A 1129794-nucleotide genomic window follows, 5' to 3' on the forward strand; every position below is an offset into this window, starting at 1 on the left:
TGAAGCAACTGGTGAGGAAAGGTGAGAGGGTGGAAAGGAGATGGTGGTGGAAACAATTAAGTGATCAGATCTGGATGCTGTGACAGTAGTATTAGTGGTTGAGAGAGAGGTGGAGATGAATTCGAGATCCAAAGAGTTATCCTCTGTGATGGTAGGTAGGTTATGGATAGAGTGGAGAGCATAGTCACTAACAAAAGACTGAAGTTCAGATTTCTGGAAAGTGGTTGGAGAGGGAAGATTAAAGTCACCTAAGAGAAAGAGGTGGGGTTTAGTGGACAGAGAATCAAGAAGTTGCCCAGGATCATCAAAGAATGACCCTGTAGGACCAGGAGGGCGATAGATGGGGATGATGTGGATCGAGTGAGGCAGAACAATAGTAGAGATGGTCAATTCAAAAGAGGTAGAAGAGGATGTGGCATTGGAGATTTGTGAGGCATTGAGTTTGGAAGAGAATAGGTGTCAGACACCTCCAACTCTGTTAGTCAGTTGAGGAGCGTGAATAAAGGATAGTTTGGAGTCGTGTAAGGCCCAGCATGTCAGATGGGCAAATCCAGGTTTCAGTGAAAGCAAGAATGTCTAGGGTAGGAGAGCCAGAGTGAAAGTGGTCAGTGATAAAGGAAGTTTTTTTGCATTCAGACTGAGCATTCCAGGGTGCAATGTTCAGCTGATGAGGCAAGGAGGAGTTGAGAAGATGAGTCTTGGAGGAAGAGAGGCTATGTGGATAGGTGTTAGAAGAGGAATGGTTAGCTCGTTGGCTTTGTTTGTGTGAAAGAGGTGGAAGAGAGATGGAGTTGTGGGAGTTTCAAGTTGTGAGTTTTATAATAGGGATAGGAAATCAGGAAGTTGGAGCATGATTGGAGAAAGCGTAGGGAGAGGTGAGTAGCAGCAGCAGAGGGAGCAGAAGTGAATGCATTATTGGTGAGTAGCACAGTGTGGAGAGACAGTACAGTAATTAGGAAGCTTGGGGTTTTCACAGGTGTATCAGGAAGAAAGGCAAAAGCAAAGGCTCACAGGCTAAGAGGCAAAGATACTAGTCAATGGCTGGTCTTCCTCCTTCCTTGTTCTGCCCTTAACTGGGTCGCCCCATGGCTGGACGCCCCTAGGGAGTTCAGAAGGGATGACACATGCTCTTTTCATCTGATCACTTAGTCCATCAGTGGTTGGTCTCTGATATTGTCCCTGGTGTTGCTGGAATGAGGCAATTGCTTCCTGATTGGTGTTCCCATGGGAGTTACTTATGGCCTTCGGCTGGAGATGGAGTGTATCCAAGATGGCCGCAGAAAGTGATGTCACTGAACCAAGATGGCCACTGAAAGTGATTTTATTGCCTTGAAACCCCATTTGTTATATAGGCGACTAACAAACATCCAATAAATAAACAATAAATAAAATTTCAACAATCCAAGATGGCAGCTGGAAGTGATGTCACCAATCCAAGATGGCTACAGGCAGTGAAATTCCAGATGGAACGTGAAGCCAAAAACCAGAAAGGATGACAAAAACTCTTGTCACCTGATCAATGAGTTAATCAGTGGTTGGTCTCTCTGATATTGTCCTTGGTGTTGCTGGGATGAGGCAATTTCTTCCTGATTAGTGTTCCCAGAGAAGCCTCTTGTGGCCTTCGGCAGGAGGTTGAGTTGATCCAAAATGGCTGCAGGAAGTGTGAAATATGCATTAGTTTATATCTGTGCCTTTAATGTATAGTCTTATGGAATACTTTATGAAACATGAAAGTACAGCTTTACATGCTGAGAAGTAAAAGATGTATTCCTTTTAAAATAATGTGTTCTTGTATTTCATAATAATGTGTATATTATATTGTGTAGACTACTCAGAAGTGCTAAAGTGCAGTAATCATTGTCCACATATTGCAGTAATGTTTCTAATGTCAACAATATGATCTTTGTAGGTGAAGTTGAGCAGAAATTTTACAAAGGTAGAAAAGGGTATCACAAAATGAAAATGTGCAACATTATTTTAGACTTTGGACACAGTTCCCCTTGAAACATGATCTCAATGTGACAATATCGTCTGAAACCCTAACAATGTTTCCTTCATTCTGAACTCTGGAAATCACCAACCTATTTATCCAGAATTCTTTGTTTCGGCTTAAACTATGGATTTAGACCTATAGACACGAACAAATCCATAAATTGAACCTTTACATTTTTGGAAATGTGTTTATGGATAATTTAAACATAATTTTCCAATTCCATCTACAAAGACAAACTTATATGGATTAACTGAATAGGCTTCACTGCATTTGTAGAACAATGCATGTGAATGGAAGACATTTCAATGAAAAGCGCTGGAAAAAAGCGTACTTTTATGTAAGTATACTATCTTTTTTCCGGACTTCAAATTTGTTTTAAAATAACATAACAATATTCACTGATCTGAATGTCCTTGAGCCTGTGAATGATTGCATTTTCGCTCGGCCACCTGTATGCTCTGGGAGTGCTATGAAACAAATTGTGTGTGGTGTTGCGCCTTTCTCCATCCAAGAAAAAATCAAACGTTCAGTTTCTCAACAGTTTGCTCTTGATTGTGAAGGTAATGCTACATCTTATGCAAACTTGCTCTGCCATTGCCTTCCCAAAAATGAAACATATTCTTTGCATCTGATGCAGCAGAAAGCAAAGTGTATATACTTCCCCTCTCTTATGTCACAGGGCTTAGGAAAGTAACTAATGGCACCTATTGTCCTTTCTTCTTGCAGTGGAGGGAAGGGGATTATTTCACAGTTACTGTTACTTTTTGTTTTGACACGAGTGCAGTATACTTAGTGAATGTATGCGTGTGCGTGTCTATTTCACTGTCAGTGGGGGTTTTGTGGGTGTATTCCAAGTAGTCTGTCTGAACATGTTAGGTATACATATCATGGTGCATGTTCCTCATGTGTCCTACATAAGCCAGAACCCAGGTTATACTTAATGGTTGCATAGACAGATTGTGCAAATGACTGAATTTGCACTACAGACAGTTTATGGTGTGGGACCTCAACATTTTCCCACGACTGTTCATTCCCACTACGTGTACCCGGAATAACAGCTGTAGGTGTAAGGATCATCAGTGCTTTTGAGTTAGTCAGTGATGGATGTGGTGGTTCTGTTGATTTGTCAGTTGGTGTAATTAGTTTCTTTATTGTGGAATGTTATTTAGTTTGTGGAATTATGAACTATCAATCAGAAGTGTCTCTCTTCATTTGTTTTTCAGTAAAGGTTGCATATGTTTGAGTGTTACTGAGGAGATAGGTGAGGGGGGTGTGGATGATGTGAATGGGCAGATTTGTGTGGTGGAAATGATTGTGGATGTTGGTGTGGAAGTAGTCATGCTTATTGCTATGAGAGTCTAAATAATCATTATCTAGTCATGAAGTCATATGGGAAAAGGTCACCAGTGGGCACCATTTCCCCAAATTTGCACTACCACGAAGATCAAGCACTTTCCCCAAATATTCTACCATTGGAGTTAGAATAGCGGATTTTACCCATGCAAAAAAATGTTGGGGGAGGATTTTAGAGGTGAAGGGGAAAAAAGTTACCTACCTGGCGACTTTTGGCCAGGGGACATTTTCACATAGAACAAAATAATCATATTATTTGTTGGAGTAGATTTATGTGGAGAGCGTCTCCTTGTGGAAGTGAAAGTAATAGAGGTGTATGTGATTTTGTGAGTAGATAAAGTATCTACATGGGTGAGAATTATTGAGTTACTCTGGTCATTAAACGCATCAAGACCAAACGTCATCCCAACCCTTCCTTCCACAGAAACATCTCCTCAACTAACAAGACAGAGATTACCACTTTGGTAGTGGAGGGTACTCTTATTTCCTATACTAAGGCATGTATGATGTGTTCTTTTGCCAAAGCAAAATGCACTCTACCTCAAATCTACCTGAGTGCTTCGGGATAGGGTGGGGGAGAATATGATGTTGGTTTCCTTTTATACTACCTGGACAAATCATGTTATATTATGTTGAAGTTTCATTCTAATGTTTTGCTTTACATGTGTACTTTTCAAGTGCCTTTGAAGCTGCCATAAAACAGCAGGTAGCAACCTCCTAAACACGCAACCAAAAAAGAAAAATCAGAAGGGTATAGTAGGAAATCTTATCTGTTAGCTAGACTATACACCACTGTTGTGACCTAACTTTCGCATGAGGCCCTATTTTAACAGGACAAGGTAACTGCAGCACAGGGCGAGGAGGCCAGGCAAAGGTGGGATTATGTAAATTAACTCCCTTGAGCGCCCAGCCTCAGCCTCAGATGATTCCTGCCTCACACACCAATATAATCATTACCTTAAAGGCCATAACATTACACAGGAACCTGCACGAAATCCGGACTGGGGCTTCTGCTCCCAGGGAAGCCATGGTTGAATTCCCACCCTCAGTTAAATGTGCCCATACAGTACAGTTGTGTCTCAGAATAAAATTGGTCCAACTGTGCATATAGCTTTTCAACCTTTTCCTTCGGATGCCTTCCTCGGCACCTTATCTATCCCTTGCCCACATCCCAACTATCCACCCAACATTGCTCCTCCCTACCACTACTCAATGTTCAATCATATTCCTCCCTTACCTCTCTGACAGGCAAAAGTGCTTTGACGCCATGAACTATGGCAGAGGGTGCTACACAAATTCAAGATAACATAGTATAAAAATATTAAGTATGATAGGCTTACCAATTTCAGAATGAAACATCGGTTCCGGGCAGGGTGACTACAGTAGCGGAAGTAGCCATTGGGATTGTTCGGGGGTAAGTACATATTTAAAAATAGCTCCTGGATGGATATCCGGGTCATATTCCATTGACTAGCTAAAGAAAGAACACATTAAAGTTACTTCAAATATGTATTCATATATGTTTTTCTGTTTATCTATCAAAATAAAAGTACAATTGTTCTCCTTACAAAATGCTGCATCTGAAGTACCTTTATAGTTGTACTCCCTTGCTGGGACATGGTGAATGAGGTGTGACTACACAGGGCATGGGCATGGTAACACAGAGGCATCATGAGGTTAGTGTTGCATTGTAACACATGGTAACACACCGGTTACCTCACGCACTACTTGCGGATCAGGTCCACATTCCCTTCCGAACACCAGAACTCTACATACGTCATTAAAGCCTTACATTTACTGCAATGGAAAATAAATGTAAGTGAAGTGGGGTAATGTTTTGAAAATGTTTGTATATGGTGTATTGAACCCGAGGCGTACAGAAGCTGCAATGTTTTCAAAGATACGTATCTGTGGTATAGTTCTACTTTGTTCATAGTCTAGGGGAATGTGTATGTGCAACCTTGCTGTGTTGCACGTGCACCGCCCTGGGCTTCCTTAGATGTCTCTTTATTTCATATTGGTTCCGTTTCTATCTAGTAGAAATGGTGCATGTTATACATGGGATTTTTCATATATTTTTATACAAGGTAATACGAGTGTGTGCCAGAGAGTACAGGTTCAGTCTGAGCATGTAAGACTATATAGAAGTTACTTTCACTTGTGAAGGCGCTCTATGATTATATTTGCCTATTTTTCATAAATTGATGCAAGGTATTTAGTGTGCATTTGTGACGCGCCATAGGCATCATCTATTCCAATGTACTTTTTTTTATATTGGTAGCATTCATGTTATATGTTTATAATGGGGACTTATTTGTATATTTCTACGAGGTAATCAGTGTGCATACCACATCAGTGCAGGTTCAATGTGGGCATGTAAGAGTGTATCAATTGGTAAGATGGTACCTGCTTATACTTGCTTATTTCCCATCTTTGTATATGCAGTATACATTGTGTATGTGGGAACAGTACGAGGTGATAAGGAACCAGGTAAAATGGTATGAACTGTATCTTCTTTATACAGGTGGCACACATGCTACATGCATATATGGTAGAAACGCTTGTTTATTTTTATGAGATATTCAGTGTGTCCCCAAGACTGCCCAAATCCATGTAGCATTTCGACAAAATTGGAGATTGTTTTTCTGTTAGTCATTTTAATTCTGTGCTTATACTGGGAGCTGGGAGGATAGCTCAAGGGCAACATGCTAGTCTTGGGACCAAGATGATTTTGTGCAACATCGGCTCAATCCACAATGAAATGCTTAAAAGCTGGAGGTGAAGTGCTATACAGAACACCAATAATAACAGAATAAGGTAAACATTTCTTACTACATTAAGTATATAGGGTAAGTATCATTCTTTTAAACAATATTTTGTAGGTGAGTGGTGAAAAGGCCAGTTGTAGGTTAATTGTTGATTCCTGGATACACTGGGTGCATGAGTACCTCTTAAATTATGTTCTGAACACAAACGTCAGTGTTCTCAATATTGGTATTCTATGACATGGACATCTAGGAGCAAGAAGGGAGAGCATAATGACCTTTGTGAATGAGAACATGTCTTCCCAAAGACTAGGTCCAGATATTCTAGGACTCCACATGGCAGACAGAAGTCAGTGGTACATTAACAGGACATAGTTATTGAGGCTAATGAGCAATGAGGAATATCTCGGGCCTTAGCATTGATCTACTGCCATGAATATTTATTATTTAATGTTTTCAAAAAACTGATGATTATGTTTATACGTTGAGGATCTGAACAAATTGCTATGAACACTAAATAGCATAACAATAAATAGTTATATTGCAATCTAACAAACAGACTCTTTGATATGTATCTCAATTCTAAAGGACCAAGTCACCCATCTTATGTGAATCTTGCTACTGAGCGCAGGCCAACTGCTCCACTTTACCTACAGTTAATTTCTGTTATTGGGCAGACACAATACAAGGGGTTGGAACTTTGCGACGGCAGCTACTAAATTTAAGAACACTATTTTGCCATGAGGTTGACATATGCCTTCTGTTTTATTAATACTCCATATACAACAGGGACAGCAATGAACCTAACAAATCTCCAAGCTCTCATCGTCTCTGAGCTCGACAACAGCTTAAAAACACAAAATATGTCACAACTGATGCCACATTAAATTATTAGTTAAAAAAAACCTACAGGAAGGTGGGACTGGTTATTGCAATCATTTATGTATATAATGTATATGGGTTATTTTCCTCATTGGTTATGCTCTATCTGATGGCTCCACCTGAGAACATCTCTAAATTGATACTGGTGAATACATGAAATCTCTACACTACTTGATTGGTTAATGTAACATTTGCAAAACAGCATAATTTGAAAAAGGTGATTGGTTGGCATTGGATTCGTCAACCTTGACTACTTGGCTGGTCATCAGCATATGAGCAACAATAATGGTAGGCAGAGCAGCATCAAGGTGCTGCTTCACACACCATCTCTGATTTCCTAGGCTATGAGCCAGGATGTTTAGCTTTGAACTTGGCTTTGTCTTTTATCGTTGTTCTGAGAATTTGAGGGGAGTGAAGGCCTCAGTACATCTGTGTCTGGAGTTAATGAATAGCCACTATTCTCCAACTATAAGTCACATGTGAGGAGACCCCATTTGAATTATTCTGCTTGCCTCTTACTAGGATTTTAGCTTATTTCAATGCAGGTGTCTTTACACTCCCTGTCCACTGAAGACTTGTTTGAGCTACTTTTCTTCCACTATTACGCCTTTATTAATGTCCTGGTCTTCAAGGGCTGTTTGTTTCTTTACTTAGTCTGAGAGAAATGTGTCTTATGCTTGGGAATTGTAATCTTCTGTTATCTTCGGTGCTAATCCAAACATCCCTTTTCTACCGTAATCTGTGCAGGAGTTGTGCAGCTACTGTCTGGCCTGCTCGGATCTGTGCGTTCAGCTGATTCAGCGATTCTATTCTTCCTGCAGCTTCGAGGCTTCTTCGATGCTTCCCATATACTGAAACGTGGCTGCGCCGTCCATTCTACCAAAAATGGCCACTTGTTACTGTTGCATTTCTGTCTTAAGCAAGCTTTTAAAGTGTCACTTGTTTTCATCAGCGTTGGTTACAGTATGTCCATGTCTGCTAGAGCTTTCAGATTCATCTCTTCTTCAATCGCTCCAGGGTAAGGTTGATAGGGTTGTCTTAGTGAGTACTGATGCTATGAATGATGCATTCATCTGCCTCTCAATAGACTTAGACGACCTTTGCCTCCCACATTGCTCCTGTGCTCCTGCAGAGCCTCTATGTACCCCGGTTGCCTGGATATTCTTCAATAATAAGCAGGAGAATAGAGGAGTGGCATCCTTTTTTTCCCACTGCTGATCCCCAACATGGCCACGGTTGGATTCCTATTGTCGTCTGGGAATTTCAGATATTTCCCACTTCTGGCTGTGAAATGTAGTTCAAAGTGTTTCTTCTCCTTTGCGCAACTGAGTGTGTCCCAGATGGAGCTCACACAGAATGTGTGGGTGCATTGGCACTAGTAACAGTGTTTCCCCTTTTCGGACAAACACTGTGTCTCCTCACACAGAAGACCACCCCCTGGGTCAGGATCAGAAAGCGTCTGCCTTTCGCTCACCACCTCGGAGGAGACTATATTCAGGGATTTTGTGAGGGATCCATGGCATTCATCAGAGTGTATATCGAATAAAATGTGCAAATCCTGATTCGCAAAGGGGACTTAAGCATTTTGAGTGGGACAGCTGACCCGCACAAAGTTGTGCAGCCAACTTCCTAATGAATATGGAAGAACCTGATACCCATCCAGTGTGTATCCTTCGGCGTACACCACACAATGCGATGCAGGGAAGGAGGATAGTTCTAAATGACAGATGTCCATTTAATATGGAAACACGCATTGACAACTCTCTGGACATAAGAAGATAACAGCTGGTGAAGGATGTGAGTACCCGGGTATATAATGGCAATGCCTTGCAAATTAACATCTCATTTCTATGTATCAATTAAATCTGCTTGTTCTAACAGGAATTCACAGCAAAGAACTGATGTGAGGACACACATATTGCTTATAATTTAAGTAGCAATAGGCACACTTAGTTAAGACATAATTACTACACCAGAAGCTGATTTACAGTTTCAATTAAGCCATTATATTATATTGTATAGTTCTTGTGTGCTCCTCATTGTGGGTTCTGGCCTCTCTGTCTTGCAAAGTCAGCTTTTAGCAAGCTAAAGGGGTTCTAAATGGGAAGATGGTTGGAGATAAGAGGCTGGCAAATGGAGATGGGAGGACTGCTCCCAAGGGCCTTTTTCCCACGAAATCGCTGTAACCTATTACAAATAAAGCTAAACGAATCCTATCCGTTGTCCTCTTGTGTGAGCATTCTCCAAAATAACAATGACAGTCCCAGAAACAGCACCTAGTTTGATGTTACTGTGTGTGGTGCTAGCTCAAAGAGATCCCAGGAGCGTGTGTTTTGGATTGGAGGGGGAGTTCAGTGGTTAGGAATGGCCATAGGGGTTAGCATAGCAATGCACAGCCGATGGGAGGATAAACACCAAACAACACAGGCCCTCCTCACATCCATCTCTCTCCTATCTGTAGTCCTATACCAATATATCAAGCTTGCAGGTGGTGCTAAAGTGCCAACTGATAGCCAAAAGTATAAAAGCCAAACTCATTCAAATGGGAGGCAGGAGATACACTTGTAGGGTTTCCTATACATAGAAATGTTCATTTAGACACCTTTCCCCGTGAGACGAGGAAAGATTGTGGTGCATTGCTGTTGCAGGTACATGTGTGGCTCCACATAGGGATTGTGCCCAGTCACTCTTCATGCTCAGTCTGAATATGATCACCCACAAGTGTGTTTTTGTGGAAACAGTTTTTGCATTGTGTGTAGAAAGTTATGATTATTCCAGAACAAACTCCATTAGCAAATTTGCAAATTGCATTTTAGAACTCCCATTATGAAAAACAATATTTTTTGCCTTGTTTTGAGTTTTTTTTAAACTTTAATTTTGAAAAAATAAAAGTTTAAACATAGAAATGCAAAGATCCCATAGAATGTTCATCTATGAATGTGAAAAACCTACCACTACCAGACTCATTGTTATAGTGGTGGTGAGGAAGGGTGAAAAAACCTGATCACCTGTGCGACTGTGCAACTGTACCGTCCTGCCGCTTCACCCCATTCTCATCATTCACGGCATGCAGACGTGGAATGCGGGGGAACCCGGGCGGTGATTAGCAGTGGTGGGAACCATGACCAAAATGGTAGCTCAAGTCGCCCCACTGATTTCTACGGTCTGCGCCTTGCTTTTTCTGGTGTAAGAAAAGCAGCTGGAGTTGACTGGGATCTGGAGACTGAGCTCTGAGGTCTCCCATACAAGAGGAGGGCAGATGCAGAAAGTTCAGGATGTCTTTTTCTGCCCTGTTCTTCTGCACTCTGTGCTGCTAGAAGGAGGACCAGGAGGGGGAAAGGAAGTGGATGCCTACTAGGTATTATATACAGTATTCACTTGTACAAGGGGCATACATTTAAACAATTTAAGAGCGTGGACTTCAGGAGAAGTCCAATGCGGCGGAACAGCCAGATCGAAGCATTCCTCAATGATCCATGACGCTGGCAGACAGACGGAATGATGCCAAGCGTAGGCGGGAAAAACCAAATCACCCATTGCCAGGTTGTCGAAAAGATGCTGATTGCAGACATCTTTGAGTGTGTGAAGTTAATTTAAAAGGAATCCATAGTTGTCGGCTCTGCAAAGTTTTAAAGCTGTGCCTTGCACTGCCAGGTCAGCAGATCCGAAGGCCAGCGCATTCATATCATACATCAATATCCGCATGCAGAGTGAATGAGGAGGCTTCATTCCAATACGGCAATATGGCTTCCCTGGCTCGGAGCAGCAGTTCATGAATATACATCGAACTTTCCTCTGAGGTATTAAACTTGTAAATGTGATGACGGAACAGTGGGCTGCCAAGGGCTTGTAGGAAGGAGGCTGCATAAACAATGCGCTGCTATACATTAACCTGTGTGTGCTCGTGTAGCTCTTTTACCCTATTTCGACTGTTCGATCTGTCCTTGTAAAACATTTGTGAATAACATGTTTAATTGTAAAAAGCAAGCGTGTGCTTATTCCACAGTTGCAGTGCCAAGGGCTAATAATAACTGAATTATTTGATCAGGTCGATAATCCTTTTGATGACATCATTTGGTGGAGCAACAATGTCAACTGTCCATATAATATCTATAACTACTTTAAAAGTAATTGAGTGTCAAAGGGGCATTCCTTGACTGGGAAACCAACTTAGAGCTATATACGACCAGATTTAAAGCACCTTAGCCACAGTAAAAAAGCAGTAAAAAAGCAGACACCGCAGTGTTTGCAGCTGTATGCCTATATTGTGCAAAACCTTTAAGAATTGCACTTTCTGACTTGCAAAGTGACTCCGCAACTCGTATAAGTGTTTTGCTATAAGGACCACTTAACTTTCAAAGTTAGTGTCTCCTCCACCTTAATGGAGTCAAGTGAGTCCACATCAACAAACACAGGAGGAGACCTCAGGCCTTCAAGAAAAAATCCTAATAATGCTGTCTACTGTGCAGACCCAGAAGAAGGAGTTGGACAACTTTAAGTTTCGGACATGTTTAATAAATGCAAAAAGAAAACATCTATCTAGCCCTACCGCTATGAGGGAGGTTCACTTCCTACCAAACTAAAACTAATGGTGCTCGTCAAAGGTCTCCAAAGAAAACAGTCTGTCGTTCTTATCCCAACCAACTAACTGGCCCTACCACTTTAAGAAAACCAAGCAAAGAGAAGGTGGCCGGGACAATGGCCTCAGTCTTGGACTTCTGCCTGGCTCAACACTTGGATGCGTTTTTTTCAGGATACAGGTTTTCAAAAGTTCACGCAAAGTTTGTCAAAGTTCTAGCAATGGTCAACAATTCCTTATAATACAGGCCTCCCTGTAGGCTATGGATGCCAACTTTTCATAGACTCAATAACATTTCCTTTTTCTCAGGAAAAACAAGGTTTTTTTAATAGAACTACACCTTTTCCTCCTTGGTGTTTCACAGTTTCCTTGTCTTTTATTTTATAGGTTCAAACCGTGCAGGACCGCTCTCCTCTCAATTTTGCATGTTATATGTTGGGTTTCTTAGAGGCCCCAAAGTCCTTTGGCCCTCTGTCAGGCTTGCTTTAGCAGGGCCTCGGTACGGCATCTGTCTGCTTGGGTTTTTCCGGGCTTCGGTAACTCTTGTGGCTTTTCCAGCCTGGAGTGTCAGTGTCTTTCGGTTTCCAGGGCTCCCCAACACCCTCTGGCCCACTGGTAGGCTTGCTTTGTCTCTATTCAAGTTTATCTGGCTCCTGTAGCCCTTATGGCTTTTCCTGCCTCGAAACACAGCATTACCTTTTTGGGAACATTTGCTTCCCTTCTGCTGCTCAGCTTGACAGTCAATACACTTCTTGTGCAGAGCTCGGGGTTCCGGCTCTCTTCTACAGTCTGGTTTCAGCGTCAGTTAACAGGCCCCAGGCCCTCCACGGCTTCTGTGTGGTCACGCTACCAGGTGAGACGGGAGAGAGACGGTCTCTGTCTCTCTCCCAGGCTTGGCTTCTCCGTCGGTCAGGACACCAGCCTTCCCCTCTCTTAAGTGGAAGGCTGTCTTAAGAGGGCTGCATTCACTCTCTATGCTACCACTGGCTTTGCGGTCTAGCGTGTCTATGCCCCTCCAGGGCGTCTTCCTGTCAGAGGATTGCCTTTGCGTAGGATTCTCTCCTCCCAATCCACACTCTTTGTGGTTTTATATACATCATAACAAACAAGGGGGTCGGGGGGCGGTCATTCTTCTTGGACTATTTGGTAAATCCAAAGCAGGATCAACAGTCTGTCAGGTTCCCATATAGGCGGATAGCGTGTTCCGGTCAGGGAGTTCCTTTTCGCACCATGCACATCATTCGCTCCTAGGTCATGATGCAATACTCGCCAACGGAGCCTGAGCGAGATTAACCCCCGGAGTGCCAGGACACGACAGGAACCAATTGTCATACTTTACTCTCACAGAGGTATAAGCAGAGCACACTGATGAAGGATCAGGGTGACACAATTCACTATCTCCATTAGTACACATTTTATTCAATAATTCACAAGCAAACATATATCTGTATGTATCCATTAAAACAAGGTTTTCATTTTTACAGAAAAAAAAATCACAATTCTTTCACATCTCAGACACCAGTACTCTCAATCTCTCATTCATACATACATACATACATACATAAAACCATTACGCCTACTATACAGTGTAGACATACTCAAATACTACACCGATGTTTACAATAGTCTTTTGGCATCTATTTTTTCAGACCCTGTCCTTGTTTTAAGATGTCATATAACGTTTGGCTATAATTTCCAAACACTTTGGGGTCGATTCATGGAGCAAACGTGCGCCGAAAATCCCAGCGCAAGCAGGCGTAATGTACCACAAGCGCGAGAAACGCAGCGCACGCGCACGTGTGCGATTCAAGGAAGATGCTGCGCATGTTTCCCGCTGTCCGTGCGCCCAATCCAGCCATGGCGCACGCAGGCATACAAGGCGTGCGCTACGCGCACAGCAAAAGCGCACATAGCGCGGCGCACACAACCAAAGTGGGCGGAACAGTGGGCGTAACACGCGGAATGGGGAATAACGCGTGAAAAAGAAGGCGTAACTGGGGAAGTACTGCAGGGAACTACACGGAACGCCCACACACACGCGAACAACCCGTATTCATGGATTCGAATACGGGAAACCCGCGCACGGTAAAAGACGCACACAGGCGTCGACGCGTCCGCCACACGAAGGCAGGAGGAAGCGTCCCCGCGCACAGTATAAAAGTGCGCGCAAACAACAAACACGTATATACAGCTACGATGAATGCCCCATTTGTCGCAGCACTGATCGTGGGACACCGCAGGAGGAGGAGAATAGCCAGGGCACGCATTTTCGCACCACGGACAAGCCTTTTTGGGATGCCTGACGACCAGGTCTATGGCAGGTATAGGTTTCCACCCCACATCATCCTAGACCTGGTCAGGGAGTGGGAAGATGACCTTACATCCCCCACCCTTTGCTCCCAAGCATTGAGCCCCTTGGAGAAGCTGCTCAATGTGCTGCATTTTTTGGCCACTGGGTCATTTCAGTGGACTACTGCCAAAGTGGGGGGGGTCCCACAGGCCACGCAGTCGCGCTGCCTACACCAGGTACTGGCAATCATGACAGCGCGCCCCTCAGTCCGCAGGCACATATACATGCCCAGAACACCCGCAGAAAGGCAGGCCGTTGTCCTGGATTTTTTCAGGGTGGCACACTTCCCCAAAGTGCTCGGTGCCATAGATTGCACACATGTGGCCCTACGTCCACCTAGGGCCACTGAGAACATCTACCGAAACCGCTAGCACTGGCATTCCATCAATGTACAGGTGGTATGCGATGCAAATGGAATCATCATCTCTGTCTATGCAAACTACCCTGGCTCCACCCATGAAAGTTTCATATACAGAATGTCCGCCCTGAGCCGGGCCCTGGAACCTGGCAGCATGGCGACACATGGCTCCTAGGTGAGTACAAATGCCCTTGCACATGCATGCATGTCACACACACACACACACAAATAAACAAACCCCAATAATCACAACCATTTACACCTCCCCAGGGGACAGTGCCTACCCTCTGAGCAACCACATGATGACGCCAATCCGGAACCCCACCACACCACCCCAGGTAAGATACAACGCCGCCCATATTGCAACCAGGGCCATAGTGGAGCGCACATTCGGAGTGCTCAAGTCACGTTGCCGCTCCCTTGACCGCTCTGGCGGGCAGCTACTCTATGCACCACCAGTAGTGTGCAGGATCATTGTGGCAGCATGTGTCCTGCACAATGTTGCAACACGGCAGGGCGTCCCGGTGGACATGGTGGTGCCCCCACATCCCCAACCACAGGCACAGGCGCTGCCCATGGGAGGGGACAGGGCACGTGGCGAGGAAGCCCGGACCCAGCTTGTGGCCACATTTTTCACCTAAACTCCCACTCCTGCGGAGTGCACACAGGCCTGGCACATACCAGGTGACAATCGATGATGACAAAGAGACAGTCAACTGTCACAACCCTACCACCCTGAGATAGTTGCCATGGAAGTGCCACATTGTCTGCATCCCTAGCTACTTAAACACAAGCTATCCTGTGTGACCAAAAGGCACACATATGACATGACATGATATGGCCTATACACAAGTATTTCAAGGTGCGATGAGGCAGGGAGGGGGGAACAAGGGAAGACAGACAACGGTACTACTAGGCCAGGTGTCATTTAGATTGTGCAAGTGCAGGGGTAGGGGGAAGGGAAAAGTGCAAGGGGAAGGGGAGGGGGGGAATGCAGTACAGGGTAAGTAGACCATAAAACAAATACATAGGCCAGCTGGTGGCAACTGCAAAGGTAAGTGCAGACAAGTGCTGGGAAGGGGGGGCTGTAGGGATAGAGAGACAGTACCGCAGTGCAGGGGTTGCCAGGGAGGCAGTGCAAGTGGAGAGTGGCTGGGCCAGGGACCGAGGTCAGTGAGAGTGGCCCAGTTGCAGATCCAGTGAAGAATTTTGCAAGGGAGAGGCAGAGAGAAAGCAGAAGCAAAGAGGAAGGTCTTGAGGTGCTTCCCGAACCGGAGATGGTTCTCCTCAAGTTCCAGTGAGGCAGGAAGGCTGTTCCAGAGGGAGGGCCCTGCCGCGGAGAGAGATCTACCCCCAGCTAGTTGCTTTGAGAAGCGGATGACCCTGACATGCAAGGTGTGAATCACACACACCTGCAAAACAGGCCATGGCCATCACTGTTATGTCACTCAAACCCTCCCAAACCACAACATGACATGGCAAGCAATACCCATACATCAACACAGTAACAATAAGGTACACATTGCCATGTCTAAAATGTACAGTGGCATCAGACAATGATGCCTGACCTGGAATCAAATGAAATGACTGACCAACAACCTCCCACCCAAAATAAGTCATTTCAAAATGCATTACAAGAGTTGTAGACGTAACATAACAATGAATGCCTGTCTACATGCACATTGTGCATTGCAAAATCAACACTGCAGCTTCTGTGTGCTGTGCCCTACTCCTGCAACACACTGCTCAGCGCACAGTACAGTGAACAGCCATTGTGTGTGATGCACACCCTGAGCATCACATCTAAGCGACAGACCACATCAAAAAGCAAATTAGGCATGTACATGATCCATAACTGGTCACAGAACATGTGCTGCAGGGACACAGTGGGCACCAGAAGGCAAACAGTGTACATGTGGATATGTAAGGGTGGTAGTACATGTAGTGCATCAAAGTGCAAGTGTGTGGGTCAGCAAGGACATGGCACTCAACATATGCAGGTGCAATCAAGTGACCATCAGTGTTCCCTACACATCACATGTGAACATTCACCATGTGTACACCCCAGCATGTCAAACCACAACTATCCCCTCACACCTGAAAGGTAAACACAACACATGAACAGGCATTGATCAGCAGAACACAACATGTACATAGGATACCACCATTACAATGTCAGGGTTCCCATCACACTGCAGGGCAAGGCAACTTTCAACAACAACTCCCCCCTCCCTCACAAATGACCATGACCCACTGAACAACTGCACCTGGGTCATGGAGCCTCAACCCTCAATTCCACCTGGCCACAGGATCACCTTTACCCTTCGTCACCATCTCCCACCTTGTGTGTAAAAAGGTGCCTGCACCCTCAGAATCCACACTCATTTCCAAAATCACAAAATCCAAGGCATAAAAACGAACCAGAACACCCTCCAGTAGATGACTTGACGTAGCAGTACCTCACAAAGGCCAAGTACTACCACAATGATGCAACAACCAAGGTAGCACAGTAAAACAATGTCACAACAGGATGTGAACCATGTGTGGTACATAACATAGAATGATGCACCATGAACGGATGTGTACTGTCACAGGTCCCGTGTACTGGCGTGGGAGTGTCACGAAACAACCACCCCCACCGTGTCCCGGGTGCCTGCAAGGTCAAACTCACACAGGCCCCTGAGACCCTGATGGGGAAGGAGGTTCAGGGATATGCAGTCGGGACAGGTGTTGGCACACTGGATAACCGGAATGAGTGGCAGGGGAGGGGAGGAGGAATGACTCATGAAAGTAGGGAATGCACGAAAATGTATTACCTGCATGAACACATACACAATACAAACAAACTTGGACATCATTGTCATGGCCTTCTGTAGTCCAGGCTTAGGAGTGGCACGAACCAACCACCCCCTCTAGGGTTTTGGCGCCTGCAAGTTTGGGGCTTACACAGGCATCCGCAACCCCAGCGGGGAAAGAGGGTTAGGGAACGTTGCTTGGATAGGTACGGGAAGTAGGAACACCGGGTAGAGGGTACAGGGTTCAAAATTACATAGGATTCCGGATGAATAGGGGGGAAAAAACATACCAAATTGAATTACACATTCATCCATGCATTAGTGCACCCCCCAGCAAGCCTATGCAGAGCAGTTTGAAAGAAAAACAACAAGACACTTAGCTCTGGTTTTGAGTGCTAGCCTCCTGCCTGCGCACTCTCAGGTCCGGTTACAGGAGCACTGCAATGCTGCAAAGAGAGCCACAGTCAACAACCTGTATGTGCCAATTACACAAAAACACACCACCAAACATGCCCCATAGCAACAAACTACTCTACAAACAGACACTCTGGTGTAGATGCTTCGTACCCATATATAACATTACCCCTGTGATGGGTCATACACAGTCAATGCAGTAAGTCAGCCGCCGGTGGGTGCGTGGCAAATGGAACACCAATGTGTCACAATTCACACAACATGCAATGTTCCCTGGGTAAGCAGACATACCCATATAGCAAGCCATGACTTCAGAGCAAGTTGTGTACCACCATGACCGAAACAAAGTTGGCAGTGCATTTATCATAATGTACATGGAAATGAAATGCACTGCACCCGAGTATGTCCCTTGCTGTATGTCCCTGTGAGCTGCCCCTTTCCATGTCTCGGAAGGCTACATGGTTGATACAAGTGCCTCGATGGACCGTGGTGTACCGGAGGGTATGTGCCACTGCCCCTGCAGGTGTCCCAGACAACCTTACAATCAACAGCCATCAGTCCACCAAAACATCTGAGCTGCATTGTGTGCTTCAACACCAATATTCGTCCAAGCTCACCCTCAGTGCTGTGACTAAGCCTGCATGTGCAACTCGCCTGGTGCAAGCTTTGCTGTGTTGTGGCCCCCCTGTGCTGCTCACCTTGCCTGGAAATCCTTGGAACACGTCAGCAGTTCTAGGATGTAGGTCTGCAATCCCTGTGCCTCTGCTTGTGCACACATGTGTATGTGGGCACCAACAAACGTGTCCAGAATTCCGTCGTCCAATGGGCCATGTCTGCTGGCAAAGGTGCTCTGGAGGCTCATCCCCCTGCAGAAAGGGCATGAAACACATGATTAATGCTTCAAAGTCATCTGTGTGTGTCTCTTCAGGCATCTCATTACTTGACCATGTCAGAGAGTCACATCATAAATCACACCATCAGTCCGTCTTTCACATCCAAAGTGTGGAACACTATCTACAGCATGAATTGCAACAAGCACGTGTACAGTAAAGATAAGAAACATACTACACAATGCATAGCAATGAATGTACACATTAATCATGAAACACCCCATCTAGCAAAAACTGAACAGTGGACAATAACACCAAAATCATCCCCACTAGGGGTATAAACACAAGTCACACAGCACCAGACATGCCACAGATATGACAGTCCAAAGCCCTTGTGTAAAAGGTTGTGACACCGGACCATCCTTTTCGAGCCCATGGATAAGGGAGGCGGGAGTGGCATATGTGAGTCAAGGACCCCAAGCAGCAAACACATACACAAGACAAGCCTGAAGGGCCCAGCCGGAACAGACAGTGGATGCCTTCAAAAGCCACAAAGCACCGCACTGTCACATGAAAGCACAATAGACAAGCAATTTTAAACTATATTAACTAATTACACTAACTATGGAAAACCTACATTACCTAATTAAACTAACTATCAAACAGAAACTTAACTAACTAAACTAAAAGAAAAATCAAAAATGGCCACATACGACCCGGGGGGGAGGGGAGGCACCCAGGAGGGGGGAGGTACAGGGTGCTGCTCAACATCCACATGCGATGGTGCTGAGCCAAAAAAAAAACTCCATGGGCTCAATGCCTGCACAGCCCGACCTATGTGGGAGATAGATGGTCGTCCGAGTCTGGCTCATCCTGTAAAGGAGCACGTGGCACAGTAGCCTGGCCACACCTAGCCGCAGCTTGCCCCTCATCGGCAGCAAGTCTGCCGGACGGGTGAGCCTGGTTCTGTGTGGCGATGTGACGTAGGTCTGCATGCAGAACCTCACGTGATACACGTGCTTCCTCTTGCAAGGTAGCACGTGTAACACGGAGTTCCTCCTGCAAGGCCTGGCTGGACAACCGCTGCACCTCCCGGCAAGCCTGTAGCTCAGCCGAGATGGTACGCTCAAGCTATGCAAACCTCTCCTCTGCCCGCTGCCTCTGGGACATCATACTGACACCCAGAGTGGATTTGAGGGAAGCATACTCCTCCCTCAGGGCATCCATGTGCGCCTCTGCGTGAGCAGCAATTGCTTGACGCAGAGACAACATTTCAGCCTGGCGTGCCCTGTCTGAGGCCGCCATGCCCAGCCTGAGCGAGCGGGCCGTGGACCGTGCCGCCTGCTGCTGGAGAAGCACCTGCCTAGCAGGGGGGGAGCACAGATCGGGCCACACGCTCCATGCTCTCAGCGATGTTCTCCATTGCTGCCCCCTGCCGTTCTGAATTGGCAGTCATGTCTTGCTCCCACTCAGTACACTGCGGTTGCGCGCGGCGACTACGGGCTTGACCCCTGCAGGACCCAAGGACCGGGGGTCCTCGCTGTGTTGGCACCGCCCGCGGCTGCACGACTACATGCCCCCGTCGATGTGATGTCCCAGGCACATCAGTGACTGGTGTGGAGGGTGACCCTGCGTCCCGATCCACCACGGGCGGAGGAACCAAGACTGTCTGATCCCGCAGTGCAGGTGTCGCAGACAGAGGAGTGTCCACATCAGAATCACTCACCCTTGACACATGGACTTGATGCTCATCCAACTCAACATGGACGTCAGAGTCGTCATCAAGGCTGGACCCATAGGCAGCCAGAGACAAGATGGACTGTAGCACTTGGGGGTTTTCGTGGCCTACCACCCCACGACCCCCACTAGTGCCGGGTTGATGTAGTAGTAACAACCCTGTGTCTGGCATGACAACACCACCCCCGCCTCCATTGCGTCATCACCTGAAAAATAGAGAGAAAAAAGGTCACTACACATGTCAGAAGCACACAACACACACACACACACCGACAGCAAACGCATCAGGCAGACATGTGACACACAACATATAACCTGGCATGCATGCTGGGTCAACTTTGAATTGCTTCTGTGATCAACCTGTTGAAAGGTGGCAGTTTCCATGGAAGTGGGTCTATGCAGTGCAGGAAATGTGTACGCCACTCATTACCTACATGTACAAGGACTCCATGGTGTGTGCCAGGAAATGTGAAGGCAGTGCAATGTCAAATTCAGACATCACGTGCATTGTGCATTCAATGTGTACCATATCTAGAAGCCAAGCACCCCTCCACCCCAGTACCAAAGCAGGGATGCCTAGCATGGTATCAAAAGGCTGACCATACACCTGTGTATTGATAGGCAGTGTTGACTGGCATCAACAGCTTAATGTGATTCAAGTGACAACACTGCAAATGATGCTGGGACAGTAAGCAGGACACATGATGAAAACTCTGGATGCCGTCCATGTGTGAAGAAGACACAACAACAGTTGGACAGAGTCATTGGCCATTGAACAGGCTGAGGCCTGTGAGCCACACAGATTGTCAGACCCTAAACATGTGTGCAATGCAGGACTGAGCCACAGTTGACATGGGAAGGCTGATGAGATGGCAGGCAATGTATGTAACCAAGGACTTGTATTACAGTGATCATCCAGTCAAGGACACATAGGGGCATGCGTGCAATGCACATGGAGCATGAATGGGCACTCATGTCCCTGCGGGACATCTGATCTATGCACAGTACAAGTGAGATACCCTGCATCAAGTACTAAGGCTGTACCACACGGCATATGTCTGGCAGATTCTACGCTGGAAGTTAGCATCTACACAGGACGCATGAACAAGAAAGTACACATTGGCAAGATTGAAGAACACCAGTGCAAAGTGGTACTGGGGTGCAGAGTGGTGGAGGAGGGGCAAGGGAGCATGCCTACATGGAGTCCCCGCATGCAGGCAGAGGAGACATGCATGACGGAAGCATTGCATTACCTACACATCAGAACCATGTACACGTCACATGTAGTGGCAATCATGAACAACACATCCCACAAGTGAAACACACATGTCCTCAACAAACACGCATCAATACTCACTGGACTGGGCATCAAAGTCCAGCATCTCTCCCACTCCTTTGACCAATTCAGGTGGTATGAACTCCACAACGAGTGCCTCATGCGGAGTGAGCTCTTCCTCCTCTGGTGCAGGCCCACCGCCAGTCACCAGAGTCAAGTTGTAATTAGAGGCACGCTTAGCCCTAGTGCTGCGTTTGATGTCATTCCAACGCTTTTTGCACTCTTGCGCCGTGCGCACCTCATGGCCGAATGAACTGACATGTTCCGCAACATGCTTCCGGTGGGTGTCACGTTGGGCAGCCGTAGTCTGACTATTGGCACCCACTAGCATGTCATAGCTGTGGCCCCGCACGTAGTCCACGAGGAGGTCCAGTTCCTGCTTGCAGAGAGGCTTCTTCCTCGACATGCAGGAGGTCGTGGCTGTGTGTGGGGTCCCAGCCTGTGCTGCAGGTGCAACCTTCCTCCTCTTGGACTGTGGCGCAGACCCTGGCTGGCTAATGCCGCCCTGACCAGTATGGCCAGTGGGTTCGGTGGATTGAGCCAAGGGAGTGGCAGGTGGAGGGACGGCCAAAGGCCTGACTTGTGTCAGTGGCAGCTGGGTGCCCACTAATGGACCCTGCGCAGCAACATCAGCTGTGGCAGGGTCATTGACCGCAACAGTCCTGGTTGGCAGACTCACAACCGGGGTGTTGTTGGGTGCATCTGCCCCTGCACTTGCCAACACCCGGCTGTTCGGGGCAGCAGATGACATGACTGCCCCAGGGACACATGTGTTGGTCTGAGCAGCCCGGCCTGCCCCTATGGTTTCCCTCCTGGCCTGTTGGAGATCTACCAAGGGCTCCTCAAGTGCCAACGCAGCCTGCGCTGGCAGACCCTGAGTCTGGGTGGCGGTGTCCACAGCTGCACCTGCAGCTACCACTACCCTTGGGCCCGTGGCAGTCGATGGAACGGACTGCCGGGTCACACGGGCGCCAGTGCCAGATGCAGAAGCTGCATCCCCCGGAACCACAGGGGGTGGTGGCATGACTGCTCTGACACATGGCACAACATTGTGCTCAAGTGGCGCACCCCTGCCTCTTCCCCCTCTGTGGCCGCCCTGGACACCCTGGAGTCCCCCTACTCCCTGGTCACCACGGCCACGTCCCCGACCACGCCCGCCACGAGGAGGACGCCCAGCTGAGGCGCCCCTCACCTTTGGTGGCCTCCCAACCATGGCACAGATGTAGTAGTGCCGGCACAGATGGAGTGGTGCCAATGGGAGGTGTACACCACAATTGACCTGGGCAATCTGGGTGAAGGGGGTGGGAAGCAAGATGTTAACAGCCCCCCTGCACCTGCAAGGCTGTATGTGACCCCGGTGATGTAGTGACGGGTCACGCAACGCTCAGGCACCCCAAAACTGCAGTAAAACCGTGCATGCAACCCTGCAGCCTACGTGCGTGGATTCAACCTCCCGCAGTACGCGGTGGCACCCAGTAACACGAATAACGTGTACGCGTGGGACACGCAGGCTACTATGACATCGAAAATGGGTGCTATACACAGGGGCACCCGCAGTGGGAAAAAGAGCGTGTGCGACTCACCGTCTGACTAGCGCGATGCAGAAAAACACAAGTAGCCAATACCCCCGCCAAAAGAAGAGATGCGTCCTTGATAGCTGTGAAGTTGTGATGGCGCGCGAAACAACAGGAAGCAGCAACACACGTCGGTCTCCACGAAAGGCACGTACAGCGAACTGCTGGGCCCGCTCACCTTTAACCCGTGCTGAGGGAAACGCCCGCGTGTGTCACGTCACTTACGTGCATGGGCCCTTTCCTCGGATTTCGCGTGCCTGTGCGCGTCACGTCACAGGGGCGCTTGCACTTGAGGGGCCTTCTGTCCAATGAAATTGCGTATGCGTGCAGACGCGCTTACACGCTAAGGGCCTTTCCTCGAATTACACGCTGACGTGCAGAATTTTCACGTGCCAAATCACTCCGTATCAAGCTGGCCACGCATAAGCACACGGAAGACCACGCTCCTGCCCAGAAGGCCGAATTACTGCCCCCCAGAGCCCCAAGCACGCTCCCACCTGCCATCTGCTGCTGCCTGACTGCCTGCTGCCCACGTGCCCTGCCATTTGCTGCCTGCACATCAGCCAGGGGTGCTGTTGCTGTGACCACCCCTGCTGGAACTGAAGACTCCCGACTGGGATTCCATCGCTCCACAGCCCAGCCCCATGACCCAGTTGCCCACCCACTCCTGCCTCTGGGGTTGTCATGTCGGGCACTGCAACATCTGGCACCACTGACAACCCCCAGCCAGAGAGGCAGAGGGGCACCAGCTTCAGTGCCAGGGAAGTTGGTGTCCTGGTGAAGCAAGTCCTGGGGCAGTATGATGCCCTCTTCCGAAGTTCCCGCGCCGACAAGGAAGGACGGACTCGGATCTGGACTGACATCGTGACTGCCATCAACGCGGAGGGGGTGGCAGTCCGCGACTTCCAACATGTCAAGAAGCGCTGGGAGGACTTCAGGTCCAGGACCCTGAACAAGGCCCGGCGCCTCTTGAAGGCAGCGGATGCTAAGGGGCGCCAGGGCCACTTGTCGGAAGATCAGATGAGGGTCCTGGAACGCATATCCCCAGTGCTCCACGTCCAGGTCCTTGAGAGGCAGACCCATCTGGAGTCGAGCGGTAAGTGTACATGCATCCTGATTGTGAGCTGTGCGTGTGGTGATGTTTCAGTAGTGTGCAGGTTGCACATCTGTTTGTATGGGGTCGAGTATGGGTGGGGGTGTACAGGGCCGTGAGGCTAACACATGCGAGGGCTGTAATGTGTGAGACATGGATGGTGCTTGTGTGTGTAGGCTTGCATGCCAAATGCAGTTGTGTGGGCACACATGTTTGGATGAATGTGTATGTAAGTAGCCATGTTTGTGATGTCACGCATGTATGTTGTTTTCAGCTGCATGTATCAGCACTGTGTACATGTGCATTTGTGTGTATTTGACAAGGGTGAAACAGTGATGCAACATGGATGCATGTGACAGCGGGATGTGGAAGCCTGATTGGCAGATGTGACATGGATGCCCATCTGAACACTGCGACACTTGGCAGAGGTGTACACATGCATGCAAGTGTGGTGGGGTGTGTACATGTGTAGTGCACTTCCTGTGTTGCATGTGATGTCTGGCTCAGCTTTGCCTGCTCATGCTGTTGTATGTGTATGGATGGTGCTGGCAGTTGCGATATGGCTGTGGTATGGCTCATGTGTGCGAGTTGAAATGACATGTGTGTTGGGGATCGTGATGGCATGTCTGAGGTTTGCCAATGCCACTCATGTACAACTGTCATGTGTGTATGTGTCCATTGTACAGTGCCCTGATGCCTGTGTTTTATTTCTCCCTGTCTGCAGCGTCAACTGATGAAGAGGGCGGAGAAGGTGCTGTGGAGCACAGCGGCAGGGATCCCACCGCCAGCCGGAGACGCAAGGCCCGGCTCCCCTCCCAGGTTGTGATCTCGTCGGGGAGTGAGGAGTCTGGTGCCGCATCCCAGGCCGCAGCTGCCGGGGGGAGGTCCAAGAGGCAGAGGTCGGAGTTGGACTCCTTGGCAGCAGAAGGGGCAGCTGGGACCCCACAGGGCCCAACGGGGGAAGATGGCACGGAGTCATCCAGGTTGGTGGGGGGTTTGGTGGAGGAGGAGGCTGTGCAAGCAACAGAGACGGGGTCTGGAGGTGGGGATTCCACTGGTGCAAGTGGTGCAGTGCAGGACCAGGGACAGGAGACAGCACAGGCCACTGCGGAGGTGCCTGTGTGAAATCCTGTCCCTGATCCTGTCCCTGCATCATCTTGCACCAGCAGGGATGCCTACGTCCAGACCCGTTTTCAGGCAGGGGATGAGCTCACGACAACTGGCCTTCCTCTGCCTGCGGACGTGGCTATCTGGGTCTGGGTTGAGCCTGTCCTGACTGGTGTGGCGTTGCGTCAACGGGCCATGCGAGGTGACCTGCAGTCTTTTCATGAGGAGACTGCACGTCATCTCGAATGGCTCGTTGACCGCGTCGGCCTACTGGGACAGGTCACCCAGGCCGGATTCCTCCGTTTGATGGGGCTTGCTGCGACCCCCTCCTCAACTGAACCCCCTATGCGCCAGTCGTCCTCCGTGCCATCTTCCCACCCATCAGTCACCTGGGTGCCCTGTGGAGCTGCCTCTGACGGTGCGGCCAGGCTGGTGGAGGAGGCATCCCTGCCACAGTCGGGAGTCGGACGTCCAGCAGGGGTGGCCACATCAACGACTGCACCCCAGCCAGCGGAGGATGTGCAGGCAGCAGGAGGCAGTGCACGGGCAGAGGCACAGCAGCAACGTGGTGGGAGCCATGAAGGCTCGGGGCCTTCCACATCGGAGGGGCAGGCATCGGCCGGAGGGCAGGAGGACCCATGACAGAGAGTGTCTTCCGTGTGGCAGCGGTTGGGCCACGCCATAGATGCGGAGCGGCAGCGGGCCGAAGAGGCACGGCTCACGATGGTCAGGGCAGAGAACTCCTGCGGAGGGCCCTGAGGCGGGGCGAGTGCCTCGAGGCAATCCGCAGGGGGTTGGAGGTGGACACGTCGACGGCCCTGCGGACCCTCGGGGCCATGGAGGAGGACCGCCTCCGGGACATTGAGCAGGAGTTCGATGATGCCCTAGCCCGAACAACACTCATCCAAAAGTGAGCCGTCGGACTAGCCCGCTGCTCTTGTACATAGTTCTGTAGTTAGTGTTAGGTTTCCTTTGTTTTTGCATTTTTTTTGGACCTTTTGGACAATGGGCCACATTTTTGTATATAGTTTTTTTTATTAGGTAGTGTTGTTAGATAGGTTTCATTTCTTTTGTTGGGATCATGGACCATGGCTTGTTCATCTGTACATAGTTCACTGTTGGATTTTCTTTTTATTTTACAATTTACCCATGGGGCAATGGCTTACAATTATAATTTTCCATTGGATTTTCTTTTTTGGACTGTGACTTTGGACACCATTCCTTTGGATTATGATTTTTGGTTTTGCATTTTTTCACGGACATGCTTCTTTTCATTTTTTTACATTCCAATTTCTGTTTGTTTATTTTTGATTCAATTTATGTTTCCTTTAATACATATTTTTTGATCAAACTTCAATGTGTAGTATCATCTCATTGGTTTCATGCATATCATGATTTGGGTTTTGAGATTCACTGACACCCATTGGGTGTATGTGAGGGAGATGTGTTTGTTTCCAAACTTGCAATTGGTGTTCTATCATGTTATTGCCATTTCTAAGTGGGTGGATGCAATACTCAGGTGGGTGTTTGCATTTGGAGGCTGACCATAGGGACCAGGGATCTAGATTGTGATGACATGTTGGCTGGGGAACATGAGTTGGGGCCTGGTGGAGGGTGCACCACAGTGCTGGGGGGTGGGGGTGCAGGGGAACATGAGTTGGACATGAGTGGGGGCCTGCTGGCAGGTGCCCCACAGTGCTGGGGGGTGGGGGTGCAGGGGAACATGAGTTGGGGCCTGGTGGAGGGTGCACCACAGTGCTAGGGGTGGGGGTGCAGGGGAACATGAGTTGGGGCCTGCTGGCAGGTGCCCCACAGTGCTGGGGGGTGGGAGTGCAGGGGAACATGAGTTGGACATGAGTGAGGGCCTGCTGGCAGGTGCCCCACAGTGCTGGGGGGTGGGGGTGCAGGGGAACATGAGTTGGGGCCTGGTGGAGGGTGCACCACAGTGCTAGGGGTGGGGGTGCAGGGGAACATGAGTTGGGGCCTGCTGGCAGGTGCCCCACAGTGCTGGGGGGTGGGAGTGCAGGGGAACATGAGTTGGACATGAGTGAGGGCCTGCTGGCAGGTGCCCCACAGTGCTGGGGGGTGGGGGTGCAGGGGAACATGAGTTGGGGCCTGGTGAGGGGTGCACCACAGTGCTGAGGGGTGGGGGTGCAGGGGAACATGAGTTGGGGCCTGGTGGAGGGTGCACCACAGTGCTGGGGGGGTGGGGGTGCAGGGGTACATGAGTTGGACATGAGTGGGGGCCTGCTGGCAGGTGCTCCACATTGCTGGGGGGTGGGGGTGCAGGGGAACATGAGTTGGACATGAGTGGGGGCCTACTGGCAGGTGCCCCACAGTGCTGGGGGGTGGGGGTGCAGGGGAACATGAGTTGGGGCCTGGTGGAGGGTGCACCACAGTGCTGGGGGGTGGGGGTGCAGGGGAACATGTGTTGGGGCCTGGTGGAGGGTGCACCACAGTGCTGGGGGGTGGGGGTGCAGGGGAACATGAGTTGGGGCCTGGTGGAGGGTGCACCACAGTGCTGGGGCGTGGGGGTGCATGGGAACATGAGTTGGACATGAGTGGGGGCCTGCTGGCAGGTGCCCCACAGTGCTGGGGGGTGGGGGTGCAGGGGAACATGAGTTGGACATGAGTGGGGGCCTGCTGGCAGGTGCCCCACAGTGCTGGGGGGTGGGGGTGCAGGGGAACATGAGTTGGACATGAGTGGGGGCCTGCTGGCAGGTGCCCCACAGTGCTGGGGGGTGGGGGTGCAGGGGAACATGAGTTGGGGCCTGGTGGAGGGTGCACCACAGTGCTGGGGGGTGGGGGTGCAGGGGAACAAGAGTGGGGGCCTGGTGGAGGCTGCCCCTGGTGGCTGGGGGGTGGGGGTGATAGGGGACATGAGTGGGGGCCTGGTGGAGGCTGCCCCTGGTGGCTGAGGGGTGGGGGTGATGGTAGACATGAGTGGGGGCCTGGTGGAGGCTGCCCCTGGTGGCTGGGGGGTGGGGGTGATGGGAGACATGAGTGGGGGCCTGGTGGAGGCTGCCCCTGGTGGCTGGGGGGGTGGGGGTGATGGGAGACATGAGTGGGGGCCTGGTGGAGGCTGCCCCTGGTGGCTGGGGGGTGGGGGTGATGGGAGACATGAGTGGGGGCCTGGTGGAGGCTGCCCCTGGTGGCTGGGGGGTGGGGGTGATGGGAGACATGGGTGGGGGCCTGGTGGAGGCTGCCCCTGGTGGCTGGGGGGTGGGGCTGATGGGAGACATGAGTGGGGGCCTGGTGAAGGCTGCCCCTGGTGGTTGGGGGGTGGGGGTGATAGGGGACATGAGTGGGGGCCTGGTGGAGGCCGCCCCTGGTGGCTGGGGGGTGGGGGTGATGGGAGACATGAGTGGGGGCCTGGTGGAGGCTGCCCCTGGTGGCTGGGGGGTGGGGGTGATGGGAGACATGAGTGGGGGCCTGGTGGAGGCTGCCCCTGGTGGCTGGGGGGTGGGGGTGATAGGGGACATGAGTGGGGGCCTGGTGGAGGCTGCCCCTGCACTGCTGGGGGGTGGGGGTGGTGGTAGACATATGTGGGGGCCTGGTGGAGGCTGCCCCTGCACTGCCGGGGGGTGGGGGTTATAGGGGACATGAGTGGGGGCCTGGTGGAGGCTGACCCTGGTGGCTGGGGGGTGGGGGCGATGGGAGACATGAGTGGGGGCCTGGTGGAGGCTGCCCCTGGTGGCTGGGGGGTGGGGGTGATGGGAGACATGGGTGGGGGCCTGGTGGAGGCAGCCCCTGGTGGCTGGGGGGTGGGGGTGATGGGAGACATGAGTGGGGGCCTGGTGAAGGCTGCCCCTGCTGGCTGGGGGGTGGGGGTGATAGGGGACATGAATTGGGGCCTGGTGGAGGCTGCCCCTGGTGGCTGGGGGGTGGGGGTGATGGGAGACATGAGTGGGGGCCTGGTGGAAGCTGCCCCTGGTGGCTGGGGGGTGGGGGTGATGGGAGACATGAGTGGGGGCCTGGTGGAGGCTGCCCCTGGTGGCTGGGGGTGATAGGGGACATGAGTGGGGGCCTGGTGGAGGCTGCCCCTGCACTGCTGGGGGGTGGGGGTGGTGGTAGACATGGGTGGGGGCCAGGTGGAGGCTGCCACGGCACTGCTGGGAGGTGGGGGTGATGGGAGACATGAGTGGGGGCCTGGTGGAGGCTGCCCCTGGTGGCTGGGGGGTGGGGTGATGGGAGACATGAGTGGGGGCCTGGTGGAGGCTGCCCCTGGTGGCTGGAGGGTGGGGGTGATGGGAGACATGAGTGGGGGCCTGGTGGAGGCTGCCCCTGGTGGCTGGGGGGTGGGGGTGATGGGAGACATGGGTGGGGGCCTGGTGGAGGCTGCCCCTGGTGGCTGGGGGGTGGGGCTGATGGGAAACATGAGTGGGGGCCTGGTGAAGGCTGCCCCTGGTGGCTGGGGGGTGGGGTGATGGGAGACATGAGTGGGGGCCTGGTGGAGGCTGCCCCTGGTGGCTGGAGGGTGGGGGTGATGGGAGACATGAGTGGGGGCCTGGTGGAGGCTGCCCCTGGTGGCTGGGGGGTGGGGGTGATGGGAGACATGGGTGGGGGCCTGGTGGAGGCTGCCCCTGGTGGCTGGGGGGTGGGGCTGATGGGAAACATGAGTGGGGGCCTGGTGAAGGCTGCCCCTGGTGGCTGGGGGGTGGGGGTGATGGGAGACATGGGTGGGGGCCTGGTGGAGGCTGCCCCTGGTGGCTGGGGGGTGGGGGTGATGGGAGACATGAGTGGGGGCCTGGTGAAGGCTGCCCCTGGTGGCTGGGGGGTGGGGGTGATAGGGGACATGAGTGGGGGCCTAGTGGAGGCTGCCCCTGGTGGCTGGGGGGTGGGGGTGATGGGAGACATGAGTGGGGGTGATGGGAGACATGAGTGGGGGCCTGGTGCAAGCTGCCCCTGGTGGCTGGGGGGTGGGGGTGATGGGAGACATGAGTGGGGGCCTGGTGGAGGCTGTCCCTGGTGGCTGGGGGGTGGGGGTGATAGGGGACATGAGTGGGGGCCTGGTGGAGGCTGCCCCTTCACTGCTGGGGGGTGGGGGTGGTGGTAGACATGGGTGGGGGCCTGGTGGAGGCTGCCCCTGCACTGCTGGGGGGTGGGGGTGATAGGGGACATGAGTGGGGGCCTGGTGGAGGCTGCCCCTGGTGGCTGGGGGGTGGGGGTGATGGGAGACATGAGTTGGGGCCTGGTGGAGGCTGCCCCTGGTGGCTGTGGGGTGGGGGTGATGGGAGACATGGGTGGGGGCCTGGTGGAGGCTGCCCCTGGTGGCTGGGTTTGCAGGGGGACATGCGTTGGTGGGCAGTAGTGCAAGGTGACATGTGGGTTGGCTGGGGGCATGCCCATGGGGGGTGGGGGTGATAGGGGACATGAGTGGGGGCCTGGTCGAGGCTGCCCCTGCACTGCTGGGGGGTGAGGGTGATGGGAGACATGGGTGGGGGCCTGGTGGAGGCTGCCCCTGGTGGCTGGGGGTGATGGGAGACATGAGTGGGGGTCTGGTGGAGGCTGCCCCTGGTGGCTGGGGGGTGGGGGTGATGGGAGACATGAGTGGGGGCCTGGTGGAGGCTGCCCCTGGTGGCTGGGGGGTGGGGGTGATGGGAGACATGGGTGGGGGCCTGGTGGAGGCTGCCCCTGGTGGCTGGGGGGTGGGGGTGATGGGAGACATGAGTGGGGTCCTGGTGGAGGCTGTCCCTGGTGGCTGGGGGTGGGGGTGATAGGGGACATGAGTGGGGTCCTGGTGGAGGCTGCCCCTGGTGGCTGGGGGGTGGGGGTGATGGGAGACATGAGTGGGGGCCTGGTGGATTCTGCCCCTGGTGGCTGGGAGTGGGGGTGATGGGAGACATGAGTGGGGGCCTGGTGGAGGCTGCCCCTGGTGGCTGGGGAGTGGGGGTGATAGGGGACATGAGTGGGGGCCTGGTGGAGGCTGCCCCTGCACTGCTGGGGGTGGGGGTGGTGGTAGACATGGGTGGGGGCCTGGTGGAGGCTGCCCCTGCACTTCTGGGGGGTGGGGGTGATAGGGGACATGAGTGGGGGCCTGGCGGAGGCTGCCCCTGGTGGCTGGGGGGTGGGGGTGATGGGAGACATGAGTGGGGGCCTGGTGGAGGCTGCCCCTGGTGGCTTGGGGGTGGGGGTGATGGGAGACATGGGTGGGGGCCTGGTGGAGGCTGCCCCTGGTGGCTGGGGGTGCAGGGGGACATGCGTTGGTGGGCAGTAGTGCAAGGTGACATGTGGGTTGGCTGGGGGGCATGGCCATGGTGGATGGGGTGCCTGCAGGACATGTGCAGGGTAGGCCCCTGTGGTGTGGGCCACCTGCAGGGGCCGTGGAGGGTGTAGAGGGAACACCTGGGAGGACCCACACGTGCAATTCACGTGTGGTGCTCCTCACGCACCCCTAGAATACACGTACCCTGATGGAATCGCATGTGATACTTCCCACGCACCCCTCGAATACACGTACCCAGCTGATATTGTGTGTGAAACTTCCCGCGCACCCCGAAATACACGTAGCCAGGACATTCGCGTGTGGAACTTCCCGCGCACCCCTGATATACACATACCCTGCTGATATCGCGTGTGAAACTTCCTGCGCACCCCAAGATACACGTAGCCAGGACATTCGCGTCTGGAACTTCCAGCGCACCCCTGGAATACACGTACCCTGCTGATATCGCGTGTGAAACATCCCGCGCACCCTGAAATACACGTAGCCAGGACATTCGCGTGTGGAACTTCCCGTGCACCCCTGACATACACGTACCCTGCTGATATCGCGTGTGCAACTTCCAGCGCACCCCTGGAATACACGTACCCTGCTGATATCGCGTGTGAAACTTCCCGTGCACCCCGAAATACACGTACCCAGGACATTCGCGTGTGGAACTTCCCACGCACCCCTGATATACACGTACCCTGCTGAATTCACGTGTGGAACTTCCAGCGCACCCCTGAAATACACGTACCCAGCTGAAATGACGTGAGGTACTTCCGGCGCACCCCAGTGATACACGTATCCCGCTTGCCGTGCTGGTACAGGGATAGCGCAGCCCTTTGCGCTGGATTGGGGATTTTGATGGCTTTTCCCTGCGCGAGAGGCGTTCTTGGGGGCGTAACTGGCGCTGCTGCAGGGTCGCTGCGCCACTGTGCGCCACGGCTGGTTTTGGTAGCTGGAATCCATGAATACGCTGTGCGCGGAAATGGATTTTAGCGCACACGGCTGGCGCAGGGATTCGCACGCGCACACTGTGCTCCAGCCGCGTGCGCCACTTGTGCGCTAAATTCTATGAATTACCCCCTTTGTGTGGTCGTCGAACGTGTTTTGGTCAATTTGAACAGAAAATGCTGTCCTTATTCTTCTTAAGACCTTCCTCAGGCAAAATCAAGATGTCCTGCCCCTCACTGGGTAGGTAGTTCTTATGATGAATAACTTCCTTGTATCACAATGTTGTCAATGCCAATAGCTCCTTCTTATGATCAATTAAGTGTTCTGGAGTCTGCGAACTTCCGGCATTCGAATCAACAAATGAGTTCTTACTGCATCTCCATACACGCTCAGGAACTACCTACCCGGTTGTGATTCACAAGGGGGGATTCAGAGACAGATGGTGCATGTCTGCTATTGGCGGTGACAAAACCATACCACTTCAGAGGTCACTGGGATGTGTGTCTGGAACTGACCTATTCAAATCAGATAATAAGTGCCAGTGAAGGATTTAGTCCAACACATCTATCTACATTTCCGGAGTGGTTACACAGGGATTTAAAAATGGCTTACTCCAGTCCATGAGGAGCAGGACATCTTGATTTTGCCTCACGTCCTGAGGAAGGTCTTAATAAGAATAAGGACAGCAATTTCTGTTCAAATTGACCAAAACATGTGTCGACGACCACACAAACTGTTTGGAAATTATAGCCAAAAGTTATATGACATCTTAAAACAAGGACAGGGTCTGAAAAAATAGATGCCAAAAGACTATTGTATACATTGGTGTAGTATTTGAGTATGACTACACTATGTATAGTAGGCCGTAATGGTTTTATGTATGCATGTATGAATGAGGGATTGAGAGTACTGGTGTCTGAGATGTGACAGAATTGTGATTTTTTTCTGTAAAAATGAAAACATTGGTTTAATGGATACATACATATATATGTTTACTTATGAATTATTGAATACAATTCGTACTAATTGAGATAGTGAATTGTGTCACCCTGATTCACTGTTCCACCTTTTGTGTTGTATCTTGCATCTTACCTGAAGGACCAGGGATTGTGTTGCAGGTAAACCCCTTTATATAGATATTGAGTGGTATCATTCCACAGCAAGGGGACACGCATATATGTAACAGTACTTTGGAAGATGGGTGTAGGCTTGTTAACTGATGCCAGAACCCACGAGGAGCTTCAGTGGTGCAATAGTCACCCTTACTGAGTCCAGAGCAACCAGAGATGGCGCAGGCTCCTGGGTGCTAGGCTGGTTACTGGTTAAATATATATATGTTCCACAAGAAGCATGAAATAGTTGTTTCTTATTTTAATTCACATACCACTCTTACTTTGTCTACTGAAGAGTAAAAATGGCCTCAAGACACGGAGAGGTTAAGGCAACACAGTATACCCTGACATCTTCAGACCTCCAAAGAAAGACACAAACAAAGCAGAGATGGTAGTGCACTGTAAATGACATGTCAACAGCAACAGCAGCGCCAGAGATGAACACTGTAATCAGGCAGTGGCAGGACCAGAGGTGGCCACAGACATGATCTAAGTGCATGCACAGGCAGTACATGAAAATACACTTTAGCAGGCTAGCAGGATTGGTCATTAGGCAGGTTTTCTTTGAGGGACGGTCGCACAGGTGTCCCACAGCACAGCCAGTGGCAGTTTAGGCTGTAGTAACCACCAATGTTAAGGTAAGCCATCATGTAAGGAGCCAGGAGCCTCAGGTACAAAAGAGAAGTCTTTATTCTTGCCAGGTTGCAGAGGTAGTATAGGCCCCAGCAGGTAAGCAGAAGCATAGGACAAAAGTGGCATCCATCAGCACACCCTCACTCCAAGCCAGTCCCTCTCAACTGTCCTCCTCAGAACACACAGTAGCTCGAGCACACATCATTCCACATATAGAACTCTTGTTACATCATGCATGAAGGCAGGGAAGTCAGAGCAGACAGAAAGCACATCACAACTGTGTTCTCTACAAATTATGGAAAACTGCTAGCTTGTTCCTAAGAGCAGCCATTGAACTTCTGTTGTTGGCATTCATAATCCTTATTCTGTTAAACTGAAGGGCCAGTTCTCAGAAACTCTTCAAGACTGTCAACAAAGTTGATTTTTGGAGGCTGCGGGGCATTATACTTGTGCATCATGATAAACTAGATGTGAGGAATTACCATATGGTAATGTTTTGATTTTCAATAATGAATCTCATGATGTGGGTAATTCCATTTTAGAAAGAGTGGTCTGCTAACATACCCCCTTTTTCATCAAGGTCCATGCCAAAAGGATAGCAGCACATGTGTCCTGCTGTATAAGTCCCCTGATTCACAGCACTTGCTCTGATAGTGGCACAAAGCAGGTTCAGATGTCACAGGTGCCCTTTTGATAGCTGCTGTGACAGCCAAGTTACTGCATTGCAGAGGCTGCATTTAAAATCTGTACCTCTGTTCCAAACCTACATAATTATGAGGCTTAACCATCCTGGTGGCAGTATAATTAAGGCCACATCTGATTTGAACAATTCACGTGTCAACAATGTGAGCTCAGGTGGGCTATGGAAGGGTTCTCTGTATTTGAATTAAACAACTTTTCTCTGCCAGCCAGCAGGACTAGAGATTGAAAGACTATGCTTTTATTTTGGTCCTATGTGAGGTTGGGTAACACATTTTTCCAGCAGGATATCCCCTTTGCAGGAGCAGTTCTTGGAAACATGAATCAAAAGGCACACCCTAAACAGAAGGACTAGTCTCACACCAGGTTGTTGCATGCCAAAGGGCCGTTGATGCTATATGTCATATGTCTGAAAAGGGGAAAGATTAGTGTAGTCAGAGCAAGCTCAGCACAGTTGGGTCGGATGCCATCATCTTGTTTCTCTCTACCCTATCCTTTTTTCCCCGTCTTCTCCACTTTATGTGGCACAAAACACTTTCGGTATCTAAGAAAGGAAATATTACCTGTCACAGCGACAGGGATTGGACCCCTTAAAGCAGACTTGCTTTTCTCTAATACCCTGTGGACTCTTTCCTATAAAAGAAACCCCAAATCTTTAATTCATTCCTGAATGATAAGAAGAATTCATTTGGACCTCCTTGGGAGAGTTCACCTGGCCAGACCCTTCCGCCAGTGGGGTGAAGATTGAGTGTTCCAAGGCACAGGAATGCTCTTCTCCCTACGCACTCCCCGGGCTCAATGGGGGTGACCAGCAGCGCAAAAAAGACCTGACCAGGACCTCAGTGAGTCAAAGACCTTTGTAAGTGTTTGTCAGCCTCCCCCATGTTACGAAAACAAGAACAGAGTGACAATCTTGTCCCTGAGCCCCTGGATTGGGATTCAAAGCATCCCAAAGAGCCAGAACAGCCAGGACCGCTGTTTTACATCATTGGAACATTTTGAACCATCGTCAAATGGAATTCCGCACCCCTTTGAGCCCACAGTACCTGCTGGTGCTGCTTTTGACACTCTTGTGATTTTCACACCCCTGTTCCTGCAAACTCAAACCAGTTCACCACCACACTGTGCCAACTGAGCACATTGTTGCATTGGCTCAAATCAAAAGCTTGCCAATTTGGAAGAACATCGGACTGCAGCATCTCAACCAAGTGCTTGGATCCACCAGTCTCTTCATCTTTGCCCCATGTTGGAATATCAGACCGACCCTGGTGACCCAATTGACCCCCTTGATTGGAATGCTGCATCGAGGCACATCAAGCCTCACTTAGAACTCAACACGAAACATGCTCCCCGTCTGGATCCCCATAATTCGCCACATCCAAACTGGAAGAGCAGGTGAAAGTAATGTTTAGAAGGCCTCAGTCAGACTGGCCCATTTTGTCTGGGCCCTAGAGAAAAGCTCAGCCCCTGTTGCACCTTTTATTCATCAAGAAGCATATCCTTTTTGAACATGGTGGTACTTTATTGCCTTTTTCCTCCCTGCTAAGTATCCAGAGTGCTTGTATCTTAATAGTCTAAATGTTCAGACAGTATTGTAAAAATCTTATTTTTCATTAAACAATAATAAAAAAAGAAAAGAAAAGAAATAGTCTGAATTTCTCTCTCTTCCTTTACAGGGTCAGTTTTTTTATAGTGCTTTAATAGTTAGTTGTACATCGCTGTGTTTATTTTGATACAATATTGATTGGGCATTCATTTAGTTTGGACTGTTGTACTTTTGATGTTTGGGTTGCTACTGTTTTATATATTCAACGCTCTTATGCATATAGTTAAAAAGGAGCGTGGGAGCCCTTCTACTGAGAATGAACATGGGTCAAATACCCTGTTCTATGGAATTTCTTCCACTCAAAGACTGATATGCAAATGGATATTTCTTCTCTGTGAAGGGTGCAGTGAGCTAAAACGTTGTTGAAGACCCTCCAGCGTGGAAGAAATTCCATAGAACAGGGTATTTGACCCATGTTCATTCTCGGTAGAGGGGCTCCAACACTCCTTTTTAACTCTTATGGGTATAGCCTGCCCTAGGTCCATGTTACCACAAAAGGTAAAGGAGGTAGATCTTTTTGCTGTGCCTGTTTCACCATTATGATTGGGATCACTCTTGTTTTGTAGAAGTGTAAGGGCTAAGTAGGCGGTTTAGCCACTACTCATCCTTGTACTCCTGTGGGGCTGAAGTAATTTTGTCACACTAGGTAGCACTGAACATTGGAGGCATCCTGACACTGATGTAAATCTGATCTGAGATTGTAGTACAAGATAAATGTGCTGGAGTAAATGTATATGGTTCCGGCGGCGGATCGGCGGCATGGTACACTACATTTGTCTTCACATTTTGGGTTGGTGTGTTCCCTGGCAGATTGGTCTGATGTGCGGTTGCATTTTGGTTGGGGCTCAGCAACTGTAAAAGTCAATTTCATAGTGTTTGTTGTTATTTATTACATTTATCATGTGCTTGTATGCACAGTCAGAGGAATTTGAGCCAATATTTCAGTTGAGTACTCCCCTCTCTCTCTCTCTCTCTCTCTCTCTCTCTCGCTCTCTTTCTCTCTCTCTCTATTTCTCTGTCTCTTTCTCTTTCTCTTTCTCTCTCTCTCCATTCTACACTCTCTGTGTGCCATTCAGCATTTTTCCTAGCTTGATCTTCTGCTTTGAGGTCTCCACATTTTATCTTGGTCCAGTGTCTGTTCTTTTTTATTTCCATACCTGCAGTTTGTACTCCCAAAAATGAGCCTGCCTAGACCTTGTGCTACTCTGAATTTGCCTGGTTCTACTGCAGATGCAGCATGGTCACCCATATCGATGAATAAAGCAAGAGTATGAGGCTTTGGAAGGCATTGACTCTGGCTGGTTGCAAAACCAGAACACGTTATGAAGGTTTATTCATGAGGACAGACTACAGGCATGTGTTATTTTCTTCTTTTTTTATTATGCGTTTACTTTATTCAAACTTGTGCACACATTACAAAACATAGTAAAATTAGTATTATTACATTACATCTTATAAAAACCTTAAATTCATATAACAAAATCATAGATAAAAAGTTATTCCTCACTTACAGTAGTAAAAATAGGAAATTCATTAACTATTCAATATTGCCTAAAACAATCATTCATCAGTCCCTATGCGAGATGCTAGCACCAGAATTCATTAATTATTCATCATTAGCATCCTGGCGGGGGGAGCCATCCAATCAGATGGCTAGGAACACAGGCTTGAACTGCCGGTAAAAGCCTGCATTCCATGCAACCTAGCGGCCGGCTCCCCCGCCGCCATCTTCCTCCCACCCTCCGTCCCCTTATTTATTTTTTTGTTTTCACTCTCCCACCCCCCTACTTACCTTATTTCGGCAGTGGTGGGTGCCACCGCTGCCTCCGCTCCTTCCCTTTGCTTTCAGTAGACCGCCATGGAAAAGGAGGAGGGGCTCCATACGGAGCCCCACTTCCCTTTCCATGGCGGCAATCTTTGTAAAGGATTTTCCTTCGTACAATGGGACGCTGCACTTCTCCCGTTGAATGAAGGGAAATACTTTTCCTTTAACAATCCTGGTTACCGCTTTGGAAGCCCGGAGTGCTAATTGCTTTAAGCCCCCATTAAAAGTGCTGGAAGGGGGTAATAGCCTGAAGCCCTCGTTAATGGCCCTCGCTTCGCTCTGGCTGTTACCTTGTGCTGCCAGAAATGGCCAGCCATTGGAACGGAGGCTTAATGCCAAATTGCTTCCTTAATCATGAATTATCCACGTTTTGATCTACGCTTTTCCATGTTCTATTCTGTGTCAATCTGATGTATTGCTTGTTGCCAAACATTGTGGGACACTCGTGTTAATGCTAAAGATGACGTGCTGAAAATAGCTTGCAAGGTTGGCAAATCATTCTAAATAGACCCTAATCGACCCCTAATTCCATATATTTTCCAGATAAAGTTCTTCTAAATTAACACATTTTGTGATGAGATGTTCAGTAGTCTCTATTTCAAAAGTCGTTGCTCCATTGGTTTGTATATTCTCACACCCAGTCTAGACAATGTGGGTAAAAGGTTCAATCTCAATTTCATTGCAAAATATCTCAATTTGGGATGGTCTCATTCTAATAGATAGCAAAGGGGTTTCAACCACATACCTTTCTGTTCTTCATATTTCGGATAAGTGTTTTCCTCTGTAAATTATCAATGGAGGCCATGCTGTCCCAGTCATATGCTTTCTGAATGAGGCTACTCTTTATAAGTGTTTGCTAACCAGAGTAGTCCATACTGTAGCCAATCTTTGTGTAGATGTCCTCAAGGTCATTATTCCATATTTTGACATGAAGATAACCCTTCATTCTTTCAGAATGATTGTACCACCCAAACTGAGTTTTGCCCTCATCATGTTTTATCTTAAACATGAGCATGCTCTTTCTTATATTAAGCAGAGTTGTTAGAGATACCAAACACAGTTCCATTCTAATTGCTCCAACTGGGGTGCATTGTGGTAAGCCTAGTGCTCAATGCCAGATGGTGCCTTCACTTATTTTGAGCCATTTGAGCTCCTTATCATTGTGCATCTCCAGACCATAGATTATACTAGGTATCATACTCATTTGATATACCTAAATCAAGCCCTCAACCGAGCAACAGGTGAAGTTAATTTGTTTACCATACCAAACACATTTTCCAAGAGCCCTTGAGGAAGCATGTTCTCAATTTTCTTCAGTGAAGCATTCGGGAGTAATTAGGGCACCCAAATAGGTGTATGCTCTAACATTTTCTATGACCTCTCCCTTAATTTTCCATTGGAAGTTCTTTGTGGTTCCCTTCCTTCCTATCTCCATCATTTTTGTTTTTGATTGGTTAATTTCTAATCCTTGGGCCTTAGAATACGAGTATAGTGCTGTTAATGCCCCTTGTAGGCCAATGGGAGTATTGTCTAGTATGATTGCATCATCTGCGTACATTAATCATCCAACAAGTTATTTCCAATGTTTGGGGCAAAGGTATTTATTTTACTCAATAGCATGACGAGGTCTGCCATATATAAGTTGAATTATATTTGATCAAGGACACAACCTTGCTTGAGTCCATTCCTTGTTTCAATATAGCCAGACACATGCCCCTCCTGCGAAGTTCTTACTGCAGAAGAGGTCACGGTATACAATTGTTTTATTAAATAGAGTAGATCATGTTCCATACCCAATTTTTTTAATTCTTCCCGTAACCTGCCACGATCTACACTATCAAACGCTTTGGAGTAGTCCACAAAAGCAATGTATCATTTATTTCCTTTAGTTGATAGTGTGCTGCGGGTAAGGAATTGTAATGCCCAGATATTATGATGCGTTCCCATATTTTTACAGAACCCCGTTTGTTGTAGGGATAGACGTTTTCTGCTTTCTTCCCAAGCCTTCATTTTTTCTAAGAGTAATGTGCAGAATAATGTTCCCGTGGCATCTTTCATAACAGGAGTCTGTAATTGGTAGCATTGCCCCGATGCACCTTTTTGTGCACTGGTATTAACAATGATTATTTTCCATGAGGCTGGAATAATACCTTCCTTGTTGATGTTATCAAACCATTTACACATTATTCCAGTCCATAACTCTGGATTCTGTTTTAAGACATTGTTTGGAAGACCATCAGGGCCCGGGGCTCTAGTTGTTTTCCATTTTTTAATTGCTGCTTCAATGTCTTCTGGAATCAAATCCATAGTGTTTTGGTACTCCCTTTCTCTCAGATGTTACATTGGGACTATGTGTTTTGCCCCATATAAGCTCTGCACATACTTCTCCTACTCACCCTCCTGTGTAGAGTTATGGCTACCATATCCCAAGGTTCCATAAATTTCCTTCACTCAATACCAGAATTTACGCATGTCGTTTTTTCTTAATAGGACAAACAGTGAATGCCACCTGACGGTCCTGCATGATGCCTTATGTCCCCTTACCTAATGTTTATATTTGGTCTGTAAAGTAGTGAACAGCTTACTTTCCTCTCCTTCCAAGAGGTTCCACCTTGCACTGAAAGGATTTAATAGCATGAATCTTCCTCACTTTGTTCTTCTTAGCATCCGCAATGACTAGGTCGAATGGCCTTTCACTGTTTGTTCCTTTTTCTGTATGACACTTTTTTAATGGTTCCATATTTCATTACGTAATCTGCAGTTTGTTTTTCTGTGTGCTAAATTGTGGGTTCAGTGATCTCTCTTTCAAACTGAGTCAGCTGTGGCAAATACATTCTTAATCATAATATTTTCCTTGTCCATGACCATCCTTGTCTTTACGGTGCCAGTGTATATTTTTGGCATCTTTTCCCTTTGCAAATTCTGAATCCGTGAGTGTCCAAGAGTCCGTTCTTTCCTTTGTGTGGCCTCCTTGATCAATAGATTCATTTATTCTCATTGTCCTCTTCTTCCCTTGGAACACCAGGGTAATCTTCATATTGTTGCGACTGGTTTGTCATTGGCATTGCTGTTGACATTGATGCATTCCTTAATGATGCATCACAAAATATTGATCTGCCCTGTTTTATCCAGTGGTCTAGAGTACCTGTTTCACATGACTTAAGTTGTTTGTTTAACTTTTTCTTCATTTTTTTCGAAAGTTTCTCTCTTATTTCTATAATCGCCTCTGCGCTAACACATTCAAAGCAATCTGAAGCAACCTCAGCCAGTGAATTAGCATTTCTCTCTGTTTTATTTTTTCGTCTAGGCCTTCACTTCGGTTGTTAGAATTCAATGCCCTCTTGTGCTTCGGATTCTTCTAATTCTTCAATAAGTGGATCCGGTGTGATGTTTGCCTACTCCGAAACATCAGTAAGCTGATTTCTGTTCTTTGTTTCCCTGTAAATATGTTCCTTCTCTGGGATCATTTGGGTACTCAATGGGACCTGGGATCCTTCAATACTTATATCTTACCATGTGCAATTTCGATGATCGACATTTCACTTCCTACTTCTATCTCCATTGGGCATAAGGTCTGTACTGACTCTTCTCATTCCCTGCAAATGTGGAGGATAACAATTCTATGCATCACAACATAAACGGTTCTTTGGGAGAAGTAAGATTGTAGGAACAACCACTTGATTGTAAAAACATTAAAGTCCAACAGGTGTGGAAACAATGTGCTACCTATCCCTAAGGAAGAACACCATAACACTGTCAGGAGTGCCTGTCTTTAGATGGCAGATGATGCAACACCTATCTAATAGGGATAGATAATGAGGAAACTGTCCCTCAGTACAACCAATTGTATTGGTACCTCACAATTCAATCAAATCTTCTTTCAAACAAAAGAGCAGTGACATACAGTACACAACCACTAAGATGTGGTTAAACGGCAAGACTTATTATTAGATCTTGTAATTGTAGCTATGTAGCTTGCATGGGGGTAGTTCTCAAGTGAGCCAAGAGGTGCCCTGTTTTCCTGGGCTTGGCGCCCACTTGTCAGCCCCACTCCAGTCTCTGCATCTCCCACGGGAACTGTGGGCAGCTGCCGACACTGCTGGCTCTCCGCTATGCTTGAGGAACGCTCAGGTTTTTAATCCTCAGCATGTTGTGATCCATACTGTTGATTAACGGTTAGGGAAGGCAGTCATTTTTCTACAATTTTGTGTTAAAAATGTACCCTGTTGTTATTTTTTGGATAACAATTCTAACCAGGCTCTAGACTTCTCCAGCAACATTGTTTTGTCAGGACAGTATTCCAGTTTGTTTGTGTATCTCGGCACATTACTCCAATATTGCTTTAAGGAGGAAGCGGATCTCGCCATTTGTTAAGCCCGCTGTTTTTCGTAGCTTTGTGGTGGTTTCCTTCGGGCCCATAGGCTAAAGATCTGAGTTGTCAGCTTCTTCTTCTCATGTACTCATGAGCTCTCCCCTATTAATTGCAATATTCATTGCAGTGGAAGTGCCCAATGAAGGCTCTGACTCATTCATACTACCTGGTTCTCTTTGGAGACTGTAACAAAGTCTCAGAAGGGAATTGTTATTGTCTGTATTAGGTGAATTGCTCAACTGATGTTCTTTTTCGATTTGATGTACAATAATATCAATAAGTACTCTCTTTACAGTTTTCTTTTCAAGTGAACTCCTAAGCGTTTCTGCTTGTTCTGCTTGTTCATTGATTCTGTTGTAAAGAGCAGTGATCTTTCCGTGACTAGAACCACCCCATGCCTGAACTAGGCTCCAGCTTATTTATTTGTCTCTGGGCCTGGGGGGGGGGGTCACAATCTTGCGCACATTTCTTGGGGTCTTGTTTTCACCATTGACTAGACCCATTTCTAAAGTCGCTTGTATAAGGGTTATTAATGTTTGGTCAGAAATAGGCACTGTTTCCTTTTTTGGCCTGTGCAGCACTTCTCGTCACGTACCTTTGAGTCCCTTGGGTCATCTTTTTCACCATGGCTTGTACGTGCGATGCATATTTTCCTGATTTTTAGAGGGCAAGATAAGCGTTGTCCAAGTTTTCAGCACTTTGGAGTTTATTGCACCACTGGCGGCTTTTGTTATGCAAAGTGTGTCACTGTTTTCCAGCAGCCTTTGCTTGTTCCCAGGACCTTTAAGCAGTTGCGCTCTCACGGGGGCAGCCACATACTCCAAATCATCGAGGCACAATGCACGACACCAGTGATGTCAGACTACACTGACTCACTTTGCAGTGAGCCGCTGCCAACAGTCCTGGTGCAGTAAGTAGTCCAAGGCACAGCACACAACACCAGTAGTGTCAAGCTACACTGACACACTCTGCAGTCAGATGCTTTCGTCAATCCCGGTGCGGAAAGCTTCTGTGTACTTCACTTCATAGGAGAAGTTCACTAGAGGTCCAAAACACAGCACACAAGACAGTTGTCAGTCCATCCGCTGCTTCTGCTTCAGCCACACTCGGATGCAGTAAGCTCTAATGAACTTTGCCGGAGAGACCAGGGGGTGGGGAGGGTCAATGAACTCCCTCTCAGATAGAGTTAGCCTTAAGTCCTCTGCCAAGTAGATTTTACCAGCTCACAAGTTCACAAGCGAGCCAAGAGGTGCCTTGTTTTCCTGGGCTCGGCGCACACTTGTCAGCCCCACTCCAGTCTCTGTATCTCCCACGGGACATGCGGGCAGCTGCCGACACTGCTGGCTCTCCGCTCCGCTATGCTTGAAGAACGCTCAGGTTTTTTATCCTCAGCGTTGCATGGCGCTATCAACAGGCTCCTCCTCACAAGCCTCACAAGTCTCAGGACTGCTCACAACATGTAACTGCGGGCAACTGCCCATACCGCTGTGGCTCAACTACACTGCTTAGGAATCCTGTATAGTGTGCAGCGCTGGATGTCCTTTCCTGTGTGGTCTGGTTTCAGCAGTCAGCTGCTGGAACTCAATGTTTGGAAAGGGCACAGTACTTCATTTTGGGAGGCTCAAGGGAGAAATAAGTGATATGCTTACTGGGTGTAACACAAAAGATGCCACGTGTGGTCCTTAATCCATGTGTTTAAGAAGTATAAGGTGACCGGTGCAGAAGGGTCACCTCTGCGCAGATGCCTACGTGGCGCACACTTGTAAAGTGTCGTGAAACTTAAAGGAAAATGTATTTTGACACACCGTGGGTTCATGGTTACTGGAGATTGTGTAAAACCTGAAATATACAGATAAGTCTAATTTCCAAATTGTATTTGTGTACTTTTTAAAACTCATATAGAATTACTGTAATGGAATTTGAAGGGTTGTCAAATGCCCTGTTACTTCCTTCGTGTTGGGGATTTCCTTATGGACTGACACTAATACATCCTCATTGGACCTTAAGATACGTAGCTATATAATCTTTATTTACAGTAAACATAAAACAGTTGATCACAATTCATCAAGGTCACATCTGACTTCATCCAAAATATGGAATTGTTATAAATTGGGCATCAATCCACAATCATCATTACAAAAGCCGTAGTATGACTGAACACCAAAATACCACACCAATAAGGGGAGTTTATTTATTGGGGATCTCTTCTCTAAGAAGCCTATCATTGAATTTAAATAAAATATTGCTCTTTCTACTAACAGATTAAAGGCACCGAAGTGGGAGTTACATTCACACCTGTGTATTCAGTCATTTTCATGGAGTGGTTTGAAGCAACCTAGATTTTAAATGTAAGTGTCACTCATAAAAGTACTAATATTGACCTGCTACGTAGATTAATATTTTGTTTGGCTAGCCACTGCAACTGTTGTAGTCTCATTCATTCCTTGATATTTTCCAAATTCAAAATGTTTATGATATTTTAGCTTGTATTATTTTGTACATATGTTTTAAACATCATCAGTGATTACAGATTAGCTAGGCATAAAACCTGTATCTTGGTATAAACCAGAGGTATTCATTCCCGGGGGGTGCGGGATCCCAGCCTGAAATGTAAAAAAGAAAAGAAAAAACGTTTTTTTAAAAGGGAGCAAAGGAAAAGCAGGGCAGGGGAGCCCTGAGCAGGTGCTGCTCATCCATAATGGGTGAGGGGGCGTTGACCCAGTGGCCCCCTCACCCATTATGGAGGAGCCGAGGAGCAAGCCCAGTGACACATTGTGCGCTCCCTCAGCTGATTTTTCCAGCTGAGAGAGCGCTGCTTGGCTGGCTGAACTGTCAAAGGGAAACTCCCTTTGACAGTTCAGTTCCCCAGCCGCACATACTCAATGAGCCATGCAAGTCTGTGGGTGCTTTGCTTTGCCAGCCTTGCATAGCTCATTGGAAATGCTGGCTGGAGGACTGCATGTCTGTATATGCGAGGGGGATCTCCTGCACCTCCCTGCACATACAGACAGAGCAGGCTGGAGCAGGGTGTTTCAGCACCCGCACTCAGGCCCCTGCATGCATGTGTAGGAACCAGGAAGCTCTTGTTCCCGATTCCTGTTCTTGATGCAGGAGCTGGAGCGCCAGGGAGAAAACTTCAGGAACGGATCAGAAGGTACATTTATGATCATTTATTTATTTATGTGTATGGATGCGTGTATGCTTGTTTTATGAGTGAGTGTATGATGATGGGTGATCCTGTAAATAATAGAGTGCTTGCTGTGTGAATGCTGTGTAAATGTGTGCGTGTGTTTATGTTGGTCCATGGAGCTGATTTTGGCGAGTGAGGGGTCAGGGGATTGTACAACACAGGCATTTTTAAAAAGCCTTTGTTGCACAATCCCCCTACCCACCTGCCAATATCAGCTCTCCTTCTGAGGTGCTGTTGAGCCCAAGGGACAGGGAATGGTACTTTTTTACTATACATACAGCATAGATGTCCAGTAAAAAATACCATGCTTTACCCCCTGTGCCCACCAGCACTTTGCATTCATACATAATCACTTTGATTGTGAGTGTGTATTAGGCGCTGTGAGGCCCAGGGCACTAGGATGGCCTAATTGTACTAGAAATCTGTCATAGAGGTCCAGTAAAAAAATGCCATGCCTGCCCTCCGAGCCCCCCAGCGCTAATTGCAAACTGTTTGGCTTGTGACCCTAAGTTTTTTAAAGTATGCTCTAAAATGCAACATTTTAACCCATTATTTAAAAAAATGTCACAGTGGAGGTCCCTTATTGATTGTTTGGGGCTCCCTCTCTACACTACGCTCGGCCGCTATGGTATATCGCAGAGAAATATTTATGTCCCTCCACTTAAACAATTCACCAGCTGACACGGGCCCTGGGACTGTAGTGGGAGCAGGATGGTGGGAGCCTTTGGATAGTGGTGGGAGCAGGGTGTGTGGATCCCAGGGACATTGGTGGGAGCAGGGTGTGGGGAGCCCAGGGTCTCTGGTGGGGTGGAGAGAGCCCAGGGACCTGGCTAGGAGTGGGATGAGGGATCCCAGAAACTGTGAGGGGGCCAGGTGGGGGAGTCCAGGGACTATACTGGGAGTAGGGTGAGGTGACAGCGCACAATAGTTCATTGCCATTTGAACTTACAGTCCATTTGTCATTTTTGGAGGCGTAGGGCCGGACTACCCACATTTTGCTCTGGAGAGACCCAGTCCTAAAATGTTTGAAGACCATGGTCTAAACACCTCCTCATTGTTTAAGGAGCAACATATATAACAAGGGATCTGTGAGATCCTGATCAGTATGTCAAAATGATGATGATCCAATTCAAACAAAGAGGTCACCCCATGACACTAATTATTCCTGAGTCCTTGTACAAAGTGCAAAGCATTCGCATAAAAAAGCCATAACCAAAGAGATTGTTTCTCCTCAAAGATTCACTGTATTTACTTCCCAACAAATATGTATCACTACACACGGGAGAAGACTCCATTTGGATCAAGAAGTCAAATCATTAGCAGAAGGTTATCCTGTATTTTCCTCTGAATGTATGAAACATATCCCAAACCAGCTCATTAGGATGATATGTGTGCACCTAAAGACAACCAAAGTGCATCCTCTGACTATATTTGTACACTGTAGAATTCTAGTTCTTACTATGCTTTTATAGCCTGCTTGCAAGTAAGGCACCTACCTGCCCCACTGTGAACTAAAATGAAGTCTAGCACGACGTGAAATGGGGCAAACTCTTAATAATAAAAACGTTGACATCAAGGTGCTACTCCTTTTTAATTATACTCTACCGGTTTGACTACTCCATCTCCTTCGCTTCTGTTACCAACAGCATTGAACCTGACGCACAGACTATTTTTGTCTATGCCACTTCTGGCTCAGGCTTGGCAGTTACAGAATTAGAATTCTGCAGTTTTACCTGGTATAAAAAGCATAGAGACTCCCCAGGTAAATAAGCTACTTGACTTCCTGGATTGCCCAAGCACACTCTTGAGCCCCTCAGCCATCAAATATTACATTGTGTATTAACTCACAATTCTCCAATATTGCCTTGAACACAAAACAATCATTACAACACTTTAGGACATACCCACCTCCTTCATTTGACAGAAACATGGCCCACCAAACAAGACTCTCACCATGCAAACAAATGTTGTCTATGAGCAACTCTAGTGTATATTATCAGTTGGATTTGCTTTTGGGAATGTATTGCTATATACATATATATTTATATAAAAAAAAATCTTGTTTGAAACAATTTCTGAAGACAACATTTTTTTACTATCTTTCTAATTATGAATTGGTAACTGAAAACATAAAAGGAACTAAATATTGATTGTATTACAATACAAATAGGTGTGCAGGGAACGGGAGTGTTCCACAAGAGTGGACACCTGCTCTCTTTCTAATTGATTCCACTAAACTGGACTGACAAGCACACATGCTATCACACAGCATTCTTCCTCCACTGTGTCTCTCCCTCACAGTGCTTGCACCATCTACCACCTGCTTTCCCATCCTTTTATCATCCCCTCGCTCATTTTCTTTCCTCAAGCAGACCCATGTCTGCATGCCGGTGGTGGTAACACATACACCACTGGAATGACAAGCCTAGAGACTCTGACACTACTACGCTGGTGATTTGTCACGGTATGAAAGCAAAATAACCTAACCTAACAATTGTCAACAGCTACAAAAATGGCACATCCATGTCTTAACTGCTCTTGTTCCAGTTGTATTACAAAGGGTGACCATCTGTTGCAGCCTCAGACTGATAAAAACATTCCATTAAAGGATTTCACTTCATGATTAAGTGAATTCGTTCTGTACATCTTTAAATGCCCTTCTGTCAAACCAAGCAAAACATAAAGCAATTTTGTGTTCTAGTTCACTATATCTGATGTATGCCCAGTCGGCGCATATATCAGATATAGGGAGCCAGAACACAAAATTGTGCTGCCTGGCATTTACTCCAAAAAAAAACATGAAACGCGCCAGCTGAGATGTCAGGTATTGGAATTCATTAAACACCACCTAAGACGGTGAGATCGCAAAACACAACTATGACAAAGGGAAGCATTCTCGATATTGTGTACACATCTTTATTTCCTGGAAGAGATGGACAGGCATAATGACTGGAACATGCTCACTTAACGCTCTTTAACTTTAGTCACCCCTTTCGCCAAAAAAACAAATGCACCTGCTTCTTCTCGGAAAGAGATATATTACGATATAAAATGTTTCCAATGTCCCTTGGCCAGGCAGTTAAACATGAAGATAATGCCTGTTTCCTATTCCACCTGAACCAGACAACAGCAAAGACCGACCTATTTTAGGTCGGAAGCAACTGTTGCAGTGTTTTTGTTTATTCCCACATCGCGGATGTGAAATCCGCAGTTTAAATTCTTAAGTCAGCCTTTTCCCACTTATTATCGTTTAAAGATGAAGCTAAGTGCCATGGACGAGTATGCTCGTCCTTTTTGCATAGACTTACATAATAGCCTGGCACTTAAGGGGTTAGAAACAGTTATGTTTCTATTTTTGCACTTCGCCACACTTGAACCAGGTACGTTGCTGCAAGAATAAGTAGCAAGGACGCAATTGTGAAATGGTGTACAATAAACAAACTTAGAAAGTAGCAAGATGATCTCCTTGTTAGCTTATGCAAGCAGACTGCACACACAGGCTTTAGAACATATGGCCACATGACTCTTGATCTCAAGATTGTGCAATGCACATCATAAACTCAAGTGCAGCTTCCATTTAATTTTTCTTTGAGAGTCTTTGACGAGTCTCGTTCCGATCCCTTCAAGAAAGGCCTATATATATTTATCATTGGGCCCTGGTCATTGATCTCTAAATAGCCCAGAACCTGCAGCACCAACCCTCCCCAAATTGGCATGCAAGCCTACCACCAACAGGCCAGGTGCCTAAGTGGTGGTACAGGGGCCCAAGGAGCACCAATCTCCAGTAGCTGGGCAAATAGCCAAAATACTTAGTGGGACCAAGGGCAGAAGGTAATCAACTCTGGGCAGCTGCTACCCCTGGCTTGCCCTCTGCTACCCCTAGACCTGTCCTTGCGACCCCATGGCCACTGGAGAAAGACGTAGTGCCAAGAGCAGATACCTGTGTTGTACCTGAAAAAGGCAGTTGTAAATGCAGCTTAATGTGCCACAGCTTTTTTCGCCTGGAATCCTGATCTCGTTAGCTGGAGAAATAACAGGGATGCAGGAAAAACCATGAAGCCGCCATCACTAATAGGTTGGCAGTCCATTAGTGAAGAATGCCCGAATGGTTGGGCTGTCTGTGCAGCTCATTTCCAGTACTGTAGCAACAGGAAGGGTATCAGGCTGGGTCTAGCTAGTTGGGAATAGATAAGAGCAGCCTGCAGTACTCAGTGACAGCACAGCATGAACACAAATCTCCTCAGTGTGTCTCGTTATCGGGGGCTGTCCAGCCCCCCGTCTGGCCACCCTCTCGCCTCCTCCCTTGGAGGAAGCACTGTAAGTGATTTCAATCCAGCACACACCCAAGTCAAAGCCCAGTGCATAGTGCACAACTGAAAACCTTATTTATTTTTTTATATAGGTTCAATATTCTGAACGATATACCAATCATATCACACCCTTCTCCTGGAACCGCCCCCCAAATCACCCGGTCCCACTGAACCAGGAATCAGGCGTGTTTGCAAAGGTAAATATTTATTTATGTATTTAGAATGTAATCACAATGGCCCTCATTACGACCCTGGCGGAGATCATGGTGCAATATGCACCATGGAGCATGGCGGAAAGCTGCCAATACCGCCATGGGGGTTGGCGGATTTACCGCCCCATTCCGACCTTGGCGGGGCGGTAAATCCCCAATCCCCATTTTGCCCTTCCCCATTCCCATTTTTGCCCCATAGGGTATAATGGGAGTGGGGAAGGCGTTAATTACGCCACCGTAAATTACGGTGGCGTAATTAACAAGAGGTCCCGTAGCGCCATGGATTTCTCCGCCCGGAAAAACCAGGCGGAAAAGGCTCCATGGCGCTACGGGAACTCGTAGTAAGGCGGAAGGGTCCGCCATGATTTCCGCTGGCGTAAACCCACTCCGCCAGGGTCGTAATGAGGGCCAATATGTTTTAATAGATAAAAAACAATCATCAATGGGGTGACAGAACACAGAATAATATATTTGAATACACTAGGAATAAGTAATGACCAAAACAGAAAATAATAATTTTGTGTTGGTTTGGACAGAAGGCACTATGGTTAAAGGTTCCCCCTGCAACACCCAGCAACACCCCAGTAGGCAATTAAATAAATGTGAGGAGAGAGCAGGTATTCAAGAATAGCACACATCAAACAGAATATCAGTCCCACCTTCCCCCTTCAAACACAAGAGAAAACGGAATTGACTTTTCAGCTGTCAGCATGGCTTTTAAATTATCTTGGAATTAACTAGGCAAAAACACCAAATATGGTCAAAAATACTTAAATGGTTGTAAATTCCTATGGGAGCCGCTTTGAACAGTTGCACACAATCACAAGCAATGATTTAGTCCAAAGAAAACATTTGAAATCTTAAAGTCCAAGTCGGAAACAAATGAAAGCTATTTCACATGTGTAAAAACGTTTCGGAATTGGAATTCGCGGTAAACTTTTCCTTGGCGATATTTGCGATAACGGGAGAGATGCACTGTTTTGCCATGCAGTTTTGGGTTTCTATCTCAAAAACTGAGGGAGTTATAGAGGTTTTGGTAAGAGTCGCTTTTGTAAAATAGGCGCTAGAATAGAAAACAGAAATGCACTTTTGAAAATGACAAATGGGTTTGCTTACACTAGAGAATGAATATGAAAAGGCAAATACCACAGAAGGATCCTACAGTCACGTGATCATTGTGACCTCCCTACCGAGGAAACTCGAGTTCTTCAGATGAGAAAAGAGTCAGCGCAAAGATAGTTATAACAATACTGGTTCTGAATGAAAGATAGGATGGGTTTGAGATAGGGATAAGACAATGCAAATATACTATGGGCCACAGTTCTTCATATTACTACTCGCAGGATAGGTTTTTAAATGGGACCGTCAGCTCTGGTCATTGGATTGGGACTGGTCTAGGAAGGACAGCACATCAGGCACGGTACTGGATCAGCTAGGCCAGTCGCCGGGTTTGCACAGGATCTGCCCTCCAAGTCTGTGGGTATTTGAATCAGCTGGATAGCAAGTTTCCTCAGGCAAGCCTGGTTCAAAAGGCCTTCTCACACCACGCAGCGCTTCACTGGGTGGAGAGAATAAATTTGAGGATTTGGGCCTTGCTGAAATCAATAGTTCTCTATTGCTTGCAAGACTTTTGGCATCTGGATCTGGAAGACTATGAAAGCTGGATGTAGGATGCTGGATCAGAGTGCTTAGCCGGAATCAGGAAAGTGACTGGATCAGTCAGTCCCTATGTGTTGTCAGCTGTCTCTATTTATGTTTTAAAATGACATCATCAAGTGGGTGTATGGGCCAGCTTAGCTAAGCTTGCCCCTGTGAGCTGGGATAGGATCACAAATTCATCTCCGCCTTGCAATTTGAGTGATTGGATCAAGGCCAGATGATGTCACATTTTATGGTTTGCTTTACAGTCCTCAGAGACCTCCCTTTAGCCACTGGTCTCAAAATCGGATTTGATACTAAATGTACATTTCTACATTGGTCACCTTTATACAAATCACACACAAAGATGCCACATTTTATGTAGCATCTATTCCTCAAAACCCCGCAACAGTGGCATCTTGTCATAACTTTCTACAGAATTTTGTCCTTTTCGCTATTAACACAATTTCCAAATTGTATGCAACTTTCCACAAATGTGTGTGTTTAACATAGGGATGTGCGGGTACATTTTCACAATTCTAACATTAATACATTTTGCATGAAACCACATATATTGCCATTCCTGTCCAGAACATTAAACACAATTCTACCACCTCTTCACACGTGCAGCCAAAAATGAAATTAACAACTCTGTCCTTTTTATATTTTTCACCACTTTGAATAACAAGTTATGAGTCTTTTAAAAATTGTTCATTCTTAACAGCAGATGGTTGCTTGGCTCCGCCCCTTTTCTCTGCTGAGAGTCCAGTGCATCCCCCTCCTTGTGGGAAGCTCCTTACAGGAGAGTTTACGACCACCTTCACACCTCCGCTTCCTGGGTTGAAAGGCTTGTCATTGTTCCTTCTCTTTCTGTAGACAAGAGTCTGTTCTAGCACGCAATTAGAATTTCCCAGTGAGTTTCTGCTGTGAGGAAGGCCCTCCTGCTAGGAATAAAAAACCTGCTTTTCCTGTTCTTGCAGCTCAACCAGGCTAATTAACTTCTTAAATCCCGCCAAAACCACATTTGTTGCATCAAACATAAATACATTACTTTCTTAACCTTAAGATCTGTGGGCTCAAAAACACAACTAAAATCTGTATTCCCTTTTGGCAACAATCCTTTCTATGTTCTGCTAATCCAGCAGACTTTTAGTTTTAGCTCACTTTAAAGTTTCATCGGTAACTCGTCTGACAGCTGTCATTCAGGTAGCCCAGGGTACTGCACCCAGATTTTGGCATAGGCTGTCAGTTTCCAGACAATCCAGTTTGTCTGAAGAATGTTTTGCTCTTCACATTAGGACTTTGTATGTTTCACAATACTTCATTAGATACATGAATTTTAGCCCCAGTCAAGATTTTGAATGTTGAGAAGTGTTGTGTTATAGGCATTTTGGAGTTTTTAGCAACAAAGCAGATGTCATTTGTAGGCCCATGTTGGGGTTTCACTTGCAAAGTGCTGCTTCTCTCTATAGACTCTGTTTGCTGGTCATGGAGCCCACTGGCACATTTCTGCAATGTGTGTGCTATTCCATCGCACATGCACCATGGGTGGCAGGTTGTGCATCCCTCTTTTTGTGTGCTGAAGCACAAGGTTTTTGTAGGTTTTTGTTGGTTTTTGGCACGCACAAGGGTTTTGCCACCATTATTGCCATTTCTTTGACCATAACTGGCAGGGTGATGCCGCATAGCACAGCGGAGTGGGTCAATACATCCCAAAGCACACCCCTGGGACCAGTAACATCCCACTTGACTCTGGGGAGTAGTTATAAGGCAAGGAGGCTGCTTGGCTCATTCTCTTTATGCAGCCCCCGCCTGAAGTTCCACCTTCCCTCTCACTTTAGGCAGGATAGCATGAGCATGGAGTGGCAATTCACTGAGTAGGTCACGTGTATTGGTTCACTTATATGTAATTAAGGATGTGTTGATTACTTTTTTCTTTCAGCGGTCTTCGTAGGGTGTACGTTTGCGAGCATGTTTTGTTCATGAGTTGTCAATTGTTGCTAACTTTTTCTTTTCTGCCACAGGCAGAGTTACGGGGCGGTCCTAGCCAGGGAGGAGTTTGACACTGCGGTTTCGGCCATGGTCGTTTTCCCTATGGCCGCACTCGAGCCAAATTCGGATGACGGGCCCTGACTCCTTAATGGACAGTTGAGACTCCTTGTCTATGAGATTCAGTGGTCCCAAGGAATTACTGCTTGACCTTTACAATCAGAAGCGGACGTCCGCTACTCTGCAAACCGGAAGTGACAAGTGTCCCTGAGAACTACAAGATAATGACAAGCCCGACAAACCAATGGGCTACCTTTGAAGTCTAAGGAGATGTGACTTCACGTAGGGCTGGGACCACCCCCAAATTGTTGTATGACTCTAATAAAAGTGATCTTGTGCTTCCAAATGTACATCATTTGTCCTTGTGATTCTTTGGTATGTGTAACCATTGCATGATGTCTTAAACCCCGAAAGGGGGCGTGGGCAATGGGGGATGGCCCTGCTATGCTTTGTACATCCAGTGAGCCACTGGGCATTTGATGAGAGGGGTGCGCCCCAGCGGCTTCTGCCACCAATCCTGTCTGGGCACTGCGTGACCTGATCCAGATCTGCAATACCTGCATCACAGGCACACTTTAGATAGAGGCAAGGTGAGATAATTTGCCCTCCGCCTTTTAAGTAAACCATCTGTTGCTTCCTCAAGCAAAATATATATATATATTAGGAATAGTAGCTCAGGGGCAACATACTTGCTTTCAGAAACAAGAGAAGGTAGTACAACATGGGTTCAGTTCAGGGTTGTGATGTGCTCAAAAGTCTCATTCATGAAATGGGGCCAATTGTCTGATTGTTGGACCTCACAACCCCCCCCCCCCGCTATCGTGGGAACACCTCTCCAACAAGGAAGTGCGCAGTCCTGAGGGGATCAGGGTGGGAACAGGGACCAGATTCGATCCTTTGGGAGAACGGGCACACATCCACTATCATGTAGCGGTAGCCCTGGCACACCTCAATCATATTGACATAGTCAGTGGGGAGATGTTGGAAAGGCCCAATCGGTCGGGGTATGGCCCCCCTCACTACACGTAAAGTATGTCCTGTAGTGAATTTTCAAGTGCATGCACAATCTCACTTTAACAGTCTTAGCAAAGGAAACACATGGTTTAATAATTGGATTTTGTCAGCATGCAGAAACAATTCGCAAATACAGTGCATGAATGGAACGTCCTGAAAAGTCTGCCATGGTTGCCAAAGTAAGCAGCAAATTTAAATAAATTTATAGCGTGCTCTTTGTTAATTTTTTAACAACATTTGCTTCCACCTAGACCTGTGACATTTTTAAACAATGCAATTCCTTTTGTGTGCAAAGTACATAATAAATGATGTGCTGTACCTAAAATCAGCATGTGAAGTGCATTCACATATCGTTGGGTAATAATGTACATATAATACAATGCAATTTCGGTGAAATTATTTATGAGTAATCACACATTTGTTTGAGCAGATAGCGATGATGGTGGAAAGACATACTTTGTGAGGTAATCATTGATCTTGTGAAAGACTATTTTGCCTCATGAGTCTATTAAAAGGGTGGCGTATAAAGATATATAGTTGATGTGTGCCAATTGCATGTTCAAACTGCTTGGAAGCCTTTCTGGTTGAATAGGTGGCACATGAACTGTAACCGATTAATTGAGAGAAAGCCACTGTGAAAGAAGTGAGTTCTGCACAACTTCTCTAAAATAGGGAAGACATGTCAAGATTATTTTAACAACAATGCATCGTATTCATGCTGTGGGATGGTGTTTTTTGATACATTCATTTTGAACTGATGCACATTGCCATCATGTGTTTCTAGGCTTGCATTAGTAATGTCAAAATGATAAACATTCCATGAACAGATTTTGCAGAATTCATAGCAATAAACTATTTATGATTCACTAAGGTATGTTTTTGTTTTTTTCTAATTGACAAGGGGGGTCCTGGGAGTCTCTCTGCCAGATATTAGTCCTGGTTACGAGAGACTTACTCAGAGTCTTTAGCTCACTATCTTTCACAGAGAAGAAATATCCCAAACATATCAGCCTTTGTCCTGCCCTGGGGCAGTCCAGTACCGAAATGCTAGGCAATTCTCCTCTGAACAAGAGTACCAACAGCATCCCCAGACACGTGTTTCGGTCTGGTTGGACCTCATCAGTAGGGAGGAGCTGTGCCTCTCTAAGAGTAGTGAGCAAGGGGTCCATGTCTGGATTCCCCTAGTAACTTAGGGTGAGACCCAAAGTTACTTGAATATGAAAATTGACAAGGGGGGTCTTGGGAGTCTCTCTGCCAGACATTAGTCCTGGTTACGAGAGACGTACCCAGAGTCTTTAGCTCACTATCTTTCACAGAGAAGAAATATCCCAAACATATCAGCCTTTGTCCTGCCCTGGGGCAGTCCAGCACCGAAATGCTAGGCAATTATCCTATGAACAAGAGTACCAACAGCATCCTCAGACACGTGTTTCGGTCCGGTTGGACCTCATCAGTAGGGAGGAGCTGTGCCTCTCTAAGAAGAGTGAACAAGGGGTCCACGTCTGGATTCCCCTAGTAACTTAGGGTGAGACCCAAAGTTACTTGAATATGCAAATTGACAAGGGGGGGTCCTGGGCGTCTCTCTGCCAGACATTAGTCCTGATTACGAGAGACTTACCCAGAGTCTTTAGCTCACTAGCTTTCACAGAGAAGAAATATCCCAAACATATCAGCCTTTGTCCTGCCCTGGGGCAGTCCAGCACCGAAATGCTAGGCAATTCTCCTCTGAACAAGAGTACCAACAGCATCCCCAGACACGTGTTTCGGTCTGGTTGGACCTCATCAGTAGGAAGGAGCTGTGCCTCTCTAAGAATAGTGAGCAAGGGGTCCACATCTGGATTCCCCTAGTAACTTAGGGTGAGGCCCAAAGTTACTTGAATATGCAAATTGACAAGGGGGGTCCTGGGAGTCTCTCTGCCAGACATTAGTCCTGGTTACAAGAGACTTACCCAGAGTCTTTAGCTCACTATATTTCACAGAGAAAAAATATCCCAAACATATCAGCCTTTGTCCTGCCCTGGGGCAGTCCAGCACCGAAATGCTAGGCAATTCTCCTCTGAACAAGAGTACCAACAGCATCCCCAGACACGTGTTTCGGTCTGGTTGGACCTCATCAGTAGGGAGGAGCTGTGCCTCTCTAAGAATAGTGAGCAAGGGGTCCACGTCTGGATTCCCCTAGTAACTTAGGGTGAGACCCAAAGTTACTTGAATATGCAAATTGACAAGGGGGGTCCTGGGAGTCTCTCTGCCAGACATTAGTCCTGGTTACGAGAGACTAATGTCCAGATGTCTCGATTGTCTCGATTCCTTTGCCTATACCCTGCGGGCTCTCCAAGATGGCCACACTATTCCACTAGCAGTGAGACCCCTTGCTGCCTGTGCCGGCTCCCTCCCCAAATACATCAACCGAGAGGCGGGACCAAGCCTGTTTGAAACTAAGGCCTGCGACGAGGGCCCCTGTCTGCTCCCTGTCTGCTACCAGAACGCTACTTGGGGTCCTCTCAGTGCCCCAACACCCAAACTTCATGTTGCTACCACCTCGCTCTTCAATGAAATCTGGACAGCCTTGACATTTCCAACTCTTGTACTATGGGTTAGTTCCCTCCTTTCTGACCACCCTCACACTTTCTGTCCTCACTTTCCTTCTCTGCTTGCTCTGCCATGTTAATGCTCTCAAAGGCATTGTGATTCAGCACCCACCACTAGCATCCACATTCAATTGTACCTTTCAAACTTAAATGTGATGTGCATTCTATTTGAAAGTTAAAGTTAGCTGTGCACATGCATTCTATTCGAAAGTCAAACTTAGCTGTGCTTGTCCATTCTATTTGAAAGTGAAATTTAGCTGTGCTTGTGCATTCTATTTGAAAGTCAAACTTAGCTGTGCTTGTGCATTCTATTTGAAAGTCAAACTTATCTGTGATTGTGCAGCATTTTTTCTTTGGGTTGAACTAGCAGTGTTCTTGTGTAGACTTGTGCCCTTTTTGCTTGAATTACATGCTTCTGTGTAACTGCTGGCCCAGTGACTGTTCCATACCGCTGGGCCTGTTCTACTCTTTCCTGCCCTCTCTTCGCACCCATGGCGCTTTCTATTTCTCCTATCGTCTCCAACTGCTTCTCCATCAACTATCCTTCCCTTTTCACTAAGTCTGGTAGGAAGAACTTTAAAAAGGATATCTTGGCCGCCAACCCTGGTCTCCCCATCACTGATAACTATTCCAGTACTTCCTCCAGACAGACCCTCACCGGCATCCTCTTTGCCGTTCCTTCACCAGATCTATAGACTCTTCATATGATCTCTGTGCTCTCTCCTCTCTCCTCCTCTCCCATTAATGGTGACACCCGCTTGGAAGCCCTTATGGCTCCCTTCTACTTCTCCAAGGACACCATTAATGTATAGCGAAATGGCACTGTCATGGTCCAAGGCCCTCAGGCCAATCTCCTCCTCAATGATAGGTGTTTCCCTCACCTCTTCAATTTCCTTTCATCTCCTGCTGCCCCCCACCCTTGGCTAACTTGCCCTCCCCTCCCTCATCTCTTGCCCCACCCCAGGCTCTTTTCTCACCTCCACAGGGCGTACCTCTGATCTGTGCCCACTTGCCCCCGGAAGGCCTTTAAGGCTGGCAACCTTCTTCATCTTGTCACTCCCAACTCTCGCTCTGCTGTCAAACCTTCCTCTCAAATCTGCCAATCTTGGAAGAACTTGGCCTCGATGTCCTTGGTCTTAGTGAGATATGGTTCACGGTCAGCACTGTCACAAGCTTTGACACTCTAGTCCCTAATGGTTACAAGATCCTCTCTGCACCCAGATCCACCCGGTCCAGAGGGGGTGTAGCACTGATCTTTCCTGAGTGGATTCCTGCCTCTATCATTCCCACGCAGGCTTACTCCTATTTCGAATGTCTTGTCTGTAGGCTTTCTCTCTCTACTAACCACTCTCTTACCATACCATGGCTACTCTCCAATGGTCCCCTGGTCAGATCACCTGATTTCTCTCTGAGTGGACGGATCTCTCCTCCTCCCTTCTGGCCTCTACCACTCAACTCCTCCTTCTTGGTGACCTCAATATCCATCTAGACTCTCCTTGTTCCTCCTCTATACTCTTCTGTGACCACTGTGATTCCCTCTCCCTTTCTATCCTCCCCTCTGGCCTCACACACTCTGCAGGGCATACTCTTGATGTCTTGTTCTCCTCTAACCACCCTCTCTCCATCCCTCTGACCACTCCTCTGTCCTGGAGCGATCATCCCCTCTTTTACTCCCATCTCTCCCTTTCGACCCCCCCAGGCCAAGCCAACTCCAGCACTAGGAACCTACCTTCTCGGATATCTGGCCCATGAAGTGTGTGTCAGTTGAGGCTTTTGCCTCCACCTTCTCTCCCCCCTTCCGCCACTGGCTGACTCACATCCTGACACAGCCATGTCTATGCTTCCATTTCTGATACTCTTGATGCTCTTGCCCCTGGCATGAGGATACGCTTAAAGCCCAAAGCCAAGTGCAATTCTTAACTTAAACATAAGTGTAGCTAGGTCACTTATGACTAGAGGGCTTCATATTCATCCTCTGACAAACTGGCCTGTCCCCTGCTCCAAAGACATTACTGAATCTCTGTCCACACTAAGAAGAGAGCCCACATCCAAGCCTGTGCCTTTGCAGCATCTAACAACTCGGCTGAACTCTTTCAAATCTGCAAGGAGCTGGCCAATCCTGCTGCAGTCTCTACCTCTCCTGTCGCCTCCAAGGCCCTTTGCACAGCCCTTGCCTCTCACTTCATCTCAGAAACCCAGGACATCCTGTCCACTCTCTCGTCCCCTCCCCCTCTTCTCCCCTCTCCTTATGTGAACGCTGGCCCTCCTACAGCCACCCCCACCCTGTTCCTCGTCCTTTCCTCTCTTCTCCCCCGACAAGGTCTCTAGATAAATCCGATCTATGAAAGGCTCATCAAAACAGGTTCTTCCCTGTTCCTCCAAAACCATCAAGGACCACATTGACACCCTTGCTCCTGCCCTGGCTGATTTCTGCAACCACTCCTTTGCCTCAGGAGCCTTCCCTTTCCCTCTGAAGCACTCTCTTGTGCACCCACTTCTCAAAAAACCCACAGCTGACCCTTCTTGCCCGGCTAACTATCGCCCCATCTCCATCACTCCTTTTCTGGGCAAACGTCTGGAAAAGCTGGCCATCTCGCAGCTTTACCTTCACTCTGACTCTGTTGGTTGCCTCCATGACCTTTGGTTGCCTGTCCTTAAAGCGGCCAGAAGCACGGAAACTGCTCTCCTGAACATCTGTGAAGATCTGCTCTCCAACCTTGACTCTAACATTCCCTCTGTCCTAATCCTACTCAATCTATCCTCTGCCTTCGACACGATCAACCATACCATCCTGCTCAACTGTCTCCATGACAACCTAGGTATCACCTATCAGACTCCGGCCTTGCTGACCCTTTTTCTCTCTGATAGATCCTCCCAGGTCCAGCTTGGGTCCTTCCTGTCATCTATCTCCCTCTCTACCTGTGGTGTTCCCCAGGGGTCTAACCTCTCACCCTGGCTTTTCAACCAATACCTGGCAACTCTTGCCCACTGCATAGCCATTTTCTGCTCCAGTTTTCAGTGCTATGCGGATGACACTCAACTCATTTTCAGGCTTCCTTCAGCCACCTCTTCTCCTTCTCTCATCTGCAACTGCCTATCTGCCATTCAGGATTGGTGTGCCACCAATGATCTCTGCCTGAATGCCAGCAAGACGGAGGTCCTCCTCATCGGCACACCTTCATCCTCCTTTCCTGTCACTCTTTAGCCGACCTCCCTTAGCCCTCCTCCTAACATCACCTGTGAGGCTAAGAACCTTGGGGTCATCTTTGACTCCACGCTTTCCTTCTCTGCCCACATCTCTGATGTCTCAAAAAAATCAACTTCCTACTGCACCTCCTCAGAGGTATTCTACCTTTCCTCTCCTTCCCCCAGAGGCTCACTGTCTCTCAAGCCCTGGTTCTCTCTAGACTGGACTATTGCAAAAAGCTCCTTTCTAAAAAATACCTACTTCTACTCTCTGCCCTTTGAAACCTATCCAGAACTGACTGCAAGACTTGTCTTTGGCCTCAAGCCCTGGGATCGTATCTCTCCAGCCCTGAAATCTCTACATTGGCTCCAAGTGGCTGCAGGAATTAACTTCAAGACCCTTTGCATTGTCCACAAGGGATTCTGGTGCCTGGGCCCAAAATACCTTCAGCTCTCCCTCAGTAAATACCTTCCCTCCCAGGCTCTTCGTTCCTCCACCTCTAACTCCCTCAGGGTCAGTAGTTTTTCTGAGGGTAGATCTCTGTCTTAGGCTGGGGCCTCCCTTTGGAACAGCCTCCCTGCCACTCTTAAAATTGAGGAGAACCATCTCTGGTTCTGGAAGCACCTTAAGACCTTCCACTTTGCTTCTGCCTTCTCTCCTCCTCTCCCCTGCTAATTTGTTCTGTCCCTGCATCGTGCACCTAGTCACCCTCTGACTTTCGAGCCCAGGTATCTGATCAGGCTGCCACCCACCCGCACTGCCTCCTGGCAATCCTTTGCAGTGGGGTCTGTATCTGTAACCCTGCAGTCCTCCCGACCCCGTTTTTCTGCACTTATCTGGCACACCCTGTCGGCTGCATTATACCTAGCATGTGCCACCTGCTGGCTGCACTACCACTGTTTGTTGCTCTTATTATTATTTATTTATTCATGTTTTCTTTATTTTCTCTTTGCTCAGCGCTTTCCTCCTCCCCCGTCCCATTCTTCCTCTGCCATGCACTTGCGTGTTCTCAATGTCACTGGGCCTAGTAAGGTCATTGTATTTGTTCTCCCTTGTTCCCCTCCCTTGCCTTGTCGTGCTCTGAAACACTTGTGTATGAGCGCGATACAAATAAAATATACATTTCAATATCAATACATTTAGACCAGTGAAGTCAAACAATATCACATGTTTTATGTCATGCTTTATGACAAGGAATAGAAAACAGTGTGCTCAAGTGTTGAAATTGTACAATGTCCTCAAATCCCAGCTTCATCTATACAAATGTTTGTGATCCTGTGCGGCTCAATTCACCAGTCTAACTGGCACCACCATGACTATATCAATATTGTCAGCTCATCCGATTTACTGTTCAAAAAACAGCACTCTTACCATAACTGTGTATATTGTTGCTTCACAAACAATAAAAGTCACAATTCTCCTTTGGCCTTACAAAGATGGACGCTGTCGCTGGCATTAAGTGAGTACTGGCCTTTAGGGTCAACCTTGTGAAACTCTACTCTTCTATTCAACATGCTCTTTAGGGGGTTTTGCTCACTTTCCCCGAATGGCAACTTTGCTGAATTCAGTTGTGCTGCATTGCTTTCACCACAAACAGGTATATAGCAAGTTGAGAAAGGTATATAATGGAGGGTTGGTGTGGAAGGGGGAGTGTGGGGCCCCCTCTACCCTCACTGTGCATTTTGTGGTAACAGAAATCAGCAAAATCAGTGAAACAAAATTGGCGAATTTGCCATTTGGGTAAAATAATGCAGCCATCATTCATGGACCACATTCATAGAAGTACTTCAAGCAGCAGCTCATCCAAATCATGTAATGGTGCTGGGATGTGTAATACTTACTGGCAATATTTCTGCCACCTGTCCTCTCCTATATGGCATTCCTCAAGGCTCTGTAGTAAGTCCTCTTCTTTTGTCCCTTTATACTATCCCCCCTCTACTCTCATATCCTCTTACAGTCTTTCCTACCACCTCTATGCTGATGACACGCAAATCGTTTTCTCTTTGTCCTCCTTTCCTGTCTCATTTCACTCTACTATCTCTGTCTCTCTGCCATCCAACTCTGGATGTCCTCCCACTTCCCCCACATTAGCCTCACAAAATTGGAGGTAATCTTTTTGCCTTCTAATACCATTCTCTCAACCTTCCCTTTTCCTTCCCATAACGTCCACCCTTCTCTCTTCCATTTATTTCTTCCACCTGTAACTTACGCATCACCTTTGACCGTTCTCTTATGTTTTTACTTATATTTCCAACACTGTGCACTCCTGTTTGTTGTATTCAGCATCTGCCACACACCCCAGCTCTCTTTCCATGCTACTAAGCTTCTTATCACTTCTCATGTCTTCTCCCAAATTGAATACTGCTCAACCCTCCTCCTTGGTCTTCCTGCCTTTCATCATGCCCCTCCCTGCTCAGTCTATAACTCATTTATCGGTCTTCTCTTTCCTCTCCTTCAATGTTCATCCATTTCTCCCTCTTTGCTATCTATATCTCTTCTCCCTTTTGATTCCTGCGTACTCTTCCATTTTCTTTTGGTTGACTACAAAAGCATGCATGCATGGTCTCGCCCCTCTCTATCTCTCCTCCTTAATATCCCTCAACCCTCCACTCCCTGTGCTCTCAGAACCAGCTCTAAATATCTGCCCCTTAACCTTCCCACCCCTCCTCCATTTCCATTCTTTTGCTTTGCTTGCACCTAAGCAATGGAACTTCCCTCCCTTCTCTGTTCACTCTTCCTCCTTCTTGTGCATTTTCTGATTTAATCAGAAAACTCACCTTTTTTCTTAACTCTTCAACAGCTGACTGTGTCATCTACCTCTAATTTTTTGCTGACTAAATTAAACTCTATTGTACAACACTTATATGTACCCTTTTTGTTAACTTCTTCAGCGATTTGGTGAAAGTGATACAGAAATCCAAATAAATACAAGTACCTTCTGGGACACTCACTCAACGCCAAAGTCCACTTTCTATGATTAGCTGTCTTGTCGCTGTTTGAGAGATGATAGTCAATCACAGGAAGTGGAGCTTCCAGGGGAAGGCTACAGCAGCCTGTCATCTATTTGCTTAATGGCTGCTGCAAATGCCCCCCTCACTGGTGTGCCAAACATATTTTGCTCACGGAGGGTGATCAGTGAGCAAAATATATTCAGCACTCCAGCCAGGAAAAATACTTTCGCCACAGCAGTGAAGGTGGCGTGTACATAACATAGATCGATCACTTAGGGTCTCCAAGTATTTCTGTGAGCAAAATAAATTCAGCAATCTGCACACCAGTGAAGGTGGGGTGTACATAATGTGCCAGCTTGACTGGTATGCAAAATGCATTTCCATAACTTGCCTCCAGCAGTATATCACATTTTGATATACTGCTGAAGGCAACGTCTCTGTAGCAGTAAATAATCTATTGCTGGAGGCACGTTATCAAAATGGCATAGCATTTTCCTATGCATTATTATAAAACCAATCTAAAAATGGCCATGTATTTAGGGAAAAATTCTGCTCGATTTCCATAACGTGATGCGAGCAGTATATTCAACTTTCATATAGAGCTGGAGGCAACATATACTGCTTGAGGCACGTTATGGATATCAAACACCATTTTCCTCTCGATGCATGCACATTTTCAGATCAGTTTAATAATTAAACCAATCAGAAAATGTGCATATATTCATTTGAAAATGCTGTGCCATTTCCATAATGTGCCTAAACAGTATATTAAACATTCTTTTGTTGAAACGCAGCAGAAACTAAATGTTGTCCCAATAGTGAACTATGCAACTCTATGTTCGGCTTCAGCCGCAAACTTGGATCAACTATTCGGAATTTGGGTGAATAGTAATTTCACTATTTGGTACACCCCTACTTGCATCTGAGGTCCCACTTCACATGATCACTTGATTCAAAGGTAACATAAATGGCGTTCTTTGTGCAGAAGACTGTACCGTTCAGAAATCAGTGCTTTGGAGGCAGGAAGGCGAATTTCTCCACCTCGAGCTGTTCAGAACACTTGCAGCTCGTTGCTTCGTTCCCTGGAGGGGGCGGAGCCCATTGGAGCTCACGTGAAGGGTCACGTGACCGGCACAGCAGTCAAAACGCACCCGCGTTCAGGCGAGCAGTGCGTTCCTTGTGCAGAAAACTGTACCGTTCAAAAATCAGTGCTTTGGAGGCAGAAAGACGAATTTCTCCACCTCGAGCTGCCCAGAACACTTGCAGCTCGCTGCTTTGTTCCCTGGAGGGGGTGGAGCCCGTTGGAGCTCACGTGAAGGGTCACGTGACCGGCACACCAGTCAAAACGCATCCGCGTTCAGGCGAGCGGTGCGTTCTTTGTGCAGAAGACTGTACCGTTCAGAAATCAGTGCTTTGGAGGCAGAAAGGCGAATTTCTCCACCTCGAGCTGTTCAGAACACTTGCAGCTCGTTGCTTCGTTCCCTGGAGGGGGCGGAGCCCATTGGAGCTCACATGAAGGGTCACGTGACCGGCACAGCAGTCAAAACGCACCCGCGTTCAGGCGAGCAGTGCGTTCCTTGTGCAGAAGACTGTACCGTTCAGAAATCAGTGCTTTGGAGGCAGAAAGACGAATTTCTCCACCTCGAGCTGCCAGGAACACTCGCAGCTCGCTGCTTCGTTCCCTGGAGGGGCGGAGTCCATTGGAGCTCACGTGAAGGGTCATGTGACCGGCACATCAGTCAAAACGCACCCGCGTTCACCCTCGCGGCGTTGAGCCCGGCAGGGGTAGAGGGCGCCGGCTGTTGTGCAGCTGTTTGGCGCTGGTGGCACCTGATCCGTATAGGGGAGACTGTGGAGAAACCATCTCTTTGTTCCCTGAGGTCCACCACGAAAGAAAGCCCAACCTTCCTGTACAACATCCAGAACAGAGCGAAAGGCACAGCGAGTCAGTGAGAGGAGCTAAGACTGCCCCTGTCTGCTCCATGCCGGACGCCGCGAACGCACCGAGTAAGAAGTCAGGGCCTCAGACTCGCTACAAAACCCTCCAGCAACGCCGCATGCTAAACCCCTGGACTGTCTGCACCAAGGAGACGCCTTATGACGGGAAGGTAAGCAAACAAACTGTTACCTTACAGTCACCTATTGCCATGGGGGAAAAAGGACTCTCGTCAGAATTGACAAAATCACGTAGTAAGTCCGCTGTAAATGTGACTCCTGAAACCTTAAACATTAGCTCATCTGTTGGTTTAAATGGGGTCATAACTACACCTGCTACGTCTCTTTTGACTACTCAAAAAAGCCCAATAGCCGGCGCTGAACAAACTGACGCCGTACACAATAGTAATAATATCCTGCCCCGTCCAGCTAGTGGCAATGAACTTATCTCGTCGGAGATGGAGGCGGGCCTGCAAGAGATGCAAGAGATGCAACCTATGACTGTACCGGCGATTACTCCTATGATAACACCCCCAAAAATTGTTCTACTAACATTAAATAACTTAAAATCCCTTTCATAGTCGATATGTGAGTCACAGGAGAAAAATTGCACCCCTATGTCGCCAGAGGCATTTTACTCACCATTTGAACTCACAGATGCCGACTTGATGACAGCCGCACATGTTGACTCTACTTCAATTAGCTGCGTAAAAGCTAATACGGAACACACGTCACTGCATGACTGTCAGGAAGGCATAATTTGTGATCAGCATGCTATGTTCGAACCTTTAGAGCTTGAGTATACGACGCCAGCCCAAACTTTAGCTGGCGAACAAAATGAGAGTCAAATTGTTGATTTAGATAATGACATCCAGCAAAGTATCCAGCCTGTCAATATTAATAATAACAATCCAGAGGTGGGAGAGTCGAAAAGCAGTGAAATTGGAAGTGCACAAGACCTCCCTCGAGCCTCGGCAAACGCCACCGTGAGTAATTTGCATCAGATACAATTTCATGCAACCCATGGGGGGTGGGCACCATCTGGAGGCAAAGTGATATGTTTTCATCCTATGCCAACTGGAAAGCGGCCTGAAAAAGCCTCAAATCAAACTTTTACTTCTCCGCCTTTGCTCGCAAAAGAAAAAAGCAGCTCAAAAATGCAGGCTAAGCAGGGCAACACATTACATGAAAAAAACCTACAAGGCTCTATGTTGCCCGCTGCATGCATTCTGTCACAGTCGCTTGCAAATTGCGCTCGGAGCGTGGATGGCAACTTGCAAGTCTGTGATATACGAAACCATTTGCCTACCTCCCCTATGCAAGACTCCTATTGAAATCTAAAGTCGCAAAACCCAGTGGCTATAGCACAGAGGGCTCCCATGTCTTCAAGTCGAGGCAAAGATACTGTCATGAACACACAAACTACAACAAGGAACACCTCGAAAGGAGCAATGTCGGACTTAATCTTTGAAACAATGAAACCATTCACAAGTACTCCTGTGGCGCCTACAAGGAAAGACAAAAACAACAAGGACTTTGATTCAATGCGAAAAGCTGATCTGACTCCTGAAACGAGTGCGCAAGCTAAGGACGCATCGTGCCTCTCAGCAAGCGGTGCAGAGACCACCGGACAAACTCCAGCAAAAGCCAGTATTTCGTCAGCCGCAGCAATGCAAATACATAATAATGTTTTGGCGGCATCCTCTTTGGCTATGATTCCTTTTGTTAAACTTTATGAAGCCTTAAGCAAACGGCTGCAGGACCAAGGCGCCATGCTGTCGAACTTAATCCAGAAAATGGAAGAAATGGAAAAGTCTAACATATACTTAAAAGAAAAAATCCAGGCAGAGGCCGAACGAACAGCATCATGGCATCGAAGACAATATGACTTGGCTGTTCATAATCGCAAAAAACTGTCCAGTCACATTGGAGGTGGAGTGTGCGACACAATCAGACGTAATTGGATGTCGACAAAAAGTCACTAATATAACAACGTCAAAAGAAATAAAGTCTCAGAACATCTGTCGGGACGCAGCGACTATTACTGGAAAAACAACTCAACTTAGTACTCATGGAAGCGAATCAATGGACAATAGTACAAAAGATGTTACCATTGTACCGCACCAAAACGATGCACAAGTGAAAGTAGCCCTACCAGGATGTCATTTCTCTTCATTTGGTATCTTTTCTGGCTCTGCAAAAACAACTTCAACCGTCTTAACTGCAGATGCAATTAAATCACTTGGCAAAAAAGCAAGTGGAACAACAACCAACGTTGCACAAAATCCCAAAAGAGCTGGCTCTTCTAAGACAAAAGTATTTATAAGAAACCTATCAACACTGCCACGTTTGAGTCTGTTTAGCTGCAAAAACAGTCTGAACAAGAAGAAATCTGATTCTGTTTCAAACTTAGCTATTCATGTGTCCTCGACTCAAGGAATCCATAAACCATCCCTGAAACGAAGATTTATTTCTGACTCTGAGTCTAGCTCCACCACAATCGCATCCACTTCAATTGATTTATGTGATCTGTCCACATATTCGATTGGTGAGGAACAGACTGATGAATGCAGATTACTGTGCAAGGAAGTGTCTTCCATACAGACCTTTGCACAGGCCGTAAAAAAAACGGCTAGGTAAGCAAGAGAAATCTGTGGCGCAAGCTAAGCAACCCAGTATTGTGGGTTCTGCCAATTCCACCCAGGCTCATACGGGGATCAACAGCTGAATCCGAAATTTACATCCAATCAACAAACTCAACTAGTTCACTTTAAAAGTAAAGTACACGAGAAATCACATACTGAAATCCCACGCGGATATCATAAACTACGTCTGCAAAATATTCAGAGCCATGATGCCGAGGTCAACCTCAACAGGACAAATATTATGAAACTCTTCAAATGTGTGCCGTCGCTACACACAATCGTTTCTGATGACATACGCATTGTTGAGTATGCGACTGAAAAAACCTCAGATCAGGTTTTATTACACATTAACTCAGCAAGCGTGCGTAGCACCCTTTTAAAGGCTGTTGATGAACTGTTATTCTTCGGTTTCGAAATCTCACCGGAACCGGATCAAGACGAGTCTATTCAAGTTGAAAGATCAAATGTGGGGAAAAATCCACAATCAAAACCAATTGACTCGGATGCACTAAGACAGTCAATGAGCATCACTATGTCCTCAAGTCCAGTTCAGTCCTCACAAAGAAATGCTACATCGAAAAAATACAACCAAAGCCAATCAAGGAAACAACATTAGCCATGACTAGCTCAAAGTGGAAAACCGGAATCTATCCTGGAATACACGTGGATATAAGCATCTATTCAATGATTTTGAGACACCACTTGAAAATATCTTCATCATTTGTTTGCAAGAAACATGGCTATGTACACCGACCATCTGTGATGGATTCACTGTTCTATTAAGTAAAGCAGTCAAAAATGCCAAAGGTCGCCCAAGCGCGGGCTTAATTACATTGGTAAGAATAACTCAATCTTGGTCATCTCCAATACCAATAAATCCAAATTTGTACTTGCAAGGAACCATCATACACACAATGGAAAAGAAATACCACAGAGAAACTTCACTTATTGATTATAAACATCTATTGGAATCCATTAAAGATCAGCACAGATGGCCTTATTTCTGCAATATCACAACTAATTGATGACGCGATGATAGCCTATAACAACCTAACAGTCATCTGTTGTGGCGATATGAATTGCACGTGGTTCCAACATAATCATTCTTCGCAAAAGTACCAGCAACTCGAAAATGAGGCGCTCGATGAAAGAGCAAAAAGATGGCAAACTGCCATGGGTGTGCGCAACCTTGTAATGCTAAATGGAAACGTTAAAGGAGACGTGCCTGCCAAACCAACTTTGTATCAAGATGCTTCACATAGCATTCTCGACTATATATGGATTTCGAGGAACCAGGTGCACAAGCTAGTGGATCTGCAAATAAAGAAAATGAACTACAGTGATCACAGCCTTCTTCAATTACGTATTATGATGGATACGAACTTGCCAACAAATCCACTCAAAGTTTTACTAGAAACAAACAGTCGCGGAAATCGTCTGCGACTAAGTAGCAATCAAATTCAACGACTTGGGGCGAAACTAATGACCAAGCCAGCGAATCAAAGGCCTGATTATATTTCACTGTTGACAGATTTCACCATCCCTGGAAAAACCTCATTAAACCTTGGTCGGACTCATCACCACATATACTGCAAGGTCCTACATGAAGCCAAAAAGGCCTTGCGGAAAGATCTGAGACTTATAAGGAAGTGAAATTCCAAGTTGGACGTTCAAAAAGCAATAATCTACCGAAATTGGGCAAAGTCACATGCAGTCATAATTGAGCAAGATTGCGCAGAGCACATGCTACACTTGATTATGACTAAAAACACACGTGACATCTGGAAGATCCTGAATATGGATCTTTCAAATTGAAACCCAATCTCAACAAACACCATAACAGGTGACATTTGGAGCAGGCACTTCTCTCTGGTCTTTAAAAAACCGGAATTTGGGGCTCCAGCACTAGTGAGCTCTGTTGACACTCAATGGGATGTGCAGATGGAACATGATGAAATTGTTCATGCTATCAACGCTCTCAAGATCTCACGTGCTGCTGGACCCGACTTGATCTCAAATATTGATCTAAAAAAACATCCAAGTGAATGGGCTGACTTTATTGGCAATCTATTCATAAAAATCAGTCGGTCCAAAGAATTGCCGGAATCTTGGTCATCCGCGATTGTGGTGCCAATTCACAAGCGGGGCAGTTGGAACGATCCGAACAACTATCGCCCAATTGCCCTGCTCGACACTATTGGAAAGATCTTTGGGTCGAACTTGCGCCTCAAACTCGCCAAATGGGCTGAGATGTCACAGATCAACGACATACGGCAAACTGGATTTACGAAAGGGACCGGAGTTGACATAAATCTGCTCATTCTGACGATTCTAAAGCTGGAAACCTTAAACAAGAACGGCAAGATTTACCTAGCTTTCATCGACATGAAACAAGCGTTCGATGGTGTGAATCGAAGCTTATTATGGGAAAAATTGTCAAAATGGCAATGTCCGGCATCCATTTTAGAGCCTATCATTGCTCTTCATGAACACACTTCAATTAAAGTCTGGCTAAACAACAGCGGAATGTTATCCAAAGCTATAGCGACCCGTAAGGGTGTTAAGCAAGGATGTCCCCTAGCTGCAGAATTATTCAAACTATTTCTAGCAGATCTTCCAATCCACCTGAACAAAGTTCTATGCTTCTCACCAAAAATAAATCAAATGTCAATTAATTGTATAGTCTATGCGGATGACCTGGTTCTGATGGACAGAACCCAAATTGGATTACAGCGTCTCCTATCAGGCTTGCAATCCTACATGGACATAAACCAACTGGAAATAAACTCTCAAAAAAACTAAGATTATGTCCATTGGAAACATCAGAAGCAAACAAGATAAAGGTTTCAGGTGGTAAATTGATGAAATCAACTTAACATCTGTTGACTCAATAAAATACCTGGGGATACAATTCAACAACTCCATTTGCGAACAACAATGGGCTTTCCTTACAGCTGCAAAAATAAGCAATCAAGAGCTGCTAAATTGCCCACAGTGCGCAAAAAAGAAGTTTGAAAACTGGGCATGGATTGTCAACAATGAATCAAGGTCAAAACTAAAATCAACAGAAGAAATGGGAGGCGTTCACAGGAAATTAAACGAACCAGCGCGATATCTATTGCACTGTCCATCTCGTCATCATCGAGATCAATTTTTAAGGTTTCGAGTCAATGCTCTAAAAACCAAAGAAATTCTTTGGCAAAGAAAGGACAAATCTATTGACGACAATCTTTGCCGATTCTGCAAACAGTCAATTGAAACAGCCAAACATCTGCTAATCGAATGTACTCAAACTGTCAGACAACGCTCATTACAACTGGGCAACTTCGCACCTCTAGATGAAGATATGGAGAGGTGGTGGGGTGGATCATTTCAGGTAGCAATACAAGACTTGTATGTGCAACCGTGAATTATTTTGACTTGATCTTGAAAGTAGACTCTCTCAAATAGAGTTACCAGTGGGAGACTACCTTAGAAGACTGGCGGAGTCTATTTTTGTTGGTCACTTTGTTTTTTCTGTCTCTTCTTTGTTTGGCTGCTTTCTTGTTTTATGAATTGATTTTCTCGTTTGAAACAAAAATTCGTCTCTTGAATTCAAACTGAAGTTTTTCAATAAAAAAAAAAAAAAATGACAGAAAACCTGTGGATGCAATGATACTTATTGTGGTCTGACTCTTGCTTGTGATGGTGAGTATAAAATGGCCATATGGCTTTCTACCTTTATGATTTTTCGTGGGCCTTGTGGGATTCCATTTGATCAGAGTCTCTCTCTTTTTGCTTCTGTTCCATAATCAGGTTTGTGAGAAGCCCCCTTTTCCTTATGCAACTCAGTGGGGTTAACCCACAGGTCAGCAGCTATGGATATCTTCTGAGGGTCTAGCAATTTCTAATCAGCTAGGTGCTGCTGAAGCTCACGGAAACAAGAGGCAAAGGGTGTTCAAGCATTACTAAATTCATCATGCCCTCAAACGAGGTAACATTATGCACTTCAACCCACCCACACAATTTGTATACAGTGGGCCTCATTACAACGAGGGCGGCCACGGAATGTACGGTGCTGGTAAGGGATCAGCACCGTACATTCCAAGCCACCCTATTACAAGGTCTGCAGCGGGTCCCGCTCTGGAACGCCTGGTTAGACCAGCCATCCTTAGCGGGATCCGCTAGCAGACCAGGATGCTAACAACGGGCACGTCATTAACGGGCCCATTGTTAGCATCCTCCCCATTCCCATTGCTAAAAGCGGCATGGCTACCTCCATTCTCGTAATGAGGCCCAGTGTCATTTAGTTAGGTTAACCACATGATATTTATGTATTTTCTGTGGCCTATCAATCTCTTTTAAGTATTGGGCTGGATCTTCCCAAATGTTACTAGAGCCAGTTTCCATTTTTAAAGGATTTTATCTCAGTGATTGTCTTCTCCAGCATGGCACCCTATCCATTCTGGGGAAGCCTACTGTGAGGAATGAGAGGCGGACACAAAGTGGTAGTGTTTTCAACATCAGACATCTTTATTAAAAGCAAAAGGTTGGAAAAAGGCCTCTCTGTCCCTATCCTAATTAGAGTTTCCCTACCTAGAAACTAAAATTAAAGATCAGTCTGTGTCTTGTCATCAAACTAAGGTAAACTGTCCTTGTGTCAAAAATATATCTGACCCTCACACTAAAAAATGAAACAACTAAGAAGTGTGAGGAAAATTGTCTCTGATCTAGGTTTAGCCAAAAAGTGTTTAATTGTAAAGCAAATAGATAAACCCACCAAAAAAATGCTTTCTTCCAAGGATACGTCAATGGATCCAGAGCATGGTTCCCTTTCACTGGATTAATTCAGACAGGATGGTGAAAGTGTCTTTTCCATGCAACAACTTCTCAAAGCTGGCAAAAATGTCTCTTTTATACAACACAAGCTCCAAGGATGGCAAACGTGTCTCTTTGATATGATATGATATGGCATTTATAACACGCCTATACATAAGTGATTCAAGTCCCAATGAGGCAAGGGAGGGGAAACAGAGGTAGGGCAGAGACAGTGATCCTACTAGGCCAGGTGACATTGAGATTGAGCAAGTGCAGGGGAGGGGAAAGGGGGAAAGTGCGGGGGAAAGTGGAGGGGGCAGTGCATACATAGGAAAACAGAAAAATAAATAACACAATAAATAATAAATAAAAGTGCGACGAGTTTGTGGCAAGTGCAAAGGTAAGTGCAGACATCAGGTGTCAAGTGCTAGTAGGCGCTGTAGGGATACAGAAACAGTCCCAGAGTGCAGGGGTTGCCAGAGGGGCAGTGCAGGTGTGCAACTGGTGGGGAGGGGACTTGGGCCCGAGGTCAGATGGTAGCCAGGTAACCAGTGCAGTTTCAGATTCAGCCAGGAGATCAGCAGGGGAGAGGAGGAGAGAAATCAGAAGCAAAGAGGAAGGTCTTGAGGTGCTTCCGGAACTGGAGGTTGTTCTCCTCAAGTTTCAGAGAGGCAGGGAAGCTGTTGCAAAGGGAGGCCCAGCAGTAGAAAGCGATCTACCACCAACTTGCTGCTTGGAAAAGCGACTAACGCTGAGGGAGTTGGAGGCGGATGAGCGTTCACACTATATCTTTCTCAGGATGGTACAAGTGTCTCTTTTATCTAACAACTTCTCCTGGATAACTATCTGGTATACGCCCCTGCCAGGAATCCTTCAGTAGGTTCTTAAAATCCTCTGGTATACTGTCCTGCCAGGTAGCTTTTAACCAAAAGACTCATTGCCTGTTATAATTCATTTACCAGGACTTCCTCCAATGTTCTCTTAGTCTTTCAATATAGCACAGTTGTACTTTTGTACTGTCTATACTTCAGTGACTTTAGATATTACTTGTTCCAACTTTCCCCATATTGACATTTCATATATGGAGATTTGTTCAAGTTATATCTTTTAACTTCTTCCTCAATGTTCATTTGCTTGTGTCAGTACTTGTTCCATCTTTCCCCATATTGGCTTCTCAGATATGGAAGACTTGTACAAATTCTGTATTTCAACTTCTTCATTAACATTTATCTCCTTGTAATAACATTTGCTCCAACTTTCGCATTCTTGACATTTCATGCATGAGGATTTGTGCAAATTCTGTCTCTCTGCTTTACTTGGTCGATATTCAAAATGAACTTTCAATTGTTCATGTGCCTGTCGGTACGCCCCAGGATTCCCACTATCACTGGGCCGACTCACCAGTGTTCAGGCGAATATGTGGATTTCCCCAGACTACCTGGAAGGAGGGATAGTACCCATTGGCAACAGTCTGGAGAAGAGACTGTGATCTATCCTGTACCAAATAGTGGTGACTGGGAAAGTGACCTTCAAAGCTCATGGTGGCACAGGCAAAAGGAGGAGTCCATATCCCATGATTCAGGAAGATATTCCCAATCTCGCTGAAATAGGGACAGGGACTGAAGTTCCAGAGGCAGCACTGATTCCGAGGGTGAATGGACTCAGGTTCAGGGGAGGAAAAGAAATACCAAACAAAGAAAGGATTTTGTTAAAGACCCAATCAGGCAGATTAAGGCCATAAAGAGCTTCATGACGACATAACACAAGAATGCCAAATATTCATTATGGGAACCTTTGGAACTTTATGAACAGATGATATCCTCATCTGAAATTAAAAATGATGTCAATTGCATGAAGTTTGTGAAATTGATGTTTTTCCGTAAGTACATCATTTTCTTTGCAGGACTGGAAGACCAGGATCATTACAAATGGTCCACCTACAAGGTGACCATTTTAAAACATTTCCCCACTCACAGGAACCCACATGAGGCACACAAGGCTGAGTACAACTTGCAAGGGTGGGAAGATCAGGCACCTACGGACCTTGCAAAGGGATTAAAACATGCATTTGCGCAGACTTCCAGATGGGTGAATATGCATAGCAGGGAATTTTCAACCACATACCTTCACGCTCTTCCCAAATATATAATTACCCAACTAGTTCACAATTTCCATGAGCACTGGACACTGGACTGGGTAATAGAGCAAGCCACCAGGATCTATGAGGTCCAGAAACCCACGGACAATAAAAACAACCCAAAAACAACAAAGCCATCTACCACACTTGCCACTGCGAAGGTAGAGGAGGAGAAAACTACCTCTACTTTGGACCTGGAAATGTGGGGCCTAAAAATACTCCACCAGCTGATAAGCAGAATGAGAGGCAGAGGAGGCCTTCCGCCCAAGCCTACTTGACTGGTAGCCAGGCAGGGTATCAGCGAAAGGACCCCTCTGACTCTGCCACCTACATGCGCCCTCGGTATGAGGGTACAAAACCAATCTTGGCATATGTGTACACTCCCACAGCACAAAGGGGGGTAGAGAAGGTAAGTACTTTCCCCCAAAGTTTTCCACAGGTGAGAAGTACCCTGCCACCTCCAACCCTGAATTTGACAACAGGTACCCACATATTCCTAACTCCCAAAGCAATTCTCCCCCTACTGCCCGGTTCCAGGATAAAAGATCCTTGTACCCAGGAGAAGGGAGAACCAGAATTGAAAATTATGGTGGAAATGTCCAATACCCGAGCTATGTCACTAGAAGGGACAGTTACCCTTTTAGGGAGGAGCAGAGGTATGAGCAGAGGCCTCCCTACAACCAAAGACCAAAGAAAAAGTTACAAAACTGGAGCGACAGGTCCAACAATTGACCGACGACCTGGGGCACATGGTGAGGGCTCAGTTGAACTCTCAACCTAACTATGCTTCCAAGAACACCCCACCACTCAGGTATAATGCCCCGGGGAGGGAATGACAGAAGGAAAATCCTGACAAGCAACAGGTGCCTCAGGATGTGTCCCTGGTGGAAGGGAGATGCCAATCCTTTGGAAAAGCGTCCTTTCTTACCAAAATAGAACCCCAGGAAACCTCTCAGCCTGATAGTTACACCTCTACCCACAGGAAGTTAGTGCCCAAAGAGCAGAGGGTAAGTCAAAGAGGTCAAAGAAAAACCCACTTTGTGAAGATGGAAAATAAAATCATCCCTTTTGAAAGAGAAGGATTCACAGAGGATTCAGGTAAGGGAATATTCTCTTTCAGGAATGGGGGATCCCTCCCAAAGAGAAATGGGTCCTAAGAGCCCCTGGGCCTGACAGGGTAGGTTTAGAGACTGACCCAAATTGAGAGATTCCTAGACCCCAACCATGTGAGCCAGATCCTCCAGAAACTGTTGAGGTATCCTCCCCAAAAACAAGTTCTGAGAACAGTCTTCAGACCAAGGGGGACAGCAAAGAATCTGGTGAGAAAGAGGATCCCCCACCTACACACATTGCTAGATGTAAATTCCTTCCTACAGGTTCCCGATCTACGACATGGAAAATCAGCCAAGATCACACAGGGACACAGTTTAATATTAAGAAAATGACCGCTGAGCTGACAAATAATTCACACTTTCTTCATACACTTGAGGAAAAGGAGGGCAGACTGTATGCCCCGGTCAAGGTACAGGGTCAGTGTGAATTATCGGCTCTGGTGGATACTGGATCCCAAACTATTCTTCTGTCCAAAAAGGCTTTTAACCAACTGAATTTAGGAAGGGGGAAGAGTCACCAGATTCCCCTCACCTCTCCATGGACAACTCCAACATTTTGAAAGAAATGATATTTCCATTAAAGGGACTGCAGATCTATAAATCAAAATTGGGCAACATAGTTTAAACACCTGGTGTTAGTGTTGACTCCAGAGGGCACTCCTTGTTTACTGGAAAACATTTCTTAAGAGTTTATCACTTCTGTTTGACTGCGGGAACCAGGTCCTCTAGACTCAGACTAACAGGCCCATTAAACGAAAGAGAAGTGCAAATTATGTGAGCCTAAATGGCACATGCCATCTTATTGAGAGGCATACCGATCAGTTTGAATTTCACTTTCAGAACAATCAAGTGCCAGAAATCACCATCATCTCTGTAGGAGAACCAACTGGTGATGGGAACTCTTCTCAAATCTTCAAAATCAAAATTCCTCCCAGTTGACAGTGGCATTCAACACTAAAAGGGAACGCTTGAGCGAATATTTGCCACAGTATGCCTGAATAATGGAAAAAGCATTATCCGTGAAGGATTATTCAGGAAAGTCCAAAAAGACCAGACCATTCCCATATTTAAATTGATTCATAAATGGGAAGTGGCCCTCGAAACACCAAAATCTAAACATGTCCTGCTTAGCAGGCGTGTGCTAAAAATTTCCATTGTCAACACAATTATAGAACACAATTGTTGAGTTGTTAGAGATGTCCCTTCTGACTTTTATTTGGGTAGTGACATTCTAAATCGATTTGTAATTAGTCTAGCTTTGATCAACAACAAAGTATGGTCACGACTGGGGATGAACCCATGGGCTTTGACAATGCCAACAGAGCATTCTGGTCAGCTCAATTGCTGCCTTTGGGTGGTTGAAGTTCAAGTGGGAGAAGAGGTAACCATCCCAGGACAGGTGTGACATTTCACCATTCCCTTCAAAATTAATCGAGGACAGAACCTCAAATAGAAGGCTGCCTATTTAAACTTGAACTCTTACCACCAACAACAAGATTTATATTTAAATCCAACTCCTTTAGTGGATCTAGAACACAAAATCATTTGCATATTGGTGAATAACAGAGACCCTCAAAGTATCACTTTCAGCGCAGACACCTCTATTGGAATGGCAGTTGAGGCCCAACACTATTCTGTTGATTTATAGGTAATTAAATATTTGGACAAATCCTCAGTGACGGTATACCATCAGAAAAGGTTTTTACCCATCATGGGGAGAATTTCTTGGTGTACTCTTCATGCCCTTATGGTGTGGAGGAGGTAACCTGTGACATCAGGAAGGACAAGGTGGTATTTAGAGTTAACAACAACTTACCTCGAATCCATGGAACCTCATGTCCAGCTGAACACCATAAAAAGAGATCTCTCCACCCAGCTAGAGGATACTGCTGAAATGGCCAAGCCTGAGGTCTTTCCAGGTTTCAGGCAGATCGTCGAGGAATGGATCAATCTTGCTGATGCCTGTGATACTGAGGAGCAAAGACAGAAGCTGAAACAGGTGTTCCTGGACTTCCAGGATATCTTTTTAGCAGATTCATATGACTGTGCACGTACATCTATGCATTCAACCAACATTCCCATGGACCCATAGATGGCTCCAGTATTCGTTAAACAATACCAGTGCCTTCTCACATCCCCGGAGTCACTCACAGAGATTATTAAGAATCTGGAATCTCGTGGGATAATTTGTCGGATCCACAGTACCTTTAACAACCCAGTGATGGGATACTAAAACCAAATGGGCAATGGAGACTATGTGCAGTCCTGAGGAAGTTCAACAAAATGGTCCACATTTGAGGATGGCCACTTCCCTACATGGACGAAGGGCTGGCACAGATCCAAGTGTCAAATGTGTGCACAGCTGTTGATTTGACCTACAGTTACTGGATGGTACCCGTGAGAAGGGAAGACCAATACAAGCTGTCCTTTACCTTTGGGGAACAGCAATATAAATGGTCCTGAACACCCTTTGGATACATAAACTCCAGAAATTAGTTCACTCATTCCTGCATAAGGCCATGCCGACATGGACAAAAGGGGAGAACTTTCCGATGCAGATGATGTAATGATAAAGAGCTCAACTGTGAAAGAACATAGTACAGAAATGTGCTAAATTCTGGTCCATTTGAATAAATATAATTAAGGGGGGTTCTGGGAGTTTCCCTCTACCAGCCTATATCCCGGGTTCAAGTCGCAACCAGAGTCTTTAGCTCACCATCCTTTCACAGAAGAGAAATGTCCATAACATATCAGTGTTTGTCCTGCCCAAGGGTAGTCCAGCACAGAAATGCCAGGCAATTCTCTTCTGAACAAGAGTACCAACAGCAACCCCAGACATGGAACCCTTGCTCACTGTTCTTAGAGAGGCACAGCTCCACCTCACTGATGAAGCCCAGCCAGGCCGAAACACGTGTCTGGGGTTGCTGTTGATACTCTTGTTCAGAAGAGAATTGCCAGGCATTTCAGTGCTGGAGTGCCCTTGGGCAGGACAAAGACTGATATGTAGTGGACATTTCTCTTCTGTGAAAAGATGGTGAGCTAAAGACTCTGGTTGAGACTCTAACCCGGGATATAGGCCGGTAGTAGAGGAACTCCCAGAACCCCCTGTGTTTTTGCATATTAAGTAGCTTTGGGTTTTCACCCTAAATTACTAGGGTAATCCAGATGTGGAACCCTTGCTCACTGTTCTTAGAGAGGAACAGCTCCACATCACTGACGAGGCCCAACCAGGTCGAAACATGTGTCTGGGGTTGCTGTTGGTACTCTTGTTCAGAAGAGAATTGCCAGGCATTTCAGTGCTTGACTGCTATTGGGCAGGACAAAGACTGGTATGTAGTGGACATTTCTCTTCTGTGAAAGGATGGTGAGTTAAAGACTCTGGTTGAGACTCTAACCCAGGATATAGGCCGGTAGTAGAGAAACTCCCAGAACCCCCCTTGTTTTTCCATTTGAATAAAGCCGGAGGAAAAATGTGCTTTCAGAAGGCACTGTGGTGTAAGACCCGAGTGAACTGCTTTGGGCACAAAACATCCCTCAGGGTCTCAACCGCCAGGCGAAGAAAGCGTTAAGCTTATTGAAATGAAAAGACAGTACTACTCTGCAAGAACATCTTCTTGGAGTTACTAATTAAAGTTGAAAATTTGTTGAAGACAACGCAGAGGTCAGGCGACCCATGGTCCATTTTTTAAAGGCAATAGTCAAGTGGGGGTGGGGTCGGGAGCAATGCAAGGCAGTTAAACAACTGAAAAGAAGCCTTTCTCAAACTCTTGGTTTGGATTACCCCATTAAGAATAAGGAGTTCTTCCTGGAGACAGGGTTTTCAGATACCTGCCTAACAGCGGTATTGTACCAAAAGCACGACAATGTTAACAAAGTTATCTCTTATCCGAGAAAAACTTTGTACTCTGTGGAGGAAAAATTCAACAACTGTGAAAAGACACTCCTGGCAATGGTACGGGTATTGAAAAATTACCACCCGTTTATCCAGGGAGAGCGCATTATCATAGAGACTTCTTAACAGCCCTTTCAGTACTTACAAAGTGACAGGATCCAGGCGGACAATGTAAGTAATTCCAGAATTACTTCCTGGATTCTGTCCATGCAAGGCTTTCCTGTGGAGGTCAGATATGGCCAAAACAAGAAGAGACCTCTAGCGCAAGGATTGGCGGACTTGCATGATTGTGCAACTGTCTCCAGGGCGAAGGTCTAATAACCAAAGACAATATGGAAGTGTACCTAACTTCCCCACACAAGGTCTATGAAGATGACACTTGTCAGGGCATACCCACAGTTCAGGTGGATGGTGCTCTTACCATGTTGCCAATAACAGGGAAAAAGGGTGTGCAGTCATAATGTCAACTGCAAAAGGTCGAATTACTAAAATGTCGAAAACAAATAGTTGCATTTTTTTTTCAAATATGTCATTTTTTATTTTACATGTTTTTTTTGGCTTTCGTGCGTTTAAAAAAGAGTTTAAAAAAAATAAATAATGGGGAGTTCGAGGGGGGAACCCCCCATTTCGAACAGAAAATGAAAAAAAAGGAAATTCGAAATTCTTTTTTTCAACTATTTGTTTTCAAGATTTTGGGCCTCATTACGACCCTGGCGGAAATCGGAAAACGATGGCGGAAATGCAATACCGCCATCGAATAGCGCTCGGTGCGACTATGACCCGTCACCGCAAAGTATGAAGCCATTAGCGACACCGTAGTGAACGCCAACGCTAACTGCACCAAGTACGCGCGTGCGCGCCATGCCAAACCGTAAATACCACCATGGCGCAAGGGTACGCGAATTCCGACCCTAGCGGACATGTACCTAACGCCATCAAGCATGGCGGAAAGTACCATTCCGCCATGGTGAGAAGTACGGCATCGCGAATCAACCGTAAACGGCCCCACTGAGTGCCTGTACACCGCTCCCTGCCCACAAAGTACAACTCCCCGTAGGTGCAATGAAGTCACAATGCAACCAGTGAAATGTACAAGTCACCCATGCATGCCAACGAACAAAAGAATCACAAGAGGGGCCAATGGGAGCTGCAGGGCACAGATGGCACGAATACAGAAGCCATTCCAATGGACATGACCACAGTCCCCCCCCCCCGAAACGCACGCAAACACAGGCACCTGTGACCAGCAATATTCCGAAAAGCACAACATTCCACCAGTCCACCTGGCTGACCGGCATCTGTTACACAAAACCCAATCCCCCGCCCCTGAGCATGACAACATTCAAACAGTCATATTGGCAGCCCCCATCCCTGACCTCACTGGGCTCCGTAGGCAAACGCGCCCAGCACAGTACCACGCAACTAAACTCCGAAGCTGGAACCCAATGCAGATCTCCTCACAATACATCGCTCCCCAAATAGGAATATGCCACATCACTCGCAAAGAAGAACGCTACACGGCCCATATCAGAATAGAAATTTAATGCACAACAAAATCACCAAGCCCATACAGCCATTAGTCCATGAACTCCAAAACACATATCACCATTGTGGGCTGCATCGGCAAGGAATGACCAGCTACTACTTGTGAGACGCCCTGTTCCATCATGGTACACAGAGCCACATTCACGTACGAAAAGGCAACATGGAAGCGCACAGAACCGCAGGGCCGTCCCAATGGGGAGGCACTAGTCCAGCTGAAAGGCCGAAATGTTGCTCCGAGCCACTAGTACTGCGTAAGGGCATGTGGCCCATTGGCGATCGTCCCATAAGATCGTAATGCTGCTCCACTGATTAACACGAAGCAGCAGGTGTCGGGAGTAAAAGCCATCTGCAGGAGTGGCATACAGATGGCAGTGGCAAAAGGGGAGGAGATACCTGTCAACCAAAAGAAAAGAAAAAGAACAGAATGGCCATCAGAACTACATTCGAACAACTCACTTCAATGATCACACTAAATCCACAGCCATATGCATGCTAGCCCACTCCAAAGGATCATCACCACCCCAAAACCACTTGCGACTCATAACCATCTATATCGAGGTGTAAACACCATCACAAACGAGTGTACCTGTGCATGCGTCAGTCAAAACAGATTCCATCAGATGGGAATGTTAACGTGCATGGACACAAGTGTCTGAAGGCGCGTCGAGACAGGGAGGGCTCAACAAGGCCAGATAGACGATGGTCCCACTATGGCAGCCCTGCATCACATAGCGCAGGGGAGGCGGATAGATTCCAACAAGCCCTGACATGGCAAACCCTGTATCAAATCACCTGCCCATGCATCCATTCATCATTCCCTCATCCCGGTATAAAAACGCCTGAATATTTACTCACATAACATTAGAAATTTCCATTGAGTCTGTGCGTCATGCAGCCTGCAAAATCCACAGTGCCCCAGCCCGTAATTCAAGTGTTGTGAAGTAACATGTATTTGGGAACGTCCGGCCTCATCGCCCACGTCGCTATTGCGCATCCCAAACTATTCATATCAATCATTGCTTCCTCGCCATGGCCCCTGTCTCAAGGACATTGAACAATAGAACGTTATATTTGCAGTCAGACCTGTGGGCATCTCCTCGCCGCTAGCTGAAAACCGAAAGCGCCGCCCTTCGAATTCCTCATTTGCAACATCACGTCGTAAAGGCATCTGTGGCCGTTTGAAATCACAAATTAATCCATCTAGTGCGGCTGTGTGTGAAAATGGCAACTGCCTTCACCCACTAATGGGACGCCCCGCCCGTCGTTGCAACTCGGTACAGTGATGCATGAGGGCCCACCGTTACTCGAGTACTACGTTCCACTGACCCATCACAAGTCTGTTCGCGACTGCAAAGATTGTATGTGAAACAATGGGACCATAGCCGATTGTACATATCAACAAATGTTACACGGCCATCAGGTCCAAATACATGATTGCATTTGCACGATGCCATTCCTCGATTTGCAGCGTTGTGTGCGGGACGTGCTCGCCCAAAGGGGAGAGCTGCTTGCACAGGTGGAATGAATCACCACAGGTGGAGGCCATACAGCCTGAAAACACATGAATTGCACACCCGGTCTCCTCCCACAACCACACCAAAATGCTACCGGCAGGACTCGCGATGTTGGCCCTGGGGGACCTGATAGCACTGCAAGTACTCCAACTCCAAGAAGAAGACAAACACCAACTACAACCGGCCGCACGGAGGAGACGCAGGAGGAGGAGGAGGCCAAGGCAGGGCCAGCAAGGGCCACCAGCACAGCCACTACCACCACGCAGGCAGCCCGCAATCCCACGCCTCCGAGCACAACCGTTCAACCTCACTGATGAGCAGATCCACACCCTCTACCGTTTGGACCGGGACACCATAGCCGCCATTGTGGACATGACACAGGCTGACCTTGTCAGCATGATAGATAGCCCAACCGCCATCCCACCCCTACTGAAGGTGGTGTCTGTACTACACTTCCTGGCCACAGGCACCTACCAGCACACAGTCGGACAGTTGCATGGCATTTCTCAGCCACTGTTCTCACGGACACTATTGCAAGTGCTCGATGCCCTCCTGCAGCACGCAGACGACTACATCTCTCTACCACGCTCGGAGCAGGAAATTACCAACACAAAAGTGGGATTCCATGCACTTGCCGGCATACCGGGTTGCATTGGTGCCATCGACTGCACCCATGTGGAATTGGTCGTCCCACATGCCATGGAGGCCCAGTACCGCAACCGAAAACAATTCCATTCCCTGAATGTACAAATGGTGTGTGACTCCAACAGGATCATTACACATTGTTGTGCCAGATTCCCTGGATCAACCCATGATTCTATGGTCTTGAGGAACTCCACTATACCACGCTACATGGAGCGACACGCAGGGAACAGATCCTGGCTACTCGGTGAGTCTCATTTCATGCATGATGATGTGGGGTATGTGATGCGGCAATGACCTGGCAGGAAGGGGGGGGTGTGCGTACGTAGCAATGGCATTCCACATCATACGTTTATCGTCCACATACAGGTGATGCTGGGTATCCACTGAAGAGATGGCTCCTCACACCAGTCCGGAACCCACGGGACCAGCATGAGGAGGACTACAACCATGCCCACTCACGTACCCGTGTAGTCATTGAACAGGCATTCGGACTACTGAAGACTCGTTTCCGCTGCCTCAGCAGGTCTGGCGGGGCACTCCTGTACTGCCATGAGAAGGTTGCAAAGATGGTCATGGCATGTGTCATGCTCCACAACATGTGTGTACGTAGAAATGTGCCCATGCCCCCTGACGCAGAACTGCTAGCACCTGATGATGGTCATGATGAGGGTGGGGATGTGGCAGCACCTCATGGAGTCTGCGAGGCACCGGAGGGCCGTGACATTCGTCAGCATCTCATTGATGCATGCTTCTAGCACTCACGCCTGGTGGCTGATACATGGACACGGGACTCGTGGCACTGTGTGTGTCTGGTACATGAACAATATGGACTGTACGCCTATGATGGCCTAGTACACAAAGATCATTGTCCACACATCTCATTGGTTGATCGTGCACTGTTTATGGCATATGTGATATCATGTTGAACACCCTATCGACCCGCCACCCAAGTGAGCCCAACACACCCCCTCCACCCTCCTACCTCCCCCCCGAACACCAGTGTCCAAAGATGCTCATTGTCAGTGGGCTGTCGCTATTGCAAGCCCCCTCTGCGGGTATCAGGGGCACCCCTGCCTGTGGAGCGCAGGTTCCTCCCTGATCTACGTTGGGGGCTGCCCTGGACGGAACTTGCAACGGATGATGTCTCTGCCTGCTCACGTCCATGCATGTCCCTAAGGGTTTGTGAGAGCTCAGTGAGCACACGGCGCACTGCGGCAAGTTCGGCACATACGTCTTTGGACGTCGCATGCAGTTCCCCCCTCAGGCTCTCGGTGCTTCTCTCCATTTGGACTCTCAGGCTCTCGGTGCTACTCTCCATTTGTGCCCTTAGTGTCTCTGTACTTCTCTCCATTTCTGCCCTAAGTGTCTCAGTTGATGTTTCTATGTCTGCCTTAGTGCCCCCACATTCATCGGCATGGTCCTTGAGGAGCGTGGCCAGTTGCTGCTGTTGCACGATTAACTGGTCGAGGGACTGTTGCCTCTGCTGGGCCATGGCCATTTGCGGGGGTGTCACAGAGGGGCTGTTGTCCTCATGTTGCCTTGCCACAGGGCTTGTGGGGGATGGCCAGTCGTCGTCTTGTGGGTGCCCCTGCGTGGTATCCTCATGTTGTACGGGATGGGACAGACAGGGGGATTGGGACAGGTCATGGATGGATCTGACTTCGACATCCCCGTCTTCTGTGTCGGAGCATGCTGCCATCAATGGGGTGTCACCTATGGTGCTGCTGCCACCAGAGGCAGTGCGTTCTGTGGCATCCGTTGGGGGGACCTGTGGTGGTGGTGTTGTGGGCATGCTGGCTGCTGGGGTGCCTGTTGATGTACCCTCCTCTGTGCTGCCACCTGATTTGTGCTGCTGCTGTGTCTTGATGCGTGCAGCTGAGGTGGAGGGTCTTTGGCCGTTGGTCTTGGCCCTCTTTGCAGGTGTGCTGGTAGGGGTGTCCTGATGCTCGTCGTTTGGATCGGACCCTGTGGTGGAGTAAAGGAGGGCGAGGGTTATTAATGGGTCTGAGGGTATTGGAATGGCATTGTATCACATGCATTGGGGTGGTACCTGAGTGTGATTTGGGTCGGGGCCTTGGAGGTGCTTTCATTTGTGTGTGGAGTGAGGGTGCAGTTGTTTGGCAGCCTGCAGTTAGGGTGTGCCTGCTGCACGTGTAGTGGTTGTTTTAGGTGTTTTTAATTATTTATGTATTTATTGTGAGTTTTAAAGTGCGCTATCAGGGCGATGTGTGTGGACGTTCTCCTGGACATGTGTTTCTGTTGCACTATGTGGACACATGGTACTTCACATGATTGGACATTGTGGATTTAGCATTGTTTTATCTGGCCCACCTACCTGAATCTTCGGATGTCTGCACTCCTTTCTCCATCCCTCCGACTCCCTCTATGCTCTCCATTCCGATGGTGGAGGCACAGATTTCTTCCCAGGGGGTCAACTTGATGGGTGATTCAGGACCTCCCCCGGTGGCTGTGGCAATGTTGCGGTTGGCAGAGAGTATGCTGCGGACGCGTATCCGCAGGTCGTCCCATCGCTTTCTGCATTGCTGTGGGTTGCGGGGTGCGGTCCCCACCGCACTTACCCGCTGTGCCACCAGAGCCCATATGGCCTTCTTGTTCGCAAGTGCCGTCCTGGTCATTTGCATGGAGAAGACGACGGCAGCATTCTCCTGGAGGGTCTCTGTTAGCACGGTGAGTTCCTCACGGGAGAAGTGGACCTGCCGCTTGCGGTCGCACGCTTTCTTCGCTACTTTTCCCATTTTTCTTGGTTTCGCTAGGGTGGATGACGGGTTGGGGTGTGTCTCGGGGTAGTGTTTTTAGTGGTTGTGTGGTTTTTGTGGTTTTATAGGTGTACGGCGGGATGTTTCCCGTTCCGGGTCCATGTTTTTGCTTCCGTTTCCGTATATTTACGGTCACCGTACTTTCCGGTAGGCGCACACTGCGGTGTCCGCTGTGATGGGTGGCGGTATTGCACCTAGGGCGCCGTACGGCGGCGGTGTGGGCCGTTTTGGGGTCATTTCCGCCATCGCGGACTTTGCACTTCCGCCATGCCGTGGTGCTCGTGCCCGATGGGTCGGAATGGGCCGCACTTTGCTCCTTCGTGCAATGGCGGAAACGCTATTTACGCTGTGGCGGTCCGGTCAGTCACTTTCCGCCAGGGTCGTAATGAGGCCCTTTGACTTTTAACTTTTTTACATTCGAGATTATGACTATGAACCAGGAAAAAGATCTAATCGCTGGCACTGGGAATGCCTGGGTTAATGATATCCCTAAACCCTCTGCTGGTTACAAAATATGACCCTGAATAGTCAGGTGGTAGAGTTATTGGTTGTACATCAGGCCATCCTCATTGCAGTACACCACCAACTCAAAGAATTGATGATAATCACTGACTCAGACTATGCCAGAAATAGGTTCATAGAACACCTGATGAACTGGAACAATAAAGGCATGTTGTGTGGTAACAAACAAACCATTAGGACATGGGAAACTGATTGTAAAGACTGGAGGCGGTATCTGTACTTCTGCCCTCTATATGGCCATTTGCAAAACATACCATTGCTTGTAATCTAGTAATACCATTATAATCAACTAAACCTCAAATCAACAAAGTATGGATATTTTGTAGCTGGTAAGGTTACACACTGAGGCCCTCTTTACGACCCAGGCGGTAAGCGGAAAACGATGCCGGTAAATGAATACCGGCATCGTTTTCCGCTAGGTCCGATTATGACCCGCGAAAGTGCAATTAGCGACATCGTAGTTTACGGTGCCGCTAACAGCACCAAGGTCGCGCACGTGCGACCCACCATGCCGTAAATACCGGCATGGTGCAAAGCTACGCAGATCACAAACCAAGCGGACATGCCCCTAACGCCATTGCCAAGGCCGTTAAGTACCTTACCGCCATGGCGCTAATTCCGCCATCGCGAACCAACTGTAAATGGCCATGTGCAGTGTTCCCAGCTGCCACAGGTGCACAGAATCAGCACAGGTGGAGGCAATACAGACTCTCCCAGTGCAAAAAGAGCACACCCCACCCCTACCAGCCCCAGTCACACTCCACAATGATACCAATAGGACTAGCAATGTTGGGGCTGGAGGACCTGATAGCAATGCGAGTGCTACAACTGCAACAACAACAACAACAACAACAACAACAACAACAACAGGCTGCACAGAGGAGACGCAGGAGGAGAAGGAGGGCAAGGCAGGGCCAGCAAGCCCCACCAGCACAGCCAGTGGCACCACGCAGGCAGCCCCCAATCCCACGCATCAGAGCCAGTCCATTCAACCTCACCGCAGAGCAGATCCACACCCTGTACCGACTGGACCGGGACACCATCACCAATATTGTGCACATGATACACAACGACATTGTCAGCATGATAGAAACACCCACCGCCATCCCGCCCCTACTGAAGGTCGTGTCCGTGCTCCACTTCCTGGCCACAGGCACCTACCAGCACACAGTGGGCCACTTGCATGGCATATCCCAACCATTATTCTCACGTACACTGATCCAAGTGCTCGATGCCCTCCTCAAGCACACAGACGACCACATCTCATTGCCACGGTCTGCCCAGGAGATTGCCAACACCAAAGTGGGTTTCCATGCACTAGCTGGCATACCTGGTTGCATTGGTGCCATCGACTGCACCCATGTTGAATTGGTGGTCCCACATGCCATGGAGGTACCATACTGCAACCGTAAACTATTTCACTCAATCAACGTGCAAATGGTCTGCGACTCCAACAGGATCTTCACACATTGTTGTGCCCGATTCCCCGGATCAACCCATGATGCAATGGTCCTTCGAAACTCCACAATACCACGCTACATGGAGCGACATGCAGGCCCAAGATCCTGCCTACTCGGTGAGTCTAATGTCATGAGCACGGAAACGCAAAGTGTGTAGGTGATCGACGTACCAATGCATGTTTCACCTGGCAGAAAGGGGGGGGGAATGATGCATACGTCACATGGCTGCGACTAGCAGTAGCCAGATCATACCCTGAGGCAGCACTCACGTCATATGACAACTGTATACATGATGCCTGTTCTAATCAGCCCTAACATGTGAATGAAAGTGTACCCCAACCATGACACAACTATCTGCAAGTGCATTGTACGAAATGTGACCACATTGACTCCAAAGGAACGCACCTACATGCACGTCACCAAACACCATCAACTGAAAGGCCTGTCCCCCATAACTGCGCACAAAGGAGGCACATGTCGGACAGGAACATCAATGCACCACTACACAGACAGCAAGACCCCCAAACTCTCCCCATTGACACCAGTATTGTTCCCTGGGGTCATAATGAGCCAGACAGCAATGTTGCAATCATGTGAGCTTTGACCTCACAGGACACGTGCCAGGTCACATAAAGTAACGGCCTGAACGGACACAGTGGATGGGCACTCACAAGGCAATTGTCACCCCTGCATTGTGTCTAGGCATGCAAAACAGTACATGAGAGCCATGAACATATACCGGTTGCATAGTGTGAATCCATTAGCACAACTAAATTTGGTGCAAAGTAACAGTTGAATGCAAGGCATGGTGGCGCGTCATGTTCAGAAAGCAATCTCATTCCTGACACATACATCGTTGCCCATTTACAGGTGATGCAGGCTATCCCCTGAAGAGGTGGCTCCTTACACCAGTCCGGAACCCACAGAACCAGCATGAGGAGGACTTCAACCGTGCCCATGCACATACCCGTGTGGTGATAGAGCAGGCCTTTGGCCTACTGAAGGCACGTTTCCGCTGCCTCAGCAGGTCTGGCGGGGCACTTCTGTACCGCCATGAGAAGGTTGCGAAGATCGTCATGGCATGTGTCATGCTACATAATATGTGCGTCAGACGTAACGTGCCTCTGCCCTCTGACGCAGAACTGCAACCACCTGATGATGAGGATGATGAGGGTGGGGATGGGGCAGTACCTCAAGGAGGCAGCGATGCACAGGAGGGGCGTGAAATGCATCAGAATCTCATTGACCAATACTTCTAGCACACACAGCGTGTGCGTGTAACATGTGGACGGCACTTGGGGCACTGTGTGTGTCTGGTATATGCACACTGTAGACTGCACAACAATAAAGCACACATACACAATGAGCAATGTCCACACATTTGGTTTGTGATAAATGAAAAAGTGTATTGTGCTTCTGATAAGTCATGACACACCCAATCCCCCCTCCCCCCTGAACACCCCAACACACCCAATCCCCTCTCCCCCCTGAACACCCCAACACACCCAATACCCCCTCCCCCCTGAACACCCCAACACACCCAATCCCCCCTCCCCCCTGCACACCCCAACACACCCAATCCCCCCTCCCCCTGAACACCCCAACACACCCAATACCCCCTCCCCCCTGAACACCCCAACACACCCAATACCCCCTCCCCCCTGAACACCCCAACACACCCAATACCCCCTCCCCCCTGAACACCCCAACACACCCAATACCCCCTCCCCCCAGAAATCCCTGCAAAGGAGTGCCAGTGCCCGTGGTGAAGTGGGTAATCTTTCAGTGGTCCACTGGGCGGGCACTATTGCCAGCCCCCTGTCCCGGAACCTGGGGCCCCCCTGCCTGTACTCCTCCGGGTCCTGGATGACCTGCGGACGGGGCTGGATGGGGCCGAACTTGCAGCTGAGGAGGTACCGGCCTGCTCGGTACGCCGTGTGTCCATGATTGTCCGTATCAGTTCACTAATCATATTCCGCACTGCGGCTAGTTCTGTGCATATGTTCGTGCTTGCTGATTGGATGGCTGCCTTGATGCTGTCAGCACACCTCTCCATGCCTGAACTGGCACCTCCACAATCAGCAACATGCTGCGTTAGGATTGACGCCAGTTGTTCTTGCCTCGCTGATATTTGGTCCAGCACCTGGCTGAAATCAGGCACAATGGAGGTTGCAATTGCAGGCCCAATAGGACTACTCCCCTCTTCCCCTACTCCCACTGGGCTTGGAGTGGCTGGCCATGAACCTCCAGGGGATTGCCCCTGTGTGTCCTGTCCATGCAGGCTACATGGGGACAGGTGTGGGGAGGTAAGTTGGGTGTTGGGGGGACCTTCCATGTCATCATCCCCATTCGCCACATCGCTGTCAGAACAGGCTGCGATGGCTGCAGTCTCCCCGACTGTACTGCTCCCCGCAGACACGATCCCCTCAGTGGGCAGCAGTGGTTGTGGGTCTGCCGTGGGTGCCATCATGTCCCTTTCCTCGGGGGGAATTGCTGCCCTGGGCTGTTCGGCAACAGGAATTTTGGCCTGCTGTGGGTTGGCCATGGGTCCAGCAGAGGTGGATGGTTGGTGGCCTCTTCCCTCTGTCCTGGTCTTCTTGGCTGGGGTGGTGCCACTCTCGTCCCTGCCGGTGTCCGAGTGTGAGCCTGTGGTAGAGCAGAGGAGGGAAAGTGTTATTGATGGTTCAGCGGACATTGAGCAGGCATTGTAATGAGTGCCATGGTTTAGATGGATAGATGGTGGACTTTGTAGGCCGTGACATACAGGTTGTCTCCCTTTTGGGTGGGTTGAGCATGCAGGAATGTGTGTACCTGCTGTAGAGTGTACATGCTGCATGTGTGCAGGGTGTGGGTCTTCTGCTGATGTGTTGCGTTTGCCATATGGGGCGACATTGTGATTCCCATGTAAGTGTGATTCAGGGTGTTTTGCAAGGCTGAATTGGGGGCACCTACCTGTGTCCCCTGATGTTGGGGCTCCTCTCTCCATTCCGCCGACGCCCTCAATGCACTCGATGCCGATCAATGATGCACAAGTCTCCTCCCATGGCTGCATCTTCAGTGGGGAGTCTGCTCCACCACCAGTTGCCAGTCCCAGGTTGCGGTTTGCTGACAGTATGCCCCTTACTCGGAGCCGGAGGTCATCCCACCTTTTGCGGCACTGTCTGGCGGTGCGTGGGGTGGTACCTACGGCACTGACGCATTGTGCCACGAGTTCCCATACTGCTTTTTTCCGGGCTATGGCTGGTCTCGTCATCTCTGATGAGAAGACGATGTCTGCCTTCTCCTGCAGCGTGTCTGCCAGCATAGTTAGTTCTTCGCGACTGAAGCGGTCCTGCCGCTGCCTGTCACAGGCTTTTTTAACAACTTTTGGCATGGTTAGGTGAGGAAATGGGTGGGTAATGGGATTCACAGAGTTTCAGGGTCGAATGTAGTGTGGTTGGGTAGGATGGCAATGGATTGTGTTTTTAAAGATGGCCGCTGTGCTCTTTCCCGTTCCGCCGCAATGACGCTACTTCCGGTTCCGCTTATTTGCGGTGCCCACTAATTACGGTGCCCGCTAATTACGGGGCCCGCTGATTACGGGGCCCGCTGATTACGGTCGGCGCAATGATGGGTGGCGGTAGGTCACCCAGCGCGCCGTTCGATGCCGGTAAGGGCTATTTACGCCATGGCGTAGTTTACATTACCGCCATGGCGTAATGCTCGTGCGCGATGGGTCGGAATATGGCGTTCTTTACGCCATCGGTCCATGGCGTAAACGATGATTACGCCATGGCGGTAATGTAGCTTACTTACCGCCAGGGTCGTAATGAGGGCCTGAGTCTTAAAACCATTAGTATCCCACCACTGCCACCAGTGTAAAGACTATGGGGGTATTTGTACTTCTGCCCTCTATTTGGCAGAGTAGAGGCACAGAGCACCCCAGTCAAGGTTCTCAATATGGTAGCTATGAACAAGCAACCAAGGCATAAGCTCTCAGAATGTGATGCAGGCTGGTTCCTAAGTACAGTTAGTCCCCAAGCAACCACAAAGGAATGCCCACACACTATGTTATGTGCTAACACAGTTCTTTATATAAATATAAGGTTCAGAGATATATACACAATTCAATAACACACTTTGTACTCTGGTAATTCTATAATGCCAAATCTATACAATGCTATGTGGTACAACACTTAAACTGTAGATTTCTTTAAAATGCATCAACTGCAGGCAGTTATAATATAGCATACTAATCTTTCAGTAAGGTGTATCAACATGGACGATAAGTAAGGAAGGCAGGTTAAAGTTAAACAATGGCAGAATGCTGTCTTTTGATATAGATACACAATTCTGACTGAGGATCCCCTCACCTGTGCAACCTGTAATAAGGGAATTAACAAGCCCAATCCATGAATGCTTAATAAGCCTTGCTTCTTGGTTAAAAAGTTCAACCACCCCAATGTACCTGAAGCAGAAGAGTTTCTTCGATGGTTCATTGACGGTATCCTTCGAGGACGGACCCCCTTTGAAGGAGCCACTGGGTCTTGATATCCTCGAGGAAAAGTGGAACACTTACATTGATGCTGCAGCTTCGACCTTCACAGTGCTCTTTGCCTATTGATCGTGGAAGTCCTGGGAAGATGAGGCGGGCAGTAAACCTCATTGCAAAGTGTTTGGTGCCACAAATAAGACTTGGTGATGGATGCAGACCCGGCAGCAGGCGTTGGGTGTCAGCAGTCATGTTTGGTGTTACTCTGGCCTGTTGGTGCTGCAGGCGCAGCACGTACCTCGGGAAAGCTTTGGTGTTCGAGACTCGACCACGGGCTGGACCTCAGATCTTCACTCCATCAGTGTCCTCTGGACATCTTTGTCAACTTGTGGTGGCGGGAAACCCACCGGTGGACTTTCCTCATAGCCGGCGATCTCGACTTACTCCGGCAGGACAAAGTGGTTGACGTTGATGGCAAGGGAGTCCTATTTCAAATGTTCTTAGGCAATGCAGAGCGTTTCGGCTCCTGGCGTCGAACTGCATGGCATTAAGTTGTCCCCGCTTCTGGGCAACATGATTCGACTGGCTTCCAGTGGTCACAAAAATCTTCTGAACCCCCAGTCGACATCAATGTAATTTGATGATCCTCAATGTCCAGGCACTCTCTTCAGGATTCGCGGCAGACCCCTTCTCCGGATTTCACACTCACAGAACTGGCTTCCAGGGTGCCTCAATGAAGAACAGCAGTTTTTGCACAATGGTAAACCAGGTCCTCTTTCGGATCAGTCCTCGACAGACTTGACAGCTTTTAGATTAATTCGAAGGAAATGCAGCAGCAATCTTCTTTTTCCAGCTGGACTTCAAGGATGAGCTTCACGTTTTGACTTCATCTTCTGAACACATTGGTAAGAGAGAGCCCCCAGATAAACAACATCTGTCCCTCATTCACTCTGGCTGAGCCAGGCTCAGTCAGCCAATCACAGAGAAGGGCATTCATGCAGGCAAGCAGCAGTTCAGGCTCACAGGCATTCAGGCCATTTACTTTCACCCAGATACCCATAACAAGGAATGTGGATTAGGTCAAACACCCAGCCTTTTAGCACAGCACACGGAATTCATGTCAATTTCAGGCTGGGTTGTCTCATTCATTGTGTCACACACACAGAAACCAGACACCCATAACATAGAATGCATATTGGTCACACACACTCTATTCACACAGGTCCCACGCCAAGGGTGTACCCATTACATACAGTCACTGGGAAGTCTCCAGCCAGTCTGGCCTGGACTTCCTCACAATACCATATATGGTTCTTCCACCCAACAGCCAGTCAGGGGAAGGGACAGAGCTGGAGCTTCCCAGGACTTTTGAAAATCAAGGTAACCGTCAATGGACACCAAGAGGCCCCAGGTGCCATCTTGCCTTCTATCAGGAATCCACTGATTCCTATGGCAGGGCAGAGCACCTGTCACATCAGCATGAAGCTGCCATCAGCCCATATCCTGCTCTGTGGGCAACACACAGGTGCCCAAAACCATATACCAAGCGTACAGGGTTGTACCCACACCCTTGGGTGCCATAAGGGTATCCCAAGGGTCTTTGTTCAACACAACCAAAAAGAGGAAGAGCTGCACAGCCAGGGGTCCCAACTGGACTCCTGTGCAAAAAACAACACAGAACACACATGATAAGGGAGTACAGGACAAGGACAGGGAGGCCCTGTCCCTCTAATGCACTTGCAGCAACACACTGATCCAGTCTATTGATGATCTGGTGACCTCTAAAGGAATGACTTAGAAAAAGATAAGAGGACATTCCAAAAAGAGGGTGTGGATAAGACTGGATAAGACTGGGAATTATCTGGCCTACCAGTTGGCTAAAACTGGATCTCTGTAAGGGGATTTCATAGATACAAAATCCCTGCTGGATGAACTCAAAGTCACAGCGGTGACCAGGTCTCAAACGCGTGCCAATAGTGAAATCTCAACTGCTCAGTGTATTAAAGATGTCCCAGATGCAGATTTGATCACTGCACAAAAAGAGGACCCTACTATTGGAAATGTATATGGACACATTGAAGACCCAATGGGTTTTCGCTACGGAATTCAATTATACCAGTAAAGAGGATCTCTGGGTGTTGATGACATTTTCCAAAATGTTTATAATTTAAGATGTTCTATTGGTATGGATATCCCTAGCAGGATGTAATCAGTGGGTGGTACCTACCTCATTCCAGAGCATGATGTTGAATCATGCCCACGACATGGCCACTGCCGGTCATAGGAGTTTTCACACAACATTGAAAATCTTTTGAGATGTTACATACTGGTCACATATGGGCCGGGACCTCAACACCTATCTAAAGGGCTGTCTTGAATGTACACAATTTCAGCCTAATTCCCCCACACAAAGAGCTCCCCTGTAAAAAAGGGGAATGACACCGCCTTGGTCAGATTTTCAAGTCGATTTCATCAGGCCAGTGATTCTCTCCTCTAGAGGAAACAAGTATATGTCAACTGTAACATTTGTGTGTACAATGTAGGTAGAATGTCTTCCCACTCCAATTGTAAGGCAGAGACCCGATCACCCGCTCCCAGAGGAAGAAAAGAGAGTGGGATGTGGTCCATCGATATATTTTACTTGTGATAAAAACAACACTCCTCCCCTGACCTTTCACACTAGTAATGTTGTGAGAGTAAAGGATGTGGTGGGAATCTGTCTGGTTTAAATATAGCCCCAATGCAAAAGAAAACTGTGTTTCGCTGACTGGGGCCTAAAAATGCAGAAATACTGTCCTGGAATGAGAAAGCACACTTTTGACTGGCAAACTGAATGGCCAGCAAGGAAAGTTCAACACTGCCACATAAATCAACACTGTTGTCAGAAACAGGAAGGTTAAAATAAATTAAGTGTGCCATATGCATGAATGATAAAGATCCAAAATCAGAGGACCCTTGACTACATTATGAAAAAATGAAAGACACTGTTCACAAAATTAAAGGTGCTATGAAAAAATAGACATAAACACATTTTGCAGCTGGTATTGAAAGGAACTGTTCACCAGTGAAACTCCAGTTGCTGTGCCAGTTTAATGTAAAGTATAATGTAAAGATTAACATTGATGGCATGATGCAGGATTAAAACAAAGATTGTGTGCTATAAGATATTTATGAAGGTTTCATGTATAAAGAAAGAAATTGTGACATCTAACCCCTTAAATGCTGAGCTCTATGCAGGTCTGTTCAAATCGGATGATCATACTCGTCCATAGCACTTAAAGGATTAAAGCACAGATTTCTGTTCACAAGAGCTCACTATTAACACTGAGATTCAAAGCCCTGGCACTGCCCACCATCAGAGCAAGGCCAGGCTTGGATTATCTTTCTATCTGAAGTACGATCTCCTTGAAGCTCACAGAGCCAAGACAGGGTGTGGGGTTTGTGCCAGACTAACGGGTCGATGAGGTTAACAGATGACTTCTGTGAAGACAGAAGATCCAGTTAATGGAAGTAAAACCTTAAACATACATGTATTAAAATTTGATTCCTGGTGAAGCTCAGGATCAGACTGACAGGTGACACGTTACAGAGACCACCACATGATGACAGGAGGTGGAGCATACCTCTCTGCTCTCAAAGATAAGTGAACAGGTGGTCATTAGCCCTGCAAGAAAGAATGTAAATGGATTAATTGCGGTCATAATAAAAAAAAGTAGCTGGCTCAGACTACATTTTAGGTTTGAAGAAAAGAAATATAATATGTAATTGAAGTAAACAAATGCATATATGCCTAGAAATGACATAGGAGTGTAGGCAGGATCATATTCTGCCCATTATCTTTGGAACTATGACACTTAGATAAATGGGACAAATATCACTTTGAAGCTTATGAAAGGGCCTATCCGTTGATTCAACTCTGATAAAAACCTTGGGAAGAAAAGTCACAACCTGAAATGTGATTATGACTTCCCAGAAAATGTCACAAAGCAGAGAATATGGGAGATAGTAGCTTCATGAATTATTTAACTGTATGTAACAAAAACTATCTTTCAAACCTGCAATATGTATATTGGTAGGTTAATTTCGAAATTAGAAACATTTGCCAAGTTGTAGTTTTTAAGTGCAAAATTGAAATGTGTGCAAATGTAAATTCAGGTGGATGGACTGATCCATCCCATAATTTGAGCTTGTTAACTAAAGGGAACAATGAAAGAAAAGGGGTTAGGCCTGGGTTAAGAGGATAGAAAATAGATTTCCAGTCCAAATCACTAACCAATGAGCTGGAACCTGATCATTTAGATAATTGGGGGAGTGGTTAAAGATTTATAAGGTGACACACAATGGCAAAAGGGGAGAGCTGTCTGATTTGATCTGAGCGTGACAATTGAAAAATTGCTGGAGAGCCAAGATTCCCTGTGAGACAGGAATTGGAGAAAACCAGGGATAGACAGCAGCTGGGACCCATGCAAGGAGAGGAAAATCAAAGGGGATTGGTGCTGGAGGTATCCATGACTGAACCTGGAGAGACCATTTGAGCAGATACCTGTCCTTTCCCCACGAGAGGATCCTGAACTGGTGTTGTTTTCTGGGCACAAAGGCCATAGATATTCTATGAAAGAAAACCTATCCAACCAAACAAAGTCTTGTGGGGATCTGTTTGATTTGATACTTTCCTATTATTGATTGGGTGGGCAGGCCAAGTAAATCCTTAGCATTTTTACTAAACAATAATGTAATTAACTCCCCTGTAGCCAACTGACATGGGGTGATTTTGTTGAAATTCGAAATCAGCAACATTGCTTCCAGTGTGGATAGAAACATAGTCTGTTAAAGTGATTGGGTACTCCTATTTCTCATTGGCAACCCCAAAATTCTCTAAAGGGTAGGCGTATACTTGTCAAAGCGATATTCCTAATTGTTCACCATTCCTCAGACCCTGCCTTAAAGTAGAGGGGTGCTAAATGTAAACTAAATATCTGTTGTCTTTTTTTTTGCTGGGGCAGAAAAATGTCTTGCTACATTAAATAAAGTGAAGTCCCTGATTGAAAAGCATACTCTCCAATGAGAGTGTGAAAGTGACTCCTGGTAGAAGAGAAATTCTTGATTGCATTCAGGTGAAGGAAGATGGGATATATATTTGTTTGTTTGTTTATATATTTATTTATAGTGCGCACCGGACCCGTAGGTATCTGGGTGCAGAAATTCACATGAAAGCAAGTCAATGTTAGGCTTATGTTAAAGACAACAACAGACAGTAATATACAAAATCACATAGTGATGATACAGGCATAATACAATACACAACATTAGGTATAAGACAATGGCAAAGTGTTTAGGTAAGGTAAGGGGGCAGGTCCCTGAGGTAGAGATGGAGATAAGGATTCAAGGTTAATCATAGGTGGTGCATTTTGGTCGCAGAGTACTATAGAGGTCATAGAGGGTGAGCAAGGAGGGCAGGTTAGGAGTCTTTGGCGACAAGCCAATTGATGGTGTTACGTCTAAACTGTGGGATGGGTTGATCTGTTCTCAGTGACAAAGGGAGGTCATTCCAGGTCTGAGTAGCCAGGGCAGGGAAGCTGCTTCTGCCTGCCTTTTTTTAATTGAATCTTGGTACGATCGGTTTGGCTGAGTTGGCATTTCTGGTCGGTCGAGAGGACATTTTCTTGCTGATTTTGTCGGATAGGTATCATGGGGCCGCTCCATTTAGACATTTGTGGGTGAGGGAAAGTGTTTTAAGGGTGATTTTGACATTGGTGGAAAGCCATTTGTTCTGTCTTCTAAAGTGTGAGATGTGCTCTCTCCGGGCGATCCCGGAGCGCAGCGCATTGTTTTGTAGAATTTGGATTTTCTTAATAATGCCTTTATTAGCTCCTAAGTAAAGTACACTACAATAATCCAGATTCGACAGAACAAGGGCTCTTGCTAGGATCAGACAGTTGTTTTTTTGTGAGAAAAGGTTTGCAAGTTCTAATCAACTTACAGGTGTATACTGTAAAGGATTATAGGGCACTTACTTGTTTATGTAGAGAGAACGTGGAGTCGAGGTGGAAACGTAGTGTCTTGACCTCCTACGCCAACTTTGATCAATGTTAAATGAGGTGTAACTTGGGTCAAGTTTGCTAATGTTAGCTGTTGATCCAAGTATGAGGAGTTCTGTTTTATCATCATTCAGGCACAGGCAATGGGCAGCCATCCATGCCTGAATGATTAGATAAGTTTTGTTCACCAGGGCCAGGTCCACACTGTAGTCACCCGTAAGTGGAATGAGGATCTGGGTTTCATCTGCGCAATTTCTGTATCGAATAGGGGTTTCGTGAAGACATTACACAGTGTGGGCGAGACGCATGTGCCATGTGGTACCCGGCAGGTGATGGGGATAGGGTCAGCCGAGTCAGTGGTGGAGAAAACTCTCATCGTCCTATTATTCAGGAAGGATGTGATCCATATGATATCATCCTTAGAGAATAGGGCTGCGCTTCCCAGATGTTGACACAGTACTTTATGGTCAACCAGGTCAAAGGCGGCCGATAGGTCAAGGAGAAGTAGATGGGTCATTTTGCCAGAGCCTTTGAGGGTGTCAATTTGGGTCTTAAGGTCTAGTAAGGCTGTTTCGGTGCCATGTAGTGGCCTGAAGCCTGATTGACGGACACCTAGTAGGTGATTAGATTCAAGGTGCTTCTGAATCTGGATATATGCTATTTTATCCAGTATTTTAAGGGGAAATGGTACGGTGGTGATGGGGCGGTAATTAGTAGGTATAGCCGGGTCCAGTGTTTGCTTCTTTAGGAGGGGGAGTACCGGTTCCTCATCGACAGTCCCTGACAAAAAAGAGGCATTGATAAGTTTGGCTATGAAGGGGGAAAGGTCTCTAGCAGCATCTTTGATAAGTTGGGCAGGGCAACTGTCTCCCTTGCAGTTGGACGGTTTGAGTGAGAGGATGGTTTTTTTGACCTCTAGAATGGACACTTTGGTGAATCTGAGCCTGTGATCAGATTCATTGGCACACTCTAGGGGGACTATAGAGTTGGCAACGGCAGAGAGGGATGTTTTTTTAATTTTGATCTTTTTCTGTAAAAGGGAAATTTTATGGGATAGTGCATTTTGGATGTTAGTGGATGTTAGATCTGTTGTGGGGTGGAGTCTCCAGGTAGATTCTAACTTTCTTTTTTCTACTCTTATAGATCTAAGATGGGGCGTAAACCAAGAGTTCAAATGTGCTCTGGATTTACTTTTGTGCAGTTTGAAGGGCGCTACTCTATCTAATGCATTGGTCATAGCAGACCTGTACGCATAAACCAGGGCATCAGCGTCAGTAGATTCTGTCAAGGCGTTAAGGGTAGGGATAATAAGCGACAGAATCTTATCTGCTGTTAAGTTATTTTTATTGCAGGTAAGAATGGCCGGGGGCATAGTCTTAGTTTTAGTGTTGGGAGGACTTGAGAGAGAGAAGGTAAGGAGAGAGTGATCGGTCCACGTTAAGGGGATAATGGACATGATCGTAGCATTGCAGTTGAGGTCCGCTACCCAGTTGAGGATTCGGCCTTTGTCATGGGTGCTTGTCTCACTCTTTGGGTGAGGCCGAGTTCAGAGAGTGTGTTGGCTATGGAAGATGCCTGAGAATCATTAGGGTCGTTGTACCCAAGACTGAAGTCCCCTATTAGAAGAATTTGGGAGGAACCCTTTGTGATTTCAGATAGTATGGTAGAGATATCTTCTTCAAATGATCCAATTGGTCCTGGGGTTATATAGATAAGGTGTATCGATAGATTAGTGGATTTGGAATTAGGTAGTTTAATCGTGAGGTGTTTGCAGGAGCTGAGGGCTGGGGATGGGATTATTCTCATATCAAGGTTTGCTTTAGCTATAATGGCAATACCTCGCCCTCTAGCATCCTCTCTGTCTGCTCTGAGTATAATATATTAGTCCGGAAAGGCAAGAGAGATGGTGGGACCAGCAGCTAAGTGAAGCCATGACTCTGTTATAGCTAAGAAGTCGAGCTTGTTAGCTGTAATCTGATCTGCAACCTCAGTGGCGTGCGCTATGAGTGATCTGGCATTGATCAATGCCGCTTTGAGGTTAGGGGTCTTGATAGGTCTAAGGTCGGCAGAGGGAGTGTCTTGAGAATATTTAAGTTTAGTGGAAGAGTGAGTAGTAGTGGGTGTGTTTTTCTTAGTGTTGCCTAGCGTATTGGCCATAGGGTAAGTAGAGTAGAACTAATTTCTGACCTTATGAGTGGCTGGGCAGGTAGTGGTGCTGCTGTCATTACTACGGTTAGTTATGTAGTTTTTAGCGTTGTGCTCCAAGGACTTGCTCTTAATTTTAGGTTTGTTGGAAGTGGTGAGTTCATACAGTCGAGGTAGTCTAGCTCTGAGTCTTGAATTCCTGGCCAGGGTGGCACAAGGAATATAGTTAGTAGTGTGATCACTCATCACAGGTTGGGCAGAGCATGGGGTGGGGGTATGATTTACTATGCCAGAGTGTATTGAGGTACTGGCTCTAGGAGTACATGTCCAGTTGTCATGAACCATGGACGGGTGAGTATGGGTCTTGTCAAAAGGGGATAATAGAAGTAGGCTTAGGGTATTTATGGCCAAAGCCCAGAGCAATATATTAAGTGGTAGGGCAGGAATGTACATAGTGATGGAGAGAGACTGAGGTAGTCAACGCGTCAACACTTAAGGCAATGACGATCAGGGCACATGCACAACAAGGCAGTTCTATGTGATACTTGCAGTTATTAGTTAACTATAGCAGGTAATGAATAATGTACACAAGCGCTTGGCATCCGACTGCAGTGGGAAGTGGCAGTAATACGATACAGACTAGCAAAGGTGTTTTGCAACAGGCAATGAGATACGGTAGGCACGCAAATAGAGCAGGCAATTTGCAACAGGCAGTGAAATGCGTTAAGCACACTAAAATGAGTGGGTAACAATCTGTGAGGAACATATGACAATAAGGCAGGATGGGCAGGCCCTAGTGCATTAATAAGATAAGCATAATAGTTAGAGCTAGGTAGTTATTGTAGTCCTGGTCGGAACAGTGTGGACACTGGCTGGCTAGAGAGGTTCAGTACTGCAGTTAGTCAGGTAACGGTGAAGTATTAATCATGTAAAACAGGATCAGATTGACCCGGAAATGTACAGCAGTGCGTAGGTAATAAAACTGCCGCCAGCGCATGCGGTTTAAAGACACAGCAAGTTATGAGTCAAGGGCGATCTAGCGGTTGAATAGTCCTGACGGAGGGAGCAGATAGGGTGGTAGCCGATGGATAAAGAGTTTAAGTATGTGCTTAGTCTTAGACTTACCGCACATGTCACAAGTCTGCTTAGATGGCGAGATGTTCTGGCTCAGTTCTTCAAGATGCGAGACAGTAAAGTTAGGGAGCACCAGCAGGTGTGTATATTATGGGTACAATATTATTGATCTTAGAGCGAAGTGCAGCAGCAAGGAGTCTGAGGCGCACAAAGGTGAGCAGGGGCAAACAGGGCCTTCTACAGAGGGCCTTCCTCAGCAGGGGTGGCGTTTCCGCCTGCCGGCGGCCTCTATTGGATAAGAGGACGCTGGTTGCTAGGCAACGCGGCCTCCGGTACGGCTGGGAGGAGCGCCAGCCATTTTAAAGGGAGGCAAATAATGTGAGGCGGCAAGTCTCGTGGATTCAAGTCGGAGGCAAGCAGAATTGGTGCCTTTGGTGCCCCAAAGATGGGCATCTGACCAAAAAGGAGTCTTACCACTACTTCAGTGGCTGTAATAAAGTTGCACGTGTCACGCAGTGGTCTCGGGGGACAGGATACATGATTCTCCGTCGCGGGTCGTGAAGCAGCAGGCAACTCCTGCAGGGGAGGAGGGATCCCACCCTCTCCAGCCAGATGAGGGGAGCAACTGGTCAGCTCACAGGGCAAACAGGGCCTTCTACAGAGGGCCTTGCTCAGCAGGGCCGGCGTTTCCGCCTGCCGGCAGCCTCTATTGAATAAGAGGACGCTGGTTGCTAGGCAACACTGCCTTCCGTATGGCTGGGAGGAGCGCTGACCACTTTAAAGGCAGGCGAATAATGTGAGGCGGCAAGTCTCGTGGATTCAAGTCGGAGGCAAGCAGGATTGGTACCTTTGGTGCCCCAAAGATGGGCATCTGACCAAAAAGGAGTCTTACCACTACTTCATTGGTATACACCAAATTGTTTGTTTACAATTGTTCGAATGAACAATTGACCGATTTTAAAGGGTCACAATTGACCTTTTCACAATTGAGTGCTTATATATTTTACACAGCCACGGTAGTGACTGTGTAGTTATGGTTAAGTTGCTGCTTCCATAGGAAGAAACCTTTTGGGTGGCTTATATCTTCGCTCTCCCTAGACAAATCCTCACCAAACTTTGCAAAAAAAGTATATGGGTCACTCTTAATTTGCTTGCAAAGTTTGGTGAGGTTTGGTCCAGGGGGGACAAAGTTATAGGGGGGTCCCAAAACTTCTTTTTTTCCCATAGACTGAATGGGGAAAAAACTTTGCTCACGCCTACAGCCCAAACCGCTGGACGGATTTTCACCAAATTTGGACTAGGAGCAGTGGCTTGGTCCCGAAAGCGTTCTTTTGCAACTTTGGTGAAAATCTGTCCAGTAGTTTTTTTTAAAATGACCAAAAAATAGGTCACAAAAAATTAGTGATATCTATGTTCGGTCCGCGGACACACTTCCCTGTTCGCTCCGCGGATAGTGTCCTGATTGGCCAACCGGCTTGCGTCATGTCCATGGACATGCAACGTGTTCGCTGATTGGACGGTGAAGAGCGTGAAGCGCGTCAGATTTTTGGGAACGCCCACCATCTTGGATTTGCGGACGTCCATGGACAGCGCGGTGAAACCTGGTGGAAAAATACTATTTAGTAGAGTGTGTTTGTGTGTAAAACTGTTTGGGGAGGCTGGGGGAGTAAGAGATGGGTTAAATGTTGTATTTATTTAGGTGGTAGACCCCACTGTTGTGTTTGCTTTGTTCGCGGACAACGCGGATGTCCTGAAATGTTCTAAATAAACAAAATGGGGGTGTCCTGAGGACACAACGCCTGTGCGTATGGATCGTAGGCAAGTTGAAACTGTTCTAAGAACACACGCGGTGTCCTGCAATGTTCAGAAATAAACAAAATGGGTGTGTCCTGAGGACGGTAAGCCTGTCCGTTTTGTTCGCAGGCAAGTTGAATCTGTTCTAAGAACACATCATGTGTCCTGGGATGTTCGTCAATAAACAAAATGGGGGTGTCCTGAGGACGGTGGATGTTCGTCAATAAACAAAATGAGGGTGTCCTGAGGGTGGTATGCCTGTCCGTACTGTTCGCAAGCAAGTTGAAATTGTTCTAAGAACACATGAAGTGTCCTGGGATGTTTGTAAATATACGAAATGGGGGTGTTCTGAGGACACTACGCCTGTACGTATTGTTCCCAAGCCAGCTGAAACTGTTCTAAGAACCCTCGCGGTGTCCTGAAATGTTCAAAAATAAACAAAATGGGTGTGTCCTGAGGACGGTAAGCCTGTGCGTTTTGTTCGCAGGCAAGTTGAATCTGTTCTAAGAACACATCATGTGTCCTGGGATGTTCGTCAATAAACAAAATGGGGGTGTCCTGAGGACGGTGGATGTTTGTCAATAAACAAAATGGGGGTGTCCTGAGGACGGTATGCCTGTCCGTACTGTTTGCAAGCAAGTTGAAATTGTTCTAAGAACATATGAAGTGTCCTGGGATGTTTGTAAATAAACAAAATGGGAGTGTTCTGAGGACACTACGCCTGTACGTATTGTTCTCAAGCAAGCTGAAACTGTTCTAAGAACACTTGCGGTGTCCTGAAATGTTTGAAAATAAACAAAATGGGTGTGTCCTGAGGACGGTAAGCCTGTCCGTTTTGTTCGCAGGCAAGTTGAATCTGTTCTAAGAACACATCATGTGTCCTGGGATGTTCGTTAATAAACAAAATGGGGGTGTCCTGAGGACGGTAGATGTTCATCAATAAACACAATGGGGGTGTCCTGAGGACGGTGGATGTTTGTCAATAAACAAAATGGGGGTGTCCTGAGGACGGTATGCCTGTCCGTACTGTTTGCAAACAAGTTGAAATTGTTCTAAGAACACATGAAGTGTCCTGCGATGTTTGTAAATATACAAAATGGGGGTGTTCTGAGGACACTACGCCTGTATGTATGCAAGCAATCTGAAACTGTTCTAAGAACACTTGCGGTGTCGTGAAATGTTTGAAAATAAACTAAATGGGTGTATCCTGAGGACGGTAAGCCTGTCCGTTTTGTTCGCAGGCAAGTTCAATCTGTTCTAAGAACACATAATGTGTCCTTGGATGTTCGTAAATAAACACAATGGGGGTGTCCTGAGGGCACTATGCCTGTCCGTACTGTTCGTAGGCAAGTTGAAACTGTTCTAAGAACACTCATCATGTCCGCGGACATTAAAAGTGCCAATATGGCATAGTTAAAATGTTTGACTCTATGTGTGTGATATGCTGCGGTGGTTGTGGCCAGCAGGGCATAGAGACTTGGGAGCATGGCCATATAGCTATATGGCCATGCACCCAAGACTCTATGCCCTGTCCACAACCACTGCAGCATATCACACCCACCGTGGCTTATAACTTTGGGATCCAAGAACACATTTATAAGCAACAAAGTTATAAGCCACTATGGGTGTGATATGCTGTGGTGGTTGTGGGCAGGGCCTATAGTCTTGGGTGCATGGACAAGACCAAATTTATAAGCACCAAAGTTATAAGTCACTATGGGTGTGATTTGTTGTGATGGTTGTACTTATTATAATATACTTACTGTTTGGTTTAGTAACTGGAGTACATGTATTTCTTGTTAATTTCTGTGATAAAAGAAAAGATCATGTTAGTATTGGTATTTTGTAATGATTTATAACATTGAATAAGCAACATTTCTTTTTTTTTACCCTCATATTTAGTAGAATACAAATCAGTGTACTGTGCAATTTGCTCAGTTTCTGTGTTTGTTGCTAAAATCATTGGGTCTGTCTGAGAAAAACCCTTGTTTTGTTATGCTACAGTCTATTTGTTTGTTTCTGGTATCTAGAAGTAGTCTATTCGTTTGTTGTTTTCAGTGTTCACTTGTTGTTTCTGGCTAATGCTCTATATATTGGCTTGTTGCAGATTTTTGGAGCACTTAGATACCTGTTGACATATTCTAACTCTCTATTTTTTGTTATAATGTAGTGGTATTGATTTATCTCTTTGGATATTGTAAAATTTTGGGGCAGTTAGATACCAGTTGGCGTATTCTAACTGTTTATTGTTTGATATAATTTAGTGGTATTCATTTATCTGTTTAGTTGTTGTAGTATCTTGGGGCAGTTAGATACCTGTTGGCATATTATAACAGTCTATTTTTTGTTATAATGAAGTGGTATTGATTTATCTGTTTCGATATTGTAGAATTTTGGGGCAGTTAGATACCAGTTGGCGTATTCTAACTATCTATTTTTAGATGTAATTTAGTGGTATTCATTTATCTGTTCAGTTGTAGAATCTTGTGGCAGTTATATAGCTGTTGGCATATTGTAACAGTTTATAGTTTTTTAAAAGAAGTTTAGTTAATGTTTAAGTACAGTTAAGTTAATACATTTTGGTTTTAAGAAGATTAAATAAGCGTTTGTAAGATTTGCAGGTAATCTCTGCTTTAGAGTAATTACATTCGAACCATCCACATTTTTTTTTTATATATGCAGTATAGTCACCTGCATTGGTTGTGGCTCCTGTGTGGTAGATTATACCTATTGTTGTGAAGGTTTTCTTACCAAGTGATACTTGACCGTGTGTGAATCCAGTCAGCTTGCAGTTGTTTTTGGTACCATCTGCACTGTAACGTAGAAGCATTCGTATTACGTATTTACTATGTGTTTGTATTAGTAAGATGGTGCGATTATCCAAATTGCAGGTAGTACATAATCTACCGTGGTTTGCATTTTGTACAAGTTGCTGAAATGGAACGGATTCACAATTAGGTATTGATACATACACAAAGGGCTCATTGGGGATTTGTTATTGTGTCACATTGTTGCAGAGTGCATGTATGTTTCCACATGTATGAAATCTGGAAGATTTAATTTATAGGTATGTTTTTGTGTTCCAGTTCTTGTAGTAAGTACATTAGAAATTCTTGTGGATCTTCCTGTGAGTTTATAGTGAATTTAACCATTCCAGCACAGTAGTCCAATTGTTGTCTTATTCCATAAACACTATACGTGTTGTCAGGATTGTTTGTTGCGTTTCTATGAAGTACTAACATTTGCAAACACAATTGGTCTGTACTGTGTAAGTAAATGTTGTCAACAATTGGTGGTAATTGAAATAGAATATTCATTGTTACATTTGCATAGTAACTTACACCAATTACATTTGAAAGTTTAAATGGACAAGGTAGTTCTGTATCTGTGTGCTTTTTTTTAGCTTGTCTTCCTTTTTTGAAGAAGTACCTGGTTTACTTTCCCTAATAGTTTATTTTTTGTTTGTGGTACTTGATGAAGTATTCGTTTTTTTTATTCTCTTTGGAGGATTTGCAGTTACATCCTGTTGCATTTTTGTTTGATTTAGTTTTCTTTTAGAACATTTTACTTTTTGTGGAACAGGATATGTTTTTAGATGGGGGTGGTGTATAGTGAACGGAGTCTACTATATTCTAAAATGCAAGGAATATCAGCGTTTACTTTACTTACATCAAAGTTGATTAGAAATAGACCGTCAAGTGTACGTAATCGTGATAGTGCTACGTAGCTCATGCCTTCTTTAAAGACTGTGTTACCAATGTCTATCAATGCTTTGTCTAGGGTAAGACCTTGTGATTTATGAATGGTGACCGCGTATGCAAGAGTTAGAGAAAATTGTTCTCTGCGTACATACATGTCTTTGAAGAGAAGGAATCGGGCTGTTGAGCGTCCTATCCTTTTCACTTCTGAAAGTTTGTCAAAGAGAATATTGACAAACTGAATGTTGTTGACACGTGGGTATGTTTGAAAGCCAACAACTGTACCCAGTGCGCCATTAACTAGTCCATGATCCACGTCAAGGTTACGTTTAAGCATTACTCTACAATTTAATGATAATTTTAATATTTTTTACAATCCAGCAGTGTTGGAGATTGAATTTTCTAAACTATTTAGTCTCGTTGTGGCTTGTTCACACATGGGTAGTGTCATACCATGTATGTCTAGTTTGTCTGAGGCGCTAATTTCAATTATTGGTTGCATTTCTTTTTTTAACATTGTTTCATTGAATTTGAAACAGCTTGCAAGAGTTGGCATTAAGGCCATACAATTGACATTTTTGTGGGCTAATTGTTCCATAACATCTGTAGCACTTGCATTATCGCCATAAAGTGCATGAATGTGCTGGGTTTTCAATATTGCTTGTGCCTCTTGAGATAATACACCAACTCTAATACTCTTTAAGATGTTGGCATAAGTGAGATCTGCAGATTGCCACATGTTTTCTGTTAATTCTCTGTATTGGAAATGTTGCCAAAGGTTGACATTTCCAATGCTGCCAACCGTTTTACGGCAGAGTTTGTGTCCTAAATTTTAAAAATAGGCTCACCTTTCACTGGTGTCAATTGAAGAAGATCTCCGAAAACAATAATGTGTTTTCCTACAAAGAGCTCTTCATAGTTTGTTTTGAGTACTTCTTGTAATCTGAGGTGAATCAAAGCCAACATTAGGTTGGAGACCATGCTCACTTCATCTATTAGTAGCATTTTCATTTGTTTTAATACTCTGCGTAGTTCCATTGCAGCTTCTGTAGAAAGTTTGTTATAGTCTAATTTGTTTTGATGTTCTACTGGCAGGAGTAGTAATCGGTGTAAAGTGACACCGCCTATGTTGTAGGCAGCTAAACCTGTGGGGGCAGTGACAACAGCTGACAGTTTGTTGTTTGTCAATTGTTGAAGTAATTTACTGATGATTTTGATTAAGAATGCTTTGCCAGAACCAGCTTCACCACTGACATACAGTAGTATAGGTTTGTAATTTTGGCAGGTGCATTCTTTGTTTTCATGTTGTACACCATGTGCAATTTCTTTTGTTACTTCTTCAAAAATGCTACATTGCTCATTGTTTAGTTTTGATTGTAGTATAGTTAAGTCTTATTTATCTTCATACTGACACATGGTGTTTTCTACTTCCGTCATAGCTAATTCTGCCTCATTCATTATTAGTGGCTCTCCCAGTGGTTCTTGGCTTCCTGTTACAGAAGGTTGACTACTGCCAGGAGTGTCCTTATCTAGTTGGGCCTGGAGTTCTTCTTCGTGTTGCTGTTCATTGTGCAACATTGTTTTGTACTGTGTATAGTTTACATCGGTTATAGTGCTTTCATTTGCTTTGAAAGCGTCTTCATAGGAGTCATAATTATCTAGTATTTCTTCTTCTTTTCTCCATGGTTTAAAGAGTTGTAGCAGGGACATGTGATATAGTTCTTTATGTTGAGCAGTCTTTAATGACAATTTGATATAATTAATTAAATTTGGTTTGGTGAGTTTTACTAAGCTGCCTTCACAATTTGACACTCTGTATTTACCTTTTTTTCATTGGGTTTTATATTATTTTTGGTTTTGGGCTATGTGGTATAGACACATGGTTTCCAAAGTGGTACTTCTGTTCGGGAAGTATGTGTCCAGTAAATTGTTTTTTAAAACGTCTTGGCTGTTGGGATCATGTTTGGCTATTGTTTCTATATCATCGTATTATTTTAGAACTCTTTTTTTAGATTTAGCAGGACCAAGACTTAGCCATACTATATTTTCAAATTTTCCATACAAAGCAGTACCAGTTAAACGATCTGCTGCTTCATAGGAGCCACATTCTCTATGGGAGAGCATTTTTATGCCCAAGCTGTATAATTTCTGAGACAGTGTTTTTTCTGATGACAGGTCATTCCAGAGGTCTTGGAGCTCTGTTTGTTCTGCTTTGGTTAAGTATGCTGTAACATATCGTGCAACTGCAGTGGAATTGTCTGAAATGTACTGCACATCTATGTTTGCATTCCATAAGTGGGCAATGATTTCATTGTAATCATTGATATATTTGTCTTCTTCTGTTCTTTTTATGTAACATGTATTTTTAGGTGATTTACCTTTAACACTATGTCTAACTGAAGACATGAAGTTGTTCACTTGACCTGCTTTTGTAACCGGTCTAGGGAAACCAAAGCGGCATTTGGTGTAGTATTTCTCTTTGTTTTTGTATTTGCGACGACAATATTTGCCACATTTGTGTCTTTGAAATTGTAAAATTTGTGCATGAAGATCACTATTTGTTGCTTCTGATGGAATTTCACAAGTGACATATTTTTCAATAAACTGTAACACAGTGGCGTGATTGTCTTGGCCAAATTTAGGAGCATCTTTAATCCATAAAAGCATGTGGATATCTGGTGCTCCTCTGGCTTGGTATTCTTTTCTCCAAAACAAGTGTTGCACTTCTCCGAGGGGAAGAACAGTTTTATTACAAATAAAGTGTAGCATAGCAATGAAGCGATGGTGAAAATATCTTGAAACATTAACAGAATCTAGAGAACAAGTTCTCCAAGTTTTAGTATATCTACGTTTGTTTTGTTTTTGTTTGATATGCGTAGGAAATCATGTAAATCTTCCCATGCATATTCTGCACAACTTAATGTAACAAACCAAGTGGGTGGGCCAAGGTTTCTTATCACATACATCTCCATGACGTTGAAACCAGTACTCTTTAGTACCAAGCATGTTTGCTAATAGATTTGTAATATTTGATTGTAAAACCTCATCTTTTTGTTGCACTTTTTGTAATAATTGTGTAGCTGACATATTTTGAAAGTGGGATCCTGATTTTAATGTGTGTGCAACTCCGTAACATAAAGTTGCTAGTTCACTTTCAAAGAGTAGGTGGCATATGTATTCCACATTTTGTCTAAATCTGGGATCTTCAGAATACATCCGTAACGATCGGTATTTTGATGCTGTTATTTGAATAGGTCTACCATCGTACCTTTCGCCTTTACCAGTAGGAAAGAGTAGAGGAAAAGCACATGCTTCTATACTTTTGTCCCATATGCTGATTGGTGATCCTTTCGTTTGTCGCATTTGGTATGTTTCTAGTGCATCTTCTTTGGTGTCATTAGAGTGCAATGGATGAATTGTATAATGGTCTAAAGTATTGGATACTGTAGCCGGATCTAGTAGCTCAAATTGACCAGCTTCTTGTGACTCTTGAATTATTTCAGTGGTATCCTTCAAGTTTTCTTCAATATTAATTTCTTTCTAGTATTCATTATTGTCTTTTAGATATTGCAAGGCTTGTCTAACTTTATGTAAATCTACCAGTTGTTGCCAATTTGTTTGGTCTTTTGTAGGTACACCATTTACTAAGATAGTTAAAGATTGCTCCATTGGACGTTGCACTCCTAGAGTGTGCACATTTTGTTTTAGATCTAATGGTAAATACACTACTTTTCCACGAATGCCTTTCTCTAATTCAGTGGGAGGTAATTTTGCTGTCTTTGGTTGAAGGCGTATTATTGCTTGAAAGGGGTGCACTGTTTGAATTATGATGCTCTCATATAAATTGAGTTGTTGTAGGGGTTTTGGTAGTGGAAATAATTCCAAATTATTTGTGATAGCACGTGAAGGTGTTTGGTTGTTGTCAAGTTTTGTAGTGCAGTAACTGCAAAGTATTAAGGGGTCAGTTATTTCGTATTTGTTTTCTGCTATAAGGTAGAGAGCTAATTCAAACCATTTAGAATCTTCATTGTCTTCTATTTTGTATGTTAGGTCGACAGTTTTTGTGTTACTTTTATAAAACGTTCTGCGCCAACATACACACACATGGTTTGGTACTTCAGCAGATGTACTTTTAAATTTCAGTATTTCTGTTTTGTATGTGTGTAGTAGAAGGTTGCCATGCATAGAATTGTTGCTAATTTGTTTTAAAGCTATTTCATTCTGAAAGTGGCTTTCACTTCCAAAATATATTTTCTGGATATAGTCGATTTCAAGTAGGTCTTTTGCTGTACCATGTAGAAGAATGTTATTTAAATTGGCTAGTGCTAAAGCAGGACTTTTAGCATAGTACAGTGTATAGACTAGATTTCTTATAGTTGAATGATGTGTTGATATCATTTTGATATAATGGAAGGTGGTTTTGCAAGTAGGTCCTGAAATGCAGGCCAATGAATGTCCTTGTAGTCCTTTGTACTTGCGCACTGGACAGGTATCCATATTTTGCAGTAGTTTAATTTTGATTTTGTCTTTGCATTTCACATATTGATTGAGGAATTGGCATAAAGACTTGAAAGATTTTTTGACAATGTTACACATTGACGTGCATGGCCATTTGTATACTAGACGTTGTGATTCAGTTGAATGGAGAGGTAATTCTAAGTTTTCTGGGGATATTTTTGTAAGCAGTATTTCTTGTTCCATTATGGTATTATTAACTTTTTCATAACCTTGTCCACTGCTATGTATGGCAATTGTATTTGTTTGCTTTTGTTTGTATGCTTCTTCATTAAAATATGGTTCTGTGCTTTTAGTGTGACTCCACCCACCTCCACAGATATTTAAGAAGTTATTTCTGTTGACATTTCGTTTATTGAAAAGTCTTTTTTGTAATTTAGTCATTAGTTTTGTTAGTGGTTTCATTTTGTTTAACACTAAATAAATAACTTTCTTTTGAGAGGGATTGCACTGTCTATCAAAGCTTCTAAGATTAATTTCCTACAATAGGTTTTAAGGGTTGTGCCTGATTTCTCTCCTGTTTTTATAAGATTTTGAAGGTCTCTGTGACAGAACATTTTTGCTAAAATACTTTGGTTGGTATGCTTACTTGGCACTATATCAAGATTTATAGGAGCAGTTTTATCTGTAGTGGTAGCTGAATTTTTGTTAATTGTTTTCTGGTTTGTTTTACATTTTGATAGAGGAGGCAAAGTTTTTGTACTTGAAGCTTGTTTTGTTTCGCTGGATGACTGTATGGCTGTTTTGTTTGAACTTTTTTTTACAAATTCTGCTAGAGATGGATGCTTATTTTGGACACTTCTATTTTCATTTGCTCTGCTTCTGCGTTGCTTTCTACGGACTTGATTTCTGGTAGGCATTCTTTAGGGTCTGTTGAAAAAAATAAAGAAGGAATGGGTTGGGGTGTTCTGCAATGTATGTGTGCTGTGTGCATGAGTGTCTGAGTATGATGATAAAGATGTATGTGATGGTGTGTGATTGTGCATTGGGCAACTACAACTAGTTGGGATGGGTATTCTTATGTGTTTCAGATGACAGTAGAAAGTAAGCTAGTGGTGTGGAGAAGTACAAATAGTAAATCTAATGGTATACAATTAAAACAGTTGTTTGTTCTATAATATCAAAATTCTAGGGGCTGAGTTTGGTTATTTGTGCGCCGAAAAATAGGAATTTGTGTGCCATTCTGCCTGTAAATCTCTGTTTAAGAAATGGAGATTTGTGGACAGAATGGTGCACAATCTCTATTTTTAGGCGCAGAAATAGCATAAATTAACCTTACAGTGTGTTTGAGTAATAGTACAAATATTATGGTGGTATTTAACTTACTTTTTTTCTGGAATTAGCAGGTTTCTTCTTAGTTGTTCTTTGTACTTCAAATTTGGCTGCTTCTTTTCAGGAGAGTGGTCTTCACTGCAATTGTAAAGGAAACAAATTAGTACTTTTGTTTGTACATAGCACTGATTTTAATTTAGACATTGATTTTTATGTTTTTGTACAAGTATTATTGTTTGATATTTGAACATACTATGTGCATGCAATTTTGTTTGAGTATGTTAACTCTTTATATTGTACTTTAAATATGTTAGTTCAACATGCTTTGCAAATGTGTGTGTAAAAAGAAATTAAATAGCAGATAGGTTTGGAAGTGACAGTTGATTATAGGAGATGGAAAAAATTACAGTAAGTTCATTTTATAGGTTATACAAGCTAAAAGTCAGTTAATCTGTCTATATGAATCTATAAGAATTGTACATGTACTATACAGAAAATATGCATACCTGTAATGTGTGTTCATGCATATAGATATGCATGCAGCTGTAGGTAGAAATCTTGGAGACTTGTACAGTATTTCTTGTAGAAGGTGCTTTCCAATGATATGACACTTGTACTCAGAGAGATTAACAGTACATTTGAAGTGCTGATCTATGATGATGCAGTTAGATGTAGAGGTTTTGGATGTGATTGATGGATGGTCGTGTGATTGCTTAGCTATATCCAATGAGGGAATGGCACAGAAAGTGAAATGGAAATGGTAGAAGGACTGTCCATGTCACGATATGTCCGCGGACATGGCGGTAGTCCGCGGACATCGCGTGTTACATCCGGGGATTTTGGGGTGGGGAGGCATACAAACATGCAAATGAGAATTAGCAGAACAAGGGATTGGTCAGTAAAGTTTAGTGGGTGTGTTGTGCCAGAGAGAGTTTCTCAGATACTCTTTTTGCTGAGAGAAAAACAGATAGCTATGGCTGTGTCTTTTACAAAAAAGATTGTTTGGATTTTGGGAGACTCGTGGATACATTGGTTAAAGGTGCATGCAGAAAGCTGTGGAGTAGCTGTCGATCTTGGATTCCCACATGTGGAAGTGCACTGACATGGAGTACGTGGAATTAAGTGGTTGGACTTACTACCTCTCTGTGCTGCTTTGGAGACAGAGCAACATCCAGACATAATTGTAATTCATTGTGGAGGGAACCGTTTAGGACATGTGTCTGGAATTTCTTTGCAATTTGCAAAGAAAGAAGGACTTTGGAAGGTCATGGACATGTTTCCAAATTCTCAAGTAATTTTTTCACGGATTGCGCAGAGACAAATGTGGCTTCGTTCTTCTTCATTTGGTCCACAAATGGAGAAAGCAAGGCGCAATGTCAATAAGGCTGTTTGTGCCTTTCTAAGAGATTTTGGCATGTCCTCTTTTCACAATGAAAATATTATGTTTCGTAGCACATACATTTTTCGCAGAGATGGAGTCCATCTTACTTATGCTGGCAATCAGATTTTTCTGAGAAATGTACAAAATGCATTGCGACCTTTTTTGGAATTACAGCATTCATTTTGTAGTAGGTGTTGAGCATTTCAAATTTTTCAAACACAAACAAACACCACCAAAAGGCTTTTTTCAGAGCCACCACTTCCTCCCAGACAAAACTGCAATGGTTATGATAGAGCAGCACCCCAAAATTTTAGATGTTCGCGGACTGTCCGCGGACTTCTAAAAAATGCTTCATTTATTTTCACTTCTATTTTTAAACTATGAAAGGTGGGCGGCTCTGAAAAGAGCAATTTTTTTGTTGATTTTTGTTGTTTTATATTTTTTGTTTTTTTTTATACACGACACATTAGGAGAGGAGGGAAAAGGAGGGTACGGGGGACATCAACCACGGGGATAAGAAAGGGCGGGTAGAGAGAGGAAGATGTAGAGTGGGTCTTACTTGGGTAGTGAGCAGATCTTCTCGTACTCTGAGACCAGAGTCTCAAAAGCACTTCGAATTATCTCCCCCCTGCAGAGTACTGCGTCGCAGTGCATACACACAACTGTGACCATCGAAAGGTAAGGGTCATCAGTATTGTGTATGGCCTGTGAGGCAGTCTCAAAAGCACTTCGAATTATCTCCCCCCTGCAGAGTACTGCATCGCAGTGCATACACACAACTGTGACCATCGAAAGGTAAGGGTCATCAGTATTGTGTATGGCCTGTGAGGCAGTTTGAGGACTACGCTGTCCCACAGGAGTGTTCCTTGTGGTGACAGGATCGGAAACGGAGGATGTAGTAGAGGAAGTCAACCTACTACGCTCCTCGCAAGGTACAACCTTGCGATTGGCCCAGTGTGGAATGACTTTAGGTGTAGCTTCATGGTAGTTGGCCCAAAGCTGTGTGAACCAGACCTCCCGCGACTGAGTACCATTTTGCACTTGTTGCAGGTGACTCGGTTTGCACGCTCCTTAGGTACATTACCATGAATGGTAAATAACCGCCACACCCAAGACTCACGCCGAGTGCTGGTAGTAGGGACTTCCACTACCTCATTCTCGTCATCCTCTTCATTCTCCTCTGCATCCTCACTCCTGTTCCCCTCTTCAGGCCCTTGGGTAGGTGGTGGTTGGTGGAGGGGGTGGGGGTGAAGCTGAGACAGATGTAGCACCAGGTGGCAGTACTGCAGCCATGGATGCCATCAGGTTTCAGATGAAAATCTGGGAAGTTGGCAGCAAAATGCACTGTGTTCTGTAAGATAGCCAGAAACACAATGAGAATGAGCTCTTGGGTGTGGATTTTTATAGGGGTGCTTGTGCACGGTTTGCGGACATGCGCGCTGTCCGCGGACAGATCGAACACCAAAAAAAGGTTCAAAAAGTCCCAAAAATTATGTAGAAACGCAGGATTACTATGTGGGACTTGTGCTATGGTGGGTTTTTATTGAAAAATATTGTGGATTGCTTGAAAAGGTAGTTTTAAATTGTTCGGGGACACGAACAGTGTTCGCAGTCAGAACACACGCTCAGCGTGGGTGCGGTCATATGATAGCTTTGCGAACATGTACGCGAAGGGAGCAGGTGTTCGCAGGACATCAAATGCACTGAAACTGTCTTGCGCATGCGCGTTGGTGTTCTACAGACACTGTTTGGGTCCTGAAACTAATTAAAAGTGTGTCACAAGTGAAACGAACAGTTACGAACAGGCGTTTGTTCTTAGAACAGTTTCAACTCGCTTGCGAACAATACGGACAGGCATAGAATCCTGAGGACGCCCCCATTTTGTTTATTTGCGAACATCCCGGGACAGTTGATGTGTTCTTAGAACAGTTTGAACATGCTTACGAACAGCACAAACAGTTCTAGCGTCCTTAGGACACCCCCATTTTGTTTGTTTACGAATATTTCAGGGCACCGTGTGTGTTCTTAGTATAGTTTCAGCTTGCCTCCGAACAATACGAACAGGTATAGTGTCCTCAGGACACCCCCATTTTGTTTATTTACGAACATTTCAGGATACTGCATGTGTTCTTAGAACAGTTTCAACTCGCCTGCGAAGAATACGGACAGGTCTAGTGTCCTCAGGACACCCCCATTTTGTTTATTTATGAACATTTCAGGACACAGCGTTTGTACTAAGGACAGTTTCAGTTTGCCTCTGAACAATACGGATAGGCATAGCGTCCTCAGGATACACCCATTTCGGTTATTTACGAACATTTCAGGACACCACTTGTGTTCCTAGAACAGTTTCAACTCGCCTGCGAACAATACGGACAGGTATAGCGTCATCAGGACACCCCCATTTTGTTTATTTACGAATATTTCAGGACACCGTGTGTGTTCTTAGGACAGTTTCAGCTTGCCTCCGAACAATACGGACAAGTATACCATCCTTAGGACACCCCCATTTTGTTTATTTACGAACATTTCAGGATACTGCTTGTGTTCTGAGAACAGTTTCAACTTGTCTGCGATCAATACAGACAGGTCTAGCATCCTCAGGACACCCCCATTTTGTTTATTTACGAACATTTCAGGACACAGCATGTGGTAGTTTGATTGCGGACATCCCGAACACCAGGTGTGTTCTTAAAACAGTTTCAACTTGCATCCGAATCAGTATGGACAGATATAGTGCCCTTAGGACGCCCCCATTTTTGTTTCTTTACGGACATTCCGGACACCCGCGCTGTCTGCGGACACCTGAACTGCTTTTTAAAAAAAGACAAGAAATGAATTAGGACACAATATAATAATTTTACTTTATTTTATATGGATGTTAAATTTATGACAGAGAAGGTGAGGCAGAAACTGAAACAAAAACAGGAGAATTGGGGGTTTCAGTAGGATTTATATGAGGTAAAGTAGGGGTGGAAGTCTCATCAAAACGTTTTGGTTCATGGAGAAGGTTTGGGGATAATTGACTGGGACATGGTGAGAGGGGGCAGGTACATGTGGGACAATGGTATCTAGTTTTTTGTTTCAAGTGATCCTCCACAAAGTTTTTTAAATTGTTGAAATTTGCCAAGAGTAGGTCCATTTTTTCTTCCATGTGCTGGAGAGTCTTATCAAATACTTCTTTTTCTTTACTATTTTCAATTTTCGTATGCCCTATACAAAAAAAATGTATATGTTAAATGTATATAAAATAATATTTATTAATTGGTTTATATAGTAAAGTGTCTACCATTGGGTTCACTATCTTCAGACATTTCCTCGCATGGGAAATGCTCCTCTAGCCACTCCAGAGTACTAGACATTTCTGTGAGAAAAAAAACATAATATCACTTTTTTTGTATCTAATACAGAAAGTTTACAAATATATGAGTAAAATGCAGTACACTTACTAGCTTCTGGTAAGGTGTGTTCTTACTGGTCTGTAGATCTGCTGTTGCTCTTAGTTGTGGAGTTTCTGTGAGGTAATCATGTTGGAAGACTGTCTTTCTTCATTTGGTATATTCCATTTTAGAACATATTGTATTTAAATGAATGGTTAATGTGTTATATATATGGGTTCCACTTCTTATTTATTACTACATATAATGTGTATGTGTGCTGGTTTGTGAATTTGTACAATGTTCATATGTTATGATATAACAATTAAACATACCCCCCAGACTTTTTGGGTAGTGGTGCTGTTGTCCGCATATGTCTGCGGACATTAGAAGTGTTCACGGACATCAAATTCAGTAGAGGGGGTTCAGTATGTTCCATGTTACATGTACATAAAGTCAGAGATATTATTGTTAAGTTGACCTACTAAAAACCTATGAAATTCAGTAAAACAACTTTGTTAAAGGGACGTTATGGTTCCAAGTAAAACCGAAAAAACCCTGAAATTCGCCAGTTACGGTAAGTTAAACATCCATAACTCACGCCACCACTGTGCACTGCTAAGACTAACACCCAGGACATCAAAGATGACATCACAAATGTCATTGATGACATCACTGATGACATCACATGTGCATTCAATTTTCATAAAAACTGTGTGCAATGCATTCCTATTATAATGTTCACAAAAAAGTGTCAAGGATCATTTGCATAAATATCATGAGCTACTTAGTGCATTAATCAATACGTTGAGATAAATACATTCTATTATAAATTCTATCAAGTCATGTAGAAACATACGCATTGTGTGCAACATACATGATGGAAGTGTAATATACATAATTTTGCAATATTCAATACTGAAATGATAACTACTTTCTTATTACAGTTTTGCATACTGTTACACATGTAATAAGTGGCCATAAGAAGCAAAGAAACAGGTGGTTTTGATCCCTGAAAGTCCACGAACACTCCAGATGTCCTGGGACAGTCCTGTGGTGTTCGCATTTCTGCATTACAGGGTTGGTGAAAATCAGTTTTTGGGTAGCTTATAACTTTGGTGCCACTCAATGAAACTGCATGTCATTTTGGGATTTGATTCTAGACCTAATTTCAAATGGTTTTGCAAAGATTTGTGGGATTCTGTCAAGATGGGGCAAAATTAGAGGGGGGTTCCACAATATAGTAAAGGCTTACAAATGTGGTGCCATTTGACAAATCTGCACAACAGTTGTCAAAACGATTTTTGGATCTAGATATAAATGGTTCTGAAAAGTTTGGTGGGATTCTGTCAAGAGGGGGGAAATTAGAGGGGGGTCCCAAAATAGTGTGAGTAAAATGTGTACAAATATGAATATATATAGGGAAAGTATAGTAATAAAAAAAAGAAATATCAAAAGTGCTGATAACCCTAATGATTATCTTAATGCACAGAAACAATTGCTGTCTTTCAAGCATATGTCTTCCCTTACGTATATGTTTCATAGGATATGACTAGACCCTAAGAGAATTACTGTGAAAAAAAACTTGAGGGATAACTCTACTAATATAGTACCTTTTCAATTGTTATTTCCTGCCTCCTACTGAAGACAACCATGTGCCCGAGATATGTCAGTAAAAGAATAAAGGGGGAGCCAGACATGTGATATCATCAGTGATGTCATAAATGACATTTGTGATGTCATCTTTGATGTCCTGGATGTTAGTCTTAGCAGTGCACAGTGGTGGCGCGAGTTATGGTTGTTTAACTTACCATAACTGAAGAAATTTCATGAGGTTTTTCGGTTTTACTTGGAACCATAACGTCCCTTTAACAAAGTTTTTTTACTGAATTTCATAGGTTTTTAGTAGCGCAATTTAATCATAACGTCCCTTTAACAAAGTTTTTTTGCTGAATATATATATATATATATATATATGTGTATATATATATATATATATGGGTTTTGGGGGGGGGTTTGCGTTGGGTGATGAATCGCAGGGGGTTTCCCCCCGCATATATGTTACAATTGACCTTCACAATTCGGTCAATTGTGAAAAGGTCAATTGTAATTCGAACAATTGTGAAACGAACAATTCGTATACAACCACTTCAGTGGCTGTAATAAAGTTGCAGATGGCACGCAGCGGTCTCAGGGGGACAGGAGGCATGATTCTCCGTCGCGGCTCATGTAGCAGCAGGCAACTCCTGCAGGGGAGGAGGAGTCCCTCCTTCTCAAGCCAGGTGAGGGGAGCAACTGGTGAGTTTACAGGGCAAACAGGGCCTTCTACAGAGGGCCTTCCTCAGGAGGGCCGGCGTTTCTGCCTGCCGGCAGCCTCTATTGGATAAGAGGATGCTGGTTGCTAGGCAACGCGGCCTCCAGTACAGCCGGGAGGAGCGCCGGCCATTTTAAAGGCAGGCGAATAATGTGAGGCGGCAAGTCTCGTGGATTCAAGTCGGAAGCAAGCAGGATCAGTGCCTTTGGTGCCCCAAAGATGGGCATCTGACCAAAAAGGAGTCTTACCACTACTTCAGTGGCTGTAATAAAGTTACACGTGGAAGGCAGCGGTCTCGGGGGGAAAGGAGGCAGGATTCTCCATTGCGGGTCATGTAGCAGCAGGCAACTCCTGTAGGGGAGGAGGGATCCCACCCTCTCCAGCCAGTTGAGGGGAGCAACTAAATATATACATGTATATTCATATTTTCACAACACCAATAAAGTTATGGTGTGTTTAAAAAGGTTTGAAAAAAAAGCTTTCACCTGAAATGTGAAAATAGGAAAGCCATTTGAGCCAAGTCACACATTCCACAACGCCACCTAGTAGCCATCGTTGGAAGTTCCCCTCCAGTTCTGAGCCACAACAGCAAGGTATTGTGGGTATGCAAAGTAGCTCAAATGCAAACCTTTTCCTCCAGGAAATTGTCTTTATCTAACAGGGCATTGCTAAGTTATACATAGTTTAATCAACTCAAGACAGACATTTGCAAGGCTGCCAGGACAACTGCATGCCTGGTTTCACCCTTATTAGGGATAATCAGTGCAGCATCGTCCTGACAGCCTAGTGGTTTGGCCATGTTTTCACAACACCAAGAAAGTAATGGTGGGTTTAAAAAGGTTTTTAAAAAAACCTTTCACCTGAAATGTGAAAATAGGAAAGTCCATTTGAGCCAAGCCAGACATTCCACATTGAAATAATAATACAAAGGCAGCGCATGCTTCAGCATGCTTCACCTGTTACCTACGCAGCGTAGGAGAAATTGAATATGTTGATGGGATGGCTTTCATTGACAGCGGTCTCTGATGCTACGCTTGGCGACATAGACAATAACTCCCTGTTACAGTTATGCTATTCACTATATAATGGGGGTCGAGTATTGGATCCCTTAGGAGCCCGACCCATGAGAAATTGAAATCCACTTAGGGCTAAGTCTGTAATTATGAGTGCCCCTTTTGAGGAACAGCACACCTCTCCAAGGCTTTCAGCATCTCCAAATGTGTTCCATTCTCATAATTCTGCCTCTGAGAAGGCTGTGCAGGTAACTGGTCTGAGTCTGGCTCATGAAAAGGTGCCGGTTCCCCCAACGGAAAATTCAAACCATTCCTTTGTGGACCATACAGCGTAGTTGAACGTGGGTTCATCATTGAATATCCTAAACTTTGCAGTAAAAATACTTTTAAAACCGCACTTACGAAGAAGTTCTGAAACAAAATGGCCTTATACTGAAATTACAAGGCTGTCCGGCTCCTTGTCAGGGCCTCGCTCAAAGTGATGGTTGTGTAACTGAATGAGAGGCCTCTAGAAATCAACAAGAACGTGTTCCTGATGTTCTGCCTGTAATAATTCCCTATCAAAGTACAGATGAGTACCACAACAAACCGGACACCTCTTTCCAGTCCCCTTTCTGTTATTTAACCAATAAGCGAAATCGCTGGAGGGAAAAACAAAAGAGGGCTGTTGCTCGAAATGCGGCGATAGAGGTGACTCCCAGTAATGATCCTATTGAACCATTGAACTCCACAATTGTGACTGTCGCAAGCCAGTGAAAGGTGAGCAAACAAGCTAGAAAAAGAGTAGTGCGAAAGAAGAAAGGGAAACACCCAGTTCAGGCACACTGATAAGCTGGCTTCTCAAGGATTCGGATGATGTTATAGCTTCATCCCCGGCAATCCCCTTGAGAACGGCCGGGCCCAAGGGATGCTTGCCAACAGGCTGGGGGTGTCTTGGGGACTGCCTTCAACAGAGGCCAGGAATTTACCAGTATGGTGGCACCTATTGTGCACCTACAGTCTGCCCTGATGAATGATCACCCCATGAGACTAGAATATTTACAATCAGGAAGAAAGTGGCCACAGGACATGACAACCATATTAACAGAAGTGAACTGTTAAGAACTAGCAGGAAAATTCCATCGCTACGCATTTTAAGTTCCTGTGACTTTGATAATATTGAGCCGGTGAAGTCATGGGCGGGGGGTTGTTCACGGGTGCACTGTTGTTTACCAGTGACAACCTCTTTAATAAGAGTTCAGTCCGATTCCTCAGAATTTCTTGGGTATGAATTGGACACTGATGCTTGTGGCAATCACTGTGATAATTCATTGAAACATAAAGTGTCTGCGATAAAAGGGACGAATGATTCGGCACCTGTGGCACTTAATAATCCCCAAGGCTGGCTATGGTGAGAGAGCATCTTGGCTGGGGTTAAAGGTATTGCAAAATGGAAATTAGCACTTGGAACACCAGAGGCCACTCCCATCTCCCCCAGAAGGGCCCTTCCATCGGGTTTGTGTTGAATCATTCAGTGTTCATGCTTCGAGAAACTTGGTTAACTGTGCATTTTGTGGTTGATGAGTACAGTATACAACAAGCTATGGCCAAGAAAGGCATAGTAAGGCTCCCGTATGAAGGTCTATTAATTGGTGTAAAACATGAGTTTGAATCTAACATGGTTCTCCCTATTGACCCTGATGGTAATGTACTTGCAGTGGAAGTGTGACTGGGTGCGGGGGGCTGACAAATTAAAACGTGTATGTTGATGAACATTTACAACCCTCTTGGAGGAACGGGAACTGATGATATATTCACTTATGCCGACATGTTGAGGGCAACTCTGAATTTTGGGTGTTGTAATAATATACTGGCAGAAAGGGTTAGCTTATTAAAATTTGCAGCAGAGCGGTCAGCGAACATGCAGTACTTTGGGCTTCATTACGAGGAAGGAGGTAACCATGCCGCCTTTAGCGGCATGGCTACCTCTTTACCGGGTACCGGGTCCGGGTTCCTTGAATGAGGAATTACCGGGCCATTCCGAGCTTGGAGGGCCCGGTAATTCCTCATTCAAGGAACCCGGACCCGGTACATCCCCATTCCCATTGAGCCCTCATAGGGCTCAATGGGAATGGGGAGGATGCTAACAACTGGCCCGTTAATAAAACCAGGCATCCTTAGCAGGTTCCCGCGAGCAGACCTCGTAATGGGGCGGTAAGGGGTTAACGACTCGGGCACCTTTACCAGCGCCGTTAACCCCTTACCGCCCTCCTCGTAATGAGGCTTGCGTGGCATTTAGAGTTGTATGAGCAGGTATCTAGGGGCCCGGTTGATCTTGTCCCCTGTCAGGCAGGAAATAGGTTGGTTTGGACGGGGTGTCATTTCTCCAGAGCATCTAACATGCTGAGGTTTGAAATGCAAGACTCTAATTCCAATTTAAAATTGTGAGCTGGTAATGAAATCGAACATTGGTTTATGGTGCTGGTTTCTCGATCTGGTAGGAGGAGGGGAAAGACTATTTTAGGCTCTACTAAACAGTCCACACATACCTTCGATCCTGGATCAATATGGCCAAGAGAAAATTACGGAAACAAGCTCGGCTTATATCTTGCTGAGACGTTCCTGTAGGTTGAAGAACCAGTATAGAAATTGCCTTGCCAGGAGACGTAGAGGTATTCAAGAGTTGGAATGTCAGGAATATGTGGGGGTGTTGTCTTTAGATGGGGGGGAGGGCCTGATCCATTAATCTTAAATCCCATCATGGAGGGTGCTTGGGTAGACTACATTGAGGACAGAATGTTCCATGGAAAGGACAGGATGGAAGTAGTAGGACTTCCCACTTAGGAATGGCCTATTGAGTTTAACATCGCTCATTTGTGTTCACATTTTACGAAGTTAAAAAAACTCAAGAGCTCCAGGACCAAATGCGTTGCAGCTGCAGTGTTGAAGGGGGACTTAGACCTATGGGCAGGCATATTGTGCCCATTATTTAAAAAGGTTTCTGCTGCAAGGGAGATACCGGACTCCTGGAAAAAAGCAATATTGGTCCCGGTCTTTAAAGCAGGGAACTGACTATCCCCTGAAAATTACTGTTTGTTGTCACTGCTAGACATTACTGGAAAGGTTTTTGCCTCCTATGTGTTAGAACATGTGCAGACCTGGGTTAACATTCTTCATCCCTTTCAGATGGGTTTTCACCAATGGTCTTGCAGGACACACAACATTCAAGCATTGGACACGAAAACCATCCAGGCGAAATTGAGTAACATCCCTTCAGTGTATATTGCATTTGCACACTTCACGTCCACTTTTGAACAAGTTGACCGCAACATCCTATGGAAGAAAATGCAAAAGTGGGGCTATCTAAGTTGGTTACTAGAAGCCCAGATTCTACTGGGAGATAATGTACTCCTGTCCAAACAGATGAGAATTAGCAGGGGATTAAGGCAGGGATGTATGCTTGCTCCCTTGCTGTTCAATATCTATATCTCCGACCTATTGGGTCGGCTGATCGGTAATGCAGGCTGCCACCCAAAAATTGGTACTTGCCCGGTCTCTGCCATGTTGTGTGCGGATGCTTTGGCTATATTTGATCACATGCTGAGAGGGATGAAGTCCATGCTGAATGTACTGCGGCAGTATTCAATAGAGAATCGGCTATTGGTGAACTTAAATAAAAATAAGGTAATGCTGGTGTCTGCTAAAAGAATGAATAGATGTAAGATAACTGTAAAAATAGGTCCCATTGAATAGGTATTAGTAAGTTTGTTCGTTTTTATTTGGCAGAATGGTACATTTGACCGAATTTGGCATGTACTATTTGACCGAATAAAAAAGTACAAATTGGCTAATACATACGGAATATGTGGAGCAGGGGTTGCAGGGTTGTCCCCCGCTGCAATGATCGGTATGTATTAGCCTTGGGGGGCTGCAGGGGTGTCCCCCGCTTCCTCGATATAGGAGGCGGAGAACAGAAAACATTAAAAAAAAGGAAAAAAAAAAGGGACCCTTCGGCGTCGGATCCCACCCGCGTTTGAGGGATGGATTTGACAACGCAGGGCTGCAGTCATCCAGGCAGCGAGCGAACAGGTAAGTAGGGAAGGGGGTTGGGGGTGGGGAATTGGTGTGAGTGTCTTTGATCCTCTCAGAACTGATCGTATGCGGCTGTTTTTTTCGAACAGTTTGCTGTGATCAGTTCTCAGATGGTCAAACACACCCAAACCATTGAATACACTGAATCTTACAAATATTTAGGGCTTGATATGTCGGCTAATTCTGGGTATGATGATATAATTGAAGCCAAATCCAGAAGGGTAAAGCAAATCACCTCCTTAGTCAGAAAATGTACCGCCAAACACACAGGCTTCCCATTAAGTGAGGTACTGACACTCTATAAACGGTTTATAGTGATTATTTGGAATGGCATTTTATCGAATGGCATTATGTCGAAAACATTTCCCCCAAACCCGTTTTTTTAACCCTTTTTTTGGTTCCCCCAACCCCCTGTTTTTTTAACCCTTTTTTTTACTTACGAAACAAACAAAAAAACTCAAAACTAAAAAAAAGACATTTGAAAAAAAAATCTGCGAACTGTTTTCGACAAAATTGTATTTCTAAAAAATGTTTTCCAAAAAATGACCGGATACCCTATAAACAGTGATTCTGCACTGCAATTCTGTATGGTTTAGAGGCATTGGCAATAAAGGACCTGAAGTGGCTAGATGTTATGGAGGCCCACTTCGGGAGGAATGTATTGGGGTTACCTAGCTCTGCCACGATTGAATATGTAAGTCTTGAACTAGGGCTGCTTTCATTGAAATGCAGCTCTGGATGGATATGCAGGGGTGTTCATTTTTTAAGACAATAGCATCCCCTAGTTGCCCTTTATTGGCCGCATTGGGTGAAGGTTATGGCTCTGACCTAGTTTTGACCTCCACGTAGACATTTGTGAAATGCTTTAAGGAATCGTATTTTGTATTTGACTGGTTCCTAGATCTCAACCGGTGCTCAGATTTTTCCACTTTAAAGGGTGTTTATAGCCGTCATCTGGTAAAATGGGACTGGCAATGCAACTATGACCACCTTGCAAAATTAAGCAGATATAAGTGTGTGGCCTGACGGTCCATCAGTATTTGAAACCTGAATTATATTTGTTACTTTGCCCCAACCCAGCAGTGCACAGTTTCTGCTTAAAATGCATATGAACCAGTTGCCAGTCCGGGCTGTTTAAGGGGCCAAATGGAAGCTTGCGAAAGATGACTGATTTTGCAGAATGTGTAAAATGAAAACAAATTGAGAAACCGCCAAACACGTCCTGACTGAGTGCCCGTCTATGGGATCTTTATACATGGTTACTCTGGGATCCCTTGTCCAAGACCTTAATTCGATCAAATCCTCAGCGTTCTGGGCCATTTGTGTAAATACTGATTCTAGTAAGACACACTTGGCACTTTATAGGGTTTGTAGAGGAGCACTACTTTATCTCCTTGATTGACATAATGGGGAAAAGAAGACATATCTGAAGGGTATTTTATTGATTGAGAATTGCCTGGCATGCTGAAATTGTTTTAAGATGAAGATGTTTTATACATGGTATTGCTACGTGAATATGTATAAGTTAAAGAATGATTAATGTATTCTCATTGTATTAAGAGCTTTGAAAGATTGTGCATGTATATTTAAATATGCCGATATTATTGGATTTTAAGTTTGTATGTGTGTGTGAGTAGTGTCGATATTGTAAAAGTTCTTGTTAGAACTATACACAATTAAATAAAATAAATAAAAATAAATAAAGTAAAAAGGAAATCTGAATGATCATCTCCAAATAACAAGGGATGTGCGGCATATAACTATATACACAAGACATAGAACTTGCCTATATTCATGATTTCTCCTGCACCTCTATTGGTTTGGGTTGAATGGCAGTAGGGGATCTATAAGTTGTTGAAGGAGGAGGTACGTAGTGTAGAATCAGGGATAGGGGGAGTAAATATGTTTTTTTCAACTGGGGAAAGTGAGAATGAGGGGCTGGAGAGGAGTGGTGACTACTTGCCACCGCCGTTTTCAAAGTCTAAAAGCAGCGCAATATATTAAGGGAATAATGGGACTGTGTGGCAAACACCTCCCTTGAGCTGCAAAGAAAGTCATGTTTTTGTTGGCTCACGTGCAATGGAAGAGGTACAATTAGTATTAACCTATTGGGAATGCAGCTCAAATGACCTTCTTAAAATCATGCAGTGATTAGGGGAACGTTTCCATGAAGGAGGCCACATGGATCAAAGGCATACCTGTTAAGACTACATAGTCCAGAATACAGTGTTTACCAAAATATACTGTTTTACATTTTTTATTTTTAAAGTCTTCAACCCTGGTCTGCCAGAGTTCAAGGACCAGCATTCAATGACTATGCCACAAGTGTTTGGATTCTCATACATTTCATACTTAGCCTACAATTTATTATTGCCCTATTGTAAAAGGCTAAGTATGAAAATTGTGAGAATCCAAACAATAACATAATTGTAGCATAATGGTTAAGGGCTGTGTCTCAAACTTCTGCAGGCCAGGGATCTCGAAGGCAGCGTTCAGCACCAATGTAATTTTATTTCTTTTTTTCAGTTTTATGTTGCCCAGAGACGGTGTAATAAATGTTCAATTTTTTTAAATAATGTTTTCAGTGGATAAATGGACTTCATGTTTAATATGTGTTCAATTCTGCAACAATGGTGTAATACATGTCCCATACTGTTGCAGTAAATAAATGTTTTTCATGTTTAATCCATATCACAAAATGTAAAGGGCCTGCAGGTTCATGCCAATTGCGACCACTCGCGCCAAAACATCCATGCTACGAGAGGTACAAAAAGGAAAATGCCTGCATGTTCATGCCACGCCAATTGCGACCTCTGAAGCCAAAACATCCCTACTCCGAGAGGTCTCTGCACCCAACTGGGTGAGTCTGACTGGGCACACCCAAACGGGACCTGCGGCGAAACGGTAACGCCATAACGGTGTGCGCCTAACTGGCCGTGCCGAAATGTCCTGTCCCATGCTCCAAGCCCCTTGTTTCATGACCAGTATCTTGGTGACTGTTGTGACGCATCACATGACCCCAACTAACCACATTTAAGCAGCACGGAAATGGGAAAAGAATTACCAGCTGCAAGAATAACATATGCCCAGGTACTTTCTGCACCCACAGTGAAAATAAAAAGCTGGCATCCATGTATATACATGCACAGTGGGTGCTAAGCTTCAAAGTGAGGAAGGGGCCAGCACCCTCAGGCCATGTTGCTCCAAGTGGTCTCCTAAGTTTATCTCACTTATTAGGCACCCTGGCCTGAGGGGGCTGCCCTTTTTTCTCACTTTGAAGCTAGGCAGGATCGGTCCTGATTACTGCAGGGATGGGAGATCTGAGTTACCAGTGATTGTTCACCCACAATGTCACTGTAGCAGTAAAAATATCTATTTGTTTTATTATGTATACAAGTTTGCAGGCTTTGAGAACTCCCAATGTTCCCAGTTAAAGCAATTATTTGCTGAGGATCACTCAATTTGGTTAAGTAGCGTGCTACAAGCCGCTTGTTCTATGGCAGGTCTCTTGGTGTCTGTTGTCATACATCGCACAACCCCAACTAACTGCATTTAAGCAGCACGTAAAAGGGAAATAAATGACCAGCTGCAAAAATAACATATGCCCAGGTACTTTTGTTCCCATAGCGAAAATCAAAAGCTGGCACACATGAGTATATGCACAGTAAGTGAACATATATCTTAAAGTGAAATATACAAATGCATTCGATAGACCTACTCCTTAGAGAAAAGTACGCAAGACAAAATAGCATTGGTCTTTTAAAAAAGGAATGAACACCAGAAAAATAACCTGAGAGAGGAAATGTTTCAATAAATATGCTGGCAAAGTAAAAAAGGTGCTCACATTTTAAAACCCAGCAATCTGTAGTGAAGCATTCCATGGAAAATAAAATCCCAATATGAAACAAGTGCTTGTGGTCCTGTAAGTAAGTGTCTGCACTGGGAACATGACAACCAAAGTAAAATCTGGGTAGCCAAATACTTGAGCAAGCTTGACAACCTCATAAAAACCCAAGCTGTTGCGCCTGCCCTCTGAAAAAAGGTTACTCTGTCCTGAAAAGCAGCCACAATCAGGGGAAATAACTGCACCAGTGTCCAGGATTACAAACACTCTTGCCACATTGTGGGTAAATACTCATGATTTACCTGCCCTCTCATCATTTCCCCTCCTCACCCCCATGTCCGGCTTTCAACAATACTCTGCTTTATAAAGCTAACTTGAAAAGTACACATAGCATAGTGTCACTCCAATATATAAATCATTTTAGAACTATGTTAGGCAAAAGTGTATAATTGTGGGATTATTCCCCCCATATTGCCTATGATACTACAACTACCAGAATGTAATCGGCATCAATGGACGCTGTACAAGCATTCTCTCAGTGATTCACATAAAAAAACACAGCTTTATAGCAAAAGCTCATCATTATTGACGTCACACTACGTTTCAAACCTACTTGGGGCTTTGATAGGCTTAAGGGGATGTCATCCTCTGTGTCATACTAATACACAACGTTTCATTGGCTTTCAAACTTTAGGGCTCTTCGCTACATGGCCCTCTACAATTGGTTGGCACGCTTGTACACTTTTGGAATATTCCACTCACTAGCAGCACGCACGCTGGTACCCAGGGTGCTGGAGGATTGGACTTGATCATAACTCCCCACCCAATTAGCCTAACATACATCATCACTCCTACTGTCTGCCATTGAATTAGTCCTTTGAACTCGGTCTTGCAAAGGATCACTGTGCCTGGGAATAAAAGGGAGTGTGAGCATGGTCTTATCTTCCGGTCTCTGTGTAGCTTGCCCAAAGTATATTTTCATCTGACCATGTGACAGGAGACCACGTTTTGGGCTGCTTTGTTGTATTTAATACTATTAAATCAATAAAACCTGGCACTTATAGTGTTTTTCCATTACCCCTCAACAGGAGCTCATCTTGCTCCTCACGTTCATTGTATCGCCTCGAATAGATAACCAGTTTCTTGGCTGTCCCAACGCTTGACACTGGGCTAGACAAGCCTTCTCGAATCTTCCTTCGCCGCTAGCTGTTTTATTCAACTGCGCCACACTTTCAACCCTTCTATTCACGGGGTCCAAGTTTGCATTGTGGAACATCCAGATTCTATACACACACACATATATATATATACGTCTCAGCAAGTTAATTGCTACACTTGGGAGGACCCATGTATTTTGGTCTTTTTGAATTTTTAAAGGATTTACATGTTTTGTGTACTTTACGATTTTCCCTGGTTTGAAAAAAGATCTATATATATATATATATATATACCAACGCTACTTTGACTTTTATTTCTTTGTTTGTTTTTTATTTATTTTTGGAAACTGACATGGGCTGATTTTGGTATGTACATTATACACACTATATACTGTAATATTCGATATGTCACTGTAATATATGGTTCTGTTATATTGAAGCACTGAGGGTGGAGCGTACTCCGAAATGCATCAGCTTTTGGGCCATATCCTGTCCTAGGAACTGGTTTGCCTGATATAAACCAATTTGTACATTGGTTGACGTTGGATTAAAATATGTTTTGAATCGTATCCGAAATAGTGTGAATTATTACACATATCTTTCATAAAGGGATCACAGAATGAATACATTCAATGACATGAAAGAAATTGGAATACCTGAATGAATATAAATATTTAGCTTGGCATCGAGCTATATGTGAGCATCTGGCATAGCTGGGTGTTAACACCTAACATTTGTCTTTGTCAATCCTTTACTTCGCCATCAGATTCGATATGGTCTATGTACTCTCTTCATTGGCATCTCTTCTGGGTGTGTTATTTCTGCTTCAGGGGACGTCACCAGTCTTCTCTTTCATTCATCTTCCAACTTCTTCTTGAATTTCCTTCAGAAGACTGTTATTTCTTCGCGTTTAAATCATATAGGGTTTTCCCAATGGATACCTTGTTTCAAGAACTTTTTGTGGTATAGGTACCATTATTGACTTTGCGCATGTCGCAATTTCTGATTGCCAACATATAGACAAAATGGAGGCGGGACTTCCGGTAGAGGCACTTGGTTCCTCCTCTACACACCAAAAGCCAAAAAAAAATTCTCTGAGTGCAAAACGTTCAAAGTATGACAGTAGCAGGGTTTAAAAAAAATAATGCAGATGTCGTGTGTTATGAGATATTTAAAATTAAGGAAACACACAGCATTTGGGACTGTGGATTGTCTCTCATCTATGCAGTAACCAGGCCTGAGTCTGCTTAGTTTCAAAGCGAGGAAGGATCCAGCCCCCTGAAGCCATGTTTCTCTAAGAGGTATTGTGAGGTGGTCTCATTTACTAGACAACATGACCTTACCTTAGAGGGCTGACCCCTTCCTCCCTTTGAAGAAAAGCAGGGTTTGTTTCAGTTACTGTCGGGATGGGAAACCCACTTTGGCTGTAAAAATATAGTTTTTTTATTTATTATTAACTGGGAGACTACACATACCAGAATGCAATTCAGCAAAAGGAAATAAATGGTTTCTGAGAGGAAAACTTTCAGGGACTGACAGTAGCACGGTTTAAAAAATCTAATAATGTGGATGCCCATTCGGTCACCCATCCATGCAGTAACCGGGACTAACCATGCTTCGCTTCAAAGTGAGACTGACCCCAAAGTGAGGAAGGGTTACCCCCCTAAAGCCATGTTGCTTAATACATGAGCCTACCTTACAAGACTACTTAGAGAAACATGGCATAAGGGGGCTGGATCATTCCTCACTTCGAAACTAAGCAGGGACGGTACCGTTTACTGCATGGATGGCAGACAGTCCACAGTCCTGAATGCTGTGTGTTTTCTTAGTTTTAAATATCTCTTAACACACATCATCTGCATAATTATTTTTTAAACCGTGCTACTGTCAGTCCTTGAAAGTTTTGCATTCAGAGACCATTTATTTGCCTTTTGCTGAATTGCATTTTGGTATGTGTAGTATCACAGTGAAGATGGGGGAATAATGCCACAACTGTACACCTTTGCCTTACATAGTTCTATAAGGATTTATATATTTGAGTGACAGTATGGTATGTGTACTTTTTAAGTGAGCTTAATAAAGCAGAGTATTGTTGAAAGCCAGACATGGGGGTGAGAAGGGGAAATGATGAGAGGGCAAGTAAGTCATGTGTATTTGCTCACAATGTGGCAATAGAGTTTACAATCCTGGACACTGGGGCAGTTATTTTCCCCTGATTGTTTCTGCTTTTCAGGGCACCAGGAAAGGACACATGTGGGTGGACAGCGTAATTCTTTTTCAGAGGGCGGAAGCAAACCATTGGAATTGAGGTTGGTGAGCTTGCTCAAGTATTTGGATGCCTGGATTTTACTCAAGTTATCATGTTCCCAGTGCAGACGCTTACCCACAAGACCACAAGCACTTGCTTCATATTGGGATTTTGTTTTACATGGAATATTTCACTACAGATTGCTGAGTTTAAAAGATGAGCACCTTTTATACTTTGCCAGCATATTTATTGGGAGATTTCTTCTCTCAGTTTATTTGTCTGGTGTATGTTACTTTTTTTAAAAGGCCAATGCTATTAAGTCTTGCACACTTTCTTCTAAGGAGAAGGTCAATTGACCTACGTTTGTATATTTCACTTTACAATATATGGTCACTGACTGTGCGTTTATTCATGGGGGCCAGCTTTTGATTTTCGCTATAGGGGCAAATGTACGTGGGCAGATGTTAATCTTGCAGCTGATCCTTTTTTACCCTTTTGTGTGCTACTTAAATGCGGTTAGTTGGGGTTGTGCGATATATCACAACAGTCACCAAGAGACCGGCCATAGAACAAGGGGCTTGTAGCATGCATCTTATCCAAAGTGTGTGATCCTCGGCAAATAATGTTATCACACAGGTACATTAACAAAAAACATAGGGAGTTCTCAAAGCCTGCAATCTCTTGTACACCATAAAAAATAGATATTTGTACAACTACAGTGACATCGAGGATGAAAAATCACTGGTGACCTGGTCTCCCATCCGTGCAGTAACAAGAAGCGACCCTGATTAGCTTCAAAGGGCCTCATTACGACCCTGGCGGAGATCCATGGTGCAATATGCACCATGGAGCATGGCGGAAAGCTGCCGATACCGCCATGGGGGTTGGCGGATTTACCGCCCCATTCCGACCTTGGCGGGGCGGTAAATCCCCAATCCCCATTTTACCCTTCCCCATTCCCATTTTTGCCCCATAGGGTATAATGGGAGTGGGGAAGGCGTTAATTACGCCACCGTAAATTACGGTGGCGTAATTAACATCAAGGTCCCGTAGCGCCATGGATTTCTCCGCCCGGAAAAACCAGGCGGAAAAAGGCTCCATGGCGCTACGGGAACTCGTAGTAAGGCGGACGGGTCCGCCACGATTACCGCTGGCGTAATCCCACTCCGCCAGGGTCGTAATGAGGGCCAAAGTGAGGAAAAGGCCTGTCCCCTAAGGCCATGGTGCCTGATAAATGAAGCAAACTTACAAGACCACTTAGAGCAACATGGCCTGGATGGGCATCTTCTGAAATTACATGGAGACACACACACACACACACTGACACTGAAAAATGACACTTGAAGTGTCACAATGCTCACATACATACACAGGTACACATGCGTGTGCATACCCTAAAACCCGCCTTCACAGAGAAAATGCACACTGCACGCAAAATCCCTCACAAACAACTCCACACCATGTACACACACACACACACGCTCACATCAAACCCACACACATGGCATGCACACCCTCTCAGATGGCATGCACGTCCTCACACCACACATTCTCTCTTACAACGCACATATATTCAAAAAGAGGACTAGACTGTTTCTAGGCAACATTATAAAACAGAAAGCATATAAAATCACATTTATGCTGAAATAGGAGAACCATGCACTGAAGAATTTTGAGACAAAGCACTTCTTCCATACAGTAACAAGGAGCGACCCTGCTTAGCTTCAAAGTGAGGAAAAAGCCAGTCCCTTAAGGCCATGGTGCCTAATAAGTGAGGCAAAGTTACAAGACCAGTTAGAGCAACATGGCCTGGATTGGCATCTTCCGAATTACATGGAGACATGCACACACACACAAACGCACACACAAACTGAGACTGAAAATGTACACTTGAGGTGTCACAATGCTCACATACATACACGTGTGCACACACCAACACTCGCCTTCACGGAGCAAATGCACACTGCACACATAATCCCTCACAAACAACTTCACACCATGTACTTACACACACACTAACATGCGCGCACATCAAACACACACATATTGGATGCACACCCTATCAGCTGACATGTATACACTCACACCACACGTTCCCCCTTACATTGCACCTATTTTAAAAAAGAGAACTACACCATTTCTGGGCAACATTATAAAACAGAAAGAAACAAAAATCACATTTGCTGGGATGTTAAGGTGAGCAATACATTGTAACAAAACCCTTGAAATCCAAGGAAAAAACTTTATTTGCAGAGACGTCAAGGTGAGAACTTAACGCAAAAATAACCTGAAATTCAGCTAAAGCCACCATAACTTCACACCTCCGTTGCACAGCCTATGACCACAATGATGACATAATAGATCACATCACTGATGACATCACCAATTACATTACATCAGTAACTGGCATTAAGCATGGCCTTCAGCCTTGGCCATTGTGCATGGCCAAATATGTTTTAAATTAACAAGGGGGTGGTAAGTCTCTCGCAACCAGGACTAATGTCTGGCAGAGAGACTCCCAGGACCCCCCTTGTCAAGTTGCATATTTAAGTAACTTTGGGTCTTACCCTAAGTTACTAGGGGAATCCAGACGTGGACCCCTTGCTCACTATTCTTAGAGAGGCACAGCTTCTCCCTACTGATGAGGTTCAACCAGACCGAAACACGTATCTGGGGATGCTGTTGGTACTCTTGTTCAGAGGAGAATTGCCTAGCATTTCGGTGCTGGACTGCCCCAGGGCAGGACAAAGACTGATATGTTTGGGATATTTCTTCTTTGTGAAAGATACTGAGCTAAAGACTCTGAGTAAGTCTCTCGCAACAAGGACTAATGTCTGGCAGAGAGACTCCCAGGACCCCCCTTGTCAATTTGCATATTTACGTAACTTTGGGTCTCACCCTAAATTACTGAGGGAATCCAGACGTGGATCCCTTGCTCACTATTCTTAGAGAGGCACAGCTCCTCCCTACTGATGAGGTCCAACCAGACCGAAACACGTGTCTGGGGATGCTGTTGGTACTCTTGTTCAGAGGAGAATTGCCTAGCATTTTGGTGCTGGACTGCCCCAGGGCAGGACAAAGACTGATATGTTTGGGATATTTCTTCTTTGTGAAAGATAGTGAGCTAAAGACTCTGAGTAAGTCTCTCGCAACAAGGACTAATGTCTGGCAGAGAGACTCCCAGGACCCCCCTTGTCAATTTGCATATTTACGTAACTTTGGGTCTCACCCTAAATTACTAGGGGAATCCAGACGTGGACCCCTTGCTCACTATTCTTAGAGAGGCACAGCTCCTCCCTACTGATGAGGTCCAACCAGACCGAAACACGTTTCTGGGGATGCTGTTGGTACTCTTGTTCAGAGTAGAATTGCCTAGCATTTCGGTGCTGGACTGCCCCAAAGCAGGACAAAGACTGATATGTTTGGGATATTTCTTCTCTGTGAAAGATAGTGAGCTAAAGACTCTGGATAGGTCTCTCGCAACCAGGACTAATGTCTGGCAGAGAGACTCCCAGAACCCCCCTTGTCAATTCAAATATATTTTAACACATGAATGGGTACTAGTCATGTCCTTCAGCTATGGACAGTGGTCCCAACCTTCAACCATGTACATTGAATATTTTAAAACACTAACAGGCTACCAACCATAGATATTGGCCTTTACCGGTGGATACAGCTTTCAACCATGTCCGTTGTATATAATAAACACTGGTTAGGCACTAGCCATGGACTTTAGCACAATACTGGCCGCTGGCCACAATCGTTGGATGTGCCCACTATATATTCTAACATAGAAATCGGCCACTAACTATGCTCTTTGACCGTGAGCAGTTTGTACATATTTTGCCCATGTCCACTGTACAATGTATATTTTAAAATAACAAAAATGCAATAAGCGATGGCCTTCAGCCGTGTCCACTGTATATTAAACAGCACTAACCAGCCTCTAGCTATGGCCTTCGACCGTGCCCACTGTATATTATATACACTAAACAGCCACTAGTCATGTTCTTCAACACAATACTAGCCAGTGGCCACGGCCTTTGGCTGAGCCGACTGTATATTCTAACATATTAATGGGCACTAGCTATGGCCTTTAGCCATGGTCACTGACTACAGCTTTCAATTGTGCCCACTGTATATTTTAAAACAAACAGTGATGGGCTACTAGGCATGGCTTTTATCCATGTTTGCTGTTTGCACTGAACTGTGGTAAACTAGGGTGTTTTTCTCCCCTCGCAGGATTCTCAAACTTAGGTGGCCCGGTACCTAATACGCTTTACTGTTTGTTTGCTCTAATTGTGGTAACTTCTGCTTGCCGCTCACTTCCTGTCTGCGTGCTCTCGTCTCGTCTGTCTCCCCCCCCCACCTCCCTCCTACTCCATGGTGCTCTCTGTCTCGCCTATCTTCACTAACTGCTTCTCCATTGACTATCCTGCTCTCCTCACTAAATCTGGTAGGAAAAGGTTTAAAAAGGACATCCTGGTCTCCAACCCAGGCCTCCCTATCGCTGACACCTACACTAGTGCCTGCTCTTAGGAAACTCTCACTGACATCCTCTTTTTCGTGCCTTCGCCTGACCTATGGACCCTTCATATGGTCTCTGTGCTCTCTCCTTTCTCCTCCTCTCCCATTAATGGTGGCACCCGTTGGGATGTCCTCTTGGCCCCCTTCCGCTCCTCTAAGGCCATCATTAATGTCTACGCTAATGGGACCATCTTGGTCCAAGGCCCTCAGGCCAACCTTCTCCTCTTTGATAGACGCTTCCCACACCTCATCAACTTCCTCTCCTCTCCTGCTGTCCCCCCTCCTCTATCCTTGGCTACCTTGCCTCTACCCTCCCTCCCTGCCCCCTCTCGTGCTCCTTCTTCACCTCCTTCTTCAACACCTCCGCAGGGCGTACCTCTGATCTGTACCCCTCCCCGGAAGTTCTTCAAGGAGGGCAACCTTCTCCACATTGCCACTCTAAATTCTCGCTCTGCCATCAAGCACTCCTCTGATATCTGTCACCTTCTTGAGGAACTGGACCTCGACGTCCTCTGTCTCACTGAGACATGGTTCACAGCCAGCTCTGCCACCAGCTTTGACACACTCCTACCCGACGGTTACAAGATCCTCTCCATGCCCAGGCCTAACCGTGCAGGGGGTGGTGTTGCCCTTATCTTCCCTGAGTGGATTCCTGCCACTGTCACTCCTACACAGACCTACTCCTCTTTTGAATGTCTTGTCTGCCGACTCTCTCTCTCTCCTAGCCATTCCCTTACCGTGGCTACTATCTATCGGCCACCTGGTCAAATTTCCTCCTTCCTCTCTGAGTGGGCTGACCTCTCCTCCTCACTCCTGTCCTCAACCACTCAACTCCTCTTTCTGGGCGACTTCAACATCCACCTTGATGCCTCCAGTCCCCCCACTGCTCTCTTTCGTGACCTCTGCGACTCTCTCTCACTCTCTATTCTCCCGTCTGGGCCTACTCACTCTGCTGGGCACACTCTTGATGCTCTGATCTCTTCTGACCTTCCCCTCTCCGTCCCTCTCTCCACTCCTCTCTCCTGGAGTGATCACTTTCTCCTATCCTCCCACCTCACCCTCCCTACCCCACAGGCAAAGCCACCCTCTTCACTGCCACCCACCTTCTCGGTCATCCGACCCATGAAGCGTGTGTCAGTTGAGGCTTTCGCTGCTACCTTCTCGCCCCCCCTGCCCCTTCGGCTGACTCCCACCCTGACACAGCCCTCTCCATGCTCCACTCTGCTATATCTGTTACTCTTGATATCCTTGCCCCCGTCATGAGAATCCGCCTAAAGCCCAAAGCCAAATGTAACTCCTGGTATGACTCGGATCTTGCCACCCTAAAACGCAAGTGCAGGGTTGCAGAGAGGAAATGGCGTGCTTCATGTTCATCCTCTGACAAACTGGCCTGCCGCCTGCTCCAAAGGCAGTACCGGCTCTCCGTTCTCACCAAGAAGAGAGCCCTTATCCAAGCCCGCATCCCTGCGGCAACTAACAACTCCGCCGAACTCTTTAAAATCTGCAAGGAGCTGGCCAACCCTGTTGCAGTCTCTACCTCTCCTGTCCCCTCCCAGGCCCTCTGCACTGCATTGGCCTCTCACTTCATCTCTAAAACTCAGGACATCCTGTCCTCGCTCTCCTCCTTTCACCTCCCTCCCTCCCTTCCCAGCTCTTCCTCTGGCCCTTCTGCAGTCACCCCTCCTCCCTCTTTCTCTGCCTTTCCACTTTTCTCTGCTGACGAGGTTTCCAGACAAGTCCGATCTATGAAAGTCTCGTCTAAACAGGTTCACCCCTGTTCCTCCAAAACTATCAAGGACCACATCGACTCCCTGGCTCCTGCCCTGGCTGACTTTTGCAACCACTCCTTCGCCTCTGGAGTCTTCCCTTCCCCCCTCAAGCACTCCCTTGTGCACCCTCTTCTCAAGAAACCCTCTTCCGACCCCTCCTGCCCGGCTAACTATCGCCCTATCTCCATCACTCCCTTCCTGGGCAAGCTCCTGGAGAAACTGGCCATCTCCCAGCTTAACCTCCATGCTGAATCTGTTGGTAGTCTTCATGACCATCAATCTGGTTTCAGAGCTGCCAGAAGCACGGAAACTGCTCTCCTGAACATCCGTGAAGACCTACTCTTGAACCTCGATTCCAACACTCCGTGTGTTCTCATTCTGCTCGATCTCTCCTCTGCCTTTGACACTGTCAACCATGCCATCCTGCTCAACCGTCTCCGTGAAAACCTTGGTATCACTGGTCAGGCTCTGGCGTGGCTGACCTCTTTCCTTTCAAATCGACCCTCCCAGGTCCAACTGGGGTCCTTCCTCTCCGACATCTTTTTCTCCACCTGTGGTGTCCCCCAGGGATCTAATCTCTCTCCCTGGCTGTTCAACCAGTATCTGGCACTCCTTGCCCACCGCATCGCCGCTCTCTGCCCTAATTTCCAGTGCTATGCGGACGATACCCAGCTCATTTTCAGGCTACCCTCAGCCTCCCCCTCTCCTTCCCTCATCTCTGACTGTCTGTCTGCTATCCAGGAATGGTGTGCCGCCAATGACCTCTGCCTTAATGCCAGTAAGACTGAGATTCTACTCATCGGTACACCCACTCCCTCCTTCCCTGCAGCTCTCTGGCCTGCCTCCCTTGGCCCCCTCCCTGCTCCTACCTGCAATGCAAAAAACCTTGGGGTCATCTTCGACTCCACACTCTCCTTCTCTCCTCATATTTCTGACGTCGCTAAGAAGTCACACTACCAGCTGCACCTCCTCAGAGGTATTCTTCCCTTCCTCTCCTTCCCCCAGAAGCTCACTGTCTCCCGAGCCCTGGTTCTCTCGAAGCTGGATTACTGTAACAGCCTCTATCTTAATCTGCCTGCCTCCACTCTCCGCCCTCTGCAACTCATCCAGAACAGAACTGCGAGACTTGTCCTTGGCCTCAAGCCCAGGGACCGTATCTCTCCAGGACTGAAATCTCTACACTGGCTCCCAGTGGCTGCGAGGATAAAGTTCAAAACCCTCTGCATTGTCCACAAGGCCTTCTGGGACCTGGGTCCTAAATACCTTCAACTCTCTCTTCCCAAATATCTTCCTTCCCGAGCCCTTCGCTCATCCGCCTCCAACTCCCTCAGGGTCAGCCGCTTCTCGAAGCAACGAGCTGGGGGTAGATCTCTCTCCGCGGCAGGGGCCTCCCTCTGGAACAGCCTTCCTGCCTCCCTGAAACTTGAGGAGAACCATCTCCGGTTCCGGAAGCACCTCAAAACCTTCCTCTTTGCTTCTGCTTTCTCTCTCCCTCTCCCCTGCTGAACAGCTAATATTCTTCACTGAAACTGCACTGATTCTTCAACTGGACCACTCTTAACGGCCTCGGTCCTGGGCCCAGCCACTCTCCACTTGCACTGATGCCCTGGAACCCCTCTGCACTGCGGGACTGTCTCTGTATCCCTACAGCCCCCCCCCTTTTCCAGCACTTGTTCTGCACTTACCTTGCACTTGCCACCAGCTGGCCCTATTTATTTATTACTTTACGCCACTTACCTTGTACTGCACTTCCCCCCCTCCCCTTCCCCTTGCACTCCCCCCCCCCACCCCTGCACTTGCGCGATCTGAATGACACCTGGCCTAGTAGGATCGTTGTCTGTCTCCCCTTGTTCCTCCCCTCCCTGCCTCGTCGCGCCTTGAAACACCTGTGTATAGGCGCGTTACAAATGCCATATCATATCATATCATATCATGTACATTGGTATTTTTGAATACTAACCGACCACTAGCTATGGCCTTTGGTACTGGCCAGTGATCCTAGCCTTTGCCATGGCCAAGTCCATGTCCTAAATTGTTATTAAGGTAAACAAACTTTTCATGAGCTAACTTATAAATGGTGTTATGTCTAATTCCATTATTGATGTAATCAGTTATATTCAATGTAATTAGTGTTGTCACAAGTGATGCCATCAGTGATGTGATTTGTAATCTCATTAGTGTTCTCATACAACATGTAATTAGTGATGTTCTCAGTAATGTGATCTGTGATGTCATCATTGTGGTCATAGGCTGTGCAACAGGGTTGGAAAGTTAAGGTGGCTTTAGCTGAATTTCAGGGGTTTTGTTGCGTTATGTTCTCACTTTAACGTCCCTGCAACTAAAGTTTTTCTTTGAATTTCAAAGGTTTTGTTACAATATATTGCTCACCGTAATGTCCCTGCAACTTAAGTGTTTTCCTTGAATATATATATATATATATATATATATATATATATATATATATATATATGGATATATGTATGTATATATATATATATATATATATATATATATATATATATATTTCTTTTTTTTTTTTTCAATGAAAAAACTTTGTTAAAGGGACGTTATGGTTAAGTTGCGCTACTAAAAACCTATCAAATTCAGTGAAAAACGTTGTTAAAGGGACGTTATGGTTCCAAGTAAAACCGAAAAACCCTTGAAATTCACAAGTTATGGTAAGCTAAGCAACCATAAATCGCGCCACCATCGTGCACTGCTAAGCCTAACACCCAGGACATCAAAGATGACATCACAAATGTCATTGATGACATCACTGATGACATCACATGTCTGGCTCCCCCTTTTTTCTTTACTGACATATCTAGGCCACATGTTTTTCTTCTGTAACAGTTAGGAACTAAGAATTGTAAACGTACTATATTTGTAGACTTATCCTTCAAGTATGTTCTTACAATAATTCCCTTATGGTCCAGTTATATCATATGAAACATATACATAGGGGAAGGCACAACCTTGAAAGACAGTAATCCTTTTTGTACATTAAAATAATCAGTAGATTTATCAGCACTTTCTGATAGTTCTGATGTTTTTTTCTTACTGTACTTTCCCTGTATATGTTCTTATTTTTATATGTGGTACTCACACTATTTACCTTAGGGTCCAAGCACGTCATATGATATATATATATACATAGGGTAAGTAACAGCTTAGAAACAGAGCAATAATTTCTCTGCATAAAGGTAATCAGTTAGGTTATGAACAATTTCTGCTACTACTGCTGTTTTTTTTTTACTTCTATTTCCTTGTATATATTCATATTTGTATGTAGTGTTGTCTCTTTGTGTTTTGTCTATAATAATGCAATTATGTAGTAAGTCAGTGTTATTACCTAATTATTACATGTTTCACAGTACGCAAAACTCTAATAAGAAAACAGTTATCATTTCACTATTCAACATGGCAAGCTTATGAATATTGCACCTCCATCATGTATGCTGCACACAATGTCCTTTTCAATGGATGAAGACAACTAGCATCCTAGGTTCTCAAAGTGGGAAACCGGGATGGTAAAAAAAAAGATGTTTCTTCCCAAACCGGAACGCCTGCGGCATCCCGGTGTAGGAAGGAAAATCGTTTACCAAGATGGAGACCATTGAAAGGGAAGGCGGTGTGTATAAAGAGAACACAACAGGGCATCGGCGGGGGGACCAGGAGAGAGACACAGGGCATGAGCGGGGGGTGGAGGGGTAACAGGGGAGACACGGGGCATGAGCGGGGGGTGGGGGAACAGGGGAGAAACACAGGGCATGACCGGGGGGTGGGGGGAACAGGGGAGAGACACGGGGCATGACGAGTGAGTGGAGGGAACAGGAGGGAGACACGGGGCATGAGCGTGGGGTGAGGGGGAACACGGGAGACACGGGGCATGAGCGGGGGATGGGGGAACAGGGGAGAGACACGGGGCATGAGTGGGGGGTGGGGGCAACAGGAGAGAGACATAAGGCATGAGCGGGGGGTGGGGGGCAACACGAGGTAGACACGGGGCATGAGCGGGGGGTGGGGGTGTAGGAGGGAGACACGGGGCATGAGCGAGGGGTGGGGGGTAACACAAGGGAGACACGGGGAATGAGCGAGGGGTGGGGGAACATGAGGGAGACACGGGGCATGAGTGGGGGGTGGGGGGAACAGGGGAGAGACACAGGGCATGAGCCAGGGGTGGGGGCAACAGGAGAGAGATACGGGGCATGAGCGGGGGGTGGGGGCAACACGAGGTAGACACGGGGCATGAGCGGGGGGTGGGGGTACAGGAGGGAGACACGGGGCATGAGCGGGGACTGGGGGAACAAGAGAGAGACACGGAGCATGAGCGGGGGTGGATGGAACAGGAGGGAGACACGGGGCATGAGCGGGGGTGGGGGGCAACACGAGGGAGACACGGGGCATGAGCGGGGGTGGGGGGTACAGGAGGGAGCCACGGGGCATGAGCGGGGGCTGGGGGGCAACACGAGGGAGACACAGGGCATGAGCGGGGGGTACAGGAGGACAGGAGGGAGACAGGGCATGAGCGGGGGGTGGGGGGTAACACGAGGGAGACACGGGGCATGAGCAGGGGTTGGGGGGCAACACGAGGGAGACACGGGGCATGAGCGGGGGTGGGGGGTACAGGAGGGAGACACGGGGGCATGAGCGGGTTGGGGGGTAACACGAGGGAGACACCGGACATGAGCAGGGGGTGGGGGAACACAAGTGAGACACAGGGCATGAGCGAGGTGGGGGGTACAGGAGGGAAACACGGGGCATGAGCGGGGGGTGGGGGGAACAAGAGAGAGACACGAAACATGAGCGGGGTGGGGGGCAACACGAGGGAGACACGGGGCATGAGCGGGAGGTACAGGAGGGAGACACAGGGCATGAGCGGAGGGTGGGGGCTAACAAGAGGGTGACATGGGGCATGGGGCATGAGCAGGGGTGGGGGAAGAGGAGGGAGACATGGGGCATGAGCAGGGAGTGGGGGGAACAGGGCAGACACAGGGCATGAGCGGGGGGTGGGGGTACAGGAGGGAGACACGGGGCATGAGTGGGGGGTGGGAGAACAAGAGAGAGACACAGGGCATGAGCAGGGGTGGGGGGAACAGGAGGGAGACATGGGGCATGAGCGGGGGGTGGGGGGCAACACGAGGGAGACACGGGGCATGAGCAGGGAGTGGGGGGAACAGGGCAGACACAGGGCATGAGCGGGGGTGGGGGTACAGGAGGGAGACACGGGGCATGAGTGGGGGGTGGGGGAACAAGAGAGAGACACGGGGCATGAGCAGGGAGTGGGGGGAACAGGGCAGACACAGGGCATGAGCGGGGGGTGGGGGTACAGGAGGGAGACACGGGGCATGAGTGGGGGGTGGGGGGTAACACGAGGGAGACACGGGGCATGAGCAGGGAGTGGGGGGAACAGGGCAGACACAGGGCATGAGCGGGGGGTGGGGGTACAGGAGGGAGACACGGGGCATGAGTGGGGGGTGGGGGAACAAGAGAGAGACACAGGGCATGAGCAGGGGGTGGGGGGAACAGGAGGGAGACACGGGGCATGAGCGGGGGGTGGGGGGCAACACGAGGGAGACACGGGGCATGAGCGGGAGGTAAGGGGTACAGGAGGGAGACACGGGGCATGAGTGGGGGTGGGGGTAACACAAGGGAGACATGGGGCATGAGCGGGGGTGGGGGGAACACGAGAGAGACACGGGCATGAGCGGGGGCAACAGGAGAGAGACACAGGGCATGAGCGGGGGTGGGGGGAACACGAGGGAGACACGGGGCCTGAGCGGGGAATGGGGGAACACGAGGGAGACACGGGGCATGAGTGGGGGGTGTGGGGTAACGCGAGGGAGACACGGGGCATGAGCAGGGGGTGAGGGGTAACACAATGGAGACACGGGGCATGAGCAGGGGGTGGGGGCAACACGAGGTAGACACGGGCATGAGCGGGGGTGGGGGAACAGGAGGGAGACACGGGGCATGAGCGGGGGGTGGATGGAACAGGAGGGAGACACGGGGCATGAACGGGGGTGGGGGGCAACACGAGGGAGACACGGGGCATGAGCGGGGGTGGGGGGTACAGGAGAGAGCCACGGGGCATGAGCGGCGGCTGGGGGGCAACACGAGGGAGACACAGGGCATGAGCGGGGGGTGGGGGGTAACACGAGGGAGACACGGGGCATGAGCAGGGGTGGGGGGGTACAGGAGGGAGACACGGGGCATAAGCGGGGTGGGGGGTAACACGAGGGAGACCCGGACATGAGCGGGGGTTGGGGAACACAAGTGAGACACAGGGCCTGAGTGGGGTGGGGGGTACAGGAGGGAAACACGGGGCATGAGCGGGGGTGGGGGGAACAAGAGAGAGACACGAAACATGAGCGGGGGTGGGGGGAACAGGAGGGAGACACAGGGCATGAGCGGGGAGTGGGGGCAACACGAGGGAGACACGGGGCATGAGCGGGAGGTACAGGAGGGAGACAAGGGCATGAGCGGGGGGTACAGGAGAGAGCCACGGGGCATGAGCGGCGGCTGGGGGGCAACACGAGGGAGACACAGGGCATGAGCGGGGGGTGGGGGTAACACGAGGGAGACACGGGGCATGAGCAGGGGTTGGGGGGCAACACGATGGAGACACGGGGCATGAGCGGGGGTCGGGGGGTACAGGAGGGGGACACGGGGCATGAGCGGGGTGGGGGGTAACACGAGGGAGACCCGGACATGAGCGGGGGTGGGGGAACACAAGTGAGACACAGGGTCTGAGCGGGGTGGGGGGTACAGGAGGGAAACACGGGGCATGAGCGGGGGTGGGGGGAACAAGAGAGAGACACGAAACATGAGCGGGGGTGGGGGGAACAGGAGGGAGACACAGGGCATGAGCAGGGAGTGGGGGCAACACGAGGGAGACACGGGGCATGAGCGGGAGGTGCAGGAGGGAGACACAGGGCATGAGCGGGGGGTGGGGGCTAACAAGAGGGTGACATGGGGCATGAGCCGGGGTGGGGGAAGAGGAGGGAGACATGGGGCATGAGCAGGGGTGGGGGGTAACACGAGGGAGACACGGGGCATGAGCAGGGAGTGGGGGGAACAGAGCAGACACAGGGCATGAGCGGGGGGTGGGGGTACAGGAGGGAGACAGGGGGCATGAGTGGGGGGTGGGGGAACAAGAGAGAGGCACAGGGCATGAGCAGGGGGTGGGGGGAACAGGAGGGAGACACAGGGCATGAGCGGGGGTGGGGGGCAATACGAGGGAGACACGGGGCATGAGCGGGGGGTAGGGGGTACAGGAGGGAGACACGGGGCATGAATGGGGGTGGGGGGTAACACAAGGGAGACACGGGGCATGAGCGGGGGTGGGGGGAACATGAGAGAGACACATGCATGAGCGGGGGGTGGGGGGCAACAGGAGAGAGACACAGGGCATGAGCGGGGGGTGGGGGGTACACAAGGTAGAAAAGGGGCATGAGCAGGGGGTGGGGGTTACACGGGGGAGACACGGGGCCTGAGCGGGGAATGGGGGAGCACGAGGGAGACACGGGACATGAGTGGGGGGTGGGGGTAACGCGAGGGAGACACGGGGCATGAGCAGGGGGTGAGGGGTAACACAAGGGAGACACGGGGCATGAGCAGGGGGTGGGCGGTAACACAAGGGAGACACGGGGCATGAGCAGGGGGTGGGGGGAACAGGGCAGACATGGGGCATGAGCTGGGGTAGAGGGTACAGGAGTACAGGAGGGAGACACGGGGCATGAGCGGGGGATGGGGGAACAAGAGAGAGACACGGGCCATGAGCGGAGGGTGGGGGGAACAGGAGGGAGACACGGGGCATGAGCGGGGGGTGGAGGGTAACACGAGGGAGACACGGGGCATGAGCGGGGGTGGGGGGAACACGAGGGAGACATGGGGCATGAGCGTGGGGTGGTGGGAACAGGAGGGAGACACGGGGCATGAGCGGGGGGCGAAGGGTAACACGAGGGAGACACGGGGCATGAGCGGGGGAGGAGGGTAACACGAGGGAGACACGGGGCATGAGCGGGGGTGGGGGGAACACGGGGCATGAGCGGGGGGTGGGGGATCACGAGGGAGACACGGGGCATGAGTGGGGGGTGGGGGTAACGCGAGGGAGACACGGAGCATGAGCAGGGGGTGAGGGGTAACACAAGGGAGACACAGGGCATGAGCAGGGGGTGGGCGGTAACACAAGGGAGACACGGGGCATGAGCAGGGGGTGGGGGGAACAGGGCAGACATGGGGCATGAGCTGGGGTGGAGGGTACAGGAGTACAGGAGGGAGACACGGGGCATGAGCGGGGAATGGGGGAACATGAGCGAGACACGGGGCATGAGTGGAGGGTGGGGGGTAATGTGATGGAGACACGGGGCATGAGCGGGGGGTGGGGGGTAACACAAGAGAGACACGGGGCATGAGCAGGGGGTGGGCGGTAACACGAGGGAGACACGGGGCATGAGCGGGGGATGGGGGAACAAGAGAGAGACACGGGGCATGAGCGGGGGGTGGGGGAACAATAGGGAGACACGGGGCATGAGCGGGGGTGGAGGGTAACACGGGGCATGAGCGGGGGTGGGGGGAACACGAGGGAGACACGGGGCATGAGCGGGGGGGTGGGGAGCAACAGGAGAGAGACACGGGGCATGAGCAGGGGGTGGGGGGTACACGAGGTAGACACGGGGCATGAGCGGGGGTGGGGGTAGCAAGGGGGAGACACAGGGCATGAGTGGGGAGTGGGGGGAACACGAGGGAGACACGGGGCATGAGTGGGGGGTGGGGGGAACAGGAGGGAGACACGGGACATGAGCAGGGGGTGGGGGATAACACAAGGGAGACACGGGGCATGAGCGGGGGGTGGGGGGTAACACGAGGGAGACATGGGGCATGAGCAGGGGTGGGAGGGAGCAGGGCAGACATGGGGCATGAGCGAGGGGTGGGGGGAACAGGAGGGAGACATGGGGCATGAGTGGGGGCTGGGAGGAACAAGAGAGAGACACGGGGCATGAGCGGGGGGTGGGGGGAACAGGAGGGAGACACGGGGTATGAGCGGGGCATGGGGGTAACATGAAGGAGACACAGGGCATGAGCGGGGGGTGGGGGGAACATGAGGGAGACACGGGGCATAAGCAGGAGGTGGGGGCAACAAGAGAGAGACAAGGGGCATGAGCGGGGGGTGGAGGGGTACACGAGGGAGACATGGGGCATGAGCGGGGGTGGGGGGAACACGAGGGAGACACAGGGCATGAGCGGGGGTGGGGGTAACACGAGGGAGACATGGGGCATGAGCGGGGGGTGGGGGGAACAGGAGGGAGACACAGGGCATGAGCGGGGGGTGGGGGGAACAGGAGGGAGACACAGGGCATGAGCGGGGGGTGGGGGTAACACAAGGGAGACACGGGGCATGAGCGGGGAGTGGGGGGTAACACGAGGGAGACACGGGGCATGAGCAGGGGTGGGAGGGAGCAGGGCAGACATGGGCATGAGCGAGGGGTGGGGGGAACAGGAGGGAGACATGGGGCATGAGTGGGGGCTGGGGGAACAAGAGAGAGACACGGGGCATGAGCGGGGGGTGGGGGGAACAGGAGGGAGACACGGGGTATGAGCGGGGCATAGGGGTAACATGAAGGAGACACAGGGCATGAGCGGGGGGTGGGGGGAACATGAGGGAGACACGGGGCATAAGCAGGAGGTGGGGGCAACAAGAGAGAGACAAGGGGCATGAGCGGGGGTGGAGGGGTACACGAGGGAGACATGGGGCATGAGCGGGGGTGGGGGGAACACGAGGGAGACACGGGGCATGAGCAGGGGTGGGGTTAACACGAGGGAGACACGGGGCATGAGCGGGGGTGGGGGGAACACGAGGGAGACATGGGGCATGAGCGTGGGGTGGTGGGACAGGAGGGAGACACGGGGCATGAGCGGGGGGTGAAGGGTAACACGAGGGAGACATGGGGCATGAGCGGGGGGTGGGGAGAACACGAGAGAGACACGGGGCATGAGCGGCGGGTGGGGGGCAACAGGAGAGAGACACGGGGCATGAGCGGGGGGGTGGGAGGGTACACAAGGTAGACACAGGGCATGAGCGGGTGTGGGGGGACCACGAGGGAGACACGGGGCCTGAGCGGGGAATGGGGGAACACGAGCGAGACACGGGGCATGAGTGGGGGGTGGGGGGTAATGTGATGGAGACACGGGGCATGAGCGGGGGGTGGGGGGTAACACAAGAGAGACACGGGGCATGAGCGGGGGGTGGGCGGTAACACGAGGGAGACACGGGGCATGAGCGGGGGTGGGGGGAACAGGGCAGACACGGGGCATGAGCGGGGGTGGAGGGTACAGGAGTACAGGAGGGAGACACGGGGCATGAGCGGGGATGGGGGAACAAGAGAGAGACACGGGGCATGAGCGGGGGTGGGGGAACAGGAGGGAGACACGGGGCATGAGCGGGGGTGGAGGGTAACACGAGGGAGACACGGGGCATGAGCGGGGGTGGGGGGTAACACGAGGGAGACACGGGGCATGAGCAGGGGTGGGAGGGAACAGGGCAGACACGGGGCATGAGCGAGGGGTGGGGGGAACAGGAGGGAGACACGGGGCATGAGCGGGGCTGGGGGGAACAAGAGAGAGACACGGGGCATGAGCGGGGGGTGGGGGGAACAGGAGGGAGACACGGGGTATGAGCGGGGCATGGGGGGTAACATGAGGGAGACACAGGGCATGAGCGGGGGGTGGGGGGAACATGAGGGAGACACGGGGCATGAGCAGGAGGTGGGGGCAACAAGAGAGAGACAAGGGGCATGAGCGGGTGGTGGAGGGGTACACGAGGTAGACACGGGGCATGAGCGGGGGTGGGGGGAACACGAGGGAGACACGGGGCATGAGCGGGGGTGGGGGGAACACGAGGGAGACACGGGGCATGAGCGGGGGTGGGCGGTAACACGAGGGAGACACGGGGCATGAGCGGGGGGTGGCGGGAACAGGAGGGAGACACAGGGCATGAGCGGGGGTGGGGGTAACACGAGGGAGACATGGGGCATGAGCGGGGGGTGGGGGGAATGGGAGAGAGACACGGGGCATGAGGGCATGAGCGGGGGGTGGGGGGAACGGGAGAGAGACACAGGCTATGAGCAGGGGGTGGGGGGCAACGGGAGAGAGACACAGGGTATGAGCGGGGGTGGGGGAACGGGAGGAAGACACAGAGCTTACTATGCAGCGCTCTGATGCAAACGATAAACAAAGATGGCGGGTGTCTCTCACAATATGACGCACTGCACGCTTCACCGCAGCCAATAGGAAAGCACGTCAGATGTCTGCGGACACCACGCAAGCCGCTTGCCCAATCCCCGTCCTGTCTGCGGAAGCGAACAGGGAAGTGTGTCCGCAAAGCGGACACATATATCACTAATTTTTTTCACTTATATTTTTATCATTTTTTTAAAAACTACTAGACGGATTTACACCAAATTAAAAAAAGCACGCTTTTGGGACCAAGCTGCCGCTCCCGCCGCAAATTTGGTGTAAATCCGTCCAGCGGTTTGGGCTGTAGGTGTGAGCAAAGTTTTTTCCCATTATGTCTATGGGAAAAAAAGAAGTTTTGGGACCACCCCCCTATAACTTTGCCCCCCCCAGACCAAACCTCACCAATCTTTGCAAAACAATTCAGAGTGGGCCATATACTTTTTTTGCAAAGTTTGGTGAGGATTCGTCCAGGGGGAGAGAAGTTATAAGCCGCCCAAAAAGTGCTCTTCCTATGGAAACAGCAACTTAACCATAACTACATGGCCACTACCGTGGCCGTGTAATATATATACAAAGTGTTTTGTTTTTAAAAGTCTGTTGTTCTCCAAAACTGCTATAGTTTTTGAAGTGGGCAGGGCGATAAAAGAAAATATATATAGCGCTGCATGTTTGAGACTGTTTTGCCAATAAAAAGTATTGCATGTGATTTAAATTAAGCCCTTTGGAAAATATATTGCCAAGCATATGATCTTGTCATGTTGTAAGGTGCTGCATCATTTTGGCATTAAGGGAATTCTGTTTGTGACAAAAAGTATTTGAAGTTTTATTTGACCTCAAATGAACACTGTAGATGTGAAGATGCTGTAGGTTCCATGATTTTTAGTAAACACATAAAAAACGACTGGTGTTCTACTTATTTGTATTGAAGTTTTGTTTTGGTGCCACGTAGTGAGGTGTCATGTCTTGTGATTTGCACATATATAAATGTTCTTATTCATTAATAAGTGTATATTCTTTCTACACAGTGGCCTGATTCTAGGCTTATCTGTGACACAGGGGTGAGGAAGCTACAGGGTTCTATTTGAGTCCTAGGACCAATGTGATGTCGCCTGAAGTCAATCAGACAAATAACAGTGAACTCATATAGGAGAAACAATCTCTCAATGAATAGTTCAAGACACATTGGGCAATGTTTACAACAGCGCATTTCTTAAATACTCTCAATTTACTTTTTTATAAGCAAAGACATTCATGTTCACATCCAAATCTAACATTCATTTAGATGACCACTTTTAACCACGATTTATGTACAAATGACCAGTTTCAGCAGTAATTCAAAATGTATTGGTCATACAGAGTTCAAAGAAAATTGGACATTTCATCATGTCTATCAATAGAACATTTGCACAGGGAGTTAATTCTACTAATATGAGTCCAATCTACTGTTCTCGTCTGTAGTCAACCCTAATGTAAATCTGATGAACGGTTTTGTTGAGGGGAGAACTGGCACTACGCGTTTTGAGTTATACACTCTTCTTTAGGTGCAGTGGACTCTGTAATATTCAGAACATTTGAAAAACAAAAGGTCTTATGTTTATTGGTTTTAATTAATGTTGTTAAAAACCACATGATCATGTGATAATAGACGTAGCACTAATTGTTCAACTGGAGTGAAAACACCAACCTTAACTTCCTTGATATGTTGATTCTAATATTTGGGCAAACTTCTATGTTTGATCAAGCTTCAGTGGTCAAGACTCACCGGTCATTTCTCTGAGGACATAAAAGATAATATATGGATATAAGAATCCTCATAATTGCTCTCAGCATGGACGTTCAAAATAGGTCATAGTAGTTTTTGACGTTTATTTGCACTTACAAGAATTTCACTGTGCTGCTGTGCGTTGATCAGGGACACTCATGTGAAAAAAAGGATCCCAGTTCGTAAACTACAAATTAAAAAAATTGTGGATCACTGTGTCTGTCTCAAACATAGTTGTGATTCGTGTTAAGAACTAGCCTGGTTGTGTGTGTTTACCTGGCGCTTCCTCTGCAGTGGAATAGCTTGTCAGTCACAGTCAGATTGAAGCAGCAACTCACTGTGCTGCCTTGCGCTGGTTTGGGGAACTCATGCCAAAAAAAGCCGAGTTGGTGACCTGCAAGTTGGAAATATTGCGGGTCACTCAGTCTGTCTCAAACGTATTTAAAACAAAGGGGGTACTGGCAGTCTCCCCTTGCTCACTGTTCTCAGAGAGGCACAACTCCACCTCACTGATGATGCCCAACAAGGCTGAAACATGTGTATGTGGTTGCTGTTGGTACTCTTGTTCAGAAGAGAATTGCCTAGCATTTCGGTCCTGGACTGCCCCTGGGCAGGACAAAGACTGATAAGCAGGGATATTTCTTCTGTGTGAAAGGGACAGTGAGCTAACGACTTGGTTGAGACTCTCCCGGTGGCCATCCACCCAAGAACAGGTCAATGGGCTGTGTTTGTGCCAGTAGAGAGACTCCCAGAACCCCCTTTGTGAAACGTATTTAGTTGTTTTTCTCCTTTAGAGCTAGCCTAGTTATGTGCATTTACCTGAGTGCTTTGTCTGCGGTGGAATAAATCATCAGTTACAGGAAGATTAAAGTGGCAAATCGAGTGCAGATGAGGCAGCAACAAGCAGCCTCCTGTCCCGCGATTGTCTGATGTCATTGGGCCTCATTTGGAGTGTTGTGCTAAGGCAACAACGGCGCAGTAGTGATACCCGAGCCGTTGTTACCTCGCCGCAACATTCCAAGTATGCTTGCGGGTGCCGCTCTGGAACACCAGGTCAGACCAGGCATGCAGAGCGGCACCCGCGAGCATTACCGGATGGCAGCAAGGGCTGCGTTGTCAACGGGGCCGTTGTTGCCATCCTCCCCATTCCCATTGAGCCCTATGGGGGCTCAAATGGGAATGGGGATGTACTGGGTCTGTGTCCCGTGAAAGGGATTTACCGGGCCCTCCAAGGTCAGAATGGCCTGGTAAGTCCCCTTTTGCGGGACCCGGACCGGGGATTGGGGGTAACCATGCCCTTACTAAGGGCATGGCTACCTCCAAACTCGTAATGAGGCCCATTCTGTTCACGTGACCCCTCCATGCGTGAGCACGAACCGTGGGGTATCACGTGACATTATCGCGTGTACTTTCGACGCTCTTCTGTAGTTCAAAAATGTCTCTGCCATTGTAGGATTATCGCGATCAGCAAAGCTGTGTTTGATGCGCATTCAATCTCAAAATGTTTCTAAATAATCCAATGAGCAAATAGTTATGATACATATACTTGGACTCAGTGCACCTTTTTTAAGGGGTATGTTGCAGATGTTAACGGCAAATCTTATAATCACTGTTCAGTACTCATTTAGAGTGAATCATAATCAGTTGTTAATTCCTGTAATTATTTGTGAGAATGCAGACCTTAACACACAGTCTGTTTTGTAAAATATGTACAACTTGCGTCAAGTCTCAAGAATTTATATTTCTTGGAATTAGTTGTGAGACTAAGGCATTGTAGGACTTGTACAGTTACAGTCACTGTATATAGTTTCCCAATCATTATTTTGTAGATTAAATTGAACTGTCACCTGGCTCAAAAGTGGTTTGCCCATTCGCACTGAGTTAACCTTGTCCCTATCATTCTGAGGACACTGTTGTCTTCCACCAGTTATATAATTGACATCTAATTGTTCAGCCAATAATTTTAATAAGCAATTTCTTTCTGGAGTAATCTTTTGACTATTTCCCCTCCCCTGCGTGATTGTTTCAGTTGTTATAATGCAATGAACTGCATTTGTGATATGGTGTGTCAAAATTCTTTAAAATATTGTGCCACTGGGGATCTGGCTGAGTCCATACAAATGTCCGACTTGTGTTCAGTCCATCTCGTTTTGGCCTTTGTGGTTGTTATTCCCACATAGTATATGCTGCATTGACATCCGATCAAATATACTACATTGATGGCATCGCATGTTGAAGTGTTTTTTAATAATATTGGTTTCCCTGTGTATGGATGACTAATGAACTGACCTTTCATCACGTTGTTACAATCCTGGCAGTTCACGGAGGGGAGAGTTCCCCTGTAACTTGTCGATTTTATCTTAGATGTGCTAATGTCTGCTCTTACTACAAGATCCCTCAATGATTGGCTTTTCTTGTGCACCAATACTGATGCTGTTGGGAATAATTCTACTAAAGTTGGATCTAGATGTAAAATATTCCAATTAGATTTGATGATGCGCTTAACTTGTGGGCTCTTTTGTGAGTAAGTTGTCACGTATACAAGTTTGGAAGCAAAATCTTTGACTGATTGTAATAAAGTTTCTGGCCTTGAGAGGGCATTAACTTTCTGGGCTGCTGTTTCGACTATCTAAGTTGATTAACCTCTCTTTTCGAACACTTCTGACAGTCACAGATTTTTGTGATAAATTGCTGATTGTCTGAAATTATTCTACAGGAACTTAAAAACTGACTAAATGGAATACTCTCCACCGTTGTTCTTGGGTGGAAACTTGACTCTAGTCAAATGCTATTCTTATCCGTTAGTTTGGAATAGACAGTTGTCTTCCAGATGTTATCGTCAACATATACTTCCACATCTAGGAATTCTATTTTCGTTAGACTTTGATTTTTAGTGAAATGAATCCGAGATGTTAATTGGTTAGCATATTCAAAAAATTCTTCTAATTCTTATTTTGTTCCTGGCCAAATTCCAAAAATATTATCAATGTACCTAAAGTAGTATTTTAGATGTCTAGTCCAGTTTTCCTTTGACAAAATATGTTCTTTTTCTAAGTGTGTCCTGTAGGTATTTTTTTTATTTATTTATTTAATATGCATATAACAATTACAGTTTTACATATAAATCACATAAGTTCACATGGTTTTCCCAGAACCTACTATACGTCACACATTTTTATCTACCACTAATTAAAATATCGCTATAAAAACATCAATACACCATTTGATAGTTCTGTTAAAATCTCTAAAATCTTCGCATAAAACGTAATCAGATAAAAAATGTAATCCTTATCATTTCCAGCCATAAGACTCAGCCACATTTTAGACATATTGCACTTATACATATTGTTATTATATTTCATAAAATATTTCCTACGTATTTCATCAAGACTTTCACATTCACATATAATGTGATGAGCAGTTTCCAATGTATTTATCCCACATAGTCTACAATATCTAGCGTCCTTATGAATACCATTTTTTGCACCTAATATTACTAATATGTTACAAATATTAAATTTAAACTTTAAATACCATCGGAGCATGTTACACTCTGGAAATGCATACTGATAGGTGGGTTTGCCTTCCCTGCACATCAAATGATTAAGGAATGGACCACTATTTGCTTTTTCACCCAGGTTTACTATCATCTGTTCATAATCTAGTTCACAGATTAATCTTTTTAATTTCTGCTTAATCTGCGCTATAGAGAACAGCAACCAGTCATCTTTGTCATTTTTTGTCCACTTATCATAAACCTTATTCCACCTGTTTATGGTGAAAAAATTCAGTTTAGTGGTTGAACTACCATATTGTTCCATAACCTTTATCACAAATGTGCCATTGGTAAGTCGATTCAGTTTCAAATATAGCACAGCCACCATTAGATCAATACGACTATTCACACTAATCAGACCACATTCCAGCAATAAATATTCATTTGTAAGGGTTTTAGGCATCCTCAACAATATCTTTAGCATTTTAGCTTCAAATGCTTTCAACTCTTTCTTAAAACAGCTTCCCCATAGTTCAGCACTATATAGTAAGCAGGATACAATTTTGGCAGAGTATAGTGTGGCAACAGTGTTCACAGAGATGTTTCCTTGGTAACCGATAAATTTGCTTAGAGCCATGGTGGCTATCATGCTTTTTCTCTTTGTTTCACACCAGTGTTTTTCCAATTAAGCTTATTATCTATAACCATACCTGGGTATTTATATTCGTTCACAACCTCAAGCTGTCTCATTTCAATCATCCATTTTGTTTTTTGATTTCTAATCAGGTGTTTAGAGTCAAACTTCATTACTTTAGTTTTGTCAATATTAATAACCAAATCACTCTCCTTTGCAAACTTTACTAATTCGTCCAGTTTTACTTGAAGGCCCTTAGGTGTATAGTCAATCAAGACAGGTTCATCAGCATAGCCTAGCCAACCAAGCTTAGCTGTGCCAATCTTGATATCAAACGTCTGACTATTACTGGCCTCATTTAGAAAGTCTGCCAGGTATAGGTTAAAAAGTATGGCCGCGAATGTGCAGCCTTGTTTGACTCCACGTATGGTGGGTATAGCTTTTGATAATCTCCCTTCTAGGTCCAGGCGAACTCGAACCGTGGTATCGGTATAAAGCAGTTGTATCATATACAATAACCCAGGCGGTATTCTACAGTTTTTAAGCTTGGCCCATAGCTTACTCTGAGTGATGGTATCGAATGCGGCTGAAAAGTCTATAAAACCAACATATACAGACAGCCCACGTACCTTGCGTGAGTATTCTATGGTAGTTACTAGATTTACTATATTATGTGTTGTAGATGATCCTGCTCTAAAGCCAGATTGATTATCAGGCAGAACTCCGCATTTGGTGATCCATTGGTTTAAATCAATTAGCAGAATCTTGGCAAATATTTTAGCCAGGATGTCTAACATAGCCAACATCTTGTAGTTAGCAGGACCTTTACGTGGGCCTTTCTTGTATATAGGCAATATTATACTTTTTTTCCATGACTCTGGCAGCTTACCTTGTCTCCCAATCCATTTAAATATGATGAGTAGGACCCTAGCCAATAGTTCATGGGCCTTTTGTAACAGTGCATTACAGGTGCTATCTGGTCCTGCTGCTCTTGACCTGGGCAATTCTTTTATTATGTTTACCAGTGAGATTACAGTCATTGTACATTTCCATATCATAGCCACGTTCAGTTTCATTTTCTTCACTTGTTAGCGTTCCCAAGGTACTTTTAACATAAATAACCCATCTACTTTCAGGCACACAGTTAATTGGGAGAGAGACTTCTTTTTTACAAAAGTTGCCCATTGCATCACCTTAGATTGTGTATGCCTAGGTGAGTTCCCATATTTGTCTATGCACAGTGCTCGAGAATGCCTTTAAAGAGCACAGTTGGCATACCAGTCTTAAACCACAATAACAGGCACCTTTGTCAAATATTTATTTGGTTTAGGGGTTTTGGGGGGTGGAGAGGTTACTGGATGCATCTATAACAATGGACAATAGCCAAAGCAGAGCATGCATGATTGTGACTTTCTTTTCTGGATGTCTTCAAATGCAAATATCTCATGTTTGAGTTGAAGATAACCTTGGTCTTAGGCAGGGACAAACAATTTGAAAGCTAGAAAACAGGGACATTGAACTGTAAATCAGGGAGTTCCAGAATCCACGTCCGCTATGACTTTGGATGCTGAACACGTGAAATTCTTGGACACCATCCTTGGGCTGGCAAGGGAATGTTTATTGATACATAAAACCTGGATGAAACCAGGCTATGAGAAAAGGAGCCCTTTGTTGTACACAATGATATACTAAGGTAAACAAATGTCATTTCCGTTCTTTACTGAGAATTACAACAGACAGCAGGGACTCTAGCTGAAGAAATGGATAATAATATGGAACCTGCAAATGTTGTCTAAGTATCAAATGTATCATCCACTCGAATATATAACTTTGATTAGTAGCCAGTATAAAATAAGAATTGTCACTACTTTTTGTTTGATTAAAGTTTGTAAGCAGCAGCTTGACACTGGAAAAATGCAAACCCACGACCCAATCATGAAGTTCAATATTGTGTTCAGGAACGTGTACTCTTGTTGGGTAACAGCAGCATGCAATTTAAACAAAAAAAAGTCTGTAAATTGAAATACCATGATTTACGGAGCTAGTAAGTATTAAAAAATGGGAGGGGTCTGCTTTGCTTAGGGGGCGGAGCAAAGACATCTAACACAGGAGCATATGCAGGCTCGGACTGGCTGATAGGGCAATAGGCCCATGTCCAAACCAAAAGCACAAAATGCTGAGGTTGGGTCAGAATGGGCCACTTTTTTTTGCCAATGTGGCCACCTTGATGAGTTACTTTACTATACGGTTAGTAGTTTTGACCGTTGTTGCTGAACATTCTTTATATTGCACAATTTGCATCATGTGTTATCAAATAACTCCCCCTTGGGTACTTTTCAAAGAGTGTCACAAAAGGAATGGATAGCCATTTGCAACTGTGGGCCACTTTTTCATTGGTGCCCGAGACAATTGTATGGCCTAGTCCGACCCTGAGCATAGGCTGAATGCTAATTTGATATTTCTACACTCACAGTTGACACGTGTCGATGTTATGGTCCAAATATTCCAACCACTGTGCGATCTCTCTTCCTAATGGACAAATGGTCCCAATAATCTGGCTGGAAGCTGGGACACCGGTGTGCCTCAACGTTTACTCCCATATTAAGAGCAGTGCGCCAACACAAGAGCCGCGAAATGCAAATGGAGGTCTGGGCCTGGAGATGAGAAGAAAACTTCCCACCATCACATCACAGTTTCAGATGGAAAGACTGACAAGTGATTCTCTTCCCTCTCTTTTGTGGATGGCAGACTTTTGATGTTGCTCATAATGACACAGAGTGTTCCACCGTTAGAAACATGGCAGACCTTTCACATATGCGACAGATTCGAAAACGTTGACGTTAACACGTCTAATATATTTTTTCATTGAACTTCTCTTTTCGAATTGGTGTGATTTCGGAATGAAAGCATGGAAAAGCAATGACGTGATGTATGGTTATTGTGCTGCCCGGATGGCTCTTTGATATCCGTGTTGCATTTCTACCACAAATGTTGACGCTATTCCTTAAATTATATTAATATGTCGAGTGATTTAATTATCATAGACATTATATGATTGAAAATGATATTTGTGTGGATGAAGGGAGAAAGTCAAAGTTGAGATGCATTGCTAGAGGGGGTGTATTTGGCATTTACATGGTGAAACGTGACTGTGTAAATGTGTCCAGAGTAGGATTTGCTCCGGCGGCTGCAAACGTCGCGATCAGGGGTGTGTGCTCTGTGTTAATGCCTCCAGGGCATTCCACCTTAACGAAGATCGATTCTGAGATAAAGTTATCACAATATGGCCGTGAGCAACACTGACGAGTCACAGCGATAAGTGCTTCAAAATGGGAGTGAAGCGCTGTGATTTTTTTTTTAATACATTGCTGTATGGAGCAAGTGTAATGACGATTGGTGGGGGAACAATTTGCGTGTACCATTCCTTTAAGCACGAAACTTGCAAACAATGACTCAGCGTTGCAGATGCTTCTGTTGTCGCTCGGGTCAATGGTGCGGAATGAATGCTGCACAAATGTTTTGCAGGCAGAAATGGGCATAACATGAATGTTGATGGCCTCTTTTCATGGGCATGGCTGATAAACGGGTGCTGGGTACTGGTACAGCACAAGAGGCCCATCTTGGTGCAAACAATAGATATCAAGGGCCCGATTCATGGAATTATCGGCACAGAAAATAGAGTACTTGCGTGCGCAACTGCGGGCAAATCCGCCTTCGTCTATTCATGGAATCGAATGTGCGGTACTTTTCCTGGACTTGCGTGGAGTTCGCGCTGGCTTGACACCTTTGGGCGAGCCGTCTAGGGCCTTGTGCGAGACTCCAGAGCGTGGCTTCCCCAGAGGGCTGGGAAGGGGGCGGAACACCAAAAATGGAGAAGAACGTGCAAAAAAGTGTGTGTTGCGAGGTACGGACTGTAGGCAGCCCCTCGCATCCCCACAATTGCACGGCACGAGATGTATTCATGGATTCAATCGCACAATGTCTCGGCTGGGAAATGGCGATGCAAGTCCTTCGTACGATCTGCCACCTGAAGGCAGGCGTAAGTACAATTGCGCATAGGATTTGCAGAGCGCAGGTGGGGGTTGCATGTCGGATTTCAGGGTGTGTGTACTCAATTGGGTTCCGATGTCTCTTAGGGCTGCGCGTAGGCACTGTAGCGGGGTGCGGGACCATTTTACGGGGGTTCACACACAGATTTCCTGAGTTATTGCTGAGTTACAATTTTTCATATGCATGCTGTCGGGGTGCAGGATACAGTTACGGTGGACCCTGCGCAGGATCCCTGAGTCGTAGGCCTGCTTTTGGGGGACCCCACGCACTGTTTGAAGGGTGTGTGTATTCACGTCCTGGGGAGCACGCAAAGGTAGCTTTTCTAGCTGTTTATGCTCTGTGTGTGGGCATCTCGGGGGCGGGGGCCTTCCGGGGGCGACTTGCGAATATGGTTGCTTTGCACTGTAGATTCCATGAACGCGCATGTGCACATTTTTCTTTCCATGCTCAGGCTCACGCCCCTTGCAAGATTTCTGCACGCATTTCCATAAATCGGGCCCCAAATGCAGAAATGGAACTTGAAGGTGTGTTTTAACATGATTGATATGCCATTCTGGGTGGCCAGAGATCAAAGTATTAATGGACTCTGTAGCTGGCTACTGAAGCTGCAGTGTTCATGCGTCTGCATGTGTTATTTATTCAGCCAGCAGAGGCTAACACCTCACGTAAAATTAGTTATGTGATTACCAGCCCTTCAGTTTACACGTCCCTTGAGAAGGGCTTGTTGTCTACGGGGTCAACACAAACCTGTGTCTATGAATGAAAAATGCAATGAACAACTACAAAAGGCAAAACGATTTGATTTGCTAATGTCTGTTTAAAAGAGCTCGGATTCATTCGCTCTGAGCAACAAGCAGCAAAACCAACGAATGCGATCTAAAAATAAACGGGAAGCAACAAAAGGGATGTGCTCGGTGGCATTGTTGTAGGGAAGGGGGCTTCTGTTCCAAACATCGCCTGACCAAAGGGAATGAATCATTAGAATATTTAATAACAAAAACACGTTCCCCTGCCAAAGAAAAGAAGTTCCTGCGAAGGGTTTTTTAAAACAATGACTCTCCCCTGTGCTCAACTCCCAGAGGGAGTGCGTGCATTTCCTCCGGTTCTTTATCATGCTCCCAAAATAAGCAGCGTGGGGACCAGGGCAGCGCACACCTTTTCCATTCGTCAATGCAGCCCTGCCTCAATTCGGGGGGGAAAACACAGGCGGGCACCGCAGGGCTCTTCCAAGAAGCACCGCCGGCGTGAAGCCATGAAGTCCCTCGCAGCTGCTGCCGCCCTCCTCCTGGTCGTGGTGAACGTCCACTCTGGTAACCGCTTTTCGTTGTTTCCCTCGTCCATCTTCTTACTTTCTTCCTGGGGCAGCGGCCCGCGTGGCGGGCGAGGCTTTGACTAGAAAACGCACACTGAGCTCTCTCAGTGTATTCAAAAGCGTGCTGGCTCCTGGGAAGTTTCTGTGGAGCTTGCTGAGGTAATCACACTAATGCTGCCAGGCTCTGTGGGGGTGCCATTTAGATTCGCCCAAGGCCGTGTCCAACCTATTCCAGGCAGAGAAAAGTCCAACTGGCGCTGTGCATGTATTTTGACACAAACATACGCACGTTCTTTGTCTGATACATAGCGTTTCGGGTGCCTGTGTAAAATCGCGGGAAAAGGAGCAAAACTCCCTTGAGACAGAAAATGCATCTTTGTGAAAAAAAACATGCCACCTCAAAAACCGGGGTCATTGGGATGTAAGCGCGATTACCTGAGTGGGTCGGTTGTAGCCTCCGCCCCATAAACGCAAGGGGAAAACGTATGCAAAATCCGCACGTTCACAGCGTTTTTTTAAACATCAAGTGATTTCTTACTAATTTCAAAAATCCAAACTGCCAATCGTAGGCAGCCTATGGGAAGAATTTTTCCTCATGTTTTGATTCAAATAATACATGTATGTTATATAATGCAAGGTATGTTACGTTGTGCAATGATGTTGTGCGCGTTTTTACATTGCATTGGAACCAACATTGGGACAATCAGGCACATTGTGAGTGTTGGTTTAAAACTAAGAGGGACATGTTTTTTTTAAACATTTATATTTTATGATGCAGTGATCTGTCAGTGAGTGCTCCTTATCTCCAAACAGAACCTTGTGTTTCATATACGTGTGTCTGGTATAGGTTTCATTTTGTTCATTGTGCAGTGTTTTAAATTAATTTCTTGAGTTTACGTGAGTCAAACCTACTGAAACGGTTCACTGAACAAATAAAAGCGCGAGGACTGGTGAAAGTAAAGACTGCCAGGCCAAAGAAACCCGCCTTTTACTGGTGTTGTTCAAATAATATTCCCAGTGTTAGTGGCTGTCACTTAGCAAGGCACCGACCTCTTGTGAATGTAACCCAAACACGTTCAGTTCTATAATATGCAGGTATTTTGTGCTGTGTTGTAAAAGTGACTGCATTAAATGGAATAGAATGTACTAGTGGCGACAAGCCCTGCACCCCTCGTTTGCATTAAATGCACTGTTGCTTTTATACAGCCCACAGTAACGTGTGCAACTATATGCAAGGCAGTGCAAAAAGGTAAACACATGGATTTGTTTAAGGTATTCATGATGAAAGTATCAAAAGTGAGTTCACTGTACTTGGTGGTATGTCCTTGTAAATATACAATGAGAGTTCCCAACTGGCCTATGTCATCAAAATTCACGGCTATTCGGCCCTGGCCTGTTTGAACTAAATACAGATTGCATCGTGGGACATGTAGTTTCACTTTTTCTGTTATGAGTTTACAAGGTACAGCACACAAAGCATTGCTAGCTAAAAAGCCGGCCTTCGTTGCTGGGGCCACTGATGAACTACAGAGGCCTGATTTCACGTATTTCAATGGGATTTTCCTATTAAAACACGCCTTTATAAGTTAGGCCCAATGGCTCTACAATTCTTGATTAATAGAATAGAACAAAAGGCATTTGCAGTAAGTATTCTCCTTGGCTAATGCAATGTGATTGTATTAGTCTGTCTTTTGGGATGAAAACAGCCACTTAGTGTTTCATTGATGTTGTGAATCTGTCCTGAAGTTCTACTGTAGCCCACGAGGGACAAATGAGATAAAGCAGTTTTCAGCAAAAGCAATGTTTGCGTCTAGGTTAGGTCCTAGACATGCTTTCTCTCTGCATGTTTTGTGGTGGGTCTGGCACAATGTATTGCAACAGTGAGACTGTACATGCTTAGTTACAAAGGGAGCTTGAGTCTTTACAGTAGGTTAAAACAACCGTTGAAATGTGCATTTTTATACATTGTGTATTTGAATATTGTATTTAAAATTCCCAGTAAAGCGTGAACAGGACACAACCCACTGCCACAGAGCACTGCATGTCATAGCAGATACAACATTCCTTGAAACACAAACAGATTAATTCCAAAGCAAACAAAGCTGAAAAGCAGCAAACCAGCACCAGGGATAGCAGTTGGAGTACCGCTACAAGCATTAACACTATTCTCAAATTATGTTTCTGGGGTCATGCATATCGTTGTGTCAAACAGTTTTTTGAATGTGCATCTGTGGCAAGAACCACATGACCCTCTGCTCGAAGGAAGTGCTTTGTCGTCACATCTTCCATATGGCTTCTATACTGACCTGTGACAATTTCCCAGAGTCGCAAATGAAACGCATCTTTTCTCCCCCGATTGGTATCATGCCTACAACCAATAAAGCACACTTCAGCGGCACATTCTTCCAACCCTACACTTCACAGACCCCAACATCTCCTGCCAAATGACAATAGGGCCACCTGTGTGCTATGCAAGCAGCCCATTCACATACCATGATATGATATGATATGATATGATATGGCATTTATAACACGCCTGTTCACAAGTGTTTCTAGACGCAATACCATTCTACAGCTACTCCTGCATGGGAAGACAACGCCAAGCTTGCGACGTACAAGCCAGCCAAATGTTTTCTTGACCATGTGCAAGCTGGGTGAAGCTATCAAGCATGGGGGGAGGAGTAATCTAAGCAGTGGCATATCTGGTCAATCAAGCGGTTCATGGAGTTCAGACCCGTCCGCCATCTTTCCAGCATGGTCATGATTCTCGCTGGCTTCAATGCTAACAGCTAGTGATCAATTTCCTCAGGTGATATCATAGATTCAAAACAATATAGAACCTCGAATATCCGTTGTTGAAATCCTGAACTATGGCAGACATGTCCCAACAGAGCATGCCGGCAATCTCTCAGTGCATATTCCAAATTCGACTAAAAAGCAACATTCTGTGCACACTCTGCAGGACCCAGCATTTCTGCAAAGGCTTCCTTCAGGTAATTATCTATGCACAGCTGGTGCTGATGCCCGCGGACCCAAGCATGCTTCCACAGCATAGAGTCAATATGGCATGATCTAGGAATGGCCCTTCATTTCCAAATCTTCCATGATGCCTTTCTACAGTTTGGCAAAGGGATGTTTCTCGTGCAGACCAGAGGTCCAAAGTCCACACAATTGACACATGCCCCACCTCAAGGATCACATAATCTGCAAAGTTAAGCTCCCAAACAGCTCATCTTCTGGGTCCAAAGATGAATTCATGCTGCATCCCCAGTTCCAACAACACCTCCTTAAAAGTTCCCACGCTGTCTAAAAGTGGCTTGTATTTGCCTTTCATGCAACGCAGTCATTTCAATACAGTAAACGCCACTTTGGCAAATGACCTGACTCTCTTGCCTACCACCAACAGCAACCACTTGTCGTTGCCTTGAAAGCTACCACCAAACTCTAACACCTTTACCCAACCTTCCTACAGACCACCAACAGGATGCAGGGCCATCTTTGTAGAGTCCACAGCACACACGGTTTGAAGCCGTCGCGAAAGCCCTCCAGGTGGCCTGGCAACAGAAACAATCCTGACTTTGCATTACATTTTGCCATTAAGGCACCAACCTCTGCTGCCCTACCAGGTTTAATTCTTCATCAGTGGATGAGTGTAATACAGACAAAGATTCCTGGCTGAGCTGGTCCCCTTGGGGTGCGACAAATGGTACATCTTGGGCACAACAGCTCAAGGGGAGTGTCACACGTGGGACTAGGTGAATGTTTCCTTAATCCAAGCATGCTTTCGTTACTGGTGCTGTGATCATGACTGCATGAAAGGTGGCTCACTCCTCCTCTTCCTTCCATTCAATATGATCTCTAATTGCAGCACTTTCAGGCATCCTCTTTAATGTGCCAAAGCAAGATTTCACCTGCTTGTGTATCCATCCCTACTTAATGATTAGAGTTGGGTAGATAGCCAATGGAGCAGCAAGCACACATTGGTTGGGTGCCTGACTGTGCCAGCAGCCACAGATATCTAGCCACCAAATATGATACAACACTGACATTGTCTTTCCTGTTCAATGAATGTGTCCAGCTGTGAGGAATTTGACCATCCACACAGGGAGAGTGTGTTCGCCTGGGCTTTTTGATTTTTGTTTATTTAAAAGAATGAATGGTATGAGATCAACCTCTGGAAATTATGTGGGGCCATTGCCGCCACATAGTTTCCACATTCTCTGCGCAGCAGAAAAATAGTCATGTACTCTGGGAGGACAGAGTTTACCAGCGCTGTTCTTCCCTGTCATGTGTAGCTGACACCTGACAGGTGTGGGTACATCAAAGGCCTCTGTCCGTGGGCAGCCTGATCAGCATTTCAAGGCCCCATGGATTTGCATCTCTATTGTTACACCATGCTGGTGGCGGCGAATACTGAAGAATGTTAATTAGCAGGCCTCAGGGAGGCTTGGGTGCAGGAAGTGACAATGGGGATCAGAGACCAACAACTCTTGTAATGCAAAGTGTTAACTTGGTACTAACACCCCTCCTTGGTATGAAAGGGCAGTGAATGTCCTGCCTGGAACCACTCCTTTCAGAGCAGGGAAGTATGTGAATTGTAGGAGACTAAAGTCTGCCTGCAACCCCCTATTGTAAAGGAGGCCCATGTTGTGACCCAGCGCCGCATAGGGCTAAGTTAATTAGGGAGACACTTTAATGTATAGCAGACAGGAAGATCGGTGGGACTTCGAAGTATATGTTGTCATCCTTCCCCTGTCTGTTGCCAAGCGCCCTGATTCTGACCTGAAGCATCGCTGAAGATTGTTGGTGGGGACCTCGGATTGGTTCATTAAGGTGGGTTTAGCCTACATCAATCGCTGGGGCCTGTTTGGCTTTAAAAGAGGGCTGGATCCCTCACTGATCAGATTATCGGAAGACTTCGAAAGGAGTAAGAAGAAGGACTCGTTTGGATCCGAGCTGAAGGTGTAGTCCACCTTACATCTTCCGCCAGTGAAGGAAGGCCAGGAGTTCCAAGAGGGAAGCAATATCCCTCCCCTAAACATCTCACAGGGAACAGAGGGAGATACCAGACTCAGGGGACCCGTCCAGCAGCTCCCGAATCAGTACCCAGCCAGCACACAGTGTGCCCTGCTACGTTCTGACAGCAAGCTTCCTAGGTGGGAAGTGCCAGGGAGTCTCTGGACAAAGGACAAGACCATTGCCTGCTGGCACCCTCCTGAGGTTTGGGCTGTCTGCCTTGAAAGGACACAAACCCTGCGAAGAAGCTTGGAGGAGTGTCACACAAGCATCATCCAGCGTCCATCTTTGTAAGGACAATTTCGAGACAGTCGAGTCCTCGAACCGTATCCGACTGTACCGCAGACTGTTGGCACGCAGCAGTGACCAGAGCTATCCGAGATGCCTCAACCAGCATTCCAGAACCGCCAACCAGCACAGAGACAACGATTCTTGGCCCAGAGTCGCCGCACTGGACAGCCTGCAATGTCCATCCAGCTTCACTTGCCGAACTGCCTGCCGCCTGCTACCCAGAGCTGTCTCCCACCACTAACTCTGTCTCACGGGCTACATAGCGCCCTGGAACTGTCTCGACACTGTCGAGCACCAAGAACCTCTTCAGCACCAGGTACATTGTGGTTCTGCCCCCCTGGTCCTTCTCCAAAGGCCTCTAGAAACAATTACGACCCTTTGCCCCTTTGGTGTTGAAACCAAATAACCTTGAATTGTAAGACTGATTTCTTTACAAACTACCCCCTGTCAGTATCCAGAGTGCATCCCTTTCCTTCATGAAACTATCTGTCCTCTGTGTTCCTTTACAGTGTGGGTTGTAATTGTAGTGTGCTAGAACTGTCTGCTGTAGTAATAATAAAGTAGATATTTTTATACAAACTTAGCTGGACAGTCCCTTTTATCATTAAGTAATAATTGTATTTTCGCTGTGTTGCAACTAACCAACGATCCACGACCATGCAGAAATAAGCCTGCTGTTCTGTCCACATTACCAAAATTGGACATGGAGGTCTTATAATTAACTTGTATTCCAATCTCTTCAGATCCCTTCTGGTGTACTAGAGGTGTCGGGTTGATTGGTGGTTTAGAAACCGATATTCATCCCTGGACCACTGGTGCCCCGGAAGTTGATTTGTCACACCAGCGCCGTGATTTGCAAAGTTCCAGTAGTGTCAGTCGCCCATTCTTTTTGGTCCTGGGCCTTCATATGTTGTGTTAAGATCTACCTTGTCTCGTTTACAAATATCTATCTTCATGCACATCAAGGCCTATTTGACATGTTCTGTATTTTTGTTTTGCAAGGAGGCTATGATGTATGATTAGATACATATCTCCAGGGTAAGGAGACTTGATTGGCATGAATGTCTCATTTCATGCAGTTGTCAGGGGCGGTGAACCATTCTAACTGTTCCACTGGCCCCTCCTGTGTCTCATAGCTGGCCTGTGGTACATGTGAGGCCCATAACTTCTCTTCCGGTGTGTTCTCATTCCCTGCACTGAAAAGTGATGCAGGAAAGGATTTGAACCAATAATAACCACTGTCATTGCTCCGGGCAACCATCTAAACCATCATTTTTCCAGCTGGCTGTGCCATTACAAAAGAGAATAACCATATCAAAAATCAGAATTGGTCATAGACTAAAAGGGGCAGTCCAGCCAAAAGAGGTAGCTCACATCACTTCTTCAGGAAACCCGAAGCAGCTCAGGAATATTTAGCCTCATTGGGCCTCATTAGTGAGGTGAAGCTTGGGTGTCTAGGAACAGAAGGGTTGGGTATCCACACCTGGGCATAGCTGTCCCACTTGTGATGAACACCGAAGAATGAAGAGTGAAAGGTTTTGAGTCACTCATACCATTGGTATTGTTCTGGGTAATCCTGCAAGCCCTTGTTTTTCAGCCTTCTGTGCCACTAGAGATAATTGAAAAACCTGGTTCACACTTAGCCTCAATGCATACACTCACCTTCTATGTGTCACTCTAGGCTATGTGTAGAATTTGGTGCATGGCGCATCAGAAGCTGCCAGGCAGTTTGTTCACTCTCCAGGGAGAGCAACAAAGCCAGACTGGTGCCTCAATGAAAATTCTACAGCACATGGTAAGCCCACTTACTGATGCACATAATTGCATGGCCCCACACTGCAAATGTTATCCTGTGGAACAGTTTCTCTTCCTAGGCCATTTCCTGGCTCAGGAAAAGGTGGGGTTTCTCGGGGCCAGCGCACATTCTCTGTTTCCTTGTAGAGATGGTAAGCACAGGAAAGAAAAAACTGGGAACTACTGATGTACTTTACGCTGGGAGCACCCATTTATGGACACATTTATTTATTTATTTATTTATTTATTTATTTATTTATTGTGCATTTGCAAGGTGCTTATACATCAAGTAAATTATGTTTCAAAGCACCCAACAGGGAGGTAACATGGGAATGAAAGGCAAATATAACAGTGAAAGAGAGAGGCAGTCCTACTAGGCACTGTGAGCATTCAAGCATGCACCTGTGGAGAGAGTGGAAGAGGGAGGAGGGGGTGGGGGTAAGTGCTGGGAGTAACACAGAGGAAAGTGCTAGGGAGTAAGTTGCAAGCAACCTTTAAGTGGCTGGCAGAGATCATTTGATAAGAGTGATCAATTGCCAATAAATAAGTGCAAGGCTTGTGATAGCACAGGTCAGTGGGCGCCAAGTCAAGTGCTGGGAGTGGGCGGAGGCTGAAGGCAATTGGGGGTGGAAGGCCAGGGCCCAGGTGGACACATACAGGCCCTGGGCACCAATCTCAGCAACTGTGAGGTTTAGAAAAGGAGGGAGGGGGGAAGGAAGGAGAAGGTGAAAAGGAAAGTCTTGGGGAGCTTCTTCAATTTGAGGAGATCAGGCTCAAGATAAAGAGGTAGGGGGAGGCTATTAGGTAGGAGGGAGCCAGTTAAGGAAAGAGATCAGACATCAGCTCGTTGTTTATCGAAACACTTGAAACACAGAGAGTTGATGCCAGAGGAATGTAAAGATCTGGAGGCAGTGTATTTAGTGAGAGCCAGTTGTAGATAGTGTGGTCCCCAGCCCCAGACAGCCTTATGGATGATACAGAGGGATCCGAATTTGATCCTTGCAGCAACCGGGAGCCAGGGCAGAGTTTCTAGGGCTGGAGAGATGCAGTCCCTGGGCTTGAAGCCAAGGATAAGTCTTGCAGCCTTATTCTGGATTAGCTGGAGGGGAGGTAGAGACGAAGAGGGTAGATTAAGGAAGAGGGTATTGCAGTAATCAAACCTAGAGAGGACCAGAGTTCTAGAGACATTGAGCTTCTTGGGAAAAGTGAGGAAAGGAAGGATTCATTTGAGGAGGTGAAGTTGAAAGTGGGCCTTCTTGACAAGGTCCTGGATGTGAGGGAGGACGGAAAGAGAGGAGTCCACAGTTTTTGGCTTCAGATGAAGGAGAAGTGGGAGAATCCATAGAGGGTGGCCAGAGTGAGGGGTAGAAAGAGGGAGCTGGAGTCCCAGTGGGAAGGATCACCGTCTTGCTGGAATTGAGGCAGAGATCAGTAATTGGAAGCATGCCATGACTGGATGGCAGATAGGCAGTCAGGAATGATGTAGGAAGTAAGGAGAGGATCAGATGGAAGTTTGAAGAAGAGTTGTGTATCATTTGCATTACACTGGAAGTAAGGGGAGTAGGTGGAAATTAGGTCTGCCAGTGGAGCAAGATAGATGTTAAAGAGCCAGGGAGAAAGGTTGGAGCCCTGGAGGACACCACAGGCAGAGATAGAGGTGAGAGAGGAGAAAGTGCCCAGGATAACCTGGGAGTGAAAGTCATTGAGGAAGGAGGTCAGCCAGTCCAGTGCCCGCTCCGAGATACCTAGGGTACTGTGGAGCCGTTTTATGAGGATGGAGTGGTTAACCGTGTCAAATGCAGAGGAGGTATCAATTAGAATGAGAACAGCAGGAGAGTTTGAATCAAGAGATGCAAGCAGTTCTTCACCGGTGTTCAGAAGAGCAGTTTCCGTGTCTCTGAATGTTCGGAATTCTGACTGATGGTCGTGTAGGCAACCAACAAGCTCAGTGTGCTGGGTCAGTTGGGGAAAGACAAGCTTTTCCAAGAGTTTCCCAAGGAAGGGGGTGATAGAGATGGGGCAGTAATTTGCCGGACAAGCCTGGTCTGCAAAGGCTTTTTTCAGAAGGGGGCACACAAGAGAGTGCTTGAGGGAGGAGGGGAAAGACCCAGTAGCAAAAGAGTGATTGTAGAAATCAGCCAGTGCAGGGGCAGGAGAGCCAATATTGTCCTTAATAGTTCTGGAAGAACAGGGGGAGACCTGTTTGGAGGAGACCATCATAGAGTGGACGACTCTAGTGACCTTGTCGGATGAGATAGGAGAGAAGGAGGAGAGAGCGGCAGAGGGGGATGGAATGCCATAGGTGGCAGGAGGGAGAGGATAGGGTAGGGCGAAAGGGAAGTGGGGGTGCTCTCGATGTCCTGAGTTTTTTCAGTGAAGTGTGTGGCCAGTGCATTTCTGAGGGCCTGGTAGGGAAGAGGTTAGGTGGAGACTGCGGAAGGGTTGGCTAGTTCCTTGCAGATTTTAAAGAGTTTGGCCGTGTTGTTGGATGCACCAGAGATGCAAGCCTGGATGTGGGCCCTTTTCTTGGAGCAAACGGAGAGTCAGTATTGCCTTTTGAGCCGGCGACAGGCCAGTTTTTCAGATGGTGAGCCTGAGGTCTGCCACTTCTGTTCTGCAGCTCTGCACTTGCGTTTCAGGGCTACAAGTCCAGAGTCGTACCAAGTGTTATGCTTGGAGGCATGTTTCAGGTGGTTACCAGACATTTGGTCGAAAAAAAAGGTCGACAGGACAAATGGTCGCCACCATTTAGTCGAAAACCAAATGGTCGAATTTCTTTTTTTTTTTAGTATTTTCACCTTTTTTTTGGGGGGGGTCCCCCCTAACCCCCTTTTTTTCTAAAAAACCCTTTTTTTCCCTAAACGAAAATCTAAAAAATATATATATAAATAAATAAAAAATTTGACCATTTGGTTTTCGACCAAATGGTGTCGACCATTTGTTCTGTCGACCTTATTTTTTCGACTAAATGTCCGGATACCGTTTCAGGTGGATCCTCATGACTGGGGCAAGAATGTCAAGAGTGTAAGTGATGACAAGATGGAGATTGCTGAGAGCAGAGTCAGAGGTTGTGTCTGCGGTGGGGGGAGGATGAAGGTAGATGCAAAGGCAGCAGCTGACACTCAATTAATCGGACGGATGTTCATGAACAAGGTTGGCAGGGTTGGGGGAGGTGCAGTCAGATAGCAAGGTGAGAGGAGAGAATGGTCTGACCAGGAGAGTGGGGTGGTGAGTGGGGATGAGAGCGAAAGATAAGTGTGGATGATTGCATCAAGAGTGTGTTCAGCCAAGTGGGTAGGACCAGAGGAGAGACTGGAGAGGGAGAGAAAGGTGCAGAGGTCATGGAAGAGAGTAGATGCCATGATTGAGGAGTCAAAGTGGATGTTGAAGTCTCCCAGAAGGAGTTTAGAGGTGAATGAGAGGAGAGAGGAGGAGAAATCAGCCCATTCAAAGAGGAACAGGATGGTCTGTAGATAGTGGAAATGGTCAGAGAGGAAGTGGGAGAGATGACCAATTGGCAAATAAGGCTCTCAGCGGAAGAGTAAGGCTGGGTGGGTATGAGGGAAGAAGGGACCCACTCATGGAAGACCAGGGCAACCCCACCAACAGCACGGTTAGGGCACGGCATGGAGATGATCTTATAATCATCAGGGAGAAGGGAGTCAAAAGCAGTGACTGAGCTGGCATTGAACCACGTCTCGGTAAGAGCGAGGATATCAAGGTCAAGGTCTTCAAGGAGGCGGCAGATGTCGGCAGAGTGTTTGATAGCAGAGCAAGCATTAAGCGTGGCTAGATGCAGGAGGTTATTGCCTTTGAAGGTACAGGGGCGTGGTAAACCAGTCAGAGGATGGGGGCATAGAGAGTAAGAGGGAGTAGCAGGTGTGGGAAAGTAGTTGATGAGGGACGACAAGCACCGGTGAAAGAGGAGGAGGTTGGGTTGAGGATCCTGAGCCCTGATATTGCCGTTGTGATAGACATTAATGATACGCCTGGATGATGAGAAGCCCGCCAAGAGTACTTCCCATCTAGTGCCTTCATCAAAAGGGTAAAGATGTGAGAGAGTCTATAGATCTGGAGAGGAGACATAAAAGAGGATATCAGTGAAAATCTGTGTGGAAGTTGCGCTGACAAAGGTGTCTGTGATGGGTAGGCCAGCTAAGTGGTCAAGATGTCTTTTTTAAGCGTTTTTCTTCTATTCTTCTTGAGAGAGGGATGATTGGTGATAGTATAGCAGAAACGATAGGGGAGATGGTGAGTGTCATAGGGTGTCAGAGGATGGGATGGAAGATAGAGGAGGGACTGCACAGCACAGTATGAGCTCAAACGCACAAGGCATTTCTGGTAAGGTGAGAGAAGATTCCTGGCAATTTAGCAAGAGGTCTGCTGGAAGAGGGAAGACCCTACCCAGATTTTCAGGGCCTAGACAGACCAGTACCACGCCTCCCTGGGGCATGGTGTACAGGGTCTCCATTTCCCTTAAGCCACTCATCTACCGTGATAGGAATACAGGAGTGAGCTGATCACTGCTAGGTTAAGGCCATCAATGGGTCGAAAATGGCCTCAACATAGAAACCCCATTAGGGAGCTCTGGAACAAGTAGAGGTCCACAACGTGTTGTGTGAGAATTCTCAAGCAGAGGAAAAATATCCACCAAAAGGTAGGGAGATGCAACACACCTCTATCCCCTCATTAGCTGAATCACAACCCAATGATGGATGGAGACTGATGGAGAGCGATGCGTAGTTATGGCCATGTTGGAACAAAAGTAACAGTAACCCAAACACTGCCATCCAAAAACACGAGCAAGACATGGAAGATGTCTTGGAAAAAGAGAAAGCCTTGCTCCACTCTGGCAATGTGCACCAGGGAACAAGGATACATTCCCCGCACAAGATGGCCTAAGGCCCCAGAGTGCTGTTCTGTAATGCTATCAGCTTGTTTGCTTGTGTAGTCCTTGTTTCTTGCCCTGCTTATGTATGCTATCCATTTATTTTGGCTTTATAAGGCTGAAATTAGGAAAGCCTTTTCTTAAATGGCCGGGAACAGTGTCGTAGATACTGATGCAAAACTAATAACAGAAAAACTGAAAGAACTCATTCTTCATTCCCATTATCACCAAGGCACCTTAACACATTCAGCAGGAATAATATAGAAGTGCATTTTTGTTCGAAAAACTATTTTTAAAACATAAGAACTTGAAAATGTGCTTTCATGGGTAGTACTAGGCCTCAGCGCGAAAGACATGTCCGTCATAGGTCCTTCCCATTCAAAACAATATTTTATTTCACAAAGATAACTGTTCAATTTCAATAGAAGGAACTGTGAATACATTTGACAATGCATATCTGTCAAAACTACTACTAAATAGTTATGTGCACTTTCTTCCACTTTCTAATGACCATTCATTAGGCAGCACTTTACCAAGGTGCAGTATTGGGTGTAGAGTTACCAACACATACGTTTTCACAATACAATAGGAAGTGCAGGCACCCAAAACATTTGCAAATAGTTACAAATGCAATTCATTTTTTATGCTTCAGCCTTTTAAAATGTGTTGATATGTAAATGTATTGGTATGTCAGATTGAATGATGTTTATGTATCTAGCAAAAATGAGTACTTCACAATGATTGAGTAGTCATATGGGTTGACGGAGCTGAGCCATCTGGTCTGTAATTCAAGGTGAGATGGACATTTTGGAGACATTCCTTCGGTAGCAATGTCGCTAATTCTTTTTCTGAAGTGCAGGAGTGGTGGTGCTGTGCCGATCTGAGTTGGGATTGTGTTCCACCGTACCAAACTGTAACTGCAGAAGGTCCTTCGCTTGGCATTTCCTTTCTGACATGTTTGTTTTTCTAGCCTTGTGATGTTGCGGCCTCTGCAATGACCCTGGCCTTTGGGGATAAGTGTGATAGAAGCTGTTGTAAAGAATGTTTGGGCTGCCATGGTTAGCCACAATGTAGTGATGAAAACTCATGTTAGGCACAAAAACTAAACCGAGAAAGCGCTGAGCTGCCACGTTCTAGATGCTAGTCAGTTCATCACATGCTAAAAAGATTAAAGTTAATATTATCCTGAATGAGAATGTATGTTTTGTTTGCATTTCTGTTCTCCCACAGTGTAAAGGGCTTGGCAAGGAGGCTCAAACAATGCTGTAATGTGCTGCCTTTGTTAGAGGGTGTGGATGAACAGCTGGGAGGATTGTCAGGGGACAGTTACACTCACTTATGTGTGGCAGACTTGATAAAGAAAACAAACAAACACGTAACATTAAATAAAGTGTCATTTTATTCCCCTTTTCAACACTAGTAACGTGCCTCTTGAGTATAAGGGCAGGGCTGGCGCCTGTCGGCTAGTAACGTGCCTCTTGAGTGCTGCAGGGCCGGCTGGGCTTCTCACCTTCGCTTGCCGGGTGGAGGTGCGCCGACGCGCCAAGCCGCTCAACCGCGGCCCTTGTGTGCGCACTTCGTGTCACTGGGGTTAGAGGTGCGCCGACGCACCAAAGCCACTCGACTGCGGTCCTCGTGTCGGCACAGGTGGGTGTCGAGCCCCCTCGTCGCCAGATGTGAGGTTTTACACGGCCCCTCAAACCGTCAGGAAGTACATAGTACGCGGGAGCCAGGGCACATTACAACTTGATTTATTCTGTTACACGGCAGGACTGCCGGAAACCCCTCGCCCCCTCCCTAGCCCAACGTCACTTCCTTCACTCAGGAAGAGGACCGCAACGGCGGTCCACCCACATAACGATGTGGGCAGGAACTGCTTGAGGGAGCGCAACCTGACAGTGGGTAGGAGGCAGACTCTGGGTTTGGGAGTCACATCTCCAACCTTATTGGGAACTGCAGTTAAGGTGTCTCTGGGCAATGAGTTTCTTTCTCAGTGTGTAGCATTGCTTGACAAAACAATGTTTCTGGACTTGAAACTCTTTCCCAGAATGCATTTTTGTTAGGCAACGATCAATTCTTGGACTTTGGGTCTTTCTTTCACAGCATTCACTAGTTTATAAAATCCAAACAAAGAACAGTGTCTTTCAGTCAGTCCATTCTGGGCCTTAATAATGTTTGATCCCAGAAGGCAACTGTCTGGCTTAATATCAGTTCCTTATTATATGTGCTCTAGGCCTCTCTTTGCCAACATTTAGACAAATAACAGTTCACTGTTTGATACTTCCTAATAAAGAGTTCTGTCAGGCAGAGATTTGCCGCTCGTATGTTGGCAACATAGAACGTGCGTTCTGTCGGTCCCAGGAGCTTTGGCTTCCTCAATTCAGTGGTTCTGTGTTATTTTCTTTTATTGTTTATAACTCGCTTTCCCTGCAGTCAAACAGCAACCCCCAGAGCTTGACAATGCAGATGCTGGTGTTTATAGTTCTGGCAGGCAACGTTGCACCGAAACAATGTGACAGCACACACTATTCACGCTTCTTTCTCCCCTTTCTCAGCTGTACATCATTGACTATTGGGAGACTCTCTGTCACCCTCCCTTTGCTTCGGGATGTCTAGGTTGCTCTAAGTGCAACAACACATCACAAAAAACAACCATCCAACCTGGCTATCATCCTGGACACTGCACTGAGCCCACTACACTTTACTTCGTCCATGACCCCCACAGGATCACAGTCAAAGGACACGCAGCACTACCTGTACTCCTCCACCTCTCTACAGCCTTTGGCACCATCCAAACACCATTATACTGGACATCCTGAACCACAGGATGAATCTCTCTAGCACCATACTCGACTGGTGCAGCTCATTTCTCACTTAAAGGGCCCACATTGTATCCATGGCCCGTTATTGATCAGACCCCACCACTGTCAAGTGTGGGGTTCCACAAGGCCCCTACCTATCTCCACTTTTCTTCAACCTATATGTTGAATCCCTTGGACAGACCCTTAGCAAACACAACATACATTTCCACCAATTCGCAGATGACACACACATTTACATCCAAATGTCATCCCCTTAACAACTCCACACCCTAAAAACCTATCTCACCTCTATCACCCACTGGATGGCCACCCACTTCCTCAAACTCAATACTTTCAAAACAGAATACCTCCTCATCTTCCCACGAAGGCATAACCCAAACCTCGCCCCCTGGATCCAAGAACTCACGACGGACAACCCGCAGATGTCCCTCTCCAAACCTATTAAATCCCTTGGCTTCACCGTCAACCCCCACCTTTCTTTCACACACCAGATAGCCACTGCCACCAAAACATGCAATCTACAACTACACCACCTAACAAAAATCGGAAATATCCTTCCTCCTGACAACTTCCACACCGCAATTCAAGCACCTGTTCTCTGAAAGCTGGACCATGGATCTGCTCTCCTCACTGGACTCCCCAACAACACCCTTGCCCCTTTACAAGCCATATAAAATGTAGCAGCCAGACTCATTCTCCACCTACCCAAACATTCACACATCACCCCCGCTCTTGCCCAGCTCCACTGGCTCCCCATACCCCAGATAATTGCCTTCAAAGCCATTCACCTCAAAACTCCACCTTACCTTCATGACAAACTCAAACCCATCACCCACACAAACACCAGACAAGCCAGCCAACACCTTCTACACATGTCACTCTCCAAACTCACATGCACACAAAGACAAGTATTTACCTACTGGGCACCCAGAACATGGAATACCCTACCTCTTCAAATACATACTGCATCCTCCATCGCCAGTTTCAGAAAGAGCCTCAAATCATACCTTTTTCCCCTCACGTAACCCTACCCTCCTCCACCGATATCACTTGTCTATCCTAATATTTCTATCCTTTCCTAAAACATTTTGTAACTTCTTTTTTCAACTCCCACCATGTCAATATTTGAACTATGTAAGGCACTCTGAGACCCTCTGGGTTGGGCCAGCGCTAAACACAAATTCAAATAAATAAGTGTCCATTCATGGACTTTCCAGCAATTATTTCAGCTGTTTCTCCCATTGGCTCCTGGGATTTTAGGGTGCCCATGTCTCTTATTTGACACTAGCATCCTTGTCCCTCTAGCAAAGAGATTCTATGCTTCCTGCATGCCCTGCTGTGTTGTGTGGCATACATGTTTGGCTTGTGCCCTGTGGTTAATTTTCTGTCCACAAGAACTCTTCGCTAGTTTTCACTGGAAAAGACTGCCTCTGAATGCTTCATCGAGGAGATCACACTTGCTGCCTTTGCTCGGGGGATCCTTTTGGACTTAAATTTTGCTGATTCATTTTCCTACATACTCTCTTTATTCGCTCATAGTGTTACTGTCCCTGCTCTCTCTACCCCAGGGGAGACCCCTCACCATGGGCAGACAACTGGCGAGTAGGTTCAGCGACTCCCTTCCACTCCACAGCTGGATTATTTGGGGTGGTTCGTTAAAATGGACAATGGGAAGCCAACCTGCTATTGTCATCCATTTTGGACGAGCGATCAGACAAAGCCAGCGCAATGAAAAGACTGAACACTCCTGGACTGGCTTTAATATACTGTGAAAGGCAAACGTGGTTTCCTTTTGACTTTTTGTTGCTCAACATGCAAGCCGAATGAATCATGGAATGCTGGATGCATTTTACTTTCTACACATTGCAACTCCTGTTGGGGGTGCAGGCTGGGGAACTGCAGGCCTAAATGTGCCTAGGGGGACCATTGAATCCACTGTGCATGCCTTCAAGAACCAGTAAGCCCCTCTGCTTCATGGTTCCTGTTTGCGCTGTGCGGAATCCAAAGGCCATCATGGGAGAAGTGTCCAGGCCAGGGCTGCAGGTAAGGAAATACTATGTTTCTATGTATGTTTGTATGTATGTATGCATGTATGTGTGCATGCAAGGGTTTGTATCCGTATGTGTATGCATGAATTAGAGAACAGATGTGCGTGTATGCATGTGAATGAGAGAGTGTATGTTGTTGTATGTGTGCCCGAGTGAATGCGAAATTAATGGATACATGAGTGCTTGTGAATGGGGGAGAAGGCCTCTGTTTGTGGTGGTGGCAGGTGGATGGTAAGAGGGAGTGGTTTATTGGTGCAGCGTCAGCCCAGGTTTGTTATTGTTTTCTTTACTGCTGCATAGCATTTACCTGGGAATCAAAAGGTAAAAAAAACCTGATAAGTGTTATTACATCCCTAGCCTGGTCAATTGGTGATACCCATCTGGCTATGTATTCTTACTGTGGCATTGCATTTGTTTTTGGGAATCAAGCGTAAAGCAAACACGATAAGGGGAATTACTTGGCAAGACTGCCTACTTTGGTAGTTCCAGTCTTGATTTATTTTCTCAGTGTAGCATGGCATTTATTAATGGGCATCAAAAGTAACACACATATGATAAGTGCTATTACATGGCTACACAGTCAGTCTGGCCATATATTCTAACTGTGACATAGTATTTTGTACTGGGAATAAACAGTAAAGCAAACCTGAGAAGTGTTATTAATTGACTAGACTGGCATACTTTGGTCCAGTCAATCTGGCCATCTATTCCTATTGTGGCATGGCATTTTGTACTGGGAATGAATGATTAAGCAAACTTGATAAATGTTATTAAGTGGCTAGACTGCCCTGTGTGGGTGGTTCAAGTCTGAATATAGTTTCTTACTGTGGCAGGGCAGTTGTTACTGGATCCAAAGAGAAAAAACATGATCAGTGTAATTATATTGCTAGGTTGCCCTCATTTGGTGCAGGCAACCTAACCATATATTGATACTATAGCATGGCATTCTTTTCTGGACATAAAGATTAAAGCAAATGTAAGCGTTATTGCATGTCTAGACTGACCTATATTGCTGCAGCTAGCCTCAAAATATTTTCTTACTGTCTAATGGCATTCTTGACTGGGCCTCAAGAGTAAAGCAAACATAAGTGATATTATGTGCCTAGACTGGCCTACATTGGCACAGACAATCTGGAAATGTTTTCTTATTGTAGTTTGGCATTTTGAACAGCAAAGCCAACAGTTTTAGGTGCTTACATGGGAATACTGGCAAATATTGTGAGAACTAGCTTGCACATTCTTTCTTATAGTGGCATTAGTGCCATTATGTGCAAAGCAAATATGAGTATTCATTTATATGGGACTACCACAATGACACCTTTGTGAATGTCCTGTTACACCATCCCCCTGAAGATGGTTTCCTTGGTATTTATCCTCTGTCATCTGTCGAGCACAACATCGCAAGATATTGTCGTGCCTGATGAGAGGGAATCAGACTACTGAAACACCACCCCATCCGAACTTATGTGTGGGAAATTCCAGTTAGAAGCATGTGGAGTGGACCAATATTTTCTGACAAACTGATATAGGGACCTCTGGACAATACTAAAGAGGTTTCATAGGTCCATGCCAGTGATATGCAGTAATGTTGAATGTTTAGATCTTCAAGATATCCCTGAATTCCTCTCCCTTGAAATGGGGAACCATGTCACTTTTGAGCTCATCTGGCAAACTCTGAGTTGCAAACATCTACTCAGAATGACATTGCTTGCTGCCATGGGCCTGATGAGTTCTACTTCAGGGAAACAGGACCATTAGTTGATTACCACAAAGAAAAGTTGATCACATTGCAAAGTGCTAAAAGCCATGCTCAGATGTTTCTATGGCTTGTCACTTCTGACAGGAAATTGTATACAGGACAGCCTTGCAGGAGTTGCAGAGGCTTGGCGCCACCCACATATTTGCACAAAACCATCTAATTGGTCCTCCAGCACTTGGGCACTTTGGCCATTAGTGCAGAGGAGACTACTATCTGCACATCCCTTGGTAGCAGCTCTTCAGGTGACACTGTTCATGTGTTGGACATCTGCCGTTAACCATGCATCATAGGCTTCACAGCTGCTGTGCACCTTTCCAGATGCCCCAGCATTTCTTTCTTAGGCCCTCTTGTCATCACTTTGAATGCCAGTTGGAAACACTCATTCATCACTGATGTGCCAGCTAGTTCTTCGAGAGTCATGGAGAAAGGACTGGAAGATTCTGTGACTAATCACACATGTACCTCAGCCTTAACCTCCTCAATACCTCTCTCTTCTCCCAGGGTGCTGAGATGGATGGCAAGACAAGTAGTCTGCAGGGTTGTCACACCCATTTTTGCAAATTAGTACTACGTCATATTCTTTCAATTGCAAGAGCCATCCCTCAATTCCCTCTGGTGGGTGGAGGGCAGCCCTAGCATAATTGGAATGAATGTCTTATGGTCCATTATTACAGATCCAAGCTTGCCTAATAGGTAAATGTGATACTGAAAGCACCGGCATAGAAGTTGAGAGCCTCTCGTTCGATTTGTGCATACCTTTGATCTTCCACTCGTAGGGCCAGACAGGCATTTGCTATGGGAAAGACATGCCCACTAGAGTCTTTCTGTGTGAGTACAGCCTCCACTCCACATGATTTGGTTGGTGTTTCTATTCAATTGGTGCTGGTGCATTTAATATATGTTTACCTAGTTCACTCTTTTGAGCATAATGAGTATGGTCCACACAATTCAATTCTTCTTGTATTGCATTAGTGATTTCTTGATAGTATCGGCACATGTTCCTATCCTAAACAGGTCTTCATCAAGGCTAGATTGGTAACTGAATTGTAACAAGTGAGCAAGGCTGGTAGCCTTATATTTGGTCCATTCCTGAGGAGAAGTTCAGATATGCCTATTGCATGAGTTGCAGTGGTTGTCTCTGGTTAGGCGTATCTTGTGTTTGTAAGAGCTCAATGGCTAGTGTCCATCATCCTGCGTTTCGTACTCCACATGAGCTTGTTTCTACCAGCATTCCCAACCAGCCAGCTGGATCAAAAAATGCCATGGTGGTGGTGGATGTCTGGGCAGCCTTAATGTGTTGAAATGCATTCTCCTCAAGCACAGGCCACTCGCAACCCTTTCTTGGTGAGCTTCCTTAATGCTTCTGAGAGTGTTGTCACATTAGGTGACCATCCTGAGGAAACTTCTCACCTCAGGCGGGAAGGGTTTTGGGGCGCAGGTGCTGCATGAATGTCCTTTACCGTCTGCAAAATTAGCAGACAGGCCGACGGTCTGGAAGATATATGCAAAGTTCTCCAGTTTTGTCCACAAACCTTTACACTTACCTCTATGGGGAGATAACCCTTGGTCTTGAAGCCTTGCTTATTCATTTTCAAGGTAATCCAGATATTCAGCTTCCCTGGAGGCATATACAAGAATATTGTCACTTATATTAAGCACCTCTGCGATTCAAACCAACACACGTGGGATGGTGTGTTGAAACACATCAGTGGCTGACAATATTCCAAAGCATACTCTATTGGACCTGTATATTCCCTGATGTTTGGTGAAAGGGGTTATGAAGCAGGATTAAGGTGCAGAACCACCTGATGGTACCTTGCATTCAGGTCCAATTTCAAAAGAATGCAACACCATGAAGGTCTGCCACCACATCATCAACTGTAGCAGTAAAATCCTTTGCTTATTTTATTGCCTTATTTGGTAGGTGCATATCTACAGCTAGGCCAGCAGACCCTAGTTTCTTCTGTTTGGTTGCTATTACTATAATGGACACCCAGGAAATTAGGCCAGTTACTTTTTCTATGATGTTGTCTTTCACCAATTTCTTTTCACCTTTTCCCAGGGGTAAAATCGGACCTACTGGTGTTTTAGCACCACAGGGTGCTCCTTTTAGACATCTCATGTCTCGAAACAGTACTTTGTATCGGTTAAGTAGACTAGCTATGTCCTTGACACATCCCCTATATACAAAATTGGCAACTTGGAGGGCCTCTGCTGCCTTGTATCCCAGTACTTACTCTTCACTTATTCTAGTAATGTAGAGTCTTGTATTCATCGTCTACTGGTCATGATTAGTTTTGGCTACAAATATGCCCTTCGGGGTAATCAGTTTGGAGCCTCCGAAAGTGTACATTCTTAAATTGGTTGCTGCTAGTGTCTTAGCTTCACACATCTGCCGCAAATAGGAAAGGACCAACACATTTGCTGATGCTCTGGCATCTATTAGTACCTGTAACTCCTTGTCTAGAATGTATATGGCACAGCAGGATTATCTCCTTTGTTTCAGCCCTGCTCCGAGGACACTGGATATAAATACAATATTTTCTTCTTCAGGGCCTTTGCCTTCAGGATTTTCTCAAGATGACTCCATGTGTACACTGATTGTCTTGCACACCACCCACAGGTTTCACCTTTGGTAGGACAGCCACTCTCGTGGGACAATGTGCCTCATCAATAGTTGAAGGCACCTGATCATTGTGTAGAATTTTCTGATTGTGGGGGGCGGGGTGGGGCGGCTCTTGATTAGTTTCCCCACGTGTTTTGCCAACAACACATACATTTTCTATCTTGGTGTGTTTCCTGAGTTTTGCACTTTTTTCTGCTAGCTCACGAGCTGTTCTGAGCTCTAGAATCTTTGCCAGCCCTGGTTCGCGCAGGATTTGCTTGTGTAGCTAAATTGAATAACAACCATGAATAATTTGTGTTCTCACTTTGTCCTCTTTGTTGATAAGATTTCATATAGCGCAGACTGCCACAGACGCACATGGAATGCATCCAAAGTTTCCCCTTCTTTTTTTTGATTGGTGTCTCTCAGGAGGAAACACTCCTACTCTGTATTAGCCATGGGGCAGACGTAGATTTCCAAAGATACCTTTGCTGCCTGATTTGACTCATTAGTGGGAGCCAATGTCTTGATAATGTTGTTGTCTATTGGGCCAGCCGTGTACAGTAAAATCAATCACTTTGCATCATCAACATCCTCCCTGATGGCCGTGAAGTACATTTAAAGGCTCTTTTATTATCTGCATGTGGTGGTGGTCCTTGTCATCGCCACAAAGGACCACTAATTTACATGACACATTTTATGACATGGCACCATAACACCCCTCTCACTCCAGTAAAATGAGTCCTCGCTTTGCTCATATTCGGCTCCTCCCTGACGTTCCTCATCTCGTTGACAGAGGTGGCCAACCGGTGGTCAACTGTACCTGTTCCACTTGTCTGTAACGGTTTATTGAGAAGCCACCCTCAACACGGGGAGTTCCGTCCCTCCCTAATCACGGGGTTATGCGACAAACTGTTTAACAAATTCTTTTTTTAGCCCTCTCTCAGACACATATCATGCCCTTTGGGTCCCTCTCCCCTGACCTAACAATGAGCCAAGGACCAAGCCGGTGTACAGGAAATATATTGGTATTTATTTAAATTAACAGTAACAAAAATTAGCACAAACATGTCAATACACCACTTTATCCGTGGCACAACACAATCCACTTCTCACAGCATAAATAAATCACAAAAGTGAGTTAAAAAGAACACCATCACAATTCTTACTTTCTGAAAATTCCCCATCACAAAATAATTACACTGATCAATAACAAAGGCACTTATGTAATGCTGTGTGATTTTGATTTTCCTGCAGGCTTAAAAGAGTAACAATATGATTTCAAGATTGGTAAAAATACATATGGAAATTATTATTTCGCCCATATTTTTGGTTTAAAATAAACACTGGGTGAGTTTTTGGTTTGTGTTTCAGAACTCCCCTCACTTTGGTCGATTTTGGGAAGTCAGACAGAAAAATTGGAATGCTTTGGGGAATTTTGGATTTCAGAGCCCCCTTCCTGAAAGGTCTGCGTCAGGGTCAGCTGGACAACAAGGATTACCCAATGAATGTATCAGCTATAGTTTTCAGCACACACTGAGAGGTGAGCTTTGTTAATTTCGAATTATAACAAAATTCACCCCGTAGTGTTCTGCCAAATGGGAAATTAATGAAATTAATATTTTTGGTTACATAGGCTAAGTATCTACACAGTGTTGCCCCCCATTCACCCACTATAAAAGGAAAGGATTCAAGGCAAGCAGACTCCCCCGCCTTTTGGTTTCCCAGGGCTCAGTTCTACTTACATAGAAACCCTCTTTTTAATGTTCAGGAAAGCCAGCTGCATCCCAGGACACTCTGGAAAGATAGGGCAGGGGTCTGGTCACTCTACTCTCAAAGATGGCCTCACGCTCTCCACCATAGGACCCACTCAGCTTTGAGGCATTCCTAGAGATAGACAGAGATAGACAGCTCCACCTAAATACACGCTCAGCCATCTTCAGCAGCCTTGCTGATGGTCTGTCTCTTCTCTCTGTCCTCCTGTCTTTCTCCTTTTTCTGTGTGTCCTGTCCTAGTGCAGTCCCCCTTACAAAGCAGCAATGACACCACCAATTTTACAATCTTGGGGAAGTACCCTGCAATAATCTCTGCCACTAGGATTGGACAGTTACCCTTCTCTCCTGCCAAACCCAGCCTCCAAGTCAGGATTAGTTTAGGGGTCTGGAGCAACATATGGCAATTCCCATATGTAATCCACCCTTTGTTCTCCTTTCAACCTTTTGGCAAAAACGAGTTGTGTATCACAATTTCATAATTCTACTTACAACTGCCATACTAAACATATTTTCTGATTCCGCTTATCTTGGAGCATTAGATAAACCGGCCACCAAATCCATATGATGTAGCACGGCCATGTGGCACATTTCTGCCATTTCCATAAAAAAGTACAGCAGTCATGAATATGTAAGTTATTAAGCATATCCCCAATTTCATTTTCCACCCGCTCACCAACTCTCCCATTTGGACCATGTTCAGATCAACCAGAAACACATCTTAGATAGCCATTACAGTTCCATGATCGCACGTGGATGATTGTATATCCCCAAAATCATCAGGAAATGACATAAAAAATTGTACATAGATAAAATCCTTCTGCCTTATGATGGCTGAGAAAAAGGCTTAAATGATAATAGTCCTTTTCAATGAATTGTGAATCTTCATGTGGGACAAATGGAGCTGACTCCTGCCTTCCGGCCATTTGTTTTCACTGGGTCAGCCTGTGCCCAGAGATTTTTTATTAGCCTCCTTTGTGCCAGAAGCTTGATCTTTGAAGTGGGTGCCCCCATTTTCACACATATTAGTCGTGCCCCAGCCAAGGGTGACTTTTCTTGAAGTCCATGCTTTCAGAGACAGCTTGTCTGGAGAACACTGAATTTCAATGCATTTAGCAGGACATTTTTTTGCGGGTGGGCATTGGATGGGAGATGTTACATCCAGGCTGAGAGTGGGAGTTTTCCTTGTGAAGTTTTGCCCACAGCCAACAAAGGGGACTGCCGTGGGCTGACATTTTTTTCATGAAGACAAAATGGCTCTTCAAATGTCACTGGATTTTTGTGGGTGAAAAATAATATACATTGTTCTTTGTCAACCCACACATCATCAGGCCGATTCATGGAATTAATGTGCGCGGAAAAAACGGCGCACGCGTGCGAAAACGTGCGATTCGCAGTGAAATAGCGAAAATCGCAGGGCACGTGCGATTATCGCACAGAAAACATCGCACATCAATTCATGGAAGTCCGTGCACGCGCAAAATGTGGGATGTGTGCTGAAAAAGTGCACGGCGCACGCTGGCACACGCTGGCGCACAGGTCATTGAACGCCGTGCGATAAGGCCACAGCGAATTCGCACATAGCGCGGCGCACATAACAAAAGTAGGCGTAACACGGGGCTTCACACGCAGAATGGGGAACAACTCGTGAAAATGTGGGCGTCACGGGGGAAGTACAGGAGGCAAGTGCGCAGAACGCCCACACGCTCGCCTACAACACGTATTCATGGAATCGAATAGGGAAAAACAGCGCACGGCCAAAGACGCGCACAGGCCCATACATGTCCGCCACACGAAAGCAGGCGGTAGCGTCCCTGCACAGGAAAAACATGTGCGCCAAATTCCTACATGCGCGAGAAGTTTCACACGCGATCGGGCCTGGGGGAGCGTGTGCGTGTATTACAGAGGTGCGCGAGAAGTTTCACACGCGATCGGGCCTGGGGGAGCGTGTGCGTGTATTCCAGAGGTGCGCGAGAAGTTTCACACGCAATTGGGCTGCGTGCGGGTATTTCCGGGGTGCGCAGGAAGTTTCACACGCGATTGGGCTGCGTGCGGGTATTCCAGGGGTGCGTGCAAAGTTTTACACGCGACCTGGCCTGGGGGAGCGCGTGCGTGTATTTCAGGGGTGCGTGTGAAGTTCCACACACGATTGGCCTGGGCGCGTGTATTCCAGAGGTGCTCGAGAAGTTTCACACGATATTGGCCTGGGTGCGTGTATTTCAGGGGCTCGCGGGTGTTTTCACACGTGATCGGGCCTGGGGGAGCAGGGTACCACTCACCATCTGCCTTGCGTGTAGAAGAATGCGTAGCCAATACCCACCCGCTGTGAAGTAATAGCGTGTGAACCCCAACGCCTGCAAGACACACGCACCGCACCCCGTGAAAAGCAACGCCCGTGCGCGATACGTCACAGACACGCATACGCGCTAAGGGCCTTTGGTCCAATGGAATCGCGTATGCGTGCTGACGCGCTTACGCGCTAAGGGCCTTTCCTCGATTCACACGCTGACGTGCAGAATTTTCATGTGCCAAATCACTCCGTATCAAGCTGGCCACGCGTAAGCACTCGGAAGACCACGCTCCTGCCCAAAAGGCCGAATTACTGCCCCCCAGAGCCCCAAGCAGCCTCCCACGAGCCATCTGCTGCTGCCTGCCTGCCTGCTGCCACCGTGCCCTGCCATTTGGTGCCTGCACATCAGCCATCTGCAGGGGTCCAGTTGCTGTGTCCACCCCTGCTGGAACAGAACACTCCCGACTGGGATACCATCGCTCCACAGCCCAGCCCCAGGACCCAGTTGCCCACCCACGCCTGCCTCGGGGGTCGCCATGTCGGGGCAAACACCATCCGAGACCACTGGCGACCCCCAGCCAGAGGGGCAGAGGGCCACCAGCTTCAGTCAGAAGGAAGTTGGTGTCCTGGTGGAGCTTGTCCTGGGGCATTATGATGCCCTCTTCGGATCACCACGCACCGACAAGGAAGGACGGGACAGGATCTGGAACGACTTTGTGGTTGCCATCAACGCGGAGGGGGTGGCAACCCGCAACATCAAGCAAGTCAAGAAGCGCTGGGAGGACTTCAGGTCCAGGACCCTCATAAAGGCCCGGCGCCTCATGGAGGGGGGCCGGGGCAGCATGAGTACCATCCAGCTGAGGGTCCTGGAACGCGTACGCCCAGGGCTCCATGCCCAGATCAGAGAGGCAGACCCGTCTGGAGTTGAGCGGTAAGTGGCCAAGCATTGCTGTGTGAGACAGGGTATGTTGCAGCGTGCTGGTTGTCTGATACTTGCCTGTATGTGTGACATAGGCCATGTACGCGTGTGTGTGTGTGCAGGGACATCATGGTCATGCATGTGAGACCAGTAATGTGTGAAGCACACGGTTGGTGTATGTGTTGAAATGTAACATGGGGAGCCCTATGCGGAATGGACACATGAGAGCATGCCAGTCTCTGTTCCGGGTGTGGGTGAGGGATGGGTGCTGATGCCATGTACATGTATGGTGTGTTTCTGACCTGCGTGTCTTTGACTTGTGCATGCCATGGATGCATGACACATGTCTGTGACAATGTTCAGATTCACTGATGCAGCCTAGTTATCCTTGCATCCACTGTGTCTGGGGTGTACGAGTCTAGATGGATGAAAGTACGTTGAAGTGTGTGCATGTGATAGGCATGACCCATGATGCATGTGAGTCCAAAAACAACATTGTATGCTTCAAGAGTCCCTTGGACATGTTTGCTTATGTCCATAGAATGCGCCATGCCTGTTAGTGCATGTGTTTTGCCTGCACTGACCCATGTGTTGTGGAGGGACATGATGGAAGTGATCTTTGACAGTGCCACTCATCTGCTATTGATTCCTGTCTAGGGGACCATTGTACAGTACCCTGATGCTTGTGTTCTATGTCTCCCTCTACACAGCGCAAAGTGAGGAAGAGGGCGGAGACGGCGCTGTGGAGCTAAGCAGCGGGGATGCCCCCACGGCTGCAGCAGAAGGGGTGGGTGAGCCCCCACAGGGGCTTGCAACGGCGGAAGACGGTGTGGAGCCATCCAGGTTGGTGGTTTCCACAGAGGAGGAGGAGGCCGCTACTGAGCCGCACATGGGGCCTGGTGGGGGCATCCCTGTTGGTGCAAGTGGTGCAGTCCAGGGGCAGGAGGCAGCACAGGTCGCCGTGGAGGTGCCTGTGCATGTCACTGTCCCTCACACTGTGACTGCACCACCATGCACCAGCAGGGATGCCCCATCCCAGGCCCGTCCACATGTCCATGTCATCTGACTCCCCTCCACCTGCGGACGAGGGGACCCCTGGCCATATGGAGAAGGTCTTGATTGGTGTCGCGTTGCGCACGGCTGTCATTCGTGATGAGGTGCGTGCTTCCCGGGGGGAGCACGCACGTCATCACGAAGAGCACTGTGCCAACGTGGCCCAGTTGGGAACGGTCATGGTCGGGGGTCTCGTACATGTGTCAGGTACTCTGGCGACCCTCTCCTCCTCTGTGGAGGCTATGCGCCAGTCGTACTCCATGCCGTCTTCCGGCCCAGATGCCACCAGGGCCCCCTGTGGACCTGCCCCGACCAATGCAGCCACCTCGGTGGGGATCCCATACCTGCCACAGTCGGGAGTCGGAGGTCCAGCAGGGGTGGACACACCAGCAACTGGACCCCAGCAGATGGAGGATGTGACGGCATCATCGGGCAGGGCATGTGCACAACGGCGTTGGTGGTTTCCATCAGCCTGGATGCCGTCGTGCTGGCACAGGCAGTTGCGTCGGAGGCAGCGGCAGGCTCGACGTGGGAGGCATCATGGCTCGGGGCCATCAACATCAGGGGTGCAGGCATCGGCCGGAGGGCAGGAGAACCTTGGAATGGGAGTGGCTTCCGTGTGGGAGCGGTTGGGCCAGCAGATAGGTGCGGAGCGGCAGCGGGCAGAGGAGGAACGGCTCACAATGGTCAGGGCGGAGAACTCCATGCGGAGGGCCCTGAGGCGGGCCGAGTGCCTCGAGGCAATCCGCAGGGAGTTGGAGGTGGACACGTCGACGGCCCTGCGGACCCTCGGGGCCATGGAGGAGGACCGTCTCCGGGACATTGAGCAGGAGTTCGATGATGCCCTGGCCCGGGACATCCAGAAGTGAGCCGTCAGACTAGCCCGCTGCCCTTGTACATAGTTATGTAGGTAGTGTTAGGTTTCCTTTTTTTTTATTTTTTATTTTGGACCTTTTGGACATTGGCCACATTTTTGTATATAGTTTATTTTATTAGTTAGTGTTGTTAGATAGGTTTCATTTCTTTTGTTGGGATAATGGACCCTGGCTTGTTCGTCTGTACATAGTTCACTGTTGGATTTAATTTTTCTTTCACAATTTACCCATGGAGCAATGGCTTTCAATTATTATTTCCCATTGGATTTACTTTTGTGGACAGTGACTTTGGACACCATTACTTTGGATTGTGATTTTTGGTTTTGCTTTTTCTCACGGGCATGCTTCTTTTCATTTTTGTACATTCCCAATTCAGTTTATTTATTTTTTAATCTATTTATGTTTCCTTTAATACATATTTGTTTATCGAACTTCAATGTGTAGTATCATCTCATTGGTTTCATGCATATCATGATATGGGTTTTGAGATTCACTGACACCCATTGGGTGTATGTGAGGGACATGTGTTTGTTTCGAAACTTGCAATTGGTGTTCTGTCATGTAATTGCCATTTCTGAGTGGGTGGATGCAATACTCGGGTGGGTGTTTTGCATTTGGAGGCTGACCATAGGGACCAGGGATCTAGATTGTGATGACATGTTGGCTGGGGAACATGAGTTGGGCATGGGCGGGGGCCTGCTGGCAGGTGCCCCACAGTGCTGGGGGTGGGGGTGGTGGGAGACATGGGTGGGGGCCTGGTGGAGGGTGCCCCACAGTGCTGGGGGTGGGGGTGGTGGGGACATGAGTGGGACATGAGTGGGGGCCTGCTGGCAGGTGCCCCGCAATGCTGGGGGTGGAGGTGCAAGGGGACATGAGTGGGACATGAGTGGGGGCCTGCTGGCAGGTGCCCCGCAATTCTGGGGGTGGGGGTGCAAGGGGACATGAGTTGGTGATCATTAGTGCAAGGAGACATGTGCCTTTGCTGGGGGGCATGCCCATGTTGGGTGGGCTGCCTGCGGGACATGACCAGGGATGCAGGGTAGTCCCCTGTGGTGTGGGCTGCATGCAGGGGCAGTGGAGGGTGTACAGGGAACACCTGGGAGGACCCACACTGCCAAATCACATGTAGGACTCCCCGGCACCCCTGAAATACACGTACCCTGCTGAAATCGCGTGTAAAACTTTCTGCGTACCCCTGGAATACAGGCACACGCTCCCCCAGGCCAGATCGTGTGTGGAACTTCACGCGCACCCCTGAAATACACGCACACGCTCCCCCAGGCCAGATCGCATGTAAAACTTCGCGCGCACCCCTGAAATACACTCGCCCAGGCCAATCGCGTGTGGAACTTCTCGCGCACCTCTGAAATACACGCGCCCAGGCCAATCGCGTGTGGAACTTCTCGCGCACCCCTGAAATACACGCGCCCAGGCCAATCGCGTGTGGAACTTCTCGCGCACCTCTGAAATACACGCGCCCAGGCCAATCGCGTGTGGAACTTCTCGTGCACCTCTGAAATACACGCGCCCAGGCCAATCGCGTGTGGAACTTCTCGCGCACCCCTGAAATACACGCGCCCAGGCCAATCGCGTGTGGAACCTCTCGCGCAACTCTGAAATACACGCGCCCAGGCGACTCGCGTGTGGAACTTCTTGCACACCCCTGAAATACACGCGCCCAGGCATATCGCGTGTGGAACTTCTTGCGCACCCCTGAAAGACACGCACCCAGGCCAATCGCGTGTGGAACTTCTCGCGTACCCCTGAAATACACGCACACGCTCCCCCAGGCCAGATCGCGTGTGGAACTTCTCGCGCACGCGTGTTACCGAAACCCGTAATACGCGTTCCCCGCTTTGCGTTTGCTGTTTGCCAGTCCGGTAAACTGGTACAGGGTTGGCACAGCCCTTTGCGATGGTTTTGCGATCTTGATGGCTTTTCCTTGCGCGAGGGCGTTCTTGGGGCCGTAACTGGCGCTGCTGCAGGGTCGCTGCGCCACTCTGCGCCACGTCTGCTTTTGGAGGCGAGAATCCATGAATACGCTGTGCGCGGAAATTGATTTTATCGCACGCGGCTGGCGCAGACATTCGCACAGGCACGCTGTGCGCCAGCCGCGTGCGGCACTTTTGTGAGGAATTCCATGAATCGGCCTGCATGTTTTTCTGTGACCAGTGATATTTTTTTTAACTTTTACTTTTTCAAACGCTTTTATTTCCAAACACATGTGCAGGCCGTTTTTGTTTTCACTGTTTAAAAATCCTGTTTTCCATGTGACAGGGATCTTTGATTCCTCTTCCTTTTATAAATTAAAATGCCTCTTACCCATTGGTAATGACAGGTAGGCCCCTTTCCACTTGGCTCTTTAATTTTACCTTGAAAAACAAAAACAAAGTCCAGGTCGTTTTTGTTTCAGTGTTTAGAATGCCTGCCATTCATGTGAAAGGGATTTCTGTTTGGGGCCTTTAAATGCGCCCCACATGTCACAGTATACTCTCTTGTTCTCATCATAGACGCTGCCTCGTTATTTGTCTTCAAATGGTCCCCTTTAAGCAGCCTCCAGTTTGGGCACACTCACAGCTAGCTGAGTATGTTTTATTGCAGACTTCCATCATTTACCATTGTTTATGGAACTGTTTTCCATCCTTGTCACACCATGTCCTGGTGCAAGACATGGTGTGACAAGGATGGAATCCTTGTCTTGCATAAGTCCATCCTTAAGGTGGACTTATGCAAGACCTTTCCACACCTCTACTGGGATTTACCAAGTGTATGCATTCGGGTTACCATCACTAAGATAAAGAGACTCAGCTGACTTTTTCCTGTGAGATGTGGAAAATGGTGCTTTATCAGAAATCTGCTTCTTAGAGACTGAGCTGTTGGTTCACAGGTTCACATGCCCACTTTGTAACCCTCCCCCAACAGTTGGGTACACAAGGGATGGCCCAATGCCACTAATCAGCCCTATAGCAAAATGCTTAATAACTGTACAATATTGCATGGAGCAGCTTACAGAGTCCCTTTTCTATTCCCAGCACTCACTAGCCACCTGCTTTGCAGAATCCGGCATCGATCCATGCCACTGCCGATTCTGCAAATTTTCTGAAGGTATTTGAACAATTGAGGTGATTTAAATGTTTACGATAACGTATACCATTGGGATCCGCCAAAGCCATTCAAGTTTTAGGTTGCTTCACTGTTGGCCATACCCTATTACAGTTAGAGAGTTATGGGGGTAGAGCTTGAAGTGCATTTTTAGTGATTCTATAATAGTGGTAGCACATTTTTATATGGCATGCCATGCCATGCCATGCCAGATTTGTTCTGGTTTATTAGCGCAGAATAATATGTATTATTATTTCCCAATTTAATAGTACTCAATTCATCAATCTAGTAAGGATGAGGGTCTTGTTCGAGCCTTTCTGGATTTTAGCCCGGTACTGCAGATATCACACAGGTGCCTGCGGTGAGCACTTAACTTGCTGAACCATCTTACTGGCCCACGACGTAGAAGTGATAAGAGGTCTTAGCTTTTCTTCAAAGCATTTTGAATACATTTTCTTAATAATGGTAAATCATTTTTTTTAATGTATGTACAATTTTAATGTGTACATCAGTTAATTCCCTATAGGGACGAACGACCGTCTGACCCGTCACTGAAAAGTAAACCGGCTCCTTGCATGTTTCCAGAGTCTAAAAATGCCTCCTTTGCAGAGAGAATCACATCACAGATCTGCCACTGAAACACTATGTCAGAAATCTCAGGAGTGCTGCAGCAACATTCAGCCCTCCACCGAAATCCCAAAACGTGATTCTGCTGGATGTCCACTGGCCATTTACTATTGTGTTCATTCGTAAAATCCCCCAGAAGATAACAGGGGGCAGGGGAGTTGCTAGGTCTGGAAAAGACCCGGGGCTAAGCTGATGTTGGAACTGTTGGGACTGGGGGCTAGCTAGTCTTTTGGCTGTAGCTCCTGAGATTCTATCAGGGGCTACAACCAAAAGATCAGGGGCTATAGCCCCTTTAGCCCCCGCCTAGCAACGCCCCTGACAGGGGGTGTTAGACAGGCCTGTCCCACTTACAGATTAGAACAGTGGGGGCGTCCTGCCAACGAATTTGAATGATTGTAACTATGTCATGCACGCTTATTCAACCTTGTATAGTATCAGCAAGGCAAGAAGCCTCTTTGCCTCACTACTAACCAAAGCAAACCATTCACAAACACACTAAAACTAAGTAGTGTTGTCACAGCTTTTATTATTAAGCTGCATATCTTATTTATGAGTTTTTGTTTTTAGTAACTTTCCTGAATATGGACAGCAGTAGTAAATTTGCTATTGCCCAGTGCAAAGGTTTTAGTGCAAATTGAATTGAACAAAGGAGGGCTTTTTAATGTCCAGAAGTAAATCAACAAGTACAACAAATACGATGTGCATACAAAACAATCTTCATCAATTGACACACTGTGACAGAATGTTTGGGCAACAAGTGAAAAGTAACTTTGCTGGGTACAAGAATTAAATATGTATGTGGCAAGTATTTTCTTTTTTTAACATACAATTAATGGTACAGAGCAAACACCACATTGCAAACATCAGGACAGAAACAGAGCTTAAGGACATGTTAGAGCCCTATAGGTGCAGCACAGTTGGAAATAAATACACAGTCCCAAGAGGTGTGTGTAATGTAACACTCCTAGGTGGAAACCTTCGAAATGTCTACCAATGCCAGGCAGAAGGGTGACCTATAGGTCCCCCTTTGTTAAATTCAATTTGCACTAACACATTTGCACTGGGCAATAGCGAATTTACTACTGCTGTCCATATTCAGGAAAGTTACTAAAATCGAAAACCCAAAAATAAAATATGCAGCTTAATAATAAAAGCTGTGACAACACTACCTAGTTTAGTGTGTTTATGAATGATTTTCCTTTGGTTAGTAGTGAGGCAAAGAGGCGTCTTGCCTTGGTGATACTATACAAAGATGAATAAGCTTGCATGAAATAGTTGCAATCATTCAAATTCGTTGGCAGGACGCCCCCAGTGTTCTAATCTATTTCTAGCCCATAGTCCTGTGAACCCTTGGGCCGTCCCTCCAGTTACCACTGTCCCACTTACAGCCTAGAAGGCTCGCAAAAGAGAACATATTCAGTCCCTCATAGCTGACCTTGAAAACTACTCTCTTAATGGTCTTAATGGAGACACTATTTCATGTCACAATGGAACCTAAAGTAAAAGAATGAAGGTGCAGGAAACAGGGTTGATAAAGGTACTGACCTCTCTTGGACTAGAGCCATGGCCATCAGAGGCTGCGGTTTGACAGGAGCAGTTCTAAACAACTTCCAGCAGTGTTCTATTTCTCTCAAAACTGAGAGACAAAATGAGGAGTACAGGTGGTTTTGCCTCGTTTTACTCTTCAATTTTCCACTCTTATTGAGAGTGATGACAATTGCATGCAGAGGGCCCATTGTACAGAAATCCTTGGATATGGACCTTGGAAAACCCTTTGGGGCTGGAGAAGGGCTAGCCATACATAGGTTCGCATAAAGTTTCGCCCAGCTGAGTTAGCCTCCATGAGGACCACCACTAATAGTGAGAGCACATGGGTGCAGGTTAAGGCCCTCAGAAAGGCCAGTAGGGCTGAGACAGAGTCAGTCATATTGCAAGAATTCATGATGTAGGCTTGGACATTCCTTAATGGAATACAATTTGGTCATGTCGGATATCAATGAAATGAGCTCTGCACTTGGCAAAAAACATAACACCTATCTCAATTATGGGTGCACCGGGAGCACCATGCATGCTCCCAACATTGATGCATGCAAGGGGTCTGGCAAGTGCATCATTTGCACTGCAGCACAGTCACTGGAAATGCACAGGCCACCTTTGTGAATTGTATGTATTGTGTGCATTTGTGGGAGCGCACAAAACTCACAGGCATCTTGGTGCTGGTTACAGAGGAGGAAAGAGAGAAAAAGTGTTAATGGGGGGGTTGGAAACTTAGTTGAATAGGAAGGTTTTTAGGTGTTTCCTCAAGGCGTAGTACGAAGTTTCATCACGCAGATGTAGTGGGAGATCATTCCAGAGATCTGGGGCGTGGCCTAAGTAGCTCGCCCTTCCTACTCTTTTCCGGTTGAAGTGCGGTGTGTTCAAACTGTGTTTGTAGGCAGATCTGATCGATCTGGATGAGGAATGTTTTTTGATAGTATCAGTGAGGTATTGGGGGCCTCGTTGGTGATGCATTTGTAGCTGATTGATAGCGTCTTGAAATTGATTCTGTCCATAACTTGTAACCAGTGGGGAGACTTTCTGGGCTCTGAAATGTGGGCATGTCTTTCAATTTCAAGACCAGCTTGGAGAGCATTGTTTTGAATTGATTGGAGTTTGTGCACATTTTTCTCTGATGTTTTGCAGACTAGGGCATTGCAGTAGTCCAGTTAGGGGTCTAGTGTTGATGAGTTTGGTCGCATATCCTGCAGAGAAGGCAATGTGGTTGACCTGGTGGGTCATGGTGACATGTGCATTTCTCATTGTAAGTTTTTGTCAATTGTGCACTGTTTTTGTTAAAGATTATAATTTTTGTAAGCTGCAAACAAAGAGCTAACTTTGGCTTCTATATTATAGAAAATGCCAGGTGAAAACCATAGGTCATTGTGACACTCTACTTTCTATGAGAACATGCCTGGCAGGAAAGATTCTAAAATTCTGCCCAATTCCATTAACCTTATACATTCTTTGCTTGTGTTCGCATGGAAAGGTCTTGCCTCTTCAACCCAATCTTTACAGCAACATTTCATCAGTATACACTATCATAAGCCTTTCACAGGTCTGTTTCACCATTCCTTTAAAAGGCTAGGCCGGACCCGAATCACCTGAGTACAGTGAACATTTCACTGATTCAGTGATTCAGCATTTGCCCAGGCTTGCACTGTGGCAAGTCTCTGCAAAGCTGGTCAGCTCTTCCTTTCATCCTCCTTCAGTGATACAATGAGTACCCCTAGGCAGTGTGATGCCAGTTCTATTTCAGGCTTTGCACAGTGCAAGAACACTGCAGAAATAGTCTTATCAACTTTACAAGTACAGCTATTACCATTGCCCGGACAGCTAGATAGGAGGTGGTCAGAGAAGAAATGGTCTTTCCCTTTATTTGAAATGCCTGTACATTGGCAGGGAAACTGAGGTAACGTTTGTAGTGCATGCCCCGCCAAGACTGTTCTCCAGATGTTTGTGTGAACTGGGTGCTAGTGAAAGGAGACACAATGAGAGCTTGTATGCTCATGTCCATGAGTAGTGCTCTGGAGCACCAGAGTTAAGTGCAACCTCCTGGGAGTATTGTTGGTTGTCATAAGCACCATTTGGCTGCTTGGGCATTAAGTAACCAGTGTGCATAGTATTTCAAAACGCTTGCCCAGAGTTGTCTTGCGTTGAAGGGGGATCTCCATAGGGCACTACAAGGGCTGACACACACACACACACACACACACACACACACACACACACACACACACACACACACACACACACACACACACACACACACACACACACACACACACACACACACACACACACACACACACACACACACACACACACACACACACACACACACACACACACACACACACACACACACACACACACACACACACACACACACACACACACACACACACACACACACACACACACACACACACACACACACACACACACACACACGTGCACCCACTCACTCACTCCCAAAAATAGACCTACTCACAAGCACAGCTGTACTCAAACAGATGGGCACACACTCAAACTGTAGTGATGCCAGTGTCCTTCCTTGTTCGCCCTAGTCATGTCAGGACCCCTCTCCGGGGCACCAGTGATCTAACATGACCAGCTACAGAGGCTGCACGACATTGGGGCCCAGAGGAGGAGGGGAGTTACAAAGATTAGAACGGCTCCAGGGCAGGGGCTGAGCTGTGGGGGTCCTGGCTGGTCATGCACCTGGCAGGGTCGGACTGGGATAAGAGATGGGCCCGGACACCTAAAAAAAGTGGCCCTCAAACCCTAATCCGTGAATCATGTCAATTCACAACTTTACAGAAAATGCTACATATGGAGGGTTAATGGTGTTTTTGTATGTAATGTTTTGTGTAAACACTTGAGAAAATGAGTGATAACATTCCTTTTCCATGGCCCCAGCATTTGATAAGGATTTGTTATTTGAATAGCGCGTTTGCCAAAGTACTGTACATAGCACTTATTTACATAAATCATTCCCATCCGAAGTAGTTGGTACTCATTTATCAATCTCTGATTAATGAAAGTCTGAGTTGGCCGTGCCAGGATATGAACCTGCTACCTGCAGATCGTGCATAGATTGCAGCAGTGCCAGCCAGTGTTCAACCTGCTGGTCTATATTACTGGAGTAAGCTAGGAGGAGCAAGCAGTTTCTTCCTTCTTCCCTCATATCATCCATCACTCCCTTATCCCTCCCTCCCTTCCTCTGGATTTTCTTTTTTCTTTTGTTCCTTCCTTTTCTCTTGCTTCCCCTTCCATTCTCTCCCCTTTCTTTCATGGGCGTCTTTCCTCTTCTCCTCTCCTTCCTCTCTCACATCGTTTCCTTCCTGTCTCCCTACCATCTTTCCTCTTAACTTTCCCCCATCCTTCTACCCTCCTTGTTTTTGTCTCTTCTACCATTCCTCCTTATTTCTTTCCTTCCTCACTCTCTGTAATTCCTACCCCATTGTTAAATTGGAAAAAGCAGTTAAAGATAAATAATTTTACATGGGTCAACAGGATAGGGTGCACTTCAGTCGAGTGCAATGATGGGAACTGAAGCATACTTGAATCAGAGCTGATACCAAAGGCTATTTGCATCACAGAAACCCTTAGTCGAGATAGTATGAGAGTGTGATAAGTCCATGTTCAGCCAGAAGCATTTAATCTAAGCATGCATGAACCCCACATCTGGGTCTGTCTAGGTATAGATCTGTCAGAGGATTAGGGGCCAGGATTTACAATGCTTGTATGTGTTGTCTAGTCCTGCGGGTAAAGTGCCAAGAAAGGGTGATGTCCGCAAGCATGCAATTTCAGCTATGACTTAACAAGGCGATAATTCACCACAACCATGGTGCCACCATACACCACATGCCACTCAGACAATCCCCAATCTAAAGCAATGCCACACTGCGGTTACCACCTCCCCAATTCTACCCAATTCTACAGTGTGAGAACCATCCCTCGTTAAATTAGGGTAATGCACCTAAACTACCGAGGTGCGATTGCTGGCTCGAAAATTAGGAAAACCTCTCCTCAGCGCACCACATGATGCTCATACCAGTATGACACAGCGTGCTGCTGAATTGGCACTAGCGAAAACCTGGCTTTAGATTGCTTGTATTTAGACTTAAGTGAAGTGAGAAGCTCTCACTTTCCACAACTTCCTGTTTTCTGTTCAACACCTTGAGGAAATATGCCCTATACCAGAAAACACATAATCAAAGGAAACATGGTGCAATAAACATTATGTCCCTTGGTTTCCCTCCCAGGCACACCAATGGCCCAAGAAAACAGAACTTGATGCAACTTTAGAAAGGGTCCTCAGTGCAGCCACTGAATCTGAACCATACACAGCCTCTAAGAGGTCCCTTACTGAGGTGTCTGTAACAAAACTCCCAATGCACAGGGAAGCACACAGAAAACATTGTTTCATATAATGTTGTGCATTGGGGTTCAGCTGTGCAAGGGCACAGGCACAATAAAAGGTAGGATCTGTACATTCAACCATTCACCCAATATATATTAAAGCAGGTTTTTTGGAATAAGGGCCAGCGTTTAGATGCCAGAGACCGTGACTAACGTTGAATAAACAAAACTGAGCTTTTAACAGAGAATAATGATCGTACGCCTCAGGTATCAGCAAATGCAACCGTCTGCCAGAACAAATGTTCTTTTTATTTCACCCACCCTTGACCTGCAAAGGTAAGGAGGAAGCAGTGTGCACGGCATTCTGGGAAATAGATTTTTCTAAATTAAATTAGTTTTGCTGATTGCGTTAATCACCATATTCTGGATATATAGTACATTCTGAAATGCAATCCTAGGGCTTACAGTACACAGCAGCCATATAATGCAAAGTTTGGAAGCAAGGTCAAACACTAGGCTCCAAAGCCAACCGTTTGGACTGAGAGCGAAAGGACCATATTATGACGATTATAGTGCACACTTGTGTTTGCCACACTTTATACCTAATGCAGAAGTACAATTGACGGTCTGCATCCTATAATTGTACACTGGAACTGGGGAAATCAGCTCTTACAAGAGGCAGTGTGCATTGGACACTCCTAGTCAACGTGCATGCACAAAATACAGATACATAGAGCAATATTTACTACAGTTTAAGAGAAATTTCCATTTCTGTAAACTAAAATTATGAAGCTTTGTCCTGGCCTGTAGCGGTTTGTTCATGTCGAACTTCAGACACATTTAGAAGATGATAAGAGCTTTCTCTCATGGTTTAAAAAGAGACACGTGGTGTGGATGCATTTCGTTTTCAGTCTTAGAGAGCTTTCAGAGTGGCTCGATCATGACCTGATAAGTGTGACATGCATACATACAGTCTCACTGCATGAAGGAGCCAGCAGGTATGATAACATAGACCCAGGCAGCCCAGGCCGAAACATAGAGCTTCCTGCACATATTTATTGGGACACTGGAGCCCCCTAAATACTGTATCGTCACTACTCCTTCTCAGGGCCACCCCATTTAAACCTTTATAATTAACTGCATTCACTGTGTTTTTTTATTACTGACACACTGAGTAGCATCAAAAATGCCATTACCACTGGGCAGCACTGAGTGTTTTCACCACCGAACCCCATCACATTCACATGCCTTTAACACAAAGCAGCACTGACAGGAGCGTAGCACCTTTGACAGCAGCGTAAACATCTCTTTCGCTGATTGACATTAGAGAGCAGCATTATTGTTTTATTCATTAGGCTGCACATTTGGTAACTGTCCTGACTTTGCTGCAGCAGATAACCACTTCTGAACCAGTCCCGCCTGATTCGCCTAAACTGTAGTCGGACCTCCTCCATTTGTGGAGCCCTCCGACCGAGTAGCACCCCAAAGAAGTGAGGGTTCTGGCCCGGCCCAGTCTATCTTAAAATGGATAGACAAGCACAGACTGTCTCAGACTTGTGACCAGTAACCCAGTGCCCACTAGCGAGCATCAGTGGGGCTGCCTCCAACAAACCAACTGAGCTGCACCATAAACACCTTATGCACAGACGAGCAACATGGACAGTCAGGTCCCTAACACCACGTGGGCCCAGATTATGAGAAATTTGATTCAAATGAATACTTGGGGCCAGGCTTGATGGAATATGGAGGGTGTAGACAGGAAGATAAAGGTAAAAGGGGAATGGGAATTTGGAGCAGGTCGACGCTTCAATTAGTAGAATGAAAGACTGCACAATGATACTATTTCCGAAAACTTCACATCAACCAGGATACCTAGATCCTGCATGCACCACCAGGACAGGACCTTTCACCTTTCCCTGCACCCGGTCTGTCCAGGGAAGCTCTTCTTTTAGCCACTACTTTTAGCATGTTGTGTTGGCATTCAATCAAATTGGCAATCCTGCATGCGCACATTTAGGTACACACAAACGGGTCATTTTAGGATTCAGTGTTCCCCTCTCCCATGGTGCACTTTTGTAAGGACTAGGACTATTACAAAGGCCGGCCGTCCACCGCTTTCTAGCCCACACTGAGGCAGGTGTTGCAAGCAATGACCCACGCAGACCACAACATGGCTCACTTCTGCACTAGCTCCGGATACAGCGCCAGGAAAAGCTTTGAGTTTAAGTCATCTCATGCTCCCACCACCATATGCTATGGATGGGAGGGTTGCTGCTGGCTGCAACAGGTGTTTGAGAAAACCTGATCTTCATTCAAAAGACACTAATTTAGTCTGATTGCAAATGTGTGTTTATTTTCATATTTGTTTTTGTCTGTGCATAAACATCCCCTTGTGGTTTGAGTTGCATGTGCTGTTAGTCATGCTGACGCGATGATTTCACGGCTGTGAGACACACTGATTAAGTGGCAGTGCTCTGGCCCTTTCTCGACTAACAATTAATTCAAACACTTCACTTGAATGTTCTCTTTCAGAGTGACTGCCTCTTCTCTGACTCCCAACCCCTGCTGGCCCATTCAATGTTATGTTTTTATTACTTACTGTGTATAACCCACGTGCACAAATTCTGTCTTGAGAGACTCTCCATTGCAGTTTACAGCTGGGCCAGGCAGCTCGAATAGGCCCCTTGTCATTGTTGGGTGTGCTTTGCTTGAGGCCTGCTCCCTCCTCTGTCATCGACACTTCCTTTCGAATATCCGAGCATTGTGCTGGGTGTGGCACCAGGCAACACACCAATGCGCATGACAGCCCACACGTCTTGAGCATGATTGGATGCCAATGGTAGCCTGCTACATATCAACAGGCCCCCTGACCCTGAGTCAGCCCTGCCCTGCCCCCACTCATGACAGGCAAAGCAAACTTGATGTAGAGCCCACCCCCCACGACAGGAATTGATGGTGTTCTCAAAGAAAACTTGAAGCTGCCTACCTGGCGCCAAGCCAGTTGATGGCTGGGGTACTAGTGGCCCCACGACTCATGCTATTGGTGGATCATCACTTACTAAGTGTTACATTTTCTTTGATGATGTTCTCCGACTAACACTTTGTGCACGCTAATCATAAATACATCTGTTTGCCGCTGTGCGGCGAGCTGGCGGCAGGCTGTGTGGGGAAACGTAACAAGTACAAAATGTAAAAATGTTGCAAAATCCAGCCCAGCTCCTGGATATTAATGTGGCTCATAAAACTGGCCCCAGAGTGGCTTATAAAATCTGGCCCAGGGCCATCCAAAGTCCATTTTGATTCGGCCGGTGGCAGAATGGCAGATAGGCCAGTCCGCCGCTAGTACCTGGCATAGGGTAATCTGAGATGTCTGGGAGACTAAGGCTTAAGAAACTAACAGAGAGCACACACTGGCACCACTGGTACAAGCCATGGCCTTCAGAGGCTTTAAAACTACAGTCACAGGGATGTCATTTAGGGGTCGCCAGAGGTCGCAACTGCGACCTCTGCGGTCTCCCTTGCAACCTCTGTGGTCTCCCTTGCGACCTCTACAAGAATAAAATCTTTTTTTTTTGTAATGCAAGCTCCTGGGCTGTGGCCAGCACCGTGTGGCTCTTTACTTCTGGAGTGGCTGGCTTTCTTGTTCAGGGCCCTTAAAAAAAAGAAGAAAAATAAAAACAGGAGTGGCACAAGTCTAACACTTTCAGCACTGACCTTAAATAAGAAAGAATAGCAATACCAAATAATGTGTCTTTCTGGAATTCTATTCATTAATTGCTTGACTCATTAAAGGTTTATTTCAGGCGCACTTCAGGGGGTGAGTCACTGATTTAGCCTGTTCTTAAACACCTCAACTCAGCCTTTAATCCTTCCGAGGTCGATAAATGAGTACCAACACAGGTTGGGTGATATTGGGTGTATATTTTTTCTATATAAAGCGCTTAATCGTAAGTGCTATACAATAACACATCATTATCATTTGGTCATGGACGTTTGCTTGCATTCACAGTAATTTGGTAATATGGGCCTGTAAACACTGATCTTAACGATACATATGGTGATCCATTCTTGTATGAAATGTATATCACATAATAGTGATATCGTAGCCATATTTTTCATAGTGTACAATGCCGGTCAAGTGGCACAGCGAGTAGAGTGCTTGCTTTGACATCCATGCTAACGCAGGTTCAAATCCTGGTGGGGTCAAACTCAGCCTTTCATCCTTCTGAACACCACACTCAGCCTTTCATCCTTCTGAACACCACACACTGTGGGTATATAATAATAAGCAGCGCTCATAGCGCTATATAAGTGGCAAATTATTATTAATTATTATTATGTAAGGCCACTTCCTTTTTTGTCAACAGGTGAAAGGTCGTGCTCCATCGCTTCCCGCGATATCACTTCGGGGTGGGGTGAAATGACATCACTTCCTGTGATGTCATCAGGGGGTCAAGGGTCGTGTGATGTCACTTCCGCTCCCCCTGGCATTTTGGTGAAATGACGTCCCTGTACAGTCAGTGCGAGAACTTTCAAATGTGATGCTTCATTGGTATGGGAGACAATAGAAGCTGTGGAAAAGGTATTCAAAGTCTGTGTAGCATCCTTCAGGACAACATGACTTTTGTTCCAGCATTACTAGTGCCTGAGAAAAAAGCCACACCATGACCCCAGGCAAGTGTAGGTAAAATCGTGGGCAATAGCGCGAAGCGGAACTCAAAGAAAGGTGGGGCACATTCTCCACAAAAAGGATTATGTAATGCTGGCGACCTGAGCACTGCTCACCAGCTCAGAAGCAAAACTCACCTGAATAGGAAACGGTGGCTCTACTCAGCAGCATCAACACCTAATAGGATTGCAGTGAGTACAGTCCTATACACGGTGTTCCCGCTGCGCTTAATCGCTGCAAACAAGGTCAGCTAAGGCCGGTGCAGTCTAGTGAACAGCCCCCGGTGAAAGGATTCCGCAGGGGGCAGCAGGCAGAGCGAGGTCTCCCTCAGCGAGCAATGTTTGGATTCTACGGCAGTCTTTTGGAAAATCCCCTCTCAGACACAGCGTGGTGCTAAATTATTAAGGCAAAGACAACAATCTCCCGTCAGTTGTCATCAGACAACTCCCTGGAGCTGTGGGGGTGTTCCACTGACAGTAGGAAGGCCGAAAACGCGGGATGCATAGCAAGTGGCCGCAGCCGAGTGACGCATTCTTCCCTTTCTAGTGCTGCCGGACATTTTCATCAGCTGCAATATGAAATAATATCATCTTTTTAAAGTCAATGAAACATTCAATAAGTTTGTATTTACGTTTTGTCTAAAAAGAAAATCTCGAGTGGGTGCTACATTCCCAGCCTGTGGAGAACTGTATTCAGCATCACAGCTCCACGATGTCTGACGTCACATTCTCCCTAAGGTCACATATAGAGATAAAGAAACGGAATGGGAGCATAGTGGCATTGTTTTTAGTAAAGCAAGCGCAATGTGACGGTGCAAACGCATTAATGCCCCAGCCAGTGGTAAACAAAGCATGCGTTTAAAGTACATTTCTCTCAAACCTTTTCCCTCCTTAAGTTGAGCATTTCCACTGGCTCTTATAAAGATGTCTGCTGTTGGCACTGAGCTTTCAGCAGGATGTGCACATCGTGCTTGGCGACGCAGCCGGCCTCCTTCTAAATATGTACCTGCAGTTGGTTGGCAGATGTTAAGCTCTCTCTTGCCAGATCAAAACAGACTTATCCTGTGCAGCTGTACAGCCAGAACGAGTGGGACTGATTATTCTTGGAATTGTCCATGTTAGACATGCAACAGACTTTGTTTCAGAGCGTGCTTCACTTTGCACCTCTTTAGTGCACTTGCTTGGAATGTATCTTGTCTCCCAGAATGCACCACTTAGTATACCTTCAATCACCATTAGACTTTGCTTCACTGTTATTTTCCAACCTACAGCACCTACTGGAGAATGTTCATCGGACCTAGTTTTTGAACCGGCATCTCTTCATATTTAGTAAGTGGACACTATGGACCTCATTACGACTTTGGAGGTAGCCATGGCACTATTTGCGCCATGGCTGCCTCCAAAACCGTGTCCGGGTTCCCTGAATGGGGAATTACCCGGCCATTCCAAGTTTGGAGGGCCCGGTAATTCCCCTTCAGGGAACCCCGTAATATTGCGGAGTGGGTTTAACGGCGCCGGCACCATTACCGGCGCTGTTAAACCCATTCCCAATAGTTATAATGGGGCCCTATGCTTCGAATAGACAGCTTCATATCATTCACTACTTAGTATTCCTTCAACGTTTGTTAAACCTACAGTAGACTGGGTCTGCATCAATTGGAATTTATGTGTGCATATTCTGTGGGTATTTTGTGCTTTCTGTTGATATGATATAATAGGTTATTTATAACGTGCTTAATACCCAGAAGTTTCTAAGCACGGACCCAGGGATCGAACCTGTGTTGCTCCATGTTGTCTTGCTTGCAAGGCAAGCACGTTTCCCCTGAGCTATCCTCCCAGGACTGCTCATATGCATATGCAACCCTTGCATGTTTTATGACACGTGTGTGCTTCAAGCAGGTGTGTGTGTGTTTGTGCTTGAATATTCTGAGCGCATGATCCATGTGTGTGTATTATGTTAGTGCAGTGTTATGTGAATAGTCTTCTGCGTGTATTGTCTGCGCTCATTTTACCTGGTGATATTCTGCATGGAGTGTGGCTGTATAGATGTCTTCTGGCGTGTGCCTATTCAGCAGGCGAGGAAGGAGGGGACCCTAGTGGACTTAACTTCTTCACATCTAGTCCTTGCGATAAACAAGGTTAAAGTGACGTTGGAGGCACAGAAAAATAATAAGGCACCAGGCCCAGACAAAGTACCTGCAGATATGTATAAGTCAGATGTCCTTATCTGGGTGCCTTATCTAATTAGGCTATTTAATACTGGAAGCTCCAGTAGAACTGCACCTGTCTTGGACAAAAGCAGAAATAGTCCTTATTTACAAGAAAGTGGGGGGATAAGACCCCTCTAATTATTACCCAGTCTCCTTGCTTGATGCAGGAGGGAAGATATTCGCGAGAGTGTTACTTGTCCATCTAAACGACTGGGCACGCAAAAGCAGGCAAATAAATCACTTGCAAGCAGGATTTCAACATGGAATCTGTACGGTGGATCAATGTTTTGCTTGCAGCTGCTAGTTCATAAATACGTACATTTGAGGAAAATGTAATTATATGCCACGTTTGTGGACCTGCCGACAGCCTTCGACAGTATTCCACGTGTAGTGCAAGACCCTCAAATGCCTGGGAATGCCCTCTGAATTACTAGCCGAAAAGAGATGGAACACAGACGTGGAAGTCTCAAGGCCAATCAAGATCCAAAAGGATGTTTCACAAGCCTGTGTTCTATTTATTTATTTATTTTTGCATTTATTAAGCACACACAACCCTCGGGCATTGAGGCGCTGTTACAAACAGGTACACTTAAACTTGGCGAGGGTCGGGAAGGAAGAAAAACAGCAGAAGAGCAAACCATAGCAACCAATGTCTAGGGCTCTAGGTTAATGGCCATGTTTTCAAAGCTTTTCTGAAGGCCCAATAAGAATGTTATTGATCTTAAGTGAGGTGGGAGTAAGTTTCATTGGTGGGCAGCCACAAAAGGGAAACCGGCACCTCCACTTTTAGCTCGCTTGGACGTGGGCAGGATAAGTCTGTTCATGTAGGCCCACCTTATAGGTCTGGAGGACGGAGCGTTCATGAAGAAAGGAGTCAGGTATGATGGAGCAGAGTTGGACAAGCAGCAGTGCATTATCAATAGTGTTTTAAAGATAATCCTTTCCTTGACTGGCAACAAGTGGGCGTGTCTTCTTGCGTGAGATATATGCTCTCTCTTGGGGTTGTTGAGAGCTGCGTGGTTTGCATTGTTCTGGATTACTTGTAGTTTATTAATTTTGTGTGCAGATGTGCCGGCAAAGAGGGCGTTACAATAGTCCGAGCTGGCTCCAATGATGGCTCTGGCAAGGGTGAGGCAGTTGATTGGGGCTAGAAACGGTTTGGTGGCATTTATTAGCTTTGTCTTGTAGGCGGCGGATGTGGCACTGGCGTTGACCTGGCGTGTCAGGGAGAGAGAGGAGTCCAGATAGACCCCAAGGGTCTTCACTGACGTGGAGACAGGAATCTGCAGACCGTCTATGCTGAAATTGGCATATTGTGGGCAGAGGTTTTTGATAACTGATGGGGGCCCGACCATCAAGATCTCTGTCTTTTCATCATTTAAGCATAGGCCATTAGCTGTCACCCAGGCGTGTATGGTTAAGTAGATTGTGTTTAGGGATCGAGAGTCTTCCATGTAGTTGCCAGAGAGGGGTAGCTCTGCCCCATATATTGTTTCGTATTTTTTTTACGGCGTAATAAAGAAAATCACGTGAATACCAACAGACGCACCAATTCTGGGGGGAGAATAATAACCAATACTTTTGTTCGCCGATGATGCAGTACTAATTTCCGTGATACCCAGTGGCCTCAGTAAACAATTCTCACTTTCTGACTAATGTTGCTGAGAAACCGGTCAAAAGTAAATAGCAGAAAAAAATGGTGTTTAAGGGGAACAGGAAAAAGCGCCTAAAGTTGAATTTGAATCAGACTAGTGAGACATCGAACAAGTAACGTTTTATGACTACCTAGAGATGATAATGACCAAAAGAAGTCAGGTTAGCCAGCTAGAGAAAGCGGGGGTTGTATTAACGAGATATAGCAGTACAATTGCCGCTTTTGCTAGGAAAAATGGAGGTCTAGCAGTCATTGTATCAGCATCACCCTATACATTACAGGCACAGCAGGCTGCTCTCCGTGGGTCAGAATTGTGGGGTAACACAAATTGCGTGACCCTTCTTCCAATTGAAAATAGATTTTTTTTAAATACACGTGGGTCTTCCAGCGACCACACCTACAGTACCTCTCCACATGGAAGTAGGCCTAAAGGACATAGGGTCCATGGTAAAACTGAACCCCCTGCTTTATTGGGTGAGATTATGGAGCTCACCATCCCTTTTGACATACAAGGCTGCACTTAAGGACCTCCCATCACAGGAGGGAGGGCAAGCACTGAAGTGGTGCCATTACACACAATAAATATTTACCTGGATAGGATGTGAGGAATTTTGGTCCAGCCCTGAAATAATGAACAATGCCCCGAAGGGCATAGTCAAAAGATTGTATAATCAGATTGAAGAAGCCATAAGAAGCGATAGGCTTACGACTCCCCAAAGCTTTAATTTATACCAGAGCAGGAAACTCACACATGGTTTCAAATGGTACCTAGATGTCCTGGAACCCAAATTTGTACGAGCATCCTGCCTCTCGCAGCAAGTAGAAGGCAATGAGACCATCCAGTTACAAATAAATGCCCCTGCAGCTACAGCGGTTGGGAATATTAATTGCATTTTCTTTTATTTTGTCCATTCTATAAGAAACTAAGGAAACTATCTTAAGCTGATATTCTTAAAATATGAAATTAGAAACACTGTTGATGCTCAGGCATGTTGCTACAGGACAGATGATGAATTTATAGTTTACGGATTTACAGAATATCTGTTTAGGGTGTGGCTAAGGAGGCCTGACGGCATTGAATATGCCCATATGAGGGTTCTGAGATTTGAAAAGTGAATTATAGCGGTCCATGAACCTGCTATACCCTCAAGGTGTAAGAGTTACCTTGAAAAAACTATTTGCACAAGGGACTCATGCCGGTAATGTGCCAGAGGAGCATGCTAACCCTCTATTCCATAACCCGTAATTTACCTGAACTCTGTTATCTGCAAGATATTATTAACTGGGCATTTTTTAGCTGGCATTTTTTCTTAAAGTATAAGTGGTAAAGAGATGCACCAAAATCTGTCTCTGGTGCATTATAACTTTAGCTATCTTAAACTCTAATATTTTAACAAGCCTTTTAACGTTTAGTGCATATGCATAATGTTTCTATGTATCCTTTTTTGATTTGCTTCTTTGATGGCGTTCAGCCGAAATAGAGAATCTTTGACTGACTCATTTGTTCTGTGCATGTGGTTTGTGCATCATTGCTACATTATATGTCATATGGATTGAGGGTGCTTTCCCAGGTTGAGGGATCAACTGAAGACTCAGAACTGTTTAGTATGTTATACTTCAGGCTTACTTGATATAACACTGAGGTGTACGTTCTGGCTATATGTAGGCATTCTGCAAAATAGGTTTGTTTCTCAAAATAATAGTGCACAGGTCCAGTAGAAACGTGAGAACAAGAGAGGGATATGCAAACCCTTGTCTAAAAGAGGGCCATGGTCCTATGTCCATATTCCCAACTCTACAAAAGATCATGTTCGGGTAGTAATAACCTGTGCAGGTTGTTACTACCCTGATGCAACAACTTCTGTCACAGTTCATGGAGTTGCTCAGAGTCCAGGATCCTGCTGTGATGATTGCTGTGAAAAGTAGCTCTGCTAGGCTTTGTAGCTCAAAGTCGAGATGGCAATTGATTTCTTTGCAATCTATCCCTGATGTGATTTCAAGGCTGAAGTCACTTTTCTCAAATCCCCCCAATCAAGCGTAGTTAGATTCTAGGAATTCTCCACAAATCTCTGATTGACACTTTGCACAGTGGGGATTTTCTCAGTGGTGCACCTCCCCCTACCTCTGGCTTTGGGTTAGACAGTATCTGGGCCAGGAAACACAGCTACTCACTCAGATGCCTGGCTGTCTTCCTTATCCTCTGTCTGATATTTCCTCTCCCATTCTTTGGTCGGGTTACCTTTCCTCCTCCTTCCTTCTCCCCTTTAATCCCTCAGTTGCAAGCTCAGTATCCCTCATTTGATCTCTTCCTTCTCTTGGGTCTTCTCCTCCTCCAGCTCCAACATTTCCTTCCTCCTCCTTCCAGATCTTTCCCTCCTTTAACTCTGTCCTCTCCCTCATGCCCTCCGTCTCTCCTTCTTGGCTCACTTCATGCACATCTTCAAGATTAATCTCCTTCCAAACTCCCTCCTCGTGTGTGCACACCTCCCCCCTACAATATCCACGCTCATGGTGGGATTGGGCAATAAGGGTCTTACCGCGGACACCTAGGCTCTGTTGGCAGTGCAAGCATTGGACGCAATAATTGCGATGTGGGCCATCTTTCCCAGCCTCTCACCAATGACTACTTCACAATGCATGCATGGATTGTGGGCTGGTACATGTACTTTGTGCGTACTCCACGTGTTTTGTTGTTGGCCTACCGTGTTCTCTCATATTGTGTGTGAATTGCGGGTTCATATGTGGATTGTGGTTTCATACCTGGCTGCAGACCATTCCCAGTGCGTTCTTCAAATTAGGTTAATATGGAATGATTGAAGGCCATTTCCCAGTAACAGAGAGTGCTGGTTATATGTGCAGGTCATGTTCACTGGTTGTGTCACAGTGCCAGGTGTGGCCATGCGCACTAGTCACTTCAGGCACTGGCAGAATGGTTAAAGTACATCATATCAAATTAATCTAAAAACCTTTCTTATGGGAAGTTGTGGTTCTATAACATGGTAATATGGAAAGACGATGTTAGAAAAACCTTTCCAAATCCAAGAAATAAACTTTAGTTGTGGCACGTTAGGGGTAAAGAGCAACACCTATAAGTCACTGACATTCACCAGTTCCATAAAGTATTAGCACCCGGTGAGGGACAATCAGATTATTACAAACGATCTGATTGGCCCTTGCCGGGTGCCCAGCAGCGTGACAAAGACCTACCTGCTACGAGCGCTCCGAGTGCCGCGTCCCTCCAAGTTGCTTTCCATTCTTTGTCTGGCTGCAATGGAAAGGGAGAAGGGACTATGTGTAGTCCCTACGCCCAATCCATGGCAGCTATTTTCTTTGTTTACCTTTTTATTAATACCTTTTTAATGGCCACCATGGAAAGGGATAAGTGACTCTAGTCCCTTCTCCCCGATCCATGACGGCAATTATTTTTTCTTTTTTTGTTCGAGTTGATAAACGGCTTTCATGTCATTTCGCAATACGAAAAAATACTATTAGTACCCCAGTACAAGGTGCCGGGGTACTAATAGCTCTAGAACCCGAGGAGAGGGCATTGCCAGCCTGGTAATGCCCATGGGGCTACGTTAAAGCCCTTGCTTGTCTCCGGTTTGTAACTATCGCCCAGGGGCATTACCAGACTGGTAAGACCCCCCTTCCTCGAGTTCTATTACTTTAATCGTTTTTTAAATAGTGCCATATGAGAAAAGCATATGTTCTCTCACAAAGTTTCTTTCACTGACTGGAAAAGTAACCTTGAGAAAACTGAGTCCGGTCTGCACAATGAACAATTGACAGCTACAGATAAATAATAGAAACATCGTTTTCCTCCTCTTCCACATCCATGCATACAGAGCAATATAAAACGTTGCCTTGTCTATGTGATCAATAATAGTTTAATTGCTGGTTCAAGCTTTTGATTGTAGACATGGTCTCCTCCAACTGATCCAAGGAATTTCCAACAAACACAAATTGCCCCTTATGCTTAAACATTCCTAAATCATCTCTCATCTGCTGTTTTTGGTCCAAAAAATCATGAAATAAGTAAACCTACTTTAAATCCCATCTAGGCGCTTGCAACTTTTAACAGTGCCACCTTGCTTTCTTGCACGTATTATTTGGTGACGCTGTGAAAGATACTTTGACAGTGAAGCCTTTTTTTGCAAAAGCCCTTTCTCAGAGCAAGAGATCTTTGAAAATGTTTTAATCTTGTTTCCCAGCTGACTGTAGATTAATTAACTGCTGTTATTATTATTATTATTATTATTATTATTATTATTATTATTATTTTTAAATAAAATTCCAGAATAAATCGCTACTGAATGACTCATATTTTAACAATATTTGCTAAAAGGGATTTGTCAACGCTGTTAAAAAACACCTATACATTAAAAACATATTTTATTTCAAATCGTGAATTTTGCATGAGTTCATGGGTTGAATATTAATAATAAAAACAGCATAGAAAGCTGAAAATGGGAACACATTGAACGTATTGATAGCCTCAGGGCATATAACTGAACCAAATCTGTGTAGCAAAATAATGTTATGTTGTAATGGTATCATAAAGAAGAACATTATTGTAAGACACATACATTCCTGGGTATACACAGAGGGTAAATAAACATTGAGTGGGAATATAGTGTACCTATCTATAAATACATGAGCAAAACCAATAAAAATAAAAATATTGCACTTACTATAATAGATAATAATAATAGTATTTATTGTGTTATAGTTTAAATTATAAACTTTACACAAACCTTAAAAAAGATAACATATACAATGAATACATAATCCAAATACATATCTAAATACACAATACACATACAAAAAATTCATAGCCTAGAAAATGAAAAAGAAGACTAAAATGTAAAATCTATCCACATAAATTACATACATTCAGCTGAGAATTGTCTATACATAACTTTGGATGATCACCTAAAGAGTTATCCCCAATCTAGCTTCGACTCTCAGCCAGATGGTATATAATGCTGTCAACAAGCGCATACTGTTGGAATTCATACAATGATGCCAAAACAGATCGTCCTTAATGTACATGGTTTCATGAACATAGCTGCCAAGGAGGGGAGTAAATGTACTGGCCATCACTGGGCATTCAGTCAAAAGGTGCTTTGCCGTCTCCAGCTGATCTTGAGTTTTACATAGGCGGCATGTTCGCAACTTGGCTCCAATCTGAGCAATAAGATAAACCGTCTGAGTCTGGCTGATGGGCAGATGTTCCAATATCTCTGGGGTTTCTTAAACTCATACAATCTGTATTGCACAAATTGATAGCTTCTCAGACTCCCAAGATGTTCAAAATTCTCTAACCAGTCCCAGAGATCTATGCGTTTACTCAGAGCTCTATTTACTTCCTCTGAGTAGCAACCATCCCTAGGTTGCCAACCTATTTCACGGAACAGATTAGTCATCTGATCAATGGTTGAGCATACCGAGTGCTCCTTAACCATTTCTTGATAGACCGCTATTAATAATCCATTGCTTGTGTCACGGGTCATTTTTAGATATAACGAGGCCCGCTTCTTCAATACTAATTCCTTTAACGAAGTCAGGCTAAGTTCTAATCTAACAATGGCCATAGGGGCACAGGGAGGTAAGCCAAGAATGCAACGCCAAAATTTGCCTTCTATCACCTGTAGCCACTTTAAATCAGACTCAAGGAGAGCTTATAATCCATAGATTATGGCCGGGGCAAAAGCTTGTACATAAAGTTGGCGTGTACCCCACAGAGTAAAGCCACCCTGTTTGACAGTAAACCTATAGAACAGGGCAGTCAATTGTGCCGCTCTGATGCTATGTGATTGTTTACAGGCCATATAGTCTCCAAGGACTTCAAAGTCTATGCCCAGGTAACGGTACTGGGGAACGTAGGAGATGTTAACCAGGCCTACATTAAGTTGTACACTAGATATCTTCTTTTTAGTATATCTCATGACCTTCGTTTTTCCTAGGTTAATACTAAGGCCATTCTCCTCTGCGTATTCCCATAGTGCAACCGCTGATCTACGCATCCCACTGATGGTATAATCAAGTATCACCAGATCGTCTGCGTACGCTAATACTGGACAAATGGCTTTACCTATTTTAGGGGGGCAGTTGCTGGCAACAATTATTGCTTTGGGAATGTCATAGACATATAGATTGTATATTAAAGGTGCTGTAACGCAGCCTTGTTTTACTCCCCTATTTTGAACGACATTATCAGTTGTATGACCTTCCTGATCTAGCTTCAATTTGACTGAGTTGTTTTGATGTAAAAGTCTTAGGTAATATATTAAACCTTCCGGACATCCCATTTGTTGCAATTTTCTCCACAGTCGGCTTCTAGGTATGGAATCAAAGACCGCTGTGAAGTCTATATAAAGGGCATAAAGCTGGGCCGCCCCTCCTTTTAGTGCTCTGGTTCGTAAAATATTCATTACCATAATATTATGGGATGTAGAATATCCCTGTCTAAACCCACTTTGGAATTTAGACAGTACCCCGGAACCCTCAGCCCATGATTGTAGCTCATGCAATAGAAGTGAGGCAAATATTTTCCTCGTGGCGTCTCGCATTTAAAGCAGTTTATAATTGCTTGGATCGAGTCTGTTTCCCTTTTTAAACATGGGGATTAATATTGCTGTTTGCCAAGAGTAGGGTATTTTACCTGATTTTAAAACTTTCTTAAATAATACGCCCAACAGACTCACCCACAATTCAGGGTATGATTTCATAACAACATTGGCCAGTCCGTTAGGACCCGGTGCACGAGAAGATTTTGTCTCTTTAATTTTATTGAAGATGAGTTCATGTGATATAAGAAACGGGGCCTCTAAGGGGGGACTGCCCAATGTTGTTAATTCCTCATCCTCAGTATTTATTTTTTCCAGGAATTTTACCCACACTCTAGCTTCAATGGGGTTGACTAAAGCCCCCTTCTGAGCACCTCGTGCTTCACCTAAGAGGGACCAGATAATCCCCGTCTTTCCTTCACATATGGTCTTGACCAGTCTTTGCCAGGAGAGTACCTTGTGCCCCCTTTTTTTTGCCTTAATAGCCGACCTGTACCTATTTTTAATCTCCCTGATTTTTAGAAAATATCCTTCTCCCAGGGCCATTGTTTTTTTTTGGCCTTTCGTAACTCTGCTCTGAGATTACGTTTCATGTCTCTGATTATTTTATCAAATGGCAGTTTTTTCCCCTCAGGTCCCAACATCAACCCCATAGGTACTGCTGCATGTTTACCTACAAAAGTATAAATCCAATCCTCTATGGAGTCGATGGAAATCGTATTAAAGTTAAGCAACATGTTGGATTCTACTTCCCCCAGAGCTTCAACGGCAAGTGATATATTTGTATCCGACTAGGAAATCCTAGTACCCGTATTGTTGGTTTTTACCATACCTAGATTACTGGATAGGGACTGTTCTCTGGGAATACACATCGCACATTTTAGAGCCGCATGGTCGCTCCATTCATTGGGAATAACTGTCATATCTTCCACCTGTTCCTGGAACCTAGGGCATACAAATACATAATCCAATGTGCTATAAGAGCTACCAATTGACCATGTATGTTGCCCAGGATGGTCACTGATAGTTCTGCCATTGAGCATTACCATATCCCAGGACTCAAACAAGTATTCCCATGCACCACCCTCAAGGACTTTTTTATTATGAACCATAGTTCCCATTTCTTTCAATTTAGGATTCAGCATTTTACACTCCCGCCCTGTCATATGGCAGTTAAAGTCTCCAACAACAATTATCCCTGTGTCAGTAGTTTTAGACAGCCAATTCGCCAATAGATCCTGAAGCGAGTCTTGCAATTGTTCACTTAGTATCAACCCAGGTGGATTGTATAGGCTTACCAACAGGAATGAGGCCATAGGGTCCTTACTATCGAGGATCACTTCGACTGCAAGCATATTGCTTTCAAGATTACATTCAATCTGTCTCGAGATCAGTCTGTGATCAGTCATCTAAAATTAGGGGGTCTATGGCCCATGTCTCTTGTAAACAGAAGCAGCTGCATTTGTCCAACAGTTTCATGGAGCCCTCCGATGAGAGAAGGTGCGCAAAACCCTGGCAGTTCCAGGATAGGATGGATAGGTCTCATTGTTTCGATATAATCTCAGGAAGAGCATCTACCAACCATTTTAACACTTGTTGGACATCTGCTGCTTCTACCTTCTTGTCCTTTGGTATACTCGAGAAAAGTACTGTTGCCAGAGGGATAGCTGCCTCTTCCTCTGGACAGCTCAGATCGATTTCATTTAGATCGGCATCCACTTCAATGGCCACTGTTTTTAATTCCTCTTTATAACTTCTTAGCAGTTATTCAGTGGCTAAGAACTTACAGTGTAACGCAGAAACATTAGGATTTGGGCCTTTCAAGGGTTCCACAAATTGAAAGTCATCTGATTTGAGCACCCGCAGTTGTGGAACAGAGTAAAGTCTTGTGAAGAGTTTGGAGCGTGATAGCCATTTGTTGTTCTTACTCTGATATATATTCTTGATCAGGCATATACGGCTTTCTTTCGTCTCCCTTTTGTTATCCATAATGGCGGCTGCGTTAGTTACTGGATCTTCCAGCACTATAGGTTGTCTTAATGCCGTATCCGTATCGGAGGCTTCACTAATGCACGCCTCTTCTGCCTCCACGATCTCTATCTCCTCTTCCATTATGTGTTCGGCAGCTTGCTCAGGCAGTAACCAGATGGTGAGGTAACCATTGCTGGCTGCCTTCCTTTTCTTAGCTCTTGCTAGTCTTTTCCTGCTCTTCTTAGTGGGCATTCCTGTCGCACTCAGTTCTCACGTCATTGTAGCGTAGCACTGACTCTTTTACCCCTGCCAGCTTTTCTTGCTAATCTGTTCTGTTTTTTGGAAAAAAATGGATCAAGACTGCCCACCTCCTGGTCGGTCTCCAAATTTTGGTGCTCTTCGGTTTCATTTACAATATGGATGGTTCCGAAAGATTTGCTTCTGCATCTTCTGCAGATATCAATCTCCCCTTTTTTTCCATAATTAATGTGTCTGTATTGGCAAGAATTCGCCCCGACATTTTGAGCTAAATATTGAGCGCAAATTGTAGCGAAGCTACTGATGACTGAATCTCAGCAATCTCAGCTGCCCCTGAGTATGATTTATCTAGGCATTTGTTTCGACATCAGGGTCGTCCTCCATTGAAACCACAGCTAGGTTTGGTGAGATGTATAATCTGTCCAAAGCGCATCCGGCAGTAGATGTCTCTGGAGGTATGGTCAGCGATCTGTCTGCCTGTATTCCACTGTTGTTACTCAGCCTTGCTTCAGGTTGTGGTGTCATACTTCTTTGGATGTTTAGACATAGATCTAATAATGAATTATTATCAATAATAGATAATAGATAAACATCTCCCATATTTGGATTCAAATGCCATTTAATCAGGTAATCAGATTTATTGTGGTACGTGGAAAAATGAGGTGCTGGGGAAAGGATATTTACATTTTAACGTTTTTTTTTTTTGTGTGACGTGCAACAATACCTTAAACTAGCTTCAAGGGTCTTATAACATATAACATTAAAACAGAGAGCCTGTAGTCCTGTGACCTCTGTTTTTTTTTTCGTGTTCTTGTCGCGCCCTGATGCTTGCGAGCTTTGGCGCGTTATAAATACATAAATAAATAGAGAGCCTGGTGACCAATATATAAAAACTGAACACACAAAAAAAATATACAAAATATAGATTTTCATGGATTTAATAAATCAGGCAAGCCCTATTTACAAATACATAAGTGATTAGATGCATTGAATTAAAAAATAAGCTTTCAACCTTTATTTACACAAATAAAACAGTTGATGTTTCTCTAGTGTTATGGGAGAGACTTCCAAAGAGTCATGCCAGCAACACAGAGCGGCTCACTTGTGAAAACCCCATAATTTACGCCCCAAGGGAAACTTTTACGTTTGGACTTATGAGCCCACCACTGCAACATGCCCCCTCCACATCATTTCCAGCATGTGCACGACAGAATGTAAACGGGAGGTGTAAAGTCAGGCCAAATCGCGTCCATGCCTCCCTTTTGCAGCCTGCAGTGCAAATTGTGCAAATGATGCCTGCCATTTACGCATGGCAGGCAGCATTTACAAATACAGTAAAATAAGGCTTGGAGAAAAATGCATGCGTAAAATGTTTACACATTTATTTTACACATTCATTTTACATTAGTCGTTAATGAACATGATCCCCAGAGAGTTCTGCCACCCAGGTGTTCTCTACAGCTTGGGATCCAAACCTGATGGGAGAGTACTTCTGGATATTGGAACTTTAACCAAATGTGTCAGGTAAGCAGAGGATAATCGATGTATCATGTTCCAACCCAAATTGGCAGCTCTATCTTGCATCTCAAAACTCACGGGCAAACAGCAAAGGGTTTTCTAATGAACAGACCCCTGGTTATATTTGTTTACATCAAAGATCATACAGATCTACCTAGTTTGCGCTGCTTTAAGCTTACCATTACGTTTCATAAACCATTTAAAAGATAGCAGTGAGGCACTGAACCTGAGATCGAATAACTGCCTCTACCCGAAGAATTTGATGTTGTACAAGTACACCTGGTGTTAAAATCATAAATTATAAAAAGGTACTCCCCCAAATCAGTCAGCCAGAGAAAGGTTGTGGCACTTGAGCCAGAACAGCCCCATGACAGTGTATCCGAAATACCCTCATTTGGAGAACGCTCCAGAACCATTCCTGGGCAGCCATCGATCAAATTAACATCGCCGGCTTTGCTGTGCAGGTCCACAAGGCTGCCAGTGTCATCACGTACATTTCACAGTGCTGAACACAGGCCTGGCTTAACTGAGCCAAATACATCATGTACACATTAAAAAAAAGGGGGGACAGCACTGAGTCCTAAGGTCTTCCGGGTAGCCCTTTCTTATGGATCTCTGTCCATAAGAAAACAATTCAGGACAGCAGTGTCTCTTTCATCCCATCTGTGTTCTATGATGCCAAATGCAGCCAACAGATCCAATGATATTAAGGATGCTAGATGATTTCTGATTCGAAGACACAATCCTCTAAAAGGACGAAAACCTGATTGAACATTGGAGAATAGACCATTCGTTGCAGGCTATATTGTAGCTGAGCACCTCTGATCAGATTATTCTAGCTCTGATGGTTAGAGTGGATATGGGCCTATAGCTTAAAGTTCCCGAGGATCTAAATTGGTGTTATTTAATAGTGGGTGTGCAGATGATTGTTTCATTGGAAATGCAGAAACACCCCTTTATTGAGGCGCATTAACAAGTATTGATGAGTCCTGGTGCATGCATCGTACACATTCTGTAAACTGCTTTATTTGTAAAAAATCAGCCTGTGACTCAGAAGGCATCAAGGCCATGGCACATTTCAGAATATCTGATTCTGTTAGCAGTGGAAAGTATAGGTGGTAGAGCCGGCTCAAGCATGACTAGAGACAAATTCCAGGATCTGGCTCGGCACTAATGCCTTTGTGAAAGAAATACCGAACTGGCACTAAGCCAAGCATCACCTCATCCTCCATTAAATTCAGAATACATTAAAGTGCAATTTGTGCATCCAGAAATCCTGGCTTCCACACTTGATCAATCTATGTAATCCTGGGCGAGTCTCTCTACTTGAATGGTTCATATTTATTTTTGCTGCCACAATTGCCACAATTGGGATCACTTGAAGTGATTATGTTAAATGTGCACTACACAAAAAGCCCCACTTATATGTAGTGTATTAAACTACAGTGTTGGCTCCAAAGATAATACCAATCTTGATTTATATTGTGCAGGCTGAAGTATTTCTTAATTTCCTTATTACTGTCACAAATTCCAGGTCCACGACACAGCAGTGGTCCATCTGGCAGCATTGCAAATGGACACTGAGACGCTGTCCAGTGCCCATCAAGCTATCTGGGAAGCGGGAGGTGTCGGTCTAGCTTATTCCAAGATGGCCACCTTTTCCATCCCTTCGATGCCGGCTCTGTTTATCAGACCACATCGCAGTCTGTGCGCTGCATTGCAATGGGGGCTTTGCTGCATTGCTGCTCCATAGCTCCAGTAAGTGCCTGTTTTCTGCCTCCTGCTTCTGAGCCTTCTTTCTCCTTAGTCCCCTCCTCTGCTTTTTGCCTATTCCCTGTCCTGCTAGCCTTCTTTTGTGTTTCTGCTCTGCGCCCCTCCTGCAGGGACTCTTGCCTGGAGTCTACAGTTTGGATACATCAACTACTAAAACCAGTCACCTAGTTCTTTATTCTAGCTTGTGGCTTTTCCAACGTCTTTGAGGATGCCCCTCTGGGGCTCCCCTTGCCCTTCCTGTTGCACTAAGTAGGGTACGGTGTCATCAAGAAGGGATCGCTCTTACCTATTTTCATCTCGCCTAAACACCAGACGGTCTCCGACACCCACAGGTGAGAATTCCTCTGTCACTTATGAAGACTATTTCTCTCCTAATCGAAAAATTGAATGGATGGTGTGCCACACTGTTTAGTGGGCAAAAGGGTATACCTGGGGCATTTTCCTTCATTGTACAAGGAGCCTGTTGGGAGAATTTGCTTTCTCCCCTCCCCCCCCCGCCTCCGGGCTATGTGTAGTATCCTTGGGTTCTCTGTGTACTACCCAGTTTGTGTATAAGGCGGTGAAAGGTCACAATTGTCTGGGGCAAGAGGGATGCTTGCCTATGCATGATGCTTTCCACCTGCTACACATCCCTTTTGTTTTTATCCTCAATCTTCCACCATCAAAGACACTTTTGTGCTTCCTGTTGTTCTCACTTCTGCCTGCTGAAAGGCTAAGGATAGCTACCCGGGGGCTCATGTTCCATGGGGTCGTAATGTCAATGGAAAGTGTAAAAGCCTTGAGTTGGGCTTCTACTGCTTCCTTTAGTGTTAACTCGCATTTTCAATCAATTGTATGGTGGAGAAAAGGGACAGAACGTAACTTGCGTTTCATCTGCTCCCTTCCACTCCGCCACACAAATGCTCCGGCATGCACGGCGCAAATGCTGAAGATCTCTATGAAGCCCCCCTGCTTTGTGCACCAGCAGAGCTGATACCGATCCATTGTACACTCCCCCTGCCATGTGAGCATGTCAGGGAGTGTGTACAATTACAAATACCTCCGCCTGACATACACACATGGTAGATCAACGTTCCCAGATGAAATTAAACCCTTGGTGACGTGCAAGCATTTCGGGGAAGGTTTCATTTAATTTGTGAGCACCGCTTGCCATGCGAGCAGCTGCTTTCTACTAAGTGCATTTAGGTAACAGTTGGATGATCACTGAATTAAATTTGGAGAAATAAGTGGCTCTTTTGTAAACTTGGAGTACATAGTCATATATGAATAAAGGTGGTTGGGACAACTCTGTGTAGCGGTTTAAGTAGTTGCACATTAGGGATTTGGGCTTACTAACACTGCATGCTAGGCCTGAAATAATGCTAGAGAGAATTAGGGACAGCACCTCTTCTTCTTTTTTCCTTAGCTAGGAGGCACACCGCTGCGGTAAGTTCGCACACACGAGGGACAGTAGAGCTCCTTTGTTCCAGGTGAGATAGTGATTAGATTCTCTAGCATATGAAGAATTCCAAGTGCTCTCTCTCTCATTTGTGTTAGTGTCAGGTGACATGCCATTCACAATGTCATTGAGGATGTCAGATGTGGTGTCATCAGTCGTGACACTGTTGATGTCACTGCGCTTGTATATTGAGGGCACTGTGCGTGAATCCTGGCCTTTTCCTCATGTTCCAGACACAGTAAACATTCCTGTCGTGGCCTCAAGATAAGGCATGTCCGCTCTGTGCTTTTAATGTATTATATGCTCATGTCTGTTTCTATTGGCCTCGTTACATAGTCTATTATCAATCTAAATTGTATTTATTGTCAGTATCTACTAATACGTGCAAAGGGTTAAACAATAATTGTATCTAAAAGTAAACTGTTAGAGTCTACTCGAGAAACCAAATACAAAACACATTTCTGGTTGCTTATACAAAAATGATAAAACATATGGTAGTTGGTGGAACGAAGTGCTAAAGAGACTCTGGCATAGTTCGTGTAAAGTCCAGGTGAGGTATTGGTTGTGAGAGAGAATGGTGCCATCTGTATGTAGTGTAGTGTGAGGAGGATTGTGTAAACGGCAAGTGAAAAAGAGAGAAGGATAGATAGAGAGGGGTAGAAGTGTAGTTAGAATGAAAGAGATTGTGAGAGTGATGGAGAGTCTGTACGGTATGAGGGTGCGGAGAGAGTGCAGTGGAGTAATGGTGAGGTTGACATGAATCAGGAAGAGAAGAGAAAGGCAGAGAGATTGTGGTAAGATTAGGGCAAAGAGACATAGGAGCTCATTACGAGTATGCCGGTCCAGAGAAAGATGCTGGTAACAACAGTTACCTGCACCTTGTCCAGACCGGAATACTCTGAGTCTTCCGGTAAGGGGCAGTGAGCTACCGGCAGGCCTGACCTGCTGGTAGCTCAGGCCCCTACCAGCATAATATTCAATGAAGCACTGGCACCATTAAGAACAGTGCCTGTGTTTCAGTGGTTCCCAAACCATGGAATCATTTGGGACTTCATGGGAATGACAACTTACCATTGCTCCGCCGCCCGTAATATCCAGTAATACCGGGATATCGGGTAGCAGAAACAGAAGCCGAGGTTGCCGGTAAGCCACTGGTACGCAACCTCTTAATGAAGCAACTAGATTGGGGATTGTGTGCAGGAGAGAGGTGAGTTGAGGGTTGTGGAGAGTGGAGAGAAGAGAGGGAATGGTGAGCGGTCCAGAGAGGTGTAAGGATAGAGGGGAAAAGCAGGTTTAGTAGAGAGGATGGAAGGTGAGAGCAGAAGCGTGAGTACGGGCATCAGAGAGACAGAAAGGGATAGAGAAGAGAGGAAGAAGGATGCAAGGTATGAGATAAAGCAGTGAAGGGGGAATGGCAAGTGAGAGTAGAGTGGAGGGTGTGGCGAAAGGTGAAGTGAGATTAGGGAAAGACGATAGAGGGACTGCTTGGGTGATATATGTATGATATTGTTATATATAATATTTGATATATAGATATATTGGGCCTCATTACACGGATGGCGCTAAGGGATTACCGGCACTGGTAAGGGTACCGGTGCCGGTAATCCCGTAGCACCATACTACGAGGTCCCTCAGCGGGTCCCGTCTTTAACGTGTGGCCAGACCACACGTTAAGGAAGGGATCCGCTGAGGGACTTCAGGGCAAATAACGGTACCGCTAATAGCGGTACCGTTATTTGCTCCTTCCCCATTCCCATTGAGCCCTATGGGGGCTCAAATGGGAATGGGGAAGGGCCTTGGTGAACGGGGAATTACCGCCCCGCCAACCTTGGAATGGGGTGGTAATTCCCCCATTCACCAAGGCGGAATCGGTAAAATACCGGCGGCAACCATGGCGCTAATAGCGCCATGGTTACCGCCGTCCGTGTAATGAGGCCCATTGTCTGAGGATGTTTCGATGTTGATTGCAAGAGTATATGTGTTGAAAAGTTGTTCCATGAGAATTTTCTACTGCTTTTCCATGGTTAATATTTATCAGAATTTGTTACATATTCCATAAATTAAAGGTTTTTGTTACAACAGAAGGACTACCACTGCCTCTGTAATTGCTAACTTTTCAAACCTGATACAAAGTTTGCTAACTTTAGAAACTTATTTCACCTTTTAGACATATCAGACATATCAGACATTTCTACATTAGTAACCAAGGTCTACACTTTCTAATGTCTATACAAACATTAGGAACTTGCATTATCCTTACCCTGGACAGGCAAACCCATACAGAATTTTCAAACCTGTATCGAATTTTCAAAATGTGTGAATTTACCAAAAAGCATTATATATATATATACAGTCTCTTCCTTTGCATAATAGTACCATAATGTGTCATATATTGATATATTATTGGTTATGTGCATTTTATTTTAGATTCAGTGCACTTTTCACTCTGTTTTTTTTAGAGAGAGGTTATTCCGTCTTCTGTTGCAAGCTTGCATGGTCTTCTTGCTCCTTGGTAAAAATTGAGATAGATGCAAGGATGAGCAGGAGAAGAGTTAGGGGACTTTGCACCTGATTCACAGAAGCATTTTATAATGGTGCAAACCCATTGAAAACCCTCCGTGAATCAGGCCCTTTACCTCCTCTGAGGTGAAGAATGTTCAAGGCCTGCTGAAGGCCCCATCCAAATAGAATGTATTTTGATGTCATGATAGGAGGAAACTATAATTGTAATTTCCTATGAATGTAATTAGAAAATCAGGCTAGGGGGTTGCAGGAATATAGGGAAGCTCAGACATTGCCTTCATCTGCCTAACTGTTGAGGGACAGAAGGTTACCCTGTGAGCTAGAGAGGATGCAAGTCAGCCACAGGCAAGCCACAACAATTAGGACTTTCAGTGGGTGATTAAGGTTCCCCACAGGCAGGCCACACATGCGTGCGTTCTGATGTTGTAAACCCTGGTAACTCCACAGAGGCCGGGAGGAGTACAGGATGGATACATGGGAGAGCCTGGCGCACCAATCTGCTTGGTTGCCCTGTACCAGCTTCAAGGCACAGAGCAGAAGTCTGTTGGGAGGCAGGGGAGGGGGTGAAAACAGTGAAATAATGTACTTCTATAATGCATTTTAAAACCTGGCCTGTAAAGATGGGCAGAAAAACTAAATATAAACGAAAGCTGCACCTACACACCCAGCGGTCTGTGTGTGTGAATGTAATTAACCACTTGGGATGCTGTAATAGGCAAGGGGCCTATTGCCCTGCTCTCAATAGGTGGGAGGTACATGTCCTTATAGCGCCTCACTGCAACTATCTTTGAGAGTTACTGTATAGCCCAGAAGAGGGGAAATGTGTTCAGGTCCTTTGACTCAGAACTCCAAGGCATGGAGCCCTTACTGTTCCGGTCCCCAGGTCTTTCTGGGTTGCAAAGGGGTTGCACCATGCTGATGGCAGTCAGAGGCAGGGGTCCCGCCAAGCCAATCAAAGGCGGGCATTTTGCATTTTGGAGGTGTTCAGAATTAAGCACTACACATATAGGACATAACTTGAAGGCATTTACTCTGGGCATGACTTTCACGGGTCAGCACCTGTTGATTTGATACAATTCATACATGGCATAGAATGGTAGCCTGCCTTGTGTACATTGTGGTTAAACGTGTCTTCACACTGCTCTGCACTCACCATGCTTGATTGTGTCCTTTAGCCACACCACTGCGCAGTTCCCTTAACTGCAGTGGCCACATGTGACTTCACCAATGACACCATCAGTGAAGTTGGCAAAACTTAAAAGTGCAGATATTTTAGTAGCAATGGAATTTTGCCGTATATGTGACAAAGGTAGAAACGTATGTTTTTTACAATAAAACATTGATTCTTGCAAAGGATATTCGTTGCCTCTGTGTCTGTACTTTTTATTTTTTATTTTGATGTAGCAGAACCAACCGAATGAGTCTTGTTTTCAAAGATTTTAGCTGGGGCTGTAGAGGTTTTTGTCTTCTCTCTGCAGAATGTCACAAGGTGGGGCCTGTTTGCTTGATCATCTTTGTCGAAAAGGTGGAATATTGGCCATGTCTTAATAGTGATTACTGAATGAGAAGCACACGATGAAATAGTTTTTATCTGTACGTTTGACTGCCATTAAATCCTAAGGAAATGATGTGTTGATTCCTAACACTCTTGTAGTTCACGTATTCTTGTATTGTGTTTTCATATTTTATTTATTTTTTAAATGTTTTTAGTCTGGCCACAGTATTTTCTCCTTCTATCGAGACATCCTCGGTTGGTCTCAGAATGTCTCAGGGTTCAATTAATCTTCAGCTCCTGTAAATGGACAAAACACCACATTTCAACCCTCCTGGAACCTTAGACTATTTGCATATATCACTCACGTGTGTGCGCACGCCTTGGTGCATTCATGTATTTAGAGTAGGTCTCTTCACCAACCTTTCTTATCTTGGGTATTCTCTGCACATTGCTACTACACTGCTGTGTAGTGCCATAATACATTGGTCATCTGGGATGCGCCCAAGGGTGTCATTGATGATGTAACTTGTGATGTCATCGGGGATGTCATGATGATGCCATTTGTGACATCATACCTGAGTCATCGTCTGTCCATGTCAAAGTGACGCTTCCCGGGGAATTTGAGTGAATTTTAAGATTTCCATTATCACCATATTATCCCTTCAACAAGCGTTTTACTGTGGAGCATAAGCATTTATAAGCACCATGCCCTCCTTGAGCAAAGCTATTCTAGTGAACTTGTAGAGACTGCAGTGCGGGCGTTGTATGTTCGAGCCTCCTCGTTGTCAGCAGCATATGAGAATCTCAGAAGGCAATCAGGGTGCCAGTGTAGGCTCTATTACCCCAATGCATACTAACCGTGCTAATGGTGCCTGTATATTGTAAGGAAAACTCTGGACCGGAGAGATACCTTCAAGCTTTTCGCGCAAATTGTTTTGCTCTATATTTACATGTATTTGGGGTTGTTTAAATGAAAAAGAAAAACATTTTTTATTTTATTCCAAACATAGTTTGAATGTTAATGATTCTTTTTTTCTAAAATGGATGAACAATGTCTTTCGTTACTGATTTCTTGTTCTTATTTAACTAAAAATCTCAATCTCCTTAAACCTGTTCTTCACCCACCTAAATTCTTCGTTTCTTCGATAGAAACATTTCCAATCACATTACCTGCTCACAGAGTGCAAGAGATACTAGCAGTACTACAGGAAATTATCAATTCAAACTTTGGAGACCGGGACAACACTTCCTGCTCACAACAGGAACTATTGGATTGAGTCCCAGTCAAATTACGGTCAACCCAAACAAATGACACTGGTTTTATGGGTAATGCTAAGCCAGTCAAAATCATTCTAAATCCTGCCAAGCCTGTGCCATGTGTACCTCAGTATCCTATTTCTCGAGAGGATGAAGAAGGGATTTGTCCTGTAATAGAATCCCTTTTCCAAGAAGGTATTATTGTACCATCCCACAGTCCCTGCAATACTCCAATTTTGGTCACTAAGAAGCCAGGTAAAGAGGTCTATCATTTTATTCAGGTTTTGCACACAGTTAATGGAGGCATGTTGCTGTATTTTCCCATTGCACCTAATTCAGCTACCATTTTGTCCTATATTCCATACTCGGCCAAGTACTTCACTGTTGTAGATTTTTGTTCAGCATTTTTCTCCATACCCATACATCCTGATAGCCAAACTCTGGTCACATTTACCCATAAATCCACTCAATATATGTTCACTAGCTTCCAATATGATACATGGAAAGCCATTCCCTGTTTTCCCAGATCTCAAAGAATGATATTGATTTAGTTCAGTTTCCAGGATGTTCGACACTGGTGCAATACGTAGACGATATACTCCCAGACTCCCCCTCCTTGGAAGCTTGTGAGGAGAATTGTCTTATTCTGATGAAAGGGCTTGCTGAAAATGGGCAGAAGCGTGAATAGATCAAAATGCACTCCTAAAGGTGTGTCCTGCGAATTATTTATTTTAAGGTGTGGAGGAGATAAATAACAGCCCTGGTATATGGGTTGCAAAAATGTACACACAAGATCAAGTTCCCAAATGTGGGAACTCCCGTTGTCTCTGTACTCTATGGGTGGCTCTGTGAGGAGTCCTTATATGTTTAATTAATTATTAGGTGATGATTAAACAAATACATTAATTTGGACAATAATGTAGGTAATTTACTTAGTAACACATATCAATACATATATAAATACACATTGACACAGTTAGGTATTTTTAGAACAAATCCATTGATTTATTAGAAGCCCAACACGTTTCGTGAAACAATTCACTTCTTCAGGGGCAATTTGCATAATTTTTCTTAAAGTAATCTGGAAAACATAATATTCAAGTAGATGTGTATTAGTCCCAATAGTACAAATAAATTATATCATTTCAAAAGCAACAAAATACTTAATGGAACCTCCATATTAATCCTTTAAAACAAAAAACTCTATAACCTCATTGGTACACCTAAGTCAAACAGAATAACCATTTCGGGATCTATATGCATTCATCAATGTTTAACATGGTGACATTTTTGTTTTGTAAATAAAGTACCTATGGAAATATTTCCATTGCTCATAAGTGGCTGGCTGTTCATCGCAAAGAGAAAGAGCTGCAAGTCTCCTGAACATGTAGTTTAGCCCTGGTCCCTAGTCTGTTAACAGAAAATAACAGAGAGAAAGGGTAAAGAATAGTCAAGATCAGAGACCCTGATTCTAAGCTAAAAAGATTAGAGCAGATTGAAGGTGATGATTTACCACCTTATGTCTTAAATATGACTGAAGATGGTCAATTGAGTGAAAATCACTTCAACTTTCAGAACATTGCTTGAGGGAAATAAATACTAGAAGCGTCCAGCAAGAGGCGGGCGAATCGCAGGAATGCCTAAGAGTAAACAAAAAAGTGGATATGCTAAGTAAATATCCAAGAGGGGAGTGTTGTACTGCATTCAGGTAGAAGAACCAAGAATACTTACAGGTGAGTAGTCGGGTAGGTGTGTAGCAGTAGAGGGAAGATGTAATCCTCCTTCAAGACTTGCTACCTAATGCTGGCATTTGCTGTCCTTAAATACCTACAGAGGGCCGCCTGACGTCAGGCGTTGTGCATCAGAAAACATGTGACGTCACGATGTAAACAATGTGACATCATCGCGCGCATGCGCAAGGCGTTGTTAGTGCCCGATCATAAAGAATGAACGGAATAAGGATAATGGGGTATAACTCGAGTGGTAAGATTGACGTAGATAACGTCATAGTATAAACGACATGTCTGTACCAAGCGCGACAGTTATAGCGCTTGAGTGACCAAAAAGAATGGTGGGAAATATTAGCAAAAGATAACTGTATGCCTTCTAGAAAAATGAAGGACATACAAGTAAGACAGAATACATATGTGCAATGATTAAAAAAAGGCTAAAACTAGAATTAGGTGAGATAAAAATGAAGGAATTATAAGATGGCAAGATATTGACAAATCAAACCTAAGTACCTAACCGGTTTCCATGTTAAATAAGAGACTGATCTCCGAGAATGGCATCATAAAGGCCACTAGATGGAAGAGCATGTTAAAAAATGTTGTTTGTAGATGTATAAGCATGGTCATAAATTGTTAATCACACGAGCAATGAGTAAAACCAGGAGATGTAGAAGGACGGTAACAGGTTAATTACAGGGTACTGTCAATAATGCCTCTTAAACTCTATAGCTGTCTCGTTGGGAGCTCACATTCTCATAGACCACAGCTAAGCAAAACTAGATAAATTCTGTAGCATTTTCAGATTTGGAAGACATTCTAATAGACCACAGTTTAGCAAAACCAGATACATTCTGTAGCATTTTCAGATTTGCAAGGTTGAATCTAAATGCTTAATCTTCAGAACAATGTTGTTAACAAATCTGTATTGTTACCAATTAGAAATTTAAAAGACTTGTTTATAAAAAGGGACCCATATAAAAATCTTCATTGAGCCCAAGTGGGGCCAATGAGTCAAGTTTATGAATCCAATATAGCTCTCTCTGAGCAAGTCGTTTTGCAAGGTCACCTCCTCTTGGTAATTGTTTCATGATTTCCAAAACGACCCATCTGATTTGGGAAATGTTATGTCTATTTTCATTAAAATGCCTGAAGACTGGAGATTTTTGGTTGCAAGTTCTTATGTTGGATTTGTGCTCTGTGAGTCTTTCTTTAATTTTTCTTGAAGTCTTCCACGCTTAATATTTGCTGCAAGGGTATTTGAGGGCGTAAACCAGATTTTTACTCTCACAAGTAGCAAAGTCTTTGAGTGAAATTTTTTGCCACTGTTTGGGTGTCTGGTATGGATTCCTTTAGTTGATGGGTCTTGTATCTGTGTCCCAGAAACTGGGGAACTGGTCTATCGTTATTCTGTATATTCCACCCATGCTGTTTTTGAAGCATATCGTTTACCAATGGCAAAATCATCACAGGCCAACGCACTTGTGGCGGTCACCCTTGCTTATGCTCTGGACCGAAATAGGTTGGCTATGATCTATACCACCTCCAGGTATGCTCACACAGTGTTTCCACAACTTCAGAGTTCTCTGGAAGCAGTGTGGATATTTAACTTCCACAGGGACCTAAATATTAAATGGAAAATATGTATCAGCTTCATTGACTGCATTTTTAATTTCCGCAACTGTAGCTATTACTAAATGCATGGGACATGATTCCTCACAGTCATTCACAGCCTAAGGAAATACATTAGAAGATGATGCAGCTCGCTCAGCAGCCTTAAATGGGCTTCTGTTACCTAAGGAATTTCTTGTTTGTGTCGCAGTTCCACTGTCACCAATCACCTCCCTTTCCAGTCTAGCAATCATTCAAGATCAAGTCGTAGAATCGTAAAAGGTTACCTGGTATCAAATGTATTGTAAACTAGGAGTAGATTCCCTCTGGTGCTCTCTAGATGGCCGCTTTGTGGCACCTAACGTACTCCTCCCGTACCTGGTCCATGAAGCTCATGGCTTAGCCCATTCAGGTAAAAAATGCTATGATCACTTTGTTGCGTGGCCGTCGATTAGCCAATATGCTCATGTGCTGAACCACATCCACACACCGAGGTCCCTGCGGGAGCTATTGCTAAGGCTCCTTCATCAGGTAGTTGACGTTCTGGAAAAACGACCCAGATTCAGACCTTCAATACCATCTTCAGTGTCTAGACCCTCTGCACCTCACACCGCAACCTCCAAAAGGTATGCATTGCGATCCTGTGGAAGAGCTCCTGCGAGTCAATAGCTCTGAACAACGCGGAAACCAGCCAAGTCACTCACACCTGGATCTGTAGCTTCTACGACGATGAATCCCCCTTAGGTGGCGGTGCACTGGCACATAATAGAGGCCACTACTGTTGATTCATTGATACCTGCAAGTCATGGCCCCTGCTTGTATCATCTGTTTATCATTCTTTTTGTAACAATGACCCTCATGTGCATGTGGCTCTGGCACCTGGGATACTTGTATTTTGGACTTTTAGCTGGAACTTTCCATCATAAACTGTGGACTAGGGAATTATTTGCTCAGTACCTGATTCCTGTTGAAACTTTTGAAAGTTGATATGTACTTTACTGCAACTTCACGGAGCCTATACTCTTTGAACTGGACTTTTTTGTCTGGCAAACTTATTTTACTTGTGTCTCGCACCTTACCTACCTGGATGAACTAAATCAAAATTTGTCTTCAAGCCACAAACAAACATTTGTGCCGGTGTCACTACCTGATTCCTAAACTTGCACGTTCCGGGGTAGGACCGAGTGTACACTAAGTATGGTTATATTTCTGTTATCATAGTTATTGTCAGAATATTGATATATTAGTGTTTCACCACAACTGATGCTTTTCGCACCACCTGTCATGAAAATGACAATGCATGTTAAGGATTTCAAACAGGCGATACACCCTGGTCTCAGTCTAGTATGCAGCGCACAACTGAAATGCTTATTTTGTTATATATATATATATAGGTTCAATATTTGAGAGATACACCACTCATATCACACACCCTTTTTAAATACCCCGGGTCACAATGGACCAGGATCCAGGCTGGTAGGTAAAGGTAATATTTATTGATTTATTTAGAAATTCAAGAAATCACACACTTTTTAATATATGGGGCAGCAATCACCAATGTGGTGACAATAACAAATAAGAAGGTATGTAATGCACTTAAATTCACTCTTTAGCAACACAAAATATAAAACACCAGAGAAATAGGAACACTTTGAATTTTTGGAAAGATAGCACTCAAGTTAGAATTTCCACCTGCAATATTCCTCAACCCACAAATAATCAATTCTAAAGATATATAAGGAAGCAGCAGGTAATCAGGAATGAGGAGCAATAAACAAAATTCGAATCCAACCTTCCCTCCTCAAATAAGAGAAAAAAACAGATGTGAAACCTTACAATGATAAACTGACATTCGAAAATGACTGAATAAAACACTGAAAGTGTGCAAAAATCCCTAAATCAGTACACATTTCTATGCAAGCAACATTGAAAAGATACTAGCAGTCATAAGCAATAGTTTGAGCACAAATAAGCAATTTGATTTTGAATGGATGGTTGAAAATAATTTATAATACAAATAACACGTGTAAAGCTTTGCGAAAATGTTGATTCCCGCCTAAAATTAACCAAACAGTTTTCAACAATAACGGGTGAAATTCACTGATTTTGAGTGCAGTTTGGTTGGAGTGTAGCTATATGTCCTAGGTATAATCAAGAATTGAAATGAGGTCTCTAGCTATTAAACTGAGGGAGATATGCAATGTAGAATGAGAGGCATTTTTAGAAAATTGGGTAGTGAAAACAGAAAAGAAATTCAGTTGGGTCAAGAACAGTTTTACTCTAAGTTTTACTCTATACTAGAGCATTCCGGCGAGAATACCAAAGAGGGACACAGTAAGCTCTAGAGTTGATTCATGACTTCAACCCCAGATCCCCAGTTCCCGCCCTGGCGGAACAAGTCCGATCACTCGAAATATGATGGATAGTTTAGGATTTACACAAGATAAAATGACTAAGGAAATGGGGCTTAGCAAGATAAATCAAGGACAGGATTGCAATAAGGATTCTGATAATGTTACAAGTTATTAAGGTAAGGATGGGATGGTTTAGAGATTGGGATAGGACAAGGCAAGGCAAGGTATGCTATGGTTTTCTATGATTCCTATTAATACTTATAGTCCACTTTAATTTCGGATTTTGGACCGTCAAGGGTTGTGGTCACCACACTGATCTGGTCTAACACAGGACAGCTGGGCACATCTGGCTTGACAGGATCAGCTGGGCCGTTCTGGTCACTGGACTTCACTGGGCTGACACTTCTGGTTCCTGGTTACTAAGTTTGCAGCAGGCATGCATCTAGTAGCAGCAAGCCAGCTAGATCAGGATGCTTGCCTTGGGTTTTGGGGATTTTTTTTAAATTTGAGGCCTAGCTGAAAATGGTTAGGCAATGATTAGGCCTTGGTTTTGTAATGAAAATCTGGAAACAAGATCAAACAGGATGAAGAAATCAGGAAGCGGACGCCACGCAGGAATTCAGGACAAAAGTCAGGCATCAGTGTCTACCCTGTGTGCTGTCAAGGGCCCGTATTTATCATGCCAGATGACATCACTACAGTATATGGCAGGGGCAGGCTTACTACCCCCGCCCCTAATACTAGGATTGGGCAAGAGCATAGTTTCCGCCTTGACCACAGCTGATTGGATCATAGAAAAAGGATGTCATGTTTATAGGGTGACTTTTACAGTGTTTAGAAACCTCCCCTAGCTACTGGAACCACAATATTTATGCAGTTGCAATCTCTGAGAAAATTAGATACACAGGTTACATATTTTGTGTGTCATATTTCAATCCAAACCCCAAGTCTGTGGGACCTAGTTTCACCTTTCTGGCACATTTTGGTAATTATAAACATGAAGGATTTGGCCTAAAATTCCCCACTTTTGTACACAGATGCACTTTTACCCCTGGGATGTATGTACAAAATGTTAGGTTTGCAAAATCAATACTTTCCCCGTAATCTGTTATTTTTTTTTATAACTTCTGTTCCTTATGCAGTAATGAGTTCTACCAAGTTTTCAAAGAAAAAAGAGCATACAATTAGATTTAGAACTACAAACTTTTCATATTTTTCCTAATTCTTGCTGCAAAGTTAAACGTCTTTAAAGTTCAGTTACAATATAGACTTTTAAACCAAAAGGAAGTCCAGGGTCAATTGATTTTTCTTTTTCCCCAACTGCTGTCAATTGTCACTTCCTTTGAAGCAGGATGAGGGGCCTCTCCTTTGATTGAAGGTTTTATTGCCCCTCATACTTGACAGGTGAGAGTCTCAGCCTGCTATTGTCCCAGCCTGGAGCTAAAACGAATGTCTGATGAGCTTGTGAAGTTTCTTTGTTCTAGTACATTCAAAGTATTTCAAGCTGGCAATTAGTGCTTTCCTGCACCAGATGTTTATGAGGTGTCACCCTTTCTCAAGGCTAGCAAGTGTCAGAGCACGATTTTTACAGTTTGCCCACTTAGCCTATGAGTTTTACATCTTGAATTGTGGAATCAAAACAGTTTATAAGTGTACTTTTACCACCAACAAATCCTTTTACATTGCTAAATAAACAGGCCTTCACACAACAATTAAATTTTAAATAGGCAATTTTCTCACTTCAGTCAGAAAAAACACATTTTACTATTTCTTTAAATTTGGTTTTCATCTCGAGCAAATACACAATGTATGCAGCTATAGTTCTTTTCTTGAGTGCTGGAGTTGTTTTGCAGCATGGATACATTTAGACAGGCATCTATTTATAGTCTTTCTCTGAACAGCTGATTTAGATACATTTGCAATGAAAATGTACGCATTTCCCATGCAAAATGAAAACAAAGCCCCTGGTTGATTTAAAAAAAATATTTTTGGACAGGAGCAGTCATTCAAATGAGGCTCAGTCCCTATGAGACACAATGGATGATCCTGGACATTGCAGGGCCTTTTTAATCACAGTGGTTCGTAAGGACTGGTTGAGTTTAGCGCAAGCAGCACTTTTAAAGGTTGAAAGAGGTGTCATTTTAAAGAGGCATTTTGGGTTTTCAGCAAAGTAATGCTGTCTCTTTCACTTCACTCCATGTTAAATGTTGCAGAGTAGTCTGGCACATTCCTTCAGTGAGTACTCTGTTCCACCCCACATGAAATGTGTGTGGCAGGGTGGTATAGCCATTTTCTCGTTGTTGCAAAAACATGCAGCAAAGTGATGTAGTACAGCAATAGCTGAGTGGGTTAATGTATCCCACATGCATCTGCACATTCCTGGGTTCACAGTGAAAACACTTTCTTGCAACTCTCCTTGAAGTATGACTTAATCTTCAATCTCACTGACTGCTGGGTCTGTGCCCATTTGCCACATTACTTATCCTCAAGTTTCCCTTTCAGTGCAGGGGTTGTCTGTTTAGATCTCAAGTTGGTTACTGTGGGAATCAGGAGAAGGACTTGGGCCACCGACTGACATGTTTTTAAGAATATTTATTTAAAAGTAAAAGAGAAGTCCTAATTTGCCCTAGTTCTATGCAGGAAGTCCCCGATGTAAAACTAAACCTAAGGGTGGTTGTCAAAGAAAACAGTCCTTCGTCCAAAATCCTATCAAACTAATCTGGCACTACCACTTAGGAAAACTGAACTAAAAATCAAGGCCAGAGCAATATCCTCTTTTTCGGCTTCTGCCTGGCCCAACCACTTGTGTACTTTGTTGATAGTTCTAAGTTTGTTAATATCAAACAAATAAAACACGTTCTCAGCTTTCGTACAGCCTTCGTTAGTCCAAACTAAAAGTTCCTCCTTAGGTATCCCTCTTCTTCATGACGATCTTTATGCCTCTGGCACTAGACCTTTCCAACAGACTTATTTTCTATGAATTCATGCAATTCACACAGGGCGCTTGCCCACTCAGGATTTCTAAGGTGACCGCAACCTCATTGGTTTTCCCAACCTTGACACACAATGTTCATACATCTTTCACTCTGGTTCACTTTGGGTGCTTGACCACTCAGGTTTCTAAGGCTACCGTAACCTTGTTGCTTCTCTCAGCCTGGAGTGGAAGTGTTTGTACATCTATCATTTGGATTCACATTGGTTGCTTGCCTGCTCGAGTTTCGAAAGCTCCCGTAACTTTGTTGGCTCTATGCGCCTAGATTTGAAATATTTGTACTTATTTCATTCAGATTTACCTTGGGTGCTTTCCCGTGTGGCTTTCTAAGTCTCCTGTCACCTCGTTGGCTCTCCCAGCCTGGATGTAAAATATTAATTCTTCTTATCAGTAGTCTGTGTGTGGCACTGTTCATATCCCGGTTGCTGCTTCTCTCCGCAGTGAATGTCCTTCGTGCAGAGAGCTCGGGGATCCGGGCTCTCCCCAGCAAGCTGGTCTTAGCATCGGTTACTGGGCTCTGCCACTAGAGGAGGTGGGTACGTCTCTGTCTCCACCTCTTCTCCCGACCTGGGCTGCATAGAGAAAACGTCAACCTTTTAGCATCCCTTCAGAACATCTCCACCAGAGGAATCGCCTCTGTGTAGGAATTACACACCCAGTTTAAATACATCATCACAAACAATGAAGGTGTGTCGTTCTTCCGTGTCTTTGGCGCTTAGATGAAATCACGCAGTGCCTGAAGCCAAAAGGATGGATGGGCTGACACAGATTGGTATAGACAAAATAGGAATACAATTAGATTGTACAAGTCCCATGTATGCAGACAATGTTTTACGGTTGGGGAGGTCCTTATCAGACTGGGAGTTCTTGTCCCAGAGAGGGAAGTCACTCCCAGTGAGGTCCCATTTGCCCAGACCCCTAGGGAGGGTCTTGCAGAGTGAGCTCACATTCCTAGCATAACAGGGGTGCTTCCCCTCTGGGGACAAGGGACGAATTGACTATATTTGTCACATTACCCAGTCCCAAGGCCAGGACCCTTTCAGCACTCTCATTCTCACTTGGGCTTTACCGGATTTCCTTTTTGCTTCATTCATCATAATGAGCCGAGTCTAGACAAGAAGAAAACATATCATTTCCTCTCCCGGATTATTGTAGGGAGGGTATGTTCATGTGATGACCACTGTAGCATTTAATGAGCTGAGCCCATCTATCATATGCTCACGCACATTTCTTGAAGCTAATTAAAGGGTCTTATACAAAGAGTTTTCATAGTCCTTAGATGACATCTGGATCCCATTTATCATATGTTCTAGATGCATTTTCAGGCACTTGTCATGACCTACAGAACACGCCCCTTTTGAACTTCCTGGTCCTTGTCTCAACGGGGCTTACACTCCCTTGAACTCCCAACATGGCCATCCACTGTGAAACACCTTCCTCACTCTACACGTTGGACGTAGCATGTTCTATTAATAGACCACGCCTCCCACGGCTCCGCGCGTCTCAATGCTATTGCGAAGTAGTGACCAGACGTGTGCTCCGTAGCTCGCGGTATTGTTTTCCTTGGTTCTTCCAGCCAACCCCATCCGTAGTCCCTTTCCTTCCTTTCTTGATTCCTGGACTCGTGTGCTAGTAGCGCACTCTGTAAATTTCCCGGATTCCTGGATCTTTGCATCCCGGAACTTTGAAAGCACGCTGGAGTCGGAAGAGACTCATGCAGCCTTATTCAAGACCCGATCTGTCTGCAAGAAGGCATCGACCAAGAAATCCAGCAAAGATCGAACTCAGGTGAGAAGGGGGGAACTCCTTGACAGCACTAGTTTGAATCAAAATATGTGTAACAGTGATAGAGAATTATTAGTGCAACTCTTTTTCTAACAGTTCCTGAAGAAGCGGGTGCATCGCTCCTCATGCAAATTGAAAAGAATACTTACTTAGTTTGAAATACAAAATGAAATGTAAATGAACTCCTTCCTGCATCACCTGGTGAATATTTATATGGCAAAGATCTACATTATCGAGCTGCATAACAATTTTGGAAGAACGATACTCTTCATGTAATTGATTCGTCACACTATCGATATGGGGGTTTTATTATTTTTGATTAAAATGTTTTTGGTTTTCCCTGCTGCTGGATGGTTTGATCCCCGGTGAAGTACTGGTGGAATGTGAGTGCCCAACCTGTCACAACATGGCACCTACCCTCTCCTGTGCACCCGTCCTGGCTCACCTATCGGGAAGCAGCCGGCAGAAGCTCCAGAAGGAAAAGAAGCAATGGCAGACAACAGTGGAGTTTGAGGCCCCTTCTACAGATGAAGAAGCAAGCTTTTCAATTGCTCTTCTGTTTTTGCAAGGAGCAGATGCCAAAACCTGAGTGCACAGAAGGAGTAAGATGGCACCCTGGTTGACAGAGGGTTCTTCTTTAGCTGGCTTGATGTGGCCCTACTGGCCAACTGGACCCTTGAAGGCGGCGGTTTCTGGGCTCGTAGCTGAGGTCTTGGTGTTTGAGAGAAGCTGGGAGGATGGCCTGGCTCCCTTGCAGGAGATGAAGTGCTTGCACACTAGACATGAAACCACTTTTCAGGGTTTTCTAAAAACCAGTTTGCAAAGTAATAATCTGACATGTTCATTTTTGGTGTCTGTTCTCTTGGGCTCCACTGCGGCCTCACTGAAACATGGTGAAAAACTGCATTGAAGATCACAATGGTGAGGACAGCTGATTACATTTACGATTTCTCCTGCTAGGGGACTCAATTTCCAAAACTCTTCTGTTTGATTTCATCCAAGGACTGCATTTATGGTCTCTTATAGTTAACACCAGGCTGCCTACCTCAAGGTCTGCCAGATAGTACTACTCCATTGCCCATGGCAGGGTGTAGACCTCTTACAGAGTCATTGTTTTTCAGCATAGGGCCTGTCCAGTTTGTACCCCTGACACAGAGTGCTGGTAAACGCTGTTCCTCTGGGGCCTAGTTGATGGTTTCAGCCAGGTGCATGTCATCTAGATATTAAGACTTTACTGGGAGCGGCTATTTTGCAGGGCTCCATGGCACTTGGATCACCACCTGTACAGGGGACACTTCGGTCACAAATGGGTCTGCCTCCTACAGCTCAAGTGATGATCAGCGCTGATATAAGGGTTTCAAGGGTATTGCTGCAATAAATCTGATTACCTTAACTCGCTCTTAACTAAAGTTGTTTCACTGAATTTCAAGGGTTGTGTTACACTATTGTTTTTTCAGGACCCACTAGACATGGCCTTTCAGACAGTTTCTTTGGGGTCCACTAGCCATGGCTTTCAGCTGTGTCCACTTTACATGTTACACCAATATTTATTCCCCAAAAACGCCTTGCCCTCTGCCTTGTCTGTAGATATAAAATATTTTTTCCGCTCCATATTCCTGCAATAATTTCCCAGAAATAATTTCATATTCCCGCAGTAGTCTAGTGGTGTGCTGATTCCTGCGATAACTGAAAAAACGGTCAAAGGTTAAAAAGTCTTACCTACCCTCACAGGCACTCAACATGGGTCCCTCTCCTCTTGTCTTGGCCCCCACCCACTCTCCTTGATTGCTTTTTCTGTCAAACTCCCTTTCCTCCTCACCTGAGTCTCCAAAAGCGGTGTGCTGGGAAGAGTCTGCCTGTATTGGCTTTTTGTTATTCTTCTACTTAGATGTCTTGTATTCTTTGTAGAGGTATGGAACGCCATTAAGAGTAGCCACTGTGCCTGCATGACAATAGTCTGGGCAAGAGGCTGACTCCCTGGAACACCCAAGCCAGGGGAAAAAGCCAATAGTGCAAAAAATCCCTGAGAATCTCCTCTGATGTTGTAGTAGGAAGCTTGGGAGCGCTGGTGGCTAGGAGTGTTGGTTGATACAAGGATGGCATGACAACTAGCATTGTAATGATATAGTCCGGAAAAAGGAGGCTACTTTCTATGAGAAGCGAATGACTGCAAGAGGAAAATAGGTAGAAAGGCGCAGCAGGTCGAAGCAGCAATGGTAGGCAGTAAGCAGACACAGAACAAAAGGATGCGATGTAGCAGGCAGTCCAGCACGAAGCATATCGGTGACGTGCAGCAGGTGAAAGCAGCAAGGGTAGGCAGGAAGCAGACAAGGAACAAGAGGATTGGAAGGATCCAGCAGTTCAGCACAAAGCAGAGCGGTAAGGTAAGAAATTGAGGCAAGGGAATAAAAGGGCAGCAGATGAACAAGGACAAGAAGGCAAAGCAAGCAAGCTAGGTGGCAAGCTCAGTATAGGAACAACAGGGGAGCATCTTACCCTCAGGGGGAAGAAAGCGGGTTGCAACGCACCGCCATTGCAATCTGAAAGCTGACTTGTACCTAGGCGCGCACATCTCGCAGAAAGACTAGAGCGGTACACAAGTTTGCGAAATGAATGTGGCCGCGCGTCATTGGCATCCAGTTCTGCACCTCCTCACACGCCGGAATGGTGACGCAGTGACATGTTCCCACCCTGACCCTCTCCCTTTGCCCTATCACTCTTCAGTTTGTGTAATGCAGTTTTGTTTCCGATTGCGTTTAGCAGCGTTGCCACAGTTATCCAGTGAGATTTCCCCGGTATTCCCCACATAAGCCGAAATAATGCTTGAAAAAGAAATTACAATTAAAATTAAAAGGTCTTCCCCATCCTCACAGGCACTCACCATGTATCACACTGATCTTTTCTTGGTACCCTCCTTCCCCTCAATTGCATTTTCCCTCCCTAACCCTCTCCCATTGCCGCCTATCAGTCTTCAGTTTGTGTGATGCAGTTTCTTTTCCACCTGTGTCTTGCAACATTGCTGCAGTAATCTTGTGAAATTCCCCTGGTATTTCCCAATAAGCCACAAATGTTCTACCCGTAACTGGCTATAAAGTCCACACTCCTATTCCACAACTTCACATGGTATCCTCTTTGCCCCTCACCACCTGTAGCCTAACGTGATTGCATACTTTATCCTCCTCCAAGTAGCATTTCATGCGGGAATTGCTTGTATCTTGCAAAAAAATGGCCTATTTCCATTTCTGAAAAGCCTCTCAGCTGCAAAGCACCATGGAAGATAAATAAAAGTTGTTTGGAGTAGTAGGCACTGCCTTTTCCGTCTAATATTTTGGGAAATTACTGGATGGATTAGCCCCAAACCAGCAAAGGAAATAATTGCAACGCTTTGTGACCAAGTCATTTCTTATTTGGTACAAATCTATCAAGCGGTTTTTGCACTGTGGGTGTTCATTCGATGCACTTTATTTCTATAGGAAAATGAATGGGAGTATGCTGAAAACAGCATTTTTTATTCTCAATAACATGTTCCTCTTTTTAAAAAAAGAATCCCAAAACCTTATTGAGGGAACATTTAATCAAAATCTGTATAGCGAGTCAAAATTTATCAGAATAGAATTTTGGGAAATGTATATGTACACACCTCACATTCACCTTAACTATAGCCGCCCTATATATATATATATATCTTTTTTTTACTAAGTGAGTTTGGAAGCATTGCAATCTCTCTTTTCTCGGAACAGTTGCTGAGCTCTGAGTGTCTGCATCTTCTTTGCTTGGGTGCTGTGGCAGCGTCCTGCCTCCTGTCTGTGGTAGATGGGAAGGGCCGTTCCTTCTCTTTCCCCTGGCATGACATTCTTTGGCACTCACTCTTTGTTTATCGATTATAATGATGCCTTACTTCCCCGGATCCATTGCCTCCTGCACGTTATCTTATATTTTGCACAGCTAAGCCTATCTCTAACGCTTTATTTTGTGCTTTTGATAAACCCGTTCAGTAAGAGACTCTGGACCTGCCTGCAATTATCCCACCACTAATTGCTGCGCGCGCTCCCATCTTACTTCCTGCAGATGCATCCTGCGGATGGGGAGCGCCACATAGTTCCCAAGCACTGTTTTCACGTGTACACATTTCTAAGCATTAGGGAAAAGGGCTGCACATCAACAATGCACACAAGGCCCAGATGTCACAAAATGCACGCCGAGGTGCGGATAAACATTGCTGTACTAAAAACATTTCGTTGTTAAGTTTCTCTGGTGGTCCAATCGCAGACATGGCAATATTGCAAATGGCGTTAAAAAAATGTGCAGGTCAGATGCTCCAATTGTCATTTTAAGGGGCTAAAAAGAGTAGTATTAGCTCTCTGCCAGAGCTTTTGTACCAGTTTTCATGTTTTCATTTGCTTTCATTTTAGAAATGTGCAGGTCCACAAAGTTAAGTTGCGCATTTCAGGTGGGAATACCAATAGGAATAGGTGCTATACAAATGACATATTACATTTCTAGCCAACCATCCTACATACATTAGTGTCAAGAGCACGCTACCACACTTAAGTATGACAGGTTCCCCACGTGGGCGTGTTATTGTGAAATATTATACAAAATGCTATCCCTATTTGAGGGACAGAAATGCGAGTTTGATAACAGTGGCTAATGCTACTGTTGTTCCATTTAAAGAAAATGCAAGCCAGGGTCGGCAAAGACGCTGTAATACATTGCACACCCACATGCACCTCTTTGAAATAGTAGCTGGGCAATGTGAATATTTTCTGAGCATTTCAAAGAGCAGTATATTTGTGGATTTGGGATGTGTGAGGGATTTGACCATGCGCATGGGAAGAGTGTGCTCGCCTGGGCTTGTTTTGTTTGCATAAAAGAATGAATGCTGGGCGATCAACCTCTGAAAATATGTGGGGCCATTGCCGCACATATTTTCCATGCTCACTGCACACCAGAAAAATAGTCATGTACTCTGGGAGGACACAGTTTACATGCGCCGCCCTCCCCTGTCATGTGTAGGTGACACCTGACAGCCGTGGGTACATACAAAAGCCTTTGGCCATGGGAAGCCTGATTAGAATTTCAAGGCCCCATGGATTTGCATCTCCATTTATAAACCTTGCTGGTGGCAGCAAATACTGAAGAATGTTAATTAGCAGTCCTCAGGGAAGGCCTGGGTGCAGGAGAAGACAATGGAGATGAGAAACCAACACCTCGTTGTAATGCAATGTGTCAACGTGGTACTAACACCCCTCCTTGGTATGAAAGGGCAGTGAATGTCCTGTCTGTAATGACTCCTTTCAGAGCAGGGGAGTATGTGAATTGTTGGAGATGAAGGTCTGACTGCAAACCCCTACTTCAAGGAAGCCCATGCTGTGATCAAGCGCTGCATAGAGCTCAGTTAATTAGGGAGACACTTTGATGTAGAGCAGACAGGAAGAGGGGTGGGACTTAGAAGTATATGTTGTCATTCTTCCCCTGTCTGTTGCTAAGTGCTCGGATTCTTACCTGAAGCATCCTGAAGATTGCTGGTGGAGACCCAGGATTGCCTCACTTAAGTTAACTTGCCCTACACCAATCCCTGGGACCTGTTTGGCTTTAAAAGAGGGCTGATCCCCTCACTGATCAGATCATCTGAAGACTTTGCAAGGAGTAAGAAGAAGGACTCATTTGGACCCGAGCTGAAGGTACAGCTTCCGCCAGTGAAGGAAGTCAGGAGTTCCAAGAGGGAAGCAAGATCCCTCCCCTAAACATCTATTGTTTCAACCATCTTGCATTCCTTCCTATCTCTATTGCTGGTTTCTGCGTTATTGATCTGTGTGACATTTTAACCGTACAGTTGATGCACTTTAATGAGATTTGATAACATTGGTGGTACCAATTTAGAATTGTATATATTTATCATTGTTGATTTCCGAGTACAAAGTGCATTATTGTGATCGTGTACATACCTTTGAATATTAATTATATAAAGACTGTGTTTTCAGTAATACAGTGTGTGGACATTCCTTTGTGGGGGTTCGGGGATTACACTACTTAAGAACCAGCCTGCATCGCCTCCTGAGAAGCTAGGCCTTGATTGCTCGACTATGTTACCAATAATAGAGAATCTTGGCTGGGGTCCTCTGTGCCTCTCCTCTACCATATAGAGAGCGGAAGTACAGACACCCCCCTCCAGTCTTTACACTTGCAAACAATGCTAGGCAGTGAAAGAAAGGGAGTTGCTCATGATCAAGGTAGCACTCAAAGAATGGAGACACCAAATGAAATGAGGGTCCCACTCGGTGGTGATACGCACAGATAATAATGTAGCTTTTATATAGCACTACAAACCTTCAGGCATCTGAGCGCTGCTTATTATTACCCACAGTGTGTTGCTCATTTATCGACCTCAGAAGGATGAAAGGCTGAGTTTTGCCCTGCCAGGATTCAAACCTGCATTGGCGCGCTCTGCACAAATGTCAAAGCGAGCGTTCTACTCACTGTACTATCGGAGCGGCTCTCATTTTGATGATCTAAATCTTCAGAATCTAAGGACCATGACTTGTAGAAACAGTGAAGAGTTGGATGAGCTTTTTTGTCAATGTCAAATTTACCATAAGCTATATTCTGGGAACACAGAATTTCTGAATGAATGCGCTACCCCATTCGATTGCTGAAGAAAAGGCTGACGTTTTCCATCCCGCTTATTGTAACCAGCTAAACATTTTTTGTTTGCTCTTCCTACCTTATTGGTTGAAATCACAGAAGGGACCTTAAATGATAATCAGGTCCTGGATTTAGTATCAAGATCAGACATTACAGACTTGGATGGAATACTGTTTCACAAACACTAGAGGTATATACCACATGGTGAGCAGTGCTCTAGGCACTCTCCAGCTTCCGCGACTCCTAAATATCAGTCCATGGAGGTAACTAAAGAACTCTAGAACTAGTGTTCAGGCAATTTCAGCGGCCTGTAATGTCTACAAAAATCCTAGAGTGTGTATCAACCTTGTTTAATTTGTGCCTAAACAAAAGTGAAAAACAGAGACCCATCAGACTACTCTATCACACAGAGTTAACACTTTATCCAGGGTACACCATAGCAGCTGATTTAATTGAACAGTCAAATTTGTATCATGGGTGTGGTGAATTGTCTTTCAAAAACTGCATGTTTTCTGCCTTTTCCTTAATATACGTCAGCACCTGAAATGGCTAAGGTATTTTCCCATTATAACTCCCATCTGCATGGTGTACCAAAAAATTAAAATAGCTGGTCATGGTCCCCTGTTTATATCCTATATTTTGACCATGGTTTGTTCCAAAATGGGCAGTAAGAGGGCACTAAGTTCAGGGTATCACCCTCAGACCAATGGGCAAACAGAGAGGGCAAACCAAATGCTGAAGAAGGACTTTTGCTGCTATTCTAACACTATGCAATCAGACTGGAGTGAGCATCTAGCCAGAGCAGAAGTAGCTCACAACAATGCCAAACATTTGTCCACAGGATTTAGTTGCTAGCACTACATCTGTCCCTGATAAAACCCAATAGTGTGCCATCTACAGAGGCGTTTGTCTTGCTCTTGCAAAACATCCAGGTGGTAGCAGAGAAGATTCTGGAGGATAACAAAACAGTTTTAAAAAGCACAAGCGGATACGAAACAAATGAAAAAACACGATTTCAGATCAGGGAAGGAAGTTTGGTTGTTGACCAAGAATCTGTCAATATGGTAATTTTTTTTTCATTTAGTTTATTACAAACTTTTGAAAAACTAAAATTCAAGTAAACATAAAAGGTATATGGTAATTAGCTGTAAAACCAACCGTTTTTTATTTTGGTCCTTTTAATAGATTTCAATGCCTCTCTGCAGTGGCATTCTGACTTCAGTAGCCACTAGCCAGGAAGTTAAATCCCATGTTCTATGTCGCTTTGCACAAGACATGGTTGCCTGATCATCATTGTCAGTCTCCTCTGAAGCCAGTCCTACAATGTGTCTTTGGAACCTGAAGTATGACGTGATTGAGATCTTTGATGCCAAGTTGGGACTGGGTTGCCTGTATTTTCTAGTGGAATGGACAGTCTATGCGGCCTGCGATTGTGTCTGGGAAGTGGCTTCTTAAGTGCGTACTCCTTGTTTGGTGAAATGTTTCTTCCACCTGTACCTGTGTAAACTGGGACCCCAGCCATGAATGGGAGTGGCAATCCCTATCTGGCAGAGGTTCCTCCACCAATGGTGTTGTGCAGTGGGTCCCCACGCTCACCAAGGCATGCTGTTACATGCCTTTGGGTTGTTGCTGAACCAGTGGTTATGTCAGCCTGCTGTCAATCAACAAGACAGTGTACCTGACGTAACAGTAATGGGCACCACCATATTGGTCCTTCGACGCTTGCATGGAGGACCTCAGTCTAGCCTCTGCATGGGCGTTGCGTCCTCCGTGCTACTCTGACAATCCCAGACTTGATTCACCAGCTGTTTCTGATTCGCTGAACAGTATATATTCAGTCCAGGATGATGGTCACTGTGTCTCAATGTGCTCCATCCCTACTAGCCTCCTACACATGTTCCTGGTAGCATCTAATTGTTTCCTCTCAGTCCTATTTGGCTCCGATGTTCTCGAATTTACTTTGATACTCCAGGACTCCTCTGTCTTCTGTCTCCTTCCCCATACCCTGATGTACTGTTTATTTTTGGCCACTCACTTACCATTCCCTTCTGTTTGCTTACTGTTCTCTTGGCCAGTTCCATCCACCACAGCCATCCATATGCAGTGCTCTAGTCTTTTTGTACTCCACATAAAGCATGGGCAGCTGGGGATCATGGACTGGGGAACATTGCGACTGATTAACTTCTCTGTTTAGAGCAACAAAGAATCTGGCAGGGGCTGGTATCTCAATTCCTCCACTATTTTCTGAGACCTTAAGCTGTACAAAGACACCCATTTCGGGTGAGGAAAGGCAGGTATTCAGCACAATCATGATGCCTTACTTGAGATGTATTATTTAATACATTAAAGGCCAATATAGGTTATATCCATGCCTGCAATAATAAAGGTCATGCAATGTACCATTTAACATGAAAGTTAACAAAATTAACATGCAATGTAATGTACTGTTTAACATGTAATATTGATCAAATATGCATCTACAGCAAATTCTGTACAGCATGCAATTGCAGAGCCATTGAATGCAATTGGTTGCTCTATATAAGTATTTGTGTTTATACACAATGCTCGTTGTCTAGTGCAGCGTCACCTTATTAGTTGAGTTGAGTGCCATGGCAGGAATTACATATTCACTGATAAAGCAAGTTACACAGCACACGGCATCCAGTGCATAAAGCAGCTGAAATAAACATTGTACTTCACTGCAATGCTTTATTTCGGATGTAGTGCCTGAAAGTAGCAGAAATATGCATAATATACCACAATCATAATTAAAATTGCAGATTATAACAATTTAAAAGTGCAAATGTGTTACAAGTACACTATTATAAACTAGTGCCATGAATACCAACTTTTGCAAACTATTGGCTGAGGAGTCAACGGAAAAAGGGTGTATAAAATAATGCATTCAAGTTATGTCTCATTTAAAACTATTCAAATGCAAACAATATATATATATTTAAACATTACATATCATGCAAAGAAGCATCAGTCATGAGGGCTAACTGTCAGTCATGTGTCTGTGTATCCATGTGGAGCAAGTGAAATGACAAGCTTTCTTCTTTTTGCCCAAGGTATGAAAATGTAACTAGATACAACAGAAATGACCAGCTCGCTGTCTGATAACTTAGATAAGAGTTAAAGCTTCTGAAAGATGTCTGATAGAGAATGTGTTGAAAACTGATTTTAAATATTGCCCCCATAATCCACTGAAAAACGGGCATATGAACAAGAAGTGCGTGATAACCTCTTTGCTCTTGGGGCAAGAAGGACGTGGATCAGAAGAGTTCATGTACCAAACAAGTTGGAGTGTGTGTGTAGAGCTAAAGTGCCTAAGCAGAATTTTATATGAAGTGCACGAGCATAGTGTGGAGAGATTTTTCCAGAGAGCTTTCAAAGCCATGATTTAATTTGCAATTCCAGTATGCCACAGCTAGATTAGATTGGTGACATGTATTAGTTAGGTTGCTGAGCAATCGGGAGTTGTAAATCTGGTTTAAGTATTCCTTTGTATGGCTATTTATTGTGTGTGCATTATGCCACAAGTCCTGTCTCGCCTTGACTATGCCAACTCCCTATACCTGTGCGCCCGGGCATCTCAACTCAGAAAACTTCAACGAGTCCAAAACACTGCAGACAGGCTCATCCTGGCCCTAGGCCCTAGAGAGCATATCACACCTGCCCTCTGTGTCTTGCACTGGCTCCCTATCGGGCGATGGTCCACCTTCAAGGCTATGTGCATTACCCACCGTGCCCTGCACAACACAGGTGCAAAATATCTACAGTACAAGATTACCCCCTACAGACCCAACAGAAACGTGAGATTAGGCTAAGCTCCCTTCTTCGTCATCCCTTCTGCAAAATCGACCAGAATAGGGGGATCCTCCTTCTCTGTCCAAGATCCTACAATATGAAACTCTATCCCTTGTAGCATCCGCCACTTACAGGGCTCACTTTGCCTTCCAGAAGACACTCAATACCTTGCTCTTCCTACCTGCATCTTGACTGACCTAATACACCTCTCAGGTGACCTTCACCCCCGATAGGTAGGCGTGGGTAACCATGAGTCACACAAGGAGACTCCAAGAAAGTAAAGAGCATGACAGGACCTTTACTCCACCAACGAGACAAATAATTAGCCATGACTCACGGGCACATATCACACTCCATCCCTATGGAAGATAGCTGTATCCCTCCCAAGGCACAGCCACTCACCCACACACATCTGCAATCAACTGCTACCTGATCTCACATCGCACACCACCTCTGCCACTAGGATGCAACGAAATCCTACGATAAAAATGTGGTTTAGTTGGACACATAATCAGTCTCCTTGAATCGCATACTTTCCAGACAGCCTTCACAGCACCTGACCACAAGCCAGTTCTACATGGGTTGCTAGCAGGGAATAGCCACCCGTACCTACCTTCAACTGGCTAAAATGCACACACGCATTATACATTTCTCTGACCAATCTCTCTTACCTGGGACTTAGGTCCTCCAAGGGCGTTCACCTACACTGCTTTGAGGCCACACCAATGGCACTAGGAACTATACAAATACCATATTACATTACATTACACAAGTACTCATGGCCTAATGAGGTCTGCAGAAACCTAATGTGTCTACATCAACTTGTGTTTTCCCCACCATTTAGAGACAAGAAATCTGACTTTGCTTCCCACAATGGAAGCCAGTATCGAACTGGACTAACGGTAGTTGTACTTGAGATCTAGGTTTGGTTAAGTTGTAACCACAGCACTGAGTTTGGAGCGCTTTGTGATAAGCACATGGCCGTTTTGCCGAATTTGCTCTCAACTATGTTAAGTCTGGAGCTATTGGTGAGTCCCCAAAATTCAGCTTCAAACATTGCAACTGCCCTTGCTTTAAAATTGAAGAGCTTGTGAAGAGTTTGTGAAAATGCACCATTGCCATGACTTAAAGTACATTTCAATATGGCATTGATGGCTTTCCAAGATTAGCAGAGATGTATCCACCAGGCTTTATCAACTGCCACTGCTCCTAAATCTGGTGCCAAAACTCTCTCCACCTGCTCTGTGCTCTGATGATGTATCTCTATGGAGGGAGCACTTTGCTCTCTTCCACCGAGCATGCAATACCATTGTTTTAATTTTGGTGTGGTTAATTGTAAGTCCATATTCAATAGAGCTTTCGTGGAAGGCTCTCACTTCTATACGCAGTCTGCTCGGGGTAAGAGAAATTATTACTGCGTTGTCCACAAACAACAGTGGGGGTATTCTGTTCTCTCCCAGCTTTAGGGCATGAGTTTGCAGATGAGTGTGGGCATAAGGATGCAGCCTTGTCGCACGCCCCCCACTTTAATGTCTATCAGGGAAGTTACATCTTCGGCTTAGTTCCAGCGGATACTGGCTGTGTTACTGTTGTAGAGGCCCTGTGTTATTTGTAAAAATACCCTCAGAAAGTCCAGATCTTGCATTACCTTACATAGTTTCACCCTAGGAACCCCATCAAATGCACATTTCAAATCGATAAATGTGACATACGTTAGGAGTAGCAAGTATAGTGTAAAGGGCTGGTCCACTGTACTAATATCCGGCTGGAAACCAGCCTGTAAATGGTTGATGATGTTCTTATCCTGCACACATCCGTCAAAAATGGATCAGGAGCATTTTCCTGCAGACCTTCCCCAAGGCATCAAGCAATGGGATTGGTCTATATTAGCTAGATCCTCACCACCCAATTTCTTGTATATTGGCACAAGTATTGCCTTTGGGCATCAGCCTGGCATTATGCCTGTTTCTAACACAGCATTGAACAGGTGACAAAAGGCTGGAGCCAATTGTTCCTGGGCATACTTAAAGACGTCGACAGGGTTTACCTAGTTTCTGTGTCTCCAGGGCAGTGCTTTAAGTGGGCCGGGGCCTGCCGGGGCCGGGCCCCGGCAGTCTCCAAAAAGTGAGGCTAAGCCGGGGCCCTGCCGGGGCCCCTCAGCCCCACTACGCCATGGCAGGACGCATTATCCCGCCGCGGCCGCAGCCGCAACGAAAGATGCGCCCGCCAGTTAAACGTCAGGCAAGCTGACAGAAGTGCCAGCCAGCCACAGCGTCGCTGTTACTGGCTGGCACTTCCGTCAGTCTCTGTAACTTTCTCTGATGACCCCTCATCTGAGGGGCCATCAGAGGAAGCTACAGTCCCTTAGTTCCCCTCGCCAGGTCACTGACCCTCAGCGAACCCGCGGGCTCCATGATCTAATATGTAGATTAGATCACGGAGCCCGCGGGTTCGCAGAGAGTGAAAGACGCCTCGGGGTCAGTGCTCTGAGCAGAGATCACTGAGCCCGAGGCGCCTTTCTCCTTTGGCAAGGCTTTATAAAAGATGCCTTCAACTGTGTACGTTTAAGCCATCTTTTATACACGTAGAAATATTTCTATGTTTATAACAGATGGCTTGAATCGTACACAATTCAAAGCAACTTTTATAAAGCTTTGTCGACGGACAAAGCCACCTTGGGTTTTGTCCGTCCTCAACGCTTTATAAAGATGCCTACGTTTCAAGCCGTCTTTTATAAACATAGACATATGTTACAAATGTCTATGTTTATAAAAGGCAGCTTGAATAGTACACAAACCATAGTAGTACGGAAACAAATATATAAATGCTCAAATACATTTATATATTTGTTTGCGCACCTTACTATGATTTGTGCACTTTTAGGCCACGCCCACAATGGAGGCCACGCCTCCAAACGAGGGCCCCCCCTCAATTTCTTACCCCACTTAAAGCACTGCTCCAGGGCCTCATTGGTTGGCATCCTAGCGAATCTCAGCATAGGTGAATTGGGGTGGGGATTTTATCCGGAGCAATCACTATCACCCAGGGTATGCTCGATGGGTGCTGAACAGAGACTGGCAAAATGGTCAAACCAGCTTTTTTCCACAAGGTATTGCCCTGGATGACGTTATATTTGGTTTTCGCAAGTGTCACCCTGCTCCAAAAGCTGCACTATCCTTGTTAGCTGTGGCCTTTAATAATCCTTTCCATGACCTTGAGCGAAGGCTCTTTTTCGTCATATACTCATAGAACCTCCTTGCTAATTGCAACGCCTGCCTATCAGATTAGGTCCTTTCTTAATTTCCAATACAATGGCTCTTTTTTCCATACAGCAATCATTGTCATACCCGCTTGAATTTCGGATTGCAAGTGATTTAACCTGTTTTCTGGGTTTAGTAACTAACGCTTCAATCTTCTAAATTATGGTTTCATATGTGGTTAAGACTGTTGTATTTGAGGAACTACTGGAGAGGTGGATTTATAGTTCAGGCAAGATGTTGTTATAAATATGCGATTCTGTGTCATTCTCTGAGATATCAAGTGTTAGGGAGAATTCTCATTCTATGGCTAATTTCCCTTACCCATAGAGTCCCCCAGAAGCTTTGCTGGATTTGAAGCGTTTGTTTCTTTTCACCTGCTAAGAGTGCAACTCTTTTTCCCACTCTTAGGCATTTTTGCTATGGGTGTTCGAGGCTATTTTTGTGTTTAATGTCTATGGGGTTTTTCTCACCTCCATAGGAACCATCTTTATTCACATGTGTTACACAGCACCCTCCGTGCAGTGACACAAGGGTGTCGTAGCGACCCCCAAACATAGACTCAATACCCTGGGACTGACTACTGTCTCCCAGGGCATGTAAAGTCCCCATTGACTTTACTAGTCAATTTTTATGAACCAAACCAGTACAAACCATCTTACTATGGAGGTTCTGGAAACGGTTAATAGTTTTACCCTTATGTTCATTTTCGAGAGGGTACTGTACAGTCCCTCTCTCTAAAGTTTCTGGCTGGTGGCAGTGGTTACTACTGTAAATATTCGACCGCAAATATTTCCCTATGGGATCTTCCCATTGTTCGAGGCTACCACTTTTTCTGACAGCCTCTAACATACCGCCGGTTTAATTTTATATTAACTTTACTCTGGTAGGTTCTATTTGCCAGAACTTTGATATAAATTCTTTCTCGTGTCTTTCTCTAAACTTCTAACCCAGGTCAGGGATCCTTTGTTCGTCCTTTTGGCGGGCTTCTGCCAAGAAGCCCTCTTTTTGGCGCCACTGACTCTGGGGTGGGTCCGTTGTGTGGGAGGGGGAGTAGGACCCCTGGACAGGGTTGCCTCAGCAACCCTTGTCGCACTCTATACTGATAGGGTGGAGGGCCTCCCACCAAGGATGACCACTCCACCATGTGGGTGACAGCTAGGCTGTATGAATGGGGCTCTTTTTGCATAAAAGCAGGGTCCTGAGGACTGGAAGAGCAAGACGTTGCCACTGGAACTAAGAAGCCGAAGAGGAGAGAAGCCAAAGACATCTGCAACGACTGAACCACCGGTGAAGCCCTGCTGCAGCATCTCACCACTTTTCTCCACACGACGAGAGAAGATCTTCATCTGCAAGAGCCTTCTTCCCTTGAGCTGGTGGGGCCAACCAGTTTGCCAATCACCTTCCTGGACCTGCCTTGGTCGAATTGCCAGTACCCTGTACTCGGAGGCCGGATAGCCAGGCACCAGTCCACCCGGACCGCGATTTAAAGGAGCGTACCTTTTATTCGTTGAGTACCGCGGCTGGTTTCATCCCTGGGTAGTGCAGTAACTCGAACCTTCCTCCACGACGAGAGCCTCTCTTCCTCTGCTGGATCCCCCGAACTGCAGGAACTACCAGGAACAACCGCCACCGCAGGAGCCACTTCTTCATTTCAAAGGTACATTGTTCCGCCAGGCCGCCCTTTCTTCGCGGTAGAACTAAAGGTGTTTTAAATCCTTTACCTACCTGTTGGTTTTGGCCGCCCCTCTCTCTTAACATTGTCTTTCAATTTCTGCATCCACCATTTCAAAATCATTAACCAGAATCTTGACTGCAGCTATGAGAACATTTTGCTCCTGGGCCCTTGCCCTGTACCACTGACTCTGGCACAGGCCTTTGGACTCTGGCTACATTTTCTAGAACTGCCTTCTTTAGTTAGCTTCTCAACTAGAATTGTGTTGGTGCACCTACTTCTTATAACCCCCTTTTTCTTCTCCTTTCTAAACCTTGTGAAATGCCATTTTGCTCAGTTTTCATTTAAGTATATTCTATACTGATGCACTGTCTTGCTTAAACTGGTTCACAAACTTATGGGACGTGTTGCTAGGGTGTGTAAGAAAATATTTCTGAATAACATGTGGTTTGCCTCCCTTGTGAGAAATTGCTAGAGTATCCCTTGTGTGTGATTTTCACTGTGCCGTTTTGCTCAGTTTTCACTCTGGTTCACTTGGTCTACAGTTTAACTAGAGAGTGTGTATATTTTCCGTTGACTTATTTTAACTTGCTTGATGACTGTGATAAATGTGTTTTACTAGAAATGTATACAATATATATATATATATACTTTTTAATACATAGCTTTGGTCAGTGTTTCCTTGGGCCATAGTACTGTAGGCCTATTGTGTAAACCCTGAATACTGCTCATCTCCCTCTTGAGATAAGTCTGACTGCTCAGCCACAGCTACCAACTAAATCTTTGTGGTACAGACTGATACCAAAGGGGATTTATTGCTCTCACCTGTAGTCCTAATATTCTGTAGTGCTCCCTAAGGGAACTGCACAGGATTCTGCCTAACACTGGTGTACAGCGGTGAGGATAAAAGTATTGGATTTACATTTTAGAGTTCTGCTAGTACCTTGGTTCAAATAACCACAAGGCAAACTATCACAAAATGTTTATTTTAAAACAAAGTCAAAAATATGGAAAGTTACAGCCAGGAGACCCCCCTTACTAATACTGCTGATTATTTAAGGGATCTATGTAGACAGAACGGTCTTCCTGTCAAAGGCAAGAAATTAGAAATGATTGATAGACTGTTAGAGAAACAAAGTCTGGATAATGGTGCTGTAGTGCCCACTACCCCAGCAAATGTAGCAAACAGTGAAGAGGATAATGCTGAAAATGTTATTGTTGAAACAGATGAGGAAGAGGAGGATAACAATGTTACCCACTCTGGTCCTCTACCTGCTCAAAGGCCTCAACCTGTGGCTACTGGACCTTTACCAGGTCCCACATTAAGTCCTGAATTTATCTCACTAGAAAAAATGAGACTTGATCTAGAATTCAAACGAATAAGTGCCCAAACTGAACAGAGACATCAAGAACTAAGGCTCAAAGAAATGGAGCTCAATCATGAGCTTGAGATGAAGAAATTGTCTTTGGAAAATGCTTCTCTCCCCGAATCCTCTAGATCTTCCAGTCCAAAAAGACCCCGGATGCCTAAAGAGATTGTGGGTATGTATGGACCTAAGTTGGATATATTAGATTGGCTAGCTATGTTTGAATACAATCATGGGCTCCAGGATATCACAGGGAATCAGTTGATCCCCTAGTTATTCTCTAGGCTCCCCCCTGTTGCATCTGATGTGGTAATGGAGTTGGGGGAGGTGGATAGGATGGATTATGAATGTGTAAAGCTAGCTTTGATAGCTAGATTTGGGAAGACTCCTTCTCAGTACCTTAAGAGGTTTAGGACCCTCAAAAAGCATGATAGTACCCCTTGGGCTACTTGGGTAAATGAGTATTTGAAGAACTTAGAGGGATGGATTAAGGGTTACAGAGTTAACACTTATGAAGGAATGAGAAATCTTGTAATGATGGAGTCTATCTATGATGCCTGCTCTCCTGAGCTCAGACAGCACTTGGCTGATTCAAAAGAACTAGATTCTAAGAAGCTAGCTACGGCTGCTGACGTGTGGGTTGCCAACAGGGCTACTCTCAAGGATTCAGGGGTAACTCATAAAAAGGATGAGGGAAAGCAGCCTAAGAAAGACAACAAAAAGAATTCAAATAATTCCAATTCCAAAGAGGGCCCCAAACAAAATTCTAAGGGTAAGCCACAAGGGAAACCTAATCAGGCTAGTACACCTTCTGGTCCCAGACCAGAAGGAGGTCAGAACAAGCCACCATTCATAAAGACATTTGGAAAATGTTATGTTTGTGGCTCTACTGATCATGTGAAAGGGGATCCCAGATGTAAAGGTAAACCTTCAGGGATCCACACTGTCTCCTTAGCCTTCGCTCCAGAGGAGGAAGTACATATGGCCAGTGGAAAATGTCAACTACTAGCTGAAGACCCCATTGGAGTCTCAGCTAGTGTATCTTTAGTATCCCTAGGGTTGTGGGAACAACAGAATTTAGATGTGTATAATTCTATCCCTCCTAATACTAAAGAGTATTATAAAGACAGTGTCCTAGTCAATGGTCAGGAGACTCCTGCAATTAGAGACACTGGGGCCAGCATAACTGTGGTGGACGAATCTTTTTTCAAGGTGGAGGATGTTGCTAAGGCACCCAGACGCCTCACCAAGTTAGCTGGAGGGCCTGTGCAGATGCTTCCCCAATTACCAGCTCTCATCCAGTGCAATGAAATGACTGTCAGGATACCTGTGAGTGTACAATCTGAAGTACCAGGAGGAGTGCTGTTGGGCAAATATCTGAAAGACCTGGGAGTAATGTCAAGTACTCCCAGACATCCTAGTAAGAGATTACAGGAGCTTACCAGACCTGCAAGGGAGAGGACCTTGAGGGGCTCTCCTGAGGAGATGATAGAAAAAGAAATCACTCCTATTCCACTGGAGTTACTAACTCCTATTTCCAAGCAACCAGAAGCAAAGGGGAAACCCGGAACTTCAAAGAAGAAACCAGCAGAAAGCACTCCAGTGATGCCAACCAGGAAATCTCCTCGGTTGTCAAAAATCACACCTGTCATTCCTCCTCCAGCTGAGGCTGAAAGTGAGGTACAACCCTGTGTGGTTGAACTAGAGCCTGAAGATTCAGATCTAGTAGGAGGCCAGGAACTCATTGGTGATCTTGACCCTGTGGACCATCCTGAGCTGCAGTCTTTACTGGCAGAAGGTGGCCCCAACAGGGCAGACTTCAGTAGGGGACAAAGCGAATGTCCAGCTCTGGAAGGTCTTCGCCACCAGGTAGCTTCTCAGCTTGAAGGGTAAGAGCCTGGGAAGTATAGGTTACACTGGGAAGATGGCCTCTTCTATAGTGAACCAACAGAGTCAATCCCTGGAGACTACAAGAGACTTGTAGTGCCCCAAGAGAACAGACTCCAATTCTTGCAACTAGCCCATGAGATACCTTTGGCTGGTCACTTGAGTTTCAAGAAGACCAAGGAAAGGCTTTCTCTCTACTTTTATTGGCCTAAAATGGGGGTTGAGGTAGATAAGTAATGCAAGAGTTGCCACACTTGCCAAACTTCTGGTAAAAGTGGTTCCAAGAACGTTGCACCTTTAGTGCCTCTCCCTGTGGTGGGAGTACCATTTGAGAGGGTATTTTGTTGTGTGGCTGATTAGGCTCGGCATCATGAACATCTTTTCTTAGGGCACCAATATCTGAGGTCAATGCATTGACCATCTTCTTTAGTGCCCCTATTTCATCAAGGAGCACATGGAATTTACATACCTTGGCCTCCAGGCAAGGTAGAACTGTAGTTGCACCCTCTAGAGGACAAGCGTTGATTTTTGGAGTGGCTGCAGATGGAGAAGAAAGCTTGTCACCATGGGAGTTAGACAAGACAGGCAATTGGGTTACGCTATCAACACAAGGTTGCTGTTGCCCTGCTAATGTTTTATCTGTAGGTGCTTTGTCAGAGGTGAGCCTAGGGGCGTGAATCTATTGATTGTAGGTATGTTGCACACCACCAAACCCCCATCATTGTTGTCAATGTGGGCAGAAGATGGAAGAGATATTGTTCTTCTTTGATGGACATCAAGTTGTTGAGTACTCAATGATGTGCTCTCCTTATATGACTGGATAGGAAATCCAATACAGCCATCACCAATATGAGGCTAGCAGACTTAGTTTTGGTTTTGGCGCATTAGGCTGTATGGATCATTACTGGTATTTTATAGTTCTTGCCACCCTCTTGATCTTTATGCCTGGGTGTCTCAAACCTTGCAAGGGGGACTTCTTGTTTCTTGCTGGTTACATTCATTGATATGATATGATAGGTTATCTATAACACGCTTAATACCCAGAGGTTTCTAAGTGCGGACCCGGGGATCGAACCTGTGTTGCTGTCATGCATGCTGGACATATTACCTCTGGGCCTGGAAAACCATCTTCACGCAGAACGGGTTATGCTCATAGAACTGCTAAACCGTTCTATTCTAAATGGAGGTTTTTTGATGTACTGCCGGGAAAACGACGTTTGCATTATTCACGTCGTGGAATTCACGTGATTCATGGTAGTCATGGAGACCTTGCTCGCTGCTTCTGATTGAACCAATATGGCGTTTGGTAGCTGAACCCTTGATCTGCGTCCTCTCATCTTGTCAGTTACTTCCTTGGCTTTCTTCAGCGTGTTTCTTCCACACGCAAACTCCTGGAGCTGGCTTTCCTTCACACGCGAGTTTTGGCAGCACTGTCTGCGTGCACTTCAGTCACGTGTATCCTCACACGCGGGTTCCTGATATCTTCGCATGCTGCTTTCCTGACTGCGTGTAAATTGTCATGTGTTAATTCCCATGCGGATGCTGGAACTCTCAAAGCGCGGCTGTCCTGGCTGCGTGTACTTTGTTCGCAGGTAAAACATCACGCGGACGCTGGAACTCTCCAAGCGCGGCTGTCCTGGCTGCGTGTACTTTGTTCGTGGGTAAAAACCCACACGGACTCTGGAACTCTCCAAGCACAGCTGTCCTGGCTGCGTGTACTTTTTAGCGGATAAAATCCCATGCGGACTCTGGAACTCTTCAGGTACGGCTGTCTGGCTGCATGCACTTCTGTTTGTGTGTAAAATCACACGCGGTCTACTCTACTCTTTACACGATGTGGTCCTGGTTGTGTGTACTTTTGTTGTGTGTAAATCAGCATGCTTTTCTACTATACTTGCAAGCGCGGCTGTTCAGGCTGCGTGAACTTTTGTCGCATTTAAATCTGCACGCAGTTTTTTGAACTCTTTGAAACGTGTAACTTCACACGCATCCCTGGCACCTGTTAGGAGATAACAGGTGGACTCATTTAATTTCTGTTCTACGTGGAAAAGCAAGTATTATCAACAAATGTTTATTTGAAGGTGATTGTGCACAGAACTTTGGACGCTATCCTGTGGTGCACCAACCCGGTATCTAGCATGAGCCTCGTGCCGCTCGGGATAAGTCTCCCTTACTAACCTCCCATCCTTTGTCATTGTTTCAATTCCTGGATTTCTTCTGAGACTTGTTGGTGGAGATTCCAGTTCTAAGCTTACAGGTTAGTGTTGTAATTAGTGCTATTGCTGTGCTATCAGTGAGAGTTTAGTTTGGACAACTTCTCATGATGCTTTATTTATCCTAGGCTGACTTCCTATAATGCTCCCACACCCTTTCCAGTGATCCCTCTCTCTGCCTGTTTTACTAGTCAGAGAGTTGTATCATTTGGAAGGTCTAATTTGACTTCACTACTATCAAGCCGTGTGAATTCAAGGATCCGGAAGAGCCCTACCAATTGTATCCTTTTTGGTTACCGTATCCTTTTCATGAGATACCTTGGCGATTTATGACAATTGCTCTGTGTCGTCTTGCTTCCAAGGTGAGCACGTTTCCCCTGAGCTATCCTCCCAAGACAAAGTAGGGCCAACAGTAATGAGCATGTTGCTAGGATCCCTGGTGCGGTGAGATCATCATGGTCAATCGTATTTCGCTTATTGATGGAGCCTATGTCTTCGATAATGATGTATTCTTCATTGATTGTTCAGTTATTGTTGTACAGTCTTAACTGTTTCGCTGACCCAGCAGTGCACGTGATTTGTGTTATGGCTACGTCATCAAGTATGTGTAGAAGTTGTTCAATCTCATTAATCAGCTTATTAGCTTTGCTTACTGGCTTGAGCATGCAGTGTGACTTCTTTTTTGCCGCACAGTGTGGTGAAAGGCTGGTGATTGCCTTTATTTTACCTATTGTGAAAGAGGAAGGAACGTGCATCAATAAAATGGCGGGAATGAGGACGGGTGGGGAACTCCAGACAGCTTAAGGAGCTGCCAAAATCCGACTCTACCTCCCATATCTGCCTGAACGGTGCCTCTGTAGCACCAACACCAAGTAAACTAGTTATGGAATAAGCTCAAATGATTGCTGTGATGGTTAAAGAGCCAACTCCTCAGTTTGTGATCAATTAGGGTAGTGGGCACACTTACTTGAGCCTCCTTTATAGAGATTTCAGTGTGGGTGACCACAGTTATCCACAGAATAAGTGCTGCAAGACTGCGGCTAACAGCGGCCAACAGCAAGCATGCCCTTTGGCCTTTCGCTGCAGGCTTGTGTTTGTGGTGATTAAGCACGCACAGCATCGCAGTCTGCCTGGTTTATTGAAGCTCCCAGGTCAGAGTGACTGTTAGCAGCAGCATATGGAGCAGACAACAGCAGGTGCGCCCTTTGCCACAGGTTTGTGTGTGCATCTCTTAAGCACGAGTGTGGCCGACGTGTTCAAGTTCCTATGTTCTAGTGCCTGTTAGTAGCGGCATATGGAGCGGCCAACAGCAGGCGCACCCTGCTGAAATAAATATTACAGTACTAGTCATTTCAGCCAAAATTGTCATTTATCTGCAATACAAAGTATGTAATATCACGTAATGTCCTCCTGCGATGCGATATACCATTTATCTTGTATGTTCAGGATTTGGTGGCCCAAACACACAGACAACCTATAGCACGTCAAGTCCATGAGAATGGCAGTTTGGTGCAATACAAATGTAAAACAACATAACACAACTTGGAGAGTATTGAGTTCAAAAGGATCTCTGTCGAGGCAATGTTCTCCACCTGCGATAAATGCCTTGTAAAGCCTATTTTATATTCTGCTTCAGGCTCCTTGTCATTTCCTTCTCTTACTACCACTCTAATGCTATTCCTTTGTGGGTGAGATTCTACGCAGTGCGATACATTCATATAATCCGGACTAGGACTCTGAATGTCTCTAATTGGCTTTTATTCCACTTCATGGCCCGAGACGAAGCGAGCTAGTGATTAATGAGACCCGCAGATAGAAATTAAGTTTGGAAGAGATTTGTATTTTTAATTATAAAGGGAAAATGATTTCGCTCAAATATTTAAAAAAAGGAATTCTTCTCTTTGCAGAAGTAAGCAAGCAAACAATGTCCAGATGGCGTCTCCTATGGTAGAAATGACTGGGTAAAAGTAATTCTCATTAGAGTTCACTAGTCTCAGCTTCCGGGTCCCATGGAAGAGGAAAACACAGGGGATGGTTCTTTGTACAATCAAAGTTCGTTTTCTAATGCCTTCCTGGCAGTCCTTCTAATGTGGCCTTTTCCCTTTTGGCCAAGATGAGAAGGGGCTAAAGCACATACCTTAATTGCCTCCGGATTGGGGTGATGGCAGTCAGCAGGGCAGTCTGGATCACTACTATTCTGCCTCTGGTAGGCTAGCTGGGGTGTCAGAAGGAGGAACCTTTGCCTCCCCTCCTGGGGTTTGCTTGTCACATACTAGAGTTCTGCTGACTTTTTAACTGGCAACTCGTCAATGCTTCGTGGTTTACTTGTGCACTCCTTCTGTCCCCTCTGGTCCTCCAGGGTTACGGTATGATGTTGGCACTGTCCCTTTCTACCACCAATCCTCTGAAGTACTTATTTGTTCTGTCTTTTCTTTAACCTCTGTGGTTTTCTCCTTTTTGAACTACAAGCTATCTCTCTCTCCAATCCTGAGAACATCTCTTTCCTCAATCCGAGGAACATCTCACTCCCTAAATTTAGGAGTGTCTTCTTCTCCAAGCCTATGTTTATCTCCCTCCCCAATCCTAGTGGTGTTACTCTCTGCAGCCTGTGGGGCGTAGCTCTCTCACACCCTAGTTATTTTACTATGCCCAACCGTTCCCCAGTCCTAGATGTAGCTCACTCATCAGTCACTGGGCTCTTACCCCCTCAACTCATCGGGGTATGTCTCTCACCCACCTTTACTTGATGTTCTTTCTCTCCTCCTTCATGCTCCCAAGCTTTTTCATCTGATCTTCTCCGAATACCCCTCAGTTCTCTCAGTAATATCCTTGACTCTTCCTACTCTTTTCTTCCTTCTCTCAATCACGCTCTGTCCAGTCTTCCAGCTCTCCTCCTTTATTCTCCAGATCACCTCCTCCCCTTTAGATTGCTTCGCCTCCTGGTCACCTCCTCTCATAGAGCCATCCCCAAAGCTCTCTCATCACCCTTCTGAATGCCACTCCTTCTGTCCACTATCTCCAAACTCCCACAATATGCATTTCCCTTAGATGCACTTAGTTCCCGAACCACTCCACAGGGTTGGTTGTAGGTCTGCGCTCTGCAGGCGTGTGGAGTATGCCCCCTCACGTGTTCATTGGTTCATGCTTCTCCCTGTGCAGTGTTTGTTGCTAGTTTATATTTCTGGCTTTGCCTCCCATGGGTCCACAGACTGAGGCTTTTTTTGGGGTCCACCATTTTGGGTTCTTAGAATCAGAGGGGGTCAGGAAGGAGTGCACATTGCACACTTCTCTGCATCCTCCTGAAGCTGCACAGTAGTATGCAGACAGAGAAATCTGTAAGGTTCATGGGAGTCCACGGTCACAAACAAGTTGATTTGGGTACAGAGTCCATGAGGTGATTGTGCCCTTCGGAGTCTTCGGTTTGTTCAGTGGGGGTTCTATATGGGTACTCTTTGCACTGGTCTCTGCTCCTTAAATAGGCCATGTTGCCTATGCTGCCCCTGTGGCATGTCCCCACCAAGCTGGAGGAGCGTTTGACCAAAGGATCCTTCGGTACAGCTCCGGGCCCTGCATCATGCAGCAAGTGGGGGCACTCGTCTGTCCACATACCTCCAACACCAATAGCAAGCCAAGGAACTTTGTCACGGTGCTAGCATGACAGCAACGTTAACAGTTACAGTATCTGGTAAATTATTCACGCTTTTCTACCTTGTATCTCACTTTTAATTTTGTGTCTCAGGTACAGCTAAAGTGTTGGCATTAATCTTGGATGGTTTTACCAATCGTGCACTTCCAAGTAACTGCATTGATCAGTAGTCTTCAAAGAGCAGCTTTCCAGATGTTTTGGACCAAGACTCCCAAGATGTCCCACCACTAACTATGCTGGCATCGCCTGATAATAGCTATAGCCCAAAACAATCCGGAGATGCAAAGGTTGTAGACCCCTGGACTAGATAGTTATGTGGAAAAACCAGGAACTGATCATGCAGAAGGGATCAATGGAACTAGTTGTGTTGCTTAACAGAGGGAGTTCTTTCTGCAGCAAATCCTTCAAGTGTCTTTACACCTGCGTGCTCCCTACGGTGATACAGGCAACATAAAAAGGACTACCTTTGTAGCCAAGAGGTCTCCCAAGACAAAGGTGAGTCACCGGAATCACATGCTTGCTTGACTCTGACCGCTCTATGCTGAAAGGACCAAAGAAGCTGCAGGGAGACTGCCCAAGCACGTTTACACAGCAGGAGCCCTGGTCCAATAAAATCTTTTTGGTTTGGGCTACCATAAGCCTAAACAATTGCAATCGAGTGCAACTAGGGAGGAATGGCATATGAGAAGAGGCACACCGTCTATAGGTGTTTTGTGGTTATGAGCCCACCCATTGACTGCCTATAGCCATGCTAATCCCTATGGCCCTTCCCGCCCATTCTTGCCTCTCCCCGCCAAAACCTCCTTACGTGAACTCTTTGAGTTTGATTTAATCAAGCTTTATCATCCAACTTTGCACTCAAGGGCCTGCCAGTGTTTTTTGCAAAGCAGTTTTCTGAGAGTTAATGACTTAATTAGAGTTGCAAACACGCAGCTCGTGTAATAAAAACATCTTACCAAGCTTGCCTTCAACCCCTCGATTTATAAGCACTCTGCATGCCCTTCACTGAAGTCCTGTTAAAAGCCCAATGGAATGTCTAATGTTGGCATTTAAGAAGGTTACATTCAAAAATATATATCTATAGTTTTAATGAAAATATATAATGTCCAACAATGTGGAAATTAGAGTCACATAAAAGCAAAAACACATAGAAAATACAACAACATACTCATGACAAAAACCAATACATGATACACAAATCACATGGATAAAGTGCATATAATAGCAGCAAGACATGTCTAAACCAAGTGCTGTGTGTTAAACATCCAAAATAATATACACAAAATATGTCCTGAAATGCTATGACTCCATTTTTTTTATTAAGTGAGCCGAAAAGTCTACTAGAAGAGACAATTATCTCAATTTCATATTTGTACTGTCTTCCATAAAGAGCTCATAAAGAGACGCTAACTGGTCACCTCTTCACTAGTTTCAACAAATCCATTGTCCAAATGGGGACGATGTTTTCATCAGTACGGGCCCCCTTGAAAAAATTCAAGGAGCGGCTCCTTGGGTCTACAAACAAAGAAACAAATTCACTATGAAATATGTGTCTGTGGCTGTGGCTCAAATGTATTAGTAATATGAAGAACATTAATGAACTCACTGGAAAAATGCTCCAGTAAATATCAGACATTTTATATAGAAGAGAAACCTGTAAAACATAATGTGAAACTCGGCCATGAATAAATGAAAATCCAAAAATGCCATGCTGTTCAACCCCCTGTATGGCATTACGTCAAATACAGAAAACGTACAGAGATTCATTGCGTATATGCTCACCCTCGGGCCCTACCCATCACAGGAATCCCACTTCTCATCGCTCCTCTCAAACCCAGAACCAAACTTCTGCTCCTAGGCGACTTTAACCTAGGCTACAAGGACCCCGCTGACCTCAAGGCGGCAGCCCTCACCACAGCTCTCGAAGAAATTAACTTCTCCCAAATGGTATCCTCCCCAACCCATAATAAAGGCCGAAGCCTCGACTGGATCCTATCCAGCAACTAAGCCATACAAGCGACCTCCACAGAGCCTGAACCCTGGTCAGACCACACACTCATCCGATTTGCCATGACGCTCATCCCCATCCCTGCGACAGGTACCCTCCCACCTTTCAGTGCTAGACACAGCCACAAAGTGACCAAAGAACTACTGGAACCCACCATCCATACAGCCCTTGAAGCATGACCAGACACCACCGACCACAATAGCATCCTTGCTACCTACAACGTTGCACTCCTTAGTGCACTCAACCAACATGCCCCACTCAAAACCACAACTTGCAAAAAAACGAACCACCACAACTGGTTCACAGAAGAAGTAATCTCCCTCCTCAAAGTCAAATGCGCCCAAGAACATATCTGGTGAAAAAAAAACACTCCCATCAACATTCAACACTACCGCCTGCACATACAAAACAGCCATCCTTACCACAAAAGCCAGTATCTACAATGTCAAGGTTCATGAAGCAAGCTCCAACACAAGCTAGCTCTTTAAAATTCTTATGGAGCTTGAAACCTCAGCACCCCCTAATGACAGTTTCCCTGAAGACAAAGCATGGTGCACCCTTATACAATCAGCCGTAGCCAACAAAATTCAGAATCTCAAAGACATAACCATTCTTAAAATATCCCACCTTCCTCGCTGAAACCAACCCCCTAGCACTCACCAACCCCTCCCCACCCAAAAGCCCCTCTTCCACTTCACCCCTAACAGATGTGTTCAACACCATACAGCACCTCAAAGCCACCAACTGCACTGGCGACACCTGCCCACACCTCATCAAGTTATGCATTGACACGCTCACACCCACTATCTCCAATTTTATCAACGCCTCCTTCATCTTACACTCAGTTCCCAACCTTATCAAAGAAGCTGGGATCACACCTCTCCTAAAGAAAACCTCACTAGACCCTACCCTCCCCGCCAACTACCGCCCAATCACCAAAGTGCCCTTCCTTTATTTTTTATTTATTTACTTATTCTTCGCTTGTTAGGCGCTAATACAGCAAGTAAATTATGTTTCAAAGCGCCTTTCTAAAAATCCTTGACTGTACTGCCTACTCACAACTGCAAACACACCTCGAAACACACAACCTCCTAGGCTCTTGCCAATCGGGATTAACACCCAGACACAGCACTGAATCAGCCCTCCTCGACCTCAAAATCCCGCTCAACATCATCTGTGATACCGGGGATCTCGCCATCCTCCTCCTTCTAGACCTCTCTGCGGCTTTTGGCCTTATCGACCACACAATCCTTTGCCACCACCTCACCGCCACTTTTAATCTCTCCACGGATGCAACCAATTGGATCAAATCCTTCCTATCGAGACGATCCTCCAGGGTTTTTACCAGGGCTCAAGCAGCTGACCCCATCCCTGTCTCCTATGGTGTCTCACAAGGGTCCTGCCTATCACCCACACTGTACAATATGTACAAAACAACCCTCTTCCACCACCTAGATATCCTCAACATTCCTTAAACAAATTTCACCGACGACACACAAGTTCTCATCATTCTCACTGGTAACGACCATTTAGGCTCAGCCAACACCAATCATATCTACAGCATCATCCAGGCATGGATGGCTTCCCATCATCTATGCCTGAATGATGACAAAACAGAGCTCCTCATAGTCGGCTCACCACACCGCCTCAAAAACCTCAACCCCGCTTTCTCCTCCTTCTGCATTGATGGTAACGTCACCCCAGTATCATGCCACATCAAAACACTGGGCATCTAACTTGATGCAGAGCTTAATATGCAGAAACACCTCAAAGTGCTCGCCTCATCTGCCGGCTATCCCACCAAACTAATCAATCTCTCTAGAAAGTTCCTGGCCACCAGCAATTGTCTCACCCTTACAATGTCTTACAGTATGTAAACCTTAACGGTAACTCTGCCAACTGTAATGTAACCTTCTAGCGCTGTAATAACTCTGGGTCTGGGTGCTATCAACAAATAAAATAAATAAATAAAGCATTCAAACTATGGTGCAGAAGGCTAATATAGCCGATTTCCTGCCAAACAACAAAACATCACATTCCAAAGTTACGGCACGGCAAATGCTGAAATGACAAGTGGAGTTATACCTTTCTTTAGTCGCAAGCTGAATATGCAAAAATGGACCTTGGTAATTGAGGCTAGAGAGATGTAATAAGCATTCGCTAGACAGTTTTGATCTAAAAAAATATTTTTTATTTTCCATTAGAATATTAAGTGCTGTTTGCTCACAGAGCACATAAATTCATATGCATTTGATATATTTTCATTCATTTCACCATCCAATGATCAAATTGTACAAAAAGTGCTCTGGCCTGTTGATGGCTCCTGTGACATAGCCGTGATCCGTGCCACCAGTGTCCTTTTGCTTTGAGTCGCCAGACCGCAACCCCTGCAAACATTGATGCACTTTCTGCAAGCATAACATTGAATCTATAGCACATCCATCCACCCTGGCAGTCTCAAGCTCACATCCGCAATGCGCCTGATGGCCAGCTTTGGTAAAGATATTCAGGCTTAGAATAATTCTTGGCTGTGTCATTTGGTCTGTTTTGAAAAAATGTAGCTCTTTTTAGTTTCAGCTTTTAGGTGGTAAAGCTTTAACTATTGCATTGCAATACAGTACAGTTATGGAGAAATGGCATGCGAGGAGGGACACACAGCTTGAGGGTGTTGTTTGGCTGTTTGTCCACCGATTGACCACCCATGGCCATGCTAATCCCTGTGGCCATTCCCACCCAGTTCCTTCCCTTCACTGCCCAAAACATCTCAAGCATTATCATCACACTTTGCACCTGCCAGTGTTTTTTCAAAGCTGTCTTCAGAGAGTTAATGACTTAATTGCAGCTGTAAACCACCAGGTCTGCCTTAAATCAGTCGATTTATGAGCACTATGCACGTCTTTCACTGAAGTCCTGTTAATAACAAGCATTGGAAAATCAAAATATTTTGGCTTGTTTATAAGTATTAGGCATTTGCCAAGCACAGCTATTAGATGCCCAGGTACTTGCACCATTTTGCACCTGCTACCATCAATGACCAGTTAATGCAGCTATGGCTGTGCCTGGCAAGTCACATCCCCATGCCTACACAAAAGCACAAACGGTTGCCATTGCCAATGCTTGTTAAACGGGTTTTCAGAGAACTCATGACTCTTGCAAATGGAGGGAATCATGTACACTCACTCCAGCCATGTGAAAAAACTGAAATAATGAAAAAAAAAAGGTATGAGGATGGTAATGCTTCAGGTCTGGTCGTTCTTACCAATTAGTGAGATCACTGGAAATAATACACAATGTTACACAATGATGCAGCAGTGGCATTGGCCAATGTGCTATGCTTTCTTCATATCACCCACATTATTCGTGGATTACACAAACGCCTGGCCAAGTTTAAAAATAACAGTAAAATTGATACGAGGCACGGAAGGGGGTATACACACAATTGTTTGCGATTAGGATACTTTTTTAACTCAATATAATGCAGTCTGCCATATTGTTCAATAGCAAATAATTATGGTTCTATGATGCAAAGTTATGCAACCATATAAAATACAAGAGCAAAGACCATATGATGTTTGCCTAAGATCACAAGGGGGCACTGCAATGTAATTCTTCCACCTCCAGGTGCTGATGGCTTTCCTCACAATGACAAGGGCTGGCAGTATCGAGGATCATCTCTGTCGGGCCCCACCAGCAACAAAGAAGGGATTGGCAGTCCTCTTTCCCAGAGTATTCTGACAGCTCATATCTTAGTCCCTCTTTATGTCAGCCTTCAGTTTCATATGTGAAAATATTGCTTGGGCACAAGCCCTGTGGTCCATTGAAATTGGTGTCAACCATTCACTGCAGGACATGGGGCAGTTGAATTAAAAAACAGAACATTTGACTACCCTGGTATCCCTAGCCTCATTTCAAGCCAAGGATCTACATAAAAGTAAAAGCAATCCTCACGTAAGACCTCTTTGGATATATTTTCGAGAGTTTTCCTTTGATATGAATCTCTAATAGAGATGTTCGTTCTCTTTACTTTTGTCTTGCAGTGCACTCTCTGTTTTCAAAGCCTAATGTGAAAGTGTTTTGCTTGTGTTATTCAGGCTGGTGACAAGAACATTGATTTATGGAACGCTCTTCCTGTTGAGTTGCCATTATTGTAAAGATTTGCCTTTTTTATTTTCTTCATATCCTTAATAGAAAGTGTGGTTAACTAATCTGCACATGTTATGCAGTTTTGTGAACAACCATTAGATGGCTTGTGATATGCAGTAACATGACACAAAAGTAAACACATCGCTAAGCCCATGTTGACGGCTGTTTCCACTAATTTGTTCATGATCCAATCTTTCACTGTTCGCTCCCTCGTTTAATTCCATAAACAGAGCTATCAAGACCTGGGTCCACCCTTCCTGCCTCTGTTCTCTCTTCCTACTTAAAATCTGCTACGCATGCTCCAGGCTCGCGCGATTTCCCCTCACTGTTGAAGTCTGCCATTTTACCTCACGTTCAGAATAGCGAGCCCTGCGTGCAAAGTGTGTCTCTTCTCTGTTAGACAATTGTTCTGCGTTACCGATGAGTGAACATCAAAAGTAGAAACATTTGCTGTAAAGCTTCAGTTAACTGTTTTAGAGAAGATGTGGTATTTCTGTCTGAGGCAAAGCAGGAGCCTGGCTGCTCCGTTCTGAACCCTCTGGAAGTGAGAGAGTTGGTTGGATGGGAGCCCTAGGTAGAGAATGTCACCATCTTTCAGGCCAGTGGAGTTCAAGGTATTGACAGCAACGTCTCTGTCAGGAAAGGATAGACACATGATTAGGTGGAAATTGAGATGGGCTTTTAGAAGCAGGACTTGACAACAGAGCTCACTTGGGTGGTGAGGGAGAGGTTTTGGTCAATTAGAAAGCCAAGGTCTCGAGATGGCTGAAGAGGGGCAGCTCCTAAGACGAGATGGCCAGAGGAGTATGTTTCAGAGGTGGGGGCTGCCGCCTTTGAGCAAAAGTCGTGCCTCCTCTCGCATCTGTTAAGGCAAGTGCAGAGGAATGGCTTTCTTTTTTGCGCATTTTAAAGCAGAAATTCAGAAGCTCTTTGCGAGTGGGTCACACCATTTTTTGGCACAAGTGAAGGAGATGCTGTAGCACGTATCATTGCTTGTGACAAAGAGGTTTGAGAATTGGCCGCTATATACTAAAAACAATAGTACACAATGCATTTAAATGTACAAGGGAGATGTTGAGGTAACTTTAGATTCGGTTTCCTTTTAAAGATTTGCAGAAAGTTTTGCAAACGACATATTCTTGAGTTTAATATTAATTTACAAGAATTATTTAGATACAGCATTTGGAAAAAAAGCCATTTTGACAAGAAATTGGCAACAGGTACAAACCCAGACTTCTCACCTGCATTTGTGCAAAAAACAGCATGCACATAAAAACCTAAGCGGGCAAATATGACATAAAATTAGGTTTGCATCAGAACAATTGATGTTGAAGGGAAATGGAAAATAAAACGGGAAAAAATTAGTTTTCCAATGTGGAATAAATGCTTTTGCTAATGTTACCTGTTCAGTTACTGTCGAAATGAAACACAAAATCATATGTTTGCCATCAGTCAACCATTTATGATAAATCGTGCATTGATGAATCTGGTAGTGAAATGCTTGTTTATTTTCTTTAAAATATTATTAGAAGGGACTTCAGTGGTCAGAGGGGCAGTACCACAAAAAAATAGCAATATTCTTATATAAAAACAGAATCAAATATTGAAAGAGGTAAAAGCAAGAGGTTATACAACTACAAAAATTATATAGAACAGTGAAAAATCATAAAGACAAAACCCACCAAATAATGATACAAAATTGGCAATCAAAACTTTAATTAAAAAAAAAACAGTTTAATTCACGGTTATCTTAAAATCTGTAGAGTAACCCCTCAATGCTCACACCAGAGAAAATACAATCCACTGGGGACAAAGGCCCAGCACACCTCTTGCAAGGAGAACAAAGTTTATTCTCACAAAAATACAAGTACGTGCCAGCAAAGAACTCTGCTTGCTGCCACTGAGCGCTCTGACAAAAACAGCATAAGCAATGGGTTATAAAGGTACACAGCATCACAAGTGACATACATCTCATAGGTTACAAATCCAGGTAGCTGGTTGGTGTGACCCTATACACACATAGTCTTCTCCATACGGAATGCCAGGTGATTGGTCCCAGCATCTTTTGTCTATCTTCTTCCAAGTGGGGATCTTTGTCTTCCGTCATCGGATACAAAGGCCCTAATTGGCAATTTAGTTACACAATTCATTATTTCATAGCTTCTACAGTGCACCTGGCAACAAGGACATGAGCGAGGCGGATACTTTGGAGGTTGTGCTAACTTCTCAGAACTACATGAACCCCCGCTGCGATCCCAGACACGTCGGTGCCTCCACAAATTTCCTAACAGCAGCATACATTTATTACCATCTGCCCTGGTACCTTGCAGCACAATTCACATGAACTGATGGTTGGGACAGCCCACCCCTGCTATCTGATCTTCCTGATCAATTGGTCATTTTACAGTTTTATGGCCAGGGGTTTTGGGCTGGTCAGTGTACTCAGATGTTTGTGTCCGGTACTTGGGGGCCTCGGGCCACTATGACTTATAGATCTGGACGTGAAGGCCTAAAGCCCTCACCCCTCGTCCTCATGGAATAACTTCTTCAAAGACTCATTCCGGCCCTCTCTTGGCCTTGCAGTGGACATTCCTTCAAGGTTGTATTCACTACTGATAAGAGACAATAAAGAACTGTTTGTGTGTATTCAAGAAATTAACCTTGTGCAAAGCTACCAGGGCTGCCAGCAAAGAACGCACTTATGTCCTTCTAACCCTCGGGACTGGGTGTACATGTACTGACATAGCTATGGCACTAGGCCTCAATTTCAAGATGGTGTCTAATTTCTAAAATGGATTTTCCTTACACACAGGATACTACTGCTGAAATCCACTACATTTCCCCTATAATCCAGCTTTTATGGGTGATCCCCCCTCCCCCTCTATTCTCCTAGCTCCCCCACGACTTCCCCTTCTACAATCGTCTCGTCCTAAATCACAGAGGGACCTGGGCCTTCCGTCCTTCCTTCCCAACAGATCACACTGAGAAAAGCCACTGTAGGAGTATAGCTCAGGGGCAACGTGCTCACCTTGGAAACAATACGTCATGGAGCACGACACGTTTGATCCCTGGGTCCACACTTAGAAACCTTTGGGTATTAAGCACGTTAAAATAATCTATCATATCATATCACTGTGAGTCAGGATTTTGGTAAAGCTATCCTGAAAAGGATAAGAGTGGCATGAGGTGAATATTCACAGGCAGGGCATTCGATGAGCGAAATTAGAATGGTTACATTGCAATTGACAGCCTTCACATTTCCTTTCTCTTTTTACTGCTGAACCTTACACCTCACTTGACCCTCCTTCCCAAAGGAGAGGTGCAGCTTCCAAAAAATGTAAGAAGGGTTACAGACTACAAGCAGGGGTTCCAGCTTTTACATTTTACAGGGCAGTGGGTTGAAGCTATGGATGGACATTTGAAACAGGTGATGTCTTGGGAAGTGACATCATGGAGAATGACATCACAGGAAGTGACATCATGCCTCTGGTGACATGCTGGCTAGACCTTGTTTCTAAAAGACTCTCTGCTTTCGACCATAACAAAAAAAGTGATGGCTGGAAGCAAGAGCTAGTCTGTTAAAAATGTGTGGATGAGGTTTATTTTGTAACTCATACTTCATAGAATCACTTTTAGATGATCTCAATATAGTCAGCCAAAGAAAATGAGCGCCGTTTAGGTAGAGTGCTTTGGGCAGGATCACAGGGATTGACCAAATGGAGAAGCATGGGTATGAGAACAAAAGAAGCAGCACAGTGCACACCACTTAGGTTATGTTTTTATAAAGACAGAAGTAATATAAGAAAATATTTATTAACAGTAGATTGTTCTAGAGGTGCAGGGGAGAAAACACAGTCCTGGCACTTGGGCTGCAAAGTTATAATCAAGAGAGAAAAAAGTTCCCAAAGGCGTTGCAACTCCTTCCCCCCGCACACTATCTTAAGCTAAAGGAAGCCAAAAAATTATCTGAAAGGTATGGATATAAGGTCTCATAGAAATACATGTGAAGTACAAGGTTAGTCATACATTAATCATTCACACTGGGAAAGGCAGATTGACCAATCACAATCAGCCTCTCCCAGGCACGATTGTGCAATTACCAGCCGCGATTGAAAAAAAAAGTAAATACAAATGTCCCCTGCCACTAAAATAGAGAAGACACTAGGTCCCTTTTTGGATGACAGTGGCCATTTTGGAACCTGTTTTCCATGGCCGCTGTCATCTAAAAAGGGACCAAGTCCCTTTTCTTTTCTAATGGCGGTGGCCATTTCTTAACATTTCTTTCTCTGACAGGAGTGTATCTCTCGTCGTAAGGGAAAACACACTATCCGAACCCTGAGAAATTCCGGGATACAAATAGCTTTCACGCCCAGGCAAGGCAGCGGCCATGGCGTTTAACGGTCCGCAGCTCGAGCTGGGTTAGCAGGCCGTTAAACACCATGTCCGCCATCAAACCTGCAGCTTGAAAGCTACATGAAACACATTTTCTTGGAATACATTTTCACTGTCATTAATAGTCAAGATTTATTATAACACGTTTCAAGAATGTACTCTCTTCATCAGGGGTTAATAAATATTTATAAATGCTGAAAGGAATAGGAAAGCAACTAATATAAGTGGTATCTGAATGGTCACTTATGTTAATTTCTTAATGATTCATTTATGACTAACCATGTACTTCACATGTATTTCTATGAGAAGGTATGTCCATATCCTTCAGAGAATTTGTTGGCTTCCTCTGGCTCAAGATAGTGTGCAGGGGACAGGAATTCCCACACCTTAAGCCTGGCTATGAGCTCATGTGTTGCTAGTTGCACAGTTTGTAAATGTGTAAGCTTCACACTATATGATTGCAGGTTGCATCCTTGGTTGTCCCGGTTAGGGGTTGAAATTCAGGCTTCTTAGCTCGCATCATTCTGAATTCTTGTACAGTATTGGCATTTTGCCAGTTTAAAACACTGGGCTATAAATACAGAATGCAATGCCATGCGTTCCAAAAGTCCAGGTACTGCTGGGCATCTCACTTTGACCATCTTGAAATGTGTTTACCATTCATGTTTGAAAACACCACCTATTTTTTAATTATTGTTTAACACAATCATGTATGTTTTTGTTATGCATGATGTGAATACAAACAAAACTGCACATTGATGGTTTTCAGTTTAAGAACATTATTTTACGTTGTAAATACATATGTATTTTTTAGACAGTTTGGAATACTAGGTTAGGATGACATACTGAATATTGTTGTGTAATAAAAAAAAACAACACAGGATAGTCAGAGATAAAGCCTTTTATATACTTTGAAGCATGCAAACAGCGTAGGGCAGCATGTGGCAATTTCATTTGAAGGCATAACTGTCCCCAATTAACTGCTGGCACCCGACTTTTTCTGCTCCAGGATTACATTAGTTGCTATTATTGAAATTGAAGGGTATTGATGCCGCACATACCCTGTCATGCAATTCATGTCTGTGAATTTGCCGTTGCCTGGGAGAGGGGGCTGCTCCCTCCTGTATTTTTCTACAGAGGCCGCACCCCCATATCTCCCCACTGTCAGTGCTACTGAGGGCAAGTGTCTTGTGATCAAGCAACACAACTTGAGTAGACAAACATTGAGGCAGGGTTAGAAGGAGCTAGTGGAATCTGCTAGAGGCACAACTAATAGAGATGATGAAGCTTATGTTCAATGGGGGCGTGGCGTTAGTGGAAAGGGTTAAAGCCTTGCATAGGATTAATGTCATGCCCCATTGTCATTAATTTGTATGGCAAAGAGGAGGAGCGGAACAAAACTTGTGCTTCTGCCACGTCCTTCCTCTATGCCATGCAAATGCTCCAGCATTTGCACTGGCATGGATTTTCATGCCGGCGCAAATGCTAGAGGTTCCTATGCGGTCCGCCTGGTTTATGCAGCAGCATAAGGCAGGTGGACCCCTACAGGATGCGTTGTACATGCTCCCCATGGCAGGGAGCGCGTACATTTACAATTATAACCCTGCCCAACATGCTTGCATGCCGCACAGGGCTACATTTTATTTTTGATCTGCACTTTTGCACTCCGCTGTATGAATGATGAAAATTTGGCGTCCGAGAGCCATTTACGTTGCAGTGAAAACGTAACATCTCCCGGCTGTCAAATTACTTGGTTTTATGAAATGAGCTCCGATGTGTTCACATTTGTGAGCACCCACCAGCATGCGTGCTGCAGCGTAAATAACTACTTTTATCGAAACCAGTGAAGAAGCTGATAGACCCAATCTCAGAACAATGAATGCATAAGCCATGGGATGTCACCCAGATAGAGCTAAGCCTTTCTGTGCAACAGGAAGGTGGACTTGCGCAATGCAGAATCGAAATCAGTTACAATTATAATATGTAGATCCCTTTAGAAACCAACTACTTGACGGTTGATACTAAGGTTTGCTGCAGTTCATAATTTTTCACTGAAATGCAATTCTTCCTGCTGATCCTATGCACAGATGCGCAAGCTTGGACTTCCAGACCGGACATTTTGGGCCAACTGCAGATCTACTTCTATACCTAGCATCATGCATCAGAAGAGACAGTTAATTTAGTTCTAACACTGACTGTGTAGCTGTTCTCATCACCTCCATGCACATCACACCAGTGTACATATTGGGACCCCTCGTGTTGTGCAGTAGCACCTGGAGCGTTCTTTATGCGCAGAATGGAATTACCATAACAAGTAATCTTGGACCCAAATAACCCGAAAGACTCAAACAATATGGAAAAATCCTACTTTATTATCAGTTTAATAAAGCAAAGCAGGGCAATCTGGAGAAAAACGAATTGCAGTCCGCACGCTCACACTGTAGATTGGTTACACAAAGGCTTTATACCCTAATATGCGTCAACTATGACAACATCCCACGTGGCAAATAATAAACCCTCTCGGGTTTAGGGATTGATTAGGGGAACATATCTACTTATAGAGTCTACAAGTGTTAGTTACTTTACGGGCTGTTCCTCCTCTGGTAGACAAGCCTCGAACTTTCCTCTATGAATAATACAGATTATAACAGTATAACAGTAGCGGATTGGCTCCTGCAAAATTATATGCTCGTTGTTGCATAGGCTGTCATGATAGGTTGGCATCCTCTCCCAACCTTGGACACTCGGCTCAAAATGAAACGCATGTGCAGAGAACAATGTCAGACTTGCCCAATTAGTCCATCATCTCTCATCGGTCAGGCCTTCAGCCAAGGCATCTTCTTTATAGTTGACCTTACGGTCTGTTTTCATCTCTGGGGCTCTTAAGGGAGTGTAGGTATACCGCTATCTTCATTTCGAGCTTAATCAATAGGCCTTGGTTTTGAGTTATGAATCATGTGTGAGGGGACCACGATTTTGTCCATTTCAACATCTTATTTAGTGCTATTTGATTCAATTATCTTGGGTGTCATTACTCCTCTTGGCTTCTGGAGACTTGGTTGCTCTGTCTTACATAGGCGTTTCTGCATCTTTTATTGTCAATGCTTGACACTCGTAAATGTTCACTCATTTACTTAATCTATAAGAAATATGTCCTGTGTATGTTGCTTATCCTCGTTAACTTACGTTGTACCCTTCAGTAGCTTATTGCTGTGGCATCCTTGATCTCTGGCCTTCAAATTCTTTGCTTACTATCATTGAGAGTCAGCATCCATCTTTTCAACATGGCTGCTTCACCCATGTTATGTTTTCTACTGCAGCAAGCTTCTATATGGCTCAGCTAACTTCTTGCTACTTGTACATATGTTTACTCTTGTTTCATCAGTTACGTCTTCATTCTTAAGTATTCTTATATCGTTTCAGTATGTCTGTCTTCTCCTTATGACATCACCTTGCATCTGTCAGATCTTCTTTACAACTGCTCTATATTCAGTGATGCCTGAAAATCTCCTGCCACCACCTCCGTATAAGGGTGCATTCGATACGGTTGTCTGAGTGCATAACATCTCTCATACACTCGATGTGGTATTAGGATGATGCCTGGTGTCATGCACGGTGTCTTCCTGTTATTCATCCAGTATGATAGAGGTTAGGGGCAGAGTCAATCAGTGACGTACACATCTGCTCCTCTACAATGTTGATGGCAGTGGCTCAAAAGTGACCAGAATCAAGCCCGCTGCCGAAGCCACTTCCTGATGGTCAATAAGACAGAAAGTATGGCAGAAACAAATAAGACAGGGTAGAGAATGCTATAACTGCCTTGCACCCATAACGTTTGTTTGTTTCTTTATTTATAGTGCGCGCCACACCCTGAGGTATCTGGGTGCATTACAAGGATATGCATTTATTTGGTTACACAGTTTCATAATTACAAACAGTGAATATACAAGAGGCAAAACAAGCAGAATTATAGTCAGTTACAATCGATAGACAGAAAAATAATTTGCAAAGGGTTACATATAGTTGGGGAAGGGTAAAGTCTGGAGGTAGACTAGATATATACAGTCCAGGTAGATAGGTCAGATGAAAATGTACAAGGATCCCGTTAGGTGCGGCTCGAGTGACTTAGTAGGGTACATCATTTGGCAAGAGGGACTTAGGCGGGTGCATCATTCACGATAATCCAGCTCTTCATGTCTTTACTAAATTTGTGGAAGGATTGGTCAGATCTAAGTGTCATGGGTAGTGAGTTCCAGAGTTGGGCTGGCGAAACTACAAAGCTGCTGCCTCCCGCATTTTTTGAGTTTGTATCTAGGTACTTGGAGACAACCTGAGGTGGATGATCTAGTTGGACAGGCGCAGTGGCTTTTGGAGAATGTATCCCTGAGAAATTGGGGGCTGCGTTATTGAGGCATTTGTGGGTTAGAGATGCTGTTTTAAGTTGGATTCTTTCCTTAATGGACAAACATCGGTTGTCGCGTCTTATTGAGGAAATGTGTTGTCTGCGAGGAATGCTCAGAGCTGTTCTAAGTGCATTGTTCTGCAGAATCTGTAGTTTCTTAATGATATGTTTGTTGGCGCGTAAGTATAGTGCGTTACAATAGTCTATTTTGGATAGTTCTAAGGCTCTGGCCAGAGTAATACAACTTTTTTGTGGACAGGAAAGGTTTACAGGCACGGATAAGCTTACAGGTGTAAGCTGTAGATGAGGCTGTAGCACTGGCCTGTTTGCACAAGTTCACAGAGGAATCGAGGTAGAAGTCTAACGTTTTTACTTCATTAGCAACCTTAATGTTGTTTCCATCAACGTTAAAGGATCGGTATTGATCACCCAATTTGGAAAAATTGATGGGGGTAGCTAGAAGGAGCAGCTCCGTTTTCCCATCATTCAGGCATAGACCATGTGTGGCCATCCATGCCTGGATGATGGGATGAACTCTGTTCACAAGCGCCAGGTCTTTATCATAATCGCCTGTCAGACGTAAGAGGATCTGAGTGTCATCTGCATAATTAGTGTAGGTGACACCCAGATGGTCCAGATCGTCAAACAGTGGTTTGGTAAATGCATTATACATGGTAGGCGACACACATAATCCCTGAGGGACTCCGCAGAATATGGGGATCGGGTCGGCTGTAGCTTACGTGGAAAAGACTCTCATGGACCTATTGTTTAAGAAGGAGTTAATTCAGGCTGTTGCTTCTGTTGAGAAGTGTGCTGTTGTGTATAGATGCTTGCACAAAACCTTATGGTCGACTAAATCAAAGGCAGCTGACAAATCCAACAGGAGCAAAGGGCAGAACTTCCTTGATCCTTAAAATCATCTATTTGGATTTTTAGGTCAATCAGGGCAGTTTCTGTACCATGTTGTGGTATGAAGCCTGATTGACGTAGGCCTAGTAGTAGCTTATTGTTATCTGGATAGTTTTGTATCTGATTATAGGCAGCTTTGTCTATAATCTTTAACAAGAATGGTACCGTTGTAGTTGGCTTAAAATTGCTGGGTATGGTAGGGTCGAGAAGTGGTTTTATTAGGAGAGGAAGCACCCATGAATTCTTCAAATTAGTGGGAACAGTGCATGTATGGAAGGAGGCATTGATGTGATGAAAGGAGCAAGTATGCTCGCTGCTTCCTTTATGGCAGCCGCTGGTCATGCGTCTCCCTGGCATTTTGATGGTTTGAGGGAGGCTATGATTTTTCTTTTTACTTCGTGGATGGATACTGAGGTGAATTTGAAACGTTGCGTTGGTTTGGGGAGGTTGGGGCTTTGTTTCTGGGAGTTGTCTTGCAGAGGCAAGTTTAGTTTTTTATCAGCGATTATGTTTTCAAGCATCGTAATGTTGTTGGCCAATGCATCTTGGATTTTGGTACACCAAGTTTGATCTTTGATGCAGTTTTCTGGGAGATGGGGTGGTGGTGGTTGACTCCAGTTCTCTGAGAATAGTGAAAAGTTCTCTAGTGCTAGATGTGGCTTTGTCAATCCGTGTATTATAGGTCTCGCGTTTGGCTGATAGAATTTCATCTTTGTGTGTGGCTGTGGCTTTTAATAGAGCGTCTTTATTAAATATAAATGGGTTATTTTTCTAGGTGGATTCGCATTTCCTTTTTTCTTTTCTTAGGTCTTTAAGTTTGGGGGGTGAACCAAGTGTTCAGGTGAGCAGTGGGTTTACTTTAACATATTTCTATGGGTGCAATGACATCAAGGGCCTCAGTGATTGTCTTGTTGTACAGCTCCACTAGCTCTGCTGGATTATCGAGAGGTAGAGGATTGAGGCTTAAGGTTATCTACTGTAATATTTTTCTAGTTGGCATGGAGGGAGCAATGACATTTGTCTTGATAGGGGTATACAATTTTGCAGGTTGAATGTAAGCAAGAAGTGGTCCGTCCATGATAGTGGTTCGATCGAAGTTATGATAGTTGTACAATTAAGGTCTGCTACCCAGTCAAGGATTCTTCCTCTAACATGAGTGGGTAGGAGGGCTCTCTGAGTAAGGCCTAGTTCAGACAATGAGTTGGTCAAATCAGTGCGCAAGGGTCATTGAATCCTAGGTTAAAGTCCCCAAGTAAGAGCATTAGTATAAACCATGATATTGATATCTTCTTCAAATGAGCCTAGTTGTCCTGGCGGTCTGTAGGCATCCTCTCCGACGTACCCATGCCTAACCACAGCAAGAAACACCGGGTTAGTATCTAGACTGGGGAAATCCTACAATCTATCTCCTAGAACCCCACCCTGCTCCAGTCCACTTCAGAGGTCCAAGAAATCACCTCGGAAAAACGTGAAAACCCACACCAGCAAGAGACAGACACCAACCACACCTAAACCACTCTCCCACAATACCAGCCTGATAGCTATCTCTGGAGCACTAATACATGCTAGATCACTAATAGCCCGTGCAACCGACATTGCTGACCTGATTCTTGATAAAAAAAACTGGACTTTTTGGCAATTACCGAGACCTGGCTACATGCAGCTGCGGGCCCATCTCTCCTCATAGCGACACCTGACAGAGCAGACAGAGAATCATCTAGAGGCGCAACATGGCCTTTATCGCTAAAGCCTCACTAGGACTCAGAATAGTCACACATGACCCCATCACCTCTTGTGAACGATTGACTGTGAAACTATCCCTCTCCACCTCGCATACCTTAACTATGCATCTAAAATGGATATTCTCTGCACCCCAATAAAGCCAACCCCACAGTTTGAAGATCACAGCGGTCGGGAGAGAAAGGGGTGCCATGCTGGGAGAGAGCTCCACCAGAAGTAGCAGAACAGCTGTGTTGGAGACCGACTTTCTATATCGTAAAGATAGTTTGACTAATCAAAGGAGTCTGTGTTATTACTGAGTGGAGTCTTTGGTTCTCACCTGACAGGAGGTAGAATGAACAATGATTCTCTGACTCCTCTTGATGGTCTTTCAATGTACTCTTACTCCAATAAACAATGTCTGACCCTACAGACTTGTCATTTGCTGCCATGCTGAGTGATTTGGGACATAAACTGCACTTTGTGGTCCCTCAATATTCCATCTATCTGCATAGAGGAGGCGACAGGGGCTCTCTGAAACATACAGCACTGCCAGCCTGTCTGTACACAGTTGGTATTAAAAGAAGCTAAAATGATGCAGTAGGCCTCTACTGACTTTATTTTTGCATGAATGTAGGATTCTTCTGGGTGCTTAGCTGCAGCTTGCATGCTCTTCACCAAATCCCTTGCAGCACTGCTGCCCACTCATGCCTGAGCAGTCACTCAGTTTTGTTTTTGATGGAGGAACTGCAAGGATGCAGGGAGGAAATGTAGGCATTGTCTTGGAGCGGGAAAGAGCGAGAAGGAGGAGGTACGCTAGTGCTCGGACAAGATGCAACACCATTTCACTGTCCACAAATCGAGGTTGTTCATAATCTTGATATCTGCAGTAGTTTTTCCTTCCTGGGTATGTGTCTGCATTCACTGGTGTTGGGTGCAAAATGCCCAGATATGGGTGAAGCATTTGATTGTATTCTTCAAATACTTCCCTGGCTGGCAGCAGTGTCTCATTCCTGCCACTGTAGAGCTCCTCATTATTGTACGAGCCTTTATAGGTTCACAGTGTTTCGAAGAAGAGTCCTTGTTCTGGTGCTAAAGTTTATTTAATCCCAATCTCCAACATTGATGCCCTAACACTGCGTGGTGTTTTCGGAAGGGAAACCTCTTACATTAGGACTTTGTACATCTCTCACATCAATAGTTCTGTTTGGTACTTCATAACATCTCTGGGGGAGGTTTTTATTTTTCAGGGCACACATGTGGGGAAATGGTGGAGGTTTTTCCTATCTCAGCGAAGATATTGAGCGCTGCTGCTTCCAACCCGGTGTGAGTGAGAGTGAGTTAGAGAGATCATTTATAAAGTGCTCACTAGCAACGTAATTCCTCTTGGCACCAGTCATCACTGTAGAGAGAGCAGCCAAACAGAAAACAGATGGATCTCTGACATATCCTGCATAGATCAACGTCTTAAGGCGAGCCCTAAACATAGATACTTGAGCTCCAACCTGGTGTTCAGAGGGAGGATGTTCCATTGCTTGGAAACACTGACAGCAAAGAATCAGCCACCCTGAGTGGAGCAGCTCACTCTTGGCAAGGCCAGCAGGCCAAGATCGGATGATCTGAGGGACTGTTAATGGCAATAACAATGTATGCAGCTAATGTAATTGGGAGCCAGCCCCTAAATAAATGAGTGCTCAATTCAGAGTACCTTACAGGGATCTGTATTTTTTTTATAACTAAGCCAGTGAGGGGTTCTGAGGTTGTAAGAGGCATAGCCAAGTTTACAAAGATCAAGTCCAAGCCTGACTGCAGAATTCTGGATGCCTTGCTAGTTTGCGATGGAGATCAGAGTAAGACCAGCATGCAGGGAGTTTCAATAAACCAGGCAGGAGTTCACCATAGCTACCACTACGACAGTCTTCACTGGGGGGGAAATCTAGAATGTGAGCTTGGATTGGAAAAAGTAGGTATTTTAATGTTTTTCATCTGGCCAGTTGATTCATACTCAGTCCAGGCTGGTGAATACTTTCAGTGAAAGTGTCTAATTGTATCCCTAACTTGTTGTGAGTGCCTGGGTTTAGGGAAGGGGTCTCAAATAGATTTGGGGGTTCAGTTGAGTTCTGCCCCTCAGAAAGTGTTTTAAATATTGTGTTGAAATTGTGTGTTTTTCAGCACAATATTTGAGAAGAATGGGGTAAAAGCAACACAATTTACAATTGTTTTTCTGGGGTAACATTTGAAGAGAGTCCAGTAAATGCCATGATATCAACAGTACACATTGGCAAATATAAGTCACTTGGATGAATCTGCATCACACTCTATGTCAGAAAATCACTTGATGGAGGCTGTGGTCACAACCTGTCTAGGCTAATAATAGTCACTGTGAATGACTCACACGAGGATGCAGCCACAATCTATCTATGCCAGTACTTGTCATTGTAAAATTCTGTGAAGCTGTGGACACAATCTGTCCATGCCGGTCCATTACTGGAATGCATTATTTTTGGCCTCAGCTTCTTGCAAGTGATTTACAAGGTGTAAATCACTTGCATGAAGCTGTGGCCACAATCTCTCTATGCCCCTAACAGTCGCTGTAAAACACTGACATGAGGTTGCAGCCACAATTTATCTATGCCAGTAATGGCCCATATAAATCACTTTCATGAGGCTGGGCCCACCATAGTATTTTATCAGTAATGGTCGCTTTAAATCAATAAATTAACAGTTGGAAAATGCAATAGCGGGGAAGAGATCAGCAATGAAATTGGACTGTTTTATGTTATTTGGTTTGACCTTGATCACCTGAACGCAGTCCAGCAAGAAACTGAAGGGAAAAGAAGACATGGCGCATGTGGTAGAGGGTATTAGAAGCTCTTCCTCTAGGGTGACATTTCCAGGTTGCAATGCCCTTTTCATTTTTTTGTAGTAAAGAAGAACTCAAGAATATCATTACAGAGCTTAGATGAAGCACCAAGCGATCTGATAGAGCAGGGGCCAGGTGTGGTCTTGGACTACCTTAAAAAGCATTTGGCTCTTGTTGGTACGCTCGTGGATTCTGTTGAATTCTGGTTTGAAAGAAGTATATTTTTGCCTGAAAGATAGGTGGCTGTCAAAGAATCAAAATGGGTCTATTCATCCATTTGTCCTCTTGTGGTAGTTCTTATATCATTTAGTCTTGATGGCTGTATTGCAGCCCTTCAAATTGGTAGGACCATCTGAGAACCAGGGGAGTCCTGTGGCAAATTCACATGGGCTGGTTTGATTGTAGGGCAGACTCAGCTGCACTTGGATCCTTGTAGGGGGGTTGGTGCAGAGTGACCTTGAGAAAAGTGAAACATTCTGATTAGTGTGGGGGAACTAAAGCTGGCAGAGATCCAGTCAGGACAGTTGAGCACAGTCTATTTGGGGTCTCTAGGAAAGGGAATTAGAACAGATTGGACTAGGCTGTATGAACACTAGTCATGACTTCCTTCTTATTCTCCATTTACTATGCTTGCAAGGGGAGCGTATTACTGTGCTGGTGCCTGGCAAGGACATTGTCAGTTTCACTCTGTCATATGTCCTGGAATGTTCACCATATTCCACTGGGCACCTGAGGAAGAGCCACTGGCAACCTTTCTCTCGGTGGCCTTAAAAGGTGTCAGGACCATTCCTGTGCTGGCAGAGAAGTTGCTATAGAACTTCATAAGAGAAGGGTTCTCTGTCACAGGCCTTGTAGTGAGCCCTTACCTTCCGTTATAGGAAATGTCTTATGAAGAGAGATACAAGGCGAAAGATGAAAGCTCCAAAAGAACTTGCCTCACCCTGAGATCACAATAGTATTTTACTTTTCAAATGAGGGCATTCATCTGAGATACCGCCCACCTTCCAGAAAAGACAAGGCCACTCTTCTACCTCTTCTTCAAGGCTGATGGTGGGGAAGTGACATCATGTCCTTATTTGGAACAAACCCTTGTGGAACACTGGTTTATGATCATCACCCTCCTTTATAAAACAGGGCACACAAACAGACCAAATGTTTACCTGCTCTGAGATGTTCCAGCTTACATTACAGTATAGCCTCAGCTGATGTGTTGTGAACATTTTGATGGGGTTGTTTCTGGCATACTTGAATGTTGGAGCTGTCTGTGCATCGGAGACATTTACTCATGAGGATAGCTCAGGGGCAACATGCTTGCTTGGAAGCAAAACGATACGGAGAAACACAGTTTCGATCCCGGATCCATGCTTAGAAATCTCTGGGTATTAAGCATGTTATAAATAACCTATCATATCAATGCATGCAAAAAAAAGGGGCAAACTCTTCCCTTACTGTTAGTTGGGTTCTTAGAGAAGGGTATACATGTGTTTTCCCATTCTGCATTGACCAGTACGTGAGGAGAAAGGGAGGGTGAGTTTGGAGACAGTTCCTTGAATGTGGACGCACTTAATGCAGGTATATTTCATCTGTGGGATTTTTGTGTTTATAGGTGGGTTGTATTTTATTTTATGTGCAAAATAATGTTTGTATTCTGCAAGGATAGTGAGTTTTTATTTTGTGGGTGCATATGTAGACTGGAGGTTTCTGGGATTGATAGGCATATTCGCATGTAGCTTTAATGTTAACATAATTTAGCATTTAATTTCCCTCTAAAATAAATTGTCTTATTTATTTTGTGTATGTATATATAGTATGCTATTGTATTGTTTTTCATTATTTGTCTCTAGCTATGCAGTACCTCAGACAGTTATGCCTGTAATGGTAGCAACATTTGCACTATACGTTCAAGACTGATGTATGACTCCCATACTTGATTTTTTCATGAAAACTAGTGTTGGATCTCATGTCTCATGGCTCTGCCTCGGGCCATGGAACGTGCCTTGCCATGGTCTGAGGCAGAGCCACGACCAAGAACGGTTGGTAGCCGATGTGGGAGGCAGACAGTGTCGAGCGAAGCTCCTCAATAAAGCTCAAGAAAACTTACCTGACTTGTTTCCCACTTGAGGACATAAAATTGGCTGTGCGCTGAGCAAGATCCTGATCCACTGCCTCTCTTCATCTGTTGTGCACCGCACCAAGGCAACGGTCCGACAACGGCGATTGGCGCAGGCCCAGTGTGGCCAACCAGAAGATGGACTCGGATCAATGACTGACATGTTTCAAGGTTCTTTATTAAAATTAAAAGAAAATGCTCAACTTGCCCTATGTCTATGAAGGAAGTTCCCATCCTAGAAACTAAAACTAATGGTGCTCGTCAAAAGAAACAGTACTTAGTCCAAAATCCTAGCCTACTAATCTGGCCCTACCACTTTCGAAAACGTAACTAAAAAGAGAGGCCGGAGCAGTGGCCTCTAACTTAGGCTTCTGCCTGTCTCAATCACTTGAATGGCTCATCGCTATATTCAAGTTTGTTAATGTGATAAAACGGTTCACAACTTTCTTGTTGACCTTGCAGGTCCAAAGAGAATATTCTCGATACAGTTGCTCCTTAACACAGTTCTCTTTATAACAATTGCGGAACCCTTGGACTCCTTAAAGTCCAATGACCCTCTGGCAGACTTTCTATTTCCTAAATCAATGTAATTCACATGGGGTGCTTACCCACTTGGGTTTCTCAGGCTCACGAAACCTCATCGACTTCCAAAACCTGGTTCCAAAGTGTTTGTATCTATTTCAATCTGATTCACATAGGTTGCTTGCCCGTTCAGGTTTCTTAGGGTCCCGTAGCCTGGTCGGATTTCCCAGCCTGGATGCAAGTATTCGTACCTCTCTTGTTCTGATTCACAGGGGCCGCTTCCCTGCTCCGGTGTCTCATGTTCCCCAGTCTTGATGCAAAGCATTCATACCTCTCCCACTCTAATTCACAGGGGCGTCTGCCTGCTCGGGTTTCTCAGGTCCCCGTAACCTTGTCGGCTTCCCCAGCCTTGTTTCGGAGTGCTCGTACCTCTCAGCAGTAGTCTCTCGATGGAAGTGTTTGCTTCCCAGCAGCTGCTTGTCTCTACAGCCAATGTGCTTCTGGCATTGAACTCGGGAATCCAGGCTCTCCCTGGCGATCTGCTCTTGACATCGCTTACCAGGCCTCAGGCCCAGCACGTCTTCACAGTCATCATGCCAACAGAGAAAAAGGGTGCTTCTCCGTTTCTGCCTCAACTGATTACTTTGGCTTGCCAGTCGGACAGGATGCCAGACTCCCGTCATACAGCTAGCATTTGGCTTGCTTTCTCTGCTCCTGCAGGATCTGCTGTTGAGCAAGGCTCTTCCAGGACGTCTCCTCTCAAGAGGCTCTCCTCTGCACAGGAATCACCCTCCTCCATGCGTAGGAGTTTCTCTCCCATTCACTATTCTTCCTGGGTTTATGTACGTCATCACGGACAAGAAGGGTGTGTCCTTCTTTTTTAACTATGCCGCTTGGGCGAAATCCAGCATTGCCTGCAGCCAAACTGGTGGAAGGAATGTTACTGGTTATTGGGCTTAAAACATGATACAAATAGTTTTTCCAGGTCCCTTTTATGAATATATTCCAGATGGGGAGTTCCAGGTCGGACTGGAAGTTCTTGTCCCCGAGAGGGGAATCACTGTCAGTGAGGTCCCACTTGCCCATACCCCTACGGGGGGTCCTGCAGAGCAGGTTCACCTCCCTAGACTCAGAAGAGGGCTCCCCTCTGGGGAGAAGGGACGAACTGACCGGGTTTGTCTCACTGGGCCACCTGCATAGAAGGCCCACTCCACTGTCAAGCTGGTGAGCCTGCGCTGCTGTAGTAACAGTTAATTAGGCTAAAAGAGAAGAATAACAAACACGGAAACTGGCACTTGTGCTTAGGGCCAACACATACACCACACTGTTCGTCGCTCACAACCCAGGGTCTGTGCAAAATGAAAGGACCTTGCAGCTTGCTCCTGGAGTTCACGCCTTGACATAGTGTCATCCATAGCAACATCAACAACTGTCCCTGGCAACCACAACAGACTGCTTGCTCCTGGACTGGCCACTCCAATGCTGCGGTGGCCCAGACAACCACAACGGTCACTGACAAGCACAACGGTCTGGAAGCCCGGCTGCGTCCACGGTTGTGGGGAAAGGATCCAAATACAAAAACATTTTTTTTAAAAGGGGGCATGAAGGAAGTAGACGTTTAGCTGCCCTGTATCTTCACCACAGTAAGCATATATTAGTGTTAGAAGCCTTTAAGGTCACACACAGTGCAGTAATCTGTTTTTAGCTCAATTGTTACTTACCAGTTGTAGGATTTAGAGCTAGATGTTAGGTTAGTTTTCTACTTCCCATTCCATTGTGTTAGGTGAAGTAAGAATGGGCAGCATTTAACTCTATGACCATGTGCCTGCTGCAAGACCACAGGTTGGAAAAGTCATAGATCTAAATGTGGTGTGTGTTTTCCTGAAGTTCATTGTTTCCAGCAACACTGTGAATGCCATGTTTCCTATGTATCGCTAGCATTTAAGTATATGTATTGTTTGTTGCTGAAATATAAGAAAGGACTTGTGTTGAATCTCATGTCTCGTGGCTCTGCCTTGGGCAATCGACCGTTCCTTGCCGTGTTGTGAGGCAGTGCCACGAGCGAGCGGAAACGTTTGTGAGCAAGTGTGGGAGGTAGACGGTATCAAGCGTCACCCCTAAATAGAGCTCAAGGCAACTTGCCTGTTCTGTTTTCCGCTTCGTTCTTGACGACATAACACCCAGGCTAAATTTGTTCTGGATTTAACATCCTTTCTGAAGAACTAAAAGCATTTAATGGACATTTGTCAGATAGTTTTTTTTTTTAAATGTTCGCTTGCAGGATACATGAAATGTGAACTTTGCATTCAGTGTCTAACGCTAATTATCGAGCAACAGAAGTATACCTTACATTCCCAGTGACCACAGGGGGCGTGTAACACAGTTTACATGAGTGTTGCGCCCTACAGGGATGTAGTTGATGTCCAAAGTATATTTGTGTAATCTGGCTGTAATTCTGGCAAACATAGTACACAGCAACATCACACACTCGATGACTCGTTTTTTCTGAGTTAGTCAGTGAGATGCAAATGTTACTACACTGATATCAACAGTAATGACAGTCTATCTGTTAAAAGGGTCAAAGAAAGTGATCGTGCACAATTTCAACTTCATTAAAAAGATCTTGACACATCAATTAGAGGCCGATGGGCCCAGATGCTGAGCGGCCAAGATAAAAAAAATGTACGCTTACGCAATTCATTGTTAATACCCTTCAACTGGAAAAATAGTCATACTAAGGATTTTAATTGACTGAGATGCTTTGTTTATATCTGGGATCATGATGTTAAAATCCTTTTTTGTATTCTTTTTTTTTTCTTGTTGGTTGATGTGTTTTATTGAGAAATGAGATTAATGTATATTATTTCGTTAACCTTATAAATGAAAAGTTTATATATAAACTATATGATTTAAATAAAAATATTTATATATATACATATATATTATATATATATATATATATATATTTCTTTAAAGTGTGCAATGCCATGCCTAGTTGCAGTAGAGGACATTTGCTAATGTTCCTCTGCAGAAATGTAGCTCCCTGTATTCTCAAAGCCCACATTTTTGCGGTTTTCACTGAAAAGTCCTTCACAAACTTTGCAAAAGATTCAGCAAGACCCCGCATGCACGATGGCGACCATTGTCAGGTGAGTGGGGACAGAGCTTGCTGGACTGCTTATGCTGGAGTGGGTTTGGGTTTAACCCCTGCTATAGAGATGGTGTAATATTGATATGTATGCAGGGTCGGATTGGGACATGAAATCCATCCAGGCACCAATGAAAAGGTGGCCCACAACCACACATTACAATTCATTACTTTCCGGTACAGACCGCCTGAGTACTATCCAAGAGATGTTTTTGGTCAAATATGTTGCAAATAATGCATTTGAAAACATATTACCTTAGTAACATTGGTAAAAACTAGTGTAGTAACTTATGAAACTTGGCCACTGTCACCAAAAAAGTGGTCCATTCTGTCAAAAAGAAACAGGCCCATTCTAGAATCATGGGCTGGCACTTCGGGCATTGCCCTATTTCTGTAGAGGCCAGTCCGAGCCTGCATGTACGCTGGCGTGGTAAGAACTTGTATTTCTCTATGCAATGCATCAGCCCATTCAAAAAGATGTTTTTTTCAACTTGCACTCTAGGCGGATTGGGAGCTTCTTCTGTTGCCCTGCAAGTAAGGATAACATCTTGGAAGTAAATGACATTGAATACATGGGAGGATAGCTCAGGGGCAACGTGCCCGCTTTGGAAGCAAGACAACACGCAGCAACACAGTTTCAATCCCGCACTTAGAAACATCTTGGTATTAAGGCGTTATAAATAACCTATCATATCATATCATGCCTCTGAGGGGATTCATGATTAAAGCTCCCAGTTTTCCGGTGTTGCTGATTTTACACATAAATACAGTCAAATCACTCTGTTTCCTTTCAGTATTTATTTGTAGAAAAAGCGAGAAAAAAAAGGTCTCTTGCTTAGGGCTCCATGGTGACAATCCTGCCTGTCAGTTCAATGTCTGTAGAAAGTAACACAACGGAGAGGCGTTAAAAATGTATTTCTTTACATTTCAAAATGTCAAAATGTCTGTAAAGATATTTCTCAGGGTCAGCAGCAATAGTAGGCCATTTGCTTTTAAGGTGCAAATGGATTATGCCTGGATGTGCAGAAACCCAGCTCTGCGAGCATCCCACTTCAAGCCTTACATTTTTAATTGTAATATATGTGAATAAATACTGGTTGCAATTTTTTTTTACACAGCAAAAAGTAAATGTGGAGAAATACAGATAAAATGAACAAAAAATAAATATGGGTGAATATAGAGGGAAATGAAAAAATAAATACCATAAAACTCGCAGCCTTATGCATGATAAGCATTGAAACAAAGAGGCCGCAGATGAAAATAACTGACAGTCCAGTGTACTGAAATACGTAAACTGCTGCAGACATGGCACAGACTCACTCATGTTGCTTCCTGACCCACAGACATAAGCAAAAACTGACAGATCCAATGTCAGTTGACCAATTTGGAATGTCCACAGCCGTACCACAGCTGGTCTCACCCCATCACACCTCCTCCCACGCCCTTTTCTCTTTCACCCAAATCTCCAGCCCTGATCTTCTCTCCCAGTTCTCCAAAATGAGACCCCCAGGCCTCCAATTTGACCCCTGTTCCACTTGCATGGTCTAAGAACTCTCCCGTATTTTACCCGACTACCTCCTCCACCTCACCAACTCCTCCCTCACATTCAAAATCATTCCTCCCAATTGAAAAACATTTTGATATCTTTCCTCAAGAAACCCACCTTAGACTGTTCTGGCACTAACAATTGCCTCACTATTTCAAACAGTGGGAGTTCGCCCTTAATTTTCAGGAGTGTCCAGGTCCCAAAAAATAAATTTAAAAAATGCATTTGCATTAGGGAGTCGCTTGATAATAATGCAAATGTAGAACTTTCCTTTGCAAATAATCTAAACATTAAATTATTTGCAACTGCAAAGACCTGTGGTGTCCCTTATGCCCTGCACAGCACTTTATATGGGCGAAAACCAGAAAATACAATGCCCAGGCCTTCACTCAATTGCAGCTATGTCAAAAGGCAATAGGTAGACCATGGGTGACATCACGCCCATCAGGATGCTTCATGGGTGCTGGAAAATCCAGCCCATGAAGCATACTGAAGGAGTCTTCACCCATCTCTCTGCCTGTCTATCTCAAGACTGGTGCAGGGTCAGAATCTGATGCTGCCTTTTGCCTGATGCAAGAATAGGCAGGAAGAGGGGTGAAGGGTGCCTTGGCCCTCTTCCCCCAACATGATGACATCTGGAGGAAGAGAGAAGCCTAAGAGAAGTTCACCGCTGCAGTCTAGGTATGGTATTATAATGGAACAAGGAAATGTTTTGTATGCATGTGTTTGCGTGAGTGTATGTGTGTGTGTGAGAGATTTTATTTTTAAATGGTGCGTGCTTGTGAAAGTGAGAGTCCCCCAAAATACACTGGTAACCCCCCAATGAGAGTCAATAATGCACACACCCCAGAAGGGAATGAGACCAGGACCAAGTGCGGGTGAAGATAAAAAGTTCAGTTTATCTAAAACCAAATAGGGTAAGCAGAAACTCTGTAAACTCTGAGAGCGCTCTGCCCAAACATCAGAAAATGCACATTATATTACAAATTCATGCCGTCTACGAAGGGGACAGGACTGTATGCATGCTGTAGGGGTGGTGCTCCTGGATTAGCTGGCATGGTACTTGGTACTTCGTCGAGCATGTGGGTCAGCTGCGCTCATCTGGGTGAGGTGCAGGGTCAGGCGATGTCCAAATCATGAAGATATAAACTCTCTGACATTTGCCCTTGTGGCCACACATACCTTGAACATTATTTATACGTTTTGACATGCAAGAATTACATTACTAGATGTTTGACCTAGACGATAAACACAAGACTACATGGGTCCAGGTGCCTAAACTATTCACAATATTTCATTGACACATTCATCAAACATTCTCTTTGATCCCAAGAGAGGATGGTTTATTATGTGAGAATATATTGCCACACATGGGATTAGTAGTTTGGGGTGAGCTGGGTTGGCACACACATGAGAGGCATGCAACTGTTACATCTAAAGGCTTTGGGGTAAAGGGGCTTGTAGTCTATATTTCTTTAAACAGAGTCTGTGGGTGTAAGGCAGGTTCATGGAGATATCATGTGTCAGGGGGTAAGAGGGTAGATACTCGGTGTGGGGTCAGTGGAAGGGTGAGAGGTTACATTTGTTGAATTCGGACATCAGTAAGACAAGGGCCTTAAGCCATCAGCCCATCATGAGGGGGAAAATGGTGGGGGGGGGGCTGAATGTGCGGCGCTGCAAGAGATGGGAGAGAAGGCCTTTAGGCCTGTTAAGCTTAGTCCCATTTGATTTGTTGGAGTATATGTGAATCATTGGAATGGGGTAAAACCAAGGTATTGCCACTGCAAGTACAACAAATGATAGACGAGTTCTGATTACATTATAAGCTATGCCTTCACATTTACCGTGATCATTGTGTGGCAAAAAATGACTCTATTTACATTAGCTTTGTGGCTTTGTCGTTTATATTGTACACATGAAAATCTTGTACCATCTGAACACATTTTGTGAATATATATAGTATTAAAAACCAGTGAGCATGTGGATTATATATTTTTCAGCATATCGAGCAAGCTACTTGGCATATCATACATTAATGTAGGTCTTTGGTGAGGAATGATGTGTAACCAACAATATGGGACCCAGACATACAGATCATAACTTTGTGCTCAGTGCAATTGATTTAGACATGGTAATAAAGGATTGTTTCGTTACATCTCATAGATTCAGCCCTTCAGCACATAACCGCATAAGGGGATTTGCAGCCTTTACAGAGGGGAATGGCATTGTGGGTGAAACAGGGTGGCACACAGGCATGGCGTATGCGTCTGTTACTTCAAAAGAGGAGTGAGGTTGGGGGGTTATCCATAGCATATATCTTAAATGTAGGGTCTGCAAGTGATGGGACATGTTTGTGCAGATGGATTGTTTCTCTCAGACCCAAACTATTGCCCAGTCATTCACTGGTCAGAGATGGACGGAGGAAGGCGAAAGCTACAGTGTTTTTCTTGTAGCTTGTTTGCGCCTAGTCTCCCGTGAGAACAGAATTGCTGCAGGGTCACAGTGGGGAGGAAGGTGAGGGAAATAACTGGCTCACTGTGTGCGATCTCGAAGGGAGAGCTGCAGCCCTGCATGCTGGTTTTGCCTGCTTTAACATGTACAAACTGGAGTCGGGTTTGGTACAAAATGGAGTCAATAATCAGCCTTCTAGCGGGGCTTTGCATCCTTATGGGTCGTCCCGCGACTATCCGGCACCTCTGGCCACAGGCATGCATCATCTGCACCACTCCTTTTGCATTGCCCATTGTCACCATCATCATCGCACTGTTAGGTACTGCATCTGTGCAGCACCTAAAGCTTAATTGGCACACACAAAAAATCAAAAGCAGGAAAACGATGGTGGGTATTAATAATTTGACAGCCATCCTGAGTCAGGAAGGTACCCACGAAATCATGTCGTCGAACCAAGTGCTGGGTTGCACCCCTCTTTCTTCCTTTATATGCTCGCCAAGGTTGTGCACAGCTGCTATTACATGAGATAAGGTCCCATTGTCCGCATCTGCAGAAGGTACAAATGTGCAACATGGGCTCCGATTTTTCGGCAAACACCTCCATTCATAGCTGTCAACAGGTCTAGGACGTACCTGTTCTGCATCATCATCAACCACAGGACCCTTAGCTCCACCTTGATCACATTAAATCTGTCTTCTGTGTTGTTGGCCAGTGGGATTAGCTCCCAGCGGGTGATCTGGAGCCATTTTGCGTTGGCCCGTGCCTGGATGCTTGGAACGAGGGAGGCAAAGAATGTTTCAGCAGAGTTAAACAGTCGGAACCTATCTGCAATTTGCGCCAAAAAGTTTGGAGGATGCCTTGGAGATATAGTTTGACTATCTCCTTTTTCTCGAGACTGTGCTTTGCAGTTTTTCCTCAGATAGGGCATATACAGGGTCATCTTCAGTTGGTTGCAGGGGCCCTGGATCCTTGATGGCCGACGGCCCTCTCCCCCCTTGAATATGGCTTTCAGGTATCACCATCAGGGTGGAATGCAGCATTGCCAGAGAGCACATGCCCCTCCATGACTGTGTAAGGTGCAGGTACGTCTGTTTGCCGCAAACCCAGTAAGTGTCCATCAGTGCAGCAGTCCTTTTTTTCATGTCTGGATTGATGAGTGTTTTGCCACAGTTCTTGTTTGTGCCCATATTTCCTTTTCCTTGTCCATGAAAGCACAGTTCATAAGATATATCTTTCTGCAGTTTGAATGGCTTTTCACGGGCCGTGACCCACGTGAGCTTCGCAATGTGTTGGGTCTATATCGGGGCACACGTTCTCTGGATCCATTGCAATTTTTCCTCTGCCAGTCCTTGTAGTGCCTCTGCTTTGCATGTTATCTGTTTTTCTTGCCACTTGTTGTCTGAATATAATGTTCCCTTTATAACTAGAAAAGGTTCTTTCAGGCACATTACTCCTTGGGGTTTCGAATAGCATGTCTTTTCATTTTGCAGCATTTCAAAAGAAACAGTTTGTGCTTGAAAAGTATTTTGTATTCTGCATAGTGCAAGATGAAGGAGACATTGTGCCTCTGCAACAGGTGACTCTTGTGGTAACAGAACTTTAGGAGTGCCCGAGGCATGGGGTAATAGAGAGCACACATAGCAGTTCTCATTATTTGTTTGATTTGCAGTAGAGCTCATGTCTGTGTACCACTTATTAGACTCGTGGGGGTGTTGTAGGTCTTCTATTGTGTCTAGTCCTAGCCCGTGGTATTCATCATATTTCTTCCGTCCCGCTCCCCTTTTCCTTATTTTATTACTTCCCGGGTGCCCCAGAGCTTTTCTTTCATCATGCTGTGTTAGAGGTGTGCTGCCTACACCCCCTTTTCCCATTCGTTATATAGAGCAATAAACCTCTCGACAGTTTTTTCATCATCGTGCTCTGCATTCTTAGGGAGTATTGCATATTGTTCAGTTGCGTCAGGTACAAGTGATACAGTTGGATCGAGATCATCATACAGCCAGGGTAATTCGGAGGGGTCTGGGTCATTCATGTCATAGACATTGAAGTCGGATTCATTATATTGTGCAGTGGGGCGTACTAATACAGTTGTGTTAGTTATATTTTTCTCATGCTGTGTGCTGTTTCTCTGTGTCCCATGCTCCCAAATGACTTTGAACCCATCCCATATGAGGTGGGTGCCTTGTTTAACCAAGTTGCCCCCCCCCTCATTTAGATCGATAAATATAAATGCTATGGCCCAGTACACCACCAGGCCAAACAACATTGAAAAGAATAATACTGCACAGAAGAACAATCCGCATTCATACAAGTACTTTCTTAAATTAAATCCTCTATTTCCATTTCTATCTAATCTAACGTGGTTTACATCGGCAGCCCATTCCATTGCCATGGTTACTCATACAGAATGAGATATAAAGGTGGGTTAAGCATACATACATTTTTCTATATACATTTTGTTTCATTTTAGGTATTATTCTTATTAATTGTTGTGTTCTTTACGAATATTTGAGAGTGGAGAGAGAGAGAGAGAGAGAGAGAGAAAGAGATAGAGAAACAAAGAAAGAAAAGATGTAGCAAATATTATTTTTCATCATCACTGTTATCGCAATCTTATTACTTTTCGACACTAACACCTGTTTTCTTCACATTTTATCAATATAGAAGGCACATCTCATTCCCTTATTATCAGTTTATGTCTCTTACTCTTTTGTTTCACGTATTTCATCAGTTGTGTCTGCTGTTATTCTTATGTTTGTGTCTCTCCTTCTGACCTTTTTGTGTCCTCATTTGGTGCTACACTGTCATATGCTTTTCGTACGTCAGACAAATGTATCCAATACCTCAGGCCCTTTACCTTCACGGCTGTGGGTGTGCAATACACAACTTCATATGGGCCATGAAACCTGGGTGCATTCCACCGACGTATGAAACTCCTCATGTACACCATCTCCCCTGGCATGAGCTGGCCTCTTGGGCTATCTGTGTCTGGCGTTACTGTATCATTTGCTGTTTCTTGTGTGAATGGGGGTGCTAGCTGTCTTGCAATCATACATGCTGCTTGTGTGAGTTTTTTCAGATATTTGTGGAACTCTTCCCCCAGCACAGTTGCACTCCTGTGTGCATCTGATTGTCTCCGTAGGGGGGAGTGTGATGTAAGCATGCGTCTGCCTGTCACTATCTCGTGGGGGGACAAATGGTGGTCCTTTCTGGGTTGGTTTCTCATTTCAAACAGGGCCATGGGTAAACAATATACCCAATTTTTCTTTAGTGTGAAACATAGTTTTGAGAGTCTACTTTTAAGTAGTCTGTTTATTTTCTCAGCAACACCATTTGATTGCGGGTGGTAAATCGGGCATAATTTGTGAGTAATGCCTAACGTTGTTGTTACGGCTTTGAACAGATCATTGACGAAATGCGTCCCATTGTCAGAACATATTACATCACATATCCCCCAGCGGGAGACCAACTCCTGCACTAGGAACATGGCCGCACACTTTGCATCTGGGTGGGCGCAGGGGCCTGCTTCTACACACCTTGAAAAGGGACACACTACCACTATCATGTATCGAGATCCATTACATCTTTCTCCCATATCTGCATATTCTATATGTAATTCTCGGAATGGTCCAATTGGTTTGGGCAATGTTTCTCGCAGTGTTCTCAATGTCATTCCTGAATTGTATTTTTGGTATGTAGTACATTCTATCACCATTTTGGATATTTTTTCTTGTATGCCTGGCACAGACCAGTTTTCCTGTATTTCAGCTGCAATATGTTGTTTGTCATTGTGGGCTGGGAAGTGAAGCTGTTGGAAAGCTATTTCTAGTAGTTTCTGTGTCATTACTACTTTACCTGTGTCATTCTGCCACCAGAGAAGGTCAGTGGATGATTGGCTACACTCTCTTTTTTCCCATAACTCTTTTTCCGCTGCTGGCGCATCCTGATGTAATTCTAATATCTGAGAGACTGGCATAGAGTTGTATCCTTCCATTTGCTTTTCTTCCACATGTTTTTGTAGGACGTACTCACCTGTTGCTCCCTTAGTTAAATAGGACACTTCTTTGGCGGCAGCATCCGCTGCCGCATTGCCTAATGAGATGATGTCATCCTTGTTTGAATAGGCCTGACATTTCTACAGTGCTACAACCGTTGGTTCCTTCAGGGCTTCTATTAGTTCTGCTAGCAATTCAGCATGCTGCACCGGGGACTCATCTGCTCTTCAAAACCCTCTCCTTCCTCATTTGGCCAGTCCCCATCCACTGTTGTGGTCATGTAAGAGGAGTCAGTGTATATTGTTACCGCACTTCCCTTTGCTGTATGCAGTGCTTATAGTTGTTCCACTAGTTCAGCTGCTTGTGCTTAAAAATGGGCTGGCAATCTTTTTTGAACAATTACTTCATATTCTCCTTCTTCGATTCGTAGAACTGCCATCCCCACATGTTTTTCTCCTGTCTCACAATTTATTGATGCTGACCCATCTATAAAATATACCTCTCCTTCTGTCAGTGCATCTTCATTGGCCGTGGGTGTACCATCATCTTCCCCTCTGCAGGTGGCACAATCATGTGTTTGCATGTCTTCCACTGTGCATGCTTCTGTGAGAAATGTGGCTGGGTTCACTGTTTTACACCTCACTATGTGTATATTTGCACTTGATAGTAGTATTTCATATGCTGTGGCTCTCTGTGTTGTTATTGTACTTTTGGACCTCTCCAGTATGGCAAACTGTGAATGCTCCACGTAGTCACGTAGTCACAGAGTCACGGAGCATCCCATCACAATTGTTGCACTCTTTTCGCTGCGGCTGCGAGAGCTTGTTCGCAAGCAAAGTTCCCCTGCATTACCGCGTCTAGTGTACCACTATAGTACGTCAGAGGCTTGTGACCCAATGTTTTTTTGTGTCAGTACTGCTGTCATTAGTGTTCCATCACAATGCGAAAATAAATAAAATGTGCGTTCATAATCTGGTGTGGCTAGGACTGTTGCCGTTGATATCAACTCCTTCAGTGTGCTGAAGGCAGTGTGCATCTCTTGTGTCCATTGTATTGGTACGTTCTCCCTTTGTGCTTCTTTAAGGCCCTGTAGGAGAGCTTTGTGTATCCTGCATATTATGATATCCATGCACAGCAATATTTGCACATGGCAAGACATTTCTGCATCTCTTTCACTGTTCTAGGCTCATTCACAGCTCGCACTGCAGCTGCTCTATCAGGGATTGATATTTTGCCATCTTTTGATATCAGCCGTCCCAAATACAACACTTCTGTTAAACAGTAATTTTTCTTTATCCACTTTGTAGCCTTTGTGTGCCAACAATGTCAACAGTGTTACTGAGTCCTGTCTGCAATCATCCTCATTCTTTCCACAAATCAAGAGGTTGTTTACATATTGAATGATTGTGCTCTTTGTGTCAATATTTCCAAGATCTTCATGCAAAATTCTATTGAATATGATTGGGCTCTCACAGAACCCCTGGGGCAATCTACAATGTTCATATCTTTTGCCCCCCAGGGCGAAGGCTGTCAAATATTGTGACTCGGCGTCTAGTGGCACTGAAAAGAAGGCATTCTTCAGATCTACCACTGTGAAACATGATGCATCTTTGAGTATACTACACAAGATTGATGCAGGATTTGAGGCAAGTGGGAATTCGTTTTGTATGACGTCATTTAGGGGGCATAGGTCCTGTATCATCCTCCAAGCCCCTCCCTTTGCATTTTTAATGGGGTATATACAAGTATTACAAGGTGAATTTGAAGGCACTATGATCCCTTGCTGTAGTAGGGCATGTATTGTTTCTTTTATACCTTCTTCTGCTTCCCGTGACAGGGGCTACTGTTTTACCCAGGGCAATAAGGGCCCTGGTTTGAGTTTTATTTTTACTGGTGTCACTTCACGCAACAATCCCACATCATGTGAGCCTGTTGTCGATAACTCTTTTGGCACCAGTTTCATGTCATCATTAAAGAATGCTGGTGGTGCGCTCACTACGGCCCTAAGTGGTAGTGGCACTTGTTGATTCTGAATCATTATGTCACAGGGAATTGCTATCTCCATTACTATTTCTCAGTCACTGTCTGAGTCAGTGAAGAGCTCCTCGTCAGACAAATCTCGCAGGACTATGTTAGCATTTATGCTCAATTCTGTTTGCAATTCACATCCATGTATGTCTAGTCTGATCACTGCTATCCTTTGTGATGATACCTGCACCCCATGTAAGTCAAGGGACACCACTGATCCTGGCATTATCTCGCGGCGTGCTACAGGGCGGATCACAAATTCAGTGTAACGCTCACCTGAATCCCTCGGAGGCACAGGTCTGGGCTGGGGGTTCTCGGAGTCTTCTAGGGTCACGCGCAGGCCTCGAATGCCACCCTGGAAAGGCCCTCTCCTCACTGAGATCTTGATCTGAAGGGTGAGGTGTTTGCAATTAGGAGAGCAAGGGGTTAATAGGATATATAAGCCTGACTGGGCAAGCTGACTCCCCTTCCTGGTACTCCCCCAAGTAGTTCGTAGGCTAAACGTGCTCACCTTATATAGGTGAAAGCTGAGCTCTCCATCCTGCGTCTGTGCAGGGGCGCCGAAGCCAGTTACTTCACTGGTTAATTGTCCAGCCTCTTGGTTGCAGAGGATGAAGATTTGAAGCTAGGCCGTCGTTAGCAGCACGAACGGCGGTTGCTTGAATATGGAGGTCCGGAGAGCGATGGAATGGCGAAGGTATTGCAGGCAAGTAAGTAGAAAATGTCAATTCGAAGTTTAAAGCACTTCTTAATGTCTCTTTTCCTTTTTCAGGTTGCAGAAGCAGCTGGATGGAAAAAATAGATGTCGAGGAATGCGCCGAGGATTGAGATAGATAAGAGCTGCCCAAAACACGTGCGTATGGATGGAGTTTGTATTTCTTAATGATGTCCTTTTGTTTTGCAGATGCGAGTAGCAGCGTCGGCGGAGGCGAGAAGAATGCAGCGCAGGTAGGGAAAGTTTCAAGATGGTTACTAACCAATGTCCTTGCTTCCACAGGGTGCCGAAAAAAATGGAAAGCTGCAGCCCGTGGCTTGAGATGCACCGATGTATTGGGTAAGAGCTGCGCTGGTTTTTATCTCGTGCAAACCTGGTGTTCTTTTCCCTTCTCAGATGCTGCAGAAGACGAAGATGGTATTTCAGAAGGTAAGATTACGGATTTCTCTTCCCTAGATGCAGAAGTTGAAGATTCTCTGGAGCTGACACGGTGAGCGTCTTGCTGCTATTGCAGAATAACGCGAAGCACGTTGTTCTGATCGGGCGTGGTTTAAATAGTCCTACTGGAGTGCTTAGGTGTCTCCTTCCACAGCAGCCTCGCCCAGGTAAGAAGTCCCAGATTCCAGAATAGTTCCAGTATCCAGTCCCAGGGAGTGGTGCTGGCCACACCCAGAAGGTAAAGTAGTTCCAGCCATGGATGGATGAAGATTTCATCCTGCAGGTGAGTGAGCAGCATGGTCTGCAGCGGTAGGTCCACCCAAGCACCATTCCTTACATCATGAGCCCGGCACGTCCTGTGCCGGGACTGGGTCCCCTTATGAGCCTGGCGCCACTGGCGCCAGGACAAGGTCCATAAGGCCCCTATGGGAGCCGATGGGTGCCTGAAAATGAAGTTGTGACCCAGCTTCCGAGGCAGTTGGGCTAAATCTGACTCCTTGGAGGCTGCGGTCATGACATTCAGTTGGCACTCTCCATTCTTGGCACTTCAGTTCAGGTACAACCCCCGCTAGTGTCTTCTACCCCTGAATGAACATATCTGGATCTACGGGTATTCCACGTACCTGCTGTGTCGTGGCTTGTGTGCGTATTACTAGCATTGCTCGCATTGCACAGATCCCAGGAGTAGAACACACTATCCTTCTCTCCGTAAATGAAATGGTCATATTGAGCTTACTAAGGAGGTCCCTTCCCAGCAAATTTATAGGTGACTCTTCGTAGTACAATAGAGGTGCTCGCGCTGTTTTTCCCCCTACTGTTACGTCCCATTCTTCTGTGTATGGAACCTCACCTACCGCCCCAGTGAACCCCTGTGTCTCCATTTTATGATTAGATAATGGAAACCTGCCTTCTCATGGGCATGATTTTTCTGCTCCCGAGTCTACCATAAAAATTAACTGTTTGTTTTCTATCTCCGCCCCCACCAGTGGCCCCTCAGCTGCATCGAGGGTCGTTGATAGTACTGGACACGCAAGTACTCTCTTTGAGCTGTCCTATGCTGAATATCTCGGATTCTCCCCATTATTGAACACATTGCCTGACACCACTGCTGTTCCTCTGAAAGGCGCGGGCGACATTTGCCGTTGTAACCAAGGGATTGCCACAAACACGGGCCATGTGTTCTCGGCCCTGTGGGTGTTGTTGTGTGTTCCGTGGGGGTGGTCTGTGTTCATCTATGTACCTTGAATCGGGTTGCTCTTCTCTTCTGCCGTCACCAATGGCCAGCCCGTGCGGGCTTCCTGGGTGGGGATGACCATGCTGCTATTCATTCTGATAGTTTTTCATGGGGCGGCTTCGAGACTCTCTTAGAAAATGCCCCCATCTCCCACAGTTCGAACACGCCTCTGCTCCCCCTCTGGGACTCTGTCCTCCATACCCTCCCATATCCAACACATCTGGACTCTCTGTACCCACCTCTTCCTCCACAGGTGCTCCTTGCTTGCCATTGTGGCCCTCCGTATTGTTCCTCACCATTCCACTGCTCCTGTCCATTTCCTGCCCAGTTTGTTGCCATCCTGGCTTGTATTGCTATCGGCCCTTCCTTCTCCTCTCATTCTCTGTCTGCAGGGAGGGCGGCTACTGCTGCTGTGACTTTCACTAATTTTGTTTGAATTCATTTAGCCTCGTATGCCAGTCTCTTTTGGGCTATCTCCCTTTCTCTTTCTTTAATTCTTTTGCAATGATGTACTATAATACTCTGGCCAGCCTTTGGCTTCTATCTCAGCTATTTTATCAAGAGCCTTCTGAACTTCCTTCGGGAGTCCTCTTTTGATTATAAAGTACAACAGGAATGTGTATTGATCCCATGCCGTGCCCGTCTCCGCCCTTTACATCGCCTGCACCCGTAAAATGAAGGCCATTGCATCCCCCTCCTCTCCCATTGTGCACTGCATTACAGACTGTAAATCTGGTGTATCTGGAAAAGTGTCTCTTAGTGCATCCCATACTCTTGCTCTTACTGTGTTAAAGGATAACCCATCATGGCGATCACAGTCTGTTATTCCAGGGAAGCCTGCCTTTGCCCAAACCCTATTGGTCACCTACTACGGACACTAATAAACTTTTAACATCACCTACTGCCAAACGAACCCCTGCTGTGTTTTTCTCAAATACGTATATCCACTTACTTGCCCCTGCTAAAAGCGGGGGTAACAATTTTATTGAATTTGCCTTATCCATTTGGGCCCAGGGTATATAATTGGGCCTTCCACCCCCTCTCTGTATCAAGGGTAACTGTAACTTGTTTCTTGCTGTCTTCCCTGTACTAACCTTCGCTCCCTTTTTTCCTAACACTGCCATTCACCCCATCCTATTCCTCAGCCTTCCATTCCATTCTTCCTCCATCACCCTACCCAAGGGACTCTTTTCTATACCTGCTGGCACCCCACCTGTTCCGCTCCCCAGTCTCCTCTCTTCTTCTTCTTGCTCTTCTATGTCGCACCAATATTCTTCCCCTCTATCTGATGCCATGTCCCCTCCTTCTGTGCCCCCGCCACTTGCTCCCTGACCTATTTCTATTATCCTCGTTGGTGTTTAATTGTTTCAGAACAGTATTTCTCCCTTCTTCCACCCCTCTGCTGTAGACCTCTCAGGTGGTTGCGACATCTGCGTCTGTTCTGCTCTGGAGGTGCCAGATCCTCCTTGTTCGCATATATCTCTCAATTGTGATAGTTCAGTTCGGGCCATTGTTAATCGTGAATCTAGATCTTGGGTGAATTTTTCGATATCTATTGCTGTGGTACTCACCTGTCCACCTGTTCTTGAACACTCATATGGGGGAGGTGCTGTGGGTTGGGGTGCGGACGGGGATGTAGGTTTTGACACATAAACTGGATCACTATACCCTTCAGCTGGTACTGGCTTGGCAAGAGGGGATATAGTCGTGCGATCTCTATTTTCCCTTCCTTCTCTTCCCCCTCCCTTACCCCTCCTTCCCACTATTGATTGCTGCCAGGGGAGATGTGATCTGTTCCTTGTTCTGTTCTTTTCTCTTGCTTGAGGTACTTCCTCGAAGAGCCTCCATTAGTCTAATATTTCTTGTCTGTTGTGTAACTGTTTGCCTTTATATTTCACAAACAAGAAGGTGGCTACCATGTCTAAGACTTTCTTATCGAACAATACTCCTTTGGGCCATACCTGGGGTAAGCCTTCCCCTTTTAACTATGTGATCCATTGATCATGGTATTTTGTGATCCTTTCTGCGTACCCTGGCAAGCTTTGGCAGATGTGTGCCAACGGTGTTTCCACACCCATTCTGTCTTTAACAATTCCTTTCCCACCTTATGAGTTTTTACAACAAAAAATGCAATTCACAATACTTTAGTACTTCACGTCCTTATATACCACTTCTGTGTCACAATATTTAACATGCTCCAACTTGCCACACTTACAATGACAGAGTATGTAAAACAATAATGCAACACTGCTTTTGTCACGGCTTGTCCGTGTACACTATGCACAACAAACACAACAAGACAATTGCATAACATCAACCAATAAATGTATCACATGTAACATTTAACGTAGATCCTCTCTACCTGTCCCCTTTACCCTTGTTATTTGTTCCTTGAAACTCTAGTCCCGTTTTTGTCTTAGTCCATTATGCATTGCCCCTACGCCCAAAGAAGAAAAAGAATAAAGCATTTCAAAATTGTACTCCGAGTCTTCCCTTTACGTAAGACTCCTACTGATTCCACTTATTTTCCTCTTTATATCCAGTACTAGTCGAGATAGCCCTATACGGCGCAACCGTCCACCCCCTTGCAGAGCTAGGTTCCCATACTCCTTTTCACCTTGTAATCTTCTTAGCTTGTCCTAATGGGCATATGCAGAAAGAAAAAGAAAATATATTGAGCCCACAAACCCTCCCTTAACCATAGTAACCTTTACTCTTCTCTAATTCCCCTTTACTTCATCTGACACTATGTACTACACCTGCATCCCTCCCCTAGCTATTGTCAGCGTTGCTCGCACTTGATACTCATGTGTCCGTCTTGATCCGAGACCCTGCGAACCCGGTCTGTCCAGGCGCTGCCCCGCACTCAATGGCCGCACCCGGATTCGGTGAGCGGTACAGTGGGTTTTTGCAAAGCCGGGACCCGTACCCTCTCGCCCTACTGTGTGTGCATGTCTAGGTGTACCGGTTGCCGTAGGCGGGCAGCTTTTTTGGGGGGGCGCGCCCTGGGTCTCTGCTGTGGCCGGGGACGTCCCATGCCAGAAGGAACGAAAAGAACGCAATCGCGTCGGGGTCACCACTTCAAAGTGAGCGCCCCCCAAAATACAGTGATAACTCCCCAATGAGAGTCAATAGTGGACACATCCCAGAAGGGAATCAGACCAGGACCAAGTGCGGGTGAAGATAAAAAGTAAAGTTTCTGAGACAGCATGCTCCTGAATCAGTGTTCACAGGGGCCTAGAGCAGTGGTCTTAAAACCTTTCATATCAAGCCCCAACTAAGAAAAAGAAAATGTCTTGACCCACCTGTCCCGCTCCTCCCTGTATCAGCGTTAACATTTTATTTTCATAGTTTGGCTGCTGAGTGCATGGTGCCATAATATTGAAGGGAAGGGGCTGGGGACATCAGCAAGGACCACCTGCCTCCAAATATGCATTTGTATACAAATATAGGGGGTGGGCCGTCAATGGGGACCACCTGCCCCCAAAAGGCCATTTTTAAAATAACAATGGGACAGGGGCCTCCAGTGGGGGCCACCTGCCCCCAAAAGTGCATATTTTTTTAACATTGGGGGCAAGGGCCTTCAGCAGGGGGCACCTGCCCCCAATCATGGGCTGTCAAGGGGGATGTATAGAGACCTCATTTAACCAGACCCCTAACACTCGTGAAAGAGAGGGAGAGAGACAAAAAGCGAGAGAGAGAGCACAAGTGTTAGGGTTCTAGTGCCTCTTCACTGTCCATCCAGTTTCCCCAATCCCACAGTTTGGGGCAATAGACCACCATCCCAGACCCCTAACATCCACGTGTGGGATGTTAGGGGTCTGGAACAGGGGCGGACTTCCCCCAATAGTAGGACGAGTGTTGGGGGTGAAGGACGGCAAAGGCCTCCACCTTTTTTAAAAAGCCATACCCCTAACACTTGTGCGCTCAAAGGGGTCTGGTGCGTGGACTGAATGCCCCGAACAGTCATGAACAAAAACAAACAAAAGAAGAAGCACTTACCTTGCCCCCCAGTGGTGCAGCGGTCTTGGGTTGCAGCGGTCCGGGTGTGTAGTGGTCCTGGAGCTGGCACCAGGAGGTAAAAGCAGCCCGGGAAGGCTGTTCGTGTTGCAAAGGAATCATGAACAGCCTTCTCAGGCTGCATGTATTTCCTGATCCCGGCTCATAAATGATCGCCACGCCCACCACCCCTCCTAAGCAAGCCCATCACCCGTAGTGGGACAAAATACCTTTATTTGGGTATTGAGGGGTAGCTAAGTCATGACCATATGAGTTGGCTAGCAGCTGCATCTGTTTGCTGGCAAGCGAGCCAGTGCAATACAGTCTGCGTTTTCCTTTTTTGCTGAATTTCTCTGAAATGTTAAGTACTATTTGAGGAAGTGGGTCATCGATTGTGGATCACTCTTCATCACTAAACACAGATTCTAAAATGTTGATGTGCTATGCTCTAGACATTCAACACCCTACACAGGTGGGCAGGGCTCGGCACTTGTAACATTCACGGCTGCTGTCTCTGTTGCAGTTGTTCCCAGTCTTGATAGCGCGATGTTTTACATAGCGGTCATCTCTTGTCACAGTTGTGTTTTAAAACTGCACACAGTTTATCCTCGAGTTCAGGTTTCTGTCCCTCGTGCATGCAGCTGATCGATGGTTGCAAACATTTGGGAGTGTTCATGTGTTTAGTTCTTAATGGAGAGATCTCTGTTGGGCTATGAGGATTTTATTAATTTTCGAAGTCGTGACACGGAAGAATGAGCTGGCCCCGAATAACTTAATGACACATGGTGCTGAACGCACACGTTAAAAGCCAATTCTCTTCTACTTGTCACACAGTCTTCTATCCATTCATTGGTAGAGTGCAAAAGCCTGCCAAGCGTGTGCCTCTCCAAGACAGTGTTGACTTTGGTGCCAAAACACTGTTCATTTCTGGCCTTTGTCTCTCGAAAGGCATCGTCATTGCTCGAACCATCTGTTTTCTTGGCAAATGGCGCTACAACAGTTTCTGCCCAGCATTCTAACTCATTCTTTGCTCCAACTTATTCAGGTGAAGAGAGTTTCCAATGAGCCTACAGTGCGGCGGTACCAATTATAACACCTAATGGGGGTGGTGCTGTATTGTGCACGATGGCAGCATGGCCCATGCTCAAGAGCATACCCAATGCAGACAGGACAGGAAACGTGGAGTGATGGTTACCTAAAGACGAGATGTGCACGCCAAATGGGGGGCAGACATGTTTCAGACTCACTGGTCGTCATCGGCCGTGTAGGTTGGGTCTCTAGACATCAATTGGACCACCGCAAAATACTGATCCAACTGAATCCCAAGGCATTTTTCAGTGGGACCTAAACATGCTATCAGTAGGTCCTACAGAAAGCCTCTGATCCCTGCTCCCTAGTGACCGCCACCATTTGTTTTTACCTGTTTCACCTCCTCAGGCTTCTCAATCGGACAAACTCTTGCAGCATCTGATCCTCATTGATAATCTCAGCAGATGTTTGACCCGTGCAGACTTGTATCTCCCTCCATCCCAATGGATCTAGGCCCTCCACTGTTTCACGCTGCCGCAATGACACTGTGCATATGTTTCCCCAACTGTCTTTTCACCCTCCTCCCACAGACTTGCGCCCCTCACAGACTCCTGTTTTTTACACAGACTCTTGACCGTGCACGCTACCAACAAGATCACAGCAGCGCTGAGAGGATCTGCTACAGAAAACGGACTACAAAGAGATCATGCAGGAGATGGAGGTCCTGCCCAGCACTCACTCTTACACCCCACCACTCACTCCTTTCTCCATGACCGATATATTCCGCCACACGCCATTGCACAAAAATGATGTTTACCCCTTCCCGGCTGACTCCTATCGAAAAATGTCATTGTACAAAGCCAAAACTGTTAGCATTGTCTATATGTGTTATAGAAGGTCAGGACGTATTAGCTCCAACATAAAATGAACAAAACAACTCTGCAAACCCAACAATTGGTGGTGACTGATTAAAGTAAGAGCATTTGACCAAAGTTATGCCCTTCGTAATAGGTTGAGTTGAAAGACAATGTCATTTTCAGAAGCAGAATTAGAATCTTGATGAGCAAATATTTAAAACAGTAGAAGCATCAAGATGAAGGCCTGGTCCACAAGCCAGTGTGAACAATGTGTTTTGTAATCAAACATGGTACAGTATTTAGGTGTTGTTGTCGCCAAGTTGGCATACTACAAAAGTCACGCTGGGTGCTTGATATGCAACAAGACTCTTGAAGGTGCAATTCATGGCAGCCAAGTACTTGGGCAGTGCTAACAATTTAAAAAGCATGAATCTTACAGAGAAAGAAGGTACTGTTCATGAGTGGCACTATCATGTCGCGACCTGGCACACAGCACACATGTGATGCTATACCGAAATGACACAAGTTCACTTAAGTCAGAGTACCACATAAAATGCAAAAGGGGGACCAAAATTGCCACTTAAAAAGAAAAATACAACTACCGGTGGCAGTTGCCCTGATGTTCATATACAGTCACTGCCCACCCATCTAGGGCGGCACTTCCCATGATAATCCTGCCGTGGCAAACGAGGCAGAGGACCATGCATTCGTTCAGATTGATTGTCGGGCGAGCAACAGCAGGCTGGGTTGCTGATGTTACGCCGCCGGTGCCCCGCTGATTGAAGGTGTGCAGCATCTCCAGATGTTCTTGTAGGGGGTGTGGTGGGAGCTGATGATGTATAGGGTGAGGAGGTGGGTGCAGCACTGGTGTTATGGCGTGCCGCTTGAAGTCCATTGGCCTACACCTTCTGCTGGTAGTGTGCCTTCCATTAGGGCTTGTCGACCTCATCCCACTGCACAAGGACTAGATGTTGTATGAACCTTGATTGCGCCCAGACTCTGGGATTGGGCAGGTGACGGCCCCCGTTGAAGGACTTTGTGTCAGAAGGTGCGCTGGACTTCCTCCACCTCCTTAAAGTTGTGCTATTTGCACACTAGAAAGTATATCCAGCTATCAGCAGTTTTGTGCATGCTCGAGGGTGACGGCATGGCAACACAGGCCCCATCCTCAGCTTCTCCTGGCACAGTGACTCCATGGAGGTCGTCGCTGCTGCTGACGCTACTGTGTCCAGGCATGGTTGCAAATGTTGAACAGGGGAGGAAAATATATATTTTTGCACAGGGAGCACAGTTTATTTCCTTTTTGGGAAAAGAAAATTAATTAGCCATTTAAGAGCACAGAGAAATGTTACAAACTTTGTTCAAATCTTTAAAGGAATGTAGTAGTGTAAATGGAAAAGTAGAGGAGTTGTTGCAGTAAAAATAAATGTTTTGGTTATAATTTTGACACAAAAAACAACAGCTTTTTAAAAAGCCACCTATAGATGGTATGTAACAACATAAAAAATGTAGTGCGTGTTGTGTTTATTTTTTTGTTTTTTTTTACTATTCGCAGTTATTTTGTCCGAGTAAAAGAAAATGTGCTTTGTAAATATATTATAGGGTCGGCGATAGCCACCCTATAGTTAAGGTGAATCGGACTCCCACAGGAACCTCTTAAAAGTCTATTGTTAATAACTTTTAATTCGAGTAACAGATTTGGCCGAGATTCCGACTGTGCGTCACTCACTGACTGTGGGTAAATTCATGTGTGACAGCTTTTGATTTTTCTATGGGGGAAAGAGTACCTTGACATATGTTATTCTTGCACCTGGTAATTTGTTTCACTTTTCCCTGCTGCTTAAATGCTGTTAGTTGGAGTTCTGCAATGTATCAAAACAGTCACCAAGAGACCAGCCATAAAACAAGGGGCTTATAGCACACTGCTTAGCCAAACTGTGTGATCCTCTGCACATCACTGAATCTCACTGCTCATTGCCTAAAAACACTGTGAGTTCTCAAAGCCTTCAATATTTTATGCATAACAATGCCACCGTCAAAACAGGTCAACATCAGTTTGGGATTGATGAACGTCTTTAAGTGATGGTTGGCAACTGTTTTAAAATATAGAGTGGCCGTGCCCACCAGCCATGTCCAAAGGCCATGGCTAGTGGTCTGGCAGTGTTTCTGGCCATGGATGAAGGCTGTGGCTAGTGGTCTGGTGGTGTTCTAAAATATACAGTGGGCACAGGCGTAGGCCATGGCCACTGCCCATGTGCGGCAATAATCTATGAAATAACAAAAACTTTGAAATTCAAGGAAAATACTTTAGTTGCATGGTCGTTAAGGTGAGAATTTAACGCAACAAAACCCCTGGAACTCAGCTAAAACCACCTTAATGTTGCGCCCACTGTTGCGCAGCCTATGACCACAATGATAAATTCACAGATCACATCACTGATGGCATCCCTAATTACATGCTGTAGGAGATCACTGATAACATCACAAATTGAATCACTGATGACATCACTGGTGGCAACACTAATTACATTGTATATATAATAGATTACATCAATAATGGCATTTTACATAACATGATTAAGGTCATAACATGATTAGGGTAGCTCATAAAAAGTTTGATTTTCTTAATAACAATTTAGGCCATGGCTTGGCCATGATGAAGGCAGTGGTCACTGGCTATTACCAAACACCATAGCTAGTGGCCAATAAGTGTTGCAGAATACCAATGTACATGGTTAAAAGCCATACCTAGTGGCCTGTCACAGTTTTAAAATACATAGTGGCCAACGTTGAAAGCTGTAGTCGGTGGCCATAGCTAAAGGCCATAGCTAGTGCCCATTAATATGTTAGAATATACAGTCAGCTTATTCTATTCCGTTATTTTCATTGTTGCTCCTGCATAGAGCAAGGCCACAAGATACATGCTGAAACACAACGCAGGCAATCCAGACAGCAAAGCCCGGTCTCCTCCCTCACAAGTCCTTGGAAGTAAGCAACAAGGCATTTAATCATTACGCAGTTGCCAGCTAGTCTCGCTGATGCAGTAGAAATGGTAGGAACGAATAATTAATGGCTTGAATTATGCTCTCTTTTATGTCCCCACTTCACTGAGCCCTGTAGAGCCCTGGAGAGCGAGTTGACCCCTAGCACACAAATAGAAACTAGAAGATAACAAGGCCTGGAATGTGTCTCTCCCCTGCACGCAGCTTGCTTGCAAGAACAGGAGCAGTGTGTTCCCTAAAACAAAGAATCATGTCTGCAAGTCCGCAGATTGCAAACTGTTGCTAAATGAATGTCTAAAGTTGTCATATTTGTCACAATTGTCAGTCATCGAATCCATTTCAAAGGAAATACATTATGGGCGGTATTGAACATGTCATTACTGATAGTGAGATGTTCATGTTGTATATATGTAACTGTTGTGAAATGCTCGCTCTCTTGCGTCCCTCGGGGTCTGGAGACACACGTTGCGGGACATGAGACCCAGTTGGCCAACTTAGACTATTTGCTTTGCAATAAACCCCAGCTTTTGGGAATTGAACCTCGTGTCTGGCGTATCAGTTCGTGTGTGGTGATTGTGCCTTGTTTCCATACGCGAGGGTCCCCTAGGGGCCCCGTCAATAGTGCTTTAAAATATGCAGTGCACATGTGTGAAGCCTGTGGCCCATGTCCATGACTGAAAGCCATGATTAGTAACCATGAATGTGTTATATTTGGCCATGCACACTGACCATGGCTGAAGGCCATTGTTAATGCCAGTTACTGTTGCAATGTAATTAGTGATGTCATCAGTGACGTGATCTGTGACGCCATCATTTTGGTAATAGGCATCACAACAGGGGGCACGAAGTTAAGGTGGCTTTAGCTGATTTAAAGGGGGTTTGATGCATTAAGTTCTCACCTTAACGTCCATGCAACTAAAGTTTTTTCCTTGAATTTCAAGGTTTGGTTTACAATGTATTGCTCACAGTAACGTCCCTTCCATGAGTTTTTCAAAATCCTGTTTCATTATCAAAGCCAGACACATGACGCATAGATTCCTCAAATCATTGCCACTACAAGGAATGAGTATGATATATGGCTGACCTGTACTTCTCAGACTCAACAATTTATGGAAAATCTGGGACCAACGCATTCCTCGCAATCCAAGCCATTTAACCCTATAATCAGTCAATCGCAGGTCCATGTCAATATGGAGATTCTGCCAAAAAAACAAAACACCCAGCTGTTTCTTAGGAATCATGCTGTCTTAGCTCCAGCCATGATGTCTGCACTCTGTAACTGACCTCTTGAAAATGCATGCTTGCTTGTAGTTGAAGTATTAGTAGCACTGGGGCATCCATGATCTCACTATTTCTGTGTTTGCCATTGGAAGGGCTGTTTGTTTCCATTGTTTTCTTGGATGTGATAGGTTGAACTGAAAATGTGTTGGCCATGTTGGTACTTTGGGAAGTTTAAAAATGTGTTGCCCATTTTGGGGTAGTTTGGGAAGTGTAGTCCTGTTTCATTGACATTGCTTTTTGGAAAGTTTGATAGGCATCATTTGTTTACACTTATCATTGTGTTTGCAGAAACTCTGCTGTGCTGATGCTTTATGCTTGGATTAAGGTGCAGGTTACTTCAAATGTCCGTAAAAGGAATGCATTACAGTAGTTTAATGAAGGTGTTCAGGGTTGTGGAAATATTTTCTGAGAGATGTTTTGGTGTCCAATTTGTAACAGCTTCTCCCAGTTTAGTGAATGGTGAGATTTTATAGGTGTTGTGGTTTATAGCACCCAGAACATGTTGTAGTGAGTTTCAGTTGTGGGTGATATTGGTAATACAGATCAGCCCATATGCTAGATCATTTCTGAGCAACAGAAAAGGGGAGTACTGTAAATAGAAGTAGTTAATTTAATTTAATTTAATTTAATTCTGAACACTGCTTGACATGCGTATCCGGTGACCAGCACTCCAAATACATATATAAGCTAGTGGGTTGAAAAGAAACGTATTGGGGAAATATGTGCAGTGTACACGGCCGAATGCCATGGCTAGTGGCAGGTTAGTGTTTTAAAATATACAGTGGGAATAGCTGTAGTTCGTGTTCACTGGCCTGGGCTGAAGGCCCTGGCTAGTGGGCTCGCAAGACATGTATATTGACCACGGCTGAAGGATGTGGCCACCCAGTGGGTCTAAAGGAACACATTGAGAAACGCATTGGGGGAACATGTACAGTAGTGTCTTAAAATATACAGTGGACATGGCGGAAGACCATGCTCACTGTCCACCTGGCTACTGAGCCTGAAAGACATGTATAATGGCCACGGTTGAAAGCTGTGGCCACCTAGTGAGTCCAAAAGAAACATATTGGGGGAACATGTACAATGCACATGGCCAAAGTCCCATGATCACCGCCCATGGCTGAAGGCCATGGCGAGTGGCACAGTAGAGTTTTATAATATATAGTGGACATGGCCAAAGGCTGTGACCACTAGCCCTGGCTGAAGGTCATGGGTAGTGGCACGGTAGTGTTTTAAAATATACACTGGACACAGCCGAAGGCCAAGCTCACTGGCAAAGGCCAAAGGCCCTGGCTATTGGGCCTGAAAGACCTGTATAGTGGCCACTGCTGAAAGCTATGGCTACCTAGTGAGTCCAAAAGAAACATATTGGGGGGACATGTACAGAGTACACGGCTGAAGGGCCATGGCCGTGGCCACTAGCCATCGCTGAAGGTTATGGGTAGTGGCATGGTGGTGTTTTAAAATATACAGTGGACATGGCTGAAGGCCCTGGATTGTGGGCCTGAAAGACATGTATAGTGTCAATGGCTGAAAGTTTTGGCTAACTAGTGAAACATATTGGGGGAACATATACAGTGGACATGGTGGAAGGCCTTAGCCACTGGCCATGGCTAAAGGCATAGCTAGTGGCATGTTAGTGTTTTAAAATAAACAGTGAGCAAGGCCATAAACTGTGATCACTGACCAGGGCTGAAGGCTGTGGCTACTGAGCCTGAAAGACATGTATTGTGGCCACGGCTTAAAGCTGTGGCCACCAAGTGAGTCTAAAAGAAACATATTGGGGGAACATGTACAGTGTGCACGGTCAAAAACCCAGGACCACTGGCCATGGCTGAAGGCCATGGTTTAGTTTAGTTTAGTTTATTCATTTGTATAGCACACCAGACCCGAGGGTATGAGGGTGCAGGAGCAACAAGGTTATTCACAGCTTGGTTGCAGGTTACTATGCATTACAGTCATTACAATGGGACAATGGAAGGCAAAAAGTTTACAAGTTTACAAATAAGGCAAAAAGTTTACAAATTTACAAATAAACATAATTTACATGGTATACAACGGTGTGGTGGGCTGGATAGTATTAGTGGTCATTGTTCTTTATCCAATGGATATAGTTGCGTCTAAAGTGTGTGTAAGTTTGGGGTGTCCTTAGGGAGGGTGTTAGGGAGTTCCATTGTTGGGGTGCTTTCACCTGGAAGCTGTTGCCACCCATTTTGGTGCGTTTGAACCTGGGAACTGTGAGCAGGTTTGCGTTGGAAGTTCTGGTAGGTCTATTAGAGGTGTATTTGCTTATTCTATCGACTAGGTAGCGAGGGGCAGCGTTGTTGAGGCATTTATGTGTTAGTGAGGCTACTTTGAGCAGGATTTTATCTGTAGTGTTGAGCCAATTATGGGTTCTCCTAATGTTAGAGATGTGTTCTCTCTTGGGGATGCTGAGCGCTGCTCTGAGAGCGTTGTTTTGTAGCATCTGTATTTTTTTAGTGACCTGATTGCTGGCTCCTACGTAGAGGGCATTACAGTAGTCCAGTTTTGATAATACAAGGGCTCTGGCTAAAGTAATGCAGCTCTGAGTGGATAAGAAGGGTTTGGCTGCTCTTAAAAGCTTACATGTGTAGGCCGTGGAGGATGCCATAGAGCTAACTTCTTTATGGAAGGAAAGGGAGGAGTCGATGTATATTCCTAAAGTTTTCACTTCTTTGGCTACCTTGATCGGGTTCCCGTCTATAATGAAGTTGGTGTAGTTGTGGTCCAATTTGGTTAGGTTTGAGGTGGAACCAACGATGATGAGTTCTGTCTTGTCATCATTCAGGCATAGACTGTGAGAAGCCATCCATGCCTGGATAATGAGGTACAACTTGTTCACCAAGGCCAAATCATGGTTGTAATCTCCCGTCAATGGGATGAGGATCTGTGTATCATTGGCGTAATTAGTGTAGGTGATACGCAGGCCATCAAACAGGGGCTTCGTGAACACGTTGTACAGTGTAGAGGAGACGCATGAGCCTTGGGGGACTCCACATGTGATGGGGATGGGGTCGGCGGCAGCAGAAGTGGAGAAGACATGCATGGATCTGTTGCTGAGGAATGACTCGATCCAGCCGATGGCTTCTTGGGAGAAGTGCCACAAAAAACAAAGCTTCCTAGTCGGGAACTCACGTCCCCTGCACACTTTCACTGACTGGAAAACCAGACCAACAAGTAGTTGTGTTTAGATTATAAATTTAGTAGTTACAAATGCTTTAGAAATGCAATAACTTAAAGAAAAGTTCATTAACACAAACTTAGGTCACAAGAAACCATCTTCTTTTTATTCATTTTCATGATGTGGTAGTCAAAAGGGGCCCAACGCGTTTCGAGTATTACACACTCTTCATCAGGGGCAATAAGCGATTTCTAAGAAAAAATATATATTTGCATCCATATTAGTGGCGGGTCAACCATAGTGTAAATAAAATACATTACTGACTGTCATTTCATGATTACATCCTTTTTTCTAAAAGTAGACATTGTCTTTAAATAGAAGCATTTTAGCATAAGCTCAATTGTGAAGACCTGATCCACATTTCTATACATATGGGTTTTAATACATTTGAACCAATCTTTTTATAAATCAATGAGCAACAGAAAACTTTCTGGCTACGAATCCTGGTGTGCAGTAGATAGTAGTAAAGAGAAAGAGAGAAACAAAGGATGCTAACCTTGTGATTGTTTTTGTCCATACGTAAATATTATGGAGCTTGAAAGAAGTTGTCAAAGTGGAAAAGTCCAGTTTACAAACTCATCTGAATCATACTCCTGGTAAAGGCTTGGCTTCTGCTTCTAAAATCTCAAGGAACCCGCTACCTGTAAGTAAGGCCAAGGTTATTACTCTAAACAAGAGAGGGGTCCACTAAATTGAGTAAGCCAAAGAATTTGTACTTACTTAGAAGCACTGAGGATATTTCTCTATGGGTGAGTCCAGCAGGTGCCTTATCTCTGAGATACGAGGTCCCAAAGCGCAGCCACCTCGGTGTCAACACGAATTCTAAGGTATACAAAGTCACAAAAAGGGGGGATAAAACTAAAGATAGTCTAATAAAGTTCCTAAATAGGAAGGGTTGTATAGTCTAATAAAGTTCCTAAATAGGAAGGGTTGTATAACTATGCTAACTTTTCTCTATAGGGAGTATGGTCTCAGCTGTAGCAAGTACTCCAGTCCAAAGGAAAACAGGTACCATCACGCTTGACAGTACCCGTGCTAATCTTTGTGGCAACTTTTAAGGGGTGCATACTGATGACGTCATCACGCGCATGCACGTGTGACGCATCATTTTGAAAAATGAGCGCTCGGTCTCTCTTTAATAAGGAGCACAATGTCATAGTCCATGTTGGAGTAAACTAAGTGTGAGTAAGGAAACTCACGAAAAAGTGTGTTCAGTCTATATCTGATATTTAGGTGGACGCGCTCGTTGTTTACATTGTGACGTAATCACGCGGCTCACGTGCATGACGTCACATGTAAACAACGGCCGGCCGAACGCGCACTAAAATGATATAAGCGGGCTGTCTATTACATTATGCCAAAAGGTAAAAAGAGCTCTAAGTTCCTTGTTGATTTCTTCAGTGTAAATGTGGTGGTGAAAATGGAGGCAACATGGAGATAGAAGTGGAAGGATGCACTTGCATTATTAGATCCTTACTCAACGTGCTCGTAGAGGATTAAAAGTCTCACAATGACATAAAGCACTTCACATCACTGTCCTGATCCAGGTTCACATTCTCATGGATATATGATCCCCACAGTGGGATATGTTTTTAATCATCTACACATTCTTATGGATATATAAGACCCCCAATGGGGTGTGTTCTGATCTTGTCCCCCATAATAGAGTCCAATACAAGACTCCACTTGACATGAGTTTTAAGCCATACATTTTATAGACAACCTGATACAACTCATATACTCTATTTTTACTGGTTATTGCACTGGATAGCAATAGACCTGTCCTCAATTAAGTTCACATTCTTTCACAATGCTGTTGATCCATCATTGTCAATCAAACTCTAACACAGCATTCCTAATTTAACTCAGAGGGTTCTGAATATGTTTTTAAATGAATGGACCTAAATAGTACTCTTCATTTAGGCCAAGTGGGTACATGGCATCAAGTTTGTGTATCCAGAAAAGCTCTCTCTGTGATAACAGTTTCGGTAGGTCTCCTCCCCTAGCTAGGGGATGTAAAACTTCCAGAATGGCAAATCTCATTTGTGAGATGTTATGGTTATTATCTCTAAAGTGACGAAATACTGGTGATATTAGATTTTTTGTCCTGATTTGGGACTTGTGTTCCGTCCATCTGTCTTTTGCCCGTCGGCTACTTTTACCTACATAGTATTTCCCACTTGGGAGAAGTGGGCAGCTGAATCCAAGTGATTGCATAAGATTTTGTGATCAACTAGATCGAATGCCACGAAAAGGTCCAGGAGAAGTAATAAAGCAGTTTTCCCATTGTCTCTAAGGGTGTTAATTTGAGCCTTCAGATCGATGAGGGCCGTTTCTGTCCCATGTTGGGGTCTGAAGCCTGATTGTCAAATACCTAGGCGATGGTTTATTTCAAGGTATTTTTGGATTTGTTGGTAGGCTGTCTTGTCTAATATCTTGAGCAGGAATGGGACGGTGGTAATAGGTCTGTAGTTAGTGGGAATGGAGGGGTCAAGAGAGGGATTTTTGAGAAGGGGGATGGACCCAGGACTCCTTAAGGTTGCTGGGGACGATACCTGAGGAGAAGGAGGCGTTAATGAGTCTGGTGATGAATGGCGAGAGGTCTCTTGCCGCATCTTTAATGATTTGTGGGAGGCAAAGGTCGCCCTGACAGTTAGATGGTTTTAGGCTGAGAATGATTTTTTCCACTTCAAGGGTGGAGACTTTGGAAAAGCTGAAGCGAGTGGGGTTGGGTTGGGGGTGTAGGGGTGTGGGGCGCGGAGCGGTATTAGTGGGGTTGGTTGGTTTGGCTATGGATTCTTTCTTATTTTTAATTTTAGTTTGTAGGCCTGTGACTTTATTGTTTAGGGCATTTTGGACACTAGTGCACCATTGTTTGTCCTTCACACAGGTGTCTGGAGTTAGCACTGGTGTTTCCAGTTCTTTAATGATCGTAAACAGCTCTTTGGTGAGTGGCACAGTAGTGTTTTAAAATATAGAGTGGGCACTGCTGTAGGCTACCGGGCTACCAAACTCTGGAATGACCCCCCACTCCCCTCTGAGGGCTGAGAAATCCGACTGGGTCTTTTGCAAAGCCCTCAAGACTCAGCTCTTCAACTAATCTGCCCTCTCGCATGCAAAGGCACCTTCCCACCCACATCACAGCTTGTACAGTGTGACTAATATGTACATGAATGCTGTGTCTCACTATTTCTGTAACTCCACCTCTGCTCATTCCTGTTCTTGTAACAATTACTTGAATCTGTGACTAAGCCTTCTTCCTTGGCCTGTGCCTGCAACAGCGCCTCCATGCCTCTTGGATGCATGTGTGCTTTAAAAATGAAATACATAAATAAATAAATTAGGTTCCAGAACGCAAAGTTAAAACCAAAACTGGACTAGTGCCTCCCAAATATAATGGAGAGTGTTGGAATAAATGGTTTGTAGGCAAAATAAATAGGAATAGTAAGAAATATCACTCAAACATGATGTTTTCCGTAGGTCCTAAACATTTTGTACCAATTTCTGAGGTTTTGATTGTAGGTTTGACTGCACATCTTCAAGTCTGCTGCTTCCCCCTCAGGCCACCCACTCTTGTTAGAGCCCAACTCAATTTTTCATCCCATGTAAAGCATTGCAAACAACACAACCCGCTGTGAGTGTGGGAAAGTAGAGGGGGCTCACTAGCTTCAAAGGTTTGATAATTGGATTTGGACCTTCACTAACGCTATCAGCGATGCTAACAAAAACAAAACCAGATCTGCTGTGGAAGGTCAATGGCTTCCATTAATACTGGAACAAAAAAGAGAAGCACAAACTTCCTCCTACTCCTGCATTTTCCACTGACTATAAATTATCAGAACCAAGTGCACACCTTGAAGTCATAACATATATCAACTTCTAATACAACAAACCATACTTATTTAATGACAGAAGATCATATTTAATTATTGACTCAACTTGAGTCTCTGGTTTTTCTTTTTTGATTAAAACACATAAAGCACATAAAAGACACTTAAGGGAAATGTGTCACCAAAAATCTTTTCCTTTAGAAGTCTTTTCATATAGACACAATTTTAGTCTGAGTTTAGACAAAAAAAACAGTACAATCACATAAAATACATCAAAACAATTGAGAAAATATGTGAAAAATAGATCAGTCTCTTCTTGATTATAAGGTGCTTGCTACCTATCACCTCAAAAGGTGTTTTGTTTGCAATGGATGAGTTTGCAGAAAATGGTGTTGACGCAGTGTGTTTTGGCCCAAATGGTAGAAGTAGACCACATCCAAACCTAGGTCTCCTCTTTAATTGAACCGGGCCTTCATCAGGACATGGTGTCAATGATATGGTGAGGAATTAAAACCTCCAAACCCAGTGGTGCTTCTTTTTCTGATAGTGATGGACAGAGCAGGGACAGGATGATTATTATTAACGTCAATCCCAGACTTTCATGACTGGCAGCCCTGGTTTATAGTGAAATGGGTCTATTAAATGGCAGGTAGCCGGAAAATTGACAGGCAGCTGGAAGATTGAGGATGAATCAAACGGCTTGTTTTGTCACCGGGAAGAGCCCAAAAGGGTCGGCAAATCCCAAATCTTTCCACTCTTCCGGGGCGTCTCACGTTCGTTGCGGTCTGGATCCCGTCTTCTGACCAGCATTAGTCCTGTGCAGTGCCTGGTGCGGCATGTGCATACTGTGCCGGGAAAGGTCCATGGCTTCCATTAAAACTGCGCGTGGCATGTGCACACTGCGCCGGGAAAGGTCCATGGCTTCCATTAATACTACGCAGAGTCCTGTGCAGTGCCTGGTGCGACATGTGCACAATGCGCCGGGAAAACTCCATGGCTTCCAATAATACTGCGCAGAGTCCTGTGCAGTGCCTGGTGCAACATGTGCACACTGTGCTGGGGGAAGGTCCATGGCTTCCATTGATACTGCGCAGAGTCCTGTGCAGTGCCTGGTGCAGCATGTGCACACTGCACCGGGGGAAGGTCCATGGCTTTCATTAATACTGTGCAGAGCCCTGTGCAGCATGTGCACACTGCACCAGGGGAAGGTGCCTGGCTTTCATTAATACTGCGCAGAGCGCTGTGCAGTTCTGGGTGCAGCATGTGCACACTGCACCTGGGGAAAGTCAATGGCTCTCATTAATACTGCACAGTGTCCTGTGCAGTGCCTTGTGCAGCATGTGCACACTGCACCAGGGGAAGGTCGATGGCTTCCATTAATACTGCACAGAGTGCTGTGCAGTGCCTGGTGCGGCATGTGCACACTGCACCGGGGGAAGGTCCATGGCTCTCATTAATACTGCACAGAGCCCTGTGTAGTGTCGGGTGCAGAATGTGCAAACTGCATTGGGGGAAGGTCCATGGCTCTCATTAATACTGCGCAGTGTCCTTTGCAGTGCCTTGTGCGACATGTGTGCACTGAACCGGGGGAAGGTCAATGGCTTCCATTAATACTGTGCAGAGTCCTGTGCAGTGCCTGGTGCGGCATGTGCACACTGCACCGAGGTAAGGTCCATGGCTTTCATTAATACCGTGCAGAGCCCTGTGCAGTGCCCAATGCAGCATGTGTACACTGCACCAGGGGAAGGTGCCTGGCTTTCATTAATGCTGCGCACAGCCCTGTGCAGTGCCTTGTGCAGCATGTGGACACTGCACCAGGTGAAGGTGCCTGGCTTTCATTAATACTGCTCAGAGCCCTGTGCAGTGCCCGGTGCAGCATGTGAACACTGTGCTGGGGGAAGGTCCATGGCTTCTATTAATACTGCGCAGAGTCCTGTGCAGTGCCTGGTGCAGCATGTGCACACTGTGCCGTGGGAAGGTCCATGGCTTCCATTGATACTGCGCAGAGTCCTGTGCAGTGCCTGGTGCAGCATGTGCACACTGTGCCGTGGGAAGGTCCATGGCTTCCATTGATACTGCGCAGAGTCCTGTGCAGTGCCGGGTGCAGCATGTGCACACTGCACCAGGGGAAGGTCCATGGCTTTCATTAATACTGTGCAGAGCCCTGTGCAGTGCCCGGTGCAGCATGTGCACACTGCACCAGGGGAAGGTGCCTGGCTTTCATTAATACTGCGCAGAGCGCTGTGCAGTTCTGGGTGCAGCATGTGCACACTGCACCTGGGGAAAGTCCATGGCTCTCATTAATACTGCACAGTGTCCTGTGCAGTGCCTTGTGCAGCATGTGCACACTGCACCAGGGGAAGGTCAATGGCTTCCATTAATACTGCACAGAGTCTTGTGCAGTGCCTGGTGCGGCATGTGCACACTGCACCGGGGGAAGGTCCATGGCTCTCATTAATACTGCACAGAGCCCTGTGTAGTGTCGGGTGCAGAATGTGCACACTGCACTGGGGGAAGGTCCATGGCTCTCATTAATACTGCGCAGTGTCCTTTGCAGTGCCTTGTGCGGCATGTGTGCACTGAACCGGGGGAAGGTCAATGGCTTCCATTAATACTGTGCAGAGTCCTGTGCAGTGCCTGGTGCGGCATGTGCACACTGCACCGAGGTAAGGTCCATGGCTTTCATTAATACTGTGCAGAGCCCTGTGCAGTGCCCAGTGCAGCATGTGGACACTGCACCAGGGGAAGGTGCCTGGCTTTCATTAATACTGCGCAGAGCCCTGTGCAGTGCCCGGTGCAGCATGTGAACACTGCATCAGGGGAAGGTCCATGGCCTTCATTAATACTGTGCAGAGCCCTGTTCAGTGCCCGGTGCAGCATATGCACAATGAGCTATGTGGAGCCCGGAGCTCCCCATCATCAATAGAATTAATCTGAGCAACTGACATCCATCATTGCTTTGATGTTCAGTTAGGCTTTACACCATATTTTTAAAGGTTTATGTGGGAACGTAGGTTCGGCTGTCTCTGGCGTTGTTTGCTTTTGCCTTGAGAAGTCACTGTCTAAGATTGGCGGGAGCTCTATGATTACTCTGCTGTTGCGCAACCGCAGCGAGGGATCCCAGAATCGTTATTTCTCTCAACACACTGCTCTTCTTTGCGTTCGAGTCCCAATGTTAATGAAACCCGCTCTTTAATTTCCTCTGTAGCTTTTATTTGTTTTTGGCACCATTGGGAAATCTGAAATACAATCCAATACTAAAAGTCCTGCACTCCAAAAGTCAAATGTACCACAGGGAGAGTTGATGTTAAGCAGCGGGCTATATGACGCACCTGCGTCATGGAAAGAATGAAGGCTTCACGGCATGGGGCCTGGACTATGGACTCCTCGCCCGGCTCCGCGCTCACCCTGAGCGGCTGGTGTGCCTCTCTCGTGACAGGACGAAGAAGCGCAGGAGTGTTGGGAGCAGGGTACTGAATCCTTGCCAGCCACTGTGCTGGGAGGATGACAACACACATCTTTACATGGCGGTCATTTTGTACTATACTAATTGGGGACCACTTACTTAAGTGTTGCTAGTCCCCTGCATGCAATTTTAAACACTCTCAAAGCAGAGAGTAATTGTGAAGAGTAACTCATGGAGAAATCACCTTTAGTCTTATCATAAAATAATTGTTTTTTCATATAACGCGCTTAATATATTGTGAAGAGGTGATTCCAACTATTGTTGCTCTGCGTCATTTTGCTTCCCAGACAAGTGTGTTGCCACTGAGCTATAGTACCTGGACCGCGTTTACCCTCAGAAATAAATAAAACAATGCCTACAAATTATGCTTCGCAGACAGCATTTTATAATGAATTCCAATGGAATCAGTCTGTTGTTTACCAGGTGTAAATGCAAGGCAGGTTTAATTGAAATTCATTGTTTACGCATGCATGAGCATTTCATGCAGGCATGATCCTTGGAGATAATGTTCGAGTCCCCCTCCACGCCTCACCCCCCAGACAGTAAATAGAGGCGTTAAGGCAGGCATAATCCTTTATGCCTGTTTTAACATGTCCATTCACATTCTGGAGACGTTTCACTGTTTTTGAAGGCAGAGAGCAGGCCGGGCGGGACAGGATTTTCATGCTGATGTAATACCAATGATGTCCTATGGAATATGCCTTCTTTGAACAAAATGGCGCATTAAATAGGGAATCATTGTAAATGATGCCTGCTATGTGCAACGTTTACTCTATTTGCACTGCAGAGTGCAAATGAGAGGCATAAAGATGCCTCCGGCATCACTTTACACTAATCTGTTGTACTGTAGAGCACGGGAGTAGACTTTTGATTTTCCCGAGGGGGGCCGGTGTCCAACATTTTCGGTCAGCCCATTCAAAGTATAGGGACTTTCAGCGCAGAGGGCCCCCGCAGAACCAGCGCACTCAGCGCCCCTGCAGCAGGGAGCAAATGACATAAATTGCCCAGAGGATACCTGTTTGCATGTTAGTGCAAATGTAAGCAGTCCCCTCCGAGCAATTTATTCCCAGGAGCAAAATGAGCCCCTACGTCTGTCTTTTACACCTTCATTCATGTTTCGAGGCCAATGAAAATGAGCCCTGTATATCCTTCCAAGATGGAGGAGGAAAGCAAATCGTAGATGCAGACCTTGCTTACTATCCTCCTCTGTCTTGAAAAGACACTAAAACGAGATGCAGAGCAAAATGAAAGTGTAAAGGTGCTTTTACGTCTTCGTTTTGCTCTCCATTCAGGCGAGAATGACCCTGTAGGGAACTCGTATTGGAGTTCTGCATACAATTACATGTACAGGGCTTGTTACATTTACACTTTTGAGTGCACAAGTCCCCTCTGTGTAATCTTCCACTACTGCAAGGCAGAATGCAAAAGTGGACTATAAAAATGTGATGTACTCGTGTACTCGCTTGTGCACCACCGTTTGTGCTCTGCCATACAAAATGAGCAAACGCAGCCTGCCATTTACACACCGGCAGGACGCGTCTGCAATGGATTCGTATGGAAACCACATGTTGTTTCTGGTGTATAATTAAGCCAGATTCCAGAGGAATACACAACATTTGCGCCAGCATGAAACTACATGCTGCTGCAAATGATGTAGGATTGGTATGGTGGTCAGGAAGAATGGAGCAGAATCATAACTTACGATCTGCGCTCCTCCTCTACGTAGCACAACTGATTGAAAATATGTTCTGTACTATACATGAACATGTAAAATGTTCACACATACACGTTACGCATTGATTTTGCTCGATGCAATGGGGAAAATGAGCTTCTCTGGCTTTCACAGTTTTGCCTCAGTCTAATTTTCGCCTTTTTTTTTTTCGTGAAAACTCTGCAAAGTAGGGAGACGTCTACTCGAAGGTGAAACAAGGCCACTTCTGCCAGATTCACTTCACTTATCAGCGCGATTGAACGCGAGGAGTTCCTGCATGGCTGAGCTTTCCGTGCCGGGGAGAAGAGGCAGCCGAGTGGCACAATCTCAGCACTGATCTGCTGCTCATTTGGCTGCGGGCTAATTATTTCTCTCCTTTGCCTCTTCTCATCCACCTCACTCCATACTCTCTCCGATTAGTAGCAAAGTATGCACTGATCTGAATGTAAACATGGGCTACTTTTGAAACATATTGGGCCTCATTAGGACCCAGGCGGTAAGGGGTTTACGGCGGCGTAATCAGCGCCGACCCTTACCGCCTGATTCCGAGGTCCCTTAGCGCCATGGAGGATTTAACACCTGCTTTTAGCAGGTGTTAAAATCCATGGCCCTAAGGGACCTTGTTGTTAATTACGCCACCGTAATTTACGGTGGCGTAATTAACGCCTTCCCCACTCCCATTATGCCCTATGGGGCAAAAATGGGAATGGGGAAGGGTTAATGGGGATTGGGGACTTACCGCCCCGCCAACCTCGGAATGGGGCGGTAAGTCCGCCAACCACCATGGCGTAAACTTAGTTTACGCCATGGTGGTAAAGGTACGACCCAGGCGGTAACTTACCGCCTGGGTCGTAATGAGGCCCATTGGCTCTTATTGACCTCTAATGCTATATTATTGAGTCTCTGCTGGTAGCTGGAGAGTATTACAACACAATGTTCTGTGGGTTTGCATTTGCTCCCCATTTTGGCGTCTTGATTCAAGAGACCAGATTCTCAAACGCGAGGACGCGGACTGGTACTGCATAATTTGCTGCAAGGCCTCTTCTGTAATACTGAATGTGCTCCGATTACATTTGTGGCCATGAATTCTTAAGAGCATGCTTCCTCATTGGCATGCAGGTATGTTCCAGGTAAATGAGGGAATGCCAACTATCAGTGCACATGCTTTGCGTTACCAACAACTGTGTTATTCAATTCCCATCAACTATTAAGATATTGCTCTGCTCGCCGCGCCAGGGGTTGAGGGTCTGCGTGCTGTCAGGCATTGTGGTCGTGACCGGTTTGATTCTACTAATTGTGGAATAATGCCGGTTGTCATAGAGATACATACGATACGAATAATATGAATTGTCATGATAGTGTGCTCACCGCAGGCAAGTGTATTGCTCTTTATGAATGAGGGAAGTGTAATTTGCATGTTTTAACGTGAAAACTAACTTCAACCACAGGAAGTCAAGACATCTATGATTTGGGCATGAGATTTTGAATCTAAATGTAGAAACCATCGTGCAGAAGAGCTCTTAGAACTCTCAAAATCAACACAAGAACATGATATGATATTTATAACGCACTTAATACCCAGAGGTTTCCAAGCGCGGACCCAGGCATTAAACCTGTGTTGGTCCGTGTCGTCTTGTTTCCAAGGTGAGCATGTTGCCCCTGAGCTATCCTCCCGAAACTGACATAACTTCCAATCATTGAGAAACACTCTGGAGCCAGTTACGGAGAACATCAGATGTTGCTTTAGTCCTCATTCTTCAGTGATAACATTGACCAGCATCCACCGATCCATCCTTGCATCAGCATTCTGTTATTTAGAACTGACATTCATGGAGTACTCCCATGTATCATTTGTCCAGGGTTGAATACATCAGGCCATCCATTTGCATGCAGGACGGGTTCTGCAACCAATCAGGTTTCTTGGAACGCATGACATGTCTCAAACAAGTTGACAGCTGCTCCGATTAGCTCGTCCACGCTGCCACCAAGCCTCTCCTCGCCTGCCCCCTTTCAATCCATGCAAGATATCAAAACACCATGGCACCTACCTGTCGTCTGTTTCTATTTTTGTGGGGGCCATCTTGTTTGTTGTTTTTATTTGTGTAAAAATGCTGCATGCCGCCTGCACCCATTAGTACCCAAAAAGTTATGCTGGGGGGACTAATGGTGATAATTCTGGTTTCTGAGGGCCCTACTATCTATAATGGCCCTTAGTGTTGCAGAAGATCCTCAGTTTTGGGGAAATCAACTTGGGCTGGTGGACCATTACCTGCCACCACCCCCCTCAGAACTTGCTAATATCAGCCATTACCAGGGCTGTAACAGGTTTTGGTGAAGCCAGGGTCAAACAATGTGGTGAGGCCCCTTGCTATTTTTTGCACTGCGTCAACAGCACCAATAATGGGAGACACGAATACTCTCCCATTGAGTTTGTGTGGAGGGCACAGATATGTAGACGAGGTTACGGATGCTGCTGCGCTAAACTAAAATCCTGCTGCTGGTTGATTGCATTTACAATCAAAACTATTTGCAGAGTAAATCTGGAGACTAAACACACTGAACATCTTGCAAAGATCATGTCATGGTCGCCCATCATATGTCGCCTTCCAGGGAGTATCCAGGGTCCTGAACCATGAGTCCACCATGTGCACTCTAGTCAAATGAACTTTGTGCAAATCACTGCTAATGTGAGCTGCCGTATGACATTTTCATCACAATACCCCCTGCCAAAAGCCTTCTTTATTCAGCTTTTGTTGTGCCATTCTCTCATGTCCTATAAATGAAAAGGTGCAACTGCAAAGTAATGTTTGTCTATATAGGCCAGGCAGACTGGATGCCACAGAACCGGAGCTTCATATTTAGAGATTGATGTATGTTTGAAGCCTGTCATGGTGTGCAAAAATACTTCAGGTTTTGATGTCACTGTGTCCTAAATGCTCCAGTATCCAGGTAGAATAGTTGTTATGTCATATTTGTATGAATAGCGTGTCATGTTTGATTCCTGAGGCTACGAAGCACTGTAAAAATAGGTGTTATTACTACCAAATGTAATCGTATCTACTTTATCAACCTCAGAAGAATGAGTATATACTTGGAAAGCTCAGAATGGCACATGCCAGAGTTGAGATTTTAGCTTGCTCAGCTTTGACATTCTCACAGATAATCAACTGTGCAGTTAAATAGAAACATATATTGGAATACTTACCCAGTAGCATCTGCTGTCCCTTCCAGTGCTTTTACTATATATATATATATATATATATATATATATATGTATATATATATATATATATATATATATATGTATATACATATATATATATTCAGTAAAAAAAACTTTGTTAAAGGGACGTTATGGTTAAGTTGCGCTACTAAAAACCTATGAAATTCAGTGAAAAAACTTTGTTAAAGGGACGTTATGGTTCAAAGTAAAACCGAAAAACCCCTGAAATTCGGCAGTTATCGTAAGATAAGCAACCATAACTCGCGCCACCGTGCACTGCTAACACTAACACCCAGGACATCAAAGATGACATCACAAATGTCATTGATGACATCACATGTCTGGCTCTCCCTTTTTTCCCTTTACTGACATATCTAGGCCACATAGTTTTCTTCAGTAACAGTCAGGAAGTAAACATTTAAAAAGTACTATATTTGTAGACTTAGGGTGAAGTCACATCATATGAAACATATACATAGTGGAAGACACAGGCTTGAAAGAGAGAAATCCTTTCTGTGCATGAAGATAATCATTAGGGTTATCAGCACTTTCTCATAGTTTTATTTTTATTACTCTACCTTCCCTGTATATGCTCATATTTGTATACATTATACTCACTCTCCTTTACTTTGGGTACAGTCACATCATGTGATACACATACATATGGTAAGTAGCAGCTTTGAAACAGAGCAATAGTTTCTCTGCATAAAGACAATCAGTTAGGTTAAGAACTCTTTCTGCTACTACTTCTGCTTTTTTGTTTACTTCGCTGTCCCTGTATATAGTCATATTTGTATGTGTTGTTGTCTATTTGTGTTTTGTCTGTAATAATTATGTATTAAGTGGGTTTTATTATCTTCTTATTACATGTTTCACAGTACGCAAAACTCTAATAAGAAAGCAGTTATCATTTCACTATTCAACATGGCAAGATTATGAATATGGCACCTTCATCATGTATGCTGCACACACTGCCTATGTTTCTGCATGAGTAGCTTAGTATACTGGATAGAACTTCATAATAGAATGCTATTTATATCAATGCATTGCTTAATGCACTAATTAGCTCATGATATTTATCCCAATGATCCTTGACAGTTTTTGGTCAGCATTATAAGAATCCCTCTTACAGAGTTTTTATGAAAAGTAAATGAACATGTGATGTCATCAGTGATGTCATCAATGACATTTGTGATGTCATCTTTGATGTCCTGGGTGTTAGTGTTAGCAGTGCACGGTGGCGCGAGTTATGGTTGCTTATCTTACCATAACTGCCGAATTTCAGGGGTTTTTCAGTTTTACTTTGAACCATAACGTCCCTTTAACACCGTTTTTTCACTGAATTTCATAGGTTTTTAGTAGCGCAACTTAACCATAACGTCCCTTTAACAACGTTTTTTACAAAATTTCATAGGTTTTTAGTAGCGAAACTTAACCATAACGTCCCTTTAACAAAGTTTTTTCACTGAATTTCATAGGTTTTTAGTAGTGCAACTTAACCATAACGTCCCTTTAACAAAGTTTTTTCACTGAATTTCATAGGTTTTTAGTAGCGCAACTTAACCATAACGTCCCTTTAACAAAGTCTTTTTACTGAATTTCATAGGTTTTTAGTAGCACAACTTAACCATAATATCCCTGACTTTAAATACATGTAACATAGAACATAGTGAACCCCTAGCTAGTGATTTCGATGTCCGCAGACTATCGCCATGTCCGCGGACATATCGAAAATCTGAGCATGGTGAATGTAAATTTAAATAGTGTGCCCCATTTCCCCTTTGAGGTTGGCTCTGAAAAGAGCCGTTTTTTTTTGCTTTGTTTGCAGATGCTTGACAGACACCTGTTATTTTGTATTTTCTTTCTTCTTTTTTTCTTACTTTACTCCTAAAATCTTCACATAACCTTCTCCAAAGCAACCCTTACATTCCAAAACAGCATGGCATTTCCCATAAAAGATAAGGAAATGCCATCTTCTTTAAAATAAACAGCATTACTGGAATCAATATTCTCATTATTACAGAAGAACATACCAGCTCTAAGCATGAAGGCACAAATGCCTCAGTTGATTACACACCTAGCATTGTTTTGCTGAGGACAAAAAACTGAACTATTGTCCCATATTGCTCTAGGTAGTAATCCAGAAAAAAATACTTTGGCATTTGGAAGGATGTTCATTACTGCTTGAACCAAGTGTTCTAAATCTGCCAACAAAGTAGGGGCACTGACATTGCCCAAACGGAAAGCACCATAGTGCAAAACTACCACATGGGGACTGTTGATCCTGCCCATATCTTCACAAACTTGTACAATTCCCTGTACATTGCAATCAGGCACAGTGCTCCACACGACCTCCACTCCTTTAACATCAAAATTCTTTGCAACATGCCTGCATTGAGCATACTGTTGTAAACCATGCACAAACATATCTCCGAGCACCAACACCCTGACTTTCTCCACTTCTGCCATCTTCACTACACACAGTCTCTTTCAACACAAATCCACAACCTCAACATCTGATTGGCTGATCCCTACAGTCTTCTTTCCATGCTGGATTTGCTGGAAAACCCCGGATGTAGCACGCCCTGTCCACGGACAGCCGCGGTGTCCGCGGACCGCGTAACTCTTGGACAGCCCTTCTACCATTTCCACTTCACTCTCTGTGCCATTCCCTCATTGCATACAGTTAAGCAGTCACACAATACAGAGAACATCCTCAGAACACCCCCATTTTGTTTATTTTCGAACATTTCAGGACACCGCGAGTGTTCTAATAACACATGCAACTTGCCAGCGAACAATACGGACAACGTCCTCAGAACACCCAAATTTTCTTTATGTACGAACATTTCAGGACACCGCGAGTGTTGTTCTGGTTCACTCTTTTTTCTTTTGCTGACATATCTAGGCCAAATGGTTTTCTTCAGTAACAGTCAGAAACTAAAAATTGTATTTTATTTGTAGACGTATCCTACAAGTAGGTTCTTATAATAATTCCCTTAGAGTCCATTCACATCATATGAAACATATACATAGGGGAAGACACAAGCTTTAAAGACAGCATTATTTTCAAGCAAATAAATGATGATTTGTCTGTTTCAAAGCTGCTATTTACCCTATGTATATGTATATTGGTATGTGTTCTTGTCTCTTTCTGTTTTCTCTATAGTAATGCAATTATGTAATATATGGGTTTTATTAGCTACTTATTACATATTTCATAGTACACAAAAATCTATTAAGAAAACAATTATCATTTCATTATTCAACATATTAACATTACAAATATTATACCTTCATCTTGTACGCTGCACACAATGCTATGTTTCTGCATTAGTAGCTTAGTATACTAGATAGAACCCCATAATAGAATGCTATTTATATCAATGCATCGTTCAAAGCACTAATTAGGGTATGATATTTATTGCAATGATCCTTGACACTTTTCTCGCAACATTATAATAAGAATCCCGTGTACACATATTTCATGAAAAGTACATACACATGTGATGTCATCAGTGATGTCATCAATGACATTTGTGATGTCATCTTTGATGTCCTGGGTGTTAGTCTTAGCAGTGCACGGTGGTGGCGCGAGTTATGGTTGCTTAGCTTACCAAAACTGGCGAATTTTAGGGGCTTTTCGGTTTTACTTGGAACCATAACGTCCCTTTAACAAAGTTTTTTTATTAGCACGCAAACAATATACAAAGATGGAGTGTAAAAAGCAATTTCTCAGAGATGGCTCTACACAGAATGTTGCAAACTAAGAATTTATGGTCGTTTACAGTGAAGGTCAGCTGCTTCCATTTTTTGCTCACGTGCCGGAGAGGCCCACGACTCGCACTATAAGGTTCTATTGTTTTTTTACCTTGACAGACAGGGATCGTGCTAAAAGACTTCTTTTGAAGGAGTGTTGCAAAAACGTAAGACACGATAAGGATGAAATTTCTGAAACGAAACCACTTTTATACATTATATCACCATGAGAAAGATCGTTGGCACAGACGGAGTCGTATTTTGGGACTGCACTACGCTTAGACAATGGAAAATGCCAATATAATGTAAGTAACCCTTTAGATTATTTTATACCGGAATATAATAACAATAGCGTGGCGTTAAAGCCCGGTTAAGTTGTACTTGTTCCTTCAATGTGGCATAGTGTTTTCTACCGTGCACTATCACCACCGAATTGGTCCCCTGTCGCTTACAGGGCTCTGAAAAAGGCAGAGGACAGACGGTGGGTTAATGGGAATAAGTTAACATACTCTGTTTCACTATCCTCGCTAGCAAATAGTTTCACGCCCTAATAAATAAAATGAATATTTTTAATGAAGATCGGCTGGTGAGACTAATTTATGTTTTTTAAAACAGGTATGTCCTCCCGTACTGTGTATGCCACGATTACAGGTATGTCCTCCCGTGCTGTGAATGCCACGATTTTCATACCCCGGCCGACGGATTTTTTAACTGCCAGGTGCAGCTACTTCTAAACAACTTCATGACCTTCACCATTTTATGGGACAATCGCCAAGGACCAATATGCCCTTACGCGGAACTAGCGGCTAGAAGCAACATACCAACCATTATGGTGGTCTAATGCCTCGTTGTTGGAACAGCCTTCCGATTATCAGTGCCACCATAGTGCTTCTTTTATCATAAACCAACACCCTGTGTACCGCAAAGGAACAGCGCGTGACTCAAGATGAACTTTTGCGGATCGACAGCAAAGACAAATGCAAATCGCTGAATATTCTCTAAACATTTCATGTCAAATAAAAGTACTTTACGAAATGTACAATCTTGCTGTTTGCTTTTAAATCACAGTTTCATATTCCGAATTGTGGCGCGCTGTGTTGTGAGATGATCTGTGTTGTTTTCCGGGTTCAGTGTAAAGTCGCGTATGCACCGCAAAGGAACAGCGCGTGACTCAAGATGAACTTTTGCAGATCGACAGCAAAGACAAATGCAAATCGCTGAATATTCTCCAAACATTTGATGTCAAATAAAAGTACTTTACGAAATGTACAATCTTGCTGTTTGCTTTTAAATCACAGTTTCATATTCTGAATTGTTGCGCGCTGTGTTGTGAGATGATCTGTGTTGTTTTGCGGGTTCTGTGTAAAGTCGCGTAGGACTGGAAACGACTGGATGCGTTTGGCTATGCACCCTATACCGTCACGGAGAGAGACGGGGAATATGAATGCTTTGATAATGTCAGGCTTAGGGGCGGGAGATATGATTTAGTGTCGCAAAAGCAGGTCAGCCAGGTCGATGGGGCAAGTGATACGATTATCACATAATGTCGACGCACAGCAGCCTGATTTATCGTTTGTTTAGTGGACAAAAAGTCGGGTAAGGGCCATAGGAAATTGTAATGTCAACGGACATAAGGAGGGTTCTTAGAACACTTTCAACCTGACAACGAATAATACTAACAGCGTTCTCAGAACACCCCCATTTTGTTTAATTGCAAACATTACCTCCACGTCCACTCTTCCTCGTCCCAGTACTTACTTCATGAGGCCACTGCCTCTGACACAGGACCTTCTTCTATTTCTTTAAATTCCTATAACTCCTCCCCCACATCCACATCACTCAGTTTCATATTACCAAGCCGGAGCATGGGACCTTCCCCGCAGGGAGGGTGAGGAGGGTCGTCAGGAGGGTCGTCAGTACTGTGACGAGGAAGAGTAGCACCAGGAGTAATGAAGATTACCGGTAAGTAATCAGAGCATTTCAGGACACCGCGAGTGTTCTTAGAACACATTCAACTTGCCAGAGTACAATACGGACAGCGTCCTCAGAACACCCCCATTTTGTTTATGTACGAACATTTAAGGACACCGCGAGTGTTCTTAGCTCAATTTTAGCTTACTTGCGAACAAAACGGACACATACTCCGTCCTCAGAACACCCGACCATTTAGTTTATATAGAACATTTCAGAACAGCCGTGTTGTCCGCAGACAAATTGAACACAACAAAAGTGTCTAGCATATAAAAAAAACAGAACATTGAAACTATCTCATACTCCCCCACCCTCCCCAAACACTCTTACACACCAACACACTCCACTAAATACAATTTTTAATCCAAGTTTCACCGCTGTCTGCGGTCGTCCGCGAATGCAAGATGGCGGGCGCCACAGAAAATCTGACGTGCTTCATGCACCACGCCGTCCAATCAGTGAACACGTCGGGTGTCTGAGGACATCGCGCAAGCCGCTCGGCCAATCAGGGCACTGTCCGCGGAGCGAACAGATAAGTCCGTCCGCGAAGCGAACAGAGATATCACTAATTTTTTTGCCTTACATTTTTGTAATTTAAAAAAAAAACTACTGGACGGATTTACACCAAATTTGCAAAAGCACGCTTTCGGGACCAAGCCCCCGCTCCTGCCACAAATTTGGTGTAAATCCGTCCAGCGGTTTGGGCTGTAGGCGTGCGCAAAGTTTTTTCCCATTATGTCATTATGGGAAAAAACAAAAGTTTTGGGACCCCCCCTATAACTTTGCCCTCCCGGGAACAAACCTCTCCAAACTTTGCAAAAAAATTCAGAGTGGGCCATATACTTTTTTTGCAAAGTTTGGTGAGGATTCGTCAAGAGGGAGCAAAGTTGTAAGCCACCCAAAAAATGCTCTTCCCATGGAAGCACCAACTTAACCATAACTACATGGACGCTACCACGTCCATGTAATATATATATATATATATATATATATATATATATATATATATATATATTATATATATATATATATATATAAATATCACTACTATTTATCACATTTACTAGTGGTCCATGCCACATTCCCCTTGCTTCTAAGCACTGTCAGAAGTGTTATATTACTAAGAAATTGGTCCAGAGCCAATGCATTACCAAAAGCTGTGGTGTGCCCATTGAAGGAGAATTATCTGTTAAGATAGTTCTGCGGGTTCAGTGCTGACTGCTGGAATCTAGGTATGATCTGCAAGTCACAGGTTTGACTCCAAGCAAGGTCTGCTCAGCTTTTCATTCTTCTGAGGTCAACAAAAAAGTATTACATTTGGTTGCCTAGTAATCCTTTTGTATGAGTGCTTTATGCAAAATGCTTTGGCGAAAGTGCTAAATAAGTAATGGTTTATTATAAATGCCTGGATGTTAACATCAATTAATCCAAGCAAAGGTTGAGAATATTGTCACAGTCTTAAATGAATGTTACTCTAAGTGTGAACTATGGGACTTTTATTCAACTCCATACATGCCTGTATAAAAATCATAAGCAAGCGTTTTGCTTCCATGAGATAGGTGTGCATCTTATTTCATAGGTCATGGCCGAAGCTGTACAGAAGTGGGGTGTGAATGCATTGGCAGAGAGGCGCTGGCCCCATCGCACAGCTTGGCAATACATATAAAGGCCCTTTCTTCTCTGAGTCCCTGAAGTAGCTCAGATGTACCGTCCATATCCTGAGTCAGAGGTCCCTGCACAACGTCATTTCCTGCCCTTTTTGACTTTAATTGGCTGAGCAGAGTCTTGCGGGTCCTAGAGCTAGACATGTCCCCTTGGCTTTGCATCTCGCCCTGCTTTTGCTAGTGACAGGCATGGGTATACTTACAATGAGGGTGTGCATTGTGTGTTTGCTTTATGGCTACCCCTGTGCAAGCTGTATTACTCATTGAAATGGGTTAGAGGGACACAAACATCTCTTCCAAGTTTTTCATAGTCAGTAGTTTTCCTCCTGCTGCCCACATCCGCTATATTGGTGTTGTGCACGTTCATGAAGAAAGAAACATTTGCATGGGGAAACGGGGTGAGAAAAGGCTGGGTGGACACCAGTGGCACAGATGAAAAATAAACGCAGGTCTGTGCGTGAAATGAGACGCATTTATGCTACACTTTTAACAGCTTTCCAACGGCAGCAGCTGACCTTCTGAATCGCACCATTTTCCTGTTAACACTGCTATGGTTGCAGCTCAGTGCAAGGAGCCTGTGAAGAGTGAGGCCTGCACCTTTTTGCCCCACCACCGCCCCCTCCCTGTGACAGTCCTGCCCATTACATCCGTCACCCATCCCTCTCGTGGACAACATTCATGCAGGGGATACAACACATCTACCCCCTTTACACATGGCAGTTTAATCCCGGAGGAAAGTGTGGTGCACATGGGAGCGAGGAGGCATATTTTACAATGCCATTGTGCACCCTGTAATATTCATGTTCACTTAACAGCTGATATGAGATTATACCTGGTTATGACGATCTCCCATGGGAGTCTATATTGCCCTCCTCAAGGGCTTGAGTCTCACATTAAATATACCTGGCCCAGCACTCTAAAGTGATGTCTTTTTCAGATATAAATTTCAAAGCATGGTTGCTTACATTTAAGCAATGTCTTAAAATGATTATTTCATAACATTGAAACACTCTATGTAACCTTAAATGATATGGTATAAAAGTACACTCTAGGATGTCAGGAATTACACTCTATAACACTTTTATAACCTGTGCTACTCTAAAATGTCTTGTATGAATCTGTAGAGTGCATAATTACTCTATGATGCCTGTAATAATAATGTATAAAACATGTATATCTAGGCTACTCTAACATGCCATCTGATATCAGTAAGGCACCCAATCATGCCTTAATATTATATTCATAAGTGGAGGCGCTCAAAGATGGCTACTGTGCACACCAAGGATGCCATCTGAACATTTAAAACACTGGGACACCCTCAGATGTCACTGCAAATGTGAACTACTACATGTGAAAACTGCCTTTGACAGATACATGATTACAGGGTATGTTCATTTTATAAACCGATGGAGGCTATGCAACAATATCTTACATTAGTACCTGGCCAGGGTCATTCAAAATGTAACAAACAATCTGATTGGCCCTCACCAGGGCAATATACGATGCAGAATCCCTCGCCTTCATATCCCTGGCGGGGAGGAGTGGCAGCCCGTCAGCCAATGAGAAGGCTCGGAACGGGATAATCCCAGCTCTGAGCCACCACACGGCTGGATGCTGCATCCTCCCCTGCCGGGGATTCAGTTAAGAGTTTTCTCCCCCTTTCCAAACAATCCCCTCCCCACCCTCCCAACCGCACTTACCTTCTTTTTGCTCTGTTTGAGAGCGAACACGCTGGGAATACTTCTGTCCCCAGCGCGTCAGCTCCCGATGGCCGCCATGGAAAGGGAGCTTCTCTGGCAGCAATTATTTGGACTTTTTTTTTCTGTTCCGAAAAGGCCGCCGTGATTTGGAACAGAAAAAGAATGCTATTAGTACGCCGGTCTTGCTGGCCGGGGTACTAATAGCAATAAGCCCCTTGTCGCGGGCCCTTTACATGACTCATTAATGCCCCCGCGGCTAGGGGCTTATTGCTTAATAAACAGATGGCCAGCAGGACTTTCAAGAGCTCTATCCGAAATGAATTAGTAAAAGGCCATCCGTTTACTTGCCCACATTGTAGAGAGGACATGCTAAAGATCTATATCCACAGTAATTTATACATTTTTATTATATAGCTTTAGGCCCAGGCCAGGAGGTATGTTTTTGAGAGGTCTCTGGAACTCTCTAAACTACCTCCCATACGCTTAAAATATTTCGAGTAGGATAAAGCAGGCAACTTCAACAATAGGTTCTGATTGTATACTCCAAAGTCCACCAGCGACTCTTTGTGGGCAGTCCATTTGAGTCAGATCAGTAGCCATCTTTCTTGTCTTCTGTGACAGGACGGTCACACTGCAAGAGATCATTTAATGCTGCAGAATATTACAGCTTCCACTGCATTCCCGTGAATTCTGGTGGGTGTGTTAAGTTCACATAAATATCTCCAACTCTATCCCAGGTGTCACCACCCACAGCTGTGTCAGACCCTGGAGTCCTTGTCTTCTGCCCCAGTCTAAACGAAATACTTTAGATATCATTCTGGAGCCCGTTGATGGTGATAACACTGCTTTAGCTATCATTCTCACATCATCAGACATATGGTCAACAATTGCAACAACTGCAGAAAATCACTCACTGTATTCCCGGAGTCTGACGCAGTCCTACATTTGTTTCAGTGGATATATTTGGTATTGGCTCAGAGAGTTCTACTGTGTGGTGGCTGCGTAATGACCTGCACTAGTCCTACCTTTATCCCAATGAACAGATTGCTCACGTGAACTGAGTATACTGGCAATCCCTCTACTGCTGCACCTGCGACTCAGGCTGTAACATCCATTGAGACCTAACACTGGCAATCATGTGCTACATGCCAGGATATTCCTGAATACCATGAAGCACTTGTCAGTTGTTAAAGGAATTCCATACAACACAGCCACTCTTTAAGCTCTGGCATTGAGGCACGTTCATAGACATGCAAGTGGCAGACAAAGGCTGCTTCTTGGTGTTGGTATTTTATCACTGTTTCACCTAGTGACTCCCAACAGGCTGTACAGGTACTTGAAGAAAGGCCTTGGCTCCAAATCGCTGTCTCCCAGCACGTGCATCTTAATATGCTCAATCGTTGAACCTATCACTGTACATTTTGAGGTGGCCACTTATCAACATCTGATGCTTTTTTATTTAGCACCACATAGCGTAAATTTACAAAAGCAATTTGCATGCTCTTTGAATCCATACGATTCAAAGATAGAAAGTAGAGCAGGAATGTTGGCCACTAGTGTGATATTGGAGGGTAGATGTGTGTGGCAGACTGAGTGGATGAACAAGCTGGTTTGTGCAGCAGGGGTAGAGTTAAGTAAGCGGACATGCCAGAATAGCTATCACTAATGGACCCAAAATGTCCTTCTTGCAACCCTACCACATTTGACATGAAGACAAAACATGTTTAAGGGTGCTTTGGGTTCTCAAGCGGGAGTGGGATGTGGGGGAGACAAATCGGGATTGCCATTACTTAAAAGAATGGTATTATTGTGAGGGCTAATATAGAGAAAGAGACAGATATCAAATATATAGATAGAAGAAATGGAATTGAGAAGTGCTTGACAATAAACACTCAGAATGGCACACTGATTAAGAATTATTCTAGGAATGTAAAAGACAGTGTGTGATCCAGATAGTCCTGGAGACAAAGAAAAATATTATTTTAGTAGAAACATATCTCGAGGCTTGACTGTAAGTTGCTAGAACACCCTCATATTGACAAAACAAGTGCAAACCAACATGATACTAAGATACAGAGGTGGCAATATGCAAATAGAGTTATGAAACGTACGGTAAATAGGACAAATATGTATTCTTGGAGTAGGTGGTTATTTACTGATATTAACCTCTGAAGTGCAGACTGAAGAAAACATCAATAATTCCCTATGTAAATTAGAATGAAAATAAACACCCTTAGCATGCAGTGGGTTCATAGTGATTGCTCTAATTTGATAATAAATGGGTTTGATAGACCACACCTAGCGATATTAGATTATATAATATGTTCAAACAAAGAATTATTATGCCACCACAAATACTGCATAATTGGTGAAGAGTTCAACAAAATCTTTCCTCCTGAGTCAGATAAATCAAGAAAAATCTAAATATCTTTCAAAGATTAACGATACATATAAAACTACAATCAGATCTGAACTTGCCTGATATTTGGAGAAAGAAAATCCTTTACGAGAAGATACTTTGTTATTTTGCTTTAGATATAGGTCGGCCTCGAAAAGGGATTACATTTTTAGTATTAAGGAATTACTGAATATTTCCAAATTCACAATATGCCCTATTCTAATACCTGACCATGCAATACAATTGGTACTTACTCTTGTGAATTGGAACAAGAAGATGCTTAGATGAGCATTTGATAAACAATGAATGTCAGAAAAGAATCTGTTTAACCAACACAAAGTAAAAAGGCATTTTGTAGAAATAAGCAAATGTACAGCCGATTCCGGAATGTTGACCAAGGTGACAGCAGCTTGAACCTGCAGCTCCTGGTCTCCTCCCTGAAGCTTTTTACATTGATTATGCATTCAAAGAAAAAGATTCAAGAGCCAGAAAAACCAACTTCAAAAAAACAGAATCAACTAATGGAGATGGATGAAGAAAACCCCAGTAGCCAAGACATATATAAACTCCTGAGACAAGTGGCGCTGGACATGGTTGAAGTGAAAACTACCTTGACTGAACTGAATTCTAAGGTTTGCCACCTGGATGGTAGAGTGGAGGAATTAGAAAAGAAATCAATATCTATGAGCTCTGAGATGGCAGGAAGTTAGAGGGCTTACAACAATCTCAGAAAAGACCTCCAAAGTGAGAAGGACCGGAGAATAGAGATGGATTTGAAGCAGTGGGAAAGAAATGTCAGATTGATTGGAGTTGAAAAAGTCCTGATCCCAGGAATGAAAACCTGATAATACTAGTATTAGGTATATTTAAAGAATGATTTGGTATGGCTTCCTTCAAAGAGGATGATTTTGACCATGTGTATCAAATTGGCAAACTACCAAGCACTAAACCAAGTCATGTCATGGTGTCCTTTGTCCTGGTGTAGGTGCCTTTCCTCGTCTTACTACGTATGAGAGAAAAAGAAATAAAATAACAGGCAAAACCCCTTGTCGGGGAAAGAGGCACTGAGACCCGGCTGCAAGAGTTCAAAGGATGGTTTATTTCTCCAGCTAGGAAATAACCCAAAAAAGCTCCATCTTAAACATCAATGCCAACATTTATATTAGTTAAAGTAACTCTAACAAAAAATACTAAATGGACCCAATTGGCCAGACGGTGTGGTGCTGTGGGTGTGGGTAGCATCTCTTCCTCCTGGTTGGCTGAGTAGCTGACGGACGTCAAACATCTTGTGCTCCATGTAGGTCAGGGTCCGGTCACTGTGGTCACTATCTAAGCTAGTATTGTTTCATACTAAATGACAAATTATTTAAAACATTTTATGCTACTTGTCACATTTCTACATGAGTTACACACAATGATTATTGTCAGTTCAATTGGGTCATTCGTGGCTTTAATTGAAGGCCTTGACCTTTATTTGTGCATGTAAAAGAATCAGGCTATGTTCACATCTCCTTATAGGTTTCAAATTCATTAGTGCAAGTAAAAGCATATATAATAATAAAAATGCCTAAGGTTAGTAGTGGGTGTGTTAGGTGGGTTTCGCAGCACAGGCTAGGGTCTGGCACTTGAAAGAAATACCTTACTGGGAGTGCAGGGTCAGGATGGCAATAAATTATTCTAATGGGGGTGGGTGGCTTGCACGTTTATGAGGACGAATCGAGCAGAAAGTGCTTAGCTCATCTTGGTTCACATGCAGGTTTTCAGGCAAACAGTGATCTCAGAGGAAGAAAACTGTAGCATATTAATTGTTGCAACTTTCTCCAGCCTCAGCGTGAGGATGGAAGTGCAGAGCTTTTCCTTCACAGGGGGAGTGCAAGGGTGGGGGCCAGCCAGCTGCCTGTGTGCCTTGTGTGTGTGTGTCTCTGTCCTTGGCTGCTGCGGTGGAAAGGGGAGCCGCGCATTGCTGTACTATCGCAGTGAGGCCTGTTTACCCAAGATGGAGTCGAAAGGGGCACAAAAGATGGATGGCCCGTGTCCTGCTCAATAGTCCCATCTATGCAGCAGTCAACCGTGGTTAACTTTACATAAGGGCAAGGGGCAATACCACTACCGGAGGCACGCGGTCCAAGCCTTGTACTGAGGAGCGTACGACGCGAGGGGGCCTGAGGACCCCTCGCTCCCATACATTGGCAAGAAAGAAAGAAAGCATATTGTGTGCATCAAGAAATAAGGGATCTGTCTACTACAAAGGGAAATCTTTATTTGTTTATCCAGATTATCCCAAGTAAATTTTGGCTGTCAGGAGAAACTTCAGGGCTGTGAAGGACCTTGCCAAAGCCCTGCAGGTAAAAGCCTTTTTGAACAAATACAACTCTTTAACTGTGGTGCTGCCAGATTGAGAAAGAGTCACTTCAGACCCAAAGGAAGCCTCTCTATGGCTGGAGACTCTCAGGGAAGCCCGTGCAACAATTGCGGATTGATATCTCCATGAAAATATACTTAGAATCCGTTTTAATTTAAAGAAAAAAAGTTTTTTTTAAAATGATTTGCTTAAAATGGCGACGATGCGGTGAGTTAGTTAAACATTTTTGTTTTTGTTTACTTTTGGAATGAGAGAGCTGACTTCTGGCTACGTGAACGTCGTGCTTCGTGAGTGTCTCCGTGGATGATTTTCATCACGGTGCGTGACAGTCCCAGGGTTCCACAGGAGCCGCATGGAGAGGACAGACTTGGATTAGGCAATCGAGATGCCGCGGCTGCAATGCGGATGGAGATGGAGTAGCACGGGCACTCGGCTGACTCTACCCCCGCAAGGATGGGGATCGGAGTGGCTCGAGTCAGCCCTCACTTGCCTGAATTATTGAGGTTTGGGCTGTGGTATGCTTAAGGAGCAGTGTGGGCATTTGGCTGGCTCCACCCTTGCAAAGGGGAGGTCAGAGTGGGCCGAGGTGGCTCCACCCCCACAAAGGTGGGGGTTGGAGTGGCCCAAGTTTATCAAGTTGTCGGTAACTGCTGAGAGCCATTGGATAGCTCCTGTGTTCTCCTTCACCTGCAGCCTTCATTTGATGGAAGAAATGAATGTATCTTAAGACATATATGGAGAATACACACATCTTATGTACTGCTATGGAATGGATTCTATTGGAGGAAGGTGACATTTTTGGCAACTTGATATACTACTGAAAGGTTATGTCACCTGACTGTTCATCACATAAGTTGGAGGGAGGTGTAATGTTTATAAGGGCATTGCACAACATCAAATACTCAATCCTTATGATTCCTGAATGGCCTTAATATATTGTGCATGTTTCTTAATTTGTATTTTTGTTGGTTACGGTTATTGTCAAATACTCATTCCTTATGATTCCTGAATGGCCTTATTATATTGTGCATGTTTCTTAATTTGTATTTTTGTTGGTTACGGCTATTTGTCTCATACAAACAGATTCTTAACATATTCACATGCTGCATTTATGTATTTGTTTTCTTCGACACATATTTTTTACTAAGGATTTTAATGTACTTTAGCGGTTAGCATTTTATATGTCACTGCTGTGACAAATCGGGGTGTGTGGATTTTTGGAAGACTTGGCCCTAATTGCTTGCGTGGGTTGCTCTTGTGTGTCTCTTACCATGACAGTTGTTTATAAGACTTTTTGCCTGTTCAGAGTTTGTGGGACTTGTCCCTATTGTCTTATACATGCCAATAAAGGGATGGCATTTGGATTCCGCGGCTTTCGGATGGGGCTCACCCGGTCCGGGCGATAGACTATTCATGTGATTCCTGGATTAGGTCGGTGGTCTGTTGCCAGGACTGGTTGGGTTGTAACGTGACTGAACAGTGACAGTTTCGTATTTATTGGATTCACACATCTGCATTGCATTGGGGGTAAGCTCCTGTACAGTGCTGTTTATGACCTGTACATTTGTATGGGAAATCATTATAATGAGGATATGGGGCTTGTTGAGAGTCATATTTAGTATTTGAACTAGTGGTTGGGAATGCTTTATTTGTTTTCTGATATGTAATTGGGAGGGGTACTGGGTGTTTTTTTTTTGTTAGTTCTTGTTGACGTTGCATTCATACTTCTGTTATAGGGGGAGTGGGAGGGTTTTTTTATTTTAGTACATGCAGAATTGTTGAACTGGTGTTCTTTTATTGTCTTACACAAGCCTTTGCTATGCCTTCTGGAAAAGGGTACCTTTTGTGTGTCTCCTCATGGAATGTGAATGGCCTTAACAACCCGGTCAAAAGGCAGACTATTTTCAATTGTTTGAATGATATGCATAATGATGTTTATTTCCTTCAAGAGACCATTTACTAAAGATGAAGTTAATATATTGTGCAAACGGTGGGTGGGAGAATTTTATACCTCATGCTATACCTCTAAGAGCAGAGGGGTGGCAGTCTTGGTGAGGAAGAATGCCCCAATTAATGTGATACACTCGTGAACAGATGATGAGGGTAGGATCATTATACTTTTGGTAGTTCATTCTTTGGAAGAGTGGCTCAACTGTTGCAAGATTTTGATTCCCCGAATATTATTTTGGGGGAAGATTTTAATCTGGCTATTGATCATACCATGGATCATAGCGGATCCCTTACGTTTTGATCCTTTCGGTCGCTTCTATCTGAATTTGATTTGAAAGATTGTTGGAGACTTCGTCATTCAGATTTTAGAGAATACACCTTTTATTCTGGTTCTCATGATACACATTCTCGTATTGATATGTTTCTCACGGCTGGGTCAATGACTTCGAATCTAGCAGGTTGTAAGATTGGTAGTATTGCAGTCACGGATCATGCACCAGTGTTCTTGAGTGTGAATCTGGAGTTTGATACTCGCAGGTCGTTTTGTTGGAAAATGAACACCTCGATCTTACAAGATGACACAATTGTGGAAAAAATTAGATCTGAGGCTGAACACTTTTTTGCGGAAAATAGAACTGATGGGTTTAGTGTTAAGACAATCTGGGAAGCCTTTAAATGTACAATGCGGGGTCTTATATTGGGATTGTCTAGTAGCAAGAGGAAAAAACTGGAGAGGGCAAATCTAGATTTAGATAAACATATTAAGATGGTTTCGAATGATTTGATAAGTGACCCCACTAACTCAGCAAAAAGGACAGAGCTTAAAAAGTTACAGAGAGAATTGAATGACGTTCTAAAGGCGAGGTCTGAAAAGGATTTGTACAGGCTAAAATGCTCTTATTTTGAATATGGGGAAAAACACGACCCATGGCTTGCCTATAGGTTACGACAACAGCAGTCAGAAGGGGCCATAACCTCTGTCAAGGGAACGAATGGTTTGGTAACGTTTGACCCTAAGTAAATTAATATGGCTTTCAAGGAATGTTATATGAGACTATATCAAAATGAAATGGGTATCAGTGGCCTTGGTGAGACTTTTCTGGATCATTTGGAGATTCCAAAAATTGATGATTTGGAAAAATCCGTTTTGAATGTGGGTGTGACTGTTGATGAGTTGAAGTTGGCAATTGGCAGGCTAAACTCAGGCAAATCTCTGGGGCCAGATGGTTTGCCTGCTGAATTTTATAAATTTTTACTGGATTCTGCGGTGGAGCTTTTGCGAGACATGTATACAGAATCCAGGGGGGTGGGTCTTCTTCCAGCTTCTACCAACCACGCCACTATATCTGTTTTCCTTAAGAAAGGTAAAGATGGCAGCTTGACATCTAGTTATCGTCCGATCAGCTTGATAAATACAGACAACAAAATATTGGCGAGAGTTGTTGGCCTTACGTCTGGAACGTTTGCTACTGAAGCTGGTACACACTGATCAGTCAGGTTTTGTTCAAGGTCGTAGAACATCTAGTAATATTAGGAATTTGTTGATGATGATGACTCATGCCCAAAGCTTGGAAGATGATGTTGCCGTGTTCTCTTTGGATGCTGAAAAAGCTTTCGATCGGGTTGATTGGAAGTATCTTTTTTCAGTCTTACGTGCTATGAACTTGAGAGAGGACTTTATTTCCTGGATTGCCCTGTTATATGCTTGTCCAACGGCCAATGTTAAAACTAAGCCAGCTGTCAGAGAATTTTGAACTACAGAGAGGTACTAGGCAGGGATGTCCTCCTTTTCCTCTATTATTTGTTTTGGCCATTGAACCTTTAGCGATTGCCTTGAGGTGTGATGTGGAAGTTCAGGGCCTAAACTTTCATGGAGCTGAACAAATGTTATGGTTTTATGCGGACGATCTGCTACTGTTGTTGAGGAATTTGGCTGTGTCATTACCTGCCTTATTAAGTGTGTTGGACAGGTTTTATAGTGGAGCGGGATACCAGGTAATTGGTCCAAATCTGAAGTGTTACCAATAAACAGATTCTGTGGTAAGAGTTTGGTGACTGGACAGGGTTTTCAATGGTGTGACAGGAAACTGAAATATCTGGGTGTTTGGCTGACCCCATTGGTTACTGAAATGGCAGAAGTGAATATGAACGAGGTATGTAGTGATTTAAAATTGAACTTTCAGAGGTGGTCTTTACTTCACTTATCTCTCTGGGGCCAGGTGAACGATCTAAAAATGAATGCTGCTCCAAAAATGTATTACATTCTCGGTATGCTTCCGGTGAATATAAGCCAATTTTACTGGAAGGAAATTGATGGTTTGCTACAGTCCTTTATTTGGGATGATAAACCGCTGCGGCTAAAGTTGTGGAAACTTCAGTTACCAGTAGAGAGAGGGGGACTTGGAGTCCCGAATTTCAAAGCTTATCATATGGCTTTTTCAAGTCAATTTGTTATACCCTTTTTGAAGGAAACGCCAGATAAATGGGCTATTGCAGAGGCAAGTTTGTTGGGCCCGCTACCTCCTAGGGACGATTCTTACGGCTACAAACAAGACATGCAGGAAAATGCCTATGACTGTTTTTCTGAGAGAGAATTGGAACAATATACATGAATTATTGGGTTTGGGTGCTTTGAAAACCACTCATGCTTCCATTTGGCTGAATCCGGCAATTACTATTGGGGGTAAAACTTTGTTCTGGCCAGAATGGCTTCTGAGTGGTATATACTGGATTGGTGATGTCATTAAAGATGGTGAGTGGATTGGAGAAAGAGAGTTATGTGCAAAATTTTACATCGAATATTTCCTAATTGATGATTTCAGAAAATTGAAAAGATGTATAAGTGATGTGGCAGAGCAAGGGGATGCAATGATGAATCTCTTTCTAAAGGAAAGGGAGCCAGGTTGTGGTTTCATTGCTAGAAGGATATACAATCGAATTGTGTCTGCATATAAAGAGAATTCTGAATTGAGAGCTGATTGGGGCAGGAGATTGGGATGTGAGATTACACCCGAGATGTGGTTTGAGATGTGTGCTAATGTTAAGCTTTGTTCTTTGAATTTTGAGGAACGCTCGAGACACATAAAGATCCTCAACAGAGTGTTTTGTAGTCCAGAATGATTGTTCAAGAGAGGTATGGTGGATACAGATGAATGCTGGTGTTGTGGGAATGGATTGGGTAGTTTAGAACATTTACTATGGGACTGTGTACGAGTACGGGGATTTTGGCAGGACGTATGTTGCGTTTGTTTACGTATTCTGAATTTAAATATTACATTAGATTTCAAAACTATGATCTTGGAAAGTGGTGAGTTGCTAGAGGACCTTTCTATCTCTCAGAAAAAAATCTTGCTCCGAGGGGCAGGTGTGGGCAAGAAGATGGTATTGAGGGGCTGGAAATCTCGCATTGAGCCTACTGTTGCGGATTGGATTGAAGGGATGTCTAGTCTTCCAAGTATAGAAAGAATGATTTATAAGAGACAAGGGAAATTGTCAATACATGCAAAGATTTGGAATGAATTTCTGATGTTGTACTAGTTCTCTATTTGTAAATATGTATATTACATTCTGCATGTTGTTGCTTTGCTTTGCCTATTTGGTCATTTGCTTTTATGGAACTGCTTATTGTTATTGTGTAAATTGTGCATATAAATAAATAAAATATAAAAAATAAAAAAAGCAAATGTACAGCCAATTTAAGATCAGTATGGGATTCTCTGAAACATTTTTTAATGTAGAATGTATTAGCTTTGATTGGACACAAAACAGAAGTAACATAATGTTTATTGTGTTTATGTTTATTGTGTTCATGTTTATTGTGTTTATATAGCACTTTATCCCAAAGCGCTGTACATTATAACAACAAGAATACAATAACAGTAGAAGCAATTACAAAATATGAGTCAAACCAGTAATACAGCAACTAGAACAATTTGCCAATGGAGATAAATGAGGGAAGAAGGGGTGCAGAGGGGAAGGGAGTTGGGAACAGGAAGTGAGATAAGCTGAAGTCGAGAGAGGAGGAGAGGGGACATAAGAGGAGACAAGGCAGGGGGAGAGAGGTAAGATGAGGAGGATAAAAGAGGGGGGGAGGGGACGGCAGAGGAGGATCAGAGTATCAGGGAGGGGAGTGGAGAAGAATAGATTTTAAGGAGACACGAAAGGAGGAATAAGTGGGGATGGAACGGATAGAGAGTGGAAGGGAGTTCCAGTGGAGGGGGGCAAGGAGCTGAAAGGAGCAAAAAACGAGAGGAGGCACATGGGGACGGGGGAACAAGGAGACAGAAGTGATCTGCAGATCTGAGGGAACGGGAGGGAGTGTAGAATGAGATGAGAGAGGAGAGATATGGGGGAGCAAGATCAAGAAGAGATTTAAAGACAAGACTGAGGAAGATAATCTAGAAGATATGTAAAATGATGTTTTAAAAATGAGAGGAAACCCATATTAGACCCTTTGGTATGCTAGAAGCATAAGATATATTTAAACTATTAATGACTAAGCCTGAGGAATTGTAACACATGTATATTAAACCAAAATTAAAGACAGTCTGAAACAGTATTACAACTCTTATGAATACAAGAATTAGACAGGTATACTATCATGACAGGTACACTTGCAATCTTGCCAATCAGAGCTCAGAGAAAAGAAAAGTATAGGAACATTATGCGGATATTCAAAATATGTTCTGTGTTTATTATCAAATGTCAGTCAGTCCGTCACCAAACCTTATTTGCATAAAAATTAACCAGCAAACTACAAAAATATCCTTAACAATACAATACAATTTCTGATAAAAATGATATCTAATTTGTTAAAAATTGACATGAATATAAAAAGAAAACAAGTGAGTTTCAATAAATAACCTAAAAATAATCCAGCAACAGGTTGAATGAAATAAAATGTATAGACTTTACACAATTCAGGCAACCTCATCATGTGTAAAATTTATAACAAAATGTGTCTCATTCTCAATGAAGACCTCAAATATGTCAACATTGTCCATGTCACAAGCAGAGTGTCAACCTTCAAAAGTTTATAAAGCGCAGTTTGACATTGATAAAAACCTAAATTACAAAGTAATAGAATTTTTGTTTTGTTTCGAATCGAGGCATAAACTGGACAGAAAAAAATAAAATGCATTAGGTCCTATGATGATGCTTTGCATAATAAACAGGTAACGTTGCTCATTCCATTACCGGTCCATTCACCAGTGATCACCCTTGAGGAATAAAATGAAATATAGTTCTATTTGTAAGCTACCTCTCATGATTATGTTTGTACCATAACAAGGATAAGATATCAAATGTTATACCATGATGACCAGGTAGAACCACAGAATCTAAGAATAAAAGCCTACTTAAATAATATTCAATTGCACTCACAATGAAAAGAAGTATTACATTAAATAAAGGAATATATTCAAAAATCTGAAATGGAGGCTATAATTATTGATTGGTAAAATGGCAAAGCTAGATGACTGGCTGATTTAGGAATGTAACAGTATCAGAACCTTTCATCAACAATGATGCGAGTTCTTGTAACTTAATAATGTTTCTGCGAAAAGGATATCCCAAAACATATGAAATGAATCAGCTATCAATATGCTCCAAAATCCTGGGAACAATATATCCAAATGTGAATCCTTTCACCCAAATACGTTAGTTTACTCAGACCTGAAATGTTATCCTTTTATTAGATTAAAAGAAAACAATATATATTACCCATACAGGTATGCCTATAGCCACGTGATTTATTATAATATTTAGAGGAGCACATGGCCATATATAAGGCCTGATTAATGCATTCCACACTGTGAATAATAAAGGTGTGTCACTGGCTAAATAGCAACTGATGCACAAAAACATGTATCACAGTCAAACAGAGCTTGTTGTGGCCAGTAATGTTGAAAATAAGGTTCACTATAAAATTCTTGAGTACTATTTAAGTACTTTTTCAGACATTGACTGCAACATTAGTGGTGAATGATTAATTCCTTCAACCACTGGCTATATGTTGCAGAACATTACAGGTGTGTACAATGAACCCTAGTCTATTTGTCAAATGTCCTGTGTTTTGGTTATGGTCCACACTGTATTATAGGAAGCATGTCTACTGATTTATGAACAACTGAACTAGCCCTGAAGTTTCTAAAGCAAAGAACATGTGAATTCTATGAAAAGAATAAAACACATACATTCAACATTTGACCTTTACACTATAAAAAACACATACATTCATTGTATAAATTCATCCTACAATAAAACATGTTTTAAGAATACAATTTAAATACATCAAAAGAAAAAATTCCATTCAATCAACAATACAGCAAAATCAGAGCTACTAAACTTTAACATCAGGCTATTTCTGCACAGGAAGCTGCTAACTATTTATACACATGGGTTTCAGTAGTACTTCGTGCCTCATGCCTGATCCTACGTGATTTAAAGATATCCACAAGGTTTTACTTTCGCCCTTAAGCAGATCCAGCCTTTTTTCCACCTGAAGTCAATTGTGATACGATACTACCAGAGATTTTGCCTCATAAAGTGAGCTCCAGAACTGGTCTGAAGTGAGGCCAGTAAATGTAACCAGGTTTTGCATATCTGTAAACTAAACGCTATGCGAGCAACACTGCCCATGGCTCGCAGTTAGGCTCAAAAGTCGTCCATTTGCTGGGTCACTAAAACAAATATTTGCCCATAGTTTGCACACTCCCGTCATCCATAATATTTTTAAAGACAGAAGTCCAAGTTCCAGTCGAATTGCTTCTACCGGAACAGTGGCCGGTAGACCCAATAGAGATCTCAAGAGTTTGCCCTCGATTTTCTTAAGCCAGCCTACCAAACCCACAGGCAGCGTCACCAGTGCATACAGAATCACTGGAACTGCCGACATTCTGTATGCTTTCAGCTTAGCCTCAATGGAACTGCCACCTTGTCTATCGAAAACATTTTTTAGTGATAGCCATTTTGTACAGGTCATGGAGACAGTCGCTTTTACATGGTGAAGACAGATTAATACAACAAAACTGAAATTCTTTCAGTGACTTGCAAAAGCAATCAAAATGTAGTATAAAGAGAAATTCATTTAAAAATCTGTGAAACGTAACACCAATGAGAAATGTCTAAACTTAACTATGATACCAAATTAAGCACAGTAAATAAACTAAATTGGGTTAATAATGTATAATTGTTATTGATTAGGAGAATGAAAGGCATTAAAATGGTGATACTTCCAAATATGTTTTTATTTCAATCCTCAAATTCGGAGGTCTTAATGAACTTTGATATCCTATTAAGAGCTGACTATAGATAATTCTGCTTAAGAAATACCGAAATAACATTGAACTGAAAGTATTACTGACATTTATTTTATTTATATTATCGCTTATGGCACAAACCTAGCTCAAGAGTAGTGGAGTCGTTTACAACGTGTGGATGCCAGTCTTGGGCATGACAATAGTGCATTACTGTTTTCAAAAGGATGGCCAAATGAGGATTTAGTCATGTGGGAGTTACTGATGGAAGAGACACATTTGAGGTGCTTTTCTGGAACAGGAGGATGGTGGTGAGGTTCTGAGCCTGAAGCAGCATAGAGCTCCAGAGGATTGGATGTCTGTCAACAGAAGGGCGGTTTACAGGTCTTCTCTTTGCACACAAGCCTTGACTCCAACCATTTGATGGATTTGCTATGTGAGATGCAAGGGCCTCCAGAGGTGTGGAGTGTAGTCACCAGGTATTTTGTTGTGCCCTTCAAGACTGCTTTTTAGATGATGCAATCCGTTTTTAATAGGATCCTGGCTGGTAGGGGAGAGCCAGTGAAGCTTGAGCAGGGAGGGATGTGGTTGAATTTGGAGGTGCCTGCAATGGGGCGTGTGGATGTATGGGGGTCAGATTTGTGGCCGGGAGCCCGGTTAAGAGAACATTTCGCCATAAATATGGGAGAACATGAGAACCTGGACCCCCATGTTGAAGTCATATGGGAGGGTGTAGGGGGGGCTTCATTTTGCAGACTGTGGCGCAGGCCATTTGGGCTTTAATGACTTTGTGTCTTTGGAAGGAGAGGCTGATGTTGACAATGAAGCCTGGGAATTTGACTCAGTATGACAGCTGTGGAGAGAATACTTCTAGTTGCATACTGTCAAGCCACTTTTGGATGTACTTTTGTTTGGCAGGGGGACCAATAAGGACAGACTTGGTCTTGGTACGGTTATCATTAAGGTAGGCATTAGACATCCAAGTTCGCATGGTGTCCAGACTCTCTTGGTGGCAGTTGATGTCCTGGGGGCCTTTGATCTTGAGTTACAGCTGGGTGTTTCCGGCGTATTTGAGAACGGCTATATTGGGGTATTTAAGGAAAATTCTCAGAGGTCCATATAGAGGTTAAAGATCATTAGAGAGAGAATGGAACTTTGGGGGAACCCATATTTGACTGCGAGTCATTTGATTCTGGACAGGCACATCTGAATGGCTTGATGTCTGCTGGTTAGGCAGAACGTGAATCACCTTAGGACAGCACTGGAGAAGCCCATCCTGTCATCGAGGAGGGCAATGAATGCCTGATGGTCAATGGTGTTGATTGCAGCCAAGAGGTCTACGAGGCATGGGTCACCCTTAACGATGAACTACATTGAATCATGCACCACTAGGATGGTGGTAGTCTCTGTACCGCATCTGAGGTCGAAGCCAGATTTGCAGTCACAGAGTAGGCCGAATTGTTTGATTTTAGCCAATATTTGGGTTGTGACAATATTTTTAAAGAGTTTCTCAATGAACGGGAGACTTGTTTTGGGGCTGTACATAGGAAGGTCCTCCCGGTCGAGTATGGTCTTCTTTAATATGGGTTGTATGAGACCCGTTTTGAGTGTGTCTGGGAATAAAACTCTTGCTGAGGAGATCATTGATTGGAGGGCCGATTCACTTTTTGATAAGGTTTGCCGGAGGACATTGTCTATGCAAGTGTAGGTTTTAGGGAGGCAAGTGTACCTAATGGGATCCTTGGGGTAGAAGAGTGTGAAATTGGTGCAACAGGGGTGCGTCAGGGAGGGGATGGAAAGCTGACCTTTTTCCAACTTGGAGGTGTCAATGAGAGTCGTGATTTTGATAATTTTGTTTATAAAGAAGGTATTGATTCTGCCACATTGTACGTGCACATCCAGAACCTCAGGGCTCATGGCCTTAGTGCAGTATTTGACTACTTTCTAAAAGACATTGCTCCTGTTAGAGACTGCCTCAATGCTGGAGGTGTAGTAAGCAGTCATCCTTGGATGTCATGTGCCTGCGATGGGTGCTCAGGGATTTGACGGAAGTGAGCTGCTCTGAGCTCTGTTTTTTGTGCATCCGCTTTTCAAGGGATACATGATGGAGTGATTGAAGGATTCCAGAAGGGCTTCAGTATCCCTTGTGATGAAAAAATGACAAGACGGTTGCCTCTGCGTTGTCCAGTGGGAAATTCTTGAAAGGGCGGCATTCAATCATTGGGTGTTGAGGCTGATTTTTAAGTGACAATGATGTGTGTGAAACAATAGTGGGATCGATCCGCGGTCAGTCCATAAAATTTGCGAAAGGATGCAAAAATAAGGTTGAGTATGTAGTCTTTGACATTTATACAAATTTGGAAGGAAGTTTGGATTCGGCAGGGGAATATAAGGATAAGGAAGCTATTATACTCCGATCTGGAAAAATTTGAGATCTAACATTAAGTTTGATAACGGCAGAAGGTGGGCTTCATTTTAGAATACTTTTTTAAAGATCTGTTACATTGATCTTAAGTTAAAGGTATCCTGAACAGATTTAGCAAACATCTAATGTTATGTAACAGTGTCTTGCATAGCATGACCTTTGCCATTTTGGTGGTCTTGTGGTGCTTAATTCTGCAACAGAGGGCAGGGGTCTGGTTAATGGGACTGGAGGTTGAGGCAATGTGCGAATCGTGATGTGTTGAAGAGTGCAGATTTAGTTGTGCCAGTGAGATTTGAAATGTGTTGGTTTATGTTGCCATATGGGCCCCGGTTAGACTGTATTGGGCACTAACAGGATTCACCTTGCAACTGTTGGTAAGTGTGGGGATGCTGCATGGTGGAGTGATAGGCCAAATAAGAGTTGTGAGTCAGTATTCAGTGCTATATCACAGGGCATGCCTAATTTATTTATTTATGTATTTATTTATTGTGCATTTGTAAAACGCTTATACAACAAGTAAATTGTGTTTCAAAGCACCCATGGGGCAACGGGGAGGGAAAACGAGAATGAAAATCAAATTAAAACAATGAAGGAAAGGAGGCAGACCTACTAGGCCCTGGTTGATCCAAGGAGTTTAGGGTGGAAGGGGGAGCATGATGGTGATGTGTCTGTGCATGGAAGAAAACAGCAGAATATTCAATACTGAAGAGAAAAATGTAATGTTCAATTTTAAGATTTTAGCCTAAGAACTAATTGCGAAACCTTGCGTGGCGAAAGTCTTGGAAGTAGAGCTTGGTGGCGGCAAGTGTAACAGATGCCGGAAACAGGAAAGATGATAAGAGATTAAAAGTGTGAATGCAGAACAGACACCTAACAAGTATGCCATGTTTGTTTCATTTGTTCTGCAACATCCACTGACGCCAATGGCAGCATCAGAATCCTGATGCCACGCATAGGCCCTGGAATGGCGCACTCCTTTGTGAACTTTAAAAACTGCAATGGCGAGCACTGTTCCAGCATCAGAATCCCCTCCTCTGTATGAAGAATAGGCTTGACACCGGTAGGCTATAGATGCCTGCGGTTCATTGCTGCTATCAAATGCTATGTCTCGCTGTGCCAGATATCATTGAGAGAAGCTGTAGCGAAATACTGTCAGGGCTGTGTTTTGATCAATCGCTGTTTTCCCAGCATCCCAGCATCCATCCCAGCATCCAATGCACTAATTGTCTACTGAGCAAATCAGCCATGCTCCATGGAGATCCACGTGGCCCACCCAATTAGGTGAGTGCCAGCTGTGCCACTCATTTTGCACAGCTGTGAAGACTAGGAAGCACACTGATATGTGTTTACATTTTGTTGGCCTCCTTGCAGCCTGGGCCTTTAAAAGGACATTGGGTCACAGGAGAAGATGTACCATGTTATGAGGCAGCCATTGGGGTTTGCTGCCTTCTCCCTGAGCCTCAGCATCTCTCTACACAAAGTGCAAGTGGTCCCCGATTGACCAATTCCTCTTGTCGTGAGCGAGAAGCAACTGAACCTCCAACACAGGTGCCAGTTGGTTTAAGAAATGGTGTATTCTTACGTGAACTATGGTTGGAGATGGATTTGAAAACAAAGTGTTCCTGATAAACAAAGGATGGCCTATGGACAAATCCACCCGGAGTTCCAAGGGTGAGACATAAAATGGTGTAGGATATCACGCTCCCAATGTCCTCTTGTAGACGGGTCATGTTTCACTTGGTGAGGTTCCGAAACTGAAACATCCTTCAGTTCATCTCTTTCTTGGCTTTGGCAAGTGTTGTTGATGTCATGCCCTTCCTGCAATCCATAGTAATCACAGTGCATGCCTATTGGGGCAGGATCTCCTGCTTTGGCCGCCTTGCCTTGATACCTTGAACTGGTCTGGGCAGGAAGTTTTCTCCACATACCAGGGTCCTTTTCAAACTGCATTAATAACAACCCTCCAGCCAAGGTTCAACCACCTGGACATGAGCCCACCCCATGCTATTTTCTTAATCTCAAGGTATTCAGCACCTGCCATGTTCCAGCCATGTCTATGTTGTTACATCAGCAGTTATTAATTTGATGAGTTTTCTGCCGAAATTGTTGTTCTGAAAAACGAATTGAAGTTTATTTTTTCTTATATTTGGGGGAGTCCCCCCAACCTCCCCTTTCTCCTATTATTGACTCCCTATTCACCCTCCCTACCTCTTATATCCCCTTACCCACCCGCCCTATATTTGCCGATGAGTTTTTTCACTGGAAAATGTTCGGCAAAAAACTCAGCGAAAAATATATCGGCGATGTAACAACGTCGTACCATTGGAGCCTTACTAAAATAGCAAGGCTTCTTGTTCTCCTTTTGCCACTCTGGTGTCCTCAGATATACCACAAGGATCATGGCTATGAACCCTAGCAGGCTAATCAAAATGCTGCTGACGATAGGGCGTAGGGGGCTTTGCTCAACTCTTTTCTTGGCCATGGTTTCCACATGTCCATGCTCATGAATGTACCCTGGCATAAAAGCCTGACCTCTACTTCCCAAAGGCAATGCCTAATGTCTTCTTAAAAAAAAAAAATTATCACAAAATGGCAAGCCTTTTAGACCAGTGGTGATTTGGTGCAGTATAAGATGAAATAAAGGGGGGGAAATGTAAATGTTACTAATTTCTTTAGCGCATGGCATGTTCTAATTTTTGACAAACAACCCCCCCCCCACCTCCGCCCTCACACATGTTTGTTGATGAAAGGGCTTTCTGGTGTATAAGCTGCTCAGATCACCATTTCTTTCGTCTGAGTTCATTTTGGAGAACATTCACTTTTGTTTCACGCCCACTCCCACCACTGGTTGGCTTTAGGGCCCTCAGTGCTCATCTTTGGACACTTGCGTTCACGTTGTTGGCTTGTAAACTTGAAAGATTATCTTCCTGCACCTCAGACCCGTGAGGTGGCTTTGTGGTGGCACAAAGTACTCTAGGGCAGCAAAGTGTGTCATGGCCTTATGAGGTGGCATTCAAATAATAGGAACATAACAGAAGGGTGCAAGAGTTTCACTGCACACAGAACAGGTATTTCTCCTTTCTCTCCCTCAATCTTGTTTGTTGCACAATCGCCTCTGCCTTTCAGACAGTCTAATGAACACAACCTCCCTAGAACTGCGGGGAGCTCAGGTTATGTTTTCCCACTATAGATGGCTATGTATTATTATAGTCTGAGAGCCTATTCCCAAATATGACACCATGTGTCCCACGGTGAACTGAAATAAAAACGAGCATGACATGACATTGAGGAAATGCTTAATAATAAGCTTTTTGATATCAAAGTGCTAGGCTTTTCCATTTTAATCTACTAGTCTGACTACTCCCTTCCCTTAGCTTTCAGTTACCAAAAACATTCACATTTATACAAAGGGCCTCATTATAAAATGGGGTTTTGGTAAAATGCAGCAGTAATATCGGATACCATCGCATTACTGCACCGCCCAACTATGAGTTTGGGGTAAGGTGGAGGAAAAACCTACAGCAAGGAGCTGGAGATATTTCCTACACCTTATTGATATTGATATTTTATTTATATTGCGCTCGTACACAAGTTTTTCAGAGCACAACAAAACAAGGGAGGGGAACAAGGGAGAACAAAACAACGATTTTACTAGGCCCGGTGATATTGAGAACGTGCAAGTGCATGGGAGAGGGCAGGGGAAATGTGCATGGGGGGTGGAAAATGCTGGGCAAAGGAAAAACAGATAAATAATATAAATAAATAAATAATAAAAGGCAATAAACAGTGGTATTGCAGCCAGCTAGTGACAAGTGCTGAGTTTAAGGCAGTGGACAGGGTATGCCTGATAAGTGCAGGAAAAAAGAACGGAGGGGACTGTATGGTTACAGATACAGACCCCAGTGAAAGTGGTGGCCTTGAGGCAGTGCGGGCGGGTGGCAGGGTAAGTAGGTACCTGGGCCCAGAAGACAGAGGGTAGGCCGGGTGCACGGTGCCAGGAGAGAAAAGATTAGCAGGGATAAGGAGGGGAGAAGGCAGAAGCAGAGAGGAAGGTCTTGAGGTACTTCCGAAACCGTATATGGTTCTCCTCAAGTTTCAGAGGGGCGGGGAAGCTGTTCCAGAGGGAGACCCCAGCTGAAGACAGAGATCTACCCCCAGATCATTTCTTTGAAAAACACCTGACCCTGAGGGAGTTAGAGGTAGAGGAGCAAACAGCTCGAGAGGCGAGGTTTTTACAGAGGGATAGCTGAAGGTATTTTGGACCCAGGCCCCAGAAAGCCTTGTAGACAATGCAGAGGGTTTTGAATGTAATCCTTGCACCCACTGGGAGCCATGGAGAGATTACAGGGCTGCAGAGATACGATCCCAGGGCTTGAAATCAAGGACAAGTCTTGCAGTCCTGTTCTGGATGAGTTGCAAAGGGCGGAGAGAAGAGGCAGGTAGATTTAGAAAGAGGCTGTTACAATAGTCCAACCAAGAGAGAACCAGGGTTTGGGAGACAGTGAGCTTCTTGGGGAAGGAGAGGAAAGTCAGAGTACCTCTGAGGAGGTGCAGTAGGAAGTTTGACTTTTTAGAGACATCAGAGATGTGGGCATAGAAGGAAAGTGTGGAATCAAAGATGACCCAGAGATTCTTGGCCTCGCTAGTGGGGGTAGGATGGGGGCCAAGGGAAGCTGGTCAGAAAGTGAGGGGAATGGAGGGTGAAGGGGTGCTAATGAGGAGGATCTCCATTTGCTGGCATTCAGGTAAAGATCGTTGGCGGCACACCATCCTGAATGGCAGTTAGGCAGTCAGAGATGAGAAAAGGAGAAGGGATGGCAGAGGGAAGCCTGAAAATGAGTTGAGTGTCGTCAGCATAACACTGGAAATTGGAGCAGAAAATGGCAATGCAGTGGGCGAGAGTTGCCAGGTATTGGTTGAAAAGCCAGGGCAAGAGGTTAGACCCCTGGGGAACACCACAAGTAGAAAGGGCCAATTCAGCAGTATTCAGGGATGTAATTTAGGGGTCGCCAGAGGTCACAACTATGACCTGTGAGGTCTCCCTTGCGACCTCTAAAAAAAATAAAAAAAATAAAACGTGTTTTTTTCTTTTTTGTTTTTTTAATGGAAGCTCATGGGTCGTGGCCAGCACCATGTGGATTTTAACTTCTGGACTGTGTGGCTTTCTTGTTCAGGCCCCTTAAAAAAAGAAGAAAAATAAGAACAGGAGTGCCACAAGTATAAGACTTTCAGCACTGACACTAAATAAGAAATAATATGAATACCAAATAATGTGTCTTTCTGGAATTCTATACAATAATTGCTAGACTCATTAAAGGTTTATTTCAGGCACACTTCAGGGGGTGAGTCACTGATTTAGTCTGTTCTTAGACACCTCAACTCAGCCTTTCATCCTTCTGAGGTCGATAAATGAGCACCAACACAGGTTGGGTGATATTGGGTGTATATTTCTTGTATATAAAGCGCTTAAGCGTAAGTGCTATATAATACATCATTATCATTTGGTCATGGACGTCTGCTTGCATTCACAGTAATTTGGTAATATGGGCCTATACACACTGATCTTAACGATACATATGGCGATCCATTCTTGTATGAAATGTACATCACATTATAGTGATATCGTAACCATATTTTTCGTAGTGTACAATGCTATGTGATGCCACTTCCTCTTTTGTCAACGGGTAAAAGGTCATGTTCCATTGCTTCCGTGATATCACTTCGTGGTGGGGTCAAATGACATCACTTCCTGTGATGTCATCAGGGGTCAAGGGTTGTTTGATGTCCCTTCCGCTACCCCTGGCATTTTGGTGAAATGACGTCCTTGGCAGTATTACCACTGCAGAAAATGACCACCAGCAGTAGTACCACCTAAATCCCCCATGGAGTCCCATGGACTCCAATTAATGGGGACTAGCACTACCTACCACCACCTGTAATCTGGCAGTAATACCACTGGACCACGTGGCGGTAATGGTAATACAGTTTGGTGGTATCACTGTGGATTTACCAACGAGATACCACCAAACTCCTGATGAGGCCCAAAGTCTATTCTTATCTGTGGCACTCTTGGCTAATGCTTGGCTGTTACTGATTTTACATTCTGAAATCAGACCTGAGATACCACATATGCCAGGCAAACAAGCCACCAAGCTTCCATCATTGTCCCAGCACCCTTGGGACTATCATGCATCCAACATTAAATTGTGATTAACTTACATTTCTCCAAATCTGCCTTGGAAACACAACCTAATCATTACAACACGTTATGACATTCCCACCTCCACCCTTTTGCAGAACCATTGTCCACCTAACAAGACTGGCAGGCACCCATGCTATCATAAATCTTTCTGACCACTGCTGCATCCTTCCTGCCCTGTGTTCGCATCATCTACTTGCCACTTTCCTATTTTCTGAACTTCTCCTCACTCATTTTCTTCCTTCCTGAAGACTATGGTCTGGTTTACGCCTGGTGGGACAGGGAGGGGGGGTGGGGACCATGGACAAGCCTTGCTGATCTGAATCTACTACAGTGATGATTTGGCTAAGTATAAAAGTTTATTTACATAACACAACATCTCTGCTTTCTGTTTGCAATCCCCTTTGTGACATTTGGGAACATATAAATCAGTAATGAAGTTATTATTTTTAACTCGCTTAGAAATCCCTTGTTTGAAATTAAACTGGCAAGTTAAACTTTAAATGTATTATAACCTAATTTCATGCAAATAACTGGAAACACAGTGTTCTTGTCAAGTTTTAATGGCTTCATTGGAATCTAAACACAGCAGTTAATTTACTGCGTATGCTATTGGAACAAAAAACAGGAACTACTTCTTAATGTGTTTTAAGTAATATGCAGAGGTTTTTTTCTATTCTGCCTTCTCACAAAACTTTGATTGTTGCCCTCTTTTTGTCTCCCCTATCGCTTTCTTCCACATCCACTCTGCAGGCAACAGGGCTCATTTTCAAGTTCACTGGTATTTGACAGCAGGGACCTGTTACGCATGCACCGTCACGTTCACGGGTTCTCACCGCTAAATGTTCTTCATTTGCATGTCGGAGTGCACTAGGGGAGGGCAAAAGTTGCTGCGGCTTGTAAGCCTTTTTGCAATGCTTTTATGCTTTTTATTGTCCTATAACTTGTGAGGAGTGGCCTCTCGGCCTTCTTATCAAATTGTGTTATACTAAGTATGGGGTCTACAACCTTTGGCTCTCCAGATGTTTTGGACGACAAACCCCATGATTCCTCACCATTGACTATGCTGTCTTGGGATGATGGGAGCTGTCATCCAAAACATCTGGCAAGTCAAAGGTTGCAGACCATTGTGCTATGTGATTTTGTAAAGCACCACATTCTTTACAATGGTTCCTCACCTCGTTAGCTATCTTTGTGTTGTGGCAGTCCCTGGGCTCGTGCCTAGTGCAACGCAGGGTTACAAGCCGTGCCAAATGGCTGTTGAAAATTCATAATGGATGATTTGACTCTTATTGGAGAAGAATGAGTTGGTAACCACATTCCATGGACATAAAGATTGTTTGCCATTCTCTTGTGTGTTCATGCATGTACAGTCTGTCTACACATGGGCGGAAGAGAGACAAGCAAGCATGCATGGGGCTCTCTAAGAATGCTCTACACCTTAACTTGGAGCTCACCTAAAGAGCATTTCTCTTCTCTGCATACAGCAGTTTATGCTTTGGAGCAGCTTAGTTATACAAGCAAAGAAGACAGACTATCATTGTCAGAAGATCGCGCCTTTCCATTGATGAGGAGAACCGGAGAGTAGACAGTGAAGCCACCTCACGTAAAGACCCATACAACGTTTGTCTTCTGCCCCAACTGTTAAATGGTGAAGTCCATTCTAAAGAGCTGAAGCCTCAGGACCAGTCATGCCGACACTGCAACCTTTCGTACTCGCCCCTAAAATGTGTTCTTCTTGATTAATAGAATAGGGTTCTGGGGGTGCCATACAGCGGCGTAGCCAGAATTGCCATACAAGTGCTGTAAACGAGGACCGAGTGACCTCTAACGGGCACATAGAATCAGAGCTCGACCTCGAATACTTTAAGACAAGATAGCTGCACCTTGAGGAGGTTAGGGTGCAGGATTCACATACTCCAACACAATTCAATAAGGACAACTCAAGGATTTGGCAAAGAGACTGTTAAGTTCATAGAGGTTTATTTCATGCAACTGCTGACACAGAGCAGCCTTAGTGGTGTGGTCGAGCTCCAAGCCTCAACCCCCCCCAGCATCACACAGAGCTCACTTTTTATAGCAAAATGTGAGGGAGCAATCTGCCCCCACCATTCCCGTACAGTCATAAGCAACTTCATCGTTAAGCATTAGCTCATTGGGCAATTATTTTTAATTGAACTAACCCTTCAGAATGAAATACGCTCTGGCATGCATGTCTGTCTTTTCCTCCAGTGTTCCGTTCAATTTATAGTTGATGCAGCTGGACTCTTCAGATAAGGTTTCAGACAAGGCCTAATTAAAATTCTAGGTTCTGCCCATTCGTCAAGTTTCTGAAAACATGGTGTCCTCGAATGTCTCAACTTTAAAATTACCTCATTTTACACACTTTGAGCACTACTCAGTTTCTTCTCATTCTAGCCACATTTTTGTTTACATGAATTTTCATTAAAGGCATTTAGCCAGAACGATTTGTACAGAAAATCTTATGTCCATTCTGTGCCTTGCCACCTTACTACATCATGGTAATGACATTTTTGACCTTATAAATACGATGCTTTTTCAAATACTAGTATATACTAACATTATGAATACTATTTACACATAATTACAACATCAATTAGTCCATAAAAATGTCTCTGCTTAGGTTTATGTGGGGCGGGGGCTGCCCTCCACTTCGTTCAGTTGTTGATTCCCTATCTTTAATTCCGGTCCTCCACTACAAAGCTAATGTAGTTGGGCCCACCGTAGTGGCATTTACTTATTGTGGGTGGGCCTTGGCTGCTCAGGACCTACCCTGTCTGCCAGCGCCTCTGGTTCCATAAACCTTATGACAACGGACACAAGTTTCAGTTCATATTCATTACACAGCTTAATTGTATTGATCTTCACTTCTGATCAGGGATAATTATCGCGGTCTCCCCTCATTGAAGGAACATGTCATGGGAGGAACTGTTATGGATAACAGAGAGCAGCAACTAGAGACTGCTTTGCTCGTATGGGCTGTTCAATTTAGCGCTCTGAAGCGGCTTACTTCAAAACACCTAAAATAAGTAATTCAATATATACACGTACATCATAATTTTTCCTTTTCTCATACAAGTTATTTTATGATGGAAACCTTCATAAAAATGCATGGTACATTTTGTGTGTGTTAGTTCTAGTGGGTTGCCTCTTTATAATATATTTTTATTGTTGTGATATTTATTAAGGTAAATGCACATCTTATCATGGTAGAAGAGATACCAGCTACATTGCAAACACATCCAGGCCCTTCATGCTCACATATTTCCCTGTGTAAGCATGTTATAGTGTACTTTCATACGCATTGCACAAGTATGCATAGCCTTACAAGCTGTTGTGATTATTTTTGAAGAACTTCCAGATACGTACATTCAAATGTTTTTTCCCAATGGTATTTTCCCTCAACTATTGCCTATTCTTCTGGAAATTGTGCTGACAAGTTACAATGGTTTCTACTGGATCCATTTGTGGCATAGGGCTTTTTGGACATCGCACTATATTATGTAACAGTGTATAATATTGCAGTCTAGGGAGCCACCTTGTGTGGTTTCCCTGCCTTTAGACCTAGTGCTGTTGGCCATGACGAAGCTTGCATAGGGACATATTCCAGCAAGATTAAATAGGAATAAGGGAGGTGTTCTGGGCCCTTCTGAAGTTTAGATGGTCATCTCTGGCCAGGGGGATGCTGAAAGAAAATTGAATTGGTCAAATAGATTTTCCGCCAGCATATTCGTCTATTTTTTCCTGCATTTGATTCATCGAAAGAAAGCCCATCTTCTTTCCAGCAATATTGTCCATACTGAAAATGCTAGTTCTTTTATGTTCAAGGATGTAATTCATAAAAAATGTAAAAATACCATGGAGAGTCAGGGAATATGCATCTCGCAAACGTATTGCTAATTGTTTCAGAGGAAGCACCTCTTACCGCCTCCCGGCGAGGCTCCAGCGCAGGAACAATGAACGGGTGCAGGTTTACTAGTCAGTCCAGTGTTGTGCACTGGCGATATGAGATGCGCAGAGAGCAGCCTGTCTTGCACTGGAGGTATAAGATGTGCAGAGAGCAGCCTATCTTGCACTGGTGGTATGAGATGCGAAGAGAGCAGCCTCTCTTGCACTGGCAGTATGAGATGTGCAGAGAGTACCTTATCTTGCACTGGCAGTATAAGGTGTGCAGAGAGCAGCCTCTCTTTCCCTGGCAGAATGAGATGCAAAGAGAGCAGAATATCTGGCACTGGTGGTATTAGATGTGCTGAGAGCAGCCTAGCTTGCACTGGCGGTATGAGATGCACAGGGAGCAGCCTGTCTTGCACTGGCAGTATGAAATGCACAGAGAGCAGCCTCTCTTGAACTGGCGGTATAAGATGCACAGAAAGAAGCCCATCTTGCACTGGCAGTATGAGATGCGAAGAGAGCAGCCTCTCTTGCACTGGCGGTATGAAACGTGCAGAGAGCAGCCTATCTTGCACTGGCGGTATTAGATGCACAGGGAGCAGCCTATCTTGCACTGGCAGTATGAGATGCGCTGAGAGCAGCCTATCTTGCACTGGCGATATGAGATGCGCAGAGTGTAGCCTCTCTTGCACTGGCGGTATAAGATGCACAAAGAGAAGCCTATCTTGCACTGGCAGCATGAGATGCGAAGAGAGCAGCCTATCTTGCACTGGCGGTATAAGATGCACAAAGAGAAGCCTATCTTGCACTGGCAGCATGAGATGCGAAGAGAGCAGCCTATCTTGCACTGGCGGTATGAAACGCGCAGAGAGCAGCCTATCTTGCACTGGCGGTATGAAATGCACAGAGAGCTGCCTATCTTGCACTGGCAGTATGAGATGCGCAGAGAGCAGCCTATCTTGCACTGGCGATATGAGATGCGCAGGGAGCAGCCTCCCTTGCACGAGATGAGTTTCAGACATGCTCATTTGTTGGTGATCTGTTTCTCGTACATGTCGACCAAATAGTAGCTTACACCATTGATGGATGATGCAGTGACATATTTTTAGTGGTGCTTGAAAGATGGTGTGTTATTAATTTCTCATGAACATGGGCGTAGGAAACAGTGAGGGGGGCAAATCCACCCCACAATTTTAAGCAGGGGGATATAATGCCATATACCCCCCCACAATCTGAAGAAGCATGGTCAGCCAGAGTTACCTAAATTCAGGGTTGAACAGCCTGGACTCACTCACTGGACTGTATTATGAGCGAGTGACATGATCCAGGCCAGCGCCTGGGTGATTCGTTCATCACACTTCCATTTCCAGGCTGCGGTTGTTGCTGTCTGCAGTCTGCCTGCCAGACTAGTGATATTCTTTTCTGCCTGGGCTCAGCTTGTATGTGTGCATTTGGGGCGCACCGCCCGGCGAAGTGACTGCACATGCCCTCTACTGATTAACTGCTGTGCTCCCTCCTTCATGCTTACATCATTTGATGTGCAGTGCACTGCAACGCAGCCTGGTGGGGAGACGGCAACCAGTGCCGAGTTTCCTGCTGAGCTGACGCATTGACAAGGAGTTGAGGAGCACAAGCAGGCAGTAACGCATGCTCTTCTCAGGCCAGCGCTCGAGTCGGGGCAGCGCTGCCATTGATTTTGATTCACTTTGATTTCAGGTGAGAACAGCCTATTTCCATAAACCAAAACATACCTCTCCAACATATCTTTCACAATGCCCCTTTGACTTTTTTGCCAAATTTCCCCATTTCTATATCGACTGACTATGTAAAAATAAGAGCACTGTAATGCATTTTGAACACCAGTGCCTTTCATGCGTGTTTTTACCATGAAAGGATGTGCGGTTGGCTAGCATTCTAATTTTGGTATTGCAAGGGGGGAAGACGAAAAATGACCACTCCGTCCTCGCTCTCTTCTGACTACTTATAATTTAATTTGGCAGCATGGGCTGTTTTGACTAGTACTGAAAGGTAAAAAATACCGTAGGCATTAGATGTATTTTCCTTTTTTCTTGGAAAATCAGTCACCTTTTCAAATGTTGTTCTCTTTCCTTCCTGAAAAGAATGCGGAGAAAGAAGCCCAGTGGCCAAAGCTGCATTCCCCTCCTCACACTCTCTGCTCGCACTGGCACTGGTGGCAGCCGGTGATGCACGAGCTGAGAGGTAGGGTAAATGCAGAGCGATCAAGTGTCCCCATGCCATGCGTGGCAGTCATAAAGTCCTATGTTTTTTTGTTAAATCCTTGAATTTGCAGTTCTCCATTTTAAGAGAAGAAAAAACTACACATCCCAAGACTTCCAAGAACAAACCCAGGGATCAGATGGGTGACTTTCACGCATGGCAAAGTAAAAGCTCTAAAAATATGATTCCAACGTACAGTATAGCATGTCCTACAATGAAAGTCAAAAGCCTCAGCTTACTAAAACCAAGTCCTGTAACACGAACAATCCCAGACACCCCACAACCATTCATTCTTACCTTAATTGAAAGGCGATGGTTAAATGATATGCTCCATGAACACATTACACACTACACAGGGACTTTCTTAATATGATGTTTTGTAATATTATATAATATATCAGTACCTAAAGTATTTCATAAATTTGAATAAAGGAATTAATTTGAAAGTCTTTCTTTGTACAACTGTGCCACCAGCACTTTTTAGCAGAGTAACACAAAACGTCTTGTTTTTTTCAGTAATTAACTACTGGATTACACATACTGCACACCTGGTTCATCCGATAATCTTTTTTGCGCTTTGGATTCTTGCCAACGTATTCAACATGTGATGGGTTGGAGTGGAGACGTGTGCTTAATATTACATTTATTATTATTATTATGTTTATTTATTGAGAGTGGACCTAGATTCGAGAAGCAATGGCGCACTTTACAGAGGTATACAACAGAACAGATACATAACGGAGCACTTTTCAGAGGTCACAACAGACCACATATACAGAGGGGGGTAGGATGCAAAGTGGGTTACAGCTATTCGAGGGAGTGGCGAGGAGAGGGGCAGACGGCGTCTAGCGAGTCAGGTGGCACGTGGGCAATGTGATGGCTTAGGTGTGAGGAGGAGAGACTTGTTGAAGAGATCCCCTGTGCCCCCCAGATTTTGTGTGACTCCTACACCCCTGCATATATCATATGATGACACAACGCATTGTAGTCTTTCAGATGTTGGGCTACTACTATGGATAACATATCAATCAATTTGTAGACCAAAACCATAGAAAGCAGAGTGAAACTTAGGAACTGAATACTCACTACCTGCCCCATCCATATCACCATATTTGCATCTGCTTCTTCAACAGTCCCACTAATGAACCCTGCCCAACATTTTACTTAAAGAGCCATGTGCAGTGTGACAACCTATAGTGGCAGTAGGGCGGTGTACACAATCATTTACCTTACACTTCAAAGGTGATATGAACCTAATTGGAACATAGATATCGAGTGGTATCTTCACAAATGTATTTGGATGTAATATGGAGATAAGATGTGTGTGGTGGAATTTATTTGCATGCCTGGTGTATCATGTTCCTTATGTACAGAATCTATGTATTTTGGATCACAGCATGTTCTCTTGACATTGAAGAAATTACAATGTTGTCATGGCATTTATGTGCATGCCTCATTGAAACAGCATCTTTGAGCAATGATGTAATATTGGAACAACAGCATCTACCTTTGATTGATTTTTTTATGTGGTGTGCTTTAGGTGTATTCAACTCATTTTTTTTATCTTGTTGAGTAATAGATATTTGGATTTAAAAAGGTGTATAGCCCCAAGCATGAGACAAAGCTTTGATTGCCGGCAACTGTTCTCACTGCACTTTCCTCTTGTGTGACCAATACCATTCTGTAGTTGCATTCTGCACCCATTACCAAACCTCATTTTCCAGAGCAATAGATATGACCTGATGAAGGCCTTGGTCAAAATGCATTGGGCCTCATTCCGAGTATGGCGGTAAGTAACACTAATTACCGCCATGGCGTAAATACCATGTACGATGTGGTTGGAAGGCGCTATTTCCACCATATTCCGACTTCGTGTGTACGAGTATTCCGCCATGGCGGTAAACTCCCTTGCGGCATAGCGCAAAAGGTCCCGTCAAACCCCTTACCGCCATAAACCTAGACGTATTTAACACCATCGCCTTCGATGGAATCCGTAATTAGCGGAGACCGTAATTTACGCTAACCGTAAATTACGGCCACCGTTAAATACCGTAAACGGAAATAACGTCATCGCACAGGAACGGGAAGCATCACGGTGGCCATATTTAAAATCACAATCCATTGCAATCCTCTCCATACAGGACATACAGGACTCCATACAGGACTCAGATCGACCAAATATACTACAGAGAACAGCATCATGCCTAAAGTTCTGAAAAAGGGCGCTGCGCGCATCCGAAAAGAAAAATTCACCCAGGATGAGTTACAGGTCCTGGTCGACACTCTGCATGAACATGCAGATATCGTATTCTGCAGCGACATGCGTAGGCCAACCATCCTCAGAAAGAAGGAGATATGGGAGTTGGTCGCACAGAGGGTGAGCGCCGTTGGGAACACCCCCCGCAGCACAACGCATTGCCGCAAACGCTGGGATGACCTCCGTCTCAGGGTGCGGGCCATCCTGTCAGCAAACCGTCAGCAGGCCCTGGAGACAGGAGGAGGCCCAGGCTCACCCATTAAAATGATGCCCTGGGAGGAAACATGTGCGGAGATGATGGGCACAGAAGCCATCAAAGGTGTTGGCGAAATGGATTGCGGTGATCCCTCATCCGCTGATGCAGGTGAGTGTCATGAGTCCAAACAGTACATGCATCCCTAATGTAATTCACCGCAAAGGGCCGGCCAAAGAGTCACATCATGTTTGCTTCGTAGATCCCCCCCCCCCTGCAACCATGTCATAACAAGTGGGACCCAGGATGATGTCAGGTGCAAGGCTGACACCCATATTGGCCATGCCACACAGAAAGCTGGTCAATGTCACTCACCACAGTACTCCGCCAACATGATTGACCCCGCCAACAGTATGCTTTTACCATCCAAGCCAAGTTCACTCACCGACCAAAAGATCACCAAGACGCTGCTCTCCCAATGTGTTACCATAGGCTTGAAGTCATGATGACCCCCAGATCATTGCTCATGCTGTCTCTCTCTTGCCCCCCACAGGTAGCGGTCATGAAAGTGAGGAGCAGGAAGGCGCCCGGCCAAGTACCTCCCGGGACAGGGGCAGGGTACAGCGCATACCTGCTGGCAGACATAAGGCCCATACTACACCACCTGCTCCAGCAATCCCCATGGAGGGTACACAACCCCCACCCGCGCACCTGGACATGCCTGCAGTTCCGCCGGAAACATGCCCCACGCTGCACCCTGAGGAATCCAGCATGTCAGGGGAGAATGCTGCCATGTGCCTCCTTAGTGTGCCAGACAGCCCCACATCCTATTCCGTGGTCAAGGTGGAGGAGACCAATGACTACAGCCCTGAGTCACCATCGTACAGCCAGGTTGCACACAGCGACTCCGGGTCGAGTGATGGCCCAGGTCTCACAGGCGAAGGGGTAACACCTGTCTCACATCAGCCCACTTCCCCTGCCGAAACACCTGAGAGGCCTGCAGGCCCAATACCAAGCCTGCCAACCACATCCCCCACATCGGCCGCAGAAGCTGTGCACTCCCAGAACCTCACGGCCATGATAGAGGAGTTTCTCCGGGACAACCGGGAATCGGGGTTGGTGCATCACAATGACCTGCAGGCTCTGGGCGAGGTCATCACTACATGCACAAACCGGCACTGTGAGGTGCTCGGCAGGATTGCTGATGCCCTGGAGGCAGCAACCCCCAGACCTCAGCCCCAGCAGGAGGAACCACCCTCCCAGTGCTCCTCCACGCAGACCAGCCCGGTCCGCAGGTCACAACGCACAATGCGAAAATGATACCCCAGGCTCGGGGAGTGCCCATTGACTATGAAGCCACACACATGTGGCCTATGTAGTATTGATGGGACCATTGTGGGGCTGTTGTGGGGGGAGGGTGAGGGGGTGAGGGTGTGCGTGGGAGTTGGGGGGGAGGGGGGTGAGGGTGTGCGTGGGAGTTGGGGGGGAGGGGGGAGGGTGTGCGTGGGAGTTGGGGGGGAGGGGGGTGAGGGTGGAGGATTATTTGTACACGTTTTCACATGATTATACAATACACAGTTTGGTCTATCCTGGAAAACAGAGTGGACATTGATCATTGTGCATGTGTCTTTTAATGTCTCACAGTGCATGTAGTACATGTATCCCCACACCCAGTGCCCAATGTCCTGTCATCCTCACCCCCTCAGCTGACTTGTGACTCAGAAATATTGGTCAATCAATGCTTGTCGCACGTGACGTCCCTCCTGTGCATCAGCCCCGTGATGCTGTCCTGCCATTCCTTCCTCCTCCTCCTCCTCCTCATCTGGTGGTAGCAGACCCACGTCAGGGGGCAGTGGCACGTTCCGATGGATGCACATGTTGTGCAGCATTGCACATGCCATGGTGATCTTGGCCACCTTCTCGTGGCTGTAGATGAGGGCCCCACCTGACCGGCTGAGGCAACGAAATCGTGCCTTCAAAAGGCCGAAGGTCTGCTCTATCACCACCCGTGTACGGGTATGAGATCTATTGTAGTCCTCCTCGTGCCTGTTTTGTGGGTTGCGGACCGGGATCATGAGCCACGGCTTCAATGGGTAGCCAGCATCACCTGCATGAGAGTGGAATGAAGGTAAGTGTTCGTGCAATCATGGTGGAGAACTGTGCTAATCTGACATTGCAGCAGGTGTTCACTGGCCATGCACACATGTCCCAGGATACAGTCACCCCATTACATCGTACAATGGCGTTGACTGTCCCACCCGTATGCATCTCTCTACCCCCCCCTTTACCACCCTGGTGGAGTATGCTGACAGCCTACTCACAGCCCCAATGGACTGCCATGGCCCATTCCGGTTACTCACCAAGCAGCCAGGTACGTCGTTCAGCATGTCACTCCATGTAGCGTGGTAGTGTAGAGTTCCGCAGGACCAAGGAGTCATGAGTTGATCCGGGGTATCGGGCATTGCATTGTGTGATGGCTTTACTGGCATTACACACCATCTGGACGTTGATGGAGTGATATTGCTTGCGGTTGCGATACGGCACCTCCATGGCATGGGGAACCACCAATTCTACGTGGGTGCAGTCGATGGCACCTATGCAATTTGGCATGCCTGCAAGTGCATGGAAGGCAGCTTTGGTATCATATGTCTCCTGGGGAGTCCGGGGGAGGCATATGTAGTCCCTTCTGTGCTTGAGGAGGGCATCGAGCACTTGGTTGAGTATCCGGGAAAATATGGGCTGTGAAATGCCATGCATGTGCCCCACTGTATGCTGGTAGGTCCCTGTGGCAAGGAAGTGGAGCACAGACACTACCTTTAGTAGAGGGGGGATGGCAGTGCTGATTTCTATTAGGCTCACTATGTCGTTATGTATCAGGGCCACTATGGTGGTTATGGTGTCCCGGTCAAGCCGGTACAGGGTGTGTATCTGCTCTGGTATGAGGTTGAAGGGGGTGGGTCTGATGCGTGGAATTGGGGGCTGACGGCGTGCTAATGGTGGCTGCACCGGTAGGGCATGCTGGGCCTGTCTCTGCCTCCTTCTTCTCCTGTGTATCCTCTGTGGTGGGGGCTGTGGTTGCTGTGGTTGCTGTTGTTGATGTTGTCGTAGTTGCTGCCTTGCAAGCAGGGCCTCCAGCTCCATGAATGCTGCGAGAATTGGTATCATCTTGGTGTGGGAGGGGGTGTGGTGTGTGGGTGTGCTCCTTTTGTGCTGTGCCTGACTCTATGGACTCCACCTGTGCTGATTGGGTGCACCTGTTCCTCTTTCTGGCACTGTTCAGGGTTGTTAACACCTTCTCTGCGATGCAGGTAATTACGCAATGGCGTTAAGGTACTTTGCGCCCTTGTGGAGCCCGTTTTTACCGTGTCCGCTTTACTTGGGATCAGCACTGGTTAACGCCTTAGCGTTATTTCCGACGTGGTGTCTCGGGCGCGCGACACTGGTCCGCTATTTACGCCGTCGTACTTTACGGCGGCGGTAATTACGGTGTGATGGGTCGGAATAGTCCACGGCGGAAAAGGATGGCGGTATTACTTTACCGCCATCGTTTTTCCATTACCGCCGGACTCGGAATGAGGCCCATTGGCTTTTGTGATCTGCTGCAATTGATCTGCTTCTGGATATATCTTGATAACTAAAATTAAATGTGGACAGTTGCCAAATGGGGCCTGATTCATGGAAATGTGCACAGAAATCCTGCATGCAGTTGCATGCAGAGAAGGACACTGTGTGAGCCTGCGCACAGAAGAAAAAATGTGTACCCTGCATATTCATGGAATTAACAGAGGAAAGTACCTGTATTCACAAGGCGTGCCCGGAATTTCCCCGACACGCCCCCACGCAAAGCAAAAACAGCCAGAACAGCTACCTTTGCGTGCTCCCCGGGTGCAAATACATGCATCCTTCAAACAGTGCGTGGGTTGCCATCACCCTGACAAAATGCGTATGATAAATCGTAACTTTGTAATTACTTGGGAAATCTGCATCCGACCCCCCTAAACCGTTCCTGCACCCTACTGAACTGCATACGTGCTCCCCTAAGTTAGATCAGAACCACGGTTGTGTACATGCACCCCTATATCTGACATGCAACCCCACCTCGATGCTGTGATTCCTACGTGGAATTGTACTAATGCCTGCCTTCATGAGGCGGATAGTATGAAGTACTGGCATGGCCATTTCCCAGCTAAGAGGTTGCACAATTGAATCCTTGAATGTGCCTTGTACCACCCAATTGTGGGCGTGTGAGCGACTGCCTGCATGCCGTCTCTCAGAATGCTCAATTGTTTGCAAGTTCTTCCCCATTTTTGGTGTTCTGCCCCTTCCCATCCCCTCTGCGCAAGCCACGTCCATGCTCTGCATGGAGTCTCGCGCAAGGCGCTTGACGGCACGCAAGTTCAGGAGAAGGCCTGTGCATTGAATTTCGTGAATCGCCAAACAAGGACTTGTGCGCAGTTTGGCGCGCAGGTCCCTGATTTTCCCTGCAAATTTTTCCCTGCAAATAATTCCATGAATCAGGTCCTTTATCTCTAAAGATTTTTCCCAGCAAAATATACCCAACTCACAGGAGTATAAGTAATAGGATTTAAAATAAAATCTTTATGATCATTATTTGTAATGTGAAGTCCATGAATACAATGTACAGCTTTAAATATATAATTATTTAATAATGGTGTACGAAGCATCATGATAAGTTATTATCACATTAGTATTGTTTCTTTGATTTATATCATTTAAAAAGGCATGAGTGCACAGCAGAATAACAGTGCACATATCACTTGTCTATAATGCAGTGAAGTATATGTGATATGTTGGGACCAAAAATAAAGCAATAGCATTATTTGAATTGAAGGGAAAATAATCATACAATAAATGCATTTTTTAAAAGATGTGCACTGTGAACAAACAATAAAATTGGGAATACATTTCAGATTTGTTTGTAAAATAAATAAAAATAAACTATTTGTTATATGTAGCTTGTTTGGCCTGTATGTTGAGGAACCTTCTATATTCACCAGTCGGATTTGTAAAATACTCCTACATGGATCATATAACACATGCTGGTGTAACTCTACGGACTCTGACTCACCGTCTTCCATGAATCCACCAACTACAGTCTTTGTATGCCCAAGGCTGCACCATTTGTTAAAAAATAGATTTGTTCAATTGACATAAGAGAACTATAAAGTATATATTTTTTGTATAATTTTTTTTATTTTATATGCTGCTAGAACTCGGCAAGGCAAAGGTACTGAACATCAGGGTTTGGCAACAAATAGTTATAAAACAAGCAACATCAAATTTAAATACAATGCAATTTAAATCAGCCACGGGCAGCATAAAATGGAATATATTTTTCAGAACATTTTTTTTAGGGATATTGGTTGTCTCCAGAAACTTTGCAACCATATTGGTTTACTGTGATAAAGAAACAAGAAATATTAGATATACAAAATATAAAAGACTTGAGATTATTGGATATCTGGAATGTAAAATAATGTGAAATAAATTACAAGTCAGTTAATCTGTAAATTAACAGATATCATGCTCGCATATTACTGGGAATATGTGGATGAACAGTGCCAAGAAGTTCATGCATAAGGACTATCAGCATACCAAGAATCGAATGTGTAAGGCACTCTGCCCTGAAGTGTCCTGGCTGCGTTATGCATAGTGGCGGAGAATCATCATCACATAGTGGTGCATGTGGTGTTTTCTCTACAGTATGTACTTTCTTCCAAAATTGGCATGAGTTGACAACAATGGCAGTGAAATCAAGTGGAAACGTCTTCCATACTACCGTGTTCTACGTCCGGGGTCTGAGCCTCCACATCAGTCGTCTCCCCCATTTCCTCAAGGCTTTGTCTTGATTGCATTTCTTCATCCATGTATTCTGGTTCACAAATGAACCCCTGAATACCAGGCATGCTTGTTCATATGGAAATGAGAAAAAGAAAACTGTTGAAAAAGAAAAGAAATGAGTTTTCAATTTAAAGTCAACATTAAATTCACAATTTTCTTAAAAGTAAATGAAGCAACGCTATTTGTGCATTTAACAAATGCATGAGTTCGAAAAAGACAGGGCAGGTAAATTGATACAAATAATAATTTCGACAACAATAAATTCGAAATTGTTAATAGGTTAATGGTGCCAAAAAGACATCAGTGGATAGATACTGAGATAAAAAGCAAATTCCTAAGGTACATTCTTTAATATGATTAGGGAGGTAAGGAATTTTCAGTGTCAAACACATAAATAAATGTACTTGTTCCAGTGTACATGATGTTAGAGTTAGTAGGAGTTTACTACAAATAATGATTCTGGTCAGTGAGAAATAAATACAATGAACACTGAGCGATGCGCGATTATTATACAGGCATCAGAGAAAGGCTTTGTGGGTATTTATTGAACACTAAAGTGTCCTGCACATTTCCATGATGACACATGAATGCATTGCGTAGACAGTACGTTCAGCGGCGTCCTCTGCTCACTTCTTGACCACAGGTGTGATTTTTCAGCTGCGGCTTCTGACGTCAAAGCAGGGGCCTGTGCTATGATGTATGGCCATCACGGCACACCAACATATGGTGTTCTCACTGTAGAACACGTTATCACAAGATGGCAGATGGGAACAGGTGCGGTTCATAGATATTAATTGTAAACAATGTTATGTTCTTGCGAATAATGCAATGCATCGATTTATGGTGGGATGCAAATGTTATTATGATTGGTTGAGAAAAGAAACACCTTTCCTTTTAGCTTCCCCTCTCTCATTCTCTTTATTCCAGTAGGCTGAGGTCTGCATACCCATGGTTGTGGCACAGTATGCCACTAAACAGACAAGCTTAGCCACTCTGATACAACTACAGTGGAGATTTGGTGCCGTATAAAATCATATTAACATAACAACTGGAACTGTACTGTCTTTGTATGGTCATTTTACTTCCAGTGCGCTTTTATGCGTAGATTGCTAGAAATGTTTCATGTCCTAAAACTAGGCTACTTCCACAACAATTCCATTGAAATAAAACAAACGCAGGCGTGCCCATAGCACAGCGTTTCATTAAGAGCTCTGTGCATTTTTCTCTTTGAAGACATTTTTGAGGCATGGACATTGGGATTCAACTGAAGGAAACAGAGACCATTATGATTCGAGGCCAGCGGTTGCAATAGTCAGGGGCGGCTGTTTATAAAGTGCTTTGCTTAAAGGACTGATAGATGCAACACAATTACAAGTGAAATGACAATGGCTGGCAATTGCATATGCACTTCACACATTACATTAGAAAACAGTGTAATTGATTGCACGAAAACCAAAACAGAATAATATTAACTTAATGTCAGTTGGCTTTCTTGTATAAATGAATGTCTGTGAGTAATGCTTTTCAGCTCATTAAAATGGAATTAAATAAATGCCTGGTAAATTGAAGTGAGTTTTATCAGGATCAAGTTAAGGATGGAATAATATATATATGTTTAAATGTTAGTAAAATGTAGTAGAATCGTATCTGCTTCCCAGAGCCCTCAAAAGTTAAATCTACAAGGCATTTTAAAAGTATGTTTCAACAAAATCATGAGTAACATTTTGACAATTTTATTTTTATTCTCAATATTTCCAGGGACATTTTAATTGCATGAATTAATTGCCTGCTGGATGCTAGATCTTGGGGCAATTTTTCATTCTAAAATGAATGTCTAATAAGTAAATTATTTTCACAGAAGTAAAAGTATCACTTCATTCAATTGGAGCTTACTTAAAGTAAGAAGGGCAGTGTTCTTTTTTTATGTAAGACTTTTTAAAAGTGCAAACCTCATCAATGAAGAGACGCTTGGGCAAGCACTGTTCTGTGTACCCTCTAAAAATGCCAATTTCATGTCATGCGTCATAACAGACATGATTAAGATGCAAAGGAAGCAACAACCAAAATATACAAAAAGGCATCAAATGCCAAAATAACATGGATATGCATCAGACAACATAAAACTTTGCTAAATGGGGAAACACTTTACCCCAAGTGTGCCAATTAATATATACATCAGCAGTTAGACAATTTTTGGTTCATTCCCAAAAAAAATAGGAGAGACAAACTCTCAGTGAATAGCAGCTCTTGTGCAATTCTATTTTTTTGTTTTGTTTTAGAAAACCAGAAGATGGCACAGGATAGACTATTTTCATGTTTTCAAGTATGACTTAAGAGAGGTGCAGCTTTCAGCATCTGTAAAAGAAACACACACAGTGCAGTGGCAAAAGTCTGACACCTTGACGTGATGCCAAAGATTTTGAAGTGGAATGCATGTTCATTAGTGGTCAGGTACAGTGCATGGTGCCATTGGTCGACCAGTTTATCTCCTTCTATGAAGGATTGTGTGTCAAGGTATAAAGGCAAGGGGATTCGGCCACATTTGATTTCTAGAATGACTGTGCCTCCTGCCCCATGAGCGAGTTTGATTCTCTGCAGACCTCTGAACCGTGCACAAAGACCATAGACAAGCCTCAAACAATGTGAGAAGAATTGAATTAGGAGCAGTGATGGTAAGGATGTAGGATTGATAGTTCTGGAGGATGAGGTCCGTAGGCTACCAGGGAAAAGCGCGACGCACAAGAAAGCATTGTACATAGACTGATGCACAAGAGCAAATCGTGCTTCTACTTGGTGTGGATAGATGAGGCGCTGCAAAGCGGGCAAAAGTGCTGGTAAGTTGGTGGAGATAGGGAATGAGATGGAAGGGAGGAGAGCACAGGGAGTGAGGTGGAGAAGCAGTGCAGTGCGAACTGTGAATTTGTGGTTTAACGCCCAAAGGTGCAAAGAGCGACCTTATGGGGCCAGCCTTCATTGGGCAGCAGTGTTTTAAGTGGGATGTGGATTCGAAGGGGGCTGTTAAGGGGGTGTGGCCTAAAGGGGGCATGGACTAATGGGTGGCCTTCAGTTGAGTAAAAGGCCACTTCGGCCTCTCCTTTTCTTCCTTAATTGTAGCACTGCCCCCTCCAGGGATCCCTTTTCAGAGCGCATCACCCTCTCACCCGGGGTGCAAGGGTGATGATCACTGCATCTCTTTAGTTAAACGGATGCCTGGCAGGGGTCAGTGCCGCAATTAAGGGAGACTAAAAGTGGCAGATACAAAGTGTCTAAAGCCTGAAGCTCACAGGCATACAACGCAAGCACTAAAGACAGTAGAAAAAATGCCTCGGCTTCTAGTGTTGTTGTTCGGCTGGGGATGCCAGGGGACTTTAGGAAGCCCTAGCAGCTACCCGGCTGGGAAACAATTTGGGAAACTGTCGGGGCACCCTGCTCTCACCCCCTGGCTAGCCCCTACCCACTTAAACCCCTTGTGGGCATCCTTCCACTACATTGCTCTTTTGTGAGCAATCCAGAGAACTAGATCCACTTCTGGTGGCACTTTAAAGACCTCCTATCTGAGGCAAGTGCATTAAGTATGCACATAGTCTCATGGAGTTAGCTATTGAGTGAACGAGGAGAAATTCTGAGCATGGTGGCTTGTAGGGCACCTACAGTGAGTGAGGCAATGGGTTCTACATTGTTTTATCAAAGTGAATTACTTTGTGGTAATTCACTTTGACAAAATAACTTTGTGGGTTTATTTTGTTTTACTTTCATTTTTTTTCATTTTAAGGGCGTCCTCTATTCCCCCTTTTCTAACCCTCCCACCACTGCCCCCCATTGCCACCGATGCAATACCCCTTGCCCTTCAATACATATATACATATTTACTTCCCTACAAAGTTATTTTGTTGAAGTGAATTACCATGAAGTAATGCAATTTGATAAAACAACGGTATACAGAGGCAATGGGCCTCATTACGAGTATGGAAGTAGCCATGCCGCTTTTGGCGGCATGGCTACCCCCATACCGGGTACCGGGTCTGGGTTCCAGGAATGAGGAATTACTGGGCCATTCCGACCTTGGAGGGCCCGGTAATTCCCTTTCCTGGAACCCGCACCCGGTACATCCCCATTCCCATTTGAGCCCCCATAGGGCTCAATGGGAATAGGGAGGATGCTAACAACGGGCCCGTTAATGACGGGCCCGTTGTTAGCATCCTGATCTGCTAGGGGTCCCGCTAAGGACGTCTGGTTTTACCAGACGTCCTTTGCGGGACCCACGATCAGACCTTGTAATGAGGCGGTAGAGGGATAACGGGGCCGGCAGCTCTACCGGCGCCTTTATCCCTCTACCGCCTTCCTCGTAATGAGGCCCAATGTGTATTCTTGAGGGTGGTGCAGTGAGTCTGTACTGATTGAAGCAGTGTTCAGTGTGGGATCGGAGTCCTGTGTGAGAGACTGTAATTAGTACCACTGAGTGCATTTTGGGGCACATGAGTCTATGGCAACTGCATATGTGATGAATAAAACAGACTTTACACTTGGATGTAAAGACACCCCTGTAAAGTCTTTTTGCTGTTTGAGGCAGTGCATTCTGGGGCATGCAGCTCGGTAAGGGCGCCTATGCCTAGTTGGTTAGACTATATTCTAGGTCCTGTTGTCCTATGAGGCTCTCTCTATATTGAGTGAGACAAAAGTCTTTTGAGACATGTATGCCAGAGGACTGAAGGTAAAGATAAAGGCATAGATAACCCACTTCACCTTATAAGTGAAGCTAGAGTGAATATTGGGACATATTGAGGGTAATCATGTACTTGTAATTTCTTGTGAGCTTGGCTACGCAGTGTGTCTCAGTGATGGATTGTCAGCACAGCATCATAGTAAGTGGTGAAACAGCATTTTATTGGAGAAGACACACAGGGGCTCATGTTCATAGAGCCGTAACGTTAATGGAAGGAGTAAAAGCCTTGAGTAAGGCTTTTACTTACTTGCATTAATTTCACAGCTCATTTTCCAGCATTTGTTTGCCGGAGAGGAGCGTCAGACTGCAACTTGCGTGTCCCCCTCCTCCTTCCTCTCCACTATACAAATGATCCAGCATTTGCACTTGTATGGATTTTCATGCCGGTGCAAATGCTGGAGATCCCTATGGGGTCCGCCAGCTTTATGCACCAGCATAACACAGGCATACCCAATAGGCATACATTGTATACAGGCATGTACAATTAGAAACAAACCCTCCCTAACATGTAAGCATTTCGTGGAGGGTTTAATTGTATTTGTGAACACTGGGTGAAACATGGGTGACATTATAATTGTGAGCAGCGCTTGCCATGCGAGCATGGCAAACAGCACTCGCAATATAAAATAATGCTGCCTGGCATGTGAGCATGCCGACAGCTTTCACTCACTTTGCATTGTACGCCACCTTTTGCCCTTTATATTTGCACCCCACAGGGCAAATGACAAAAATTCGGCAGCAGAGAGCCGCCTACTTTAAAGTGTCAACATAAGGCCTCCCTGCTGCCAAATTACATTCAGGAGCAAAATGAGCTCCACAGTGTCGTGCTGGTGGATTGAGCTCAAGGTGCTACATTAGCAGAGAGTGCATGGTGGAACACAGAATGCACAATATGGCATTGTAGATATCGAAAACACAAGAGACATTGGAAGGCATTATAGTTTGTTTACATGCCGAGTGGGCATGTGCAGTCCCGTATTCATCATGTTCAGTACGTGCCTACCCTTCTAATGTGCCTGATACTCTCTAGCAATACACTACCTGTGGAGTTATTCCCTGTTTAATGTGCACCACTCTGTAGACCTTGGCCTGCCTTCCTAGGTTGCACAAGAATCCTTTCACAGCCCTTGGAATAAGCTGATTGAAGGATGGCTGGAAGTCTGTTGTATATGTTGGCCTTGGTTATTCAAGTAATACCCCACATATTTTATGCACATTATTGAGGGCACTGTTGCCAATGTTCCAACATAACCTCTTTGAACTTCAAAGCTGTTCATTGTGTCTCCTGCTGCTCCGTAGGGTTTGGGCCTTCAATAATATTGAAAAAAGAGTGTGGTGAGCAACCACGAGAATAGATATTCCATCTATCAAAGTAATGGGATTTTACCACAACTCATAATAGAATCCAGGACTTTTTCCATAATCATCTGGGGTCCATATGTTGTCATTACAGCCTAATTAGTATTTGTGTTGTTGTCATGCATATCTGCATTATTGTAGCTTGCAGAAGAGGATACAATGTGCCTGCAGCCATAAACTGGTAGCTTCAGTGGTTTCAGTTACTTTTCAATTCATAGCCCATAAAAGCCTTGTACGACCTGAGGGCGGGTCTATAAAGCTCTTAAAATCCACTTGGCTCTTTCATTTCAAAGTAAAACAAATGCAAAAGTGCAGAAATAATGGATGCAAGTAATGACTGTATAGGCCTATTTAATTGGCGGGTTAGTGTTTTCTAGTTCCTGGAGGCTATGCTCGCTCCATTTTTGGTATTTACTTTAACAAAGAGTAGGTAGTGGCTAGTTAAAAGTATTTAAATTTGCATGAGCAGTCGTTGGGGGTTGGTTGCATGGTACATAAGCACAGTCATGTTCCTAGTACAGAAATCTGCCTAGGTAGTCTCAGAGAATTGGCTCGGGTGTGCGTCACACTGCTGGTAGGTTTGGAAGATAGCACTCTGAACAATCTTCAGATTGTTCCAGTATGTAGAATCCACAGATGATAGCCTAACACCACCGCTATAGGGGTTGGAGGGGGCATACAGGGACGGCCTCAGACTGCCAGCCTGAGCCTAGGTAGTCTCTCTTGGCTCGGGCCGCAGTGAGGGCTCCGGTCTATAGGCTCAATGACACTGGGGTGATAGCTGCTCACGCTGTGTGGGGTTCAAATAGTTTTAAGGGTTTTTTCTGGACATGAAATGGACTCTGCATGTATAAAGAAAACAAGATGGCCACCAACATAGTGAATACAATGCCTCAGGCCAACAGGTGAGTGGAGTAGTGGGTGGGACGTTGTAGATGACATGTACCCAGGGTTGACAGAAGGGTTGTGGGGGGCAAGGCACCGCAGAAAACACAGCAGCACCTTGGGAAGGGGCTTGGGTGGCTGGTGGAATGCGTGCAGGGCACTGGCATTTCTCTCCTGCATTTATAGCCACCTGATTGATTAAGCATCCTTCCCCAGGGTGCGAATATTGAGTATTCCAAGGGTTAGAATTATTATCTTCAGCTACAGTCACTGCAAGCATTGTTCTCAGTGATCAATAGCCTACACAACACGTGATCTTTGCTGTTGTGCATAACTATTACAATTTGTAAGTCATGCCTTGTCTATGGTTTGTATGTAGACAAAATATCATCTTTCAAGGGCTTCAAAAACTTGAAGACAGCAAGAGAAAGGGAGAATGCAGTGGAAGTAAAGTTGGTGTGAGCAGCAGACAGGGGAAGAGGAGGGAGTCAAGTATAAAGGAAAAGGTAGAATGGATAGGATAATGGGTGGAGTATAAAATGCAGAGACTGGAAACGGGGGCCAGGGAAAGGTGAAGGACATACTTTGAGATCGAGAACGGGAGATTGTGTGAGAGAGTGGAATTAATGATTGGGAGATCAGCAGAAGTGGGCAGGTTACAAGTTTCAGTAAAGATGAATAAAGTGACAATAGGGAGCAGAGGAGTGGCAGCAAAGGGAGATTTAGAAAAATGGGATGGATGGGAAGCAAACATGGGGAGAAGAGCAGGAAAGCAGGAAAGGGAGTGGAATTAAATACGCAGTGAGTGAAGGGGCACAGAGTGAAGGCACTAAAAGTTGATTTATGTTCAGTGTTTTGCCTAGTGACACCATGTGACCCATGGAACTTTTTATCTAGGAACTATTTGCAGGAAATTGTGACAATAATTTGGTCCTTTACCAACCCCTTCTCGGATGAAGAAGTTGGACATTGTTTGATTGAATGCTTGGGCATATGAAGAATTTCAGGAAGTAGGGATCTCTGAGTTAATGTCATTAATACCCAATAGTATGAACACAGATCTTTGCGATGATCCAGCACTAGTGTGACCAGCCCCCACTGGCCCCATGTCCATTTTCAAAAGGATAATCAATCTCCTTTTGGGGAAGGTGCGATTCCTGAGAACTCCGAAAAAAGTATTTTGACTCTCATATGTGACACTATGGGCCTCATTACACGGTAGGCGGTAATGGTTAACGGCCACCGTTAATGGTAACGGTGACCGTTAACCATTACCGCCTTACTACGAGGTCCCTTAGCGGGTTGGTGCTTTAACGCCTGCTTTTTGCAGGCGTTAAAAACCAACCCGCTAAGGGACCTCGGAGCTAATTACGGCACCGCAAAATTGCGGTGCCGTAATTAGCGCCTTCCCCATTCCCATAGAGCCCTATGGGGCAGAAATGGGAATGGGGAAGGGCAATGGCGGAAGGGGGATTTACCGCCCCTCCAACCTTGGAATGGGGCGGTAAATCCCCTTTCTGCCAAGGCGGTGCCGGTATTTTACCGGCATGAGCCATGGCGCTAATAGCGCCATGGCTCACAGCCTTCCGTGTAATGAGGCCCTATGTCTTTAGTCATAGTAAACTTCTGCATATATGATTTGTGGTCAAAGGATAACACATTTCTTATTGTTCCAATGGTAGTTCTGTCTCAAGGGTCCTTGAAACTGGAATGTTACCTCCTGCCTCTGCATTACCAAGCACAACTTATCTACCCACTCTATCACAACCCCTCAGATACCTATGCCTGCCAACTCCCTTTTTCAACATGACCAAGAGCCCCCCCAACACCAATCCCCAACATCGACCTCACCCAACGCAACCCCTGGCCACCAACTTCAAATAGAACCAAGCCCGACCCCACACACCACCCCTCTCCACTTGCCACATCCCTACTGACCTCTGAGCCAATCACTACTACCCTAACTACCCAACCCCAATCCACACTGGTCCTCTCTGCACGGCCAGTGGACGCCTGCTCCCTCTTCCCGCACTTAACACACCACCCACACATGCCCTCCTACCCTCAGAATCCCCCATCCCCCTCACTGAACAACACCATCCCACCTATCACAACGGCCACCCCAAACCCGCCAACCTCTGACACCCGGAGAAGAACAATCCCTGCTACTCTGCACACATTTGCCTGCCTCCTTACCAACGCCCGCTCTGTGGCCAGGAACAGATACATTGTGCCTTATTACGGGTCCGGCAGTGACCCTGCTGGTGCTACCGGTGGGTTGCAGCTGGTTCAATAATATTTTAGCGGCGCCTGACTTCCTGGTGCAACCGGCTCATTACAAGACCAAAGGCCCAGGAAGTCGGGCGCCGGTATATGGTAAGTCTCCATTCCCATAGAGTCCTCCGGGACTCTATGGGGGTGGGGACACGGAAGCACCAGCACCGTTAGCAACTGTGCGGATGCTTCCGTGAACAGTCTGCCTACCACAGCGGCCACGGCAGGCAGACTCAGAGTTTACCGATCCAGAAACAAGGGTGCCGGTGAGCTAACCAGCACCATTGTTTCTGGACCGGCACACTCGCAATGAAGCCCATTATCTTTGATCTCCTCACCTCTGAAAATCCTAATCTCATATTTAACATGTTTCTCGGATTACTTCAAACCAATTGCACACAAAGCGTTTCCACCCGAACACACACTCATCACCCACAACAGACCCCCTAGAGGAGGCAGAGTAGCCTTCGTACACAAACCATTCATAACCATCACTCTCTCTGAAACACAGCCTTCCACAGCTAACAGCAAATCCCTACTAGTCAAAATGTCTTTCCTACCCACACTCTCTCACAGCTTCCTACTCATTTACAGGCCCATCGGATATGACAGCCATTTTGGCAACACCCTATGTGGCTCACTATCTGCCATATTTGTTACCCACTCAGCACTCACCCTACTGGGGGACTTCAACATCTGGTTTGATGCGCCCAACACAGCATGACTCAAATCCTGGTCGATAGATTGGAGGTACTCAATCTTAGCCAGCAGATTACAGGACCCACCCACACTGCCGGCATCACCCTGGATGACATTTTCAGCTCAACCAACCTCATTACCATTTCCACCCCCAGACCTCTCATCTGGACAGACCACTCAACCATCCCTTTCTCTCTCTGCACACCCCCTTCACTTCACAAGGCTTGCCCTATTCCTCCCTCACAGTTCAAGTGCTGGAACAAGGTCAAACTTATCCCCCCAGACCTGACAGAGGCCCTGCTCCTCACCCTCCCCTCCTTACCTGCCGCAGAAAGGCCCCAACCCATCAACCTCTTTGACTCCTTGCTCAACAAATCACTCCCTCCTCTCACCCCCTCCAGCTCCACTAGCCTCTAGTGGATCTTACCATTTCGCACAATAAGACTTGATCCTGCACCTATTGCCCGCGTGAACCCTGTTCCTGTCCTCAGGCTGCAAAATGCACCTTCATATAATGACATGGTGCCTGTTGCTGGATGTACCTGCTCCTCAGCCAGTATCTAACGTCATGTTTGCACTGCCTTATGGGCTCCCATGTGCATGTCAAATGATCAGCTCTCTTACCGGAGATCATTGGATTGCCTCCCAATTATGGCTGTGGTGTTGCTCTGTTCAGGGCTTATTTACATAAGTGGCGCATTAAAATGCTGTTGGTTTCAAGAAACTATAGGTGATCACACAGGTGTTACTTAAAGATCTACTGTGTTCTTTTGCAATAGTTTCTCAGAAAATAAATTTGATACTGTACCTACATGTTACAATATATGAAACTATGCTAGTGTCTACACACACACACACACACACACACGGACACTGAGCAAAACAGCCATACGGTTGCTCATTGGCAGAGTCAGCCACTAGCTTGGAAGGTTTAAGCTCTCCATAACTGACTAATGTGAAGGCAGAAGGCATCACTCTGCTGTGATGCTCTGCTATGGTGTCAGTGGAAAGGGGTGCATTGAGGCGGAAACCATGCAGGTGGTCCATGTTGCCATCAACACCCTTGACGATGGCCACCCCTGCCGCTTGGTTCTACTCAACCTCTCAGACGCTTTTGACACAGTAGTCCACCACGCGTTACGGACATCCAACATTGGCGCATGGGGATCAGCAACCTTGTCCTACACTGGTACAAGTCATACCTCGCCAACCACCAGCAGTTTGTTCAGATGGACTTCTCTAGATCGCCATTGCTACCTGTCACCTGTGGCGTCCCGCAGAGTTCCATCCTCTCCGCAGTGTTCTTCCATCTATACATGGAGCCACTGGGAGCCCTCCTAGCGATACACAACCTCCACAGCCACCAATACATCAATGACACACAGCTATACCTCAAGATCGACTCCATCAAGGACATCCACAGGCTAAAAACCTGCCTCTCACTGAACCATCCAGTCTTGGATGTCCAGTGCATACTTGAAGCTCAACCCGCTCCAAGACCAAATTCTTACTCCTCACCAACAACACAGAATACCCAGACATACCATGAACCCTGAGGGCTTCACACTCAAACTCTTTTCCTGCGTTAAGTCCCTCAGGCTCCACATCAAGAAACACCTCCCCTTCAAGACAAACATAGCTAAGAAAGCTTGGTATCAGCTTTCCCTCCTGAGGAAAGTCAAGCCTTTCCTCCTTCCAGACAGCTTTAGATCCACTGTTCAAGCACTGGTCCTATCCGACCTGGATGGGCCAGTGCCCTTCTCGAAGGCCTCCTGTGTCCTACCTTGTGCCCCTTGAGAAGTATCATAGAAGCGGACGCATGCATGATCAAGGGTCTATGCATATACAACAACATCACCCCAGCCCTCATCGACCTTCTCTGGCTCCCACTGCATGCACAAATCACCTTCAAGTCTTGCTGCATCACCTATAAGGCACTTGCCCTCAAGTCACCCAGCTACCTTACGGACAGCGCACCACAAGAAGCCAGGACATGTGCAGACTTGAAATCCGCTGTTGCAAAAAGGAAAGGCCCAGAAAATAAGTCACCTCTATCTATGCCCCAAGACTGTGGAACGTCCTCCCCATCACCCTTAGGCTCACCCCCACACTCCCACACTTAAGAAAAGACCTCAGGACCAACCTCTTCAGGGAGTCTCTCCTCCTCAGCAGCTAGGCCATGACGTTGCCCCCCCCGCGCCACCTGGCTGGCTAGACATTGTCTGCCCCTCTACTTCCCGCCACATGTGTATTGCTGTACCCCTCCTTTGTGCCCTCTTTATCCTACCCCCGCCGTACATCTGTTCTGTTGTTACCTTTGAAAAGCACTACGTTTTGCATCTGTAAAGTGCTCTGTTGTGTATATGTATCATTGTAGATCTCCGTAAAGCGCTCCCTTGCTTCTCGAAGCTAGGTCCACACTCAATATATACCATAATAATATTATAAATAATAATAATAGCAAGAGCTAGTCAAATTTTCACCTCTGAGAGCAGAGTGTTTACATTTCAACAATCATTAACAGGCAGCAGAAACACGTTTAGTGGCAGAGGACATATGCCTGCCCTGTCTATATGAATATGCCCCTATGATGAAGCTGAAGCCGAAGACTTCACTGTTCAGCTCCGCTTTTAAATGGTAGGAGTATAGGGAGACAAAGCTATGAAGCAGGTACTAGAGGTGTGTGGTATAAACACTCTAAGTAAAACATTAGGAGGGACCAAGGAAGGTTAAAAAAGCCAATATCAAATTTTAATAATCAACAGTCCGTCAAGATTAAAACATCAATTAAATAAATAGGTCAGAAATACAGACATTGTCAAGTCCCATGTAGAAAGCAGCAATAGGAAATACGTAACAGGCTCTGAAGGCCAGTTGAAAGTAGTGTTATAGCAACAATACGACCACTAAGGGTACTTTTCAACCTAAATAGCAAGGTACCCATCCAAGTATGGATAAATGTGTCATAAATTATACTCTCTGTTTAAAGTTCAGAGATATGTCTCGACATGTTTCTGTTCCTAGAGAGCAAGGTGTGGAACATTCATCAGGAGGGAGTAAATTACAGTATAGCCTATTTGACAATTGGGATGGAAAACAATAATACCACTACAGTATCATAGCACCTGCAAGAAATAAAAAACAGCAAACATCAAAGGTTAACTATTAAATAGTTATATACTTTGGAAGGTTCAGAGCATGAACTGGGCTACTTATCAAGGGAAATAGTTACCTTATAGTGTGCCTGTGGGGGCTCTCTACTAGCATTAGTAGGTATAGGGTGGTCAAAATCACGCCCCTAAAAAAGAAAGGGGATAATAGCCAGTGTATCAGCTATTACAAAGCTTAGTAGTACAGAAAAAACAACAGCGAACAGTGTGGAAGAAGACACCCAATATGCGGATAAGCGTGAAAGCGTGTCAACGTTGGAAGGGGGAACCATCACTGGTGACTCCCACATGCAAAAAGGGGCCATATACAAAACGGCAGTGGATAAGCGGGACGTGCTACACAACAATGTAGGTAGTGTCAAAGTCCAGACGGTGTAAGGACACCCGGACACGGCATATTAGAGATAACATACCACTATGTCACAGTGCATCGAGAGGAGAAGCATGGAACCGGTGTTTTGCTAACAAGTTGAGCGAACAACAACACGGGGCAGGGAAACCCTGCAGTGAGAGACGTGATCGTGATAATGGTCGGGTGTGCCCATAATTTACTCCCTCCTGATGAATGTTCCACACCTTGCTCTCTAGGAACAGAAATATTTCGAGACATATCTCTGAACTTTAAACAGAGAGCATAATTTATGACACATTTATCCATACTTGGATGGGTACCTTGCTATTTAGGTTGAAAAGTACCCTTAGTGGTCGTATTGTTGCTATAACACTACTTTCAACTGGCCTTCAGAGCCTGTTACGTATTCCCTATTGATGCTTTCTACATGGGGCTTGACAATGTCTGTATTTCTGACCTATTTATTTAATTGATGTTTTAATCTTGACGGACTGTTGATTATTAAAATTTGATATTGGCTTTTTTAACCTTCCTTGGTCCCTCCTAATGTTTTACTTAGAGTATTTATATCACACACCTCTAGTACCTGCTTCATAACTTTGTCTCCCTATACTCCTATCACTATCCTCCCGGATATAGACAAAGTATACACTGCTAATTGTGATTAGACAGTAGTATACCGGGTTTCCTCTCCTTGTAAGTAGCTGCTTTTAAATGGCCCACACCTCCCGATTATTAGCATCTCTGCAAAACTAAACATCTGAATTGGGGTAAAAGATGGATCTGATGAGCTAAAGGAAGGTGTAATAAATATTTAGCCTCCTCGTCTAAGAAGGAGGGCAATGAGCTACAGCAGTGCAATGGGCTAAGGGACCTTCTACAGCTTTCTATGCATAGCACGTCCAGTTCCGGGTGAGAAACAAATACACGTTTCCTTGCTGTGCTGGGACCTGTCATCACCTCGAGAAGGCACGCAGACACTATGTTGACATTTTCCCCTCCAATCTGTCACGAAAATTGAGAGCAGAGATATGGCTTATGCAGGGGGGATAGCAAGGCCAGAGTGCACAAAGCAAAGACACAACCGATAGTGGGTAGGCAGATACTTGGAGGAGCTTTGGTTGTTTAGAGATCACTCATGACCTCACTTACAACCCACTTTTTCAAACTACCCTCCAGCTCCCCACCATAAAATTGTGTCTATCTCCACACCTTCTGTGCTGGACATGGCTACAACGTTCTGTTAAAGGATGCAACATCACATTAATATACACTTATGCTACAAATGTGTATGCCCTAAAAGGATTATGTATACAGTACAATGAGATGATGTTGTGTATTGCCACACAATTCGAAAATCAGCATTCCGTTTTTTTTTTAAATTTAATTTAGTGTTGTTTTTCTGTTACTTTATACACATTTGTGTTACTATCTGAACAATTGTGTTTCTGTATCAAGTTAACTATATACACGTGTGCTATTGTACACAGATGTTTGCTACTGTACGACTACTTGTGTTACTGTGCACTAAATGGTGCCACACTGACGTGTGACCTGTGTACACACAATCATATGAATATAGATATGTGTGCCACCTTGGACCAGAGGTCTTCACACTGGGGGAGTGGCCCCACTGGGCAGGCCTGAAGGATGTCCGTGGGGGCCAGACTCTTTAAAAAGGGATTAAGATGACTGTTTTTAATATAAGAAAGGATTTAGGTGACTGTGTTTAATAGAATAAATATGCAGTGGAAAATCTGTGTATAATTTAAAGATCCTGGGGCCGCCCTTGACATCCTTTGGGTCCCCTTGGATGGTTAACCCCGAGGTGGGGGGCCCATAAACAGTATTTGTACTCAAGGGGCGTGGGGGTGGAGTCTAGGCAGGAACAAGTTTGAATATCACTGCCTTAGACAATTACTATTCACACGTCTGCTAACTGCGCAAAGGGGTCTGTGGATGCCTTTGTTTCAGATTATAGTAGTTAGCAGAAATGTTAATTGATCAGAAGTACCTCCCACTACAGAAATGATTTAGGACCACTGGGCTACATATCAAAGTTAACACATCTGTTATTTCACTAGCCAGCATATTAAGATCTGACACGAGACACAGGACTTACGTTGACCCATGTCAGTTGCTCGTCCAGTCCTCTTTCTATCCCAGTACTTTCAGTTCTTCATGATTCATTGTAAATTGGGAAGTACAAGCTGAAAAAGCAACAGGCCTATGTGGACTGCTCACTCCTGACATGGGACAATGTGAGGGCGCTGGTCAAAACAGACAGCTGCATTATAAAGAGAGTGTGGTAGATGTGTACCCTTAAACTGGTAGACTTCAGTGATAACACCTGAGGCTGAGGGCCAGACCAGTTGCTAATGATTGTAACAAAGTGCCATGCCTGGCTCTTAGGGTGACTGCTGGGTTGACCAAGGGGGTGGGTGCCAACACCCATTGAGTTAGACTTGAACTTGGGGCGATTTGTGGAGGATCCCCTGGTTGACACCACCAGCTCCCTGGCACCTGGCAAGAACTCACCACATGCCACCTACAGCTGATCATGCCCCTTTAAATGAGGCATGTATGAAACCCGTGGAAACCCTGTTACCCTTACCCGGGGATGAGATTTTTCTGGAACTATCAAGATCGACAAAACGTAAGATGAGCACAATAATACAGATGATTGTGAAAAAGGAAAGTGGCAAGCGATACTTAACTGCTTAAGCTGTCACCATTTAGCCAGTATCGCAGTGGGTGGAGGCAGGGGTCAAGATGCTGCAGACATGCAAAGAGCCAGCACAAGCGATTAAACCATGCAGAACTGGGGAAGCTTGGACGTCTGTGCATTTAAATTGTCTCTTACTCTCAACTAATCAAATTCCGTAGACGTCAAGCAGACTGGGAGGTTGCGGAGGGGGAGGCTAGCCAAGGGAGCAACAGAATAGCCAGGCATAGGCGATATTAGCCAATCCTGCCACAGCCCCAATAGTCACACAGAAACAGTTCTCCTTCAGGAAAGGTGAAACCCAGTGAGAAGACTCAGTCTACTATAAAAGAGGAAGATCATTTGAGAAAGAGGCTGTGGGAGTTAAGAGTAGGGGTGTTCAAAATTCTGTCAATCTCTTTTGCAGACATTTCACTGAAATGTGTGTGAAATTCATCTTTTTAGCCAAATGTCATGCCACCTGAAAATGTGCAATTTCTATGCAAACTGATGCAACATTTTTCAATTTTTCAATTCTTTGGCAATAGTGCAGCAAAGTCGCAGCAATGTCAATGAAACTTCAAAACAATTGCAACATCGTAGCAATTTCGGCCAAAAAAAACATTCCATTTCTGGTTTTGCGTGCAAATAAGTTGCTTGACAAAATCCATTTTTTTCTGCAAAACAGAAAGAGCACAAAATAGCCTGAAATTTACCAATTTGACTATGCCAGCAGATATTTCTCCCACCCCCAGTTACCAGCTGATTCGGGGTTGCCTTCGGAAATGAGCAGAACAAGCTGGAGCATGAGATCAAATGCTGAAGGAGAAATCTAGGAGGCCAGACAAAAAAGGAAGAGGAGTTGGAGACAAGGAGTTGGAAACAATCGAATATGTAAGGGCTCCTGGTTAGGACCCTATTCTGCCCAGGAGGGCTCTGAAATCAAAAGAACAAGTGAACAGGGTCAGTGTTGCCTATTCGATTGTCCCACGAGTATTGTTAATATATGTAAAGCCCAGCATCAAAATTTAGCAGGCCGTGATTCGAATCAATGATGGCTTACCTGTGCAAGCCACAGTATTCGGAAGAATTATTGTGGATAGAATAGCTTGACGGTATGTCCGTGCTTCTCGTTGCCACCGACAATGGAAGACCCATATGTAATTGACGGGCAGGAACCCTGATGGGATGCTTGTAAGATTCGAAAAACATACATTTCATGTTTCTGAGTATCATCATAGAGTTTGAATCTATTATATCCCTGTGCATGGAGAAATGTATAAAAAAAATATACCTGAGTATCACCTTGTCTCTTAATCGGGTGGTGTGTGCATGACTGGTATCTTAGTCGTGGTGCTGCGATTCACAGCGGGCTTGTACCCAGCTGGGGATGTTCATGTCTGTGGAACGAAAAAATAACACTCTTTGTGTTCATCCATCCCATACGTGTGGCAAAATTTTGCCATGTACAGTCGATCTGGGTATGGTGTATCGGGATAGGATGGCATGATTACCTTGATTCCACTTGGTCTCTGTTCTCATGGAATGGACGCACCGCTGGGTCGGAGCAGGAAGAACCTCGATCGCATTAGAACCCCACCATATGGGTGTCTGTAAAAAACGATCAGGAGTGCGGTGTTATAGTCAATTGGACGCATAATGGCCCACGACTGCACCCGCCGGAGAGTCGTTCACCTCTAATGGTGGAAACAGAAACCTGCGCCGCGCAGCAGTCTTGCAGCAGAGAAAGGTTCGTAGTCATGGCGACCGTCTGTATATATAGCGGTCCGCCATTTTGGAACACGGACGTGGCATAGTCCATTTATAAATGGGTATTATCCTTCCCTGTATCTCTAAAATATTGGACAAGATAGGCTTATACAGTAGCCTGTGAGGGCCGAAACACACCTCTGTAGACTCTTCCTATTTCACTTCTCGTGTTAAATGCTAACACTGTTTACCACTTTTCAATATTGTGCCCAATAATTGTATTATTTGTTGTGATAGCTGTTGTTTTTTCTTCTTGCAACAGTAGGTAACTCATTGTCTTAAGTTGATGTGTACTATAAGTTAAGCCGCAAATGTCTCAAATATGTATGTTTTACAGCACCATGCATTTGATTCATGTTTGGCACTAACGATATGTTCTATGTATTTTGTGTGCTACTAGACCATTAGGTCTCCACCTTTGAATATAAACATTGATTGTAAAAAAGGTTTGTCTACTATGCTATATTAACAATACTCATGAACAATCGAATAGGCAATACTGACCCTGTTCACTTGTTCTTTTGGTTGGAAACAATCGGCCAAAGAAAGTGAAAGGAACCAGAAAGAGGGTGGGAAGTGTAGAGGAGACTTGAGGTGATTCACAGAGAGGAGCAGAGGAAAGCAGTGGGGAGTGGCTTGCTAAAAATGAGAGTATTGGTATGGAAAATTGGGGCATGAATTTTGACCAAGAGAGGGCGGGAGGGACAAGAGGAGGGCAATGCTGTCAGTAAAGTTGGAATCAAAAGAAGAGATCCATCAGGATAGGAGGTTGAAGGAGGTCAGAAGAAGGGCGTGAGAAGGGATCACATGAGTAAGAAGATGAGTGGACTTAAGAAGAGGGGAAGAACAGTGGCGTTTGAAAGTAGGGTGATGTTCAAAGGGTGAAGAAGAGGGAAGAAGCAAAGGACAAGTAGCACAAGTCAGGGAGATACCAATTGACAGGAGGGTTAAAATAAAGAGAAAGAGGTGGCGAGCTGGTGGAGGAGCTAATGGGAGCGAGGAAGGAGTGGAGAAACCAACTGTAATCAAGAGAGGGAGAAAGTGTTGCAAGGAAATTCGGCTAAATAAGTGTGGCTGAACGAGAGGAGGACTGGAATATACAAGAGAGATACCAAACCAGGAGAAACCTGGCAATTGTGTGGAGAAAGAAAGTGTCAATTAAAGAGACTGGTGAGGGATGAGGAATATTTTCAGGTGGAGGTGGTGAAGGTATTGAGGAGAGTAAGGAGGAGGACTACTTTGAGAAAGAGTTTGTCAAATACATTCAAGAGACTGATGAGGGTAATCATGTTAATCATTAACACCTCATTTGAAAACCCTAATGGAAGCATACAACAACAGCAAATTAATACAGCACAATACACTGATTCTGAGAGCATACGTAAAATCAGGGTATTTACAAGCCACAATACTACAATAGTTAAACATTTTAAACAGTAAAATAATCCAGTCAATAAGCAACCATAATGTAGAATATTGTACTTCGTAACAAAAACTTGTAAGTAACTATATGTTTTAAGCATCACACCTGGGCCGCTTTTTGTAACCCATAAGCAAGCCTCCTTGAGTATACTTATAGCGCCTCGTTGCCTGGAGGACTGTAGTGCACTCTACAAATGCAAAAATAAATAAAACATAAATAATAAAAAAGGACACGAGATAATTAGATGTTTTCAAATATTTAATTCTGCAGAACCAAGCTTCATAGAACACATTTACCAAAGTAAAGGCTACCACTGAAAGTTGAATAGATTTACACAATGCGTAAACCCTCTCCAGTGTGCTTATGCCATCGCTCTTTAAGCATGGAATGGAATTCCTAATGTGCACATGTCTATGGAGTGCACATATAAATAGTCAGTGTTGTATTTGTTCAATCTCCCAGTGACATGTTAGACAACTAGCAGTGGCCAAAGAATACCAGGCGTTCTTAACTGATGCTAATGAGAGTATTCCAAGATGCATCTTTACAAATAGACTTTTCATATGTTCTGAATGCATCTCTTGAAGAGAGGTTTCAAAGCATGTTTTATCTTTTTTCAGCAGAGCCGATTTCACCATTGGTTTCTAAACCGCTGCTCAGTGGCAAGCAATTTTGGCTATGTGACCTGTTTTTACATTAATCCAAAAATGGTCTTTCTGAGGAGATGGCAAATCATTCACATGTGACATAACTCTCACATATCTGCACGGGGGCATAGATTTACCTCCTGGGAGATTCAAAACTGCAATAAAAGCATCCTTGAATCTTTTCAGAGACAGGGTTGCCCAGAGACGGATCCAGTACTGTGCAAAGGTATGATAATCATCTTCTAGTCAATACTCATAAAATCGACTCAGAAATGAATTGACATCCTTGGTGCATTTTTTTGGTACACCTTAAATCTTCTTCAAAATGTTTTCATTTTTGACAATTCGGTACCATAACAGCAGCCCTAATTGCGAGCATTTTGAACACCACAGTTGTTCACTTAATAAATAGGCAGATTTCGTGAGTCCATTTATTTATTTTGAATTCTTATAAAGTGCTGCACGCCCGTGGGCCTCATTTAAGATACTGAGTCCCCATCTCTCAGCTCTGCTAAAGCAAATGGCAAGATAGCCAAAGTCCCTCACCTCTTCTATGTCTACTCTGTTTAAAGCCTGTTGACTTTGTGGTTTTGCTGTTTAAAGTAAGACCTTTAGTAGACCTTTATTACAACGTCTTTCATACAGTTTAGTAAATTGTTTCTTCAGGCCTATGGGGGTTTTGGAGATGAGGATGACATCATCAGCATATGAAAAGCTTCTGATCCAAACATCATTGAATATAGGGGCGTCTGCTTGTAATGCTGAGATCTGATCTGCTGTATCATTAATATGCAGGAAGGACAGCAAGGGAGGAAGGATGCACCCCTGTCTCACTTCATTTTCTACAGCTCAGGGGAATGTATACTCTCACTCCGGTCCCCATATAACTGATGCTGAGTTTCCATAGTAATGGTCTAATAGTGGCCAGAGCAAAGGTCTGGGTAGCTGATGATGGGAAAGACAATTACAAGCTCTCTATGTTGGCATTCTTTCAAAAGTGGTTTTAAGATCAATAAATAACACATATAAACTAAAGGCTTGGTCAACTATCCTGAGATCCTGTCAGATCCTTTCAGAACTCTACCCCCCATCTCTGAGCTTAATTGTTCCTTCTCGACAATCTCTGCAGAATGTTCCCATGCATGTTCCTAGCGCAATCGATGAGAGGATTAAGGTGATCATTCCCTGCAGAGTTCTTCCTCCTTTCATACACAATGGAATTATCTCTGCACTGTGCCAGGATCATTGTATTGTGTGCAACTCACTGAACGCGTAAAACTAAAGTGTCCAGTAGGGAGCCTAGCTATTAATTCCCTCCTTGAAAGATGTTTAAGGAATCTGGTCCAGTCCTGGGACTTTACCAATTTTAATTTTTACATCCAATTGCCACCTAATCTTTATCCAAATACAACAATAGAACTGTTGCCTCTTCATAATCTGTGACTCGAGCCAAATGAATCCACATATTGTTGAGTCCATAGAATGTGTCTGCCTGTGCTCCGCATAGGGTGCACTGAAATCTGCATCCCATTCAGAGGCAGGCATGCAGGGACTCTAAACCTCATGTAGAAAATGAAAATGTTCATGAAAAATCACTCTGGTTTTTTAGTTCCTACTGCCCTCTTCAAATGATCCCCTCTGTTGTCCACACGGCAGGTTTTTTGTTATCAGTTAGATGTTTAGATTCTGTTTACACACTTCCCTGGTTTTGAGCAGGGATAACGCTCCTTTTACTAATTCACATTCAGAGTCAAAAGAAGGGTTCTTCTTAAAAGCCTTATTGTCAGGTATCTAAGCTGTCTGAAGAGATTTGGCAGCCAGACCCCTACATTCTTCCCCGGCCGTGCCCAGTTTTAACCAGATCTTCAGCAGATGTGTCATGGTTTTGATGGGAAAGAGGAGAGAACAATACATAGCATATATAGGATGTTGTTTCCCCGGCAAAACTATGTGGGTGAAATAAAACAGCTGTTAGTCTACCAATTAATGCCATATAATCTTACCAAAACACGGCTCTGGCAAAACATCACATTCTCAATGAGGATTAAGGTCCTTACCCAGGATGGATGACATTTGGGGGTCGCAGTTGCAACCTCTCAGGCCTCCCTTTGTACCCCTGTGGTCTCCCTTGCTACCCTTAAAAATATGTCTTTTTTTAATGGAAGCTCCTGGGCTTTGGACAGCGCCATGTGGCTCTTTGTTTCTGGAGTGGTTGGCTTTCTTGTTCAGGCATCTTTAAAAAAAAAACAGGGGGTTCCACAAGCATCACACTTTGAGCAGTGACCATAAATAAAGAATTGGAATTATAAATAGTTTTTCTTTCTGAAATTCTATACAATAATTGGTAGACTCATTAAAGTTTTATTTCAGGTACACTTGAGGGGGTGAGTCACTGATTTAGTCTGTTCCTGAACACCTCAAATTCACAATGCAGATAAAAACTTCAAAAAAATGCATTTAGAGTAGAATAAGCATCCAATTCAGACTTTTTGCTCTTTGCAAGTTGCAGTTATAGCATGTTTTTTTCTGCTGTTGTCTCTGTTACGATCATCACAATGCATTCCATCTCAGTGTCCTCGGTCACTTGACAAAATCCTTGTGCCTAAAAGCTTGTGTACAGTGTTGAAATGTTTGACCATAGCACATAAATTGGCCCTTGATTTCATTTACCACAATTAATGCTTTATTGTAATGTGTCTATCTTTCCTATCTCCCTGGCATGCTGTTCAAGATGTTTGCTTGGCATGTATGAGAGAATGAGTGCCCAGAGTAGGGGATGCGGTGTGAGTGCGCTGCTTCCCCTGCTCCACTCTAAATTCTTTAATACACAGTTATGAGCCCTCCCAATTGTATGCATTTTGATAGTCTCTGAAGTCTGAAAAGTAGATCCACTCAGGCTTCACATATGGCAAACTTTGCACCAGACCTGCAGATGAACTGGCCTGCTGTTGAATCTCAGTTACCAGTTAATGGTATCCACTACCCAGTGTAATTTGCTTTCTGACTTTGAGAACATTCAGACATCTAACTGTTCATTTTACGATAGCCGGAAAGATAGCTATAGCCAGTAAGATAGCTCAGTGGGTTGAGAGCTCACTGCTGCGATATGTGTGTGTGATCTGCAGGGTGCAGGTTCGAGTCCCAGCAAGAACAACTTAGCCTTTCATCCTTCTGAGGTCAATTAATGAGTACCAACCCAGGTTGGGTGATATTGTATGAATATTCGTTCTAAATAAAGCGCTATATAATAACACATCATTATCATTTAGCCCTGGACCTCTGCTTGCATTCACGGTAATATGGCCCTATACACACTGATATTAACAATACATATGGTGATCCATTCTTGTATGAAATGTATATCAAATTACAGTGATATCGTAACCATATTTTTCGTATTGTATTTAAGAACAATGCTATATGATGTCAATTCTTGTTTTGTCAAGAGTTGAAATTTCATGTTCTGTCACTTCCTGTGATGTCACTTCAGGGTGGGGTCAAATGACATTGGTGAAGGGACAGAAAATGGGGGAGTAATCAAGGCAGAAGTAGCGGGAGAACCTAAAAGTGGGGATGTTATTTCAAAGAATGGTAGTGTTGAATTCAGAACCGCGTCACTGGGTCACTCGGCGTAAGGTGGAAATGGAGGGGAACAGACATACACAAAAGGGAGAGATTCAACAAGGAACAAAAATCCCAGAATGTAATTGCAAAATCAGGGATTTTAAGGGACTATAAGATGAATAAGAGAGCTGCATGACCAACGGTGCCCAATTCTGCACAAAGGCGTAGAAGAATGGGAATGGGGAACAGGTGGTGGTGGGAGCAGTTGTGATGAAACAATGTAGGTAAACCTTATTCAGGGGATTGAAGATGTTATTCATGGTGAGGTAAATCTTTTTAGATGAATAGTCAGAAATGTTGAGGTGGCATAGGATACTGGCAGCCATGAACTATGTTCTCTTACATTTGTCACCTTTGTAGCTTGTGATTCCTTGGTGTCAAGCTTGCTAGTGATGCAATACAGGTAACCTCTATCCATGTCTAAGTGATTAGCGAAGAGATGATCTATGGGCGCTGTGGTTTCGGTAACAAAAATGCAAATTAACAAGGGGGGTCCTGGGAGTTCCTCTGCCAGACATTAGTCCCAGTTACAAGAGCCTCGCCCAGAGTCTTTAGCTCACTATCTTTCACAGAGGAGAAATATCCAAAACACATCAGTCTTTGTCCTGCCCTGGGGCAGTCCAGCACCGAAATGCTAAGACATTTTCCTCTGAACAAGAGTACCAACTGCAACCCCAGACATGTGTTTTGGCCTGGTTGAACCTCAGGCTGTACATTTCCTAGCCTGGAGCCATATACCTACCAACTTCAGGTGTGCACACAACCTCCTGCACTTCAGCATAGAACTGTCTAAAGACCTTGTACTTCAAGGATTCAAGGAAAACTGCATTGACGGATGATGATAGGCTCCTGACTTCATCCTCCCCTTTACGTCCCCACTCCTCTTCTTCTATGCTACCTCTTCTTGTGAAGTGCCGGTTGCTTGCTTGCTAGGTTTACACTTTGCAAATAAACCATCCGTAGACCTCCTGGCATGGCCTGAAACTTCACTGTTGTGTGCAATGATGGGGTTGTGTGGTAGTGCACCTGTGTCTCCTTGGTTAGTTGTTGCGTGTTATTGAGTTTTGCCTTTGCATTATTTTGGCATCATTGCTTCTGATGTAGCTCTTTGTCCAAAGAGTTCTTGTGCGTATTTGTCTGTGATATGGGCGGCTATTTCGTCAGACCAAGACTCTGATCTGAGTTCTGTTGGTTTGGGTTGTGGGATAAAACGTGGAATAATAACTGTGCACGAGCAAATACAGAGCTTGAGGACTATGTGGGTTCTATTAGGCATTGAAATTGCCAACATGGGTGCGCCTGGAGTTAGTATGTGCGACCAGTCTCCACGTAGCCATGTAACAGCAAGCTGTGGGAAGGACATGCTGACATGTGAGCGTTGCATGAGATGGACATAGTGTTTTTGTTCACCCAGACTTTGGTATGGGAGGCATTTAGTTTCTTTGAATCAATCCACCGTCTCCCCAACTGAAGCTGCCATCAGTGTCCTAACTCACTCAAGCTGCCATCAGCGTCCTAACTCACGCAAGCTGCTATAAGTGTCCTAACTCACCCAAGCTGCCATCAGTGACCTAACTCACTCAAGCTGCTATCAGTGTCCTAACTCACTCAAGCTGCCATCAGTGTCCTAACTCACTCAAGCTGCCATCAGTGTCCTAACTCTTGCAGGGCGTCTCTTGTAGATCCTTTCTGGGCTGACCACTCTCACCAACATAACCAATGTTCCTGGTACGGCAGAAGTAGTGAGATGTCCCTCTGGGCTGGTTGCAGCTAGCTTGCGTTCTTTCTGACAAACCTTCCATCCGCAATAAAGTGTTTATCTGTGATTTCTCTGTTTCGCTGTGAAGCAAATAAAATTGTGCAATTGGTTCAAAACAGGTCACGTGATCAAGGCATGCATGGATATGGCTTTAAGGTTTTCAGCAATGTTCAGGGAGTCTTTCATGAACTATGAAGACAGAAACTGGGAATGAGTGTAAAACAGCATATTTGTACCTTAACATTAAATCACAGTGCATTGTCCATTGCAGAAATATTAGAATTAGAGAATGGGTCCTGCTTCAAGGTTTTCAGCAAAGCTTGGGGAGTCGAATGTAAAACGACCTATTTTCCCTTGAATTAAACCGCAATTAATTGTGCTTTACCTAAATTGCAACATTTTGTCATGGGTCTATAGAGTGTGTGTATATGAACTATGACGACAGCTAGATGACATCAGCAAGGAGAAGTCACTCCAGCACCAAAGCTTCTAAATTATCTGACATTGAAGAGGAACTGATCAGGGTTACCCTTGGTCACAATAGCTTGTGAGACCAGCTGATTATTTCTGAGATCAATTACTGTTCAGAACATCAATTAACAATTACACTGTTTCTTTTTATAACATGTCTGCAGGTGCATGTGAGGAAACCACGGTTCCTACGACTACCTCCTCCAGCGTCGCTGCTACTCCCACTCAAGCTATCGAAGGTACAGTGGCAACTTACATTTTGAGATTGGCAAATGTCAAGAAATGGTTGAAGATTCTGAAAAACAGTGCTATGACTCCCTCTATGGTGCCAAGTGGCAGGAAACACTGTTGCAACAGTTCACTATGGTCAGGTCTACGCTTCTAGCGGTGGCATTCAAAGACAGCATGGTACAACTAGGGCGTTTTAGGCCAATGCCATCTAAAATATCGCAGGAAGCGGGGAAACACAGTAGGTTGCTACATGTTCTTGAGCCTGCTCAAGATTGTTACTTTAGTAGTGAACGTGCAATCTTTTAGGGCTGAGCTGTGCGAACACACACTATGCTTAGCACACTGAAGCACGTGAGGATTACCTACATTTGTATCTTTACGAAAGGACTCATTGTCTAATCCCCTGGTATGCAAATGGTGTCAAACCAGGCACAGATGATGTCCCCATGGTTTTAAACCTCTTATTGTGCCCTAGAGATTTTGCAGTTTTTGCCAGAGGGAGCTGGGCGACGGTCTGCCTGCCCAAGAGGTATTACCCAAATTGTTTTTTTTCTGAATTGACTGAATGGTACAATTGGCCGAATTCAGCCTGTACCATTTGGTCGTTTCGAAACGACCAATTTGGGTAATCACTACCAAACATGGGGAGCGGGGGTAGCAGGAGTGTCCCCCGCTCCCCATGTTTGGTAGTGATTGCCTTATGGGGCAGCGGGGGTGTCCCATGCTTCCAGAGGTATGGAGGCGGGGGACAAAAAAAAAAGAAAGAAAAGCCGACCCTGCGGTGTCAGATCTGGCCCACGTAGGAGGAACGGATTTGACCCTGCAGGGTCAGTAAAGGCCCGGGCGGTGAGAAGGTAAGTAGTTTTTCTTTTAAACAGGGCGATTTTGGCAGCAGCAAAATTGGCTTTGCAGCCAAATTGACCACAATCAATTCGGCCGCAACCAATTGTGCCACTGCCAAAACGTATACATCCGCCCAAGACACTCCGCCTGCCAAGAAAAGAATGCATCAACTTCTGCATCTGTTTCTGATGCATACAATTTCTATGGAAAACACCTGTTTTTAGAACCATATGAGTCCATGCCACATGCATGGCGGGAGGTGTTTATAGCTCTTAGAACTAGAAAGTGCATGTAAACCTGGGTCCGCCTGGATTTGCATGCATTTTTGTACTTATTAGCGCAAACTACGATAATTGCACAGAGGGGACTGGGGTGGACATAAGTGTGCACGGTGCTAGCCCCCTATACATACAATTAACACTTTTAGGAAAATAAACCCCCAAAGAGCATCGGGGTGATGGGATAGCTCAGGGGCAACACGTTTGTCTTGGAAGCAAGACAACGCAGCGCAACACAGGTTTGAATCCCGATCCCGTGCTTAGAAACCACTTGTTGGTGTTAAGCGTGTTATAAATTAACGATTATTATTGTGATGCTTCTTTGCTTCTGTCATGCAGTAAAATGTGCAAGAGGGATTACGCAGCACTTCATTTTAAAGCCTTGACAAACAATCCTATGCTTATTGTGCACTGGCTGAATTTAACAGGAGACCAAGATTCTATCTACATGTTAAAGCACAAAACCTATTTAGATGTACTTTAATACACTGCTTAAACAGATGTTGCATATTTTTTTTTCATCCAAACAGATTCTATACTGATTATATGTATCAACAACTGGAATATCTCTTACATTACTTTAACCAAGAGGCCAGGTATCAAAGGAAATGACACTGTGTGGCCTTGGATTGTAAGAAATAAAATCATACATGCCAACATTCAGATGCACCTGGGAGGGAGATTTCCACAGGGAAATCGGGAGACGCATATTTCCCCATAGGAATGCATTGGGGCTACAGTTATTTTAGGCAGGAGACTGTGAAAAAGCGCAATATTTTTCACCCAAAAATCGGGAGTCTCCCGCCTAAATCGGGAGGGTTGGCATGTATGTAAAATACCCCCTACTATGCATGAAAAAGATATTGCAAGTCACATCAGAGTTCTGTGACCTTATGAAGGAACTCAGCCTTCGGCTTCTTTGCTCCATTTAGTAGCGGCACTCATCTGTGAATTCTAATATCCTTACGATACCTGGCAGCCGTAAGACCCAAACAAATGCCTAAAATAAATATCTTATTAGAGGAGCATTATGATATCGCTACCCACCTGTAATAAGAAAATGTTATCACGATCACTCTGTAACCAGTTATTACAATTGGGTTGTGATGTCACATTGCCCGCTGCTGCAGTCAGCACAGAGTAGAATTCCAGCTGTCAATGTAATACTTGATTAAAGCAGTGAAACACGTTTAAGATTCATTTCTTGTCAAATAGCTTTCTGTGACATTTTACAGCTGTTAACTGATAAGGAAATGTTTATGGTAGTATGTTTATGCTGTGCACAGCTGGAGCCTAACACATGAGAATTTGCATATTATTGCTTATATTGCAGCACTAAAAGAAAATTGTTTGGATGCATTTTATTAAACTGGTAAAACTCGTTTTTTGCAACATATTAGGTGCTAGATATTAGATTTATTTTTAATCCAGTTTCTACATTGATTATGTCTCAGCAACCAAAACATTTCTTACATTAAACAACTGGCCAGTTGTTAAAAGGGATGACAGTGTATGGGCGTGTATATAATAAGGAATGAAATATCCCCTACCGTATGTTATAAGGATATTACAAGTCACCTCTGAGTTCTGGGACCTTAAAGGAACTCCTTAGTGACTTACAATGGGCCTAATTACGAGGCTGGCGGTAGCCGTGCCTGTGGCACAGGCATGGCTGCTGCCGGTATACATTTTTTTCTGGCACCTGCATATGGGCAATTACCGGGTCATGCCGAATTTGGCGGACCCGGTAATTGCCCATTCGCGGGTGCCGGTAATAAGGGACTCCCCATCCCCATTCGGCCCCATAGGGCTGAATGGGAATGGAGAGGGTGGTAGCACCGGTACCGTTGATAACGGTACTGGTGCTACAGTTCTGTTCTGCTCGCGGGTGCCGGTACGGCCACCAAGTCAGACCTGGTGGCTGCAAAGGCACCCGTGAGCAGAACTCATAGTATGGCAGTACCGTTGTTGACTTACCGCCATACTTGTAATGAGGCCCAATGTCCTTGTATTGTATGGTAGGGGGTAGGTTATCCCTTATATGGCGTACAATAGGCGGCAAACATTTAAGCGAGAAATGTTGTTTGTGGATGTCACAATGAACCTCTGCGATGTCTATGGGTACCTCCGTCCCCAAGCACCAGTGAAGGAGAGAATAATATACTCCCTCACCAGTTATTGAGGCCACAGGTGTAAAGAGTCGGGAATACGGGTACCAGGTGCTGCAAAGGAAAAGCAGGTGAGTGTGAGTACAAGGCAGTAACTTGGGAATGACCAATAATAAAGACAATGGAGTGGGACCTACCTAACATGGAGAAGAACCAGGACGGGAAGACAGCCAGGGGGAGTTGGGGTTCAGAACCCCCTCACTTAGGGGCTTGACGTGGTGTTGAGCCGAAGTCCAAACAAAACAACCTTGAGCCAAAGGGGAGTTCCAGAAACAGATCCAAGAAATGTCCAAAGCCAAAGGGTCCAAGATCCGAGGAAGGTAAAACTTGAACGTTCCAAAAGCCAAGTCCGAAATCCGTAAGAAGCAGGTCCAATGATGCAAGCCAGAGAGTCCCAAAATCCACTAGGCAAAGTTCAGGCAACCAAATCCAAGGAGCAGGCAAAACAGTCCAGAAACACCAGAAGCCAGGGTTCAAAAAGCCGGAGGGTCAAGATCCAGGAAAAACACAACGCCACTCGAAATGCTGAAAACAGCTGAGAAGCACGGAAGCTCGGCTTCAGTGTTTTTTTAAACTGGTGCTTGGGTCACGTGATCGCTTCTTCACTGGGTCACGTGAGTGGTGTCGCGTATCACGTGACCCTTGCAACCGGGAAGTGGCAACATGATTGGTTGGGCGGGCCGCTCCTACAGCAACACGTGGGCGTTGCCCACGTGACCAGGAAGCCGGGGTGGTGAGGATCGATCCACCCCAGCGCCATCGCGGCCACAGTTTCCATGACGCCGTGCACCGCCTCCCTCTTACGGGAAGCCCGGCGCCACGGCCTCTGAAGGGGCGTGCCTGGGAAAGGCCACCGCCGCAGGTAAGGTGTCGCTGGGAGGTGGGCGGTGTTGCGCGGCTCGTAACAGAACCCCCACCCAAAGGCCCACGTCCACGTGGGCAGGACGGATGCCCCCGATGGAATCGTGACACTAAAAGGGGGGCATGAACATTAGATGCAGGCTCCCATGACCTCTCTTCCGGGCCGAAGCCGGCCCAATCAATCAGGTAGTACAAGACCCCATTACGAAGACGCGATCCCAATATGTCGCTTACCTCATATTCATCTGAGGACCCTCGCACAAGAGGAGCCGGCGGCAGCAGTGGCCTTGTGAGGGGCCGGCAAGGTTTTAACAGAGAAGTGTGAAACACTGGGTGTATGCGCCAAGAGGAGGGTATGGTCAGACGAAAGGCCACTTGGTTAATGACCCTCGAAATTCGGTACGGGCCAACAAAACGGGGGAGGAGTTTATGGCAACCTGGTATTCGTAAGTGGCGGGTGGACAACCAGACCTTATCCCCAACCGAGTAGCAAGGGGCCGGGGCACGATGTCTATTGGCCGCACAGCACATGGCGGTCTGGGCATCCTTCAAATGCACCAGGGTCTGAGCATGTATGCTTTTCAGAGGGAACCCCTATCGGAAATGATCACTGAAGGCAATCCGAAGAGACAGAATATCGACTGAAAAAAACAATCTGGCTAATGTCGGTGCTGAAGGAATGCTGGTGCATGGGACGAAGCGTGCCATCTTGGTGAATGCATCCACCACGACCCATATGGTATCATGACCCTGGACCTTCGGCAGATCGGTTATAAAGTCCATGGTTACCGTGTGCCAGGGACGGGGAGGAATGGGCAATGGTTATAGCAGACCCAACGGGCGTCCTTTAGTATTTTTACATTGAGCACAGATTGGGCAGTTTGAAATATAGTTAGTTACATCTCGGCGCATGGACGGCCACCAACACCATCTCTTTAACAATGCGAGGGTTTTTTGTTGTCCCGGATGCCCGTTGACTGGAGCGTCATGAGACCATTCAAGAGCCTGAATACGTGTGTCCGTGGTGGGGAGAAACAATAGGCCTTGCATAAAGGGTAACCCCTCGTGATACACTAAATCCCATTCACTCATTTCATCGGAATGTGTAGAAACCCAACTGCGAACAGCACTGACCAGGTCGGTTGAAGGAGTGCATAAACAGATAACATGATTTTTACCCAGGAGGTGTTCGGGGAACACAGGAAGAGACTCTCCACCCTCTAAGCGTGAAAGAGCATCTGCTTTACCATGACCGGTGCCAGGACGATGTCGTATGACAAAGTCATAGGTGGAGAAGAACAGGTGCCAACGGACTTGTCGACTGTTTACGCATTTCAGGTTCGCCAGGTCTTGCAGGTTGCGGTGGTCAGAATAAACAACGATTTGATGTTTTGCTCCCAACAAATGGTGTCTCCAAACCTGAAATGCGTCCTTAACAGCGAGCAACTCTTTTTCAGTTACAGTGTAATGTAGTTCTGCAGCGGTGAACTTGCGGGAGTGATAGGCGACAGGGTGTAGCAACCCTGAGGCAGGACAATGTTGTGACAACACCGCCCCTAATGCAAATGATGAGGCATCTGCTTCCACTATAAAAGGTAACTCAGGGTTTGGGTGTTGCAGAATGGGAGCGGAAGTGAAGGCTGCCTTTAATGTCTCGAAAGCCAGATCCTGTGCTTTCGTCCAAACATATGGTTCTCGGGGACTGGTCAGGCGAGTAAGTGGTGCAGCTATGGAGGAAAACCCCGCAATAAATCTCCTATAAAAATTTGCGAACCCGAGAAATGATTGCAATGCCTTAATTGTCATGGGTCCTGGCCAGTTCAGAACAACATCAACCTTGGTCGCATTCATGGACAGACCTTTAGGAGTGATGTGAAACCCCAAGAAATCCACCTCTGTGACATGAAAGAGGCATTTTTCAGGCTTGGCAAATAGGGCGTTGGTCCTAAGCCTGTGGAGTACCTCTCTAACATGAGTTACGTGTGATGAGAAGGAGGGGGAGTATATCAGAATGTCGTCTATATAGACTATGATGAATATATCTAGGATATCATGGAAGATGTCATTCATGAATCTCTGAAATGTCGCAGGGGCATTGCAGAGTCCGAAAGGCATGATGGTATATTCAAAGAGTCCATGTCGGGTACAGAAGGCGGTTTTCCACTCATCCCCTTGTCTTATTCGAATAAGATTGTAGGCCCCCCTGAGATCAAGTTTGGTAAACAGTACAGCATGAGTAAGATTGTCTAGAAGGGGGTTTATTAAGGGAATTGGGTATCGGTTCTTTATGGTGATTTGGTTGAGACGGCGGTAGTCTACACAAGGACGTAAGTCTCCTTCCCTTTTAGGGACGAAAAAGATGGGACTGGCAGCAGGGGACTGTGATGGGGGAATGTGGCCTATTCTTAATGAGGTCTGTAAGTAGTCCTTGAGGGCCTGATCTTCCGTGGGAGACAAGGAATAGATTCGACCACAAGGAATTACGGCATCAGGGACGAGGTCAATGGGGCAGTCATAAGGTCTGTGTGGCTGAAGATCTTCAGCCTTTTTTTTGTCAAAAACATCCAGGTAATCCCTGTATTCTGTAGGTATGCCAGAAGCGGTGACTCCTACGACATGGTTAGGAGGATCAGACTCCATATCCTGCTCATCCGTGAGCTGCAACTGGGCCAAAGCGCCCAACACTTGGGAAGGGGAGGTCACCAACTCAGGGTATACCAAGCAATGATTTTGACAATAGGGGGATTCGAATAACACTTTACTCTGGGTCCAATCAACGATTGGATTGTGGGTTCGCAACCACGAAAGACCCAATATGAGACCGAATTGTGGTGTTGTAATAAGATCAAATGACAGGGTTTCTTTGTGTTTTTCGTGGATGACCAGGGTTAATGGAGCTGTCTGTTGCTTGATTGGGCCTGAGACGAGCGATGAACCGTCAACAGCTTGCACAGGTTCCGGTCGTCGTTTGTTCAAAATGGGTAAGTTAAGCGAGGCGGCGAGGGCTATGTCGACGTAGTTCCCCGTGGCCCCTGAATCGATCGCCAAGTGAACCTGATGTGGAGTGTTGCCGGGGGAAAATAGAAGGGCCTGAATATGCACGGGTCCCGCTAATGTTGCAGGTGAGGAGGAAGAAAAGGGAGGACCCGTCAGAACCCCCTCACTTAGGGACGGGCTTTCCGAAAAACCTCCGCTTTAGGTTTAGGACGTCGAGGACATTCCTGGACATAATGGCCGTTCAACCCGCAGTAAAAACATGCATTGGAGGTTCTACGGCGTTCCCTTTCGGTAGCCGTGATGGGACTACGGACCCCACTGATTTGCATAGGCTCAGTAGGGGAATCGCTGGTACTGGGATTCGAAAAGGTAACAGTTCTTTTAGCCTCAACTCTTCTCTCAGCCCTTCGGGCATCGACCTGAAGTGCCAGATCCACGAGTTCGGGATATTGAGCTGTCAGCGAAGGTACTACTGCCAGTGCATCTTTCATAGCCTCATTTAGACCACGATAAAACACCAAAGCCTTTTTATTCTCCGGCCATGCTGTCTCCACTGACAATTGGTTGAAGCGAGTAATGTAATCCACTAGTGGACTCTTACCCTGAACCAATTCTAACAATTCTAGATCCTGTGTCTGTGCTTTGTGTCTGGTATCAAACACTCTTGTCAATTCCGTGATTAACAAATCGAAATCATATAGTACGGGACTGTTTCTTTCTAGCAATGGGTTGGCCCAGGCGGCTGCTATGCCTCCCAGGTGTGAGAGTGTGAATGCCGCCTTCGTTGTGGAATCGGGAAAGGCTAGGGGGCGGCATAAAAAATGAAGTTTGCACTGATTAATGAACGGACGGAATTTGCTGGGGTCTCCGTGAAACTTTTCAGGAGGGGCCAAGGGAAACGGTGTGGGAACGTAGACCGGGGCAGGAGTCGGAACAGGGGCTGGTGGGATCATCTGGGAAGTGCTATCCCCAAATTCCGGATCAGGAGGGAGTGCATAACGTTCGCTTTGTATAGTGTCAAGTCGCTGATGAATTGCGGCTGTGGCAGCAGCCATATCAGCTCTGAGAACCGTAATGGCCTGTACTAGAGCAGCCACCTGGTCCCTGGCGGCGGCATCCATAGCCAAGGCAGAGATAGCTTCTCAGTCTGTCACAACAAACCTCTGCGATGTCTATGGGTACCCCCGTCCCCAAGCACCACTGAAGGAGAGAATAATATACTCCCTCACCAGTTATTGAGGCCACAGGTGTAAAGAGTCGGGAACACGGGTACCAGGTGCTGCAAAGGAAAAGCAGGTGAGTGTGAGTACAAGGCAGTAACTTGGGAATGACCAATAATCAAGACAATGGAGTAGGACCTACCTAACATGGAGAAGAACCAGGACGGGAAGACAGCCGGGGGAGTTGGGGTTCAGAACACCCTCACTTAGGGGCTTGACGTGGTGTTGAGCCGAAGTCCAAACAAAACAACCTTGAGCCAAAGGGGAGTTCCAGAAACAGTTCCAAGAAATGTCCAAAGCCAAAGGGTCCAAGATCCGAGGAAGGTAAAACTTGAAAGTTCCAAAAGCCAAGTCCGAAATCCGTAAGAAGCAGGTCCAATGATGCAAGCCAGAGAGTCCCAAAATCCACTAGGCAAAGTTCAGGCAACCAAATCCAAGGAGCAGGCAAAACAGTCCAGAAACACCAGAAGCCAGGGTTCAAAAAGCCGGAGGGTCAAGATCCAGGAAAAACACAACGCCACTCGAAATGCTGAAAACAGCTGAGAAGCGTGGAAGCTCGGCTTCAGGGTTCTTTTAAACCGGTGCTTGGGTCACGTGATCGCTTCTTCACTGGGTCACGTGAGTGGTGTCACGTATCACGTGACCCTTGCAACCGGGAAGTGGCAACATAATTGGTTGGGCGGGCCGCTCCTACAGCAACACGTGGGCGTTGCCCACGTGACCAGGAAGCCGGGGTGGTGAGGATCGATCCACCCCAGCGCCATCGCGGCCACAGTTTCCATGATGCCGTGCGTCGCCTCCCTCTTACGGGGAGCCCGGCGCCACGGCCTCTGAAGGGGCGTGCCCGGGAAAGGCCACCGCCGCAGTTAAGGTGTTGCTGGGAGGTGGGTGGCGTTGCGCGGCTCGTAACAGTGGACCACTATGACTACTCATGCGATTTGGTGATTTTATTAATGGACATTTTAGGGGCCAGACATATAATGTACAGTAGCGTGATATGCAGTCCAGAAAAGAGGAAACGTAAATACATAATGCAAAGACATATCAAGCTCAAGAGAGGTAGGTTAATTCTTAATATGAAGACAAAGCCTGTTCCAGTTCATTCCACATTGATTGACACTGGCATTGCAAGTTGCTAAGTATTGACAAATTGCAGCTGTTTGATTGGCTATAAAAGCCCAACCAGCACAGAAAAGATTGGAAGGTGTGTGGCAAGAGGCCAGACAGAGGACCGGCAGTGGAGTGGAGTACTGAGAAGACTGTAGCAGTGTCCTGAGTGAGTGCAGGTAAGGTATGGTGTGTGAAAGAGAGTGGCACCTGTTGAGTGCAGTATGGTGAGGGGGTGAAAGGTGGCAGAGAGAAATAGAGAGAGGGAGCGAAGTGTAGGGAGGAGTAAGAATGGGGGAAAGTGACAGATCCAATATCAACCACATATATGGAATGACCAAAGCTTGGATGGCTACCAATTCCCTCACACTCAATAACTACAAAACAGGGTTGATGATTGTGGACTCGGCTCAACGTCTGAGAAAACTGCATCCTAATTACGCTCAGTTTAAAATCACTGACTGACTAATTTCAATTGCCACATCTGTGAAAACCTTAGGAGTCCATCTTGACTCGTGTTACACAATGAAAAAATATGTTGGCACATGTGAAAGCCTCTTGTGCTTATACCACTAAACTGCTTAGACAGATAAAGCCTTATTTGTCAAGAACCAATGTGTCTTCTGTGGCATGTGCTCTGATCAATTTAATAATTGATTACTGCAACAGTTTATTGGTGGGCACTTAGAAAGCCAACCTGAAAATCCTGCAGGTTGCCCAAAATGGAGCGGTGAGAGCTGTGTGTGGGTTGGGCAGGACTGATCATGTCACTGAGGACAGAAGATCTCTTCAATGGCTGCTTGTCCATCATCGGATACCACACAACATTCTTTCACCCACATGTAAATCTTGTAGGTAATGCACCAGGCTACCTGTCAAAGCGGTTGCACAAGGCTCCTGTTACGAGAACTCTTCGTTCCAATGGAAACAATGAACTCCTTCTCTCTCGATTTAAACCGAAACACTTTGGAGGCACAAGCTTTGATGCTTGTGCACCAGGGTTTGTGGAATTCGCTTCCACCCAATATATGCGCTATTTTGTGCCCCTTTCCAATTCTAATGACTAATATGTTTCCTCTGCTGTGTTATTTCCTGACTCCTTACCTTGGCTTCTCTTATTTCTGGCTTGTCGGTCTTCTGTGTGCGCACTAAGGCCTATGGGTGTGTTGCATGTTAAAAGCAATGAATAATAACAGTAATAATAATAGTGTGTGGTAGAGCAGTAAGCGTATACCTGTAAGAAAATGTATAACGTATGATATGTAACTGCTAATTTGTACTAATATTCCCCCTGTAACTAAGCTCTTCACAAGTAACAGTGCCGTGATGCCCAAAGGCTGCCTGTGCGCTATTCAAATGTAAAAATAAATAAATAAAGAGTGTTGAGAGAGTGCAAGGCGCTGGTGGAAGTAGTGGTTAGGGTAGACTAAAGTAGGGGGAATGCAGTTTGAAGAGATAGGCAGAGAGAGTGTTATGAGATCAGGGCACAGATGTGTATATTAAGGAAGAAGAGAAGAGAAAAGAAGAGAAGAGAAGAGAAGAGAAGAGAAGAGAAGAGAAGAGAAGAGAAGAGAAGGGGAGTGGGGGACAGAGAGAAAGTGTAGAAGAGTTTAAGGAAATGGGCGAAGGCAGGCAGAGGAAATGGGCGCCGTGAAGCTAGAGACAGAAAACAGGCAGGGCAGAGTAGGAAGAACCCAGAGGGGGGACAGTGGTGATAGATATAGATGGCGAAATTGAGGCAGAGAGAGACAGTGACAGAGTGTAGGGCAGATACTGAAAGTGAAACCCTGGTAACATTGTGCAGTGGAAACAGAGCAGAATGATCCCTCAGAAAATCCCTGAGGGAGATAGATAGAAAAGGCCATGGCCTTTAGGGTTCATTTCCAGATTAGCGAAGATTTAGACAGTTGAGATTAGCTTGCATTTGAATATGTTAGGGACATTTTGGTGATAAGGGATATCAGTGCTAGGTCAGAGGGAGCACACAGGGAGGTTGAGAGAGTCATGGGGACTCCCTAGTTTCAGCCCTCCAAGCTTTCTAGAATCTATTATCCATGTCTATGGGTTACTGAGTCCATCTGAGACACTGGCCATATCATTGACTATGCGTGACTTGCCCTTCCTCTCAATTCCCAACTCAATGCTCACTTTCAGCATCAACTGTCGGGCACATTTCTGGCCCTGAACAGCCAACTATTTGCATGCTGGAAAAAGGACTTTTAAGGATTAAAAACTATGCCCTTCTTTGGATGGCATGCTGGCAAATTTATATTATATAGACTATCATTTCTACTGTAATAAAAAGGATAAACTATGGTGGAGAAGTGCCACAGGCACTTGTTTCCTCTCTCCCTGCCACTCTTTCTTTTTGCTCCAAAGTTGTGCTTTATATGCAATACTTCATTTAAAAGTCAACTGTCAGGCACTTAATTATCTTTAACAAATTCATTTCACTTGTCTGTCAGACCTGAAGTGGATTTTTCTCAACCAAACATCTAATAACAAATGCTTAGTTAGCTGTTCGTGCTCACTTCTATCTGGCTGGTGATCAGCCTGGAAGATAAACATAGAAATGACTTACTACTTTAGGTATCACTACATATTATCCCCACCGAAAGTATTGCCGTATATATGGTCGCTTGGAACGGCCATAGGCGAGATTTCTGTGGGGGATAATTTTGGGGGGTTTTGGGAGCAGGCGCTGCGGGGGTGTCTCCCACTCCTTTAAAAATAATGCAGGGGTTGCAGGGGTGTCCCCCACAGGTTCCATGCCTTAATATCGCCGCAGAAATATGGCAATATTTTTGTATGGCAATATTTTTGCGGGGATATTAACACATGGAACCCTATTTTATATGTTGTCTCTATGAATACATTCAGTGTGGTTTGGATGTGACCATGCAGTTCGGGCTGGACTGCCCCTTTTGAGGTGGGACCAAGCCTGATTTTCATGTGGTAATTCCCATTTCTGTAATGGCCAGCAAAGAACAATGGTCTGAAGGGTTTCCCAGAGCGGTGCCACAGGTTAAGATTCATTCTAAACCTTCCAGCCATCAACTCTTTTGTTTTGCTTTAGGGACCCTGAGTGGGACACGTGTGCCCAGACTTGGGTCCTGTGCCAGCTGCGCCTTGAGACCAAAGTTACACTTCACTGATGACGTCCTAACATCTTTGGGATTGCTTTTGGGTTAATGCAGAAAGAATGTGGCCAATTAATTAAGGCTGGACTGCCTCTTGTTGGGGGGGGGGGGGACAAGCCTGATTTACATATGCTCTTTTCCCTTTCTGTAATGGTTTGGTAGGTGAAGAACGATGGTCTGGAGAGTTGCCCAGAGTGATGCCAGACACTATGTTTAATTCTAAACCATCCAGCCATCACCTCTTTTATTTTGCTTTAGTCACCCCAAGAGGGACAGGTAGCCCACATGTGGGTCCTGTGCCTGCTGGGCCTAGATACCAGGCTAAACCTCACTGATGATGTCCAGTAAGGTTGACACATGCCTGGGGTTGCTTGTGGTCTTGTGCAGAAGGGATGTGACCAAGCAATTTGGGCTGGTGTGCACCTTTTGGGTTGGGACCAAGCCTGATTTGCATATACTCCTTCCCCTTTCTGTAATGGCATGGCAGGTGATGAACAATGATCTGGGGGGTGGCCCAGAGTGATGCCAGAGGTTATGATTAATTCTAAACCTTCTAGCCATCAGCCCTTTTGTTTTGCAATAAAAAGATCATGCCACTGTAAGAAATGGCTAGGCTGGCATCACCAAAACTCCAATCCAACTGACTCACCATCTCCAGTATGATATGGGATGGGAAATGGTACCTCTGGGTGACATCTTCATCTGTCAACTGAAATAAGGTGATCCACCTATAAATCATGTCCCTCCTAATCAGTCAGCATTATGACTATAGCATTGGCCATTTTGTGAATGTGTACCTATATCTTTGTTCTCTGCTTTTACACTGTCTTGTTAGTTATGATTGGGGTGTCCTGAGTGCTTCGTTGATCAAACAAATCAGTTGCACTCTTTTTTGGGTCACTTGCTCGACATTGGGAAAGGATCAAATGGTGAAGGGCATTTTTTGGAGCAAATCCCCTGGTGAGGTTTTGTGAATCAGGATTTTGATGCATCTGTGCTCACTTTCTGTGGTCACTCCCCCTTTGCATGCTTAATTTAGTGTATGTGATGCTTTCCACTAACTTTGCACATCTTTTGCGCACATTTTGTGATACTTTTATAAACTGGAGCATCTCTGAGACGTGCACTTCTGCGAAAGTGGAAATATTTTGTTGGCCCATTTGTGGTGCATCTCAGATTTCATTGATTTCATTTCCGACATGCATAGCACTGTGAACTTTATGCTCAATTATACAACTTTAGAGTAATACTTATCTAATGAGGATGCCATGTTGTTGTTTTCTTTCCCATAACCATTTCTTCTGACTTTTTGGGAATTATCATTAATGGGTATGTACACTTCTATTTATTTATTTAATAATTTTTTCACATATTGATTCATTATCTCCAAAATGGCGGACTGTGGTATTAACATATATGGACTTATGTAACGGTCTGAATCTTTTTTGTGCCATATTTGATTTGTAATTTCCCTCATATGGGACCAATGCATCTTTTGTTGAATCCTTTGACTTGTTTACCCATCATAGTGATTGTTTGTAACTGAAGAATAAATTGAATTTAGTAGTGTGGTTAACGCCCTGAAGAAGGAGATTCGCTCCGAAATGCATTGGCATTAAAACAACCATACGAAAAACTAAACAAGTCTGCTTCTTGCTTGAGGATATCTAGCGGTTTATAAGTTGCAAATTAAGAATTGTTTCTGAAATCTTTTTGAATTTTATCTGGACATCAACCCTTTGAATCTATATATAGATTTTAAGTTTGATAAAAACTCTGATTAAGTTTGCACAAATTTGAACCAGAATTAACGAATAAGCTCCACGAGAGCTCTCACGGAGAGCGCCAGACTTAGTTGGATGAATTCATCCAACTTTTTTTGCATGGTCCCAGATTTACGCACATTTTCATTTTTGAAAATCTGGCTCTTTATGTTCAGGGTTGTGTTGCGCAAGGGGGGTACCCAAAGTTACAGTTGCAGGTTTTCGCAGTATGCCATATCTCGCTGCCTTGACCTTGTAGCCAGTGTTGATGCACCTGACCTTAGTAGCTTGATGTCCAGAGATTGTTGATTTCTTACCCGTCTGTTCGGGTGAATTTTCAGGCTACTGTCATATTTATTCCAAACCTCAGCCAAGAGTAGTAGGTGAAATTCAAATGCATTTCTACTCTCTCCTCTATCGTGCCTCAAACACAACTACTCCCCTTTCCCTCTACTCTCGGTTGTGGCTGTTTAAGTTATCTGTGGTCTGGGGCGTCACCCTGAGTAGATTTCTGCACAGGGTCCTCCACTACAGACACAGAGACAGGATGTGCTTCCCTAATCACCGCCTGGTTTTCTATCTTCCTTTCCTCACAGTTGTTCCTTCTGGTCCCCACCCAAACCCCCTATTTTCTTTATATTACACTACCCTCATCCTTCTGCGTGCACTTTACCTCATTCAGCACCGCCCTTTTCCGTAAACTCTATCTGTGATCCTCAACCTAGTACTTGATCTCACCCTCGACCTTCACACCCTTTCACTTTCTCTCATTCTTTCCCCCTTCATCCTCTCTTTGTAACACTATGCTCTGTGAACCTCCTTTAACAAAGACCTAATTTCTGTCTCCTTCCACCCATCCGAGGAGCACAGGATTTCATTGTGGACACCTGGGGTCAAGCAGCAATGGGGACATGTGATTAGCTGCCTGTTGCTCACCCCTCAGGGATTTGGGCTTGGTAATGGGTGTTACTGTGGCCAGATGGCTCGCCTGTGTTTTCCTGGAGGTTTCTGGGTTACAGTGCGGCCTCTTTTCTAGGTAGAAAGTGCAAACTTGTGAGTTATTTAATATGTCCACATTCCTGTTCATGGACCGCAATTTTCAGACTTTGCTCAATAAGTTGGTTCTACCAAACCCTGTATGCCAGACACATGGACAGGGGTCTGGCCTTTTAAAACTTACCGGCGACTGTGCCAAATAGGTATGATGGGGATGGGTGAGAGGCTTTAGGGGATCCCCATATACCACCTCCTGGTGTCTGCATCACCGAGTGGGTGCCTTCCATCGCCACTAGACTCCCTTTCACCCCATCCCTCAGCCGTCTGGATGTTACTTGTTCACACCATGTAATACTCATAAACACAAACCCTCCTTCCACTACCAAGTTCTCCCTCGGACACTACCAATTTGATGCACCTGGTGATGAGTACACCACGCGCGCACACACACACACCTTCCTGTACACCAGTAACTGAGACAAATTGATTTATCAAGATATTTTTATTTTAGTTGTGTGTAGTTTTGTTTAGTTTATAGAGAAGCCTTAACTACATACATATTATGTCTCATAAAAATTGCCATTACTATGAGAAAATCACTCAATTGTATCCATAATTGACCAAAATGAACACTATTAAATTATAACACATCCATTTTTGATGCCACTGTATAAAGTAAGAAGTAGCATTATGATAAATATAATACTTATAGTTTATCTGACATGTTAAAAAGTAATCCTTTGCATATTATGCTATATTCAATTCACAAACCTAGTGACCAACACTTTTCACCGGATACTTCAGACAAGGACTTTTCAAAATAACCCACCCTAGCCATCCCGATCACATCCCCTCCCCCGCTGCACCCGCACACTTTATTCCAATTCTGTTAATCCTTCTGCTTGATTTACTTTGAAATGATGTTGGCTTTCATTTTTCTTGTATGCATTTCTTTTCCATTCCTTATACATACAGGTTGCTGTTAGTTTATTTTCTGTCTGCAAATTATCCACATCTGTAAACCTCTGCAAATAGCCTTGCCCATCTTCCTTACAATGTGGGCATAAGGCCGGCAGATGTTTAATAGTTTGTTTTTGAACAGATGGCACAGGCTTGCATATAATGTATATCTTGTGCTGTCCTCATTTACCCCCTTCTAGCCCTTTCGCCATTTAATGTGATGTAGTAACTACTATACTGTGATTAAGCAAAGCACCCGGCAATGAGACCGCTCCAGCCATCAATAAGCACTCTGTGCATTGCTACTTGGCAAAGCAATTTTAATTTTCAATACATAAACAAATAACATTAAAGAAATGAATATACATGTCCGCCTGTCTCTTGGCATACCACCCCATGCTATTAATACGTCTAAATTCAATATCTGATGAAATTTGAATTTCAAAAACAAGCTACAGCGAAAACGGTACGGAATTTCACTGAAGGACTTCTGTGCTACGATGCGCTGACATACTAACTTAATAGACTTTTGGACTTCAGGCGTAATATGTGATTTTTCTACATCCCACTTACATAGAGCTTGTCACTCTTTCTTGAACTTCACACAAGTTACGTTATGTTCTTTTATCGTTTAAGAGAAACCCGTGCATGTTTTGGAAAAACAACAGTGGGCCTGGATGGCTGAAAGGGACATTCTGTCTCGTGTAATCCTCAATAGGTTATCTTCCCCAGAAAACCAAATGTGTAAACCGGAAGAGAAATGAACAAATGTAGAAATCAGTCTATGCCGGTCAGATAGAATAGCGAGTAGAGTGGTTGCTTTGACATCCTCCAGATCCGGCCAATGCAGGTTCGAATCGCGGCAGCGCCAAACTCAGCCCTTCTTCCTTCCGAGGTCGATAAATGAGCACCACACACCGTGGGTAATAACAAGCAGCACTCAGATGCCTGAGGGTTCATAGCGCTATGTAAATCCAAATTATTCCCAACTCTGTTCTTATGATGCCCAAGACCTAGGGATTTCTACCAAAATGTTATCTTGCGTTTGTCCATGAATATATCGCCAGAGAGAAACCAGATGCTGCTTGGCATATTGTGTTACAAATTCTAGTCAATGGTTGAGCTGCACGCCTATTTTTTTTTTATTGAATTCAACATGATGTTATTAGGTGTTTTTATAAGAATGTAAGGGTGCTGGGGAGAAACCCACGGGCCTGACACAAGTGAACCGGGCGTTACAATGACTAATACATGAAACAGTGTCCTGCATTGACGGGCACTCCCGTACCCTACACACCTATAGTACCGTCACACCTATAGGACTGCCACACCTATAGTACCGTCACACCTATAGTACTGCCACACCTATAGTACCGTCACACCTATAGGACTGCCACACCTATAGTACCGTCACACCTATAGTATTGCCACACCTATAGTACCGTCACACCTATAGGACTGCCACACCTATAGTACCGTCACACCTATAGTACTGCCACACCTATAGTACCGTCACACCTATAGTACTGCCGCACATATAGTACCGTCACACCTATAGGACTGCCACACCTATAGTACCGTCACACCTATAGGACTGCCGCACCTATAGTACCGTCACACCTATAGTACTGCCACACCTATAGTACCGTCACACCTATAGGACTGCCACACCTATAGTACCGTCACACCTATAGGCGTGCAGGGGACGGGAGAGTCCGTCAGTGAAGGACACTGTTTCTTGAATAATATGGTAGGCAGAGCCTTTACCTGTAAAAGCTGAAGAGAGCAGGGTTGAGAAGCCCACGATATTAGGTGCTAAAACCTATCAGTAGTGTAATATGTTATAATGCTCTATTCTCAAATAATCTCCCCAAACATTTCCAAGCAAGTTTATAAATGAAGACCGCCCCAGAAAACTGAAGCTCTTTAACCAATGCATGCTGAGTACCCGATATGTTTCCCTTATTTTGCTCTACCGTGCTTTACTATGACAATTAGGCAGCTTTTGTATTTTAAAATAATAGTTTAGCAAAATCAGACTATGCTCTAATGGATAGTCAGCAGTTTCTCGCCCACACTCATGAGGTGGACTCCCATTAAAAAGGAAAAAAAGAAAAGAAAAAGAAAAAGAATGCATATGACCAACAGGAGTGCAACTAAAAAGCCGGCGAGGTTAATGTGGTTGATGACACCACATGGAACTGCTGTAAATCGTGTCCAACAAAATCGAGTCACCTGCATATGTAAGTGGCTGAACGTGTGTCAGACCCGATATAGAATAAAACACTCTAAACACCTCCAGTATGGAAGGAAATTCAGAGATACTGAGGTCAATAGAATGGGAGCGAGGACACAGCCCTGTTTTGGTCGCACCTGCATCTCCATTTTACCATAAAGGGTTTACTGGTTATCCAACCTCAAACTCACTGAGGGGTCTTGGCACAAACCTGCTACCTTTTTGAGGAGTGCCAAGGCTGCATAAAAAACCTAAGTGCTCGCAAGAGTAACTCAAGACACTTTTAGGCTCAACAAAAAGGGTTTATTAAGGATGTGACAAAGTCTCGTTCCCGGCTCTTGCAGGCATCACAAGAGTAGTTGTGGTGGCTGGGCGCCTCCCAGAGAGGGTGGACAATGGCCCCAGGGCAGAATTCAGATGGCCCCTTTCATTTGGGCGCATGCCACTTGGAAGGGAGAAGTCACATTGTGTGCAGCAAAGTGCCTCAAACCCCCAGCCTACTTACCCCTTCTCTAACAGTGGAGTCTGCAGAGTTTTACCAGGTGCCATGCAGACGCAGTCATAAAGCCTTCTGGGGAACGGCTTCCCATGATCCTGGTCACAGTAACGTGCGCCCAGACACGTCAATAATCACATGCCAACAAGAAGGAGACACATTTAGTAAAAGCACAGTTTGTTGCAGTAAACAGAATCTCACGGATGAATAATACCAAATGATGAGCGGCTGGGTTTTAGAAAATCAACACATGCGCAGAAACCTTGTTGTTCCCCGTTGCGTGAGATCTGCACTCGGGACTCAAACCTTCTATATCACAGCAGAATCCCCAAGGACAGACACACCACACTCCCTGAATCAGGAAACTCCTGGCGAAGACAGCACATTGCTAACCCAATGAAAGACCCATCTGTTAAGGGTTTCCCTTGAGGCCCTCGCTTCAGCTGGTGTACTGTCCCAAAGCCACAGCCCAGGTCTGGCAGTAAAGGGGAACACTGGAAGAAGTGAATTAATTCCAATATGATAGGTGGCCCTCATCTGATTTTAGTCCAACTCCCCCCCCCAATACTCACTCTGGCCCAGTTATAACCAAATGCAATGACCAATGATGGCCTGTACTCAATTCTCTCACACTCTCACATTCGTGCAGATTCTCGTGAGAAAGCCTACTCACGAGGATGAGTGAGAATAATATAAAAGTCAGCAGCCACAGTTGGTGGGTATGGGTTCCTGGAGCAGGCGATTGGATTACCATAAAAGGACGGTGGAGGAGTGGGGGATTTGGAGGACAAGGGGAGCAGGAGCCAGAGGAGGTGATTAATATCTGGAGGAGGTGATAGCTGGAGAAGGTGGTGAAGATCTGGAGGCGGTGGTAGCATGCAGATGTGGCAAGTGGAGGGAGAGGAGAAGAATTGAAAGAGGAGGTACAACTGGAGGACGTTTTGTTGAAGTTATTAAAAGGAGGAAGGAACAGAGAGACCAAATCACTCCAAGGCAGATCAACAATGCAGAAGAGGTACACGATCCTGGCACGAAAAACAGACTAGGGGTAGAGAGGAACCTAGAAGAGAGGAGGTTCAAGTTGAAAGTTGAAAGGGTTCCTGGTTTGCAGCAATTTATATTAAGGACTCCTGGCTCCAACTCCAGCCCCTGGAGATGCTCAAACTATATGCCTGACTGGTGGAAGAGACAAAGAGGTACTTCTACCTAGACTGATAGGATGACCAACACTAACTAGAAAACGGTGGGGACATTTGGTGCTAGGTAGGCCTAGGTAAGGGACCTACAAAAGCCTGCACTTACCTAGTCAAGTAACGGCTCCAACCACCCTGTGGATTAGAGGGCTGGGCACCCATGTGAGAGACTTTACAGGGGATATTCCCAAGACTTTTACATTGAATCTTTTGACTTTTGTGGTAATCCTTTGTGTTCTGTGGAAAAAGTCTCCAAACGTCAACCTTGATTTCAGTCATTTGTGCATCTCACCCAGCTGCCATGACAGGGATTGAACACAAGGTTTGGCCAACAGAAACTTAAACTGGGTGTCAGAATGGGAGTTCCTTGGATCAAGTCTGTCTTTTCCAAAGAGCAGTGGGAATGTTTTTTAACAGATTCCCTTACAGTCCTTGTTTTCTTATCCAGGTTTTCTTCTTGTTGGCCAGGTTCTCCTGTGGTGTTCACTGGTTGGCACACTCACGATCTCAGCTCTGACACAGATTTAAGATGATCTAAATGACCCACAACTTCTCCGGCAGGAGGGAGCCTCAGAGATGTTTCAGGCTATTCTTTGGACTTTTGGCAACCTCGCTGCCAAAGGGAACTGGCTTTATAGACCACCGACCCACTCACACTCTACCACTCATTGACTTCAGCTCATGACTGTGGCACTTATTCCTTCTGTTACTATCTCTGTTTAGACTCCTCAAATGTCTCCTCAATGCTATGATATGTAGTTATACTTCCTCTCACCTCTGATACATGCCCTGAAGACTTGGAGTGCATCTCTCTCTCTCTCTCTCCCTCTATGTCTCTCTCTCGCTCTCCTCCTACCAACCTCCGATACACACCCTGAAGTCTTGGAGTACATCTCTCTCTCTCTCTCTTTCTCTCTCTCTCTCTCTCTCTCTCTCTCTCTCTCTCTGTCTCTCTCTCTCTGTCTGTCTCTCTCTGTCTCGCTCTCCTCCTACCAACCTCCTTGCAACCACTCTGCTCTTCATGTTGCCCACTCTTCCTACTTATGTCTTACTCTCGCCTCAAAATCCTTAGCTTCGTTCCCCTTCCACAACCTCTTTGCCCCTCTCTTCACCTTCTCAGATCTTATTGCCACCTCTTACTCCTCTTCTCCTTCTTTCACTACCCCTTCTCATGCACTTTCTCATTTCCTCATTCTCCTGATCCTCTGCCTCTCCTTCAGCCTCCTCTGCTCCACCAACTGCTCCTTTCTCCAACAGTTACAAAACTCTCACCTTCACCTACTGCAAATTCCTATGCCTATGCTACTTGTAGGCTTCTTTTGTGAGCCCTGAGACCTTCAGGTGTGTGGCGCGTTAGAAAGATTAAATAAATAAAAGATGTCCATATGCCCCTCCATTGGGCCAGGCTACCAGTGACGGTCTGCATATGTGAGTGATTCTTTCAGTCAGTGTGGGATTGGCTAGGTCTAACAAGGATTTGACTTGTTTGTATTGTACTGCATTTTACTTGTATGTCTGAAAAATGTGGGTATCTTGTGTGCACAGGACCAGGGCTATAAAAACCCATTCTGCCATGTTGGATAATTTCCGATGCTCACACCTGCATGGACGTTGCAGAGCACTTCACCAAGCAGAAGGAGACAGTGCAGAAAACTGTTTCTCCACTGCTGGCTTCAAGTTGAAAGGCACACATAGCTTGTACTACCAGCATTGCTTCCTTTTGTGCTTTGGACATTTCTTTAAATTGCCTGATCAAGTTGTTGAGGAGGTGCCAAAGGGATCCTTCTCACACCACCCTGGGGCCCTTCATCACAACACGGGTGGCAACACGTGGCTCACATGGCCATCTTTCTCTGCAAACTGCGATCGGGCAGTGGACATCAGCGCTGGCAAAAGAGTCAGGATATATACACAAAGATAGCTCCTTTCTCCTGATATGCTAGTCTGAGATTGACAAATACATTGTTTGTCAAGGAAATCAGGTGAAAGGTCAAAATCATTCTGCTGGGCTCTCTCACACGCTGTAGGGGTAGAAAACAAGAACATGGTTAACAACATGTTATCTATAGGGAAATCAATGACAAATCACATGCGCTTCCCCACCTTATGTACCGTATGAGGAGGGCCGAATATCATGAACATATGCAAGAAGCCCCCTCCACCCCAAATGCCTGAGACCATAGATGTACAGCGGGCATAAAAAGTTACTCTAGTGCGTAGGGACCTGCCCAACGGCACAAGGACAAAAATGAAGTGCCCAAACTGTAACCCAATAACAAAGCCACAGACAGTCAATGGCAGAACGGAAGGTCCAAAAGTGATGAAATCGTAGGCCAACAGGAATGGAGTTCACACATAGAGGAGTAAAGGCGGTGTGGGGGGTATAGGACCAGCAGTTGAATGGGAATGTAAAAACAAGATTATTGGGAAAGGGGTATCAGTAGACAGCAATAACTACAAGTGCATGGCCAAATAAGTCTAGACACAAGCTAAGATAGGTAAGAAAAAAATCAAAAGTGTTCCAATGTTGAAATATGTAGTGCAGGACACAAATAAAGCCTCGAAAACCAGAGTGTAGGTATTTAAGTCAGCAGACCAGAGAGAGTTTAGTAAGCAGTTCAGAGAGGGTTACACTGTAATACTCTGCACGAATCAATCCTTGTTGAGGCACACTGCTTACCTGCACAGTGGTCCCTTCCCCTCAGTGTGCCAATGAGGCACATGGAGCAGGCCTAATCATCGAAGGCATTTGTGCTTCGGTGTGAGCAGACCTGGGTGATGTCGCCTTAGCCTCAGTCCGCAGGCTGCAAAATGCCAAGGAAGTTGCCAGCACCTTCAAAAAAGATGTTGGATTGATTGTGGATGTGATGGCAGGTCATGATTATGCCCCGCTCCGCAAGGCCATGGGCCCATGAGGGTGACCGGTTTCACCCTGTGGAACTAGGTTACCAAGTGTGGAGCATGAATGTCATTTGAGGATTACCAGGTACGGTCTTCTGGACGCAACCCTATCAGTCAACTATCTAATACAAAGTACACCACTTTGTGTGCAGGAGTCCAGGATGTGACTTACCTGATATTTCTAGGAGCACTGTATGGTGATCGCCCTCATATTCCTTTGAACACCATACCTTGAATAGAGCGTAGTGCAAAGTTAATCAAGTGTGGGGGACACATAGCTTCAGCAGTGAATCTGGGAATACTAGACACACTTTCCACTCTCCCTTATCCAGACCCACACATTGAGGGACTAATTTGTAAGGCGGGTAGGTGAAGTGTTAAGATTAACAGCCAACCCTAGTCTCCAAATTTACAGTCCGATTAAACACACCTCTGAGCACTGGAAAGATCACTAGTATGCCTTTAGGTGACCTGTAATTGCTAAACTTCAGAAACCTTTATCTCTTGTATATGCTGCACTCTTGTATATGCTGCAGCAGGTTTTTATTTTTTTAATTACATTTTTATTGTCATTTTTCCAAAACATCAGAATTGTCACCAAAATACACAACATGTATCACCTGAAATCAATCATACCTCCCTCCCTCTACTCTCCCCCAAACTCCCAACATGCCGTACAATCAATTCGCTTAACCTTCCAGTTACTACTGATCAATTCCTGCATCATTTCGCTGTTTTCCCAAGGCAGGATATCGTCCATACTTGCTAAAGAAAGTCAGCCTGATCCCTTCAATATCCGTCCGTGCCTCATCTGCCAGATGTGTCAATAATCCATGTCATATATCGACCTTACCTTCTGTACCCACTCCATTTCAGTGGGCGCATTCCCCCTTTTCCTAAGCTGAACCACACAACTCCTCGCTGCTATGAACAGATTGTGGACCATATGGCCCTCCTCGCCTACCTCTTCCTCCTTCTCCTACACCAAACAGTGGCAGACTTGACTCCTGTAGACACTGTGTAGAGCAGTGGGGTGGAACTGCTGACTCTCAAAATAGTACATCGCAACCTAAAATACTCCCCCCCTCCCTAAACTGGAGCCTCCACTCATCTGCAAGTATCATTTCCACCATGGAAGCTTCCCCCCACTTAATAACTGTCTCCGGCTGTGAAATGAGCCTCTTGCCCAACAGTTTCCACCAATCAGGCATCAAAGTCCAGTGCCACACTGCCAAACACATGAGTATGGGTGTAAAGGTACATGTATGGGTGTATGTATTAATGTGAGAGAAGACTCCAAAGGCAGCTGAACGCTTTATAGAGCTACGCATTGACAAAGAATTTAACAATAAATGCTGCAAAATCTAATATTATGATTTTGAAATCCAGCAGATTTATGAAGAAAGTTAATTTTACTTGGTTATTGAATGAGCAACCCCTGTTAAGGGTGGAAACTTATCGCTATCTTGGATTTCTGCTCAACAGTAAGGCAAATGACGCTGCAGTATAGCTGGGTTAAGAGCAAAATCAGGCGCTTTAGCAGCTCAAGGAGTGGTCTTGCGACCTGATTTTGTCAATTCTCAATACTTCAGGTGATGCAATTTTATAAGCTTACTGTGGTCCCAATATTGACATATGGGGCGGAAGTTGTATTGTGAACCTTAAATCCACCTGGAAGTTCCTTGAGGGGCTTTACTGGAAAAAAGTATTGAGTATTGCGAAAAGATCACTCCAATGCAGATAGTATGATGCGAACTGGGACTGATGTTGCTTAAAGTAATGGTACAATGGAAAGCGTTATCATTATACAGGAAGTGCTTGACAGCAGATCAGAATGTACTATTCTTTGCCCTGAAAGATACCTTGGCCCTCATTACGAGTTTGGAGGTAAGGTACGGCCCTTACCGGCATGGAGCAAATACCGTGTCCATGTTGCCACAAGGCCACTATTAGAGGGTGATTAGGAGTACGCGGGCATGAGCTTTGCGCCATGCCGGTAACGACCTTTCCGCCATGCCGTAAAAGGATGAAAAATCGCCCTTACTGGCATTGTGCTATGCGCAGATAGCTCCACTGCCATCCAAGCCATCGACATTAGCAGTCACCGCTAATAGCGGTGACCGCTAATAAGCGGAACCGGAAGTACCGTCATCGCACAGGAACAGGAAAGAGCACGGCGGCCATCTTTAAAAACACCATCCATTGCCATCCTCTGTAACCAGGAGCCATCTGACCACCACCACTACCTGCAGCATATTACCATGCCCAAAGCACTCAAAAAGAGTGCAGAGCGCTTGCGCAAGGAGCGCTTCTCAACAGTGGAGCTGAATATGCTGGCCGAGACGCTGCAAGAACATGCAGAGGTCGTATTCTCCACCAACATGTCTCGACCTGCAATACAGCGGAAGAAGGAGATATGGGCGGAGGTGGCGCAGAAGGCGAGTGCCGTTGGCACCACTCCCCGCACCCCTAAAGGTGTCCGGAAGCGCTGGGACAACCTGCGTTTACGCGTGCGGAACATCCTCTCAGCCAACCGCAAGCAGGCAATGGCAACAGGTGGAGGTGAGGACTCCCCCATTAAGATGCAACCCTGGGAGGAGATCTGCACAACAACCATTGGGATGGAGGCTATTGAGGGAGTGGGGGACATGGAGCGAGGAGCCTCATCATCGGCCAATGCAGGTAGGTGTCCCAAATGAAACACTGCAATGACCAACACGATTATGTCCCCCTGAACTGACAAGGCAATGATGGAAAGCAGGGTCCACCAGACACATATTTGCAAGACTGCCTACAGGCAGTGCATAGCACCATCTTGTCCACATGCATGATGCACCCCATAAATGTCCCTGCATCACCCAAAAGCCAAACAACCCGTATGTCAGTACCCCAATGCCAATCAACTGCCATTCCATATCAATGCAGCTACCTCAATGCATGCCTGATGCATGTAGACCCATCACTAATCCTCCCCCTCTCTTGGTCCCCCACAGGCACGCCATCAGACAGCGATGACCAGGCCCCCAGGGAGGATGGCGCAACACCCCACAAGAAAGCCAGGGGCATGGAGGGAGAAAGCTGCCCCTCTCCATCAAGGGGAAGAGGGCAACCTGGACCACAGCGGAAGGGCAAGACAACCCCAGAAGCCACAGTACCAACGTGCACAACAGCCCCACCACAGCCCCCACAACAGCCACCCACACACTGGAGCCAGTATCCTAAGGCACTATATCGGCTGCCAGTAGTACTGTGGGGGAGACAGCTGCCACAGCAGCTGTGTCCGATGACGAGGCAGGAGAGGGTGTGTGGGGCAGCTCAGGAGGGACGGGGAGGGGGGATAGGGTGTGTGGGGTGGAGGGCTTGTGCACCTGTTAGTTACATATTCTGAATACACCTGTTATGAAATCTGAATTCACATGTGAGGACATTGCTTATTGTGTACGTGTGTTTTATTGGTGAACAGTCTACAGTGTCCATGTCCCTGAGTTCCACCTCCATGTCACACTCCCCATCCATGTGTGCTAGAAACATTGGTTTTACAAAGGTAGCAGGCGCCCCTCTCTCACAAGAACAGACATGATAACCTGTTCAGTGGTTATTAACCACTTGAGAGTTCGCAGCCACTGCTTTTACTCACTGTGCCTTTCACAGATGGGAAATATCCATTTGCATATCAGTCTTTGTCCTGCCCAGGGGCAGTCCAGCACCGAAATACAATGGCAATTCCAATCTGAACGAGAGTACCACCAGCAACCCCATACACGTGTTTCACCCTTGTTGGGGATCATCAGTGAGGTGAAGCTGATGCCTCTCTAAGCACAGTGAGAGGGAGACCACGTCTGGTTGCCCCCAGGAAACCTAGGGTTACCAATCCCAGGTTCCTTAAAAATAGTTTTACAAAGGTAGCAGGCGCCCCTCTCTCACAAGAACAGACATGATAACCTGTTCAGTGGTTATTAACCACTTGAGAGTTCGCAGCCACTGCTTTTACTCACTGTGCCTTTCACAGATGGGAAATATCCATTTGCATATCAGTCTTTGTCCTGCCCAGGGGCAGTCCAGCACCGAAATACAATGGCAATTCCAATCTGAACGAGAGTACCACCAGCAACCCCATACACGTGTTTCACCCTTGTTGGGGATCATCAGTGAGGTGAAGCTGATGCCTCTCTAAGCACAGTGAGAGGGAGACCACGTCTGGTTGCCCCCAGGAAACCTAGGGTTACCAATCCCAGGTTCCTTAAAAATAGTTTTACAAAGGTAGCAGGCGCCCCTCTCTCACAAGAACAGACATGATAACCTGTTCAGTGGTTATTAACCACTTGAGAGTTCGCAGCCACTGCTTTTACTCACTGTGCCTTTCACAGATGGGAAATATCCATTTGCATATCAGTCTTTGTCCTGCCCAGGGGCAGTCCAGCACCGAAATACAATGGCAATTCCAATCTGAACGAGAGTACCACCAGCAACCCCATACACGTGTTTCACCCTTGTTGGGGATCATCAGTGAGGTGAAGCTGATGCCTCTCTAAGCACAGTGAGAGGGAGACCACGTCTGGTTGCCCCCAGGAAACCTAGGGTTACCAATCCCAGGTTCCTTAAAAATAGTTTTACAAAGGTAGCAGGCGCCCCTCTCTCACAAGAACAGACATGATAACCTGTTCAGTGGTTATTAACCACTTGAGAGTTCGCAGCCACTGCTTTTACTCACTGTGCCTTTCACAGATGGGAAATATCCATTTGCATATCAGTCTTTGTCCTGCCCAGGGGCAGTCCAGCACCGAAATACAATGGCAATTCCAATCTGAACGAGAGTACCACCAGCAACCCCATACACGTGTTTCACCCTTGTTGGGGATCATCAGTGAGGTGAAGCTGATGCCTCTCTAAGCACAGTGAGAGGGAGACCACGTCTGGTTGCCCCCAGGAAACCTAGGGTTACCAATCCCAGGTTCCTTAAAAATAGTTTTACAAAGGTAGCAGGCGCCCCTCTCTCACAAGAACAGACATGATAACCTGTTCAGTGGTTATTAACCACTTGAGAGTTCGCAGCCACTGCTTTTACTCACTGTGCCTTTCACAGATGGGAAATATCCATTTGCATATCAGTCTTTGTCCTGCCCAGGGGCAGTCCAGCACCGAAATACAATGGCAATTCCAATCTGAACGAGAGTACCACCAGCAACCCCATACACGTGTTTCACCCTTGTTGGGGATCATCAGTGAGGTGAAGCTGATGCCTCTCTAAGCACAGTGAGAGGGAGACCACGTCTGGTTGCCCCCAGGAAACCTAGGGTTACCAATCCCAGGTTCCTTAAAAATAGTTTTACAAAGGTAGCAGGCGCCCCTCTCTCACAAGAACAGACATGATAACCTGTTCAGTGGTTATTAACCACTTGAGAGTTCGCAGCCACTGCTTTTACTCACTGTGCCTTTCACAGATGGGAAATATCCATTTGCATATCAGTCTTTGTCCTGCCCAGGGGCAGTCCAGCACCGAAATACAATGGCAATTCCAATCTGAACGAGAGTACCACCAGCAACCCCATACACGTGTTTCACCCTTGTTGGGGATCATCAGTGAGGTGAAGCTGATGCCTCTCTAAGCACAGTGAGAGGGAGACCACGTCTGGTTGCCCCCAGGAAACCTAGGGTTACCAATCCCAGGTTCCTTAAAAATAGTTTTACAAAGGTAGCAGGCGCCCCTCTCTCACAAGAACAGACATGATAACCTGTTCAGTGGTTATTAACCACTTGAGAGTTCGCAGCCACTGCTTTTACTCACTGTGCCTTTCACAGATGGGAAATATCCATTTGCATATCAGTCTTTGTCCTGCCCAGGGGCAGTCCAGCACCGAAATACAATGGCAATTCCAATCTGAACGAGAGTACCACCAGCAACCCCATACACGTGTTTCACCCTTGTTGGGGATCATCAGTGAGGTGAAGCTGATGCCTCTCTAAGCACAGTGAGAGGGAGACCACGTCTGGTTGCCCCCAGGAAACCTAGGGTTACCAATCCCAGGTTCCTTAAAAATAGTTTTACAAAGGTAGCAGGCGCCCCTCTCTCACAAGAACAGACATGATAACCTGTTCAGTGGTTATTAACCACTTGAGAGTTCGCAGCCACTGCTTTTACTCACTGTGCCTTTCACAGATGGGAAATATCCATTTGCATATCAGTCTTTGTCCTGCCCAGGGGCAGTCCAGCACCGAAATACAATGGCAATTCCAATCTGAACGAGAGTACCACCAGCAACCCCATACACGTGTTTCACCCTTGTTGGGGATCATCAGTGAGGTGAAGCTGATGCCTCTCTAAGCACAGTGAGAGGGAGACCACGTCTGGTTGCCCCCAGGAAACCTAGGGTTACCAATCCCAGGTTCCTTAAAAATAGTTTTACAAAGGTAGCAGGCGCCCCTCTCTCACAAGAACAGACATGATAACCTGTTCAGTGGTTATTAACCACTTGAGAGTTCGCAGCCACTGCTTTTACTCACTGTGCCTTTCACAGATGGGAAATATCCATTTGCATATCAGTCTTTGTCCTGCCCAGGGGCAGTCCAGCACCGAAATACAATGGCAATTCCAATCTGAACGAGAGTACCACCAGCAACCCCATACACGTGTTTCACCCTTGTTGGGGATCATCAGTGAGGTGAAGCTGATGCCTCTCTAAGCACAGTGAGAGGGAGACCACGTCTGGTTGCCCCCAGGAAACCTAGGGTTACCAATCCCAGGTTCCTTAAAAATAGTTTTACAAAGGTAGCAGGCGCCCCTCTCTCACAAGAACAGACATGATAACCTGTTCAGTGGTTATTAACCACTTGAGAGTTCGCAGCCACTGCTTTTACTCACTGTGCCTTTCACAGATGGGAAATATCCATTTGCATATCAGTCTTTGTCCTGCCCAGGGGCAGTCCAGCACCGAAATACAATGGCAATTCCAATCTGAACGAGAGTACCACCAGCAACCCCATACACGTGTTTCACCCTTGTTGGGGATCATCAGTGAGGTGAAGCTGATGCCTCTCTAAGCACAGTGAGAGGGAGACCACGTCTGGTTGCCCCCAGGAAACCTAGGGTTACCAATCCCAGGTTCCTTAAAAATAGTTTTACAAAGGTAGCAGGCGCCCCTCTCTCACAAGAACAGACATGATAACCTGTTCAGTGGTTATTAACCACTTGAGAGTTCGCAGCCACTGCTTTTACTCACTGTGCCTTTCACAGATGGGAAATATCCATTTGCATATCAGTCTTTGTCCTGCCCAGGGGCAGTCCAGCACCGAAATACAATGGCAATTCCAATCTGAACGAGAGTACCACCAGCAACCCCATACACGTGTTTCACCCTTGTTGGGGATCATCAGTGAGGTGAAGCTGATGCCTCTCTAAGCACAGTGAGAGGGAGACCACGTCTGGTTGCCCCCAGGAAACCTAGGGTTACCAATCCCAGGTTCCTTAAAAATAGTTTTACAAAGGTAGCAGGCGCCCCTCTCTCACAAGAACAGACATGATAACCTGTTCAGTGGTTATTAACCACTTGAGAGTTCGCAGCCACTGCTTTTACTCACTGTGCCTTTCACAGATGGGAAATATCCATTTGCATATCAGTCTTTGTCCTGCCCAGGGGCAGTCCATCAGAGGCATCAGCTTCACCTCACTGATGATCCCCAACAAGGGTGAAACACGTGTATGGGGTTGCTGGTGGTACTCTCGTTCAGATTGGAATTGCCATTGTATTTCGGTGCTGGACTGCCCCTGGGCAGGACAAAGACTGATATGCAAATGGATATTTCCCGTCTGTGAAAGGCACAGTGGGTAAAAGCAGTGGCTGCGAACTCTCAAGTGGTTAATAACCACTGAACAGGTTATCATGTCTGTTCTTGCGAGAGAGGGGCGCCCGCTACCTTTGTTAAACTATTTTTTAAGGAACCTGGGATTGGTAACCCTAGGTCTCCTGGGGGCAACCAGACGTGGTCTCCCTCTCACTGTGCTTAGAGAGGCATCAGCTTCACCTCACTGATGATCCCCAACAAGGGTGAAACACGTGTATGGGGTTGCTGGTGGTACTCTCGTTCAGATTGGAATTGCCATTGTATTTCGGTGCTGGACTGCCCCTGGGCAGGACAAAGACTGATATGCAAATGGATATTTCCCGTCTGTGAAAGGCACAGTGGGTAAAAGCAGTGGCTGCGAACTCTCAAGTGGTTAATAACCACTGAACAGGTTATCATGTCTGTTCTTGCGAGAGAGGGGCGCCCGCTACCTTTGTTAAACTAGAAACATTGGTCAATCAGAGTCTGACGCATGGCACGTCCCTCCTGTGCATCGCTGCCTCCCTGAAGTGCAGCCCCATCTCCACCTTCCTCATCCTCATCGTCAGGTGGTTGCAGTTCAGCGTCAGGGGGCAGGGGCACATTCCGTCTGATGCACATATTGTGTAGCATGACACATGCCATGACGATCTTGCCCACCTTTTCATGGCCGTAGAGGAGTGCCCCACCAGACCTGCTGAGGCAGCGAAACCGTGCCTTCAAGAGGCCAAAGGTCTGCTCAATCACCACACGGGTACATGTATGCGCACGATTGTAGTCCTCCTCGTGCCTGTTCTGCGGGTTCCGGACTGGGGTAAGGAGCCACCTCTTCAAGGGATAGCCTGCATCACCTGCATGTGGACAACAATGATCATGTATAAGTCCTCACATCACGTGGGACCTGTATCAATGACACCATAGCATGCATTCATTTCCTGTATGCACCCACAGATCCATGCATGAATAGAGACACATGATGTGACTGCTATGTGTGTATTCCTCTTATAGGCAGGTGTGCGTGCCATCGTCTATTGGGCGCAGGGGGGGCCAATTCCTTGTGGTTGCTCATACACTGTGGTAGTCCACGATGGTTGTTCCCATGATCAGGGTGATGTGCAGTGATATGTATACTACCATCCTGTCAACGTTGATGGCAGCGTCATGATGATCTCACTTTGCACGACAAATGGTGACATGCTGTTTTGGTGGACCTCTGTGTTGGTGTAGGGGTGTGTTCGTGTATCTTGCCCTCTTGTGGCTCCTTTGTATGCAGTAATGGAGACCTGTACTTTTAGTTGATGGTATTTGGCGCTGTGCATTGGACATCCTCATTGCTTGTTGATGCATTGTGCTGTGGGGTCTACGGTCTGATTATTTGCAGTGTACATGTTGATGGCTATGTAATGGTTGTTGTACTGCATCATTTTCGTGGTAGTGCAGCTTACGTCTTGTATTCTGTGGTCGGGAGTGGGGTCAAGTCTGGCCTGCTTTGGTGTATGAGCATGGTACATCCTCTCAGGTACTCTCAGCCAGGTGAAGTATGCATCTCTCCCCCCCCTTCTCAGCCAGGTGAAGTATGCATCTCTCCCCCCAATCACCTACCCACATCGCATTTCCATGAGCCTGACATGCAACTCGCCAAGAAGCCAGGCTCTCTGCCCTGCATGTCGCTCCATGTAGCGTGGTATCGTGGAGTTCCGCAAGACCATTGAATCATGGGTTGATCCGGGGAATCGGGCACAACAATGTGTGATGATCTTGTTTGAGTCACATACCATTTGCACGTTGATGGAGTGGTATAACTTACGGTTGCGGTACACTACCTCCATGGCATGTGGGACCACCAATTCGACATGGGTGCAGTCGATGGCGCCAATGCAACCAGGGATGCCGGCCAGTGAATGGAAACCAACTTTGGTGTTGGAGATCTCCTGGGCTGTCCGTGGTAGGAAAATGTGGTCGCCTGTGTGCTTCAGGAGGGCATCAAGCACTTGGTTCAGCGTACGTGAGAATAATGGTTGGGATATGCCATGCATGTGCCCCACTGTGTGCTGGTAGGTGCCTGTGGCCAGGAAGTGGAGCACTGACACTACCTTCAGTAGAGGTGGGATTGCGGTGCGTATTTCAATCAGGCTGACGACGTCGTTATGTATCATGTCCACAATGGTGGTGATGGTGTCCCGGTCCAGACGGTACAGGGTGTGGATCTGCTCAGGGGTTAGGTTGAATGGACTGGCTCGGATGCGTGGGGGATGCCTGCGTGGTACCACTGGCTGTACTGGTGGGGCATGCTGGCCTTGCCTCACCCTCCTTCTCCTCCTGCGTCTCCTCTGTGCTGCCTGTTGTTGTTGTTGCAGCAGTTCCACTGCAATCATGTCCTCCAGCCCCAGCATTGCTAGTAGTATTGGAATCATTTTGGTGTGTGCCTGGGTGTGGGAAGGGGTGGGTTGTGCTCCTTTTGTGCTGGCCCAGTCTATATTGCCTCCACCTGTGCTGGTTGTGTGCACCTGTGGCAGTTGGGAACACTGCAAATGGCCATTTACAGGTGGTCCGTGATGCCGTTATTTACTCCATGCCGGTAAGGTACTTTTCCGCCTTCAGTATGCTCTTATTAGCATGTCCGCCTGACTTGTGATGGCCTCCTGTTTACGCGATGGCGGTATTTCCGGCATGATGGGTCGCGTGCCCTGGCCCATGCCGCTATTTGAGACAGCATTAGTGACGGTGCCGGTAATGGCGGGATGGTGGGTCGTAATGGCCCGGTGGAGTTAACGATGCCGGTAATCCTTTACCGGCATCGTTTATCCCTTACCGCCCAACTCGTAATGACCCCCGTTGTCTGGTAAAAGTCATACAATTCTTGCATTCTGGGAAAAAGAATATTTAACTGTTATGGAAAACGCAGGATTTGCGGTTGACTTGTTGCTCCATAATCCAGTGGCAGCCAAAGGTAAATTATGGGTCAAAGATTGGATCGATACTCAGGAACAATGCAGGGGGTACTTAGCATTTCAGGAACTTTGGTAGCAAGGTAAAAGCTTTAAATCAGTTACCTAAATTACTAGAAAAATGTCCTAGTGCTGAATCTAGAAGTCTCTTTCTAAAAATGAGATTTAACTTGCTGCCCACCAAAGAGGTGTTGGGTGCTACAGCCAAAGTTGAGAAGGGCTCTCGTTGCTGCATGTTTTGCAAAGACCTTTAAATAGAAATAAGCCCTGGAGATCCCCTAGGTATTGTGGCTGGGCAAGAGAGAGTGCCACGTGGTTGGAGGGCCGCACAGGTCAAGCTGACCAGTCAAGAAGTAAAACCCAAAATAGGGTAAATGCATGTTAGTTAAATAATTCCTCCGGGAGTGTGGATGCGGAGCCAGGGCGTGCGCCAAGGGATGGTATTGAAAAAATAGTTTGAGCAAAAGGAGACAAGGAACACAAGCAAGGAAAAGAGGAGGTTAGCTCATAGGAAAACATGAAAATCATGATCAGTGTTGAGGCCAACTGTTACGCCTCTGTATTTGCATATTAGTTTTGCTTCTCTCTGGTGCAGGTGGAGTTCCCTGTCTCCTCCTCTTGCAACTGCTGGTATTGTTTCGAGTTCCACAAAGGCAATTTCATCTTTGCGTGCACACTGGTGTTTTTCTTGCCAATGCAGAGCCAGTGGGCATTTGGCGTCTTGGGAATGTAGGGTGCTCAGATGTTCTCGAATTCTGATCCTGAGTTCCCTCTTGGTACTTCCGATGTGTTTTCGATCACACACACATATTATGGCATATATGACATATTTTGATTTACAGTTAATACATTTATTGATGTCGTGTGTGTCAGTCTCACTAAAGTCAATTTTCTTGGTGTTTCTGGCATGTTTGCACATGGAGCAAGTGCCACATTTGAAAAAGCCAATAGGTTTTGCTCTTATGAGCCAATGGTTATCCAATTTTGGAGTTGGTGCCATGAAGGATGGGATGAGGATTGTCTTCAAAGTTTTGGCTTTAGTGTAGGTCAGGCATGGTTTGACTGGTATCCATTCTCTGATGTCTTCATCAATCGTCAAAATATGCCAGTGTCGTTTTAGGATTTTCTGGACTTCTTGGTTGTCACTGCAATATTGTGTGATGTACCGGATTTCAGTGTGGGTATTGGTCTCTCCTATACATGGATCTTTGGGTGTGAGCAGCGTGGTCCTTTCTATTTTGCTAGCCGTATCTTTGGCTGTGTCGATTGCATGTTGGGGATATCCTCTCTCCGTGAATCGTTTCATGAGCATTGAGCATTCTTGGCGATAGTGCGTTTGTGTACTGCAATTCCTTTTGGCTCTCAAGAATTCACCTTTGGGAATGTTGTTGATGACTGATTTTTTGTGACAACTTGAGGTGTGGAGGACCGAGTTGACTTCCGTTGGTTTCCTAAAAGTGGCAGTTGTCAGTTCAGCTCCTACTGGCATGATGGTGATGTCCAGAAAATCAATTTTTGTGCAGCTTGAAATTCCAGATAGTTTGAGTCCAAACTGATTGTTGTTAAGGTATTCTTGAAATACCTCTAGTTGTTTAGCTGTACCAGACCAAATCATCAGAATGTCATCTATGTAGCAAAACCATTTATGGACAAACTTGTTGAAATCCATGTTGGCGAATGCATGTACCTGCTCGAAGTGATGCATTAACAAATTGGCCATGGATGGTGCTAGGTAGCCCCCCTTGCTATACCTTTGGTTTGTTTATATTATCGCTGGTTGAACAGGAAGATGGTGTGAGTTAGAGAGAATTCAAGAAATTCTTCCGTGAGTTCCAGGTGAGAGCAAAATGAAGTAGAGGCTTTGGCGAATGCAAAATCAATTGCTTTTCGAGCCAGTCTATGGTCTATGGACGTATACAAAGCTTTCATGTCCAGAGTCACAAGTGTATACTCGTTATGCCAAGTGACATCTTGTAGTACCAGGAGTGCATGCATGGTATCACGAAGGTAAGTTGGTATTTTAGGAACTTCTGGTGCCAGTACATTGTTGATATATTTGTTCAGGGTTTCTGTTATCCATCCAATCCCACTCAGGATGGGGCATCCTTCAGGTACCTGGTTGAATTTCTTGTGCACTTTAGGAAGAAAATAGATGGTGGAGATCCTAGGGTGTCTAGGCTGCAGGTATTTTATTTCATCGTCATACATTCTGGGCGAGATTCACTCTCCAGACCTACATGGAACACAAAAAAATACCGAGAGGACTACGGATTATAATTTTTCCGGATTTCACCAACCCTGATGACGCCGACCAGGCAGCTAAATGGGAAGGAAACGTGATTATGGGTTCCAAAATCATGATGCAATTGCTAATTGAACATGCCGACCGGGCACATAAAAGACTCATCATAGAAATTGACCAACTCAAATTGGAGATTGAATCTCGAACTTCAAACTGCACATAAATTGATTTTCTGGACATCACCATCATGCCAGTAGGAGCTCAACTGACAACTCCCACTTTTAGGAAACCAACGGAAGTCAACTCGGTCCTCCACGCCTCAGGTTGTCACAAAAAATCAGTCATCAACAACATTCCCAAAGGTGAATTCTTGAGAGCCAAAAGGACTTGCAGTACACAGACACACTATGGCCAAGAATTCTCAACGCTCATGAAACGATTCACGGAGAGAGGATATCCCCAACATGCAATCGACACAGCCAAAGATACGACTAGCAAAAGAGAAAGGACCACGCTGCTCACACCCAAAGATCCATGTATAGGAGAGACCAATACCCACACTGGAATCTGGTACATCACACAATATTGCAGTGACAACCAAGAAGTCCAGAAAATCCTAAAACGACACTGGCATATTTTGACGATTGATGAAGACATCAGAGAATGGATACCAGACAAACCATGCCTGACCTACACTAAGGCCAAAACTTTGAAGACAATCCTCAGCCCATCCTTCATGGCACCAACTCCAAAATTGGATAACCATTGGCTCACAAGAGCAAAACCTATTGGCTTTTTCAAATGTGGAACTTGCTCCATGTGCAAACATGCCAGAAACACCAAGACAATTGACTTTAGTGAGACTGACACGGTGGGTGGTCATAATTTCAACAAAAAAAATGTCGACAGACAAAAATGTCGACAAAAAAATGTCGAAAAAAAAAATGTCGACTTTTGTTTTTTTTAATTATATATTTATTTTAGGGGTTCGGGAGTTAAAAAAAAGGGAAAAATTAAAAAAAAGGGGGAACCCCCCATTTAAAAAAAAAAATGCATTGAAAAAAAAAGTCGACTTTTTTTTCGACATTTTTCTTTCGATATTTTGACTTTCGACATTTTTGTTGTCGAAATTATCACTATAAACCTACTGACACACACGACATCAATCAATTTATTAACTGTAAATCGAAATATGTCATATATGCCATAATATGTGTGTGTGATCGAAAATACATCGGAAGTACCAAGAGGGAACTCAGGATCAGAATTCGAGAACATCTGAGCACCCTACATTCCCAAGACGCCAAATACCTACTGACTCTGCACTGGCAAGAAAAACACCAGTGGGCGCGCAAAGATGAAATTGCCTTTGTGGACTCAAAACAATACCGGCAGATGCAAGAGGAGGAGGCAGGGAACTCCACCTGAGCCAGAGAGAAGCAAAACTAATATGCAAATACAGAGACGTAACAGTTGGCCTCAACACTGATCATGATTTCCATGTTTTCCAATGAGCTAACCTCCTCTTTTCCTTGCTTGTGTTCCCTGTCATCTTTTGCTCAACCTATTTTTTCAATCCCATCCCTTGGAGCACGCCCTGGCTCCGCATCCACACTCCTGGAGGAATTATTTAACTAACATGCATTTACCCTACTTTGGGTTTTACTTCTTGACTGGTTAGCTTGACCTGTGCCGCCCTCCAACCAAGTGGCATTCTCTCTTGCCCAGCCACAATACCTAGAGGATCTCCAGGGCTTATTTCTATTCAAATCCCTCCACCCTTACAGGGCCTCCTTGCTGGTGCGCCTCTCTGCCCTGTGACCAGCATTCCTCATCATTTAACACAGGGTTCCCGCCCTGATTCACAGTTGCTTTTTTCACAACACAGAGCAGCAGGACTAGCCATGTCTGACAGCTCTCTCATCCAATCAGCCGGGCCCACATCATGACCAAGCCTACGGCCAACCATCCAATCAGATCCCTCAGCCTCGCTTCCAACCCAGAGGTCTCTGGTCTTATTCCAGTCAGCTACACTTGGCCCATGACTGGGACCACTCAGACGTACACGGACCTCCTGCTCAGGTGAGACCTCTCTACCCCACCCCTGACCAAACGCCCGTTCATGCCTTCACCCGTGAACATCTCCGCACTCGATCGCAGGTTTCACAATAGACCCGACCCATGGGATTCACACCATCATGGCCCCTTACTTACTCTCCCTCCTTAGCACCACAAATCCGTGGCCCACCGAACCCTCCCCGAGTGCACCATTCATGCACCACGCGGCACCCGCCCCTCAGCAGCCGATTCGTGCCCTCTCACCATGGGTGTTTCTACCGCCGCCGTCACGGCAACTGCTGGCTAACCACTAACTCGCCGGTCCATCCAACCGGGGCTTCCACTCGGGACCCTGTTACTCCCGCCGCACGGGGCTCGTTACCGGCCTTCTGCCAGGTTGCCACCCGAAAAACCCTGGTGGTCCAGAAACTCGCCTGACAACTCTCTCCTTGATCCGCGGCACTCCACCAGGGGCTGCCCCCTAGCCATGGGATTCTCTCCTCTGCCATGCACGCCCCATGACAACGGGCCTCCCCCAGGGCCTCCCTGCACCTCAGGGTCTCCCACACAGGGCCAACGCAACGTGCACGCACCACTGCCCTTCCCCCTTTTTAGCCGGTTACCCGCACCTTTTACTCATGCTATGAACCTGTCACGGTACCGCCCAATTCTCACCAGCACCAGCTTGGCCGCACCTGGCCCATTCTCGCGCACTTCCGACAAGCCACTCTGATTGATCCTTGACCATGCAACCTGCCGCAACTCCTCGTTGACATTTTGTCTCTTCTTCCAGACCAGCTATCCAGCAACCACCCAGTACCCTATACAGGGTGTGTTCTCCACATGCTCTAACGTGAGCCCATACCCCAACTTAAATGGTAAGCACAGCCCCCTACGCCCTGCACTGTGACTTACCTAATTGACTTCCAGCTTAACCAGCTGCCCTCTAACTCTATCTCTTTACATTTTATATTCCACTGTTTCCCTTGTCTCTTTCTCCTTGGTACTTGATGTCTAAATGGACCTCCCCTACGTTTCAATACCTGCCTATTGTATCATTCATGATGTTACTTATTACATTTTTAACATACCACTTTGCACCAACCACCTCACCCATCACTCACCAATTATCTATATGCGCGTATCATGCTGTTCTACTCCTGCCTCTCATTGCCTTACTGTGGCCAAAAATGTCTGAATGTCATATGTTTTCTTCCACCATGACTTCCATAAAACGCAATATGTCACGGCTTTGCATGAACGTACCATGTTTGGATTACTATATGATTCTCTCCACCATGACTCCATTAAATGCAATGTGTCACTGGACCACTCAATCTCCAACCCCTACCTCACACAGCCTTGAGAAAGACTTCGGTTGAAACGCGCGTTGGCTGCTTTTTGTTTTTTTGGTTCACCAACCTGGTACATTGTGCCCCATGTGTTATGTTGCACTTGAAACAATAAATATCCATGTACAACCAAAACTCAGGGCTGAATTGTGAAATAACTACCGAAAGTTCTGGAGTACCAATCCTCTTGCCAGCGCCACCAACAAACAAGGTTTTGTCCCAAGTTTATAAAGCACTTTAAAGTGTTAGAGACCGACGATTGATGGACATGCTTTTTAGCGGGGCCCATGTGAATTTAACTTTGGCTGTAGTCAAATTCTCCATCTATATAATGTATTAACAGTTTTGATGTAATTGTTTTAAGAGAACTGCGTCCTAAAAGGTTTTTACTGTAATCTGCGTTTCATTTACATGTATGGTTGGAATTTAACTTAATCCTTTTAAAAAATTTGATTTTAAATTGCAGCTATTTATAGAAGAAATGTAGTGGTTTTTACTCATGTTAAGCAAAGGAGTTTAAATGAGTTTGTTTGTAGAGCCATGCCATTTCAGGACCTATATTTACCTTTAAATTGCTGCTGGAATTTTAGGTTGCAGAGGGAAACATTTTATTTTTGATGAATTTATTATGTTATAATGCATCTGTGTTTTTCTATTGTGATGTATGTTTTAATGGTGAAATGAGAAACGTTTGATTTATAAATCAAACACGAATAAAACATTTTTTTAAAGAATGTGAGAAAGCAGGCATGTGTAATTATGTGTGTGAGTCTATGTGGTGGAGTACAATTATGTGTAGGAGTGTCTGCTTAGTAAGTGGGTATTGACAAATTTCATATACACTTCAGCACCAGAAACTTCGAGAAAGCTCTGATCTGATAGAACATATCCTCAAAGGTCACTCAACTTCCTTTGGTGTACTACTGTTTTGTGGACCTGAATAGGCAAGAATGAAAGAAAGAAAAAAAACTAACTTTTGAAAAGCATGGGCTAAGGAATACTTGAAGCTTAAATGAAGAGATACCCCAAGGGGACTACCGGCACCATGGGACCGAAGATAGTAGGCCTCGGATTCGATGAAGGAATGGAAAAAGTATCACAAAAATTAGTAAAGCATGCCATATTTTGCTGCCAACATAGTTGAGACATATTGCACCCCCAATTTGAGAGCTAAGTGTATATTAAGCTTCCTGGAAGCAGCACAACAAAACTCTATTATAAAGCCTTTGTTGCCATATCGTACCATTATGAGCTTGTTCTTACTTTATTAGCCATTGATGCATGATTTCAGCATAGCACATTTTATTTGTTAGAGGTTTAGAGAGGACTCTTTGAACCTGATCACCTCACCGTTCTGCAGCAATAGTCGAGCTCCTATGCAACTATTGAAACCAATCTGCATCACTGAAATTTTTTCTGCATATAGGGTGGGCTTAATGCAGTTATTGCATGCTTTGTATATCAAAGAAGCCCAGTAAAGGTATAAGGGCCTGGTACGTCATGTATCTAGGTACACATTGACATTCTGGTCCATGAGGTCCCTGAAGATGTCATTCATAAAGTTTTGGAAAATAGCTATTGCATAGACAAATGGCATTACCCATAACAAAAAAACTCTATTTTATACAGAAAACAGTTTCCATACATCTCTCTATCTAATTCTGACAGATGTATAAATTCCCAGAAGTGCAAATGCCAGCATACTAGAGTAGGTCACAAAGGGCCAAGATAAGAGGAAATCATTAACACATTTGCACCCTGTAATCTATATATGGTCTCAGATCTCCATCTTTCTTAGAGCCAAAAAAGAGGGGTGAAACTGTCGGAGAGCGTGAGTGTCGGGTGGAATCATCACCAATGGCCACAGTACATTTATAAAGAGGACATGGCTGTCACTAGTATTCATAACTTTGTTTAATTTGTATAATACTTAATCCTAGATTTATGATATTTTCTGGCAAAAGATTTGAATTACCACCATCATGGAAGTAAACATGTGCCACATACTTCAGAACAGTTTATAAGCATGACATCACCATAGTTTCACCTAGACTCTGCCACAATGAATCTTCTCTGAACATTCACGCAGATTCTTCAGTATCAGCTAAGGGTAGTTCCAAGGTCTGGCAAATGAAGATTTAAGTGAAAACCTTTTGCAAAATGTATCCAATAACTGTTATAAAAACAAAAATAACTACTTATTTTTTCAGACGACAATACTAAATAAAACACACTAACAGCAAATGCTCTCATTCCACCTAAATGAAAACTCAGAACTCAACCAATTTTTCAACAAAGCCAATAGTGCTGTACATGTATTACAGCAAATAGGGACATCTTTACATGTTTGATTATACAGAAACGTTATACTTCAATGTACAGGAGCTATGACGTCATCCTACATGGCAACCAACAAAACCTATCATGGGGAACATATGTACTTATAGTATGTGAAAATGGTAATAACATCATTTGCTGCCCCTAATAGGCATGCCTCGAACTACTGCTAAAATATGCATAATACTGATTACAGAAAAATACTAACAGCGGATTGACTCGCTAGCAGCACATGAGCAAAACAAAACCCATTTGCAAAGAACAATGTCAGATCACTGCCCACTTTGGTCAATCACCATCTCTCATCAGTCAGACCACCAGCCAAGGCTTCTCCTTTATAGTTGACCTTGCTAGCTGTTTTGTTCTCTGGGACTTTTAAGGGAGTTAGGGTACAGCACAATCTTCGTCTGAGGCTTAATGAATAGACCTTTTCTTCTGTTCTTGCACCACTTGTCAGTAGACCACTAATCTGCCAATTTTGTTTTTTTATTTACTGCTATTTCATGTAATTGTGCTAGGTGGTATTACTCCTCTTGGCCTCTGGAGACTTGGTTGTTCCACCTTACATATGATTTTTGCATCCTTAATTGTCCAATACTTGCCACTTGCAGATGGTTTCGCTTCTGCTTAATCTAAGAGCAATGTGCCCTACGTTCATAGCTTATCCTGGTTAACTCCCCTTGTACTCTTCAATTATGCCTTGCTGTGTCATCCTTAGTCTTAGTCCTTGCACAAAGCTGTTTCTGCAGCGTTTCCCAGCGCTGCAGGCTTGGTTTGTCTCTGAGGTAGTTGCAACAGGATCCAGCGTTCAGCTTTTCATCATGGCCACGTTATTTTCATTATAGCTTTTATTGCAGCAAGCTTCTATATGTCTCATCTACCTTGCGTTTCTGTATATGTACATTCATTGAGCCTTATCTCACTCATCTTCTCAACATTGACAATTTCTTCATCTCTTTACTTCGATTGCACCTTCATTCTTTAAGTATCTGCAAATTGTTTCTGTGAGTCTTCGTGTCTTCCCTTTATGACGTCACTTTACTCATGTCAGTTTGCACTTACAGCTCTTCCATGTCCAATGGTGTATGTCGACATCCTTCCACCATTTCAGTATGAAATTACATTCGATACGGCTGTCTGAGTGTATAACATCTCTCATATCTTCGGTGCTGTATTGGGATGATACTTGGTGTCACACACAGCGCTCTCTTGCCGGGGTTGAGGGGGTGGGCACTAGAGATGACATCATCTGCGCCTCTACAAAGGTTTTGAAAAAAATCCAAAGGCCTGAAAAAGAAACTAAAGTGCAGCGGCCCAGGTAAATCATAAAATTAAGGACATCAGCAAATGGTCAAAATTTCGAGCATAATCTTAAGAGACAAAACTTGAAGCCAGAACTGGCAGGTGGGCAGCTTCCATGGGAATGATGAAAGTGCCATCGACCCACCATGGCACAGTGGATGTTCGCAGACAAAACAACATGAAACACCCTTGCAGCCCCTCTCCAGTATGACCCACACCTGCACAGCATGAGGGGGCAAAGAGGACATAAAATGCAATCCACCACAAGACCACCACCAAAAGAATGGGTGAGGCCAAGGCCTCAGGCTAGGTGGCTAGAAGGATTACCGAAGTTAAGCAACAAGTGGCAGTTCAGCTCAGGTCGACATTCCAGACACCAGGATGCCTCGCCTTGCCTCACTGCACCCGGCCCCCAATAGGCTGTGCACACTGTGGCAACCTGAATACTGCAACAGGCCAAGGCAGAAATTGACAGCCATTCCTGGCATCTCCCAGCTCGGCATCATCATAGTACACGATGCAGCTTCTACAGTAAGGCTCCCCACTGGCAGGTCTGCCACATGAGGGTGGTTTGACATTGTCAGGTCACACAGAAGTGCGGTTGGAGCAACTTGTTTTTTTCCAGGGTTTCTGTTTTTGCCTGATTAGATATGAGTTTAGCAAGGTTGTATAATGTGTCTATGACTGCTTTGAAGAGGCTTGTGAGCTGTGCTTCAAGGTTATTGGTTAATAAGGGGGTTTGTGATTGAATGAAAATCTGCAAACAAAGCTTTCTGGGACCACTTTCTAGTGGGTGCTTGTGTACGTTTCCTTGGGTTGCCTACAGGTAGTGTCAAGAGCTTTGAATAGACTACAAAGTGGTCTTACAAGAATGTTCCATATTTACCAGTAGGTCACGGACTGAGGTATGAACTATAGCATCAATCCAGGCTGGAGATCACCCCATCATCAGTAAATTGCCTGTTGTATTTGCTAGTGTTGACATAAGGTCTCTCCATTTTGCGATAAAGGTGGAGTTGCTGCCTGACGGCAAGAGGCGATAATAATCGGTACATCATTGTTGGTGTTAGGATGTGCTTTTAAGGAGAGGGCTCAAATGTTAGTCATTTATACTTTCTGCTTTCAGTAATGTGACCACCATTAGGGCACATCCAAACTTTTCCCCACCCTTCATCTGTTGGCAATTTGTTTACCAGGATTTGTAAATGAATAGAAATCCCTTTGTACATGGTTGAGATTACATTTTCTGTGGACATGTTTTCATTACAGCCAAGCATATGAACGTTTCTTCTTTCTAAATATTTTGTTTAATTATCATAGCCACGCGTGCACTGATGCATCAAAATGGGAGGTTGTTCAGGTCTAGGGATGATGCTTGGTCAGCCATCTAGTCTTCCATTTGTGATCACAATGATCTGTCCCCCCAGAGTTCAAGCGATGACATATGTTAGTCGATTAGGGGTTGGTCTGTAACCCTGGAACTTTGGTTGCTAGGAAGGTGTTGGGAGCTCCTGGCTGATAGGCTAAGCTGTCCCTTGGCTCTATTGGGTTAAGATTGGTCCTTATGATCTGACCATTCTGGTATATCTTCCTATGAATGATACTGACTGAGTCCTCTCTACTACATTCAAATATGTGATCTACTTATTGGACAAAGGTGCCTTGCTGCATGCCCCTTACCTCAATGGGCTGTTTAAGCAAAAAGTAATAGGAAGAATGGTTGTATTTGTATAGCACAAGCTACATTCATTTCACATGGACAACCCGCCATGCATCCCCACTGAGCTGAAATCATTCTTAAGGGGCATGGGAAGGAGGTTACACATATGCATTAAAAATGGCCTTGCACTGCATGGTCAAACCTGCACGAGCAAGGAGCAGCGTTTGGCTCTGATTTTCTTTTGAGTACCTCTCATGGTTTATAGTCACTTGATCGACAGTCATAGTGTCGAAATACAAAGGTTTCGACACAAAAGGATTGACATTTTTTTTGCGCATGCATGTTTTTTTTTGGGGGGGTTTCCCCACAAACCCCCGTTTTTTTGGGAAAAACCACTAATTTTACTATACGAACCCAAAAGAAAAACATTTACATTAAAAAAAAATGCATCCGAATTTTTTTTTCCATTCCTTTTGTTTCAAAACTTTTGTATTTCAAAACTATGTTTTCTAAACCTTGACGGGACACCCCTCTCATTTCTATGGTCTTGCGAGGATCTTAACTCATACTCTGCAAAATGAACAGTGTCAGTTTCAAGGCTGATCACAAAAAGGCATACGGTTTGACCGCTAGTTTAAGCAAGGACATCCATTATAACTCGTCATAAAAGGTTTTGTATCGAGTCTGCATCACGCTTTCAATAACTGTATACGCTGAACTGACGTTTGTCCTTGCTTATACCAACCTTCAGATCGAAAACTCTGTTGTAATTAGCCTTGAAATGGTTCCTCCTACCTGAGCTTCTCTGAAAAGTTCACTTCTGGTTTAAACAATTTCAACTGTACAACTTCTCAAATTTTTTTGTTTAGCTCAAAACACTTGATAAGTTCAAAAGGTCCGACCTGGACAAACTCACTGAAAATCAGGAGATTAGAGTTGAACTCAAATCAGTTCCCTCATGACTACTGTGGTGGCCTGACCTGCAAACAGGCTGAGCCGCTGCAGCTCATTGTTAAGAGGGCTGATCTCAATGGGGAGCAATGGTCATTATTTTGCATCAAGTGACTTTTTGCTTAACAAATAATCAGAGCAACTCGTGTACACCTCTACCTGCATATCCTGTCTGAGTGCCCAGGTGGATTACAATGTAAGGTATAGGCTTCATGAGCATTTTGGTAACTTTGGCATTCTTTCCAAAAAGTCCATCCGAAACATCTCTGGACACAAAAACAGTACAAATCTCTAGATACAAGAGTAGAACTCAGAAAACATGAATGAGTCTCTGAATGCAAAGATAAATGCAATTCTATCACTCCTCGGAATTTCTACCAGGAAAGAGTCTTCTTCAAGAAAAATAGCTCTAAGAAGCTTTCATACAAGCTCCTCACTGTATGAGCATACCAACATCAAACCTGATGTTTTTTTATTTTTTTATTAATAATTGTATTGGTTTTTATAAACCTTTAAAATGATTACAACATGTAAACAAACTGAACAAACAAACACTGAAACTAACAATTCCAGAGCTCCATCCTCATGAGTCGTCATTTGTTGATTCTCAAAGACCTGCTTTTTACAGACATGTTCACTCTACTGGTGCCAACCTCAGATGATTTTCGATTATCGCTAGCAGCCGGGTTATTGGCAGCACCAGTTTTAAGTCTGTTCCCTGAAACATCAACTTCCACCATTTGTCTGCACGGAAGGATGATTTAAGCTCCAGGCACCCAAGTGAATTCTTCTTTCTGATCTTAATTTGGGACTAAACAGCACCAAGTGTTTAAGCGATTCATCAGCTTACATGCAGAACCTACATTTAAGTTCTAAGTGTTTGTTCCCTTTCCATGAGCGAATATGGTCGATGGTTTTAAGCATATTTGGCCTAAACAATGTAAAGAGTCTTCGTGCTCGCGGTTCAGGGAATAGTATAACATAACGTTGTTGGATGTTAAAGGCACGTGTTTCGAGTGGCACATCACTCATTGCTTTGGCAGCAACTCTCTCCGCACATGTTTCCTCCCAATCCGCACGCCAGATTTTAAGTTTGGCTTTATCAGGATTTTCATGGAGCATATCAGGTTTGATGTCGTATTTCTTTAATATCGCTTCGCATCTATTCGTCCACATAGCCACAATGTTGGAGTTAGCAGGTGAAGCTGTATAAAAGATGTCGAATTGTGGAATTTGTGCATGTGTACAAGTTTTGCGGTATAAACTTAATAGACTCCAGAAGATCCTGGCATGAATCGATATGATCGATAGCTCATACCTTATACATGTCGTCTTCAGGCCTTTAGGTAGAGCTAATACTTTGACCAAAAGCTATTTTCTAAGGACGCCCAAGTCTCGTAAGAGCAGCCAAGGGCGTTTTCTGCCCCATAAATCACAACTGGAATTACCTTTTGTTGGTAAAACGACAAGATGGGTCTTAACGAGAATTTCCCAAATCGTTTATGGATGATCAACACTTGGCTTGCGAGTTGTTTACATTTCCTTTTTACTTCGGCAAGCCAAGGACCATCATTTATGGCTGAACTTATTCTCATACGAAGGTATTTTACCGTCTGCGATATCTGGAGCGTTTCGTGGCCTAGGGTCCATTTTATGTTTTTTTTGTTGGACATGCCACCACCGTTCATATTTCGTAAGACCATTATTTTGCATTAATTAGCATTGATCGATAAGTGGTTGGATGTAACATACTGTTGAACAGCATTTAATTTTCTTTGCCAGCTAATGGGCGTTACATCCAATACGATCAAGTCATCTGCGTAAAGAAGCCAACTTAGATGTACTTTGGCAACATTCGACGGAAATGACTTTACTGCGTCTATTGAATCACCTATCTCTGAGATAAAGAGGCTGAATATTGCTGCAGCTAAAGGGCAACCCTGTTTGACTCCTTTAAAGTTGTCAATTGGTGCAGATAGAAGCCCTGATTGGTCCAGGCAGATTCAAATTGAGGTCTTAGTGTGGAGTTCTCTAATCGCAGCTGTTAAGTCTGGCGGGCACCCCCAACTTTTTTTTTCCACAGAATCGATCTATCGATGGTGTCGAACGCATACAAAAAGTCTATGAATGCTAAATAGACCTTCGTATTTGATTTTATTGCCCCCATTTTGATGATGTTTAACAATAATAAGTTCAGCGACCAACCCACTTGTTTTACAAACCCAGATTGACGTTTGTCCACATGATTTGATATTGTAAACCAGGCTACCAGTTTTTGCTGTAGCATAGTGGCGGAGATTTTGCCTAATACGTCCAACAGTGCAACTGGCCGATAGTTTTTGGGGTTTGATCTATCACCCTTTTTAAATATAGGGACAATGATCGCGGACTTCCAGGATTTAGGGGTTTGACAAGTAGGGTTTATCCTTTTGAATAACGTTGCACAAACCTCTGCCCATAACTCTGGGTGCAGTTTACTGGTGAAATTTGTGAGGCCGTCTGGGCCAGGGCTCGCAAGTATTTTGCTCTCTTGATTATGGCCACTATATCGTCTTTCGGAAAAGACAAGGTGCAAGATTTAGTAGTATCGTTGACTGGGCCATCCAGGGCTTCGTTTGTTTTATATAGTGCTTCAAAATGAGTTATCCAATCAGATTCTGACATCATCCACGCTTGTAGTGCAGTCTGGGGGGCATTCAAGTTGTTAATAAGGCTCCAGAAGTCCTTTGTGTTTTTGTTTTGTAATACCCTTAACATTTGTTCCGCATCGTTTTGCATCATGACATGTTTATGTGTTTTCACCCAGTTTTTATATCTTTGCTTTGCTTGCGTGCATGTTCATCTAGAGACTTAGATTGTGTAATTTCACTGCGCAACATGCACTTCTTTTGCAAGAGGACCAAGTCGGAGCAGTGTGGGCGTACAAAGGCCATATGTTTAAGCCCCACTTTTTTAGTTTTGAATTGCAACAGGAGTTGGTCGTATTCGAGGTTCCCACTGACATTGCAGTACTGGTTTGTCTGTTGAGCCACTTCGTGTGTATCCATTCTCAATTGCACTCTATTGGATTCGACCTGAATCTTGTGAGGCCACTTTGTGATAGATGCCTTCAGTATGGTTGAAAATTCTGTTACTAACATGTCATGGTCGCTAAGGGATTTTTTTTACAACTTTCAACGATCTTATGCGTGGATGTAGGGCTTCTGTTGCGAACATGTAATCTATGGTTGAGGCAAGACCAGCCCGATGCCAAGTTTGGGCTGTCGGTATGTCGTCACAGGTGTTTCCATTTAACATTTGTAGGTTGCGTGTAGTCATCTCTTCTGACCACGAGTATGCCAGCGTTTTTTTTTTTCAGCTTCTGAAGGTTTGAACAAATCGATGTTTAATTCACCGTAGAGGATTATATTTACCCATCCATAGACTTCCATCAGTTGGTAGTCAATGAATTCCTGTTTCCCGGCTCTTTTATGGCTCCAATACATGTTTACTAGGGTGATCTGATTGGTACATGCCCCTGAGTGACCTCGCAGTTCCATGGATGTTACTTGAATAAATGGTGAATGATTAGTTGAATTCAGTATCCTCCAACCTGAAGTTCTTCTGATCATGGTGATTAGTCCTGCCATCGGACATCCTTTTAGAGGTTTAATTGCCGGATTTATAACCACCTCAAATTCAGTCGTGACCGGGGCTTCGGTTAACCATGTTTCCTGTAAACATGCAATATGTAAACCATCGAGCCAGTTCGTCTTGAACAAGTGTGAGAAGCCTTGTGTGTTCCAGGAAGCTAATCTACACACGTTTGACATTGTGTCATCTTGGCATTAATGTCGCTTTTTAAGGGTTAATGCCTCAGATAACCAATTCCACTCATGTTTTTCCATACTTGCTCTCATGGTTTTGTCGCTTGGCACGTCGGGACAATCCAAGCTTGTATTACCATGAATTGTTATTCTTATCTTATCTTTTTGCTGGTCAGATTCAGTGGCTTGCACAGCAAACTCCTGTACACAAAGCTTTGAAGAATGAAGTTTTTATCTCAGCCATTTGATCTCTGTGTATAGATGTTTGGGAGCTCTGTTTTAAGTAGAGCTCTGTCTGCTCCCTAGGTGTTGTTATATTTATGGATGACCACCCTGATAAAGGCTTAGGACAAGGTGACGCGTCGGCTCCAAGTGCCAAAGGATTGTATGTTTCGGTGAACTTAAAGATATCAAAGCCTAGAGAAAACAAGGCTACATTAGCGTCCAGTATAGTTGACGCAATTAAAGATGATGAGACATGGAGGACCACCTTATCATTATGCTTTTCATCAAGAAACTCCACAATCTTCAAGTCATTAGAGCTTATGGCCCGTAAGGATGGCACCAGGTGAAGTAGCCTAATTGTGTTGCCACGATTCAAGATTAACTTGTCAGAGGATTCCAGCCTCTCAAGTATAACCTTGTATACAGGGGTCGTTGTGTTGATACTTCTAGCCGTTGTTACCTTTGAAGTTAGGGAACGAGACTGAGGATCAGTAGGATTTTGCGTTTGCCCTGTGCGTCTCCGTGTCTCACAACTGACAGGGGTTACTGTTGGCCTACTTTGTTTCTTAGTGGTCACAGAATTGATTGGAACACATGCGCTAGACCTTAAGTCCTCAAAGCAGCCAAGTTGTGAGGCTACCGTGATACGCATCCTTTTTTCATGTAAGGTCATAAATACCGGGCTATTTGAAGGAATTGGCTGTACTTGATGCCGGTCGTTTTCAAGAATAATGTGGCAAGTTCTCCGAAATATGCTAGATTCCTGCGGAGTAGGTTGCGGAAATTCTTTTAGACTGCTAGTAGGTTTGGGGTTCTTTGTGTCCGTTTTAAGTTCTTGAGCCCCATTAGTAGAGCCTTTTGCCTTGACGTCCTTGATAAGTTCAATGCCCTTCGCTTCCTGCACCAAACTCATGCCGGAGTCATCTTCCAGGTCTACGTAGTCTCCATCATCGTATGTTGATAGATTTAGGAGCTCAGTGTGTATATCATGAGCTGAACCTACCACGTCCACTTCACTATGAGCTCCTGATGTGACGTTTGAGTGTGGAACTTGTTGAGTTTTGTTGTTTGTTTGTGGCGAGGCCATTATGCACTTATTAATGCTACTCACCACAGTCTGGACCATATTTATATTTGCAGGAACTTCCATGCCCCCTGCAATGATTTGTTTTTCTTGCCCTTTTGATTTTTAGGCTTTTTCGTTTGTTTTGGAGGTTGTATAGTAGGTGGTTTAGGTGCTCCTAAATTTGTTGGAATTTGAGGTGCCCCGTTAAGGATTGGATAGACGTTTGAAGGCTCTACTACTGGGCATGTGGAGGGAGAGGTACTACCCACATCTGCCCGCAACCCTTCCTGCGAGGAGGCTGCTGTCTGAGTGTCAAGCTGCGCTTGATTAGCCATGCTCCGAGCCTGCTCAAAAGCAGTGTTGAACGAGATGTCAGCAATGTTATCGATAGGAGATGTCACTGAAGTTGGCAAGACTTCGAATCCCGCAGGAGGCATGAGCCCAGTTGCGGGTTTCAAGACAGACATACTCTCTCCACTTGCAGGGGATAGTATCGCACGCTTACTTGAGAGGAGACCGCTCTGGCTAGTCGTGCTTTTCGGATCCAGTGCCTGCAGAGCAACCCCTCTTTGAGGCTGCTGAAAGTGTAAATTAGGCACAATTATGCCATGTTCCTCATGAGGGTTGTTACATCGGTTAGGTAGGGAACTTTCTCTTGTAAGGGATTCAGATTGACACAAGGTGTTTGGAGACGTTCCGTTGTCTTTAAATAGCGCTAGGGCCTCTCGCGCGACCTCAGCCAGCAGCTTTTTGACGATGGAGTCGTTTTTCCTTTGGTCATTTAAGAGATTGAAAGACGCATCCAGCCTTTTAATTCCTTCATGTTGCTCATTATATGAACAATCACACACTTGTTCAAGTCGAATCAGTTTAGAGTGCATTAAGGCCACAACCGTTGTCAGGTATTTTGTTGCGTCGTGTATGCTTTCATACAGCTTCGTGAAGGGTGCCAGGGAAATCGCCGTTGATGAGATTAGTAAGGCTTGAAGCTCTGAAGATAATGAAGGTATGCACCTTTCAGGGGTATTCTCGCAAGCTTGATAGCACCAAGCATTTCTTGTGAGGTCGTTCCTGAGATGTCGAATTTTCAGGAACGGACGTTCCATCAATGGTGAGTCTTGAGAGTCTTCAAGGAGGGATCCATTGATGCCAGGCAACTGGGATTTCTCGATAGACAGTTCGTTAACATCAGTGAGTTTCCGTTGTCCCATAGTCAGCCTTTTTTGGAAGTTAGTAGATGATTAGATGTATCATGTAATTTGAGGTCATTAGGAGTGAGGTTGTTTGTTTTTGGGGGTTTATAGCATTCTTTGTGCCATATATCCTCATTTGCTCCAGTTAGCTGAAAGTTATGCCCTTTGGCTGGATTTTTATCCGTATTTGCCAATGGTAGAGGACACCCTCTATGAGCTCTCTCGTTACACGCTTTGTTCAATGATACAAAGTTTTCTAACACCTTGTTAGCCACTCCCAGTGAGTCTCTCCTAGCCTTGTTCGCTAATTCACCAATGTCACCTAATTCACCAATGTCAGGGTACGAGACACCCTCAACTTTGGATGTCTCAATTTCCAATTGACACATAGCAGCCTCTTGCTCTATACAGAGAGCTGGTGAAGTTGTAGGAACAAACACGTCTTCCAAGTAAGCCTCACACTGTCGAGTGTTGATGATATGCACGGGTGAGCTGGAGTTTAATGGTGACGCCTGAACAAAGTCGCCAAGTTCGTCGAGTTGGCCATCACCCGAGGACCGTAGCGGAGGAGCAACCGCCTCTCCAGCCTCTCGAGGGGCCGCTCCTCCCCCGACTTGCAAAGCGACAACCTCGAGGAGTGCGCACGCAGCCTCTACCAGCCTCTCCCCAGCGGCCAGATTGACAGCGCCGTGCAGGACAGCGCCAGCAACACAGACAGCACGCCCCACCAACGGGCCCACTCCTCCGCCCCCACCAGCGCCGCCCATGACCGGCTGCACCACAGAGGCAGAAGCAGAGCCAGAAGCAGAGGCATCACAAGGTAAGCCGGTGAGCGAGGCACATGCTGATTGATTTATTTTTTCGGATATGTTTTCACCCAAGACAGTATTTGAGGTTGATAACACACTGCCTTGCAATGCAGCCCAAAAACCAGGTCCATTACCCAATCGTTCAATGGTAGTATTTTTGTTCATCAGTGAGTTTACAACATCAGCTTCAACTTCAGTTTCAGGCATAGCTGCAGCGTTAAGTAGCACGCGGTTTGTAGTAGGGCTAGAATCGATACAATCATGGGGAGGAATAACTTGTTCGTCTATAGAAGACGTGCATGAAAAATAACGGCTTACTTTGTTTGTATGAAGTCGCTGGGTGGATAAGCCGGTGACGGCTCCACTTGTTCCTTCGTGCCGTTTTTGGGCGCGAGTCCGTGGGGCAGGTGAAGTGGAATCCAGCATCATAGGGGACGAAGGGCGCTGTGGGGGCTCCAGCTCGCCCACTCGCCACAGACGAACAGCAGAAATGCACAGCCGTTCTCTCCACAGGGCTTAACGCCGCAAGGGCAGTGGAGGCGGCCTTAAGTACCCAGCTGACCAGGCAGGCAGTAGGTAGCTTAAAGGCACACGCACCTCCAAGTAGAGACAACGTGGTTCACTTGAACTCAATACAGGAACAGAATGGAAAGCGAGTCTACTTCAGTCCACACACTCGCCACAGCCCAACAGTAGAAATGCACAGCCCTACTCTCCTAAGGGCTGATATGTTTAAAAAATAAACGCCATAACCATTTTAAATCTTTCATTCAAATCCAGAAACTTGAAATAAGTGGTATGATCATGAAAAGTGAATCGAGCCACGGGAGCAGAGGCTGAACAGATGAACACATTCCGCCATTAAAACACATTAAGGCTTGACAACCAATTATATCATTAAGGTGCCAGGAGCTTACTTTGACATTAGCTCTTACAGCAAATGCAAGCTCAAAGTTTAGTGCATACACTACACAACAAAACATGGAGAAATAAAGGCCAAGATCTACAAAGTGGCCGAGAATTTGCAAAGGTGATTCGGATTGTGCAAAGAGTATTTTCAGTGGACAAATCTACCCTAGGAGTTTGCAAAGTTTGCATTGCACAAAACTAGCAAAAGATGTGTCATGCAAAGTTAAAGAATCCTATGCAGCTATTGACAAATATATGTTCAAAATTCTCAATCTTAGAAGCAATGCACAAATGATTGGAAACACTTTCAAACTAACACCGCTTTATGTGTGGTGTGTCATGTATACAAGAGAACACATCAAATCTTTCAACACCTTCAGAGTGTTTTTGTGATCTCAGAGGACACCTGAGCATTTTTTCCAAACAGTATATGTTTCCTATTCAACAAGGGCATTGCACTTACTTTTACACCTTTACCTTCTGGTCTGCAGTTATTGGCTGTGTGTGTGGAGTCCTTGCATCTCTGGTCTTGAGGACATCTTTATTTGTGACTGCCAGGAAGGAGAGGAAAGTCTGCAGATGCAGGTGTCAGTCAATGCACTTCTCGCTCATTATTGCAAAGAGTGATTCCTTAACTTTGGAATGCTGCCATCGATTGTGGGCTCCACATCATCAAAGTGTTTTGTGCACATATTGTGAAAATAGCATCATAAAAGTGATTTTCTATGGGAACGTTGGCATCTAGTGTGGGCAGAGATACATGAAAGTGATTTGCTGGGGTAATATTGGCATATTTTGCACACTCAGCATCATGAAAGTGATTTACACTGGCATTGCTGGCATTCATCACCATCATTTACAGAGTTAATGCTGGCATGTACTTTGTAGAGGGGCACTTTTAAACGCACCCTATCTCTGCTACGATATGGCACGGGGCTACAGGAACACTCACAGGTGGGCTGCAGGAAGAGGACAGAGAAACACGTTGGGCAGGACACACTCTGCGGCAGAAGCGATAATCAAAGTGTGGTTGCCTAGCAATGGTAACCCACTAGTTGCCGCGAGTATCGCCAGCATGATGTGGTGGCACCTCTGAGCAGCTCCATCTGCAATTGTTTTTTGTGTGAACATTTAAGCTCCTGACCAATGGGTGGCAATGAGATAAATGAATGGGTTTCCTTGAGCAAGCAGGAGACGTTGGAGATAGGGAGCTCTCAAATATCAGAGGGCACTTTTTTCCAGGTTTGGGGCTTGGAAGGTGAGCAGGGAGACTCCGGAGGTTGAGGGAACCGAGGCATTGCTATGATTGGAGAGTACGGAGCATACATGCAATCAGAGTATGCCTGACTGTTTTGTCAGTGTCAGGCACAAACCTGATGGAGTGAATGCTCTACGGGAAGAAACAACAAGCCAAACTTCTTTGTATCCTTGCACTTATCCAAAAACTCATAATCATACTAGTCCTTTGACAAATTTGGCTTCACCAACGTTCAGTCAAAACTAAAAATGTAAACATTGTGAGCATCTGGACTGGCTACTTCCAGCCACATAAGCGAGCAGACCGGCTTCCGTTAGCTATGCTGTCAGCCGAAAAGCATCATCAGACCCTCTAAGCGTGATGTTGCAATGGCATGATGAGGCTGGAGCTAGAGACTATAGCATGTGAAGGAGCCTTACACTAACATGCTCATTGGAAGGGGCTGGATCCTAACTGACTCCACAGTTCCCGCTGCTCCCGGCGGATTTTGGTAATTCACTGCATGATACAATTAAAGGTATGGGAACCCAGACATTCCCCAGCTTCCTGTGTCTCACACTGCCTCATGGATTTCTGCCAAGGACTGGATCCGAACATAAACCCACTGACCAAGAAACTTGCTACGATGACTGCAAATCCTTTTGACCACTACTCGCAGCACATCACAGTTCTGACCCTGGGAAACCAACTCTACTGTGTCAAGATAGCACATATCAAGAATCAACCCAAACCGCGACTTCACTTTCAACCAGAGAAATTGGAGTAATGAGGCGGAGCCTCGGTATCCAACAACACCACTGACAGATCAAAACTGTAAGTCATGACAACCGATCAGGCAGTGAATGCACAGTCAGTGCTTTAAGTGGGATGATAAATCGAGGGGGATTACTTAGGTCACACCCCTAATGAGAGCCCTCCCTTGCCTAAGGGGGCGTGGGCTGGTGAAAGCAGGGCAGCTGGGGCGCACTGACATTATTACCTTTGGTGCACCAAGCCCTTCCTTTTAAACAAAAGGAGGGGCTGGGTGCACCAAAGGTGTGAGACCAGTTCACCCCAGCTCTCAGGCGTGGCATATGCAGCCCTTTCATTCAAGGAGCCACGTGGTTAAAAAACCAACGGCTCCTTGTGTGAAAGGTCTGTCGGCAGCGTGATGACTCTGTACTCTGAAACAGGAGGGGGCTGTTTCTGTTCCTGTTTCTGAGTACAGAGTCAGCAGGCAGCATGTGAAGCCGTAGCCATGGTTACACAGGCTGGCTGCAGGTGTCAGTACTTCAGCTTACAAAAAGAACATTTGATGTCTTTTCTTTTTTTATAATCCAAAGTGTTGACAGCTACAGGCAGCCCGTGTAACCGTGCATCGCTTCGGCTACAGAGGCTGCCTGAGGCGTCAGTATGGCTGGGGCTAGTCGAGGGTGGGCCCCAGCTCTGGAGCCCTTTCTGAAGACTGCCAGGGCTTGGGCCGGGCTACCCCGGGCTGACTTAAAGCCCTGTGCACAGCAATCACTGCCTTGCAAATGGTAAGATCAGCCTACATTACTCTGGACACCTAAGGATTTTACCTGCACGTTTGTCAAACAAATGAGTGGGCAGAAAAAGTAAATATTGCACCCTCTCCTCCATCCTCAAAATGAATGCTGGAAGTGTCCATATGCGGGCAGTTTCCAGCACAGCCTAGGGAAACACATGGAGCAGATTTACCCCTGCGCGTCCCACCCGGAACAGGAAATCACAATGCCACGGAGGCGATAACGGAGACAGAGAGCTCGGATACACGACTTTTAATGTCACCATGCCTTTTACGGGCTCATCAAAATGAGGCAAGGTAAATAGACTGCACGCTTCCCTGGAGATTTGCTCCAAGCGAGGTTACTTCTGCTTCAGCAAAGTACTAAAATCACGATCATTCGCCCTTCAAGCTGGCCTCACTCTACCAGATATTCATAGCTGGCTGAGACATTGCACATAATAAAAACATCCACGCAACAGCCAATTAACTGTATAGTTTCCGATGAACTCCTTGTTTTACACTATTGACAAACCTCAGGCTTGTTTGACTTGAGAGACTTAGAGAACAAGGTGTGGGCCCATCGCAACCTTTGTTTACAATCTTTCTTAAAGTACGGAAAGGGGTGGGAGATAAAAACCTACCTCCCTACATCCCAAATTTCTTTCCCGAAGACATCGACTACGTTGTAGACCAGAGCCGCAGGTAGAATGGGTTAGCAGCTTTGTTTTTCAGAGATGCAGGTTGCAAGTAAGTAATTAATAAGCCCAAGTAATCTTAGAAGCACAACCCACTGTCACGGCCATGCTCTCTTTCTCCACTTCAAATGTTTCCCATCATATGGTGTTTGTTTGTTGCGTAGTGAAATATTGCTAAATCTGTTGTAGAAAAAGTCTCCTTTCAAAGTGAAAATGCCTGGCCTTACAACTCTTATACTGCAATTGTGTATGTTAATAAACACGAAGCATCATGTAGGTCATTTTCGAATGACCCGTAACGTAAATGTATGGCGTAAAAGGATTTTACGGCATACACTTACCTTACTACTCCTGTTCTTCCAGTTGTATGGCGGAGAGGTGAGACAGAACGCATTGCTGCTGCCTCACTTCCTCTCCGCCATACAAATTGCCCAGCATTTACCGCGGCATGCATTTTCATGCAGATGCAAATGCTGGGTATCCCTATGGAGCTTGCTGCCTACATGCGCCAGCTTAAAGCAGACAGACTCCATAGGCATTCATTGTACACGCTGCCTGCCATGCTTGCGTGGAAGGTAGTGTTTACAATTACAATTAAACACTGCTTGCCACGAGTGCATGGCAGACAGCGTTAAATTGTAATTGTAAACGCTGCATGCTGGCCAAACTTTATTCATTTTTACAACAGAGTGCAAATGTGGAGGGCGTGTACCCTACCTTTTTCCCTGCACATTTGCACCAAGCCATGCAATTGACCTTATTTGGACGGAAGAAACATTGTAGAAGTGCTTTCCTATTTCTACGACAAAATAGGGAAATAATGTTCACATTTGTATTTCCTTTTTATTCAGCCTCAGCAACTAAAGCACAACAACCTTCAGTGACTACGTCATCAAACTTGAACAAAGCTCCTGATGAAGGTATTTTTTTTTTATTCTTAACTATCACAAAATAAAGCAAATATAGTGCTTATAAGAATGACCATTGGGCGCCAACTCTAAATAGGCAGCTCGTTACCAGTTTCCGAATACTTCTCACTGAACCCTTCGGCCGATGATAGCCCCATTCCTCGATCACTGTAGTACAGGCGGTAGCAGCAGCCAGATTGCACAATGTTGCCTGACTGGTGTGGATCATAAACCATGCAAATCACAAAGCACATTAGGGGCACATGTTTTGCAGAGATATATGGGTACCAACACTCTTTGGATGATCGTCTTGATAGAGATATGGCATCAAGTCCTTAAGGCATAAGGGCACTTCCCTTAGCCCTTGCACAAGACACTTTAGCTTCATTTTGCACAGACATTGTATTATATCTAGACAATTCTGTGTTGATCCTATTTGAATGCACTTTAGCCCAAATAGGCTTTTATTTTCATTTAGCAAACAAACAGTTTGTTCTTATTGCAGGTTTTATTGATCCGAAGTTTCTAGTTTTTATTGTGTGCTGCCTTTTTGCATGTACGTTTTGGGCATTGAGAACGACAATACCCTAGTGTATTGTAGTCCTCGCGTTCATTTGTTTGGTCCGCCGGCACGCTAGTGCCAGTTTCTGACGGATCGAGACGAGACACCGCCGTTTGTAAAGTAGGTATTACACCGTCATCTGTTTATTCTCCAGACCACATACTTGTTATACTTTATTTAGCCCTTTCCATTGCAAAGTTGAACTTATTAACACACCATGGCACTTTCTGCAGCTCTTGCACTGCTCTTAGCAGCTCAAGAAGCATCTTGTGAAGCCATTGTTCAAAAATATTTAGACGAATTTAGGACAACAAGTATAACAGATCTAGAAACTACTCGTCTTGCTCCTAAAGCAGACACGGCAAAATCGATTTTGGGAAGCACTTCAGGTACTGCCTATCAAGAAAATAATATACCTAATCCACAAAAGAACAAAATCATATCAGATATATGTAAATCTATTTTGTTATAGAATAGCTCCCTGTGTCTTGTTTCAGTGGAAAGAAACCAAGATAAACATAGGGTAGCACTGGGTAACCAACAGGTTGCTCATGCCAAAGATACCTGTGATCAAATGAAATCATCACATGAAATAGAGAGCTCTTATCAATATTGAATAAGTCTGCATTACTCAATACCAGATCTATAAATGTGTATTCATTGGACATACATGAATATATATATAAAATAATGATCTGGATATGTTCTGTTTAACAGAGACTTGGCTCCAAGGACCTTGTGGCCATATAATGGAACTAGCTGTGCCAGAAAAATATAAATTTTTCATGTATAATCGTTCAAATATGAACGGTGGGAGGGTGGCGATCATCGTGAAAGTGCAGTTACAATTTTATACAGTCCAAATAACGTTCAGGTTGTGAGATTTTGCACCTTAAGTTAAAATTAGATGCAGCAAATTGCATCAATGTAATTGTATTATAGTGACCACCCAGGGACATGCCAGAATTGAATGATGAATTAATACAGATCTTGCACCCATTAAATAAGTCTGGAAGTGCAACCCTGTTGTTGGAAATCGTTGATTTCAGTACAAAGCAGTCAAGGATGCAATCTTGTTAGAATGCAATCATAGAAATACAGATTTCTCTATTATTAACAACAAGCCCACACACTCTAAAGGCAAGATCCTCGATCGGTGAGACAAACACTTGCATTTGGTCAGACCATTGTACTATCCAGTTCCAAGTGCTTCATAAACAAAAACAGTAATCCAACCGGCACCTGTTGAGAAAAAAACCAAACCCAAAATGTTAAGAAAATCACTCCATCAGACTTGAGTAAATGGAGTGCAGTGATGGAAAATACCTTGGATGAAAACGATCCTGAAACCTTAGTAAAAATCTATAAATTTTACATGAACCAAAAGCTGGATCAGGTGGCTCCACTCAAAACGTCTGTTGCTAGAGAAAAGACCCAACACATTGGGCCTCATTACGAGTATGGAGGTATTATTAAGGGCATGGCTACATCCATACCGGGTTCCAGTACCAGGTTCCTCCAATGAGGACTTACCAGGCTATTCCAACCATGGAGGACCCGGTAAATCCTCATTGGAAAAATCCATCCCCAATCCCATTTGAGCCCCCATAGGGCTCAATGGGAATGGGGAGGGAGCTAATAACGGGCCCATTAATAACAGGCCCGTTATTAGCTCCCTGGTCCCCTTGCGGGACCCACTAAGGACGCCTGGTTTTACCAGGCGTCCTTACCGGGTCCCACAAGGGAACCTCGTAATAGGGCATCCCGTAATGAAGGGTGCCGGTCCCGTACCGGCACCCTTCATTACGGGAGCGCCATGGCCGTAATGAGGCCCATTGACTGGTTCAATAATGAACTAAAAGAATTAAGGAAAGTCAAAAGGCAAGATGAAGGCCTTTGGCATAAAATTAATAAAGATGAATATAAACTAGATTGGAAACAACATAAGAAAATCTACAAATGTGCAATACTAGACACAAAGAAAAGGTTATTTGAGCATCAAATAACAAATGCTAAAAATCAAACCAAGCAACTTTTCAGTATTCTAAAGAAAATTGAAAACCCATGCCAACAAAAAGCTTGTTTGGCCCGTCAATGGAGGACTGCATTAGAGTTCAAAAGGCGTTCTCGGACAAAGCTTTAAATGCTTGTGAGAAAATCAGATTGTCCGTGATGACTCCATTGGATCCATCTAGATCAGCAAACAAAGATGTTTTTGAGTCACCTTGAAGCCTGCAATGTCTATGCGGAGGAGTAAGGACATACTTTTGAACTTGCAAAGCCTGAGACTGAGCAATCAGAGACCAGGAAGGTCTCAGAATCTGAGAAAACTACAGAGAATACTGCCTCAAAGACAGCAGACCTCTTGACATTTAGTTTATTTGGGAAAAATCCTGCTAATATTTTAGTTTCCCCCTGCTTTAAAAAAAACTCCAAATAAAAAGCTGTTGATTCTTTTTTTTTAATCTTTATTTACGGTTAACAATGAATTTACAGGGCAATACAATAGCACATACATGTGAAATTGAGCATTTTCATGTTACAGTTGTTGAGGCAAGCAGAATTATCTTATAGGAGTACAACTGAGCGGATTCATTTACCAAATAATTATGACTAAACAAGTGGGGGCGGAGGGCTGACTACATGTGAGTAAGCAAGAGGGGACCATGGTAGCTACACTAGACTCATTCTATCTAACCTCTAGTCATCCATAGATGTCAGGAAGGCATGTAAGGGGGCCCAGAGGGCTTTAGGTCTGCATTGCGACGGGACTGAGGTTATTTACTTTTCCTCCCTCTCGGCTGTATACACAATGTCTCTCAACCATTCTACGTGTGTTGGGCCACTCTTTAATTCCCAATACCTGAGTGCACATTTCCTGGCTACAACACATGCTACATTAAACAGTCGCCTGACCCCCACCGATACCTTACCTTTATCACCAAGAGATACTTGACTGGTGCCAACATAGGGGGGATGTCCAGCATCTTCCCCAGAAACAGTGTATTACAGAGCAGCCCAGAACATGTGCACCATCTCCCCCGGCTGTGGTTACATTTCATGCATATATCTGGGGTTTAGGACACAAACATTGCCAGTTGGGTTGGTGTATAGTGAAGCTGATTTAATATGTTAAACTGAATCAACTTATACATTGCACACATTCACATCTCCTTAGTAAGTGCACAACGTTTTTGCCATTGGACATCAGAAAACAGTATCCCCAGGTCATGCTCCCACTTTGCACGCACAGTGATCTTAGTTGGTTGCTCGTTCAGTACTATCTTATACAACCTAGAGACTAAAGGCCTAGAGTCCCCTTTCGTAACAATGGCGTCCATACAGGTGCGAGTTTCCGGCTCATGCAGGATCTTTGGCAATAGTCGTTGAGCTGCAGCTCTTAATCTGTAATAATGCAAGGTGATCAATGGACCACTACTGAGTTTCGCCCTGTAGCCTGTGAGAGATTCTTCAATGGAATTTTTGGATGATAAGGTACCGTAATACCCAATCTCTGGAATAGTCTAGTACAAGTGTTTACACGGGTGCACACTGGGTCAAATGCGCAGGAATCGATGTGCCTAACAGTGAATATTACGGCCTTCAGGTTAGCTGGGGAAGAGCTATATTTCTCAAGCATCAGATGTGCAACCTCCGGTCCCGTGGCATACCAGCATCCTGCATATTGAGACTGGGACACAAGGTAGTACAGTTCCACATCAGGGGCTGCCAGCCTATCTCTACTGTATGGCTCTTTAAGTTTTTTCCAACTCATGCGGGACACCCCCGTCCCCCATAGAAACCCCACCATCATGGAGCAGATTGAAGAAAGAAAAGCCCCCGCCATGCCAGAAAGGGATAAGAAGAATAGAAGCGTGGGGTAAACCACCATCTTCAGCAAGGATAACCTACCATATAGCGAAATTTGCAGCTTAGCCCAGAGCTTCAGTTTGGTCTGAAGACGTTGCATATTTTTGGTATAATTATCAGCAAACAGAGTGCGCTTCTGCCTAGAGACCCTGATACCCAGGTATTTAAGCCGAGATCCTGCCCAACGGATCACCTGCGGGTCAGCCATCCGGATCGTGGTGTCGAGAAGGGGAACAGTCCTGACTTAGGTGCATTGAAAGTGTAGCCTCAGTATTTGGTGAAGGTATGTACTTCATCCATTAGAGGGCAAAGATTTACCTCTGGGTCTCGGATATACAATAAGGTATCGTCTGCATACAGGGATATAATCTGAGGCGAACCAGTCATGCGTATTCCCCTCTGCCTATTTTTAGATCTAATTAGTGCTGCAAGAGGTTCAATAGTCAGCACAAACAACAGGGAGGATAGGGGACATCCCTGTCCCGTTCCTCTATATAACCTCATATTAGTTGATAACATATAGTTAGTCCACATTCTAGCGGTGGAGTGGGAATATAGTAACTGCACCCAATTGAGATAGTAGGCGCCAACTCCATAACGCTGCAAGACCCTCATCAGGTACCTCCATGACACTTGAGTCAAAAGCTTTCTCAGCCTCGAGGGATGCTGCAATCACCCAGGCCCTTGGATCAATTTGGGCGATGATGCCAAAAAGTCTACTCAGATTTAATGTAGTGGACCTTGTCAGGATGAATCCCGATGGATCTGGGTGTACCAATTCAGTCATATATGGGACAAGTCTGGTAGCGAGGAATTTAGCGAAGATCTTCTCATCAACGTTTATTAATGATTGTGGCCGATACAAGGTCACATCATTTGATGGCTTACCGGGATTTGGGAGTACTGTGACTATTGCCTCACGCATAGACAGCGGGAGGGAACCAGCAACCAATGACTCTTCCCACACCCGCAGCAGTTGTGGGGCCAGCATTTCCCCCTATTCCTAATATAATTCCTCCGCTAGTACATCTGACTCCAGGCCCTTACTGGATGGAGGTGCCGCGATTGCGGATGTAATCTCGTCAGTTTATAGTCATTTGGTCGAAAACAAAAAAGTCGAAAGTCATAAAAAAAAAGTCAAAAAAATAAGTCGCATTTTTTTTCAATACTTTTTTTTCGAAATGGGGGGTTCCCTCCTAACCTCCCATTTTTTTATACTTACCAAACCCAAAAAAGACATATAAATAAAAAATAATAGATTCGACTTTTTTTTCGACTTTTTTTTCCGACATTTTTGGCATTCGACTTTTTATTTTCGACATTATGACTGCACACCAATCTCGTCAGCGGTTATAGGGGCCACGAGCACCAAGTGTGCATCTTCCGGTAACTCATGAAGATTTATGGACTACAAGTACTTTGTGAGTCCTGAGTCAGTGGAGGCATCTTTGTTCGAGTAAACTAACTTGTAATATTTCTGAACTCTGCGTTTATATCCAGCTCTGCCGTATGGGTTGCCCCCGTTTCTGTGGTGATGCCAGTGGTCACCCAAGAAGGCATGTCTATTTTGATTGCCCTAGCCAGGGCCCAGCCTGGTATATCTGATTCCCCATATCTTTGTGCCAATGCCAGTCTAGTAGTGTAGAGAACCTATTTATCGGCAAGCTCCTGGAATTTTAGCAGATTGCTCTTGATTAGGCCCAACAACGCCTTGTCACTAGTCAAGGCTTATTCATTTTCGAGCTGCTGAATCTGCTGCTCTAGGGCACCAAGTTCTGATCTAAGTGACTTAAGTGTCCCGGAGGAGCTAGATAACAATTCCTTCCTCGAAAAACACCTGAAAGGTTTTCCAGACCGTGGGATGTTGAGCTACAGAGCCCACAATCTTGTTAAAGAACTCAGTTTTGACACACAGTGTTTCGGCAAGCCTGGGATCCTGCAACATTCCGGGGGACATGCGCCAGAGGAGGCAGGGCCTACGTGCGTGTATGAAGGTCAATGTGAGCACTATGGGTGAGTGATCAGAGAGTGTGCACAGAAGGGGAGAGCACCCACGCACCCTTCCCATCCACTCAGCGGATAACAGCCAATAATCAATCTGAGACAAAGAGTCATGGACAGTTGAGTAATATGTATATTCCCTAGCCACTGGGTACAGTTCCGTCCAGACATCGGATAAATGTAGTTGTGACATAATTTACAATAGTGACTTCGCCGCCAATGTCAAGTGTTGAGGTACATTTGTTAGAGCGATCCATGACAGTGTCCAAAATCATGTTCATGTCCCCTACCTATATCACAGCTATATCAATGTGACCAGTAGTCATATATGCAAGGGACCAGTAAAACTCAGGGTCATCAATGTAGGAGTTGACCAGTAGTACATCTTCGCCATCCATTGTGCCCTTTAACACCACATATTGACCCAGCGGATCGATATAGCTTTTGTCTAGAATAAATGTAACCGTGGGGTGTATCAACGTCATTACCTATGTAGAAAAGAATCTTTGGCCACCCCATTTAGGGGCAAAAGCCTCATGGACCACTCAGTTCATGGGTTTCCTGCATCAGCACACTCGGGGCATGTCGCTCCAGATATGTTATCACCCTGCAGGCTTTGGCCAGGTGGTTCACCTCCCATACATTCCAGGAGATGAATGTCAACTCCCCCCCGTCTTTGGATTATTTGTTCCCGCCATTGATGTTTACCAGGGAGTTGATTAGCAAGTGCATCTCAGTCACCTCATCGATGTAGTGCAACAAACCGTTTGCCCAAACGGGTTTAACTTTTTTAACCTTTTTAACCTTTGAAACCCTGACTCTGGGAGTCCCATTGCTCCCTCTTATCCCCTGCCCTCTACCCGGTACCCACCCCACCAACACTCCCAACTCGATGATGCATCCCCAACACAACAACCCTGGAATTCTCCTGGGACGCGATGCCAACAACAACTGTGTCTCACAGAACTGCTAATGGCAATTATTAATCAATGTGCCACTGAATCGTCTCTGGGTGGTGAGTGTGTCTGACAACCTCTGTGTTCATTCCCCAGTGTTCACAGTACCAGGATTCTTACTGCCATCATGGGTCTGATTATCCAAACCGCCCCCCGGAGGAAGCAGGAGTGATGTCACAATAAAAGTGATCGTATCTGATGGGTTTTGAAAAAAGTGTGCTCTACCACCATGCAGGATGCGTAGTTTGGCAGGAAATACAAGGGATACTGGATCAGCCGGGCTCGGAGGAGTCATTTAACCAGATCATAAGACCGACGCAGGAATAGCAGGGCCTGTTGGTCCGTGATGACTCGGAAAGGCTTTCCGTACAGGAATAAATGAAAATGTTTGCAGGCCCACACGACGGCAAGGCCCTCTTTCTCTGCTTGAGAGTATGCCTGCTCAGTGGTGGACAGACTCCTGCCGGCATAGGCCACAATGTGCTTGGGAGATGGGTTCTTCGGATCAACTTGTGCGAGAATGGCTCCCAGACCAACAGGGCTGGCATCTACTGTTAGTTCGGTCGTCCTATTGGGGTCATAGTATGCCATGTTTTCTGCTTTCTCTGATGACTTTGAACGCCTTCTGGCAATCATCGGTCCACTTGAAAATCACATCTTGGTGTGTTAGGCGTCTCAGCGGCTCGCTGACGGACACGAAGTCCTGGATGTATCGATTGCAATAGCTGGCCAAACCCAAAAAGGACCGAAGTTCCGATACGTTGCCAGGGGCTGAGGTATCATTTAGCGCTGCTACCTTCTCGGGATCTGGAGTCATTCCTGATTCCGAGAACACATGTCCAAAGAACTTTAGTGTGCTTTTTTGCGAAATTCACACTTGTTCCTGTTCAACGTGAGGTTGGCGTCATTCAGGGCTTTGCAGACTTTCATTAAGGTTTCGTCATGCTTGTTTACATCAGTGCCGAATACAAGTATATCGTCAATGTAGTTGAGACAATTTGGGATGTGTTTGATGACGTTATGTACCTCGGCCTGGAAGATTTCTGCGGCCGAGGACACCCCAAAACTCAGTCTTTTATACCTAAAGAGGCCAATGTGGGTGACAAACGTGGTGATATTTCTACTTTCCAGGCTCAATACTAGCTGATGGTATCCTTTCTGTAGGTCAAGTTTGGAAAAGACCTTCGCCCCATTTAGTATGTGAATCATGTCTGTGATGTGGGGCGCTGGGTGTCTCTCTCGCTTGATGGCCTGGTTCGGGCGCCACATGTCCACACACAGTCTTATGGCCTCTGACCCTTTCATTGGCACCGGGACTATTGGGGACACCCACGTGGTGGGGCCTGTGGTATGTTCGATAATGTCCTGTTCCAGAAGTTTGTGGAGTTCATCCTCGACTTTCTTCTGGATGTTGACTGGTATTCCATGGTATGGTTGGGCCAATGGACGTATCGAGTCGTCCACGTGGAGCTTGACTTGTCTATTTCTTAGTTTGCTGATTCCTTTGAATATCTGAGGATATAGGTTGTTGACCATTTCGACCAGGTCGATGTATTTATGGACCATTATATTGTAGAGGATGTGGATCAACACCATGTCGGCGGCCACCTTGAAACTTAGAATGCAGCCGCTGTCTGTCTCTGTGGCCAGTACATGCATTTCGTGTCCTTTGTAGTGGCAGGTACCACTAAATTGTCACTTTAGGGGTGCCTTGGCCCCGTATGCGTATATGTCGACGGTTGCCGGATGTAGCTTGGGCTTCTGAGGTAAATCGGTGTATATTATTTCACTCACCACATTTACCATGGCCCCTGTGTCTATGAGAAACTCTGTCAGTCTCTCATTCAGTTTGATGATTAACGTTGGGCTGTGGGCCGTTGCCATGGGGTTTCCTATGGCGTATACGTAGGCCCTCTTCTTTTGGTCACTCCCTGACGAGCTGGGGTCGGAGTCAGTGGGGGATTGCTCCACCAGGTATCGCACATGGCGTCTTGATCTGCACTCTGGTCTTGTGCGCATGACAAATCTTCTTTCTTTCCTTTCTCGCTTCTGCCGGTCCTCCCCTGAGTCTCTGTCTCGCGGGTCTGGATTTGACTGGGTAGGGCTGTTCTGGGTGCTTGGGGCTGGGATGTTGTTCGATGGTCCCATGCTCCTGGCTTTGGATCGGGAAGGATTGTCTCTGGGCCGCTCTCTCCCGCGGTTTCTGAACAGTCTGCACACAGTCTGCACACTGCTTTGAAGTGCCCTTCTTCACCGCATGAGGCACAGCGTTGGCCAACTGCCGGGCATGTCCCGTAATGGGGGTATTCAAACCTGCATTTGTAGCAGAAGAGCTCTTCGGTTTTTCTTTCGAGTTGAAGTCTATGCAGATTTTCCCCTGGATTGGTGTTTCCAAAACTCTCTACTTGGGAGTCAATGGCCTTCTCGACTCTTGCTAGCGCTAGTATCTCTTCCAACGTGCATGAATTTTGAAGTAGCTTCCTCCGGAATGCCTGTGATTCGCATCCCGATATGATTTGTGATCTCAGCGCCTCAGTGTTCGAGTAGATGGCGAAGTCACAGTATTTTAGCTTGGTGTGCAGTCGCATTACAAAGGCGTCCATTGTTTCCCCTTTTGCTTGTTTGGTGATGTGGAACAAATGTCTTTCATAATCCACTTTGGTGTGTGGAGCGAAGTACGCAGCCAGTGCGTCTTTGAGATCTTGGATCGAGTCTATGGAGTCTTGGGGCATTTCATCGATGATATCACGTGTGGCAGACCCCACTGCCAGCTTTAATAGGCAGATTTGCCTGGCGTCGGCGATTGGCCCTGTGGCTCCCATGTACAGATCAAAGTCTCTGATCCACTTGGTCCATCTAGGACCCATGTTGCTGGTGTCGGTCACATCGAATGCACCTGGCATCTGGGCTGCCTGATAAGGCACAAGGTCAGGTGCTTGTATGGCAGGGTTTGGGGGTCCATTTCCCTGGGCTTGTGCCCCTTGTCCGTTCTGGTCCGATATTGGTACACTTTGAGGGAATTACCTTCTACTTTCCAGCTTCTCCTGGCTGTTTGCCGCTCCCTTACTCTCCCTGATGGCCTCGGATATAGCCACTGCACCATTCAGTGGGGTTGGTCTTGGGCCGGTCAAGTGGCACAGTGAGTAGAGCGCTCGCTTTGACACCCATGAAGAGCCTGCTGATGCAGGTTGGAATCCCTGCAGGGCCAAATTCAACCTTTCATCCTTCCGAGGTCGAAAAATGAGCACCACACACTGTGGGTAATAATAAGCAGCGCTCAGATACCTGAGGGTTTGTAGCGCTATATAAATGCTAAATTATTATTATTATTTATTATTGGGTGGAGGTTCACTGCTCCCCTCTCCTCCCTTACAGGCCCATGCTCTGCCTGCTATTGGGTTTAGATGGCCGCCAGGAGTGGCACGAGCACCATCAGCACAATCAATCTGCCTTTGGGGATTGTTCACAGCTGTGCTTTGGGCCCTTCGTTCCGTGGGCGTGACTGTCTGTCTCCTGGTAGCCTTCTCCCTCTGTGCAGCGCACGTGCTTCGAACAGCTAAGTCACCGCCACAGGCCGGGTGTTGTAGTGGCCTTGGACTACGTCCGCCACGTGTGGGTCGGGAGCCTCTCAGCTCCGTTCCTTCCTTGTTGTATGTGGTGGCCCCTCCCTTTTCAGCACTCGCCGCAGCTGCCCGGGGTGCATGTAATGAGGGCCAACAGCTGATCAGGGCCGCGTCCTCGGGCGCACCGCTCCTGCGTGCGAGTCTTCCGCGGCTGGAGATGTGAGCCATGAGGCTCTCCTTCATAAGAGCAGCCGTGCTCCACGATTCGCCCTCCTCCTCGCCATTGTTATGGCCGCTGCTGTTTCTGGAGCGCGCGTGGCACAGCAATAAACACAGACACAGAGGTTGCCTTTCTAACGTCTGCTTTATTCAACGTACAAACAAGAACTCCCCGCCCCCCCTCATCACTTCCCCTGCGTCAGTTCCCCTTTCAACTCCCACCCCCCCTTCCCAAGGCGACGTCAACGTGACATCGTGTTTCTATAGATGATCATAACTACCTTCCCTTCTAATATCTAAAACTTTACATATTTGCTTTCCTTACATCGCAATTGCATTGAGAAGATTGATCTAATAAATAAGCCTCTTGGCTTCTTCTCGAACTGACACCATACAGCTCTTAGAATGATCTAGACGGCTGCTGGTGATGGCACTCGACGAAAAAAAACAGTTTCCGACTTTAAGGGAAGGTTTCTGCATCGCCGTAACTAAAAGACACGTCTGTTACTCACTGGTGTCGGGATCCTAAAATAGTGCGTTTTGAAGAGACGAACCTCCGGGCATGAGAGCTATATGATATTATATCTTGGGCTTCACTAGGCCGACGAATGCTACATTTACAACTCCCGCTCTTAAACTAATTTCAGGGGTCTGGAAGTTACCGATTTTGTCAACCTGCAATTTAAATCGGAGTCGCTCTCCCCCCCCACCCCACTCTAATCTATTTTACAAAACGAACACCACTTTCTAGTGATTTATAAAGGAGACTTTGGTTGGCAAACAAATTCATATTGTGAGTGTTTAAATCCGGATACGTCTCTTGAACGAAAAGGTCAAGGAAGAAGCGAGTCAGCAGAGTTCGAGCCCCCACCCAGGGATTGTGGGAGGTGGATGTGGAGTGGTTGTCTTAGGCTGGTACACACGGGCACTGCAGGGCCACTAGGGCAAGGGAGGCTCTTTTCTGCGCTCAGTTTCAGTATGTGTGTGAGACACACTTCAAAAAATTAAGGCCCAGGGACGTCATTTGACCAAAATGCCAGGGGTAGCGGGAGTGACATCATATGACCGTTGACCTCTGATGACATCATAGGAAGTGATGTCATGTGACCCCCACCCCGAAGTGTACTTACGGGAAGTGATGGAACACAACCTTTCACAAAACAGCAAGTGGTATCACATCACATTGTTCCTAAGTACACTATGAAAAATATGGTTATGATATCACTATAACGTGATATACATTTCATACAAGAATAGATCATCATTAATATCAGTCTGTATACGCCCATATTACCAAATTACTGTGAATGCAAGCAGACGTCCAAGGCCAAATGATAATGTGTTTTTATATAGCACTACGCGTAAGCGCTTTATATAGAACAAATATACATACAATTTCACCCAACCAGTGTTGGTACTCATTTATCAACCTCAGCAGGATGAAAGGCTGATTTGGACTTGCCGGGATTCGAACCTGCAACCTGCATATCCCACACACCTTGCAGCAGGAAACACTCAACTCACTGAGCTATCTTACCAGCTGTACTAAAATTAGCAATTACATGTCTGAATGTTCTCAAAGTCAGAAAAGAAATTGCACTCTGTAGTGGATACCATTAAACTGTTAACTGAGATTGAACAGCAGGGCAGTTCATCTGCAGGTCTGGTGCAAAGTTGGCCACATGTGAAGTCTGAGTGGATCTACTTTTCAGGCTTCAGAGGTTGGCAAAATACATAGCATTGGGAGGGTTCATAACTGTGAATTAAAGAATTTAGAGTAGAGCAGGGAAAGCAGCACACTCACACGGCATCCCCTACTCTGGGCACTCGTTCCTCATACATGTAAACAAACATCCTGAACAGCATGCCAGGGATATAGGAAAGATTGATACATTACAACAAAACATTAATTGTGGCACGTTGAAATCAAGGGCCACTTCATGTGCTATGGACAAACATGTCTACACAAGCTTTTAGGCACAAGGATTTTGACAAGTGACCGAGGACACTGAGATGGAATGTCTTGTGATGATCATAACAGAGACGCCGGCAGAAAAAAACATGCTATAACTGCAACCTGCGAAAAGCAAAATACATAGTCCAAAATTGATGCTTATTCTACTCTAAAAGCTTTTTTGGAAGTTTGTGTCTGCATTGTGAATTTGGATGTTCAAGAATAGACTAAAGCAGTGGCTCAACCCCTGACGTGAGCCTGAAATAAACCTTTAATGATTCTAGAAATTATTGTATATAATTCCACAAAGACAAATTATTTGTTGTTCCTATTCTTTATTATTTAGGGTCACTGCTCAAAGGGTTACACTTGTGGAGCCCCATGTTTTTTTAAGAGGCCTGAACAAGAAAGCCAGCCACTCCAGAAGCAAAGGAGTTCAATAAAAAAAAAAACTTTTTTTTTTTCGGGGTAGCAAACAGACCACAGGGGTGGTTAGCAAGGGAGAACTCAGGGTCGCGACCCCTGGCAAGCCCCAAATGACGTCCCTGAGAGGGGCCCTTGATGGTTAACATGACATGAAGTGTTTCTTGGGTACATCCTCAAAGTGACAGTAATTGATTTATCTTCATTATCCGCTGCACTACCATTTACACGCACCGCCCCTCACCCCCCCCCCCCACGGTGAAATTGGCTGGTGGTGAGGAGCATGAGTTAGGTTAACGGGGGAAAGAGGAGGCTAGGTTTCCAAATAAGGTGGCTGTTGTGTTGATTTATTTAGTTATTTATTGTGCATTTATTAGGCGCTTATAGAGTAAGTCAATTCTGTTTCAAAGTGCCCACAGAGCAACAGGGAGGGAACATGGGATTGAAAACGATAAATACAGTGGAAGATAAAGACAAACCTACTATGCGTTCAGAACATGCAAGTGCAGCAAGAAGAGGGAAAGTGGGAGTGGGGTAGGTGCTGGAACATCCATGCTCGTGGGTGAGCCGCAGATTAAGTGCTATGACAAGTGCAATGCAGCCTAGAGCCGCATTCGGTGGATAGTGCAAACCTACAGGATGAAGACCAGTGGGTAATGAGGCAAGTGCTGCAATGAAGGCAGAGGCTGAGGGGATTGGGTGTGGGAGGCAAGAACCCTGAAGGATACATAAGGGCTCTGGTCACAAATTACACTCACTGTGAGATTAGCATAGGAGGGCTAGAAGGCAAGGAGGAGGGGAAGAGGAAAGTCTCGAGGAGCTTCTGGAACTTGAGGAAGGCCTGCTCAAGACAAATAGGAAGGGGGAGGTTGTTCCATAAGAGGGAGCCAGATGAAGAAAGTGATCGGCCTTCGGCCCTCTGTTTAGCAAAACGCTTTACAGACAGAGAGTTGGTGCCAGAGGACATCAGAGGTCTAGAGGGAGAGTATTTAGTAAGAGAAAGTTGCAGATAGCAAGGTCCCAGGGCCCAGACAACCCTGTCGATGATGCAGCGGGATATGAATTTATTCTGTGCAGCAACCGGGAGCCAGTGAAGAATTTTTAGGGCAGGAGAGATGCGGTCTATGGGCTTAAGGCCAAGGATAAATCTTGCTGCTCTATTCTGGATTAGCTGGAGGGGTCGTAGAGTAGATTAAGGTAGATTCAGGAGGAGGCTATTGGAATAGTCAAGCCTAGAGAGAACCAGGCCTCGGGTAACATTGAGCCTTGGGAAAGTGAGAAAAGGGAGAATTCCTTTGAGAATGAAAAGTTGAAATTGGGACTTCTTGGCCATGTCCTGAATGTGAGGGAGGAAGGAGAGAGAAGAGTCGAAGATGCCTCCAAGTTTTCTGGCTTCAGATGAAGGAGGAGCAAGGGGAGAGCCCACAGAGGATGGCCAGAGTGAAGGGAAAAAAGAGGGAGCTCTGGTCCTAATGGAAATGATCTCAGTCTTGCTAGCATTGAGGCAGAGCTCGTTGGAGGTGCACCAGGACTGGATGGCAGAAAGGCAGTGAGGGATGATGGAAGATGCAAGAGGGTCATCACAAAGTTTGAAAAGAGTTGTGTGTCATCTGCAAAGCACTGGAAGTTGGAGGAGAAGTAGGAGAAGGAGGAACTGAGGAGTGCCATCTGAGCAAGGTAAGTGTTGAAGAGCCAGGGAGAGAGGTTTGTGACTTGGGGGACCCCACAGGTGGAGGAGGAAGTGGGTGGGGAGAAGGTGCCTAAAATGACTTGGGATGAACAGTCAGGAAGCAAGTTAGCCAGCCCAGTGCCCACCCTGAGATACCCAGGGTATCATGGATCCATTTTACTAGGATAGAATGGTTGACCGTGTGAAAGACAGAGGAGAGATCGAGTAGGATGAGGACAACTGGAGAGTTAGAATCCAGAGATGCGAGCAATTTTTCAGGGGTGTTCATAAGAGCAGTTTCTCTGCCTCTGGATGCTCGGGATACAGGTAGATGGCAGTGGAGACCACCAACAAGTCCAATGTGTGAGGTAAATTGTGGAAAGGCCAGATTCTCCAGCAGTTTCCAAAGGAAGGCAGTGATAGAAATAGGGTGGTAGTTGGTGGTATAGGTAGGGTCTGCTGAAGGTTTTTTCAGGAGGGGGCACACAATGGAGTGCTTGTGGGAGGAGGGGAAAGATCTGGTGGCAAAAGAGTGGGTGCAGAGGTCAGCGAGTGCAAGGGCAAGAAAACCAATGTTTTCCTTGATGGTTCTGGAGGAGCAAGGGGAACCTGTTTGGAAGAGACCTTCATAGACGGACAACTCTGGTGACTTCTTCAGGTGTGACAGGGGAGAGAGAGGGGAGAGAGGAAGAAGGGGGTGAGAAGCAATAGGAGGCAAGGGAGTGAGGGATGGTTTGGGTGGGAGGGTAGCAAGAGTGCTCAGGTTGTCCCGGGTTTTAGTGGTGAAGTGTGTGGCCAATGCATTTCAGAGGGCATGTGGACTGGAAGTATAAGCCGTACATTGGTTTTGTGAGTCCCTGCTGTGGCCTGAGGCTGCTGTGCCTCCTTACGGCTTCTGTGGTGTTATAGGTCAGTTTTCCCTCTCTAGGTTACCACCCCATTGTTGGTTAACTGTTGTGCTCTCTATGTCTGTTTTTCCACTGTTGGGTTCCTATTCCACTGTTGGTATCCGTTGGTAACTGTGTTTGCTGTGTTTACTAGGCTCTCTCCCACTCTCTAGGTTCCCACTCCACTGTGGTTTCAGTTGGCGCTGTGCTGTTCACCTGCCTTGCTTCTTGTTGTGTTCCCTACTGTTCCGTCTGCCCCCCTTTTTCTGCACATCTTGCACTGAGCTGTGCTCCTCTCCCTCCCTTTCTCTCTCTCTTCCTCTAACTTCCTCCTCGCACCCTCCATCAGCGCTTCCTCCAGACAGACTCTCATTAACATCCTCTTTGTAGTTCCCTTGTCTGACCTATGGACCCCTCATATGGTCTTGGTTCTCTCTCTTTTCTCCTCCTCTCCCATTAATGGTGACCAAAGCCTTCATCAATGTCTATCTGGAACTGTCATGGTCCAGGGCTCTCAGCCAATCTCCCCCTTCTGGATAGGCGTCTCCCACATCTTATCAACTTACTCCCTTCTCCTGCCACTTCTAACACCTCGCTGGTGCCTCGGCCACCTCCTTCCTCCTCAGCTGCCTCTCTGGCACCCCCCACCTCTTCCTCTCTGGTCCCTATGCCACCTCTGTCTGCTTCCCCACCTCTCTTGCCCCTATGCCACCTCCGTCTGCTGTCTCTGTTAACTCTCGGGCCCATCTACCACTTCCGCTAGATGTACCTCACTCCTGTACCCCACCCCAGAAGAGTTTCAAATGTGGCAACCTGCTCCACATTGCAACTCTCACTCCGCTGTCAAACAACCCTCTGGCATCTGCCACCTCCTCGAAGACCTTGACCTGGAGGTCCTCGCTCTCACCGAGACTTGATACACGGCCAGCTCTGTCACAAGTTTTACACTCTCCTCCCTGAGGGCTACAAGATCCTCTCTGAGTCCAGAACCAACTGGCCTGGAGGTGGAGTGGCCCTGATCTTTCCGGGGTGGGTCTCTGCATCTGTCAATCCTACGCATGCCTATTCCTCCTTTGAATGCCTGGTCTGCAGGCTCTCTATCTCTCCTGGATTCTCTCTGACTGTGGCCACCATCTACAGGCCACCTGGCCAGGCCACCCTCTTCCTCTCAGAATAGGCTGACCGCTTCTCTTCTCTCCTTCACCTTACCGCTCAACTTCTCCTCAGAGACCTCAACATCCACCTGGATGCTTCTAATCCCACCTCTGGGCTCTTCCGCAACCTTTGCAACACTCTCTCCCTTTCCATTCTACCCTCTGGTCTGACACACTCTGCTGGACACACTGTGGATGTTCTCATCTCCTCAGACATCCCCCTCTCTAAGTGTTTTATAATGGTGCAATGCCATAGGAAAATGTTCTCTGAATCAGGCCCTGAGAGTCTACCTTGATGCGGAACTCAACATGACACACCACATTAATGCTCTTGCCTATTCCACTGCCTTCATGTCATCACTCTGAGCCACTGGCATATTTAGGCTTTCTGCTGCCCTATGCCCAAATAAGTTCATGCACCCCCCCCAACTTTACTCCCCATCTGCCAGACTCTGCGCCTTCACCAGATTCCCCCCTTCAACAAACTGTCTGTGTTGTCCAAACTAAGCCCTTTCACCCCCCATTTTGGCTACAAAACATATTAAGGACGTTTTTAAGGTTTCAGGGATTAGAAAGTTATTGCTGCTTAATTCAAGCATGTCATCTTCTATGTTATGTTAGTTGAAAGAAAGAGTGTTTTCAGATCTCTGCTGCCCAGGATTTGGAGAAGGCAGTGCGTTCTACAGTTCAGTGCACTAGAAGTAATTGTTACAGCTAATTGTTTACTTTCGGTTGAGTCCGGAAACAATCTTTTAGAGAAAGTGATAAGAACATAAGCTGTCTGCCAACTGGACATAAGTGAGAGAAGGTTGGAATGAGGAATTTTGGTTTCAATGGTAATATCTGGTTTCTCTCACAAACTACCTGCTGTCACTTTATGAGAAGCACCTAGACTGGTCTGTAATATTAATGCGACTTAGCTAAATGTCTACATCCAGTCTTTTCAAATGGTAAAGTTTGCATGTGAAATATAAGAAAGTGCTATAGGCACTTCTTATAAACATTTTCTATGAAAAGACCTCAAACCCCTTCTCATGGTTACAGCTCTAGGGTTAGCAGAGGGCAAAGTGGAAATAAGGCAAGTTACCTGCTGCAGCCGATGTAGCTCCAATCCCTTGAGATGGAAAGTCACTAAAGTATGGGCAAATCACAAATGAAGTTTGTAAACTCTGCCTGGACGTAAACACCTTAGAAGAGTAAAGACAGTTGGAGAAGGTTCTTTGAATCTTTGGCTGTTCATTGTCACGGTGGAGTAATGGATAAGGGCGACTCTGAAAATGTGTGTGTGGGAAGCAACAGAATTCCTTGTAGCTGCACAATGCATGCACCTTTTATAACGAATGAAGTGGTACATACTGTTTACATCATTGCTATTTGTGTAATTGTTCAAAATTCCCAACACTCCAAGAGTAAATTTGAGCAATGGATCAGGCGTTCTAGCACAATTACCTTGTGGGTATGGTTTAGGCTATGGGTCCTGCCAGCTTGCGTTTAGGCTAATGTTAAATGTGTGTTAACTCTGTAGAGTTGGTTGGACTGTACAATACATAGGAGCATTTTGAGATGTGTGGGTATAGATATAGATGTCCTGCTGTCGTTTGAAGCATTGTTTCACAGTAAATGCCCCACCTTGTATTTAAAATAAAATGAATGTAAAGATTACTTATAAGCATCACAGTTAGGCATTGTGTGGCTTACTTTGCAGTTGGTTCTCGTGGTAGTACTGAGCGTGCAGCAGAATGTCACCAGACACATGATAAACCCAGCACAGATGCCATTTGCCTGGTTAGCACTGAGCAGCTTCTCTGAGGATGGCTGAATGGATCTCTTTACGGGACACCTTTACAGCTGTGAAACTGTGTGCACTTTTGGCACACAGTTTTAATTCTCACCCTTCTATGGCTTTCTGGATGTTTTCACAGGTGTGTTGAAGCATTTACTATTTTATGCTTGCACCTTTTGGATGGCCACAGACCTCTGAAATGTGGGGCTGAGGATTGAAATTAGTGTTTGCTTCTGAACATCATTTTAGTTACCCCTGTGGGAACTCTGTGCATGACTTAAGCATAGTCATGTGTCTAATATTGTGAAATGATGCAACATATATAACCTTTACTTTTCTGAAGGGAAAACCCTAATTTTTGCAACAGTTTAAAAACTGCATGTTGTGTATTTTAATATAAAAGTGATAGCTTAACACAGCGTATGTGTGTATTGATTAGAAATAAATCCAAAGATAATGTAAAGTGACACCAATAAAACCAATGGGGTGTTGGCTGTTTTGCATGTTAAAGAGCATTTTGGGAAGATAGGAATGACCAAAGACCTTTATATCTGTCATATATGTCTGAGAGTTGTATGGCTGAATCACTAAATAACCAAAGCACGCTGTGCTTGGTACATGTTTCCTTTTCTTAATGTATATATACTTATATACATATATATATATATATATATATATATATATATATATATATATATATATATATATATATTCACTGTAAAAACTTTGTTAAAGGGACGTTATGGTTAAGTTGCACTAATAAAAACCTAAGTAACCATAACTCGGGCCACCAACATGCACTGCTAAGACTAACACCCAGGACATCAAAGATGACATCACAAATATCATTGGTGACATCACTGATGACATCACATATGAAATTAATGTTTATGAAATGTTCCGACAAGGGGTTGTGTTTATAATGCTGGCAACAAGATGTCAGGGGTGATCGGGAGACCTATCATGAACTGACAATGGAGAGGAGCAAGAAGATGAGGTAGAGGAAGTGCCTACCTCTAGCACCCAGAGAGAATCATGGGGGTGGCAGTTCTTTACCACTGTTGGGAATGTATCAAAGGCTAAAGCTATCAAAGCGAATTGCAATGAGTGCAACGTTGTACTCAGTCACGGACTACCTGGACAACATTCCTATGGCACCTCCTCCATGTGCCGCCACACCCAATCCAACAACTGCAATGCTCTCAGAAAGGCTGTTCCTTCCTTAGCAAGTAGGAGGCTGTCTTCCTCCACCTCATCTTCCGCAACCAATACATTAACCACACAGCCTACTTCTGTGGGACACAAAATCCCACCAGTTACCTTGCAAGCAATAAAAGAGGCAGTTGATTCATATCTTTTGAAGACAGCAGTCCTCTGTATATATTGCAACCAACCACTTTGCAGGGAGAGCAATTTCGAAAAGCTTTTGAAGCTGTAATCAAGGAGATATAGAAACACTGCCACTACCTTAGATGTAACACACGCGCAACGTCTTCCCTCATTTCCCTCCCCACCTTACATTCTAACCTCTCCTGCAAAAAACAACAAAAAATAAAAAAACAACCAAAAAAAGGTTCCTTTAGGAACCACCTTTCACTGTTAAAAAATAGAACTAAAAAAAAATCTTATAGACTCCATCTACATTACATTTTTCAGTAAAGTGCATAGACTAAATAAGATTTTCCAACATTTCCATTAGCACTTTGTGTGTTATGCTAATGTGGCATTCATCTCCCGTTCTAGGGACTGGAACAGAGGATAACGGCCCGCCAGCCCAAGTTATCGGCCCAAGCGAAATGAGGGCGGATAACGAGGCCTTCGGTCTGTTATCCCCCGTTCCAGTCCCTAGAACAGGAAATGAAGGGCATTACCACCCTGGGTTGTGGTAACCCATGGTGCTAAAAAAATGATTTTTCTTCCTACACCATGAAGCACGCAGTGTCCCACTGTAGGAAGGAAAATTCTTTTCCAAGATGGTCACCATTGAAAGGTTAGGCAGGGCTCTGTACAGAGCCCCTCTTCCCTTTCCATAGTGGCATGCAGAAGGTGAAGAGAGAAACCTGTGACCATATTACCATGAGCACATTTTTGTTCCCTTTCAAATCTATCCCAATTTCAAAAAACTTTACTACATAGCTCGTTGTGATGAATCAACTTCCCGGGCACGAGTGATCCAGGGATGAATATCGGTTTCTAAACCATCAATCAACCCCACACCTCTAGTACGCCAGAAGGGATCAGAACAGATTGGAATACACATGAATTATAAGACCTCTTTGTCCAATTTTGATAACGTGGACGGAACGGCAGGCTTATCTTCGCAAGGTCAAGGATCGTTGTTTAGTTGCAACACAACAAAAATACAATTATTACTGAATGATAAAAGGTACTGTCCAGTCAAGGTTGTATACACATATATACTTTATTATTGCTACAACAGACAATTCTAGCATGCTACAAATACAACCCACCTGGTAAAGGAACACAGAGGAAAGACAGTTTCACGAAGGAAAGCGATGCACTCTGGATACTGACAGGAGGGTAGTTAGTAAAGTAATCCGTCTTACTGTTTAAGGTTATTCGGTTCCAGCACCAATGGTGCAAAGGGTCCTAACTGTTTCTAGGCACCTTTGGAGAAGGACCAGAGGGCAGAAGCACAATGTACCTGGTGCTGAAGAAGTTGTTGGTGCTCGACAGCGTCGAGGCGGTTCTAGGGTGCTTTGCAGCCCTTGAGACAGAGTTAGTGGCGGGAGACAGCTGTGGGCACCAGGCGGCTGGCAGTTCAACAAGCGAGGCTGGATGGACGTATGCAGGCTGTCCGGTGTGGCAGCTCAGGCCAAGAATCCTTGACTCTGTGCTGGTTGGCAGATCTGGAATGCTGGTCGAGGCGTCTCGGAAGGCTCTGGTGACTGCGCCGTGACAATAGTCAGAGGTGTAGCCAGATGTGGTTCGAGGACTCGACTGTCTCGAGAATGTCCATAAAAGATGGATGCTGGATGATGCTTGTGTGGCACTCCTCTTAGCTTCTTCGCAGGGCTCATATCATCCGTTCAAGGCAGACGGGCCAAAGCTCAGGAGAGTGATTGCAGGCAACGGCCTTGTCCAGAGACTCTCTGGCACTTCCCACCTAGGAAGCTTGCTGGCAGAACCTAGCAGGGCACGCTGTGTGCTGGCTGGGTACCGGTTCTGGAGCTGCTGGACTGGTCCTCTGAGTCCGGTATCTCCCTCTGTTCTCTAGGAAATGCTTAGGGGTGGTATCTTGCTTCCCTCTTGGAACTCCTGGCCTTACTTCACTGGCGGAAGATGTAAGGTAGAGTGTACCTTCAGCTCGGGTCCAAATGAGTCCTTCTTCTTACTCATTTCGAAGTCTTCAGATGATCTGCTAAGTGAGGGGTTCAGCCCTCTTTTAAAGCCAAATGGGCCCCAGCGTATGGTGCAGGCTAAGCCTACCTTAATGGACCAATCGTGGGTCCCCACCAAAAATCATCTGTTATGCATGAGGTCAAGACCAGAGTGCTCTGCAACAGGACAGACATGGGGTGACAACATATACCTAAATCCCACCCATCTTCCTGTCTGTTGTAAATCAAAGTGTCTTTCCGGTTAACTGAGCCTTCTGTGACTCTTGATTAAGGTGCAAGTTTCCCTTGAAGTTAGTGCTGGCAGCAGACTTGTTGTCTCTCCCAAATCACATACTTCTCCCCTCTGAAAGGGGTATGCTCTGCAGGGATACCTGCAGTGACTGCTGGACACAGAGAGGCCACTCACTGCCTTTCATACAGAGCGGTGGGAACTAGCTTCATCTTGGCACATTGCACACCAAAGGGGCGTTAGCCCCCCCTTCCTGTTGTCTATCCGGCAACTAAGCTCCTTTAGACTTGCTTCAATGATCTCATTAGTATGCACTGCCACCAGCCAGAGTAGACATGGAGCCTTTGATAATTAGATTAGTCTGCTCATGCCTGGAGGAAGGTGTGCCTTCCCCCTTCTAGAGATGCTTTGATGTACCCAGGGACGTCACATTCCAGCTGAATATGACAGGGGAAGACGGCACCTGTAGGCTATGTCTTCCCGGAGTAGGCATTTTGTACGGAAGCAGATGAAATGGGTGCAGAATGGCCTCACACATTTCTCAGAGGTTTGTCTCCCATCATTCGTTTTCATTATTAAAAAATAAAAAAAAACCCAGATGAGCACACTTTCCCGTGTGAATGGTCTAATTCCTCAAACCGGTCCCTGGTGGACATGGGAACTTTATCCCAATTGGTCGTCCATCGTGGTCATGGCCAGTAGCCAGATTGTCTGGGTCATGACCTTGGGGTTTTAATAATAATTTGCAAGTCCATATTTTCTAATGTTCTAATAAAAGAAGTATTCAAAGAGTCAGAGATAGGAAAAATTACTATTTAAGCATTGGATGTAATTGAAATTGTATTTATAATTGTGATGAATGTGATTATTATGAAGGGAATGGGTTTTATTGGTATTTTTATGAATGTGCTCTTTTTTCTTCATGTATATGATTGGATTGTAATTAATATAGTATGAGCTGTTAATTGTATATATTTGCAAAGTTGGAAGCAATTCAAGCAAATACAATAAAATAAAAAAATGAATTAAAAAACATGGCTTGTGGCCCCTTAATGTGTTAAAATATACAGTGGGTATAGACAAAGGCCGTGCTGGTTAGTGTTGTAATGTAATCAGTGATGCCATCAGTGATGTCATCAGTGAAGTCATAGATGATGCAATTAGTGAGTCACCAGTGATATAATCAGTGATGTCATCCGTGATGTCATCATTGTGGTCATAGGCTGCGCAACACGGGGCACAAAGTTAAGGTAGCTTTAGTTCAATTTCAGGGGGGGTTGCATTAAATGTTCACCTTAACGTCCCTGCTACTAAACTTTTTTCCCTGAATATATATATATGTATGTATACATAAACCTTTTTAACTTAAGGATACGCTGCTCAGCACACTGCACTTTAGAGTCTTTTGTTGGACTCACATTTGTTGGACTCACATGAAGGATTGCACTAGACCATGTCATATTTGCACATTATTGCACTTTTGCACAATGAACAATACTTTTAATACATAATGCTGGTATTTGACATGGCATGTTATTTTACACAGTACTATTTGCATGGCACATTGCACATTAATGCGTGTGACAACAGATCTAAATGCAGGCAACTAGAGGGCCAATCATTTATATATGCTTCCTTATTTATTACTTTTAAAAACATATCTTCATGTTCTCCAAGAACTAGTGCATAATGTATCTGCCCTAAATAGGTCACGCCAACTAGCATGAAAAGATCAAGGTGTCTGCATCCTCCCTTACAAGCCAAAGCAAGGAATGATTGGCCCCAGTGATAATCCTGCTTAATAAACCCCCATTATGGCCATGGTACCTTAGGAAATAATTTCTGGCTACAGTCTAGAAAAATTGTATACTAAAAGATATGGGTGTATCTAAAAATGATCACCACAATTTTCTCTCCAGGTCGTCCAACCAATTCAGCATAAGACTTACCTGCAAATGTACTGATTGTAAAAACAAGTAAGGGGGTCTTTGTAAAAGCCCCTGTATTTTAAGTCATTTAAATATTAATATTCACCGCCAGATCTACGGCTTTATTTCTGACTGAGAGGTAGATATTGGAATGCCCAGAAAAAGAAATTCCTCCACTACCTGCAGTGTAGTCTGATCCAAACGCCTGCCAAAACCCACCATTTTCTTGGCAGTAGAGGATCTCGTTATTTTTTATTTGTTTCAGTTCAACTCCAAATAATTTAATTCGGCATATGACCACAAACCATTAAGGGAGTATTGGAGATCTATAGGTTTCTGATCGGATGTCGCCAGTTATCTGCGTGGGTCAGACATACGCATAACCACGTGCAAAGGTGCGCACCCACACAAACGTTCCCATATACCAACAAACACAATCACATATTCCAAAAAGGCACACACATTGCATTATCACACTGTTTTATTCTCTCTCCACACACTTAACAATGAATCTGTGAGCGTAGCTCTCTCGGCGAACTCAGCAATACCTTAAATGTCACCAGGCCGGGTCTCAATATCATTGTTATCTTTTGCTGCAGAACAAGTCCAACCCTAATATTATTTCATGTATTTATTTTAATTGGTGTGTTATAGTTCAATAGAACTTTTACAACATTACACAATATCAAAATACAATACAATATGTCATCTTATTATTATTACCATACATATTTCACCAAGTCCCAACATATTAATCCGATAATCACATTAATAAAAATCATTTAATTTCACTTTTTGAAAAATAAATGTGTTTTTATACTTTTTCCACCTTTAATGCCTCCGACTTCTCTTAAGGCTCTTGTCTCACGTTCCAGGAAATTCCTAAAAAGCTATTATGTGTTTCTTTTGGAACAATGGGGTAAACAACCGCAGCACTGTGCTTGGTGTGTGTGACCAAGCCCGGTAGATGAATTTGGCATTAACTACCTGAATACATATCAATAATATTTTTTTTAAATGCCTCAAATGAGATTATTTACTGCAGAAGTATTAAATATATCATTGGAGAATTCTATGGCAGCTCATTTTTAGCAGTGAGGCAGGGTTAACATGGGTTGACATTTTGTAACACTGGAATATGCTCGAGAGATTCTCAGCTGGATTCAATTTCCAGGACTTTCGCAACCGTGAATCCCAGGGGGGGTGGGGGGAAGGCTGATGTCAAAGCCGGGGACTGCGACGACTGGGTGTGAAAGATTAAACTATGGTTCAGTGCAATGAATGTGTCCAGAGTGTAGGCTATTAAAGCAGGAAGAGGGATCTGATGCGGAAACAAATTCCCTATCATTGTTTCCGAAGAATCCGAAAGAGGGATTCGGTGAAAACAATTCTTTTAAATGAGATGAATGAAGACCCAATAAGTAATTAGAAATTCCAGAGTACACTGGATACTGCACCTAGGATGTTATCCTGTTGATGTGCGAGAGGCTACTATCTGTGTAGGGTGGGATGGGGTAGTGTGCAGAGTGCATGGGTGTAGGTCAATAACAGTGGGCCTCATTAGGAGTGTGGCGGCCACGGAATGAACAGTGCCGGTAAGGGACCAGCACCGTTCATTCCGGGCCATCACATTACGAGTTCTGCAGCGGGTCCCGCTCTGAACGCCTGGCCAGACCAGACGTGCAGAGCGGGACCTGCTAGCAGAACAGGATGCTAACAACGGGCCTGTCATTAACTAGCCCGTTGTTAGCATCCTCCCCATTCCCATTGAGCCCTATAAGGGCTCAATGGGAATGGGGACGTACCGGGTCCAGGTCCCGCAAAAGGGAATTACCTGGCCTTCCAAGGTCGGAATGGCCCTGTAAGTCCCCTTTTGCGGGACCCGGACCCGAGTTTGAGGGTAGCTATGTCGCTAACAACGGCATGGCTGCCTCCACACTTGTAATGAGGCCCAGTGTGTTTTACCCTACAGGCATGGGAACAAACCCGCCCCTGTTGATAATGTGAGTAGGGTTACTATGTCTTAGACACAGTTGCATTGCATGCACTTTCCACAGTTCCTCTGGTGCATGGCCACATTAATGTCATAGATAAAATAATTGGTGATGTGATATAGACGTTCATCAGTGATATGAATGATGATGAGCTTTGATATCTGTGACACGTTGCATGATGTCATGAGCAGGGCCTTGCAGAGGGGAGGGTGAGGTATGATTGCATTGGAAACCATGACTGGCATATGTCAGTGTTTATTAAGTTATTTATTCTAACCATAACAAGCAATAAGTTTATAATTAAGCAATAAGTCCCAAGCTGGGGGGGGGGGGGGCATTACCACATCAGGTAATACCCTGGGGCCCATAGTTACAAGTGGGAGCAAAAACAAAGACCCCAAGGAATTACCTGAAGTGGTAATGCACCCCAGCGAGGGGCTTATTGCTATTAGTACCCCGGTCCGTTAGACCGGGGTACTAATAGTGGGGCTGATTCATGGAATTTGTGCGCTGAAAAACAGGGATGTGTGCCCCATTCTGCCTGCAAATCCCTGTTTAACAAATGGGGATTTGCGGGCAGAATGGCGCACAAATCCCTGTTTTTCGGCGCACAAATTCCATGAATCAGCCCCAGTGTGTTTATTCGGTTGCAAGACGCGTAGTCCCGTCTCACTTTCCATGGCAGCCATTAAAACAATTGAAAAAAAAAATTCCGCCATGGACGGGAGAAGGGCCCTTCTCCCTTCCATGGCAGCCATTAAAAAGATTGGAAAAAAAGAAAACAAAAAAATGGCCACCATGGAACAGGAGTAGGGACTACACATAGTCCCTTCTCCCTTTCCATCCGGGCCACTCACAGAAGGATGCAGCGGGAAGCTGAGCCATGCCTGGCTTGTAAGGAGCCAGCCAGGGCCAATCAGATCGTTTGTAACATTCTGATTTTTCCTCGCCGGTTACTAATGTAGGATATTTTATAACCATGTCATGGAACCTTTAAACCTCTTAACCAATTGTTTGGATTACTTAGCAAGATACTTGTATCATAAACATCGCACCAAAGTGGCAAGTGTTGTATAAACTGCCTGTTCCAGACTCTTCAGCAGCACCTAGGTGCCCTTGGAAGCCATCTCTGATGTTCTCCCGATCCACGGACTATGATGTGCATGGCAACCGAGGAGCCATCTTCCCTGCGCAAAGCACCCCAGCCTCTTCCAGCCATCTACCGGGAAGATCTGTAGCCATAAATCCAGGCCTCGATGGGACACCTACACAGGCATCGCTCTCCAGCTGCCACACGCCAGCATTTCCATGCTCCTCGTAGCCCTTCTTCCGCACCTCACTGGTTTGGGCCTTACCACACAGTAGGCCCCGGCACTCCTCCAGACCGAAACACCATCCCTCTGGGTTCACGGTCGCCTGCATGCAGAAATCCAGTGCCGTGGGGGATTGTCAGCAATTACAGCACAATACCAATATCCGACGAGGGGCTCAGAAGCCACAAATCAGGCGTCCCTTGCTCTCTGCGCCCCCTGGCAGTCTCAGTAAGAATATTTTTTAAATCTAAAACAGTTATCTCTTTTATAGTTCCAACTTCTTGACACCTAGAAATTCATTCACGTTAAAAGATGCATTTTTTACTTGAACATTCCTCTTCAGTTCAGGGAGTAATAATATCATGGCTACTGCTGGGACAATATACTGCTGGTATCACTGATCCGAATATATCCGTGGAGTCCTATGTATCAGCTGTTTTCCTATTTTGTGTTGTGATTATGTTTAGTCCCTATTCCTTTTTGTCTGGAGCATCTGCCTTTTTTATGGAATCAAAATGACTGGATTGCTGCTTATATGTAAGTCTGGCTAAAATATATACCGGAAATGATCATTAAAAATGAACATTTAAAATTTCAAACATTTTGGATTTTAAAGTATTTAAACAACTAAGTACATTGCTTTTTAATATCTTCCTTTTCTCAGAATAGTCAAATTTTTGTCTCACATAATGTCCTTCCTTCTTAGAAAGATTCATGTTCACATTATACCCGATGATGTGTTTCTTTTGTGAGCAACAAAGCAAGGTTTAATTTTGAGTGCTGCCCACTGATTGGTAGGTAGTGCTCCTAAAACCTGCACCTTTTTTACAGTATTCAAAAACAGAAATAATTAATGCAAAACAGAAAATAAGAAATGTAGTTGTAGACAATAATGCCTGTCCCCAGTGGCATAGCACAATATCTGTGGTGGCCATGCGGAGGGGGCCTCCCACAAGCTCCATAACAAAGCACAGGGCAGGCCACACCCCGGGCCGGCACAGACCACCACGTGTGTGCAATGTCTATGATGATGATGCTGCTGCAGGGGCATGCACTACTCCAAGTGAAAGAAGTTAATATGTTTTTAAATCAAAACTTACATTTTTCACCTAGCGTACAAAGAAGGGAGTAGTGCCTGGTCCACAAATAGTTGTTTTATTGGAGGGTGTAAATATTCGCCACAAGTATGCGATTGCGACCGAGCGTAGCGAGGAAGCCCGAACTAACGAAAACAGGTTTGGGGGAGTCAAGGGGATTGTTCCCCCTCCCTTGAGAAAATGTTTTAAATAATGGGTTAAAATGGTGCATCACACAGCACTTTCTGTGAAAATTTGGGTAAAAGGCCACACAGTTTGTAATCGGTTTTGTAGGGTAACTCATGAAAAAAGTACAATAGATGCAAGTCACCAAATGTGCACATGTGCTTTTCCCAATGCATTGTCATGCCAGTCCCTGTAATATATGCCAGTATAAAAAACATTTTCATGTGACTGTGCTCATACATTTCCATGCTGGCCCCACCAACATATCCTATGATTTGCATATAAGAACATATTCATGTTCGCTTTGAGATGTTTTTTATAGCATCATTAATGGCACTAGGCACAAAGCTGGCTCTGCCAATATATGACAGTACACCTATGATATGATATGATATGATAAGGCATTTGTAACGCGCCTATACACAAGTGTTTCAAGGCGCGACGAGGCAGGGGGGGAACAAGGGGAGACAGACAACGATCTTACTAGGCCAGGTGTCATTCAGATCGCGCAAGTGCAAGGGTACAGGGGAAGGGAAAAGTGCATGGGGGGAAAGGGAGAGGGGAAAGTGCAGTACAGGGTTATTAGCATACAGCATACAGGATAAATAACAAGGGCCAGTTGGTGGCAAGTGCGAGGTAAGTGCAGACAAGTGCTGGGAAGGGGGGCTGTATGGATACAGACACAGTTCCATAGTGCAGGGGTTGCCGTGGAGGCAGTGCAGGGGAGAGTGGCTGGGCCGAGAACGGTGAATGGCCCAGTTGCAGATTCAGTGCAGTTTCAGTAGTATTAGCAGGGGAGAGGGGGAGAGAAAGCGGAGGCAAAGAGGAAGGTTTTGAGGTGCTTCCGGAACCGGAGGTGGTTCTCCTCAAGTTTCAGGGAGGTAGGAAGGCTGTTCCAGAGGGAGGCCCCTGCAGTGGAAAGAGATCTGCCCCCAACTCGTTGTTTGGAGAAGCGGCTGACCCTGAGGGAGTTGGAGGCGGATGAGCGAAGAGCTCGAGAAGAAAGATATTTAGGAAGAGAGAGTTGAAGGTATTTTGGCCCAAGGCCCCAGACGGCCTTGTGGACAATGCAGAGGGTTTTGAACTTGATCCTCGCAGTCACTGGGAGCCAGTGTAGTGATTTCAGTCCTGGAGAGATACGGTCCCTGGGCTTGAGGCCAAGGACAAGTCTTGCAGTCCTGTTCTGGATGAGTTGCAAAGGGCGGAGAGTAGAGGCGGGCAGATTAAGATAGAGGCTGTTACAGTAGTCCAGCTTAGAGAGAACCAGGGCTCTAGAGACAGTGAGCTTCTGGGGGAAGGAGAGGAAAGGAAGGATACCTCTGAGGAGGTGTAGCTGGTAGTGTGACTTCTTAGATACGTCAGATATGTGAGGAGAGAAGGAGAGTGTGGAGTCGAAGATGACCCCAAGGTTTTTTGCCTTGCAGGTAGGAGCAGGAAGAGGGCCCAGAGACGCCGGCCAGAGAGCAGCAGAGAAGGAGGGAGTGGGAGTGCCGATGAGTAGAATCTCAGTCTTACTGGCATTAAGGCAGAGGTTGTTGGCGGCACACCATTCCTGGATAGCAGAAAGACAGTCAGAGATGAGGGAAGGAGAAGAGGAGGCCGAGGGTAGCCTGAAAATGAGTTGGGTATCATCCGCATAGCACTGAAAGTAGGGGCAGAGAGCGGCGATGTGGTGGGCGAGAAGTGCCAGATACTGGTTGAACAGCCAGGGAGAGAGGTTAGATCCTTGGGGGACACCACAGGTAAAGAAGAAGATGTCAGAGAGGAAAGACCCCAGTTGGACCTGGGAGGGTCGATTTGAGAGGAAAGAGGTCAGCCACGTCAGAGCCTGACCAGTGATACCGAGGTTATCACGGAGACGGTTGAGCAGGATGGTATGGTTGACAGTATCAAAGGCAGAAGAGAGATCAAGCAAAATGAGAACACATGGAATGTTAGAGTCAAGGTTCGAGAGCAGGTCCTCACGGATGTTCAGGAGAGCAGTTTCCGTGCTTCTGGCAGCTTGAAGCCAGACTGATGGTCATGAAGACTACCAACACATTCAGCATGGAGATTAAGCTGGGAGATGGCCAGTTTCTCCAGGAGCTTGCCCAGGAAGGGAGTGATAGAGATTGGGCGATAGTTAGCTGGGCAGGAAGGGTCGGAAGAGGGTTTCTTAAGAAGGGGGTGCACAAGGGAGTGCTTGAGAGGGGATGGGAAGACTCCAGAGGCGAAGGAGTGATTGCAGAAGTCAGCAAGGGCAGGAGCCAAGGAGTCAATGTGGTCCTTGATAGTTTTGGAGGAACAGGGGTGGACCTGTTTTGACGAGACTTTCATAGATCGGACTTGTCTTGAAACCTCGTCAGCAGAAAAAAGGGGAAAGGGAGAGAAGGAGAGAGGAGGGGTGGCTGCAGAAGAGCCAGAGGAAGGGCAGGGAATAGAGGGGGGAGGTTATAGGAGGAGAGTGAGGACAGGATGTCCTGAGTTTTTGAAATGAAGTGAGAGGCCAGTGCCGTGCAGAGGGCCTGGGAGGGGACAGGAGAGGTAGAGACTACAGCAGGGTTGGCCAGCTCCTTGCAGATTTTAAAGAGTTTGGCCGAATTGTTAGATGCCGCAGAGATGCGGGCTTGGATAAGGGCTCTCTTCTTGGTGAGAACGGAGAGCCGGTATTGCCTTTGGAGCAGGCGACAGGCCAGTTTGTCAGAGGATGAACATGAAGCATGCCATTTCCTCTCTGCCACCCTGCACTTGAGTTTAAGGGTGACGAGATCCGAGTCATACCAGGAGTTACATTTGGCTTTGGGCTTCAGGCGGATTCTCATGACAGGGGCAAGGATATCAAGAGTATCAGATATAGCAGAGTGGAGAGTGGAGAGGGCTGTGTCAGGGTGGGAGTCAGCCGAAGGGGGAGGAGGGGGCAAGAATGTGGCAGCGAAAGCCTCAACTGACACGCGCTTCATGGGTCGGATGACTGAGAAGGAAGGTGGCTGTGATGGGGGTGGCTTTGCCTGTGGGGTAGGGAGGGTGAGGTGGGAGGAGAGGAGAAAGTGATCACTCCAGGAGAGAGGAGTGGAGAGAGGGACAGAGAGGGGAAGGTCAGAGGAGATCAGGGCATCAAGAGTGTGCCCTGCAGAATGAGTCGGCCCAGACGGGAGAATAGAGAGTGAGAGAGAGTCGCAGAGGTTGCGAAAGAGTCCAGAGGGGGGGCAGGAGGCATCCAGGTGGATGTTGAGGTCTCCAAGAAAGAGGAGTTGAGTGGTTGAGGACAGGAGTGAGGAGGAGAGGTCCGCCCACTCGGAGAGGAAGGAGGAAATTTGACCAGGTGGCCGATAGATAGTAGCCATGGTAAGGGAATGGCTAGGAGAGAGAGAGAGTCGGCAGACAAGACATTCAAAAGAGGAGTAGGTCTGCATGGGAGTAACAGTGGCAGGAATCCACTCAGGGAAGATAAGGGCCACACCTCCCCCCGCACGGTTGGGCCTGGGCACAGAGAGGATCTTGTAACTGTCAGGTAGGAGTGTGTCAAAGCTGGTGACAGAGCTGGCCGTGAACCATGTCTCAGTGAGACCGAGTACGTCAAGGTCAAGTTCCTCAAGAAGGCGGCAGATATCAGAGGAATGTTTGACGGCAGAGCGAGAGTTAAGAGTGGCAATGTGGAGAAGTTTGCCATCTTTGAAGGACTTCCGGGGAGGGGTACAGATCAGAGGTACGCCCTGCGGAGGTGAAGAAGGAGCACGAGAGGGGCTGGGGAGGGAGGGAAGAGGCAAGTTAGTCGAGGACAGAGGTGGGGGCACAGCAGGAGAGGAAAGGAAGTTGATGAGGCGTGGGAAGCGTCTATCGAAGAGGTGAAGGTTGGCCTGTGGGCCTTGGACCAAGACGGTCCCATTAGCATAGACATTAATGATGGCCTTAGAGGAGTGGAAGGAAGCCAAGAGGACATCCCAACGGGTGCCACCATTAATGGGAGAAGAGGTGAAAGGAGAGAGCACAGAGACCATATGAAGGGTCCATAGGTCAGGAGAAGGCACGAAAAAGAGGATGTCAGTGAGAGTTTCCTTGGAGGAGGCACTAGTGTAGGTGTCAGCGATAGGGAGGCCTGGGTTGGAGCCCAGGATGTCCTTTTTAAACTTTTTCCTACCAGATTTAGTGAGGAGAGCAGGATAGTCAATGGAGAAGCAGTTAGAAAAGATAAGAACATACTCCCATTGGTTTGTCCATTAAAAGTGACAGGCCACAATAAGAAAACATGTCCAAACTGGTTCCAGTCTAAGCCAGTCTAGACCCATGAGAACATAATACCATGTATCATGCTTGCTCAGTTAATAAAAAGTCATGCTACAGTAAGAAATATACAAGCCGCTACACCAAAATGTCAGTCTAGCAAGGTAAAACTACTTATCATTCTTGCTTTTTCAAGGATGCTGAGTAATAAATGTCATGCCACAGTAAGCAATGGCTAGGCTGGCTGCACCAAAATACCAGTCTGACCAGGCAATGACACACACGAACTTGGCTTTGCCCGAAAATACCAGTAAAACAAGCAAAGTCAATAAAGGATGTGTTAAAAATGCACTAGTTATCCCCAGTTTCCCAGGACCTTACACACACATGCATCCCCTTTCACCCACTGGTCACTCACACATACATCTCCTCTCACTTCATTCACACTGCATTCACCAAACAAGCATGCACCCAGCCACCCAGAACATTCACACATGCAATCACATTCATACCCATTCAGCCACAAGTCACTCACCGATATACCTTCTCTCACATACACTCACACTGGCACCACCACCCAGAATATTCACATTCACACTCACACACATTCCTACTCACTCACCCACCATTCAATCACCCATACACCTCTTACGTCCACTTGCACTGCATTCTCCACACAGCACATTCAAACACACACTACTGCATTTCTACTTATTCAGTCCCCACCATTCACTGACCCATACACCTTCTCTCGTGTCCACTCACACTGCATTATCCACAAAGGCTTGCACCCACTCAGAACATTCAAACACACACTATCACATTCCTACTCACTCACCCAACAGTCGCACTCATAAACCTTTTCTCACGTCCACTCACACTGCATCCTCCACCCAGGCATATACCCACACACTCAGAACATTCAAACACACACTATCACATTCATACTCATTCACCCACCAGGTACTCACACATAAACCTTATCTCACATCCACAATCCACACTCACTGCATTCTCCACACAGGCACACACCCGCCCAAGGAACATTCAAACACACACTATCACATATCTTCTCTTTCACCCACCAGTCACACTCAATCATACAACTTCTATCGAGTCAACCCAGAACAAAAACACCCTATCATATCCCTACTCATTCACCCACCAGTCACTCACTCATCCACCTTCTCTCACACTCACTCACACTGCATTCTCCACACAGGCACACAAGCACACAGCCGCCCAGAACATTCAAACACACACTAGCACATTCATACTCTTTCATCCACCAGTCACTCACTGATACACCTTCTCTAACATCCACTCTCACTGCATTCTCTACACAGGCAAACACCCACACAGAGCATTCAAAAACACACTATCACATTACTACTCATTCACCCATCAGTCACTCACTCATACACCTCCTCTTACATCCACTCTCACTGCGTTCTCTAAACAGGCACACCACCCACCCACCCAGAACATTCAAACACACACCATCACATTTCTTCTTTCACCCACCACTCACTGACCCATAATACATACATACATCTGACACGCAGTTCAAACATGCAAAATACACATCACATTTCTTTTTTAAAAAGCCTTCTAATCTGTTTTTCCAGCTTCAGTCAGTCACTCCAGACCACCCTCGCCAGAGCTTCCTGGTTCTTTATATGTGCCGCGAGGAAGCCTGAGGAGAAGGAGTTGGAGCTAAATGTGGCATGTGACATGCGTCACATGTCACGGTCATCTCCAACCCCAACTGAGTGCCTCATTCTCGCGCTGGAAGCCTCTGCCCAGTCTTCACCGTGATGGGAAAGGGATGGGACGGGCCCCCCCAGGCCTGGTGTGGCGGGGGCACCCCACATCACAGGGGTTAGGGGGTCCCAGCTATGCCAGTGCTGGTCCGCTATTCTATTCAAGGCCTGTCAGAACCTCAGCAACCGCTATACAGCTTATCCTTGTCCCCCCCCCCTAAAACCTCCATATGGACAATGTGCCCTCTGTGTGGTGGCAACATTTCTGTAGAACACACCCAGTGTCAATGTGTGTCTCCAAATACCAGGACAGTCTGCATTTTAGGAATGCATCTGCCACTCCTGCTCTCATTCTACTTTTAAAAATAAAAAACACAGCACCCCATTCTTCCATCCCACAAGATAGCTGGGTATTTTCTCTCTGGCCGCGCTGGTGTCAGCAATGTCTGAAGTGGCTCCCTCCCTTGGCTCTAGCAAAGACATATCCGCCAATGAGTCTCGTATCCATAGAGGTACAGCGAGAGAGTGAAAAATAGAGACAGGGCGAGGCAGAGAGAGAAAAAGAAAGGGATAGCAAGAAACAGGCAGCTCGGGAGGGTAGCTCAGGAGCAACGTGCTCGCCTTGGAAGCGAGACGACACGGAGCAAGTCCGCGCTTCGGAACCTCTGGGTATTAAGCGCATTATAAATAACCAATCATATCATAACATAGCTAGAGAAAGAAAGCAGGGAGAGAGATAGCACTCGCCTTGATACACTGGGCACGGCAACAGCTAGCTCATGTTACTTAACCTAACATTAAATGCAGTTGCAGCCTACACACACACACATATGCACTCAGAGTCCGCCACAGTACCACATACACACCACCCACAGCATTGCAGATACACACACCGTCACTAGGACTGCACAGACATACAGTCCCATGCACTGCATATGCACTAACTCAGCACTGCAAACACATGAAGCCGCAATGGAATGGGACTGGAAGAGCTAACTGAGCATTCTCGAATCTGCTTTTACTTTGCTATTGCTTACTTCACATCATTATAATTGGCTTTTCTGCGATAACTGTGAATATGTGAACGCTGCCTTACTGTGCTAACTGGGCATAATGAAATCCGACACTGCTGTTCTAACTGGCTATAATAGTATCTGGTCTTACAAACCTAAGGGGCAAAATCAAACATGGCATTGATGTCCTTCTTGGGCATGATGCAATCTGGCTGTTCGATGCCAACTGTGAATAGCTGATCCGCATGTCTTAGCTAACTGGATATACGTGAATGTGGCACTGCTATGCTAACTGGGCACAGTGGAACCTGGCACTGCACTACTGCCCACAATTATCCTTGACAATGGTTTCAGTACCTGGGAATATGATGGAAATGGTGCAAATATTTTCACGTGTATGCAAAAATTGGCAAGGGCACGAGTCTTTATGTCAAAACTTTGAAATGGTGTGAACATCTGGGGCTTAGATGGTATTACCTGGTATACCATAGGAATACCTTTCATATGAGCACAGAAGCATTCGATGCCACTACCTGACAAATAATGGTAGTTACCGGACATCTGATATCAATAGCTGGTGTAACCTGAGAAAAGATTCAAATGCCTATATATCATCCACAACTATTGGCTTTGTCAATGCATGTTTCCTCTTCTCACAAAGGTCAATGGCCGAATGGAAATGAAATATTTAAAACCTTGACTATGTCCTGCCAGTACTGCCTGGAGGAGTACTGTGCTTAGGGCATGGTTGCAGGGCTTCCCCTGCAGCCTTGCAAGTATGACTGCATTGATAACATTGGTGGTGTCATCAATAAAATCACATGAGGTATTGCCAGGGATATCATCAAAAGTGGGATTCGTGATGTCATCAGTGAGGACACAAGCGAGTGCTTACTGAGAGCGGGGTGGTGTGTGCAAGTTAGGATTGTGTTGCTGGGATCGTGTCCTTTCATCCCCAACAGTTTTTTCGAAGTCATTTTTTTCGACAAGATTACTTTGAAAAAACTCATCTAAATAATTGTGAAAGTGGGGTACGGGGTCATAAGGGTGAGACGCAGGTTGGGGTAGGGTTTATAATATATAGAATGGGAACTGGGGGGACCACCCCAAATATAAAAAAAAAAGAATTCGATGAGTTTTTTCAAAAATAATTCGGCAAACAAAATGATTTTGAAAAAACTCATGTCAATGTAGGGACATAGAACAGTGTTGCTAGCCATAACTGACACATGTCATTGGTTTTTTATGCATCATAGTCATAAAATCCCTTAAACTATGTTTCTTGGCCTTCATTTTACAATTGCACTAGTGCAACACATATGAGCAAAGATGCACAGCTGTTTGGAATATATGCCTCTTTACATCGTTCCCAGCCTCTAATCCCTAAATGCTTTGCATGTACAGTTTAAAGAGTGCTCAATTCAAATGTCCCTAAATAAGAACATGACGCAAATATGTGTTTGTTAAGAAATCTCGGTTTTGGAAGGTTCTTCGGTCGTAAATCTATTCATAGGCTGCATTCAGGACACATGCCTTAGACGTATATGATAGGTTATTTATAACACGCTTAATACCTGTGTTGCTCCGTGTCGTCTTGCTTCCAAGGTGAGCACGTTGCCGCTGAGCTATCCTCATGAGATTTAACACTTGTGTAGTCTTTCTCACCAGCAATGTGCAGTCCAGTGCCCCAAAGGATTCATGGTTGGGAAAGTCGTGGAAACTGAAGCCAAGTCAAAATTTCTCGAGCCGATTCCAGCGTTACAGTGTTACAGTATGCGAACCCTACTGCACCATCAAAAATACGTGGCTGTAAGACTGCTCAATTCTACATGAAATTCTTTATTACAATCAATGTCTTAATAAGAATTTAGGATGCACTCATGAATGCCTACTCTAAGGAAGGCCTCTTCCGAGGGCTAACTGATCCCATGGCATAGACTTCGGTTGCTGGGTTCCATTACCTGCTATGTGATAGGGGCCTCTAGGGGTGATATTGGGTGATCCGCTGGTCTCTCCTCGGCACAAAGACAGGCTGGCAGACGATTGTCACATTAGCCCAGTTGCCCTTTAAGTCCCAATGACGAGTATGCTCGTCCTTTTTTTCATAGACTTGGATAATAGCCTGGCAGTTAAGGACTTTAAGCAGTATGCTCACCAATCTAAAGGCGCGTTTCCATACAGAACCGCAGTATCATTATCATCCTTCTGACATCATCCCAACGTGGGAATAATGGACCCAACTATGCTCACCTCATATATCCCAGATAAAACCTGGGCACACTTTCACAGGCTCCCGCGGATTTCCTAGTGTTATTCAGGAAGTTTTGCCAGTTGGAGCAGATTTTTCTTTCAGCCTGAATATGCCCAAGTCTCCTTTAAGAGCCATGCATCTTCATGGAAGTTGGTGAAATGTTGGCGCGGGTTCGGGCGGATTCTTGGGATAAAATAAAACATGCACAAAATCATTTAAAACGATTCAGGAAGGGAAAGAAAGGTTAGGGGAAATGGAGGGGCCGGTGAGGCTAGGTGGGGGGTTAGCAAGAGGAAATAGAGCCCTGTGCATATGTGAATGTTATCCTTGTAGGACATATATCTCAGTAGATGAATGCACCTACTGCAGACATCTGTGTGTGGCCTGCAGGTCCCAGGTTTGAATCTAGGTAAGACTTTTATCCTTCTGAAATTGATCAAATTAGTAAAGTTGGAGTGTGGAATAAAGATTTTCCATAATAACTTACTAGAAAGTCTTAATTCTATTAAAGACTCGGAGGCGAGCATTAAGCTTCTCTTTCTTTTATTCGACAATAAAGAAAAGAGCTCAGCAGCAACATATTTGTGCACCAAAAGTGAGTGTGCCATGAGTAATGTGCAGAAAACAAGTGCACCAAATATATATAATAAAGAAAGCAATATAACAGTAATATAACAGTAATATCTTAACATAAAAGGTAAGAGTCTCTGAAGAAAACTACATTTTCCAGGGAGCTTGGCTCCAGTTCATTTTGAGGCCATCAACATGTGACCTAGTCCACCAATAGTAGTTCAGATCCCCTGCATAAACAGTCCTAAACATGATGACACTTCCTCTTTCTGGGCTGCGAACTTGGCTGTCCATAGTAGGAGATAATTGTAGCTAACTTGAAGAAGAAGAACTTGTGTCGGGCCGTGATCAGGCAGACTTGTCTGCAGGCGCTGTCAAGAAAAAGGAAAATTTTAGTCTCTTGTATATGACAACCCTAGATCCCTTATCAGGGTGAGAAAATTTTGGAGTTATTGCGATAGGGTACATGTACATTTTAGAACATTAAACTTTTCATTACATCTTAATTAACATCAGGTAACATGTTGTTATTTTCTCGCCGGGTGGGATAATGCTCGCCTCCGAGTCTTTAATAGAATTAAGACTTTCTAGTAAGTTATTATGGAAAATCTTTATTCTATGTGAAGACCGGAGGCTCCCATTATGCTTATTTAAAGCTTACTTACCACAATAGATGCCGGCTGATCTACTGGCTTTAGGTAGAATTGTTTGAAAACTGATTCACTAGCCCAGTCTGCCATCCTCATGATATCTTCTAGGCAAACTCCTGCCTGAAATGCTTTAGAGGCCCTGGCTCCTCTAACTGAGTGGGCTCCGAAATGCTTGGTGTCTATCCCTGCTTGAGCTAGCGTCCACCGGACCCAACGTGCTAAGGTCGGTGCTGATACTGCTTTGTGCGGTTCACGCAGAGCGATCAGTAGCAGCCCGTTAGGGGAAATTCTGAGTGGAGCCGTCTTTTCTTCGTAGACTTTTAAGCATTTAACCAAGCAGAGCTTCGGTTGATCTCTAAAGGCGGGATAGGAAATCACCCTAGAATTGCACTTTGTTTTTCAATGAATATGAAATACAATGCCATCAGGAGAAAAGGTTCTGCCTGCTAGATCTAGAGCTCGGATGTCTGAGACTCTCTGCAGGAGACCAAGCAGAGTAGAGTAGTGAGTTTGCCAGATAGGGCTGTACGCGATAGTTCTTTGTTATTAGGCCATGCCAGAAAAAGGTTCAGTACTTTATTAACGTCCCAAAGCTTGTCATAGCGAGCTGGAGGTGGGAGGGTAAGCCGTACACCCTTGAGCAACCTGCAGACGAGGCGGTGTTCTCCTGCTGGTACTCCTTGGATAAGGTCATGACCTGCAGAAATTGCTGAACGGTAGGCATTCACAGACCTGTAGGCGAGCCCTTTTTCCGCTAGGGATGCTAGAAAATTCAAAATCTCTTCTATAGGTGCTCAAATTGGATGTAATCCTTTTTCACGACACCAGGAGCTCCAGATGCTCCAAGAGTTGGAGTATCTCTTCCGGGTACTAGGAGCCCAGCTCTCTTCGATAAGGTTGATCGCTTTGTGAGACATGCCTGGGACTCTCCATCTTGACCTGAAATCCTCCAGGCTGCTAAGGTCAGAGATCTGTTGAGGAGGAGAGGATGACGTTGACCTGATGGATCTAATAGGAGATCCGGAAACTGGGGTAGTAGGATTGGAGAATCCGTAGAAAGTTCCAGAAGAACTGGATACCAAGTCTGAGATGTCCAGACCGGCACTATAAGGATCAGATTTGCATGCTCCTGACGGGCCTTCGCCAGGGTCCTCGCTATCATAGTGAAAGGAGGAAAGGCATACAGTATTCCCTTGGACCATGACTGTAGGAATGCGTCTGTTGCAGCTGCTGCTGGGTCCGGCCTCCAGCTGAAGAAAGCTGGTAGTTGGGAGTTGATTCTGGAAGCAAAGAGGTCTATGGACATCGGACCCCAGATCTCCTGAAGGCGGAGGAAAATCTCTCTGTTGATTCTCCAATCGCTGTAATCTGTCGAGTGGCGTGAGTACCAGTCCGCTACTGCATTTGAGAGGCCAGGAAGGTACTCCGCTGTAACTGAAATCTGGTGATCCAGACAGAAATGACAGAAGTCTTTGGCTAATTCTGATAGGATTCTCGACTTGTTGCCGCCCAGATGGTTGATGTATCTTACTGCTGAGATGTTGTCCATCTTTAGCAAAATACAGCAACTCGCTTTGTCTTTGGCAAAAGAGCGCACTGCAAAGGAACCTGCAAGAAGCTCTAGGGAATTGATATGAAGGTCCAGCTCCTGTGGGGACCAAGTCCCTCCCGTGGCTATGGGACCGCATCTCGCTCCCCAACTGGAGCGACTGGCATCCGACTCGATTATAATATCTGGAGCGGAGCCTAAGATGGCTCTGCCGTTCCAGGCTTCCATGTGAGAGAGCCACCAGTTGAGCTCTGTCCTCGCTTGAGGAGACAGTGTCAGGAGTTGAGAATAAGAAAGGTTTCTCCTTAAGTGTTGGCCTTTTAATCTTTGCAGCTCTCGATAGTGAAGAGGGCCGGGAAATATTGCTTGGATGGAAGATGAAAGTAGCCCTATCACTCTTGCTAGTTCTCGAAGGGAGAACATGTTCTTCTGTAAGAGTCTGCGTATTTCTCTTTTGGTAGAGTGAATCTTGGCTGATGGGAGTCGAAGCTGCGAATTCTGTGTATCCACTATGAATCCTAGAAATTCCATATTTCTGGATGGAATTAGAACGGACTTCTCCCAGTTTATAAGAAAACCTAGGCTGTGCAGCAGGTTTATTGCCATTTCTGTTTTTTTCTGAACTAACTCCTGTGATTGGGCCATGAAAATAATGTCATCTAGATAAATTATGAGATGAACACCTTGCTCTCTTAATCGAGCTACTACAGGTCTTAAGAGTTTGGTATATACCCAAGGCGCCGAAGAGAGTCCGAATGGGAGACTTGTGAATTCCCAATCTCGGTTTCTCCAGGAGAATCTGAGGTAACTGATGTGTGTTTGATGAATCGGTACTGCGAGGTAAGCGTCTTTTAAGTCTAGGCGCGTAAGCCAGTCGTTCGATCTGAAAAGATCTCTGAGCATGTGTATACCTTCCATTTTGAAATGGTGGTAAAGGATGAACTCGTTGAAAAATGGGACTGAAGAATCCTCCCTGACTTGAGCAGGGGCGAATCGCGTGCTTCTGATGGAGACTGAGTATTTCGCTGTCTAAGGCGGTTTGGTCTGATAGAGACATTACTATGGGAGTGGGGCGACATGTCTGAACGGGCTATGTAAAAAACTCTAGGTGTAGACCCCGAGCTGTGTCCCTGACCCAGGCATCTCCCGATAAGGTATCCCAAGCATTTGCAAACATCCTTAACTTCCCTCCTATAGGTGTTAGTGGCGCTGGTGCAGTTATCAGTACACTAACCTGTGGGTTGTTGCTGGGCTGGGTATCTGGCCGCTCTCCTCCAGGGATGCCCTCTACCACGACCTCTCGAGGGGAAAAAAGTGTCGGGGCATTCTTGTCAGGAATTATGCTGACCTCGAGATTGTTGAGGTCTCTTGTCGAAGAAGTAACGGCCGGAAGAGCGACCTCTTCCTCGTCCGGCCCTGGAGAAAACCTTGGTTGCAAATACTCTTTTTATTGAAGCCTGTGCTTTGTCTAACGCCATGAATGTCCCGACAAACTTTGTCATCTCCTTCATGAAAGGGTCTCCGAAAAGCTGGCCTTGGGCCGGATTTTGTGTCTGCCAGTTCGGTTAATTTTGCATCTATCTTGTATAGGATACCTTACCGTCGCTCTGTTGAGATGGGGCAACTGGCGTTGCCCAAGAGGCAAATAGCCCTCTGGACCCAACCGGACAGTATCACTGGGTCGATGGGGTCTGATAAGGAGATGGCTGCATTCGCAAGATCGTAGATTTTTGCTAGAGGACCTGCTATGTCCAATACTTTGTCCTGGAAAGCTTTCCAGGCGCGATCAATACCCTTCCTGGGGTCTTTAACGTTTTTACCCAAAAAGGTAATCATTTTAGAATCGAGCTCTGGAGTCAGAGCTACTTTATCCGCAATGTCTGGTCGTGGACATTCAGCACGTAGTCTGGCGCAAACTTATTTATCAAGCGGCTTGCGCAGCCTAAGGTGGATGTACCTCGAGGTCTTGGAAGATGGTTCCCAGTCGGTGGACCTGGGTTGTATTAAGTCTTCTGGGGTAAATGTACTTTCAGTAGAAGTCATTTACCCCGGATGGGTCATTAGGGATGGGGTCTGCCGCAATCCCTGACGCAGAGGGTCTTGAATCCTCGAAATGAAATTCCTCATCTGAAGAGGAGTGAGAAAGATCAGCGTCGTAGACGTTTTTGTTATGATCTTCTTCTTCCGAGCCCTGTCCGTGTCCCTCCGGGCTTGAGGGTCTAGTTCCCCTGGTTTCCTCCTCGGGGTAAGAGGGTAGATGGGAAGGGGTTACCTTCCTATTCATGAAGGCTTGTTTCAGCCTTGAGAAGACGTCCGTTACGGCAGCTGTGGCATTAGATGGCTGGCTCGGGGGGGGTCGTAGAGCTTTTACTCTTGCGAGCCGGTATACATCCCCCTTCTGTAAAGAGCTTCCTTTTCTGTGTTCTCTTCCTCCCAGGAGGGGAGGTCCCTCTGAAATGCTCCTCCATAGTATCTAGGAGATTTTGTAAGGGGATGAGCATATCCATTACAGCTTTCTTAACACTGGTCTACACAGAGGATCCCAGAACCTTCTGAAAACTGTTAGCCATTGCCACTTCATCTATGTAACAGTGATCTCCCTCAGCCTCAGACCAAGCCTGATCTGATTGAGGCGAGTACTGTTCTGCCATTATAAAATAAATGCACCATACTCACTTTTGTTTTTTTTGGTTTTTTTCTTTTCTGGGCTTCCGGACGCCTTCTCTCACTGCCCAGTAATGTTATTTCAGTTCAGCTTTCTAATTGTTCTTAAATGCTGAATAGAGAATTTCTTTGCTATATGCGCGGTGAAAAATCAGCGAGAAGAAATGGTCGCTCTTGTCTGAGGAAAGATTTCGGCGCTCGAGCTGCAAGAACCGTTATATTATAACGGGCATGCGTGCTCGAGCGCCAGAATGTAGAGGAAAAGACCCGGAGAGCAGGAGCTCCCCTGGCGGCCTGCATGCGGTGCAGCGTGGTCCGACTAGGCTGCGCCGGATCCCTAGTACCTCAGGAGCGCAACGAAGTTGCGGCAAGGCCGGCGTGAGCTGTCGGCGAATCCGCTGGACGAGCGGAATCGTGTGAAGCGGTCTCCGAGGTCAGAGGACTGATGTCGGAGCCCAACATAAAATTACAAATTATTATTATTATTTTTTTAAATGAATATTGAAAGTAAAATTCGTATAAGTCTATAACTATGCAGTAAACATATTATGACATTTTGTAAGGTTATCTTTTAAATTATAAAATCATGACGAAAGCAGTGCTAAACATGAAGTACTTATCTCTTACTGTGAGCAGCAAAGAAAGAGGAAGTGTCATCATGTTTAGCACTGTTTAACCAGGGGATCTGAACTACTATTGGTCGACTAGGTCACATGTTGATGGCCTCAAAATGAACTGGAGCCAAGCTCCCTGGGAAATTTAGTTTTCTTCAGAGACTCTTACCTTTTATGTTAAGATATTACTGTTATATTACTGTTATATTGCTATGTTTATTATATATATTTGGTGCATGTGTTTTCTGCACATTCCCTTTTGGTGCACAAATATCTTGCTGCTGAGCTCTTTTCTTTATTGTCGAATAAAAGAAAGAGAAGCTTAATGGGAGCCTCCAGTCTTGACATAGAATCACATGTCCGATCAGCAGAGCCAGGTATGCCTAGGCCTGCTTTTCGTCACTCGGACAGTGACACATTGGGTAATATTGAGGTTTAGAATATTACAATATATCTGCCTCTGAAAACCCTATGGGCCTGATTCATCGAATATTTTGCACGGTGCAAAGTACTTTTCACTGGTGCAAAGTGACTTTGCACTGCCAACAAACACCCTGATACATAGAACAGTGCAAAGTGTATTTTTGCCATGCAAAGTGACTTTGCATAGTAAAAAGACACTTAGCACTGTTCATGAATCAGGGTGGAGCAGTGCAAAGTGTATTTTTGCAGCGCAAAGTGACTTTGCATGGCAAAAAAGACACTTTGCACTGTTCCATGAATCAGGGTTGCAAGACACTTTGCACTGTTCCATGAATCAGGGTATTTGTTGGCAGTGCAAAGTCTCTTTGCACCAGTGAAAAGTACTTTTCACTGTGCAAAATATTTCATGAATCAGGACCTTTATGTCTGAGGAAGAGTCAGTCATGCATTAGGTGTGCATGACATTTGATCGTGCTCATTTTGCTTCTATGATGACTACTTTGTTCAATCGTGAGGGGAGTCCCTGTCTGCAGGTCAATGACCTCTGAATGGCCAGTATGGCTGTGGCACTGTCAGTCACATGCCAATCTGTTACGATGTAGACACTGACGTTTCTTAAAGGAACACTGTTTATTGGTGTAGAATTGTAATGTTATGAGCTCTGCACATGGGACAAATATACGTATATCAACATGAAGAGGTGTATTCTCAAAGCAGTTGATGCTTCAACTCATGGGAAGCGCTGGTGCATCTCATCACTTGCACCCAAAAACGAAGTGCCAAATTCACAAAGTTCTTGTGGATGCATGCATCAGAGATGCACACATTCCGATCCACTTTTTCATTACCTTTGCACATTTGCTCAAATAAGGGGCACTTTTGCACATTTCAAAGCACATCCCAAATTGAGAAACTGTATACACATTAAAATGTGCAGAAAACAAACAATGCGTGACAAGGACATGTTTGACCCCTTCATGCATTTTGTGAAACAGCAGCAACATGAACCGCTTTTGTCCCACTTAAATTACTATCCCTAAATCTGGGATAGAAATGCTTTTTTCCATTTTTTAGACATTTTAGAATGATAGAGCCTTTAAGGGTCCATCATTATGAAATGTACGCCCAGCATTCACATGGGTGCAGGGAGCTCCACACTTACCACCATCAATGATGCATGCAAAGGGGCTGGCCAACGCATCCCTGAAAATGTGCAGTCCACCTCTGTGAACCTGGTAAGCTGCACATTCTCAAAGTAATGCAAATAAAAAAATGAATCCCCTGCACATATTTTATTTGATTATGTTTTGTGAATTTGATACTATCTTTTTTTAAAAGACTTTTTGGCAGCTGCAAATAAATAATTAATTGTGGATTTCTTTATTAAAGAAACGCCTGGGTGGACCCATTTCGTGTTTGGATGCTTTGCTGCCTCTGTGCAGCACTAACAGGAAAGGTTGTGAACTTCAACCTTTTCCATTAACATTTTACTTTGTTTTCTTTGAACATGTGCTGGTAGGAAACGGTCTGACCACTTCATCCCAATACTTACAGTAACATTTCATCAGCATGAATGTCATGCGCTTAACCCAAATCTGTCACCCAAAACTCATAAAGGTTCAACCAAACCTGAATCATACGAATATAGGGCCAAATTTCGGTGAATAGGATTTGCCCGAATGTATTAACCAAAGTTTAATCCGAGGTGGTCTGGCAAACCCAGACAAGAGAAAATCAATGCTAGTCCTGCTCCCCATTCCTGATGTGTACACAGCCTTCTCGGTCACTCAGCAAAGCAGGGGAAGTCAATTGCACACACCAAAAAAAGCTGTCCACTTCCCCACTGGACAATCCCCAGAGAGAAACAACAACAATGCATCCAGGTGCCACGCATTAAGTTTATCCCAGCCCAAGGGACAGGCATAAGCACATATGCAAACGAGGGGAGAAAAGCATGGACCTTTGGAGTAGCAATGCAGCGGTGACTGGTAAAGATGCAGAGGTGAAGGAGGAGTAAAAGGTGCAGGAGGTTTGAGAGTAGAAGGAATTAAGGGTGCAAAAATGGTAATGGTGCAAAGGCAGTAGAAGGTGCAGAAGGTGAAGATGAAGGTGAAAGTAGAGGTGAAGGATTAGGGAGAGAACAGAAGAGGATGGAGGAAGCGACCATCAAGGAAGAGTGAAGTGGACAGAAGACGTTGTAGGAGGCGAAGAAGTGGAGAGAGAGATACAAAATCTGAAGAGGAAAGCAGATAAGTGGCAGGGGGAAGGTATGGTAGTTGGAGGAGTGGAGAAGCATGGAAAAAGAAGGTTTACTGTAGGAAGTCCCTTGAAACTATATGGCCAGTGATGATCAGATAATAGGACAATTGAAGTCTGTCAGTAGTCTGGGAGAAGTGGGACGAGGAGTGAGCAGGTGGCAAAACATCAATGTTAGTCAGCCAGCTGGAGGGCTAGTGACTGGGTCCAGTGTCAGGCTCCATGGCTCAGTGTGGCGGAAAGTAAGATGGGCTTGGGTGGTTATAGGTTCAGGAGCCTGAGACAGGGAAGTGAACCAGATCCACACAAGGCACCTAGAGAATGTCCTGGCCTACCTCACCATAAGGAGATGCCGGAGAGCTTACTGCAACAGAGCCTAGCTCTTCAACAAGAATACCTCCAACACCTGAGCAGTAGTACCCAACCCGGGGCCCAACAGGAGAAGACAACCAGTGTCCAGGACGTGTCTCATTTGAGCAACTCTACCAGAGACTGAGTGGCACAGGGGACGGATCTGGAGAGACTTTTGGAAGGCCCTTTCAAGGCAAAGAGCGTAGCTTTGCCATCCAGACCCCTTCTGACTTGCCCAACATTGTATACAGGCCCAACTAAAACAGTTTGAGTCCTATGTAGAATCCATTTGGCTTCATAAAAATACTTGTACGGAAAATGTGTTACTAGCCTTCTCAGATGCCTTTGCACAGGGGCGGCAGATATATTGTTTACAGTGGGGGGTGGGGGGACGTAAATATTTTACCTGAATTGGTATGACTGAGTGAGTGACAGTAGCTGGCAAGCATCAAGCAACCTCGTGGAGGTTAGGGGAGAACTGATTTCACACAATAGTTTGAAGTAATTCATTTAACAGCACACATCTGGAAATTATTGGTTAAAAAGCCATGGAAAGTTTGATCAGTTCTGTAGGGGAACACATGACACGCTGTGAGAGATGAGAGGTCATCAAACGAATACAGGGGCATTTAGCAACGCATCGTATATCAGCATGTTCACTTTAAAACACCAATGAAAACCATGTAGCCTGTTTCTATATATCCTTATGCTAACGTCCCCTTTCAGACCTGTTGAGCCCAAATAAAATCTGTCCCATATGGGCTCCCAGCCACAGTTCTGAATCCATTACAAGCTTTGTGCCTCAGTTCTGGCCCAATGTTGCTCACAGTGCCCCACTCCTGCGAGAAGTGATCTCACTGCCCCGTGGCCCTACACTCTAACATACTTCTTAGCCCCATTTAGAAGGGTGTGCCCGCACACACACATACACTACCTTGCTCCCAGTGTCACATGAACCTGAAGACAGCATCTCCATGTCAGGGAGACCACCGATATCCCCCAAACCAAGCCACACAGTCTAACCCATAAAACATCTTACATCTAGGACTACGACTCCCACAATTTCCCTTTGTGTCAGAGGAAAAACCCAGATCGAAAGCAGGAGCGTCAGCTGCTGATATGGCATGGGGTGGACTGTGGCGGGCCCCTTTTTCAGGTCCATAAATTCCAGACGGTCATGTCTATGTTTAATTTCAAGTTTGTGTTTATATATACTGGTGCTACCACCCAAAAGGTTTTGCTTAACCACCTTATATCAGACAAAAGATCACAAAAAGCTAAGGATATTTGGAAGAATATGGTCTAAGCCCGGGTGTCCGGACCGAGATACATCGGCAAATAGACAAATACCTCAACTCCCATAATCCTTCTACTCTCCAGAAGGAAAACCTAGGCCAGATTGTGAAAACACAGTTACAAATTTGGAGGCAAGATGGGAATACCAGTGTGATCCGTAGGAGTGCTTTCCAACCCTAAAAGGGAACGGCCATGAAGAACCCACTCACCCACCCCCACATTTAAAAATAGAGGGGCAGAATGAGGTGCAGCCCTCGCTCAGGCATCCACAGGATATCCAGAATGCAGGATATCCAGCCAGCATACAGAACAGTATGTAATGGATTCCAAGATGGCACTTGCCCCATCTGAAGACTTCTTGCAAGGGCTCAGAGCTACAGGATATTCCAAAGGTTCGGAATCTTCTCAGAGGAAACATCTGTGCCCTCCAACCAATCCAAGGAAAGTAATTAATCCCATGCCCTTTTTAAGAGGCTGCTGCCAACACAGCAATGAGAGAGAATTTTGAAGCTATGTAATGAGAATTCGGAGGAGAATAAGCTCTAGAGGATGCCGGAAGGGAGAGGAGAAGGAGCAGAGGGATGAGGGCTAGAGAGAGCTGTTCACAGAGCAAGAGGCAGGAGACTGTGAGAGAGGTGACCAACATGTTAGACAGGAGACTAGAAGTGATGAGGAATAGTGTGGTGGTAAGGAGGAAGACCAGGAAAGGAGAAGCAAAGGAGGTTGTTGGAAGTGATATTAAAGTAAGAGAGGAGGAAATAAAAGGAGCTGTGGTTGGAGAGGTTATTAAAGGAGGACAGGGCAGTACAGAGAGAGGTGGTTCGAAGTGATATCTTTGTAGGCGAGCATGGAAGAGAAAATTCATTAGGCCATAAGAAGATCAAGGTGATAGAGGAGCTAGAGGTGAACCCTAAGCCTAAAGAAGGGTAACCCTCAGAAGGAACAAGAGTGTGGGTGGAGCATCACCGAGGTGCAGGGGGAACACCAGATTTGAGAGAAGAGATGTAGAAGGGTGAGTGAAGATACCACAGGAGTATGGAGACTTGAAGGAGAAGAACCAAGAAGAAGCAGAGAGGGAATCGTAACCTGAGCCACATGGACGTGGCAGAAGACTAAGTAGAAATAGGTGCACGTGGGGGAGCCTCAATGAGATGGAAAGGGAAAAGAGAGATATCAAGATAAGGAGGGGCTGGGGAGGCCAGTTTTGCACAGGGTCAATGCTAATCATCACTGAGGTGGACAAGGATTAGAGGGAGGAACATCAGACAGAGAGGGGAACAAGTATGGGGTTGCGTGCCCCCTCATCCTGCCATATCTGCTTCTGCAGTCTAGCCCCTGATGTGCAAGTGCAGACAGGTCCTCGAGACCAAGATGAAGATGAGAAGCAGAGGATCTGAATCTACACACGGATGAGCCAAGAGGAAAGTGTGAGGACATTTATATGAAACCCAGAACTATGAGAAACTTAATAGGGTAAACCTATCCTGGAAAGGTATCCCTGCAATAGAGGGGTATGAAACCCAGGGACTGTTCTGGTGCACCCAAGACGTTCTGTTGAACCTAAGGACTGTTCTGTCCAAATGTTTTTTTGTTTGGAACCTTGAAACTTTTTATTGAACTAAAACAATAAATGCATAGTTTCTAAATCAGATGCCTGGTGGAATCCTTTGGGCAATGCCTCCCCAGCTCTGAGTACTGCCTTCAGGCAAAGTGACCCTGTAGGGCACTGTCTGGGAAGGTACAACAAAAGGAGGCCTGCAGGGCTTTCGTTCTTGCAGCCACTTGGTGGCCCTGTGATGCAGGTTTACTGATGTGGAAATGCTGCATGACAGAAGCAGTGGTCTCCCTCCCAGAATGGGAGGGCACTTCCCCATGCCCCTTCATGTATGGGCTGCCACTGACCTGGCTTGTTGGGTGAAGAATCGTGAAATCAAGATGGAGCCTTTCATATACGGAAACTGGAAGATTTCCCAAAAGGCTGGAGCCTCTCAAAGGTCGGTACAAGCATGGAAAGCATTTCGACATGGAAAGCATTTTCACATGGAAAGCATTTTCACATGGAAAGCTTACTTGAGATGTTGCTGACTTTGCCCCAGCCCAAACAGCCATGTCCAGGGATAAGTGAATTGGAGAAATCTACCTATTTCCCAATTATCCATACAAATCCATTAGGAAGGTGGCATACCATCGGTAGCCCATATATAACTCGACACAACTTTTTCTCATTTAAATTGAACTAGGAAGTTGAAACAAAATAGTTCAGGCGCATTGTCAGATTAAGGTAGGGTAGGCATCGCTTCAGGAGGTAACACTGGTCAGGAAAAATGTGTGGCTTTGTTAGAAGCAATAAAGAGTTCACTGAAACTGTTGGTTACAGGGTTTTTAAAAAAAAGCATGTCCCAAACTAATTAAAAAAACACCAAGGTGCAGCGGTTAGCGGGGCAGAGAGTGTGGACTGCAATTACGTTTGGCATTTTTGAGGTCTTTCTTCAAGTTTTACTGTTGAGAGGCGGAGCAGAGCTGTGGAGCTGGAAGTAGCTTTTAAAAAGGCAATGCTCATACAGTGCACAGTGCAGAGAGTGGGCGAGAGAGTGGTCTGCAGCGGCGTTTTGCGTTTTTGAAGTCTTTCCTCGAGTTTTACTGCTGAGAGGATGAGCGCAGCTGGGGGGCAGGAAGAAGCCTTCAGAAAACCATTACTTGCGCGGAGCGCAGCTCAGAGAGCCGAGCATAGAGAGTGGTTTGCAGTGGCGTATAGGGGTTTTTAAAGTTTACCTCAGGTTTTACTGTTGAGAGGAGGAGCAGAGCTGTGGGTTTGGAAGCAGCCTTTAAAAATCCATTACTCACGTGGAACGTGGAGAAGAGAGAGTGACCTGCTGTGCTCCACAGTGGATCGAGTAGATTGAGGTACTGAGGTTAAAACATATATATATATTTTTTTTAATTTTATTGGTTTCAACTCAAACCTTTAAAATATTACAAAACAAAACAACAATTTAACATTTACATCTCAATAATGCCCCTGATGCCTTCTTCCCTTCTGCACCTTCCAATGTTAACAGGGGACCACTCCCCAAAGTGATTTTCCCACTATGCAGTCGGCCCATGTTTACTTTTTTGTCAAGGTCTATGGATCAGTTTTGTTTATCATCTCCTCGATTACTGCTAAAAATGAGGTCAGGGGCATAATTAGTTTCCGATCCATCCCGTTCCACAGATTCTGCCACCACTCCTCTGCACTCACTGATTGATGGTTTCCATACCACTGACCCAAGTAAATGGACCTTTCATTTTTTAGAGAGGGGCAGAATAATACAAGATGTTTGAGGGATTCCCGCTCCTTGCAACAGAAGCGGCAGGTAAAGTTTGGGTCGGTAACTCCTGCTCGAAGCCTGATGCGGTCTTTCGTTTTGTATGCGTTCAGCCTGAATAACATGAATAGCCTGCATGCTTTTGAGTTAGGGAAGCGATTCATGTATGGTTGCAATACATTGTAGCTTCTCGCTTCCGCGGGGGCATCTTTCATAGCGCTAGCGAGCAGGCGCTCGCTACCTGTGTTGATCCAATCGGCGCGCCATATCTTCACTTTCGCTGCTGTCGGGTTTGAGTGGAGGGTTTGTAGACTGATGTTGTGGATTGTTAGTAGATCGTCTCCTCGTTTCACCCATTGAGACAAAATGTCTGGGCCGTTGTCTCCCGCATGATGAAAGATCTTGAATTGGAGGATTCCCTCTTCAGCTTTAGATTTCCGTAACAACGCTAATTGGTTCCAGCAAATCCTGGCATGCAGCGATACCAGAGCGAGTTCATACCTTATGCATGCAGTAGAGATTCCTATCGGAAGGCTTAATGCCTTGGACCAAAACATGTGCTCCAATGAAGCCCAATGTGTCGGTGGGAATCCGAAGGCATTTTCACCGCCGTATGTCAGAATCGGGACCACTTTTTGCTCATAAAAATTTCTCAGTGGTCGTATTGAAAAGTGCCCTTATTTTTATGGATTACAAGGGCCTGACATGCCAGCTGGCCGCATTTCCTCTTGGACTCAGTCACCCACGGGTAATCACAGACACTCGAGTTCAAAATCATGCCTAGATATTTTACGGAGTTTGACGTCCGGAGATCAACATGATTTAGTGACCACACTTGTTTTGAACGCATTTGTTTTTGACACATTCTTAGGTTTTCAAACACCAACATTTCAGTCTTTGCTGGGTTGATCGTCAAGCTGTTCATGTTTACGTACTTTTGGACCACGTCCAGTTTACGTTGGAGGCCGATCGGAGTTTGATCTAGAATTACCAGATCATCGGCATACATCAACCAGCTTATCGGCGATGAGTTGAGCTTCGGAGGGAAAGCCCTCACGGATTGAATTGCTTCTCCGATATCGAAAATGAAAAGGCTGAAAATTGCAGCTGCCAGCGGGCAACCTTGCTTCACTCCTTTGAGAGTCCTGATTTTGGCAGACAGGGTGCCCGCATGATCAAGCCGAATTGAGATTGATGTGTCTGTGTGTAACTCTTTGATTGCCGCGAGAAGGTCTTCCGGGCAACCCCAGATTTCCAGTTTATGCCACAGCACTTCCCGATCAATCATGTCAAATGCCATGGAAAAGTCAACAAAAGCTGCATAGACTTTCGTGTTTGTACGTATGGCTTCCATCTTCAGCAGATTTAAGATTAGCAGGTTCAGTGAGCACCCCACCATTTTCACAAAGCCTGCCTGTCTTTCGTCCACTTTTTTGGCAGATTGGGCCCACTTAGTCAGTTTGTTTTGCAGCAATGATGCATAGAGCTTACCTAGAACGTCAAGCAGTGCCACTGGTCGATAGTTTTTTGGTGACGCTCTGTTCCCTTTCTTAAATATTGGCACTATTCTCCCTGACTTCCATGAGGTTGGCACTCATTTCTGCGAGTTTATTCTTGCAAAAAGGTCGAAGCACAAGTCAGCCCGCAGGTCAGGAAATTGTTTGTTCATGAAGTTTGATAGACCATCTGGGCCCGGGGCCCTTGAGTTCTTCGTCCTCATTATTGCCTCTCAAATTTCAGCTCTTGAAAAGTGTAAATTCCAGTCGGATTTAGTTGTTTTGTGCATTTGTGGATACAGGGTTTGGTGACATAGTTCCGTGAAATGCTGGACCCATTCAGCTTCCGTCACCTGGCATGTAAGCAGGGCCTCTTGTGGGGTTTCCATCTCATTGATTGTTCGCCAGAGCTCTCCGGTGTTCTTATTTGATAAGATCTTTAACATAGCCTCTGCGTCATTCTGGTGTAATACAAATTGATGGCTTTTGATCCAGTTTTTATATCGCTGTTTAGTTACTTTGTTTCTTTGCGTTATTTCGTCTTCGGGACCTTGATTATTTTTCCTGATTTCAGCTCGCATGGATCTTTTGCGTTGCATCACCATTAGATCAAAACAATGTTTTTTCCGGAATGACCAATTTTTCATTCCGTTATTTTTGCTTTTAAATTGCGCCAATATTGGTGCATATTCGATCTCTGACGGTGTCAACTTGAATTGGGAGCATATGTTGACCACTTTGTGTTCTTCCAATCTTATTCGCAGATGATTTGATTCTGCTGACATTTTCGATCCCCATTTTTTGCTTAGGACTCCTTTTGTGTAGTGAAGTTTTGCTACCAGCATTTCGTGGTCACTATTTGGCATGGCACGAATATTCAAAGATTTTATTCTCGCGTGCAATGTGTCAGAGATAAAGATGTAGTCAATAGTCGAACTGGAGCTTTCACGCTGCCACGTGGGCTTCGGTGGAATGTCTCCTAGGCTACAGCCATTTAACATGGACAGGCCTCTGGCATTCATTTCTGCTGACCAAGTTTGAGCAAGGCGACCTTTGACGGCACTCTGGGGTTTAAAGAGATCAATATTTAAGTCGCCACAGAGTATCAAGCCAGATCCACTTGATGATTCGAGCAGATTGTCAATTATGGAGGAAACTTGATCTATGAAGGGATAAGACCCGGTTGATTGATGATTCCAGTACACATTAATTATGTGAATGACATCATAAGTCAACGGTTTCTCTATAAGCTTTCTTATTTCGCAGACTTGAATGTAAGGTGTATAATTTTTAGAGTTTATCAAGCGGTAACCTGAAGACCGTTTGATCAATGTTAACAGCCCTGCTACCGGCCGCCCCTTGTCAGCTTTTGTTGCTGGATTCAAAGCACCCTCAAATTCAAATGTCACGGGCAGGTCGCGAAGCCAGGTTTCTTGCAAGCATATCAGGTGCAAGTCTTGGAACCAAGCGTTATTGAACAGGTGGAGAAAAATGCGCATGTTCCATGATGCAAACAAACACTCCTGGTCCGAACTAGGCTTTGAACATTAGCTGTGATATTTATTATTTAGAGCTGAAGCTAGCCAGTTCCATTCTTGCGTTACAACTTTTTCTTTTCTGTTAATTGGTGATGAGTCCGCCGTGATACGCTGTGGCTCTCTATTGATTATCGTTATTTTGATTTTCGCCATCGGGCTTGATCTGTCTGCCTCGGCCTGCTCCCTGGCTACAGTGTTTTGGGAAGTGGGAGCGGAGTGTTGCCTGTTATAGTGTGACCCTCCTGACCCCTGCTGGATCTGTTGAAGCTGAGCAAGAGCTTTAGAGCTATGAGAAGCCTCTCGAAATGGCGGCGTTTCCTTTAGCGTGTGTCATGAGCCGCATATTCCATCAGTCTTCAGCGGTTTACTGCATCTTTCTGGATCCGCTAATTTGTAAGTGTCAAAGCCCAGCGATAACAAATCTTCATCGGCCTATAGAATTACATTCGCGATTATATTGGAGTTTATATGCAAGATCACCTTGTCTGTACACCGCTCGTCCGGGAATTCAACTGTTTGCAGATCTTTTGAAACCAGTGATCTAAGCCGAGGTATATGGTGAAGTAATCTTAACACATTAGATCTGTTCAAGATTAATTTTGATCAAGATAGGCGTTGCATCCGATCCGTTTATTTCCTGTCGGTTCTCAGTCTTATGATTGCTTCTTTTAGACGATGCGTCTTGATAGTGGTCGACTTTCTGTGGTGAGGCTTGTATGGTGAACGGTGCGGACATCACAGGCCCTTCGTTTTTTTGTGTGAGTTTTACTCCGTTCACTGCTTGTTGGCCGACTTCACACGGATCCAACTTCTTCTTCTGATTAAGCAGTCTGTGTCTTTCCCATTTCGCTTGAAGCGTTATGAACTCCGGGCTCCTAGGTTCAAAATCTCTCTCCTCACCTTCTCTGACCGGAGACATCAGCTCACAACGCCTCTGGGTATTACCTCGTATTGATGTCGACCAGGAGCTCTGGCTCACTTCCGTCGTGACTCTTTTGGGAGATACTAGTTCTTTTTCCAGAATCTTCGGGTCAACACTCAGTTTGAAGGTGAAGATGAAGGTGAAAGTAGAGGTGAAGGATTAGGGAGAGAACAGAAGTGGATGGAGGAAGCGACCATCAAGGAAGAGTGAAGTGGACAGAAAACGTTGTAGGAGGCGAAGAAGTGGAGAGAGAGATACAAAATCTGAAGAGGAAAGCAGATAAGTGGCAGGGGGAAGGTATGGTAGTTGGAGGAGTGGAGAAGCATGGAAAAAGAAGGTTTACTGTAGGAAGTCCCTTGAAACTATATGGCCAGTGATGATCAGATAATAGGACAATTGAAGTCTGTCAGTAGTCTGGGAGAAGTGGGACGAGGAGTGAGCAGGTGGCAAAACATCAATGTTAGTCAGCCAGCTGGAGGGCTAGTGACTGGGTCCAGTGTCAGGCTCCATGGCTCAGTGTGGCGGAAAGTAAGATGGGCTTGGGTGGTTATAGGTTCAGGAGCCTGAGAGAGGGAAGTGAACCAGATCCACACAAGGCACCTAGAGAATGTCCTGGCCTACCTCACCATAAGGAGATGCCGGAGATCTTACTGCAACAGAGCCTAGCTCTTCAACAAGAATACCTCCAACACCTGAGCAGTAGTACCCAACCCGGTCCCTTTGTGTCAGAGGAAAAACCCAGATCGAAAGCAGGAGCGTCAGGTGCTGATATGGCATGGGGTGGACTGTGGCGGGCCCCTTTTTCAGGTCCATAAATTCCAGACGGTCATGTCTATGTTTAATTTCAAGTTTGTGTTTATATATACTGGTGCTACCACCCGAAAGGTTTTGCTTAACCACCTTATATCAGACAAAAGATCACAAAAAGCTAAGGATATTTGGAAGAATATGGTCTAAGCCCGGGTGTCCGGACCGAGATACATCGGCAAATAGACAAATACCTCAACTCCCATAATCCTTCTACTCTCCAGAAGGAAAACCTAGGCCAGATTGTGAAAACACAGTTACAAATTTGGAGGCAAGATGGGAATACCAGTGTGATCCGTAGGAGTGCTTTCCAACCCTAAAAGGGAACGGCCATGAAGAACCCACTCACCCACCCCCACATTTAAAAATAGAGGGGCAGAATGAGGTGCAGCCCTCGCTCAGGCATCCACAGGATATCCAGAATGCAGGATATCCAGCCAGCATACAGAACAGTATGTAATGGATTCCAAGATGGCACTTGCCCCATCTGAAGACTTCTTGCAAGGGCTCAGAGCTACAGGATATTCCAAAGGTTCGGAATCTTCTCAGAGGAAACATCTGTTCCCTCCAACCAATCCAAGGAAAGTAATTAATCCCATGCCCTTTTTAAGAGGCTGCTGCCAACACAGCAATGAGAGAGAATTTTGAAGCTATGTAATGAGAATTCGGAGGAGAATAAGCTCTAGAGGATGCCGGAAGGGAGAGGAGAAGGAGCAGAGGGATGAGGGCTAGAGAGAGCTGTTCACAGAGCAAGAGGCAGGAGACTGTGAGAGAGGTGACCAACATGTTAGACAGGAGACTAGAAGTGATGAGGAATAGTGTGGTGGTAAGGAGGAAGACCAGGAAAGGAGAAGCAAAGGAGGTTGTTGGAAGTGATATTAAAGTAAGAGAGGAGGAAATAAAAGGAGCTGTGGTTGGAGAGGTTATTAAAGGAGGACAGGGCAGTACAGAGAGAGGTGGTTCGAAGTGATATCTTTGTAGGCGAGCATGGAAGAGAAAATTCATTAGGCCATAAGAAGATCAAGGTGATAGAGGAGCTAGAGGTGAACCCTAAGCCTAAAGAAGGGTAACCCTCAGAAGGAACAAGAGTGTGGGTGGAGCATCACCGAGGTGCAGGGGGAACACCAGATTTGAGAGAAGAGATGTAGAAGGGTGAGTGAAGATACCACAGGAGTATGGAGACTTGAAGGAGAAGAACCAAGAAGAAGCAGAGAGGGAATCGTAACCTGAGCCACATGGACGTGGCAGAAGACTAAGTAGAAATAGGTGCACGTGGGGGAGCCTCAATGAGATGGAAAGGGAAAAGAGAGATATCAAGATAAGGAGGGGCTGGGGAGGCCAGTTTTGCACAGGGTCAATGCTAATCATCACTGAGGTGGACAAGGATTAGAGGGAGGAACATCAGACAGAGAGGGGAACAAGTATGGGGTTGCGTGCCCCCTCATCCTGCCATATCTGCTTCTGCAGTCTAGCCCCTGATGTGCAAGTGCAGACAGGTCCTCGAGACCAAGATGAAGATGAGAAGCAGAGGATCTGAATCTACACACGGATGAGCCAAGAGGAAAGTGTGAGGACATTTATATGAAACCCAGAACTATGAGAAACTTAATAGGGTAAACCTATCCTGGAAAGGTATCCCTGCAATAGAGGGGTATGAAACCCAGGGACTGTTCTGGTGCACCCAAGACGTTCTGTTGAACCTAAGGACTGTTCTGTCCAAATGTTTTTTTGTTTGGAACCTTGAAACTTTTTATTGAACTAAAACAATAAATGCATAGTTTCTAAATCAGATGCCTGGTGGAATCCTTTGGGCAATGCCTCCCCAGCTCTGAGTACTGCCTTCAGGCAAAGTGACCCTGTAGGGCACTGTCTGGGAAGGTACAACAAAAGGAGGCCTGCAGGGCTTTCGTTCTTGCAGCCACTTGGTGGCCCTGTGATGCAGGTTTACTGATGTGGAAATGCTGCATGACAGAAGCAGTGGTCTCCCTCCCAGAATGGGAGGGCACTTCCCCATGCCCCTTCATGTATGGGCTGCCACTGACCTGGCTTGTTGGGTGAAGAATCGTGAAATCAAGATGGAGCCTTTCATATACGGAAACTGGAAGATTTCCCAAAAGGCTGGAGCCTCTCAAAGGTCGGTACAAGCATGGAAAGCATTTCGACATGGAAAGCATTTTCACATGGAAAGCATTTTCACATGGAAAGCTTACTTGAGATGTTGCTGACTTTGCCCCAGCCCAAACAGCCATGTCCAGGGATAAGTGAATTGGAGAAATCTACCTATTTCCCAATTATCCATACAAATCCATTAGGAAGGTGGCATACCATCGGTAGCCCATATATAACTCGACACAACTTTTTCTCATTTAAATTGAACTAGGAAGTTGAAACAAAATAGTTCAGGCGCATTGTCAGATTAAGGTAGGTAGGCATCGCTTCAGGAGGTAACACTGGTCAGGAAAAATGTGTGGCTTTGTTAGAAGCAATAAAGAGTTCACTGAAACTGTTGGTTACAGGGTTTTTAAAAAAAAGCATGTCCCAAACTAATTAAAAAAACACCAAGGTGCAGCGGTTAGCGGGGCAGAGAGTGTGGACTGCAATTACGTTTGGCATTTTTGAGGTCTTTCTTCAAGTTTTACTGTTGAGAGGTGGAGCAGAGCTGTGGAGCTGGAAGTAGCTTTTAAAAAGGCAATGCTCATACAGTGCACGGTGCAGAGAGTGGGCGAGAGAGTGGTCTGCAGCGGCGTTTTGCGTTTTTGAAGTCTTTCCTCGAGTTTTACTGCTGAGAGGATGAGCGCAGCTGGGGGGCAGGAAGAAGCCTTCAGAAAACCATTACTTGCGCGGAGCGCAGCTCAGAGAGCCGAGCATAGAGAGTGGTTTGCAGTGGCGTATAGGGGTTTTTAAAGTTTACCTCAGGTTTTACTGTTGAGAGGAGGAGCAGAGCTGTGGGTTTGGAAGCAGCCTTTAAAAATCCATTACTCACGTGGAACGTGGAGAAGAGAGAGTGACCTGCTGTGCTCCACAGTGGATCGAGTAGATTGAGGTACTGAGGTTAAAACATATATATATATTTTTTTTAATTTTATTGGTTTCAACTCAAACCTTTAAAATATTACAAAACAAAACAACAATTTAACATTTACATCTCAATAATGCCCCTGATGCCTTCTTCCCTTCTGCACCTTCCAATGTTAACAGGGGACCACTCCCCAAAGTGATTTTCCCACTATGCAGTCGGCCCATGTTTACTTTTTTGTCAAGGTCTATGGATCAGTTTTGTTTATCATCTCCTCGATTACTGCTAAAAATGAGGTCAGGGGCATAATTAGTTTCCGATCCATCCCGTTCCACAGATTCTGCCACCACTCCTCTGCACTCACTGATTGATGGTTTCCATACCACTGACCCAAGTAAATGGACCTTTCATTTTTTAGAGAGGGGCAGAATAATACAAGATGTTTGAGGGATTCCCGCTCCTTGCAACAGAAGCGGCAGGTAAAGTTTGGGTCGGTAACTCCTGCTCGAAGCCTGATGCGGTCTTTCGTTTTGTATGCGTTCAGCCTGAATAACATGAATAGCCTGCATGCTTTTGAGTTAGGGAAGCGATTCATGTATGGTTGCAATACATTGTAGCTTCTCGCTTCCGCGGGGGCATCTTTCATAGCGCTAGCGAGCAGGCGCTCGCTACCTGTGTTGATCCAATCGGCGCGCCATATCTTCACTTTCGCTGCTGTCGGGTTTGAGTGGAGGGTTTGTAGACTGATGTTGTGGATTGTTAGTAGATCGTCTCCTCGTTTCACCCATTGAGACAAAATGTCTGGGCCGTTGTCTCCCGCATGATGAAAGATCTTGAATTGGAGGATTCCCTCTTCAGCTTTAGATTTACGTAACAACGCTAATTGGTTCCAGCAAATCCTGGCATGCAGCGATACCAGAGCGAGTTCATACCTTATGCATGCAGTAGAGATTCCTATCGGAAGGCTTAATGCCTTGGACCAAAACATGTGCTCCAATGAAGCCCAATGTGTCGGTGGGAATCCGAAGGCATTTTCACCGCCGTATGTCAGAATCGGGACCACTTTTTGCTCATAAAAATTTCTCAGTGGTCGTATTGAAAAGTGCCCTTATTTTTATGGATTACAAGGGCCTGACATGCCAGCTGGCCGCATTTCCTCTTGGACTCAGTCACCCACGGGTAATCACAGACACTCGAGTTCAAAATCATGCCTAGATATTTTACGGAGTTTGACGTCCGGAGATCAACATGATTTAGTGACCACACTTGTTTTGAACGCATTTGTTTTTGACACATTCTTAGGTTTTCAAACACCAACATTTCAGTCTTTGCTGGGTTGATCGTCAAGCTGTTCATGTTTACGTACTTTTGGACCACGTCCAGTTTACGTTGGAGGCCGATCGGAGTTTGATCTAGAATTACCAGATCATCGGCATACATCAACCAGCTTATCGGCGATGAGTTGAGCTTCGGAGGGAAAGCCCTCACGGATTGAATTGCTTCTCCGATATCGAAAATGAAAAGGCTGAAAATTGCAGCTGCCAGCGGGCAACCTTGCTTCACTCCTTTGAGAGTCCTGATTTTGGCAGACAGGGTGCCCGCATGATCAAGCCGAATTGAGATTGATGTGTCTGTGTGTAACTCTTTGATTGCCGCGAGAAGGTCTTCCGGGCAACCCCAGATTTCCAGTTTATGCCACAGCACTTCCCGATCAATCATGTCAAATGCCATGGAAAAGTCAACAAAAGCTGCATAGACTTTCGTGTTTGTACGTATGGCTTCCATCTTCAGCAGATTTAAGATTAGCAGGTTCAGTGAGCACCCCACCATTTTCACAAAGCCTGCCTGTCTTTCGTCCACTTTTTTGGCAGATTGGGCCCACTTAGTCAGTTTGTTTTGCAGCAATGATGCATAGAGCTTACCTAGAACGTCAAGCAGTGCCACTGGTCGATAGTTTTTTGGTGACTCTCTGTTCCCTTTCTTAAATATTGGCACTATTCTCCCTGACTTCCATGAGGTTGGCACTCGTTTCTGCGAGTTTATTCTTGCAAAAAGGTCGAAGCACAAGTCAGCCCGCAGGTCAGGAAATTGTTTGTTCATGAAGTTTGATAGACCATCTGGGCCCGGGGCCCTTGAGTTCTTCGTCCTCATTATTGCCTCTCAAATTTCAGCTCTTGAAAAGTGTAAATTCCAGTCGGATTTAGTTGTTTTGTGCATTTGTGGATACAGGGTTTGGTGACATAGTTCCGTGAAATGCTGGACCCATTCAGCTTCCGTCACCTGGCATGTAAGCAGGGCCTCTTGTGGGGTTTCCATCTCATTGATTGTTCGCCAGAGCTCTCCGGTGTTCTTATTTGATAAGATCTTTAACATAGCCTCTGCGTCATTCTGGTGTAATACAAATTGATGGCTTTTGATCCAGTTTTTATATCGCTGTTTAGTTACTTTGTTTCTTTGCGTTATTTCGTCTTCGGGAGCTTGATTATTTTTCCTGATTTCAGCTCGCATGGATCTTTTGCGTTGCATCACCATTAGATCAAAACAATGTTTTTTCCGGAATGACCAATTTTTCATTCCGTTATTTTTGCTTTTAAATTGCGCCAATATTGGTGCATATTCGATCTCTGACGGTGTCAACTTGAATTGGGAGCATATGTTGACCACTTTGTGTTCTTCCAATCTTATTCGCAGATGATTTGATTCTGCTGACATTTTCGATCCCCATTTTTTGCTTAGGACTCCTTTTGTGTAGTGAAGTTTTGCTACCAGCATTTCGTGGTCACTATTTGGCATGGCACAAATATTCAAAGATTTTATTCTCGCGTGCAATGTGTCAGAGATAAAGATGTAGTCAATAGTCGAACTGGAGCTTTCACGCTGCCACGTGGGCTTCGGTGGAATGTCTCCTAGGCTACAGCCATTTAACATGGACAGGCCTCTTGCATTCATTTTTGCTGACCAAGTTTGAGCAAGGCGACCTTTGACGGCACTCTGGGGTTTAAAGAGATCAATATTTAAGTCGCCACAGAGTATCAAGCCAGATCCACTTGATGATTCGAGCAGATTGTCAATTATGGAGGAAACTTGATCTATGAAGGGATAAGACCCGGTTGATTGATGATTCCAGTACACATTAATTATGTGAATGACATCATAAGTCAACGGTTTCTCTATAAGCTTTCTTATTTCGCAGACTTGAATGTAAGGTGTATAATTTTTAGAGTTTATCAAGCGGTAACCTGAAGACCGTTTGATCAATGTTAACAGCCCTGCTACCGGCCGCCCCTTGTCAGCTTTTGTTGCTGGATTCAAAGCACCCTCAAATTCAAATGTCACGGGCAGGTCGCGAAGCCAGGTTTCTTGCAAGCATATCAGGTGCAAGTCTTGGAACCAAGCGTTATTGAACAGGTGGAGAAAAATGCGCATGTTCCATGATGCAAACAAACACTCCTGGTCCGAACTAGGCTTTGAACATTAGCTGTGATTTTTATTATTTAGAGCTGAAGCTAGCCAGTTCCATTCTTGCGTTACAACTTTTTCTTTTCTGTTAATTGGTGATGAGTCCGCCGTGATACGCTGTGGCTCTCTATTGATTATCGTTATTTTGATTTTCGCCATCGGGCTTGATCTGTCTGCCTCGGCCTGCTCCCTGGCTACAGTGTTTTGGGAAGTGGGAGCGGAGTGTTGCCTGTTATAGTGTGACCCTCCTGACCCCTGCTGGATCTGTTGAAGCTGAGCAAGAGCTTTAGAGCTATGAGAAGCCTCTCGAAATGGCGGCGTTTCCTTTAGCGTGTGTCATGAGCCGCATATTCCATCAGTCTTCAGCGGTTTACTGCATCTTTCTGGATCCGCTAATTTGTAAGTGTCAAAGCCCAGCGATAACAAATCTTCATCGGCCTATAGAATTACATTCGCGATTATATTGGAGTTTATATGCAAGATCACCTTGTCTGTACACCGCTCGTCCGGGAATTCAACTGTTTGCAGATCTTTTGAAACCAGTGATCTAAGCCGAGGTATATGGTGAAGTAATCTTAACACATTAGATCTGTTCAAGATTAATTTTGATCAAGATAGGCGTTGCATCCGATCCGTTTATTTCCTGTCGGTTCTCAGTCTTATGATTGCTTCTTTTAGACGATGCGTCTTGATAGTGGTCGACTTTCTGTGGTGAGGCTTGTATGGTGAACGGTGCGGACATCACAGGCCCTTCGTTTTTTTGTGTGAGTTTTACTCCGTTCACTGCTTGTTGGCCGACTTCACACGGATCCAACTTCTTCTTCTGATTAAGCAGTCTGTGTCTTTCCCATTTCGCTTGAAGCGTTATGAACTCCGGGCTCCTAGGTTCAAAATCTCTCTCCTCACCTTCTCTGACCGGAGACATCAGCTCACAACGCCTCTGGGTATTACCTCGTATTGATGTCGACCAGGAGCTCTGGCTCACTTCCGTCGTGACTCTTTTGGGAGATACTAGTTCTTTTTCCAGAATCTTCGGGTCAACACTCAGTTTGAAGGTGAAGATGAAGGTGAAAGTAGAGGTGAAGGATTAGGGAGAGAACAGAAGTGGATGGAGGAAGCGACCATCAAGGAAGAGTGAAGTGGACAGAAAACGTTGTAGGAGGCGAAGAAGTGGAGAGAGAGATACAAAATCTGAAGAGGAAAGCAGATAAGTGGCAGGGGGAAGGTATGGTAGTTGGAGGAGTGGAGAAGCATGGAAAAAGAAGGTTTACTGTAGGAAGTCCCTTGAAACTATATGGCCAGTGATGATCAGATAATAGGACAATTGAAGTCTGTCAGTAGTCTGGGAGAAGTGGGACGAGGAGTGAGCAGGTGGCAAAACATCAATGTTAGTCAGCCAGCTGGAGGGCTAGTGACTGGGTCCAGTGTCAGGCTCCATGGCTCAGTGTGGCGGAAAGTAAGATGGGCTTGGGTGGTTATAGGTTCAGGAGCCTGAGAGAGGGAAGTGAACCAGATCCACACAAGGCACCTAGAGAATGTCCTGGCCTACCTCACCATAAGGAGATGCCGGAGATCTTACTGCAACAGAGCCTAGCTCTTCAACAAGAATACCTCCAACACCTGAGCAGTAGTACCCAACCCGGTCCCTTTGTGTCAGAGGAAAAACCCAGATCGAAAGCAGGAGCGTCAGGTGCTGATATGGCATGGGGTGGACTGTGGCGGGCCCCTTTTTCAGGTCCATAAATTCCAGACGGTCATGTCTATGTTTAATTTCAAGTTTGTGTTTATATATACTGGTGCTACCACCCGAAAGGTTTTGCTTAACCACCTTATATCAGACAAAAGATCACAAAAAGCTAAGGATATTTGGAAGAATATGGTCTAAGCCCGGGTGTCCGGACCGAGATACATCGGCAAATAGACAAATACCTCAACTCCCATAATCCTTCTACTCTCCAGAAGGAAAACCTAGGCCAGACTGTGAAAACACAGTTACAAATTTGGAGGCAAGATGGGAATACCAGCGTGATCCGTAGGAGTGCTTTCCAACCCTAAAAGGGAACGGCCATGAAGAACCCACTCATCCACCCCACATTTAAAAATAGAGGGGCAGAATGAGGTGCAGCCCTCGCTCAGGCATCCACAGGATATCCAGAATGCAGGATATCCAGCCAGCATAGAGAACAGTATGTAATGGATTCCAAGATGGCACTTGCCCCATCTGAAGACTTCTTGCAAGGGCTCAGCGCTACAGGACATTCCAAAGGTTCGGAATCTTCTCAGAGGAAACATCTGTTCCCTCCAACCAATCCAAGGAAAGTAATTAATCCCATGCCCTTTTTAAGAGGCTGCTACCAACACAGCAATGAGAGAGAATTTTGAAGCTATGTAATGAGAATTCGGAGGAGAATAAGCTCTAGAGGATGCCGGAAGGGAGAGGAGAAGGAGCAGAGGGATGAGGGCTAGAGAGAGCTGTTCGCAGAGCAAGAGGCAGGAGACTGTGAGAGAGGTGACCAACATGTTAGACAGGAGACTAGAAGTGATGAGGAATAGTGTGGTGGTAAGGAGGAAGACCAGGAAAGGAGAAGCGAAGGAGGTTGTTGGAAGTGATATTAAAGTAAGAGAGGAGGAAATAAAAGGAGCTGTGGTTGGAGAGGTTATTAAAGGAGGACAGGGCAGTACAGAGAGCGGTGGTTCGAAGTGATATTTTTGTAGGCGAGCATGGAAGAGAAAATTCATTCGGCCATAAGAAGATCAAGGTGATAGCGGAGCTAGAGGTGAACCCTAAGCCTAAAGAAGGGTAACCCTCAGAAGGAACAAAAGTGTGGGTGGAGCATCACCGAGGTGCAGGGGGAACACCAGATTTGAGAGAAGAGATATAGAAGGGCGAGTGAAGATACCACGGGAGTATGGAGACTTGAAGGAGAAGAACCAAGCAGAAGCAGAGAGGGAATCGTAACCTGAGCCACATGGACGTGGCAGAAGACTAAGTAGAAGTAGGTGCACGTGGGGGAGCCTCAATGAGATGGAAAGGGAAAAGAGAGATATCAAGATAAGGAGGGGCTGGGGAGGCCAGTTTTGCACAGGGCCAATGCTAATCATCACTGAGGTGGACAAGGATTAGAGGGAGGAACATCAGACAGAGAGGTGAAAAAGTATGGGGTTGCCTGCCCCCTCATCCTGCCATATCTGCTTCTGCAGTCTAGCCCCTGATGTGCAAGTGCAGACAGGTCCTCGAGACCAAGATGAAGATGAGAAACAGAGGATCTGAATCTACACACGGATGAGCCAAGAGGAAAGTGTGAGGACATTTATATGAAACCCAGAACTATGAGAAACTTAATAGGGTAAACCTATCCTGGAAAGGGATCCCTGCAATAGAGGGGTATGAAACCCAGGGACTGTTCTGGTGCACCCAAGACGTTCTGTTGAACCTAAGGACTGTCCTGTCCAAATGTTTTTTTGTTTGGAACCTTGAAACTTTTTATTGAACTAAAACAATAAATGTATAGTTTCTAAATCAGATGCCCTGGTGGAATCCTTTGGGCAATGCCTCCCCAGCTCTGAGTACTGCCTTCAGGCAAAGTGACCCTGTAGGGCACTGTCTGGGAAGGTACAACAAAAGGAGGCCTGCAGGGCTTTCGTTCTTGCAGCCACTTGGTGGCCCTGTGATGCAGGTTTACTGTTGTGGAAATGCTGCATGACAGAAGCAGTGGTCTCCCTTCCAGAATGGGAGGGCACTTCCCCATGCCCCTTCATGTATGGGCTGCTACTGACTTGGCTTGTTGGGTGAAGAATCGTGAAATCAAGATGGAGCCTTTCATATACGGAAACTGGAAGATTTCCCAAAAGGCTGGAGCCTCTCAAAGGTCGGTACAAGCATGGAAAGCATTTTCACATGGAAAGCATTTTCACATGGAAAGCATTTTCACATGGAAAGCATTTTCACATGGAAAGCTTACTTGAGATGTTGCTGACTTTGCCCCAGCCCAAACAGCCATGTCCAGGGATAAGTGAATTGGAGAAATCTACCTATTTCCCAATTATCCATACAAATCCATTAGGAAGGTGGCATACCATCGGTAGCCCATATATAACTCGACACAACTTTTTCTCATTTAAATTGAACTAGGAAGTTGAAACAAAATAGCTCAGGCGCATTGTCAGATTAAGATAGGGTAGGCGTCGCTTCAGGAGGTAACACTGGTCAGGAAAAATGTGTGGCTTTGTTAGAAGCAATAAAGAGTTCACTGAAACTGTTGGTTACAGGGTTTTTAAAAAAAAGCATGTCCCAAACTAATTAAAAAAACACCAAGGTGCAGCGGTTAGCGGGGCAGAGAGTGTGAACTGCAATTAGGTTTGGCATTTTTGAGGTCTTTCTTCAACTTTTACTGTTGAGAGGCGGAGCAGAGCTGTGGAGCTGGAAGTAGCTTTTAAAAAGGCAATGCTCATACAGTGCACGGTGCAGAGTGTGGGCGAGAGAGTGGTCTGCAGCGGCGTTTTGCGTTTTTGAAGTCTTTCCTCGAGTTTTACTGTTGAGAGGATGAGCGCAGCTGGGGGGCAGGAAGAAGCCTTCAGAAAACCATTACTTGCGCGGAGCGCAGCTCAGAGAGCCGAGCATAGAGAGTTGTCTGTAGTGGCGTATAGGGGTTTTTAAAGTTTACCTCAGGTTTTACTGTTGAGAGGAGGAGCAGAGCTGTGGGGTTGGAAGCAGCCTTTAAAAATCCATTACTCACGTGGAACGTGGAGAAGAGAGAGTGACCTGCTGTGCTCCACAGTGGATCGAGTAGATTGAGGTACTGAGGTTAAAACATATATATATATTTTTTAAAATTTTATTGGTTTCAACTCAAACCTTTAAAATATTACAAAAAAAAACAACAATTTAACATTTACATCTTAATAATGCCCCTGATGCCTTCTTCCCTTCTGCACCTTCCAATGTTAACAGGGGACCACTCCCCAAAGTGATTTTCCCACTATGCAGTCGGCCCATGTTTACTTTTTTGTCAAGGTCTATGGATCAGTTTTGTTTATCATCTCCTCGATTACTGCTAAAAATGAGGTCAGCGGCATAATTAGTTTCCGATCCATCCCGTTCCACAGATTCTGCCACCACTCCTCTGCACTCACTGATTGATGGATTCCATACCACTGACCCAAGTAAATGGACCTTTCATTTTTTAGAGAGGGGCAGAATAATACAAGATGTTTGAGGGATTCCCGCTCCTTGCAACAGAAGAGGCAGGTAAAGTTTGGGTCGGTAACTCCTGCTCGAAGCCTGATGCGGTCTTTCGTTTTGTATGCCTTCAGCCTGAATAACATGAATAGCCTGCATGCTTTTGAGTTAGGGAAGCGATTCATGTATGGTTGCAATACATTTTAGCTTCTCGCTTCTGCAGGGGCATCTTTCATAGCGCTAGCGAGCAGGCGCTCGCTACCTGTGTTGATCCAATCGGCGCGCCATATCTTCACTTTCGCTGCTGTCGGGTTTGAGTGGAGGGTTTGTAGACTGATGTTGTGGATTGTTAGTAGATCGTCTCCTCGTTTCACCCATTGAGACAAAATGTCTGGGCCGTTGTCTCCCGCATGATGAAAGATCTTGAATTGGAGGATTCCCTCTTCAGCTTTAGATTTCCGGAACAACGCTAATTGGTTCCAGCAAATCCTGGCATGCAGCGATACCAGAGCGAGTTCATACCTTATGCATGCAGTAGAGATTCCTATCGGAAGGCTTAACGCCTTGGACCAAAACATGTGCTCCAATGAAGCCCAATGTGTCGGTGGGAATCCGAAGGCATTTTCACCGCCGTATGTCAGAATCGGGACCACTTTTTGCTCATAAAAATTTCTCAGTGGTCGTATTGAAAAGTGCCCTTATTTTTATGGATTACAAGGGCCTGACATGCCAGCTGGCCGCATTTCCTCTTGGACTCAGTCACCCACGGGTCATCACAGATACTCGAGTTCAAAATCATGCCTAGATATTTTACGGAGTTTGACGTCCAGAGATCAACATGATTTAGTGACCACACTTGTTTTGAACGCATTTGTTTTTGACACATTCTTAGGTTTTCAAACACCAACATTTCGGTCTTTGCTGGATTGATCGTCAAGCTGTTCATGTTTACGTACTTTTGGACCACGTCCAGTTTACGTTGGAGGCCGATCGGAGTTTGATCTAGAATTACCAGATCATCGGCATACATCAACCAACTTATCGGCGATGAGTTGAGCTTCGGAGGGAAAGCCCTCACGGATTGAATTGCTTCTCCGATATCGAAAATGAAAAGGCTGAAAATTGCAGCTGCCAGCGGGCAACCTTGCTTCACTCCTTTGAGAGTCCTGATTTTGGCAGACAGGGTGCCCGCATGATCAAGCCGAATTGAGATTGATGTGTCTGTGTGTAACTCTTTGATTGCCGCGAGTAGGTCTTCCGGGCAACCCCAGATTTCCAGTTTATGCCACAGCACTTCCCGATCAATCATGTCAAATGCCATGGAAAAGTCAACAAAAGCTGCATAGACTTTCGTGTTTGTACGTATGGCTTCCATCTTCAGCAGATTTAAGATTAGCAGGTTCAGTGAGCACCCCACCATTTTCACAAAGCCTGCCTGTCTTTCGTCCACTTTTTTGGCAGATTGGGCCCACTTAGTTTGTTTTGCAGCAATGATGCTTAGAGCTTACCTAGAACGTCAAGCAGTGCCACTGGTAGATAGTTTTTTGGTGACGCTCTGTTCCCTTTCTTAAATATTGGCACTATTATCCCTGACTTCCATGAGGTTGGCCCTCGTTTCTGCGAGTTTATTCTTGCAAAAAGGTCGAAGCACAAGTCAGCCCGCAGGTCAGGGAATTGTTTGTTCATGAAGTTTGATAGACCATCTGGGCCCGGGGCCCTTGAGTTCTTCGTCCTCATTATTGCCTCTCAAATTTCAGCTCTTGAAAAGTGTAAATTCCAGTCGGATTTAGTTGTTTTGTGCATTTGTGGATACAGGGTTTGGTGACATAGTTCCGTGAAATGCTGGACCCATTCAGCTTCCGTCACCTGGCATGTAAGCAGGGCCTCTTGTGGGGTTTCCATCTCATTGATTGTTCGCCAGAGCTCTCCGCTGTTCTTATTTGATAAGATCTTTAACATAGCCTCTGCGTCATTCTGGTGTAATACAAATTGATGGCTTTTGATCCAGTTTTCATATCGCTGTTTATTTACTTTGTTTCTTTGCGTTATTTCGTCTTCGGGACCTTGATTATTTTTCCTGATTTCAGCTCGCATGGATCTTTTGCGTTGCATCACCATTAGATCAAAACAATGTTTTTTCCGGAATGACCAATTTTTCATTCCGTTATTTTTGCTTTTAAATTGCGCCAATATTGGTGCATATTCGATCTCTGACGGTGTCAACTTGAATTGGGAGCATATGTTGACCACTTTGTGTTCTTCCAATCTTATTCGCAGATGATTTGATTCTGCTGACATTTTCGATCCCCATTTTTTGCTTAGGAGTCCTTTTGTGTAGTGAAGGTTTGCTACCAGCATTTCGTGGTCACTATTTGGCATGGCACGAATATTCAAAGATTTTATTCTCGCGTGCAATGTGTCAGAGATAAAGATGTAGTCAATAGTCGAACTGGAGCTTTCACGCTGCCACGTGGGCTTCGGTGGAATGTCTCCTAGGATACAGCCATTTAACATGGACAGGCCTCTTGCATTCATTTCTGCTGACCAAGCTTGAGCAAGGCGACCTTTGACGGCACTCTGGGGTTTAAAGAGATCAATATTTAAGTCGCCACAGAGTATCAAGCCAGATCCACTTGATGATTCGAGCAGATTGTCAATTATGGAGGAAACTTGATCTATGAAGGGATAAGACCCGGTTGATTGATGATTCCAGTACACATTAATTATGTGAATGACATCATAAGTCAACGGTTTCTCTATAAGCTTTCTTATTTCGCAGACTTGAATGTAAGGTGTATAATTTTTAGAGTTTATCAAGCGGTAACCTGAAGACCGTTTGATCAATGTTAACAGCCCTGCTACCAGCCGCCCCTTGTCAGCTTTTGTTGCTGGATTCAAAGCACCCTCAAATTCAGATGTCACGGGCAGGTCGCGAAGCCAGGTTTCTTGCAAGCATATCAGGTGCAAGTCTTGGAACCAACCGTTATTGAACAGGTGGAGAAAAATGCACGTGTTCCATGACGCAAACAAACACTCCTGGTCCGAACTAGGCTTTGAACATTAGCTGTGATTTTTATTATTTAGAGCTGATGCTAGCCAGTTCCATTCCTGCGTTACAACTTTTTCTTTTCTGTTAATTGGTGATGAGTCCGCCGTGATACCCTGTGGCTCTCTATTGATTATCGTATTTTGATTTTCGCCATCAGGCTTGATCTGTCTGCCTCGGCCTGCTCCCTGGCTACAGTGTTTTGGGAAGTGGGAGCGGAGTGTTGCCTGTTATAGTGTGACCCTCCTGACCCCTGCTGGATCTGTTGAAGCTGAGCAAGAGCTTTAGAGCTATGAGAAGCCTCTCGAAATGGCGGCGTTTCCTTTAGCGTGTGTCATGAGCCGCATATTCCATCAGTCTTCAGCGGTTTACTGCATCTTTCTGGATCCGCTAATTTGTAAGTGTCAAAGCCCAGCGATAACAAATCTTCATCGGCCTATAGAATTACATTCACGATTATATTGGAGTTTATATGCAAGATCACCTTGTCTGTACACCGCTCGTCCGGGAATTCAACTGTTTGCAGATCTTTTGAAACCAGTGATCTAAGCCGAGGTATATGGTGAAGTAATCTTAACACATTAGATCTGTTCAAGATTAATTTATCGCCACCTGCCAACCTCTCCAACATAATTTTGATCAAGATAGGCGTTGCATCCGATCCGTTTATTTCCTGTCGGTTCTCAGTCTTATGATTGCTTCTTTTAGACGATGCGTCTTGATAGTGGTCGACTTTCTGTGGTGAGGCTTGTATGGCGAACGGTGCGGACATCACAGGCCCTTCGTTTTTTTGTGTGAGTTTTACTCCGTTCACTGCTTGTTGGCCGACTTCACACGGATCCAACTTCTTCTTCTGATTAAGCAGTCTGTGTCTTTCCCATTTCGCTTGAAGCGTTATGAACTCCGGGCTCCTAGGTTCAAAATCTCTCTCCTCACCTTCTATGACCGGAGACACCAGCTCACAACGCCTCTGGGTATTACCTCGTATTGATGTCGACCAGGAGCTCTGGCTCACTTCCGTCGTGACTCTTTTGGGAGATACTAGTTCTTTTTCCAGAATCTTCGGGTCAACACTCAGTTTTGGGCCGAGTATCACTTGGGAATTTTTTTGTGTACCTTGTTCAACGAGCGGTGCTTTTGTAGTAGCGACGCACTCTGGTTCTGTGTCCTCATAAACAGATAGGTCCATTAACTCTTTATGAATTGCCAGGTCTTCCTCGCCTGGCAGAATTTCAACAGCGGACGTCTTATTTTCCACTGTTTTTGGTTGGACCGCTGCCTTATCATTGATAGTGTCCGCTAGTTTAAGACTTGAAGTGATTGCTTTGACAACCAGTTGGAACATCTTCAGATTCCGTAAAAATGTTCCTGCACCCTTTTGTTGATTTTTTTTCCGAGCAGGTAGATTCTTGTGCTTTTTCTCTGTGCAAGGTGGAATTTTTTTTGCAACCATATTGACTTTGGTCTGAGTTTCAGAATCTTGATTTCCGAAAATGGGGAAAAGCCCGGAAGAGGTCTCAATAGCCGTGGGGCGTTCAATCAGCTCAATCACCTGAACTACTTCATTCGCAAGAGGCATTGAGCCAGATGCCTTTTGAGAGTCTAGTAAGGCAGGGTTTGCAGCGTTTTTGGCTTGGTGGAAGGCCGTGTTAAACGACATGTCAAGAGCATTAGGAAGCCCCACATTTCCACTCTCCGGCACGCCGTTGTTTATGGGAATCTCTACCACAGATGCATCCAATGGTGATACAACGTTGTGCACAGGGGACCCCGGTACATTCACTTCAATTGTGAGACTTTCCAGTGGTCTGACACTCAGGTTCTGAGATTGCAATGGCTGGAGCAGTCGTGTCGAATTCCTGGTCTGCTTCTCAGCATTAGATACGGCTTTTCCAGGGCATAGCAACTCTGGCCTTGATGCCTCAGTCATGTCGCTGACACAACCCAGATCTTCTCCTCTTTGTGTGATCCGAGATTTTTGAAAGAGGGACAAAGCTTCCTTCGCAACCTCTGCAAACAGGTTTTTGTCGATCGTGTCATTCTGTTTCACATCGTTTAAATAATTCAAACCTGCCATTATATTGTGATTTAGCTCCTCTTGTTTAGCCTTTTGGTCAGTGTGAGATAATTCTAAATGCAACACTTTTGAGTTCATCATGGCCAGTAAAGTTGTAATGTCTTTCACATTTTCGTTTAGAGATTCATACAGCTTGGTGAAGGGCGTTAAGGAAATAGCCATTGCAGATGTTAAGGCTATTAAGGGTTCATTTGCCGGTACATGCGCACAAGGGGCTGCACGTCCCTCTCTTCCTTTCTCCTGAGAGACACAGGGTACTCGTCTATACTGAGCTCTTTCTCGCCGTATTTTAGGAAAAGGGCGTTCGATAAATGACAAATCTCTTGCGGTTGAGTCATTTTCCGAGCCTTCACTAATTGTAGAAGTGATTTCTTGAGTTTGAGGGCACAGCCTGGGTGTAAAAGCTGCAATACTGTGTAAGGGCAGTCTTTTCTGTGAGTTTACTATGTTGCTCTGGTGTGACGATGATGACTCGTCCAAGGATCCAGCAACCACCGGTTTGGGTCTTTTGTAGTTGCCGGATCCCCATATATCACGGTTTACATTTGTGATATTGGCACAATTCCTTTTCTGAAGAACGTTAGACATCGTGTCCTGCACTGGGGTGGATGTCACAGACTGTTTAATTGAGTAGGATTTATTTAAATTAATCAGGTTTTGTAACGCCGTGGAGACCACCTCTAAAGAGTTTCTCTTGTCAGCGGTGGGGGGGCCCACATCACTGCCCCTCGGCGCACAGCCTAATTGTGAAACACACATTGCAGCACAAGTACGAGCTGCTGGTAGCAAGACCTCAGGGGTTAGTATTGATGGTAAAGCAGGGGGCGTAATCTCATCAACGATTGCCCTTGTGGTTAGGGACAGGTTTACAATATCACTTGTATCGTATCCTGAGAAGCACATGCCTCAAGCACGACATCAGAGCCGGCAGTGCTTCTAGCAACGAGTTCTACATTCTGACTCTCTGAGGCCGCCGCAGCAACGCGGCTGGCAAGGCGAGCCTCTGCCTGATCCAACAGGTGTTGCTCTGCCTCCGCGTCTGCAACGATCGCGGCGCATCGTCCCATCGCGTCTGCTTCCTTTGACAGGCTCCGCCCACTGTCAACAACGGGAGCTGCCGAGTCTGCCGACAGCGGGCTTGCCTCCCACTGCTCCACCTCAGTTCCAGCACTGGCCGGGGCCGCTGCAGGCTCTGACCGACCTAACACACGGAGAACACCCGCCACCCCCGGAACGGGGAACGGCTCCCCAACCCCACTGGTGAGTCATGTAGAACGACACGTTGAATAACGACCGTGCCGTTCACGGGACTGCCAGTATAAGACACGTGTTGACTTTTATCTTCAGTTTGGTTCGGGTTATTAGACGCGGGCATTAGGTGAATAGTGTCAAGGTAGGTAGGGACTGAGGGAGCGACTTGATTTGAACATGAGCAATCTTCGTGTACCAGAGGCTGAAATACATCGTCGCGCACCTGGGTGGCATGCTCTCTTGTAAAATCTGTGATTTCTGATGCTGAGCGACAGGAAAAGCATTGGCTCACCTGTTTCTGGCGCCCGCTTTTTGCGGAAGTTCTTCTTGAATAGCCATGCGTTTGGATTGCGCTCTGGTCCTTAGAGATGATGTTAAGTTGGATGGGTCCATCATCTGCACTGCGCCACTCGCCACAGCCAAACAGTGTCCTCCTCAGCCCTTAGTCCTCAGGGCTTAATGCCACAAGGGTGGTGGAGGCGGCCTTTTGTGTCTGCTGACCCGGTCAGGTGACTTAGTCAGGTGGGAATCAGTTAAAGATACAGGCACACGCACCTCCTTTCTCCTTTCTCCTTTCTCCACTTGGATTCTGTCACTCGCCACAGCCAAACAGTGTCCTCTTCAGCCCTTAGTCCTCAGGGCTTAATCACGACAATTGTTTCTGTGTCCTGCGCCTTTGGGGCAGGACACTGCCGTTAGTATTGCATGGAATTGGGTACTCGATTATTGTAAGGGTAAGCAATAACTCTAGTATATTAGTGCTTTGCCCTGTTAGTTTTTCCTCAATTATGAACTGCATTTACGTCCTCACTTGCCCTCTAAAAATATTGACATAAATATACTCATGTCAAGAGCTTACTATTTACTAAAATCTAGAAGCCACTCCAGCGCCACCTCTGCAAGCACCTTCCGTTCTCTAAACAGGGATAACAATAGTGTTTTACAGCCCTGGCAAACTGGCTGTTTGCCTAGGGTTGGGTTTCTAGATCAGATCAAGAGGGAATCTGAGGAAAGGAGCATTGTGTCCATACATGGTAAAGGATCGAAAACTCTTCACTCTAAATATTCTGAAGCTCGTTCGGAGGAAGGATAGGATATTGGCATCCAATGAAGTCACCATACTTACAAGTCTGGTTTATAGTCGAGAAATAAAACGGCCAGCCAATACATGTGCAACTCCTATGATTGGTCAAAAGATAACAAACTTCCTCCCATGTGCAGGTTCAACCACAGATATAAGGTGCTTGGAACCATCGAAGGCCGGTCCAATGGAAGGCATAGAAAACATGACAGACTGTAGCTTCTAGGAAGGTACTGGTAATATGGGATGTCTGCTTTCTGAGGCTGCACAAATGGATAATGAATCTCAAATTGTATCATGGGGTTTGCCTAGTAAAAATGTGAACATGAATACATCAGTTAATTGAATTGTTGTCCTCAAGCAATTTGGCGCAAGACCCAGAGATCACTGGGCATAATGCAATGCACCATACGCTAAAAGAAGCAGATGATCAAATTACGTTTTCTTCTCCCTCCATCTCGGCACTGAATTCCATTCTGAGTGCCTCTGGTGAATTATATGAAAATATTGTATATGAAGTAAAGGCCCATAATCTAATTTTGAGTGAGCTGAATATGAAAATAGATATATTAAGTAATTGGCCTCTTACAACAAAGGCAGCTAAAGTATTACTGTTGGATAAACAGGTGGGAGTGGAAAATGGTAATCTGGTTGTAGAGGGATTGGTTGATAAAGTTCAAGTTGAAGTACCCATGGAAAAGAGCTGAAAACATCCAGCTTGCAAGAAAGTCAAAAAAAGCACTAAAGTCTAAATATTGGAGGAAAAACCAACAGATGAATAATTCAAGAATGTTTCTCAGGGATCTGCATCTAACAGAGGCAGAGGCCTCTAGGGCCAATGTGATCTTGGTGCGTGCAGAAGAGCCAATAGGGGACAAATCTATTTTAAGTGTATCTCAATATGCTTATGATGCTCGAATTAATTCAAGCTCATTAGAGTGCAAGGCAGTGTTACTCAAACAGAAGGGATTTGTAGTCATTGTATTGATTTAACTGGCGCTAAATTTGGTGATCAAGATCTGCCAAACATCTGGTGTACATCTCCTTTTATTGACACTGAGTGTGGGAAAACCGAGGTGGCTATAAGGGTATGAAATCTTACTAAAGCCACTCAAACTTCCCATTTCTGTGTTGGTTGATATGATTTGTCGGTATAAAATGTATCGGTGTCACAAGAGTTGGATAATCCACAAACTTCTGGTGGGAAAAAACGAGTCCCCTGGCGTAGAAAAAGTGATAAGGGAGATACAGAGCAGTTCCATAGTTAGCATACAGGGCCGTTGTCTAAATGCTCAGGAAAGGAGTATTGGGAGCGTATCTTTAAAACAATCCAACTCCAATCCTAAAAATGTGGATAGTCTGGGGGAAGAGCAGCCCTGAGCTGAAGGTGTTAAATTAAATTCAAATGTATTAGAGACCCAAACACAAACTTTCACCTCTAAATCTGTAGACGCCCGGTTAGAAGAAGTTTCATGGTCAGAACAGGTAGAGAGAGATAACAAACGACTCTTGCAAATATTTGGGTTTGTAGAAAAAAATCCCATTAAAAATTATATATGTAAATCAGATCCTTACCCTCCAAAATGCTCGACCTCAGCACAGAATAGATGCCCTGTGTGTGGTGGTACGAGAATGAAAGAAGGAGTCGAAAACACAAGATTATATTTCGAACTCCAGTTGCAATTAAACTCGCAAATTGTTCTAAACCGCTCTAATCTCCTGATGTTGTTGCATGAGATCTCTGCATTTGAAGCAATCAACTTGTGATATAGATTATATCAGCTTTCCTCATAAGGTACGTACAGACATAGTAGACGTTTTTATGAATTCCTTGTTTGTTAGTAGGTCTGTTTTGACGAAAAAAAAAGAGGAATTATTAAAATTAGGCTGTGTGATCTATAAAGAGAGAAAGGGGGTAAGGGCGTTATCACAGGACACTGGTGTGAAATCAAAACAAGCCATAGAGGAATCATCAGAATGCAGCAAACGATATAAACAATGTGGGTAAACCTTTGGATGTGATTAGTTGCATTAAGGAATTTGAGGATCAAGCAGGTTGGGCTTGGTTGTTGGGCATCTAGAACCGGGAAGCTGTGAAGAAAGATTAATTAGTTAAAGGTCTCTAACATCAAATGAAACTCAGATTCTAATTTGGAATACTAAACATTTTAATAGTTTTATGTGCCATGAGGAGCACAGTCAAATCTTTAGTTCTTATGATGTAGCATTATTTCAGGAAACATGGCTCTCGTATAAAAAGTGGATTGATCGGTTTACAGGCGTACAAGATGCAACCAAATTGAATTGTAGAAGGCCATCGTGAGGGTTATTGATTGCTAGCAGAAATTATCAAATTAAAGGTACAACTATTATTTCACGTAATATACCTGGTATATTAGCAGTAGCAATTGATATTAATTTAAAAGGAGTTAGTACTTGTGTACCTACAATAAATGTATACTGGAACCCGGCCATCATCGCAATTGATGATTTTGTGGAGAATATATTGGAACTCCTGGGAGATTGTTTATCTGCTAATGAAGCAAATGTGTTATTGACGTGTGATATTAATTCACACTGCCTTAAGAGTCCTGGTAACCACATCAATTATGATACTTTTAATGAGAAAAAGTAGAGAGCCCAATTTCATAAGTGAGACTTGATCATGGGAAATAGGAATATAAGGGGTGATTTGACACCACATGTAACTTGGAAAAATTGTCCAAAATCATCTATTATGGGCTATATTATTGTATCTAGAACACAGTTCAAGGCATGTTCGCAGTTTGTGGTTATGGGTACTTCATTAAGTGATTGTATCATGCTGACACCAAGGATGGGCTTCGATTCCAAAACCTTTACATCTAAAAATCATGTAAATCTGAGTGTCAACTGTGGAGGAAATAGGATCAAGAAAGGGGTAGTACATTCATGAAACAATTGGAAAGGTTTGCATATAATAATTCTGAGGACGTGTTGAAGGCAGGATGTACTAGCTATTTGTTTAATACCTCCCTATGGGATAGAGAGGAGCCAGAGTGCTTGAGGCCTCGTAATAGTACCCATACACACAGGTTTGATAAAGCTGTCTAGATAAAAAAAGAAAATGTATAGGCGGCAACTGCTCCAGTTAAGAATACGTTTTCTTGATAAAGACACTTATAGAACTAGGAAAAGAAATCTGGCAAGAGTGTATAAAAATTGGCATTGTTCCCATAGGAATGAAATGGAATAGGTAGGTGGGGGAAAGGTGCTTAATTCCTTGATCAAGAATAACCCCTGTCATGTTTGGTCCCTAATTAATTAGGTTTCAAACACCACCCAAATTAGACTACAAAGCAATGCAGTAAGTGAAACGAGCTGGCCTTGCTATTGAGTAAAACTGTATGGGGCTGCAAGTAATAGTAACCTTTTGCGTGACCCCTCTTCTTGGGATATGAGCTTTGAAGTCTCTGATTTAGACGTTTGATAACAAGGCCATTTAATTCCAAAGCAGCAGGTCCAAATGGCTTAACGAATGCTATATTAAAATCGAATAAGGAATTGTGGGCATTTTTGTTGACTATGCTTTTTATAGATGTCTTGGCTTTTAGGGTCATGCCAGAGACATGGAAACTCTCTATAATCATCCTGATGTTTAAGAAAGCCAATTGGTTGAGCCTGAATAACAACCAACTGATCGCCTTACTAGATGCAGATAGCAAGATTTGTACTGCTTTGGTGTTGGATAAATTGGAGGTGTGGGTTATTGACAAGAGAATCTTGTCAAAACTCCAAATTGTGTTTCAAAAAGGCATGGGGACAACTTTAAATGGCCCAATATTATTTGCTTTGACGGATAGTGATGGGACTGATAAGGATACTACCCTAAATGTGGCAATGGTTGATTTCTCCAAGGCCTTCGATACCGTGAATCAGCAAGTTTTATGGCAAAAGTTAAGGCGTTTGGAAATACCACCTCCCACTACAAGTCTTGAGTATAAACATTTGAACACTCAGATACAAGTTAAGTTGGATGAAGAAGGTAACTTGACATATACTATTAGTATAACAAGAGGCCTTAGGCAAGGATGTATATTAGTGCTGTGCCTTTTTAATCTGTACCTAGTGGATATTGATGATATCTTGAGTAAATTAGCCTTTGTCAGTCCTGAGCTGGAGATGCACTCATCTGTTGGATGGCATATGGGGGTGATGTCGCCCTGCTAGATTTAACACTGATAGGACTGCAGAGGCTACTGATGGGCTTGGGTGAATATGCTGGAAACAACGATTTAATTATTAATCAAAAGAAATCAAATGTTATCCACTTTGTTAAGCACCAGAAAAAAAGTGGTACATTTAAGTGGTTTATTGACAAGGTTCCAATTGACTCTCTGAAAGAAGCCATATATTTAGGTTTTACTGTAACAGCTCAACCAAGAATGATCTCTGATGTATATGGATTAGAGACTAGAAGGAATCTGTACATTATTTCGAATAAATAAAAAAACGAGTGGGAGATTTATTCAAAAATCAGCTGTACGAAAATTGCTACAACCGAAAATTTAAAATAAATCCCCCATTCAGTATTATTATAGTGAACAAGGGCTGAAAGGGCTGCGGGGGTGTCCATCGCAACCTTGTTCATTATAATGCCATCGGGCGTGGCTGAGGTGTCCCTCGCTCCCTATTCAATAAAGATAACATTTTAAAAAAATAAGATAACTTTGCGTCACCGGCTCCCATTCACGCAAGTGAAGGGTGCCTACATTGCAGAGGGATGCAGGACACAGTGGCACACAAGGAGTTGGGCCACCAAGAGGTAAGTAAGGGGGTGGGGGAATGGGTTGGCAGAAATGTTTGGTAGAGTGAAAACAGAAAGTCATTTTTGTTGAAATTACTTTTGTTTTTTTCGGTAATCCACAATAAAATAGATCAGTTGACTTATCAAATAAAAATAATGTATCGTAAGCTTTAGTAAATTCTCCATAAAACCGCTGATAAGATATTATTTAGGGAAAGTAGTACCAAAGACTTTATATGGGTCTGAAATTCAGCCTTCCTGCTATGGGATGTCTTGGGAGAAACAGAAGGTAGAATTTGGAAATAAACGCTCAATCTCCCATAACCTGTTCCAATAGCATCATTACATATTGAAGTAGGTGGTCTACAGTCTCTCAGGCCTGTTTAATTGAAAAGCTGTCTCTTTGTATGCCAACATTTTTATCCTGGGTTCACAACCTTGTATGATGATCTCCAATCTGCTATGTTTAATAAAGTAACATACTTTTGACCTGTTTGAACGATGTGCGGAATCCATTTTAGCCTAATGTGGATGACGTCAAATGGATCTGACGGTTAATTCATCATGGGTAAATGATGTCTGCGTGAAACAGATTGTATGGAAATTATGAACAGGACAAGAAACTATCGTCTACATTCTACATTCTCTAAGGTTGATAAACTTTTGGGGATGTTAACCAAATATCTGGAACAATATCCGTCCTTTTATCATTGAGAACAATTTTTATGGTTTTGTTTAAATCTTATTGACTGGGAAATGTTATTAGCTTGATCAATTATATCTGACCCTTGCCAGGGAATATGTGGCCATTGTAAGAAATCAGATGTAGGACAGGCATTAAAGCATATAGTTATAGAATTTCCAGCTTTTTCAAATATTAGGACAAAGTATTTGGGTCATTTATTTATAAAGAGAGTTGATGTAGACCTGGATTTCATGTTGTAAAGACTAAATGTGGGTAATTAGATCTTTTTATCCACTGAGGTAACCCGAATGCTGCAAGAGATCCGTCTCCTGCGTAAGATGCATGGACAACCTAAATATTATCATTTTAAATGAGTGCTAATTTTAGAAGTTAGAGTGGTGTTTTTATGGAGTTTATTTGGAAATGATTTATGATTAACATATTTGTGTATGTATTCAATGAATTGGTGTATTGAATTGAATTGAAGAATTGGTGTTCTTTAATTGAATGTATAATTTGTGAAAGGTCATATGTTGATTGTATCCAGAAGGGAAGTTTGGCACTCTTTGTAAACTCCTAGACCTACATAAGAACAACAGAAAGTACTATTTCTAGGAAGGATTTGGTGTGATTGGAAAGGTTCCTAAATTTCATTGCAAGGTCAAGATGGGATTAGTAGCCCAAGTGACTCCCAAATATTGGACCTTTGACTCAAATGTGGAAGGGGTAGCTATACAATATTTGTGGGTCCCTTTTCGGGACATTTAATTAGTCATATTTGATAATCACAAAATAATTCTCTAACCACATAGTCACAAAGCCAAAGTATGAGTGTCTTTTTAAAGGTAACTGAGATGACTTGTAATATATGGGACATAGTACCCCCATCATGTGTTAAAAGGATATTTAAAGATACAGAGGAGTTGCTTTATAAGGCGACAAGTTGACTTGCAATATCCTTTTCACATACAGCAGGGGCTATTTTATTCCTTATAACACATGAGCGCATCATGGAATGCGACACAAACAGATCCAATGTAATGAAAATACCTTTATTGACATAAATGTCAGGATGCTGTAAGGCCTAACCTGCCCTATGCTAAGGTGGGATTTCCCTACATAAAGAAACTAAGGATGGTCTGTGTCAGTAAGTTCAACTTAAAGGTCCCTCTGTGTGCAAAACCTATGCTTGGCCTCACAACTAACATCACAACAATGTGTAGGGATGTCAACCATAAATTAAACAGTTTTCCAAAATTAAAGTTCTGAGCTATTTCCAGCTCGAACTTATTCTTCAGCTTCTCCTCCTCAAGTATCAACAAGTTCACCACAGTGTTCAGCTTGCCTTCTCTTGTATTCAAGGGTACATAGTCCCACACATTTTTAAATGTCAGGACACCCTCCCCAAGTTCAATACAGTTTCATGGCAGCAAGTATCAGGGTCCCCTTCTCCAAGTTCAATATCAAAAGCTGTCACAAAAGAAGTATTTTGAAGCTGTGTCTTTTAGCTAAGTTCCAACAATTCTTCACAGTTCAGGGATCCCTTCTCCAAGCCTTATATGCATCAATAGTAGGTTTCCTTGTTTGCATATAGTCGTTCTCTAGTCTTGGCGCCGTTGTCGGACCACACAATCCACCCATTACAGGTTGCGCAACCAGGAACCTTTATTTCTCCTTGTAGAAGGTCTATTAGGGGTTCTCTGGTCGTGGCATAGTTGTCAGACCACATTATCTACCCGTTACAGGTTACGCAACCAGGAACCTTTAGTTGTCCTTTTAGCAGTTTGTTATTCAACAAACAAATAGTTTCTTAAAGGCAGCTTCAAAGCCAAACAGTCTCTCAAACTTGACTTCAACTCTGCAGTTTCATTCAATTTAGTTTCCTACTTTCTTTCAGTACATGATTAAAGTTCACTATTTGAACTCAGGTCGTTGTTCAACATTAGCAGGTTTGCGATTTCATTCAGTTCCTTATTCAAGATTTGCGGTCCTTGCTGCTTTCCTTCTTTCCCTCTGGCTGCCGCATCAGAATCCGTGTGCCCTGCTTACTTGTGGACAGGAGCTTGGTCGGCGTAGGCAGCTCCAATGCCTCTGCGAGGCCAGGCACAGCGCCCTTGGTGTTTGTGCCTCGCTGCAGCTCCTTTTGCTCCCACTTTACAAAGGAAGCTTCCTTCTGTACAAAGGAGGCTTCCCTTGGTTTGTGGATGTTGGCCAGTGTCCATCTTGTCCTTGGGTCCCATCATGGCTGCCTCCGGATTTCCTGGGTTTTACAGTGACCTCTGTCCAATTTCCCCAGGTCTCTCACTCTCACTTTTAATGGCTTTGTCTTTTATACACCTGTGGTCCTTCAATGGGCTGTAGGTGTATTCCATCCTTCAATTCTGCCTGACTTTGATTAAGAGCACATGCCTGACCTTTATACCTTTCATGCATCTTCTTCGTTCCAGTACCTAAGTGGTGAAAGTGAATGGTGTTCATTACTCTGAGTTCTTCTTCCTCATCTCAGTACAAGAGTGGGTACAGTGTGTGATGTTCATTACTCTCCGCTGTCGCTTACTCGTCTCAGTACTAGAGTGGGGAGAATGCGTTGTATTCATTACTCTAAGCTGTCTCATCCGCATCTCAGTACTGTCAGGCGTCCCAAGAGAATAAAGAGGGGGAGCTGACCTACAAAACCCATAAGGTTTGGGGGAGGGTTAGGGTGATTGTCATTAGGATAAGGGGGGAACTATGTCTCGCCTGAAGGCATCCCACTCTCAATCCTCAAAGATCCTCCACCCAGGTGATCCTCCCTCGCTTGTCCACCCCCAGGGTCAGGACCCAAATGCGAGGGCCTTTCCCTCACCACCTGCATAGAGGATCCAAGGGGAGTATGAGTGAGAATATCCTCAGGTTTCTCAAATATGCTTCCCCAATGTGAATTGGACTGAGGTACTTGACAGGGGAACTGGGAGAGAAAGTCCACGTTGCCTCGTTCTCGGCCAGTCCGGTGTTCGACTGTGAAGCAATACAGTTGAAGGTTCAAGAACCATTGCATTACCTGAGGGTTGGATTCTTTTCTCTGACTAATCGAAACTAGAGGAGAGAGATCTGATTTTAAACCAAATTTACGACCCAGAAGATAGTATTTCAGATGTATCACAGCTCATTTAATGGCTAATGCTTCTAGCTCAATGACAGAATAGTTTTTCTCTCTGGGGAAAAGCTTTCTACTAACATATAGGATTGAGTGTTCAAATCCAGCATAGCTCCTAGTCCCATTAAAGAAGCATCAGTCTGAAGGAGGAATTCCTTGGAGAAATCTGCTACTCTTAAAATAGGGCCTTGGCATAGAGCGTGTTTCAGTGTCATATAACAAATATTTTCCTCTTCATCCCATTTGATCTTTTGGGGCTCAGAATTTTTCAATTTATCTGTTAGTCTAGATGTTTTAATAGAGAGGTTTGGAATACATCTACGGTATTATCCGATTAACCTCAAAAAGTCTCTTAAATCTTTCTTAGTTTTTGGAGGGGGTGTATAAAAGACAGCTCTTACTTTCTCTTGTTGGGGTTGGACCATACCATTGCCTACAAAGAACCCTAAATTTTACACTGCCGATTGGGCCAGTCTGCACTTTGGGATTAGCGGTTAGCCTTGCTTCCCTTCATGATCGGATAAAGGTAGTGTAAATGATCCTCCCAGGTGTTAATATGGATTACAATGTCATCTATATAGGCTGAGCAAAACTCTGATTACAGTTGTGAAATGTTGTCCATAAGTCTCATGAATGTTGAAGGAGCACCATGCAACCCACAAGACAGGACTTAAAATTGAAACAACCCCGTAGGAGTGGAAAAAGCAGTTTCTCTTTATCAGGTCCATGTAGAGGAATTTGCCAATATCCCTTTGTAAGATCTAGCGTTGAAAGATTGACAGCATTACCCAGTCGATCTATTAGATCATCTGTATTAGGCATGGGGTAAGCATCAAAAGCTTAGATGGCATTCACCTTACGAAAGTCTACACAAAATCTCCAACTTTCATTGGGTTTCGCTACCAGCACGATGGGGAAAGACCAAGCACTATTGAAGGTTCAATGGTTTTAGTTTCTAACATTTCAATTTCCTTAATGATGGTCACTTTTCTAGTCTCAGGTAACTTTTATGGTTTTAAGTGTACCACTTTAACCACAGGAGTTCGGATATGATGATATATACCCTTTCCTCTCCCAGACTCTTCATGAAACACATCAGTAAATTGTCTTATAAATTAATCTAAACCCTGTTTCTGATTGTTGTTAAGATGAGATTAAATTAGGGCCTTATCTTCTGGTAATAAACAAGATAATATTATACTTGGGGACTCTGAAGTATTTTTCTTCCATTCTTTCAACAAATGTATATGATAAACCTGGGTTATGAGGTGCCGGTCTGGTTGTGAGATCTTATAATTGCATGGACCCGTTTGCTCTAATACTTCATATGGTCCATGCCATTTGGCTACTCGTTTGTTTTCCAAAGTGGGTACTAGGACAAGTACCTTTTGACCTATTGAAAAGGATCTGGGAGAAACCTTTTTACTATAGGAGGTATTTTGTTGTTCTTGTGCCTTAACCATGTGAGTTTGTACCAAAGATCTTACAGCCATCATATGTTCTTTTACCCTATTGACTGTTTGAGAGAGTGGGACTGGAGCTTATTCTTCTCCCAGGTTTCTTTTAGCATATCAAGTACATCTTGTGGTTATTGTCCATAAAGGAGTTCAAATGGGGAGCATCCCGTTGAGGCTGGAGGGTTTTTTCGTACTGCAAACAAGGCCCAGTGCATCATTTGGTCCCAATTTTTACCATCTTGTTCAACTACCCCTACCTTCTCCCTCTCACTTAGTACACTCTTATCATTGGAATATTCCATTAAACATGTGAACAATCCATCTTTCTCTTCCTGAGATGAACTTGAAATATATCCCTTGTATTGATCCACCAGGCCAGTTCTGATGTGGAATAACACAGCACCAACCTGTATTGCACCTGGCCCTGGTGAGGTTTAAAGGGAGACATCACAAATAAATGTAAAACTCTTACTAATGCCCCTTAAAGGAGATGTAAAGGGGATAGATACTAATCCTAAGGTACCACTACAGCCGCTTGTGGGGACCCTTAGTCCCCATGACATCTCCACATGAACACATATTCTCGGAGTGGAGAATATAGGCCTGACACTGAACTCCACTCCTCCCTTCTTGCCCGTTCTAATCCCTCAAATGCAGGACACTAGTCTTACCTCACTCCACCATGGCGCATTGTCCTCTGAGGAAATCTGGGCAACGCTAGTGGGGATTGACTAGAGCGGGTGTGGTGCTACCCAGCCCTGCCAATATTCACACAGACACGTCTCAGGCTCTGTCGTGTCGAGTGTGAATATCTCACCCAGCCCCGAAAGCCATTGCAAGCATCAGAATGCAAAGAATGAACAAGGGGTGTATGGGCTGCTGACTGCTGGTGAAGGGCAGCTTCAGATATCTGTAGACTGACACGTGATGGACTCCGTCCTCCTGGATTTCTCATTAGGCCGGACTATCTGAAGCAGAGGTGGTGAGAGCAAGAAAAGCCCCTTTGGAGGAAGTGGGGGTACGCAATACCCTAAGCAGGCAGGGTAGATGCCCAAAGCAAGAGAGGTGTTGGATACATCAGACCCTACCCATCCCCCACAGCTGGTAACCAGATGGAGCAGCCCCTTTTAGAGGTGGTGGATACACAGTGCTGCCGCCATCAAGAGTGGCAGATGAAGAAAGTAGCTCTCATTGGAAGTAGTGGGTGTTTGGAGTAGCCCCAGCAGAGGTGATGGATACATGCAGCGTCTCCCTACCTTCCTACTAGACGCAGAGGATGCCTGGATCATCTCCCCAGTGGAGGTGGGGGTTATGGGGACTACAGGGATTCCCTCAGCCAATTACATCACATTGATCTTACTCCTGAAAGAGGTTGAGTCCATCTGATATGATATGATATGATATGGCATTTATAACGGGCCTATACTCAAGTGTTTCCCCACTTTTGTCCCCACTGTCTAAAAATCACAATGCCCCCCCCTCCTCCCCCACAGATTCGGCACCTTGGAAGGAGCCTCATGAGACAGATCTTGGATTGTCGTGGACTTCTATGTGCACATTTGGTATTAGCTGCCCAAAGTCATGGGTCCACCTAGGAGAGGTGCACCTAAAGGCATGCTTTCGATTATAAATCTGCCAGCACCGGCAAGAGGAAATGTGACCGAGCACATATCCTGAAAATCGTCATGTTTCAGTTCCATAAAATGTGAGGTGCACTGGTTACACGTTTACTTTCTTTGTGAGGGCTAGGTTGGCCTGCCACCACTGTCTGCCAGAAGCAGTGCAGAGCAAAGGGGGGAGAAGATGTTGTGACTCATGGGTAGGTTCTTTTAAATCTTAGTAGTTAGAGCAAACACGTTTTACAATCCTGTAAAGAAAGAAATACGCATCAGAGAGGGAGGAGGGAAAGGAATTAGGAAATTGAGAGAGAGAGAGAGAGAGAGAGAGAGAGAGAGAGAGAGAAAAGAGTGAGGGTTGAAGGATGAGGAACGACAATTGAGAGGAAAGTTGATAGAGAGACAGGAAGGAAACAGTGGGAGACTGGAAGGAAAGGAATTGAGGAAGTAAGATGGTAAGATAGCTCAGCGGGTTGTGTGCCCACTGCCGCAATCTATCCGTGATCTGTAGTTTTCAGGTTTGAATCCTGGCAAGGCCAACTGAGCCTTTCATCCTTCTGAGATCGATAAACGAATAAAAACTTTGTTTGGGATAATAATTGTATGAATATATGTACATGACTTTTGCAAAAGTGCTATATAAATAACAAATCATTATCATCATTATGCACTGCTAATGCCTGGAGTGCCTGGCTGGGTCGCTCACAAGTTATGTGCTCACCTGCTCTTGTCTCTCATGGTAGAGAAAGGCTTTAATTCGCAATTTCGACTCCTGCAGCCTGCAGCCGGGTCCACTTGGTCTTTCATCTTTCTAAGTGAGGTGGTTGATACATTGACAACTATTAATCGGAATAATAACACCTGCTATCACAGCACATACAAGCAGGAGAAATCAGGTGCCAGTCTAATGTACACTACATAAGAATGCAAAGCATGTGATGAATGGATGTGGGAGCCTGATAGCAGACTGTCTGGTGTAGTCCAATGTATTATATCTGCCATGCAGCAATCCTGCAGTATCAGGACTCATTTGAAAGTGGAATAGTTATGTTTTTTTGTCTTTTTTTGTAAAAATTGTCTTGTACAATTAAATAAAAATAAAAATAAATAAATAAATAAATAAAATAGTTATGGTTTACTTGTCTGGAACTAGATAGAATTCTGAAATGTGTGCTGTTAGCTCTTCAGGCCACAGGGATAGCACCTGGTGTTTGGATGATGCTGATATCCAGGTGCTTCTTTTAGCTCCTGCGTATTATACCTTTTTTACAACCACCCCTGAACTGTATGTGTGTGTATATGTATACAATACATACTGTGAGTTTGTTTCTATATTTTTCTTGATCTTTTATATATTTAATTTCTCAGCCAGACACAACCTCAAGTATCCACTCCAGCCAGGATTCAGCACAGCCTCCAACAGCTTCAGTGGTTTTCTCTAGTGTTTTCACAAAACATGACATGCAACAAACACCATGAACCCTCCATAAGTAGCATTTTCTGTAAGTCGTGAATCGCTGAATGGCTGATGGTTGTGGGGTACTTTTTTTGTGATAAGGATCACTTTTTTTTGGCCTATTTCTTGACCCATTCTGACCCGGGGAGAATAGTGGTGAATATGAAGACAGAATTGGGAAAAGTGTGCATGGCACAAAATAGATGTAAGTAGTATTATGATCTTCACTGTGCTGTCAAAAATTGATATTAAACGTGAGGTTTGGGTAAGAGTAAGAAGGCCCCTTTTGGTGGTCAAAGGAATGGCAGCATATCTTCCAACAAGGAGAGGTTTTGCTTCTATGAAAAGGGAATTGAGAATAGGTGTGTTGTGTAGTTGTCCTGCCATGTCTGGGCTTTGTTGTTCATAAACTCGAGTGACGGTCGATGCATTATGGAAAGTAGTCTCTGTGTTTCACGTGCCTTGTTTAGCCGGAGTGTGGAAGTCTAGTACTCGCTTCTCACAAGGGGGAAGCCTGCAATTCATAGGTTTGAATTCTATGGCGGAGACAAAGTAGGCTTCATCCTCCAGTTGGTTGATAAATTGAGTACCATGAAATTGGGTAATAATAACAGTTGTTATTACAGCTCTTAGAAGTGGCAAGAATCTAGCATCAATGACTACATAAGTACACACATTATTATATTATTATAAATGGGATAACGACCCCCCCCACCATAAATTATAAGCATATCGAAATTCACCCGGGAGTTTTGTGACCAAATAGAGGCAACACAACCTGACTGTCTTTGTATGGTCACAAAACTGTGAGGTGGCTTGCAATATCCTAATAGTATATGTTAGGGGATAATGTTTCTCTCATAATATTCATAAAATGTGTATTGGCCTGGACCTCTGCTGTGCAGATCAGCTGGTGATATTGGCATAAGCACTTAGAATCATGTTTATGTTTATTAGTATGCTTTCCTTTTCTTTACAGAGTGGCTTGGAGTGTTGCTTGGCAGATCGCCAGCTGGTAAAACAGAAGCTGGCGTACATGTTCATCGGTGGCACAGGGCATTGTATCTGTTTGTATTTGTTAGTTGTGGCTATTAGGTGGCGCTGAGCGTGCTGCCTAAAAGCTCAAACTAGTGCCATGGGAATAAACAATAGGAAAGAGATTAAATGTGAGTGAGGACACACAACTTGCGGATGATATTTTGTTATTTATCCACCCATTGACTGCCCATGCCCATGCTAATTCCTATGGCCATACCCACCCACTACCTACCCCTCCTAACCCAAAATGCATTCCTCTGGGATCTATTTCCGTCCAGCTATGTGCTTTCTGAGCAGGCTTGCTTTTGAAAGGTAGTGCCTTCATAGCAGCTGAGGACTAGCTGAATCAGCTCCTTTCGTCTGTGCATTCATAAGCTGTATGTTTGTCCTTGCACTAAACCTGGTTAAAACAAGCATTGGCAAAGCCAACACTTTTGGATTTTGTACAGGCATTGGACAGTTGCCAGGTCTTGACATACTATGCCCAGACGCTAGCACCATGTGTCGGCTATTGCCAATGTATGTCCAGTTAGTACCATTATGCCTGAAATATGCGATCTCATACCTACAGAAAAGCCCAAACTGCTAGCTTTGCCAATGCGTGTTTTATAGTTGTTATGCCACTTACTTGAGCCGTGCTCTGACTATTGCCCCCGAATAATGAAGGGACAGCACTGAGTTATTAACTCGCTGACAGGTGAGGAGAGGTCACAGCTTACTCCTTCCACTTTGCCAAAAATGCCATTTCCTTTTTTTGCTAAAGGAAGCGAGCGAAAATACTGGTCCCATATTTCATTGTAAGGTTTGCTGTCTTTTTGGCCAGCAGACACGTCTGCAAGTCCAGGGGGTGCGTGTCCTCTGTGCACTGTAGAAGCCGTGCTGCAGGCCCGTCTGCAGTGACCCTGAGGTGAGTGAGTCAGAACGAAGCCGAGAGAAAGTTAGAGGTGTACATTCCGTCTGTGTAGGCGAGCTTGTCGTGACGTCACTACCTGCCTTTATCCACGTATTGCAGGCAGACAGCAGTGACAGCATTATCTTACTGGAAGCGAGTTCTGACATTGGTACTCGCTTATAATAGGAATATGTTTCAAAGGTTTTATGCGAATATCACGCACACTTAAGTATTCTATTTAACTTAAAGTACACGGAGCTTTACATTATAAAGAATTGCAGGTATTATCTGGGGGCACATGCATGCATACACAGTGGGGGTCATTCCGAGTTTGGAGGTAAGTACCGTCCCTTACCGGCATGGCACAAATAGCATGTCCGAGCTGCCAGTAGCCCGCTAAAAGCGCACTATTCGGGTTCGCGGGCACAAGCTTTGCGCCATGCTGGTAAGGGACCTAGCGCCACGCCGCAAAAGGGCCCAAAAACCCCCTACCGGCATGAATCGCACCGTAGATAACACTACCGCCATAGACCAAGGCAGCATTAGTGGTGACTGTAAATAGCGGTCACCAGGGGAGTTGCTAGGTCTGGAAAAGACCCGGGCTAAGCTGATGTCGGAACTGTTGGGACTGGGGGCTAGCTAGTCTTTTGGCTGTAGCTCCTGAGATTCTATCCGGGGCTACAACCAAAAGATCAGGGGCTATAGCCCCCGTAGCCCCCCCTAGCAACGCCCCTGGCGGTCACCGTTATTTACGGTCACCGTTAAATTGCGGAACCGGAAATAGCATCATCGCACAGGAACGGGAAGGAGCACAGCGGCCATCTTTAAAAACACAATTCATTGCCATCCTCACCACACAGGACACCTGGCACACTGGTGACCGACCGGAAAGTTCCTACAACCACCCAGGAATGCCCAAAGCACCAAAGAAGGGAGCTACCCGCCTCCAAAAAGAAGCGGCTCAGCCCAAATGAGCTGCAAATGCTTGTATCTACCTACACGAGCATGCTGGGACAGTTTTTAGCAGCAACATGCGCAGGGAGGTGGTGCAGAAAAAAAAAGAATTCTGGGCACTAGTATGCCAGAAGGTGAGCGCAGTGGGCAACACCCCCCGCACTGTAAAGGATTGCCGCAAAAGGTGGGATGACCTGCGGCTGAGGGTGCGGAGCATCCTTTCTGCGAACCGAAACCAGGCATTGGAGACCGGAGGAGGACCAAGTTCGCCAATAAAGCTCATGCCATGGGAGGCGACATGTACAGGCATGATAGGGGCTGAATCCATTGAAGGGGTCGGAGAAATGGAGTGTGACGCCACGTCATCCGCTGATGCAGGTGTGTCCAAAGTAAATACTGCTAAGGTAAATGTGATGAAAGTCACTGCTAACGTCTGGCCAAAGAGTCACGCCATGGTCGGCCACACCCCTCGCCCCCTGTAAATCATGCTGAAGCAAGTGAGACCCAAGCCAGTGCCAGGTGCAAGGCCGTAACGTACATGACACATACCACACAAAGTTGCTAATTCCATGAGGCACACAGGGTAGTTGATGTAAACAGTGTGCATGTTAGACAGCACAGTTCCTGGCCAACATGAGTGACACCGACATATGCATGCATTTACCACCAATGCATGGAATGACGTGCCGTTCCCTACACAAATGCCGATTACCCACAATTGTCTGAATGTGCAATTGTAGCCATGTATGAATGCTGGCTATCCAAACATCACTCATGCCATCCCTCTCTTCCACCCCCACAGGCAGTGAGCATGACAGGGAGGAGCAGGACAGCAACTGTCCCAGCACATCCAGGGGCCAAGGCAGGGGCCGCCGTGTCCCAGCGACAAAGACACCACAGGGACGTACACCACCAGCAACGCCCGTGGAGTGTGCCCCACCCTCACCCCTCCCTACACTGCCTGCAGACACCTGCCCAACGCCACAGTCCGAGGTGTCCAGTGTGGCTGGGGAGTTGGCAGCCACGGCCCCCCTTGAAGTTGAGAACAGCCCCAATGACATCTGGGGAACAACTGAGGACGACATTGTGGAAGTCGTGCATACCCCTGGAGATTTTTCAAACCCCCAGGTATCCTTCAGTGACTCTGGTGAGAACGACACACTGGAGCAGTCTGGCCAAGGACAGACATAGGGACATGGCAGCCCCGTGTACAGTCCCACTGAGGAAGCGCCGGCAGGACATGTCAGCCGGTCCCCAGCAGGGCCTCTGCTTCATCCGCCAGTGCACAGCGGGCTGACCAGCTCTCTGCCCTGATATTGGAATTCGTGCAGGACAATCGCCAGGCCAGGGAGGAGTGGCGTGCTGATTTGAGGGCATTGAGCCAGTTCATAACCGAAAACACTAACCGCCTCTGCGAGGTGCTTGGCCGCATAGCCAATGCTTTGGAGGCTGCTTATCCTGGTCAACAGCCTCAGCATGAGGACACACCATCCACAAGGAACTCCACCCAGACCAGCCTGCTCCGTCAGTCGCTCCATGCGCAGCGCCGACGGGACATGCCTCCCCCTGGCTCCGGGAGCGCAGAGTGACTATACTGGCAGCCTCATGTGGGCTACTTGGACCCTATCGGACTAGTGTGGGGTTGTTGTGGTGGGAGGGGGGTGAGGGTGTGTGGGGGAGTTGTGGAGGGAGGTGGAAGGGGTGAGGGTGTGTAGGGGAGTTGTGGTGGGAGGGGGATGGGGGGTGAGGCTGGTGGAGGGTTTGTTTTTCACATTGATATTTTCACTTTTAATACACTGGTTGTGTTACAAAAAAATAACCAGAGTGGACATTCATCATTGCGCATGTGTCATTTAATCTTGCACAGTGCATAGTGTACATGTATCCCCACACCCAGTGCCCTACGTCCTAACATTATGCCACCCTCTGCTGACTTGTGTGTCAGAAATATTGTGCAATCAATGACTGCCGCACGGCACGTCCCTCCTGTGCATCGGCACCGTGATGATGTCCTGCCACATCTTCCTCCTCCCCTTCATCATCATCAGGTGGTAGCAGTTCCATGTCATGGGGCAGGAGCAGGTTCCGACAGATGCACATATTGTGCAGCATTACACATGCCATGGTGATCTTGGCCACATTCTCATGGCTGTAGAGGAGTGCCCCACCCAACCGGCTGAGGCAGCAAAATCGTGCCTTCAACAGGCCAAAGGTCTGCTCAATCACCACATGTGTACGGGTATGGGAATGATTGTAGTCCTCCTTGTGCCTGTTCTGAGGGTTTCGGACAGGGGTCATGAGCCACAGCTTCAAGGGATAGCCACCATCACCTGCATGAGAGTGGAATGAAGGTAAGTGTTCGCACATTCATGTTGGACAACTGTACTAGTCTCACATGGCAGCAGGTAATTTGTGCCCACACGCACATGTCCCTGGATGCATTGACCCCATTTCTGGCACCGCTATGTGTCCTGTGCAATGGACTAATGGTGTGGGTTGCATCTTCAAGATGGGTCATGGTGTGCACTGACATCTTGTTGCACGTGCATCGTATATGCATACAGCAGTGTTGTGTAAAATCAGTGATGAGTAGTGTTCTGTGGAATTTGGTAGCCGGGACCGTTGGCTGTAGTCAGTTCTATATTGTGCATTCTGTACTTCTCAGTTCCATGGTGACATGCAGCACTCCTATGGGTGTGCTGAACCAGTGACACACTGTGGTATCCCTGGTTGACTCAGTTCAATGCACGCCCAGGGATGATTGTCCTGTGTGGTGATATGCTGGAGACAGCAACATAGTGCATATGCAGTGCATATTGCAGGATGACCTTGCAGTGTGTGAGGGCAGCTGATGAGTGGTGCATGTGTTGTGGGATGTGGGCTGGTTACCTGTTAGTCATGTAGTGATAGGTGCTGGCCTTACTTCATCACTATGGGATTTGGTTGTCATGTACCATTTCAGCTGCTTTGGGGCACCGTGTTCGGTGATGTGCACATCGTGCACTGACGTCAACATTCCCACCCAGGTGGAGTATGCATTCCCGCCCATTCCCACCCAGGTGGAGTATGCATCCCCCCTCATTCCCACCCAGGTGGAGTTTGCATCCCCCACCCCACTACCCAGCCAGGTATAGTATGCATCCCCCCCTTCCTAGCCAGGTGGAGTATGCATCCCCCACCCCCTTCCCAGCCAGGTGGAGTATGCATCCCCCACCCCCTTCCCAGACAGGTGGAGTATTCATCCCCCACCCCCATCCCAGCCAGGTGGAGTATGCATCCCCCCCATTCACACACGATTGTAGTATGCAGCCACCCACCTTACAACCCTGATGCACTGCCATGGCCCAGTCAGGCAACTCACCAAGCAGCCAGGGACGTCCTCCAGCATGTCGCTCCATGTAGCGTGGTAGCGTGGAGTTCCGCAGTACCAAAGAGTCATGAGTTGATCCTGGATATCGGGCACAGCAATGTGTGATGATCTTGCTAACGTTGCATACCATCTGCACATTGACAGAGTGGTATTGCTTGCGGTTGCGATACACCACCTCCAGGGCATGCGGGACCACCAACTCCATGTGGGTGCAGTCGAGGGCACCTACACAATTTGGCATGCCTGCCAGTGCATGGAAGGCAACTTTTGTATCGAATATCTCCTGGGGAGTCCATGGTAGGGATACGTAGTCCCTTGTGTGCTTGAGGAGCGCATCCAGCACTTGGTTCAGTATCCGGGAAAATAAGGGTTGTGATATGCCATGCATGTGCCCCACTGTGTGCTGGTAGATGCCTGTGGCAAGGAAGTGGAGCACAGACACTACCTTCAGTAGAGGGGGGATGGCGGTGCGTATTACTATGAGGCTCACTATGTCGTTGTGTATCAGGTTGTCACAGCCGCCAGCGACTGGCGTTTGTGGCGAAGGTGGACGCGAGGACGCCATTAAAATGTTCCATTACGTTCCTCCTCGTCTATCAGACGCGGTCTAGTTGTTTTCAAGATGGCCGCCGCCGTTTGTATATATACCACTCGGCTGCCGGCGGTTCGGCGCGTTGCAACTGTGTTTACTCATCGCCCTGTTGCTTGCGCTAGTTTTTCCCTTCGGATAGTCTACTTGCTATTTTTCCTGTTGTTTTCTCCACCTCCCGTTCCTTACGGGCCCCCCCTCCTCTGTATCCTGTTTGCCTTCTCCTGTGTTTCTGTTCTCGTGTTGAATCTCTGCTGAGAATTTCTTCGCTCTAGAGACACTGCCCTCGGATTACTCTGTTCACTCTTGTCCTCCACCCTGAGGGGTGCCTACCTGAAATCTACCATCTCCTATTCCCTCGATCAGCGGTATCGCCAACCTTACCTATCATCTGGGTCTCCGGCAAAGGATCATTCAACCTACGACTGTGCTGACTGCGCCCACAATCTTCACGTCTATATTGGATCCAGGGGTTTTTGCCGTTCCAGTGGCTTTTTTCCCCTCTGGCTGTCGCGGAGGGGAGTCACCGCGGGGTTTCTTTGTCTGAGAGTCACAGTGGCTTCTTTCCGAGGTAGACCATATCTTCTAAAAAAGAAGAAGCCGTACACAGGACTTACCCGCCGGAAGAAACTGGACTATTCAGGTGAGGAGGAAGAGACAGGGGAGGGTTACAAATCGAGTGAAGACGAAGATATAGCTGATCACCTAGCTAAACCCGTAGCCAATATTGCCAGTTCTGATAGTTTGCAACGCCCAACAGAAAACATGGCTACGCCACAACAACTGCAAGAGCTGGTGACAGCTGTCCAAACCCTCAACGTAGAAGTCCAAACACTAAAGGCTGACAACGTGGCGCTCCAACAAAGAGTAGCTGCAAGAGAACAACAGACAACCGATTTACCCCCACTACCCCTGGTGTCAGGTAAATTCGACGGCTCGGAAAGAAAGGTTAAGGAATTCCTGGAGGCCTGTAATATTCACTTCACCTTCCGCTGAAATGCCTTTTCCACAGATCATTCCAAGGTGGGTTTCATGATCACGCACATGACGGGAAACGCCTTGGCATGGGCTACTCCATTGGTATCCCTATCAGACCCAGTGTTGCAGGACTACGCGGCCTTTAAGGAACTGCTGCGACACACCTTTTTACGAACCGAATGCTCACACGTGGCTAGCGAAGACCTGCTGGATTTACGTCAAGGGAGTACCGACTTACTATCCTATATCTCCACGTTCAAGAAACTTGCTGCAGAGGCAGGTTGGCAAGAGCAGGCCCAGTATATCATATTCCGCCGGGGCTTGCGAGAAGAGCTCAAGGATAAGCTTGCCCGGATCCCGCGCCCAGACACCTTTCTGGATCTTCAAACTGCAGTTCTAAGAATCGATTTCCGCCTGTTGGAACGAAGAAACGAAAGGAAGAAGGTCCGAGGTCCACAATCTTTCTTGGATATACCCCCCGCCTCCTCCTCGCCTGTATCGCGCCACGCCAGAGAGGAACCCATGCAGATCGGAAGCACCAGATCTCCGTTGACTGCCGAAGAAAAGAAGAGGAGACGTGAAGGGAACCTTTGTTTATATTGTGGAGGAGCCAACCATTTGCTGAGAGACTGTCCCGATGTGCCCCCAAGGAGATCGGGAAACGAACGCCCTCGATAGTCAGTGGAACGGACTATCGAGGGGCTACGCCTTGTTCCTACACTACACTTTCTGTGGCCTCTTCTCAGATGAGCGAAGATGTGCGTCTCATGGTGATAGCCATCAAACTCCGCTTCCGGAATAGAGAGGTAGAGACGCAGGCCCTACTGGATTGTGGTGCGGCTGGAAACTTCCTTGACACTTATTGGGCTGACAAGATGGGTCTGCTAAGAATTGAGAAAAAGGAGGACCAAAAGGTTGAAGGAGTGGATGGTACACCTTTATGTTCAGGACTCATTACCCACACCACTGAGGAGATACAGGTGTCCATACACCAGCATTCTGAAATCATCAAGTTTGATATTATACGGGTGGCCCATTTCCCTGTCATCTTAGGAATAGGCTGGCTCAGGAAACACAACCCAACGGTGGATTGGTCTAAGAACCTACTAAGTTTCCATTCTGCCTTTTGCCTAAGAGAATGCCTTCCAGAACCAACATTCACCACTGTAAAGACCATGTCTGCTGTTGAAGGCAGTACAATCCATTGCATCCCAAAATGTCTTTCAGAATACAACGAAGTCTTTCAGGAGCAGACCCCCATTAGACTCCCTCCACATCGCCCAGAGGATTGTGGTATCGACCTAGTGCCACAAGCATTGGTCCCCTTTGGAAAGATGTACTCCCTCTCAGTATCGGAGAAGGCTGTACTCCGATGCTACCTTGATGATAATTTAGCCAACGGACTCATAAGACCTTCCAAATCCCCCGCTGGGGCCTCTCTGTTTTTCATACCCAAACGGGACACCAAGGAGCTGCGGCCCTGTATCGACTATCGGGGGTTAAACAGAGTGACCATAAAAGACCGATACCCTATGCCCATTATATCAGAGATCCTAGAGGCTGTCCAAGGCTCTGTGGTGTTTACTAAACTTGATCTACGGAATGCGTATCATCTACTCCGCATAAGAACAGGAGATGAGTGGAAGACGGCGTTTCGCACCCCCTATGGGTTGTTTGAGTACCAAGTCATGCCGTTTGGCCTAGTCAATGCACCATCTATTTTCCAGAGATTCATGGACCGATTGTTTTCCGACCTTCTTAACCTTAACACAGTGGTTTACCTGGATGACATTTTGGTTTTCTCACGGAGCCAGGAGGAACATACCCGACATGTCAAGGAAGTTTTGCGCAGACTACAACGTCACAGTCTTCTGGTAAAACCTGAGAAATGTGCATTTGCTCAATCCTCATTGTCTTACTTGGGATTTATTCTATCCGACAAGGGGGTTACTATGGACCCCAGGAAGGTGGATGCCATCTTGTCATGGCCATCGCCTTCTTCGGTGAAGGACATTCAACGTTTCCTAGGGCTGGCAAATTTCTATAGGAAGTTCATTCCAAGTTTTTCCTTACTCACTCTTCCTATTACATCCCTTCTCAAGAAATCCACAGGCCCTTTCATCTGGTCTAGTGAGGCTGAAGAAAGCTTCCTCGGCTTAAAGCACAAGTTCTGTGCAGCTCCTATCTTGAAACAACCAGATCAGCTACTACCCTTTATCCTGGAAACTGACGCTTCTGCAGCAGCCGTAGGTGCGGTTCTTCTTCAGAGAGTCGAGGACCTAGAGCATCCGGTGGCGTATTTCTCAAAAACTCTAAATCCTAGCCAACGAAACTACTCAGTCATAGAGAAGGAATTACTTGCTATGAAATTGGCTTGTGTGGAATGGAGGCATTTGCTCCAAGGAAGCCTACACCCGTTCCAGATACGAACAGACCATAAAAATCTGCAAATACTCAAGCAGCAAGAGTGTTACAACACCCGCCAGGCCAGATGGGCTCATTTTTTCGCCCAGTTTGATTTTGTCATCACATTCATCCCTGGCTCTCAAAACCTAGTTGCTGATGCTCTCTCCCGCAGAGACGATGTTATCGTCCCTTACAGAAAGGAGTTTATGTTTCCTCGTACCCGGATCATATCTACAGTGTCTAACTTCTTGGATGAAGTACGAGGAGCCTGCCTCCAAGAACCTGCTCTCACTATGGGAAATCAACCGGTCACCACTAAGGACGGGTTGCACTTTATCCACGGAAGACTGTTTATTCCTTCCAGTAATCTTAGAAGACGAGTCACTCAGTGGTGCCACGATTCCAAGACCGCTGGTCACCGAGGAGTACGAGGTACTCTGGAACTTCTCCAAAGGGCGTTCATCTGGCCGAACATGAAGGCTGACACGCAAGTCTATGTTAAATCCTGTATGGTATGCTTACAAAGCAAATATTCCACCTCGAAACCTATGGGGCTGTTACAACAGGAGCCGGTTCCACTTGGCCCCTGGAAATGCATTTCTACGGATTTTATTGTGGAGTTGCCGGTATCCCGAGGCTGTACCTGCATTATGGTAACAGTAGACGCTTTCTCGAAACTTGCACATTTTTCTCCATTGACAAAGATCCCATCCGCCTCGGTCATGGCTGACGTATTCCTAAAGGACATTTTTAGGTTACATGGGCTTCCTCAAAAGATAATATCAGACAGGGGCAGCCAGTATACCTCCAGATTCTGGGCAGCATTGTGCAATTCATTGGGCGTGGAGAGAGCTCTTTCGTCGGGGTTTCATCCCCAGACAAATGGACAAACCGAGAGGTTAAACGGTACCTTAGAGCAATACTTAAGGTGTTTCATAAATAAACAGCAAGACAACTGGGTGGACCTGCTTCCCACAGCAGAGTTTGCATACAATAACGCTATCCACACGGCTACAGGTACTAGCCCATTCTTTTGTACCTACGGATACAACCCGCAGTCCATAGTTCCGTGTTTCTGGGAGGAAACTAACGTTCCTACTTTGGAGAATACCCTTGCGCAGATCAAGGAGGCCCATAACACAGCCAGTCAGAGCCTCTCTAAGGCTAGCAGTCATTACAAAGAGCAAACGGACAAACACCGAAGTCAAGTTCCTGCCTGGGACAGAGGGTCCAAGGTCATGCTGTCCACCAAGTTCCTTCCTCGATGGGTTCGGCCTTCTAAGCTGTCACCCCGCTACATCGGACCCTTTGAGATAACTTCAAAGGTTAATCCGGTGGCCTTCCGCCTCAAGTTGCCAAAGGTACTCAGGCGGATTCATCCCGTGTTTCACTCATCACTCTTACGCCCCTTTGTGCCAGATACCCGGAAACAAGCATCCCCCAAACTGGGTACTTTGCCAGTTCCAGCTTCCGAGGAATATGAAGTTTCTCGGATACGGGACTCCCGTTATCATAGGGGACGTCTTGAGTATCTCGTTCATTGGAAAGGATATCCCTCCTCAGAAGACACCTGGGAACCACAGTTCCATATTCACTCTCCTCAACTGTTACACAAGTTCCACCGACTACATCCAGAAAGGCCGGGTGGGAGATGCCTTCGGAGGGGGCATACTGTCACAGCCGCCAGAGACTGGCGTTTGTGGCGAAGGTGGACGCGAGGACGCCATTAAAATGTTCCATTACGTTCCTCCTCGTCTATCAGACGCGGTCTAGTTGTTTTCAAGATGGCCGCCGCCGTTTGTATATATACCACTCGGCTGCCGGCGGTTCGGCGCGTTGCAACTGTGTTTACTCATCGCCCTGTTGCTTGCGCTAGTTTTTCCCTTCGGATAGTCTACTTGCTATTTTTCCTGTTGTTTTCTCCACCTCCCGTTCCTTACGGGCCCCCCCTCCTCTGTATCCTGTTTGCCTTCTCCTGTGTTTCTGTTCTCGTGTTGAATCTCTGCTGAGAATTTCTTCGCTCTAGAGACACTGCCCTCGGATTACTCCGTTCACTCTTGTCCTCCACCCTGAGGGGTGCCTACCTGAAATCTACCATCTCCTATTCCCTCGATCAGCGGTATCGCCAACCTTACCTATCATCTGGGTCTCCGGCAAAGGATCATTCAACCTACGACTGTGCTGACTGCGCCCACAATCTTCACGTCTATATTGGATCCAGGGGTTTTTGCCGTTCCAGTGGCTTTTTTCCCCTCTGGCTGTCGCGGAGGGGAGTCACCGCGGGGTTTCTTTGTCTGAGAGTCACGGTGGCTTCTTTCCGAGGTAGACCATATCTTCTAAAAAAGAAGAAGCCGTACACAGGACTTACCCGCCGGAAGAAACTGGACTATTCAGGTGAGGAGGAAGAGACAGGGGAGGGTTACAAATCGAGTGAAGACGAAGATATAGCTGATCACCTAGCTAAACCCGTAGCCAATATTGCCAGTTCTGATACAGGTCCACTATGGTGGTGGTGATCGTGTCACGGTCAAGCCGGTTCAGGGTGTGGATCTGCTCAGGTGTTAGGTTGAAGGGGGTGGCTCTGATGCGAGGGATTGGGGGCTGCCAGTGTGGTAACGGTGGCTGCACTGGTGGGGCATGCTGGCCCTGTCTCAGCCTCCTTCTCCTCCTGCGTCTCCTCTGTGCTGGCAGCTGTTGGTGTTGTTGTTGTTGAGGCATTGCAAGCAGGGCCTCCAGCTCCAGTAATGCTACTACTATTGGTATCATCTTGGTGTGGGAGGGGGTGTGGTGTGTGGGGGTGCTCCTTTTGTACTGGCCCTGACTCCATTGCCTCCACCTGTACTGATTGTGTGCACCTGTGGCTCTTGGAAACACTGCTCAGGGTTCTTAACGCCTGGTCGGCAATGCCGGTATTTACACCATGCCGGTATGCACTTTTTCGGCCATCTGGAGGCCGTTATTTGCATGTCCGCATCACTTGTGATCTTCTCCGGTTTACGGCATGCTGCTAATGCCGGCATGGTGTGTCGCGTGCACCCGTCCTGACTGCTATTTACGGCATCGTACTTTACGGTGCCGTAAATAGCGGTCTGGTTGGTCGGAATAGCCCGTAGTGGTAAGCGATGCCGGTAATACTTTACCGGCATCCTTTTCCCCTTACCTCCAACCTCGGAATGGCCCCCCCGTGCCTTTTTAAGATCACAGAACTCCTAAGTGATTTACAACTCCCTGTTTTACCTACAGTTCCGTTATTTGATTCTTTACAATGCAGTTCTCATTTTACTTTTGTTCTTTAATTTTCCAAGTGCCTTTCTCTAGCACTGGATTCTTTCTATGTCTATGGGGTCATTATGAATTGGACGGTAAGGGATACCGGGCACAGGTAAGGAGACCGGTGCCGGTAATCATTTACCGCCCAATTCCGAGGTCCCTTAACGGGAACCGTAAAGGACGTGTGGTCTAACCACATGTCCTTTACGGGTCCTGCTAAGGGACCAGGGCGCTAATAACGGGCCTGCTATTCGCGGGCCAGTTATTAGCGCCTTCCCCATTCCCATTGAGCCCTATGGGGGCTCAAATGGGAATGGGGAATGGTTGTTTGAATGGGGACATACCGGGTCCTCCAGGTTCGGAATAACCTGGTAAATCCCCATTCAACCAGACCAGTGCCGGACCCGGTTTTGGAGGCAGCCATGGCGCAAATAGCACCATGGTTACCTCCAAACTCGGAATGAGGCCCTATATCTCTTCTTTACTCACATCCAATGGTATTTCCTTCAGCTCCTTGTATCACTCTATATAAGAGGACGTATCAATTCAGTCTTTTGCTTTCGTCTCCATTTTAGTTTGCTCTCTCCTTCATTTCCTCTTTACCTTCTCTGCGTTTTCCCGTGTTTTGTCTCTTTCCATCATACTCCCTGCTTTTTCTCTTTAGGCAGCTTATATTTTTCACTAATTTCCTTTTCTACTCTTTTATGGGTTTGTTGCTAGCTCTGCGCTCATCATGCAATTTCTCTTTATCAGATCTAGTTTTCCCTTATGCGATTTGTTTTATAAAACCATTCCCTTTACACTTCCGATGCATCCAAGCATGTCCAAACACGCTGCACAGTAGTGCTGGCCTTGAGCAATAGCTCTTGCGCTTAGTTAATGAGCGCTACCATGTGCTGAGCAAGGGCAATGTGACATCATTAGTTGCTCGTAATAACTTATTACAACTAGAAAGTGATAAAGTTTGCCCAGACTAAAATAGTACAGGGAGTCTTGATTCTATTAAAGATACTGAAGTGAGCAATATGTTTCATGTTCTTTACTTGAACCCTTCAGCCGCAAACCAGAAAAAAACACTTACAAACTACAGATCAAAATACATTGTCCAAGTAACTGAGGTTTTGTAGTTTCCATCAAATTGTCCCCTTTGAGTCTCCATGAAGCCCCTCTGCTCCAGGCACACTATAAGGCATGATTCTCCCTGAGTCCTCACTCTTTATTAGGTGGTCATCGTCCTCAACGCCTCGTCCTGCTGTAGGATGGAACTTCTCCCAAACTGAGCTTCGGAACGTCTAACTCTCTGCAATGAACAATAAATGTTGAATGTTTGCAACAAACACATCCAATTACTTTCCGCTTTGGCCACATTCTTTTTTTCTGCATATGTTGAGGGTGGGTTTAAATTTACAAAAGTCATCAGAACATGTCACGTCTTTTATATAAATTAGATCAACGGGAGGGATAATGCCCGCTGCAATATCTTTAAAAGACTCAAGGTTCCTCTATTATTCTGGCCTGGGTAATGTTTATTCTATTGCAAGACCGTAGGTGAGCATTATTGTAGTTCAAAGCGTTTCGATCTCCATAGTCGACACTTCTTTGATTGGCTTAAAATAAAACTTCTTAAAAGTCGCATCACTCGACCAGTCTGCTGTTCTAACAATCTCTTCCGAGGTTACCCCTACAGAAGGACCCATAGAGCCCATAGCAGAACATGCCTCAAACCTTGATATATCGATTCCTGCCTCAATCATAACCCATTTGACCCATCTGTCAATCGTGGATGCAGAGGCTGGCCCAAAGGGCGCATGCTGCTATACAAGCAGTTGTATCACGTTTGCTGGTCTAAGTGCTTCAGTCATTCTTTCATAGATCCTTAAACAATTTGCCACACACAACTTAGGTCTATCAGCAAAATATGGATAAGAAACGGTTTTGGGGGTCCATTTTGTATGCCTAGTCACCCTAAAGGGCACTGCTTCTGAGTAAAACTTCTTATGTGATATGTCTAGGGCCCTTAAATCCATTACTCTCTTACAAGATACTAGACATAACAACATGGCTAGTTTTGACGAAAATATGCTTCACCCCTAAATCTTCCTTACCATCGGGGGTGGGAGCAGCAACAGCCATGCCCATGACCATGCGTACCGCTACCACCGTACTGGCATGAGGGTGCCACAGCATCAGGGCATGCAGGCCTATGCCCCCACATGTAGGCCGCAAGACCTACATAAATGAGACACAGACTCAGTCGTTCCTCTTGGGAGTCTGCAGCCGTTCTGTTGCATGTGTCTGCGGAGGCTCCTTTTATTAGCTTGTGCCATGACACAGTCATGGGCCATGTCAAAAGGGCCATACACAGGGGAGGGACATATCCCCTTAAAGAGGCAACACACTCAGTAGGGTCCCACGCCACACTTGTGGCAGAGGTCCGCATGGTCATGGGCATGGCTGGCGCTGCTCCCACCCCCAATGGTGCTTGTGTCCCATAGCACTGTGGGGCCTGCTAGATGTCCAGATCAGGCCCCAACCCCCAGAGGAACTGGGCCTCCAAAGTGCTGATGGATGTAGCACTTCAGGGGCCCGCTGGATGTCTGTAGCGGGCCCCGTGTAACATGGGGCAGCGCTGTTAGGGCTGATTCCTGTCTTAATAATTATATAATCTTCCACTTTTTAAAATTATTATTCTTTTCCTTGCCCCGTGTGGGAACCACCATTCCGGATTTCAACCATTACTATAATGGCAGCAGCCCCCTTCATCTGTGAGGCAAGCCAGTGTGGGCCGAGGGGTCCTTAAACTCCCCAGGTGCTATGCCGGTTCGCCAACTCTCTCAGAAAGCAGTTGTGATGTGTGTGCACAGCACGCCTCGTGGTCCGCTTCTGCCTCCCACTACAAAATGAAAGGATAGTGAGAGCTTTGCACCCAGGAAGCCCTGCAGCTCCTGCAGTCACGCACTGATCAGAGAGCACCACACAGCAGCACCGGCACGTGAAGTAGGCTCTTGTCAGCAATGTGTAACACGCACACATTGATATAAACGTAATTATTATAAGTTGTACAGTTAGTAAATAAAATCACACAATAAGATTGCATGAGAAAACCACATCGCTACTGACGAGCAGCAAAGAAAGAGGAAGGATTTATGGAGAGTCATGCTTTATAGGTTAACTGGAGAGCAGGGGCTTCATGGAGGCTCAAAGGGGACACTTTTGAAGGAAACTACAATACCTCATAGCTACTTGGGCAATGTAGTTTGATTTGTAGTTTGTTAGTGTTATTTTCTTGCTTTCTGCTGAAGAGTTCAAGTAAAGAAAATGAAGCACAATGCTCGACTATGGTTTTGCAAAAGAATTGCAGGCTTTATCTGCTGGTACAAGCACCTACTCCGAGCTGTCCGTCGGGTACAATGGGCACAGCATGCCGAAGACCGCCTGTTAACCTTTTGAAAACATTTTACACTTCCCGTCAGTTTCCTTTTCCGCCGATCCCCTTGACACTCTTCTTCGCAGAAATGAGTATTATGGCCTGACTAAAAGTGAGGTGTGATGTCACATTTGCTTCGAAAACATGAAGTTTTAAATAGGCTTTTACAGGGACATAATATTATTCCACATATTTATTCTACTGAGAACAGAGAACATATAACTGATAACCAGCACTAAGGGCTATAATGGCCCTATAATGCCATTGTTAGGTTCTGGTCAGACATTGAAGGGCCCTGTGCTTTGGAAAAGTCATCAGCGCAACAAAAATCTTATTATCGTGATGGGGGATACTGGCTATGAATGTCTGTATTACACAACAGAAATATGGGAATGGCACTAAAAGTTAAAAAGGTTTGAAAAGTGAGAAAGAAAAGTACTTTCTGTGATGTGAGAGTGCCTCAAATTTGAGGTAGAATTCTTTGTGATCATTGTCTTCCTAAATAAGTGTTTTCAAGTGTTAGTTGATTGGTTGTATCTGATCTCGCTCTGAGTGGCACTCAGCTGCATCATCCTATCGTTTTTTTCCATCTTTCTTTGACAATAAGCACAGGGAGCAGGGATGGCACCTCCTTAACACCTAGGTCCACACACCCTGCACTCTGTAACCTACCTGAGACTTGGTGATCAGCGCCCCACTGTCACCCCCCCATGCTGCCAAATGGCCACCCTCCCTGTTAGCTCCCTGCTCCTTTTTTCTCTGCTCCCCTCACTGTGTTCTTCCCCCTATGATTGTAAAGCACTCTGTTGCTTCCCAAAGCCAGGTCTGCACTCAATAAATACCCCAAAAATAATAGTAAATGATGACTGTGTGAGGGGAGAGAGATGAGCCGCTCTCTCCCGGTGGCCGATCTCCTGAGGTCATTACTAGTGCAAGGCTGGTGCTGCTGGACGTGGCAGGGCTACACTAGTCCAGGACTCCATCTGCTCCCAATGTCTTTCATCTTCAGTATCGGCATTGCAGTAAAGGGACGAGGCCATGCCGCACTCGTGATCTCCCCATGTCTGCATCAGGCTCAAACTGGCCGATAAGGCAATACGGCAATGCACTAGGGACCCTACCAACATTGTAATGTGAGTCCGTTTTTTGGCCCACGGTGTACCAGTTTGATGAGGTAATGCGCTAGTTTTAAGCAATGTTACTGACCAAATATCCCGTAGAATGCAACTTTATAACACATTTTGCCCAAAACACAGATGGGTCTTCCCAAAAGGTAACAAATTGCGATGTGCAATTGTGGCCACTTTTTCATTGGTGCAGGGTCAGTTGTACGTCACCTGGTCTGCATTGGTTCAGCGCAGTGAGGGAAAGGCAGTGCAGATGTCCATCCGTGATCTGGGATGTCTGCAGTGGTCCTGCAGTGATGGAACGTGTCAGAGCCACGCTGCAGCTGAGGCATAGTGAGGGCTGCACTGTTAGGGTGCAGGAGTGGAGAGGAGACTTATGTGCACCATAGTTCTCACAAGGAAGCCTCTAGAAGGGCAGAAGTCGCATGAGACATGTTTTTTTGTGTGTGCCTGTTGTGGTCTGAAGAGTGCAACAGGAAGCCTTCTATTTTTTGTATGCAGAGCAGATAATGACTAAAATGAACAACATCATCCCAGTGAAATAAGGTTGCCAATTCACAGCGACAGCTCATTTTCATGAGTTGTATATTGTTAGATTACAGTCCAACTCGAAATTGAATATAATATTAATGTAATATAAGAAAATCAAAGGCAGGTATCAATGCATTACACTACACCATGTCTCAAAGGGCCCTAAATCGTGGTTGCCCATGAAGTCATTTATATGTAAACTATGGGTGCCTCAGTGGTTGGATGGAAAGGTGCTTCACATAATTGCTATGCTGAATTAATACATTCAGAGATTTTTTTTTTTAAATGTGTTTGTTTGCTTTCTCCTTCTCCAGAGGAATCCAAACATACTTTTTGTATTCACAGGCAATAGTGCGACTTCAAAAGCAACCATTGCATCATTAACTGCAGCCAGTGGCATAAACAGTACAATGACGTCTGCAGAAGAAGGGACGGCGTTGGCTCCATCCTCCAATGCAACGGGAAAAGGTAACCGATGAAGCTATGTCTGTCAATAGTACAGTTCTGGGCCCCAATTCACACAGAACTGATAATGGCACATGAACACATGTCAGTCAGGGTTAGATTAGGTTGTAATGCTGTCTTTTCGGACAGGATCGGGGCTAGCAGCGTCTTAAACAAGGCTGTGTATTGAGCCATTGCCTGTCAATCTTTTCATGGCAGATCTGCAATAGTCTCTGGATTTAGTAATCACAACCTCCCCAAAGAATGGCACTCATCATGTTGAATAGAGGGCATGTGCAGATAATGGGCCTCATTACAACCCTGGCGTTGGACCATGGTGCTGTTAGCACCATGGTCCATGCCGGATTCCGCCATGGTGGATGGCGGTTTTACCGCCCCATTCCAAGGTTGGCGGGGCGGTAAATCCCCATTCACCATGGCCCCTTCCCCATTTCCCATTTTTGGCCCATAGGGCTCAATGGGAATGGGGAAGGCGCTAATTACGGCACCGTAAATTACGGTGCCGTAATTAGCACCAAGGTCCCTTAGCGGGTTGGACTTTAACGCCTGCAAAAAGGGTTGTAATGAGGCCTAATGTGTTATTTTTGGGCCAAGCATGAGTGAAATGTAGGCAGTTGTCTCTGCAGACCCCGGTCTGCATTGGATTCCGACAGAGGAGACAACGCACAGAGGAAAGGGAGACAGATGTGACACAGTTTGTAGCCCTTTGCCTTAGTACATCAGGGATGAGCTTTGATCTGCATATGTCTTTCCTCTGACATGCCTTCTCTGTGGAATTCTCACCAGGTCCAATCATGTCATAGGCCAGGCATTGTTCCAGATATAGGGTTATAGGGCCCTGCTTGCTTCCCTCTGTTCACCTATCCGAGTTAATGGTTCAGCAATGAAGTCAAAGCGCCCAAAAGTGGAGTGGAGTCATGGTTATTCTTTCGAATATGAAGGTCCTCCAGACAGGTTTAGTTTAAATAATTAATACATTTCAGATGCAAAATTAGTCCATATATGTATGTTTAGGGAAGCCTTATACAAAGCAAATCATGAGGTTGCACTGGGCACAAGGACTTGGTACTAGCCATGCATAGTCCATGGGTATGCCCAGAGGATGCTGGACCACTTGGCTCTCAACTACAATGTTCTGCCTCCATGCTTGTCAGGTAGGAAGTGAAGTGTGGGCTCATTGTCAGTGCAGGAATTGGTCCTGCTGATGTTGTGCTTGGTTAATGTTGTTTTTGTTGGCATGCAATGACATTTCCAGCTGCCACATGTTTCTAGCAATTCTTCACTTTTCATCTGTAAAGTTATGCAACCCAAAAGCAGTTTCTAGAGAAAAGAATTTCAACTTTGGGTCGGAAAGTAACAGAACGACCTTCATGGTACCTACCTCATGGCGAGTCCCCTTCATAGTCACGCATATTTGGCTCTTTTCTGCTGGGATTGTCAAACACTTCACTCCATAATGGTCTGTTACTGTTTTGGCCTAACCCAAAAAGGTCAAAGGGTTTGGCACTGCTGCATGCTGGGGCCAGCATGGCTAAGGGGCCTGAGAGGATCGCTTGGCAAAGCTGGGGTTCATTGCTGCCCTCCTCAATCTAATTGAGGTGTAGCTGTTACTGGTACATTGTCGCTGGTACATGCTGGTGTAATAATGTGAGTGGGCCTGCTCTGGAGAAAACATATAGGTCTTGTGGGTGCTGCATCAGTAGCCTTCTGCATCAGCTGATCTATCAGTGGCACAGAACAGGTTCAGAGTCACAGGTGCCCACTTCACAGCTGCTGTTACAGCCAAGCCTTTGCAGCGCATGGGCTGCGTTTATGATAGGCACCTCTGTTCCAAAACCTTATCATTATAAGTCTACCACCTGGTGAAAGAATAATCTTTAAAAGTAAGACATACACGAGTTATGGTATTCTCATACTTATTATAGCCAAAGCCATTTGATATCACTTGTCAGCCATGTGAGCCCATGCTCAGCCATGGAAAGAGTATGTGTATTGTCCCCAGACAGGCTGGAACTTGCCATTCCTGGAAGGACTATAGCATTGGGGGATTCTACCTCTATCGAATTCTTCTATTGCTCCACTCGTCCATAGGCCTCAGATTGACTCTCTTTGTACCTTTGTAAGGGTAGGTAATGCCCTTCCTGTAAGACAGCATCTCCACAGGAAGCTGGCCTGGGAGCAGGAATCAAAGGGCATACCCATTCACAAAAGGCTTAGCCTCACACCAGGGTGATGTATTTTAGAGGGCTTTTGATCCATTTAAGAAGGGAAGAGGGCAGGGGTTAGTGTAGACAGGGGGAGCTCAGTACACGTGAAGGAAGATTCCGCCATGTCGTTCATCCCTGCATCCATCTCTCCTTCCAGTCCCCTCCACTTCATTCAGTACAAAGCACTTTGGGTGTGGTGTCAGAAGGGCAAAGTCCACTTATTTTAAGAGCAGGGATTGGACCCCTAAAGCAGGCTAGTTTTAGTCCAATCACTTGTGGACATTTACCTTTAGAAGGGGTCTCACACCACTTCTTTCATTCACTTTGAAACAACAGCTGAGAATGGATTAATCGGACCTCTTTTCGGAGACTTGCACTTTCCAAAGCCGTTAACCATTGAGGTGTAAAAGGACCAGTCCAAGATAGAGGAGAGCTCTGCCCCTACCCACTCCCAGGGCACACTGGGTGTGAACTTTGCTGTTGACCTGGATCTGCCACTCTGCACCAGTAGCTCCCAAAGCTGGGAGAGGAGACCCTGAAAGGACTCACACTGTTCTCGGTCCCCTGAATTGGGTCTCACAGCACCTGGAGGACCAGGTCAGCAACTGCCCCCCATTCTGCCGACTCAAATACTTGTTGAACAGCCATTGAAGCCAAGATTGACGCCATCAGTGCTGAGGGATCCCACCAGTGCTACTTTCTAACACTCGTCTGAGCCTTCAAACAAGTGCCTTCATCTTGAACCCACACAGCACTGCATTGTGCCCTTGCTGAGCCAGTCTCCTTCTAAGCTTGAATCAACCGCTCAAAACCATGACCCGACAAACCACTGAAGATTACTTGCAGACTAGAATCAGGGGTTACGCCAGAGCTCGACCCAATTCTCCCGCAAACTGCCACTTTGCTGAACTGCCCCTTCGCTGAACTGCACATCGGAGCAACAGGATCAACGTTTAAACAACCGCCACCTGCCGACTCAAACTGTTTGATTGCTGCTTGGGCCCACACAATCTACTGTACCCAATCTAAGCTTGATCCACTTACACCACTGCTCAAAGGCAGGTTCGATGAAGCGTCAAGAACTGCAAGAAGGTACTATTGACTATTAACTGCCCCCTTGGTCCATTTCAGGCCCTAAAGACTTGTTAGTTCACTTTTGCACACTTTTCATCCAAGAACACTGTGGTTTTTACTTGCCTTACACCCCTGATTCATTAGAATGCTGCATTGTGAGATCTTTGCTTATTCTCCATTTTTTCCTCATAAGTGGGTTCTGTGTAGTGTTTTTCTATGTTAGTTATTTTGCAGATGGTGTGTGTTTTATTAAAGTATATCTATTATTATGGAAGCGTGATTGGGCATTCCCTTTATTGTGGACGGTTATGCTTTGCTCTTTGTGTCGCTACTGAGTCACATTCACAGAGAGATGCCTCTTTTGCCTTCTGTGGTAATGTGTGGAGAGGTAAGGCTATGCTCCCAAGTGTCCCTGTTTTACCTTTCTGATTGTGTTGGCTCTTGGATTGCAGCAGTGTGAGTTCTGAGTGGTCTTTCAGCCTCAACTCATCCTTGCACTTCTGTAAGGTAGATTGCAGCTCGTCACAGGCTGTTCATTTATAAGTTCGAAGCGGTTGTACATGCCCACATTTAGTTGCGGAAAGATTCAACATGTCTAAGCAGCATTGCATGACGCGTCCTAACTTACTGTTTTGTCCTGCCTTTTTGGCCTTCTCTGTAGCATTCAGTAGGACAATCTAGAGAACGGTTACGCTTGAAATTAAAATCTTGAGTTTGAAAGCAGGCCTGCTGAAGTTCCATATGTTGCTGCGTACGAATACCTCAGTGTCAGTCAGATTAACAGCAGGGGGGGTTTCCAAGGACATCCCCACATACAGGGGCCTAAAGCAGAGTTGCATATTAACCCCCTGCTTGTTTCACTTACATGTGCCAGACATGCCCTCATTGTTAGACTGGGTTAAAAGGGTTTCCCCTCCAAGTTCGATGATTTTAGGTGTCCTGAATGGCTCACGTGATCATACACCCATTCGTTTAATGCGTAGTTTTAATTTTGAGGAAGATGTCAGCCAGATCAGTTAGAAAGTAATAGCACGACATCAAAAATAATGTGATTCTTTCACACAAAAAACGTTTCCTAAATGTGTTTTTATTTTACACCAAATCCTTAGTGGTGGTGAGGGATATTGTCTATCTCAGTGTTTCTATTACTAATTCTAAATCCATGCACCACCTCACAGTGTGTACCGAAAATAAGGTCAATGCTTCAATGGGTTTAAAAAAAGAAAGGAAAGTGCTTTCTTTCCATGCACGGGAGGACTTGCGTCCCGTTCACAAAGAGAAAATACTCTACCAATATGGCCTCCATGAATTAGAAACTCAGGGCTCTGTATGGAGCCCCTCGTCCATTTTCATGGCGGCCAGAGCGGGGACGGGAGCAGGTGTTAGGGGGAGGGAATTTTAAAAAAGCAGGGTCTGGTTAGGCGAAGATGGTGGGTGGGGGAGCCAGCCATCAGGCGGCATAGAACGTGGGCTTTCACTGGTAGTGTCAGCCCACGTTCCTAGTCACCTGATTGACTGGCTCCCCAGCCCCGGGTGCTAATGACAAATATTAAGAGGGTAGATTAAAACTTTGGTGGTTATACTTAAACCCCACTTATAGAGATTTATAAACACAAAGTCATCTCAATAGTGTTGTACGTTGATGATACCCTCATGCGTTTTGATATAGATTGGTTAGACATGCTAGAAGGTAAAATCGCGTCTTTTTGATTTGGACTTGTCCTGCCACAGAATGTGACTTGTCCCACATCCTGTGATGCTGTCCAGCTCCCAAAATGTATTGGTCCAAAGTTTGACGAATTGTTGAGTCAATATGTGAAGGAAACCTGAGAGGTACGAAGGAGTGTCCACACCTGGGCACTGGAGGAGTGCCGAAGCATCGTCACATATTGATGGTGGCTGCAATAATGATGGCTCAGGAGGATACAGCGCGCGAATGGAAGCACATCGCTGGCCTGCTGGCGTACATAGATGGCAGTGTTACTGATGTTGGACATGTTGTTTACAAGTAAAATGATCAAGGTGTGATCAAGATTCCTGGAGGCTTGCAAGCCACTCCTTAAAGTGTCTTTTTGGTTTAGGTTTGAACAATTGGTAGTCGATGACGCCCACCTTTGGTCGAGGATCACTGTGTCCTGCCCACCTGCCTATGGTGATCTCTCAGGTTTCATGGCTGCATGAATCTAACACATTCCCCCGCCCCTCTTATTTACGCACGAGATACCGCTATAGCTCAGATTCTCCGATAGTTCTTTCTTTATATATTGGCTTTTTATTTTCCACTCTGCTGTTGTTGTTATGGTATCATGGTCATGAGTTTCTTGTTTGCTTCCTGTTCATGCCATTGCTCATTATGGCTCAGAGTGTTACAGGGTTGCTGCACTGTCATGCATGTGCCTGTTAGTTCCGGATTTCAGTCTGATAAGAATAACCACTATGTTCAATTCCGATGCAGACTATGCATTGATCATTAACCAATGCTATTGTATTTCTATCAATGGGGCCACTGCTTGCATATGTCTTATAATATCGGTTTGTTCTGCCTGAGAATGCAACACAAATTAGGGTACAACGGAGCTGTCAGTCAAGTGTATTTCATAATATGTTTCAAGTCATACTATCTTAATTTGTAACAAAAAACCCAGATAGAACTAATGGCATTTTACATTTAGCAATAATGGAAAACTGTGAATCAAGTGTTTGGCACTTTGAATAAAAAGGTGCATATTGTAAATATAACTTAAAATCTAATTGACACCTGTACAGCCTTATTCATGAATTGGCCTTGTCTGGAGCACATGTCAGCCCAACCCGAGGATGAAGCAGCTAGAGACGTGCTTCTCAAGGAGCCCGAGGCATTCCATTCCTTCATGCATGGAAGATTAAAACTGAAGAAACCGAGATGTGATAACCCGCTCGAAACTTCCTTTGTAAACCTGTTCTAAAGGCAGTTGCTCACATTCTGAATGGTTCCATTGAAAACTGGTGCCAGCCCTGACAGCCCTCTTCCTGACCTTTTACCCCTACTCCCCTAAAGGTCCAGGAAAACCAGACAAAGAAATCTAACCCGGTACATAATTGCAGAACGATGGCGCCCCTCAGACACAACCCTCAAATCTCTTCTTCCCCAGAAGCCGAATACTTGTGAGGTCTGGGAGAGAGTGGTCCTTGAGGCCCTGACATGAGACTGTGACCTTCCTTATATGAACCACTGCATCATAATGACATGGGTCTTAAATGCTGGAAACGCACCTGAGAGCCTCTCAGAAGGTACCTGTAGACGAACTGGAATACAAACTCCACCAGCCCAGCAGACAGCATAAGGTACCCCCTCATTTCCCACCAAGAGGATAGGCATCTTCAAAAGATGGACATTGTAACAACTCTGCCCGACCCCCTTTGAGCTGGCTCCCTAGGCCTGCTTCTGGCTTCATGGAACCTTCCTGCTAGCCGGGCACTCTTGCATAGACTACACACTAACATTGCAGACACTCAATCTCCCCCAGTTGCATGTGAAAAGTGGAGTGCTGACGTGTTGTCTAAAAGTCACATGCCTGCAAATGTTTCCCGAATTGTGGTTTCTGATAGGCAGGGATCAACCTCATTCCCCAAGAAGCAGCCATCCCTGGAAAGACAAAACGCCCTCGGCTGTGACTCCAAAAAACTTCTGGGCACTAGTAAGAGTTTGAACTCTCGCGTATGGATGCTCCCAGGAGTCGGATGCAACCAGCACGTTTGCCAGGGCCCTGAACTCAAGAGAGAGGAAGAGAACCGACCTTCTTCCACAGATTCGTGCAGTGAAATCCCAAGATGCACACCATCGAGACATGCACTACTGGCCACCATTGATGGAACTGTTCCCCTTGACTGACACCAATCCCTGATTGAAGCTGACAGACCTCCCACCTCCCTGGCCTGCGAAATAGGTTGTTCACTCCAAAATCGGTATACATTCGTACTAGAAATGCGTGCCTCCTATTCACAGACGCTCTTCAAAGGCTCCCATTAAGGGCACAGGAGTATTGGGCTGCAGCTGTCCTCTAGTAAAATTCAATAAATGAAAGGCTTGGTACTTTCCCTTTTGTGCATCTCCTTTCACAAAGGGGAAGGGAGTGTGTGCACCTGTGATAGTCACATTGTTACCCCCTTGTTTAAATCCTTGCAGTCCTTCCTTGTGTCTTACAGGTTAAAGGCTGTAAAAGGACAATGTTTTTGATGTGCAGAGCACATGTAAATGGCAAAACAAATACATTTTATCTACACCTTTTGGATGGAGGTAACATCATGGAGTATTTATGAGCTGTACGTCTAACTCTGAAATGAAATGAAACCCGGAAGAGGCCCTGATCACTACGTGGAGATGCAGACTTCCCCAAACTCATTTTGACTTCTGCCCCTTGCGGGCAATGAAGGAACCAGGTCATTCCACCTGCCTGATCCCAACATGGCAGCTGACACCCCTTCTGCAGTGCAGCCATGCACCACAATCCATCGCTGGGTATGTACCATCAGGATTGACACCTCCAGCACACGGGGACTGGCGGGAATGAGACTCAGAAGAGGGCCTAATCACTACATGAAGATTCATGCTTCCCTATGCCCCCATGTGTCGCATGTCATCCACCTGCAATTAGGCGACGAGGCAAATCCACCTGCTTCTGGTCACTGATTGTCACCAGATGCTTCCTCTGCATTCAGGACTCACCTCACAATCCATCACAGAACAAGGAGCATCTAGATTGATCGCCCAACATCTCTTGGCTGATGTGACCAATGGATTCCTCTGAGATGGCCTGGGGAAGGGTGCCTGAACAAGGACAACATTGCTGGATCACCAGGCTCAGCTACCCCTGGCCCTTTGCCAGAACCCTGCCTCCATGAATGCCACTCCACTGGGTGACTCCTAAAAAGCTGCCATGGCCTTCCGTAGTACTCCTCATCCTAGACATCTGCAAATTCCATTTTAGCATGGTAGGGTCTGTGCATGTACTACCCCCTCTTTTCCTGGCATGTTCTGAGCATCCCCATACCTCTCACCTCTCACCCCTGCAGGTACTAATCATCCCATTCCCTCCTGCGCCCACTAAACCCCTAACTCCTCCTCCTCTTGCTGGTCTGGGTGTCCCCTCTATCCCTTGTTCTCCATTCGTCCTTGACAAGATTTAGGCTTTGCATCCCTTTCCTTCTCTTCCCTACAAAACAGATGGCAGGTGTCACCATCCGTGACTATTTTTTACTCTCTCCAATATAATACAAAATACAACAACTCTTGATGAGAAAGATGATAGAAACAGGTGATATTTGTGGTACAACCTCTTTTTGTCATAACAACAAAACTCTTAATGAGACCACACGAGTCTGCAGGGGAGTTTCTAGACCAAACAAAGCATCCTTGGGAGTTCTGGTAACACTTTACATCATGATTTCATAAGTTGGCTCTTGGGGGAAAACTGTACAGGAGAGGGTCACTTTGGTGTGCCTGGGATTCCTGTCGTGATTGCATCAAAGAAGAGCTAGATAGGCGAAGGGAACAAGTGAATCCGCCTGACCAAACTTCCTGCCCAACTTTCACATTAAATCAATGACGATACTGAGGCAGCACAGTAATACTTTCTTTGTTTGAATGCTGGAGACTGTGCAGTAGAAGGATAGAAGACATTGACTTGGCTATACCGTGGTCACTGCAGGATGGAAGAGCCTTTTGAGCCAAGGGAATCAGCGAATTCCAAACCCATCCAACTTGTATATACAGAAAACGGCTGTGTAGACTCTATGCATCAGCAACGCTACAGTGGTGCACTCGCAAAGAAAGCAAACCATGTCGCTTTCATACCATCCACCATTCTGCCCGGTGGACAGAGAGTGGATTAAACTGGAATGTTTGATTAACCCCCAAATGACAGGACTCATACCTCTTATGTGTAGCAAGAAGTCTCACCTGCGGACCTTTGGTACTGAATGTCCTAGATGACCGGGAAAGCCTGCAGCCCTTGTTGATTTAGATACCAAGGGCAATAATGTCAGTGGACTTTTGCATAATTGGGCATCCAGAGTGCTGAGTTATAACCTGCAGAAGAAACAGTTCACATAGTGGCAATCTAGTACAGAGCAGATCCAAAGTAAATCTTCTGCTATACATCCGTCATTGAAGGATGCTGCACCATGCCTAGCTAAGGTTTCGAAACTGACTTCAGCTAAGGAGAAAATGGCTGTTTTCTTTCCTTAGATGGAAAAATAACATGTTGGCTCTGACTGTCCAGTAGGAGTCGTGTCATATGTTTCTTGTTTGGGATCCAAATTCATGTAAGTTATAAATGTGTTTAGTGCCTGAACACAACCTATCTTAAGGCTAACATGATGCAAATTCAAACTCCAAGGCTCTCTAGCACAAATCCTCTCACCAAGGGGCGGGGTGTGGCAAAGAAAATCCTTTGCACGATACATCAGATGGAATGTTCAAGAACAAGCACTTACCGTAACCTCGGGAGGCATGTCTATAAATCCCCATCAATGGATTACAATGAAGACCATTTTCAATGCTCCAGTTGTCTGTCAATTCTTGTTTCCTGCATGTTTAATGTGCATGGACACAATAATTAATTGTCAACAAGATGAATGTCTTTCTAACGCTTGTAAACCAGAAACTGTTCACAAGGGATATCAAAGAACTTCCTTGGCCAACTCCCCCAGACCCATCTCTGAAAGCTTGATGTTCTTACCTGCTTGGCGAAGCTTTGTGACTGGTTGATGACTGAAACAGATCACCATTCTGCTTTTCTTGTGCAGGGTCCCACATGTTAAAACTAGTAATGGCCTAAATGAGGATTTTGCTTCATAAATAAATGAGACGGGCAATACAAATTGCAGACAAGGAGGTATTGATTCAGATCATGGAGGTTGCTAACAAAGGCTATATTCTTTGTCAGATTAATGTATTTATTTTGACGCAGTGCAGTAGTAGATGGTGCAGAATGAAACAATAATATATCCTGACTGCAGGGCCCTCATTCAAGGTTACTTGTTGATGTGGGGTTACCCGATTTCCTGCTTATGTGGGTCAACACAACTTGTTTATGATATAATTAGTGACAGTTCACATCCAGTGACGATAATTACCATGAAGTCTGTAACTCAGTCGTCATGCACCAGAAACATGAATCAGGCCACCCTACCAAAGAAAAACTCCAGTATTCAGGTCAAGACTATTAGAAAAAGAGAACGAAGAATACTAGAGCTGAGGAAACCATAGTAAGGTTTGGAAACTCCCAAATTGTGACTCTTACCAATGCACACAGCACATTTGACCTAATTAAAAAAGGCAGTGTAGCTAAAGAAAAATAGGCACTAACTAGGTATTCAGATAAAGGGACGGGTTCCCAGTCGAAAAAAGGCCTGGGTTGTGTTGGTAGGCATGAGGTACAAAGTGACGACCAGTAATAATCTGCTTAATCGGCAGCCTGATGAGATAGTGGATGAGAGTGAGGTAATCCTTGAAACCCATCAAAAGATTTGCTTGGAAAATGAAGTTATTTTACTGGACATGGCAAGTCCAGAAGCAGAGAAGAACCATATCTTTACTTTAACACAAACAACAAAAATTCCCTTGTTAGAATTCCAACACATCCAAATAAAGGTCATGTATTTCTTTGATGCATTATATAAATATGGATTTAATTTCATATCAGGGGCAGATATTTGGAAATGTAAATGAAACATCTGACCCTCAACTTGAGCTTCGAAAAAAAAGTTTTACTATTCCACTAAGGATTCCGGGAGGCATGGGTACCAAAAAATTGAATTTAGTATTAGAGGAAAAGTAAAGAATCTTCAGAATGTTAATGGATGCCCGCTTTGCTTCCACATAACCTCCTCAGTTATCCCTAAAGTTGGTCTCTACACCATCATTTTGTGAAATATTATGGGCCGTGCACATTTGACGACTGGTGGTTACTCCTGGGAATTGTGGTGAATTATGATATTTTGGGTCACAAGTGGTTTGGATGACAGACATTCTGTGTTTTGACAGGGGAACTTTCAAGTAGTAGTCTTAAGGCCCCACAGTTGTCGGGCCTATTGAGAGTTGTTTGAAATTATTTTGGTCTCATCAAATGTGATTTAATTTCATCAAACCCTAATAAACTGGCAGCAGTATTATCTTTAGGTTGGGAGACCACAATTATGAAATTCCTGGAGGTTGATCTTTACCATCCATATTGGATTTGGTTGAAGAATGGATGCTCGCACTCCTAAACAAAGCAATCATTATAATGGTAGATTCCAATGCACTATGGCCCCTTTTCTCTGGGGAGGATGAAGCTAAGAAGTTTGTGGACTCTCTTTGGAGGATTGATCTCTCACAGCTCGCACAATTAAAATCCAACCAAAACGGCCATCTCTGGTTAGCGAGGATGGAATCCCTTCCTTTTAGAATGGTAATGGGACATCAAAAGGATATTCTACCAACTGTACCTGTGTAATGAGTTCCTACACCTGCTTTTCGGATTAAATGTTCAAACTTGGCAATGATTTTTACCTGATTGATCTTTCAATATTAATACTAACGCATATGGTGGCCATTACCTGTTAGTATTGATATTTGAGGTTGAATGTTGTTTGAATAGACGGGCAACTGCTCGTTAGACCAGCAAAACAAATGTCTCTGGTAATCTTATTACCTGGACTGATCGAATGTTGGCAAATGTAAATATTTTACTTGAGCAGGACTACTTTCAGACGTTGTGTGGTGAATTAGCTGATTGATCAAGGCGGTCCATTGGCTATGAATGCCTACAGAAGTTTGATACTGAATCTGTAGGATGCTGTTTTTTCCAGGCTTATTTACACAGTCGATGTGGTCCAGTGACCCACCAAAAGACTTTTTATGTCATGCGATTTATCTGAGGGAGATTTTCGGATGTAGCATTGTCATTGGCTGAGAAACTACGTTTTAAGTAAGAAAACAAAACAACTACCAAAACTGGAGAAATCACTATGCCACAGAACTGCATACCAAGAAATGACAGGAAGTCGAGATAATAATAATAATTAGGCATTTATATAGCGCTACGAACCCTCAGGTATCTGAGCGCTGCTTATTATTACCCATGGTGTGTGGTGCTCATTTATCGACCTCGGAAGGATGAAAGGCTGAGTTTGGCCCCGCCGGGATTCGAACCTGCGTTAACAGGCTCTGCACGGATGCCAAAGCGAGCGCTCTACTCGCTGTGCCACTTGACCGGCTACCTATATGGTACCTGATAATAATGATGCACTAATGTTCTGGCTGCTGTTGAATGAGGAGATTGTTATGAGGAACCCACCCCTAGGGCACTCACTAACTGCCTGAGCCTCGTCTAAATATAATAGTCAGGTGTTCATATTTTAATCCACTGCCAGTTCATGATCTAATCTTACTGTTGTAAAGAAAATAGCAACCCAACACTCAAACAGTAAAAATAATCCAAAAGGCCAAATAATCACTGCACCTCTATGTAAGGAAAAATAATGTATCACATGCAAAACGGTAACATACGGTCCCGGAGGAACCAAATTGACACAGTGCTTGTCACTTCCCATGAATTTACAGGTTATATAGCGCTAAACCGCAGAATTTGAATACATAGGTTACAATGTTATCCCACCACCCTCATTGGCTACTGCCAATAGAATATGCTAATACCCCCCATATTCCCTTGACCGATTGGCCACACCTTATCTAAACCCATTTCTCCAGACACGTGGTCCACTGCATCGTCACTATTGTATCCAGGTACCGGATTGATGGTTTGAACTTATTGACACATTAATTAATCAAGCCTGCCACGTGATGTGTACCTCTCCGATCCAGACGGGATCAAAGTAAACTGGCCAGGCCAACTCGGCTTTGATAAAACAATAGGCCTTCCCATTATACCAGATGCTATGGCTCACATAAGTTGCCTCCCCAACCTTTTACTAAATTTATTGGCTTCACTTCTGCTCTTCGTATCCCAAATTGTGGTACGTTCAAGACATCGCTTCCCCCTTCAGCTGGATTCAGTTAGCATTTATCTATGCACTGCGGGTGCCTCTGACCTCGGCTTCTCTGCTGGTGAATGGGAAAGGCGATTTGTTTTTGGAGCTGAACTAAACAGAGCCACAGCTCCACATCAGGACCTGCGTTCTATTCTGTTTCTGTTATATTATGCATTACCATCCAATATAGTGACACTTCTGCCATGTTAGGACACTGACCTTGTTTCTAACACTGTACTTGTCTGACTCCATCTTCCACCTGTTTCAGCTTTTCCCGCACAGCTCACTACAGACCGTAACTAGGAATACGACAATTAAACACAGGGCCTATAATACTGCCCTATCTCTAACCTTTGCAACCACAACATTAATACATGTGTTGCACTTTCTGTGTTGCTATATGTGAATATCTGATATTTGTCAAACCTAACTAAAACAACAAATGAACCTTCTGCTGTGCAAACCTCTGTCTGTTCCCGCGATGGTACATGCTAATAGGTTTTTCTCAATCTCAAACTCTGAAACTTTTTTGCCTGGCTCGATGCTGTACATGCATTCCAACACTCTCAGAAAACATACAAGTTTGGATATACAAAGTTACGGTGTCTGCACTAATTTTTATAAATGATAAATTGAATAGAGTGTCCGAACCAGATGTATTATGCAACTTGAAAATGCCATCAATCGATTGGGCACGGATGCTCCATCAGTTGCATTATGAAATGGGTAAAACTGGCAAAATATACATATCTTGGCAAGGGTATTCTTATTCTAATACATAAAAAACACATGTGTGTGATACCAAGAAACTAGTAGCTGATAGCATTACTTGACATTCCCTCAAAGGTTCTTGCAAACATCTTCTTCAAGTCGTTAATTAGTTGGGCCGAGAAAACATATTTGTTTGCTTGCAATAAGACAGGGTTAAGAATAAGACTTTCAACCTCAGCCAATACTTTACTTTTTGGCGTGTAAGGCTCTAAAAGGGAATAGCTGGCCTCTATTTGCAGTTCTTTTAGATCCTGTGGCTGCTTTTTATGGGGTAAGCTGGCACACGCAGTGGAATTGAGTAACCGGGGTTTACCAGATGGCCCTTAAGGTTCCTAATGTTATTACACAAAAACTCCTCAGTGAAGGTTAGAATGAATGCACAAGGGTGCCTCACTTATGACAGAAATGCCATTCTATTTGACAGATCAACTCCGATCTCGAGAGTCCAGTGAAGTTCTATGACATTTAATTGCAGTGGCAATTTTCTGGTGTTTTTGCTGTACATCTTGATTGGGGTACGTTTCCCCTACCACCCACAATCGATGGCACCCCACACCACGATAAAAACAATTGTTTCTGTACTCCAACCCCCCAACCCCACAGAAAAGCCCAAAACAATTTACAGAATGGTATTATAAAGGATACAAAGACATAGTTTGTGATCTCGGAATGGTTACTAGTGATCAGTTTTGTCGACAATATATATGGCAGAAACTCTGGTCTATATTGAAGCTGCATATTATATTTGGAAAAGAGCTATAATTCAACTGGTTTTCGCAGGGCCATCTACTAGTATTACTGGCATGAAGTAAGCCATTTTAACCAATCATTGGTCTTAGTAGTTCCAGTGGGAATGACTTGAATTAAAGTAATAATGCTTTTAATGTATAAGGTTTTATTAACATGTAGATGGTATTATGGTATCTGAAGTTCACTGATATAATGACATGATGATGTTTTTATAAGAAGTATTTTATGCAAAAGGTAGAAGTATTTTATGTAAAAGGTAAACTGAAATGGAACAATTGACTAAGGGAATGAATTATTGTGTGTAAACTGGTATGTAATGAATTGTAATGAATTCTTATGTTTTAATATGTGTATTATGTCTAAACTGTTAATTGTATTTGTATTTGCATTTTGGATCTAAATTTTATATAGTTTATAAGGTTTTGACCAATTATACTTTAAATTTAAAAAATAATTAAACAAGCATATTGCCAAATGCTAATCACTCCACTCATCCCCAGCTCTTCCACTCTGGAGCTTCCCTACCCCTGCCCCTATCCCAGCTCTCCTGCAATGCCCTGTCCATTGCTTGTAACCCTCTGGATGTGTCCCCCAGGAGCATGGCTCTATTGTTTCCCAGCTCGGTTTGCACCTTATGAATTCAAGTCATACATACATACATACATACATACATACCTACATACATACAAGGGGATTAAACATGTACTGGCCCCAATTCTATGTAACTTGTGTACTACACATATTCAAGACTTCTTCATTCATTGGAGTCTCGTTGCCCACCCCACCCCCTAGTTGGGAACTGCCTTTATTTGTTGGTTGGTTACACTGACAACCTTATTTAATTTGATTCCTCTCTGAGGAGACAGGGGGTACATGGATATTTGATGCACAGAAAGGTGCAAAAAAGTTGCAAGCTAGTGACAAACATAAAAAAGTAACTCACCACCTCAATTCTATAAATACACGCAGCACGCAATTTCTTACTCGACACGAGTCAGCATGGCAGGGCACAAAGAGGTTCCATCTAAGGCGGGCCGTCGTGTCCTACTATTCCTAGAAAGCTATAAGAAGCTACCCAAGTTCATACGTTTGTTTGGATTTGAACAAGCCCTACAGAAATGATCGAATGATCACTCAGTGATGTAAGTCGTCTATGCAGAGCAATTCCAGTGGCTTATCTGGATAGAGGCAGCACTAGCCATATGAAATACAGAGGTTCCAGAGATGTTCTGGTGGAATGTAATGTAGATATTTTCCTCTGATGTCTCCCTGCAAACCTAGAAATATATAATCAACAGAGGCCTCTTCTTAGATCTGAGTTAGAGTGGAGAAAATTGAGCAGGGAAGAGGGGCTCCCAGTATTAGCTGTACATACTTTATGGACCTCTTGTTAACTCCCCTTTTAACATTCAAATGCATATGATATGATAGAGCACTTTATCCAGACATGATTGATATAAAACCTTTCAGCCATCTATGCCTTTGTTTTACTATAGACACTCAGAGAGGGACGAGTCTGCCCAGACGTGGGCTCCAGGCCGTCATTAATGGTCTCGTTGTTAGCATCATCCCCATTCCCATTGAGCCCTATGGGGGCTGAAATGAGAATGGGGATGTACCGGGCCCAGGTTCCCTGAATGAGGAAATACCGGGCCCTCCAAGGTTGGAATGGCCCGGTACTTCCCCATTCAGGGAACCTGGACCCGGTACCCTCAAAAAGCGGCATGGTTACCTCCTTCCTCGTAATGAGTCCCTGAATCTTTTGGGATCCTGTAGACTGGTTGTGAGCTCCAGCAGCTGGCCGGCATCCCCGCACTGGTTTCCCTCTGTCTGCATCCCATAGACTGGGTTGTGAGACATAGTCCTGCCCCTCTCCCTGTCTCCATCTGGGTTGTGTGAACCTCAACTGATGCCCACAGTGCACTTACCCTGAAGTTTCTCCTCCAGACGCTGGACTGAGGGCTGCCTGTGAGCTGATGCAGCAGGTGGGTGCAACTGCACTGGTTTCCTTCCATTAACGACAGATACACCGGCCCATGGTGCTGCCCCTCCCCTTGTGATACCCCACGGCAGACTTATTTCTTTCCCCCACGGCGCCCCTGCCCTAGGCACCCCTGCAAAGGGCGACAAGTCACAAGAGCACTTCCCATCCTGCCCTGTTTGACCATTTTTGCCACGGTTTGCAACTGGATGTTCCTGTTGTTAAGAGCGTGTTATGAATGTTATACATTTTTACAAAGCACGGGTCAATAAACTCAATAAAACAAGTGACCTTACCTGAACAGAGGTGCGTTTGTCGAAGTAATTGGAGAACCTTCCAGACTCCACACCAATGCCTGAGGGTTGATATCAGAGACGGGGGTAGAGTCTGCGAAACCCTCCTGGGGAATAAAGCCCAATGTTCTCCGTGGGTGATTTGCGGCGATACTGGAGTTCAGATGACAGATGTAAGCAGGCTTGTAGTCACTGAATTTAAAGTGCAGTTTCATTATTTCCCAAATAGCAACAAGAGGTTTGAAACAGTAGTTGTGAACCAACAGAAAGAATAGAAGTAAGAATAATATGGAAGTTGGGAACACCTGCTAATTATAAGCGTGCCACTGGAAAGTGCTGAGCAATGCGGAACTCTGAGGCAATGAAGAATGCGGCACAGGAAAGTGCTGCTGCAAAACTGCCGAAGGATCGGCAGAGAGCAGATTAATGCTGAAAGCCGACAACAATGAGGGACGTGGCAGAGGAAAATAATGCTGCAAACTTTCCAAGGATTGGATAAGTAATAGAAGAAATTCTTTATTTCCATAGGAATCTTTTCTCTGGGGAACATGTTGCGCAGCAGCTCCTTTTATCCTGGAATGGGGAACAGGTTGCACACTGGAACTCAGAGTCAAGGTAGATGTTGTACGTCCGAATTTACGAGGGGAGAAAGACAAAGAAAGTAAAGGCATCTAGTAAGATAGGAAGTGTTAAAAAGGAAGTGACCAGGAGATTATAGGTAAGCCAGGAGGAGAGGAAAACTTACAGAAGCCTATGGTTCAAGATTGAAGCAAGGCACAGCTTTGTGGTGGCAAGGCTATTTATGTTCTATGTTGATAATCTTCTGGCCCGTGTGAAAATGTTGGCAGCCATTTTGAAATGAACTAGTTTGGATCTGAGAGTTAGATTTTGAGACTAATTTGGGCGCCATCTTGGAGGAGGCATGTATTACACTTATGCCTCTTTTTCTCCACGTTCTTCATAAAGACCAGGTGGAATAGCAATGCATTACAGAGTACTCCAAACATTAGTATGTTCTTCATAGCATACTTTATTGTGATTATTCTACAAACATCACAAGTACTTATGACAAAGACTGCAGACGTCCGGCTCTCTCTAACAGCTCCAACTGACTTTGTTGCTTTGATTTGTGATACTCGTCATGAATTTCCATCTGCATCCTCATCACCCCCTTCACTTTCCATTTTCATCTGTTTTTACACCTAAAGCGCTATGTTCATTCTCTTCAAGTATCTTTTGGGCATCTTTCAATATTACTATGATTATTTCTTCTAATCACTTTTTCTCTTCTTATCCCCCTCTTACTCGCAACAGTGATAAGCACATTCTACTCCAGACTACTGGCTGTCCTCAGACCTCACCCATTAGTCATATCCAAGCCTGCTTTGTATGCAATAAAAAACACTCTCTTCTTGACACCTTCTTTCGACTCAACCGGCAATTCTTCTGTATCACTGAAACATAGCTTTCGTCTACTGATTCTGTCACTCCTGTCTCCTTTTCTCTTCCTTTGCTGCTTTCTCTCACTCTGCCACCCAATTCAAACTGGTGGTAGAACTGGGATTCGTTATCACTCTACATCTACCCCTCTAATCCCCCTCTGTGATCTTCTGACATTTTCCTCTTTTGAATACCATTATGCAGCTTTTGAAATTATCCTATCACTTTTCTCATCATCTATCACCCCTTTAGGTCCTTATCATCTTTCTGTAAAGATCTCAATACTCTTCTAGCCACTATTCTCCCCTCTACATCTGAATTTTTCCTTCTTGGGGATTTCAACCTCTACCTTTCTACTTCACACTCAACGTGTGCCATTCTCCCTCTTCTTTAATCATATCACCTCACTCCCCTGCCTCTGCAAACACACCTCTAACTATACTCTTGATCTAACTTTCTCTTCCATTCCGTCTCTTTTCCCATTGCTTCTTCTCCCTCCTCCATCCCCTCATCCAGCCCTCTCGTCGTCTCTCTCTTCATCAGATCTTGCATTCTACTTCACTAACAAGGGCTTTGCCATCTCTATCTTCCACATCTTCCCTTTCTCCTTCTTCATACTCTCCTTACCTCTCTGTCCCTACACGTTATCCTCTTTCTAGCCACAAGGAAACCTTGACACTTCTATCTTTTCAAATCAAGCTTGTTAAAAAAAAAGAAAATACAAAATAGAACCGTGGCTAAAAGGTCTAGAGAGTCGAAACTGGAAACATGCCCTTGGTCTTCCAGTGAGTCTGCCAATTGCGTATATCGGGGCGTATCAGGCCAAGCAGGGAGCACTGACAAATTATGATAAGATTTGAAATGCCCAAGTGCAATCTTTACTGCGACTAATATGAGACAAATTACAAGATGTAATGAATAAGTATTGTCTACCTTATGGGCAAGAGTAGTGGCTTTAATGTCTAGAAATTAGAACCGGTATTACTCATGAACTATAACTCTGTACTGAGAACAAAAATCTCAGTGTGGGACAAACAGAATATGTGTGAATACTTTTTAGGGGAAAATTATTTATGGCATACATAAAGATATATATGGTATAGATTCCAAGAATTATCTATCGTATATTGAGCAATTTCCTTCAAACGGAATATGCTGAATGTTCATGAAATTTTATTAAAAAAATCTTGAGAGTGGATAGAGACTGACAGATATGTAGAATAACAACTGAAATTGAGACCATGAGACATATTTGTATTGGCTGTGCTTAATTAAAAGGGCATACATTTTCCATTTATGAGCAGGTTTCTAACAGGTGATATTGCATATTGAGTGATTCTTGTTAAGAGAGTTGTGGGGAGATGAGAATTAATTGAATCTGGTGACAATGGTCTATTGCTATCATATTAGGACACAGTTCAGGTACTATAGCGATCTAAGCTTTTTATAATAACTTATTTTTTCTGAGGATGTTTTTGTCTATGAATTTAAAATTAGTAATAATTATTATTGGTTATTTATAACCTGCTTAGTAGCCAGTGGTTTCTAAGCACAGGCTCTAGGATAGAACCTGTGTCTCTCCGCGGCGTCTTGCTTCCAAGGCAAGCGTGTTGCCCCTGAGGTATCCTCCCGATCCCTGAACATCAGGATTATTTAATTGTTTTGGTAAATTATATCTATAATTGAGATGAATTTGGTGGTATGTAAAGTTTTTACCAAACCATATTGTGCGTAAATAAATAAAACTGATACTACCCATCCAAGCGCTACAGGCTGATTTCCAGCTTCATCCTGCCAAAATCGGTCTACCAAACACTCAGAAATATTGTCAGCACAAATTCTGCCTTAGGTTGCCAGGCTCAATGTTATTTTATGGGTGAAATGTTGACAATCCCCTGCCCTCCAAACTGAGAATCCAGACTTTATTATGAAAGGGCATTTGTAAATAATGGGTTGCTTTCTCCACTCTATATTAAGTGATATAAAGTTTCAGAACCGTTGAACGGTTTTCATGCACAGAAAGTGTCAGCCCAACCATCGCGAAGTGGGCCAGGTTTTCAAAGTGTAATACATTCTGTTTGGAGTTTGCAGTATGATCAGATTATCCTGTATTTTTTTCTGAAGTGTTCTGATCTTAATAAAACATTTATTTCATACGTTTACTGCCAGTTGAATTTACGTGCATCACTTTATTTTAAATGTCAATAAAAGATTCACCTAACCCACTTAACATGGATTAGACTTCAAAACCACTCAGCTCCCATCGCTGCAGTGTTCACCCATTACATATGGTCTGATATCATGTGATATTCCCAATACATATTTGCCACCATTCACAGGAGTGTCCACAAGCTTGAAAACAAATTCTGTAGAATACATTGAGATGTAGACTAGTAAAATGTGTATTATAAATGGCACCCATTCCAGCAGCGGAAAGGCCTATTCACTCATTCAATTTGATATTGCTCAGAAAGTGGTCCAATCAATGTATGAAATTAGGGGATAGGGCAGAGCCGCTGATCTATAGAGCTATATCTATTCTCTATGCTGACAGCAAGGCTTTTGCTTCACTGCTGTTAATACATCTAGAAAATGGGCTAAGGAGACACATAGGCTGGAGAGGTGGCAATTTGGATTTCGGCATAATATGGGCACCTCTTTAAATGCCCTAATGCTGAATTGTATCCAACATCTGGCATGGGGGGTAAATATAAATCTATGCGTGCATCGCCTGATTTTTCTGCTGCGTTTGATGCAGTTAACCTATAATGGAAGACATTGTATCTATGAGTGTATTCCTTCAGGCCTCTTAAGGCTAATAGTTGGACTTCATGTAAATTGTAATCCCCAAGTATGGGTAAATCATTCTGGACAATTGTCCCACACAATTCAAACTTTTTGTGGGGTTAGGAAGGGATGTGTATTGGCTTCCTACCTATTTAGTTTATACATGGCAGATATCGGAGATTTTTTGAAGTCGGCAGCTTTGAATTTGAAACGATATTGGTTGTCCTATGTGGATGACTTTTTGGTCTTCGACTGCACTCACCTGGGTCTTCAGTGCCTAATCAATGCCTTCTCTGCCTATGCTAATGCTCATTACCTGAAGGTGAACACTTCTAAAACAAAGGTTATTCAATTGACCACAGGGAAAAGGGGGAGCAAGTTTTGTTGGCGGATTGGTAAAGAGCCTCTGGTTGAGGTGCAATTCTCTAATTTACCTTGGTCTTTTGGTTACATCTACTCCCAGTTTGACTAAGATATATATGTGGCTCAAAGATAGAGCCTCCTTAATAATTAACTAGTTGGTAAGAGTGGACATCTGCCATTCTTGACCATTTAATGGTGATAGAGTCTCTAATTTGGCAAATAATCTTGTGGCTATCCGATTCCACCCCGATTTTTGCCATGAGGTATGAATTAGGATTGGAATCCTTGAAATATTGAGCACAATGGCAAATACTGTCACTCTTTCGGAAAATGTTGTGTCCAGTGGAGGACACTCTTTCTGAGAGAATCATATTCTTCGTAAAAAGGGAAATAGTAAGATTAACAAAATGTATGAATTGTCCCAAAACCTCCTTGTTACACTTGGTACTTCTGCTATAGAATTGGTGGATAACCCAACTAAAGTTAAAAAGCCCTTTTTTCCATGATTGGTATATCACTATGGATAGTATGCACCAATATATTTCACTCTCTCATCTACAAAACGACTACAAGAAATTAGCATCTTTGATCCTTAATTAGCTATCTATCCAGATAAATCTACCAGATCACTTTTTTTGTGGTTTAATTTGAACATAATTCTTACAAAACAGATTCTGGTAAAATATGGTATGCTATTACTGGAACAGATGACCGGTCATTTTTGTACAGATGTGACTCAAAGTGAAACCCTTAGACACTTGATTTGAGTTATTCTGTGACTACGGGAATTAGAGAAAACATTTTTAAAAATGTGTTGGATTGTCTTTATTTGAAGAGGCTGAAGTAATGTGGTCTATATGTTTAGCAGGTCGAATTACGTCATCTGTATTTGTGGTTACTGGGTTGTTTTTATCATTGACATTGGATTTTATGAATTATTGATTTTTATCTTACATTTTTTATGATTATTTTAGGAACAATGCAATTTTACTTTTCTTATGACCTTTTAGTTTTATCTACATTATTCGTAAACTTTAAGATATGTATGTCATTAACTTTTAATTGTGTATTTCATATTGTTTGTAGAGGAAACATATAATGTAATATGTTAAAGGGTGATGATTCCTTTTTTATTCAGCCAAACAACAATAAATACAATTTAAAAAAAAGAAATGTACGAAATTATTATACTCTTTCAGTGACCCATTCAGCAATACAAATTCTACGATCATCTTGAACATTCCTCTTATTCCTGTATTATCTCATCCCATGCCTTGTTTCATCAAATGTACACATGCTCAAGTGCAAATTGTATTCCACAATAACTGTGTACAGACGCTTGTGGGATCCCAAAGCACATTTGTTTGTTTCTTCAAGGTGCTCTTTTATGAACCTTGTAATGCAACGCAAACTAATACTCTTCATTAAGTGCTGTCATCGCCTCCCTTTGACCACCCTCTCCAACATCTTTCCAGCAGATGCAGGGCTTTTGAGAAAAACATATTGGATCAGGAATGTGTTATTTAATGTAGAACTCACCTGATTCCTCAGTCGCTGGGGTGCGGATGTAATTGGCATTTGGACTGGGATGGACCAGGATGGTTAGGAATGGATTTGGAAGGTGGAGGTATGCTATCGTGTCGGGTTGCTTCTTATGTGTTACCCATCTCTTTGCTTAATCATATGCACCCTGTGTATCACCCAGCTATCTATTTAAACATTTGCACAGTGCCAGAATCATTTACCATACTCTTGGCATCTTCCCTGATCCCTCTCTTCCTTCCTTGCCTACTATAGTACGGATTTTTGTTCTGGGCCTTTGGGCAGCCTATCTATCTAGACCTTTTAAAAGTCACGAACCATTCATTGGAATACATCGGGTTAACCAAGACCACATTATGCGCAGCATAGCCTGTGCGCATCTCAAGGCACTCACGCACCCAGAATATAAATACTTATTTTGCAATGCAGCTATGCCCACTGACCTGTCTCCCACTCATCACGCAATTTTCCAGTCATTTCCCTCTTAACAGACTAAGGTCCTGCTTACTTGCAGGTATGTAAAGTGTAGACCACAAATCATTTTCGAAGCAAGTAGCGTGTTTAATGGAGGACAACTTTGCACAGATATCTACACAAAGCCATGTTTTACATCATCGTAAAGAAAACATTTCTACCAGACATCTTCTAATGTCTGAATTTTGGAATTAGCAGGAACATGCATATCTCCTTATTCAAATGGTGGTGCGTATAGGCCGTTCTAGGTCCAGTTAAAGCAAAGCTGGAAAAGTCCAGATAGACCTTCCTTTCTGCTGGAACACACTTGGAGTAACAATACAGAACGCAAATAGTTCTTCAAATCCCCTCCTCTGGTGGAAAATCCCACAACCTGTGTTTAATCGACATTTGACTTTGACTTCCGGGGTGATGACTATCAAGAAAATCCAATTCCCAAATGTATCCGGGTGACACATAGCTGCACCTCCTCCTGGACTGGGGACAGCCGTACCACAGGAACCCGCAAGAATTCCTGGGGCACAGCATCTATGAGTGAACGAAAGTTGCTATGCCTAAATTGTGCCTAAACACGTATTCTGGTTGTTGAGAATCTTCCTGGAAAACATATACTATTCGAATGGCTGTGAACTCTACAAATAAATGTCATGATGCCTACCCCCCGGAGCACCAGGCCAGGCCCAGCACCCCCGGAAACAGGCATCATGCCCTCGGGTAAAAGCCCAGCGGCCCCTCATAGGGGCTCTTTGGACTCAGTCCTGGCGCCTTTGGCGCCAGGCTCATGTTGGACATCAGTCCTGGCGCCATAAGTGCCAGGCTCATAAAGAGAGGTGTTTTGTGCACTTACCTGATGCAGATCATGCTGCCCGCTTCAGGCCTCCCTGAGACCTGAAAGGGACTATTTTTTCATAGGGACTATTTTTTCACTCGGGCGTGGCCAGGGAAGGATACATACCTAGTTGGGGAAGAATACATACCTGGGACTTCTTTGGAGGCTATTTAAGCCACGCCCAGACAGCAGCTCATGCTTCGCGTTGTTCTGCTTCCTGCAGCTTAACGCTCACCGTGTCTGCTCCTGCTCCTGGACTCCAGCCACGCCCGCCTCGAACCTGGAAGACCTGCAAGGAAGGAAGAGAAGAGAAAGGTGAAAACCAAGGACTCTTTCAAACTTCTTACCTGCATCCGGAATCTTCTCGCCAGCATCCCTGAAGAAAGACTTCTATTTAAAAGCATTGCGTTGCTCGCTGCAGCGCCACGCTTCTCTCACCTGTCCTCGAGACATCTCCCGGCTCCATCGCGGCTGTCAGCATCGGACGCCACATCTCCGCACCTAGGGGAGAGAGGAAGAAACAAAAGGTGAGCAGAAGGAACACAGAAGGAAAGCCTGATTAACAGCCATAATACTTACCGGCTTTTCTTCCACATTTCGAATCGGCGCCGCCCCGTTAGCAGGTACCGTACCCCGCCCCCTATGGGGAAAGGACAAGAGACATTTCTGGGGAATGATAAGGACATTTAGAGGGATCGCCCTCATCACTACTCACCTCGGCAGTTTAACCCCTCGACGCATCGCCTTCATTCTGCACCTGAAATAAAGGACAGATCACAGGTTAGAAAGACAACATAAAGGGGGCCTCTCTTGAACTTTGAACTTTCATACTTACGGCGCATCGCTCAGGAAAGTCAAGTGAATTTTGCCAGCGCCATTCTGAAAACCAGTGAAGTAACTGGACGAATGTGCGCCCCTGCACCAGAGGCAGGATGGAGAGTTCATCCTTCCAAACCATAAGGTGAGCTTAAACCGGGGTTTGGAGGAAGTTAGAGAGGAACAAAGGGGGAAAGGGGGAGCTAGCACACTATTCTGCAGACTGTTAATCCCCTTTCTCATCTGCAGAAGGATATTCCTACGGGCCAGGCAAGCACGATTTGGAGGTCCTGTCCAATCGGTGTTCCGGGTCCTGCGCATCACGCTAGAAGAGGCCACAGCAATCCAGACTAGACCAGCGCCCCCGTGGGAACCAGGTGAGCGTTACAATAAATGTATCATTTTAGACACAGGCCTGACCTTCTCAGTACAAATCAATGCTCTCATTAAGAACACAAATCTACAGACTGCAATACTTGGGAAAGTATGTCCAACCCTTCAACCAGAATCATGTGGCAATCCACAAAGTGCTAATCATATTCCAGCTGGACTACCGCAATAGCATCTAGTTGCAAGTATCTATGCACTCAATCCCGCCATCATAACCCAACCCGGCAAATCGGACCAAGCTCAAGCCGATCCATCCATCAAAATCAATGCAGCGGAAATAAAATGCATGTATGTATGCCAGTGATTTATATAGCACACACCTAGCTAGAGAGCAACCGAGTGCATAGGAAAATCAATCAAGTTAGGCGACTCTACTCCTACACCAGGGGAAGCTAGCACTGCCAAGTGTTTGCAAGGTGGCAGGCGACAGATGTACACAAACACTGAAATAGAAATATTTCCAATATATGAAACCTAAGTTGAGCAATGCAATGAATTTTATAAGTAGCAAGCTACCAACTATTATGAGTCAAACTTTCTAATATTAGGCTTGTTGTTATTATTCGGAAACAGTTCAAGCAAGTCATTGGTCTCCTTCCGATGTCAGTGCATTCTTTTTTCCCTTTTTTATTGACTTTTTGTAAACCAAAAGTGCATCATATATTTAACAGCAAAGGGATCTTGGATCCACATGAAAAACAATTTAGCTACCAGGAGATGCTTTGGGTTTGTCTGGTACAACCTCAAACATGAAATTGTCTTATGATTAGTATCCCCATATGCAGTCCCGAATATAATCCAACACAATACAAAAACAGAAACCACCAAAAGAAAAGGAAAAAATAAAAAGATGAAAACTTCGAGGCTGAATACCTAAAATATTATGAAGAGTAGAGTACAGACGTACCCCCTGTTCTGCCCCAGGCCAGTTCCAGAGTAAACTCTAAAAACATCAAGATCATGTTAAAGCAACGTAAATGACTATGTACCATGGTGTTTTTGAGATACATTCTGGAAACCATTTTGCTGAACGAATCTAATAAATGGATACCATGTATCCAGGTATCTTGGGATCTCACTCCGAATGGAGGCCTCAATTATATAGCTACATAGCTGCTCCAAACCATTTCCTAGACCACCATTCTCGATTGTTCCGAGCTATGTTTACCTTCCAATTATGGGCTACTGTAATCCTGGCGGCAACTAATAAGTGAGTTACCAGTCTGTCACTTTTACATGAAATCTTAAAGCTGCTGTCTGAATCTTCATTTCCCAATAAAACCACCAGAAGGTCTAATGGTAGTTCAAGCCAATTTATCTTCTTGATGTGCACCTCCTTCCAGGATTGCTGAATGAGGGTGCAAGACCAGCAAATGTGAAACATTGTACCTTGAGCTTGAACACATCTCCAACAACCCAGGGATGCCGATGGATTCATACGATGAATCCTCGAAGGAATGAGATACCAATGACACATCAACTTATAACTGTTTTCTTCCAGTTGTACACATCTAGAAGAGTTGGACACTCTACTCCATATATTGTACCGTGCCAAATCATCTATAGGGGCACCGACATCCATCTCTCATTTAGCCATATAGGTCGGGGGGCCCAAAGCAACTACAATTAACAGGGTAATTCATAGAATTCAGCGCACAAGTAGCGCACGCGGCTGGCGCACAGCGTGCGCGTGCGATAGTCTGCGCCAGCCGCGTGCGCCAAAACCGAATCCGGCGCACAGCGTATTCATGGATTTTAGGCTCCCAAACCAGCCGTGGCGCAGAGTATCGCAGCGACCCTGCAGCAGCGCCAGTAACGCCCCCAAGAACGCCCTCGCGCAAGGAAAAGCCATCAAAATCGCTAAATCATCGCAAAGGGCTGCGCTAACCCTGGACCAGTTTACAGGGCTGCCAAACAAGGAACGCAAAGCGTGTAACGTGCATATCAGGGGTACGCGTGAAGTTATACACGCGATTAGCCAGGGTACGTGTATTACAGGGGTACGCGGGAAGTTCAACACGCGATTAGCCAGGGTACGTGTATTACAGGGGTATGCGTGAAGTTATACACGCGATTAGCCAGGGTACGTGTATTACAGGGGTATGCGGGAAGTTTAACATGCGATTAGCCAGGGTACGTGTATTACAGGGGTACGCGGGAAGTTCAACACGCGATTAGCCAGGGTACGTGTATTACAGGGGTATGCGTGAAGTTATACACGCGATTAGCCAGGGTACGTGTATTACAGGGGTATGCGGGAAGTTTAACATGCGATTAGCCAGGGTACGTGTATTACAGGGGTACGCGGGAAGTTCAACACGCGATTAGCCAGGGTACGTGTATTACAGGGGTATGCGTGAAGTTATACACGCGATTAGCCAGGGTACGTGTATTACAGGGGTATGCGGGAAGTTTAACATGCGATTAGCCAGGGTACGTGTATTACAGGGGTACGCGGGAAGTTCAACACGCGATTAGCCAGGGTACGTGTATTACAGGGGTATGCGGGAAGTTATACACGCGATTAGCCAGGGTACGTGTATTACAGGGGTATGCGGGAAGTTTAACATGCGATTAGCCAGGGTACGTGTATTACAGGGGTACGCGGGAAGTTCAACACGCGATTAGCCAGGGTACGTGTATTACAGGGGTATGCGTGAAGTTATACACGCGATTAGCCAGGGTACGTGTATTACAGGGGTATGCGGGAAGTTTAACATGCGATTAGCCAGGGTACGTGTATTACAGGGGTACGCGGGAAGTTCAACACGCGATTAGCCAGGGTACGTGTATTACAGGGGTACGCGTGAAGTTATACACGCGATTAGCCAGGGTACGTGTATTACAGGGGTATGCGGGAAGTTTAACATGCGATTAGCCAGGGTACGTGTATTACAGGGGTACGCAGGAAGTTCAACACGCGATTAGCCAGGGTACGTGTATTACAGGGGTATGCGGGAAGTTTAACATGCGATTAGCCAGGGTACGTGTATTACAGGGGTACGCGGGAAGTTTAACACGTGATTAGCCAGGGTACGTGTATTACAGGGGTACGCGGGAAGTTTAACACGCGATTGGCCAGGGTACGTGTATTACAGGGGTATGCGGGAAGTTTAACACGCGATTAGCCAGGGTACGTGTATTACAGGGGTGCGCAGGAATTATCACACGCGATTTGGCTGGGTACGTGTATTACAGGGGTGCGTGGGAATCATCACACGCGATTTGGCTGGGTACGTGTATTACAGGGGTGCGTGGGAAGTCACACGCGATTAGGCTGGGTGGGTCCTCACAGGTGTTCCCTGTACACCCTCCACGGCCCCTGCAGGCAGCCTACAAAACAGGGGACTACCCTGCACACCTGCTCATGTCCCCCTGCACCCCCACCCCCCAGCAGTGCAGGGGCAGCCTCCACCAGGCCCCCACCCATGTCTCCCACCACCCCCAACCCCCAGCAGTGCAGGGGCAGCCTCCACCAGGCCCCCACCCATGCCTCCCACCACCCCCAACCCCCCGCCACCAGGGGCACTCTCCACCAGGCCCCCACCCATGTCTCCCACCACCCCCACCTCCCCCCCGCCACCAGGGGCAGCCTCCACCAGGCCCCCACCCATGCCTCCCACCACCCCCAACCCCCAGCAGTGCAGGGGCAGCCTCCACCAGGCCCCCACCCATGCCTCCCACCACCCCCAACCCCCAGCAGTGCAGGGGCAGCCTCCACCAGGCCCCCACCCATGTCTCCCACCACCCCCACCCCCCCGCCACCAGGGGCACTCTCCACCAGGCCCCCGCCCATGTCTCCCACCACCCCCACCCTCCCGCCACCAGGGGCAGCCTCCACCAGGCCCCCACCCATGCCTCCCACCACCCCCAACCCCCAGCAGTGCAGGGGCAGCCTCCACCAGGCCCCCACCCATGTCTCCCACCACCCCCACCCCCCCGCCACCAGGGGCACTCTCCACCAGGCCCCCACCCATGTCTCCCACCACCCCCACCCCCCCCGCCACCAGGGGCTGCCTCCCCCCGTGCCCTTTCCCCTCCCATGCGCAGCGGCTGTGCATGTGGTTGGGGATGTGGGGCCACCACCATGTCCACGGCCAGGCCCCGGCGTGTTGCAACGTTGTGCAGGACACATGCTGCCACTATGATCCTGCACACTACTGGGGGAGCGTATAACAGCTGCCCGCCAGAACGGTCAAGGGAGCGAAAGCGTGACTTTAGCACTCCGAATGTGCGCTCCACTATGCCCCTGGTTGTAATGTGGGCTGTGTTATATCTTACCTGGGGTGGCGTGGTGGGGTTCCGAATTGGCGTCATCATGTGGGGCTGAGAGGGTAGGCACTGTCCCCTGTGGAGGTGGTGATTGGTATCATTGGTGGGGTTGTGACCTTGCTCAGTATCCAACATGCATGCATGTGCAGTGGCATACATACTCACCAAGCAGCCATGTATCGCCATGCCGCCCAGCATCTATGTCCCGGCATAGGGTGGACATTCGGTAAATGAAGCTGTCGTGGGTGGACCCGGGATAGTTGGCATATACTGAGGTGATGATTCCCTTGGCATTACATACTACCTGCACGTTGATGGAATGCCAGTGCTTGCGGTTCCTATAGATGTGCTCTGATGCCCTGGGGGGACGTAGAGCCACATGGGTGCAGTCGATGGCACCTAGCACTTTGGGGAATCGTGCCACTCCGTAAAAATCCAGGGCGGCAGCATGCCTTTCTGCAGGTGTTCTGGGCAGGTATATGTGCCTGCGGACTGATGGGCGTGCAGTCATGATGTTCAAGACCTGGTGTAGGCAGCGTGACTGGGTGGCCTGTGACACCCCACCCACTATGGCACTTGTCTGCTGAAATGATCCAGTGGCTAAGAAGTGCAGTACATTGAGGACCTTCTCCAGGGGGCTGAGTGCTTGGGAGCACAGGGTGGGTGATGTGAGGTCATCCTCCCACTCAGTCACCAGGTCCAGTATGATGTGTGGTGGAAACCTGTACCTCCCATACACCTGGTCATCAGGCATCCCGAAAAGGCTGGTTCTGGGTGTGAATATTCTGGCCCTGACTATCCTCCTCCTCCTCCTTTGGTAGCCCACTGCCACTGCTGCTAGGAACGGTATGTTCATCCTGGCGTCTGAGCTTGTTATTGTTAAAGTCCGCAATTTTATGCTTTGCGCGTGTTCTAGGCGAGCGTGTGACCCGCGCACCCCTGGAATCCAGTTCCCAGTCCAATAGCGTGTGGAAATTCACACGCACCACGGGATACAGCGTGTGACCCGCGCACCCCTGGAATCCAGTTCCCAGTCCAATAGCGTGTGGAAATTCACACGCACCACGGGATACAGGTTCGCTGACGTACTTGCGTGTGTAAGTGGCCGCGCACCCATTAAATACACGTACATAGGCCAATCGCGTGTACGCGCACTTTTGTCCAATTACACGCAATGAAATACACGTACATAGGCCAATCACGCGATGACACTCTGACGTGCAGTATTTCCACGTGTGTTCCGTCATCACGTGCTGAGTGGGGAACGCCCGTGCGGGTCACGTCAGACGCGCTTACGCGCTGAGGGACTCTGGTCCAATAGAATCGCTTATGCGTGCTGACGCGCTTACGCGCTAAGGGCCTTTCCTCGGATTTCACGCTGACGTGCAGGATTTTCACGTGCCAAATCACTCCGTATCAAGCTGGCCACCCGAAAACACACGGAACACCACGCTCCTGCCCAGAAGGCCGAGTTACTGCCCCCCAGTGCCCCGAGCAGCCTCCCACGTGCTATCTGCTGCTGCCTGCCTGCCTGCCTGCCTGCTGCCACCGTGCCCTGCCATTTGGTGCCTGCACATCAGCCATCTGCAGGGGTCCAGTTGCTGTGTCCACCCCTGCTGGAACTGAAGACTCCCAACTGGGATTACATCGCTCCACAGCCCAGCCCCAGGACCCAGTTGCCCACACACACCTGCCTCTGGGGTTGCCATGTCGGGCACTTCCACATCTGGCACCAGTGGCAACCCCAGGCCAGAGGGGCAGAGGGGCACCAGCTTCACTGCCACCGAAGTTGGTGTCCTGGTGGAGCATGTCCTGGGGCAGTATGATGCCCTCTTTGGATCGTCCCGCGCCAGCAAGGAAGGACGGGAGAGGATCTGGGCCGACTGTGTGGTTGCCATCAACGCGGAGGGGGTGGCAACCCGCAACGTCCAGAAGATCAAGAAGCGCTGGGAGGACTTGAGGTCCAGGACCCTTGTGAAGGCCCGGCGCCTCGTGGAGGGGGGCCGGGGCCGCATGAGTTCCATCCAGAAGAGGGTCCTGGAACGCGTACGCCCAGCGCTCCACGCCCAGGTCCTTGAGAGGGAGGCCCGTCTGGAGTTGAGCGGTATGTGTCCAAGCATTACTGTGTGAGACAGGGCATGTTGCGGTGTGCTGGTTCTATGATACTTGCCTGTATGTGTGCCATGGGCCATGTATGCATGTATGTGTGCAGGGACATCATGGTAATGCATGTGCGACCAGTGATGTGTGACCCACATGGTTGTTGCATGTGTTGAAATGCGGCATGGGGAGCCCTATGCAGATTTTGGACATGAGAGCATGCCAGTCTCTGTACCTGGACATGGATGGGGGTGAAGGATGGGTGCTGATGCCAGGTACATATATGGTAGCCATGTCTGTGTGCCTGACCTGCGTGTCTGTGACTTGTGCATGCCATGGATGCATGACACATGTGTGTGACAATGCACAGATTCAGTGACGCACCCAACTTACCCTTGTTTCGCCTGTGTTCGGTGTGTTTGGGGCCAGATGGATGTGACTGAGGTGAAGTGTGTGCATGTGATATGCATGAGCCATGATGCATGTGAGTTACATATCATTGAATGTTTCTAGAGTCCATTGGACATGCATGGAAATGTCCATGGCATGCACCATGCCTGTTACTGTGTGTGTTTTGCCTGGACTGACCCATGTGTTGTGGAGGGACATGATGGAAGTGTACTTTGACAGTGGTGCTCATCTGCTATTGCTTCCTGTCTAGGGGACCATTGTACAGTAGCCTGATGCTTGTGTCCTTTGTCTCCCTCTACGCAGCGGCTAGTGAAGAAGAGGGCGGAGACGGCGCTGTGGAGCAAGGCGGCGGGGATGCCCCCACGGCTGCAGCGGAAGGGGTGGGTGAGCCCCCACAGGGGCCTGCTACGGCGGGAGACGGTGAGGAGCCATCCAGGTTGGTGGTTTGCACAGAGGAGGAGGAGGCCGACACTGGTGCACACATGGGGCCTGGTGGGAGCATCCCTGCTGGTGCAAGTGGTGCAGTCCAGGGCCAGGGGCAGGAGGCAGCACAGGTCACCGTGGAGGGGCCTGTGCATGTCTCTGTCCCTGACCCTGTGAGTGCACCACCATGCACCAGCAGGGATGCCCCGTCCCAGGCCCGTCCGCAGGTAGAGGGGATGTCCATGTCACCTGACTCCCCTCCACCTGCGGACGTGGTAACCCCTGGCCGCGTGGAGAAGGTCCTGATTGGGGTCGCGATGCGCACGGCTGTGATTCGTGATGACGTGCGTGCTTCCCGGGAGGAGCACGCACGTCATCACGAAGTGCACCGTGCCGACGTGGCCCAATTGGGATCGGCCATGTTCGGGGGGTTCCTGCATGTGTTGGCCAATCTGACGGCCCTCTCCTCCTCTGTGCAGGCTATCCACCGGTCGTTCTCCTTGCCGTCTTCCGGCCCAGATGCCACCATGGCCCCCTGTGGACCTGCCCCGACCAATGCAGCCAGCTCGGTGGGGATCCCATCCCTGCCACAGTTGGGAGTCGGAGGTCCAGCAGGGGTGGACGACACAGCAAGTGGACCCCAGCAGATGGAAGATGTGCCGGCATCATCGGGCAGGGCACGTGCACGACGGCGTCGGTGGTTACCATCAGCCTGGATGCCGTCGTGCTGGCAGAGGCAGTGGCGTCGGAGGCAGCAGCGGGCTCGACGTGGGAGGCATCATGGCTCAGGGCCATCAAGATCAGAGGGGCAGGCATCGGCTGGAGGGCAGGGCAACCCTGGCATGGCGGTGTGTTCCGTGTGGGAGGAGTTTGGCCAGCGGATAGGTGCGGAGCGGCAGCGGGCGGAAGAGGAGCGGCTCGCCATGGCCAGGGCGGAGATCTCCATGCATCGGGCATTGAGGCGGGCTGAGTGCCTCGAGGAGGCTCGCAGGGATTTTGGTGAGCACATGGGGTTGTCCCTGCGAGACCTCGGGGCCAGGACAGAGTCCCGCCTCCAGGACATTGACATGGAGTTCGAGGATGCCCTGGCCAGCATCACCAAGTGAGCCGCAGGACTAGCCCGCTGCCTTTGTATATAGTTTTTTAGTTAGTTAGTGCTAGGTTTCCTTTATTTATTTTTATTATTTTGGACCGCTCGGACAATGGCCACTTTTTTGTACATATTTATTTTATTAGTTAGTATTAGGTTTCATTTGTGCTGTTGGGCTCATGGACCCTGGAACATTCCTGTATATATTGTTATATTTTGGGAGATACATTTTTTAATTTTTTTATTGTTTACACCATGACGTAATGGTTTTTCTTTGATTTCCTACTACATGGTTTTGCTTTGGACAAATTATATTGATTTTTTAATCCTTTGTTTTTTGGTTTATCATTTTTGTTCTCGGACATGGACCTTTTATTTACTTTGCCACATAGTTGTATGTTTTATTGGTTTACTTGATTTGTGTTTTTAATACATTTTTATATTATCTTACACTTGTGTTATTTTCTCTTTGGTTTCTTACATGTCATGATATGGGTTTTGACATTCACTTGCACCCATTGTGTATGTGTGTGTGACGGACATGTGTTCTTTTGCATACTTGGCATTGGGGTTGTGTCATGTGATTGCATTCACTATGTGGGTGGATGCAATCCTTGCCTGGGTGTTTGTGCTGGGTATGCTGGCCATTACTTCCATGATTGTGTATCGTCAGGACCTGGGGCCAGGGGGACATGTGTGGGGACCTGCTGGCAGGTTCCCCACAGTGCTGGGGGGTGGGGGTGGTGGGAGACATGAGTGGGGGCCTGGTGGAGGGTGCCCCTGCACTGCTGGGGGGTGGGGGTGGTGGGAGACATGAGTGTGGGCCTGGTGGAGGCTGCCCCTGCACTGCTGGGGGGTGGGGGTGGTGGGAGACATGAGTGGGGGCCTGGTGGAGGGTGCCCCTGGTGACTGGGGGGGTGGGGGTGGTGGGTGACATGAGTGGGGGCCTGGTGGAGGGTGCCCCTGGTGACTGGGGGGGTGGGGGTGGTGGGTGACATGAGTGGGGGCCTGGTGGAGGGTGCCCCTGCACTGCTGGGGGGTGGGGGTGGTGGGAGACATGAGTGTGGGCCTGGTGGAGGCTGCCCCTGCACTGCTGGGGGGTGGGGGTGGTGGGAGACATGAGTGGGGGCCTGGTGGAGGGTGCCCCTGGTGACTGGGGGGTGGGGGTGGTGGGTGACATGAGTGGGGGCCTGGTGGAGGGTGCCCCTGGTGACTGGGGGGGTGGGGGTGGTGGGTGACATGAGTGGGGGCCTGGTGGAGGGTGCCCCTGGATGGTGGGGGGTGGGGGTGGTGGGAGACATGGTTGGGGGCCTGGTGGAGGGTGCCCCTGGTGACTGGGGGGGTGGGGTGGTGGGAGACATGGTTGGGGGCCTGGTGGAGGGTGCCCCTGGTGACTGGGGGGGTGGGGGTGGTGGGAGACATGAGTGGGGGCCTGGTGGAGGGTACCCCTGGTGACTGGGGGGGTGGGGGTGGTGGGAGACATGAGCAGGTGTGCAGGGTAGTCCCCTGTTTTGTGGGCTGCCTGCAGGGGCCGTCGAGGGTGACAGGACCCACCCAGCCTAATCGCGTGTGTAACTTCGCACGCACCCCTGTAATACACGTACCAAGCCAAATCGCGTGTGATAATTCCCGCGCACCCCTGAAATACACGCGCCCAGCCTATTCGCGTGTGGAAATTCCCGCGCACCCCTGAAATACACGCGCCCAGGCTATTCGCGTGTGGAACTTCCCGCGCACCCCTGAAATACACGCGCCCAGGCTATTCGCGTGTGGAACTTCCCGCGCACCCCTGAAATACACGCGCCCAGCCTATTCGCGTGTGGAAAATCCCGCGCACCCCTGAAATACACGCGCCCAGGCTATTCGCGTGTGGAACTTCCCGCGCACCCCTGAAATACACGCGCCCAGCCTATTCGCGTGTGGAAATTCCCGCGCACCCCTGAAATACACGCGCCCAGCCTATTCGCGTGTGGAAATTCCCGCGCACCCCTGAAATACACGCGCCCAGGCTATTCGCGTGTGGAACTTCCCGCGCACCCCTGAAATACACGCGCCCAGGCTATTCGCGTGTGGAACTTCCCGCGCACCCCTGAAATACACGCGCCCAGCCTATTCGCGTGTGGAAATTCCCGCGCACCCCTGAAATACACGCGCCCAGCCTATTCGCGTGTGGAAATTCCCGCGCACCCCTGAAATACACGCGCCCAGGCTATTCGCGTGTGGAACTTCCCGCGCACCCCTGAAATACACGCGCCCAGGCTATTCGCGTGTAGAACTTCCCGCGCACCCCTGAAATACACGCGCCCAGCCTATTCGCGTGTGGAAATTCCCGCGCACCCCTGAAATACACGCGCCCAGGCTATTCGCGTGTGGAACTTCCCGCGCACCCCTGAAATACACGCGCACAGGCTATTCGCGTGTGGAACTTCCCGCGCACCCCTGAAATACACGCGCCCAGCCTATTCGCGTGTGGAACTTCCCGCGCACCCCTGAAATACACGCGGCCAGGCTATTCGCGTGTGGAACTTCCCGCGCACCCCTGAAATACACGTACCCTGCTGTAATCGCGTGTGGGACTTCCCGCGCACCCCTGTAAATGACATACCCTAGTTTTTCACGTGTAGGATTTCCCGCGCACCCCTGAAATACACGCGCCCAGGCTATTCGCGTGTGGAACTTCCCGCGCACCCCTGAAATACACGCGCCCAGGCTATTCGCGTGTGGAACTTCCCGCGCACCCCTGAAATACACGCGCCCAGCCTATTCGCGTGTGGAAAATCCCGCGCACCCCTGAAATACACGCGCCCAGGCTATTCGCGTGTGGAACTTCCCGCGCACCCCTGAAATACACGCGCCCAGCCTATTCGCGTGTGGAAATTCCCGCGCACCCCTGAAATACACGCGCCCAGCCTATTCGCGTGTGGAAATTCCCGCGCACCCCTGAAATACACGCGCCCAGGCTATTCGCGTGTGGAACTTCCCGCGCACCCCTGAAATACACGCGCCCAGGCTATTCGCGTGTGGAACTTCCCGCGCACCCCTGAAATACACGCGCCCAGCCTATTCGCGTGTGGAAATTCCCGCGCACCCCTGAAATACACGCGCCCAGCCTATTCGCGTGTGGAAATTCCCGCGCACCCCTGAAATACACGCGCCCAGGCTATTCGCGTGTGGAACTTCCCGCGCACCCCTGAAATACACGCGCCCAGGCTATTCGCGTGTAGAACTTCCCGCGCACCCCTGAAATACACGCGCCCAGCCTATTCGCGTGTGGAAATTCCTGCGCACCCCTGAAATACACGCGCCCAGGCTATTCGCGTGTGGAACTTCCCGCGCACCCCTGAAATACACGCGCACAGGCTATTCGCGTGTGGAACTTCCCGCGCACCCCTGAAATACACGCGCCCAGCCTATTCGCGTGTGGAACTTCCCGCGCACCCCTGAAATACACGCGGCCAGGCTATTCGCGTGTGGAACTTCCCGCGCACCCCTGAAATACACGTACCCTGCTGTAATCGCGTGTGGGACTTCCCGCGCACCCCTGTAAATGACATACCCTAGTTTTTCACGTGTAGGATTTCACGCGCACCCCTGGAATTCCCGTAGCCTAGCTTTTCGCGTGTGAAACTTCCCGCGCACCCCTGTAAATGACGTACCCTGGCTTTTCGCGTGTGGAACTTCACACGCACCCCTGGTATCGACGTGGCCAGGGCAATCGCGTGTGGGACTTCCCCGCACCCCGGGATACACGTACCCAGGGCAATCGCGCGAGTGACTTCTCGCGCAACCCGTTGTACACACACGCGCGAATTTTTGAACAGTGGGTGTCCGTGTAAATGGCGTACACCTTTGCACATCATTAGTCCTTTGGGGTCACGGTATGGCCCATTGCTGTATGTGGGTGGTATTTGTTGGCGCAGGTTTTGGCGCACTTTCGTTGAGTGCGTCGGGACGCTACCGCCTGCTTACTTGTGGCGTACGTTTTTGGGCCTGTGCGCTGGTTTGATCGAGCGCTGTTTTGCCCTGTTCGAATCCATGAATACGTGTTGCCGGAGAGCGTGTGGGCGTTCCGCGCACTTGCCTCCTGTACTTCCCCGTGCCGCCCACATTCTTCCCCATTCCGAGTGTTGTGCCCCATTTTATTCCCCATTCCGAGTGTCCCGCCCTGTGTTCCGCCTACTTTAGAGCTGTGCGCTGCGCTCGGAGTGATAGCGCAGTGGCCGTGGCGCACGCCGTTGGTTGACCTGTGCGCCGGCGTGCGCCGCGCACTTTTTCAGCGCACGTCCTATGCTTTTCTTACGCACGGACTTCCATGAATCGACGTGCGCTGGTTTCCCTGCGCTTTTCGCTATTTTTCGGCGCAGCGCACGTATAGGCCCCTCTGCGCCGGAATTTTCGGCGCACATTTATTCCATGAATCGGCCTGCATGTATCTTCTATAGTATAGATATCTTTCGATCCGGTGGGTCCCTGATAAACAAGTCCTCAAATTTCATGGTGTCCCAATTCCCTCCTGAGTTGTTTTAGAATTACCAATCCAATGCTGCAGCTGTATATAAGCATATTTGGCTGACTCTGAGAGGGTAAATGTTTGTTTGCATTCAGTAAAGGACATAGCTCTCAATGTACAAATAGTGGTCTGAATATCCTCGTTGCCACAGCACTAGGTCTTGTGAGGGGGGGGGTAAGTCTTCCCCACTCGATCTGTGACTATTCGACCTATGAGGGAAATACAGAGAGCAAAAGTGAGGAAATCCTGTGGTTCTTTTTCCCTGTCTCTGTTAGGGGTATGCCTTCCCGGGCAGCCTTTCTCTCTCACTCAGCCCCGGATGGCCCATTGAGCCCTGGAGACACTCTCTCTGGGGATAATCCGGTAATTCCCTCTTCATGCCGTGGCTTTTATCCCTCTTCGGCTCCATGCTCCAATATGTCTGCCAGGTACTGTATGTGTCCTCCGAGCATGGAGGCAGGTGAGGAGGGAGGAGAGGTGGTGGGAATGCACCCCACCGGAGCACTGTTAGGCAATAAGCCTCGTTCCAGATCATCTAATGCTCCCCTCACCCCAAGATCAGCTTCCTCCGCCGACTGATCACCGACCTTGTCACTTGGTCCACCTGTTCTGCACGGTCTCCTCGATCCTGGCTTGACGACTGGGTGGCGCTCCGAGCTTCTCTTCTCCACTACTGCCACCCTGATCTGCTGCATTACTGTGCCCCAATATTGCTACCAGCTATTCCTACTCACAGTCGTGCGGATTATCAATCGAGGTCCGCCATCTTTTAGTATCGGAATGGGACCACCAGGGCTCGAATCCTTTTGGCTAATACCTTCATCTGCTCCAGAGCTCAGTGGGTCCAAATCCAGGTTATGTCTCGCAACCCGAGCATCAGGTGGCTGATATTGTTTTTTTAAAAGTTATTTCGGATGAGTTTTTGCTTTATTCATCCCAGTGCTGTGAGCTACAGAGATTCATGTCTTCATTGGTCCCCCGCCAGGACACGCTTGCATACTTTTATGTCATTCCATAGATCACACTGCTTATATCACAAGTCGCAAATTTCTCTTAGCATATCTTCTTCCAGTCTCAAGATGGCGCATGATGGTGCCTGTCTTTCTTAATCATGTTGATTTATACATTTAAGACGCAGATGAGTGTTTTTCTTTTGTGTTGCTTTGTATGGTGCAGTTATCTGGTTGTCTTTCAGGCTTAATGTGGTGGCTCCCTCATACTTCGACTTCCTCTTTAAATGTGTTTCAGAGCTACTGGAATCAGTTTAGTCAACTGTTTATCCAATGAAAAGAGGGAAATCTTTTTCAATATGTTGTTGCGTCATTTGATAACTGTTGTGAGTACGTACTAATTTCATTAGTTCTGGGTTACTGGGGACGGTTAATTTTTCCATCAGATCCTCTTTGAATGTTGAACCTTTTGGTTATCGCCTGTCTTGAAATTGCCCGAGATTAGGCACGTCTCGCATTTGTTCCTCATTTCTTCCTTTTGTGTCTCCAAGCACTTCAAATCTGAAATCATCTGTTTCATTTGTATCAACTGATTTTCAGGACGTCCCTTGACATCCTGGGAGAGGTGTTCCTTGTCCACTCAGCAGTGCTGTCCTAACCTGCAACCTGGAACCAGCACCCTGTCCATAGGTGTTGTTCCACCAAACCTTTGAGCGCTGTTAACCCTCAACACATGGTCGGCGCGCTGCCCTACACGTACTAAAAGTCCAGACCTGCTCCTGATCGGTGTCCCTGACAATATTACCCCTAATTCCCGTCCGCACGCATCAGCAATCTGGTACCCCGAGTACCTGCATCAGGGCAGGGGCCACCACAAGTTGCCTCTCCTACCTTCCATCATCCTTCACTCCATGAGCGAGGGGGTCACGTTGGCATATGTGCAGGGTGATTCAAAACCTGGCCCAGTGCTTGGGAGACAAATGTGTTGCACCACACAGACACGTGCTGAGTTACCTCAGTCTAAGTCACGTTTTATCACACCACCGAAAAATCGAAGGACCTGCTCCATCACAATAAAGAATGTTGTGATTGGGTGTTTCTGAATGTTGTGCTATTGTAATTATGCTGATTTACAAGCCACCCTAAGAATCCCTACCATGTCACTTTTGTTCTGCAGATAGCAATGAAGAAACCACAGTAAAGACTGTCTCTGTTAACAAAACAGACATTCTTGACGCCAATTCCACTCTGCCAGCGGAACACCGTTCCTCGTCAACGCCCTCGGTCAGTGGCACACAGCAAGGTGCGTGTTTCCTTTCATTCTTACTTTCTTTAGGTGAGCACAGGTCGTTAGTAAAAATACAGAATCCACTGTCAGACATCACACAGCATGGGTAAGGACCGTAACGGGTGAATTCGGCCCAAGTTATGGGTCTGAGGTAGGGTTAAGAGAACATAGCTTGGGTAAGGGAAGGTAACTACTACTACAGACCACCCCCAGGTCTGTGACGCCATTAGTGCATGGCAAAATCACAAACACCTGTGAAAAACAGGTTAGAAAGAAAACAGCTCGAAAAAGGTCCCTCGAAGGCTGGACATCATGTGTAAGCGGTCGGGGGCTAGGCAGGGAGTGGGGAAGTCCCAGGAGGGAAACAGGGGCAGATGGGGGTAGATCGTGGCTCACTCAAAATGGGTGGGGGCTGGATCATTCATTTCAGCCTGCAAACTGAGCAAGCTGATTATTATTATTAGTATTTAATTCTCATAACCCGCCAGACGCCCATAGGTCTCAGGGCACTGCTCTACCACCACAAGTGCAAATTAAGCTTCATAGACCCGGTCTAATGGCAGTTCTGGGCGTTATGAGCCTTGAATATTGACTTGAAGTCCCAAGCGCATCGAGGGTAATAATGGAATTGTGTGGGCACGGAAGGGTGGGGTATTTAATGCTAGTCAAACCCATGTATCCATATCGTTCTTGATAATATATGATGTAAATATAACTCTATGGAAATGGTTGCAAATTATCTGGCCGGCCTCTCTTGGCCCTCTTCCTGCTCCTACCTGCAAGACAAAAAACCTCGGGGTCATCTTCGACTCCACACTCTCCTTCTCTCCTCATATATCTGGCGTCTCTAAGAAGTCACATTACCAGCTGCACCTCCTCAGAGGTATTCTTCCCTTCCTCTCCTTCCCCCAGAAGCTCACTGTCTCCCGAGCCCTGGTTCTCTCAAAGCTGGACTACTGTAACAGCCTCTATCTTAATCTGCCCGCCTCCACTCTCACCCTCTGCAACTCATCCAGAACAGTACTGCGAGACTTGTCCTTGGCCTCAAGCCCAGGGACCGTATCTCTCCAGGACTGAAATCTCTACACTGGCTCCCAGTGGCTGCGAGGATTAAGTTCAAAACCCTCTGCATTGTCCACAAGGCCTTCTGGGGCCTAGGGCCTAAATACCTTCAACTCGCTCTTCCTAAATATCTTCCTTCCCGAGCCCTACGCTCATCCGTCTCCAACTCCCTCAGGGTCAGCCGCTTCTCGAAGCAACGAGCTGGGGGTAGATCTCTCTCCGCGGCAGGGGCCTCCCTCTGGAACAGCCTTCCTGCCTCCCTGAAACTTGAGGAGAACCATCTCCGGTTCCGGAAGCACCTCAAAACCTTCCTCTTCACTTCTGCTTTCTCTCTCCCTCTCCCCTGCTAAATTCTTCACCTAAACTGCACTGATTCTGCAACTGGGCCACTCTCACCGACCTCGGTCCTGGGCCCAATCACTCTTCACTTGCACTGCCTCCCTGGCAACCCCTGCACTGCGGGACTGTCTCTGTATCCCTACAGCCCCCCCCCAGCACTTGTCTGCACTTAACTTGCACTTGCCACCAGCTGGCCCTATTTATTTATTATTTTATTTCTATTCTACTTATTTGTACTGCACTTCCCCCCTCCCCCTTCCCCTTGCACTTTTTCCCTTCCCCCTACCCCTGCACTTGCGCGGTCTGAATGACACCTGGCCTAGTAGGATCGATGTCTGTCTTCCCCTTGTTCCCCCCTCCCTGCCTCGTCGCGCCTTGAAACACTTGTGTATAGGCACGTTAGAAATGCCATATCATATCATATCATATCATTGACTGAGGGGGAGCTCCTTGCTGTAGGTAGCCTAGCAATTTAGCGTTCAGAACAGACTACGGGCTATAACGGTTTATGTGGTCTACAGATTGTCCAATGTGGGTGGTATCTGAACGTTCTAAGAGTTCTGATGGTTCTTTCTGACTTACACACCCTGACAAGTCACTATGCCACTAGTATAACACCGAATGCTGGTTACATAACTCAGAGAATTTTTGTTAATCTCAGAGACTTTGCTGGTATTTGAACTTCCACACGATGACTAGCCATTGTTAAGTTACACTCCCCTTAGCTGCCCCACTTGTGTCACGTTCCTTAATGAGCCTGCTCTGTGCTTCAAAGCCCTACCTCCTGTGTTGCCCTTATCTTGACCCTACTGGACTTTGTGACAGTGCCCAAAAAAGAGAAAAAGCTGCGGCAAAGTCATGAGACGACTTTTAAGAAGCCACACCTAAGAAGGATAGTAAAACATTTTGGAAACGTGTTGCTCATGGCCTTTTGGATAAAGCGGACTCGTTTGCCTTCCGTGCTAAAGTCTCCCGAGAAGATTGAGGGAAACAGTTAAAAAAACAGTACAATTTTAGGGCTCGTGATCATCAAAAGGGGACACTCATTTTGTATCCTTGGTGAGCGGGAGTTAATGACTCAATAGTGGGGTATTACTACATAATATCCCCAACAAAAATATCGCCGTAGATATGGCCGTTTGGTTCGCCATAGGCAATATTTTTGGGGGATATTATGTGGGAGCGGGGGTTGCGTGGGTATCCCCCGCACATTAAAAAAAGATGTGGGGGTTGCGGGGCTGGCCCCCGCAGGGTCCATGTGTGAATTTCGCCGCAAAAATATAGCGATATTTTTGCATCGCAATAGTTTTGCGGTGAAATTAACACATGGAACCAATAGTAGTACACTTGCCATCACAGGCTTCCAATAAAAGCTCCACCCTAAATGGAATCCCTGGTGAAACTGCATCCCCTTATATGATTAACAGAGATGTATTTAATGCCTTTTTTTAGTTGGGGGTTCCCATCTATAAAATACTCGCAACATAAGCTTTTACATCCCATGGACGCATTCCACCCCTGAACTCATCCTAGCTATTTGGCAAACAGAGTTACAATATGCTCATCACTTGGACAACGGAGAACATTATTATGTCAGAGACCCAGTATGACTTAGTTAAGGGAGAAGGTTCTGAAGAACAAGCTTTGAATATACACCATCTGATGAATAAATAAATAAATAAATATACTTGTGAAAAAACTCCCTTTATATATGGACGTTGTGGATCTCTCCACAGCCTTCGATTTCGTAAATGGATCTGAATTATGGGTTCCCCACATTATTATATTATTGTAGGCTGAGATTTTCTATGGGACAGTTGCTCCTTTAAGCTTTGGGATAGAGGTGTACTGCACATCCTGTTTCTCAATGGGGGGGGGGTGACAGTGTTGTGTGATTCCGCCATTTTTTTCAACCTTTGCACTTTCGTGTTAGAGCCTCACCTGGTCCCCCTGACTGGGGCTGATATACCAAGGGTAGGAATTAATAGCAAGAACCGCAAATTCTCTCCAGAGCTTACTGGAGTGTGTGTCTTTTTCATGACATGTTGCTAAAGGTTGAAGTATAGAGGTCCCGATTAGAAAGTTGGCGGTCTTTAAGAATACCAGATGTTTTACAAGTCTACCAAATCACGAGTTTCGGTAACAAACTTTTTATTTCCGCAGCTTTGGTGTGGAGAAAATTTGCTCCATAGAGAAGCATTTCCCATGTGGGATTACTTCATGTAATATCGCATGTCCCCAGTAGAGTGTGATGGACTGCCAAATGGGAAATAACAAGGGTCCAAATGACTCGAAATCACGTGGACCCTTCATGTTACTGCATGCTTACAGAATGCGGTAACAGGAAATGAGTTTGCCGGTATCTCAGCGCCTTGGAACAGGCAATTGCTGAAGATATCATGAGCTCTAGAAGGACTGAATGGTTAGTGATGGGAGTGATTCTAACTTTAAGTTGGAGAATAGTCAGTTGAAAGGGCTCTTCCATAAGGAACAGGTCATTGTATTTTATTTTATTTTTATTTATTTACTTGTATAGCGCACAAAACCCAGAGGTATCTAGGCACTTGGGCTTAAGAGATTGGTTGCAGTGCTTTGGGTTACGGAAAGGCAGCGCATGAAGGTGACTCCATCAGCAAGGAACGTACAGAAGTAATACAACACACGCAAAGTGCAAAGGAGAAGTACAGGGTGAGCACATTCATGGAGCCTAACCCCATGTTGCAGGGCGGCAGCAGCACACAAATGCAATGGTTAATTCAGAGGCAAATTCATGGAGCCTAACCCTGTGTTGCAGGGCGGCAGCAGCACACAAATGCAATGGTCAATTTGTGGGGAAAATACATGTAGCATAACCCCGTGTTGCAGGGCGGCAGCAGCACACAAATGCAATGGTCAATTTGGGGGCAATTCGGGGGTCATTGCTTGGAACATTCCAGAAGCAAACATGTGTGATCCACAAGTTGATGATTAGGGTTTGCAATTCCATTTATGTGAGTAGGACAGCCAAGGTCAACTGACTTTCCGGAATGCAAGATTTATTTCCACAATTGATTACTGAATCATTAGGGGAATGAACTGGTATCTATTATATGATTTTGAAGAAGTAGATCCGAAAGTGACCAGAACTGTACTATCAATAGTCGAGGTGTGCTTTCGCTCTCCCCTTATTCTTGTGATACTTTATTACTAGATATTCCACTATATGATGTACTCAGTAATAACAACAGAGCATTGAAGTGGGTCTCATTTATTCCTGAGGAAGTCAACTTCAGGATATTGAAAGACGCATATGAGCAAAGTATGATTTCCTTGGATAGTCAATGTTCCATTAATATTGTTTTGAAGACGTTTACTGCCTTTACTGCCATTGTTTGACGAACTTTCCAAGTCCCCACTGACTGTGTCAAACCAAAGACATTCCAAAGAAATAGGGTGGTTAGATCCTAGTTGCAAATAGGCAAAAGCAGATCGACTAAAGGCTTAAAAGCAACAACAACAAAAGGAACAAGGAGGAGATTGTTAATAAGAAGATGGGCTTCTAGAGAGTGTGTGCAGAGAAAAGAAAGATTGAGCTCTTGGCCGATGGTTACAGCTGGAGGAGGCAGCAGTGAATAGAGATACTGACGTTTTGTCAACAGGAAGGGGGAAAAACCTTAATAAATGTCAGTGACAAACAATGAATACCGCTCGTCCACTATGGATTGCCCATGTTTCAGATATATATATATATATATCTATTACCCGAAGGTCGCAGAGGAAAATGGACTCGCTGCAGGAGAGGATATTGCCAATCATATCTTAATGGTAATAATCAAGAATTCACATTAGGCGAAGTGACGAATGTGATAATGGCCCAAGCAGCACAAAGGAGCCTGGGTCCTGATTCAATACCAATGTATTTAATTAAATGAAAGATTGACTTATACGTGCAAGAATAATGAACATCATTACACCAGAGAGCTGGCACAGAAACCTGATAGTAATATTACTTAAAAGAGGGATTGCATTAACCCGAAATCTGACCGACCAATATCACTTCTGAATACTGCTACTAATACATTTTGATGACTTGTGTTCTCTAGGCTTGTGATCTGGGCAGAGTCTGACAATATTTTGATGAGATCAGAAGTAGGGTTTAGGCATGGAACTGCCTTTAAATGTACACCTGATCATAGAAAAATATGACTTTTAATATACTGCACCGTTTTACCGCTCATGGATCTCTCCACGGCTTTGGCCTCATGAACAGCTCAGCCCTGTGGGCAGGGTTTTATGTTCATTCATCCCCAGTTGTTTTTTCAATGTGTTTCTTGTCGAACCTATTTGGTCAAAAAAACTGATATTGAGCCACTCCATTTCTATCAACACGGGTGCAATATCCTCTCAGCGGATTCCGAGGGATATATGAAACCACTCGACCAAAATCCCATGAACATGTTGCACTCAAGAAAACTCTTCTAGCCATGAATCGGTCTTCAGGATCCCACCGCCTGGCATCCTTCCTGAGAAGGATACATGTGTGATGTCACATATGGAGTTCGATTAGGGAGGATTGGGAGTTACTGAAAACAAGCAGCAGAGATCATTAGGCCATGACAACCGTCTATATCTGTGTGCAGCAACTCAACTGGATTCCAAAGGTTCAGGATAGACACCTATTAAGTTGTTTTAGATATTATCTGTTCCCATTAGGCACATGTTTGGCTATTTGGAATGGCCAACGTGATTCTACAATTCTATTCCCCTTTTGCCCAAATATTATGGAGTCTATGGTCCACTTTGTTTCGTCCTAAATATATGAATATTTATAAGAAAACATGGTTACCTATTTTAAAAGCAACAGGTTTTAGAACATGTAATCCTGCTTTGCTTAATCTTAAATTATTGCTGACCCCATAGTGTCGCAATATCTAACCATAGCATAAAGAATTAGAAAGCAGACTAGCTGGAATAGACTGCTCCCATTGGGCCTTGGCATGATTGACTTTTGCTTGACGAATGATTGTTAAGAGCAGGCGGGGATGCTTTTGCTCGCATGAGACATTGTTGGATCTTTGGTCGATGAGATTGTTAATGTCTCAGGAGAGGTTTGGGGATTCCTGGGATACTGAGTGTTTTTTAAAAATGGTAACGTTCAACTTTTACCTTTTTATATGCAGAATTATAGAATTGTCAGCTATTTATAACATTGTGAGATGAAATATTGGTATGATGTTTGTTGATTTACATGTGTGATCAAATCTTTTATGGCATGTACTGAATTATAGTGTTTGGATTGATTGAGTTTTCTGACGTTACCAGAAGTGCTACTGCCAAACTCATAATGAGGGCCATCTCGGTTTTTGTTTTTTTTTTTAAAACAAAGAGGCAAAATCTAGGGTAGATAAATGTAACTATTTGGGAATTTGATTTGCTGCCCTAATGTCAAGGACGCCAGACATAAATGGCCAACACATATTAATGCCTCAATCAAATGCAGTGATTTTGAGTTTGGGCTGTTAGGTGGCGCTTTAGCACTACCTATAAGCCGGAACTATTGCATTAGAGCATAGATAGCGAGAAATGGCATTTGGGGAGGGACACAAAGCTTGTAGGTGCTGTTACCCACCCATTGACTGCCCATGGCCATGCTGATCTCTATGGCCACTCCCACCCAATTCCTGCCCCTGCCCACCCAAAACAGCTCCTAATGGGAACTCTTAAAGCTCTCTTTATTCAAGCATTACCATCAAACTTTGCATTCGAAATGCCTGCGGGTAAAGCAGTCTTCTGAGAGCTAATGACTTAATATGAGCATTGAACGCGCAACTGGTGTAATAAAAATGTCAACCAGGTCTGCCTCTCGATTTATAAGATCCATGTGTGTCCTTTAATGAAGTCCTGTTAAAAACAAGCATTAGCAAAGCCAACAGTTTTGGCTTGTAGTGTCAGGCAAGCTACTCCCATGCCTACAGAAAAGCCAAAACTGTTGGCGTTTCCAATGCTAGTTAAATTTGCTGAGCAAGCACTTTGGGGGACCACTACTGCAGGTAATGTTACACATATGTACCAACAAAAAAATGAAGGGCAGTGCAGTGCCCAGGTTGAGCCACTAACTTTAATTGAAACTTTCTTCATAGGATTTCAGGGGATGCACAATAACAATTTGTCAACAGCCGAATTCCGGAGAGACTATTTGGGAATGGCCAAGTGGAATTTGCACAAAGATGCAGCCAAGAGTAGTAGGGTTATATAGGGCAGGTATTTGGGATACATCAATGCCAGTATCCTGGGGGGCGTGGCTAACTGCCATGTAGAGCGGACGTGTCTCCTGTGAGCTCCGCGCCGATGTGCCATCATAAGCTGTTTTTCATGTTTTCTGCTAGCTTTTAAACCTTGCAACTTGCACCATTCGTCGCCGGATCCCATCCGCAATCGTTTGATCCGTCTTTCAGACGGCTGGGGACAACTAACGCCGTCATACGCCGAGTGAGCAGTGCCGGAGCGGAGAACTAAAATGGCGGCTCCCGCGTCCTGAGTCTCGAGGGACCGGAGCGCGCCTGCACCGCAGAGGATGTCGCCCACCGGAGCGCACAGGGGAGCCAGAGCAGCCAGCCAGCCTGCACCGGGGTCAAGAGAGAGGAGCGGAGCAACTGTGCTCGCAGACGGAGCGGGCCGGCCCCTGGGCCTTCATCCAGCAGCGTCCTGCCCGCGGAGCACGGCAGAGCCCCGCAGAGCCCAGCGGCGCCCTGACAGGACCAGCGGCCGGCCGGTGCTGCGAAGGTAAGCGGGGTGGGGGGTAACCAGCCCTGCTTCGGGAGCGGAGCGATAGAGGACCCGCGGTCGCATAGTGCACTGTGCACCCACAAGAACTGGTGTGCCCACGGGCGGCCATTGCTTACCCGCCACCCAACATTGACTACACCCACAGGACGGGGTGTGGGCACTGCGCAACTCCCTGACCCCGCCACCTGCCACCTCAGATGTACGGAGCCCCACCTTGGTGCCCAGAAATCACCGCCTAAAGGCCCCACTGCTCACTCACCATGGAAAGGGGGTGCCAAACAATTGTAACACAGCGAGGGGTCGGAGCATAACCACCTTCGAGCAGCCTGCGTATTACCCCTTCCTTGACTTCTGAGGCGGGCGCTGTCTCCCGCCTCACTGGGCTGAAGCTTCTCCCCCCTCTACAGCGACCCCTGGGTCCCCTTGGGACACCCAAGCAGCCTCATACTTTCACCTCGGCCCCGAGCCCTGCAGCAACAGTGAAAAGCACCCCTCCGTGACTGACTAGCGGCCTACCACCTGCGCCCCCGGCGCCCTCGGCGTGAGTGAACTGTTTGCTCACAAGATGGCTGGTAAAAACGGCAGGCCCAAGCAGCGACAGACCACCATGGACACTTACGCAGCCAGCGAATCTCCGAACCTTGAGAGCTCGAATAGAGGGCCCACAGATGTTCAATCAGACCCTACGGCAATGACGACACCCGAACCCAGTAACACCCAGCTCCTCGAAGCCATCAGACTACTCCAAACAACGATGGAACATAAAATCGATGCCGTTGCCATAGACCTGGGCCTTCTGCGCCAGGATGTCCGCTCCTTAGCCGGCAGGACTGAGGTGCTCGAAACACAAGTCAAAGAAAATACTGAATCCAAAACGCACCTCCTCCGAGACGTTGATGAGCTCCAACAAAGGGTCAAGAACTTGGAAGATAGGGCAGAGGAAGCGGAGGGAAGAGCTCGTCGTGACAACATTCGTCTCCTTGGGCTGCCGGAGGGTTCTGAGGGCTCCGACCCCACTATGTAGAGAACCTCCTGCTACAGGAGGTGGGAGCTGGTAAGCTCTCCCAAGGCTTCACCATTGAAAGGGCCCACAGATCCCTCGCTAAGAAACCTCCACTGGGCGCCCCACCCAGGCCGGTGATAGCAAAAGTTCTTAACTACAGGGACCGAGAAGTAATCCTGGCCTTTTCCCGAGCAGGTGGTCAAATCAAACGGGACTCCGCCACAATCGCTATCTACCCTGATTATACCTTCCAGGTTCAAATGAACAGAGCCCAGTTTATACACACGAAGGCCAGACTGAAGGCAGCTGGGTTGCGTTATATGCTCCTGTACCCTTCAATACTTAAAGTGCTGCACAACAATAGGGCACACCTGTTCGACACTCCGGCACAGGCCAGAGACTGGATGGACGGACTGCAAATACCTGATGTCGAGGAAAGAAAGGGGAAACCGAGATAATGTTTCTCCCGCCGGCGGGCGAATTGAGCTTCCACACAGCTGATCAGATCCTAACATGGAGACACTGGAGTCAAAGTTCACTCCACCCCCTGGAAAATGTCTTCCCTTTTTTTGGGGTGTACATACCCACCCGTAGGGCACCCGGAGACCTATGCACGGTCCTACGGAGCAGAAACGGGATTGTCATAACGTCATAACGAGGGTGACCTCGCTAGGCTAGTTCTATGTTTGGGTTGCTTACAGTTAACGGGGGGGTGGGAAACGGGGAGTTATTATTACAGTTGGGAACTACAAACGGAAATTACCAAGACCACGGAAGCACTCGACATGCATTGCTGCACTAATTAGATCCCGAGTCCTGCTGGCCCCACACGTCCGTCTACGTAACACCTATGGCCGACACAGCAAAGATCGTTACTTGGAACGTTAGAGGCCTGAACAGCTTCGTCAAACAACAACGCGTCCAATCCTACTTGAAGAGATGCAGGGTCGGAATCGCCATGCTCCAAGAGACTCACCTAACTGCCAAAAAGCTAGATGCCCTGGCCAAAACCTGACGTGGCACCCTAGTGGGTTTCGCTTACTCCTCCTATGCCAGAGGGGTCTTGATCTGGATTGCCGCCACGGACCCCTTCAGTCTTACTAGTACTAAATCGGACAACGAGGGGAGGATGGTTGTGATTTGTGGCTCTATCGAGGGCAAAGAGCTATGCCTAGTGAGAACTTACGCACCCAACCACGACGCAACTATCTTCTTCCACTCCCTCTATACATGGCTCACCCCATATATGGACAGAATTATGATATGGGGAGGTGACCATAACTGCACCCTTGACCCCCTACTGGATAGATCTGACAATAAACACGATCGTCCCTCCCCCCCGGCCAAAATACTTTCTAAACTAGTCCAACAGTTGCAACTCAGTGATATTTGGAGGGACCAGCACCTGGAGCAACGCGAGTCCTCCTTCTACTCCCCACCACATGCCGTGCATGCCAGGCTAGATTATATTTTTCTCAGCCAGATACAACAGTCTACGTTTGTTGACGCGCACTATTTGCCGAGGGTACTGTCCGATCACTCTCCCCTGTTGGTCACCTGGGAGGTGTTCCCGCCAAGACCCCCCATTCCCACGTGGAGATTGAGAGCTGAAGCCCTACTTGATACAGCATTCAGAGAGCGCATAAGAGACGGTACTGAAGAATATTGGCAGAACAACCGACATAGTGTTAAATGCATGAGCACCGCCTGGGAGGCATATAAGGTGGTCATGAGGGGTGAGATGATCGCAGCAGTTGGGGGTGCCCAGAGAGCCATCACAACCCTGTTGGAACGAGCCGAGAGAGACCTGTGTGCCCTCGAGGGCAGGGCTGACCCATCCCCTGATCAATTACTTAAAATTACCGAACTTAGACAAACCTGCCTAAAGCACTGGGAAGCCCTAAGTAAAGTAAGCTACGCCAAACACACGGAAAGAGTCCATGCCCTGGGGGACAAACCCGGGAAACTCTTAGGTGCAGACATTGACATTGAAGTGGACGAACCCTCGGCATGTATCCTTGGGGGTATAGGCGCAGCAGGGAGAACAAACCCCTCAATAAGCTCAGAGACCTTATATATATATAACTGTCAAAAGGCTATAGCGATGGGGTGGAAAAGCCCCAGAGGCCCGCTTATGCCCCTATGGTGGGGAGATCTTGCGAAGTGGATCACAGCCGAAACCGCAGCATGGGAGACGGCGATCCAAGTGCAGAGACTTGATTCTAGCGAGGAGCTACACCGTTGGGTGGCCTTAACAGTACCCCTGCTCCACCCGGAGTCGCAGGAGGGTGAGATAATCAGGGAAGGCGACCCAGGCCCGAGCATGGACTCATGATGAACATAGAACTAACCGTGGTCTTGGAAGGGGAGGGGAGGGATTGGTGGAGGGGAGTTGGGGACTTTACCTTTTGATATGCTTGACCTATTACCACTGATGCCAGTTTTTTGTTTTCTTATGTTATGAAACTAATAAAATATTTTTCAAAAAAAATAAAAAATCAATGCCAGTATCCTACTAAGTGCCAAAACCGAATTTATTGGAATTGATTGGAATGTTGCTGGGCTTTCCACAGGCAGCTCCAAGCTTGATATACACAAGGGAGCGGGGCGTCCACATCTGAGTGACTTGGCTACATGCAGTGCAGTGTGTTTGAGGGTCGCAACATGTAGGGCAGTTTTGACAAAGTGAAAAACTACTGATGTGAAGTCTGTTGATAAGGAACATATAATTCAATGCTTATCATATATGGAAAAGCTCTTACAGAAAACTGGTCTAGTTTCCTGTTTCATATGTCAAGTACAATACACCCAATGCCCCAGAAGAGAATGAAATTCATAGGGTCTGGGTAAGGGGCTTCCATGTTATGGCTTTGCTCTATAAAAGACTGTTTCAGGAACAATGTTTTATTTACTCACACTTCCCAACCCCCCCAACCTCTCCGCCCTCCGCCCTCCTCCCGAACCTCTCACGAAATAATCTAGGACTAGTGTGAATAAGGGCCGTTTCCATTGTATCCCCTGTAGAGGGCCTGGCAGGATATTAATTATGGACGACCTTTGACAAAGTTACGATTTGATGTTGCTATTAAATGGGCAGATCTGCGCATGTCCATCCCTCCTGTGGAAAAGACAGAGGCCAGGGTCTGCTTCCTTTTTTCGATGAACGTTTTCCTAGCCCCCATAAGTAGATGCATTGTTCCTGTGGTGGACATCTTGTACAATGTAAAGCAGCCCCCTTATTTCTTCTGCTGCCAGAGTCTTTCCATACAGATGGAACCTTGTTTCCTTAGTTTGTTGCTGTAGGGTGATGTGTGTTGCTTGCACGCCTGTGAATTGTAGGAATAACGGCCCTTCTTTTAGTATTATATTGCAACCGTGTTTTATATGGTACTTATGTTTTATGAGTTCTTTATACTGGAATAAAACTTAGATCGAATGATTGGGGGGAATTGGCAGCGCTAAGGTGCAAACATTCCAAATGAAGTATTTCCCTAATGCAAACAAAATCCATTATGCTCAAACACATTAACTCACAATTCATCACTACTCTGCAGCATTAAATAGCTTAAATGGATGCTATCATTAAAGCAGGTGTTGAGAAGTAGTGGTATAGAGACAGTCAAACATCCGAGATGCAGAGACGGAGCAAATAATTGAAGGACAGAGAAAACAATCTGAATCCACGAACTATGAGGTTTAGTACCAAAAATGGTCTTAATTTTACCTTTGGGAGCTGCCGTCGGTCTGGTCCCTACACGCTGGTCCGTGGCTACCACAGGTGATGCACTGATCAGCTCCGTCCCCTGCTTAAGATCAGGCACTGCTCCTGTCCTGATCCCAGTGCCGGCCCCAGGGCTACCACCACCCTGTGCAAGAAGAACCCCACCCGCTGGGATGCAGGCGCACAGCAAATAAAGGGTACCGCACAGCAAATAAAGGGCGCTGCCAGCTCACACAATGTAAAGTGTCAGTCAGTGGGCCTCATTAGGACCCTGGTGGTAGCCGTGCCCTTATTAAGCGCATGGCTGCCGCCGGTAATTGCCCATTCCATGGACCCAGTAAAAATGAATCCCCATGCCCCAGGGAATGGGATGATGCTGACAACGGGCCCGTTAATAACGGACCCGTTGTTAGCATGCTTGACCCCTCGTGGGACCCGCTAGGGGACCTCGTAATAGGGCTGAATGAGTTTAACAGCGCTGGCACCTTTACCGGCGCCGTTACACCCATTCGCCAGGGTCCTAATGAGGCCCAATGACTTTCTATTAGTGAGTGACAGAGGTACGCCCTGCACAGCCCTAAACACACTATCACTCACTAATAGAAAGTCATTGACTGGCATTGTGTAAGCTGGCGGTGCCCTTGACTGGCATTGTGTGAGCTCGCGGCGCCCTTGACTGGCATTGTGTGATCTGGTGGTGCCCTTTATTTGCTGTGCCCCTGTGTTTGACCGCACCACCTGATCCCCCCCTTGAGCCGGCTTTGCCTGATCCTCATGGGGCGGTGGCTGCTGCTAAGAAGCCACCACTGCATACAGGGTGTCCGAAACACTTTGTAGTCATAACTAGGACTCTGGCAGCCCCGGGCCAGCCAATCTAAGCATCCGGCACACATCCGGTTTAACAAACCCAGCTCAGTAGCTGCCTGCCAGGGAGGAATAGGTAGCAATCACAAATACCATATACCGAAGAAGGGGTGAAAGCTCAGCTGGAAAATCTATGCACGCAAAAAGAGACTCTTTCCAGTCATAGCTCTACCTACAGCCAGCACCGGTTTCCTTTTAGACGGTCTTAATTATATTTGCTTCTCCACTTGCTTCCTTTCAACTCTGACTTTAAAAATACTAAAATATCAAACAGAATCCAAGATAGCAACACATATGTAACAGTGACAAGACGAGAAACTAATAACCCTATTGAGACATTAAGAACAACATCCATGAACTACATAAACCAAAGGGGCTACAAGTACCAGAGTGCACTGGAAATGTTTGTAGAAAATGTGCAATCCTGAATACAATAAGGTACATGATTTTGAGAGTTTTATGCAATACACATCAGCATGTGCCAATTTAGATCAAAGAACACATATCAGCAAATGTTAGTTTTCTGCATATGAATCTCATTGGTTGGCCCTATTACATGTTTTAGGACAATACTTAAAAGAAGAAACTGGCTCTCTGCAAAACGCAAACTCAGGCTCTCCTGGCCGTGCTTTCTGCAAACAGCTTTCGAGAGTTAGGTTGCCATACACCGAGCAAGAGGTTGCAAACACAGTGTTGTTTGTTTAGTGATCCAAAGCAAAGGGTTTAAGGGTGACTTTCATAAACCGTTTCAAATGTGCATCCCAATCTCACATGAGGAAGGCTGCTATATCTTAAACGCATGTGGAATGAAGGGTGTGATTCATGTGGGTAATACTGTGTGTGAATAGACAGTGGGTAGCGCGGCCATTTCAGTGACAGTTTAATACGCGGCATAGTTCTAATACACTGACTTCTTAAACACACAACCGCTGATGCCTATAAGGCTGATCCACATCAGTGATTCATGAGTGTGAGAGCTTTCTGAGGAAGTACAATGTGTGCACGCGCCTTTGGCCATGAAGAGCACCAGCCTCGGCACCAACATAGGGCGAGTGTGATGTAGACTTGCAGTCAATAGTTAGCAGAGGGTCGCCAAGGAGTGACGTAGAGAGGGTTCATAAGGCAAAGAGGGGCGGTGAGGACTGACGTAAAGAAGTGGGGTCATAGGGTCGCCAAGGAGTGACGTAAAGAGGGGTCATACGGCAAAGAGGGGCGGTGAGGACTGACGTAAAGAAGTGGGGCAAGGAAAAGAGGGGTGATGAGAAGTGAGGAAAAGGGAAGCAGAGAGTAGAGAGAAACATAGAGGCGGGTGGGAAGGAACAAGTGAAGTGTGCTGGTTGCTGTCTCAGGATGAGGTCGGTCACAAATCAGACACGGTCCAGGTGTAGGTCTTTATATCTCTGAATGTTAGTCCATGGCAGGGAAAGAAGGGCCTGAGGGCCGCAGGGGACATTCTACCAGAGAAGTAGCAACTACTCTGGCCCTTAAAAGAGGAGTTGCGGGGCTGGATATCGGTCAGGCTGCAACCTGGTCCCCATTGTCACCATTGCATACCTTTTCCAAACATCATTACCCGGATTCTCTGTTTGGTCCGGACTCTCGTTTCAGCAGAACAGTCCTCCAAAATGTTTTGATCTGATCATTTCTCTCTGGTTTCCCTCTCCCCGCCTCCAACAACTGTTATGTCGCTGTCTGAATCTATCTGAGATGAGGAATCTTCGGGAGGACACTATCCATCAGAAGAACGAGTGACTTACCTTCGGTAATGTTTCTTCTGATCGATGTTCCTCCCACAGATTCCTTACCACCCTCACAACCTACCTTTCTGATGGAGAGCTCCATCACTTCCTTGCTGCATCCCTATGCAATTGAGCATGGTGGGAAAAAGATGCAAACTGAAGGGACCTGGTATGGTGAGCTTTGTATATTGATGCTGATATCACCTCCAGCACTAAGGAGAGGTTGCATTGCTGATGCTGATTTTGCAAGGCACCTCCTGCTCGATAAATGTTTTTGATGATCCGGGCTGACGCAGGAATATGCCTGCAGATGTACCAACAAAGAAAGGAAGGATGGTGCAGTGCTCAGGTTGGGACACTAACTTTAACTGAAACTTTCTTCATAGGATTTCCGGGGTGCACAAAAACAATTTGTCAACAGCCGAATTCCACAGAGACTCTTTGGGAATGGCCAAGTGGAATTGGCACAAGGAAACTCCACCTTGAAGTAAAAAACCTGAGATACCAGAAACTAGGTATGGCAGCTCTCAAGAGGTGCTATGTCAGCTGTGACCAAATCATGCAACTGGAACTTCCAAATGACCTCAAAGATGTGATTTGTTCAGAAATGATCTATGTGAACACTGTGGATCTTTTTACTGCGCACCACAGAATGTACCATTTTGTTTTGTTTTACCCCATTTCACTGCATATATATGGGGGGAGGCTCCCTGCAGCTGCCCCCATACCTCCCCACATTTATTATCAACTTAACCCATCCCCCCATATATATATATATATGCAGTGAAACATGGTTTTAAAAATGTGACTTTTGGGATGAGAAGTGAGGGTCTGCGCAGTATTCGTCCTATACCTTCATGATCTAGCTGTGGCGTATATATAATAGGATAACCCATTTGAGCCACGTCACATATGCCACAACTCCACCTAGTAGCCATCACTGGAAGTTCACCCCCAGTACAGAACCACGTCAGCAAGGCACATTAGCCCAAATGCAAGCCTTTTTATCTAGGAAATAGTCAATATCTTACAGGGCAATGCTACTTTATACATAGATTTATCAAGCCAAGGCAGACATTCCACAAGGCTGGTAGACAACTACATAACCGGTTTCACCGTTACTACGGGTCATCAGTGCAGTATAGTCTTGACAGCCTTGTCTTTGGTGCTTTGGGGCATGTTCACAAAACAACAAAAAAGTTATGGTGGGTTTAAAAAACATGAAAAATAAGATTTCACTTAAAAGGTGAAAATAGGATAATCCATTTGAGCCAAATCACACATGCCACAACACAACCTACTAGCCATCGACGGAGCATATTGGGTATGTAAATTGACCCAAATGAAAGCCTTTCGCTCCAGGAAATTGTCTATGTCTTACATTTCTTGGACAAGGAGGATGTCGAGGCACTGAGAAACAATGTGTGTTTAGTAGACAGAACAGAAAGCCAAAGGAGTGCTGGGCACTCATGCATTTTGTGACAGGGAAGAGATCAAAGCAAGGAGAATGACACATGTGGTTTTAGGTGGAGGAGAACACTAAAGCAGTGAGACTCACATGTGCCTTTTGTCGCCAAAGAACACCAAAGCAGTGGGAACTCTGCATGCATTATTTATTGAAGGAGAACAATAAGGGAGTGTCAGGTACACCCGCTTTTTCTAGGTAGACGAGCATGCCAAAGCAGCGTTAGGCACACTTTCCTTTTGTTCACAGACCAGAACTGCAAGACAGTGTCAAATAGATGTGCAGGAGAGAATGCTAAATCAGCAAGGACCACATTTGCATTTTGTAGGGAGAGGGGAACACAGAGTGAAGGAGAAGCACATGTGCATTTATTAGGCAATGCAGAGCATCAAGGAAGTTTAGAGGCCTGCCCAATAAATCCAATATGATAACCGTGGCAGCAGTAACAGAGCCAGCTTTCATTTTTCAAATTCTGGGAAGAAAATCATCCTAAGTAATTGGAAATCTGCTGCTACCTTAGAGAATGATGTATGGATCACTGGCATGCATACCCTGGCAGGTATGGAAAGAATGTTGTACAGAAAATAGGGTAAAAATTTGCTATTTGAAAAGATCTGGGGGAAATGTATTTCAATATACTGAACCGGACAATTGTATGATGTGAACCATGGGACTGGGTGGGAGATGGGCGGTAGGTGGAGGTAGTGATGATTAAAAGGAGATGGGTGCTGTTAATATATAATTTATAAACATGCACATAGTTATGCGGATTACAATTTAATTGTTACTGAAATGTTTAATGCTTAAATTAAAAATAAAGTTTAAAAAAAGAAAATGGAGTCATCTCGATGCTACATTGCCAACTGGAGAAATTAAACAGATTCGTGCCAGGGACACATCAAAGCCGGTACTCCCAAAGCTTCATTCATTGCCTCTTGCCAGGAGTGATTAGAGATGTCATCTCAGATGATCTTTCAGGTAGCCTTGTATTTCACCAGATGCAGTGCCCCACTTGGGTTAGTGACATGCAGACGTTTGTTTGTTTGTTTTGTTTGTTTGTTAGCACATTTTGTGTGATGCTACCTAATTCCTTAATTATGTGAAGATCTCCCATACTTGCATCTATATTGAACTTCTTTGCCACTTTTCTGTATCCTTCACATTTTCCAATAGGTCCAATCTCTCTTCATGCCCTTGCCTTTTGCCCAATCTGACCATGCAGACGCCACAGAATTGGCCTCAACAGAGATATGACCTTATAAATCTCAGTTTCCTGCCTTTAGTCCACACCATATCATCCTGGGGGCCCAGGTGTACTGCAGCTCTTGTAGAGGAATTAGGAAAATAAGACAACACTTCAAAGTTCAATAATGTCAAGAAAAATATAATAGAGACTAACATTGCTTTCATCACTCTCCATTTATATGTGTGTGTTCCATTAACCAGCGATGTGTATCAATGGTGTTGGTTCTGTAGGAAAATAAAGTCTCTCAAAGATTCACTTTTTGCGGTGATAAACGACACTTTGAATCAGGGTGCAAATGGTAGTATATGCAGGCAGCTCGTCTGAACAGACACATTTCCCAATAGAGGGGGGGGGGCGGTAATTCCCCATTCACCAAGGCACTTCCCCATTCCCATTTTTGCCCCCACAGGGCTCAATGGGAATGGGGAAGGAGCTAATTACGGTACCGCAAATTGCAGTACCGTAATTAGCACCAAGGTCCCTTTGCGGGCCCGTTCCTTAACGGCTGGTAAAACCAGCCGTTGAGGTCGGGTCCCGCAAAGGGACCTCGTAGTAAGGTGGTAAGGGTTTACCGGTACCGGTGACCTTACCGGTACCGGTAGACCCTTACCGCATTCCGTGTAATGAGGCCCATAGTCTCTGAGCTGGAAGCTCATTGGTACTGAGAGCATGAATATGTAACACTGTTCCTTCTGTGCAGTTTGCTCATTAGGCCGTGCACCACAGTCTCTAGCAGTTACAGTGTCTGCTTGATTGCTCATTCACACGTGATTGAATAACTCACCCCAGAAGGACGCCTTTCCACTTTCATGGTGCCATCATTCATCAATAGATGGTGTTCTTGTGTAGTTTTCCATGTTCTAGGCAATAGAGATGGGTTGAGCAAAAAGAAAGCAAATTAGTTCTCTGAGTTGGCCTCAACTTTGCTTACCAGAAGTAACATTAACGTTTGATGAATCCTTTCCAACTTTCGGACCTAGAGTCACTTTTTCTTGACCCACCGCTACACATGCATTCTCTTCAAAAGAACCTCCCTCTACCAATCGTTGTTAGTCCAATTTGGGAGTCTTTTACAACGGGTAGACACTTGGCCAAAAGTTAATTTGCTTGCCATAGGAAACAGTCACAGGTAGTAGGTAATGCAACATTCCAACGAAGCAGCCTTAAAATGTCCTCCCTGTCACACAAGCGCTGCCCTCTTTTTTTTTAACAAGGCCAGTTTCAAATGTCCTCTCACGTAGTGGGCTGCATGACTCTAACCTCCCGTCATAAACACCAGTTTCATTGCCATAGGTCATCTTACCAAACAACAAAAAGATCAGACTGCTAGCTAGAACCACCAACAGGTAAAACCATGTCAAACTCAGGAGAGAGTCCAAGACAGCACAGTTCTACAGCATAGTGTGATGTTGTTGTTGAAAACGATTTATTTTGGCTCATGCCATGTGGGCACCAGAAAATTCTTACGAAGGGGGCTTTGTAAGAATACCCAGTTCCCAACTTGAATAGATGACACAACTTTCCAGGTTCCTTTTTCAATGCCTGATGGGCCTGCAAATAAATATGACTGACAACTCTCCCAAGAGACAATACTGCTTCGTTTAGCAGTTGAATATTTCCGGACTCACTGGTAGGGAAGGTAAGCACATCGGTCTGCCAGTGAGAATCTCATGAAGGTTCAAACAGAAATTCTTGAGATTTTGATTCTCACAACCCCATTTGGCCTTTCCATCCCCCTCGATTGTGGATGATACTGGAACATGAGCCTCTGTTACATCTTTAATACTTGGCAGAGCTCCTGTATTACTTTGCCTGTGTAATGTGTTCTGTGTTCACTATTGATACTCACCGGCACTCCAAAGCATGGTATGAAACCTTTAATCAGTGTCTTAATCATTGCCTATAGGTCTGCTTTGACGAATCAGGAGGTTTTGTCCCTTCTTCCCTGGGGGAGCAATCCCCTTTGAGGAAAGGGAGGTGAGCCTGCTAACCAAACCCCTCTATAGGGTTTTGGGAAAGTGGGACCTCACTGGGAGTGACTCCCCTCAAAGGGACAAGGACTCCCGTCCTCATGGGGAACTCTATATAACTAAAGCATTATCGGCATACATGGGAATTCAAGAAACTGATGGTATATTCAACTGTGGGACTCAAGATAATACTGAAAGTGCCTTTAGATGTTTGGCTCAAGACGATACAGGTCTTTCTGTGGGCTTGACAGCTGAACATAAACAACATGCCACTTTTGGGTCATGGAGCGAGAATAAAGGCATGATCACACTTTAATAGAGGAGGAGAAGCAATATGCAGAGGCGAGCCTCCGACGTGTGCACTTTGCTGAGGAGCGGCGTCAAGCTGCACAGTGGAGCTGGCTGTGGCGCAGGATAAGGCTGACGCAGAGGCGAGACACCGCTGAAGCCCACACAGGAGAGTGTACAGTTAGAGAGGCAAATGTAGTTCAAAGCCTGTCTTACCTGGGGGCGAGACAACGTGGAGGAGGTGGTGGGCCCGGTGGCCATAAACTGCGGCTGAAACCAGGGATCAAGAGATGCGCAAGTCCTCCACTCTCAACGAGAGAACCCAAGAGCAGAGAGGCACCGGAAGAGAAAAACCAAACCCACACTTATCCAGCCTGGAAAACATGCAACCGCTATCCAGGAGAAGCCACCTCACTGGAACAAACCCAGCAGAACAGAAGGTGTTCTAGGGCAGAGGGGGGCAGAGAAAGGAGAGAAGGAAAGGGGAAGAAGGAAGAGTTGCCATCAGCCCCTAAGAGGGTCAGAGAGACATGGAAAAGGAGAAGGGACAAGGGGGCTATGGGAGCCCAAGAAACCCAAAGTTTGTAATTTACCCGACAACTCAGAGGAACTCCCAAGAGCTAAGAAAGCCACCTAACGAGAGGGGTTATCAATAACCTAGAGAGATGAGAGAGACAATGGGAATGAGGAACCCAAGGTGGCTAGAGAGGCCCAATCAACACAGTGACTCCCAAGAAGTAATGCACGTGGGGAAAGGTCACAACAAGTTGTGAAGGATCAGGGTAACAATCCCTCCACTTAAAGAAATTGAGATAGAGGCAGAGTGTGGGAGCTGAGTGTGGTTGTCAGTGGAGTTCACCGAATTTTGACGGCAGTATTTTTTTCTGTGACCTTTCTTTTGGAGGAGAAGTCACCCACAAGCACCTTTAAAATAATTTGCTCCACACGGAGCACGGCGGGGAGGGTGGAAGCTGAGTGTGATTGTCAGTAGCATCCACCGAATTATCCTTCCGGTTTTTTTTTACCTTTTCTTTGGATGAGTAGTCACCCACAAGCACCTTTAAAATCATGTCCACCGTGCAGAGCGTGGCGCAGAGTGTGAGAGCTGAGTGTGGTCATCTTTGGGCCAGTAGACCTTGGCATCAGGAAAAATATTCAAGTAAGAAATTATTTGTTTGAACTGTTTAAAGTTTTCTATATAATTTCTGGAGCCGTATATTATAGGATTCTTATTAGTGACTGACTCCCGGTGAGCTGATCCTGTTTTCACCAATATTGAATGGGACAGGCATAAAAGCTTTAATCCTGGTATTTTTTAGTCACTCGATCATCCGCTCACTATATTTTCCCTGATAGTATTTAGTACACTTTAACGGCCACAAATATCAAAAAGAAAATAAATGATTGTTTTAAACCAGGGAAATGTTGGAGCACAGGAGAGGTTGACTTGTTTGTAATTAAGTAAAAAATGTGTTACTCAGGGCTTTAAGGCTTTTCAACCAATGTAACCCCGGGGGAAAATGTGTCCTTTATTGTTAAGTGCATTTGCACAATCTACTGTTATGAGCCCAATGTCAACCTTCCCAATGCAAGCTCAGCTGTTAAAGACTCCTCTGCAATTTCAGTCCAGCAATTGTGCCATAGATAAAAGTGAACCCACATTTCGGAAAGGAAGAAATGATTCAACATTACCAGCTTTGAACTTTGTTTTGACATCTTTGGTGAATGTATTTGAATTATTAAAAGGTGAGGTGCAGGGGCACGCTGGCATTTTAATTGACTAGAGAAGTTGGTGGCTGTGATTTGTCTTTGGTGGATCTGACATCGGCGATAAACACAACAGTAATGGACTCTATTAAGGAACTGAGGACCGATGTAAAGAAGCAGGAAATGACTACCAATTCCTTGTGTAGTAAAATCATGTAATCCAATCAATTGAGGGAAAGAATGCACAGATGCAAATTGCTCCAATTTTATATACCACTGCAGCCTGTCCCGAATGATGATGTCATCATGAGTCCACTAATATGCGAGGGGTCAAGTCAGGATTTAGATTCTACCCTTTTTAGAGTCAACATTGGAGGAATTCAGAAGACTGGCCCATATGGCAAATGATCCTGATGGTGCGGGAGATAGTATTGTCGACCTAACTGAGGTTGTGGAAAAGTTGTCCTCAGAGACAGATGCAATGACAAAGATCTGATGCAATGGGCGGAAGAAGCCAAAAGAAAAAACAAGGCTAATAGTCAGGGTATTAATTCTATTGACATCCACCCTGAGCCCAAATCCAAGAACCAAAAGGGCCTAAAAAAATAAAGAATTCACACCAAAAAAAACATTTCGGGCCCTGTCTTTATCAAGTAAAGAGTCATCTGCAGACTCAAAAAGGTCAGCCGTCACTTTGAAGAGTACAGAACAGCGAACGCTCTTCTCAAAGGTGCTGAGTCACGCAGGGACTGGCGCCTGTTTCAAGTCTGCAAAGGACAGATTGCAGGCCCCTCAATAAATGCCATTTCCAATACAGTTTCTAAGGTCTCTTGGAATGCAAACTGTAAGAATCCACGATCCAACAAAGTGGGAGCCCACATTTTACTGTAGTAGAAAGATTCAGGCATCTTTGGTATCCGCTGAAATAGGATGAGCGAATCAATCTTCGACGAGTGACACAGGTGTTAATAAGTCCATTGGCCCGGTTGGTAAAGTCACCATTGGTATACAAACAGAAAAGGTCTTGGAAGTAACCAAGTGGGAGCCGATTTTGTAGCATGGAAAAAAAGCTCAAGCACCTCCCCCTGTCAAAAGAGAAATTATATCGTGCCTCCTATTTGCAATAAATATATGTATATTGGCCTACGCCAAGCTGCTCGAAAGTCGCTTGCGAAAGAGTCAGTGTTGCAAGGTCCTGACCTTAAATCAGTGTAAGCCGCCATTTTAGGCCAATCCACCATTTTAGGATTCGCTTTGTAAAAGTCACACTGTGAGTTAAAATGGTGGACGATGTCATTCCAAAATACAACATGGCCGTCTTGACCTCTGCACATAGCTAATATCTAACTTGCCTGCAGGCCACTTGTTGAGGTCGTGAACTGAGACCTTGTCCTCCGTTGACTTGTGTGTAAGGGATTACTCGTGTAAAGAAACTAATCCACGAGTATACTATAAAAACAATGTATTCAAATACTGAACATAGAACACTTGTTTAACCACATTGTATTAATGTTTAAGAAGACTAACATGGAAAATCCCAGATTACACAGTTGCTGTATAGGCTTGTTGATACATGTATTAAAAGCAAACCAGTTATATGCGGTTGTTCGAGACTTGGCATGAACCCTAGATCGGTGATGTATTAAGTGGAATATTAACCCGAAGTGGGGCTGGACATCGTGCCCACAAAGTGTATAAAAAGCCAATACATTCTAATGTACAGTGTCTCTCACTGAACACACTGAACCACGCTGGAGTTCGTTGTGTTGTACTGAGGGCCGATAGCTATCTGATTTTGCTCAGTTTTTGTAACTGGATTCAGTATAAAATAAAGTACTTTGTATGTTCCTTTGTAACCGGTGTTCAGTATATTTCCTTTTGGGGTACTCAGCCTCGATATTTTGGTTTTGTTTTCACAGTTGGCGCCCGAATAGGGACCCTCAAGATTCATGCCGGATTGTTGAAGGTTGGCGCAGGCTATCGGACCGGGATCGGACGGTGTGACAAAAAGGGGCCCCACTGAACGAGACGCAACACCTCAGCAGCGCTGCACGACCCGATCCCTGGACGATTAGCATGTGGTCTGAGACGGCATCTTGACGAGGGTCCACTTATCGAGGCGGGCAGATTTGCCGAAATCACCAAACACGAGGTAAGATTAGTTAGGTAAGATTCTTTGAAATCCGATCGGATCTCCTTAGGTTTGTTCAGGTGAGTCGTGACCCGACTCTTAATTCAACCCTGAAAATTTGAATTTGGCGCATTGTATCTGCAGACACAATTATTGACCAGGTAACACCAATAATTTGATATGCTTGGGAAATTGTCTACCTGCTTCAGGGCATTGTTCTGCAGCGATAGACAATCTTTGGAATTTAGCCGTCCGGCACCACAGGAGGGGGCGTCGGCATGTACTATGTACTGTAAGCATGGCATTGGAAGTATAGTATTTAATGACATTTGGCACAGACAAAACTGACATGCCTCCGAACTTCAGTGGCCAATCAATGGTAGCTTTGAAATCCCTCGTATTGAGTATTTAGAGTCAATTCTATTAAAGAAAAAGGCTAGACCTGCAGCATTTGATGTTTTGCAGAATTGGAAAAAAGAAGCGTTGCAACAACTTAAAAGTAGAGAAAAGCATGTGCGCCATCATAAAACGAATGCCGAAAAAGAATTATTATATGACCAAGATAAACATTCTGAATCGACTAGGAATATGGATAGGGCTTTCTCACTTGGAATTCAAAAAATATATCCTTCCAAAGACCTCCATGCTTCCGATGAATTTATAGATAAATTGTGAAATGAACGAAGGCCTGGTGCCTCTGCGCCACCTCCGTATGTTCCTCTTCCTGCTGCTTTGCCTCTTCCTGCTCTACCTGCTGTTGTTCCCGTTGTTCCTGCTCTTCCTAATGTTCCCCTTCCTCCAGCTCCTCCACCTCTTCTTATCGCACCAGTTACAGTACCTCCATTGAATTTGCCTGCTCCCTCTCTTCCAAGTGGTCCTGAGCCGCTTGTAATCGATCGAGGTGCACGGTCAAAGGTTGTCACTCGCAATACTGTACTACCAGAGAAGAAACGTGAGTTAATTGCATGGGCTAAGTATTGTATGGAGAAGGATGATCAAGCTAATGTTTTTGCCACACTTTGTAATATGGATAATTTTCCTGAGAAAAATGTTTTTATTGAAGGTTTAGGGATTCAGTTATGTGTAATGTGGGGAAAATTAAATAATACAGATCTCCCGCAAGGGTTAAGGGATCTAAATACTTTAGCGTTTTCTAGAGACACTGTGGAGAAAGTAAATGAGCATGTCGAGAGGTTATTTGTGTATAGAAAGGAGTTAGAAAAGTTGCAGAATGAGGATGACGAGGAGAAAAGTATGTATGTACAGAAACGGTTCCTTCCTTGTCGTAAATCGATATCTGGGGGAGCACGAATTTGTATGAAGGACGCGCTTAGATGGATTTCGGATATGTCGATAACTCCAGTTGAAGTGTATGACACATATAGTCAGTATACGCCAGAAATGCAGAGGAAAGTGATACAGGTAATGATAGAGTACCTACAGGATGATTGTGTAAAAAGAAAGATAAGTTGTCCCATAGAGTTATTGAGTATTTACAAGAGAGCATTTTCATTTGACACTTCTTCGACTGCTTTAGCGCTCAATTTAGCTCTGTTGCTTAGTAAGCGTTCGGAGTCACCTACTTCTCAGTTGCCTATGAGAGAGGTTCCTCCGACATTTGTCCCAAAGGTTGAGATTGCAGCCGATGCTGCACGGGGTATAGTCGCCATGGACATTCCTGCTCATTGTGTATCGAAGTTCGTTCACGTCCCGTTCTCAAGACAGGAAGTGAATACTATTAGGCAATCTATTCCTGATATTAGGAAAAACCCGACAGGATTCTATAAAGAAATAGAGTCCGTCTTGCAATCCTCAGTATTCACCTTAGGCGATATCGATTTGTTATTCCCTGTACTCCTGCCCGTAGATTTGTGGAAACAAGTTAGAACTATAGACGACGTACAAGGGTTGGGAGATACATGGGTGAATATAACTAGACTCGATGGAGAAAGGCCAGCTGGTGAAAGACCGCCTCAGGTGATACTAACTTTGCCTGTTAGAATTATTGCAAAATGAAAAACTATAATTCCAGAGAAAAGAATTATATGGGACAAACTTACGGCCTGTGTCCAAGGAAAGTCTGAGGGTGCTACCGAGTTCTTTAATCGGTTCGAACAGGTATTCTCGGATTTCAGTGAACAAGACCTAGGCACAGAGTCTGGGAAAAGGTTGTTTGTGGATGTCACGCCCCTCCGAAGGCGGTGGTCCTTGTGGCATCGATGGACCTTAGGACGGCAGGTGTCAGCCATTTTTACTAGCAAGATGGCCGCCGCAACTAGAGATGCGGATCTAGCCTTTGCACGCCTCGGTATCCAGGAAGTACCGTCTCCCTACCCGAGTGTAGGTATATCTGTTCCTGTGATCAGCGCACGAATGCGTTGCTACTCCGCTACAACAACGCTACGTAAGTTCGCATCTAGGTAATCCTGATACGTCTTGCTAATCACTAACCTTTCGGCATTCTAAAACATTCCTACCCTGTCTCAATTTCAGTGCATTCCTCACCGCTTCGCTGTCTCCCGATTCCACGGATTCCATCTCTTTCTCACCTAAGTTTGCCCGCCGGTTCCGTTCCAGAGCGCGGTAAGCTTCATTCAGGACTCTCCGAGAACCGGCATATTGTTTTCCCATTTCTCTACCTTTTCCGACTCACGATTCCATCTTCCTTCTCATAGCTACAGGCATATGCTACACCGGTATTGCAACCGCCCGCGCAAAACCCTGCACTACCGAAACAACTCCCAGCTCCGCCCTTCTTGCCTCTCAGGTAAAGATTCCCCTGTGGCTTTCCCGTATTCTATCTAGTTCTCTTACTAGTTCTAATCACAACCTTTCCTTACTATCATAGAGGTTCTCTGAAGTTTCTGACTGGCACCTTTTTCCGCACATCGTTCCTATTTAAGGGTAATCTACATTCCTAACCTCTTACATTTCCATATTTCACTTACCTGCTTATACTTACCAGTTTCTTTCTCTTTCAAGACGAACGTTCTCCGGACTTTACCTGAATCTCCGCTGCATTGAAGACATCTTTCCCGCAACCTTCGACACAGGGTTTTCTTCCCCAGAGGGTTTCCCTGGGATCTATTCTCCTATCTGGTTTTCTAGGTGGGGGAAGAGGTACCTGGGAGGCTTTCACATTCATCTCCCCGTACGGAACAAGGAGATTCTTCCCCTGGTGGAAGGTGCCAGTCACAGGATAGGAAGAGAGGTAACGGTGAGTCTTTGGGGTAACCTGCCAGCAGTTAAAGATTGTAATTATTATTGTGACTATCATCATTTCTGACAGTTAGCAACGCCCAAATCATATGTTTTGAAAATTATCCTGAATAATCAGGAGTTCTGAGCAGGTTATCTCAGGGGTTCAGGGTTACAAGGGAATATGGACCCAGCCCAACAACAGCAATTAGTTACTGCTGTACAAGCGTTGACGGCTGAAGTGCAGGCTTTAAAACAGGAGAATGCCTTTCTCCGACAACAGGTAGGCAGAGTCCCTAGTTGTTCTGAGATACCTCCTGGCCCGATTCCGGGGGGTTTATACGATGGTAATCCTCATAAACTCAAGGCCTTTATTGAGGCTTGTACCGTTCAATTTTCATTCAAGACAGCCTTTTTTCAAAGTGACCGTGATAAAGTAGGACACATGATTGCAAATTTAACAGGTCCTGCTTTAGCATGGGCCACGCCTCTTGTTACTACAAATAATGCTTTGTTAGATTCTTACCCCGCCTTTTTGAACAGTCTCAGAGCCATGTTTAGCCGTCAAGAAATCACGGTTTCAGCCCAAGAACAGTTATTGGATTTCAAACAAGGATCCCAAGATCTGTTGTCTTATATCACCACTTTCAAGCAGTTAGCAGCTGGCACATCATGGGCTGATGATGCTCTGATCACTATATTCCGTAGGGGATTAAACGAGGAGTTAAAAGATGAGATCTCCCGAGTACCCAGATCTCCAAATCTGGCAGAATCAATAACCATGGTCATGCAGATGGACTACCGATTGCAAGAAAGATTAAAGGAACGACGTTGCGGCCGTCCCGTGAGACAACCTGTTACATACTCTCCTAGTGTAGGCAAAACTCAGAGACTGAAGAACCTATGCCGATAGGAACTACTAGAGGCCGTCTTACCCCGGAGAGCGCAATAGACGTCGAGTCAAGGGGCTGTGTATGTATTGTGGTTCCAAGGAACACACCATTCAAGATTGTCCTCTCATCCCAGTCAAAAGACAGGGAAACGCCATTTCCCAACCGCAAGGGGAACCGCGGCTAGGGAGTCAGTAACAGGTTCCTCATCCACAATGTTACCATCACAAGTAACAGAGATCCCCGATCTTACTATGCTGGCCTTGCAAGTCCAAATCAAATGGGGAGATTCAGATTCCATTCTGGTCACGGCCTTAATAGACTGTGGGGCCGCGGGGAATTTTGTCGATACCTTCTGGAAGGCCACTCATAACATCCAGTGTTCAGTGAAGACCTTGGCAATACCAGTTGAGTCGGTGGATGGTAGTCCGTTAACTTCAGGACCCATAAGGGAACAAACAATACCCTTGCGGATCAATATTTCCTCCCATCAAGAATCCATTGTCTTTGATGTGATCCGTACAGCACACTATCCAGTAATTTTAGGGTTACCCTGGCTTCGAGCCCATAATCCTTATATCAATTGGAAGGCGGGCACTGTCTTTCTGGGTTCTGAACATTGTTTGACGCACTGTCTCTTGGACGGAGCTGTGGGGTTTCGTCCTACAATCTCCGTGTTAGAAAATATGGGTTCCATCTCTATGTTGAACCATATTCAGGAATTACCCCTCGAATACAGGGAATTTCAGACAGTATTTTCCGATTCAGAATATGCCAAACTACCCCCACATCGGAGAGATGACTGTGCCTTGGAACTAGTTCCAGATGCACCGATTCCTTTCGGTCGCATGTATGTCTTATCAAGACGAGAACGTGAAGTCCTTAAGGAATATCTCCAAAAGAATCTTCACAATGGACTTATTCAAGAATCCACCTCGCCAGCTGGAGCCTCATTATTCTTCATCCCCAAGAAAGATTCTACGGAACTCAGACCGTGTATAGATTTCCGGGGCTTGAATAAAATCACTACCCCTGATCGCTATCCTATGCCCCTCATACCAGATATACTTGAAGCCGTTAAAGGAGCTACCATCTTCACAAAACTAGATCTCCGCGGGGCTTACCATCTCATTCGTATACGAGCTGGCGATGAGTGGAAGACGGCGTTCCGTACTCCTTTGGGACATTATGAATATAAAGTAATGCCTTTCGGTCTGTCCAACGCCCCCGCAGTCTTCCAACGCTTTATGGACCACATATTTTCAGATATTCTTCTTCACACAGTTATTGTCTACTTAGATGATATTCTGGTTTTCTCTACATCCCCATCGGAACACCGTCAGCATGTGAAGGAAGTCCTAAGGAGACTGTTTAACAATCATCTCTATTGCAAACTGGAGAAATGTGAGTTTCGCAGGAACCAGGTTGCCTATCTGGGATACATAATATCTGCAAATGAGGTAGCCATGGACCCTAGGAAAGTATCAGCTATTACGGACTGGCCTATACCGATGTGCATCAAGGATCTGCAGAGATTTCTAGGATTTGCAAATTTTTATAGACGTTTCATCCCACATTATTCTCAAGAGATTCTCCCACTGACTGCTCTTCTTAAAAAGAATGTACGGTTTCTTTGGTCAGAAGAGGCACAACTAACATTTGAGAGACTGAAGAAACATTTCCTCACAGGACCCATCCTGATTACTCCAGATCAAGCCAAAAGATTCATTGTTGAATCAGACGCATCTCATCATGCCCTTGGGGCCGTTTTTCTTCAAGAAAATGATCAAGGAATAGAATGTCCTATAGCCTATCTATCTAAAACACTGTCTCCCTCTGAAATAAATTATTCAGTGCTTGAAAAGGAACTACTGGCTATAAAAAGGACATTTGAAGAGTGGAGACACCTGCTATTGGGAGCAAGACACCCAATTTTCGGTCCGAACAGATCACAGTAATTTACGCGCCTTACAATATTCTCAGACCCGAAATAGCCGACAGGCACGTTGGGCACACTTCTTTTCACCGTATGAGATTGTATTCACCTTTATTCCCGGAAGAGCCAATCTCAAGGCGGATGCTTTGTCTAGAAAGGATTATAACTCCTCTACGCCCTTCCGAGCAGAGCCTCTGTTTCCCCAAGCCAAATTCGTACAGGTAGTTACCACATTTCTTCAAAACGTGGCTAACTCGACTTTGCAATTCATCCAGTTGAATCCAAAATTTCTGTCAACCTGCAAACTTACCTTGGTCCAAGGATGTGCTTATAAAGACAAGAAGCTCTTTCTCCCTTCGAGTGAACTAAGAAGAACGGTTCTGAATCTTTGTCACGACTCTTACCTAGCTGGTCACAGAGGTGTGACTAATACTAAGGAATTGATCCAGCGAAATTTCTGGTAGCCGGAAATGACTCGAGACATCATAGACTATGTTTCCACTTGTGCCATATGCTTGCAATCTAAATGCCCGCAATCTGCCCCTGCAGGTCTCCTCTCAGTAATGCCAGTTCCTAACCGTCCTTGACAAATGATTTCAACAGATTTTATTGTTGAACTGCCAATCTCGGACGGTTGCACAGTAATCATGGTCACAATCGATTACTTTACAAAATTGGCACATTTTGTTCCACTTCCGCGGATTCCTACCGCATCCCAGATGGCAAAGATTTTTCTTTCGCAAATTTTCTCTCTTCACGGACTTCCTGAGACCATTGTTTCTGATCGGGGTTCACAATATACGTCTCGATACTGGCAGCAGGTATGCAAGAGTTTGCATATCTCCCGAGCGTTGAGTTCAGGATTCCATCCACAGACAAATGGTCAGACAGAACGTCTAAATCAGACTCTGGAGGGTTATTTGCATTGTTACATCTCTTCCTCGCAAGACAACTGGTGTCCCTTGTTACCTTTGGCTGAGTTTGCCTATAATAACTCTCGACACTCAGCCTTGGGGTTCAGCCCTTTCTTTTGCTCCTACGGATATCACCCTATGTGTTTTCCCAGTGGTCCAATCTCTGCATCCAGGTTTCCCGATGTGGACAATCTCATCAATACTATTCAGACGGGACATCAAACAGCCAGGACCTCTCTTCTGGAAGCCCAGGCCCGTGTCAAACGCTCTGCTGATAGACATCGCACTCCAGCTCCGAGATTGGTGCCGGGGGATTTAGTTTGGTTGGCTTCCCGATTTTTGCCTCGTCATCTGGTGCCGTCCAAATTGTCCCCAAGATACTTCGGTCCCTTTCCCGTTTTGCAACGATTGGGATCGTCTGCTTACAGGCTCAAACTCCCTCCGTCTTGGTCCAGGATCCATCCTGTTTTCCATGTGTCGCAATTGAAGAAAGACGTGGTGGATCGCTTTTCCCGAGTACGAATGGGTGCACCCCCTCCTGTCATCACCCCGATGGGTCCCGAATATGAAGTGGCTGGTATTTGCGATTCTTGTCTTTTTCGGGGACGTCTGCAGTTCTTGATTGACTGGAAGGGGTATTCTCCGGCTGATCGCTCATGGGAACCTGCATCAGCTGTTCATGCTCCGGCTCTGGTCCGCCGGTTTTTTCGATCTCATCCGAATAAACCGGGTGGCCCGGGGCATTCGAGGGAGCATACTGTCACGCCCCTTCGAAGGCGGTGGTCCTTGTGGCATCGATCGACCTTAGGACGGCCGGTGTCAGCCATTTTTACTAGCAAGATGGCCGCCGCAACTAGAGATGCGGGTCTAGCCTTTGCACGCCTCGGTATCCAGGAAGTACCGTCTCCCTACCCGAGTGTAGGTATATCTGTTCCTGTGGTCAGCACACGAATGCGTTGCTACTCCGCTACAACAACGCTACGTAAGTTCGCATCTAGGTAATCCTGATACGTCTTGCTAATCACTAACCTTTCGGCATTCTAAAACATTCCTACCCTGTCTCAATTTCAGTGCATTCCTCACCGCTTCGCTGTCTCCCGATTCCACGGATTCCATCTCTTTCTCACCTAAGTTTGCCCGCCGGTTCCGTTCCGGAGCGCGGTAAGCTTCATTCAGGACTCTCCGAGAACCGGCATTTTGTTTTCCCGTTTCTCTACCTTTTCCGACTCACGATTCCATCTTCCTTCTCATAGCTACAGGCATATGCTACACCGGTATTGCAACCGCCCGCGCAAAACCCTGCACTACCGAAACAACTCCCAGCTCCGCCCTTCTTGCCTCTCAGGTAAAGATTCCCCTGTGGCTTTCCCGTATTCTATTTAGTTCTCTTACTAGTTCTAATCACAACCTTTCCTTACTATCGTAGAGGTTCTCTGAAGTTTCTGACTGGCACCTTTTTCCGCACATCGTTCCTGTTTAAGGGTAATCTACATTCCTAACCTCTTACATTTCCATATTTCACTTACCTGCTTATACTTACCAGTTTCTTTCTCTTTCAAGACGAACGTTCTCCGGACTTCACCTGAATCTCCGCTGCATTGAAGACATCTTTCCCGCAACCTTCGACACAGGGTTTTCTTCCCCAGAGGGTTTCCCTGGGATCTATTCTCCTATCTGGTTTTCTAGGTGGGGGAAGAGGTACCTGGGAGGCTTTCACATTCATCTCCCCGTTCGGAACAAGGAGATTCTTCCACTGCTGGAAGGTGCCAGTCACAGGATAGGAAGAGAGGTAACGGTGAGTCTTTGGGGTAACCTGTAAGCAGTTAAAGATTGTAATTATTATTGTGACTATCATCATTTCTGACAGTGGACAAATTTGTGCGTGGATTGCTGCCTGACATCTAGTCACAAATTATGTCTTCTGAGAGCGCTTGGCAGGCGAAATCGCAATCAAATGTACTGCGTATGGCTCAGTACTACGAGAACCGTGTCAATAATGAAAAAGATAGAGTTGAAAAATAAAAATGTGATTTGAAAACTAAAGTGCTATTGCAGCAAATTGTTAGAGGCCCCAGAGGGGGTAGTTCTCAGATTAGAGGTCAGTATGTCCCACAAGGGAATGTGCCCTTGGGTCCTGTGAACATTAACCAGCGTGCTTATTGTCGTCAAGAGGGTCATTGGCGAGCACAATGCCCCGTCCTTCCACAAAGGTCAAATAATACATTCGGAAATATGGGCAGACGATCCAGAGGTCACCCGGGTGTAGGGGGGCCCTGGTAGAGGTCAGTTTACACAGGATCCTCAGCAACCTTTCTCGCAGGATAATCAGATTTCGAGTGTGGACACCAGGAACATATTTGATCATCCTTCCGCTGCATACTTATCTGAAGAGCTTCCTTTTGATGACATTCTGTTTCGTTAGGATTACCCGAAGCAGGGTTTGGAACCTACACCTATTCCCGTCAATCAGAAAGGTCCCTACGTTGAAATGATGGTGGGAAATAGGAAACATCAGTTTTTGATAGACACTGGAGCACAGAAGTGTTCCATTGATCATTCACGGGTTCCAAACATTCCACTGTCAGGGCAAACCAATGTTTCTGTAGGTTTTTCTGGCACACCAGTTGTTTGTCCGGTTTCTTTGCCGGTACCTATTTCTTTGGGTCCCTTTACGGACCACTGTCCATTTCTGTTGAATTTGAATTGTCGAGAGAACTTGCTTGGGTTGAATCTGTTAAAAGGATTAAATGCAGTGATTTATTGTTCTTCTGATGGAATGCGCTTGACGATTTCACCACAGCAATTTTCTGTCTCGCAATTCTTGACTAAACCTTTGCCACCAGAATTCATTAATGTACCAGAGAGCTTGTGGGCTGTTGACGACAACGATGTCGGTGTTTTACAGATTGAGCCTGTTAAGATAGTTATGAAACATGGAATTGAGCTGCCACGCATTCCCCAGTATAAGATTTCAGTTGAGGGCGAGCAAGCTTTGAAATGCATTGTTTCCGATTTTGTGCATCGCAGGGTGATTGAAGAAATTTCAGGAAGTTTGTATAATAGTCCGATTTTACCCGTGTAGAAGAAAGGCGATAATGAAATTCCATTCCGTTTCATAATTGATTTATGTGCCATTAATAAAGTCGTGGCTCCACAATTTCCAATTGTGCCTGATGTAACGACAATCCTAACCATGATTCCAGCTACAGCTACTTACTTTAGTGTGGTGGATCTAAAGAATGCTTTCTTTAGTATTCCTATACACAAGGATAGTAGATACTTGTTCGCGTTCACCTTAGGGGGACGCTCGTTCACATTCACTCGTGCACCTCAAGGGTACACAGAGAGTCCTAGCATTTATAGTAGGGCTTTGAAAGAACAACTTGATACCCTTGAATTGCCCTCTACCTGTACATTGATTCAGTGATGACTTGCTTTTAGCTGCTGACTCTGAGAGCGCTTATAAGGAGGGCACTATGTTATTGCTTATTCATCTAGCTAAGCATGGTCACAAAGCTTTGCTTAAAAAATGTCAATATTGTTGCCAGGAGGTCACCTATTTAGGCTATCTCCTGTCAAAGGAGGGAAGAAGATTGACACCTGAAAGAATAAAACGCATGTCTGTCCCAAATACACAGAAGGAAGTTAGAGCCTTAATAGGTATGGCTTCTTACTGTAAGTTGTGGATCCCAAATGTTTCACTAGTGATCAAACCGATGTTGGCTTTGACAAAGAAGGGCATTTCTTCGCCATTGCCATGGAACGTGGAACACCAGCAATCATTTGACTTGCTTAAGACTGCCTTATGCTCTGCACCAGTTTTGGGCACACCAAACTATGAAAAGGCCTTCGTGTTGTTTGAGCATGAATGTGATGGTTGTGCTTTGGCTGTATTAACGCAGGAACATGGAGGGAAGAATAGTCTGTGCGGTTACTTTTCTTCCGCTCTTGATCCTGTAGCATGTGCTTTGCCAAGATGTTTGCGAGCTGTCGCTGCTGCTGCTGTGTCTGTAAAACAGAGTGAGGGAATGGTCCTAGGCCATGATCTAACCCTGATGGTGCCTCACTCTGTAGATGTTCTACTGAACCGAACTCAAACGCAACACCTCACTTCTGCACGGTTGACAAGATATGAATTGATCTTGTTTGCTCCTCACATTCAAATTAAGAGGTGTTGTGTTCTTAATCCGGCTGAACTCCTACCTTTCCCGCAAGATACTACTTGCGGCGATGAAGAGCCACATGATTGTCTGTATACTACCAAACAAGAGACAAAGGGTAGAATTGATTTGAAAGACACTCCTTTGGATAATCCGCAAGGAGAGCTGTTCTGTGATGGCTCCTGCTTCAAACTTCCGGATGGTACATCCACCGCTGCTTATGCAATCACTACATTAAGCAAGGTTGTGGAAACTAAGAGAATCACGCATAATTCTGTGCAGGCCGCAGAGATTATAGCATTGACCCGAGCTTGTGAACTTTCCGAAGGGCTTGCAGTAAATATATATACTGATAGTCAGTATGCCTTTGTGGTGGTTCACAACTTTGGAAGACTTTGGTCAGAGAGAGGGTTCCTAAATTCACATGGCACCAAAATCCAACATGGCTCCCTAATAGTACATATACTCTCAGCGCTTGCGCTCCCTACTCAGTTAGCAGTTATGAACTGTGCAGCACATCGAAAGGTTACAGATGATATAGGGAAAGGGAATGCTTTCGCTGATCAGATAGCTAAACAAACTGCTACCGATCTCCTTACAGAGATGTACGTTTCAAGGGAGACTGTAAATGCTTATGCAATGGATGAGGGTGTTGGGTCTGTACGGGATATCCAAGCTGATGCCACGTTAGAAGAATCCAAAAGGTGGGCTGAAGGCTTGGGGAAACTTGGGTGGATATGGCGGAAGGGAAATAGCTACTCTCTGACGCGTATATAATGATGATGGTCTTCATGACCCATGGTCCTACGCATGTATGTGCCCAGAAGATGACAAAAATGTTAGAGAAAGTTTGGGTAAATGACAAAATTTCGAAAATTGCCCAGCACTACGTCCAGGATTGCATGATTTGCCTACAACAGAATGTGGGAAAGGGGACAGTAACTCCGAGGGGAAGTTTTGGGCCACCCTCTGTCCCCTTCGAAGTGATCCACTTTGACTTTATTGAAATGGAACAATGATAATAAAAAATAAGTGCTGGTGGTTATCTGCGCTTTTAGTAAATGGGTTGAGGCTTTCCCTGTTAAAGATGCTACAGCCATGACTACTGCAAAAACCATGTTAAGGTAATACTTCCCGCGGTTCGGGCTACCAAGAGTTATCTGTTCGGACAATGGTCCACATTTTGTCGCTGCTGTAATTCTGCAGATATGCGCAGCATTACAAATTGACAAACGGTTGCATTCGGCCAGAGCATGCTCAGAGCGCCGGACTAGCAGAAAGACACAACGGTATCATCAAGAACAAGCTTGCTAAGACATGTGCCGGCACTAAACTAAAATGGCCGGACGCCTTACCGATTGTGTTGTTATCCATGCGTACAACCCCTCAAACTAAGACTGGGCTCTCTCCATTTGAGGTGGTAATGGGGAGACCTGCCAATATTTGGAACCTTCCTAAATGCAATTCATTGAGAAATGTTGAAAATGTATTACTTTCAGACTATTGCAGCCGGTTGACTAAAAACCTGTATTTGATTTATCACCAGGTACGAGAAGCTTTACCTGTGCGATACGAGGGCCCGGGCCACAGCATACGGCCTGGAAGCTGGGTGCTTGTCAAAGCATTTGAGCGCTCCTCCTGCCTTGCGCCTCGCTGGTGTGGGCCGTTCCAAGTCCTGTTGGTCACCCAGACAGCGGTGCGGGTCTCTGGGAGAAATGACTGGATACACGCATCTCACGTCAAGAAACTTCCTCACCCTGTGCCACACGTTACAGAAGAAACAGAACCCCTCGCTGATACTGCAACCAACGACCCCAAAGCAGTAAGTAGCACTGAGAGTGTGTCAGAGAATCTCTCTGAGCCCGTGAGGCTTGGGGAAGCTGCCATTTTGTCTCCACACTCTCCAAATGTTTTGCATCCGGAAACTGCTATTTCAAATTCGGCATCTTCACTTGTTTCCGACACGTTGCTTCCAGCAGGAAGTGACGACATATTGTTTCCGGATCAATCAGTACTGGGAAAAGTAAGGTACAATTTGCGTCCAAGAAAATAGACTTACGTCACGGTTTTGCTGTGCATCTGATAGACTTACGGCATGGTTCGGCTGTGCATTTGAAGAAGAAAAGGATCATTGAGGGCTTGTTTTTGCCCAAATTTGAGAAAGGGGATTCTGTTGGCTAGGGTTGTAGAAGGACTAAGAAGTCGCTCGACCGGGAGGTCACCAGCAACGAACATTGGGGTATCCGTTTGAAGACTACAATGCCTGCTACCGCTAACGCTCGTATGGGACTTGTAAATAAGGGGGTGACCAACCGGGACAATGGACAAAATGCCTGGGCCCGAAAATGTATTGCTGTATTTTTATAATGATATTTGGGTTTTTAATAGTCGCTGCCTTAGGATTGTGGTACCTTGAGGAAACTTATTGGCCCTACTCCCTTTCACATTTGCATACTCTATCCCCTAGGGACTCTCAGCACAGACAAAGGTACCACAATAACACTCTACTACTTATCATTAATGCTACGCATGCCATTTTTAATAAGTCTAACTGTTGGGTCTGCTCACATTTACCGCAACACGGGGATAAGGTGCTAGGTTGCTATATTCATCCTTTACCTTTGACAACTGCTTGCTATGCTTCTCTTAGAGCGCTGTTCTTTGGCCGTTGGAATGATAGCATCTCAGGGAACTTTGATGGCACCAATTTGAATAGTTTTGAGAAACGTGTTTTCACTCCCCTGGGATGCTCGCTTTTCGCAAACAGGAGTTAACCTAACATTGCTTCTATTAGGCCTTCTGATAAACTATCTCGTCCTTTCCAATCTTTGATTTCCTTTAAGATGGCTCCAATAGACAATAAGGATGCCATGCCTCCTTCTTACACTGTTAATCATAGCCCCGATTCAGTTTCCTTTTGCATACAGAGGAATGGAACTCAGTCAATGGGAGATTTTCTAAGTTGTGCCAACGTTACAAATTTGACTGGGGAAAACAGACCTTTTTATGTAGGCGAACCTGTCTACTTTGTCTGCGGTAATGTAGCATTCCCATGGTTGCCCAGGGATTGGCAGGGAACCTGTTATTTAGGGATCCTGTTACCTGGGGTGTTCATAGCTAACACAAGAGAAGTTTCAAAGGCTCGTCCACGGCGGGACGAGAATGGTGACACCCCAGCACAAATCTTGGGAGGTATAGGTAAATCAGTTGTGCCATTTTGGGGGCAGATAGCAAATTCAGAAGATATTAGAAAACTAGCGAGAGTACTGGAGAGAACCATCAACCGGACCACGGACATACTATAGAACAGAAGGCGTTAAGACTAGTAGCACTTCAAAACCGGATGGCATTAGATGTCATCCTAGCTGAACGTGGTGGAGTGTGCAAATTAGTGGGGTCCGCTTGCTGTGTTTTCGTACCAGATTCCTCCCCAACAATCTTCAAGGCGAAATAGAATCTGCACGTCCTTAGTTCCGAAGTGCATGTTCCTGAGGGAAACTGGGATCTTAGCGCTTGGTTCTGGGACTTCTTGCGAACTTGGGGTTGGAAGGTACTTTCGGTCTTGCTAATTATTTTGGGAATCCTGTTGTATCTTTGTTGCTGTATTCAGTGTCTACCTGGTATGTGTTCGATGCTAGGGGGATGTTGTGCACGTGCGATAGGTTTGATAGGACATAAAGTGTATGCCCCGTATAAAACTTCCAAAGAATATGTGTTGAAAGACATTTTAGCAAATGACCTAATGGCAATAGATATTTCCGACAGTGATTCAGGGTGCATGGACGATGATGCATGGAGTTATTTGCAAGGAGATCCAAAGTAGTTTTAGCACTTGGCATAGGCCAAAAGGAGGGTTTGTCAAAAGAGAAATTATATCGTGCCTCCTATTTGCAATAAATATATGTATATTGGCCTACGCCAAGCTGCTCGAAAGTTGCTTGCGAAAGAGTCCGTGTTGCAAGGTCCTGACCTTAAATCAGTGTAAGCCGCCATTTTAGGCCAATCCGCCATTTTAGGATTCGCTTTGTAAAAGTCACCCTGTGAGTTAAAATGGTGGACGATGTCATTCCAAAATACAACATGGCCGTCTTGACCTCTGTACATAGCTAACATGTAACTTGCCTGCAGGCCACTTGTTGAGGTCGTGAACTGAGACCTTGTCCTCCGTTGACTTGTGTGTAAGGGATTACTTGTGTAAAGAAACTAATCCACGAGTATACTATAAAAACAATGTATTCAAATACTGAACATAGAACACTTGTTTAACCACATTGGGCCTCATTACGACCCTGGCGGAGTGGGTTTACGCCAGCGTTATTCGCGGCGGACCCGTCCGCCCTACTACGAGTTCCCGTAGCGCCATGGAACGTTTTCCGCCTGGTTTTTCCGGGCGGAGAAATCCATGGCGCTACGGGACCTTGATGTTAATTACGCCACCGTATTTTGCGGTGGCGCAATTAACGCCTTCCCCACTCCCATTATACCCTATGGGGCAAAAATGGGAATGGGGAAGGGTAAAATGGGGGATGGGGATTTACCGCCCCGCCAAGGTCGGCATGGGGCGGAAAATCCGCCATCCTCCATGGCGCTATCGGCAGCTTTCCGCCGTGCTCCGCGGTGCATTTAGCACTGCGATTTCCGCCAGGGTCGTAATGAGGGCCATTGTATTAATGTTTAAGAAGAATAACATGGAAAATCCCAGATTACACAGTTGCTGTATAGGCTTGTTGATACATGTATTAAAAGCAAACCAGTTATATGCGGTTGTTCGAGACTTGGCATGAACCCTAGATCGTTGATGTATTAAGTGGAATATTAACCCGAAGTGGGGCTGGACATCGTGCCCACAAAGTGTATAAAAAGCCAATGCATTCTAATGTACAGTGTCTCTCACTGAACACACTGAACCACGCTGGAGTTCGTTGTGTTGTACTGAGGGTCGATAGCTATCTGATTTTGCTCTGTTTTTGTAACTGGATTCAGTATAAAATAAAGCACTTTGTATGTTCCTTTGTAACCCGTGTTCGGTGTATTTGCTTTTGGGGTACTCAGCCTCGATATTTTGGTTTTGTTTTCACACCCCCTTTTTTGAAATAACACTGTCTGTTCAAGTTCCACTAAATGACGTAAGGGCCATTGTAAACAATTCACACTTTAGTGTGGATTCTGTGATAAGAGAGAATGAAATCCTTCAGCAGCCTCCCTTATAGGACGATCCACAGAAGGTGCAGACTAATGCCGAAGTTGCTACACAGGCTTCGGCACAGCCAGTCATGGCCTGTATTGACCTCTGCTCTTCGGTTACTCAACCATTTGCCATCCCCAGGGTGTGGATGAAGCATGCCAAAAGAGGAAAGGATAGTAAGGCATTAAATCGCAGCACTATTTTGTCAGCTGTAAAGAAAATCCCTGTTCTCTATCTCTTCTCATCTAATGACATTGAATATGTTCGCTTTCTGCATGAGAACTACACATTTATAGCAGAATTGGGTTTAAAAACAAGACTAGGCACAGATGCATTATTGACCGCCAGTATAGAGTTAAGAAATCTAGGACTCAAAATTTCATCAGAAATAATTATTAATAATGTGCAGGACTATAATTATAGGAACGAGTTGAGAGGAGTAGGTAGAGCAACAAATCAGACCTTTCTTTCGACTGTAACTAGAACATCCAACACTAGGCCAATAATACTAGCCTCTGGAGAGCAAAGCTCTTCGGATGATACTAAGACAAAGGTGTGGCCCTTGTTACCCGACATTCTGAATCAAATTTTTCTGAAGCTGGGAGTGTCCGAGGATAATCTCTAGTGAAGCAAGTTCTTAGAATGTTGGGTTGGAACATGCAGGGTTCTAGTTCCTTTTGGCACGGGCCAGTGCCCCAATGTCATTGTTTGTATTAACGCTTTGTTGCCATGAAAAACCAATAAAATTGAATTAAAAAAAAAAAAGTAAAGCAAGGGGAGATGGTATATTTGGCAGCTATGACCTAATTTTATTCCAGGAAACCTGGTTGACCATCACTTTAAGATGGATGGCTTCCTCAAACTGGAACAGCTAGCGATCTGTGGCAAGAGTGGGCGGCTGGCTGGTGGCCTTATGATTACCATTTGGGCTTCAAAAGGGAATAGAATGGAATTGATACCGACTTCAATCCAAGGTCTATTAGCTGCCTTAGTAACAATGAGAGGATGTATGCCTCCGGAGGAACTTGCAGTGATCAATATTTACTGGAAAACCACCTGTCTGAACCAATCACACTTTTTGGAGTCACTATCTGATCTGCTGTTTAGAATAAAGACCTCACACAGATCTGCAGGTATAATATTGTCAGGAGATCTAAATTCCCAGGCCCTCATTACGACCCTGGCGGAAATCGAAAAACGATGGCGGAAATGCAATACCGCCATCGAATAGCGCTCGGTGCGACTATGACCCGTCACCGCAAAGTACGATGCCATTAGCGACACCGTAGTGAACGCCAACGCTAACTGCACCAAGTACGCGCGCGCGCGCCATGCCAAACCGTAAATACCACCATGGCGCAAGGGTACGCGAATTCCGACCCTAGCGGACATGTACCTAACGCCATCAAGCACGGCGGAAAGTACCATTCCGCCATGGTGAGAAGTACGGCATCGCGAATCAACCGTAAACGGCCCCACTGAGTGCCTGTACACCGCTCCCTGGCCACATAGTACAACTCCCCGTAGGTGCAACGAAGTCACAATGCAACCAGTGAAATATACAAGTCACCCATGCATGCCAACGAACAAAAGAATCTCAAGAGGGGCCAATGGGAGCTGCAGGGCACAGATGGCATGAATACAGAAGCCATTCCAATGGACATGACCTCAGTCCCCCACCAAGAAACGCACGCAAACACAGGCACCTGTGACCAGCAATATTCCGAAAATCACATCATTCCACCAGTCCACCTGGCTGACCGGCATCTGTTGCACAAAACCTAATCCCCCGCCCCTGAGCATGACATCATTCAAACAGTCATATTGGCAGCCCTCATCCCTGACCTCACTGGGCTTCGTAGGCAAACGCGCCCAGCACAGTACCACGCAACTATACTCCGAAGCTGGAACCCAATGCAGATCTCCTCACAATACATCGCACCCCAAATAGGAATATGCCACATCACTTGCAAAGAAGAACGCTACACGGCCCATATCAGAATAGAAATTTAATGCACAACAAATTCACCAAGCCCATACAGCCATTAGGCCATGAACTCCAAAACACATTTCACCATTGTGGGCTGCATCCGCAAGAAATGACCAGCTACTCCTTGTGTGACGCCCTGTTCCTTCATGGTACACAGGGGCTACATTCTCGTACGAAAAGGCAACATGGAAGCGCCTAGAACCGCAGGGCCGTCCCAATAGGGAGGCACTAGTCCAGCTGAAAGGCCGAAATGTTGCTCCGAGCCACTAGTACTGCGTAAGGGCATGTGGCCCATTGGCGATCGTCCCATAAGATCGTAATGCTGCTCCACTGATTAACACGAAGCAGCAGGTGTCGGGAGTAAAAGCCATCTGCAGGAGTGGCATACAGATGGCAGTGGCAAAAGGGGAGGAGATACCTGTCAACCAAAAGAAAAGAAAAAGAATAGAATGGCCATCAGAACTACATTCGAACAACTCACTTCAATGATCACACTAAATCCACAGCCATATGCATGCTAGCCCACTCCAAAGGATCATCACCACCCCAAAACCACTTGCGACTCATAACTATCTATATCGAGGTGAAAACTCCATCACCAACTAGTGTACCTGTGCATGCGTCTGTGAAAACAGAATCCATCAGATGGGATTGGTAACGTGCATGGACACAAGTGTTTGAAGGCGCGTCGAGACAGGGTGGGCTCAACAAGGCCAGACAGACGATGGTCCCACTATGGCAGCCCTGCATCACATAGCGCAGGGGAGGCGGACAGATTCCAAGAAGCCCTGTACATGGCAAACACTGTATCAAATCATCTGTCCATGCATCCATTCATCATTCCCTCATCCCGTAATGATAACGCCTGTTTCCATACTCACATAACATGTGAGAATTCCATTGAGTCTGTGCGTTATGCAGCCTGCAAAATCCACTGTGCCCCAGCCCGTAATTCCAGTGTTGTGAAGTAACATGTATTTGGGAACGTCCGGCCTCATCGTCCACTTCGCTATTGCGCATCCCAAACTATTCATATCAATCATTGCATCCTCGCCATGGCCCCTGTCCCAAGGACATTGAACAATAGAACGTTATATTTGCAGTCAGACCTGTGGGCATCTCCTCGCCGCTAGCTGAAGACCGAAAGCACCGCCCTTCGAATTCCTCATTTGCAACATCACGTCGAAAAGGCATCTGTGGCCGCTTGAAATCACAAATTAATCCATCTAGTGCGGCTGTGTGTGAAAATGGCAACTGCCTTCACTCACAAATGGGACGCCCCGCCCGTCGTTGAAACTCGGTACAGTGATGCATGAGGGTCCACCGTTACTCGAGTACTACGTTCCACTGACCCTTCACAAGTCTGTTCGCGACTGAAAAGATTGTATGTGAAACAATGGGACCATAGCCGAATGAACATATCAACCAATGTTACACGGCCATCGGGTACAAATACATGATTGTAATAGCAAGATGCCATTCCTCGAATTGCAGCGTTGTGTGCGGGACGTGCTCGGCCAAAGGGGAGAGCAGCTTGCACAGGTGGAATGAATCACCACAGGTGGAGGCCATACAGCCTGAAAACACATAAATTGCACACCCAGTCTCCTCCCACAACCACACCCACTCCGAAATGCTACCGGCAGGACTCGCGATGTTGGCCCTGGGGGACCTGATAGCACTGCAAGTACTCCAACTCCAAGAAGAAGACGAACACCAACTACAACCGGCCGCACGGAGGAGACGCAGGAGGAGGAGGAGGGCAAGGCAGGGCCAGCAAGGGCCGCCAGCACAGCCACTACCACCACGCAGGCAGCCCGCAATCCCACGCCTCCGAGCACATCCGTTCAACCTCACTGATGAGCAGATCCACACCCTCTACCGTTTGGACCGGGACACCATAGCCGCCATTGTGGACATGACACAGGCTGACCTTGTCAGCATGATAGATAGCCCAACCGCCATCCCACCCCTACTGAAGGTGGTGTCTGTACTCCACTTCCTGGCCACAGGCACCTACCAGCACACAGTCGGACAGTTGCATGGCATTTCTCAGCCACTGTTCTCACGGACACTATTGCAAGTGCTCGATGCCCTCCTGCAGCACGCAGACGACTACATCTCTCTACCACGCTCGGAGCAGGAAATTACCAACACAAAAGTGGGATTCCATGCACTTGCCGGCATACCGGGTTGCCTTGGTGCCATCGACTGCACCCATGTGGAATTGGTCGTCCCACATGCCATGGAGGCCCAGTACCGCAACCGAAAACAATTTCATTCTCTGAATGTATAAATGGTGTGTGACTCCAACAGGATCATTACACATTGTTGTGCCCGATTCCCTGGATCAACCCATGATTCTATGGTCTTGAGGAACTCAACAATACCACGCTACATGGAGCGACACGCAGGGTACAGATCCTGGCTACTCGGTGAGTCTCATTTCATGCATGATGATGTGGGGTATGTGATGCGGCAATGACCTGGCAGGAAGGGGGGGGGTGCGTACGTAGCAATGGCATTCCACATAATTCGTTTATCGTCCACATACAGGTGATGCCGGATATCCACTGAAGAGATGGCTCCTCACACCAGTCCGGAACCCACGGGACCAGCATGAGGAGGACTACAACCATGCCCACTCACGTACCCGTGTAGTCATTGAACAGGCATTCGGCCTACTGAAGACACGTTTCCGTGGCCTCAGCAGGTCTGGCGGGGCACTCCTGTATCGCCATGAGAAGGTTGCAAAGATGGTGATGGCATGTGTCATGCTACACAACATGTGCGTACGTAGAAATGTGCCCATGCCCCCTGACGCAGAACTGCAAGCACCTAAAGATGGTCATGATGAGGGTGGGGATGTGGCAGCACCTCAAGGAGTCCGCGAGGCACAGGAGGGCCGTGACATTCGTCAGCATCTCATTGATGCATGCTTCTAGCACTCACGCCTGGTGGCTGATACATGGACACGGGACTCGTGGCACTGTGTGTGTCTGGTACATGCACAATATGGACTGTACGCCTATGATGGCCTAGTACACAAAGATCATTGTCCACACATCTCATTGGTTGATCGTGCATTGTTTATGGCATATGTGATATCATGTTGAACACCCTATCGACCCGCCACCCAAGTGAGCCCAACACACCCCCTCCACCCTCCTACCTCCCCCCCGAACACCAGTGTCCAAAGATGCTCATTATCAGTGGGCAGTCGCTATTGCAAGCCCCCTCTGCGGGTATCAGGGGCACCCCTGCCTGTGGAGCGCAGGTTCCTCCCAGATCTACGTTGGGGGCTGCCCTGGACGGAACTTGCAACGGATGATGTCTCTGCCTGCTCACGTCCATGCATGTCCCTAAGGGTTTGTGAGAGCTCAGTGAGCACACGGCGCACTGCTGCAAGTTCGGCACATACGTCTTTGGACGTGGCATGCAGTTCCCCCCTCAGGCTCTCGGTGCTTCTCTCCATTTGGACTCTCAGGCTCTCAGTGCTACTCTCCATTTGTACTCTCAGGCACTCGGTGCTACTCTCCATTTGTGCCCTTAGTGTCTCTGTACTTCTCTCCATTTCTGCCCTAAGTGTCTCAGTTGATGTTTCTATGTCTGCCTTAGTGCCCCCACATTCATCGGCATGGTCCTTGAGGAGCGTGGCCAGTTGCTGCTGTTGCACGATTAACTGGTCGAGGGACTGTTGCCTCTGCTGGGCCATGGCCATTTGCGGTGGTGTCACAGAGTGGCTGTTCGCCTCATGTTGCCCTGCCACAGGGCTTGTGGGGGATGGCCAGTCGTCGTCTTGTGGGTGCCCCTGCGTGGTATCCTCATGGTGTACGGGATGGAACAGATAGGGGGATTGGGACAGGTCATGGATGGATCTGACTTCGACATCCCCGTCTTCTGTGTCGGAGCATGCTGCCATTAATGGGGTGTCACCTATGGTGCTGCTGCCACCAGAGGCAGTGCCTTCTGTGGCATCCATTGGGGGGACCTGTGGTGCTGCTGTTGTGGGCATGCTGGCTGCTGGGGTGCCTGTTGATGTTCCCTCCTCTGTGCTGCCACTTGATTTGTGCTGCTGCCGTGTCTTGATGCGTGCAGCTGAGGTGGAGGGTCTTTGGCCGTCGGTCTTGGCCCTCTTTGCAGGTGTGCTGGTAGGGGTGTCCTGAAGCTCGTCGTTTGGATCGGACCCTGTGGTGGAGTAAAGGAGGGCGAGCGTTATTAATGGGTCTGTGGGAATTGGAATGGCAATGTATCACATGCATTGGGGTGGTACCTGAGGGTGATTTGGGTCGGGGCCTTGGAGGTGCTTTCATTTGTGTGTGGAGTGAGGGTGCAGTTGTTTGGCAGCCTGCAGTTAGGGTGTGCCTGCTGCACGTGTAGTGGGTGTTTTTGGGGTTTTTAATTATTTATGTATTTATTGTGAGTTTTAAAGTGCGCTATCAGGCCGATGTGTGTGGACGTTCTCCTGGCCATGTGTTGCTGTTGCGCTATGTGGACACATGTGATTCACATGATTGGACATTGTGGATTTGGCATGGTTTTATTTGGGCCACCTACCTGATTCTCCGGATGTCTGCACTCCTTTCTCCATCCCTCCGACTCCCTCTATGCTCTCCATTCCAATGGTGGAGGCACAGATTTCTTCCCAGGGGGTCAACTTGATGGGTGATTCCGATCCTCCCCCGGTGGCTGTGGCAATGTTGCAGTTGGCAGAAAGTATGCTACGGACGCGTATCCGCAGGTCGTCCCATCGCTTTCTGCATTGCTGTGGGTTGCGGGGTGCGGTCCCCACCGCACTTACCCGCTGTGCCACCAGGGCCCATATGGCCTTCTTGTTCGCAAGTGCCGTCCTGGTCATTTGCGTGGAGAAGACGGCGGCGGCATTCTCCTGGAGGGTCTCTGTAAGCACGGTGAGTTCCTCACGGGAGAAGTGGACCTGCCGCTTGCGGTCGCACGCTTTCTTCGCTACTTTTCCGTGCTGGAAAATGTTAGTCCCCATGGGTTCACGGAAGCACCGGCACTGTCACTAATGGTGCCTGTGCTTCTGTGATGAGTCTGCCTTCTGGGGCCGCCGCGCCCGCCAGGGTCAGACCTGTCAGGTGCAGTGGTCCAGCAGGCGTACTCTGAGTGTGGCAGTCCGGAAACAAGGGTGCTGGAAAGCTTACCAGCACCCTTGTTTCCGGACCGCCACACTTATAATGAGGCCCATAGTTTATGTTTCATAACAAAATTATTTCTGTTGCGATTTGGTCCTTTAATGGAAATAATTTCTTTATGAAGTCAGAGTGACTTCAATAAGAAACCATTTCTTTTTGAAATGATGGGACTCCCCTCCACCTCATGACACGGGGGCCTCTCGATCCTCTGCAGATGACGGGAATAAGCATTCCTGGCTACTGCAGGGAGCTGAAGGTCTTGTTTACTGGACCAACGGGTTAAAGGTAAGAAAATGTATTTTCTTTAAATGTGTGTGCATGCATGTAAGTGGGTGTATATGTATGTATATAATGTAATATGCATTAATGAGTGAGTGCATGATGCGGCCTGGATATGCCTGTGTGAGTGTATGGTGAAAGTGTGCACACTCAAATGTATTGGTGGCTGGGTGTGCATGTGTGAGTGTACGGTGAAAAGGTACACACTTAAATATATGGGTGGCTGCCTGGGTGTGCCTGTATGGTGAAAGGGTAGACACTTAAATGTATCGGTGGCTGGGTGTGTGCGTGTGTGTGTGTGTTTGTGTATGGTGAATGGTGTGTGTGCTTGTGTTCAGGGGCTCAACAAAACCTAAATTTCGGGAGACCGCTAACCCTTCAAATGTTGGGAGCGGCGCTTACTTCTCGAGTGGTGGTGGAGTGGCACATTTATTTGTGTGGGGGCATCTAACTTCTTTACGCATTCTAATGAGACAATTCTAGTGCAGCTTCAATGTTACAAGTAGTTACCTCTCTCCTTTAAGTCTGAAAGCACCCACTTATGGACTGCTGTGAGAATGAGCTGTCTCCTGTCCCCTCTCTACCCTTCCAATCACTCCCCCGGCATGCAAATACTAAACCCATATCATAATTTCAACTGCCTAAAACGAAAAGTGAAATGCTTTATGTTAGTATTTGCTGGGCCTTTAGGAACAAACACAGGTGCCATTTAACATCTGTGTCCTGTTCTGTCCGGCAACGGATTTGTAGGTCAGTCAGGTCGAGTCAACATAGCCCAAAATTTCAGGGGGTACGGGAGGAGGACTAAAGCCCAGTCAGATCATTGGTGTTGTGCCACTGCTTGTGTTTAATGCCATGATTACTTATTGATAATCTTCATTGCTCGTATCTCCATTCTTCCTCATCCCAGTACCTGTTTATGAGGCACTTTGCCTCATGCACAAGTACTGGGATAAGGTAGCCGGACATGGAGGTAATGCCTGGCTTAATTACCTGTAATCTTCATTACTTCTAGCCTGACTCTTCCTCGTCCTTGTACTTAGCTATGAGGGAAGGTGCCTCATACGTCAGCACTGGCACAAGGAAGAAGAACGTGGAGGTAATTCTGGGCCGATGTGCTGATTTTAGGGGTTGGAGCAGGTGGTCAGAGGGAGGGCGATCTTTGGGGGGCAGGGATTGTGGGATAAATCGTAATGGCAATCCATCTCCAGCCTAAGCAGGCATGATATGTGTTATTAGTGGCTAGAGAGGCATTTTGGTGCAGCCATTCTAGTCATTTCTTAGTTTGGCTTGACTTTCTTTAACTGGGCATCGCTGACTAAGCAGTTCTGCTAAGTGTAATTACCTGGCTAGTCTGGCTTTTGGTTGCTGCCAGTGTAGCCGTTTCTTACTGTGGCATTGTATATTTTTCTGGGCATCTATGATAAAATAACCATAATAAGTGTTATTGCTTTGACTGCCATTTTGGTGCAACCAGTCTAGGCATGTCTAAATGTTGCCTGTAATGTGTTATTACATGTCTAGACTAGTCTGCATTGTACAGCCAGTTGGACATGTTTTCATTGTGGCATGTCATTTTTAATAGCAAAGCATTCCATTAATGAAAGTATTAATGTTCCTGCGCACTGGGGTGACATGCATGTATTGGATTTTTGGACTGGTGTTACCCTACAAAACAATTGTAAATGCTCTGGCGTTTTAGCCAATTTTTCTCAGAAAGTATGCTGATTAATGCATTAAAACACACACGTATGTATGCTGCTCAAAGCACAGTGAGTGTGCAGCGTACCCTTGAAGCAGCATGCACGTGCGTATTGCGCAAGCGTAGTAATCTAGGCCAGCCCAGATTGTGGCGCGACCCATGATTGGTTGCCGAACTGGAGGGGGCTCCCTCAGCATGGCTTGCAGTGGGACCCCCAAAAGTAGTGTTACGCCACTGCATGTACTTTTCTGCATATCTGTTGCTCTTTAGACACCATCGTTTTGACTTAAATGCATTTCTTTCTGTGATGAAATAATAGATCTAATTTAGGTGTGTGCCACACCGCACCAATTTGGTTTATATGTTTGGAGACTTTTATATGTCTTTATTATTGTTGTTTTTTCACTGTCAGTTCCTTGTTGATTTATCACTTGTCGAATGCTGTACATATATTATACTATATATATTAAAAAAACGTTTGTTATGTGAAAATTGCCTCACGGTTGTATCTCATATATTGTGCCAAGAGGATTTATTTTCTCAAAATAATTGACTAGAGCATTTATTGCTTATACATTGAGCTACTTAGGGGAGCCCCAGGAATCAAATGACCCCCGTTTCAGCTCTTTACTTCTGGCACAGCGACACCTTTCCCTTTTTCATGATTTATAACGCCACTGCATGTAAGCTTGCAAACGTTAAAGTAGAGTCTACTTTTACTTTTGCAAGTTTACAGTAGACTGACTGACTGCAACTTCTGCTGATGCCCTGTATGTACGCATAATGAATGTGCCCAGGCCGGGGAACAAACAAACTGCACGTGCCCTGCCTGCGCAGTGCACTGCTGCGCAGCTTCAGCCTTCGTTTTTCAGAATGAAGGAGAAGCCAGGCAGCGACGCATGCTGCAGTGACTCTGTGCTCATGACAGCATGTGTGTTATCGAGGGAGACAGAGTGAGAACAGGCTGAGCAGGCAGCAGCTACCGTAAGGTAAGTCAGTCAAGTGCCCCCCTCCTCTCCGAGGTGCACGGCGGCATGGGAGGATTTATTGGAGGGAATGTGTGGCTGTGCCAATGTCAGATATAGTTTCTAAACACGCGCAGTGCATTGCAAAACTGACCAGGGAATCCTGGCCATTAAGAGGCCAGGATTCCCTGATCAGTTTGCAACATGCGGCACTTGTTTATAAACGGTATATCTGACGTTTGCAGTGGATTTATTTGGGGTGAATTCAATGTGCCAATGTCAGATATACAGTTTCTAAACACACGCGGTGCATTGCAAAACTCATCAAGGAATCCTGGCCTCTTAATGTTTCAATGAAACATTAAGAGGCCAGGATTCCCAGATCAGTTTGCAACTGTCTGTTCCCGCACATGTTTATAAACTGTATATCTAATGGTGCAAGTGGCACACTTTCATGAATTGAAAAACCTGAGGCCCTGCCAGTGCCGCCCTCATGTTTTTCAATTCATGAAAGCATGCCAAAGCCCCTGCCAAAGAGGAGCATCACATTTCGGAACGGCTCTTTGTTTGTTTCTTACTGATGGGCAGCCAGGGCTCACATTTAAGCTCCAAGCATAATAAAAATTATACAGCAGAGGATCAAGGGTGCACAATAGGAGCCAGTAAATATTGACATGTACATGCAGTTTCTATACAAATGCCACAACACTGTTTAATATATTATGGGCCTCATTCCGGGTTTGGAGCTAACCATGGAGTAATTAGCTCCATGGTTGCCTCTGAAACCGTCCCAAATCCGGCATGGTGAATGAATTACCGGTCCATTCCAGGGTTGGAGGGACCGGTAATTCCCCATTCACCTTTTGCCCTTCCCCATTCCCATTTCTGCCCCATAGGGCTCAATGGGAATGGGGAAGGAGGTAATTACGGCACCGTAAATTACGGTACCGTAATTACCTCCGAAGTCCCTTTGCGGGTCCCGTACTTAACTCCTGCTAAAAGCAGGAGGTAAGGAAGGACCCGCAAAGGGACCTCAGAATACGGAGGTAAGGGATTACCGGCATCGCCACCCTTACCGGTGCCGGTAATTCCTTGCCTCCAACCTCGGAATGACCCCCTATGTATTGCTGCTTACACTATACTAGTGCCCCTAAACCGTCAGGTTACTTTGAGATTGTTTCTAGTTTATTTCCTTAGAGTTGGATCACGTTGACTGCACCTGATATGTTTCTCTGCAAAAAACATTACAATTTCTATGTATCTATAACTGCTGCCCAAAATGAGACCCCGTCCCCCAGCTGGAGGTGATATCTATTGCTGTGACACTTAGTCCTTCTTCACACACATTCAACATGCTTAGCATACATAAGCAACAAGAAACTCTGTTAGAACATTTACGATTGAGGCATTTCGTTATAGTGTACACTGCCAACGGAGTCACTTCTAGGTGATCCCAAGTAAACATATATAGAAAATAATGCACAGTGGGGGAGGGTCACACGATTCTCCCAGGATCACACAATCTGGCGAAGACTGAATTTTCTCCCAGATGTCCCCGTACCCCAGGCCTAGCTTGCAAAGTGCAGACACTGCCTGAGATATCAGCCTGACATTGTATACAAAATCCTCATGGAACCATATAAAGTAAAATGAGAATGAACCAATCTCAAGAAGGGCCACTACGTGGGATGTGTGCTCTTTTCCATAGTAATGTCTAAGGTAGGCAAGGGAAAACACTTGATGTATACTCTAATATCAGTAGGCCTCACTTAAGGCACACCCCTCCACATCTTCCCACCAACTCACACCTGCTTGAAGTTTGGATGGTACCACACCTAAAGCTTCGTCTCTGACATGAGGGCTACCTGCATTTCGCTAGTTCAAACCCAGCATCAGGGTCCACTTAACCTTTCATACATTCAGTGTTGTTCAAATAAGGGTAATAATATCTGTTATTACATTGCCTAGAAGTAGAAAATATCTAGCATGAAGCGATATGACCAAAGTGTTATTATATTCCATAAAGCAAACTATTACCAGCGCAGACCTGAACTCTGTCCCTTCCCAAAATAAACCATTTTATGGAGCCTATCCTGCGCATATCTTAAAATAAATCAAGCTTTAATCTTCTGTAGGTCTTGGCTAAGATTCACCCTGTTTTATTCAGCCTTGCTTTTTCTGTCAGTGTACTTGAGTGGTCGCAGTGCGAGCAGATTTTGAGGGTAGAGCCTCGGTAGTACGTGGATTTAGTGACTTCTGGGACTGTCCCTCCTTCCAAATATCCATGCTCCTGACTATTTCTTAAGAGTTAATGCTTTCAGGTATCAATGGGCCCTTTTAAGGTCATGGGTCTGGCATGCCTGTTTCAGCTTATTCGGAGCAGCTATATGAAGTGGTTGGTCATGCAAGGCGTGCAAGAGAAAACCTGTGAAATGTAAGCCAGGATATCAAGGGTGCTCTGAAGACTGAGGAGAAAGTACTGAGTAAGTGTAGATGAGAGTTGTGGGGCGCTGGCAATGGGGGAATGGGAAGCAAGGGACTGGGGTGCAGTAGAGTGTGTAACGCTCACCTGATTCTCGCAGAGGCGCCGGTCTTGACTGGGCGACTACCGTATCTTCAAAGGTGATGTGCAGCACCCGGTTGGCTCTTTGGGCTGGACCTCTGTGCCCTGTATGCCTGACGTGCAGAGTAACATGTCTGCAGATAGAAAATACGGGGTTAATGAACTGGGGTTATTGGGGTGTCCCTATCTCTTTCCTCTTCTCCTCTCCTGTAGACCCCCACAGGTTAACGCTCTCACCTTAGGTAAGTGAATGCCAAGCTCTCCATCTGCCTCGGGGCAGGGTGCTGTAACCAGTTTCTTCACTGGATAGGTAGCGCAGGCCTCTTGACTTCAGAGGACTGCTGTCCGTCGTTTACTGCACGAACGGTAAGTTTCGAGTAACTCAAATGTCTTTAAAGTCTGTAATAATGATGTCTCTTGTTTTGCAGGGTTCCGGCGATGGCGGATGACGGGCTGAAGTGAGTTGAAGATGGAGCCCGTGTGATGAATAGAAGCGCCTGGAAGCACGTAAGTAAGCGCTTGTTGCCAGCTTCACGAAGCGCTCTAACTGTCTTTTTATTTTGCAGGTACAAGTTCGGAGCGGCTGCAGGGTGCCGGGATACCCACTGGGTTAGATGTGGAAAGGAGTAATGGCACGTGAGTATTAAAGTTCCCCAATGTCTTTAAACGCACCTTGTTTTGTCTTTCAGATGCGAGATGCAGCGCCGACGGCCTCCGGAGCATGCGAAGAGTTGGTAAGCTTTTGTCTTTCAGATGCCGGAATGCTAACCTGTTCTTTCTTGTCTTTATAGGTGTTGCTGAAGACTGGATTCAGGATGGTAAGCCTTTTTCCTTAGGCCCAGGACCGGATGCAGAAGACACGATGAGCGTTCTGCTGCAGAGGGTGCAGAATAACGCAAAGCAAGATTCATCCACCGGGTGTGGTTTAAATAGCTTCCTGTAGTGCTTAGGTGTCTCCTTCCACAGCCACGCCTAAGTAAGAAAAGAGTTCCTGGTAAAAAAAGAGTTCCTGCCTTCCAGAAGAGTTCCAGTGTTCTGAATCTAGGGAGTGGCTCCAGCCCCACCCAACAGGAAAAGTAGTTCCAAACAGAAGAGGATCAGAGGCTCAACTGGCAGGCAAGTAAGCAGCATGGTCTGCTGCAGGTAAGTCCACCCAAGCATTATGAGCCCGGCGCTTCCAGCGCTGGGACTGGGCATATTTATGAGCCTGGTGCCACTGGCACCAGGACTGGGTCCAAAAGGTCCCAATTGGGACTGGTTGGCACTCGGAACCTGGGTTATGGATCTGCTTCCAAGGGAGTTGGGAAAACCCTGACCTTTTGGAATCAGAGATCATGACAGTACCCCCCCTCAAGGCCCCTCCCAAACCGGGCTTCTCCGGGGGTTTTGGCTTGTCAGGAAATGTTCGGTGAAATCTTTTGATTAGGCGAGGAGCGTGGACATATTCAGCAGGTTCCCAGGATCTCTCTTGGGGGCCGTAGCCTTTCCAGTCAATTAGGTAGAATAGTTTAGATTTGGAGATCTTGGAGTCCAGAATGCTTTTGACTTCAAACTCGAGTTCTCCATCAACTAGGATAGGTTTTGGAGATTTGGTTAGTCGGGTTTGAGGTTGCACAGGTTTTAATAGAGAGACGTGGAAGACCGGATGTATCTTCATGTGCGGGGGCAAGTCCAACTTGACCGCTACTGGGTTTACTATGGTAGTGATGGAATAGGGACCAAGGTATCTTGGGTTGAATGTGCGTGGCCCTTTTAGCGATAGATATTTGGTGGATAACCAGACTTGATCCCCTACTTGATAGTGAGGGGCTTCCTTCCGATGTTGATCTGCTCCTTTCCTGTATTGTTCTTTAGCCCTTTGAAGGTGAGAAACAGCTTCCTTAAAGGCTTGAGTGATTGTAGAATGCAGGTAGTCTACTGCTGGTGTTTCAAGATCTTGGAGGGGATCCAACTCCGAGGTTCGAGGGTGACTGCCGTACAAAAGAAAAAACGGGGTTTTCCCAGTTCCCGAATGGACAGAGTTATTGTAGGCATACTCGGCTATCCAAAGGATATCTTTCCAAGTTTTTTCAGTTTGTTGCAGCATGCAGCGTAAATACTGTTCCAGAGTTTGATTGGTCCTCTCGGTTTGTCCGTCGGTCTGAGGGTGGTGACTGGTCGATAGTCTCACATCAATTTGCGCCGACCGACAGCAACTTCGCCAAAAATGAGAAATAAATTGACTACCTCGATCCGAAATTAGAACCGAAGGAAAACCGTGCAGTCGGACGATGTTTTCGAGAAATTCTCAGGCCAGAGTTGCTGCTGTTGGCAAGCCTTTGAGCGGAATGAAATGCGCCATCTTGGAGAATAAGTCCACGATTACTAGAATCGTATTGTATCCGGAGCATGGAGGTAGATCGGTGATGAAGTCCATAGAAAGCGTATGCCAAGGGCGAGGTGGGATGTCAATAGGGCGTAAGAGGCCTGCTGGTCTTTCCTTTTGACTCTTGTTTTGGGCGCATACTCCACAGGACATTATAAAGTCTCTGATATCTTTTTTCCAAGCCGGCCACCAGAAGTAGCGCTTGATCTTTTCTGAGGTCTTGGCTATACCGGGATGACCTTCCATTAAAGAGTCGTGATAACAAGAGATTACTTTTTTCTGTAAATCTGTGCTGGGTAGGTATAATCGTTCTTGGAAATACAATAAGTTGTCCTTTACTGCAAAGTCCTTTCCCTGCAGATGCCAATTCTGTATGTCTGCTGGAGTTACAAGTTGCCTGGCTTTATCCTTAACTTCCTCTATGGATTCTGTGGTGATTACACCCAGAATTCTTTGTTCGGGAATGATTGGTACAGGTTTAGGGTTGATCAAGTGTTCTTCCACTCCCATCCGAGAAAGGGCATCGGCTTTACCGTTCTTGGTACCAGGTCGATAGGTAATTATGAAGTCAAACTCGGCAAAGAATAATGCCCAACGGAGTTGTCTAGAGGATTGGGCTTTTGCGGTTTTCAAATATTGCAGGTTTCGGTGATCCGTAATCACAGTAACGGTGTGTCGGGCCCCCAGCAGATAATGCCGCCAAGCCTTAAAGGCAGACTTGATAGCCAGAAGTTCCTTGTCAGTAATCGTGTAATTGACTTCAGGAGGCGAGAATTTGCGGGACCAAAATGCCACAGGATGCAACTGATTGGTTACCGGGTCCTTTTGTGATAGAACTGCCCCCATGGCAAGGCTTGAAGCATCAGTTTCCACGATATAGGGGAGTTCGGGGCGAGGGTGTTTTAAGATTGGTGCAGAGATAAATGTAGTCTTCAAATCCTGGAAAGCTTGTTCCGCCTCGGTAGACCATTCAAAACGTTTGTTTTTCTTTAACAAGGCAGTGATGGGCTGGACTATTCGAGAGAACTCGGGGATAAACCTGCGGTAAAAGTTAGCGAAGCCTAACATGCTTTGCACACCTTTTACGGAGGATGGTGATGGCCATTTGAGAACTGCATCGACCTTCTTTGAATCCATACGCACTCCGCCAGGTGATAATATGAATCCCAAGAATTCAACTTCAGTCACGTCGAAAACACATTTTTCCAACTTAGCGAAAAGTTTGTGTTGACGCAATCTTTCGAGGACCATTTTCACGTGTTTCCGATGTTCAGATTCCGATGAAGAATAAACGAGAATGTCGTCGATGTAAACAACAACACACACATCTATGAGCTCTCTGAGGACATCGTTCATAAAATATTGAAAGGCGGCCGGGGCATTGCAAAGTCCGAAGGGCATGACCTGATATTCAAATAGCCCATACTTGGTGCGGAAGGCCGTCTTCCATTCATCGCCCTCTTTTACTCGTACCAAGTGGTAAGCTCCTCTAAGATCCAGCTTTGTATATATGCATGCTTTTCTGACTTGGTCCAGGAGTTCAGGGATCAAAGGTAACGGATATCTATTCTTAACGGTGATCTGGTTCAGGGAGCGATAATCGATACAAGTTCTAAGGTCTCCTTCCTTTTTTGGAACGAAGAACAAAGCTGAAGAGGCAGGGGACTTGGAGGGACGAATAAACCCATTTGCCAGGTATTGATCCAGGTATTGTCGAAGGTGAAGGTTCTCAGGCTCGGTGAGGGCATAAATTCTACTACAAGGAGGAGTAGATCCAGGTATCAGGTCTATCTGGCAGTCATAAGACCTATGAGGAGGTAGAGAGTTAGCCTGCTCCTTCCGGAAAACATCTTGGTATTCTAGGTATTCGGGAGGTAACTGGGGAGTCTCTGAAGAAATTGCTGCCAGTGCAACACCAGGTGGAGGGTGACACGTAGAGACACATTCTGGAAACTGGACCGTTCTTGCTCGCCAATCGATCAGAGGATTGTGTTTCTCTAAGCAAGGTATTCCTAGAATAATCTGGAACTGAGGGGCCTTGATCACATCGAACACGATCTTCTCATGGTGTCCATCTTGACTTACTAGCGTCACCTCTTGAGTGGTATGCGTTACTGGCCCGGAGGCTATCTCCGTACCATCCACCGTAGTAATGACGTCCTTTACAGCCTTGGGACAAAGAGTTAGATTCATCCTCAAAACCATTTCATGATCCACATAATTGCCGATGGCACCGCTGTCGACGTAAGCTTCAATTGCATGTAATCGACCCGGATTATCAGGGCTAATGAGGACCATAGGTATCACGAAATGCGAGGTCACGGAACTGGTCGTTTCCCTGCTCAGAGTTTGTAACTGTGGTAACTGCAGCTCCTACTGCCTTCTTGGCAGGTTTCACCGGACAGTCTCGAAGAAAGTGCCCTGAGTTTCCGCAATATAGGCATAATTGCAACTGTTTTCTCCTTTCCCGCTCCCTTTGTGTTAGAGGACCTTTCAGACCCCCTATTTGCATGGGTTCCCCGGAGTCTACTCCTTTGGAAGGAGTTGGCGGTTTGGAAAATATTCGAGCATCAAACTTGGAACGATCGGCCTTCCTGTTCTGCAGTCTGTGATCTATTTGAACGACCAAGTCTATATAATCCGAACAGTCTTGTGGGGGATTCACTACTTGGGCTAAAACGTCTTTGAGCTCTCCACGTAGACCTCTATAAAACAGCGTAATCCTTTTGTCCTCAGGCCATTGAGTTTCCACTATTAGTCTATTGAAAGATGCAATATAAGCCAAAAGGTCTTGATTACCCTGTCGCAAAGAAAGAAGCTCATTGTCCAAGGCCTGCCCCTGTGCATGTCTTGCGAACAGTTTTTCCATACTAAGCTGAAAGGCTTGAAAATCATGGAGAACCGGATCATCTTGATTAACTAGAGGGATCGACCAGTCTGCCGCATTGCCACTAAGGTACGAAAGTACAAAAGCTACTTTAGCTTGATCAGTTGGAAAGGCTGCTGGCCGGCATAAGAAGTGCAACCGGCACTGATTGATAAATACCGCAAACCTCTTTGGGTCACCAGAAAATCGTTCGGGCGGAGCCAGAGGTACATTCCCAGGTAGGTTGATCTGCACTGGATTCATAGAGGATGTTGAAGGAAGATTTGCCCCTGATGCGGGTAGCGGGGTCTGTCCGGCTTGTGACTGTAGCAATTGTCTAGCAAGATCATCTGTTCTCTCCTTGGAAATAATTAGTTCCCTCCTTAGAGCGTTCGTTTCCTGACGAGCTGCATGCACTTCTGCCCTTAGTTCCCCAAGTAACCGGGCTAGGTGGTCAGTATCCGAGGTTTCCATAGCGCCTGGGCGAGAGTTTTGCGGTAGGCTTTGCGTTCTGTAACGCTCACCTGATTCTCGCAGAGGCGCCGGTCTTGACTGGGCGATTACCGTATCTTCAAAGGTGATGTGCAGCACCCGGTTGGCTCTTTGGGCTGGACCTCTGTGCCCTGTATGCCTGACGTGCAGAGTAAGATGTCTGCAGATAGAAAATACGGGGTTAATGAACTGGGGTTATTGGGGTGTCCCTATCTCTTTCCTCTTCTCCTCTCCTGTAGACCCCCACAGGTTAACGCTCTCACCTTAGGTAAGTGAATGCCAAGCTCTCCATCTGCCTCGGGGCAGGGTGCTGTAACCAGTTTCTTCACTGGATAGGTAGCGCAGGCCTCTTGACTTCAGAGGACTGCTGTCCGTCGTTTACTGCACGAACGGTAAGTTTCGAGTAACTCAAATGTCTTTAAAGTCTGTAATAATGATGTCTCTTGTTTTGCAGGGTTCCGGCGATGGCGGATGACGGGCTGAAGTGAGTTGAAGATGGAGCCCGTGTGATGAATAGAAGCGCCTGGAAGCACGTAAGTAAGCGCTTGTTGCCAGCTTCACGAAGCGCTCTAACTGTCTTTTTATTTTGCAGGTACAAGTTCGGAGCGGCTGCAGGGTGCCGGGATACCCACTGGGTTAGATGTGGAAAGGAGTAATGGCACGTGAGTATTAAAGTTCCCCAATGTCTTTAAACGCACCTTGTTTTGTCTTTCAGATGCGAGATGCAGCGCCGACGGCCTCCGGAGCATGCGAAGAGTTGGTAAGCTTTTGTCTTTCAGATGCCGGAATGCTAACCTGTTCTTTCTTGTCTTTATAGGTGTTGCTGAAGACTGGATTCAGGATGGTAAGCCTTTTTCCTTAGGCCCAGGACCGGATGCAGAAGACACGATGAGCGTTCTGCTGCAGAGGGTGCAGAATAACGCAAAGCAAGATTCATCCACCGGGTGTGGTTTAAATAGCCTCCTGTAGTGCTTAGGTGTCTCCTTCCACAGCCACGCCTAAGTAAGAAAAGAGTTCCTGGTAAAAAAGAGTTCCTGCCTTCCAGAAGAGTTCCAGTGTTCTGAATCTAGGGAGTGGCTCCAGCCCCACCCAACAGGAAAAGTAGTTCCAAACAGAAGAGGATCAGAGGCTCAACTGGCAGGCAAGTAAGCAGCATGGTCTGCTGCAGGTAAGTCCACCCAAGCATTATGAGCCCGGCGCTTCCAGCGCTGGGACTGGGCATATTTATGAGCCTGGTGCCACTGGCGCCAGGACTGGGTCCAAAAGGTCCCAATTGGGACTGGTTGGCACTCGGAACCTGGGTTATGGATCTGCTTCCAAGGGAGTTGGGAAAACCCTGACCTTTTGGAAGCAGAGATCATGACAGTGTGGGACTGAACAGTGAAAAAGGGTAGAAAGGATGCAGAGGACACAAAAAGAGAGGAGCAAGGGAGGGGAGAGATGGGATCAAGAACAGAGTGCAGATGAAAGATAGGGATGGTTTGCAGCACAGGGTGACCAGTGTGTGCAGGGGAGAGAGGGGTGCAGGAAAGACCAGAACACTGGTAGAGTGGTGTAGGGCAGAAATGGCATAGGAGGTGCTTTGGGCTTTGCAAATGAGAGAGAAGTACAGACAAGTGAGAAAGTGCAGAGGGCAGTGTGTCAGAAGAATGACTTGGTGCAGGGAAGGGACATGGTAGAAAAGGGTGTACAGTAGATGAGAATGTGAATAGAGATGGGTACAGAGGGGAAATTTGTACAAGGAAGAATGGTACCTCGCCTCATGTTCCCAGATAAAGGGTGCAGTCACGAATACATCTTTTTCTAACGCTTGATCCATGATCACGAGGCCTGCACGAAGACGATTAGAAGTTGTTTGTTGAAATAATTGCAGATATATACACTACACCATATCTGTCTGCACATTGATTGGGCCTGATAATTCACAAAGTGGCCACTCTCTCCCAGGTATAGGCCGGCATGGGGAGGATTTATTAGAGGGAACGTGGGGCTTGGTGCTCTCCCTCTGCCCCAGTGTCATCTGCGCTGCTGTCTGGTTCCTCTCCAGGAAGAGACAGTCACAGCAGGCTGTTCCTGCATCAACTCCCTTTTCACTCAATCCTACCTGAAGCCTAGGTCTGAAGTCAGGACTAACCTTAAATGAGGTATATATTCACCCCTGACCTGTCCTGTAGTGGGAGCTGGTGCCAGGGTGTGTGGCATCTTGCCTTGCGATACAGCATCATGTTATTCGGGCTATCTTAGAAACTTTCATGGTTTTTCGGTGGATGGATGCCACACGGGCCACAGACTCATTTTACACCATAACCTATTCCTTTAAAAAAACACTAGAATGATCTATAAAGGGCACGTAAAGTGCCAGATCTGGTTTAGATAAATCTACTGATTTAGGGATGTTTACTACAAAGCCCTGTGTAGTTAATAACTTAATTTGAGCTGGGAACATACTACTGGTGTAATACAAATGCCTTATCCAGGGATGCCTTCATCCACTCCTTTTCTCCTTAATTGTTCATTGCACTTGTACTATCTGAAATGTCCTCAGGCTAATTATGATAGTTATTCTTCAGATTCTTAATTGTTTCAAGGACCTGTAGGAATGTAACTGTATTTCTCCCATGCTCCCTCCCCCCCTTGAAGCACTGCGAAACACATTGTGCACAGGCGCTATACAAATAAACAATCAATCAATCAAAAATCAATCAAATCACTCTATTAGCACTATGCATTTCCTTCACTGAAGCCCTGCTAAAAACCAGCAATGGCAAGTGTTTACTTGTCTATATGTTTTCGGCACTTGCCTGGGACTTCTATTAAATGTTCAGGTACTTGCTCCATTTTGCAGCTGCTACCATCAGTGGGTACCTAATACCACTATGGTGGTGCTTGGTAAAGGCCTTTTCCATGCCTACATTAAAGCTCAAACGATTGGTGTTGCCAACGCTGGTTTTAAAATAGGGATGCAACTGCAGTTTTTGTACCCACCACCAGCTGAATAATGAGTTGTAGACAAGTTTTAATACAGGCCACCATAGCCATTTGGGTGACCCAGAAAAAAATAAAGCAGAGCCTCGAAATTCAAAACAGCACTTGTTCCGCTATCCATTTAAATCCAGTGAATACCCTGGTGCCGAGGTATGATTGCAGCCCATACACTGCTGTAAAGGGACACACTCATGTTCCATCATTGAGGGTTCAAATGGAATAGAATAGGAAGGGTTGGCGAAACTCCATGAAGCATCTGCACTTAAAGCGCAGGTGAGAGTCTTATAAAAGATCTCTCTCAAGGTCCATCTCTGGGAGGATTTTATACTCTGAACTGCTTTTCTTTTTCTCAATTTTCTTCGATTTTCTTTCCCTCTTTTCTCTTGTTTTATACAGTGATGATATATGTTTTTTAATATGTACTGTTGTTTTAATTTTGTGAAAAGTCGAGTTCTTTGACTAAAACACAACAAATACATTTTAAAAAACAAAGTCCCCAAGGTGTCCCCTACCCCCCCCCCAGATTTTATGGGTCTCCTACGCCCTGAGAGTATACAGAATAGAAAGCGGAAATAAAGTGGAAATCAGTGAAATGCCATGAATATTTAAATATGCACATCTAATGGAAAGCTACAACACACATAATATAATGAATGAGAAACACAGCATGGCAGCGCTTTCATGACAGCATTTTTTATTGAGCCTTAAACAATAAAGTGTGTCAGCAAAATACAATCTAGAGAGGTAAAGAAAGATAAAAACAGACTACAGCGGCTTAACAGATCAAAACCCAGAGTTGCTGTAAATAGCCAACTGCTGTATTTGCATCTGAAGGAAAGAGGGGATAATTCATCTGAAGATGTGAAATGCTGCAGTTCTGAACTATTGACACAGGTTTGATCACAGGATTATTGCATCCGGTAAAATTACCACTGCGTAATAAAGAAACATTCAAGTGAACTTGCAAAGAATCTTGAGATGTCACGAAACATAATGATTTCCCTGTATCCAGCTGCAATTCAACTGCTGCAGTTCTCTAAACATCTCACGCCACAGGTGAACCAGCAAGGGATCAACATACAAGGATTAGAGCGTCAAAAACGGCATTAAGGCCCAATATTGTGCTCCAATTGCATTCACACACAGATGCATACAGTAACCTTGCACTGGAACACTGTTGAAAGAGGTCACAGTTCTATGTATAATTATCCCAGTGCAAAGGAATAAAATAGAACTGGACAATTGAAATTGCACAGATGAAACAACTCATCGAACTATAAAGGAACAGTAAAGGAAATAACCTGTGCAATCAAGTTGCTGATATAGGAAAAGAGTGGAGCAACTGCGAAATGTGAGTAAAAATGGCCCGGAATAAAACAAGTGAGGGTACAAAATCAGCCCAGAATTATGGGGTTCTGGTGAACTATTTGTATTGTCCTGACCCATTCATACTTGAGCCACAGGAAAATCAGGGGCAAGGGTGGCAGGAATGGATGGAGGAATTTGAGGGCTTTTGAAAGCAGCAGGAAACCAGGATGCCTCAAACAAAATGGATATATTTGTTAATTTGGCAGGAAAGGAGGTGAAAATTGTAATAAGGGGCATTCCGACTCAGGAAAGAACAACGTCTCAACAATTGGTCTCTGCTATTGGTGAACATTTGGTGGTCCCTCAAAATCGGGACTATGAACGGTACGCACTTAACCAGTGCACACAGAGTCCACATGAAACAATTGCTCAATTTGCGTTACGGTTAAAGGGAAAGGCAACATATTGTGAATTTGCAAGCTTTAGCGATGATTAGGCGATTAGGCTGAGAAACATTGAAGTCTGTATGTCATCACAACTTCTGAGACATCTTTAAAGAGTGCCTCTCTCATTGAAGGATGTCCTGGAATTGGCATGAGTGTATGAAAGAACTGAAGAGCAAGTGGCCAAGATGGAAAACAAAAGTGAGTTGAATATCATTGCTGGTGTCAGATCGAATGGACAGAGGCAATCCAGATGTTCAAACCTGTTCACCCAACAAAGCGCATGGGATGGCAAAGGCAGGAGTTGACCCGAAAAGAAGTGGTATAGATGTGGATTGGATTTCCCACACAGAGGTAGATGTCCAGCTTTTGGTCGGAAGTGTATGAGATATGAACAGAGAAATCAGTACTGGGTCATGTGCAAGGAGGGAATCTCATCAGCATTGACAACATGGAGACCCGGCGCACAATTGTTATTAAAGAGGAGGTGTGGCACAGTGAGATTTCCGAATGTGAGATCGTCCTGGGAGAGAGGGAACAGACAACCTAGTGCTAGTAGCTATGTGGAAACGTGTCCGTCTCAGCTGGGATGTGTCAAAGCAATAAAACCTAACCAAAGAAAAGATCTAGCCTTGAAGCATGTTGAAAATGGGGGGAGGGACATGGAAGGGAGGAGGCTGCAGGCCAATGTAGATTGGATAACTTGCAAGAGGAGAGTTGAAGGAAATCAGATGCCAGTGAGTGAAAGTGAGTGTGTACTAAGCAGGCAGAAACAACGACGGAAGATGGGATCTAGCCATACACCAGAGTCACTAATAGTTATGGCTGTCAAAAGGCCCATAGCGACTGTTGTGAAAGATGATGGCGTAGTAACAGGAGGTGCTTGGCTCTTTCATGCAATGTTCCAGGATGAGTTGGAAGAAGGAATATCTGAGGAAGGGAAAAATGAGGAACCTGTTGATCTAATATCACAGGATGACTCAAATAGAGAACTGTATGGGGAAAGGAGGAGTGAAAAACCTGAGGGTCTCCTGTCACCTAAAGACTCTGGACATTTGCCACCTTGTTTGCTTGGCAGTGGTCGCCCTCAAAGGAATATATGCAAGCCCTTACGTCTCATTGAACAAATGTAGAGGTGGTCCAGCCAAGCTGACGGAGAGAATTAACTTCTATAATAAGCAAGGGGGAGGTGTTGTGGCTGAATAGAATTTTGGAATGTTGGTGAATAGAACTTGGGAAGGAATAGAATGGGAGGGAGCAGTTATGTTGGAGGAATAAAGGAGTTCAGAGAAGCAGGCGGTCCTCTGTCATGATTTGATGAAGGTATGAAACCAAGGCAGTGTCAGCTAAGCATACAACACATAATTCATCAATTGCTTATAAAACTATAAAATCACAACAGATTCACTATTAAAACATCAGCATATTATCCTGTGATTCTAATATTCAGTCCGCTTGCATAGTGCTATCAGATCCTAAAATACTTATCTTCAATTATCTATCTGATATTTCCAGATATAACTTCCAAATCAATTGCCACACGTGGAATGTGGCATAGTTCAATTTTAAACTATCCCTTGCAAGGATGTATGACCAAAAGTGATCATTTTGTATGTTCCTAATTTCAGACACAATGTTACAGTAGCCCTTAGCATAAATCTTCACTAATTTTGTGCAAGAGATGATCAAGTGTCGAGCAGTCTCAATATTACCATGACAAACGCAACATAATCTGTCTTCATAGGGAAGGTTAGTCCACGCTCCTCGGCACTCAAAAGTAGGAAATTGGTCGAAGCGCAGTCTCATTAAAAAACGACGCGTTTTGGGTTCCGTATTTGATTAAAGTATTTGAATGGAACTCTAATCGTAAAACCTTGTTCAGAACAGACAGTATAGTCACAAGCTGACTCCTCTGCTTTCTTTATTGACCCTTTCTATCATCAACTTCACCATCACCATTCCCCCCTATCTTACTCCCTCCATCTGGATCTATTACCAAAAGGAAAATCTGACTAAATGTTTCCCTACATGGAACAAGTCAAGCCCTCAATTCAAGCTCGGGAGGATAGCTCAGGGGCACCGTGCTTGCCTTGTAAGCAAGATGACATGGAGTAACACAGGTTTGTTCCCCCGAGTCTGCGCTTAGAAACCTCTGGGTATTAAGCCTGTTATAAATAACATGTCATAAAACCTCTCTCCTCACTTATCCACTCCATCAATATCACCCTTTTGAGTTCAACAATGCAATGGATACCTTCCTGAACTGTCAGCATCCTGCTTGCCCCTTCACCCCCTCATGGTTGTGCCATCAACCATCGATGTACCTAGCCACCCAACAGATGAAGACAGCTATGTAGCTTTTTTCTGCTAGAACATAGATTGTTCCTCTACTATTATTACTGCCAATGCTCATTCTCTCCTTGCGCTGATTACTGGTCTCGACTCTGACAAATTGTTTTACTATACCCCCCAAATCAATGACTTTCCAGGCCCTTCTCCCCCCACAAAACCTGATCCCTAGACTCCTCTCTCTCTGCTGATTACTTTAATTCCTACTTGTCTCAGGAGGATAGCTCGGGGGCAACGCGCTCGTCTTGGTGCAACACAGGGTCGATCCCCAGGTCCGCCTTTAAAAACCTCTGTATATTAAGCACGTTATAAATAACCAATTACAATTACTTCACCAAAGTCACTAAAATATGTGACACCCTTTCCACCCTCTTACCGTCTCCTCTCCACATTCTGTCACCCCCCACTGTGCCCTTAGTATCCAACTTTTCTCCCACCTCCCTACTGAACTCATAACCATTCTTTGCTCAACTCACCCATTCTTTTCTCCCATCGGCCATTTCACACCACAAGGAATGTGCACCTCTCACCTATTTTTACCTTTCCTCCATCTTCAATCTCTCCCTTGCAACAGGCATCTTCCCTGCTTCAAAATGCCCACAGTCATTCTCATACTGTAAAACCCACTGTTGGCTGAACAATCCCTCATTATACAGACCTGTCTCTCTTCTGCTCCTTCACTCCAAGATCCTCAAGAGGTGTGCCTATAACTGCTCTGATTACTTACCGGTAATCTTCAATACTCCTAGTCCTACTCTTCCTTGTCACAGTACTTACCTCATGAGGCCCCTTCCTCCTACACAGGCCCTTCTTTTATTTCTTTGAATCCCTATAACTCCACCCCCATATCCACGGCACCCAGTTTCATATTACCAAGCTGGAGAAAGGGGCCTTCCCTGCAGGCAGGGAGAGGAGGATCGTCAGAATGGTGACGAGGACCTGCACCAGTATGGCCAAAAGTAATCAGTACACTATCAGATTTGCAGAAGAGGGCAGTCCTTGCCAAATACTCCAACATCGCCTGCTGCATACCAATGGCATGCCAAGCCACTTCCTCTGGAATTTGTGGGTACTGAAAAAAGGCAGGGAGAACCAAATTCTGAGAGGTGTGAAACCATAACACAACTTTGCGAAGGAACTTCGGATCACACCTCAACACCAACGAGTCCAGCAGCACCCTCAAGAAAGCGGATGTCACAAGAGAGCCCCAATCTCCCCCAGCCTATGGGTAGAAGTGATCGCAATAAGAAAAGCAGTCTTCAGCGTAAGATCTTTGATATCAATCTCAGGGCTCAAAAGAAGGCCCCTGAAGGAATTGTAAGACAAGAGCGAGGTCCCAAAGGGGAAGCCCTTTATAAGAACAGGGACGGGAATAAGAAAAACCCTGGACCAACTTCCCCACCAAAACCTCCCCATCCAGGTGGCCATCAGAGTCCCCCAATAGGAATTTAATGGAAGCCCATTGAGAACGAAGCGTGGAGACCGCCAGGCCTTTGTCAAAACCTTCCTGGAGGAATTGGAGGACAGCGGGGAGACCAGAACGCAGGGGAGGGATCCCAGACCGCCCACACCACTCCCAGAAATGGACCCATATGCCTTCACCGTAGAAGTAGAAGGTCTACGAGCATTCATGATAGACTCAACCACAGGACCTGAAAACCCCTGAGACATCAACCTAGACTGTGCAATAGCCACACTGCCCATTGAATCTGTCGGACTCCCAACCTCAGACCCCCTGAAGGAGACACGGCCACTTCGGAACCAGCCAAGGTTTCCGGGACTGAAGCGCCAACAGAGAGGGGAACCAACTCCGGCGAGGCCAGAATGGAGCTACCAACAGCACAGTTACTCTGGACACTCTGATGCGTTGAACCACCCAGGACAGAAGAGGAATAGGTGGAAAAGCATAAAGGATACCCCGAGGCCACTGCACCAAGAGGGTGTTCACCCCTTGACTCCCCCTCAGCTTCAAACCAAGAGCAAAAAAGGGGAACGTTTGCCGTGGCTGGAGATGCAAACAGATCTAGAACAGGGGTCCCGAATCTGACGCAGATCTCAGCAAAGACCTGATCCGATGGAACCAGTTTGTCATGCCCACACGTCCCTGCACACGTGCTCACACCTCCTTGCAACAAGACCCTAGCCTCCGCTACAGAACTCACCCACGTAGATGCCCGGGACCTGGGTATGCCACCTCTAAGTTCCCCCTTCGTCCGCTTCAGAGGTTCGCTCCCTCGGTGGGCAGAGGATTGCTGGGGTGCTGGAGAGGATACCACGGGAGGAGCCATCATGTGTATCCGGCGTGGCGACTCCCGTGGCGCCTACACACGCAAAGGAGGAAAGGGGTCTCATGTGAAGCACCTGGGGCACACCGTGTTTCCAGGCACATCATTGCACCTTGCATTCAGACACTAGCCATGCCCACTGCTGCTAAGAGCCAATGTACCCGTTGCTCTGCGTCAGTCACCGAATCACGTGATGCATCACGTGATCAACAGGCTCCTGTGACAGAAGTTACAGGATAAAACAGACGCTTCTCAGCTGTTTTCCTACAGCGTGTGGCGATTGGATTCTTGTTTCTTCGTGCTACAGACCTCTGGACCTCGTTCTACGGACTCCTGTTTGCCTGACCTTTTTGTGCTATGCCTTGGGATTGTTACTTCTGGTTCTGACCTCGGATTGATTATGGATTTCTCAGGGATTGTTCTTGGTACTCTATGCCAGCAGATTGATATATTTGGTTCTGACTTTGGATTGTTTACAGACTTCTTACAGTTTTCCCTTTTGGATCAGCTGACCTGGATTTGCATTTACTGTGACACTACATCAGTCACAGCCCCTAGCTACAAGTGATTCCAGTGTGGTGTAAGGGCACTCTCTTCTTCCTCCCAGTGCCCCTGTGTGTTGTTTTGGCCCGCTGAGGGAGCAGGTATTACCCCAATCGTTTAGGACACTCTATCTCCTGACTTCTGGTAGGTGTACCTACTGTTACATACATATTACACCTTGCTTACTTTGTTGCCATCACCTAACTTGCCCGTTTCCCTTGCAGCAGCCATCCGGAAGCCTTGGGTATCCTGTTTCTTCCACCTGTGGCCCTAATCTTCGAACAGCTAATGTCTCTTTGTCTCGCTGTTGACTGCTTAGGGACTGAGGTATCTTTGTTCCTCGCGACTCGCAAGTCTTGACACAGTTCCACAGAGGAGGGAAACCGGCAGCTGAGAAGATCTGCTCGAACATTGTGTACCCCCCCTGACATGTGAGGCCACCAGGGACACCAGATGTGATTCTCCCCAAGAACCTACGTGAGCAGCCAGGGCATTCAAGGAGCAGCCAGAACCCCCTTAGCGGATGACATATGCCAAGGGCGTCGTATTGTCCGTCCGGACCAAAACCACCCAGCCTTCCAGAAAAACCTTGAAGTACACCAGAGCCTGGAAATTTTGGCTCACAACTCTCTCCAATTGGAAGATCAACGGCTCTCCTCCAGATCCCACAACCCTTGAGCTGAGAGGACCCCCGATGTTGCTACCTAACCGCTTCCGCTTGCGTCGGTAGTAAGAGTGGGCACAGGAGGAAGGATCAGGCACACCCCTGCCCGGAGATTCAGAACCCCCAGTCACAACAGCAGGTAGCCCCTCAGCGCTGGGGACACTGGAATCAAAGCCTCATAAGCTTGAGATGTCAGGAGCCAGTGGGAGAGAAGATAAGACACCAGAGAACGTAAATGAAGATGGGCCGATGAACCAGAAACACGCAAGATGCCATGTGCCCCTGCAACATGAGCAATAGGGGAGCCGAGGAATACTGCCTCCTCAGAAGCCTGCCCAGAGCAGCCAGCAAGCAATTGACCCTCTCCTGGGACAAGAACACCTTCCCCATCCTGGTGCAAATCTGTGCCCCAACCAAAACTAGATCCTGAAAAGGCTCCAGCTGCCAGTTCACCAGGAATCCCCAGTCCTGCAATGCCTGGCAGACTAATTGGAGATGAGTCATGACTGTCTGCCGGCAGGACCCCTTGATCAACCAATCGTCCAGGTAGGGAAAAATCTGAATGCCTCTCAGGTGCAAATGCCCCACCAGGGGAGCCACCAGCTTGGTGAACACTTTGGGGGCTGATAGCACCCAAACGGGAGCACTCGGAACTGAAAATGTTTGGATCCTACTGCAAAACAGAAGAACTTCATGTGCCAAGGGCAGAGAGCCACGTGGTAATATGCATCCTGGAGATCCAGAGATGCCATTCAATTCTCCCTGTACAACATTGGGAAATTGTTCTGCAAAGTCTCCATTTTGAAGTAATCCTTCCGGACGAAGCAGTGCAGGGCCTTGAGGTCCAGAATTCGGCGATACTTCCCTGAAGGTTTGGGGACCAGGAACATCTGTGAGCAGAAACCCTGACCCCGAACAGGGAGAGGAACGGGCATGATGGCTGCCTTCAACAACAATTTGGAGAGAGTGCTTTCCATGGCCAACCTCTTGGTCCATGACCTGGGAACCACAGTCCGAACCATGCAAACCTGGACAGTTAGAGACAGGAAAAATACTTGATTACCTCTCTGAACTGTGTCCAGAACCCAGGAATCTGAGCACCGCCGGTCCCATACCGGAAAAAGCTGCCGGAGCTGCCCGCCTACCGGCCTGTCCAAACCGTCAGGACTTCTGTATTGGACCAGGACGTGAGGAGCATGGAGGACCCCAACCCCCCTTTGATCTCTGTAAAGTTTGAGATGAGGAGCCAGGGAAAAACTTGCCGGTCATCGCACCAGCACCAGAGGAAGATTTCTTGGTCATCGAGGCAGGCTTGCGTCGCAATTTGTCAGCATGTTTGTCAGCCCTAAACACATTATGCACTTTATCCTGAAGTGAATCCCCAAAAAGTTTGGACTCATCAAAAGGACGCTTCAGGGCAGCCGCCTCCTGAGAACCTTCTGTTTTCCAATCCCACAGAAGCACATGCCTCCGGGCAGACACACCAGCCCCCATGGCCATGACTGAGCCACGCACCCAAGCAAAAGCCAGATCGGACAAAAGTTCAACGTGTCTCTACATCTCTGATAGTAAAGGGGCACAATCAGAACCCCCATTGGCAGCCTTTTTTTCAATTTCCTGAACCCACTTAGCACAGTTTCAGCCATGTAGGAACCGTATATATTCACCCTGAGGGCCAGATGTGCCCCTGCATGAACCTTCTTAAGGCTGGAATTAACCCTGTGGTCCACTGTGTCCCGGACAGCCACCTCCTTGGCCGACATAGAGGAGCGACCCACCAGGCTGGCGAGGATATCGTCTGTAGGGTTTTACGCGGGTCCCCGAACCGCTAGTAACAAAGTCACACGGGAGCCGGGGTACAGTGCAACCTCTTTATTCTGCATTCCAACAGGAACTGCCCTCCCCATGTCCCGCCCCCTCCCTAGCCCAACGTCACTTCCCTTGTGCAGGGAACTAAGACCGCAACAGCGGTCTGCCCACACAACGATGTGGGCGGGCTGCATAGCCCTCACTAACAACCTGACATCTCCCCCCTTTTTAACAATCACATGTCTCTCTTTTCCTTACTCCATTTCTTCTATGAGTCTGTGAGGCTTGAAACGACTTCTCTGAGGTCGACCTCTGTGCCCCGGTGTGTGCTCAGCCAGGCCCTGTGGTGATGACATGTCCTCACCTTCTGAGGTCTCGCTCTCCTCCATGTAATATCTGTCGTGAGCGTGGTCATCCTCGCTGTCTGCTTCTTGATCCTGTGTATCCTCCATGTAGCACCTCTTGGGTTTGAAGTACGACACGTTTCTCGTAAGGGAGGACTGGTCGGCTCTCTGGGCCGTAATCATCGTTCCTTTCTTGTGAGTGACCGTCAGCGGTTCCGGTGCGAACGTGGCGTCCTCCTTGCGTTGTTTGGGTTGCCGCAACCACACTTGGTTTCCCAGTTCCACGTTCGACTCCTGTGCCTTTCTTTTGTGATCAGCCGTGTCCTTCATTTTGGCTTTAGCGGTGTCGTCCTTGTCTCTGGCCTCTTGTTCCAGAGGCGTGGCCTCGGCTGCGCGTGCGTCTTCCGGCAGTCGTGTCTGTACTGGTCTGCAGAACATCAAGTCAGCGGGGCATATGCCCGTCGTGCTGTGGGGAGTGTGGCGATAGTCCCTGAGGAACTGATATAGTGCTTGTTCGAAAGGTTTGTGGAGGATGGTCGCTATTTGCAGGGTTCTTTTGATGTTGGCCATGAACCTCTCGACCATCCCGTTGGCCTGTGGCCATCTCGGAGTTATCTTCCGATGGTGGAAGCCCATATACCTCGCGAAGTTCTCGAAATCTGTGCTCATGAATGGCGCTCCATTGTCGGATTTTATGATCCTGGGTATTCCATATGTGGACAACATGCGGTCCAGTACCGGGATGACGCTGGAGGCTGCTGTGCTGTCCACAATCTGTGCGTCAGGGAATCGGGAGTGTTCATCTATTAGCACTAACACATATGTGCCATTTCTTAGGGGTCCAAAGAAGTCTACCGCTAGTTCTTCCCATACCTTTTTCGGTAGTGGCGACATTTGGAGTGGGTTTGGGTGCGGAGGCAGTGCTACCTGTGCGCACGTCGTGCATTGTCCTATGATTTCCTCAACCATCATGTCCAGTTTGGGGAACCATACTTTTTCCCTTAGTAGTCTCTTGGTGGCCACCACTCCTCGGTGACTTTCGTGTGCTACCTGGATTGTTCTGGTGCGCAGTGACTTCGGGAGGAGTACTTTGCACCCTTTTAGTATTACGTGGTCATCGACGATGGAGAGCTCGTCCCGGACATGGTCTATTAGTTTGACATCCTCTCGGACCTCTTCCGATTCGTGCTGCGCCTGTTGACGCATGTGGGCCCTTCTGTCTTCTTGTATGCAGTGTCGCACGATGCGTAGAGCCGGGTCTTGTTCTGAGTGTGTAATGATGTCTGCCCACCCCACTGGTAACGGCTGTAGGTGATGCACTACGTAATTAAGGTATTCGTCAGCGATGGATGGTTGTGGTGTGGCTGGGCCAGTCGGGTGGCGTGACAGATAGTCCGCTGGATTATCTTCTTTCCCAGGCCGGTGCTTGATGACGAATTTGTAATCCTGCAGCCGTAGGCCCCATCTGGCTATTCTGGGCGGCATCCTTGACTTGGGATCTCCATATATTGTGATCAGTGCCTGGTGGTCGGTGATGATAGTGAACTCCTTGCCGTACACAAACAGGTGAAAGTACTCGCATGCCCATACCACCGCTAGGCTCTCCTTTTCCGCCTGGGAGTAGGCTTGTTCTGTCGGGGTTAGGCTCCTGCTGGCGTATGCGACCACGTATATTTTTGCGGGTTCCAGTGGGTCAACTTGCATTAGTATGGCGCCCAGACCTACGGGGCTGGCGTCCACTATCACCTCGGTGTGTCTTTTGGCGTCATAGTACGCCATGTCCTCTGCCTTGGAAATGGCATCTCGTATCGCCTCAAATGCTTTCTGACAGTCTGTGGACCATGTGTAGGGTTGATCCTTGCACGTTAGGAGGCGCAACGGGTTACTGATGGTTGCGTAGTCCTTTAAGTATCTGGAGCAATAGCTGGCCAGTCCCAGGAACGAGCGAAGCTCCGTCGTGTTCGTTGGGGGTGCGGCTGAGTTGAGTGCCGCCACTTTCTCCGGGTCCGGTCGCATCCCTTTGTCAGAGAATATATGGCCGAAAAATCGTAGGGAGCCTTTCCCAAACTCGCATTTGGCCTTGTTGAGTGTTAGTCCGGCTTCTTGCAGTGCCGCGCACACTCTGTGGAGAGCAGTGTCGTGCTCTTCTTTGGTCTTTCCAAATACGAGAACGTCATCCGAGTAATTCAGGCAGTTGGGCACGTGCCTGATGACTCTATGTATTTCCTCCTGGAAAATTTCGGCGGCAGAGGATATCCCAAAACTGAGCCTTTTATATTGGAACAGACCCAGGTGTGTGACGAATGTCGTAATGTACCTGGATTCGGGAGCAATCTCAATCTGATGATAGCCTTTGGTGAGGTCCAGTTTCGAGAAAACCTGTGCCCCGTGGAGCAGGTGTATCATGTCGGTGATTCTGGGCGCCTGGTGTCTTTCCCTCTCAATGGCCACATTGGCTCTCCTCATATCGACACACAGGCGTATCGACCTGTCCGGTGACTTCTTGGGGACGGGAATGATGGGGGACACCCATGGAGTGGGCCCTGAGACTGGTTCAATGACGTTGAGCTTGATTAGCTTGTCCAGCTCCTCTTCGACCTGGTGTTGTATATTTATCGGAATGCCCCTGTAGTGCTGGGCGACGGGTGGTATCTTCGGGTTTATGTGCAACTGTACCTTCCGGTGTTTTAGTTTTCCTAGGCCTCTGAATAGGTTGGGGAATGTTTGCTCGATGGCGTCCGGTCTGGCGAAGTATTTATGGGCCATAAGCTGGTACAGGATGTGCACCAGACCCATCTCGACGGCTGTCTTAAAACTGAGGATGCACCCGCTGTTGGCTTCCGTCTTCAGGATGTGTAGCTTGATCTTTGCAGCGTGCGATTTATGCACGCACCATGCAGATATTGTTCCTTTGCATGGCAGCGGGATTGTGGCACCATAGGGGTATATGTCCACTGACGCCTTTCGGATCTCTGGGGGGCTGGAGAGTGAGTTGTACGCCTGTTCGCTTATTATATTAACTGTCGCCCCCGTGTCTATGAGGAATTCCAACGGTGTGTTGTTGACTTGTAGCAGGAGCGTCGGACTGTGTTGGGTGGCTGTGGCGTTGTTGAGTGCCCACACGTACCCTTTTTTCCGTTGATCGTCCTCTGATGACTGGGATTCACTGCCTGATGGGGATCTCATCTCAATGTACCGGACGAACCGTCTTCTTTGCGATCGCCTCGATCCGTCCGATGGCCTTCTGTCATCTCTGGCGTAGGAGCTCCTTCGAGGTTTTTCTTCTTCTCCTCTGCCTGCTGGTGGGCTATGTCGCGAGCTTCTCCTTCTCTCTTGTTGTCTCGTTCTGCTGGGTCCCTGTCCTGGCGGATTTTTGCAGACGGCTCTGTAGTGGTCCATTCCGCCACATGCGGCGCACTTTTGTCCTACAGCAGGGCAGTCACCCACGTGCGGATACTCGAATCCGCATCTGTAGCACGTAGCGTCTGTTCCTTTCCCACTCGGTGAGGGCGCGGCATGCAGTCTGTTAATGGTCTCAGCAGTCAGTGGCGGGTGTTGAATGGTAACTTTGCCTAGGCTGTCGAGCTGCGACTCAACTGCTGCTTCCATCCTGGCAAGTGCAAGGATTTCCTCGAGGGACCTTTGTTTTTGGAGGCGCTGCTTCCTGAACGGCTGCGAGATGCAGCCTGCTATGACTTGAGATCTTAGCGCCTCGTCATTTGAGTACCTATGGAACTCACAGTACTTTAGCTTGATGCGTAGGCGCATCACAAAGTTGTCAAGGGACTCTCCTTTCTCCTGTCTCGTAGTGTGAAAGACGTGGCGCTCGTAGTCAATGTTTGTATGGGGCGTGAAATATTCTGATAGCTTCCCATGTAGTTCCGCATAGGTGACCGTGTCTACGTTCATGAGTTCGCCTGCGATGTCCCTGACAGCGGGGCCAACTGTCATGAACATGAATAGGGTGTTTTTCAGCATCGCGTTGTCGGTCAGACCGATTGCCCCCGTGTAAAATTTGAAATCCCTGAGCCATATGACCCATCTGGGTCCTAGGTTGGATGTGTCTCTAACATCAAAGGGGCCCGGTAGCGGTAAATTGTGAGCGGCGGTACCTGACGTTGGTGCCTGTTGATGGCCATCATTCACGGCTCCAGATCCGTCCGACGAGGAGGCTACGGGGCTCGCTGGGGCCGACATGTCCGCTGCGACGGTGGTGGATGCCAGGCACCTCTGTGCAGCCTTGTGTTGTGCTGTGTGGCAGCCCGCAGCACGTGTAGGCGGTGAGCAGCCTCTTCACAGGCTTTGGCGTGTCCTTGGCCTCTTCACGGGCTGTACTTGACGCTGTCCCCTGGACCTTCGGCCCGTCTCGGGGCCTCCCGCCGATCGCGGGTTGATGTGCGGGGGGGGCGGGACCAACGGCAATTTGCCTGCGGGCCCGCGTTTGCCTCTTCGGGCGCAACTGCAGCCGCTCCAACTGCAGCCGCTCCACCGCGGCTTCGACCGCTTCGGCCGTTCCCCTGTATGGGGGGGGCCTCCTCCCTCCTCGGTACTCTGTGCCGCGGCCTCTCCGGCGGGTTCCTGTGTGCGGGAGGTGCGCCGACGCGCCACGCCGCTCGACCGCGGACCTCCATGGCACCCCTGCCTTAGGGGCGGAGGTGCGCCGACGCGCAGCGCCCGCTCGCCTGCGGGCCTCCGGGGTTGCGAGTGGGTACGCCGTACCCCTCATCGCCAAATGTAGGGTTTTACGCGGGTCCCCGAACCGCTAGTAACAAAGTCACACGGGAGCCGGGGTACAGTGCAACCTCTTTATTCTGCACTCCAACAGGAACTGCCCTCCCCATGTCCCGCCCCCTCCCTAGCCCAACGTCACTTCCCTTGTGCAGGGAACTAAGACCGCAACGGCGGTCTGCCCACACAACGATGTGGGCGGGCTGCATAGCCCTCACTAACAACCTGACATCGTCAACCTCAACTGGATCTTACAGAAATGTTTTTCCCCCTTTTAATGGGTAAAGTTTGGTCATAAAGCGGGGCATTGCAATCTTCTCCGGGTCACACCATTCCCAAAGGATTTTATCCCAAATATCAGATACCAATGGTAACCCCATCCTGGGGATATGCCTATACTGGCGAATAGAAGGATCAGCCCCCTCCACTGGTAGCAGGGGCTCTGAAAACCCCATACAGTCCTAGACTTCAGCAAGCCCCTCCCCCATTTGTCATGACTCCTACCCCTGACCACCACTGGCAAGTCAGCTTGCCAGGTAGGGCCAGGTTTCGGGGTTCCATTATGGCCTCAAAGGCCTTAAAACCTCATTTGAGACTCTCTTGGAGTCAGTCCTGGCGCCTTTGGCACCAGGCTTGTAGTCATTATGGAGAGCACCTTTAAGTTGGGACTATTTAACTTGGACTACTTTCTTTGGGGCTGCAGTCAACATGGAGGCACTCACATAGCTCAGTTACCAAGAACTGAGCTATGCGGTCTAGTGTTTAGGGTGTGGTGGCCTATGACTACTTTACCTGGACTACTTTCCTGAAGACTATTTAAGCCACACCCAAACAGCAGAACACGCTTCGTGTTATTCTGCTGTTTGCAGCGTAACGCTCCCCGTATCCAGTCGGACCTCTTTGGAGCCAGCTACTCTTGGAACTACGTACCTGCAGGGAGATAAAGAATATTGTTATTGGAATCTTACCTGCGAGTAGCATCCTGTCTTCAGCCCATCGTCAGCTCCTGATTCTGCTTACCCGAGACAATCGATCCATCTTCAGGGCACTGCATGCTTACCGGAGTGCTGTAACCTGAAAAGGAGAGAGAAGAACAGCATTAGTGAGTGCATACTCACGAATCCAGGCGAACAGCTAAAACCACAAGATTCATACCTGGTGAGTCGTCTCTTGGTCAGCATCGCTCCGGAACATCACTACAACCGGCGAAGAGTACATCGACCTACGAAGGAAAGGGAAAGATGCGGGTTGGCATATACAAGGCAAAACAGCGCCGCGTATTGCGCATTACTTACCGGACAGCTTCGCGCACACCGCGCCTTCATTTAGCGACTCATGCTTAACACCATCCCGCACGAAAAAGGCCAGAATCTCTTGCACACATAAAAGAGAAGGAATAAGACATTAATAACAATAAGAGGAAGGAAGGAAAGAACAAAATAGGATACAAAGGGCCTCATCACGAGTTGAGTGGTAACGTCGGCGCTATTAGCGCTGGCGTTAATAGCCCTACCGCCAAACCCCCGGCGCTTATAGCGCCGGATCACGGGTTTGGCGGAACGGTTATTGCCCATTCCCCAATGAGCCCATTCGAGAATTCCCCATTCCCCATTGGGCTCAATGGGGAATTTTCACACTCCTACCGCCGGCGGATTTCCCGTGATTTGGCGGACCCTTAAATGCGGAGGTAATAGCGTTACCGCCACATTTAAGGGTTACTGCCAAACTCGTGATGAGGCCCAAAGACTGTAAAGCAGCAAGAGCTACCTTAAAGACAATCAAAAGGGGCTCGCACCAGTGAAGCAACTTGGTCGCTCACACCCACACGAGACTACGCACCCCTTGACACGAAGAGCAAGACGGAGAGCACGCCTTCTAGAGGGGCAAGGGAAGGTTTTGAATCCAAGGGAGGTGGGAAGACACCCTACCGAATACAGCCAAGTCTTGAATCCAGCCCTCCTGTATTTCAGACTCAACTTCCGTCGGAGGCACTACCCAGGGATCAGGAAGAGGCTTGAGGCGCATTACATCCAACCAGGGCTGCATGAGATCCCCGTGTATACCAGGTGAGTGTAACACATTCCCTCCCTGTCCAGATATTTCCCTTCTGCATCAGCCAATGAGGAACAGGAAGAGGCCGAGGAATCAGTGCCAGAAGAAGAGGATGAAGATGACGACAGACGCCTGTGCTTGTGTCCATGCGCATGGCCATGACTCCCTCCATGACGCTTAAGCAGGTTCTTCAACTCCTTTCTGGTCAAGGAAAAACGTTTTACCTTTTTCTTTCTTCTCCTGTACAACTCAGGTGAAGAGGAAGATGAAGAAGAGGACATGACAAGATGCCTGCGTTTTGCAGAATGTTTACCCATGGGGAGTTTTTCCATCAAGCCGGTTTTGAAACAACGACCTAAGGATACCTGTTTCACTACTACAGTCCTCTACTCCAACTGAGCTATCGAAGGCTCCACAGACAACAAACAGAATGCTAACCTGCCACCACACATTTTTAAAAGAAGCCAGAAAGCTTCAACCAATAGGTAAACCCAAACAATCAATCCCCTTGGTAACGCTGCTCCTTACCACCGGAGGTGGAGCCCACCTGCCTCCAGAGCAACATCGGGAGAAAATTATGAAAAGAGCCAGAAAGCCACGAGGGAACGCTCACCCCCACTGGCAGGAGAATAAGAACAGAAACATTCACCATGCCCCAACTCCTTACCTCACCCCGGGCCTGCAGGACCCGGGCCATGATGCCCCACGCCAGCTTACAGCCCCGCAGAAAACCAGGCAAGGCAATCCCGCTCAACTGGACCCTGAGCCCCGCAGGGAGCCGGGAGCATTGCCGCACCTGAAGGGGCTGAAGGTCTCGCCACACAGCTCCACCAGGGGGCCACCAATCTGCGTTCTCCCGTGACGTGAAAAAAAAAATTTGACGGAGGCAGGAAAAATATTACTGGGTGACATGGATATGGGGGAGGGGTTATAGGGCTTCAACGAAAAAAAAGAAGGTCCTGTGTCAGAGGCAGGGGCCTCATGAGATAAGTACTGGGACAGGAAGAGTGGACATGGAGGTAATGTATTGCTAACTACATTGGGGATCTCACACACTGTGATTCCCCTCCAATCTGGTTACTGGAGCAAACAATCCACCGAAACTGCTCTCACTCACATCTCCAGCTTTCTAACCTCTGTTCACCACTCTCAGCTACCCTCCATTCCCATTCTACTTGATCTCTCTGCATGGCAGAGCATCCCTACGTCCTCCAACCCATCTCCTCCCTTGGTCTTAAGGACACTGTACTTGATAGGGTGAACTCATCTCCCTGTGAAGGCTCATTATCCATCTGATGGAACTCTTGATAGCTCCTCCCTCAAACTCCTTTCCATGAGCACCTGCATGGATCAGTCCTCAGACTGCTCCTCTTCAACCTTTATAACTCCTCCCTGGGAAAATGAATCTCATCTTTTTCTTTCCCTCCTTCACCCTTGTAATCTCTGGATGAATCGCCAACTTTCTCACTGATGTCCGACACTGGGTGGCTCTATGCTGCCTGCTGTCAAAATTCTGTCAAGTGGAAGTTCCTTTTGGCCCTGCCTCAAACACCAATTCACTCTCATATCTCCTGTCTCCTTTCCTCCCGACCTCTGCACTCCCTCGCCCAGGGCTCCCAAAAGTGGGGTTCTCGTGGACAGTATCCTAAGACTCCAGCAGTTCATTACAGCCACTGCAGTCAGAATGAACCACAATAATATAAGGAAAATCTGACCCACCTCTCCCACCACTCGGCTAAAACGATGATCGCTACCCTTATGCTTAGCAATCTGGACTTCACCTAGAGCCTAGTGATTTCTCTTCCCCACTACTGCAGCTCTACACTAAACATGGTTCTCAAAATCCAACACAACCACCCTGTACAACCCACCTATATCATCTCCCACACCCTCTTATCCATGCCATGCTTAAAGGCTCTCCATGCAAATTCACTCTCTTTTAGTTCTTTCTTTTAATCTTCAACTCTAGCCAAAGTCTTGTCCCCTTCTACTTCACTCTCTGTATCTCAATCTACGCACCTACTGAAATTCTGTGATCCTCCTCTCTCCTTAGGTGCTGCTCCCGTCTCCTAGTGAAACATATAGGTGGCGTCCTACCACAACAACATTCAATATACCTCTGCATACATTATTTTAAGAGCAAAGGTTAGACCATTTAACAATCCAACTATCAATGGGGCTGTATATTCATGCTTAATAGAAATGTGAGCAAGAGAACACATATAAAGTGACTGTTGACATATTTATTTAGTTAATGTTCAGCCAACTTGGGTATAATTCCCCTTAATATTTTGTAGTTTTGTTGAGAAACACCTGCCTAAAAAGTAGCAGACCTTATTGTAGAAACAAGGGAGCAGAAAAAACAGAAAGAACAAATATAACCGTTGATTCAGTTTTCTTAATAATGAACATTGATGTGCCTATATACAGACATGCATGTAAGGCACTTAGACAGCGATGAATCCTGCCAGGGTTACCCTCAACAGATGTAACATTTAGATCATGTTCCTTATCGAGTAACCCTTATTCCTCCTAGGCCATCTCCCACTTCCAATGCTTCGCTCTACTTTCCCAACTGTACAATTGGAAGGCTCTCCCATGATCGTTAAAGCCATCCCACCAGCTGAAGGGTCCCGAATCTGAGTCAAGCGCCACCTGAAAGCAGATAAAGCGGTGTCTCCAGGGATGGAAGTGCACTATGAACCATTGGTAGGCCATACCACTAGTTCATTTGCTTTTTACAGAGCGTACCTTATAGTTCAAAGGCTCAAGAAACGCATCGTTCACATTTTTTATTTCTCCTGAGCCAAATATAGAATCGCCACAGGCCAGACATTCAAGCTCTGCCAGTTTCCTAAGTCACAGCTAGGCAGACATCCACACAAACACAGGTGGCCCAGCTCTGCAGGTCGTTAACATATACTCAGGTTTCAAAACACATTTCTTTCATGAGTGACAGAGCCTTCCACATGCATGATTGAACATTTCCAACTCAAAGAGCTCGCAAAGCACCAGTTACCATGCAAAACTGTGTTACTTCAAGTGAGCAACACAAAGCGTCCTTTTAAAAATGTGTATCCATGATGTCAAGAAAAGTCACTGACCAAATGTTATCAACATCATGAATAACAACGAGCTGGAAGTTTGTGACAAAGAATGTGCATATTGATCTTTGTTTATTATACATCTTCTTTTATTGCATTTCTTAAATCATTGAAAGTACAGTGGGGCTAACTAGATTTTTCAGGTTGGCATTGTCTTGCATTCTGGGACTTATAGTTTACCATTCAGGGTGTGAAAGATAAAGCCACAATGATATTCTTTTGGTTTAACATTTCTCAATAAGGATGTACATGCTGTCACGTGGCTTTATTATGCAATGTGTGTTTTTTAAAGTAAACACTATAGGACATTATTTTCTTTTTTTTAAAATGTATTATTGTGTTTAACCATTTAAGATTTTTACAATTGTTTTCCTACTTCAGTCATGGTTGCTGTTTTGTACTTAGGACACCACTTTGGAAGACACTTTCGTCGGCCATGATCTAATTAAGGGCTGTATTAGTGAAACGGTTCACTGCTTTCCATGGTCGGAGTTGCCTTTTTAAGTGCTAGGTCCAAGAGTTTAGCGGCAGCGCTAGACCATCTGGCTGAATCGCCTGCAATGAGTCGTTTCCAACCGTTTTCTTCATTTAACACCGACTGGTAGGATATATGTGGTGATAAGTACGCCTCTCTTTCCTTGGTCATTTCTGAACAGGTCGTAAGCAAGTGCCTTATAGTTTCTGGTTGGTCTTTATGTTCACAGAGCCGACAAGTGGCTATAGGGGACAGAGATCTGATAGCCAATATTTCTCTGGTATGGAGCAGGTTTTAAAGGGCTCTCATAAAGAGTTTCCTCAGTGACTTGTCTGCAAATTTTTCACAATACTTCAGCTGCGTTTTTAGTTTGTTGTGGCAGGGTGGGAGGTGCTTCAATAGCTTGTTGGCTAGGATCTTGTCGTTTGTGGCGATCCAGTCTTGCTGCTCCATTTTAATTTTCACTCTTTCTGGATTGGTAATGCAGTGATTTTCAGTGCAGGCTATCTCTTCCAGTTTTCCCTGGAGTTTTCTTACCCAGTTGTTGAGTGGTTTGCATCCGACGCTCTTTATTTCTTCAGCTACCACCTGGTACACTGGGAGAGTATTGGTCAGCAGAGTCTTTCTGTACAACTGCATGGCGCTTTGCTCCACCACTAACGCTAGAGACAGAAGGCCTAGTTCTCGCCGAATCGCTGCCATTGGGGCTGACTTCGGAAGGCCCAGGACCGACTTCCACAGAAATCCTTCTAGTTGGACCCAAATTTCCATAGGCATATTTAAATTAGCATTCATTCCATATGTCAATGCTGGCATGACTTTGGATTTGTAGAATTGCAGTGCCGGGATTCACAAAAACTTTCAGAATTTTTTGTCTACGCCTCTAGTTTGTGCCGTCAAGTTTCTTATTTTCTCCCATAGGGACTTTTGCATGCTATTTTCTTCCAATGAGTTGTCGATCCATACACCAAGGTATTTGTATTCTTTGACTGCTTCAATTTTTGTATTTTCTAGGAACCATGTAGGGCAAGCTTTACCTTCCTTTGTTGATTTAGAAAATAGGAGGACTTTTGTCTTTGCTTTGTTAATTTCCAAGTTGTTACTTTTCATGTAAGCTGCCAGATTCACTAATTGGCGTTGTAGCCCTATTTTGGTCTGATCCATCAGGATCAGATCATCCGCGTACCACAGTCTGGACAGTCTGCTCTGTCCAAACTTGGGAGGGAAAGCTCAGATTTTTTTTTCGGAGACTTGAAAGTCTCCAATGAAGGCAATGAATAGCGCCAGGGCCAAAGGGCAGCCTTGCTTGACCCCTCGCTCCAAATAAATGATGTCTGAGAGTTGCCCTTGTTGGCTTAAGTGGACACGTATAGATGTTGTTGTATGCAGGGCCATTATCGGTTCAAGTATTGGTAAAGGACATTTCCAGGTTTTTAATTTTGACCAGAGTTTACTACGGTCCACCTTGCCAAATGCCTGCGAGAGGTCCACTAGCGCCAGGTGTATCTTGGCGCACCTGCCTTCACTTTAGATTTTATTATGTGCAGGAGTAGCAAGTTGATCGCCGTACTGGCGTCCTTTTGAAATCCTGTCTGGAACACATCCACAGAGGGAGATCTTCTGGCCCATTTTTGAAAATGCGAGAGCAACAGAGTCGCGTAGATTTTGCCAATGATATCAAGCAAGGCGATCGGCCTGTAGTTTGCCGGATTTTCTCTACATCCTTTTTTGAAGATTGGGACGAGGACAGCTTCTGTCCAGGATTCTGGAATTTGCTTTGATTTTTTACATCGTTTGAAAATTTCACTGATCACTGCCACCCACTCCTCAGGATGCCTTTTGAGATCGATGTTTGTAAGGCCATCCGGGCCTGGGGCTCTCGAGGACTTGAGTTGGACAATTGCTCTTATGATGTCGTCTTCGTTGGTCAGAGATATCCATGGTTCCTGACTCAGTAGTGGTTCCTTTGTTTCCTGGGGTGCTGAGGGCCGAAACAGGTCTGTAAAGTAGTTGACCCATTTTTGTTCTGAAACGGCATTCAGGAGAGGTGGAATTTTGTGTTTATGCTCTTTAGTAAGTTCCAGAAATCTCTGGTGTTTCTAGAGGCCCAGGTTTTCAACATGGCTTCGGCGTCGTTTTGATAAAGAGTCAGACTGTAGTGTTTAATCCAAGATGTGTAGGTCGTCGCCCCCTTTTGATATGTGGCCCAAGTCTCTTCTGTTTGACGGCGGAGCACAATATTTTTCAAGTTTCTCGGTTCACAGCGTTTAAAGACAACCGTATGATCAAAGGTGTGGTTGTGTCACAGTCGTTTCCGTTTATTTCCTGCATAGCTCACCCTGTGAGCCAACAGTAGCGGTAAGTAATCAGGTCTCTTAGTGTCCGACAGGAGTGACGTTGCCACAAGATCCGTGGTTAATTTTTCTTTTATACTTCTTATGTTTCCTGATGTAAGGCGCAGGCGGGTTTGCTGCTTGTTCGACGGCAGACGGGTAGATGTTTTTTTTCTGGGCCCGGGCCCCCCCCAAGATCTAGGTAGGGGTTATGGTCACTCTCATTTGTTTTCTGGACCTCGAATGAGATTATTTGAGGAATCAGCCCTGTGTTATGAAAATGTAATCCAGAGTTGCCGAGGCCTCTTGCCTTTCCCAAGTTGGTATCTGAGGGTCATTTGATTGTAACATTGCCACATTGTAAAGGTTTCTGGACTTCATTAATTTTGACCATGCCAGGCCTCTTTCGTCAGCTGATGAGCGAAGATATGAGGAGCTTGGGACTGTGTTTGTCGTCCCTCATTTAGCGTTCAAATCTCCACATATGATGATGTTGGCTGCATTATGGTCCATGTTGATGGAATCAATGGCATGGGCGACAGACTTACAAAATGCTTTAATGGTTGTTTTCTCGGGGTTCCAGTATAGGTTGATTATTGCCAGGTCCAATGTGGTCCATGTGTCGTCTCCTGGCTAGAGATGGTGCCATGATGTTAGGGTGGCGAGCATGCCATAGGATTCCATTATTTTTCCTTTTGTCGTTATGCCTGAGCCTGTGCGAATTGCTGTCAAAAGGCCCGAGGACGGTCTGCCCATCAAGGCCCTGGATGCAGGAGACAGTTCGACAGCAAACCCGTCCAACGAAGGTTTGTCAGTTAGTCAGGTTTCCTGTAAGCATATGATGTCAAATGTTCCCAGGTTTATGTCACTAGGGCGGGTTAGATGTCTATACCCTCTCATGTTCCAAGAAGCCATCGCCATTGGTTTCTTGGAGGTCTTTCTCGTCGTTAGTTTGAGATGATCGGAGTGAGGATCAGAACTCAATGTTTGCTGCTATCTCTTGTGGTTTTGGCCAAAAGTGTCTGCTAGCCACTTCCATGGTACTTTTGCTGAGATTTCAGTGCGTTGTGTTTTCAAGTTTTCGCTCCTCGCTGAGTAATTCGGGCAGTCAGGATTCCTCTCTCTTGGCCTGTGAGTCTTTGAGTGGACTGGTGAATTTGTCCTTTTCGTTTGTGCACTTGTGCGGACTGGAGTTAGCTCGCTTCTCTTTCGCTCTTCCCTTCTGTGGTCCTGCTTCATAGCACTGTCATTACTGTCGCGTCTATCACCTTCTTCCAACTGTGTCTTCCTTTTATGTTGCAAGTTTTCGTGCCGACTTGGGCTAACCTGCCATCGGTTTTGTTTGTAAAGTGCTTCGGTTCTAGATGTGTAGTGAGAATTTGTGGGAAAATTCCTCTTGAGTTTTCCCAGCTCAATTTGGTGGGTCTGAGTCTTTTGTATTGCCAGTAGATTGAAGCCCAGGCGATGCAGGTCTTTTGTGACATCTTTTGGAATTTCGCGAATGGCTTCGTTTTTTATGTGCAAATAGGCCTTTGCTCTGTGTTCCCGGTGGTACGGTTCGATCGACTGGAAATCTTCAGTGGTCAGATGTCAAAGAGAGCTAACTTTAGTCAGAGTTTTTAGTACCATTTTCCTATTCAGCACTATGTAGCCTTCCTTGCTTGAAATTTGCTCCAACTTAAAGGTTGAGGTTCCTTTCAGTTTTTCATCCATCTTTTTGCCACACCACTTTGCCCTGCTTTCCGTGGTGGGAGTTGCTGCTCGATAAGTTGTAATTGGATATTCCTTGCCGCGGCGCGTTGTTTTCGCCTGATCTTCCTTTTGGCCAACCGAAGTCGTTTGATTGTCTCTTTGGTTCACCAGGTTGGCTTCTCCGGCCGGACTCATCCGGGGCCTCTACTGTGTGCACTTGTCAGGTTCTTCTGTTTGAATTGAGTCATCGTATTGACATGGCGTTGATTTCTTTGTGGAGGAGCGGAAGGCTTCCTTGCCATTGTACACTGGTTTTTGAGGTTAGACTGGGGTTACCTCCGATGTATCCAGATGTTGAGAGAGGTTCATCAACTCACTACTAGCCTGGAATTCTTCCATGGTTTTAGGTGATTGGCCATGTTTGGAGGAGACTATCATAGGGGCTTTTGAGTCCTTTGTAGGTTCTTTCGGCACTGCTGCTTTTTCTGAGGGGGCACTGTTGCTAAGTACCAATAGCACATGGGGTGGGTTTTCGGCTGTTTGTTTCACTTCGTCGGGCATCTCTGATTGCTTCCTCTGATTTCATTTCTTCTGTGATTGTTTCTGTTGAGGCTCATTTGCCACTGGCCTTTTTTTTTATGGAACTTCAAGCGTTGTGAGGGTTTGCCGTGTATTTGTTTTTGTGAAAATGGGGGCCAGGTCCCTCTGCTTGAGATCTTCGGAGGTTTGCGTGGCCTTAGGGGAAGAAGTGAGTGAACTGCATGCCGTTACGATCCTATCCTTTAGCTGTTCTTCAAGTTTGGCAATTTTGTCTTCAAAGGTAGTTTGGATCCTGGAGGATTAAATTCGAGAGCTGTTAGATAACCTTCAACAAATGTCAATTTAGAGGTCATTGAGGCTATCATTGAGGTGTTATCCTTTAAAGCCTTGTTGATTGACTCGTAATGTTTCCCAAAAGGGGCTAGTGCGATTGTTACTGCTGGCATTAATGAAAGTAAGTCTGTTTTTTTACTAGGGGAGTCCTTTTGGACAGATGACAGGATTTCACTTAGTTGTCTGCTTTTGGCCGGAGTGTGAATGCCCCTTTCGCTCGGTTGCTGGGAGAACCTGTCTGGGAGAGATTTCTCTGGAGAGGTTGTTATTTCTTGTGGCTGGCCTGACTCAGGCGCGCATGAGATCCTGGGCCCCGAGGGTTGTAGCAATGTTTCCTCGGGCGCCCCCCTGTATGTGTGGTCTGGTCCACGCCAATCAATCATCAGCTGGTTCGCGGCCTATTAGAGTCCCGGCCTGGAGGATTGCAGGTGTCATGGTACCTGATTGAAGTGCTACTCCTGGGCCCATTTGAAACCCTGCTCTTTTTTCCATCGTTTCGATGTTTGGGTCAAGGATGCACTTAGAGACTGGTTGACTAGAAGAGAGTTCCTTGGAGGTGGTTGGAGGTTGGTTTGGGGGCACTGATTCAGATATGTATGTGTCGTCAGGTGCCTTCTGTACTCTGGCTTTTTGATTCGGACCCGGCGTGGTTCCGTTTTTGTCTGTTTTGCGTGATTTATTCACTGGTGGGGTCTCCAGTAGAGCCTCCAAGATCTCTGCATCAGATAGTTCAGTGTCATGGTCCAGTTTCCTTTTATGTTGTTTAAAGAAGTATTCTTTTAGGGATGATGATATCAACGGTGTTGGAAAACACTTGGACCCCACCAGGGGTTTCATGCTCCCCTTGCGGTGTTTTTTTGCAAATATTTTGTTTGGTGCAGTTTTTATTATTCTCGAGTTTCCTTTCGTGTTGCTTCCCTTTGATGTAAGGGTTGCCTTTCCTATATTATTGCCAGTTTTTCCTGTTTCATTTGACTGCGACTCAGCCGACGGATTTATGGGAGAGGAGTTGCCGCAATCTTTGCGGGAATCTCTGAAGCGTTTCTATGCTTTTCATGCCCCTCTGTTGCGTTTCCATGACTTTCCGACCCCACTGTGGAATCCAGATGGTCGTCCTGTTCCCCGTCTTGTGTTATGAAGACGGCGTCATCTGGATTTAATGAGTCCTGTGAAATGGGCTCATCTTCCTGACCTGAGTCCAAGGAGTCATTGGAACTGATTCTTATAGGAGGCTCTGCGATGTATATCAATGAGGTAGGATCAGTGGCTGGGTCCGTGTCATTGTGCATCTGTGCTACGATCGAGTACCTTGCTGCTGGAATGACCTAGTCAGGCCGCATCAAGACCCACGTCAAAGGTAGGTGGTGGGACAAAAGTAGATTGTAGGTTGCCCTTGCCGGACACTATCGCGTCCGATGGCTCATGCTGCTCAATCGCCCCGGCCATTCAGGCGCCCGCCCAGGCCGTCCTCCGACAGGCTCAGGTGGGCTGCCACTCGCCAATGCGGTGGAATGGCCGGGGGTTAAGATGTGGGCCGGCAAGGGCAAGACTCATTCGGCAGGTGCTTTTGTGGGTTCCGAGGTCGCTGGTGCCAGGGCCTCGCCCGGCATCCGTACAGAGCGCGCTGCACCCTCCGCCGAACCCTCCGCTGTAGTGCACGGTGCGGTAGGTGCTGGGGTCTGTGGTGGATTAGAGGGTGATGGTGCTTGTTGGTCACAGGCGGGCACCGTGGCCACGGGTGTTTCCGTGCCTGCCTGAGACGATGCCGATGAAAGAGGAAAGGCGGGGATGGGACATTGTGGCAATATGCCCCTCCTTGCCCAACTTCAGTTAACGATTTACAGCTTCTTAAGCGACGTTTCCCTGGCTCAGCCTCACAGGGGGAGAGCGGGGCCATCCTTGTTATGGTCAAGGCCCGTAGAATGAATGGTTTGGATGGAGTGGGAAAGTGTAGCGTGGGACCCTGCTTCTAAGTTGCTGGGTTTGAGGCAGGTCCCTTGAAAGGAGTCGTAATTGAAGAAGAAGAAAAGGGTGTCCGCTTACCCCTCCTCGCGGACTCCGGACACCAGACACACTGCTCGCACAACGCGCATGCGCGGTGTATATGAAGGGTGGAACGAGGGTTTTTGCCGAAATAGAAAGCGGACTGTAGCAGGACTGGAGCAGGAAGGTAGGCAGGCTACTGCTTCAGCAGGTCCACGTAGGATGATCAGCAGGGCTCAGGAAGATCGTTGCACCAGCAGTCTGACCTCTCAACCTCTCACCAGACACACTGCTCGCACACCGCGGACATTATTACTCTAGACCTTGAAATCCAATAATTTGAGGCAACGTTTGTGATCCTGGTTGCCCCCAACCCCACTCGACACCCATCGACCCCTCTGCTCCATCTTCAGGAAAATAACGCAACCCCCCGTCCACCCTCCCATCTGTCCCACCATCCCACTACCACCTACCACCTTTTTGGATGCCACCAGAGTACCTCTAGTGCCTTTTTCCACTTCCACCACTAGGTGTCTCCCATCCCCTCACTACCCCTGGCCTACCCTGCCAACCCGTCTGATTTTATCGAACGTGTATGTAAATATTTAAATGTATTTCTATGTAGGCTCTGGCACCAGTCTCTTCATGTATGCCTTAAATATGCGGGTAGTAGTCAATGTCCCCTGTAAATGTCTCGTTTTAGTCCCCAATCACCGGGTATATGCTAAATCGGAAAACCCAACAGTATTGCACAAGCACCCTTGCCAAGCATTGCCTCAGTCGTGTTACGTATTATATGTGCGTCATTTCTGTTACAAATGATATCTTGATTACCTCATAAATATCAAATGTAAATAATAAAAAAGAGCGCGAGGACAAAAAATGGACCATGATTATATTTTGCATTCCACTACCGTTCATTGTTGCAAATGAGTTTTACTGTAGTATGAATGCCCAAAAGAGTGTCGGTTGATTGCCGTGTTCAAAGGAATGTTGAGAAAGGACATATGTTTTCTTCGCTGTCGGCCTCCCCATCCTCACGCCCACAGCTCTGCTTCTTTTGAAAGTATTTTGTTTTATTTTTTTTAGATCTGCTGAACTTTTACTGACACCTAGTGGCATTTTGTCGTTACTGAGTCGACGGATATTTATCTTTTCCACCGACTTCCCCAGAATAATAAAAATCATAACTGCATTTCTCTATTAAACAGATGTGTTTAAAACCGGGTGCTACGTTGTGTACCTGAAATGACCATTCGGAGCACGTTTCCTATCGGAGATGCCATTGACACTGTCGTTAAAGGAGTAGCCATGCTTAATTAAAGATTTAAATCTGAAAGCCAAAAAGTAGGTGATTTCAATCGTATTTTATTGCTTAAAAAATATGAGAACTACTGGATTCCGCGCACTAGCATTGCGTTGCAATGCCATCATTGCCATCTACTACAACTTAGCCGAACGTCTGCGATTTACAGGACACTTTGGTGGGGGTCATGCGAGGACACGCGCGCTCTCGCGTGCTGCTGAAAGCTACGATTTCAGAAACGAAGAGAGCAGCTAGCCTTCTGGTCAAACAGTGCAGACCGGGCTGTAATATCGAACCATTTTATAAAAGATTGCATTTACCAATATTGTTTTTTTCTGTATGTCATAGAAAGACGCGGTTTAGTACCAAATATAAATTGAATTGAGGAGGTTCGAATGTATTTTTTTTTCAAGCACATATATTAATTTTACGAGGCACGGGGCCTCCCATGAAACGTTGCGAGTGCGCCACAGGCGGCTTTCCTCACGTCTTATTCCGCAGCCTCCACCGGAGCAATTCAAACACGCGTGCACATTAATTTGCTCCTGTGCGATCATTTATCACAGCCGCTGCCATTGTGGCGTTGGAATCCAGCCCAGTGCATGACTAATGCACAAAATCATAATGAGAAGGGGGTGGGGGGATCTTGACAACTCTGCACATCATTTGCCGAACGGCGCGCATCAAAATCGTGTTTATGTAAAAGAAAGTATTATTTAACAGCCTGTACTGCACAACGTATTGCAGGAAGGCCCCAGTGCGCCTCCTGGAACGACTCCTTATGCGGGGAACCTTCTGCTCAACGTCTGACTCACCCTCCATTAGGCTTTTTTGGAAGGGTCCCATTTTCTAAGTGAGTCAGCCAAAAGAGTATGTAGTGATGTGTTTTGCAGCGTACTGTGGTGCAGTCCGCGTGCATTACCAAGTATTTCCGGTTAATGTATTGTTCGCGCGCGAGAGAGGTTTCATGCATCTCCTCAGGCCTGTCGGGATGGACGCTCTCTCGTCCATGGCAACTGCACCTGTGACTTGCTTGATTCCTTATCCAGACACTAGCCACCGCCTGCCTCCACGTGCTGCGTGCACCGTATGTCTAGACGTAGCAGTCGGAAGCATACAAACGAAGAGCATAGACCCCTACTGTGGTATCCTGGTATGACTGTGATGAATGGCTGGTATCCTGGTATGACTGTATTGAATGGCTAAGTGTGTGCAAGGGCCTCCTAGAATGTTTAAGTGGAGCTTGGAGTGTGGGGGGCCTGAGGATTCTAGAGAGTGACGGATGGACTAGGAACCAGGGCAGAGGCTTATCACCTACTCTCCTACCTCTTATACTATGCTATGTAACTATGAAGAATAAAGCCTGTTTCCTTTTACACTTACCTGAGTCAGCCTGGTTCCTGCTCCCTGTCATCACAGTCATACCAGGATACCACACCTACCTTGCTCAAGGAATTACTGCAGAGAGGAGTAGGTAAGGCAGCAATGTGTTCATCAATGCGTTTTGGCATGCAAGAAAAGTTAGGAGCCTAAACGCTTGGAGGGCATAGGGGGCTAGCCCCTACTGAAGCCCCCCAAAACATTGCAATATATCACATCACAAATTGTTCCCTCAAATAATTTTGACAGACACCACTATTTGATTGGAAAAAATATGATCACTTTATTGGGGTCATCCTAAGAGGAGGTCGTAGACCTGCACAGGCCACAAGTATGCCAGGCCTACAAATACTAAAACGGGTGAGCCCTCCTCACTTCGATTGCCGTTCTTGCGAGACCGGCCAGCCCTGGCATCTGACTGCCAGGTCAGTCGCTCCCATATTCTTTCAATGGAGCGAACCAGGCCACTGCATTCAGTCGTTGAGGAGTCCCAACTGTCCCCAGTGGTGTCAGTGCCCGTATCACCCATCCTGGGTCCTGCAGCCAGCGGGTACAACTCGCGGGCGGAGTGCAGTATACCTCCTTCTCTAGGACGGCCCTTGTAACTCCACTCCGCCTGTGACAGAAAAATAAATTAGAAACATTACCAGAAATAACCTAAATATCAAGAGGAACTGTAATTAATACCTGAAACACATTTCTGTGGAAGCAAAATTCATGCACCTGAGCTGGGAGGGTGGGTGACTCCTCGTCTGTGCTGCAAAGAGGATGAGCTCCTGCAGTCTGGGCCATTTTATGTGCCTTCCCAGGGCCAAGTGGTTGTCGGTCTCTGGTGGGATGCCCCTTAAGGCTCCCCCCTTGGGAGAGGGGAGGCAAGCCAGATGCCGGGGGTCAGAGGTGCGGCCCGCTATGCCAGCTTACCCCCTAGCGTACCCTGCATGGGCTGGGGTATCTGCTTAGCAGGGCTAACACCCCCCCAAACATTGCAATACATTAGCATCACAAATTGTTACTGTTGTGGGGCCTGTTACTGTTGTGGGGCCTGGCAGCTCCATGAGCATGCTGCTGGAGCCGGAGTCTGGATGTCGCTTGCCGCTTTTATTAGCAATTCACACGTGATCCAGCACGCACCCTCGTGATGACGTGCTGTAGTCACAACATCCCATGACAAGGGTAAATCAAACAAACAACTACGTACATTGGTACTGGGTCCAATTTAAGCATGAAGAAATCTGCAGGACATCTGTCTGACACATACATCATTGCTCAGGGGCACAAGAGAGAGTGCACACATATATCAGGAATGGGCCCATTTGAAGCATCGGTGCACATACACTGTTACAAATAGAATGGAAAATACATTAATTAGTACTGGGTCCATTTTATTAATCTATCATCATGACGTGAAGGGCGCCAACCTCCACGTGCAGGCAAAGCTGCACCCAGGTGCACCGGGGCCACATCTTCTGTGTGGGGGGCCGAAGAAGCAGCTGTGATTGTTGTTCGGTCCCCCCACCCCCAACAGGGCAAACAGGTGTGTGGCCATTGGATATTGTTCTGGAAAGTCCCTTGAAGGTGGTGGATGTCGCCGTCGAGCGGGGAGTGAACCCTGCAGTGCTTGGGAGAACCCTAGCCACACAAGCACTTCCCTCCAGGAAAGTCGTAGCCAGGTGTTGACCTGCCTGGTAGGGGCAGGCTGCCAGCGTTGACTCACAGGCCATGCCGAGGTGGGACTCCAACAAATGAAGGCAGCGGTGGTGCTGGGGCTGCACCATGTTCTCCCCCCAGATTGGCAGCGAGGCATCGTGCATGAGGGGCAGCAGCACCTCCTTCTCTGTGGCATGACTGGGCCATGCTGATTGCTAGGTCTCCTCCAAGTGGGGTGGTACAAGACTTGAGCCATGCCACTCTCCAGCACCCCCAGGTGGAAGGATGGGCCCGGCTGCACCATGTTGCAAATATCTCCAATTGACGCGGCAGCCTTCAGCGGAGCATCTTCTTCCCCAGCAGAGCTGACTGGAGCGCCCACGACTGTACTGTCACCTTGGCCACCAGGAACAGCAGCGGGACATAGCGCCAGCACCTGCAGCACTGCAAGACTGGTGACGGCAGAGACCATGGCTCCTCTCCTCCATTTTAGCATGGTGAATGTGCAGACAATAGAGGATCCCCCGGAAGGAGCCCGCGTAGACATCGGTGCGGCCCGCCACCTGTAGGCTCCCCCAGGCGGGAATGTGGTCTGGCTGCTGTGATGCCGTGCCAACCATCTTGGCCACCATTTCGGCCTTCAATTGTTCCCCCTTTTTTTCGGGAGCGGATCACTTGTGGGTGTTGGGATTCTGGCATCTGGGAGGGCTCACGGCCCCTGGGTGCCGCTCTAGCTTCTGCAGGAGTGAGCTATGCCCGATGTCAGGGAGCTCAGCACCTAGGCAGGAGGCAAGGCTGTGTACCCTTGGCCTTGCGCCAACTCCCCCTCTGGGGAGCGAGATTTGCCATGCCGGCAGCAATGCGGGGGCATGCCAAGCCCCTTGATGTGCGTGATCATCCGGGCACCGCATCCCATCCTCGTCGCCTGTTGTGGGGCCCAGGCGTGCCGGGCCCATGTGGTTAGATGGGCTGTGGGAGGCAGAGCGGTAGCTCCAAGAGAATGGTGTGTGCTGTGCAAATAGGGCTGCAATGATGCTGCTGGAGCCGGAGTTGGGGGGCATCTGATGATCAGGAAGCCGCTCGCTGCTTTTATTAGCAATTCACACCTGACCCATGCACGCACCCTTGTGGTGAGATGCTGTAGTCACAACATTTACCTCAAGTAACTTTGACATACACCACTTTTTGATTGGAAAAAACATGATCACTTTATTGGAGTCATCCTAAGGTGCAGTCCTAGCCCTGCTCAGGCCACAAATTTCCGGGTCGCCTTGCCAATTCCTTTTTTACTTAGCCCATTTAAAAATGGTGAGCACTCCTCACTTCGGTTTCCGTTCTTGCGAGAACAGCCAACCTTGGTATCCGAATGCCAGTTCAGTCGCTCCCATATCCTTTCAATGGAGGGAACCAGGCCACTGCATTCAGTTGTTGGGGAGTCCCAACTGTCCCTAGTGGTGTCAGTGCCCGTATCACCCCATGCTGGCTCATGCAGCCAGCGGGCATTGCTCGTGGCAGGACTGCAGCATACCTCCTTCGCTAGGATCGCCTATGTAACTCTGCCACGCTTTCAGGGTGGCCCACCACGACCCTCAATGTCCTCACTAGTTAATTCCTCTTCACATCTCCTCCTGATTACACAACACTCAACATCTCCATTGATGTGCATCCTGCCTTTGACAACATTCCGAACAGACCCCTGTTAAAAAGATCTGTACCCTCGTTGGACAGGTGAACTCCAGCCTTAAAAAAATGCACTGGGTCCTTCTCACACAACAACCGGTGTCTGGATAAAACCAGTCCTTCCCACTGCATATACCTCTCCATGTTTTTGTTTAACCGTGTCCTAGATTTTTTCATGGCCACATTGGAACCTGCTCCTCGCCACACTCTTCTTGGCAGTACCTCAGACCAAACAATCTCTGTTTTTGGGAGCATTTGCCCTAATACTTTTTATGCCCTCTTGCATGTCCTTCATTATCCGATCTTTACCCAGGTCTGCAAGATCCTTCACCCCGAGGAACACAATGAGCATCTTAGGTACTCCAAACCTTTCCAGCTGCCTGCACACAGAGGGAAGCAATGCATGCCATTGCATGCCCAGTGTGCCCAGCCAGACCAGTTTGATGTTCTTTAATCCCAGGTTAACCCCTTTCAGTGGCCACACCCATGCTCGCCACTGCGCTTGCGTGACAGAGTGGGCAATGACCTACACTGTGCGACCTGCTGGTTTCAAAAACAAAAAATGCCTGGTACAAATCTATCCAGCTTCCCTTACCCTCCTGGTCCGTTTTTGACCTCCTTAATCTTATTTTCACAGCCATCTTTGTGAAAGTCACATCCCCCGTTCTCAGTACCGTGCCTGACTTATCATTCTTACTTGTTGTGACCAGTTCCCTCACTCGTAGAGCCCCCAAAAATGCACTGCAAATGCGGCCCTGAAAAGTGTCACTTCAAAACCATTTGACCATACCCCTTGCAGTGCCCCAGTAATCTTACCACTACCTCAAAATCAATGGACATCCGACCATCCTTCCTAGGACCTTCCAAGTTTGCCAACCTTTAAGAGCAGCACGCAATGAGAAGCCCTTGGTGGGGTCCCCTACCCCACTCATTTTGGTATAAAAGGCTATTGCCGCCAAGTGCCCTGCCACCCATCTACTTATCCGTCTTCCTTGTGTGCCCAAACAAGAAATGTCTCTACTTGCTCTTCCAGCATCATTATTTCATGTATCCTAGGTGCCGGGACACACTCAAGAATTTAATATAGCCCTGCTGCTATCTGGACCGCACACCTGGTGTGAGCAAGCGCTCCCCAATTTCCCAGAGCATTGGATCCACAAGACCAACTGCCACCATTACGCTGTGAACTCCGTCCTCTGTCATTGTGCCCATGGGTGGGTCTTCCGGAACCTTTTCCACTGAAAATGAGAGCGAGAGCGTCAGCTGTGATATCAGCAATACCTTGCACACCTTGCACATGGCATGCCCTAAACTCATTATTCTGGTACAGACAAACCTCAACCATCTTTCTTAATAATCTCAGGACCACTGGGCACGAGGCAGATTGCAAATGAATAGCCTGTACCATAGACATGTTGTCAGACCAAAAGCGGTCTCTCCTATTGCATAACTCACCCGGCCACAGCAGGAGGGATATTACAATTGAGAAGAGTTCCAGTGCCATGATGTTACCCAATCTTCACCTTTTACGTCACTGTGTAGGCCACTTCTGTGCACACCATTGTCAGCCCAGGATCACCCCGAAACCTTCCTTTAATGAAGCATCAGAGTACAACTTTATTTCCTTGCTTGTCACCCACGGGGCCCGTCACAACCTGATGCCATTGGACCCCTGCAGAAAACTGTGCCACATGCGCAGGTCATCCTTGAGGGGTGTACTCAACCTGATGTGATGATGCTTCAAGGCGACACCGCCTGTTGCTCTTGCCAACCTTTTAGTAAACACTCTTCCTGCAGGCACTGCTCTGGCTGCAAACCTGAGCTTTCCAAGTAGTTGCTGAACTTTTTCAAGACTTGTCCTGTCCTTAGCCAAGTTGTTGTCAATCTCAGCAATCAGGCCCTCCACCATCTCTTTGGGTAGCTTGCATGCGCCCCTCACTGTGTCTATTTCTATGCCCAGAAATGTGATCACCTGTACCGGGTACTGTGTTTTGTCGAAGGCCAGTGATATGCTCAGTTCTCCCATCAGTTCCTGGAATGATGCCAGTGCGGCAGCACAGTCTTCTGAACCTTCTTTGCCTACAAAGAGGACATTTTCCAGGTAGTGAATAATGGCCCCCCTGTGCTCGCTCATGTGTGTGGCCCTCTCCAGGAACTAGCTGAATTGTGTGGGGTGCATTTAAAGGCCCCACACTGAAGTCCCTTTCACATGAATAGCAAGATTTTAGACACTGAAACAAAAACAGCCTGGCATTTGTTTTTGTTGTTCAAGTAAAATTAAAGAGCTGTGTGGAAAGGGGCATACCAGTCATTACCAATAGATAAGCAGCATTTTAATTGATAAAAGAAGGAGGAATCAAAGATCCCTGTCACATGGAAAACAAGATTTTTAACCATTGAAAACAAAAACGGCCTGCACATGTGTGTGCAAACAAAAAGGTTTTTGAAAAAGTAAAAGTAAAAAAATATCACTGCTCACAGAAAAATGTCGGGAAAATAAAACATGATGTGTGGGTTGACAAAGAGCAATGTATAATATGTTTCACCCGCAAACTCCAGTGACATTTGAAGAGCCACTTTGTCTTCATGAAACAAATGTCGCCCAAGGCAGACCCTTTTGCTGGCTGTGGGTAAAACTTCACAAGGACATCTCCCACTTCCAGCCTGGATGTCACACCTCGCATCTAATAACCAATCCCAATAAAACTGTCCTGCTAAAGATGCTGAAATTCAGTGTTCTCCAGACCTGCTAGCTCTGAAAGCAGGGACTTCAAGAAAAGTTATCCTTGGCTGGAGTACAACTAATATGTGTGAAAATGGGGGCACCCACTTCAAAGAGCAAGCTTCCGACACAAAGGAGACTGATAAAGGTACAGGCTGACCCAGTGAAAACAAATGTTCGGAAGCAGGAACAGGACCATGTGTCCCACATGAACATTCACAATTTATTTAAAAGGACTATTATCATTTAGGCCTTTTTCTTAGCCATCATAAGGCGGATGGATTCCATCTATGTACCATTGTTTATGTAATTTCCAGATGATTTGAGGGATATACAATTCACCTTCATGTGACTCTGGGAACTGTAAGGGCCAGTTAAACTAGGTTTCTGGCTGATCTGAACATGTTCCAAAAGTGAGAGTTGGTGAGAGGGTGAGAGGGTGGAAATAGAAATTAGGGATATGCTTAATAACTTACATATTCATAACTGTTGTGCTTTTTATGGAAACAGCAGAAAGGTGCCACATCGCTGTGCCACATGATACAGAATTGGTGGTCAGCTAATCTAATTCCCCAGTTGCTAGTAAACTTATGAAGTTGTGATACATAACTAGTTTTTGTCTAAAGGTTGAAAGGAGAACAAAGGATGATAACAAATGGGAATTGCCACATGTTGCTCCAAACCCCTAAACTAATCCTGACTTGGAGGATGGGTTTGGGAGGAGAAAGAAGGGTAACTTTCCAATCCTAGTGGCAGGGATTATTGCAGGGTACTTCCTCACGATTGTAAAATTGGTATTGTCATCCGTGCTATATAAGGGGGACTGCACTAGGACAGAGAGAAAAAGGAGAAAGACATGAGGACAGAGAGAAGAGACAGGCCATCAGGAAGGATGCTGAAACTTACCATCTGACAGCTGTAATGCGACACCAGGAGAGACTGCTGAGAGTGCAGCTGGGTGGAGCTATCTATCTCTAGGAAGGCCTCAAAGCTGACTGGGTCCTATGGTGGAGAGCCAGAGGCCATCTTTGAGAGTGGAGTGACCAGACCCCTGACCTATCTTTCCAGAGTGTCCTGAGGTGCAGTTGGTTTTCCTGAACCTTAAACAAAGGCTTGCTATGTAAGTAGAACCGATCCCTGGGAAACCAAAAGGTGAAGGAGTCTGCTTGCCTTGAATCCTTTTCCTTTGTAGTCGGTGGGGTGTGTGCAAAACTGTGCAGATCCGTGGCCTATGTAACCAAAAATATTAATTTAATAAATTCCCCATTCGGCAGAACACTACTGGCGGCTTTTGTTAAAATTCAAAATTAATAAAGCTCACTTCGGGGTGTACGCTGAAAACTATAGCCTATAATTAAATTGGGTAATCCTTGTTTTCCAGCTGACCCCGACTTCTTTAAGGAAGAGCAGTGTTTTTGTTTTTAAATCAGTCCAACCTTTTTATCCAGCTTCCCCAACACAGGCCTTTCAGTAAGGGTGGTCGGAAATCAATAATTCCCCAAATCATTCCAGTTTTTCTGTCTGACTTCCCAACATAGACCAAAGCAAGGGGGTATTAAAAACAAACCGCTAAACCACCCTGTGTTTATTCTAAACCATTAGTGTGGATGAAATCATATATGCTATATGTATTCGGACCAATCTTGAAATCCTTCTGCTAGGCTTTCAACCCTGCAGAAAAATCAAAATCGCACAACATTACATAAGGAGCTGCCAGTAAATAGTGTAAATGAAGAAAGTCGGGAAAAACCTGTAGGTCCTACATTAGGCCTCAATTTCGATCTGCAAAGCTGTGGTGAGTGACATTATTAAGATAATAGGAAGCCTGTCATCTTCTAGAGCCGCTGGCCCTGATGCTACCTGCAATGGCTTAATTAAATTATCACCAGAGTTGTGGGGAAGGGCACTTCATACACTATTTCAATATATTGCCCAATCGGCCAAGATGCCAAATAACTGGAAACAGAGCACTATCCTACCGATATTAAAAAAATGGAGCTGGAAAGATCCCATGAATTATAGGATGTTAGCAATGCCGGATATGCCAGCAAACATCTTTGCTAAAGTGCTCCTTATAGAGCTAAAGTAATGGATTTCTAATAACTGAATACTACCCCCTAATCAGACAGACTTTAGAACTAAAGCATCCACCATCCATAATCTTCTCATACTAGTCTCCTCTATTGAATATGCATGGGAAAGACGCCAACTCCCAGTATAAGGAGCCTTCATTGACTTCAGTGCAGCCTTCGACACAGTCATGCACAATCGACTGTGGAATAAACTTGAAGCTTGGAACACACCGGAAGGCCTGTTGTCCATGATTAGACTTCTATATCAAAATACCATGGTCTGAGTATGACTAGATGGGGAAGGCAGGGTCACAGAACAAATATCCACCTCTCATTGGGTAAAGCAAGGATGCATTCTTGCATCCACACTTTTTAACCTCTATGTTGCAGATTTTGCCATCACACTAAACAAGACAGAAATATGTCCCTTAAAATTGGGACATTCAAATTTTAGTTGGCTGGGTTACGCGGATGATCTCTTGTTAGTTGACTATACACCCATGGGACTACAAATCAAATTGGATGCATGAAGTCAATATGCGAAAAGAAATGGTCTACGAATTAACATCAATAAGACACAGATTGTCACTTTTATGGGCAAAATTCAAAGTAACAAATCCAATCGCATGAGATTAACCATCGACCAAACTCATGTAGAAAGTGTAGAATGTTATAAATACCTGGGTGTGCACATTGACAAAAAACCTATTTGGAACACCCAATGGGATGAAATCAAGACCAAAAGCCTGACAATCGCCTGTTCCTTGAGTAAATTCATTGGTAATCAATCTGGATGTTCAACTAAGACCATAATAAGGCTCTACACCACAAAGATCCTCCCAGGTATGCTATACGGGGTAGAAGTATAGGGGCGTAAGCATATAAAGGCTTTGGGAAAGCTGGAGGCAAAAATTCTGAGACTGCTGTAACTCATGCCAAAAACACTTCTGATAGAATACACACTCCTAGAATTCAATTTAATAAGCATTAAAGAAACCATAGAGCTGAGAACAACCAAGAGTTATGTAAATTTAACAACCTTGAACAATGGAACCATCATGGTGGACTCACACCAAGCTTTTATAAATGTAAATACATTTCATGTCCTTGGTGCAATTTGCAATATGTATTGTAAACATCAGTGCTGGACGAGAGGGTTTGGAACAATTAACATCCCACGTACTAACATGAACCTAAAGAGGTGGGTTAAGAAGAAATTAACATGGTTAGCAAAGGAAGAACTAGTTTCCCGCTTTGCCACAAATGTTAACGGTGGAACCTACATCCAATACTATCTGGAAAACACTATGATGCCTCAGTACATCCTTGACTACGCAAATAGTAAATCCGTACGCCGATACCTGCTATTCAAATGCAACAACACTGATGTATTGGAAATCAGAGGAGCGAAATTGGGAATAGCGCGCAAGGATAGGTTATGCCGATTATGTAGTGAACTGGTTCTTGAGATGACCAAACATATTATGTGTCAATGTCATAGTTTAAACTCCCTAAGAAATAAACATATGAAAGCATACAAAAACAAATTTAACTGTGATGATGTTCTGAATATGTGGAACTGATTGTTAGTGGGCAATTACATCAATCTAATATATCACAAGATGAGATTTTATGAAATTTGTATGGAAGTGCTGTGGTCGCTCTCAGAAGGAGTTATTTAAATCAATATATATAGATTCTGCTGCTGTTGTTAGCCTTTCATGTCTCATATGCAGTGCCGATGTGCAATCTTATTTTTTAATTGTACTTTTTAGATTTTTAAATGCTATTGTATTTTATATATATTTGTGAAAACCATTACTTGGTTATATGTGTATTAAATAAATAAATAAAATAACCCAAATCATTCCAATATTTCTGTCTGACTTCCCAACAGACCAAAGCAAGGGGGGTCTGAAAAACAAACTTCTACATCACCCTGTGTTTATTTTAAACCAAAAGTTTGGGTGAAATCATAATTGCCATGTGTTTTGAACCAATCTTGAAATCCTACTGCTAGCGTTTTAAGCCTGCAGGAAAATAAAAATCGCGCAACATTACATAAGTGGCTTCTTTATTCATCAGTGTAATTATTTTGTGAAGTGAAATTTACAAAAAGGAAGAGGTGTGGTGGCGCCATTTTTAACTCACTTTTGTGATGTATTTATGCTGAGAGAAGTTCATTGTGTTGTGCCACGGATAAAGTGGTGTTTTTGATATTTTCCTGCTACTGTTAATTTAAATAAATACTAATATATTTCCTGTACACCGGCCTGGTTCTTAGCACATTGTTAGCTCAAGGGAGAGGGATCCAAGGGTCATGATATGTGTCTGAGATAAGGGTAAGAAAAAGAATCTGTTAAATAGTTTGTTGCATAACCACTTGAGTGGGGAGGGAAGAAATTACCCGTGTTGACAGTGGCTTCTCAATAAACTCCTATTCCTGGCCCATGTCAAGTACATTGTGACAGTGTATTCATTTTGATGCAATTGCATTAAGGTGGTGGGAAAGTCATCTTTGTTTTGTGAAAGTGCAGCTAGGACTTGACTCCTGAGTTCCAGTGAGGTGTATAGGTAGAAAATTAAGAGAGTGTAAGAATTTATTTGAGTGATGAAACCAAGCAGGAACAGGCTGAGTTTGCCCCTGCATAAAAAAAGTTTTATTAAAGTGCAGAAAGCCAATTGTGATAATGACTACTGTACAAATTGAGGAAGCCAGAGAGCATCTCCTAACTGAATTATTTCTCAGAGGAGAATGGGTTGAGGGTGATGCAGGAAACTGGCAAACCAGAATTGTGTGGGAGGTTACCTCAGTAAGCAATGATATTTGGCTTGAAGCTGGGATATTACACAAAGCACTTGAGGCATTTTATATGACCACAACTGCTCGTGATGAGCAAACACAAATGGCTCAGCTAACTGCTCAGTTATATTTTCATTTGCTTTTAGTAGAAGAGCATTGGCAAAATAGAGAGGCTAGTAGGATGAATAACTGGAGACCTGGCAGAGGGCAAGGATCTTGTTTAACAACTCAAAGCTGAGTTAAAAACACTGCAGCAAGAGGGTGCAGAGCGTGAAACACAGTTTTTTGCACTGAAAAATGAACAAAAAGAGTGTGTAGAAAATCTGAGCACACTGTAACACAAGCTAAATTACCAGGCTGCTTATAATAGAGTCGTTTTGGAGGCCATTATCGCATTCCAATCAGAAATAAAACAATTGAAAACTGAAAATAGTCAATTCTTATCAAAGGGGTTGATTCCCAAAATAACTTTTATCAGATATATCAGCAGTAGAGTACTCTGAAACAACAGAGGACGCAGCTAATTCGGGAAAAAACCTCTTGAATTAGGATAAGAGTGTCCTATTACAGAGGATAAATCAGTTGGAAATGGAGGTAGAAAGGGACAGTCAGGTTCTCAGGAACTGACCGAAATTAGAGAAGAAAGGAACGAGATTGAAGAGTGAGTGAGTCAAATAGAAGTTGAACTATTAGAGGCAGCAAAATGTAGGGTCCCTGGTATTTTCCAGACCTAGCAACACCCCTGCCAAGGACATTGAAAATTACAAACAGGACCTGAGGCCCCTTGACCAATCAGGATATGGGACAAGGCCCACTGATCAACGTGTAGAGCCCCTCCGAGCAGGGGCCCCATGCCAGTCATTTATATATGCTCATGCACAAATGGGAACTGACCTCATTCATGCCACCTATCCAGAACAGGGCAACATGAGACAGTTCGACTTACCCAGGCCTCGTCCAACTGATCAGGAATGCCAGTCCCTGTCTGATATTGATGAGTATTCATCTCTATCACACAAAAGGGAAAGTGGCTATACCACAAGTAAGGAATAATATGGTAAGTACTTCAGACCATGAAAACACATATGAGGAGAGAGTCAGGGAGTTAGATTGGCTGAAGATGTGACTACAAGAAGACCAACTTGCCCGCTTTGCTGAAGAAGAAAAGCCAGACTCTCTGCTAAGGAAGGGCTTTCTAAAAACCTCTGTATATTCAATGGAAGGGGGAATTCCCCATACTCTCTGGTAGGAGGGAAGAGGAAACTGGTTTCTATCCTGGGCCGGAAAGGAACTCCAGGGAGGGTGTCCCTGAGAGTTCACTTTGGTCCCGGCGAGAGGAGTCCATACCCTGTGGTTCTGGGAGATATTCTCAGTCTCATAGAGATAGGAAGTGCCTAGAAGACAGGGAATGGAGTACCGGTAGCAGTTCTGAGTCAGAAGGTGAATGGACTCAGGTGCATAGGAAGAAAAAGACAGCAAAGCAAAACAAGTGTTTTGTGAAAGACCCAATAAGACAAATTAAGGCCATAAAGAGCTTCCTGATCCCATACCACAAGAATGCCAAGTATTCGGTGTATGAGCACTTGGAACTTTATGGGCAGATGATGGCATCATTCCAGATCAGGAATTATGTGAATTGTGGAGCATTTGCTAAATGGACGTTCTTACCTGAGTACTCCCGTTTCTTTGCAGGACTGGTGGACCAGGATCATCATAAATGGTCCACTTATAAAGCAGTCATATTGAAACATTTTTCCACCCACAGGAACCCACAAGAGGCTGATAAGGCTGAATATAACTTGCAGTGTGGGGAAGATTAGGCACCTAAGGAGTTTGTGTAGGAGTTAAAACACGCATTTGCTCAAACTTCCCGGCAGGTGAACACCAATTGTAGGGAGTTTGTAACTACATATTTCCATGCTCTCCCCAAATATATAATGACTCAGTTGCTGCGTGACTTTCACAAGCATAGGACCCTCGATTGGGTAATTGAACAGGCTACCAGGATTTATGAGGTCCAAAAGCCTGCTGAGAGTAAACATACTGTCAAAACCCCCGAGCCATCTAACACCCCTGCTGCTGCAAAGGTGGCAGAGGTAAAAATGACCCCTACATTGGATCTGGAGCTGGGGGAGGCCGAAATGTAACCCTCCTGCAAGCAAAATGGAAAGCAGAAGAGACCTGCCAACCCGGTCCAATCGAATGGTAGTCAGGTGGGAGCCCAGAACAATGATCCCTCTGACCCTGCCACCTATATAGGTCCTAGGTACAAGGGTACTAAACCAATCCTGGGGTATGTATACACTCCCCCGGCCCAAGGGGGGAGGACTAATCAGCTAAGTACTGCCCCAAGAAACGTCCCCACCAAACCTCCCTCAGGAGAGAAGTATCATCCACCTCCCAATCTGAACTTTTTTCCCTGATATCCCCCAAACCATAACTTCCAAAACAATCCTCCTCTCTCTCCCCGGTTCCAGGACAATAGATCCCGGAACCCAGGAGAAGGGAGATTCCGGATGGAAAATTATGGGGGGGAATTCCCAGTTTTCAGTACCCGAGCTACTAATTATTTATTTAATATATTTGTAAAGCACTGGATGGGAGCAGTGAGGCACGCGAGCGCTGGGATAACAACAGAAAACAAAGAGTCAGGGAACCCAGAGAGAGCACATAAAACATGTGGAGTAGGTTCAGAAGTTATTCAAAGAGAATAGTTTTCAGATTCTGTTTGAAGCTGACGAGACAAGGGCAGAGTCTCGAGTCAGTTGGCAGGGTATTCCAAAGGCGTGGGGTCGAGAATGGGAACCATCCTTTTTCCATCAGTGACAACTTTGCCTTCAGTGATTTTAGTAGGCCGGTGTTGTTCGACCTAAGGCTGCATCTGTCAGGAACCCATTTAAGATGAGATGTCAGGCACATAGGACCTTTGCCATGAAGACAGGAGTGTGCCATGTACAGGGTGGAAAACATAACCCTCTTGGCTATAGAAAGCCAGTGTAGTGATGTCCTGGTTGCCAACACATGGTCAGTTTTTCGCAGGCCAGCTAATACCCTGACTGCATTATTCTGAACAATTTGTAGGCAGTTGATCTCCCCCTTACCTACGCCTAGTAAGATACTGGCACAGTAGTCCAGGCGGTTGCCTATAATCACTCTAGTCAGAGCGGCACAGCTGGACATTGCAAGATATGGTTGGGGTTGAGCCAGTAACTTGATGTAATACGATCAGTTGGATACTAAACCACTCATGTGAGTCCTCATTGATGGCTGTTGATTGATGGTAACTTCCATGGTCTTCACTTTTTTGAGGGTGGTCAGCACGCAATCAGCAATTTGTATAAAAGAGTAGGCTTGGTCTAATTGATGCAGTTTAGGAGGAGTGTCTATGATGATAAACTCAGTTTTGGAGTTATTCAGGGCCAGGCCATTGTGCAGCATCCAGAACTGAATTTTGTTGTAAGTAAAACTGATGACCTCAGAGTCTCTGATGTAGTTCCCAGTAAGTGGGAAAAGACACTGAGTGTCGTCAGCATAGTTGGCATAATAAGTACCCTCCCTATCCAGTTGATCAAACAATGTCAACATGAATATGTTAAAGAGCGTGGGTGACAAAGCCACCCGACATGGCCTCCTAATGGAAGACACTAGCTGTACGATCTGAGAGGAAAGAAAGCACCCATCTTGCTGCTTCTCTGGAGAAAAAAGCCCTCTCACATAACCTGCTAGCTAAGATAGAATGATTCACTAGATCAAAGGCAGCCGTTAGGTCCAAAAGCATCAGTAGCAGGAAAAGGGCAAGTTACCCCTTTCGGGAGCAGCAGAGGTATGACTTGAGACCTCCCTACCACCCAAACAAGGTCTTGCAACTGGAGTGACAGGTCCAGCTACTGACCAATGATCTGGAGCGCATGCTCAGGGCGCAGTCCAACTCTCAACCTAAACCTGCTTCCCATAATTCCCCAACACCCAGGTCTGATGCCCCAGGGGGGAAATGATGGGAGAAAACCTCAGACAAACTAAAGGTTCCGGAGGAGGGGGCCCCGGTGGAGGGGAAATATCAAGCCCTTGAGGAAGCCTCCTTTCTCACCCAAAGAGAACTCCTAAAAACCTCTCAGCCTGAAAGAGTCTCTTCTACCCCCAAAATGTTAGAACCCAAAGAGCAAAGGGTAAGTAGGAGAGGACAAAGAAGAACCCACTTTGTGGAGGAACTCCAGATTATCCCCTTTGAAAGAGAAGAATCCCTGGAAGATTTAGGGAAGCTGACCCTCTCTTTCAAAAATGGAGGGATCCCTCCCAAATATAAATGGGTCCCAAAAGACCCTGAGTGGGACAGGGTAACTATGGAGACCAACCCAGAAACTATTCAACATCAAACATGTGAGCCAAACATAAGTGAAACAGAGGGCGTGCCCTTTCTCCAAATAGGTTCTCAGAACTGTTGCCAAGTAATGGGGGCAGCCAAGGAGCCGGGGAAAAGGAGGATTCCCCAACCACTCCCGTTGCAAGTTGCAAAGATTTTCTTACAGATTCCCAAACGCCGACACAGAAAACTGCCCACGATCACACAGTGTCAGAGCTCAATATTAAGAAAATGACCACCAGGCTGTCAAATAACTCACACTTTCTTTGCACCTTGGCGGAGAAAGAAGGCCGATTTTATGTACCGGTTAAGGTGTAAAGTCAGTCAGTGTGAATTATCAGCTCTGGCGGATACTGGATCCCAAGCCACCCTCTTGTCAAAAAGGGCCTTTGACCAACTAAACTCAGGACGGGGGGAAGGCCACCAAATTCCACTCACACCGCTTCCCGTGCAACTTCAAAATTTCAACGGGAATGATATTTCCATCGAAGGAACTGCAGATCTGGACATAAAAATTGGACGCCACTGTGTGAAACATCTGGTGATCATTTTGACTCCGGAGGGCACACCTTGTTTACTGGAGAACGATCTCCTGAGGAGGTTATCACCTCTGATCAACTGTGAAAACAAGGCCCTCTGGACTCAGACTAACCGCCCTATCAAATTAAAAATGAGTAACAATTATGTAACGTAATTGATCAACGCTCTGAGAATGTAAAGTTCCATTTAAAAATATCCAAGACCCAGACATCACTGTCATCTCTGTAGGAAAACAAACTGGTGATGGGAACCCGTCTCCATTCTTAAAAATCAACCTTTCTCCCAGTTTTAAGTGCCAATCCACACTGGAAGAGAACATCCTAAAATTTTACACCAGTCTAAAATCAGAAGAAACCTTGAGTCTTGTGAAACCAGACAAGGAAGAGTGCGCTCAAAGTCTTACGGACATTCTGAAAAACGGTGAGCAGTTGTTTTTCCCCATTCAGTTAAATGGGGTGGGGAAGGCCAGTGCTCGGGAGAGTATGCCTGAATAATGGAAGGAGCTTCATCAGCGAAGAATTATTCAGGAAACTCCCAAAAGATCAGACCATTCCCACATTTAAATTGATTGACAAATGGGAAATAGTTCTGGAAACCCCAAATTCCAAACGTCCCCTGCCTAGCATGTGTATGCTAAAAATGTCCATTGGCAACAAAAGCATAGACCCTAATTGTTGGGTCGTGAGAGATGTCCATCCTCCTTTTATCTGGGAAGTGACATACTCAACCGATTCGCAATCAATTTGGACCTAATTAATAATAATAAAGCCTGGTCCCGACTGGGGAGTAAACCCATGGGCTTTGACAACATTGAAAAAGCATTCCGGTCAGCTCAATTGCTGTTTTATGCGGTTGAGGTTCAAGTGCAAGAAGAGGCTACCATCCCAGGACATGTACGACAATTTACTCTTCCCCTCAAAGAGATGGCAGAACCTCAAACATCAGGACGCATATATAAATCTGAATTCCCATCTCCAACAACAAGGTTTATATTTAAATCTGACACCTCTAATAGACCTAGAACACAACACCATTAGAATATTGGTGAATAACAGCCACCCTTGAAGTATCACTTTGGGCGCAGGCACCTTTATTGGAATGGCCGTTGATGCCGAACATTATTCTATTGATTTAGGTAATGAAATTATGGGACCAATCCCAAACGACTGCTTCAACATCAGTGACGGTATTCCTCCAGAAAAGATTTTTACTAGGCATGGGGGCTATTTCCTGGTGTACTCTTCCTGCCCCTATGGTGTGGAAGAGGTGACCTGTGACATTAGGAGTGAGGAGGTAGTGTTCAGAGTCAACGACCATTACCCCGAATCCCCTGTCCAGGTAACCACAGCAAAAGAGATCTCTCCACCCACCTGGAGGATACTGCTGAAATTGCCAAGCCTGAGGTCTTTCCAGGATATATATATATATATATATATATATCTATATATATATATATATATACATATATATATATATATATATATATATATATATAAGTATATATATATATATATATATACATATATATATATATATATATATATATATATGTATATATATATATATATATATATAGATATATATATATATATAGCAATTTTGCTCAAAACTGGCGCTCTGCCTCAAAAAGTGAAAAAGTGGCTGGTGCTAGGAATACGAATTCTGCCAAATTCATTAAAAATCCAAAACACACAAGCCCCTACGTGGTTTTAGCACTACAAAAAACCACATATAAGGCAAGTACAAAAAGATCCCAGCACACAAAACCTTGCTACTTTAAAATGATATCTTTATTATAACATTTCACAGCACATCATAAAAGACAGAGGCGCAAGAAATCACCTCTGTGACAGCCATAAGGTGTAGAAAAGTCACTCACCCCAAGGGTGGAAAAAGTCACGCGTTCCGCCTGAATGCTCAGGCTTCCTCAGACTAATGCAATCCAATTGTGCGGGTAACACCATAGAGTTTAAAAAGAAAGGCAGTTACAAAACGCTTCATTTCCTGTCCAGTCACATGTTTGGTAGTCATGTGACCGCATAGTTGGAAGTCTATGACACGCCCGTTAACATAACCTCCATCTTGGAATGGTTAGTTAACTATATAGATAATATTGGATGTAATGTTGACGTACAAAGAGTTATTCTCTACGTTCAGCAGATCAGTATCTGTAATTAATATGAAGTGAACAGATAAATTGTAGCATTAGAAACTGCCCGTGTTTAAAATTTGATATGTTCAAAAGTATTGGTGTATTTAATGCACTAGTGTGCTTATTTATCGTTATATGTCTGAAAGCAACTAAAATAGCCGCAGTCAGGCATAGGCCCCCTCTGGGGCAAGTGCTTACAAGCCTTGGAGCACTCGCAGTGGTCATAAACCATCCTTTAAAAGGGCAAGTGCCTCAATTTCATGATATCACAGGATTCAGCATGTCTACCTGTGCTGGTAGTTTCGACATCTCCATATGTTTCAAATTAATATCTGATAATCTAAAATACAATCTTTGGTCAGCAATCAATGATAATGCCAGGTACAATGCAAGCATCTCCCAAAGAAAATGCAAATTGGCAATTTAAATTTTATTCACAGATGATGAAAATAGGAAATACGAAATGAGAAAATAAGAAATGTCCAATTAGTCCCTGTCCCATAGTGGAGACAGATTATGTGCAAATTACAAATCCTATGTCATCAATACCATGATAGTTGTAACCTTCGAAAAGTGCAAAATGGCAATTAAAGTGGGTTCAAAAACATTGATGCCTAGCGGTTATTACATTCATGTTTGTAAGAACACATACATCTCAGCATCTATGTTGAGGCCTTTCGGTTTCAGAGTATCAAACTTACAGAGAAAAATGACATTCAAGCACAAGTACCATTAAGTGAAGACCAGAGCAGCTCAGAAGTGGGCTCATCAGAAACAGAGGGATTGGCTTCAAAAAAATTAATTTTTTTAGAGGAGTTCAAACTGCTGCACTTAGACAGCAAGTCGGAAAGAAGAGGACAAGGTCAACACAAAGGACAAGGAAGAGGGGCGGCAACAAGAGGTGGCAGAGGAAACCGAGGAGGGGGAACAAACACACAAAATCAATCGCCCATGGCAACGCGATCTGGAGCCAAACCGAAGGGGAAAGCACGAGGGAACAAAACCTCCAATTAAAGATCTTCAACATCTCTAAAAGAGATTTGACAGAGAATGAACGATCGGTACTTTCCCTGGGTCTCTCCTTTAGCCCCTCTCACATCTACGACTATAATTCCACCAGAATAGACTTATTCAAATTCACTAGGAAGCTCAAACTTACTAAATTTCATGCTACAAAGTTTGAAGGCAATTATGGACAAAAGAGGGATAAAGCAGAAACAGAAGTCTTCATATTATCGGAAAAAGATCTCACAAGCCTTATATGCCTAGTGAACATGGAAGAATCAATAGAATCCACTATGGATGAAAGTATTAGACTGGATGATGCTACGCTTAAAGAAAAGTTTGGAATATCTACAGACAACAGCTGCCCTACGAAATTTAAACCCAAATCGGTATTTTGTCCTAATGTAGTATGTGGACCTATTGACATTTTTGAAGAACTAGTTATGAGAGATCTCAAGAAACTGTCCAACAATATCTTGTCATCTTGCCGAAATTTAAATTACTCGCAATTTCAGGCATTAGAAGCTTTAAAGAATGACCACACCGTAGTCATATGTCCGTCAGACAAAGGCAGAGGCATTGTTGTCATGGACAGTGATAAATATGATAAAGAAGCCAAAAGACAATTGAATGAGATCGATAACTATATACCCATAGAAAAGGAGACGCTGATGGAAACTAAGATCCTTTATCATACAAACTGAAAGAGTGGTGTGATCAGGAACTAATAGATCAAGAATACTTCTTTCTCAAAAATGCGCATCCTGTAACTCCTCATCTATTTTAATCCTAAAATTCACAAGAATCTAATAGACCCTCCGGGTCGACCTATTGTGACCTCTATGGGACGTTTGCTTGAAAATACATCTAAATATTTGGACCACTTTTTCCAACCATTTGTGTCTAGTCTAAGCTCGTACATACGAGATACTGCTGATCTGTTGACCAAATTAGATAATATCAATTGGGAACCAGAATATTTCCTAGTGTCATTGGATGTAGTTTCGTTGTATACTTCGATACAGAACTCTGCAGGCATACAGGCATGTCAGTCTTTCCTGGGGGGTAGATCTATAAGTAATCGGCAACACAATGTGATGCTGTTACAAATGTTACAGTTTTGCCTTGAGCATAATCATTTTCTCCATGAAAATCAACTACACAAACAAACACGAGGCACGGCAATGGGGTCCTGTATGGCCCCGACCTATGCCAATTTGTATATGGGATGGTGGGAGATACAACAGGCATGGAACAGAAGAATTGGAGCACTGGACAAAACACATAAAAATATGGTATCGATTTATTGATGACCTTTTTATAATTTGGGACGGAACTGAATTGGAATTCGCAGAATATGTGGATATACTGAATGATAACACACTCAACCTAGAATTAACCATGGTTATGAGTAAACAAAATGTGGTATTCCTAGATGTTCAATTTCAAGTAGGAGGTAACAAAATTACATCTAAACTATATAGGAAACCGACGAGCTCTAATTCAACTCTTCATGCCAAAAGTCATAACCCTAGAGCTATAATAGACTCCATCCCGTATGGAGAATTCTTAAGAGCTAAACAAGCATGTAGTAATGATTTGGACTACAAGAACAAAGCCAAAAAGTCAGAGATTTGTTAGATGTGGCTACTCCAAAAATATCATCTCTAAATGCTATACTAAAGCTGAGACATCCACCAGAGAATCTCTTTTTGCTAGGAAAAAAAAAAATGAATGAGAATAAAATCAGGCTTATAACAGGGTTTAACCATCAGTCTAAAGAAATCAAAAATATTATGAACAAACACTGGAAGGTTTTTCTCACTGATCCACACCTTAAACCAGTTTTAGATGATGCACCCAACATTAGATATCACAAGGCTCCTACCCTTAAAACGATGTTGTCTCCAAGTATGGTGACCAAAACAGCAGACATTATGAAAATTACAAATTTGAGCAGGAATGGTTTTTATCAATGTGCTAACTGTAAATTGTGCAAACATGTGTCCAAAGTCCCGTTTACCGGCGTGAATGGTTTGAGTTGGAAATACAAACACAGAATTTCTTGTATCACAAAATTTGTAGCGTATGTCATAACTTGTGCATGTGGTCTACACTACATAGGCTCTACTATAGGACCTTTAAAGATGTGTATTTTACAACACTACCGAGCCATCAAGAATGGAGAACTAATTTATCCTCTCACTAGCCATTTCCAAGAGAAACATAATGGTGATGTGAAATACCTATCTTTTCTGGGGCTGGCTCATATACCGCCCAATGAAAGATTAGGTAACCGTGAACTGAAATTGATGCAATTGGAAGCAACTATGATCTGTAAGTTTCATACTCTGAAACCGAAAGGCCTCAACATAGATGCTGAGATGTATGTGTTCTTACAAACAAGAATGTAATAACCGCTAGGCATCGATGTTTTTGAACCCACTTTAATTGCCATTTTGCACTTTTCGAAGGTTACAACTATCATGGTATTGATGACATAAGATTTGTAATTTGCACATAATCTATCTCCACTATGGGACAGGGATTAATTGGACATTTCTTATTTTCTCATTTCTTATTTCCTATTTTCATCATCTGTGAATGAAATTTAAATTGCCAATTTGCATTTTTTTTGGAAGATGCTTGCGTTGTACCCGGCATTATCAGTGATTGCTGACCAAAGATTGTATTTTAGATGATCAGATATTAATTTGAAACATATGGAGATGTCGAAACTACCAGCACACGTAGAAATGCTGAATCCTGTGATATCACGAAATTGAGGCACTTGCCCTTTTAAAGGATGGTTTATGACCACTGCTAGTGCTCCAAGGCTTGTAAGCACTTGCCCCAGAGTGGGCTTATGCCTGACTGTGGCTGTTTTAGTTGCTTTCAGACATATAACGATAAATAAGCACACTAGTGCATTAAATACACCAATTCTTTTGAACATATCAAATTTTAAACACGGGCAGTTTCTAACGCTACAATTTATCTGTTCACTTCATATTAATCACAGATACTGATCTGCTGAACGTAGAGAATAACTCTTTGTACGTCAACATTACATCCAATATTACCTATATATTTAACTAACCATTCCAAGATGGAGGTTATGTTAACGGGCGTGTCATAGACTTCCAACTATGCGGTCACATGACTACCAAACACGTGACTGGACAGGAAATGAAGCTTTTTGTAACTGCCTTTCTTTTTAAACTCTATGGTGTTACCGGCACAATTGGATTGCATTAGTCTGAGGAAGCCTGAGCATTCAGGCGGAACGCGTGACTTTTTCCACCCTTGGGGTGAGTGACGTTTGTACAACCTTATGGCTGTCACAGAAGTGATTTTTTGCGCCTCTGTCTTTTATGATGTGCTGTGAAATGTTATAATAAAGATGTCATTTTAAAGTACCAAGGTTTTGTGTGCTGGGATCTTTTTGTACTTGCCTGAGATGTGTTTTTTTTTAGTGCTACAACCATGTAGGGGCTTCTGTGTTTTTGATATATATATATATATATATATATATATATATATATATATATATATATATATATATATATATAAAAACAGGGCGTAATTATGTGGTGTTACTGTACAAATGAAGAAAATAAATAAAATGTGATTTGTGAAATGGAAATGTAATGTTATAATTGCATGTTGTTGTTGTTGTTGTTTTTGTAAATTCTATGTAAATCTTCCTGTGGAAAAATGTGTGGAAAAAGTACTGAAACTCTTTTTCTATCTGTTGCTAGAGAACTAACCTCCTTAACTTCCAGCCTAGAGGTGAGAGTGGAGTCCGGTGTGAACCCTGGAGACCTGGAATGTAAGGGAGAAAGGGGGTGCCGTGCCACGCCCTCCAACCCAAAGATGAAAGGGGATGCTGGAGCGCCCACTCCGAAAAGAAGGAAGAAAAGGTGGTGCCATGCCATACCCCCCAACCCAGACATGGAAGGGGAGACTGGAGTGCCCACTCCCTATGAAGGAAATTATGCCTAATGAAACCCCACTCTTCCCTGCTCTTCCCAAACCAAGAGTCATGGAAGAACAGGAGGGGGCATGTGGAGTACATTTAAAGGCTTTTCACATGAATAGCAAGATTTTAAACACTGAACCAAAAACAGCCTGACATTTGTCTTTGTTTTTCAAGTAACATTAAAGAGCCATGTGGAAAGTGGCTTACCTGTCATTATCAATGGACAAGCAGCATTTTAATTTACAAAAGGAGGAATCAAAGATCCCTGTCACATGGAAATCAGTATTTTTTAACATTGAAAACAAAAACGGCCTACACATGTGAGTGCAAATAAAAATGTGTTTTGAAAAAGTAAAAATGAAAAACTATGACTGCTCACAGACAAACGTCAGGAAAACAAATCATGATGTGTGGGTTGACAAAGAGCAATGGATATTATATTTCACCCACAAAACTCCAGTGACATTTGAAGAGCCACCTTTCTTCATGAAACAATGTCAGCCCATGGCAGACCCTTTTGGCTGGCAAAACGTCACAAAGACATCTCCCAATTCCAGCCTGGATGTCACATCTCCGATCTAATGAACAACCGCAATAAAAATGTCCTGCTAAAGGTGTCGAAATTCAGTGTTCTCCAGACCTGCAGGTTCTGAAAGCAGGGACTTCAAGAAAAGTTACAACTGTATATCTTTATGAAGTTAAAAATGTGAAGATTTGCAACTCAGTACCTCAATACTCCCTAGTGAATGAGTCAAAAATGTATATGCCTAACTACGGTTTGCAGGTTTTCAGTTGAAAGAGGGATGAAAATAAAAGAACTGTTCAATGTAATATGAATGCCCCCTGTGATCTTCCTCTGCAACAGCAAGATTGGTCTTGGCTGCATGATGCTTTGCAGTCTGTCGAGCCCAAGAGGGATTTGTCCGACAATTATCTTTAAAGTTTGTCATCTAAACTTTCTTTCCTGGCCTTGTATATCTGTTCAACAGAAACGCACTTGCCCCCAGATTTACAGGCTTTCATATAATCGTGCTCCAAGACATGTGGCTGGATTTACCACTTCTTCTTGATGGCTTTTCAGTTTTCCTTGAACCAGCCCTTAGAGGATCTCGTGATAGTCCCTATGGTGGGATACTTACTGCGGTCTCTAAATACCTGGGAGGGATGTTTACATGCCCACAGGACCACTTTCATGGCATGTTAGCAATGAAACTTTCTAGATTCAAGCTTCCTATCTTTTATGGTTCTGATATTACTTAACATATATTACAATCCACCACAGATCAGCATAGAAGATGTCCTCTTGTCCATCGGTGAAGCCCCTCACTCCTGGATGGTTGATGAGGAATATTGTCAGGTGCTAATTGGGGGGGATTTTAATTATTTATGCCCAGATTTTTATAAGGGGCCCCCATATATTCTCCCCACATATAAGGGAAGCTTAACACATGGGGTGTGAGATGGGGTGAATTACTTGGCACCTGTGGTTTATATAAACTTAATGGGAATATTAAGGGCAACATACCAAGCAAACCAATTTACAGTTGAGGCTCGAGTACATCAGTTAATTATTTTGTCTTTGTTTCCTGCCCGCTGTTCTTATGTTGTTGCAAATTTGATGTAATAAATTCATCCATGAGTGACAATCTATTTAATTTATTTATTTGCATTTATAAAGCGCACAAACAGCCCAGAGGCATTGTGGCGCAGTTATATGGAATTGGCTTTGTTACAGGTAGGTGTACATACTTAGGTACATGATGTGTTACATGGATAGCGATATGGTTACCTAGGGTTACGTAGTGTAGAGCATAGCGTGGCATTGCACATTACATATAGCTGTTATTGCATGTGTGCACATCTTGACCTGGCATGGAGATGCTGGGGAGTTTAAGAAAATAGCCTTGCTTTGATAGCTTTGTGAAAAGCGAGGTGAGAGGGTTCAGATCTGAGGGTAAGCAGAAGGGTGTTCCATTGCCTGGCAGCAATGAAGGGGAAGTGCACACAACCCCCTTTGGCACGCTTTACTTTAGGTACCAGCAGTAGGTTAGTGTAGGGTGTTCTTGTAGGTCTGGAGGAGAGGGGTATGTTTACTCTTTGTGATAGGTAGGGTGGAGCTGTGTCGTAGATGCACTTATTTGTGAGGGCAAGTGTTTTAAAGAGGACACGTTCACGGACGGACAGCCAGTGGGCTTGTCGTCTGGCTGGGAGATGTGTTCCATTTTAGGGATGCCTATGGCAGCGCACAGGGTGTTATTTAGGATGGTTTCAAGGTTGTCAAGGTTTTTTGCCGAAGTGCTCGAGAAGAGGATGTTGCAGTAGTCCAATCTAGACCCGATTAAGGCTCTTGCAATAGTTAGACAGTTTCCAGTGATGAGGAATGGCCTGGCTGCGTTTAGAAGTTTTGAGTAGTCGGCTGCTGAGTAGGCTATGGGGCTGACTTGCCTGGACAGGGATAGGTTAGCATCTAGGTAGACCCCAAGTGTTTTTACAGCCTGGGATACCGGTATAGTGGTGTTGTCAATATTGAAGGATGAGTATCAGTTGTCAAGTTTTTTCAGAATGTCCGTGGGTCCTAGCAGTAGTAGTTCTGTTTTTTCACTGTTGAGGCAAAGCCAGTTTTTAGCCATCCGTGTGTGGATGGTGGCGTAGGTGGTGTAAAGGGTCTTGGCATCAGCCTCATAGTCGCTGGACAGAGGGAGGAGAACTTGTGTATCATCAGCATAGTTGGTGTACATGATGCCGAGAGAGTCAAGTATGTTGAAAAGTGGTCTGGTGAATATGTTATAGAGCATAGGGCAAATGCAAGAGCCCTGTGGTACTCCGCATTGGATGATGGCTGATTTTGCAGACACTTGGTCAGAGAACACTTGCATGGCTCTGCCTTGGAGGAAGGAAGAGATCCAGGTGATAGCGTTAACAAAGAAGTGTGCTGAGGAGGAGAGGTGTTGACAGAGTAGCTTGAGGTCAACCAGGTCGAATGCGGCATTGAGGTCTAACAGGATAAGTAGGGTGGGTTTGCATGTGTCTCTGATGTCATCCATCAGTTTTTTTAGATGGAGCAGGGCCGTTTCGGTTCATTGGCCGGGGTGGAAGCCAGATTGACGGGTGCCAAGGATGTTGTTTGATTCCAGTAAGTGTTGGACTTGTCAGTAGGCTGTTTTGTACAAGATTTTTAGTAGGAAGGGGACTGTGGTTATGGGTCTGTAGTTGTTAGGGGTTTTAGGGTCGAGTGAGTTTTTTTTTAGTAGCGGTTGTCCCCACTCTTCTTTTAGGCTAGATGGGACAGATCCTGAGACAAAGGAAACATTAATGAACACAGTGAGGAAGGGTGCAAGCGTGTCTGCACACTCTTTGATGAGGGTGGAACGGCAGATATCCCATTTGCACATGGAGGGTTTAATGTTCTTCATGAGGGTGATGACTTCCATTTTGTTGACATCCCTAAATGAGTAGAGCGGTGTGTTAGGGGTCCTGTAGTTGAAGATGGGCGTGTGTGAGTGTTTAGGAGGGTTAGGTGGGTGATGGTTGTAGAGGGAGCCTAGCTTGTTAAGCATGGCTGATTGTATGTCCGAGCACCAGGCTTCATCTCTTGGTATGGATTTGTGGTGGGGCTAGGTGGAAGGCAGGAGTTTCCAGTTACCTGAAGATGGTGAAAATTTTGGTTGGTGTTGGCAATTCTTGTGTTGAAAGAAGTGGCTTTGGCATGGATGATTGCTTTTTTGTATTCCTTTGAGAATTTATTAAACTCAAGTTTGGCTGAGTCCAGGTGATTGGATTGCCAGGTAGACAGGGCTGTGCGTTTCTTTGATCACAGTTCTAGAAGCTCTGGGGAGAACCATGCATTGGAGTGCTTTGTATGTTTGGCTTTCCAGGCAGCTAGCGGGGCAATGGCCTCCACTGCATCTGTTAAAGTAATGTTGAAAGTCTGAGCCGATGTGTTTGGGTCGTTAGAAAAAGCAGTCCTCAGGGCTGGGACTAGTAGATGTGGTACGAGTGTATCTTTGGTGAGTAGGCGGGAGCTTCTGGCAACGGATGGAGAGGGGCAAGGTGGGCGGTTTCTGATATTTGGGGGGAGAGGGAGAACTGAATAAAGTGGTGGTCGGTCCAAGAAGGGGAGTGTTTGCACTAACGACTGGTCGCCAGTTATGGTGTGCTAGCCAGTCTAGGGTACGACCTTTGATGTGTGTGGGGTCCTAGATGGAATGTTTGAACTCTAGGGTTTCCAGAGCCTTTGCAAGGGATCTAGCTGGAGTGTCTTTTGGGTCGTTGAGTCCTAAATTAAGATCACCTGCCAAGATGACCTTGGTGGAAGTCTTTAGGTTGTCAGATTGGAGGTGTGTGAGGGGGGCATGGAAGTAGGCTAAGGAGTCAGGGGGACGGTATACAATATGGAGTGTGATAGTGCAGTTGTGGGAGTTTGAGGACTAGGAAGTCGCAGTTACTTGTGACTGACTTTTTGATCTTTCTGATCGAGATGGACTCCTTGGCCTTGAGGGCTACCCCGCTGTCTTTAGATTGCAGACGGTCTTGTCAGAAGATAGTGTAGCCGGTGGGGAGTGCAAGCGCTATCGCTGGGCCAGACGCTTCATGGAGCCATGTTTCCGTGATAGCAAGGATGTTGAGGTTGTGGGCAGTGATCAGGTCATGTAGATCTAAGGCATGAGCTGAGATGGAGCGTGCGCTGATGAGGGCTCAACTAAGTGTGGTGTGCTGGGGAGGTTAGGGGGGTTCCGAGGTGAGTGGCTGCCAATGTGGCAAGGTGCGTGGAGGTGTCAGGCATGAGCAGAGTAGCAGTGTTGGGGAGCATGGAGGCACTGGGGCCAGCATCCTTGGTTACAATATCGCAGGAGGGCATGGCATCTGTGGTAGCATGGTCAAACATAGGCATGGTGGCAACGGTGGCCAGTAATGGTGACAAATGGGCATACAGCAATGGTAGCGTTATCACATATAGGCAGGGTGGCAGGCAACTTTTGATGTTCTCTCAACTATTTTATCTAAAGGTAGGGGGTCAACTAAACTAATTGTAAACTTTGGTAAGAATTGGGTCCATTTGAAACCATAAGCCATTTGTAATTTCAATTATATTTTACCCTGTTTTATGACTCCCTAAGTTTAATGACAGGCTCGATTACTTTACCCCGAACAACTTTTCATTCTTCTTCTTGGAACGTGGCACATTTTTCCCACGTTGCATGCCACATGCAATTAGGAGAATTTTGCATTCTCACGAAACATTTGATTTTCTCATTACAAAAAAGGCGAGATTTGAGGCACACCCATAGGAAACATAAGCAGGAGGTTAATTCCAGAAGATGACAGAAAGGCGGCTCAAAGAAGGTAAACTGGACCTATAAAAACCAACTTAATGGTTGCAAATATATAACATATCGAAACGAAAGCCAAAGGATGTTAAACATTGTAGCCCGAAAACAAACAGCAATTTTTAGGTGCTTACAAATAGGGAGTTTGTGAATCAGAAAGAATGCCAAATTAACCTCATACCTGAATTGAAGAAGATAATTCAATATCCACAACTTCATGCCCCATCATCAGATTCGTGGTCTGCTGATCCTTATTTCTTGATGGACCCTTGGAAGTTATCTTTTAACAATGAGGATTTAGAAAATCTGATTTGTAAATCAAAAGCTTCTAGAGTCTGTGGACCAAATGACACTCTAATAACTCCTTAAATGAGTCCCCAAATCTTTCGCCAATATTTTGGCCACTTAGGGAAATCGTGACTCTCTGTTCCCAACATCAGTCCTGGCGCTTATCGTGCATAGTTCCCATCTTCAACAAAGGTGACAGGTTGAACCCATTGTACCATGATGTGGAGAATGAGGAGAAACAGCTGGGGGACCTTGCCTCAATAGTTAATCAAATTCCTTGATGCCAACTGGAGAACTCAATTCTTACGATTCAAATCAAATCTATTGCGCCCATGTGGTTTCTGTTGTAATCATACCCAAACGTAGTCTCTTTTTCATCTATGTGTTCAATGTCCATGCTTTAAGGAGTTAAGAGCAATTGTTTTGGTAAATTCGTATCGAATCATGTATCAGTTGATACTGAAAACGATTAGAGGTGTATTTTAGCGGGCAATCAAGTACCTCTTATTTTGGTGGCTCTCTTGCTTATTCATTTAATTCTGGCATTAAATTAGAGGGCCGATATTTATCAGGGTTTCTCTTGTGTGATTGGGACATTGGGGTGATCCCATACAGATATTGCTACTCCTGATTCATTCTTAGGTTATGTGTCTTTTGATCTTTTTGTCTTTTTTACAATGTGCTGTTAATAATGTGTCAAGCATGCACTGTTTTATTTATGTGATTTTGTGCAAGGTTTATTCTTAACTCTCGCACAAATAAAATAAACAATAACAAATGTACTGTTTTGAAAATGCAAAAGAGTGATTTACATATAATTTATGAGCACACAAACTGCAGTAACAAGCAGCATTAGAAAAGCTAAAGTATGTTTTTGAAGGTAAAGGGACGGATACATTCACGAAAAGGGTAATTTGAGAGTTTTCATTGAAAACAGTTAAGGTGGTGAAGGCCACACCACATGGACAAATCTGCATCCTTTTAACTTCTAGTAGATACAACAATATATCTAGCGACCATGTTATTATAAATGCTTTATTTCATTGAAAGACATCAGCACAAACAATATACAAATAAAAGGTTGGATCACTGTGCAGATATAAATCTTGCATTCATTCTGGTTCATACATTTTTATTAAATGGCTTGCTGAGGTTCCTACCACCCTTTTCATTTGAGTTCTGGACAGTGTTGCATTCTAAATAGTCATCAAACAATTAAGCACAGTAACATAAACAGTAAAGTGATTTACCAACATGGAAAATGCCAAATTATAAGTGCATCATCTGAGCTCACAAATACCTCAGAAACATCTAAAACCCTGTGATGCTGTTTCTGGGCAAATTTAAAAACATACAAATACAGTCAATTTAAAACGTGCAGTATTCTTTTCAAACAAATACTAGAAGATGCAAAATGGTTTCTAATTAGTGATCACAAAGTATTACAGCTCTAACTATATTGCACCTCTTGCGGATGCAATTGTCATGTAAAATAATCCCTTTCCACCCTCGTAGGTGCAAAGACCTACAAAAAACATAGATGCTTAAAGTGATCACTTTGAATAATTGTCTTAGTTAAAGAAGGCTTGTGTTGCTCTACATCACAGTCAACTCACTGTCAACATTGACCTACCTGCTTTCAAGTATAATGTTCGTGTTCGTCCACTTAGAATACTAATGACTGACATGCAGCATTCCACACTAAAGCTTCACATTCATGACCTCCACAGACTCCGTCTGTCCACGTAAAGCGTGATTCCATTATATGACCTGCATATTTACTAAAGGCCACCACTTTAATGTGCATTTGTTCTGCACTTACCTCAGTCTCCACCGAATGGTTGCACTTGGACCCCCCCTCCCTACCGTCTGTGCACTTGCATGATCCGAATGCACCGTGCCTGAAGATCGTCTGTCTGTTCTCTCCTGTCTTCACCCCTTAATTGCACTTGATAAAACTGAAGAATCATCGTCAGGCCTATTTGCTGTGTCTCAACTGTTAAATGTATTAAATGCACTTACTCTGCCTGTGCAGACTATTATCGACTCAGAATTTCACGGGCTCTGAGCGGCTGTTGTTTTTTCCCCATCTCCCCACCCTCCTTGAGTGCTTTGAAACACTTTCCTGTGTATGGGCGCTTTATAAATAAACATTACCATACCATACCAATGTTGCTGGGCGCATCTTAATTTTCATGTATTCTTAAATAGTAATGAAAACACAATTTTTCTTTTCTAGAATCACATCCCAACTTTGATGATCCAATTATCAAATGGCATCGATGAATAGTTACTAGTCTGAGAAAATGGTGATCAAATTGGATTGAACATGCCTCCTGAATGCTCTCCCCACCTCATGAATTTCGTTGGTGATATTTGTTTGTTGTAAATTGTTTCCTGACTCCAGTGGTAGACAGGGAATGGATTATTCCAGACACGGAAGCACAACTTTGGCTTCTGGAGAAGAGATCAATTTCATCTTGTGGGGAAGAGCTTGGAGTTCTGTGATCATGCAAAGGAAACGCTGATATTAGTTCTTGAAATAAATCTCAAATAATGTTCGGATAGAGAATTCATATGGATGGTTTAACAATATTCTTTCCAATGTTTACATTTTCTTAATCAGCACCCTTACCCTGCAGATTGTTCTTCTTCAAATAGTAGCATGCCAGACCAAGAGTGCATCCCATCTCCCACCTACCCCTTGATTCCGCAGCAGGAAGCAGCCCCTCCAATGGGTCTACTCCCTCTGGTTAGCAAGGCCTTTAACCTGATCCAAGCATACCTCGTATCTCGAGAGGACCCCCAGAAAGATACCAGATGTCACTCCAGCTGGGAACCACTTTCCAGATTGCAGTCCTCGCTCTTGAAGTTCACTTTGCCCAGGCCATTAACTACCAACGCGGCACCGGCACCGGCCCGGAGGGGATTGTGATGTGGAATCTTTATTGTTCTATACAATCTCTAAACAACCACATATAATATGTAGGAAGACTACTCTAGCCCTGTTTTGTTTAAAAAATATACGTACAGTGATATATTAGCGGAGATATTGGGTGTTCACAAGCAGAAAATAGCAAACTGTACCCTTAACACTACTTTCAGTTACACCTCGATGCACTTCTATAATTGTATTGAAAAAACATACATAGCTGATGCTTTCACTTCCAGTCATTCTTAGCGCCATATTTCCAACCAGGACACTTGCAGAAACAATGATTCGTTCTCTGCTGACCAGTTTTGCTAGGTACAATAAAATGCAGAATTAAACAAAATATTGTGACCGTTTTATTTTGCCATTTTTTATTGTTTTTAATGGCAACAATTATTTATTTCATGTATTTATTTATTTTCTACATTTGTATAGTGCACAAGCAGCCCTTGGGCATCGCGGCGCTGTTAGATAAATGGCGAATCATGCTTTGACATATGAAAACAGGTGATTACTTCTCTTTGCATATCTTATTTCAATGTGTTCTGTTTTCGCAGTTCTGACTGAAAGTGAAAAAGAGCCACAAGCAACAAATAAGCCAAATGATTATTCCGAGGAAACACAGACACCACTGGATTCTGCTCTGAGTACCATTCCCACTATGCTGAGTAAGTGTCAAGACACATTGTTCTGGTGATTGTTATAAATTGCATAGAACCTTTTGCCCAACCTTTAGAGCAGTATTGACCTCAGTTGGATGTCATTATCCCAAATTCTTTTTTTTGCAGAAATTTGAAAAAATGTTGCTTTTTTGCTGAATGTTTCATTTACTATTTTCTGTCAACTCTCCTTATTTCGTTTTTTGGTGGGGCATTCATTCTGCCCTTCCCTCTCACCCTTGCCCTCACTACATACATGTCTCTTTCTGTTTCTTCTTATGTTGTAATCTCCATTTCTCTAGCCTTACTTTGCTCTGTTACCCTCCCGCCATACTATCCCTTGCCCTAACACTTGTTATAAGACCAACTCCACCTGTCATCAGCCTGCAATTCGAGACAACAAAATCAGCGTGGAGGTTTTTCCTAAATCCGGGATAATAACTTCAGGCAGATAGCTGTGCACCGTAACATCTACACAGTAAAGAGGATATAAATAATGGCCTTAGGTTGTGTGTTATTTGTGTTGTGATTAAAGTCCACACAGATCTGAAAAGAGATACGTTTGACTTATCCTGAAAAGGTCACATGAATTTGTCCTATTGTACTACTTGAAAATGCAGATGCTTTGAAGAATAATGTGCTGCACTCCAACTATCAGCAATTGACCCGGAATTGAATCACATCTGTATAATCACACACTACACATCTTTGAAGTTAATTTGGTCTAATACAATGCACTAGCATTACATTCAAAGAGTTAAATACTGTACATTCAAAATATTTTATTGTCAATGTAAGTTAAGAGCCATTCACATCACACAACTTTATCTGACTCTATACAATCGCACAATAAGCTTGTAGTACCAATCAAATAAATTCCATTGGTGGCATTTGTTTGGATTACACTGTGTACAGCTATTCTAAAGCAATTCTAAATACTGGTCGACTCATGTTTCACACGTGTTGGATCAATGGATGCCTAATGTGTCTGTGTGTATCAGAACTCGCCTTACTCAGTGGATACCGGGTTGTCCAGGTTACTATCAGGCAACTGAACTCGCAGTGTAGGCGACAAGTTATTTCTACCAATGTACCCCTCCAAGCGTTAGGATTACATACAGAGGAATCTATTAATCAGTAGAGAGGACACAACACGGACACCATAGGCTGCAAGAACAAGAATATCATCAAATGACCAGAAAAAAACAACCCGAACAGAGAAATAAGTGACCGCACAAATGAGAATGCTAACCTGCGTGCGATTCTCTACAGGAATCGATAGCAGGGTGTCTTTAGTCTTCAGAATCTCCCTTTCCTTAATCTGAATGATGTTACCTGTAACAACACTCCCAGGGATTATTACTGCAGGTCTAAGGAGCAGAGATTATATGAAGAGACATGGATACACTACTAATTACCGTACGTGGAGTCCTGGAGAGTACGAAGAAGAATGGTCCAATGCCCCTCGGCGCGTGATGAACAATCCAACAGGTAAGACTATCCCAACGGCACGAGGGCGCCTATGCAGCGGTGTTCAAGGAAATCTCTAGTTCCAGGTGATCCACCTAGCCCGACGGCACAAGGACGCTGAACAGATCAGTGATGTGCACTAAAGGAAGTCTCTAGTCTGTGCACAGTCACTGGAAAACGAAGGTGGTGTAATACCTATGGCCGATGTACAGGAAGGCAATCCAAGACGAAACAGGGTTGGCACCAGGCGGGCAATTTTCCAGAATCCAAGGAGTAAAATAAACAGTACATTATGCGGTCCGGGTCGGCGTTGTTCAGTAGCAAGTTACAAAATTGTGAAGAAAGGAATCTAGGGGGCAGAAATAGGGTTGTTACCATGGAATCTAGATACAAGACAATGGATAAGGCAAGGTCCAAGAGCAGGCAAATGAGTCAGGCAACAAGAAAAACGTAGTCACACGGGCTATGAAACAGAACTAACTGTACAAAATCAGAAGCATCGGAGAAGCGAGTAGGCAGAGCTTAAGTGCACTTAGTCACATGACTGCTCAGGCTGCTACTCCCTAGACGGAACACGTGATGCTGTGCATGCAGGGGATGTCAATGCTTCCATAGCAACCTCCAACGCTCACAGAACAGTGAGTTGCGCCTGAGAGTTTTCTGCTTCCGAATGCGGAACCGTGGGGACCAGGGTTTTAGGTGCAAAAAGGTATGGTGAATAACTTGGCCGTGGGGGATGTGCCTGTTGGCAATGTAGATGAATTGGAAAGGCCTACATGGCATGGAATAGGTGTTCTCACACTCCCACATTTGAGGATTCTTCAATGTTACGTACAGTGCAGCGTGCAATCCAACAGACATTCTCTTTACCCAAATACGTTGCAACCTGAGTGAAGTTTCCTGATGATTGGGTTCTTTGCATGGCTGTTACACCTGCTCCGATTGCCCTGCATGCACCTATCGTGGAACCAGCCAAGAAGGCGCAACAGGGCAAGGTCCACTTTACCGGGGCCCACATTGAAGCTAAGGAAATTGGCATGGAAATGGGACTTTGGCATCTGAAAAAGACAGATGAGCTCTCGCACTTGCTAAATTCCGTCAAATCCATTATTGATAGCCTTCAAACCAGATTCAGACGCAAGACAGCACTGTTCTCAGGAAAGCCTCACAATACCATTTGTCTTTCTCGGCTAAACTCTCACTCTTCAAATGATAAAATCACAGGCACACGCATACTTACTAATATAAGATCAGTGGCTGGGGTGACGTCTCAGAATTGCCAGAAGAGACACATAAAACTTGCACAACTAACCTCTCCCTAAGAAATGTCCTGGAGATGCATAACAAATATAGAAGACAATTATCTTATTCTCTTAGTATGCTATCTGAATTTATTAAATCCATTAAATTGGGCAGGGGTCTGCAACCTCCAGATATTTTGTGCTCTGGCTTCCATGATATCTCACCATTAACTATGATGGCTTGGGCTGAGTGAAGTTGTACTCAATAACATCTCCAGTGGCAAAGGTGCTGCCCCTGAATTAGGGAATGGTTATACTGCAGCAAACTGCCAAGACACCATCCTATGTGCAATCCTAAATGTACTACCAATACACAGTCACACTCCTAGGTTGACCCTCCCCACCATCCAGGGTTCCCCTGAAGATCTCTGGTGTGGATTGCCGGAACACACTTTGGACACGGTTGCATTTTGTTTATTCATCAACTACGTTAGGTTACGGCTTGTTGAGTCATCCAATAGCAAATTAGAAATATAATATCTCTAGGACAGCACAGAGGCAAGCTATAAGGGGCAAGGTGTAATCAAATGGGACTCTGGACAGAGGAAGCGTAGTGCTCTTGGTTGATCCTGAATTTAATTGGCACATCTAAAGTGAGTAACCATGAAGATGAAAGCTTTGAGGTGGAGAATCTTTTGTCACCAAAGGCCATTGCTAAAGGACCACTTTCCAAAGACACCTGGACCGCTGGATTCCAACATCTCAAAGAAAGGGAAGAATGCCCCTCCACAAAAAACACATACCACAGTGACTATGGCAAAATAACCTCCATTGACCCATGATAAGGATTGCAGCACTAAATCGTTTGGTGAGATACTGGATTTGAGAGAATTCTCTAATAAGGGTGCATCACGGACAGTTTTCTGGAGGTTCCAAACGAAGAATGGGTGTTGTTAATTGTAATCTGTGTGTAAAGAGTGCATCCTGCTAGGTAGAGGCCTTCTGAAAGGTATTGACAGAAATTAACTCGAGGGTCTTTATTTATTTGTATTTATTGGACATTTCTACAGCACCTATACACAGGTGTGTCCAGGCGCCACAAGACAAGATGGGGGGCATGCGAATCAAAAAACTAAAACAACAAAAAAGAAATTGTTATATTGGCCTTGTGACAATCCTACTGTGCAAGTGCATTAACAAGGTGGTAAGTGCAAGGGGGAGGGGCTAGAGGGAAAAGTGCAGGAGTGGGGTACCACCCAGGTTGGGGGCAGGCAAGTGCTATGTGGGCCAAGATGCCAAGTGCCAGGGGAAGGGGGCAGGGGGAGATGAGTGCAGTGGACAGGGAGGACCAAGTTGGGCTGGTCTTGGAAAGAGAGCCCAAGGGAAGTGCTGGCTAAGGATGCTGGGGGGACTTGTAGGGGTGGTCTGGCCCCTGTATGACTCTGAAGGGGCCAGGCCCCAGCCAGAGACGCAGATGGAGAGTTAGCAGGGGAGGGGGAGAGGGAAGGAGTGGGAGAAAAGGAAAATCTTGAGAAGTTTCTAGAATTTAAGAAGAGCTGGCTCAAGTCTTGGGGCGGGGGGGGTGTTTCAGAGGGAGGAGCCAGCCAAGGAAAGGGATCTACCTCCCACTCTCTGCTTGGAGAAACATTTGACCTGAAGAGAGTTGGAGCCAGAAGACCAAAGGACTCTGGCCGGCAGGTATTTAGGGAGGCAGGGCTGAATGTAAAGAGGTCCCAGGGCATAGACAGCTTTGTGGATGATTCAAAGGATCTTGAATTTCATCCTTGCGGTCACCGGGAGCCAGCAGAGAGATTTTAGGGCTGGGGAGATGTGGTCCCTGGGCTTGAGGCTAAGGATAAGTCTTGCAGTCCTATTCTGGATTAGTTGAAGGGGGCAAAGGGAGGAAAGAGGCAGTTTAAGGTAGAGGGTGTTGCAGTAGTCTAGCCTAGAGAGAACCAGGGCTCTTGAAATGTTGAATTTCTTGGGGAAGGTGAGGAAAGGTAGAATGCCCCTGAGGAGATGCAACTGAAAATTGGACTTCTTGGCAAGGTCCATGATTTGTGAAGAGAAAGAGAGAGAGGAGTCAAAGAGGATCCCAAGGTTTGTTGCCTCACAAGTGGGTGAGGGGAGGGGATCCGGGGAGTCTGGCCAGAGAGTGAGGGGGGAAGCAAGGAGCAGGCATCCGAATGAGAAGGATCTTTGTCTTAGTGGCATTAAGGCAGAGATCATTGGCAGAGCACCATGCCCGAACAGCAGTCAGGCAGTCCGGTATGAGGGAGGAGGAGGAGGAGGAAGTAGAGGAAGGCAGCTTGAAAGAGAACTGTGTGCCATCTGCGTACCACTGAAAATGAGGGGAGAAAGTGAAGATCAGTTGGCCCAGAGGAGCCAGGGAGATGTTGAATAGCCAAGGCGATAGGAGAGAGGCCTGAGGGATGCCACAGGTAGATCAATCTTCTTGAGGGAAACTAAGGACAAGAAAGGCTATGATAGTGAAGGTCTCCCCGTCCTCATGCCTGACTCTTGCACAGTAAAGCCTACAATAGTGGAACAGGACACACACAAAATGTTGCTGGTATTATGTTATTTTGATGATTACTTAACTGACTTTGGCAACATTTACATTCCTCATACTCCATTCAATAGTAACATATTTAAATCTAGAGTGGAGGAATTATTTGAAGCCAATAAAAGTGAATCATTGTCATGATGCCTGCCCCCGGGCAGCTGGACCAAGCCCATTCGCCCCGGAAGCAGGCATCCAGACATTTGTTTAAACCTCAGAAGCCCCGGCTAGGGGCTATCTGGGTTCAGTCCTGGCGCCTTAGGCGCCAGGCTCATAGTTGGAATCACTCCTGGCGCCTAAGGTGCCAGGCTCATAGTCATTACTTACCTCAGGCAGACCATGCTGCACATGCATCCAGGGCAACGTGAGACCTGGAAGGGACTATTTTTCCACAAGGACTACTTTTCACTCGGGTGTGGTTCTAGGGACTTCTTAAATGGGACTACTTTTGAAGCTATTTAAACCACGCCCGATCTACAACACACGCTTCGCGTTATTCTGCATTTAGCAGCGTAACGCTCACTGTGCCTGCAAACCTGCATCCAGTCTTCTGCCATGCCCGTCTCGAACACGGAGCTCCTAGGAGAGAAAGGAAAATAGGAGAAGAGGTTAGATTACGGATTTTAATCTATTCCTTACCTGATTTCGGATCTTGCATCACTCCGAGCCTGAAGGGACATTCTTTCGGCACGCGTCGTATTCCAGCTGCAGCGCCGCTCCATTTTCAGCAGCCCACAGCATCTCCGACTCGGCGTTGCCTCCGTCATTTTCTTTGGTGATTTTCAACATCTGGGGAAAAGACAAGAAAATAGCAAGGTGAGCCTAAAGAGACTAAAAGACAATGGGCCTCATTACACGGTAGGCGGTAAACCATGGCGCTAGTTCATGCCGGTAATTTACTGGTACCGCCTTGGAGGAAAGGGGAATTACCGCCCTATTCCAAGGTTGGGAAGGCGGTAATTCCTCCTTCCTCCATTGCCCTTCCCCATTCCCATTTTTGCCCAATAGGGCATAATGGGAATGGGGAAGGCGCTAATTACGGTACCGCAAATTGTGGTACCGTAATTAGCACCCCGGTCCCTTTGCGGGTTCGTTTTTTAATGCCTGCTAAAAGCAGGCGTTAATGTACCAACCCGCAAAGGGACCTCGTAGTAAGGCGGTAAGGGTTTACCGGTACCGGTGAAATACCGGTACCGGTAAATCCTTACCGCCTACCGTGTAATGAGGCCCAATCACTTTTATTACGAGACTCACCTGATTATCACTGGAGGCTTTATCCTTCAATACGCTGCATCTTCTTACGCCGCATCTAGGAAAGAAGGAAAAGACAATGAGCTAAACTCACGCAACTTTACAGGATAGTTTGGGTGATACAGACCCTTACCTGAACGCCGCCAGCAACCTCCAGAGAGGATTTGTCACTGCAAATCAACAGGGGAGTGCAAGAGTAAACATTGGACATTTTGAACTCTTTAATCTTGGCAAACTCCGGAGTCAATAATCGTCCAGAACTCCAGCACCTAAAACCAGAGAAGCAACTGGAATCTACGCGCCCCTGCATGCCACGCAGGATGGAGAGCTCACCAATCAAAAACATAAGGTGAGGACACTGATTGGGAATATCGGAGGTGGCAAGTGGGGAGAGCGGGAGCAGGGGAGGGAGTCTGCATTCCCACCTACGGGGCTAATTCCCTTTCTCCATCTACAGGAGAATACTTCTATGAGTCAAGCTTACAAGACTAAGGGGGTCCGTCCAGACGGTCATCTTTGCCCTACGCTTCACGTTGGTGGAGGCCGCAGCTGTCCGGGTTCGATCTACGCCCCTGTGGGAACCAGGCGATCGTACCAATCATTTATTTTATTGAGACACAGTATTGAAAAGTTATCTAGCAGTGCCCTAAAAGTATTGATCAATCATCCTTTATCGAGTAAATAATACATGCATATGATATCCTGAAAGAGAGAAATCACTCTGGTGGGAAACAGCTGGTCAACTTTATCACTGTCCTGCCCAGCAGTGATGGAATGGATGATCCCAAAACGATCAATCAGCTACAGTTACCTGTAGTCTTCACCAGCATCCATCCATTTTTCATATGAAAATAATTGATGTTTTCAGTTTCAACAAAACACATTATTTTGATTGCTTGAATAGACCAGAGTGCAATCATGAGCTTTCAACTGATTGAAGCCAACACGTTCAAAGGCACTTTCCCCAACATATGGAGATAAGATGCCCAGTGTTAAGACTCCAAACCTTTGCAAATTGCTTTCCGTCCATTATGTTACTCCATGTATTAAGTAAAATCTTCATGGAATGTGTGTTATTTCACCTGGAGTATTGGCCCTGCAAAAATCTGATGGCATGTATACAGGCAGGCTTTAGGCCAGGGCAAATAACCATTGACTGCTAAATGATCTGGAACCCAGTAATGGAGCAATATATCTAAGTCAGAGGGGGACACTTACTTCTGGAATGGACTTGACAAAATCCTTGAGTGAGCTGAACAGGAACTTAATGCGTCTGATCTTAGCCAGGCAAGTATTAATCCAGTTAGTATACCCTGAGAATACAGCATCTGTTCTTTGTGGGAAATGGTGTTTGCCTACACTGCATTTCCCTTCTAATAGAGGTGTATGGCAGGGTATTGCTGAGGAGGGTGTAGAAGTAACACATACAGCCAGGCAGATCTGGGTTTCTGTTTCTATTTTACACCCTTTTAAAAATGAATAATAAATGCCTCCCACCATTCATGTGTATGGAAGGGGGCATTGCGGATTCCTGTGGAATCTACCACCCTTTTGCATGCTATAAAAGCTGGAGGCTGCATAGGAATCCAATGCATCCGGTCTCATATTGTGGAGCAGACAGGGGCAACAGACTCAATTTATCTGCAAAACAGAACATTGAAAATGAACCATATAATAAAACACATGTACAACGTTTACACATTTGTTTTATATGCATGTTTACTATGATCCAGGTCATATTATAGGATCTCCCTAAGAGAGAACTTCAGTTAAAACTAAGATGGGTGGCATATTGACTGCCTGACAAGTACCCTGCTTAGGGAATGGTGGGGATACCTAGCCACTGCATGGAAGACTGAAGGATTTGAAAGAGATCTGTGAAATCCATGGCCCCTTAAAGGTGGTTTACTTTTGTCCAATCACCTGTGGACTTTTTGCTATAAAGGAGCGGGTCTCCCACTCCTTCTTTGATTCATGTTTAGATTATAAGCCTTCAAGAAGAATTTGTTAGATCCTGCTGAGAGAACAGTCCTTTCCAGAGTAATCCAGTTGTGAGGTGAAGGCTGGTGTTTCAAGGCAGTGGAAGTCTCAGCTGCCTAACCATCCCCAGGGCACATAGTGTGTGACATGCTTCTGGAGAAAGACCTCCTTCTCGCCATCTACACCAGGACCCAGGACGTCACTGGAGGTGATTGCCAGTTTCTCCTCTAATTGGTAGAATGTGAGCAAGGATCTATCTAGTCCCTAAGGCCCTGGATTGCAGCTCAGAGCATACTGAGGGTCAGAACAGCATGGATCCTGTGTTTTACCATCGCTTTGTGTCGTCTTTGAATTCTTTTCAAACACGTTCGCACCAGCTGGACCCTCTGGTGCTTCCTTTGTCACTCTCTTAAGCTTTGAACCGCTGGGTTGCACATTCTTCCTAGTTCCCGGCCGCACCACCCCCACTGAGCATGTCGCTGCCTCAGCTCGAACTAGAAGCTTATTGCAGCATCTGCTATGTTCAAGTCATCTTTTTGTCCAACACCATCTTTGCCACTGATCCAGTCAATCATTAAACTGACCCTGATGGCTTCATAGAACCTCAACCCTAGAACACTGCATTGAACTAGCTCTGGAAGCCCTCACAATCTGAATTCATCGAACACCGCTTGGAACTGCAGCAAACCTCCGCTCTGCCCTTGCTCCCCCTCTACAACATCACAACCGCCTCATTCAAGACTGGTTTGAGCTGCTCTCACAACAAAAAAGACACGGTTGATCCGCCAAGAACAGTGAGTAGATATTATTTACTCCTAACTGCCCTCACAGTCCAACTGTGGCCGCTAGAGACTATTTAGGTCACACTTGACCACTTTTCTGGCACAAGACATTACAAAAATTGTGGCTATTGATTGCCTTTCATCCCTGCTTCATTACCCATACTGCTACAGCTTTCTATCTTTTACATATTCTGTGTTCCTTTCCACGGGGCTGGGTTTTGTAGTGTTTTTCTTTTCCATTATTTTTGCATCTGGTGTGATTAATTAAAATATATATATTTTTATAGAACCTTGATTGGACATTCCTTTAATTTTGCTGTTTTTACTTTGCTGTTTGTATTGCTACCGGTTCACTGCCACACCCTTTTTGAGAGAATATCCTTCCCTGGACCACGTTACCACAAAAGGCGAACAAAGTATATCTCTTACCTGTGCCTCTTTCACCTTTATGTTTGGGACCGCTCTTGCTTCGTAGAAGTGTCAGGGCTGAGTAGGAGGATTACTCACTACTCATTTGTGTACTCCTGTGGGGCAGAAGTCATTTTGTCACAAGGGGAATGACTCAGGTTTCTTACTTTATAAAATGTGATAAGGGGAAAAGGGAAGCAAAAGCTAAATAACTCAATGTGTCCCATGACCAGTCCATATAACCTGTCTATTATAATCAATAAGGGAGTGTGTAGGAGTGTTGACAGTGTTACCACAAACCTTTGCTTCTCCGAACTGCTGTGCGGACTGCTCGACCAAGTCTGCTTTCTACCTCTATTTCTGGGACCTGGGTCTGAGGTTCTACATAAACCCCTACCACTTGCGGAGCGACGTGGAGTGAATAGGAGGGTTGATGGTGTTGCCACAAACCTTTGCTTCCCTTAACTGCTGGGTGGACTACTCAATCTAGTCTGTTTTCTACCTCTATTGCTAGGACCTGGGTCTGAGGTTCTACATAAACCCCTACCACTTGCGGAGCGACGCAGAGTGCTTAGGAGAGTTGTCAGTGTTGCCACAAACCTTTGTTTCTCTGAACTGCTGTGTGGACTACTGAACCCAGTTTGCTTTCTACCTCTATTGCTGGGACCTTGGTCTGAGGTTCTACATAAACCCCTACCACTTGCGGAGCGACGCAGAGTGCGTAGGAGTGTTGACGGTGTTGCCGGAGAGGTTGCGAGAACTATTAGCTCATGGAACACCCATCTATGAACCCAACGTCTTCCTCACTGCACTTCTTTCCGATGCCGCACACCTGGCAGCAACTGAAGTCTCAGGTGAGCTCTTTGCCTAAGGCTCCAATCAAATTGACTAAAACTAATCCTACTCCTGTGCTACATGCCAAAGAACTGTTAAAACATGCTACTCCCTCTGAGGTTAGAACGCTTGCATCTTGGCTGCATGATTTCAATGAAGGGGTAGAGTGCACAGACCTTGCAGGGGCCCGTAAAAAGAAAAAAAAACACCTCGCAACCCTGCACCAGTTGAGCTGTGTTTGCAGATGACCTTGAGTCTGACATCTCGAAATTATAACAAGCTATCAGTCCCTTCTCTTCGCTCGACCTTACGGATGCTGAGATCCTACATACTGACTTGGTCCTGACTGGCCTTGAAAAGAAGAGACCAATACCCAGGATGGTTCAGTCCTTAAAAGCTATTTCCGAGGCTACCTATGACTTATTACATCTTAAAGCAGGCATAGACAAAATTCGGGAAGAGACGAATATGTCTGCCCAGAAACCTACCGAAATCCACCTTCAAAGAGAGGGAGCAAGGTCTGCTGATAACCTGCTTGCCTTCCAACTTGGCACACATCCCTCTAACCTTAAAAGGGGTTCCAGCTGCTCTGGATAAGATCCAGCTCCTTCCCCTCAAACCACCTCGACAAGTGGACCACTTAGACCGAGAAACCTCAATGGGCCTGAACGATGCAATCCGAGGGTTCCACCTGCCTAGCTCAACCTAGAAGCTCCTTACCCTTTGGGAAGACGATCACGATGTGTGAGGATGCATCCCTCAGTTCCCAACCCTTGGAGGTCAATAATCCGACCACTCACCCACTATTCCTGAAACCTACTTCAAACAAGCCGGTCTCAACTTCCTTGAAAGACAAACAGTGCTTAATTTATTTCACATCTGAGCCTGGTGTGTGCGTGCCAGATACCAAAGCCATGGTGCTGTCCCCAGTAGGTCCCTCCATCGATATATCAATATTCTCAACAAAACCCTCGAGCCCCGCAGCTCAGGATCAAAACACTACATCATTCCAATCCGAGTGCAACAAAATGGCAGCCTTAACTATTTCCCTGGCACCTTTTCTCAAATTTACGAAGCCGTCAATGAAAATGTTAAAGAGCAAGCAACTCTCCTGGCCCTAATTAATTCCAAAGTCATATACTTTGGGCTCCATTACGAGGTTGGCGGTCTGGTAATAACGCGCCGGTAAGGCAATACCGGCATCCATTACCGGTGCATAGTATTACGACCCTAGACGCTGGTCCTACTGACATCCAAGGACCCGCTGTGGCAGTGCACTACCGTACCAGCATGCTGGCGCGCGCACAGGTGCCGTGCCCATAATACCGGCATGCCGCAAGGAAGAGCACATCACGAGTCGCACGGACATACACATACCGGCATCGAGATGCCTGTAAGAAGGGCCACCATGATGCCATCAATACTGGCATCGCGGATCACCCGTTAACAGCAATCTGCTGTGAAACCAACTGCCACAAGTGCACACAATCAGCACAGGTGGAGGAAATGGAGTCAGGCCCAGCACAAAGGAGCACACCCACACACCACACCCCTTCCCACACAAAAATGATACCACTTGCACTTGCCATACTGGGGCTGGAGGACATGCCTGCACTGCTACTCCTTGAGCAGGCAGTACAACAGGCAACACAGAGAAGACGCAGGAGAAGGAGGGTGAGACCGGACCAGCAAATCCCACCAGTGCAGGTAGTTGTACCCCACAGACAACCATCAATTCCACGTATAAGGGCCAATCCATTTGACTTAACCACAGCACAGATCCACAACCTGCACTGCCTGGACAGGGACACCATCACCACCATAGTGGAATGAATACAGGAAGACTTGGTCAGCCTGATCAACATCCACACAGCCATCCCCCCTCTGCTGAAGGTGGCATCTGTGCTCCACTTCCTGGCCACGGGCACCTACCAACACACAGTGGGCCAAATGCATGGCATGTCACAATCATGCTTCTCTGTTGTGCTAAACCAAGTGCTGGATGCACTACTAAAGCACATAAGGGCCTACATATCCCTAACACGGACACCACAATAGCATTCCATGCACTGGCAGGCATGCCCAATGTAATTGGTGCCCTCGACTACACCCAAGTAGAGTTGGTAGTCCCACATGCGTGGAGGGGGTGTACCGCAATCGGAAGCTATACCACTCCATCAATGCACAGATGGTGTGTGATGCCAGCCAGATTATAACACATTGCTGTGCCAGATACCAAGGATCCACGCATGATGCCATGGTGCTGCAGAACTCCTCTCTACCCCGCTACATGGAAGGAGACGTCGTACGACGTGGCTGTCTATTGGGGGAGTCTGCCCAGTGGGCCATGGGAGGAGAGGGTTGGGGGGGCCTACATGCATATGCAAGGGGAATGCCCTCTGGGCCATCGGAGGAGAGGGTTTGGGGGGGCATCATGCATATGCAAGGGGAATGCCCCTGGGCCATAGGAGGAGACGATTGGGGGGGCCTACATGCATCTGGAGTAATCCCATGTCACACAGGCCTCACATGTGCAAACATAATGGACTTTGACAATGCATCGGGGTGCCTGGTGGTTCCAATGTCTAGGCCCCTAAATTATGTACGTCAACCAAGGCTAGTACCATGTATTGGCAAGTACTGTACAGGGCAGATAGTCATGTAGATGTGGCTGCCATCGACGGGATAGTGCATATGAACATGAAAAATGTACAGGCTGAGCACATATGGTAACTGAGCAGTATCCTTATACATACCTCCTTCAGCTCCCATGCAGGTGATGCTGGCTAGCCCCTGAAGGCGTGGCTCCTCACCCCTGTCAGGAATCCGCAGAACAGGCACGAAGAGGACTTCAATCGTGCACATACACGCCCGCGTATGGTCATTGAGCAGACCTTTGGCCTGTTGAAGGCACGGTTTCGCTGCCTCACCAGGTCGGGTGGCACCCTCATTTACGAGCCTGAGAAGGTGGGCAAGATAATCATGGTATGTGCAATGCTGCATAATATGTGCATCCGGTGGAACGTACCCTTGCCACCTGACATGGAGCTGCTACCACCTGGTGAAGTAGAGGGAGAGGAAGGAGTAGATGTTGGACATAGGCCAGGACGCAATACACTTGAGGGTCGCACAGTGCGCCAATCGGTCATAGACCAATCATTCTGACATACTGGGATGCAGAGGGTGCCATATATTGGGAACTGTGGGCACTAGATGTGGGGGTATATGGGCACAGTGCACTCTGAAGCAATACATTGACACACACCAAAGAAGCAATGTCCACTCATGTGAGGTTTTGTACATAACGGGTGTATTCAAGTGATGGTTTGTACAACATGATTTAACACTCCACACCCCCAAACAGTCCCCAAACAGTCCCCCTTCCCCGACACCTCACAGACCCCCCAGCCCCTCCACATACCTCCAGTACTACAACCCCCACCACCCCCCACACTTCCCCCCAACACCCACACCCCCCCGCATTATACCCCCCTCCACCCTCACCCTAACACCCAAAGTCATCAATGGCACAACATGTGGCTCGATACGGTGCTAAACAGAATGTGCAGGGTGGCCCTGCTACTGTGGAGCCCCCTTCGGAGATGGGGGTTGCATCTCTGAGTGCCGCGCACTTCGCAGGGACATGCGCACAGGACTAGTCTGTGTCGAACTTGCCGGCGTGGTAGATGCAGATGAGGTAGATGGTTGTGTCCCCAAAGCCGCAGTTTGCCACTGATCCATGCTGTCTGCAATGCTGGTGAGGATCTGGCCCAAAGCATTGAATCCATCCCAGACTTGCTGAGCGTTAAGAGTTGATGGCCTGGATTACGATCACAGTGCTGTCACAGATGACAAAGCGTGTTGCCTAGCCTTCTGCAAGGTACTGTTTAACATAGCCATGCATCTCCTCCTGCCGGCCCTCCATCCTGGACAGACGTCCTTCAAGGTCCCGTATAGCAGTGTTGGTGGTGTATGGTGGGTTAGGTGGTGTTACTGCAGCCAATACGGGGCTGTGCAATGTTGTACACCACTCTCCATGGCTGCCCTGTCCTGATGAATCCTGGCGAGGGGTGTCCTGTAGGGTGACCTGCAGACTTGTGGTTTGGCCTACAAGCTCTGAGAAGAGGAATCCTGCATTGATCTATTCGTCAGGGCCACCTTCCTCATCGCCACTATGCTGTACCGATGCAGCCGTCTCCCCTATTGAGCTTGCGGCAGCGGACTGTGTGCTATCATTCTCCATACCAGCATTTGTGTCCTCGCCCTGTGTAGGTTGTGTGTCCAGGGGTGCAGGGGCAGATGTCTGCTGGTCCTGTGTAGGTGGCAGCGTGGCCGGTTGGGCACTGCTTGTTGTCTTGCATGCCGCTTGGCCCATCCTTGGTCCCCTCGACATAGATGGCCTGGTGCCATCATCTTGGCCCTGGGCCTTTTGGCTGGTGTTGTGGCTTGTGCACTTCCATGAGGTTCTTCGGTGTCTGCATCCCTACCTGTGGGGGACAGAGAGTGGCAGGGCATCAGTGATGGTGGTGCTTGCATCATGCATGCGTTGGTCTTTGTGCAGTTGGCGCCATGTGATCAGTTTCATGCCTGACTTTGCAGCGGGCTGGGTACGTGCAAGGTTGGGGGGTGAGTTTTGCAATCACGCAGGTGTTCACATGTTCACCATGGTGTCTGCTGTGGGGCCTTGAGGTGTGTTGTGACTTGCGTGCTGTGTGACACGTGCAGGTCATCTGTGTGTCGGGTGTGTATTTGTGTATGGGAGCGGCATGCAGCATGCATTGGGATGTGATAGTGGTGGGCCCAGCATGTGTATATGGATATGTGTAGGTTTGTACGATGGGCCATGTCTTGGCTGTCATCGCTGTCACATTTGGCAGTGAACTGTGATGATTGGTTGTCGTGTGTTTGTAGGGACACTCACCTTCATCTGCCGATGTTGGCACGCCAAACTCCGCTCCACCGACTCCTTCAATGGACTCCACATCTATCACTGAGCTGCAAGTCTCCTCCCATCTAGCCAATTTGATAGGTGAGTGAGGTCTGCCACCTGTTGCCAGCCCCTGGCTCTGATTGGCCGACAAGATGTTCCTCACTCTCAGCCTGAGGTCATCCCAGCGCTTTTCGCAATCGCGCACTGTGCGTGAGGTGGTGCCGACTGTACTTACTTTCCTTGCCACTTCCTCCCAGATGGCCTTCTTTCTCAGCTGTGCTGGACGTCTGAGGTCACTGCAGAAAACCACATCCGCATTCACCACTAGGGTATCGGCTAGCATGTTCAGCTCCTCGTCTTAAATCGTGGTTTCCGCAGGCGGGCAGTGCCTTTCTAGGTAGCCTTTGACATTTTGTCCGTGGTGTGCTTGGAGTTTTGCCTATGAAGGTCCAGTATGTGGAGGATGGCAATGGATTGTGTTTTTGAAGATGGCCGCAAATGCATTTCCCGTTCCGGCGCGATGACGTTACGTCCAGGTTCGGGAATGACGGGCCCGTTCTTACCACTATTTTAATACCGGTACCACTATTTAGGGGGTGCCGATGGCGGAAATGTTATGTGCGCATTCGTTGATGCCGCTATCTGGGGGTTTGAGGGTCATTACCGGCATGCTGGAACGGCTGTTACCGGCATGCAGGGGTGCGTGTGCTCGCACACTCGTGATCACCCGCTGTTTGCGGTATCAAGTCTACATGGATATGTTGTTACCGGCATGCCGGTAAAGGGAGAATCTTAGCGCCAACCTCGTAATGAGGGCCATTCAATTGTTCAACACATCTCTCGAATAAAGAGCTGACCAAGAGATGGAGTGTGCTAAGGTGATTTGCGGCCAACTTGAAGAGAGGACTGACAAGAAGTATCTTTTAAACTCAGTCTTACACTTACTCCACCTGAAACCTTTGATCCAAAACAAGAAAAAGGGACTCTCGGACAACCATCAAGATTCTCTGCATACGCACTGTCTAAGGGACCGGCACTTTTGTTGACTAAATCAGACGCTACCCTCTTGCCCTCGGCTGATCTCACTGTCCAATTGCCTACAGAAATGAGTCTTGCCTTGGCCAATCCGCTATTTTCAGCTGTTCTGGCTTTAGGTTCAACTTCACGCTCTGTGCACCATCCGGCCCAACAGCTGCCCTCTGGCTCCTCAAGTTTAGAAAATTCAACTGCCTTGCAAGGCTAGGTTGTCTGACAATTTGCACTCGAAGAAAAATCACTCTCCCTCTGTCTACGATTTATTCTCTAGTCAGTTCAGGAAAAAGAGAACATTGTGTCATACCCCAACCCGTGTGATTTCCCAGGGGAAAAAACCCAAGAACCAAAAGATGCCAAAAAATAAAAATTCCAATTGGCTGCTGTCCTTAATTAGAAATTTGCCTAACGCATCAAAAGAGAACGTGCGACTGACCCCTAGTCTCCCAGAAGTTGTTGTAGATATGATATGGTATGATATGATATGATATGGTATGATATGATATGATATGGCATTTATAACATGCCTATACACTCTTCATCCTCAGTCTTCATCCAAGGAGGCTGCCATGAAACCTGCCGACCATGAAAACTCATACAATCCAGAGGATGATGACTGCCTCAACTTCTTTACGTATACGGTGGATGTGGAAGATCAATTTGAGAATGATACAAACATGCCATCTCTGCATCTTACACAGATGGTTGAACCTGTCGTCTGAGTGACCTTGGGACCAAGAGTTTGCCTGTTCTCCCCTCAGCACCCCTCTTTCCCAACTAAATCATGTTCTCATTGGCAGAGCAAAGACGGCAATCTATACTCAAAACAGAACATCGGCTTTCTCAAGGAGTTCCTATCTATTGGCCCACATTCAGCTACTCGCTACAGAGACAGGTGGTCCGGCGCGATTATGATCCACGCAAAACGTCTCATTCAACTTGTGAAAACAAAATCAAAATATCGAGGCTGGGTACCCCAAAAGGAAATACACCGAACACGGGTTACAAAGGAACATACAAAGTACTTTGTTTTATACTGAATCCAGTTACAAAAACAGAGCAAAATCAGATAGCTATCGGCCCTCAGTACAACACAACGAACTCCAGCGTGGTTCAATGTGTTCAGTGAGAGACGCTGTACATTAGAATGCATTCACTTTTTATACATTTTGTGGGCACGATGTCCAGCCCCACTTCGGGTTAATATTCCACTTAATACATCACTGATCTAGGGTTTGTGCCAAGTCTCGAACAACCGCATATAACTGGTTTGCCTTTAATACATGTAGCAACAAGCCTATGCAATAACTGTGTGATCTGGGATTTTCCATGCTAGCCTTCTTAAACATTAATACAAAGCGGTTAAACAATTGTTCTACATTCAGTATTTGAATACATTGTTTTTATAGTATACTCGTGGATTACTTTCTTTATACGAGTAATCCCTTACACACAAGTCAACGAAAGACAAGGTCTCAGTTCACGACCTCAACAAGTAGCCTGCAGGCAAGTTACATATTAGCTATGTACAAAGGTCAAGATGGCCATGTTGTATTTTGGAATGACATCATCCACCATTTTAACTCACACGGTGACTTTTACAAAGCGAATCATAAAATGGCGGATGAGCCTAAAATGGCGGCTTACATTGATTTTAAGGTCAGGACCTTGCAACACGGATTCTTTCGCAAGCGACTTTCGAGCAGCTTGGCGTAGGCCAATATACATATATTTATTGCAATAGGAGGCACGATATAATTTCCTTTTTGACAAACACTCATTTTGGCCTATGCCAAGTGCTAAAACTACTTTGGATCTCCTTACAAATAACTCCATGCATCATCTTCCATGCACCCTGAATCACTGTCAGAAATATCTATTGCCATTAGGTCATTTGCTAAAATTTCTTTCAACACATAGGGCCTCATTACACGGAAGGCGGTAAGCCATGGCGCTATTAGCGCCATGGCTGCTGCCGGTACCTTACCGGGTCCGCCTTGGTGGATGGCGGAATTAGCGCCATATTCCAAGGTGTGTGGGGGCGCTAATTCCGCCATCCACCATTGCCCCTTCACCATTGCCAGTCAGCCCCATAGGGCTCCATGTTAATGGTGAAGGTGCTAATTACGGTACTGCAAATTGCGGTACCGTAATTAGCACCAAGCTCCCTTTGCGGGTCCCGTACTTAACGCCTGTAAAAACCAGGTGTTAAGGGAGGACCCGGAAAGGGACCTCGTAGTAAGGCGCTAAGGGTTTACCGGTACCGGTTCCCTTACCGGTACCGGTAAACCCTTACCGCCTTCCGTGTAATGAGGCCCATATTCTTTAGAAGTTTTATCTGGGGCATACACTTTATGTCCTATCGAACCTATCGCTTGTGCGCAACATCCCCCTAGCATCGAACACATACCAGGTAGACACTGAATACAGCAACAAAGAAACAACAGGATTTTCAAAATAATCAGCAAGACCGAAAGTACCTTCCAACCCAAATATCGCAAGAAGTCCCAGAACCAAGCGCTCAGATCCCAGTTTCCCTCGGGAACATGCACTTCGGAACTAAGGACGTGCAGATTCTGCATTGCCTTGAAGATAGTTGGGGAGGAATCTGGTACGAAAACACAGCAAGCGGACCCCACTCATTTACACACTCCACCACGCTCAGCCAGAATGACATCTAATGCCATTCGGTTTTGAAGTGCTACTAGTCTTATCGCCTTTTGTTCTAATGTCATATTATATGGTATGTCCGTGATCCGGTTGATGGTTTTTTCCAGTACTCTCGCTAGTTTTCTAATGTCTTCCAAATTCGCTATCTGCCCCCAAAATGGCACAACTGATTTTGCTATATCTCCCAAGATTTGTGCTGGGGTGTCACCATACTCGTCCCGCCGTGGACGAGCCTTTGAAACTTCTCTTGTACTAGCTATAAACACCCCAGGTAACAGGATCCCTACATAACAGGTTCCCTGCCAATCTCTGGGCAACCATGGGAATGCTACTCTACCGCAGACAAAGTAGACAGGTTCGACTACATACAAAGGTCTGTTTTCCCCGGTCAAATTTGCAACATTGGCACAACCTAGAAAATTTCCCATTGACTGAGTTCATTCCTCTGTATGCAAAAAGAAACTGAATCAGGGCTATGATTAATAGTGTAAGAAGGAGGTGTGGCATCCTTATTGCCTATTGGAACTATCTTAAAGGAAATCAAAGATTGGAAAAGACGAGACAGTTTATCAGAAGGCCTAATAGAAGCAACATTCGGTTTACTCCTGTTTGCGAAAAGCGAGCATCCCAGGGAGTTAAAACACGTTTCTCAAAACTATTCATATTGGTGCCATCAAAGTTCCCTGAGATGCTATCATTCCACCGGCCAAAGAACAGTGCTCTAAGAGAAGCATAGCAAGCAGTTGTCAAAGGTAAAGGATGAATATACCAACCTAGCCCCTTATCTGTGTGATGTGGTAAATGTGAGCAGACCCAACAGTTAGACTTATTAAAAATAGCATGCATAGCATTCATGATAAGCAGTAGAGTGTTATTGTGGTACCTTTGTCTATGCTGAGAATCCCTAGGGGATAGAGTATGCAAATGTACAAAGAGAGTAGGAACAATAGGTGTACTTTCAGTAGGTAACAAAAGTTCTAAAGAATTAGTTTCCTCAAGGTACCACAATCCTAAGGCAGCGACTATTAAAAACCCAAATATCATTATAAAAATACAGCAATACATTTTTGGGGCCCAGGCATTTTGTCCATCGTCCCGGTTGGTCACCCCCTTATTTACAAGTCCCATACGAGCGGTAGCGGTAGCAGGCATTGTAGTCTTCAAACGGATACCCCAATGTTCGTTGCTGGCGACCTCCTGGTCGAGCGACTTCTTAGTCCTTCCACAACCCTAGCCAACAGAATCCCCTTTCTCAAATTTGGGCAAAAACAAGCCCTCGATGATCCTTTTCTTCTTCAAATGCACAGCCGAACCATGCCGTAAGTCTATCAGATGCACAGCAAAATCATGCCGTAAGTCTATTTTCTTGGACGCAGATTTACCTTACTTTTCCCGGTACTGATTGTTCCGGAAACAATATGTCATCACTTCCTGCTGGAAGCAACGTGTCGGAAACAAGTGAAGATATCGATTTTGAAATAGCAGTTTCCGGATGCAATACTTTTGGAGAATGTGGAGACAAAATGGCAGCTTCCCCAGGCCTCACGGGCTCAGAGAGATTCTCCGACACACTCTCCATGCTACTTACTGCTTTGGGATCGTTGGTTGCAGTATTAGCGAGGGGTTCTGTTTCTTCTGTAACGTGTGGCAAAAGGTGAGGAAGTGTCTTGACGTGGGACACGTGGATCCAGTTCTTTCTCCCAGCGACCTGCACCGCTGTCTGGGTGACCAACAGGACTTGGAACGGCCCATGCCAGTGAGGTGCAAGGCAAGAGGAGCGGTCAAATACCTTGACGAGCACCCAGCTTCCAGGCCGTATACTGTGGCCCGGGCCTTCGTATCGTACAGGTAAAGCTTCTCGTACCTAGTGATAAATCAAATACAGATTTTTAGTGAACTGGCTACAATAATCTGAAAGTAATACATTTTCAACATTTCTCAATGAATTGCATTTAGGAAGGTTCCAAATATTGGCAGGTCTCCCCATTACCACCTCAAATGGAGAGAGCCCAGTCTTAGTTTGAGGGGTTGTACACATGGATAACAACACGATCGGTAAGGCGTCCGGCCATTTTAGTTTGGTGCCGGCACACGTTTTAGCAAGCTTGTTCTTAATGATACCATTGTGTCTTTCTACTAGTCCGGCGCTCTTAGGATGTCTGGCCGAATGGAACCATTTGTCAATTCGTAATGCCGTACATATCTGCAGAATTACAGCAGCAACAAAATGTGGACCATTGTCCGACCAGATAACTCTTGGTAGCCCGAACTGCGGGAAGTATTCCCTTAACATGATTTTTGCAGTAGTCATGGCTGTAGCATCTTTAACAGGAAAAGCCTCAACCCATTTACTAAAAGCGCAGATAACCACCAGCACATATTTTTTATTATCTCAGTGTTCCATTTCAATAAAGTCAAAGTGGATCACTTCGAAGGGGACAGAATGTGGCCCAAAACTTCCCCTTGGAGTTACTGTCCCCTTTCCCACATTGGGTTGTAGGCAAATCATGCAATCCTGGATGTAGCGCTGGCCAATTATCGACATTTTATCATTCACCCAAACTTTCTCTAACATTTTTGTCATCTTCTGGGCACATACATGCGTAGGACCATGGGCCATGATGACCATCATCACTATATATGCGTCAGGGAGTAGCCATGTCCCTTCTGCCATATCCACCCGACACCCGTCATCATCAAGTTTCCCCACGCCTTCAGCCCATCTTTTGGATTCTTCTAACGTGGCATCAGCTTGGATATCCCGTACAGACCCAACACCCTCATCCATTGCATAAGCATTTACAGTCTCCCTTGAAACATATATCTCCGTAAGGAAATCGGTAGCAGTTTGTCTAGCTATCTGATCAGCGAAAGCATTCCCTTTCCCTATATCATCTGTAATCTTTCGATGTGCTGCACATTTCATAAGTGCTAACTGAGTAGGGAGCGCAAGCGCTGAGAGTAATTGTACTATTAGGGAGCCATGTTGGATTTTGGTGCCATGTGAAGTTAGGAACCCTCTCTCTGACCAAAGTCTCCCAAAGTTGTGAACCACCCCAAAGGCATACTGACTATCAGTATATATATTTACTGCAAGCCCTTCGGAAAGTTCACAAGCTCGGGTTAATGCTATAATCTCTGCGGCCTGCGCAGAATTATGCGTGATTCTCTTAGTTTCCACAACCGTGCTTAATGTAGTGATCGCATAAGCAGCTGTGGATGTACCATCCGGAAGTTTGAAGCAGGAGCCATCACAAAACAGCTCTCCTTGCAGATTATCCAAAGGAGTATCTTTCAAATCCATTCTACCCTTTGTCTCTTGTTCGGTCGTATACAAACAATCATGTGGCACTTCATCGCCGCAAGTAGTATCTTGCGGGTAAGGTAGGAGTTCAGCCGGATTAAGAACACAACACCTCTTAATTTTAATGTGAGGAGCAAATCATAAAAAGATCAATTCATATCTGGTCAACCGTGCAGAAGTGAGGTGTTGCGTTTGAGTTCGATTCAGTAGAACGTCTACAGAGTGAGGCACCATCAGGGTTAGATCATGGCCTAGGGCCATTCCCTCACTCTGTTTTACAGACGCAGCAGCAGCAGCGACAGCTTGCAAACATCTTGGCAAAGCGCATGCTACAGGATCAAGGGCGGAAGAAAAGTAACCGCACAGCCTATTCTTCCCTCCATGTTCCTGCGTTAATACAGCCAAAGCACATCCATCACATTGGTTTGATCACTAGTGAAAAATTTGGGATCCACAACCTACAGTAAGAAGCCATACCTATCAAGGCTCTAACTTCCTTCTGTGTATTTGGGACAGACATGCCAGAAATGTGTTTTATTCTTTCAGGTGTCAATCTTCTTCCCTCTTTTGACAGGAGATAGCCTAAATAGGCGACCTCCTGGCAACAATATTGACATTTTTTAAGCAAAGCTTTGTGAGCATGCTTAGCTAGATGGATAAGCAATAACACAGTGCCCTCCTTACAGGCACTCTCAGAGTCAGCAGCTAAAAGTAAATCATCAACGTGTCAGTCTAAAAATACGGATACCTCTACTTTCAAACCGCAAACGCATTTTGGTGGCCGTGGGCCAACCGTCTCATGCATGATATGACAAAATATAGGTTTTCGAGTTTGCCAATGAACGGCCATTTTGATGTAACAAGAATCGCCATTTTGTTTTCTAACCATTGTTCATTGCTTTCTGTTCCTATTGCTTCGCAGTATATTTTCCGCTTACACTGCTCGACTGTGAAACATTGTTGTCTGTATATGAAAAGGACAAGGTCGCAGGGTCGTGAGGATAATCAGAGTTCGCTGAAACACACAAACGTAGGCAGCGCTAGGAAGAATGCCCAGCTCCCTCCCGAATATAGCCTTGAAGCAGAGCTGCAGGGCATTTAATCATTTCACAGCTGCCAGCCAGTCTCGTTATATAGTAGAATATGTTACAATAATACCGCTAAAGGCTTGAATTATGCTTTTCATACGGCCCCCCTTTGCTGAACCCACTAGAGCATGCAGGCTCCCATGACGCGAATAGCACCTGATAGATAGCAAGGTCCGGAATGCAACTCCCCCCGTATGTAGTTCGCTTCCAAGAACAGAAGCGCTGTGTTCTATTCAATAACCGAAAGATGCCTTCACACTCACAAATTGCAAATTGTTACTAGAATAGATGTTTGAAGGTGTCATAGTGGTGGGAGATGTCCATCATCACACCAAGTTCAAAGAAACCCAATAAAGGGGGGTGTTAAACATGTCATAGCTGATTTTTTTATATGCATTTTGTATATATGTAACTGATGTACGTAATTCACTCTCTTGCGTCCCTCGAGGTCTAGAGATACACGTTGCGGGGTGTGAGACTGAGTTGGCCAACTGAGACTTTAGCTTTGGAATAAAACCCTAGCTTTGGGAGTAGAACCTCGTGTCTGGCGTCTCTATCGTGTGTGGTGACACGCCTTGTTTCCATAGACGTCAGGGTCCCCTACGGGCCCCTTTCAATATGGCGCCCAAACAGGGACCCTCCCCCACTTGTTCCATCGCGTAACATTGTAATTGAGAAAGGCAGAGAACGGCGAGGACAGGACGATCGAGCCGGGATCAAGAGGTGTTCGGGGCGCCCTGTAAAAGTGATGAGAAACTGCTTTGCAGATCTGCACACATCTAATCCCTGATCGACGTGCCTGGCTAGAGAACAAGGAGGCGAGGGTCCCGAAACGAGGCGGAAGCCAAGAAACGCAGACACGACGTCCTTTGGTGCGCCAATATACAGACGACTTGATTTATCAGGTGAGTCATTCCCTGATTCAAAGTATCCTGATATTGGTTGAGAGTTGACTTTGCAAAATCAAACGCCCTAGGTAAGGTTGATTAACCAGGGGGAAGGTTGAAACATGCCTGGGGTATTGTCCACCCTAGCAGGGTTTTTCCGCTGTGGTAGACAATCTTTGGAAGATGGCCAAATTGTACCACCTGGGGGAACGCCGGTGTATGAGATGTATGTGAAGTATGGAGTGGGTGCAATAATATTCTCTGAGACTTGGCATAGGCAAACCAGAAAGCAACAAGACCATCAGTGGGCGATTAATGGTAGTTTTGAGATAGCGAGGATAGATAACCTGGAAAGGGTGTTGATAAGAAAGAAAGCGCGTCCTGCAGCATTTGAGACTATTAAAGACTGGAGAAAGGAAGCAATGCTCCGATTTAAAAGCAGAGCAAAGCATGCGCGCAGGCATAAATCGAAAGGTGAAGTAGCGGATGAAAAAGAAGAGGAGGAGAGGACTGAGAGTCTAAGAAGGGCAGGTAGGCGTGACCAGTTGAATATAGAAAAGATATACCCACAACGAGAATTACACATAGCAGATGAATTGATAGAAAATATATTGACCCATACAAAACAAGGCCCAGGATCAGAAGTAAGACCAGACACGTCAGCAGCTATTGCCCAGACCCCGCCCGTAGCTCAAGCTCCCTCTCCGGTAGCTCAAGCCCTCCCACAGCCACAGACCGCGCGCGTAACACTTCCTATTAGCCAACCAGGCCTACAACAGACACTCCCTGTTCGCATTGTCCCATCCGCACTTCCCGCCTCAGACACAGACTCGGTACCGTCCGTTCCTCCCGGGGTTGAAGTTAAAACCACGGGGGCAAGAGGCGGGACTGACCAACGGGGGTGCACGAGGGTAACCCGCAGCGCAATCAGCAAAGAGAGGAAGGTGGAATTGCAGCAACAGGCAGAGATGTATATAGACGGGAATGATGGGACAGCATCAGTGGCTTCGATATATGACTTCTGTAGAAGCAACGAAAGACAGGTAGTGTTGGAATGCATGGGTGAATATTTGGTGGAGAAATGGAAACAGCTAATTGGGAAATTACCACCGCAGCGATTGTTAGATTTGAATGCATTAGCACGCTGTAGGGAGAGGGATGAAGAAGTGAGAGAACATGTATATAGACTTTTTGAGCTTAGAGATGAATTAGATAATGATTATGTCGAAACGTTTACTGCACCTGTCAAAGTGTTTACTACACCTGCATACAGGAGTAGGGATATCGGGAGACCTGGGAAGGGGGAAAAGGGGTTGCATAATAATCGGCAGCAATTACCATTGACGGGGCAGAAGGAGTTGGTGAACGAATGATCGTTGCTAAAACAGGTGGGGGCAGACTTGAAAGAATGTCTAATTAGAACACAGGTACTATTGCAGCAAGTAACAGGACACAATAGAGGGCGAGGGAATGCACAAGGAAGGAGTAATTTGAATATGCATGGGGGAACAGTGGGACCGAATCAGTGTGCATATTGTAACGAGGAAGGACATTGGCGAGCGCAGTGTCCGCATCTACAGAATAGAAATGGGTCTGGTCAGAGGAGACAGCATAGAGGACACCCAGGAGCAAATGGACCAAATAGGAATGGTATGCAGCAGCATCATAATAACGGAGGTAATCAAAACCAAGGCCAAAACCAGAATGCCCCAAACCAGAGTCAGGGAAAGCAAAATCAACAATATGGAAATCAGAGTGGGGGAAATAGAGGGAAGAGTGGAAATGTTTTTGATACAAAGCCAAACACGTATTACAGTAATAGTAATGATTACACATCGGACGATGTCTTATTTCCCCAATAGGACAGCCCAGGACAGGGGTTGGAACCAGTGTCTATTCCCGTGAATCAGAGAGGACCCTACGTAGAAATGAGAGTCTGGAATGAGGAGCACCGCTTTCTTGTATATACAGGAGCACAGAAGTGTTCAATAGAGCATCACTTGGTTCCGGATATACCACTGTCAGGGCAAAAGAATATTTCCGTAGGGTTTGCAGGTACACCAGTCATAAACCCAGTGTCCAAACCAGTCCCCCAGTTACCATAGGACCATTTACTGAACATTGTCCTTTCCTTCTAACAGAAAATTGTGGAGAAAATTTGTTGGGATCAAACTTGTTGAAAAAACTAGGTTCTGTTATACATTGCACGGCAGACGGAGTGTTCCTAACGATATGGCCACACGATGCCCCTGTGTCAGAATTCATGTCTGAAGCGTTACCAGGGGAACTAAGTAAAGTACCAACCTGTATATGGGTAATGCATGACAACGATGTGGGATGTTTAAAGATAGAGCCAGTAAAGATTATTTTGAAAGAAGGTGTTACCCTACCGCGAATACCCCAATACAACATTTCGGTTGAAGGTGAGAAAGGATTGAAGAGTATTGTTACCGATTTGGTCAAATTAGGGGTAATCGAGGAAATCACAGGCAGTACATGCAACAGCCCGATTCTTCCGGTTTATAAAAAAGGAGGTAATGAGGTACCATACCGTTTCATAATTGATCTACGCGCATTGATTAAGGTAGTAGATCCGCAATTCCCTCTAGTGCCAGGCGTCACTACAATATTGACAATGATACCTGTTTCAGCAGAATATTTTAGTGTAGTAGATTTGAAAAACACATTCTTTAGTATTCCAGTGGACAATTTGTTCGCGTTCACATTAGGAGGACGATCATTTACATTTACGTGGATTCCGCAAGGTTACACGGAAAGTCCAAGTATTTACAGTAGAGCATTAAAAGAACAGCTAGACATGCTGAAATTACCCATGGGTTGTGTACTTTTGCAATACATAGACGATCTATTGCTAGCTGCAGACACAGAGGAGATTTGTAAAGAAAGCACTGTATTACTACTGTCACACCTAGCGGCACATGGCCATAAAGCTAGTTTGAAGAAATTTCAGTATAATCGAAAGGAGGTGGCTTATTTGGGCTACCTACTTTTGAAAGGAGGGAGAAGTATAACGCAAGAACGCATAGAAAGTATTTCTTGTATGCCTATTCCAAAGACACAAAAAGGAGTCAGAGCCATAATAGGCATGGCTTCATATTGCCGACAATGGATTGGTAATTTTGCGTTAATTGTGAAACCATTAGTGAATTTAACTAGAAAGGATGCGTTTATGCCTTTGCAGTGGGATGAGGAATGTCAGAAAGCATTTGATGGATTGAAAACTGCATTATGCTCGGCTCCAGTTTTGGGTACGCCGAACTATGAGAACATTTTTAGACTATTTGTGTGTGAAAGTGAAGGATGTGCATTGGTGGTTTTGACACAGGAACAAGGTGGAAGAAATAGGCCGTGCGGCTATTTTTCTTCTGCGCTGGACACTGTAGCGCGCGCACTACCACGATGTTTGCGATCTGTCGCGGCGGCTACTGCGTCAGTGAAACAAACGGAAGGATGGTATTGGGGCACACTTTAATTCTGATGGTGCCACATGCCATAGACGTTCTATTAAATAGGACACAGACGCAACACCTCACCTCTGCTAGATTGACAGGATATGAGATTATCTTGTTCTCGCCCCATATCCAAATTATGAGGTGTAGCGCTTTGAATCCTGCAGACTTAATGCCACTAACCATAAAAGAAATTGGGAAGAATGAATCACCCCCCCACGATTGCTTAATGGTCACTGAGGAAGAAACCAAGGGAAGAGTTGATTTAAGTGATATTCCACAGAAAGAGCCGGATGGAGAGTTATTTTGTGACGGCTCATGTTTTAAATTACCAGATGGCACGACAACTGCCGCATACGCTATCACTACCCTAGAGAGTGTTGTAGAAAGTAAAAGAATCCCCTATAATTCAGCACAAGCCGCGGAAATAATAGAATTGACCAGAGCCTGCGAGATTTCTGAAAATTTGAATGTGAATATATATACTGATAGTCAGTATGCTTTTGGAGTGGTTCATAATGTTGGTCGACTCTGGGCTGAGAGAGGGTTTCCGACATCACATGGCGCCAGAATTCAACATGGCCCTTTGATTGTACCATTGCTGTCTGCATTCACGTTTCCAACGCGCCTAGCAATAGTGAAATGCGAGGCACATAAAAAAGTAACATGCAAAGTAGGAGAAGGAAGCGCGTTTGCAGACAGAATTGCGAAACAAACTGCCACTGATTTGAATACCAAGATGATGACGGTTTCGACAGAGGAAATACCCTGTATGATAGAAGATGGAGTTGCGACTGTCAAAGAAATGCAGGCCGAGGCTACGGCCGATGAAATACAGGGATGAGCAGAGGGATCTGCTGAGTTGGATCTGGAGGGTTGTTGGGTGGACAAGGGAACTAGAAACTGGATGTTGCCAAATTCGTATGTGACTGCAATGGTCACAATGGCCCACAGCTCTACGCACATCTGTGCGAAGAAAATAATACAGCACCTTTCTACAGTTTGGCAGAATGTAAACATAAAAAAGAATGCAGAGAGGTTGGTGCAAAACTGCATCACGTGTTTGCAACACAATGTAGGGAAGGGAACAGTGACTCCAACAGGCAGTTTTGGCCTGCCCTCCATGTCATTTGAGGTAATTCATTTTGATTTCATAGAGATGGAGAGGTGCCAAAACTTTAAATACATCCTGGTGGTGATCTGTGCATTCAGTAAGTGGGTGGAAGCATATCCTTTGCAAGACTGCACAGCAATGAGTACGGCAAAAGTAATGTTGAAGGACTACTTTTCCAGATTTGGCTTGCTCCGAGTACTCTGGTCTGGTAATGGACCGCATTTTGTGGGTGCAGTGGTATTACAGATAAGTGCTGGTCTCCAGATTGATAAGAGATTCCATAGTTCAAGGCATCCGAGTTCTGCCGGTCTTGTGGAGAGGCACAACGGGATTCTTAAATCAAAGATTAGGAAGATTTGTGCAGGAAGCAAGTTGAGTTGGGAGGATGCATTACCAATAGCACTATTATGCATGAGTATGTCTGTACAGGCTAAAACTGGGCTCTCCCCGTACGAAATCGTAATGGGGAGGCCGGAAAATGTTTGGTGCGCACCTCAGCCAAAACGACTTAGTGAGATAGAGCATCCTGTGCTTAGTACTTAGTGTGGCCTTTTAATGCAGAAATTGCGTTTGATTCATCAGCAGGTGCAGGAGGCATTACCAGTGAGATACACCGGTCCGGGGCACGCACTGGAGCCAGGAGACTGGGTGCTGCTAAAGAACTTTGAAAGAAAGTCATCATTAGCACCCATATGGCGCGGGCCCCATCAAGTACTTTTGGCAACGCAGACAGCAATACGGGTGGATGGAAGGAAGACGTGGATCCATACCACCCATGCCAAGAAGATTCCAACTGCATTGAAAGACTTGCCTGACACTGATGACCGGAAAAAGACAGCAGTCCCAGAAATGAAAGAAACTGTTGCCAGTAAGCAACCACCTAATCTGCCAAAACGAGAAGTGAAACTCGAAACAAAGCGTGAGACGATTGCCAAAGAGGGGAAAGGGCAAAGAGTGCCCCAACGTTGCCCAGCAGAATCGACATCACTGCTGACCGACACGAAATCTGCCTTGCAGATACCAGCAAAACCAAATTGTGTACCCCTTTGGCGCCCACCAGCACTTGCCAGCACACCAAAAAACGGATCTGCATCATTGGCGCGGCGCACACCAGCACCTGCAGTAGCGCCACAGGCTGACTTCAAGCCTGAATCTGGAAGTGCACCGGCACTGTTCACGGATCATACGATAACAGGAGCAAGGCGATACAACCTGCGGCCTCGGAAGACAAAGTGATCCGCATTTCTTTTTGGTGTTTATGTCAACCTCTGGTTCAGCTCATCGACGGAGAAGGAACCAGAGGTGTAGAGGAGAGAAGCGTGAGAATTGTGCAAGTCGGACAATTCAAGACTCGCGGCTCCTCGGTACGATCATGAAAAGTACATGTGTCCTGAACGAGAACCAGAACAAACTGGGCGCACATGGTACTATGGCAAGTGAGATAACCGATTAACAGTACATGTGTTCGGAACCAGAGCGGACAAGCTGGGCGCACATGATGCTAAGGCGATAAGATAACTGATCAAAGGTCCTCTGAGCAGTATAAGCAGTATTAGAAGGGACAAGTGATCTCGCCTAAAAACGAATAATCGAATCCAGGCTAAAAAGGACAGGCAGAACTGAACTGTGACAATTCCATTGAACTTATTAACATCAGAGCAAGTGCGACGAAGAGAGATATCCACAACGAACTGTGATAAAAAAAAAGAAGAAGGGCGATGAGAAACATGCCGGGACCGGTTCCAGCCTCCTCCTGCACCACGACCGCTGAGAATGAGTCAGTTATAAAGACTATAAGCTTAAGAAAAACGCATGGTAAAACAAATTGTATGCTGGTACTAACGATAATAATGTGCTTTATGAGCGTGGTAGCACCAATATCGACAGCCCTAATATTATGGTGGGTAGAAACAGTACACCCATTAGAAATGTTTTTACCAATAAGTAATATATCAACTACTGAAAGCCTGGTTCAGGTGATCACTTATTCCCTACCCCCAATGGAAAAAAAACACAGGGAGGGTTTTGGAAATAACACCTTACTGTTGGTAATGAACATGACACATGCAATCCTGAAGAAAACAAACTGCTGGGTATGTGCCCATTTAGCACAGCATGCCGGGAAAGGAATAGGGTGGTATGTGCAGCCATTACCATTAAGTTCTGCATGTAGTGCATCTTTAGGTGCAATGTTCTATGGGAGTAATATGGGTCGATTAGACAGAACCAACATGAATGAGTTTGAGGAGATAATAATGAAGCCTGTGGGTTGTTCCATTTTCCATAAAGCACAAATAATAGCCCCAGAGCCCACGAGGAAAAGTACACGAAAGATAACACGACAAAATAGACGAGATAGATTGTCCCTACCAGAAAAAAACATCTGTAATGACGTTTCATGTAAGAACAGAAGGGGACAAAGATGCATTTCCCCCATCTTAAACTGTGAATTATAGCCCAAGAACTGTCCCTTTTTGTCTAAAAAAGAAAGGCTCTTTTTCAGTCGGAACATATACTGGTTGTATGAATACAGTGGTACTAAAATGGGAAATAGAACTAGTATACGTAGGTGATCCAGTTTATTTTATATGTGGAGAGAAAGCATACCCTTGGTTGCCCAGAAACTGGGGAGGTACATGTTACCTAGGGCTACTGTTCCCAGGAGTATTCCTCTTAGAAACAGCAGACATGGCCAGATTATTCAGAACTAGAGTGAAAAGGACTGACAAAGGTGTTTTAATAGCAACTGATGTAGCGAAATCATTAATTCCATTCTTAGGGCAGAAAGTGAACTCCTATAATATAAGGCAACTGTCCAGAATCCTAAAGAATAAAATAAACACAACAACAGATATATTATTTAACATGACGTTGGAAGAAAGGGGAATCAGGTTAATGACGCTGCAAGATAGAATGGCTCTCAATGTGATCCTAGTTGATAGTGGGGGAATTTGCAAAATAGTGGGATCAGCATGTTGCGTTTATGTCGATGACTATTCCCCCACGATCTTTGAAGCAATAAAGAAAATGCACGTTCTAAGCTCTGAACTCCCTACTGGAGAAGGGAGCTGGGGAATAGGATCTTGGTTTTGGGGAACACTACGATCTTGGGTATGGAAGTTGATCTCAATATTAGTAGTGGTGTTCGGAATATTCCTAACGTGCTGTTGTTGTATACATTGTTTACCCATAGTTTGCGCTGAGGTAACTGAGGGATGCATGGAAGGATGCATGCATATGATAACAAAGAAAAAACAACCTCATGATCGAACTAGCCCAGACCCAAATGAGATGAGAGCAGTAAAAGAGTTGATGGCAATAGATATTGATGAAGACAATGATGTCCACGATAGCATGCAAGACTCAGACATAAGTACTTCAGATTCATCATCACTAGAGGAGGTTTCAATAAATAAATGAGACGTTTGGCATACGGCCAAAGGAGGGTTTGTCAGTCTAGAAATACGGATACCTCTACTTTGAAACCGCAAACGCATTTTGGTAGCCGTGGGCCAACCGTCACATGCACGATATGACAAAATATAGGTTTTCGAGTTTGCCAATGAACGGCCATTTTGATGTAACAAGAATCGCCATTTTGTTTTCTAACCATTGTTCATTGCTTTCTGTTCCTATTGCTTCACAGTATATTTTCCGCTTACACTGTTCGACTGTTAAACATTGTTGTCTGTATATGAAAAGGACAAGGCCGCAGGGCCGTGAGGATAACAAGAGTTTGCTGAAACACAAACGTAGGCAGCGCCAGGAAGAATGCCCGGCTCCCTCCCGAATGTAGCCTTGAAGCAGAGCTGCAGGGCATTTAATCATTTCACAGCTGCCAGCCAGTCTCATTATATGGTAGAATATGTTAGAATAATACCGCTAAAGGCTTGAATTATGCTTTTCTTACGGCCCCCCTTTGCTGAGCCCGCTAGAGCATGTCGGCTCCCAGGACGCGAATAGCACCTGATAGGTCCGGAATGCAACTCCCACCGTATGTAGTTCACTTCCAAGAACAGAAGCGCTGTGTTCTACTCAATAACCGAAAGATGCCTTCGCACTCACAAATTGCAAATTGTTACTAGAATAGATGTTTGAAGGTGTCATAGTGGTCGGAAATGTCCATCATCACACCAAGTTCAAAGAAACCCAATAGAGGGGGATGTTAAACATGTCATAGCTGATTGTTTGATATGCATTTTGTATATATGTAACTGATGTACGTAATTCACTCTCTTGCGTCCCTCGAGGTCTAGAGATACACGTCGCGGGGCGTGAAACCGAGTTGGCCAACTGAGACTTTTGCTTTGCAATAAAACCCTAGCTTTGGGAATACAACCTTGTGTCTGGCGTCTCTATCGTGTGTGGTGACTCGCCTTGTTTCCATAGACGTCAGGGTCCCCTAGGGGCCCCTTTCAAACGTACTGAAGCAAAGTACAGGTACAGGGCAATTCAAGGGTATCAAGTTGTTCTTTCAATGCCCTACTATAAATGCTAGGACTCTCTGTGTAACCTTGAGGTGCACGAGTAAATGTGAACGAGCCTCCCCGTAAGGTGAACGCGAACAAATATCTACTATCCTTGTGTATAGGTATACTAATCAAAGTATTTTTTCGATCCACCACACTAAAGTAAGTAGCTGTAGCTGGAATCATGGTTAGGATTGTCGTTACATCAGACACAATTGGAAATTGTGGAGCCACGACTTTATTAATGGCACCTAAATCAATTATGAAACGGAATGGAATTGCATTATCGCCTTTCTTGTACACGGGTAAAATCGGACTGTTACACAAACTTCCTGAAATTTCTTCAGTCACCCCTCGATGCACAAAATCGGAAAAAATGCATTTCAAAGCTTGCTCTCCCTCAACTGAAATCTTATACTGGGGAATGCGTGGCAGCTCAATTCCATGTTTCAAAACTATCTTAATAGGTTCAATCTGTAAAACACTGACATCATTGTCGTCAACAGCCCATGAGCTCTCTGGTACATTAATGAATTCTGGGGGTAAAGGTCTAGTCAAGAATTGCGAGACAGAAAATTGCTGTAGTGAAATTGTCAAGTGCACTCCATCAGAAGAACAATAAATCACTGCATTTAATTCCTTTAACAGATTAAACCCCGGCAAGTTCTCTCCACAAATCGAAGTCAACAGAAATGGACAGTAGTCCGTAAAGGGACCCAAAGAAATGGGTACCAGCAGAGAAACCGGACAAACAACTGATGTGCCAGAAAACCCTACAGAAACATTGGTTTGCCCTGACAGTGGAATGTTTGGAACCCGTGAATGATCAATGGAACACTTCTGTGCTCCAGTGTCTATCAAAAACTGATGTTTCCTATTTCCCACCATCATTGCAACATAGGGACCTTTCTGATTGACGAGAATAGGTGCAGGTTCCGAACCCTGCTTCGGGCAATCCTACCGAAACAAAACATCATCAAAAGGAAGCGCTTCAGATAAATGTGCAGCGGAAGGATGATCAAATATGTTCCTGGTGTCCACACTCGAAATCTGATTATCCTGCGAGAAAGGTTGCTGAGGGTCCTGTGCAAACTGACCTCTACCAGGGCCCCCTACACCCGGGCGACCTCTGGATCATCTACCCATATTTCCAAATGTATTATTTGACCTTTGTTGAAGGACGGGGCATTGTACTGTCAATGACCCTCTTGACGACAATAAGCGCACTGGTTAATGTTCACAGGACCCAAGGGCACATTCCCTTGCGGGACATACCGACCTCTAACCTGAAAACTACCCCCTCTGGGGCCTCTAACAATTTGCTGCAATAGCACTTTAGTTTTCAAATCGCCTTTTCGTTTTTCAACCCTATCTTTTTCATTATTGACACGGTTCTCGTAGTACTGAGCCATGTGTAGTACTTCTGATTGTGATTTCGCCTGCCAAGCGCTCTCAGAAGACATAATTTGTGACTGGATGTCATGCAGCAATCCATGCACAAATTTGTCCACAAACAACCTTTTCCCATACTCTGTGCCTAGGTCTTGCCCACTTAAATCCGAGAATACCTGTTCGAACCGATTAAAGAACTCGGTAGCACCCTCATACTTTCCTTGGACACAGGCCGTAAATTTGGCATATACTTCTTTTTTCTGGAATCATAGTTTTACATTTTGCAATAATTCTATCAGGCAAAGTTAGTATCACCTCAGGCGGTCTTTCACCAGCTGGCCTTTCTCCATTGAGTCTAGTTATTTTCACCCATGTATCTCCCAACACTGCTACGTCATCTATAGTTCTAACTTGTTTCCACAAATCTACGGGCAGGAGTACAGGAAATAACAAATCAATATCGCCTAAGGTGAATACTGAGGATTGCAAGACGGACTCTATTTCTTCATAGAATCCTGTCGGATTTTTCCTAATATCAGGAATATATTGCCTAATAGTATTCACTTCCTGTCTTGAGAACGGGACGTGAACGAACTGTGATACATAATGTGCAGGAATGTCCACAGCGACTATAGCCCGTGCAGCATCGGCCGCAACCTCAACCTTCGGGACAAATGTCAGAGGAACCTCTCTCATGAGCAAGTGAGAAGTAGGTGACTCCGAACGCTTACTAAGGAACAGAGCTAAATCGAGCATTAAAGCAGTCGAAGAAGTGTCAAGTGAAAAAGCTCTCTTGTAAATACTCAATAACTCTGTGGGACAACTAATCTTTCTTTTTGCACAATCATCCTGTAGGTACTCTATCATTACCTGTATCACTTTCCTCTGCATTTCTGGCGTATACTGACTATACGTGTCATATACTTCAACTGGAGTTATCGACATATCTGAAATCCATCTAAGTGTGTCCTTCGTACAAATTCGTGCTTCCTCAGATATCGATTTACGACAAGGAAGGAACCGTTTCTGTACATACATACTTTCCTCCTCATCATCCTTATTCTGTAACTTTTCTAACTCCCTTCTATACCCAAATAACCTCTCGACATGCTCCTTTACCTTCTCCACAGTGTCTCTAGAAAACGCTAAAGTATTTAGATCCCTTAACCCTTGCGGGAGATCTGTATTATTTAATTTTCCCCACATTACACATAACTGAATCCCCAAACCTTCAATAAAAACATTTTTCTCAGGAAAATTATCCATATTATAAAGTATGGCAAAAACATTAGCTTGATCATCCCTCTCCATACAATGCTTAGCCCATGCAATTAACTCACGTTTCTTCTCCGGTGGTACAGTATTACGAGTGACAACCTTTGACCCTGCACCTCGATCGATTACAAGCGGCACAGAACCACTTGGAAGAGAGGGAGCGGGCAAATTCAATGGAGGTACTGTAACTGGTGCGATAAGAAGAGCTGGAGGAGCTGGAGGAAGGGGAACATTAGGAGGAGCAGGAACAACGGGAACAACAGCAGGTAGGGCAGGAATAACAGGAGGAAGAGGCAAAGCAGCAGGAAGAGGAACATACGGAGGTGGTGCAGAGGCACCAGGCCTTCGTTCATTTAACAATTTATCTATAAGTGAGTGAGAAAGCCCTGTCCATATTTCTAGTTGATTCAGAATGTTTATCTTGGTCATACAATAATGCTTTTTTGGCGTTCGTCTTATGACGGCGCGCATGCTTCTCTCTAATTTTAAGTTGTTGCAACGCTTCTTTTTTCCATTTCTGCAAAACATCAAATGCTGCAGGTCTAGCCTTTTTCTTTAATAGAATTGACTGTAAATACTCAATACGAGGGATTTCAAAACTACCATTGATTGGCCACTGAAGTTCGGAGGCGTGTCTGGTTTGTCTGTGCCAAATGTCATTAAATACAATACTTCTAATGCCATGCTTACAGTACATAGTACATGCTGGCGACCCCTCCTGTGGTGCCGGACGGCTAAATTCCAAAGATTGTCTATCGCTGCGGAACAATGCCCTGAAGCAGGTAGACAATTTCCCAGGCATATCAAATTATTGGTGTTACCTGGTCAATAATTGTGTCTGCAGATACAATGCGCCAAATTCAAATTTTCAGGGTTAAATTAAGAGTCGGGTCACGACTCACCTGAACAAACCTAAGGAGGTCCGATCGGATTTCTAAGAATTTTACCTAACTAATCTTACCTCGTGTATGGTGATTTCGGCAAATCTGCCTGCCTCGATAAGTGGACCCTCGTCAAGATGCCGTCTCAGACCACAAGCTAATCGTCCAGGGATCGGGTCGTGCAGCGCTGCTGAGATGTCGCGTCTCGTTCAGTGGGGCCCCTTTTTGTCACACCGTCCGATCCCGGTCCGATAGCCTGCGTCAGCCTTCAACAATCCGGCATCAATCTTGAGGGTCACTATTCGGGCACCAACTGTGCAAACAAAATCAAAATATCGAGGCTGAGTACCACAAAAGGAAATACACCGAACAAGGGTTACAAAGGAACATACAAAGTACTTTATTTTATACTGAATCCAGTTACAAAAACAGAGCAAAATCAGATAGCTATTGGCCCTCAGTACAACACAACGAACTCCACAGTGGTGTTCAGTGAGAGACGCTGTACATTAGAATGCATTAACTTTGTGGGCACGATGTCCAGCCCCACTTCAGGTTAATATTCCACTTAATACATCACCGATCTAGGGTTCGTGCCAAGTCTCGAACAACAGCATATAACTGGTTTGCCTTTAATACATGGATCAACAAGCCTATGCAATAACTGTGAGATCTGGGATTTTCCATGCAGGTCTTCTTAAACATTAATACAATGCGGTTAAACAAGTGTTCTACGTTCAGTATTTCAATACATTGTTTTTATAATATACTCGTGGATTACTTTCTTTATACGAGTAATCCCTTACACACAAGTCAACGAAGGACAAGGTCTTAGTTCACGACCTCAACAAGTGGCCTGCAGGCAAGTTACATATTAGCTATGTACAAAGGTCAAGACAAAGGTCAAGACGGCCATATTGTATTTTGGAATGGCATTGTCCACCATTTCAACTCACAGGGTGACTTTTACAAAGCAAATCCGAAAATGGCGAATGAGCCTAAAATGGCAGCTTACATTGATTTTAAGGTCAGGACCTTGCAACACGGATTCTTTCGCAAGCAACTTTCGAGCAGCTTGGTGTAGGCCAATATACATATATTTATTGCAATAGGAGGCACGATATAATTTCCTTTTTGACAAACTCACCCTCAGGAAGTTCAGAACTTTCAAAAAACCTCAATGGCACATAACCAGGGTTCCTACCTGGTCAGCTTGCAACTTCTTTTTACAGCTAATGATTGCTTAATACTGAACCACACAAACGTACTTAAGCTGTTCCACAATGTGCCTGTTTTATGATTTGTTCAATCTGAGGACATTAGAATTGTGGAGTTCAGGGAAGAACATAACACCACCAGAGTTATCCTCCACTTGAGGTCAAACTCTGTCAGGTCTTCTTTGCTGGAGATGGCTCAGTTGCTTCAACCTTTGGGTTTTGAATGTGCTGGCGTTCATTCCAAGAAGAGGTCCCCTAACTCTGTTCACCAAAGAATGGCCCTCCCGTGTCCATCGGAGGTCATCATTGTGGAGCTTAATCTGAAGACCAATCAAAATTACCCTTGGTCTTTCAACAGGACAGACACTCTTAACGATTCATCGGCATCATAAACCCAAGCTGACTTTCCTAAGTGCCAGAGAAATGTCAATTCCACTAAGTGTCACAGTCTCTAACACCAGTCCCTCGAGATGTGTATCTATTTTAGACCAAGCTACTTTCAATGACAGTCTGCTAGACCCGGTTCCAATTCCAAGAGCCAAGTAACAACGAGTCTCAAATTGGTGTGTGGCTTTCTGGAACACCAGGGGCCACTCACACCTACCTCGAGGCACTAACCTATCCTCAGGTGCTCTGAATATAATCTGCATCCAGGAGACTTGGCTCATGAATCCTCCTTCTCTCGATGGCTACACATCATTTCTCAACTGGGCCTACAGAGGTGACCGTGGACGCCCAGCCTCTGGTCTACTTACTCTGGTAAAAAACATAAAGGAAATAACTGATAAAGAACTAGAGATATTTAACCCCTGCTTACAGGGCATTGGTATCACCATTTCAGACAGTAAGAAAGCGGTGTCCCAGCGCTGCCTACTGCTGAATGTCTTTTGGAATCCCCTGGCCATTTCCACTGATGCTTTTATGAACGTAATGGCAACAGCCTTAGACAAATGGATCTTAAGTCTCAATCCCCATTTCATAGTTATAGGAGGGACTTAAATACCACGTGTATCAACAAAACACGCTTTTTCACAACCAAACTGAAAGCCAAAAACGGGCCTCCGAATGGATGCAGATTATGGACACAAGAGATCTCCATATGCTGAATGGCCAAGTCAACGTTATTGCCCACCGACTGCCACCTGGTCATCAAGCAACCTGGACTATGTGCTTGTTTCTAGCATGCTTCTACCAGATATCATTCTGTTAGAGGTCCTTCCAAAAAACCACAAGCGATCATGCCCTATTAAAATATACTTGTAAATCAAAACCAATTTTGACTCAACTCTTATGGACAGCAAACATTGAGTTGAATACGGGTTCCAATTGCCTGAGGGTTACTCGCCAAGATGTCCAGTCCTTGTCGTAAACATTCTCAAGGCAGGTACGCTCTAGAAGAAGTGTGAATTCTATCCCTCTGCTCATGGACTTGAAATGCCCCGTACACAAAGCTCCTGCTAGATTCACCCCCACAGCCATCTCTTCGACGTTTGTATATATCCAAGGAAAAATACATTCTTGAAAAGACCTTAGACAGATAAACAACCTGCCTAACCTCCAACAAGTCCTTCTACAGAACAAAAGGAAACTAAAGTACAATAACTGGTTGATTAGCCACAAAGCAGAAGTCATTCAAAGAGAAGCAGAAGCCATGCTCAAGGTTCTTGACAGGAAAGATGCCAAAGGTATTTGGCAACTCCTCGATGCTACAGGGCCGTGCGCTCAGCTGCACTAGTAAATGTGGTCTCAGAGGCTTCCTAGATCGCTTCTACCAACAGCTTTTCGCAGCCCACAGGGCCCTGATACAACAACCGTTGCCCAGTAGCCCTAGTGGATGGAAGTTCCCCCTAGACTTATTAGATGTAGATGTGCTCATCAAAAAGGCTAACCATTCCAGAGCCCCGGGCCCAGACGGCATCTCAAACTCAATGATCAAGGAAGCCTCCAAAAAATGGGCACCCTTCATCTTTGAACTATTCATGCACATTATGAAGAACGCTGAAATTCCAAGCTCTTGACAAACAGCGATAATTGTGCCTATCCACAAGAAGGGAAATAGAAACAACGCTATGAATTATTGCCATGATCACCCGCCTGGATTCAGTGGGCAAGCTCTTTGCGGCCTTCCTCCTATGACATCTACAAAAATGTATCAGTCACCACGACCTAGAGGATCCTCGACAAACAGGATTTGTCAAAGGGATGGGAACCTCCCTAAATCTTCTCTTGTTAAACCTACTTAAGGGCAAAGCTCACAAGGACAAGACCTATCTGGCTTTGCCGATCTTAGAAAGGCCTTTGACAGCATCGACTGCTGTTTACTCTGGAAGAAAATGGAAGCCTAGAACTGCCAGAGATAATTACTAGAGGTCGATTAAATCACTATACCAGTCAATAAACATACAGGTGCAGCTCAATGCACAGGGTCTACTAGCTTCCAAGTTTTTATCTTTGTTAATAAAACATGTTATTGTTTTCTGATACAACCATACAACTTATAAACAACATTCCCCAACACCCATCATAATCCTGATGGAGCCAGTTGATCCTCACTTGCTTGTCACATCACTCGCATCAATGTAGCACCGTATTGCGTTACTGTATTCCCAATTACACTCCCGTCCACTCATCCCATCATGTCCAGAGGGTTCTCAGTCTACACCTTCATCCCATTTTCCCCATATTATGGTAGCTTTTGTCGGGCATCCCTGTGCTGTATATATTCTGTGTTCCTTCGCAGCACACATGTCAATCTCAGCAGTCCATTGAGCCAAGGTCGGGCAGTCGGGCACTCCCCACTTTTATGCAATATCTCTCTTTATCAATCCACATGCCCTGGATAGGAACATTCCCTCCCACTTATTCACAATGTTCTCATCTGGAACCCCCAGTAACAATGTTGCTGGATCCAATGATACTGTGTGATCAAGGACCCTCGTCAATGTGCGACAGCATTGTGTCCAGAAGGCTTTAATTTGGAGGCATTCCCAGAGGATGTGTATGAAAGTGCCTACCCCCCGTCGGCATCTCAGACAGTTGGGATCAGGAGCACGTTTCCAACCAAATAGGGCCACGGTGAAGTATCTTGAGCTGCACCAAGCGAATTTTGGAATCTATTGCAATTTCACGTGGGTGTATTAGGGCTCAGATACAATCTTCTGGTTCAATACTTCCAACATCCCTTTCGCACTTGGCCCAGAGGGTGCCAGTCCTGGGGTAGCAAAGGCCATTATGGCATTATATAGTGCAGAGGTGACTCTGGTGGGAATTTGTTCTGTAAGAAGGTTGCGCTCCAGAGGTGTGCACTCTGGTGCAACAGTGAGTGCCGGTAGGTGCCTCCTCAAGGCATGGGTCATTTGTGTATAGTGGTAGCATTCAGTCGCAGGGATTCTGAATTTCTGTTGCAGCATTTCAAATGGGGCAATAGCACCCTCAACAAGAACATTGCCTACTCTGATTAACCCGGCCTCCATCCACTGTGGCCATGTTGTGAGTTTCCATAATTCAGTAAGCATATAATTGTGCCATAGGGGTTGCATCCGGGTTATTCTATTCCCCAAGCCAATGTGGGCGTGTGCTTGCCTCCAGTTTGCTACGATGTGTGCTGCCATCGTTTGTGGGGGAGATCTAGTGAGAGTTTGATACAACATGTCAAGTGGTGTGTTATTCGGGGTATCGGATGTAACAGCCCTAATGTGTGGTAATTCACGGTCCCCGTGAAGTAGATCATTAACCACTGTCATCTGGCTCACCCAGTAACTGGATTGGAGGTGCAAACCCCTGTAACCCCTTCACAGACAGATCTTTGTAGTGTAGCTAGTGCAATACATGGTTGCCAGCCTTTCCATATAAGCTTCCTGAGGAGGCCCTCCATTCGGGTAAACTCGGAATCCGGCATCCTAAATGGGCATTCTGCAACACATACAGAAAGCGCGGGAGAGCCATCATCCTAAAGAGTGCACCCCTGTGCATAAGCGTGAGGGGGAGGAGCATCCAGGGTCTCATGTCCTCCATGAAACAATCTATTAGCGGGTGCAAATTACAGGACACATAATCTGAAAGGTCCCCAGAGACCCATATTCCCAAATAGCAAAAGCTCTCCTGTTCCACCCCTTATGGGCAATCTCAGGGAATTGGCAGGTCCCAGCCCTTCACTGGGAAAAGTACCGATTTCCCCCAATTTACTTTCAGCACCCTAAAATTCACCAAAAGATTTCAGCAGCTGGGTTACTATCGGGCAGGCGTGGGCCGGGTCACTCAGATAGATGAATAGATCATCCGCATAGAGGGAGACCTTGGGCCTCATTACGAGTTTGGAGGTAAGTCAGTGTCCTTACCGGCATGGAGCAAATAACGTGCCTGTGTTGCAAAGAGCCCGCTATTAGAGGGCCATTACGACTTCGCGGACACAAGCTTTGCGCCATGCCGGTAAGGACCTTACTGCCATGCCGTAAAAGACCCAAAAATCACCCTTAGCGGCATCGAGAGAAGCGCAGATAGCAACACCGCCATCCATGCCTCCGGCATTAGCGGTAACTGCTATCAACGGAGCCCGCAAATAGCGGTGACCGTAAATAAGCGGAACCGGAAGTAGCGTCATCGCACAGGAACGGGAAAGAGCACGGCGGCCATCTTGAAAAACACAATCCATTGCCATCCTCTGCACCCAGGATCCACATCAACACCACACCTGTCCCAAAATAATTCTGCAGCATATAAGAATGCTCAAGGCAGTTAAAAAAGGAGCTGAGCGCCTGCGCAAGGAGTGCTTCTCGGAAGAAGAGCTCACTATGCTGTCGGACACCTTGGCTGAACATGGGGATGTAGTGTTTTCTACTGATATGCGTCGACCAGCACTGTTGCGCAAAAAAGAGATCTGGGTGGAGGTAGCACATAAAGTGAAAGATGTCCGGAAGCGCTGGGATGACCTTCGCCAACGTGTAAGGAACATCCTCGCAGCAAACCGAAACGAGGGAATGGCAACAGGTGGCGGAGGCAGCTCACCCATAAAGATGCATCGCTGGGAGGAGATTTGTGCCACCACCATCGGAATGGAGTCAATTGAGGGAGTGGGGGATATGGAGCGAGGAGCCCCGTCATCGGCTGATGCAGGTAAGAGTCAAAAATAAACCACTGTATTGCAAACCATGAAGATGTCCCCCCGAACTCACAGTGAAATGATGCAAAGCAGGGTCCACCAGACACATGTGCGCAACCCTGCCTACAGGCAGTGCACAGCACCATGTTATCCACATGCATGATGCACCCCATACATGTGTCATCCCAGATGCATGCCTGCATGACCCACCCAAAAGGCAAGCAACCCGTATGTCAGTACTCCAATGGAAAATACCTGCCATTCCATAGAAATGCAGCTACCCCAATGCATGCCTGATGCATATAGACCCATCACTAATGCTCTCCCTCTCTTGGTCCCCCACAGGCACACAATCTGACAGTGATGATGAGGACCCCAGGAAGAAGCCTGCGTCACCAGTCAAGAAGTCCAGCATGGGCATGGAGGGGGCAAACAGGCCCTCAACATCAAGGGGAAGAGTGAAACCAGGACCACATCAGAAGCCCAACACACCCCAGGAACCTACAGCACCATTGTGCAATAGGTCCACAACCACAGCACCCCCAACAGCCACCACCACACAGGAGCCAGTGGCTGAAGGCACTGTATCCACTGCCAGCAGTACTGTAGGAGAGTCAGCTGCCAAGGCAGGCGTGTCCGACGACGAAGAACATACTCCGACAACCGGAACACCTGCCGCCACAGGCCCCCTGCAGTCACCCCACCCAGCATACACAATATCAGCAGCCATGATTTGTCTGCTGTGGAGTCATGGCCAGGGAGCTTCAGCCCCACAGGGAGCATGCATGAACCACCAACCATGTCGCATGCCCCTTCGACATCCGCCAGTGTCCGGGACAGGCAAGAGGGGAACACAGTAGTACAACAGCGCCAGGTGGAGCTGACTCGGCTGGTAACCCAGCACATCATTGAAAGTGGCCAGGCAACGGAGGAATTCAGGGAATATGCAGTGTCCCTCAAAGCTGCCATTGAATCCACATCTAGAGACATATGCAGCGAATTGGCAGCTGTGAGGCAGGTTCTCACCCGCATGGTGGAAGCCCTGGAGGCCCTGCGTCCTGCACAGGTGGTTGAACAACCAAGCACCTCCTCAAATGCCAGCTCCAGACAGACCAGCCCCCTGCGTAGGTCTGGGCGGAATGTGCGCAGGTCAGACAGGGGTCCACCCGATGCTGGCAGTGGAAAAGGGGTGTAGGTGCAGCCTGCCATTCCGAACTCTTGACGACTAATGTTGCATGCAAGTGCACACCATGTGTGGGGAAGTTGAGGGGGAGGGGTAGATGGTGTGTGGGGTAGTTGAGGGGGGAGGGGGAGCGGGGAGAGAGTGTATGGGGTAGTTGAGGGGGGAGGGGGAAGTGGGAGAGGCTGTGTGGGGTAGAGGGCTTGTGCACATTCTATTTTCTATATGTTCAATACACCTGTTGTGATATGAGAATTCACACGTCCGGACATTGCTTATTGTGTACGTGTGCTTTATTGGTGAACAGTGTACAGTGTCCATGTCCCTGACACACCCAGTGCCCTGAGTCCCACCTCCATGGCACACTCCGCATCATGTGTGTTAGAAACATTGGTTAATCAAAGTCTGGCGCACGGCATGTCCCTCCTCTGCATCGCTACCCCCCTGATGTGCAGCCCCATCTCCTATCTCCTCATCCCCCTCGTCAGGTGGTTGTAGTTCAACGTCAGGGGGCAGAGGCACATTCCGTTTGATACACATATTGTGGAGCATGACACATGCCATGATGATCTTGCCCACCTTCTCATGCACGTACAGGAGTGCCCCACCTGCTGAGGCAGCGAAACCGTGCCTTCAAAAGGCCAAACGTCTGCTCGATCACCACACGGGTACGTGTATGGGCACGATTGTAGTCCTCTTCGTGCCTGTTCTGCGGGGTGTGGACAGGGGTAAGGAGCCACCTCTTCAAGGGATAGCCAGCATCACCTGCATATGTGCAACAATGGTAATGTGTAAGTGGTTTCATCAAATGGGACCTGTATCAATTACACAATAGCATGCATTTATTTCCTGTTTGCATCCTCACATCTATGCATGAATGGAGCTACTCAATGGAACTACAATGTGTGTATCCATCTGATTGACTGGTGTGTGTGCCATCGTCTAGTGGGCGCAGGGGTGTCCTATTCCTTATGAGTACTCATGCACTGTGGTTGCCCACGCCGATTGTTCCCATGTTCTAGGTGATGTGTAGTTTATTGTATGCTGTTATCCTGTCACCGTTGATGCCAGACTCTAGATGATCTCACTTTCCGTGCCTGATGTTGCCATGCTGGTATGCTGGACCTCTGTGTTGGTGTAGGAGTGGGATCATGTATTTTGGCCTCATGTGACTCCTTTGTACACACTTATGGACACCTGTCCTTCTTGCTGATGTAAATAGCTCATGTGCATTGGCCATACTGACAGCATGTCGCTGCGCTGTGTTGCAGGGGCTATGGTCTGATTATGTGCAGTGTACATGTTGATGGCTGTGGAATGGTTGCAGCAGTGCCTCATTTTCATTGTAGTGCAGCTTACATCTTGCATTTAGGTGTCAGGTCCAGTCTGGCCTGCTTTGGGACATGAGCATGGTCCATCCTCACAGCTACTCTCAGCCAGGTGAAGTATGCATCTCTCCCCGCCCCCTTCTCAGCCAGGTGAAGTATGCATCTCTCCCCCCCTCTCAGCCAGGTGGAGTATGCATCCCCCCCCCCTTCTGAGCCAGGTGAAGTAAGCATCTCTCCCCCCTTTCTCAGCCAGGTGAAGTATGCATCTCTCCCCGACCCTTGTTAGCCAGGTGACGTATGCATCTCCCCCCCCTTCTCAGCTAGGTGAAGTATGCATCTCCCCCCTGTCAGCCAGGTGAAGTATGCATCTCTCCCCCCCTTCTCAGCCAGGTGAAGTATGCACCCCCCCCTTCTCAGCCAGGTGAAGTATGCATCTCTCCCCCCCCTTCTCAGCCAGGTGAAGTATGCATCCCCCCACCTTCTCAGCCAGGTGAAGTATGCATCTCTCCCCCCCTTCTCAGCCAGGTGAAGTATGCATCTCCCCCCCTTCTCAGCAAGGTGAAGTACGCATCTCCCCCCCCTTCTCAGCCAGGTGAAGTATGCATCTCTCCCCCCCCTTCTCAGCCAGGTGAAGTATGCATCTCTCCTCCCAATCATCTCCCCACATCACAATGCCATGAGCATGACAAGCAACTCACTGAGTAGCCAGGATCGTTGCCCTGTGTGTCGCTCCATGTAGCGTGGTATCGTGGAGTTCTGCATGACCATTGAATCATGGGTTAATCCGGGAAATCGGGCACAACAATGTGTGATGATCTTGTTTGAGTCACATACCATTTGCACGTTGATGGAGTGATACAATTTACGGTTGCGGTACACTACCTCCATGGCATGTGGGACCACCAATTCCACATGGGTGCAGTCGATGGCACCGATGCAACCTGGAAAGCCTGCCAGTGGTGTTGGAGATCTCCTGGGCAGTCCGTGGTAGGAATATGTGGGCGCCTGTGTCCTTCAGGAGGGCATCGAGCACTTGGTTTAGCGTATGTGAGAATAATGGTTGTTATATGCCATTCACCTGCCCTACTGTGTGCTGGTAGGTGCCTGTGGCCAGGAAGTGGAGCACAGACACCACCTTCAGTAGAGGGGGGATGGCGGTACGGATGTCTATGAGGCTGGCAATGTTGTTATGTATCATGTCCACAATGGTGGTGATGGTGTCCCGGTCCAGACGGTACAGGGTGTGCATCTGCTCAGGGGTAAGGCTGAATGGACTGGCTCTGATTCGAGGGATTGGGGGCTGCCTGTGTGGTACAACTGCCTGCACTGGTGGTGCATGCTGTGCCTGCCTCACCCTCCTTCTCCTCCTGCGTCTCCTCTGTGCTGCCTGTTGCTGTTGATGTAGTTGTTGCTGGAGTTCCTCTGCAATCATGTCCTCTAGCCCCAATATAGCTACTAGTATTGGTATCATTTTGGTGTGTGACTGGGTGTGGTAAGGGGTGGGGTGTGCTCATTTTGTGCTGGCCCAGTCTACATTGCCTCCACCTGTGCTGATTGTGTGCACCTGTGGCAGTTGGGAACACTGCACATGGCCGTTTACTGGTGGTTCGCGAAAGCGGTATTTACTCCATGCCGGTAAGGTACTTTTCGGGCTTGAGTAGGCCGTTATTTGCATGTCAGCCTGACTTGTGTTCAGCTCCTGTTTACGCCATGCCACTATTTCCGGCATGTAGGTTCGCGTGCCCGCGCCAATGCCACTATTAGAGGTCCTGTTATTTACGGTGAGGCTAATAGCGGCTTGGCGGGTCGTAATGGTGCGGAGCGGTAAGCTATGCCGGTAATCCTTTATCAGCATCATTTTTCCCTTACCTCCTACCTCGTAATGAGGCCCCTTGTCTTCTATTCCCCCCGGCCATTTTAACCCGTACCACGTGCCAGCCTGCTGAAGCCATTGGGCTAGTGGTTCAATTGCTAGAGCAAAAAGGAGGGGGGATAAAGGGCAGTTTTGTCGCGTGCCTCTGTCCAGTGGGAAGGTTTTAGAGGTCCAACCGTTCACCCTAACCTCGGTGTGTGGAGCTTCATATAGAAAGCTTACCCAACTCAGGAAAGTTTCTCCAAAGCCCATGCGTCTCATTGTCGCCCAGAGGCTTGCCCATATCACCGAATCGAATGTCTTCTCGAAATCAATCGTGAACAGAGCGAGTGGCGGATCGAGAACAGGGCCCCTCTCCAGCAATAAGTGGAGGCGGCGTTTGTTCATTCTTGTTGACCTGTGCGGCATAAAGCCACACTGAAGTCTGATAGCTAGGAGTTTGGCCAGGACTTTGGCTTCTCCGTTGATTAGCAACATTGGCCTATATGAAGTACATAGATCAGGGGGTTTACCCGCTTTGGGAATTACCACGATGCTGGCTTTCCATAAATTCGGTGGGAAGGTGCCCTGCTCCTTTGCTGAAAGGAACATTTTATAGAGGGGAGTCACTATCTTATCACTGCCCAACTTTTTCTAAGTCTCAATCGGAAATCCGTTGGGACCTGTTGTTTTCCGAGACTGCAGCTGGGCCAGGGCTTTGGCGATTTCAGTTTCATCTAAATCTCGGTCAGGTTGTGTTTTCTGCTGCTCTGACATCTAAGAAAGACGGATCATCAAGGATGTCGGGGCTTGATAGAGGGTGGCATAAAAGTTGGGGAAGGCTATTACTGCTATTTCCGGGTCCGTTTGGGCCCTTCTATTTTGACCATCTATGATCTGCCTGATGTGTCTTTGTCCCCTCCTCACGTTTCTCCAACCAAGCCAGCAACTTGCCCGCCTTATCGCCACATTCGTAGACCCTAGTCCTCAATTCTCGGTGTGCCTGTTTAGCGTTATCTAATTCTGTGTTGTGAAGTGATTCTCTAGCCTTCAGAGGAGAGCAATGTGTTTCTGGGGTAGCATCCAGGATGTGTTTTGTTTCCCATTTTCCTACTTCTTTTTCTGTCTCTAACACTTTCTTGTGTTGCTCTCTTCTTTTTTTGGAAGTCCAGGAGATTATTTCCCCACTAAGCACTGCTTTGTGTGCCTCCCAGAGCTTGACAGGGTTGTCTACTGTGTAGGCGTTTATTTCAAAATATTTTGTTGAAAATGGCAGCTTTGAGGACGACCTATGGTCGAAACACGCGTCGGCTGCAATCAAATTCTTAATACATGGCTTTAATGAACCAATCTGTAGATACAGGACATGTTTTGAGTGTTGTAGAATTTCTATTCAAAGAATAAGATTAACATTAATCTTGCCCGGCGCAGCCCACCAACCCTTACCAAACAGCCTATTTCCATATTTGGAGGCCTTGGGGACAGCTTCCGGGTTATGCTTGACTTCATATATTACTATATAAATGTTACAGAGCCAGTGCGCACCCACTAGCGTTTCTACCCTAACTCTCTCATACTCTCCTATTGTAAGGTACTCTGCTGCTGACTTGTTGGCATCAATATGCGTTGCAGCTTATCGCTCTCCTTATCCTTTCAATGACCTATAAGTTGCTTTGAATTATGGATAGGTTTTCATATCAGGAGCCAAATAAACTCTGAGACTTTAAACATTCCCGTATCATCAGGACAGTACAAACATTCTCTATTGCGATCAGTCACCTTAAAGTTAAGGCGAACCTTAACCAGCATTTAAGAATGTATTGGACTCAAGTTCAGCAACTATCCTCCTTCGCCCCTCTATCATCTCCCTCTTGTGTTTCCATGCATTCATCTATACACATCCAAGTCTAGGCGCGGACACTTCTGTCAGTTCTCTCTCCTGTTAAAGGGAGGGTTTCTTACAATCTAAATTTCTGAAAGCCTCCACATCCCTAGGGTCTGCCTGAGCCACTCCCAAGTCCGAACCGTAGCCAAACACCAACCATATTTTGCGCTAGGTATCGTCTGGGTAAGATACTGCCTTCACAGTTAAGTCTTGCTTGTAAAACTTACACTTTCTCTCATGCATCTCAGCTAACACAACCATGATCCCTCTTCAAATCATAACCTCGTGTGTTTTTCCCCCACTAAGTTGTTTTGTCTAATGAATCCCCCTTTCCTATAACCTCCTGTACCACCAACCTTTTGTTTATATCCACAGACAATGGCCTGACGACACCCTGGCATAGTCACAGTACGCTGCTTCTCGGACAAGGTTAGGTAACCGTAAAACCACTATGGTGGTGATGGGCGCAGTATAAATACTGCATAACAGAACTAACCTACACACATGCCATTCAGGGTGGTATTAGCTCTTCATCCTGATCATGGGATGGGGAAGGTTTGGCAATCAATCTGCTGCACCGCTGATCTACTGTCACCTGTAAATTATCTCATAAGTATTTTCTTGCAATTCTAAGGGAACCATCATGCTAATCCAGGGAACGCCCAAACTGATCTAACGGTCTGTGATCGGTTCTGTGGATAAACAGAGCACCCCTTAGCAACTGCCTAAAATGTTGGACCCCACGCGCAGGCTTGTGCGGCACACTAAATCACTTCATAATTTACTTCTGGAGGACTTAAAGCTTGTGACACAAATGAGAATAGTTGTTTCATATGCCCGACACACAGGAAAAGGGTGGCTCCCACACCTCTGCTGCAGGCATCAATGGATTGTGGTTATGACTGTGCAGAAGAGCTGAAGTGAGTGTGAATTCATTAGAGATACCTTTATCTCTTCAAACACATTCTATTTCACCTCTACCCTAAAGCTCTTGTTGCCCTTCCAGAGCAAAAGCCTCAAAGTATTGGCGGCAGCAGGGAAAACCTTTGACAAATTTGGCATAACATTTTCAGAAACCCAAGTATGACCCCAGGTTTCTCCTTGTTGAAGGGGAAGTTTGCTAAATGTAAAACCTAATGAAGCTTTCTTTATATTTGAACCCTTCTGCTCTGATGGTATGGCCCAAATAATAAATTATTTTTTTCTGCGTTGGGTGTAAGACCTGTAAAGTTTTCAGCACCGTAGCCAATACTGCCTGATGGCGATGCAGCATTCCAGTGAAGATGACCATGTCATTTCTAAGGTACAGGATTTGATTTGTCTTTGGGGGGTCTCCATTCTTTGCATGTTGGAAGTGACCAAAGCTAGTACCCACTCATCTACCCCAGATGCAGAGAAATACAGAGGTCAGCCAGATATTTCCAACCAAGGACGAGGAAACCCTTCGAATCTATGCATGCTCTACTTTTGGGGGACCGTCGGTTGATAAGTTTGCCAGAAACAGAGTATGATATCAATCTCATCACCTGAGTAGACTATGTGCTTGGTGCATACTGAGTGGTGATGGAGAGACATTACCTGCAAAAAGCATCCTCAAAGTTAACTTTGGAGGTGACAGTATAAACAGCCCCTAAATCAGCTACAAGTGCAACTTCTGTATTGTACATTGTAATGGTGCACATAAAGCAGAAAGAAGACTCCACGGCATCCTCCTGGGACATCACCATTATGCTCTTTATGACTTCCTCTAGTTCAAGTCGACGCCTTTGTTTGATTCCACCACTGCAACCTTTATGTGTTTAACTGCCCTATGCATGGTTCACATCTTTTCCATGTTTGTCTGCACCTGTGGCCAAGTGGTTGCTTTGTTGCATTATGTACATCTCTTCCCAGAATCCAGGTAATGTTGCTAAGAAGATCCAGGCTTTTCGCTGCCACAGCAAAAGCATGGGCGTTCCTTGCCCTATTTCTCTGTGCCGGTTTTAGACACAGAATTGTGAGTTGTTGTCACCATCATTACTTTCCACCATCCTTCAGTCCCAACACAATTTCGCGGGGTTTAGTCCAACTGGCCCCTTTTTTTTTGGGCGATAACATTACAGCAAGATATTGATTGTTTAGCACCTCTACCTATTGTGATAGCATGGTTCAGTGTCGGATCTGAGACTGACCGAAATACCCAATTTGTCTGGAAAAATAAACGCTTGAATGGTACATCTGACCGCTTCCGGCCAGGACCATTCGACCATTGCTGAAAATACTAAACATGCCGAGCGGGGTTGTGGGAATCTCCCCTGCTCCCAATGTTCAGTATTTTTGGCATCATCTGTTGCAGGGGTGTCCTCGGCTTCCATAACATTGGAAGCGGGGGACACAAATAGAAAAAAAAGGAAGAAAAAAGAAAAGGGACCCTGCGGCGTCGGATCCAACCCACATTGAAGCGACGGAACTGACGCCACAGGCTGCAGGAGAGGTGGCGGGGGACTGAGAAAAGGTAAGTAGGGGTGTGTGGGGGGACAGGATTTTTTTGTAACCGAGATAAAAACGTATTTGTGGAAAAATTGACTACGTCAATTACGCTGTGATTGTTTTTACCTCAGTAAAACAACCCAAATCCAGGCTGACCACAGTTGCTTTCTGATTTGGGGTTCCCCCGGTGTCTATGAGGTGCCAGAAGAATGGCCAGAGGGCCTACTGTGGGCACATGCAGTGTCCAGGAGGCCTCTGGGACTCGGGTGAATGCCCCCAGAAAAAGAACCCTCTGGGCTTAGCAGTAGGCAAGTCCAGTGGGTGCAGTGGATATCTGTGAAGCCACCAGTCATGCCCCGGGACACGTGTCCGCTGAGCTAATCCTGCAGTGAAATGTCCTCTGCCACTTGTCATCCAGCGACAGCAGATGGGGGTGCAGCGAACATGAAAGAACCTCCAAAACGAACTCTTTTCAAAGTATGAGGGGGGAACCTAAATTTAATAGGATAGGGCGTTTGCTATAATTTACCACCAAACAAATAAAAATCACCACCAAAAACCGTTTATGAGATTGTGTTACCCAGCTCCTGTGCTTGCCGTTTTCATTGAATAGTGAAATTCAGTTGTTTTTTCAGAATTCCTAAAAACACATGCAAATACATTTTGCTGAAATTCATTCTCTGAAAATCCTATTCTTGAAAACCTGAGAACTTGACAGTCAAATCCCTACTGGCTTTTTTTTCTCTTTACCTTTACTGTTGATCAGTTCACGAATAGCATTTAGTCGAATAATGCGGATACATGTTCTGAATTCAGCAATAATTGCCTTTACAGAAGTTAACTTTAACGGTTCTGAAAGTCCTGGCTGTTGCCATATTGTGTAGGAAATGGGCTGAAACTGCACCCTACCTCATTGAGCATCACCTATTTGAATCCAAAAATGGCCATGAGTCCATGCACAAAAGGTATGAGCGGACTGGCGGGCCAGTATACAAATATTGATTAAATGGCAGAGCAAATGTAAGAGTTCATAAAGAATGTTCTATTATGTTGTGTTTTCTTACTGCCTACTCCTAAAAAAAAAACAGATCAGCAAATGCAGCAGACTTTTCTGCCTAGGTATTGACTGCTATTCTGGCCTTGTTTTGCAGAACTGGAAAGCACTAGATATATTGCTATAGGCGTGATGGTCCCAGTCTTTCTTGTGGGAGCGGTTTCATTTATAGTCTGGAAGGCATGCCAGAGCGATTCCGCAGGTGATGTATTCCCTTTGCTTCTTTCCTGCTGGCAAAACCTAACTTCACAATTCACCTCAATGAAGACCTATAACATTGCGATCCACTTGCGCCGACTCTGACATCGCTCTGGTTGTTCTTCTGACGCCATGGTTTGTGATGTCATATCGATTTACATAAGAGAGAGAGAGAGAGAGAGAGAGAGAGAGAGAGAGAAGAGAGAGAGAGTGTGTGTGTGTGTTGTATGTGTGTGTGTTTGTGCGTGCGCGCAGCCAGTTTAGTCTAGTTTATTTTGCACTATTTTTAAAAATGCAGGTACCTAAGCAGGTGAACACCAGACATGTTAATTCTGAATTTTGAAACCATTTGCAGTAACGGGGACAGTTCTATTTACCCCCAGTGGAGTATTTTACTAATTGCACACCGTTACTGTTGTACCATGTTAAGAGTTCTTGGAAGGCTGGGTATCACCTTCAGCTACCAGTGTGAGTTCGTCATCGTGCCTCCTTCTTGGGATTTCCATGTTGAGAGGATTGCGAAAAAAGAGGAATGGACGTGAAGTGAAAAGAGTTTTTATTTTTTTACTTATTTTTCTTTTTAGGGCCAAACAGCGATGTTGACACCTTGTGCCAGGGTGAGTACAGTGTTGTGTGCAGTGTGCTCCATTTAAACCCAGTTACTTTCTTGAGAACACTTTCCTTCTCAGTTGGTGTGAGAGACGCGCCCCAAGTCTCATCTCGTTATAGAGACCTTGTGATATGCTCAACGCTTCCCGCTCATTTTAAGGGCGGTACAATTTGCCCTAGATGTGTATGGTGCTGTCCTCCTGGAAGGAAAAGTCAACAGAAGAGGGAGGGGAGAATGACTTATGGGAATTCAGGACTATTTCTGAGTCCTAACTTTAGGGGTGGCTACCTTGCTGGAAGAGGCGCAATTGAGCACAGCTATTTAGTAGGTACGGACAAGCTGAGGGAAAGATGCTGTTGTCAACGACCTGTAACCACAGCATCATTGGATGAGGTGATGCCCTGGACCGCGTGCATTTGTCCGGCGCAGGCCCACAGTGCTGCACTGGTAATATGAAACAGCCCTGAAGCCAGGCCAAGTTTGACTGGGCACTTGCTGGAAGGTTCTAGTTAAGGCAGGAGCACCATTTTAGATGTTGTTTGCAGATAACTGTATATGCCTCAGTGGGGGAAGGTTCACTATGCACAATGCAATATTCCATACAGGAGTACTGCACGTAATAAATACTGTCACCATGTGCTGTAACGTGAGGGGGAAGGGGGTTAGACTGAAAATAGGTGCAGTTTATGGATGTACTACTAGTGTGACAAATGCTAAACCAGTAAGGAAGCCACACAAAGACCAAAAGAACATACAAAAACAAGTTAGACTGATAACCACAAACCTAAAGAGAGGGACTATGAACACACTGATCAGCCGGCAATAATGTTGCCAACATGTTCAAGTTGACTTTACTCAAATTAGACATTCTAGGCAAAGGTCAAACCTGGAATGCCACTATAACCAGCAGCCTTTTACTGAAAGGCTATCCTATGATTATTGAAAAAGGGAAAACAAATTTGGAGGTGGATTAGCCACAGTTGTCCAGGAAAACATTAAACGGACCTGAATCCCCACCAAATGTTACCCCTCAATGAACCCATAGCCCCCAAGTGAAACCTTAATGCAGAAAGAAAAGCTGTCATCCTCACCTGAAACAGACCCCCAGGTCATAACTCCACCTTCCTACACCAATGGTTACAATTTATCTACAAAATATTCATAAGAAAGTGACACAACGGGGAGACCTGAACCCTTGGCTGGAGACAAACACCAATTAAACACACCTAAATGCTGTTCAACAATATGAAGGCCATGGGATTCACTCGAAAATCGGCTACCCTTTCACAAACACAGGGTAAAGTACTGGGTGTTGCATTCACACAGAATATAGCCATTAACGATACCAAAGTAAATGAAATGTTCTGGACAGACCACCACTTAATATCTGGAGAGATAACATTGCCTCCAACCAATGAAGTGGAAGAGGTAGGCACAACCCATAAAACAATATGGAGTGCTCTTAGACTCGTCAACAGTGAGCACTAAACAAACACTTTGACAGGACCTTGTTTAGAGAGTCTTAACTCGGGAGGCCCAGAGTCAAAACTAGCTCCAGCCCCCTGTGAAAACCCAAACAAGAGAATAATCCAAAGAAGAAATGGTACAATATAGAATTGGCCAATCGGAAAGGAGAAAACTAGAGCGAATGTGGAGAGGCTCTAAGTCCAGTGAGGACAACATTGTTTTAGACACCGTAGAGAATACAGATTAGCTGCAACAACAAAAAAGACGTAGGAGGGTCCCCAACGCCGAATTCTACTCATTTGCTGGGTGGAGTGCAAGTGTGCAGGGCAAAAGGCGGCATGCAAGCGTGTACAGCGTCTTTTGCCCTGCACTCTTGCACTCCGTCTTGCAAAGTGAGTAAAACTCACTGCCATGTACACTTGGAAGGCAGCATTTACAATGGATCCTTGTGGGGTCTGTCTGATTTTTACTGGCGCATAAAGCTGGTAGACCCCATACGGATCCACAGCACTTGCGCCAGTATGAAAATCCATACAGGTGCAAATGCTGTGAGCATTTGTATGGTGGAAAGGAAGGGAGCAACGAAGACGCAAGTTGCATTACGCCGCTCCTCTCCGTCTATGCGAATGTAGGAAAATGGGGCGTGGCGAAGGAAGCATGCGTAAAAGCCGTAAGCAAGGCTTTTAACCTATATTTCTTTACTAAGGAAAATGAGCTCCTACAAGACTTGTGCTGTATCAACAACACCTGCCACCCAATTGGTTTTGGGCAAAACAGCCCAGTTAACCCACCTGTTGCAGACATTTGGATGTAAACCCTGAAACACAAGTTTAAAAGCCGGAGAGGAGGTCTCGGACTTCACACTTCTGACAATGATAGAATGAGCCAACAATGAGTCGGGAAAGAACTCCAACTATCACACCAGCACACAATTCCATGTGCCCTTTGCCCAGCACAAGGCGAACATGGACTTATTTCCTGACTCATTTAGTTGACTTCCAAATGGTGAATGTCTGAGCGCTCACTGCCTGCATTTGAATCTGTGATATGCACGTTGCACACAGATGTCTGCAGTTCGATGGGGGCTATTGGACGTGAATTAGGCCTCATAACATTATCAACGCACTATAAGATAGAACGGAGATTCTTGTTTGCCAAAATAATGATGCCCAGTTACAACTCCTGTATGGGTTTATTTGGGAACCTACTGACGCAGGGAAAACACTTTGGATCAAAGCCCCTATTAAGCTTTGTAATTAATTTAATAGATTCTCTGATCAAATTAATTGAAACATGGATTTAATATAGACTATTAGGCATTTAAGAATGAGATCACCGAAAAGGTTGATGAATGGGACTGGTCCAGGAATACGGAATATTTAGCCACATTAAGTAGCATGACTCTAGGCAAATATTTAGATACTTCACCCCTGCAAACTATCTAAGTTTAATTATGCAATTATGGCTTAACCTATTGCCCTCATTAATGATAACAGGAGCTTGGTACCATGTTCCCCCTCATGATAGTCTGTAGACTATACAAAATGTCCCTGGAATATACGTGCCATCTTCTCATATAGTGTCCTACAAATCTCTCCCGCTCTCTCTTCCTCTTTGCTCAGAGTTTTTTCCTTTTAAGAAATTTCACAAAACATTTCTTTTTAACTCCGATGATTAAATCTTCTTAGTGATTCTGGCGTCCTCTCTTGGCTTTTCCGTGGCTCCTTTTCCCTTCCTCTTACTTGCTGTGCACTGAGGCTTTTGAGCGAGTATCGCCTTATATGAGTTGATTAACATTAAAATTAACGCAGTATGACTTATTTTATAATAAATAAGTAAATAATACGAATTTAATTGTTCAAAATGAATTTTGGTCTTGTATATTATCGGATAGATCTATAATATTTTCCAATTCATTATTTTTTTAAATTATACTTGATTCAACTATTTTACTAGTTTCATTATATCTTTCATAGAAAAATATGATAACACAGCTATAGGCAATTAAGCCTTCAAACGTCTAACCGGATTAAAAAATCTTATTAACAATCTTATTAAGCAGCTCATAGCTACTTCATAAATGGATGACTTGGTTGGTTATATGATGATTATGAGTTAAAGACATTTTAATATTGTGATTTAATGAAATGTAGCTTTTAGTGAGTAGATGAATTTTAAAGTATGGTTGAAAATATGTAATATTTATTTTGTAGAAGTATCATAACACACATTTAAAAAAAAAAAGATGTCTGCAGCTGCTCTTTTAACCCACTTCACCCTTACATCCCAAATCCCAGCAGAGTACTGTGGTGAACCTAAAAAGTGTCAGGTTCAGGATGTTTATCGAAATAAAAAGTAAAAAGCCTAGCTAACCCTACTTCTGGGTTAGGTAAATTTACGACTAGTTTTTTAGGTAGTTCCCTACCTAACAAAAGTAGATATAAGGCTGCTCGTCAAAATCCAAAAAAAGAAATAGTCCTTCGTCCAAATCCTAATAAATACCTGGCCCTACCACTTTAGGAAAACTTAACAAAAAGAAGGCATTAGGAGCAAATGGCCTGTATCATTGGGCTTCTGCCAGGCCCAATCACTCGGATCCCTTTTCCAAGCAGATTTGGGGTCTTTTTAAAACATTCGTCAAAGTTTATCATTTTCTTGTAGTACAGTCTGTAACCTCTCTGCAGGTTCTGTATTTAAGTTCTTCATTACATGCGGGTCTCTCTTTTTAGGAGGACAGGTTTTCTTAACACGACTTCATCAATCTTTTATTAGACAACGGCCTTGTTTTCATCCTCTTATTCTTTTAAATATATATCCTGTTCCTTGGACTCCCCAAAATCCTCTGGCCCTTTGTCAGGGTTACGTTAGCAGGGCCTCAATAGGGTATCTGCCCATTCAGGTTTTCCAGGCTCCTGTAACCCTTTTGGCTTCTCCAGCCTTGAAAGTCTTTCAGTCTCTCTGGCCTCTCCAAAGCCCTATGGCCCTGTGATAGGCTTGCTTTATATCTGCTCAGGTTTATCTGGCTCCCAAAACCCCTTGTGGCTTTCCCAGCCTCGATAATTAAAGTGTCTCAGCTTCTCAAAGCTCCTCAAAGTCCTATGGTCCTCGGATAGGCTTGCGTTATCTCTGTTCGGGTTTATCTGGCTCCTGTAACCTTTGCGGTTTTCCCAGCCTCGAATATCTCTCTGTTTCTCAGGACTCTCCAAAGACGGATGGCCCTCTGATAGGCTTACTTTATCTATGTTTGGGTTTGTCTGGCTCCCGTAACCTTCGCAGCTTTCCCAGCCTTGAAATTCTCTGTTTCTCAGGACTCTCCGAAGCCCTATAGACTTGCTTCAGCTACACTTATGAGGGCGCCTGCCCACTCGGGTTTATCAGGCTCCCGTAACCTTTGTGGATTCTCCAGCCTCAAATGTCGCTCACACAATGGTTCACCTCTCCCCAAGGTGTTACCTCTTCACAAGCATTTGCTTTCTTTCTGTTGCTTTGCTCTGCAGCTAATAAACTTCTCTAGCGGGGCTCGGTCTTCCGGGCTCCCCGCTTCACTCTTGTCTCTGCATTGGTTATCAGGCCCGAGGCCCACAACGGCTTCCATGTGGTCACGGCACCAGATGAGACAGTCGCTTTACCATCCCGTCTCTCTCTCGACCTAGCTTCTTGGTCGGTCAGGACGCCGGCGTCCGGCTAGCAATTTGCCCACTCCCCATGCTACCAGTGGCACTGCAGCTACCATTGCTCTGCCCCTCCGGGACGTCTCTCTGTCAGAGGCTCGCCTCTGTGTAGGATTCTTCCTCCCTGATTCAAAGTTTCTCTTTGCTTTATATGCATCATCCAAAACAAAAGGGGTGTGTCTTTCCTCTTTTACTGTGAAGTTTAGGCGAGATCCAGCATTACCCGAAGCCAAAGAAATGGAAGCAATGCGACTGTTTGGTGGAGTCAAAACAGAATTAACAACAGTCTTGCCAATTCCCATGTAGGCAGATAACGTAAGCTGGACTGGGAGTTCCTTACCGTAATGGGAGTTCCTGTCCCCAAGAGGGGAGTCACTCCCAGTGGGTCCAACTTGCCCAGAGCCGTAGGGAGGGTCTTGCTTAGTGGGTTCACCTCCCTAACCTCAAAGGGGAAAAGGGACTGAAGGCATGCCCCTTAACGCTCACACCAGAGAGAATACAACCCGCTAGGGAAGAAAGGCCCAAGTCGATCTTGTAAGGATAACAAGTTTTAATCTCACACATAGATGAGAGCAACATCAAAGAACTCTGCTGCCAAGAATGTTCTACTAAAAAAGGGTACACGCAGAGGCTTAAAAGGAGACAGATCATAATTGTGACGCAATGCATACAGTAAAAACCTGTGCAGCTGGTTGGTGTGCGCTTAAACAGGATCCGCCTGTTCCATAAGGGATGCCAGGTCATTGGTTCCAGCCGAGTCCATCCGTCTTCCATCACATGGGTGCTGCGGAGATCATCTTCTTGTCACTGACGAAGGTCAAAGGACAAATTACACTCCGAACACAATGCTACTTCATTGTTATACTGTGCACCAGGCCGGATTTAAGACTGGCACAAAGGAGGTTCTGGGGCACTCTGACCTTCACAAACACATTTCACTCACAAACCTTCACGCCATCCAGTTCCAATGTCTCCACCCTCGTTTTGAACTATAATTTATCCCTACCAGCACCTCACAATACAAATTATATGATTGTAGATCACAGACGTACAATGTCCGTTCTCTTTGAACATTCAAGGCTTGTTACTTTAGGGTTGATGGTGAAAGGTCACCTGGTGCCCTGGAATTCAGAGATCTTTGGGCTTAGTCAATTATATGGGCTTTAACTCATTGTCACTGGGGGTTGGGCCGTGTCATGCTTTGGCCAGTGCGAGATAAAATGCACACCAGATGCTGGTCTCTGATCGCGGCCTTGTAGGGTGCATTCCTCTCGGGTAGAAAAACATCTTTGCAACACTATTAGAACAGTGAATGAGCCTTATGGTGGTTGGAGGTGTGGGCTGTCCTCATGGGAGCTCGCCAATGGCTGGAAGATTCCCTCGTCTAGCAATTAGGGCCCATTGCATGAAATGCTGTATGCGCTGCACAGGTCTTATCTCCTAACTATAGTTACTAACATCTACGCAAAATGCACTAACATCTACACAAAATGGAAGTCTTGCTCGTATCCTGGGCTAACTATGTGGGTTGATTATATTGGGCTTGGATCCTATCACCGTCCTCCCTCCACCGAAGCCGCAACGAAGGGGGAACAAGTGTGGAGCTACCTGCCCGCAGCTGGGGAGTGTTTCCAGCTACTCCTTAGCTGCCCTTGGGCCATTCAATCAAGGCCCCCACACCACCTGACTTCCTTCTGTTGGCCCACCACCAGGAGCAGCATTTGTTTGCCAGGCAACGCCTGACAGTTGGAGGCCACGTCCACCTGCCTCGCTGTCATCCAGCTCACCATAAGATCCGCCTCCAGGCGAAGCCGCGGCAAAAGTGAGGCAGAGTGTGACATAGCTGTCTGCTGCTGTCCGCTGCAGTTCCGCTCCTAAAGGGTTCCCAGGCATGCAGCATCCCTCCGGCCTGCTCCTTCCGTTATTCTCTATGGTAACCCATCCCTCTGCCTGGCCTTCCTTCAAGGTACTGTGCTTAATCACCATGACGTCTCCATACTCAACAGTCCTTCACCCTCCAACCCCCAGGCAGTCCACCACCCCACTGCTTCAACTCGTTACACCAACCCACTCTATCCCCAGCATGTTGACACTTTCAACATCATTGACCTTGCCTTATGGAACGCAAGGTCTCTACAACAAGACCGCTGCTGTCTTGGACTTATACCTACGTCTAAATCTCCACTTCCTCTGCGTACTGAAACATGGATTCCTCCACACAATTCAACAGTTCCTGCGTCACTCATCTCCTCCTGTTCCTCATTTTCCCACTCTCCCCGTACCACCGGACGTGGTGGCGGCGATGGCATTGGACTTCTATATCACACAAATTACCTACCTGCTCCCTGTCCGGTACCTCTACCGGACTTTCTCTACTTCGAATACATGTACAAAATCTTCACCTCACCACACGCTATATTTATCCTTTCTCATCGTCTACCGTCCACCTGGCCCACTAGGGTCTTTTTGTGAGGACATTGGCCACCTCCTAGGTCAAATCTCACATAGCCCCATACCACTGATCATGCTTGGCGACTTTAATCTCCATCTCTCCACCACTCACCTAACTTTCCCCTTCCTCTCTATACTCAACTCCTACCTACTCACCCCTCTCTCTTCTCCAACCACTCACACTTCCGGCTCCACTCTTGATCTAATCTTTGTTTCTTTCTTCACTGCTACCTCTGTATCTGACCTCCCTAACTAACTGTCGGACCATTCCTTACTGTAAGTCTCTCATTCCCCCCTCTCCCCCTCCCATTCCCCCTCCCTCCACCTCCTTCTCCAGATGCGACCTATGCAATTTTGATTCTTCACCTTTCTACGACACCTGCACCAACTCCCTTCCCCCTCTCACTCATTCTTCCACTCTCTATGCGAATGAGGCTACATTCACTCTTTCCTCATCCCTCACTTCTAGTTTTGACCAGCTCTACCCTCTCACCACCTTCCGCCCCGCCCACAAACCTGCTCATCCCTGGCTCTCCCCTCATCTCTCATCTATGCACTGCTTCCTCCGCCGCCTTGAAAGACACTGGCACAAACACCGCTCTCCAGCCAACCAGGCAACTTACTTCTCCTACCACACTCTCTAGGACAACTGCATCAAATATGCCAAACAAACTTACCTTTCAGACCTTCTCCACACTCAATCTACTCACCCTCATCACATATTTCAAACTCTGATGCTCCTTCTCTGCCCTCCCACTCCTGACCCTTCTATTGCCTCACCTTTCTCAGCTACTGATCTCGCTAACTTGTTCTCCTCCAAGGTACATACTCTACATCAAGATTTTCTGCAATCCCCCTCGTATATCCCCCCTCTCCATCTTTCCCAACACCCCTCCACCACCGTTCTTAACTTTGCGCCTGTCTCAAACTCTGAAGTATCCCTTCTCTTGTCTAAAACTCCCCCTACCACTGCCCCCGGGAATCCTCTTCCCACCTCTCTCATTCCTAAAGTCTACTCGCTCCTGATACCTTTCCTTACTTCCTTTTTCAACACCTGTCTTGCTACCTCTATCTTTCCCTCTGCCTTCAACCATGCAATCATCATTCCCATCTTGAAAAAACCCATTGCAAACCCCCTTCTGGTGTCAAACGTTCACCCCATTCCTCTCTTAACCTTCCTATCCAAGCTCATTGAACGCCTTGTCTACTCCCAACTCTCAGCACACGTCTCTAATCTCTCTCTTGTCCCTCCTACTCAATCAGGGTTCCGCCCCCGCCAATCCACTGAAACAGCTCTTACCTCCATTCTTAACTCCCTCCTCAAAGCCCACTACTCTAAACATTCTTCTGTCCTTATTCTTCTCGACCTATCTGCTGCCTTTGACACAGTAGATCGCTCTTTACTACTTGACTCTCTCTCCTCCTTTAGCTTCAGTGGCCCTGTCCTCGCCTGGTTCACATCCTATCTATCTAACCGTACCTTTACCGTTTCTTGGGACAGCTGCACCTCTGCTTCCTTTCCTCTCACCCATGGCGTCCCCTGAGGCTCTGTACTTTGCCCTTTTCTCTTCTCCCTGTACACCTTCCTCCTATCATCTCTTCCTTTGTAATCTCTCACCACTTCTATGCTGACGACACTCAGTTATGTTTCTCTTTCTCTTCCTTCACCCCCAACATCCATCACAAACTCACATCCTGCTTCACCGCCATCAAATTCTGGATGACCTCCCACTTTCTTACCCTAAATGCTCAGAAGACAGAAGTTCTATTTTTTCCTGCTAATGTCCTTCCTCCTCCTTCTCTTCCTCCTTCCATTCTCTTTCCTCCCTCCTTTTTCCCTATCTCGCCATCTGCCCGTAATCTTGGTCTCCACTTCAACACTAATCTCTCCTTTGCTCACCATTTCTCTCTTATTTCCAGAGCCTGTCATTTCCATCTGTATAACATATGCAAAATTCACCCTTTCCTTACTTTCCATGCCACAAAACTTCTAATATCCTCCTTAATCTTCTCTCGACTTTTCTATTGATCTGTTCTCTTTTTTGGCCTTCCTACCTCACGTCTAGCGCCACTTAAATCAGTCTGCCACTCTTCCATCCCTTTTCTCTGTCTTTTTTCCCATTGGGATTCAATCTCTTCATCCCTTACCACACTGGGATGGCTCTCCTTTCACTCTCAACTCAAGTACATCTTCATTTGTCTTGTCTTCAAATCTCTCTGCGGTCTCGCCCCCTCCTATCTTGCATCCCTCCTCTCCTTCTATTCTCCCTCACGTTCTCTCTGCTCAGCTGATCACTTCTGACTTACTGTACTGCGCACCCCTTGTGCACAATCCGTTTTCGATCCTTCCAACTTCTTGCTCCTCTTCACTGGAACCTTCTCCCTCTCTCTTTCCGGCCCATTACTTCCTATTCCTCCTTCTGCTCTTCTTTAAAAACGCACCTACTACAGTCACCTGCCTGACTGTCAACGGCTGATTCTGAACACCGATCCTTGTTGCATATGTTATGTATAACTGACTGTTCTTTGTAAATTGTTCTGTAAATTGTTCTTTGCTACTTGATTCTAAATATTGACTCACAGTGCCTAATTTATGTATTGCATATTGTTCTCTGTAAAGCGCTTTGGTTAAAAGCGCTATATAAAAATCAATAAATACAAATACACCTGGCCCATCATAGTGCTTTGAATGCTGCTCGCCTTACTCTAAAGCGCTTAGGGGGGTGGAACGGGGTCACCCCTTCCCAAAAAGGACCAATGGTCCAGATTCTTCACAGTACATTAGTCTCTGATTAAATCAATGAGATGTGTCAATGAAAAGCAAGTCTCCTTGCAAGGTTTGGAATATTGGTTTACATACATTTTTAACGAAATGTATCACATTTTACAGATTTGTACAAAGACAATGTTAATTCATGTATAATTCCCTATCAACTCCTGAATAGATACAGAAGCAAGGCCAGCCTCAAGAACATTCATTCATGCTTAAAATGATTCACAACTGCAAGGGTACCTGGCACTACTGGCAGGTCTATACATTGTAGCACATGCATCACTCCTGCCAACAAGGGGTTACGCCCACCGTCTTACCAATGGCACTCATGGCAATGTGTCAGCTGTAGTTAGATGATAAAAGTCTGTCTCCTTCCTGTTATTATGGCCAGCTCATAGCCCTTCTCTCAGCAGACTAACAGGTCCGATGACCAAGAAGCTATCTTGGAGAACCTTCCTCTTGCTCTGCGTCTTTATTGTGGTGAAGCCATCCCGATGCCCTCGACACCTGCCGCAGCTTTGTGCCTGCACGATAATGCACGTCATCCAGTTCTTGTCCCACGCCTACTTTGCCTTCAGTAATGTACTAGCCACATCCTTCACCGGTCCAAAACGCTCAGAACATGAGACCTTCACCCTGCGGCATGCCAAAGCACCATACTCGTTGCTGCATTCACATACATGAAGCACCGGATCACAGCATATCCATTGTGTCATTGCTCAGGTTTGTGGGTATCAGTGTATATATACGTGCCTTTCTTTCTGCTCGATAAAGCACAAATGCAGCAGCAGAGTCCATTATTGATCACTTTCAGTAGTTCTGAACTGAAACAAATATGCAAAATAATGCACCGAGGAGCATCCTGGAGTCGTGGTTCTGTTTTCTGGATGTCTCTAGTCAACTACACCAACTTCTTTGATGATGTTTGCCTGTTTTACTTGTAACTGCACCACAAATAACAATCCTGCCTTCCTTACAACACAGCATCCTGCATTTTACGGCGTCTAAGAACACCAAGCTTATTTAGGGCACAGCAGTAGTGCTGTGTTCGTTAACTCTAAACCTCACTCTCTTGACACAATCTAAGACATCTAGTCTGGCCACCTCTAGATAGATTTTATACAATACATTTTAACACAATAACAATCGTAGGCAAAATCAGAAAAGAAAATATTCCGGACTTTAGAATCCTATTAAATATGTATGGCTAAACCAGCAGTACCCAGCATATTATACAATGTTCTCTTTCTGTCTATCTCTCACGGTCTGTCAATGTCTGCCTCTTTTTGTGTGGGCAGACTAGTATTGCCAGGTGGCTGTTTGCTACAGCCACTCCAGCTGTTTTTGACAGCTGCATGGGAAAATTAAAAAAAAGATATAATGAAAGGGGGATTTGGTTTTTGTGAAAAAGCAGCTATTTCAAAAGGCAATTATTGAAGTGTATTAACATTGTAAATTGGCTTTTTTTATTTAAAAATGACAATGTTCATTTATTATTATCAATTCCAGAATATATTTGAAGCAAAGTAAGTAAGTTTCTTACACACTCCATCCTCCCACGGTTTCCTCATCTATAAAATCTATCTACCAACTGCTCTTCAGAAACGTTTCTGCCATCAGTAGGGTCCAATGCGGCTCCGCGTCGGCTCCGCCCAATGCCTCTACGTGCCACACAAGGGACATGACGTTGGGGCCATTATATATAGCAGCGCCATGCCCCCTGACCTCAGTTCCTTTTTTACAGCTGTAGGAAAAGGGCTCTTAATTCTTATTATTCATTTTACATAATATTTGTTTTACGTCTCTCAAATTCATCTTGATGCCAAATCTGAAAAGGGTTAGCGGTTCAAACCATGTGTGGATTGTGGGCATCAGATGCATGTCGTGCCAGTCGATGCATCTGAAGATGCTTTGAGAGCATGATGTAAAACATTTCACCTTCCTCAACAAGGAAAAAAGTGATAAGCGGGCCCCTTCGATGTTGCCGGGTGCGGACCCAGCACAGAGGAACGCTCTGTTGTCCAAAAGGACAAAAAGAAGAAGAAACGCTGCAAGCAGTCGAGATCCTCTGGTGGTTCTTCACAGCATCATTGTTCTTCATCTTTGAAGAAGAGGAGCCACCACTCTAAGGATGGCCGAGAGGAGGAGGCTCGCAGGTACCTTTTCCCACCCAGTCCTCTACCCGAGAGAAATGGAAGGCCTTCAGGATGAAGATGCTAGACATCTTTGCCAAGGCCCTGATGCCGCCTGCTCTGGCCCAACACCAGAGGTCATGGCAACAGCGTTGTTGCCTTCGACCAGGCTGACTGATCCCACGGTGCTTGAAAGAGCCGGCAGGGATTCCGCAATGAGACGTGACAAGATTACGTCAAAAGGGCACACCATTCCGTCTCTGGACGTTGATCCCCTTACTTCTGGTCTATGTCCAGCAGCCCCATCAGTGCCGACTGCCAGGTCGACACTGGAGTCGCAAAAGAGTTCCTTCCGCTCCCAGAATGACATATTGGTCCTCGTTAGAAGACATTTGTGATTAGGAAGGGGACCTTGTCCCTTTCCTTGTAAGGGTGCAGACCTAGACTCAGGACACAAAGGTGGCATGCTTGTTGGTATAGGGTTTTTATTGAACTGAAAATAAGGAAGAATCCTAGCTAGGAGGGGTATCCCTGCCTCAACCAAACTATGGATAATGTCAGAATGTCTGTCAAATGTATAAAATTCACTGTCCTATGTCCTAAACCTATTACCACCCCTTACACTTCAACAGAAAACCTATAACTAAACTACACCTCGCTTATAACAGTATGACTCCCTTAGTCTGGATGCTTTAGGCAGTTCAAAGTTCCAAAACAATATTGGGAAGGGGTTTTCATTCCCCAAGCGTTCCTCTGGTTCTCTTCATCAATGGTCTCCTTATTAAAATTGTGTCGTCTGCCAAAGGATATGATACCATCCTCTTGTCTTCTCGTGATTTGTGCAAAGGGTCTTTTTTCCGCCTTGGGCTTTCTGTAACTTGTGCCAAAAGGCCTTGTCCCTTGGACTTCTCACAATTGTGCCAAAGGTTCTTTGTCCCTGGTCTTCTCATAAGTTATTGAAAAGGTTTTCTTCACCTGGACTTCTCGTACTTTGTGCCAAAGGTTTTCTTCCTCTGGAATTCTCGTGCCTTATGCCAAAGTTTCTCTTCCCCTGGACTTCTCATCTTTTATGCCAAAGGTTCTCTTCCACTGGACTTCTCGTGTTGTTCTGTGGGTCCCAGACCCCTTGTTCAACTCTGTAATGTCTCTTAACTAAGGCCAGTTAACTTACCTGCCGAGCCTCTCTTTCAGTCCCTCTGGGGTGCCCTTTCACCCCTTCCGTTCTCAGCTTGTGTCTCTCTTCAGTCCCACTGGGACGTGGAAGATGGCTCTGTACTTCCACCCAACCACAGCCTCTGGGGTATCCATGTGCCTTCCCAGTCCCCCTCTGCGTACCTTTGTACTTAGTTGGCAAGGGTTCCAGTCCTTAGCAACACTGGACAGCTTCTGCGGGTTCCCCAGGGCTCTTGCGGTCTTCCTTCAGTGTTTGGCGGCTATACCATGCTGGTTTCTATCTGTATGTTGGGTCTCGCCTGAACCACTCGAGCGGCTTTGCTTCTGCCTTGCTGTTCTCTGCTTCTCTGTTCCAGACAGTCTGGTATGCCACAGGACCTCTCCTCAGCGTTCTGCTCCCTGGTGGGAAGCTGATCTGGGGCTAGACAGACCCAGAGGGGAGTCCCTTGTCCGTTTTTATGTCCTGACTGCTTTCTAGCTTCCAATAGCTTGCATGTTCGTATCGGTTCCACGTAGGGCTCTGTATCGCCTTGCTCTTCCTCGTGACAGTACTTTTGAAGTTATCCATACTTACTCTTCCCCCACTCTTCCTCGTCATAGTGTTATTTGCCTGATGAACACAATTACTATGTATAAGGAAATTAGTTGAAGCCAGAGGAGAAAGAGAGGATGGGGGTATCTGATTCCTACATGTACCGCAGGTTGCCGCATGTTTAACAGCATGATGGTGTGTATACAGCATTCTCCCTCAACAGTCTTCACTTCTCCCAGAGAGGGGGTACCCACACATTATATCCTCCCACTGAGTACCCCCCCAGAGGTTCAATCAGGTAGCAGCCTCACCTCCCTGGCCCCATGGGAAGGGTTCCACTCCCGGGGATAAGTGACCACATCGAGGGATTTGTCACACCTTCCACCCGAGGGACATGAGAGAATTCCCACAAGAGTTTTACAGGGAAAATGGATGACTTGCGGCCGATTTGCAGGAGGCTAGTGGCCTGGACACCTCACCAGAGGTAGTCATGATCCCTGCTTCCACACCTGGCAAGCCAAAGGCTGATTTTCAGCACCTGATGGTGAAGGAGGTTGACACCTTAGGGCTTCACACCGATAAGAGCAGTACGATCTGACTGCCATCTTATACGAGGGTCCTAAAAAGAAGACTTTATTGCTTTTCAATTGGGCAGTAGAGGGGTTAGTGATGGAACTTTGGGCAAAACCGGCTTCAGTTCTCACGGTGGCCCGCGACGTAGCCAAGAACCACATGCCTTCTCACCCCATGTTTTTTTCTGCTAATGCTTCCCTGAAGAGTTTGGTGGTGCAGGCTGCTACGGCAAATCTAAAGACTAACTCTTTCCTGTCTTGCCCTCAACAGGGAGAGCAAGAGATTGGATGCATGGGGTAGGTAGATTTTTGGCCCTTCGAGCCTTGGTCGCCAATGTGTACAATCCTCTTGCTCTTTGCCCATGTTTTCCTTTGGCCTGTGTTCAGTTATGGCCAAGGCGTCTGAAAAATCCCCATAGGGGGCATGGCGGAAGGCTTTTGGAAGGCTTTGAGGCCCTCATCAAGGATGTCAAGGATGGCAAGGAAGCCTCTGGTCAAATTATGAATTCTGTCCTGGGCACTGCAGAGTATATCGCAAGACCAATGTCCACCAGCACAGTCTTCTGAAGGTTGTCTTGGCTAAGGAAGTCAGGGTTTGCTACTGACGTACACGAGAAACCTCTGCACATGCCCTTCGATGACAGGAACTTTTTCGGCACCAAGGCTGATGAATTGCTCCAGAAAGTTCAAGCCTCTAAGGCTATTGCCAAGAACTGTGGATAGCAGTGCAGCAACAGTGACCTGTGACCCTGGTGAGCAGGGGGAGGAGGGGTTTTCGCTCCTTCGCCACTTATGCCCAGAGAGGTAGAGACCAAGCACCATCGGGCAGGCAAGGGCAGTGCCACCCATACAAGGGTAGGGGCCAGGATGCACCTAGAGAAGGTGCTTACACTCCCACTATGCCATCCACAACCCCCAGCACGAAGCATCTCTGACTTCCACTATCTGTCCCCTGTGCGAGGCAGAATATCACGTTTTGGCGAGGAATGGAGAAATACCACCTTGGATGCCTGGACCTTACAGGTCATCCAGCAGGGATACTGTCTCCCCTTTGCCTCCAGGTCACCCCCCATGCCATCAACCCGACTGGAGGAGATCCAACAGCTTCTGGCAAAAGGGACCATAGAGATGGTACCCTGCTCAGAATGAGGCTGGGGTTTGTACACAATGCACTTTCTGGTGCCGAAGAAGGGCAGAGGCCTCTCAACTTCAGATAAGTTCAAGATGGTCACTCGGGCTCAGATCCTGCATTCCCTGGATGTGAACGACTGGCTAGTCTCCCTAGATTTCCAGGATGACTACGTCCATATGGATATCCACAATAAGCACTGGAAGTGCCTGAGATTCAAAGTGGGCAACTGTCATTTCCAATTCAAAGTCCCCCCCTTACTGCCTTTCTTTGGTACCCATGGTTTTCATCAAGGTGCTAGCAGTAGTGGCAGTTCGCCTCAGGAGGGAAGGCATTCATGTCTTTCCCTACCTCACCAGATCTAACATCGGCCCACCTGTACAAGATGTGCAGCCTATTGCACAACTTCAGCTTCACCCTGAAATTCAAGCAGTCTCAGGTCTCGCTGTCCCAGTCCCTCTGATTTATCGTGTGGTCTTGGACACTTGCCTGGGTTGGGGTTTCCTGTCTGAGGACAGATTGCTGAACATCTGCAGGATTGTCCAGGTTTTCCAAACCTCAGATGACAGTTCCAGTTGTCTTGGGAGTATAGCTCAAAGGCAACGTGCTCGCCTTGGAAGCGAAATGACATAGAGCACTATAGGTTTGATCCCCGGGTCAGCACTTAGAAAACTCTGGGAATTAAGCGTGTTATAAAAAACCTATCATATCATATCAGGCTCTGCTTTTCTGTGCTTATTGACTCTAGTGGCAATCATTCAACTTGGTAGTGCCATAGGCCAGTCTGTGCATGAGGTCACTACAGTGGTTTCTGAGCTCACAGTGGTTACAGTTTCAGGGATGAACTTCGGACCTTCCACTGGTCTTGGATTTCCGACATGACTGTACAAAGAAACCTAGATGTAAATGGGAAAACTCTTAGGGCCGTCCCTGATGGGAAACGTTTTGACGCACCCTACAGGGTTTGATTCCCTGAGCATATCAACTCACACACCCTTCCTGCAGCCACCAGTTTGTATCATCCAAAAAAATCAAGCACTCATTGAGGCACATGTTTTTATTGACTCTAGTGCGACTGGGATATATATACACCAGACCATGGTGAAAGCACACAAGCTGCCCTATGTAAAAAAGCCACATCCAGAAGCAGCCCGAGCAGGAGAGGGTCAGGCACTGTCCTTTGGTCCTATAACTACAAATAACATCACTCTCACCATGATCTATGAGGAAGACCATAAGGAAGAAAATCAGTTTGATTTCATCAGCGCTCTGCATTATGGTATCATCTTGGGTATGAGTTGGTAGAAAACATATAACCTGAGGACTGATTGGTAAACTGGTGAAATCTGTTTCGATTCAGTGTTATGTTCCTCTTCGGTATCCAGTGATGTTACTGAATAGAAAACAGAGAATAACTTTTTTACCGAAAATGAAATACCAAAAGAATATCACATTTTTTATTAAAATGTATATGGGGTAGGGTAAAGGGGTAAAACAGGAGGGGAGGGGTTGGAGAGGGTTTAGAAGCACAGGGAAATGGGGGGTGGAAGGGGCACCCCCCAAATTGAAACAAAAAAAGAAAATTGATATTATTTCAGTAAAAAGGTTTCAGTAAGAAAGTATTCTCTGAAATGTAATTCGTTAACATCTCATAGTTCCTCCTTGTCATGTCGGAATACTGAAACCGACATAATTCCCATATGCTCACCCAGTCTTAACTTTCTTATCTAGAGTACATGACATTGTGGCTGTCTCCTCTCCCATACCATAATGTTATGATGACCTTTTGGACGTGTTTGACAAACAGGAGGCTGTATTATTGCCATCCCACAGACAATATGATTGTCCTATAAACCTGGTTCCTAGGGCTAAGATACCATCTGGACATGTTTGTCCTGTCACTGAGGGCGAAGACCACCACCTCTTGCAGTACATACAGGACAATCTCCGTTCAGGGTTCATTCGATGTTCCACATCTCAGGCAGCTTCCCCCTCTTTTTGTGCCAAAGAAAGGAGGGGAGCTACGTACCTGTATCGATTACCGCGCAGTGAACGTTACCACAGTGAAGGAAAGGTGCCCACTACCATTCATATCAGTGCTCGTAGATCAGATAGTTGGGTCATAGGGGAGCAGATCACCTGGTGCCTATGCCTATGTGATGAATGGAAGACAGCGTTCAGCACCCAATACGGCCTCTTTTAAAAATCAGGCCATGCTGTTTGCATTGTGTAACGCTCCAGCCACCTTCCAGAGATTTATGGATGACATCTTCCTTTACCTTCTGGACGAATACGTGGTTGTCTATCTTGATGATATATTGATATTCTCTGTCTCTTGATAGCCGTATCGAACATGTAAAAACTATTCCCATATGTCGTTCTGTAGACGTGTGACAACAGTTTTAGTCTGTTTGCCAAAGCAGCAAAATGCATCTTTCATACTTCTATCATTGAATTTCTGGGGCTTGTACTAACACCTCATGGGGCACAGATGGACAAGGGCAAGGTTAAGGCGGTGCTCCAGTGGCCTGTTCACTCAAGTTAAAGTTCCTGGGGTTTGTGAATTTCTACCGTTGGTTTATCCGGGATTTCTCATGGATGGTAGCACTACTGATGTTCTTCAACAAAAAAGAATATCCCATACCACTGGAACAAGACAGCCCAGCATGACTTTGACTCCTTGAAACAGGTTTTCGTTTCAGCCCCCGCACTCCAACATCCAAAACCTGACTTAACATATACAGACAAAGCAGACTCTTCTAACTTCGCTATTGGTGTGGTATTGTCACAAGTGTGCTCATAAACACAGGAGTTACATCTTCTGGCCTTCTTGTCTTGAAAGTTAAGTTCAGCGGAACAGAACTAGAACTAGCCACCTGTGCCATGTGTGAGGAGTAGCAACACTATCTGTTGCATGCCTGCCATAAAGTGACGGTATATACAGACCATCGTAACAGCCCTCAGTATTGTTAAGTGCACCAATGCCTGACAGGCAAGGTGGCATCAATTTTTTCTGCCTTTGATTTTAGGATCACATACCGGCCTGGTAGCTCCAACACTAAGGGAGACGCACTTTCACGTATGCATATAATCTAGACTGAGTACTTGAAAACCATGTCTTGCATTATACCTGAAGGCTATGTAATATGTGTGCGTGATGTACCAACTGCCTTGCTCGAGGAAGTTAAACAGTGTGTCGAGAACAACCCACAGGAGGTCATCGCCCAGAAACTCACAGTAAAGGATAAGTTGCCCTATAATGATAAAGGGCTGTACCTTCCAGACACATCCACCCGCAAAGTGGCCTTGCAATGGAGCCACGATACAACCTTAGCTGGACACCCAGGCAGAGAAAAGACCCACAAACTGTTGAGCCATTAGTGCTGGTGGTCCAACATGCTGAAGGACACTTGAGAACATGTAGACACTTGTTGCAGTATGTACTCAATGCAAGACACGTAGAAACAGACCTGAGGGCTGTTACAACCTCTAGCCTTTCCGCCAGCCCTCTGGCACACAGTATCTCTCAATTTTGTGACACACCTGATCACAATCCTGTCCTGGAAGACAGTTTCACCAAAACTGGACACTTCATGGCCTCTCGTGGCACCCATGCAGCTCCTGCCTTGGCTATGCTTTTCATACATAACATCTTTCGACCACATGGACTGCCTTCGTTCCTGGTTTCAGACCGGGGATCCCAGTTTACTACCAGGGTCTGCCGCACACTTACGCAGTTATTGTCCATCGACCATCACTAGCCGTCCGTCTACCACTCACAAATGGATGGACAAACAGAGTGATAAAACCGGACATTGGGTCAGCATTTATTGTGTTTTACCCTCCAACTCCAACAGGAATGGCCCACAATGCTTCCTGTGGCCGGGTTTGCATACAATAACCAGCAATATTTTGATATCCATGCCTCTCATCCATGCATGCTTCTTGTACCTATTCCCAACAACTATACGGAACCTGTTGTGACGAATCTGAGGATGTGGCACCTTCTCCCCTAGGGGGAGAACTTTCTTATGGGGCCAGGGCTATGTATCCACAGTACATTAGCCCCCCTGTGGGTGGTTCCCCGAGGGAGGATCACATGGGGAAGGTATCCCCTTATGGGATTGGGGACGACCATTATCAGAGAACACGGTAATACCCCACTTCAATACTCAAGCCCTTCTCCAATACTACATACTCCTCGCCCCTCTCTAAATAGAGCCAATGTGTTTTGTTGTCAAGTCAGTCAACCTAACATACTTCACAAGACTGAAAGACCAGAGAGTACAAATGATCATGCATATGGTTTTGAAACTGATACTGTGAAGAGGAGGATGACCAGGATTCCAAGGATCACTCTAGAGAACCAGTGTGAAGGCAAGTGATTTTACCCAGACAGTACAACAATCCCACTCAGGAGTTTGAAAAAGACTCCGCTGGGACACTGGAGGGGAAGAAGGATCCTCTGAGGACGAACTGTGGGAACTGTGCCCAGAGCAGCAGACGAGAGCCGAAAGGGAAGCCATGACCACAGGAAAAGGAGAACCGGAGCATGGTCCAGGCAGCAAGGACTACTCAGGCTACTGCCAAGCGAATCCTCTGGGTGCCCAAGGCCCTGGCAAAGTGCAAGAGAGAGAGAGAACGCACGGCCAGGAAGAGTCAGATGTCTACAAGTCACTGCAGACCCCGCTGGTTAGCCGAATGCTACCGGTGCCTCAAGAAGGGATGCAGCTGCTTGGGAAACACTGGTACCTGCACAGAAGAAATTAACATGTATGCAGGGTAACCGAAAGGCAACGGTGTGAGCACAGAAGCTGAAAGGATAGGGTCTGGGACCCTCAGGCATATGAAAGTCAAGGTATAGGAGTGTCTGGGACCCCGAGAATAAGTAAGATAAATAACCAGGAATTGTTTGTTTTTCATGAGAGTAAACTAAATAGATGTGATAACGAATTGCGAGTATGGGACCCACACCAATATAAGAAGCAGAGAACAAGAGGGTCTGGGACTCTGAATGCGAAAGAAACAAACCCGGAAGAGTTGTATGCTTGCCAGGGGAGTGAACCACGTGGATACAATGCTACAGTGCCAGTCTGGGAGCCACGCCCACATAGGAATTCAAGAATGAAAGGGTCTGTGAGATGATAAAAGAAACAAGCAAGGAAGAGTTGTATGCTTGCAGGGGAGTAAACCAAGCAGACACAATGCTACACGTCTGGGACCTGCACCCACATGAGAGGTTGAGAATAAATGGGTCAGGAACCCTGGAACTGATAAAAGGAATTCTACCCTTGATAGCGAACTATGCTAAATTTGCAGGATAAAAGAAGAGTTAAATATAAGAAGCATTTCCTTGTGAATTGCCCAGTGACATTTTACCTAGAAGGAAAAAGGGGCTCAGGCGCCCTAAAGGAATAAAAATAAGATAAGAAGTTGTCTAGGGGAAAGGAGCATAACTCTAACATTGGAGTCTTATATTTCTGAACATTGATTATTTTTTTAATATCACTTTTGGTTACCAGAGAGACTGGGAACCTTTCTGTTGCTTGAAGCTACTACAAACACTTTTACATTTGAGAAGTGATCAGCTTTGCACAGTTGTTTTAGGTTATTAGTGTTAGGGACAGAGGTAGGTTTTTGAGACACGACAGTGAGAGACTTTTTAGTTTTCACTAGTTTTCTTTGTGGTAGGGAACGCCCTTTTAGCCTTAGGGATAGAGACACATTTTCCAACCCTTTTTGATTAATAAAAGTCTATACCCAAAGATAAGCTGCCATTGTGTCCGGGCCTTACTTCTGCACCCTTGCACTGCCGCCCTACGGACTGCAACAGATCTACATCAACAGATCTACATCGGATCCAAGCAAAAGTACAGGAGCATTTAGCCGTTGCACAGGTATCCATGAAAAACCAGGCTGATAAACATTGTGTCCCTGCCCCGATGCACTTACCGGATCCTAAGGTCTGGTTATTCTCTAAGAACCTCCCACTTACCAGATCACGGAAACTATTGGCCACATATGTGGGTCCTTAAACTATACTCAAGAGATCAACCCATTGGCGACTAAACTGGCATTAACTATCACATGGCGCATCCATTTGGTGTCACATGTGTCCTTGGTGAAACACATTCCTAGTACACTCCTCTTCCTGTGCATTCAGCCCCTGTGTCAGTCAAGGGAAAAAGGAGTATGAGGTCAACGATATCGTAGGCATTCATTACGTCAGAGGGACTCCTCATTTTCTCATTGACTGGAAGGGTTACAGTCCTTAGGAAAGGACATGGGAAGCCCTATGCAACCTGCATTCGCTGCAGTGCTTTTTGCTGAGTCAGGGTCTTTACCCTTTGTTTGCGGCCCTCTGGGGGTTGTCATGATCATAGCCATCTGGTGCTCCACAATAGGCTGTGTCCGTTGGTAAGCCTTACCAGCCCTCCCAATACTCCCCAACAGCCTCTAGACAGGAGAAGGTGAAGGTTCGTGGGAGGGATGGCAGGTAGAGTCTAGACACACCTCTGAGAAGATATAGAGAGAGAGAACAAACTAGATAGGAAACACAACAAGTCCCCCCAAAGTTCCAAATGTGCAGAATGTACCTCTATTGATTTTAGCAGGGTCCTAGTAGAACATACCAAAAATGGTTCAGCAACACACCCGATGTCAGGACAGAAAAAGGAGAAACAAAACGAAGGACCTCCTGGGCAGCACAAAGACGAGACTAATGGGCAGTTCACAAGTTCCAAGCAAGCGGGGGAAGGAATTCCAAAGTCCAAATCTGGGCAGGATCCAGGAATGAAGGAGGAGCACTCTGTAAAGTCATGATCTGATGGTGGGTGGAATATCCGTAGAAGCAAGGGAGCAGGCAACATACATGAAAGCACTCGGCAGCCAATCCAAATGCAGACAGGGTCAAAAGCAAGCAGTAGAAATGGATTCGAGTACAAGGCAAGCACAACAACACAGGACTCCCCGGAGCATTGTCAAGCATCTTGTGTCTTTTCTCTGTTCCGCAGTAGTCTCTTTCAGGACACTGTGCATGTCTGTACATCACGTGACAGAACGTGACAAGCTTGGTTCCTGCATGCACCCACGATTGCATTCCTTGGAGTTGTAGTGTTGTAACGCACCCTCCATGGGAGCTGCCAATGGGACAACAATGTTGTACAGGTCCTGTGAGCACTGCGGACCGAGCATCCCTTAACAGATCTGGAAGAAGGGCAACCTCATAAGAACAGAAAACGCAGAAGATGGGTGCAGCAGAGCCACAGAAGGAAAATCTGATGAAATCAGAGAAGTCATCACTTCTTCCCTAGTGGGAGATTCTGTTTTAACAGGAGGAGTCTGTGACGAATCTGGACAATTCATCCCTTCTTCCAAGGGAGGAGTCATCCCCTTTGAGGCTAGGGAGGTGAGCCCACTAAGCAAGACCCTCCCTAGGGGTCAGGGAAAGTTGGACCTCACCGGGAGTGACTGTAGAAGAAACTGGTGGTACTTCTGTTTTGCATCCAATAAATACTGACATTGCTTTTACATCATTGGCTCAAGGGAATACTGGCATTCCGTTGAACTTAGCAACTGATGAAAAGCAACACGTCCCTTTGAAGTACATAGGCGAGAATAAAGGCACAATGAACCTTGAATGGAGGAGGAAAGAATCCTATGCAGGGGCAAGCCTTTGATGTACAGACGTCCTCGAGTGGTGGAGCCGGACTACACTGCAGAGCCAGCGCTAGCGTGGAGCGATGCTGAGAGAAAGCAGGGGCGCCGGGAGGCCAGCGGTGAGAAAAGAGATACAGCCAAGTAAGAGTCGGGGATGGAAGGACCATGTGCAGCCGTGGTGGGTCCGGGCAAGGAAAACTACGCTGTGACAGGGCAGAACAGAGGAACAACTCCTCCCATTGGAACGCGAGGACCACAGAGACTGATGAGTCGGGCAAAAGCAAAAAGAAAGTAAGATATGTGGACGGAAGGACGGTCTTTCCTGGTGGCGTGACCACGCTACACTTGTGGTGGCCCTGGGATCCGGGAAACTATGCTGAGGGTAGGACGGAGTGGAGGTACGAATTCTCCACTTGGAATGCGAGGACCACGCAGACTGCCAAATCGGGCAGAAGAGAAGCTGAAGCTTACGTGCCAGCGACGCCATGGAGAAAGATGAATGGCAATATCCCTGCTAGGATGCCATCCCACTGGAGCACACCCAAAAGGCATAGAAGGTACTAGGGTTACCCAGGTTGGAGGGAGGTGCATGGAAACAAATAGAGAGAAAGAAACTGACAATTATCTGATCAGGTGTAAAAAATATTATTTTGCATGTTAGCCATGGGCTGCTCAAATATGTATTGTTTATTAATGTACCGAGTACTGCACTGTTGCCCCATAACAAACTACAATTGAACTATACTCCTTGATCAATATATTGATGCCTGTTTGTAAAGAGATTGGTTGAGTAGAAAATAAGGAAATCATTTGCCATTAAGGCAGGTTCGAAAAAGCATGAGCAAATATAACGGGGTGCACATTATAATTGTCACTGTCCCCCCTTCCCCACCTGCAAATGCATAGAGACCTTCATAGCTGCCGACACGTCATTTTTACAGAATCCACTGCTGTGCAACATCTGCTCCTCCCCATGGCTCCTGCCCCAAAATTAAAATACACTTGAATTGCTATATGGTGGGTCACCTTGGAGGTGTGGATTAACACCATGTAGCAAGGGCATTGGATATCGCGTGGCAGGGAAAAAGCCGGAAATAAAGTCAAGTGACTGAAGGATTTGCTGTACAGGAGCAGTTAAATGCCTGAATTATCAGTTTTATATCACGCCACTTCATTCTTTTCTTATTTTGTTGTGGTGGTGGCATGATAAGGGAGTTTTGTTTGGGTTTAATAATATAAAGAGCACTGCTGGGGCTGATATTACTTACTTTAGACCATTGATGTGGACCAGGACTACACTGACCTTAATGCATTTAGTGAAAAAATGAAAGCCTAGACTGATGTAATACTTGTATGGTGAGATTTGCAGTGGTTAGTTACACTCAAGCTCATTCTTGGTGAGCAGCCTTGAATATCCGAATGTACTAGAAATGGGACAGGTCAGACCCAGGCATTTACCAGCCCAACTCTCTCTCCTTTGACACTATTGACTAGAGTGTCCAGTTATTTCGCTTCATTCAGAAGTACGTATCTGGCCTTTTCTGACTTTACAGTGGCAGTTGACTCTAAAAAATAAGGAGGAACTTTGGGCCATTATGAGGATGAAGAGTACTGCAGAAAACCTGATGTGAGCAATACAACTATTGTATCATTGTAAAAGTGCCTCACTAAGGTATGGTATCTCTGGAAGAAAGGAAATTATATTTTGGAGATGAACATGGGAGTAAGGCAGGGATGTGCCTTAACCCAAGCCATATTGAGCCTTCTCATTTATGAAATAGCAGAAGACTTGATTGCAGCTGGAACAGACTTCCCATTAATGGGAACATTTTTCGTGGCTCATACTTCTCTTTGCAGATGATGGTCAGAACTGGGGTAAGCTCTTGATTCCTTTTGCTCCAAGTTTGACCTGACTGTCAACACTGCAAAAACAAAAGTGTCGATAATGGATGGTAGAAGACAAGGGCAAACCAAGTTTGAAATAGTTGGGACTGTATGAAGTTTGTCATTACCTAGAGTTACTTGGGGGCGTGCTTGTCCTCACATAGATCTTGGGATCCCTGTCTAGTTCATGCAACTACCTCCCTGTCGTGCATCTCAAGGCCAATTGCAAAATGTTATCAACATTGTTAGCTTAGCTCCGCTCTGTGGCTATAGAAAAGTAAAGCATTGTCTGTAGCCCCTTTTGAGGCTCAGCAATCTTGAATCATTGGTGAGTGCTTAAAAAAGATTTTTAACACAATTGCTTGCAGTCTCACAACGTGCAACCTCTGTGCCCCTAAACAGGCATGTAGGTGTTAGAGACATTAACTCTCTGGTCTCTAATTTGAGCATTAGCGGGTACTTCTAGGTTGATCCTGCAGTGGTTATTATCAGGGAGCGAGCAATGAAACATCACTGGTTGCTGCACATGAGGCTAGTTCGATTGCTTATAGGTTTACCAGATGTTTGGTTCAATCCTGAAAAGATACATTGAAACAAAAAGTTACTGTTGGGACTGCATATGGGAATTTTTATTACGGCATCACCGTTGACAAAATGCTGAAATCGCAGATATTACTATGTTATATATCAAAACCATTTGAGGCACGAGTCTTATCTGCACCATACATACCCCTCACTGTTATGCAGTTTATGTTTTAAAATACAATGGCAGACAATCAAAGTATTAACATTATTGAAGAAGTAGAAAAAAACACCCCTTAAGAAATGATTTGTTCATGTGAGTGAAACCATATAGAATCTCCCACTCATTTACTATTCCTATTTCTTTTTAACAAATCATTAAAATCTCAATGGTTAGTGGTGCCTGTGCTGCAAATCAATAGGGTTACAACCCTTGCACTGACTTATGATCTTTGTAGGTGCTTAGACAATGAAGTAGTTCAAAATGCAGTATGTCAGTTTCTGTGCAGAGGTTGGGTCTTTGGGCAAACCGTCATTTAATCCACTGTGAAATGTACTGTGTAACTGCACAGTGTATCTGATGAGCGTTTATTGTTATTTCTATTGTATTGCTGGATGATTTCCATGAATTATTTGAGATTTCTTTGGTAAACCTGTGGTAAACAATACATTATTTCAACTACGTATGCTAATTTAAAATATACAAATAAATATATTTAAAGTATTTCCAGTTTGGTTAATGTAGAACAATTAAGTTGAGAAAGAACACATCTGTACAGCAGTTACCCATCCAGATGCTTAATTATCCTCTTGTGTGGGTGTGCTTTCACACAGGAGTGAAAATACATTTCAAGCCATGTGAAGAAAATCTCAAGAGTGATCAGCCATTGCAGGATTTATGTCACAGAATAGCCAGTCCATAAAGATCCCTCAGCTTGGTGCTCATCTCTCGGCTCATGCATTTGGGCATTGCTGGGGTCATCAGTTCAGTTATCAGAGGGATACACAGAGTAGCATGCAGAGCAGGTGAAGCTGCATGACAACAATGAATAATGGTATGGTTGCCTTCATAATGGGTCCAAGAAATGGGGTAGACCGGTAGGAGAAGAAGTACACAAGTCATGTAAATGTACCATGTTAAGTATAGCCATCAAGCCATGGCACCTTAATAAGAAACTATTGCTATTTTTGTCTGCCCAGTGTGACAAGGACTGTACCCTGCGATTGATAAGAGGGGATGGGAAACCCTCTCAGCCTGGGGTAGGTTACCTAGCACAGAGAAATCCGGTTTCAGCACTACCGCAGAGGTGAACGTGGCAGTTGGGAGGATCCCAATACCTGTACCCTCTCCATCTGACAACCTCTACATGTGTAGTACCAAAATGCATCACTCCAAGCCTATGATGCAAAAATGCTGGCCGAATTTTCTTTTCTCATTTCAGAGACCCACTAAATCAGGAAGGTGAACATCCACAAAGCATAGAGCGATCAGCAGGCCGCACAGAGACTTCCGAACTCTTTGGTGATGAAAGAAACTCACAGGAGAGAGAGAGCGAGAGAGAGAGAGTGAGAGAGAGAGAGAGAGAGAGAGAGAGAGACGGCTTTCACATAAACCACCATGCATGAGCGCTATGCAGTCTGTGCAGCAGGGATGTGCGTAATAGAGAGACAGGAGCCAGAGCTCTTAAGCAGCAATCCAGGAAGCTGTGCACCACATGCCAGCTTAGGGACACCAGAGAAGCATTTCAGGAAAGGTCCTTTGGGCACCAGGAACTTGAATTAGTGTGCAGTTCACTCCAAAAGACTTCACTTATCTCAAGGGGAACCACGCCTCAGTCCCCTAACACAGGCAAGAACACTGTCCAATACAGGCTGCCATTTCTGCAGCACGGTGGGCCTGAGCAGAGAAAAGGGGCAGGGCTTAAATGCATATTAAAACATTCGGTAAAACTGATCTCTCTTGGTCGGGGAAGGCAGCCCCTGATTGGTCAGGGCTAGAGGACCAATCGCGAGAAAGGAGACAGGTAAGGGGAGTAACAGGAAGGAAAGTGTGGACGGTTCGGGCGAGTTCAGTGGAAATGGAGGCAGCAGAAAAAGAGACCAGCAGGAGGAAGGACAGTAGAGTGGTTTGTGGAGGAAATTTGTGAAGCAGGTGTGTGTGGCACTGGTTAGTGAGTGCAACTGGTACTGTGTTATGAGTATACATGCAAGGGTGGTAAGTGTGTTTGAGGGAGAAAGAGTAGTGAGTGATATTAAATTATTGTATGATTGAAAGGAGGGAGTTTGAGTAGAAGGGAGTACAGGCTTAGTAGTGTGGAAGAGGGATAAGTAGTGTGGGAGAGGGATTTGTAGTGTGGAGTGAGTAAGTCCTATTATCAGGGAGAATGTAGTAACATTAAATTGTGGCAGTGAGGCTTAGAAAGAGCAACAGACATATGAGGGACAGAGAAGGCATAGCCAGGGAGAAGAAAGAGTGGAAGCAGGTAGAGTTCGAGGAGGAGCGTAGTGAGAGGAGAACACCAATTAGTGAGACAGAGAGGCATACCTAGGTGTGATAGAAAAGATACTGAATCAGTCAGAGTGTCTGAAAGGCACAATCCAATATCCCTTTTAGATTCATACCACTGGATAGCGTAGGAACAGTCTAAGAAGTCCCTGAGGGAGTTTAGACAGAGACAGCACTCTGCCTTCAGGTCTTAATTTCTAGCACCAGTAGTAAGTTATACAGTTGGGTGGAATCTGCGGTATATACTAACCTGGGGAGTAGGGACACCTGGGTTAGGGAGGATTGGTGGTTTTTAGACGAGCAAGAGAGTGACGGCCTTAGGCCCAAAAAAACTCTGCCTTCAGGTCTTAATTTCTAGCACCAGTAGTAAGTTATACAGTTGGGTGGAATCTGCGGTATATACTAACCTGGGGAGTAGGGACACCTGGGTTAGGGGGGATTGGTGTTTTTTAGACGAGCAAGAGAGTGACGGCCTTAGGCCCAAAAATTCAAATAAAACCCTTGAACCGTCTCTGAGACGTAGAATATTTGTTTAGCTATCTGTGATAAGTGGGATTCCAGCGGCCTCAAAGAAGAGCCCCCTTGTGGCAGGAGAATGGAAGAGAAATCTGAGGAGGGTGACTGTCAATAATACGTTTGTGGATAGAGGAGTTTGGGAGATTGGCGAGAGGTAGAACTCCTAACTCTTGACGCAGTGTTGGAGGAAGCTGAAGATTCTTCTGAATCTTCTTAATCAGGCCCTGCTGAGTCCAGTGGACAGGAAGAATTCATCATCCTGGCCGACAGTACCAATTTAAGTCTGATAGATCAGATACGGGAAGCCACAGAAAGAACCGACCAGTGGAGAAGGGTCGAAGTTAGTGGCAGCAGACTGTCCAACCTTCCTTTGATACCAGCATTCTAGCAGTGGAAGAGCCCTGCCAGGTCCGATGAGGAAGAGGAATTACAAGTACCTCTGATCCTGAAATCACTTAGGGGCGTCATTTACCAAGAAGCACCACATTGGAGTATCTGTTAAGAGCCCTAGTAGATGGCCAACTGGCCATCAATTAACAGCATCAAGCATCCTTAACAGCATTGGAGGGCATAGTGACTGTGAGAAAAGAGCAACAAGCAATCCTTCTAGCGATCCTGCAAAAACTTGCCACAGGTGAAGAACCTGCAGTCTTTTTCATAGATTTCAAGAGGATTGCCACAGGGAGCAGAAAGAGTGGCAGCAGGTGGAGTTGGAGGAGGATAATAGTGAAAGGAGAACACCAGGAAGAGAGGGGGAGAAGAACACATGAGCGTGATGGAAAAGAGGCCAAATTGGGAAGAGTGTGTGAAAGTCAGTCTACTAACCCCTTTGGATTACTAACCACTTGATAGTACAGGGACAATCTAGGCAGTCCTGAGACAGTTTACACAGAACATATTCTGCTTCAGGTTTAGCACCAATAAGAACTAAGACAATAGGGGGAATCTGTGGTATATACTAACCCGGGGTGTAATGTCGCCTGGGTTAGGGAGGATTCATGCTCTTCAGATGAGAGAGAGATAACCCTAGTGCCCGGAAAATTCAAATAGAAAACCCTTGAACCTTCTCTGAGACTTGACATATTTCTTGAACTGACTCTGAACGGGCAGACAGAAATCACCCAGCTGGAAAGGTGTGAACACCTCACAATTGGCCTATAGCGCTACCATGTAGGGGGTTCACATCTTCATAATAGAGGTGTGCTCTCTCCCCACCACAACCCAAACAGAACATTTAAATGGGAAATGAAAAAGATGAAAGTGAGTGATTTTAGGAGTCAAAGCATGAAAGAAAGAAAAAATAAACCAAACCCCCCACACCTATAGAATGGTTAAAGAAGTGTCTGTTTGAATAGAGGGAAACAAGAGGTGTTGGTTGTGACAGAGCTTCAAACTGTGCACACTTTTAAAAGAATACTGTACTGTATTGTCAACATCACCATTATAATATTAAGATTATGATATGATATGATATGATATGATGGTTTATTTATATAGCGCCTATACACAATGCGTTTCAAAGCACTTCACGCAAGGGAGGGAACAAGGGAAAATACAATGACATTCTTACAGGCCATGAACAACAAAAATGTGAATTTAACTATCGTACTCGGACTCGCGACATTTCAGAGCTAAAACACAGAAGGAAGGAAAAGGGAAACAGACAGGCGACTACCGTACTAGGCCTGACAACATTTCTGGTAGAGCCACAATTTACAAGAGGGGAGGAGAAAGGAGGGAGATGAACAAAACAAGTGACTATCTTACTAGGCCTGGCGACATTTCAGATAGTGTTGAGGGGGAGGGGGAACAAGTATTTCAGATAGTGCTGAGGTGGGGGGGATGCATGTGTAGTGCATGTCTGTTCCAATTTATAATGTTTGTGGATCAGGCTTTAACTTTACAAAAGCAACAAAATAAAACACATGAAATACAATTAAAAAAGACAATAAAATAGGGCAACAGTATCAAACACGGTGGACCAAATTTGTTGCTGTAAAACAATATTTTAAAATTAAATAAAATTGGCGTTGGGTGGAAAGGGGGCTCAAATTGTGTTGAGTAATGTGGAACTGGAACTGCTGGCTTTCAGAGGGCCGGATGTCCAGTCAGTTCCAGGCCACAAAGCATATCGGCCTGACGTGTCTATTCTTCATTGGCACCCTGGCAGAGGCCTATCCATGGTGCACCAGAGCCCACACGGGGAGCTGCCAATAAGATCTAACATGGCAGAGGGCATTTCCACACCAAGGCCAAGCACCCCCTTGGGGATGGCGGCATCACTCACCTCACTGTTAACAGCACAAAGTCAGGGCAGCACCACTACAGCACTAGGCCTTTTCAACGCATACACAGACTCCCCCATGAGTAGGGCCTAGGTGGACAATCTGGATACAAAGGATCAAGATGGTAATGGTCTGTAAGGATGTCACTACACAAGGACGAAAATTAGGTCTTACCTGCTACTCAATGTGGGGGATGACATAGTGCACATCTTTAACTCTTTAGCCTTACAAGATGACACAGATGTATACTGATCTGCAAAGGACGCACTCAAAGCACATTACATCCCACAGCTGAACCCCAACTATGAGACATTTAATTTCTGTACCACAATCCAGACTGGGAATGAAACCCTCGATGCGTATCACACCAGACTCTGGCGGTTGGCCCTGTCCTGTGAGTTCGAGGATATAGAAAAAGAAATCAGACAGAAGATCATAAATGGCATGAAAAATTGCAACAGATAGTCTTGAGTGAGAAAGACATCCCCCTAGCAAGGATACGGACATCGGAGGGAATTTTCAAACGCCAGAACAGCTCACATGGGCACTACTCTGCAAAAGTTACAACTCACACCACCAAACACAGTGGCACAGATCACAAACCATCCAATAGCCAGAGAGGACAATAGGAAGCCTCACACAGCTCCAAGGTGGCAACCGAGAACACCTGCGCCAATTGAATGCGGATGATGCACAGGTGCACGCTATGGGAAGAGAAACTGCCGAGCCCATGGCACCTCGTCCAGCGCATGCAGCCACTGAGATCACTACGCATGAGTATGTCAATCATCGGGTCCACCCCCACGAAACTGAACTCAACCTCCAAGGATATACACCAAGAGAAAAAAAACAAGTGGACACCCACATTGTTGTAACAGGGGACAACTCCTCCATGGATGAATCCGGGGATGAACATGACGGGGTTGCAGCGGCAGTCGAGACAGAATGCACAAGGAGAAAGGGGAACATTCACCTCATCTCAGCCCTGAAACAAGCAGACATAACATCGAAGAAAAAGAGGAGAACTAGTTTCCTCATACACGTGCAAGGACAGGAAATTGTCCTGACGGTTGACACTTGAGCCTCTGTAAACAACATATCAGTGGAGCGGTTCAAGCAGATGCAACCCCAGCCAGAACAGAAAAGCACAGACCTCCTTCTGTTCGCAATATGGTTGTAAAATGCCACTACCGGTCGTGGGACGGTTCCGGAAGACCCTCAGCAGGGGTGACAAAGAGGTCAAATCCAAAGTGTACGTCGTCGATGCAGGCATAGAATGCCTACTCAGTTGGGAGTCTGCAGAAGATTTGGGACTGATAAAGTTTATCTGTGACATCACAGACTCAAATGACATCAGTGATCTACTAACGAAACACCCCCTGTCTACTGCAAGACAAAGGTTGCCTGAAAGGGAAGCTAGTCAAATTACTCATTGACACGATAGTACAACCCAAAGCGGTGCGACACACGGGGACGCCATTCCACATGCAGGATCTAGTCGCCAAGGAGCTATGTGAACTTGAAAAAGCAGAAATCATAGAACCAGTGTCAGGCCCCACACCGTGGGTATCCCCCATGGTTGTTACCAAGAATCCGAAACAACCAGGGAAGGTGCGTATCTGCATCGACATGCGCCTGCCAAACGCAGCCATAGTAAAAGAACGGCACATTACCCTGACCCTGGACGAGATCGTAATGGACCTCACAGGTTCCCGGTTCTTCTCCAAACTGGATCTCAAGACTGGACATCACGAGTTGAAACTGCACTGAGACTCCAGGTACATTACAACGTTCTTGATGCAGCTTGGCCTAAGACGATACAAAAGGTTGAGCTTTGGAATATCTTCCGTGGCGGAAGTATTCATGCAAGCCATTGAATAAGTCATCCAATGAATCCCAGGGGTGCTAAACATCAGCGATGACATTCTCATACATGCTAACAGCAAAGAAGAACACCTATGAAGATTGGAGATGGTCCTCAACAGTCTAGAAACCGATGGGCTTACCATTCATAGAGAAAAGTATGAATTCTTGAAACAGGAACTAACTTTCTTTGGCTACTTATTTAGAGGAGTGTCGGCTGATCCCCTCAAGGTTGCAGATATCAAAGGAACAACACCACCCACTACACCCACGGAGGTGCACAGCTTCCTAGGTATGGCGACATACTGTGACAGGTTCATACCGAACCTGGCTACCATATCAGAACCCCTCAGGGAGCCGACCAAATCCAGCACCAAGTGGGATTGGAACACCCATTGCCAAGAAGCCTTCGAACAGATCAAAGAATCATTGTCAGCGGATACCACAATGGCATACTTTGACCCACTTTACAGGCAGACCTCTATGTGGACGCCAGCCACATCGGAATGGGAGTGATCCAAGTACAACCATGGCACACAGGAGATGTAAAGCCAATTGCATGCACATCACACGCTCTGACATCCATGGAACAACGATATTCGCACATAGAGAAGGAGGCCATTGCGGTCCTGTGGGGCTGTAGACATTTCCACCTCTACCTCTATGGCCGAAAGTTTAAGAAATACAAGGATCACAAACCATTACTGCCAATATTCACAGGCTCATCTCCACACCTGCCAGGCAGAATTCGCAAATGGCTACTGCGCCTGCAGCAATATGACTTTGAGCTGTTGTACCAAACGGGAGGGGACAACCCGGCGGATTTCCTATCCAGGCACCCAAGAGTAGCGACACCGGTGGGAGTCAAAGAATCGAGACAGACAGAAGAACACCTCTGCCAAATCGTAACCACAATGAAACCCAAACCTGTCAGCATCACCAACATTCAGGAAGCAACACACTCTGACCCGTGCTGTGACATAGTAAAAATCACAATATTTGCAGGCGAGTGGACATCATTCCTTCAAAACAGCCACAATCGCACGTTGTCCGCCTGAGACGTCTTGACAGGGACATTTGTGGTTCGCCAGGAGCGCTCCATCACAAGTGATGAGTTGATTCTAAGAGGCACACGCAGCCTTATCCCCACCAGCCTACAGGACAGAATCATCAAATTGGCCCATGAGGAACATTACGGGTTGTCAGAACCAAAGTCAGAATATGACACAGAGTGTGGTTTCCCCATATAGACGCAAAAGTCAAGAGAGTTGTCTCATCATGTCACCCATGCCAAGTGACCAGCGCACCACTGAGACCGGAGCCAATACAATCTGCCGAAAGGGGCACAGCATGGTGGGAGGCGATCAGCATCATTTTCTGCACAGTGCAGAAAGGGACATACCTTTTGGTCACCATAGACGACTACTCACGATACCCCGAAGTGGAGATCATACAATCGACAGCGGCAGAGACAGTGATCACAGCTTTTGAAAAGATATTCGCCACACATGGACTATCAAAATACATCAAGAGCGACAATGGGCCCACCTTCCAAAGGAAAGAACTAACCAAATATATGAATGATCTGCACATCAGCCACCACAACATTACTCCAAGGGTGCCATAAGCTAAGATATATAGAACAAATATACATACAATATCCCCCAACCTGCATTGGTACTCATTTATCAACCTCAGAAGGATCAAAGGCTGAGTTGGTCTTGCTGGGCTTCGAACCTGAAACCTGTACATCAAGCACACATTGCAGCAGCGAGAGCTCAACCAACTGAGCTATCTTACCGGTCATAGCTATCTTATTGGCTATAGTAAAATGAGCAATTACATGTCTGAATGTTTGCAATGTCAGAAAGCAAATTACACTCTGTAGTGGATACCAATAAACTGGTAACTGAGATTTAACAGCAGGCCAGTTCATCTGCAGGTCTGGTGCAAAATTGCCCACATGTCAAGCCTGAGTGGATCTACTATTCAAACTTCAGACGTTGCCAAAATACATACCATTGGGAGGATTCATAACTGCATTAAAGAATTTAGAGTAGCGCAGGGAAAGCAGCGTACTCACCTGGGCACTTGTTACCTCATAAATGCAAACAAACATCCTGAACAACATGCCAGGGAGATAGGAAAGATAGACACATTACAACAAAGCATTAATTGTGGCACAATGAAATCAAGGGCCACTTTATGTGCCATGGTGAAACATTTTTACACTGTGCACAAGCTTTTAGGCACAAGGATTTTGTCAAGTGACTGAGGACACCGAGATGGAATGTCTTCTGATGATCGTAACAGAGACAACTATATGCTTTTCAGAGGTTTTTGTCTGCATTCTGAATTTGAGGTGTTTAAGAACAGACTAAATCAGTGACTCGCCCCCTGAAGTCTGCCTGAAGTAAATCTTTACTCAGTCTAGCAATTATTATATAGAATTCCAGAAAGACAAATTATTTGTCATTCGTATTCTTTCTTATTTAGGGTCACTGCTGAAAGAGTTACACTTGTGGAACCTCCTGTTTTTTTAAGAGGCCTAAACAAGAAAGCCAGCCACTCCAGAACCAAACAGCCACATGGTGCTGGCCACATCCCAGGAGCTTCCATTTTTTTAAAGAAAATAATATGTTTGATTAAAAAATATATATTTGATGGGTAGCAAGGGAGACCAAAGGGGTAGCAAGGGAGACCTCAAGGGTCACAGCTACGACCCCTGGTGACCCCACAAGTCTTCCCTGTGGGTCAGCAGGTTTTTATTCTGAATAGGATCATCGTAAATTCAGGGTCTGGGTTTGGAGGAGGCTCATTCTATATGCTCCATTTTACTTTCTTCCAATAAATTGGTCAGGGGGCTATTCTATATTGCGGGCATCTGGGGCGGGGACTGAAAGTATGAGGTTTATCAGATCACTTTATGCAAATATAAACTTCTGATTAGCTTTGTCTAATGCTGCCTCAGTCTTAGGAAACTCGTCGGAGTGGGTTCTGAGCGTGATGCCCAGACTCCAGTGTTTTCTGTTTCTGCCTTGAGGGCCTTTTCAGCTGTGACCATTTTGACCTTGTAAGTCTCCGCGTAAGTAACCGCACAAAAGGACAGATAATGACCACATGTCCTTTAAAGTTTATTCAGCAAATCACAGAGCCAAATTCTCAAAACATTTTTGGCACTTCACAAAAGGCATCTGAATGAGACAGACTCGGACTGGCCTATAGGGCAATAGAGCAATGCCGAACCCAAAACACAAAAAGCTAGTGTGGGTCTGTTTTTTTGGTCTAAGTGGGCCAGTTCATAATTTATTTCACCATGCGGCTAGTAGTTTTGACCAGTGTTACTGAATAGGTATTCTTTAAAATGCACAATTTGCATTACATTTTATCAAAAAAACTCCCCCTTGGGTATTACTCCAACAGTCTGTCACAAAAGGAATGAATTGCCATTTGCAAATGTCGGCCACTTTGGTGCCCGAGACAATGTTATGCCCCAGTCCGATCCTGCATTCAGATGCCCTCCCCCTCCCCCTCCCCCTCCCCCTTTGGTGCATATCAAAGGGCGTTTTTGGGAATCTAAAAGCACATCCCAAATTTAGAAACGGGGTGCGCTTTTAAATGCCCATACATTAGGGCCATCCCTTGTGTCTTTTGAAAAAGGTGCAGCAGTGGGCAGAAATCATGACAGGGTCACTTTTGACCCTGTCATGATTTTGTTTGAAATGTGACATCCTCAGTTTCAACGGCAGCTGTCAGACTCGCATTTCCATCCACAAAACAGCGATGAAATAATTGCTTTCTCGAGCATTTTACCTAGACGGACCCTTTAACAGCTAGTCCCGGCAACCAAGTGGCTCATGGGAGCATGTCATATATCAGTGTCGGGAGCACTTTTTAAATACATTCACTTCAAGCCACTTGACTTTTATACAAGTGTAACAGATTTCTTTAGTCTTGCTTAAGTCATAAAATAAAATCATATTTTAAAAAAATAAATTAATTCTGATTTATTTAATCAGCATAATACCGCAGCTGTTTTTTTCCACAGTCAGTAAATATATTTATTTTCGCATAACACGCGGTTGGAAGGAATCATTATTTGGTGATGCCAAATTAGCAGAAATGGTGCTATAATATATAACACCACTTATGTTACTTCAATACATGCTTGAAGTACAGCAGGATAAAGTAAGACTTGCAGCCAAACTCATATCAAGGAATGAGGGATTAGCACTGTTCGCAGTTTACTTCATCCAAGATGATGATTGGTTGGAGACCAAACCCCACTCGCATGTTCTTTTTTGCCCAGGTGGCTTCTGTCAATTGAAGTTTTGCGATGTTGACATTTTCTGTTTTCTGTAAAGGAAAGGGTTACATGCATACTGTTCACTTAAATTAATGCCTTTATTGAAATCAAAGTTTTAGTTATGATAGCCTGGAAAAATATTCATTTTTATTCAGTAAGAACTCTAGGTACACAGAACAGTGTGGGTCCTAAACATTTTTTGAAATTGCAGCAAAAAGATAACTTGTCCTGGTTTGATCAGGAGAGTATGTTTTTATTGGCTATCGAGTGATAATGTCACTGGGAAAATGGCTGCCAGGTGGCATTTCCCCCAAAATGCACCCTCCAGAAAATCTAAACTTTCCCAAAAAATATTAGGATTGGAGGTAGTCTTTATTTATAAAAGTGAAAATGTGTTGGTTTGTGGCTTGGAGAAGCGTTGTCCCGGATACATTTCCACACCATTTCACCGATCTGCACCGAATGTTTTCTCATAGGACCCTCCAGACGTTACTGGCTACATGACATTTGGACACCCCACCCCTTTCCCTGGATTTCAGCAAAAGTCAAAATTTGTTTGTGGGTTTGTGGCTTTGTGGCTTGGCAAAGAATTGTTCCTTATACAATTCCACACTGTGCCACCAATCTGCATCACATTTCGCATAGTTACCTGTTAGGACCTTCCGGACATTACTGGCTACATAACATGTGGACACCACACCCTTTCCCCAGATTTCAACACCTTCACACATGAGACAGTTGCCTGAAATCGGCGAAACATCAATGTGGTCGTAGAAGGACCAGTCTCGACGTGAGGAACAAAACTCAGGGACCTCGAAATCCATGTTTCCCCAACAAACTGCACCACACCAGAGTGAGGCGACCGGTTGGGAGAGAGCACAGAAGGTCCCAGTATGCAGCAGCACACCAACTCTCGCCTCCCCCCAACATCTGCTCTGGGGTATGTCAGCCAGTCACACTCACCTATTCTCAGTGCAGTTTACTTCAGGGTGCAAAGCACATCAAGTGATCAGAGAATTGGAACACCGAACTATAGGATCATTGATTTTCAAAAATGTATGAGAATGTTGTCATGTCTGTCTAGAGAACCCGTTCGGAGAACGGGTACTTTTTGCTAGTAATATATAATTATACCCCTCCTAGAATATTTGGGGAAAGAATTTTTGGGGTTTGTAAAAAAATGTTGCCTACCCGGCGACCGTTTCGCCAACGACATTATCACACGGAAACTTTACCTGTTGTTATGACCAGTGAAAGCCTCGCATATAGTTTATATACACATCTTCTTTTGGGTGCCTATACCAAACAACGTGTAATGCATTTAAATTATTCGTTTCGAGTTGAACCATCATGAAACGGAGAAACCCTCTCTGCCTGAAATATATATTTTCTATAGTTCTAGCTGTGGCATCAACAAAGGTGTGCTTTTTTTTGCTCCATACTGTTGGCAATGTTGAGTTGGTGCTTATATGTGAAGTTTGGGATAATTACAGCTGACATGTAATCCCTTTGTCCTCACAGGTGGTGACCAAAATACAAATCCAAAGTAAGTAAGAAAGTGAAAATACATTATGTAATTAACAATAGTAACCAAGCATGACGTTATTTCATTGCTAGGCTTTTTTTTGCTGAGTTTTTTGCTGAAAATGTTAGCTCTAAAAACTCATAAAAAAATATGGTTGGGTGGGTAAGGGGATATAAGGTGTAGGGGTTGTCGGGAATAGGTAATAGGTAAGGGTGGATGGTAGGAATATTTTTAAAAAATGATGCGTTTTTTCAGCCGAAAACCTTTTTGTCAAAAAACTCAGCAAAAAAAAAACCCATGCCATCTAAGCACATAGAACCTTTAAAATAATGTGGATAGCAAGCCTTAAGCAATTTCACAATAACACAACTATGCTGCATCGTGGATCAGCGTTGATCCCTTACAGCCTCTAATATGAAGCATACGGTATCGTTAGGCAGGGATATGGCAAGTGGGAATGTATTATTCCTTGATAATCTTTACACGGGAACCTGTTGAGATAAATATTTGATAAATATTTAACCAATAGGTGAAATGTGTGTTGAACTAACTGGTCTGTGAATTATTTCCTTAAAACAGATACGTCTCAAAAACTGGCACTGTTCAACTTCTTTCCGTCAAGAGTACTGCTCCTCAAGCTGGTAAGAGTTCCTCCATGCCTCTTCGCAAAATGAAGACTTTGGCCATCACACCAGCATTCCAAGTGCTCAATAAATTGTTTAAACTGCACATGTATCGAACAAAACAAACATGAATATAAAATGCACCGAACTAAGCATTAGTGAAATAATCTGTGAGCTAAATTGACTTTTAGAAAATGTTGAGTTCACCACACGTATTGTTCACACCTAATGGATACTTTACCTACAATACCTCATAATAATTTTTATAAAGTACTAATTGTGGATTCCTTCCACTTTTAAGTGGTGTAATAAAAGGTGTTACTATCACCCACTTTAATGGGTAGTGATTGTGCTGTCGTTGTGCGTGCCAGCTGAAAATGCATGGTGGTGCACCATATTGAAGGATGGGGACAAGGAGGAGGATGATGAGCAGAAATGAGAGCAGTAATGAGGCACTGGGATGCAAAGGAGGAGGATGCACAGTAATTAGGAAGTGCAAGTGGAGGGGTATGATGCATGGGCATGAGAGGCTTGGACAAGGATGATGGTGGTGGTATTAAAGGACTAGGACAACAAGGAAAAGGGTGTTGATTGGTAATGAAGGTCTCGGAGGAGGAGAGTGTGTGGTAATGAGGGACTGGGATGAAGAGAGTGATGATGCACGTTAATGAGGTGTTGGGATGAGGAGGATGATGCACTGTAATGAGGGACTAGGAAGAGGAGGAAGATGGTGCATGATAATGAGGGACTGGGACAAAGAAGATGATGATACATTGTAATGAGGCACTCAAAAGAGATGGGGAATGGTATATGGTAATGTGAGACTGGGACAGGGAGGAGGATAGTGCATGGTAATGAGGGACTGGGATGAGGCGGGTGATGATGATAATGTGCAGTAATGAGAGGCATGGACTGGGATGAGGAGGGGTATGTATTGAAGCAATGAGGGACTGGAATGAGCAGGATGATGATGCACAGTAACGAGGGACTGGAATGTGGATGAGGTGTGGAAATGAGGGACTGGGGCAATGCGGATGATTATGATGTACGGTAGTAGGGCACTGGGATGAGGAGGATGGCAATGCATGGTTTGGTTTGGTTTGGTTTGTTTATTTATAAAGCGCATCCGAACCCTCAGGTAACTGGGCGCATAATCATGTGTACAGCAGAGATACATATCGTTACACGAGCATCATAGTACAACAGACAGAACGTACATTAGTCCAGGCTCTGGATGTTACATACAAGAGTAGAATATACCAAGAAAAGTATGTACAGAGAATATGCAAAAAAGAAAAAAAGTTACAGTGGCTAAAGTGGACCGGGTTACAGGTTGGTCCTGAGTAGGCTGTAGGTGGAGTGAACATTACTACAGGTAGAAAGCGGCGGCTAGCTAGTCATGTCGGTGAGAGTCTGGCTGTTTAGGCTAGTAGCCATGATTTTACCATGGCTCTGAATGGCCAGAGTGCGGCATCAGATCTAATTTAGTGGGGAGGGTGTTCCAACATTGTGCTGCAAGCACTGGAAAACTGGAGCCGCCTGCTGTTTTTAGGTTATAATTAGGGATCTTTAGTTGGTGTAGGTAAGGTGTTCTGGTGGGTCTAGTGGGGCAGTGTCTAGCGAATTTGTCAGAAATGTATCGTGGGGCAGTATGTGATAGGCACTTGTGGGTGATGACCAGTGTTCTTAGCCTAATTCTGTCACGGATCGGGAGCCAGTGGACTTCTTTTCTAACCGTGTATATGTGCGCCTTGCGCGGGAGGTTGAGGGCACATCTTAGTGCATTATTTTGCAGGATCTGGAGTTTGTTCAAATTTTTAGTGGTAGTGCCTAAGTAGAGTGTGTTGCAATAGTCTAATTTAGACAATATCAGCGCTCTAGATAGGGTGTGGCAGCTAGAGGTGGAGAGGAAAGGCCTACAGGCATTGATCAATTTATTGGTGTATGAGGTAGCTGAGATGGTAGAGTTTATTTGTTTCTTTAATGATAGGGTAGAATCGAGGTATACACCTAATGTTTTAACCTCTTTGGAGACTTTTATGATGTTGCCATCAATGGTAAAGGATTGGTACCTTTGGTCCAGTTTGTTGAGGCGAGCCTGGGAGCCTACGATAAGCAATTCTGTCTTATCGTCGTTAAGGCAAAGACTGTGTGTGGCCATCCAGGCTTGGATTTCTAAATAGATATCATTAAGCTTTGCAGCATCTTCTTCATAGCTGCCAGTGAGCGTGATGAGGACCTGGGTGTCATCTGCATAATTAGTGTAGCTGACACCCAGATCGTCAAGACGGTCAAATAGGAGCTTTGTGAAGATGTTGTAAAGTGTGGGAGAAATGCAGGAGCCTTGCGGCACTCCACATGTGATTGGGATAGGGTCCGCAGCCGCCGTGGGGGCGAAGACTCTGGTCGTCCTGTCAGACAGGAATGACTGGATCCACTTGGTGGCATTCTGAGAGAATGCAGCAGCCGATGAGAGGTGTTGAATGAGGATCTGGTGGTCAACCAGATCAAAGGCAGCAGAGAGATCCAACAAGAGCAAGATGGCCAGTTTTCCCTTGTCTTTGGCGTCATCCATTTGGATTTTTAGATCCAAGAGGGCAGTTTCAGTCCCGTGCCTTGGTCTGAAGCCGGATTGTCGCAAGCCTAGGAGGTTATTTTCTTCCAAATGTTGTTGTATTTGGAGATAGGCTACCCTGTCCAAGATTTTGAGAAGAAATGGGACTGTGGTGATGGGCCTGTAATTAGTGGGGATGTTGGGATCTAGGTTAGGTTTTTTTAGCAGGGGTAGGACCCACGCTTCTTTAAGGTTTTTGGGGACCACTGAGTTTTTGAAGGAGGAGTTGATCAGAGAGGTGACGAGAGGGGCTAACTCATTAGCACCATCTTTGATGACGGATGCTGGGCAAATGTCACCTTTGCAGTTGGATGGTTTGAGGCTGGCGATTATCTTGATTACTTCCTCTTCTGTGACTGGTGAGAAGTGGAAAGATGGGCAGATAGGGGTAGTGTAGTTAGTTTTGCTGCTGGGTTCTGCTTGAAGGCAATGCTAGCTTTTTTTGCTTCTATCTTGGTTTGTAGGAGGGCAATTTTGTTAGCAAGGGCGAGCTGGATATTGTTACACCAGGCCTTGTCTTTGATGCAGTCCTCTGTAGGGGGCAGTGGTGATTCAAGTTCTCTTAGTATAGCGAAGAGTTCTTTAGTGCCAGATTTGGCATTTTGTATTCTCAAGTTGTAGGTCTCTTTCTTAGCATTTAAGATGGCGAATTTGTAGGTGGAGGCAGCTGAAGCAAATTTGTCTTTAGTGGAGAGAGAAGGGGCTTTTCTCCAGCTAGTTTCTGCAGTTCTTTTAATATTACGGAGAGCTTTTAATTCTGCTGAGAACCATTTGTTGGAGTGGGCAATAGTTTTGGCTTTTCGTTGTTTGAGAGGAGCTATCTGGTTGAGGGCTAGTTCTAAAGTATTGTTATATAGGTCTACTATGGGTATGGGACTGGGAAGAGGAGGATAATGATGTGCAGTAATGAGAGATTGGAACAAGGAGGGGGATGATGCACATTAATGAGGAATTAGGAAGTGGAGGAGGAAGATATGTGGTAATCAGACACTGGGATGAGGTGGATGGTGGTGCGTGGAAATGAGAGATAGGGATGAGGAGGATGATTCAAGATAATGGAGGACTGGGACTAAAAGGAATAGTGATGAGTAGTAATGATTGGTTAGGATGAGGAGGATGATGATGCAAATAATGAGGAACTGGGAAAAGGAGGAAGTTGGTGCACAGTAATGAACGACTGGGACAAGCAGTATGATGATGCACAGTGATCAGGAGGATGATGATGCTCAGTAATGAGAAACGGGGACCGGGATGAGGATGATGCACTAAAATGAGGGTCTGGAATGAGGAGGATAATGATTTGTTGCAACGAGGGACTGGTTCAAGGAAGATGATGTTGCGCAGTAATGAGAATGTAATTAGGAGAGGGATGATGGTGAATGGCTAATAATGAGGGATTGGTAGAAAGACAATGGTGGTGTGTGTTATTGAAAGACTATGGGGAGAATGTACTGTAAAGAGGGAAGAAGGAGAATGATGGTGCGCTATAGGGAGGGACTGGGAAAGGAGAAGTAAGATTATGCATGGTAATAATGGACTGCGATGAGTACGATTATGTGCAGTAATGAGGAACTTGAACGAAGAGGATGATAATGCATGGTAATTAATCTGGGGTGGGGAGGATGATATTCAGTAATATAGGATGTGGAAGATGATTGTGCGCATAATGGGGGACTGGGATGAAGAGGATTGTGTGTGGTAATGAGGGATTCATATGAGGATGATGATGCATGATGATCAGAGTCTGTGACAAGGAAGAGGATTATGTACAATAAGGTGCTACTGGGATAAGGAGGAAGATGATGATGATGCACTATAATGTGATCAGAAGAGAAGGATGATGCACATTACTCATGGAATGAGGTGAGGAGGAGGATTTTGCGCAGTAATACGGAAATGGATGTGGAGGATAATGATGTGCGATAATGAGGGACTGGAGCGAAGAGGAGGATGTTGCCCAATATTGAGAGACTAGGAGGAAGCAGATGATGTTTCATGGTATTTACTGGGATGAGGATGATGATGAAGCATGGTAATGAGGGACAGGGGTGAGGAGGATGATGACGGACAGTAACATGGGGCTAGGACAAGGAGGAGGATGGTGCATGGTACCGGACGGCTGAAATGGGAATGATGATGGTGCAGGGTAATGAGAGTCTAGTATGAGGAGAATGATGATGTACAGTAATGAAGGACTGGGACAAGGAAGATGATATGCTGTGACGAGCATATGGGACAAGGAGAGTGATGATACCTGGTCATGAGGCACACTGTCTTTTTGCCTTCATTGATGTGAGCCATTTTCACGATAATTTTGCAGTAAATGTACACTCATGTTGCAGTAAATGTATGGGAGAGCAAGGGGACGGTGCCAAAAAACTATTTTCAAAATGCATGTTAAAACACCAAGTGGGTGATTTTGCAAGGAAAATGTAATTGCATGCACAGGTACACTAACATTAGAACTTGTGTGCTGTTGCATCCCTGGCTTGCAATTGTAAACATTTACAAAAGAGAATTTTAAGACTAGAACCTGGTTAAATAGCCGGAACTCTTTATTTTTACTTTCTGTTGTTTTAAAAAATAAATAATGCTGCATGCAATTTATGCTTTGCAGACAATATTACAATGGATTCCTATGGAATCTGCATGCTTGTTTTCAGTGATAAAAACAGGAGGATTCCAGAGGACTCCACTCCATGGGTTTAATACCTTCATGAAAATCGTATTATATATGATTTATTGCAAATAGAAACTTGAAATTCAGCGTGTCTGGGTGGGAAGTGAACATCATTTTAACTCGGCGTACTCCCATGATTTCATTGTGCGTCTCATTATGAATTCCTTCTGTGATTGTGTATGTGCAAATGGGCTTTGCAACGGGGGTGGAGGGATGAGGGAGGGTGCTGAGGCCATCAGCTAATTTCCTCTGTGTTTTTAATATTTGAGGCAACATGGTATTACCCAAATCGACCTTTTGCAATTGACCTTTTGCACAATTGACCTAATTATGGTGGTCCTAATTGACCTTCTGCACAATTGACCTTTATATTATTTTAGTTATTTTATATATGTATTGGGTTGGTTTTGGATTATAAATAATATAAGGGGATTGGGTGGGTGGTTGCAGGGGGGTTTGGACTGGGTGGAGGAGTTACGGGGGGTTTCCCCCTGCATATATGTCCTAATTGACCTTCTAAATTAGGCCAATTCTCCCGAGGTCAATTCTCCCGAGGTCAATTGTGAACAGGTCATTTAGTATACAACCAGGCAACATGGGTAGTGGGAACGCCAAAGGCCTTGGCCACTGTCCATGGCCACGGGCAAAAGTCATGGCTAGCGGGCCACTGGAAAAGGCAGAAGGGCAGTGTACCATGAGGCTACTGGCCATGGACTTAGGCTATCGCTAGGGGCATCTGGAAAGGCAGTAGGGAACGGGTATGGGCCTCAGTCGGACTTGGCCAATTGCCTTCCTTTTTTAAAATTCATTGGTGCAACATGTTCAGTGACTAAACACTGTCGCCACTGATCATGGCTGAAGGCCAAAGATAATAGACCGTGAAGAATCTGTAGCATAAGAAAACCCTTCAAATTAAGTTAAGAGACAGTTCAGGTGATCTGTTGAAATTGAGGAGTATCTTAACTGAACATCATGTAGATTCATGAGAGCAGTGTCATTTGTCAGTCTTTCTACTCAGGTACGAGCATACCAAATAGTAAGGGATTCCCACCTTCACAAGGATAGTTATACTCCAGAGCGGCCCAACTCCCGCAAACAGGGTATATTCCGCAGAGGGCCTCTGTCACTTGGCTAAGGTGGTCCATAGGGGCTGAGCTAAGTGGAGCGACCCCTTGGCCTTTTCCTGAAAGGATCACCACAGAGTCACCAAGCAGTCGTAGCCTTTCCATGCTCTAAGGTATGCCAAGGACATTTGGACAGTATTACAGTTGCAGCCTAGATATATAACAGTTGCCTCCCAAGTGGTGAAAAGGTCCAGCGGCATAGAGTAAAATTAATAAAAATCATTTCATCTGCACTATATGTCAAACCTGCAAATACCACCAGAACATGCTGTCCTCACATTAAGGGAACATATTGTGAGGGCGCCCTCCCACTCTGGGCTGTGCTAATGTTGCCCTCTGATTATGAAGTCACCACCTTACTGGGAAGAGGACCCTGTTACGGGCCGCAGTTTGGTTGACACCGATAACTAAATGCTGACGTACTTCAGTCATTTGTGATTTGGTTGATATGAAGCTGGTGCCTTTCCACGCTGTGAGAAAGCCAGTCTCACCCCACAAATGAACACATCAATAAGCTGATCAAGCGCCTTCAACCATTCAAACCGCTACATTTACAGCGCATGAATTCAGATAAGAGATGAAAGCCTGGTGGGATTGAGGTTCGCCATCTTGCAAAGCTCCTGGTAGCAGAGAAACCAAACATTGGCCAGAGTTTCCCCCACTCTCAACACATAACCGCCTATGAGCTTTGTCTTATGTAACTGACTTCTGAATCCAGAATGGGAAACTCCATTATTTCACTTGACTGTTAGTGGAGGCGAAATCTGCACCTCTCGACTGTCAATGAAAATAATAACAGTGACCTGAGCAGCTCTAGGCAGCAGTAGTGGTCGACAGATTGTATAAAGGAATGAACTAAACAGTCGCCTCTATTTTCATTTCAGATGTCAAGTGAATTGTGAACAAGCAACCTCACTTCTATACAGAAAACAGAGCTTCGCCTACGGGGTTGGAGGATCAATGAAAGGAGATAGACACTGTGCTTCACTTCCTTTTTGTACTATTATCAAATGTTAATTTGTTTTAGAAATTCATGTCCTCATGTGGTGCCATCATCGTGCTCTCAATAAGATCCAATGTGCAAGTACTTTTTATATTTATTTGTTTCCAGTTGTGGGACCTTCAGAAAAATGCCATGTAGGATTCGCATGAGTAACTAAACTAGTAGAAAACTAGGTACAATAATAAGATCTCTATCAGGACATTTTGCCAACCATTTTCCTATTTGATTATTACAACCCCTTATCATTAATAAGTAGCAGTTTTGTAGGATCTTAAACGATTTTCAGTGGGAAACGTGTATGTGTTTGGTTGTTGCTGACTAAGCAGCAGCTACACAGGTAAGGTGCTCATTGTTGTAGATTTACAATGTCATGGCACTGTCCTTCACTGTGTGCTAGTTTATGTGCATCTCTTGGAGGGAAATAGTCAAAATAAAGTGCAAACACGATATTAAAATTGTATCAAGACTTACACACTAATATAAATACAACAGGCCAGTTATATCTCCTCTGCTAGGCCCTACTGAATATTTGAGCTGCTAAACCTACACCACAGGCTACCATTTTCCCAAGTGGTTCATGGATACACATTTTTTTTTATAGAACTGTTGGTCACTGTTGATTTGTGCTGTTAGTAACCTTTGGATGTAAAATGTAGATATCATGAATATAAACATTCATAAATTCCTAAAGTTTACAAGAAAACGACAACCTCACATGTTAAGTAATTTCTCAACAATTTTGCATTGAACTACCTGTTATGTACACAACAAGGATGTGTCGTACCCTGAATACATTCTGCTCGCAATATAATATGAAACCCGACTTTCTGCTAATGCAATTGTCAACAGCAAGTAGATGGTTTAGTTCGCCACAAACGTGGAGATGTGGAGCAGCTGAACGTTTCACAGAATAAACAGTCAACTTCTATCACTCCCTTGGGCTTCCGCACAGAAGTCACATGACCGTGCATCTTCCAAGAGTGGCTAGAGGCAAGTAGTTTCTTACATACAGTTGGGGCAATGTGACTCCAAAAACAGTGATAATTATAAGAAGCATTGGCACAGCCAACAGTTTTGTCTTTTCATGTAGGCAGACATGTTAGACATTCAAATATTTTTAACATTGCAATTTTTATATACTTAAAATTTCTACAAATGATCCCAATAAAATGAATAATATGCTACTGTGTGCCTTCACCTTTTCTTTACGAAAGTGAACAATCATAACATATGACTACTCAGTGATGGGGCCAAAGATTTCACCGGTAGGGCCTGTAGCTCCCCTGGTCCAATTCACCATGTCCTGATTTAACCCTCAGCCCTCACTTGGCTGAGTGGTGAGCAAGCACATCTGGGGAAAAATATCAAATGCACGTTTAGGTGGAGGCAAGCTAAGTGGCACAGTATATGTGACGAAGCCCACTGTGATGTTGCTTGACAACATGTCTCCGATCTTGCCTGGGCACCCATTTTGCATCTGCACTGCCTTTCTGAAGCCACAAACAGAAGATGTGATCACCACATGCAGGTATGTTTTTCTATGTGTAAGCGTTCTAAATGGTATGCAATGTCTGTGCACTAGAGTGAATAAGTGTGGCATACTTCGGGCACAGGGAACATTAAAAGTGTTTGAACAGGTCCATTCTTGCATATATTGCAAGAATCGTGAACACGTGTTTTACAGTGGCAGTACTGGCATATATTCTGATCATCATAATGAAAGGCATTTGACAGTGTCACTGCTGGCCTATATTCTGGCTCAGGCAGCATGAACAAGTGCTTTACAGGGTCATGCTCACATAAGGATGTGGACCTTCATGAACATGTCCTTTACAGTGGCATTGTTTTGATATATTGTGGGTGCCATCATGAACACTATTTACAATAGCAATACTGGCATATATTTGCACACAGCACCATGAAAAAGAGTGTAAGAGTTTTACAGGGCTGTGCTCTCATATTTTGTGGAGCATCTTGAACATGTGCTTTGCAATGGCAATACTGGCATATATTATAGGTAAATGCATCAGGTTGTTCTGTGCACTGTTGGTGACATTGCATCCATCTAAAGTAACACTAGCAAGTACTGCCCATCAGAACTGATTGCACATTGTATGGCTGTTTACCCAGTTTTTCTAAAAGATTATGCTGTAAAATGCAACATGTACACCCATTATTTAAGACATGCTCTTGGATGAAACCTTCTTAAACTCCTACATTATTCGTACACCGTTGCTATGCTCTATCATGTGTACTACTTTGTGGGACATATTCAACCCCTGGGCACCAAAAGTTGCCCCTGCTACTGTTACTACTTGCCTTTACACTTTCTATACAAGCGAATAAAAAGTCAAGCTAAGACCTTTCATTCAGATCTCAGTGCTGGGATGTTGCCTTGTTAAGCAATCAAGTGGCAGAAACTACTGTGTCCAAGGGCAGTCCCTTAATCATTCGGGACACAACCAAAGTAATTAATTCTGTCTTTTCAATATAGGGTGTTTGTACAGTTCTGGGGAAAACACATAAATATATCTGTCATCCTTCAACCCTAGCAGCAACTCTTAAGAGATGCAGTACTTTAGTGGGATTGGCCGGAAGCTGGTAGGTACGGTGCAATGCCACAGAATATTATTATTCTTTAAGCAAAGCTATTGAACTATATTAAGAGATGGAGAGTATTGAGGCTGAGTCAGTCTGAAAGTAGAAGTTCTCTGGATACAATTATTGATTAGGTCTATATCTGTTTGAGAACATGCTTTTAAGAGTCAAGGTCTGTCAATTTTGAAAAAATAAAGAACACACATTTAATAACATGATTGCTTTTGGTTTTGTTTTGACGAAATACCAGCTTCGTTTTGTTGGATGGGATAAAAGATTGATGTTGAAAATAAAATAAAGAAACGGTTGCTTTTAATGTAGGCAGTAGGAGCTACAATACTTCAGTTCCAAGAAATGTGTGTAATAGAATGCTAATTAAAGCACAGTGTAACATTGAATTTGAAAAGGATTATTTGTGTAAGAGTTCTCCCAAAAGTAGCAGTTGTTGTTAAAAGATTAGTTCAACAATCAATTTATTTTTGAGTGTGGAAACTAGGATATTCAGATACCTGTATATGTACTCTAAATTGGATACATCGAGAGGGTTAGAGGCACTGATGCACTTGTACACCATGTGACTACTGGAACATTTCAAATGGGTGTTTGTGTGAAGTACGAGAATGCCATATGATAAGTAGAGAGACTAAGGGTAAATAATGTCGTTTTGGGAGTGAGGACAATCATTTGGGAATAATACTGAGAAATATGTTTGTTGTTTACAGATTTGTTATGTTTTTAATAAGTGGTGGCAAGGCAGAATTGAATTGATGTAGAAAGATTGCGTACAAGCAATGGAATCTCCTTGGAATGTTGCTCCTGATGAAGGTCTGAAATCGAGTGGCTGAAACAATCGCAATTGTTGAGACGGCTCTAAGTTCATTCATCCCAATTTTTTTGTGGCTTTTTTGCCAAAAATGTTTTGCTGAAAAAAAACAATGATTTGTTTTTTATTTGGGTGGTCCCCCAAACCCCTCTGCCCTATTATTTATATTCCTATACAGCACCCCACCCTAACCCTTTGATGCCCTCCCCCCACATTTTCTGATATTTTTTTTCAGCAAAACATTTTCAGCAAAAGTGCCTATAAAAAAGAACCGGCCAATGAATGAACATTGTACCGTTGAGACAAGGGAGATTACAAATGTTGGTGGTTATAAATAACTCAATTTTTTTGTTTTTAAAAAAAGGAAATTTGAGTTGTATCAAGCTAGTTCTGTCACAATGTGGAGGTTATATTACCCTTCATTGTAGTAGAAAACGACACCATTATGGTGACCCTACACCGTTCGTTACTGAATCACCTTGCTGAGGGAGTATGTTTTCATTTTTTATAAATAAAGAAATTAAAAACTATAACGTACTTAGGTGAATATAAGCACAATCTAGGATTTGTAAATACAATATGTTACTTGGTATGGGTACCAGCGAATTTTATAGTAGTACAACTGTGTAATATGTGACTGAATAGGTTGAGCCTCCTGCCTTTTGATAGAGCATTTTAAGTGCCTCCACAAGAAGAGAATAGGTGGACCTCCAAAGGTGTAGATTTCATGTGACCTTTTTTATGTTCCTTTCCTTTTCTTTTTCCAGTTGTTCTTCAATCTAAGTGGTTGAGGGTGACACACATGCTTTTTAAAAAGTCTTGCAGAACTGCGTGGCAAGCTTGAGTAGTGTGAGAATTAAGAGTGGCCAGTAGCTGCCAAGCCTACTGAGACATCTGATTTGGCTTTTGTATAAGTGGAAACTGCGTTGATTTATACCATAAGTAGAAAGCCACTGGACTTGCTTTTCCTTTGTGATCATCTGCTGCCGGGCCATAGTAGACTATAACAGCGCACAGCGAACAGCTCACAGCGCAAATGATGTCTATACCGGCCTTTGAAGAAGGACAATTTTCCTTTGCCTAGTAAGAGCAGACTGTATGGTGTGCTGAAATCAGTATCGAGTGAAAATGTTGCCAATCAAAATTCAGCGAGTGAGAAAATTGTGATGAAAATACCTGTGCAGTGAAAAAAGTCATTATGCAAAAAGTAGTCAAAAAGAATTCAGCTGAAAAGTTGCCAGAAATGCAGTGCTGGTAGGGTAACTGTTACGGTTAAGGAGAGTTTAGTGGGCTTTTCGTTGTCTGGTTCAGGGTTAGGATAGGGGTTAATGTAATGATAGGAGTTAGGGTTGGAGTAAAGATCTTGTTTACAGTTACGTTAAGTGTTAGGGTCAGAACGGCTGTGGGAGGGCTGGTGGTGATGTTAGTGTTTGGTTAGTGGTTAGGGTAAATTAAGTGGCAGGGTAAGTGTTGGGGTAGGGGTTATGGTAAGGCTAGGGCTACGAGTAACAGTTTGGGTAAGTGTTTAAGAAAGGGATAGGGAGGTTGGAGAGGTCATGTGATGTTGGCATTGGATAATGGTTACAATAAGCATAAGCATTAGGGTAAATGTTAGAGTTGCAGTTATGGTAAAGTTTAGTTTAGGATTACAGCAAGGATAGTAAGGGCACTGGAATTTGTGGCAAGCGGGTGATGGAGTTGTAGTTAGGTTCACTGTTCATTTTCTATTTATTTGGTGTTTTGTATTTTGTCACATGTAAATAAAATGCTTTAATTCACTGAAGTATTAGTTTTGGGTAAGGGTTCAGGGTAGACTAAGGGTTCTAATTAGAGTTAGGGTAAGGGTAAAGAATGGAGTTAGAGTTATTCTGGATTTTTTATTGGAGGTTTGAGTCACTGTTAGAGTTATAACCTTGTATGTTTATGTATTTAAAAATAGCCTTTTTGGCGACTTTATTACTGGCAATATTTTCACACACTGCATTGCTTGTATTACATGTCATACAGCCACTAAAGGGACAAATGTATTCAAAGTTACACCTCATATGGGGATACAGACCTTCCTGTTAAATATGCACCGAGGTATCACATACAAACATGGACAGGTACAGATCACTATTTTTTACAATTTTTGACCCAGTCAATGTGTTCCCTGACACTATCCCTAACCAGAAGCACACCCTATCCCTGCAGAGTGTGCTGTCCCTAGGCTGGAGGTGGTGGACCGCCTATCTAATAGAATAGGAGAGAGAAAACAATCCCTGCCGCTACAATGAGTATTGAAAAACGATTAAAAGTTAGCTGGGGTCTTATCCCATCGCTAAACGCACAGCTGGACAGTTCACGAGGGAATATTTAGTGGATGGCATGGTACCATCCTTTATTCACCCTCTGTGAAGTGTGTTCAACCTGTGTAGGAAAAAAAAGGATTCCTCTAAAAATAAGAGGTGAGACCCTAGTATCTTTGTTCATTTTTTTCCTCATAATTTGAGTTGAGGTCTTCCTCTTAATAGAAATGTGAACATAATTGCATCTGTACAATCAATGAAAACATAACCAATCACGTGTCAAGTAGACACTGGACAATTGCAGGTGTTACTTGCACTCTGCATCTCAAGAATCACTAAGGTACATCAGCGGAATTGTATGGTCGACTGGTTTTGATGACATTATTACTCAAGTTCCAGGACCAATTTCCTTTCGAAATGCAGCCAGTCATCTACCCATTAGATATGGTGGGGCATCCAACCCAGCCTTATCTCCCGTCCCGCATTTTTTGCAGGCATTTTGTGCAGGTTATCATGGGGGTGCCTTTTGTAGATCTGTCTTTTTTGGCTTGTGGTTGTTCCGAGAGACATGTATAATGCAGTGGGGCTCCAATAGGAATCTCGCTCGTACACCTTGCAAAAGGCTACATTTTCGTAAACTACTTTTGCAGACTTCTTTTTCACATTACTACATGTTCCTGGGGACATTTTCACACACAACACTGATGACATACCCCACTTTAGTAACGTTGACTTCACTGATGTTCTGTATCCAGATTACAGCATTGGCCAGGTGTGGTGAGTTGAAGAAAACTCCCATCCTTTCGTATGAAGGGACTGAGAACCCTATGTGCCTTCCAGAGAATGGAAGTAGTGGGGAATACCCTGGGGTCACCCAACCCTGAAGCACATGGTTTTGCCATTTTGCAAAAGCAGTCATCTTTCTTTATTTACAAATATGATCCCGGACTACAGCGCCCAGCAGGCCTCAGAAGAGTCACTATGTAATAAGAGAAAAGGGGCCTCACTTCAAGTGTGTGAGTCCAGAAACAAGGGTGCCAGTAAGTTTAGCGGCACCCTGGACCGCCATACTACGAGTCTGCCTTCTGGGGCTGCTGCGCCCAACAGGTCTGACCCTGCTGGGCGCATCGGCCCTGGTTGCCAGATTCTTCATGGAAGCGGCGGCAACATTAGCAATGGTGCCAGCGCTTCCGTCTCCCCACTCCCATAGAGTCCATTAGTGGCACCAGGAAGTCAAGCGATGGATCCGTAGTTACGGGGTTGGCGGCAACCCGCCGGTTACACCGGAGGGTTACCGCCATCCTCGTATTGAGGCCCAAGGTCCCTTTCGTCAGTGTTTTGTAAAACATGACAAAAAGTCAGTCTTAAAGCCTCAGAATGAAAATAATTACGGGTGTCCCATTAAACTATCTGCTATGACTTTAATAAGCATGTCAAACAAAAGGGGTAAACCGCAAGAGTTCACAAAACACTGAAGATGGAGGAAAGTGAACCAGTGAGAAGCCACGTTCAATACTTTACCATCATGGCAAGTGTCCGAAAGCTCAGACTCGGCTGGAGCCGCAGGCTTTGCATTTAGCAAGATCACCGAGCACCACGCAGAGGTGGACAGGCCCATGAGGAACTCTGGAAATTTCTAAGTAGGCATCTGCACCTTGGGCCTCTTTTGTATGGTAACCTATTTTATTTCCAAATGTTCTCACAGGAATAGGTTTGGGCTTGCTGAAAATGTCTAATGTGTGTCCACTGTGAACATTATTTCCAGTGCCTCTTTTGGTTCCCAGTCCACCCCTAGCGCCACGGCAGCGCATCTTCACACACAAGTCAATCCAAAATGGCAGCAAGGGCCCATCTCGGATTTAAAGTCTTTGCACCCATGGTTGCACAGATGAAGGCACTAATTAAAACTGACCAATACAGAGAGAGAGATAATAATATGTCCCTGATTCAATGTGAGCCTTATCCAAATGTTGCCCCATTACGACACGCAAACAGGGGAGAAACCAATTCAGGGACACATTATAAAACCAATAACCTCCCCAGGCTTCTAAATAGACTGACTCAGAGCAACATTGCAGAGGGGATTTCATCCAGTTGTATCTGCTGTGCAACAGTTCTGACGAGGCTAGGCCAGAGTGGTGGGCTGCTCTCATAAGATATGAGCAAATGATAGAGTAGAGTGAGAATCAGAGGTGCCTGTAAAAAAGAGAACAGCATATGTAAACAAGGATGCAAAATGGGAGAAAATGTTGCAACGAAGTGATACACCAAACACTACAAAACATAACAGGTTTAAATTATTGACAATAACAATGAGACTAAATTTAACTAAAACTGATATTACAGAGAGAAAAAAGGTATTTGTCTAACCTAGCTTTGATAAGATTACTGCATCTTCTGAGTAAACATGGTAGATTGTCACCTGATATGAATCCATTCCCCTCCCCTTTAAGCAGTGGGTCCGCAGATGGCATCATGAGATCATCCTGTATTTTTTTGTGGGTAAACATTGAGGGTCTTCCAAATTACAAGACACTGCATGGCCTGCCAGGTCGTGTAGAGATTATAACTCATCCTTGCTGTGTTCGTTAAATAGACTTCTCACAATGGTCAATATTCTCTGCGGCAAGTGAATCAACAGTAGGATGTTTCTAAGCCCGGAAATGGTGGCTAGACACGTAATCTTGAATATAGAATGGACTTTCCATGACTGCACAGTGATCTGCCAGTAAAATGTTGCAAAGGAAAATGCAAAAATTGTGATGTGAGACTATTTCATCTATAGTCATGTGCCTCTCCACCAGGTCCTCCGCCACGTTGAAGTCCAGAAGCTCTACCAGGCCATGACTCCCAGCCCCCAGAGCTGAATGGATGGAATTTGGGATAGCCACTTGTTTACTGTATAAACTACACTGCACACATTATAAGAGCAACTGGAGAGGAAACAGATTTTTCCACCACACGTCTTTTACTTCTCTGCAGTCTGAAAATATTGGATCACCCCCCTGTTACTTATGGGATAAACACCAATGATTTAGCTACCTTGAGAGTTGCTGTACAACTATGGCATCCAACGCATTGGCACAGCTCCTCCTTAAAAATGTCCACAAATCTGCCACACCGTGGCACATTTTCTGGAAGATATGCATTGAAAAAGTTGTTTGTTAATAACATTTCTCTGCCCGGCAGATGATGTGACTGGTGTTTTTGACATTTCCTGATGAAAACAACATCACACTGTGATCAGCGACTGTCAAGTAATCCATATTTCATTAAGGTATTCACATTGTGAAGTGTGACAATTCACGAGACCTCGTCACTTCTCCCCAGAGGGGAGCGCTTCTTTATGAGGATAGGGAGGTGAGGTCGCTACCCAATAGTACTCCTTGGGGTGGTAAAAAGCAGGCGGGCCCAGCTGTATAAAAGTAAAGACAGAGGAAAGACTACATCTGTTCGGGAGCAAGAAGAACAGCAAGGGAAACTGGCATCCATCCTGCAGGGCCTGGGAAACCCAAACCCACGCTGCCCGAAGCATCGAAAACAATCGTTCGCTGGGGAAGAGGCCGAAAAGGAATTACATGAGCCGGAGGGAACCCGACTCGCTGCAGAAGCAGGGAGAACCCAGTGGGGGTGTGGCCCCTCCAAGGTGCACCATGTGGTCAATAAATCACGCTGAGACTGCCACAGAGTCGCACAGACCAGAGAAGAGGAAAGGAGGAAGACGTGCTGAGCGCGTGCAGAACCCACAGCAGCCTGAGACCCTGGGAAGAACCAGTAGCACTGTCCAGTGAAGACACAGGTAAAGGGAGTTGCGCGAAAGCTGGGTGGGGACCAGGGAGTCCCAAATAGTCACGTATTCCTTGGGCATGATATCCCTTGTCACAGTAGTGATAGCCAAAGAACCAAGTCAAGTATTCCTTGGGGGTGATCTCCCTTGTCACAGCAGATACCCAAGAACCAAGAGTCAAATATTCCTCAGGAGTGATATCCCTCATCGGAGTAGTGATACAAAGAATTTCAAGAGTCAAGTATTCCTCAGTAGAAATCTCCCTCATCACAGTAGTGATACACAGGACTTCAAGATACAAGTATTACCCAGGGGTAGTCTCCGTCGCTACAGTAGTGATACTCAGAAAATCAAGAGCCAAGTATTCCTTGGGAGGAATCTCCCTCATCACAGGGGTGACACGAGAAACCATAAATCTCAAGGGTATCTCAGAAGTGATCTCCCTCGTCAAAGTGGGAAACCCAGCATATGTGAAAAATACCAAAAGGACCAAGAACTGTCAGGGAGTAATCTCCCCAATTGTTAAGATATAAAAAGTCCTGACAAAACTCCAGCAATAAGAAGAGTTGATAAAGTCTTAACTCTGTTATTCACAAACCCATGGGAGGAATTAAAGAGAATGTTCCAAATAGACCAGGAGAAAGGACTCATTCTCCTGGTCTAAGCATATTTGGTCATTCAGACCCTAATGTAAGAAACTGTTGTTAAGTCAACCCAAGACTGGATTGTTTCACCAGGTGAAGGGAGCCATTCTTCTGGTGGCTTGGATCAGAAGTTCAGTGAACCCTTTTCTTCTTGGTGTATGTGTTAGTGGTAGGGAGAGAATAGTTGGTTTGGACAGAGGATGGTATTTTGGTTTCTTTTGACTTACATTGTGACAAGCACCCAAGTTATTCTGTGTTGAGGTAGGGAAACCCCCCCCATAGAAATTGGGAGAGACCAGTTCTTTTTTTTAATTTGAATACACGTCTATTACCAAAATTATACCATCTTGTCAGCTGCCTTACTCCATCATGCCACAGAAGTCTCAATGAAATTGTATGTGCATCCTGAAATCTGAAAATTATGATTTCTATACTTTGACATTTTTTAGGAAAACAGAAATATTTATGATCCTGTTACTATATAACTCTCTAAAGATGTTTGTGGATTGGAAACACGTTCACAGGCAGCTTACCCTGACACTACACTTCTACTCTTGGCTACAGAAAGGAGAAACAGGAACACCCGAGGCACCCACAGGAGTGACAGATTTTGTAGCTTTTTTAACCTATATAGCTCTTTGTTACAAACATTTTAATGTTAAGGTGAGTTTTGTGAAAAACGAAATGAGCACCAAACCCAGTACAACGCTTTTATCAGAAAGATATTTGTCAAATATAAAGTTCTGTGGTCATTCTTAGGTTTCAACAACACACTTTGATTTTATGCAAAGCATCCAGAAACCCTCATTGGTGCTAGTTAGTCCCTTCCCCATTCTCATAGGGGTATTTCAAAACAGTACAATAAGAGTGTACCCGACTGTCTAAAATGGAATGCCAACCATCAATCAGAAAACAATGTATATAATTATTTTAGGTATTGATAATGTCCTTTGCTTAGTATGTTAAGAGAAACATTCCTATTTTTACTACAATATAGAGTGGAAGCGATCAGTAAAAATGAAAACTGACATACTAAAAAGATCCAGATGACAACATTAGCACAATTGAATAATTTCCTTTTTTTAATAGCTACTTTTGTAAAAACGCACAGATATCTGTGTTTTTATGTGCTCATGCTGCTGTCAGCAATAGCTGGGTCTTCCCTAGCAAGTGCAAACCTTTCAATGAACCTCTCACCCACATAGGACAAGACAGAGAGAGGAGATAAGAGAGAGAGAGAGAGAGAGAGAGAGAGAGAGAGAGAGAGAGAGAGAGAGAGAGAGAGAGAGAGAGCAAAAAAGAGGCAGGGCATGAGTACAGTGTAGGATACATCTAGTACAGCTGTAACTTATTATTAATGCATGCTTTACAGATTGCAAAAAATGGTCCAAACAATATAAAGTTTTGGATTTGATTAAGGGGTCTGGATAAAGGGCTAAAGTGTGAAACACGTGTTGGTGGAAAAAATCATGAAAACAACAAAGTTTATCAAAACATAATTCAAATATAAAAATCAAACAACGCAACAACTTCCTAAAAATATTCTACACTTACAATAGACTCGATTTTTTTGAATGGCAATAGAATATTTTCTCCATGGGCCTCATTATGAGTATGCTGTTCCAGTAACAACGGTGCCGGTAAGCTACCGGCACCGTTGTTACCGGACTGACATACTCTGAGTTCTGCGTGCGGGTGCCTTCCCGCCCGCCAGGTACATCCTGGCGGGCGGAAAGGTACTCGCTCGCAGACCTTGACGGATCTACCGGCACTGTGTGCAGCAGTGCCCGTGCATCTGGCCTCTCCATTCCCATTGAGTCCTATGGGACTCGAATGGCAATGAGGAGTTACTTTTTCCGGCGCCTGGCGTCAGGGGCCGCCCGGGATGTAATGCCCCGATAATTCCCCAAAGCCAGGCGCTGGAAAAAATACACAACTCCAGCGGCAGCCTGCCGTTTTTACCAGCACGTCTACCTCCGGGGTTGTAATGACCCCCAATGTGCTATACAATAATGTTGGCATGAGTGAAAGCTCTTTGTTGGTAAGGAAAATGTTTAAAAATATTGTTAGGATTGAAGGTTCTCTGTACTTTATGAAAGTTTTGAAACTGACACTTGTTGCTTTGCATGTAGGGTTGCATGGGAGTTGTATCAGCAGGCTCCATGCCACTCCCAAAGGCTTTTGATTAGTAGCGCGTCTTAAATAGCACACCCTTAGCCATTTTAGCTGCTTCTTGGAATGTGATTCTGGAAGAGAAGACGGAAGGGATGGTGGATGGTTAGTGGGAGCAGAGGGATAGGCAGGTGCAAATCCTGAGATGTTGATGGGTGCAGGTCTAAAGAATCTAACTCCTGTCTGCCACTGTGTTTCTTGGTGGTTATTATTGGGGACGGTAATCATACCGGGGGAGTGGCTGGACTCGGAGGCGAGTGGTGTGTTTGTTGGAGAGGATACAAGTGTTTTGGAGAAATGCAGAGGGGGCTGGTGAGGAGTTCTTGCAGGCATTATCTTGCAGCGAGTCTGGAGAACCATGTATGCCTTGAAATCTGGCAAGAGGAAAATGTGAGTAGGTTAGTGGTGTGGGGGAATCCTGGACTCACATTGTTTATCAGACCAGAGAGTCCTGGGTGTCATTTCTCTTGTTATTATGATAGTGCTGTTAGCTCATAGTAAAGTTTTCTTTGGTACTGCATAGAGTGTTTTTGTGGAGGACTTGATGTCCCAGTTCATGGTGCAGGGAAAGGCAGACCTGGCAGGGTCTGGTGATTGAGGTAGCCATAATGTTACAGTGTGACGGTAGAGAGATCATCAGAAACTGCATCCCATGTGACAGGCTCCTGAATGAAGCATGAACTGATTGCCACAGTCTTTGTGTTATGGTTGTCCTAGGCCGGCCTCCTCTGTTGGCCATATTGCTTACCTTAAAATGTACAGGGAAAGGTAAGTATGTCAAGGTGACTGTCAGGAGGAAAACTCTTGTAGGGAAGAAAACCTTTCTTGAAGATCCTGGAAAATGTATTGGAAGAAGAGTAGTTTGTGGAGAATCAGGAGCGTGGAATGCAGGGAACAAGTGGAGTAACCAGGGGAATCATGTTCAAGAGGATGGAGTAACAAAGGGGGACTGGAAAAGAATCAGTCAGAGGAAAAACAAGTAATGGACAAACAAGGGACAACAAAAGCATCAGCTGGAGGAAACCTGAGCTTTGCTCTAGTCCAGAAGGCCTTTAAATGCTTTAAAGGGGTCCAGTCGCTGTGAACTGCTTGGTGTGGGTCACAGTAGGCCATCTTGGTGGTGAGGTAGTGGTAATGGAGCGGCAGAGGGGACGCCATGCGTTTGTTGCAACCACCATCTTGGTGGAGGCGATTTCTGTATGGATGCCCTACACGTCCCGTTGTGGATGCCATCTTGGGTGACAGAATTATGTGCATTGTAATGACTTTGAAAGTGCAAACAGATGGAATGGAGGGCACCCCACCGCCTACAAAAGGTCTAGGCTTTCAAAGGTGCATGCATGACTGTATCTGCTACAGGGGACATGAAAATGCAACCCACCCAATGGAGTCTGGCTTCATAAGCGCCCATGTCGGCAATGGTATGTGATGGATTGCCATTTGGCAAGGGTGTGGAAGCATTGGATTTTTGATTTGTACTAATTTAATAAAATAATTCCAGTAATTCCATCTCTGAAAGGGAAAATTGCTGATCAGATTCCCTTTCCTGAGCTCCATGCCGACAGCATAGTGTGTACCTGTGCCCTGCTGCATCAGTATCCTGATCTGCAGCGCCTGTGCTACAAAGGCACAGAGCAGATTCAGAGATCACAGGTGCCCATTTGACAGCTGCAGTGACCGCCACGTGTCTGCAGCTGAGGGGCCGTATTTAAGATATGCACCTCTGTTCAAAAACTATGATGATTACAAATAGCCCATGCTTGTGGCAGAGTAAACTCTAAATATAAGCTAGACCTACGTTAGGGCATAGTGCATGGCACTGCTCATAATCATTGCAGCCACATCCAACTTGATATCACACAAGCCTAAAGTCTCCCTGTACTGCTTGCGCCCAGTTACCCTCAGGTTTGGTGCGCCATATAAAAACAATAAACAAACAACCAAACAAACAAGCACATGTACCAGCCCTGCAGGTCCAGTTTAGATGTGGAAGGGTTGTGTGCCTTCTCCCCAGACAGGCTGAACCTTTCCCTACTGGTAAGAACGTAGCCCCGGGGGATGTCCTCTTTTTGTCTCTTTCTAAAGGCAGGTAACACCAGCCAGTTCACAGGAAGCAGGCCTGGAAACAGGAATCGAAGTGTGCACCCATTCACAAAAGGCCTGCCCTCACACCAGTGTGCTGCATATCGAACAGCCTTTTATCCTATTGAAAATGGAAGGGGCTGCATTAGTATAGACATGGAGTGCTCTGAGCAGTTGAGGGAGGTTTCCACCATCTTGTTTCTCTCTAACACTGCTTTCTGTCCCCTCCCCTTCCCCTAGCACAAAGCACTTTGGGTGTGATGTCAGAAGTGCAAAGTCCACCTCTTTCAAGAAAAGGGATTGGACCCCTAAAGCAGCTAGCTTTAGTCCAATCCCATGTAGACATTTACCTTTAAAATAAAGGGTCTCACACCAATTCTTTGAATCATCTTTTGCAACCCGTTGAAGAAGATTTAATTGGACCCCTGTTGGGGGGGGGGGGGTTGATCTCTCCAAAGTCCTTCAACAGTGAGGAGAAGACTGAGTGTGCAAGGCAGAGGTAAACTCTGTCCCCTAACCATCCGCAGGGGCCGCTGGGGATGACCTGCTGCTGCGACAAGGTCTCCTCTCTGCCAGCCACAACAGTACCCAGGACCTCACTGTGTTGTAGAACACCTGCAGTTATGGACCATCCTCCCTAGTGCTTGGGGAACAAGAACAGTGACCAAAACATATCCTTGAGCCCCTTGATTGGGACTCCCAGCAACCAGAGGAACAGTCCAGTCAGGAATCCTGTGTTCTCCAGTCAAATTACTTGGAACAGTGATTCAAGCCTGATGCAAAGCCTTTGGACCTACAGGACCCTCCTGAGCTGCCTCTGGCTCTCTTCTACCTCCAACTGCTTTGCCATGTGTTTGAACAAATTTGCTGCCACACTGCACCAGATGAGCGCATTGTGGCCTCAGCTCAAATGAGAAGATGTTATTTGCAGCGGCAGCCTTCCAACCACCATCAAACTGCCAGCACCGATTGCCGATCTTCGACAGTCGACCATGCCCTGGGCTACTCCCTCAAAGAGGGATCTTCGAACACTGCCATGAACTGCTCAAATGTATCTGTGCATCCAATCACCAGCATCCTTGCCATCACGTGGACAGTCGAGCAAACACTGGTGGGCCCCAAGATCTGCACCTCTTCAAGCACCATTTCATACCTCAAGGTACTTCTTCCTTGACCCGACTCAACACCTGCTCGCCACCTGGAACCATGCATCCGCTGCCCTTGAATTCTTCAACCTGATGCACTTGCACTGATCTAATCACCTTGACACTGCCTCATACATGGCTGAGGCTGTCACCAGCCTGGCTCAAAATAAGTGCTCCTTGCCGGCTCTCAACTCGAACCGCTGGGATGTCACTCCCCGACTACCTCCTGTTACTAAACGATTCAATCCCACTCCACCTCGAACCGCCTACTTGACCTAATAGCATACTGCAATATCAGGGTCAATGCTTTAAACCCATACCAGACCTTGACCTAAACCTCTGGTGCGTTACTCATCAATCCTAACCAGCAGATACAACCGTCTCAAACTGGTTCAACTTTTAACTGATCCTGATGGTACAAATTCCGACATGCACTGCTTGAGTGCCACCTTCAAACTCCAGAGCTTCCATATTCGACCCGGCTGGAAGCCTGCTGAATGCTTGGATCAACTATGATGCACAGGCTTAGAACTTGGTTTGTCATACTTGCACAACTGCTCGAGCGCTGTCGAACAGTCAGGAACCACTAGAAGGTACTATTGACAACTAATTGCCCCATTGGTCCAGTTTTGGGACCTAGAGATTGGTTAGGTAACTAATCCCCTTTTATTTTACTTTTAAAGAACATCATTGTTTTTAGTTGTCTTACATCCCTGATTTATTGCTCATAGAGTTGTGTTGTGCTAACTTTGCTTATTCTCTGTTCTGTTCTCAGGGATGGGTTTTGGCTACTGTTTTTTCCATTTAGTTATTTTGCAGATGCTGAATTTTATTAAAGCATATCTATTTTTATGGATCCTTCATTGGACGTTCCCTTTATTTTGGACTGTTGTGCTTTTCTGTTTGAGTCGCTACTGAACCACATTCACACCCCTCTTAAGAGCATAGCCTTCCCTCAGCCCACATTACTACAAAAGGCATAGGAGGTATACCTCTTTTTAACATGTGTTTTTATTAAGGTTGTCAGAACATTCACAATCAAACAGTCCCCCTTCCTCCCTGCATCTCTCCCTCCCCCACACCAGCATTGAAAGACACAAACCCCTATGTTCATGGCCCTTGTTGGACCAGAATGCTTATGCAGGTCCATAGGTGGCCGTCTGGAAGACCACCCTCATAGTTGTAGGTTTAAATCAGTTCAGGCTTGTCGATTATGCTGACATGCCTCTGTTCAGGGTTGTTAACTTTTCCATCACCTTTATCTCCCAGAGTCTATTTAGCCACTGGGCTGTTGAGGGGGGCTCTTTTTTGCCCCACATTGAAGTTATTGCCAACTCAGCAGCTAACAGCATGCCCCTGATTATGCTGATTTGCGCTCTCAGACCTTCCCCATCTGACCTTTGTTGTATCCCCAGTAAGATGAAATCTGGTGTACGTGTTATAGGGCACCTTCCAACTTTGAGGATTACTCATTCAATAACACGTAATACACAGCTAACTTAGGGCATGTCCCCATGATGTGTTGTTAGGGTGCCATCCTGACCAGCCCCTCCAGCAGGCCTTGTCTGTGTCAGCTGTGAATCTGCGTATCTTGTCAGGTGTCAGATGTGAATCTTCCGTTCCCTGTGTTTTGTGCATATGGATCCTTCCACGGCGTGCTGTATATGATATGATATGATATGATATGATATGATATGATATGATATGAAATGATATGATATGGCATTTATAACGCAAGTGTTTCATGGCGCGACGAGGCAAGGGAGGGGGAACAGAGGGAAGACAGAGACAAACGATCTTACTAGGCATGTGACATTGAGATTGCGCAAGTGCAGGGTGAGGTGAGAAGGGGAGAAGTGCGGGAGAGGGGGAGGTGGCAATGCAGTACATAGGAAACAGTAAAATAAATAAGACAATAAATAAATAAAATGTGCGGCCAGCTGGCGGCAAGTGCAAGGGTAAGTGCAGACATCAGGTGTCAAGTGCTGGTAGGGGGCAGTAGGGATACAGAAACAGTCCCCGAGTGCAAGGTTTGCCAGGGGGGCAGTGCAGGTGTGCAACTGGTGGGGAAAGGACCTGGTACCAAGATCAGAGCGTAGCCAGGTAACCAGTGCAGTTTTAGTTTCAGCCAGGGAGTCAGCATGGGAGAGGAGGAGAGAAAGCAGAAGCAAAGAGGATGGTCTTGAGGTGCTTCCGGAACTGGAGCTGGTTCTCCTCAAGTTTCAGAGAGGCAGGAAGGCTGTTCCAGAGGGAGGCCACAGCAGAAGAAAAAGATCTTCCACCAACTCGTTGCTTGGAGAAGCGACTGACCCTGAGGGAATTGTAGGCGGAAGAGCAAAGACCTTGAGAAGGAAGATACTTAGGAAGAGAGAGTTGAAGGTATTGAGACCCCAGACCTGAGAAGGCCTTGTGGACAATGCACAGGGTATTGAACTTAATCCTCGCTGCCACTGGGAGCCAAACTCAGAGATTTCAGTCCTAGAGAGATATGATCCCTGGGCTTAGGGCCAAGGACAAGTCTTGCAGTCCTGTTTTGGATGAGTTGCAGAGGGTGGAGAGTAGAGGCAGGCAGATTTAGAAGGAGGCTGTTGCAGTAGTACAGCCTCGATAGAACCAGAGCTCTGGAGACAGTGAGCTTCTGGGGGAAGGAGAGGAAAGGAAGAATACCTCTGGTGAGGTGCAGCTGGTAGTGTGACGTCTTAGAGACGTCAGAGATGTGAGGAGAGAAGGAGAGTGTGGAGTCGAAGATGACCCCACGATTTTTAGCCTCACAAGTGTGAGCAGGAAGAGGACCAAAAGAGGCCGGCCAGAGAGCGACAGGAAAGGAGGGAGAAAGTGTGCTGATGAGAAGAATCTCGGTCTTACTGGCATTAAGGCAGAGATCATTGGCGTCACACCACTCCTGGATAGCTGACAGACAATTTAGGATTGTGAGTAGTGTCCAGATCAAAAATGGGAAAGACCTCTTTAGCTGAGGCTGTACTTCTCTTTGTTGCCAATTCCGGCTGGTTTGTCTTTGTTGAGATATCACTGTCTTGACTTATACTACAATCCTCTGCAACCAGAGGACGGCCAATGTGGTGTATTTCTTCCCAAGTTGTTTGTTGTGATCGAAGCCATGGAGGATATCTCGACTTGTGGCATAGTCTGATTTTGCGGTATTTTTGTTGTTGTTTGATCCTTAAAAATTGCCTTGTTTTCCGAATTTTGAGTTCTTAGTAACTTGACGGTGTCTCTGAAGCAGGCCAAGAGCGATCTTTTGTCATCTCTTGTCTCTTCTTTCAAATCAATTAGAGTTTTTAAAATGATGTTTTCGGACTACTCTCACGCTCTCTTCTCTCTTGTTGCCACAATATGAGCATCGATAAATGTTAGCTTTGATTGCATCAGTACCAGAAGTGTAGTCTGCTTGATAAATAGAGCAAGTGTTATTGCTACCTTTGAAGCCAGAGCTGCTTGTAGGTTGGTACATTGTGCTTCCTGCAGTAAGCCACTATCCGGCTTCGCTTGTTTTGTGTCCAAGTAACACCTCTTCAACGATTTGTCTCTTTTATCCCAAGGTTTTTTGGGTCGGTGTCCATGATGCTGAGTACTTGCTCTATAAGAGTCTTCTCAGTCTTCTGTAGATGAGGAGCTGGACTTTTCCTTTCTACTTCTGCTATCTTCTTGCTTTTTGCTGTTTTTCCAATTGCAAGAGCCCCCAACATTGGAGGGCACATGATTCTGAACTCCGTTTCTCCATCTACTATTAATTTGACATTTTTCCCGGAGCATCAATAGAGTAGATTTGTTGATCTCAACTTCTGCACTTACTTGTTTTCCCCCTCTTGTTGGTAGTATGAAGGTTTCAGCGCTTTGTCGGCTGCTAGCGACCTCGGTCAGTACTAAGGCACTGTCAAAAGTTATTTGTCCTGTGCCAGTTGGTTTCAATTGGGCACATTCTAAGCTGACCCGTATGTGGAATTCACTCCCCTTCTCTAGGGGCTGCAGCTTAGTCTCCAGAGGGTGCACCGTTTGGTCTTTTGGTCCGCTCTTGCTCGCATTTGTTTCTCTTACATCCGTGTTAGTTGTATTTCTTACTTTGTTCTCTAGTGTCGATCCATTTAACACAGCGGTTGGTGGTGTAGATTTTAGATTACAATCACAGTCCTTTGTAACAATTTTGTTTTTGCACTGTGGTCAAGATGGTTCTAGTGTGAGCATCTTCCATCGATGATGAGAGAGGAGGAAGAGGCACGGCAAGCCGAGCACTTTCTCAGGTAAGCAGGGGGGAAGTTGGGTTGCAAAAGGTACCTTCAGGATCTTGATTATATTCTTCACATTCTTCGAACATGGCAGATGACAAACGCAGATCGATCACGGCTCCTATGCGCCCGCCAGGTTCCTCAATGCTTGAAGCATCTCATGCCTCTTCCGAGATCGCTGTCTTTGTTCGAAGAGGGAGTCTGGAGTTGCTTAGCAGGCATTGATCCATGGCAGCACCCCTCTGCTAGCACTCTGCCAACACTCTGTGACGCACCGCGTCGGGAGTGGGCGTTTTGTAGGTGGGGCACGCCTCCAAGCAAGGGCCAAGAAAATATACTGCAGCAAAAGTCACGGTAAAAAAGAAACACTGCTTTCTGCTTACTTTCTCCACGTACTGCCACACTCTGCCAACACTCCGCCACATTGTCTGTTTGCACTTCTGTCCCCTAATTTTTTCTTTTGCGCTACATAGTGAAAAGATTAAGTGTAAAACACAGATAAAAGTGCCTTTTTGCCTAACCTTTCCACTCTGCTTGTGGAAAAGTGTAAATGCATTCCTCAATTAACACTACTAGAAGGCATTTAGAAAAGAGTGCATGGATTCTGCCTGCTTTTGCCAGGTGCAAAAGTCAGACAGTGTCAAGCGCTGCTCCGCGCAGTAGTGGCAAGTAACCTGCCTCCCCCTTTCCTGCCACGAGCCGATGAGATTAGTACCACTGCATTCGCATTTAGCCGCAAAGGGGTAAGAGTATTAAGGTACTGCAATGGATGGGTAGCAAGGGAATTAGGAACACTGCGAAGAGTGTATAGTTGGAGGTTGCAGGTCGGTTGTGGGTGGCTTGGAAATGTGGCGCACCCCATAGGCTCCTCCGCACCTTGCGCCAGCAGAATGTCCAGCACACTGATAGATGTTGCAGCAACAAGGTAGAAATAACACAAAAACTCAGTCCAGTACCTTTGATACCAATGCCTGAGGGATTAACTCCTCACACTGCACTCTTCACAAACTTACTAGCACTCAGCCTCCATTACCTCTGTATTATCTATACACGGCTCTTGCTCCTATGACCCTGCAGCATTGTCTGCACACTGCTTTTACCTTGCACTACTCGGTTCCCTCTGATACAGTATTCTGCAATGGGTTTGCAGCGTTGTCCTCATAACCTGGGCATTTGTCCATTAGCTATGCCACTTGTATCAAACATTTCTCATTTTGCAGGCCCCTTTCCTTTCCCCTCCAGTAAGGTGCTGCATGAGACGTTTCCTTTAGTTTGGCATAACAAGGCCGCAGATTTATTTTTACATATACACAACCACTGCAAACAGGTATTAAAAATAGCTCCAAAAGTGTGCCGACTGCTCCTCGTCCTGCTTCCCCCTTTACCTCCATGTCCATTGCAGGCACAACTCCGCCATGGCCTTTGAGTCTGAAAACCGCCTGCCCCTGCAGGTCTTTGCGGACTGGGGGAACACCGTTTGTTGGGGGGAAGTTTTGAGCCCCAATTGCTACCTCCAGACACCCCCGCAGTTTAGGCTCCCAGGAGGCGCTGTCTAGAATGGGCGAAGCCCCTTCCGGTTTAGCAATGGCTCATTCGGAGTCTTTGTCTTATCATAGGTTGCCGCAACCCGCCACGCCAAAGGTGGGTTACCGCCCACCGTGGCTCCCTCCTTTCCTTGCTTATAATTCCAGCAATTTTGTGCAGATGTTCCAGAAAAACAAATCCATTCCCTGTTCCGACAAATGAACTCCGTCCCTCAAGTAGTACTCCTTGTTTTTGAGGTTGATCAAACCATGTCTGATATGCTGAAAGCCCCTTCCTCTGCAAAACTTAGCCATAGCCCAATTCAACTTCCTCCTTGAATTCTCCACAGCCGCCTGACTCCCAGCGCCCCTCCATTCGTGCCTCGAGATGATTTCTGACCACACGATTTCAGTCTCTCCCAATTCCGCCGATAACTCCTGTAACGAAGACATCATTTCCCTGAGCAAGATCCCCCTCCCCAGACCAGCCAAGTCATTGCCACCAAGGTGCACCACCAAAACATCGGGCCTCCGATGTTCCCTCAGGAGTCGGCGCACGTGCCCCCGCAGCTGTGCCCACTTCATACCCGGCACTCCATGCCATTGCACCCGGTATTCCCCTGCAGTCAACTCCTCTTGCTTGGCTGTCCAGCTTGCCCTGGCCCTTGATACAAACGAATGGCCCACCAGCCATGCGGACCGTTGCCTTCCCTTCGTCGATGCTACTGCGAGGAGATAGGAAGGAGGAACCGTTAATCTAACATTTTTTCAGGCCTGACGTATCGCTTAAAACAACCGGACCTCCAGCCCCCAATCTGTTTAATTGCCTCTGCTCCCAGGCCCATCCCTGCCGCTGATGTGGCTGCCCCTATCCTGAAGGAATGCGTCCCATAGACCCCTTTCGAGAACCCTGCCTCCACCAGTGCCATGTCCATCACCTTTCTAAATTGGAAAAGGCTTAATGCTGTCCCATCGCTATGTACCAGAAAAGGATCCTCCTCCCCCGTGGGAATCTTCCAACTCAAATACCTGTTTACGCATCCTACAGGACAAACCGGGCTGTCCTGGGTACCTCCCAACATAATGTTTCTGCCTTTACCTGTCTGATCGGTCTTGGATCTCCTCAGAAATATGTATAACCGCTCTCCTTGTACCCCTATGTCACAGCTCCTAAGGAAACTTAAACCTTTACCCTTCTTGTTGGCTGGCACCAACTCGCTTACCCTAAAAGCCCCAAATAATGCCAGTGCGAAGGCTGCTGAGAACAATGCATTTTCATAATCGTCCCTACACACCACCTCTTGTTGGTAGTATGATGGTTTCAGCGCTTTGTCGGCTGCTAGGGACCTCGGTCAGTACTAAGGCACTGTCAAAAGTTATTTGTCCTGTGCCAGTTGGTTTCAATTGGGCACATTCTAAGCTGACCCGTATGTGGAATTCACTCCCCTTCTCTAGGGGCTGCAGCTTAGTCTCCAGAGGGTGCACCGTTTGGTCTTTTGGTCCGCTCTTGCTCGCATTTGTTTCTCTTACATCCGTGTTAGTTGTATTTCTTACTTTGTTCTCTAGTGTCGATCCATTTAACACAGCGGTTGGTGGTGTAGATTTTAGATTACAATCACAGTCCTTTGTAACAATTTTGTTTTTGCACTGTGGTCAAGATGGTTCTAGTGTGAGCATCTTCCATCGATGATGAGAGAGGAGGAAGAGGCACGGCAAGCCGAGCACTTTCTCAGGTAAGCAGGAGGGAAGTTGGGTTGCAAAAGGTACCTTCAGGATCTTGATTATATTCTTCACATTCTTCGAACATGGCAGATGACAAACGCAGATCGATCACGGCTCCTATGCGCCCGCCAGGTTCCTCAATGCTTGAAGCATCTCATGCCTCTTCCGAGATCGCTGTCTTTGTTCGAAGAGGGAGTCTGGAGTTGCTTAGCAGGCATTGATCCATGGCAGCACCCCTCTGCTAGCACTCTGCCAACACTCTGTGACGCACCGCGTCGGGAGTGGGCGTTTTGTAGGTGGGGCACGCCTCCAAGCAAGGGCCAAGAAAATATACTGCAGCAAAAGTCACGGTAAAAAAGAAACACTGCTTTCTGCTTACTTTCTCCACGTACTGCCACACTCTGCCAACACTCCGCCACATTGTCTGTTTGCACTTCTGTCCCCTAATTTTTTCTTTTGCGCTACATAGTGAAAAGATTAAGTGTAAAACACAGATAAAAGTGCCTTTTTGCCTAACCTTTCCACTCTGCTTGTGGAAAAGTGTAAATGCATTCCTCAATTAACACTACTAGAAGGCATTTAGAAAAGAGTGCATGGATTCTGCCTGCTTTTGCCAGGTGCAAAAGTCAGACAGTGTCAAGCGCTGCTCCGCGCAGTAGTGGCAAGTAACCTGCCTCCCCCTTTCCTGCCACGATCCGATGAGATTAGTACCACTGCATTCGCATTTAGCCGCAAAGGGGTAAGAGTATTAAGGTACTGCAATGGATGGGTAGCAAGGGAATTAGGAACACTGCGAAGAGTGTTTAGTTGGAGGTTGCAGGTCGGTTGTGGGTGGCTTGGAAATGTGGCGCACCCCATAGGCTCCTCCGCACCTTGCGCCAGCAGAATGTCCAGCACACTGATAGATGTTGCAGCAACAAGGTAGAAATAACACAAAAACTCAGTCCAGTACCTTTGATACCAATGCCTGAGGGATTAACTCCTCACACTGCACTCTTCACAAACTTACTAGCACTCAGCCTCCATTACCTCTGTATTATCTATACACGGCTCTTGCTCCTATGACCCTGCAGCATTGTCTGCAAACTGCTTTTACCTTGCACTACTCGGTTCCCTCAGATACAGTATTCTGCAATGGGTTTGCAGCGTTGTCCTCATAACCTGGGCATTTGTCCATTAGCTATGCCACTTGTATCAAACATTTCTCATTTTGCAGGCCCCTTTCCTTTCCCCTCCAGTAAGGTGCTGCATGAGACGTTTCCTTTAGTTTGGCATAACAAGGCCGCAGATTTATTTTTACATATACACAACCACTGCAAACAGGTATTAAAAATAGCTCCAAAAGTGTGCCGACTGCTCCTCGTCCTGCTTCCCCCTTTACCTCCATGTCCATTGCAGGCACAACTCCGCCATGGCCTTTGAGTCTGAGAACCGCCTGCCCCTGCAGGTCTTTGCGGACTGGGGGAGCACCGTTTGTTGGGGGGAAGTTTTGAGCCCCAATTGCTACCTCCAGACACCCCCGCCGTTTAGGCTCCCAGGAGGCGCTGTCTAGAATGGGCGAAGCCCCTTCCGGTTTAGCAATGGCTCATTCGGAGTCTTTGTCTTATCATAGGTTGCCGCAACCCGCCACGCCAAAGGTGGGTTACCGCCCACCGTGGCTCCCTCCTTTCCTTGCTTATAATTCCAGCAATTTTGTGCAGATGTTCCAGAAAAACAAATCCATTCCCTGTTCCGACAAATGAACTCCATCCCTCAAGTAGTACTCCTTGTTTTTGAGGTTGATCAAACCATGTCTGATATGCTGAAAGCCCCTTCCTCTGCAAAACTTAGCCATAGCCCAATTCAACTTCCTCCTTGAATTCTCCACAGCCGCCTGACTCCCAGCGCCCCTCCATTCGTGCCTCGAGATGATTTCTGACCACACGATTTCAGTCTCTCCCAATTCCGCCGATAACTCCTGTAACGAAGACATCATTTCCCTGAGCAAGATCCCCCTCCCCAGACCAGCCAAGTCATTGCCACCAAGGTGCACCACCAAAACATCGGGCCTCCGATGTTCCCTCAGGAGTCGGCGCACGTGCCCCCGCAGCTGTGCCCACTTCATACCCGGCACTCCATGCCATTGCACCCGGTATTCCCCTGCAGTCAACTCCTCTTGCTTGGCTGTCCAGCTTGCCCTGGCCCTTGATACAAACGAATGGCCCACCAGCCATGCGGACCGTTGCCTTCCCTTCGTCGATGCTACTGCGAGGAGATAGGAAGGAGGAACCGTTAATCTAACATTTTTTCAGGCCTGACGTATCGCTTAAAACAACCGGACCTCCAGCCCCCAATCTGTTTAATTGCCTCTGCTCCCAGGCCCATCCCTGCCGCTGATGTGGCTGCCCCTATCCTGAAGGAATGCGTCCCATAGACCCCTTTCGAGAACCCTGCCTCCACCAGTGCCATGTCCATCACCTTTCTAAATTGGAAAAGGCTTAATGCTGTCCCATCGCTATGTACCAGAAAAGGATCCTCCTCCCCCGTGGGAATCTTCCAACTCAAATACCTGTTTACGCATCCTACAGGACAAACCGGGCTGTCCTGGGTACCTCCCAACATAATGTTTCTGCCTTTACCTGTCTGATCGGTCTTGGATCTCCTCAGAAATATGTATAACCGCTCTCCTTGTACCCCTATGTCACAGCTCCTAAGGAAACTTAAACCTTTACCCTTCTTGTTGGCTGGCACCAACTCGCTTACCCTAAAAGCCCCAAATAATGCCAGTGCGAAGGCTGCTGAGAACAATGCATTTTCATAATCGTCCCTACACACCACCATTAGGCTCATGGGTGTCCAGTCATTTGGTCGACTACAAACTGGTCGACTGCAATTTGGTCGACGTCATTTGGTCGAAAACCAAATGGTCGAATTTTTTTTTTTTTTATTTATATATGTGTTTTGTGGGTTTTCGTGTTTAAAAAAAAAAAAAGAAAAAAAAAAGGGGGTTGGGGGGGGACCCCCCCAAAAAAAAAAAAAAAAGGGTAAAAAAAAAAAAAAAAAAAATTCGACCATTTGGTTTTCGACCAAATTGATTCGACCAGTTGTCCAGTCGACCAATTGATTTCGACCAAATGACTGGCAACCGGCTCATGATCATTTCGCGCAATTTGCCCACATCTATAGGCCGTCTCTCGTCGGGTTTACATGTCACCTGTTTTGCCCAACCCCTCATTGCCATGACAATGTAATGCTCTTTGGTGGGGTCGGGCCTGCCCCCAATTTATAGAAATGCGCAACCGCTGCCAGGCGATAGACCACCCACGATCTGGACCTTCCTTGTTGCCAACACCATCCCACAAAGGCCTGCACTGGCTTTCCCTTCTCGCTCTCAGGCAGGATGTTGTTTTGAAAGGCTATGAATCGATCCCAGCACCCTCTATATCTTCGCATTGTGCCTGGAGCGAGTGCTGTGTCGATCAGTGGGCTCAGATCTCCCCAACCAATCCCCACCATTGTGTCTGGAAAGGTGTCATCATTGTGCTCGCTTCTGGGTGATTTTCCCAGAACTTCCCCCACTGTAAACGAGAAAGACAATCAGCGGCAACATTCTTAACCCCCGGTATATGTCGTGCCCGAACCTCTGCATTCAGCTGCAGCAAGCACCTTGTTAGCTCCCTAAATAGCCCCAACGCCCTGCCGTTCTTACTTGTTCCCTGGTTGATAATCTGCACTACCGCTAGGTTGTCCGACCAAACCATCATCTTTTTATCTTGCATTTGTTCTGGCCAGAGCTTGAATGCCACCACTAACGGGAACAACTCTAGTACCGTAATGTCCCTGGTGATCCCCTCTGCCTGCCATTGTGCCGGCCATGCCTGCCCGCACCAACTCTTACCCAAGATGGCACCAAACCCTAGATCCCCTGACGAGTCGGTGACCAGCTTCCGGCCATTTCCATTCCCCAGGTTTCCTTTCCACAACAACACCCCGTTAAAGCAGTCCAAAAAGGCATTCCACATTTTAAGATCCTCTTTAACCTCCTTTCCTAGGCGCACATGCTGGCCTGCATGCCTCAAGCCCACTGTTTTCAGTTCTATGCTTCTAGCGAACACTTTACCTGCCGGGATCACTTTGCCTGCGAAATTCAGGTTGCCTGCTAGAGACTGTAGCTCCTTCAACATGGCTTTCTCCTTGCCCAACATCCCTGCAATTACCTCCTTCAACTTCCTTACTTTCTCTCCTGGCAGCCTGCATTCTCCTGCCACCCCCAAAAATACCAGTGTCGTTACTGGGCCCACAGTTTTCTCTTTTGCCAGTGGAACCCCAAACTCCTCCATCAACCCTTGAAATACTCCCATGAGTTCCTCGCAATCCTGTGTTCCTTTTCTCCCAATAAACAGGAAATCATCGAGGTAATAGATTATCCCCCCGACATTGGCTCTTTGCCTTACTGAAAATTCCAGGAATCAGCTGAACCTCTCAAAAAACGCACATGAAATTGCACACCCCATCGGTAAACATTTGTCATAGAAGTATTCGTGCAACACCTTGAACCCCAGCAAATGGTGGCTGCCCTTGTGAACCGGCAGCAAGGGGAACGCCGACTCGATGTCGGCCTTCCCCATGAGGGCCCCCTCACCTAAGGCTTTTACCAATTCCACCGCATCTTCAAATGACGCATAATGCACCCTGCATTGTTCTTCTGCAATGCCATCATTCACGGACTCCCCTTCCGGAAAAGACAGGTGCTGTATCAATCTGTACTGCCCCAATTCCTTTTTTGGCACCAGGCCCAAGGGGGACACTACCACGTTTTCTAGTGGAGGTGTGTTGAAGGGACCTGCCACCCTCCCTAGCTGCACTTCTTTCCCCACTTTCAGTGCCAAAACCTCAGGCATTGACAAAGCAGACTTCAAATTACAAGCCTCCCTTGATCCTATTTGCCTGATGAAAGGAATCTTAAAACCCCACCTGAAACCTTCCCACAACAACTTAGCATCATCCTTGTCACAATATGCATTCAGAAACAGAATCATAGCCTGTAAACGAATTGGCGTGGGTAGTTGCGTTTTAATCATGCTTGCCTTTTTTCCTTGCTTTTTGCGCTGCCCTTCGCTTTACTCACTCGGCTGGAGGAGCTGTGCCTCCCTGCGCTCGGGCCCTTTGTGTGTTTGAACCTGCATGAATTTCCATATATGCGCTTTGCATACAAGTGGGCACGAGACAAACTTGCACAAGTGAAAGTAAACCAGGTGGCCACTACTTATCAGAGCTGACAGGACGCCTCCCTTGGTTGTCCTGTCAGTGCGCAGCTCCTCAGCTTTACAGCCTGTACACCCTCTGAGTGTCACGGCAATTGTAATTGTAATTGTTTATTTGTAAAGTGCTTATACAAAAGTGAAGTGCTTCAAAGCGCTTCAAGGCGGGAAGGGAACAGGGGAATACAGAGTCATTCTTAGGCCTTGAAGTTTCCTAATGATCTAACATAAAATGACTAGTATACTAGTGCTTGACGGGAAGGGTGGCGAACGGGGGAGGAAAGGGAGAAGACGTACAATCAATAGGTTACCATACTAGGCCAGTGACATTTCAGATAGTGCAAGTGCACGGTGATCAGCACGCTTCACGTACTTCCCCACCCTTCACTCTGTGGCCCTGCACTTTGCACCTTCTTGCAATAACAAGCAGGGATCATCTTCTTTTTTTCTTGCTGACAAATTGTATCCATTAGCTGTGATTATTGGATACCGAGGCTTGAGCCTCATTACTTCATGCTCTCGGGTTGGGTATGTAGTAGTGGGTTGAATTTCTTCATTGTCTGTGTGCACTGGTCACATTAAGACAGGATCTTCGCCGTGAAAGAGCAGAGATTAGTGGGCACAGCTTTCCTTTATACTGTGCCACACACCCCAACATGATGGCTCCCATGCGCTGCAAGCATGCTGGAAGATGTAGTTATTTCCTGTAGCATGCTGGGACTTGTAGTATGGTGGCGCCTCACTGGTTTCGGCCCCAATCTGTGCATCCCTGCGGTGCCTGCGACCCCTGCACGGCTGCTGACATGCGGCTAACTAGGGATCCATCGGTTTAATGCCAGCATGAAAGTACGTGCTGACCTTAAACCATGGTGATCATTTTATTGAAAGTGCTAATTGCAGGCAAGGGGGCGCCAAAATGAACTCTTTTGTGCTGTTATGTCACCTACATCCAATGTTCCACCTTCACAAATCAGACTGCCAAAGGAATATGCAAATAAAAGGTTAAGTCACAGGGACGTCATTCCACTAAAATGTCAGGGGTAGCGGCAGTGACATCACAAGACCCTTCACCTCTGATGAAATCACCGGAAGTGAAGTCATTTGGCCCCACCCTGAAGTGACATCACCGGAAGCAATGGGAAATGACCTTTCACCCCTTGACAAAACAGGAAGTGGCATCACATAGTATTGTTCCTAAGTACACTATGAAAAATAGGGTTACAATATCACTACAATGTGATATACATTTCATACAATAATGGATCACCAATATCAGTGTTTACAGGCTCCATATTACCAAATTGACTGTGAATGCAAGCAGACGTCCAAGGCCAAATGATAATGATGTGTTAATATACAGCACTTATGCTTAAGCGCTTTATATAGAACAAATATACATACGATATCACCCAAATGACGTTCCTTCGGAGTCACCTCTACTTTTTCCTTTTACTTTGTTTTGTGACTAATGTAAATTCAACCTTCAAATGACACATTGCAGATAGCATTTACAATACCTAATCCCCCGCACTATCGTGAGTGGGGGTTTAGATTCTATTAAAGACAAGGAGGCGAGCATTATGTCAACAATCTTTACTACTGACATAAATAGCAGCAAGAAACATTTTTTTTTCAACATTAACTTTTTCATTAACAAAGAGAAAAACAGTTTTTTATTTTATTTTTTTATTTTTTTTATTTCATTTAGTTTATACAAACTTTTTAGAAAATGTAAAAAGAAGCGGAAAAAAAATTTAAAAAAAATAAAAAAAATAAAAAATTGAAGAAAATAGAACAAACAGACAAAACTATTTGTCACTTTCTGCCCCACTTTTTACCCTTTAAAATGTTCAATTCATGCTACTCAATATTACACTAATAAGTGACTCTTGAGTCGTTACATTTGGTCTTCAAAGCTCCTTTCCCTCTTAATCTCGAGCATCACTATTCAAATATAAGGACTTTTCTCTAATTGGAATTGAATATGCTCCAAGAGTCTCATTGTGCCAATCATCAGCGCTTTGCTTTCGCCAATGTGAAGATGTTTCCATCATTCTTCGGAGTTATACGACTGGAATGAACTCCTCACCTTCCCCAAACAGTTCTCGTGTTGTACACTCAGTTCCGTACAAGACAATACGAGATGTTTTAAGTCTTCATTTGCATTTGCACAGAGTCTGCACTTTACATTACTTTCGGGGCTCATCCATCGGTGTCTTAAAACATCTTTAGTTTCAAAGATGTTTAAACAGAACTTTAGGAACAACCTTCTTAAACGGCTACAGGGTGATAACGTTAGATATTTTGGGAGTGTGTTGCGTTTTTTCGCTTCAGGTGGTGCATTTTGCATGGATTTATGTGCTGATCTTTTCTCTCCTATGTCAATCCAATCGAGATCCAACAATTTCCTTTTTACTAAATTTGGATTGTACCATAGCGATTGCTCATCCATTCATAATTAGTTTAGGATCCCTTTACATTGTAATTTCCATTCGTTTAACCCTGATTTTCTTTGCGTCTTCTCTACAACCAAGATTTTGAGAGGAGGGAGGTTTGCATCTTCGTATCATTTCCTAAACAATGCCAACTTATTCCATGTGATTCTCACATTAAGTGTTGTGATCCCTACTTCGTATAGTACATTGGCCATGGGCGTACTTTGTGGAATCTGAAGAACTTTCTTCCAGAATAGTCCTTCACATCGCGACCATAGTTTATGGTCGCACCCGAACATGCTCTCTGCACCGTAGGTTAAGATCGGAGATACTTTACTCTGGTAAAATTTCCTTATTGGATCAATAGAGAATTTCCCATACCTTTTTTGAATTATGATGGCTTGTGAAATCAGTTGTTTACAGCTGTTTAAGAGCTTTTTGGTCATCGGCTCATCATTAATACTAGAGCTGATGATTGTTTACACAGTTCATAAGAACACATTGGGAAAACCCAGTCCAAGATGGAGCTAACCCACAGTCCAACATCCAATCAGGATGAAGCCACACCCATAAATGTCCTTTACTCTAACGGCAACTCCTCTTCTGAAGCTGCAATGACGCTTTAACAGCAAAACATAACACGACCAGGAACCAAAGAAACAATCCAGATAACATCCAGGCGTGGACTCCGAAGACCCTCTGCCGAAGAAAACTCCCAAGGTGATCAACCCGAAGCTGAAAAAGGAGAAAGATGTTAAAATTGTGTGGGTGGGCGGGATAATACTAACCTCCTTGTCTTTAATAGAATCTAATCCCCCACTCACGATAGTGCGGGGGATTAGGTCTTCTATAGCACGACAAGGAGGCTCATATTATGCAAGTTTAAAGCCCTTGCATCACATTGAAAACCACATGATCAATCCGTTTATGATAAAACGTCTTAAAGGTAGATTCCCTGGACCAATCAGCTGCTTTAAGGATGTGCTCCAACCCTCCCCCAAGGAGAGCGGCCTTAGAGGCCATGGCGCCCCTAACTGAATGAGCTCCGAAAAGAGAGATGTCAATACCAGATTCCTGCATAATCCATCTCACCCACCTAGCCAGGGTAGCGGAGGACACTGCCTTATAAGGCCTACGATATGAAATAAGCAGCTGAGAGGTACCAGGGGGACGAAAATCCACAGTTCTATCTTCAAAACATTTCAAACAATGGACCACACATAATTTATCATTTTCAGGAAATGCCGGCTATGAAACAGAAGAAATCATACATTTAGTTCTCCTAGTAATAAAAAAGGTTACTCCCTGTGGCGAGAAGATCTTATTGTCCACATCCAGCGCTCTAATATCAGATACTCTCTTAATAGTGACCAGGCTCAAGAGCATTGTTAACTTTGAAAAAAGTTGCTGTTGGGATAAATCCTGATTATGAGGCCATGATGCAAACAAGTTCAGAACCTTACTAACATCCCACAAAACCGAATACCTAGGTTTAGGAGGAACCTTAACCCTAATTGACTTAAGAGCCTTCCTGACCAGGAAATGTTTACCCACTGGTTCTCCCTTAACCAGAACATGGCGAGCCGAAATCGCTGACCTAAACCCATTAATTGTTTGATAGGCTTTACCCTCCTTAAACAATTCCACCAGAAAGTTTACTATGTCTACTGGAGGAGCAAAAACGGGATTGAGGTGTCTAACCAAACACCAGCTAACCAAGCGGCCCCATGATGATGAATATCCTGCCTTGGTGGAGGCTGCCCAGGAATCCTTGATGACCCCATGCCCCTGAAGGACCAGGCTGTTAGGGTGACCCAACGGGTCCGTCGGGAGCTGGGGATGAGACAAGAGGCGAGGGAAGTCCACTGCCAGCTCTAGGAGAGCGGGAAACCAAACCTGAGAAGGCCAGAACGGGGTCACTATTACCAGGGAAGCTCGCTGCCTGCGTATCTGCACCATGGGCCTGGCTATCATGGCGAAAGGAGGGAAAGCATAGGGAGGCTGGCCTGACCAATCCTGGAGAAACGCATCGGTGGCCAGAGCCCGAGGGTCTGGTCTCCAACTGTAAAACTGGGGAACCTGGCAATTGAGCCGGGTGGCAAAAAGGTCCATGTGAATGGGACCCCAAAGAGACTGAATCAATGCAAATACACTCCTGTCCAGCATCCAATCGCTGCTGTCCTGAAGGTAACGGGAATTCAAATCTGCCACTGAATTGCTTATCCCTGCAAGGTACTATGCCTGAAACAGAATGTTTCTGTCTAGGCAATAATGCCAGAACTCCCTTGCCAGATCTGCTAGAGCCTTCGAGCGGGTCCCCCCCAGATGGTTGATGTAACGAACCGCTGCCACATTGTCCATCCGAAGGAGGACACAGCAATTTCCCTTATCCTTGAGCAGACTCTTGACAGCAAAGGAACCCGCGAGCAATTCTAGGAAGTTTATATGAAGAAGACTCCCCTGTTCGGACCATTTCCCCCCGTGGAAATCTGACCTACTCTGGCCCCCCAACCGGGTCTGCTGACGTCTGACTCGAGAACCACATCCGGAGAAGGCCCAAAAATCGCTCTGCCATTCCAGGCATTCATATGTTTGAGCCACCAAATCAGTTCCAATCTGGCCTCTGGATCCAGTTTCACCTTTTGGGCATAAGACAGGCTCCTGCGCAGGTGTCTTCCCTTGAGACGTTGAAGCGCCCTGTAATGCACAGGTGCTGGGAAAATAGCCTGAATAGATGCTGACAACATCCTTACTACCCTTGCTAACTGTCAAAGGGAAACCACTCCCAGCCTGAGGATGAGGCGAATTTCTTTCTGAATCTTCAAAAGTCTGGAGTCTGGGAGAAGAAGGATGCACTATTTGGAATCGATATCGAAGCCCAGAAATTGGATACATGAGTAGGACAAAATATGGACTTTTTTGCATTTAGAACAAACCCTAGATCCTGCAACAGGGAGATTGTCAGATCCAATTGGTCCTGTAGAACCCAGAGATCCTGAGCTAAGAGAAGAATATCGTCCAGATAAATAATGCTCCTGATCCCCTTCAACCTGAGGAAAGTCATCACTGGTTTCATTAGTTTGGTGAAACACCACGGGGCTGATGACAGGCCGAACGGGAGAGAGGCGAATTGCCAAAGGCGACCCCCCCAAAGGAACTGAAGGAACTCCTGGTGAGGGGGAAACACTGGGACTACCAGATACGCATCTTTGAGATCCAACTTGACCATCCAATCCCCGGAAAGCAGTGTATCCCTCAGAAGATGAATGCCCTCCATTTTGAAATGATGGTAAACCACAAAGGAGTTGAGGGCTCTGAGATTTATCACAGGGCGAAATCCTTCCTCGGACTTTGGGACCAGAAAAATGGTACTGAGGAACTGGGAAGCTCTGAACGTGGCCGGGCCCACCGCACCTTTGAAAATCAGATCTTGGATCTCTGCATCCACCAGCTTCTGCTTTTCCTGATTGAACACAAGAGGTGGAGGGGGAGATAGCTGACAAAGAGGGGAGTAAAATTCTATCTGAAACCCCCGAACTGTCTGTAAGACCCAAGGATCTGCTGTGAGATTTTCCCAATGACGAAGAAATCGCACCAACCTGACCCCCAAACCTCCTTGGGAAGAAACCCTTACGAGACGGGACAATACCTGGAGCAGATCTAACTCTACTCGAACCTCTGCCACTCGAACCTCTGCCACTCCGACCTCTCTATTGATTTCCTCTCTGGGGATAGAAGGTCGCCTGCACTCCTCTAGCAGAGGAGGAATGATGGGCCCCTCTAGAGGTGTATTGCTGAGGTCTGGCAGAGCCCCTGAAGGCGGAAAGGCCAGAGGAGCGGGCTCTTCCTCATCTGGCCCTATCAAAAATTCGGGGTAAAAAAACCTTTCTAATATTCGTCTGGGCCTTGTCTAAGGCTGTAAAAGTATGGACGTAAGCTGAAAGGTCCTTTATGAACTTATCTCCAAAAAGGTTCCCTTGAGCTTTGGGACCGGCCTACCCCTCCCCCATATCCTGAAGTTTGGGATCAATGCGCCTTAATAGTGCCTTGCGCCTCTCCTTGGAAATACAGGAGTTAGCATTGCCGAGCAGGCAAATGGAGCGCTGTACCCAGCCTCTGAGTACTTCAACATCAATTTGCGACTCATGCATAGCCGCTTCTTCTGCCAATTCGAAAATTTGGGTCAAGGGCCCCAATGTGTCCAAAAGTTTATCCTGACAAATCTTAAGAGCCCCATCCACACCCTTCTTAGGATCCTTACCCCTTTGGGACAGAATGGCCACCATGGACTGGTCAATGCTGGGGGTTACAGCCACATTATCCGGGATAACGGGACGAGGACATTCTGAACGCAGCTTACTCCTATCCTCATTAGGGAGAGCCCTCCTAACCCAATGATGAAGGAAGGAGGATACTGCCTCTGACGGACGCCACTCCGCTGATCGTGGGTGTTGGATGAGGGAAGGGTCAAAAAACGGGACTCCCCTGTCATCTAACAATTGAACTCCAACAGATTGTGACATTTCTGGCGCAGCCACCTTTCTTTTTCTCCTCTTAGGAGGAGAATCTGAATCCTCCGAGGACTCAGGGGATGATAACGGGGTAGAAGTCACTCTAATAGGGGTTGAAGACTGGGACACCCCCTCACCAAACTTACGTTTTAGGGTCTTAACTGGGGGTCCCGGGGAAGAGGAACTTAAAACTGGGCTTATTTGCCCTTGCAAATGCTTAGTTTTTGAAGTGCACTTTCTGGGGGCTATCGAAGGTCCCTGAACAGGACCCGGATGAAAATCCGAAATTTTGTTAATTAGCTTGTCAAAGGCTGAGGCGAGGGTAGAGTTCAAATTCCCCAGAGCCAAATCCATTGAATCCCTTATCGCTCTTGAGACTGAAGGAGGAGGAAGTACTGAAGCCTCCCCAAACCCCCTCATTACACCCTCTTCATTGGGCTTATCTGTTTTCTTCAAAGCCACTCTAACTTGGGTACTAGCATACACATAGGGAACCCCATCAGACCCCTTATTAGACTGCTTATGAATTGAAACAAAAATATATATAGGGAAAAAAGCACACCCACATCCCTAAATGCACTGTAAGTAAAGGAAAGGACCAAGCAGGCCTGACAAAACTTTCCACCTAATTTATATGGAACGTTAGGATGTGTGCAAACACATGTAAACAACCAACAGGTGTCGGTAAAACCTGTATACAAACAGGCACAATTCAGAGGGAATGAATTGCCCTCACACCTTCGCATGTGCAACGCGGCACTGGGATTAAGGAAACGTTTGAGGCAGAATAAACATAAGCAACGCCGAGCAGGCGAACGCTGTAATCCTGAAACAGCCTCTCTCACCTGAGGCGTGTCAGCGCCACCCTTCCAGAACGCTCGGAAGCGAGCTGAGGGAAAGCGTATTAAAATTAATATACGCGCGCCGAGCAGGTACGAACAATGCACAACTTTGGGGAGAGGTGCGCGCAGCGCGAACACGGCACACCCCTCGCCGAGCAGGCGAGGCCAGAAAATAATGCCGGGAGAGGAGGGGCAGGAGGCGGGCAGGCCGTAGAAAGGGGCCAACTCAAGGCATGACTGAGGCAGAGTACAACGCCTCACGCCGAGCGGCTCCACACACAACAGAATAATGAATGTTCGAAAGAGCGAACGCTATAAGCTAAAGTATCTAAACTACAAAGAAACCAAGCAACAATGTAACACTAAACCCCCTTCACAGTGAAGAAAGGACAAGCATGCAACAAAAGGACTTACCTTGTGCGTCAGCACCAAAGAAAGAGGAGTTGCCGTTAGAGTAAAGGACATTTATGGGTGTGGGTTCTTGCTGATTGGATGTTGGACTGTGGGTTAGCCCCATCTTGGACTGGGTTTTCCCAATATGTTCTTATAAACTGTGTGTTTTTCTCTTTGTTCATGAAAAAGTTAACGTTGAACAAAAACATTTTCTTGCTGCTATTTATGTCAGTAGTAAAGATTGTTGGCATAATATGAGCCTCCTTGTCGTGGCATAGAATTGATTCCAATTGAATCTGCCTGCTTTTAGCCGGTGATAAACGTATGGGCATTCCATAGGGTTTCATTTGTTTCATGCCTGCATGAAAATCTCATGCAGGCGCAAAACTAGGTGGTTTTGCAAGAAGAGTGGGAATAAGGAGGAGGAATTGCATCGCACCTCTAATCTCCCAATCCCCCTGCAAAATACCTTTACCATCCCCAGAGCGTAAGAGTAAAGTCATGCCTTGGTTTACCACATTACTTTACCACTCTACGAGGATCGAAAAGGACACCCCATGTTTTATTTTGAGGTGGAGCAGGAAAGTATATCAAACACGGTTTCCCTGTTCACTGCTCGCTCTCCTTCTGGATATTTAAAGAAAGTCTTAAGACTGGCGCAACGTCTTTAACGATCCGTGAGACTGCTAAGCCGACCCCCATTTAACTGTATTTTTAGGCAGAGTGTGGGGATTGAAAAGACTAAAGGTGTCGGTCTCAACTGAACTTTAATTAAGTGCCTTACGTATGTTTGAGAGGAGCTGGACTTCTCTCGTGAGTTAAAGTGACACTAAAGTTGTCAGGGTGTGCTGTAACACCCTGACGGACATACAGCCCTTCCACATCGTTTTGTGAGGAGGGCCACTGTTGCGGTCTAATGGGCAAGTGCTAGGGGTTGCTTTTATTTTGCGTTTCATGATCATGGCCAGTAGTTTACTATCCCATGATCATGGCCAGTAGTTTACTATCCCCTTCCCTCCATAGCATTTCATTTTGTACTTCAATTACCACGACTATCCTCCAATTCGGTCATTACGTCCTGCATTACTTCAAATCCATGATCATTCATGCCACAATCGAGCATTTCACCTCCAGAAGTTCCTCCCTCTCTCAGTTCCCCTCGCTGCATATTGATAAATGCGTCATGTACCGCCTCCTCAGCTCTCGACGCTCCCTCATTTTGGCGCTCCCAAACGGTATAGTCACGGCCTCAGTTCAAAGACGCCTTAGCTGTACCATCATTAACACCCACTCCGGTTGCCTGTTGTTTTCTCCTCGTCTGCATAAGCGTAATCTTTGCCGCATTTCCCTTGCAGACAGGAGGTTTGCGTGGGTTGGTGAGTGTCTCGACTGCCGCTGCAGCTTTATTGCAGCTTCCGTAACATTGCTCCTCGACAAAATGTCCTCTCACCCCGGGCTACAGTGTTCAGGCGGCAGCTGTGTACCAAATTATGCCTGCCTAATTTCTTTCACATTAAGCTGAAAGACTGAGTTTGTCTGGCACAGAAGAAAAATTAAAGCATTTTAGCAGGAACGGTGAGAAAAGGATACCCGCAAGTTTTAACTTATCAATTAAATGACAAACGTAGGGCTTGCTATGTCTGTGTTTATTCAGCCTAAATGTACACTTCGCATTAAAATGTCTCTGTGCTGAACTATTAGGGCAGTAACAACCAATCATTCCTGGCTGTAGGAAGTGAGTGCTCTAGTTGGTAACTAATGCTTAGGGTTGGCGCTGTGCACACAGAAAGGGATTTTTCAAGGTAAAACAGCACAGATGACAACTGAACCATGTAAAGTTCCCCAATTAGTGCGTGTATGATGTGCCAGAGCAACATGGCACAAACATGACGAAATCAAAGGAAAGTTTGAGTTTCAATAGCAAGACCAGGAGCAAGGGTTATGCAACACCCTTTCCTTATTCGACTGTAGCAGCACAGATACAAATACACAAAACACAATGGCAATCAAGGTAAAGGCGAATGAAAACACAGAAAAATATAAATACACAAGCCCAACTGTATTAGCACTACCGCCCACCCGTCCGGCGGTATCACCGCCAGATCACGGGTTGGGAGTTAGATGTTATTGCCGATTTCCCATTGGGTCCATATTCGGCACAATTAACGCGCGGTTAATCAGCATTTTTCCAGCATGTTTACTGCCAGCTCTGAGCTGGGGTAAACACGACAGAGGCATGATCGGGCGGAACCTTTAAATGCGGCAGTACCTCTGTTGCCGCCGCATTTAAGGGCTACCGCCAAACTCGTGATGAGGCCCACAATCTGGTAAACCCCCTAAAGAGAATCCATTGTTTAGCTTCTTCCTATTGTATTCTGCCAAAATATATCAAGCACAAATTTCAAACAGGACAAAAATGATTGCAGGCAATCACTGCAGTGATGTCATTTTTTACCACTGTTGCTCTGAAAGATCATAGCCTGACCCATGGACCAGCCAGCTCCTTTGCATTATGGACCGACAAGTGAAAGAGAAAACATGAAGAGAGACAAATATGGGCAGCATGCGTCACAGCATAGGATCAACAGAAGACTAGAGAGATGGAAGCCATGTTGAACTGGAGGGAAATGTTGGTGCAATTCCTGTAGGGTCTCAAGCGAGAGTGTCTAAAACACAAGGGAGAGAGAATCAAAAGCTACTAGTGGCAGGATGAACACAAACAAGTGCAAGTTCCTACATTAAAGGGGGCTGATGTCCCAGTCCAAGTCTGTCCCCATCGTCTAAATCACAGGAGCCCAGCTTTGCCTCGCCCCACTTCCTCCTTCAATTGACTCTGATTCTCAGGAACTACAAGCGCCAAAGCGCCCTCATTTCTTAGTCTTGGTTTGTTGCTCCCTAGTCTGTAAATAGCACTCGGAGTGGTACATTTATAAGATATCTACTAGCCAGGCCCTATTAATTTCTTCTTGCTGTAAGAAAACCCAAGGCGAAGAACCAGCAGGAACTTTCCCCTGTGCTCCGAGTCCCCCAACCGGCCCATAAAGTTGGGGTTTGCTCAGAAGCACTTTAAGACAAGATAGCTGCACCTGTGAGATGGATGGGGGTGCAGATTCATTACTTCAACACCAATCAATAAGGTCAACTCAACGGTTTGGCAAAGGGAGTCCGTTTAATGACAAGTACAAAAACAGGGAGTTATGAATATCAGCAATGGTGCGATCTTCCTTCTCGTATCAACTCCAACGAACTTCATAAAAATTATAGCATTTATACTGAAAACCTGTCATCATTGACGTGTAACACTCAAAAGTTGCAATGCAATTCTATTGGTTAGGAAAAGATAACTTTACTATAGGTACTATATCTGTATATGGTAACCGAGTGAGGGGATTGGGAAAACACTATCAGGTGGGCATCTAAGCCCTTCCTTCAAAATGACTACTGCAGACGTCAGTAAAAGTACAACGTCCCATTAGTTCTACTAACTATAGGACCCTAGATTACTTGGTCCACTGTGATTGGGTTGGCACCAACCCCATGCATACTTTTTCACTTTGCTTAGCAGCACGCAGAATGATCGGCCAGGTGCAGGGTGCCCCTCAACTCACCCAGCCTTCCTTCAATCCATCATCATTTTACCGCCTATGTGTCAATTATTTCACTGTGGTTGGCTTTGAGACTGCATCTTCTGCCTAGATATCTTCTCCTCACACTGTGGATTTGCCTTTCCTTCAACAATTTGTGTATTTGATTTTATGCTCACCCACCACCTGCCTTTGCCTTCTTATCTTGTCTCTTCAAAGCAGTATATTCTGGTCCTTCACTTAATTGTCGCTACTGCTCGTTCATTTTGATGGATACGACTTTGGTTCCCTAGGCACGAGTTGCCTCTTCTGAGTTTCGTTTCTGTCGCTCATCTACTGATGTCGTTGAATGCGAAACCTTTCTTGAATGGCCTTAGTAATTTTTGTTGATTCTACTTTTTGTGCAAAGTGAAAGTATACTTCATATAAAGTTCTTTATTTGAAGTAGATATGTATATGGCACTTGCCGCACTATCCCTCTACTAAGCATAGCAAGCTGCATGATTCTCTTAGCTTTCTTGAGGTTCCAAGCGTATGTACAAGTGTAAACTGGTCAAATATCTTTGCCATGCTTACAGCTTAAGCTTCTTTCATTTGACATTGCCTTCACACTCTAAGTTCATGATATCCTTATGCATGGCGTTTCGTCTCTTTATGTCATTCTCTGGTCGTCATTTCTTCTGTAGGCGAGTCAGTCCGGGTTCTCGTGACGTCACCATTCCTCTTTCATAAGGACCTTTTTGGTTTCTTTAAGGACTGTACTCAGGCGATCTTCGGTTCGTCTCATTTGTTGATATGGCTTTCTCAATGGGTACCTTACTGTCCATGCCTTCCTCGGTACTGGTACTTCAATAAGCATTGTTCTTCTGATAGGTACTGGACAGAGCCCCACTGCGGCTCTCTGCTGGTTTCTTTGCTGATCATACGTCACATATCTCGGTGTGAACGTTCCTGGTACTTCAAAATGGATGGTTGGAGTACGGGCTGCACTTGGGACCTCCTCTACACTGCCCCTCCTCCCACCTTTTGGTGCTTTTCAGGTTGAAGTTGCTTTCACCCACCGGCCTGGGGTGGGCCTTCCTAGGCCGGGTCCTGCTGCAGACTTGGACTTTTTCTGCAACAGTCATACACCTACAACACACTCTGGTTTCTCCTTTGAAGATGCAAGCTCACAGCAGGCTCTGGTTACACCTTCTGAAGTTCTGGGTTCTCCCAAAGGTCTAGGTATGTGCAGTGGTAGAAGTGTACCAAATACTTGTTTGTAAATTGTATTACAGTGGGAATCAGGGTGGGGTGGAGCATGGTGCAACAAGTGTAGCAAGGGGCCGAATAAGGCAAACAGCAAAGTGGCTGGAAGGGGCAAAAGAACATAGTCCTCCTGTGTGATGTTTCTTTTTTTTCCCTCAATCATTCATTCAGTTGGCACATTTATGTATCATTGTTGTGAAATCAACTGCCGCTATTCGCTAATCTTCCATTCTCTAAAAGCTAGATCTAACACTGGTCCGAACAGATGCTGCCTCAAAGGGCCTCACGCTCTTATGCATAGAATTTGGTGATTTATTCCTGAACCTGAGTCTCAAAACTGCAAGTCTTTAATCTCCTCTGGTAGGACAGAGAGTCCAAGGGATAAAGAGTCTCTGACCCTCCACAGACCAAAGGTTCCATCCTGGGATACACTGTGTGATGCTATACTCAAGATAGACAGGAGCACCCCAATGGATGCCTTTGAAGAAAATGCAGACAATTTGAAGCTGAATTCTGTGCTCTACTAGAAACCATCGTAGGTTTCTGTGAGGAGCTTGGATATGATCCCATTGCCAACATTCAGAAATCCATCTTTTTTCAGTTTTATGGAGTCTACCAATACATTTTATGGAAGTAGCCCTCCCTCGAAGAGTGCATTACAATAGTCCAAGTCACTAGGCACTATGGCTTCTACAATAACTATACACATGTCTCGCCGGCATGAAGGCACAAATCCCCCATAACCACCTGATACAAAAAATATCTTCCAGCGCCCGATTATCCATGGGCGTAAGGTGCTCCACAAATATATAAATAAATAAATAAAATGGCCTTCATTATTTCTATAACACCCAAGCATTCAACCTGAGATGACAATTTGACATGTTTTCAAAATATCAGGGGGATAGGGCGCGGGGAGGGATTCATTCTTAGTGTTCGCAGACCTCCTCCATTTTCCTCTGGAGATGAAGCCAACGAGTCTGTCCCATCTGAGATGTCATCAAAGCTTTCAGTGTACAGTCAAACAGATTTCAGCTCAGCTGAACTTGCTTTGTGTGGTAAAATGAAGAAATATGCATTAACCTAAAAAAAGGACCACTCTGGAACTGTGAAAACTATTGTAAAATGTAGACGAACAAGCTAGAATAAAAACGAAAATATAGTGTAACACTGTTCCCGACAGATTCCAACCACTCACTTCAACCTCTGGGCACGTGGGTCCAGGAAGGATACAAAATATCTCAACTAAGATGAACTTGGCTCCCACCAAAGTTTTGGCTTTAGGTCAAAGCAGGCTCTGTGCAGAGGTCCTCCCTTGCAGGATAACAAACCTAGCTTCAGTGCACAATAACCACTTCCATCTCTCTCTCCAATAATCAACCTTAACAAACAGGTAATATATCTCTGGACAATTTCCTAACTCATGCCCTTGTGTGACTTCTTTGTGTCTGCTTTTATACTGTTTCCATTGATTCAAATATCCCTAGAAAAGGCATGCGATTGGCCTGCCCTGTTTCCCTATGCCATCCAGCTCCTGGATTGTCACATTTGTTGCTTCTTTCTCCACTTATCATCCACATGTGTAATGTGTCAACTGACATCTTAAAGATAGCCAAAGTGAAGACGGCAACTCTGCAAGTCGATTCCTTGCCCTGCATCTGACTCCACTGTTGGTTATTCTCTGAGGCAAGCATGGCTCTCTCACTTCTCCCTTCTATCTAGGCATTGCTCCTCTCAGCAGTCCTGTGCATGTCCCTGACCCAGTCTGCATAGTGCCGGGTGAGGCTACTTCACTCCACTATCAGCCTTGCAGAGTTATATCATGAAGTGGAGGTCGAGTAAACACAATCTTACACAAGAGTTGATGGATTCTCAAGTCGTTTTTTGAAAGGGTTGCCTTTACAATGATACTGGCAAGGGCGGAATCCAAGGAATAAATAATACCCCCACTTGAATATGATCACCTCTCCTTTAGATGATTAATGTGTAATTTTCTTGACCAAGCTTCTGTGTCTCAGTTCTTGAAATGGGGCTATATGAAGCCCCATTAATAATACTCTTTGGGTTATTATCATCTTGTCAGGATAGCGGCCATTGCCATGTTCAAGCAAGTCTTTTGTCAAGAAATTCTCGAGATTGAATAATAGTTATTGCCACCAATTACCTTTGGCAAAGTGACTGAGTCTTGGCCAAATAATGAAAAGAGGTAGCCAAAGTAACACACTTTGCACATCATTTCTTAGAAGACCGGAACATAATCTGACATACGTGGAGCAAATGCCCTGTGCATGTAGTATGGCAAGGGTAGACAGGTGATCCTCCCAATACCCATGCCCCAGGCCCAGTATCCCACAGCGGGTGGAGGCACCTGGGCCCATTGGTTACCCCATGGCTGCTTCACCACCACATTAAGGGTCAGGCTGGAGACTTCATCACAGTGCTTTCACATTACCAGCTTTACTCACTATCCGTGCAAATGCTAGTTGTCCAATGCCCCTCAGACTGGTGTTTTGAGGGCTTTGGATTTCTCTCACTGACTACACAATGAAGATCCCGTTTGGGGGTCTCTATTGTGTTTTACATGCACCTAACCGTTTTTGTTTTCAAAAAGGGCATGCCCGAAGGAGTGCTTTGGGACTCTCTAATTCGGGTGTCTTTGGGAGTCTGGGTGGACTCATGAGGACCCCCCATATAGCACCTCCTGGGGTTGCATCACCAAGCATTTGGATTCCCCTAGTCCCAATAACACCCCAATTTCTGCTATAGCGCCCTAAATGTGACCCTATACCTACCCCCGTTCCAAATAGCTGGGGGATGTACAATGCTGACTTTAAAGAAAAGGACACAAAATCAGCACATTTCTTATCAATGCTCCACATATGTATGAATATAATGGAAGAACCACTGGACTCTCCCTGCTAAAGGAGAGCATATGTCAGTGAAATTTCCCAGGAAGTTACATACATCTTGTTTTGGGCTAGATTGTGCATCTTCAGGGATTAATAATGGGACTTACTCAATAGGTGAGTTACTCTTGCCTTCAGTTCTCATGGTGGCCATGGGGATCCACAGGTTTATCCAGTTAATGTGGTAAATGTGGTCTTTCTTACCGCAGCCAGGTTGTTGGAACCTATAATCAAGATCTTCCAGAGCTTTGGTAACTATATACAGTCCACCACATTGTGTCAAGAGCTTATTATCTGTGGTGGGCAATAAAACCCTCATCTGATCCCCAATCTAAACTGCCTGAGTCGAGTGCCTTCTCCATACAATCTTTTTTGCTCCCCCCGTGCTTACTTCATGTGTTGCCACATCAGATCCCTCAGCTGGGTCATCCTATCTTGAGTCTGGTTGTGTGAAATGGGCAGTATTTTTGGCTTGGTTGTTGTCAGGCAGAATCCCGTGCAGTTCCCTCAGGGAACGCTACCCAGGATTAGGACTATAGGTGAGAGCAATAAATCCCCTTTGGTATCAATCTGTACCACAAAGATTTAGTTGGTAGCTGTGGCTAAGCAGTCAGACTTATCTCAAGAGGGAGATGAGCAGTATTCAGGGTTTACACAATAGGTATCACAGTACTATGGAACAAGGAAACACTGACCAAAGCTTTGTATCAAAAAGAGAATATATATTTATTTTATACACATCTAGTTCAACACATGAATCACAGTTAATAAAGCAAGTTAAGTTCACTCAAGGAAAAGTATATACAACTTCCTATTCAATTGTAGACAAGTTTGCGGTAGAGTGAAAACTGAGCAAAACGGCACAGTAAAAACCAACTGCAAATGGCACTCTATCAATTTAACGAAAGGGAGGGAAGGCACAAGTTAAACCGAAATATCTTCAGACACCCCCGAGCAACACTTCCCTGAAGTTTTGTGAACAAGTTATGCACAGTAACACTTTAGCAGAAATATAAGCAAATGAAAACTGAGCAAAATGGCACTCTGCAAGTTAAGACAGTAGGAAGGAAGATGGGTTTGGAAGATTCAGGTGCATCAACACATTTCTCATTGAAAATCAATCTAGTGAGAGCAGATCTAACAAATCAACTAGAGTCAATAGGCCTGAGCCAGAGTCAGTGGTACAGGACCAAGAGCTTAGGAGCAAAAATGTTCTTGTAGCTGCAGTCAAGTCTTTGGTAAATGAATATTGAAAAGATATATGCGAGGTGAAAGACAATGTTAAGAGAGAGGGCGGCCAACCCAACAAGTAGATAAAGGATTTAAAACACCTTTAGGGCTACCACGGGGAAAAGGAGGCCTGGCGGAACAATGTACCTTAAACGTGAAGAAGTGGCTCCTGCGGCGGCGGTTGTTCCCGGTAGTTCGTACAGCTCGAGTGGTCCAGCAAAGGAAGAGAGGCTCTCGTCGTGGAGGAAGGTTCGAGACACTGTACTACACAGGGATGAAACCAACCGCGGTGCTGCCAAACAAAGTTTAAAAGGTACGCTCCTTTTAATCGCGGTCCGGGTCGATAGCTGCCTGGCTATCCGGTCTCCAAGTGGTGGGCACTGTCGATTTGACCAAGGCAGGTCCGGGGGAAGCGATGGGTGAACTGGTTGTTCCCACCAGCTCAAGGGAAGAAGGCTCTTTCGATGAAGATCTCCTCTCGTTGTGTGGAAGAAAAGTGGTGAGACGATCCGGCAGGGCTTCACCGGTGGTGTAGATGCTGAGGATGTCTGTGGCTTCTCTCCCCTTCGGTTCCGTAGTTCCAGTGGTGACGTCTTGCTCTTCCAGTCCTCAGGACCCTGCTTTTATGCAGAAAGAGACCCATTCATACAGCCTAGCTGTCACTCACACAGTGGAGTGGTCTTCTTGGTGGGAGACCCTCCAGCCTATCAGGTTAGAGTGCGACCTGAGTTGCTGTGGCAACTCTGTCCAGGGGTTCTACTCCCCCTCCCAAACAACAGACCCACCCCAGACTCAGAGGCGCCGAAAGGAGGGCTTCTTGGCAGAATCCCGCCAAAAGAGCGAACAAAGGATCCCCGACCTGGGTTAGGAGTTTAGAGTAAGACACGAGAAAGAATTTATATTAAAGTTCTGGCAAATAAAACCTACCAGAGTAAAGTTAATAATAAAATAAACCGGCGGTATGTTAGAGGCTGTCAGTAAAAATGTTAGCCTCGAACAATGGGAAAATCCCATAGGAAAATATTCGCGGTTGAATATTTATGGTAGTAACCACTGCCACCAGCCAGAAACTTTATAGAGCAGGACTTTAAGGTACCCCCTCGAAAATGAACCCAAGGGAAAAACTATGAACCCTTTCCAGTACCTCCATAGTAAGATGGGTTGGACTGGTTAAGTTCATAAGATTTGACTAGTAAAGTCAATGGGGACTTTACATGCCCTGGGAGACAGTAGTCAGTCCCAGGTTATGGAGTCTATGTTTGGGGGTCGCTACAACACACCTGTGTCACTGCATGGAGGGTGCTGTTTAACACATGTGAATAAAGATGGTTCCTATGGGTGAGAGAAAATCCCATAGGCATTAAACACAAAAATAGCCTAGAACACACATAGCAAAAGTGCCTAAGAGTGGGGAAAAGAGTCTCACTCTTAGCAGGTAAAAAGAAACAAACCCTTCAAATCCAGCAAAGCTGCTGGGGGACTCTATAGGTAAGGGAAATTGGCCATAGAATGAGAATTCTCCCTAACAGTTGCCTTGCTGTCTCTGCCGGTCCCGCCCCCCGTCTCTCGGCATGTCTAGAGCGTCCTAAGGATCCCAGTAATGGAAAAGACAAAAGGGGGTTTAAACCAGTATATCCCACTGAGGTTTTCTTAACAAAAAATGAGGCCCAGATCTTCAACAAGTTTTCAGAGTCTGGTTCAATCTTTTCCTTTTCACTAGACTGCCAGCCTGAGGTATATGTATGGATGTGTGCAAGGTCACAACTCATCGGAAATCTTTGACTTCACTCATGAGCTTTGGCATGACGCTCAACTCCTGGTAAGCGAGGATCCTCTTTGGGAAACCCACCCTGATGAAATAAGGGGACTAGATGCTCGAGGATTTGCAGCCTAGTGATGGCACAGAGGGTAAAAGCCCCAGCATAGTGGCATTATCAACTGTGACAAAGATGTTCTGATTCCCTCCACTTGAGGGTTACTGTGGACCTATTGTATCCATCCTTATTCGGGAGAACACAATATCCATGGTAGGGATGGGGCTGTTCAGGAACAATAGGGATAGCAGCATTGAAGGTCTTCCAGAATATGGAACACATTGAGCAATACTCCCCCAGATGTGGTAAATATCCATCCAAAAAAATCAGGACTCTACATGGTATCACGTATTTGCCGCTCCTAGATGTCCTAGCGTGATATAACAATTGGCAATTTCCATGATTATCTGTTGAAAGGGTTTGAAAGCCAACAGTTGCTATCAGGTTTCTTAACACTCCTTTTTGTTTTTAATTGCCCTAAACAATGGCTCAGCCCTCCACAATCCCCCTTCACCTCATTCCCTTCTACCTCAACTCCTTTAATTACCCGCTTAAAGGCACTTTGGAGAGCTATGTAATTCCGCTGATCAGCTGAAAAATGTGAAGACGCTTTTAGTTCCTCTGCCATCCAAAACGTTTTTAGAGACCTGTGTTGGGTGCTTCCGTGAAGGTGGCAATATGTGTACTTCTTCAATCTGAGGGATTCATGTAAACTTAGAAATCAGTTCGACTTTGGTGTATGGGTGCCCCCTTTTGTACCAGATAGCCATGGGTGCCATGGTTGATCAATAACACCAGGATATCTCTCTTGTAATTCCTATCCACCACCCTGGGGGCAATGCTTATTTAAGTGCCCCATGCCATTAAAATCTGTAGTTTGGCCTTAACTAATTGCCAATCCAGGGAAAGATCACACACGCCTTTGCACTACATATATCAAATTTTGCCCTTTCAGGCAACAACAGGTCATGCAAGTTTCACCACATGTACCTTCAGGAGGGTGTGGGGCAGTTTTCTGGGTGTGAAGCCTAGGTCAGGTCCTGTTGATCCCAGTTCTGACACCATTTTGTTACAAAGTGGGAACAACAGAAGAATCTAAAGACAGAAGTCAGGTTCAACACATTTACCATAAGGGAAGGACTTGTGGAATTCCTATTGGGGTTCCGCCAAATATGTCTACAGCACAAAAGGAAGAATCTACGGTTAGCTGTGTCAGAATAGAAGATCAACAAAAACATGTGTAAATAGCGCATGCAAAGTTGAGGGACTTTGTTTACTCATACCTCGAGGCACTGTGTTCAACACCTCCCAAACTTCATGAAATTGCAGTTTTTAAAGAGCCACAAGTTCGGTTTTGCAAGTATTTAAAAAATGCATATGCTATATTAACATGATACATTGTGCTCTGGAGGTGCTGTGTTTCCCTTTCTGAAAACAGCTGTAACCAAAGACAAACTCCACTAACAAATAACCATAGACACAAGAAAGTCTATCAGGTGAACAGGTCCTGCAAGACAGCGTTCCCTGAAATTGTTATACACCAATTACTGCCATTTTAAAATGATCATAGAGATGAGCATGCCATGTAGTACTAGCAGCCTAGCGGCAGACTAGGCAAATTATCACTTTTGTTTCTCTCTCATGGATGGATGCCTGACTGACAGCCTCCTTGTAAGTGGAAGAATCAAAATCCATCCTGTTTTCTATTGTGTGAGCCTCACAATTTCTTCATGCATAAAACATGCAGTTTTGAATATTATATTTTGTATAGATTTTTAGAACTGTAACTATGTAAAAGAAATGAAACACCCACAAATTATTAACTTTTTAATGTTGCAAATTGCTAAAAATACATAGACAAATATATATATATATATCACTAAGAAAACAAGTTGTTAAAGGGACGCTATGGTTAAGTTACCCTACTAAAAACCTACCACCTTCACTGAAAAATCTATACTGAAGGAAATTTCTGATTCCAGTGCCCTACTAAAAACCTATGAAATAAACCAACAAAAAACATTGTTAAAGGGACGTTATGGTAAGTTGCACTAATCAAAACCTTTAAAATTCTATGGAAAAACTGTGTTTATTAGGGCAGTGGATCCAGAAAGTTCCTTCAGTATAGATTTTTCAGTGAAGGTGATGGGTTTTTAGTAGCACAACTTAACCATAACATCCCTTTCTACAACTGTGCACATGCGTATATCGTCCTGTGATGCCTGGAAACACTGTCCCTAGGGAACATATGCAAATAAAAGTGTGAGGTTGTTGTAGTAGCTGGAAGCGTGCACCCATATTTCTGCGAGTATTTTTGCACCTAAACAATCCACCTACTGTATTGTGCTCACAGCAAGCGTAGGTAGAAATGTGCAATGTCCGTGTGCCATATGTTTAAGTAGTCCGGGGATGGCAAGAGTATACATAGGAGAACTATGCACGTAGCCACAAAGTATAATGGGCAATGTACATCCGGCAGACAAGCTTGCAAATGGAGAACAATGGCGACGCCACCATGGCAATGGATCAACAGTGCGTGTGGTCCGTTATTTGGTGGACACGCCCCAGATCCATTATTCTGCACTGTAAGGAGTGTTACAGTTATAATGTACCCTTACAGATATCCTCCACTCTTCCTTTTATATGTAGATATTGTTGGGAAAGAGTTAGTGCCACTTTGCTGCGTCACATGCTCCACATCAACCCTATAAAAGGGCACACCCCACAAGTGCTCTGTTTGGCTTTCTAGAGAAGACCACCGATGCACATTGGTTGGGGCAGAAATTGCTTAATCAGCAACTGTGTGCCTACAAACTACTTCTGCAAGTAATGGCCATCAGAGCTTCTGCCACTACCTCTAACTCAGAAGCACCAACACCTCCTTTTGAAAGTCCTGAGCAAGGGGACAGGTGTCATAATGTGGAGGGACATTGAAAAGGAAATGAGAATAAAGTGGAAGGAATCCCCATTGCCTTCAGCCAGCATCAATCCTGGGTGTGGAAACTATTTAGGACCATTGGAGATGTGCCAAAATCTCGTGCAAACCTGGTGCAGTGCACTGAGTGCAACATAGTACTCAGCCGCGGAAAACCTGGCTTGTACGGCTATGGCACCACCAACATGCGGCGGCACTTGAAAGCTAACTACCAGGCAGCTATTTGGAGGGTAGTCCCCTTCTAAGCAGGCAGTGGGTTAGTGTCCTCTACAGCATCCTCTGCATCTACTCCTGCCACCAATAAGGACACTCCGGTGGGCCACCGTGTTCTGAAAGCAGCCGTGGATGACATACGCAGTGCAACAGGCCCTACCTTTCAAAGGTCACTGTATTGTGCATATACTGCGACACGATACTGTGTAGGGGAGAACATTTACTAATTGCTTTTGAGGCTTCTGTCCGGGGAGCATGGCAAACACTGCCCCCTACCCAAGTAAAGTACACCCCACATCGTCTGCCCTCCAGGTACGATTTCTTATCCCTGTGGTTGGTACCCTTTGCCAAATCTCCCTTCCACTGCTGGCTTTTCTGGCGTGTCTTATAACAGCAGGAAGAATCTACACAGCCAGAAGGTGTGGGGAACAAAAAGGCTTTTTTCAGAGCCACCTTCCACTGTTAAAAAATAGAAGTTCAATGCAAGCATTCAGGCGATGACGCTGCCTATAAGTGCTGCGTACAGAGACGGCAACAATGGGCGGCGGGACACTGTCAAAAGCATTGTATGCATTTGCTAAATTAATTCTTGGCTCTTAAAAGAGCCTTTTTGTGCTGGGTGTATTTTCAACGGTAACAGCAGTGAACAACCACAAGGAAAATGCTTCCTACACTTGCAGGAAGCGCTCCACAGCATTTTTGGTATTACGCAGAAAGATCTCATTGCCAGCATTAGTCAGATGAACGCCATCTGAACGGAAAATGTTCCTACTACTGAGCGTAATGTTTTCATTGTGGAAGGAGAACATGCCAACGTCGCGCAAAAAAGCACAAACAGCCTTGTTCACATTGCGACGCGCTTTCTCAATTTGTGGGCCACAGAAGGAAGAATGCAGCTACATCTGTCTCTGGGCAATGCGAGAAAAAAATATGTGAGATGTTGGAAACATTTCCATGATTTGCCGAAATGTCTCCTTCATTGCAAACTGCAGTGAAATGCCAGTAACATGCCCTAAACTGTTCCCTCCACAATGACCAACAATATTGTCTGGATGAGCAAGTGTCACCAAACTGGCACATAGAGGACCCACATGGAACCACTGCATCCCAAGTACTCCGTACCAGTGCATATAGACATTATGGAAACCAAGGTGTGCTGCTAGTGCACAACGTTCTGCGTAAACTTGTACCCAATGTATCCACGAGTCGCCCAACAGCCATATAGTCTGCCTATTTAATGGCACACCCGTTCCCATAGCCATGTCCACTCCTATTGGTAAAAAGAGGTTCTGGCACAATCTGTTGCTACACACCAAACCCACAAATTGATATTGACCAATCCCAACTCCTGCACAGTCCCATTTCCATTGCAACCACCCTCAAAAGACCCGGACGTAGTATGTGCGCGCCCCCAAATGGTGCTGCTTTCGCCAACATATTTCCCTGTATACGGGGCTGCACAAACATATTTTAAGCACCATAGAAAGTTTGCGTCTTTGTAGAAATTGTTCAAAGTATTTTTTCCTAATTTTGTAAAGGGTTCCTCTTGGCTTGTCCTCCATACATTACTACATGTGTGTCTGCAGCGTACATTGCACACAGTGCAACAGATTACTAATTGCAATAGGGGGAAAAAAATTCCACCGCCACTGACAAACGTCACACTACAAGCACTAATGTTGATATGGGCACAAAAGAACATCCTACCATGGAACACAAAAGCAGACACACACGGGAATCAGAAAACCGTAGTCCCATTTCCAAAGCAAGCACATTAGGAAGGACAGCATGTAGCATGTGTGATTTCCCCAACTACCACAAGGGCCGCGGTGCAGTAAATTAGGGCCAGTCCTTCTTCCCTTTCAAGGACTCTTTCAGCAGCACTCCCTGATTGGCTACTGTTAAATTATTGCATACACATCCACCAATTACATCCACGAACTGTGCATGTAATGCTATCACATCTATTGAACAGTGCGTAACAGCCGTTAAACACGCAGAGGTGAAATATCCTGTAAATGAAAAGCACATGCACGAGAAAGCACTGTACAACGATCTACGTGTTCTGCACTCACAAACATCAGCATCGCTACCCATCCCCACACCCAGTAGGCATTACTATTTTTTGTACAGTACAGGTCCAACTGTGTTATACGTACGTAGCAGCAGTGTGCCTAGGAGTAAATCGCCATAACATGCTAGTCCCCCATGACCTACCATTAAATCTCTCCAACAGTGGTAGGTTGTTCCAAAGGTTCCATTTGCCCACAACAGGCATTGGTATACGAAAAAGGTTACTCTATTATTTTGTTCCGTCATTTTTACAATGCTTTCCCCCATTAAAACACCTCCTAGCAAATTTGTACAAAACTATTAGACAGCCTTTCCGACCAAACTATACAAAGTGCATACATTTCAAGCATAAAGACAGTTTCCACCCGCACGTTATAGATAACAACAGCAGTTCAGCAATAAAAAATGTTTTCGCCACATTCACAACAGTAACAGTTGTAAATGTACATAAGGAAATCTAAACCCAAAAGCAATGCCTTCACGCATGTACTAAGCATACATATGCAAATAAGTGCATGCAAATGGCCGCCAGAAAACAGTGTTCTTTGCACTCTGTGCATCTTTCCGCACCTTTTATCTCATCTTTCCACAATGCACAGTCCTACATTTGTGAATTAAATAGGCCTACACTAATGCACACACGTTTTTCATAACAAGTGATACACTAAACCCCCAAATAGGCCGCCTACTCCCTTAATAAACATTCTTATGCTCCCAAGCGCCCTCAATATTGAACACTTCCCTTTCATACAGGCACACTTCATCTTCCTGCCCAGACATCCCCTATAGTTTCGGAAAATGTAATGTACAAATGTAAGCACTGTCATTAGCCAACATTTTTTCTTACTATCTTCTTGTGCAGGAGCAGTACCCACCTGTCTGTGGAATGCCACTGTAGTGTGCACTTCAAAATACAGCCTACAATACACCTGCTCTCTGAAATCAACAAAGTAAGTACAATACCAGCATACTCTTGTATAGCTTACTAACAAGTGCGCTATTATTGTACAACAGCATATAAATGTATGCCCATCCAGCAATATGTACTTCATTGTTACTTATCACACCTCTACAGGTGCTAAGTATTTGTTATACTGCCACCATTAGAGTAATGGCCACATACTAACATTCTCTCCAACTTAACCTTACACACCACTGCACACCCACACACTTGCAATTAAATAGCTGCCTACCCGCCCATTCAACCACTGACTCACATTACACACATATACATGTGATAATTTGCACACCCACACTTCCCTTTCTTTGACAATAGCTACTAGACAATGCCTACCAAACGCCAATCCCATAGACAGCAACGCAGAAAGAGAGTCACGCAACCTACAAACACAGAAAGTAGCTGTCCACTGCAAGCTGAACGTGAACAGAAAGGTGAAGGAAAAGAGGTACTTCAGTCATTAAGTAAAACAGATACATCTACCAGTAAATACAGTGTAGGCGATCTGTCAAAATGTGAGAATGTAAAGAAAACCACTACATACAGTGGAACACACACTACTGCTAAGAGAGCATGTACAAATGGTAACGTAGTCACAAGCCATTTTCCTAAAAAAGTAATTTTACAAAAATGTTCCACAACAGAGTCCTTCAGAACCTTACAAGTAGACGACAGAAATCACGCTCAACCATCAAAACCGACAGAAGAAAAGTCGTCCTAGAAGCTCTTGTAGACAGTGCTATAAGCGTGAAGCGGAAATTTTTTATAGCAATTTTGAGGAGAATGAAACCACTAACAATATTCATTAGTAAATTGCAAGCACAACTTCGAAACAAACGCAACATGGGCATAGATACCTTTGGCCACATCTGTACAGGTGAGTGGAGTCACACCACCAACACAGAGCCATACGTCAATGAAGAATCATACAAACAACAACAAACTAACCAAATTGTCATACATCAGAGTGGACGAGGGTATGAAAAGATACACAATACCATAAAGGAAGAGGAAACACTGCTTTCAGAAATATCCCCATCAAACTTAGATGGCACTCTCCAATTCACCAAACCAATACGCCTCACCTACAAATGGCCTTGCACATTAATGTGCAACGTTCGTCAAAGCCTAATCAAAAATTCGCAGCATTTCCTCAATCAGTATGTCAAAGGCAACGACAAAAGAAGAATGAAAATACTGCAAACTATGGACTCCTGTCCAGTACACAACTACAATGGAATATGAGGACATTCCTTAGCCTGTATTTCTGGACCAGCTTGCAAAAGCACCTTCCACTGTATTAAAATGTTAGCAACCCACAATTCAACAGTCAGACATCTAGTGTACAAACTGTACTATACAAAAACTCCAGCTTTAGCACTCCAACATATACATGATATTCTCCTGCACGGTACAGCTAAACAAGTGCTCGATGAAATTCAGCACATCCAAAGGAAATACTGTGGAACTGAAGAGCAGTTACACACTCCAACATTTTCACACAACGGTACTGACAACAATGCAGCTATCAACTTTTTATATCACACATACAGAAAAGAAATACGATTCGAGTATGTGTGTGTTGTTGTAGAACTTTGTAGAACTTTCTATAAAATGAGCAGGAAAACTGTAGATATAATACAGAAGGCAATGAATAATCCCAATGGTTTCAATTAGCTCTGTACCTTCTAGCAGAAAACAGGTACGACATTACCATCAGCTCCATGCTGTGCATAAACTGCACTGCAAAACTTGACAATAACCAAAGGCCTTCACGGAAAATTAGTAATAATTTGGAACTATTTCCACTGCCAAACACACTGCAGCAGCTTAATTTGTATGAGAGCATTATAATACAAACAGTGTACCCATTTCAAGCAATAATACGTCTTCAACCAAAAACTGCAAAATTACCTCCCACCGAATTACTGAAAGGCATTCGTGGTAAAGTGGTCTATTTACTGTTAGATTTCAAAGAAAATGTAGACACTCTACAAGTGCAAAGGCCAATACACAAATCTTTGCTTATCCTAGTGAATGGTGTAACTACAAAAGAAAAAAAAATTGGCAAAACCTAGTGGACCAAAGTTAGAGAGGCGTTGCAGTACCTTAAAGAAAACAATGAATACTACAAGGAAATAAACCTAAAAAAACCTGAGAGAAAAAACCAAAATAATTCAGGACTTCTCAACAAGTGACCAATTTCAGCGTCTAGATCCTAGTACAGCCTCCAGTATTTTAGACCTGTACACAATTCACCCACTGCACTCCAAAGATAGCATCGACGATGCACTAGAAGCATATCAAATGCAGCAAGCCAAAGGAGTGCCAATCAGTATATGTGAAAAAAGTGTGGAAGCACAAGCCTTTCCTCTACTGTTCCCCACTGGAAAAGGTGGAAGATATGATGAAGGTGGCACACAAATAACAGCATCAGAATACTGCTGTTTACGAATGTATTCTGAAGACCCTAGATGCAGACAGAACATCGAGTACATATGCCACCTGCTCTTTGAATGGAACTAACAACGCTATGTTATGGAGTTGCCCACACATTAAAAACAGGTTTCCCATTTCCAAAACATGTCTGCTACACAACTACTTAAAAAGGTGCAAGAGAAAGATGAAGTTTTACAATCAAGTGTTAGAAATCTCTTGGCAAACATGCGTGGTACCAAAGAGTACTGGTTTCGACGGCACGCTGATGTCCGGTGCATGCTATGCAACCTTGGCCCTCCCAAATGGTTTGTCACTTTAAGTTGTGCTGAGTATGCATGGGAAGACTTGCACACTTTCCTACGCATAGCAAACCAAAACAAAACAGGTGTAGACATGAAAACACCAGGAGGGCTGTGCTCTCTGAATCAGTGAATGTTTCATGCTACTTTCCTCAACGCTTCCTTGCCATGCTGCACTTCATTTGCAATAAAACACTTCCTCCCCTCGGAGAAGTGGAACACTTCTTTTGGAGAAAAGAATATCAAGCCAGAGGAGCACCACACATCCACATGCTTTTGTGGATTAAAAATGCTTGTAAATTTGGTGAGGAAACTGATGAAACTGTTTTGCAGTTCATTCACAAATATGTCACTTGGCAAGTATTGTTGATGCAAATATAAGAACAGAGTCAAATACTACACCAAATGTCACTTTGGTTTCCCTAGACCAGGTTCAACAACAGGCCAAATAAACAGTTTCATGTGTTCGGTTCGACACAGTGTGAAAGGAAAATCTCCTAAAAACACATACTGCATAAAAAGAAGCGAAGCATTAAAGTACATCAATGATTACAATGCAATTATTGCCCTCTTATGGAATGCCAATGTTAATGTACAGTACATTGCAGACAATTCCACTGCTGTTGCACAATATGTCACCGCCTACTTAACCAAAGCAGAGAAAACAGAGCTCAAAGACCTCTAGGATGACATATCCTCTGAAAAAACAGTGGCACAAAAATTGTACAGCTTTGGCATTATAATTCTGTCCCACAGAGAATGTGGCAGCTATGAAAATGCTGACTGCTTAACCGGCACAGCCTTATATGCGCAATCAGACAACATAGTGTGGCTATGCATCGAGAAGAAGAGTACATAAATTGTACTAAAACATAGAAACAATAGCCAAAATCTATTCAAACAGCCAAGACATTTTGAAGAACAATTTATTGGACACATATTACCTAAACAGAAGTAGTACTTTAGAAGGCTTGTGCTTGTACCAGGTAGCCCAAAACTTCTCATACAAAAACAACATTACACCAAATGAGGAAAAAGGTAGATACAGAGGGGAAAGTTGTGAAGGCAGCCTTGTAAGACTCACCAAATGCAGCCTTAAGTATTGTATTCCTTTGTTGCATTGCTAAAAGTTAACAGAAACAGTTTTTAAAAAAATCATATGAAGCTGTCCTTAAAAACTCCTCAACACAAAGACCTGTACTACATGGCTCTACTGCAACTTTTTAAACCATGGAGAACAGAAGAAGATTGATTAGCCACCTGCACCTGATATGAAGAAGCTTTCGAAGCTACTAAAAGTACAATTACAGATGAAAACCTTATATGGTAAAAAACCATATTGGACAGTGAACGCCAACAAGAAGAAGAACTTCAAGTACAACGAACTGTAGACACTTCTGAGAGCAGTGAACCTTCGCAAACAGGCAGCCAAGAACCAGTTGGAGAGCCACTCATAGCAAATGAGGCAGATTTATCCATGACGGAGGTAACCACCACTATGCTTCAAAGTGAGCACTCTACAGAAGAGTTGGAAGTACTTTAAATCCCAACTAAACGATGAGCAGCGTACCATTTTTGTAGAAGTAATTAAAACCATTGAACATGTTATACAGCACGAAAGTAAAACTTGCACCTGTGACAACTGCAAACCAGTACTGCTGTATCTAAGTGGTGAAGCTGGGTCAGGTAAAACATTCTTAATAAAAATGATCAGTAAGTACTTCCAACGATTACCAAACAACAACCTTTCTGTGGTAATAACTGCCCCTACAGGTTGGCTGCCTACAACATAGGTGGAGTCAGTCTACACCGATTGCTACTCCTTCCAGTAGAACACCAAAACAAATTAGAGTACTATAAACTTTCAGCAGAATCTGTTATGGAGCTATGCAAAGTTTTGAAACAAATGAAAATGCTCTTTATAGATGAGGTGAGCATGGTCTCCATCCTACTGTTGGCTTTGATTCACCTCAGATTGCAAGAGGTACTCAAAACAGACTACAAAGAACTCTTTGGAGGAAAACGTCATTGTTTTGGGAGGTTTCCTTCAATTCACCACAGTCCAAGGTGAACCTATCTTCAAAACCTTAGCACACAAACAGTGCCGTAAAAGTCTTGGAAGCATTGGGAATATAAATCTTTGGCAACATTTCCAATACAGAGTACTAACTCAAAACATGTGTCAGTCTGCAGACCTCACCTATGCCAACATTTAAAAAAACATACGGATTGGTGTACTATCAAAGGAGGCGCAGTCTACCCTCAATAGTAGACGCATCCATGAGCTGTACGGGCGTAACACATGTGCTACAGATGTCATGGAACAATTAGCTCAGAAAAACGTCAGCTGTATGGCCTTAATGCCAACTCTAGCAAGATGTGCACAATGTAATGCAACAATGCTACAAAAAAAACAACCATTAGTGCAAATTCATGCCACAGACAAACTGGACGTACATGGTATGACAATACCTATGTGCCAACAAGGCATAGCACGACTACAAGCCTTGCAGAACTCCATCTCCAACACAGCTGGTTTGGAGAAAATGTTAACTTTGTGTGTCAACTGTAGAGTTATGCTAATGTGTTACATTGATGTAGAGCAAGGCTTAGTTAATGGAGCACTTGGTACAGTTGTTAGCTTCCAGACATACCCACGGGACAACAGCATTCAGTTTGTAAACATCAAGTTTGATAAACTTTCAGAAATCAAAAATATAGGACGTACAACTGCGAGATTTCTTCTTTTCAAAGACATGTATGTACGCAGAGAACATTTTTCTCTCTCACTAACTTATGTAATAACTATTCATAAATCGCAAGGTCTCACCTTAGATGAAGCATTAATTGATATTGGCCACACAGTCTTCAAAGAAGGCATGAGTTGTGTAGCACTGTCACGACTACGTACACTGGAAGGACTGTATCTAGTTAATTTTGATGCAACTGCAGTCAGTGCAGACATTCCTTGCATCATAGAGTACAATAGACTACATGCACTGTACACACCCCATCTAAAAATGTACCCTATTCCTCAAAAACCAAAAGGTTTGAAAAGAAGGCTCATTCCGTCAGAAGTACTAAATGATTTCGCCACACTACCATCAAAGAATTGAAAAAAAGGCATACTACAGCAACGACCAAAAGCACATGCAAAGGGAGTAAAATAGACAAACCATACCCAACTCCACCCACATAAAAAAATGCCTCTCCATAGAAACCATGTACCCTTCCATCAAAGGGCTCAGACACAGAAGTGCCTGTACCATTCACATTTTCCAATACAACAGGTGTTAATTGCTATGCAAATGTAACAATCAATGTTCTATTCCAAATACCAGCACTGGTTGAAATCATTTATTTAAATAGCACAGATCAGTTGTATTTACAAATGCTCGTCCTTCACAGAAATGCAGTAAGTAATCCTGACACCATTTACAGTGTCTCAGGAATAAGGCAAGAATTGGACTACAGTGCTGGAATGGTGAAATTCACTTTAAACCGACAAGAAGATCCACAGGAATTTCTAATGTACTTACTAGAAATACTGGAAAGAAAAACATACTTATAAATGAAATCTTTCACATTTCCTACATGTGGAAACATACATGCACTCTTTGCAACCATGCCATTGAGGAGCAGGTCCGTAACAAATACTTTGTGTATGTAGCAATACCTAACTGTGACTCCATTCCATTTCAGCAACTAGTGCAAAATGCAAACCATAGAATGTGGTGTACGATGTGCAATTGTGGAATTTGTTTGACGCTACATATACACTCACATAGTCAATATGTGATATTAATGCTCTTAAGATAAAATGCTGACGGTACCTAAAAGAACTGCAAACGTACTGCCTTCACACATGGACAGGTATCAATTGGCAAAAAAACCTTCACAACTGTAGCCATAATCTACCACACAGGGGACTCCACCAATGGAGACCACTATATTGCATACATTAGAAAGCAATCGGCATGGTGGGAATGCAATGATACTTCCATCAGTCCAAAGCACAGACTACCAGCAAATCTTGCAAATGCATACTTAATATTCTTCAGGCTAAAATGTACTAATTAATGTACAAACGTACTATACCTTACTCCCCAGCACCAACCAGTACCTTCGTAAGTGGACAAAACATGTGTTTCATCACACACTATCGACCTAAAGCAACATACAATACTGCAAGCATTGACAAAATGCACTACAGTGTGTATTGGACAATTGTATCCCCAATGCACCCAAGGAGTATAGTTACACACGTGTGCACAAATCATAGTACCAGTATTTTCCACTTCATATGTGCAAGGGAAAGAGCTAAGTATGAGGGTTCAAACCTATCCTCAGTAACCTCTAAAATCACCACTTGCGTCAGCAGCTCTCCGCGAACAGTCATACAACTCCAACACATATGGACGTACCACCACGTTACTCTGTAATTGGACAGTACCACTTCAAAGTGTACACAGATGTCGCAGTAACCGCAGAAATGCACAAACTCCTCTACATACCCTTTACAAAGGGACACTGTAAACAGTTAGAATACGCCACCTAGTACCTAACTGCAACCTGAACACGTCAAGGGTATTTGCAGCATCACAACTAACCACCTCAACCTTCAACAACTACTGTGCTACAAATATAGGGTTACACACTTCTAAACTATGAGCAGTCACAGTACGCCAACAGGTATGCAACTACAGTCAGAAATCTGCATTAGCACAGAACAATGTCATAATACTTGCAAACCAGCAGCAGCAACCAAACCCATAAACAAAGAGTGGTACAAAAAGGAAACAGGAAAACATTTACAAATCACCACCTGCTATACAAAGCCACCCATCGTACCAACATATATACTCCAGATATCATAAACCCTTGCATTTCCTCCTACTTGAAGAGTACACCTTACAAAGTGCTCTAACCACTTCAAAAGTCACTATCATTCATTGTGCACCACAGTAGCAACGAATGTCAAGTTCTTTTTTTAATCCAGCATGGATTTATTTTCCCCACAGACCCAATGATTATGCAAATATCAACAGGAACTGTGCTGATTGCACAGTACACTGGGTCAAAGCATAGTACTTACGACGTACTAGTTGTGAGGGTCCACAAAATAAACAAATATATACTATGTAGTGGACTGCAAACTAACAAATACCTACCCTAAGATATTCTGTTCTCTTTTCCCACAGATAATGGAGCAAGCAGTACCACAACATGTTACACTCCATACACATACCACTCTCTGTTGGGAATGTGAGGAAGAGACATCATAAGATATTTATTATTTATAAGCTCCTAAAAGTATACATTGCTTAGTGTCCAAACTTCAAATTTGTCTGTCTACTTGGAGAAAACTGCTCCATTGTTCCCTGTTATGGGTTCTTGATCAGTAGCCTTGCTAGGTAAATCCTGTATATTACTTTACTCATGAATGTTACCTTCTCTGTCTGGGAAATCACTGAACCTGAGACCTTGTGTAACAAACCATATAACTTTGACAAAGTAGACTGACCTGGTCTAAAGGAGTCGAGTGAGAACACTGTAGAATGATGATGACAGACAAGACAGACAGACAGACAGACAGCCTTCCGAAAGATAAATCGGGAAGGGTAGTAATCACCAGGCCAAGCACAGAAAGGAGGGGAAAACCACAACAGCAAAAAACACTCAGTCTGGTAGCACTACAGATGATATAAGGTCTTGAAGTCCAGTTGAAATGTAGAATATCCACAGTGTAACAAATGGGCAATGGGGGAAGTCCAAAGGGTATATGAAGACCAAACGTCACAAGGAGAGAGAGCAGGTGAAAGGAGCAAAGAAAATTGTGAAAAAGTGAAACCAGAGGGAGATCAGAGAACCCGTGAATTAGAATGGGAAACCAAGAATGAGCACAAGAAGAGTGTCCAGAGCAGAAGAACAAAGAACAAGGAGAACGGAAGCGAGAAGGGAGGTGCCCGACCTAGCAATGCGGAAAGGCAAGAGTTGAGTGACGGAGGAGCCGGACTCAAAGAAGGTTCTGGCTGAGAGAAGGGAGAAGCCTGACCCAGCGACGCCAAAGCAACAGTAGCAAGGAGAGAGGACCGGAGGAGCCGGGATGCAAGGTAGGTGGTAACAACGAGCAGGGGGCCCGGCACGGAGGCCAAGTATCCGGGAAGCCAGGAGGTGACAGAGGAGTCGACACACAGAATGAAACTCAATTGAAACAACAGCAGGGTCGAGCAAGGGTCAAGCAGGGCAAAGTAACACAGCCGGCTACGTTCCCGGTCTGCATTAGTAATGTATACAATATATACCATTGCCCTAACAATGGACTGCAGCAGCCATTTTGGAAAAAGGCTAGAAAGCTGCATGGAGTGCAAAAAGTGCCATTAAGGAAACACCATCTTGAAGGGGTGAAGACCCCACTAGGATGTCGGCGCCTCCAATCACCTGTTGCAGGGTCAGTAAAAAACATTTACTAGGCCTTCAGCACTTTCCCAGCTTCCTGTGTCACATGATACTATATAGCATCCCCTTGGTTCCACAGTCTCCCCTACAAAGTGACCCTGTAGCATTGATTCCTGGCTAACCCCAGTTTACTCTTAATTTTCAAGCAAATTGCAACTTCAGCATTCAAGGAAACGCCATCTTGAGGGGGTGAAGACGCCATTAGGATGTTGGCGTCTCCAACGCTGCCAAAAAGACCTGGAATTGGGGAGAGTCTTAACAGTATGCCCCCTCCGAGGCGGGCATGGTCCCGGTTTCCAGGGATGAAGTCTATGACAATGTCGAAGAAGTGTGGGGGCATGAATGGCAGAATTTGGTTCCCAGGTGTGGTCTGAGGGTCCGTAACACTGCCAGTCCTCCAGAGGCACTGCAACTGACCGTTGCAATAACATGAATCACAGACTGCTTGTACTTCAAACTCAGGTCCAGAATGGGTATCCAGGGGAGGTGGTTTCAATTGAGTCGTCCTATTGAATTGATCTTCAATGTAGGGTTTCAACTGGGTTGAATGAAAGATGGGATGAATTCTGGAGCAGGAGGCTGTGAGTTGAAGTTCGAAAGCTAAAGGTCCAATAATTCATAGGATTTTGAAAGGCCCAAAATAACAGGAGATAGTTTAGAGGGAACCAGATGTTTGGGTAAATATTTAGCAGACAGCCACACCAGAGTACCTTTTTGGAGATTGGGTACAGGAAGTCTTTTAGAATTGGCTCTCCTTTTGCTTGCCATTCTAGCTTCAGTTAGTACCTGTAAGGCATCTGTGTGACCTTTTTGTACTTTAAATACCAATTCGCCCACAGGTGGCACCTTATCCGAATATCTAATAGCTGCAGGAAAACTGCTTGAACGAAACCCGTAAGAACAGAAGAAAGGGCTAACTCCAATAGATGTATGCAATGAGTTATTATAGATGATTTCCGCATATCGCAGTAGTGAGGCCCAATTATCCTGAGAACTGGAAGCAAAACATCTCAAGTATTGCTCTAGGGACTGATTTAAGCGTTCAGTCTACCCATTGGATCGAGGGTGATATCCATTGTTGTATGCCCAACATTTTACAGAGATGGTTCTTATAATTAGATGTGTATGGAGGGCCTCAGTCAGAAAGAATGGTAGGCCATGGAGTCGAAATATGGTTTGTAGGAATACTTTAGCCATGACTTGAGCTTTTGGGACCTTGGGTAATGCTTTAAAGTTTGCCATCTCAGTTAGGGAGATCACAGTTACCATTATAGTGGTTTGATCTTGAGAAAGGGGGAGACCCACTATAAAATCTGTGCTGATGTGTTCCCAAGGTGAAGTAGGTAAGGCTGGCTGGGTCAATGTACCCAAGGGTAGTGTTTGTGGAGTCTTACTCTGTTGACGAATAGTGCATGCTGCGACATACCTTTCCACATGAGATAATACCTTGGGCCACCAAAAGTATTGTGTAAAAACGTTGCTACATCACAGGCAATTCCATGCACCGCATTGGTTAGTACCAGTTTAAGGGTAGGTGGTTGATATCTGTTTGAGGAATGACTCTAAAGCTTTTGACCACTTTCCAAGTGGTGAGTCCAAAAAGAACATAATCAATGTTACTAGACTTCATCTGTGAGAAACCTGAAGGTGCCTCACCCACTAGTTCCCGTGGATCTGTCATTCAGGTGGCCAGGAACAGGCCATCGCTATTGGATCCAGTTCCTGGGGGTGGACCAGTGCAGGAGCATCACCTGGATGGGGGAGTTCTTGGCAGTGGAAGTTGGACACTGATGCGTTAGACGTGGTACCCCCTTCCCTATAACACTTTTTCCCCATCCTACCCCATAGGATATTCAGAAGTTCTACCCCCTTTTCCGACACAAATACTTTCTTACACTGTGCAAGACAACAGACTAACACCAAAGCCTTTTACCTGACATGTCCCAACACAAGGGTCAGGCAGAGTTGGGCAATTGACAATAACTAGGCACACCTGACAGCTCTTTCCCTTCCCCACAGGGATAAAAGATGCAGCACGAGAGCAAACTTTGAGCAAGGCCGAACCCACGAGGAAACAGCCATTCCAGACCAGCAGTTCAAACGGAGGAGAAAGGCGGTGAGACCTGGAGGGAATTGTCCTTGCCCTTTTCATCTCAGACCAGCGAAACCTCCAAAAGTGAAATCATAAGAACGGGAGGCCCAGCTGGTGTGTGGTGCTACCGGTGTCAACGGCGCACAGGGCCCTACCCTGCTGATAGCCAAAGCGTGGAGAAGCACGTACTGCTGCAGTGCCGTCCTTGACTCCCGAGACAAGAAACTCCAACAGTTCAGCACAGCCAGTGAGTCGGAGAAGACTGATAGTAAACCAAACTGTGCTGGGCCCAAGGTTGCAGGCGGCAACATTGTTGAACAAAGCACTTGTGTGTGAACTTCAAAGAAACCCTAGTACAAGGTCCAGAAGCTCATTCGAAGGACTCTGACCTGACTGGAGCACTTTTGGGTTGCTTTTCTTTTTTTGAAGCTACGAGAACCAAGAGGCCTTAAGAGAGGCTGGCATGGAGTGTCAATGTGGTCCTATGAGGGTTGAGCAAAACCCCTCGTACACTGGAAAGTCTTTGACAGATTGGATAAGTCTGAGTGAACTGTGAAATTGGCAAATGTGAACCCGACGGAGGGATGCCTGCAAATTGCAGGTAAACAGTGATATACCCATGAACATTGCGGCTGAGGGATGTCCACAATGAATAGATGTTTAAAAAGACATTCAGGGTCATTACGACCCAGGCATTAACCATGGCGCTATTAGCGCCATGGTTGACGCCGGTATTTTACCAATTGCGCCATGATGGATGGCGGAATTACCGCCCCATTCCAAGGTTGGCGGGGCAGTAATTCCCCATTCACCATTGGCCCTTCCCCATTCCCATTTTTGCCCCCATAGGGCTCAATGGGAATGGGGAAGGCGGTAATTACAGTACCGCAAATTGCGGTACCGTAGTTACCTCGAAAGTCCCTTTGCGGGTTCCTTCCTTAACGGCTGGTAAAACCAGCCGTTAAGATGGGGACCCGCAAAGGGACCTCGTAATTAGGCGGTAAGGGGTTAACAGCACCGCCACCTTTTACGGCGCCGTTAACCCTTTACCGCCTGGGTCGTAATGAGGCCCATTGAGGAGTAAAAGGCTGTAGTGAACCCGATTGAGGGAGGCTAACGTTGCTAGAAGGGTCAGAGCCCGGCTGAGGGGGATCCAAGGGGTGAGGAGCAATCGCCCAACATGAAAGATTGAAAGGACCTTTTTGTATGTTTATTGTTTATGGTTCAGCAGGCCTTCTAAGGCAAGAGACTTTGCAGAGAAGAGACTTGGCCCCAGGAGGTCCTGCATCGTTGATAAGAACTGTAAACTTGTGCTGGCAAGACCCAGGAGTGTGCTGTGCTTAGAGGTCCTTCCTTGTCCCGTGCTAAAAACGTGGGGAAGGGAGACCAGAGCCATACCATCCTGACTTATCATTTGGTGAACACTTCTTTCTTTTCTTGTGATCATTATCCCACACTATTTTGTAACTTAGAGGTGAGGATTGTCAACTGTTTTTTAGTGCAGGCCCTTTTTATTTGACAAGACGCCACTAGGACTGCCTTATTATTATTTGATGGTTGAAGCTTGCTCCCATCTTAGATTTAGGTTTAGATTAGGTGTTTTTGTCTCCCATCATATAGTTTAATAAACACCCTTGAACTGTGATCACTTTTGTCTGTCTTTTCTGTTGCCATCATGAGTTCCTTACATATGGTGATTGGGATGTGACACAATTGAAACTAATTGGGGAACCCTGCAATTTCCAAAACCTAGTCAGAAAGCTTATAACCCTTCCATTACCACCAAGGAATCGATAGGTTTTGTTATCTGAAGCAGAAGGGAAGCTATTATTCCTCCTGGGAAAAGAGGAATGATTCCTACAGACTTGTTTTTAATAGCCCCTGCGGGGTGTTATATAACATTGGCCCTATAATCTGGCCTAGCGTGGAAGTTCAGGATAGATGTCTTAGCAGGCATCATCGATCCCGACTTCCGGGGATATGTAAAGGTTCTCTTACAGAATCATGGTGCTATCCCTTTTGAAGTACGTTGTGGGGATCAAATTGCCCAAGGCATTTTGGAAAGGGCTCTATTTCCTCTATTTAAAGAAGGTGAACCAGACAAAACAGAAAGAGGTACCTTTACCTTTGGCTTTGGCTTTGGAGAAGCCGATAAACCTTTTAACATCAAAGAAAGAAAGTGAGAGGAGCCTACCATCTATCCCGACCTAGCCTTCGCCCAGCGAAATGATCCAGCTCTCGCTGAAGCTTTCCTACAAGCTATTCCAGAAGGTGAAGGCTTGGGGAAAGCAGCCCCTTTTTCTTCTTAAAACAAGGATTACTTTATAGAAGAGAGACATCTATGGATGGCTTAGTAAAAACACAGTTGGCAATACCCAAGAGCCACCGAAAGGTTGTGCTGGAGATTGTGCATTCCCATATTACCGAGGGACATTTAGGACGATCTAAAACCCAGGCACATATTAGTGGGAAGTTTTACTGGCCAGATATTCACACTGATATAAAGACCTTCATACAAACGTGCGAAATATGTCAAAAGACCAGCACGCACATCCCGTTACCTGCCTTTCTGAACCCGTTGCCGACCATCCATGTCCCCTTTTCAAGAATTGGAATGGACATAATTGGACCTCTAGAAACATCCAGGTTAGGCAAAAGTATGTCATTGTGATTGTGGACTATGCAAACGTTATCCCAAAGCATTTCCAATGCAAAATAATACCACACAACAGATCCTTAAACACCTCCTACAGTATTTCTCCAGGGTCTGCTTTCCCAAGGAAATACTAACTGACCAGGGCTCGAATTTTATGAGTAAGTTAATGGCAGACATCAAAGAACTATTCTGTATTACCACCTTGCGAACATCTATGTGCCATCCCCAAACCGATGGCTAGTTTTTTTTAGTAGAGGCCTTTTTTATTTGTCAAGATGCCACTAGGACTGCCTTATTATTATTTGATGGTCGAAGCTTGCTCCCATCTTAGATTTAGGTTCAGATTAGGTGTTTATCTTACCCATCATACAGTTTAATAAACACCCTTGAACCGTGATCACTTGTGTCTGTCTTTACTGATGCCACCATGAGTTCCTTGCACATCCCATTAGAATAAGTCACCATTGTCAGTCTTTCCCCTTGTAACCTGCCATTACAAGCTCTGTGCACAAGCAGGGCCTTAATACATGCTACATCAAGGGGTTAGTTGTGCTGGCGTTTGGGACGACCGACTTCCCATTTGATCTGGGATATCCCTTGCCAGGTCTTCATCTGCTAGGGCTCCCTCCATCTCTAGCAAGGGCCCAAAATGGAGGTTGAAATCTTCAATAACAATTATTTGGGTTTCTGTTTTCCCATCGTCCCTCCATTTTTCAATGGCATTTTGTATGAGTTTGAATGTCTTGATCCCATTTCCCCAATATTGGTCTACTGTACAAATTGAATAGCACTACCTCATTTCCTCCATTTAGGTGCATGAAGATTGGCTGTAAGTCAGCGGAATTAGTATCAATCACCTAGACCGTGGCATTTAACGATACATCATCCCAAATTGCCAGTCTTCCAATCTTCCCTTCAGATGCCGGAATACTGAATGAAGCATATTCCTGGATGCACTCCAGCCCCAAGCTCCAGGTTTTCTGGAAACATACAATATGGCGACCCCTGATGAAAGTGCACCAGGCGTCATTATGCATATTTCTAAGGAGACCAGCAATGTTCCATGACAGTTTCTTTCATTCCTGGGCACCATGGACAACAGCATGTGCTCCACGTGATTCAAGGTCATTCTTCCCAGGGTTCTTCGATTGTCAATCAGTATCGCTCAATTCATTATTACCACCATGAGCAGTGCTTGAAAATCTTGTATTAGATCTTGGATGTTGAGGAATATGGTCATCAGAAGAAATCACAATAGGAGATGGGCCATCTGGGTGATCAGACTGACCAGCATTCATAGAATAACCCCTTTGCAATGCAAATTGTCTCAATTTAATACCCCACTAAAAGTCAAGGGAGAGACAAATAACCTTCTTAACCATCTCTAACCCTAGTGCGGGGGGTGGAGGGGAGCACCTCCACGACCCACGTCGACATACCGCTAGACTTCTAGAGAAGATAATTACTAGACCACAATGTACCTGCCGACTAGGATGCCAACCAATATCAAAGCGCACACGTTGGTCATAGATGCCGGCCACAGAAACCAAAGCAAAGAGGTAAGAAAAAAACCCTGCTAACCCAATACTAAAACCTCATTTGTCTGCAAACTCTTCTCCTTCAGAAACTCAGACGACCACATCTCTGTGCAAGCCACACATACTTCACCGCACTGCAACACCATACAAACAGCACATAACCATGCACAACAGCACATGGGAATCGTTCAGACTCAAAAATCGCACCTAAGCTCAGCGAACGGTGCAAACTGAACTGAAGCTGCCAACAGAACATCATATCTCACTTTCCTATTCCCACTGCACCCCAGTAACCACTCCCACAGCGTCCCTGTTTCACACCGTCCTTTTTCAGATCCGCCAGAGAGCCAGTTGACCACTCCAGTGGTGATAGTGTGTGGTACAAGTAACCTTTAACATTAACATTAATTCAATTAAGCTGTCAGAGGGGGCATAACTCCTAAATTCTAAAGATAAAAGCCCAGGTGCAATCAACCCATTAGTAAGCACCATCCCATCCCAATGTAATCATGTTGTATTCAGGTATCAGACTGGTGCTTATTACATGTCGTTATATCCTCACGCATAACAGAGAGACAGCCTTGTTTATGCCTTAGCCAGTGAATGCATTTTCTCCTAAGTGAATCTTCATATTCAAATGAGCATTTGGTGAGTCTGGGCACGTTGATCATAGCAAGGGTGCAGAAGTAAGGCTCGGCACTTTACAATGGTGGTATATTTTTGGGTATAGACTTTTATTAATCAAGAAAGGGTTGGGAAAATGCCTCTCTATCCCTGAAAGTAAGAGGGGTTTCACTACCTCAAAGAAAACAAGTGTAATTGTCAGGATGTCTAAAACTAATAAGGTTGTCACTGTCGTGTCTTGAAACCTACATCTGTTCCTAACACTAATCACCTAATGTAACTGTGCAAGGATGCTCTCTTCAAAGTAAAAGTGTTCATGGTGGCTTCAACCAACAGAAATGTTCCCAGTCTCTCTGGTAATCAAAAGTGATGAAAATAAACAATGTTCAGAAATATAAGATTCCAATGCTAGGGTTGTGCTCCTTTCCCCTAGGCTTCTTCTTGTCTTATATCACAGGGTAATTCACAAGGAACAGTTTCTTGGCTTCACAATTCATTATCCTAACAACATGGCACACTCTGCTACCAAGTGCAGGATCCCTTTATCAGTTCCAGGGTTCCTGACCCTCTTATTCCCAGTTTCTCATATGGGCGTGAGTCCCAGACTCGCAGATAGGCTTGGTTCGCTTTCCTGTCGAACCAGTGAATTCTGATGAACTGTCGCTTTCTCTCACAGGGTCCCAGACCCTATTACTCTTCTTTCTATCAGTTCCAGGGTTCTTGACCCTCTCAGACTTATACTTTGGTTTCTCAAGTGGGTGCGGGTCCCTAAATCGCAGTACACTGTTGTATCAGCTTGGTTTACACCCCTACCAAGCATACAATTCTTCCCTGTGTGTGCTTCTTTTATAATCAGGGTCCCAGACCCTCTTATTCTTGACTTCTTATTTGGGTGTGGGTCCCAGACTCCCACTGTTGCATTGTATCTGCTTGGTTCATTCTCCTGCCAAGCATACAACTCTTCTTGGCCTGATTATTTTGTAGTTAGGGTCCCAGATACTCTTATTCTCAACTTCCTATTTGCTTCAGGATCCCAGATCCTTTCTTCCAGCTTTGGTGTTCACCCCGTTGCCTCCCCAGACCTCTAGCACCTCCTGCATAACACATGTACCGTTTTTGTTTCTTCGTTGTAGGTACCAGCATTTCCCGGGCAGATGCGTCCCTTCTCAAGGCTCCGGTAGTGTTCGGGTAAGTGGTGAGGTCTGCAGCGGCTCTGAAGAACGCTCACCTTTCCTGGCTGCGCATTCTCTCTTCCGCATGCACCTTGCATGGCCTGGGGCTCCCAGAGGATTCACTCAGCAGCAACCTGAGTAGTCCATCCGTGAAGGACAAAGTTCAGGTTCTCCTTTTCGTCCGGTCACGGTTTCTCTTGCGGCTTGCGGCAGCTGCTCCTGTGCATGACTTCTGCAGTTCCTCCTCAGAGGATCACTCTCTGACACCAGCATCCCAGCTGGGCTTCTTTCAAAGTGCTGCATGGGATTGTTGTTTTGCTTTGGGCCAATCACTTGCCTTTAGAAGCTAGACCACTCACTCTGGTTCTTTAAAGTGATCCTTGGACTACCGGTCTTCTTGAAACATCTTGACAATATTCCCGGCCAAGGTTTTGGGATGGTTTAAACCAACAATATTCACTGTTGCTGTTGCGGTGAGTGACAATGGTAGCAGCATTTCTTGTGAAATAGCAAGTGTCAATTAATACCTTGTGCCATATTATTTGCAGTGCTTGAACCACAGAGTACAGGACTAGAGAAACAAAAACACAGAGGCTGCTACCATAATGGTGATATGTGAAAGATTTAGTGGACATTTAAGCCACTCTGTCAAAGTCTGGAAGATGTTGAGAAGATTGAAAACTGTGAATGGACTTAGCCAGTTCAGCCTCATTCAGGCCTCATTCAGGCGCTTTCACCTGATAGAATTCAAACTACATCAGGTCAACATCTTTTTTAACAGCTCAAAGCTACCAAAGTATGCAACACAAAGGAGATGCAGGGCCATCCATAATCTTTGACTCCTAGAAAATAGAGGTTCATGAAATGGCTCACCCAGCTTTAAGGCTTTTGAATATGCTACACAGGCCCTAAGCAATGATAAAGAAAAAGAGATATCAACCTCGGTTTCATATTTTAAAAGACCAGCTCATATTGATGGGACAAGAAACTAGAGATGACCAGAATTTTGAAACTTTGGGTCTAGACAAGGGCATAATCCATTGCTTAGAATCAAGAAAATTCAAGGAGCAACATAGACATAGTTGCCTCAGTAAAGTACATATGATTTACACTATGCTACAAATATACATTCTCCTTTTTTCCTCTTTTAAAGGGTTAAAAGGGAAATGTAAGGTACAGATTCTGTACTTCAATGCAGCACATGAAATGACGAGGTATCACTGTAGAATTCCCTGGAAATTAACGAGAGAAATGACCTCCACACAGAAAAGTCCTAGTAGGATCACAATCACCCCACCAATGGCACCACACTGTTAGTACACTGGCAATGACTAACATATCCAACGCCTCCATCTATCACCAGGTAGCACAGCAGCATACATTCTGTCTTAATGTACAGGAGTTTCCCAACTTCGCTCAAAAGCACATACGCCTATTCGGAAAGGCTCACCCAGATTTGGAGTCAAGACACAACAGTACACATTTACATATCAAGAAGGACAGCAGAGGAAATGCACGAACAGTATCTTGGAGATAAGGTACAACTGACTGTAAATGGCAATCCTTTACTTTATCATCAATATAGCATCGAAGAACTCATTCCTGGGTTCTGCAAACTCCTCATGCATTAGGGACTGCTGCAAATTTATAAAAATAATTCAAATCAAATAATCACATTTATCGTAATTTAAATCAAGAGTAATTTTCTAAAAACCTAAATGAAAGTCCCTTACTGCCATCCTTATCTTTCAGTCAAAATAGAGACGGGCATAGACGTCGAATGCATTTCGGAAGAAAAGACCTCTGTCATGGTAGCGTCTGTAAAAATCTTAACATACAAATGAAAGAAATCATAAGAATATTCCCAATTACTTTTACTGCATAGATGTAACAAGCATTACATATTCAATAAGATGTAATATAACATGTACCTGTAATGCATATCTGTCATTTGGTACAAAAACTGATCTCAAGATCACTAAAATGATACTGTCAACGTTACCGAAATGAACCCGAGTTTATATGCAAAAAACAGATAAAAATAATCAATGCAGAAAAAGAAAACGTTCTATCTATTTTCAAAAGCATAACTCAATATCAGATTCCTATAGAGAGCTAGAAATATACATAGATATACAATGATGGCATTCAAAAAAGCCCTTCGCTATTTTTGGTTATTGTTATACTGTTGAACATTGCAGATTCACAAGCTATTTGCTGTGGCATTTCTTCAGATGTGGTAGGAGGGTGATACTATTGCAGTTTGTAGACAAAGATATTTTATACATATCTGTAAGCCTTCTTGCTAGGCTTAGTTATATATCCATGCGTTGGTTTGTTGTAGACCAACCTTCTCCAGACCTCCATACAAATTTCACATTGGTGTATGCTTTTTGAGAAAAGACAATGGGCCTCATTACAACTCTGGCGATAGCTGTGCCCTCATTAAGGGCACGACTGCCGCCGGAGTTGCATTTTTTCCGGCACCCGCGAATGGGCAAGAACCGGGTCATGCCGAGCTTGTCGGACCGGTAATTGCCCATTTGCGGGTGCCGGAATCAAGGGCCTCCCGATCCCCATTCTGCCCCAAAAGGGCTGAATGGGGATGGGGAGGTCGGATGCACCGGCACATACAGAGTTATGCCGGTGCATCCGACGTGCTCTGCTCATGGGTGCCGTTACACCTGCCAGGAAAAACCTGGCGGGTGAAACGGCACCTGCGAGCAGAGCACGTAGCATGGCGGTCTGGGAACTACGGTACCGGCATGCTTACCAGTACCGTAGTTCCCAGACTGCCATGCTTGTAATGAGGCCCAATATTGTACTTTTATGCACATGAGCGTGTGGTAGCAGTGGACGCCTGGGACGTCATTTCACCAAAATGCCAGGGGTAGTGGAAATGAAATCACATGACCTTTGCCCTCTGGTGACTTCACAGGAAGTGATGTCATTTGACCCCTCACTTCGAAGTGACATCACGGTGAGTGATGGAACAGAACCTTCCACCCCATTGCAAAACAAGAAGGGACATCACATATTGTTCCTAAGTACACTACACAAGGTATGTTTGTGATATCACTATAATGTTATATACATTTCATACAAGAATGGATCACTATATGTATGGTTAATATCAGTGTGTATAGGCCCATATTACCAAATTACTGTGAATGCAAGCAGACGTCCAAGGCCAAATGATAATGATATGTTATTATATAGCACTTACGCTTCAGCACTTTATATAGATCAAATATACATACAATATCACCCAACCTGTGTTGGTACTCATTTATCGACCTCAGAAGGGTGAAAGGCTGAGTTGAGAGGTTTGAGAACAGGCTAAATCAGTGACTCGCCACCTGAAGTGTGCATGGAAATAAACCTTTGAGTCTAGCAATTATTGGATAGAATTCCAGAAAGACAAATTATGTGTTATTCCATTTCTTTCTTATTTAGCGTCACTGCTCAAAGTGATACACCTGTGGAACCCAGTTTATTTTAAGCGGTCTGCACAAAAAAGTCATCCACTCCAAAAATAAAGAGCCACATGGCACTGGCCACATCCCAGGAGCTTACATATTTTTTCTTAAAGTAAAGAACAATCTTTTTTTTCTAGGGGTAGCAAGGGAAACCACATAGGAAGCAAGGGAGACCTCAGGGGTCACAACTGCGACCGCTGGCGACCCCCAAATGACGTCCCTGGTGGATGATACTGAAGAGGAAGTGCTAAGTATCAGCCGACACCCAGCCACCCCCTTCGAAGTGCCAGGAACTTTCGCGCCAAAATATGTGACATATGAAGAACAGATAAACCAGCAGAGAGCCGCAGTTGGGCTCTTCCCAGTGCCTATCGGAAGAACAGCACCTATTGAAGTACCGGCACTTAAGCAAACCTAGACAGCAAGGTACCCACTGTGAAATCCATACCTACAGACACGACAAAGGACGTTTGTCAGAATGGAAAACCCAAAGAAGCCAAGAAGATACTAAAAGAAGATGACTGGTGACGTCCCGAGAGATCGGACTGACACACAGAGAGGGTATATGATGACCCAAGAATGCTGATAAAGAGACGAAATTCCATGGATAAGTGACATCTTGTGCCTAAGGTGAAACAGGTGATTTCAAGATAAAGAAACTTATGCCAGATGCACAATGAAGACTTTAAGTCAGTACAAACTTGTACATACGCAAGAAACCGCAAGAAGCAAAGAAATCGTGGAGCTTGCTATGCTTAGTAGAAAGTACATTTTCGGCAGGTGCCATCTATACATATATCTACCTCAAAAGCACTTTATAGATGAGGGAAAAATTCACTACACACATGAGCAGAATTGAATAGAGGTTACTAAAGGTTTCAAGAGGGAAAGGCCGCAGCAACAAATCAAGAAGTAAAGACAGAGAGGAACCCCACTGAAGTTAACCCTGCAAAGAGGCCCAGGTCATATCAGGCTGGAATAGGCTGGCGATGCCTACAACTAGAGATAAGAATAACAAGAGTCTCCTGTTCAGCAAGGTCGAGACAAGCGCAGATGGTATACGACTGATGGAATTAAATCAAATACACAGAACAGCATGAAAAAGAGGCCGATTTCACTGTGTCATAGTCACGTGGCAAGGCGGCAGAAGAGATAAGACTTTCACCCCTACGCATGCAGCCTCATCGTACCCATCCTCTTTAAACTTTCTCAGACCAAGAGGCAGACTCAAGGCCAAACTACAAGGCAGTAATTGACACACGGCCACTAAGGTGATGAATGGCTGTAACATAAATTGGAGGGAAGCTGGGGTACAGACTTACTCCCTGCACTTGGCCTCATTATTCTGCATGCTGCTAAGGGCAAGTGGAAAAGTATGTGTGGGCTGAATGCCAACCCAATCATAGTGGACCATGTAATCTAGGGTCCTATAGAGAGTAGAGCCAATAGGACATCATACTTTTTGTGACGTTTACAGTGGCCAGTTTGAAGGAAGGGCTTAGTTGTCCCACTTGATATTATTATCCAATCCCCTCTCCCGTTACCATATACAGATATAGTACCTATATTAAAGTTACCTTCCTATAACCAATCGAGTTGCATGTTAGGTTTTTAAGATTACACGTCAATGATGATGAGTTTTTGGTATAAATGATGGTGTTTTTCTGAAATTAGTTGGAGTTTAAGAGAGAAGGAAGATCGAGCGGTTGCTGATGTACATTGAACTCCCCCCGTTTTCTGTACTTGTTACTAAACAGACTACCTTTGCGAAACTATTGAGTTGTCATTATTATTTGATGCGAGAATATGATTCTGCATCCCCATCTATCTCGAGGGTGCTGTTAATCATCTTAAAGGGCTGTTTGGAGACCCCCAGTTTTATGGGCCGGCTTGGGTCCATCCAGTTCACTTGGTAGCAGAGGATGGTTAGATTGGATAAGACACCCATTGGCCGTCGACATAAGTAACTTCGGGTCCTAAGCAATATCACAAGTTTTTTGCCATCCGGCTGATAGAACGAGAAGCTCCCTGTAGATAGTGGTTAGTGTAATCGAAAACCCTGCAGGTTAGGTCTGAAGGAACCTTTGCTTTCCCCCAAGAATCCCTTACCACTTCTACGAGCAGCTGATCTGACGAGCAGCATGGAAAGGCAGCTATCCCGAACGTCCGGAGAGGAAGAAAATGTGACCGGTGAGTGAAAAAGACTGAATGCTTTGGCAAAAAGTTACAGGCCTTGAAACAAGTAAAGGGAAGGTAACAGAGGGAGGTGGGACAAACATAACGACGGAGTAAGAGTATAATGTATATATAAGGGGAAAATATTGACTCGAGAGTGGACGAGCAATAGAGAGAGATACCGGGAGTGACCGAGGTAGAAAAGAGTATACGCCCAGTTTCCTAAGTTTTGAAGAGCTCTAGAAGAAGCTTTCATTTAAAGTCCTGAATTGAAAGGAGGCGTAGATGACCAGAATCGATTAAAGACGATCTGAAATAAATGAGCTTGAATTCCATGTCGGAATACAATTTGGGGCAGAATGCATCTGAGGAAGCAGATGGCATAAGATTTGTGTAGCCGGCCAGAGTCTGTCTTGTCTGTTTCATGTTTTTGTCTGTAATGTTAGAAGGTAAAAACTTTTAAAAAGTAGCATGAAAATTGCACGATTATGGTAATGTGATGTTGCATGGCATGTATTGATGGCTGTAGTCGACAAAAGTAAAAGTGAAATTTGTTGTTGAAAGAACGGGATTGGAGCTTGCGACGATTGGTGCTCGCTCATATTGTTGATATTGATTGTGAAACACAAAGCATAATGAAGTGTTGAATGGAGGACAAACTAAACAGGTTAAGCATGGAAGACATTACTCCATTGGTACACATGTGCAAAAAGCTGCTGAAGCATGCACCCAAACTTAAACAGTACAGTGCAGAATGGGTTAAAGGAACCACAAATAAAATATTTAGGCCATGGCCCCAAGGTAGTTCGCTATCTAAAACGGTTCTACAGCACATGACACATACTTGCACGCCACAACCACAGCCAAAACGTTAGACAAACGCCTACCTCGTTTAGGGCATTTGAAAATGTACCAACAAGAAAAGGAGGAGGAGCCACCATTAGATTGGATACTGAATGTAAGCACAGAGGGGGGTAAAGAGACTTCTGCACCATCCGCTCTGTCTGAAACAAAAAACGAAGCTAGTAAAGACGAAGGATTAGACTCGCTGAGGGAACTTAAAGCAGCCACTGCACATAGCAACCCGTCATATGAGTCACCTAGGCAAAGCAGTGACGAAAGCCCAGAGAAGGACAGAGATAGAGATATTACCTCCAAAGTCCCGAAGGACAAGGAGAGGCGCGAAAGGGAAAAGGAGACCAAGCACAAGAAAGTACATCTCTAGATATGGGAAGAGAGGAAAAGAGATGGAAGGGAGATGAGGATAGGACTGATGAGATAGCATTTGCACAAAAGGAATGGATGAGAGGTTAGATTTTATTGAAACTCAATGGTAAAGGCATTGAGGATATGAGACAAAAGGGAGAACGGGATGAGTTAGAGAAAAGGGAAAAGGAATATCGATCAAGAGAGGAAGGGGCTAAGAAAAAGGATAGACAGAAACAAGAGCAGCTGTATCATGATGAACAGGTCAGAAAACAAGAAAAGGCAGAAGAGCAGAGAAAACACGATTACAAGCAGAGAACAGCTGATGATCGGGATAGAATCGAACTAAGGAGAATAGAAGAAGAAGAGCAAAAGATACAGGAGAAGAGAATAAAAAGATGAAGGAATGAGGAAATACGAAGGGCAAATGAACAAAGAGATGCGAGGAAGCAAGAAGAAGATAGGGTCAGAGAGGAAGCGAGGAAGCGTAGAGAGTTTGATGACGACATAGAACATAAGCGAAGACATAGAGCATGAGATCTTGAACATCTGGAAAGAAGGTTAAACAACCCGATCCAGTAGTAGGCTGGGAGGATATAGAAGAATTATTCCCTGAGTACAATTCAGTACCAGGCACAGCTAGGGCAAATATCAAAGATGACTCCGACACCAGAAGCATCAGAGAGACAATCGATAGAATATATGATGAGATGGGGCTAGAAGGAGTGCCCCAAAGGGAAGAAGAGGATGAACGGCTGGAGAGCTTTCAGTTATACAATACTGAGGACGCCTTACAAAGTAGCAGAAATAGAGAGCTGTCATTAGATAGGCTGACCCTAACCAGAAATGAGGAGGATGAGAGAAGTTGCACGAGTTGGGCACAGACATTACCGGATGCAGAAAGAGAAGAATGTGTAGAAAGAGAAGACGAGAGAAGAATGCGAAAAATGCTTCTCTAGGGGAAAGGGAGTGAGATGGTGAGACAGATTCTAGTGGGTGTCATGATTCCTGCCCCTCTTGTCCCCAGCCCTCCAAGATGTCAGGCTGGAGCCAGGCCACGATCACCTACATGGCCCTCAAGGGCCTCTCCATCCCTCCAAAGACTCATTTGGAGTCAGACTTGGCGCTTGTGGCACCAGACTCACTCACTCCCATAGGATAACATTGGGGATTGGACTTGTAATGCATTGATGGGGACAAGATGGATGGCCCCACATATTTTGGTTCCCAGAACTGCATGTGCGGTCTAGTCTTTTGGGTGTGGTTCAGCCCAGAGGCACCTGGGATAACCAGACACTATTTAAGCAGCACCCAGGCTGAGAAGCATGCTTTGCGCTTTCTGCACCTGCAGCGTGACACTCACCGTGTTCGGATCGGTCTCCAGTGGGCCTGCATCTTTCTTCTGCCCTCAGCTCCTGCAAGAACAAGAACACCGTTAGGAACAGCCTTACCTTGCAGCCCTTCTGCCCATCATTCAACGCTCCTTCTGTTCTGTGGGCCTCTTCGGCGGTGTCATTCCCATCCCGCAGCTGCTTCCTAAAGAAGAGGAAAAGAACAGAGAAAAGGCACAAGTAAGCACTCTACAACAATTCTACGCTTATTTTTTTTCAAATACAGTACTAACTTCAAACGCTTACCTGAATCCCAGCCGCTCTGGGGGAACTGTGTCTCCGGAACTTCTCATCCATCTGCGAGGGGGAGAAGACACTCCAGGTTAGCGTGGAAACATCTAGAGGCGCTGCATACCGTGCTTACTCACCGCATTTGTTCTTCATAACCAGCATCCACGCTGACAACGTCGCGGCACCTAATAGACACAGAAAAAGAACTCAGTTCAATACAAATACGAAAAGGGTGCATCGCGCATCGCGCTCTCACTCACCTTCAGCGCCACTCATCTCAGCAGCACGCCGCCATCTCCGGATGCCAGCCATCATCTAAGAAGGAAAGGAACGAAGTTAGAGAACTGTTGAAAGACTCATTATACTTACCAGTCAGACTCTTGCCAGTGAAGTAACTAGGCACCAACGAGCCCGCATCAAACAACGCGCCCCTGCGCCTAAAGCAGGATGGAGAGCACACCATCCAAGAAAACAAGGTGAGCTGTGGATCAAAGGGAAGGGTTGGACCCCGGTGAGGAAGGAGTTCAAGCACACAGAGACAATAGAGAATTAAACTCTACCAATCCTGTGTTTCAGGCCCAGTCGCCAGTCGAATAGCCTCCAGGGAAGGGTTCGAGGTCGTATGAGGCCAGGACCGGCTGAGTGACTTCCCCGTGGATACCAGGTGAGCGTTACAGAATGCAAAGACTCACATCAAAATCCACCTAGACGTCATGGAAACGTCAGAAACCGACCAGTTAGCTCAAATGTTGGGACAGCTACGTTCCGAGGTACATGCAGCCAGACAGGAGACCAACACCCTGTGAAGGGAGCTGATAGTAGCCAAAGAAAGTACTGATGATTTAAGCCGACAAATTCTCCAGTCACAAGCAGGGCATGCACCATTGCCGGGAAGCGTGCCCTTGCTGCCAGCGCCATCAGCCAATCCCGTTCAGATAACCCTTCCTGGGGCAGTTCCCTTGGCCCCACCTGAACGATTTACGGGGGATCCCAAGAGGTTTGCAACGTTCATGAACCAGTGCCGCCTGCATTTCATTTGTAGGCCAGGGGTCTTTCCGGATGACCAATCACGGGTCGCTTTTGTGCTATGCTACCTGAGTGGTAGCGCCACGGATTGGTCTGTACCCTTTGTGGCCCAAGACGATCCTTTGCTGCATGACTTCAGGGGCTTTCAGCAGGAGATGGAAAAGCTGTTCGCCTGGCGTACTCATGGGCAGGCATTAGACAACAAACTTCTGTCCCTACGCCAGGGGAATCAAGACTTATTAACATACATAGCCACGTTCAATAGACTCGTAGTTGAAGCAGAATGGCCAGTGGAGAAGAGAACCACGTTATTTCCTCAGGGGTTGCGGGGGGAGCTCAAGGGTGTTCTCACACAAGTAGTGAAGCCCCCAAAAGACTGCTCGGAATTCATTGACCGTGTTGTTCAACTGGATCATAGGTTGCAGGACCGAAGAGCAGACCGAGCCAGACCGGACCCTCGTCCTATGTATGTGCGTTCAAAGGACAATACTACCCGAACAGCGGAAGGTTCAGGAGAACCAATGCAAATCGGGGGGTCAGGTCCCCCTTGACTAAAGCGGAAAGGGATAAAAAGAGACAGCAGCAGTTATGTCTGTACTGTGGAAGGTCAGGTCATTTCTTTAAAGAGTGCCCTGTGAAGCCACCGAAGAGGACGGTGGGGGCCACGGACAAGGAATATACCATCAAGGAATCGGAAAACTCCCCAGGCCGGCAAGTGTAGGGGTCCACTTGTCGAGCGAAGAAAGTGAACTACAGACCTCCCATTTTGCACTACCTGTGGTCTTTATCAATCCCCAACAACCATCTCGGATGCACGCAGTAAGAGTGTACATAGACAGTGGGGCTGTTGGGAATTACATCGACCAGGATCTTGCGGCAAAGATGGGGCTTCCATTATGCCCTAAATCAGCCACCGACACTGTTACCACTGTCGACGGCACGGAAATAGCTTCTGGTCCAGTATCCCAACACACTGCAGCTTTAACCCTTCAGTGCCAGGATGGACACCAAGAATCTATCGTTTTCGACCTCATTAAGGCACCACAGTTCTGGTTGATTTTGGGAATGCCATGGTTGGTAGCTCACAATCCTCGAATCGATTGGCGAGCAAAAGAATTGGTCTTTTCCGAGACTTGTGCCCACACATGTTATCGCCAAGAGAAAAAACCAATAGACACCAGAACCTCCACGCTTGCGACGGTGGCAATCGGCACCCTCCCAAGTCAATACTAGGATTTTCAAGATGTCTTTCAGAAAGAACAGGCTAATACCCTGCCACTGCATAGACCATGCAATTGCCCAATCGATCTGATACCCGGCGCACGAATCCCATGTGGGCGAATTTATAGTTAATAGTTGATTTTCTTTTGCTGTTGTGCTTTTATGTGTTTAGTCATTCTTAGGGTGCCATTGTCTACGTGTTTCCCTGTACCAAACAACCATTTCCTAAACGCAAATGTTAGAGCTAACATTTTGGGGGACTCAATTATTTCTTAACCTTCAGACATCTGGATTCAAAATTCCTACTTTACCCCATTGTCTTTGGTGCAGACTCATGTGGCACTAGTGGAAGGTTTTTCGAACCTATGCATCATTGTCATCGGAGTCAGCAGCAGGAGAATCATTTTCATGTGCCCCAGATATGTTTGGCCCAAATCGTCATCTGTCTCCTCTTCCTGTGCAAGTATTCTATTGCCACATGTAGTGTGAGGTCAACATGGTGTCACACGCCGTATCCTTTCCTGGCGTGTGTGGCCAAAGTTTCAACTAAATACAGGGAAGCGCTACACATATGCTGCAACACGCGTTTGCGTGGTCTAGTCTTTCTGTTTGGTTCTGCGGCCCTATTTAGTCCCGCCTCCCAGTTAGCGTAGTGCGTTGCAACCTCGCAGTCAGCTGTTCCCCTCGCTGCCGCCCGTTGCGAACACTTGTTTACGTTCTTTCTCTTCTTGCTGCCTTTTTTCCCTGTTTTTGCTCCCGCCTCCCGTGCCCCCTTCTCCGCCGTGCCTCTCCACGGCTACCCGCTCCTCTTTCCTTTCCCTTGGTCAAGTACTCTACTTTTCCCTTACCCGTACTACTTACATTGTGGCTCCTAGCCTCCAGCTCTTCCATCTCCAATCGGAGCCCAGCTTCCACGAGGACTCCGGTGCCATCAGCAGGGGTTTTTTCCGCCGCTTACGGCTTTTCCCCCTAATTTGTCCCTCCCGCCGTTGGGGCGGTCCTCCTTCAAGAACATGAAGGCCTGGAACATCCGGTGGCCTACCTATCTAAGACACTCACAGAAAGCCAGCGCAATTACTCTGTCATAGAAAGGGAGCTCCTGGCTATGAAGAAGGCATGTGAAGAATGGAGACACCTACTTCAGGGAAGCAGCCATCCTTTTATCATAAGGACAGATCATAAAAATCTACGGGTCTTACAATCTATGGATTGTATTAACTCCAGGCAAGCTCGTTGGGCGCATTTTTTCTCCCAATACGAATTCCGGATTACCTACATACCAGGAAGCCAAAATACTTTGGCGGATGCCCTTTCCAGGAAGACCGATGATACCCGACTACTTACGACCACACTCGAAATAATGTTTCCAAGAAACAAGATCATTGGTTTACTTTCCTCGTTTTTTCGGCAAGTCAAAGACGCTACGATTTGTCATCCAGAACCTGTTGGTCTTATTAAGAAGGATGGCTTACTGTTTAAGGGACATCAACTCTGGGTGCCTTCTCAGGAACTACAGAACAAAGTCCTGTCGTGGTGTCATGATCATGAGACAGCAGGTCACAGAGGAATAACAGGCACTTTGGATCTAGTTCAAAGGACCTTTTACTGGCCCCACCTTTCTAAGGATGTCAAACAGTATGTACAGACCTATGCTGTTTGTGAGCAAAGCAAGCATACTACCCAAAGGCCTGTTGGTCTCTTACAACAAGACGATGTTCCCACTCATCCCTGGAGTCACATTACCACAGACTTTATAGTGGACTTACCGGTTTCTCAAGGTTACTCTTGTATCCTGGTAACGGTCGACTCATTTACTAAGATGGCGCATTTTTCTCCACTTCCTGGGCTGCCCACGGCTGAGGCAATGGCTCGAGTTTTCATTAAAGACATTTTTCGGCTTCATGGTCTCCCGGATAAGATATTGTCGGATCGTGGGAGCCAGTTTGTGTCTCGGTTCTGGAAGTCTCTGTGTCAGAATCTCGGCATAGAGAGGGCCCTATCATCGGGGCACCACCCCCAAACTAACGGCCAAACAGAGAGATTAAACTCAACTCTTGAGCAATATCTACGGGCTTATGTCAATGCTGAGCAAGACAATTGGGTCTCGCTATTACCTACGGCAGAGTTTGCATATAATAATGCTACACATTGCGCCATCAAGATGTCACCTTTTTTTTGCTCTTATGGTTACCATCCTCGGTCTATTCTCCCCCGCTCTCCGGTTCACTCCTCCTTGCCCCTCGTGGAGGAGGTGTTGTTTTGGTTAAAGGCAGCTCAACAGACAGCCAAGCTAAGTTTGTCAGAGAGCCGTCGCACAAACAAACTACAGGCTGACAGGCACCGCCAGGATGTTCCGGATTGGAAGGTGGGCTCCAAAGTGTGGCTTTCCACCAAATTTCTCCCACGCTGGTTGCATCCCTCTAAGTTGTCTCCTCGTTTTATCGGCCCTTTCCCTATCACCGCTAGAGTCAACCCAGTGGCATTTCGTCTCAGCCTACCCCCCCCACCTTGAAACGGATTCAGCCTGTTTTTCATGCTTCGTTGCTGAGGAGTGCAGATCAGTCACGATGTGCATGCTCCATGCCTATCCCTGCTCCCGCGACCACCCAAGATGAATACGAAATCTCCTATATTAGCGATTCCAGATACCGCAGGGGCCGCGTAGAATATCTGGTTCATTGGAAAGGTTACTCCAGTGCAGAGGATTCCTGGGAGCCCCTTTCCCATATCCACGCACCTATTCTCCTTAGGAGGTTTTATAAAGCACATCCAGGGAAACCCGGGGGCCTCCAGTTTAAGAGGGAGCATACTGTCACACGCCGTATCCTTTCCTGGCGTGTGTGGCCGAAGTTTCAACTAAATACAGGGAAGCGCTACACGTATGCTGCAACACGCGTTCGCGCGGTCTAGTCTTTCTGTTTGGTTCCATGGCCCTATTTAGTCCCGCCTCCCAGTCAGCGTAGTGCGTTGCAACCTCGCAGTCAGCTGTTCCCCTCGCTGCCGCCCGTTGCGAACGCTTGTTTACGTTCTTTCTCTTCTTGCTGCCTTTTTTCCCTGTTTTTGCTCCCACCTCCCGTGCCTCCTTCTCCGCCGTGCCTCTCCACGGCTCCCCGCTCCTCTTTCCTTTCCCTTGGTCAAGTACTCTACTTTTCCCTTAACCGTACTACTTACATTGTGGCTCCTAGCCTCCAGCTCTTCCATCTCCAATCGGAGCCCAGCTTCCACGAGGACTCCGGTGCCATCAGCAGGGGTTTTTTCCGCTACTTACGGCTTTTTCCCCTAATTTGTCCCTCCCGGGAACGGAGTCCCAGTGGAGTGCTTTGTTTGGCCTCCACTGTGGCTTCCTCTCGTGGGAGACTCGGACGCCAAACAAGAAAGGAAAAGGACTACAGAACTCGAAGATCCATCAGTCCTGAAGACAGTGACCACCATCTCTCAGGTGAGGAGGAGGGGGAGGAAGAGTGGAGTCAAGTCAGTGACGCCATAGCCATAAAAGTTGACACATGGGTGCAATCAATGGTACCACACAACCAGGGAACCTGACTGTCATAAAATGCCCTCAGTATTTGTGTACCTGCATAATGAAGCATGGCTACATATAAATATAGATTTACACCAAAAAGGGTTTTCAGAATTCGACCCAGTGTTTTGATATGGTACCTTTTTTAGTTTACATTTTCTTTTTAACCTTGCAGAGAGTTATATAGTTATTGATAATGCTGCAAGAACTACTGGGTGCAAATGACAATCCTTTTTCTAAAGCATGTATCTCCATGGTGTCAAACGCTCCATCCAAAAGATTCATAGCTAGGTTCTCCTTCCTCTTGGACCTGTCTTGCAGTAATGAGTATCCTGATCATGTTGGGATTTTGTATGCATCAACTTGATCTAAATCTGTCTGAGCATCTACCTCTTTTGCCCTTTGTTCTGTAGGTGCTTCCTTTATACTCTGATTTCGTTATATATGTTTTTACCAAGGTCACTTTCCTCGTTTGCATTTTCCTCCTGCATTTTTCCTTGTGGTCCTTTTCCTCAAATATTATATATATTTTTTAAATGGGTGATCCCCTTCCAAACCCTACTCCAACCCACGTTGCCACCACCTCACCATGCACCCACTTCCAACCCTCTAAATATATGTCTACCAAACAGTCTTGGAAACGTGATGCATTTATTTTTCCGTGTCAATTTCCTCGTTTGCACTTTCTTTGTGCAGTTTTCCTCGATTCTCGTTTTCACAGTTTAAAAAATATATATGTTATGTGTGTTTATGGGGTTGGAGGTTGGAGGTGGGAGGGTGCTGGGTGGTCGGTCAGAGGCGAGAGGGCTAAAGAAGTGAAAACCCCATTTAATAAAAAAATAAAACTGGTGAGAATGACAATGAGGAAAACTGCACGAAGAAAGTGCAAACAACCAAAGTGACTACGGAAAATGCACTTTGAACCCTTGTAAACGTTTTTTGTTTTTGGTTTATTTTTCCGTCCAATAACATTGTACTTCTGCCTAAAAAAATATTTATAGGTAAAGTTTTATCCTGTTTGCTGGAGCTGACATTATTCTCGTCTCATCCTCACGTGTCACACTTTCCAAATCTGCACTGAGTGGCGAGGTCGAGGGACTATTATATTTCGAAGCTTTTTTCCAAGTCGACAGGGCATATCTTGGTTGGAAAGACTATACAGTAACTTTCCTATAATCTCTTTCAATTCTAAAGAATGTATGGATTTGCACAATTCAATCTCATTTTGGTATTCTGATAATATTCAATTGAAAGTGCCCTCGTTGTCTTTGTGGAAACATGGTCTCTGCCTATCCTCTATTTCGTTATTTTTATCAATTTCTTTTTTCTAGTTTGGTGCGCATCTTCATAGTTTGCTTTATCTGCATCTTCACCGTAATGATGCAGGTGTGATTAGGATCAAGTCCTCCCGGCTCTCATCATCATCTTCGTCAAGGTTGGCAAACACAGAAAGTCTCATTGTCAGTGGAATTCTATTCTGTTCCAGGCACCCATGCACTGTAGTTTTTCACAATAATATATTTATTTCTATTTTAAAGAATCTACTTCATAGAACATAATTCTTAATGTTTCCTTAGTAAAATCTATGGCCCTAAAGGCATTGTTAGTGCTTTCCTTAGGCGCAATTTATTCAGTAAACAACTCATTGATATTTTTGCGTCAAGTTGCCGTTGCTCAATAATTGGTATATGCTGCTGGATGACACTTCAGATTAAGCTTGATGATTGCATCATCCATGCTTACCACAAGACTTCAAGTGTGGCGGCCTGTTCACAGAAAAGCACTTTAGGCCTCATTACAAGTTCGGCGGTGCAGGGAAAAAAGTGGTTGTAATTCTATTACCACCACTTTTTTGGCAGTAAAGACATTGCTGCCATATTTCACACACCACCGAATTGCACAAATGCTGGTGATGAATCTGCACTTTTCCACCAAAAATCGGCTGATTTACCATGCAGTAATTCCACAAGCGGTAAATCTGCTAATAATCCCTGTAGAGTCCTATAGAATGGAATTACCACTACTTGTAATCTCTTAGTTACTCCGTGGGACCAAGTGGCGGTAACAGTAATTGATTTTGGGATTAATTCTCTGGATTTACTGTCGAATTACTGCCAAACTCGTAATGAGGCCCTTTATCTGGTGCTGCTAAATATTACTTAGAAAGTTCTGTGGACAACCTTAACATCCATGCCCGCCACTGTCATTTGTCGCTCACTCAGCTATTTTGTCAGCATGAATGTCAAAATTGATTAAGCAAGGGCTTGCAATCAGAAGAAAATGTTTTCATCAACCCATATATTTGTCAGATTCATGCACTGGCTTCTTCATAGCACTCCTCGGTTATTTTAACCAATCACACTCTTGAATCAGGACATGGCAAGTTACTGTCTATGTTCCGGCTAATGTGCAATTAATGAGTTTCAGGTACATCAACTCTGAATTCTGAACTAACTTGGAGACGTGTGTTTCAAAAGGAACTTGCTTTGATATAAACTGTATTGCCTTGAGAAAGCTTGCATAGATCGAAACGCATATCGGCAAGGTAGCATGGGACCAATCTGGAGTTGATCTGTATAAAATAGATCAATTGCACAATAGAAGAAGACACGATTTTAATCGTCTTGCAACTGGAACTGTGCTAATTTAAGACTGTGATTGCATAACATAACCAAGGTGTACCATGAGCAAGCGGGTGCATGAATATGACAAACCCAAAGCACAATAAATAAATTGGCTTTGTTGACAAGGCCATTTCTAATCAATTAAGGGGACATATAGGTGCTGGCAAAACAAGACCGTCTGTAAGAATTTCTTTGTAAGCACTAACTGTTAAACAAATACTGAAGACTAAACGTTACAATTTAGATTAATAACTAATTGCGCCCCAGAATCATTGCATTCCAGCAACAATTGTTCTGGGGGTTTGAACCTCATGTCTTAGCAATCGCATGATGGGACCATCGTTTTCCCACGTCTAACCAGTGATCCTACACCATCAGTCTAATCTTCACGAGCATGTGCTACTCTTGGTTCTCCCCCTAGTTTTTTCAAGACAGATGTATTTTCCAGAGAAGTCACGCCAGATTATCTAATTCAGAAATCCATTCTCAAAGTTAAAGATTTAAATCGAGGCAATTGGATCATTGAAAATTCACTATGATGTCAACATTACCAGTGTGCCAACTAGCGAGCACATCTGACTCATAATGGATACATGCTATGTATAACTACACATAACTAACCCTGCTGTGGCAACAAGGAATGAAGAGACTGACCAAGTGGTACCTTGATGATTGCTATCAACTTTTATTCAAAAGAAAAAGAAACCTATCTATCCTTAACTCTAATGCGGGTTCATTATCATGAGCTCGTAATTTTAGGCAAACAGTAGTACCAAGTTTGTAGTCTCTGACCTGTTCCAGATGCCACAATCGAGTGATAGTGAGAATCCCCTAGAAAACCCTCTTCCCTCCATCCCGGAAAACAAGAAAACCCTGGCGACTGGATGCCTTCTGTTGAATCAATGAAATTCTGTCTGGATATGATGTGAGAGCCTTCTGCTGCCGTGTCCCTCGAAGTGTATGCGGATGGATGGCTGAGCTGCAGTGGAAAGAGAAACTGGGTAAGTATTGGTTGTCGATACTGGGGTCATATGCTTGAAGGTAGATGATTCAATACCGAAGGTGTCTTTAGGTGGATTTCCAGCGACCGGAGTCGGGAGGACTGAAATAAGATTCTGTGTGTTATGAGAAGGAGATACTCGGAAAATATTGTTTGGCTGTGAAGGAAAGGTTTGCTAGATGTCGAGGAAAAGAAAGCATACCTGATCAGGAAGACACAGACTCTTAGAGTGTCGATTTTCAGGTGGGTGTGGCTTATGAAGCTCCGGCACTCCAGTGTAGGAAAGGCCACACTGTAATGAGAAAAGAATGTAAGCTGGGGCCGGCGGCAATGACACTGAAAACGGGAGGTAGAGTTCTTAGGCACTTGTGTCAGCTGAAGGGTAATCGCGGAAGATGAGAAGGTCGGGAGATCATCCAGGAGAACGAGAGCGAGAGTATCCTAATGAGAGAAGGAGAGTTAGTAAGATTCCTACTGTGGCAAATAGCTGTAAGGATAGGAAGACAATAAAACTCATGGAGCGTATGCCACGAGGAGTAGCGATGCGTAGTTTGCTGGTGCCATGCCGTAGATATTTGCTGCTAAGGACTGCCGGGGTCGGAGACCGGAATAGAGCATGTGAATCCTTCCGGACTGATACGGTACACGGCGCAATGGGCACCATCTTGGGGGAACTGTGCATAAGAGATCTGACTCCTCTCCATCGGCTCCACACAAACCACCGCCGCCTGCGGGATGTGAGATTTCCATATCTAAAGAAACTCGGGTTCTCGTCAGAACATCTGTGAAAGTCCAAATCAAAAGGCACCGTCCCAGTCAAAAAGGCTCCTACACTATCCCTGTTACTATAAGAAACAATAATAAAAGTTCTGATTCTGCTCATGACCTGGGAGAATTACTCCCTTCTACCGGATGCAAAGTGTCCTAAAGACGCCAAGGTTTCACAAAGTAATAGTTCCATAGAGTTATGGGCTTTTTGTAACCCGCAAACAAATCAAAACAGTTCTGCAGGATGTTCGTGGGGCTAGAATGGGCCTCATTACACGGATGGCGGTAAGGATTTACCGGTACCGGTAAAATACCGGTACCGGTAAATCCTTACCGCCTTACTAAGAGGTCCCTTTGCGGGTTGGGGGATTTAACGCCTGCTTTTTGCAGGCGTTAAAAATCAACCCGCAAAGGGACCCAGGGAGCTAATTACGGTACCGCAAATTGCGGTACCGTAATTAGCGCCTTCCCCATTCCCATAGAGCCCTATGGGGCAAAAATGGGAATGGGGAAGGGCAATGGTGGAAGGGGGAATTACTGCCCCATCAACCTTGGAATGGGGCGGTAATTCTCCTTTCCGCCAAGGCGGTGCCGGTATTTTACCGGCATGAACCATGGCGCTAATAGCGCCATGGTTCTCCGCCATCCGTGTAATGAGTCCCAATGACTCCTTTCTCCTAGCTGGTTCCCCAATGTTCCTCAGCAATACTTGCAATTCTTTTATGGAGGTTTCCACACATCTGAATTTCTTTATTCCGCCTCCACTTGGACAACGAAGATGCTCCCTGAGTCACTCTCGACTCTCCAGCGCCACACCTTTGAGAAGCTGGCCAGGGAATTTTGGTGCAAAGTGATTCGCTACCTTCTTGGTTTCTTCACCTTCACAGTCTCAAGTATCCCTGATTCCCTGGATGTTACCAGGTTACTTTCTAAAAGAAGGGTCTGATCCTCAGCTTTTCAAAAGAGAAGACAATGACAAAGACAATGTTTTTTCTTATTATTTCAAAAGGGGGTGTTGACCCTGTGGATTGAACAGAATGGACACGTGACAGGGCATGGTGTTGACCAATCGTGAGCTTGGAATTGCCTTTTCAATAGAGGTTGATTGGTTTTTGCTCTGAAGACCAGTCCTAGATGATTCTGGGGTGTGCGCAGGAGGGATTCTATTTCCCACATATTTTAGGAAATTACATCTTTGTGAACAATTGTTCTCCAAAGTCCCCTTTAGAAGTGTGTTCATGCCAGTGATGCTCCAGAAGACCCCTGGAAGGGTTTCTGTTCCTTCGGCGGAGTTCAAGAAGATAACCCCTCGAATAACGTTTCAGGGGTGTCGAGGTTGGAGTTTTAAAGACAGACTCAATTCACAACTGCTGATGTGTTACTTGTTTGCTTAGTTAACTTTTCTTCATACTAGCTTGCTGCTGCCTGTTTTCCAGGCTCTTTTAGCTTTCCCTCGGCTCCCTGACATTCTTTTAACAACTCCTATTACCGTTACCTGCTCATGGAATTAGGATGCTTCACTGATTCTGCTGGGGATCGTATGACGATCAATAGATTTTTCTCGTTGGGCGCTTGTTTGATGGGCCCTGTACTGCTAGTTATTCTGATGTTGGTAATGGACTAGACCATTTCTTCCATACGGGCCATTCAGCCACCACCACTCTGGATGCTTCTCAAGCCCGCCTATGGGAATTTGCAAAAGGCTGGGGTTAGCGGTCTCGGCGCAGTTGTCGGGCCACACACGGTCAACCCATTAAAGGTCACATCACCACAACCCAATCTACGTCCTTCAATTGGATCGGTTCCCGGCCGACTAATGCAACACTTTCCGAGCATCTCACAAATAAGATACATTTGTTTCCCGGGGAGTAATGCCAATTTTCCTCCTTCTCTGCCTTACTATCTCGCCCACCGGCAACCAGGTTTCACTTGAATAACGTTTGGCATTCTGCCTCCTTGCGGAGGCCTTCTCCACATTCTGTTTCTGTTTCCACTACTTACAACAGCAAGTCGGCCTTAGAGACGTTCTCGTGCATTCTCTTGAACCACACCCTCCACTTCTCTCCCTCGAGTCTTCCTTCTGCTGCTACCGCCTCCTTGACTTCAGTCTCGTTTTCGTATTCTATCTTCCTCGCTGTATCTCTCTCTCTCTCTCTCTCTCTCTCTCTCTCTCTCTCTCTCTGTCTCCAACTCTCTTCCCCTGTCGTTTGTTTCTGGCGTCTTGATATAGCATAATCTACCCTGGCGTAACATCAGTTCCATTGACAATTGCTGGTCAAGGGTTTTCCTGCTTGACTGTAGCGTTCTCAAGTTCTTCATTGTCCCTGTACTTATCACGTTAAGATTGTCTGACCCAGTACAATAACACATGGTTTCCGACATAAGTCTAGGAAAAAGAGGTTTGGGCAATGGTACTACCTTATGTTGTCGGGAGTTAAAGGGGCTGTGTCTCTGATTCACATCCTTGTCCTCAGGAGGGGAGTTCCTCTCCATGAGGTCCTCATGCATTATACCACCCTTAAGGGGACTTTTGGTTAGCGGCCCTAGCCTCATGGAAAGAGTCTCCCACCTGAGAAAAAGTGACGCTATCTGAAGGATCGTCACAATGCCCATATAAAAGTAAAAGAATCTCAGTTCAACAGAACTATCATAGCATGAGATCATATTAAAGCCTAAAATTCCTCCGGTAACTGCTCCACAGTGACCTCACCAAGAAGATGCCAATTGTTTTCAAGAGCATTAACTTGAATATCTGCAACTCAAATAACTCAAAGTAGAAATACATTCAGTAAATTCTGCTCCTCCAACGTAAAATCCAGAAGTCCTCAAGGCTGATGATGAATATGATAGTAAAGGAAATAAAAAAGAACTAAATATCAATATCCCACAAAAGATAATCTAGCACGGGAATGTACTTCACCATCTTGAAAATGGGGATCATGTCTACATTTCCAGGTGGATGGGAACTGGCACAATTGTGTGACACATATACATATGGGTCTCTAAAATAATGGCACTTTGATCACAAGAATTCGGAAACCTATAACAAAACATTTCAGTTCTTGAAATCCTGCAAAATACAAATTGCCCCTCATTCACCTCAGATGCAGCTACATTTGGGGGTCTTTGTGACAGTGGGGCTGACTGATAGGAGCATGGTCGCTGCTGTTGAGGATACATAGTGCCAGCCGCCTGCAGAGACTTGGAGTCAGCCGCAGAGAGACAGATGGTGGACCCAATAATGCATTTCAAACTTATTCCAGAGAGGTAAGACCTATAGAGCACTGGTGCAACAAGTTGCCTGGTTTGAGGAATAGAAAGTGGGGCCTACTTTGTGCCCCATAACTGCATGGGACATCATGGTGCACTGTCAGGTGCTATGCCCTTACCTGGTCCATGATGGGTGTCCCTCACTGATCTTCCTGCAGTGAAGCCACTCCTGAAGCCATGAGATATGGTGTATATGCCAAGAGCAGGGATCTTTCCAGCAAATGCGCTGTGCACACCAGGATGTTGGAGGTATGTGGCCACCATGGTTTTGGCCTGCATGAGAAAGGTGGGCAAAACGTCCAGGCTAATTGGCTTCTCAAAACTCATTTAATAAGAGGGTTGCCAAAGAGGGCCCACTAGATGCCAATTAAAGACAAGTCCAGAGTTCTAGGGAGTTGATCACATACTGAGTGTGGCCTGTCACTTATAGAGTTTGGGGGATGTATTGAGTGGCTCTGACTTTGTTAGAGGTGAGCTACTAAAATTTGCCCTGAGAATCTGGCAGCAAGTTCACTGGCGTCGTCCAGAAGACGTTATTTATGTGGTGTGAACCAATCCAAGGGCCTATTGAGTGAGCACGTCATTGCTGCACAGTCCGACTGCGAGCATTAAGAAACATGACAAGGAATTTGAGTACTCCCAGGACCATCACTTTACCTTATACAGTTTAAATTGATTCAAATTCATACATCAGCCATTGCCTGAAGTGCTACAATGAGCCAGGGTCATGATACTCAGCCAAACACATGGCAGTTGTTGATGTAATTCCCTGAACTTGATTAGCTGAGGGAAAGACAATTAGCCTTAATTTACAGCATTAGCGGTATTGCACTGATACTGAAATTTGGTGGCATTTCTGTTAGTGTTTGATACAGGGCAGACCTCTATTTCAAGCCAGTTATAGAACAGGAGGGTCTCTGGGATCCGGTCGTCACCAGTTGCAGAAATCAGGATGTGATAGAGAGAAGATAATCTCTCTATCACATCCGGATTAGACGGTGCTAGAGAACACTGGAACCGTTTCGTTTTTAATCTTTACAATTCTAGAAAAAGGGAGATTCTGCGATTTGCTAAGAATCACAACGTTAGTTTGGTCATGTGACACAGCTGAGACTACAATTCAGGCCGCCAGAATCCATGAGCAGCAACATGACCCGGATGTGATCCAGCAACCCTGGATCGTATCTGCTCTACAGTCGCTTTTGACAGTACAGCATCCAGATAATAAACACTGGATCTCTCCTATTAAAACTATAGCAGGCCTGCTGGGAAGTGCTGGTACCACAGCAGTCCTGCACAAGTGCTGGCAATGCCATGTAAAAAGTATTGGTACTGCCCTACTGAATGCACAGCAGGCCTGCTCAGATGCGATGGCACTGCTCCAATGACAGTATAGCCACCTTGATGAGAATTGCTGGCAATGCCGCATTAAAAGTATAGACGCCATACTGAGAAGCTATATTCTGTCTTAATTAATGGATAGCAGACTTGCTGGCAAGTGCTCGTACTGTCCCATTAAAGAGAACCACAGCCCGAGGGAGCAACCAGCAATTAAATGTTGGGTGGACATTTGGGGAGTTGGGCATATGCATGGTGATTTCATAGACGTGGGGTCTTTTTTAGTGACAGTATTGTGGAAAGGGTAAAGCAATCCCACAAGCTGAAAGTGCATTTGCTGTGAAAGTATGGTTGCGGAACAAGTGCACTGCTTCGAACTGTTCCTCAGTAGCGAAGCGGAGCATGCGCATGCAAGTAGAATTCTATTGCAATGTTGAGTTTGTATGCATCAAGGGTCATTGGGCCTCATTACGAGGCTGGCGGCCGTGGAATGAACGGTGCCGGTAAGGGACCGACACCGTTCATTCCGGGCTGCCACATTACGAGGTCTGCAGCGCGTCCCACTCAGGACGCCTGGCCAGACCAGACTTGCAGAGCGGGACCCGCTAGCAGTCCAGGATGCTAACAATGCGCCCGTCATTAACGGGCCCGTTGTTAGCATCTTCCCCATTACCAGTGAGTCCGATGGGGGCTCAAATGGGAATAGGGATGGACCGGGTCTGGTTCCCGCGAAAGGGAATTACCGGGCCCTTCAATGTCAGAATGGCCCGGTAAGTCCCCTTTTGCGGGACCCGGACCCGAGTTTGGGGCTAGCCATGCCACTAAAAACGGCATGGCTACCTCCAAACTCGTAATGAGGCCCATTGTGTGTATTTTGAAAATAAAAATGTCACTTTACCCGGTATGCAAAATGTTCTTTATAAAAAGAAAAGTTATGTAATTCTTTCCATTTGCAAACCACAGGAAATGTAGAAGTGTACATTTTCCTTGGGCCTCTTCTCGACCCAAATGTTTTGCATATCAGTGAATGTGTAAAAGCAATGACACTGAATTTACGAATTACTCAGAGCAACATTTTACGTTTCCACTAACTACGATTTTACTGCATCTTCTAAAAGTAATGTCCGAGATGGAAAGCCACAGGGGAAGACCATTGTTCCAGAGGGTTGTTAGAGCACTAGACTAGCACAGCACTTTCAGAACACAGCGGAAGGAAGTGCACACCATGAGCGACCTCAGTCAGGGGGGGCTCACACAGCTAGTGTCCTAGAGCACATGATGGGACCACCGGGGCCACAAACCACTCACAGGGAGAATCACAAAGAGCTGGGCATCTACGCCACTGACATTGCAGACAACCTTTTTTCTGGCCGCACGGCCTCATTACAAGTTGGCAGGTGCAGTAATAACGTACCGGTAATGACGTTTACTGGCACGTTACCACACTGGCCAACTACAAGTTTGCTGGTTAGGCACCTGATTGACTTCCAGCTAAGAGCTGGAGGGTAAGTTAGGTGCCTTAATGTCAAATATTGCTGTTATTACCAGTGCCGGTAATACTGCAAAGTCCCCCCATGGAGTCCATGGAATGGGGATTTACAACCATTGTTGCCACTTGAAATTTGGCGGTGATACAGCCGGACCAATTTGCGATAATACAGTTTGGTGGTATCTGAGGAGATTTACTACTCAGCTACCACCAAATTCGTAATGAGGCCCATAAGGGTGAAAACACAGAGAAGACAAACCTTCTGCACTCCTTGTTGTGAAGAAGTATTCCCATTGTAAATGTAAAGATTACAGTGTGAATGGTAGCAATAATTGGCAGAGGACTATTTCTTTGCTAATACATGCCTGAGCCGATTCCCTGTGGATCATTTAGAAACCTTGCCACATGGTTTAGTCTTCCATTAAATGTTGTTCTCAAGAGAGGTCTTGTCTTCTGCAATTGAAAACAATCATTTTCGAATAAGTTCCTTAACAATCATTGCTCCCTGATTCCGGCTATGCATGATATATCCACGCTTCTGGTTTTAACCCTAGCACATGAGATTGACAGAACGCAAAGAAAGCAATGTTTTACAACATTTGTGTCTTCTAGTATTCATTTCTCCATCACCAAGCCTGAAAATATGTATTTCCAATTGTCTAATGGGAAAAGTGGCTGTTTTCCAGATGAAATGCATTCAGCAGCAAGCAGGAAGTCGGATGTAACATATTTCATAATTGCAGCCTCCTGACATGTCTAACGCTGGGGTTTCCACTGCTACGAGACAGGAGCTTGAACCAGACAAGTCACTCCAGCTGAGACGGCTAATGTTCACCAGCCTCTTTCTCCTACCATCAGTTATCTGGTGCTCCAGTGATGAAAACTGGATTTTTCGCCTTAAAACCGACACAAGGGGCCTCAATGAATCCATTCCCTGGCAAGCCCTTTCGGTTATAATATGAGTATTCAGCAGTATGTGAGCCAGGTCTTGGTCCCAACACCGTGTAGCCCTGGTCACTTACCCTGGCATATATATTTTCTATATTATCTGGCTCTCAATGGACCCATGCTGGTATAAAATAAGCATATTAGACTGGCCACTTTGGACACCACATTTGGCCGTAGTCCTACATACTCAGGAGCTTTACCCCGGGTGACAGAGCCCAAATGGAGCTCTGAACATTTTGAAGGTACACACCTTCCACTCACGTGTTTACAATACCTGCCGTTGTCAACACTGGTAAGCACAGCTCCATTTAAACTGTGAGCATTCATATTATGGACAACTGTGTTTGTCCTTTCTGTTTGCTCCTTTCCGATGCTTACCCCCGGTTTTCCAACTTAAATTACATTATCCCTTTACAATTATATATTAAAAAAACAACTTGGGGATTTATAAAGCTGTGAGTGTTGGCTACGTTACTTGTACCGTCAGTAATATGCACTTTAAACATGACAGGCATGAAGCACTCGATGTGCCCTGTGTCTTTGTGTTGCCTGCCTTCTGCCTGACCTTTCAGTCTATGCTTCAGGCTGTGGGACTGTGGGACTTGCACTTCCGCCCCCGGCACGCCCGACGGAAAGAAAGAGAAAAAAAGAAAAAACGTACACGTGACTCGTTGCACGTGACTCTGTGAAGCAATAGCATCAAGCTTCCGACCCGGCTCCAATGATTGGCGGGAAAGAGGCGCGTCGGAAGGCGTGTGAGGAGATAAACGCTTTGACTCTGGAAGTGGGCGGACCCAGGCAGGGGGGAGCGGTGTCTGGGTGGAGCGAGCTGGGATTAAGGAAATAGAGCAGACTCTCTAGGAGGCTGCAGGGGGAGAGTGTGCTCGGAGGAAGTGGTAATAATGGGAAAGGGGGGTGGGAAGGCTGAAATGAAGGGAGGGATGGAGGAAGGGGAGAAAAGGGGGAGGACACTGACTGTGAAGTCTACATCTGTGGAGGGGGGAAATGAGGGGCAGCATCGCAGCAGGTCTCCACAAAAGAATGATGGTGGGGGGACGGTTAGGGATATCTCAGAGTCGGGGACCCAGGAAAAGTGTATTTTGGAGGGACTGGAGGCCTCAGGAAGCGGTGTGCCTGGGGAGGAGCAGATGCAGTATGACAGTGTGTGGAAGGTGGTGTTGAAGCTAGTCGTGGGAAAATGTTTCAGTGGGAGAATCCGATGGTGATTGCTGAGTGGTTGAAAGAGGCTGTGGGGTATGTCACTTGGGTGCAAGTGGTGTCTGGGGGTCGGTTGTTGGTGGAGGGGCTGGGTGCTGATAGTAAGGCTAAGATTCTGGAGGTGGGTTGTCTGGGTAGGCGCGCGGTGCGAGTGTTTGATCAGAGTGGTGTGTCGTGTAAGGGGGTATTGTATGGGATACCGTTCACTGTGAATATGTCTGAGGTGGAGGAGCAGCTGGCAGAGGTGGGGGTAGTGGAGGCATGGAGGCTGGGGAGGAGAGATACACATGGAAATGTGGTGTCTACAACTGTGGCAGTGAGGTTTGCAAGAGCGGAGTTCCGGAGGTGGTGAATTTGGGATATCAGAGGTTTTGTGTGAAAGCTTATGTAGCATTGCCTTTGAGATGTTATAAGTGTCAGCAGTTTGGACATGTGGCGAGAGTATGCAGGAATGAGAGGCACTGTGGGAGGTGTGGTGGAGATCATGATATTAAAGAATGTAAGGTGGAAACTCCGGAGAAGTGTGTGAATTGTGGGGGGGAGCACTCTACTGCATTTAGGGAGTGTGAGAGCCAAAGAGTGGCGAGAGAGGTGGTGCAGGTGAGGGCTGCAGAAGGTTTATCTTATGCGGAGGCTGTGGCTAAGGTGAAACCGGTTCGAGTAGTGAGTGAAATGTGTAGGAGAGAGCCGGTGGTGGATGAGGCTGCGGGAAGGAAGGGAGTGGTGAGAGAGGTGAAAGGCGTAGAAATGGTGGTTGTCCCGAAAACTGAGTTTATGTGTTTTATAATAAATGTGCTGGAGCTGGTTCAGGGGAATTTGTCAGTCAGTGTGTCGAATCTTACGAAAGGATTGGTGGAAGCAGGGAGGAGGTTTTTAAATGTTGTAGATGTGTCGGAAGAAGATGTGTTCAAGAAGGTTACTAAAGTGCAGAAACAGAGTGGGGCGTCGGCCTGAGAATTTTGCAGTGGAATGCGAGGAACTTGTTGAAGAATGGGCAGGAGTTGAAAGCGGTGTTGTGTGGGGAATTGAATGTTGATGTGGTTTGTATTCAGGAAACGTGATTAAGGGGTGATCTGAGGTTTGTGATTCCAGGTTTTGAGTTGTTTCGTAAGGATAGGACGGAGGGGAGGGGGGGTGTGTAGCTGTGGCAGTTCGGAAGGGGTTGGTTGTAAGGGAGATTGTGGTAGATGGAGCAGTGGAGGTTATGGGGGCGGGGATTCAGGTAGGAGATCAGAAGTCTTAGTGTTGAATTATTATAATCCGTGTGAGGTGGTGGAGGTGGATGTGCTGTCTGAAGTGATAAGGGGACATGTGGGACCTTGTGTTTTATTTGGTGATTTCAACAGTGCCAAGACGATGTGGGGCAGTGATCGGACGGATGCAAATGGGGAACTGTTGGAGGGTATGGCGGATTAATTGAGTCTGTTTTTGCTGAATGACGGTCCGGGCACACGATTGGATGTGAGGACTGGTAAGTTGTCGTGTTTGGATCTGACCTGGGTGTCTGCTGCGATTGCGGGTGAATGTGACTGGATGGTGCATGAGGATGGGGATACGGGGAGTGATCACTCTGGTATTTTAGTGACTGTGAAGGATGAGGTAGGGGTCAGATCCCGGATGCTTGGAAGTCGGTTGAATTTTAGGAAGGCTGATTGGGAGTTGTATAAGAAATTGTGTCAGGAATTGATTGTTTTTCGGGATAGGGATGGGGGGTGGATGAATGGAATGAGCATTTGGTGCAGGGAATGAGAGCGGCATCTGTAGCGGCAGTTCCGGAAGTAGAGAGGGGGTAAGGGGGGAAGGTTGAGGTTCCTTGGTGGTCGGTGGAATGTTCACGGGCTGTGGCAGCGCGTAAGAAGGCGAGGGCCAGGACAGTGAGAACAGGAATGTTGGAAGATTTGTTGGCATATAAGAAGGCGAAGGGGGTGGTGCAGAGGGTGATTAGGGAAAGAAAGCGCAGATAATGGAGGAGCTATTGTGGGTCTCTGTGGAGTAATTCTGATGTGGGTGAAGTTTGGAAGCAGTTCAAGTGGATGTCCGGGTTAATGAAGTCACAGGGTGGCATGTCTGTGTTGTTGAAAGGGGTAGAGGTGGTCAGTGAAGATGGGGAGAAGGCGAATTTGCTGGGGGAACATTTTGCGGGAGTGCACTGTTCAGAGAACTTCAGTGAGGCAGTGAGACTAAGTATGGGAGTGGTTTTGGAGGAGATGCGGGAGTTGTTGGCGAATGTTGGGCCTTGGGAAGAGCAGTATGAGGCTCTGTTTTCTATGGCGGAGTTGGATAGGGCGATTCGGAAGGGGAAGTGGTCAAGTCCAGGGGTAGATGGAGTCATGTATGTATTTTTGGAGAAGTTGTCGGTGGAATGTAAGTTGGAGGTGTTAGCATTGTTCAATGAGATCTGGAAGAGTGGTGTTTTACCGAATTATGGAAGAGAGCGATTGTGGTAGCGATTTTGAAGAGTGGCAAGGTCCCGACGGAGTGTAAGTCATATAGGCCGATTGCGCTGACTGTCGTGATGTGTAAGGTTATGGAACGGATGATAGTTTTTTTTTTTTTTTTAAACGTTTTTTATTAAATTTCAACCAACAAAACAATACAGACCAAATATACAGTACAAGATGCCATAATACAGTTTTGAATGTGTACAACATACAATTTGATCTCTGCTCCCCAAACCCCCCCCACCTATGAGCCCATCCAGTCTGTTCACTCTGTGTTCAAGCCGCGCAGTGGGGTCCGTTCTCCATTGGAATCCGCCAGATCTGGCATCGTTCCAAACAATTCCGCTATCAGTGATTTACAAGCCAACAGGGTTCCCACCTCTTCTTCCCCTCCCATCATACTGGACTCCCGCCATACATACTCTCTGCTTCCGCCCACTTCTGCAATTCCTTCCACCATATCTCCACCTGTGGTTTATGACAAGCCTTCCACCCCATGGCAATCCTCCTCTTAGCCAGCACATGTGCCAAGTCCCTCAATTTGTTAACATGCTCCAGTTTCTGCGATCTAGGGAACACCCCCAATAGGCAGGCCCAGGCTGACTCTACAACCAGTGTGACTCCTTTATCCACCAGTTTCGCTGCTATCTCGCTCCAGAAGCGCCCAACCACCGGGCAGGACCAAAACATGTGTAACTTGTCTACCTGCGTTTTTCAACTTTGATATCCTCAGGGGTGTCATGTACGCCCTATGTGTAATATATAATTGTATCTGTTTCAGCCTAGCGTTTCTCAACACCTTCTGATGATACCACAGAGCCCGCTCCCACATCCCATCCTCCATCGGGGCTCCCACCTCAGTTTCCCAATCTAATCTAAGTTGCGTTGGTTCTTTACCAATCCTAAGCATCAGCATGTCATACAATCTTGAAATCTCGTGCCCTCCCTCTGTTACGTCATATATAGTGTCTACAATACCATCCGGCTCTGCTTCGAGAATAGTTTCGGGCCAAGTCTTCTTAATTTCCCGCGCCAGTCTATGATATGTAATATATTGACCTACGTGTAGCCCTGTGTCCTCGCCCAACTCCTCAAAACTTATGATGGCTCCCTCCCGCCAAACATCTCCCACCGTTGCCACCCCCACTGATTCCCAGTGGTTTTTAATCCTCCTCCGCAGTTGCACATCTCCTTTAGCCAGTGCCACCAGCGGTATTTGCGAGGAGCACGGAGCCGGGATTTCCATCATCCTGCACGCGCGGCGCCAAATCCTCCACCCAAGCATCATCATTTTGGGGCACCCCTGCATTTCTGTTTCGGATAACCAGATCATCTCTTTTAAGTAAAATGGGGCACAGTCTGCACTAAACAATCTGGATTCGGGGGTACTTTCATCCGAGAGCCATTTAGCAACATATTGCAGTTGGCCCGCTACATAGTAGGCCTCATAGTTGGGGAGCCGTATCCCCCTTTTTCGTAAGAGTTTTGCAGTTTCCACAATGCCATCCTGCATCTAGTTCCCTGCCACAAAAAGTCCCTGCATATACTATTAAGCTTGACAAAAAACTTCCCAGGTATGAGGTAAGGAATGTTCCCGAAATAATGCAGGAGTCTGGACAAAACCACCATTTTAAGCATTGCACTACGTCCCATAATAGCTAGCGGCAGCTTCCCCCAAAATTGCATACTTTTCTCTATTTTCCCCACGGCTACCTCCGTGTTGTGATTATGTTCTTGTTCAAACGTATGATACACGTCTATCCCAAGGTACCGAAAGGTATCAACCGCCCAAGGGGCTTGCAATACTGGCAGCTGTTCTACAGGGAGACCCCTATAGTTACCCAACGGGAAAATCACAGACTTTTGAGGATTCACAGCTATTCCAGAGAGCCCCGCATACCGATCCATAACCTCCAAAATATACTGGAGATTCTCCTCCGGATACTTCAGATACAATAACATATCGTCTGCATATAAAGAGATCAAATGTCGCTCCCCACCCACTTCGATGCCTATGGTGTCATACTGCTGTCTGAGGTATATAGCCAAAGGCTCCAATGCCAATATGTATAACATAGGGGACCACGGGCATCCCTGTCTAGTACCTCTGCCTAACCGCCATCTCTCTGGAACGGATGATAGTTGAGTGCTTGGGTTCTATTTGGAGTCGAATGGGTGTCTGAGCGATTTTCAGAGTGGGTTCAGGAAGAATCAGTCAGTGGCAGATCCGTTAGTGAGGTTGGTGACTGGAGTGGAGGAGGCTTTGTGTGATGGGGAGATGGTGGGGGCGTTCTTTTTGGATTTGGGGAAGGCGTATGATATGGTGTGGAAGAATGGGTTGCTGGTGAGACTGTTGGAGATGGGCGTGAGGGGAGGATGTTTCGGTGGATTAAGGCATTTTTGGCCGACAGGACCTTTCAGGTGAGAGTGAGGGGGGTGGTGTCTGAGGTTTGGAAGATGGAGAATGGGACACCGCAGGGGAGTGTGATTAGTGCAATGCTGTTTAATGTGATGGTGGACGGGTTGATTCGAGCTTTGGAGGGCTTCGGGTGTCAGGTGGATTTCTTTGCAGATGATGGAGTGGTATGGGTAAGAGGGCGAAGCTTTTTGTTGCTGCAGAATCGGTTGCAAGCTGAGATAGTGCGTATGGAGGAGTGGTGTGGGAAATGGGGCTTTTCGATGTCTGTGGATAAAAGCGTGAGTATGGTGTTCTCAAGGAGAAGAGTGCAGCAAGGGTTGGACTTGGTTTTGAAAGGTGAGAAGGTGAAAAGCGTGGAAGAGTTTCGGTATTTGGGGGTGATTTTGGATAGGAAGTTAAACTGGAATTTGCAGGTGAATGGAATAGTGGATAAGAGCAAACGAAGGTTGAATTTGTTGCGGGCGGTGACTGGGAAAGAGTGGGGTGCTCAACAGAAGTGTCTACGAATGTTGTATAAGGGGTTAATTTTGAGTGTGATGGATTTCGGATGTCAAGTGTCAGTGGGTTTCACGGCAAGTCAGAAGTTGCGGTTGGACAGGGTTCAGGCAAGGACATTGAGGGTGTGTTCGGGTGTGATGAGGTCCTCTCCAGCGAATGCGGTTCAGTTGCTTGTGGGGGAGATGCCGTTGGGGTTGAGGAGAGATGCGTTGAATATGAGATGGTGGGTGAAGTGCAGTGCGAAGAGTGTGGCTCATCCGGTGCGTGAATGTTTGAAGTATAATTGGAGGTTTGATTATTATAGAGACCGGTGGAGGAGGAAAGGAGGCACTTTTGGGTTTCACATTTGGGAAAAGGGAGTGCAGTGGGGTGTGGGCGATTTGATGACTGTAACAGATACGGATTTGGAGAGATGGCCGAGGTGGATGATGGGGTCTCCAAAGGTGTGTTTGGAGTTAGCGAATGTGGTGTCGAAGAAAAGAGGATTGCAGAGCGAGATCAAAACTTTGGGCCAGGCGTATGTGGCAGGAAAGGAAGGATGCAAGGTGTTTACGGATGGTTCAAAGGATCCTGTGTCTGGGAGAGTGGGTATGGCGTATTATCTGGAAAGGACTGGGGAGTATAAAGTGGGACGATTGACGAATGATGTGTCAATTTGTACGGCATTGCATTGGCGATCGATAGGGTGTGCGAGTTGGGGTTAGATAAGGTGGTGATATTTTCAGATTCATTGAGTGGGTTGCAGGTGATTAAGGCGGGGGATGGTGATAGGAAGGACGTGATTATGGACATCAGGAGGAATATTGATCTGTGCGTACACGGGGGAATGCATTTGGAGTTGGCGTGGGTCCCCAGTCACAGTGGTATTTTGGGTAATGAGTTAGTGGATCTGGCGGCGGGTGAGGGTATGAGAAGGGGAGCGGTTGATGTGAGATTACCTTTGAGTGTGAATGAGGTGAAGGCGGTGGTGGTAAGACGGGTCATAGATGAGTGACAGGAGAGGTGGGTGAGTGGGGTGAAGGGCAGGTGGATGTTTGGTGTTCGTGGGAAAGTGTCGGTGAAAGTGGATGCGGGGAGTCTGGAATGGAGGAGGTGGGAGGAGATGATGCTGAATCGGTTGAGAATAGGACATGCGGGACTGAATGATTGTCTGTTTCAAGTGGGGAAACGTGAGTCGAGAGATTGTGCGGTGTGTGGTGTGCCTGAGACTGTGGGACATTTTCTGCTTAGGTGTGAGAGACATGTTGAGAAGAGAGAATTGATGAGGGTTCGATTGTCTGCGCTGGGTGTGGCTGAGCTGAGTGGGAAGACTTTGCTGGGAGGTGAAGGGGAGAGAGGCAGGAGGAGGAATAGTGTGATGTTGGATTTTGTGAGGCAAACGGTGCGGTGGGAGGAGTTGTGAGTTTATGTAAGCTAAGTATTGATTGGTGGGTCTGGTGCACATCATCCTTCAGGATGGGGAAGCGCCTGCGTGGGTCCGCCCATGCATCCGATAATTAAGAAGAAGAAGAAGACTCCAATGATTCGGATCGTCGGGGGGAGACAGCTGTTGTATTGGAGCCTGCAAGTGCAAGTAAGCTAACGGCACCATGCCCGCAACGCTTTGGGGAAAACAATGGCCGTATGTGCCACGAGGGCGCGCGCGCTTTTTCTGCATCTTTTGCCCTTACATCATGGATGCACGCGCATTCGTTCCTTCTATCGTTCTGTTTGTCGGCTTCTGGTCGGGTTTCTGTGCCGTTTCATAGTCCCTGCAGCCTGTTGTACTTATGCCTGCCCCATGTACTTCAATATACATAGTGTCCCAATGGGCCCTTCCCCAACGGCCGCATCTTGCACACAGCCCTTCCAGATTTCGTTTCAACTGTTTAAAAGGAGGGTAGCATGTACTTTGATCTATCTATCACATACTCTTTAGTGATGGCCGTATTTTCAATCTTTACAGCGCATCACTCTTTACAGTTGCTCCTTACTGGAGGACCATGGGTTTTCTGCCCTCAGTATAATCTGCAACGGGAAACACCCTTTACAGGGAATAAGGTCAGTACACGGCTTATAGCCCTTTCTGTATCTTTATAAACCATTTGAGTGGCTATTTTGCCATACCAAACAGCACATGGCACGGAGCCCTGTATGTACCTTGACAAACCATATGAGTGTCTAGTTTTGTCATACCCTAGCCGCAGATGAGCTTGGTAGTAGTAATTGACAACTAAGAATGCTTAGCCATCTAAGAATAAAATTACAATCATTCTATATTTCCGTGTTTTGTTCGATGTATCCAAAATCTGCAACTTGATGTATCTACATTATGCATAATGGATTTTCTCTGTTGTCCTTGAGCTATTTTTTGAGACGCAGTGATTTAAGCTGGTTGTCTCATAGCACTAGAATGCATGGCAGTGATGTAGGATTGACCTTGGCTTATGAATTTGTTTCTCCATAGATTCCTCTTCTGAACCCTCCTGCATTGGTGCTAAAAAATGGGGTAAAGTATTAACCCTGTGGCAGAAATACGGTGATTATTAACAAGTATCACCATACATTCTTCCTTCTCCTCTGTCTTTCCCCTTCCCTTGTTTTAGAAGACTGTCCTGATGAAAGTGGTTACACCAAAAATACACCACCGAAACTGGTATATAGTGACCTAGGACATGCAGGAGTCTCACAACCTTGACGTTGTGACTTTTTTTCAAAAATGATTTCTCTTTGACTTCTTTTACTGTCCTCGATTTTGTAAGCGGCACATCAGCGCTTCCTAAGGAAAGTTTTTCCCTAGTTAGAGGGATTTATCAGGGATGTGTAGTGACTCCCCCTCTATCCTGCTGTCTTTCGAAATTGACCCTGCATCTTCTCAGCCACTATATATACTTCTTGTGTAGCCCTTCTGGCGTGTTCGTAATGGGATTCCCATACTGCCTTTATTAATAACATCCAGTTGTGTGCTGCCCTGCAGGGACACCTGCAGTAACTGCTGGACCCAAGCAGGCCATTCACTGCCTTTCATGCAGAGAGGTGGGAACTTGCTTCAGGTTGACACATTGCATACCAAATGGGTGTTAGTCCCGCCTTTCCTGTTGTCTATTCGTTAACCAAGCCCCTTCAGGCTTGCTTCAATTATCTCTCATTAGTATACACGGCCACGTGCAAGAGGACGAAGGAAATTCAGATCCATGGAGCCTTTGATATTTAAATTAGGCTCTCCATGTTGGAGGGATGTGTGCCTTCCCCCTCCTTGAGCTGTTTTGATGTACCCGGGGCTTTCACATTCCAGATGAATATGATAGGGGAAGACGGCCTGTATGCTGTGTCTTCCCAGAGTACATGTGATTATACCTTTTGTGCGGGAAGCAGGTTGACTGTGTGCGAAATGGCCTCACACAGTCCTCCGAGCTTGATCTCCCATTCATTTTCATTTATCAAAAAATCAAAAAGCCCAGGCGAGCGCACTCGCCCTGTGCGGATGGTCGATTTCTTCACACTGTCTGCATCATTATAACCAGAGAGCAGGTTTTCTCTATAATCATCACTTGAGGCGGTTGCCTCAACCAACCAGATAACTCTGAACGCAGGCTTCACCTACCATTATAAACACAGATTCCGAAAAGCAATTTGCTGCTTGAACATTCCTCTCCCTCCTACCATCCACTTGCAACACCCTACCACTGCATCAAACTCACCCCACTTTAAAAAAATGCTCCCTCCTTATCTGGACTTCTGTGACTCTACCTCAGCTCCATCTTCCTGCTGCTTGCTGGTTCCACCCAGAGCCCACAATGCAAATCCATTGCGGCTATCTTAGGTGTCGTTTTCTTGTGGGTTTTGTGTAAAAACATGGGCCGCATGCTCCAGCACCACTCTTTTTTTCCACACAAATGAGCATGCATCCATACTTATAAAAGTTAGTTTAGCACTGTCTAACTCTTTTGGTGCGTTTGCAGAGTCCTTTCCCACTTACCCTCCCTCTTTCAGTCTTGCTATTCTTCCCATCAGACTACGGTCTGGTTACCCCACACAGGGGCGCAATGTACCTCAGATTACGGATTCAGTGCTTTGAAACTACTATGGTTGTGATTCTGCATACTACAAAAGCATAGTAACATAACATAACTTTTTATTTTTTTTTTTTTATTTTTTTTAATAAAACTACAGTTCGATAATTAAATCGAACTTTTGTTATAATTGACCTTTCCCGCATCTCATCCGTCCTCTCCAGTGTTTGATCACAGTATGTTCTTTGTGCTGGTGATAAGTTTGGATCACTGTTAATTAAGGATTTTCTTTTCCTTATCACAAGTTGTATTACAGAGAATCATGGTTAAATAGTCAATTATCCTGCATGATAGTTTAATATTATGGCCGGCGCTTACATATGACCACCAATCATTCATGTCATAGTTCTGAGGTTTGAAGCTAATTAGGTGCAGGGTCCGCTGTATGATTGTGCCTGTGCAATCTAGTATCAAATGCTTGAGGGACTCTATTTCGCTCGCATCACAGAATCGACATTTGTTGTCTGCGCTGTCTTTCTTTTTTCGTATCCATAGCATTTCTCGATTGTTTAGGGCGTTCAGCCTGAATTTTAGAAACATGTTCCTGTGATATCGTGAAGGACAATTTAGTAGGTATTTTGGTGGCTTGTGTAGTTTTATTTCTCCAAGACCTAATGGAAGACCCGTTTTTAGTTTCCTGCGTTTTTCAATGTTATGCATCCAGTCCCATTCTTCTAATTTTTTTTTCGCCTGTTGTGGTCGATCGATTAGGTCAGATTGACTTATATTTGCGGAGTCCATTATGGCTTCAAGTTTTTTTTTCCAAATTTGGATTAGTATTGCTTGGGTGTCGTCATTTCTGATCTTGAAAATTTCGTATGCTGGTATTTTTTTACTGCAGTACATTTTCCTGATGGTGGAGAGGGATTTCCAAATCACTGTCATATACAGCGAATTAAGTGCAAGTTCGTATCTCAGAGCCACTGTCGAGATGTAGTGAGGAAGCCTCAAGGCATATTTCCAGAAGATCCCTTCTAGTCTTTGCCATAAGCGAAAATCCAAGTTCCAACCAGCTTCAGCTCCAAATACGATGGTTGGAATGACCTTCTGTAAATAGAAAGTCAGTAATGGTGCAATTGTGAATTTCCCGTATTCGTGGTTGATTTTTGCTCCTTGTAATCCAAATTTGAGAGTTCTACTAGTTATGTCATTGACCCAAGCTGTTTCACAGATGGAATTGTTGAACATCACGCCCAAGTATCTTATGGACGATACAATATTAAGTTTATCACTTGCAATTCGCCATATGAATTTTTTTCCTGCGTTTTTATTGGTATGACTGATGCTCATGATTTTTGTTTTGTCAGTATTGATCAGTAGCTCATTTGACTTCATATATTCATTGAGTCGTGTCAGAAGTCGCTGTAGGCCAATCTGTGTATAGTCGATTAGTACTATATCATCTGCATAGATGATATGTTTGATTTGGGTGTCCTTGATCCTTGGCGAGAAACAGGGTACTGAGTTTAACCATTTCGGTAGGTCGGCTATAAAGATCTTAAATAATTCTGCTGCCAGTGGGCAGCCTTGCTTGACGCCTTTATGAGTTGTTACTTGTTGGCTCAACTCGCCTTGTTGATTTAACCTAATCTGTATTGAGGTATTGGAATGGAGAGCTTTCAGGGGTTCTAGGATTGTTGGCGGACATTCCCACTTTCTTAGCTTTGACCAGAGTTTCTCACGGTTTATTGTGTCAAAAGCTTGCCTGAGATCTATAAAGGCAAAGAAGATTTGTCTCTTTGTGCGCAGAGCCTCAAGTTTTAACATGTTTAGCACAAGTAGGTTTACATCGACACCGGCCTCCTCTGTGAAACCTGTTTGTCGAACATCGTATATTTCTGCTTTGAGGGCCCATGAAGTGAGTTTCTTTCGAAGGAAGGAGCCATATACTTTCCCGATTGTGTCAAGTAGGGCGATTGGACGATAGTTCATCGGATCGTTCCTATCGCCTTTCTTATAGATAGGTACCACAATCGCCTTTAACCATGACTCCGGAATTTTCTTTTTTTCCGACACTATTCTAAACAGAGATTCCATGAACTTGGCCCAGTGTGTTTTGTTTCCCTTCAACATGATATTTGAGATCTGGTCGGGGCCTGCTGCTCTTGAGTTTTTTAGCTTCTGTATTGTTGTTTCTATTTCGTCGCTTCGAGGTGTTACGTCCCATGGTAGATCTGAGACGTTTTCTTGCACTTGTGTGTCTTCGTTCGGGATTTTATATATTTCCCTGAAGTGCTCAACCCATTTGTTGCCATCAATCGGATTTGATATTGTCGGTGTTGCTTTTGTATTGCCTTTATTTAGGATTGTCCAAATATCGCGCGTGTTTTTTGTGATCAGCAGTTGAAGCATCAGCTCCGCGCGGTTTTGTTCTATTATTGCTGAGTGTGCTTTTAACCAATGTCGATATTCTTGTCGTCTTGTTTTTACTCTAATCGCGATATTGTCTGGTGATAGCTTTAATTTCTTGATCAGCCGCAAATCTTTCCTCATGATTTTTTTTGCTTTTGCGATAACGTCGCTGTATAGATGTTTGTTTGAGTGCCCAATTACTTTAGAATTTATGACTTTCGGCCGGCAGTCCGTCAACAAGGGAGCATAGTTCACGATGTTTTCTTTATTTATGTCGGTGGTGAGTTTCCCGATTTGTAAATGGTTAAGCCTCAGGCGATTTCCCGCTGCGTTCGATGTAATTTGTACATCAAGTTTTTCAGGAACATCGCCCCAGTCGGTCTCTAGGGCTAGGCGGAGTAGATCGTGGTCGCTTTGAGGCATTGATATGATGTTGAGGGAATTCACTTGGCCAAAAAGATTTCTTGAGACCCAAATGTAGTCTAGTGTGTTTTGGCTATATGGTCCGTGCCATGTTGGGTTACATGGTTGGTCTCCTTTGGTTCTCCCATTGACCATGGTACAGTTTCTTATAGCGAGGGCCTCAAACCAGAGCTTTCCTCTCTGTTCAACCTTCTCGGGTTCCTTTAACGTATTTGTTTTTGTGATTTTGTCAAATTTGTACCAGCTACAGTTTAAATCACCACATACTATGATGGTTAGGTTGTTATATTTCGTTGAGGCTTCATCTATTAGGGTTGTCACTGAGCCGATGAAGCTGTGTGGCGAAATCTTAGCAGGGTTCCAGTAACCATTTATTAGCAGTAGAAATTGTTTCGCCTGCGTTGTTGTGGCAGATATTTGTATCAAGGTGCTTTGAACAAAAGGGTTTGGGTTTCGGGATTCGAGCGGCGTCAGCCAGTTGTTGATCTTCAGTAGAGTGATTAAGCCAGAAAACGGCCGGCCGGTTGCATTTTTCCCGGCAGGATTTAGGAATGTAGTGAAGCCGTCACGAAATGGCCGCTCACGTATCCACGTTTCTTGTAGACATACGGCGAGGATGTTGTTCATAGGTACCTCGAAGTTGTTAAATAAATGAGTGAATCCTCGAGTGTTCCAGGATAGCACGATTTGATCCGTGCTCGTCTTCTTCAATCATTGTTAATCTTGACTTCCTTGTTGGGATTGAATTTCGGACCTGGTTAGTAACATAACATAACATAACAATGGCCCTCGCACCTCAGGTGTTGCTCGGGGTACTGATAGCAATAATACCCCATTCAGCAAGCCATACCAGAAGGCATTGACCCAGGGCTCATGCAAAGATTTTTGGCACCCTAGCCAAAAGGTGATTTTGCCACCCCCCAACCCCATGTGTCCAGACTATACAATCCCCTCTTCCCTCACCTCTTCACATGCATATCTTGCACACAATGTTCACAAGCTGCAGTTTCTCCACCATGTTTTAGGTCTATTCATAACAAGGCAAAATTAAGTCACTTGGGGTCATTAGGAGTTTGCCGGTATTCTGATGTTAAATCCGCTGGAATACCGGCAAACGGCATTACCTCTCCCACCGCTTTATATCCCAGAATTACCAGAATATTACAGGTGGTGGAAAGGGCGGTAAATCCTCCTTGCATGGAGTCCCATAGGACTCCATGGAGGGGGTCTGCTGGTATTACCGGCACTGGTTATACCGGTGCCGGAAATCCAGGCTGTTTTGTGCCAGTGGGGGCTTGATTTACTTCCAGCTCTTGGCTGGAGGTAAATCAGGAAATCCCCCACCAGCAAACCTGTAGTTTGGTGGTTTTGAAAAAATGGCAGTAACAGAATTACCACCACTATCTCTGGAACTTTTCCTGCACCATCAAACCTGTAATGACCCCCACTCTCTATTAGACACAATCTCTATTTAAAATACAGGTTGGGTTAGAAACTATTAAGAGCTCTGTAAGGACTAGCACTGCAGAAAGGCAGGATCATGAAAAATCTATGATTTCAGTAGAGTTGATAACAAGGACCTAGAGACATCCCTTTCAGACATTTCCCCTACCCTCCTCACACGTTTGCCTCTCTGAGGCAGTTTCTGTATTGTGAGCCACTTTTATTACATACAGTAGGCATCTATTTAAAGGTTGTTGGAAGGTGACAATCCCAACTGGCTCTCTGCGAGTATCCCGATTTGGAGGTGAAACTACCACTGGCTTTGCTTGTCATATCATATCCCTGCCTCCACCTGGATCCATTAAGCCTTCACTAAATAAAATGGCAGAAACCACATCTCAAGTCACTGAAAGTTTGAGGGTGTAAGTGGCTTTCAGTAGCTTTGCTACCACCACTTCTCATTCTGGTGGTGGTAGATCCCTCACATCCTCTTTCTGGGTATTAAATATGGCAGATAAATACCACTTGCCTGTGAATGCAGGTTAGGAAAGGTAGGAAATTCATTTGGCATATCAGGGATGGAGAGAGCAGGAGTGAGCCAGCCCCCACCAACCGCAAGCAGGTGGTACACTGCCACAACACCATCTGGTGTTTCAGGGAATCCGCCTGATAAAACATTCTTTAACCAGGCTGATGGCCGCCAATGGGCTGCTATTAGGGCCAGAAACGGAAATGGGGCAGTGACTCTGCCTCCAAGCCAGACCTCTACACAGTGGAAAGGAGATCTGGTGGAAGCAGAGCTTTCACCACGTTTTCTAAATGGGCGCTTTAGAGGGCTGTGCAACTATGAATTTACTGGCCCAATGTTCTTTAAAATGTCATATTTCTCACAAACTACTGTGGTCAACCAGAAGAAGGAGCTGGACTAAGTAGTAATCGGTTCAAGGATGTTTATTTAAATAATAAGGAAACTCCTCTCTTGCGCTACTGCTTTGCGGGGAAGTCCCTGCTTAACAAACTAAAAGTAAGTATACTCATCAAAGTCCAAAAGAAATAGCCCTTAGTGCAAATTGTATTAGATTACTGGCCCTACGACTTAGGAAATAACAAACAGGAGGTGGGATCAAGAGCCTCTGTGCTTGGGCTTAACTTGCCTAATGCTTGGATCCCTTTTCCAAGAAGGCTTGTTTTAATAGTCCCTCATTTTCATGGTACAGTCCTCGGCCTCTCTATAGGTTCTGTAAGTCAAAGTTTTAAGTGTTTACATGTATTCCAAACGGTTCCCTCTCTCCAGGAAGAAAGGGTTTTCCTAACACAATTCCACCACTTCTGTCTCAGTGCTTGATAGTGTACTCATCTTGATTTTAAGCACTGGTACCCCCCAGGTTTTCTCTCTTCTCGGTTCTGCTCATTATGTTTCATGTTTTCTGGGCTCCTCAAAGCCCGTTGATCCTCGGACAGGTTTACTTTAGCGGAACCTCTGTGGGGCATCTGCCCGTTCGTGTTTTCATGGCTCTCGTAAACCATGTAGCTTTTCCAGCCTCAAAGATGAATGTTGCTCAGTTATTCAGGGCTCCTCAAACCACCTGGCCTTCTGGCAGGCTTGCTTTAGCGTGGCTTCGGAAGGGCATCTGCCCATTTGGGCTTTTCAGCTCCGTAACCCCTTGTAGTTCTCCCAGCCTCTGATATCACTGTTAACCCATATCAATGGTGTTACCTCTTCAGGAGCATTTGCTACCCTTCAGCTGCTCAGCTCAGCAGCTGATGCACTTCTAATGTGGAGATCGGGTGTAAAGTGTGTAACAAAAAAAATAGACATTTAACCTCAGAGCTACCGGACTTGGGAAGTCCCAATGCTATGAAGGTGGAAAAGGTAGAAGTGCAACCTCAAAGCATCCTGGAGGAAGTGGAACATCAGAAATGTTTTCCTTATCAAAGATGAGAGGGAAACCCAGACCGACATTTGTTCATATTCCAAAAGGATTTATTAGAAAAACTGTGAAACAATCTTGAAGAACTGTGAGACTGAAAAGAAGTCGAATATCAGTGGGTCATTCAGAAGCCCATACCGAGGCTATTGTACAAGCCTCCCTTTCCTTTTTAGCTATATATTTTCCTAAAGTGGTAGGGCGAGTTAGATACTTAGGATTCGGACAGAAGACTTTTTTTTTAGGCTTAAGCTGCACCCTTAGTTTTACTTTTCAGTCAGTCATATTGTTTATTTCGGATGTACTAATCCAAATCCATAAACATAGAAGAATAAAAAAAAAGCAAAAACCATTTCATCATTAAATCTCGCGTTGTTTCTTCTCAGATGTTTTAACCTTCTCAGTATAATTGGTTTATACAACTTCTGCTGAACAGAAGTCAACAAAGTACAGGGAGAAATCAATACAGGAAGATTACAGTTTGTCTTTTTGGATTTTACATAATACAGCCAAGGGATTCTCATATGATGTTCCCTCTTTACAATCTCACTGATTATAAAATGTGTCACATGTGCTCTCTGGTTGGCCATAATGCGTAGCCAAGGCAGTAAAGGGGCCAAGGACCAATCATCCTTCAGAAAGCAAATCCCCCATTCCGTATGAACGTAAACAGTGTCTAGTCAAATGGTCGACAGACAAATGGTCGACACAATTTGGTCGACAGGACAAATGATCAAATTTTTTTTTTAGTTATATATATTTTTTTAGGTTTTCGTTTAGGGGAAAAAAGGGGGTGAGGGGGGACCCCCCCAAAAAAAAAAAAAAAAAATTGAACATTTTTAAAAAAAAGATTCAATCATTTGGCCTGTCGACCTTTTGGTGTCGACCATTTGTCCTGTCGACCATTTAGATTCGACCAGTTGACCTACAACCAACGTAAACATTTGCCTCTGAGCACGGAAGACCCAATAACCATTTAAGAAAAGCATTCTTGGCCACTTGCAGTTTTTGAATATTTCCATAGCGCCAAAGCGTGGCTCCACCTTGGTTTGCAAAGAATACACTTGGAGACAGAGACGTTTTTATGGGAGGGCAAAAGGGGCACTTGCCCAGGGCCCCCACCTTGGAGGGGGCTCCAAAGGCTAGCTGCTCTGAAGAAGTAAGATTCCATTGTTCACCAGTCTTAAATAGCACACGTCAGGATATTTTATGGGGTGCTGCTGAGGCACTAAACCCATTGCCTTTTTGTTTTGGCAAGTGCATTCTGCCTTGATCAATTCATCATGTATTGCTTTCTGTGTTCAATGTGGTATACATAGTTTGTGTGTTCCTTATGGCACACTGTCTAGCATTATTTCCTTCCTGTGGGAATTATGTTGATCATGTGCAATAGGCAATGGTGAAATGCATATTGATAAATTGAGTGCGACAATGGTTCAGAAGTTAGCTCAATGTGTGAAGCACCCTTTGCAGAGATATGTGGTCATATGCAAAATTAGAATATCACATTTCAGAAAGGCTGGCTGAGCCTTTCCTATGTCTGAAGTTTATAAATCTGCCTGGATATGTACTTGGTTTTGCAGAACAACATCTGCTATTATCAGCAATGTGCCTGTGCCAGATAGGGGTTGCTATAAAAACTAACATATCAACCATATGGTGAAGGTCTAGAAATTGGTTTGTTCAGATGGGGTGTTGTAAAACCTAGGTAATCGCCTCCAACTAAGGCATACACTGTTAGTCCAAGAGGTAAATAAGTATCCAAATTCAAGACTATGGAACGACAGCGTTCATGTTTGTAAGCTGGATTTGCCAGCATATGATACAGTGATCCTGGTCAAATCATCTAATATATCTTACATTACTGTGCTGTCTTCTGTGAGGTTTGCCTTCTTGCATGCTGCTGGTATCGTTTAGCCCATTAGTTGAACAAAAAACGGTTTCCTTTCTGGTAAAAGGCAAAGGTTTTGGGAGAGCCACTAGGGGGCACACGAATACGGTTCTCCTTCATGTAAGCTCCGCACATCGGTCCCGGAAAGTGGCTTGAGCCCCCACCACAGGACTCCCCCCGACTCTGCATTCATCAGAACCAGCCATCGGAAGGGGTAAGGTATACCCCAGCAGAAAACCCGAACGAAATCGGAGCTTTCCTCAAGGAGAACGCAGCATCTGAAAGTCCGGGGCCTGGCCCCCTGAAAGGCCTGTGAGGCCGATTCGCACTTTCGTACGGCCGTAAAGTGAAGACACGGGCGGGTGTCTGCCGCTTATACCAGCATACGCCACTGTCGGGCCCCATCAAAGAGAGCTTCCACCACATCGTACTTGATTTCACAGCAGACCTGCGAAACTCTCTGGAGCTGCTTCCTGCATTATGGGCATATAAAGATTAATGTGCGACGGCGGAGGAAAGATCCGGACATCGCCGACGAGTGCACAGGTACCGTGACTCCTGCCACTACGCACCTATAGGGAAGCCGATACTGGAGCTAGGCGTGGCGCATCCCCCTTCATCGATTCCTCTATGGGCGAGCACCCCACGGCATATAACTTAGAATTGCCCGTGCAGAGGTTGCGAACCCCTACGCAGAGCAGAGCCACCCCCAATCCCTAACGGAACAACATCCACTGCACATTAGATAAACGTGCGTTTGGAAGCCTCCACGGCCTGCTGTATTCTGACGGCTGACACGGGGCTCAAACAGAAGTTGTGCAGCTTGTGGGCAGTCCTCCTCCCTGGCGCCACACAGACCGGATCTGGCTGATCCCCCTTTGAGGATTTAACCATCTCGGGACCCTGTAGTCCATAAACCTGCAATTAGCTCTGGGCCCACCACGATTGACACCACCTCTTGACCCATCGCCTCTGACTTCTGAGACTCACGGAGTGCAATCGCCTACTGCCGGGAGTACAGAGAAGGGACCTGGGAGGAATCGAGGTGCAGGAAGCAGGACGTGCCTCCGGGGCTGACAGAGAGAGGGACAAGCAACGTGGACCGGCGCCCGCCGAACGATTCCCCTGCGGTGCGGACCATCTGCAGAAACCAGAAGGGAGAGCGGCCAGCAGCGGACATCCTGGCGGATTGGAGAGGTGAGCACCAAAAGCCCACATGGTAGATGGGAGGTCGGCTCCCCTCGACGAGAGTGAAGGAGGAGGATACCAGGGAAAGCCCTCAGAGACTACGGGGAAAGCTGCAGAGGGGAGGTCCCTCGACCCAAGGAGAGTGATACACAGGCCTATGAGCGGCCCAGAGGGCATAAGCCCAGAGTGGGCGCTGATCACCTCCACTGGGTGACGTCAGGACAGTTGAGAGGTCCACCTGAGCGTGGAACCAGGGAGGAGGGACTGTCCTCCGGCAGGTGGCGACCGGACCCCAGGAACCCCTAGGAACCAGAGAAGGTCACAGTATAGGTCTTGAGGCGAGCCTGCAGCCCTCCGAGGGGGAGGACTTGAGATCTGACCTGGACACCTCAATCAACACAGTACACTACCCGACCTCTACCTGCAAACCATCCAGCCCAATACCCCACAGGGTCCGTTTGGGCCTACAATCACTCAGCCCAATGAAACCTACTGTAACCCATTACAGCCACTGTCTACTACTTACCCTTAGCAGTCACATAGTCTTACTGCCTGTGGCCCACAAGATCCCTTCTATTTCCATCGCCCCTTGTGTTGCTGGGATACCATAGCAAGTTCTGCTGCTGGTCCGCATGGTCAAAGAGACATACAGGCTGAAGCTCATGCCCCAAATTGCTTAGAACTGTGTTGAGACCTGGCCTCATCAGCAGCCTGGTTCCGAGGAATCGTCCTGAACATACTCTTAATATCATCAGCCGGGAACTGCATCAGAATGTCGCAAGATCGGCGTCCCACTGCTCCTCCTGTAAGGTTGGCGCCATCTGACCGAAGTAAAATCTCCCCCATACCTCAACAGCACGCATCATAGACATATCTGCATAGACCCCCAATCTACTCTATCCTAACCCCTCGCTCCCGTACTGCTGGCGCTCCAGGCGGACCTGTCGAGTGCTAGCGGTTAGCGGGGAACCTGAGGAGGTGAATTCCAGCAGCCACGCAGCTTCAAGGACAATTGGTAAGATGCGCTTAGCGAGAGTATAGCTGCGCCCTGACGACCGCTGCGGTCTAGCCATACATACACATAGAATCACTGAAACTGTGCCTTACCAACAGGAACAGCACCCTAATTCTCAGTCCTACAACGTGAGAAACTGGGTCCATGGGCTACAACACCCCCCCAAAGTCACTACAACTTCTGTAAGCAAATGCAACCTTAAGGCACTCTAACGACCCAGAGAACACAACGTAAGATCACAAGAACAGCCAGGTAGCACGTTACGGCTCTAAGAGCACTAAGTGGCGAAGGAAGCATACGCTTGGATTCAAGGAGTCATCCCCCTTGAATTCTGAGTAGCACGGACTGCTCCCGACAGATCAGCCCTGATGCCGGGAGTCAGAGGAAGAACTGTACAGACAAAACCAAGAATCCAAGCCAAAACTCGAGTGGGCCAAATTGAAAAGTGCTGGGGTCAGAGTCGACGAGAGGAGAGTCAGTCACCCCTCCTACTAGTTGAACGTTCAGCAGAAACAATATCATCCACAATGTCGTCAGATAAGGAGGAACTTCTGAACTGTCTGAAGGGGATGAAAGCCCGACTCACAAACTCATTCCACAACCAGCTGGAATAGATGAAAGAAGAATTGAAATCCTCCCTCCAAGAAGTAAGCAGAGAAATGACGGACCTGGGAAACAGAGTAGATATAGTCGAAAATGGCTTATAAACTGTTGCAGACGAATCTAACCAGAACAGTATCCTCCTGGAACAGCTGGCCACCGCAACAACCAACTTAGAACTACAAGCAGAAGACCTTGAAAACCGCTCAAGACGATCCAACATCAGAGTCAAAGGCCTCCCGAAACAATCCAGGACTGTGACCTTAAAGATACGATGCAACTGTGCTTCAGCAGCCTTCTGCCGGAAACTCAATCAGACCAAATCGGCTTTGATCGTATACATCGAGTAGGCCGAAAACGGAATGACCCGGGTGCAAGACCCAGAGATGTGCTAATAGCAGTAACGTCCTACGGTCAGAAAGAAGAAATACTGAGAGCAGCAAGATTCCACAATGACCTCACAATCAATAGTTCCCATATTCAACTGTATCAAGACCTGGCACTCATCACGCTCCGCAAAAGAAGAATGATGCAGCCAATTACAAAGGTACTACAAGCAAAACAGATATGATATAGATGGACTCACCCTTTCGGCCTCTCATTTATGTGGGAGGGCAAACAGCAGAAAATTACTACTTGTGAGGAGGGCGGTGCAATCATGCAGCTAGAGGAAGTCCAGGAACGTCCGATCGCCCGTATGCGTCCCAATTCCCTAGACACTGCGAGTAAACCAGGGGAATGGTCAATTGAGAAAAAGGGTAAACCAAAAAAAACAGAGAAGCCCAAAATCCAGCAACTGAGCCAAGAATGACAAGATCCAAAAGGACGCTCAAACAAGCAGCTAACCAGGGAATGTACAGCAGCAGAACAATGTTGGAGGTTTACAATACATCAAAACACACGAAACCTACACAGAGAAGTGGGAACAGCACACCCAAAAGGTGGGAGCTGAGAGGGAGAACTGGAAGGCAGTGAGAAGAACAAAATGTATCAAAAACTGCAACAACAGCACGATCCCGAGCCCTGGGGCACCAAAAATAAACATGGAAAGCACAGACGCAACTCAATCCCAGCTTGTAACAGTGCAACCCCTCCTAAACCAAAATGGCTGAGTCAAGAGTCATATCTCTGAACGTACAGGGCCTGAACTCACCAATAAAACGCTGGGCGATACTAGACAGGCTGAAATCAATGCAGACAGCGATTGGGCTCCTGCAGGAGACACATCTCCTCCCCAAAGACAAAAAGCGCATGTCCAGTCAGTGCTTTCCACAACAATATTTTGCTTCAAGTGGTGAGAAAAAAAGAGGAGTGGCTATACTAATTGGGAAGGCCCTAGAGTTTAAAAAACTACAAACTCGCAAAGACAAAGAGGGCAGATACTTGGGGCTTAAAGGGCTGATAAAAGGAAAATTGTACACAATCATAGCAATTTACGCTCCAAATAGCCGTCAAGATGTGTTCATAACGGATCTGCTGGGCAGACTCGGCAGCTGGTGCGAGGGCCAATTGATAGTAGGTGGGGACTTCAAATGCGTTATGGACCCAATGCTGGCTAAGACTATTCCCCCACTACCACTGATCATAAAAACAGACAAGCCCTGGGCCGGTTCTACAGAGAATTAGGAGTGATTGGAACCTGGCGATTCTTCCATGGAGATTGGAGAGAGTAGACCCACTACTCAGCGGTTCACCTCGGTTACTCCAGGATATATATGGTCGTAGTATCCACATCATTAGTTCCGCAAATAACGGAAGTAGAAATTGGAGTGGAATATCATTCAGACAATGCACCAGTGATGTTAGGTGTGGACTGGGGGGTGGAAGGGAACAGAGTTAAACCACCTTGGAGATTAAATGAAATTTTCTTAAATGACATTGCACGAGCCCATATGGAGACTGCCATCAACAACTACTTTAAAGAAAACTACAACGGGGAAACGACCTGGGGGGTAATATGAGACACAGGAAAATCAGTGATCAGGGGAGAACTCATGTCACAAGCAGCGGCATACCACCGTGAAGGAGCACTAGTGACAAACCAACTAGAAAAAGAGGTGAAAGCTGCAGAAGCCCAACACAAGACCCGGGGCTCAAGGAAAACCTTAAGAGCACTACGGAAAATCATAGCTCAACTGGAGAACCACACGGCGGACCGGGTGGGCAAGTCGCTGCTAAAAACAAAACAATCCTACTACATACATGGAGGCAAGGCTAATCGATTCCTGGCAGCAAAACTGAGAAAACAAAAAACCCGGAACTACGTAGTGCATCTAAATGACTCCCATGGGAAACCTCACACAGCAGAGCTAGAAAAAAAAGAAATAATGAAACAATTTCACACAGAATTATTAAAGGGGGAAAATCTAGACTCAAAACATCAACTCAACTATATCAACTCTTTCCAGCTGCCCCAAATTGCACAGAAAGACAGAACCAATCTTGGGAAACCAATTACGGTACAAGAAATCAGCAACGCTATCACAGCACTACCAGCAAATAATACTCCAGGTCCAGACAGTTTTGGCAATGGCTATGTAGTGATAAGCTGCTAGGCGCTTGCAGTAACCTGCATTTGCACTAACCCACTGAGCTATCTTATGTGTATTAGAGCCTATTCGAAGCGTGGAGGAAAATGCTGACATCAACCAGGACTCTCAAACTGGGTGAGCCTGCATGCTTGCAAGGGGTTAATTGCAAAGGCCTTTTTTGAAGACATAAAACATTGTGCTTTAGCAAGAAGCTCCATGCAGTTCGTGGGAGCCAGGCATTGCTTTGCCCGTCTTCGCTCTGCGAGTCAGGTGCACTGATAAGACAAGAATGCAAAAAAAAACACAGTGCCCGAAGCCTGGGAGCCAAGACTGGCTGTTTCCAGTCTTGTAACTTTCCAAGCAAAAAACATGTTTACTGCCAGGAGGGAAGAGCCTAGAAGCTTCTCGAAGAGCTGACACGTCATGATGATTGACGTGCAGCTCCTAATAAGAGAACTATACTTGGACCAGGGAGGGGGGACTCATCCTGGACTGTTGGAAAGACGTGCGTATCAAGGACAGTGCCTGGACGACCAGCTGTGCGCTATCAGGGCCGAGGCTCCTAACATCACATCCCTGCTCTGGTGTAGGACTGTGGGGGCTTGGCCAGTCCTCCCCTCCTCTGCTGAGGAGTGCCGGGCACCAGATAGCGGCGAGGGTCCTGGATGTGATCAGATCGTATCTTCATCTACATTTCATTAGGAGCGTAAGACCAAATAATTGCATATTCATCTGTGATTGATAATTGGCATTATATAGCTTGCACTCTCTATTTCCACATTATTATAAATTGCTGCTTAGTTTTCATTAGTCATTGTAGATAATAAATGCAAGCATCATATTCTGTGTGATTGGCTTTTTTCCAGACTGAGTTCATCGTGCTTCTTAAACCTTATTTGTGTGGGAAGGTAATTAGGAGTGATTTACTTTGCACAAAGGGCTGGATCCCAGGGAGGTGCGGGTACTGTTTATCACTACATTTGGCGCTGTGAGCAGGGTTTTCGAGCACGATGCCCTTCTGGAAAAGAAATACAAAAGATGAATGCAATGGGGAAGATAGTGCACTCTGTCACATTCCAGGATGGCCGGCATCAAATGCTTGGTCGGGTGTGGCAGATATTTTGCATCGGTACTCGGCACCGATGGCATGGGACATGCTTGAAAATGATGTTTCCCCGGCGGTAATTAGTAAGTGCTTGGAGAGTTTACCGCTTGAGAAATGCAGAAAGGAGCTCAAGGCAGCAGGAAATATAGGCTGGTTATTCCTGCAGGCGCTCAGAAAGGTGCATGAGAATGAACTGCTTAAAGAGGCTAAAATTAGTAAATTAACAGACGAGATATCCCTGCTCCAAGAGCAACAAATTATTATGAGAGAGACCCTTGAATCGTCCGTTAAACGGGCTGATCAGATGGAGGACAGGTGTGCCTCTTTAGCTGTGCGTGTAGCCACGCACAAGCGCAGACAGCAGCGGGGCAATCCATCAAAGATAAGGATTCGCGCGCTAATTAGGAAAGATAACTGGGACCCAAATTTATGGTCGGGTGAAGTCAGTGATAGTGAAACTGAGCAAGCACATGACTGGAATGAGTCTGTTGAGATTAGACTTGCTGAATTAAATTGGTCTGATGGAGAAGAGCTGGAATGTGTTCCAGAGAAATGTGTTTATCCAGCACGGCCATTAATCACTAACAAATCAAAGGGCCAAGCTGGCGGTGCAAATATTCAAAATACAAGGATTGTCCGTGATTATACACAGACAGAGCTTTTAGAGATTGCTAAGTTATTTAGACAGAAGCTAGGTGAAGCACTTTTGACTTGGTTCCTTCGCATCTGGGACACGGGTGCCGATAGTATCTTCTTAACCCCAGAGGAATTGTTAAAGATGGGTTCACTCACTACTAATGTGATGTTGGGACAGATAGTGCGCGGTGCGCTTGGACAGCAAGGTTCTCATTCCTTGTTTAATTGGCTTCAGACTGCCCTAATGAATCTGTATGGGAGTCCAATGGATATGGAAGAGAGTTGGGGCTGTTGGCAGTCACTAACTGAAGCAACAAACCAGCTTAGAGAGATGGGTTTGCAGTGTGCACTGTACAGTGCAAATTTTGCAGGGCCTGACATGGAGTTGTTTACAGCTGGCATGCGCGCACGTTTGTTAAGAAATGCACCGAGTCACATGAAGGGCGCATTGCTTTCATTGCTGGGTCCAGCGCAGGGCAAAGCCATTGGTGAAGTAGCACTTCTGTTAGGGCAACTAGAAGGGCTGGATGTACGCAAAGCAGCACGTCTAGTGGCTGCAAACAATGATTCAGAAAAAAAGCGTGGTAAAAATGTAAAGTCTAAAGAGAAAGCTGATACTGTTGAGATCACACGCAAACAAATGTGGGTGGACCTGCTAAAAGCAGGAATTCCAAGAGATGAGATAGATGGTAAACCCACATCTGAGCTGCTTGAGAAATGGAAAAAAATTAAAAGACAGGGACGGGAAAAAACTAAGCCCTCTGCACCCTCTGAAGAGGAGGTGTTAAAGCCCAAAGTGCGAGCAAAGGGTTACCCTGATTTGGCAAAGAACAAGTGGGAGGTCCCAGACCCCATTTTTGATTGAAGGGCTGGCTCTGTCTTTGAGGTACGGTTAATAAAGAGAACTAGCCCCAGAGACAGACGCCCTTTTGTGCCACTTACCTTGTACTTGGATGAGAAAGTAAAACATGTTTTGGCTCTATTAGACACAGGAGCTGAGGTAACCATTCTGAATGGCAATCCCAGTAAATTGTCTGGTCCCAGAGTTTTGGTCAATGGTTATGGGGGAGCAGAAACTGTTGCAAAAGCCTTTAATGTAAAAATGTCAATTGGTGAGGGATTGCCTTTCACAGCAAATGTTTTGATTGCAGATATACCAGAGTACATCCTTGGCATGGATGTGTTGTTGGGCAAAAGTGTGACTACAGATTTAGGCGAATTTGTTTTTGGCAATCGAAAAATCCATGTGAGAGTTGTTAACCCTGTTGTGGTTGGGCATGCCAAATGGTCCCCCTTGCATTTACCTCCTCCTGCTGACCCAGTGTGTGTGAAACAGTACCGGTTGCCAGGAGGACATAAAGAGATTGGTGAAACTATTGAGTCATTGGTGAAAGCTGGCATAATGAGGCCGGCAGTCAGTCCATTCAACTCGCCGATCTGGCCTGTCCGCCGCCCGGATGGGGCATGGCGTCTGACAATTGATTACCGCATTTTGAACAAGAAGGTGCCGCCCTTAGCTACGGCGGTGCCAGACATCATTACTCTGATTGAAAACCTTACAAGAGAAGTGGGTGAATGGCATGTGGTCCTTGACCTGGCCAATGCATTTTTCTCCATTGATATTGACACTGAATCACAAGACCAATTTGCTATCACTTGGGGAGACAGACAGTTTACCTTTACTAAATTGCCCCAGGGGTATGTGCATAGTCCCACTCTGTGTCATGGATTGATTGCCAGAGACTTAAAGATGGTGCAATTGGATAATGTATTTATTGCTCATTACATTGATGACATCATGCTGACTAGTGTTGAGAAAGAACATGTAGAAAATGCTGCTGAAAAGTTGATCACACACATGCAAAATCGGGGGTGGGCCATAAATCCCAAAAAGGTACAGGGGCCTGCTCAAGAGGTGAAATTTCTAGGTGCAATCTGGTCTGGGTCAGTTAAGAAAATTCCCGACCCGGTAATTGATATGGTTCAGCAGATGGCTCCACCAGCAGATAAAAAAGAGGCACAAAGATTCATTGGGTTAATGGGGTTTTGGAGAAATCACATACCTCATTTAAGCCTGATACTGAAACCCATTTACAAAGTCACCAGAAAGAAACATGACTTTACATGGGGCCTAGAGCAACAGACTTCCTTCCAACAGGCTAAAGATGCATTGCAAAATTACATCACGCTGGGGCCCCTGACGAAAACTGATCCTTTTGAATTGGAAATTCTTGTCTACAATGACGTGGCTGTGTGGAGCTTGTGGCAAAAGCAAGGACATAAAAGAGTGCCACAGGGGTTCTGGTCAAGGAAACTCACAGATCCTATGACAAGATACACTCCTCTTGAGAAACAAGTTGCTGCAGTGTACTGGGCTCTAGTTGAAACTGAAAGAATCACAGGCGAGCAACCAGTGACAATTTGCACAGAAATTCCAATCATGGGCTGGGTGCGTGACACTGCTGCAAATGGGAAAAGTGGCAGAGCACAAGACGCCACTCATGTCAAATGGAAATGGTATTTACAGCAACGTGCGAAAGCTGGCCGCACAGGGGTTTCCAGACTGCAAGAACAAATGCTGGAGGCAGCAGATCTGGATGCGATGCCTGAACCAAACACCCCTGTGGCGTTGCCAGAATCTCCCTTCAAAGTCGCACCCGCCTATGATACATTGACAGAAGAAGAACAAAAGTCTGCATGGTTCACGGACGGCACGGCAAAGTATGATAAAGGGCAAAGACACTGGCAAGCTGTCGCATTCCAGCCCCATCGAGAAACACTGCTAATGAGAGAAGGTGTGGGAGGATCAAGTCAGTATGCTGAACTGCAAGCAGTGGCCTCCGTGATTGAACAGGTGAAGGAAACAGAGACTGCATACATATACACAGACAGTTGGGCCACATATCAAGGCCTGACACATTGGGCACCGGCATGGAGAAGAGATGGTTGGCAGATCAAGAACACGCCGATCTGGGGAGGGCCAGACATCTGGGAAGAGATGTGGTGCAAAGGTGAGAGGTGCAAAATCTGCATTGGGCATGTCGATGCACACATGCCCCCTGACACCTCACTGGCTGCCCTGTTCAACAATGAAGTGGACCAAATGGCAAAGATTCGCCCAGTGACAACACCGCAAGAAGCTGAGGTGCTGCAAGGGATGGCGGATTGGGCACACCAAACCTCAGGGCATCTAGGGCAAACAGGAACTTATCAATGGGCAAAAAAGAGACAATTGCCCATTACCATGGATCAAGCCAGACAAGCTGCCTCCCAATGTTCCGTGTGCAGTGAAGTGAAGCACTACCCTCTGGAGAGGAAGCCACAAGGCCCTTTGAGAAGAGGTGAAAGAGCTGCTAGCGTATGGCAAGTTGACTACATTGGCCCTTTACCGCCCGAGAATGGAAAGCATTATGTGTTGACCATGGTAGACACATACTCTGGACTGTTATTAGCTTATCCAGCCGCCCATGCAGATCAAAGGGCTACCTTGCAAGGCATGGAATACCTCATCAGACACTATGGCATCCCGGATGAAATCCAATCAGACCAAGGCAGCCATTTTGCTGGACACAATGTGCAAGACTGGGCACTAGAGCAAGGCATAAAGTGGACACTGCACATCAGCCGATACCCAGAATCCTCTGCTTTGGTGGAACGTAGCAATGGGCTGCTCAAGCAACAAATAAAGAAGCTGACTAAGACTCACACTCTCAAGGGGTGGTCCAAACATCTGGCAGATGCACTGTTTGAACTGAACAATCGTCCACTGGGAAATCGCCAGACACCCTTTGTGAGACTGACAAGTGAGAAAGTGGAATCTACAAAGACTCTTGTTGTGTGGAAAACTGACAAAGAAGCTAAGCTGCCTGTGCAAGCCACTGCAGGCAGCATTGGACTTGATCTATCTACCTGTGAAGATGGTGTTATACCGGCGGGGCAAACCAAATCCATCTCGCTGGGCATTGGCATCAAATTGCCGGCTGGCACTTATGGACGCATTGCTGCACGATCCAGCCTGGCAAAACAAGGCATTGACATATTAGGAGGTGTGATTGATCCTGATTATAGAGGGACTGTTTCGGTACTTTTACATAATGCTGGTGCATCTGCAGTACCATTAACCAAATATGACCGAATTGCACAATTGATTTGTGAACAAGCAGTTGTCCCCCTAGTAGTAGAAAGCAAGCAATCTCCAGACACTACATTGAGGGGGGAAGGAGGCTTCGGTAGCACAGGAAAAAAGGTGTGGGTGCACCATCCTAACAAAAAGCCTGAGGCTGGGGAAGTGCTAAGTCAAGGTGTTGGAAGTACTTATGTTGTACTTTTGCATAATTCTGATGTGCCTGTTTATATTCCCGCTACTAGGCTCACACCACGAACGTAGAGCAGTATGAAGGGGATGGGACTTGCCTTGCTGTGGGTGCTCCTGGCCTGCCAAACCAACGCTTTCTCTGTAAAGAGTGGGTTATTGCAAGACACTACATGGACTCTGAGAATCGCATGCACTACACCTGATGCTCCAGTCCTGCGTGATAACTACAACCGCACCGTAACCTGTGAGAAAAGTGTTACAAATGAGTATCCACATGGAACTGCAAGAGTTCTAGATTGGCACATTGTTGGACACCTTTTATCACTAACTCATATGACTGGCGCCTACGAGATTTTAGGTCCAAAAGTTTCAGTGAATGGATCAAATAATTTGTTTGATGTTTCATGTTTCTTTTGTCCCAAGAACTGCAACGAGTGTACTCGCCAAGATTTTCTGGACTATAACTTAGCCACATGTTCTTCATATAATTGTACGTTGAAACAGCCTATACCAGATGGTAGTATGGTGTTTGTATCAAAAACCAATATTGTACATGGTAGGCATCCCACTTGGAGGATGGTGTTTTTCAAATCTCACAAAGCGGAGTTGGTAAAACTGCTAGATTTTCCAATAGTAAGACAACATTTAAATTGCAGACATGTGATGCACGCTTCCATTATTTCAGAGGTACACTTAGACATAGACTTGTCACGGGGCAATGTCTCCTTAGTACTACCAAGCTGCTATAAATGGAGTCAATTTCTATGGCCCATCACCAAATTGCGCGTAGCTAGGGGTTTAGATTCATTGATTGCGGGTGCAGCGGGAGTGGGAACGGGGGCTTTAAATGCTTTTGACATAGAAACTGTGCGCAACAAGTTAGCCACTATGGGTTCTGATGCCAGCGGCGCTATAAAACTTCTGGCCCAGTGGGGCCCATTGATAAGTCCTACCCTGCGCAACACTGCTACAAGTATTGGCAACCATTGGAAGTGGCAGAATTTCAGCTATGAAGACATTTTCTCTGCCATAGGACAGGTCAACAAAACTGCTAAAGACACACGATGTATTTTATGGCAAACTTTGCTAAATCAGCAGGTGTTGGCTTTCCGCTCCGAATGGGGGCGACTATCTTCAACCCACTGGCACACAGAGCTACAGTTACCAGCAGACATATGGATTAAGCCGCTTGCTTTTGATTGCATGAATAACACCTGCCATGCGTTAATGCAAGTGAGTAGGACCGCTTATGCTCTAGAAATATGGTGCCCTTTTATAGTACTGCCTATGAAAATCAATGGTTCCTGGTGGGTTCCGCAAATACGAGGGGAATGGTTAGACAGCCAAAACTACACCATCCACAGTCACACCTGCATGCCCTGGGATCAGGGATGGGTGTGTCCCCTAACTGGGAGGGTTCCGGACCCATGCATACATCCCGTAGCAGGGGAGTGCACCTGGATGCAATACCACATAAATGGGACTGACATCTTTCAGATAGATCAGCATACAGCTTGCATAGTTACTAATCATTCCTTGCTTATTAACAATTATAGGTTATTAGGGAATCCTCAAGTATTTTGTGTAGATCAAGTTGTGACTATCCTAGACATTGTTACTCATACCCTATATTCTCTAACCCAGTGGTCTCACACTACTCTGCATGCTGAGCTCACGCATTTGCTTAACTGGACTCTATCCTATGGAGTGATTACTGCCCGGCTTCAAGCTATTAGACAATTTGCTCAAACTGCTTGGAAAGATTTCCAGACGCTAGCTACCTCAGTTATTTCTGCAGAGTACAAGCTAATAATAGACAGAAACCAATTAATCAAAACTGCTGACCATTTGCAATCCGTTACTACTCACCACTGGTGGGATATATTCACTGGATGGTCTCCTTCCTCCACTAAGCTGCTTAATATAATACTGCACCCATTGCTGTGGTTGCTGATTTCCCTAATATTCATACTTATCGTCTTCATTGGGCTCTTGCGCAGAATGTCTTTCCTTTATACTAGAATGACTGCGCTAGAGAAACGCTTAATTGGCCTACAGCACACTGTGCATGCTTCCAGATCATGGAACTGAGTCAGCATTTTCAGGCCTCACTTCGAAAGGGGTGGAATGTAGTGATAAGCTGCTAGGCGCTTGCAGTAACCTGCATTTGCACTAACCCACTGAGCTATCTTATGTGTATTAGAGCCTATTCGAAGCGTGGAGGAAAATGCTGACATCAACCAGGACTCTCAAACTGGGTGAGCCTGCATGCTTGCAAGGGGTTAATTGCAAAGGCCTTTTTTGAAGACATAAAAACATTGTGCTTTAGCAAGAAGCTCCATGCAGTTCGTGGGAGCCAGGCATTGCTTTGCCCGTCTTCGCTCTGCGAGTCAGGTGCACTGATAAGACAAGAATGCAAAAAAAAACACAGTGCCCGAAGCCTGGGAGCCAAGACTGGCTGTTTCCAGTCTTGTAACTTTCCAAGCAAAAAACATGTTTACTGCCAGGAGGGAAGAGCCTAGAAGCTTCTCGAAGAGCTGACACGTCATGATGATTGACGTGCAGCTCCTAATAAGAGAACTATACTTGGACCAGGGAGGGGGGACTCATCCTGGACTGTTGGAAAGACGTGCGTATCAAGGACAGTGCCTGGACGACCAGCTGTGCGCTATCAGGGCCGAGGCTCCTAACATCACATCCCTGCTCTGGTGTAGGACTGTGGGGGCTTGGCCAGTCCTCCCCTCCTCTGCTGAGGAGTGCCGGGCACCAGATAGCGGCGAGGGTCCTGGATGTGATCAGATCGTATCTTCATCTACATTTCATTAGGAGCGTAAGACCAAATAATTGCATATTCATCTGTGATTGATAATTGGCATTATATAGCTTGCACTCTCTATTTCCACATTATTATAAATTGCTGCTTAGTTTTCATTAGTCATTGTAGATAATAAATGCAAGCATCATATTCTGTGTGATTGGCTTTTTTCCAGACTGAGTTCATCGTGCTTCTTAAACCTTATTTGTGTGGGAAGGTAATTAGGAGTGATTTACTTTGCACAAAGGGCTGGATCCCAGGGAGGTGCGGGTACTGTTTATCACTACAGGCTATTACAAAACATTTTGTACACAATTGCTAGGTCCGCTGTCAAAACTATTCAATACAATTAGAGAAGAGGGGAAGGTCACGCAAGATATGGGGAAATCCATAACTATACTACCGCTAACACCAGGCAAAGATCCCAAAAACTGTGCAAGTTATCGGCCTATAGCACTGCTGAACTCTGATGTAAAAATCTACACGAAAATTTTAGCAACTCGTCTAATGGAAATCCTTCCAAACTTAATACAGGATGACCAAGCAGGGTTCATTGCCGATAGACGCACACAAGACAACGTCAAAAGGGTAGTAGACATCCTAGACGCTGGGCGACGTACACAACAATCATTTGCAGTAGCGGCTCTGGATGCCACCCGGGCCTTCGACAGCATGGAATGGGGCTATCTGAGTTTGATTTTAGAGCGGTTTGGTTGCGGTCCAGAATTTACGAAAATGGTGCTCGCCAACTACCAACTACCAACACCCATCGACAAGCTTCAGGATCAATGGTCAGGGCACATAATTCGTGGAGATTGTAAGGGGCACACGACAGGGCTGCCCTCTCTCCCCCCTAATTTTTGCAATGGCAATGGAACCATGTGCAATGCAGATCCGCCAGGATGTCAGTATCAAGGGAGTTACAATAGGTCAGGAAACACACAAAATAGCCCTATATGCGGACGACATCATGCTCTTCATGGGAGACCCAAAAAATACAATGCCCAGAGCCATGGCCCAGTTGGAGGAGTTCAGACAGGTCTCGGGGTTCTCCATAAACTTCTCCAAATCGAAAGCTATGAACATAATGGCAAGGAGAGAGGAGGTCGAGACTCTGGCGAGGTCATTCCCGATGCGCTGGGTTGAAAGAAAACTGGAATATTTAGGAATTCACCTCGCCAACGATCCACACAAACTATATCAAACAAACATAACGCTGCTGTGGAAACAATTACAGGAAGACATGCGCAGATGGGATTCCCAGGAGCTGTCATGGTTCACCCCCATCACAGCGGTCAAAATTACCATTCTCCCCCGCCTCCTCTATGCAGTAAGCTCACTGCCAGCGCCAATACCACCAGCCAAGATCCGGGAGCTACAGGACGCGGTATTCAAATTTATATGGCATAATAAGAAACCTAGAATCCAGAAACGAACCCTAATGCGCTCCCCACATATGGGCGGTCTGGGAGTTCCAGAAATGGACAGATACATTATGGAGGCACAATTAGCGCCAATGCTAAGATGGGCGAAACCAGAAGACCATAAAGGATGGTGCAAAATCGAACAAACAGTCTCATCCGTCCCCCTAAGAGCCCATCTGAGCCTGAGCAAAGAAAACCAAAACAACAGAGAAGCCTTACTAGAAATGACGTAATGGTCTCTACTAAGTTGGGACAAAGCCCGGAAAAAGAAACACATTCCTGGTGGAATGGGTCCATATACGCCACTGATGGGCAACCCAGATTTCACTCTGGGTCTTCAGCGTGGATATTGGGTGGGCTGGGCAGGGGCAAAAACGACGCACCTGAAAGACATGTACAAAGACGGCGCTCCATTGCTCTTCACAGATTGGCAGTTGAAATTCAATATAGGTGAAAACGAACGCTGTAGATATGCGCAAATTAGACACTGGATTACTCACCCAATGGTGAAGAAGGCGGGCATGAGAACACCATCAGGCCTAGAACTGTTGCTTCAAGAAGGCAACACAGCAAAGGGGGTCTCTAGACTCTACAAACTCCTCTCCAACGACCAGCCAACAGACCATCTCACATACAAAACGAATGGGGAAAGAGATATGCAAGAGTCACTAACGGAGGAGGAATGGTACCAAATATGGGTGCGTGCACACAGCACCTCCAGATGCACTACAATAAAGGAATCTGCGTACAAATTGTGCCTTAGATGGTATATGACCCCGAACCGCATCCATAAAATTACAAAGTCTTACTCACCAAACTGTTGGAGGAACTGCGGGGAGAAGGGAGACTAGTTCCACATGTGGTGGAAGTGTCCTAAGGCAGTCGCCTACTAAGCTACATAAAAGACATCTCAGGAGTGGACCTGCCGAGATCTCCGAAGACAATTCTCCTAGGAGTCCCTATAGAAGGGAAATACGCAATGTCGGGAGCAACAGCCAAACTTTTCACCCATCTACTATCAGCAGCCAGAATGACTCTTGCACAAAATTGGAAAAACAAAGAAGGTCCAATTTCAGCATGCTGGTGGGTTAAGATCTGGGGGGTGATGGCTATGGAAAAGATATGCGCCATCAGCACTGGTAAATACCTAAGATTCCTAATACGTGGAATCCATTTCATGAACATGTACGGGACAGACAAGCTCATTTCTTCAAACCCTGCTTGCTCCGAAACACACATGTAACATAATGAGACACTGAGGTTAAGAGGGGGAAGAAAACTTCAAAAGTTTAGAATCTGAAATGTAAAACAATACTTACAGTTGGGGGGAGAGGATCCTATAGAGGTAAGAGGTTAATTAAAAGAAGTGGGTGAGTAGGGGGTGGGGGGAGGGAGGGAGTGAACTGAGGGGAGAACTTGAGGTAAAGCGTATCCCAACGATCTGAAAGACACAAACAGGTGTTAAATGTAGAGCACCTGAAAGACATGTACAAAGACGGCGCTCCATTGCTCTTCACAGATTGCCAGTTGAAATTCAATATAGGTGAAAACGAACGCTATAGATATGCGCAAATTAGACACTGGATTACTCACCCAATGGTGAAGAAGGCGGGCATGAGCACACCATCAGGCCTAGAACTGTTGCTTCAAGAAGGCAACACAGCAAAGGGGGTCGATAGACTCTACAAACTCCTCTCCAACGACCAGCCAACAGACCATCTCACATACAAAACGAATGGGGAAAGAGATATGCAAGAGTCACTAACGGAGGAGGAATGGTACCAAATATGGGTGCGTGCACACAGCACCTCCAGATGCACTACAATAAAGGAATCTGCGTACAAGTTGTGCCTTAGATGGTATATGACCCCGAACCGCATCCACAAAATTACAAAGTCTTACTCACCAAACTGTTGGAGGAACTGCGGGGAGAAGGGAGACTAGTTCCACATGTGGTGGAAGTGTCCTAAGGCAGTCGCCTACTAAGCTACATAAAAGACATCTCAGGAGTGGACCTGCCGAGATCTCCGAAGACAATTCTCCTAGGAGTTCCTATAGAAGGGAAATACGCAATGTCGGGAGCAACAGCCAAACTTTTCACCCATCTACTATCAGCAGTCAGAATGACTCTTGCTCAAAATTGGAAAAACAAAGAAGGTCCAATTTCAGCATGCTGGTGGGTTAAGATCTGGGGGGTGATGGCTATGGAAAAGATATGCGCCATCAGCACTGCTAAATACCTAACATTCCTAATACGTGGAATCCATTTCATGAACATGTACGGGACAGACAAGCTCATTTCTTCAAACCCTGCTTGCTCCGAAACACACATGTAACATAATGAGACACTGAGGTTAAGAGGGGGAAGAAAACTTCAAAAGTTTAGAATCTGAAATGTAAAACAATACTTACAGTTGGGGGGAGAGGATCCTATAGAGGTAAGAGGTTAATTAAAAGAAGTGGGTGAGTAGGGGGTGGGGGAGGGAGGGAGTGAACTGAGGGGAGAACTTGAGGTAAAGCGTATCCCAACGATCTGAAAGACACAAACAGGTGTTAAATGTAGAGCAAAAGAGTTTAATGTTGTCAAATGCTATGTTGTAATTGCTTATATGCCTTCAAACTAAAAATAAACATGGTAAAAAAAAGGCAAAGGTTTTTATGCATGTTTATAAATGAAAATGTCACAAGCCATTGTTTTGGAAGTATTTAAAGCTTTAAAATGCAAAAGACAAACCCAGATAAAATTTGTTAAATCACATCGATTGCTATGCTGGTTCTTATATACTTCCCTTGATGATGGAGAGAATGAATCTAGAAACATTCCCATTTTGCATTACACCCTTCTATAATATTTTGTTTTAAAATGTTTGGTAATGTGATTTGTGTACTTTCCAAGTCCGTTATTTAAAATAAAATTAGATTGTTTAGTTCATGGTAAGAACTGGAAAAGAAAGTGTTCAAATGCAGAAATTGCAGAGTTGGCACAAATCCCAGCTCCACCCCTTCACCCCTTAACAAATGTGTGATCCTGGGCATCTCATTTAATCTTGTATTGCCAAACCTCTCAATATTGCCAGTCCCTAAACCTTTCAAAATTGTCAGCCCTTCCGAGTGATTTCCTTCTCATGTTATGATCTTCATAAAAGCCTTATTCATGGTTTCACTGTGTAATAGTGAGCATATTCAGATCGCACACCACAGGCATTTGTTCCTTTAATCTCTAATGGCAACACTATTTCTAAACCATATCCCACTTCAAATCTCAGTCTGTCTGGATAAAGACATCTTCCTGGTAGCTTCTAATCTGCCTCCACTATCCATGCTACGTATGTGTAGCGTTCTCTTTCCTTCCAATTGGTGGTCTCTATCCATGCATGAGCACTTTTGCATTCTGTTAGGCAGCTAATGTGAGTTCTCTGTCTATTCTGGGTTACATGTACCTTTTACATACGGTCCTGCATTAATACTACATCTACCTTCCTGGATGTTATTGATAAAATCTATCCTGTATGTACTAGAACAGTAACCCCTTTGTCGACTGCTAATGTTGGTCTTCAAATGCTACTTGTTTATCATTCTGTTAGAGCAAGAATGCAGAGGGCAAGGGGACTTAAAGGGAGTAAACACGCTTATAAAGCTGCGAGACAGCATATCAATATATAGGTTGTGAGCGCGATGGGTGGGGGGCACAACCATATTCTTGATCCTTTCATTCCTTTGGTTTGGTGGAGGGGGGCCCCAAAGATGTCCGTTCCCAGGGCCCCAAAAGTTCTTAAGATGGCCCTGCTTGGAGAACCATGTGCAGAGGGCGACTTTGACACATGTGCTTTCCCTGTCATAGAGCAAGAAAATCTAACTCCTAAATAATCAAAGGCCTGTACCATTGGGATGACTTCCCCTTTTACATAGCATCTCATTCATTTTCATATTTCTCTTGTCACCTGTACATACCTTGACTGCCACTCTTAACGTGTCTACTCTTAAATTCAAATTGGTCATGATCTGAGTATAGGCTGAGATACATTTTTGCAGAGGCTTGGCAGTGCGGGCGATAAAGACAGTGTCGTCTGCGTATGACAGAACAGGAATAGCCCGATGGCCCAAGCTTGGTTATGATCTCTATAAGCACCTTCTCCAAACCATTAATATACAGGGTAAACAGGGCTGGGGCCAAAAAAGTCAGCGCACTGACCGTTCGACCCCGATCTCACGCATGATCTATTGTGCATATGAACAGACTGCAGTATTGATAATAAATCCAGCGGGCAGGCTATGGACCTGAGCATCCGCCATAGTTTGCCCCGAATAATCTTATTGATTAACCTTATCCTTATAAATGGCAGTGCTCAGGTCCATGATGGCCAGATGTATATAGGTTCACTTTTAACAGACACATAGTTGGACACCAACAAGTACAGATTTGAAGCCTGCTCTGCCGAACTGGATGTCAGTTAGTATACTATTTGCCTCCATCCAGTCCTCAAGCCGAGACAAGAACACCTTGCCAAAGATTTTGAAAGCAGTATCTACAAGGGAAATAGGTCTGTATACGAGGGGGCTTTTCCGATTGTTGTTTTTAAAGATGGGGAAATTATGGCATCCTTCCACAAATCAGGTATCACATTGGTTTTTAAAATGGCATTAAAACAGTTTTTTAAGAAAACTTTTATTCAACTTGCACAAATTAACACATTACATTAATTGCATTAGATCATGAAAGTTACAGTTATTTGCATTACAATACATTGGTGGAGTGTAACATCTTTAATTTTCAAGAACACCATCATCCTATTCGTTTGCACTTTTGTCCATAAGATGCCTCATTACAACCCTGGCGTTGGACCATGGCGCTATTAGCACCATGGTCCATGCCGGATTCCGCCATGGTGGATGGTGGATTTACCGCCCCATTCCAAGGTTGGCGGGGCGGTAAATCCCCATTCACCATGGCCCCTTCCCCATTCCTATTTTTGGCTCATAGGGCTCAATGGGAATGGGGAAAGCGCTAATTACGGCACCGTAAATTACGGTGCCGTAATTAGCACCAAGGTCCCTTAGCGGGTTGGACTTTAACACCTGCAAAAAGCAGGCGTTAAAGTGTGAATCGGGCGTTAAGGGTTTAACGGCGCCGTTAATCCCTTAATGGCAGGGTTGTAATGAGGCCCATGCCTCCACCTACCCCATGTATCTTTTGGGCGACATGTCGCTGGCAGTATACTGGTAAAGATCTCTTAATTAACATTTGCCCACATCATATTTTTCAACCATTCTCTCAGTACCGGGGGTTCCGTGTTCTTCCATCACATCAGTATTACTTGGTTGGATAATAATAGGCCCAGGTTCACAAATCTGAGCAAAGTTGGATTCATTTTGGAGCCATCCCCTAATACACATCTCCCCAGATCCCAGCTTATATGGATTTCAGCCATCTCGTCCATTTCTTTACATACGCCTGTCCAGTATTCGGTTAGCTTCATACAGGACGACAACATATGGAGAATACCCCTCACACCCGCATCTTGACGATTTTCCTGTAACCGTAGTGTACATGTTCTTAAGTCGGGCCGTGGTAAAGTGTGCTATGTTCATTATTTTAAAGTATATCAGGTGATATCTCGAATTACAAGATATGTTCTTTATCAGGCCGCAAAGTTGTGTCCACTGTGCCTCAGCAATGGTCGTGTCTATGTCCCGCTCCCATTCTTCTTTGACATTTGGGGTTTGGTCGTCCCTGGTTATTAGCGTGATTTTGTACAGTGTGGAAGCTGATTTCCTGGCCACACTCTGGAAGAGTATATAGCCCAGACTGCAGTTTGAAGGGGGTTCTTCCGGAAAATACTCCCATGTGTTGGCAATAGCCGATTGTAGTCTGAGGTATTGCAATTTGTGCATTGGTGTGTCATCTATGGTCTCCTTTATTTTGTCCCAGCTAATGAATAGCCTTCCAGCAAACAAGTCTCCAAAGAGACTATACCCTTGTTTCTCCAGTGCGCGGCCAGCGGCATATCTTGGGTCAGAGGGATGCATGGGGCGTCTCATAGGGGCATACCTGGGCCGTACATCACTGTGTTTCAGGGAGTGCCCGTTAGCCTGGACCATGCTCTGCATGTGGTGCGTGTTGCGTCCATATAGTCATCGCCCCTCCATCCACCCTTGGCCAATTTATATAATAAGCTTATTGGGCCCCCGTTGTGAGTTTCAATCGCTTTGTGTGGTACTTCCGGTCCATCTTCGGTCCAATATGTGGCATAATGGGCCTGTGCAGATAAAAAATACAGTTCAAAGTCGGGGGCTGCTAGACCTCCCTGTTCGTATGGTCAAGTGAGTTGTTTTCAGCTCACCCTCGGGTGACCTTTCCATATGAACGCTGAGCATGCTCCCTGTAGTCTGGTGAAAAGGGATCTACCGGGCCACACTGGTACACTGGAAGTATAATCATCTTAATCAACGCCAGGCGGCCCATTAGTGAGATCGGTAGGTGGTTCCATCGCGTCAGTTTGGCGCAGATTGCATCTGTGAGTTCGCTGTAGTTGAGAGTTCTTGCTAGTTGTGGTGTGCGTGCTATGACGTCCCCCAAGTATTCACCTTCTGAGGAGCCCATTTGTGTCAGTGTAATTCCGCTGGTTGTCTAGTTGCGTCTGTGAGCGGGAATATTTCCGATTTAGTAGCATTCAACCTTAGCCCAGAGTGCTCACCGAACTCTTTTACCTCTATAAGTACTTGTCGCAAGTGCCTTTTCGGGTCCTTTACATTATAACATTATGTCAGCAGCATACAGAGTTATGTGCTCCGTTCTACCTTCTAATAATATACCCACCAGCACAGGTTTTATTACTAGTCCAAATAACAACGGTGACAGGGGGCAGCCTTGACTCGTGCCTCCTGCTAGCTCCAATATTGAGGATAACGTCCCATTCACACTCACCCTTGCATATGGTTGTGCGTATAATATGCGCACCCATTGTATAAAGTTTGGGCCGAACACGTAGCTATTCAAGACTCAGAATAGGAAGGGCCAGTATACGGTATCAAAGTCTTTTTGCATGTTTAGTGCTATCGCAACACCTTCTGTGTCTCTAGGGATCTTCGACAGAATGCTGTAGCATCGGCGGATATTTGAGGCCGTGGACCTTCCCAATACAAAACCGGCCTGGTCTTCATGGACCATATGAGGCAAAAGGGGGTTGAGACGGATAGATGATATTTTAGCAAATATTTTTGCGTCAATATTTATTAGTGACAACGGGCGGTAGGAGCCACATTCTTCAGGTTGCTTCCCGGGTTATAGCAGTAGGGTTATAATTGCTTCACAGGTCGTGTCCGGTAGCATGCCTGTTTCTAGTGCTTCAGACCATATCGCGTGGAGCCGAGGTGCTAATATCTCTGCGAACTCTTTATAGAATTCAGCTCCTAGACCATCAGATCCCGGTGTCTTCCCATTCGGTAAGGCTTTTATGGCTTCCTTTATCCCACCCACCGTGAGGGGGGTGTCCAGGTCTTCTCCAGCTTCTCCTGATAACAGAGTGGTGGGTATTCTGGCCAAGTAACTGTCTATGTCTTCATCAGTAGCTGTGCTTTGGGGAGTATAGTTTGGGGTAGACGTCATAGAATACTTTGCTGACTTCTTCCTGCAGATGACAACCATTCCATCTTCCCTGGTTATACATAGGATATTCACACTTCCCCTCTCACCCGGACCAGCTGGGCCAATAATTTCTTGCTCACCATATCTCTGCGCTGCCGCAGGCCTATCAAAGTAGCACAGTTCACGGTCTGCTGCTGCTGCAAAGATCTTGTCTACCTGTGTTCTGTGTTCCGACGCCGTCTGCTCTGTGGGGGCCGTGGCATACTGTTCCTGGAGTCTGGCTATCAATTCCTATTTTCTTCCCAGTTCCCTGCGTATATCCTTGAGTACCCTGAAGTCCGTGGACATGGCAGCGACCCTAATACACACCTTGAATGCTTGCCACAGGACTGTCTGGCTGGAGACGGACCCATCATTTTTCTTAAAGTAATAAATTATATTTTGCATCAGCCTATCTTTATACACTGGGTCCGCTAGTGCCAGTGCCTTGAACCGCCATGGTGCCCTATGCGGATGGGCTTCGGGAATGGCCATCGCCAGCATTATCGGGGAATGGTCAAATAGTGTCCTAGGGAGAATTGTGATTTCTGTCACCCAGCTCAATGTGCTATGTTGCACTAACCATAGGTTGATTCTTGAGTGCATGTCGTGAACCGATGACCAGAAGGTGTATGCCTGTTGTGTTCCGTGCAAGGATCGCGATGCGTCCCTCAGATTTAGGTCTGCCATGTGTGTGTGTATCATACGTGCAGCACCCGTGAGGGATCTATGAGTGGTGGCTATGCGATCTAGGTCCACGTCTAATATTGTGTTGATGTCTCCCCCACAGATGATGTGTGCTGTTGGGTACTTAGCGCACTTCTGGAGGTTTTCAGTGTAGTACCCTTGATCGTCAATATTGGGGCCATATACGTTAATCAACAGCACCTCTTTGGTCCCCAGTCTACTGTGTACCACCACATATCTGCCTTTGGGGTCACTTTCTGTAGCAAGATGTGTAAACGGCAGTGTTTTATGTACCATTATCATGACTCCACAGGTCCTAGTAGAATATGACATGAAGAATCTGTGATACCCCCACCCTGGGGCGACTTCACCTGCCTGTTGCCCAAGCAGGTGTGTTTCTTGTAGAAACAATATCTGTGCCCCTGTTCTGTTGACATATGCCATTATTTTCCACACCTTCACCGGCATACCCAAGCCTCTAACGTTCCAGCTCAAATGTTTTATTTCTTCAGGGCTCTTTGGTGGCATTGTATGTGTTTACAATTACTAGTTTAATGCTCCAATGTACAGTGTGCTCCATGGTGTAACATATTACTATCTGATTGTGCATTTTTTTCATAACACCCCAACTGTCCCACCATCCCTACACGCCCACCCTCATAGTTCCCTAAACTTCAACTATGCCATACCCATTGTAACCTCCCTTCACCCCCTCCATAGCCCCAACATCTAACATATGCACATGCATGTAGGGGATCGCTTCGGAGACGGGTGGGGTCTGGGACCATCACCTGCATTTCATTCTTATTGGTTCCGGTTATTGTACATTACCAGTACACATTCTAAATATGTCAAACAGCTAAAAGCTGGTGAACCCATACTATCACAACAATTTACAAAGGCAGTGTCTGAGGCGTCTGCTGCCACCAGTTCAAATAATATGACAGTTACATCATCTATGGTGGTTGATAATTGCACCTCCCATTTCACAAGCGTCCGTCGGCGTTCACAGCTGTCTGTTTGTCTGTTAGAGGGATGTTGGTTTCTATAAAGGAGGCCACTTCTTCAGGGAATGTAAAAAAGTAGGTCTTGTTTTTGTATTACAGTCGCAGTCTGGCTGGGTACAACATAGCATATGGTATTGGACTTTCCCGGAGCATCGTCTTCACTCGGGTGAAGAAGATGCCTTTCTTGTTGAAACACATTGTGTATAGGCGCTATATAAATAAACTATCATATTATACGGCAAGGGTGTAATCTGAAAAATGCAAACTATATTGGATCCCACTTTTAGTTCCTGCTCGTCTCTTGCTGCTCGTAGCACCAAGTCTCTACCCCTGCAGTTCATAAATTTGTGATGATTGGTCTGGGGTAGGCGCCTGGTTTCGAACGTGCTGCCAGTGATCTGTGAGCTCGCTCTACCACAAACATCGCCGACCATCCAGGGTCTCCAAGCAGTTCCTTAAGTAACTCTTCCACAGCGAGCTCCATCGGGCCTTTAAGCGCATCCTCCGGGACTCCTGCTATGCGAATATTTTTGCGGTGAGACCTCGCCTCCAGGTCCTCACACTTCAATTTGACAATGCACAGATCCTTTGCCATATTGGTCACCATATTTTGCAGTGCTGCAAGTGTGTCTTCAGTAGCGCTGATCCTCATCTCAGCCTCTGTGATGCGTCCCCTGGCCTTCTCCAGCTAATTCCGGATAGACGTGACATTAGCGTCTATGCCATCAAGTTTGTTGTTGAGTGCTGCAAAGCTCTGTTGCATAGGGGCATAGACCCCTTGTAGATCCATGGATGTCAACGTGGCCCACTTCAAGAGCGAGGCAGTGCGTCCTGTTCCATCGCCACTTATGGTGCTTTCCTTGATTGTCGGTTTTGTGTATCTCTCTAGAACGGAATCCAACACTTCTTAAAAAATTGAAACAACAATATAAAAACTGGCTAAAGAACCACAAATGGCTCTTACATCAAAGAGACGCAGAGAAAATGCTAAGTTTAATCTCTACACAAAACATGAAGAGCATTTGGAGGATAGAGTCCGGCCCTACTTATCTAACACTGCCTGGTCTTTCTCGATGGAAAGATCTGACATAAAGGCATTCATATTATCATCTAGTAACTCGAGGGCCCACGGGGCCAGATGGTCTGTCCAACTAAAAATTAAAAGAGGATCCCGATGGATGGACGGAGATCATGTACACCATGTTCACCGAAATGAAGAGATAATACCAGCATCATGGAGTAGTTCGATTGTCGTTCCCATATTCAAGAAAGGCGATAGGACCGAACCATCTAACTACAGACCTATCGCCCTTCTTGATGTTGTGGGTAAGATTTTCGGCGCTCTGATCCTCAGAGCCTTTAACATCTGGAGAATGAATGCTGGCCGATTAGATAAAGGGCAAGCAGGCTCTGAGACAGTAATAGGAACTGCCCTCAACTTGTTCCTGATGAATGCTGTTGTTTATACAGACGCCCAGATACACCAAGTTTGTAACTTCTGGAATTTTTTCTCCCTTCAAGAACCAGGATTGTTTCCCCAATGGTTTATGGGCAAATTTCCCTGAAAATGTCCAGATCTTTGATTTTGCGACATTGACTCTCAGGCTGTTTTCATCCAAGTCTGTCGTTACAGCGTCAGCTTTGTTTGTAATCCTACTTGTGTTTGGTGAAGCAGAGTAAGATTATCCGCGTTCATGCTATTCTTGGAGGAAACATTCTGGTCTTATCAAACGCTAGAGGAAGGTCCGAGATGAATTGATTAAACAATGGCGGAGCTAATCTACATCCCTGTTTTAGACCGAATGTTGATACTATTGGGTCTGTGAGATTGCCTCTTTTGTCCAGTCTAACACGCATGGTGGTGTTCGTATGCAAGACCATTAAAGCTTCTCTGAAATCTTCAGGACAGTTCCATTTCCTCAACTTGTCCCATTATTTAGATCTATCAATCACATCAAACACTTGAGCGAGATCTATTGACGCCAGGTGTACTTTCCTTTTCGGTTGTGCTTTTACATTTGCTTTGATGTGGTTTATGGTTGAAGCATCGCAGGAGTCTAGATTGAGAACAAAGATGACTAATCTTATCTTAATCAGGGTCGAATCATCACTAATGATTCTGTAAATTCACGTTACAACCAGCCATCCAGTTTTACAACTTGAAGGTAGTACCTATCATAACATATGGCTCAGAATCTACACCATTACTTCCCAAGGACCTGTGGCTAAAGCTGGAAGGCTTATATTGGAGAACAATTTTGGCTCTCCCTTCCTGTACTCCATTTGATCTAATGCGAGAAGAACTGGGTTTGAGTTCACTCTGGGCCATTGTACAATGGAAAATATTGGCCTTCTTCTGTAAATGTTTATTGAATGACGGGAGGGGGGATTTGAAGTACTCAACAAGACATTACGAGCAAATTTGGACCAGAAGTTAACAGCTTGAAAGAAACAATGCTTGAATATTCTGGTGCCAGTAGGATCTTCAGAAAAATCTCTCATTTTAAATCCTGCCAAAGTAAAAAGAAAACTTCTTGACCTAGATTGGATTTATACGAAAGAGAATGTCCAAACATTAAAACTCTATGGTCACAAGGCTCCGAACTACAGAGCCTGGGGAAACCTACAGGAGTACTTAAAAAAATTCCCCTGTAGTTTGTATAGAAATGACTTTTTGAGATTGCGGATGAACCTAGTCCAGACCAAAGAGGTGTTGGAAGCAAGAAAACAGAAAGAGCAGAGAGACTTAGTATGTAGGTGGTGTAAATGCCAGAAAGAAACCTTGCAGCATATAATCATGTTTTGTTCCTCCCTAATCAGTCAAAGGAATAACTGGTTTGGCAAATGTATCAATCAACACTCCACCAGAACTGTAATCCGATGGTGGGATGCCATTTTACAGGTGGAGAGTAACTCCCTGATTCTCGCCACTCTCGGCTTCCTGAAAGAAATATTTGGTGACTTAAACGAAATGGCAGTAACTGGAAGAGCAAAAACCTCCATGAGTAATGATGGACTATACTTTATGTAATTTCTTTTTTTTCTTTTCCATCTCCTTAAGTGTAAGTTATCCTTTTTTCTTTTAAAATCTTTTCACACTCTAGTTTTATTCTTTTTAACACCTCTTCCTTTTTCTTTTTCTTTGGTTAAATTTTAAAGAATTCATTGTTTTTTAGGTTAAGGTTTCCACGAGTAGAACCAATAAATGCTAATATAAAAAAGAAAAAAAAAAGCTCTCTCTATTGTTCCCCCTTTCTTAGCTGCCGCACCTTTTGGCATCGTCTGCGCTGTGTAGGTGTCCCTTTGTTCCGTGGTCGTGATGTTAAGACCCGGCTTTCCTAATGCCCCAGCTGCTTCAGGCCTTATTCTCCTGGATCCACGTTTGGGGTCAGCTGTTCGGTATTCCCAAGTCTGGGTCAGTGAGTTGATATCTCTTCTGCCACTAAAGGGATTCTTGTGGGCTCCTCTGCCCCCTAATCAGGCTGGTATCTTGCTATTGGGCTAGTTGTGTTTGGCTGATCTGGTGTTTGTGGCTTGCTTTAAGGATGTAACTAATGCGCCTTATGCGCCTATCCCGTGATGGTAGTGCGACATGCTGTGCAGTGTACTTTCTGTTCTCGGCTCCTGGTTACTCGCACTATTCGTCTTGGGTGAACTGCCTCACTCACGGCCAGCTGTCTGATGTCGCACACTAATTGGTGCCACACGACCTTGCCCCTTTTATGTCCTGGGGCTCAACCACTGTTGCTGCCGTGCCTCGCCGCCGCTGACATTGCCGCTGGTGTTAGGCAGAGTTGTTGTGATCCTTAATTATGTTCATCTGTGTACAACTACTGGAGGCAGGAACGCCCCGGCCAAGCAAGTGATGTTCCACTAGTTTGTGCTCTCACTCATGTGTGAGCTGTCACAGCCTAAATCTTAATCCCGTTTCATCTGCCAATGGCTGTGTGGGGATCACGGTGCTGCAGGGAGAGGTGTGTTATATCCCTGCTGAGGCCGGTGTGATAAGCAAATACAGAAAAGCACATGCAATGAGTCATAGACAATAATACGCAGGTGCCAGGGTCCGTGGTTTCTAATCTCTTTAATCGTCTGCGCAAAACTGCGCCTGAGGCGGCAACCCCGTCTCTTCCTGCCTACCGTGGGGCGCAGCCCACAACAACTAAACAACAATGGAAAAGGGACTTGGCTCCCAATTAAACAGGGCTAATGAAGATAAACAAAGGACACAACATCCCCCCCACTTAACGAGAGAGGGAACTTCAGTTCATTTCTTATATCCACCTGGTTGGTCTACGTACAGTCCGTTTCGAGGTGCTTCATCTCGGGGTCACTGTTCTGTTTGTCGGGGTATCGCTGTCACTGTCATCAGCGTCCTGATCTTCCACTCTGTATTCAGATTCTTGGTCTGATGACTCATGTGTGACTGTAGGGGTTGCGTTGTCGAGCTCTGAATTTCCTCCAAAGACTTTGAGGAATGATGAGTTTCTCGTGATGGTTCCGTGCGGCCTCGCCTCTGTTATCATGGACCCGTTGGTATGGGTCACTGTCATGGGTTTGGGTCTGAACGCGGGGGTACCCTTGGTGTTTTGATCTTGTCGTACCAGTACCACGTCACCCATTTGAATCTGGCATGGTTTTGCTTGTCTCCTCTGATCTGAGTATGTTTTCATTTTCTCCTTGCTCGCCTTGTCATTGGCCCGTGCGTCTTCAACGATGGTTGTGGGTTGTCGGACATAAGGGTTATGCGGAAGTCTTGTCCGTATGATTCGGCCAAACATTCAAGTGGATGGACATTCACCTGTAGCGCTGTGTGGAGTGTTCCGATATTCTCTTAGCAGGGTGCAGATTGCTTGCATAAACGACCCATTGGTGATGGAACAGACTTATAGTGTCCTTTTGAAATTGCTCATAAATTTCTCAGCCATTCCATAGGCTTGTGGCCACAGGGGTGTTATTTTTCTGTGCTGGAATCCCAGATGCTCCGCGAACATTGCAAAGTCATGGCCACTGAAGGGCGGCCCATTGTCCGACTTTACTGTTGAGGGAATTCCATAGTCGGCAAATGGGCAGGAATTATGGCCTGTGCGCTGGTTGAATGTACAAGGTGTACTTCTGGGAAGCGTGACATTTCATCCACGATGACTAGTACATATTTTCCGTTTGCTAAAGGTCCAAACACGTCAACTGCCACCTCGTCCCATACCCGTAGAGGCATTTCAGATGGCCTTAGCGGTGCTGGGAATGTTCTCGGGGCCACCGCTTGACATGCGATGCATTTGCTCAGAAGACTTTCCACTTTTTCATCCATTTTTGGAAACCAAACATTTGTCCTGAGCTGTCTTTTTGTGGATACCACTCTGCGATGCCCCGCGTGTGCTATGTCCAGTATGTGGTTTTGTAAGCTAGATGTGGTGTGTTGTATGAGTTTGAACGTGCGCAGTTGTGGTTCCTCCTGGGCAGATAAACTCAACTTGTCACGATTTTTCACATGCCACCGGTCCGATTGTATACACTCCTGTACGATTTGTAAGAGTTTGTCTTTACTCGTGGCTTCCACCAGTTGAGCTGTGGAGATGTGTTTTGGGAGTGTGTTGTTGACGAGGTAGTTGACGTATTGGTTTGCTTTTGCAGATTGACGCTCCTCTTGGGCCGGCAGAGGGTATCGGGGCAGGAAGTCCACTGGGTTACTGTCTTTTCCTGGTCGATGAATGATGGTAAATGAGTATTCCTGTAACCACAATCCCCACCGGGCTATGCGAGGTGGTATTTTGGCAGTGGGTTTGCCGTAAATCGTGGTGAGTGCCTGTTGGTCTGTGACAACTCTGAACGGGCGACCATACAGAAAGAGATGGTAATGCTCACACGCCCACACGACTGCCAGGCTTTCCTTTTCAGGTTGAGAATAGGCGCACTCGGCGGGTGACAAACTTTGGCTTGCCTAGGCCACTATGCGTTTCGATGAAGTAGGTGACGCTCCGGGTCTGGACTGGGCTAAGATAGCTCCCAGGCCGACTGGGCTAGCATCCACGGTAAATTCAGTGTCGTATGTGGGATCATACTAAGCCATGCACGAGGCTGATGCAATGTGACGCTTGATCTCTTGAAATGCTTCCTCACACTCTGTTGTCCAATGGTAATCTTGATCCTTCCCCGTGAGGAGCCTTAGTGGTGTGCTCACTGATGCAAAATATTGGATGTACCGGGTGCAATAACTACCGATCCCTAGGAACGAGCGTATGGCTGATGGAGATGTGGGAGTGGGGGCGTCCACCAGTGCTTGCACCTTTTCAGGATCGGGGCACATGCCTTTGCTCGAAAATATGTGTCTAAAGAATTGTAGTGTGGTTTTGCTGATTTCACATTTCTCTGGATTTAGGGTGAGATGGGCGTTTTTAGGGCCATGCAGACTCTCCTCAGGGTGTCATCATAACTTTCTTGTGAGGCGCCGAAAATGAGAATGTTGTCGCTATAATTTAGACAGTGAGGGATATGTTTGATTATTTGATGGATTTCGTTCTGGAAGATTTCTGCAGCAGAGGATACTCCAAAGCTTAGTCTTCTATACCTGAACAGTCCTAAATGTGTTGAGAAAGTGGTGATATATCTTGATGAAGGATGAAGTTCAAGCTGGTGGTAGCCTTTGTTCAGGTCAAGCTTTGAGAACACGGTGGCTCCGTGTAGTAGGTGCCTCATATTAGTCATGCGTGGGGATAAATGCCGTTCCCTTTCAATGGCCACGTTTGGGGCAGGCATGTCGACACAGATGCGTATGCTTGATGTGCTGTCTCTTTTGGGTACCGGTGCTATTGGCGAGACCCAGGGGGTTGGGCCGGACGCTGGCTCAATAATGTCCTGTTGTAATAGTGATTGGATTTCATCCTCAACCTGTCGCTGTATATTGAGCGGGATGCCCCGATAGTGTTGAGCGATCGGTGGTATGAGCGGGTTGATATGTAACTTGAGTTGTCTGTCTTTTAGATGGCCCAGGCCTTTGAAAAGAGACAGGAGCATCTTTTGGATCATGTCTTTTGCACTGGAGGTGTAGGCGGACATAATTTGATACATGATGCTGATTAGCCCCAATTGTATGGCTGTTCGGAAGCTTAGTATGCTTCCTCCTGGAACTTCTCCCTTGATTATGTAGATTTGTACCTTTTGACTTTGCTCTTTGTACTGGTACCTTGCGGTTAACATGCCTTTGCAGAACAGCGGTTTGTTGGAGCCATATGGATATATCAATGTGAAGCTTTCCGTAGCTCTTTCTTCTCTTCAAGTGCTTTGTATACTATGTCACTTATGACATTGACAGTGGCCCCCGTATCGATTAGAAATTCTAAATTTTGTCCATTTAGTTGCAGCAACAATGTTGGGCTGTATTCAGCTGCTGTGTTATTGCCAATGGCATGTACATATGCTTGTTTTCTCTCCCCACTGGATGATGATGATCTGGCGGTTCTTCTTTCTTGCGGTGATTCGTCCAGGTACCTGATTCTTTGTCTTGGCTGTCTGTGCTGAGAGTGGTGTCTGCTTTTGCGGTGACTGGAGGTGTCTCTCCTTTCTTCTCGCCAACGAGTAGATGGTATGTGCTCCCTTGACGAGCTGGGTGAGCGCCGCCTGCTGGGCACAGTGGATTGACTTTCGTATTTGCGTGGACTTTCCCGCCTTGACCTTCGGCCATCTTGTTTCCAGCACTCTCTGTTGGCCTCAGCACCTTGGTAGAACTTTATATTTTTGCAGACAGACTGAAAGTGGTTCTCACCCCCGCATTTGTCGCAATGATGCCCTATTGCAGGACATGGTCCTACGTGTGGAAATCGAAAACCGCATCTGTAGCATTTTTTTGGTTCTGATGAGTCGGTGGGAGTGCGAATGGGGCATACTTGTGCTGCATTGGCAGTTTGCGTGATGGTGATGTTTCCAAGCGACTCAGTTTGCAGTTAATGCTGCGTCGGCTCTTGCTATTTGTAGGATTTCCTCTAGCATCCTACTTTTCTGCAGTCGTTTTTTTGCGAAAGTCAGGGGACCTACACCCTGCAATGGCTTGTGATTTGAGGGCCTTGTCTGTGGAATATCTGTCAAAGTCACAATATTTGGCTCTTTTCCTTAATCTCATGACAAAATTGTCCATGCTTTCATTTTTGTCCTGTGTAGTTGTGTGAAAAACATGTCTCTCGTAATCAACATTTCTTAGGGGTGCAAAATATGTGTTCAATGAGTTAATAATGCCTTGGAATGAGTCAGTACTGGAATCAGGCATTTCAAATACGATGTCACGTACCATGGGACCCAGAGAATGTAGCAGGATACCTCTTAAACGGCGTTCTTCCCTCACTCCTGAGGCGTCAATGTAGATGTGTAGTTCTTTTAACCATCTGGCCCATCTGGGCGCCAGGCTATTTGTGACCGACATGTCAAAGTGTGGCATTGCTTGCAGCTGAAGGGACTCTGAGTTTCCTTCCTCCCTGTTGCTGGCAGGTCTGGGGGTGGAACTGGCCTGAGGGCTTTGGAGGCCACTATCAGAGTTACCTTCAGACATGGTTTCTGCCACGTGGAAGTAGCTGCACTTCGGTGTTCACTAGGGCAGGCCTCTCACTGTAGCTCCGTGCGGCCCGTAATGCTGATGGGAACACACGTGGTTTAATTGAAGCGTTCATGTGAAAGCTCAGCACTTTCCTCCGTGGCAGTGAAAATCTGTAAATCTTCAGAGCAATGAGCGCGCAGGCGTGTGGGCATGCCTTTTGCGCCTGCGGCGTGTCTCCGCTGCTGCCTGAGTGCGGAATGCCAGCGTTCTTAGAGGCAGTAATGGCCCTCTCACTCCACCGTGGCACGGTCGAGTGGGTTCAGCTGGGAGTGACAACCCAGTTAGCAGATCCTCGTCGCCATTGTTATATCCATGCTGAGGCTGGGTGTGATAAGCAAATACAATAAAGAACATGCAATGAGTCGGAGACAATAATACGCGGGAGCCAGGGTCTGTGGCTTCTAACCTCTTTAATCATCGGCGTGAAACTGCCGCCTGAGGCGGTAACCCCGCCCCTTCCTGCCTACCGTGGGGCGCAGCCCAAAACAACTAAACAACAATGGAAATAGGGCTTGGCTCCCACTTAAACAGGGCTAATGAAGATAAACAAAGGACACAACAAGGTGGTTGTTGTTAGTCTTTGTTCAGGCCGTCTAACAGGGATCATTGACTAGGGATCTATTCCCCGCAGTATCTCACGTTGGCTGAGCCAATAGGTGTGTTTCACGGTGGTATGTGCCATACACATGGGTCACCATTGGAGCCTCCTTCCGCTGGTCTCGGGCCGCCATGTTTTCTGGGCGAAACGGATGCACACCTTTCGCTGATGGTGCACGTTCGGGGGTGCTCACCGGCTCTGCTACACCAGACAGGCACGTGCTGTGTACCGTTCAGGTTATGACTGGGTGCACTGGCAGTGCTTCACTGCTACTGCGGTGGTCCGTTGTTGTGTAGAGCAAGCTACGTTGCAGGCAGCGTTCAGGGACAGAGGGGCCAGCCGTTGCTGTACCTGTTGTGTTTCTAGTGTCGTGTGGCATCAGAGTAGCCTCTCCTGTGCCCGCTGCCACTCAGTTGGTGGATATGAGGGACAGCGTAAAACCTCCCCCATCAACCCTTCAATATGTCTGCTGTGAGTCTGCCACCTTAGTGTCCATGCCTATGGAAGGGGTGCACTCCATTCCTCCCGTCGGTCCCATGTTTAGTGGATTAGGGACACAGATAGTTTGGGGGGTTGTTGCCTCTGATGGCTCAGTGAATGGGTGAGTTTTATGCAGTTTGCCTCGATTCCCATACGTGTGCGCGTATCACATCGGGTGCTCGCTTACTGTGGTTCTATTTTGGCGAAGCTGTGGCTCGGCGTCTGGGACCGGCCGTCCTCCGAGTGCTGTCAACAGTGTTTATTGCAGAGGTCTGTGATGGGGTCAGGCTGCCGGAGAGGGGCCTCGCTCCACCTTTTTAAACGCTAGCTCTCCCTGTCACCATCAGTCTCCGGCTCGCAGACTGGCCGTCACTGTTGGTGCGGGGGAATTCCTCTGCCTGGGCGTGCATATATTTAGGGGCAGGGGTTCCCGACACTGTCGCCCAGCAGGTAGTTGGGAGAGGCCAGAAAACAGAGACGTGCACAGGCAGTTCCCCGACGGTGCAGTCACTGTAAGGAGCAGATTTACTGGAGCTGCAGATCTTGACACGGCTGCCTTGCAGGCCACCCCGGCACTCAACGTAGCTTTGTGGTTCCAGCTTGGATTTTTGGAGGGGTTATGTCCAGCTGCCTCAGACACCTTCTCCTTCAATATTGAGAAAAAACTGAAATTTTCCAGTTAGATTCGGGTTCCGTTCCACGGCCTGTCTCAAGAGCTCATGCTCAGAGCTGTATTCGGCTTTGTGCGCAACAGCGCCCCCTAAAACAGACTGTTAATTTGTGCCAAGTCTTGGAAAAGATCTCTGGGTGCCGCATCCGGACCAGACGCTTGATTATGAGCTTGCTTAAAAATCGCAAGGCTGGCTTCCTCTAAAGGAAAGGGGGTTGCAGTGGAAAAGTCCACTTTAAAATATTCCCTTGGCCCTTGATAAGGTTTTGAATAATGTTCAACTCACGCTCCCACTTCTAACATTGTTTTCTGTCCCAGTTAGGGTCCTTTTATAACACGGGCCCATAGCCACAAACGTCCAAAACCTTTTGGAATCTTTATTAGGGTCAGCTTCAAGAAGGGCCTCCCAAGCTGAATGATCAAGTTCCAGTTTTCTTTTTTATAGTTGTTTTGTAATTCGACCTTACATGTATAATGTCAAGCCTAGAAGACCTAGAAGAGCCCCGTGCTCTTAATGCCATGAGCAACATCTGCTTGGCGTGTTTACATCCATTACTAAACCAGCCTCTGTGTGCAGAGTTCTTACATGTCACATCTTGCTAGAAACACATGAAGGTTTCGACATGATTTCAAAGAACAGATGGGTAATGATTGAGGGGGGCAAGCCCCTCCATTAGGATTGTAAAAATCATGGTCATATTAGAACCCAACATATCTTGATGTATGCTGGGATGGTTCAATTTAGCCCGCTTAATTCTCTGTTTGCAGTGCAGGTTAATCTTTCCTTGATCAAGTACAGCAGAAAAAAACCGAGCCACGTGTTGACGATGCCACAGTAAGCCCAGGGAGATTAGTAAATGGTGACTGAAAATATCATTTAATACTCTGAATTCAGAAATCAGCTGCCAATGTCTTAGTGTGATACAGAAGTAATGTATTAATGAAGAGCCTGTATGTCCTTAAATGTAATCGCTGCAGGCATTTCCGGTTTTATTCTGCCATCGACTGATCGCATGCCCTATTCGACCAGCCAAAGGCAAAAAAGGGCCCCATTGGCAGGTTCGTGGATCCGACATCCATGGATTCGGAATCCCCAAAACACAGTCTCCATATCCCCAGATATGCCATCTGCAAGCCCATTTCCCATATTTACATTGAAATTCCACCCCATTAATGAAATGCAATCTGAACCTATTAAGGATACCAGTTTGCCTAATACTAATCCTAATAGATAACAACCTTTTAGGCTTTGACATATGCAGACTATTGTATAAATTAAGTTATGTAACCACTTCTCCCTTCTTTGTGATTAGCCTGATCATTTGGAGGCAGTTCATGTTGGTAGCTAAAACTTTGATTTTACAAGTTATGGTGGCTATGATAAAGATAATTAAGCCACCAAAGCATCTCCCCTTACAATTCTTGCTTCAAAATAAAAGAAAAAACGACCAACCCCATCTGGAAAGAGGCTTTCCGTAGCCCAGGTCTCCTGCAAAAGGATTATGTCATTCTGTTTCCAATAACTTATGATGTCTGGATCCTGAAATTTCAACAATGCACCATCTATGTTCCAAGATAAAAACAGCATTCCAGGCTGATTATCATTTCTACCCAATTTACACCCGGATCCTGCCTGCAAATTAGGGGCACGCATTGCGAGTGTTCCTACTTCCACCATCAGTCAGTCTATTTCTTCAGGGTAGACAGAGTGTGAAAGCGGTTAGAAATCTGTATTAACCCACTGCCTTTGCAAGGTTCTTAACGTCTCGCTTTCATGGGTTTCAGAGCCTGGGGTCCTACATGAAAGTGGACCACCCGCTGGCAATTCTAGACTGCTAAAGCCAGACACTATCGGCCTAATAAGAGAGGGCTGCATAGCCATCAGGGGGTTTAATGAATAAAACTGAGTGAGTGGAACCAAACGACTAGCTGGATCATGATTTAGGTTTGTACGAGTGTTTACTAAATTGGAATTGAATAAGTATGTTAAAATGGACGGCTGGGCACAAATAACCACAATAGAGTCCCCCTTTAATGTTTTTGGGGTATTGCCCACCCAGCTCACCCTTCCGCCAATCAGTATTAGTTGAGAATTAACCTTTGGTCCAATAGATTGTGTGTTTATCCAGTGCAATGTTTTATTTATCAGTGTCCTAGTGGATTCATATGTTGTTCAGGACATGGTTGGAACATCTACGATTACACCAACCAACGGGGCAGCAGCTGGTGAGGCCAAAAAACCCCCGCCACCGCAAGATGAACAGAATAGGCCCGTTTGTAAAGGTACCCTCAGTTGCACCTTTATATGGTTGTTCAAGTACATTTGTTGTGTACGTTTCCACTAAGACCTGTTGCTGGTATCCGCCGGTATTCCTTAGTAACCTGTGGTTATGATAGTTTGATATGATCGTTTATTTATATAGCGCCTATACACAATGTGTTTCAAAGCGCTTAATGTTTAACTGGTTCAGTTAAAGGCATTGAGGGGGGTGAGGGGGGGGAAAAGGATCCACAAACTTTTTCTTAAGATCCCTAATGGAATCATCCATAATGGCTAAGGAGGTCAAAACACCATGCTTAAGAGACATTTTTCCAGTGTACTAATGTCCTCTCCCTATGGGTTATTTCTTCTATAATGACAATGGCCCTCATTACGACCCAGGCGTTGGACCATGGTGCTAATAGCACCATGGTCCATGCCGGTAACTTACCGACTCCGCCATGGCGGAATGGGGAATTACCGCCCCATTCCGAGGTTGGCGGGGCGGTAATTCCCCATGCCGCCATGGCCCTTCCCCATTCCCATTTTTGCCCCATAGGGCTCAATGGGAATGGGGAAGGCGCTAAGTACGGTGCCGCAAATTGCGGCACCGTACTTAGCACCAAGGTCCCTTTGCGGGTTGGTTTTTTAACTCCTGCTAAAAGCAGGCGTTAAAGTGCCACCCGCAAAGGGACCTCGTAATCAGGCGTTAAGGGTTTAACGGCGCCGCCACCTTTTACGGCGCCGTTAACCCCTTAACACCTGGGTTGTAATGAGGGCCAATGTATGTATTGCTTTTGAAATGTGAATAAAATGGTTAAAGAAAAAAAAAGAAAATTGGTCAAACTCCACAGAAACCTATCTTAGCTGGTCGCCCCCAACCTCTTCTAATATATTTTTTTGCCACTACCAGAAGTTAATGCTGAGGGTCTGGCACTGTCTGTCAAATCAATCAAATCCCTCCCGGGATCATCTAGAGTCAATGTTGAAACATTGGGGGATGTATGAATGTAACCCAACACAGCATTTTTTAGGGCTCCAGGTTCCCCTGGCCCATACCAAGTGATGGCAAATGCTGCACCTCCAGAGTGTCAGGAGGAGCAAAAAAACAAAACGGGGTATGGTGGTCTTTCGGCTGTAGCCCCGAATAAAAGCTAAGGGACTACAACCAAAAGAGTAGCTAACTCCAAGTCAAGACAGTCCCGACATTAGCTTAGACCCGGATCTTTTCCAGACCTAGCAACACCCCTGATAGTGGGGATGGATCCTCACAAGCAATCTGAATGCCAGAGGAGCATGTTGGGGATATACTGATAGCAAAGGTCTCACATTGGCTAACAGCCTCAATGGCTTTTTCAGTTGCTAATATACGTTCCTCAATGTATTATGCATCTCTTGTAAATATGAATCAAGAATTGATTGGGAATCTTTAAGGAGTTTTGTCACCATATGTTTTGATTTATTTTGAAATGTTCTAACCCAGAGGGTCCTCCTTGCCCTTGTGTATTGTCATTACGACCTATACATCTAGAGCAACCAATTGAAGTGCCATAAATGCAAACAGAATTGCAACAAAATCAAAATGTGCAGAGTGCAAGTTGGTGCAAATAGTGCAATTAGTATAATTGCTGCTTCAATTAGTACTGCCTAACCAAAACTGAAATAAAGACAATATTGAATTATATTAGATTAGCGATTAATGCTCCCCGAGAAAACACACTCAGCAATGTTTAGTTTTACTTTTCATAGGTAGGGAACTTCCCTCATAGTTAGGATTTTTCTTTCGATTTAAATAAAACTCTTGTTGAACAGGTCACTAAGTTGGCCAACTCCTTCTTCTGGTTCATCGCACTACTTCCTTTACGGAATTCATTTAAAGCTTCTGACAGCCTTTCTTACAAAAGTTGTGAATTACTTGTACAACAACATTTCTACAGATTTGTATTCAAGCCTCTGCACATTTTTGTTAATTTGACATGTGCATCTAGCCTATGGCTCTTCTTCAGGGCTATCAAATGTCATTCTAGGTCCATACATGTATTCCCCAATCATCTGTATCAGCTATTAAAATAGGCATGTATGTGCCTGCTAATTACACACTACGTAGTGTATCAAATCTGACTGTGATTCACACCTTATGTAAAACAGTCTGTTTATAATAATAGGGGGATAGTGTGGGTGTAGGGGTCTCATGCAAGTTCAGCAACAAACAGTTAGAGGGCCTTATCCACATAATCTCAAAATAGGACAATTGTGTTGTGCTTGCAGCAAATGTACACTGGGAGATTTTTGCTACCAACCTGATGGATATACCTTTTTAGGAAGGGTTGACTCCGAGTACTGACCCTACAATTAATGAGTTGCAGCGTTTGCTCTCAAGTGCAAGCAATGAATGAATGGAATTAATGAACTCATGCAACTTTACAACTACTTCATGAATAAATAAACTTTATTTTGGGCACACATGCTATTTGAAAGTTAAACTTCTTTGTATCTGTTTTTCACAGCTGCAAGCATGATCCAGCATTTATTGGAAAGTTAACAAAGATGCCCAATTAATTTACAATTTGCTGTCCTAACTTTCAAAGCAATACTGAACCGTACTGTTCAAGCATTGCTGCCTTTGCAAGTATAATTATATCAAGTGTAGGTCATAAATCCAAGATAGGTATTCTGAGAATATTTGCATGTTGAGGGTTGATGCATTGCAGTCAACCTGTCAAGGTTTTATGTGGGTCTTATGATGTTAAAATGCTTGACAAACATCAAACGTATAGTGAAAATTATTAAAGGAATTGAACATTTTGGAAGTCCAAAGTAGCAATCAGATGATGAAAAAAGGTCTCCCCCTCCAAATGGATGTCACTTACAAGCAGGGCTGCAGCAACTAATAATCCACTGGGGTTTCTAGAGAACATAGAGGATGCTGATGGCACTTTACCTGCACTACACTTGTGCTCCAAAGGCTGCATATACCCTTCAGTCTTAGGTCTTGCTCCCTGACTGTCCCCTCCCACCTCCTTGTACAGATTGAGATTGGCTAGTGGGCAGACCTGGGAATGGAGACTTTCTCAAATTGTTGTTGTGCATGTGCAGATGTGTGTGTGTGCAGGTGGGTGCGTGTGCGTGTGTGTGTGTGTGTGAAGGCCAGCAGCCACCCCATCTTGCCCTGCCCTTCCACCCATACAAAAGTAAGTCTGGTAATGTGCTATTGACGAGACAGCATACAGAAAGCAGACACGTTTCCACAGTACACCCCTGTACCTCACCCACTCCCCAGCCAGCACATGGTCACTGGTAAGAGATGATGATTGGGTTAGAGGGTCATATGAAAGAAGAGTTCTCCACATGCATGGGAGGTTACAGGCTGCATGGATCTAGAGCTAATGCTGTAAATGTTCTTTGCAAGTGTCTGTACTTAGGTTGTGTATGTTGCCTTTTGAGGGGGTATTTCTAGGCTCTGACCATGCTGCACCTGTACTAGTTTAGGAGGGAAATATGCACTGGCCTTGCACAAGCTATATCTGTACCAGTTTGAGTGGGGCTTTCACTAATCCTGTTTGTGCCATAAATCCTACAAATTTGAGTTTAGTGTGCACAGGCCCTTGAAATCAGCTGCTCTACAAATGCTGTATATGTGCCTATTTGTGAGGGAAACTTACACTGGCCCTGGCTTGCTGTTACAGTACCTGTTTGCATGGGACTTGCATTGACCTGCCTATGTTCGACCTGTTTATATGAGGGAAGCTTGCCTGGTGCTACCCATTTGTTAGGGGAACATGTAATAGACTTGTCCATGCTCTACCTATACCCACTTCTGAGGCAAATATGCACTGGCCTCTCTACTCTATACATGTACTTGTTTGTGAGGGACATGTTCACTGGCGTTATTTGAGAGGCAACTTCCACTGGACCATGCTGAACCGTTTGTGAGAGTAGTTTGCACTGGTTGTATAAATGATGTGTTTAATGGCAATTAAATCTTGCACTAGCCCTATCCATGCTGTGTGTATACGTGGTTGTTATGGAAGTATCTAGTGACCCTGCACATGATGTACCTGTTTGTGGAGCGTGTCTAGTGGCCCTGCCCATATGGTTCCTGCTGGATTTGGAGGAAAGTCTGGCAATGTCCTGCTTTATGTTGTACCTGTTGTGAGGGAAGCCTATGGTGGTCATATGCATGTAGCATTTGCATGTGCTGTATTTATGAGGTAAGTTTGTACTTCTGGAAATGTTGCAGCACTGCTGCCTAGTTTGACTTAACAGTGCAAGTGAGGGAATTTGGACCTGCTGCTTCCCGTGCTGTAGCTTTTTGATGTGTGATAGTAGCTTGCAGTGGTGCTGACCAAGATATATCTGTCCAGTGTGATGAACGCTTCCAATGCTGCTCCCTATTCGGTTCCTGTATTTTGTGTGAGGGTCACTCACACAAATATCCACATAGTATTATAAGGAACTCATGGTGGCAACAGTAAAGACAGACACAAGTGATCACAGTTTAAGGATGTTTATTAAACTGTATGCAGGTTGGAAAAACACCTAATCTAAACCTAAAGCTAAAATGGGTCCAAGCTGCAACCATCAAATTAAAATTAAGACAGTCCTTGTGGCGTTGTGTCAAATAGAAAGGGCCTATGCTAAGAAACCTATTGCCAAACCTTACAACTAATACAAAAAGAGTGTGGGATAGTTTTCAAGAAAAGAAAGAAGTGTTCACAAATAATATGTCGGGATTTAGTAGCCTGGGTATCCCTTCCCCATGTTTTGAGCACGGGGTAAGGTAGGATGTTGGAGCACAGTACACTCTCGAGCTTCCCCAGCACGAGACGAAAGTTCCGCTTTCAGCTATCAGGGCCGTCGATGGCCAAGTCTTGTTTCAGTTGAAAGTCTATTGCCTTCGAGGACCTGATGTATTCACGATAACCAAAACAACATTTCCTTTAACAAATGATAGTTTGTTTCCTTATGTAATTTAGGGCGATTATTCTTCACCCATGGGTCCCCCTCTTCTAGGCGCTGACCCTGCAGCACTTTAGCCCGCCTCTGCCTGATTCACTATGGCTTTTCTTTCATTCACAAATCTTAATGTCTTTATAAACAGTTCACCATGGACATTGCTCTGCCGGATTCACGTTTCTCAACACACTGTTTCTTAGGACTTTAGACTTTGCCCCTCTTTACTGGCATCCCTGCGCAGGGTTCACTCTTACCACTTCACGGTTCATTTTGCTTATAATGATTGCGGGTTTCACTTCCCTTGCTTTCTTAACATGCAGGATTAATTTCCCTTGCTTTCTCTACAGTTCTTAGGTCAAAGGCTTTCGACTGTACCAGGGTTTTGCTAGATCTCCTGTATGACCACTTTGACCTGTCTTGGCGGCTCTTCTATGTATGGCTTTTGGAATCAGTAGTTTCACTCAACATGTGATCGACCAGAGTCTCTCGAGTTAGCACCCATGTGAAGCTGGTTCCCCCTCTGAAGCTGGTCTTCACTTTACACTTTATATTTCTTTGAACTTTTCTCAATATGAATTTTTGTGACCTTCACATATAACACAGTTTGGTTCTTATCTGCTTTCCCTTCCACTCAATGGCTGTGATGAACCCCTTGGCTTTCTTTGTGTCTGGAGTCAAGGCCAGTACTACAGTAGCAGGAGTTTCCCTCGCTCCTGCTTATCAGCGTAGGCATGTTCCATGTATCGTCGGCATCAACTGCAACACACCTGGGCTATTGTCCTCTTTCTTACGATTACTTCTGCAGAGGTTTCGCAGGTCTGATTCGAAAAGGACGAGGTTGTGTCTCTCCTTGTGAGCCTCTCTGTATTTGCCACCTTTTTCCTCCTCTTGCACTGTCATGCCTGGATAGCCGTCTCATTGTGCGGTCTGCCTTGCTCGTACTGTGCTCTCTTGCTCCACCTTTTATCCCTGTGGGGAAAGTAAAGGGCCGTCAGGTGTGTGTGATTCTGGTTAATTGCCTGACTCTGCCTGACCCTTGGATTGGGACATGCCAGGTAAACAGCTCTATGGGTCTGGTGTCTTTGGTGGGGAAAAAAGGTGTTCGGGTCAGAAAGGGGGGGCGTTAGAGTGTCAGATTGTTCTATGTGGTAGGACGGGAAAACAGTGCTATATGGAATTACAACCTTCATGTTAAAGGGGTTTTTGGTGAACTCGCATGAGTGGGTTTTGGAGGGGTTTTGAAAAGAATAGGAGGGTCTGTGAGGCAAACGGGATTAGCTAGGATCGTGAGATGAACAGAGGGGTTTGTGGGAAAGGTAGTGTTTTATTTGAGCAGGTTGGGAGTGCGGGAAATAATAATCAGAGGGACGGGAAGAAAATTGTTGGGAGTATTCGGGTAGAAAGCATGAAAGCAGGATTTCTCAGAGATGTGGTTTTCTAGAGTCTAATGGGTTTTGTGCTCCTAGGGTATTTACCCGATATGGAAGGGATGTCGGGTTGGGAGAGGAGAGATCTAATGGGAGGAAGGGAGGCAGAAGTAGTACAAGCTACGAAGGTTTCAGGGATCTCGCCCTCCTCTCCTTTTGTGGTACAATACTGCGTCTCCCTTGGGTTATTCCCTGGAGTACATCCCCGGGCTTCCCCCTCCCAGTGAGCCTTTCTTGTACTTTCACCCCTAGAGTTGAGATCTGAGCAGATCAGCACTTTGTTGGCCACCTGAATAAGGGTTTCTCGAGGTTTGCTATGTGAGATACCCTCAGGTATTTCACAGTACCTTTCAGTTATGCTAGGGAAGCTTCATCTTCTGCTGCATGTGTTGTCTTCTGTGAGTGAATAAAGTTTGCCCTTTTGTGCCAGTACTATACCTATTTAATGAGTTAACAAAGCGAGGTGTCACACATTAATGAAACACAATTAATGAATTTTGGTCAGCAAACTGGAGTAGTATCAAGAGGAACTTTTTGTGCAGGTAAAGGGTATCAGAGAAGAAATGAAAGGCTTACCTGGGCTGGGCTATGCAAGCTAAGCTATGGCTGTCTAATTGACTAAACATTGGTACAAATACTTGATTAATTAAGTCAGCGCCAACCTCAAAACGGTAATGCCATTTGAATATATTTTCATGTTCTTTTATAATGTAACCTGCAAAGTGGACTTCGGCTGGCACATGCTCTGCAGTAAGAAGTTCTAGGAGTGTTCTACCATGACTCTTGACTTACATGATGCAAGTTTTCTGATTCTGACCACGTTGTTTTATCAACATGTTTTCCTACTAGGCCTCATTTGAGTCATATTATGTACTGGTCTGGCAAAAGACAAGTTGACACATAGCCCTGCTAGCACGGCCATGTTAGAGACACCTAGAAATGTGAGCAGTGTGCTTGGCAACAAGGCACCCACTGAGTCACTGAGTGCAGAAGGACATACTCAGCTACTTCAATTCAGATTGGTTTACATCTCTTTTGTAATCTATGAAAGAAAAGGGAATAAACTGCTCTTTGGTACCCAATGACAGCCAGCACCCTGTGAAGTGGCATTTTTGCTTAGTGCTTGGACTGGCCCTGCATTGACCCACTACCCATGTTAAAGGCCTAATCAAATATTTGGGCAGTGGACCATTACAATTTGGTACTGCCCACCAAGCGCAGCATTATTGCCTGAAGGATCCTATTGTTTTTCTACTGTAGAAGACCTTTACATCTATTGATTGATATCTTTGAGTGTGGAAACTCCTCAAAATGTTATATGTAGTGTTCTCATCATTGTACAGAACAACACTTTTTTAATTCACTACATTTTTTTAATTACTATTTCCAGGTGCACTTTCTCTGCTGTACACATTTATTCGTTGAGAGAGAATATGACTTGCATTGCCTTTCTATCTAGAAAGATTTCTTAGTTTTTCTCAAGTTGTTTTGCCATGTGGTTTGATGCTTTCTAAGTCAGTTTTATTGAACAGAGGGCTAATTCAGACCTTAAAAGAGCATTTTGTATAATGAAAGCATTGTACATTGGTGTGAAACTAAAAGTACAGTAGGCGTTGGTGTCTACTTCGAAATTGAGAACTGTGTAACAAGAAAAGCTGGTCCATGTACCAGCTTACTATCTTGACTGGTTTACATGATTCTCAGCAAATCACTTTACATCAATGTGCCTTCTTTTTACTTGTTGCTAAAATTCAGATCGCTTATAAGAAATTCTTTTAAGTGTGTGCACCACTCCACTCATTCATGATGTAATATATTATAGTCGTGCTCCATACATAAAAAGTAAAATAATATTTTATGGAGAACACACCACATGCTAAATTGGCAAGTTGCTCATCCATGCAAACTCACTTGCCATCCAAGGTTCTAATATAGAAACATCAAGCTTGTAATAGAGCACAACGGTTGGGCCTCATTACGAGTATTGCAGTGTGGCAAAAAGGGGCGATAAAGTGGCACGCATTTTATTTTTATTTAAAAATGTATTCATGCCACTTTATCACCACATTACTGCACTGCCATGTTATGAATTTCAGCAGTAAGGTGGAGGATGTATTTCCAGCAAAAAGCTGAATGTAAATCATCCACTTTACTGCCAAAAATCAGGGGAATTACTGCAATTCTGAAAGATTCCCCAGGGAGTCTATGGACTCCAACATCTGGGACTAATACCGCTTTGCCATGACTTGTAATCCCGTGATAAGTATACAAAACCAAGTTGTGGTAACAGTAATCAGTTTTGGTGGTTAGTCATCAGTCTTACTGCCGATTCACCACCAAGCCCATATTTAAGCCAATGGAACTTCTGTGGGACCTGTCTCCACAAGACATAACAAAAAAAGCTCAAACATCCTAAGTTAAACAAGGATAGTAATGCCAATATGCAATAAACACATATGGGTGAGAGGGTGGGTTGGTACTTAATTTGGGAGCTCTCTTTATTTTTTTGGTCAACCTGTTGTAGACAGAGGTGCTGAATTTGAAATCTGGAGACCCCAGTTCCAAACCTGACTTCTCCTCATCACCAAACATTTGTCATCTGTGGCAAATCAGCTTATCCCTCTGTTGCTCAGGCCACTTATCTAACAAAATTAGCAGTACATTAAACAGTGACCACTAAAAAAAGGAAGTGCTTTCTATGGTAAAAAATGTTCTCATTTGCCTGCAAGTGTTTAGAGTTGCATAGCTTTCCTTACAGTGTTACACTATGCTCAAGCCACAAAGCCCAGGTCTTCTTGTAAACAAATAGTGGCGGACTACGAAGGTTTGAAGTGAGCGGGGGAGCTGGGAGAGCCCCCATCAGAAAAGCAAGAAGTCTGGCTCAGGGGAAATCCTCATACCCAAGTGATGCAGGAGTATAGAAATGTGACAAAGCTACTGTTTTAATAATGACATTTCAGAAAAGCAGGCATACACACGGACATCGCAAGATTTCCAATGCTCTCAACTGGTTACAGACTTGTCTTGGAGCTTTAATACAAAGTGACATCACAAGCAAATGATACATTGCAAAAACCTAAGGTGGGATAGGATTGGTTAGTGAGGTAGGCTACAAATATAAACTATATGGGGTTAGTACCTCCAATGGCTACAAGCTATCTGGTGGCTCCACCTGCGACCACCTCCGCAATGTTGCAAGTGAAATTATGTCATGCTAGTGCAGTGGTCTTCAAACTTTTTGACCCCGAGCCCCCCCCTAAGAAAAATTTCTCCGGCCCAGGCCCCCCCTATACACATGTACTCCAAAATGTTACTCGGTTGCGAACGGTTATCGCGCCCTGGAGTATAATGGTGCCCCCAACGAAGGAGTGCATGCCACACACCACGTTGTTTCAAAATCATTGCTTGCAATGATTCAAATCAGATGAGGACAAATATTTGTGAACAAAGCATTCCGATTATTTTGCTATAATACAGAGGACTCGACTAAAAATAGTGTTGGGTATTTATTTCACACAAACGAAAACACCCAATATTGCTGTCCTGTAGTAACATTTGCTATGCAAGTGCTGTAACAATTTGTTTCTGAAGTACAACAACGTACTGTCAATGCTGTCACTTGCAAGTTGGACAGTGGCATACTGGAGAACTAGTGTGAAGGGTGGGCCTGCCTTTCACCAGCCAGCCTGTCAATATTGGGTTCAATTTTTCCAATAGCCAACCGCAGGCTTTCTTCCACCTCCAGCTTTGACCGATATTTTGTCTTTAGGGCTGCAAGTGCAGAGAACCCAATTTCGCACAGGTATGAGGTGCTGAAAGGTAAAAGTACATTGACTGCACATTTCGATAAAGTTGGATACTCTGCAGACACATGTTGCCAAAATGCACCCAAAGACAATTTTCTGAATTGGCTCTCTACTAGGCGGTCACTTTGGAGCTCCATTAGTTCCTCCTGGAGTTGTATTGAGAGATGGGCTCCTACGTCAGCTAGGAAAGGCTGAACCACCCAGTCATTCATGTTGCAATTGTCGTCAGGAAAGTACTTTTCGAGACTGGTTCTGAGAGCATTTAAATGGTTTCCAATTACTTCAGAAACACATGAGAGATCATACTCCGTCTCCTCAAGAGCATCTTCTAATAATGGGAACGCATCGGCTATGCCAATATCAACCCTCCTCCTCCAAAGCTCCAGCTTCTTCTTGAATGCCGATATTTTTGCATTCATGGCAAATAATGTGGTTTCTGTGCCTTGCAGGGAGAGGTTTAGAAAATGTAGCTTTTCAAAGATGTCGCCAAGGTAAGCCAACAGTATAAGCCAGCGTGGATCACACAGAGGCTCTGCTTTTGTCTGGTCTAACTCCAGGAGAAAGTGTCTCACTTCGTGTCTGAGTTCATAGATGCGATTTAAAACCTTTCCCCTGGATAGCCACCTGACCTCTGTGTGAAACAGCAAAGCATCCTGGTCAGCTCCCATTTCTGCACATAAGGTGGCAAACAGACGGGCTCTTGTGGGGTGCATCTTAATAAAATTTACGATCTTTACAACAGAAGTCAAAACTTGTGTCAGTTCATGCCCCATATTGCGCACAGCCAAAGCTTCTCGGTGTATCATGCAGTGTGTCCACACAATATGTGGAGCTACTGCCAATACTTTTGCTTTTAGCCCAGCTCTAGCACCACACATTGAAGGAGCACCATCCGTGCAAATACCAACACACGCCTCCCACTTTAGGCAGTTGGAATTTAGGAAGTTGTTTAAAATTTCAAAGAGTTCGGGTGCAGTTGCTCTGCCCTTAATTTGCTTACAAAACAAGAAGTCCTCCAACATCTCCTTTCCATGGCAGTACCTCACATAGGCAATCAAGTGAGCTTCTTTTGATATGTCAGTGGCCTCATCCAACTGTAGGGCGAACTGGCTGTCTTTCAAGCGCAATACCAATTCTGTACTGATATCAGAGGACAGGTCAGCAATACGGCGGCAAATTGTTGTGTCTGACATAGGGATACTTTTGCATTTCTCTGCTGCACTTTCACCAAGCATTACCCGGTTGACAGCGAGAATGGTTGGGAGAATCACTTTCTCAGCATCTGTAAAAGGCTTCTTGTTTTTGCCAAGAAAGTACGCAATGTGGTAAGATGCTTTCAAAGCATTTGCAGGTACAGATGCCACACTTTTAACAGTCTCCTTTTGCTTTTTCATGCCTTGCAGCTGCCGTACGAAGAAATCCCTGGTCTTTTTTGCTAAATCGGCATGTTTGGTTTCCAAATGCCGCCTTAATTTTGTTGGCTTTAGGCTGTCATTTGCTAATGTAGCACCACAAATCACACACTGCGGCTTCACTTCCCCAGCGACTGTGATGCATGTGAACCCAAAGTCCAAATAAGAGTGATCATATTTCCGTGTTTTTGCATTTCTTGTGTATGTTCCCACCTCTCCTTCCGCTTTACGTTTCAGATCCCTACCATCTTTGGGCACTAGAAAACGATCCATCGAGAAAAGGAGCCTGAACCTGTCGAAACATTTCAAACGGTTTTAAAAAAGTAGAAATGCACCCCAAAAAAAGCATAAACATGGCAAACACCCCTTGCAAAGAGTTGAACTGAGCCATGTGAAAATGTTGGGGTTGGTGGGAAACACCCCATGCAAAAAAGGGTCAGAAATATGGGGTGGGGAAAAAAGGAGGGGAGATTTTAAAAAAGCAAAAATTCAACAAAAAACGTTCTGAAAAGCTTGGGAGTGGGGAGGGAAACCCCACACAAAAATGGGTCCGAAACACTGGTTGGATAAAATACATTGGTACAAGTCTCAGAAGAATTACTATTCAGATCATGCAGGCCCAGTTCTAATTTCTTTTTGCAGTGTGGCCCCGGACTAGGTTGCAGGTGATAATGTGCCCCCCCCTGGGTTGCCCTTGATGATGCGTATGTCCCGTCCCCCCGGTCACCCATGATGTGGCATCAAGCAATGCAGCGCCATACAGTGATAGAAATCAGATGGGCAGTTAGTAGTGCAAGAGGACAGCTTTGTGGGGAGGTCAGGCAACTAAAAGCAGATTGGAGCTTTACCCACAAATACAGGATATGAGAATCCAAAGGAGATGGGTTTGCAGTGAGAGGTGGCATACGGCATGAAGAAAATGGGGCCTTGTGAAATCCATACCGGCAAGGGGTGGTGGTGGTGGATGGCGGAGCTCTCAGTTTTGGGAAAAATGGAACGGTAGCGCAATCTGAGCAGGAACGAGGAGGGCAAGCATTGACTAGGGGTCCATAGATAGCTTGCGTTTAGGGGAGGAGAAAGGAAATGAGCTTAGTGTAGTAGTTGAATTTGCAGTAGTGACAGATGTGGTATTACATACCATTTGGGGATTTTCCCTAGAGCCAAGAACCTTAGTTATGGCCAAGTGCCATCAGTTTGTAGGAGAGGCTTTGCCGAAAGGAGTATCAACCTCAGAATTGGGAAAGAAAAAAGGTACCACCAAAAGTTGGAAAACATTCTCCAAAAGTCAGTAAATCATCTGTCAAACAGGACCAACACTGAAAACGAACCTGACTTCATATCCAGAGAAATAAATTTCAAGCTGCAAGTTACTACCAGGCATGAGAAGTCACTCACCACTTCAATTTGCCAAATGCACACCATATATATACTCCCCATGATCACTCGCTATTGGCGGGTGAAGGTTGAGAGCCCTGGTTTAACCAACACATTTTTTCCAGAACGAGGAGCATTGCGCAAGCTAGGGATCCAATGGATGACTGGAAACACAGCCATGGCAAATGAAGCAGGACCGGTGCTGCATTAACAACGCGGCTCCCCCATGGCAGATTGCTGGGCTCCAGCAATCTGCCATGGGGGAGCCGCGTTGTAAAAAAAAACACCAGCAGAGCAGTTCCGGTCCCCCACTCGCCTCCTCTCCTCCATGCATGCCCCCCAATGTGGGGGATGCAGGGAGAGAGGGGCGCAGGGGGACCGGTGCTGCATTAACAACGCGGCTCCCCCATGGCAGATTGCTGGGCTCCAGCAATCTGCCATGGGGGAGCCGCGTTGTAAAAAAAAAACACCAACAGAGCAGTTCCGGTCCCCCGCTTGCCTCCTCTCCCCCATGCATGCCCCCCAATGTGAGGGATGCAGGGAGAGAGGGGCGCAGGGGGACCGGTGCTGCATTAATAACGCGGCTCCCCCATGGCAGATTGCCACGGGGGAGCCGTGTTAAACATAAAGCGGAACGAGTCACTTACCTCGGACTCGTCGGCGGCGGCGGCAGCAGCAGCAACAACAACAGGGAACACAGGACACCACAACGCAGCCTGGACGCGCGATCCAAATGCAGGAAAGCGCGCGTCCAGGCTGCGTTTATTTCCTGTTTCCATGGCCACGCCCCCACCACATCGCACTGGCTGAGCATGTGCATGGGAGCCAGTGGCTCCCCATTGCACATGCTCAGTTCAGTGCGGCCAAAAAAAAAAAAAAAAAAGCGTTACTCGTTTTCTTTTCTTTTGGAAGGCATCACGCGCCCCCCCAGGCATGGTGGCGCGCCCCCCAAGGGGGGCGCGCCCCACAGATTGAAGACCTCTGTGCTAGTGTGTTGTGAGTGGCTACTGCAACAAAGAGCAAGCAAGCGTTAGAGGTCGGTCGGGATAGGTCAGTGTGGGCTTTCTCCCCCTTGATGACTTGGAAAGTTACCAACACATGAGCACACTAGGGGGTTGGCGGGATGGGGTGAGAAGGGCCTCATAGTGCTGCCTTGTTCCAATAATGTTACCACTCTCTGACTCCCTTGGCTGCAAGCAAGGACATTCCCGCTTTCAACTCCATCCTGTATTGTATCTTTTTGTCCTACTGAAATGGATTATCTGAATAGGCCTTCTCTGACACTGCAAGTCACGTGTGAGGGACCACATTTTGGATTATCCTGCTCAGTAGTTTGTGAGGATTTTAACTGGTTGGGACCTGTTCAGGCGGTCTCCTCTTCTATGTTCGGTGTAAACTGATGAGAACCTGACAGTTCTGCAACATTCGTTTCTTTGTTTATTCAGCAAGAGTTATGACTCTTGTCTGGGATTTGCCTACAGTCTGTACTTTTCCAATGCTGGCTCAGCCCTGCCTTTTCATAATGACCTTGATACTGTGCACTTGGTGTCTGAGCTGTGGCTCTTCTCGCTGGCTCTGCAAAACTGGATCTTTCTCCCCACAGCATCAAGCAGGCAGTTATATGTATTCTTGTGTGATTGGCATTTCTGCATAAGAGAGATAGGGTGTATGTGATCTCTATCTTAGTAATTGTACGCATATTCTTCATATCTAAGCTCAGTTTGGTCTAAGTAGCTTTGTGCAGAAATACATGTGCTTCAAGTCTAATGCGCATATGTGTGTGCATGTGTGTGTGTGTGTGTGCATGTGTTCATGTGCAGCCATGTTGCCTCTTCATGATTACTTCAGTGATGTTGTCCGGGTATGTTATGTAGCGCTGCTTCAGTAAGTTGCATCTGTCACTTTGGTGGTATACTGGGTAGTGTGGGTAGATGCCCTCTACAAGTTCTTTCTAGATCATGGCGGAAGAGCAGTGTCTCCTCCTATTAATATCTATAAAATTCATACAGTCTTGGCAGCTCTTTATGGTACAGAACTGTAGGAGTACATCAACTGCGAGAAACTGAGGATTGTGGAGAGAAAGTTCCTAAAAACGCTTTTGAGATGCCCAAAAAGTTTTCCAAATGCCCCTTTGTTGATGGAATGTGGCCTAGAATCGATAGTCTCCCAGATAGGCAGGATACCAGTGTTCAACTGTATATGGCTCTGGGTGATGCCAGAGCTTGAGAAACATTGTGAGGCCTTTACAAATATATCAAATCACCTAGGAGGTTCTTTATTCCCATCTCCCGAACATGTAAAGTTACTATGCTTGAGTGACATGTGCAGAGACCAGAGAGTGTATCTCACTGTATTAAAGAGAAGGTACAATCTGCTAACAGATGAGTTGCTTATAAGCTCCTGTTTAGGTCTAAAAGTTCCGCTTGAATATTGATCTATGAAAAGAGAGCAAGGAGCTGAAAAATACTTCGATCTGATATCGCCGGCGTATGCACGCACACTCTTTATGGAGCTTAGAACAGGTACCCTCAGGACAGTGAAATTTACAAGTGGAAAGAAAGCAAGCAATTCTGAATCTTGCCAGCTATGTGTGGCACGCTCGGAGACAGTTATACATATTCTGTTATTCTGTGATGAATATGATGACCTGAGGAGAATGTTTGTATTACCTCTGTTTAAAAAAGCTGGTGTGGAACATATCATGGATGCTCTAGCTTTGTGTCAATCAACTGCATCAATCAATGACTCAAATTTTGTGGCAAGATATATCCATCGAGTCTGGTTGCATAGAAAGGCTTTAATTAAGCGATTGAATATTGTATGATTTTTATGACTTTTTTTTTTACAATTTGTATCGCTATTTATTAATAATTCCCTTATCTTGGTGTAAAAACTATATCTTTTGAATGACATGTATAATAAGATGTATTACTTTTGTGATGGATCTGTGCGCTAAAGATATAATGCCGAATAAAGTAAAATGATGAGGATGATGATGATGATGATGATGACTATGCTCAAGCCACCTCATTAACTTGTACGTTGAAATTGCAGAACACAATTCATACCAGCAACAAAATGTGAATGGACGTGAGTTTCAAATTCTGTTCAAATGGCAGAGTTGGGGCCAGTGATATTATAATGTTTACCAAAATACTCATCAATTAGCTTCAGGCAAAGGACACTTATTAGGCCACGGCCCCTTCGTGACACTTTACTGCCCACCAGCACCCCAACTATCATTCCATTTCAAGCACTTGACATATTACACTTAAGAGTTACCGTACGTGAGAGAGATATTCTTACAGATCGCCCTATTTTATTGCTGGAAATTGCCATCTCATCAACACACCTTGCCACTATTTTGGCCCCAAATTATCTCCCATAGAACGCTGATAGAACTGAGTGAATTGCTGTCTATCGTTTCGCCTCTAGGGGTCTCCTGGTCATTCAACATGGGCAAAGCACCTGCATGCCCTTCCCAAAAGAAACACAACCGCAGCATAATCAGGCGCCTAAGCATTCAGACACCCATCATAGCCAGAACACTGAAATCATAAAGTTTCCAACACAGTCTTGTTGGGGGTAGGAGGAGGAAAGAGCCAGCACTGCAGAGTACAAGACTTAGCTCAGGGACGTCATTTCACCAAACTGTCAGGGGTAGCGGAAGTGACATCACACGACCCTTGACCCCCTGATGACATCACAGGAAGTGATGTCATTTGACTCCACCCCTTAGTGATATCGCGGGAAGCGATGGAACACGACCTTTCACCCATTGACAAAACAGGAAGTGGTATCACATAGCATTGTACACTACAAAAAATATGGTTATGATATCACTATAACGTAATGTACATTTCATACAAGAATGGATGGCCATATGTATCATTAAGATCAGTGTGTATAGGCCCATATTACCAAATTACTGTGAATGCAAGCAGACAACCATGACCAAATGATAATGATGTGTTCTTATATAGCACTTACGCTTAAGCGCTTTATATAGAAAAAATACACAACCAATATCACCAAACCTGTGTTGGTACTCATTTATCGACCTCAGAAGGATTAAAGGCTGAGTTGAGGCGTTTCAGAACAGACTAAATCAGTGACTCACCCCCTGAAGTGTGCCTGAAATAAACCTTTAAGAAGTCTAGCAATTATTGTATAGAATTCCAGAAAGACACATTATTTGGTATTCCTATTCTTTCTTATTTAGGGTCAGTGCTGAAAGTGTTAGACTTGTGGCACTCCTGTTCTTATTTTTCTTCTTTTTTTAAGGGGCCTGAACAAGAAAGCCAGCCACTCCAGAAGTAAAGAGCCATCTGGAGCTGCCCACAGCCCAGGAGCTTGCATTACAAATAAAAAAAAAATAAAAAAAACTTTTTTCTTTTCTTTTTTTTTTTAGAGGTCGCAAGGGAGACCAAAGATGTTGCAAAGGAGACCTCAGAGGTCGCAGTTGTGACCTCTGGCGACCCCTAAATGATGTCCCTGGCTTAGCTCTGATGAGCTCCTCTATTTAATGTTTATTTCAACCATTAAACTAAAGCATCAGTTGAGTGCTGAGGACATGAGCACAATTGAAAATAATCAAGATGCCGACTGCAGCCAGGAACCCACTAAGTGCAGCCGAGAATTACTTATGCTGACCATTACGACAGCACAAAGAGTCAGCAAAAAGATTGCAGAAGATTTAGAAGATCAAAAGCGGGCATTTTTGAATAACAACTTGATTTCAGAGGCTAAGAACAAACTTGAACTTGTTAATAAACAACTTGCTGATTCAAAACAGCCACTGCAACTAAGAAGATTAACAAACTAAAAAAGATATTGCCAAATTTAAGAAAGTCGACGTGATTGCGCACTATGTAAATAAAACGTGAAGTTCCAAACAAGGAAAAGAACCCCATATTTTGTCCATGACCTCATGGAAATAAATGTGTTTAAAAATGGGCGAGGGGTGAGTTTGTGACTCCATTTCAGTGTCTTGAGAGAAAATTCTGCTTTACGGGTGGAAGATGTGTGTGGCCTTTCTGTAAGCAAAACCCGCCATCAGCTGTTATCACCAAACCCTTAATGTTGAATTGGAGGACTTGCTGCCATCCACAACTGACAAAGAGCTACCCGTTTAAATATGCAGACAAGGTGAGCAATTTGCAGAGCCCTAATGTCAGTTTTGAGGGAGTGCAATTAGGGACACGGCAGCTTCCTATGCATGGTCGGGCGGTATATGGCAGCTGAAAGGCCAGACGACACGTAGTTATGAGCTATGGAGATCACAGGAGGGCAAGCCCTGTGACTGTTTACAGAAGCAGACCTCAAACTATTGTACTCAGAGGAAAGACTTCCTTTGATTCTAAAAAGGATCATCACTTTATTAATGTGATGGGCTTTTTCCTCAACCTACCCTGCTCATGAGTTTTCTGACAGCTTTCTTGTGAGTCATGGTTCAGTTGGCAGCTGTGCTAAATAATTTGGTGATGAGCAGTATGAAGTGTCCCCAAAGCTGGGGGGCAGACACTTCTGCCCCCCTTAAATTACGCCAATGAGGCTGTAACACATAATATATAGCCTTTTAATGGCATTGTAACGCTCACCTGGTTCCCACGGAGGCGCGGCGTCGAAGGCGCAGAACTCTGAAGATGGACAGAAAGGGCCCCTCTATTCTGGCTTCCCTGGCTCGTTGGATACCCTCCTTAGGGTTTGGAATGATGAGCTCTCCATCCTGCTTCTGATGCAGGGGCGCGTTGAAACCCAGTTACTTCACTGGAGTGAGGATTGATGGGAGTTCAGGTAAGCTTGACTGTTCAGGTAAGGCGCTGTAAAAGTTCTGTTCAAAAGTTCAAGCTTAATAATAATGTTCGTTGTCTAATTGCAGCAAGCGCTAATGCTTATGTCTTTTTCCCCTTAGGGGCCGGGGTTCGGAGTGCCGGAGATATGGCGCCGACCCGAAGTGAAACAGTTCTGGATGCGCGCTCAGGTAATGTCTTTGCATTTGCTCATTCAATGTCTGTCTTTTTTCCCCATAGGGGCCGGGGTCCGGAGATGCCAGGAAGCGGCAGGACCCGAAATGCAGTGGGAATAATCCAACAGGTAAGACTTAAAAGGAAACTGAGCTTTCCTTATTCCTTTTCTCCCTCTCACCTTTGTTCTTGTCTTTTTTCCTCTAGGCGCCGGGGCGTAGCTGAATCCAGAAGATCGCTGCTGAAGATGGAAGCGCCTTGCAAAGGTGAGTAAAATGCAGCGCTGCAGCGATCGAAACGAAATGCCTTTAAAATGATGTCTTCTTTTTCAGGGCCGTTGGAGAAATGACTCCGGGATGCAGATTTAGCAGGTAAGGGCTTTTCTTCTCCTATTCTCTTCCTTTCTCCCCTTGCAGGTGTTCCAGGGTGCTGGCAGGCGTGGCTGAAGTCAGGATGCAGGAGCTGACACGGTGAGCGTCCAGCTGCTAGGTGCAGAACAACGCGAAGCATGTGTGGCTGTTCGGGTGGGGTTTAAATAGCCTTGGAAGAAGTTCCTGGTATGTATCCTTCCACCAATCAGGTATGTATCCTTCCCCAACCACACCCGGGTGGTGAAGTAGTCCTACAGGTTAAGTAGTCCCATTCAGGCCTCAAGAGGGCCTGGATGAAGCAGCAAGGTCTGCATCAGGTATGTTTGCACCCAAGCACTTAAACACATATCCTCTTCTATGAGCCTGGCGCCAAAGGCGCCAGGACTGGGGTCCGCTATGAGCCTGGCGCCTAAGGCGCCAGGACTGAGTCCAAAGGGCCACGACTTGGGCCCGCTGAGACTTCCCTGGGGAAAATGATGTCTGCCTCTGGGGTTGCTGGGCCCGGCCTGGCTCCTTAGAGGTAGGCATCATGACAGTACCCCCCCTCAAGGCCCCTCCCAAGGTCTTTTCCTCCGGTGGTTTTGGTTTGTGTGGGAATCTTCGATGGAATCTTTGAATTAATCGTGGTGCGTGAACATAGTTACTGGGTTCCCAAGATCTTTCCTGAGGTCCATATCCTTTCCAATCAACAAGATAGAAGAGTTTCGACTTAACTATCTTAGAATCTAAAATGTCTTTCACTTCGAATTCTAATTCTCCATCAATTTGGACAGGGTCTGGGGGCCAGGTTGTACTGGTTTTAGAAGAGATGCCTGAAAAACGGGATGAATCCGCATGCTGGATGGTAAATCGAGTTTAAAGGCCACTGGGTTGATAATAGCTTTGATGGGGTAAGGCCCAATGAATCTGGGATTAAAAGTTCGCTGACCCTTGAGTGGTAGATGTTTAGTTGCTAGCCATACCTGATCTCCTACTTGGTAAGGAGGAGTTTTACTTCGGTGCAAATCAGCGTTTTCTTTATACTTTTTCTTGGCTTGCTGTAAGTGGGTTGTAGCTTCTTTGAAGGCTTGGGTTATTGTGGAATGTAGGTGATTTACTGCAGGCATCTCCAGGGTCAGAGGTGGATCTAGGTCAGAGGTCCGAGGATGGTGACCATACAGGGTATAAAAAGGAGTTTGTCCGGTTCCAGAATGCACAGAATTGTTGTATGCATATTCTGCAATCCAAAGGATGTCCTTCCAATTCAACTCGGATTGGTGTAACATGCACCGCAGATATTGCTCGAGAGTCTGATTGGTTCTCTCGGTTTGTCCGTCGGTCTGGGGGTGGTGGCTGGTGGATAACCGCACATCTATTTGTGCTAGTTGGCAACATTTCTTCCAAAAGTGGGAGATAAATTGACTTCCACGGTCTGAGACTAATATGGAAGGGAAACCATGTAACCGCACTATATTTTCCATAAATTCCTTGGCCAAGGTGGAAGCTGACGGCAATCCTTTTAAAGGGATAAAATGGGCCATTTTGGAGAATAGATCCACTATTACGAGAATCGTGTTGTAACCACCACAAGGAGGCAGGTCAGTTATAAAGTCCATTGACAAGGTGTGCCAAGGTGCTGGTAGAATGTCCAAAGGTTGAAGTAGGCTGGCTGGCCTTTTCTTTTGACTCTTATTTTGGGCACAGATTCTGCAAGACAACACAAATGACTTTATGTCTTTTCTCCAAGAAGGCCACCAGAAGTGGCGTTTGATCTTTTCTTCTGTTTTCGCGATACCGGGGTGTCCTTCCATTAATGATTCATGATGACGGGTAATGACAAGTTCCTGCAATTCTTTACTTGGCAGAAATAACCGCTCTTGGAAGTAGGGTAAATCATCCTTAACGGTGTAGTGAGGACCCTTTTGACTCCATTCCAGTAAGGCAGAAGAGTCAAAAAGCTGTTTTACTTGAGCTTGGATGTCCTCAATGGTTTGCAATGAAGTCAAGCCCAGAATTCTTTGTTCCGGTATGATTGGCACAGGTTCTAAACTCAAATTGGGTTCTTCCATGCCTATCCGGGATAAGGCATCTGCCTTACCATTCTTGCAGCCAGGGCGATAGGTAATTACAAAATCAAATTCCGCAAAGAATAAAGCCCATCGGAGTTGTCGCGAAGATTGATCTTTGGCCGTCTTTAAATACTGCAAATTTCTGTGGTCCGTAATTACGGTGATGGTGTGTCTTGCACCGAGAAGATAGTGACGCCAAGCCTTGAAAGCTGATTTAATAGCCAGTAGTTCTTTGTCGGTAATTGCGTAATTGAGTTCAGGTGGAGAGAATTTTCTGGACCAAAAGGCTACAGGGTGTAGTTGGTTAGTTTCTGGGTCTCTTTGCGACAGGACAGCTCCCATGGCCGAACTGGATGCATCAGTTTCCACGATGTAAGGGAGATCTGGGCGTGGGTGCTTCAATACAGGTGCAGAGGTGAATTTGGTTTTCAGGTCCTGAAAGGCTTGTTCAGCCTCAAGAGTCCATTCAAAGCGTTTGTTTTTCTTTAGGAGAGCTGTGATGGGTTGAACAGTTCGAGAAAATTCCGGGATGAACCTTCGATAGAAATTGGCAAAGCCAAGCATGCTTTGCACTCCCTTCACAGAGCTAGGAGATGGCCATTTGAGAATGGCGTCCACTTTCCGCGAGTCCATTCGGATTCCTTGAGGTGTCAGGATGAATCCGAGAAACTCCACTTCTGTGGTATGAAAAACGCATTTTTCGAGCTTGGCAAATAATTTGTGCTGGCGCAATTTCTCAAGAACTGCCCTAACATGGTTTCTGTGATCAGATTCTGAGGAGGAATACACCAGGATGTCGTCAATATAAACGATGACACAAACATCGATAAGTTCCCGAAGAACATCATTCATGAAGTACTGAAAGGCGGCAGGTGCGTTGCACAAACCGAAGGGCATTACTTGATATTCGAAGAGCCCAAATTTGGTGCGGAATACAGTCTTCCACTCGTCGCCCTCTTTTATACGTACCAGGTGGTAAGCTCCTCGGAGATCTAGCTTGGTGTACACACAAGCATCTTTTACTTGGTCGATAAGCTCAGGTATCAGGGGCAAAGGGTAACGATTCTTAATCGTTATCTGATTTAGGGCGCGGTAGTCAATACAGGCCCTAAGGTCTCCTTCCTTTTTAGGTACGAAGAACAAAGCGGAAGAGACTGGTGACTTTGATGGGCGAATGAAACCATTGGCCAGGTATTGATCCAAATACTGGCGCAAATGCAGGTTCTCAGGTTCAGTAAGAGCATAAATCCTACTACAAGGTAGTTGTGCATTGGGTACCAAGTCGATTTGGCAATCGTAAGATCGATGGGGAGGTAAGGTGTTAGCCTGCTCTTTCTGAAAAACGTCTTGGAATTCTTGGTATGCAGGTGGTAGCTGTACTGGGGTGGAAGTTACAGAGGCTAGACCCATAGCTGGATTCCTTGGGTAACAGGTTGGTTCACAATCAGGAAAAGTTACCTTCTTTGCTCGCCAGTCTATTCTCGGATTATGTGTTTCTAACCAAGGGATTCCAAGAAGTACTTGAAATTGTGGGGCCTTGATCACATCAAACACGATTGCTTCCCGATGTCTGTCCTGACCCACCAGAGTGATTTCAACTGTGGAATGCGTTACAGGCCCTGAGGCTATTTCGGTTCCATCAACTGTAGTAATTACATCTTGGGTTACTTTCGGGCGGAGAGGAAGCTTAATCCTTGAAGCCAATTCACGGTCTATGTAATTTCCAATAGCTCCACTGTCTAGGTATGCTTTTATAGCATGCAACTGCTGAGGCTGTTTTGGGTTCACAAGCACCATTGGCATGACAAAATGCGAGGTCAAGGAGTTTGTTTTCAAGCTCGGCAAGCAGACCCCTACGCTTGTCGGGCTAGGTCGTTTCCCGAACCAGGTGTCAATAACTCGTTATCAGTGGCTCCAACCACCTTCTTGGGTGGTTTAACTGGACAACTTTGAAGAAAGTGACCGGAAGTTCCGCAATACAGACAAAGTTGCATTTGTCGCCTTCTCTCTCGTTCCTTCTGCGTTAATGGTCCTTTAACACTGCCAATTTGCATAGGTTCGGAAACGTCAGTACTCTTGGAGTTAACGTGGGTCTTGATAGGTACTCTGGTTTCATACTTGAGCCGATCTGCTTTTCTATTTTGAAGTCTGTGATCAAGTTGAACCACTAAGTCTATGTAGTCTGCGAAGGCCTGGGGTGGATCTACTATCTGAGCTATAACATCTTTAAGCTCTCCGCGCAGGCCTCGATGAAACAATGTGATCCTTTTATTTTCAGGCCATCCGGTTTCCACAACTAGTCTATTAAAGGTGGCGATATAGGACAAAAGATCCTGATTACCTTGTCGTAAGGATAGCAGTTCGTTGTCAAGGGCCTGTCCCTGCGAGTGTCGAGCGAACAATCTTTCCATGCTGGCCTGGAAGCCCTGGAAATCCCGGAGAATGGGATCATCCTGATTTACCAATGGAATAGACCAATCGGCAGCACAGCCACTGAGGTAAGATAGTACAAAGGCTACTTTGGTCTGGTCATTGGGGAAGGCCCCGGGCCTTCATAAAAAGTGTAAACGGCATTGGTTCATAAAAACGGCATATTTCTTGGGATCCCCCCGCGAAACGTTCCGGCGGGGCCAAAGGCATGTGTCCAGGTAGATTGATTTGTACCGGGTTATTCGAACCCATTGTTGTAGAAATATCTCCGGAAACAGGTAAAGGAGTGTGCTCTGCCTGGCCCTGCAATAACCTTTTGGCCAGATCATCAGTTCTTTCCTTGGATAGGATTAGTTCCCTTCTGAGAGCATTAGTCTCCTGGCGGGCTGAGTGCACTTCTGCCCGTAATTCCCCTAAAAGATGGGCCAGCTGATCTGTCTTGGAAGTCTCCATAGCGCCCAGGTGGGAAATTGTGGTATGGCTTCGCGTTCTGTAACGCTCACCTGGTTCCCACGGAGGCGCGGCGTCGAAGGCGCAGAACTCTGAAGATGGACAGGAAGGGCCCCTCTATTCTGGCTTCCCTGGCTCGTTGGATACCCTCCTTAGGGTTTGGAAGGATGAGCTCTCCATCCTGCTTCTGATGCAGGGGCGCGTTGAAACCCAGTTACTTCACTGGATTGAGGATTGATGGGAGTTCAGGTAAGCTTGACTGTTCAGGTAAGGCGCTGTAAAAGTTCTGTTCAAAAGTTCAAGCTTAATAATAATGTGCGTTAATAATGTGCGTTGTCTAATTGCAGCAAGCGCTAATGCGTATGTCTTTTTCCCCTTAGGGGCCGGGGTTCGGAGTGCCGGAGATATGGCGCCGACCTGAAGTGAAACAGTTCTGGATGCGCGCTCAGGTAATGTCTTTGCATTCGCTCATTCAATGTCTTTGTCTTTTTTCCCCATAGGAGCCGGGGTCCGGAGATGCCAGGAAGCGGCAGGACCCGAAATGCAGTGGGAATAATCCAACAGGTAAGACTTAAAAGGAAACTGAGCTTTCCTTATTCCTTTTCTCCCTCTCACCTTTGTTCTTGTTTTTTTTCCTCTAGGCGCCGGGGCGTAGCTGAATCCAGAAGATCGCTGCTGAAGATGGAAGCGCCTTGCAAAGGTGAGTAAAATGCAGCGCTGCAGCGATCGAAACGAAATGCCTTTAAAATGATGTCTTCTTTTTCAGGGCCGTTGGAGAAATGACTCCGGGATGCAGATTTAGCAGGTAAGGGCTTTTCTTCTCCTATTCTCTTCCTTTCTCCCCTTGCAGGTGTTCCAGGGTGCTGGCATGCGTGGCTGAAGTCAGGATGCAGGAGCTGACAAGGTGAGCGTCCAGCTGCTAGGTGCAGAACAACGCGAAGCATGTGTGGCTGTTCGGGTGGGGTTTAAATAGCCTTGGAAGAAGTTCCTGGTATGTATCCTTCCACCAATCAGGTATGTATCCTTCCCCGACCACACCCGGGTGGTGAAGTAGTCCTACAGGTTAAGTAGTCCCATTCAGGCCTCAAGAGGGCCTGGATGAAGCAGCAAGGTCTGCATCAGGTAAGTGTGCACCCAAGCACTTAAACACATATCCTCTTCTATGAGCCTGGTGCCTAAGGCGCCAGGACTGGGGTCCGCTATGAGCCTGGCGCCTAAGGCGCCAGGACTGAGTCCAAAGGGCCCCGACTTGGGCCCGCTGACACTTCCCTGGGGAAAATGATGTCTGCCTCTGGGGTTGCTGGGCCCGGCCTGGCTCCTTAGAGGTAGGCATCATGACAGGCATTACCACTTTGATTTATTTGTATAATGGGACTGAAATCATGTTTTTAATTAGAAGTAAAACTGCATGTATCATGTGGCAAAGATATAAAGTGGACCGCATAGCCTTCACACACCTGACATGACAGGCTTAGTGGCTGGTCGGTTGACTGACTTTAGGCCAAGCAACACTTTATCATTAAACCCATGTGACTTGGAGGGCCATAAAATGTGATGTGCACAACTGCTCTAGAAGTACTTATCACATCGAGCAGTATTGGTGGTGTCATAGGGGCATGTGCGAGAAATAGCAGGGGTGAATAGTATAACGCACGAGATTAATTACTACTTTGGAGGCGTAGTGCTCATAAAGCAAACACATTGTCTGTTTGCAGGAGACATTTAAACAGTAGAGATACACTTGCTCCTGATGCTGTGGTGGAGCACCGGCATTCGGTACTAGAGTAAAGTACAGTACTAGGTAGCAAGGGGCGAGTAGTCTACGAGAGAAATTGCTAATCAAAGCACCTGGGACAAGCTGGAATCAGACAGACAGGTCAGGATATGTATGGAGATGAAGGGCATGGTTCCTAGTGATTGTATCGAATGCCAAAGTTTCGAATGCCAAAGTTTCGAAAAAAATGCATCGGAAAAATGCATTTTCTTTTTTTTTAATGGGGCAGTCGCCCCAACCCCTGCTTTCTACCCCTTAAAAACCATTATAGTAAAAGAAAACCTTTACCTACAAAAAAATGCATTTTTTTGATGCATTGTTTTTCAAAACTTTGGCATTCGAAACTATATGTTCGAAACAATGCCTGGATACCGGGGGGCATGAATGGTGGATGATGATGACAATTCTCAATACTCCGATATGATTTCTTAGCATCCCAGAGGGGCGCAAGGGGGCCTACTGGCACATCAGAAAAGTCAGAACGTGGCATTTACCTCATAGACAATTCTGTGTTCTGAGCCTCTTCAGAAGCGAGAGGCTGCCACCTTCAAAGCAGCTGGTAAGTGTTCAGCCTCCCCTCCCACATCTCACTCCCCCACCAACCTCGGCCCCATGTACCTGAAGCTGCCTGGCCCCCTCGCTGTTGCCAGTAAGATTGTGTTCCAGCGCTTTCCCACCACAGCAATGGCAACCATGGAAATGGAGAAGTGACTATGTGTAGTTCCCTTCTCACTTGACGATTGTCGCAATCTGGGTTAGTCTTTTTTAAGTCGAGAGATGTCAACTGTGCCGTTTCTTAACTTTAAAATAACTATTAGCACCAGTTAGAAGCTACCCGTTCGGGTACCAGTGATTCCACTACTCGGTGGTACAGAAGTACCGAACATGGACTGCCAACACCCTCTCGCCTTTTCTTCTGTCCCCAACTTGGTGCTCGCCACAGGATCCCCTGATGGGGTGTGAGGAAGAGGATCAATACAGGAGTCACGGAACAGTGTGTCTAGATGTCTACATGCAGTCGCAAGGCGCAAAGTGAAAGTGCGGATGCATCCTTACCGCCATACCCTTTTTGGATTCCGCAATCCTCCCACGGCTCCTCCATGTTGTCACGATCCCTGGCCCTTTCCGTCATCTGAGGGGGTATCAGCAAACAGGATTGAATGAACGGCGGCCATGACAGGGGGTAGGGCATCCACTATAGGACTAGCCCAGGACCTTCCTAACAAGGCAATCTCTGATTGGTGGGTGGGGTACCAGGTGGGGTCGGGTGCTATAAAAGTAAGAGGAGACTCTAACATGAGGTTGCACTTGTTATCTTCTAGGACGGTCAGCAAAGAGACCAGAAGCCAGAGGACTGGTGGATTTATGCAGAGTAGGGAGAGAGGCAGATGTATGCCTCAACAACCCAAGTGGAACAGAAGGACTGCAGATATCCCTAGAGGGTGAAGGAACCTTGTTGGGGTATATCAATTCTGCAACTCCATATTGAATAAAAGAATAATAACGAATGTTGACCTGAGTCCAGCCTGTCTGTAATATCACAAGTGGTGACAAAGGTGGGATAAAGACAACGCAATGGAAGTACTGATTAAAACTCTCACAGACGAACAGCAACAGTTACAGCAAATGATCCAGATACAATCTTAGCAGGCTGTAGCTGATTGACAGGCCTTCCAACAGGCCATCCAAGTACAAGTAACTCTCCAGAATACAGATCAGGATAAATAACATGAGACTATATTACGCCTCACTGATGCAGTGCCCACCCAAAGTCATCCCATTGTCCTCTCTTCCATCCTGCAGAAGTATTAGGAAGGCGAAGACCAGGCATTCTTCTTCACCAGCTTTGAAAGGATTGCTCAAAATGCCCAATGGCCTGTGGAACAATGGGGGCATTTTGTAGCCCCATTGCTGTCTGGGGTAATGCAAGGGGCATACCAAACTGTTATACTCAATGGAGACACCCCCTATGTGGAAATTAAAAGAGTGGTTCTGGCCCGGCTGGGTCTCGACGAGGAATTGTATCGTATCGAGTTGAGGGTGACCCGACTCAAGCATGGTGAAAGCCCCCAACAGCTCTATTATCGAGTGAAGAACCTGGCGGAAAAATGGCTGCAGCCCCCTTTTGCGGCCTTACAGGAGGTCTGAGTCCATGTGGTGCTTGAACAGTTCCTAGATGCTCTACCTGGGCCAATACAGCACTGGGTCTGGCAGGACCACAGACCCAGCCTAGCCTAATCAGTCGATATAGCTTCTGCCTATCAGATGGCGGGGCAAAACAAGATGCCCCCTCCCAGAGTACTTTCCAGAGGATTCCCCAGTGTAACAGAGATTATTCCACCCAAACCAGTGAAGGCGGCTTCCCACGATGGAAACAGGCAGAAGACAAGCCCTTCAAGCTGGAAGACAGAAAAGAAGGATGGAAAGGAAGGACTTCCAGCCCTGTACCAAGGTTTCGACAACCTCTGTGTTACGAATGTGGGGACTGGGGCCACATTGCATGGAATTGTCCCAAGAGAAAACAGACATAGTTGGTCCAGCACGATGTATGTAACCCGACCCATAGGATGGAAGAGATAAGACCATGAACAGTCCATCAGAGGTGAGACCCTAACCGACCCTACCCTCCGGATAGCTCAGGAGAGAGCAAACCAAGGAGGAAGCCCTGACACAACGAAGGGACTGGGTTTTTTATTCTGACAGGGATTACTCTATAGGGTACACAGAGCAGATGATGGAACAGAAAAGGAACAGTTGGTGCTAGCTGGTTCCCATTGCAAGATTGTAATCCAGTTGGCCCACAATCACCCATGCGGAGGACATATGGCCTTACCTCAAAACACAACAGAACTTTTTAAAACCCTTTTATTGGCCCGGGATCTATGGAGAAGTAGCCCTATTCTGTAAGGCAAACTCGATATCTCCACTGACCAGCAGAACCATACCATACCAGGCACCCCTCCAACAAATCCCATTGATAACCGCCCCCTTCCAGAGAATAGAAATGAATATCGTGGGACCCTTGGAACCAGCCTGCAGGGGACATCAATACTTACTAGTCATTATGGACTATGCTACCAGGTACCCTGGGGCCTTCCTGCTCAAAGGCATCTCAGCAAGACAAGTCTGTGACCAGTTGATTCCGTTTTTTGCCCAGTTGAACTGCTTGACGAAATTCTAACAGACCAAGGCACGAACTTCATGTCATGAAACAAGTCTGTCAACGCCTTCAGATCACTCACTTAAAAACGTTGACTTATCATCGCCAAACCAAACCAACGGACTGGTAGAATGGTACAATAAGACCATCAAGAAAATTGTACGAAGAGTCATTGGACCCGAAGGGAAGAACTGGGGCCAAGCCTTACAGTTAATTCTCATGGTACTCCGGGATACCCCTCAGTCCTCCACAGGGTTTTCCCCATTTGAACTATTGTTTGGGAGTTGCTGTGTATGGGTATCATCGAACCATCTGTAAGCCCCTGGTGCTCTCCTATTGTACTAATGCCATAACCAGACAGATCAACAAGATTCTGCATGATTTCCAGATATTGAACTCCATTTCGAACTACGAAGCGTACCGCATGCCACGAGTCGATGAGTTGTTGGAGAGCTTGTATTCTGCACAGTACCTTAGTACGATTGACCTCACAAAGGGGTATTGGTAGATCCCCCTGAACCAGCAAGACAAAGAGAAATCTGCCTTTGCCAGCTCCCAGGGTCTCTACCAGTTCAGAGTGTTGCCGTTTGGCCTTCACGGGGTACCAGCAACCTTCTAGCGTTTGACGGATGTTGTTCTGAAGCCCCATGAATCGTATGCCTCGGCATATCTCAACGTCATAGTTGTTTTGTGCAGCTCCTGGCAGTCACATATTTTGCATCTTGAAAGTGTAGTGGGTGCACTAGACACAGCAGGTCTTCACATTGACCCGAAGAAGAGTGTGATTGGAGCAGTAGAAACCAAATATTTGGGTAACACCGTGGGGAAAGGTACCATACGTCCACAATTGACCAAGGTTGAAGACATTGAAAGTATACCCATGCTCCGCACTAAGAAGCAAGTTAGAGCCTTCCTTGGCTTCATGGAGTATTATCGCCGGTTCATTCCAATGTTCTGTCCTATCGCAGTGCCCTTGACTGACGCCTTGAGGTCAAACAGGTCCGGCGAAATCTCCCTCGACCTGAGAGCCCAAGAAGCTGTTAGGACATTGAAGAACTGCATTTCTAGCAAACCAGTGCTACGGTGTCCCAACTTTAAGAAGCATTTTTCCTGCAGATGGATGCTTCAGGTGATGGCCTTGGGGCGGTGGTGTCCCAGGAGGACAACGGCCTGTTTCCAATCTGTTTTATCAGTCGCAAGTTGATGCCTCACAAGAGCCCCTATCCACAATTGAGAAGGAATGCCTTGCAATCAAGTGGGCCGTCAAGACCCTACATTATTATTTCTTGGGCTGACGGTTCTCCCTGATCACCAACCATGCTACCCTACAATGGCTGTCGAGACACAAGGATTCCAACCATTGCATGTTGTGGTGGTTCCTCTCCCTCCAGCGTTTTGACTTTCTCACGCTACATAAACTAGGTTGATTCTTGCTGGTGGAGGACTACCTGTTCAGGTACTGTTCCTGGCACGACCGACCTGGAGTTGCGGTGGGGGTTTGTGAGGAGATTCACCTACTCGGTGGTACAGAAGTACCAAACATGGACTACTAATGCCCTCCCTTCTTTTCTTATGTCCCTGACTTGGTGCTGGCCACAGGGTCCCCTAAAGAGGCACGAGGTAGAGGCTCAATACCGGAGTCACGGAACAGTGAGTCCAAATGTCTACATGCAGCCCGAGGCACAAAGTGAAAGTGCAGATGCATCCTTACCGCCATACCCTTTTTGGATTCTGCGATCCTCCCATGGGCCTCCATGGTGTCACGATCCCCGGTCCTTTCTTTAATCAGAGGGGGTCTCGGCAAACAGGAACAACCAAACGTCAACCATGACAGGGGGTGGAGCATCCATCCACTATAGGACTGGCGCAGGACCTTCCTAACAAGGCCCTCTCTGATTGGTAGGGTACCAGGTGCGGTGCTACAATAGGAAGTGGAGACTCTAACAAGAGGTTGCTTATGATATATGTTATTTATAACACGCTTAATACCCAGAGGTTTCTAAGCGCGGACCGGGAATCGAACCAGTGTTGCTCCGTGTTGTCTTGCTTCCAAGGCAAGCCCTTTGCGCTGAGCTATCCTCCTGAGCTATCGTCCTCGTTATCTTCTAGTAAGGTTAACAGAGAGATCATAAGCCAGAGGACTGGTGGGCCTATGCACAGTAGGGAGAGAAGCGGACATATGCCTCATTAACCCAAATGGAACAGAAGGACTGCAGATATCCGTAGATGGTGAAGGAACCACCTTGGGGTATATCGATTATGGCCTATGCAGAGTAGGGAGAGAAGCAGAGCGGTCCTCCTGAGCTATCGTCCTCGTTATCTTCTAGTAAGGTTAACAGAGAGACCAGAAGCCAGAGGACTGGTGGGCCTATGCACAGTAGGGAGAGAAGCAGACATATGCCTCATTAACCCAAAAGGAACAGAAGGACTTCAGATATCCGTAGATGGTGAAGGAACCACCTTGAGGTATATAGATTATGGCCTATGCAGAATAGGGAGAGAAGCAGAGCGGTCCTCCTGAGCTATCGTCCTCGTTATCTTCTAGTAAGGTTAACAGAGAGACCAGAAGCCAGAGGACTGGTGGGCCTATGCACAGTAGGGAGAGAAGCAGACATATGCCTCATTAACCCAAAAGGAACAGAAGGACTTCAGATATCCGTAGATGGTGAAGGAACCACCTTGAGGTATATAGATTATGGCCTATGCAGAATAGGGAGAGAAGCAGAGCGGTCCTCCTGAGCTATCGTCCTCGTTATCTTCTAGTAAGGTTAACAGAGAGACCAGAAGCCAGAGGACTGGTGGGCCTATGCACAGTAGGGAGAGAAGCGGACATATGCCTCATTAACCCAAATGGAACAGAAGGACTGCAGATATCGTAGATGGTGAAGGAACCACCTTGGGGTATATCGATTATGGCCTATGCAGAGTAGGGAGAGAAGCAGAGCGGTCCTCCTGAGCTATCGTCCTCGTTATCTTCGAGTAAGGTTAACAGAGAGATCAGAAGCCAGAGGACTGGTGGGCCTATGCACAGTAGGGAGAGAAGCAGACATATGCCTCATTAACCCAAAAGGAACAGAAGGACTTCAGATATCCGTAGATGGTGAAGGAACCACCTTGAGGTATATCGATTATGGCCTATGCAGAATAGGGAGAGAAGCAGACATATGCCTCATTAACCCACATGGAATAGAAGGACTGCAGATATCCATAGATGGTGAAGGAACCATCTTGGGGTATATCGATTCTGTAACTTCATAGTGAATAAAAGAATAATAACAAACGTTAACCTGAGTCCAGTCGCTTGTAATATCACAGCACACTAGTCTAATAATGCCCCGGGGCTTACGTTAAAGCCCCCAGGCCTTGCCTGACAGGCAATAACCCGCCTGTCTGGGCTTATTGCTTAAGTAAATGCATTCATGGGAAAGGTGGAAAGCAATGTACTTGAAAACTTGACACAAACTTTAATTGACCAGACCTCTCTCTAATGTTCATGGTGGCAGGAGTCCTGCTGGCTTTGTCAAAATTAGCACAACTGAAGGCTAAATTTAAACGAAGCATTTCGCACTGCAGAGGTTGCCCATCCTCTGCACGGCGACTGCTGTTTTTCTGGAAAAAGTAAAATTTCTCACTTCATATTTTTTTTGGCAGGAAAAACACATTGGTAATAAGATGACATTCCTAAACTCGGCAGGCCCTGAAAGCAACTAAAATCCAATTTCATACTTCAAATAAAAATGCATTTCAAACTTGTTGCTGTGAATTTCAATGATTCTAAATGGACCCAAATGTAGATTTCATAGCTCTATATTATTCATTGTAGTGTTCATGAAACGTGTTACCATTTTCATTGCTGCCACACAAATTCATTTTCTACTCATTACGTATTTAATGGCTGTGATACAACTGTATTGGACTCGTTAACATTATTCGAACATTTCCCGCTTTTTACAATCATTACTGTTCAGTTTTTTTAAGCAATGCAGGAACAAAAAGGCACTTATGCGACTACATGCATAAAGTTCCTGAAATAGCACAATAATATCTGTCTCCTTCAGCTGAATTGCCGAAAGCATCTGGTAATCGCTGTCTGCAAAAAAATAAGTAGGAGTTTCTTCACACAAATCATGTGCATTCCCTCTACATCAATTCAGATTTATTTTTCAAAACTGAGTGACAAACCTGGCAACTAACCCCAAATTCCAGAATGTGCTTTAGGGGTGGCTCTTCCATAATGGGCGACAGGTCATCGACTGACTTAATTTGGACGAGCCGCTGCCAAGCCAGCCCAGTGAAAACAATGAGCGCTCCCCTCAGCTGCAACAATCCTCAAGAAGGAAGTGGTTCATTGCCTGGCTTAACAAGTCAAAGATAAAGGTGGTTTCCCTTTGACAGTTCATACCCCTGTGTGCATATTCAATAGGCCATGCAAGGCTGGGGCGTTTTGCTTCCCAAGCCTTGCATGGCCCATTGTTGATGCAGGCTGGGGTACTGCAGCTCTGAATGTGCCTTCCCACACGTGCATAGCTGCCGTGGCATACTCCAGGGGGCCCCCTGCCTCCTACACACATGTGCAGGAACCAGGAAGTGCGTCTTGGTTCCGGTTTGTTGTGCAGAGCGGGCTGCTGCAGAACCAGCAGGAGCAGATTCTGGAGCTGGGCTGCCTGTCTGCAAGAAAATAAAATGCAAATGTGCGCGTGGCTGCGAGTATGATGAATGTTTGGGTGCGTGAATTAAACAGTGTGAGTTGTGTGTGTGAATGAGAGAGTGAATGTGTATCGGTGCGTGAGTGAATGTGTATGATTGTATGCATGAAGAAAATGCATTCCCTCCACCCGCGCCCCCATATCAATGGTCCACTCACCAGAACCGTGAAGAGCAACTCATTTTGAGGGCGGAGGGGCCCTCAAATCAGAGGCCCACTCACCATCATGGTGAGCGGCACTTACCATGATGGTGAGCAGGCCTCAGAGTTGGGATGAATCAGAGCAGAGACCCACTTACCAACACTGTGCTGGTGAGCGGGCATTTGATTTAAAGGATCAAAGCAGAAACCTGCTCACCAGCACTTTGATCTTAGCAGGCCTCTGATTCGGGGATGCAGATGGAGGGTGTGCATTTTTTACTGAGCATCACCGTTAAAGCCAACATTGATAGCATGTTTGCTTTAACGGTATAAAACGACATGCCAAAGGCATAACGTGTAACCACACTTAAACATTGTTAACAATGCAGTCCAGTCTAGTCATACAAACATGATGATGTATTAACACCATGCTTTCTTTATCATAAAAGGGCAGTAAGAAATGCCATGACAGAGGCAGAGGCAGAACACGTAACAAAACTGGCTGCAGCAAAAATCCAATCTAGCAATGTAACAACACATACATGACAAGACTGGACTGCATTACTGCAGCCAGTCTGGTTACATTTTCTTCCTCTGCCATGCCATTTTTACTGGGCATGTATGATAATGAAAGCATGTTAAAGGCATGGTCTAGTAAAACATTTTATTTAAAAAATAGATAGGCAACATAAAAAAAAATACTAGCATTCTCTTTTTTAAAACTTCCTATGTAAAATTTTGAGCTATTCAAGCTCAAAATTCGCAAAAGCAAGCACATGGGCGCATCCATTTTGTGAAATGGATGCCCTCCTGTGCTGGCTTTTGCTTTTGCGGCACTAATGAAGGAAAAGCCAGCCAGCTGTAGTAAACAAAAGCTACCGCTGGGTGGCTTTCCCTTCATTAGTGCTGTACGCGGAGGACGGGGACCGGAGACCAGAGCAGGAAAGCTGCAGCTGAATCTCGGTAAGTGCTATTTATTTTTTTTTAAAAATAGGCACTAGCTGGGTTTTTTTTCTACGTTTTCCGGGCTGGAGGAGCCCGGAAAACTTAGAAATAAAACCGCAGCTTTAAAAACGTTGTATTAATGTTTGCGGTCGGTTTTGAAGCGACCGCAAACATAAATACAACGTCATTGTGTTGGAAAACGCTGCGGTTTTTCTTTCCGAGTTTCTCAGGCTCCTCCGAGGAGCCTGAGAAACTCAGAAAGAAAAACCGCAGCGTTTTCCAACACAACCGCGTTGTGTTTCTGCCTGAATCTGCTTTCCCATTTGGGGCTCTCGGTCTCCCCACGGGGAGCCCGAGAGCCCCAAATGGGAAAGCAGATTCAGGCAGAAACAACACAGCATTTAGCATTTCCCATTAGGGGCTCTCCGAGAGCCCCAAATGGGAAATCAGCTGTAGGCAGAAACACTACGCGGCATGTAAACACAACCGCGTTGTGTTTCTGCCTGCTGTGGCTTTCACTTTGGGTCTCCGGTGCTCCCCCTGACGCTTCTCCAGGCAGAGAGTTGGGGGTGGATTTAGCTCCTCGTCTGGGAACTCCCTCTGCAACAGCATCCCTGCCTCTCTCAAACTTGAGCAGAACCATCTCTGGTTCCAGAAGCATCTCAAGACATTCCTTTTCGCTTGCACTTTGTCTTTTCCTCTCTCCTGCTGATGCACTGGACTGCTCTGCACACTGTTCACCTGGTCACCATCTGAACTCGTGTCCAGGCTCTTACATGTCCAGTTGCCCTTGCACTGCCTCCAGGGTCCCCAGCACGTAAGGGTCTGTATCTGCAACCCTACAGTCACTTCTCTCTGCACTTATGAGCCACCCGCTGGCTGCACTTGTGAGTAAACTGCACTTCCCCCTTCCTCGCTCCCCCTGGCACTTCTCCCCTTTCCTCTTCTCGCACTTGTGCGATCTGAATGATGCAAGGTCTACAGAGACTACCAAAAGAAGTCACAAGAGATTATGTGACAATTCCATATCAGTAAAAAAATCGACAGATTTATATTAAAATACCCCCAAGGAGAGGGGAGTTATTCTCTGCATACAGGTTTGTTATTATAGTGGTAGGGTCGGTAAGGATAGTTTTGGGCAGTGAGCTATTTCCTTTAGGACATTGTGATGAATCCAGTGGAGTCAGCACTGTTTCCCCGGTGCTGACCTCCTCCCATGTGGCCAGGGGAAGGCAGCCGCTACCTGGTCCTGACCCTGGGGCAGTTATATGTGGACGGATCCTCCACAACTACCGGGGAGATATGGTGACTTCGCTGGAGACGATGCAGTATTCTCCCCTTCCCCATGAAGAAGATAAGCTCACCTCCAAGAGCCTAATGGCCTATCGTAAACTAACAGTGCTCCCTGTGGAGAAAGTGAAGAACACTCTTCTCTAAACTCCTTTGGTAAAAACTCCACCTTTGACCCAAACATCCATTAGTCACATATAGTGTCCTTTTTTTCAGATATATCCTTTTGCAAAATCCCTAAGAAAAAACATTTAAGAGTCAACACATACATACCATCTCTTTCTAATGTACCTTCAAGTGGGAACCCTAAGAAAAACCACTTAAGAGTTAGCGTATGCAGAACTCTTTTTTCTAACATAGCTCTATGTAAAAAGCCAATGGAAAACCAAATAAGAGTTGAAAATCCAATGTAATTTATGGACTCCAACTCTCATAATCACTCAGGTACTGAGACGAAGAAGAGGAGTAAGGAGTTTGTGCAAAGGAACAGGAACTCAAAGTACCATCTGCCGACCAGTTGTTTTGCCATACCTGCAGTGTGTGGGTCATTTAAAGATGGAAAGCGCACTATGAAAGTGAGCAGTGCAGGAGAGGACGGTGAACTCCAGACAAAGGCTTGTGTACGCGTGACACACAGAGAAGGTTACTGGACAGAAGGAGGGATACCACAAACTAGCAGGAAATGCTGTGCAAATGCGAGGAGCTGCGCAGAAGCTCCTGGGTGTCAGGCCACTCATGGAAGCAGCGTTCATCTGAACAGAGATAGAGAGAGAGAGAGGCAGCTAGCGTGTGACCACAAAGCCACACCGAACACTGGAGAGATCTCTGCTGACTCCAGAACAAAGCAGCTGTTCCACCAAGGTGTGGGCAGAGTTGGAGACACAGGAAGAAACCAGTGAGTCTACCCAAAGCCGCTGGGGACCACGGGGCGTTCCGACATGTGTGCCAGCCCATATTTAATAATTATGAGATTGCGAACGATGAAAAGAGCATAAGAAAAATGTTTGAACGCAGTTAAGACACAGTACTACTGCAACACCGAATAAGAAGAATGTTTGTACGCAGACACGACACAGTACAACAACAACAGACAAACAATACAGGTGCATGAGATGCCAGTGTGGGTGAGAGGTTTGAACAAGTCTAAGTACCTCACAGTATAAGCCATTCTGGTATAACTGAAGAACTGTAAATCAATTCAAAGAAGTCCTGGAAGGCAAGTACACCAGGCAACTCAAGTTAAGTCAAGATCCCTGGCAGGAGAGTATACCAGCCAATTTGAAAGGAATTATAAAAGAAACCCTGGCAGTAGAGTACACAAGGTAATCTACAGAATTCTACAGAAAGAGTGTTGCAAAACTTGTCATTTCAACAGGAACTTTGTGAGTTCAAAGCAGTGAATGAAGATTTCTGGCAGGGGAGTACACCAGGCAATCTGCAGAGTAAATGAAAACCTCACAGACAGACTGTTTCAACAAGAATCCTTTTGACTCCAAAGCAGGTCTAAAGCAACTGTTACTTAAAGAAACACTTTTGCAATCCTGTTTGAAGAATGTAGCGGAAGGGAAACATCCCCTGAGTACAAAGATATTTTACCATAGAGAACATTTTCGTTGGAGTTATTATTGAAGGTTTGTTTTTGAACACTTTTGCCATCATTAAGTCAAAGACCTTTCCTTGTACCCTTTGTTGTTTTGTTTGTAGTGTGAGGGCCAGGATAGGACGTTTTAGACACAACAGATTATTAGTTATGAACTTCCTGACACGGACAGATCCTTAGTTGTGATTTCTATGTAGGAAAAGTCCTCTTTAGAATAGGGCTAGAAAGGCATTTACCCAACCTCTTTTTCATTTAATAAATGTCTCTGTATAAAAACATGAACACCTTGTGTCTGCCTCTCATTGCTGACCCCTCACAATGGTGTCAGAATGGGATGTTGAACGAGTTGACACAAACCAGAAATCCACTGATAATAATCTTTACACTCTAATGCAACTTATTATTCACCATTTAGAGGAAGTAAAATGCGTGCTAGAAATGAATCCCAACAATACTGTTCTGAGCATACAACGAAAGATCTTCACCAGATTTAGTTTTCCCATCCATCATCAAAGATTTATTTCCGTGGTCGACCCTTGTTAGATACCTTCAAGTTATCGGACTACAGGATAAAATCCCACAGTAAATTAAACTTAGTAATTAAAGGAGAAATAGATCTACCTCCAAGCCCCTTTTTAGGTATCAAACCTAGTTTGAGGAAACCCATCCAAGTCCCAAAAAAACAGGAAGAGTTAACACCCTCATTTCCTCCACAAGACATAGGTGAACCCATAGAGATAGATCCATCTCCTGAGATAGAACAAGAGGTATTTTCCTTTCTCAACCACCCAGCTAAAAAGACCATAATACAGCTCAGTTTGAACAGGATGTCCATTTTATTGAGAAAGTGGCAACTCTGGAAGATCTGTTGGCACCATTAACTGCCCAGCAGAAACTAGATTTCAAGCTGGGCTGGACAGAATTACTGCATATTCTCAAAAGACCTGTATTACCACACAGGACCTTACAACCCTATAATGAAGTAGAGGACCTGGGAACTTTTTCCTCAACTTTGAATGTTTGCCCCGACAATTTCAATGGGAAGATGAATTAAAAACATGTTACATAGCTACATAAAGGATTTTCCCGTTTCCCCACCCCTGCCAAACAAAGACAAAAACCAGGGCAGTTATTTCAAACCCATGGTGGAAGATCTAACCAAGGGGGAAAGGAAACCTGTGGTAATTAGAGAGAGGGGACAAAAAAGGACTGAAGAGGGACGAATTCCAAAACCCACATCCATGGTGTGTTTTTCATGTGGGCAAGTATGTCACCTGGCTCGACAGTGCCATTTTAATAGAAAAGAAGAGCCAATCAAAATTGGATACATGGCAGGGAAGGATTGGGAAGAAGATGATCTAACGGAGGAAGATGAGGAGACTACTAGCAATTTCTTTTCACCAGCTGTGATGAACCTAAAGGTATCACCCCCTTTTAATTTTTGACAAACAAACATGGTGCCAAGGTGGGAAAAACAACACCACGAGAAGAATTTATCAACTTTTCCTAGTCTTAACCCTGACGGAATACTTCAAACTGTATATTCTAGGAAAGATACTCCAGTACTAAGAGTAAGTATTACTGCGACAAGGAGGCTTTCCACGAATGCCATGAAGAAGCACCAGCAATGTTCTAGTTGTCATATAGCTCTCGGAGACACTATTCACTTAAAAAGGGGAGTAGAGAACAGATCAGAGAGAAGTAGAAGTATCAGCAGCAGTAGTGGAAGCAGACAACGTGGTAGAAGCATAGAAAGTGAATTGGACAGTAACTGGAGACGTGGAAGACGGAAAAGAAAAGGGAAAGGCTGTTATAGTGGAAGAGAGGAAGAAGTACACCAAATTGCTCCACAACTAGTGAGACCAGCAGGAGACAGCTGCACGAGCCAAAGAGATGGCAGAAACTAGGGCTTACACAGTGGGGCTACCTCCGTCTCCCCAAGACACGACAGTGTAGGCTCCCGAGGGACAGGAATCATCTATGTGAATCACTTGAGGCTGTTTTCAGGCAAGCCGAGAACTCAGCAGCAGGGCTGGGGAAACACTCACAGGGAGGCGGCAGACCTGTGTTTCCAGACGTTCAGCGGGCAAGCAAGTCTGTTGGACCGAATCAACGGCAACCCTGCAAGGTCATGAAGACCCAACAACCGGGTGCAGGCAACACCTGCGAATGGACTGTGGCACCGTGGAAAGTGATACCGGAAGCGAGGTGCCGACAAGCAGAGAATTCTGCACACTATACTGAATTGGTGCCGGTGCAGCGAAGTCTCCATAGGAGCCCAAAGAACTGGGACTTCAGTGACTGGTGTCGGCGGCGTGAGGCCAGGAGGAAAATGGCAGAGCCCCAGAAAGCTTGCTGAAAGGAGAGGGAAGCGGCTGTGAGTCGGACGGTATGATGCTGATGACAAAGGTACCGCTTGGGGGAAAACTGGGTTCCAACGTAAAAAACACTGCATATCTAAAGGAGACTTACCTGTGAGTAATACCCTTTTTACCCACATCCTAATATTGGTTAGACTTAATTAGAAATAATTAGCACACGCCCACATCACTGAGAGAAACAAAACAATTAAACATTATCTGGACAAGGAACATAATGAATGGAAATTAAAATAGAACCATAAAGAATAAACTGTGTGAATAACACACCAGTGTTGATTATAAATCCCTACTCTTCTTTGTCCCAGTGATAGGAGGATGCAAAGTTAGCATTACTTGGCAGGATAGAATACCAAGTCTTCCAGAAACAGAGAAAGCATAATTTAAAGAGTTGCTCACTACTAATGTCATCTTGTTCACAATTAAATACTAGAGAAATACTAGGGGAAGTGGATTGTTGCCCCAGGCATTATAAAATCCAATTGAAGGGCAGGACACCACTTTCCCTAGTGGTAAGCGGACCACAAGTAAGACAATCTACTTGTAACTTTGTGGAACTTTGTATGTGGGAGCTGAGAAAGGCTGCAGGTAAGCATCCAAAGGGCATACATTATTTTAACCCTTGAAGTGCGTTTTGTAGCCTTAAGAATGTGAGGGTCAGAATTGGTTTGGGACGGTGGACATTATTTATGGACATCCTGACGACTGTCTCATTAGTTTGTTTTGTTGAGGCAGAGAAACTCCTTATAGAGTTAGGGCTAGTGAAACATTTTTCCAACCCCTTTTTATAATTTGAATAAAAGCATTTGGAGAACCAAACTACCCTGTGTCTGTCTCCTTACTCCGACCCCTCACACAGCACTCCCTTTAAAACCCAAGGAGGATCAAAACATATTGAAAAGTACAACAGACATTAAACCAGCTCGAAATAGACCAGAAAACGTATGCTCTTTTTATCATTAGCAATCTCATAGTTATTAAATATGGGCTGGTGCGCTTGTCCGAACGCCCTGGGTTCCCCAGCTGCTTTGGGTAGACTCACAGGTCTCTTCCTGCGTCTCCAACTCTGCCCACGCCTTTGTGGAAAAGCTGCTTCATTCGTTTTCCACTCTGGAGTCAGCCGAGATCTCTCCAGTGTTCGGGGCAGCTCTGCAGTCACACGCTGACTTCCTCTCTCTCTCTCTTTCTCTCTGGACAGATGAACGCTGCTTCCTCAAGCAGCCTGACACCCAGGAGCTTCTGCACGGTATTAGCCTATTTGACCTAAAACAAATGACCTAATGACCAATTTGATCCAATTTTGCATGGGTGATTTGGCCTTCGGGGCAATGTGGTTGCATATATTGCAAAATACAAATGCTGGAGAGCAGGGGTGTCCCCCGCTCCCCATGTTTGATATTTTGACATTTTGAGGGTGCAGGGGTGTCCCCTGCTTCCTTAAAACTGCAGGCGGGGGACCAAAAACAAGAAATAAATGCCTGTGCGTTTAAATTGGGCCCCGAGCAGATAAATTACAGTCAGTTTGCCGCAATCAAAAGAAATTCTGTCAAACACACCCAAACCTTCTGCACAGCTCCTCACGTATCCATGGCTTTTACTACTCATCTGCAGTGTCCCTTCTTCTGTCCTGGTAAACTTCTCTGTGTGTCTCGTGCACACAAGCCTCTGTCTGGAGTTCACCACCCTCTCCTGTACTGCTCACCTCCATAGTGTGCTTTCCATCTTTAAATGTCCCACACTCCGAATATATGGCAAAACAACTAGTCTGCAGATGGTACTTTGAGTTCCTGTTACTTTGCCCAAACTCCTTACTCCTCTTCCTCTGCTCAGTACCTGAGTGATTATGAGAGTTGGAGTCCATGGATGACACTGGATTTTCAACGCTTATTTGGATTTCCACCGTTTAGTTGTTTTGTTTCTCTCAATGGTGAGGGCATGTGCTAATTATTTCTAATCAAGTCTAACGAATATTAGGATGAGGGATAAAAGGGTATTATTCACAAGTAAGTATCCTATAGATATGCCCTTTTTTAACATTGGAACCCAGTTTTCCCCCAAGCGTTACCTTTGTCATCAACATCGTACCGTTCGCCTCACAGCCGCTTCCCTCTCCTTTCAGCAAGCTTCCTCGGGCTCTGCCGTTCTCCTCTTGGCTTCACGCCACCGACACTAGTCACAAAGTTCCAGTTCTTTGGGCTCCTACAGAGACTTTGCTGCACAGGCACCAATTCAGTATGGTGTGCAGCATTCTCTGCTTGTCGGCACCCCACCTCCAGTATCACTTGCCACCGTACCCTAGTCCTTTTGCATGCATTGCCTGCACCCGGTTGTCGGATCTTCAAGACCTCACAGGGTTGCTGTTCATTCTGCCCAACAGTCTTGCTTGCCCCGCTGACCGTCTGGAGATGTTCCCGTCCCGCATGAGGCAACACTTTGGTGTCTTGGTGAGTACACCAGGCAGTTAAAGTTAGGTCAAGACCCCTGTCCGGAAAGTATACCAGACAATCTAAAAGGAATTATAAAAGAAACCCTGGCAGGCGAGTATACAGTTAATTGAGATTGAATGAAGATTCCTGGCAGGGGGGTACACCAGGTGATCACAGAATTCTACAGAAAGAGTGTTGCAAAACTTGTAATTTCAACAAGAACCTGTTTGAATCCAAAGCAGGTCTAAAGGAACTGTTACTTAAAGGAACACTTTTACAATCCTGTTTGAAGAATATAGGGGAAGGGAACCATCCCCTGAGTTCAAGGATCTTTTACCTCAGAGAACATTTTCATTGGATTTATTATTGAATTTTTGGTTTTGAACACTTTTGCCATCATCAAGTCAAAGACATTTCCTTGCACTCTTTGTTCTGTTTGTAGTGTGAGGACCAGAATAGGACGTTTTGGACATAAGGGCAGATTATTAGTTACAGACTTCCTGACACAGACAGATCCTTAGTTTTGCTTTCTAGGTAGGGAGATTGCTCTTTAGAATAGGGCTAGAAAGGCATTTAACCAACCTCATTTTCTCTGTTTAAAAACATGAACACCTTGTGTCCGCCTCTCATTGCTGACCCCTCAAAACATGCACAACTGATTGACAAGCATTTAGTTGGAGATATAGACAGGAAGCACCCATAGATATAGGAAAGTTAGGCATTAGCCTTTACTTTAATAAATATTTGTGAACCATGTCCTCACATAGTCTGTGTCTTTCTTCTGATTTGCCCCAGTAACCATTTTTTACTGTGGCATGACATTTATTTACTGGGCATGAATGATAAAGCAAGCATGATGTGTGTTATTATGTGGATATACTGGCATTTTGATGCAGCCAGTTCTGCCATGACGTACTGTGGCATGGCATTTTACTGGGCATCTATGATAAAGCAAACATAATTGTTATTACATGTTGGACATGTTTTCTTATTGTGGCATGGCATTTGTAATGGCAAAGCTAACAGTAGTATATTCTTATATGCACATACTGGCATATGTCGGCGGAGCCAGCTTGGACATGTTTTCTTATAGTATTTATTTATTTTGCATTTGATTAAGCGTGCAAAGGCTGTGGGGCATTTAGGCAGTGGTTATGTTTGAAAAGGTAGAAGTAGGATCATATAATGCTGGATAGGAGCAAGTAAGACAAGGATCATATAATGTTATAAAGTAGTAAGACAGGCAAGGAACGTGTCAGAAGCGGTAGGGTTGGGAGATAAAAGTTAGTTAAACAGACAGGTTTTCACATGTTTTCAAGGATTCTGAGCGGATTGCATGAGGTAGCGAGTTGCAGAGCGTGGGGCGATGACCGGGAAACTGGATCCATCAGCTCTTTTTTGCTTTGTGGGTTTCCCATAGCAAGTCTTTGTGATAGGTAAGTCAGGGTTGAACGGGACAGGCAGAGATGGGCGAGGGTAAGCATTTTAAATTTAATGCGTTCCCGGACAGGGAGCCAGTGAGCTTTTCTCCTAGTTTCAGTGATGTGGTCGCGACTGGAGATGCCCAAGGAAACTCGGAGGGCATTATTCTGGATGATCTCGAGTTTGCTGAGGGTTCTTTCTATGGTGCCTCTGAGGAGAGCATTGCAGTAGTTGAGTTTAGAGCAGATGATTAAACAAGCAATTGTGAGACCTAGAAATGGATTACTGGCATTAAGGAGCTGCATGGCGTAGAGAGAGGAAGTTCTCAAGATTGTAAATTCACTTGAGTCTGCTTCTCCTCTTGATCCCATTCCACTCTGGGTTTTGAAATCTATTGGCCCCGAGTTAGTGTCAGGCCTTACTGACACTGTGAACTACTCTTTGCGGACTGGTGTCATTCCAGCTTTTTTAAAACATGCAGTGGTTTCCCCTTACTTGAAAAAGGCTTCTCTGGATCCGGCTATTACGGCTAACCTTCGGCCCATCTCACTACTGTATGGCCTATAGAAGATTCTCGATGCCATGGTTGCACCACAGCTGGAATCGCATGCCATTCTGGATCCCTTTCAATCAGGGTTTCATCCCTTCATGGGCACAGAATCAGTTCTGGTCTCGGTCATCGATGACCTCTCCCTTTTATTAGATCAGGGCGATGTAGGCGTCGTCATTTTGCTGGACCTCTCTGCAGTGTTTGACACTATTGACCAAGAGATTCTTTGGCAATGCATGAGGGAGGTTGGTATTGGTGGGCCGGTCTTTTACTGGTTTCAATCCTTCTTGTCAGATAAGACGCCATCCTTTTCCCTACCTCCTTTTTTCTTTTGCCTCTTTTCCTCTCTCTTGTGGGATCCCTCAGGGGTCTGCAATTTATCCTCTCTTGTTTAACATCTATCTGCTTCCTTTTGACCAAACTGATTCATGCGCATGGTTGTACATTTTATTCCTACACTGATGACACGCAACAATGACTTGCAGGTGAATCATGACCATGAACATGCTGCTATTCGTTTTAGGAACTGCCTCTCTGACATCTGGGCTGAATGCAGAAATGCTGGCTCAAGCTTAATGCTGAGAAAACTAAGGTCATGATCATGGGCGCTGATCCCCAGGAGAGTTTGCCATGGTCAGCTAACTTTTGGCCTACCTCTTTGGGTAGTCTCCCTCTCCCAGTTCATGCTGTGAAAAACCTTGGTATACAAATTGCATCATCTCTCTCATTTGAACCTCAGGTTAGGGCCAGATGTAGCACCACCCACCTTAAGCTTAAGACACTTAGAAAGATACTTCTATTTGTGCCAGTCAATTTGTGTGGGCTGGTGGTCTCCACTTATGTGATGGGCACTCTGGACTACTGAAACGCTACTTTATTTGCGCAGCCAAAAAACATTCTTCAGCGTCTGCAGGTCATTCAGAACTCGGCAGCCCACTTGGCTGTGGGGCTCCCCAAGTTTGCACGGACTTCAGCCATTATTCAGAAGCTGCATTTATCTTCTGATGGACAGCCACATAAAATTTAAAGTCCTTTGCCTGGTCCACCGGGCCTTTCATGGATGCAGAGCTTTTTACCTGTGTCAAAACATTTGAAGATACTATCCTTCTCGTAATCTTCTCTCTGATATTTTGTACTTCCTACATGTTCCTCGGTTTTCACAAATCCATGTTGTGTGGCAAAGTGTTTTCCTTCCTTTGCCTATCCGGAGCATTGCTGTTCATCTGTGTTTTCGAAAAGCCTTGCAAACCTTTTTGTTTTATTCCTGAGTATATGTTGGGTGATCACCCTCCTTTTTCTTTTCTCTTTTTCCTCTTGTTACCGGTTGTCAGGCCCTCTTCTTGAGAGTCTATTGCGCCAGGATACCTTTTGGTCGCATTAGTGCTTTACTAATTTCATTAACATAACATAGCATAACAGAGGAAGAGGCGATGGCATTGACCTGCTTGGTTATATTGAGTGATGCATCGAGGTAGACTCCGAGTGTTTTTGCCACTGGGGAGACAAGGATAGTGATACCATCTATTATGAAAGCTTGGTAAATGTAAATGTAATTTGGTATTTATAATGCGATTAATGCCCAGAGGTTTCTAAGCGCTGACCCGGGGATCGAACCTGTGTTGCACCGCATCGTCTTGCTTCCAAGGCGAGCGCGTTGCTTCCAAGCTATCCTCCCAAGGTAGGTTGGATCAAGTTTGTTGAGGAGGGATTGGGGGTGACAATGAGTATTTCAGTTTTGTCATCTTTGAGGTAGAGTAGGCAGGAGGCCATCCAGGCTTGGATCGTCTCATAGACAGTGTTGAGTTTGGCATAGTCAAGAGCCCGATTGCCGGTGATGGGAAGGAGAATTTGCGTGTCGTCTGCGTAATTAGTGTAAGTGATGCCAAGGAAGTCAAGATGGTCAAAGAGTGGTCTTGTGTATTTGTTGTAGAGTGTGGGGGATATGCATGATCCCTGAGGGAGACAACATGAAATAGGGCTAAAAGGGCAGAAGAGCTGCCAGCATAGACACGGGAGGTCCTGTCTGCGAGGAAGCAGGTGACCCAATTTGTTGCAGTGGGTGAAAAGTTGGCGGAAGTGGTGAAGTGGTGGCAGAGAGTTTGGTGGTCGACAACGTCGAAGGCCACAGAGAGGTAAAGTATGAGAAGAAGGGCTGACTTGCCTGACTCTTTGATGTCATCTAGTTGGATTTTCAGATCCAAAAGGGCAGATTCCTTTCCATAGCCAGGGCGGAAGCTTAACTGTCGGGGGCTTGGGATGTGGTGGCTCTCCAGGTAGTCTAGGATCCGGCTGCATGGTCGATGATTTTAAGGATGAATGGGATTGTAGTGATGGGCCAGTACTTAGTGGGGGTTGAGGGATCGAGCAAGGGCTTTTTGAGTAGTGGGGAGACCCAGGATTCCTTAAGTCTGGTTGGGACTTGTAGGACGAGAATGAGGCATTAATAAATGGCAGTGATGATGGGTACGAGGGCCTCAGCACAGTCCTTAACTAATGGGGCGGGGCAGATGTCGCCCTTGCATAGTGAATGTTTAAGGCCACTAATGAGGTGGGCTACTTCTGGTACGGTGGTGGGGTAGAATTTGAAAGGAGGGCAGGCGAAGGAAGGTTGGGGGTGGGATGATTGTGTGTGGTTGTCAGTGAGGAGGGTTTGTTGCTAATGGCGGCTTGATTTTTGTGGATTTTGTCGTGGAGGATAGTAATTTTGCCCATGAGGGTATCGTGCATCTTGCTACACCATGAGTTGTCTTTGGTGAAGTTTGTGGGGGCAGGGGTGGTATGGTAGAGATTTCAATTTCACGCAGGATGGCAAAGAGTTTGCTTGGCATTGGCAATTCTGTAATTGTAAATGGTTGCCTTAGTGGCATGCATGGTCTGTTTTTATTCTTTGGTGACCGTCTTGAACTGTTGTTTGTTAGTGTCAGAAGGGTTTTTATGCCACTCAGCTTCAATCGTGCTTTTCCTCGAGTGAATGGCCTGTCGGCCTGGGATAAACCAGGAGTTTGTATGCAGATGGTTTAGCCTTGTGCTGTTTTAGAGGAGCTGGCATGTTTAAGGTGTAAGAGAGCATGTTAAGTGGTCAACAAGCACAGTTTGGTTGGTCGTAAAGGAGGGGATGGGGCGTTGGTCAGAAGCTAGTAGTGGTAGAAGGTGCTCTTTGGTGAGCTTGCCAGTACATCGTGATAAGGAGGGAGGCATGGTAGCATGAGTACTAGTATGATGTGTGGCTGTGGGCATAGCGAAGGAAATTATGTGGTGGTCTGACCAAGGGCAGAGTATGTTGGAACTGACTGATGTATTACAGTTGAGGTCAGAAATACAATTGAGTGTTCGACCAAGAATGTGAGGAGCAAGGACATGCTAGTGGTTGAGGCCATTGGCTAAGGAGGTAGCAGCTTTGTCAGGGTTGTCGTTGAGGCCCAGGGTAAGGTCACTTAGGAGAAGGAGTCTAGAGCACGGCTTTAGGTCGCTGGTGAGGAGTTACAGGAGATCTTTGTAGGTGTTGCAGGGACCTTGCAGTGGTATATGTTGTGGAGGGAGATGGTGGTTGTGAGAGCTATAGAGTTTCAGGGATAGGAGGTCGCAGTTGGGAGGGGGACATGTGTCGGTGGCTCTAATAGGGCTAGATTCTTTGTGGATGAATGCTACTTCGCCACCTCTACCGGTTGGTCATTCACTGCAAGAGATAGTGTATCCTGGTGGGATGACTATCAATAAGGCAGGGACAGTGGCTGCATGAAGCCAGGTTTCGGTGATTGCGAGGATATTAAGGTTATTTGAGGTAATGAGGTCAAATATGTCAGAGGCATGTGCTGATACAGATCTTTCATTAACCAGGGCACAATTAAGATCAATAGGAAGTTGCAGGAAGAGTTACTGACTAGAGACGTGGACAGTGGGAGCACTGAGTGGTGGGGAAGTGACAGGTAGTGTATGTGAGTTAAGGGAAGGTGGTGTGGCTTTGAGTTAGGGAATAGAGGGTGACGTGGAACCTGAACCGAGTTGCGCGTTTCTCACGGTGATGGTAGGGGGAGTGATATGGGTAGCAAGAGGTGGACGGTGCGGGAGGTGAGGCGGTGCACCTGAGTGGGTTAAGGTGGGGTTCTGACTCGCTGGGCATGGAGGTGCTGTGAAGCAGGTGTGGAGTGGTGCATGCAGGCCCGGTAAGGCACTGGCAAGCATAGCAGTGGGGCTTGTGGTGATGTGAGAGGGGTTGTAATAAGCGAGTTGTGGGGAACAGATGCAAAAGGTAGCAGTAGTTTGGCCAGAAAGCATGCAGCAGGTAGAGGGCTGGATGTTGCGGGTACATACCTGAGAGCCTGGCAGTGTTTAGACACATTGCCATCCATTCCAAGTCAGACCCAGACACGTGTCAAAGGCCTTGTGTGTGGTCCTTTGGTAAGGGCCGGATTTGCCAGCTGGTGTTTGTGGGGTGCCAGGTTTGCGCGGCCAAGCATCTAATCAGCTGAGCCTTGAGGCGAGGTTTGGGCAGGAGCTGGTGCCCTGAGCCGTAGCTCAGCAGCATCGAAGACATACATGACGGCAGCCATTATGAAATTGTACGGGTGCTCCTGAGCGTCAAGCATCGTCGATGCAGAGTAGGCCCACACAGGCATTGAAGGCCTTGTGTGCAGGCCTTCGGTGATGACTGGCTTCGCCAGCAGGCATTTGCCGGGGGCTGGGTTTTCACGGTTGTGTGGCCAATTAACTGAGTCTTGAGGAGAGGTTTGGACAGGAGCTGGTGAGCTGAGTCATAGTTCGGCTGCATCGAGGACGTGCATGGCTGTGGCCATCATGAAATGGAGCAGATGCTCCTGAGCATCAAGCGTCGTCAAGGCAGACTGCGTATTATGTACAAAGTAAATATGAGTATGTTCTTATATGGGAATACTGCCATGTATATGGACAGCCATCATGGACATGAATGGGCACAGCCAGTGAGAATATGTATTTTATACTGGCATATATTTGGGGAAATGCATCATGAAAATGTATTGGGAAATGCTCCTAACTTTTGGTGACTTGCATCTACTGGGTTTCTTCTTGTGTTAGCCTACAAAACCGATTGCAGACATTCTGGCTTTTTACTCAATTTCTCACCGAAAGTGTTGTGAAGAATCTGATAGAATTCTCCCCAGAAACCTGTTCTGGGACCCTCCTCAAGCGGCCATGGAAAGGCAGATGCTTCCTGATCCCAACCCTGGGGGTGGTGTACTGCAGGAGGATCACATGGGGGTTGAGGGGTCAGACCAGGAAGACTGGGATAAACCACTTTTCAACTTTTTGATGGCTTTTTTTAAAACCAAAGAAGTGGGAAAAGCTAACTTTGATGAAACAGACTACATGTCCCAATGTGAAGAAGCGTGTAGATGTAGTAGTCAGGCAATTAAGCCTAATAGCCATTGCAGCAGAAAATTGAGACTACTGGCTCACATCTGAGCCTGATTGTAAAACCCATGGGGCATAAAAGGCCCCTGCAGGAAAGTAGAGGAGGAAAGAGCTGGAGCAGGAATTGGAAGGCCGGCAGTATTAGTAGCAGAAGAGAAGCACAAGGCTGGCAATTCACGAGGAACTGGGAGCACAGAAGGGACGCTGGAAAGTGGAGATAGCAGATTTCATCTGCAAGTTCTGAGTGGGTCCTGTGTTCTCAAAGCATGCATTGCAGAGCTTGCGCTGAGGAAGACATACTGGAAGTGACGTTAGCCTCATGTGAGCCATGTCATTGTGATTGCAGAGCCATGACTGTGCAGCAACCCAAGGCCAGAGGCAGAAGGCAAGCTGAGGGTTTAAGGAGTGAAAGAGACTCCCAATTAAGGTGGCCGGACCAGAGACACCTGTGCTGCAGAAGGGTGTGAGTCCTAGTGAGCCTGAAGAAGTAGCAGAAGTCGAAGAAGTCGGGAAAGCAAAGCAACCCACAACTGTAGTGTCCCTGAAGCCGGTGAGTGAAGCAAATCGCTCAGATTCACTTTATAAGCCTTGCCGGTATCTATAACCAGCTCTGAAGTGGCTTGCATATAACTAAAAGTGAGTAAAAGTTGTTCGTTATTGCCCAGTTGACTTTTAACAATGGAAATGTAATGCGCGCGCTTACACGGAAAGCTGCAGTGGTCGCGTGAGAAAGAAAGGAAGTAAGTCTTTCGGGCAGAGGCAGGTTCTCCTTATGACAGTTAGACAGAGGGAAGAGGCAAAGAGGCTCCCCCTTTTTACAAAAGGCATTAAAGGGAAGAGTTCCTTGCCTACCTGAAGAGTTCGAAGTGTCTTGTCAACCTCTGCTGATAATTCTGAAGTGCAAGTCCATGGTAGAAATACTTGAACTGTGGTGGTATACAAAGTTGTCCATGGATGTCCCATTGGAGTGGTTTTAAAGTAGTGGCATACTAGGTGTAAGGGAGGAATGGTATCACATGTATGACACTGACACAAAAGGTACAATTTATAAAAACTTTATTCAGTTTTGGGGGTTTAGAAAAACTCCTACTTTGGCCCATAGCTAGGATGGGAGTAGACTCTAACATCAAACAATAGATAAAACAGTCCTAGCTGAGCCCATCAAATCAAACTGACTTACACTACCAAAACCTAATGCCTGCCCTATCTGTTGTACAAAAAGTGTGTAAAAGAAAATATGTATGCAAAGGAAAATCAGTGTTAGAATATAAAGAATAAATGTGGCTGAGTCAGCTCTCCTCCCCACGTTAGACAGCACGGAGTAAGGCAGTCCTCATAGACAGGATGACACACTGTGGCTCAGGTTCTTAAAATAAAGGCATTACAAAATGTCTATCGAGTCCAACCTGGCCTTCCACATTAAAGTCTCTTTTTCAAGCTTTCAAAACACAGTTGAACAAAAAGTTAATGCCGGTCTTCCTTAGTCGGGCTCAAACCTTTTCCTGATGTCAAAGACTTTCGAATGTGTATGACTTTTACTTTAGACCTCCTCAGGGCCACTTCGACTTTCCCTTCAGCTCACACTCTTTTGGTATTTGCCCGAGTGTCTCTTGGTCTGGGTAGTTCGATGTCATTAGCACAAAAGTTCAACGTTCACCTATTTACGTCCCCCTTTTACCCATGGTTAACTTTGATCACTTTGCTTTTTACAGTTCATTCACTTTATCAAACAAAAACATTTCACCTTTCACTGAGACTTTCAAGTGGGCTACTTCCTTTTGCCAGACCACTCCGCTACTCAGTATCGCTGATTTCACAGCTGTCGATAATTTAAAGTTCATCACAAATCTGCCTTCCTTTACGTCTAATCCACACGCATGCATCGTTCAATTATGCGATATGCTGTTGCAAGTTCAATCTTTCCTTAACACACACCAGTCTTTCATGTTGCTTGCCAACTCACCGGATGTGTGCATTTCTTTCTTGTCTTCGCCGTTGCAATCAGGAGTCAAGAATAATACCACAGGATTGGCCTCGCCTCCCCAACTCTGCCGTTCACCCAGGAGGGTCGCTGGTGTCCTTGAAACACAATGCTGTCTTCTTGTCTGTGATTTGGCCTTCTCCACGTGTCTTTCACATCCTTTTGGAGGCAACAACCTCCTGAGGGGAACTCCAGGGGTTCTCTCCCCTTTTCTCTCATCCCTCGGTCCGTCGCTATGCTCCAGTAGGTACGCCTTCATCCCGGAAGTTCTGCTCTTGCTCGTGTTCCACCTTGCTCAGAGTGTGTCTCTATGTTCCACCTTTTATTCATGTGTGGAGAGCTAATTGGTGTCAGATGTATGCACTTAAGTGCATGGCTTTGCCTGACCCATATAGCGGGACATGTCTGATGAGATAGGCATGGGATAGCCTCTTTACTCTCAGTCACCCTCTTCCTCGGCCCAGAGTCTGTGTGAAAAAAGGGGCAGGTGGAGATGGGACTTTGGAGGATCCTAGAAAACAGGATGGGTCATGGGTATGGGAAAAGGGGGAATACCACATCTCACCATCGGTTGCCCCAACCCCACTCCTTGAAGACCCCTCACCCAGGTGATCCTCCCGCACTGGTCCACCCCCAGGAACTGGATCCAAAAGCGATGGCCATGTTCTGGCCACCTGGACAAGTCCCTGAGGACTAGCGGATGAGACACCCTTTGGTTTCTCACATATGAAACAAATGTATCTGTATTCATAGTAACAACAGCAGAAGAGTGGTTGTTAAAAGGAAGTAGCAACTCAAAGAAGAAGCATGCTGACAGGTATACCAAAACTACAAGCAGTTGTCCGCCTTGCATTACTGACCTCTCACAGTGCGCTGTATAATGTATCATTTTAACCCATTATTAAAAATATTTACTCATGTGGGATAACTCCCGGACCACCATTGGTTGGTTTGGGCTCCCTTGCTACGCACGTTTGCACATTTGCGGCAAATACTTACACCTCTGCAATATAAAAATTCACCAGCCACCACTGACTTACTTCAAAGGTCAGTAAATCACAGCCAAAGCATTCGGGCACCACCCTAACACATTACCTCCTTCACCCCATCACTCATGTCCCCTCCCTTTCAAATTCCAAGCATAGTTAGCACTATGCTCATTCACAAAGGCCCAGTTGCCAGATCCATCTAAGCAAGCATCATCCACAGTCCAGCAACTTCCTGCTGAAACAATAATATAAACCTCTACTCTCCACTGCCTCTTCCACAACTGCAGATGAGCTGTGACCCATTTCACGGTATTGACAAGCACAATGAATGAGTACGGTCTGAACATCCTCTTATCAACTAAGAGCGTTTTTTACCCCTTGTGCTGAGCTACCTTAATCCTCCGAGTTGTTACATGATGTGCCTTTTCACAACAACAGAAAAGGATGCAGTCACCAGATTTATAAAAATACACTCTACTCTAAACAAAATTGCCCCAATTGGTAACGACCTTAACTGCAAGTAACAGTAATATCACTTTTTAGTTTTGGCTATTAGGTTATGATTTAGTGCCATCTATAAATCAAAACTATTGCACTAGAGTAGAGACAGGCCTCGGGGAGTTGGGGTGTGAGGAGGAACACACAGCTTGTGGGTGCTGTTTGACTATTTAGCTACCTATTGATTGCCCATGGTCATACTAATCCCTATGACCATTCACACACAATGGATGCCACTCCTAGACCAAAACATACCCTTCTGTGGGCTAGCTCTATCATGGAGTAACATCAAACCGTGTGCTAAATAGGGCTTGTAAGTGTTATTTGTAAGCGGTATTCTGTGAGTTTTTGTCTTGAATGCCACTGTAAATGAGGTCCTGGTGTAAATAAAAATGTTGTAACCAAATATGCCTTAGCCACTTGATTTATAAAGAATGTCTGTCCCCGCATCTATTCCTTGCACCGAAGTCCTGTTAAAATCAAGCATTGGCAAAGCCAACAATTTTGGCCTGTGTGTAGTGTGAGAAACCAAAGGCTGTCTCACCTACTAGTCCCGGGATCTCTCTCTCAGGTGGCCACGGCACAGCCATCACCTTTGTATCCAGACCCTGGGGGTGAACCAGTGTGGGAGGATCACCTGGAGTGGGGGTCAGGCGACCGATGGTGAGGCGACCGATTGTGAGACGCTGTATTCCCCCCTTTCCCGTACCCATGACCCATCCTATTTTATACGGTTCTACGATGTCCCAACTCCCCCCTCCTTTCTACACAAACACTTGAGCGAGGAAGAGGGCGACTGAGAGTAAAGAGGCTAACCCTTACATATCACATTGGACATGTCCCGGTAATTGAGTCAGGCAAGGTCAGGCACTTGACTTTAATTACATACATCTGATACCCATTAGCTCTCCCCACACGGATAAAAGGTGGATCATAGGGACACACGCTGAGAAAAGTGGAACACGAGAAAGAGCAGAACCTCTGCGGCGAAGGTGAACCTACTGCAGCAGAGCGACCAACAGAGAGACGAGAGCAAAGGGTAGAGAAACCCAGGAGATCCCTGCAGGAGGTTGTTGCCTCCGAAGAGCTGTGAAAGAAGTGCAGAGTATGCCAAATCCCAAACAAGAAGACTGAGTTGCGTTTCAAGGACACCAGCGACCCTCCCGGGTGAATGGCAGAGTTGGCGAACAACATGAAAGGCCGGTTGTGTTAAGGAAAGATTGAAGTTGCAACAGTATATCTCACAATTGAAGGCTGCACATGTATGGCTGAGACGCAAAGGAAGGTGGACCTTTGGTGAACTTTAAATTACTGATAACTGTGAAGCCAGTGATACTGAGTAGTGGAGTTGTCTGGCGAAACAAAGTAGCCCACTTGAAGGTCTCAGAGGAAGGTGAACTGTTTTGTTATAACGCAGCAACAAAGTGAATGAACTCTAAGATGTGTAATGGTCAGGATTAACCCCGGTGAAAGGGGAATTGAAAAGGTGAATGTTAAACTTTTTGTGCTTATGAATCTAAACTACCCAGACCAAGAGACACTGCGGCAAATAACACAAGCGTGTGAGCGGAAGGGAAAGTTGAAGTGGTCCTGCGGAGGTCTATAGTAAAAGCCTGGCAAATTTTAAAGTAAAAAATAGTGTTGGGTAGTGGTAACTTGCGCACTGTTTCCCTATAGATAAACAAATTGGTTTCAAGATTAAATTAATTCAAAGTATTCCATGTAGATATTCTCGTGTTTTCAATTTATTTCTGATGTGGTCAGCCAACACATATTTCGACCTTGGTCGTTTTTAAGGCTGATACAACAAATAAACATAACATTCATATTTAATTTCATATGGTTGAAAAACAGTATGTACAAATTATTCACATGAGTGGAATAATTCCACAACAAAAAGAAATGTACTTTTTTTTATGAGATATTATCAAATGAAAAATTATCAATTTAGAAGTAAAACCAAAATGCATTAAATAAATTACATACCACACACGAGTTTGAAAATTGTGGGTAACGCGGAAAAGAAGACATGGAAATAGGAACAGAAAAATAGATTTGAACCATGACGGTATTGAGATAATATTGGTAACTTCATACAAAGGTAAGTAGCACCTCACTTGCCCCTGAACCATTACAGTAAGTAATGACATTGTAAATGTGATCACCTTATATAATGCACTAGGTGGACAAATTCAGCCCAAAGTGGTAATTATTGAGTCGGAGCGTAACGTGAAACCCGCTATAACATTGAACTAATTGTTATTAGTGCAAACTAATATGCAAAATGTTTATCAAAGGATTATTATCACCAAATATTGTGCACTTGTGGTAATAAGTGCAAGCTTACCCCTTCTTCCACTGGTTTGGTTGATAGACCTGATAGGAAGATAATAGCAAATGTGTTCAATATTGTGCTTCTGCTAATGTGAGGTTCTCAAATTTAAATTGTTCAAACCGATTAGAATCAAATAAATAGAGGATCCTACTGAGATATTACTTTTGTTGCTTTGTTGGTGGTCATGTGAGTACTGGAATGAGAAAATGTATGAAACAAAGATGTATCCCACCCTTACTTTGCACAGTCTAAGCTGGAATAAATTATTTGGGAGCAAACGCGTGATAATTGCTTTTTGAGTGAGCTCTAAGTTGTCTCAAACCACTAATTCTAACATTTATCCATGTTGTAATGGAACTGAGCTAGTTGGAAGGAAAAGAGAACAATCCTGAGTTTGCCTACCATCTTTAGCAAACAAGAAAAGAAATGATAATTTGAACCATAACAATTGAAAATCATCTTAAAATCTGTATTCCATTCTTCAATGTGCATTACATAAATTCAAACAAACCATTCAACTTCATGATTCATTATGCAAAAAAGTGAAAAAGATTAAAAAGAATTATACAAACATTTAAGCAACATGACAAACAGAAATTAAAGTTTCAACATGCGTTCTTCTAAGTGAGTTGTAAAAGAAGGAAACTTGAATATAGTTCCCTTATTGAAACCCCCTGTTGTTGGTGATGTGAGGGTACTCCTTAGCTATTTCCTGAGAATTGCTCTGATCAGTGAAAAAGAACCGTATGTGGGTAAAAGTTCCAAAAAGTTATTTTTTTCTCTTTTTGTCTTTATTTCTTCTTTGGGCTTCACTGTTGCCCTATATATGGGTCTTGTAAAGTAAAAGAATTCTTTGGAATGAGAAAAACCTTGGCCGATAAAGAAGCACCGTAAATCTGGTACACCTGGAAAAATTAAGTGCCAATGAATAAAATATTCACCCTGAATAAAAAAGTATTCAAATAATTTTGTGTCTCAATGGCCCTCTCACCTTGTTATGATGCGAATTACAGTGTCTGCATATTAGTATGTAAATTAAGTATAATAACTCTGTCCTAGTTATGCAGCAATCCGCTTACCTAAATGGCGATGTAACATGATCCTGGGGTTGAATCCATGTTCATTCCTGGTCAGAGCTTTCTAGGCTGTTCTAAAAAAAAGCCTGCTAGGTTCCATGGAATTGTAGGCACGTCACGCAGAGTGACGTGTAAACGTGATGACGTTACGCGTCTCAGACGCATGACGTCATATGTAAACAAAAACATACGTGGAGGTCAATTGATCACAAAAGAATGATGTGCAGTGACAAAAGGACTGTTCTAATATATGTGAACTTACTAATCACGGAACAATAACAGTAACATTATGGTGTCATGGTGTAAATGTAAATCTTAGTGGAGCAATACAATTGCTTATGCAAAGAGGGTTTGAGTATCGTTGATAATCTCTATTAAAACCCTCACAGTGTCATTCAGCATTAGTAACAATTAAACTTACTCGACTGATTTGTTAAAATTATAACCTCTTAACAACAAGGTTATCACTATAGGGTAATTGTATAGACAGATTTGGGCCTGTACCTGGAAATGTTGATTCCTGAATGGTGATAATCTGACAAGAAATATATGTCCCTATCAGAAGTTCCGTACTATATTAGCTAAGGAAAGCTTCTCCAACCCAATATTCCCAGGGTTGATAAGTTGTTACATCTGACAAAATGAGTGTCCCCATTGGTAAATTATTAATGTAAATATTAGAGCAAGCTTGGCCAATCATTCAATTCCCAGGAATTATTCGGTATTGGTTGTTATTGATTGCTCGAATTATTAGCAGTAAATTAATGTCATGGGTCAGGGCACGGCCTTGAATAATCATATCTTAATGAACGGTATGTGACATTGGTCCCCATATTGATTACATTGATCACAATAATGGTGGAGTCAAATGAGGTGCAACTATTAGCCACTATTCCATTAATCGTATTAAATGTAACACATAATCAGTACAATATCATTAATGTAACCAGAATATTGGTATCCTTGCCACAGTCCGGCATATAGTCATACTCCAAGCATATATTACAAAAAAACATTAATTTCATGATCAGTGTTAAGACCAGTAAGGGTACAGCATAGAAAACATATCAACTTGCATTCAATTTTTCTTAATTTCAGTTTGGTGTTAACTCCCTTCTCCCCCTTCTTCGCTCTCATTGGTCCCACAAATCTAATATCTGAGCAAAGCAAGAGGTAATTTTTGAGCAGCAATATTTAGACTAGCTAGATGTTCTCTTATTCTAATACACAATTGTCTAACAGTACTTCCTATGTAAAGTTTCCCACAGACACATATCAAAGCATAAACTACAAAGGTAGATTTACAGTTGATACAATCTTTGATTTGAACAGATGTTCCAGTAACATCTATACATTCTTCACAGTCTTTGAATGCATATTTACACATCCTACAGTTCCCACACTTATGGAAACCTGTTGCAGATTTCAACCAGTTACTACTCATAGCTTGATTGCCAATACTAGTATGCAAAACTGATGGGCTTAGTTTGTTTTTGATGGTGTGAGCTTTGGTATATAAACACGTTGCTGATGTCAGGTGTGTACCCTCTTTCAAGAAATCGCTGTGTGAGAAAATAACATTCTTGTTCAAAGTCTGCATGGTTACTACAATTTTGTCTCGCCCTGTAGAATTCCACGCCAGGGATGTTGTCAATGGTCGATTGTTGATGACAGCTTTGAGCATGCAAAACAGAGTTGACCTCTGTAGTTTTACTATAAGTATTGGTTGCAATTTTATCATTCTTGATAAATATGTGCAGGTCAAGGAAGTCGATGTCTGTCACACTGCAGTGTCCTGTTAATTTTATACCATAGACATTATTATTAGTATGTATAACAAAGTTGTCAAAGGACTCTTTAGAGCCACGCCATATAATCGAAATATCATCTATGTACCGCTACCATGCAATCAAATTGTGAGAAAAATCCTCATTATTGAGCACATGTGTTTCTTCATATTTCGCCTTGAAACGATTGGCCAAAGTGGTGCATATTTGGCTCCCATTGCCACCCCTTTGATTGAATATAATAGACATCATTAAACATACATGCATTGTTGGTTACAGTGAACCTTAAAAAACATTTGAGCATTTCAATATGTGTATAATAGGATGCTGAGGAATTCCGATAAGTGTACTCTACTGCTTTCAGGTCTAAATCATGGTCTACATAAAGCTGTAACATCAAGGGTAGCTATCAAAACGTCTTCTTGCCAAACAATAGTCTGCAGGAACTATAATACCTGTGTACTGTCCCTTATGTAAGATCTCATCTTCAGTACATGTGGTTTCAAAGCATCATCCAGATAGTGTGAAATGCCTTCTGTTGCCCAACCCATGCCACTCATTATGGGTCTAACTTCAGGAAGAATTTCATAAGGTTTATGTATTTTTGGAAGAAAGTAAAAGGTTGGCATGGTTGATTCGGTGATGGTCAGACATCTTTTCTCCTCTTCAGTGAGGTAGCCCAAAGAGTACCATTCTTGAATAAGTGCCTGCAGATTTTGTATGACCCTCTTAGTTTGATTAGTGCTCAAATTTTTGTAACAGCCTGGGGTGGCTAGGTGTTTTTTTGCCCATGTTAATGTGGTCCTCTGTTTTAAGTATAACAACATTTCCTCCCTTGTCCGCCTCCTTGATTGTGATGGTATGATCCCTTGCTAAATTGTCTAGAGCCTTTTGTTCCCCTCCGTCAAGATTTGATCTGCTCCTTTTCTTTCTATACCGAGGTTTATCTAGGTATGCATGAATACCTTTTGTCAACACTTTATGAAATTTCTCAATGACATTCGCATTCCCTAACTGAGGAGTGAATTTTGGTTTGGGCTTCAGTTTGGGCTTCAGTTAATCTATTTCCAAATGTCTGGCTTTCACCTCTAACTCTCTGCAAATAGTGCCTTGATCTGAGCAAGACTCTTAATCCAAAGACATCAGGAGTTCTGTACTCACGATATCTGTCATGGTGTATGCGCTCAAGGGGTCGAGTGTAGGTTTGGAAACATAAATATGTACCTGGTTTGCAAAGAATTTCTTTAACTTAAGTTTTCTAACAAATTTAAACATATCAATTCGAAAATGTACAAAGTCAGTGTTGGCAACTGGTGCAAAAGACAATCCTTTATTAGAACTTTAATTTCAATTTCGTTCAGCATCCTGTCAGAGAGATTCACAACTAAGTTAGGTTTATTCACTTCGCTAGTTGCTTTTCGGTGTTCAATCTGGTCAGGATGCCGGGGCGACTGGCGTCCTCGTTTGAGCTTCCTCTTCCGCCCCCCCCCCCTCGCATCCCTGGTATGACGTTTGGCATTGGAATATTTGACATAAGACGTCTTTGAAATCTAACTTGTTTTGTATGTGTATCCTTTGGCTGCCCTTTTTGAATTGATGGATCAGTTCTAAAAAACCCTTACCAGTAGTGGAGACTGAATTGGTGTTGTTAGAACCCGTTCCAGATGCATTTGTGTTTTCCCCCTCTGAATCAGGATCAGAGCTAGCTGGAGTGGTGTTAAAAGAGCTATTTCTTGATTTGGAACTCAGTCATCATTCTTGGTTTGAAAGGTATAGACCCTATCTTGACAATAATCTTTGTCATCCCTAAAGTATTTCCTGAATTTTCTTAACTTTATTTCAGCCTGGTATTCTCTTAAAATATCATATATTTTATCATAGTTTTTCTGTTTTGTGGCATCTGCTTTGGTCATATCTTTAATTTCTTACTTTAGCTGTCCTATTTGCGCAGTCACTGTAGTATGCTTTCCAGTGCATGTACAATAATTAGTTCTAACATGTTCTTAGAACTTTGGTTAAGATAAGCTTCCCATTTTTCAGCGAGTTCTGTATCTTCTTGATTATCAAAATTGGGGAAAATCAGGACGCGTTGGCCTCTAGGAATCTCGTAATTTTGTAGGTAATTAGCAAGTGATGCCTGGTCCCAATACTTGTTGATCTCTTTTTTCGATAACCGTTCTAGCCTAATGAATGTTTGTTTTAAAGTTTCAATTGAATTATAATTGCTCTTGAAAGCATTGGAGGCACTTCCCCTAGGAGCAAAAAGGGCAGCCCTATCCTCATCCCGATTTAGCAAATTATCTGCCATTGTATAATGACAGTGGTTCCCAGCAAGCACAAGTATTTTTGATCAAATAAAGAGACTAGTGTCCAATCAATAAGAGTGGGCATAAGCGCACAGGTACAATTTCGTACCCATTCACACTATTCACTCACATTTTAAAGTCTTCGACATCAGGAAAATGTCGGAGCCCGACTGAGGGAGACCGGAAGTGTGATAAATTGATTGGGGGAAGGTAACCCTAAGGAATGTGCATTAAGCTTGGGGAAAGGAACCCCTGCAAGTGCTGTGATTGAAAGGTCCGAGCCCGACAAAGGGAGACCTATGTGAACTTTTGCTTTGAACTTTTGCTATGAGAGGTCTGAGCCCGATCAAGGGAGACCTGTGTGAACATTTTGTTGAACTGCGAACAAACTTTTGAAAGCTGGAATAAGTGACTTTAACGTGGAAGGCCAAGTGGGCCTCGATCCACGTTTTTAACTGCCTTTGTTTTGTGAACCTGAGCCAGAGTGTGTCAGTCTGTCTACGGGGAGCGTCTTTCTTCGTACTGTCCAACGTGGGGAGCACGGCTGACTCAGCCACATTAATTCTTTATATTCTAACACTGATTTTCCTTTGCATACATATTTCCCTTTACACAACTTTTTGTATAAGAGATAGGGCAGGCATAATGTTGTTTTAGTATAGGCCATCTTTGATTTGACAGAGACTTACTAGGACTGTATTTTCTTATTATTTGATGGTAGAGATTACTCCCATCATAGTTATAGGGCAACGTTGGAATTTTTCCAAACCCCCGAAAATTGAATAAAGGTTTTACAAATTGCACCTCTTGTGTCAGTGCCATACTTGTGATACAATGCATCCCTCACAATAGGCATTGGATACGTTTACCAGCTACACAGACTGTTTTCATCTGTTGCCATTTTATGGCCCGGGAATACCATTATGGCAATGCCTGGAAAATGCCAATCCCATGTCTACACACAAGAAAAAAACATGTGGCTTGGCCAATGCTTATTTGTCTTACATACACAAGCTGTCCATAATAAAGCTACCAGGTAAAACGAAATAATGGGACAGCAGCAGGCCATAAACCTCTTTTAGTTGAGCAATATATTTTTTATTTTATTCATTTCATAGTTTATTACAAACTTTTATCAATTCCTCATAAAAACAAAATGGATTCAACAAAGTTTCTTCCTACCAGGTCACTAGACCCCACAACACCCTCCCATCTCAATAAAAAGACTCTTTAGTCCTACCCTTCACCCATCTTTAAACATTAAAGACTTCCTTAAAAAACTGTATCAACACAAACATCACTTGAAAATCTTTACTTCCCATGCGAAGAGACCAAACATTTTTAGCCTCATAACATTGCCTTTTTTTTAATACCTTTTCCCAAATGCTTGGCCCTGGTCTCCGTCAGTTCCCTACAAAATACCATGACATGCACCAGTGTTTCCACTTGACACTCAGATTTACAAACTCACACAAGTCATCTCATTTGTTTTTCCTTAAATCTTCAAGATTTCAATGGTGGGGAACAAGTTAAATCGGAATCTCATGAATTGGGTCCGATAGCATGGGGAGGGGAAGAGCTTTCAATATCGCTGCCTACTAGCATAGGCCTTAACTTCATTTCCTAAAGCCGATTGCATCCGGTGAGTATTTCTGTCCTCTAGAGTTTGGATCCAATTTTGTTCCCAAATTTGTTTTAGAATTTTATCAGGATTGGTCATCTGGACTTCGATTTTCGAGCCTACGATACTAGCGTGGCTCTACAGCAACGCTCCCATTGTCCTACAATGGCTGGCACCATTTTACCCATCTCTTCGCTGAGGATTTCAAATGTGTGAGCGGGGGTCACTAGCAAGCATTTTCTAAATAAAGATCACAACTTCCAGACAGTTTCGCATACAGCGATATTAGGCCTAGTTTAGTTTACTTTATTATTTGTAAAGTGCACCAAACCCTTAGGTATCTGGGCGCTTGTATCTGATAACTGAAGTCACTATCAAATGCGGGAGTTTTAAAAGCTTCCTCCAAAAGGCCTCTTCTAACGATGCCCACACCTTATAAGGTGTGAAGAGAAAACCCTCTGCTCCAAAAATAAAAACCGGAGTCACTTTGGCTTCAAATAAAGTAATTACCGGCGCTAATGAAATTTTCCAAGTCTCCTATGGAGCAAAATAGCTTGAGAGGTTAGCATAGGAGCTTATTTTTTTCAGAGCCAGAAGCCTAGAGCCGTCATCCGTCCTGTTGTTGGCATGGGCCCCCAGATATACCAGGGACTGGGTTTGCGTTAAGGGAGTTTTTTCCAGAAACCATTTATGTTCAGACTTCCCCTTCTTATTTCTGATACCAAATACCATATTATTTGACATTTTTTATTAATACCTAGGCCGTTGGCCCTCATCAATACCAGCAATGCATTCAAGCTTCGCTAGAGTCCAATTGGGGTCTGGTCCAAAATGACAAGGTTGTCAGCAAATAAGAACCTGCCAATCTTGTGTTTGCCTATTTTAGGAGGAAAGGCGTTCACACGGTCAAACGTGGACGGTAAATCTGACATAAACATATAGGATATTTAAAAAAATCAACAGGATTCCGACACCTACCCTAGAAAGCCTACCTGCAGAAGCATGTGTTTGGGTCTGCTTCCACCCCCTGAACTGACTAAAATAGTGCAGAAGATGCAAGGCTAAAAGCACAGAGTTCTGCCCAACAAGCCTCACTTATTATGAGCTGTAAGGAAGGAATAGTATCAAACAGTGAAGATAAACACAAGTGACCACAGTTCAAGGTTGTGTATTGAACTTTTAAAATGGGTTGGAAAAATGCCTTTATAATCCTAAATCTAAAGATGGGAGCAAGCTTCGACCATCAAATAACAATAACTCAGTCCTAGTAGAGTCTTGTCAAAATAAAAAGGCCTATACTAATAAAATGATTGCCAATCCTTACTTCTAAATCCAAATGGTGTGGGAAACAATGTTATGCAAAAGAAAAGTGTTCAATTAATGATATGTCGGGATAGTTGTGTCATTGGTTTCCCTTGCCCACGTTTTCAGCAAGGGACAAGGCGGGACATTCGTGCTTAGCACACACTCTGACTTCCCTAGCACAAGGATGCAGTTCAAAACCTTAGTATCAGGACCTTCTGTGCCAAAGTCTCTTTGCCATTCAAAGCCTCTTATTACAGAGGGCCTGATGCGACAAACAAACATTAATGTTCCTTTCTTCTCAGGATTTCCACATGTACAATTTCTTGGGTGATTCAATGTTCACCCCGGGTCACCCTGCATCGGGCTCAGACCCACTTTAACAGTTCCATTCTTCTCAATCGGCCTCCCTCAATCGGACTCGGACCACTTTATCTCATTTTCTATTCTTTCCTTTCTGTATCAAAAATAGAAGACTTGCAACTGTGGGAAGGGTTTTGCTTGACCTATTGCAGGACCACTTCGATTCACAAACTCTTTCTCCTTACAAATCTTTAACTTTCACTTCTGCCACTTCTCGGTTGGATACCTTGCAGAGACCTTTGATTGAGCATGCACACGGTGCCGGACCACTCTGTCAACAATACTGTACCTTACCTTTCAAACTCCAAGCATTCATCATCAGTTTAACTTTACTTGCGTCTTTCCTCACACACGTTTTAACAATGTTAATTCCAGCGCAGGTTATACAATGCTGCTGCTTGCAACCATGGCTTCAACACAGACTGGTATGGTATTGGTCTCTCTAACTCACCGGCTGCGTTGATTTCTTTGTCACTTCTTTGTTCTTGGAGTCAAGGACAGTACCATGGCAGTCGCTGCTTCTCCCCCACTCGATTAGTCAGGTAGGAGAAGCGCGGGTACCTCCAACACACAATGCAGGATTATTCTGACAGGTTTCGTGGTCTTAATATATCCAACTTTGATGTCTCATCAAAGTAACGGTTTCTTCCTCGAAAGGTCAACGGAATTTCCCTCCTTGCAAACCCATCGTAGTTCAATGTCTTTCGTCCCCCGTTCAGCTGCCGTCTCGAAGCTGCTGTTTCCTCATGTGCTTTGCCTCGCTCAGAGTCTGTTTTTGTGCTCCGCTTTTATCCATGTGGGGAAGTTTAATGAAAGTCAGGTGTGTGTGATGGTCAGTAATTGCCCAACCTCACCTGACCATTGTATTGGGACACGTCTGGTCTACTGCTCGGGTGTTAGACCGTTTTCTCCCAGGGTGGGCTGTCCGTGTGAAAGTGTTTGTGTAAGAAAAGGGGAGGGTAGAGTCCATACGTATCCTAACTGGTAGGAGGGGGTAATGTTGTTACAGGACAGGGGATACCGTGTCTCACCATCTGGTGTCCCACTCCACGAAGTCCCCTCACCCAGGTGATCCTGCCGTAGTGGTCCACCCCCAGGAACTGGATCCAAAGGTGATGGCCGTGTCCTGACTCGATTGACAGATCCCTGGGGACTTGTGGGTGAGACACCTTCTGGTTTCTCACAGAGCTGATAGCGATTCTTGGCCACTGGCATTTACAAGCTATGCCATTTGTCACCATTGAACCACTAAGTCCCTAGGGACGTGGAGGAAGCACCCCTCTCCAATGCATTCCCCTCCCCCTGCTCTGCCTCATCTCCCCCTTCTCGCCAGAACACAAAGGCGTACTCCAGTAGTGGGAGGAGATCTCAGCAGCCTGTTAGTATTGCTGGAGCATGTAGATTCAGATGTCAGGTGGACACCTTCCCTTAGATGTGGTTAATTCTTACAAGCTGTCAGCTCCAGGTGTCCTTCTCTTAAAATTCTGCAATTCAGTGGCCATGAGAGGTGGTGGATGACCGTCAGACTTTACCCCCTTACAGCAGGTTTCATGAGACCAATTCATCGCCATTGTTCTGTCAAAACAGCAGCAAATCGATCAATCAATCAACCTGCCAGCCCTTCTGGAAAACATGGCCTAAACACCTGATGGACTTTGTGGTCCACTGCATATCACCAAGAACGCTCAGATTGTCCATGGTGATGAACCCGGAATTAAATGTACCAAGGAAGTAAGAATCTGTCCATACGTGTGCCCACGAGCCTTCAGAATACTTAAACTTGAGAAGTATAAGAAGACTATTGTAAACTCAGGAAATAGTGAAGAATACTTTCCTCTAACCAAGAGCTGCTACCACCTTCGGAGTTAGGACCATATACGGGAATACGCCTCCAAGTACCCGTTCTTCCAATAATACAATGTTGCCCTGTTTTCAAGGAGAGATTCACAAATATAGAGTTTGATATAAATGCCAAAGGATTGTCACGCAATGATGCACACAGTAATAAACACTTTAGCTGTCAGATTCCTGTGGAAAGGGGTTGGTTTAAAACCTATAGTTACTATGAGTGAAACTAGGAAAAAATAAGGAGGTGCTTAGACGAACATTCATCAAGTTGGGACAACCAAACGTGATGGGTAACTTCCTGCAGCAGTAAGCCTCTTTGCTAGGCTAGCAAGCAAGTACATAGATTCTTAATCCTCTAAAACGTCTTTGCCCATCCTTGGACAGCCTAGTCAAAAAGGAAAGTTCCAAGCAGGTGGCTAACAGAAATTCCAATACCACTTCTTTTGAGGTCCTGAGCCTCCATATTCCAATAACCTAAAACGAAAGAGTTTTTAAAGAATGGCCAAGAAAAGTTGACACATTCTACCTTTAGTAGTCCAGGCCTAGGCCATTAATATAGAATAGTTCTCAGCCAGGTTTGACTACTAGTCCAACTTCCTTTCTCGTTTCCTGCTTTCTCACGATGCCCTAGAGCTTTCACTGGTTGCAGCTCTCACACTCTTTCTCCTTGGGCTCCTCTCACACCCTCATATGAGACAGGTGCTTCTTTGGCCCTTCTTTGCCTTGCCCCTTCCTGGGTACTTCTTGTGTACTTCTCTCCCATCCTCTCTATCTGGGTGCTTGTCAGGCAGATTATATTGTAACCCTCCTGCTATGGGTCTGCTTCTCACTTTTCTTTCCCTACTTGAGGTTGTTGGTGGAAACTCCTGGATTCTGACTTGCAAGTTTACCAGGGATTGCTCCAGACCGCTTGCATTAGCTTTGGTTAGCCTCTTCTCCCATAGCTTCTAGCCTAGGCTAGTCTTCAAGGATCATCAAGGGTTCTCTGCAAGCCTTCGAGGTTGTCTGTTCCTTTCTCCAGACGGTTGCCTTCTTTACTTGTTTCTATGACACTGCCTTCTGCCAGGCAGCAATTCTCTGAAGCTCCTCTTGCACTGCCTCCTGCCAGGCAGTGGTTCTCTCCGATGGCTCTCATCCAGCGGCTCGCCTTTTCGCAAGAGTGTGCTGTGGCACTCCATCTTCTCTCCTTTAGCAGGCTTTTACTAGGGACGATTCATAAACAGACCAGCTTTTATATCTCTCTGGCCATGGGATCTATATTAAGGCTAACCCTGATTGGTTACTCCCGGTGATTAATGTACCCTTATATGCGGTCTTAAGGGACTTCACCATTTAACTATTAGGTGTAATGAATGGCTCATGCAGTAATAGTACTTATTCGGTGAAATAGGAATTGTGGGGTTCCATATGCGTCCACGGCATCGTGTGCCATCTTGGAAATCCGTTCAGCTGTTTGCGCAGTGGCTCGGCGTTCTGCAATTTCCCTCTCCAGATGTCGCTTCAGTGGTGGTGGAGAAGATGAATCGCTGGCTGGGCATGCTATCTGTTGTTCCTCTTTCTGGGGGAAATGTAACCCCATCAGGTTTGCGAATAGCACAAGCTCCCAAACAACCTTCAGCGGATTTCTGCCAGTTCCATGTTTGGGTATGGGGACTAGCCCATGGTTAGATAGTGCATTCTGGTTCATGGGGCTTTCCATAGGGAAATGGTATTGGAAAAGTCATGGGGGTGGATTACCGGATCTCTGAGGGGAAAGCGAGCAAGTGGGATCCTTGCTCATCTTTCCACTGTTGGGTACATTTTGGATAACTGCCAGACCACACCAGTACCTGGTAGCTTGCTTCCCACACAGGTTAACATGGGGAGTCCAGTGGACTCCAAATAATGTGAATGAAAATCATGCTTTCCATCACTTTCCTTCCTTTGTATCGCATTCCTAGGTCTGCCGCAAGTTGCCACTATTGCCCTTCCGTCCTGCTTCCGGCGTCCTGAAGGAAGCATGTTGGGTCCATACAGAAATCTCGCAGCCCACTGCAGTGACACGTTTGAAACTCCGCCTTTCATCCTTCCACGTATTATTACAGCACTTTTTCAGCATGGCGAATGCGGCATGAAGCACAATGTAACAAGCATCAGCAAAGCTAAAAGTTTGGGATTTTGTGTAGGCATTGGAAAGGCACTTGCCAGGCACAACCGTAGTGATATTAACAGGCCATTCATGTACCGATACATTCAATTACCGGCATGTTTCTGGACTTGCAAACTACAAGTTTGTCAGTCGGGTCACCTCATTTACCTCCAGCCAAGCCAAGAGCTGGAGGTAAGTCAGGCAACCCACAGGCAAAAACCAGCTGGTATTATCGAAAACCCCCATGGAGTCCTATTGGACTCCATGGAAGTGGGGATTCACATGCCCTTATTGGCACCTGTAATCTGCCGGAATTACCGGCAATTCAGGCGCCAGTAAAGGTATTACCATCTGGTGGTATCCCACCGTATTTACCGTCAGGTATACCACCAGACGTGTAATGAGGCCCATTAACTCTCAGAAGACTGCTTTGAAAAAACACTGGCAGGCACTTACAGCCTCATTACGAGTGCGGTGGCGCAGTAAAAATGAGCAGTAACAGAAGGACTTTCTGCCAAAACCTCCATGGAGTCATATGGACACCAATTAATGGGGACGAACACCGCCTACCACCACTTGTAAACCGGCGGTAATACCATAGGATCAAGTGGCAGTAATGCTAATTCCATAAGTGATAGTGTGAATTTACTGCGCAGATACCACCAAACTGGTAATGAGGCCCTTAGAGTTCAAAGTTTCATGTTAAGGCTTCATTAAAGCGAGCTCAAAGAGTTCCCATGAGGAGGTGTTTTGGGCGGGGAGCGGCAGGAACTGGGTGGGAATCGCCATAGGGATTAGAATGAACATAGGCAAGCAAAGTGGGGAAATAACCAAACAACACTTACAGAATGTGTGTCCCCCCTCACATTCATTTCCTCCTCATCTGTTCTCCAATGAAGTAGTTCTGGCTTATAGGTGTTTCTTGGAATTATAGGTGTCGCAAACGACACCCAATAGCCCAAACTAAAAATGTGATTTTATTATTATGACGATGAACTTGCACTAATAGCATATTCTGAGCTGTAATGCGCAATGGGTAGGCAAATGACGGGTACGGGGTTGGGGGTTGTTCTGAAGTAGATTTGTGATCGAGACACACTGTATGTTGGGAGCTCCTGTGCTCCATGGTAAGGAAAATAATGGACAGAGGGCTCCATTGTACTGCTGCCATGTGATCTTGAGCAGACAGAATGTTCTGGCCTTTGTATTACATAGAGGGGTAAGGCTATAAAATTCTGCACCCCCTTTGTTAAATTAATTTTTACAATAGATTAATAAAACTTACAAACACCCAGGGCTTTAAGTGGGTCAGAGCAAGCCGGGGCCAAGCCCTGGCACTCACTGAGATGGGCTCCCGAGCCAGAGCCCTGCTGGGGTTCACCCAGACTAGCCCCAGCGCGCCGACCTCTCAGGCAGCCGAGGGCTGCACGGTTACACGGCTGCACTACCTTTTCTCTTTTCCAATCTGAAATGCTGACACCTGAAGTCAGCCAGGGACGTCATTTCACCAAAATGCCAGTGATAGCGGAAAATACATCACACGCCCCTTGACCTCTGAAGACATCACAGGAAGTGATGTAATTTGACCCCACCCTGAAGTGACATCACAGGAAGCAAGGGAACACCAGCAACCTTTCACCCCTTGACAAAACAGGAAGTGGCATCACATAGCATTGTTTCCAAGTACACTACGAAAAATATGGTTACGATATACGGTAAAGTGATACACATTTCATACAAGAATGGATCACCATACGTATCATTAAAATCAGCGCCAGATGACCAAATTACTGTGAATGCAAGCAGACGTCCAAGGCCAAACGACAATGATGTGTTATTATATTGCACTTATGCTTAAGCGCTCCATATAGAACAAATATATATACAATATCACACAAACTGTGTTGGTACTCATTTATCAACCTCAGCAGAATGAAAGGCTGAGTTGACCTTGCCAGGAGTTGAACCTGCAACCTGCAGATGACACACACATTGCAGCAGCAAGCGCTCAACCCACTGAGCTATCTTACCAGCCATAGCTATCAGAAAACCAGCCACTCCAAAAAGAAAGTGCCACATGCTGCTGGCCACAGCCCAGGAGCATCAATAAAAAAAAGGGTTTATTAGGTTTTTTTAGGGGTAGCAATGGAGACCACATTGGTAGCGAGGGAGACCTCAGGGGTCGCAGGTCGATCCCTGGCGACCCCTAATTGACATCCCTGGATAAGCTGCTTTAGGTATATTTGCACAAAACAAGCAGAAAGACTGAGTTTGCAAAACCGTACAGGGGAAATGTGCTCTTCACAAAGAGAAATTTAAATCTAGGCCTAGTAATCAGGCTCCAAAATTACAAATAACAGCTATGCATCCATGGCTGCAGATCGGGATCATCTGATATTGCCCGAGTAGCCTGGTTAAAGAGCTCTTCCATCTCACAGGCGTCTCTACTGTATTCACGTTGGTTATTCAAAGCGAACATAAACTCAGATTTGGGATTCCCCCTGCTAGATATTAAGTCTGATAGCTGGCCTAGTACTCTGCCTTTTTCCAAAGAGTTTAGAACATCATTTGTCCGAGGGATTTTTGACATGCGGGTACCATTTTTTAGGTTGCTCACCAACAGGTTCACTACCATGCCTTTTCATTTCTAATGCCTTAAGGAAAGAGATTGGGGTTGTCATACACTTGCTCATTTACATGCACACCCAGTTCCCATACATCATACACTCATTCACACACACACTCACTCCTTCACACATACATCACATACACAATGAGCTAATGTGTGTTGCTAGTTTCAGAAAAGGCTTTCCCAAGTCTCTGCCTAACAAAAAACAAGTGTGCACATCAGCCCCTTCCCCTCAGATGTGAAAGAACATGTAAAGTTCGCTCGCGTCCTGCGCAGGGGGCTGATGTGGGCATTTGATTTTTGTTGGGCAGAGAGGTGAGGGAAGCCTTTCTTGAAACTAGCAGTTTTAAAGTTTTGCTGCGTTTGTGCAAATACATTTTTCTGCACAAACACAGTCAAACTTTAAAGTCTCCTGTTTCAAGAAAGGCTTCTTTCCCCTCTCTAACTAACAGAAAAGTGTGGCGTCATTGAGCTAATCGTGCTTCAGCCCCGCCCCTCAGCTCACATTTGGGCGGGCTGAAGCACGATTAGCTAAATGGCGTTGCGTGCCTGCATCCGATACTTATTTGCCCTAGAGGAGGAGACGGTATTCCTCTGAGAGAACTGCATAAAAGAGGTATGCCATTTAAAAAAAAAACACGGGAAATGAAAACATGCTCGCATTACTGAAGACCAAGTTTATGTGGCATTTAAGGTGCTAGCAGCCCTGTTTCTTGGTCTGGGTGGAGCGGGCAACTGCCCGGGAAGCAGAGCTAAACAGCTCGGGGAAGGGGTGGGGGGTGCAGCAAGGGGCCCACCCAGAAAGCTGCCTCTGAGCTTGTCGCACAAAAGATTATGCAGCCTGCTGTGCCAGTGAGTGCTTATCTGTGATGTGCGGCTGGCTGCTCTCTGCTAACTCGTGGAAGACTGGGATGCATTAGCAATATGCAAACAAAGGAGTGCATATTCCAAACACAGCATGTGAGATGCTCTGGAGTCACACAGCACTTGCCCCTTACTCCTTGTGCTTACAGCCTTTCAAGTGGGGCAATTTCTAAGTGATGGCTCATTTAACAATCCATTCTTTTTACACAGTATGTGCAACATTTCAGTGTTAAGAGCTGCACATGGGGCATTTTTATGCACCAGACCAGCACAAGTATCAGTTAGCTGATCCAACCTATGCATTCTTCAAAGAGAATCTAAATGCCACACAGAAAAAGTTTTAAACTTGTTTATTTTCATGGGTCTTTATTTGACACACCACTTACTTTTTAGATACATATGGCGCATCCCTGGGAAGGTTAACTGTCATTTTCTTGCTTAAGTATTCTAGTGGCTGTTTTGGGACATGGACTAAATGCATGCGGTCAGCATCAAAGGTCTTAATTTTCTAAACAAGTCAGCCACTGCCTAGCACGCGCACCAGATGCCAACTCAGTGTCACTTGGCACCTTGATTAGGAAAGTAGAGTTCATTGTGTGTCACCATGCAGACAGTAGTCCATGGCAAATCAATGCAGTGATATGCGTACAGAAATGTTTTGTGCGCTGCACAAGCCACCACCCTGTTGGTTAATGGCATCTATGTGGCACTCCCGTATGTAACAGCATATATGCCGGTTTTTGTCTGATGTGTCTAATGTCCATACAATAGCGATGAGCATGCCATACTGTGCCCATGCTTAAACACAAATCAAAGTTGCCTCAAATTGTACATCCACTAGGCCGAACGCCCTTTCTACACTGCCACACCATAATTTTCACTAGCTGCAGGCCAGCCTTAATAAGAGATGCTAATGCTGGTTCTGTTAGATAAAGCATGGGCCTACTAGTTTTGGCAGAAATAACCCCTGAGGCCTGCGTAATAGTGAGGAGGTAGTGGCTGAGGAACTATGGACCCTTTACCATGCATTAGAAGCCAGTTTCGTTTATAACGCTTCATCAACTAATTACTGATACGGCTAAAGTTTGTAAGAGGTACAATCCTTTCTGTGCAGCCTTTCTGTGCATTGTTTATTGGGCCTCTCTTCTAAGGTATCCTGTCCTGCCTATAGATATAATTCCCAAAAGATGTTTCTGTATTGGGGGTTGGGCATTCTCACATTGGGACCCATCTCTTCCTCATCTAAAATTCTTCAGAAACAAGAAGCAAAAAGGCCCTTGTACTCCATTTGAGTGTCTGATGTTGCCCCCATTTTATACTCACATCCAAAAAGGTAAGCTGTCCAAATGAGTATGTATGGTTTATGGTCACACACATTTTAATGTTGGGGAGAGTTGTGAAGAGTGATGTGAGTACCAAGCCATGGATCTGTTAAGAATTTAGAGATACACACATACAATCCTTTTAGCACAGACTTGTTTATCCAATATAGAGATCTCTGATCACTGTTATAGTCCTGAAAGGCTGTGATTTAATGCAAAGCATACAGGAACCCTCACTGGTGCTATTTGTCCCTTTTGAAAGGGTAGAATAAGAGAGTGCCAGACTGTCCATCTTGGAATGGTAACCTTCCATCAGAAAACAATTCATATGGTTAGTATTGCCCCTTGCAAAATACAAGTGAGGTTGTGCGAACAGAACACCTGCAGCACAGGGCCATTGGTCAGTGGTCCCTCAGACCCCGGTAGGCTAGTCACACCGCAGTGTGCCAGTATGGACAGTTTGAAACTGCATGCAGGCTACGCCTTCCCTAAGAGCAAGTGACAAAAAAAAACATTTACTTGGACAGCAAAAGCTGTGTTTTCACATTAGATTTCTTCTGTTATGTACTTGCATTACAATGTAGTGAAACCAGTTTCATATATATAGCAATTATTTATTCATATTGAGGAGGGGTTTTGTCCCACGACACACAGGTGTAGTTTGCGAGTGACTTGTGCTAGTCGGGGTAAGTGGGGGGGGGCCCATTCTGCTGTTTCGCCCTGCACACCAATTTGGCTAAAAACTGCCCTGGTGATAAGCAATTTTAAACCATTCGAACATTTATTTTTGATATTTTCTGACATTTCCGAAATAAATTTCCTCTTCCATGTACCATAAATTGACCTCTGAATGTATAGCCGAGGTTGGACCTGAAGTAGGAAGTCCAAGGAATTGTTGGCAACTGTTGTTGTCGCTACACCATTCAATCCCCATATGCCCATGCCATAGAGTCCACATGTGTTTACCTTGACCTTATATGCCCTAATCATGCAAGTGAGAGGTTAGGCTTTGAAATCTGAGACAAAGGTGAAGATTCCACAAGTTGCGGGTGCCATGTCGGGGTGCCTGTTTTACCGTATGGTCAATAGGACTCAAGCCATATGTGAAATGAATACCTAAATAATCAAACTGTTTAACATTTGCAATATGTGCCTTCGCTACAATAAAACGTTGGCCCAGAAATGTATTTATTGTGCCGAAAGTTGATGGATTTAGTCGCGCTAATGGATACAAACGCATCTATGAATTTTTGCTGAGAATTCTGCATCCTCACAAGGAGTATGGTGTCCTCTGCATAGGCAATCACAGGGATGTTAAAGTCAGCCACATGTTGTACATAAGCCTCAACATTGCACAGGTGTTGATGAAAGGAATGGTGCCCGCACACAGCCCTAACATACTCTGCTCTCGATCAGCATTGGACCGGTCACCTTGCCACCCCATAGTCTTACCATGGCAGTATTCTGCAACAGGCCTTAAAAACAAGATTAGACATGAAGGATCCAACTCAAGTGCCCAGAGTCGAATGAACTTTTGCAGTGAACACGGCTTGGACACCAAGATTCATATAACTTGTGAAATTGGGTGTAGAAGGGCGGCGAGGGCAATGGACTTTAAAAAAGGACTAGGAGATACTGTTGATCGGGTGATTTTCCTGTCCTGTGTTTTTAAAGGTTGAACAAACCGTATAAAAATAATAAAAAAAATAAAAAAAAAATAACTGCCAACAGGTCTCTAGGGATGCCCAAAGAAAAAAAGCGTAGACCAAAACTTGAATTGAACCAGCGAGACATATTCCGCTGTTAGATCCAGAAAGGTAGCATATAGATGCTCTTTCCTTACAAAGATTGAATGTGCTTCAATGTGGTATAGATTAAGCATTTGCAGTTCATTGCCTAAACCAGACTCATATGGTCACCTGCAAAAACAGCTCACTAAGCGGACATACCATCTTCACCTCAACCCATCTTTGTTCAATCAAGTGCTGCTCATTCAATCACATGGTCCACCAGCTGGCTAAATAAGTCAGAACTGACCACCTATTAGTGAAAAGGTTGGCCAGTTACGCAAATTGTGAAACCATCACCCTATAAATAATAACAGTGACCGTTGATATAATGCAAACCACAAACTAACAAGTTCCTTTGATCAGTTATGGGAACACCACTTGAAAATGGTGTCCTCCAAAGGAATGACCCAAAAAGATGTAAAATAATAAACCGTATGGTATATTTGACCGAATTTAGGCTGTACCAAAATGCTGTATAACCAAAAATGCAATCAAATATGCCCAGGAGAGAAATAAAGTTAGAAGAGAAAAAAAAAGGAAAGGACTCTGTGGTGCCAATTCCCAAGCACGTAAGTGAAGGGAACCGGTATTGCAGGGAGTCGGCGGCACACAATGAGGTGTGCCGCCAAAGCGTAAGTAAGAGGTGTGGGGGGGGGTGTAGTTGTAGGGTATGCTTGGAGAGACATTTACTTTGGGTTGTTTGACCATAGCAATCTAGTTTGCTACGGTCTTTTCAGCCGCAAACTTTTCCGTTACGGGCAAACAACCCAATTCCTCCTTCTAATAGTGTGTATTCTGTGTGTATGCTGGTGTGTGTATGTACAGTTTTAAAATGAATACTTAAATGTCCCTTGTCTCTGCAAGGACCTGAAAGGGGAAACAGTACACCTTTGGGCTTTTGCCCGATAGGTGCTGTTGTAACTATTCATAACGTAGTAACTTCTTGAAGGACAAAGGCATTGAGATGCACGATGTTCCTTGAAGCAATGGGAGCGAGAGGGGCTGAAGCCATGCCAGTGCAGCCAGAAATCAATTGGTCTACCAGTTCAAGGTTAGTGGGAGGATCATAAATTGTGCTCCTGCAAATGAAATTGGCACACATTACTGTTAACTGAGTCCCAGTTCATGGTGCACATGATAGTTACTTTTGAAGGATTTATGAATTTTAATTAAACTGAACTTCCTTCTCAGCCCTTTAAGATGGGTTAGCAATGCCTTAGAGATGGACGGTGGATGCAGCGTTTACTCAAACATCAACAATAGAAACAACTCGGGTAGTGGCAAAAGATACAGTTCTAATGTCAATTATCTAAAACAGGGAGTGCAACGGATATCAACAGACATCCCTCATCATGATCTCTCTCATGACTTCTCAAAGCATATCATACAAAATTACATTTTTATAGTAAAAAACATCATAGGTGACGTTTAACCTGCGTATTACTAACATCATCCTACGTAGCAAGCAACAAAAACCTAATTGTGAGTGTGATAGGTTCTACAATGATCCATACTCGTTTAGTGCAGTGGAAGAAAATGATTTGTTTCTTAACATCAGGTGGGGCAACTAAGCCCTTCCCTTAAAATATGTCACTATAAACATCACTAAATATACAATGTCTAATTGGCTACACAACTAGAGGACCCTTGATCATGCAGTCCTCTATAATCGGTTACTTTCCAACCTAAGTCAGAACCCTCCCAACCTACGTTGGCGGTGCGCAGGCTGAAAGTCCAGGTACAGATAAGCTCGTTTTAACCATAGCTTCCCACCAATTAGCATATCCATCCATCATCGCCTCAGTGGTCCATTGTCAACAAGGTCTTTGAACTCAGCCTTGAACATGTTCTTTGCTCCTGGGAATTCAGGGGAGTGAAGGCACGCTCTGCCCTCGTGCGTAGGTGTGACCATTATGCTCGTCCAACTTCTTCTCCCCACATGACTAAAGACCACGAAATTGAGCTTTCAGTGTATTAAAACACTATTCTTTAATAGACCTCTAATGTCTTCTTGTTTTCGTCCATGCCTTCTGAACAGGAGCTTTGTTCTTTCACACGATTTTGTATCCAGTGTCAGCTCACCCCAGTCTTATATGGCCTTGGCTTCTTGGCTCATCAGCCTCGCCTTTCTGAGTTTCACCCTTGTTAATTCACTTGTTTTCTAACTGCGCCACACTTAAAAACTGGGAAAAAAAGGCCTTCCTTCTCTTGCTCAGCACTGCTATTGTACTGAGTGGGAACATTCATCCTTTACTGATTCCAATATATATATATATGTATATTTTCATGTTGGCACATGCCGCAATCTATTCACTATAAGCTAGCCTCTAAGAATACTTCATCTGCTTGCGTTTCTTTGCATGTGTATATGTGTGAAATAATCCAATATCTTCATAATGTCTGCAGCATAAGATCCTTTATCTTGATCCCAAGATGTCATTTATCTCAATACTCTCTTGATGCCTTATAAAATTGTCTACATTCGCTAGTCTGTGCATTTCTTCTCTATACGTCAACCTTGCTCTGCATGACGGTGGTTGTGATGAATTCACCATTCTTCTTCATCATTCAACCGTCCTGTTTCTTCCGGAATTTCATTCAGATGACCATCGTGACCATCGTATTGTCTCGTATGCAAATATGGTTTCCTCAATGGGAACCTTGCCTCCCAGATTCTCCGAGGTATCAGTATTTTCACTTGTACTGCACGTGTTTCACACTCCGTCATCCAACATACAGGTGCTGTGTGCGAGATGGTCGAGGTGGGGGTACTTAGCTCCTTCTACAAAATGTTATTAGTGTTGTTTTTTATTAGGATTCAAATTTTAGAAGATGAAATGTACAATGCGTTTTTAAATTTTTCGCCGGTCAATAGCAGATGCTGACATTCACGGTTGCGTGTAAGAGGCTAAGTTGGAAAAAAAAGGGGTGCTTTACACCTGTGGCCTCCTTGGGATTCCGAGCTACAAACAAACTAAATACAAAAGATGTGAGGGAGTGTGCAAAGTTTGATAATATGCAAAGAATGTAACTAATGGTGTGTTTCACAGTGTGTTTTTTAGGCATAAGGGTAGAACAAGAAAAAAGCATTTATTACAATTAATTTGTGAAAGTCTTGAGAGAAGGCAGACACAAGAGAGAAACAAGGTTTCATAACGCCATAATGTGGCGTTATCTAACCATTCCACAGGCAACACCGGGGGGTAACGGCCCGAGCCCCAGTTAACGGCTCAACCCGCCGCCATCTTCCCCCCACACTCTGTCCCTGTTTTTTTTTCTTTATTTCCCTCCACCCCTCCACTTACCGGCAATCCGGGGTGCTAAAAAAAAAATCCTTCCTAAAATAGGACGCAGTAGGAAGGAAAATCATTTACCAACATGGCCCTGAGACCCAGCTCCTAATCTGCCCCTCCTTGTGAGCCCACACGAGAAAACGCTCTAAATGGGCCTTCAAATCCTTAACTGCACACCCCAATTCTTGCGCTCACAAACTTACTGTAGCCTCTCTGGTATCTGGACCACACTCCTGGTGTGACCGTGCGCTCCCCATGTTCCCAGAGCGTCAGGTCCACAACACCAGGTGCCACCATTCCATACTGAACTCCGTGCCCAACTGCTGTTCCCTTGGATGAGCTTTCTGGAACCTCTCCCAGTGAAAACGAGAAAGAGCGTCATCTGCAATATTAACAGTTCCTGGTACATGGCATGCCCTAAACTCCAATATTCTGATACAAGCCCACTTCCACCAGCTTTCGAAGCAATCCCAGCACCATCGGGCATGAGGCAGATTGTAGGTTGATGGCCTGGAACACTGACTTGTTATCGGACCATAAACAGACCCTCCTGTTGCACAACTCACCTGGCCACATCAGGAGGGCAATTACAATAGGAAATAGCTCCAGTGCCATTATATTCCCCAATCTCCCCTTTTTCCGCCAATGGGTAGGCCATCTCTGGGCGCACATCTGTGCACCTAGGATAACCCTGAAACCTTCCTTCCCTGAAACGATGGAGTGCATCTGTAGCTCGCCGCTGGTAACCCATGGCGTCTGCCATAGGCTAATCACATTGTACCCTTGCAGGAACCTGCGCCACATGCATAAATCTTCTGCACTCAACTGGATGTGGTGATGTTTACATGTGACTCCCACAGTTGCTCTCGCCAACCTTCTGGCAAACACCCTTCCCGCTGGAACTACCCTGGCTGCAGCATTGAGTTTCCCCAAGAGTTGTTGTACCTAGACCAGTGTAGTCATGTCCTTAGCTAAATTGATGTTAATCTGCTCAATGAGCTCCTCTACCGTGTCCTTCGGCAGCCTACATGTACCTTTGTCCATGTCATTTTCTATCCCCAGAAATGTCAAAACCTGCGCGGGTGGCTGCGTTTTATCCTGAGCTAGTGGAATGCTCAATTCGCTCATCAGTTCTTGGAAGGATCCCAGTGCAGCTCCGCAGTCATCCGACCCCTTTCTCCAATAAACAAGAATTCATCCAAATAGTGCATGATGGCCCCCTTTCGTTCCTGTGTGCTTGCTGCCCATTCTAGCAAAGAGCGGAACTGTTCAAAGAAGGCGCATGAAACCGCACACCCCATTGGCATACACCTGTCAAAGAAAAATTGCCCCTTCCACTGAAATCCCAATAACCAAAAACTGTCAGGGTGACACGGCAGGAGCCTGAAGTCTGATTCAATGTCCACCTTTGCTAAAAGTGCCCCTTTTCATGCTTGCGTGATGAGCTCCATCGCCTGGTCGAAATAGGAATAGGGGACTAAACAGTATTCAGGGTCCAGCCAATCGTTAACCGACTCTCCCTTTGGATAGGACAGATGGTGGATAAGCCTGTAATTGCCTTTCTCTTCCTTGGGCGCTACCCCCAGTATGGACACTATGAAGTTGGGTAGGGGTGGTGCCTTGAATGGTCCCATAATCCCCCTCAAAGCTCTCTCTTTTTCCAATTTCTACGTCACAATCTCTGGTAACTTGTCAGTTGAGGGGTGGTTCCTTGCTAATCTTGTCGTTTGTGACCCTTCATGAGGAATAAGGAACCCATCCTTAAACCCCTTGTACAACAATTACCTTTCTTTTGCCTTTGGGTAATCCCTTAGCCAACCATGTAACGCAGTCCTGTTTATTGGCAAGGGCCCCTTATCCCAGAACCCTCTACCATGCTCCCTTGTTCTGCCCCCTGCCTCGTTGTCCCCCAGCACCTCTGTAACATGTTGTGGACGGGTGTGACCCCTTACATTTCTCACATGCTTGGGCAAATATGCACTCTTGTCCAAAGCGACAATAGCCTGCATTAAAGACCCTGCAGGTGCCCCTGCCCATGTTGCCACCCATGCAACCCCTCCCGGTACCCTGAACCCTGTTCTTGTGAGACCATTCCCTACCTCTGGTATTCTATCTGCTCCGAAAGGGCTGCCAGGTCTCCTTCCTTCCCTCGCTGTACTTACCCTGCCAAGCACGCCGGGGAGGACTGCCTTCCGCACCGATCGGCCGGCTGGTTCCTTCCTCCACCCCCCCACATATGCCACCCAACCTTCCATATTCTTTTGGTCCCATGACATGCTGGGTACCTGTGCCATTTTTTAGCTGAAATCCCGGTCATAATCAATTTAACCCATGGACCCATAGCGCTTGTGCTCCTCTAATATTGTGTCCCTGTATTTCCATAACGCGGGCCCTTGCTCAGGGAACCTTTCCATCGTTACTGCTGCCAACAAGGAAAATGCTTTGGTTCAGTTCTCAATAGTCTCCTCTTCTCTATGCCTTTTTTGTCTCTTCGTCTCCTACTCCTTAGTTATAGTTACATCAGGGCCTTCTGTCTCTAGTGACAGTAGTGAAAACAAAATCGAAATAATCTCTCGCCCAAATACGCTCCTTCACCTGTCTAGGGATGTGCCATGACAGTGAAGACTTCCCTGATAACAGTGGGGTGATCGTTGCCAGTGGCTCTTCCCCCCCTGATGCTGCAGGTGTTGACACTAACCCCCCCTACTAGCAAGTCCACTGCTGGCCCAGAAAGACAAGGCACAGGAGGTGAACTCCACCACTTGTCGGTAGAATACAACTCACCTGGCCCGTTTCATGAGGTCCTACCCCTAAAGAGCCTGCCTGTGCCCCTGCGAAAGCAGCCGGCCCCACAGGTTGTTCCCAAATTCCCCTTGGCCCCCTTGCATTTGTGCCCCTCAGTTCGTCCTGACCTCTTTTCTATTGCTGCAGCATTTGGTCCATGAACCTTGTCATCTCCATTTTTGCCCATTCCATGCTCTAGTTGTGTGCCCCCAACCCCTGCCCTAATTGCCCTGGTGCCCCAATGGCCCCGGGCGGCACCATGGCCGGCATTACTTAGAGCTACTGCAGGCAATTCCTGCACCCCAACCACGGGTTGCCCCCACTGACCACCTGCAAAACCTGCCCTATAGGCAACAAAGGCACAGTGTCTTCCAGCCTCGTGTTCACCTCAACCGTGACCACCTTAGCCTTTGCTTGCCTTGGCACCCTCCTCTTTTTTGCAGGAGTGCCACAAACAGCTTGTGAACCAGCGGGGTAACAGCTGTGGCTGGTGGCGTGTCCTGACCCTCATCGGTCTGCCCCAGCAGTCTTTTCGCCCAGCCTGTCCCCATGCTGAGTACCCTCATCTGGAACAGTGCCATCAGATGGGCTGCTTCCGTGCTCTCCTGGGAAAATCCGCTATCTGCCCTCACCAGTGTCGAACAAGATCGGTGACCCCCGGCTGGACATTCTAACTTCACCTATAATGTATACAGACAAAACAAAAGGGGTTTTAGAACCACGTCCATGCTCGCCTCCTGCCCCGAAGCACCTTGAGGCATTTCACTTGTGTACAAGGGCTTTCAAATAAACCATTCCTTTAGTACCTCTTCCCTGACCCACCACTGTTGGTGCAACCACACCCCAGTCAATAAGCTTCAGCTCCTTTTCACCACATCCTTTTTTAATGCTGTACCTTTGCTATAAAGCCGCAAAATCTGCCACCTGCGTGAGCCTAGTTTCCCCAAGACCGGTGCGCCCTTCTTACCGCTCTTGTATTGTCCTCTTTGTTCTTGTGACAAACCTCCCTGAGCGAGCCTTCCCTGGATGTGAGTTGGGAACCTGTAATGTTGTGTTAACACTTTAAAGCAGCTGCATTTATTTGTGCGCGCCACCTTAAAAATAACCGTGAATCCGCTTGCTGTATCCCTCTAGATTATTCTTTCATTCTTGCCTGGAACCGGAGAGCAACCGAGCTGTTAGTGCCACCCCCTCCTTGTTCTCTGAATCAGTGAGTTCTCTCAGATGAACCTCTGTGTCTGCTGTACAGCACTACATCCCTAGTTCACTGTCCCTTGTTCTGAATATCCCCCAGCCACCTCATACAGTTGCCTGTCTCCTCCTCCCTGCACAGCAACCTCCCGTGGCAAAAGCTCTTAACTTCGGCCTTATGTGCCCCCCAACCTATGTTGCATGCAATTAACTCCCTTCCCTGCTGAGCGCATTCCTATGCTAAAGCAGGACGCTTATAAAATTTCCCCAGGAGATTCCGAACCTTTGATCAGAACTCCGGTCTCCCGCATTCCAAGCCCAAGCTCTTCTCACTTGAGCCACTGGTGGCTGTGCTGCAAGGTAACCCCCTGTACTCAACAACAAACTACACCCCCATATAGGCAAGGTGACTCCTAACAAGCTATAACCACCACGTTGCGGTGACCGCGCCTTCATTCAGCTGGTTACCATTGGATACATAACCCTCCTGCAGCTCAGTGACTGCCTTCTCAAACTCCCGATCCACTTCTAATTCCAAAATGCATTGGCACAAAGACATACCCCAGTGCAGCGACCGCCCCGCCTTCTAACCAACATCCCCACCCAGCAGATACCGTGGTATGGCCACCACAATGATTCTCCCTCGCTCATGCATAATTGCTGCAATACCCGACTGTCAAAACTAACAACTTCCCCTTTCTCTATGCCCAACTCCTCCTCACCTGAATCTCCAGTGGAGCCCGTAGAAGTCGACCAATCCTGTCTTCTTCGATACTTCTTTGATTCTGTCTTCTTTTTGGTCTTCTTTTGAGGTAAATAAGGACGTGGCTTCTCGGAGGCCACCTTGACCGGATGGGTACCAAATCCGGTGATCTCCCAGGAGCCAGTCCCAAAACTCCAGGGAAAAAGCCGTTTGGCAAAAAAACCCTGTGTAGCAGATCTTCTCTACTGTCGGAAAGGAGTATCCGATATGTTAATTGTGATTCCCGCTGTGGTGAAAAAGGGTCTTTAGAGGTTGTAGATTTTCTGAAGACTTTTAAGCAATCAAAGGACAAGAACAGATTTGTAGTATGGAGAAACTAGAAGTTCCAGCAGGCACAGCAGGAGACAGGCAACGTTCGAAGAGTACTGCGATCCAGAAGGCACCGCAGAAGGCAGACGTTGTGTGGGAAAACCGCAAGATCCGACAGGCACCGTAGAAGGCAGGAGGTCCGTAGGACCAGCGGCTCTGTGGGAGACTGCAGTAACAGGGGCTTTGGCACAGAAGTATAATTGCAGCGGTGAGAGAGTGCACTGGAAGAGGGACTGGAAGCAGACAGAGTCTCGGAAAGGCGAGAAAAGAACAGAACAAGAAGAAAAATGTGAAAAAAGGTAATAGATAGGCAGAATAGAAAGATAGTAAAATACAAGTAAAGGAACAGAAAACCGAAGAAAAAGAGAAAAGAAACTCCCGTGAACTTACCAGAATAAAACGCTGCTGAGTATAAACCTGAGAGGAGCAACACCGCGAGTGAAGGCAGAAGGGGAGAAAAGGCTAAGGCAAGAAGGAGGAGGTAAGGTCTTTCTGCGAAACAGAATAACACGAGCAAGGGGCAATGAACAAAGTTAGAAATCAATGATGATACAGCGCACCGTTGTTACTGTGCGTGATGCATATATGCGCTCCGGACGCCATCTTGGTGGAAGGCTAGACCGTTAACTAGACATAGAAGGCATCCGTGCTAGGTGTATCTCCACCTATACCATAACTTCCATGGCTGGTGCATAACACCGACATCCACAAGACATATAAATATTTGAAATATGCGGCACAGAAACCACTATGTTCTTTAATCCAGCGTACACATTTTTAGAAACACGCGGCACAGAGACCGCTTTTTTCAGCATCCTGAAATATAAATCTAGAAACATGCGGCACGGAGACCGCTTTGTTCTGCAACCCGACATGTAAATTTAGAAACACGCGGCACAACAACCACTCTTTTCGTTAATCTGATATATAAATTGCAGAAACATGTGGCACGGAGACTGCTTTAGTATTGACATTGACACAGCACCGACATAAGTAGCACAGCGACCGCACGCTTTGCCAATGATACATTTACCACTGTTGGGGGGGGTTGGACCCTCAGCATTCACCCGCGTGCAGGCACTCTAGAGAGACACGAGCCACCATTCATCTCAACCTTCTTTTATTCCTCGTACATCCTAACTGCTGTTTCTTCCCTCGTCCCCTCCGTCTTCCTCCCGCCTCCGAGTGTTTGTTGTTCTTAAAGGGGCTGCGTCCCTTTTCAATCATGTAAAACACCTCCCCCGTACCTAACATGGAAGTCCAGTTACATCTGTTTGATGAGTCTCACTGGCCTCTTTATTGTTCTGGGCGGCCTCCCTGGGGATTCTCTGCTTTCACCTGTCACTTCCAGCGGGGGTCCTATTTCGTCTTCTCCGTCGGAATCTTCTACTGTTATCTCCGGTGTCTCTGGTTCCTCGAGATACAGTCTCTTAAAGAATGAGGAGTTCCGGGTGATATCCCCTGGTTCTCCAGTCGCTGTAATCATGGGTCCCTTGATGGCTGTGATGACCCGAGGCTCTTGACTGTAGCGCGTGTCTGTCTTCTTGCGTTGAGTTTGCCGGACGAGGACAGTTTGTCCCACTTTTAAGTGGTGTTCCTTCGCTCTCGTCGGCCCATTGTTTGGCCTGTCTCTTCTTTTCAGCTTCTCGCTCTCTGATGGTCGCATCTTCTTCTGGTGTGTAATCTTCCGATCGGGGAATGCGTGTTCGGGGTTGGTATCTCACCATGAGTTCAGCGGGTGGCTTTCCCGTCGCATCATGTTGAGTGTTTTGATAGCTCCTGAGCATGCTGCAGATGGCTTGCGCGTGGGGTGTTTGCTCAGCTACCGCCTTCTGTCGGGTCAGCTTGATCGTGGCCATGAACAGTTCCACCATCCCGTTGGCTTGGGGCCAGAGTGGTGTAACCTTCTGGTGGTGGAACCCTAGGTGGTCTGCGAGTCTTGCGAACTCTCTTCCCTGGAACGGGGATCCATTATCTGTCTTGACAACGTTAGGGATGCCCCATTCGCTGAATAGTTCGTCTATGACGGGTGCCGTTTCTGAGAATAATGTTGACGGTGTCTGCTTGACAAATGGGAATCTCGAGTATTCGTCTATTATCACCAATAGGTATCCCCCTTCTTCTAGGGGTCCATAGAAGTCCATTGCGACTTTTTGCCAGGGCCTTGTTGGAAGTGTGGTTAGTTGTAGGGGGTTTGGGGTTGGTCCCTTTGCTGCTAGTTGGCAGGGTCTGCAGTGCATGAGCATGTCTTCCACTACCACGTCCATGTATGGAAACCAGACGTAGTTCCTGAGAAATCATTTTGTGGTGTTGATTCCCCTGTGGCCTTCATGTGCTAGTGTTACTTGGGTCTTCCTTAGGTCTCTCGGAGCTACCAGCCTCTTCCCGCTTAGCAAGATTCCCTGGTCGGTGGCTATGAGCTCGTTGTGTACTTTGGCTAGCCGATCAAGTTCCTTTTGGTCTGCATCCCCCCCGGTATCTCTTTTCTGGCGTTCTCTCCATTTGTTGGAGCGGGTGAGAGAGACGGCGGTCCTAATTGTTGGGTCAGCTTTGCTCCTTTCTTCGAAAGTTGCGGTTGAAATCGTTGGTGGCATGGCGTTTGAGGACAGGTAAGAGACGTAGTGTGTGGCTTCTTGGGCCAGGGTGTCATCTTTGTCCATCAGGGGGTGTCTGGACAGGTAGTCCGCTGGATTGGCATCTCCTCCCGGTTTGTGGATAATTGTGTAGTCGTACTCTTGCAGTCTTATTCCTCATCGCTCTATGCAGGGTGGCATTTTGTTTTTGGGATTTCCGTATATTGAGAGGAGTGCCTGATGGTCCGTCACTAGAGTGAACTTCCGGCCGATGATAAAATGGTGATATTTCTCGCAGGCCCATACTGCAGCTAGGCTTTCCCTCTCTGCTTGCGAGTAGGCCCTTTCTGTGTGGGACAGGGCGCGGCTGGCATATGCTACCACTGCGTGATGGGTGTTGTCCGTGGCGTCAGTCTGGGCGAGGATTGCTCCTAGTCCCATTGGACTGGCAACAACCGTAATGATGCTATGCCATTCTGGATGGAAGTATGCCAGTTGGCGGTTGTTGGTGAGGCTTTCTTTTATGGCCGTGAACGCTTCTTGGCAGGGTGCATTCCAGATGAAAGGTTGTTTCTTCTTCAGGAGGGTGTGGAGCGGGTCAGTTGTTGTGGCGTAGTTCGGGAGATAGCGTGCGCAGTATCCTGCCATGCCCAGGAAGGAGCGCAATTCTGCACTAGTCGTAGGTGCTTGGAGGTCCGTGATGGTCTTGATCTTGTCCGGGTCGGCTGTTATTCCTTTATTAGAGAATATGTGCCCGAGAAATTTGAGGCTCGTCTTGTTGATGTCGCATTTGGATTCATTGAGCGTCAACCCTGCTTCTTGGAGGATGTTGCAAACAGCTTTTAGGTCATTTGTCGTGCTGTTCTTGGTCTTTCCCAAATATTAAGATGTCGTCACTATAATTTAGTGCATTCATCTCCAATGCTATCAGGCGTCTGATCGTCTCCTGGAAGATCTCTGCAGCAGATGATATGCCGAAATTTAACCTTTTATATCTAAATAGTCCGTCGTGGGTTGCAAAGGTGGTGATGGGTCTCGATTCCGGGTCCAGGACGAGCTGGTGGTAGCCCTGGTTGAGGTCTAGTTTTGAGAAGAACCTTGCTTGATTTAGCCTGATCAACATGTCTTCAAGGCTCGGGCCTGGATGCCTTTCCCTCTGGATGGCAGTGTTCGGGATGCGCATATCGACACATATGCGGAGGCGTCCATTGTCTTTGGGCACGATGACTATCGGGGATTCCCATGGTGTTGGTCCTTCTGCTTTCTCTATGATGTCGTTGAGAAGGAGGAGTTGACTCTCTTTTGACACCTGTTCCTGGAGGTGGAAGCCCACTTTGCGTGGGTGCTGTGGTACTGGCGTAATGGTGTCGTTGATGTGTAGCTTGATGGGCGAGTTTTTGAGCATCCCCACTCCTTCGAATAGTTTGGGCAACTGGCTTTTGAGGTCTCCTTTCCCAAGGGGTCTCTCTATTATCGCCATGATGGATTCACGTCTTGACGGGTGTCCATCTGTGATTTCCGACTGGTCGTAGTGTAGGTCAATCAGGGCTAGGGCACTGGCTGTTCGGTAACTGAGGAGGCAGCGGCCGACGGACGGGCTCCTTACAGCATGTATTGTGGAAGTCACTGTGATGTCCCTATGTCGTAGATCACATTGGAATTGCCCTCGAGAGGTCATGGGTAGGGCCGCTCCCCATTGAAAAATGTGTGTCCTGGATTCTTGTAGGGGATATGAAAGGGCAATTTCACGGTATAGGTCTTCGTTCATGACGTTTACCGTCGCTCCTGTGTCGATGATAAACCTGTTTCTGGTGTTCCCCATTTCAATAGTTACCCTGGGGGCTGAAGTGTCTTCCACGTCAACACTGAGGAGGCGGACGTATTCTCTGTCGTATCCATCTTGTAGATATTCAATATGTTTGTTTTCTCTTAACTGATATTGTGTTGGGGAGTTGAAGTACGGGTCCATGTCCTGTTCGGGGGGAAACAGGGTTTCCCTCATGTATGTCTTTTCTTGTTCCGGCCCTTGTATGGAGTCACGTTGGCGGATGTCATATAGCTCATGATCCTTTCTGTCTGGTTCGATCTGGAGTCCTTCAAGGGCCCTTACAGTGTTCGGGCATTGGTAAGCGTTGATGGGGAATGGGGCATTTCTGTCTGCAGGTCGATGCTGTTCCGTGTGTGTCTTTGACGTGCGGTTGGTAGGCTGCGGGTGTGTTGAACTTCCTTCTAGTATTTGTTCCTTGCAGATCACTTGGAAGTGATTTTCCATTCCACATCTCAGGCAGCGTTGGCCGATGGTGGGGCACGGGCCTCTGTGTGGGTACTCAAATCCGCAGCGGTAGCATTGGCGGTCACTTTGTGCCCGTTGCGTTGGGTATCTCGTATTTGCTCTGGTTTGTGAAGTTGGGTATCGGCCGTAGGGGTTTACAGCTGCAATGATGTCGCCCTTCTTGGGGTTCTCAATGGCTGCGGCCTGAATGTCCACTCTTTCATAAACTCTGGCCAAGTCCAGTACCTCCTTTAGGGATAGTGGCTTCTTTAGGAGGTGCTTCCGGAACATCGAGGATATGCAACCTTCAATTATGCGCAGTCTGGTGGCTTCTTCGTCATTAAAGTTGGCGAAGTTGCACTTTGATATTTTTCTTTGGAGGCGGATGACAAATTCTCCTATCGATTCATGGGGGAGTTGACCACACTGATTGAAGGTGTATCTCTCATAGTCACGGTTGGGCGAGATGACAATCTTCTCATTGATGGCCTGTAGGAGTTTTGCATACGTGGTGCGGTCTTGTGGGGGAATCGTGCGTATGATGTTTTTAATTTCTCTCCCTGCGACATTTGCAAAAATGCTGAGTATGTTGGGAGGTTCTTGTGTGCCAATGGCTCCTACAAAGTCCTCGAATTCTTCCATCCACTCTTCCCATCGTTGACCCTGATCATGGTGTGGGTTCAATGTGAATGGAGCGGGTCTCCTCATCAAGCTGGCATGGTAGGAGGGTGCTCCTGGTACTGGTGGTTGGGCGTTGGGATATGTTGTGTCCGGGGCCGACATGATGACGGCGCCGCTGGTTTTTTTTTGGCTATTCCGGTGGCACGTAGGCGCTGGTCTGGGTTATCTCTTAGGGGACTGTGGGCGTTGGTGTTGTGTGCCAGGGTGTGGGCCTGCTGTCTGCGGCTCAAATTCACTGGCCCGGTAGAGCGGGTTAGCTGTAAAGTTTGTGGTGGCCTTATTTCTGGTGTCGTGCTACTCTTTATTATGCTCCTCTTCCCTTTTATCTATTTTGGGTGTCACTGGGTGGGAGACGCGGGGTATCCCTTATTTGGCGTAGCATGGCCCTATCATATGTTTTAATGTCACCTGTGGGGAGACATGGGATTCTCCTCTTTGTGATGGTTGTATTGTTGAAGGGATGTCACTGGTGGGAGACACGGGGTTTCCCTTATGTGCCGTAGCTTTATTACGTGTTATTTTCCCAATGTCACTTGTGGGGAGACACGGGGTATCCCTTGTTTGCGATCGGTCCTCCCCTGGCCTCGATGGAGCACCTTACTTGGTGAGTGGCCTTTTGTGCTGCTTCGCCGGGTCCGCTTCTTCTCTGAGATTGCTGTCGGCGTGGTCTTCTCCTCACCGCTCAGCAGCAACGCGGTCGCCAGATCTTCTTTGCAGAGGCACACGGGCCTCTCGATTGTCGCTGGGGTGCCCGGGCCCTTCTCGACCCACAGGTATAGGGGCCTCTCGCTGGCCTTTCCTCCTCTCGCAGGCAAGCGGGCCACTCGCCGGCCTCTCCTGAGGCGCACGGGCCTCACAGGTAACAGCAGGCTCATGGGCCCTTTTAACTGCAGGGCACACGGGCCGCTGCGCTTCTGCAGAGCACCCGGATCTCTGCTCCTCCGTGGGCACACAGGCCTCACGGGCTGCTGGGTGCACAGGCCCCCTTTGCCCGCGCTGGCTTTCCTCTGCGGCTGGGTACGCAGGCCCTCTTCAGGGCAGAGGCCCAACTCCGCTGCCGGGAGCACTGGCCCACCACTATTGCAGGGCACACGGGCCCAACGTTGCTGCAGGGCACCGGGCCCACCACTGTTGCAGGGCACACAGGCCCAACGCTGCTACAGCGCACACGGGCCCAACTCTGCTGCAGGGCGCACGGGCCCAACGCTACTGCAGGGCACACAGGCCCAACGCTACTGCTGGGCGCACGGGCCCGCCGCTATCATGGAGTTCACTGCAGGGTGCACGAGCCCATCTCTATTATCGGCTCACCTCACTGCAGGGCACGCAGGCCCACCGTGCTCATCGGGCGTGCTGGCCCACTTAGACCGCAGATCTGCCAGGTCGTCGTGTGCAGGGCATGAGTTCTCGTCTGCCCGTCATCGCCAGTTGTTGGGGGGAGGTTGGACCCTCAGCATTCACCCGCGTGCAGGCACTCTAAAGAGACACAGAGCCACCATTCATCTCAACCTTCCTTTATTCCTCGTACATCCTAACTGCCGTTTCTTCCCTCGTCCCCTCCCCCTCCGTCCTCCTCCCACCTCCAAGTGTGTGTTGTTCTTAAAGGGGCCGTGTCCCTTTTCAATCATGTACAACAACCACACAGTAGAAACAAAGAAAGAAAAAAGAAGGGAAAAGCAGGCGATCCGCCAATTTATATTTCTTGTGCCAGCATTCAACCGGCATTAGCTAAACAATGTCATTTTAAACAACTCTAGACTCTGTGAAGGATATGCCGTAGGCCAAAACAGCCCAGCAAAGGTAGGCGCTCGATGCGCCAGCCCCTCAACTCCACTCATACGGTCGTTTTCTCGAATTGCATATAGCACGACCCCGTGAAACTGCTCGACTGCTCCTGCCCTGATGTCTCCTGCTGATGCCTGGGCTGTGGTTCACTCTTACACAACAATTTACTTGTTGTATATGCGCCTTACATATGCACAATCAATAAATAAATAAAATATGGTGCCCTTCTCACGCGACTAGGGATTCATTTCCTCTCCCTCTTTATCTGCCACTCATGGTGCGCTTCTACTTTTCTACCTGAAAATGATCATGAATACTCCTTAGAAAAACTCCAAGGTCATCTATTCAGGAAGCAACTGTGCTTACATGTTTCCCGCCTTTTTCGAAATCATTTTTATTGGCATTAACGGAAGTGCCTGTTTGGCCGTCCACTCTGCCCCTGCTCCTCCCGACTTTGCTGCCTACTTGTGAAGACAAGTCATCCAGAAGCCCTTCCCACCACCTCCCTGCAGCACCATAAGCAGGCACTGCTGCACACACCAGCCAGCGTGCATCGGGAAGTGCCCGGTAGTGCCTGTTTGGCAGTTCGGCTAGGCAGATGGGTTATGGCTGATAGACGTATATTGTTTTGTCAGAGTAGTTTCATTAACTTTCCAGTTAGAAAGGTGTGTTACTGCACATACTTCCTCATTATTTCTTGGCAGTAAGCAATGCACCCTGTAAGCGGTTAACGACAAACCACTTTCAAGCTCGTACATTGATCATTATGTATATCTGATCTAACATTGCTGCAATTCATTGTGCTTGGTGTTACGCGTGTCTCGAAATCTATCACGCAACTGACTTTTGTAAAAAAAAAGTGCTTAATACGTACAGAGTGAAAGCACGCTTAGCTTGCGTTATAAGATACATTGTAATACTGTTCAGACCATTTCTCTCTACACATTGCTGCTCATCTAGGCCATCTCCTGTGTCCCAATTGGTGCACAACGAACTGAGTCAAAGCATATCACCTCTTCCACTCCACACTCAAATACATTCACTGGTTGGTAATTACGATAATTTGAGGGCGGCCACTCTGTGGTGCTATGCGTAGGTTCAGCAAAGCAGTGCTTAAAACATTTCTGACAAGTCTCTTAGCTTGAACCCACCCATGCACCGTAAGGCACATATCCACTGCGATTGGTTATAGTACGCACGCTAATAAAAAAGGCCTGTGTCATCATCTAAAACCGATTTTCGAACCATAATACTAAATATAAAAAAATAAGAAGGAAATGAGGGTAAAACATAAATAAAATAAAAAAATAAAAAATGTAAATTAAAAGAAAACAACAACAAAAAAAGCCTCTCATTTACATGATGGCAGGAGGCCTCCAGAGCAGTAGATGTCTCACAGAGACACCCGTCAAGGAAGCTCTGGCTATAAATCAATCACCTTCTACTAAGGCAAAATCAAGCAAATTGTCCAACCAGAAGGATTCATTTTGGGAAGAGCCATCAAACAGGCCTCTCCCCAACAAAGAAATCAGTGCGTGCACTTCATCACAGAACAAGGTTTCTTTCCCAAATCACACTAGAGTGCAAGTTCATCATTTCTCAACTTCCAAATCAGAGCATCTCTCATATTCTCTGCATGAGGTATGATCTTGATAAATCTGTTCTTCAGGACCACATAAACAACCTGGAGTGTCCTTTATCTCTTCCTATAGCATCGCAACACAATGAATGCCACAATAATTAATTATCTGACATCTCTACGCTAGCCCCGTGGTGATGACAGAATTGAGCAAACACATAAGGCTGTCACTTGGACCTTCAACTCCTGTACTTGCTTCTCCTGGTCTCAGAGAGGAAGTCTGCCTGTTCACTCACATGAACTCATGCACAAAGTTATAGGACGACTTGGAGCCATCAACAGCAGCTATTAAAAATGACTCTTTTAAGCAAATGGCCAGTTCTCCACTCTGTACGAGATCTAAAGACAGGGAGGAAATGCATGATCAAGTTAATGACCAAAACGAATGGAAAGCAGAGAAGGTAAAGGATAACATAGCTCATGATAAGTCCAGAACCAACCCAAACACAACACCATCTAGCATTAATATATCTCTAGATCCTAATGGCCCTAACTTATATTGTTTCCAGATTGTACCCGCATATTGAACCATTTAAACAAAGGCCATGAGGTCACACACTACGAAATCCGGGATATAAAAATCTCCCTGACAGACATCTGAGCTAAAATGAACAAATTGTAAGGTTTCATACTTCCCCATGAACTCTCCAAATCTGCTAACTGTATGCCTACTCAGATAAACAAAGCTGCTTCCATGGCATCCAGTACAAGACAAACCTTGTGTATTTGTAATAGGAATAATTCATTTCAAACTTATGATACTGATTTTATGCTTCCTTCACATGACAAAGCTTGTGCTGTTGCAACGGATACCTCTCTTACAACCACAAATGATAACACGAAAACTTGTAGTCAGGAAGTATGGCAAACCATCAGTTCCAATTCAGAAAAATATTAATAAACTTGAAGCCTTGACCCAAAATCTTCAAAAATGTTTCCTAACAAATCAAACACATGTAATCCAATTTACGAGCAAGATTGATCTGTAAAAGCATCATTGGGTGAGGATTCAAATAGTCCTTCTCCACTAACTGATCTCATAGAACAAGAACATAAAGATCTGGATCATAATATGGCTTCATTTTCTGAACCAATTTCTATTCCAGACGAACCTTGCGTATTTGTAATACGAAGACTCAGTTCACTTTCTTTCGTGCAGAACTAGGCGCTTAGAACTTAGGGGTGTCAAAAGAAGGGTCAACAGAAACAAGAAAATGGACAGGGCCTGTAAAAAAACAAGAATCTACCATTGGGTAATATGACTGGTCATAATTCATCGATAAAAAACATCTGTGCCTTGTCTAATGAGGATGAACTCTTAGATCTTGGCCAATTAAATGCAGAGAGTAAAGCTCACCTTCAGTTTAAACAGAGCACCACCCCATGAAGTCTACCTCTAGTTCTCTCTCATTTAATAACAAATAAAAGAAACGTGTCAATTCAAAATAGAATATAGAAGCATTGCCACCAGCTACTGCAAAGGTGGTGTCCTCACAATCAATTGACTCCATGCCGGTCCCAATGCATCTTTTAAGTGAGACAATTGGTGTTAAACAAACCGAAATGTCAAACTTTATTCCAATTGTGGGCCTCAAAAAAGTAAATCATCTTCACTATCTCATGCATCTTATGCAGAGGTTTGCTCCAAGTCCACTTCAGTAATTCTAACGCTCAATCCAATGTTCCCCAAGCTACAAGTGGGTCGACTCTTCAGTCATCTACTTCTACTGCTCCGCCTGTAGCAGACATTTTGAAAAAAGAGGCAATACCAGCCTCTCAGATGAACAAACCCCATGCAGATGGATCATGCAACGGTCCTGCATGTCCAGAGACCAAAACAGAAGTAGTCAAAGAAGCCTCAGAGATCACTCCCCAGAATGGGAATATCTTGGGTTGGGAGAGCGACTAAAAACAAATGGCAACTCTAGACTAAGTCGCTCCTATATCTTTAGCGTTTTCAATAAGATACCGTCACTAAGGATTCTTAATTCGGGTGACATAGATTGGGTGACTATGTCAATGGTCAACAACAACCGTATGATCTGTCAAATCCATTCTTTTGTCATCACCAAACCGATATGGGAACACAAAGAGGACCTATCTCAATTAGGTTACCATCTCGATTTGGTTAAAAACTTGGAAGAGGCTCACCAGTGCGTGGAGACTCATGAGAATCTAGACAAAACCACCAAAACAGATGCTGCCAACGTTGACAAAATGAAAGCTCCCAGTGATCAAGTGATCACACTGATCACACAATTCCTCATCCTGGCTGGAACTGTTAAGGATTGGTATTGGGTTGAACCTTTAACAAAAACGTTCATATCTCTGAAACAAGTGAATTCAACTACGTCACTTCACAGGCCTCAATTTTAAATCTTGGAATTCATATGTGTATAGCAATTCAGAATCCTGGCTAAATCGCTTAAAGCAGAGCGAGGAACTTACAGTGCTTCTGGTTCAAGAAACCATGATGGTCAAAAAGAGCGATATTGATGGATTCTCCACTTACACTTCACCTGCACTTGAAGGTCTTTTAGGTAGACCCACGGGGGGCTAGCAATTTTCATAAATAAAGTGAATGCTAAATAAAACCAGTTTTTTTATCTTTTAATCAATTACTAGCAATTGAAATGATCACACAGGGCAATTCTAACATCACTTTTTTAATGGTATGTCTCCATTGAAGCCCTGCAAAATCAGACCTCAATTTGATCTTTATAGCACTAGGGATGCTTCTAAAAGAAGCCTTTTAACATAATCCTGAATATGTGGTAGTCATAGGGGGAGATTTTAATTCATCTTGCAATTGTGTAGGTGGTAATAGTCAAATGAGAGCAGTAAGCAAAGGGAACACCAATTCCATGCTGAGAGGGGAAAAAGTGGGTAACCTTCCTAATGGATTGGAATATCCAAATTGTTGAGCCTCATCGAAATGCAATCAATTTCACTTGGCAATGGGGATGCCATAAATCTTATATTGACTACTTTTTGTTTCCACAAATCTATTACATCTGTGTGTTCCGGTTACCATACACAATCCTGGTCTCAGTGATCATTTGATCATTAATTTGAAGGTCAAACTAGAGCACAAAACATATGAAAATATTCCTATACTTGAGCTGATTGAACTCGATCGTCCTCATATTTCAGTGTGCTGGAATCTAAAACTGTGCAGACAGCTCACTCGCATGGTTCAACAAGAACTTTCTTGGGGGACCGATTTAGCTTTGGTAGGGAGAGACTTCAGAGAAGTAGAGCAAACCACCAACGATATCATTAAAGCAAAGCTTAACTTCTTAGCTAATAGTAGAATCAATAATCGTACTTGTGAAACTCACACATACAACTCTGAGATAGCTGTCCTAAATCTGCGGGCACTTAAAGGGATGGTTGTGAACTCATCACAGTACATATTTAGCAAGAAACAAATCATGCAGAGATATAACAATAGTATCAAAGTAATCAAAATCAAGTTGCACAATGCGGACAACCAGAAAATAATACGCTACCTATGCAAGCATAATACTAAATCCATATGGGCTACTATTAGGAATGTGGATAGATCTCCTCATATTGCATTGAATTCTTCCATCTCAGCAGGTTTATGGAAAGCTCATCTTTGGAAAACCTATCAAATACCTTTGATGCATTCTGATGTTGTATCTCTGACCTTTGACATATCTATCATGGTGACCTGTCAATGGTCTTTAAAAGATGTTGAATGGGCAATTAACAAACTTAACTATTCAAAAGCCGCAGGACCTGATGCTATTCTCTCCTGCCTTCTAAAGTCTGATCCATCCTTTTGGGCCTCTATTATGAAAATGAAATTTGAGTTCATCTTCAAAAGCAAGAGGATTCCACAATCTTAGCTTCTTGCGATCATTATTCCCATTTACAAAAAGGGAGATGCATCCAATCCGGCCAACTAAAGGCCTGTCGCTCTTATGGACTCCGCATCAAATGTGTTTTCAATTCTACCTTTGAACAATTTGGATATATTTATTCAAGAACATGGCACCCTGTCAAAATTTCAGACAGGATTTCGGAAAAAACATTGGTATGCCGCTTAACTCATTTATTCTAGCCCGTACTCTTGAATCAACTAAGAGCCAAGATAGTGGTCCAATATACATGCCGTCATTGAACATGATTTCAGCATTCAACCGTGTCTTACGCAACCACATGTGATACTTCATCTATCTCTATGTGGAGGGACAGTCTTAACCAAACATTAAAGCCATTGATATCGCAGATGAAAATAATTTTTAATAAATATTGCAAATTCTCAGTCATACTGGTAATAGACTATTATACACTAAAGGTAGTAGCTATATTACTATATGGTCTCGATATGCGTTTTGCAGACAACCATTTTCCTTGATGTTTCAAAAGGTCGCATCTGGAAGCAAATGTTAGGATTGGCCAGTTCTGGCCCAAATTCCATTCTGAGACACAAACTTGTCTCACTTCCTTATCTGCAAAATTTCAATGGAGATTGATAAATAATTATGCAAAGATAATGAATACTCCCTCAAACTCCTTATATGTTGATCTGTCTAAGATGGCTGTCGATGCACGGCCAATCTTACGGTCACGGTTTTGTGACAGAATGAAAATATGACTTGATAAACTAGATGTGGTGAAACTGGATTTAACAAATCGCCTGGGCTAAGTCAAAAAGAAATTGTATGATAACGACTGGGTTTGCACAATTGATGCATTCAATGAATACAGTTCATACAAGGAATATGGCTTTTTTCTCGGGAAGAGAAGTCCTCGTTTATCTTATTTGCTCTGTTTCGCTTGTGCGAAAGCCTGTGCATTGTATTTAAGGTTTAAATTAAATCAATTTCATACGTATGACAGTGTTAAACTTTGGGGACCAATGAGGTAGCGAAGGAAGAAGCTTTACTTACTGGTTGCAGATTTTGTCGTTGCCATGACATGGACGAAACCCTAAAACATCTGGTCACTGTATGCTCCCACTTTTGACCTGATAGACTGCTTTCCTTTGGGAAATATTTCAATGATGATAACAGTCTGTCAAGGTCTTCTATATGGCTTCACTGCATGTGGGGCGATAATATTTATTTTATATTATCTCTTACACGTCTCCTGTACAAAATCAACAATGAAATGATGATAGCGAAGTCAGCTCACACATCTTTACAAAGTGTTCAGTCTTGATATGGAAGTAATCACATGACGTAACGATGGTAGCCATCTTGAACTTTTTAAGGGTATGGCATTCTAATCTTTTGTATGAAAATGTACTACTTTATGTTCAATGATGTATGATTTATATGTTTGCAATTTTGCACATAATACTGTTAGAATGTCCGACAGCAGGGGATTTTATCTAATATGGTTTTGTATGAACAGTCCTATAGACATGGAAAGAAAAATTTAAATAATTTTTAATATTGTCAATTATTTTCAAGGTTTTAAAGCAAAAAGTGTTCGTAAATGATTATGTATAAACTACACACAATAAAAAAATAACTCTTTGTTTAAATGTTTCGGTGTTTTTCTCCAGGATTACACTCCGCGAATTAGTCACGTCTGGAGACTGCCCTTGGTAGCGCTGTGCGGTCTAAATCAACATAACATAGCTTACTTCAACATTCAAACACATTTTTGTTGGATAAAATCAGGAGTAAACATCCACGAAAAAAAAACATAGATCACTTTCTGTACTGGGTAGTGCACTACATAGATACACTGGTGCCCAGTTGTTAGGTTAAAATGGGTATTAGCAGACTGACACGTGTAGATGTGCGGGCACAACACAGACCCAGGAAGGCCATTGCAGGCTTGGCAGAGTGTCAGGCAATCACGGGGACATGGATGCTGGAGTTCCCCATTAGGACACGAAATATTATATGGCCTCACATTCCAGGACAACCCTAAACACATAGGCGAACCAATAAGACCCAGCCGGACTACGTGGTCCTGTCTGCACAACGATTCCACACAGATGAAATTCTTCCTTCAACCAACATTTACTATGTTTTTTGCATCAGTGTGTTTCCACAACTTGCAAAGCATGCTTCGTAACGTTGTTAAGCTCCTTTCTTGAGTACCTAATGAAAACCGAGGCCAACAATAAACACTTCACACTAATTCCACGGTTGATTATCACAAACACCTAAGCCCGTAAATAACCAGAATTATTGCATGAATCAAAGCACATACGTGTGAATTATGGCCTGCACACACATACACATGTTGCTCAAAGCAGGAAAGCCACAATTGGCAGCTGGAATGGAGCTAAATGATGTTATGTTATGTTATGTTATTTTGCATTTATATAGCGCCTTATGTACCATTGGTATAGTCTCAAGGCGCTGGTAGGTTGAACGCCCTTGGGAACCGAAGTTCAAGTCAGTGGAGAGAGATAGAGAGAGTCAAAGTGCGTGTGAGCACCTGATATGTGTGCAGCTGGTGTGGCATTCGTGTGATAGCTGCTTCTTAGCGGTAGGTGTGGTGATTGAGAAATCAGGAGTATGTGTTCGTTCTGGCAGGTTTTATCCAGACCGATTCTGGCTGCGTTAGGCCTGAGGAGAAACACCTAGGCTGGAGGGTGTGTAATAACCGGCAGTGTTCAGTTAGGGTGATGGGGAGTATGAGGCAGATGTTGGTAAGAGAACAGCTATACCGAATGGTGTCATAGTATCGCTGTGTTCTAGTTGAGTGGTGGTGTAAAGAAGAGAGTAAGCATGGTGATGTGATATGGTGGTTTACCTTAGGTGTTTGAGATCGGGCCCATTTCAGTAGTTCCATGTAAGTAGTTCCATGTACTCCATCTGTTCCATGCACTCCGACTGTTCCATGCATTACGACAGTTTAACGCATTCAAAACCGATCACTTCCATGTTCAAACGTTCCATGCATTCCAAACATTCCATCCCACACATACATCACCCGATTGCTCCACACCTCGACACCCGCTCGGCGCTCTACACCTGCTCCGCACCCGCACCATACTCTACATCCGCTCAACACCATGTCACCTGAACGAACCGTCTGACTCTTTGTAGCATACGCCAACAACATGAAAAACAGACTTTGGTGCACTGCATTGTGGGACCTGTAGTGTCGAAGACATTGGTGCATTAAACAATTCAAACACAATTAAATATGGGCATTAAAGGGAAGAAAACATTTAACCAAACGTGAAAATTATTTTAAAAAATATATAAATTAATTGTTATACACTGCATCCATTAACTTCAGATAATGCAATTACTATATTCCCCAGTAAAAAAAAGGACACGTCAATTTGTAAAGTTAACCAGGCCGTGGGGTGCTTATGGCTGTTCTGATTACTTACCGGTAATCTTCATTACTCCTAGTGCTACTCTTCCTCGTCACAGTACTTACCTCATGAGGCACCCGCCTCAGACACAGGACCTTCTTCTATTTCTTCTTATTTCTATAACTCCTCCCCCACACCCACGTCACTTAGTTTCATATTACCAAGCCGTAGCATGGGACCTTCCCCGAAGGGAGGGTGAGGAGGGTCATCAGTACTGTGACGAGGAAGAGTAGGACTAGGAGTAATGAAGATTACCGGTAAGTAATCAGAACATTACCTCCACGTCCACTCTTCCTCGTCCCAGTACTTACCTCATGAGGTATACCAAAGCAACAAACGGGGAAAAAGGTCCCAATGAGACACACAGTCAAAACAGTGCAGAAACACACACCTTTAATAACTCCAATTTTACATCCCCACAGACAAAACTCCAACCCCGAAGGAACCAACTCCCGAGTGGGAGACATTCAACCTATAGTGGTTGATGAAGGTGCTCTGATCAGCCCAAGTGGCAGCTCTACATATCTCCTGTAGAGAAACCCCCCTAGCATCGGCCCAGGAGGCCGCCAAACCTCTGGTGGACCGCCCCTGAACGTGCGCAGGCACAGGCAGGCCCGAAGCCACATAGGCCATGGAGACCACAAGACGGATCCATTGGCTAATGGACACTACAGATGCCTTACGCCCAGCCCCAGCCGGGCCAAAAGTAATCAGAAGACTGTCAGAGCGGCGGAAAGGGGCAGTTCTAGCCAAGTACTCCAACACCGCCCGCCGCACATCAATGTTATGCCAAGCCACTTCCTCTGGCGTTTGCGGATTTTGAAAAAAGGCCGGGAGAACCAGATCCTGAGAGGTGTGAAAACGAGAAACAACTTTAGGGAGAAACTTCGGATCACACCTCAGCACCACCGAGTCCGGCAGAACCCTCAGGAAAGGGGGGTGACATAACAGAGCCCCAATCTCCCCAAGCCTACGGGCAGAAGTTATGGCAATCAGAAAAGCAGTCTTCAGCGTCAGATGTTTCATATCAATTTCGGAAATGGGCTCAAAAGGAGGCCCTTGAAGAAACTTTAAGACAAGAGGGAGATCCCAAGGAGGAAGCCCCTTATAAGTACAAGGACGGGAAGAAGAAAAACCCCTGAGCAACTTCCCCACCAACACCTCCCCATCCAAGTGCCCATCAGAGTCCCCCAAAAGGAATTTTATGGAGGCCCACTGAGAGCGAAGTGTGGAAACCGCCAGGCCCTTGTCAAACCCATCACGGAGGAATTGAAGGATAGCGGGGAGGCCAGAATGCAGGGAGGAGATCCCAGACCGCCCACACCAGTACCGGAAATGGCTCCAATGTCTGCCGTAAGCCTTCAGAGTAGAGGGTCTAAGAGCATTCATTATGGAATCCACCACAGGACCAGAAAACCCCTGAGATATCAGCCTAGCCCGTGCAATATCCACACTGCCCATTGTATCTGGCGGACCCCCAACCGTAGCTCCCCCAGAAGGGGACAAGGCCACTTCGGAACCAGCCAAGGCTCCTGGCACCGAAGCTCTAACCAACTCCGGCGGGGCCAGTACGGAGCGAACAACAATACAGTCACCCTGGATATTGTGATGCGCTGAACCACCCGAGGCAGAAGAGGAATAGGTGGAAAAGCATAAAGGAGACCCTGAGGCCACTGCACAGAGAGGGCGTCCACTCCCCACGCACCCTCTGTCTGAAAACGAAAGCAGAAGAGGGGAACTTTTGCTGAGGCTGGAGACGCAAACAGGTCCAGAATAGGGGTCCCGAACCTGACACAGATCTCTACAAAAACCTGGGTCGAGAGGACCAGTTCCACCGAGGAGGGAAACCGGCGGCTGAGTAGATCCGCCCGAACATTGTCCACCCCCCTGATATGTGAAGCCACCAGGGACACCAGATGTGATTCCTCCCAAGCACCTATCTGAGCTGCCAGGGCATTCAAGGAGCGGCCAGAACCCCCTTGGCGGTTGACGTAAGCCAAAGCTGTCGTATTGTCCGTCCTGACCAAAACTGCCCGGCCCATCAGCAACCTCCTGAAGTACACCAGAGCCCGGAGAATGGCACACAACTCTCGCCAATTGGATGTCCGATGGCTCTCTTCCGGATCCCACAACCCCTGAGCAGAGAGGACTCCCAACGTTGCTCCCCAGCCCCTTCCACTGGCGTCGGTAGTAAGTGTGGTCACAGGAGGAATGATCAGGGACACCCCAGCCCGTAGTTTCGGAACCCTCAACCACCACTGCAGGGAGACCCGCAGCGCCAGAGACACCGGAATCAAAGCCTCGAAAGCTTGAGATGAAGGGAGCCAGTGGGAGAGAAGGTAGGACACCAGGGGGCGTAGATGAAGACGGGCCCAGGGAACTAGAAACACGCAAGAAGCCATGTGCCCCTGCAATTTCAGCAATAGGCGGGCCGGGACATACTGCCTCCCGAGAACCCTGCCCAGAACAGTCAGCAAGCGACGGACCCTCTCCAGGGACGGGAACACCTTCCCCATCCTGGTGCAAACCTGTGCACCAATGAAAACTAGATCCTGAGAAGCCTCCAGTTGGGACTTCTGCCAGTTCACCAGGAAACCCCAGTCCTGCAATGCCTGGCAGACCAATCGGAGATGAGAAATGACAGTCTGCCGGCAGGACGCTTTGATCAACCAATCGTCCAGGTAGGGAAATATCTGAATGCCCCGCAGATGTAAGTGCGCCACCAGGGGAACCACCAGCTTGGTGAAAACTATGGGGGCAGATCACAGTCCGAACGGGAGCACCCTGAACTGAAAATGTCGGGATCCCACTGCAAAGCGGAAGAACTGCATGTGCCAGGGACGGAGAGCCACATGGTAATAAGCGTCCTGGAGATCCAGAGATGTCATCCAATCCCCCTTTAATAACATCGGAAGAATGTTCTGTAAAGTCTCCATCTTGAAGTGTTCCTTTTGGACGAAGCATTTCAGGGCTTTGAGGTCCAGAATTAGACGGTACTTCCCCGAAGGTTTGGGGACCAGGAACACCCGTGAGTAGAACCCCTGACCCTGCACAGGGAGAGGAACGGGCATGATGGCCGCCTTCAACACTAATTCGGAGAGCGCGGCGTCCATGGCCAGCCTCTTGAGCCGAGACCTGGGAACCACAGTCCGAACCATGCAATGCTGGACAGGAGGAGACAGGAAATGCACTCGATACCCCCATCGTACTGTGTCAAGAACCCATGAGTCGGAACACCACCTTTCCCATACTGGAAAAAACTGCCGGAGCCGCCCGCCCACCGGCAATTCCAAACCGTCAGGACTTAGGTGCCGTCCCAGCACGTGAAGAGCGTGGAGGACCCCGACCCCCCTTAGCTCTCTGAAAAGAATGTGATGAGGAGCCAGGAAACGACCTGCTGGTGACCGGACCAGCCCCAGAGGAAGATTTCTTGGCCGTTGAAGGAGGCTTGCGTCGAAGTTTGTCAGCATGTTTGTCCGCCCTAAAAACCTTGTGCACCTTATCCTCAAGGCAATCACCAAAAAGCCTGGACCCAGTGAAAGGAAGTTTCAGGGCAGCCACCTTCTGAGACCCACCAGTCTTCCAGTCCCTTAGGTGCAAATGCCTCCGGGCAGATATACCAGCCCCCATGGTCATGGCTGAACCACGCACCCCATCAAAAGCCAGATCGGCCAAAAACTCAACCTGTCTCTGCATGTCTGTAAGCAAAGGGGCACAATCAGAGCCTTCATTGACAGCCTTTTTCAACTCCCTGAAACCATTCAACACTGTTTCAGCCGTGTAGGAACCATAGACATTTGCTCGAAGGGCCAGATGCGCCCCTGCATGAACCTTCTTAAGGCCGGAATCAACTCGGCGGTCCACTGGATCCCGGACGACCGCCTCCTCGGCCGACATAGAGGAGCGACCCACCAGGCTGGCGAGGATATCGTCGACCTCAACTGGATCAGACAGCAAAGTCTCGCCCTTCAAAGGGTAAAGTTTGGACATGAAGCGGGGCATTGCAATCTTCTCCGGGTCATGCCATTCACGGAGGATTTTTTCTCGGATATCGGAAACCAATGGCAACCCCTTCCTAGGTGTATGCCTATACTGGCGAATAGAAGGGTCGGCCCCCTCCACCGGCACCAGGGGCTCTGAAAATCCCATGCAATCCCCAACTTGAGCCAGCACCTCCTCCACTCCCTCCCTGTCCAGATACTTCCCTTCAGCATCAGCCGAAGAGGAACAAGAAGAGGCTGATGACTCAGCGCCAGAAGAAGAGGACGAGGAAGACAGACGCCTGCGCTTGTGTCCATGAGCACCTGTGCGACTCCCTCTACGATGCTTAAGCAGCTTCTTCAACTCCTTTCTGGTCAGGGAAAAACGCTTAGCCTTCTTCTTTCTCTTTCTGTGTAAATCAGGAGAAGAGGAAGACGAAGAAGAAGAAGACAGGACCAGATGCCTGCTCTTTGCAGAATGTTTTCCCATGTTGAGTAAGCTCAAAAACAGTGACCAAGGAAGCCTGCTTCACCAAAGACCCCTGTACACCGAATCAAGGCTCCACATACAAACAATTGCTAACGTGCCTCTCCCACATTCAAATAGAGGCCAGAAAGAACAACAGCCAATAGGAACAACATCAATTAATTCCCATGGCAACATGCCTGCAGCACCAGAGGAGGAGCCCACCCTCCTCCGGAGCACGTGGCTCAAACAAGAAAAAGGAGCCGCCAATCCGTGCACAGCCGCCCATGCAGCATGGCCATGCAACAGGAAAAACATGCCCCCCTTCTCCTTACCTTAACCCGGGTCCGTTCTCCCAGAACCCGGGCCACGATGCCCTGCGCTGGCCAAAGCCCAGCAGAAACCAGGCAAGGCAGCCTTACTCAACCGGGTCCCAAGCCCCGCAGGGAACCCAGGAGTCTTGCCACACCTGAGGGAGCCGAAGGCCCCGCCACACAGCCCCACCAGGGGGCCAGCATTCGGAGCTCCCCAGCGCCCCGCGCCGGGAAGAAAAAACAAGCCCAACCTGCCAGAGGCAGGAAAAATTAAACTAAGTGACGTGGGTGTGGGGGAGGAGTTATAGAAATAAGAAGAAATAGAAGAAGGTCCTGTGTCGGAGGCGGGTGCCTCATGAGGTAAGTACTGGGACGAGGAAGAGTGGACGTGGAGGTAATGTAAAGACGAAATCCAAATGAGTTCTTCCATTTTCATTCGTGACTGTAGATACCTCCTCTTGTATGTTTCAGAACCAGACCCAGAATTCCGAATCGCAACTGGGCATTGGTCTGATGTTTTACTTGAAAGTGCCTCGAAATGTCAGATTTGCCAGACGTTGATTGTGACGTTTCACCTATATATTGTATTCCACATCGGCAGAAGATATGTTGCCCAGCAAAATAATTTGTGCAAGTGGCAGAACGTTTCAGAAGATGAACTATCTTCCCAGTGGTTGGGTGTATAATTTCGTGGCTATTGATTACAAATGTGTCACAATGTTAGCAGTTGAGGGATGGGCGAGTGCCAGATTTGTGATGTTAGTTCATGTAGTTACATTTCCAATGTTAGATCATTTTATGTGTAGACAGAGCAATGTCCTTGCACAACAGTGCCATCTCCTGGTCATTTAGTAAAATTCTCCAATAGTATTTTAAAATCTTGTTTGATTTGATTACAAATGCGATTATAAATCACTGTCCATGAGGGGTTTCACTGATGTGTTCAATAACTCAGAATTAGCAACTTGCTGTACTCTTTCTCTGGTGTTTGCCAAGTGATCAGTTATATCGCCTCTCTTAAGAAAACGAGTTTCAGATCCCTTGAATACCTCACTTGTTTGTATATATTGAGAATGAGGTAGCAATGAATTGACACACACTGGATGATATGAAGAGAGGTGTAACAATGCGTTTTGGTCTGTGGCCTTTCTGTATAATATGCATGCAAGCCTCTGGCGGTTCTTAAAAGGCATAGTATCTAGAACATTAATGTTCTATTTTGAGCAATGAGTCATGAATGAGATATTTGAATCACATGAATTTAAGAAATTGTTTCAGTGACTTTTGTCAGCCATTCCATAAAAAAAGATAAATCAATGTCACGTTTTTACAAACCAATCTGGAGTGATGCATCAATAGAAAACATGAATGATTCTCATCATCTTGCTTGACGATATTCACCAGATTATTAGCAACATTTAAAACCAATGAAAGGCCTTTGCTTTGCTTATTCGTGCCGAAAAATATAATTTTAGATCAAATATTTAACGAATGATGAGAACATTCTGATTGATTTCAAGAATGGATGACGACCTTAATGTTGATTGCACAAAATGGACACTGGTGTTGTCAGGGATGTTAGCATTAAGGAGTTAATGTCACAGGTTATCATAATGGATTCTAAATGATCCGTTGTGATCCATTCCATTTTATTAATTAAATCAGTTGTGACCCTTTTCGATCTTTGATAGTTAACCTTTGTAAAATAAAAAATCAACATATTGTGACAACGATTCAACAATACAGCCTGCCTGAGAGACAAAGGGTCTGCTTGGAAGTTGTGTGCATTTAGGAATTTTTCTAAACACTATGGGAGGCCCAACAGTCTAGAATTCCACAGTTTTCTCTGAAATGCGGCCCATCTGTACCATGGCCCTGCTGATGGATAATAATGTCATCAGTAGGTTCCTAGTTTAAACATTCATACGTGTCTGCACAATACAAGCGAGGATAAACTACGATGTGAATAATCCACTGTATTCAAATGGCAATGCACCACCCCGATCTGCATGTTTATTAATTACAGAACTGTTCGATTTAAGGGCCAGTAGCTTGTTGCCTTACTCTTTTCTAACGTTCTCTAATTTTAATGAATTTCCTGAGATGTTTTAATGTCTTACATAACCGAGTTTGACAATTTGATGAATGCTCGGTCCTGTCCAGGAGCTTACCTGGCACGCGTTAAACACTTCATTTACTTAAGTACCTAAGAATAAAACCGAGGAAATGAAAACGCATAAACTGGATTGGGTTTAATTATTCATGAATCACAAACATATTACAGGTTTGAGGTTGAGGGCGTTTTAAAACCTCGTACTTATTTGTTTGTACTTATAGGCTCGTGAGGGGAACGACCCATTTTCTAGGTCTCTCTGTGACACCAGATAGATTAAACTGCCAGCTACTAGGACGTAGACAGGGTTTGGCTTATTTCTTTTGTATTTTTTCACTTCATTTACTTCTGAATTCTGCTTTCTTAACCACATCAGCACGGTCCTCACGAATGCAAATATGAGGGGGATTACACGCTCCCGAAAGGCCTCAACACAAGAACAGACACCCAGATCTAAACTGGACACAACAGGCCCCACAGCTGGGTTTTAATGCAGTAAATACACCAGAGAACAACTGAAAATAGGGGCGGAGTTGCTCTCTCTAGTTAAGACTCACACCATGACAACAGACCCCTAAGATCAGGTCAAGACCCAAAATCATCCAGCGCTGGCCTTGGGATCGACTCTGAGTGGAAGCACAGACCTCTCCCCCCACCCCCAGCAGCAGGATGCACAGCATGGTCACTCAACAAAGGGACTTCAAATTACAAAACATTTGTTGAGCCTCTTGGGTATTAGGTTTGCGCTCCATCCATTGAAAGTAACTCTACATAATAGCTCTTGAACTGGGACCCAGCTCTCATACATAATATGATGAGTTGCACAAGAGAGAAAAGGGTATTAATCCATTTCACTTTGCCATGTTTTATTCATATTTTCTATTCTCTCTATTCGCCTATTTTCCAACATGTATTTTGAGCTCTTGGCGCTTCTTCAGGGCATTCATTCTAGTATTGTTAGTAACATAAAAGTGCATACTTCAAGTTAATAATGCTTCTCATTTCACAAAGTCATATTGTGATGAAGGAAATGCCTTATGGTGGGACAGGGCCTCGTAGTCCTTGTCCTACCACATCTCTGTGTGTTTTCTCTGTTTTCTGCCACTGAGGTTTGGTGAACAACACCCATGGGATACCCTTATGGCACCCATGGGTGGGGTTACACCCTTGTAGCCCTTATGTGTGTTATTAGGAACTTGTGTGTTGCCCACAGTGCAGGGTATGGGCTGGTGGCAGCTACATGGTGACTTGGCAGAGGCTCCGAGTGTCCTCCATGTATGGGATACCCAGGCCCTGCCATAGGAATCAATGGATTCCTTCACAAAGGCAAGATGGCCACTGTGGCCTCTTGGTTTCTATTGCCCTTTACTTTGTTTCCCAAAGTCCTGGGAAGCCCTGCCTCTGTTCCCTTCCTCTTGAAAGGCTGTTGGGCGGAATCACCATATATATATATATATCTGTTCCCTTTCCTCCTGACTGGCTGCTTGGTGGAAATACCATATATGGCTGTGGGGCTGCCTCCTGTCAGACTGACTGGATTATTCCCATGGACTGTGTGTTTTGGGAACACACTAGGGGTGGGACCTGTGTGAATGGAGTTGGAAGTCAACTCACATTCTCTGTTGTGGGTGTCTGGTGTCTGTGTGTGTGACACAATGAATAAGGCAGCCCTGACTGAAACTGGCACGAATGCAGTGTAGTTTGCTGAAAGGCTGGGTGCTTACCTGAAACCACATTCTTTGTTATGGGTGTCTGGGTGGAGTGAATGGCCTGAATGCATGTGAGCCTGATTGGCTGCCTGCCTGCATGAATGCCCTTCTGCATGATTGGCTGACTGAGACTGGCTCAGCCAGAGTGAATGGGGAACAGATGTGTATATGTTACCAATTTTTTCAGAAGCTGATCTTGAAACTGAAGTGGTTTAGAAGCTGAAGTCGAAGTTGAAGCAAGAAGAAGCTGTTCCTTGAAGGCCAGCCGCAGAAGTCTGCTGCTCAATTTCTTCAATGTAATCTGAAAGTTGTCGTGTCTCCCAAGGACTGATCCAGAGAGGACCTGCGAAGGAGACCTCTCCCTGAGCAACGAGGGACCATCGTGCAAACTGCTGTTCTTCATTCGAAGTGCCCTGGAAGCCTGTGTGCCTGCCATCCGGAGAAGGGGTCTTCATGAGTCCTGAACAGGAGTGACCGGACATCTCGAGTCAAAAAAATCCATTGGTGTCACCAGTCCAGAGGTGCGTTTCGTGACAACTGGATGCCCTGTCATAGTGCTGCTGGACACCTGGAGCTGCAAAGGTTCCAAACTGCCTAAGAACATTTCAAGGGATATCCTCACCATCATCACTGACCACTTTTTCCCACCGGAGAGAGTCCAGAGTCGCTGAGTGCTGAGGAAGGTCAGTTGGTGGGTTTTCAGCCACCAGAAGCTAATGAAGATGTCCCGAGGGTTCAGACTGTGAGAGTCCGAGGTCCATTCCAGTGGTAGGGTCTAGGTCACCAGAAGCCGTCCAGATTTCCGTGTTGCGGCTGCAGCACCGAAGAACCAGAAGTGGGAAAACCACGATATTCCGAAACTCAACACCAAAATTGACCTATGCACCCGTCGCCGCCACCAGAGGTCATCGACGGGTCCAAGGGGTCTTATTCTCAACTGCCAAGCCTTTAAGGAGCCCACAGCAAGTTTCATCTTCACAGGACTTCTACAGTTGGAGAAATCATCGAGCAAAGGAGAGCACCACGAAGAGTAAAACTGCTGCACTTCAGAAAGACTTTAGTTCCATTTTCATTCTTGGTATCAACATCCGAGTGGCCACTTCATCCAAGGGAGGGACCATCCTTGGAGGGAATTGTTAATTGAAGCTGGGAAGCTCTGCACACTTTGCCTGCCAAGGCACCAAAGTTACGGTGATGAGGAAGAGCATCTTCCAGCCTCAGGAGTCGTCCAGAGGTCCCAGAGTCGCCTTGTATCCTGTTCTCCTGTTCTCTTGTGGCCTCTCAGGTACTTTGGGGTGGTAGAACCTTTTAAATAAAGCAGAAGATTATTGAACATTATTGGACTGGGCTGTAAAAGACAAGATAAATTACTCCCTTACTTTTCCCTTTCAGGTTGCCCAGGTGGGGGAATCCTTACTCAGAATGCTCTATCTAGCCAAAAGAAAGCATTCTGCCACTGTTCTCTGCTAACCTGACTTTCTTCCCTATTCTATGCTGTTACTCCTCACTTAAGAATCCACATGCCTATTTAAAACTGTCTGCACTTAGTGCAGTAATATAAGATTGGCAAAATCCCAAATTATTTGTTAACAGGGGAGTAATTCTCAAATGGGACAAAAATGTAGAAAACAAGGAGGTACCCAGACAGGGCACTGAGAATTAATTACCCCTCACTACTCTTACCCTAGAGAGAGTAGAGATTGAGGAATTATCGTCACACGCAGTTTAACATAGCACAAACAGAGTTGCCTGAACACATTGACATAAAGTTAAATATACAGTCCAAAAAAGATACCCAACAGCAGCAAATTCATATAAAAGTAATTTTAATCATGTAAATGTTAAAAAAGATGAATTGATACATCAATGTATCCGAAAAGATACAGCAAAAATGAAAGACATGAAACAAAGGAGAAGAATCGAAAAGAAATGAGTCATTCAATAGCCCTATTTTCAGAAGACAAATTCATATAACTATACTGTCTATCTTTAGACATTAGCTGAGACAGAGTGTCGACATGTTTCGGCCCAAAGGCAAATTGGACATTTGCTCAAATGTCCATTCGGAGGTGAATGTAGTGGCCATCTTCAGGACAAATGATTTCTTCACAATTAGTCTTTTCTATGATGTAGATGAAACATTGTAAATCTAAAAATTTGATTCCTCTAGGGAGAGTGTGACCAAGTCGGAGAACAAATTGCATCCGTCTTTCATAGTAATTTTAGAGTCCACAGAAAAGTTGACTGATCGTCAGTTCCATGGCAAGGATCACTTTATCCTATATTTTCTGGTAAATTATTTCACAATGAGAAGCTCCTGGTGCAGATGAATAATTGATGGCTGAAGGAAAATCTCTGACACGCATGACCCACGGTAAGGTCCTACTCCGGCGCAGGAGCTTCCTATTGTGAGGGAGGAAATATAGGGTAAAGTGATCCTTGCCATGGAATAATAAATCAATAAATCAATAAAAACAATGATGAATACAATGCATAGATACATGATCCCTCTGTTGGTCAGTCGACAGCACTTAGTTCTGGAACAGTACGAGAGCCTCTCCTCTTGAGGGATGAGAAAGTTACTGCTTAGGTTGCCCATCTCTATCATTTAAGGAAAGAAAACTAACAGTTTAATACACTCTAGATAAGATCGTTATCTCTGGATTCTGTTGTTTCTGCTCGTAAATTGCAGGTACTGGAACGATTGTCCTTTGCCTGACGACTGGATTGTCTCTTGCTTATGCAAACAGTTCTCTTTTCTGTATACGAAAATGTCAACGTACGGTAATACGTTCAGCAAGTCTCTTAGTTTGCATGTTCAAAATAAACAAGCTCCCAATCAATGCCCCTTACCTGTTTCACTCAAGAAGACATGTTGCTTCTCTGTCAGTAAAAGTGAATTCTTTGTCAACACTTCCTCGATCTGTCCCTCAGCAGAAAGTTTATAGTCTCCTCCGTAAATTCTGATGATGATTAGAAAGTTCAACCTGCATCACAATACCATGCAGGAGCATGCTCATCTGTGTAGAGTTTGCTGGGTCTCTGATGAAAGTGAGGACGTCAACACTGGCAGGCCTCCCCACAAGTTCTGGAAAGTCTTCAATTAGGCGAAAGAAGACATTGCTCACCAATCTGTTGTCTTCTGGTGACAGGGACATTTGTCTAGTCCTTGTTGAATTCTGGAACTGCTCGGTACGCATGGTGAGCAGCTTCTGTGATTTCAAAGAGTTTGAAGAGCAAACTGAATTAGGATTCCGTTCAGGATTATGCTCAAACGTTCTGTGTTTGTTGGATCTCGAAGAAATGTCAAGACGTCAGTGCATCTTCCAACAAGATCCGGACAGTCTTTAATTAAGTGAAAGAATAGCCCGCTGACAAGGCTATTCGCTGCTTCCTCTGCTTGGGACATTTCTTTTGTCCTCCCTGCATTCCGGAAGCAGGAGGAACTGCTCGGCAATCACGATGAGCAGCCTCCTTATTGTCTTTTCGTTTTCAGGGTTTTGCAGAAATTCAGTAATGTTAGTGAGCCTTCCCACTAACGATGGATACGATCTCAATACTAGTTCGAAGGAAATTAGAACGTCTTTAGTGATGTCGCTGCTGTGGGACACCATAAGTGAGTCCAAAAATTGCTCCTGTTTGGAAAGAGTATGGATACTGCATTTTCTTCCAATTTGTGTGTCCTTGATCACAATTTGGCATATCCTTTTTCTTATCAAGGCTTCAGCATGCCTCAGTCCAAAGTTCAAAGTCAACAGAATATGTTCTGGCTTATATGTGAAATTTTTCTTCTTCACCCTGCAACGAGGATGCACAGAGTTTCCGTGTTTTATGTCCCTATTCTCTTTTTGCTCAGAGGAAATGTCCAATCTTAAGCCACAATTTGCACAAAAGTTCTTTGTCTTTGTTTTGCTGGTCATGCGTCCTTCTTCATCGTCACGGATCTCGTCTGCACGTGCTGCGGTTCGTCTAATCGTGCACTAATAAGTACTCAAAACTCTCCATTTGCTGTGTGTTTCATCACAGCGGTGCCTGTATATATTTGGCCATCGTTTTGATCAATTCTCTAAGAACTGTCAATGAAGACAATTGCTCCTTCTGCCAATGCATTTTCTTTCACTCTGGGAATCTCATCATAGAATTCTTCATAATTCACACAGTCATGGATCGTCTCTCCTTCAGTGACTGGCTCTGCTATGAACATAGCTGGGTTCACTATCTTACATCGAATTATCTTAATCAATGGATTTGAAATTATCACTTCATATGCAGAAGCTCTCTGAGATGTCAATGTGCCTTTTGGTTTCTCTAAAATTGCAAATAGGGCGTGCTCGATGAATAACTTCATTGAACATCCCATTACAATGGTTGTAGCCTTCTCTATGGCGAACGCTGCGGCAGCTAAACTTTATTTGCAAGGGAAATTACCTCTCATCACTGAGTGTAGATTACCACTGTAGTACGCCAGGGGCTTGTACCCCAATGTGGTTCTCTGTGTGAGTACTGCCGTCATGACACTGCCATTTGTGTGTGAAAACAGGTTGAATTCCTCTGCATGATTGGGAATCCCTAAAACTGGTGCCGTGCAAATGTCTTTTAGTTCGACAAATCCTTCTTCCATGGTGTCAGTCCATTCAATTTTTTCTTTCGTCCCCTGTGCCTTCTTTAGGGTAACAAGGACTTGGTATATGAGCTGTAGTCAAAGACCCATGCTCTGACATAATTGCACAATCCAAGGAAACTCTGCATCTGTTTTATCATTTGTGGCTTGGCTGTGTTCAATATGGCCTCAGCCCTTTCAGTGGTAACCCTTTCCCCTCATGTGAGATTAGCTGACCTATGTACAACACTTCTTGCTGACAATATTGTAACTTCTCTTTGTCAACTTTATATCTTTTTTCAGCCATATATAGTCAATAGCTGGATAGAATCGTCTCTGCACGTTTCTTCTGTTGTGCTGCAAATTAAGATGTGGTCCACATATTGCAAGACAAAACTCTCTAATGCAATATTGCTTAAGTCCATTTGCAGGACTCTGTTGAAAATCGAAGGAGACTCACAGTACCCCTGGGTCAACCTTGTGCTTTTCAGACGCATCTGTCTGAACGTGAATGACGTCAAATCTTGTGAGTCTTTATGCAATGAGATTGAGAAAAATGCTTTTTTCATGTCAATTAATGTGAAATATTTTGCCTCAACGGGTATTTTACATAGGATTGTAGACGGGTTAGGGACTAGAGGGAACTCGGCCTCTACAATATCATTTATCGGGCGTAAATCTTGAATTAGTCTCCACGACCCTCCCTTTGATTTTTTAATCGGATAAACCGCGGTATTGCATGACGACTCTGATGTCACTAAGATGCCCTGCTCCAACATAGCAGAAATTGTCTAGAAAATCCCTTCATCTGCTTCCCTAGACATGGGATATTGTCGTGCTCTTGGTAAACTTTCTCCTGGTTTCAATTTAATCTTTACTTATCCTATTCCCTTTAACAAGCCTACGTCATAAGGGTCTGTAGTCCACACTGAGGCACCTGAGCCATGTCGTCATCAAAATATTCAGGATGTTTTTGTGCCAGCATCATTCACTGGGGCACCTCTCTTTTGCTCATTCTCACCCAGAAAATGAGATTTACATCAAATGATGCTTCATCTACACCTGTTGTTCATCAAACAGGTCGTCATCAGTGACATCAGTCAATCTGTACCCTTCCTCAATGGCAATTACTGTGCACCATTGTCTGCCCTCGTCGTCACAACCATCGATCAAGCCATCTTTCCTCGCACTATGGCAGTGTGTATTGCCAAGGGAAATACTTCCCTTTTCCTCGTGCATAGGTATTCTTGGCCTAAATAAAAATTCATCTGGGGTTCTCATGGTTCTGCAAGGCCTGGTAACCCTGCCATTAGTATGGACATTCCATATGCGAATATTTTGGGTTCAATGGAATAGCTCTCATAGCCGTTTGTCCTGCGTATGCTCTAATCATTTTGCATATGTTCAAGTAATGCATTCCTGGAGTCAAACATACTATGCCCTTCTCCGTGAACGAGAGATTGTCATGTTTAACTTTTTCATTAGGTCTCATCCCAATATTTTTACTTGGGTCTGCCTTGAATATAGCAGTGGCACATTCATGTCACATTCTCCTATTGAGACTGGAAGTTCTTTTGTAAAAGGAACACAACTGGTTGCTCCTGTGAAGCCCTGAGTATTTATGGCATCGCCAGACAAGGAAAACTTGCCTTCACGTATACATGAGCGTGTTGCACCCGTGTCAACTAAGAAGGACTATGCTTTATCCCCTATAAGACATCTACCCTTGGTTCCTCATGATGGTCTGGTGTCACTGATAGGATAGAACACATCAGGTTTCCCAGTGAGCTGTCCTAATCCATATATAACTTTGTCTCATGTTTTGTGAATGGACTCTCTCCATCACCAGTGTTGGTTCTCATTTCAGAGTTCAATGCCTGTCCTGCACTTGTTGTCTGTGACAGTTGCATCGGCGACTGTTGAGACTGTCCTTGTGGAAAATGTATCAAGTTCTCAGGTTGCAAGCTTTGCTGTGCTTCTGTCGCTTGCTGTTGCACTGTGTGATTCTGTGCAACTCCATTTCCACCGTGCTGTAAAAATACAGGTGGATTCACCATTCCTACTCTTGTTCCTTGGTCAGTTTGCACCATGCCTTGACTTCTGCATGTGCGTGCTAGATGCATTGTCATCCCACACATCCAACATATAGGTGGTGGTCGGATTATTAGCCCATTTGACATATCCTGATTGCCATTCTGCATGTTTTGACAACCTCCCTGATTACCTTGGAAACCTCCCTGATTAATCTGACATCCTCTTCCTTGAAAGCCCCTCCCTCTGGGGTAAAATCCATTACTGCCCTGATTAACTTGCTGTTGGTTATTGACCCACTGCATATTCGATCCGCCTGTGCTAGTTATCATTGCCCCTTCAATGGCATACTTTGACAATTTCTTCTGCACTCATTTTGCCTCTTTAGCTTTTCGTGCAGCCTCTTTTTTGCGATTCTTTTCTTGCAGCAGCCTGCAATAGTGAGCTATGGTCAACTGTATCTCAGACCACGGTTTGGCCTCGATTCTTACCAATTTCTTAAGCTGCTTCTGTACCCGATTGTAACACTCACCTTGTATCCACGGGGACGTCACACAGCCTGTTCTGACCTCTTACAACCTCAAACCCTTCCCTGGAGTCTACTCAACTGGAGACTGGGCCTGAAACACAGGATTGGTAGAGTTTAACTCCCTATTGTCTCTGTGTGCTTGAACCCCTTCTTCCCCGGGGTCCAACCCCTCCCTTTAATCCACAGCTCACCTTGTTTTCTTGGAAAGTGTGCTCTACATCCTGCTTTCAGCACAATGGCGCATTGATTGATGCGGGCGCGTTGCTGTCTAGTTACTTCACTGGCAAGAGTACGACAGGTAAGTATAATGAGTCTTTTCAACAGTTCTCTAACTTCGTTCCTTTCCTTCCTTAGATGATGGCCGGCGTCCGGGGATGGCGACGTGCTGCTGAGATGAGTAGCGCTGAAGGTGAGTGAGAGCGCGATGCGTGGTGCAACCCTTTCGTATTTGTATTGAACTCAGTTCCTTTTCTGTGTCTTTTAGGTGCTGCGATGTTTTCAGCGTGGATGCTGGTTATAAAGAAGAAATGCGGTGAGTAAGCGCGGTATGCGGCGCCTCTAGATGTTTCCACACTAACCTGGAGTGTCTTTTCCCCCTCTTGCAGATGGATGAGAAGTTCCGGAGACAGAGTTCGCCCAGAGCGGCTGGGATTCAGGTAAGCGTGTGAAGCTCGTACAGTCTTTAAAAAATAAGCGAAGATTTGCTGAATGCTTACCAATGCCTTTTTTCTGTTCTTTTCCCTTTTCCTTGGGAAGCGGCATGCCAGGATGGTAATGACACCGCCGAAGATGCCCGCAGAACAGAAGGAGCGATGAATGATGGGCAGAAGCGCAGCAATGTAAGGCTGTTCCTAGCGGTGTTCTTGTTCTTCCAGGAGCTGAGCGCAGAAGAAAGATGCAGGCCTACTGGAGACCGATCCGAACACTGCGAGTGTCACGCTGCAGGTGCAGAAAACACAAAGCATGTTTCTCAGCCTGGGCGTGGCTTAAATAGTCTCTGGGTATCCCAGGTGTCTCTGGGCTGAACCACACCCAAAAGACTAGACTGCACATGCAGTTCTGGGAACCAAAATATGTGGGGGCATCCATCTTGTCCCCATCAATGCACTACAAGTCCAATCCCCAATGTTATCCTATGGGAGTGAGTGAGTCTGGTGCCACAAGCGCCAAGTCTGACTCCAAGTGGGTCTTTGGAGGGATGGAGAGGCCTTTGAGGGCCATGTAGGTGATTGTGGCCTGGCTCCAGCCTGACATCTTGGAGGGCTGGGGACATGAGGGGCAGGAATCATGACACTGATCTGGCAGCCCTTGGCATATTATATGGTAAAACACGGGTATAGATTTCCCCCAAGATTCCCTCGTTTCCAGCACCCATGCATCTTGAAAGTTCTGAATCTAAAGCAAAGGATCTTCTGATTCCTTCATTTTGCGTGTCATTATGGCTCCCATGATTGAAGTATCCAGGTATAGCAATTATAATGCTTTCCATACCCCGGCTCTGCAATTGTTAAATGGAGCTCCATCGTGCGCAGTATTAACTGTGGTCACGCCAGGATAACCTGCTCGTGTCCATACATCGCCAGCTCTATCACCATGTATGGCGATTAAAAGACCCTTAATATCCCCTATAGCTAATGTATTCCCTTCCGTAATTTTTTCTAGCTCATGTATCCATTTTCTGGCTCCCGATGTTCACATTGGAAGCTTATTTTTCAGATTTTCTCAGTCCATGTGTGGCTAGGGTTTATACTGTGGCCTCGTTCCTCCTTTTTCGAGCACAGGAATTGTAATACAAGACACACCTTTTCCTCCCTCATAATTTTTCTATCCACTGCAGGGTAATAGTCCCGCAGCGGCGTCTACCTGGTAATGTCCTTAGTCAGCTCACATAGGGCGGTGGAGACACCCCCTCTGACCGTAAGATACTCCTGTGTTGATCTGATTGTGTGGCTGACTCTGATGCCTTAGGTGCAGACTCACTAGAATCTGACCATCTTATTCCTTTTCCTCCAGAGAAGCATTTTTTGCATCTCCTCTCTTCTTCCTTTTCTTCATATTCATCTCTCTCTGCGTCTGATATTGTCTGTGCTCAACTCGTGTAACTCCTCTCATCTTCCTCATTCCTATTTAGTGTCAATCTATCTAGGTACAGCTCTTTAATTCTGCTACTTCTAGAGGCGTCCTCAGTGTCATACAACGGAGTGCTCTCAAAATGCTCGGCCTCTCCTCTCCCTTGGGGTACCTGTTCTAGCCCCATTTCATCATATATTCTATCAATCGTTTCCCTGATGCTTCTGGCGTCGAAGTCATCTTTGATATTTGCCATAGCCATGCCTGGTACTGGATCGTAACTCAAGAAACAATTCTTGTATGTCCTCCCAGTCTACTACTGGATCGAGTTTTTTAACCTATCTTTCCAGATATTCAAGATCCTGTGCCCTCTGTCCTCGCTTGAGTTCTGTCGTCATGAAACTATCTGCGTTTCCTCGCTTCCTCTCTGATCCTATCTTCTTCCTGTTTCTTCACATCTCTTCGTTCATTTGCCCTTCGTATTTCCTCCCGTATATTTTGTTCTTCTTCCCCAATTCTTCGTTGTTCTTGCCTGTCCTGATCATTAGCTGCTCTTGGCTTATGATCACATTTCCTTTCTTGCTCTTCGCAATACAGCTGTTCTCGTCTCTGTCTTTTTTCCTAATTCTTTCGTCTTTCAATCCTTTTTCCTTTTCCTTCTCTTTTCACTTTGAATCGTCTGACTCTCCCTTTTGTCTCACATCCTCAAAGCCTTTACCATCAAGTTTCAATAGAATCTGACCTCCCATCCATTTGTTCTGTATAAATGCCATCTCATCAGTTCTGTCCTCATCTCCTTTCCATCTCTTTCCCTCTGTTCGTATCTGGAGATGTACTTGCTTGTGCTTGATCTCCTTTTTCTTTCTCGTGCCTCTCCTTGTCCCTCGGGACTTTGGAGGTGATATCTCTATCTCTGTCATTGCCTGGGTTTTCATCACTACTTTGCGTAGGTGACTCATATGCCAGGTTGCTATATCCCGTGGCTGCTTTAAGTTCCCTCAATGGATATAATCCTTCATCCTTACTGGCTTCGCTTTTTGTTTCAGAGGGGGTGGGTGGTGCGGAAGGCGTTTCACCCCCTCTGTGCATATGTTAAGTATCCAATCTAGCAGTGGCTCCTCCTCATCTCTTGCTACATCTTCCAAAGCTCTAAACTAGCTAGGTGTTTGTTTAACTTTTTGCCAGTATACGTGGCGTGCAAATATGTCGTCATGTGTTGCAGGACTGTTTAAGATAGTGATCCACCCTGGAGCCACGGCATAAACATTTTTTGGGCGGTTCCTTTAACCCACTCTGCACTGTACTTCTTCAGTTTAGGTGCATGTTTTGTCAACTGTTTGCACAAGTGTACTAACGGTGTAATGTCTTCCATGCTTGAAATGATTTATCTTCTCATACAACACTTTGTTACATTTTACGTTTCTTAAACAGAATCAACAATATGAGCGAGTACCAATCGTCGCAAGCTCCAATCCCATTTTTTCACAAAAATGTCTTTTCACTTTTTCAAACAACAACCATCAATTCATATCATACAACATCCTAGCTATACAATCTCGTAATTTTCATGCTGTTTCCCCCAATAAAATTCTTACTGTATGACGTCAGAGGAAAAAAAACTTAAGACAGACATAACAGACTAGACAGACTCCGGCCCGCTACACAGATCTCATGCCCCTATTATTATTCCAACATAGAATTTAAGCCCATCCCTTTCAGATCGCCTCTTTCATTGATTCTGGTTTTCTATTGTGCCCTATCTTTTCAGGACATTGAATGCAGGCTTCTTCTAACCACTATATTAAAGCGTAGTTATTTGAGCGTATGCTCTCTCTAGCTCGGGTAACCTCCCGGTATCCTCTAGGCTCGTGTATCCTCCCGGTACCTTTATCTATTGTTCGGTCACCCTCGAGTCAATATTTCTTTCCCTTATATAAATACATTCTACTCTTGCTCTAATGTTATTTTTGTCCCACCTCCCTCCGTTACCTTCTAAGTTCTAAGGCATGCAACTGGTTGCCAAAATATTCAGCCTTTTTCACTCACTGTTTGCATTTTTTCCTCTCTCGATGCACGGGATCACCGTCTTCATTACCGCCTCTCCTGCTTTTCGCTCGATCAGCTGCTCATAGAAGTGGGAAGGAGTTTGTGAGGGAAAGCACAGGTTCCTTCAGACCTCAACCTGCAGGTTTTACTTTTTAATCTAACCACTATCTACGGGGAGCCTCTCATTCTACTTAGCTGGATAGCAAAGGACTTGTGATATTTCCATGGACCTAGAGTAACTTATGTTGACGGTCAATGGGTGTCTTATCTAATCGATAGTCGATAAACCATCCTCTGCTACCAAGTACTTGGACCCCAACCAGCCCATAGAGCTGGGAGTTACCCAATAGCACTTTAAGATGAGGCAGCAGCACCCGTGGGGTGGATGGGGATGCAGATTCGTACTCTCGCATCAAATCAATAATGGCAACTCAATGGTTTGGCAAAGGGAGTCCGTTTAATGACAAGTACAAAAAATGGGGAGTTAATGAATATCAGCAATCGCCCGATCTTCCTCTGCTTCAACGCCACTTAATTTCATAAAAAACACATCATTTATACTAAAAATGTGTCATCGCTGACGTGTAACGCTTAAATTGTTGCATGCAATTCTACTGGTTCCAGGAAGGTAACTTTAATATAGGTGCTATATCTGTATATGGTAACGAAGTGAGGAGATTGGATAAACAGTTTCAGGTGTGGCTTCTAAGCCCTTCCTTCAAAATGGCTACTGTAGACGTCACTAAAAGTACAACGTCTCATTGGTTCTACTAACTATAGGACCCTAGATTACTTGGTCCACTACGATTGGGTTGGCATCAACCCCACTCATACTTTTCCACTAGCCTAGCAGCGTGCAGAATAGCCAGCCAGGTGCAGGGAGTTAGTCTGCACCCCCAGCCTCCCTCCAAATCATCACTTCAGTGGTCATGTGTCAATTATTTCTTTGTATTTTGGCATCAAGACCGCTTCTTGGTCTGGAAAAGTTAAGGCGTCTGGGCATGGCACAAATCCATGCGTAGGTGTGAAAGTTTCATCCCTTCTGCTTGCTCGGTCACGTGATTTCGACACTGTTAAATCGTCTTATGCTCCATGTAATTCGTGTATTTGATTTAATTTTGCCAGCCATCTGCCTTCTGTGGCTTATCTTGACCTTTCAGAATAGGATACTCTGCTCTTCTCTTCATTAATTGTATCCACTGTTGGGCTATTTCAGCTGGTACGACCTTGGCTTCTTGGCATGACTTGCCTTCGTCTGAGTTTCTCTCTGTCCTTAATTCTCGATTCTCCTGCTGCAAAGCTCTCCTCTTGAGACCTTAAGTAACCTTTGGTCGATTCTGCTCTTGTGCATAGTGGAAGTATAGTTATATAAAGTGCTTTCTTGAGGTAGATATGTATAGGTGGCGCTTGCCGAAATCTACCTTACTACTAAGCTTAGCAAGCCTCATGATTCTCATAGCTTCTTGCAGTTCCTTGCATATGTACACGTGTAAACTGGCTGAATATGTTCATCACGCTCGTGGCATATGTTTCTTACATTTGACATCAATTGTTTCACTTTAAACTCAGGATGTCACTTATCTATGGTGTTTCGTCTCCTTTCATCATCCACAGGTCATCATATCTTCTATATGTGAGTCAGTCCGGGTTCTTGTGACGTCACATTCATCTTCTTTTAGTAACTTCTTGGCTTCTTCAGGTATTGCATTTTGACAATCATCATTCTGTCTCATTTGTCGATATGGTTTTCACCGTGGGTACCTCACTTTCCAGGTTTTCTTTGGTGTTGGTACTTCAATAGGTGCTGTCATCTGATAGGCACTGGACAGAGCCCCACTGTGGCTCTCTGCTAGTTTATTTGCTCATCATAGGTCACGTATTTCAGCATGAACGTTCCTGGTACTTCAAAATGGGTGGTAGGAGTGCGAATCGTGCTTGGGACCTCCTCTACAGGAGGACATACAATCTTGGCCATATTGCCCAACCCACAATCTTGGCCATATTGCCCAACTCACCAGTTCCATTGTTAATAGAAGGCTTGCCTGGCAGAATATGCGGTGCGGGAGGAGGTACAGCCCGCGAGACAGCAGGATTGGGTTCTACGTCCCCAGGTACCACCTTCTTCAGTCCAGATAACCCATGCGAAGAGAAGGAATTATAAAGAATGGCCTCGCCCATGTAACATGGAACAATCTCAGCTCGTTTTTGTGCATAGGGCAGTGAATTTGTCCTAACCATAGCAATTGCTGCAAGTGGATGCATGGTACTGGAGAACACCAGTAAAGCTTACCGAATGGAAAAGAACAAAAAACTCCAGCGCTTTCCAAAGACGTCACGGACCGGCACAGATCGGCTTGTTTCCCCCGCGCCGGTACTCACGGGCCTGGTTAGCAAACAAGTAGTCCATGAGGAATACAAGACAGTTAACCTTCTCAGGCATGCTCCATATGTAATAAAAATGATATACAAAACATTTTTGGTGTGTGAAATAAAAAAGACATCAAAATAAAGAACATAGTTTTAAAACTTTTTCTGTGTGGCATGTTAATTGTCTTGGAAGAATGTGTAGACTTGGTCGGCTAATGAATGCTTTGTGCTGGCCATCAAAATAAAAATGCCCCATGTTCAGTTCTTATCCCTGTGGTGTAAAAGCAATAACCTGTTAAATGAGCCACCACTCATAAATTGCCCCGACTTTAAAAGCTCTATCAACACAAAGAGCATATGCTGGAGACTGGGCGGGAAGCAGAGGGTTTGTATCCAGAGCATCTCAGAGGCTGTGTTCGCAATAGGCATTCCATCATTTGAAACAAAGAATGCTTAACTTTTTACAGGTGGCAAACTCAGAGGCAGTTGTCTGGGTTAGATCCTTCCTGTGCTCCCGCAGGTCCCCCGAGTGCCACAAGCTCTGGCTCCCCCCGGCAATCAGCCCCTCCGCCCACCCAAAGAAATAGGGCTGCCTCTGAGAACACGCCATAGCGCTCTAGTCGGTCAGCGTGGTACCGCAGTACCAGCAGGTACCATGCACACACAGACACACATGCTGGCAATCATGTGGTGATGCAGGAATGCGTCCACATGAAAATGAAGGTCGCTCCATGAACTACAAGCTGCTTCATTTGAAGTATTTGCATCAGGCGTATGTCACACCGGAGAAGGTTAGAAAATTTGATCGAACGTCATTGGGTGCTTGCCTGCATTGTAAAATGCAGGATGCTGGTCTCTTGCACATGGCATGGGAGTGTCTGGAGGTGGCCTCCTTTTGGGGGGGAAATACAGGTAGCCGTGGGTGAGATGATAGGGGGTGCGATCCAAATGAGTCCAGAAATGGCATGACAAGGGCTCACCCGGGGCATAAAGAAGGAAGGGCGCAGAGTTATGGCGGTGGCCCTTCTAATAGCCAAAAGGTCTTCCTATCCACCAAGACTATGAAACCCCCTGCCCGTCAGCATCAGACTCGCCCCCACACTCCTGCAATTCAGAAAATAACTCAAGACCCACCTCTTCAAGGAATCTCTCCTCCTCAACACCTAGGCCATCACGTCGCTCCTCGCACCGCCAGACTCTCTAGACGCTGCCCACCCCTCTTCTCCTTGCCACCCGGTACAGCTGCACCCCTCCTCTGTGATATTATATGAGGAGTCATTGATAATGCGCCTGTACACAAGTGTTCCTAGGCTTGACAAGACAAAGTAGGCAAGAAAGAGGGAGGACAAAATAAACAATCTTGCTAGGTCTTGTGTCATTCAGATCGTGCAAGTGCAGGGGGGAGAGGGAGAGGAGAAAGGCCAGGGGGAGCGAAGGGGGAAGTGCAATCAGGGCAGCATAGCTCTATGTAAGTGCAGCCAGGGCAGCACGGCTCTGGGGAAGTGGAAGGAGGCAAGGGACTGTAGGGTTACAGATACAGCCCCAAGTGCGCGGTAGGCCCGAAGGCAGTGCAAGGGCTACTGGTCGTGGAGGAGCCTGGAGCCCATTGAGATTCTGAGGGTAGCCAGGCAACTAGTTAGCGCAACAAACAGTTGTTCTGTTATTATCTCTGAAACCTGCTCTGTTATGCATCTGTACTATTTTATACCTCTGTAAAGCACTATGTTATGTATCTGTATTGTTGTATACCTCTGTAAATCACTCCTTGCATCTCATTTTCGACAGGTACTCGCCATATGGCTGCTTGTGTGTCCCCTTTACCATGGGCACGGCTGCACATTAGGCTTCTATTATACCATATACGCAGACATTGGAGGGAGGAATCTTTGAATTTTGAAAGGATTATCCTGTTCCACAGGGACTGAAAAGCAAGTTAAAGAAGTGGTTGGGTCACAGAAAAGTAATCTGCCAAGAGGATACTCCCTGACGCACCTTTGCAACCATTCTTACCACCAAGACCAGCAAGATAGGATGGGAGGGAGGGGGTGGGCAAGGGCAAAGCCACCAGGAGAAGTGAAGGGTTCAAGTAACTGCACGGTGCTCTAACTGGAGGGAACTAGCTGCAGCACTAAGGGCCATGAAGTTCTCTCCAGTGCTGCAGTGGTTCAGACACACAATGCATCAGAAATAGTATATATCAACAGGAAAGAGGGTACCCACTCCAGAGCCCCAGAGCTGTTGGCAGACAAACTAAGCGAATGGGTGAAAGAGAACCTCTTGTGTGTCGGGGATAGACGTTATAGACACAGAAAATAATGAGGCAGATATGCTAAGCAAGGACTTTCCATCCGCAACATGGGAGTTGGGAAAAGATGCATTTCACAGGATGCGAAGGAGGTTCAGGATGCCGGTTTTACACCTCTTGGTGTCACAGCAGAATGCAAAAACACCTCCGTTATTTTCCAGGTTTCCATGTCAGGGGTTCTTGGGGTGGATGCACTGTCCATTTGCTGGCTGGAGGGTTTGGTGTATGTGTTGCACCCCCCTTCCATTAATCCTGAAGGTGGTCATAAAGATTTGGGACTCACTGGTGGAAGTCATCCTGGTGGTTCCATTTTGGCCCCCAAGATTGTGGTTCCTGTTGGTGTTGTTACTGACAGTAGCTTTAGGGTATCCTCTCCTGGGTCAGCTGTGTGCCATCAAAGGCAGAGGAATCCATCAATTCTAGCACAGGGGTCTGGAAGTTGAAAGGCGAGGGTTGAAACTTCAGGAATGGTCGCTAAAGCCGCTCAGAATGATAACCAGCCTGCCACACTAAGAGCTTATGGCAGGCATTGGAACCATCTTCAAAGCTGAAGTAAAAGAAAGGGGATCCTGCATTTGAATGCTCCATTCAGGATCGGCTTCAGTTCCTTCAGGGGGCTATGATTTGGGGCTGGCTGTGTCAACGAGGGTGCAACAGGCTGCTATCAGAGCGTTTATGGTATCATGGTTTAGAACATAGGCCGTGAATTTGGAATGTTTTTCCCTTGCAAGACCAGCAGTGGCATCAGGGGTCCCCTCTGTGATCACCATTTGGTGTTGAAAGCTTTGCAAACTGCTCCTTTTGAGTTCATGGTGGCAGTGTCTTTGAAACTAATAAAAGTAGAAACAGATTTAGGGGTGGCTATTACCTCAGCAAGAAGGCTTGGAGAGATTACTGCATTGATATTCAAGTAGGGTTGTAACGGTATACCGGTATAGATACTGTGAACTATAATAAGCGTCACATTGTTTATACCGGTATACCGTTTTAGGGCCTGCAGCTATTAAGTGAGCTTTTCAATCTGATTTGGAAAGGCTGCAGTAAGCAAGTGCTGCGCAGTCTGGATCTTGCACTGTGGGATGTGGCGTCTGACAAGGGGGCCTTGTTTGGCAGACAAAATCATAGGGAAAGTGAGGCCACATTAGTAAATGCAGCTTTGATGCTGTGACCGCTCTTTCTCTGTGATCAGTAGAGTCAGGTTAAAGATCAGCCGATTTGTAGTTTTACCACCAATTTGAAAGATGGGGAACTACACATCCCAGAATTCAAAGGGGGGAATGAACTGGATGCCCTTCTGATGCATGTCCAAAAAAAACGTTAGCTCTGTAGACTGTATGAACACTGGGTCGATCAGTGCTTCATGCTAGTATATAAACTCCCCCCCTCCCACTGTCCTCGGTGTAGATTTGCACATTGTCACTAGAGTTGTTGCTTCGCTTGATCCTTCACCTGCCTTCTGTATATGGCAATGGCCTCAAGCAGGCAGGACAGATTCTACATTCAATTTGAAGTATCCAGAGCAATGGGGGTGAGATTTGGGACCCCATCCATGAAAGCATTCCTCGTCTCAACTCACATGACAAGGGTCCTAATGCCCTCAGACCTGGGGAAAATGGTAATGATGGGGCTGTGATGGTGTGGTGGTTTAGGCCATATTTGTGCCGATATGTATTTTAACTTTGGTCATTTTCAAAATGTTTTTGTGCCACTATCTTTAAGAAGATAAATGAACATGTATTGCAAGAATCAAGAAAGAAATCAACAGCGCCCACTGAACGACATCAGACCTTCATAATACACCAGGCAGTAAACAAGCTATAGTGATTTGATCAATATGCAACCTTTCGGTGAGTGTGTGTTGGCTATGACATTTTGACAAAAACACAATGACATGGGCTTTGAGACCTCACATGAGGGACTTTTCTCCCTATAATGGGATAAAGCGTTATCAAAACAAACTTTTATGACTGATCACAGCGAGGGGTCACGATGCCCATGCCATGTGGTTCCAAAATAATGCAGGTCGAGGCCGATTTTCAAAGCGATGACCTGTGACTGAGCAGCAAGCTCATTGCTCAAAATGTGTATTTTAACACTTCCACTAGTCACTCTTTCATTCAAGGCGATCAACGAGTGAGCGCCAAGGAAGACCAGATCTGCAGCCGCCTTAGATCGCTGGAGGATCAGCTAAAAATTTGCAGAAACAAGTTTCAAAATGCTGACAATTTATAACCTTTAAGAAAATATTTGTTAAGATTAGTTAACTCCTGCTATACCGCGATAACCATGATATACCGTCATTTGGCAAGAAGGTTATCATATCGCCTTTAAACGAATACCGTGACACCCTTCAAGGCACCTTTTTGTCGATTCAGGCAAAAGCCTGGTTCCTTCGACGTGATCCAGCAATTTTTTTGCACAAGGTACAATCAAATTGTATTCTATCACAGAAGACTGAAGTGGGCCGGTTATAAGGAGGGCACAGTTGTTATATTTGGAGAGGTTGAAGACCCACAGAAAGTCTGTTTGCTCATTGCCTATGGGGGTCCAGGCCCAGTCGGGAAGGCGTCAGTGCCCATGATCAGTAGATGGTTGAAGGAAATTATTTCCAAGTGCAAGGTGTTTCTCCCCTTAATTATGTATGAAGGTGTGAGCAGCAACCTGTATAGTAGCTGAGCCGGAGATACTTAAACCTTACTGCACACAAGTGCAAACGAAAACGCAGGGGGATAAATTGTGAACCATCTCATACTGGCCTATGCAGACCTCAGTATATGCAGGGTGCACTGAGAGGGATTGGGCCCTATCCAATGGTCGGTCAGCTCTGGTGACTAACCGTTGCACCGGAGAACCTGGTTAAATAAACAGACACAGCCTTAATTAATTTGCAATGCTTCGACAGCTTTGTTTTTTATATAACTGCGTGGGTAAAACAGGTTCTCCTTACAACATTAGCACCTTTACACCTCTTTGCCCCTAGAGAGGGCGCCCTCTCAGTTAATACATGTAATAACCAAATACTTAAATGACATCCTTTCATTAATTCAGATAATAATTAATTAAATCGCATCAATTCAGACACCTGGGCGGAGGGGTGTTTGGATGTGATATTTCATAAATAAATAAATGGCTAGGCAGCATGAGTTAATTGACATCTGATAGTAAATAATTAAATAGCATCAATTCAGTCACCTGGGCAGAGGGGTGTTGGGCGCAAGTTCATTTACCTCTGACAATAAATAATTAAATAGCATCAATTCACTACTCTGGGAGTATGGGTGTTGGGCGCAAGTTCATTCACATTTGACAAAAAAATAATTAAATAGCATCAATTCAGTACTCTGGGTGGATGGGTTTTGGACACAAGTTCATTCACTTATGACAGTAAATAATTAAATAGCATCAATTCAGTACTCTGGGAGGATGGGTGTTAGGTGCAAGTTCATTCACTTAGGACAATAAATAATTAAATTGTATCAATTATGTAGTGTAAGGGTACTGGCCTCCCTTTGCATTTGAAATAACACAAGCCCACACCCGAATTCCTAAACTCCTGGTAGCTGCAGCCTACCACATAGATGCACAACATGTATGGGCACAGACCAACCAAACAAAAGCAAACAAAACAGTGGAATTAAATCAACCACTACCACTTGACTGGCAAGATACATAATCTGTCCCTAAGGGAACATACAATTCCCCACAGCACCGCCTATTTTCTCACGTTAGATACAAGTATATTACCGAAACCCCAGCCTGACACAAACTGAGAAAGGATGAAAGGTTTCTGTTTTACTCCGACCCCCCGGCTGCTCTGGTAAACCGTCCTTTTCCTCACCTCAGTTTCCCCCTCCCATACCTTTTCACTAAACCCGCAGCAGAAAGGCTAAACCCGCACAGAGATGGTATTAAAAAAAAAAAAAACACGGCCAAACTGGGCCTCTGGAGAGGCACCTGACGCTTGCACGAGGTGAAATCACCTCAACAACCTAACCCGTGAATCTGTCCATTTTGCACCAATAACATTGTACATGCCCATTCTTTGTCCCCCAAGAAATGTGCAGGGTGAGACTTGTCTTCTTTTTGGCATAAAAAGGCCGCAGATTTATTTTCACATCATCATAAAAAACACTGTACACATTAGTGAAATTAGATCTGAAGATGCGGCGACTGCTCCGTGTCCAACAACCTGCTTCCCCCTTTCTTTCCACAAAGTCCTCCGTAGGCCCAACTCTCCCAACCCTTCGTGTCTGTGCCTAGCCTGCCCTGCAGGTGTTCTTGGGTGGGGAGAGCGCCGTTTCTTTGGGGGAAGCTGAGCCTTTATTGTTACCACCAGACGCCCCTGCCGTTTAGGCTCCCAAGAGGCGCTGGTCCGAAAAGAGCGAAGACCCTTCCGGCTTTCTCCTGGCTCATTCGGAGTCTGTCTCTTGTGCTTGGTCGCCCAAACACCGCCACATCGCCTCGCCGTCCTGCGACGTCGACGACCAGGCCTGCCCAACCTCTGTTCCTCTTGTCGGGTGGGTGGGTGGAAAACGAAATCCTTCCTTTGTGTCCGGCGGGCGTCCGTTGGCAGGGGCTGGAAACTGCCTGCTGCTGAGCGGCCGCCCGTTATATGGGGCATCCCCCGCCCCTTTCCTTTGTTTGCCCTTCGCGGCCTTTTGCCTGTTTTGCCGCGCTTTGGCGTGCACCCTCCCCCTTACCCAGGGAGAGGGTGGGGGAGGGAGGAGGAGGACCTCACACAGGTTATTGTGGTGCCTCCTCCATTTCCTTCGTCCTTCCGTCGTCACTTTTATAACCCGTGAATCTGTCCATTTTGCACCAATAACATTGTACATGCCCATTCTTTGTCCCCCAAGAAATGTGCAGGGTGAGACTTGTCTTCTTTTTGGCATAAAAAGGCCGCAGATTTATTTTCACATCATCATAAAAAACACTGTACACATTAGTGAAATTAGATCTGAAGATGCGGCGACTGCTCCGTGTCCAACAACCTGCTTCCCCCTTTCTTTCCACAAAGTCCTCCGTAGGCCCAACTCTCCCAACCCTTCGTGTCTGTGCCTAGCCTGCCCTTGCAGGTGTTCTTGGGTGGGGAGAGCGCCGTTTCTTTGGGGGAAGCTGAGCCTTTATTGTTACCACCAGACGCCCCTGCCGTTTAGGCTCCCAAGAGGCGCTGGTCCGAAAAGAGCGAAGACCCTTCCGGCTTTCTCCTGGCTCATTCGGAGTCTGTCTCTTGTGCTTGGTCGCCCAAACACCGCCACGCCACAGGTGGGTTACCGTCCACCGTGGCTCCCCCCTTTCCTCATTTTTACCTTTCCAAGAGTTTTGTACTGACCACCAACCAAGGTGCTCCAGACCCTTTGCTGACAACTGTCAGCCTTCCCCATGTTTGTACTCTGGGGAATTTGCGTTATTCAGCCTATGCCCGCTCTGTGAAACCACTCTCCCGGAGCTTGGTGCACTTTGTGCCCCGTTTTGTAAACTTTACCATGCCCCTTGCTGGCCGGCGCAGTCACTCTTTTGTAACTTCAACTGAGGGCTTCACTTTGAGCATGTTGTGCCTTCAGCCCCTACCTCAGACCCTGTTAGCTATGCGAGCCACTTCTCCAGGAGCTTAGTGCACTTCGCGCCCAATTTTGCAAAATGTTTCCTGCCCCCTGCTTGAACAATGCACCTGCTCTTTTGCATATTCAACCAGGTGCCTTCACCTACGACAACGTTGTACCTGGTCTGGGGAACCTTCAGCCCCTACCACTTTTCCCTTCATGAACTCCAACCACCGGCTACTAGTTTTATAGTTTTACCCCCCCTGTGGTCACTTTTCTTGACATACTCCTTCCATGGAAATTCTTCTCCCATTTATTAGAGTAATGCTCCCCCCCAACTTAACCTTGCTCTGCCTGCCCTTGCAGGAGTTACCGACTGTGGGAGCGCCATTCTTGATGGGCGAAGCCGGTTTTTTTTTTTTTTTTTTTTTTTTTTTTTTTTGGTCCTCTGTTCGCATTTTACCTCTGCTTAATTGCCCCTTGTCCGCTGAATATTTACCTGTCAAGTAAGCACCACCTTCTGCCACCTTCTGGATTTTAAAAAAGAGGGGCTCCCCCTTTCCAGTGTACTTCTCATGTACGGCCCCTCTCCCTACCCGAATCTACTGCAGAGTAACTGAATACCCTGGTATATGATGTGCTGGGTTACTTATCCCCTGCTTAACACCCAGAAGTTTCACCGAGCCGTCTCAGCGTTTGACGCTGAACTGCTTTGTGCCCTCTTGCTCTCCAAATGAGATAATCATTCAGCCTTTTTACAGGGTTAGGAACCCTCCTGCCTCTGGGTATTGTTCATTATTCCCGAAAGGCCGTGTTTGGCCCTGCCAGGATGTGAACCTGTGTGCGGGTCCTGCACCGATGTCAAAAGCGAGCGCTCACTCCAATTAAGCAGTTCTACATGGAAACCAGCATCCTGCGAGAACCTGTGACCCAGTACAGCAATTGTAATGCGGTAATGTCATTCCCCCCGGGCCTAGCCACCCCTGCAGAATGCGCTTACCACTGTGACCATCTCTGCTTCCCAATAGCCGTTCCGGCCCGCATTTATGCCTACAAAGCGTGAACACCTTCGATAATTCACCCCAGTGCACTAGGTGCAATCCACTGTTCAAAAGACCAACACCCAGTGGATGGTGTCGCTAACCCATGTGACATCACCAGATGGCACCTTGCAGACCACTTTTCCCTGCCTATTGTGAGCTTCTGTGCCCTTTTAGCTCCGTCTTTCCTGTTAAACCGCTCCAGCCCAATCCCCCATGCATCTCTAAACATCTCCTCCCTCTCCTTCGTACCCATGCGCTACGTTAATACGCCTGGCGCCCCTGGGGTTTGTAACTGGTCGGCCCCGTATCTTAATCTCTAACAAGTTGAGCATGTATTCATATCCTACCTGTTCCCTTCCGCAGCTCAATGGGTAGCCCGGGCCCTCTCCCCTGCTTCAGGGCCCTTCCCACCACCAGACCTTGCAGTGATGCGGTACCCCACCATGTCTCAAACCTGGCCAAACTGCCTTGTGGATGATCCCCTCTTGCAGATCCGCCTCGACAGATCAGTAACTGCCCTGGGTCTTTCCTGAACCTTGACCCCGCGGCCAAATCAGATAAACCCGGGGGGGGGGTCCATGAAAGCCGACACCCTGCCCCCGTTAAATAAATACCCTTGGTATATAAAATGATGAGTTATTTAAAACATGTTTAATACCCTGAAGTTTTCTCTAAGCGGACCCGATGTTCGACCTTGGTCTGCTTCGTAATGTCTTGCTCACCAGGCGAGATATAATCCAGCACTTGTATAGTGCTACTAACTTGTTCTACGAAACATATCTGCTCGCTGCTTTTTATTACTGAACGGCTGCGTTTGGCCCTAGCGGGCTCCAACCTGTGCCAACTGGTTCTGCACAGGTGTCCAAGCGAGCGCTCACTCCTTTACTGCATTTCTATATAGGTACCGGCATCCCGTGAAGGCACCCACCCCTGCACTGCAATCGTAATGCAGAAAGCTTATCGCCCCGGGCATTGCACGCCCTGACATCATTCACCCCTGTCACTTTGGGGAACTTACACTCTTGTGAATTAGGTGCTTAAGAACGTTAGCTTGTGAGAGTGCTGTACCGCTAACCCCCTGACCTGCATACTGGCAGGTGGGTGTATGGGATGAGAGTTTGTAATGCAGCCCGCCAGTGTCATTCGTGCCCCCCGGGGTGGGGTGGGGGGCGGGGGAGGTCCTGCACACGTTTGTGACTCGTGTCTTCCCCTGGGTTAACCTGGGAGGGAATGTAAAGGCTCCACTGGCCTCGCTCAGATTTGCGATGAAGGAAGCTGAGCACCATACGTGCCCATATTCAGGCACGCCCCAAGAGCCTAAAGGTGCAACTGGATGCCCGGCAATAAATCTGCATGTTACGTCTCCATTGAAATCGGCAGTAGCCTGCTCCCTGATGACTGTACCGCACCTGGCCAACTTTCATTTTCCCTACAACCCATGGAGAAGGGAGCTGCCCTCCGACTTCTCACTCCTGCCTCACCTAAACCACAATTTGCATCCCGTTATATGCAAAACTCTCCCTTCACTAAAATTCATGGGTTCACAAGAGAGAAATGACTAGCCCTTAGCAAGCCTGGGCAACTCGCTTTCCCCCCCACACCAAGTAGTGCTGGAGGCCGCCCTCCAACTCCTCTCCCCAGCTTCACCTTGGCCACAATTCGTATCACATTATCCCAACAACTCACCCCTTGTCACTATTCAAAAATTGGTTCCCAACAGAAAAACAACACTCCCCGTTCGGTAGAACTTCCTTCCGTGTAGGCCGCTTTGCCCCTGCTGCACACCCTGCTTTGGTTGTAGTCTGACTGTGTGTTGCATTGCTAATCCGCCACAGCACGCTGTGTGCTGCTTATCTGCATCATCCCAGGTTGCATTTATCCGGAGTGGCTATTACCCCTGTTCTTGCTCTAGTGCAGTTTACCTGGACGCAAAGCTGCTTGGTTCTTCCTACCATGATGCATACAATCCGCAAATACTCTTATCCCTTTAAAGTTCCAACCATTTATTTATGCTCATGTTGCACCCCCATCTACCAGTGAATGACCCTGACTCCACTGCTATTGTCAATCCGATGGGATGGATCCGTTTTGCCCACTGCATTCTGGTGTTTGAAGTCCGTGGGATGGGGCGGAACATGGACTAACCTTGTTAACTTCCCCTCCCGTAATTCCGCTAGCATAGCTCTCAAATCACCCGTTTTTGGCGGGTGTCACCCGCCTCGTAAACAGCTGACTCACCCGCCACGCCTCCTGCCCGCCCATTCGTTTCCATGGGCCTCTCACCTGCCAAAATTAAAATCGGGGGTATTCACCTGCCCTTGCGAGCTGTGCACTAGTGTCTCTCTACTAACCCCGGGCCTGTATCTCAGCAGCCAATTCCCACAGGCCTCTCCGTCGTGCCTTTCTGGCACTGCCTGCCTACTAGCCACATCGTGCAGTAATGAAGAGCAGCCCGCCAAGCCAAAGTTTCCCCTAACTTCACCATCCAATACTGTCCAAACCCAAGCATCTCCTCCGCGTGAACTGCCCCATTAATCTTCTTCATGTGCAAAATTATTTTAAAAACGGTGCTTTTCATTCCGTAAACTTTATGCAATATGGCTCGACAATTACCTTATTCTGTGCAAGTCACACCGGTTTGCGCTCCCGGGGCTAAAGCAGCCCTGAGAATAGTATGCGCACTCCCTTCCGGCCCGCCGGTCACCAGTAAAGAAATACCCCCGGCTGGGCGCATATTAACTTTGCGGAACGCACATAATATTTAATATCGCAAAACCCTCTTCCCAGTGCCAGGCCTGCCCCCATCGTTGACTGTCCTTCCGCGAGCATTTACCCCCAACGTTAGACCACTATTGCACTCCCTAGCAGGGGCCTACTCCCAATGCAAGGAATCGTGGGAGCCAGGGTCCATACTTTCTCCCGTACTTTCGTTCCTCTTTAAATGTTATCCAACATTCCGCACACCCAACAATATGCTAATTCCCCTCCTTGTGCTATTATCAATAAAAACATAACTATGGCATCATGCCTCCCAATGCATACTCCTCCTGTGAAGAGCAACCCAATACGCATCACGTTAAATCCCCTCCTTGTGCTAGTATCAATAAAAACATAAGTATGGTATCAAGCCTCCCAATGCATAATCCTCCTCGAAAAGCAACACACCTGTGTGCCCTCCGTACCAACCAGACAACCCCGGTGCCCGACACAATCTTAAAACCAGTGCCGAGGGTGGAAGTTACATGCGCCCGATAAACCGCTTCCTTTCCTCCACAACACCAATCTATCCAACAGAGGGCAACCGCTACATTCAATAATTCCTTTTCACCTGGGTCATGATTTCATGGGCCGTGGCGCTTTTGCCCAAAACCCTGACGCTACAATTTGGCATTTATATAGCGCTACGAACCCTTAGGTATCTGAGCGCTGCTTATTATTACCCACGGTGTGTGGTGCTCATTTATCGACCTCGGAAGGATGAAACGCTGAGATTGGCGCTGCCGGGATTCGAACCTGCATTCGCAGGCTCTGCACTGATGTCAATGCGAGCGCTCTACTCGCTGTGCCACTTGAACGGCTCCCGCAGGCACAATAACGTGCTGAGCTATCTCACTTACCGATTGGGAAACGCATGTAAATTACCCCTGTGCATTGACCGCCAGCGCGAGCCCCGCCTGAGACCCTGGACTCCTGAACTTTATCATGGCCCAGCGCCCTGTGACATCACTCCCCAAACCCACCAACGCCCGATTAGTTACTTTACTTCTAGCCATACCTTCTCACTCCCTTTCCGCAACCCGACGCACCTTCCACATGGGACCGCAAACCTCCTACGACACGCCAAGGGAACTGGAAACTCCTCGCCTGGCCATAGTGAGGACCACCTCAACTGGAACCTGGCACTTCCGCGCCTGGGCTCAGCAACCCGGACTCAGGAGCAGGAAACTCTTCCGTGATGAGGGGCAGGTCGGCGTCCTTCGGCTGCAAGCGAAAACGAAATCCTTCCTTTGTGTCCGGCGGGCGTCCGTTGGCAGGGGCTGGAAACTGCCTGCTGCTGAGCGGCCGCCCGTTATATGGGGCATCCCCCGCCCCTTTCCTTTGTTTGGCCTTCACGGGCTTTTGCCTGTTTTGCCGCGCTTTGGCGTGCACCCTCCCCCTTACCCAGGGAGAGGGTGGGGGAGGGAGGAGGAGGACCTCACACAGGTTATTGTGGTGCCTCCTCCATTTCCTTCGTCCTTCCGTCGTCACTTTTATTTCAGAGAGGCTAGACGGAATGACTGGCTACTCCGTGTTCCCTCTGACAAAACTGGTCCATGTTCCCGGCCCAGCCCGCCTGTAAAGCAAAGTGTTAACAAATTACAGCACATGCCGTAATATGTTCCCTTTCCCCGCACTTTCCCACTTCCACCTAAAGCAGAGAGAGTAGATGAGGGAAGACCGTGGCTAACTGCCACTTCCAGACTATGGCGCTGGCACTTGAACAAGCACCAATCAACTTTACCCTCCTTCTGCTCCTAGCACCGGAAATGCTCGCTTACTCGACCCTGAGAAGGGGAGAGCGAGGTGCCAGCCTGGAAAATGAACGGCCTCCAGGGACATACCTTTCCAGTGAAAGCGTGACCACGTTCAGTGTTCCCTCTCCTCTCCCCCAACAGAGATGCTATAACTGTTTTATCCCCCACAGGGATCTGTCACCTGCACTCCTCTGCAGGGGCGCTGCCATCATCGCTGAGGTGAAAACACCTCACTTACAAGCCTGCTCCTCCTGCTGGTGGAGCATGCCATGTCTGCTAGGCAAACTTCGCGTTGGGAGCACAAAGCAATGTGAAAGGAGAGAAAGAGGAAAAACACAATGCCCGCCAAAAAACCTGGACACACCGCCCACTCGCTGAGAGGTTCAGGGATCTTCAACAAGTGCTATGGCGGATGTTGCACAGACAGGGGGTGTGACGTTGTCACTTCAAGTTGAGTCCCCCGCATCACGTGGCGAGGGACCAGGAGCAACGGGAAGGGGAGGGGAGGGTGGCGGGAACTTTCAGTATGGTGTTAAGGAGTGGAGAATAAAAACGTGTTGCAATCTCCTCCTGTCTTCGCCTCATTAGTGCAGCATGTGTGATTGAGGCCAAGTGGGTCCACATCCAGAGGTGATCTCTGTGCACGACATTGGCGACGAAGGGGTACAGAGAACCCAGGTGCTGTTGTCCCTCCTTACAGTCGCGCAAGTTGCCAAGGGTAGAGCACCACGGTGGTGTGTGGAAAACGCCCGAGGGTACAGGCCGAAGTGAAATTACCTCTGTGCATCGGAGCAGACGAAGACACAAGCGGGGCCTGCAGAGCCTCCCGTGGCGAGAAGGGCATGTGACAGCGGCCTCCACCTATCGCATTGTGCCAGTCTTCAAATCACTTGAGGCCCACGTGTAGAAACAACGGAGCAACTGGCAGAAGTTGGAAACACGCCGGTTTTCAAACCACGTGAGGTCCATGTGTAGGAACTACGGAGTAAAGGGCAGAGGTCGGAGCAAGCCACAGAAGAAAGATCACTGTGACCGCCCCTGTGTGGGAAGTCATTGTGACCATGTGGATGGCCATGCGCACACCAGCAAAAGTGCGCGAAAGGGAACAAAACTGCTTACTGCAAGCACAGAAGGTCAGCCACTTCAACCATGCCCCGTTACAACACCCATGAGCGCGGAGTCTTTACCACGTGAATAATAGAACACACACCAACAAAAGTGCGCGAAAGGGAACGAAGCAGTCTCACAATAAGCAAAGGGAATCAATCACCTCAACCAAGCCCTGCTGAACCCAGGAACATTGAAAACGCTTGTGACAAACAAGGGGCCCATTCTTAATAGAGGAAAATAAGAGAAGGGATTGAAAGACAATTTATCAAGCCAGCTCTGTAAAGTGAGCACAACAATGAGCAATCATGTCTGGGGATGATACGCTCCCGGTTCCTCTCACCCCGGCCCCAACCCTGCCATCCAGAATTCAGGACAATCTCATTACCCAACTGCCCACACACTTCGACCTCACAGAATCCAGTAGCCTAGGACCACGCTGGAAGAGATGGATCAGAGACTTGAGGTATGCATGAAGGCCATTGGTCCTGTGGATGAAGAAAAAAAACACAGCCACAGCGTCCACCATTGGCCCTAACGTCAGGGACATAGTGGACGAACTTCCCACATACACAACAGACACATATGCAAACCTCAAATCTGCACTGACAGATTATTTCACCCCCCACACTAATGTGGATTATGAGAGACACATATTCCACACGACGAAACAGATCAAAGGTGAATCCATGGCCAATATCATCATGCGGCTAAGACTGAAGATGAAACACTGCAACTTCAATAATTACTCAAACGAAGAAGCCCTGCGCTCACAAATCATTGTTGGCTGTGACTGTGTAGATTTTAGAAAAAGGCTACAGCAAAAACCTCACACTCTGGAGGAAATCCTACGTCTCACACGATCGGATGCAGCCCTAGCATCCCAGATTTAAGGATTAGGAGACATCAAAATCACTCAAGGTAGAGGTGAAAGCATCAACAAACTGGACTTGGTGAACAAAGGAAACAGTGAGCCGTTTTGCTATGGATGTGGCTACGAGTTCCCGCATGAAGGTCCATGCCCCACAGTTGGCCAACAATGTTCAGTCTGTGGGGGAGACAATCACTTCAAAGCTGTCTGCCGAATGTACCGGAGTCAAATGAGAGAGGAAGGAAAAGAGAGGCAAACACTAAGCCCCCCCAGGACATCGAGCTGCCCATATGTGCCACCTCAAAGATGAGCAAGAGAAGACAGACCCGACACAAGACCACAAGAGAGGAAGTCGGGAGACTGGCGTGATGTCAAATCAGCCCCGTTAAAATCCTGGAGAAGGCCCAGGAGATACATACGATACCTGGTTGAACACTCCCAAACAGAGAGCGGATCAAGTGCATCATCAGAAGAGGACAGACAGTAGAAGGAGAGAAAAACATTGAGAAGAGCCCAAGAAAAGGGGTGATCTATACGCGCTGGGCAGCCCAACAGTGAAAGAACACAGCCCTATCCTCTTAATTCAAGTGAACAATAAGGCGGTTGAATTCCTAGTGGACACGGGAGCGACCGTGAATGTAATAAGCAAGGAAGAATATGAGAGTCTTCCGCAGGCCCGTCACCTACGACCAGCAAAAGTCCACATTTAACCGTATGGGTCCAAGACACCACTACCATGCAAGGGATACTTTATGGCTTTGTGCTCTTACAAAGGACAAACAAAAAGGATCCCAATGCATGTGCTAAAAGCAGCCACTGAATGCGGATTCATCCTGAGTTACAAAACCGCCACTGACATGGGCCTCATCCATGTATTATACAGACTAATGGCTCCCAAGTACATCGATCCAGCGGCAAAAATCGAGCAACTATTCCCGGCATTATTTAAAGGCCTGAGAAAACTGAGAGGAAGACAAAACGAACTCCACATCAACCCTCAAGCACCACTGGTAGCGCAACACTGTCAGGTGTGATATTTAGGTTGGCTGGTCATTGGGGAGTTGTGAATGTGATTATTAGTTAGATTTAAATGATTTGCTGTTTTAATGTGCCTTTGGGTTATTGTTCTTAACCTACATGTATCAGAGTGGTAGTTCCCCAAACAAACATGGAGGAAATGGTGCTGACTCCTGATTGGAGGCTTCATGAACTTCAGTCTCTTCTCACAAATCTAAACTGCCTTTCATTGTTCTCCTTCAAGAAAGGAGGTCCTGTCTTTGTTTAGTTTCTGTTTAAGGCCTAGTGAAGATTACTTTGAATCCTTCAGTTTCCACGCATTCATATTTATGTGGGACAAGCTCAGCAGAATATTTGGTGGGAGCGCTGCATTTTTTAAAAGCAGAAGAAAAGTTTATTTACTTGGATGTTCAGTTTATATTTAGGTGTTTAGTTAGTTAGGTATTTATATTTATTTTCATTCATCTGAATAAAACAATTCATCTCTTGATTCAAAGACTGCAAACAATTTCTCTGTAATTCTATCTGGATTGCTTCAGTCAGAGATAGCGTTGCTGCGTAATGCTTTTCCAGATGATTGATTTAAGAAACAGTTTTAAAGTGACTCTATTAGTGAGCGTTAACTGTTGTTTTTGTCTGCTTGCTGCAAGTGAGATACCGATTGTTTTTTTCACAAAAGATAGTGTCTCTTTTGGAAAGCGTTTCATGCGCAGCTTTAATGGAGCAGTTCCATTGTTGAAGGCAATAGACTTAGCGCACATGCGCGAACGAGTAGCGGAGTATGTTTTTTCATTCGTAAAGGTTTAATGCAAAGTAGTTACTGAATTAATACTAAAGACATTTTTACGCGCATGAGTGAAAGTGTAGCGCGGTTGTCTTAACTTGAAAATATTTGTTACGCAGCTGTTACTGAACCGTTCAATCACTGAAGTGAAAGACTTTGAGCGCGCATGCGCGAAAGAGTAACAGAGTTGTTTTCTTTTCCGTGTCGCGTTTTCGGATCTGTTTACTTTCAGATATCAGGTCGGAACGCACGCATGGAATAGGAACAAGTAAGGAAATCTTATTAATACACTTTACTCTAATGTTAAGAAGATCTCTAAAACACAAAGCAGCAGTTTTAAAAGACATTCATTTCAAAGTTGTGCGCATGCGCACGGACATCATTGAACTGTGTTCATGTAATGAGTCTGCTTGAATGAACGCTGTGAATGTCGTGAAGATACTGCATGCAGGCAAACAACAGTTTCTTCCTCAAAGAAAGTTAAAACTCAGATTGAGATTTGGAAACATTAATATAATGCCTAAAGGAGAAAAGACATATGATTCAACATTCCTCTTCAAGTAGCTTCAAGGGATTTTATTGAAAGAATGCCGGACCTGAGAGTGAATGAACTACTGAATGAATCATTTCTCCTGAGTGATCATAAACTCTATTCAATTGGTCATTCCATTAATATTTCTCTTGCAATTAGAGGAATCAGAACTACCAACCTCCATGTAGATAAAGGAGGTTAGACAGGTATAGTTTAAGAATTGTGGTTATTTAAAAAGTTGAATTAAAGGAGTGTAACAAGTATATGAAAACTGATTCCAACTTTTTCTCTACAGATTGCTGTACCAAACCAGAAGTAGGCGTCTGTCGTTTGTTGTTTTCTCCACTTCCCCTTTTCCCTTGGGAGTGTTAGTTCTCCAACTGGGTATACTAGCACTTGTTTTGATCAAACGTTCTTGAGGGATCTGTGGGGCTCAGCATCCTCTGCAGACCATGAAGTCAGGACCGGACAGCACTACCATGGGATTCCGATAAACATACAAAAACAAGTGGAAGAAGAACTCCATAAACTTCTGGAGGCAGACATCATTGAGCCTGTGGAAGGGCCCACCCCCTGGGTGTCTCCCATCGTCCCAGTGCCAAAAAAGGATTCAACTGACATGCGCATATGCGTGGACATGCATCGGCCAAATTAAGGCATACTCGCAGGGAAAAAAAGAAGGTTTGACGGTAGTTTGAGCCTGTGAACATTTCCACCTCTTTCTCTACGGAAAACCGTTCACAGTGGTCACCGACCACCACGCATTGTTATTCATATACGGGAATCCCCAAGCAAAAATGCCGCCAAATATTTCAATGGGCACTCAGGCTACAGGACTACAGCTTCCAAATAACTCACAGACCGGGGAAGGACCACAACCCGGCAGATTTTCTGTCACAACATCTGTGCAAAGAAACTCAAACTACAACCTCCATTGCCGACAAATACATCCATTATGTTGTACATGAGAACAAGCCAAAAGTACTAGACCCGCATCAAATTGCACAGGAGACGGAAAATGACCAAGGCCTACAGGTGATACTCAAGTGCATCGAGAAAGGACACTGGAAGAATGCGAAGCAAGTGGGGGGAGAGCACCTGTGAGGAAACAAAACAGGACATTGGCTGCCTACTAGCTGTCAAGGAGGAATTGACTAAAACTGTGGGAAGACTATTGCTCAAGGGAATGAAGATCGTGATTCCACGCACACTACGTCCTAACTTGCTGGAACTAGCACACGAGGGCCACAGAGGAATAGTATGCATGAAAAGAATGCTCAGGCAAAAGGTATGGGTTCCTCACCTAAACTCTCAGGTTGAAAGCCTACTCAAACAATGCCCCACATGTGCTGTGCATGGGACGAAATAGCTGTGGATTTCTTTGGACAACTAAAAGGGGGCAAGCACACATTAGTAGTCGTGGACAATTACTCACGGTTCCCAGACCTACAGTTAGTGCCGTCCACGTCAGCGTTTCACACCATACCCACCCCAGACAGGATGTTTGCCACCTACGGCATGCCCAAAGTTCTAAAATCTGACAATGGACCCCCTTTCACTGGACAGGACTTCAAAGTGTTCGCAGAGTACATAGGTTTCACACATCGTAGAATCACTCCGCTATGGCCACAAGCCAATGGTACAGTTTAACGTTTCATGAACAACGTCAAGGGGAATGTACAAATTGCTCGGCTGACGGGGGAACCTGTCGAAAAAATATTGTGCCAACTGCTAAGGGATTACTGCAACCCCCCACACAGCACGACTGGAAAGACACCAGCAGAAATCATTTTTTGGCCGAAACATCCGAAAAATACTACCCCACGTGATCAACCCAGAAGAAAGATACCAAGGAGATGCAGAGATGAGAATGCAGGACACTCGACAAAAGGAGAACATGAAGAAACGAGCTGATGAGGGTAGAAGAGCCAAAGACAATGACCTGGAGCCAGGGGATGTGGTTGTAGTGCAGCAACCGCAAAAAAGAAAGTGCATGGCTGCCTTTAATGAAAAAACACTGACAGTGACCCGAGTTAAGGGTTTGTGTGTATCAGCAGAAGGTGGAAGCAGGAACATTACCTGAAATTCCTCTCACTTCAGAAAGATGCCAGGTGTCATCCTACACAATTCACATGTCCCAGACCCCATCTCGCAAGGGTGGGATCCATCCTACGAAGGTGACGATGAAGACTTGTGAAGAGAGAACCCCAAACCCTCAGGAAGGTCGTGAGGACAGTCAAACCACGAGAATGACAGTCCGACCTCAGTGAGCTCGGAATCGACCTCAGAGACTAATCGAGGAAATTAACTAAGTACTTCATTGTGTTTAGTACCAGGAGGTGTGACGTTTTCACTTTAAGTTGAGTTCCCTGCATCACGTGGCAATGGACCAGGAGTCACAGAAAGGGGAGGGGCGGGCAGCGGGAAGTTTCAGTTTGGTGTTACGGAGTGGAGAATAAAGACGTGTTGCAATCTCCTCCTGTCTCCGCCTCATTATTGCAGCATGTGTGATTGAGGCCGTGTGGGTCCACATCCGGAGGTGATTTCTGGAGATTTACACTGGTTATTCCAGATGAGCAATAAACTGGTGGTGGTCAGTGCGCATAGCATCTGGTGGTCTGAGTCTAGTTATTTGGGCCCATTAATCAGTGGAGATGGTATACCTCACAGGTAATTATGGGAACGAGGAATAGGGGCATGGTGGCAATGCTCAGATTACTTACAAGTAATCTGGATTACTCTCTCTTCCTCGCCACAGTACTTGCATCCCACATTGCCTGCCTGACATCCCTGGATTGGGCCAAAGGGGTAATAATGAACTGAGGCATGTTGAGTGGCCGGGGGTATTATACTCCTGGTGGTGAAGCCGGGACATGTGGAAGAGTGGAAATAAACTAAGGGATCCCAACATGGAAGTGGGTTCCTCACAAGAGCTGTGCTGAGGAAGAGAAGACTCAGAGTAATGAAGATTACCAGTAAGTAACCCGATCATTACCTGTGGCGACTCGCGTGCTAAAGGTTGGCCCTTGTCCCTCTGGCCACACACCTTTCCTGGATTCATTGATACAAATCAAAATAAGAAAACAGAACCTAATCTGTTTCTGAATGTGCTCACTCCTTGCTCTTCTTCCAGAGTTGCTTGTATGTTCAAATAAGTAATTAAATAATTGTGTGTAGATAAATGAATTTCAATTCCATTTGAGTTGTGGTAAACCCACATTCATAGCTTTAATCATTAAATCATAATGTGTGCCTGACTTTTCAGTGCCAAAATGAAATATGCCAATGCATTTCGGACTGAGTTAATCGTCAGGGCTTTAAGGCACTGAAAGGCTTGTCACTGTGTGTGACTGTAGTATTTCATCTTTATAACGTCGACAACCTGCATGGTCAGTGGTAGCTCGTATGGGCTCGAATTCTGGATGATTCGGTCAGTAGGTTGAACGTACCACGCTGTCGTTTTCTTATTTTGATTTATGTACATTGACCTTGCGCCAAGGCAATAGGGTCTGCTCCAACAACAATTTTGGATTTCACTTTTTTCTTTACTGAATAGATTAGAAAAAACAGCTGTGCCCACCCTCAACCTTTTTGGATCCATTGATACCCCACGCTTTAGAACCTAAAGAAAGAACACATTGTTCCCAGATGTTGCCTACGAAGTGAATGTTTTCAGGTAACGCCCCCCTAATGGAATCAGTTCACTCACCAGCTAAGCACCTCCTTACCTGCCTAGGTGCCTAATCGCCTTGTGGGACTTCAAACCAGCAGGGGCGCCGAGTACGGGGGGGCTCCGGGGCCCGGGCCCCCCGGCAAAATCAAGTTGGGGCTGAGTCCCCCCCGGGCCGGAGAGAAGTGATGCAGCATCGATGGCCCTTTCCATCGATACTGCATGACTTCTCTCCAGCCGGGTAAAAGCGCGAGAATGTCTGATTATGTCCTCCCCTCTAGGACTCTTCTTCTTCTTAATTATCGGATGCGTGGGCGACCCACGTAGGCGCTTCCCCATCCTAAAAGATGATGTGCACCAGACCCACTAATCAATACTTAGCTCACATAAACTCACAACTCCTCCCACCGCCCTGTCTGCCTCACAAAATCTAACATCACACTGCTCCTCCTCCTGCCTCTCTCCCCGTCACCTCCCAGCAAAGCCTTCCCACTCAGCTCAGCCACACCCAGCGCAGACAACCGAACCCTCATCAATTATCTCTCCTCAACATGTCTCTCACACCTAAGCAGAAAATGTCCCACAGTCTCAGGCACCCCACACACCACACAGTCCCTTGACTCACGCTTCCCCACTCGAAACAGACAGTCATTCAGCCCCACATGCCCTATCCTCAACCGATTCAGCATCACCTCCTCCCCCTCCTCCATTCCAGACTCCCCGCATCCACCTTCACCGACACTTTCCCACGAACACCAAACATCCACCTGCCCTTTACCCCACTCACCCACCTCTCCTGCCACTCATCCATGACCCGTCTCACCACCACAGCCTTTACCTCATCCACACTCAAAGGCAACCTCACATCAACCGCTCCCCTTCTCATACGCTCACCCGCCGCCAGATCCACAAACTCATTACCCAAAATGCAACTGTGACTGGGGACCCAAGCCACCTCCAAATCCATTCCCCCACGCACACACCGATCAATCTTCCTCCTGATGTCCAAAATCACATCTTTCCTATCACCATCCCCTGCCACAATCGCCTGCAACCCACTCAATGAATCCGAGAACACCACCACCTTCTCATACCCCAACTCACACACCCTATCAATCGCCAATGCAATCGCCACCAACTCAGCCATACAAATAGACATCATTCGTCAGTCGCCCCACTTTATACTCCCCAGTGCTTTCCAGATAATACACCATACCCACTCTCCCAGACATAGGATCTTTCGAACCATCCGTGAACACCTTACATCCTTCCTTCCTTCCCTGCCACATACGCCTGACCCAAAGTCTTGATCTCACCCCGCAAACCCCACTTCTTCAACACCACAGTCGCCAACTCTAAACACACCTTTGGAGACCCCATCGTCCACATCGGCCATCTCACCAAATCCATACCCGTCACAGCCAACAAATCACCCACACCCCACTGCACCCCCTTCTCCCACATGTGAAACCCCAAAGTGCCCCCCTTCCTCCTCCACCGGTCCCCATAGCAGTCAAAACTCCAATTATACTTCAAACATTCACGCACCGGATGAGCCACACTCTTCGCACTGCACTTCACCCACCATACTCACACTTTTATCCACAGACACCGAAAAGCCCCATTTCCCACACCACTCCTCCATACGCACTATCGCAGCTTGCAGCCGACTCTGCACCAACAAACTCCGCCCTCTTACCCATACCACACCATCATCTGCGAAGAAATCCACCTGACACCCGATTCCCGCCAAAGCCCGAATCAACCCATCCACCATCACATTAAACAGCATTGCACTAATCACACTCCCCTGCACCGTCCCATTCTCCATCTTCCAAACTTCACACAGCACCCCCCTCACTCTCACCTGAAAGGTCCTATCAGCCAAAAACGCCCTATTCCACCGAAACATCCTCCCCTTCACACCCATCTCCAACAGTCTCACCAGCAACCCACTCTTCCACACCATATCATACGCCTTCTCCAAATCCAAAAAGAACGCTCCCACCAACTCCCCATCACACAATGCCTCCTCCACCCCAGTCACTAACCTCACTAACGGATCAGCCACCGATCGATTCCTCCTGAACCCACTCTGGAAATCACTCAAACATCCATTTGACTCCAAATAAAACCCCAATCGCTCAACCACCATCCGTTCCATAACCTTACACAGCACAACAGTCAGCGCAATCGGCCTATACGACTTACACTCCATAGGAACCTTGCCACCCTTCAAAATGGCCACCACAATCGCTCTTTTCCACAACTTCGGCAAAACTCCACTCTTCCAGATCTCATTGAAGAGAGCCAATACCTCTAACTTACATTCCACTGGCAACTTCTCCAAAAATACATACATGACCCCATCCACCCATGGGATAGACCACTTCCCCTGCCGAATCGCCCCATCCAACTCCACCATAGAAAATGGAACCTCATACTGCTCCTCCCAAGGCCCAACATCCGCCAACAACTCCTGCATCTCCTCCTCAACCACACCCATAATTAGCCTCACCGCTTCTGGGAAGTTTCCTGAACTGTGCACCCCCGCAAAATACTCCCCCAACAAATTCGCCTTATCCCCATCCTCACTGACCACCCCTTCCCCTTTCAACAACACTGACACACCACCCTGCGGCCTCATCAATCCGGACATCCGCTTGAACTGTTTCCAAACCTCACCCACACCAGAATCACTCCCCAGGGACCCACAATAGCCCCTCCAATATCCACGCTTCCTTTCCCTAATTACCCTCTGCACCACCGCCTTAACCTTTTTATATGCCACCAAATCCACCAACATTCCTGATCTCACCGCCCTGGCTCTAGCCTTCTTACGTGCCGCCACAGCCCTCGAACATTCCACCGACCACCAAGGAACCTCGACCTTCCCACCCTTCCCCTTCTCAATCTCCGGAACTGCCACCACAGACGCTGCTCTCATTCTCTGCACCAGATGCTCATTCCATTCATCCACCCCCCCCCATCCCTACCTCGAGGAACAATCAATTCCCGACACACTCCCTTATACATCTCCCAATCAGCCTTCCTAAAATTCAACCGGCTCCCAGACATCCGTGGCCTGATCCCTACCTCACCCCTCACAGTCACCAAAATACCAGAATGGTCGCTCCCCATATTCCCATCCTCACACGCCTCCCAATCACATTCTCCCGCAATCGCAGCAGACACCCAGGTCAAATCCAAACACGACAACTTTCCAGTCCTCACATCCAACCGCGTACCCGAACCATCATTCATCAAAAACTGACACAATTCATCTGCCATGTCCTCCAACAGATCCCCATTCGCATCTGTCCGATCACTACCCCACAACGTGTTGGCACTGTTAAAATCGCCACACAAAACACAAGGTCCCACATGTCCCCTTATCACTCCAGACAGCACACCCACATCCACCACCTCACACAGATTATAATAATTTAACACGAATACTTCCGATCCCCCTACCCGAATCCCCGCCCGATAGCCTCCACTGCTCCATCCACCACACTCTCTCTTGCAACCAACCCCTTCCGAACTGCCAGAGCCACACCCCCCCTCTCCCCTCCAACCTATCCTTACGAAACAACTCAAAACTCGGAATCACAAACCTCAGATCACCTCTTAACCACGTCTCCTGAATACAAACCACATTAACATTCAATTCCCCACACAGCGTCGCTTTCAACTCCTGCCCATTCCTCAACAAACTCCTCGTGTTCCACTGCAAAATCCTCAGGCCGACACCCCACTCTGCTTCGGCACTTTAGTAACCATCCTGAACACATCCTTTTCCAACAAATCCACAACACTCAAAAACCTCCTCCCCGCTTCCACCACTCCTTTCGTAAGATCCGACATACTGACAGACAAATTCCCCTGAACCAGCTCCAGCACACTCACCA

General features: G+C 45.6%; 1 protein-coding gene across 2 annotated transcripts; it reads left to right on the plus strand.

Moving 5' to 3' along the window:
* Positions 1-161700: 161700 nt before the first annotated feature.
* LOC138515939 (uncharacterized) lies at positions 161701-833034 on the plus strand. 2 transcript variants are annotated; one of them, XM_069630710.1, is made up of 11 exons: positions 161701-161893; positions 398357-398431; positions 456570-456638; positions 564599-564721; positions 605383-605508; positions 729178-729288; positions 782501-782605; positions 783186-783218; positions 822174-822198; positions 822757-822818; positions 830103-833034. In XM_069630710.1, the coding sequence occupies exons 1-11, from the start codon at positions 161836-161838 to the stop codon at positions 830111-830113; spliced, it is 798 nt and encodes a 265-aa protein (XP_069486811.1). In that variant the 5' UTR covers positions 161701-161835; the 3' UTR covers positions 830114-833034. The 2 variants fall into 2 exon arrangements, with proteins under 2 accessions (XP_069486811.1, XP_069486810.1); XM_069630709.1 differs by lacking the exon at positions 456570-456638 and having other exon boundaries at positions 161707-161893.
* Positions 833035-1129794: the final 296760 nt, after the last annotated feature.

The sequence above is a fragment of the Ambystoma mexicanum genome, chromosome 6q (genome assembly GCF_040938575.1).
Source record: "Ambystoma mexicanum isolate Mex_15411 chromosome 6q, UKY_AmexF1_1, whole genome shotgun sequence".
NCBI lineage: Eukaryota > Metazoa > Chordata > Amphibia > Caudata > Ambystomatidae > Ambystoma > Ambystoma mexicanum.

What these genes read in the sequence shown, in the direction of transcription:
- LOC138515939 (XM_069630710.1), top strand. Translation starts at nt 161,836, where the DNA reads ATGAAGTCCCTCGCAGCTGCTGCCGCCCTCCTCCTGGTCGTGGTGAAC. An exon ending in GAACAAAGCTCCTGATGAAG is followed by an intron (nt 456,639 to 564,598) that starts GTATTTTTTTTT and finishes TTGTATTCACAG; the next exon opens with GCAATAGTGCGACTTCAAAA. An exon ending in ATGCCAGAGCGATTCCGCAG is followed by an intron (nt 782,606 to 783,185) that starts GTGATGTATTCC and finishes TTTTCTTTTTAG; the next exon opens with GGCCAAACAGCGATGTTGAC.